The sequence below is a fragment of the Triturus cristatus genome, chromosome 11, assembly GCF_964204655.1.
Source record: "Triturus cristatus chromosome 11, aTriCri1.1, whole genome shotgun sequence".
Lineage (NCBI taxonomy): Eukaryota > Metazoa > Chordata > Amphibia > Caudata > Salamandridae > Triturus > Triturus cristatus.
Window position 1 is genome coordinate 342,938,065 of NC_140594.1, and position 1,153,433 is coordinate 344,091,497.

At 44.3% G+C, this 1,153,433-nt stretch overlaps 1 protein-coding gene and 2 pseudogenes across 3 annotated transcripts; 2 read left to right on the forward strand and 1 right to left on the reverse strand.

Moving 5' to 3' along the window:
- The first annotated feature begins 71,329 nt into the window (after positions 1-71,329).
- On the forward strand, positions 71,330-838,350 carry RTN4R (reticulon 4 receptor). Of its 3 annotated transcripts, none has more exons than XM_085633954.1 (5): positions 71,330-71,569; positions 154,648-154,839; positions 371,547-371,608; positions 651,682-651,802; positions 836,417-838,350. In XM_085633954.1, exons 4-5 carry the CDS (start codon positions 651,742-651,744, stop codon positions 837,841-837,843), a joined length of 1,488 nt encoding a protein of 495 aa, XP_085490080.1. In that variant the 5' UTR covers positions 71,330-71,569; positions 154,648-154,839; positions 371,547-371,608; positions 651,682-651,741; the 3' UTR covers positions 837,844-838,350. The 3 variants fall into 3 exon arrangements, 2 of the variants coding, with proteins under 2 accessions (XP_085490080.1, XP_085490079.1); XM_085633953.1 differs by lacking the exon at positions 71,330-71,569 and adding an exon at positions 71,919-72,689; XR_014970547.1 differs by lacking the exons at positions 71,330-71,569; positions 371,547-371,608; positions 651,682-651,802; positions 836,417-838,350 and adding exons at positions 71,927-72,689; positions 331,793-332,140.
- Positions 186,234-187,181, forward strand: LOC146784150 (U3 small nucleolar ribonucleoprotein IMP4 pseudogene; annotated as a pseudogene).
- On the reverse strand, positions 824,843-825,252 carry LOC146784151 (small ribosomal subunit protein eS26 pseudogene; annotated as a pseudogene).
- Positions 838,351-1,153,433: the final 315,083 nt, after the last annotated feature.

Below are 1,153,433 nucleotides of genomic sequence, written 5' to 3' on the forward strand. Positions count from 1 at the left end.
GAAGGTCTCTAGGCTTGAATGGGGAACCCCATACCGTAAAGATCAGCTTAGTGGAATCACATCACAGGATCAGGTATACTCTGCTCCTGGGAAAGCTCTTCTTCCGAATGTGTATAAAGCATGCAGCCTGCAATATTAAAAGCAATCAACTTTCAGGTATTTGCAGCTGCGTGCGTGTTATGGCTAAATAGTGGGCCGATCAACCTGAACCCAACAACATGCACCGTCTAGCGACCCAGACTGTTTCTTTACACAATGTTCAGACCAAGGTCACAGCTCACTGTTAGGGTTGTGAACAACATACAGTTCTCATGTGAAGCAAAGGTGAGCAAGCCTTTCTCAAATAATAACATGTAACTGCAGTGTCGTGTGCAAAAGCAGCAAAAGTGGCAAGATGGCTTTCTAACATCTAACGCGGTTGTGCTAACTTAGCAATGTACGTATATAAATAGCATGTGCGCAGCAATGCTAGTCGAGACCTAAAAAGTGACTGAGTGAGTATGAAGACATTTTGAACGGACAAAGACGCTAAAATATTCTGACCGGAAAGGGTCCCTTCATGAGCACAAAATTCTAATTTCTTTCAGTCTGAGCTTTCAGTCCAAAGACCAAAGGCTTCACCAATACTTCCTCCGAAGGTTATCCAACATCATGGAGCCTTTTTGGGCTACACCCTGCAGCCTGCAGCCTGACCTCCCTGAACATTATGGGCTTCCATTTATAAGACTAGGCTGAAGGTACATTTTCTAACTGGGTTGAACCTGGTTCCTGTATCCAACCTGCGCTCTAATGCGGTTGGTCCCAAAACGTATCAGGTCCCAGTCTACCGTGGCCAGTTGACTGTGGTTTGCGCTTAAAGCTTTTTTGGTGTTATTTGAATTTATAAATGAAAAAATTCATTTCTCTGGTTCTTCCTATTGGATTTTTGTTATTTTGGTGTCATTTTATTAAAATATACTCTACTTTTCTAAATGGTTTTATAATTTTTCTTGTGTTGTGTTATGACTTTGTTAGTGGTTTGGTACTGCATACATACTTTACATATTTGCCTCTAAGTTAAACCTGTCTGCTCTGTGTATAGCTACCAAATGGGTTGAGTGCAGGTTAATTTAGTGACTTTAGATGTTCGCCCTGAAAAGGCTTGTGTTTATTACATAAGGAGGGTATTCACCCGCCATAACTAATAAACCCAATACATTACAGGTGCTTTTAGGCCTAAAAATTCAAAAATTCATTTTCTTCATTACATTTTTATTTTAGTTTAATAGGTTTGGAAATGTTATTGTTTTTATTTGTCAACTTTCGAACTGATTTGTGCTGCTTAAATACTTCACACAAATTTCTCTAAGAATAAAACTATTGCTTTTGACCATGATCAGTTGGGATTAAGCCTGGGATACTGATTTAGCGCGAGACCAAGGGGGGGCGAAATTTGCAAAATCCTCCCTGCGTCGCAGACCCGACGTCACACTAGCTCATTCACACACGCAGTCATTGGTGGGGCCCATAACACCAACACTCGCACGTTTCTCTCACAGGTCTGCACACAGGAGGAGGAGGGATGCGCAGGCCATGTGGGGGAGTACCTTATTACCTATAGGAAAGAAAAGTTATTTTACAGAATATACATTAGCATCACTCCCTATAGGATCCTAACCTTAAACATCAAGGCACTCCACCACTTGGTCGACGGACCAATTAGTTGGACTGGTTGATGGTGATTTAGAACCAGCTAAAACACATTTAAGACTCAGAATCCTCTACTATCTTCATTGAAAAACCACAAACTCATAATGTCTGTAAATCAAATATTGGTTTATCTAAATACTGTTTGCAATTAATATTAGCATTTTGGTCAATCAAAGTTTTGAATTTTGTTCAATCAGCACAAATTGCATGACATTTATATTTACCTATTCTTGCTATCTGGATTTTTCCTAATTCATTTGGCTCTGCATAACCGAATTTAGCCGTTAAATTGTCCAAATAAAGCAGGACAATGCTCAAAGTCCGAAAGTTCTTTGCTCAGCACGTTACAGTCCCAAAGATCTCCAAAGTACCAGAAATCGTGCAAGCATCTGTCATCGCCTGTGGGGTCGATAAGGGTTTGCGATCATCGAGTAAGAAGGCAGCATCCACACCCCTCCCTATTCTACTACCCTTTTTATAATGAAATTCGGGATAACATGAAACATTCTTAGGCTAAGAAGGAAGATGATTGGTTGATTGGAAATGTCCGATGTTCACGTTATTTGAAGTTCTCATGGATTTTGCTGTTTCACTTCCTCTGTCCATGTTGCCCTTATGCAACAATGTAAAAGGTTTGCTTGTATGTCCCAATTGTTCATTTAGACCAGATTTTACTGACTGAAGTTTGGCAGTCCTCCATGTTCCTATCCTTGACCAGGGACACTGTGCCTTGAGGTCGCCTGGAGGCCCACGGAGCCATCCGAGTCTGCGCAGTAGGCATCGCGCTCACGAGACGGTGGCCACTTCTGAACTCCATTTCTGACGCCAGATTTTGGTAGGCCCAAATGCCAACTTAAGCGAAACAAACACAAAAGAGTAATTAATACAAAGAAATGAAGATTCTAATGTTAACCCTCACTAATCCCTTCATGTATTAATATTTTCCTAGCTTTTAGCAACATTTAAAGCAATAATACTCACCGTTACGGTCCAAAACGGGAACGCAAACATCACAAAAGCAACATAAATCATGCGCTATCCTATTACCACACGTACTACTATTAATATGCGTACATAATTTAGTTATTAGAGTTATTCTGCCATGCAAATAGCAATTCCCACGTGTAATTGGTGTCTAATAAAAATGCAAATGGTTGATTAAACACAGCAAACCGTTAGTCAAATTCTAATATTAGTAGGAAATATAATTAGTATTTTCATGCAAAATAGAGGAGGTATACAAAATTTTGCTTTACCTGCTCCATCAATACCATATAGAAAAATTGTTTTGACCCTGCAAGACCTCCCTTTTTAGCCACGTGTGAGTTTTTTCCTAAGTTACTAATCCATACTCTTCCAGCTACTTCATGTTAAGCATCTTAGAGTAAATGCTTGATATTAAATCCTGCTTTCATGTTAGACTTGCTTAAGGGTTTGTGGACCCCAAGCAATGAGTAAACAGGTTGATTACATAGAAAAAAAGGGGAATTTTAAATGTATCAAGCCTTTATTTCAGTTTTTGAATACTTGTTGTGCAGATGCCTAAATGGCCACAGGGATTACTGTATGAATAGAGGGAATTCAGTTACCTCAAAAAAATACATAAGATCCATAGGCTCGAACACCAAGACCCCAGGCCTGGGCAAAGATGGTTATGGATTGTCCTGTTTCCATGGTGGACAGAGTCTGGTGTTCCAGCCCTCAAAGTCGCAAAACCTTTGTGAAAGGGGAGATCTCACTGGTTCAGATGATGCATACCCTATCACTTCTCAAAAATCGAGCATGTTTTGTTGAAAAACATTTTGCTTTTCTACATTGTAATTATTTTGTCTTGCAGAAAGGAGGCTACAACATCGCTTTGGGAGGTTTCACAATGCTATTGCTAAAATCACTCATGTAGGGAAACCCCCGTCAAGCCAGGAGGTTGAAGATGTATCCCAGCCCTCAGTGCCACAACCAGACATAGCAGGAGAAGTGATCAGTATAGAGGATATTATTAATTAAGGAGAAATGAATTAGTTGGATGTTTGTACATGTTTTACCTATCCTCTGATTGAAGAAAATCAAAACCTCTTTTAGCTAAAGGTACAAAAGGCTTCCTGAAGGAATCATGCAGGAAGTACAGAAATGTAATTCTAAGGTAAAAAGGACGGCGAACATCTGTACAAAATGCTGGTTTGGGAAGCAGATTGCCAAAATTACAAAAAACGTCTTAAAGACCACAACAATGAGCTCCATGCATAATTTCAGTTTTGTTTTAAAATATTGTTCTCCGCCGTTATTTCAGTTTCTCATAAAGAGCAGTTGTTAGAGATTTAAAACCTTGCGATCAAGATAAAATTTTAAAAAGTGTAAAAAGTACAAATGCCTTACAAAAAAATTCTTTAAAAGAGGGTTTTAAGAACTGCCAATTCAGCTTAAAAAATAAAATGATGACCTTTTTTCTTCTGTTGCTTTTAATACTATAATATTCATTACCCAAGAAATATTAAGTGTTAAAGATGTTATGTTAATAAAACCATTTAGTGATTGGTGATGAATAGTGGATTCTAGGTGAGATACTATGCCGGAAGCCAGGGGTATATCACCATGACTAGCCTTTTATTAGGCCCTGTTCTCAACTCACCAGACAACCTACTCCTCCCACATATGGCCTTTGATCATATGTAGCCTAATGAGCTGTAGGACATAGCACAAGAAAACTCCCACACCAATTAAGATAAATAGAGTAGAATTTTATAAATATTTAACACCAACATGACAAAAAAATAGTTAGCAGAAGCGGAGGTATGCAATTAAAAAAAACTATAATGAGTATAGCGCCTAAAAGCATAAAGGGCAAATCAGGGAAATATGATCATGCGAAACTGGATGAAGTCACAAGCTCACGCCAACCGCCGCGATGGAGCATGAGCTGTGTTGGACTGAAAATGCGTCTAGCTGACTCCTTCTAGCATTCTGCGCATTAAGTTAGCGTTTGTGGCGCCATAATATCTGTAGGCGCCATTTTGTACTGTGATTGAAAGTAAGACTCTGTCACATTGCTTGCCTGCCTCAACGAAAGAGACAGCTTCGTGTTATTTCCCTGTATCATATTCAAGGCTGTATCCTAATGTACAATGAATGGTTAATTCTGCCCTCGCATGCCTTTCCTCTCTCGTATCCCTGCTACCACGTTAAAGAGTGCTGAGCTCAAGCAAGGCAACCTTGAGAATGTGATAAGATGTACCCATTCTGCAGGTGGTAGCTCATCTCTCTGTGCCTCCTTTGTTCATTATTGCCCGAGCTGGAATTTTCCAGTCTGGGCGTGCTCTTAGGGACCTGGCAATGTATAATATCTGATGTTATGTTGGGGGGAGTCAGTCCCTCGACCGTAATCCCAGGAGACTGGTCAGACAGGGTTCCGTTACAGCTCATTACTAATAAAATTGCTTGGTTTGTATTCTCTACTGTCTTCTCGACTCTTCATTTCTTGGAAGGCAGAGAGGTGATCACTAGTGACCCGGCTGGCCCAATTCGGGTCACTTCCTTCAGTTGGTGACCGAACAGGGACTCTACCAGGTGACCCATCTTTGCCTGCAGACGGGTGGGGCGGACAGGGTCCCATCCTGTCGGTTGGGCAGATCGGTGATCCCCACATGATAGAGCTTAGTTCTCGCAGCTGCTCAGCCTGTCTGATCCGGCAGTGCCTCGCCCAGCGTTCATCCCGGCTGGGGTCCGGAAAGGTGAAACCTTTGAATCTGACCATTTGGTCCGAAGAGTCAGCAATGGAGAATAACTTTGTTCGACCTGTGTGCACCAGGTGAGTTTGTCTCAACTCTTGGTAAATATGGCGCCATCTTGAATAATCTTGGGTGTGGTCTGGAGACCATTTCTTGGCTTGCTTGAACTTGTTTCGTCTGCAGACCATTTAGATACAGAGGGTCTGTGGACACTCTGCCAGGCAATATAATTAATTTGGCTTACTCTTGAAAATGCCTGGGGCTTGGGCTATTTGTCTGGTGTAGTCTGAGGACTGACTTGTGGTTGCCTTGTTTGGGGTGGTCTGAGGACCAAACTACTTTTGTTAGTCGTCTGGTGCGAATATTGAACTTATCTTATATTAAGATGCCTTGTCTGAGCAAAATGTGGTGTTTTGGGTGCTATTGTTGTTCTACTTATGCTCGACTAGAGGAAAATCAACCTGCACCTCCAGAAGGCACCCCGAATTTTGACATGTATGTGAAGCCCTATTATGGCTTACTCTTGAAAATGCCTGGGCTTGGGCCTGGTTGTCTGGTGCAGTCTGAGGACTGACTTGTGGTTGACTTTGTTTGGGGTGGTCTGAGGACCAAATTACTTTTGTTAGTCGTCTGGTGCGAATATTGAACTTATCTTATATTAAGATGCCTTGTCTGAGCAAAATGTGGTGTTTGGGGTGCTATTGTTGTTCTACTGATGCTCGACTAGAGGAAAATCAACCTGCACCTCCAGAAGGCACCCCGAATTTTGACATGTATGTGAAGCATGGTATTGGCCCTATTATGTTTAGTACATTATGGCACAAATATATGAGGGACAATGCCAAGCTCCAGTGACCATTAACAGGATAGATTGTTTGCAAAACGGAATAGACAGTCGATGTTTGATTCCCTTCAGGTATGGCAAAAGGAAGCCAGGCAGAGGCACATAAGAGCAGAATAAGAAGCTCGGCGAGGAAAGATGAAGACAGTGACTCAAAAAGCAATAGCGCATGATAGAGAATGTGCTAGAAAGTTTTGATTGCAATGTGACAAATCCTATGTTGCTCGAGAGGAGGGTGATACATTTGTGGAGGAGTTCTTAGACTCTCGACCTCCTCCTCCCTATGCCCCGCAGAGAATATACTCTTTTGTCCTGACGCCTTCGTCTTCTGCCCCTCCTGTTTCCATCATGGGTTCTCCTGCCCCTGACCCAGCTGCTTTGGCCACGGCACCCCCGTTCTTTCTCTAGTTTCACATGCTGCAGATGCCGTGACTGTGAGTCTCCCTGCTACTTCTATAGTTTCCGCTTATGCTCTCTCTCCCTCACTCACACCCTCAATGCAGCCATTGTTAACGCTTGTGTCTGCCTCTCCACCTATTGTGTCTTCCTCGAATGTCTCCTCCCCGGTATTGTTGATCATTGGGATGCCGGTGCGTGGATCGGATGAGGGTGATGAGCAGCAGCAGAAGAACGAATGGAACAGGTGCTGATGCGATCAGATGTGGGAGATGAGAGAAGAAGATGGTGGCAGAGCAGGTCGCAGAGTGGGCCCGTAGTTCAATTTATAGTGTGCAAGATGTGTGGAGTGTGATGAAAGATCATGAGCCGTTCGTGCAGCAGCACGCCCTCAAGCATCTGTCAGCCACATTAAATGGGTGTGGGAACAATATTTTAATGGTGTTGCACCTCAAATACTTTATGACATCTGGGACCGTGTTTATGCCACTGACCTGGCTCCTGATGACGTATTTAGTAATGTTGCCACATTGGTAGGTTATCGAGGTAGGCTGCATCAGAAAACGCCAATGACAGGGTCTCAGTTTCCGATAAGGGAAGAGCATCCTATTTTTCACCCCAAGATACCGAAGCTACGTAATCAGCAGAACGCTGTTGTCAGGCAGCGAGTAGTGGCCTGTTTTCAAGAACAATGGGTTTACACTTCATGGAAAAGGAATGAGGTTTTATCCCTAAATAGCCAATTGCCTGACCCTAGGAAAAATCTGACTGCACATTACAAGGAATTGACAGAGGCTGCCTCGTCGACAATGATGACGCTGGCAGACATTGAGATATTTTTGGGATTGTTGGTAACAGTGGACATTTGGAGACAGGTGCATACGCAGGACCACGTTGTGGAATTGGATGGCACTTGGGATGAGATCAGGGCATGGGATAAGGAGAGGAAACCTAGTGAGAAGCCTAGGGCTGAGATACTGGCCTTGCCGAATCGTATTATTACTTATATGCATGCCCTAATACCACTGAGGCAGGTCGATTGGCATAAGCTAACAGCATGTCGTCCGAAAAAAGATGAAAGTGTCTCTGATTTTTTACCAGGTTTGGGGGGTATTTGGGGATTTTAGTGGGCAGGAGTTGTCAATGGAAGGAGGTTTCCGATTGTTTGTTAATAGATTTGTTACAAATTTGCTTACAGAGATTGCTACCCGGTTGCAGGCTTCAGAGAGTATGTGGACCACCTCCTACCCGTCGGTGATATTGAGTATGGTGCAGTACTATGAGCACAGGGAGAATGAGGAGAAGGAAAGGGTGGAAAGGAGAACCAAAGAATTGAAAACGAAGGTGTTGACGTAGAAGGCAGCTAGAGGAAACGGTAGGGGACGCCGCACCGGTCCGACCCAGCAGTTGCCTCGTACTAATAAGAATAGCATACCTGTAGGGCCGAATCAATGTGCATATTGCAAAAAGGAGGAGCATTGGTGAAGCGAGTGCCCGGAATTGTTGCAGAAAGTGGGGCCCCTAGAGGACGGGGCTCTAGGGGATGGGGTCGTGGTGGTGGTGGTCATGATGGGGTTCAGACAGATGAGTCTTCGCAGAGTTATCCTGACCAAACATTTGTTGATGACCCTCAAGGAAAGCAGTACTATCCCAATGACTATAATATGGATGAGGTGACAGGGATGTCCTATAGCTAGGACAGCTAAGGACAGGGTGAGGGCCAGTCCAGATACCTGTAGATCAGCGTGGTCTTTATGTCACAGCGGCTTTGCATGGCTCAGAAAAAAAGATGTCTTGGGGATACAGGTGCAATGAATAGCTCTGTTTCCCATTCACTGGTCCCCGGGCAGCTCTGTCTGGCCAAAATAACGTTCGGTAGGTTTTTCAGGTGTACCGGTCATGAGCCCTATCTCCAAACCCCTTGCTTTGACTATTGGCCCCTTTACTGTAGATTCGCCATTTTTACTGACAGCAAATTGTGGAGAGAACCTAATGAGATTAGATCTGTTGAAGAAATTGCATGCTACCATTTCTTGTTTCCTGGATGGTGTCTATAAGACAATAGGACCGAATGTGACTAGTACCAAACATTGTTTTTCCAAAGATATGCTGCTTCCCACTGAATTCAAGGATGTGCCGCCTGCGTTGTGGGCCACAGGTGACACAGATGCGGGTTTGTTGCAGATACCTCCGGTCTCTATTAGGGTAAAGGACAACGCTGTGTTGCCTCATAACCCCCAGTACAAATACCACAGGCGGGGGAGTGAGCTTTGTTACAACTTATACAGGATTTGGTTAAGTCAGGAGTGGTTGAGGAGACAGCAGCGAATGTGTGTAACAGCCCTATTCTCCCCATCCTTAAGAATGTACCCTCGGACTCCCCTAATGCCCATCCTGATGTCTACTGTTTAGTGATTGATTTGCGAGAAGTTAACAAAATAGTGGATCCCCAGTTCCCGGTGGTCCCTGACATCACTGCCCTCCTAACAATGACTCCTACCACTGCAAAATTATTTTCTGTGATTGATTTGAAAAATGCTTTCATTAGCATCCCCATCCACCCAGGTAGCCGGCATCTTTTTGGGTTCACTCTGGTCAGTAGAAGTTTCAGATTCAGTCGCACTCCTCAGGGGTATACTGAAAGTCCTAGCATATATAGTCAATACTTAAAAAGCTAATTGGATTCTCTTTCACTTCCCTCAGGTAATGTATTGCTACAGTACGTCGAGGACCTACTGATAGCTTCTGACATTGAAGAAGGTTGCAAAGATACCATGGTTAAATTATTGCTACATTTGGCACACCATGGGCATAAAGTGTCCCTTTCAAAACTCCAATATTGTCGACAGGAGGTCACCTACTTAGGTCACCTACTGTCGAAGGAGGGAAGGAGACTAACACCTGAGCGTATTAATGCTGTTGCTAAAATGCCCATCCCCACAACGCAGCGGAATGTGCGTGCCTTTATAGGTATTACCTCGTATTGTTGCCACTGGATTTTTAACTATTCCCTACTAACAAAACCCCTCCTACAATTAACCACTGAGGAGGGGCATGAACCTTTGCTTTGGATGCATGAATGCCAACAAGAGTTTGAGCAACTAAAAACAGAGCTTTGCTCTGCGCCTGTGCTTGGCACGCCAGACTACCAGAAGCCATTTGTGTTGTATCTACATGAAGCGGCTGGCTGCGCGCTCTCTGTTTTAACACAGACCTTTGGAGGTAAGCAAATGCCGTGTGCCTATTTCTCTGTGCTTTTGGATAACGTCATCAGGGCCCTCCCGTGCCGTCTAAGAGCGGTCATGGCCATCTCAATCAGACAATCGTCAGGGCTCGTCCTTGATACTGATCTCACAGTCATGATACTGCATGCTGTGGACACACTTTTGAACAGAACAAAGACACCGCACCTCACCAGAGTGCATCTGACTGGCTACGAATAGACCCTGTTTGCAACACACATCACCATCAAAATGCCAGTCTGAACCCAGCCACATTACTACCCCTCCCTTCAGAGAGTGAGGATGCGGATGTGCATGATTGCATTTTCCGCACTGAAAAAGAGAGGAAGGGATGGGTAGACCTGACTGATGTTCCCTTGTCCGAGCTCCAAGGGGCACTATATGTCGATGGTTCTTGTTTCAAACCACCAGATGGCACAACAACTGCGGTGTACGCCATCACCACTTTTCACACAGTAGTCGAGACATCGCACGTCCCTTATCATTCGGCACAAGCTGCAGAATTGGTTGCTCTCCTTCGTGCCGGTGAGTTGAGTGAGGGTTTGGCTGTCAATATTTACACCGACAGTCAGTACGCATTTGGAGTTGCTCATAACTTTTGCCAGCTCTAGGCAGAGAGAGGTTTCCTGACTTCTCACAGTTCAAAGATCCAAACTGGCTCACTGATTCACAGACTTTTGTCAGCCCTGACTGTAGTGGAGACGGAGTTGCATGTACACACATTGCTATGTTAGCATAAGCGCCTTAGATGTAAAACGCCATCTTGCCACTTTGCTGCTTTTGCACACGACACTGCAGGTAGCTGTTATTATAAGAAAAACTGCTTGCTTGCTTTTTCTTCACATGAGAACGGTATGTTGTTCACATCCCTAGACGTGCACAGCGACCTTAGTCTGAACACTGTGTGCAGAAGCCGTCAAGGTCAAATAACAATGTATGCTTTTGAATTCATGTTGATCAGCCCATGCTCTAGCCATAACACGCACACAGCTGCAAATATCTGAAACTCGGGTGCCTTTAATATTGCATTTGCATGCATGATTCAGACACTTGGAGAAAACATTTTCCAGACACAGAGCAGAGCTGATCCTGTGATGTGATTCACCTACGCTGATATTTACGGTATGGGGTTCCCCATTCAAGCCTAGAGACCTCCAATTAGTTTCATAAAACTAGCTTACCAGTGAAGGGAGGGTGGCTTTATTCCACTATCATTTGTAATATGATTTCTCCCTTCATTTTCTATGGTTTTGTAACAATGCTGATGTTTTATTTTTAATCATTTGTCTGCTTATATGTTAGCCAAAGTACTGTTAGCCAAAGTACTGCACCTTAGGGCACGTAGTTAAAAATAAACATTTAAAACTTTACCGTGTCTCTGATTACTCTTGTTGTGGACTGATATGAGAATAATAAAGAAAAGGTGTTTCTGCTTCCCACCATTCCTGAAAGTACTCTAAGTCGCTTGTTCTGGGTTGTCTAATCATTGGTAGCTTTGAGATGATACGGAGAACGAATGAGACACTGATGCTAGTCGGATAGGGGTTCTGGGTACTGAGGTGAGTTTTTGGTACACCACAATTCACTGAGCTCCTGGTTTCCTGCGCATAGTTCTGTGCATGAGCAGAATCCCTGCAACGTGGCGCACCTAACGTTTTGGTCTTATGATTGAGACGCCTTAGTAGTTCTTATATTAGTCCACAATTCCCTCACTCTTGTTTCCGAGTGACGGGAGTGACGGTTTAAACCTACTGTGACGAGGCCGGGGATATATCAGGAAGTAGCCAGGTATTGCACCCACTGTCCCCGGTGTCAAATGGTCAACACCCCAGTACTTCCCAAAGCGCCTCTTCAACCCCTCCTCATCATAGACGTCCCCTTCAAAAGAGTAGGGACGGACTTGGTGGGTCCCTTAATCCCCTCTGCTCGGGCCACCAGTACATCCTTGTTCTGGTAGACTACACTACCAGATACCCAGAAGCCATACCCCTTTCCTCAGCAACCACCTCAGCCGTAGCACATGCCATGGTCACGTTTTTTTCTCGAGTAGGATTCCCTCAGGAATTACTAACAGACCAGGGTACCCCGTTTATGTCCTGGTTAATGAGCCAAATATGTGACATCCTCAAGGTAAAACAGATACGCACCTCAGTCTACCACCCACAAACAGATGGGTTGGTTGAAAGATACAACCGCACGATTAAGAACATCCTAAAAAAGAGTATAGACAAAGCAGGGAGGGATTGGGACAGGCGACTCCCCCTGGTCCTATTTGCCATCAGGACGCACGAGCAAACATCAACAGGTTTTTTGCCCTTTGAACTCTTGTTCGGGTGACAACCCCAAACGCTCCTAGACATGGCTATAGAAAGATGGACAGAAGAGGAAGACGAGGGTAGACCTCTACTTCAGTATTCAGCTAGTCTAAAAGACACGTTGTCTTCCCTGTGGGAGGAGGTGCATGCAAACATGGAGAAGGCTCAAACTAGGCAAAAACGGCAATACGACCGTCAATCAAAGCTTAGGGAATTCATGATAGGCGATCAGGTACTCATTTTTCTACCTAGCTTGGATAAAAAACTGTTGACCACATGGCAGGGACCCTACAAGATATTGAGGAAAGTAACTCCTGTTAAGTACCGAGTAGACGTCCCACATAAAAAGAACGAAGGACAGATATACCACGTCAATCTGCTTAAAGCCTGGGAGGGTCCCCTTCCCGATGTGCCAAATGCCGACGCATCAGTATGTCACATTACTGTAAACAAACCCATAGATGTATCCTACGTTCCCGGGGAGGGCAGAAGGATACCCCAATTCAATTAGGACCACAAGTAACTCCCAAACAAAAACAACAGGTGTTGGAATTATGTGCAAAATAGGCCACAGTCCTGTCAGGGGATCCTGGGAGAACCACTCTGGTAGAACACGACATCATCACAAAAACCACCCAACCAATCAAGTTAAAGCCGTATCGCATCCCGGAAGCTAGAAAAATAGCAGTCGATCAGGAGGTACGGGCGATGCTGGAAGCCAATATAATCGAACCTTCCCACAGCGCCTGGTCTACTCCGGTCGTTCTCGTCCCAAAACCTGATGGGCGCATCAGATTTTGCATAGACTTTCGTCAGGTGAACGCAGTGTCCAAATTTGATGCCTACCCAATGCCCAGGGTGGCCGAGTTAATCGAACGGCTGGGCGATGCTAGAGTAATGACGACTATAGACTTAGCCAAAGGCTACTGGCAGATTCCCCTCACCTCTTCCGCCAAGGAAAAAAACAGCCTTCTCAACACCCATGGGCCTATATCACTTTAAAGTCCTGCCTTTCGGCCTGCATGGGGCTCCCGCTACTTTTCAGCGACTAATGGACACCATACTGGCCCCACATCTCCAATTTGCAGTCGCCTATCTGGACGACATCGTCGTCTACAGTCCAGACTGGAATGCCCACCTAAGACACTTGGAAGCGGTGCTACAGTCCTTACGACAAGCAGGTCTCACTCTCAATCCCCCAAAAAACACGTTTGGAACCGACTGCATAGAATATCTAGGGTATACCATCAGTAAAGGACAGATAAGACCACAAGTCAGCAAGATAGAGGCTATTACTAGAATACCCAGACCCTCCTGCAAGAAAGACGTCCGTTCATTCCTTGGGTTAGTGGGGTATTATAGGAGGTTTATCCCACGTTTCTCAGAAATAGCCAGTCCCCTCACCGATCTGCTCACAAAAACGCACGCAGGGAAACACCTTTGGCTAGCCCCCCAGGAGTATAGCTTTCAGAAACTAAAAGGCATTTTATGCACGTCCACAGTCCTTACCTGTCCTGATTTCAAGAAAACCTTTGTCCTTCAAACAGATGCCTCAGGAAGAGGTCTCGGGCCGTGCTCTCACAGCCAGATTACTTTGGAAACCTACACCCCGTCCTCTATCTCAGCAGGAAACTATTTCCCAGAGAAACTCGATATGCTACAATAGAGAAAGAGTGCCTTGCGCTCAAATGGGCCATGGAGGCACTGCAGTACTACCTCTTGGGACGTTCCTATCTTGTTCTTACTGATCAGGACCCTCTTACCTGGCTCTCTTTACATAAAGACACTAATCCTAAAGTCTTATGATGGTTCCTTGCATTGCAGCCCTTCACCTTTGAGGCCATTTACGTTCCAGGAAAACTTCAAACCAATGTGGACTACCTCTCCAGGTTCCCAGTCTTGGAGTGACCCGAACGCCCACTCCGAAGGGGAGGGCAATGTGACGAGGTCCCCCTCGAAAGCGGCGCCGACCATTCCAAGAAGCGCAAACCGGAAGCGGAGTTGACGCTCTAGCGTCTGGACGAGACCGCGCAAACGAGACGGTTAAGAGTCTCGAGATGCGGGTGAAAGGGTGTCCAGGAGGATCGGAGCAGGAGGAGGACGCGACCAGAGCAGGACAGGAGGAACGGAAGAACCTGACCACGAGGAGAATGGAGGGAGAAGCAGAGGAGCTGGGCGCTGGAGGAGCCAACCAAGAGCCAAGCACCAGGGAGACAACGAGGGAAAACAGCTCCAGGAGCACTGCCCCCGGGACCACTGCACTCCCCGATGAGAAGGAGGCTTGGTCTCCCAACACCACGGCCCTGGAGGGTCGTGGAAGGCGGCAAGTACCAACAGCACACTCGGGGCTTGTTCAGGGACTGTGGGCTCATCTAAGGGGACGTCACTAAAGGTCACCACTTGTTTCTCCCCCACACATTAGGCACAAACACTAGGGACTGGTGACGGTACACTTGCCCTCCTGTATATTTTGCTTCAGAATTATAGAAGCCTAAACCCAGTATTGTTCTCTTTGTTTTATTTTGGGTCCGCGCTCGCCTATCACGAAACGGAGCTGGGAGCAGAGCAAGAGAGAGACGAGGAGTCTGACGTGGAGGACCCCACACCTGTGTTGTTGTCACACACTATTGACTACCTATTGACTAATTTCTCGAACCCGTAAATAAACAAGAACATAAAACTTACACCGCCTGGGACTACTTTAAACACAAGGAGGGGAGGGAGTAACGAACGGCCGAGGGTTCCCGACCACACCTACCTAAATAGTTAATGTATAGGTTCTCTCAAGCTTGACAATTAAAAAGGTTTCATTTTGTACCCTTTTTGTGCTACTGTTCATAGAGATTTTTTTTCTTCTCTGTGTCCTTATTAACCCTGGGCGTAGTTCGCGTAGTTGCGCTTCGCGAAGCTTCGCGAAGATGTCATTGCACTACGCGACCTTCGCGAAGCTTCGCGAGCTTGCGTAGTTGCTTGTGGCAACCTGTTCGTGATGGCTTTTTCTTGTTCGCGAGCACGGTAAGCATGTTCGGGGAACTGTTTGCATGCTCAGGGGATATATCTCGCGATCTTACCCATGCGGTCGCCAATGGGCGCGGCCATCTTGTTTTTCTATAGTCCCGCCCGCTCGCGATGCCTTATTTCCTGTTCCGGGTCGCGGATAGCGTGTTCGCGATGTGCATTGACGTGTTCGGGAGCGCATTGTACTTGTTCGCGATAAATAGTACATGTTCGCGAGAAATATCACGCAAACTTACCCACGCGGTCGCAAATGGGCGCGGCCATCTTGTTTTTCACTCTATGCCATGTTTCTGGGCCTACTTTTGTATCCTCCCTTTATCATAGCAATCCTTTGTCTTTAAAGCCTTTTTTCTGACTTTTTTTAGTTATTATCTATCTCTCTGTTTGCCTCAGTTTATATTTTGCATTTTATTTCTACTTTTACTGTGTTTTTGTTACTTTTATAAAGTTCTTTCTATCTTCTTCCCCCTAACTTTTTTTCCCCTTCGGACTTCTCTTTTCCGCCTCCCACCCACCCCAGAACCATGGCCAAGGGCACACCAAGTCCCAAGGGCAAGGGACCTGCAGGCGCAGAGAAGCGCCGCCTGCCTTGCGGCAGAATGCGTCCTGCAGGGGTGCAGGCCCGGCAACTGTTTGGGGAGGAGGAGGTGGCGGCTCTTGTTTTCTTTATCCAGCGCCTCCTCCCCTTGACCTTGGCAGCAGGCGGCAGGCCCGGCTCCGGGTACGCTACCCAGGAGCGGCACCGTCGGTGGGCGAAGGTGCGCCGGGCCGTGTTCCGGTGCACTGGGATCCGGCGCACCCACAACCAGCTAGCTCACCGGTGGTCCGACATCCTGGACCGGGAGCAGGACCTGTTGGACCTGCTAGGTGTCGAGGTCATCGGGCTTGGTGAGTAACTGATTGTGTATATTAAATTAGATGAACAACAAGATTACTGCTGCGTGCCAAGCGTTGCTGGTAAATTACGTTTCAAAAAGCAAAATGTTCTTTGATTTAAGGACCCAGGTGCACGGTGGTACTCTTACTTGTTTGCAATGTAGTTTGCGCTAGCTTGTGCTGATGCTGATTATGTAAGAGTTTACTTTACAGAACTGAAGTTAGGTAAAGCGATTTGCTAGAGAGACTCTAGTCCTTCCATTGTCCTACTGTGAAATAGTGGTGGATGGATATTGGATACTAGGTTTAGTTTGTTAGTAGTAGTTACTAATTGTTTTATGCGGTCTGCGTGACGCATCCTCTGTCACTGAGTGCTGCTTACCCCAGTCCTCCGTCGAACCTTTTGTACTTTGTTTAGTGAGTGGTAGGCTTAGCATGGTCAGTCAGTAGCAGAACTAGATCAGCATTATGCAACCAACCCACAATTTGTTGTATGTATGCACTAATGTATGCAACTATGCATGTGTCCTCCATCTCATCTATGCATTTGATGGCTGAAAAAAATTGAAGTGCAGACTTAGTGAACAATTGGCCCGTCTGGAATAGGTGGTGTAGGTCAGATGGTACTTACTAGGCTTTGTTAGTATTTGGAATCAGAATGATCAAGGAACACTGGAGTGTTCATAAATAAGTAGACGATCCGTAAATGCACTAGGAAGCAGCCAGTAGTCGATCCATCTGATTAGATAGGTCAATTTTCTTGCACTTGTTGATTCCTAAAATGTTCTTAGACTTATTGTTTTTCCAAATGATTTATTATTTTTCTCACAGCACTCCTTAATGTTGGTCTCTTTCTTTATTATATTTTACATGATCATCAGCACCACCCAGGGGCAAGAAGACGGGGTCGGAGTCGGCGGGGGAACCCCAGGACCTCTCCTCTACTGAGGCTCCTGCAGCTGGCCCCAGTAAGTCCTCCATTGGTTAGATTGACATTTATATTTCCCTAAATGTTATGTTACTGGATCTTTTTTTTCCCAAACTCTAAATTATGGTTCCACTTTCTGAATCTCTTTTTTACAAAAGCTTACTTCTTTGACCTTGACTATCTGTTTACTAATTCTGTTTATCCCTGCCTCGAAGTTGCTTCTAACTCCCTCTGCTATGACTCTCTGTGCTACTAATACTACTACTACTATTACTATTATTACTCTGTGTGTAGCGAAGCTTGCACAGTTGCCCACTCTTTAATAGAAGGTTTTCTTTGCAACAATCAAACTCTGATTGACCAATAGCTCTAGCCACTGGGTCCTGTCCTTTGGGTTGTCCTCTTCAAGTCTTCTCAATGTTGAGGCTTTGACAATTACCACAAACAAAATGCCCAACCAGATATTTGACTAGTATTTTTGATCGGATAGTACATGATACTACTATTGTCTAGGATTCTGCAGAGCCACATACAGAACTATGCACAACAAAATAGGATGGTGCTGATGGGAGGTTGGATCTTACTGATCACACCTCAGTCCGAAGAACCCAGGATCCCCTAACCGACTAGCTATAGTGTCTCACATTAAGGTCCCACTCCCGACCCCCCCACGAAGACGATACACAATGTTGATGATGACTGAGACAGAGACAACCCAGAACATAATAACAAACACCATTTTGCCCACACACTTGTGTAAGTCCACTCCACCACACCAAATACCACAGAGTCTATGTGTAAGTTCAAAAGGTTTATTTGAAACAAGTATCAAACTCTGTACATCGTTAATATGAAATTTAATTTACGACAGCCATAGTCAATAAGCCAGCAAAAAGCCTAACATTAAAACAGTAAACATTTACAAGTGCATGATTGACAACAAGAACAAGAGCCAAGATCTTTTTAATTCTGGAAGATCCCTCACCGTAGAACGTAGAAATACTGGTTACATCATCTTGCATCCAATATGCTCTGTTAATCTCTGGTTTGTAGAAGGGAATGTTCCGCCTATGATATATGAGAAAAACGCTGCGAGTTAGCCGTTAGATAGTATACTGGTGAATGCTAGCATTTTGTAGTCATGCCAAAAAGTGTAACATGTATGTGTGATGGCTAAGCAATATAAACTAAACAAAGTCAATAAGTTGGTTTTTTTTCGACCTCTTCACTTGTACGCAACAGTCAAGCGGCCTTAAAGGCATCTTCTGCACATGTCAATAAGCTGGCAGGTATAATATGCACCAAAAGAGTAGTAGTCGACATGATGAATCTAAAAGGGTTACTCATGGCTCAGGCTAACTTTCAAAAGAGTAGAGTAGGACTAGATGACCCTAGGAAGTGGAACCATATCCTACTAGTGTCTGTCTACTGACTGTACTTACTGTCTAGTGCTGATATATGTTGCATCGCATTAACTTTTTTTTCAATGTTCCAAGTGAACACTTAAAATAGGGGGAGGTTTACAGGCATCTAAAAAAGTTGTGATGCTTTTTTCTAGGCACACTACCATCCACCAGTGCCGTCGGGGCCAGCGATGCGGCCATTCCGGAGGGGGCAGGCGAACTGGCGGCACCTGCAGAAGACACAGGGCCCAGGGGGGATCCAGCAGCAGTGGCCGGCGGCGGTAAGTTATATTAATTACTTCTTGACATTACAGCTAGATGGAACTGTGTTCACTATTTCACTGTACTGTGCGACTTATTATACAACGATTGAAGAAGACACCCTTTACGTAGCATTACCAGCGTGAGTAGAGTAACCAATGGCCTCTTCTATTTGACTCCAAAGATAGCTGTGAATGTTTTATGGAGAAGACAAACTCAGATCAGATGACCTTGATGGATGTGTTGAACAAAGAGGGAAAGCACTAAGGGTGGAAGGACGGGCGAGATAAACAATATGACTGACTGGCAGAGAAGGATATGTTGTTGGAAGCATGCATAGGTGGCTGATAGTAATAAGATCAGATGCATGGGTTGTTGAAGGATGGGTGGAAGGTGAAAGAATGCCTGCCTGGGTGGGCGACACAGTATGGGTGGGTACTAGTACTAGATAGCAAGAATCAGCGGTGTTTTTGGTTCAAACTCAAAGCCAAGGCAAGGAAGGAAGGAGCAGAAGCATGGGTGTTTGTTGGTGAAACCAACTAAGGTTTGTTAAGAGATATATAAAAAAGGATAGACGTTTACTTTAATGTATGTATGCCTGGATGTACTACCACCAAGATACAGTATAGGTGGAAAGTGTCACTGGAGATTCTTACTTTGAAGAAAATGTAAAAGAAACTGCGCGACAGTAGCAAAGCCTAGGGCAATCAAGGTAGTATTATGAGCATACAGTACACTTGCAGTAGTTTGCAAGCACGTCATATATTATCAAGCGGAAACCCCTTCCTCCCACTCTGGGGACCACTCCCTACCTATTATTATTAATGTATTTTCGATTGGGGCAGCCAGCCTGCAAAGGGTGGCCTATCTGTTGTTTATGGATATTGGGTACACAATCAATGAAAGCAAAGTACCCTCTGCAGTAGCGGTTGGTGGTGGGAGTGTTGGCGGGCGGTGACATGGGGAGGGGACGGGTGGGTGGCACTGGCGAGTAAACTGTGTATTACGGCCAAATACAGGTAATCAACATAAAAATAAATAAAATTATTTTCAAGGTGCGCACTGCACCGCCTAATGCGATGCAGTGTGTGCTACTGTGTGCAGCAATTTTTTTTTTTAATGTATTCTTTAATTACCTGTGAATGTCCTTAATACATCGTTTACTATCCCGACCCTGCACCTTCCCACGTCACCGACCGGCAGCACTCCCACCACCGACCGCTACCGACCTGATGTCGTATATCGTATTAGCACTAGCAGCATCTATATTTATGAATAATATAAGCAATGATCGTTGGATCCGATAAATAATCAGCCTTTTTGTAGTACCCATGGCAGGGTGAAAGTGAAATTGTGCATGCCATTTGCCCTCATGTAACAGAGTATGACCAGTGCCAACGGCCGTAAGGCGCCAGACAAAAAGATGAGCTTCCCCACCTGCAGACAGTAGTAGTAAATAAAACTAACGTGAGTCTGCATCATGTGGCTCATATCTGTTTCTCTTGGGTGCAAGCTTAGCTGATGGAGCTGGCATGCCGCCTACAACAAGGTTATGTAATTGGGCTAAACTACAGATAAGAACAGCACGACTGGTGTACCGGAGTACATACATAGTACGATTATATTTATAAATGATGTCAGAAACTGTCACAAATGTTAGAGTCCAAGGAAGTAGGATTAGAGATACTTGCCACCACCAAATCCCAAATGTTATGAACTGTGCTTGCTAGTGATACTGTGACACTATGTGTTGAATGATTTTAGTGTTCCTGTTTTGCTAAGAGTATTGGCTCCAACATGTTCTTTTTCTTTCTTGATATAGATGATACTCCTTCCACTACTAAACCATCAAGGAAGGAGTTGGCCGCTAGGGCCCGGCGCCGGAAACTGGAGGCCATCTGCGAGCATTATCACCGGCTGGTGGCTCAGGAGGAGGAGGAGGAGGCGGCTGCAGCTGCAGCCTCCTCCAATGCCCCGGGCCCCAGTCAGGCTCGGCCTCCACTTTCACGGCGCCGTGGTCCGGCATCCGCCCGCCGCGCCTCTATTTCCAGCACTGCTGCACCCCACCCTGGATGTCACTGTAGGGCATTTCGCCGCCAGCTGCTCCGCCGGATGGCCCGCTTGGAGGAGAACATGGAGGAGCGGGTTAAGATCCTGGTGGACAAACACCTTAAGGCCCGCCGGCAATAGAGGACCTCGTCGTTTGCCCCTTTTTTAATTCCTTTTGTTGGTGGGTGGGTTTGTGGGCGTTGGGGATTTCTTCTACGGACATTGGGACTTTGGACTTTCGTTGGGGTTAGGGAGGGGGGTGGGTTAGGTCAGAGTGGGATAGTTTATTTTTGTTAGGGGATATTAAAAGTTATTCTATTTACTTATACGATGTTAATGTTTTTTGTGGTGGGTTACAGTTTGCCGAATTCAATGTAAGTTACATGGTTGTTTACTTTGTTTCCGTGCTGCTGCATGCCCACAGCCAGTGTTTGATTTAAAAGATCTGCCGATTTTGTAACACACAAACCGATAGATGCAGTACCCCTCACTGAGTTATTTTTAATTGTCATAATAGTACTGTCAGTCTCTCCTCCTAGTCCATACCTCCCACCAAACTTATCTTACCTGTGATTGATGATGAAGTTCGGCACACTGATGGCTGCATGGTTGGTTTCCCAAATTGACGGAGTAGATGCCATTATTGTGGTGGTAGTAGTAGACACTGGCAATAGCGTTTGAAAAAAGAAAGAGAAAGTCACTTGACTGAGACTCTGGGAGGAGGAGTGGAACAGAACACAAAGTAAACTACAGCATGGGTGGTCAAGCAGAAGAAGATCCTTGCCCTGCCTTAGTTGAAATTCAATTAGTGTTGCTTTCACCACATCTGCCCCAGCAAGCGTGTGATCAATTGGTGTACATAGTCATCACATCACACCTCAATATAAATCACACAGCCCGGGGGAAGAGGGTTAGGGATTGATGATTGGATGGGAAGTGGGGTTTTGGGAAAGGTTTGAGAAAGAAAAACAGACAATATGCATGGACACAACAAAAGTAAAACACAATCTTGTAAGACGACCATGATCCATTATCAAGGAAATCAAAGTATGAAGTGAGAGAAAGCAAATGCATGCTGAGGAGGATAACTTGATGGTTAATGATAATGAGTTGTACTATAACTACTATGACCCAATGAGACAGTACAGTCAGGGATGAAATTGAAATTTGCCTTGCCTGTCTGACGCCCTCAGAGCTCAGACCGAACCCAATTACATGCTGTACCGGGCTTACTTTTATTTTTCAAGCTAGCTAAGGAAACTAAAAGTTGGATCAATTAACAAACAAACCACAACACACAGTCGTAATGATTAAAGAGAAAAAAGCAAGCAAATAAATGTAAAGACGAATGATGATACTAAAGTTACTGTATTATCCTGGTCCAAATGTGGAGTTGCATCATTCTCGTCATTCTTCTTGGTCCTCCCTCCCATGGACACTCCGCACATCAATCTTGGGTATCACTGCCTGCCCGATGCGGATTGGTAAGGTACGTGTGAGTCGTTTCTCCCACTGTAGCACAGGGTAAAGGCCGGCCTGTAAGTGTAGATGGAAAAACAAACGGGGTATTGAAAAATTACAGCCTTTACAACAATAAACTCAATTACAGTGGAGTGCAAGACAACACTCTGGAGAGAACACTTTCAGACTGAGGCAGCTTGGATAGGCTACATAGTGTGTCTACTCTACAGCATTAAGGTACAACAACAACGGGACAGGATTCAGGAGCCAGCACAGCCACAGAACAAGAGAACCGCGGCACAGGCCAGGCACCCTACCCCTTACTTACATTTTGACCGAGCCAGAGAAATGTCATATGCACTGCAGCAACCTAGAATTTTCCCAATGAAGTGACTAAATCAATGCGCCACAGTCCGTCATACCACTACACTCTACTCCAGTCCACACCACTACACGGACATCTAGCCTAGGTCTGCTGTGGTTCTTGTTCAAACTTTTTACCTTTTATGTCAGCCCATGAAACGCAGTTATTCCATCAATTTTCTCCAATCCAACTGACTGTGTGCAAAGATAGTATGCTCAGCATCCTCAATGATGGTGACCGTGTGGTACTTATTCTCCAACACCAACTCAGTCTGTAGTGACTGATTAAGTTTATAATATATTCCATATTACCAAATTGCAACGGATATTGGCCGGCACCTGCAGTGGTAGGAGTACAATGTGGTCATTATTAAACAACAAGGAAACATTAACTGTCACCACACCTGAGTCACTTTTACTTTGTCGATAAACTAGTATAGTTCTACTTCATCCCATGCACAATTCTTCATAGTCAGCCAGCATCCAACGCAATGCATGCCACCATCATTCACAATAATCACTCATTACCTGTCTTGGTGTTCTCTTTGGCTGTCTGATCTGATGCCTGCCTAGCCTTCTGCCAGTCAGTGATGAGTTTCTTTCGGATTGGAAACAAAATGGAATATAGGTGGAGTCACGTTTCACTTCTTATGGAGGGACTGTTAGAGGCAACCTGTATTGTACTATTCTCCATCTCCATCCAATGTCTGAGTTGCTTGAAATGTACTTTGGGAGAGTAAGGAACATGGAGCAGGACCCTGAGGAGTGGAGTGGACAGTTATGCACAGACGTGCAACTCCAATAGGGAAATAAAAAGAGGAGACTGTTGATGGCTTTGTTGTGAATGTAGATTTTGAACCAGAAAAACAGATACACACAGTCACACTCAAATAAAGGAAGGGAGAACAATTTGAAAGCCTAGTTGTCAGGGAAGAGGAGCTCGTCCTCAAACTCTGGTGGTTCGGACAGCAGTACGTCTAACAATCCACTACTTATGTCATCAAAGTCGCTCTCCTCTTCCTCCTGTGATTCACGTATTTTGTACTCTGGTGGTATAAAGTGTTGATTCATTTTGATCATGGTTAACCTCTCAACACTTTTGGGCGAGAGACTGGTCCTTTTGACAGTAACAATGGCACCAGCAGCACTGAAAACACGCTCTGAAGAGACACTTGCAACAGGGCAAGCCACATACTTTATCGCCAGCCTGCTGAGCACTGGCCATTGGCTTCTTTTCCCATACCAATACACCAATGGGCTTTGCTCCATGTAGACCTCTGTTGTGTCATCTAGATAGGCCTGAACCATCCGCTCAATGTTCAGGGGTGCTCCGATTTCCTGGGCCTCTTTTGCCTTTGCATCAGTCATTGATGTGCAATACCCTTTCCGTAGAAACCAATCACCTGCCGTTTTTGTAAATGTGCCTGATGATCCTGTTGGTGCGGTTGATGTTATTGCTGCTGGCAGTGTTGACTGCTGGGAGGCAAACGCACTGCTCTTGGCTTCTGAAGTAGAACTTCGTTCTGGGTGCCCTGCAGTACTTTTTCTGCCCTGGAGGGGCGGGCCTGTAATGAAGATCCTTTCGTTTTCAAACTCAGTGGCTTCCTCAGCTATCAAAGTTTTGTACTGGGCAACATTCACTTCTGAAAAAGGAATGACTTCATTACTGCGCAGCAATAATTTGTAACGTGGATCCAAAATTGAGGCAGTAATAATAATAATAATAATAATCTTTATTCGGTTTTTAACATTATAAAACCATAAAAGATATCATGACATACAGATGTTCATAGTAAAATTTGTTTAAAAATATGTTTGAATAAACAGTTAAAAAAGAGAATGTAAGTAGTTAAGTAATATGGAAATTAATTCACTATTTTACAAATTATTTCTGTGCCTCATAATACACTTTAAAATATTCAGTACGTGATACACTGTGCGTTCAGAATCCAAAGTTTGAAGAGCCAGCATGGCTGGACGACATTGTCTGTGGCCCCATTTTTTTAATAAAGGAATTAGCCAAATTTTTTGATGGGTATGGAAGAACTTGCAAAACAGTAGTGTATGCATAGTAGACTGTTGTGAAAGATCGTCACATGGGCATGGTTCCATCTGAGTTTTCCAGTTATTTTTTTTCAGGAAATGAAACTAGTCTGAAAAAGAGATTCATTCTGAACCTTGTTAGGAGCATCTTTTCATAAGTTGTGATCTCCATGGTCAGATATAGCTGGATCTTCAGAGACTGCTGTGTCATAATTGCACGAGTAACTGATTTTTTCGCAATCAATGATGTCAGTCTAAGGGATTCCAGGTGGCTCAAGGCGGCTAGTTTCAATTCCTTTTTGGATAATTCCTTCACTTCTTCTGGCATATGGTAATATTTTTCTAGACCCAGGTCGCGGAAAAAATGTCTTACGTAAGAGAGCCAGGCTATTTTATGAGCGTGGTCCAGATCCATGGTGTCGCGTAAGATGGTTTTAGTCAAACTGTTTTTTTCTGATACCCATACTCGCCTCCAGAGCAAAATAGGTTGAATTTTTATTAGATCTTCAATATATGGGATTCCAAGTTCTATGTGTGAGGCATAGATGGAAGTGCCTCTTGGAGTTGATAAAAGGAACCTCATGAAGATGTTCTCCTCTTTTTGCATGGGGCCGGTGGGTGTATGTCCCCAGAGCCCTGCGCCATATAGAGCGGTGGCTTGGCATTTCGCAGCATAAATCTGTAGCAATTCTACTGATGGTCTTTTCCCGAGTTTATTGGAGAATTTCATCAACGCCATAATTGCTCGTTTAAAGAGATGTCTCCTGGCCTCTACTGCCGCTTTCCAGTTCAGGGCATCGTCGATCATGATGCCTAGGTAGGGATACTGTGAGGTCTTTTCAATTTTTTGTTCCTTTAGAAAAATAGACTTTGTTGTTTTTCTTGATCCGCCAACTACCATAACGAAAGTTTTTTTTAACATTTATGTGAAGGTCCAGGGCGCCCTTGAAATCTGCGTATTTGGATAGAGATTTCTGCAGTTCGATGGGGGTACGTGCTAAGATGACTGCATCGTCCGCGTAGAGCAGCGCGGGGATCGAGCGACCTTTTGCTCTTGGGAGGTCTCTCCCTCCTCTCAGCATAGACTTTTCTAGGCCATTGGTGTACAAAGAGAAGAGGAAGGGGGCCAGGACGCAACCTTGCCTCACTCCCCGCTCTACCCTAAATGGTGATGTCAGTTCTCCTTTTGTCCCGTACCTCACTCTCGCCGTGGCTTCGCTGTATAGCTCTCTCAGAAAGTCCAAAAGCGGGGGATCTACCCCCATTTCACTCAACAGTGACCAGAGCCTTGCGTGCAAGACGCAGTCGAATGCGGAGGACAGATCCACATAAACCATATAAATGGAGCCAGGTTTTGCATGGGTATATTTTGATATTAACAGACTTAGATTTAGGGCCTGTTCGACGGTTCCAAAGCCCTCCCTGAACCCGAACTGTAAGTCTGATAGAATGTTTTTGTCTTCTACCCATTGCTGTAACTTTTCGAGAAGGACTCTGCCAACCAATTTGCCCACGGAGTCGAGGAGCGAAATTGGTCGATAGCACTTGGTGTCTTGTCGGTCCCCCTTCTTGAAGATTGGGACCATGATGGAAGATGACCATGACTCTAACAGCCCGAGTTTCATTGTTGCTAGGCAAACTCTAGTGAGTATTGGTACCCAGAGATCTGGAAGATGTTTAAATAAGTCGACTGAGACCCCGTCAGGACCTGGAGCTTTCCCACTCTTGCTTAGTGATAGCGCCGTATCAATGTCCTGCAGCTCGACCTCCATTAAGATTGGATAAACTACTGGGTTAATAATGGGATGATGTTCTTCACTCGTAGATGTCAGTTTGAAGATTTTTGAAAAGTGGTTCACCCACAAATCCTCGTCAATGGCCACGTCTATTTTTGGGCCATTGTTATCCGTTAACAAAGGGGATTTGACTATTTTCCAGAATGCCTGGCTGTTTTTCTGGAATGCACTTTTGTGCAAAGCCTTCCACAAAGATTGTTTCAGTTCTTTTTTCCTAGTTTTTCTGGCGGTGTTATACTCCCGTCGAAGAGATTGGATATTTGTTTTGTCTCTGATTGGGTTTCCGAGAGCTTTTTTCAACTTAGTATGTGCCTTAGTACAATCTTGGTTAAACCAACCTGTGGAACTTATATTGTTTCGTTTAGGTGTTTTAGTTAGTAGTTTTCTAACTTGGTCTATTATTATCTTATAGTTTTCGACGATTTGATTCATCCCTGCATGGGGGTCGAGACAGATCAGGATGTTGTTATAAGTGGATTCTACTAACTGTTTTGTAAGGATATTGGGGTCCAGTTTTTCCCATTTTATGGTATGTCCGTTTTTTTTCCCCAGATCAATCCTGTTCTGTGTTAAGGATTTTGCTATGTTTGCCATATGTGTTCTTGGGTGGTTTGTTTGGAAGTTTGTTTTTAAAGCGGAATGATCGCTCAAATTATTTTCCAGGATTTTGAAGTTGTTAATTTGATCTTTGAGGCATTCAGTGATTATTATGTAGTCAACAGTGGTCTTGTGGCCCCTTCCTCTGTAGGTGGGTTCCAGTTTATTATTTGATTGTTGAATGGGGTTTACAATTTGCAGATCCAGATCGGAAAGTAATTTGTTCATGGCTGGTCCCACGCTTGAATGGATAAAGTGGACTAAAGGGTTCTCTTATTCGTCCACTATTCCACAGATGTCGTTATTGGGGCAGGGATGAAGGTTGAAATCTCCACCCCAAATTATGTTGGCGTGTTCAGTAATTTGCTTGGGATGCCCGTGTTCATTTATTTTTTCTTGTATTAGGGAAAGAACGTTCAAAAAATTGTCATCCGTTAGGTTATTATAAATGTTAATTAATGTAACGGAGAGCTTTTTCCCTATTTTGAACGTGAGGATCTGGAAGTTTGACAGGAGGTTTACCTTGGTAATCTTCAGGTCAGAGATTGTATTTGCTAGGTAGATGGCCAGTCCCCCTTTAGGTCTACCTGAAATACTAGGAAGGGCAGGGGAAGTAAATGTTTTATATCCCTCGAAGTGTATGGGCGTCGTTGACCAGGTTTCTTGTAAGCAGATGATTTGAGCCTCCTTCAAAAAATCAGCTGCAGAACCGTCCTCTATTTTGTTTCGGAGACCCGCCACATTCCAAAAGATCACAGGAAGCTGTGAGGAAGTGCAGTCTAAAGCAATAGCTTTTGTTTGTACAGCGGCTGGAATAGGGATAGATGGGGCCGGGCTTGTTTGTGGGGACTCCGGGGATTTAGTTATTAGTCAATCGACCATTTCCAGACCACTGAACCGATTCATGGTCGGTATGCCTAACCAATTTTGCCCCTTGGTGGTATCTCTGTGATTAAATCCATATGATTGGTGGGGTGGTCTCTCCCACTGCTCCCAGTTTCTGGGTCTATTTTGTGGGCCCATAATCTGCCATGGGACTTCTCTTTGCTGGAGATTCTGATTTATTGGCCGCCAGGAGTTATGAGGGTCACTATGTCGTAGCGGTAGTTTTGGACCGACGACCTCTAACTCCCACGGCTGTGGAATGGGTTTCCGCCAGATATTATCAGTGTCGTATAAGGTGTTATTGTTACTGGATCTTTTTGGGTAAAAATATGACAACGATCTTGTAGTGATCACCCCTGTGGTGTTATTATGTTCCCAGGAGCAGATATACTCGGCTATTGTGGGGTCCTCGAATGTAATTACGACACAGTCTCCCCGAATAGTTTTTTTTCTATGGCCCACCCACGAGGTCCTACTGACTGATACTATTCTGGTTTTCCAGGGTGGCGGAACCGGGCGGTTTGTGTTCAGCCAATACTGGACCTTGTTCTTCAATGACCAGTTTGGTTCCGTCCCCTCAACTGTAAGCTCCGGGACCCCCGTAATGACTACCACATATGGGCATGCCTCAGGTGGCATGTTTAGGGTGGGTCTTTGTTCAGTGGTCCCTTTCAGGGGTCCTTTTGTTTTTGATGCTTGCGTGTTTATTGTAGCTGGGTTTTTAGGGGCAGATGTGCCAGTGATTGGGGTATTTACTAATGATAAAGGTTGGGGATTAGTTTGTGAGGGGATAATCAGGGGTTTGGGAATTGGATTTTGTGCAGTGAGAATGTTTGGTACTGTGGGGGGTTTTAATGAAGGTTGTTTTTTGGTGTATGGAAGAGGTAAAGTTACAGGTTGCTTAGGTGTAGGAAGAGTAGTCGTGGGATTTAAGACTGGTTTTAGAAGAGCTTGAGAGGGTATAGATTTGATAGAGCCAGAGATTTTTGTTAGTTGACTCTCGATGTTAGTCAGTCTAATTTCTAATGGGCGAATATAAGAATTTAGGAGGGAAGCTATTTCTTTGGTCAGTCTTGATAGGTCTCTTTCTTTGCCTAGATGATGTGGGCTTGGGGAATCTGGCGTAGAAATGTCTTGGAGGGCATATGGTGGCTGATGAATTTCTATCACGTTGTTATTTAGGGGAACAGAGTCATGGGGCAATTCAAGTAAGTCTGTATCACCGACCAGAACTGTGTGGTCAGTTGATTTGATATTTTCGGTTTGGTTTAGATTTTTCCTAACGTTCCTTTTCTTTATGGCCCCCTCCCTCCTCCCTCTCTTTTGCCTTACTTCTTCGGGGGTTGGATCAGAAAAAATAATTGGGGTTTTTTCTAGGTCGCTTTCTGTAGAGGTTACACTGAGTTGGGAAGCTGAAAGGTCTACGTTGTTTGGGAGGCTAGGTCTGTTTGCAGCTGTATCCCTTTAAGGTATCGGTGGCTGTATGACTGGAGATCTTGCGGTTGCTAATAGTCCCATTGAGGATCGACGTGCTATTGCAAGTTCTGTTGAGACCCTCCCCTCAATTAGACTTAAGCTTTGGTCAATGAATGTGTTAGCTTTTGCGAGAAAGTCATCCATTGGGCCTAGCAGTTTTTCTCCTATCCCGTTTTTTTTGGGTTTTTTGTGCTTGCTGGATCTCGTATTCATTTTCGACGGATTGGCTCCAGGAGGTATTTTATGTGACAACTATAAAATTGGCAGAAACGAGTCACAGAAGTGGTAAATACCTGCAATTAGATGTCCTCGATGAACAGCTTTGGAGGATGGGCCGGACCGGACTCTCACGTTCTCGAACGGCCTCAAACGGCCCGCTCTTTGCCCGGTCTTCGCCCCGGGCTGCGACCCGCGCGCGTCCCGCGATGCGCGGTCCGGACAGCGCTTTTTAGAGTGTGGTGGATTGTGGGGGCGTGGCGCTGTGAGGGGGCGCGGCTCTCGCGGGAAGAGGACCAGCTGGAGCTGTTGAATGCTGGTCCTCGCAGTCCCGGGGCCTGCGCCTCACCCTCCTCTGCCGCCACACGATCTGTTTCAGCGTCCCAGCGGCTCCTACAACACGGGATGGGTGTATGGGGCTACTCCTGTAGCGTGGCAAAAGCAGCGCAGGCAACACAGACTGTTGCGAGAGGCACCCGCGAAGCGGGTGCCGCGAGTAGTTAAAGGGCTTTGGCTGTGGGCGTGGCGCTGTGAGGGGGCGTGGCTCTCGCGGGAAGAGGACCAGCTGGAGCTGTTGAATGCTGGTCCTCGCAGTCCCGGGGCCTGCGCCTCACCCTCCTCTGCCGCCACACGATCTGTTTCAGCGTCCCAGCGGCTCCTACAACACGGGATGGGTATATGGGGCTACTCCTGTAGCGTGGCAAAAGCAGCGCAGGCAACACAGACTGTTGCGAGAGGCACCCGCGAAGCGGGTGCCGTGAGTAGTTAAAGGGCTTTGGCTGTGGGCGTGGCGCTGTGAGGGGGCGCGGCTCTCGCGGGAAGAGGACCAGCTGGAGCTGTTGAATGCTGGTCCTCGCAGTCCCGGGGCCTGCGCCTCACCCTCCTCTGCCGCCACACGATCTGTTTCAGCGTCCCAGCGGCTCCTACAACACGGGATGGGTGTATGGGGCTACTCCTGTAGCGTGGCAAAAGCAGCGCAGGCAACACAGACTGTTGCGAGAGGCACCCGCGAAGCGGGTGCCGCGAGTAGTTAAAGGGCTTTGGCTGTGGGCGTGGCGCTGTGAGGGGGCACGGCTCTCGCGGGAAGAGGACCAGCTGGAGCTGTTGAATGCTGGTCCTCGCAGTCCCGGGGCCTGCGCCTCACCCTCCTCTGCCGCCACATGATCTGTTTCAGCATCCCAGCGGCTCCTACAACACGGGATGGGTGTATGGGGCTACTCCTGTAGCGTGGCAAAAGCAGCGCAGGCAACACAGACTGTTGCGAGAGGCAGTAATGTAATGTGGATCTGACAGAATGTTATTTTGAATCCTTGTATTGTGAGATAAGCGAGCGGATAAGGTGTCTGCCAAAGAATGTGCGTCTACTTTGTCATCCACATCTGCGTACATTTCTGCCACCTCCTTCAGCTGTTGCTCTAGCATGTACAACAATGGGATAGCTTGGCCCATAGTACAGTCCTCCCGGCTCACTTCACGGGTGAAGACCTCAAAAGGAAGTAGCATCTCTGTCAGGCTTTTGACAAGGTCCCATTGGGCCATCTCAACTCTCATGCCTTTCACTGTAGGATCCCCTGACCTTTTCATGACATAAGCATTAAGTGGTATGTACTGCTCAAACAGACGCTCAAGCATGTAATACGTTGAGTTCCAACGTGTTGGCACCTCTTGGATGAGTGCTTTGACTGGCATTTTATGCTCACGTTGAATCACCCTCAGCTCCTTCCGGGCTTTAAAAGAATGGTTGAAATGTGTGCATATTCTTCTGCAGGTGGTCAGTAAGCTGCTGACTTTGCTTTCATTTTTCAGAAAGTCTTGCACAACAATGTTAATGCAGTGTGCCAAACATGGCACCCTGAAATACCCACCATCTTTCATGGCCTGAACTACATTACTGCCATTGTCCGTGGCAACAAAACCAATGGTAAGACCTCTTGGTCGCAGCCACTCAAACACCTTGCTGTTAAACTCATCCAAAATGTTAGCAGCAGTATGAGATTTCTCCATTGCAAACATGGCTACAGTTGCATGTTTGCGAGTGTCTTTAAAAATCTCAGCGGTGTCAACAACGCCGTCAGATATCTGATCTTTAACACCCGAAAAAGAGACCCAGTGTGCAGTGATGCACATGTAATCAGTGGCTTGGCTACTGGTCCACATGTCTGTTGTCAGGTGTATACTCTGAACAGCACTCTTTTTTAAGGCTTTTCCAAGCAATTCCAGCACGTCGTGATGTAGTGCTGGAACAGCAACTCTTGCAAAATAGAAGCGGCTGGGAACTTTCCATTTTGGGCAGATGGTGGTCACAAACTCAAGAAAACCCACCCCTTCAACAAAAGAAAAAGGGAGAAGGTCCAGTGCTAACATTTTTGCCAGCTTAGCATTGTACAAACGTGCTATTGGGTGATTGCGTTCGTACTGCCCCTCCGGCCTACTAAACATGCTAAGAATGGTAGGCTGCATGGTATTCCTTCCTGTGGTCGACGTCGCACTTTTTGGCCCAGCAGTACTCCTTGGTGTCTCAGGCTGGCTCTTACTCTTGTGCCAATGAGATGTGGCTGAGGATGTGGGCGTTACCACTGCAGTGCTGGGGACAGGGCTACTTTGTGTACCACTAGCACAGAGAATGTCTCCCTCTTCTTCCTGTTCCACCGTGAGCGGACTTTCTACTCGTTTATGCCCAACAGCAATGGTTCCAGTTTTGATGAGCCTAAGGTGCTCCTCCCACTGGATTGCGTGGTGTTTTTTCAGATGGGTCATTTGGCCTCCGGTACCATAGTTTGTACCAAGCTTTCCACAGCTAACAGAGGAATGACAAACAGAGCATACAGCAATGTTCTCCTCCTTTGGGCTAACTGTAAAGTAGTCCCACACTGGGGAGCTTAACTTTTGTCTCCTGCTGGAGGTGCCACTCCCACTTCCAATGCCGGATGAACTGGAGGGTGTGTGTTGAATTTGACTCTGTGCAGGACCACTACCTACTTCTGCTGAGGTGGTGCTTGTTGTGCTGGATGTAGGACGCTGCCGGCCCTTTGCTAATGTAAATATGGAAGCTGGAGGTCGTGTTGGTGTTACCTGTGTTGGAGGTATGCGTGCTACATCCCTCGCATCCATTTTGGATAATGTAAAAATGTTGCTCTCCATCTCCTCAGGCCCGGGAGTGATGTTTGTGATGACTGGCTCATCATCATCATCATCATCAACCTGCTCTTCTACATCAACATCCATAAGTGTAAGGCTTTCTGGAACCTTCCTTTTGCCATGCCTGCTCTTGTGATGTGTTTCCCTCTCAGACTCAGTTTGTGGCTTCCAAGTGACATCTAGATCATCAGAAGGGGGGCTTGGTGAAGAACTTGATGTACTAACCCTCCTTTTCCTTGCTGGGGATTTAAAAGCCAATGCAACTTCTAAAGGAGTGGCTTCCTCTTCTTCCTCTGCATGAGGCTCAATTTCCTGAACTGCCCCTACTTCAGGAGGAACAGCTACTATTGCGGGTGGTGGCTGCGGCTGTTGACCACTTATCTGCTGTGTTGATGATGTTCCCTCCTGCGTTGATTGTGTACTACTTTGAGATAGCGATAAGTTTAGTTCAGGCTCAGCATCACTGCTTTCTACCATAAGGCTGGCTACCTCTTCCACACTCATCTGCTTGGGCATGGGTTGGTGGGTTGGGCCCACTGATGTGGAGGTGCTGCCCCCAGCTTGCCCCCCCGACACCGCTGCTGCAGGCCTCATTTTTGGTGAACCAAAAAAGGTTTTGGGAGGCACACCAGACTTAAGTGACACTTCCTTCTTCTTCTGTTCCTTCTTCTCCATGGCAACTTTCTTGGTACCGGAGTACCTGCTACCTGCTTTCTTTGGGGGCATCTTCAACAGATGTCAAAACAGCACTCAGTTGCACAAGTTGCAGAGATGCCTGGTCAGGTCACTGACACGTCACGTTGTGTACACTACAGCAGCAGGACGTCGGTCTGGCACCACAACAGTGGATGATGATGACACACCTCTGTCTTTTGTGCACCTAAAAGCAAAAAAGCCAGAAGAACATCAGTCAAAAGATCCATAATATAATATATAACTTATTAGTGTCTCGTGGGTGGTCATCACAATTATTAAATTTCATGAAGTCAGTGAACAACATCAACAGTATAGCCAGCCATTAAGAGACTGACAAGGCCAGGGATCCTGTTGTATTTGTACTGTGTAGTGTACACTTAGGAAGAAGAATAGCAAGGAAAAAAAACCCGCCGTGATGATTGCTGAGTTGTACCCCTGGGCCTACTGTACGACTAGGCCACAAGTTTGGACGCCTATGGCAAAGGCCCAATGCATGCCTTCCTAAAATGGCCGCCACACACATGCCCAGCCCACCCACCACAATAACACAAAAAAAGTGATTGCAAAGGACAGGAAGAGGAAGTTGTAGTGTCTGCGGAACTTAATCCCTCTCATAAAAATGTTTTCCAGACAAATAACAGCTTCTCCCTGCTCCAAACCTACAGCTCAATGACAGCCTGAGGAGTTTTTTGTGCAGAAACGCACAAAAAAGCGTTTTCGAGAAGGGTCTATGTTGCTCGCGAGATATTGTTTGCCAGATTGCAAAAGCTGCGTGTTCGGGATCGCGAACTGTACAAAAAGGCTTTCTCGCGTGCGCGAACACGCATATTGCGAGCGCAAAAATGACGAAAACTGTAAGTCCGCGTTGTCGCGCTGTGCAGAGTTACCGAAAGTTCGCGAGCTGAATCCCTTGCCTTACATGCAGGCCAAAAATAGCCCAATTTGTTTAGCACACACCCAAAAAATGCTATTGCACCCCAAACACACCTTTTGCAACAAAATCCAAAGCCATCCATGGAGTAAAGGAAAATCACCAGACAACACCAACTGTACATGTAAAATCACGCACCACAGCTTGGAGGCTGACTACCTCTGGGCCTAGTGGAAGACTACTAGGCCACAAGCTTGGAACCGGATGGCAAAAGCAAGCACACTGCTTGGATGGCTTCACAAAATGGCCGCCACACACCCAAAACAACCACAAGAAATGGGAGACAGTCAATGGACGCCTATGGCAAAGGCACAATGCATGCCTTCCTAAAATGGCCGTTCGCGAGCTGAATCCCTTGCCTTACATGCAGGCCAAAATAGCCCAATTTGTTTAGCACACACCCAAAAAATGCTATTGCACCCCAAAGTCACCTTTTGCAACAAAATTCAAAGCCATCCATGGAGTAAAGGAAAATCACCAGACAACACCAACTGTACATGTAAAATCACGCACCACAGCTTGGAGGCTGACTACCTCTGGGCCTAGTGGAAGACTACTAGGCCACAAGCTTGGAACCGGATGGCAAAAGCAAGCACACTGCTTGGATGGCTTCACAAAATGGCCGCCACACACCCACAACAACCACAAGAAATGGGAGACAGTCAATGGACGCCTATGGCAAAGGCACAATGCATGCCTTCCTAAAATGGCCGCCACACACATGCTCAGCCCACCCACCACAATAACACACAAAAAGTGATTGGAAAGGACAGGAAGAGGAAGTTGTAGTGTCTGTGGAACTTAATCCCTCTCATAAAAATGTTTTCCAGACAAATAACAGCTTCTCCCTGCTCCAAACCTACAGCTCAATGACAGCCTGAGGAGTTTTTTGTGCAGAAATGCACAAAAAAGCGTTTTCGAGAAGGGTCTATGTTGCTCGCGAGATATTGTTTGCCAGATTGCAAAAGCTGCGTGTTCGGGATCGCGAACTGTACAAAAAGGCTTTCTCGCGTGCGCGAACACGCATATTGCGAGCGCAAAAATGACGAAAACTGTAAGTCCGCGTTGTCGCGCTGTGCAGAGTTACCGAAAGTTCGCGAGCTGAATCCCTTGCCTTACATGCAGGCCAAAATAGCCCAATTTGTTTAGCACACACCCAAAAAATGCTATTGCACCCCAAACACACCTTTTGCAACAAAATCCAAAGCCATCCATGGAGTAAAGGAAAATCACCAGACAACACCAACTGTACATGTAAAATCACGCACCACAGCTTGGAGGCTGACTACCTCTGGGCCTAGTGGAAGACTACTAGGCCACAAGCACACACATCCAACAAAGGTAAATCACACACACACACCAACAGTGAAATACACCACAGCCACGTTTAGCATTTCAATCCTATGCCATCCATGCCCTACATGATGTAGAAATTCTACAGACACCACAAAACATGGACCCATGGGTACCCTACTGGCTGAAATTGCAGAGAAAAACAACTAGGCCCATATTGAAAGTAGTACAGGCCACCCACCACAACAATAATTTTTAAAAACAATAAAAATCCCAGAAAAATGTAGGTACAAACAAGCCCCAATGAAACAAACACACCAATTCTCCAACTTACTTGTCGTAAATTAAATCTCAAATCAAAAATTCCTCAAATAAATCCAAAAAAATGGTATGATGCAGCAGACAGACACAAAAAGTGATCCTTCCAGCTCCAAATCCAAATGAAAGTGAACAACACATGCACAAAGCACGTGGGAGGAGCCTGCTGGACAGGAACAGGAAGTTGTAGTGTCAGGGGCACTTCCTTCCTCTTGAAAAAAAAGTGTTAAAAAAATTAAAGGACTCTTTCTTACACAAAGACTACAGCAAGATCACAATCTGAGGAGTTTTCTGAGCAAAATGATCATTTTAGAGAAGGTTTTATGAAGCTCGCGAGATATTCTTTGCCAGATTGCAGTTTTTCCATGTTCGGGATCGCGATCTTACCAAAACAGCCGCCGGAAGTCAGCTTGCGCGCACCAATGACGTGTTCGGGGTCGCACACTCTCGCGGGCTTGGGCAGCCATAGTACAAATCTCGTGGCGCTCGCAAACAGACAGAAAAGCAAGTTGGCGATCGCAGAATCAAGGTAAGACGTTACCGCGCGCGCGAGAATGAATATTGAGCGCGCGAGGAAGCAAATTTACTACGCTACGCGCTAGATTGCGTAGCAATCTGCAACTTCGCGCTCTACGCGAAGCGCGAAGTTACCAAAACTTCGCAAGCTCCGCGAACGGAGCGTAGTTCAATGCCCAGGCTTAGTCCTTATGGCTGAAGTCGCTACTGCAGCGCATAGTCGTGCACCTTTCTGGCATCATTTGACGTAGTTCGGGGTGCCTGACGATGGGATGTCTATTATCTTTATAGTGAGTGCCGATGCATCACATCCCTATGAGTTGTTTTACTCTTGGGAGACTTTGCCGGCAGTGAATGCGGACGATGGTACGTTTCACTCTTACACTCCTACGGCAGTCCCGGCAAATTAAACGCCATATAGGATGCAGGGAATTCCAATTTCCGCTTGGCAGCATCGTATTTGGTTCAATGGCGCCCTCCCCCACACGGTTACACCGGTTTGTTTGGGCCCCTTGTCCATTCCAGGGGCCACTTGACCAGTACTGGCCGGGTTCACACCACATCCACGTTATTTGCAGGCCAAGGTGAATGAGTTACGTCAACTCCATACCGCCCTGATTACGGTACATCGGGCTTTAGTGCAATACGTTTCACGCAATGTCCAGGTAGGGGCACCTGTTGTTGCGGGGCTGCGTCCGGGATTACTATTAGTCCCATCATGGTTAATTCAGTGATGGGCAAGCGCCCCCAAATTAAGGGAGATATGCCTTATTGGCTTGCTGAGAAATTTGACCAGCTGGAAGCAGTTTTTCCAAATTCTACTCCTGTGGAAAAACACAGGATTCTCACCATTAGTTTGCAGAAAGACTTAGTCCCAGAGGTAGCCGATTGTGATACCTGGGGTAAAGTATTTGCAGCAGTCTACTCAAAGTGCTTCGGCACCCCGTCTATGGCTGAACTGCCCTCCGTGATCAAACGTGTTCAAGATCAACACGGTCCGGAGGCGGCGGTCGAGTTAGGAATGAGGCTAGTCGGCGTGTTCGATGTAGTTGCCAGGCTCATCCTTGGTAACGTCAAGGGAGATGCGGTTAACTTTCAAGTGTCGAATGCACTGCGCCTCGTCAACGACGTTGATAAACCCCGGGAGTTACCTAAGATGATTGCGGAGGCGTACAGGACCATTGGCCGCAATAGTTTAGGGATTAAGCCTTCTGTTCAGACAACATCTACACAACCGCAAACTAAGACAGGGACGTCTTCTAAGGACGAACGTCCGGCATTTCCAAACCATAATTGGACAGCTAAGAAACAGGAAAAGCAGCAACAAAAACAGGGGTCTTGTCCCACGTCGCCTGTCCAGGAGACTACTGAGCGCACATATGATTTGCGCAATCGCACTAGGATTAGGTCACCTGATAGATTTCAGGTTTCTGAACAACGTTCTCCTCGTTCTTCATAGGAAACATCGGTCTCACAGTCCGGTGGAGGAGAACGTGGCAAAGGTCAGGGTGCGCAACAAGGACGTGAGCAGCCCCGCCAGACTGACGGTAAAGGTAAGCAGGACGAATTTGCACGCCAACAACCCCGTTTCAGAAGAAGAAAGTTGCTGCACTAACAGCGAGGTATGCCACAGATAGTGAGAACGCAGCTTCGGAACCTAACATGGGCACTAACGCTGCTCGACAGCGCAGCAGAGGTTACAGTAGTGCGGCAAGCACTGCGTCCATATCTGAAGGCGACAGCAACTGACACATTTATTACTGTCAGGGCGAGCCTCTAGAGTGTCTCACCCTGACAAACTATATGACATAGTCCTTTTAATAGAAGGTGACATACAACGTACCATAAAAGAGATTTTTTGGGAAAATCTGGCCTCTACATATGTCATTCTGTTAGCAAAGGCAGACAGGCCCCCAGCTTTAGTTTTGGCCCCTCCGAGAGGGGAGGAGGTAATCCTCCCATCCTTCGCGCACACTGTGCCGAAGGATCAGGCTCAGAACTTTGCAGAAGAGTGGGCCCAGGTACTTGCTCCGGCGTTGTACCATACCCAGGTTGGGTGGGATAAATTGTCACAAAGCCACGAGATTCCATTACGGTCTATGCCCCAGCCGCAACCCCAATATCCCATGCGCCACGAAGCTAGATCTCACGTCGCAGAAATCCTTGAACAATTGGAATATCAAGGTGTTATTGAAACATGTGTGACACCCATGAAAAATCCTCTATTCACTGTAACTAAGCCTGATGGGTCGTACCGCCTAGTTTTGGATTACCGGCATTTGAACTCTCATTGTCAGACCTGTGCTGTACAGAATACCCACAGTTCTGCCCTAGTTGATAGTCTCGTGAGAAAAAGGTTTAAGACCACACTTGACATCTCCAATGGCTTTTATAGCCATAATCTGTCCTCTATTAGTAGTCAATGGACAGCTTTTACTTCAGGCGGCAAACAAAAACAGTTTAAGAGATTGGCCATGGGCTATAAAAACAGTCCAGGTATCTTTGCCGCACGTGTAGTCTCTCTGTTAGAGAGCAAAGACCCTGATGCGTACTTGTATGTTGATGATATCTATCTCACAGACGACTAATTATGGCCGCATCTGTGTCGCGTTGACCTCATCATTGTTATGTTTGCGGACTTCGGTTACAAATTCAACTTTGCAAAGTCACACATTGCAGAGTATACAGTGTTGTTTCTGGGCTATGAACTCAACAATGAAGGGCGAGGATTAGCCCCTCACTTCTTGGAGAAGTGCGCATGTCTGCGTGCTCCGACAACACTGAAGCTACAATCTTTGCTCGGTTTTTTAAATTTCGGGCGTACTTACATTCCCGATTATGCCCAGCGTATCAAGCCGCTATATGCCTTGGTACAACCTAATTTTTCCAATCGAGTTGGCTGCCAGAACATTCAGCTTTCCTGCAATCTTTGCAGGCTGATCTTCTTGCTTCAAAATACTTACTGACACGTGATAACCACACTAACTTGGTAATAAGAATTGTTCCTGGCGCAGTGGGTTTCATGTACTTAACGTTCAATGAGGGCGACACAGTCCCCATTGCTTACAAATCACACTTGTACACTTCGGCTGAAATGCACTTTTCCTCTGTCGAGAAAGTTTTGACTGCAGTGCAGATGGCGATTCTGAAAGAGAGAGCGCTGTCACAAGGGAAACGCATGTTGGTTGTCACACCGTATCCTGCCCTAGAGGCAGTGACGAAAGCCAGTGTACCCAATTCTAAAGCTTTGCATCCACGTTGGATACAATGGGCCACTTCCTTGACATCGCCAGATGTCACCTACATCTTTGATGCCTCATTGCAGTCTCAGGAGTACTTGCAGTATGAATTTGTTCATCCAGCTCCTCTGTCATTGCGCCCACTTGAGGATTACCATTGTGTCATTTACACTGACGGTTTGGCGCAACGGAATCTAAGCATGCTTATTCAGCCACATGCGCAATAGTGGCTGGTACTTTCGTGAATAGTGAATTCAAGTCTGATGTCGTGCACATGCAGTCATTGGGTGATTGTACCACCCAGTTGGCAGAGCTACGTGCTCTGGTGCTCGCACTGGAGTTTGCTGATCCTCGAGTTACTACTCTTATAGTGAGTGACTCTTTTTACTATGTTCAGTCTTTTAACGACACTTTATTCTTTTTGTCTCAAAATTAATATTGTGATTCCAAGGGTAGCACAATCAAGCATAAAATGCTTTGGGTTCGAGTAGCAGAACTTAAACAGAATCTGCCTCTCGTGAATGTAATTCATACTCTTGGGCACCAGCAAGTTGGTGTCCACGCTGTCGGAAACAGCTTAGCTGATGAAGCAGCAAAAACAGCAGTGGCAACATATCTAGTAGCAGCAGTTACAAGATCCAAAAGTAAGATTGATGATGACATCTTGTCAGCTATTGCTGCAACAGAGAAGGGAAGTGATTACCCTAGAGGTTTCCCTTCTATATACTCTTATCATTTAAGTCCTGATAAAGTTCCCTATGTGAGAATTAACGACGTTGGTGACAGATTGATTCCCAACGCGGACTGCAGTCTATCTTTGATAACAGCAGCTCACGAAGGAATGGCTTCTGCGCATGCCGGTATTTCAGCGACTGTTACTCTCTTACAACAGCGTTGCTGGTGGCGCGGGTTGTATAAACAGACTCGTGCTTATGTTCTTAATTGTGACATCTGCCAGCAGATTAAGCCTTCGACTGCTGCGCGCCCACCACAAACACAGTTGTACATATCTAATAAACCACTTGGGTGTGTTTATTTAGATCACTGCGGACCTTTCTCCTCTGATACTGCGTATAAGTACATCTTAGTTGCAGTGGATTCGTGCAAACGTTTTCTTTGTGTATGGCCACAATGGAGTGCTGATGCTCGAACTGTCATCAGGGATTTGCGTGTCTTTGTGGGAATTTTCGCATGTGGTACCCTTCATTCTGACCAAGGTCCTGCGTTCGCCTCTAAGACGTACAAAGAAGCCATGAGATCTTTGGGGGTCCAAGTCCAATTTTCGTCTCCATACCGGCCTGAGGGCAATAGTGTTGTGGAGCAAATGAACCGTGACTTAAAGCAATCCCTGACAGCTAGAGTTCTAGGTACTGGCAGAAACTGGTTGGCCCATCGGTATAGCGTTCAACGTGCACTTAATAATCTCCCTAGAAGGTCTCTGGGTGGGCGGACCCCATACGAAATGCTCTTTGGCATAAAGATGTTTGTTCCGGACCTAGATGGTCTAGACATGGCGGCGTCAGCCGCACCCTTTGATGTAGATGATCACTCTTCTGTATTACAGAATCTACAAGAGACCAGAGACAGTCTTGCAAAGGAATACTTGCCCTCCACGCCTGATGCTGCACTTCAGATTCCGGTAGTTGGCTGGCTACCTCGAGTTGGTGACCTGGTCCGTGAGAAGGTGGAGAACAAGAAGGAGTTTGGCCCCTATTATCGTGCTCCAGTACCAGTGCTTGGCGTGCAGGGTACGAGAACAGTCATTTTACCTCCACTTCCTAGTCGCAAGGATAACGGGTACATCTCCATTGACAATGTCAAACTACAGCGAGTGGCCGATTCTTCTTAGTATGACTCCAGCGGTCTCTTGTCCAGCAATGCTGAGAAATTCTGTTTTGGCTCCGGCAACCACCAACAGGCCTGACATTGCCATTGAGATGCATTCAGTTACTAATCTTTTATTGCCACCAACGGCTGGTGGTCCAACTGAAGATACTGAGTATACTTATCCCACAGATGTGTCATTGCCTGGTTTACAATCAACTGCAGTTGACCAGTCACGTTTTTCATTTGACACTAACTCTATGACTTCCAATGCCCCATCAAAAATTTCTATTTTTGTTGTTTGGTTTAAAAGAATTTTTTTAATTCCCTCTTGGACTTACATTTGGCTTGTGCTCATAAGTATTTTTTTGTTTATGTCCATTGGATTTGTGGTGGTATTTTTTCGTCTAGTAAATGGACACTATCTCACCAAAAGATCTGCAATTAGATTAATTGATGGAACTTTGGCCCCCCACTCCTCATCGCACATCATGAAAAGGGACCAGACTTTAGTGAATATTACTGCCTGGCCTGTGTTGGATGGGATTGTATGGGATGCTGTTAAATTTCAAATTCATGGTCCCGTAGAGGTGATTAATGTCCCCAATGTACTTTGTGTTTAATCTTGCGAAACAACAATTCATGTCCATGAAAGATGCAACATACTCATTACTGCATATTGAAAAGTTAGAACCTTTACCTTTTTCTGTGGTTGAATTGAACTCAGCTGTGTGGCTTATCCACGGTTTAATCACCTTGCCGTTTCCATTGTTTAAGTTCAGTTCATGTATGAAACATTATGCCCTAGGCAGATATGAACCATTGGGTACTGCTTTCCTGCATGAAGTTTGGTCACTCCCATTTACATGCAGGTTTATGAGAGAGGGTAAAGAAGTTTATTTGAAAGGAGAGGAATGTACTTCCACACCTGATCACTCAGTAGTCTGTAGGCACATACAGTTGCATGGCGCCTGCAACGTTCAGGCACCGAATTTAGCTTGCATTCTGAAGGGAAATCCTGTACCAGCAATTACACCCACTTTTACATTGTTAGCTAACGGTAGCTATTTGCTTTTAAATAATGAAGCATGCTGCGGGATGCTAGTGGGAATTCCATACATTGTAACTGTCTCACAATGCATAGTCTGCTGTAAAAATGTCCTTTTCCCGCCCCCGCATGGGAGACTAGATGTATCAATCTGGCCTTCCATCCCAACCTTGAAAGCAGAGTTCAACAAGATGAGCAGAATAAGGGCTCTATTGTCTCAAACAGAAGTCGCACTGACTTCCTCCCGTGAAACATTTGTCCTTCACGTGGCAAACACCCGCACCGAGGTGCATGCGCTTTTAAATACTGTCCCCCTTCATTTCGGAGCTCTGATTCATACTATATTCAATGCCTCGTCAACAACTGGCTTAGCGCATTTTTTCAAAGTTGTGGGCTCCGGCCTCGTGACCTTCTTCCAAACAATATTTGGTGTGATACCGGCATTTTTTCATTCTATTTTGTCCAGCGTCTTCGGCGGGCTTCCGTTGATTCTCGCCCTTGAATACTATGGAACATTACCACTGGCCACTTTAAGCGTAGCCTATGGATTGTCCTTCCGCTTCTCCTACTTTATTTGCGTGCAACCTGTTTTCCATTGCCTAGATTGTCCTTTCAAATGGGCTCTGGATTTGTGCCTGTCAAACTCGGCATCTCCTACCCCGGATTATGATCGACTAATGAGTCCCTTAGTGGCTCATGAGTTGAATTGTTCTGGCATCGGGATTATGTCCTTTGGAGCGGCACATGGAGTCCTAGGGAACTGGGATATATATATACGGCAGCATGTGACTTCTTGGCGAGAAGTTATCTTGAAGAACGCGCAAGTAGTCCTCTGATTGTGCTAAAGGGTCCAGTTATCAAAGAACATGTATGTTCATTTACTTTGCTAGACTGAATGGCGGAATATTTTACAGAACATTATAATGACTTCCTCTTGAAGGCTGTTGCTACTTATTGTGCTTACACGTTGATGGATTAACTTGGGAGTTGGTACAAAAGGGGGTGGTGATGGACGGAGCATCAGAACCAATCAAACACTCACACCCAGTCAACAGATCTGGGTTTGATCCATCACCGTTCTTTAGCCCACTCTGCCACCCCAGTTCAGACATGGCCATATGCAAATCAGTCTGACCCTGTGCCTCATGGGAACAGTCCAGCCCGAACTGCCAAGCCATGCCTTCCCTGGACCGGAAACAAGCTTCCTAGGACCGGTTTCTGGCATTTCAGCCGTCTTCAGCCAGGCTTGCTTGCATCCAGTGGCAAAGTGAGCAAGGGACTCACGTCTGAGCATACCCTGCCAACTTATGGCGAACAAAGCGGTACCAAAGGGGGTGGTGATGGACGGAGCATCAGAACCAATCAAACACTCACACCCAGTCAACAGATCTGGGTTTGATCCATCACCGTTCTTTAGCCCACTCTGCTACCCCAGTTCAGACATGGCCATATGCAAATCAGTCTGACCCTGTGCCTCATGGGAACAGTCCAGCCGAACTGCCAAGCCATGCCTTCCCTGGACCGGAAACAAGCTTCCTAGGACCGGTTTCTGGCATTTCAGCCGTCTTCAGCCAGGCTTGCTTGCATCCAGTGGCAAAGTGAGCAAGGGACTCACGTCTGAGCATACCCTGCCAACTTATGGCGAACAAAGCGGTACCAAAGTGGGTGGTGATGGACGGAGCATGAGAACCAATCAAACACTCACACCCAGTCAACAGATCTGGGTTTGATCCATCACCGTTCTTTAGCCCACTCTGCCACCCCAGTTCAGACATGGCCATATGCAAATCAGTCTGACCCTGTGCCTCATGGGAAAAGTCCAGCCCGAACTGCCAAGCCATGCCTTCCCTGGACCGGAAACAAGCTTCCTAGGACCGGTTTCTGGCATTTCAGCCGTCTTCAGCCACTTGGGAGTTGTCCATCTTTCAATAGTCCAACCCCGAATTTTTATTTTTTTTCCCTTTTTTACTCCACACTAGGCTCTGTCACGCCTTTGCGAGATGTTATATTGTTTTCCTTTTTCTAACAGGTTTTTCAAACTGTCACTACCAATTATATGAATTTGCAATACATGAACTTGGTTCTGTCTCTATCGAACTTGTACTTTGCATTCCTACTTTGCTTCCCTATTTTGTTCGCAGTCAGATCAAGGGAGGGTGTAGTGGAGACAGAGTTCCATGTACGCACATTGCTATGTTAGCATAAGCGCATTAGATGTAAAATGCCATCTTGCCACTTTGCTGCTGTTAGATTTGGGGGTCTCTAGTTGGCACAGGTAGGTACCTGTGACAAATAGGGACCCTGGCGTCTAGTCAGGGTAAGGGGCTACACTCCTAAAATAACCTCTGCTCACCCTCTTGGTAGCTTGGCACGAGCAGGCAGGCTTATCTCAGAGTCAGTGTGTAAAGCATGTGTGAACACATACAGAAATACAGTGACAACACTACAAATGGACACCACACAGGGTGTATTATAAAAATAAGTATTTTTATATAGACTTAACAGAAGACCAGACGACAAAAATCCACAATACTGTACTGAAAAATAGTCTCTGAAATGTTATAAAATAGCTCAGGTCTCTCAAGTTGTAAATGCAACACTTTACTCTCAATGTACCTTAGATGCGTAGCGCAAAGAAAACAAAAGGGTTGCAGGGAAGGTGATGCGTCGGTTCCTTACATGCAGGGTAGTGGATGCGTCGGTTCCTTACTGCTGCGCAGGGAAATTGATGCTCGCTTCTTTACTGTGTGGGGAGTTGATGCGTCGGTTTCTTACTGCTCTCCGATGCAATGCGACACGCTGGTACCTCGATGCGATACTCTTCTCCGGTGCGATGCGAGAAAATGGCGTCTTGGTTGCGATGCGACAACGGTGGTGTGATGCGACACGCCCGATGGCCGTGCGGTGACTCGATGATCTTTGGAGCCGTGACAGGCCCTGCGACGCGCTTCTCCGGTGATGCGACGATGACCTCTGTGGCAGCGTCCCGCTTCTCCAGCGATGCGCCGCGCTTCGGCGATGCGATGATGACAGCGGCAGCGGCGGCTTGCTTCCTTGGCGATGCGATGACAGCAGCTGTGTCAGCGACACGCTTCTCGTTGTTGCGTCGCGCTTCCAGCTCCCAGCGACACGCAGTCTCTCAGAAGGCCCAGCACAACAGCAGGCACTTCAGTTCCCAGCAAGGGAATTCAGGGGGGAGCTGGTTGGTGAAGTCTTGTGTCCCTGAGACTTCAGGCAGGAGGCAAGCTCTAGTTCAAGCCCTTGGAGATTCTTCTTCAAGTTGATAGAAAGCACACTCAGTCCTTTTCTCCTCTCTTTGGCAATAAGGCAATCACTGCAGGCCAACCCCCAAACACACAGCACAGGGGTAGTCTCCTCCTTCAGCTTCCTGGTTCTTCTCCTCAGCAAAGGTTTGTCTTGATTCCCAGAAGTGATCCAAAGTTCTTGGGTCTGGGTCCCAATATTTATACTCCTTTTCCCTTTGTTCTCTGAAGGCAGAGAGGCCTTTGCCTAGTCCAAACCCGTTCTGGTCAGTCCTGGAGCACTTTGTTGACATGTCTTCTTCTTTCCTTTCACAGTGCAGGGCAGGGACATCAGACACACCACAGGAGGTGGAGCCAGCATTGTGGAGGGAAGGCACAGCCCTATTCAGGTCCCAGGTGCAGCTCCTCCCTCCCATCTAGATGCAGATCTCTCTATTCACCACTGGGCCACCTCACCCCATCTCTTGGAATTCTCCAGCCCTGTCACTCAAACTCCAGACAAGGAATACACAACCTAGCAGAGGCAGGATTGGATGGTTAGACAAGAAAATGCCTACTTTCAAAAAGTGGCATTTTCAAACACAGAGTGTTAAAACCAACTTCACTAAAAGATGTATTTTATCATTCTGAGTTCAGGCATACTAAACTCGAATTTCTACCATGTTCCCTGAGTCAGTTAGGATTATAAAACATAAAAACCAAACTGCAATTCTGGCCTATGGAGAACAGGTAGCCTTGCAATAGTGAAAAACGAAAATGGCTGTAATTCACTATTAGGACATGCCACTCACACCAGGGCATGTCCTACCTTTTACCTACAATGCACCCTGCCCTTGGGCCTACCATAGGGGTGACTAATATGTATAAAAGGGAAGGTTTTAGGGACTGGCAAGTGGGTGCACTTGCCCAGTCAGCATGGCAGTACCAGACTGCACACAGGATCTGCAATGGCAGACCTGAGAGACTCTTTACAAGCTGCTCCGGTGGGTGGCACAATCAGTGCTGCAAGCCCACCAGCAGCATTGTTTACAAGCCCTGGGCACACGCAGTGCACTGTACTAGGATCTGACAAGTAAACCAATCAAGCCAATCATGGGGTCACTAATCCATATATCAATTTACCATAGGGAGCACTTGCACTGTGGCACTGAACAGCAGTGGCACAGTGCCCAAAGCATCTATAACCAGCAAAAACACATGAGACAACAGCGAAAAATGGATGGGAGTCCCACGCCAATGGTGCCAGGTCTAACAGCTGCTTTTGCACAAGACACTGCAGGTAGCTGTTATTACATGAAAAACTGCTTGCTTGCTTTTTCTTCACATGAGAACGGTCTGTTGTTCACATCCCTAGACGTGCACCGCGACCTTCGTCTGACCACTGTGTGCAGAAGCCGTCATGGTCAAATAACAATGTATGCTTTTGAATTCATGTTGATCGGCCCACGCTCTAGCCATAACACGCACACAGCTGAAAATATCTGAAACTCGGGTGCCTTTAATATTGCATTTGAATGCATGATTCAGACACTTGGAGAAAACCTTTTCCAGACGCAGAGCTGATCCTGTGATGTGATTCACCTACGCTGATATTTACGGTATGGGGTTCCCCATTCATGCCTAGAGACCTTCTATTAGTTTCATAAAACTAGCTTACTAGTGAAGGGAGGGTGGCTTTATTCCACTATCATTTGTAATATGATTTCTCCCTTCATTTTCTATGGTATTGTAACAATGCTGATGGTTTTATTTTTTATCATTTGTTTGCTTATGTTAGCCAAAGTACTGCACCTTAGGGCACGTAGTTAAAAATAAACATTTTAAACTTTACCGTGTCTCTGATTACTCTTGTTGTGGACTGATATGAGAATAATAAAGAAAAGGTGTTTCTGCTTCCCACCATTCCTGAGAGTACTCTAAGTTGCTTGTTCTGGGTTGTCTAATCATTACTAGCTTCGAGATGATACGGAGATCGAATGAGACACTGATGCTAGTCAGATAGGGGTTCTGGGTACTGAGGTGAGTTTGTGGTACACCACAATTCACTGAGGTCCTGGTTTCCTGCGCATAGTTCTGTGCATGAGCAGAATCCCTGCAACATGACAAATCCCAAAAAGTTCACAGTGGTAAAGTGTAGTGCCCACAAGACAATTACTGATGATGTGAGATGGGGAAATGCGTTTGCAGACCAGACAGCTAAAGAGACAGCCCGATCGAAAATGAAAAGAATGTTTGGAGCTGGTCCTGCTAGATGGGTACCCGATAATGCAATGTTTAAAGATACATTGGAAAATGTGAAGGAAATTCAGAGCGAGGCAACAATTGAGGAGCTAGCAATGTGGCTGGAGAGAACAGGACACCTAGACGATGAGGGGTGCTGGACGGACAAATCAGAGAAGCAGAGATGGATGTTACCAGATGCATATGTACTCCCAGTAGTCACTATGGCGCATGGGCCAGCCCACATTATTGTGAAGGGAATATGTAGACTATTGGACCCTGTGTGGCAGAATGATAACATTCCTAGGGTAGCTGCTCATCTGGTGAAGTATTGTATGGTCTGTATTATACTTCATAACCCTGTGAAAGGTACCCCTACACCTTCTGGTAACTTTGCACCACCCTCTTTCCCTTTCGAGGTTCTCCAGATGGATTTCATCGAAATGGAATAAGTCAACAACCTGAAATATGTGCTGGTGGTCTTTTGTGCGTTCAGCAAATGGATTGAGGCTTATCCCACTAAAGAGAACACAGCCATAGAAACGGCGAAGGCCCTTTTAAAGGAGTTCTTCATGCGCTTCGCCTTGCCCTGTTTGATTTGGAGTGATAACAGTCACTTCAACTCAAAGGTTATTCAGCTAGTATGTGACGGTCTGCACATCCAGCAAAAGTTTCATGCAGCAAACCAGCCCCAGTCAGCAGGTTTGGTTGAGAAGTACAATGTTACTCTCAAGCTGAAGTTGGCAAAGATCAAGGAGAGCACAGGATTGAAATGGCCAGATGCGTTACCCCTAGGCCTGTTGTCCACGAGGGCGACGGCCCACTCTAGAACAGGATTGTCCCCATATGAGGTTGTTTCAGGCCGTCCTGCAAATGTTTGGGGCGTCCCCCGGCCCAGCCACTTTTCAGAAATTGAATACCCATTACTTGTGGACTATTTGTGTGAGTTGACTAAAACTTTGCGTTCTATTTATCAACAGATTCATGAGGCGTTGCCACCAATACCTGAGGGGCCAGGGCATAGCATTCAACCCTGTGATTTTGCCTGATTCGCAACTTCCAGAGGAAGGGGTGCTCGGAGCCACTGTGGAAAGGACCTCTGCAGGTCCTTCTTGCTACCTGGATGGTGGTAACGGTGGATTGCTGGAAGCACTGGATCGACTCATCACAATGCCGGCGGATCCCACTGCCTCTCCCCTATGACCGGTGGGTCCTGGATGTCGTAGGGACCACGAGATTGAGTAGATGCCGCGTTTTGTTCCTTTTTCTGATGCCCGACTGACATGGGCCCAGACAGACAAGGAGAATGAAGATGCTTTGAATGAGGCTATCTCCCCAGAAATAAGGGCTGCTCAAGATCCCTCTCTATCTGGCCCACAAAAAGCTTGAGTCTCAATCCCTTGCCCCCTCTGAGTTTAAGATTCTTTTTCGTGACGACACAGTGCCTGGAGTGGCTAGGTACATTTTGCGTCCTCGGGAGAGGGACAGTGCACCAAATGAAAAGTCAGATTAGTAGGGAAGGACTTAATTAATGAATAATAGGGTGTATGTGCCTTGTTTATGGAACCAACGATAGATTAGGGAAAGGGAGATTGGTGCATTGTCCGAGACACTGGACAGGATAAGTTGGGGGTGTCTTCCCAGGATGGAGGGTGCCCTATCCTGAGTGAAGAGACAGAAAGGGTTGTGATCGCAAAGAACCACCGTGAAGTGCTCAATAGCACCATCGTTAAGGAACAATAGGAGTCTACCAGTGAGGCTCGGATGGACACTGGACAGTGTCTTTTTCACAATTCTTGGCTCCATAGTACGAACTTTCCTCTGGGAGTTTTGATACTTATAAAAAAAATAAAAAGAAAACAATGTACCCATTTGGCCGCCTTGTTAAGGATGAAGAAAAGCCCTTAGCAATGCCCTGTTTTGAGCAAAATAGTCCCAGTGTGCCAAGCTGGTCTACCAAAACTAAGGCAGTTTTTATAGTAATTGTTTTGATCGCTTTGGTAGTCGCGTTTGGGATCATAGGGCTCCTTAAAGAGAAATATCCTGTGCATTCCTTGATTGGTACTACTCCCGTTCCCCTTGAGTATGTATTTGTTACTTTGGCCCCTCACAAGGAGAGGCATAGACAGATGTTGATAATGTTTTCTTGCACATGCTTCATCAGGCTCATCATACCACTAATGTTACTGACTGCTGGGTTTGTGGCCTGCTCCATTCTGTAATGCACAAAAATGATTTATTGATGTCCCTACCTTTCTCTTATTTAGGGAGCTGTGAGGCCTGGTTCCAGTTGTTTACTATGGTGTATATCCATTACCATGCTGATGCAATAAACAGAACGTAGAGGGATTATGAGACCGTGTTAAAGTATATTACTGTACACAAAAGATTTATGCCCGGGGAACAGGAGAAGCCCCAATACCTTGCATTCAGATGCCTGTATGAATGTGTTTGAAGTAAAAAAACAATATTACATGTCTCCAGAATGAGATGATGGATTTCCATGACTTCAATGTTACTGAGTATTTTAGGTCCTTCCACATGCGTAATATTACTCAGGATAAAACGATGCCTGTGCCAATAGTTAACACAACAGCTAGTTTCTGTGTCCAAGGTTTTGAAAATGTTAAAGTGGGAAAGAGTGTTTGCAATTATACTTATGACTTGAACACGACCAATAGTCCGCCTTTACTTCCACCCCACAATGTCTATTTTGTTTGTGGTTCTCAGGCTTATGTATGCCTTCCCAGGGGATTGTCCGGCATCTGTTATGTTTCTTTCCTCCTTCCCCCAGTATATATATAGCACCATCCACTTACCACATAGATCATCGACTATACCGTAGAAGTGTATCCTTGTCCAGAGTTAGAAGGGTTATTAACATTGAAGGCATTGATCAGACAGACACCACTCTGCAGCAGTTCACTGATGCCATGAAAGGTATTCTGCCTTCCTGGGGTCCTATGTTGTATAGTCTTAACATTCGCAGACTCAGAAGAGTTGTAGAGGGAGTTATTAACACAATGGCAGGAATACTGACAAATATCACAGCTGAGCTTCAGGCTACGAGAATTGTTGCCCTTCAAAACAGGATGGTGTTAGACATCATCCTTGTTGATCGGAGTGGAGCATGTCCCGTCATCGGTAGTAGTTGCTGTGTGTACATACCGGACCATGCCCCGAATGTCTATGCAGCAATACAGAAGTTACACCGACTTGTATCTGATATTCATCAAGAGAATGGCACCTGGTCTGTTTCTGGTTGGCGCTGGGGTATAATAGCATCTGGGGTTGGAAAATACTCATTTTCCTAGTAGCCATTGCAGGTGTTGTTTTCGCTTGTTGCCTGTGTATTAATTGTCTCCCAACATGCTGGAAATATTGCGTTAGTAAGTGAACACCTGCACCCTAGGCCCCAAGGGAGGATACTAAGCCCTCAGTTATGTGGATGCAAACTGTCCTGATCTTCCTGTCATGTTAGTACAGACAAAATTGTTAGCACATCTCAAAGAATAAACCTACTGATTTTGACCAGAATCAGTTGGGATTAAGTCCGGGATACCGTATGGAAAAGTGTTTTGACCTAGCAAGACCTCTATTTTTAGCTCTGTGTGAGTTTTTTCCTAAGTTACTAATCCATACTCTTCCAGCTACTTCATGTTAAGCATCTTAGAGTACATGCTTGATATTAACTCCCGCGTTCATGTCAGACTTGCTTAGGGGTTTGTGGACCCTAAGCAATGAGTAAACAGATTGGTTACATAGAAAAAAATGGAATTTTAAATGTATTAAGGCATTATTTCAGTTTTAGAATACTTGTTGTGCATATGCCTAAATGACCACAGGGTTTACTGTGTGAACAGAGGGAATTCAGCTACCTCAAAAAAATACATAAGATCCATAGGCTCGAACACCAAGACCCCAGGCCTGGGCAAAGACTGTTATGGCTTTTCTTGCTTCCATGATGGACAGAGTCTGCTGTTCCAGCCCACAAACTCGCAATACCTTTGTGAAAGGGGAGATGCCACTGGTTCAGATGATGCATACTCTATCACTTCCCAAAATCGAGCATGTTTTGTTGAAAAACACTTTGCTTTTCTCCACTGTAATTATTTTGTCTTGAAGAAATGAGGCTACAATATCGTTTTGGGAGGTTTCACAATGCCATTGCTAAAATCAGTCATGTAGGGAAAACCCCGTCAAGCCAGGAGGTTGAAGATGTATCCCAGCCCTCAGTGCCACAACCAGACATAGCAGGAGAAGTGATCAGTATAGAGGATAGTATTAATTAAGGAGAAATTAATTAGTTGGATGTTTGTACATGTTTTACCTATCGTCTGATTGAAGAAAATCAACACCTGCAAAGCTTGCATCAAGTCCATAGTTCAGACATTCAGGAGAAAACTCTCGTGGGACATCAAACATCTGATGCCTCTTTAAGGTCAAGCATAAGCAATAGTAAGAATGATAGACACATACAAACTCAAATGAGTTACTACCAGCTAGAAACCTCTTTCAGCTAAAAATACAAAAGGCTTCCTGAAGGAATCATGCAGGAAGAACAGATATTTTATTCTAAGGAAAAAAGGCGCACATCTGTGCAAAATGCTGGTTTGGGAAGCAGATTACGAAAAAAAAATTAAAACTTCTTATAGACCACAACAATGAGGTCCATGCTTATTTTCAGTTTTGTTTTAAAATATTGTTCCCTGACGTTATTTCGGTTTCTCATACGTAGCAGTTGTTAAAGATATAAAACCTTGCGATCAAGATAAAATTAAAAAAAGTGTAAAAAGAACAAATACCTTACAAAAAACTTCTTTAAAACAGGTTTTTAACCCCTGTGATGCTCAGGACGGCTAGGAGCCATCCTGAGACACGCTGGGCCCGTGCTCATGACGGCTCCTCCCCTTCCTGGCACCCACCCACGGGAGAAGCGCTGGCGCTCCCCCGTGGGCTGCCCATCATCCTGCCCCCACCCACAATGGAAGGGGAAGCCCTTCCACTTCACTCCCCCGCCACCCACCACATCATGTAATGACGTCAGCCCGTCTCGTGCGCTGACATCATTACATGATACAGGACGCGCTGGAAGCCCTTTGCTTCCAGCGCGTCCAGCAGGTAAAAGGCATTTTTGGCCTCGGGGAGGGTAGTGGGGCATTTTAAAAAGGCATCGGAGGAAAGGAAAGTGTTTTCTTTTCCTCCGATGTCTTTTACAAGCATTCCTGCTACACGATCGCGCTTGGGGCGCGATTGTGCAGCAGGAACGCTTTTTTTTTTTTTTAAAGGGCCTTTTGTGTCGAGGGACGGCCCCTTGGGCAAGGGTCGATTCCCTTGGGGGTGCACATTTTGTAGATGGGTCTGGGCAGATCCATTAATATATTTAAGTTATAAGGCATTTATGACCACTAGGCCACCAGGGATTTTTTATTTTTATTTACAAAGTGCCTTTTGTTTCGGGGAGCAGTCCCTTGGGCATGGGTCGCTCCCCTGGGGGGGGAAAATGTTGTGGATGGGTCTGTCCCCCTTGGGGGGGCAGATCTATTAATACATTTTTAAAAGGCATTATGTGACCACAAGGCCACCGGGAATTTTTTTTTTTATTTAAAAAGTGCCTTTGTGTCAGGGAGCAGTCCCCCTTGTGGGCACAGATTGAATTAATAAAAAGTCGGTGTGAGCCCACTAGGCCACCAGGGATTTAAAAAAAAAAATGTATATGTTTTTGGTGAGCGGCCCCTTAGGCAAGGGCTGATCCCCTTTGGGAATCATTTATTGTGGCCGTTTCTGCCTCCCCTTGGGGGCAGATCGGTCTTGTTATTCTAGGCCCATCTGCCCCCAAGGGGAACAGAAGCCATTAGACACCAGGGATTGTTTGTTTGTATTGTTGGGGAGAGGCCCCTTGGGTAAGTGTCGTTCCCCTTGGGGTATCATTTACCTTGGCTGTTTATGCCCCCCTTGGGGGCAGATCAGCCTTGTTATTCTAGGCCATCTGCGCCAAGGGGAGAAGAAGCCATTAGGCACCAGGGATTGTTTGAGTTGGGCATTGGTCGCTCCCCTTTATGGGGTATTTATTGTGGTCGTTTCTGCCCCCTTTGGGGCAGATCGGCCATATGTTTCTAGGCCCATCTGTCCCCTAGGGGGACAGAAGCCACTAGACACCAGGGCTTTTTCAATGTTGGTGTTGGGTAGTGACCCCTTGGGCAAGGGTCACTCCCCCTTTATGAGGGTGAATTTTTTGGCTGTTTCTGCTCCCTGTGGAGGCAGATCAGCCTCATGCTTTTAGGCCCACCTACCAACTTTGCTTGGCTGGTGGATAGTGTGGACTAGTGCATTATTTTCAAATGTGATTGTAATGTGTCTTTTCTCCTTTTTATTCTAGCGGAAAGCTTTTGATTCTTTTTTGCGGTTTCGGCAGTGGTCGATCTGCAGTTTTGCGTAGTAGCAATGTTTTGGTAAGAAAAACATTTTTGTTGTGTTTACTCAAATTGAGTATTAATGTCGTGCGTGAATGAATTTTTTGTAAGGGGTGTCAAAATAACAGCATATTTAGTTAGTGTTTTGTGCATGAAATTTTTTGCGATGTGTTTTGCGTTATCTTATGTGTAATTTTCTTTTTTTTTTCTTTTTTAGTGGGATACTGTTGGTCCTTACTGTGTCTGTGCAGAGTAGGTGGTGGTGAGTCTAGCTGCTTCTGGCAAGTGAGTGGTATAGTGTTGGAGTATATAGGTCTCTGTGCTAAAGCTACATTTTGTTTATTTCTTTTTAGGTCTCGCTCTCGAGACCTATTGTCGCCGAGATGCCTCTCAAGGGAGACAGACCGGGGCACGCGCAGGGATTGGGGTCGGGGTCTGTGGACATGCTTGCGCAGACGCACACACACACACAGACACACACGCGCGCGCGCACACACCCCGCCGCTGCCGACCCCCCCTCACCGCATCCACGGCTGCCTAACGCGCGCACACACACACACACACCTCGCTACCGCCGCCGCCCCCCCTTGTACAAGCAGCATTGGCAAAGCCAATAGGTCTCGTTTTAACAGCAGCGATAGTAGCACACAGACAGATGCCATGCTGAACTACAGAATAATAATTAAGATATTCTCGTCATAAAAACAGCTGTGATGTTAACGTGCCCAATCAATTCAGCTCTTCTTTAATGAACACACTATGTAGCACTCTGACACCCTCATAATACGGCTGGCTACATACTCGCAAAGGAAGGAGTAACTAACGCAGCCCACTTCTGTCCGCCCCCTCAAGCAGGCAGCGGCACCCTCACTTACCCTCAGTCCCGTACTGCTTGCCATTGTTCGCTCCCATCCTGAAGATTTCATACCCTCACCGACATCCCAAAGCGGAGCAATCCCTCAAAAGACGCAAAAACAGCTCCCCACAACTTTCCACCGGCACTCCATGCTTCTTTCCTTGGGTTTGTTTATGTCCTACCTGGCGGGTTCCCGGAAAGCGCGTGACTCCCCCTGGTCACGTGTGACTTTACAGTCCAATTGCAAGACCCCGGCAGCAGGCGTGGGCCAATCACTAGCCGCCTGCTACATGGGCAGCCAATCACAGACAGACTGGGTGAGTGTTGCGCGCACGCCGTGGCGAGTCTTTCGCTCATGGCATCTCTTGCACGCGCTGTTTTCTACAGGGCCACGGAGTAGGGGTCCGGCTGCATGTCCTGTAACTGGCGCTTCAGCTTCATCCGGAGAACGAGAGAACCATCCCCCGCACGCCCAGCTAGATTCCTCACCGAGGCAGGTTATTTGTGCCTTTCAGCCCTCTGTTCCACTCGTTTTTCCCTCTTTTTTTGTGCCTTTCTGTCCTCTGTTCCACTCGTTTCCCTCTTGTTTTGTGCCTTTCTGCCCTCTGCTCCTCTCGTTTTTTCTGCCCTCTGTTCCACTCGTTTTTTTGTGCCCTTCTGCCCTCTGTGCCACTCGTTTTTCCCTCGTGTTTTGTGCCTTTCTGCCTACTGTTCCTCTCGTTTTTTTTGTGCCCCTCGTTTTTTTCCCTTTAGTGCCCCTTTTGCCCTCTGTCCCACTGGTTTCCCCGCCGCTGTGGACCCCTTCCAACACTACATATTCACCAAAGGATTGTGTATGTGTGTGGGTCGGTGTGTGGCTCTTTTGTGCCCTTCTGCCCTCTGTGCCACTCGTTTTTGTGCCTTTCTGCCCTCTGTGCCACTCGTTTTTCTATCTTTTTTTGTTCCTTTCTGCCCTCTGCGCCTCTCGTTTTTGTGCCCTTCTGCCCTCTGTGCCACTCGTTTTTGTGCCCTTCTGCCCTCTGTTCCACTCGTTTTTTTGTGCCTTTCTGCCCTCTGCTCCTCTCGTCTTTTGTGCCCTTCTGCCCTCTGTGCCACTCGTTTTTGTGCCTTTCTGCCCTCTGTGCCACTGGTTTTCCACTCTTTTTTTGTGCCTTTCTGTCCTCTGTTCCACTCGTTTCCCTCTTTTTTTGGTGCCTTTCTGCCCTCTGCTCCTCTCGTTGTTTGTGCCCTCTGTTCCACTCGTTTTTATGTGCCCTTCTGCCTTCTGTGCCACTCGTTTTTCCTCGTTTTTTGTGCCTTTCTGCCCTCTGTTCCTCTTGTTTTTCTGTGCCCTTCTGCGCCACTCGTTTTTTTCCCTTTTGTGCCCCTTTTTCCCTCTGTCCCACTAGTTTCCCCACCGCTGTGGCCCCTGTGGATCCCTTCCAACACTACATATTCACCAAAGGATTGTGTGTGTGGGGCTCGGTGTGTGTGTGGGGCTCGGTGTGTGTGTGTGGGGCTCGGTGTGTGTGTGTGGGGCTCAATGTGTGTGTGGGGCTCGGTGTGTGTGTCTGTGTGGGGCTCGGTGTGTGTGTGGGGCTCGGTGTGTGTGTGTGTGTGGGGCTCGGTGTGTGTGTGGGGGGGGCTCGGTGTGTGTGTGGGGGGGGCTCGGTGTGTGTGTGTGTGTGTGTGTGTGTGTGTGTGTGTGTGTGTGTGTGTGTGTGTGTGTGTGTGTGTGTGTGTGTGTGTGTGTGTGTGCGCGCGCGCGCGCGCGTGTGTGTGTGTGTGTGTGTGTGTGTGTGTGTGTGTGTGTGTGTGTGTGTGTGTGTGTGTGTGTGTGTGTGTGTGTCAATGTCTTTTGAAGTGTGACAGGTGACAGCTCCACCCCTCTCATCAAGTCAGGATGACCCAACACCCGGACCATCTATTGTATAGCTATCTGGGAGGAATACACAAAGGCCAACTGTCAGCTACACCAAGTCATGTGACAGAGGAAATGGACTGCAGGCACCAAATGGAAAGGGCAAGAAAATGCCAACTTTTTAAAAGTGAAGGAAGGAAAGTGATGGGATGCACTCCGAATTTAACCCAACTTGAGCAATTTGCAATCTTAAGTAATCCATTATTGCGTGCAAACTAGAAGTGTGTCATGTCCCTATGGCACAAAAATAATATCACAAATATCTGGTGCTTCGCCACCCACCAGCTTCATGTTGCACTGCTTCATTCCAGTCTAAAAACAGACAAGAATCTAAGATCCAGTGTTCATCCATGCAATCCATATTTATTTTAAGGTTTTTTTAATCCATGACAAACAGAGGCAGAAGAATTCTGAGCTTCATATGCCAGAGAAATGCCCATCCAGGCCTTATTCCAAAGCACAACAGAATTCCCTTAACATCCTGGGTGACCATGCTATCATAAAACCCAATGCATTTCGGGCCGATGGCCCTTCTTCAGGGGTAACTGTAACATAAGAAAATCCATAAGAATCGTTGAGAATCTGGTGCATCATAAATCAACATGCCTACAACAACCATCATGCACTAGCCCAAATAACACCAATACGAAATGTGCTCACGGTATAAATAAAATTGTGCACTATGTGAATCAAAAAAGATACCAAATAGACCAAAAAACGTGTGTCACATTCTGAAGAAAACAACTAGTGCAACCTTAAACTCCCAACAACAAACGCACAATGTATCTAAGCGTGCTAGCGTGCTCCATACTCAGTGTTAAAACTCAAATAAATAAAACAAAATGTGACACCTCCCACAAATGAATCAACCAAAAGGCGTCAAAAATGAAATAGTCTGTGCATCCATGCTAAAATATGTGATAACTTAAAAATCGACTCATGCGAGTCTCGATTTGAAAACTCATCACGGTGATCCGACGCAATAATCTGCTGTGTTGCTGTGCATGAGACAAGTGAAATCATGTGACAAATAGACCACTCCTATTTATCTGGCAAATGAAGCTCAGAATTATTCTGCCTCTGTTTGCAATGGATTGGAAAAAACTTGAAATAAATATGGATTACATGGATGAACTTTCTAAAAGTGCCATTTTCAGATTTGTGACTTAAAATCCAACTTACCATTAAAGAATGTTTCAAATTGAAATTCCTCAGACAGCAAACATGACATTCTTACCTGTTCCAAACAAAGTTATCATTTATCAAATGCAATAAGGTAACCCAATGTTATCCTATGGGCGAGGTAGGCTTTGCAATAGTGAAAAAAAAAATTGAGAGTTTTTCACTATCTGGACATGTAAAACTTAAAAGTTCATGTCTAAATATTTGAATGCATCACACCCTGCCCCATGGGCTATTTAGGGCCTCTCCGAGGAATGACTTATAAGTATTTGTTAGAAATTGGGTTTCTATTTGACTGGGGTGTGAGCCCTAGTCAAGCAACAACCATAATCCTAGTCAGGATAAGGCACAAGCAAACCCCAAATTAACCTGTGCTCACTCTCTGGTATCTTGGCACAGAACAGTCAGGCTTAACTTGGAGGCAAGGTGTAAAGTATTTGAGCAAAAGGAGGCACGCGGAGCCAAGTTTTTTAGGTCCTGCTCGTAGGCCCCAATGAAGTAGTGTATAAGGAATGAGCAGTTCCTAGGGGTACTGTCTAGGACAGGGGGAGAGGAAGGAAGGGAAAGCACAGGTCTTTCTTCGAAATGCCCTCACACACCCCAAGGGATGTCATGCTTCATCATTTGGGCATTTGCCCCTCGTCTGGCCAGCGCTGAAATGCCTGACGGGCTCCCAAAACCGGGGCTCTTTATCGGGGATCTTTTGAAGAAGCCGTATGGGTGCGTGTGGGTGTGAGGGCCAGGTAGTGCACTAGGAGTGGGATGGATAAAAAAGGTTTTTGAGCAGTCCTACTAAATTTAAGTTTTAATTATTGAGGTAGCTCCAACCTTATTAAAATTGTGTAGAAGCCCTGTGTAGGAAATAATGTTCCCTAAGGGCTAGTCTTGAGTGAGTGTGGTCAACATGTTTCGTGCCCCAACTGCCCCAGAAGGGGTCAATGGCACTTCGTCAGGACCAAGTGAGTATGAATTAAGTGCACCACCGTATAGCACTAGTTGCTAATTACGGCAAGAGGAAGTAAATGGAGAACTGGTACTGGGATGTACCGAGACCTGTAGGAGAAGGACGAAGTGAAAAGGGGGAATAAAACCAGCGGTTAGACCTGCCAGGACGCACAATGTACAGGTACTAATGGGTGGTATGGTGAGAAGCACACTTGTGATTCGTAAAAGAAACTTCAATTTACTGTAAATCCTCCAAACCCAGCCAAGGAGTGCAGGTTGACTAAGTGGATGCGACGTGGACATTTGCGAAAACGGTGCTCGGGTGTCAGAAGTGGTTAATTGACAGAAGGTCAAGTGAACGAAGAAAAATGCGGTAGCATGTGGCTTGGTGGAGGAGACAATCTCAACTAGTCATTAATAGTTAGAGTCTCTCTTAACGTTCATCATTTGCGCACATCTATTGGCAACATGAATTTTGGCAAGATATAAGGTCGGAGGTAGACCGGGACCTGCAGGATATTAAAAATTGAAACCAGAGGGCTAAAAACACATAACAAACACAGCGACTGTAGCGAAATGCAATGGTGGTGACTAACGACAAAACATGCAAGCTCAATACGCTGGTGTCAAATTAAGGAAGGTAAAAGTACGAGTAACGGACACATGCTGAGGACTCACCCCCAATGACCTAATTCCGGCTTGATGGGGAGGAACAGAGCACAATAGTTGCTCCGGAGTCTAAGAGGATGATTAAAAGAACATAAGGTCCGATTACATAAACCTGTTGACAACACTTCGGCGTAAATAGAAGGCTTACCGTTTGGGTTAAGACACCCCATTAAGTACTCACGGCGGTAGACGAGCAACTTGCCGATGTCATACCCTCGCTCTGGGCCCCGTAAAGAAACCTTTCGGTGGGCGTTCTTAAATAACGCTGCTCGAGGAGCGTCCCCGAACGTGGCGGCCATCTTGGAATGGGTTATCATTGCGAGTTCAATCTGGATCACATCCGGGAAGTTCCGGTGTCCGCCGTAGTATCATAGCAACCATATTGGAACGAGGAGAGGGGTAGTGTGAGAGTTAAAAGGAAGGGAGTGAAACTTTTGTGATAGAGGGCTGCACAACATTAGTGTGATGGTGTATTCTTGAATTTTCGAGAAATTTTCGCAGACTTAATGTTATGCGAAACGTGATGTTAACATGGGGGAATAGTAAGCAAGGAACATTTCCAGGAGTACACATAAGGTGACATGCCTACAATGTCCACTATGGAATCTGTTACTGAAGTTTGATCTCATATGAAGTGTACATCAAGGGCATGCAAATTTTATCAGTTCGGCCCAGGATGTGTTATCTTCAAACCCCAGAAGGGCAGTCCCACTTAAGGCCCGACATGGTCAGGTAATAGGGTAAAATATGGGTTGAAGAATTGGAGGTGACATCATACCAAGTTAGCCCAGATGTGCTAATTGTTTGAGTTTAGTTCTGCCCAGGGTATGTCGTCATTTAAACCCCTTAGGTGAGACCCCAACTTGAACACCCAGCATTGTTCTTTCCTAAACAGGGCTTCTTTTGTGATGTTAGGAAAAGCCTCTATAATAGTCCAGTTTAAGTCATCAGGCGTGTGATTTTTTTCCGCAAAATGTGAACACATTTTGGTATTGGTTTTTTTGCACCGTACATTACTTCTGTGTTCAGTTAATCTGGTTTTGGCTTGGCGTGTGGTCATCCCAATGTATTGTAGGCGGCAGGGACACGTGATCAGGTAGATACAGTTACGAGTGTTGCAATTTGTGTGTTTTTTCTGGGTCCAACTCCAGTTGCTAGTAAGTTGAACTGTTTTTGTAGCTCGGGTTGATCGGCACGCCACACATTGACCGCAAGGGTAATGTCCACTAACCGGAGGTAGGTTCCATAAGGTGGTAGGGGCTGCAGGATCTGTCTTTTTTGGTCTGGTGTTAATGAGGAGATCCTTAAGGTTAGACGTGCGTTTAAAAGCAAATCTTGGTTTTGGTATGGACAAATCGCCCGAATCTAGGATTCGCCAATGTTTGTTAATGACCCTTTATAACATGTTGGATTCTGTGGTAAAAGTGGTCACACATGTGATGAGGTCTGATTCAGGTTTGGTTTGTGATTCCAAAAGGGTTGATCTGTGAGTGTTACGTGCTCGTTTTTGTGCGTTGCCAATGATACGGGCGGGGTTTTGTCTCTGAGCTAGATTCACACTAAGTTCAGATGCTTGTTTTTTATAGTTTTCTATTTGGCTGCAGTTCCTGCGGATACGCAAGAACTGCCCGTAAGGAAGATTATCCTTAAGTGCTTTGGGATGAAAACTATTGTATTGTAGGGGACAGTGGCTGTCGGTGGGTTTTTTGTATGTGATTGTTTCCAAATAGCCCGTCCGGTTGATAATAGTCAGGTCAAGGAATGGTAGTTCCTGTTCGGAGCAGTTAGCAGTGAATTTTAAAAAGGGGTTCAGATCATTAATCCATGACATGAAATTTGGAATATCATCCATATTGCCCTTCCAAAAAATTAGAATGTCATCGATGTAACGCTTCCATAGGAGAACGTTACTCGAAAAAGGGTTTGTGTCCGTGAGCACCTACCTCGCCTCGAAATCCGACATATAGAGACATGCCAGACTTGGGGCGAAGGTACTGCCCATCGAAGTACCTTGGGTTTGATGGAACATCAGTTCCTCAAATTGAAAAAAGTTTTCAGTGAGAGCGATGCTAGCACACTCCATGACAAAGCTCACGGGAGTTGGTGAATCCCAGTCGGTATTGAGCAAGATCGTCTCAACCACCTCAAGAGTGTTGAGCTGAGGGATATTGGTATAGAGGGCCTCTACATCCAGTGTAAGAAGTACATCTGGATGTGGACCCTCGAGCAGCGTTATTTAAGAACGCCCACCGAAAGGTTTCTTTACGGGGCCCAGAGCGAGGGTAGGACATCGGCAAGTTGCTCGTCTACCGCCGTGAGTACTTAATGGGGTGTCTTAATCCAAACGGTAAGCCTTCTATTTACGCCGAAGTGTTGTCAGCAGGTTTATGTAACCGGACCTTATGTTCTTTTAATCATCCTCTTAGACTCCGGAGCAACTATTGTGCTCTGTTCCTCCCCGTCAGCCGGAATTAGGTCATTGGGGGTGAGTCCTCAGCATGTGTCCGTTACTCGTACTTTTACCTTCCTTAATTTGACAGCAGCGTATTGAGCTTGCATGTTTTGTCGTTAGTCACCACCATTGCATTTCACTACAGTCGCTGTGTTTGTTATGTGTTTTTAGCCCTCTGGTTTCAATTTTTAATATCCTGCAGGTCCCGGTCTACCTCCGGCCTTACATCTTGCCAAAATTCATGTTGCCAATAGATGTGCGCAAATGATGAACGTTAAGAGAGACTCTAGCTATTAATGACTAGTTGAGATTGTCTCCTCCACCAAGCCACATGCTACCGCATTTTTCTTCGTTCACTTGACCTTCTGTCAATTAACCACTTCTGACACCCGAGCACCGTTTTCGCAAATGTCCACGTCGCATCCACTTAGTCAACCTGCACTCCTTGGCTGGGTTTGGAGGATTTACAGTAAATTGAAGTTTCTTTTACGAATCACAAGTGTGCTTCTCACCATACCACCCATTAGTACCTGTACATTGTGCGTCCTGGCAGGTCTAACCGCTGGTTTTATTCCCCCTTTTCACTTCGTCCTTCTCCTACAGGTCTCGGTACATCCAAGTACCACTTCTCCATTTACTTCCTCTTGCCGTAATTAGCAACTAGTGCTATACGGTGGTGCACTTAATTCATACTCACTTGGTCCTGACGAAGTGCCATTGACCCCTTCTGGGGCAGTTGGGGCACGAAACATGTTGACCACACTCACTCAAGACTAGCCCTTGACGAACATTATTTCCTACACAGGGCTTCTACACAATTTTAATAAGGTTGGAGCTACCTCAATAATTAAAACTTAAATTTAGTAGGACTGCTCAAAAACCTTTTTTATCCATCCCACTCCTAGTGCACTACCTGGCCCTCACACCCACACGCACCCATACGGCTTCTTCAAAAGATCCCCGATAAAGAGCCCCGGTTTCGGGAGCCCGTCAGGCATTGCAGCGCCGGCCAGACGAGGGGCAAATGCCCAAATGATGAAGCATGACATCCCTTGGGGTGTGTGAGGGCATTTCGAAGAAAGACCTGTGCTTTCCCTTCCTTCCTCTCCCCCTGTCCTAGACAGTACCCCTAGGAACTGCTCATTCCTTATACACTAAAGTATTTGAGCAACACTTCTAAAAGTAAAACAGTGAAAACACCCCACACAAAGATCCCACACCAGGTTTAGATAAATAGAGTATATTTTAGTACATAAAACAAGACCAAAATGACAAAAATCCAATCAGGTTAACCGGAGATATTGAATTTCAAAGTTTTGCGGAACAATAGTACCAAAAAGCACTAAGTGCCAACAAGGGTTATCTAGTCACGCTGGACCAGCATAAAGTCACAAGTTCAGGCCGTTCATCATGGAGTATGGGCCGGGTACTGGGAGCAGGTTAGGCCCACTTAATAAAGTACCTTAAATCCTGGTTGCGGAGCATTGTGTGGATCCAAGGCAAGAAGCGTCACACAGTTGAAGTGAAGTGGCGACGCTGCAGTGCAAGGTCCTGTGCATCATCGAGGATCCTGTTGAGAAGGCTTGCAAAGCGATGTCCAGATGTCGAGGATACGGTACACAGCTGAGGCGGTGCATCGGTTCTGAGGAGCTGCAAAGCTGCAATGAGAAAGCCTGCATAGTCGTTGAGCTGCAGTCAACGAGAGATATGAGGACCTGGGCGGGAGATGCGCTGCACCGTCAGCGATGCATTGATTCCGAAGATACAAGGGTGATTCAGACCTTCTGCGCTGGGCCCATTCCATGCAGCAGGTGTGATGCATCGGTTCTGCTCAAGGATGCGCCATTCAGCCAAGGAAATGCATTGGGCAGGCTCAAGGATGTTCCGCTCAGTAGACGAATTGCATTGGTTTCCCTGGTAAGCATGTTAGTTCAATTTCCAATGGTCCAGGACTGGGGTGGCAACACTTGACAGGGTAGACTCACAGATGGCAGAATTCCTGTGCAGTTGCAAGGTTGTTGGAAGCCTGTTATGTTCCTGAGGCTTCAAATCAGGAGGCCAGCCGACTAGCTCTTGGAGTGGTTCTGGGTTCTAGAGATACAAGTCCTGTGCTTCTCACCCAAGCAGGAGGGCAGTAGGCAGCAGGTCAGTCAGCAAAGCTGGAGTTCAGTAGAGTAGCAGTCCAGCAGAGTGGCAGTACTTTCAGCAGCAGAGCAGTCCTTCTTGGCAGAGTATCCACAGGTACAGAAGTGTACTGAAGTGGTGGTGTCTGAGGTCCAGTACGTATACCCATTGATGCCTTTGCAGTGGACGAGACTTCGAAGAGATGTATTTGAAGGGCCCAGAAGTCCTCCCTTCCTGCCCTGGCTGTAGACTCACAGCAGGGGGTTATGCAGCCATTTGTGTGGGGACAGGACATTGCCTATTCAGGTGTAAGTGACGCTGTGCCCAGCTCCTCCCTCCCTTCCTGCCAGGATTGCCCATCAAGTCACACTTAAACTCCCATTGTGTGTGGCTGTCTAGGTGGAATACACAAATACCAACTGCCAACTACACCAAGTCATGTCATCAGAGACAGGCTGCAGGCACCAAATGGCTAATGCAAGAAAATGCCCACTTTCTTAAAAGTGGCATTTTTAGAATTGTAATTTAAAATCCAACTTCACCATAAGTTAGGATTTTAAATTCAGATTCCAGAAGCACCAAACTCAATCCAATTATATCATCCATTTGCAAATTACACTTATGCATTGTAATAATAATCCCAATGTTATCCTATGGGAGAAATATAGGCCTTGCGGAAGGGGAAAACAAATGTAAGTGTTTATCACAAGTAGAACATGTAAAACTAAAAATTATATATACTACATTTAAATACATTGCACCCTTCTCTCCGGGCTGTCCAGGAACTACCCTGGGGGTGACTTATATGTATTAAAAAGGAAGGTTTTCGTCTGTCAATAGGTTTATCTTGACAGGTTGGCATGGCAGTTTAAACTGTACAAACAGGAGCTGCAATGGCAGGCCTGAGACATGTATACAGGGCTACTTAAGTGGGTGGCACCATCAGTGCTGCAGGCCCACTAGTAGCATTTAATTTACAAGCCCTGGGCACAGGCTGTGCTCTTTACTAGAAACTAATAAGTAATGTAAATATGCCAGTTGTGGATAACCCAATGTTACCACGCTTTAGGGAAAGAGCACGGGCACTTTAGCACTGATTAGCAGTGGTAAAGTGCACAGAGTCCTAAGGCCAACAAAAAGAATCAGCAAAAATGGGAAGAGGAAGGCAAAATATTTGTAGGCGACACTACAGAAAGGGCCATTCCAACCATATTAAGAAGGAAGTTTTAGGCCTAGCAAAGGGTTTATTTTTCCAGGTCGAAATGTCCATTTAAAACTGCACACACAGGCTGCAATCGCCAGCCTGACATATGTTTGAAAAGGCCATTTAAGTGGGTGGCACAATAGGCGTTGTATGCTCCCTAGTCGCATTTAATTTACAGGCCCTGGGTACAGGGAGTGCCCGTTACTAGTGACTTACAAGTAAGTTAAATGTGCCTATTGGGTGCAGGTCAATTTTACTATGTTTAAAGATGAAATCACAAGCACTTTAGTCCTAAAAGCGAATAGAAATGTGATCAGAAACAGCAGAGGTGAAGGCAAAAAGTTTAGGGGTGAGCCTGAAGTGAAGGCCAGGTCCAACAATCAGGATATATAATTATGTAAGAATAAGCGATATGTTGTGAGCTGCAGGGAGTTGCAGACAAAAATAGAGCTTTAATTTATTTGAGGGCCGAGAACATGCTAGAGAAAGTTGAAACAAGCTATAAAACACTCTGAGGCATTTCGCTACAGTGGAGACCGCAAGCACTTGATAAGCACATACGCTTCAGGAGTAAACTTTTATTGGGCCACGAGGACTTTTGACTTACAGACGGCTTAGACTTCACAGCGCACCCGCTCAGGGGTGTAACACAGGCCCCCACGGCCCCCGCGGTGCGGGGGAGCCCCAAGCTCCAGGAGGCCCCTTCAGCACAGCACTCTGGCCGCATAGCTCTTGATTGAGCCTGGAGGGGGCCCCTCCATGTGCTTCGCAGGGAGGACCCTCGAGTTTCATTATGCCAGTGCACCCGCTGGAGGTTTTATATTTTGCTTAACGTGGACCTTATTACCGCTACGAACACTCGCTCTGCGGTCTTTGGCTATATGGTCAGATCCCCAATTCCATGATTCGACTACACTGTCTATAGACACTATTTACTTTTTATGTGGCGTTTTGAAGCCTCACCCAGCCTGGTTGGATTTATCACCCACAGAGCAATTTTCTTTATTATCTACTTCGTATTCAGCCCTGGGGAAGTCGCAGGAGCAATTCCGATAAGCAACGAAACACGTGTGGGCTGGTTTTTTTCATATGCTCTTGATGAATAAATCATGAACACTATTATGAATTCTTCTGATGTGGACATTGACATTACCTTATAGTGGACATTGACATTACCATATAGTGGTTGATACCTTAATTTACGTGTGCCCAGGTTTATGTGTTTCATTAACTTGGTTGAGGGCATCCTAAATGTTTGAGGGGTTCAAGGTATTTTCCCCTTTCCTGGTTTGGCACCGTAGTAGAAATGTTTCCTGACTTAATTTTGCATTTACATGGCTGAGCGCCATACTTCCCGAGTTATAAAAAACCCTTAGCTAGTGCTATAAAACTGGAGTAACCAAGAGAATGAGCTTGTGTAAGGTCAAGCCCTGCATCCAATCCCACAAACCCCACGTCGGCCAGGCCCTGTACCCAACCCATCTTGAAGGTACAAAAGATTGGCCTGTGTAATTGTGTGTATTTTTTTTACTATTTTTTCAGGTCCACAGACTCTGGGGCAGAATCACTGACCCAAGGACCTGTCTGACAGCTATGGACCCGTGCCCATGTTCTTTGGACTAGGAACCTTGTATGAGGTCTGTTAGCATCATGAGAAAAATGTAGATTTTATGAGGTAACAGGGAGTGGGTCCTCTGAGCCCACTCGCTTTGGCCTTCATGTTATGAGATTCTCCTCCAGTCCCATATTGTCCCTTTCAATGTTTTTGAAGACGTGGGAACCGAGCCCAACAGCCATAATGTGCCCTCAACATAAACTTTCCTTTTGCATGCAGCCAATCTCAGGGCTCAGACCCATTCATCTTAATCAGTGTTTTCAAACACCCATTAGGTGTCAGAAAAGATGCCCGATTTAGTGGAATTTGTTTTTTCAAAATTCTTTGCCTCATGGGCCATCCTAGAAACTATATTTGGGCACTGTTTGTCAATTACCGATCAAGAAATACAAAAGATTTTCTCAGACTAGCCCTATGTATCCAGCATGAAATATTTTTTAAATAAAAATAGCTCAAAGATAACTATCAGATTTATATCAAATTAAAAACACCACTATTCTTATTAAAGTTCTAGTTTCATGCCAATCTGGTAGCATTCTGTTTAGTAATTTTTAGTATGGTGGTGAGCAAGCTTTAATATCAGAGGCTGAATGGGAATCACAACTTGTGTTTTCCGTCCTATAATTTTCCTGCCACAAGAATTTATACAAAGCTCCATAAATGTAAATGTGTTTGTACTTGTATAGCGCACTGCCACCCTCAACGGGGGTATCCTGGCGCTTTTACTCATACCGCTGTGGAACCCTTCCTGGCCTTTCCCTGTGAAATGTCCACTCCTGGGCACCCCCATGGTGAAGACAGGCATCCCAGTGCTGCTGGGGCCGTTGTGGAGATTAAGTAAGCTATTGCCCAGAGTTGCAGCGTGGGACCCATGATTAGAATAGGCACCGAGGCGAGAATTATCAGGTCCGAGGAAATTGAATCCAAGACCCGCCGAGGCGGGGGATTGAACTCTGGTCCCAGGCCAGAACTCTGCATCAGGGTCTGCCGCTCTAACCATTGAGCCACACTTCTCCATGTGCCAACATTGTATCCAGCCATGTCAAGTTACTGCCAACTTTTATGCAGAATTGACAGACAGAGCTGCAGTAACACAAACCAAAAAGTCAATCAGTAAATTTGCAGTGATTCTTGTCACTCATGAGGATATCCATGTTCTGGCAAGGTGCAGTTAATTAGTCAAATAGCCAGGACTACAGGGGCTTTAGAACTCTAGAGAGATGGGGAGGTCCTGAGATGAAGGGGTAGCTCGTTCCATGTCTTCTATGCTACGGAGTAGAAGGACAGACCTCCGTATCTGCTATGTCGGATGCAGGTGGTGGGGGCTAAAGAAGGGGAAGTGGAACAGAGATGTCTGGTGGGCTGATGGAAGATCTGGCACTGGTTCAATTAGGTGGGTCCGCAGTTGTTTAGGGCCTTGTATACATGGGTCAGGAGCTTGAACTGGCATCTTTTCTGTACAGGAATCCAGTAGAGTTCCCTGAGTTAGGGGGTGGTGTGGATTTGTCTAAGGAGTTCCAGGACGAGTTTGGCTGAGTCGTTCTGTATGGTCTGTGGTTGCCATTGAAGGTGAGCTGCAATCCCTGCATAGAGAGCACTGCCATAGTCCAGTCAGCTGCAGATGGGGGCCTGGGTGATGGCGCATCTTGAGCTTTCGAGCAGCTATCTGAATATCTTAGGAACCATGCGGAGGGTGAAGAAGCAGGAGAAGGAGATGGAGTAGACCCGAGTTGCCATGGTTAGCTTGTTGTCCAATGTGATGCCAAGGTTCCTAGCAGGGTCAGTGGGGGTAGCAACAGGATGCATCCTGTGGGGAGCTTTTGTTTCCAAAGAGCAGTACCTCAGTTTTGTCCGTGTTGAGCTTCAGGCTGTTGTCCTTCATCCAGTTGGTGACGTCTGTAATGAAGTTGTGAAAGATAGTCTTGGCATTGGTGGTGTCTTTGGAGAGGAAGAGTTGCCGTTGGAATTGGATATGATGTTGAGTCTGTGGGTTTTGACTATCCTGGCTAGAGGTGTCATATATAGGTTGAAGAGGGTGGGACTGAGCAAGGATCCATGGGTTACTCCACAGATGATTTCCTTGGTTTTGGAGGGAAGTCAGAGTTTTTGCGTTCTTCTGGTGAGCAAAGAGGCAGCCATTTTCAATGGAACAAAGAGCTTATTACTAGTTTAGTGGCCCAATAGACCGCCGAACCCGTGGGGGCAGTCCGACCACTGTCACACTATGGACCCCCTCCCCCGCAGTATTATGTCTGTGGTGGTTGGACCGCCAGCACCTACGGGCTCAAGGATCCCACTGAGTTGACAGTCTTTCACCGGCAGGAATATGCTTACGGTGCCGCAGCCAGCACTGCCGAGCATATTCTGAGTTGCCATTTCACTGCCATGAAAAGAATGGTGGAATGGCAACAAAAGGCCTCTGGTGGATTTGGGTCCGGGGGTGCATGCGGTGGCACATGTAGTGCCTCTTTGGATCTGCAACCACCCCCCTTTCCTGAACGGTGTGGCATCTATGCCACACCTTAACCTTACAGGAAGGTGCAGTCAGAAGCGTTCCGACTGTGGCAGTCTGCGTGATAGGCTCTTCTTTGGGCCTAGCAGACCGCCACCACCAGACCACTGCAGGACCACCCGCCAGACCAGGATTTAACTCCTAATCTGGTGGACAGTCAAGCCACAGCTTTGGTGGACCTGCAGCAGATGGGGTGTTGTACCATCCGCTGTAGGACCGTCCAAGGCGTAATAAGTCCCTAACACTTAATCATAACTACATTTCAGTTATCTCTGCATTTGTCACGACAAGGGTAAGATATATTGCCAGCAACAGTACATAATGTACCAGAGAAGCGCGTGGAAATCAGAGCCCCTAAATCAGAGCCCCTAACAATGATGGCATCTAAGGGATAGTAATTGGTTGAATGAGCAATGATTATGAATTCAAATTTATTCTGCATGAAGGGAGGGATGACTTCTGATGGATAAATAATATAGAATACTTCATGTGGGTGCATTGCTCGTCCATTGGCACGTTACTTAGTCCAAAAATTGCTGAGATAGAGGTGGGGTGATTGTAATTAGAGGACTTGAACTTAACAAGATTGACACTATAGGATTAGATAGGGTGCCTACCAGGGCCGGCTTCAAGGCGGTGCAACCGGTGTGGCTGCCCTGGAAGGGGGAACTGACCTCAGGGGAGGCACTATCTTTAGCAATAACATGATTAAAAAGCATCTGCTGTGTGGTTCCTTCTAAGTCCAGCTTTCAGGCAGCAATAAAAATGTTAAGTTAACTCTTATGATTAATGTTTCTGAGAGAGAGAGATCAGAGCTTTTTCTAGTTTCAGTTTTGACTCACCATAAAGTAGCACAGAGGGTTAGTTTGCGTGCTGCAAAGAACAGATATGTAGCTTATGTGGATAGCTGAGTGAATTAGTAAAGAAGACTTTACGGGCACTTTAAACAAATGAAAGGTTTGTGAGGGAGGGGCTATCGAGAGATGAGGGGCACTTTTGCCAGGTGATAGTGAGGGAATCCGAGTAGCAGCTAATGGGGGTGGGGGGGCAAAATAGATTGTTGCGCCGGGCGCCACCAGCGCTACAGCCGGGCCTGGTGCCTACGGCGAATGGATGCAAGTAAAACAGAGAGCGCTTCGAACGCCTACTAGAAACATCCCGCGACATATGTACCATAAGTAGGTTCGATGTTTCATATAATAGCACGCATTTAAAATTAATATTTATATTCATCGGGTATCTATAAAGAACAAATTCCGAAGTCCGCGAAAGCGTTAAATTAGAGGAAATACGGGAACGTGCGAAAGCGGGTGTGGGCGCACAATCCTAGCGCGCGCCTTCAAGAGCTCAGAAGCTGGCCGTGGTCTGCATTCAGGCTGCGGCGTTCGGTGTCCAAGTACCATCTTTGTCACACACTCTCTCTCCTTCCTTAAACCTCATCGAATCTGTGTTTTTAATGTGCATTTAGTTATACTCTCGGCGGTCCTCTGCCTGGGATCGTGGCTGCTGTCCAAACTTCTTCTGCGGAGGTCCGGGGACTGTCATCGCCCGATGCACCACAGCCCTCTTTGACGAACTGCTCTGTTGCACGGAGATTTCCCTGTGGATGCTGCTGTGACCGTTGACATGCTAATGTGAGTATTGTGGGGAGTGCTCGTCGTCGACTTTCAGTAAGTACTCCTCCCAAACAGCTGAAAATGTAGTGCCGTTTTCTAATATGCCGTCTCGACCATCGAAGCGCTCTGTTTTGCATAAACATTGGGGCGATATGTAAATCCTGCTAATTCTGAGTAAAATGCGTGGGATATGTGCTGTAAACGTGCAACACCTCTCTTTTTTGTGTGCATTTTATTTTAAGGGGGTGTAGTGATCCGGTGTGGTAAACTCGTTTTTCAGGTAGAGCCCGCGTTGTGACAACACCCGGTGACAGCGGCGCCTTCTGCTCTGTGCCTTTTCTGCAGTTCCCAGGGTCCCCCTGCATCGCTCAGTCTAAACGCTAAGTTTACGGTGTTCGAACTTTCCCCAGCCCTCCTCAGACAGCTTCCTCTTCTTGGTCCTCCGCCCCATCGCCTCCGCTCTGTGTGGAACGCACCTGCGGTCTCGGGGATAACTTCCGTCTGGGATAGATCACCCTCCTCCTGCGCTCCGCGGATCTGTGGTCTCCCGCGATCCACCGGCTGAGATCTGTCCCGCGCCCTCCCTCTCTCCCGGAGACGCCTCTCCCTTCCTGCCTCTCCCGCCCCCTTTCGCCCTCGCACTGCAGCCTGTAAATCCGACCCAGGCAGAATCCGCTCTCTCTCGTAGAACCACATGATCCCATAAAACATTCATCACCTCTCAATCCCTGATCCAGCCCCATAAAACATTCATCTTTGCTTTTTACTCTCACTGCCTTCGCCCGGTTCGGTGGCGGGGAAGCTGCGGAGGACCCGGCGCCTGGAGCGCCCGCCCTGCAGGTGGAGGTGGGATCTGCGCAGCCGGCGGAGGGTGGATCAGCGCGCTGAGCTCAGTTTGGACCAGACTCCGTGCTTCTGTGGACGCCCGTGATTTCAAGGGTCCTCCGCGTGGGACCCCAGCGCACACTGGAGGCTTCGGAGCGCCCCAGAGGCAGGGTGCTCTCTCCGGGGACTTCCGATTGAAGTTTGACTCAGGGTTTGCTCTGGTTGTGGAAGGATTGCACCCGCCTCGAGACCCGGTTTGCTTTTCCAGAGGCGCCTCGCTCGCAGCCTGCGATGAGGAGGGGGTTCGTTTGAGGTAAGTGCACTGTCCCCCTATTTCCAGAACCTAAATGCGCACAGGGACAAGCTTGAGGAGTGTCATAGTGTGCCACGGAATGCCACCAAGCGCCTTCCATGCTTTCGGACTCGAGTTCCCAGATTTAAATATTAGTGCGAGGGGGGTATGCATTTTAAGTGTCTCATGTGCCTCGATACCTGTCAGGCAGAGAGGGTGCTCTAGCTGAGAGGCTCTGCCCACCGGGCACTTTCGCCTTTGGGCTTGGCGGCGGGCTGCGCCTGAGCTGTTCTGGCGACGAGGCTGCTCCTTCACTAGCAGCCAGCCTGGTCTGGTCTAATACTAAATCTACCTCAATCGTTGTAACGCGCTAGCCTGTCCCTTCCTTGTTTTAAGAGTAGTTCCCTGCTTCTTTTACAATCTTCCGATACGGTACTTTCATTTATTTTAACACCGAGCCTCTGTAATTGTTCTAACGATGGACCCTGACTTCCTCTAACGCCGAGACTGTGTACCGAGTGTTCTAGCGGTGCAGGCGCTCTATGGTGGTTCCAAGCATCAGGGTGATCTTTTTAACAAGGATGTGGCATAATTGAGTTAATCAGATCGCACCTAGAATGTTTAATCAACCAGGCTGTACTTTAATTGTTCAAAGTTCGATCATAACTGGACTGAGAAGGGTCTGTATCCTGTGAGTGTTCTGCCAGCGAGTCTTTGCCTTAATCTGTCCAAAAACGAGCCAGTCTTAATTGTTCTCACTGAGTCTTTATGCTAATTGTTGTGGCAATGAGGTAATGTCTTAATTGCAATGAGGTGTACCGCGCGAGCTTTTATATCGTGGTTGTGTCTCAATTGCTTTAACAACCAGACTCTCTTTTTCACGAATGCTATTGAACTTTGATTGCTCTAAAACGAGTCTATATGCGTGCTGTTGTGACAACGAGGCCGCGTCTTAATTGCTCAATCAATGAGGCGGCGTTTTAATTGTTTTAACAATGAGTCTTTAATTCAGTTGTTCCAACAATGCTCCTATCCTGTGATTTGTTCAAACAATGGCATATTGTTGCACTAACCCGCTTCTGGTCCCCTAACAGTGAGGCTGCGCGTTGCTCGAGTGCCAGTCTGCACGCGCAACTCTCCCTGCAGGGATGGGCGCCTCGTGTCCCCTAGCAGTGAGGGGGCGCGTTGCTCGAGTGCCAGTGCGCCCGCGCACCTCTCCGTTCAGAGATGGGGCGCCTCGAGTCACCTAGCAGCCAGGAGGCGCGTTGCTCGAGTGCCAGTCTGCACGCGCAACTCTACCTGCAGGGATGGGCGCCTCGTGTCCCCTAGCAGTGAGGGGGCGCGTTGCTCGAGTGCCAGTGCGCCCGCGCACCTCTCCTTGCAGAGATGGGGCGCCTCGAATCCCCTAGCAGCCAGGATGCGCGTTGCTCGAGTGCCAGTCTGTACGCGCACTTCTCCCTGCAGGGACGGGGCGCCTCGTGCCCCCTAGTAGTCAGGAGGCGCGTTGCTCGAGTGCCAGGCACCTCTCTCTACAGGGATGGGGCGTTTCGATTCCCTTAACAGCCAGGAGGCGCGTTGCTCGAGTGCCAGCTGCACGCGCACCTCTCCCTGCAGGGATGGGGCGCCTCGAGTCCGCTAACAGTGAGGCGGCGCGTTGCTCGACTTGCCTGCACAGCGCACACATCTCCCTGCAGGACTGGAGGGCAGCAAAGGGCCCTTCCTTACCCCATCAGCTTTCTATGTTCCTTTCACAGAAGGCACAGGCGGCAGCTGGGGGATAAGCAGAAGGCAGGGTCTGTGCTTATTACAAGCCCAGCACACGAAGACGCATCCGTGGGTTGTTTCAGCTCACGTCCAAGCCGAGAACGTATTTAAAAGCCAATGCAGGCGCTCTGAGTCCTCTCTTAGGCTGATTCGCTTTAATCTAACTTCGCCCCACCGGACGCCGTCCATGCAATGCTGGAAGACTCAAGTACAGTAAGCTGGACGTTGTACGAGGATATAAGATGCAGAGGGGCGCCGGGTACTGCCTGGGCCCGGGGGTCACGTCTCCAGAAGAGGTATGGCAGGTCGGCTATGAGAGGGCGCCCCTTGCTCCCCCCCCCCCCCTCACCCGTTGTTCTTCGTGTCACGTACAGAGCGTGCGCTTGAGTGTTGCAGGGCGACGGTGTTCCAGGTCTGACTAGCTGAGTAGTTGTGTGACTGCCCCAGAGGAGCTCTGCTGCTGCCGGGGGGAGGCTGTACTGACTGCAAGCAGAGTTATTGGGAAGCAGGGAGGGTGCACTCTGAACAAAAGTGAGCTGCAGTGAATGCCATTGGGAAGCAGGGAGGGTGCACTCTGAACAAAAGTGAGCTGCAGTGAATGCCATCGGGAAGCAGGGAGGGTGCACTCTGAACAAAAGTGAGCTGCAGTGAATGCCATAGGGAAGCAGGGAGGGTGCACTCTGAACAAAAGTGAGCTGCAGTGAATGCCATAGGGAAGCAGGGAGGGTGCACTCTGAACAAAAGTGAGCTGCAGTGAATGCCATAGGGAAGCAGGGAGGGTGCACTCTGAACAAAAGTGAGCTGCAGTGAATGCCATAGGGAAGCAGGGAGGGTGCACTCCGAACAAAAGTGCGCTGCAGTGAAGGCTATTTGGGAAGCTGAGAGGGTGCACTCCGAACAAAAGTGAGCTGCAGTGAAGGCTATTTGGGAAGCAGGGAGGGTGCACTCCGAACAAAAGTGTGCTGCAGTGAAGGCTATTTGGGAAGCAGGGAGGTTGCACTCCGAACAAAAGTGCGCTGCAGTGAAGGCTATTTGGGAAGCTCAGAGGGTGCACTCCGAACAAAAGTGCGCTGCAGTGAAGGCTATTTGGGAAGCAGGGAGGGTGCACTCCGAACAAAAGTGCGCTGCAGTGAAGCTATTTGGGAAGCTGAGAGGGTGCACTCCGAACAAAAGTGCGCGGCAGTGAAGCTTTTTGGGAAGCTGAGAGGGTGCACTCCGAACAAAAGTGAGCTGCAGTGAAGGCTATTTGGGAAGCAGGGAGGGTGCACTCCGAACAAAAGTGAGCTGCAGTGAAGGCTATTTGGGAAGCTGAAAGGGTGCACTCCGAACAAGTGAGCTGCAGTGAAGGCTATTTGGGAAGCAGGGAGGGTGCACTCCGAACAAAAGTGAGCTGCAGTGAAGGCTATTTGGGAAGCAGGGAGGGTGCACTCCGAACAAAAGTGAGCTGCAGTGAAGGCTATTTGGGAAGCAGGGAGGGTGCACTCCGAACAAAAGTGAGCTGCAGTGAAGGCTATTTGGGAAGCAGGGAGGGTGCACTCTGAACAAAAGTGCGCTGCAGTGAAGGCTATTTGGTAAGCTGAGAGGGTGCACTCCGAACAAAAGTGAGCTGCAGTGAAGGCTATTTGGGAAGCAGGGAGGGTGCACTCTGAACAAAAGTGCGCTGCAGTGAAGGCTATTTGGTAAGCTGAGAGGGTGCACTCCGAACAAAAGTGCGCTGCAGTGAAGGCTATTTGGGAAGCAGGGAGGGTGCACTCCGAACAAAAGTGCGCTGCAGTGAAGGCTATTTGGGAAGCTGAGAGGGTGTCTTATGAACAAAAGTGAGCAGAGGTATAAGTCACTGGGTAGCTGAGATGGTGAACATTGATTGAAAATGAGCTGCAGTGAAAGTCATTGGGAAGCAGAGATGGTTCCTCAAGATCAAAAGTGAACTGCAAGCAGTCGGGGGGAAGCACGGAAGGTTTACCCTGATCAGAAGTGTGCTACATACAGAAGACCACTGAGAAGTAGAAATGGTGGCTCTAGGTCAAAAGTGAGCTGCTGTTAAATTGTGAACCAAAGACGGTGCAAATTGGTCAAAAGTGTTCTTTAGTGAAAGTGAATGGGAAGCAGAAAAGTTGCTCGTCTAATCAAAAGTGAGTTGCAGTGAAGGACATTGGGAAGTCGACAGGGTGATGAAAAATGAACTGTATTGAAAGTCAGTGAACGACCGAGCAGGGAGCCCTCATCAAAAGCGAGCTGCAATTAAAGTCACTGGGGATCAGGAAGGGGAACACTGACCAGAACTGAAGTAAGCTGCAGTTCGCTTCTTGGGAAGCAGGGAGGGGGGCGCTGTCCACCTTAGATTCAGATACAAACAAAACGAATGGAATGCCGAGCTGTTCCCCGTATTATATAATGAGCAACTGAGCAAGCAGGAAAACCCGCAGGGAAGCGCAGGGACTCCTCTCTGCGCAGGACTGGGCTCAAATGGAGTCAGTGTAAAGCACAGAGGCCGCGGTGTACCAAGGACGACGGCTTTAAGTGGGCCGGGTCCTGCTGATGCTTAGCACCGCTAGTTCTAAAAAGTCAGGTCCTGAGACGGGTCTCTATCGGGCTCACACCATTTTTGCTCTCAGGGCGAACAAAACAGATCTTAACTCTGCAGCAGTGCCACCCTTCTCTGCCTATGATGTAACTTCAAAGAGGCTTGTTTCGATTCGTTCAGTCTCCTCATTTCAGAATTTAAGAAATTGCAATATTCTATACAAAGAAGCCATAGTTGTTGATTATTTATCTTACACAACTAACAACCATTGGCAAAGCCAATAGCCCTGACTTGCTGTAGGTGTAAAGTGACTTCTATTATATGCATGTAATGACTGAAGCTGCAAAATACCAGTCGGGTGCCACACTGTTCTAAGCAAAACATTTTAGTTTGCGTGTGTTAAGCCACGCCCTTAATTGCATCGCTCACTCCCCTTCGAGAGACCCCCCCCCTAGTTTTTTCATTCCACCTAAAGCCCTGCCTAGGGCTGAGCTGCCAAGACTGCCACTGGGATGAAGCTCCTAGGGCCGAGCTGCAAGGGGGGGGGGGGGGGGGGGGGTCACTGGGAAGCACAGAGGCTGATCTCTGCCAGGACCGAGCTGCAGGGGGGTCCCTTGGGAGCGCAGAGGCTGCTCTCTGCCAGGACCGAGCTGCAGGGGGGTCACTAGGAAGCACAGAGGCTGCTTTCTTCCAGGACCAAGCTAAAAAGAGAGTCGCTGGAAAGCACAGAGGCTGCTTTCTACCAGTAACAAGCTGTAGGGGGTCACTGGGAAGCACGCAGGCTGTTCTCTGCCAGGACTGAGCTGCAGGAGGGTCACTAGGAAGCACAGACGCTGCTTTCTTCCAGGACCGAGCTAAAAGGAGAGTCGCTGGAAAGCACGGAGGCTGCTCTCTGCCAGGACCGAGCTGCAGGGGGGTCCCTTGGGAGCGCAGAGGCTGGCCTCTGCCAGGACTGAGCTTCAGGGGGTTCACTTGAAAGCATGGATGCTGCTTTCTACCAGTAACAAGCTGTAGGGGGTCACTGGAAGCACACAGAGTGCCCTCTGTCAGGACTGAGCAGAAAGGAGAGTCATTGGAAAGCATGCAGGCTGCCAGGACTGAGCTGAAATGAGTGTCACTGGAAAGCACGGAGGCTGCTCTCTGCCAGGACCGAGCTGCAGGGGGGGAGTCACTGGGAAGCACGGAGGCAGCTCCGTGCCAGGACTGAACTACAGGGGGGCCACTGGAAAGAACGGAGGCTGCTCTCTTTCAGGACTCAGATGAAAGGAGAGTCACTGGAAAGCATGGAGGCTTCTGTCTGCCAAGAATGAGCTGCAGGGGGGTCACTGGGAAGCACACAGAGTGCCCTCTGTCAGGACTGAGCAGAAAAGAGTCATTGGAAAGCACACAGGCTGCTCTATGCCAGGACCGAGCTGCAGCAGAGTCACTGGAAAGCACGGAAGCTGCTGTCTGCCAGGACTGAGCTACAGTATGGTCACTCGGAAGCACAGAGGCTGCTCTCTTCCATGGCCGAACTGAAGGGGGGGGGGTGGGGTCACAGGGAAGCACGGAGGCAGCTCCGTGCCTGGACTGAGCTACAGGGCGGGTCACTGGAAAGAACGGAGGCAGCCGTCTGGCCAGGAATTAGGTTAAAGGAGAGCCGTTTGGGTGCGCAGAGGCTGCCCACCGACCAGCGCTGGGATGCAGGGTCAGTCTCTGGGCAGGACTGAGGTGCAAGGAGAGTCTTTGAGAAGCACGGGGGCTGTTTTCTGTCTAGGACTCGACGTGCAGGGAGAGGTACAGGGAGCACTGATGCTGGTCTCTGGCCAGGGCTGCTCTGCAGGCGGTGCACAGTGAAGCACAGACTATGCTCTATGCCAATCCAAACGGCAAGGAACATTAATGTGAATCAGGGGACATGTCAAAGCAAAGAAGTCTGTTGTGAGCCTGACGGGCTGCTCCCCACTTGTGCGTGGTGTGATGAGAGCTCTCAGGAGGCCGACCCAGGGCAGAACTGGGGTGCATGTGAAGCTGCTGATGAGGAGGAGAGGAGCCATTAGCTGCCTCGGAATGAGCTGCGTAGTCGAGCACATGCAGGGGTCGAACCTTGTGGCCGCCCTCAGAAGTCGATGGAGACTCGTACCCCGTTCACGGAAACACGACCCCGAGAAGCTCAGTAGCACCACCATCGCGCAGCAGCCTTTCACTTACATAACATGGCGCGCCCCTGAGATCCAAAATATGCTGTAGAGACACAGGGACCGACGACAAGTGCAAACTAGACAAAAACAAGACCGGACAGATCAGCATAACACACCCGTGCTTATTCTAAGCATGTATATTTCATCTGTAAAACCTAAGCATGTATATTTCATCTGTAAAACGATAAGGCATTTTACATATGAATACCATTTAATTAGTAATGATTTAGAAATATACCGACAAATCTGTTCGTTTAGTTATTTATTTAGTTTTCCATAGCGCCTAATAAATATATCACCTTGCAGCAACTTGCCAGCACCACGCTAGACGCCAAAGCGTGCCCGCTGGTGGCGGATTTCCGATACTATGTGAGGTCCGTCATGGATGGATGGACAGATGGACGGACGGACTGACGGACGGACGTCCGGGTGTGAAGTGCCAAGATGCATGGTTAGATAAATGGGAGATTGCAGGGCTCTTGGGTGGACGGACGGAAGGAGATGGATGGCTGGATGTGAAGTTCCATAGATGGAGGAGGATCTACGAACGGACGTGGATGAGTGGACAGACGGACAGAGAGGGAGGAATTGATGAAAGTTCCATGCTGATGGATAACTGTGGTGGATTGATGGACGGGTCTTCCCAGTCTGATGAATGGATATGGATGGCAGGACGGACGCGCAGACTGGAAGAGAAAGATGGATGAATAGACGGGTGGAGGTCCGAGGCCAGAAGGATGGACGCACGAAGGTGCATGGATGGATGGGAGGTCCCAGACGGATGGACGCACGGAGGTTCACGGATGGATGGGAGCTCCCAGGTGGATGGAAGGATGGACTCACGGAGGTGCATGGATGGATGGGAGGTCCCAGGTGGATGGACGGATGGGCCCACGGAGGTGCATGGATGGATGGATGGGAGGTCTCAGGTGAATGGAAGGATGGACACACGGCGGTGCATGGATGAATAGACGGATGGAGGTCCCAGGTGGATGGAAGGATGGACCTACAGAGGCGTATGGATGGATGGATGGGAGGTCCCAGGTGAATGGAAGGATGGACCTACAGAGGCGTATGGATGGATGGGAGGTCCCAGGTGGATGGAAGGATGGACTCACGGAGGTGCATGGATGGATGGGAGGTCCCAGGTGGATGGAAGGATGGACTCACGGAGGTGCATGATTGGATGGGATGTCCCAGGCAGATGGACGGATGGACGCACGAAGGTTCACGGATGGATGGGAGCTCCCAGGTGGATGGAAGGATGGACTCACGGAGGTGCATGGATGGATGGGAGGTCCCAGACGGATGGACGCACGGAGGTTCACGGATGGATGGGAGCTCCCAGGTGGATGGAAGGATTGACTCACGGAGGTGCATGGATGGATGGGAGGTCCCAGGTGGATGGAAGGATGGACTCACGGAGGTGCATGATTGGATGGGATGTCCCAGGCAGATGGACGGATGGACGCACGAAGGTTCACGGATGGATGGGAGCTCCCAGGTGGATGGAAGGATGGACTCACGGAGGTGCATGGATGGATGGGAGGTCCCAGACGGATGGACGCACGGAGGTTCACGGATGGATGGGAGCTCCCAGGTGGATGGAAGGATGGACTCACGGAGGTGCATGGATGGATGGGAGGTCCCAGGTGGATGGACGGATGGGCCCACGGAGGTGCATGGATGGATGGATGGGAGGTCTCAGGTGAATGGAAGGATGGACACACGGCGGTGCATGGATGAATAGACGGATGGAGGTCCCAGGTGGATGGAAGGATGGACCTACAGAGGCGTATGGATGGATGGATGGGAGGTCCCAGGTGAATGGAAGGATGGACCTACAGAGGCGTATGGATGGATGGGAGGTCCCAGGTGGATGGAAGGATGGACTCACGGAGGTGCATGGATGGATGGGAGGTCCCGGTGGATGGAAGGATGGACTCGCGGAGGTGCATGATTGGATGGGATGTCCCAGGCAGATGGACGGATGGACGCACGAAGGTTCACGGATGGATGGGAGCTCCCAGGTGGATGGAAGGATGGACTCACGGAGGTGCATGGATGGATGGGAGGTCCCAGGTGGATGGAAGGATGGGCCCAATGAGGCACATGGAAGGATGGGCCCAATGAGGCACATGGATGGATGGGTGGATAGGAGGTACCAGGCGGATGGAAGGATGGACCTACGGAGGTGCATGGATGGATGGAAGGTCCCAGGTGAATGGAAGGATGGACACACGGTGGTGCATGGATGAATAGACGGATGGAGGTCCCAGGTGGATGGAAGGATGGAGCCACGGAGGTGCATGGACGGATGAATGGATGGGAGGTCCCAGGTGAATGGAAGGATGGACGCACGGAGGAGCATGGATGGAAGGTCCCAGGTGGATGACTGGATCGATGGAGGGAAGAGGTGGAGTGATGGATAGATGTGAGATCCGAGGCAGACACATACAGTAATCTGAGTGGGGACGGCGGATGGGGAGTGTGGCCCCCGGATTGTCACGTTCGGAAGAGGCCTCCAGGAGCCCGCTACCCAGTGTCACCAAGAGGCCCCACGGCCTTCCCGCTCGTCTTGAAGAAAAGGATTACTCGAGTTCAGAGAGTGTGCCGGGCACACGTATCAGATTCATTAACTAAATTGTTTTGCTATCCCACTTTCGCTAGTTTAAATGTCCATTAGTGAAAGGGAAGTCATCTCGGAGTTCACACACGCAATGCACGTTCCGCACGAGCTCGCTCTGGCTTTAGGACGCAAGGATTCATTTTAGGAATCGAACATCCATCTTACCAAGGCCCCCAAGTGCAATTATACGCGCATACGACACGTACACTTCATGCTTCGTTCACTCCGGGGTTTTCACGTTTAGAACTAGTCTTTGATGTCCTACTTGCAGCCATTTCCCTCTGTTAGGTGCATTATTCAAGCAGCTGCATTCTCCCTGTGAGCGCGCGCACCAGGGTATAGCGGGCGATCGCATGTATTTAACTGCAGACTGAGGGGAGGGCCACAGCCCATGAGTGAGAGAGATGCGAGTCACGAAGCAACTGCCCCCCCCGCCCCCCACATCCGTGACAATTACCATGGTATTAAACGGTCTGGTGATGCCTGCGTTATGCATGCCACAGTGCTCTAAACAGCGCGAGAGGCCGGCTGGGAATTCATTGCAGTGCTTTTTGCAGCGCCACCGATACCTGTGGTTCATGTACACCGTGCAGTATTGAATATTTAGACAGCCTGGCAGTCACGGGTGTGAACGCTGACCATTAAACGGGCCCCATATATATATGTGTACTGAACATGGGCAGACTAAAAGGTAGTTCAGCTGATCTACAGATGAGTGGGTGTATTGAGATATTGTCAGACTGACGTATGCATAGACAGCTATGTATTTAGAAAAATAAACACGTCTACACATATAGAAAGATACTAAGACAGATAGGCACTCGGATAAATGAAAACCCAGATACAATCAGCTTGATGGATGGATGGGCACACAGATACATGGGCAGAGGCAGATAGATGAACCAGACGATGAACAGATAGACCAGACAGATGGGTTTATAATAGGTTTTGATAAATGCACTTTCAAGATCAGAATTGTGTAATGGTGGTCCCAGCTGTGAGAGCAGTTCTATAATTTACATACAATGAACATACATGAAAATCATATGCATAGTCAAAGGATTTTATGTACTGACTTCTAACTCAAAATAGCACAGTTCAGAATTCATCCTGGACGGGGTATTTTAGCAGAGCTTTCTGCCCATTATGGACTAAAAGTCAATCATAACCCCCCCCCCCCCGCCCCCCCAACCCCCACCACCCCTAAAGAACGAATGGCATTTCCAACATATTTTAAATAACTGTACAGACACGTTTTACTTTATCTCCAATAGCTTATTCAAATATCGCTTGGAAGTTAATGTCGATTGGAAATTATCACTTTTAGGTCAAAATTCCCCAAACTGATTGTAGGTGCCTGGAAATGTTCTTAGAACAAGGTACATCATGTTTTGTCATTCCTCGGGTGTAGAATGCCCTTCCACCCAGACTTTCCACGATGTAGGATACTTTAATGAATATTGTGGAAAAGAGGCATACATTTCTTTTGAAGCTAAGGAAGTAGGGATGTTCACTTTTCTATTATGTTATCAAAGTGAGCCTTCCCTGAGTTTTCAAACAGTGAGGGCTAGTATTCTATGCCATCAATCTAAATAACACCTTCTAAGCATGTCAATGCCACGTCACCAAGCATAATGCATTACATGTCTGTAATGGGCGTAGTTGTTTATCAACTACATAGCACATTTTTCCAGAGAACATGTGTATCAGGAAATACCATAATGTGAGTTTCCTAAACAACCACTAGAGTGATATTTTGCACTTGGGAACATCTTATTGCTTAACCAATTCAAAAATGCTTTCACAAATGTTATCCTAGCCCAATTGTCTTCGGCTGCAGTACCCATTCTGGCTCACTTTAAACATGGCACTCTACAGAACTGGAAACTTTGGCATGAGGGCACATGCATTTTCCCAAGTAAACACTGAGCTCTGAAAAGGCTCTGTTTTTATTTCTCCTAAATGTGTCTTCTGGAAAAATCAGCCATGCTCCTCTCAACTGGGGAAACGTAATCGCCAATTTAACCTATGGTTCGAAACTCTCGTTCTGGCCTGTATCTTCTTTGAGAATTACCTTGTCTTCAAACTGCAGCTGAGATTTGTAATGAAATGCAAAGGACATGAAATTGGAGGCCAGAGCTGCCGACTTTGGAACTAGGGAACCAGGTTTGAGTCCTGGCATGAGATTAATATCCTATGATTCTGATTAAAACACTTGACCCCGTGCCTAAAACGCACAAAACAATCAAAAGTTTCTTTCATTGTATAATTGAATCAGGTGCTCATGTATAGCGCTCTAATGCTCATGTCCCAAGTTTACATTGTATAAAAACTAAAATACATATATAAATGCAGGTCTTATAAAGAGCCCATCAGCCCAAATGTTTCCTTTATGCTGGCCAATTTCTTTAAACCGTAAGAATCACATATTCAGTAACTTCATAGTCTAAAAGTGACGAATTATGTAACGCAGATGACATAGATTTCCATCCCAGGAAATGGAGGCCAGCCACTCGAAAGGTCTACTTTGCCTAAACAGTCTCGGAAAGCTAGCAACCTGCAGAAAGTCTTAATCTAGTAGCCAACAAAGGCACCAGACAACTGAGGTATCAGAGTGAAAATATCATGCAACAGACAGATGTTGATCAATCACATTCTGAAAAAAATTGTGTAATCTTGAGAAAAAATGACTTTCACAAAGTCTTAAATAAAGGGAATTCTAGTAATCCTGCCTAAATTCAATCAGCAAAGTGCCTGTGAAAACTCTGCCACTATAAGTAAGTCTGTGTAGGATTTTGCAAAGTTCAGCTGGAATGAAACAATTTCCAGGTTCTGAAGGTTGAAGGATAGATTAGTATGCACCCTAAAACTAAGACTTTGTGTTTTTATTTCCTAACAGTTTATTGGCAATTTTAGTGACAGACATGTCAGTACAAATGTACAACAATAAATAGAATGTCTGGATCAATAACACGCCCAGTTAACCGGAAAGCACGGCAACTTAATGTTTACAGGCACGTTTGCAATATAAGATACGCATGTATCTATACATATCACAGGATAACCACTTCTATGTTGCATGCAGGACCAAGGTAAGTCATCCATGGGCCATATTTCCCGATATTCCTGAGGGCATTTATGAGTTTCATATAGTAATCCTCCAGTGCCCTTCCTCAATTCATCCCACCAGTCATGTTTCGAATTGTGGGGCCTCCGCAGCATACCAGTTTTGAGCAATATCCTTCTTGGGTAAAACTAGGCCCACACCGAGCAAGACATCTATATATCTATTGATGTCCTGGTCATCCAGTAAGTCTAACAATACAATCTGGAGGGTAGGGAAGATGCGTTGATCCAGTACCTCTGAGAAAGCCTTGGCTACTCTGTCTGAAAATGTTTGTATTACCCTGCAGCTCCAAACCGTACAGTGGATGGCCCTTCCACCACTTGGCACACAGTTTTGACTGCAGTAGAACAATCACCTACTTCCTGACACAAGTGGGGCATCGTCCATCCATCCATCCATCCATCCATCCATCCATCCATCCATCCATCCATCCATCCTTCCATCCATCCATCCCCCCCCCCCCCCCAGTCAGTTACAGTCGGAATTTGGACCACTAATATAGAGACATAAATTGCCTACTTACATTGAGTTGATAAAGTACCTAACTCATTGTTAGGCCCAGTAAATCTGTCTGGGTGTCTTATTCTATTTATTGCCATTGACTCCAAAGAAATTTGGATACATTCTTGTTGTGAGTGCTAAGAAAAGATCCATTAAACAGAGGCACAGATTTACTGAAGTCCAGATGGCTTGCTGCTTCGAAAACCAGCAGCATTGTGTCTGTGTGTCGAAAAAGAGATCAGTATGTGGATCTGGAAAGTAGAAGAGAGAAAAATGGCAGATAATAGTATTGTATTCCAGTGAGAATACTTAAAACAGGAGGAGATATACATGCATACAGTAAAAGAGGCCATATATTGCTTGGTATTTAGGGGCGTATGTTTTTGACTTGCCCAAAATTGGAGTAGGGGAAGGGTCGGGTTTGGATAAATTTGGGCACTGATTGGGCAGCAGATAGAACAAGGCTGTGTCTGTCAGAAGCCAATTAAAACAAGTTTTAGAGGGTAGCAGCCATATCTGATAGAAATAATTTGATTACCCGCTGCGCGTCCTGATAACTGTTAGCATACAGATAGCTCCTGCTAGTTGACTGCTGTTTTTAGAACGTGTTGAGCTTAAACTAGTTACAATTTTTTAAAATATACAGGGAGTGTTTTTTAAAAGTGTTGTGTAAATTTCTAGTGGATGCTGCTCGCATTTTGCCACTTTAGCATTGTTAGCGTGCATTGAAGTAGTCTTTAGCACTACCAGGGTGTGCTGGTGTACTCGCCTGTAAGAGCGAGTCACCGGAAGCCCCACCATCTTGGTCAGCGCTCTAGCTGATAATCGCACTCCTACCTACTTAAGGAGACGCGATGCAAGCACGCGGCGCGCCAAAGGCAAGCCCATCTGCCGCCAGCCATGCTGTACCTTTTGCTGCCAGTCGCACATATTCTAGAGATTAGCTCATCACGATTGGTGCGCAGAAGCACATAGCCTTAGAAAATATAAGAGAGACCTGTGGTAAGGTTACCATTAAAGAAGTTATGTTAAATTACCTTAATTGTCGGTAGATCAATGTAAGGTCCCTTGTTAAGCACTACTCGGAGACTGACTTATTACTGGAAGTCCAGAACATGGATGTTCTGCTCCTCACAGAAATCTGGACGTGACCAGATAGGGAAGTTGAGTTTGGTCTTGCCTGCCCCCAGGGCTTTAAAATATTTCACAAACCAAGGGTGGGTGGGAGAAGTGGTGGGGTAGGAATTATATTTAAAGATACCTGAAATCTTACCCCATTATGCGTAGAGGAAGCCCAGGGTTTTGAGTTACTCGGGTTTTCACTAAAGGATAATAGTGGCGCTTTGTGTTTCGGTATACTCTATTATAGACCACCAGGAGGTGCTGCCCCCCACTACCAAGAACTGATTGATGTGATATATAATTTATCACATTCCCATTCTAAATTAATGATTCTCGGAGACTTCAATCTCTGGGAGAATGGTAACCTTGACACGGCTCTCAAAGAACTATGTCAAGCGTGTGAGAACACTATCCTACAGCAGCTGGTGCTGCGCCCTACCCATCAGGGAGGTCATGTGCTGGATCTTTTCTTCGCCAATGAATTGGATGTAGTTGTGAAGGAGATACTCCCACTGTGTTGGACAGACCATTTCCTGGTTCTTTTCTCCCTAAGGTTAGCCACCACAAATAAACAAGCTCCCCAACCGGTCAAAACTCAACTGGGTAGGGAATGGTCTAAAATGTTAAAGTTAAAAGAGCTTCCACAGCATGTTGATAGCAGTAGCTTTGACACTAACAAATCGGTGGATGAGAATTATCTGAATCTGTGGGATCAGATTACTAAGTCACTAGATCAGATGGCCCGCTGAGGAAAGTCAAAAGTAACAAGAAGCCGTCTGCCCCCATGTAAAATGAGGAGTTGAGGTTGATGAAGACTAACTGCAAACAAGCAGAAAGGAAACGGAGGAGGAAATATCTGGAGACAGACAAAGTAGCCTTGGAAAAACGATTACATATTTATAAAGAAATGATGTGCAAGGCCAAAGCTAAATATCTTGAGGAAGCCATCCTACAATTGTCCAAGAAGTCCAAAACCTTATTTATCTTAGTAAGAGATATGTCCAACCCAGACTGTGCAAAGATTAAGATTCCGGCATCACAAGAACTTTGCGATCTGGCAGTTTTCTTTGAGGAAAAAATTAACAAAATTCTAACTGGGCTTAAATCTTCCTGGAATGCTGAGTTGGATAGAGAAGATGATATGCATTTATCATCTTGTAGCAGAACTCCTTATGCAGCATCCTCCAGGGAACTTATGCTGTCTCTGGAGCTTTTACAGGTCTCTTCACAAGAAGAGTTCAATATAATTGCAGCCGGCATCTGCTCAGGTTCTCTCCTGGACCCACTCCCACATAAAATGTGGAAAACCTTTGGTACTGAGCTTTTCCTGTATCTTTACCAAATCTGCTGCCAGTCCTTAACTAATGGCACAATGCCTAATTGCTGGAAAAAGTCAGTTGTTTCTCCTTTATTAAAGAAAGCCACGCTGGACCCCCAGTGCCCCTCTAACTATAGACCCATCTCCCTGCTACCTACCCGATTAAGATTTTAGAAAGAGTAGTGAGCAAATCTCTTTCAAAATTTGCGGAAGAAAACAATCTTTTGGACGAAGTTCAATTTGGGTTTCGGCCAGAACATGGCACCGAAACTGCTCTGGTGACAGTCCTGGATGACCTAAGAATGCGGGCTGACAGGGGTCAAACAGCCATTTTAGTGCTGTTGGACATGTCAGTCGCATTCGACACGGTCAACCACAAGATCCTGATCAGGAGACTTGAGGAGATCGGCATTGTGGGCAAGGCACTGGACTGGCTGCAGTCCTATCTTCTAAACAGACCACAGGCAGTGACCTTGATGCCATTTCTCTCTCAGAATCACCCCGTAAAACACAGGGTTCCGCAGGGCTCGGCGATCAGCCCCATCCTTTTTAATCTTTACCTGTGCCCACTTATCTCACTTATAAAATCTTTTGGCATTGATGTTATAAACTATGCAGACGACACTCAACTTGTCTTCTCCTTCGAGGGCAACAATGCAGTTCCTCTGGAGAAATTCCATAGCTGCATGCGCAAAACAGCAGGCTGGCTCAGAGACAATTCATTACAATTTAATGGGGATAAGGCGGATGTACTTTGCTGTGCTGCAAGTAAAGTCCCTCGCCCCCTACCAGCAGATTTCTGGCCAGTCTCTGGTAATAATCCTCTGTTGCCTGTTAAAACAGCACGCAATCTAGGAGTACTTCTAGACAATAATCTCCAACTGAACTCTCAAGTAAATAAAACTGTGAGTACTTGTTTATCTCTGCTCCGAGCTCTTCGAAAAATACTCCCTTTTCTACCTGCTTCAGTTAGACCTCAAGTGGTAAGGAGCATTATTTTGAGCAGATTAGATTACTGCAATGCACTGCTCCTAGGAGCACCAGTCTCTTTGTTAAAAAAATTTGAAAAGGATACAGATTATTGCAGCTAAGCTTGCGTTGAACAGACAATGCAGAGCATCAGCCTCGCTTGCCCTAAAAGATTTTCATTGGCTGCCCATTGCGCAGAGAGTCCAGTTTAAGGCAGTCTGTATCGTTTATAGGGCAGCACATAAAATGGGGGCTAAGCTTTTACAGAGGAAATTTCTATGGTATTCTCCAGTAGAAGCCTACGTTCCTCTTCAGCCAGCCTGATTAACAGTCCCCATGTCAATAAAGTCCGACTGGGTGGCAGATCATTCAGTTTTGTAGCTTCCAGACTCTGGAATACACTGCCAATTGAGCTTAGATAAACAAACACCCTGTCACGCTTCAGGAAGGAATTGAAAACTAGACTCTTTCCTAGAGATTAATCCCCAGCTCTGCTCCTTTTCAGTTACACACAGTGTTTTTTGGTAATCTCAGCGCCAGGATACACGTTGGGTGGCAGTCGCGCTATAAAAGTGTCCCTTACATTCCAAATATTTTGTAAAACGATAGTGAATTTGCGGCCTCCTCACCAGTGGAGATACTTGTATACATTGGATGTGGTTTGACCAAGCGTTTGACACTCAAAATAGCAAGAAAAGGGATTCTACCTGGCAAATAAATCTAAGTTTTTCTCACTTCTTATTAACTAGCTACTTTTTAAAATGTGAGCTTGGATAGCAGGATGTATAATCACACCTGTTGGCATTTGCTCTATCAGTGTCTCAGTGTCAAGGTAGCAAGAAAATGGATTGTTATAATGACAACTGAAATAAGTTACATTAAGGGGCAAATTACAGGCTTCCTTCAGACGTTTAAGTCAAGTTATGTTTAGAGACTTGGTTAGAAAAATCCTGTATGAACATCTCATTATTAATGTCCATTAGAGTTTCAAGAGGCCTGGGAAGTTTTCCATATATTTCAGCTTAAAACACAAACTATCTGAAAAGAGGCCAAAGCAGCTTAGAAATCAGAGCAAGAACAATACAGTATTGTTCACAGTACTTTGTTTGTGCAGGGGCTCACCATTGGCACGTGTATACAAACACGGTTATGCCCATCCATCACATGGTGGCACTTTCTGACTTTTTGTAAGACCAACAAAGTGTTTTACAGTGCCATATATTTAAAAAAACGAATGAACTAGGATGTCTAGTCCATTCTTACCACTCTGTGGCTTTGGAATAGTGCAAAAATATCACATTTGTATAATTGTGATGGTTAATAGTAAGCGCTGAAATTCTCATTTGGCACACCTAGCAGGGGAAGTGGATTGTGTGAGCCCCAGTGACTTTCTGTGCTATATTTGGGTCATGGCACTTGCTTTTTTACAAATTAGCCACTGCTTATTTGCCTGACGAGTGTATTTTCCGGCAAAGCATAACAGTGTGTATATTTTGCAGAAGTAGAAGAACTTTCCATAGATCCATAATACTTCTATGAACTAAGAATTTATTGATTTGCCTGATTAAGAAATTGGGTTACTGGCTTACAGGGGTGTAAGCTCTGATCAAGCACCAACCACAATCCTTGTCAGTGTAAGGCACAAGCAATACCAAAATTAACCTGTGTTCACCCCCTTGGTAGCTTGGCACATAGCAGCCAGGCTTAACTCAGAGGCAATGTGTAAAGTACTTGTGCAACACCTAAAACAGTCAAACATACCACAGAAAAAGATCCTACACCAAGTTAAAAGCTGGAGCTATATTTGATACAGAAAACAAGATCAAACCAACAACAATCCAATTAGTAAAACCAGAGATTTTGAATCTTAAAGTTTTTTGAGAAAATAATGCCAAAAGGTGTAAAGTTCAACGTGGATATCTGTTGAAGATCCGTCGCTCAACCAAAGCGATGTGTCGTTTCTGAGATGCGGCAAGGCTGCAGTGCAAGGTCCTGTTGCATTGACATCAAGGATCCGAGAGTCGCGGTGATGTGTCAGTTTCATGGGGCTGTGATGCAATATTCATCGTTGTTGTCAAGGCTCCAGTCAACGAGAGAAGTGAGGGTTTTCGCTGTGGATGTATTGTGCAGCAGTGGTGAAGCAAGTCTTTTCAACAGGTCCAATTCGCACAGCATCAGAGATGTGTTGGTTCTACTCTGTCCACAGAGGCTGGCAAAGCACCTTAAGTCTACTTCCAAGGGTCCAGGACTGGCATGGTATCACTTGGCAGGTTAGACTCTCAGATGGTAGAGTCCATGTGCAGAGGCAATGCTGCTGGAAGCCTGTTCTGTTCAATGAATTTAGGCCAGGATTTCTGTACTGGGGGGAATGTATGACATTGTTCTGCATTCTGTCCATCAGCTGTTGTTTTTGCATTTGTCACCCCGAGAGGGAAGGGTATGCCCAGACGTCGGTCCCGTGCTCTCCATGCCACTAGAATCAAGCTATCCTGGCTGAAGAGGGGTGAAACCCCGAAACCGGTCCTAAGAGGCTTGTTTCCAGTCCAGGGAGGACCTAGCTTGGCAGTTTGGGCTGGACTGTTCCCATGAGGCACAGGGTCAAGACTGATTTGCATATGGCTGGGTTCCAACTGGAACGGCATGGTGAGCAAAAAAATGATGGATTTAGGCCCAGATCTCTGTACTGGGGTGACTGTATGACATTGTTCTGCATTCTGTCCATCAACTGTTGTTTCTTTATGTTCCTGAGGCATAAGAGCAGGATGCCAACCAACTAGCCCATGGAGTCACTCTTGGTACTGGGTTCAAGAGATGCAGGTACAGTCCTTCTCACCCAAGGAGGGGGCGTCAGGCATCAGGCCAGCACAGCAAAGCAGGAGTCAAGCAGGGTGTCTGCAGCCCAACAGTCCTTCTTCCTTGCAGAGGATCCACAGATCCAACAGTGTACTGAAGTAGTGGTGTCGGAGATCCAGTATTTATACCCATTTGTGCCTTTGAAGTGGGTTAGAAGCTTTAAGAGGTTTCCCTTTGGAGTCCCCAGGCATCCTGCCTTGGCTTTCAGACTAACTATAGGGCATATGTAACTTTTTGTGTGGATGCAGGACACAGCCTATTCAGATGTAAATGGGTGATGTGCCCAGTTCCTCCTGTCCCATCCTGCCAGTGATGGCCCATCCAGGCACTTCAGATCTCCCTATTGTGGGTGTGGCTGCGTAGAAAGAATACACAATGCTCAACTGTCTGCTCCACTACTAAATGGATAAGGCAGAAACATGCCAACTTTCTAAAAGTGGCATTTTCAGAATTGCAATTTGAAATCTGACTTCACCATAAGTTAGGATCTTAAATTATGATTCTAGAGACACCAAACGTGATCTAGGACTCTCTTCACATTTGAAAATGACACTTATAAAATGTAATAGGGCCACTCCAATGTTATCCTATGGGTGAGATAGACCTTGCAGTAGTGAAAAATGAATTTAAGAGGTTTTCACTACCAGACGTGTACAAATTAAAAGTACTTGTCCAACTGTTTAAATACATTGCACCCTGACCTATGGGCTATCCGGGGCTTCTTCTAGGGGTGACTTATATGTATTAAAACGGAAGGTTCGAGCCATGGCAAAGCATTTGTTTTGCCATATCGACATGGCAGTTTAAAACTGCACGCATAGGCTCTGCACTGGCCAACCTGAGACATGTTTAAAGGTCTTCTTAAGTGGGTGGCACAATCAGTGCTGCAGACCCACTCGTAACATTCAATTTACAGGCCCTGGTTACGTTACGGAGAGAGCACAAGCACTTTAGCACTTTAGCACTGGTTTGCGGTAGTAAAGTGCGCAGAGTTGTAATGCCAGCAAAAACAAATTGAACAAATAGTCAAGGGTAAATACAAAAAGTTTGAGGGATGATCCTGCAGAGACTGCAAGGTCCAATACCTTGGTTTACAAATATTTAAGGAGAACTTGGCAAAGAGTTGCCTTGATGTGATCAACAAGTCTAGGAGGTTCCATAAGGTTGTTAAACATTTTTCCTATCTTTTGTGAAGGTTCCTGCATGTGGAGTGATTGAAATGAAAGGACAGAAAAGTATGCTTATGAACACGGACTCTATCTCTAGAATTAGCATTTTATCTTGATACTGCCATTTCTGTAACTCACCTCGCTACATAATTGGAATTGTGATATAAAAAGTGGGGAGGTTCATTTTTTGGCCCAAGCAAGCAACTGTGCTCTGGAGATTTTTTCATTATTCTATCAATTTATATGTTCCTACTTGTTGGAAAATTCCTGAATCAAAGAGAGACAAACATGGTTAAACATTTTTGCCCACCAGCTTCCAGATGACTTTTATTCTTTACCCTATTGGTGTAGTTCAGTACAAACCAACCACTACTGCAATTCATTTACTCTCAATAAAATTTGAATAAAAAAAAAACAATCACACCATATCATTTTATTTTAACTGTTCAGGTGCACTTTAACAAGCATAGAAACTGTTATAAGTTTTAACATACTTAATAGGAAAATGTGATTCTCATTGTCACAAAGAAGGGCACAATTGGATTTCAATTACTATAACCTGAAGACTTAGTTAAAACTCAGAAGGATTTCTGAAAAACAATAAAAAAAAAACAATAAATATTGTGAAATAAGCCGTGGTAAAGTAAAGTATTGGTCCAACAGCCCTGCACTGAGGTGCGCTTCTTTTTAAATGGATATTAAATGTGAGCAGGAAAATGCAGTCCCTCACAATGCAAGAGAGTCAATGGATGAAATGGGCTGACCCAGAGCCTCATGTTGAGGTGGATGACATGACAGTGATTTGAAAGTTGAGCAGACAAATAGATGAAAGATGTAGACCCAAAGCCCTTCTACTTATAAATAAAGGTAGGCATTTTTTTGTTTATGAACGTTTTTGAGTAAGACAGATACGCAAAACTGCTACATCTATTCTAATCTACCAAATGATTGTTAAAAATGCCATTGCAGTGCAATTATTTTCTGCAATGATCTTCTCTTGACTCTACTAAAAGACAAGTAGAGGGTGGTAGGCTATATGGAAATCTAGGGAATTTGCACATGCCTGTGCATCTGAAAAGATGATTGGATTTTCACTATGTGAGTCACATTTCAAGGCTAAATTGTCAGTAACTGCTCCAGCATTTCAGAGATTCTGCTATTCGGAATTCCATAATTTTTAACATGAGCCAGTCCCTACTGAAACAATTTGTTTTCTAGCAAAATATATTACCAATGTGTCACTCTCTATAGGCAGCAAGGTTAAAACTATTGCACATCTCGTTCTTCCATATAAAATTAAGAGTGATGTGTGGATGCTCAATTAGAGGCAAACATTTGAGATGTTGCAGGGATTCTGCCCAGTGTAAACTTGGACTCGCTGTTGGATTGACGAGAGACTCTGTATTCAAATAACACTTGGATGGGACTTATCATGGTTCGCTTTGGAAGTGATTACGTTTGAAAATAACAAGAAGTTATTGTACAACTATGTCTGTGAAAAACTTAGCGCATGGACTTAAATTTGAGCATTTCTTGGATTTCAACATATCTATACTGATCTAAAATAGGATATATCGACTTTGTTGACTGATCTCTTATGAGTAATACAGGACGCCCTTAGGGGCGAAACGCGCATCGGCTGATGTTTTTGAAAAAGAAAATAATAAATTGGAAAAGATCGACAACTATTCTTGCTGCTCAGTGATGTGGATTCATCTGTGTCTTGTCCCAATACAATAGAGGATGATAGTAATATGTTTATGCTGTGCTCTGGTGTCATTGTTTTGTCAGGAACAGAATCATGTTTGGGACCATAGAACATCAGCATGAAGGAACTGAGTCACCTTACCACCTCAGTATCTCTGAACCAGTGTCCGACTAGCTATAGTATCTCACTTGCCCTCCTAGCCTTTCCAGAGAAACAAGTGAGTTTGCACCCCAGAACACAACCCTCTCGACCATCTCAGTGATTGTGGTAACAGAACACACCCTTTCCCTCTCTCACTCGTAATTGACCATAGTAAAATAAACAAGAAACACAAAGCAAGTATATAATATTCATTTAACTATCATGCTCTAAGATGCAGTATTTGCCCCACAGTTAGACAACAAATGCATACTAAAAATATAAGTAGCATGATTAACACATCGTATACCATAAAAAGCCCTGTCATTTTATAAGACAGATTAGCCTAACCCCCTCCCCCCATCTACTGAAGCTAAATGGTTACATATTAAAGATCTCTGGGATTAGTGTTGGACCCCATATCTTAGCATGGATAGGTGGATGTTTTATATCTCAGCTGCTGCAGCACTCTTGCTTCAGGACCTTCGCTCAGTGTGTGTTTTTTCAGAACCTTTGTCCTCCATTATATGGCAAGATGTGAGCTCACAAACAGCAGCCGCATTCTCTTGTTATGTCTAAGTGCTAGTGTCTGACCAGAGAGAATAACATGGGTCATTGTTGCTTGACCTTGTCTATGGTGTTTAGACTAAATCCCAGGAAAAGAAACAAATGCAAAAACTTGTGCAGGTTCTGTGTGAAAATACAATGTGGCACGAAGACAAGCATGTTATGTAGTAACGTATACAACATTAAATCCGCCTACTACATGCACAGTTAGGCTAAGTGCTAGTGTCTGACCAGAGAGAATAACATGGGTCATTGTTGCTTGACCTTGTCTATGGTGTTTAGACTAAATCCCAGGAAAAGAAACAAATACGAAAACTTGTGCAGGTTCTGTGTGAAAATACAATGTGGCACGAAGACAAGCATGTTATGTAGCAACGAATACAAAATTAAAGCAGCCTACAACATGCACAGTTAGGCTAACATAGAGAAAAGAACATTGGGCCATGCAAGAAAAACCAGACACCCTCCTTTCGGTCAGGAGCCTACCAGGATAAAAAGCGCTAATAAAATTAAATGATAAACAAATTCAAAGCATAGCTTGTAAAAGTCATATTCAGAAAATTAAAAGAATTCTCAAATTGGAAAAATTATCGAATCATGATGCTTCAGAGGAATCTATTATGTCACTCGCCAATTCAAAGGCCACCATAAAGGAGTATGAGTCGGCAAATGATGATTGATTAACAGACCAAGTCACAAGTTCCAAAGAACGCACATATTCCTCGGTCTCTTCCACTTTAACCCAAAACAATTTAGGCTTGATTGTGCTACCCTTTGAATCCTTGAATCCATTTTGTTGCCAATAATGTAGATTATCATTAAAGGACTGAACACAGTAATAATTCAGTAACTCAGGATCCATATGTTCAAGTGCAAGAATCAAAGCCTTCAGTTCAGCCAACTGTACAATGCAGTCTCTTAGAGACTGCGTGCAGTCGTTTGAGAGTGGAAAATGCCATCTGACATAATATCAGTAATGTAGGCACATGCGGTGAATATTGCTGCTATGGAACCTATAGCAGGTTGAGGTGAACTATCAGTATAAATAGTATATTCATACTGATCAAGAGGCAGAACAGTAAATGGCAAATAATAAACATGCACATACTGTAGAAATTCTGTGTTTGCAAAGAAGGGTCAAAGACAAGGTCAACATCAACAGCTGTTAAGGATGTAGCACATTACATCCACCTAGGATGGAGGTCTTTAGCTTTAGGAACACAAGCTTTTGTGACCGCCTTTAAGGCTGGCACAGCAGTTAAAACAATATTGTGTTTCACTTAAGCAAGTGGCCTTTCTTTAAGGATGGCCATCTGCACGACCCTCAGATTTTTTTCAGTGGAAGCAAAACGCATTTCGGCTCCGGAATATAAAGGCAATTTATATGCTATAGGCACTGTTTCACCTTTGTTAAAGGTGATGTATGTAAATCCAATTGGACCTGGTAAAATTTGGATAATCAGATTTGTGGTATTGACACGTGTAGTCAGATTGTAAAGATCTGAATGCATGTGCGTGTTCTGATGTCCAGCATTCAGTGGAAAAATCAGGGCTTATTAATGCATATGGGGGTTTTATGTGTTGTGCATAATCGGGAATGTATGTTCTGCCTACACTTAGAAATCCTAACAGAGACTACAATGTTTTAAGTGTATTTGGAGGTTGCCATTGTACACATTTCTCCCAAAATCAGGGGCACATCTTTTCCCCGCATGTGCTAGTTCATATCCTAGGAAAAGGACAATCAGAAAAACTATATAAGACGTTTTAAAGTTGAACTTGTAGCCAAGTTCAGCAAATCCCAATATTATGCAATCTACTCTGGCTAAGTTTGGATTTAATTAATTGTCCATCAAGTAGGTGTCATCTACAATGGAAAGAGTGTCAGTGCCAATTTCATGAAGAATTGTCCCAATGCATGCAGCAAAAACTCCTGGACTGTTTTTTATAGACCAAAGGAAGTCGCTCATAGTGAATCTGATAACTCAGGGCACTAAAAGTGGACCAGTCTCTGCTCGCAGGAGGCAAATTGTGACTGAAAAAAAATGTTGGAAATATCCAATGTGGTTCTGTATTTTTAACAGACTATATTGGTAATGAATAAAGTTCTGTTTGTGTTTTGCACTGCAAATGTGCATGTATGACTATTAAAATGTCTATAATCTAAGCCAATGTGATAGGAATGATCTGGTTTTAAAACAGGAAAAAGAGGATTGTTCATTTCAGAGACACAGGGTTTAATTACTCCCTGGTACTCCAATTGGAAGAAAATGTCCTTAACGGGTGCTTGTGCGCCCAGTTTAATAGGGTACTGTAGTTGTTCCTGTAGGGTGGACCTTATAGGAATATCATGAAAAGGGGAATCCTTATCCCAACCAACATGATTGCGGTATAGTGCTGCGGTATAGTGCAGGGGCCTAATCAAGGGCCCATTTGGATGCCTAAGCTTGTTTGACTTCGTCTGGCACAATGTTTCAGTTGCTTTTACTGTCAGAAACTCCTTGGGATTCCGGGGTACAATGGTGACTTCAGCAGCGCTGTTGAGCAAAGTCACCGCCCAACTCTTGTTCAAGAGGAGGGTGCTCACTCTCTGTGGCAATTTTAGCAGTGAAAGCTGTTACTTTCTTTTTCTGAAACAGGGCTTTATATTGGGGAGTTTTGTCCTCCTTCTTTATCTTCACATCAGACATGAGATGTGTCTCCCTTTTCGGTTTCACATGCAATTCTTGTCTGTGTTCAGATCGCCCTCCTCTGTCATATTGCTAGTCGGACGTTTCCTGAAAGGAACGGGGAGAATGTGTATCAGGAACCTGATACCTGTCTGGAGTCTTGATTTTAGGGCGATCACGAAAATTGTATTGTCTCTCAGAGGACTCAGAGGGTGGAGAAGCTCTGCAAGGTTTACTTTTCTGATTCTGTTTAGATTCATCCCTTGTTTATTCTGCAAACTCGCAGGCTGGTCTGGAATCCTTGTCAGTGCTAGGCTTTCCAAGTGGTAATACTGAAGGTCTGGTTACCAAATGATGGCGTCCTAGTGATGTATATACATTAGCAATAATTACAGGTAGCTCACGTTTGTGGCCGGCTACCGCCACCATGGTAAGTCGCTGGCTTTTAGCCAGAGATGCTGCTTCACCTTTAAAATTAGAAAGAATAATTTCGGCGACTACGGTAAAACTACCCATTAGTTTCATTCCCAAATCTAGGGCAGGACTTGCCCCATGTTCATTCTATATCTGTTTGAGAACATTCGGTCGAAGGGCCATCAAGGGAGTGCCATGACAGAGAGTATAGACTGTGGCACAATTAGTCACCCTGGTGTTGCAGTCTGCACAAGTGGAATCCAGTCCGGTGGGTTACCACATAGTTAAAATTCTATGCTCATCTTGTTGACTCGTAAGGGGAAACACAGCTTCAAGTTGATCAATTATTTGAGAAATCCAAAATGGAATTTCCTCACGATTAGTGAGATGTTTGCCCATAACTGATTGAAAAATTGCAGGACTAATAACAGGCACTGTACACAACTGCACTTGCACGCCAAGTCTAGCTAGACCAGCTAACAATGTGTGCAAAATAAATTGTATGAGGCGTCTGTATAAGACCACGTGCATTGTATAAACCACAGGTTTGCACTAGATTTAGATGACCTAAATCAGGGTATGGTGTATACCCAGCTAATGCCGGGCAAGTAGCCCTCCTTACTGAGAGGACACATTTCAACGGAACCAGGCACTTGAGGAAGGGCGTCATTTTACCAAGTATGATGTTTCCAGACCGTTAGAGGAATTTCAACAAGTGCATAAGGTCCATATGCAGCAGGTGCCTGTGGGACAGTTTATTCATGAAAAGTGTTAGTCTTAGCATCCACAGCTGGAAATGTGACCCAAGAATAAAAATCTTCAAACAGGAAGGCTGCATCTGCTTCTACCAAAAAGATTACAGGAGCTTCTGCATTAGGGACTCCATGTTGTATTAAATGTGCATTGACCGCCGGTCGGCCGCAATAGGTAGCGCCATAAGTAATTAGAAATGGATTCAAAGAGTAATACAAAGTGGGTGTAAACCTTTTAATATTCAGGCTTGAAAACCCAACAGAAGTAGGTGATCCCTAAATACTGTGGAGGATTAATCCCTAACACCACGGGCATCTCCAGTAAATGGTATGAGGGTATTGTGGACAAACATTACTCGGGGGTTCCCGCAAATCAGTACCTGACCAAAACGGTGGTGGTACCATGTTGCATGGATTCTTCTCAGGAACAGAACTATGCTTGAGACCCTAGAACAACAGCATGAGGGTAAAGGTAAGGAAAACACCTAGCACAGGGACACTCAGTTTGAAGTAACTTTGTGCTTTACAAACTACTAGCATAATGTAACATAAGGCAAAAAGTTTGGGATGACCCCGCAGAAAGGGCCTGTTTAATCACCCTGGTTTACAAACATCCAAGGAAAACTTTGACAAAGAGTTGCCTTAATGTGATCAAGAAGTCTAGGAGGCTCCAAAAAGGTGTTAAACATTTCTTCACTCTTTTGTAAAGGTCTCTGCATGTGGAGTAATTGAAATGAAAGGACAGAAACATGGACTCTCTCTCTAGGAATAGTTTTTTATCTTGATGCTGCCATTTCTGTAACTCATCTCGCTAAGGTATTTGAATTGTGTGATGGAAAAAGTGGGGATGGTCATTTATTGGCCCAAGCAACTGTGCTCTGGAAATTGTTTCACTGTTCTGTCAATTTATATGTTCCTACTTGGTGCAAAATTCTTGAATCAAATGGAGACAAACATGACTAAACATTGTTGCCCACCAGCTTCCGGATGACTTTCATTCTTTACCCTATTGGTGTAGTGCAGTACAAACCAACCACATATGCTGTCAATAAAATGTAAGGTTAAAAAAAAAAACACAATATATTTTTACTTTAACAGTACCATTACTTCGTAACAGACAGGTGCATTTTAACAAGCATAGAAACTGTTGTAAGTTTTAATGTACTTCACAGGAATATGTGATTCTCATTGGCACAAAGAAGGGCACAATTGGCGTTCAATTAATGTAATCTGAAGACTTAGTTTAAACTCAGAAAGATGGATGAAAAACAATTAAAAAAAAGAACAACACATATTAAGAAATATGCTATGGTAAAGTAAAGTATCGGTCCACCAACTCTGGCAGTGCGGTGCACCTCTTTTTGAATGGATATTAACATGTGATCAGTAAAACTGCAGTCACTCACAATTCAAGAGAGCCACTGTCTGAAGTGGGTTGACCCAGTGCCCCATGCTGTGTGCTAAAGTGAATGACATGATAGTGAATGAAATTTGAGCAGACCAGTAGATGAAGGATGTAAACCCAAAGTCCTTCTCCTTATAAATAAATGTATGCATGTTTTTGTTTATGAATTGTTTTGTGTACAACAGATATGCAAAACTGGTACTGGTAAGTTTATTCCTTGGTCAGACCTAACAAAGCGTTGTTAAAAATGCCAGTGCAGTGCAATTATTTTCTCCAATGATATTGTCATGTCTCTATACTAAAAGACAAGTAGAGGGTGGTAGGCTATATGGAAATCTATAGAATTTGCACATGCCTGAGCCACTGAAAAGTTGATTGGATTTTCACTATGTGAGTCATATTTCAAGGCTAAAATGTCAGTGACTGCTCCAGCGTACCAGCATTTCAGAGATTTTGCTATATGCGGAATTCTACAATTTTATCATGAGCCTGTCTCTACTGAAACAATTTTTTCCTTGCAAAATATATTACCAATGTGTCACTTTCTATAGGAAGCAAGGTTCAAGCCATCACATGTCACGCTCGATTAGAGGCAAACATTTCAGATGTTGCAGGGATTCTGCTCAGGAACAGAACTATGCAAGGGACTGTAGAACATCAGCATGTAGGGACTGAGTCACCATACCACCTCAGTAGCTATGAGCCCGAGTCCGACTAGCTAGAGTGCCTCACTTACCCTCCTAACCTTTCCAGAGAAACAAGTGAGTTTGCACCCAAGAACACAACGTTCTTGAACCTCACAGAGATCACGGTAAATGGACACACCCTTTCACTCTCTAACTTGTACTTGTCCACAATAAAATAAACAAGGGACACAAAAAGTGCACAATATTTATTCAAGCTAAAGTGCTCCAAGATGCAGTATCGGTGCCACACTTAGACAACAAATGCATACCAAAAATATCAATGGCATGGTTAACAAATCATATACCATAAAAAGCCCTGCCATGCCATGAAACAGATTAGCCTAAACTCCTACCCACTTTCTACTGAGGCTAAAGGATTATATATTAAAGATCTCTGAGATTAGTGGCAGACCCTGTGCCTTAACATTCATAGGTGGGTGTTCTATATCTTAGCTGATGCAGCACTATTGCCTCAAGACCTTTGCTCAGTGTGTTTTTTTCATATCATTTGTCCTCAGTTATATAACCAGACGTGTGCTCACAACCAACAGCTGCATTCTCTTGTTATGTTTAATTGCTAGTGTCTGGCCAGAGAGAATAACAAGGAACATTGTTGTACAACCTTGTCTAGTGTTTTCAGAGTAAATCCCAGAAAAATAATAAAATGCATAAAACTTGCAAGTTCTGTGTGAAAATACAATGTGGCACAAAGTTGAGTATGTTATGTAGTAACATGTGCAAAATAAAAGCTGCCTACTACGTGCACAGTTAGCCAACATAAAGAAAACAACAATGGACATGCAACAAACACGCGACAGAGACGAGGGTGGGTGGTGGCCTTTTCCATGTAATGAATGTGAATTATGCCTTTCTGATATTTTCTGTAAATTTGTTTAAAGAACAAAGCAGTGACTCCTTCAAAAACTGAACCAATGCAAAGCCAATATCAACAGCAACAAAATAATGAATGACACAGAGAAGAATTAGGTGGCTGAGACCGCCATTGGTTCTAAGCTTGTCTATTTGCACAGAAAGTTAACTTGGGCTTACGTTGTGCCTTGGAGATGGGAAAGTTTTGGAGTGGATCCACTGGTCATCAATGTCACCTCACTAAAGTCAGAAGAGTTGTAAAATATTCCAGCCTTACTTAAAGAATGTGTAGCGAACTAGCCAAATGCTTTTAAAAGGAGAGTGTGGAGGAGGGTATTCCCTGCCTCCAAGGCATTGTGAAGAAATTACTTCCAGGTGCAAGCTAAGCACATAAAACAAGCACTTGACAGCTAATGTAAGGGGTTGTTTGAAGCGTAGTGGTTTTTCCTCAGCAGTCAAAAATTGGCTTATGACCTGTCCGCCCCATTAAAAGAATGCCCGTGTATATATTCTATATAGAGCGGAAGGGTTATCTGCCAGTTTTTGCCATATGTCCAATGTCTGCCAAATTCTAAATAACCCCGTAGTCTTCATCGATAAACACCAGGTCTTAATCACTTTTTATATAATGCTACATGGCCTAGTTTAGCCAGACTAGTGAATCGTGGTGTGTCAACACAAAGGGGTACTGTGCTGCTAACTTTTAGCCCAGTAGTTAATTTGTAAACAAAAAAAAAAGCGCTGGGGGCTGTCGTCAGGAGGCAGCTTGCACCAGACCATTTCTCCTTTAGCGCCACCTAAGACAAAACCAACTACTAACCATGAAAGTGGGGAGAGGATGTGGTGTAATGGCCAGAGCTGGTGACTTCAGAGCTGGGCAACCAGGTTCAAGTCTCGGCGTTGGCTCAGCATCCTGTGATTCTGGGCAAATCACTTAATCTCCCCGTAAATTAATGTCTTTAACTGGTGCTAATAAAAAGCGCCGATGTTGATGATTAAGTGCTGAGCACCGGACACCATTGGCTCAAATTAAGAACTGTTTTAGCCACTGTATGTGTTAGCAAACCCTTCCTATGAGTGTTCTAGGTAAATATTGGCTAAGTGGTATCCGCCATGTTTCCAGTAGCAGTGATGGCTGCCACTGAGTAGCACGGTTGGGGTGGATAGAACTTTTTTCTTTTAGGTTACCTTGATGAGGGGACCGCCGCCTCTCGTCATCCTCTTCTGTTCCTGCTTGAAACAGGAAGCACATCCTGGCTCCCCTAAGTCAATCACAATGCTGCAATGCAGCGTTGTGATTGGTCTGAGTGCCATGTTCGGCAGAAATACGGGAACTGGGAGCCTGTGCATGTTCCACCACAGGCTGTGTATTACAGCCTGGTGGGAAACATGCAAAGTGCACATGAATGTTTGGCCGCCTGAAGACTGCCGGCCAAACAGTCATGCCCACTTAAGTGTCCACCACTCTTCCCCTTTCTGGTTGTGACGACAGTGAAATCCCACCCTGCCCCTCCCAGTAAACCTGCCTGACAACGGAAAAATAAAAAGATGATGATAAAATATTATCGTTTTATTTTTCCTTTTTACACTGCTCAAAATGCAGTGGGGCGGCACTCCTCCCCCTTTGCGGAGGAGCCGCAGCTGTCCAGTTGGTGTGCCATGACAGTTTGAGTGCTAGTTCTCCACACTACAAAAATCACGACTTTTGACAGATCCAGTAAATAAATTTGCTTCTGATACAAAGTTAAGGCTAAGGAATACTGGGGCTGCTCTCTTGCTTTCACTCTTACCTTCTCTCCCTCCTCTGTCTCTTTTTTTTTTTTTTTTGTCTAATTTTTCTCTTTTTGTAAAACCTGTCTCTTGGGAAAATCTCTCCATTACATGGTCTTCAGTTCCAAGAATGTCAAAAAGTTGGGAGTCACTGACATTTGTCATTGCCACTCACCAGAAATGTTAACAAGACTATCGTATTTCTGATGGCTGAGGTGTTTTTTCAGTATCTGCTCTACCTGGCTTTTCACTCAAAACAATGGTATGGTGACCTGAATAATTCCTATAATTTTTTTACTATTCGAATGGTGCCGTCAATACATTATTCCTCTGCAGTTTCTGCACCTTTCACATTTCAATCATGAAACAATGCACCCAGTTTGTGAAAATATAGTCAGTTGTGGGCAGTGGAAATAATTACTCCAAAGAATGCTCTGGTATTGTAAAAAAAAACAAATATCAAGATGTCATACAATGACAAGAAAACATATCCTATGAGAAATATTGTGTACCCATGAGAACATTTGCACCAATAAGTGATGTCCAAATAGAATAATACTTCCAGAAATATTGCCCCAATAACTATTGAATATCGAAATAATTTTGGACCCAGTACTAATTAAACAATACTGAGCTAATAAAATGTTCCCTCAGCTATGGAAATCTGTTTCGAAATCTGAAACTGCAAGTTTTTCCAGAGTTTTGACATATTTGATGGCCTTTAGCCTTATCAAAGCGATACCAAAGGGGATGATGAACGGAGCGTTTGAGCAAATCAAACACTCGCCCCCAGTCAACTGATCTGGGTTTAATCCATCATCATTCTTTAGCTCACTCCACCACCCCAGTTCAGACATGGCCATATGCAAATCAGTCTGACCCTGTGCCTCATGGGAACAGTCCAGCCCAAAGTGCCAAGCCATGTCTTCTCTGGACCGGAAACAAGCATCCTGGGACCGGTTTCGGGTTCATAACCCTCATCAGCCAGGCTATCTTGAATCCAGTGGCAAAGTGAGCAAGGGACCCACGTCTGGGCATACCCTGCCAACTTAGGGCGAACAAAGCGATACCAAAGGGGAGGATGGACGGAGCGTTTGAGCAAATCAAACACTCACCCCCAGTCAACTGATCTGGGTTTAATCCATCATCATTCTTTAGCTCACTCCACCACCCCAGTTCAGACATGGCCATATGCAAATCAGTCTGACCCTGTGCCTCATGGAACAGTCCAGCCCGAACTGACAAGCCATGTCTTCCCTGGACCGCAAACAAGCATACTGGGACCGGGTTTGGGTTCTGCATTCTGCCCATCAATTGTTCTTTTTGCTTTAGCATTATCAGGCATCGATTTAAAAGCTCAATAGGAGGGAATTCCATAGCTGATTCACAAGACCAAATCCCTGAACCAAAATTTAGAAGCCGAAATAATTGTTTGTAGTTTTATAAGGCATGACTCTATCTAAATCAGGTGGCAGCACGCTTTACAGACGAGAAAGAAGTACATATATGGATCTCATTAAATAAAAACTAAAGGTTTGTAATTTCTTGCATCAAAGTGAAGGTGAGGATGAGCTATGAGCCACATTTAAATCGGCATTCCTAGAGGGGTTAGAAATATTGAGAAACACAGGCACTGGAGTAGTTAAGAGAAATGAATGAAGGCACATTCTAAGATTCTAAGGTGGTAGCAAATACCGCTGCAGGACAGAGGGAAATTAGCAAAAGAGGACCAGTACATATAATTTAGGATTGGACCACAGGAGAACAGTTTGCAGTGGAAATTGAGTGTTTTGGTTTTAAAGCCTATTTAATGATAATCCTTTTGTAGTAATTAGTGCATCCCATGCTGTTTAAAATTGCAGCACATCCTTCTCAACACAGGCTAATGGGGCAGGCATATGGGCAGTGTAGGATAAGAGCGTACACATGAGTTCTCTAGTGAGAAAAACAGAGGGCTCGATTCACAAAGGTAAACTGAGAAAAGTCTAACTTTACGGCTTTACAGCTAAACTTAAGTTTTGGTCTTAAGTTTAACTGTGACCAAAAATCTAGCCCCAGTTAAACTTGAGAACAAATCTTAAGTTTAACTGAGACAAAAGTCTAACTTTACTACTCGTAAATGCCCTTTGTGAATACGGAAAGTCGTAAAGCTAGACTTTCTACTCAGTTTACCTTTGTAAATTGGGCTCTTAGAATCTGTGAGGCTAGGACAATATTGTCACCAAAACATGCTAAGATTTGAATCATACTTGTCATTTTCTCTCAAAATTGCTCCAGATCCTGGCTATTTTCCACACTAAGTCATGTTTAACCAAACGTGGCCCTCTGAATAAGGCCATCCCTAAAAGTAAACTGATTGTTTTTTTGAAAGCACAGCCCAGTTCTCTGGGAAAGCAAATTAATATAATCTTGGCCAAGGTAATACTTCTACTGCTTAAGTGATGGTTCATTGTGGAGGCACACACCAGAACTCAACGCCATTTGATCACACCATCAATGGGGTGGGGAAAGTGCTGGTGAAGGTTTGTAGAAGATGCCCCTTTGGGCAAGCTGCAACCAACGTGTTTGCTGTCAGGGCTGGTTGGTGGTGGCATGTACACTTCCTTTGGTGCATTGGACTGTTCCATCTTCCAGTGCAAAAATAGACCGGTTCTGTCTCAATTCCACAGTAGGCTCCAAGGTGTCAATGAATGGCATGTTGCACTGCTAAAATATTTAAAGCATAAACAAAATCTTAATCTAGTTTCTTCATCCTGAAATGCTACCCAGGACATTTTCTATGGTTCTCTGCTCCCTTCAGACTTCTTAACAAGAGAAGTTGAATTTGGGCAACACTACAAAGCTATTAAAGACACTGCGCCATCACAAAAACCTAAAAAAAATTGTAATCTCTGGATTGTTCAGATAGTGGATTCTCAAATAACAGAGGATCAGATTTGGTGGTGTAACACACTTTAATGCTGAATATGCCCGCATTAAAGAGTACATGGATGGAACTAATTTCTACACCCTTTTGGATACAGAAAAATGTCACCATGCCCATCTTCCAAGGAGTTCCATCCGAGCAGAATTTTCTGGGCTATGCCCCCACATGCTCAAAAGCTGGTGTTGCCCGATTTTCATGCGACATCACATTTCCAGGCTTGTCCTTTACTTTTACATACCATTACTGTCATATGAACTTGTGCAATTGATTTTTTTTGTAATTCTGGTGAATGACACAGCTCCGACAATGCCGATGTATTAAATTGTAGCCTGGAACTTGAAACATAGTGTCAGTTTGTGATGGAGTGAACTGGTATCCTCATGCAGTGATTTCTTAAAGTGAGATGATCCTAGCTTGCCACGTACCAACCTCTACCTTTCACGTGATTTGTGATTATTATTTATAACTAAAGTAGTGAAACTTTGTTTAACTGCTTGAGTGCTCATGACGAGCTCAGCTCGCCATGAGTCACAGTGGAGCTGTGCTCATGATGAGCTGAGCTCGTCATAACGGTTGCGGTCCGCCCACGTGCGATTGATTCCCGCCTGTGCAGGAGAATTAATCAGTGGGCGGGGTTGTGACGAGCTCAGCTCGTCATGATCACAGCTCCACTGTGACTCATGACGAGCTGAGCTTGTCACGAGCACAGTGCCGCCGCGCCCCTTCCCCGCACCGCGGGGGAATTACCCCCACAGGGAAGGGATTAATGTGTAAACTTTGTCTGAGGTGGTAGGCTATCATTGATCCATTGACGGGGTCTCCAAACTTTTCTAGAATAAGAGCTACTTGTTTTCAATGAAACTCCACGAGAGCTACTAGTCTTATTAGTGTGGCAATAGTTGCCACATTAGACAAGATTACATTAGTGGCAACCATATGCAGAGTTACAACCAGCAATAACTTCCGTGCATCAGGCATGCTTGTCAGCAGTAATGTAAAAAAGGCTTTGTCAGTAGGGAATGCCTCTATATGGTTGATACATAAGTCATCGCTGCAATGCCTCTGGCACCAAGGTAATTGTTGTAAAAAGTCTCCCCAATGCCACATGATTTATTACTCGAATAGTAGCTTTAAATATATTTTGGTAATTCTAAACATGTTCTACATGTATGAGCTTCTGAGTTCTGAAAACAAACACATTTTAATCTCAAATTCACACTTTCAATTTTGGTATACATCTATTAATTCAACTAAGTAGAAGCTTCCAAGTTAGTAGGCTGTGCTTCACACAGGAGAGCTGCTCAAAGGTATTTGGAGAGCTACCAGTAGCTCATGAGCTACTCATCGGAGAAGCCTCATCTACAGTAAAGAAAATAAAAAAGTAATTTTAAATGCAGTTTAGTGGGTACACGTGCATACTGTTGAGCTACAGTCTATCTCAAACAAATTAACAAACTAATGCCAAAGTATAAGAGAATAAAATACCAAAAGAAACACCAATGACCCAAATATAAGATCCCATCTTTAAAAGAAATCTAATGTGTAAGCCGGACATTAGAGATGCTAAATTCCAATAGTGCAACTGACTATAGAGTTGCAAAATATACTGCCTGTGCATTTGTAACAGTGCCAATGTCCACTTAGATTAATACATCAGAATGGTTTCAGTATAGCGTGTGACCCACTGTAACAAGTATTTGTCTTTGTATGTTTTGTCCTACTAAAATGTTTTGTTCCCATTACACTTTACCACTAAGACATGGTAGTTGGTCTCCAATGTACTTCACATGCAGCTAATACATTGTAAATTTTAAGTAAACTCTAGACATTAATCTAGCAAATGTTATGTTTGCGTAGCTATACATCTGAAATCCTTTGACATAGTCAGTGTTTAATTTGTAACAGAATACGTGCCTGGGCCCAAAGTTTTGCCAAGAAACCCAAGGCCAGCATTATCGAAGTTCGAAGTATTGAATTTCAAAGTTGCGTGGTCTAGATTCCACCTCATGTCTGTTTAATCCATCCCCAAACACTCCCTGTCTCTTATGATCACTCTTGTAGGCTCTTTCTCATCTCTAATTTCTCTCTTTGTCACCATTTTTCCATCTTCCCCTTTCCCCTCCGTTCCCTCTTTGTTTTTTTTCTCTCTCTTGCTCTGGATCAAAGTCTGATGAGTAAAAAATGAGTGCTGGTGGGCCCCACTTGCAACCAGCAGCTCAAATTAAGAACTGGGCATGGTCTGTTCCTTTCACACTCCTGGATGCCAGCAAGAGTGTGCCTAGGTTCAGGTTACAAACTGAACTCAATTTGCAGCAAGAGAAAGACAAAGTAAACACAGGTCTCCATGATAAAGCAATTATCAGCAGTTTGTCATGAGGATGTGGATGCTGTTGGGTTGGAATGTGTAGCTTGGATGCCTGATTCATGGAATGTTGTATGGGGAGCCAGGAGACGCAGAGATAAGACTGGGAGGTTGTGGATTTCTGTGCTTCCTGTGATTGGCAATAAAGTGTTTCTCATCCAGACTGCCTCGATGTGTCCCCCTCACACATGACTGAATAATTGAATGGCTTTATGTAGCACACGGCTACTTGTAGAGTGTACCAGTATTTGGCATAAAAGAACAGGCGGAAGGGTGGATGTACCGTTGGGTACAGAACATTCCATTAAAGTTTGAATGAGTAGGTCTTCAGGGATTTTTTTAAAAGATGTTTTACTGTGATGGATCTCAGGTGGACCGGCATCTGGTTCAATAATTTTGGAACCAGATGTGATGAGGGAGTAACCCCAGTCTACACCACGCATGCAATGTCTTTCATTGTCCATAGGGAGGAAGCAGGGCCTTCACTGTTCATGTGTGCTGCTGTGTGCAACTGAGTCAGACCCTCGGTATACTTACGTTGGTGATTCTTATCCAGCCTGCCTTAATGTGTCTACATTTTACAATCTGTCTTCGGACGTAAAACAAATACAAGGAAACAAGCACCAGTAAAGCCAGTAGGTCTACCCTAAGTTATTTGTATTGCTTATTTTTCAAATGAATCTAAAGAAGGGTGTCTTGTGATACAGTACCACCCCTGAACCCCGCAACACTGATAGGATTATATACTTGTGCCATTTCTTTTAAGTCATTCAGTTTTAAGAAACGTATGAACTATTTTAAATGTAAATAAATCAATCAACATATTTTTTGTTATTTGGTTTTATATAGTGCTTGAATACCTGAGGGTGTTTTGGTGCTACCTTGAAGAAGATATGCAAAATAAACTATTGATGGACGGAATGCTGGACAATGCAAACATTCACCCCCGTCACAAGGACCTGGGTTTAATCCATCTTTCTTTTGCTCACCACCCCACCCCACTGGAATGGCATGGTGAGCAAAAAAACGATGGATTTAGGCCCAGCTCTCTGTACTGGGGTGAATGTATGACATTGTTCGGCATTCTGTCCATCGATTGTTCTTTTTGCTTGAAGAAGATATGAGCTGAGAGATTCAATAAGGACATTTATTGGGTAAAAAGCCGTGTTTTAAGGGCTTTCCTAAATTGTAACAGGTTGGTTGATTCTTTAACGTCGCGGGGGGGGGGGGGGGGGGGGGAGAGAGAGTTCCACAATTTTGCATTGCAACCCACGAAGCTTCTGCCTCCCAGACGAGACTTTCAGAATTTAGGTTCTCCCATATTTTTCACGGTCATAGATTGTACCGATTTAGTGGAATGTACCATGAGAATTTCTGAATTAAGTACTCTCTTCCAGGGTTGTGCAAAGCCTTGAAGGCGATATTCACTTGAACTCCAACCAAAGGGACACCGCATAATTACAAACATATTTATTCAGAATTCACAACGTTAGCAGTAGTTCAGTTTTAGCAAATTCCTTAAAAATTCTCCGTCACAAAAAAAGGCAGCCAGCCTCGCGTCGTGAAACCCCCTGGAATCCCTTTCTTTCCTGGCAAGTGCGAGGGAGTTCTTTGCATGCGGGTTATTTGCGCTGCTGCCAGCGGAGGGATATCCGAGCAGCAGAGAGGAGGGGGCTGCAGTGGTAGGAAGTAGCACTGCGGGCTTAATTAGGTGTGTTCGCATCCCTGTGGATTTCTGTTCCAGCAGAGCGGCTTCACCTTCATTAAGATGTATCTGTAGGAGCCGCGCGCTCCCTTTCATGTCTGTGAGGCTTTCTTTCCAGAGGGCCAGATGCAGCACTCGTATACCTTCTGCAAGCACAGTGGCACGGAGAGAGAGAGACGTGCGCGCGTGGGCAGATATAATAATGAAAAGCAAAAAGGGAAGCTCGGAATTTTCCCCCTCGCTTTCTTTCTGTTGGGTGCTGGAGTTTAGAAAAAGATCTCCTCTTTCTCTCGAGCTACGTATTAGTTTATGATATTTGTCAGTGTAGCTCTATGCTAACAGTGTCATTTTGTAGTCCTACTTCTATGTCTGTAACCTGTCCCCGTTTTTAGTTTTGAAAATCTGGTCACCCTTCATGCATGAGATTTGCACCCAAATTCTTATATTTCTAACTGCCCTCCACTCTGTTACTTTCCCCCTGGTGGTTTTCCTAATGGAATTGGGCAAACCAGATGCAAGTGGAAATGGTGTCCAATGATCTGGCAAAGTTAGGGCGGTTGCATGGTACGAGTTATCCGAAGGCGCCCCTTCAGTGCAAAACAGACCTATTTCATATGCCTTAAAAACGCAGGGAAAAACTCCCACGGCATCATGGACATTTTTTATGTGGGTCCTGGAAATAGACCTCTCTTTTGTAGGGTCTGTCTGGAGGTCCCAGAGGACCACCAAACATCCGAACTGGCACGGTGGAGTTTAGGATGTTGCCTTTTTCCACACCTAAGTGACACTTGGTAGGGAGCTGGTGGCCATTTCATGGGTAAAATGCCCGCCAATGCCACAAAGTAAGATTTTGGGAGGCGTATCACCATCCTCTAACTCAGCACATTAAGCCCAGACTACAGCTTGTGCACATGACGCTCCAACAGTGGGCACTTCTGTGTGGATGGCCTTGGTGTTCTTTAGGTACGCGGGTATCACAGAAGGCTGTGCAAGCGACTAGAGTCAAGCAGCCCTCTGGCTCAGTTCTGCACCAACATCTGTGAGATTCTTTCTCTGTAATGCACTTCACAATGTGTGTTTACGAAGCGGACGCTGCCGGGTGTCTCCCAAGAATTATGCCTCCATATATTTTTATATTAATGTATAGGTTAACGCTTGAACAGCTTGTAAATGATGTGCTCTTTCATAGTATAACACATAGGGGTGTGTGTTCTATCACCGTTCTAACCCACCAGCCCTGGCCAGTCATATAGAAACCAGTCTGGACTATTCAGTAGATAGATCTAAATAGGCTGTGAATAAATGACTCCATTGTTGAATGATTTAATCAATAAATGGACGGAAGGATGACCTGAAGGAATAATGCAGTTATATTTTTAGGTGATAGGTGGCGCATACCAAGTGTGAGGTCTGCCATTTAGTCATTCGCAGACAGATGACATATGGCACCACTTTTGACTCATTGTAAGCAGTTTGCTGTTCTGGTCTACCATCTTTTAGTTGCCTCCATGCCCTTTCCCAGTCAACCTCCTAGGTGAATTGATGTTTGAGCCCCATGACATAGTCAGCCCCAAACCCCATATGTGTTGATACCTCTTCAACTAAGGGCGAGTCATTTAGATGACAATCGGGTGGATGGAAATGCCTAGTTCTTATTCACTGGGGTGTGTTCTATCTCCTATTTGTACAAATGTATAATTGCATATCAATAGAGAGTGAATTTTATTTTTTTAATGCTATTTTTTTACTGAATTAAGATTATTTTTTTTGTTTCTGCTGGATCATCTACATGTCTTCATTTTCTTGTGTCTTTGTGCCTTTTCTTGTTTTCTGAACTCATGTATAATTCTGAAAAATTTTCATTAAACATAAACAAAAACATAACTTCAAAAACCTTCGAGGCAAGCTGTTTGCAAGACTAGTTCCACACAATGTACATGTAGTGAGCTTTTGGTCAGCACCCTTTACCCACAAGCTTACTTGGATCAGCTTCTTTCACCCATTGATTTGAAGCATTGACAATCACCTCACTTCCGCTTATCGGGGCATTGCCTTCTAGCCATCATACTATTGGTTGTTTCGTGTATCATTCCACCTCTAAAAGACTGCTTTTTTTACAATGCTTCAGGTAGTATTTTACATTTTAAAAGTACACTCGACCATCATACTTTTTGCCACTTTCAAATATTTTTCTCATACATGTGTATATAGAAAACAGTACTTTTTACTTTTACATACATTTTTTAATGTGTTTGTCATAACTCAAGTGTGAATCCTAGTTGCTTTTTGTTAATACCACCAACAATGCCACAATTATACCACAACCACCAATACCACACCATCACCAGTTCAACAGCCAATGCGCCCACTACCAACACTTAACACCCATTTATGTCACACCAACAATATTCCACCAAACGCATTGGATGACTACCTATATTAATATCACTGTTGCCAATGCAACCACCAATCGTCCCACAAATACCACCACCAAAGAAGATAATACCTCCACCACTAGGAAAACCACCAATACAACAAGATCATCAACACCGCTAACTATAGCACCACTATATCATCCGCAATCCCACTATCAATAGAACAAGCACCATTGGCACTACAATCACCATCAACACTAATGCCATCAGTTCCACCCCTGCCGCTACTACATCATCACTGCCAATATCGATCACACTGCCTGATCTAACAATGCTTGCAATAACAATGCTACCAGTGCCATCAGCAATAGCACCAAGACCACCGTAATGCCAAGCACTGGCAAAGCCCATACATCTGCTATTGCATGGACAACTATTTTCTGCATGTGCTGTCAAATAATACCCAGGCCTATTGGTTTTGCTTGTCCTTGATTTCCATGTTTCTTAAATCAGATGAGCGCTCGCTGATGCTGCAAACAAAAATAATCGCGCCTTGAATCCGCCTTAATACTATTTCCATGAATGCAGTGCCTTCTATTTTATTTGCCTTAATTTCGTTCTCACTGGCATCAATGATTGCCCATAAACACACGGCCAGTCGTTAAAAATAAACGTCACGTTTAAGTGAGATGAGCTCGGGTTTCCCGGCCCACGCCCGAAAGCTGGTGTCAGCAGCGCAGCTGCTGTGTGAAGAAAGCTCCCTTCGGCGTACGCTAGGGGGCGGTCCGCCCACGTCTGTGCACAGGGAGCTCATTAGAGCGCGGATCCTCCACACTCGGAGCAGTCACGGCCCGAAACAATTCAATCAGCAGCTTCTGGAAGGTGGGAAATAGCAGGCGCGCTTTTATTTACGTACCGCATGTCTGTTTGCACATCCGCTTCCCTAATGCACATCCCAGTGGTTGCCAGGAGCCCCCATTAAATTATAGAAAAAAGAAAACATACATTCTGAATGCCCCTGTGCAGAAAACCCCTCCTCGGAAGCATTCATCTCAATTTTCTTGTGTTCCGGAATTGATTTAATTCAGATTAACACCCTCCCCTCCTCTCCATAACAGCGTGTGCCCTGGTTTCAATGACACCTGCTTTTCAGTGAATGCATTTTCTAAGCTTGTTCTATTTCGTGCTTTTTTTGCCACTTCGTTCTAACACATCTCCCTCTTTTCAGAATGTTCCCTTTGCAATCTGCATATCTTGCCACCTGCTTTTTTTGTGACCTACTTAGGTTCCCATTTTCACATGGTTTCTACAGATAATGAAGCCGACTTCAATACTGTAACACATTTTATACCGGTGACAGGCAGGCTTTCTCGTAGGCTGGGATCACTGGCAAAGGCACCCCCAGGAAGCGAACAGGAAAAACCATGGGTACGTGACTTTGATGGCACAGACGAGCTAAAATCGGTGGAAAGGAATAGTTCAGCCATTCTACCCGTAACTTATTTTTTTCTTTTATTTAACTTGAACCAGTCTCTGACCGGTCTCTCTGAGGCTAAAATCACGGGCAAAGGTACCCTCTCGGAACACCTAAGGTTCATTTACGGTAATTGCAAAAAATGAGCTAAAACGATGGAATGGAATTCAGTTTAAAGGATTACAAGTGTAAGAGATTAATTCACGCATTTAAATAGTCACATTGTATGCTCTCTGATTTCTAGCAGTGATAGTTTACCTGAGGCTGGAACAATCGGCAAAGACACCCTTCTGGAGAGAACACACTGCAATTCAGTAGAACTGACCAGAGACACAATTGGGACATTCCTGGGTATTTGTTAAAGAGGAATGCCATGACGGGTCACCTGCAGCGGTCTAAGAGAAAACCCAGACGCCTCCATTTTTATGTTCATGACAAGCCATGGCTAGGCACGGATGACCATTGTTTAGTGTTTTTTAATTGTAAATTAACTCGTGTTACCTAGTACCTTGAATGAGAGTCATACAAGAAAATAAAGCACAAAACAGAATGTATCGAAACAAAGGATGCAACATTAAATACAATTAATTGTGCAACTTTCTGGCACATAGACCAACGACTCTCCATTTGGAGCAGTAAAAACGACTGATGCAGTGGCGTCACTAGGGGGGTGCGGGGGTGCGGACCGTACCGGGTGACAACATCAAATGGGGTGACACCGTCAGTCCCCGCCCACACTTTCGAAGCCCCTTACCTGTAATGGGCACGCAGCACTACTGAACTCATGCCAGTACCCCTACACTGAGGGAGTAGGCGAATCCTCTGCCTCTACTGGTGCCAGCTGGGTTGAAATGGTCAACGACATGCCGAGAATATGACTTGGCAAAGTTTCAATGGGGCAGTGTGCCCTCCGCGTGGGCACTAGGGGGCATCTTCTGGGCGGGAATTGCATGCTGTCTTTCAAACCTGTGCATAGGCATGGTGACTGCGTAGAGTCCATATCATTCGCAAACGTGCCCTATAAAGATGCCATGAGAGCGCTTCGACTGCTTCCTGCTCCAAGTGGGCATCCAGAAACACCTATCTATCAGTCCTTCTACCCCTCACAGCACACTCCAAGCAGGTTCTGTATAATTTACACATCACTGGGGCAGGCCGTATTGGCCTGCTGGGATATGAGTAATCCTTCGCCCAAGATCACACACAGCACCTGTCTGCTGTGTGGCAGTCCGCTAACAACATACACTCACAATAACTTGGCCCGCCGGGATGACTAACTGCTTGCCTCCGATCACATGGCGCAGACCGTGCGGATTTGTGGGAGACTTACAAAAAGGATCTAAGTAACCACGTGAGCACAGTATCAGGAGTGAAATGTGCCTGAAAACAGTTGCTTAACCCCTTGAGTGCCCATGACGAGATGGTCTCGTCATGGGCCGCGGTTGCGCTGTGCCCATGACGAGACTATCTCGTCATGAACCCCGCCCGCTAATTCAACGCCCGGCACAGGGCGGGGCACACAAGGGGTTAAATTCTAAGGCACTCGCGCAAAATGTAATCTCACCGGCATTGGGCAACTCGCCCAAGATCACACCCTGACTCCTGTCGCCAGCACTGGAACCCACAGAGGTCCTGTCACAACGCATCTTCCAGACTTCAACCGCCCCGTCCATTTTCCTCCCACCCCCCCCCCCCCCCAGCTGGGAGTGACAGGCTCAGGAGGAGGTTTGCCCCCATGCTCTCCGGGCTGGCCCGGAATGAATGGGCCCGGCACCAGCAGCAGGGGCACCTCTGCCAGATCCTGCTCCCTGCAGTTTCTTTCCGGGTTCTCGTGAGCACCGGGTGCTCAAGTCGTGAGGGGGTGACACCATGAGTTACCCGTACTGGGTGACACCAACCCTAGTGATGCCGCTGGACTGATGGAGCTTAATTAATCTTCTCACAGCTACCTACAGCAGTGACAGCCAGAGAAAGTGACTGACCGCTCTATGACCACAAAAACAATTATTCAGTGAGAAAAAATGAACCCTCCAGGGTTTACTCCGCTAACCCCTCGGCTTGCTAGTGCAGGCGTGAGTCTTTGTGCCTTCCTCTGTGGACCTCCCAGGGGTTTGGGCCAATGGATTCAGGCTGACAATCTGATGTGAGCCCAAGAACATCGCTTACCCCTGCTTTTCTTTACTTTCCTTATTTACTGCTTCTGATTTTACCACGTTTCTCCTCCATCACGTGTTGTACCACCATATTTGACTCCTCGCAGCACAAAATGCAACAGTTCTCTCCACCCAAGAAACAGACTGGATGCCAGTGTATGAAAACAGGATATTTCCATCAGGAGGGCCAAGCTGATATCTGCTTTCTGTATGAGTGTGGCGAATATGGAACATGTGGGCTTAGACACAGAAGTCCTGACATTTTCCCTCTTGTAGAGGATGCTGAAGGCATCATTTGTGCACCTGGGTCTGGTGGTGCTAACCCCAATAGGAGAGCTAGGTGGCATTAGGAAAAAGGAAAGGCTTAGTTCTTCACTCTCATGTCCCAGTTATGCCTTCATTTGTTCCCCTCTGTTTCCTTGATTCTCTTGTCCCGCTTGGTTACTGAGTAGCCGCCGTCTACTCTGAGCTGCTGCTGAAGCTGAAGAACACTGGGCGCATCATCAAGGGCAAGAGCTGAAACAGAACAAGGGTGGATGAGAAATGCTCACTGTACCAAGCTGATGGGTTTCACAATGCTGCTACATTAAGATATCTTGAGGGGGAAATACCAGTCGCGGCCGGTATGACTCACAGGTGGGGTGGTCGCACGAGGAGGGGGAGTTGTACGGGGAGAGATTTAATTAAAAAATTTTTTTTAACTTGCCTTCTCTGGCCCAGTCCCGCGTCGTCGGTCTGCATCGTCCTCTCTGCAACAGGAAGCAGCAACAGGAAGCAGCCGCAGGGAGCCTCCCTCCCCTCCGCCAATAACAACGCTGCAATGGCAGCGTTGTGATTGGCTGGGACGCCGACCACACAGGCGTCTATGGGGAGGCCATTTTCTCCATGTAGGTTGCATGCAGCCTACATGGAGAAAAGGGAGAGTGCATATGACTGGTTCCTGGGCCGACCAAACAGTCAGTGCCCTTAGAGTGGGCAAGCCACTCCTCACCTGCCCTACAGCAAGACCACCCCCAACCAAACCCTTCTGCTTCCACGCAGCGTGAGAAGCAGAAATGTAAAATGGTATTTATAATACCATTTTGTTTCTGCTTCTCACACTGCGAGAAAGCAGTGGGGCGACGCTCCTCTGCTCACATGGAGGAGCTGCGCCTGGGAAATACAATAGATTTCTCTTAAATGCTTGCCTACGGCTTCACCCAACTTCTCAAATCCCTCATTTCACACCTGCAGGGAAGCCACAGTCTACATGCAACCCTACCACAGGACCTGCATTGTGTATTTAACTAGTAAACCACAAGATTCAGAATGGGGTTGGACTGGCCTACAGGGCAGTCTCACTGTACTAGATGTGCCAGTCCCACAGGAAAGTGAGCGAGCCAGCAATGTGGCTATTTGTGGGCCTGTTTTGTGGTGTGGTGGGACAGCTTTGAGGCTGAGTGGGGGTCGGTATTGAGAACATCGATATATAAATACTAAAATACGGCTGCAGACGATTATATGCTAGAATATCACATGCAGAAAAATCACCTGACAATTATGCTGTGTCCTAAATATTTTTTTTTATATGTTGTCCCAGATTTTCTATTATTAACTCAAATGGAGCAATAGTTTTATGTATCATAATTAGGACATGATAGTTCTGTCAGATTACATTCCGACAACAATCTTGTGGTTCCACCCCCTAACCGGCAGTACTGTGCAGGCAGCCAAGTGTTGCACTGGGTGCACACAGCAATGCAGGGGGTATCTCAGATGCTGTGGAGGAAGCGACACCATGTCAGATATATATATATATATATATATTTATTTTCTATGGGGCGAACTTGACCCGAAGGTATAAGAGCGCTATACATGAGCAGGAGTTGCCTTACAGACAGACACATTCATTTTTAGGCACGGGGAGATTAAGTGCTTTGCCAGAATCACAAGATGTTTGAGCCTCCCGCCAGACTCAAACCTGGTTCCCCAGCTTGAAGGTTGGCCACCCTAGCTGTTAAGCCACACCCTATTGGGTGTGCTATGGCAGGCGTTGAAGTAAAAATAAATCAAATTGAAACTTAACAATTGCCGCTTGACCCACAGTGGCCCTGCACACATATCTGCACCAGGTTAACCTCTCTGCAGCTATGAACTGCTAGTAGTCATAGGGGGCACTGAATGTGCCAATAAATGCCCATTGGCATGTCCCATCTGAAGTGCCAGCTGCAGCCTATGGGCAATATGTGAATGGGTGGGACCAGTGGGCAAGAATGCTGTTGTCACTAGCCTTTGCAGCAATAAATCTGCAACAGTATGAAGGGAAGGGAGGGAGGCTAAATGCCCAGTGTGTTCCATTATGCTGTGCTGTATTGGGATGCCTAACACAGGCACGGAGGAGCTTTCGAGCCAGACAGACAAACGATCTACTGTTTGATTGCCATTTTATTTCTGTTGTAGCCTAAGTGTTTAAAGGTTTTGAAAAAATGCTCTCTTGTATTTAGTGGAACCAAGATTCCCCAGCTATGTATGAACCTTTGCTTCACTCTAGCAATAGTCTCCACACAGTGTTCACTAACAAATCTAAAAACTTCTCCGAGGAGTCCACAACCATCCTCGTATCATGTTCATTATGAAACGATATGAGCACATTATGTCTGTGCTGAATGCCTTTCACATTCTCTCTGTAAAGGAAAGAGGAAATTTCAATTAAGATGCCTCGTCCGCAAATCTTACATGTCTGAGCTCCAAATTACCTCTCAAATGGCTGTCCCTCATCTTTGCACCAGATTCCGAATGTCTTCTAATCTCAACTTACTATCCATCACTCCAACTAGTTTCAAGACATTCAGATAAATTCCCATTTATGTACAAGGCTTACCAATCTGACTCCTGGCCAGCTCTAGCCCTGCATGCCTTCTTCCCCTTTTTTCAACTGGCTCGCTCATCAGATGCCTAAAACCGTGTTTTGCCCCTTCATATTGCAGGCCCCTCACCCAAGACTTTGACACCTTCCTATCAGTTTACACAGTTGATGGATTCTTTCAGTTGCTAATCCCAACCCAGGAGATGCTCAGTTATTACCGAGAACTTCACACATTTTCAAGCTGTTATCAGTGTGGGCTCCTCCGCTATAGCAGAGGAGCGTTGCCCCACTGCTTTGAGCAGTGTAAAAGAAAGGAAATATACAATAAATTGTAGTTATTATTATTTTATGTTTCCTTCATTTGCGGGCGGGTGGGCGGGGCTGCTCAGCTCATGGAGCAGGGCAGGAGAGGAGTGGTTTGCACACTGCTAAGTGTGCAATGACTGTTTGGTCGGCCCAATAATCATGCACACTTTTCCTGTTCATCATGCGAGCTGAATTACAGCCAGCGTGGAGAACAAGCAAAGTCCCCAATTACTTGGTTGAGTGTCGAACATGGAAGCTCAAAACCAATCACAATGCTACATTGCAGTGTTGTGATTAGTCAGGGGAGCCTGGCTTCCTGTCCCACGAGGAGGAGCAAGGAGCTGATATGCGACAGCGGGACTGGCTGCAAGGGAAGTGTGGAAATTTGTGAATTTGTTTTTTATCTCTGGACAGAGAATAGTAAAGGCACGAGACGTGCAGGGAAAGAGTGAAAAAGAAAAATGAGGTAATTTGGCAGAGTTTGACCAAAACAAGAGGGCCAGCCCCGATCTGAACCTGCCTGACATAGACAGTGAAGAGGGCCGAGGTCCCAACTCCTGAAAATTAAAGGGGAGAAGGGGCCCAGTATAGAGTCAGGCAACTCTAACCTATGTAGAGAAAGGGCCAGAGGTCCCAATTCCTCAAAAATGAAGAATGGATGAGTTCTACATAAAAACGATGCCAGTTAGAACACGTGAAGGAGTGAGATTGAAGGGAAACAACAGTTGCAGCTCAACCTGGTTTTAAGATCTCCCTTCGTGTCTTCCCCATTGCGTGCAACAGCCACCTGAGCTCATTCTTCAATCAAGAGGTGGGATTAAGTATTTACCGTGTGCTGGTGCACAACTACTGGTGTCGCGTGTGTATTGTGTGCATCTGGTAATTCCAAACACTCCCAGGAAGGTAGGTGCGGAGGGCTAAAGCCACGCTAGAGGACATCCCTACACGCTTAAATGGGCATCACATTCATAACCTAGACAGAAGAGACATGAAGCAGGCAAAATACCTATCAGGGGGACAATTCCACTTCAATGCAGCAGGGGTTGAGGTGCAGTGCACCACAAGAACACATTATCACAGGAGCTAAGGATCCCTGCTTTCAGTGGAGCATGTGACCGGCTGGTTGTAAAGCAGTCTGCTGTGGGATGGCAGAGCAAGAGGCTCATGTCCATTCGGGGATAGTCAGTGAAGGCTGCATGTGAAGGGCGCAAACTAAAGACCAATGGCAAGGTCTGCTCAGAGGTAGACCGATGGGAAGGGGTGACTGAGAAGAGCCTCCCTGCACAGAGTGAATAAAGGGCTGAGAAGCAAGTGCTTTACACATTGAAAACATAACAGTTGATGCTTAAAAACACAACATTGGTCACAATTTACACAAAATAACTCAAAGTGCGATTGTGGAGATGATTCAATAATCAAACAATTTCTTTAAGATAAAAAACAATGAATTTTGAAAAATAAAACCACGATTTTAAATTGGAAATAATAAGTCAAATAGAGAAAAGGGTTCATCTGTGTTAGCAGCACATGGCTTCCATTATATGAGTGCATGCCAGTCCACCATACTGTGCAGACCAGTCTCCAGTGAATCACAGCATAGTATCCATAAAAGTTGCTTTTTTGGAGAATAGTTTGTGACGTCATCACCATTTGCCGGAGTTTGTTCAATCTCTATGGCTTCCCATCTTAGGTCTTTTTCTGAATGCTTTAGATCAATGAAATGTGAAACTAAAGGGGAATTCTGAGCCTTACTGATTCTACTCGTATCCAATTCTTTTTCTTCATTTAGTGGCCCTTTATTGGTGATGTATTAGACCACAAGGGCACCGACTGTAACAGGCGACGTTTTGGTACATGCAGCTGGAGAAGTGGTGTAAAGTGGTACTAATATCACAATGTCCAAACTCTTTTGTTTCAGTAGCCAGCTTGCAGATACTTTATTCGCCACATTTGAAGTTGTCATGGCTTGGTGGAGGCCAAGTATTAAGCAGGGTGTTTCTGGTGTAATTTGTGGACTAGTTAGCACGAATCAAATGATTTTTGCGACTGTGTCCTCTCTGGAAATTAAACAACTGTGGATCAAGTGCAAGTTTGCTGGCACTGAAGATACTCCAGTGTTTTTAACACATTTCGTCACAAAGTTAGAGGAAGGACTAAAGGTGGTGACACACACCACTTTTTCATTTGGATCCCTACGTTTCTTCGTGAAGAATGCCTTCCGTGGGACCCTATTCATTGAACGACCGATCAAGTACCTCAGATAACCTCATCTAGTGTTTGTTGCATAATATGTTGACTTCCTTAAAATAACCAGACTTGTAGTTGCAATTGCATCTAATGCAAAGAATTGGCTATAAGGTAATAAATCACAAAGTGTCTTGGGTGATGGCTATTTAGTTGCAGGTGTCTGTTTCTGTCAGTTGGTTCTCTATACAAGGTGGTAAAGAGTTTCGCATCACCCATTGAATGATGGGGTCATGAAAGTTAATACTTGAGTTTCTTTAGGAATCAGGGAATTTTTTGTCTGTACTGTAATCGTTTAGTCACTTTACTAAGAGAGAAATTTTGGTGAGAAAAAACTACACCGTTTGAAGTAACTTTACGTTATAGGTAAAATTTGTTGTGAGCTTGAAAGAAGTTTTTGGTAACTTTGGTAACTTCCAGTCGTAGGAGAGAAGTACACTTCTGGGCAAATGTGCGTGGTCCACTACTCTACACAAGCCACCTAGAGAGTACGTATTAAAACACGTTGGAATTGCTTTGATTTACAAATGCGGGCAACATTTATGCCGTGCGATTTGTAAATGGGTGACAATTTTATTGTAGTGCTCAAGCCTATTTTCTGTCCTTGTCCCACCCTGTACAGATTGCATCTATCTGGTTCCAAAATCAACTACCAGCTGCATCATCCCATCAACCTTCCTTGGTGATATTCTTATACGATGTGAGGGGCGAGCGGCAATAAAAACAAGCATTGGCATAGCCAATAGGTCTTGCCTTTGGGACCTTTTAAGTGTTTAGCCATGCAACAGTTGCATAACTAAATATTTATAAGGTCCCAAAAGCGAGACCTATTGGCTATGCCAAGCGGCCGTGAAAGTGATCGTGATCAAACATCAAAGCGGCCGCGAAAGTGAAAGTAATCGCAAGCGCGGCGCGCGCGCCGGCGCACGTGCACTGTAGCTCTAGCCTGGCCTGGTAGCACTTTTTGGAGCCCTCTCAATAAGTCTCGCCAGACCAGCGCATGCGCTGGGTCAGGCGAGACCTAAAAATCACAATTTGTTTCTTAATTTGTGTAAATAGACACAAGTGCCTTCCGATAAGGGTGATGCTGGGAGATGAAAGCCATATCAGAGACCTGATCTGTAACCGGTCTATGAACATTACAATAGTGGGAACAAAGACAAGAGTTGAAAAAGACTTCAGGTCCAAAGTGTTTTTGCAGTCAGGAAAATGAGCACACTATAGAGGACTCCAATTTTATTTTATTTTTTAACTTCTAAACATCTGCTGATGAAGTGTTGAAAGTGAGACCGATAGCCAATGCTGACTTTATCCATTTCATCAAAAGGATTGACAGTAAAGACTGGAGAAGTGGGGGAATGGTTTAGTTATTCCTAGCAGTGATTAGGGGATCTTGGATCAAATGAACACTGCAAAAGACACTTTTATAGACTGCCATCGCTAAATGGATCGACACAGTATCAATAATTAAGATCTACAACAAAAAACGGGCACCTTTTTAAATAAGATGAACCCCCCGCCCATGGTAATGAAGAGATGTCTCTTTATGGAGAATGCAGATAAAAACAAGTGATTCTGGCAATGGGAGTGATGGGTGGGTGGAAGCCGGGTGGGGACGGGGAGTTTGGTGGAAATCAGGGTCCATTTGTTGTTTATCTTGCTTTTGTTCTACAAACGGAGATTACATAATTGTAACTGTAACTGAATGAGCCTTGATCCTTTCAAACTCATTACAGTGTGTTATAAGAAAAGCACAGGGGAATCTTAGGGTAAGGGTCTCTATTTACACATGATAAAAGAACCGTTAATGGGGGTGAGGGGGTAGTGCACACAAAGAAAACACTCCCTCTATTCATTGGGAGGACAAAAACTGTAATGGAGTGAGCAAAGACGTTGGATAATCGGAGCGACTAAACCAGGGCAAGGCACTGTTTCAGTTCCCCGTCCCACAAAAATCCACTTCACACCACCTTATGTTGGCCACAGAAAACGTGGCATTGGGGGAGCAAGACTTGTGCCCCCCAGCCTCTTTCCCACCCAAAGCAACGGCATGTCTTCAGCCATGTGCAGCAGACTCAAAGCAAAGGGTCTAGTCTTAAGCAAATCCCTGCACCCAACACCATCCTACCCAACCCGCTTCACAAGGCTTTCATCCATGCACAACAGAGCGCCCGGTAGCAGCGATGTGCAGCGGCCTCTGGCTCTGCACCAAGAAGCATGTCCCACCAAAACCAGCTTCCATGGGCAGCAGACTCTGGATGCCCAGCGCATGTATTGATCCACAAAGCACCTCCTTGGAAACCTCAGCTTTCATTCAGTCAAGATAGCAATTGAAAAATACAAAATTGCCCTTTTTTGCACCGCAATAGTTTTTTGTTTGTGTTTTTGCTTCCAAGGACCGCCCTTACGTTTCCCAGCATTCAAATATTATTTTCCATTTTCATCTTTGGCTATACTGAGTTTGTGTTTTTGACACACTAAAAAATGCTATTTCTGCCTGAAAGGCACATTTTGTTAAAACTGCGTTTTGCCTCCTGACAGGAGAAACTTTTCACCCCTCAGGGGCTGTCTGCTCTCCTTTTGTACCTGATCAATGTTCATCACGCAAACCATTCCACTATATTTTCCCCACAATTCTGAAGTCACATTTTTTCCACCAATCTCACAATTGAATCCTTTCTTCATCCAACTACGTCTCTGAAAAGCACATATTTCAATGACCGCTATCTCCATTTTGAAGTCAACAAGATATCTGTGTATTTGGTCATTTTATATGACTGTAAAAAAAACTGCTGAACAGATGTTCAGAAAACCATAAAAATCGCAGACTGCACCAGGCGAATTCATCACATCCAAGTTTTGATGCAATCCACGGAAACCAAGTGCCTTGGATTCAGAACCCTGAGGTGACAACATGGGATCATATATTGCACCTCACCCATTCTGTATATTTTATGTTACATGTGTATTTTGGGTAAGTTCGTTTTAAAATATTTTTATTAAAACTGAAATGTTTAATAAAACAGTTGTTGAAAAGCTGGAATATAGACTTCCGCATCTGTAAAAAAAAAAACAGATTAGATAAACAACTATATAGTTAAGTATGTTGAAGTTTATAAAACGCACCCTTTGTTTTGATAAAACACACTCTGGAAGTAAAAGAGTGAGACACTTTGAAGCTTATGTCTTCTAATAATGACACTGAGTGGGATTAGAATGTTTAGGTTTTGTTTGCCTTTCACGAATACAATGTAGATTTAACAATGAACAATGTTAAAGCATTCTGATTGGTTTTGGGCACTCTTTAGCGTGATGAAGCCCATATTTCATTGGGACCTCTAAAAATATGTTCCATATTCATAGCAAACTGTGAAATATGTCTTTATACTACTCGATTTTCCGCAATAAAACATCCAACATGTAATAACTACATCCACATCGTGTCTGTCTCTCGAGATATATATATATATATATCGTGAGAGAGAGAGACACACACACACAGCGAAAGGCTTTACATCTCACCCGTTTAGAACATCTTCATTGTGTTTCTCTGAGCTAATTATTAAGCCAAACATGTTACAAAAACATGAGATACTAATTGCGCAGTGTTGATGTAGGGGTTTACATTACACATTCTGCTTTGTTGAATACATGTCAACAGTTAAGATGGAGAACAGATGTAGTGCACTGTGAAGTAGCTTTAAATATGTATTAATAATTGATTAGGCAAAAGAAGCTTGCCCAACCCAAAGAAACCCTCGCTAGACAAAATGTACACTCACGTAGCACCTACTGCCAGCAAATGCTATTTAATTTTGGGTCATACAATCTTCAAACCAATTACGGTACCTTTTAATTCTGGAGGTATTATGCCAGTGATGTTGTTGCCTTGAAAATGAATGTTCTCAGAACAGACTTTCAGTGGAAATCTTTTCACTAACTTGGTGACTTGAATGTTTGTTTAATTGGTACCTGATAAAAAAACATGCAACCCCAAAAGTCTCATTAATCTACTGATTTAAAAATGATGTATGTTGACCTGGCCCTTTTTGCAGGGTTCTACCCAAAATGTTTGTCGTCTTCCTCCTATTTTCCTTACTCTCTTTTTGCTGGTTTTAGGACTCTGGACAATTTACCACTGCTAATCAGTGCCAAAGTGTTTGTGCTCTCTCCTTTAAACATGGTATGACTGGCGTACACATGTTTGGCATAGTTACTTTACTAGTTAGTACCTTATAAAGTGCTATCCCATATACCCAGGGCCTTTATCGGTGGCGGCTGGTGACAATTGAAAGTGGTAGGGCGTAAAACAATTCCTGTACTGCACTGTGGCGAGCGAGCGTATACACCAAGAGTGTGTCAATAATGTTCTAATTTAGGCTGTTGTGAGGGAACATAGTTGGAGTGAAGAAGACGGAGATTTATGCTCACAATAAAGCGCTGTTTAAATCGGTTTGCCAATACGCGTCGCTATACCCTCAAGTTAAGAAATTTATTTGAAAGGAGTCCGGGGTTCACCTTGTATGAAGACTGCATATTTCAACGTAAATATTTTGTTTTTTTGTTTGTGTTTTACAAATTTGGATTCATGCCTATCCCACTAATCACCAAAAGCTGCACTGACTATATAATTTCAAAGTTTGCTGCAAAGTGGGAAAAGATGTGCTTAATTTAACTTTGTACACATATTGATAGGGGCACAAAATCCCCATTATATTTATAGGCAGCAAAACTGGCACCCGCTGCAGTGTTTTCATTTTGCACCATGTAAATATGACTACAACGAGCGGGGGTGATTCATTTTTAATGATATTTTATTATTTTGTGTTCTCACAGTAGAGGGCACCTCATCTCCCTATACCAGATGCTTTGACAGAACACACAAGCTGATGATATTTCAGTGATTGTCATATGACAACGAGAAATCAAATTTCAAGGCTAAAGTATAATGCACCGTGGTTGTGCATAGTGTGGAGTCTTCGCCAAGTGCGGGGGTTGCACTTTCCAGTTAACACACAGAGGGGGGACACTTGTAGCTGTGTTGATAGTGTCATTGGCAGCGCTGGCAGGGGCAATGGGTTGAAACTAGCTGCAGTGGCCTCCTGACGAGAGCCTGCAACTTATTTTTGTTTTTATAAATTAAGCACTGCCCACGCAGCCCTTCATATCCCCTGGTCGTCCCCTCCTGTCCCACACCCAGCCCCACAGAGGCCCGCACTACCCGTACCTCACAGTGATTACTGCCAGTCTCACCAAGGCCCGCACACACCTCTTCACTCACTCGGGGCTCCTTTCTGGACTGTTTACATTCTAAGTTGCAGATTTGAAGCGGGGATTAACAGAACTTCCGTTGAGGTCAGGCTAAGCACACAAACCTGACATCTGACAATCAGTTCCCAGACTCTGGTTGTAAAAATACCTCACAGTTCTCTGCCTGGCAGGAGTTCAACACTTTACTATTTCACCTCATTCCCCTCAAATACTCGATCAGCCGCGTGGGCAGGAATGCAGTTTAAACACAGCTGTACAGCTATGCCAAATTAATTAGCGATTTCGTTATGTGTAATGGAGAGACTGGGAGAGAGTAGATTAAGTTACTCTCTCTCAGTCAGTCCGCCACCTCGCCCTGCCCCTCGTCGTTTTACGGCCAATGTTGAACCAGGGGCATAGAAAATAAAATATCCAGCTCGGGAAGGGAGGCAATCAGTCTTTGTGCTGGATTCCGGGACATCTAGCTCGGGTTGGGGAGGTGGAGGATTAAAACATAATGCATAGAATCCGGTGGGAGCTGTAAAAGGCGGGGGCGCGAAGGTTGTAGCCTAATTACTGTGGGAAACAAAGGAGGTCATCACATCGCAAATAATCAAGCAGGTACATTTGTTAAAATTAATGGCAGCCCCGAGCCCCAATTCAGCTCTTGATAACTTGCTAAGAGTAAACCAACCTGCTGCGCGCTCATTTGAAAGTAACGGCTGCAGGCGCCTTTCTTTTTCCAATTCCAGCAACTGTGTCCCGGAAATAGGAGCTGCCAAACTAATGCATAGCCAGCCACTCCCCTAAGGTCGCCTCAGCCTTACTTACCCAATTAGGAATCCTTATTCACGAGGTGAAAGGCTTGCTGCATTTGTTACCACCCCCTGCACTGTGCGCCAGCCCTGCCCCTTCCCATTATCGTGAATGGCGCTCCACCGACCGCGCCCTGGGCCAATTCCTTAGCGCCCCATTTGTAATCCATTTACTGCCGCTTTATGTGGCCACTCCCTCAAGGCTGATGTCACCACTCACCCGCCTCCTCGCTTGTGCCTCGAGGGCGAGGAATAGCCCTCGCCCAGCTTTGCACATGCGGAGCAGAAAGACTCTTCGAGACGACGAGCACAAAAAAAAGTTTTCACATAGCCTCACGGGGGAGCACCAAGCAGTATGAGCACTTCTTAAAACTGCTCCATGGTGAGTTGAGTTCATTCTCTACCTTTAGTTTTCCCCGATGCTGGTAGGTGGGGCAACGCCCCCTACGCCCCTTAATACCACCCGCCACTGGCCTTTATATTAAATGCTCTTAGTGGGCCTGCAGTGCTGCTCTCGCAGTTTACTGCCACATTGACTTTGCATTTAAAACATCTAGCAAAGCCTTAAATTCACCTTTTACTACATATAGGTCACCCCTAAGGTAGGCCCTAGGTAGCCCTACGGGCCGGGTGCTGTGTAAGTAAAAGGTAGGACATGTACCTTTTTATATAAACTGTCCTGTTAGTGAGAAACAGCCTATTTGGTTTCTCACTGCTGTGAGGCCTACTCCTCTAAAAGGCTACCATTGCGAATTCCCTTATGTGTTTAAATGGTAATTCCTGCTCTGGAAGGAGAAGCATTGCCAAGTTCGGTATGTTTAGAATGGTAGGGATAAATCCTGCTTACTGGTGTAGTTGGATTTTAAATTACTATTTTAACAATGCCACTTTTAAAAAGTGGGCATTTCCCTGTGCTTATAACTCTAGTGCGGCAGCCTGACTCCAATCTACATCGAGGGCAGAGGGACAGGTACATGTTGTGCATACTTTTCAGCCATAACACAAGGAGGGCTGGGCATGACGAGAGAAGGGGTGTTGTGCACTACAAAGGTTTCTTTGAAGTCACCTCTACATCAACAACATTTTGAGTATAAGTACAGGGACTCTGACGCCATTTTTTTAGAGCACGTCTGTAACTGGGACTGATCCTCTGTCAGAAGGAGTGCTACGATGCACAAAGGACCCATCTGGACTGCTCCTCTGTTGTTTCCCTGCTGCCTACTGCTACTGGGTTACCTAAAGAACTCACTGGACTGCTTTTCTGTTTGTTGCCTTGCTGGAACCTGACTCTGTTCTGCCAAGGGACTGTTGTTTTGCTAGGAGGAACCACCATATGGATTTGCTGCATTATGGGATGGCCTGCCGCTTACTCACCCCCTCTGCACATCGCACCTACTGTTCTCCAGGGGTTTGTTGGCTGGCCCCAGTTCCCTCTGAGTATGTGCACTAGCAGGCTTGTCTTGGGACTCTGACGCTGACCAATGTAATCATCTTCAATTAAGTGCACAGTGAGCTCTTCCGCTCTCCCTCCTTGCTGAAAAAGCCAGCCCATGGTGAGCGCTGCCCAACTAGCTTAATGTAATCAGGGCGAGACTGCTCCCTGTTCTTCTCAGTATAGCATGGATGACAATCTATTTCTGAAATGTAGGCACTCCTGGGAAGAAGGACCTCAACCCCACCCTGAGGTGAACGCTGCATAGGGTCTGAGGTGGTGACAGTGCATAGTGAGTACTATTCCCGCTCCCCTCTGATGAAGGGGAGCTTGGTGTGGTGCTTTTCCTTTCTCCCCCAACTTGCATTGCCGAAGCACAACCGGCACAAGCCAACAAGTCTTATTCAAGGAGAGCGTGTTGCCCCAACAGCCAAGTCTTCCTTGCGTGGGTGCTGGCCATCTCCAGAGGGGTGGAGCAACACCCATGGAGCAACACCCAATGGCGGCAATCACTGCATAGAGAAAGGTACTGTTGGATTAGAGAGGTACTACAGCCCGCTCCTTCCCGCAGGTGACTTGATTGCCTCAGATGCCGCCACCCTCCTGTTTGGTGCAGCGCTTTTTATTTTCCCCTGACTCGCACAGGTGAAGCAGAGCGGGCACGAGCCAACAAGTCATAATCAATTAGGGCATGTTGCCCATACAACTAAGGCTTCCTTGCGTAGGCGCTGGTCATCTATGGAGGAGTGGAGCAACACCCAACACCATCAACTACTGATTCAAGAAATGTATTGTTGGATCAAAGAGGTACTACAGCCCCATGCCTCCCCGTGGGTGAATTGATTGCCTCAGGTGCCGCCACCCCAATGTTTGGGAGTATGGAGAGTGGGGGGTCGGACCTCTGAGGTCCTGCAGAAGCCTCCCCATTATCTTTCATTGATGCCCTGAGATTCCAGCAGTAGCACGGTTGTGGGCTGCTGCTCTTTCGATTTCACATGCAGAAGACCAAGCAAGGTCTTCCCGCTGGACCCTATACTGTGTGGGTGCCCCCAAGCTGCAGGTTAAGTGGCATTGTGGGTTGACTCCTCAACGGAAGCCCCCCGCTCTGGACCTTGCCGCTGTTTGGAAAAATTACCGTAAAACTCCTAAATGAAGCGCAGGCCTGCCTGTGCCCCACAGACCAATTCTAAAGCATGCCTGTTAACCTTGCTCTCTAGAATTACAGTAACCCCACTGGTAGAAGGGCAGGGTGCTAGTGTCTGTATGATACTGACATGCCTAGGGTGATGTGTTGATGATTTATGTACTCACAGTGGCCCTGGGAGGTTTTGAGGATGTATCCCCCACCAACCTGCTGCATTTTCCATGCCCTCACAATGTTACATGCCGTTTTTGGGACCTGCACTGTCCAGATAATGAGTACCATGTCAGTAATTGCATGATGTGCACAGTATTTCAAATTTATGTTGTTTTGGTCTGTGTTATGTGTACTATATATACTATATTTGTATATATAATCTTGTGGAGTCTCTTTTGTGGTGTATTCATTGTGTTTCTGTGTTACTCAAACGCTTTGAACATTGCCTCAGGTGATAAGCCTCACTGCTCTGTGCCAAGCTACCAGAGGATGAGCACAGGTTATCTTTGGTGTGTAACTTACATGCCCTAACTGGAGTGGTTGGTTCTTACTGGCTTAGGTGCCTACCCTAGCAACCCAGAAACCCAATTTCTAACATGTCACTCAAGAAACAAACTCAGTGCTGTTCTTAGAACTGATCTATATATCTGAAAACAAGTTTGGGCTCACATTTTGGTTGGCGTGCAGGTCGGCTTTGTGTAGGTTGAGTCCTCCTCTGGGTACCCAAAATTTATCATAACATTCTGCCTACATCTTAGGGTTCAGGATCCCGAAATACATTGTGACAGAAAGCATCAAGCACTGCTGGTTAGATGCCATGCACATTTCTTCATTTAATACTTCAGTGACCTTTACACCCGCATGAGCGCATTAAAGCCACACCAGGATAGCTTAGTTCTACATAATTAATTACCCTGTCATTGGAACATATATACATCTTCATATTTCATGTTGTTGGACTTGGCTCTTTTTGCAGGGCCATCCCAGAACTTTTTGCCTCCTCTTGGAATTGTTCCTGACCTGGTGTTGGTGGTTTTAGGACTCTGGGCAGTTTATCACTGCTGTTTATTGTTAAAGTGCATGTGCTCTCTACGGCAAACTTGGTAAGATTGGACTACACCTGTTTGGTGTATTTAATTTACCTATCAGTCCCTTGTAAAGTGGTATCTCATATACCCGTGGCCAGTAAATTAAATGCTACTGGTGGGCTTGCAGCGCTGCTTGCGCCATCCACCAAAAGTAGCCTTTCAAACCTGTCTCGGGCCTCTTCCATTGCAGGGCCTGTGCGTGCAGTGTGCTGCCGCTGTGATGTGGCACATAAAGTGGTTGCCACGTCTGTGACTCTCCTTTTACTACATATCAGTCACCCCTAAGGTAGGCCCTAGCTAGCCCTATGGGCAGGGTGCGCTGAAGGTAAAAGGTAAGACATGTTCCTTAACTGTGTGGCATGTCCTGGTAGTGACAAAGTGCTATTTTGGTTTCTCACCTCTGTGGGGCTGCCCTCTCATAGGAATACATTGGGGATTACCTGATATGTGTTTCAGTGGTAATTCTTGACATGAGGAGTAGCGCGATCCAGTTTGGTATGTTTTTAACTGTGGTAATAAATGCTGTGTAATGGTGTTCGCAGATTTATTATCACTATTTTAGAAAGGCCACTTTTAGAAGTGGACATTTCTGTGTGCTATGTGTCTTTGTGCATGCATGTTGTGTATGGCATGTCTGGCCCTGGATGACAAGGACTGGGAAGGTGCAGTGGCTCCAGAAGGGCTGGTTGAGTCAGCGCTAGGCTAAATAGGCCGATCCGCATTTGGAGTAGTCGGAGGAGTAGCACCTGACCCTGAAAAGGACTGTGCCTGCCTTCCACAATCCTGGTTCCGCCCCCCTGTGGTGTGTCTGGACCCAGAGCCTACACTGACCAAGAAGGTTGTTGTGCACTGTAAAGATATTGGTAAGTGCCCCCCAGAACTGGTTTAGACCGTGTACAGAGCTCTGTGCCGGGGGGAGTACAAAGACATTTGCAGTATAAATATTGGGGCTGTGACCCCCCATGTTGTGGTGACCTGCTTGGAGCTGTGAAGAAAGGACTGCTGGGCGCCAGGAGGAGCTGCCACAAAGGACTTCCCTCCTGCTGGAAGGCGCTGTGAGCTGACCTGCCTGGCCCAGCTCTGCTCTGTGCGAGCCCATGGGGTGGGCTCTTTTTATCCTGCTGCCCAAAGAGTGGGTGGAAATAGAGAGGAGCGCTTCGTGCCCTGCAGCATGGGCAGTGCCACCCTCTCCTATGTGACCTGAGCCCCAAGTGTGGACTCACACTGCCCCAAGGCGTGAGGAACGTTTCATGAGTTTTGCACTCTAAAGCGCTGTGCAGCGAAGCCTGCTCCATTGCGGAATCCCACTGAGAAGGAATCCCGGTGCGGGGAATCCTCCGTGCTGCCTGATTGTGGGCGGAGCTTTGCCCAAGTAAGCCTGACTGTGGCCCGGATCGACCAGAGAACCTGCGGAGCCGCAGCAAGTCAGGCACAGTCTTCACCAGATTATGGGCGAGGTCTTCTATCCAGAGAGGAGGCAGGACTGTGGAAGGAAAGCTCAGCCCGCCTCTCCAGCGAGGGAGGTGAGGCCACCTAGAGTGCACTACCAGAGACTTGGGGGAAGCAGAGAGCTCCACTGGCCCTGGTGCAACCGTCCGTGAGGAGACCGTGTGAGTGCCTTGCAGGATAGGGTACCGCTTGTCCCAGGTCGCACTGCCCCTTTTCTGGCCCTGAAGGGCCATTGGCAAACCTCACTTCGGTGCAGATATTCCGGCAATTGTCCCCCCTAAGGGCAGCTGCACTGGATGGTCATGGGCAGCTGTGCACTTCTGAGATATCGGGGCCAATTTGATCTTTGGTGGCATTGCGGGACAAGCTCAGGAAGTGGCCCTCGAGGACAACGTGAGACTGCCGAATGTTCACCTATACGCCTGAGGTGGGCATGAAGTAATTAGGTGATGGATGTACCTAATAAGTGTGAACTGTATTACTGTGCCTGGATGGCAAGAAATAGGCGTAAGGGGGGCCTGACGTGATTATTATGTTTTGCATAATATGCTCTCCTAGGTAATGCTGCAATGTATGCCTAATGTGTTCATGCTAAGGGTACCTCTACTAGTAGTTACTGGTTGTTTTTACTATGCCCGATGTGGTGATAATATGTATCATATTGTGCAGTTTTATCCCTAAGGTGGGCATGATAGGCTTATGGAATGTGCACTCGGAGTATCCCTGAATGCAGTGATACTGATAGGGTGCACTGCTGCTGATGATGGTTCATGCCTAATGTGTTCATGCTAAGTGTACCCTTACCAGTAGTTACTGGTTGCTTTCTCTCATGGTGGGTTCTGATGGTTATGGCAGTGGGTCGATTGGCCCTGTAGTGTTTATAATCCCCTGTCAAGTCACAAGTGTCTTGTGGCACAGTGTATATATGTGATGGTGTTCTAATGTGTTTGAGTAATACAAAGGCTATTTTTGATATAACCTTGTGTGGAGTTTCTTTTGTGATGTGCTTAGTGTGTCGCTGCTGTGTGGGTGTGTTGCGCAAACGCTTTACAAATTGCCTCTGGGATAAGCCTGACTGCTCTGCAAAGCTACCAAGGGGGTGAGCAGGGATTATCTTCAGTGTGTAACTCCCTTGCCCTGACTAGAGTGGTGGTTTCTGCCTTACTTAGGCGAATGCCCTAGCCAACTAGAAATCCAATTTCTAACACATGGCTATTAGAGTTCTCTACTTGACTGAATAGAGGGACTCCACAACCAAGAGGACAGAGCACCATATATGTAGTAAAACAATTCTACCCGTGGAAAAAAACAATCAGACATACATAATATTTTCAGACAAATATCCAGAACACTCTTGTTATGTCTCTCAAAGTTTCTTCAATTCTAAGTAGGTACCACATAGATATTACATTTACACAGTCAGCAGTAACATACACCACATTATTGATATAAAATACTCCTAATTAATAAGCCAAAATGCTTTTCTCACACAATTACAAATATACAATATAGAGGCTTCACAACTGCAAATCTCAGTTATAGACCAAATGACCCCCAACACACCTCAATGTGATGCAATATTAAATGAAATAATAACCTAGAGAAAAGAAATGTTGATGTATAAACACTGGTGAATTTAGAAAGGTAGAATACACATAAGAATATTACAATGTTGCTTGCCCACTATATGCATTACAGCAACATGTTTTGTTTTACTTCATTAATCATCTACTGCATTACAGTATCGAGAGGGTCCTGTGTGAAAAAATATACATTGACACGTTTCGGTGGATCTTGTATTAGGTTACTGCCTTTTTCAGGATAGACAACAAATACATAATCTCCCACAAAGGTTTATCAGCTAGACGCTATAAACCTGCATAAAAAAGCAATGCCAATTACTCGACTATACATTTCCAGTGCTGCTTCCCTTATTTAATAGTCACAGTGCAAATAATATTCTAATGGTACCCCAGGTTCTATTGAATATACCAATAGAGGAGGATTATATCCTCTTGAAAAAAAGTGTAGTTTATATTACCAGAAATAAGAAAAGAGAGGAAAAAGTCTCAACAACGGGCACCAGAATACAACCACTTGATGTTATGGAACTTTAAGAGTATGAAATAGAGACATAAATAAATGCATACGGTTAGATGTGGGTATTTAAGTGATCCGGGTTGGGGGCCATTCCGTATATATTTGAGATTTTGAATTGTGAATTCTCTGTATTGTATATTTTTAATTGTGTGGAGAAAGTATTTTTATTTCTTAAATATGGGTATTTGATATCAATAATTTGGTGCATGTTACTCCTGACACTGTGCAAATTTAGTATGTATGTGGTACCTACTTAGAATTGAGAGACGCAAAAAGAGTGTTGTGGATATTTGCCTGAAAGGTTCATGTATGTCTGATTGGTTTTCCCAACAGGATCGTTGTTTTACTACATATTTGAGTTCTCTAGCCAAAACAGGTACTGCCCTATTGTTACAGCTTTTTGCTTGGGACCAGAATTATTCTAACCTCTTAATCAAATTCCTAGGGATGTTCTTCACTTCACCGTGAAGCCTGGACAGCAAAGCTTTGAGGCAAGGACAGGGTCCTGTGAACTGGTGTGAGGGGCTAATTAATTTGTGACCACTAATTTAATGGGTGTTCCAGAGTTCCCGGGCATGAAAGTGAGCTACGTATTTGACCGTTTCCGCTGTCTGGGGCAGGGCCCAATGCTTAAACAATGGAACAGGGTTCCACCCATTTCCTGTATCTCCCACAGAGGCTGGTAATCTTAACAATGTTGACCTACCTTGCATTGCTATTTACAGCCTTTCATGTCTAGGTACCAATCAATTCTTTTGCACTTCTAGTCCATTTGTAAGTTAGAGAAGTTGTAAGAGGGAAGGGGAAAACTAGAGAATTGGCCTGCTGGTTGGACAGACCGCATAATAGAGGTCTTTGCAGAACTTGGATCCAGGAGGTTTCTAACCTTTCTTCTGGAGAAGCCCGTGTCATAACAGTGCTCTCTATGAGAGATAATGTATTCCTACACCAAATCAGTGTGGAAAGCACAATGCTGAATACTGCCCTGGGAGTTACTTACACGGAAACCCAAGTCCTCAAGAACATTGTGAAATCATCAGTAAACATTCACCTTCCTGCAATTGGACAGCTTATAAGACACCTGCAAGAGCGGTCACCTGCTCCAGACTAAGCTCCTGAACCTTTCTACAGCCCCCTACTGCATACCCTGCAAAATCATCATGTTTCTGAAGATACACACAAAGAAAAGACCTGCCTGAATACACACTCACTCTTGCACTGTAGGAAAGTGGTGTCTAAATGGGAAAAACAAAAGTTCAGTGTTAGAAAAAGATTCTCTAGCTGGCATTTGTTTGCACCCTGTTCAAGTAGCGACCCTCACTCTAGTCAGGGTAAGTAATTTACACACCAGGAATAACCCTTTATCATCCCCTTGGTAGCTTGGCACAGAGCAGTCAGGCTTATCCTCCAAGGAAATGTGTAAAATATTTGTACACACACATAGGAACACAATGAAAACACCACAAAACTGCACACCAGTTAAAAAAAATATAAAATAATTATCTAGTTAAAACAAAACTTTAATGACAAACATTCAACATTCACAACTCAAGATATGACTTTTCAAAGGTAGACAAAGTTGCAGTTCTTTCAAAATCAGTGGTTGCTGTTGACCAGGACAAAGTGCCTTAGATGTGTTAAAATTAATAATGATGTGCAGCACAGAGGAGGTGAGGCATCAAAATGGCAGGTGATGCGTCGGTATCTTACTGCTATGCAGGTCAGTGGCGCATTGGCTCTTGGGGACAATGTGTTGTGTAGAGGAGGTGATGTGTCACTGTAGGCAGTAATGCATTGATTCCTTAAAGCGGTGCAGAATCGTTGACACTAATGCCAAGTGACGATACATGGTGCAGCAGAGGTGATACGTTGTTTGCAGGCCAGATACTTCAGATCTTACTGCGGTGCTGTGTTGTTGCTGAAATCGGTGCACAGAGATGGTGTATCAGTTATGCTTCGAAAGTCATGTCGCATTGCATCGATTCCACGGTGGTGGAGCAGGTGCTGAGTCGGAGTCAGATCAGTGCAGCATGGACTTTGGTAATGGGTTGCTCAAGATTCATGCAGCAGTGGTGCTTCAGAAGGCACTGCAGCAAAAAGTTGGGGCCTGTGTTGTAAACTGTGGGATTGCTTCGAGCAGGGTTCAAGCTTCGGTGCCGGCATTGAGTTTTGCGAGTATGTGCCGATTCTGAATGATGCTTGTAGTCGATGCAGTGATTTCTCTCCTTGTTGCACCTAAACTCACTTCCATGGACCCAGGAACTGCATTTGGCACCACTTGGCAAGACGGGGCTCTCAGCAGAGGAGCCCTGGTGCTGGTAGGTGACGTTTGTGATGGCCTTGAGCCTTCTTAACAAGAGGCAAGTTCAGATCAAGTAGCTGGAGAACCTCAGAAAGAGGATGTAGAAAGCAATGTCAAGTCCTTTCACTCTCAGAACAGAAACTGCTAGCAGCAGGCCAGCACAGCAAAGCAAACTGCTAAGTGGCAGTGCCTCCTGAGGCAACACAGCTCTTCTTCCTGGCATAATGTCCTCTGTCCAGAAGTCTTCCGAGTATATGGTGTCAGAGAGCCAATACTTATACCCATTTCAGCCTTTGAAGCAGGCAAAGTTCAAAGGAAATTCTTTGTACTGCGCAAGACCCCACCCTTCCTTGCTCTGGCTCCAGACACACTATACCGGGGTATATACTGCTTTGTGAGGGGGCAGGCACAGCAGTATTCGGGTGCAAGTGTCAACTACTCCCACCACTCTAGCTCAGGAAGACCCATCAGCCTGGTGATGGGCTGTCAGGATATGCAAGGCACACCTCAGCTCCCTTTGTGTGTGACTGTCTAGAGTAAATTCACAAAGCCCAACTGTCATCCAACCCAGACATGTATTCTAGGGACAGGCAGAGGGACAGGTAAGAAAATGCCCGCTTTCTAAAATTGACATTTTCAAACCTGCAATTTAAATACCACATTTATTAAAATATTAGTTTTTAAACTGTGAATCTAGAGACACCAAACTCCAATTTTCTATCTCTTCCCAATTGGAAGATACACTTGTATGATGTTACAAGGCAGCTCTAATGCTAACCTATGGGATAGATGGGCCTTTCTGTAGTAAAAACAAATTTAGCAGTTCTTCACTACCAGGACATGCAAACCTCACAAGTGCATGTCCTACCTATTAAATACACTATTAAATACACTGTACCCTGCCCATGGGGTACTTAGGGCCTACCATAGTGGCACCTTACCTGTAATAAAAGAGAAGATTTGGGCCTGACAATTGGGTACACTTGCCAGGTCAAAATGGCAGTTCAAAATTGCCCAAACAGACACTGCAGTGGCAGGCCTGAGACATGTTTGCAAGGCTATTCATGTTGGTGGCACAATCGGTGCTGCAGGCCCACTAGTAGCATTTGACTTTCAGGCCCTGGACACACCTGGGGCACTGCACTAGGGACTTACTAGTAAATCAAATATGCCAATCATTGAGAAACCAATCATACCATGTTTAACATGAGAGAGCATATGCTCTTTAGCTCTGATCAGCAGTGTAAAGTGGCCAGAGGCCTAAAGCCAACAAAAAGTTAATCAAAAAGCTTGGGGATAACCCTGCAAAAAGGGCCAGGTCCAAAAATCAGTTTTACCTAATCGATGATAAAATCTGTAAATGCATTGCATATAGCTATAGATCAGTTATATCCTACTATCTCAGAATATTTCCCCAATGTTCAATTTGGTCAGTTCCGTCCAAATAGAGCATTACACATGTGCCAATTTTAAAATGTCATGCCCTACATGTTATGCAATTTGTATATAAGGGGGGGCGGAGCTTGCAGAGTTGCACTACGTGGAATCCCGCAGACTTGCATAAAAACTCAGTGGAATTCCACGGAATTCCCCTCCGCCCAAATTATAATGCTAAAACAGGTGTGAAAAGCAAATGCTGCACCTACCATACCTGGAATCTCTCACAGTGTCATGGGAGAGTAACTCAATCGCCTGCCTGCTCCCAGGACCTACGTTCATCACCATGGTGGCATCAGCAGCGGCCACTGGCACTACCCGGAGGTCTGACCTACAGGAAGTACATGGTGGGCTCAGCCCAGGAGCCCACAGAGCGCCTGAGGAAGCCTGGGAGAAACCCAAGCAGCCATGGTGGGGCATGAGCTGCTTACACTGGTGCTCACACTGGTGCTCTGCCTCAGGGCACTAGCAGGTACGTGGAGTCTGGGCGTGTTCGCCTTGCACTGGGGCAAGAAGTGTGAATGCGTCCAGATGGGTGGCTCTGTAAAAAGACCGTATCACCCTGCGTGGTCCCTTCTGCTGGTTAGCGACTACCCTAGAAGACAGTATGTGGATGTAGTATTTACTTTTATTTATTTATTATATAGCGCCAACGTGACTCTAAGGAGTTACAGCAAGCACTTCACAACAGAAGAGACGCCGCTGACGTGTGACTAAGGCTCTCATTACACATTCTGAGGAGCAGCCTGCACCCACTGGAGACGGCCAATTGGAATCAAAAGAAAAGGATCCCAAGTTAATGTCTGGGAGTTTCCATATCCCTCTATGTCGTCAGGTTTCCATTCATGGGCTTCGCTTTCAAATTACCATATTAGGCCATATTAGGTGAATTGAAGCAAACTATGACTATAAAGACATCAAATATCTGGCAACCTCACCTCCAAAGCGGGCCATGTGAGGACGCGGAGTGTTGCAGCAGGAAGAAGAGGGTAGTACTCCTGTCACATTTTTGCAATGTACCTTTACATGTCCCTGCTGTAATCAACCATGTGTCAGTACTAGGGGTGGGCGGTGAACTCAGCTTCGCTGCATTTTAGACCACCTGCAGGCAGTTCAGCAATGCCTCTGCCACTCCTAAGGAGAGAGTGTTCACATAATCCAAGCGCAAGGTGATAAGCACATAGATCACAACTCTCCTAGACTCCAAAGCGAGGAGTGGAAGACATTTCTTCAAAGTGTGGAGCATACCGAAACATTGGCCCACCACTGTAGAAATCTGCGGCTGCATGGATAAGGCGATGTCCAACTTCGACCCTAGGTTTTTAACCACCAAAGATGGAGGAACGGGGTTAGCAGCACAGGAGGCCAGAGTTCATCCCACCAGTTTGGCATGTGTGATCTGTAAGACCCTAGATGAAAACAGTCTTGTTCTCAAATCTCCTTAGGGTGCTACATCTGGAGTTAATCACTGGTCTTCAAAAACCTGCCCACGAAGCTATTCTAGAGTCTAATAAAGTATAAAAGCAACCATTTCCACTTTACCTAGTCCTAAATTGGCAGCAGACTCCACTCAGTCTTGAACAAAAACAATGGTGTGATCTCAAACTATTCCCCAAGTGGGATTACCATCGCAACTGCTCAAAATCAAAATGGAACTTGTAAAGCACACAGCTACTCTATAGAGTTTTCTGGCACTAACGGTTCATCGACCACTGATCTCACATGTGGAACATGAGTTAAGAAACACAATGAAACAGCCAAGTTTTTAAGCCATGTTTGAAAGAGCCTGCATCCTTAGTAGCAGACACGTGCAGGGAAAAGGCAGTCCAGCCCAAAGCTGACAACCTGAGAAGGAGGTACCTCCCCAAAATTATTTCTCTTAGTCTTGAGTACCACTGCCAACAGTGCGTCCGCAGAGCGTAAAGTTCTAGAAGGATGGTAAAGAGAGTCTCTTTGTTAGATAGCTGGGACCTAGGCCATAGAAGGCTCTATGGGCCAACACCAGCCCTATAAACTTCACTTTCTCCCGAATAGGCAGCCAGTGCAGTTCCTTGAGATGGGAATTTACTGAGTTGTTTCTCATGATGTTAAGCAGGATCCGGGCTGCAGCATTCTGCACCAACTGGGGTCTCGAGTTGGTACAGAGGGAGACCCCAGTATAAGGCATTGCCATAGTCCAGACGTGATGTTATGAGGGCATGGACTACCATCTCCTGACATGGAGAGGGAAGCAGGAACAAACATGTCCTCTAGAATCGGAGAAGACTGAAACAGGACCCAACTACACTCTCGCTGCAAACCATTATCAAGTTATTTTCAGTGCTGGCCAATTGTGGCTACTATTACTTTTACCTTTTTAGGGGACCCAAGACTGAAACCAAACTATGCAACTCTCTTATGTGGGAAGCAGCTGCATGGCATCTTTTGGACTGGGCCCTGCAGTCCTGTTGATCTGTGGTGCTCCTAAGATTTTTAGGTCGAGCCTAGACAGCTCTTGCGCTGTCTGGAGGATCTGTTGTATGTACTTTGTGGGATATGGAGATCAGCCCCAGGACTTGTCTGCTTCCGCCTTTGCTTGGGGACTAATATTTCAGTTCAACTGTCTCTATTCTGATATTTTACTGATCTCTACTGTTCGTTTATAGAAAACTGCTTTCTGCTTAGGGATTAGCATTTTTTCTGGCAACTGCCTCTATTTAACTTCCCTGATAGAAAATGACCAGCAGAGGTCAGAAAAATACCAGAACCACTTTAGCATTCCCTAGATTCCAGGCCATGGAAACTTGTCTTCCACGAGCACCCACAGACAATAATATTTTTTTGAAATCTTGTATTTCCAGTGAGAGGACCACTGAAGGTGCTGATTTTATATTAAAAACAGAGCTTTGGACAATACAATTTTCCGCTGATAGACAGTATTTTTCATGTTAAAGAACAGTAGATGTTTCAGCACCCAGGCTAATGTGCCGCATAGATAAATACATAGGTCCCACAGGCGAGACCAATTGAATTGCAAATGCTTGTTACTGCCAGTGATTAAGACTGAGAGCTTTGCAATCCCTATCACAGATAAATAATTTTCCATGTTTAATTCATTACAGCCATTTGGCTGTTGATTGATATATGTATCTTATGCATTTTATAGATATGTGTAAAAGTTTTAGAAATTTAAAATCGAAAAAAAATCCCAAACTAGCGCTGCCCACAGGAATGTGGAACATACAGGATGGCAATTGGAAGCAGAGCCAATCTGTTTCCTAATTCTCAGGAGGCTGAACCCTGACAGGAGAAAGTGTGCCTTTTGCTTGTTAGAAGGCCATGGCAAATATAAGTGCTGGAAAAATCATAACACCATTGCAACACAAGCCTTCGCAGCTTTAAATTAGAAGACACCGTTTTCACTGTTCTCATTCTTGCTTTCAAATATATTTACAGCGGCAGTGGTGTGAAAAAAGAGCGTGCCACTTGAAATAGGTGTAAGTTTTGAGAAATGAGTGGGATCAAAAATGTGTTTGCAGTATCTCATCTAGTGTTTGCTATTTCCCACGGGTGTGCAGGATATGAAACATTTAATTAAACAAACTTTGCATTGGTGCTAACACCAGTGCAAATCCATTTTGGGCTATTTTGCTATTTGTGTAATGCAGGATTTTGAAACGCGTTTGCCCAGTCCACTTTACAAAACGGCTGAAATTCTAGGCCCAATAGGATAATATAGATTGTACAAGCAATGGGGAGCATGATTTTAACAAACCATACATTACTAATCCTTTCTTAAACAAGCATATACAATGCAATCGGTCTCGCCTTTGGGACCTTATATGTATTTAGCTCTGCAGCACATTAGCCTCGGTGCTGAAAACTCTACTGTTCTTTAAAATGGAGGGAAAGTAAGCACCAAACTGCGTGACACATCAGGCATTGGAAAACATGGAGAGAAATATTGCCTTTCAACGGGAAATGGTATAGTCCAATGATCTGTTTTTAATATAAAATTAGAGCCTTCAAAAATATTATTGTCTACGGGTGCTCGTGGAAGACAATTTCTATGGACTGGAATCTAGAGAATGCTAAAGTGAATATGGTATTTTACTGACCTCTGCTGGTCATTTTCTATCAAGACAGTTAAATAGAGGCAGTAGAACAGAATAAAGTCCCTAAGCGGAAGCAGACAAGTCCTAGGGCTGATCTCCAGAGCACACAAACTACATACACATGTAAGTATATACTAAAGTATATACAAGAGGTCTCCAATGCTCGATCTAAAAATGAACTAACTGATTTTAGATTTATTCTGCTACTTATTTAATCAAGCATGGAACAAACTGATGCTGCTTCAAACACTTGTTACACATTTGATCAAGAAAATGTATTTTCTCTACATCATGTTTTGTAAATATGGCAAAAAACAACATCAGTTTCTGCCATTTGTCTCGTGGAAATACTACTTGCTCAAATCGTCATTACTCGGGCCCAAAAACATGGAGTGACTAGGTTTACCCACTATTTTGCCTTGTGCACATTTTCTGGAAGACAGCCCTACGTATATGCGGTACGATTGTGGTATTCCAGACTGGCCCCTTCCATGTAAAACTACATTTGTGAGTGTGGGGTTGGTGGGCAGTGTGTGTGTGTATAATGTGGAAAGTTAGTTTATGCTTTGTGGAATTACTTTGTGCTTCTTGGTAAAGCCGTTTTTGTAGGTGTGCGATCTCCGTGAAGGGGTGAAAAAAGTGGTTGTATGTTTTAAAAAGCCTTTTACATGGAACATGTGTGTGGTATATGAAACTTTCAAGTGCTGCAATCAGCAGCTCTCATTCGATGCAATTGCTGAGTGTTATTTGTAGGTTGAGTGTAGGCGTTGAAAAGTGTATGCTTGAAGTGTACTGTGTGAAGAAATTATTGTGGTACCTGAAATCGATGTGTGGCCTGGTAAACAGGAGAATGGAATGTAAAGCAGAGTTTGCAAGAGCGTTGAATGGCTGGAATGAAAAATAGATGTATGGAGTGTACATTTGGAGTGCGTGTTAATTTGAAGTAAATGTGCGGTATTGACATCGAGACACAACCTGTAAAATGGGTGACTACAAAAGATATGTGTAATTTGTGAATAGAAAGAAGAAAGTCCGGTGTGTAGAGTTTGAGCAGTGTAAAAAAATACTAGTAAAACGTGGTCCAAACAGGTGTACAAAATCTGAGGTGTGTAAAACAAGTGTGTGGTATGTGAAAGTGATAGATGGAATGGGTGATCAGATGTAATAGGTGTGTAATAAGAACAATAATTAGTGTATCCTGTGAAAAATCTTTGAAAGTGATATACATTACGTATGGTATTATTACGACTAACCTCTGAAGTAAAAAAGACTGCTTGTGAACTGCGTACATGGTAGATAGATATGCAAAGGCTTTGCGGCGGGCACCATAGTTTTTCAGCATCTGAAATTGTAGTATTCATCGTACATAACATATGTGTTCGTATAGCATGCATAAGCAGTGGCTGACGGTGACATTTGAAAGTGGTGGGGCGTAAAATGATTGTCATACTTCACCGTAGCGAGCGAGCGTGCCCGAACAACCTAAGTGGGGTTCGGGGGGTCCCCCCCCAAAAACAACAGTTTGAAAAAGAGTGGAAAAATGGTGCATTTTCAAGCAAATTTGAGAAAGCGGGAAGGTTAATAAAGCAATTGTGAAAGTGCAGTTATTACATTATTAAAGAGATGTCATATAACATAGGTAGCTGCTTATTCAGTATAACCACAGAGCTTCATACATAACAGACTTTGAAATATAATACATTTCTGAGTACCTCACAGATGTTTTTTATTTAACAAACAACTAAACAGGTTGCAAACTAGCACCATTCAACATATGCAACTTTTTAGAACGTCGGAGTGAATCATCCTAATACCGCAACAATGCACTGAGGGGGCAGGCATGGTTATATTCTGTATATTCAACAAGTCAACCAGATAGCATTTCAAATTAGTACATTTAGAGCAAGCAAGGAGAAAATGACAAAATGTAAGGATCCGAGTGTACTCCTTTCTACAAGTCGAGTCATTAATCTGCAGTTTTATCATAATATCTCTCTTGAAATATTTTGCACTGCCTTATCACGTATCTTGAAACAGCAAAGCTATCTTCCATGCTCAGTCAGGCCTAAGGCTGTCTAACAACTCTACTAGAAACAGCAAAGCTATCTTCCATGCTCAGGCCTAAGACTGTACAACAACTCTACTATATTAAGAACTATGGCTTTGGGCAGAAGAAACAAGTCTCATTTGCATCTGACTGATCCCACTCTGGCGAGGCACTGTATGTGAGTGGAAAAATATTGGACTGGTAGGAGGCCCAGAGCGATTAGAAGTGGCAAGCATTAAATCATCACCTCTTTGGTTGTTTGAACTGAAATGCTCCTACAGGGGCACGAACAAGTGTGCTCTGTATAGATCTGCTGCTCATAAGCAATAGCAAAGTAGAGAAAAAAACAAGGAACTGGAAGACGACTTGAGCAATTTGCAAACACTGACACATTTGCAAGCATTCTGCCCACTACCTTTCCGTTTTAGTTTGGACAATAAATAGAACACAGGCTAAACAGATACAATTGACTTAGAACAGAAAGAGACATCTCATAGGAGGCACACATACTACAGAGTCAAACCTCAGATAAATCTAATTCTGGCTATATAGCTCAATGGTCCTTGAATTACATATTTAATATTTGGTATATAAAGGCATTCATCCTGCCCACCCTTTGCCCTCTCCCTTTACTGTACTCCAGTAGATGCTAAAAACGTGTTTTTTTCCTAAAATGTTAAATGAGGGGTAAGAGTATGCCTTCCAGTGAGACTTCTGAGTCAGCTGTTGGGACTGGCACTCCTGAACACGCTAAACCAAGTTGGGTGAGAAGCATTAAGAGCAGCTCTGCAAAAACAAATCTATGGATCAGAATCAAAACTCGCCCGCCTTACAGAAATGCAACTAAGACTCACAAATCGTGGTCACTTGTTACAGAGGACTGTGTGTTCCGGACCGCGGTACAGCGTGTGGATTCAAGAATCACAAGTCATTCAATGCACGCCTGAAACGGAAAGCAAAAGGCTTTGAAAAGGAAAACAAGCTGTAATATTCCAAACCTTACATTTGAATCTAAAACACAACAAGCTGCAAATTACGAGGGCCGGCCAGACGCTGGGTGGGAAGGCATTAGGAGCGTGCGTGCTTTTAAAATATTACCACGTTAAATTCAGCGAGTCAAGTAACTGTAGGGATTCTGCATCCATCAGCATCCCGAGGCCTAACTGAGGCAGGCTTATACGCAGACAATTGGGCCCCTGACACACTCACATCATTCATGCCATGCACACGCACTGTACACAGTCACTGACTGTTTGTGTTAAAAACTTACGTTATCTAATGAGGAAGTGTGTAGACCGACTCACTCGACTGACTGTGTAGACAAGACACACCGGTGGGTGGCACGAGGTCTACAGTCTGTGAGTGTGAGGTACGATGATGACGACCCTCGTGACTGACTCATCGTGTTTCAGTGGCGCACCAGGCGCGGTGACATGCCGAGAGCATAGAGGAAATGGCCAATCACCACTGCATGGCTTCACATAAGCCACAGTGTGATTGGCCATACAACTGCGGCACTGGGCAGTGCAGCCCTCCACCCATGCGCGGCACCATCCTGCAGGCTGCGTGGTGTCTCAGCCAATCCTGGCACTGCATTAGCAGTGCCACTGCACCAGGATTGGCTAAGAGCAGGGTTACTGCCTGCCCATAATGAGACCCGGTCCCTCAGCAGTCTGAGTCACTATAGGGGAGGAGGAGGGAAGGTACTACTGCGTGTGCGCATGCGCGGGCCAGTCATAAAAATGACTAGCCCAAAAATTGACACGCGCACACTGCTGCTGTGCTATTTCTGCTGCGATGTCACTCACTGCCGCAACCCCGCCCCCACACCCTTCCTCGGTGTCCGATTCAGTCGGGCTTGTCCCGGTAGAGCTCTCTGAGCTAGAGTGTTGCCGCAGACTGCGAGTGCGCTCTGATTATTTATTTTGAATCCTAAATTGAATGTTAGCATGACGGTCGTCCATGTGGCTAGTGGGGCAACGCCCCCAATGGACGCATCGCCACTGTGCATAAGTAGTACGGAAACGGGTTGTAAAGTAGTGGTGGGTGGTGCATGAAATGACCTGCGATGTGTTAAGTGCACAAGGTGTCATATGAAATTGATGTTTCATATGGTGCTCTAAAGAACGTTGACATGAATCCAATCGGGCACTTAGCTGCAGAATTCTACATTTGTCAGGCAGGTGATCTCAAGAAGTGTGTAAAATGTCACAATGCTCGCCCAAAGTCTTGAGTTCGTCCCAGTGGAATGTTCATGGTCATCCTGTACCTCAAAGTGAGAGGTGATTGGTCTCATTAGGTTTATTTAAAGGGTAGACGGCCTATTAGAAGAACCCTGTTTCAGATTCTTCCTGAATATTGGCAAGCAGTGGAGAGTGCTGTGTTTTGGGCCGATTGGCTACACAAGTTGCCTCTCTGAGCCATGACGTTTCTCCCTGTGTTTGCGCCATTTGAGAACTTCTCTGAAATCAGGCTTGGAGCCTCTGGATCCTCTAGGGCAACTGATGCAGTGCAAGGCTGGTCTTTATAGATTCCATAGATATTCTGAGAAGGACCATATAAAACGTTCATTGTCAACAGAATTTTGGCATACTTCTGTCCACAGTTTGCTTATATTTGTATTTTATTTCTATCTATACTGTTGTATATTTGGTATTTGTTTAACACAAACTAGTCAAAAAGCAACATAGCTCTGTACAGGGTTATGAAAAATCGGGTCAGAGGATTCCAAGCTGTGCTTAATTTGAGGCGGTGGTTCCCGGTGCTCAGCACTTAATTGTGAACACAGGCACTTATAACAGTCTGCCACATGGTTTGTTCTTCAATTTAGAGATGAGAAAAACAAGTTATTTATTAATTCAATATATATTAAAATGCCTAATACCTGTTGGCCAAACCATTCTTGTAGCTTTGGGGACTTGGAATAGTCCGAAAAATCACACTTGTAGGTGCGTGATGGTTATTGGTTGTGTTGATATTGTCATTGGCAGCGCTGGCAGGGGCAATGGAAGATGTAGTAGGTTTGTCTGGGCAAGATACGTTTCATCTGATTTTTTTCTGGAAGAAATTCCGATTCTGCACTGGTTTATCGAAAGGTGTATATCAGTTTATTTACACTCTATTCGTAAGAGTGGGTGAGAGGAAAAGGAAGAAAAAAACAACACAGCCAACACGTGTTTTGCCCCCTTTACATGGCCATCCGGCCTGGGGCTTCCTCACGGCTGTACATACATAGTTTTGTAAAGCGAGTATAGTAACAATCGGTTAATGTCGTGAACATGTAAAAGGGAAGTGGGGAGGGCAAGTGGGTGGGGTTTTTTTGGAAGAGAAGAAGAAAGAGAAAGAAAGAAAGAGAAAAAGGTTTAGGAGGGGAAGACACACAATTGACAATGGTGTGTTAGTATTGGGATGGTCAAGGAAACGAGGAATGATCATTCGGGTGGGAGAGGTATGAGTAGGTGGTCGGATAGTGAGTTGTAAGAGAGAAGAGAGTGAGCGGTAAGCGCTTGTCTGCCTCTAGCATGACACTATCGCGACACTGTCCAATTCAGTCAATAGAAGTTCTAAGCACAATCTAGCACCATTCTTTTTCGCTTGCAACAAGGTGGCAAGATCAAGACATCCTTTTCATTTTTCCATTATTTAGTCACCTCCGCCCTTGATTGATTACTTATGAGCACTCTTTTCTCAATTCATCACCGCTGCCTCATCTCACAACTTAACCCACCTATAAGCAATGCGGCATTTGAGTGACACCGCTCCTAAAATTATGCTCATTATAGACTTTAGCCACATCCACAACTAGGCTGATCGCGTATGAGCACACTCATAAACCACCGTCGCTACAATACGGAATTAATCTCACATCAACGAAACTCACTTGAAAACTTTATCAGCTTGCCCATTTGCCACCTTATACGTTTTCTCTATGACCATCACAAACACGGCATGGTTCACCTCTTTGCCGATTGACAAATAAGTTTTACTTATTAACTGTCGCTTCCTTCTCTCCTCTAAATTTTGGGACCTCGCTGCACCGGATGCCCAACAATATATCACTGTAAATATCAATTTCCTTTATCTCTCCACACTGATTGTATTATTTTGCACAAATGTTAAAATCTATACCTTGTCCTCATTACTCCGTATTTGTTTTCATTATGACAAATACACATGCTCTACTGTATTGCCCAAAACCTACTTAATATTCCCATGCGATACGTTGTATGCTTTGGCCTTGTTTACGAACTTTTCGCTACTTCGAATTGCTTACGCGCGCATACTTATACTCTCACGCAAATCGTGTTTTTATATACCAATTCTCGTCTTCTCACGTATGCTATAACCGTATGACATTTACCTCTCTTCAATGATGTTGCTTATGCTTCGATTATGTTTCACAATTATGTATCTGGCAACCATGCGTTAAATCGCCCCATTTTCTTCCGCTCACCATTTATTACCCACTTCCACTGTGACCTACCTTGATTGCGTGACTTTGTGCTAAATGTTGGTATGACGTTTTTACACTACACTACAATAATGTTTCATGTAACCATCCATGAAATCTTTGTGTATATTACACAATACAATGCAAATGTATGCTATTTATTATGATTCGAATATATATATATGCTGAATTGAAATATCACTTTTTTCTACTATCTAAAACCCCACCTCCTCTTGATCCCCAACTCACCTTTCTAAAATGTGGCACTTCCACTTCCCGCTCACTCTCTTCTCTCTTACAACTCTCTATCCGACCACCTACTCATACCTCTCCCACCCGAATGATCATTCCTCGTTTCTTTGACCATCCTAATACTAACACACCATTGTCAACTGTGCGTCTTCCCCTCCTAAACCTTTTTCTCTTTCTTTCTTTCTCTTTCCTCTTCTCAAAAAACCCCGCCCCACTTGCCCTCCCCACTTTCCTTTTACATGTTCACAACATTAACCGATTGTTACTATACTCGCTTTACAAAACTATGTATTTACAGCCCTGAGGAAGCCCCAGGCCGGATGGCCATGTAAAGGGGGCGAAACACGTGTTGGCTGTGTTGTTTTTTTCTTCCTTTTCCTCTCACCCACTCTTACGAATAGAGTGCAAATAAACTGATATACACCTTTCGATAAACCAGTGCAGAATCGGAATTTCTTCCAGAAAAAATCAGATGAAACGAATCTTGCCCAGACAAACCTACTGAATCTTGCTTAAACTAGGGGCTAGGGGTTTCTTCCCCCTGTCAAGGGCAAGAACCAGAACAAGAAGAACCTACGCTTAATATCTGGCTAGTAAGGGATTGGGACCTCTTCACCCCTCACTTCCCAAACACCAATGGAAGATGTAAGCTGCAGTGGTCTCCTCACGAGCCAAGCCAACCAAAAGTTACTGCGCCGCATCTGTAACAATGAGAGTGTTTGCTTTTATTGGGCCAGAGATCCCAGCCCCATCCCTACTTTCAAACTGGGACTGAAGTGTCCTTTTTAGCACTGCACTCTAAAGATAGTGAGGGGTCCAAGGCTGATTCAGCGATGTGCTTTGGGCAATAATCTCAGAATGCAGCAACATAACAAAAGACACTCAGTCGATCAATGTCCTGTCAGTGCTTTTTCTTTTAAAAAGAAGTGCTCTAATACACAATTAAATACTCTGCACAATATCACACAGATGTACAAAATGGCAGGTGGAAAACCTATGGCAGCAGCCTCTAATTTACCGCACAATTTATAGGTCGATGGGAAAGAAGAAATTACGTTCTCCAGGTGTACTGAAAATCTTCTTTATTGATGAAGATCCACAGAGGCCTTCCAAGTCGGAAAAAATGTTACACAAGTTATAGACACTATCTGTGGTTCACAAGGCTGTAATTACTCAAGCAATCAGAAAGTACTTGTAATAAGTATTTTTTCAAATGTGTACATTCAACACTTGTGCATTCAAAATATGCATAAATGCATCAACATATATGAAAAAACATTCATCGCCATCAGCAAGACCACAGGGTGCCATCTGTCACATCATAATACGGTGGGCAGGAGACCACCAGCTCAGCATTTATCTTGTGACCACTGCCGCGGGCAGTACAGGGGCAAGACCACCAAACCTGTAATCAGGCCTATAATTGCCAAAGCAATAAGAACCATAGAAAGAAGTAGACAGTAAACAAAATTGTAATAAAAAAAAACAAAGAATACTTGTAAAAAAAAAAAAAAGGTTATGAATTCAGTGCCACCCCCAAGTGATCACACAGTAAAGAAACAAGAATGATGACTGATGTTGTGTGTATATGCAGAGCAAACTACTGGGGTCCAAATAAGATTCCTGGGCTCAAGCTTATGAATCCATAGTATAGACTCTTAAGTTTTGGGAGTAAACCTAGTCTGTTTGCTGAAGTGTCAACAATGTTTCAAACTATAAATTAGTTATAAGGTCACCATCAGGACAAAGAAACAATAGGAAGGTGAAAAGAGTACTTGTGTTAGCACCCCGGTGCGAGTGCTCGGGAAAGATGGGCAGTGGCTTTTTACAAATTGCCTGTTATTCAGGTGAGGGCTACTAGTCACCCATGGAAGGAGAGAACTGTCAATACATTATGGAAGTCTCATCCTGGTGGTATGTGTGTCACTGTCCAGGCTTGAGCCTAAAATGATGGAGAATTCTGTATATTCGGATCGGCCCAGGAAAATTATAGAAGCTCTTGTTGTGAAAAGAGCCAGAGATCTGCCTACTCTGCCTTTACACCTCATGGGAACATCCTGCCAGTGCTTGTCTAGTAGGTGCAGGTGTATACCTTATACATTTTCTATCCCCAGGCCCTTCCTCTGCCAAGAGAAGGCTATGCTTCTTGCACGGTCTTTTTATTCAATGTGAAGCTTTGAATGGTGAGCTGGCCCTACAAAATAGTTAACTAGTCTAGCTGGGTAACTTAAAGCATGAATCCCATTAAAGATGCATCAGGAAAATGTACCCAATTTTATGTGCATAAACAAACTCACATTAAGTAAATCTGACACTCAATTTGACAGGAAAAGACTTGTCTTTCCTATTTTATGTCAATCAATAGATAATTTTAGGCATGTTTTTCCAACGTGTAAAAACAGTTTAAATACTATAGGTCAAAAATAAGGGGAGTGTTTTCTGGATCCCAATTGAATTACAGGGCCTGAGCAGGGTGGGTCTAATTTAATCCAGATCCCATTCACCTCAAGGCTGCTTGTGAGCAGATGCCAGGCTGAGACAGGCAAGCAATTCTTTCCTGTCTCTTCACGTGTACATGCATGTTTGAACACGTCACACATAACCTGCTCTGAGCCCTTTACCTGTGCTGTACACAGCAGCTGACCTTAGTTTAAGAGTGGGACACTGACAGTTGTAGCTCATATGCATTTTAGCAGAATCTTATTCTGTATGATACTTCATCAGGGGGACTTAGTCGCATCAATGGTTTAAAAACAATGATCCAAAAGCAAAAAAGTGTTCGGGTTTCATGGACCAGAATTTGTTTTCCTTCATGCAGCTAAGGCACAGATGCAGTGAACGAGTAATTTGAGAGGTAACTGGGTTCTGAGAGCAGACTGTAGTTGTATACATTTATCCATACCTCAGTGAGCAAGGCTTTAATCTTATATCCTCATCAGATGTTTAAGCTGTTTTTATGTATGTATAATACAGTAGATTCTGCAATCCCTAGCGATGTCAGAACTCTACTGTAATAAGTTATTACAGCTGAGTTCGGACATTAAAATGCCTGCTGCCAGAACCAGCAGCTGAGGTGGAAGGCAGGTCAGGTCACAAGCATAATTAAAGCAGCTGTGTAAAGGAACTAAAAACAAAGCTCTGCTTTTCTTTCTTCAGTACTTCGGAGACAAGCAGAAAGAACATGTTTATTTTTTGTACTCCTTAGATAATTACAGAAAAGACAAAGTTAGAATCTTTCTGCATTTTTCTACAAATTTGAGCTATTGCAGTCCTTTTAAACTGACATGTATTGAACTGTTGATAATATATTTTTGCAACAGTTTTTAATGTGTTTAATTTTACACTTAAAGTTGTATTTTCATTCTTCATGTTTGCAAATCTTCTCTCTTTTATATGAAAGAGTTGCTCATCAAGGTTGTAATTGTTTTCGGGGAAAGTTAATGGTGTTTCCATGTTTTAATGGTGTAAAGTACCCCCTGGGCTAATGTGATGAGGATATTGCAAGTCACCTCGGAGTTCCATAACCTTATAAAGGAATTCAGTTTTCAGCCTTGTTCCACTATATGATTATGGAACTCCTCTTGACTCACAGTATCCTTATAATGTACGGCAAGAGGTACTTTATCCCTTCTATGAGGAATCCACTGTTTTTAAATCACTCATTTACTTCTTTGGGTTTAGTACCATGATATCAACATTTATTAAATAAGTTAGAAATTATCCCTTCTATTTATTTTTATGCATAATGCATTTAACTGTATTCTTTTTTAAGCTAATGCTCTGATGTCATAACAGGGGTTATAGGATTATACCTCTTTAAATTTACACATTCTTGCAGCCTAGTTTTTAATCCTTTGATGTTTTTCAGTTTTTGGAAGTACCTATAGATATACTTTAACAGTAATCCCACTGAGACAGAATGAAGGCTCTCGCAGCTTTACTCAAAAAGTGAATCAAAGGAGAGCGAGAATCCTCTATAACATCATTAGTTATAATGTGTTGTTGAAGATGACTGTGTAGAACTGAGAGTATATGAGACCTCAAAATAAAAAAGGATACCCAGACGTTTTGTAATTGAGTTGGGTTATATGTCTCTTCCAAACAAAGAAATTCAAACTAATGTACCCCTATCAGTGTATAGATCGCTGACTTGTAAAGATGCATATGTAAAGCAAGTTCTGATTCATCCGACACTGGATGCTCGACAACATTCTGTGGTGTTTTTGTGATTCTCCTGTTATTTCTGCAATGACATATGCATTTGTTTGTCATTCATGCACTTTTGTGAATGTACCTGGTAGTGTCAAGTGATCTCAGCTAGTGTTTGCACCTAAGCTGTGAGAGTATATGGTAATATAAAATTATTGCAGCTAGTGGTTGAATGGAAGTTCTAAGAAGCGCTAATGATAGATATGTACACTCTGGGGCTCTCCACTTAATTGCATTTTTGTGGAGGGTGTTAAGGAGAGAATCCTAGCTTGCTGCAGTTTGTCAGACAGGAACAAGTGAATCTTTTCTGAAGATTGGTTACTTACTCTGAACAAAATTCCAAACTGCTCAGTAGTAGTTCATGATTAACTATGTCATGTGTCACCAACAGGTCAAGGTGGATGAAGAATACAGGAAGTGGAATTATCAAAGGCTGCCAGAAGATTCTCTCTTATGTTGATCAACGTTGTCTCTGAACTTGCTTGTGGTCTGATCCCTGACTGACAATTGTAAAGCAGCTGAAGAGATTTTGCAAAACTTTGGTGTTTCTTTTATGACCGATACCTCTGCAATTCTTTCCACGGTAAGGGAAATTGAATGTAGAATGATAGAAGAGATATGAGTGATAGCTGTAACAAGTGGTAATAATTGCATGCTTACATTCTTTAGGAATTGTCAGGTGAGCATTCAAAATATCTGTTAAATCTAGTAGAGAAATGTTTGAACATTTGGATGCTTCCTCACTGGTTCCAAGGCAGTTTTGTTAGTCTAAATAAATAACAATTAGCCAATGAAGAGCATGACGTTTTTTCATTACACTGATTTGAGTTTTAAAATGTAATTTTTATTGTTGATAAATGCTTACATGCCTTCAAAGTGTTCAGATGTGTAAAAAAGAACAGACAAAGAGAGTATAATATTCAGTTACCTCCTTGCACAATCTGAACAATTATTTTGTTTCATTTAAGCTGAAACCAATACGTTTTGAGTAGAGAGCTTTTTTGCTCTCACCACCTCTTTCATAAACTCAAATGCATTGGGAAGCAGTATTTACCCAATGGGGCCATGGTTTTTATTCAGTTGAGTTTAAGTTCTCAGTCCTCTGTTTTTAGGTCGAGCCTGGGCAGCGCATGCGCTGCTCTGGAGGCATTCTGTATTCGAGTATGGGGTTGAAGCTCCGTCCACTCTCCACTTATATTTTTCATTGGCTTGTGTCATTGTCTTTTGTAAATGCTAGCTTCTGATTCGTTAATAGGTTTGTTAGTCCCTCCTTGGTACGGCCTTGTCTTCATTTGTAACCTCCAATGAGGACTGGCCCTTTTACTTCTGTTGTTACATGGTATGTCTTATTTAGTCTATAAGCACTATTTTCTTTAATGAGTTTCTCCTACTGTAGGCATGACATGCTTTCCTGCAACATTCAGCGTTCCATGTGTGTTTTCACTTTCCAAGCAGCCCGGGACAATGACTGCCGCTTCGTTGAAATGAAATAGTTCTTGCAGTTACAAGAGTTTCAGCTATTGGCATTGTAAATGACAATGCCTTTTATTTATGTGTTATTAACAAAACAGATATGTAAAAGGCATTGTCATTTACAATGCAAATAGCTTAAACTCTTGCAAATGTGAGACCTATTGCATTGCAAATGCTTGTTTGTTTTTGCTAGTGCCATCCTAAGCCATTTTATTTGCCAAATGACCTGGTTCAATTGTCGTTATGATGGATAGTTCTATCGGGTTAGTAAAGCATGTGATATTTCAATGGAAATTCTCAATAAATCGGGTTAAGCTGTGCTCTAATGATAAGACGGGTGTAAAATCGGACCACATCGGGCATGACATAGGAACTGATGCATAATTTGTGTAATGGGTCTGTAAAGTGAGTGTGTGTGTTGTGCAAAATGGGTATGTGCTGTGTGGCACAGGCCTGTCTTCCCCACGTTGTGTGTGCTGTTTGGAAAGGTTGCCTATCACATAAAAGGAGGGTTCTTGTACTAAAAGACATATATTACATAAAATATGTGTTTTACTATGGTAAGTGAACAATGCATGTGAAACGGATGTCTTTTATAACATGTCTAGGGTTAGGTGAGACAATTGAGTGGATCTGAAAAGATCCATTTTACATATGACAACCTTATTGTCTTTGATTGAAATATTAGTTCAGAATTCCCAATCCTGAATCGGGGTGCAGGTCACCTAGAAATTAAGGTCCAATGAATATTGAGAGACCCCTTTGATAGAACCATCTGACATTATTGGATCTTTTGTTGAAAGTAGGTGTGAAAATGGTTAGGGAGAGCTGCAAACAGACACAAAAACGTTATATCCACGCCAGATAAGCCTATATACTTACAGGAGAAATGTGACAGTATTTTTATGGTAAGAAAGGCCCCTGTTAACAGCTCCAGGCCCTTATGGAATGCAGTTGATGGCTGTTTCAATTCACATAATCCTCCCTGAGTCTATTCATTTTGAGTTCATGCCCCTTTGTGGGTTTCCGGGGTGACACCAGTAATCCTGGTTGTTCTCACCCCGCGCCCACCTCTCCCCACCCTCTTTCTTGATCCATGCCTCATACACAGGACCTTCTCACCAAAGAATACTTATATTTGATGCCCTCTTTTATTACAACATCCGCTCTAGTATAATTCGCCTACAAATTAGATACATAGTAAGAGAAGTTTTCCCCTTAGCATGATGTGGAGTTGTTACCAATATTGTTGCCTGTTTTCAGAACCTTATGAATTGGCTTTTTGACTTGAAATTCTTTCCCAGCATCTGTTTGCTTTAGCATATTTATCCTTTCATGGCAGTATGAAGAAGTTACTCTTATGAACTTGTTACATTATGATTCTTTTAGTCAAATAAGTAAAAGGAGATGAATTCAGGAGAAGTGAATGTGCACTTCACATGTTTCTCAAATCAATTCTGTGTATTGACAACCAATGACCAGTCACCGTCGTTTCCTAGCGATATTCCTGTGCACAGGAGTAAGGCTTGGAATACAGAGATTAGCTTTCTCTGCACTGGCGTATAAGGGTATCTAATGTGAGAAAAAAAGAACCTAGACTACACTTCCACAAGGAACTATGCATTTCTATGTGATTGAGTCCACTTCCATGACTCCTGTGGTGTGCTCAAGCTCTTACATGAACCACTATATACGTAAACATTGGTCTATTTTCGTATTGCTAGGGCCTTAGTACATCTTTAATACAGTGATGTTTTTGATTATTTATGCATACTATTATTGGGAAACGGGATTCAAAACAAAGCTTTTACCACATTGTACCTTTACCATGCATGTTTTTTGTAGGGGTGGACGGAATTTGCGTAGTCGCGCCTACGCAAAGATCCGCGAAACGGTAAAAAATCTCCGCGAGCACGCAGAAATTCCGCAAACATGCGGAATTGCTTGTTCGCGATGCTTTTTTCCTGTTCACGAACGCTGTTTGCATGCTCGGGGGGGAAATATCTTGCGAACACGCATTTTGAGAACGCGAACAAGCAAAAAATTTCGCGAAGCCTCAGAACACAGAATTTTGGGCACTTCTGCGTTCTCCGCGGAACGCGAAATTACCCAAATTCCGCAAGCGGAACGGAATTTACCGCCCAGGCCTAGTTTTTAGAATGCATGTGCTTTTACAATGTATACCTTTACCACACATTTACGGTAAGTTCAGGGGTGAAGGGGGTCTCCCCCACAAATACATTGTTTATATACATATAAATGTGTATATATATGAACAATGCGTGGTAAAGGCATACATTGTAAAAGCTTATGCGTTGTAAAAAAATGTGTGGTAAAGGCAAGCGGAGTATTTCCCTGCGTCATACAACCACAATTATTTACACTAAGATAAACATATACACTGCCTTATTAGATATTGTTGTCCACGTCGGATATCACTACGAACCTGCAATAGGAACAAGAAATTACTTCTCGACTGTAACAGCGTTTTACAGTTCAGTACTGGTGTCACAATGCTTGCGGCTAGAGCCCGAACGAACGTAGTTAAAGGCAACACGTGGACACCACTGCCCTTAAAAACGTAATTGATCACTTAATTTTAGAATCCCTTCAAGTTATTGCCTTTTCATGACCTCTATGTGCCAAAGAAATATTTATCACTCTCTGTTTATTTAGCACAGAGCTTGAAACTAGTGCTGGAAGGCAGGAATATATCTCCACATGTTGCAACACGGGTTGCTGGTGTTAACCCAAGCATATGTTAAATGCCGAAAACGTTTACTTAGTCTAACTGTCCAAAATACATTATAGGAAGGGGTTGGCACTCTATTTTTACAGCTTTTAAATTAAATCAGAGCATGGAATACAGTGTTCTTTTCTTTCTTCACTTTATTTAATTAGTTTTTTTTGTAAAAGTTCTACAATAATATATATGGTTGTGTGTTTTTTTTCTTTTTTTTGAAGATGAAGTCCAACATGCAAAATAGCCTTCCTTTCTTTGTGAGCAAGCTATGGTTCTATGCAAACTCTTTCAGCTGATGTCATTCTGAAGCGGATGCTCGTGCAGATGATGCATCTCCTCTTTCTGCAGCATCCACTTTATTAACCTTTGGGGACCATTTCTGTAGTTGTATATAACCCATCTGTCCCAAATGAATAGGGTCGCCCTGGGTTATTTATGTAAATAAAAAGGTTTAATGTCAAGAAACAACTTTCATAGACCGAGATTAGCAGAGTAAGTGCTTTAGTCATCACACCCCAGCTGGGCCAACTTCCCACCAAGGAATCTTGACACACAATAGATACGTGTTCTACAATAGAATGACATGAGCCGCGTGTTCTATCCATGTATGTATTCTATTTATTTATTTATTTATTTATTTTTGCAGTTTTATATAGTGCATACTGGACCCTAATGTATCAGAGGCTTCACATGAGCACCAGTTGCATTACAGGCGGACACATTCATTTTTAGGCACGGGGAAATTAAGTGATTTGCCCAGAATCACAGGATGTTTGAGCCTCCCGCCAGACTCGAACCTGGTTCCCCAGCTTCAAGGTCGGCCGCTCTAGCCGCTAAGCCACATGCTCTATCCTCCATTCTGTTACTTAATCCACCAGGAAGGGTGGGACATCACAGTGGGCCTGGCTCTTTTAGCTTGAGAATTATCTGGCTTACAGGCAACACATCCTGCATGCGAACATTTCGAAACTAAACACAAAGTAAAACTCTAGAACTTTCCTAAACTTTCCAGGGAGTGGAAAAAAAAACGTCACACTGCTACTTGTCGTGCCATATGTGTTTTGTTACTCATATCCCATCCGTATCAATTGGGTCTGATTAAAACAACATCCTTCTCTCTGTGTGGCCTGATTGTAACTGGTTTCTTCCTATCTTTCTATAACTTCAAGAATGTTATCCTCTTATGCAGTTACTATTTTGTTGAACATTATTGACTAGTTTATATTTGTAATCCTGTGTTTTCTTATATCCAATAAAAAATATTTAACTGAAAAAAAAAAGAATGTTCTGTGTTTGACTACTTCGCTCCTGTATTCACACTGCACTTTTACTAGTTCACATCATCACACACATTTTCATTTTATTACTACAGTATTGAATGGATTTTTTTTTTACATCTGTTCCAAAAAATACCTATAAGGACAGAGTGAGTATGTTATCCAGCGCTATTGGTGGTTGATGGAGTAAGATCATTGGTGAGTTACAGGGAGTAAAATACTTATACTGTATGTAAAAAAGGATTTTCCAGCGACCTCAGCATTCTTTGATCTTTTAAAGAAGCATCACCTTCGGTTGTCCACCTCTGTGGCAAGGGCAATTCTCGGTGACTTGAAATATCCTCATGCCATAGAGAAGGGTACTGTACCCCTCATTTAGTTTGTTGTGAGAATCAGGAGCTACTGGGAGGTAAAGCATTATGTATGATCTCTGGGTATACAATAACACTGAGGGAGTGCAAATGACACATTCAATTTGTTACATAATCTAAAGCACATTTTTCTAAAAGTCTTTTGGAAGGTAGACTTAGAGATGTAAACAGAGAAATTAGTATATTGATAACAAATATTTATATCTGATACCAGGCGCGCAACACCCATTGGACTGAAAGGGCTTCAGCCCCCCCCCCCCCCCGTCGTGTGTGGCAGCCCGGGATGAGACACCTTCCCGGGTAAAAAAGCAGCCGCACCCGAGCACTTCACAGGTCTTTAAAAGACCATTTGCATGTTAATGAGGCCTTGCTGTTGTTGTTTCACCCCTTCTAAGGGCCCCTGCAGCTCCACTCTGCCAATTGCTTAAAGTTCAGCCCCCCCCCGAAATTTTTGTTCAGCCCCAACCCTACCCCCCCCCCCTCCCCCCCCCCCGAAATTTGGCTCTAGTTGCGCCTCTGTCTGATACTCACTGGTAGAAAAGGTTAATCAGCGACGTAAGATTGCACCTCTATAAAAGCTACCTACCAACAGGTAAAATATGGAGCATGTTATGTGGTATCCACGGAACCTACCAAATGAACCACCAAGCCTGGAGTCATGGCTGTGCTGAAGACTTTCACAGATTAGTCGAAGATATCTATACCGAATTAATCGAAGATGTCTATAGCTGGTATGTTATCCTGTTCATGAGAGTTGGTGGGTATCGTATACTCCTTGATAGAAAAGATGTTTGAGGATACATTGGCTTCCAAGGAAATCTGTGCAATGGAGCCTGCTGTATTCTGATATTAAGTGGACAATGGTCCTTACTTCTGCTAAGACAAGCATGTTATCCTGACCTTTGGATAGTCCGGGACGATGTAAAGATATTTGGTTCCACCACTGTCTTTTAGCCACTAAGAGGGCTCTGCAAATATGGACACTAGTCCTTGTACATCAGACCCTCAATAATCTGTGGCATTGCAGTGCTCCTATTGTTCACAATTGAATACTGATAAGGTTAGTTCAGGTAGATTTACTGAAAAAGATTAAGCACACACACCTCTAGTACATATATGCACATTTATTACCAACATAAATAAAGCATGAAGCAAGTTTATCATACTAGATAGGGTCTAACCTACACTCAATAACTAGTATGAAAGGAAACTCAAAGTGGTTGACAAAGATCTTACAGTGTGCTAGCCAAAGGTGCCTAACAGACAACTGTAAATGGTTCATGTGTATACATGAAGTCTGCTCAAAGGTTATGTTTTATTGTTGGTGCAATTGGGACTCCGGTGTTAAATACACGCTTTGGGACTCCTGTGTTAAATACACGCTTCAGACACCATGGATGGTAGTACCTCTGGGGATACTTGCAAAGATACTGAATAAAGGAACAATTATGATGTTTCCTTCAATGTAAGGTGTTTTGTCACAACCTTATTAAGTGTTCTGTTTAAGCGCCCCCCCTTCAACTTTATGGTGACCCCTAACTGTTCAAGCTTCTCTATAGTTCCCCAAATATTCTAATGCGTTAAGAAATGTTATATATTTATTATTTTCTTGTGGGGAAGGGAAGGTTGGCATTAATATAATGATACACACCACTCTCTAGCTCTTCTTTGATCAAGTGCCCCCGCTGCTCACATACGCTCATCTAGCACAGCTCCAATGCAAAAGTAATTATCTTTTGCATTGCCAAGGATCATTCTTCTATTTTGACGACCAAAGCACTCGATTATTATATAAATTGTATTGTCTCCAGTATAATAAAGCTTCTGTAATAACTACAGCACTATAGACGTAATAGAATAGTCTGTCACATTTCAGAAACAATAGAATAAGAATCTTCTTCAATTGAAAATAGTCTTTCTATATTATCTGCTGCACTATTGACATAAATGAAGGACTAATACCTACTTATGTCCTTTTATGTCTAGTAGGATGAGGGACGGTGAGTGGGGATGGCACTACAGCTGAGGAGTAGAAGGGAGAGGTACGTGGCTGTGTGCAGCTATCTCAGATGCTGATGGTTGTCAGGGTTTAAAAAAAAAAAAAAATAATTAAAAAGGCTCCGTGACCTTTACACCCTCAAACGTGAAAAATATTGGCATGTCTCCAAGCCCCAAATCTTTGAATAGTTGATTTATTTGGGGTTTGCACGATGAGACTCTACTGTCAATAAATGGAAAATGATGTCACATGAGCTAAATGCACAAAATCTGAGCTTACCCTGGGTGCACGAGAACCAGAAGACGGACGTGAAGCAGCAGGCTTCACCTACCATGGGTGCGCGAGAACCAGAAGACGGACATGAAGCAGCAGGCTTCACCTACCCTGGGTGCCCAAGAACCAGAAGACGGACATGAAGCAGCAGGCTTCACCTACCCTGGGCGCCCAAGAACCAGAAGACGGACGCCTTGGGTGCCCAAGAACCAGAAGGCGGGCGTGAAGCAGCAGGCTTCACCTCTCCTCCTTTGAGAGGCTAAGCCTAGACTCAAATTCACCTCCAGTGCGTTTCAAGTTAGATATGTCATAAACAGAGAAATTTGATTTCAAGACGCAGAAGTATACTCTTAGAGGTGTTTGACGTGTTGGCTCAAAGTTAGACACGAACCGCAGCGATTATGGCCTTGCGTTTGTGTCCCCTATTTTTAAGCGCCACCAGTATCTACCACATTTTTACGAATCGTGTGACCTCTAACATCTCACCTATCTCCTTTGAGTTAATTGAAAGCGTTGCCTTGAAACATATGTTGAGGTATCTTGCATTGCCTGGTGCATTTATTTTTATTTACTGTCAAATTGGGCCGAGTTTCTAATACAGGAACTCTTCACACATTTTTATTTGGAGCATCATTAAGAAGGCATTGCAGTCACGCTGCATAATACAGTAATCTGAAGTCCCAAAGCTCACACCAGTGCGAAAAGATAAATCACCCAATATAATATAATTCTAATTCTTCTTGAAATCTTCAAGCACATCACTGTTTTTTTCATATGCTCTCCACCTACGCACATTTGTTAAAGAGGAAAAAAAGAAGAAAAACATCAAATGCTGCGGATTCTTTACAGAATTAATTGTGATATTGAGAAGGCTCTGTGAATCTGATTCCACAGATGTATTACAGATAAGTATTAGCTAGGGAAGCTCAACAGAAAAAGTCCTGAGTGAGATGCTGGCTAATCATGTCATCTTCTTCTTCTAAAGGCTGTGCACATATTCTAATATTCTGCTCACTACGATTTTAATGAGTAGGTTTTTTCTTGTTTGGGGTTTTCAGAGTCTAATGCAGATACATTGAATATTTGCTGCTTCTAGACCACCATAAGCAGCTGCCAGAACCGAATAAACAGCACAGGGGTCTATGTGCAGTGCATCATTTGTAACAGAATACGTGCAAAGGCCCAAAGGTTTCCTCAGTAGCCCGCCGCCTGTGCTGCTGAAGGTTGGGGTTGCCTAATGCCAAGCATACCTATTGTTAATTCTGCCTGATGCCTTGTTCATCCACCACTATACGCTTTCTGACCCTTTATCTCACTATTTCTGGTTCTTTCTATTTCATTCCTTCTTTCTCTTTTTGTCACTGGTTTTCTTTCTTTCTCCTTCTTTCTTCCTGTTCTGCCCTTTTCTGTCTCGTTCTTGGTTAAAGTCTGGTGATTAAAAATGTGTCCAGAGTCCCAAAAACAAGTGCCGGTGGGCCCTACCAGCAACCACCACTTCAAATGAGAGAGCGAGAGAGAGATAGAGAGAGAGAGAGATAGAGAGAGAGACTGACTCTGACACTGTGTGTGTGTCAGTACCAGACCCACAAATATGACTGCCAAAAGATTCAGAATGGAGGCAAACTCACATTTATTCCTAATAGATTTTCCTAAAGAGTGTTTTATTTTTCATTTAATGTAGGGTCCTAGTTGCCTGCCCACCATTATTTTATTTTAGGTTGGAGACATTCATGCCTACATTTGCTAATATTTTGCACCGATTTTGCTCAGCATTGTTCAGCTTTTGCTCGAGTTGTTCATTGGGAGTTGACCATGAATTTAGCTTTGGTGTAAGTGCATGTCATTGGAAGGGATTTCCAAAGAGGTGCTTCTCATAAGTGGACTGAGCAGAATCTTGATGGAACACATAGTCGTTCGGGTGAGACAAGGAGGTTCTGGTTAGATGAGTGATAGTTACATGTTGTTGGATGCAACAGGTTATGAATAAAGACGCATCCTTCATGGATCCAGGTACAGAGCCGGTCAATTTGAGCACTAACAATAATGAGCTCAGTATTTTCCCCCATTTGACCTCTAAGTGCTTGACTTACTTGGACACACTAAATCTAGATCCCACTCAGAGCCTTGCCCGCCCAAAGTACTACATGAGGCACCACACAAGATAGTCTGGGTTTTAACTACTTTGTTAAACACCATCATCAGTGTAGGCATTTTCCTCACAGAATGAAAAAAGCTTCAAATTTTCCTTAGTTGAAAAAGCCTTCACTTAACCCTAAGGAGGAGAAAAGCTACCGACCCCTTTCACATCTACCTTTTCCAGCAAAGGTCCTTGAGAAGCATCTTAAAAATATTCTCTCAAAGTACCTAGAGAAGAATGAGTTGCTGGATGAGGCACAATTTGGCTTTAGGTCAAGCTACTGGAGAGGCAGCTTGGGTCATAGTTTCTGATGCAATAAGACATATCATGGATAACGGAGGGAGGGCTTGGACCTTTCCTCAGCCTTCCTGTTAGAACCGGCGGTCTCTAGTTGGCAGAGGTATACACTTCTGACAAATAGGGACCAACCAACTCTAGTCAGGGAAAGGGGATTACACACTCAGATAACCCCTGCTACCCCCTTGGTAGCTTGGCAGAGCAGACAGGCTTATCTCAGAGGCAGTGTGTTAAGCATTTATGACCACATACAGTAATAAAGTGAATACACTACAGATGGACACGACACAGAAGTTATTATAAAAATAGTATTTTTATATAAGGCTTAGCACAAGACCAGATAACGACAAAAATATACCACAGTCTTAATAAATACTCTTTGGAAGGAAAAATAATAGTTCAAGTAAGGTTTCTTCTTGGCACAGTTCTTTGGCAACAATGTAACCCCCACAGGAGTCACACGACATCGAGTCTACAGGATTCCCAAGGTTCGGCGTCGACCGCGAGGAGCGCTACGCCGAGCCTGGAGTTGCAACAGACCCCACAAGTACAGTACCTTGAGAAATGAAGAAATCGATGATCCACGGCGTCGAGATGTCGGCGTCGAGGTCGGCGTCGATCGTGCCTCGGAGTCGGGTCGATCTGCAGCGGCGTCGAGGGATGTCGGGCCGGAGCAGCGCTCACGGCGTCGAGAAGGGCGTCGAGTCGATGCGATCAGCAGCGGCGTCGGGACGGGGTCGCTTGGAGGTGGAGCCGATACTCACTCCTCACTGGCGTCGATACCGGCGTCGAGACGGGGTCACTTGGAGCCGGGGCCGATACCCACTGCTCACTGGCGTTGCTGCTGGCGTCGATCGGGCCCGGCGGCCGGCGTCGAAGGCTCGGGACACTGGAGCCGTTACTCACGATGTCGAGCTGGATTCGGCGGCGTCGGCGGCGTCGAGACTGCAGATTTTCCCTTGTGTACTGGAAACAGCACTTTCCAGCAATTCAGCAAAATGGTGAAGTCCTTTGGCCCTGTGACTTCAGCAGGAGACTGGCACTCTTCCAGCCCTTGGAGATTTCCTAGCAAGTGTTCAGAGAGTACACACCAAGTTCCTCTCTCCTTGTTCCTTGGCAAAAATAAAGAAGCAGCTTTCAGGTTCCTCCACAGCAAAACAGCACTCTGGCAGAAAGGGGAGGCAAGTCCTTAGATCAGCAGGCTTCTTGTCCTTGGTACAGGTTTCCTTGTCAGAAGTGATCTGAGTTCTTGGTTCAGGGGTCCTTCTCTTATACCCCTTTTCCCCTTTGTTCCCTTTGTCCAAGCAGGGAAATTCCCCCCATCTCAGGTTTGTTGTGGGTGTTGCCAGGCAGAGGCACCTGGCCTATTCACTGAGCAGGGCAGAGTCCTCAGCCGCCCAGCAGGAGGCGGAGCCAGTATTGTCACTGGCAGGAGCAGGGCTATCAGTCGCCCAGCAGGAGGTGGAGCCAGAATTGTGTCAGGCAGGGCAGGCTACTCTTCCCTCACTCTATGTGTAAATGCCTCATTCACCCCACACTGACTCATTCAGACCTCTGGAGCCACCCAGCCCCTGACACACACACCAAACCAGCAGAGACCGGTGGATAGTTGGACAAGAAAATAGCCACTTTCTAAAAGGGCTATTTTCAAACATAGAATTTAAAACCATCCATCCTAAAGGGTGTGTTATTAAATTCTGAGTTCAGGGATACTAAACTCGACATGCTACCATGCTCCCTGAGTCAGATAGATTATAATGGAGTTAATAATCAGTCTGCCCAGTCTGGCCTATTGGAGACAGGTAGCCCTTCAATAGTGAAAAACGAAAATGGCTGTAATTCACTATTAGGTCATGCCACACACATCAGGGCATGACCTACCTTTTACCAACAATGCACCCTGCCCTAGGGCCTACCATAGAGGTGTCTGAAATGTGGCAAAGTGAAGGTTTAGAGACTGGCAAGTAGGTTTCCTTGCCAAGTCGACATGGCAGTCAGGGACTGCACGCAGGCTCTGCGGTGGCAGGCCTGAGACACATTTTACAAGCTGCTTCTGTGGGTGGCACAACCAGTGCTGCGAGCCCACCAGCAGCAGTTAACTTACACGCCCTTGGCACATGCAGTGCACTAGACTAGGGTCTGAACAGTAAGTCAACCAAGCCAATCATGGTAACACCAATCAATGTAACAATTTAACATAGGGAGCACTTGCACTGTGGCACTGATCAGCAGTGGCACAGTGCCCAAAGCAATAATCCAGCAAAAACATTGTAAACAGAGGAGGCAAACAGAAAAAAAAAATGGAGGAGAGACTCATGCCAATGATGCCAGGTCTAACACGGGTCCCCTCCAGCTGAAATGTGGGGAGAACTACCCTTCACCCAGGGAGTCCTCATCACTAAGGCGGAAGAATCTGGACAGACCATCAGCATTGGCGTGATCTGTACCAGGGCGGTGTTCCACCGTAAAGTCCATCCCCTGCAGGGAAATGGACTACCTCAACAGCTTTGGGTTCTCACCCCTCATCTGCATTAACCATCTGAGGGGCCTGTGGTCTGTTTGAACCCGGAAGTGAGTCCCAAACAGGTAGGGTCTTAGCTTCTTCAGCGCCCAGACCACAGCAAATGCCTCACGCTCTATCGCACTCCACCTTTGTTCCCTGGGAAGTAACCTCCGGCTGATGAAGGCTACAGGTAAGTCTCGGCCCTCCTCATTCATCTGTGCTAGAACAGCCCCCACACCATGCTCTGAAGCGTCTGTCTGGACAATGAATTCTTTTGAAAAGTCGGGTGCCTGGAGGACCGGTGCTGTACACATTGCAGTTTTCAGGGTGTCAAAGGCGTTCTGACAGGCGTCAGTCCAGATCACAAGTCTCGGCTGCTTCCTGGAAGTCAGCGAGGTCAAGGGGTGCACAATGTTGCCATACCCCTTGACAAACCTCCTGTAGTAACCCGTGAGACCCAAGAAGGCTCTCACCTGAGTCTGGGTTTTGGGCGGTTCCCAAGCCAGGATGGTATCTATCTTGGGTTGCAGGGGGGCCACCTTGCCGCTCCCTACTTGGTGCCCCAAGTACACCACTGAACCCTGCCCAATCTGGCACTTACTAGCCTTGATTGTGAGGCCTGCTCTGCGCAGGGCCAACAACACTTCCTGGAGGTGGCGCAAGTGTTCCTCCCAGCTGGCGCTGAACACTGCTATATCGTCCAGGTAGGCGGCGCTGAAATCTTCCAGCCCGGCCAATACCTGGTTAACCAACCTCTGGAATGTGGCAGGGGCATTCTTCATCCCAAAGGGCATCACACGGAACTGGTAGTGCCTATCTGGTGTGGAGAATGCAGACCTCTCTTTTGCCCCATCAGTCAAGGCGATCTGCCAGTACCCAGACGTTAGATCAAACGTACTAAGGTACCGGGCAGCCCCCAACCGATCGATGAGCTCATCAGCTCTGGGGATGGGGTGCGCGTCAGTCTTGGTGACCGAATTGAGTCCTCGGTAATCCACACAGAACCGAAGTTCTGGTGAAGCACCAGGCGCTGCAGCCTTTGGGACCAAGACCACTGGGCTGGCCCAAGGACTGCTAGAGGACTCAACCACCCCTAAGGCAAACATCTTGGAGACCTCCTCCTTGATGTATGCTCTGACCTTGTCAGTCACCCTGTAGGCCTTGTGCCTCACAGGAGTGCTGTCCCCAGTGTCCACATCATGGACACACCACTGAGTGACACCAGGGATTAAGGAGAACAGATCAGGGAATTGTACCAACAGATGGCGACAATCTTGCTGCTGCTCAGGGGTCAGTGTGTCAGAGAGGACAACACCATCCACTGACCCATCTTTTTCTTTTGCACACAGGAGGTCAGGAAGAGGCTCACTCTCCTCCTCCATCCCAGCATCTGTGGCAAGGAGCATGCCCACTTCGGACCTTTCTAAGTGGGGCTTTAACCGGTTGACATGCAGGACCCTTAAGGGGTTCCTGGGAGACTTCAAGTCCACCAAGTAGGTGACATCGCTCTTTTTCTCCACAACCTCAAATGGTCCAGTCCACCTGTCCTTGAGCGCACAAGGTTCCACAGGGGCCATGACCCAAACTTTCTGACCAGGTTGAAGCTCAACCAGAGTGGCATTCTGATCGTACCACCGCTTCATCTCTTCCTGGCTGGCCTCCAGATTTGCCTGAGCAAGATCTCTGAAGCGCCGAGTCTGGTTCCTAAAGGCCAGCATGTAACTATATACATCCTGGGGAGGTTTCCTGGGAGATTGCTCCCAGCCTTCTTTAACCAGACTCAAAGGTCCTCTTACCGGGTGACCATACAAAAGCTCAAATGGGCTGAACCCTAGAGACTTCTGTGGCACCTCACGGTAAGCAAACAGCAGGCATGGCAAGAGGACGTCCCATTTACGCCTCATTTGTTCTTCAAGACCCATGATCATGCCTTTTAGGGTCCGGTTGAATCTCTCAACCAGCCCATTACCTTGAGGGTGGTAAGGAGTGGTAAACTTGTAGGTTACCCCACACTCCTTCCACAGAGACTTCATATAATTCGAAATGAAGTTGGTGCCCCGGTCTGACACCACCTCTCTGGGGAACCCCATGCGGGAGAAAACACCCATCAGTGCCCGTCCCACCACGGGGGCGGTCACTGTGCGGAGAGGGATGGCTTCCGGGTACCGGGTGGCATGGTCCACCAAGACCAGGATAAACCTGTTGCCCATGGCTGTCTTGGGGTCCAGTGGCCCCACAATGTCAATTCCCACTCGCTCAAAGGGGGTACTGACGACGGGAAAAGGTTGGAGGGGAGCCTTCTGCTTCCGCCCACTTTTCCCACTTGCCTGGCAAGTTTGACAGGTCCTACAATGGATATCTGAATCCCTTCTCATCTGGGGCCAATAAAAATGGGTGACAAGCCTGTCATAGGTCTTGTCCTGCCCCAGATGTCCAGCTAACGGAACGTCATGAGCCAACCCCAGTAGGAAGGCTCTGAAGCGCTGGGGTACCACCAGCACACGGGCTGACCCAGGTTCAGCAGCCTTAGGCTCGCTATACAGGAGGTCGTTCTCCCAGTAGATCCAATGTGATCCTGACTGATCACCTGTCGTTTGGGCTGAGGCCTGCTGCCTCATACCCACCAGAGAAGGGCACACTTTCTGTTCAGCACAAAATTCCTCCCTGGAGGGACCACCATCCTGCTGCCAATGGGTCAGCTCGGGCAGGTCTCCCAGTTCGGCCACTTGTTCTCCTGTCGGTTCCAGGGCATCCCCCTCAGGGTCTGCTCCCTCCTGGACCGCGGGAACGATGGGGGACGGTTTCCCGCGCCCCCTGCCTCTTCTCTTCACGGTTGGGACCTGGGCCATACTTCCAGGCTCCAGGGCCCCATCAACACCCTTACTAACTGACATGGACCGGGTGGTCGCACACACCCACTCAGGCAGACCCAACATTTCCAGATGCGATTTTCTCTCCACCTTAGCCCAAGGGGAGTCCTCCAAATCATTGCCCAGGAGACAATCAACAGGCATGGCGGGCCTCACAGCAACCTGAAGAGTACCTGAGACCCCCCCCCACTCAAAAGGAACTTGAGCTACCTCACACTTACTCTGTGAGTTGTCAGCAGCTACAACGGGGTAGAATGCATGAGGGACCACCTGCTCTCTGGACACCAAGTGACACTTGACAGCTGTCACACTTGCTCCGGTGTCTCTGAGAGCTTCCACCCTATGGCCATTAATGGTCACCCACTGCCTATATTTCTTAGTGTTACTAGACAGAGGGGTTGGAGGAACCATTTCCACGTCTCCTAAGGAGACCAGGGACATTTCTGCAGGACCCCACCCACCGGGGGCACCCATCTCATTCCCTCCCAGGGCTACATTCGTCACCTGACGAGGGGGTGCACGCGGCGGTGCATTCGAATCCTTCATGGAACACTGGGGATCATAATAACGGTGTCCCACCTGCTTACAAGCGTAGCAGGTCATGGGGCCCCTTGGAACAGGTTTACCTGTCGGGGCCTCTGGCTTCTTTACAGGGGGAGGCTGGGAACCCTTCCCTTGGTTCCCTTGGGGATTACTTTGGGGCCCTTTCTGAAACTCCCTCTGTTTACCCCTGTCCCCCCCACTCTTCTGCTGGGGACCCTGCCCACCTTTGACTGAGTCTCCCACTGGACCCTTGTGGACCCTGGTACTGACCCAGCGGTCCGCCTCCTCAGCAAGTTTTCTAGGGTTAGATATCTTGCTATCAACAAGGTGCTGGCGTAGCTCTGGAAAACAGTTATTAGACAAGTGCTCCCAAGCAAACAAATCATAAAGAGCATCATAACTATCAACCTTGCTACCCTTTATCCAACCATCCATGGCTCTGCAAAAAAAAGACACATATTCAACCCACGTAGTACCAGGCAACTTCTTACATTCTCTAAAGGTTTGTCGGTACTTTTCTGGAGTTAAGCCATATCTCAGCATTAAAGCATTTTTCATATGAGTATAAGACGCCCTTTCCTCTTCAGGCATGCTCAACAAGGTATCTCTCCCTTCATTTGTAAAGCGGCTCCACAACCCCGTTCCCCAATCTTTCTCAGGGACCCGGTGGGCCAACAATGCTAACTCATATGCTTTAAACCATTGGCTAATATCTTCATTCTTACTGTAATCTTTGATCACATCCTTAGGAAAATAAAACCTACTTTCTGCAGGCATAGATGGAGCGCTGCCACCAGAGGGATTCAACTCTAAACTCTTCGTTTTAAGCTCCATCTCCCTCACCATCTTCTCACGTTCAAACGCTAATTTCTCTCTCTCAAAATCTAATCTTTTGCTCTCCATTTCAGCTTCTCTCTTGCTTCTTGCATTCTCTAATTCCAACTGCCCTCCTAATTTAAGCTTTGCCATTTCTAACTGGTGTCCCCTCTCCCTCTCCCTGTCTTCCAACTCTTCAGGAGAAAGGCCCTTAGAGGAAACACTACTGCCGGGAGATGACACTGGCCCACCTGTGGGCTCTTCCACTTCCTCTTCCTCCTCTTCTTCCTCTTCCGGTACCACCACCGGATCAGAGGGATTTCTGGCCTCTAGCCAGGCTTTCAGTGCTTTGAGGAAGTCGTCTCTCACTCTGAGACCTGTGGTAGGAACTTTAAACTGCTTGCAAAATTGCTCTAGCTCCTTTTTCTTTTACTTATTGATCAATTTTTTATCAAATTCCCCCACAAAACTCTCAGCAGGTGCAGCAGCTCCGGCATCCTCCATGGTCAAAACTGGCAGTGTTTAAAGAATAAGCTCCAGGAGAGCGGAGAACAAAAATAGAATATCCTACCAAACAGACTGTGGCTGCGTTATGGTCTGCTTTCACTATGTAGCGTACACTAATCACTGCACATGAGTCATAAATGCAAAGTTCAAATCCCACCGCTGCCACCAATGTTAGAACCGGCGGTCTCTAGTTGGCAGAGGTATACACTTCTGACAAATAGGGACCAACCAACTCTAGTCAGGGAAAGGGGATTACACACTCAGATAACCCCTGCTACCCCCTTGGTAGCTTGGCAGAGCAGACAGGCTTATCTCAGAGGCAGTGTGTTAAGCATTTATGACCACATACAGTAATAAAGTGAATACACTACAGATGGACACGACACAGAAGTTATTATAAAAATAGTATTTTTATATAAGGCTTAGCACAAGACCAGATAACGACAAAAATATACCAGTCTTAATAAATACTCTTTGGAAGGAAAAATAATAGTTCAAGTAAGGTTTCTTCTTGGCACAGTTCTTTGGCAACAATGTAACCCCCACAGGAGTCACACGACGTCGAGTCTACAGGATTCCCAAGGTTCGGCGTCGACCGCGAGGAGCGCTACGTCGAGCCTGGAGTTGCAACAGACCCCACAAGTACAGTACCTTGAGAAATGAAGAAATCGATGATCCACGGCGTCGAGATGTCGGCGTCGAGGTCGGCGTCGATCGTGCCTCGGAGTCGGGTCGATCTGCAGCGGCATCGAGGGATGTCGGGCCGGAGCAGCGCTCACGGCGTCGAGAAGGGCGTCGAGTCGATGCGATCAGCAGCGGCGTCGGGACGGGGTCGCTTGGAGGTGGAGCCGATACTCACTCCTCACTGGCGTCGATACCGGCGTCGAGACGGGGTCACTTGGAGCCGGGGCCGATACCCACTGCTCACTGGCGTTGCTGCTGGCGTCGATCGGGCCCGGCGTCCGGCGTCGAAGGCTCGGGACACTGGAGCCGTTACTCACGATGTCGAGCTGGATTCGGCGGCGTCGGCGGCGTCGAGACTGCAGATTTTCCCTTATGTACTGGAAACAGCACTTTCCAGCAATTCAGCAAAATGGTGAAGTCCTTTGGCCCTGTGACTTCAGCAGGAGACTGGCACTCTTCCAGCCCTTGGAGATTTCCTAGCAAGTGTTCAGAGAGTACACACCAAGTTCCTCTCTCCTTGTTCCTTGGCAAAAATAAAGAAGCAGCTTTCAGGTTCCTCCACAGCAAAACAGCACTCTGGCAGAAAGGGGAGGCAAGTCCTTAGATCAGCAGGCTTCTTGTCCTTGGTACAGGTTTCCTTGTCAGAAGTGATCTGAGTTCTTGGTTCAGGGGTCCTTCTCTTATACACCTTTTCTCCTTTGTTCCCTTTGTCCAAGCAGGGAAATTCCCCCCATCTCAGGTTTGTTGTGGGTGTTGCCAGGCAGAGGCACCTGGCCTATTCACTGAGCAGGGCAGAGTCCTCAGCCGCCCAGCAGGAGGCGGAGCCAGTATTGTCACTGGCAGGAGCAGGGCTATCAGTCGCCCAGCAGGAGGTGGAGCCAGAATTGTGTCAGGCAGGGCAGGCTACTCTTCCCTCACTCTATGTGTAAATGCCTCATTCACCCCACACTGACTCATTCAGACCTCTGGAGCCACCCAGCCCCTGACACACACACCAAACCAGCAGAGACCGGTGGATAGTTGGACAATAAAATAGCCACTTTCTAAAAGGGCTATTTTCAAACATAGAATTTAAAAACCATCCATCCTAAAGGGTGTGTTATTAAATTCTGAGTTCAGGGATACTAAACTCGACATGCTACCATGCTCCCTGAGTCAGATAGATTATAATGGAGTTAATAATCAGTCTGCCCAGTCTGGCCTATTGGAGGCAGGTAGCCCTTCAATAGTGAAAAACGAAAATGGCTGTAATTCACTATTAGGTCATGCCACACACATCAGGGCATGACCTACCTTTTACCAACAATGCACCCTGCCCTAGGGCCTACCATAGAGGTGTCTGAAATGTGGCAAAGTGAAGGTTTAGAGACTGGCAAGTAGGTTTCCTTGCCAAGTCGACATGGCAGTCAGGGACTGCACGCAGGCTCTGCGGTGGCAGGCCTGAGACACATTTTACAAGCTGCTTCTGTGGGTGGCACAACCAGTGCTGCGAGCCCACCAGCAGCAGTTAACTTACACGCCCTTGGCACATGCAGTGCACTAAACTAGGGTCTGAACAGTAAGTCAACCAAGCCAATCATGGTAACACCAATCAATGTAACAATTTAATATAGGGAGCACTTGCACTGTGGCACTGATCAGCAGTGGCACAGTGCCCAAAGCAATAATCCAGCAAAAACATTGTAAACAGAGGAGGCAAACAGGAAAAAAAAATGGAGGAGAGACTCATGCCAATGATGCCAGGTCTAACACTTCCGTACCGTGATCCATGCAGTTCTGCTTGAGCTTTTAGCAGGAATCGGGATTGTTGGATCAGCACACGATCTTCTCTGCAGTAGATTCTGGCCCTTGGATAGTTCAACTCAAAACCCTTTCCTCTGCCTTGCGGTGTCCCCTAGGGTCATCATTGAGCCCAACGCTTTTTAATATTTATGTGGCCCCCTTATCTAAGCTGATTCATTCCTTTGGTTTTGCCACAGAGTCTCATGCTGATGACACTCAAATTGTTGTCTCAATGTAGATAAGTTTGTCAACCAGTTCAACGGATGTATGTGCGCTATTATCAGCTGGATAAGTGGCAATTGCCTTAAGCTAAATTTAAAAAATAAAACAAACGTTCTCCTCTTCAGAAAGGACTCTTCCTTTTTGGAATCAATCCTGGTGGCCTCAGACTCTGCACCCCCTGTACCAGTTTCCAAAGTCAGGAACACCTGGGTAATGCTTGATGCTGATCTGTATTTTATGTATCAGATCAAAAAAATAACCTTGTCTTGCGTCTTTCTGTTGAGAAAGGTTCTGCCTTTCATTCCTTTTGATTTGCAGAAATCGGTTTACAATCACATTAGTGTTATCCAAATTGGATTACTGCGATGCCCTTTATCTCGGCATTTCACAATGCTCTCTAAACAAGCTTCAAATGCTGCAGAATGCACCGGGCCGTCTTCTCATAAAGATACCAAAGCTCAAATCTGTTTCAATTGTCCTATCGGAGCTTCACTGGCTTCTAGTTCTAGTCTTAGCTTGGCACGTAAAGCACTGCATGGTATCTATCGGAAGAGACCACCTCAAAAGGAAAATTGTATGGTACACCCCAAACAGACTGTTACAATTTGCAGCCTCCAAATCAGTCATTGTTGCAAAAATTAAGAAAGCTTTATGGGGTGGCAGAGGCTTTGTTCACTCCACCTGTCGACTTTTGAACAGACTGCCTATGCACCTTAAAAGTTAGTCTAATATGGCAAGCTTCCGGGAAAAAAAATCCTAATTGCTCTCTTTATCTCTTTTGTTTTCCTTTTTTTCCCCTAGGTGTGGCTTTTAGGTCAGGAATTTGGGAAATTCTAGCAACAAGACGCCTAAGGGAATTCGTGTACTCTAGAAATGTTCAAATCAATTCTGAGGCACTTAGGTTTGTTCCTGAATTTGAGGTGAAAATTGAAATGGGGTGAAGATCTGTGTTTGTTTGGCATGGAGATGACAGGGAAAATGAAAGCAGGAGATGGTGCAGTCGAGAATAAATGTATAAAGAGAAGATGAGTAATAGGCCCAGGACAGGGTATTGTGGTATTCTACTAGCAGAGCTGTGGGGTTCAAGAATGAAGAGCTCCTTTGGAAAGAAAGGGAGCAATCCGTGAGGATGTAAAACATTTGATTGCATCATTAGTGATGTCTAGATTGATGAAGGTAGAAAGCAGCTTGTAGTGGTGTCACAAACTTTTGTGTAGCCCAAGGCAAAACATTTTGTAGCCCAAGGCAAAACATTTTGGTGAGGCTCTGAAACAATTTGAGACTAGTTTTTACAGCACACAACGCCTGGTTGGCTTAAGCCACACATTATTAAGGAAAGTACAAAACCAGGGGTTGATGTAGACACATCATTAACTGCCCTGTGTAACTGGTTGCTGATTGTCCCATTGAGAATTTCACTGATCAATTGGTCAGAGGTCAATTAATTACACACTGTATTGATAAGGGCATTCAACAAAAGCTCCTTCTACAAGGAATCCTTATTTAGCAGACACCCTAAAAGAAACCAAACGCATTGAGATTTCCCAACATTCTGTCAAAGATTGTTTGTGTAGTCTCTGATGGGAGAGGTGTGGCGCAGCGACCAGAGTGGCTGACTCCAGAGTGCGGCGATCACAGTTCGATCCCCAGCGGCAGGTCAGCTCAGCACCATGTGACTCTGGACAATAGCTCACTTAATCTCCCTGACGGCCCCCAGCGCCTTGAAACCTTAAGGGGTGATATGTTCACGCTTTACAAATATGGATTTTATTAATAATGATAATGAAGTTAGAAAGACACTAATGGAAGTACTTTTTAAACTAAGAAATATGTATTTTTTGTTTGTGGTCAGCAAGCGCATGCCAAAAGGGAAAAACATTGCCCTACATTACTTGTAGGTTGTGTAACAAAGTTGCCTATTTTGCCAGAGTATGTCAGAGTTCCAAAAAAATGTTCAACTAGGTAGCAACTAAAGGGGACTAAGGACAAAAACAAGATGGTAAGCAGCTGAAGGAAGACCTGAGTGATATGGTCTTAGTTGTGAGTTCAGAGTGTGTGAGGAAATAAGACCTTTTGGAGTGTATGAATTCGTGTGAAGACATAAAGTAGGTAGAAAAATCTTACATCTTCTTGAGCAGGTGCCAGCATTACCATGATCAGAGGACATTTTCAGCATCACCTGGAATAAAAAAAAAACTGCAACCAACAGACAAGGCCACTGTATCTTATGAAAGCAAGAAAATATAGCCACTTGGTTATTTTTAAGTCGTATTCGAGTTCAAAGGGAGAAATATATAAAGGGTGAAATTCTATATAGCAATCAAATGCCCTAACAGTCTAAGCTGGTTTCATCAGCACCCCCTCAAATGATTCTTAGACCGGGAGCAAAGGAATAAATATTAGTGATTAGAGAAGAGAACCTTCTTGAAGAGAAGTTAAAGAGATCCCCCAGGCTGTTTTCTGGTGGGCTGGGAAATATCTCTGGCTTCAAACAGAGGATTAAAGTAAAAGAAGGAGCTATTACTGTGAAACATAAGTTGCTCAGTGTGCCTTTTGACATTCCCGATAATCTTGAGATGGAACTAGAAAGTCTCTGTAAAAGAGAAGACATTGGACCGGTAGAGTTATTTTTATGGTTTTCACTGTTGGTGCTTGCAAGTAAAGCTACTGATGAGTTCCGCATGTTTGTGGGTCTCTTCAGCTAAATAGAGCAATATATATGCACTTTCACCCTTCCAAAATAGGTGAGAGATGTTGGCCACTTTATAAAGGTCAAGATTGCCATCGAAACTCGATCTGGGTTCAGCTTACCATCAAGTCAAACTAGAACCAGAGCCTCGCCATTATACAGCATTTGTGTCTTCTTTCGGATCTTTTTAGAACTGTTAAATGCATTGGTTTTTCAGCAGATAATGTTCCATATACCCAAAATTATGTACTCCTATTTGCACAAGATCGCACAGCACATGATTGTATTCTAGAGAAAATACTGAACATTTTACAGACAGAGGAATTGTTTTGAAAAGAGATAAGTGTGAATTTCCCAAGGACAGGGTTGAGTATCTAGACCACGTGTAAGAAATTGGGTTTCGGATTGAGGGGTATGAAACCCTACTCACAAAGCAAACACAAATCTTGTCCGGGTGAAATTAGAAGAAATCCTAAATTAACCTGTGCTCAATCCTCTGGTAGATTGACACAGAGCAGTCAGGCATAACTTAGAGACAATGTGTAATGTATTTGTGCAGCACTATAGCAGTAATAAATCGAAAACATAGCACAAGAAACATTTCACAAAAATTCAGAAAAATAGAGTAAATTTTAATAAATACATCAAGACCAAAATGACCAATCAGTAGAAGCAGAGATACCCAAACCAAAAGCACAAAGTGGCAACTGTGGATATCTGGTCATGCTAGATCAGGACAAAGTCACATGTTCATGCCGACAATGATGGAGCGTGTGCCAGCTACAGTGACCCAGTTAGGTCCTACTGGATAAGAGTACCTTGAATCCTGGTTGCAAATGTTTGTGGTGGAACCTAGTTCGTCCTTCTGAACATGATATCCTTAAATCCTGGTTGCGAAGAATTGTGGAGTCCCGCGTTGAGGATGCGTTGCACATCCAAGGCAATGTGAGGCCTGGGTCTGAGATGAGTTTGTACATTGCTGGTTCCAAGGGAATGTGAGGCTGCGAAGTGAGGTCCTGCATCGTTGTCAAGGAGGTCATCGATGAGGGGATTCCTATGTGAGGTCCTGTGTTAAGGAAGCTTCTTGCACCAGCTGGTTCTGAGCCTACATCATTATCAAAGCTGCCATCAATGTGAAGCTTGTGATGTGAGGTCCTGCGTAGAGGATGCATGACGCAGTGGCAGTTCTAATGAGGGTGTGGATTGTGATGTGAAGTCTTTGCACTGGGAAAGTCCACGCATCTGTGGCAATGTGTTGGTTCTGCTCCGGATTGTTCCGTGCAGCAGAGGGAATTCGTCTGTACTGCTGGATCCATAGATGCCTGCAAGAGCAACTTCAGTTCTACTTGCAAGGGCCCAGGACTGGCATGGCACCACTTTGCAGGGCAGTTCTCTCAGATGGCAAAATCCAGGCGCTGGGTTTAAGGTTGTTGGAGTCTTCTGTCTCTAAGGCTCTAGTCAGGAGGCCAGCCAAATAGCGCTTAAATACCCTCTGGGGCCTTGCGTTCAACAGATGCAGGTCCAGTCCTTCTCACCCAGGCAAGGGCAGCAGAGCAACAGTCCTTCAGAGAAGCAGTTCAGTAGAGTGGCAGGGCTTTGAGCAGTACAGCGGTCATTCTTTCTAGGAGAGTCTAAAGGTCCAGAGGTGTACTGAAGAGTATGGTCTAGGGATCCAATATTTATACCTGGTGCCCAATTTGAAGTGGAGAAAGCTTCTAGAAGTTTCCACATCCCGAGGTGTTAGGCATCTCCTTCCTCCCCGTCCTGGCTCCAGTTTGTTTGGGGTCACAAAAGACCAGTGATGATCCCTTTGTGAGAGTTCTCGGGCAGAGCCTCTATGATGTGCAAGTGTTGTAGGTAACCGTGCCTGCCCCTCGTTAACTCAGAATGACCCATCCTTCAAACACCTAGCTTACCTTTGTCTCATGTCTGGGAGCACTATACAAAGACCGACTGCCAGCTACACCTAGTCCTGTGACCCAGGAACAGGCTGCAGGCACCAAATTGTTAAGACAAGAAAATGCCATTCTCTAAAAGTAGCATTTTTAGAGTTGTGTATAAAAATTGGACTTTACGATTGAGGGATTTTAATTACAATCCTTTAGACAGCAACCTTGACCAGTCTACCTGCTCCCAAATCAAAGCTACAGCTTTTTAAATCTAATAAGGTAACACCAATGTTATCAAATGGGAGCGGTAGGCCTTGCAGTAGTGAAAAACGACTTTCATCACCAGGATATTTTACCCACAGGACATGTAAAGTTTAAAAATACATGCCCTACTTTTAAAATTAACTGCACCCTAATTTCTGGGCTGTTCATGGCCTACCTGAGGGGTGACTTATCTGTATTAAAAGGGAAGATTTGGGTCTGGCAAAAGGTTTATTTTGCCTGGTCAAAGAGGCAGTTTAAAACTGCACCCAATGGCTGCAATGGGAGGCCTGAGACATGTTTAAATGACTACTTTAGAGGGTGGCACACACAGTGCTGCATGCCCAATAGTAGCATTTAATTACAGCCCCTGGGTAAAAGCAGTATCCCTGTACCAGGGACTTATTGGTGAATTAAATGTGCCAACTGTGGATAAGTCCTATTTACCATGTTTTAAGAGCTCAAGCACTTTAGCACTGATTACCAGTGGTAAAGTGTGAAGAGGCTTTCCGCCAACGAAAACAAAGTCCGCAAAACAGGAGGGTTGAAGGGAAAAAATCATGGGAGAACCACACCATTGATGCCAGGTCTAACACAATGATATATCTGAATGTGAAATTGAGCCCCAACACCAACTGATGAAAGCAAAATAATAACCACCCATGCCAAAGGTTAGGACTGGGCTGAAATCTTTTCTTGTTCTCAATGAATTTGACACTCTTTTTATACTGAACTATGTTTAGCAGACCAATATACTGATGAGTGTTGAGTTTTTGTGGGATCAGAATGCCAAGGTGTGTTCGACAGGTTCAAAGAACAGCTCCTAGGTGCTAAGGCTCTGTGTGGGTTTGATTCTGTTTTTCACCATTCGGTGAGACTGTGGATGTCCGGAGATTGTGGAAAGAGTCTTCACCATGTCATAAGAATACCATCTTCCACAATCTGATCATCAGCTACTTTGACAAATCCCTACAAACTATATTGTATGCTCTTTTCTCTTGGTCACCCATCTACTACTAACTGATTGACCAACTTCAACATTTGGTCCTGATCGTGCGCCTCTCTCCATATATTTTGTGAGATGGCAATGGACTCTTCCACATCCACTGCAGCAATTAGGCAAGATTTCAAGTTGCTCTCTAACTCTTCTTCCCTGTCACCACTTAGCTAGTCAACAATAGGAAACTGTGACAAATATGTTGTGTTACCATTTTTCCTCCCGGATGTGTTAAAGTCATACTGATAATTAAGTATTTGAGTAGACAACCTTGAAGTGCATGGAACTTGCTTCGTTATATTGGCTCCATCCAGAATTTAAACCAAATGCTTATGATCAGATCTGATGGTGAACCTTTTACCCACAAATACATACAAAATGTTTATACAGCACACCAACCTTTTTTATAGCTCTCTCTCTATAGCCGAATAGTGTTGTTAAGATAATTTCAGTACACTTGAAAGACCTTACTATGAGCATTTCCTTTCCTCTCCTTTGAGAAAGGACTTCTCCCTCGCCCATGGCACAGAATTCACATCACAGAGCATGGTAAAGAGGATAACATATTCAGAGCTTTGGCACTTAGCACATGTTCTCTGAACCAAACCCACCTTGGTATTCTTCTTCCCACACAAACTCAACACTCTTCTTCAGCATATTGGTTAGACATTTTATCCACAAAGCATAGTTCTGTATGAACCTCAACCCAGGAATGTTATCACCCTGGACCTGGCTGGCTCCTGCAAAGCACCTCTACTCTGGAGGCTGAAATCAAAAGGTAATAGGTTTGACCTTTTAATCTTCCTTTTAATGTGAGTCATAAATGTTCTGCATGTTTGTCAGCTGAAGTTTAGGGCCATGAAAAGAGCGAGGTCCATGGCAATAATCTTTGGCTCTAGTGCACTTGTGGCTGTAGGAGCTAAGAGGTGTGGCCAGAACTATAAAATGCAGCAGAGAGCTCAAAAAGTATAGGAACAACCAAGTTGTGCTTGTTATGGGGTGGCGTTATGAGCCTAGCAACGCTGTAAATGATGAGCATCCAGATGAATCTCGGATCCATTCCTTATTGACCTCTGAAAGAAAAGGGGCAACCCAGTAACCCAGGGACCTAGGCCGGATACATTTTAACAAAAAGGTGGCCTCTATGGGGGAAGTGTAGTCCTTGACTTCCACAGCAAAGAGGCAAGAAGGGAATACAAACACCTCTAAAACAAATAACTGATCATTACATATTTATTTTGATATTTTATCCACTTTTTCTTCTTTGCTTGTTGACAGTGAGAAGTAAAACTTATATTTGCTCCATCAAAAACAAGGTGCTCCAAAATAAGGGGAGTGAGGGCACAGTGAAAGTGACTATAAGTGCATAAAGTGCATAAATATATACATAAACAGAATAAATAAATATACAACTACAGAATTTTCACATTGCCGATATGTATTTATTACATTGGTTATATCCATGGAGTCTGTTTGCTATGTCCTTCATTAACTTTTGTAACATGTGACTATTGTGGGAAGGGCATATTATTTAAAAATGGCGAAATCAATTGCAGCTTTTATGTGAACAAGGGCGCTTGAGCCCGAAACGCGTCATCTGTCGACTGCTGCTAGGTACGAAATAAAACATCTTGCCTGAGAAAACAAGTGGTTCGTATCTCTTTCTTCGCTGCTGAGGTAGAGGTGGAAGGAGTATTTTTTGCGATCTACAGAAATATATACATGTGGCTGGTAGGGATAATAGAGTGATAGAGATCAACTCCCGCTAAGCGAGTGCTGATAGTTTCTTGAAAAACAGTCCACATATAATGTTTTTGTCGACGTTTTGACCCCTGGACTTAGATTATTTAAAACGGGGTCATCATCAGAACGCAGAAATATGTAGGAGACACCAACTGATTGGGGCAATTAGTCCACCAATCAAGGGAATCTTTAAACAACAGTCTTCAAACCGTTTTCAAAACAGGTATTCATATAAGCTATTTTAGATAGAAGGGATATAGACACTGTGAAGTCATGTGTACATCACTGGGTCAGTGTGAAATGGACCTCAGGGAGGTTGCTCAAGTCAACAAATACCCAGCAGAAAAGTGCCCTATTGTATTTTATGTGAACGGATTTGCTGTAATTGTTCTTATTTCGATCCAGTTGAGCCCAATCTAAAGGCCCTTGCTTAAAGGGTCATCTGCTCTCATTTCGCTGGACTCTCTTCCTGGCTGAAAGCTGTCTGGAGCCTAACACATAGACATTATTGCAGTGGTGGGAAACAAAGGTGCTCAGCATGTTATCGCCTCACAGATGCAGAGGAGAAACTATGACTTGTATGCAGGTTTTTGACTTTGTTCAAACCCTGTATGGAAAAGAGACACGTGACTGTAAGAATGGAGAAGTATCTGTACGAGTAATTGTACCAACAATTTAAATAGCACTTACTAATTTGTTATTTGTATGTAATTTCATTTATATCACTACTAATCCCATTTTTGGGTGGCAGGGCACGTTGCATCACACGCACATACCATGAAGATAATGACATGGAAATCAGTGAACAGGAAAGGTTAAATAAGACGAAAAGGTTTGCAAGGTGTAGGTGCCACATATCACACATTTTGGCATGCATAATATGCTAAGAGTGCTTGGTCTGGAAAAACACAAAGCCAGGAGTTAAAACATAACGCAGTTTATGGGTTGCCTGTGCTAATAAGGCTTTATGAAGCCTAAATGAACCCTTAGGATAATGAACGATTGAGAAAATAAGGTTCTAAACCTGTGCCTTGCAGTTTACAAGCAGCTCCTTAATGCTGGTTCATAGCTGACTGGGTATATTAAAAGGATTGCAACTTTTAAACTGCAAGTATAAAAACAGATCTCTAAGACAAAAAGTAGTCACACGCTGAGCTATCCACATCAAATACATATCTAAGATATGCATACAACAGGTTGTGCTGTGCAGAAGGCACATAAAGCCTCTATGCTACTTTAGGATCAGTTAAAACTCTGACTAGACAAGCCACAGAACTCTCCAGCAAAAGCATTAACCGCCAGACCTATTTTACTGGTAAAATTGTCCCCTGGAATCTGCTGAGCACACAAATCTCACGCTGGCAGGTGCCTTAAGTCCTTAAAAAAAAAAAAAGCTGTTTATGACCAATGAAGTAAGCCAGAGCAGATTTACTGTCACATTTGTTCTTTTTGGCAATTTTTTTCAGCGACATAAAAATATATATATATATATATATATATATATATATATATATATAAGTTGCCCATCAAACTCAGCTTTTCGTGACTCCACCACCTTTTGCTACTATATTTTAGACCCCAAAGTTATGGGATCCCCCGAGCACGTTTTCCCATTGTCCAGCCCTGGAACGTGATTTCAGAAAAGAAAGCAGTTTTTGTGGAGTGGGTGCTTGGAAACCTGACTGTAGGGTATCAAGTGGCTTTCTGATGGATTAGATTGCTGTACTTAAGGATATGATTGGGACACATGGAGCCAGGCTTCCATATTGTTAGCAGACACGGGTGTATTGCAATTAAAATGTGATTTATGCACACAAGACAACTGTACCATTGCTGAGATCTTTATATTGCTTTGTTTACAAAAAATAAATAAAGTTAATAATAATAGGGTATCAAGTGGCTTGTGAGAGGTGAAGACAGTGGCGATATGACTAAATATTAATCATTGCTGAACTTTCCGGAAACATGGAAGTTCGGAGACAGGATGATAGTTTGTTAGTAGAGAATGATGATTAATACTACTTTGTACCACCGAGACCGGATACACTTCAACATTTTAATATTCCACAGGATGCATGGAAAATCCATGAGCCAGGGGCTAGTACAAATTCTTTTCACAGTCGTATGCAATTTGACTAATTTATGTTTTTGTGGCCAGGCACGTAGATTCTAGTAACGTTCTGATAAAAAAAATGGGCTCTTACTAATCCATGTGCCCTAGCCAGCAATAATGTCGGGTTCCATGTACACCATTTCCTAGCCAACAAGTTTGAGTTTTTAGTGAAAGAAAAACCAAAGCAATCCACACACACACACAGGCAGGCTGCCAAAAGAACAATTTATTCTGCATTTTCAAGATTTAGGATGATGTTTTGTTTTTCGAACTGCAGCCCACAGAGCCTGGGGTTTTTAATCTGAAAACTTAGCAGACAGATTTAAATTACAATATCCGAACATCAGTCTATCTGGATCTCCTCTGAGAAGCGTAATTGCTTAAGCAGGGCAGGCTTTTATCCTGCTTGCCACATGCATGATTGCACCATTGATAATCCATCCACGTTTGTTATATAAATTAATTGGCACTCTGAGAACTGTTGGCACTGCAAAAATGTTATTTTGTGCAGTTTCAGTAAAAGCTGAGTGGTCCTGCTCCTGCCGTGTGCTCGAGATGGCTGCTTTCAGACTACATGAAACATGCCTTGGAACAATGGCTAAACTGTGGTAAATCACCTACATATGTCGCCCTGTAGGGAATTTACGTCGCCTTTTTATGAAATATTGAGTTACTTTATGGTAACATATTCCCTTGTTCTTTCGAAATGGAACATTGTGTTAAAATATTGGAAATACACATTTTAGCCTTTTACTGATATTAGAGTCGAACGCCATCTGGTGCCTTCTGTCGTGAAGGGTTACAGGAGCTGAAATGGACACTAATCATGGCGCTCGAACAGGGGCAGCGATTGCTTGCCATTTGGTGCACTTCCAGGGCCTGTGCTGCCCCTATTGTAAGGGACCATAAAGGCAGTGTCAGGAACAGAAAGGACTCTGAGCCCTCTTTACCTTCCCAAACCCACACCTTCCTCTGATGATACCCGCTCTGCAACTAAACGGCTGCTAATAAGGTGTCTGGTGTAAGTGAGGTTCAATCATGTGATGTAATCGGGGAGAATTTATGTGTGATATCACACCTGCTACCCCTGGCATTTTGGTGAATCGGAGTCCTTGACTTTATTATTGGTAGCTAAACAAGTGAGGTCTATCATAAGTCGGTTCTATCCAGTGCTTAATTTGTGCCGGTGCTTTCCGGTGCTAAGCACCGGCACTTAATTTTCAGGGCCGGGTCTACACGGAAAAAGGCTGTTCACTAAATACACACAGGTCTCCCCTGTGAAGAGCTGATATTGCACGCAATTGTATGTAAAATTGTACAAATTGCATGCAGCAGCCCGCTTTATGAGGCACACTGTCACACTCAGAAAATGCCGGGGCCCCTGCCTCGTCGTAAATTACATGTCACTCTAATCAAGCGCTGTGGCCTGCACGCACTGCTCCTGCAGGCTTGTGGTGATTGCAGCTGATTTAGCACTGCTGCTACAATGTATCCTGTTCTGATGCCCGCGGCGCCGCTGAGGCAGGATGTAATGCAAAGTCTGCCCAAGGCGCCTAGGGGGGTGGAGGGGACGTCACCTCCGGTCCTGTTGCCAGAGCAGGAAGTTTGGAAAGAAGGCAGCTGGCTATAAGATGAGTTTGGGTAGGGTACTACGGGGAGAGAAGGAGGAAAGATGGGAAGAACTGGGGGCATATTCACAAAGAGCCGTCCAGACAGCCCAAAAAAACACAAATAATGGGGGATGTTGGTGGGTTCCTTTGCCCCACGTGAGCTGGGAGAGCTGCTGCCATGTTGAGGCGGGAGGCACGATTGCGGAGGGAGTACCTGTACACTTGAAGAGAAACAGCACAGCATCGAGGACAAGAAGCAGAGGTTAAAAAGACCTTTAGATGAAAATCGTCTTATTCCAACTGAAATCCGCCGAGATGCCCCCTCTCTCCAGAAGCTGATAGAATATGATGATGAAGGTGGTGAAGGTGTAAGCAGTCATGTGGATGATGAATACCGTTGGAGCGGCGTGAAAGACCCCAAAATCATGATCACTACTTCGAGGGACCCCAGCTCACGCCTCAAAATGTTTGCCAATGAGGGGAAACTGATCTTCCCCAATGCTCAGCGCATAAACAGGGGTAAGCATGAGGTGGGATCACTCGTCCAAGCCTGCAAAGCCAACAGCGTCACAGACCTTCTCATTGTGCACAAGCACAGAGGGACACCAGATGGTCTGATCGTGTGTCACCTCCCGGTTGGACCCACTGCGTACTTCACACTGTCCAACGTGGTGATGCGCCATGACATTCCTGACTTGGGCACCATGTCTGAGGCATATCCACATGTCATATTCCATAACTTCACCTCGCGCTTGGGGCAGAGGGTCTCCAGTATCTTAAAGTTTTTGTTCCCTGTGCCCAAGGATGAAAGTAAGAGGGTGATAACTTTTGCCAACCAGGAGGACTACATACCTTTCCGGCACCATGTGTACAAAAAAACTGATCACGGAACATAGAACTCTCCGAAGTTGGTCCCAGGTTCGAGATGAAATTGTAGATGATTAAACTTGGAACTCTCGAAAATGAGAAAACTGCAGATGTGGAGTGGCGCTGGCACCCGTATACCCACACGGCCTAGAAAAGGGAATTCCTCAGTGTGGAATAGGTGAAGAGACTGAATCGGATGCAAACCTGTGAGCAATTCGATGGAATGCCTGTGAAAATTACATGGGGAGCAGCTACTCACTCCGAGGCTCTGCTGCCCCTGTATGTGTTGGGAAATAATCAGTTTGGTGTTTGTAAACCAGAGAACACGCTATATTTCAGGAAATATTCCTCCTTCCATGTTTGTGGGAGGATCCACTCATTTTTGTACTAAAGACCTGCAGCCATCGGCAACCTAACAAAAAGCCCTCCTGGGAGCCAATCACCACCTCTTAGAAACGTGTGTACGTTTGATACTTTTCCTTTTATTATTTTCAATTCCATGTACAGTTAATAAATTAATCGTCGGGGCTGGAGGCGGCAACTGGCAGAGCAGAGGAACTCATGCTGACTCCATAAATCTGGGACAGGAGGCCTGGAGGTGACCGTGACCCCCTCCACGAGTCTTACCAGGGCAGGGACTGGTTTCTTCCAAAGGAGGGGGCGAAGCAGACACGGAAGAATAAGGTAAATCATCTTTTTTTTTGGTTTCCTGAAAGTTTCCTTTGTCATTTCACGCTTTTATTTCTAGTCATCGTTTTGGGCGATGAGCTAGTGTAGTTAGAAAAGTGCCATTCTGAAAAAGAAAACCCTTAAAAATATCACAGAGTAAATGAATTACCCTCTTCATCAAACATTTATAGTCACAGTAAGTGAACAACCCTCGTCGTCACAACCCCTGTTGAACAAACAGTGTCACAAACAGCAAGGACGCCCCTGTAAACTGAAACGAGCTGCACTCAGAGAAAGTGCACTACTTGTATTCACCAAACAAATACCACACTCATAGGAACAGCATACCCACGTAATCGAACAAAGGACACATTCACTCTAAATAAACACCACCTCTTCACCAAATAAATATCACACTCACCACACTCACAGAAACTTCGAAAGTGCATCTTCTGGGATTTGTGAAGAGACTGGCTTCAGTGGTGCAGCACAATCTGAACCCTGATTTGTAGTTGTGCAGGAGAGGCCGAATGTTAAAAGAATCTAGAAGCTGGAAAAAGGCTGCTTTTTAGATAATACTGCAGATGGATGGTGGACAGCGAGGGGGGGGGTCAGTTTATTGTGGTTGGAAGTCAACAACACGCCCCGGCTGGATGCCTATATGTGGCATTTCCATGGTATGTGGCCTGGATCATGGATGTTTGTGTGACAATTTCCATGGTTTTTGGCCTAGCCCTGACCTGGATGCTTATGTGTGACATTGCCACGGATTATGGCATGCTTTCTGGCCTGGGTACTTATGTGTGACATTTCCGTGCTTTCTGGCCTGAGGGCTTAAATGTGACATTTCCAAGGTTTATGGCTTGGGTGCTTATTTGTAACATTTCCATGTGTTCTGGCCTGAGGACATGCATGCCATTTTCACGGTTTATGGCTTGGGTGCCAGTTGAGGGTGTGGGTGGAGCTAGTGAAGGAAGTGGGTGGAGCTAGTGAAGGAAGTGGGTGGAGCCGGGGAAATGGGTGTGGCCTCCGCCAAACATTTGAGCACCTGGACTTCATATTTTACAAATTAAGCACTGTTCTATCAGTCATGTGTAGCTCAGGGTTTATTTCGAGAGAGTGAGAGAGGTGATTTGAGTTTGTTTATTTATTTGTCGGCTTCTGTGAGATGCTTATGGTCACTTGCCAGTCTCTTCATAATGTTTTTGGAAATAAGAAAAGGCTGTTGTGCCATGAAACTGCATTGTAATTATAGACCTACAGATTTGAGGCCCTAATTTTGACTCCTGAAATATTGTTACAGTGGATTTAATAATAGTAAATCTACACTTACCTAGACAATGTTTTGGGAGTCAATATCATGGTTATGATATATCTGTAGTTTGGAATTTGGGGTTTGATATGGTGACATGCAATAGTAGAAAAGTTGGAAATTCCGGAAGGCGAATCAAATGGGGAAGACTAGACCGTCAACAGATTCAGCATGATGACTCCGCATTATCACCATCCAGTCTTTCAGGACATCCTAACTTTGTGTTACAAATTTAGGCTGGAAAGATATTTGGTGTATGGAGCCCCGCATGGACCATGGGCCGCAAGTCTGTATAGCGAAGGGTTGTTCATAAACATTTGTAAAATTAGTAGAAGGTTGTAGACAAGAGTTTTAGGTGTGTCAATCGTGTGGCTTAGGGAAAGTATTGCATCAGGAGATTTTGGTCAGGTCAGTCCCTTAAGTGGAATTGAAGCGCTGTATATTGCTGCTATGCAACACCTGTGAAAGGACCCCCCCCCCCCCAACCTTCCTCATAGTTTCCCCAATATTTTGGAAGTCGAAGTTTTCCCACTGCCAACTCGTCACTTCACGTACAGAACAGTGGCGGAAATTGTGTCTCAGTTATCGTCCTATTTAGAACAGACTTTTTGATGCTAGTGTCCACTTGATCCAACAACTGCCCTGTCAACCAAAGCATTTAAAATTGAAGTGCACAAGTGTGTCCCAGGACTGTGAGCAAATTACCAGTACTTGTGGGGACGACATTATTGTTTCTGTTTTTGTTTTCTTGAAGTGATAGTATATCCACCATGCTACTATGGCATGACGGACATACCATCATTTTATTTTGCCACCTCCATTTCAAGAGCTGCTTATGGGGAAAAAAGTCTGCCACCCGAGTGGCAAAATGTAATTTCCAAATATGGTCACTGGAGTCTTGAAGATGAAGCACAATCTAAGGAAGGTGACCAGTGTTGTGTAAACCATAAAAGCAACTAAGGAAACAAAACTATCCAACTAAGTATATTGTGGAAGATATTGAAGGAGCTATAATAAAAATATTCCAATACATCAACAGTGCAAATCATGAACAATAAATCACCACAAAAGGACTTTTCCCGATATATGACCTGCGGTTAAGTCAAAAGCGAAACCTACTGTAGTGGAAATTAGAACATATTTACATTTGTACAGTGCACTGTTTATTCCAGTCTTAAAACAAACGACTTGCTTCAATAACTTACGTAACTCATTTGCCCCCTTGTAGGTTGGTGGAGATCAGATTGACAGCTTTGCTTTCAGTAAATTATTTTGAAATCTGTCTGCAATTCCCATTTCTCTGGATTGTGCATTGTGTAAATTACGACTGGAAAATGTAGTGTCCATCTCTTACTACAAAATGTATGTAGACATATTTATGCATTTATTAAGCATTACTGTTCTGTGTGATTGCTTGTTTATATAAGTTTAGCCATAAAACCATTACGGTATGTCCGAAACGTGTCCACATTGAAGCGGAGTAGAAAACATGTCAGTGGAATTGTGACCATAATGTGTTAATTCACATAATATAACCCAAAATTGCCTATTTCAAGGCATCAGAACTTAATTTGCGCACTTTACAACTGATGTCTAAGGCCAGCCGCTCACTAACCCCTTCTACCGAACAGCATAAAATGGATACCACTAGCCCTAATTCAAGAAAATGTCCTCCACATCCCCGGTCTGATCAGCGGCATAATGCAGGCTGCTGCATCCCCAGAATGTACAGGTGTCACCTTGCCCTTCAGGGGGTCCCCATTCAGCCCAAGATCAATAAATATCTGTGAAATGTGGAAAACTCGGTGATCTGTCTTCACATTCTGCAGGAGGGCCACATCATTTTGAGATATGTCATTGGTCTGATGTGAAAAGTTTGCTGTAGTCGGGGTGCAGTGTACCATACACACCCAGAGGCCCCCAGTGCCAATGCACCTGCTACATCATTGATTGCTACTATCTCATCAATTCCCCTATCCAGAGCCGGTCAAATGACTGATAAACAGTTGCGGCTGCTACCTGGAAGCAGCAGTGGGGCGGGTGGGGGGGAAAGAGGATGGGGAGATTGGTTTAAGAGAAGAAAAAACACTTATCTCCTGGCCGTCCTGTTGGCCGACCGCCGCTGCCTCTCTTGCGTCCTCTTATGGCTTCTTGGGAGAAACAGGAAGCACCAGGGCTCCTCAATGCTGCAATGAAGTGTTGTGATTGGTCTGAGCGCTGTGACATAGCGCTCAGCCAGGGGCTGGAGGGGTGGGCTTGTTCTTCACGCAGGCTGTAATGCGGCCTCCATGGAGAACAGGGAAAGTGCGCATGACTGTTTTGGGCGGCCTGAGAACACCGGCCAAACAGTCATTGCGCATTTAGAAGTGTTCTACTACTCCTCCCCTGCTCTGTAGTCCTGCCCCGCCCCCTCACGCAAGCTTCCGCAGCAGGAGGAGAATTTAAAATGATAACATTATTTTATTTTATTTTCTTATTTTATTTTGCTGCTTCATGGCAGTGGGGCAACGCTCCTCAGCCCTAGCAGAGGAGCCGCCACCCCGATACATTTATTTCAGAATTCACTTGTCACTTCTTCAATGTCAAGACAGCCCCGATGTCCTTTTATCATTCTTTTCTTCTTCAATATCTCCCTAATCAGGTCGGATCCTGGAAACCTTCCAGTTGCTCAATGTGAATTTCTCCATCTTCAGGAAGAGCTCACCTTTCCTAGAACCCACCAGTTCAACTCCAACCACCAACAACCCAACTCCATTGACTCATTATGTCTTCAAAGCGTGCTCATCTTCACTCCCTATGTAGGGCATCAGGCAGCATGCTATCGGGCACAGGCCATAATCTGCTAAACCCCAAAGTGCCCACATAGGCCCTAACAGGCAACGTCTATTGCTTGGAGCTTTTGGGGCACAACTTTATGCGAGTGCAGCATTCACCTTTGATATGATTCTGTCAGGGTTGTCATTAACCTTCCGGGAGTCAATCACGAACATTTCTAAGAAAGCTGCATGACAAACAAGAAAAAGTAGGACATGTGATTTCATAATTCTTGGCGGAAATTATAACGTAAAACCATGGGGGGTGGGGGGGGGGGTAATCTGACTCCTGGCAGCCAACACGAAGAATTGTAAAACGTTAACAGAGCAACGCAGCCCCAGGTTTGGCCATTGCTCTTCAGAACAAACAGAAACGTGTCAGACCTCTCCAGTTAGGGTCCATCTCCCTCAGCATGGGCGGCGCGCGAGACGGGGGCCTGTCCTTCAGCCCGGCAGCCTGGGGTTTACGGCTCATGACGGATAAAATGTCAGTGTGAATTCACTCACAAAATATGAATCCTCAAACCTGAATCGTGATCCAGTTACATGGAGCTGAGGATCGCATCTGCAACGCTTTAAAATGTTGCAGCGAACCTTGGATTCATTTTCTTGCTACAATCCTGCTGGCCCCAGTTCGATTTCCTGTGTTCACTTTGGAGGCCTTGCGCATCCTTGGTTCTGGGCAACGTAATTGCAAACAAACACAAGCCATACATGAAACGGGAGACATCAATGGCTGAAAATGAGTAAACGCTGCACAACAACACCCAGCAATGTAATCCGGGCTTTCTCCTTCAGGCCATTCCCGAAGCAGACACACAGATTCCAAGCGGCGTCTCGTGGCATGAAATGCTTTGCAGAAATATGAGAGGCTGATCAGAAGGAGGCATCGACCGGAGGCCTCCGCGGACTATTTTTAGCACGAACCACGACTGGAAATACTGTCAGAGCTCTGGGGAGGTCTGCAGGTGTAAACTTTCATCATTTCTTACAAAATCTCCGAATTCAACACTTCAAATGCTTAGCGGCCTTGCTCTAGCTTTGCCTCTCTGGATGGCCTACTCTGCGCCCCGCTATCGGGTGGGTATCCGGGGGGCGTATTATTGAAGGGGTGCAAGGCACGGGTGTGAGCCTAATGGAATCCAAACTGGTGGATCAGGTACAGGGTGTGGCTGGGCATCCCATTACTAAAGGAAATGCTAGCAAAGCCAATAGGTCTGTCCTGCGCAAGAGTGCAAGGTTTGTTTTATCACTTTTGAAAAACTTGCCAACTTTACAAAAATATCAAAAGTATACAATTAAAGTACTGGATAAGCTGGCCCAGAAATGAGCTCCTTTTCAGTTGGAATTTCACATAATCCTTTCTGTAAAACAGGGGAAATCCATGGGCATTAAGGGGCCAGGGGTGCGTGTATTCATACAGAAACAGGGATCCCTTAGGGAAAGAATGTCAAACAATCAATTATACATAGAAATGTAATGAGGCCTACGTATGGTATCCAAATGGAACAATCATATTTCTTTATTTAATGCGAATAGGAAACAATGATGTGGGAAAACGAACACCAGGAACTCGCATATTACTTCTAAACTCAGGCATATAAGTGTGTGACAAAATAAAACACAATGGTTTAGTCACAATCTGTCACTATCAAGCCTCATGTATACAAGAATGAACAATTGAGTCTAGGTGCCCTAGTCGATGTTTCGATCCTTTGGCACCTAGTGGCACCTCAGCGATGAGACGGCGAGTGGAAATGATACTCCAATAGGAAAGGGGCACAAGAAACAGTGACGTTACAAGACACTTCGCAATATTCTACCTTTGTATCTTTCTGCCCATCAGCAAGAGAGTGCGTCCATCCCTGTCGCCTTCTTCTGCAGTTCAATGCTGGTAGGATGCTGTGCCTCCAGGCTACGCGCTTCCTTATTCCGGCCTACCTGTGTCCCTCTGCGTGCTAGCCGCCTCCCGCTGTCTTCCCCTTCTCTTCCCGGGCTTCACGCACCATCTGATCTCTCCACTGCCCTCAGGCTCTGCTGCTTCTCTTACTTGACAATGGGGTGGAGATGGGATGTTAAGACAGCAACAGAAGTAGTCGGGATGGTACCTGGATAGAATGCTAACTCCATTTGTCAGAGACTTCGCTCTTCCACAGAAATAGTGTCTGTAGCGCCAATTCCCCGAGATTCACCTGACCCGGCCCCTACCGGTGTCTTGCTCATGCTGGCTGCAATTGCAACTAACATTGAAATTATAGGTCTATGAAACCCTAGACCTCGTATGCACGGATCAGAGGCGCAACTAGAGCCAAATTTCGGGGGGGGCTAAGAAAACATTTCGGGGGGGGGGCTGAATCTTTTGAGCCATAGACAGAGTGGAACTGCAGGGGCTCTTAGAAGGGGTGAAACAACAGCGAGGCCTCATTAACATGCATATGGTCTTTTAAAGACCTGTGAAGTGCTCGGGTGCGGCTGTGTGTGCGCCGGGAAGCTGTCTCAGCCCGGGCTGCCACACACGACGGGGAGGGGGCTGAAGCCCTTTGAGTCCAATGGGTGTTGCGCGCCTGGCACGGATAGCCGTACGCTGGTTGCCGCCGCACTACAGCGCTGCTACTTCCTAAGCAGGTTAGGGTTGTGTGTATGTAACTGTGTCTGTCATGGCTACCTATAGTGTCCCTCTCTCCTTTTCTTTTCAAGTCAATACACGAACTCAGCGGCAAAACAAGATAAGAACACAACTCTGATCCTTAAACACATCATCTGCACTACCAATATAGGTCCCATAACAAACACTCTCTCCCACCCAAGGCACTCTCATAGGGTAGAGTGCTACCCGTCCTCAATATAGCTCACTGCTATGTTTTTTTTTGCGGAGTTTTATATAGCGCAAACTAGACCCGGAGGTATCAGAGTGCTTTAAACAAGCACCAGTTGCGTTACAGACTGACACATTCATTTTGGTTGGGCACAGGGAGATTAACTGATTTGCCCAGAATCACAGGACGTTGAGCGTCTCTGCCGAAATTTATTCCCGGGTCCCCAGCTCCGAGGTCGACTGCTATCCGTTAGGCCACATCCTCTCCTGCTTTATCTTGGGTAAGAAGTGTTGTATAATTGCAATACAGTTGAAGCTTGCAATGCTATTGCAATGTTTTGTGTCTGTGGCGGTGCTTAAGTTGAGCCGGTGGTTTCAGGTGCTTGGCACAGGTTCTTGTGCTGTCTGTCACAAGGTGTGGCACTGTCTGGCTAATTTAGAGATGAGCACAGTAACCGAATAATAAATCAATATACATTAAAAATTACTATTTCCTGCTGCCCAAGCCATTCTTTTAACTTTGGGGTCTGAAATAGTCCGAATTGTCACACTTGTAGGAGTGTGATGGTTCGTAGTTGTGTTGTTACTGTCATTGGCAGCATAGCAGGAGCACTGTGTGGTGCAAGCTCCAGTGCCCTCCTGACGAGAGCCCTGGCACTTATTCTTTTCACAAATTAAGCAGTAGCTGTGGATGCGTGTGTGTGTGTGCTGTGAAAGCAACCGCTGCTATTGCCTGTGTATTCTATTTTTTTATATTCTATTCCAGTTCTATTTCATTATTCTATATTGTGTTTATTTAAAAAGTCTTGCACAGCTGCTTCTTCAATTTTGTGACGTGTGCGAGGGGCATGATTAAAATAAATTATGGAGACCAGACCGGTGCAGAACAGTGTTTGCACCTCGTGATAAAGTCAAACACCATCTTTGTGAGAGCCATCGCGCTTCAGAGAGCAGTCCGCATTGTATGTTTTTGCCCTGTCGAGGAAGCGCATCAACTAATCTAAGTGTAGTTGTATTTGCCGTGGTCCGCTGTATAACAATTTCCATTATCAAGGCGTACGTAAAGTTAGAATAGTTAACACACACCAGCGAGCATGCACTGCTAAATGTGCCCATGCTGTACTGGATGAGCATTAGTGACAATCTTTTTTACTATGTAAAGGCTAAAACTATTGGCTTTGCAGAATATTGTTTTCCTAGCTTGATCCTAGGCATGCTTGACACACTTTTGAAATACCCTTAGAGTTAGAAGGGAGGCATATGGAATCTTTACATTTTAAAGCCCAAATAATCCACTCTAAAACCCGAAGTAATACAACAAGTACAGAGGGGCTGAGAGCTGAAAGCATGTAGATAGCTTCAGAAGCAAACCATGAAGGGAGGCCTGTTCAATTCCACGCCCACCGCTATACCCAGACTTGGACCGCTGCTCCCTGCTCACCTACACACTTCCATTGGAAATGGTGCTCATCTCTGTAAATACACAAAGGCCATGTGTAAACCCATCTATGTGAAGCACCACCTATAAAAAGAAAGACAATTACACAGAGAAACCTACGATGAGACTAAATGTTTCTCCTAAACATATTCTGTAATTTGGAGTAAAAAGTTCTATAAAAATGTCCAAGAAAAAAATTAAAACACCAAGGACAAAACTATAATTGTGTCATATGGACAGTGTGCTTTTTTTTGCAAGGGATAAGGCTTTTGGTAGCATATTATTTAGTTCAGAAACCGAAAAGGAATCTTGCTGAGCATGCTGCTGAACTCAGCACTCTGGCGTGGCCCTCTTTGGAGTATTTATATCTTTTTTTTTAGCTGTTTTGCTGGAAACGAAAATGCATTTGCCATAGATTGCAAGAGTAGGTACACCTTTCCTAATCTCGAACACAAAAAGGTGGGGAGAGAAACCACCCGGAAGGGAGGGGAGACCTTCTAAACAGTTAAGGAAGATTCGGATATGTTCTCCTGGATCGTGAACTTCAAACCAATAAAGCACCCTTTTGCCAATAGAAAAGAAACCTACAGAACCGAAATAATGTTCTTGGGTGTCTTGAAGTTCTGGGGAAGAAAAAGCTTTTCTTTTTATATACCATCCATCTCACATTAATAGTGACATGCTTCATCATCGGATTCATCCTGACAGCTAAAAGCCAGGATGGGCTCGACTGTATGCCATGGAGCTCTTTGTATATATACTCTTTTTTATATATTGATCGCGGGTTAATATTAAAAATGATTCATCCACACCCAGGTATCCCTTTATTAGTGGGGTGGATAGGCACTATACATATAATACTAATGCTGATTATGGGCAGGAGCAATTAAGGAGTATAATAGTCCTATAACCCTCCGCTTGTCAACATGTTTCTGCCCTATTCTTACGGCCAAAATAGGTCCTGGGAATTCATCAGGACAAAAATAAATCACACTGCCCCGGTACGATTCTATGACTTCATAAACTAAAGTGGCATGCACATGTATTTGCATGCGACAGGGTAGGCTACTTGCCGGTCTGGAAAATGGTATGTTAGTAACTGAAACACTGAACCTGTGGACAAAGACAAACACAATGGTAAGTAGTTACAACACAATAGACCTATATGAAGCATGCTATATGCAGGATTTCTTACATTCTGTTCATATCAAGTTTGTTTGTAATATACAGGCGAATGTCTGGTCTTTTGTTAAATGTGAGACTGACAAAAGATCAAAGTGAAAACACGCTATTGTAATACTGCAAAATAAGTGGTCACTGCAAACCATGCATCAGTTATAAAAGCTGTGTGCTGCGATTGGGCATAAAAAAAAATGGACTTGCACATATGTTCAGTCATTATATACAACGTACCCTTATGGGTGTATTAATCAAGCGACACAGGGTGCGTAAGCTGTTTTGGCCCTATCGTCAAACACTAAGGTCCACAGGGTTAACATGTCATACATAAAATGAACAAAGAAAGATAGACAAACACGGGTACTGTTAGCGAGCCGGCTATGTGCAGCTAGTTAAGAGCGTTACGTTTAGAAGGTACTTGCAAAGGTCTTTCTAGGTTAAAGAACAACTAAAGTCCATATTGGATATAGGTTAGATCCTTTTAAACAGTTTTGAGCTCTCAGCATACAGAAGGAGAAATGCATCAACATGGATGTATACTATCATCAGGACTGTGGTCCAAGTACTCACGATTGATTCCAAGGGTCCCGAAACTGCCATGTACCTACTTGGTACTGTACTTCCCGTATCGCCGTCCAAGAAAATGGCATCTGGGAGTGTTTTTATTGCTGAGTCTTGCTTGCATCTGTGGACAATCCGGTTCATGTGTGGGCGATAGGCGTGGAGTGCCCCTTCTATGCACTATGTGCTGTGAGAGCATGATAGTACTTGTAGTCCCTCATCATATGCAGTGCTGAAAGAATGTCATTAATAGCATAGTTTCATTGAGAGGCACGTCTTGCGATGTGAGGACATGCTGATTAAGTGAGAGAATAACCATCATGGCGCATGCGGCACCATGAGCATTCCATATTATAGTTCCACTATGAGGCACGTCCTGCACCGTGAACACAATGAAACATGGAGGCATAGTCCTGAGTCTTACGGGAGACAGTACAAGAAGCCAGAGTACTTCAGAGCTCCCATATTTACAGAGATAAAACTATAAGCCACACTTTCTGTAATGCTACATAAGCTGTAGTGAGTATTACTAGGTGATTGAAAGTTGACACAAATGGGCTTATTCCCACTTCTTGCCAATGCCTGCACATACTTCATATAGATATGTGCAGGTCTGTATCCTTAAAAAAAACCTTTTAGTCCCTTACTGCATACCATATGGGATATAGGAGTAAGTAAGTGCAGTGTGGACGTGTTTATAATTATATATTTGTTGCCCTATGTCAGATGTCGAGGTATAAGCTACCGCTATGTAAAGGGATATGTAGACCGTGTTTTTGTGAAAATCACCTGACAATTGTCCAGCGGCTCTCGATATTAGGGAGGGTTTTTTGTAGAAGTTGGTGCCAAGGGATGTCATCTTCGTGCCCCGCTTCATTGGTACACTTCTTATAGACCCAGCTTCTTTTGCAAGAAGGACGTGGGTAGTCCGTGTGGGGTGTGTTACTTTTTCAATTAGTTATGCGAGAAAGGTACACCGTTCCTCTTAGTGTGGAGTAGTGTGAAGAGTACACTAATCCCTGAGATTGAGACAAAGTGGGGGATAATGTCTAGATAGCCTGGGAGCTAATAGCATGTGACTTCCCGGTTTCGGCGGAGCGGGGTAGGTTTACAGACCACCCTTGGGCGACAGAACTTAGGCTAACACGCCATCCCAAGAGGCTCGCCATGTACCGATTGGAGCGGCACCTTCTATAACGTTAGGCCATTCCAATACGGAAGTGTTAAGTTTTCCAGACACTTCCCTAGGGTAGTTTTATTCAGGCACTACCACAACAACTGAATATCCTTTTTACACCCTCACTATTTGTAGATAGTTCACCTTTCACTGGTCCTGATGAATTGCCGCTGGATCCCCCTGACCTTGAGGCAAGAAACATGTTGACCATCTGAGTAGAGCAGGGTAGTCCTTGACCCATTGTGTCCAGACCACCGCCACTCATCTCGTTTTTAATAGGGTGGTTTACTGACCGAATAAAATTCATTATTCAGACTAACCAACCCTGTTTTAAAATACACTCACCAACGTCTACACCTACCTGGCCCTCACTTGCACTCACCTTCGGCAAGGAACAAAAGATCTCCGCTAAAGAGCCCCATCTTTGGGTGCCCGTTGGGAATTGCAGCGCCGACCCGACGAGGAGCAAAACCCAGATGATGAAGCATGACACCTAGCTTGCTGGGTGTGTGAGGGTTTTAGTTCCACCAGTGTGGGTTCCCCCACCCATCACATGCTATTAGCTCCCAGGCTATCTAGACATTATCCCCCACTTTGTCTCAATCTCAGGGATTAGTGTACTCTTCACACTACTCCACACTAAGAGGAACGGTGTACCTTTCTCGCATAACTACTTCAGGGCTTGTACACTGGACCTCGTTAAACATAGCCCACCCGGTTTTATTTTCCTTTGCTTGATTGTGATTACTTTTTCAATTATCATCCAGTGTAGGTCACTGTCACCATGGTTTTTCTCTAGATAGTGAGCAGTGAGTCTTGTGGATGGTCTTTTCGGTCGAATAGTTCTCCTATGCTCGCTGATTCTGATCTTGATTTTTCTGGACGTCATGCCCACATATCCTAATCCGCATGAGCATACTATCAGTTACACGACACAGACACGGTTACAGTTTGTATGGGCTCTTTGCTCCCAAGGTGTCCTGAGTCCCAGGTCTAGGGTCTTTGAGTGGAGTGTTTTGTCAGGCTACAAACTGAGCAGTTGCCACATGGATAATATCCCATCACCGGGGGAAGTCCCCACAATGTGTCCTGTTGCTCAGTATTGGTATTCATGGTGTTTGTATGGACAATTCTATCCTTTATACTTTTGTTCTTCTTAAAGGAAAACAGGGTTTTTAAAAAAAAAAGTTGATTAGTTAGACATTAGGATCGGCCAATTCTTGTTACTGACCCTTCTGAACTTGTTTCAGGAGGATTTATAGGTGCTCACGCAAACCAATGCTTCAGTTTTGTCTTTGGTATTTGAGTCAAACAGGGCTTCTCTTGAGTAAGGGTTGTATATAAAAAGAAAAGCTTTTTCCTCCCATGAATCTCAAGACATCCAACAACGTTATTTTGGTTCTGAGGGTTTCTTTTGCATTGGCCGATGGGTACTTTACAGCTTTCCTAATCTTCAGAAAAGTTAACAGCTTCATTAGTTCATTTGCACCCAAAGAAGGGTCAACGCGCATCTCGGCGGCATTAATAATATTACCCTAAAAATAATGTCCCAGAATCCATTTTTTTTTTTTTGGAATAACATTTTATTGATTTTGCAAATACACAGATATATTCACATTTATGTCCGCAGCACCATAGAACACCAGTATGAATAACATAAATAAGATTGCATTCACAATGTTTACACTTCTCTGAGTTCTTTCCGTCTTAATGTCAGGTCTACTAGCGGGGATGTACATAGGGATCCTATATAGCTATTCCACGCCTTCCATTTCGTTTCCCACTTTCTAGGGCACCCTCTAATGATGAACACTTCTTTTTCAGCTATCATGCCCAGAATCCATTTTTGATTTTGTAAACTGCTGTTATGTCTAGACTAATACATTTCGGTAAACAGGAAGTTCAGGGTGTGTTCTTGGCAGTTGGAACATGCCAAGCACATTTAGTACGCTACAAATAAAAATAGTCACAGCAGTTCTCATGTTGAGCTATTCCCAGGGAGCAACATTCCAGTTTCATGGATGAAAGAGAGAGGGTAGTAAAAAGAAGGGGTGGGCAATAAATTCCACTCCTCCAGCGGAGTTCATGGACTTTTACCCACTCCGCTTTACGCTTGTAATGCAGAATTCTGGCAAAATGCCGCCAACCGCCATGTGGTGGAGTTTTTTCTTGCACACGGCTTGCCAACATTAAGTTGGTGAGTGAGAAATGGCGTCTGCTAGCTCGATTTTATGTGCTGAGATGGCACCCGGCAGGATTTTCTCAACGCGGGTGGTCGCAACCGTTCACAGTGAGAAAGCTGCCTCTCAAGTAGAAAATCTACTCAAGCAGCAGCAAAGAAAGTGCGCCCTCTGGCACGCTGCATGGTGCCATTCACGCTACTTTTGCAGGGCGGAACAAGCACCCAGTGCTAAAAATCAGCATGAGCAGCTCAACGTGCCGATTTCTGACAGCTTGTGGAAATCCGCAGAATCTCACAGAGCTTTTAAGAAACTCTGCGAGATCTTCCCACCCCTAGTAAGCAGACTGTTGCAAGTTGCAAACACTCCTTTACAAATGCAATAGGTTTAACTTTTATACCATTTCACTGTATTAAGAGTAATTGCGTTCAAGTAATAAGGAAGGAGTATGATTACATGGTGCTTTAGTGCGTGGTTGTTCATGTACACTGGTGCACAACTTCACCTGACCTCTCTCCAAAACACGGTACATTGACAACAACTTGCTTTTTCTGGGATCGGAAAGAGGGTTGGCAAAGCATGTTCTCTGGTGTATGTATATTACTTCCTTCTGTTCTCGGAGTATATGAGGCTTCTCCTCGGCCGACTCTCACCAGACAGAGGCTGGTAAATAAGTAGCATCCTTATGATAGAAAACCTGCTCTACCGGCCTCTCAGAGGAATGGTGTAGCGAAGAGGTGCCAGTTAAGCAAATGCTCATTATCTCTCATGCCTTGTTTACTTTACGTTAATGAGGTATCTTCTTAGAACTAGGGCCTTGGATGGGACAGGAGCCACCACTTACAAGCATGCATAGGATAGCACGCATGCGGTCTCATCTCACTCTCTGAAACTCAGGAAGAGTTCATGTGTCTCTTTTTCTGTGAGAGTATTGGATGAGCATGCATGGTATGGAAAGAGGGGGTACTATGCCCTGTCCTTCTCTTCTTAATCCAAACACCTTCCTAAATCCAACACTGAGCTTGAAGAGTGGTTGAACATCTCATGTCTCATGTCCCACTCCCTCAACCAGTCCCGGCGAGGTTGTATGTCAGAATATCATAGTAAGAACTATCGCTTGAAAAATGTAGCGTCCTAAATGTTGCTTACCGAAATATGAATATTTGGTGTACATTTTCTATTATTGGCTCCAATGAGAAGATATTTTTGTAAACAATATTTAGGACACAGTACATCAGTTGAGATGCTGGTACCCGTCTGAAATGCTAAGGCTTTAAGAAGAGAGTCCCTCTCGCACTGCAGGCCTTGTAATGGAATCTTGCCTGGGAGTGGCGAGGAGTAGAAGATGCGACAGCTGCAGGGAGTGTTCATGTAAACAAAAGGATTTTATGTTTGCCACACAAGGCAACAATACCTAGTGCTCCATTTACAATAGGCTGGAAACAACTACATCTTTGTAACATTAACGCACAGTGTGCCATTAAGTTCAACCCAAAAATCGTCATCAACTGGTCAGCAGGTGAAGGTTGCAAATTACACGTCCACAGAGAACAAAATGATATGTGAGATCCCCAAAAGCTCAGATATTTCACCTACTCTCTTCAACTCATACCTTGCGCCTTCCACCAATAAACTGGCGGCACACAATTTTGCCTCAAACTCTGCACTATTACATACATCTGTCTTCTCAAATTATTCTTAAATAAAATACAAAACTAGCTGCGCTGCCTGCTAACTTTCTTCTATACCATCCAAATAAGACTGAAGTTCTGTTCTATTCCACTTTCTTAAAAGCAAACCGAGGAACGACCTTCTGGAATTCGTGAAACGAGATGGCTTCATCCCTCACACTGTTGCCAACTGTAAAGTCACTCAGCTGGACTTTGCATTCCTCGCTGGCACTTACTCCACACATCAACAGTGTAACCTAATCTTCAAAATGTTTCTCCATTCCCTCAACAAAGGTAGAGATCATCATGCTAAGAGATCAATTAAAAGTGCAATTCACGCTCTATTGATTTCCAGATTAGAGTTTAACAACATGATTTTATCTGGTGCCCTTCGATTTCACCTTGCCCCTTAAAAAATCTATACTCCATTTTGTACCTCGAATATTTACTTCCTGAAGAAAATATTACCACATATCTCCTTTATCACGCACACTGGACTGGCTAACATTTAAAGCAAGAATATGTTTCAAGGCTTGCTTCCTAGCATACAGTGCGGTACATATTCACAGTCCATCCTATTTATACATTTACTGCCTGTGTATTGTAGGGGGAGCAAAGAGATCTATGTGGCCTGTGCAACCTGAACATTGAAGTCCTCAATTTCAAAACATCCTTAGCACAGGACAAAAGCTTCTCAGGGGCAGTCATTTCAGCCCTGATCTGACTAGCAACACATGTCCGCGCTCATCCCACCCTCCAGCCAGTCACCAAACACCTGAAAATGCATTCATTCCACATATTGCTTGACTCATTTTTAACTCCTAAGTCAGCCAATATATTGTTGCCTTCTTTCCCATACTTTTACCCCTGCCTTATCCTAATTGATGAACGGCTAAATAGTGGCGGGTTCAAGCAGCCAGTCCGTCTTTCACTTTGCAGGTGGCAGTGTGGCCTGCTTTTCTTAGCAGGCCAGAGATCCCGCTGCAGGAGGATGCAGTGAGTGAATGCAAACGCCTGCAGGGTGATGTCTGGAGGGTACAAAGGAACCTCTTTCCTTCTTTTCAAGGGGTGCCTTTATGTGGCCCATGATAGCTCCTTTGCTACTGCACCCACATCTATAAATTGGCTCTGATGCGGAGGCAAAGTGTTCCCTCGTGTCCATGGGGCCGTGCAATGCTGGTGTAATCTGTATTGCAGAAGAGGCTGAAGAAGCATTTCCAGTCCCTTCTGTAATGCCACAAAGCATCCTGGGGCACAGAAAGTGGCCACAGATGCCAATTAGCCTCAAGGGCACTATGTTTAATAAGACACCGGGATGTAAAAGTAGTGCAAAAAATACAAAGATATATCTAGCAACAAACATACGATGATTGCAAACTGTGGGCATTGATTGTGATTCCATATCGTTATTGGAGGAAAGAGATGCAACATAAATGCCAATAAATTCATCTACAAGCTCCCCAACCTTGCTTCAGCTATTGATCTGGACTTTGAGATCATGTTTCACACTGTCTGTTGAATTTGCCAGCATGTAGACCATAGAGCATTGCGATAATGTCAATTGTTTGTTAAGTTCTTCTTGCTGTGTCTTTATCATAGCCTCCTTCTTGCCCGCTGCATTGTTCAGGGTAAGGCAGGTCAACACTGACAAAGTGAGCACCACCATGGCAAGTCTTCTATGTGCCATAAAGGCATCAAGCACCCACTACAGGACCTTATGTGTGCCTGAGGCGCTATGCTTTTGCTGCACGTGGTCACCAGCACCCCAGCCACAGTATGGTCAGCTAACCTACCCTTGGAGCCGGCATGCAGGAAGCCCAGAAGACTAGCAGCTTGTTGGCGTGGGCTCCATTCTGCCATGGAGCTCCCTCCATGCACATTAGGGACCGCAGCAGTTGGATCCATGCCAGCACCAGAGATTCTCTGACCAGGCGCCTGCCAGCTCACTGCCAAGACTGTGGAGGAACTTAAGCACTTTGAATTCCAATCTCCATCCAGGAGCTTCAGGGTCCACGGAGAATGGGTGAGCCACAATGCGGATCCTATACCAGCTCCACCAGGCAATTGGGCAACATGTAGGTTCACTTGAGGTTGGCAATGAACTTCAACTGCCACTAGACCTGCAGCACACTCTTCTCTGGCTTGAGAACCGTATAGTGCCTAGTAGCAATCTCTGAATATTAAGGCCCCTTTTTCAGAGGCTATTATATGAGAAGGAATCAAGACTATGACACTTTGGTGTTTGGAACCCCTGATATTCGTTGCACAAGCCACAGGCTTATGACTGGCACTTATGTTTTTTGACAAATGGAGCCCTGTAGTACCATGAATTCAAGGAATGTCATGCTTCGCAGCTCCTTGAATTTTCCAGAGGTGATGTATTTCCACTTTCCACACTTATTTTCACTTTGCCAACCACATGCGATCTGATGTGTTGTCCAGTTTGGACACAACAACAGGCTGAAAGGATCTGTATATCCTCACTGTCACCAGAGGTGCAGGGCAGAAACAGTGTGCATGGCTTGGTATCATATCCTTTCCCTGCTTCTAAAGCTCCATCCCTAGAACAACCGACTGCAGGAAAAAAAGACTGGTCAAAGATGTAAGGAGCCGCCAGTCCTGCCTCTAAAGGCAACAACATTTCTCTCCAGTCGTTGATCTTTTTAACCCCGCCAGGTTTATGGTTTGTGAACTTGACGCAGTTTATACATTTATTTATGAAGTTCTGATTTTGTTGACTGCAAATATTTACATCCCTTCTGAAGCCATGCTTCTGGTAGAGGCTGATCAAAGTTCCATGCAGTGGTGTAATGTAAAATGATGGGGTCCCACCTGCAGAATGTTAAGAGTGGCACTGAGTGTAAAGTTCTTAATAATGAAGAACACGTAGGTAAAATTCAGTATAGAGGTTTATTCATTAACACCTCAACCATCAGTAGCCGGTCAGCAACTGATGCACCGAGAATCCCAACACCATCAAACAGTGTTCTATGTTCTATAGAACCTTCAACATGAAACAGGGAGGAAGAGGATACCACACATCTTCCTTCTAATAATCAATAAAGAGAAACGTACAGATACATAATACAGATACACATATAACAAGCCTTGACATGAAATTACCAAGAAAAAGGACTAGCTGACATAGTCTTTCAAATGAGATGGCATTGTAGTCTTCCGTCCACTTCTTCTTGGCTCAGAGCACAAATTAGAATGAGAGGATCCAGGTTGATTATTATTTTCACAAATTCTATCTGGATTAGGTTTAAGAATCACAATACGACTAAGATTCCAAATCCTCCCATCCTGTAACTTGACAGCATTTTAAAAACATTTTACCACACGAAAAGGTTTAGTAAATTTAGACCAAGACATCGTTCCAACAGGTGACTTAACTCTAATAATGTCACCAACTTTAGCATGAAACTGCTTGACATTCTTCCTTTCATCATAATTTCCCTTGTTCTTAATTTGTAACCTCTTTTCTCTTTCTCGCCAGATACCCACACTATTATCTTTAATCCCTTTACCCCAAACCATCCAACCTGGGCATAATTTTGTATTAGGAGTCCTCCCTTTCAATAATTCAAAAGGAGACTTCCCAGTACAGATGTGAGGAGAGAAACGATGAGCTAGAAGAATACATTTCTGTAATTCTTCTTTCCAACTTAAAGAATTAACCCTAGACAATTGAATGTTTTCCTTTATCACTCTATTAAACCTTTCTACTGTACCATTCATTTCTGGATGGTAAATTGAACACTTTTTATGTAAAATTCCACATGACTCCAAAAACATTTCCATTTGTTTTGAACAAAATTGAGGACCATTATCAGTCAAGAAGGTTTTTGGAAAACCTTCTCTTCTGAATATTTCTTTTAAGAAAGAAATCACACTGTTGGAAGTCACCTCTGACACACTTGATACTTCTACCCATCTTGAGTATAAGTCAGTGAGAACTAACAAATAAGGTGTGGTATGTTCACCAGAAAGTGGGCCAACAATGTCCATGGCAACATCCTCCCAAGGACCATTAGGTAATGTCCGACAAACCATGGGTAAAGTTCTCGGAGAAAGAACTTTATCACTAACTTTACATAGTAGACATTCTCTTACTTCTCGTTCAATTTCCAAACACATACCGGGCCACCAAAAACTAGCTCTTAACCTTTCCTTAGTTTTTACTATACCTAAATGACCCTGATGAGCTTCCTCAATTAATCTTTTTCTTAGAGACCGAGGAGAAATCAACTTTTCACCTCTTAACAGGACACCATTCTCTATAGACAATTCATCTGCAATCATGCGCCAGACTTTTGTTAATGAAGTATCACATGTGTTATTAGATTGAATCATGTCAATAACTTTTGCTAACTCTGAATCTTTTCCTAATTCTTCTTTCCATTCCTTTTCATTAACGATACCACAAGTTATTTCAAACACGCTTACCTCATTTTCAAAATTATCCTCAACCAAGTCTCTCAAATCTCACAGATATTCATTGGCTTTGTGTGCAATGAGGCCCCTGTGAAGGCCCTAGAGGTCTTTGAGACCCTTGCACTGCAGGGGCAGCTGGGGCCAGAGCTACACTCCTGCTTCCATGTGAAATGGAATACTCACTATAATCCGCACTTAATTTGAGCTATTGGTTTCCGGTGCTCAGCACTGGCACTTATTCATCAACCGGGGTTTTTCATGAGCACCAGTTAAGAACACATTCATTTTTGCTACGCACGAGGAGATTAAGTGATTTGCCTAGACTCGCAGGATGTTAAGTCGATGTGGAGACTCACATCTGGTTCCCCAGCTATGAAGTCAGCTGCTCTGGCCATTACGCCACATCGTCTCCCCACTTTCATGGTTATTAGTTGGTTCTGTTTTAGGCGGCACTAACAGGAGAAATGGGCTGGTGCAAAGTGCCTCCTGCAGAGAGCCCCGGCACTTATTTCTTTACAAATGAACATGAGGTATTTCTGCAGCGTAGACCTAGGTGAGCAGGAACAGAGCACCCACAGATGCAGCTGTCCATTCATGGCACTAATAGTCCCTGCCACAGTCAGTCCGTGTTGAACCATTTCCGTTGAATCGCCTCCCAATGGAAATAGCCTGTAAGGTAGGATAGCCTCTAAATTAGTTTGTCTCGACATACTAAGTTTTCACTCTAAAATAAAGGGGAGCAGAGCAGCATATTATTGCTCCTACAAATCACAGCTGTGGATATTGCCTGGAAGAGGAATCAAATATGTATTAAAATTAGAGATGACAACGCAGTGCACTGTGGGGCTGCCCGGGAAACGGTCACTGAAGAGGAATGACAATCACCGACAGAGCCTGAGTGGAAAAATATTCCGCAATTAACGGCTAACGTGCAAATGCACAGGGGTGTGATCAGCGTGATGTGTGGCTCTAAGAAACGAGGCAAAGGTTAAATCCTGCCCCTTTTTACATCGGGAACGCTGGTGGTTTTCAGCAATCAAATTTACCTCTGAGTTTAGGGAGCCAGCGCGACCCACTGCCTGGGAAAGAGTGAAAAATGCAAATGTGAAATGCTTGCAGCAATGTCAGCCTTTCTCTGCAAAATGCCAGAGGCTAAAAGTTGTAGCTGTGACCAGCATTTCAATATAACTGGGGCACGGCTTCACCTGGGCTCCTCGCGTTTTTAACATTAGACAGGATCTGCTGTGAAATATGAGGGCTACCGGGGCACCCGTGGAGCATACATTTATAAATGATTATATTTGTTATTTTAAATAATTACAGTGGAAGCACTTTTTAACATGGTAAAATGTGCAATATACACAATTGCTGCAGGGTTAGACTTCTAAAATTGCCCCTAGGTTTAGAATAGGAAGCAGAATTTCTGGTATGTTATTCGAGTTCCTGGTTTCCTTCATTTGATGTGGGTGAGGTCATTACCAGCAGTGCAAAATTAATTGTTCTCCTAAGAAAAACAATTGCTTATTGGCCATTATTCAAATAAGCATTGGCAAAGCCAATAGGTTTAGTGTCTGCAAATTATGTGGGTAGCTGCCACCCCACCCGCCAGAGCCTTCAGGCGGAGGCAACCATCCTGCAAATCCACGGCCGGACTTGGGGGAAAAAATCCCAGCGAGAGTAATAGCAGTCTCAGGGGGGAAGCAGGCAAAGGGCAAAGCAGCTAGGCCTTCCAGGGAAAAGGAACTCTCTTGGTGAATCTGGGTCAGCACTAGTGGTGTAACAAAACTTGAGGGCCCCCCTACGCTCCTGACACAGTGAAGAGCTGGCGAAACAAAACTTGAGGGCCCCCCTACGCTCCTGACACAGTGAAGAGCTGGCGTACCAAACTTGAGCGGCCCCCCAGGTTCCTGACACAGTGAAGAGCTGGTGTAACAAAACTTGAGGGGCCCCCCACGCTCCGGACACAGTGAAGAGCTGGCGTAACAAAACTTGAGGGGCCCCCCATGCTCCGGACACAGTGAAGAGCTCTCAGCCGTCACCCGTCCACGGTGCTGTTGGGGGCACCCTGAAGCTCGGGGCCCCCGCATTGCAGGGGCTATTGTTACATCACTGGTCAGCGCATGGTGGCAGTCCACGGGGAAGACAGGCAGCAAGATGTCTGTTAGGGTAAGTTTGCCCCTTTTACCCTGTTCTGCCACCCCTTGTTGACTGCCCAGGGTACCCTGCTGCCCCTGTGTGACCTATCATTACCATCCATGGGAAACCCGTGAAAATTGGAATGATGTGGCCACCGTTGGGCTGCCGACCTTGACCAGTCCAGTCTGGCCTGCACCCGTCTTCAGGGCCCTTTGATGGTGCGATGCGTCCTCTGGTCCAGTGTCAGCCTTTCTCTGCAAAATGCCAGAGCCTAAAAGTTGTAGTTGTCAACAGTATTTCAATTTAACTGGTACATGCCATCACCTGGGCTCCTCTCATTTTTTATATTAGACAGAATCTGCTGTGAAATATCAGGGGGCTACCCAGGCACGCGCGAAGCATACATTTTGTAACTATTTTAGTATTTTTTTTTTCTTATAAATCAATTACAGAGGAAGGACTTTTGACATGATAAAATGTGCAGTATAAGCTATTGCTGCAGATTTATAAGTCTGTAATTGCCCATAAGTTTAAAATAGAAAACACAATTTCTGATTTGTTATTCACGTTCCCAGTTTTCCGCATTTAATGTGGGTAAGGTCATTACCAGAAGCGCAAAATTGCATGTTCGCCCAAGAAAAATAATTCCTTATTGACCAATATTTAGACAAGCATTAGCAAAACCAATAGGTTTTTCCTCTGGGAAATATTTTGATTTTGTTAATGTATTTTAAGACATTTTGCACTGCATTAAGAGATGTTGAGCAACGTGGCTTAAAGTTTTTTTTTTTTTTAAAGCTATGACACGACCAGCATTGACTGTGTCACAGCACTTTTTTTTTCTTTTAAAACATGTTGCACAGCAGTTGATACTGCTGTGCAATATTTGTAAAAGCAGCACAGGGAGAGGGGGTCTTCAAGCAACACATGGCAGGGCAAACAACAAGGACGGGAGAGTGGGTGGGCGGGCGGGATGAGGAGAGGTAGAGATGGTCTGCAAACACATGCACTCTTAAGGAGCGCTTGGTTAAAAATAAAAAAAAGTACCTCTGCAAGTGGCGGCCAGTGGAAGGACACTGGCCCCAGAGACAGAAAATTGTGCTTGATCTGAGCTCTATGGACGCCTTGACGGCAGGAAGAATCAAATAGAAAATGGAATCAGTCACATGGCCAATGAGAAGCAAGGAAATCAGAGGTATGAGGGAGCCAGCCAATTGTAAGTAACGGTAAGTATGGGGCGGGTTCTAAGACAATTTTTTTTCTTCACATTAGCTTTCTCTGCGCGCCGTCTTCACATGCGCGCTGTAGGAAAAACCTAAAAACAGACACCTTTCTGCAACACAGGCCACAGTTCAACTTGCTCCCACGTGATCTACCACTGGTGGTTGAAGAGGATAAAGCACAGAGACAGATCACTGGGCGTGCAAGGACCCTTACAGATGAACGTCCTCAACCCACCATGAGATCTGAACACAACCTATTGAGGTTCTGGAAACATTTGAAAATGGAACTATTGTAAGTATAAGTAGATGGATCACAAAATACTTCTAGATAAGTTACATGATAGGTTTATTAAGATACAGCAGAGCAGTACACCTCTCCAGCTGACCAGACCATCAACTGACAAGTGTGGAACCTTCAAGTACAAAGTATAATGCACATAGGTATACTGGGAGGCTTAAGAGGTGTGAACATAGAGAAAGGTCTAATGACCAAAGGTGGCCATGTTGCGAGGAGTGTAAGTTTACTACATATCTTCCTCCTTTACATGGAAAAGAAAATAAACAAACAAAACACAAGCAGAAAGCAGAAAGCATGGGAGACAACAACAATTAACATCACGACAAATAGGAGGTCAGCGACCTCATGGACTTCCAGATGATGAAAAGGAACCATTCAGACTGGCCTTTTGGGGGTCGAAACTGGCTACTTTTAAACCTGTCTCACTTACCTGTCTAATTTTATACCAACTTACAGTTTCAGCCGCTGTTTTTTTTCTCCGTTTGTCAAGCACTCTGTTGTAAACAAAAGGTGATTCACAGGGTTTTACAAAACTACTCAATATAATTATAAAGCCCATTTTCCACTCCACCCTTTTCTGACCTTGATTTCCCATTCTTATATCACAGACTCTATCATAACTCTGCCCATAAAATTGGTCTTCAGATAAGGTGCTGTGTGTCAATCAATCAATCATCGTAGTTATAAAGCACACCCAGCTGCCAACTGGCGTCCTGGTGCTAGAGCCCAAGAAAGGACCAGAAGGCTGACAGACTACCAGGTCTTGAGTTATGACCTGAATAGGCAGTCCTTCTCATTGCGAGGAAGCTCTAAAGGAAGCTCGTTCCAGGCCTTGGTGGATAACACCGAGAAGTTGCGTCCTCCTCTAGTTTTCAAATGGAACTGGGGACGTTTTAGAAAAAGATCATGTTCTGCAAACAGAGAGTGACTTGTCAAATAATGTTTAAGACTATTGCACAAATATCTGGGGGCCAGCTGGTGAAAGTCCCGAGATGCAATGACTAATGCTTTAAAAATAATATGTTTAGTCACCAGGAGCTAGTGAAGTCAACCTTGAAGCTGCATCTTGCACCATCTGTGACCAATTAAGAGGATACGAAGAGAGACCCCGATAGAGAGCATTAGAGTGATCAAGTCTTGCGGTTATGGCGGCATGCACAATTGTTTTCTGCACATCTAAGGGGACGTATTCCAGCCTTTTTTTAGTGCCTTTAAAGTGGCAAAACAGAACCCCACCACTGTGGAGATCTGATGGCTCAAGGAGAGGGTTAGTTAAATTTAACACCTAAATTCCTTGCCACCACTGCAGGTGCTAGAGGGGGTCCTAATTCCTCCAGCCACCAGTTAATGGGGAAAGAAGAAATAGAGCCTCCAAAAAGTAAGATCTCCGTTTTTGAAATGTTGCACTTAGGCAATTCCTGTTCATCCAGCTATCCACTTCCAGCAGACATTGCTTGAACTGAACCGGCTCATCTAGTGCTTGCTTGAAGCTAGCCTTAGATGAGCCGGCTCAAGTCCAGGCAATGTCTTCAAGCAATACCTTCTCCCCACAGGTAATTTGCAGTTTTTGGACTTATAAACATGTTTGAGAGTTTGTATTTGCATTATTTCCTTGTTGGCCTTTCACATATCTGCTCTTACGACTGTCTATAGTTATTTATTGATATGCGTTATCAAACCTCATATTTATTTTTTCTTTCAAATTGATTTATTGTATCCCTGTGACAAAATATTCCAAAACACCCTTCATCCTGCTATATTTCACTCCCACGTTTGTTTGACTGCTAGAGGTCTGCAATGACTTACACCCTCGAGTGTTCTCTGCAATACCTAGGTAAAATGTAAGACAACTGGGAAACCATTCCCTGGGGACATTGTGCAAGCATCGCCATCACACAGGCTGTACATTTGTAAACCCCTCAGAGGGAAGGGTGCTGTCACGAAGGAGGAGGGATTGCTTAGATACTGATAGCTGTCCAGGTGTCACTGGGCTAATTGTTATGTAAGAAAGTAATTTAGCAGACAGGCCCTATCCAGGTGCAATCAGGAGTAATCAGTTGGAAAAGCATAGTTTCTGCCACACTGAAATGCTGCTGGAGTACAGAATTTTGTGTTGGCTCTTTTTGCATATCTGTTTCAGGAAACAATTTTGAAAAGTTCATACGTCATAGATTTTCACCAAAAGAATGTTCCTTCTTACTTTGCGATCTTATTATGTGTTTTCTACTGTTCTTAAAAAAAAAAAAGTGTAATATTGTAATATTCAGGGATCAGTAAAAATATTGGGAGGTAAACCTGTGCACCAGGTAGAAACAAGGCCACAACTTTTTTACTAAAATTCAAAGTCTATCTAAAATAATCAGTAGCAATTATTAAATCCCCTAACTCAAAAAGATAGAAGAAAACGTATAATTGTGTTACTGGGGTACCCGATAATGATATTCTAGATACCCTTTAAACTCAGCAACGTCAGAGTCAGACTGATTTCTTATAAGATGAATATTTCAAGACCCTGCTTGCTGCATTGTCGGAGGTTGGTGAACAGTTAGTACATCATGGTGGGCTCCCTGCACCAATGTGCCACTGTGTGCAAGTGCAGGTTGCTCGTCTCTGCATCTCTTCGTTATATTTACCTGTCTACAGAATCAGCGTTAAGGCCTGAACTCGCGAATTGGAATGAGCAGTGCAGTCGGCAGTACTTCATTATGGAATAGCCACTCCGCCTAGCTGTGTACTCCAAGCACACGCCCACACGTGCAAACATCCCATCATGCTCCAGATCCTAATCTCTGTTTAAAACCTAATTTGTTATAAAAGATAACAAATGGATGCTAGTCTAAGAAACACGAGATTGCCATATTAGAATGAGATCTACCCAGGTTTTTCTAAACAATCTTCATAAGTAAATTTCTGTATACGCGTGGAGGGCTGTAGACAAGACATGTTGATTAACCCTCAAAGTTTGATGCCTCAAATAATTAGACAGTCCCTGGTTAGCTTATCAGCAACAAGAGATATGGGAGTTCTCTCTGTCCAACTTTCCCCAAGGTGTCGGCTCTATACATTGACAGCACCAGTGAGAAACTTGTGATGGATATATCTGGATCACAAGTTTGTAGACAATCCAAATTAAAAACTAAAACCGACCGCTTATTCTTCATATAGTTCATGAAATCGCAGAAGGAAGACTTAGAACATAGATTTTCAGAATATTCTAAATATATAGGACTCCTAGGATAGGTGGCAGAAAAGTTCAGGGATAGTGGAATGGTTCCCATTTAAGTAAGGCAGTGGATGGAAGAAGCAAGGGAAGAGGAGAGGAATGTGACATCTAAACTCTGACACCCCAAAGGGAAGACTGTGGCTCTATCCCAGGAATGTAGAAATAAAAACAAATTTTCATTTCAATGTCTGATCATTAAAAAGTATTACAGAAACATGCACTAGTCAACACTAAACTCGAAGTACTGGTTCACGTGGAATATGATCACATACATACATTGAGCAGTCAATATACCCCTTGTATGGAAATGAAGAAAGGCACGAAACATGGTAAATTCCAATGTGTTTTAAGATTCTGCAATGTAGGTGAGAAGAGCAGTAAAAACCTATGTGTTAGACTCCTCCTACAGGCTCCGATGGATCTCATTCTATACCGCTCCCTTTAGAGCTTTCCGCTTTGAGTTCCTCTCTGCTCCTGCATCTTGCTCTGACATGGCAACTCAGAGTACTGACCAGATACAAAAGCAACAAATAAAATGTGTCCGAAGGGTAACTTTCATCCAGGAAAATTAAGTTCTCACCAAGTTCCAGGTAATATAAAGAACAAGTGAGCTAGGAACAGTGAAAAAGATGTGCATTATTGTGAGAGCCTGAATCGTAGCCACTGTCTTCTTTTTTTTAACATTACCCGGAATGGAAACACAGGAAATCCTTTAGAAGATGGAGGCACTAAAGGAGCATTTCTTTCTTTGCATATATGTTTTGGACAGAGGGAAAGAGTGCTCCTTCAGTTGCACAATATTCAAGAAGACATGCACGGGGAGCACCCCTTTTTCTTTTTTAACCCCTTCAGTGCCCATGACGAGCTGGACTCGTCATGGGCCGCGGTGGCGCTGTGCCCATGACGAGTCCAGCTCGTCATAGACCCCGCCCGCTAATGCAACGGCCGGCACTGGGCGGGGAAAGGGGCGGGCACTGAAGGGGTTAAAGAATCTCAAGTATTGTATTCTTGCCTTTCTATATGGCCTTAGGTAGACTTGAGATTGTTAGACCTGACAGCCTTAGGGTGTTCTTCCTCCAGACTTTTTGCCTCTCGCCTCCAATTTTGCTGAATTCTTTTTGTTGACCATAGGACTCTGAGCACTTTACCACTGCCACCAGTGTTGAAGTGCATGTGCTTTGTCCCTAAAACATGGTATGATTGACTTATCCACAATTTGCATATTTAATTTACTCATACGTCCCTAGTAGAGTGCACTACATGCGCCCAGGGCCTGTAAATTAAATGCTACTAGTGGCCCTACAGCACTGATTGTGCTACCCACACAAGTAGCACTTTAAACAAGTGTCGGGCCTGCCACTGCAGAGTGTGCACTTTACATTTCCATGTCGACCTGGCATTTAAAACCCTTCGCCAAGCTTTAAACTCCTCTTTTAACACATGTTAGTCACCCCAATGGTAGGCCCTAGGTAGCCCATAGGGCAGGGTGCTGTGTAATAAAAAAGGACATGTACTTTTAAGTTTGGCATGTCCTGGTGGTGAAAGACACCCAAATTAGTTTTTCACTACTGTGAGGTCTAATCTTCTTGTGTGTTATTATTGTGAATTCCTTAATACACTTATTAGCTGCAATTTCTGAGTGAGAAGAAGTTGCTCTGTCATGTTTCATATAATTGGAATGGCAGTGATAAATTATCCTTACCTGGTAAAGATGGGTTTATCACTACCCTTTAAAAAATGCCACTTTTAGAATGAAGGCATTTTTCTGCACTTATGCCTGTATGCCTACAGCCTGTCTCCATTGCACGTCTCGTGTGGGTAATCGCTGGAGTTTGTGCATTCTCTCTAGACAGCCACACACAAAGCAGGCTTAGGTGGGACTGAGTGTCCATCCACATCCTGATTTGCCATCTTGGGCCAAATGGGAGGGAGGAGCTGACATACCCGAATAGGCTGTGTCTTGTCCTCCCAAAAAGAGCCGCATACCCCCTGAAGTGAGTCTGAAGCTAGAGCTGGGAGGAAGGACCTCTGTGTACTTCAAAACCCCTCTTTGAATTCACCTCCACTTCAAAGGCACACCTGGGTATAAGTACTGGGTCTCTGACCCTACCAAATCAGACACTACTGGACCTATAAAGACCTCCGTCAGGAGGAAGGACTGCTAACCTGCTACAAGGACTGCAAATCTGCTGGGCTGCTGTTCTGGTAGAACTGTTTTTTGCTATGCTGCCTGCTACCCTCTGCCCTACTGAGAAAGGACTGGACCCATCTCACTTGAACCCAGAGTTCAAGTGAGATGGGTTGAACTCATCAAAAAGACCAACTGTCAGCTACACCTAGTCACCTGACCGAGGATCAGGCTGCAGTCACCAAATGGTTAAGACAAAGAATTGGCAACTTTCTAAAAGTAGCATTTTCAGAATTGTGATTAAAAATCTGACTTTACTAATAAAGTAGGGCTTTTAATTGCAATTCTTTGGACACCAAATTTGATTTGTCTACCTGCTCCCAAATAGAGGCTACAGATTATTGAATGTAATAAGGTAACTCCAATGTTATCCTATGGGAAGATAGGCCTTGCAGTAGTGAAAAACAAATGTAAGAGGTTTTCATTACCAGGACGTGTAAACCTTAAAAGTACATGCCCACCTTTCGAAATAGTCCGCACCCTGCCATATGGGCTTTGTAGGGTCTACCCTAGGGGGGACTTATATGTATTAAAAAGGAAGGTTTGGACCTGACAAAAGGTTTCTTTTGCCAGGTCGAAATGGCAGTTTAAAAACTACACGCAGGTTGCAATGGCAGTGCTGCAGGCCCACTTGTAAAAACAACAATTGATGGACAGAATGCAGTACAATGCCATACATTCACCCCAGTACAGAGATCTGGGCCTAAATCCATAGATTATTTTGCTTACCATGCCATTCCAGTTTGAACCCAGCCATATGCAAATCAGTCTTGACCCTGTGCCCCATGGGAACAGTCCAGCCCGAACTGCCAGGCCAGGTCCTCCCTGGACTGGAAACCAGCATACTAGGACCGGTCTCGGGGGTTCACTACTCTTCAGCCAGGATAGCTTGACTCCAGTGGCATGGAGAGCACGGGTCCCACGTCTGGGCATACCCGTCCCACTCGGGGTGACAAATGCAAAAACTAAAATTTATGGACAGAATGCAGAACTATGCCATACATTCACCCCAGTACAGAGATCTGGGCCTAAACCCATCATTTTTTTGCTCACCATGCCCTTCCAGTTTGAACCCAGCCATATGCAAATTTGTAGCATTTAATTTACAGGCCCTGGGCACACATTGTACCATTTTACTCGGGACTTAAAAGTAAATTAAATAGACCAATTGGGTGTAAGTTGATTCTACCACATATTAAGGACAGAGCACAAGCCCTCTAGTACTGGTTAGCAGTGAAGTCATAAAACACACCAAAAACGGGTTCAGAAAACAGGAGGGTGGAGACAAACATTCTGGGGATGACCCTGCAGAAAGGTCCAAGTCCAACAGCTTTAAGTAAAATACATGACACCTTTGACAAACAAGCATTTACAATGCAATGGTCTCGGCATTGGTAAAGTTAGAGCTATTGGCATTGCTCATGACATTATTTTTGTTTATGTTTTTGTTTTTAAAACATTTAAAGAAACGGCATTGTCATGAGCAATGCCAATAGCTCTAACTTTACCAATGCCGAGACCGTTGCATTGTAAATGCTTGTTTCTCCTCTCTCCTGAAAGCAGATGCGCGCTTCTCCTTGACTTCACCCCCCGTCCCCAAACAAACAGCGTACCCACTCACCTATTAGCGCCGCATTTTCTTTTACTTTCTTTTATCAGTATTTTGACAACAGTATGCCTCCTTCACATACACTTGCACATAATCAAAAGTGCAATTAGAAAACATAATCACTGCGCTGTGCGCTCTACAGAAGCGCCAAGGTCTGGAAGACCATCTATTCCGACTACCTTTCTGAACCACTGAAAACCTCGCACTGACCCCTTGAACTTCAACTCCAGAGTCTCAATCGTGGCCCGCTGTAAACACATACATTCGACTCAATAAAAGTTTGCGTTATACAAGAGCAATATCCTACACCCAAAAAATAGAAACATCAAAACTTGAAATAGCAAACATGCGGAGAGAATGCAAATTTAAGATTAAGTAAAAAACGTGAAGAAAACTAGAATTAAATCGCTGTCACTGATTACTTTAAATTTTTTCACATTCATTGTTCAAAAATCGCTTGGTGTTTTGCATGCACTGTGACATTGGGGAGCGAGGAGGTAAAGGGGAAAGGTCTGCACCGTGCAGAGCAAAAACGGCCAAAGTGGCCATGTAATGGACCACGGTAGGGAGCTCAGGAACAGGGTCTGAAAAGTAAAAGGGTGACAGCGGCTGAGTTTGATTTAAGATGATGTTAAATACCTCCCCGAAGATGCTGAGCAAGGAGGACACCTGTGCCTCGCGACATATAACCGCCTCCTCCAATGTTCGGAGCTCGGCCTCTGAGTATCCCTGATGTTGAAATGCCATGGCTCTTATGTCTTGCACAGGGAAGGTTCAGGCACCAAACGCATACCGCATCAACACACGTGAAAACTCAACGCCGGTGCGTCCTTTCAAAGCCAGGCGGGCTGACAGCTCCGGAAGCCACGCGAGACTTCAAGACCAATCTACCTCCCACCTCCTACCCTACTTCCTCGCATCACGTGCCATGCATGGGCGGTGCGAATCTCCGTGCGATTGAAATTAAGGAGTGATTTGAGTAAGTAGTCGTGCCTTTCCTACGGTGGTACCAACATCAAACGTTGCTACCGCAAGAGCTGTCCGACGTCGAGTTATGTCATTCCTACTCATTAGAAGTCTACTGACGAAGAAAAGCTCTTAAATTTAACAGGAGAATAATCCGAAATAGACATAGAATTGAGACCGAGCTTCACATGATCAGTTCCAAGATAGAAAGGGAAAAGGGACGAATTACGTAACTTTTGTCTGGTCGTAACAGCCATCTTGAAGTGGCCAGTAAAGAAGCTTTTCTGGGTAGCGTGAGTAGAGGAACAGCAAACATTGCCAAAGTTTCAGATCGCTTATGTGTGACATTCTCATAATTTCAGTGTAATTATGAGTGTCCTTCAATTACTATCAGTGGCACTTTCTCGAGAGCAAAATCAAGCGAAGGCGAGAAAAACGTACATTTCTAAAATTACACCCATTTGACCTAACGAGAAACAGTAAGATCTTGAAACTGTTGCAGAGCATCTAAATGGAAGGACCCTAACCTAGTGCCCTTATAAACTGATCATACCGTAAAACAATTGTGTAACTGTGATATTAAACAGTAAACATGTCTTTCAGAGGTAGTACTTTATTAACGTTTTTTGCACATATTCAAACACACGCAATTAAATACAAACAAGTAAACAGGAACAGGGCACCGGAAGACACCACCGCCTTTCTCCGAGGCACAGCAGAAATGCCTCGGAGAAAGGGAGCATCCTTTTCGGATTCGGGGGCGTGTTTTGCTGTTGTCTCCTCCCTGAGACTTTTCGCAAAAAACACGCCTCCCGACCTGAAAAGGACGGGGCATGATTGGAGTGACGGGACCTCTTCTCCAATGGCTGGCCAGCATTTACTAGGCCAGCCAATGGAGAACAGGGGAGAAGAGGGGCGGGTTCAAGCCCCTCTTCTCCCAAGTCATTATCTCTCGCGAGCGAGACTGCGCAAGCGCAGCCATCGCTAGCCGAGACCTAAAAAGGCATCGCTGGGCAGTCCATTTCAAATGGTGGAAGGTAAAAGTACTGCCGTCATTAGGAACCATCCTTCAAAATGCCCGGTAGTGAATGGCGGTATTTCCTGCTGACATGAGAGTCATTAAACATCATACTAGGGTATACTTGAGCGGGATGAGATCTGCATGAGGTAATGTATTTGTCCAGTGGAACGAAACACCAAATCTGTCTTGCACCTTTGCAAGACACAGCACAATAGCACACCAATATAATACCAGACTTTTGCTGACTTTACCTGGCTAATTGCTGTGGAGGAGTATGTCAGCAGTTCACACCAGGGGCATGACATACAGCTTGGCAGATGGGTTACTTCGTCACAATTTGAAGAATATCCTTTAAACACTAATACAAGTACATTATATCCTATGGCACTTGTAAAAAGACAATTAAACATATGGAATATCTGTCACATTGTGATGGAGTAACCCATCTGCAAACTCTAAATCAGGACCTAAGACTGTCTGTGAGTATGAGTGAAGGGGTGTGGCAATGCATTCCCTTTCACCCCAGGTATGATGAATAACGTTGCTCTCCTTTAAGCAGAGCTGTTTCTTCGTCTGCTTGACCACTAGGAAGCACAATGCTGGGGGTGTAGATCTGAGCCTATATTTTCCCGGATTTGATAAAGAACAATACCATTTGTTACTCGCTCTGCCCACAGGTGGTACTGCTCAAGGAAATATTTACTACCATTTATAGTCTGAGTATCCTATAACTAATTAGGCGGCCAAGAACATAATTCTTCAGCTGGTCTGCATATTACATGGTTAATTAAGAACAAAGAACATAAGGATAAATCATGGGTCACTGCTGGTTGTCCCAACTTTTTTTTTTATTAGCCTTTCACCTTCTTTCTTCAATCAGGGTCATTACTGGTAACAAAAGTTAATTTAACTGTGAACTTCTTGTCATGTATTGAGAAACTAGAGTTACAAGTCAGTTACCGTAGTCAGTTTTAGCAGGCAAAAATTAACATCTCTGTAATTATGCAGAGGAAACATTTAACAAGTTAGAAGAATAGATTCTTCGTCTCTCGACATATATCGATGTGTGCTGTATGGCCTACTTCAGGCAGATTTTTTATAATTCATATAAGGCTAGTTAATCAAATCCTCTGCATAGTTGTCATTATAAAGACCCAAGTGCATTTGTTTCTTGTTGCCTTCATATAACCATACCCATATCCACATTGTAATGTTTAAATTGACACAATTCCTTATCAAAGTGAATGCATATTCCGATATTCTTTCTTGGCTGCTGTCCTTAATATGAGCCGGTGGTTTCTGGTGCCCTTTACTGGCCCTTAATTGTAAACAACTGCGCTCGTGACAGTCTGCCAGAAGGAGGCGGTGTCTGGCTTATTTAGAGATGATTACGACGACAGTCAATTATTAATTCAATATACATTAAGAAATTACTATTACCTGCAGCCCAAGCCATTCTTATAGCTTTGGGGGCTTGGGATAATCCGAAGTGTCTCACTTGTTGGAGTGTGACGGTTGGTAGTGGTGTTGTTAGTATCATTGGCAGCGGCAATGTGTGATTCAAGCTGCAGTGACCTCCACGCAAGGGCCATGGCACTTATTTTTGTATTATAAATTAAGCACTGCTGGGCCAAGACCAATGTTCTGTTCCCCGACAAATGGGATCACCTATATAACCTTGCTATTAGTCAAACTTTGAAGAACAAGATCTGGCATTGGCTCTTTTAACCTCCATATGATATCTTGCTTGCACCTCCATCGTTTGATGTTGTCATTGTTGGAAGGTTCTACATTCGTACTCCCGGCCTCTGAGTAGTAGTACAGGAGTATAAGCTAATTGGAGGCTAATGAATGGTAATAAGGAATAGACAGTTAGTGACGCACTTATTGAGGATTCACTTAATATTGTAGATATCAGGTTCGGTAATAAAATCCGGATTTGCAAAGCAGGCAGACCACAGACTGTACAAACAACATATAGCTATGAATAATTTAACAACACCGGATAATGGAGTAGTTTGTGAGAAATCCTAGGACTACAGGCAGGGTTGGACTGCTGCAGAGAATAGATACAGGCACCAAAATAAAACTGGCTCCCATTAGTGCATTAGAAAGCTAAAGAAGTGGCCCATATTTGTAAATCAGGGCAGTTGGAACATGTAAGGACACATTCTATAAGTGTTTTGCAAAGTATGGAAAACTGCATGAATGCGAGCTTGCTGCAAGCAATGTTTAATTTTGTATCAGGGAAATCAGCACTAAAAACCAGCCCAGTAGGCCATAAAATGAGGTTACAAACAGTCAAATAACACACTCCACACACTGACCTTTCATACCAGCCATCGGACAAGTAGCGGCTGCTACAGGACAGGGGTAGTGAGGTGAGCAGATATGGCGGGGAGGTGGGTGAGGGGCAATAGAAAAATAAAATAAAGGAATTACCTGGAGCGGCCGCCCGCCACCTCTCCGACGTCTTCGTCCTCTTCATCTGCCTGTCTCCAGTCCTGTCCGGCAGCAGGAAGCAACCAGGCACACAGGCTCCCCTGAGCCAATCACAATGCTTCAATGCAGCGTTGTGATTGGTTTTAGTGCTGTGGTTCGGCTTTCAGACGGGAACAGGGAGCCTGTGCATGTTCCTCACCAGGCTGTGTAATGCAGCCTTGTGAGGAACATGCAAAGTGTGCATGACTGTTTGGCCGGCCTAAGAGCTCTGGCCAAACAGTCATGAGCCCTCAGGGAGTGCAAACCACTCCTCCCCCTGCTCTGGCTAGCCCTGTCCTGCCACTGACTGCAATGTGAAAAATAAAATTATAATGACGTTACGTCGTTATCATTTTATGTGAGCAGTGAGGCAATGTTCCTCCGCCTTAGAGGAGGAGCCGCCACTTAGTGGGTTGGACACTGCCTGATTGCCTCGTGGGACAGTCCGACTCTGACTACACCCTTAAACGCATTAACGTTTGACTTAAAAAATCTAAATAAATTGGTTCTGCAGTTACTGAGTCGCAAGTAGTGACAACTGAAACTATATCATCATCAAAAAGACAAAACACAAATTGAATTGCTCATGCAAGCAGCAAGCTTACCTATTCAGCACCACTTCCAGTCCTGCCCTCTGCCCAAAACAAATAACTATCGGAAGACAAAACTTTTTCTGTGAGATACACCCTCCGTGGCCATACAGCAGCGCTGCGCTGCGCAACAATATTTTTTCTAACGTGCTGGTCAAACACAAAATACTGAGCCACACATCATTATTAAACTCTGGTTTTGCACTCATGAAACGAAACTGGCCTTTTATATTTGTAGTAGAACCCTCGTATGAACCACGTAGGCATTACACAAAGATGCACCCTTATTTCCTCTAGCTAGGTTCTCAAGATTTTCTTTGCATCTTCCTGAAACGTCCAGAGGAAGAGGTCTTTACAAATAGCCAGGCAGAGATAGGAAGAACGAGGCATAATTAATCACAGGTTAATGCTTCTGGGAAGAGGTCTACCGAGTTATTTACATGTCGTATCAGCCTTAAAACCGAACTTACTATGTGTGAGTTCTTCCTACTTTAATAGACAGTTATCTATTCTGGGCGTCTGTTTCAGTAAAACAAAATAGCTAATGCCATAACAGGCAGGAAGTTTTTTATCTGATGCATACAGATTTTCCCCTCTGTCCATCAGGGTCATTGTTTCAGTGCCTGAACCCACACTCTCTTGCAAACAGAAAAGGAGTATTAAAAAGCACAGTGGGAATAAATGGAGTGTGTATCCAGGAAATACAAATAAATAAAAAGAAAGGGAAAACTGATAAGTGCATTTTAAAAAAAAAAAAAAATTTTATATACAATTGTTGTGTTTTGTATGCACAGATGCAGAGTGCTTTTATGGTATTTTACTTATCGAATAAAGCAACTTTTAACCAATAAGTGCATTGCATTTCAGGAAAAAAGTACTAAAATGTTTGAAAATATAATGAAGTAAATATGATCCCAGGATTTACCACCTGAGATTATTCACGGGGTGTCTACTAGTCCCATAAAAGCCACATAAAATGCTTAGAATGTTCCAGAAGGACAGCCATTGCATTTGAAACCCCCACTGCAGTGCAAAAATCGACAGAGTAGAGTGCAAGACTGCTACTCAGGTCAGTGGAGGCAGGGGTCAGCCCACTGTCCTTCTTCATTTAATCCTTGACCTCTTAGAGAAGAATGCCAAAAGAATATCTGGTGTGATATGTCTCAGCCTTGTTTTTACCCTACCCACTCGGGGAAGGGAAGGGGGGGGGGAGGGGGGCAATACTGGGTGCGGCCGAGAGGAACACAACTTCTCACCTTGGAAAGAACCATTAAGTCATGAAGAGGCTTTAAAAAGTGCAATCATTTCAACATCCAGATACATCCAACAATATGCTGCACATCAGAGGGTCAATAGTGCACTTAAGGCTGCTGAGAGGGAATCTTGCATCCTATTCTCGGCTCTGACATCCCTCAAATGTGTTTTATTACCCAATGTGTTCAGCACAATTAGCCACAGAGGGGCAAACAACCTTGTGGGGGCCTCACCGGGCTTCACAGGCAGAACTTATGTCTCCTGCTGGAATTCCAGAGGGTTGCACAGGGATAGCAATTATGCAGCGATTAAATGTGTTGACAGGCTGCAACCAACCATGAAATGCCGGCACACCATGGGAGCTTAGCCTTAACCCTTGCAAGCATCTGATGCAGAATGATGACAGATGAGACATTAAATGACTGGGCCCCCCCAGGCAGACGACGGCTTCTCTGCTAATCAAAGATAATGCTCAGGTGTTTGGTATTTTATGTAACACAGAATCACAAAGCAGCAGACTCCAACTACATTGAAAGATTTCTGGTCGAACATTTTTTTAATGAAAGATGTATGGAAAACATATCTTTATCCAAACATTTCTTGAAACCTTTGCTTCTGCAAATTTTCTCTGTATTCTATATCTATGGTGAACACATCTTCATGCGGTTACAGGTCTTTTTATTACCAAATATCACAATACCGACCTTTTACTTCTGGATTTTCTCTTGCTGGAGAAAACGCCAACGAGACAGTAGTGAATGCTTCTTTATGTGAGAGTGAGTAAGTAGGCGTGAGTAAATGAGTGCACATACTTATTATTAATATTATTATTTATTTATTCGATCAATATCATGATCATACACAAGACAGAAAAATCTCAAAACATGCATAATAATTTCATCAATAAAAAATACATACAAAATGTTAAAAATTACACACCATTCAACAGCCATATGTGACATCCAAAAGTAGGATTACAAATTTAGCACATGTTCATGAATTAAAAAGATTTGCGTTTTTAGAAATATAAAATAAATAAAAATCAATTTAAAAGAAGGGGAGCTATAATTTTTATCCTATAACGTTGTTTTCACTTGGCCCTCAATCTGGGACTTCTCTGTGGGTATCCACAACTCCTGTAGTGGAGATTAAGTGGCCAGTTTAGACCTCTGCCACCAGGCATAAAGAAGATATCTAGATATAGTAAAAACAAGCCACATGCTCGTATCAGAGCTAAATACACAAAGAGCATCTGAAGGACAAGAGAATAACAACAGTCGACATGCAGGAATGATCCATGTTTTCCTCAGATTAGCATATGCGGTACAAAAAACACATAGTGTTTAATAGTTTCTATAGTGGAGTTACAGGACGGACACATAGGGGTAATATTAGTGTTCGCCCACCTACGTCTCATAGCATTCAGGGGTAAGTTGCTGAATCTAAATTGTATGTAAAAGGCTCGTGCTTGGGGTTGTTCAACATCGTCCTTGTAAGTATCAAAGTTAAAACAGCTTTTTACATTTAGAAAGCTTGTGGTTTATGTGCCAGGTGACCTGGACTCAGTTCCAGAAAGATCAATAAAGTTCCGGTACAATATTTTTAGCTGTGGTATCATTTTTTTTTTTGTATTAGACTGCGGGTCGTCCCACATATTCTCCAGCCCCAACTCAAGGAACCCCTCTTTAATTTTTTCAAACCATGGCAAGAGACCTGATTTCCTTTGGAGGATTAATAGTTCCTCCACAGCATCCTTTACTGGGTATTGCTAGTCCAAAGTCTTATCCAAAAAATAAGTACCTTCAAGACAGCAAACTGGGAAATGGACTTTAAAACAAGATTGATTCGTAAGGGTAATATGGGTGTGTTCTTTGGGAGATTTAAAAGGACTCTTAAAAATGTATTTTTGGCAGCTTCTAGTTGGTTAATATTCTCCAGACACCACAATTCAGCCCCATAAAGAGACGCACCCAAACCTTTGGCCCTATGAATTTCCATTGTAGGAGAGATTTGGCGAAAAGCTGAATGTTTGACTCTTTTTACAATTGCACAATCCACGTGCTGAAGGGTCAAGACACTTTCCTGGATTTGGGGAGACCATGCCAGGTTGTCACTAATTCTGATGCCCAAGTAGTCAAAGTCCTTGACCTGTTCTAGTAATTGAGCGTCAAGCCTTACTTTCCCCTTAGTGAATTTGTAAGGATTACCAATCATGAACTTTGTTTTCGAGCAATTGATTTTAAGGACCCGTACTTTACAAGCTGTGGCAAATTTGTTTAAAACATTCTGAATGCCCATTGGGGTTTTTGATATAAGCAACGTGTCGTCTGCAAATAAAAGGGACGGTATTAGCTTGCCTTCCAATATGGCAGGTAACCTCCACAGTCCTACATCTCTCTTATGAGCTCATTTATGAACAAGGTAAAGATAGTTGGGGCCAACACACACCCCTGGCGCACTCCTTTCTTGATCGGTATATGATCGTTCAAGTTTCCATTGGGGTTCCACCTGACTTTAGCGTAATTATCATGATGTAAACAAATTAAAAATTGGAGTAGGCCCGGGGGAGTCCAAAGTCCCCCAGAACAGTCCAGACCCTAGTGCGGTCAATGGAATCGAATGCCGTTTTGAGGTCCACAAACACTACATAAAGATGGCCCTTCTTAAACTTAATCTCTTTCCATATAAGCAACAAAAAAAAAAAAACACCTGATCTAGGATGCTTGTGGAGGCTCTAAACCCTGCCTGTAAATGTGAGAGTATTCTATTGTCCTCTATCGAATTATGGAGGTGTGATAAAATCCTTTTGCTGAAGACTTTCTGGGACACATCTATAAGGCTGATTGGCCTATAATTTGCAGGGTCCCCTTTTTTGAATATTGGGATTATTTTGGCACCCTTACAGGTTGCCGGAATAGCTCCTCCACGTGCAATGGCATTAGAAACTGAGTGAAGCAAGGGGCCTCATATTTTAGGTTCAGATTTATATAGATCTCCCGGTAGATTATCTAGCCCAGGGGCTTTCCTGGTTTGTAGTGAGCTAATTGCATTCATAGTCTCCATTAGGGAGAAACTAACTATCTCTTTAGTGTCGAGCACTCATTGCTGGCCCCGGCTGGCTCCACTATGCTACCCGCAAGCTCACAATCCTTCTCAGAGTATAATGCTTGAAAGTACCCTTCCCAAATATGTGGCTAAATGTAAAAATCTTCTTCTCTAATCTGGTGGGTTACCCCTGTAGAGAAAAGATGCCAGAATAACCGACAATCTTTTTGCCTGGATGCTTTCACTAGACTGCACCAATTTTCTATTTCCCAGCTCCGTTTGGCCTCCACTTGTGTGCACTTATTTAGCTTCCTTTTATTATTAATGTCGAGCCGCGTCCCTACTTTTACTACCACCATTAGTTCTAGTCTTGCTTGCCTTAATTCCTCATTGTACCATGGGGCAATATTACGTTTGAATGAAAGTGAACTTCCCTGACTGCTAAAATAAGGCTAGATGTTGTTCAACAAAGCTTGATAACTGGCCAGAATAGTATCATCATTGATGCTAGGATTGCTCATGCTCACTAAAGTCTGAGTGCACATACTTATGGAATGCACTACACAACACAAGTCATCTCTGGGTGCTGATGTTGAGAAATGGACTACCAATTTTCTTCTTGAAAGATTGCATGCGTGTCTTGGGGACAAAGAGAGAGCACAAGTGATTTCTGCCATGTGAGGGGTTTAACATTATTTGATCCCAAATTCCATTACAAACAGAGGTTGTACATTGCTCCTCTGTCGATACTCTTTCTTTTATGCAAACATTCTCCTTACGAATGCCTTCTTGATCGCGGTATGTAGAGAGAATACTAAAGTGTGGAGAAATTGTGCTGTTGTATCACAAACATACATATGTCCCCACACAAGTCATGAAACAATTGGGTTGTGCATTGGTGATGGACTTGTGAAAATTTTTACACAATCAAGAGTAAAACATTTGAGGATTCTCAAAGGTCACTTTACAGTTTAAAAACTCTAAAAACATCTAAATAATAATAACCACTGGGAACGGGTAGGTTTGTTTCAAGGCGCTTGACTTCCGGTTGTCTTAACAGTTTGGTGATTTTTGTATGAGACATAAGGCTAAAGGTTTGGCTGAATCCCTGCTAGAGTTCTCTCTAACTAGCGAATAATAGCACAGCCGCTGTAGAAAGAAAGAAAGAAAGAAAGGCGTGCCTAATGGGGAAAACCTTATATATTATAAAACCTGTCTACAAAATTAGTGATGCTAGACCATCTGTCAACAAAAACTCAAGCTACGTTATACTCTATATGGGTTGTGTTGGGTGAAGTGAGGGCTGGAATTATAGGTGGTGACTGATACAGAAACCTACTTCTCTGGACCTCTCTCTCCCAGTCATGTTTTTAAAGAGTTGCAGAACCTTTCTATAAATGTAGCTAAAAATGTAACTTATTGTGGCAAGTGCAATAGAATAAGTTGCAAGGTTTTTCCTCTGCCACCTCACAATGTGTTTCTTGAAATGCAGGCTCTGTGCACTTATCAGTGCTCACAAAAAAAGTAATGAAGAAAATATTCGCTAAAAGTAGATTTGTGATAGAAAAAACTTCATGAAAAAGCGCATTCAATTGGAAAATTATCTCGTGAAAACAATTTTTCCAAGATACTCTTCTTCTGCAGTTGAAGATAGGCAAAGTCCAGGCATTCAATTAGCCCTGAAACCTGTAAAATGGGAAAAGTGTGCCAACCTCTCCCAACTTTGACAGTGAGGTGTAAATCTTTCTCGAGTTCTGCTGTAAAGCTGCTCATCTAAAAAGAAAAACAATGTCCTGGACTGAACGAACTTTCCAGAAGGGTTTGTAATGCACAGAATGTACCTTCCAACCAGCTCCTAGAGTTCTTAAATTCTGTGATTTTCAAGAAGCACCATCGCATTTGTTGAAGAGGATTTATAAGCATAGCCCAGTGATGTAATGCAAGATGATTCCCCCCCCCCCCTTAAGAAGTGTGACTGAGAGATTCTAAGCTTTCAGGTTGAAAGAGGCCCCCCTGACCGGTGGGGGTCCCACCTGCACCATAGGAGTTTACGTTATGCCCCTAGCGCAGTCTTGGGCAGTGCATCTGTAGTTGCAAAGCTATAAGAAAGTCAAACACTGCACGCTGCCTCGAAATTGTTAGTTAAATTATCTGGCCAATGTACACAAGTGCAGCTTCATCAACAAACATAAGCATTGGCCTCTTTTTGGATACAGCAAAATATTCACTTTGAGTTAGTTCGCATCCCTAGTGGGCAGGTAATGGAATGGGGTCTCCGTATTTACATTTTTGCGGATCTACTTTTCAACCAATGCATAGTGTAAGAGGTCTAGTAAGAATGCATAACTCCAAATAAATTAGATTTCATTCATGACAGTTTCACAACCAGAAAAAAATATGTGAATGCAAGGCCAAGCAAATAAATTACACTCTTACAAATGTAAGAAAAAATATTTGTAATTTAAACTTTGTCAATCTCGTTTAAAGATGCGAGAAAACAGATTAAAGACCACTTGATAGGACCACAGATTCCAAGACAGACATCTGTAGCTTTGACCTTCTTCACAGCACTTGAGGCAGGACTTTCAGCCCAACTCAAAAGTTGGTTAATGTCGAGATGAGAGAGATAGGAAGGTGAAGGGCTATTTTTACTACCGCACATTCCTCCTTTGGCTGTACTAAATAAGGCTGCAATTTGGGTCGGACTCACTTTAATTTCTCATATTTTCATAATATTAACAGAGAGAGAGCTGATGGATAGAGATGGGTGCTAATTCTTAATTCTGATTGGTTGACACTACCAGAGAGTGAGCATTGTTTGCCAATACAACTTCACAGTCTTCATCGAGAAGACCGTCAACAGACAGCTAGCCGCCTTCCTTGAGACCAACGGCTCCCTCGACCACTCGCAGTCCGGCTTCCGAGCCAACCACAGCACGGAGACCGCCCTCATCGCAGCCACCGACGACATCAGATCCCTACTGGACAACGGGGAAACAGCGGCCCTCATCCTCCTGGACCTCTCTGCAGCATTCGACACTGTCTGCCACCGCACCCTGGTTCAGCGCCTGAACAACGCCGGAATCCAGGAGAAGGCCCTTGAGTGGATCACCTCATTCCTCGCCGGAAGAAGCCAGAGAGTCCGCCTCCCCCCATTCCGGTCTGCGGCCACTGAAGTCATCTGCGGCGTTCCACAGGGGTCATCGCTCAGCCCCACCCGCTTTAACGTCTACATGAGCCCCCTCGCAGCCATCGCAAGCCAAAACGACCTCAAGATCATCACCTACGCCGACGATACCCAGCTCATCCTCTCCCTCACCAACGATCCGGACACCGCCAGAGCCAGCCTACACGAAGGGATGAAAGACGTCGCCGAATGGATGAAGAACAGCCGCCTGAAACTGAACTCAGACAAGACGGAGGTTCTCATCCTGGGGTCATCACCCTCCGCCTGGGACGACTCCTGGTGGCCCCCTACCCTGGGCGCCACCCCCAAGCCAACAGACCACGCACGCAACCTGGGCTTCATCCTGGACTCCTCCCTCTCAATGTCCAAACAAGTCAATGCCATCTCATCTTCGTGCTTCAACACCCTGCGCATGCTTCGAAAGATCTTCCGATGGATCCCCACTGTGACCAGGAAGACGGTCACCCAAGCCCTCGTCACCAGCCGGCTGGACTATGGGAACGCCCTCTACGCCGGCACCACCACCAAACTCCAGATGAAACTCCAACGGATCCAGGACGCCTCAGCTCGACTCGTCCTGGACATCCCCCGTCACAGCCACATCTCCGGACATCTGAGAGACCTTCACTGGCTCCCTGTCAACAAAAGGATCACATTCAGACTCCTCACCCACGCACACAAGGCCCTCCACGACCTGGGCCCCAAGCTCCTCAACAACCGCTTGACCTTCCACCAGCCCACCCGCCAGCTCCGCTCCACCAGCCTCGCCCTCGCCGCCGTCCCACGCATCCACAGAGCCACCGCCGGAGGAAGATCCTTCTCCTACCTGCCGGCCAAGACATGGAACTCCCTCCCCATCCACCTCCGGACAACCAAGGACCATCTCGCCTTCAGGAAGCAACTCAAGACCTGGCTGTTCGAGCAGTAACTTCCCCCCCCAGCACCTTGAGACCCTCTGGGTGAGTAGTGCGCTATACAAATGCCATTGACAGTTCATATTAGGGCAGGGGGTGCCCAACATAAGTCCATAATTAGTGACAATGTAAATGAGTTTCAGCCAGAGACATATAAAGGCGTCTGCAAGGTGGGCAATTGCCCAGTGCTGCGACCAGTCAAGGATGCCCTGTGAGAGGGAACTTTTTCTTCAGCCCACTTCTGTGTGTATTATATCTCAATCCATAACGTAAGATGCATTATTATTTGTCATTACTGGACTTCAATAAGCAAAAAAAATGGATAGTAAAATTAAAATTTGTTCCAAACGGGGCCGACAAATATTTCTTGCCCGGTGCCTCCAAAAAGCTGAAGATAACGCACGTTTCAGACTACTTGCTTGTAAAAAAGAAATTGTGTGAATGGCTTGAAATATGGAATGGGCCCTGAAATCCAGATATAGCACTTGCACAGTTTTTGGGAGAACATGTTGGGGTTCAGGACGGAATTTCTCACCATAAAGTGCTGTAGAACAACTGCTGAGGATGATTAGTGAGGGTAAGGGTGTTTGACCTGTACAATCCACATACACATGCCGAATCCAAACCTACAAGTCAATGCATTATAGTTGTACAGTACCCAATGCTTAATTATTACCAATGGTTGCAGTTGGCAGGTATCTAACACTTATTTGTGGGGACCAGAACAAAATTAGAAAACCTTGACGAATAGAGAAAACAGGAATGAAACATAACCCTCAAAAGTGACATAAGTGAAATGAAGACTAGGAAGACGGTTGAAAGCTCATTGTGGACAATATTTAATCAGCGAGCTTTAAGTTACCCCATTGCCCGTCACTGGTTGGCTTTCTCGTACATCTCATTTGCTTGCTTGGTATTTAATCACGTTCTTTTCTTTTTTCCCATCCCTGGAGCATAGTTCCTTTGCCATCCTTCTGATTCATTGACTTGTATCTTACCACTGCTTGCATTCTTAGAAATACTTTTGCATTTCTTTTAGCTTTCCATGAGAATGCATGTGCTTTCTTACTCTCTCTACCCTTCCTCATGCCTGCTTCCCTTTCACAACCCACTTATTCACTATCCTTGTTGCTCTCCCAACCCCAGCTTGTCTGTTACTTCCTCCACTCCTACCTGTGTAGCTTAGAATTTTTATAAAAAAATACCTCACCTCTGTTGCTCCCCATCCGTCCCTCCTCACTGCCACTGATTGTTGACGGAGGTTACTTAATCTCCCAGATGTCCTCTGCTACATCCAGATTTTTCTTTTCTTTTTAAAAAATATTTTACGAGGGCTTGGCAGCTACAGTATGCTACTTTGTCCGTCTTTTTCTGAAACTGAGATTGAGTAGGGGTGGGCGATAAATTCCACTCCGCCCGCGGAGTTGACCGAGTTTTGACCAATCGTAACACAGTGTTCCAGCCAAATTCAACCAATGACTGCATGGCGGAGTGTTTTTTTCTCAACGATATGTTGGTGAGCTCAAGTGAGTATTGGCATCCCCTAGCAAGATTTTCAGGCATTAGAAGGGTGCCTGGCAAGATTTTTCCAACGCGGGCGGTCGCGGCCTTTCACAGTGAGAAAGTTGCCACTCTAGTAGAAAATCGACTGGAGCGGCAGCAAAACCAACTCCAGAAGCAGCACCCTCTGGCACGCTGTATGGTGTAGATTGTTCTGTTTTTTAGCATGGAACAAGCTTCCAGCACTAAAAATCAGCGCAACTTGTACATTGTGCTTGTTAGCGGAATCTCGTGGCATTTTCATGTCACTCCGCAAGCCCCACCCACCCCAAATAATGAGCACTTTTATTTACTTTTTTTAATTTACTGCTCCAAAATAGGGATCTGCTATCTTGGAACAGGAAATTATTTTTAAAAATGGTGGCTGCATAATGCTTTTGCGCATGCATGCAAGGTGACATATGCACGCATATAGTTCACCACACTTGGGCCATCGGAATGTCATGAATCATATGTGTTTTGAGAGGTAAGTGGTTTATAATATGGTGTGCTTGTGCGACCTCACGTGTAATGAAGACACAATTCTGTGTCAGGTCCATCCAGGTTCATTTGTAAAACCTTAGCTCCATCAGGGGTAGCCATGGCTCAGAGCAGGCAGGATTTATCAGAGGAAAAAGTTTAAAGCTTTAAGAAGTACCAAATGACTTGAATAAGAAAACACAAATAAAATCAGGACCAATTTGTAAAAATAGGTTACATTTTTATCTTTAAATGGACACCTCAATGACAAACCCACTGGTGTATTCCAGAGTTATGAAGTTTCAAAGAAACAATAAATCATATCTTTCAACCCAATGCAATAAATCATTGTAACCTACCATGACTTGCGGTTTAGGGTTAGCCATGACAAGTGACTTTAGAACGTCTTTTTGTGCTCTCTTGTGGGTACTAACTCTAATGAGATCCAGTCGCAAGGACCAGTCAGGTCCTGTTGAACAGTTACCTCGAGGTTTAAGTAGTCTCCTGTCCTGTTCCAGGTTGCATGAGGAATCCCCATAGACGTCAATAGAGCAGTCATATCTTAATGCATGATGCTGACAATGCTGAGGATGCTGAGCTAGTATTTGGGACTTCCTGTGACCACATCTTGGCTCCACAGACATAAGGGTGACTTTGACTTCAGGAGTCAATTTTCATGAAGTCTGGGTGAAGTTCAACACAAACCCAGTTGCCACTGATCGACGGGTCTCCAGTTACTGCAAAACCAGCAGTTCTCTTTTTCTTGCAGTTACTTCCATGCTGGGTGACCTAACTGAACTCCAACAACTCCAGAAGGCTCTGGTGAAACTTTTGAGGGTTAGACTCGGTCTTCCAGGCTGCACCTTGGCGTCCAGCAGTAGTCAAGCTTCTTGGTGCTGGGCTGTCAAGGGTGCAGGCTTCTCAGCTTTATGGCCATGTGGGTGGAACAGGGAGTCTGGCTGATAGACTCTTGGAGTCCCCTTCTCTGAGGCTTGGAGAGGACTTGTTCACAAATGGAACACCACAGACTCAGTCCTTTCTTTGCTATTTCAAGATGCAGCAGTTGCAGTCCTGCCTTTGGTGCAGCCTCTCTTTGCTGGGTCCAGGGAATAGCAGTGCAGTCCTTCTTCAGTCCTCTCGCCAGTACAAACGTGATCGGAGTGCTGTGTACCAGGGGTGCCACTTGTATACCTACTACGAGCCTAGGGGGATGTGATGATTAACTAGCCAATGGGCTACCAGCTTTACTCCTTCCTGATGACTATTTCCTGAGAAGTGTGCCATCTAGGTAGCCCACAATGAACTATTCTTCACATTTCCAGCATTACAGAACCTTCTCTTGGTGTGTGAAGCTGCCTAACCGACCACAGAGGTAAGGCAATCAAGGGGCTACATGCACCCTGAGAAAACGATTAGACAACATCTTCGCCATCTCTGCCTGAGATGCCAGCCTGTCTGCTAAAACAAAAGAGCAGCCCCTTCCATGTGCGACTACCGTTTGCCCTTCAAAGGTGACTTCCCCTTTGAAGCTTGCCTTTTGGATTCACACCTATGCTGTCCATTTGGCCAGGAGGAGGTCATACCTCTTCTATTGGCAGGTCCTTTGTTCCTCTTCCTAAGAGTCATTCTCACTCTCTATTAAATTGGATAAAAAAAATACTAGGGGCTCTCAAAGGGGCGTGGCCTAAGTAATTAAGGGCATGGCTTAGAACAACTAAGCTAAAAACCTGTGCTTAGCATAATGTGCCGCCCGACTGGTATTTTGCTGTTTCTGTCATTGCATCCAGATATATAATGTAGCAAGTAAGATTATACCTACAAGCCATGACTATTAGATGTGTCAATGGTTGTTAGTTGCATAAGAAAAATAAGCAACAATTATGGCTTTGTTATATAAAACATTGAAAACGCTTCAGTTCTGAACTGATGAGACTGTGCAAGAACTATAACGAGTCTCTTTGAAGTTACATCAAAGGCAGTGAAGGGCGGCACTGCTGCAGAGTTAAGATGTATTTTTCATCCTGAGGGTGAAGGCAAAAATGGAGAGCCTGATAGTGACCCATCTCAGCACCTGCTTTTTAGAACTGGCTGTGCTGAGCACCGGCAGGACCCGGCCCACTTAAAGCCCTGGGGGTGATCATGGATAAACAGACATTTCTCTTCATTTGTGTGATGATTTATGCTGATGTACTCATTCTCGCATTTTCCCGTTTTGCTGAGGCAGTTCTGCATTAGGAATAAACTTTTTTTGCCAATGGTAAATAACATCAGCAAAAAGCATTGGCAAAACAATAGGCCTCCTCTGGCAAAGCCAAAAAGGCGAGGTCTAATAACTTTACCATTTACACATTAAACAACGACTGGTGTGCGTGCCGTTGTTGCCCAACAACCCAAATCCAAGCGTTGCACCCTCTTGGGGGCATTTTGGAGGCTGTTTCCTTTTTCTCGTACAATATCTCCACAGTTGTTGCTTATCACCGAGCTTAGCATCGATCGCCCCGCTGCTGCTGTCTCCTTCGCAGCCTTCGATCTTTCATTTGCGACCACTCTTTATAGGAATACAAAGCAGGCCCTCGTGCAGCATGTTCTATCTAGTATGTGTCTTCCCTCGCTGATGCTAAATCACTTGTTTGCCATTTCAAGGCATTAGCCCGGTGGCAGATTCTTCGGCTCTACCTGATTGCTATCGAACCCCTCTCCAAGGTGATCTATAAAGTGCGGGTTTATGAAGACTTTCCATCTGTTATTTCACGCGTGCACGTTTCATAGTAATCAAAAAATGCAGCCGGGTACCTGGATCTGCTGTTTCAGTCACGCCAGGCAGCTCAGTTCTGCAAAATGGCCCCAGTGCACCTGGAGATTTTCTTTGCCTAAACTGAAGGAAGGCTTTGCCCGCGACAAGCGAGTTACCTGTTCCACCTGTCTGCAGCGATGATGCGTCGTGTTAGTTCAAAGCATTATGCAGCGGGCTTGTCCGTCCTTTGCACCTTGCATAGTAGCTACGCAAAGCTGCAAATTTTCAATTAACGTTGAGCCAGGCAGCACATTTCAAGCCCACATTCCCTGCAGATTTACATTAGCACCTGCGGGGATAAAAACCGGCGCTCTGACAGGTTATCTCCGGCGCGGATGCTGGGAATCGCCTCCCAGCTTTCATTACTTCGCAGTGGGGCTGTGATAATGCGCGGGACTTTGGCGCGCCCGTATCTCTGGTGAATCATTTGCAATTGTTGGGAGCACAGAGCGCGCGCCTCCGGCTGTCCCGGACCCGGCAGCTGCCAGAAGAACCCTTTGTCTTCTCCTTTGTCGCAGCTCTAGAAAATTCTTCCCAGAAAGCTGCACAAATGGAGTGTCGCGCCCTGCATAAAGCGATATCGCTGCCAGCTTTTTCTTACAAATTGGACCCATCCACCAAACCGTTTCAGCTTCTTCTTCTTTTTTTTTTTTAGATGCGCGCACAATGAGATAAGATGGTATCCGCATTCAGACCGTAAAAAAACAGTACAGTACTGACCTCTTAAAATGTAGACTATGAAATGCCCGCGCAATCAAAAATGAACATCATAATGTGTTATTGTGGCGCTAACAATCCAAAAGTGGCATTTCTGGGAGCCGCGCAAACGCAATGGAGCTTTGTTAAATATGGCACTCTTTTCGGCCACAGTGGATTTGACACGTTTCCATATAAAGACAAGCCTCTATTTTATTTATATGCTAATATACACATCTTGACAACAGGAAAGAACTCTCAAAACTGGAGTTCAAACAAGTCTTAAAATGGAGGCCTCTCTTTGGAGCTAAGGTGAGAATTGCCTTTATTGATTCCAACAGGTTAAATCTGCTGAAATTTGTCAGGGGGGGGGGGGGAGGCCATAAAATGTGTAAGCATGCAGAATTTGTTCTGTTAATTATGGCTTCATCACAATGTGCCTCATTATCAAATCGAAAAGTCAGAATAGGTAGTATTTACCACACCTACATATGGCTCCCCCCCTGCAAAGCGGTATGCACTTGGACCGGTCCATGAGTGGACCACTGAATTGCAGTCTCTAGGTGGGACCACAATTTGCGATTTTTATTACACCTGCCAATTACTGAGTATGATAAAGTTAGCACCCCTCCCATTCAATTTCGGCAGGTTAAACCTAGCAGAATTGAAAGGAGAAACACATACTTGGTAAATAATGATAAATGCCAATTTGTTTTACCTGGTAAGTGCCAGAAGCCACATATTAGTGCCTACTTCAAGGGCAAAGTTTGTATTGGGTGGCAATAATAGCATCAAATAAAATCCAATCGCATTGGTGTCAGATTTCATCTGGTATGATAATTAGTTCACCCCATGCTGGACTATGTGCATTGAACGTAAAGGTGGGGCAAATAGCCCACCCAATTCATGCCAGCTTGCAATGAGGTCCTTAGATCATCAAAGGAATCCTGCATATGAACACTGTGACGGCTTCTTTTTCACTTATTTTATGTTCTTACTGCCCATGGCATCCTTTCCTCACCCTGCTGCCAAATACTAATTGTTTTACCTTTTTTGCTGCCATACAGTCAAAGTCACCTTTGGCATTGGTGGTGCCCAGTGCAGCAATCTTTGTGGGTGTCATCCTCCCCGCAATTACCTTCTTCACAGATTTTGTCTCGACCATCCTCCAAAGGTACCCCTCTCTCTCCATAGCCCCTCTCTCACATTTATTCTATAGAGCTATTCATCCCAGTGTAGTGTGTCAGAGCTCTTGGCATCAGAAACAAGTTATTCATAGATTAGGTGCTTATGGGTGTCTTTTTATTTTATTGTTCTATCACATTATGTAAATATGATCGTAACAATTGTATCTATAAGTGCTTCACTGCTGAAATATTGAGGAAAACATATATATTTCAAAAGAAAAACCGGGATTAGTCCATAAACGTTAGAGTTTATGGAATAACCCCGGTTTTTCCTTTGATATTAATAACTGGTCCTGCATCTGTGTTCTCACACTAGCGCTGCTAGCATGGACGAGGCTGTATTCCGCTACAGGACCTATAAACCCACAAATGAATTCGCTTTTATTTACAGCAACACCTGAAAGTCTGAATTTCCAACTATCTATCCATACTTGCACATATGGAACTTGATGCAATGCAATTTAAAATCCCTTTATTATTTTCCATTATCCATGCATACCCTGTCTACGTAGTTAAGTATCTATGTAGTTGATTATTTTACTCCTGTTGTAGAAGGAAAGGAAGAAAGAAATATCCTTCAGCTCTCTCCACTGCACTACTGTAGTTCACCCTATACCTCTCTCAATATATCCTCTATCTCCTCTCGCTTACTCTTCTCAAACCTCACTCTACTACTATGACCTCCCTAAACTCCTTTATTCACTCTTCTCTTTTCTAGCCCTCCTTGACTCAACCCAAACATCAGTCTACCTCTATGATCTCCCATATAACCCTTTCTAGACTCTTCTCTGTCGCTCCTTGACCCACCTCAACCTCATTTTACTACTATCAACTCCAAAATAACACACCCTAGGTGCTTCCCTCCTTTCACTCATCCCAAACTTCATTTTTACTACAAAATTATTTTCTAGACTTTTCCTTCATCTAGCCCTCTTTAGACTCATCCCAAACCTCCTCTAACTAATATAATCTCCTCAATACTACTCTGTAGACTCTTCCCTCCTCTATCCCTCCTTTATCCTATTCAATCAACCAACAGATTTACATGTCCACCGCTCAAATTAACAACTTCTGTTTCCCTAAACCATTCCGCCACTAAGCCTTCGGAATCCAGAGTCGCGTGCTACTCCCTGAAAAGTGTTCTATTGTCTCGTCAGTGGTAGTAAGAGCTATATAAATACAATTGCAATTCAGAGACAATGAGTCATACCAGTGTGTAAAACCAATCATAATTACATTTTACACAGGGAGCACTTGCACTTTGCACTGATCAGCGGTGGTAAAGTGCCAGAGTACATAAACAAGCAAAAACAAAGTCCAGCATACCATCAAAAACAAAGGAGGCAGAGGCAAAAAGTCAGGGAAAACCACGTCAAGGATGTCAGGTCTAACAGGCATTCTATCCTTAGAGTTCTTGGTCTGGCAAAACAAAGGGGCAGATTTACTACGTTTTCACGCGGTGTAGTAACCAACGTTGCTGTGCTACATTGTGTGAAATGGAAAGAGAGCAAAACTGCTGCCTATCTACTAAGATATGGTGGTGTTGCTCTCTCCTCTAGTGCTGGTGTACATTAGGCTGCTTTGTTCCAATGTCCAGCCCCTTGTACCATGGTGCAAAGTTGTGTGTGTGATGTTGAATATAGGTTTTCATACTGGAGGGATACCCGTCTGGAACAAAATTCTATGCTTTGAGAAAGTTTAGTAGTTTATAACTTTGTATGTCAGTGGTACAGTGCAGAACATATGCAAAGCTCAAAGGTTTGTAGAAAATAAATCTTTGCTCAAACTTAAAGCCTGCCTCGAGGAGACATTTTTTGATGCAAATACCTTTCTTCAAAATTTAATAAATAGGGATTTAGCATCAAAATCAAGAGTGGGTGCTTGGGAATGTCCATGTACTACCCAAGGTATGCCTACGTGATGAAAATTAGCACATAGTGGGACTTTGTATTACTTTAGAGCTACTTTACAGGACAATTTAGGATTTGACCTGCAAAAAAAAGTTTAGCACCAGGTTTGCATCACTTTTGTGATCCAAACCAGGCGCAAAGTGTTAGTAAATCCGCCCCAAAAAAATCAGGACTTGAAATGTAACATGATTGGGGTTTCAGACTAATTAAATGGTATTACTACTCAAATAAACCGCTTTGAGCAATATTAGAATAACAAAGGATTGAGGAAAAAACAATACGTTTCTAAACTTATGCTTGCAATTTGCAGGCAGCTTTTTGATGAAGTCCATATCTCAGTGTGCTATATTGAAGGATTGTAAACTTATGAACTCCCAAGTAACTCAAGGAGAATCTCTGTGATAAAAGCAGTACCCGAATGAGATATGCACATAAAATTTAAATTTATGATCTGTGTTGGACCCGGTGTTAGAATCCCACACCGCGGCCACAATGTTAGAGAAAGAAAGGTCGCCTCTAGAGAGAGCCCCAGCCCACCCGAGCAGCCAGGCTTGTCTTCAAGGCCAATGTGTAAAGTATTTGCAATTTCGCTCACAGCAACCCAATGATGACACCACAAATAGACTCCACATGAGTTTCATAGAAAAACAAGTATATGTTTATAAAAAGATATACGATGCGACCACACAATATTAAACCAACATATGCGTCGGGGTAATGCTCCCCTGGCCTATTATTCTTGAGCTAAACTAAACATTCCTAAGTAATCCAAATGTTGTGATATGCAGTTCATTATGCATTAATCAGGTACTTCACAACATAAGAATAATGCAGATCGTAATACGGCTATCTGGCGATATGTACTGTCACTGTAATGTAGTGCATAATGCAACAACGTGGTAAACTGTTATGCCCCCGTAATGCAATGCGTACGGTCCCCTCAGATACTCTGTTAGGAAAAAGTAATGCAACGTGTAATACAGTTATCAGGCAGTTCGTTATGCGAACCTAATGCAATGCGGAACACATATATCAGGCAGTTCGGTATGCAACACTAATGCAATGTGTAATAAGACAATCCGGCAGTTCGTGATGCAGGACTAAGACAAGGCGTAACACATCTTTCAGGCAGTTCGTTATGCAAACCTAGTGCAATGCGTAACACACCGGTCAGGCTGTTGGTTATGCAAAACTAATGCAATGGGCAATAAGACAAACAGGCAGTTCATTGTGCAGAAATAAGGCAATGCGTCATACAATCAACAGATACTCCGTTATGCAGAAATAATGCAATACGTAATTTACTCCAGCACCGTTCACGGTGCCTCCGGCGGTCTCTCCGCCACTCGTGCTGGCTTGCTGTTAGTCTCCAGCCACAGTTGTCCCCCCACATGGGTAAGATATAACAGAGTAAATGCAGCTTCGTACTCCGGCCCTTGTGCTGCCACTCCCTTTGCACACGGGCCGTAATCTGAGCCGAAGCAGAGGCTTGCGCTGCAGGATGGAGAAAGAGGGCAAGAGCGTCTCCCTCCGAGCCTGCGCCCCGCCCCAGGAGTCGACAAACGTTACCTGGGGGCTCAAACCCACTCTCCTCTCCTCGTCCGGCGACTTGGGCCTCCCATGCAATCTCTCTGAATTTCGAAGCAATGGGAAGATCCCAGGCTGCACACTACACCCGCATTCCGAGTCAATGAGACTCACTGGAACTCCGGGTGCCCGATAACCAGACAATTCCTCACGAGGATCTCAGGCTGCACGTGACACCCGCACGCAGCGTTGCTGAGACACACTTGATCTTCTGGTGCCCACGATCACAGGGCACAACTTGCGCAGGTCTCAGGCTGTAGAAAGCACACGCACTCCGCGTCACTGAGACACATTTTATCTTCTGGTGCCCACGATCACAGGACACAACTTGTGTAGGTCTCAGGCTGTAGAAAGCACACATACTCCGCGTCGCTAAGACACACTTGATCTTCGGGTGCCCCCGATCACAGGGCACCTCTGGTGAGGGTCTCAGGCTGCAAAACAGCACACACACTCAGCGTCGCTGAGACGCACTTGCCCTTCTGGTGTGCACAATCATGGGCCAATCCACGCAAAAGTCTCAGGCTGAACCAAGCACACGCACACTGCGTTGCTGAGACTTACTTGGCTTCCCGGTGCACACATTCACAGGGCGAGCCTCTCGAGGGACTCAGGCTAGACAGAGCACACGCACACAGCGTATCTGAGAGTCTTCTTTGGAAACTTTTATGTTCCTGTGTTTCCAAACAGGGAGCCAGCTCACCTCGGGCCTTTGGGGTTAGTTACTTCAGGACACAGCAAAGTCCTTCAAGCAGGGGTTCACAGCACACAGCAAAATCCCTTTATCCTTTCCTTGGTTGAAACAGCAAACTGAAGGCCAGCCCCAGAACACACGGCAAGGGTCAGTCCTATCCTTCAGTCTCTTCAGTTATTTCTTCCTTGGCAAAGGTCCTCTTGACCACGAAGTAGCTCCAGTCTTGTTCACACTTGATCTAGCCATTTTCCAAAGGTCAGGGGCTTCAGCTCGCATAGATATACCCCTCAATGGCTTTGACGTCTTTGTGTTACAGGGGGCACTGACCCCTGCTCAAACCAGTTCTGGGTACCTCCCTACCAGTGACACCTTCTTCCTTTGATTAGTGGGGGTCTGGATTCTCAGTCACTCAGCAGGAGATGGGACAATTGTTTTATAGCACCAGCCCAGGCCTCTTCACCTCTAGGGCTACTCCTCCCCCTACACTCCAGATGCAGGTCAGCCTGTGCTGTCTCACCTCCTCCCCTGGGTCAAGACATTCCCCAGATCCTATCGCTTTCAAATCCAGCCAGTCAATCCACAATCAGGCAGAGACACACAGAAATGTTTAAAGCACAAAAACCCAGCCACTTCTGAAAGAGGGGCTTAAAACACATAATGCAAAAACCATCTTCATAAAAAGATGTGTTATTGTAGGGTGAGTTCAGGCATACTAAACTTCACCTTTCCATCTTAAGCCTTTGGGAAGATAGGCTGGAAAACATATTACACAGCCTTGCCATTCTATTCTAATGGGCAAGATGGCCTTTCAGCAGTGAAAACGAAATGGAGATTATTTCACTGTTAGGACATGGTACACACCTTGGTAATTGTCCCACCTTTCACATGCACTGCACCCTGTCCAGGGGGTACCCTAGACCTACCATAGGGGTGCCTGATGTGTATGGAAAGAGAAGGGCAGGGCCTGGTAAGTGCGTGCAGTTACCAAAACATGGCAGTTTAGGAAACTGCATACAGGCCCTGCAATGACAGGCCTGAGTTCCCTTTTCAAGGCTACTTGAGTGGGTGGCACAATAAGTGCTGCAGGCCCACAAGTAGCATTTGCATTACTATCCCTGGTAACCCTGGGCGTAGTTCGCGTAGTCTCGCTACGCGTAGCTACGCCAAGTGCACTACGCACGCTATGTGTAGCTACGCAAACTGCGTAGTGCGGTAGGGAAATGCTGTTCGCAATGATCGCACAGTGCCGGATGCTTGTCCACACTGTGCAATCATTGCGAACGGCATCATGCACAGTGCAAGCGGTCGTTTTCTGCCGCTCGAGTAGATTTGTACTCGAGCGGCAGCTTTCTCAACACGGACTGATAGTTTCTCATACGTGACCACTCGCAATGAGAAACCTGACCTCCCCGCGTTGAGAATCTCGCCGGGAGGTTTATTTTCCACGCTCGCGATCGTCAACTTGATGTTGCCGATCGCGAACGAGGAAAAAGTCTCACCGGGATGTTGATTTTGCTCAGTCGCGGTCGCCAACTTGACGTTGAGGACCGCGAGCGAGCAAAAAATTGCCGCTACGCGTTTTTGCACTGTGATTCGTGTAGCGCGTAGTTGTGCAAACTATGCACACTCAGCGAGCGTAGCGTAGTTTTCCGCCCAGGCCTAATCCCTGGCACACATAGTGCATTTTAATAGGGACTTTACTAGTAATACAACATACCAGTCATGGACAACCAATTATCATTACACTGTACACAGGGAGCACTTGCACTTTGACACTGTTTAGCAGTGGCAAAGTGTCCAAAGCATCTAAGTTGGCAACGCATGTCAGAGAAAAGGGGAAAAGCAAAAAAGTTTAGGGAACTATAGCCAAAAAGGGCCCAGTCCCACAATCTGCGTGTTGCATGTTGTGCTTTGCAGCGGAAACATTAACCCTCTATGCTACTTGAGCATGAGTCAAAAATTTGACTAGACAAATCACAGATCTGTCTATCTAGTGCATTAGCCACTAGAGTTTTCACACCATTGTTCTTATCCCCTGAAAAATACCAGGCACACAAACATCTCTTCAGGCTGCTCTTATCTTGCCTCAGCTTGTCATACAAAGGGCACCCCTTTGAACTTAGCGCCCGGTGAGTCGGCACCGGTCGCAACGTCCTATTTCCAACACTGACCACATTGACTGCTGAAAAGCATCTTCTTTGGGCAATCTCCATGAGGCACCAGTCACAATCTCTGCATCATCCTGGGCTCGATACTGAGTGCACATTTCTCACATATTTCCAGTGTCTGCCTGTTGAACATGGAACGATTTTCAAAACTTTGTGTATGGTGCTGAAAGCATTATGAAGCCATTCATCTGGCTCAGATTGTATGAAATGCACCAATGACAGGCTATTTGGAAATAAGTAGAACAAATAGTTTTCAAGCTGGATAGTTGTAAATGTTATTTTTGCATTTGTTGGACATTGAATATGTCGGTGCTAAATTGCATTAAGATGGTGCAAAGAAGCCTTCCCTTGATGAGGATGGCATCAAGCGCTGAACGTCAGTGGATAGCATGTAATCGAGCACCTATCAGAGCTGTTGCTCCCTTACCAGTAAACACAAGACCAATCGTTAGCATCCAAAATCTCCTTATTTGGCAAGATACAAACATTTTGGTGTGAGGCCATGACAGTCTCCGGGCACATCCCTGTGAACTGCAAACCCTTTCATCACCTAGTCTCCATCTTGAAATAAGCTGTTGAAAATAACTGAATGTTCATAAGCGCTATCTATAAACCATACTGTTCTGACCTATACTACTGCATCAGAGCTAGAGGTGCCAAAGTATGCTGGTCCTGCACTTTTACAACCACAGGGCCATGTACTACTTATTATAAACTCAAGTGACATAAGACATTCACTGTCTCACCAAGTAAGTCCAATAAATTCCAAGCAGCACACAATCAATACAAGTTGGAACTATGAAAAGAAAAGCAGGCAGGTTAACAATCCACATCTTACATCTGTTATGCTGTGGTATATGACAGAGCATTTCAAGTGCACTCTTATTAAAAAGCTGCCTTTTTAGTGCCATGCTGTATAACCGCAGAAAGAAGCAGGCTACAAGTTAACTGACAAATACTGACATGGCATACATTCGTTTTAAGGAATTTGCAGAAGCTGAGTTGACAGATTGAGAAGACAACGTCAGCAGTAAAAAACTCCATATAATTGAGGTCTTTGCAGATAAAAGTCTACTGCACATCTTAGATCGGTGAAAAAAGGGACCTCTAAAAGTAGGAGACTTTCAGAATGTAGATATCTGATAGGCTGATAATGGTAGCCCATGCCCTTTACAAACAAATGACCAGTTCCATAAAACAATTAGTGCCCATTAAAAAGACACTTGAAATGAATCCTGTACAGACTGGAAACCAGTACAAACATTCCAAAACACAGTAAACATGGTCAAAGTGAAACGCTTTAGTTAGTAAACATGGGGCATATTATGCATAATGCTGCAGGGATGCAATGGGCTTATGTGACCTTTTTTGTGTCCCCAGGTGCTACGGTATTACAGAAGCAGCTGCAGATGCCTTCCTAGTCTTTACTGTAGAGTGGATTGTACCAGTGTTAATTGTGTGCTGGCACAATCCTAAGAGGTCATGCTCTCATTTGCATGAGGGGGTGGCCCCTAATGAGAACATTCATTATCATTGTCCCAGAGTCACATTGCAGAAGTGGGTGCAGAGTTAAATAGACCTTTAGAATGCACACTATCTGCACCATCTAGAAGTGGGGCATAGGGCACACCCTGCCATAGCACCCCTTATGAAGCTGCATGGCAGTCCCAGGGACCCACTAAACATCCCACTGTAGGCCAGTGTAATCATTTTCTGCACCCGCCTACAGGGAGATCTCTATCTGCCTTTGGATCGGACGCTGTTTTTCTGTCTCCAATGGAAGACTGACCGGCGGCTTCAAATTGTTACTCCTTTCAGTAATGTACTTCTCCCAGTCATCTGGGACAGACAGGGCCTTGCCTTCAAGAAGCACCTGCAATGCTAGATTTCTGTGTTGGATAGTCAAGATACTTTACCCTACCAGGACAGGCTTTAAAAGGTATCAGAAATCTACACACATTGACCTCCATTTCAAGTAGTCAAGAGTATATTACTGCATGGGTTTCATAGGTAATAGTAACAACTATTACTAGGAATGGATTAGCCGGGAGATAACCGTACACAGTACCGCCACACCCAGTTTCACCATTTGATTTGCAATTCACAAATTCCACCTGCTAAAAGCAAGTGGAAATTGCAAACAACAGTAACATACAACTTTTTAATGCACCTCTTCTAAAATATTTATTACAAATCTGACTTTACCAATGAATTTGGTTTCTAACAAATATTTTAAAAAGTCCAAGAATTCACTCTGTAGCTGTTTCCTAAGCGTAAATAGCAATATTACATTTAATATTGTATCCCGATGCTTTCTGATGGGAAAAACTCAGCCTGTCACAAAGATAATAACCTTCTGAGCATTTTCACTGTAAGGAAATGTTTAACATTAAACATTTACATGTCCTACTCTTAAATACTCTGCACCATGGCTTAATATGCAGCAAGGGCTACTCCGGGGTCACTTATCAATATTAAAAAAAAAAGGATGGTTCAGGCTTGTCAAAAAGGGTTTCTTTTGACACAAATGAACAGTTAAAAACTGCAACACCATGTTGCACATGGCAGGCCAGCAGTCAAGTTTGCCTGTCACAACATTGGATGGCACAATGTGTACTCAAGCCCTCTAGTGACATTTAACTGAGAAGTCCTAGGCACACTTTAGGCACCATATACTAGGAACTTATAGATAAGTTAAATATGCCAATTAGGGTCAATTTAATCATGATGAAAAGGGGAGCACAAACACTTTACTGCTGGTTAGCGGGGGTAGAGTGCACAGTGTCATAAAGCAAGCAAAAACAGTTGAGACAAAAATCCGATGATCATCTTCAACAGGAGGTAGTGCCAACCAGAAGCCTAGTATTAACACCCCATTTTGCTGGCCAATCCATAATGAGACCCTAACAAACATATTTTCACTCCAAACAAGATCTAGAGCGTTCACAATGTACAACCAATTTGTTACATTTCTGTGTCTGAAGGCTCTACTTTTTTGTTTGTTTACAGAGACTAGGTCTGGGCATATTTTTCATTATGCTAGAGCAATCAGAGTTATTTCAGTAATTACGTGGTACTCTTTGACATAGAAGTACCAATAGTGACCTCACACCTTCTATCATAATTACGTGTTACTCTTGGATGTAGAAATACCGATAATAATGACTTCACGCCTGCTATCATAATAATTTTGGGAAAGCAATCCTACGGCAAGAACACATTTAGCGACCGATTGTGCTCGTTATTTGTGTTCTGCTGCATTTAGCACTATTTCTTAATACAATATGCATCCTCATGTCCATTTGGACATGAGGGTGCATTTTGTACTAAGAAAATAGTGCTAGATGTCGGGAGTAAGTTGTGTGAATATTCTACCCCAACAGCACATTTAGCACAATTGCTTAAAGCAAAATGACTTCTTGTGACTATTTTGGACCAGAGGGTAACATTTTGTGATAAGAAAATAGCTGAAAATACCAGTGCAGTTTGGGGAAAATCTTACCCCAAGAGCATATTTTGCAAGCGCAAGTGACTGCTCACCCTTTGTTGTTCATGTGCTGTTGCATTTAGCACTATTTCTTACCTCTAAATTCATTAACACACTCATTTTGGACGTGAGGGGGCTTTTTGTGTTAGAAAATAGTGCAAAATGCAGAATTATTCCTCTCGGATAATTATGCATAAACTTGTGGGATTTTTAGTAGGCCTGGGTGGTGAATTCCATTCCGCTTGCGGAATTTGGGTAATTTCACGTTCCGCAGAGAATGCGAAATTGCCCAAAATACCGCAAACCGCGGCTTCACAGAATTTTTTGCTTGTTTGTGCTTTCAAAATGCGTGTTCGCGAGACATTTCCCCCTGAGCCCGCAAACAGTGTTCACGAACAGGAAAAAAGCATTGCGAACAGGCGGAACAAGCAATTCAACGTGTTCGCAGAATTTCTGCGAGCTTGCGGAGATTTTTTACCGTTTCGCGGAGCTTTGCATAGCGCGACTATGCAAATTCCGCCCACCCCTAATCTTTAGTTAATTCTGTGTGATTACGCTGCACTGAAATACGCGAGTTACACCCATGCCTAGGAGAGACCGATAGGCTAATTATATGCATTATGTCTCATGAAGGTCAGATTGCATGCGAGGATTCAACAGAAATGTTTATCCCCATCGACTGCAAGAAGCCATCTTTAAAGATTTCTGTAAAAAGAAGCTCCCCATCATTCATAGTTTCTATTTTGGATTTAAAGGATCCTCCTGGCATGTTTACATGTTTATAATGGATTATTTGCCCTAAACATTCTATATTGGGTAGAGAGTGCCATCTACTTGCCCTGATCGACTATCAAAATAGTTTCAAATAGTCTGGGCAAATAATTGTTGACTCCCCTTAGATACTTTGTATGAGCTTTACAATGTCATTCTATTTGTTTTTTAACACCCATGGAGCATTCACATTTCAGTTTAAGTTTCTCTTGTCTAATCCACGCATGCCACACAGTCTTCTTGCTCCATTTTGCCTGAGTTTGGGTCTGGGCCCGTCCTTCTTCACATCAGCAAGCAGCTTGCTTAAATGTCTGGAAAGAAGGCTCAGTGAACGAAATGGTCACTGCCAACATCAGCTGTGACTTAATACACACAATCCCAGAAAGGTCAACTCAGTTTTATCCATTTGAGAGGTGATAGTTACAATTGATTTTTATAGTCAGTAGAGACATAGAAATTGTATAATGAAGCCTTATGCAAAAACATGTCAATACCATTGCTGTCACCAGTCATCAGAGGTTAGAGATTCATATATTTTTTTAATCTTCTTTACATTAAAAGGAAAACTAAGCTAACTGAATGGATAGATAACATGACGATCACAAAGGCAGACTTTCCTCTAGTCTGGCCAGGAACCACTTCACGTTATTGCTATAAGCCCTCTCATCTACTGGTCTCCACTTTATTGCCCTAACGACCTCCAGCGGATCCTCATGTTGCGAGATGAAAGACCTATGGATGACTACATCCGGACACTGACAATAAGATGCCTTTACTTTTGCTGCATACTCCATATAATCAGGCTTGCTATGGTTTTGCAAAGTTGTATTTTTATTGTTACACCACCTATATTCTTACTGTTTATTGCATGATATCCGCTATTGTAATGTTTCTACTTGAATAAAAGTGTAAAACCCAATAAATATGGGTTAAAAAAAACTAAGAAAAACAACGAAAGCAGACTTTACAAGACACTGCCAAACTTAGATTCAAACCATGGCTAATGCGCATGTGTGACCATATGGCTTTACTTTTTAGGTCGAGCATTCAAGAAACACTGTATATATTTTAGTATTGTTGTACTTGGCCCTTTTGCATGGTCATCCCAGAACTTTTTGCCTTCCTCCTGTATTTTTGCTGACCTGTTGGTGGTGGTTTTATGACTCTTGGCACTTTATCACTGCTGATCAGTGCTAAAGGGCATGTGCTCTCTCTGGTATACTTGGTAAGATTGGTCTAAACCTGTTTCCCATATTTCATTTACCTGTAAGTCCCTTGTACAGTGGTATCCCCAATACCCAGGGCCTGTAAATTAAAGGCTACTGGTGGGCTTTCAGGGCTGCTTGTGCCACCCACCGAAGGAGCCTTTTAAACCTTTCTCAGGCCTCTGCAACTGCAGGACCTGCATGCACAGTTTACTACTGCCGTGACATGGCACATAAAGTGGTTGCCACATCTGCAACTCCCCTTTTACTACATACAAGTCATCCCTAAGGTAGGCCCTAACTAGCCCTATGGGCAGGATGCTGTATACGTAAAAGATAGGACATGTGCCTTAACTGTGTGGCATGTCCTGGTAGTGACACACAGCCTATTTGGTCACTCACTGCTGTGAGGCTGCCCTCTCATTGGGATGCATTGGGGATTCCTGCTTCAGTGGTGATTCCTGACATGAAAGGGGTAGCGTGACCATGTTTGGTATGTTTGGAATGGTAGTGATAAATCCTGCTTATTGGTGGAAGCAGATTTATCATTACTATTTTAGAAATGCCACTTTTAGAAGTGGGCATTTCTGTGTGCTATGTGTCTTTGTGCCTGCCTGGATGGATGTGTATTGACCGCCTGGTTCTGACTGATAGCGGAGAGGGGATGTGCATTCACTACAGCCAGTCAGTCCCGGGTGGTGGGGTGAGGTGTGTCCTACCCTGCCAGGGTGAGTCAGCGCTAGGCTAAAAAGACCATGGCTGAATTTAGAGTAGCAGGAGGAGTTTTCCCTTGCACCTGAATAGGCCTGGTCTGCATTTGGAGTGGTGGGAGGAGTAGCACCTCCACCTGAATAGGGCTGCGCCTCCCTTCCACAATGCTGGCTCCACCTCCCTGTGGTGTGTCTGGGGCTAAGGCTTACATTGTGAATAGGGGGTTTTGTGCACGTGCAATTGTATTTATGGTGAGCCCCAGGGTGGTGCGCTTGCAGGGCCAGTCCTTGGGGTGAAGGGAGGTCCCCGGCCAATGCGGGCAGAGCAGGTGCCTCCCCTACTCATGGTGATCACTCACTTGCGGGCACAAGAGATCAGAGAATAGGATGGGGTGGCAACCCTTGACAGAAGTTCTGTTCCTGCAATTACCATACATCCCCCACGTTAAGCGCTGTGGCTGTAGAGTTAGAGTAGAGGTGCATGTACTTCGGTGCCCTACATACAGGCTTGAGGACTCAGAAGCCTGTGAGTATTGGAAGTTACTTAATGTGCATGTGTTGTGTCCTGATGTAAGGGTGCATTGTCAGTGAGGATCTCATGTAAATGGTATTACATTATCTAGGCTGCACCCTGGGTACTGTAATGGTGATCTGCGGTTGCCTAAGGAGGACATGACGTTGTTACAATATGTGCCCTGTACAAGTATTTACTCTGGTGCACTGTTGATGTAATGTGTAGTGCTAAGTGCAATCCTACCAGTAAGTACCTGGTTAGCCAAATTGTGATGTTTATGACAATGGCCCGATCGGCCAAGTGATTTATGTAAATCCCTGTGAAGTCATGATAACTGCCTAGTGGGACAGTAATTTATGTGATTGTGGTCTAGTTTGTTTTGTGAATAATACAAAGGATATTTTTATATAACCTTCTGTGGGGTCTCGTTTGTGGTGTGCCTAGTATGTCACTGCTGTGTGAGTGTGTTGCGCAAACACTTTACACATTGCCTCTGGGATAAGCCTGACTACTCTGCCAAGCTACCAAGGGGGTGAGCAGGGGTTATCTTCAGTCTGTAACTCCCTTGCCCTGACTAGAGTAGTGGGTTCTGCCTGGCTTAGGTGCATACCCTAACCATCCAGAAATCCCATTTCTAACAACTATATACCTCTCTTGTTGGCTTAAAGCCATTTCATTGGATTATTTCAATGCCCTTTAAAAATCCTTGCTTGCTTGTAGTCAGTCCTGCCTCTTTGTCCCTCCTTTTTCTCTTTCATTCCTCTCCGGGAGCAGAGACCAAGTACTATATGATTACACTTTGGTTGTTTATCTGTTGTTTGGGGGACAATTTTTTTGTTACCTGCTCGTGTTACTGTTTGTTTGTGTTCAGCTTCTGCTCATGTTGCTGTTTGCCTGTGTTTAGCTTCGGCAGCTGCTTTCATTTTAATGTAGCATTCTCCGTCCCAACTCCTCCCATGACTCTCTTCACACAAATGTTGTGTGTTTCTCTTGATCGGCACAATGGCCACTTGTCTTCCCCCCATGGGTGCTTGCTACTCCTGCTCGGTCTCTTTCAGGTGCTCCTACCCACCAGTGGGAAGACTGATGACTCCGACCTGGTTCAGGAGGAGGACCACCATGCAAAGCACCTCTACAGAGCCGAGATGTTCTCTCACGCACTTACCATGAGACCACATTTCTTCATGTTCTTCGTGCACTGGTAAATATGAGAAGATACTCTAATGCGAGAATAAATAACCCACCTCCACCAAAAGAAAATCTTCCACCCAGGGCTATTAACAGAAAAGAACATGGATTTCTCTAACTAACATAATGTATTTTAAAGTTGCTCATAGAATTTTAGCGAAATTGCAATGTGTGAAGTAAGAACATGGGTCTCCTCGATTTCTCGCAACCAAATTTAGTAGATTTTGAGTTGTCTTTAGTACTTGGTACACTAGAAGACTAATCATAAACCATATAACTGTCTGATTGGAGGGTTCATATGCGAACGTAGGTCTAGTGTCAGTCAGTACGACAGGAGCTACATCCCACCGACCTTTGCTCGGGCATTGGCTTCTGCCATAGCGATAGCACAGTCACTTCCTCTTCAGGTCAAAGGGGCATCGAAAATGCACCCTAGGACATCGAATAACAGCATTATGAATACCTTGGTCAAGTTCATGCGCATACTTCTACGTCACAATGTTCCCTGTTTAGCCGATGGAGACTTCATTTTTCACTGAGATTGATATTTCGCAACATTATTTCAACTTTCTCTTCTAGAATATCCCTCAGCACAATGCAAGCCAAATAATCTTCACACTTTAAATACTGCAAACACCTCTCACATCCACATTTTGCATGTCTAAGTGTACAACAGGGACCTTCAACAGCTTTTGCCCAGGGGTTCATTTCAGGGGTCTAATAGTTTTCTCAAAACATGCAATGTGTAGTTATGAATTGTCATTCAATAGTAAAATTGAACAGAGAGCATTTACACACTCACAATGTGGTAAACGTTCCATGTGCAAAGTGCCCGCCGGAACATTAAATCAGGCCCTGAACCAAATGTAGTACATTAAACTGGTCGTGGGCGGCTGGTGAGTTTTGTAAAATGGGACACTCTGAGCTAAAAAGTTGTCCTAGCTTCGTATCAGATCGATCTAAATTGTATGACGTTTTAAGTCTGTTTTGATATCTCTGCACTTAGCTATTGCCTTGTACGCTAACTGGACTATGTTATTGTAGCCAACAAGAGCATTACACATTTATACATATACCACAGGAAATTGTGTACCCCCGCCCCCGGTTCCACACCTACGATTTGTTCCTTTTGTGTCCGGGTATTTCGTAATACGCTCATGCTGCATGTACTGTGCACACTGTTAACCATTGTCCACATGTATCATGCATTTTACCAGTTGCAAACGGCCGAGTCACAGAATCAGACTGTGTGTGAATGGTAAAATGCATTTTGGGATGTATGAATTCTAATTTGCGATTCAGTAACATGTTACTGATTCACAAATTGGATTTGTGAATACATCAGCAAAGGTTCATCCGCTATGGCGGAGGAGCGTCACCCCACTGCCCGCAGAGGCAAACAATTAATTTTTTTATCTAAATGCAGATCACTTTATTTTTCATCCTGTGACGCAGTCTTGGGGCATGGCCACAGCAATGCAGCAGGGGGTGGAATTGTGGGCGCTGGTGTTCGTGTGCATGTCCGTTTGGCTGGCCGTTTTAGGATGGCCAAACCGTCATGCGCACAGACATCTCTCCAACCCAGCTGTGTTGCTGGGTGGTAAGACCAGCAGGCACAGGTACCCTGATACTGGAGAAGTGCAAAACCGATGCTCTCTGCCCAATCCCTATGCTGCTCTCCTGGTGAGAGCAGCGTCTGGATTGGCCACAGGGGAAGCTGAGAGCTTCAGCCTGTGCCCAGAGAAGGAGAAGACCGGCAAGCAGAGCGGTAAGAAGGAGACCAGCGTGTATATATTTTTAATTGTTTCAGCCCCTATCCCCCACTGCTACCCCATTCCCAATTTCCCTGACACCAGCCACTTCTGGAATGCATACTGATTCAGTATTAGGAAGGGGCGCGCCTAGGGAGGCCGTTCCTAATACTGAATCGCAGAAGCATGTAAGAATCTTGAGCAACCAAAATGCGGTCAAAAACATTCACATTTTACCACCTACTTCACGTATGTGGTAACCCATACGGAAATGGGAAGGGGTCCCTAAGAGACCCCTTCCCTTGGAAATGATAGTAAAAAGTTTTTGTGAGACAGGTAGTAGTCACACGCACCACTGCCTGCTCTTAAAAAATGGTAAAAAAAAAAAAACTTTTTCTTTTTCTTTTTTAAAAGCAACTCCTTTTCCTTTAAGGAAAATGGGCAGGATTAAAAATAAAAAATAAAAGATCGCTTTATTTAAGAGCAATCACAGACATGGTGGTCTGCTGACCCCAACAGTCCACCATCCCCGTGATTTTAGGGATACGTAATGGGACGCAAATTGCGGCATACCTCATTAATATTCATGAGGTAGGTCTATTTGCGACCCACTAGGAATCACTAAATTAATCTCATGGAGATTCATACATTTGGAATAGCGATCACCTAATTGCGATTCGCAGACAATCACAATTAAATAATTGCTATTTTCACTATTGATACATGTGGCCCTATCTGTACTGATGCCCTTTTAGCATCCGTGTGTCAGAGGAGAGGCATGTAACTGTTTTGCATGGGGAGCGAGCATTTTATGTTGTTGCTTGTTCAATATGTGCAATGGAATATGCCCCTACCCAGTGCCCATGTACTTCTGTCCCACCTCCCTCATTGCTCTCTCGTTCGTGTGACTCTCCCTGCCTTCTGCTTTGCTCCTTTTCCTCTGAAACACTCTGGGAGTGCATATTTTCTAGCTCTAGAGTACAGATTATAGGGTAAATTAGTAGAATGCAAGTGAGAGGGCAGATAGTGCACTCTCTACAGCCTACTCTGGAGCGTGGTTTGCCACTGCCATGGCTGGATATCAGTAGGATGTCCACTGCCTCTTCCTGTTGTCGTCCTCGTCTCAGAGCTCTGATTTCAAAGCACATTCAAGGCAGCTACCCAAGGGCTGGAGGCATTTCTTGCTTGCCCGCTCACACCCCGTCCCAGCCCGAACACAGAGCACCATGAGGTTACGTCTTGGTGTCAGCCATGTCCTGCTTTCAATGCAGATGACATCACCGCACCATCCACCTTGACTGTGTAGGGGTCTCTAGCCGCCCGCTCTACTACACCACAGTTAAAGTTGAGTCTGTGCCATACAGGGCAACTACTTTGGGGCTCTTTGGACGGACAAACGTTTGCATTGTTAATTTGGACATTTCTCTAACTACTTCACTCCTCAGTCACACATTCTTCCAGTTTAAAGCATTCTTTGAATCTGATTCCACTTGTTGCTTTTTGCTAGGCAGTATTAATAAATGCTCCGTTTTTTGTAACATTTTCAAGAAACAGCTTTAAGATGTCAGCACACAAAATGCTATAATGCTGTTGACTTGCATCAAGGCACTTGTCTTTCTGTTTGTGCATTAAACAATCTTGAAATGTGTTCATAAATGTCCCATAAATGTTTCCTGAGGCCAGCATGTATTTCTGAATCAGACTACATGACCCAGTGTACAGTAATTGTAAAGCTCTTCAGTCCCTGGTGGCACAGCACCCAGGATAATGAGCTGCGCAGCTAAACACTTAAAAGGTCCATTAGGTGAGACCTATTGGCTATGCCCATGCTTGTTTTTTCAGTTTTACATAGCACGACCTTTAATTGAAGATATTGGAGTGCTTTACATAAGCACCAGTTCAATTACAGAAGGACACAATTTTTTTTTTTTTTTTTTTGGTTGGCACGGGGAGATTCGTTTGCCCAGAATCACAGGATGTTGAATTGAGGCCCAGACTCCAGTTGGTTCCCCAGCTCCAAAGTCGGCCGCTCTGGCCATTATGCCAGAGCTGCCGACTTTGCAAAGTCTAACCAAAGTCTAACCTTATTTTGACTTTATTTAGCTTGCTGAGTATTTGTGGCGGCATACACTCGAAAATTATATAGTCTTTTTTTTTTAACTGCAATTCATGCCATACCAGCCCAAGTCTCCATCTTCAGCACTGTCTTCCGCTAACACAAATGTATTTTTAGCTCCAGTTCAACGCTTAAATTTCCCATCTGTGCCTGCTGCCTGCCAGCTAACTTTATTGCGGAAAACATTATTCTGGGATAATTTAATGTACAGTCGGTGTATGTTATCGTGCCCGGGGCAGCTTTATGCGCAGTTTCACAGCACATTACATTGGTGTAGTAGTCCTCCGAGCTCGCTCAGACAGCCATCACCCACTGCCTGATCAAAGGACACAGGCATGCATTTTATGAAGCTGTTTCCTCATTGTTAAGAGCAACACAATTCACAACCTGCAGGCGATATAGAAGAAAAATATGTTACAAAATGAGGAGCATGACTTTTTAGGAAACCCTGTTGGGGGGCTTGATGGTGGCCCCACAAATAGAGACCAAAAGTAGAATTTGCAAGTGGATATTGTCTGTGCCAAATAGAGTGTGTTTATGTTCCCTTCATCTCCATTAGTGGTTGGTCGTGTGGCATCATGCCAGCACTTTAAGAGCACACTGGAGTGGAAAGATATCCGCCTCTTGGGAGGAAAACACGGGGTACAAAGTGCTCTTCGCTGCGCAAAACCACTGTCTGCCAGTTGAGCTATGTGAGGCCGCTGGGTGCCTGGCTCTCTTGCCAGCAAGGGGAAATGTTGTGTGATAAATATGCAACATGCTCTGAGATCCAAGCCCCAGCATCAGGGAAGCCCCAGACTGTCATGGCGGCCAGGCTTATTCGGAAGGCTCGTGTCTCCCACCCGTGTAGCGCTGGCCGACCGACCATGTCTGCACTTGACATGAAAGACAAAAAACAAGCCCTCTTGATTTATTCATGGCTTTGTTTATTTACTGACAGCATGTCATGCAGAGAGCAATGCAGGTGCACTGCTGCGGAACATCATCTAATACAAGGCAGAGCAGAGGGCTGAGCCAGAGGTTGCCTGGCGAGTGTGAAGGAGACCATGGGTAATCACATGGAGCAAGCCAAGTGCCTGGCTGCATTTTTACCCATCATGCAGCAGTCGTGTGAAATTTCTCTATCGAAGCTTGAGTTATGATTGCTGCAGTTGTGAGATGAGGATCATGATTAGGGCCAGACTGGGAACAGCAACAAGCCCTGGCGATTGCTGCCCGACGAGCGGGGGAGAGGCGGGGTAGGGGTGTTAGGGTGCTAGTGAAACGCAACGCTCACGCTTTTGTTACAGGAGGCCGATATTGCAGAACTGCTTCAAAACCAGCTGCCTGTAACAAAACCGGCCCCCACCCTCTCCGGGCCACCAGGGAAATGCACGGCGGCTGCTACTGCCAGTCTTGGCCCTGATCTTGATGTCAGTCACTCACAAATCTAACCATCAATACCTCCAGAGCGACCAAAGACTCCTCATTTCCCACCTCCCTCCGGAAAACTTCTTTGCTTAAATAGGGACATTACATACATCTTGACTCCTGGGGTGGGAACCAGCACAGTACTGATTGATGGCCTCAGAACTCCAGCGCCACTACAGAACTTAAAAAATATGGTGATCTGTTCTGACCAGAACCTCCCATTTAAATAACCGGTCTCAACCATTACTAGAAGTATTGTGCTCAAGTTGATGATGATGAGGAGGGTCCGCCCTCTTCTTCAAACAAATCATCAAACTGAATAGAGTGTATACATGATCACCAAATGAAGATAGCCGAAATCTACAGATAATCTAAAACTAAGCGGGCTGTTTTGTATAAATCTTTGGCAATCCACAACACCTGACTCCATCAGTTTGCAGTGCAACCGATAGTAGATTTCAAGATTCTATGCATCCTCAGTAGTCGCTGCAGGGAAAGGGTCAAAGTACTTGAAGAAGTAGACCCAAGTGGCTGCATCTTCAGGTTGGGAAGCTCTAAATCATCTAAGACTACTTAATCTGTATTACACATAGATGAACTCACAAGAAACGTTTTTACTCGAGTCTTCACACCAATCTAACCCAGACTCCAGGAGATTAACACAGTCTAATAGCCTTCAAGAAAACTTTAAACACAAGTCTAGACAAAGAGACATTTTACTCTCAATATAACTTTACCGGGAACATCTTCCTTTAATAAGAGGCAGAGCCTGGACCAACAGTCCTGATTTAGTGATAGATGAATGGAATGCACAGCCCTGAACTTTACTAACTTAGTCTTGACAGCTGCATAGTATACCAAAGGTGACATGCTAGTACTTGATAAAACAACTAAATAAAGAAATACAGGAGACCAGTAAACCTGCTGTAAGTGTCCATCATTGTCTCCATGGCTCAGGATTCTATGCTCAGTATCACCAGCATATTGGAACAGTGACCCATGGTGTTTCAGATCCTATCCTGTGTCATGAAATATCAACTAAGCACTTTATCACTGCTAACCAGTGTTAAAGTGCTTGTACTTTCTCTCTAAAACATGGTACAATTGCCTTATACCCAATCAACATATTAATTTTCTTGAAGTCCCTTGTAGAGTGGTATACTATATATCCAGGGTCTGTAAATTAAATACGACTAGTGAGCCTGCAGCACCTATTGTGCCACCCACTTACGTATCACCTTAAAACATGTCCTAGGCCTGCCATTGCAGCTTGAACTGCCATGTCAGCTTGGCATTTGAACCTCCTTACCTAGCTTTAAATTCTCCTTTTATTATATATGTCACCACAAGGTAGGCCCTAGGTAGCCCAAAGGGCAGGGTGCTTTGTAATTAAAAGTTTGGACATGTACGTTTAAGCTTTACATGTCCTGGCAGGGAAAATCCCGAGACCCATGGTGTAGTTAGTGATTACACCACATGTGAGATACTTCCTTTTTACTTTACATTGTGAATATTGCGTGCCCAGCAACACTTTGTTCAAGTTCTTACGCATAGTGTTTTACCGCACAGGTTCTTGCTTACGGATAGAGACCGTGATGGGCATACTATATATTTATTGATTTGTTAGTCAATCCCACTTGATAGATATTGATATATCATATTGAGTGCACTTATTTCCTGACAGTAGCACGTATGACCAGTGTTACCGTCTAAGTGCACCGCGTAGAGCACCAGTATCTGTACGTCCAACTATGACAAACCTATATAACCATGCCTAACTATTATATTGTTTGTCTCTCTTTCTATGTTTTTCTGCGTATGTCATTTTCATCCAGAATAAACTCGGTTCCTCTCAACACGAAGGATAGCCGATCTATTCCGTTTTTTTTTTACATTTTTCACATTCATAACCTCTGGTTAGGGTGGGCCTTAGCGCGCCCATACCGCCGAGGTTTACACGCTCCTTCTGGCCTTGACGAATACCTGTTTAAATATAACACATAGGCAGAAACATGTTGACCACATTTTAGTGGACTTTGCTTAACAGTCTATTCAGCTTTAATGTCCCTCACTTTGTTGTTATCCATGTCTGTTTGGCTCCTAATAAAATTTATTTTATGACACAATCAAGACATTTTTGTTAACCACTTTCGCTATTCACTGAACACAATCTACCAGCTCCGCAGTAATTCTGGCGTTGAAGCACACCAGGGTGGCATTCGGCCTCTCCTGGTGGGGCCCTATGATGAAGCATGTCGCCAACTAGGTTGGTGAGTGAGGGCTTTATTAAGAACCTAGTTGGATTCTACTGCTGTGCTCCACTTAAAAAAATAAAAAGGCACACTCTTTCGTTGTTATGATTATAATTACCTTGGGGGACAGAGTGCTCCTTAATATTACTTCCCTCCCTCTATTGTTGTTTTCAGCACAGTCTAATAGCCTTCAAGAAAACTTTAAACACAAGTCTAGACAAAGAGGCATTTTACTCTCAATATAACTTTACCAGGAAAATCTTCCTTTAACAAGAGGCAGAGCCTGGGCCAACAGTCCTGATTTGGTGATAGATGAATGGAATGCACAGTCCTGATCTTTACTAAGTTAGTCTTGATATACCAAAGGTGACATGCTAGTACTTGATAAAACAACTAAATGAAGAAATACAGGAGACCAGTAAACCTGCTGTAAGTGTCCATCATTGTCTCCGTGGCTCAGGATTGTATGCTCAGTATGACCAGCATATTGGAACAGTGACCCATGGTGTTTCAGATCCTATCCTGTGTCATGAAATACCAACTAAGCACTTTATCACTGCTAACCAGTGTTAAAGTACTTGTGCTTTCTCTCTAAAACATGGTACAATTGCCTTATACCAAATCAACATATTAATTTTCTTGAAGTCCCTTGCAGAGTGGTATACATTATATACAGGGCCTGTAAATTAAATACGACTAGAGAGCCTGCAGCACCTATTGTGCCACCCACTTACGTATCACCTTAAAACATATCCTAGGCCAGCCATTGCAGCTTGTACTGCCATGTCAGCTTGGCATTTGAACCCCCTTACCAAGCCTTAAATTCTCCTTTTATTATATATGTCACCCCAAGGCAGGCCCTAGGTATCCCAAAGGGCAGGGTGCTTTGTAATTAAAAGGTTGGACATGTACGTTTAAGCTTTACATGTCCTGGCAGGGAAAACCTCATACAATCGTTTTTCACTTCTCTCAGGCCTACCCCTCCCAGAGAATAACACTGGGGATTCCTTATTACATTTAACAAGCAGTAATTTCCAATTGGGAACTGAGAGCTGGTAGCCAAGTCTATGAAATTGTAATGTTGACCCTCTTTATTGGGAAAGTTGGATTTTTCATTGATATTTAGAAAATTCCACATTTTATCCTATCCTTAGCCCCTTTGTGCTTGTAGCCTGTCATGGGTCTCATCACTGAGTTTAGCTGAAACTTAGACTTTGTGAATTCCTACCAGACAGTTACACAATAGGTAGACTAGGTGTGCCTGGATGGGCAATCTGCTGGCAGGATGAGGGCAGAGCTGAGCACAGCCCCGCTTGCAACTGAATAGTTTGTGCCATCACAGAAGGGTATTAACAACCCTACATTGTCACTACGCCAACTTGGAGCTAGGGCAGGAGAGGCAGGGAAGTTCATGCATTTCAAAGCCACTGACTAAAAGCGTCTCCCACCTTCCAGAACAAGGGCACCAGGGTATAATAAGGGGACCTCAGACACCAACTCTTCAGTACACTTCTGAACCTGTGGATACTCTTTCAGTTAGGACTGAAGTGCTGCTACGACGTCATTCTGCTGGACTACTGTTGAAAAGGAACTGCTCTGTGCATGCCTGCTTCCTGCTGCCCTCTTGCCTGGGGAAGAAGAACTGGACCTGCAACCTCATCAAGAACTCAGGACCCCAGAGTGTCTCAAAGTGCTAGTCTGCTGACCTCCTGATGGGAGCCCCAGGGACACAAAAGGCTCCTTAAACAGCTCTTGAACCCGGCTGCAGTGAGTTCCTGAGCCCCGAATGGTGCCTCTCAGGTATTGAAGCCTGGTTGTGGTCATCAACCTTTTGGGCTCTTCGCGACCGTAAACGGGCGTGTTTGCACTGAGACCACGTCGCTTGCACTGAAAATTAGTGGAGCCACTGTCACCCTGTGTCTTCACACAGCAGCATTGACTGCCCCAGTGGACCACCAATGTTAAGTACCAGCCACCCATCCCGACGCCCAGTCTGCTCTTCGCACCATACTGACAACTTCCCGCAACATTCTCTTTGCTCCTCGTGAACCTCTGCAACTTGAACGGGGCTTGGCACAAAACTTAAGAAGGTAAACCTTAAGCTGGGCTGATCTGGGACTTTATCCAACCTGCACTCTGTCGATGTCAGAATTAATTTTTTACTTTGACCCAGTCCAGAACGACCAGATGGCTGCAGTTGGCACTTTGTGCTTTTAGGTGCTATTTTAGACTTTAATCTTTAAAAATGCATAACTCCAGTTGTTAGACCTGACAGCCATAGGGGTGGTCTTTCCCAAATCTTTTACCTACTCCTCCACTTTATTACCGCGTTATTGCTGGCTTTTGCACTCTATGCACTTTACCACTGCTAGCCAGTGCTTGTGATCCCTCTCCTAAACATGGTAATATTGTCCCCAATTGGCATATTTAATATTCTTATCTGTCCCTAGTAAAGTAAGCTACATGTGCCCAGGGCCTGTAAATTAAATGCTGATAATGGGCCTGCAGCACCTATTGATTGTGTCACTCGCTTAAGTAGCCCTCAAGCCATAGCTCAGGCCTGCCATTGCAGAGCCTGTGTGTTTAGTTTGCACCAAAACACCTACAAAGAGGTAGGGCAAATCAACTGTCGTCTTAGTTTTGTTTATATGGATTCAGTCAACATGGGGAGCACACCTCATTTGTTAAAACTGCCCTCACCCACAACAAGTTGTGGCATGCTTCATCATAGGGCTGCTACTAACGCCTCTGCGCAGACCAATGCTAGAGACGGAGCAATAGGGAGGGGTAGACAATACAACAGTGATAAAGACACAAAGGAAAAATAAAGGATCCTATAAAGGTGCAGAAAACTAGTGATTTGAAACTGACTTAGAGATATCAGTATAATAATTTTATTCATTGATTCCCTAGTCAGAGCTAAAAAGATTTTGGTATCCAGAAGAATACCTACGGATGATGGTGAGTTAACCACCCCCGTCTGCATAGAGGTCGACATGTTTCAGCCAGTTATAGATTCTTTATCCGGCCTTCATCAGGACAAGAAGGATCCTTATGCTCTTTTTCTAACTAAACCCCTCTAATATACCCACAGTTTGGGTTATTACTCCACTTGAAAATCTGGAGTTGTTGGTAACATTACTCTTCAATTTGGAATGAGTTTATTGGGTCAAACGCTAAAACTGGCAGTGGAGAAGAGGGTGACCCCCTGTAGTCACGCATTCGTCAAGGGTGGTCCGCTGGCCATACAATACGTCTCTCACAGTGCCACGTAGAAGCGGATTATGTTTAGTTTGCACTGCCATTGCGACCTAACTTGATAAACCTCTTGCCAGGCCCAAACTATCCTTTTTATGCATACATATCACCCCTAAAATAGGCCCTGGATAACCCACAGGACAGGGTCTAATGTATTTAAAAAGCAGGGCATGTATTTTTAAGTTGTATATGTCCTAGTAGTGAAAAACTCTTAAATTTGCTTTTCACTACTGCAAGGTCTGTCTCTCTCATAGGATAACATTAGGATTACCTTATTACATCTTTTAAGTGTAATTCCTATTGCAAAGGGAGGGACTTTTCATGTTTGATATCTCTAGAATCACAATTTAAAATAACTTATTATTTAGGATGAAGTCAGATTTTAAAATCAAATTCTGAAAATGCTACTTTTTGAAAGTTGGCATTTTCTTACTCTAGCCAATTGGAGCCTGCTGTCTGTCTCAGATCAGTCTTGGGCGTGTGACAGCAAGGCTTTATGTAGACCCCCTAGATAGCCACACACCATGGATGCTTAAGTGTAACTTGATGGGCCGTCCTGGGAGGAAGGGAGGAATGAGCTGGAGCCAGCCTCACTTACACCTGAATAAGGTGTGTCCTTTCTTCGCACAAAGGGCTGCATACCCCTTGTAGTAAGTCTGGAGCCATGGCAGGAAGGGAGGACAGTGGTGCACTTCAAAGACTTGTCTCTGATGTCTCCCCACTTCAAAGGCACAACTGGGTATAATTACTCGACCTCTGACCTCTTGCAGGGTATACCCAGACATGGGTCCTAAGCTCACTTTGCCACTGGATTCAAGCCAGCCTGGCTAATGAGGGGTGCTACCCTGAAACGGGTCCCAGGATGCTTATTTCCAGTCCAGGGAAAACCTGGCTTGGCAATTCGGGCTGGACTGTTCCCATGAGGAGCATGGTCAAGACTGATTTGCATATGGCTGGGTCTGAACTGGGGTGGTGAAGTGAGCTAAAGAACGATGATGGATTCAACCCACATCTGTGACTGGGGGTGAGTGTCTGAAAAGTCTTGTTTTATTTATTACACATTGCTCTATTTTTCTAACTTGGTGTGGGATATTTTTGTGTGGCGTTTTCACTGTTTTAAGTATTGCACAAATACTTTTCACATTTCCTCTAAGTTAAGCCTGACTGCTCTGTGCCAAGCTACCAGAGGGTTGAGCACAGATTAATTTGGGGTTTGCGTGTGCTTTACCCTGAGAAGGAATGTGGTTGCTGCATGTTTAGAGCTAACCCCTCATGTCAACCAGCAACCCAATTTCTTACAACAAGATAACCTGTATATTGTATAAGAGATGGCAAAAATGTAGGCTGAAATAATGTCTTATGAGTTTTCTTAGCAAACCCTATGCATCTACATGACACTGAATGCTTTCTAGTAGAAAATGCCATGTGAGGATATTTTCTGAGTATCAAAGGGATCTGAACTATATTTATTTTATTAACCATTTAAGTGTTTCCACAGAATACACTTAAGAAACGGCAAAAAAAATTCAACAGAAACAAAAATGCAACACAAAATTTAAATGCAAAGTGCACAAGATAATCCAGTACATCAGTAAATATGCATTTTCAATAGAATAAAACACATTAAAATACAAACGATAACACATCTCAAGGACGGATTAATATAAAAAAACTGATGAAGTAGTAATATGCATTGCCTGTTGGAGGGTTTAACAATAGGTAATCTGCTTTCTCATACGTTACTTTAAAGTGCTTGGAAATGACAGGATTAACAACTGTTACCTAAGGATGTAAAAGTCCAGGAGAAAAAAATAAAACATGACTCAAATTCTGTCTTGCAGCACCACAGTATTGACAACCAGGATGAGAGGATAACCCCTCCTTTTCAATCCAAACATTCTCACCAGTCGGCATTTGGCTGAACCTAAATTTCATTGAAAATTCTCCTACCGAGGGACATAGATTGACCTCATTTTACAAACCTAAAACTCAAGTGCATGTAGTCTTGTCTTTTTATCTGTGAACAATTGGGCAAACCTTCATTAAAACCTCTTGTTTTAGCACCCTTTTTAAGGGAGGCATTAAGTTCAAGTTCAAGTTCAGGAATTTGTATAGCGCACTACTCACCCAGAGGGTCTCAAGGCGCTTGAGGGAGGGTGGGTGCATTTCTCGAATAGCCAGGTTTTTAGTTGCTTTCTGAAGGAGAGGTGGTTCTGTGTAAGTCGGAGGTGAGTGGGGAGCGAATTCCAGGTTTTGGCCGCTAAGTAGGAGAAGGATAAGACGGCTCTGCTCAAACACGATAGCACCTCTTCACTATTCAAAGCCATCTGTTTAAGACTATGGGTATAAAGGATCCCAAATGTACATCTGAAGCTATATCCAGAAAATAGGAGGCGTACTTTGAGTTCTGAAACCTTCTGAGCATTTGCCTGCTCCCAAAGAGAACCATGTACATTGCCTGATTGTTATTCTACTCAACAAACGTTAGTAGAAATGCACAGAAGTTCACTTGTCTGGGCAGACTTCCTGTCACTTCCTGTATAAGCAACAAGATATCAAAATGCACATCTTGATGAGTTTTCTTGAAGTGACATGGAGGAGTAGACAATGTATTTAAAGTACATTAAATTGATTAAGATTTTCTTTCTGGGGATAATCCCTATTTCTGAAATTAGCAAAGCTCATATATGCAGAATGTTCCCATTGATTTCTGAGTTATGTATTTTAAGCTGGTAAATAATATCTAAAATAGAGACTGAGGTGGCACTTGAGAACAACAGACGGGAATGTCCTCACATATTTGTTATAGAAGCGTAATTTTTACCACAGCCAACTCCTCGGTCTAGTCGGTGAGAAATGGTAGAAGGCCACTTTTGCATACATTGAGCTGATTTCACAAATCAAAGGAGTACATCAAATGCATTAAAAGTCTATACTTTGGATTGAATTAATCTGACTAAAAGCTTCACAGGATGAAAACATGTAGTACCTTTGTGGACTTGGTAGAGTTAGAGACCCAACAGTACGGATAAGTGAGCAAATCGCTCGCCCTGACATCTGCTGTGATGTGCAAATCATGAATTGAAATCCACCGAAAGCCAACACAACCGTCCATTCTTTTAAAGTTGGTAAATTTAGTACAATTAAATTGATTACTAGTAATACAAGAAATCCAAAATTGTAATTGTGTGGTATAAATCACTGTACAAAAAACTTAAATGGAAACGTAAGTTTTTCATATTTACCGTTACTGTTTTTCTCTGCTGGGAGAGTTCCCTTCCCGACAACGAATTGAAATTGGCTTTGTTTCCTCACCACATGCATTTTTGAAACATGGCTACTTCAGCCTATTTCAGGAGGAACTATGGGTGACCTTAGCAACAGGTGAGCCAAAGGGTATAGCGAACATTCTTTTTATTCATTATTGCAAAAACAACACACAGAGTGTTCGTGATAGTCCACATTATTTGAAAATAAATAATAACAAAGGGGACCTGCTTGCTAGGGATCGCTGGGCACAGGGCCGGCCATAGCACTGGTGGTGCCCAGTGCGACAATCACGCTTGGCGCCCCCAGTCCTATGACCACTTCCTCGGATTCTCTCCCTACCACCTGCAATAGTGCCCCTCATCTCTCCTATCATGAGATATTACTAAACACAATGCCCCCCTGAGGTCACAGCGCCCCCCTCAACAGGTCAGCGCCCAGTGTGGGCGCACCAGTTGCACTGCCCTAAAGCCGGCCCTGGCTGGGCATAACGTGAAGGGGGGAAGTCAATAGGCAACTCGCACCGAGTTACAACTACTGGACTTCGAAACTACAATATGGAATCACCAACTTGGAATCAAACTAAGGGGACGAGGGAAGCCATCTCTTCATGACTAAATGGTGGGGAGAAAATTAGGCTTCTGCCCATAATATCAGGACACATCCTTGGTGTTCCCACGAGGTGGTCGAGCTGCAGGTTGAGGGTTACTGCTGATAACGTTTGACGCAATGCAGCTTGTGCTACTGAGAAATCTTGGTGTTTCACTGGGTTTGTCCTTGATCAAAATTGCCAGTGCAAAAATGAGGCTACTTTGATGCAATGCCTCAAACAGAGGCATTGCAAAGACGATTTTGTCGTTGGCTTGAAGAAGTAAAAAGCATTTATATAAGCACATATTTGTATTTTCCTGGATTGGTTATGACATCATTTTAATTGCTGAGGGTGCATTGAAAGCTAACTTGCATTGGCATTTTTTTTAAAATAGACGTTGTCAGTATTTTGGACAATAGCATCACATGATTTGATTCCACGTGGCAGTCTGACTACCATGTTCTGTGAGATATGTGAACGTTCATAAGGGCAGAATATAGCCCTGGGCAGAAGGTGCTGATGTTATAAATTCTTGCGTGATTTGGTGCAAGGATGGCTTTGGGATAGGTGGTGCCCAGTGCCGCCAATCTCTGTTGGCACTTCCACCCCATACACCAAGCTCTGCATTATTTTCCTTTGGTTTTGTCCATATTTCCACAGCTATGTACCTGCTTCACTTTCCATATAATCCTAATTCTAGTTGGCCCATATGTGACCATCGATCTTTCTCCATAAATCTCAGCCGTGTGTTCTGCACATGCTTCATATGGTCTCCTTAACAGGGAGGACAGAGAAGATGGGATGGATGAGGACAGTGTGTGGGACACTGAGGGAACACCCAGGGAAGGGGGGTGGGCATTGGTCAATCTGACCAATGCCACCATTCTCTCTGCAGAGAGGCCAAGGGTTGGATGATCATGTAGTCTAGATATTTTCTGACCCAGGGACATGCACTGCTTTTAGTCTTGCCGCCAGAGCTCTCAATCATGCCCCGTCCTCCACACTCTTAACTCAGACACCCAGAGGTGAGTCATAAACAGTCGGCACTATACAAAACTCATGTGTTGCATGAAATGCAAAACTACAGAAACACATCGTCCGGGAAAATAAAGCATTCTTATGGGCCACGAACACAAATACCATGAAAACATGAACTAGAATGAGTGGAAGGTAAAAAAAGATTGCATCACGGGTTTAGATTTCATTATGGATTCTTGCTCTCATTGCTGACAAACAGACTAGAGTTTTTCACTTCTAAAATTAAGGACATGACTATGGGCCCTTTAAAGACATTTTTCAATGTCAGTTTGTGGTTACTGCAGATCTGAGCCACTAGTAGGATCCTTCACATAAAGCATAGTTAGAAAATGAAAGTAAAGGCTTCTTTTAAAAGTGCATAAAAAAAAATCTTTGTTGTGCCTTTTCTCTTTCCCTCTCTGTGTTTTAAGAGGGATAAAAAGGTGGGGTCTCCGAAAAGGCTCCTTGAAACTAAGAAATATTTCCGAAATGCTTGGCCTATTTAATTATTGTGTGCCTTAAAATTTAAGCTGGAATCCAGACATTAAGGCAGAGCACCACCTGGTCGGTATTTGGGTCTCTCTCTTTGAGTTTTCTGTATTTGTATTTAGAGGTTTCCACAGCAATGATCAGGTGTCTCAAGCAAGCAAGATATATTGGCTTTGCTGATGCTTATTAGCAGTATCCTATGAACGAGAAACACCATTGATAATGTGAATAATTAGAACTGATAATGTTTCAAATCTCAAAAATGAAACCGTGAATCAAGCATCGGTAATTTGTGTGGAGGGGGTAGTTTCGGGATGAATATTTACTCCAATTCTTTTTTCTGCAAAATTTTCTTTCCCATTCTTCTATACTGTTGTAGAGTTAGACCCCTTTTCTCCCCACATCCTTCTGAAATTCTCCATTTGCATATCCCACACATCATCTCCATCAACACTTTAATTTCGCTCCGATCTTCTACATGTACTTCCTTCACCATGCCCTTGTTTCTTTCTCTCCCTCTCTCTCCCTCTTCCTCCCTCTCCCTCCCTCCCTCTACCTCTCTCTCCCTCTCCCTCTCCCTTTTCCTTTTCCTTTTCCTCCAAAGTTCCTATTTCTGCAACTCTGTACCTCCTTCACATACTTCATTGTCAAGTTGTAATTACTGTTGACACACAAGAGATCGTTGCGCTGCAGAGAGGCCAATAATTGCATGAACAGTAGTTTGCACATATTTATGAGCCACTGACAGGCACCGTGAGAAACATGCGCTTCCTTTAGCATTGATTCCCAAGTTCTCTATCATGGCCCATCAAAAACAAAAACCCCATCCGGAAATCTTGCAGCATCCCATATCGCAGTCCAGCGGGTGCTCTGTACATGAGACACATGTCGCATGAATAAACCCACAGAAACACAACCCTTGAAAAATGCAAACCTTCTTGGTGGATGAAAGATGAAGTAAAACGTGAAATGTAAACCAGGGCTGCCCCACTTACATGGATTACATTGAGGGTTATTACTGGATTGATGAGAAATTGAGGGGTGTTTTAGAATGTAAAGTTAATTACATGAACATAAGGCCGTATACACCTGTTTTACATGTATTAGCCCTGCTGATGGTAATTGCGCTGCAGGAGGCCTTTGAGGGCCTCCTGATCCCATGACAGGCCTATGACCCTATGAACCCCACTGGATAACCCTGCACAGTATTAACAGAAAGTCATAATCGTTTTTAGGTCTCGCCTGACCCAGCGCATGCGCTGGTCTGGCGAGATTTATTGAGAGGGCTCCAAAAAGTGCTACCAGGCCAGCCTAGAGCTACAGTGCATGTGCATTTACCGCGATTACTTTCACTTTCGGGCCGCACGGCCGCTTTGATGTTTGATCGCGATCACTTTCGCGGCCACTTGGCATAGCCAATAGGTCTCGCTTTTGGGACCTTATAAGTATTTAGTTATACAACTGTTGGCTAAACACTTATAAGGTCCCAAAGGCGAGACCTATTGGCTATGCCAATGCTTGTTTTAAATGACGAACAGCTGAGGCTATCGCTGTCTTTTTGTGATGCGAGGAGTGCCGTGAGCGCTCCCACACTGCTGCCAGGGAAGAATGCAAGGTGCGTGCACATTCAGGGTACATAACCTGCCAACTCAGCGATGCTCCCACGAGCTTCGTGGCCAGTGTGGTGGCACCTCTCAGCAATACCCCAACGCCAGCCCTGATCTGGGTTTAACTCAGTAACGCCCTAGTAGTTGACAAAGAGGAGCAGGCAGCTGCTCCTTCAATATCACAACCATGGCACCTGACGTAAGAGGAGTGGTTGATTCAGCGTCAGGCAGATTTGTACACTTTCGTCCCCCAAGAAAAAAACAACCACATGGACAAGGAGAAAAATTCGTTTTTTTCATTGACTGTACTCCAGAGGAAACTTTACAGCCAACTCATCAACCTGTTCAAAAGTCTATAGATACAACAGGTTTTAGACCCTTATTTAGAGTTTGCACAGCAGAGGGTTTCACCAAAACATGTTGGATGGTTTTGGCTGCCATTGACTATAATGCATTTGTGAAAGGGTAGACAAGACTTAAGTTAGACAGGCTGCTCGCTGCGTGGACAATCCACACGGGTACCTACAGTGTAAATCTGCATGCAACTTTGCTTTCTTTTTTATTCAGTGAGAAGATTTTTGTCTCTGTGGAAAAAAGTCTTTCTTCTACATCTATTGCCTATTTAGGCATTGGAAGCCCACACTTCTAGTGTTTCAATCTACTTCAAGGGTAGAAATCAGTTTTAAAAAGGTCATGTACTTGGCTACCTTTGTGGGTGTGTACAAGAGTTTTCATTGCCAAAGACAACCCCAACATTTCCCCTATCCCAATCCAGCCACACACTACAGAGTCCTTACTCTCAGGGGCAGGTCCGATGGAGCGGAGGAGCGTCGCCCCACTTGAAATCCCCCCCAAACCCCTGAAAAATGAAATGGTAATCAATTACCCCTTACTTTTTTTCCCGAGCTGTGTGTCAGGACAGGGTTGAGGCGGGGGGGGGGGGGTGGGCACTGCTGAGTGACAGCAGCATGTCCCTCAGCAGGGAGGAAGGTGGGCTGGTATGGCACTGTTTAAAGTGCACATGTCTTTTTGGCCGGCTGTCTTGAGACATCCAACCACACATGTGCATTTTAAACAGCTCTAACAAAGTTGTCTTTAGACAGCTGGGTTGGAGCCTGCCAAAGCCTCAAGAGTGCTGTAGAGCACAGAGTGAGGCCGCTCCCCCCAATCAGGGTGATGCTCTCATGCTGCATGAGAGCAGCGCAATGATTGGTCAACAAAGTTGCTGCTTCCAGTTTCAGTGGTGAGTAGAGGATGCTGTGTCAAGCTCGTACGTTTAAAAAAAAATATATTTTGCATGCTCCGGCCTTCCCCTCTGTAGAGGACAGCCGGTACTGCTTACTCTGCTAATCAGGATTTACTTTCTATTACCATTAATCCAAATTTTTGCACTCCTGAGTAACACGAATTTGTTTAAAGGATTGTGAGTAACTCCCCGCATGGGTGCGATTTCATTATTTGCGCTTTCATATCCTGATGGTGGTGAGAGCATCATCTGGAGATGCATTAAAAAAAGGCAAAAATGCAGTATGGATGCTGCAGTTTTCAGCACTTAAGTAGGCATGTCCTTAAGGTTCATCAGGTGTGACCTGCAGGTGACTGTGAGGAGATAGTGTAGCATGTGGATCAAAACAAAAAAAAAAAATCAATGATGTGTACAAAAATGATTTGAGAGGATTTCGATTTCTTTGCTGGGGCTCATTGTAGACCTAGGCTGCCCTGGCAAGTTCAAGGAACAGCAGATCATGGAGAAATTACTGTAGGTGGGTAGCCAAGGTCTATGTTCTGTAGTGAGGTATTTTATTTTAAAGAGAGAGAGAGCCCAGTTCCCATTTGTACTCGGTGAGAGAAAGGGTCCAGCTAAACTCAAATGACAGAACATTTGTGATTCTTGATGAATTGAATGATGCACTCGAGGACTAACATATCCACCCAGAAGAGCTCTCACTGACATCCAGTTAGTTGAACTTCTTCTTTACATGTAATTCATTATTAGAGGATGTGGCGGGGTAGGATTAACAACTCGGGAAACAGATCTGCTAGAATAAGGTTTTATTTTTATTAAGACACTTTTGCGTCGAGTAGTTACTCTTCCTGAGACAGTTTGGGCAGTATCCGTCGTGGTTTGAGGGATTTGATTCAACCCGGTAGGTTCCAGCTTCACTCTTTCTCTTCTGGGGTCTACTCTCCGTTGTCCTTCCGATTCCAGTCAAAGGAGGAGGGGAGATGCGGCCAACAAAAACAAAAGGGTATCAGGAGGACGCTCAGTCTTTAACCCCTTCGCCGCGGCAGGACTTCCGCCGCGGCGCTGGGGGGGGTTTGGGGGCAGCGCGGTGGCGCTGTGCTTGTGACGGAACCGCTCCGTCACGAGCCACAGTTGAGCTGTGCTCATGACGGAGTGGTTCCGTCACGTCTCCGCCCACTGCGCTAATCGCCCGCACAGGCGGAGAATTGGCGCCGCGTGGGCGGAGCGGCGGCCAACGGCCGCAGCATGACGGAACTACTCCGTCATGAGCACAGCGCAACCGTGCCTCATGACGGAGTGGTTCCGTCATAAGCAGGGAAGGGGTTAAGCCACACTCACTTCGGGCTGGGGGTGAAGAAGGTACCACTCACTCGTGTTGTGAGGCACTCTGGTGAACTATACAATACGATGTTGCGGTGCTCAGTGCAACGGGGAAGGTGACGTGAGGATTGTTATTAAAAATAGGAGGAATAGGAATCAGGTTTCGGCGGTAGGGGGTGGACCGTCCTCCCAGTGGAATCCCCAGTTAAAGGAGCCGTGTTCTTCTTCAGTTTCTGCGAGAGGTAATAAAGGGTCGGCAGTTCGCCAGTCACCCTGCTGAGAGGAAACAAGAGGGAGAGATGGAGGTATGGCCAACCACCATTCGCTAGTGGACTCGGGTAGCGGGTCCGCCCTGTCACAGAGGATTAATGATTAAAGTTTGCAAGTTTCTCTGTTTAAGCTCCTTCCTTCAGCCTAGGTGTTAATTAGACGTGTGTTTTCTGCCAGTTTAATGTAAACTCATTTACTTTGCTTGTCTGCCCTTTTTGCAAAAATGGCAGGTCAACAACTTGACTACTTATTTCTCATAATGAAGAAAGTGAAGTTGAATTGAGGCCAGGGTCTAATTCAGTAACAAGGCATTTCTGGAGCAGCAGCCTATTTGCAGCAGTAAGAATCCTGAAACATTGTTGTCCATGGCGGTTCTATTGAGGGACAATGCATTTGCATAATTTTTGGGAAAAGGGAACATTTGGATCGACTTGTAAAACTGAATGCGCCAAAACATCAGAGGTCAATGAGATCCAGAGGAGAGGTCTGCTGAACTACCAGGCCAGTGGAGGTCAGCGCCATAGTTGGTGATCTCTACTAGGCAGAACGAGATCTGTGTGCTTTCAGCAGAGCCGTCAATGCACTGACTTCTTTAAATGGACTGAACTTCACAGACCTGGTGAGATATTTGTTGTACCCACTCAGCAAAGTTGTTTTTTGTATACAAGAAACAAATTCCCAAAGCAGGAGTTAATGCCTTGAAAAGCAAAGAACAATGACCCTAATGCACAGGGAGATTTCTTCCTACACATTGGGCCATTGCTGAATTTCTCTTCCCGTGACAGCCTTGTCTCGCTTGGCAGTCCTGGCATGGAACTATAGTGAGAGTTGCCCTACCCTGAATAAGACCGGTCAACTGTAATTGTGACCTGACAGAGCTATGGTAGATGAGCAGTCAGTCCTAGGTGTTCTGCCATGGAGTTAGCTGAGGCTCTGCCTTTGGAAACCCAGTACTTCCCTATTCTACATAGAGGGGAAAACTGCGAGATTCATGAGACAGGAGCACCGCCTATCTACACAGTGTACAGCTCTCTCAAACTCTAAATGTACCCCATTTTCTTTATTTACATTGTCAATAAATTAAGCATGTATGCCAGTCTACAACTAAACATACAATTGATCCCAAAAAAATAAACCCCTCCATTCAAACCAAATAAAAAATGCTCCTACCGCCTAAACTTCCACCATCTATCGAGAAGACTAAACGCCTCAATCCTTTCACTTGCCCATACTCCCTGAATCTACCAAAGCAGAAGTGGAGGACGCTCCTTCTCCCACATTGCAGCAAAGGCCTGCAACAATCTCCCCACGCACCTCTGGAACATCACCTGACTTAAAGAATTCTGAATGACCCTCTGGCTGTTCGAATATGCCTCTGGGGCTTGCAAGCACCTAGACACCCTATCGAGTGATTAGCCGCACTTTATAAATCCTGATTGGTTTATTCTCAAAATCAAGGGCATGAATGCTAAATAGCATTGTCTACTAGATTTTGCAACCGGTATTTTTTTTACACATTGCATAACACAAATGTACTGATGAAGAAAAAAAGTTTTTCCTCAAGACGTTTAGCCCAATCATCAGCCCTGCCTGTAGCCACAAACTCCTGCAAAGGGTCTCATTAAATTATTGCAAGTCTGCTCAAATATAGATTTCTAAATATCATGTCAATATTTCAGTCCCCCATATGTTAGACTTTGAATTATATTCACCTCAGCAAAAGCGAACGACTTTCAAAATGGTCTCCAGGTGTTAAACCTGCTAATCTTAATGACCTGAAGCACATGGACCGCTGTGGTGCCCATTGTCAGGAACTGTATACCAAATCTACTTAATTGAAACACATGCCAAATCTACATAATTGATCTATTAGCGTATTGTTCAAATAGTAAAAAATGAGTAACCTCCCTGCAGTTGGCCGTGGCCATTGACAATTGTGAAATTACATGTTCTATTAATTTGCAAAGCTGTTTGTAAGGGAAGTGTAGCAAGGGACCTTTCTCGGTTCTTGTTTATTATGCAGAAATTACTACATCCAATGGTGCTCAACATGAATATATTCAAAATAATAGGGAGACTTGAATGCTTTCCTTACGTGTCCTTTTCTGTAGTCTCCAGTACAAAAGACTCATGAATGGCTTTGTATCGTGTAGATATAGAATGTGACTTCTGTTCAGTTCTCGATGCGAGCATGGCAGGGCACGCAACACAATGCATTTTATTGTTGCTATCCATCAATGCAGCAAGATGCACCTTAGACAAAAGAGCTCAAGGTTTTCGTTTCAATTAACATTATGCTATTATATCAATGGAGAACGGCGGAGTGAAATGAGGAACACTGAACAATGCACAAGATTACATTAGATTGCAACTATAGGTGCGTCCCCCTTAAAGGTGTGTGTAAACATGCTTTCAAACATTGATTTGAAAAGCAATAAAATGCCCCCCTGACTTTGCCACTATTCAGGCCTGCTGCTCGGCTGTGATATTCCTTCGAGGGAACTCCCCAGCCATTTGCTATTGCGTTCAAATATAGTCAATAGAAATCCTTGTTGGTTTGGCCTCTCATTGCTGTTGGCACCAAAATATTGAGAGGGGGATTTGATGACCAGTGCAGACTCAAAAGACTTCCAACAAAAGCCTTCAATCGTTGGCGCTCATCCGTCTTCAGGCCAATGGATCGTGCCCGCTAGGGCAGAAACGAGATGGAACAAATTGCATTCCAAATATAATCATCAACCTTTAGTAACGTAATGTTCAGTGAATGATGAGAGGTTTGGAATAATAATAAAGCTTTATTTCTCATTAAGAGATTAGTATTGTTTTTGCTGTTTTTATTCATATTAGTACATTTACAGAAATATCGAGAAAAGGTTTAATTAGATTCAGCATAATATAGACAGCGTGTTCCATAAAATAATTAAATCCTACCTTAGTCTAAGAGTCCTAACCTAAATAAGAACCCATAAAGAGTTCTCCTGGAAAAGAACATGATTCTAGAGCATTTAGTTAGCAAAAGAATGAACTCCCCCATAAAGAGTAATTCAGGAAACTCGGCCAAGTATCCGAACAAGTTGCAGTAGCAACCGTTAATTAATCAAGGAGAACTAATCCTAGCAGTAGCTATGATCAACTGTAAGAGAAAGTCTCCCCGCAAAAAGATCAGGGTAATAGGAAACCACTGTTAGCAGCAGAACACACCAATCTGGATAAGAATAAAGGAAACAGAATGCATAAAGCATTGAGAGTAAGGTGGCATGGTAGAGAAAGAATGGCATTAATTAATCTCTCACTAGGAACACGTATATATAAAAGCACAAATCATTTGTAACTTTCAGCATGGTTCATCCAATGGAAACTGGTCTTCCAATGGTCTGTCGTCTCGCCTCCCATTTCCCATGGTAAACATTCATGTTATTCGGTTATCTAAATGTTTTTAATCTATCTTGCACTAGATACAAGAGGAAAGGTTCTCATGAGAACATTTGCAGGTCTATTCTGTTAGCTGTTGTCAGTATCCTATTGTGTGGACAAAGGGCTAGTCTGAAGCAATGAAACATTTCTATCAGTAAGTCTTGATGAGACCACACAAGCCAAAATCTTCATAAAGTTCAACATAGCTAATGCTCTGTTCATTGTAAAATATAACAAAATAGATTGTTTAGTGAAAAGAGGAAATCGTATGGTTTGAAGAAGCAAAGAAATCCATTTCTTTTGGAGCAGCTCATTTTAAAGAGATGAACAATTTTACAGTTAGAGGAATAAATCAGCAGTTTCTGGGAGGCATTTTATTTTAATGTCAAGCAGAAGACTACATAATTTTTCAGGCCCTCGTAGAAGCACATTAGGTATGAGAGCCTGCTACTTATTTAAGCGGCACCTTTATGTTTTTACGCGTTCAAGAAAGCATCTTATCCTATGGTTAAAGCTACATGATTTATTTATCACGTTCTAAAGAATCAGATACAATAAAGTTAAAAGCATTTAAATGTCAGGCACATTTTCTTCATTGTTAACCAAGGCAAATTTTATGATTTTTTTTTACTTTAACACTGGCTCCACTCCATGGATTCCTTGTGCACAGCGCAAGGTCACTTACAATGAGAGCACAGAAAGTAGGTATCCTTTATAACACTATTGTAGGCATCCTTTATCGCACTATTGTGTTCTGATGGCACATGTGAGTGAATGCAGTTCTCAAGCTCAAGAGGGTGCATGTGCACAGTATGATTGTTGTGCTCAAAGGAGGCGACTGAGCATCACTACTTCCATTCCTCCACATTGTAAGCAAACTGGAAACTTCAGGTGCTGGTCCCGGTAACACTAGAAATTGAAGGTCTGCCGATTTCACAATACTTTGCAAAAATAAAATGAAGACTGTCGATCTATCACAATCTATAAAGTATAACACAGACTAAAATGGGTGTGTGGCTACCTTCTGAAAGGTACTGGTGCTTCTACAGAGGTATTTCATACAACTACTTCTTCCCCATCCATCAAAGTCGAAATTGGAATGCTTAATTCAGGCTCTTGGACAGTACATTTCACCCTTATCAATGTTCCACCAAATCAAATTGTAAGCAGGAGTAATTTAAACAACAGAAAGTGAACGGTGGTTGCCATTTTTCAAATTACCAGAGCATGGTTTGCCAGCATGTATTGTTTTTTGGCAATGGCTGGCTCCTGTTGTGCAAGTGACTGTAGAAGGAGAACTCAAAAAGAGATCAGAAGGACTATGAAGATCCCTCATGGGTTTCCATAAAGGTACCTTTTGCTGGGTGTGACATTCAGGGGCAGATTTACTATGGTTTTTGCTTTGGGTTGCATCACTTTTATAGTTCAGCCCCAACCCAAAATTATTTTTGTCAATTACTAATCCACAGTGTGGATTTGCATGGTTTAGTAAAGACAAAGCAATGCAAGGCAGAGCCTAGCTCTGCCTTGTGGTACATTGCCTCAGAGTGGTTTTCCATGGGTCAAGCATAGGCGTTCCCATGCATCCACCCATGGATTTTGGCGCATTCCCAGATTCAATAAAGCTAGTAGCCCTGGAAATGCACCAAAAAGCTACGCCTCCCTGAAGAAAACATAAGGAGGAGTCGTTTCTCTGTTTCTCCTTGCTGCCTCAAAGGTTTGTTTTTGTGCAGGAAAGTATACCTTTATGCACAAAAACAATCCTGCGAGTAACAGAGACACCCTTGCCCCATAGTGCAAGGGTGTCTGCATTGGCACTAGGCTACTCACAGTGCGCCGACACTAGGAGACAGAAGAAATGCACCATATCATAGTAGATATGGCACATTTCTGCTGTCTCCCTTTCACGTAAGAGTGCAGCAACTTTGCTGCCCTGCGTGAAATGTAACTAAATATGCCTCTCACAATATTCAACATTACTGAATACTACAGAGGGACATACTGAAGGAATTACATAAAGTGTAAGAGAGTTGTTGAAGTTCACTTGTATGTTACTTTGGCTGATGTCTCTGGCCAGATGTGATTGGATGCTTATTTGAGGGGAAAAAACTGTTAAGTTCAATTGCACCAAAGGAGCATCTTGAATTTGCCCCTTTAAGAACATACCTAAAGTACGTTTTCCTTTCTAATTATGGAATTGTGCCAGACTTTCCCCTATTTTAGAAAACTTTAAGGAACATATTACAATTTAGAGATATAAAATACCACTCTCAATGCATTAGCAAAAAATAAAACCCCCATTGTTTTGATCACTGCCATCCTAGAGGGTCATTTAGAGTTTGGTTGAATACGTGAACACATAATTTGGCCCTTGCCTCCCTACAAAGTTGCTGTTCTGCCATCCATTTAGAGTTAGGGTAACTATTTGCTGTGCCTTACCCAGCACCATTGACAGAAACTCTTTACCCGGCGGTTCATCAACCGTTGACTCATGAGTCCACAGTGGTGTTTTTCCAATCCTATTTTTTGGGAAAGGGCTGCGACCTGTCATGGTTTTGTTCCCAAGGCATATCGGTCGCAGGAAAGATAACATTGTTATATTGCTGTGGTGCAGGAAGAAAGTCATTGTGCTTAAGGAACTTTTTTGTTTTTCAGCAACAACCCCATGCTTTGGGGGTTTGTTGCGGGGAATCAAAAATGTAAGCTCAATGGCCCACTTCAATATGTCAACCGCTTAGCATTCAACAGTAATGAAAGTGTATCCTGATAGTGTGGTAGGTAAATGGTCAAAGCTTAACCGAGGCCTTAGGACATGCAGGCTTTGGAATTATAAAGGCATGACCCATTCTCTTACAATCTGCAGAAACTGCTACCTACAACTACATTGTACTGCGTGCCAAGACAGAAGAAACTGTCTCTCTTTCATGGGCGTGTATTTGTGACAGAGCACAGGCTCAGAGAAGAGTGTTGGTCATCACTATGGCCAGGGAACTGGAGAGTCTCCAAGTGGAAACCAGGGGAACGTTTTCCCAACTGCCTGTACTACAAATCAGGGCCATAGCAATTGCATGTGCATCAAACTTCATAGAGCTCCTTGGGCATTCCTTCCTACTCAATGGCGGCCAGCATGGCATGCTGGTGGTGTGGCAGGTGCAGGGGTAGGGTAGGGTGGTTGTGGGCAGTGTAAAGAAAAATCCCACTTACCTTGCCGATGGGTCCCGCATCTCTGCGCCTGCTCTCCTCGTCTTGACTCGAGGAACAGGAAGCACGGCGAGGCTCCCCTGATCAATCAAAATGCTGCAATGCAGTATTGTGATTGGTAAGCACCCAGGCTCCCCTGACCAATCATAACGCTGTAATGCAGCGTTGTGATTGGTCTGAACATCCTGTTTTGATGCTCAGCTAGGGAAGGGGAGCCTGGGCATGTTCTCCATGCAGGCTGTAATGCATCCTACATGGAGAAAGGGGAAGGTGTGCATGACCGGTTTGGGCGCCCGAGAAGGCTGGCCTAACAGTCAAGTGAACTTAGGAGTGGGCAAACCACTCATTCCATGCCCTGTCATGCTCTCAGAGCAAAGCAGCCCCGTCCGCCCGCCCGCAAACTAAGCAGCAGAGAAGCATAAAATGGTAATTAAAGTTAATATCATTTTATGGTTCCTTTACGTTGCACTGCTTAAAAGCAGTGGGGCAACGCTCCTCCACCATAGTAGAGGAGCCGCCACTGTCTGTCACTACACAAAAACACAACATAACATAGGAGCATATGGTGATACATGCACCTCCAGTGTACATGCATGTGATGTTAAGATTAGTATTTATACTTGTATATTTCACAATATCTTCGTAGTTGATATTGTGAATCTATTTTGATAGGACACTATTTAGTAAAACTGTGATGTACAATCACACAACACAGTGTAGGAGTGTAATGGGTTACGGTGGCATGGACAGATGGGGAAATCCTTCCACAGACCTACAGTCACTTTACAAAATATGTTTACGGTCATATGAGTCATCATCACAGTGACTGTAAACTTTGAGTGTGATTGCCTGTTTCGTGGTGGGCTGCAGTCGGTATTTGCAGGGCTCTGCTTTTGAAGTGGATGTGCACTGATCTGCTGCGTGTTTCCTGTGGCTTCAGACACCGTTTTAGCTGCTGATCCTGAATATGTGATAATCCAGGAACATTTTATGTCAGTTTCATTACCCTGCCTATAAAATACAAATTGGTAAAGGATGTAAACGGACGCGCCTCTTACTACATAATTAGAACCATCCTGAATCGATCAGCTCCTTGAGTTACTACACTACCACGCAATACACATTGAGGTAGCAAGTGCCTAAGTCACTTACTGTTGGTTTTTCACATATGCATCATAACGCCATGATGTCCTTTTTATAAAAAAAGCAACAAGTGTTTTGTGATGATTGCGTTTTAATGATTTACTTCATCTACTGTTCATACTGTGTGCCTCACCTTCAGTAAAAGACAAAAAAAAATGTTTTTTAGAATGATAATGATCCCACCCTAATCACTGTCATCATGAAAGACTGACTAAAAACAGTAGATATTAAAATTACTATTTAAATGGTACGCCAACCTAGAAAAACATAGCTAAGTGCGTAGATTTTCCGAAGCCTTACTGGCTTAGGTAGACATTTTGTCAGCCCCTTCGCAAGACAATAATAATAATAATAACCCACATTTGTAAAGCGCGAACAATCCCCCGTAAGGGTCTCTAGGCGCTGGGGGCCGTCGGGAAGATTAAGCGAGCTATTGCCCAGAGTCACATGGTGCTGGGCTAATATGCCGCCGGCACCGGGGATCGAACCGTGATCCCCAGATTCTGGAGTCAGCCGCCCTGGCCGCAGCGCCACACCTCTTCCACAATTAATCTATTCTTTTAATAATTGCATTCCTCTTTTTTTGTTTTATACGTTGGCGATAAATGCACCATATGTGTTCACACAGGAAAAAAATAGCAATTCTTACAAACACTGTTATCCACAGCGTTTATTTATTATTTATTTTTATCTTTTATTATAATACACCAACGTGCAACCTTTTACCACTTCAGAGTTTCATTCAACCAACACAGTATCCTTATTGATAGCCATACCCTAAATATGACAACTACTGGGTGTAGGGACCTTTCATACTAACGCACATGAGTGACAAAGTGGTGATTATTCTGAAACCTCTGCAGCGCAACAAACAAACAAAATCAATATTTTAGTGGGTAACTCTAAAAATGCACATTGACACTAAAAGGGGGAGAAAACACACCATGAACACCTCGGCAGTCGCAGGCCTGTGAAATTTGAAGTTTAAATTTAAAATACAGATTAAATGTGTTCAATATGAATCATTTGGCCTATTCTTTACAAACGATGATACAACCTAACAAGAATTTGCAAAGCAATAGGTGTCGCATTTACGCAAGTTTGAGCTATTGGCATTGTAAACAACAATTTATGTTTTGGTTTTTAAAACATAAATAAAAGGCATTGTCATTTACAATGCCAATAGCTTAAACAACCGTAAATGCGAGACCTTTTGTATCGCTAATGATTTTTTTTGTTGCAGTTTTATACCGTGCAAACTGGACCCGAAGGAATTGGCGCACTTAACATGAGCACCAGTTACATTACATAAGGACATATTAATATTTTGGTAGGCACGGGGAGATTAAGGGATTTGCCCCAAATCTAAGGATGTGGAGACGACACTTCAAAGTCAGCAGCTCTGTCCGTTAGGCCACATCAAGGGCCCTACCTAAATCTATCTGGCACACAATTTTATAGAACGTTGGTCCAGACACTTTGAATTTAAGCAATGGATGTCATGCAACTTGTATTTTTGCTGCTTGATTCGCTATTGGCGCATTAAAAGGAGTAGCCGTTCTACTACGTCATGTCTTTTTATGACGGTTATAGCAAAGCAAGCGAGCACAGCTGCGGATTTCCTCTGCCATATATATAGTAAACTGAGTTGGCGCTATAGTGTGTTGATAGACGGTTGTGTTTTTAAAAAGACATCCCAATTCTCTGTGGGGGTTTCCGATTTAGCAGACAAAAATTAACACAAGTGTGGGGGAAGAAGACCTCCCCTTTAAGGGCTCAACAAAAAGCGTGGTGCTTCCTTGCAAATGTGTTTCCCTTCATTGTAGGGATTTGAAAATGAAAGACTCACTGGCTGCCGTACTGACAGCAGAACATCCAACAAGATTGCCAATTATTTATGTGCAAGTGAAATTAAGCGCCGCAGATGCTAAAGTGAAAGCGGACTGCACTGCAAATTAATTAAATAAAGCAGCGCGGTCGCTAAAGTGAAAGCGTACCAGGCTTCAAATTAAAAAAAAATACATAACAACCATGTGAAAGAGGGCTGCGGGTGAGTGTTTGCAATGTTCAACACTCCGTCCATCATCCCCTTTAATTAAATAAATAAAGCAGTGCGACCGCAAAGCGGACCGCGCTGCAATTCACAAACAAAAACGTAACAACAGTGTAAAAGGGACTAACAAGCCTATGTACAAATCAGAAGCCTGCATTTACGAAGGACAATGACACAAGCCAATTGCAAATATGGGCAGAGAGTGGGCGGGGCTTCCAGTGCATACCCTAATACAGCATGCCTTGCAGAGCGAGCAGTGCCTGTGCGCTGCCACTAGGCTTGACCTAAAAAACAGACTTAATTCCTTATTATCATATCTATTTCGCAGTCCTTAAGGATCTAGTAGACATATAGCATGGCGACTCAGCGAGTTAAGGGCTAAAATATACTTAACCATCACCTCTAAGGTCAGTAACTTGAGGCCCATTAAAAATGGAAATATTAACACCTGTTAGTTGTAGCTCTTAGAAACGGTAGTAGTGTGGAATGAACTGCAAAATAAAATTCAGTGGGAGGCAATTTCCGTAAATCATTTTCATGGTGTATTTACTTTCAATGAAATCTCCTTTGAGATTCTAGAAATTAATACTCACAGAACACTTCTGCTTAAGCTCTTTCAGAGTATTTATTCCAAACCCATTTCACTGTGTTAGCAGTGGCGTGACCTAGAAGGAGGTGGGGCCTCGTGCCAAGAGCTACCTCAAAGGCACTCTGCCCCTCCTCCACCCGCCCCTCCACACCCCCAAACAAACACAAGCTTGCAGAGACTGCTGACGGTGTCCTAGTAGTGTTTTCACAACCTTTAATTTGCATAGGCCACCCCAGAAGGGTGCATTGAGGGCCAACGCCATAACGGACACCGGGGCCCCAAAAGGATCTGATTTTAACCGCCGGTAAGCGCCCCCAAGCAGGAGGGGTGCTTCCTTCACACTGAAACTCACGTCAGAGAGCCGCTGAGTCACCTGGACAATGGGGGGGGGGGTCAGGTGATGTTTGAACCCCCCAGTAGCAATCAACCACCTTCTCGGGTGGGAAAATTACATGGGGATTGTAAGGCGCTACTCCCCATACTGCAGCTCATTATTGCATCGTGGAGCTGGGGAGCTGGGGAGCGGCGCAGCAGGATTTTCAAGCCCACCCACCCACATCTAAGTAGCAGCAGTGTTGCAGTGCTTGTGGATAAGAGGGGTACAATGGTTAGTTGTGGAGGCACACCGACATGGCAGTGTGTGGAAGGAGGGACACTCACTTTGGAATGCCTTTCGGCAGGGTACGTAGGCCAGACAAAATGGGGTAGCAAACGGAGACGGTGTTCACATCCCTGACCCCGCCAGAAGGCAGGTCACAAAAATAGACTAGCAAGGTAGCGTGTTGGGGCCTATCTTCGGGGAGAGGCTACCCTCGACACGCAATGTGGCGTGGAAACCAACATAACAATTCTTCACCCCAAAATTGGCAAGAAAGGAGATATGCGTGCAAAGGAGCAGAATACAGAACTGTCAGGGCGATATACGATTCTATGATGTGAAAATAATTTATTACAAACACATGATTTATGATAAACAAATGATTTCTGACACGCAACACAAATGATTTATGACACCTAATTTATGACTGTTCATGATAATGATTTATGCCCCTGGACATAAAACAATGACCAGAGGATTGTAAAATGGGTATGCACACAATGGTAAAAAAACTGCGGCCAACATTGACCACAAAACTGCAAAGCGCGTTGGCTGCCTTTTGGTAATACATATGGAAGAAAGTTTGCATGCCATCCTGAAGGGGGCACAGTGCGGGTCTTAAGACATTGACAGCCCAGAACCTCAAAGAACAAGCTAGTGAAACACTCTTTGTAGTGGTTTTCAGTTTGTCTTCCCTACCACTGTGTGATATTGGCTTCTGACCAGGTGAAGAGAGACGATATCCTGTTTCACTCAATGGCACTGTATTTGTTGACATGTCTGGGTATGCCAAGCAGTCTGAACTATGTGAAGCTTGTTCACTTACATAGATTCATTAAGACAACTAGACACCTTTAATAAACAAGCATTGGCATAGCCAATAGGTCTCGCCTTTGGGACCTTATAAGTGTTTAGCCATGCAACAGTTGCATAACTAAATACTTATAAGGTCTCAAAAGCGAGACCTATTGGCTAAAGGCGAAAGTGAAAGTGATCGTGATCGCAATCAAACATCAAAGCGGCCGTGCGGCTGCGAAAGTGAAAGTAATCGCGGTAAAGCGCAGCGCGCGTGCCCGCGCACATGCACTGTGGCTCTAGACTGGCCTGGTAGCACTTTTTGGAGCCCTCTCAATAAGTCTCACCAGACCAGCGCATGCGCTGGGTCAGGCGTGACCTAATGAACAAAAGTACACAGATCGATTTTAGTGGACATTGTAACATGACATTAAGTCACTAATGGGTTAGGCCAAATTCTAAAGCCAGCAGCCCAGGTGTCCATAGTACAAAACATGTAATAAAAAATGTGTTTTAGATAATCGAAATATTCAAGGGGATCATGGGCAACAAATGTGTTGTTGAGGGCATTAAGTCCTGACATGGCCATTTGAAATCTCTTGCAAGTCATTAAAACGAAAGAAGGAAACACCAATTATAAGTTATGTTGCTTACTGTGAGACTAACACCTAAAACTGTGGGGAAAGCATACAACAGCAGAAACATCTCAAGCATTTGGCCAACAATCTAGAGTAGAGGTGGGTGAGCCCAAGAATTCATGGGATGAGCGAAAAAAGAGCCGAGCCAGGAGTCCGGCTTGACTGGAAGAGCCCGAGTATGAGCCGAGCTCAGAAAAACAAAATCAGCATGGAAACTAAGAAAATGTAGCCCACCGCTTCCAGCGCACAAAAACTGAAGAATGAGCAGGGCAGGCTGATTATAAAGAAATTAACAAAGCCCCAGCCCCAGCCCAATGCCGTGGGGCATTGGGCTGGGGCTTTGTGAATATATGTCGTTACTACGCATTCCGTTGCAACGCATGCCTTTACCACGCATGCGTTACAACGAAATGTTTTTTCTTCGCATTGCCCTTACCTCGATCTTGCCTTTACCCCGCTTTTTCTTTTTTTGGGGGGGGGAGACACCCCAAGCCCCCTTTCTTCTTTTTTTTTTTCCTTTTTCTTAGGTCTTCGCCGACACTAACGAAGGACTGACGCTTTTTTTTCCGACCAGGAAGACGTTTTTCCGTGATGACGTTGCTTGCGTGCTAGAGACGTCGTTGAAGCAATACGCGTTGTGAAGACGTTTACGAGGTAAGTGTACCGTTGTAAACGTAACGCGTAGAAAATGCTTCGTGGTAAAGGCTGTTTCCCGGGCTTTGTGAGTCCAGTAAATTGTTTCCTGTTTTGCCATGCTCATGTGCTAAAAGGCACTACGGGCAGGTGGAGTGTAATGTGATCAACACCGCACTCCCCTTGGGCATTGGGCTGGGGATCCGTGATGATGTGCTAAAAGGCAGTGCCTTTCTTCTCGTGGTGGCTGTTTTTACAATTCTAGAACAATGCTGCTTTTCACAGCCTCTGAAAACAAGCATTTTGTTACAACTTTACAAAACCAACACAGGTGCATTGTCTTTTAGACAGACATGGTAAAAGGCAGTGAGTTTGGATTGATGTTTTAGAGCTTTAGCCCAATGCTGCTTTTCTCAGCCAGTGAAAAGCAACGTTTCTTTTTTTCGTTTTCTTTTACTTTTTTTTGTTTGCAGTTTTCTATAGCACTAACATCAACCAAAAGTATTGGAGCGCTTTACAGGAGTACCAGTGACATTACACAAAGTCCAATTAGTTTTTGTAGGCACGGGTTTAAGTGATTGGTTCCCCAGGGCAAGAGAAGGCAGTTCTGGCCATAACTCCACATTCTCTCGCCACATTCTGTTACAACTCAGGCACACTGTCTTATAAACAGAGGTGCTAGAAGGCAGTGCATTCCTGTTGGCGCTTTTAGGGTTGTAACACAATGTTGCTTTTCAATGCTTGTGAAAACCAACAAGCTTCGCCATGGATTCCCTCACTTCCACCCTTTAACAGTGCTCCTCACATCTCCATAACCACTCACTCGCTGAGATGCATTTAATTAGGTTTATAGCGCCGCTTATACCAGTGTAGGGTGCCAGAGCTCTTTAAATCACACACACATTACACAGAGACAATCAATCACATGTGTGTAAATCAGTGTATAAGGAATGTTACATAACACTAAGGAATACAAGGTGCAGGAGTCGCATGGCATCCATACTGGTAGACAGTATAGTTTAAGAGTGCTTGGTGTGGAAACGCACAAACTCAGAATTTAAAACAGAACCCCATAGTGACGGGTTACATTTAATAATAAGAATTGATTTTTGTTTTTTGTATTTACCAAAATAAACCTATTTTGCAAGTTTAGAATAATGAAAGGCAGGGGGAAAAGCATAACGCTCTAATAATATATACCTTGCAGTTTGTATGCAGCTCTTTGATGACAGTTATTAGCTCACTGTTCTATATTAGGATTTTAACTTATGCAGTGCAAGAAACAAAAGGATATCTGACAAAAGCACTGACTTCTTTAGATGATGTGATCTGCACAGTACACGTACTTTGCATCAGGCATATCAACCCACTGCACTACTTTTGGTTGAGCCAAAACGTGCACTAAACAGAACTCTGATCTCACTCCAGGAAGAGCATTAATCACCGGAGTTATCTAGAAATTTTTATTGTATGAAAATTGCTGGAAGCAGGTGCTTTTAAAACTATAACATAATTGCAAACATAGCGCCCCCAGAATTCAGCTCCCGGTGCAATGGCACCAGTTGCACCGCCCTAGAGCCTTCCCTGTGTATAACTTCATTAAAGTCGAAAGGTCTTGGTTAACGCCTAATATTCTACATACCATTTAGTCTTTGCATAAGTTTGTAGTTTTATTAATTAAAGCCATTACAAGCATTTCGGAACACCATGATAAAATAATTTCAAGTACTGTACATTTCAGTTATAACAAACATTTCATATTACATGTAGTCAAAGTTACCCCAGCTACATCTCGGCAGGCAAAATAAAAAGTTGTTTAAAAACAATAAATATCTAAAGGACGTCCAGCTGCAACTTAATATAACAAGAGTTTACTTTTTACAAATCTAAGTTTTTAATCGAAATGGGACATATGCAATTTGTAAGACCTGTTCAAGTCTTACAAAACAATTCACCATATTTTAGGTACTGGTCGGCTGCTGTTGACAGTAGGACATGTAACAAACATATATAAGACTTTTATGTCAAGATCTATGTTCACAGCAGTTCACTTATTACAATAACTAGGTCATCATTCAAGGTGAGACATGCAAATTATTAACAAGGCTCTGGGCAAAAAATGCTAAAGTGCTTACGGTTGATTCTCCATCTTTAACTTTCTAATGAGTCAGTATTTAACAATAGACAGCTCATTCAAAAACTCTGTGCACATTTTGCTAAAATACTAATAATTTGTAGACTTTTATGATAAGATGTGTGTTAACTTTAGTTCACTTTATACAAAAACTAGGTCATCATTCCAGGTGGGCAATGTGCAAATCATCAACAAGGCCTGTGCAAAAATTGCTAAAGTGCTTAAAATTGATTCTCCATCTTTAGCCTTCTAATCAGTCACCTATTTAAAATAGACAGCTCACTCACAAAACCTGTGTAAATTTTGCTAAAGTGCTAATTGTTAATTTAGCAACTTTTGACTTCTATTCACTTATTGATTATCAATAAATCGTGCATAAAACCTTCATAAGTCTTATGATATAAGCCACTAATCTCGATGGGGTATGTTCAGAACATTTGCAAGTCATGCCCAACCACACTGAGGAATTTATCATAAATTCGTTCATATGGCACTTATGTATATTAAAATCAAATTGTTGGTTAAAATAGCAAAACTGCTTATGAGAATACAAAAAAATCCACCTCATTCAGAAAAATTAACAAACCGGCAGGTAAAATGAGTTGACTTACCAGATAGACACCGAAAAAGAGCTTGCCAGCATGATTTTACCCCTGCTTTTAAAATCACAGTTTTTTATACAATTCAGTGAGCATATATCAGGCTTGGGTAGACGCATACTATATGTAATAGTTTTTGCTGTGGATAGCCACAAAGCCTGTAACTGCTAGTTGGCCATTCTTGGATCCATTTTGGTATTCCCTCCTGAGTTAGATGTAGGCTAAGTCTTGACTTAAAAAATGCATCCTGCATGTGTGATGGAAAAGAGACATTCATTCCTAGTTAGGAAAATTATGTATCCTTTTCTGTTTCTTCTTAACTAAATGAAATCATATACCTTCTTTCTCTTGCTGTCCTCAAACAATGGGTACATTTTAGGAATCACAGAAATGGGTCACCCTTGTTGTCTTACTTTTCATGTTTGTGCCTCCATCGGTACTGATTCCGGACGAGTGGGAGCTAGCCATGGACCTGCCATTTGCGTTTATACTTTTTCTCCCATCCCCACTGGCGCTTTTCCCATTGCATTACCCAAATTCTGCATTTTACAAAATTTATTTTTTTTTCCATCAAGAACCTCACTGTTCTTTACTCCTATATCTCATACCTATTGAGAATTTGGACATAATTTGTCACAGCAACTTCTGCAGATCCACCGATTCTAAATACACTCTACATGCTTGAGCAGGAGTCTAAGGAATCTTTGAGATTGCGCCCTCCGTTTGGATATTTGGACATGATGTACTAAATATTATTTTGTTAGTTCTGGGTCCATATATACACAAGAAGTATAAAAAGAAAAAAATATAATAACTGGAAGTAATACCCGCATTAATGTAAATAGCAACCTTTGTGGTTGAACAAATGATCTGAAAGGATTATATTACCTTATATATTGAGACCTTATTTATGCAGATGATTTAAGCTTGCTGTAAAAAAAATTCAACTTTTCAACTTTGTGAAACAGTGGGCTTTTCCATACTAATCGTTAAAAAGTAAAAACGTTAAAAAAAAAACAAAAAAAATACAAGTTGTCCATTAAAACGTTATGAGTAAACTGTGCTTAATTTTTTTTTTTTTGTTTAAGAAGTTTTTATTGAATTTACAGAGAAAAAGAAAAAGAAAAAACAAATGATACAATAAAACAATTATTACAATATAGCGCCATAAGAGATATTATATAAACGAAGTTAGTTTATAATGACTAGGTCAACAAAAGGAAAAAAGGATCAATAATAGGGTAAATTAAGGAAAATGGGACTGGAGAAGGGGATAGGAGGAAAAGAAGGGAGGAAGAGAGGAAAGACCAAAGAGGTGAGGGGGGGAGAGAAGAGAGAAAGCCAGAGAGAGAAGAGAATAAAAAGAAGAAGAATTACCGCAAGGGAAGGTGCGAGGAAAGATAAACAGTAAAAGGAAGCCAAAGAAGATCAGTTTTGATTTTTTGGGGGACAGAAGAGGAGGAAACTGAAGCAATCCTGTGTTCGTCACAAATAAAATTCCACCAAGTAATTGACGACAGTTTAGAATTATCTTTCCATGCAGACAGTATCACTTTAAAAGCTAATGCAATAAAAAGGTCAAATAACCTAGAACAAGGTAAAACAGTTTCCATATCAGGAGCTAAAGAGCCTAAAAAGATATTTACAAAAGATAAGGTTGCATTAAAGTTGAAAACTGACATGCATACATTCCAAATTGAATTCCAAAAAGATAGAACAGATGCACATTCATATAACTGATGGACTAATGTGCCAGTTTCGGTAGAGCAGGACCAGCAAAGGGGAGAGGATGTGGGGGAAAACTTACAAATAGTAACAGGAGTAATAATGGCTCTATGATACAGAAAAAACAGAGATTGGGTTATCCTGGCTGCAGCCGAAACTTTAAATAATTTCGACCATAGTTTGTCCCAACTTTCAATAGGAAGAGAAAAGGACAGGTCCATTTCCCATGCACTTTCAATGGTGGTTTTAGAACGAACATTGGCATTAGATAACAATAACTTATAGACAGTGGCAGCTTTGAGTTTATGCGCCGGGAATAGAGGATACAATGGTGAAGAGGGTGTTAAAGAAGGTGGGACTGATGGGAGAGAGTAGGTAGCCAATTGGGTTTGTATAGCATTAGAGATAATAAGGTATTCCTTGTGGAAGGAGTCAGGTAGCTGATATCGTGTTTGTAATTCCTGGAATGAGATGATAGAGAACCCATTCAAAAACTGATGGACAAAAATGATCTCCTTTTCCTTCCAGTATTTGTAATAGAAAGATCTACCTTTGTATTTAAGAAATTTGTTATACCACAAGGTAGAGGCTAAAAAACATTGGATAGGGGATAGGTCCTTGAGAAATGTATTGCACAGCAATTCACGGGAGTATTTTAATACAGGGTGTTTAGACAAAAAGGTGCAGTTGGACATAAATGTAACATGCTGAAACTGGAATTCTTTTAGAAGCGATCGCTCAAAGATAATCCAACGAGGTATAGGCGTATCCCCAAAATCGAAGGCCAATGAGAAAGATTGTTTAATCAAAAAAGCAGAGTGGTATATTTTAAAATTAGGGAAACGCACCCCCCCCCTCTTCCTTGGGGCGAATAAGTTTGTTTAAGGCTATGCGGGAGCGTTTATTGTTCCATAAAAATTTAATACATAAAGAGTTTAATTGGGAGAAAAATGTGTTAGGGATTTTGACAGGGAGCATAGAAACCGTATAAAGAATATGAGGAGTGACCATCATCTTAATAGTATCTAGTCGACCCCACCATGACAAAAATAAGGGGGACCACACGAGGAGAAGGGATTTCAACTTATTCATTAGTGCGTTAAAGGTGAATTTAATAGTGTCCGCAATATTGGAGGCAAACCAAATGCCAAGGTATTTAATTTTGGAGGGACACCATGCAAAGGCTGTATCCGCAAACATGAATTGATAACAAATCAAATTTAAAGGAAGAACCTCCGTTTTGGTTAGATTGAGTTTGTACCCAGAAATGGAAGAGTAAAGATGGACTTCTTCTAAAAAGGGGGGAAGGGATTCACTGGGATTGGACATGTATACCAATATATCGTCCGCGTAGGCAGATATTTTAGTTTCAACAGAAGCAGAGGCAAAACCTTTAATATTGGGATTGGTTCGAATACGCTCAAGGAAGGGTTCCAAACACAGGATAAAAAGTAATGGGGAAAGAGGACAGCCTTGCCTGGTGCCTCTGGATAGGGGAAAAAATTGAGAGAATTGGTTATTAACAAAAATACTTGCCCTCGGACATGAGTATAACAATTTGATAAAGGAAATAAAATTAGGGCCAAAACCAAACCATTGTAAGGTGTGAAACATATACTGCCAATTTATACGATCAAATGCTTTTTCAGCGTCCAGAGACAAAGCAGCCAGAGGATTTTTATAATTTTTACCATGGGATAAGATATTCATGAACATTCTAGCATTATCGGAAGCCAGTCTACCTTTGACAAAACCCACCTGGTCCGTCTTGATCAGAAGGGGTATGATAGAATCAAGTCGGGATGCAATAATCTTAGCAAAGATCTTGCAGTCGTAATTGATAAGGGAGATTGGGCGAAAATTTTTACATAAAGAATGGTCCTTGTCAGGCTTAGGGATAATGACGATCAGGGCATCCATAAAGGAGCCTGATGCTTTCGCATCAGCAATGAAAGAATTAAACAGCTGCAATAATTTAGGGGCAAACAAAGATTTGAAAGTACAATAAAACTCCACCGGTAATCCGTCCGGGCCGGGGGCTTTTGATTTCTTTAAAGCTAGAAGGGCGGTAATAATCTCTTGAAGGGTAATATCCGCCTCTAAGGCAGAAAACTCAGCATTCAGAGATGGGGGAGCAGGAAGTCCAGAAAAAAACTTCTCAAGATTATGAGAGGAGGGGAATGTGTCATCTGAGTAAAGAGATCGGTAGTAGTCATGAAACACCGCTGCAATTTCTTCATCAGAGGACACCAGATTATTGGTGGATTCATCCAAGATAGGACCAATGGTCTTACGTTCAGAGCGAATTTTTAAATAATTCGCTAGCATTTTACCTGCTTTATTTTGCCCTCCGTGAAATTTAGACTTAATTCTAAGTAAAACATTGCAGGCGTCAACAGTGGCAATTTTGTTAAGGTTGGTTTTGGCTGTAATTAAATCCCTAAGTGAATCAGCATTTTTGGAAGAAAAATAGTCATGCTCTAATTTTTTCAACTGTTGTAATTGGTCTTTATACTTTTTCGCATTGGCCTTTTTCTTCCGGGACACAAAAGAAATAGTAAAAGCACGGAGCGCCGCTTTAAAAGCATCCCAGTTGTTAGAGGTGGAAGTGTCTGATGGGTTGTTAAAGGTGAAAAATTCATTAATAAAGGAGGTGACTTCTTTAATATAAGTTGTATCAGAAAGTAGGTGAGTGTTAAACTTCCAGCGATTATATTTGGTGGAGGTGAGTGAAAGGTCGAACATAGCATAGACAGGGGCATGATCTGAGATAAAAATAGAGCCAATTTCAGATTTTTGGATACAAGGAAGAAGGGATTTGCTAACCAAGATATAATCAATTCTGGATCGGGTTTGGTGTACATTAGAAAAGAACGTATATTCCAACAAATCAGGATTACAGGTTCTCCAGACATCATACATTGGACGAGAGGCAATGGCCGATTGAAAGGATTTATGGGTCTTATCCGGTTGAAATTTGTACTTAGATAAGCGATCCGAGAAAAGGATCCAACCATTGATTAAAATCGCCTGCTACAATAATATTGGGACAGTCAGCTGTGGAGAGGAGAATTTTGATATCATTCCAAAATTTGGGATCAGGTTTCACAGGGCCATAAATGTTTAGCAAGATTAACGTTTTATTGTGTACAACAACCTTGGCCATTACCCATCGACCTGCGTCATCATTTTGAGAGGAAACAATTTGCACAGATAAAGTTTTGTGAAACAATATGGCAACCCCCCCCTTCTTGTCAACAGCAGGGGAAAAAACAACTTGGCCTACCCATTGCCTTTTTAATTTCAGTGACTCGACGTCATTGCAATGAGTTTCTTGAAGAAAGGAAATTTGGGAATTAAGCTTAGATAAATGAGAAATTACCTTTTGTCTTTTAACCGGGTTTCCAAGACCACGAACGTTCCACGTAACAAAATTACACATACGCGAGGGTCAGGGGAATGTGATACACATGGTGTGGAAATACTTCGGAGACACAACGACACTGGAAGACAAAATGCGCATAAGGGTTACACAGGGGAACAACAAAACATAAAACCACCTTAATAAGAAGAATCAACAAGCCTTTGACAATGTAATAAATAAGAAGAAGTCCAAAAGCACCATATTCATGAAGAAATGAAGGGAAAAGAGCAAAGAGGAAACATGGAAAAACTCGAAAGAAGAAGAGAGAGACGCACCGACCAGAGGAAGACTGAAATAAGAAAGAGCGCGAAGGAGCAGGGAAGGGAAAAAAGGTGAGCAGAGGAAAAAAGCATAGGAAAGCAAAGACGGAAAACAGGTCAAGGAAAAGAGTCCAGACCTGAAAGACATCGATAGAAAAGTAAAGTTGGAGCGTGATGAGACCGGAGAGAAGACAGCGGTATAATTCACATGGGTACAGTTGGAAGCAGGACATAACGTAGGAAATCATATAGCGAGAGCGAGATATGAGAAGGGGAAGAAAGAATTTGAACAGGAATAAGCAGCAACAAAGAGGGAGAAACGTGATTAACAAACGTACAATAAGCAATAAGCACTAAAACATAAGGAAAGCTATGTATGAGAGGAATCTAAGGTAACCAGAAAAAAGCTGTTAATAGCTGTTCAGAGCACTACACTGAAGTAGCAAAAAAGAAGCGTTCAATGATTTGTGTCCATATTCCGAGAGGAGATGTTATTGAGAAACAGTTTCAGTTTTCCCGGGTCATCAAAGGATCTCGTCTGGCCGTCGTGGGTGATCTTGCAGATGGAGGGATGAAGTATACCATACTGGACGTTCAAGAGCCTCATTTGTGGACGCAATGCAAGAAATTCTTTGCGACGAGCATTGGTCGCATTGGAGACATCTTGTGAGATAAAAATATTGTGTCCAGACCACGATAGGTTACGTTTGAGTTTAGCTGCTTTAAGAACAGTCATGAGTTCTGTGAACTCCAAAAACAGCATAATAATACCACGAGGTTTGGTGGAATTCGGTTGAAGGCGACCTAAGCGGTGAGCTCTTTGTATATTCAAAGGTGTAGATGACTGAAGGCCCAAGAGGTCATGAAGGAATTTTCGAAGGAAAAGCAACATATCAGGACCCTCAATATTCTCTGGCAAGCCAAAAAGACGGAGGTTGTTCCTTCGATTACGATTCTCCAAGTCCTCAGTATGTAGCTTCAATTTATGAATCTCTTGTTCCAATAACGGAATTTTTGTGGTAACATCTTGAACGTCACTGACGCGTTGTTCTAACTCAGTCACCCTACCTTCCATGACAATCCATCGGTCCTCAATTTGTTGCAATTTTTCGTTTGTGGCGGCCATAAAGGGTTGAAGACCACGCACTTCCTCTAGTATGTTATCCAAAACTGGGCTTTGCGAAGAAAGAATAGGCGAGGGCGGATCATTCTTCAGCCTTTTAGGCTTGGCGCCAGAAGAGGACGGTTTATTTGGAGGATGGGAGTCATTAGACATCTTGGCAATTTGACGAGATGCTTTTTTGGCGGGAAAAAGTACACGGAATTCTCTCATACGCTGTACGGTTTGACAAAGATATTCATAAAGCCACTACAGCATCACCTTAGAACAAAAAGAGAAAGATACACAAAGCTGCAATGCATCCAGCCTGTGGCTCTGAAGATACCGGAACATAGGGGTTAATCACGGCTCCTCTGAAGAAAAGACAGAATTATGAGACCTTCTCCGGGGAGAGAAACGATATAGAGCAAGCATGGCCAGGGGCTACTGGCGACTGTTGAAGATGGAGCAGACTCCCTCTCGAAGAGAAAGGGAGCAGTAAAGCATCAAAGCATGACTGGATCCAGGAAATACGTGCGCGGTGTTTCAGGAATAGAATGCCGGCGCCTCGATACAAAATGGCCGCCGTCGGGCATTACCTCAGGAACTCAAACCGCCACGTCTCCGAGGGATAGGAGTGGTAAAAACAGCCAGCGAGGAGCAATTCAGAATCACGCCATGTTCCGCCGGTAAGTTCTTCTGGAGACAGTGCCCGTAGCTCGCTGGGAAGTCTTCCACACAGCTACATAGCACCGCGTCCGAGCGGAGCTAACGGAGATCCGCCATCTTCCCTCGGCGTCCAAGCCACGCCCCCCGTGCTTAATTTATAAAATAAAAAAAATGAGTGCCTGGGGCCTCCTCAGGCACCATCTATTGCTCTTGCCAGCGCTGCCAATGACAGTTTCAACATAACAATTGAACATCACACTCTTACAAGTGTGACCATTCATGCTATTCCATAACCCTAAAGCTAAAAGAATGACTTGGGAGACAGGCATTAGTCAATGTAAATTGAATGAATAAACATCTGTTGTTGGGCTCATACCTAAATTAGGCTGACAGAGCCACCATGTGGCAGATATTCAGGAGGGCTGGTGCTGGTCATTAAATGCTGGTGCCGAGCACCGGAAACCACTGGCTCAAATTAAGCATTTTACATAGAGGCATAGACTGTCCCCACAAGCTGGGCCCACATGGTACTGTTTTCTCAGGTGAATTCCAACTGGGCTTGAGAAAAACACACTACGGTAGGCAAACCAAACAAGGTCCTTATGGATTTTTTCATCATTAATACATTCACCCAGCTAACAAGCACTGCTGTGAGTAGATAGTCATCTCTTAAAGCATGTGTACTAAAGGTGTGGGTGAACAGAGTAGAACAGCAATCATTGTTAAACATTGTGCCTGTTGTAAACTCTTCCGGTCTGCTCAATTAATATTCTAGGATAGTCGACCCCGATAGTGTATGTTCTGATTTCAATCTTGTATGTCACATTTCTTATTCGGTTTTTTATTGGGGATACGTGCTCTCTTATTTCATAAGCTGTTCTATGCATTCCTGGTGCAGTGCACAGCTTGGCTCCACCTATGCATGCAGCTGCCGGGACAGGCCAGTAATACTGGATCAATGGAAGCCTTTGTCTGATGTGCTGAGTGGAGACACTGCAGGGCTCTGGGGAAGGGAGGATCAGGAACAGCAGGAAAGACTCTCTCATTATTTTATTTTCATGTGTAGCTGTTTTGAGACAATTGCAGTGTTCCAATGGGTGAGGTGTCTGAGGTGGGAAATAAGGGCTCAATGATTTCCGTTTTATTATATTAAAGGCTCTCAAAGGTATTTGCTAGCAAGTTTATTCTCTCTAAAAGGCATGTTCCTCTTGTGGTACTGTTAATTCATGTACTCTCAAACAAATTAAAGATAGTTTGATTGCGTGCCCCGGCTGAAATTTAAAAAATATAACTTCAGTATATGCAGGTGTTAACGTTGGTGTTATATGATGATGGGCTTGTTTATTATAATTAATGTTCAAAACAATAAAAATAATAATACAATATTTTGAAACCACCATCATACACTGTTAACACCAGCATATACTAATGTTAACATTTTGAAATTGTAGCAAATAATAATAATCCTTGCTATTATTATTATTTATTTTATTATCAGCATTCTTATTAACCCCTTCAGTGCCCATGACGAGCTGGACTCGTCATGGGCCGCGGTGGCGCTGTGCCCATGACGAGTCCAGCTCGTCATAGACCCCGCCCGCTAATGCAACGGCCGGCACTGGGCGGGGAAAGGGGCGGGCACTGAAGGGGTTAATAATGCTAACAGCCAAACCAATCCTGATAAAATATCCTTGTTTACAACTGTTGTGCATGTAAAACAGCACTGCATAAACTATATATGCAGATGCGAAGAGAGATACATAAAAACTCCATGAGATTCCGCAGAGTTCTGCCGACAGGTGTAAAATATGCAGCTTGCAATGCTCGCGCTGCCATTTAGCACCATTAGCGCGAGCAGTGCTGAAAAATCAGCGCTGACAGCATCATGCGTTGCGCAAAAGAGCGGCCATTCGAGTTCATTTTGCTGCTGCTCGAGTAGAAAATCTACTTGAACAGCAGCAAATCTGCTCGAGCGGCAGCCATCTGACCACAAGAGTTGTGTTAGAAAACATGCTAAGGGACGCCAAATTCGGCTCGTGCTCATCCGCTCGCATTTTCTGGAGCTTTGCATGAAAAGAAATTCACCATGAGACGATTGGTAGAATTTATCCTGAACTCCGCAGTAAAGGATAACACAGTGTGACCAAAAGTCCGCTAATTCTACAGGGGGAATGAAGCACCCCTACTATTTATCCCCATAGCTGAGGGAGTGTAGGAATCCTAACTTTACTACTCCTAAATGCCCTTTGTGAATACCAAAAGTCGTAAAGTTAGGATTTTGTCTCAGATTACTTTTGTGAATCGGGTCCACTGTTTTCCTTTTTAAGGTCATTATGGAATGCTATCTTTAAGACAGTAAGCAGGTTTATCTTTGATTTATTAGTCCGTAACACATATTTTAAACTTGTCTAAGCATTATGTAATCCTATAGCAACCAAGACTAATGTTACTAGCTCCTGGGTGGTAAACTAACCAGAAATGATGTGATCTTTGAGCGCTAATTTAGGACCTTTTCACTGTACTGCCTTATTTGCAGTTTTTAGCCTTCTAAAGAGTTAACATTGTCAGTGCTTTAAAATATTTATAACAGATAAAAGATGTATTAAGCACTTAAGCTGAGCGCAATGCAGCAGAAATCTCCTCGTTGAAGGAAGGTTAGTGGAACTGAAATGCTATTAGACTGTAAATAGAAACGTTATATCACATGTTTGAGCCCGTTCTTGGAGTGCTGCACTCCAGGACTGAAGAGTGTGTCTCCTCTCAGTGGCCCTATAAAAGCTGACATTGCTGGAAGAGAACCATACAACCATGCTGGCTGATGAATGTTAGGCTCAGGCACTCATCCCACGCAGACCCTTTAAGAGTGCCCCTATCTGGTCTGAGAGTCAATGACATCACACGTATAAACGTCAATGTGCCAAAAAGCCACCAACGCTGTAGTGTTTTTTTATGGACCCACCCTATACAGGAGAGCTACACCCTACTCTTTTAATTGATGTGGGTTGTTACTATGAAATCTGGCAAATGTGACTAATGGGATGCATGTGCAAGGGTTGTCATACATTGTCTGACAGTAGGAAGCACAGATCACTTGCTAGATCTCTGCCAGATCGTTTTGACAGTAACACCAGACACACATTGATCGGCTTCCCCACTTAAGACCTCCCTCCTGCATTGCTTGTTCCATGGGTCTGCTGCTAAAATGGAGTAATGCATGCACTGCAGGAATCTGTTTGACCTCCTCCTCGCAGATATGAGTCTTGGTGGGCTTATTTAGCATTTTATTCTTCCAAGGTCGATAAAGTGAACTGAACGTTATTGAATTGGGTTGCAATATACCTCTGTTATTCAGTACCTAGATGCCCCTTGGGGTAAGTGTACATTTCACAAAATACACGTTACGCTGGACTGATCTCTTTTTTTAGGAGGCTTAAAAAGGTCTTCAGATTTTCCATGACATACCGGTCTTTTCGACTACTTGACATGACAAAGTAAATATCCTAAGCTCCTTTATATGGGTGTAAAACAGATGTTTTGTTATTACAAGTCACCCAAGACAATTATAGAGCTTCTGCTCTTCATAATCAGCAGCTTGGGTAAAACATACATATACGTTGTAGTGCTTCTGTGTGGCACCTAGTTCTAGGTCTGTTCAAGGATGGACCAATAGCTAGGCAAAATTATTTTAATGCAAAACTGTTTGTTTTATTTTTTTTATTACACGAATGGCAAAATCAGTGATATCAGGACATGGGTGTTTTGTTAAAATATTAATCACACATGCAAGTTATGTTTATGCATATAAAATGTGTTAAATATGATTAGTAATGGTTGAACAAGTACTGTTTTCCATTTTCGCTAGTTTCACAAAATATTAAATTTAGTGTTCCCTATGCAGATTCAAAAAGATGGTTGCTTTTCACCACCGTAAATACTTTGCAATATGGTCCTCTGTGTCTACCCCCCATCCAGTGGCATGGATGGGGAGGAGCAAGAATTGTTTTAAACCGAAGATCCAGTCAAATGAGCAATCCAGCAAAATTGTCTCATTTTCCCCCTCCCTAGGAAGATGTAGGTTGTAAATCGTCCCTGTACCCCTGTCCAGAGGAGCACATCATACTCATCGGTCATCTCGGTACCTGCATTCTAATGGAATGGTGTTTCTGTAAGCCGACACTGTACTGCCAGTCTACCCAGAAAAACATTGTCTCTTAGGGACTCTTATTTCTATGCAGGCAATCTTGGAGGCTCGGGGAAATATGCGAGTTGGAATATTTACATGAATCACACAAATGGTGATGGGAAGAATAGTTGCAATAAGTCTAACATGTGGCAATTGCTTGGGGTAGCATTCCAAACCATCTTTTTTTAGCCCACCGTGCCACCTCCTTCAACCCCCTCATTTTTCTAATTCTAATTGGATAGTGGATGTTTTGCAATTTGTTATGATCTCAAAATCTCTTCATTGGTTGTTGTTCAATAGGCTCACTAGACATTTGTAATTTCTTAGCACCTGCCCACCAAGGTCACCTTTCTTCTAGTGCCATCCACCCTTACTTATCAGCAGTATTTGACACAGTGGCCAACTAGGCCATGCTTGCAATACTTGCACCCCTAGGTATTATTGGCAAAGCAGTGTTCATCCTCTATTTTCTGGTGCTCTTCACTCTCTATCTCTCTCTATCTCAAGTCAGCATTCTCAATGTTCATTTTCAAGTCCTCTTCTGCGTTCCCTTCTCCTAACCCCCTTATTTGACATAATTTGCTCCTTTTCGTTATCCTATCTACCTACACCAGTGATGCTCAGATGTATTTCTCCTCCTGTTCTCTGACACTCAACCTTCTAAAAAAGTTTATTGACTCTCCACAGCTATACATCCATGAAGAGTTCTTTGCTACATCGTTATGAACTACTCAAACTTGCAGATTATCTACTTGGGCTTTCTCTGTCCCCACAACCGAGCAGCAGGTACACCTCTATGCGATCTGGGCTATCTACTATGATACAATCTTTTTCACACAAAAATCAACAACTTCCTGCAGGTCACCTGAGGCACCAATGTACTGTGTCATCTTTAAGATCCTCTGGCTCACCCCTCCTTCAAATTCCTAAATATAAAAAAGTGTGGTGGTGCACAAGTAGATTCTCAGACAAATAACACAAATTCTTCAGAAAAGCAATCAAAACTCATTTTTTTACGGGGAAAGTCACAAGCAGTGTCCCTAGGCCTTGGTTAGTTTTGACTAGAGTATCTTAGGTTTAGTATCAGAAGCCCACTGAGGGGCGTATGTGGACTTTATAACTCAATCAACTGATGAAGTTTCCATTGCTGGGTGGAAACAATCCTGCAGCATCACCTACAGGAGAGTTACAAAAAAAGAAAGAAATTATGGCCCACCCTCTCTGGTCAAATTACTTACTATGTGAGGAGAGCATCATAATACGAGAAGAGATTACTTTACCTGGTAGTCTTAATTTAAGTGTTATCTATGTGGAACACCCTGCTTCCACACACTACACTTGCAGCATCTATGTTTTTTAAAGACCTGTTGCTTCCTAGGTTTGCCTATTATATCAATCTGTTGCTTCCTATCTATGGTTGCATGGCAAAAATCCTAATTCATGCATATATATATATGTGTGAATTACATCGCCTGTGACATAAATGGATTAGTTAACATACAATGTTGGCCTGCTGGTCATTAGTAGGGTAGGTGTAGTCACAGGATGAGATCTACACAAGAGGTTGGGGCATCCACGTGAAAACAGGGAATTCCTCAATAATTTTCTGCAGGAGATTCCCATTTTCACCAAGAATAAATGCTCTCAACCACTTTCCCTGCACATCTGTCCATTGTTTATTGCAATGTCCATTGCCGCCTTGACTATGACAGTGCCCTCCACACCAGCATCTCCACCCAGCTCCTAAGAAGACCTTACAGAACGCTGCAGCCAGACTCATCCTGGACCTCCACAAACGAACCCACATCACCCCCCCACCTGAGAGACCTCCACTGGCATCCCATCCAGAGGAGATGCCAGTTCAAGATCCTCACACATGCCTACAAAGCCCTCCACAAACTAGGACCTGCCTACAACAACCATCGACTGAACTTCTACGAACTGTCTAGACACCTGAGCTCCTCTTCCCTCGCCCTCGCACCCCCTGCATCCATCGCAGCAGCAAAGGTGGCTGCTTCTTCTTCTACAGTGCTGCCAAGACCTGGAATGACCTTCCCCTTCAGCTCCGTACAACCCCTCTCTTGCAGACTTCAGAAAAAGACTCAAGACCTGGCTCTTTGACTGAGACACAGCACCCAGACACCCCTAGGAGTAACAGTGTTGTGCTTTACAAATGCTGTTTGATTGTTTGATATTTCTGCTACCACAGGGTAAAGCTATGCAAGCTGAACAGCATAAGGAAAACAGATAATTACATGAAATATAGCTATCCCAACAATCAGGGTCTATGCTAAATTACACATGCACAATAAAAATGGTATACATACCTAATAATGAGAAAAAGAAGGTCTGCAGGCCAACCAAGCCCAGCTGACTACCACTCACATGCTTAGCTGCCAGTCATAGTTATCCCAAACCTTACATAAGAAAAATAAGGGTATCTTGAAATTGTGATGTAGTTCAATCAAATGGTTGATTAAATGTGTATAGGATTGTACGTAAATATGTATTCATCAATTGGCTGATTCATAACCATTTGCACCTATCATCATCCTCTGTATCTTTTAGTGTTATTTGATGTTGACATTTGTGTACGTTTACTAATCCGATTCCAGACTATACTTACTAAACCAACAAAAAAAAAAGAGGTATTGTATTCAGCCTGCTTGACTTTGTAAACATCATGAATGTGGCAGAACTGTACCAGTGGCCATCAGAGAATGAGGGAAATGAATAATACAAATGCCTTATTTGAGATTGTTGTGAAACTTCATTCTGTCTCTTGCTGGGATGAAATGGAAATGATTTCCATTTTCTAATGGAGTTCAGCAAGAACTGAGTTAAGGGTGAGAGCCGGTGCTTTTTTTATTATTTTTTTTATTTTTATATCGATGTGAATAATGCAAAACATGCAGCTAGAATAGCGTTGGCCATTTCTACATCCGGTATAATATGGTCTGCAAAAAGGAGTCCACAGCAGAAACAGCTACAGCTGTGGCATCCTGTCACATCTGCTCATTGTTGGTCCCTGCCATAAAGAACATACTAAGATATGCCATTTTGAAAAATTTAGAAAAATGCAGAAATCATATTTTTTTATCAGATCTATTTAGCATGCTGAGCTGCGTTTGTTCTTCTGTGAATTGGCATCAATTCGATACAGGACAAAATATTATTTCTAAAAATCGAACTCAAAATTGCAGCTGGGTGGCTAGATGATTTATCGGGAGATTATAGCAACACTATGAAGAAACTAAGTCCTCGTTCCTCTTGGGACATTTTTCATATTACCTTCCTCTCCTTATGTTGTCTATTTCAACCATGTGACCTTACTACAGTGGCGGCTGCTGACATTTCAAAGTGGTGCGGCGTAAAAGTTGGAGATTCATTCTTTGCGAAGCGTGCGAGTCCAGACGACATAAGGGCATTCATCATTCACTGAATCATCCCCCCAGTAATTCATCCAAGTTTCCATCATCCACTACATACATCTGTTCAAACGGACATACACCCATCCTTCTAGAGACTCTCCCATTCACTCATCCACACTCCCATCCATCCATCCATGTATCAATTCACTAGAAAATCATCGATTTATTTGTCCATCATATGGAGCATTCATCCATTCATGTATACATCCACTCATCCTTCTGGACATACTCTCCTGTAACTCTTCGCCCACTCATCCGTGTATGTCTCCTTTCATCACTGGTGAATCACCAGAGCATCCAACCATCCATCCCTCTTGATAAAAGTGCATTTGCTTGTCTGTATTTGAACCACGTTCTCAATCACTCTGGTAGCATAATGTTTTTCAGGCGTGAGTCATTAACAGGAATTGTCTCCGTTTACATCAGAACTGGATGGACGTACCTTCCTTAAGATAAAGTAAATCAGGTTAACAAGAGGCATATTAAATTATTTTCTCTTCTTGTAACCAGAATAGGTTAAACTTTGTTTGCGAGAGAATGATCCACTGTGATTGAATGCAGACAGTACCTGCTTAGCCTAACTTGGCGCGGTGATTAATTCCGATTTGCAATCAATCCACAGTTTACATTGTTCAGATGACATGTGTTTCCTAATCTGCTCAAAAATAAGTTTGGCCATCAAATTGCTCAGAAACAAGCTAACTCGAGCATGCTTGATATTTAACATATGTATACACGCCCAAGTGGATGATAAGAAATAAGGGCCTGGTGGAGGTGCATTTCAAGTTTTCATTTCTTCAGGAGCTTAGCACCTGAATCATACAGCCCATTGAAATCCCGATCCCTCTGGGCAGAGAAGTTTTAAGACATGGGCAAAGTGGGCCCCTGCTTTTAGGGGGCCTCCTGACAGAGGCAACTCGGTTCTGAAATTAGTCTTACCCTGATGACGTTCAATAATTCTTAGATTGTTTTAAATACCGTTTTTTAAAATATATTTTTAATGTGGGTGATGCATGGGAGGCTGCTGCACAGAAATGCTGTTTTTATGTTTTATGCAACATCCATAAAGCAAGTTTCTTTGAGATCAAAACAGGATCTCACATAGGAGAAATGTGAGGAAGTTACAGATTCTATTTCAAAGTAATTTGCAGTAATATTAATGAGCTGCTACTGTGTCCCTGAATATTAGGTGTAAATGCATTAAATATTTGGACAAGAGCGGCTGTGCACTGTCTGTGACCTGGCCAGAGAGGGTACGAATGAGCTGAAATTGGTTAATAAATTCAAACCTAATCAAAGCCAGTGTTTTTTAATGTATTTTTTTACCTGCGGGTGCATTTTTTAAAAATTTATTGTGCGTATAGGCCCCCTCCCTCCGTAATTCTGAATTACTCCACTTGCCGCCCCGCCTGGGATATTTGCTGTCAGCCGTCCTTGGATCCGACCACATCTGCTGCTTTGCTTGGCACGGAGGAGCAGTTAGGTGAATTTTCAGACTGTGGCTAGGTCTGTAGCCTTCGCACTACTGCTCCACTCACTGGGAGCTGGTTGCTTTTGTCAAGCAGAGATTACTTCGGCAGCAAACCTTGTGTCCACTGAAAACCTCTCTGCTCCTCCCAGAGTAGGGTGGGGTCATGGAGGCTTGTTCCCACCCTACCCTGTGACGAGTTAGGAAGTAGGTGGGCTGCAGCTGTACAGAGCCTCGCTGATTGGCAAACCGCCTTGAAAACCCAGTGCCCGTGCTGCTTTCAATCAGCCTGGCTGCTGTGCGTCACCAGAGCGCAGTGCCTTACAGTGTTTTACGCTGCCGGAGGCCAGGGCTGAGTTCAGGTAAGCCCTATAAATCCTGGGACAGCCGGCACATGTCCCTTTTGAAAGTGCCTGGTTTTGCCTAACCCTCTCGCAGAGCGAGGGTCACACTCTTTGAAGTTATAACAAATTAAACATTTACAACTTGACAGCAATTGATGCAAAAATTGAAGCTGGGGCATAGCCCTGCCACCCTAATCAAGAAACTGCCCCAGCCTTGCTACCAAATACGCATACACGACTGTAATGGTACGGCAACATGCATAGCCCACACGGGAAAAACTGGTAGTTAAGTGAATTTATAATATAGAAGCTCAGAGAAATGTTGCTAGTTCAACTGATGGGTACCATGCTTCTTTCTGCAGCCGAAGTGTTCCCTGACCTCACTGCAGTAGGAAGAAATGGGAGCCACCTAGCTGAGATATGGTAGACAAATGGTAATACCAGACTGAATAACAGTGCCAGCGGAGGGCAGCAGAGGAACTTGCCATATGCTTCCCCTTTGTCCAAGGGAAGCTTTACCACACACTTTGGTTTGCTTCAGTTGCTTGTTTTTGATGGCCCGAGTCTGCAATGATCACCAATGCTGCTTCCTCATCTCCACACTGTTGCTTCTGCTTCTTAGCGCTCATTAGTACCATATCATGGCCACACCTTCCGATTACTCCTTTGCGGCACCTTCTCTCCATGCTGACTGTCCCCAAGCTCACTGTAGACTCTTCTTCCTGTTGAAAAACTAGATTTCCAGTGGCACCTACATAGTCCTTCCAGACTCCTCCCTGCTCCATACAACATCACACTAATCCACACCTATTGTTGGTTACAAGGGCAGCTTCAATTGCACACTTCCAGGTGCATGGACTTCTCCAAATGCTGACTGGGCAGGCCCTTGGCCAATTCACTACTTTCTGCTGAAACTATTTGCTGAATATTCAATGATCTAGGTGTGGATAAGCAAGACCAGCTAGTGAAACATAAGTTGAAAAGGAGCATCTCATGGGTAAATCTGAAATAGAAAATATATGTACTCCCCATCCCTCACACATTAATTGTGGCAATTTATTTTACCGTGGCCAGTTTTGGTCATTTAGCCAGATGGACCTTTCATTTCTCCATCTGACTATCACCAGAGAATTGACTCATTCCATTTTTCTTAAGAGAATTAATTCACATGTGCGCTGCCAGTGAGTAGGTCCAGCATTGCATGAATGGCACTACTCTTCCCAGTCAGGTGGGACAGTTGCTTGATCTACTTCTGCAAGGGAAGTTGCAAAGGAATGAAAAGTACTGTCCAAAAAAATGTTTTGTTGAATTCTGGGCCCACAGTGGCTTTGCATAGTCAGAAGCACCATCACTGATGCCTAATACTTAACACAGACTTCAGGATGTCCTGCTGATCTACACTGAGACTGTCATGTCCATGTCTGTGCCACCTGTGACTCACAAGCTCACCAATCACTATGTCTAACTTAGAACCCAAGAATGAACTCAATTCTGCAAGGGTAACCATCTATTTTGTACATCTGTTAAAGTCTGAGGAATATGTTTTCACAATTACATTGTCAAGAGAAATATCTCACTATCAGCCCTGGAATTCCAAACAAAAATCCATCTTGAACACAGGATTTCCCATTGGAATAAACTGTGAATATTCCAGGTCCTGGCCCAAATATTCTAATCCTAATCAAATGTTACTTTGATTGAAATCAATTAATGGTCCATTCAATCTGATTTGAGTCTGCATTTTTAACATGAGAATAAAGGGCATACAAGGAAATCTTTACTCATCTAGTACCAGAGTGTATTAAACATTTCCTCCTTATTGAATTTGAAATTCAAAGAGTATTAAACAGCTGTGTGTGTCAAATGGAAGCCTGTAACAATCTACATTTAGCAATACATATACATAGTGACAGAGGGATTATCACTGATTAATTGATTAGGTGGTCTTGTTTTCTTTTCAGTCCACACAATGTTATGTTATGTTATCAGGGTATTTGCAGAGCGTGCAGCTACTCGACAGAGTGTCACTGCGCTAGTTTAGTGTAGCAGCTAAACTGAGAGCGACAGCGCAAAGGCTACTGCTGGAACAGCCAAGTTTTCAAAGATTTCCTAAAAGGGAGGAGATCTTGCCTCTGTCTTAAATTTGGGGGCATACAGTTCCACATTTTGGTGACCTGAACCTGATAGGATTGACCTCCTATTCGAGATCGGCGGAACACAGGGGTCCGTGCCAGCGACAGAGATGCGGATCGTAGGGAGCGCAGAGGAAGATAGAAATTGACTCTCTTCCTTAAATAAGGGGCTCCAGTATCATGAACTGCCTTGAAGGCCAGGACAAGGGCTTTGAACAGGATCCTCTTGCAGATTCGGAGCCAGTGGAGAGAATTCAGGTGTAGAGACATCCGCGTTCTCGTGCCAAGTAGAAGTATCGCCCTGGCTGCAGCGTTTTGGACCATCTGAAGACGAGTAATTAAATAATACGGTAGTTCAAGATAAAGAATGTTAACATAGTCCAGCCTGGATCCGATCAGGGCCTGGACCCCTGTTTTCCTGTGGGGGACCGAAAGAAGAGGTAGACACTGCTTCAATATTCTTAGGAGGCCAAAACATTGTCCCATTACCGCTTGGATCTGAGATTTCATATTGAGGGTGCCATCCATTTTCACCCCCAAGTTTTTAACTACTCTGACCGAGTTTAGCGGTGGATGCACGTCCTGTGGCCACCAGCTGCACCACATAATATTAGGGGGCAGACCAAAGAAAATGGTTTCCGATTTTTCGGAATTACATTTCAATTGGTTCTGCAGGAGCCAGGCAAACACCGCCAAAAAACAGGAGTTGATCCTTTCACCATTAAAATCCTGGTCCCTGTCGCAGGTAAAGTGCAACTGCGTGTCATCCGCACATGACACTATTTTTGCTCCTTGAGTCTCGGCCAGGTGTGCTAAGGGAGACAGGTAAATATTAAATAGTATGGGGCTTAGAATGGAGCCCTGTGGGACTCCCACCTTTAAGTGGGGAATGGGGGTCAAAAAAGGAGGAGCCCAAACTGTTTGTTAGCGATCCGACAGAAAGGAGGTGAACCACTTTAGTATCATCCCACTGAAACCAGACTCCTGGAGCCTCAGCAGGAGATGGTCATGAGGGACGGTATTGAAAGCCAATAAGTCCAGCAATATCAGAGTGGCTTTGCCGCCTCTGCCGAGGACATCTTTGATGGTTTCTGAAATTTCCAGGAGCGCCGTTTCTGTACTAAATTTAGGCCTGGAGCCGGGTTTGTTTCTAAAGGAAAGTCTTGAAACAGTTGAGCTTAATGTCATGTTAACCCCAAACAGGACAATGTTTCAGTATGGTGTCTTTTAGGGGTGGCCATCTTCAGGAACTATACTTTAGATAGCTATTGTTCAGTGTAAGGGATACTGAGGTTTCTGTAAGTGTTCTATACCACTGTGACCTAATCAATGTATGAAAAATATTGACTTGTTGCTCAGCGTTTATGATGGTGCCTCCGACAACTGATCAACTTTTAAAGAATCCCACAATATGTTCAATTAATTTTGATGAAAGGTCCTAAATTGTTTGCTTGTTCTGAGTTATATTAGAAAGGCTGCATCGGGTAGAAAAGGCCATTGTTGCTTGTTTGAATTTAGATAATAATAATATATATTTTAATAACTTTCTTTTAATACAGCATATTTTGCCATACTCTGTTGCTACTAAGTGCTGTAAACAGCAACCGAGATGTTTTAAGATATCTTCCTAGAGGCCTCCTGGGAGTGTATTTCTTCTGGATCACTGTGTTTTTTTCTTCTTCCACCTCTCCCTTTCTCTCTACCTGCCTCTACCTCTGACTCTTTCTCTGTCTGCCAAGTGTCATCGTAAAGATTTATGTTTTTGTATGACTCCATTTCGGAAACGTTAACTTATAATTCAATATTGTTTGGCATCATGCAATCTTCAAATAGAAGAAAAGGTTAATAAAATGCAAAGTTATTCTGAACAAGGGGTACTACAATATGCATTCTCGAGTGCCAAAGAAAATCTAAATATGACACTCAACAGCAGATGTTACTATTCCCTAACTGAAGGTACCCAATTTAATGCTCATCAGATGGATAGAAGGCGATGTTTGCCAACCCAGAATTCAAACTTGTGACCTTCAAATCACTACAGTTGTCATCTGCAAGCATTAAATACACCATTTCATGGTTATAGCTCCAGCTATTTTGAATTGGGTTCACTGTGTTTTGAAAAGCCAATGTTGCTTTGTTTATTACTTTAATTACACAAGGAGTAAATGTTGGTGTTAAATGATATATAAGCATTGCACCTTAGTGTCACTGCCTGACTGAAATGTCTCGATCAGCACATTGCGCCATGTCTTTCGATCACAGATCTAGTTCAATGTCTAGGGAACACACCACATTCAACCACACAACCTGCACTGGACTAACTGTTGAATAGGTCTATGTATTACAATTTGTCAATTTTTATGTTGGTTTGCTGGCTGTCACATATAACCGACCGAAAGTTCTTTGTTGTTGTATTTGTAGAAAGATCTAAAGGTGAATACGTTTTAACCCCTTCCCTGCTCATGACGGAACCGTTCCGTCATGAGCCACGGTTGCCGTGTGCTCATGACGGAACGGTTCCGTCATGACAATCCTGTCGGCGGCCGCTCCGCCTGCGCGGCGCTGTTTCCCCGCCTGTGCGGGGCGACAACGCAAATGGGCGGAGTCATGACGGAACCGTTCCGTCATGAGCACAGCTCAACTGTGGCTCATGACGGAGCGGCTCCGTCATGAGCACAGGCCCGCCGCGCTGCCCCCCTGCCCCCCCAGCGCTGCAGCGGAATGTCCGCAGCAGCGAAGGGGTTAAAGTGGGGGGGGTTGAATGTCTCACCTTCCTTTTTATTGTCTGGCTTGACAGCACAGCTGTCAACAGACTCTTATGTGAGCTTCACTTGAGAGGAGCTTTGGATCCGCCCACATGCGAGGAGTCAGGAGTACATGTTTTGATTGGGCAGAAGTTGTCTTCATCCTCAAAAAAAGTGCTTACCCTCCACACAGCTGGGACCATTTTGTTTATTTATCCAACTGTCTGAGCTTGAACTTTCAGTGGCACACACATGACATTGTAAAGCTATTAAAGTGTTTTAGATAACGAGATAATCTAGGGTATTTTTCTGTGGCAGCAGCACGGATGGGAGGAGGGCAGTCATTATCCTGCATTTATTTTTTGGGCAGGTTTTAAAGTGCATCTATCTTACCATTTAACAAACTCCAGTATTCTCCTACAGTTCTTTGCTTCCACACAAATACCTATCCATTCCTATGCATTCTACTTTAAATGTGTCATGTTACCATACAGAATTCCTCTAAAGACCGATCTATTGGCATTGCCAAGTATTGTTTATCTCTTGCACATGTTCTGGGGTGTATCATGATGACTCTTCGCAGAGTCATGCACTTTTATTGCACTTGAGATGCCTAAAACTTCAAATATATAACTGGCATTTTCCCAAATTAATACATTAACTTTAAACAGAGCAAGCTGAAAACGGAGAGCAGAGATTATCTCCAATCTGTTCTGTTCAAAGTTCATGTCTTAACTGGGAGAAATTCTGAGTTATATGTTTGAAATTTAAACACCCCACACACAAAAAAAGCAGATGCTCAGCTCTGCACATAGCGATCATGATATGGCCAGATTGCTAAAGTCTGCATGCAACTAGTGGGTGCCAAATGTTTTTCCTCAAGCCTCCTCTTGCATAATGTTTGGGTGTTGCATATTTTGCATCATTTGTTTCCTACTGGTTATGCTTTCTCACATCATTTTGGGATAAGATACACTGGTATGAGCAGAAAACATGCAGCAGCGGCTGGCACAGATGGGGTGGGGGAGGAGGGAGTAAAGAATTTTTTTAAAAGTACCTCCTTGCTTCATCTTACCACTCTCTCCATCGTCCCCTCCAGAACAGAGCACCCAGGATGCAACCAGGCTCCCCTGAGCCAATCACAACACTGCAATGCAGCGCTGTGATTGTTAAGCATGCAAGGCTCCCCTGAGCCCATCACAGTGCTGCAATGCAGCTTTGCAATTGGCCTTAGCATCGTAGTTCGGCGCTCAGCCAGGGAATGGAGGCCTTGGGCATGTTCTCCATCCAGGCTGTAATGCAGCTTGGGTGGAGAACATGCAAAGTGTGCATGAATGTTTGGCTGGCTCCAGACAGCCGGCCAAACATTAATGTGCACTTTAGGGAGTGCAAACTACTCCTTCCCTTCCCTGCTCTGTCAGCAGAGCAGCCACGCCCGTCCCACCCGCAAAGCTGCTGCAGCAAGGTAAAAATAAAGTGATAATAACTTAGAGTTATTATCGTTTTAATTTTCCTTTAGCGACACTGCTTAAAAGAAGTGGGGCAACGCTCCTCCGCCTTAGCGGAGTAACCGCCACTAAAAACGTGTAAGAAGAAATGCGGAGCTGAAGCTGCAAGACATGTTTTTTGCTTGAATCGGTCTCCTATCCCTGTTTAACTTATTACGCCGATATATGCACTTTTCAATCGAAAATGCAGCAAATGTATTTGGCGTAATAATTGTAATTTTCAATTTTTTTTGCATATTATAGGAGGATAATATTGCAGTTATGCCCTGGCCTCCAAATATGCAGTAACATTTAGTTTAATGCAATCATTAACCGATTAAAATATCAATAACATTTGACTTAGATAATTTCCCAAGAGAAATGCCGCCTCCAACACACTATGGGCTCAAATTAAAGCTAAAAAATACTCTGCTTCATAATTTCCTTAAACATAGACCATAAGGAACATATGCAGGCCAACACTCCATTTGTAAAAGTCACCAGATATCACTTTTGTTAGAATCCATTAGTATGATTTTACTGAGAAAATGCCAAGCACTATCTATCCTTGGCTTTCACAGAAATGTGAAACTGAAAGGATTACTTTGGCAGTAATAGGTCTGCATATTTTATGGACCCATCTTTCTATTGACTTTAGCTATATTTAATTGACAGGAGACAAGAAAGTGTCCATCAACCTCTGACCCTATTCGCATGGAGGCATTATGATAATGGATTGATTTGTTATACTGCCTTTAAGTCAAATCTATGACCATCTTAACCGTGGACCATCAGCAGATAGCAGGGGCATGATATTTCCGGGTATTTAAATAACGTTTATTATAAAATGCCTGAGATGTAGAAAAAGGAAGTGTTCACTATATGATATAGCCTGGCAAAAATAAGTAAAAAAATCCAATTGTTATTATCACAATTCTGATTATTTGCGTTATTAGTAATAGATCAATAAAGATATGTTGCTGCTCTTCAATAATTTTGTAAGATATACTGTATATAACATATATAACTAGCTGCAGAAACGTGACATTTTACATTATACTACTTACCCCTAAGGCAGTTCTGATCAATTAGTATTTCACCTTTCACCTTCCCCACCGGCCTCACCCTCATTATTTGTCCCATATAAAGAACAAACTTCAATGTGACAAAAAGTATTTGTTTGGAATTGGTTTAACAATAGTCCAATTTCAGTGTTTTTTTCAAAATGAAGTTATCATTATGGCCACTGGATCTGACATCCTTGGCATGGTTTTCCCCCAACTTGTTGCCTTCAATCCTCCTGGTTTTGCTGACCTTAGGACTGTGCACACTTTACCACTGCTAACCAGTGCTTGTGCTTTCTCCTTTAAAAATGGCAACATTGGCTTACACTCAATTGGTAGTGAAAACGTTTAAATCCATTTTTCACCACTTCAGCATTCTGTCAATCAATTGTTCTTTTTGCATCTGTCACCCGAAGTGGGAAAGATATGCCCAGACGTTGGTCCCGTGCTCTCCATGCCACTGGAGTAAAGCTATCCTGGATGATGAGGGGTCAAACCCCGAAACCAGTACTAGGATGCTTGTTTCTAGACCAGTTAGGACCTGACCTGGCAGTTTGGGCTGGACTGTGCCCATGAGGAAAAGGGTCAAGACTGATTTGCATATGGCTGGGTCTGAACTGAGGTTGCATGGTGAGCAAAAGGACAATGGATTTAACCCAGATCTCTTGACTGGGGGTGAACGTCTGCATTCTGTTTATCATCTGTGTGTCTTTAACGTTTAGAAAATTAGCATTTTCTTGTCCCAACTATTTGGTGCCTGTATCCTGGGTCACATGATTAGGTGTAGCTGGTAGTTGGGCTTTGTGTACAACTCCCATAGAGTTAGACAAAGGGGAATAATTAATGGCAGGATGGGCCCTCTGTCACATGATAGGGGAGCGGGCTGTGCCTACCACACTGCACATCACAAAGACTCTGTCTGAACACATTCACAAAGGGTTTCACACTAGTGTTTTACATCCCCAGACAAGCTGGGGGCAGGGTAAGTAGGAAGAAAATGTCAGCTACTTCTGTAAGGGGAAATTCCAGAAGCTTCTCCCACTTCAAAGCTGGCACCAGGTATAAATCGTGGACCTTCAGACCCAACTCTTCAGTACACATCTGGACCGGATCAAGATGGAATGCTACTCTGCAGCACTGCTGTCTGAGTGGGAAGGACTGGGCCGGCATCTTCAACCTAGAATCACCAGCCTGACTCCAAGGGCTAGTTTGGTAGCCTCCTGATTAAATGCTATGGGACAGAAAAGGCTCCAACCATCCTAAACTCAGCACCTGAACTCTGCCTGCTGTGGGTCTTGGCCAGTATCCTAAGTGGTGCCACACTGGGTCCTGGACTCTTGGAAGTGGGCCTGAAGTTTCTCTGCCAGCCCTGCTGTGGTCGTTTGGGGCAATAAAATGCATCTCGTTGCAGATCCATATAGGAACGGCCTCTGCACAATGCATTCCTGATGCAGAACCCCGCAGCTCTCCGGAACCACCACTGAGCAACATTTCCTCGAGGCAGGACCTCGCATTCCAGCAACACACCCCCTTGGAACCGCTACTCCCCAACACATCCAAAATGAATCCTAAATGCAGGATTTTACATCAAAGCATGCAGCTCATCAGAACCACCGCTGCACAGCATATCCTCACGCAACGCTCTTGAACTAGGATTTAAGGTACTTTTTATTGGGTCTAAGATGATCACTGTATCCGGCCCATGCCCCATCGCGCCCAGCCTCAACTTTTGACTTTGTCCCAGTCCAGTGCCACAAGATACCCACAGCTGGGGCTTTGTGCATTTAGGCACTGTTTTTACTTAAATCTTTAAAATCACACATTTTCAGTTTAAGTAATTGGATTTTTGTCATTTTGGTGTCAAATAATTTATTGAATTTTACTCTATTTTTCTCAATTTGTGTGATATTTTTTCTTCTGTTGTGTTTTCACTTTATTACTGTCTGAAGTGCTGTATAAATACTTTACATGTTGCCTATAATTTAAGCCTTCCTACTTTTCAGCCAAGCTACTAGAGTGTTAAGCACAGGTCAATTTGTGGTTTGCAAGTGTGGTTGCTGCTCTGATGTATTGCCCCTCAACCATTAACCCAATTTCCTAAAAACTGATCATGACTTAAACATGGATTATCATCCTCTGGATAAGCCAGTAATTGTGGTTAATTGCCCACTATTCATTAATGGAAGTGAGCCAAATGAAGGGGTTAATAATGTGAGGATGGCAATTTACAGTGATTAGTGCACAACGTCATATGGCAAATAAGGCAGTTACCCCTGTCAACCTCAAACACAGACAAATAAACATGCCCACATTACTTTTTGTTTAATATTCATTCTACTGAACCTGGAATCTAGGCCACAACATTAGATAGTACAGTATTGGAAGTATTCTGATTGGATGACACAATTTCAGTATTTTATGCACAGTGCTAATAAAATGGTCAGCAAAAAAGCGATACATATTTTAAATCTCAAGCAATTTATTGATAACCATAAAAATAACGTTTCCCTGTTATATAAACATAATATGAATGTTCTTCAGCATTCCTTGTTATTGATGTTGCTACACCTATAGGTTAGGTTTTCCTAAATTAAAACATAAAAGGCGTAAATATATATTTACCCCCCCCCCCGCACCCCCAGTGCCTTGAGACCCTTACGGGTGAGTAGTCGTGCTTAACAAACACCTGATTTGAAATGTCATTTTCGATCCAAAGTCCTTAGATTTCTAACTTTTTCTAAGATTCACCTAGATCTCTACATTAGGGATGGAACAGGATTTTGGCTTAATACCTTATGTGAAGACAACAAACAATTGTAAAGCCCATAGGTCTGTAGTTAATATGCTAACACATGCAGAGTAAGCACATTAAAGATAGATGAGAAACTCCCTCATTAAAAGCGCCTTCAATGAGTTCAATGTAAGCACGGGAGTAGAGATGGAGGTATGCACCTAAACAGCCAATAGCATTAGGTAAAAGACGGTCACCCCTCTGGGTTGCACCAAGAGGTAATTAATAAAGTCTTAATCCAGAGACTTATTGAAGAAACCCAGTCATTCAATTGAAAATATTAGGCCTGATTGACATCCGTGCTGTCTAAATCCAGACATAAAAAGGTGCATTGCCTTGTGCAATCCCTCTCAAACTAGTTGAGAGACTCATAATGTCATAATCAGGTTCTGGAAATGTGCTTCTGCTGTATGTTCTATCCAAAGTAAAACACTCCCTCCGTCTCAGTGGGGCAGACTCGGATATAGTGAGTCTGTAATTATAGCAGCATAAACAATTCAATAATATATTTAAAAAAATGCTATTAACTTGGGCACCTTTCCAAGAATCTGACGCAGTTTGGCAGATAATTGACCTGTTCGGCTCTATCCAGATTTTACTCTTTAGGTCAGGGGATCAAATGTATTAATTTGTTTCATTTGGGCGCATGACCAGTCCTCAAATCCATTTTTGAGGACCATCTGTGACCAATAATTAATATATGTCTAACTTTGTAACCCTTCCAAATCCATCTGAAACGTTTTTGTAATGTCAATTCATTGAAAACTGCTGAATAGATTTACACTAATGTAAGCAAAGGTAAGTTGTCAAGTACATTTTTAATTTCATGACAAATTTTGTGTAATTCCATTCAGCATTTCCCCCCAGCATGATTAAAATGGAGAAAGTCTATTTTATACCCCCTATTTTTTCACACTCCTACTTGATGAGAAGTATGAAACTTTCCATGCTGAAACCAAATAGCAAATAGTTTGAATCTTTATTTAAAACATTAGTGAAGAATCGTCGAATGGTGCAGAAGTGAATAAAAAAATAGTTTAATTGTCAATGGAAACTGACACCTAACCATTACTTTAAATATAGCATTGTATTTACCCCAAAAACACTTAAAATTCCTTAGCTATTGTTAACTCTAAAACATATCATGCACATGCCATGCATACAGTAATGTTCACACTGCAATGCAATCCTTATGACCTCATGATTATACAAATAAATAGGAGGACTTCGCAATACATCATTTAACTATAACACATAAACAAAAAAAATCATACTTTATCCATAGGCATGTCATTCAAAATATGATTTTTGGAGTCACCTTTTAAAATGAAGATGAGTAATGAGCGTTGCATTTGGAGCCCGAATTATAGTTTGCACGGGAGCTATGAGAGATGTGAATTGTGGGGAATTATACGTTTTTCCCCTGTTTTATCTCATGACCGTCGCTGCACTTTCTATGTGGTTTTTAAGAGAATATTTATAAGCTTCTCTGATCGTTCCGCTGAGGTTCAACCAGAAGACTCCTGGAGGGAGTTAATCCGCATCCTGGGAACTGAGGCCCAAGAAGGGAACAGGTCCCTGTGCTTGCAGCTGAATCTGGGTCCCCTTCCATTGGCCTCCTTGCCAAAACAGGAAAAAAAATCCTTGCTTGATGTATCACCTAACAAAAGAGGATAATTACTCAATCCAATGAAGTGACAATTCGTCACAAACTAGTGCTTTACATGCTTCCCAGTACATTTACTAGGTCTCACAATCAGAGCAGTATTATTCTAGGTACTTTCCCAACAGCCTAGTGGGAAATGTTAGGAAGAACAATTGGTTGAGTTGATGGACTATCTTTTATAAGCCAAGGTTCATCTTGGCATCAATAACTTGGAAGCAATAAAATATTCTGTAAAAGAATTAAAGGAAAGGGATGTAATGAGCAAAAATTCACCTTGATCTATATTGATCTGAAAAAAAGAAAGGCGATCCCTTGTGTTCTACATTATCAGGCACATGTATCTTTCATTTCTGTGCAGGATCCAATTGGTCATTATTAAAATATTATAGGAACGCGGTCAGATCTAGTGCACTCAACAACAATAGGCCTGGATAATTCGTTTTTGTTTGGAACCAGTAAAGAAAAACAATTGCCGATTCATAGTTTGTGTTAGGTGATGGTTTACAAAGGAAGGTGAAAAGCTCTTTAAAGTACATGTAATTCTTTGAAATTACGCAAAATCCACATAATCAGCCAGCCAGAAAAATCTGCACACGAGTGGAAAGTATGTTCCACGTGGGAAATTTCTCATGCATGTGGATTTTATGTTTTTAAAAATATTTCACCCAGCACTGAACAAAACGTATGTTGCAAACGTACAAGAGGTGGTCCTTTTGTTAATGCGGATGTGTAAAGTTTTAACATTTTATCTGGCTAATTACCTCCTATTGACGCAAACTCAATACACTTTTAATATTGGAAGAAATTAAGCAGTTGAGAATTCGTTCAGGCCATGGTGCCGAATAAGTTGTGCAATTATTTTTTATTACACTGCACATTTAAAGCACGATTTCATCAGGGAAGCCCAGAGAGGCTTTCTCCTATTAAGATAGATGTGCATATCCCGGCAAGATTATTGACAATTAGGCCAATTTATTGCACTAATCCCTTGTCCTGTCCAAGAGATGACGGAAGTGGATCCCTGTATTAGTAGTAAGGACATTGTTGAATGAACAGTTTAAAGTGAGGTACTAGCCCTAAAATTGCAAAATATCTATATGTTAGTAAACAAACCACAGTTTCTCCTCATTTGGCATTCATGCTGAATTTTGCAGACATTTTCAATTGATAGGTCGATTTGCAAAATACCTTTAAATAAAGTCGAAAGGACAAAGCCCTGGAATTTTACTTGTTGCATGTGATGTCCCTGTTTATTTTATTTTCATGGAGATCTTGATGCCCCCGTACAGAAACGACCACGGTGCCAACTCAGATACGTGGGTGGTGGCAGGTGACTTGCCTGCTGCTGCTTGCCAGAAGGATATCAAATTCTCTGGCACTTTTCCTCAATAATGTAACCTCTCTCAGCTCGTAATGGGGAGACTGTGACTGGAGATAGCCTGTTATATACACGTTTGTTCAGGGCCTATAAAATCTCCTATTTAGAATCCATGTAGGGCTCTTGCATGACTCCTTGTCCTACCATCATTACCATTTAGTAACTTAACTGTCAAGTGAGTAAAATCCCTTCTAGAAGAGTGTGTGCTTGCAGTTTAGCTCACACCTCATAGCAACTGTATGAACTGGCCACACCCAGCACATGAGTTGCTTCCCTCTCTGTCTGACGCCTGAAGCTAGAACACAAAAACAACACTCCAAGATCAGTTCCCTCAAGTTTCCCATTATATAGGCTTGCAAAATGCTATCTTCTCTGACTGACTAGAGACTTTCAAACTGGAAAATGAATCCTTCCTGATTGGAGTTACAGCAACTTTACAGGTCCCAAATGTCAATAGATATTGACGCTAGTAAACCAGTTGAGCAATGTCAAGGAACTGAGAGTACATAATAATGGGCTTCCCAATAGTGGACCAGCAGGGCACGCTTCCTTCTTGCTGGATCACTGACCTTTGTGTGCCTGCTTTTCTGCACAAAAACGTAATTTCACCAAAGCAAAAGCACCACCAGATATAGTCCAGGGCCATACCAGCCAGCCTCTTGAGATTAGTGGAGTTTCCCAGACCGAGTAAAGCTGAGCCGCAAAAAGACCTAATCACCTAAGTTTCAACACCACTGGGAATTTGCAGGTCAACAGAGTGCTGACCCAATATAGAAGGATCACATCCACCTTCATTTTTGAACAAGAACACTTCACCCATGATTGGTGACCCAGAATATCAAGAATAACCCTGGTAAAGCACCAATCAAATTCCAATGAGCTCTACAGAAGTGTTTTCTCAACGCTCCTTTAATGATCAATATAAGATGTGGACCTCACTTGCAAGTTAGACTCACCTAGGATCCATGTGTGAAGGTAGGTCCACACACTCCTACTTTGTGAGAATAGCTATGCATTAAAACTTTAATTGCCCCATTCCAGTGACAACAATCGTACTCTTTTGCCATTTCTGCTACTCTTGACCCTTCAGCAGCAAAAAAAACTCTTTCAACAGACTGAGATCGAACAAACTTTCCTTCAGGGATATGGCTCCATTGAGCAATTTAGTGTGCCTATTTCTAACCGTATAGTCTAGAGTGTAGTTCCGTCCGGTAGCAAAAAATTACTTTAAACATACAATAATTATATAATCATTCAACAAAGAACATGAATTCTTAGAACCAAACGCACTACACCAATTTTTGATAAAAAAAAGAGTGTATATATATTCTCTTTTTATCTAGATGTCAAATCTTGTTCATGAAGAGCGGGCTGTCATACAATACAAAAAGAACGTGGTTCAATAGTGACTGTTGTGACATGGAGGGAATAAAGTGAGTAACTGGAAACAAGAAATGAAAACACAAATGCATAAATAACAAATAAATTAAATCTGTCAAAGTGAATTAATACATTGGTAACCAGAGCCTTCAATTATTTATGGTTACACTGTTCTCGGACATGAGAGATTGGCACGTCGACGTTTCCACCCAAATGTCTGTATTCTGAGGACATCACAGGGGGTCTTCATCAGGACAAAAGAAGGAGATGTGACAGCCTGGTAAAAGAAAGGGACTATTTATTTAGGTGAGTGTGTAGTTGACTGGTTAATGATAAAAAGTAGGTGAGTCACTCCTGGACTCACCAAGTTGTGTAGAGACACACTCCTCCAATCCTGGATGGAGTGAAAGTGGGGTGTCTTGTCAGGGCATCTATAAAGAAGGAGATTGCCTTAGTAAATGGGAAGGATAGCTTAGTAAACGGGAAGTAAGGTAGGAAGTCCTGTGGGGGTGGTGTGAGAGAAAACTCACCAACAAGAATGAAATAAGCTTGGGCTCTCTTCTAATGGGTCAAAGTTTGCATCAAGAGCTGGTTATTCAAGGAGAACACTGCAAATGTAAATGTAGAAAAAGTGTCATAAGTAACGTTACCTCAAAAGGGAAATATTTGTATAGCATGTGAGTGTTAAAAACAGAACTTCACTTACGCACTTTGCAGGGATAGAAACTGAGACTGAACTTGAGTCCGATCACGTCTGGTAGCGTGTCCTGGGGTGCGGCGTTTAAAAAAAATAAATAAGGCCGGATGTAGCTGTTGAGAGAGGGGGGAAGGGGGAGGTTTGTCTGGAACGAATCAGGGTGAGAGATTATCCCGTTGTGCAAGGTGTTTAGGAGGAAAACTCCTAAACGCAATTTGTGGCAAAAAATGGAATCGGATCTTCCTCCCGCTGACCTCTCAGCCGAGTGACACTAGTGCAGGAGGTTAACGCCTACAAATACAGGCGTATGCCTCGTTTGCGGACGTATCCAGGTGGGGCAAAGGGCCTATGTAACATGTCAGATCCTGTGTCAGCCGAAGGGCATGGAGATGGAGCAAGTGTTTGAAATCTCTATGGCGACGGAGTGAAGCATCATCCCTCGGCAAGGATTATTATGGATAGCGAGTCAAACCAAATTGCTTCAGAGAATTTGGGAGCAAGAGGGAAACCTTGTGGCTAGAATGCTATGCAAGTTAAAACACAAATATAGCTATTACAGTTACGTGAATTACAAAAACAGATTCGTAGTCACAGGGAAACTGATTAGTCAAACATGATTGATCTACATGGCGACGGAGAGAAGCTTCATCCCTCAGGCAGAAATACTGTGAGTTTCAAGTAAACCACCTTATATTGGAGCAAAGGGGAGGAGGAGGTTGTAGCTCGTAGCTCCAATCCCTTGAGTGAAACAATGCCATGTATGTCAGACCACAATAGATGTTTCTCATACAGTTAGGTAAATTACAAGACAGGTTCGTAGTCACAGGAAAACTGTGATTAGTGAAGCATCATTAAAACAATCATAGAGACATATCATCATTCACAAAGTTGTGCTCAAGGGAAAATACAGTTCTAGATGCATAATTAAATTACTGATGTGAAATAATGTCTCATGAACAATAAAGTATACATATGACAGGGAGTGATCAGCAGATCCCCCAGGGGAGGTACACACTACTGATATAGTATGCTCCTATATGTATATGTGCATGAACTTGGCAGGGATGGCTGAGAGGTACTGTTAGGTGTAGTGTAACAGCCCTATCTGTCTGTTGATTTCCTCCAATTCATTCATTCCTCCTGCCACTGAGTCCAAGATGTGTATCCACTAGGCCTGGGCTAAAAATCCGTTCCGCTCGCGGAAATTGCGATAATTTGACATTTTCGCGTTCCGCAGAGAGCGCGAAAATGTCAAAATTTCCACAATCCGCATTTTACCGGAAATGTTTTGCTTGCTCGCGCTGTAAAATAATACATTCTTGTGTGCGCGCGATCGCCTTACCCGAATCCCCGCGTTCGCCGAAAAGTTTTCCCAATCCGGTCGTGTTCTGCACGAGATGTTGGATTGTTGGTAGCCATTTGCGCTGTCTCGCGACAGTTCGCGCCCGCAGTAACATCATTCGTCGCGCGATCACGTCTTTCTTCTCGCGATCATGCACCGCGAGACAAGTGATAACAAGATGGCCGCGCCCGCGAGCAACCGCATGGGTAAGTTGGCGAGCCGCGACCACGCAGAACATACCGCGAACGGGCGGGAAAAAAACTTCTGCATCTTCGCAATATTTCCGCGTGTTTGCGGAGATTTTTAACATTTTCGCGATAATTTGCGAAAGTGAATTTCGCAAATTCCGCCCACCCCTAGTATCCACCTACACTCTCTAGTGTTCAGTTTTTGCTCAGCATCGCCACCTCTCGTGTTGTGTGTAATCGTCTCCAAAATCCATCATCTTTTGTTGTCAGCTGTGTGGTTACTTAGGAAGTGTTCTACCAAGGGAGCCCCCTGGGTCTTTCATCTTACCCTGCTACAATGTTGGAGAATGTGTGTTTTGGCTTTCTGCGTCATTTGTCCACGTATATTTTATTGTTAGGGCTCTTGATCGCATAGATGACTTTAGTTGTGTCTGTGAGGTGGATATGTATGGCCTTTATGTAGGAAATCTTTACCATCTTTACTCTCTATGGTCATGTCACAAGCCTTACAATTCCTGCATTTAAAGTGTCCAACCAATGGTGGTAAACTAAGTTGTGAGCAGAGGTTGGGTCTTCTTGCTTGCCCCAAAAAGGGACTAACCAAATGATCTCTCACATTGTTACCTCTTTGGGGTATCTCGATTATCTAGTTCTGTGGCTCCCAGATTCCAGTACTTGCTGATTACCTACTTTTTTGCATTACTCTTGGTATTGTAGGTGGTAACACAAACAAGTTTGTTCAAGGTATCATCTTTGGGTTTTACCTCTAGGGGGCTATCAAGCCCTTTTCCTTGCTCTGTGGAGAAGGCTCTTGGGGTAACCTCTTTCTGTTAAGCCAGTCAGGATGGTTTCTGTTTCTTTGAAGAAGTCACGGCGTCTGGTACAATTTCTTCTCAACCTTAGGAACTGGCCATACAGAAGGTTGTCTTGTAGATTCCTAGGGTGATGTGATTTGTACTTAAGGGTATTACGCTCTGTTGGTTTTCTAAATAAGGTGGTACAAATTTTAGAGTTCTCCATTTTGAGGGCCAAGTCTGGAAAACTGATGGTTTCTCTACTATAGTTCATAGTGAACTTCAATTCGGGAAATCTTCCATTAAGCCACGCACAATTTAGAAGCAGGCCTATTTTACTCTCTAGTGACCTTTATCGCTTAGCACCAGCTGGCTGACCCCAAAGATCACAGCGGAACCTGGAAATCAAGATAAGGGACAGTTTTTCTCACCAATGGTCATTATCTATAATTGAAAAATACCAAGGGTTATTGACTACTGAGGAGCCAGAAAATAGTGACTCTGGTGAACAGAAATCAAATCAATTTGAAGAAATATCTTATTTACAAGAAATTTTATTTTTTCTATCAAGGGGTTAAAACAGTACAAAAGCAAAGGGACCATGAAAATTAGACAGAAGAGACCATGTCCCTCAAAAAGCCAGAGAAACCATATGTCAGAAAGAGTTAATTTGGGAATGGGTTGCCTTGAACGACGTAATGCACACCTTGTGTTAAGTCTCAACTCTGTTCTTGATAAAACTGTCCCCCTCATAGCTGAGGCAAAAGCAGCATTTTATTCTCCAGAGAAATGTGTATTAAGATCAAGCATTTCAAAGTCAATAAAACACAGTAAAATTGCCAAATTAATCTAGAAAAAGTCTATATCAAAAAGACAACACAATTAACAAAACCAGGTAAGGGGAACATGAAATATGATTTCTTTGTTTTAAGGCCAAAAGCACCTAGTAAAAAGTAAAGCTTCAAACAAGATTGCAGTTGACCAGGGTCTAGCACAGTTTCAGGGTGACCATGATAGGAGTATGTCAATAAAGCAGGTGAAACCAGTCAATATTTTCACCTTGGGACTTATTTCAAAGCTGAAGGGAGAGAAGGTCCCTTGAAGATGAGCACTTTATCACTGAGCTCCTGAGCACTCTGGTGGTTTTGTTCCAAGTTGTTGCCTTCAGACTAAGTCACCTTTTTTTGTTTAAAAAATTACCAGTGGGACAAGACTGCAAGCTGTAGCCATGCACAACTTCAGAAGGTCAGATATCTTTGTCATGAGGTCCTCCTGAACCAGATCTTAGGGCAGAGAAAAGCTTCAAGAGTGATGTACCTGAATTTCTCAGCCCACCCTTTTTGGGAAAGCCTCAGGACCATGTCCCAATCATCAAGAGGAGGACAAAATGGAATCCCATGTTCTCCTGGTCACTCTTCCATCAGCCCTAATTTCCCTTGGGCAAGCTTGTAAACAACTGCCCTCTATCCAACCAGGGCCACTGCAGGGATCAGTTCAAGGTGGTCAGCTAGGTATTGAAAAGAAGGTCTTTTTGTGTACATAGAGCAAGCAAACAAAAGGTCAGCTATTGACCGTTGCAGAGTAGATTCAGCCGCCAGTTGGAAGAGTTTTTGTGTCTTTTTTTTATCCGGCTGTCAGGTAGTTATCTTCTTTAAGGTTTAAACATGTTTTTGGGGCAAACATTTAGAGACCGCTTTGCATATATTTGCAACCCTAAATGTCACTGCATTATTCAGACTGTCAATGTCAGAAATACTCTGCAATGTAGATTTTCCTATTAAGTTATGAAGGAAAGTCTTAATTTCATTAAAGACACAGAGACAAGTATTATGCTTCTCTGATCTTGCTTTAATTGAAAAGCAGCAGTCCAGAACTATATAAAAACTATGAATCCCGCGAGGCCTGGAGACAGCCAGTCAAAGGTAACACAACACGCAGTACAGCAGTGGCCAATAGCAGTACAGTACAAGGTATAATACTCAGCTTGACTACAAACAGTCCTCTCTTCTTGCATGAGAAGTTAAGGCTAAACATTAAATAAAGGAAAAATAGATGACACAATCAAAAGAGCCAACATAAAAGGGAACAGTTCCTGTCATCACATTCCATATGGAGGAGGAGAAGAAACTGGAACATCTGGAAAAATCATATTAGGAATAGTTTGCCACGAGGAAACAGTCCAGGTGGAAGAAGACATAGGTGCTTGAGTTGCTTTCAGGGTAGGAAAGAAACATGAAGTTAAACCAGGTTGCGGTGGAATAATACTCCCCTCCATGTCTTTAATGAATGTAAACTTTCCTGATTACTTACTAGTAAAATATACATTTTATGGCAAGACCTGGAGACTGCTGTTATGCCTTTTCAAAGCATGTTAATTACAACAAAAAGTAGTATGCACAGATTTACAGTAGAAAGTACAGAAAACCTTTATCATTAGACCAATCAGCTGATCTCAGAGTGTCCTCCATTTGGGAGCCTGCCCAAAAAGCTTTGGAGGCCATGGTTCCTCTAAGGGAAATGGGCACCAATAATGGAAGTATTAATTCATGCCAGGGACATGACCAACTTGATCCAGCGAGTGATGGTAGGGGAAGATACTGGTTTGTGAGGTTTTCTGAATGAAATTAGAAGCTGGGAGTCTGAGGGAATCCTGAGATCAACAAGTTCAGTTCATATACTTTGAGACATTGTCCAACACAAAGCTCGGGTTGATATGGAAAGTAGGGATAAAAAACTGAGGTTACATTTGTTTTTGTACGTCTACAGTACAGTCTACTGTACTTAACAGTAGACTGTACTGTTTACTCCGACAGTCTACTGTCAGAGTAAACTGTTAAGAGGAAATATCTAGAGCTCTAACATCAGACAAATGTTTGATAGATATCAGACAGAATAGCATGGTAAACTTTGCTGAGAGCATTTTCAATGAAAGGTTAGCATTATCGGGCCATGAAATAAACTTTTTAAAACCACATTAACATCCCACAGTATACTGTACTTGGGAACAGCAGGATTTAAAAATTGTACTCCCTTTAATAGATGACAAACAAGTGGATGTTCTCCCACTGGTTGTCCATTGATGTAAGGAAGATTACATGACTGTTAGTGTCTCCTTCACTGGAATAAACTGGGGTGACCTCTTGTAGTTGCCATCTTCCGCTTAACAACAGGAGTCTTTATAAAACCCTGTAAGAAATTCATACAATGATGCAGATGAGCTAATTTAAAGCCTGTTAAACTCTCTCCCCCACCACGCAGATTATTTTTCTCTAGACATGTTGTTCTCTTAGGGCAGGCATCGTCAAAAGAGATAGTGAGGTGCAGGTTTTTTCCTCAGCAGAAGCCAGTGGTTGGCGAATTCCTTCCTACTTCATCCTAGGTATTTTCTCACAAATTTCCTGCCTCCTTTTGCAGCACTTCCTCCCTTGGTTTCTTGTAAACCTACCAATCAGCCCTGAAACAAAATGGCTCCTACCATCCTCCACCTGTAGGAGTCACTGCAAGTAGTAAGCAAATAATGAATGGAATGCTTGAATTAATCTCAGCTACTGATGGTTGATCAGGACTATATTCCAGGCCATAGTTCTTTGCACATTCTGTGACTCTAGACTGAGTACTTCTACTAGCAAGTAAGTCTTGGTCTTACTCCAATAGAAAAAGTCCAGCCTGAACTGTCAGGCGAGATCCTCACCCATAACTGTTAGTTTTCCCCAGTGAATGTATACGCAGCACAGAAGCTGGAGGAGAGAAAGTAAAGAAGGATGTTGAAGAGGAAAACCTAAAAGATGGTATGTCATGTAATTTGCACATATTTTGTGAATACCAATGAATTGAATTTTTGTAGGTACCTGAGAAGGGAATTTTTGTAGGTACTAGTGAATTGAATGTTTTTGTCTGTCTATCATTGAGAAGCAGGATTTGAAAACTATGAAGAACCAGTATTTGGTTAAAGATCAACTTCTTTCTGTGAATTGATACTCTCGCAATTTGAAATGCAGACGAAGATTACGTGCTGAGCTCAAAGGAGAGAACAATTGCAGGCTGCTTTCTTCTGGTATTGGTTTCACTGCTTTACTATAAGAGTGTAATCTTTCTAATTGGAACATTAATGCCATTATAAAAGGAGTTACAACATAAACTGCAGCCTCTAATTGGCCAGGGCTGCTGCTACTCTGTTAAAGAAGAGCTGGCACATGATGTGCACGCCTACTGCTTGCCTTAGTTTGTCTTGAGATCTAAAGAAGATTTTAGAGGCCTGTAACAGAAAAACATTGCTTCCCGAAGATAGAATACTTTACATCTGCAGGTACTGGTCTCTAGGAAATCCCTTATTGACTAGTCAGGGTTCTTTAGTGTGGCTGGCTTAAGTACATACACTGCATTCAAGGTGACCATCAAATATGATTTAATTTGTATAAGATTAAAAGGATCCAATATAATGGTGTGTTGTACTAGCAAAATATGAAAATTACCCAAATTCTACTTATGCGAACAGGTTACAAATGATGTGTGCATTTATACTGCACAAATAATCATGAACGCACAAACAAAAGCCAAAAGTTCAGATATCAGGTGCACTCAACAGATAAGAACACATCAAAAGAAATGTCTTTGGCTGTGTCACCTGTCACAAGAAGGAACTCTAACTCAGTGAGATATCATCTATATCCTGGCAGGTCAATTGTCAGTCTGGGGAGAGGTTCCAGTCCATTCAAATATATTTCAAAATACTATTTCCCTCAGACAAATACATAATGTGGAGAAAAAACGGATAGAGATATTTTTAGGTTTAAAATTCGAAAAGGTGGAAAATGTATGTATGCACTATGCATGTGCCCACTTAAAGTGTGAATACATATTCATACAAAACATAAGAGCATTGGTAAAACCAAGAGCTCTTGCCAACATTTTTGTTCCCGCCAAAGCGGCACCGCATGTACGCTCATGTGGATGATGTACATCATGTAATGCATTTCTTTTGTTTAATATAAATGTTTTCAAGATGGCCAGCATGCTTGTGTGCATACATATCGCCAACTTGTATTTGTTTTTCATTTTATTTTAAGAAACAAGAATTCTATTAAGTCACTGAACATGCTCAGACGGATGTCCATTTTGGAAATGTTTGGATCATTTTTAAAATGGCCTTTTCGGCTAATAGTGCACAGACCAGAAAAGTATTTGGGGGACAAGCGGACACCTGGGGGGGCCATAGTTTTTAATAAACAGACGGGTTGAGAAAGGATTGTGGACAGAAAGAGAGGAGGAAATAGTTTGTCATACTTGCAATACATGGTCTGATGTTAGCTGTTAAAAAAAAAAAAACACAGTGTGACCTAAATGCTGGTTGGTTGAATAAATACAAGAACAGGGAGGAAAGTCAATAAAATAAGAGCAGAGAAGTGAGATGGATGGACAAAAAAACACATCAAACCATGGGAAAGGAGTGGAAAGAAAGCCCACTCCAAGTTTATATTTAATACAATAGGTTGTCTCTAAATAGATAGTTGGGTCCAGCCCTAAAGCAAAGATCATAATGTAACTCAGAAACTCTATTGTAAGTGTGTCTTTAAGTATGAGGCCTATATGGTAAAGACAAGAGTTATTCAGTGGCAGCTGGTGACATTTGAAAGTGGTGAAGTATAAAAGTTCGGGATGAATGATGTAATGTTACGCAAGCCCGACGGTCATATGGAGAGTTCTGGGGGTGGGGGATTTACCTCTCCCCCCCAACCCCCAGAAAGTTTTGAAAAAAGAGTGGCCAAATGGGCCATTTTCAAACAGATTTGAGATAGCAAGAAGGTTAATAAGGCAATTATGAAAGGGTAGTTAGAACATTAATAAAGAAACTTGCTATAATAAACTTGAACCCTGGAGAGCTACTTCTAATCTTGGATTTTTCATTGAAAAAAGTAAATCTGGCAATTCAAATTGGGATTATGTAAAACTATTATTCAGGGTGTGCCAATTACAATAAGACCTATAGAGTAAAGCAGCAAAATGCAGAAGATGGGGGACAAATGCCTGATTGAAATTTCAGAATATGGTGGGGTTACACCATCCAGAGTTCTGTTGTAAATCTATGAAAAAACTTGGGACACTTGCAATATCTTTGTTCTTAACAATATTAATTTGTGTTTAGACCGAGGAAAAGCAATCTGAAGCCTCATTTTGGTTGGTAGGGTGTGCTCCAAGTGGACTAAAACAATCAAACAACCAATAAAAGCTAATTCATTTCACCGTGCTTTCTTCATTTTTGGAGGGGTGTTTATTATATCAACCAACAGAGTCCCACATGCCACTACAATGAAACCCTATGCAGGTGACTTGGACTCATTCGATCATGCCAATGTGAGAATGTGCAAGGAGGCATGGGAAATTGAAGGCTCAGAAAGAGGGTCACATGGGGGGGGGGGAGGTGGCTGTGGCATTGCTAGGAAGGTGCAGAAAAATTAAGATTCTGAGGTGTGACAGGAGCAGTGAAGGGGTGAGAGGAGTGCCAGAGCATTCTGGAATGTTTCTGAATAATGGAATTCTTGCTCTGCCTCCCATGAACAGGGCTCATTTAAGATGCTTTGAAATATCAAGTTTGCTTATATTCCTTTACTAGATGCTCTCTACACCCCTCCTCATGCCCCTGTTCTTGCACCTTAATCAAAACCAATATCCGAGTGGTGGAGCAGCGAGTTGGTGGTGGCTGGGCACAGGGTGCCAATTCCTGAATGGCCTCTTGTTCATGTGCTGCTGCTAGCTTTTGGCTGATAGTCTTCACAAATGGAACAGTGTGTGTTATTGGTGGATGCGTGGAGATGGATGATGGGGCGCGGCAGCCTGCTTGGGGAGTGTGTCACAGCAAAGCTCTGCCTTACCACATCCTGACCTCTCCCCTTCCTTACCTCTCTCCCTCCAGCAGCCCCCCCCCCACCCTTCACCACTGATCCCTCATCCCAGAGTCACCTCTAGTCCCTCTGAGGAGCACAGACTCGGCGGTCTTCATTGCTGCTCATGATACCAGAGAATGATGCCGTCTGGGATGGTGGAGACTCTGTTCTGTATACGCTGGGAAGGAGTGTAGGTTCCATTGGTGCAGCATTGCAGGTGCAGTGACACCAGGGCTCAAATGATCCAGGTGCCCAGTAAATCATGATTATTGGTGAATTTACAATTCAAACAGTAGATAGAGGGCCCATTTCAATACTTGAGTTAGAACCCGTGGCTGCATTGCAGACAGCAGACCCTGAGAAGTGATTGTGTCTGGTCATTCATTGCCACAGCTTAGTTCCTGTGGACCACCATCACTACGGGAAATACAAAACTAAATCCTGGGATCCCATAAATGAAAGATAGCAGGCAATAAGGGCAGTCCCCCAAGGTGCATAAGTGAAAATATGGTGCAAAGCAAAGTAGCAAATATCGTACCCTATGCTTCATTTACTAGGTTCACAATTTGCACTGTTAGTGCAGAAATTGTGGCCCGGTCATAATAAGGGCTACAATAGTAATTGGTAAGAGTACAGTCTTCCACAATTTCCACATGATGTGAAACTGATTAGAGGAGGACTGTCTGAGCTCAGCACCGGCAATACAAAGTAGAAAGAAGCCAGGTGTGGGCAGTGCCTTTACCTTCTTACCGCATTTGTCTTTAGCAGTGGAGTGTAGACCCCCGCTTCACCTCCAGGCACTGTGCCTGTTGGGCCGCTCCAGGTCACCACTGGGCCCCTTGGGCTTGTGTCATCGAAGGCCCTCCATCAGGCAGCCAGCTCAGGAAGACCTCTGTGTGTGTTGGAAAGCATCACACTCCAGCTGCAGCCAGGCCAAGAATGTGCTCGTTATTCCTCGTAGCACCCATATAGTGTGGGCTCACTCGCTGCTTCACCCAGTGCAGTCCACTCTCGCAAGAGGCTCCTTTATGGCCTGTAAGACGAACAGGTGAGGCTCATAACTTGTCATCAGCTGCCATGTAGCCACCCTCACAACCTTGGTCACTCCCAGTCACCATCTCTGTCTATCCTCAATGGCAGAGGCAGTTGTCTGGCTGAGGTCGGATGAAACTTCCGTTTCCTCCAACTCGAGCCTAACCAATCCTGCAGCTACTCTCATGCCATTTTCACCTTAAGAGAAGCGTCAGGATTGGACAGAGCAGGCTAACCTAGCTCTCCTATGAACACTTGAAGCCTGTTTGTGCAATCCCCTAACTGTTTAACACAGCTGCTATAGGAGCATGCAGAAGTGTGCATGTTGGGTGGACTGAAGCAAGTCAACCAGCCAATCCGATATGCACAGTCTGCACTTTACAGTGTCGTCTCTGCTGCCCCCTCCACTTCTCATTCAGATAATGTGCTCCGTCCTCACACGTGCTACGGCATGCACATCATAAAATGGTAATGAAACCATTTTATTATTTAAGTTGGTTGACTGCTGCGCTCACAGCAGGTGGGGCGACGCTCTTGTGCCCCAAAGGAAAAACCGCCACAAGAGTTATTAAAAAGAAATGATTTGCTTTAAATTGCCTCATTAAAAAAATCAATTCCCCAATTAGCCATCAATCAGAACATGACACTTTTTTTTAACAGGTTGGTACTTGGATATGCACCTTTCATCAGTATTATTCCTTTTTCATCATTTTCTCCATTATTTAAAATGACTTCAACTCAATTTTATTCAAAGCCTTATTTCCACCACGAAAGTGTCTCTAACACACAGCGTTATACACAACACCAGTTAGTCACTAGCTACAAGGGAAATACAATGTTAAAAATGAGTGTCGCTCATGACCCTCTCAAACGCTAAGTCCAGTCTTTGGCATGTTACAAAGTATGCCACTGTTGATGCATCCCTGGTAACCTGTCGGTGGCTGATACTGGGCTTTAACATGTTGAATTTAATTCTATTTCAGAACCATGCATGGGCAGTTCACAAATGCAGCTGCAGGCACTATATCGAACTGTACTCTGCATCCATTTGGACGTACAAGAAACACCTATATGAACTGTTCATTTCGCAATTCTTGAAACGAAGATGATGCCACAGACTGGACATTGTATTTAAGCGGCTAAGAGTCCTGATGAAGACTTCAGACCTTCGATCTCTCATTTTAGGGTTTGAAACCTGCAGCATCACTGCAAACTCACAGTGTACATAACTCTTTGATTTGAATCATTCCAAAATGAACACTAATCTAATCAAATGATTAGGGATAGTAATCAATTACACTCTGAGTGGGGATAAGAAACTGGTTCACATAATGGGCCATGCAAACAACGGCACGACTTGTTATGAGTGATCTTCATTTTTAAAATGGTATGTTTATGGCTAGTCAATAAATTATTGTAGCAAACAACACTGTGTGTTTGGTCATTGCATGATAGGAATAAAGTGTTGAATACAATTGATCTGAAATATGTTTCCCAGATTCTACAGAAAATTTGAAAAATGGAAAAAATGATTGAGTGAATAATACTAATGCAATAAGCACATCCACACAACAGCCTGTATAAAATGCCATGTTCTAATTGATCAAAACCAAAGGGGATGATGCACGGAGTGTTGAACATTGCAAGCACGCACCCCCAGTCAACTGATCTGGGTTTAATCCATCATCATTCTTTAGCTCACTCCGCCACCCCAGTTCAGACATGGCCATATGCAAATCAGTCTGACCCTGTGCCTCATGGGAACAGTCCAGCCCGAACTGCCAAGCTATGTCTTCCCTGGACCAGAAACAAGCTTCCTAGGACCGGTTTCTGGCTAATCAGCCGTCATCAGCCAGGCTTGCTTGAATCCAGTGGCAAAGTGAGCAAGGGACCCACGTCTGGGCATACCCTGTCAATTCAAAATATTTGGTTCTGAAGCTTGAGCTTCTCTACATATTCTCGCATTTATGCTATTGCTAGGAATATCTGACAATAAGAGCCAGATTCACATAAACAGTAGGAAATCTACACCTACAAGAAAGTGTTGTTTACTGCTTTCTGTGATTCACATACATTCGCTGAAATCTGTATGGAAAGCTGCACCAGGCTCAGGTTTCCATACATACTCCTGGGAAGGTCATCCAACATTCCCAGTGGGATCATGACCCCATTGTGAGGAGAAATACACTTTCCCATGAGGAAACTCCTTTCTCTACATCCCAGCAAATCTGACAGTAATCAATCCTCCTTCTCACCATGGAAAGTGATTTCTGCCGGCCCTTTGCAGGTGTACAAAATCAACCCTTTTTGGGATAAGAAGAGGAATGAAAGATATTTGCAAATGCTGACAAACGTCCATGTTTGTGGACATTCACAGACTTCCAAGGCTAACCATGCTTTGGAATTCCCATTTTACTACCCCTTGAGTGGGATTTACATATGCAGAGACCTCTGCACTCACAGCAGAGATCGCCCCAAGCATTAATAGGTTTACACCTGCCAGGAATTCCTGGTAGGTGTAAAACGGTTAAAATCTATTCTAAACTTGCGTTTAAGGCCAAATAAAATGTTATGAATAGAGACCTATATATTTTAGATATTGAGCAGTGGCTTGCAAACCGTGCTATGAGAGGCATGTTAGAGATGACCAGAGCTGCTTGCATAAACCAAAAACCAAAATCATGGAAGGAGCACCTCGAAATATTAAAGAGCAGTCTAGCTGATTACGCAAATCTTTGAAATAGTTTTCCCAGCTTTAAATGCATAGCTAAAACCAGTGATAAGGAACATGTAAAACTCAATTATGTTTTCAGCAATGCTAAGAAAGCGCTCCTTTGTTCTGAAAATACGTACTTGAATCTTGCCTAGTCTGAATAACTGGTGCGTGAGAATGCGTGTGTGTTTTATTACAGCAGAATCTATTAAAATTGCATGAAAATGAATAGGAAAACAGTAGGGCTCCAGAAAAAGGCTGGCTGGCAATGAGCACAGAATGCGCGGCGCTGTACAGCTAATGGTGAAATGCTGAGCAACAACAGGATTTTGTTCACAGGAAGATATGCACTTTAATATTTTCAAGGATATCGTTGACAAAAGCAATGCATTCGCTTGCAAAATGATTTTGGTCAGGCCCGCGTGGACACTGTTCATGCCAGTCATATATTGAACAACATAGATAACATCACTTAAAGATAAGTAAACCATTGCAGATTTAATGACAAGTGTATTGCATATGTTTAATGTCAGAAAATCTATAACCACTGATCTCTGAAAATGGGGGCAAGGTGGAATATTTCTTTGATCTGCGAAAACGTCGATTGGATTTTGAATAAGGGGCTCACACCTTTTGCATAGTAAAGTTATGTCTAACTGCGACGTTTGAATATCCTAATATTTTGGGCACTCTGCTATCCCAGTGAGGCGCAAGAATTTTGGACGTGAATTTAGAAGTCTTCGTTTGCCACAAATGGCTAATGATGTTACATTTATTTTGTCATTTCAGCAACAAATCTACTTTTATTTTTTCTCATAAACATTGCAGTTATTCTTAAACAGGCGATAATGAGTATTTGTTTCGAAGAGCATTTTAGATATGCCACAGGAAATTTATTTATATGATCCATTATGTATGAAAATATAAGGACAATTAAATGGTTATGTAAATCCTATATTTAGTTGCATAGTGTTTGCTTCAGATATCCATTATTTTCCGAGCAAAAAATGTTGTATATTTATTATTCATTTGAGCGAGTAGTGAGTTAGCATCCAATGTAATATGTCAATCACTATTCAGAATATTGTCTCCACTGACGACATGATTCCTATAGTCTTACTTACTGTGAATGTGTTATAGTATTTATCGAGATAAGTGGCTATGACAGTTTTGAATTGTACTTTAATATGTCAATTGCTATACAGAATATTGCACTGAAAATGTTATGTCCTGTACTGTGAAGCGCTCCGATACCCTGCGGGGTCTAGTTCGCGCTATACAAAACACTGAATAAATAAATAAATAAATAAATGTATTGGCTCGCCCTAATGGGTGTCAGGGCTGTGCCCTGCTTGTTTTCAACCCTTTTATAAAATAGTATTAGGCAATACAAATCTATGATCCACCATTAATACAATAGTATGTGCAGAGAGGTACCTGCAGCAGCCATCAGGCAGTGTTTCCAAGGCTCTCTAGGACTCTGGCCTGGACTCAGTGGCCTAGCATGCCCCAGTACCTTTCCATTCATGATGTGCTGCAGTCTCACTGGTAAAGGTAAGCCAAATGATTCAGGCTTCAGCCCTGTGGAGTTTGGGGCTACACATTAATCAGCTCGTCACCTAACCCTCTCCGATCCCATCACAGTTTGGCGGTCAGAAACCCCACTGGGAGAGAGTGGGGTAAAAAATCAAGAGCCTGCAGGACAGCTAGCTAAAACCAGGAGACTGCACAATCTCAAGCGTTCAGTTTCCGTCTTGAGGCAGGAGGAAACTGCGTGCCTGCCCCAAAGGTCCTTGCGGCACTGGCATCCGCAAAGCTGAAAAGAAACAGCACAGGCAGTTGAAAGAAAGTAAGAAATATATATATATTTCCAGAATTGGGTGAGAGTGTGTGTGTGAATGAGACTGTGTGTTTGTGTGAGCATGTATGTGTGATCGTGTGTGAGTGAGTGACGGGAAAGTATCTGAGAATGAGTGGGACTGGTTCACATTGAGAGTAATTGAGTTAGAGTGAGAGGTTATAAGTGAAATTGAATGAAAAAGTGAGAGTGAGCTTGAGAAAGAGTAAACATACAAGTGAATGAATGAGGGTGTGCGAGTAAGAAGGAGTATGAATGAGTGAATGTATAAGTGAGCATGTGTGAGTTAGAGACCGAATGTGTTATGCTTGTGAATCTCTCACTGACCCTGGCACACTGTTTGTAAATGTTAAAATAAGGAGCACACATGGTAAAATGGTAGTCCTGTCATATTGGATATAGGTCTTGACACAGGAAGGGAAAATATGGTATTTTCGTGCTAAGGTATTCAACCATGACAAGTTGCTACAAACTGGTGACTGCGAGATACCAGAAGCAGTTTTTGACATAGAGGTCACTCATTGAACATCAATGACAAAATGATGTCACTGGCATGTGTTATGTAATTCTTGGCTTAAGGCACCAATAGAATATGGCAGACATCAATGATCAAATGTTGGCACTGGCAGATTGGAAACAATTATTGAGATATCAAGGGGCATCCATTGGACAGTTTGAAAAAAATGGGGTCCTCTCCTGGAGAACGTCTGTCTTCATTGGCTTAGCACACTTTGTAAATACGGGAATACCCTTTCAGAACTTACGACTTTTAAATAAATGTATGCGATTCTTGGCCATAGTGGACCGGGCGTGAATAGACATTTACCAAAGCAATTGTGGTTTGCAATTCACTATTCAGCCCCATTTTTATGTAAAGTGGTGGGGGGCAGCTGGAAGAAGTGGAGAATGATTGCTTTGGTCACTCATTTGAATTCAAGGCACTATTACAGCCTCCTACTTTCAAACCCCTCCAGCTGCCACTGCTCAGGGCTGAGTTTACCCTTACTCGGGCTTACAAAATAGATCACCCAAACCAGAGTCTAGCACAAGGCTGGAGGACAGAAGCAAATGCCCCTGATATATATGTACATCATCGCTGGCAATTGGGGCCCAGGCTTTCCACATCCCTGATTCTCATTTAGGACTATGCATTTACCAGGACTCAGCAGATGACTCTATAGCAGGAAATAGTACCTTCTACTAATGCAAATAATCTGTTTGCTTTATGCAGGACTCATATTTTAAGTGGAAGGTTTTAGATGCTCAGAATTAAGTTAAATATTGGGTTGATATTTTTTATCTGCTGCTTCAGTATCTAGCAGTTGCCTGTGAAATGTTCAGCACAACTGGACTCCAGATATCTTGGGCTTTTCTTTGAGACTGCCAGTGTTATTCTGTCAGCTCTCTGATTTACTTTGCTGTAAATTAAAAACAAACTATGAAAATACGAAATGTACTTGTATTGCAATTAAATTAGTTTTTTTCCACTAGAACATGTCTTTGAAATTCCCATATTCATAATATGGGTGGAACTGTCAAAAGAGGCTGCTGAAGCCAGTGCTTAATTTGTGAAATAAGTGCCAGTGCCCAAAGATTTTCTCAGAAACCCACAGCCGGTGCTGATAAATGTCGGGATTCCGAATACCAAGTCTTGATTCCTCCAATAACTTCTTTCTTCCACCACCACCAGGAACTACATGTCCCTTTGTTTCACGTTTGCAGGTTCGTTTTCACCCCTTTGTCACAGTTTTCAATTTTTCTCTTCCTCCTCCTTCCTTTTGTGTTTTTTCTCTATTTTCTTCTGGGTCAAAGGCTGATGAGGAAAAATAAGGGCCAGTTCCCAAAACTCGAGCGCCCCACCTGTAACCACCTGCTCAAATTAAGTTCAGGTTGAAGCTCAAGGAGGTGTCAGAAGAAATGCATTTGTGCAGCTACAAAACGAAAAAGGGAAAGCTGCAGTTTAGGAGATTCTAAAACAGAATCTAAATTGGACTAGGGCATGATTAAGGATGCGTTACAAGAGATCTAAAATATGATAGCCAGCATGTGGCCCTTTCTGCCTGCTGCTCCTGAGTTCACATTTCGAATTCTGCCATTGTAAGAAACTTGCGCACAGGTTGAGCGCTTTCCTGATGGGGATCTGCCAGTGCAATTAAATACCAGCTTAAAGGTTATAAATACCTCAGCAGCTCCCGGAACCGTGGCCAGAAATTTCCAAGTGTTATGAAGAATCGTTTATCATATTTATGTCAAGGTTTCTGCAGTGATTCACATACTTATGCAGTGTCCTCAAAGCTCGATACCTGCAGATAGAATCATAATTGCTCAGGCGTTTATTTCCGAGCTGGAAGACCTCTTGGAAAGATCCTCAGAGCAGATGGGGCTTCGTCTCTCAGAGGAAAGGAATGTTTATTATGTCTGTGTTGGGTACGCCTGGTGGTAGGTCGCTCATTGTTGTCTTCACGGTTGCCTTATGAGGTGAAAGAAAGGTTTTCAATTGCTTGAGATGAGGTATGATTTGTAAGGAGTGATGTGGAGAATTAGTCAATGAAACAGAAGGCAGCAAGCATGGCCGTCCTCTGGGTGAAGCTTGTCACGGTGCCTTTTATTTGTGTTATTGAGCGGAGTTTTGTTCCTGAAGGTGGAATACAATTGTTTGGTGTGAATACGCGCTACTACCTAGATTTTTTTTTTAACGTGAAGTTAGTGATCCTTGTTGATTTGTATGCGTGCTCCTGGGGCGGCGTTTTCATTCAAAACGTCATAAAAACAATTGGTTACAGCACTTCCTTCATGAAATGTGTCCCCCTGGGCACAGCGTTTGACCTGTACGGGCTTTTCAGGTTGATAAATATTAAGACGACTTGAGGTTAGTTGAGTTTCAATTCATGTATTTATTCATACATTGTGAACTTTTGCAATCAATGATTACTCTTCAATCGTTGTATGATTATACATGGACTCTCATTTCCAATGCATTTCGGGTATAATTACCCTTCGTCAGGGATCGGTCCGTAATAGATTAGTCTCATCGAGTGCTCCGCGTTCGTGGGTGTTCGTTACCTGAAAAGCCCGTACAGGACAAACGCTGTGCCCAGGGGGACACATTCCATGAAGGAAGTGCTGTAACCAATTGTTCCTGAAGGTCTCATTAGCAAGGTGCAGTTGTAGCTAACATCCAGAGCTGGAATAGGGCACTCAGCAAACCATTCATAAAGTTAGTTTCATATGCAAACAAGCATTGGCAAAGCTAATATGACTGGCTTTTAAGTGCTAACACATGCTATTTTTAGTGTTCAAAGATAGACATATAGAAATGCTGTTTACTTGCCTATGTCCGGTAATGCCAGACATAACAGCATTGCCAATGTTTTAGATTGAGTAGCCTTGTTGGTCCTGGCTCATCCTGCAGGGTCATCCCCAAACCTTCTTGCCTTCACCGCCCGTTTTGTTAGCTTTTAGGACTGTGTGCACTTTACCACTGCTAACCAGTGCTAAAGTGCTTGTGCTTTCTCCTTGAAACATAGTAATATTGTCTCATCCACAATTGGCATACTTACTTTCCTTGTTAATCCCTAGTAAAGTGGTATTGCATGTACCCAAGGTTTGTAAATTAAATGCTACTAGTGGGCCTGCAGCACTGATTGTGCCACCCATTTAAGTAGTCCTTTAAATATGTCTCGGGTCATCCATTGCAACCTATATGTGCAGTTTTAAACTACCGTTTCCACCTAGCAAGATAAACCTCTTGCCAGGCCCAAACTTTCCTTTTTTTTAAATTTCAAGATAGATTTTATTGGGGTTTTAATTGAGTACAGTACTGATACAGTAAAGGTTATACAGAGGAGTGAAAAACAAGTTCCCATGGGCATAACATATATGGTAACTCAGGTTAATATTGTAATATATGGTGGAAAGGAGCAGCTTATACTTTATATGGTGCGTATAATTGTATTCAGTATATTGTGAAGATGTGGGTTTTTAATGCAGTGTGTAAGGAGTATTACAAGGAGCTGACTGGAAGGTGGCTATGCAAAGAATGTTACCACTGCTGATTGTATGGTTTATGATAATAAAGAAAGGAAGTTGAAGGAGGAAGGATGAAGGATAGAGAGAGAATAGGCCAGGCAAGGGGAAGAAAGGAGTGGAAGATGTAGGGACGGATGTTTATGGATGATGGGAGGGGTTTGGGTATGGAGTGGGTAGGGGAATTTTTTATGTAATACATATACGTCACCCCTAGTGTAGGCCTAAACAGCCCAGAGGGCAGGGTGCAGTATATTTAAAATATTCAACATGTACTTTTAAGTTTTACATGTCCTGGTTGTGAAAAGTTGATATATTTGTTTTTCACCACTGCAAGGCCTACCTATCCCATAGCATAACATTGGAGTTCCTTTATTACATTTAATACGCTGTCACTTCCAAATGGGAACAGGTGACCAGCTAATATTTGGTGTCTTTGGAAATGAAATGAAAAATCATCTCTTATGGTAAAGTCGGATTTTCAATTACAATTTAAAAAATGCCACTTTTAGAAAGTTGGCCATTTCCTACTTTAGCCATTTAATGCCTGCATCATGCCAGTGGGTCCCATAACTGGGTTTAGATTACAGTTATGCTTTGTGTATTCCTCCTAGTGAGTCACACACAACATAGAGCTTAGGTGTGCCTAGATGGTCATTACTGGCAGGATGAGAGGTCAGAGCTGGGCACAACCCTACTTACACTTAAATAGGCTGTGTCCTGCCTTCACAAATTGGCCTGCATACCCTCTGTAGTTAGCCTGCATGGCTCGGGAGGCAGGAAACCTGTGCATTTCAAAGAGAAACCTCTAGAAGCATCTGCCACTTCAAAGGAGGCACCTAGTAATGGACCTCAGACACCAACTCCTCAGTACACTTCTGGACCTTTTATTTATTTATGTAAGGAGCTTATAGAGCGCACAGCTACCCCAAAGGGTCTTCTGGCGCTATTGGCGGACAGTAGCATGGCATAGCAAGAGGAATATCTAAGAAGGTGGGGTTTAATCAGGGCTGCTAAAAAGTAGAGTTTTTACGTTCTTACGGAACTGAAACAGTGAGTTGCATGATCTGAGAGCAAATGGCAGAAAGTTCCAAAGTTTAGGGCCCAGCATGGAAAAGGATCACGCCTTAAGATGAGCTCTGAGAAACCTGGGCACCGAAAACAGTGCAAGGTTGGCTGATCTCAGCGTTTGGGTGGGGACATATGGAGACACCAGGGATTGGATATAAGAAGGAGCAAGACCATATCTAGTACAAAACATATAACACAAGGCCTTGAATTTAATCCGTTTGTCAACCCTCAGCCAATAAAGTCTCTGCAGCAAGGGAGAGATGGAAGAAAATGTCGGCAGCCAAAAGAGAAGGCGGGCAGCCGTGTTTTGGATGATCTGCAAGCAACTAATCAAGGCTTTGTCAGCACCCTGAAACAGAGCATTCCCATAACCAGATCTTGCAACACTGTTCTCTGTGAACTTAGGGGGAACAGCCAGAGTATTGTCCTAAGCCGTTTCAGAATGGAAAAACAGGAGGCAGTAAGCTTAGAGACCTGTGGTGTTGGGGAGAGATTTTATTGAGACCCTCTCAAGAAAAAGGACTGCTGTGCTGCTGAAAGGACTACCACTCTGCTGGACTGCTGCCCTTGCTGGACTACTGCCCTTGCTGGACTGCTGGCTTGTTGACTTGCTGCTCTGCTGCCTGAGACAGAGGGATTTGACTTGAACCCAGGAATCCTAGAGAGACTAAGGCTAATCTCCTAGCCTCCTGTTAAGAGCCACAGGGACTTATAAGGGTTGTATGGCATTAGCATGCGTGGTTTTACCATGCAAGTCTTTACATTGCATTTTTAATCACGCATACCATTATCACCCTTAAACATCTGTTAACATTACAAGTACACTTACCACGCAAACAACAAGCAAGCACCCTTTCACCACACATACCTTTTCTCTCTCTTTGCAGTAAATGTACTGAATGTGTTATAGATTGTAAATTAAACTTATCTGTATGCAGCATTCTCTGCTCATATTGTCCATCCTGCTACAAAGTGCTCTATGTTTTATAAAAAAGCAAGGTTCAACAGCATACTCCTGGAATATTCATTGAAAGCTAAAAAGGACTATATGTTTCTGTCACTGTTAGCAAATAGGGTAAATGTGAGGGAAGCTTTCTCTGTTCCGAGCTGTAAATTAAGACTTGAAGGCTGGGTACAAGAGTTTGCCCTAAGACCATTATTTCCTAGTTGACTGTCAGCTGAGGTAAAAAACAAAAACACCTACTCCTTAATAATGATATATTTATTCACAAGGAGACTGTGTCAGAGCCTGATCACCCACAATGTAGGCATTCTTCGTTGTGGCTTGCATTTGTGATACATTGTTCTTCTTCAGTCCTTCTAGGCCATGACATCATCCCCATCCTGGTCCATTCCATCCCCTAGGCATTTGAGCAAACCACGGGCTGAACATAATAGCAATTTGGGCAACCTGCTGATTGACAAAACCAATTTAAGTCCTTTTGGATGTCCATATAATTTTTCCTTATAGTATGTGTTACTCTAGCTCAGGATTACACAGTATTTGTCACATTGATTGACATTACCAAGCATGATTATTATTTTTTCTTATTTAAAAGAATAAGGTGCAACACTGCCACCTACTGTTAAAATAGGTGGTAATGTCCACAAACCCTGACCTGCTCTTTGTGTTACAACGACAACCAGATGCAATGCTTTCCTGCTCCTCCACCTTGAACTGAACTCTTTGCGCTGGACTGAGAAGGTAACTTTTCAGCAGGACTAACCTCCATTGCACGCTCCATTGCAGTTGGCTTTAACTTGCCAGATATCCACAATTGCCGCTTTGGGATTTTTGGCGCTATTTTCAGTTAATTCCTTTACATTTCATATGTCCAGTTCTACTGGTTGGAATTGTGTAGTCTTTATTTATTACATTTTTATCCATTTTTCGAAAATTGTATGGGTTTTTACTTGTTTTGTGTTTTCACTTCATTATTATGTGAAGTGCTGCACAAATTACTTACATATTGCCTCTGAGTTAAGACTGACTGCTCTGTGACAAGCTACCAGAGTGTTTAGCACAAATTGATTTGGGGTTTGCTTGTGCCTCACCCTGACAAGGATTGTAGTTGTTGCTTGAGTACAGTTTCACCCCCCTCAACCAGTAGCCCAGTCTCTCACAGTCATATTTAAGGATGTATTTGTTGAGTCAGTTTGCAGGACTCGTGATTGTACAGATAGATTTATATGTAGAGGACCAGATTTGACAATTATTTATAATGAAGTTAGGGAAATTCATACTATTTACTTACCGCTTACAATGCAATCCTGGTCAGTTAAACCCTATAATGTTAAGAGTGTCTGTTGTGCCATTTCCTATACATAGGTAAGCATCATACATACCCTCCGAGCTATTTTTCCAAAATTTCACAGGTACCTTGAAGCTTAGCATATGACGAAGCTACTCATCCACCCCAGTTGCTTCCACTTCATTAGTATGAGAAACAGAATTCCTTGTCGTTCCAAGTTTGGCACCTTTCGATCAGATTTGGCCCATGTCTTTCCAGTTAATTGCATTGAAAGTGGTAGCAAATTGTTGATTGCAATGAAGTATTCCTCTAGGACAAACTTATGTACTGTAATGGCCATTATCTCAGCTCTCTTTGCACTCTATGTGGAGCTGCCTCTCACTTCCATGGGGACAATCTGCAGAGGCTTAGGTGTGCGAATGATCTGGGGTTAGGTGTTGAAAGATTGCTTTCTGTGTACAATGCATGTATGAGAGAAAGAATTGAATGTGTGAAGATTACTGTACTTTTAAGATGTAAAATAGTCCCTTGTGTAGTGAAAAGGAGTCACTAATAAGTCCTGCAGAGAACAGTGCTGTCAATCCAGGCTTTAAAGGTGAATTGCAATAGGAGACTCCATGTCCTGATTCACAGAGCAGAGTCAAGAGCATTTTTCAAAGTACAATTTGTGATGGGCATAATATGTTACTGTGGTGTAGTAAGTTTAAGGTTGGGGCAGGAAAGAGTGGTCATGCAAAATGTGGCGAGATCCCACAATTTTGCAATGTTGTTGATATTTACGAACATTTTGCACACAGCTTCCATCCCTGCTATCTCACCTCTGGAATTACTGGTTGGTAAAACCAGGCGTCATGTTCCTGCACCTTAGAAAACTGGTCCAATCGTGATCAGGTGTAGAAGTATTCCATACAGGAATTCCACTCTGCCTGACTTGTCATCAGGGCCTTAGTTGTGGAATGGATTTCCATCAGTCATTTCTGCAAGTCTCCTCTGGCAGCAGAGTGGCTGCTTTTTACTTAAGGTGGAATGAATGGTATTTTTGTGTAATCTGATATTATTTCTGCTTTTGATCATGTGTTGCCCAGCTGAAAATGATGCACGTGCTGTATATGTACTCTAAGTGTGATGAAAGCTTGCCATGCTGGCGCTATCATTACCATTTTGGTTCACAAGGGAAACTGGCACTACTGCTACCAATGATGTACCTGTTCTGTGTGTCTTAGTGAAGCTTATTACACAGGGAACATTATTAGAGTTTCAAGTAAGAGAATGCATCCTCCGAAATAACTGGATCTCTGCCAAAGTATTGCTTCCCTTTCTGTGCAGTGATGGTGTAACAATCTTCACTGCAATAGTGGATCACCTATGGTCTTTTTTTGCAAATGATCGTTTCAGCATCTAGCAATAGCAGCTGTTCCAGGACTTAATACAAGAAGTACTGGAGCTTTCCACATGCAAGTCTTTCTTTAGCATGCGGCTTTGTGTGCTGCTGAAGCGCCTGTCTCCCCTGTTGCTATGGCACCACAGGAGAGGACTGCATTCACCAGGATGCTCTTGGTTCTGGCCCCTGGGCTACGTCTTGGCGCTACAGAGCCTCGCTGTTGGGTTTTGGTATTGGCATGTTGGGAAAACAATGGCAAACGTATGTGCTGGGCAGAGATTTGAGAGTGGCAGTGCCAGTTGGATCTCCACCCTTGCTGGTTGTGTAGGATCTTGGAAAATAAATTTCTACTTACAAGCAGAATTGGTGCAATGAGTTTCTTTAAGGAACTTTACGCTCACCAGCAGTGTCTCGACAGCCCAGGAGCATTATCTTTGTAGCACCACTTGTCCTTACCAAAGTAGCTATCTAGAAATAAACAATTAACTCAAGGTATGAAGAGTGGAATAAAGCAGTTGAGGAAAGGTTTAGAAGTCCAGAGGGGGAGAAACAAGGTGTGATGCGTGAGAAGGAAGAGTGCGAAGGGAGGGCGACTGCATGAATAAGAAGGGATATCATTTGTGCTTTCAGAATCACTTGGCAGGCCGTGATTGAGGATAGAAAATGCAGAAGGCGTCTCCTTCCTCCTTAGAGAGCTGAAATCCTATGATTGTCATCTCTCATCAGGATGGGGTCTTCTGTGGACTAAAATAAGACATTAATATCGTGTTTCCTTCCTCCTGGGGGGCCAGGAAGCTGCCTTCCCGGAGACATGGCAGTTTCTTCTTGCAATGAAAAAGACATACTTGACAAGGCAGGCCTGACAAATCTCGGTCTAAGTGAAATGTCATGTAAGCTGTGCTGCACTGCTAACCAAAGAGCATGCTCAGGTACACAGAGCAACGTCCCTCAATAATGGGCTTTTTAAGGCAATTTCAGCAGATATTTTTGATTGACGTTGTCCAAAGATATTGCAGCTTTAATATTTCCATCCGAACACTCGCATCCCCTTGAAGTTTTCACCCGCACTGCACTGCATTCCTCATACCTTCCAAAATGGCCGAAGACTGTTACAGAACCTGCACCAGTGAAGACAATCTGTATTGATCAAGATTAAACTGGATTCGATCCACCGTAATTACCAATGAATGCACGGGTGGGTTATCACCATTTGGGTTAAGCTGCTTGTTAGCAACCCAAAGGATAGGAGAGTCCTCTAAAGTGCTGTTGGACTTGGCCCCTCTGGCAGGTTCACCCCTGAACTTTTTGCTTTTTATTGGTGACTTGGTGTGGTGATTTTTGGTTTCTGCGCACTTTCCCTGTGTCCCAGAGGAAAGTGCGTGCGCATTCTGAGTGCATGTGGTGAGATAGGCCTGTCCTCCCATAGGAATGCATGGGGGAATGTATGTGTCCTGGTAGTTCCTGATGCGTGGGGTGTGCAGGCCCGAGTTTGGTATGTGCGGACTCGTGTGATTGAATGCTGCGCGATGATGTGTGCGGCGTGCATGTATCTAGTGTGGAAGTGCCACTTCTAGAAGTGGGCACTTCGGTGTGCAGTGTAAAATGTGTGGCTTGTCTGGCGATTGGCTGGTAAAGGTCATGTGACGGACTAGGGAAATCCCCAGAGTCAGGAGGAGTCACCCAGTGGTGAATGGGGAGTTTAGCATACTGATGGCGGGGGAGGAGTACACCTGGGTCCTGAATAGGACAGGGCTTTCCCCACACAATGCTGGCTCCGGCCCCTGTGGTGCGTCTGATGACCCTAGCCCTGCCAGTGAATAGGGAGAGGGGCTGAGCAAAACAATGTGCTCAGGAACCTGTTGTAACTGGTTCGCCCCTTCCCTGCACCTTCAGACAAAGACTTTTACTGGATAAAAAGGGGATGTGTCCCCTTACAATTTGTTCTCTTCCAGGATCCTGAGGGGGGCTGCTGCTGCTGGAGGCCAGGAGGAACCGCCACTTTGGACTGCCTCCCTGCCTGGAGGGCCCAGTGAGCTGGCCCCTGGCCCAGCCTTGCCCCCTGCCCACCTTCCTAAGAACTTTGCTGGGCTTTTGTGCTTACTAGCACCCCAAAGCGCCTGGAAGCGCTTTTATTTTACCCATAGCGCTAGGAGCGCTTTACTTGTGGCCCCCTGCATCTGGAGGCTTCACTTGTACCTGCTGCAAAGCGCGTGGGGAGCGCGATACCTATTTTACTGAATAGCGCCGGCCGTGTGACCGGCAGCGCGGCGCTACAACGATCTGCGAGGGAACCCCGACGTAGCGATTCCCCCGCTTCTGCCGGGTCTAAAACGGGTGCCCACCCCGCGTTGCGGCGCCTTCCTCGCGGGTGCCTACCCCACTTTATCGTGAGGTGAAGAGCGGCGGGTGCCCACCCCGCGGGTTGCGAAGAGGAGCGGGTGCCCACCCCGCAGTTTGGCGCCTTAGCGGGAGCCCACCCCGCATTTTTGTTGCTGAAATCCGCCGCGCATTGAATTCCTTCCGGGCCGCTGCTCAGCGCGACCCGGAAGGTAGGGATTCCGTGGGCGGGGCTTCCGGGAAAGGGAAGCCCCGCGATCGAAGAGTCCGCGCTGGGGACGAACCAAAAAGGAGCCGCCCAGAGCCCAGAGGGTTCTCCTTGCTCCGCAGCCTTTTCCGCGACCGGCCGCGGGAGCAAGGGAGAGTGCCTACAGTGAAGCCGAGCCCGCCGGGGATCCTGCAAACCGGTGAGTGGGGCTCCGTGTGTACCGTCTCTGTGCCGGTGGTCTGGGTGGAGGGCACCTCCGCTCCAACGACGGGGCACATTTGTTTAAAGCCCTAGCAGGACTCCTGCTGCGGGGGCATTTCTGTTGTGCCTGAGCGAGGCACCCGGGCATTTCAGGATCGGGCGGCCCCGGAAGGCAGCGGGCCGCCCCAACGTTGTTTGGGCCGATATTTGTAACAGAGCCCCCGAGGCTCCAACGTGGGGCACATCATTCTAGAGCGCTGGGGTGCTCCAACAACGTGGGACATTATCTTCTAAAGCCTTGGAGGGCTACCGCCTTCAATGGGGGCATTAGTGTTGCTCCGAGTCCAGAGGGACTCTCACGACGGCGCATTGGTTGCTTAGAGCCCCCGAGGCTCCCACCACGTTTTTGGGGCATTGTCTTGTGGAGCTTGCACGCTCCCACGGGTGGCCTAGTTCATTTTCCCAGCTGCCCAGCACTTAGTGGGCAGCTGCAACGTTTAGGTTGTGCCTTGTGCGCCTGGTTTGCGCAGCCTGCGCAGGCGCGCCCTGACTCTGCTGGACACAGGGTGTCCTAGCCCTGACAAGGCCAGTTGGCCTAGGGACTGCCACAGCTGGTGGCTTATGTGAGTTTTTGCGCTGTTGTTCCTACCTGCACCTCTGAATGTATGTTTATGCGTCATGTGCCTTGCTTTACACCGCTGAATGTATTTTATGCATCATGTGTTTTCCTTCCCTACACCTCTGAATGTTTTAGGCATCATGTGTAATGTGCGTTTACCCCTACAGGTATTGTGATACTTAGGTGGTTGTTTGTTTTCTCCTAGTACAGGTGGTGCTAGTGAGGTCCTAGTTCCCTGCGTGACATTCTCCTAAGGTGGTTAGGGTTGCGTAGGTGGTACTTACCTGATACCAGTAGTTACCGGTTGTGTGCTATATATGTTATTTTGTGCTACAGTAATTTTATTCCTATGTTCTAAGTGCTATTTCTAAAAAGTGCTAATTCCTGACAGTGGTCCATGTGGCCCTGTCCCCTGTACATATAATCCCTTGTAAATTTTGCCCGTGCCTGTTGGCACATTGTAAAGTGTGTGTTTTTATCTAATGTGTTTTGGTAATACAAAGGTTATTTTTATAGAATACCTTGTGTGGAGTTTCCTTTGTGGTGGGCCTTGGGTGTTGTTGCTGGGTGCGCGCGCAAACGCTTTACACATCGCCTCAGGGATAAGCCTGTCTGCTCGTGCCAAGCTACCTAGGGGGTGAGCAGGGGTTATCTTTGGCGTGTAACTTCCTTGCCCTGACTAGAGTGGTGGTTTCTGCCTGACTTTGGCGCAAGCCTTAGCCAACCAGAAATCCCATTTCTAACAAGTGCGAACACAAAGTGACTAATGCTTGTCAAATCACAGATATCCCGATTAAAAAATGACGTTACAGCGGTAGCTATCTCGAGAAAGCACCGATTACCAGTACAAGCTTCTAAAGGTCTGCTTACAAGTTATTTAAAAAAATCAACTCTAAAGTTTGTCAAACACATGGAGTGTAAATTGTTAGGCAACAATGAACTAATGAATGTAATCAAACGCATTCGCATTTGTTGAACTACAGCTCTTCTGGTGAAACATTCACAGTCCTCTGCAGACGCAAGCGCATGTACCCTGCTCACCCCAATAGGATAAATGGTATCCCTTTTGGCCGTGGTTCATACTAAGATCAAAATATACTCTCCAACGAGAGGACAATTGCAGCTTATTCCATACAGACTCTGCGGCAGACACACCGAAGGACACAACTGCAGAGGGAGTAGGAGGTGAGATCTTATCCTATTATGTCAACCAGACTACAAAAAAATCTTCAATTAGTTGCAGATTGCATTTTAAATTGGGGGCTCATCACAAGCTGTTTCTTGCAAGGCAGGGGTGTCCACCACTGGTGTATGAAGGAGGGAGCCAAAAAGATTTTAAGATCCCCACAAGGGATAGATTTGTAAGTAATTCATCTAAATTGAAATCCAGGTTATATGGCATGGACCAGGTACATGTGACCATCCATGAATACTATGGATGCAAGCCAACAACCTGCACATCAACCCTCTTGTGCTTCCATCCACCTCTGATTTAGTAATGTCTCCAATACTCAGCTGTGCCTTGGACAGTTTAAGATCATCCCTATTAAGGTGAGCTCACTCTGGAGGAACCTTATGCAGCATTCCCTCGCTCCACACAAATGGAGCCTTGGTGCTATCATCTCTGGTCCTGCAGTACTGACTGTCCATGCAGAAGGACTGTAGAAGAGAAGACCATGCCAGACTGCCCCTTCATGTGAGCATGGTCGGAATGATTTATGTTGGGCTCCTTCTCCAATAGAACAGATGAGCTAAAAACCGATGGAAAGTTCTTCCCTGATCTGGATCTGAAGGTATGCACATAAAGTACATTCAAAAGGCTATCTCCTTAGGTTTTTAGCACAAGTTACTGCACAACATCTCCAGTGCAGAGAAGGTTGGCTGGCTGCCTTAAATACCATAATGGTATATTCCCATACTTTTTCATGATGCCTAAAATGACCCTCTTTAGCCACATATCCGGCTATGTACAGTCTTGCTGGATTTCTCGTCACAATAACACACCTGATACTTCACTTACTTTAATTGCAAACGGATTTAGTACTAGGACCAACATTCACACCCCTTGATCTTCCATTGAAGAAATCCATTACTGTTTTGTTTTATCTTATACAGTGTGAATGTTTGTCTCATACATGCATACCTTTACCCTAGGTCCCCATAGCCAGCATAGTCTCGCATGATTTCCATCATTTTGCATTACAGTTGTTATGTGAAATGCCTAAGATTAGGCTAGGTGGCCAACACGCGTAATTGAGTCGTTGTTTGGGTAAAAATCATATTGCTGGAGCACAGAAAGAATGCAAGTAGACTAAATTCGAGCCACTGCTCAATGTGTCACGCACAATTTTGCGCGGATATTTTAGTGCAAAATGCGTCCTTGTAACAATAATGTCCTTGCAGACCTTTTTTTCCTAAAAATTGTGCAAAATAACAAAGCGAGCAATTTCCATAATAACACAATTTCTTGCAATTGTTTGGGCATTTCGCAAAGTTTGAGCAGATGAATTCAGGTGAATTTGGCCTAAGGTTGCTTTACATCTCTCCAAAATTATTGCATGGGTTTGAGAAGCATAACAAAAAACTACGAATTAATACTCTGGAAGCATTTCCAAAGTAATCGGGTACAAAAAGTGTCATGTTATCATTGTTGAAAAGAAATGATCGACTTTGAAGGTAACTGCCTAAAACCGTTTTTTGTTGATGTACGTTGCAAAAGCCTCAACTGAAACTAGCATTGCCAAAGCCAATATGTCACACCTTTAAAAGGCAAGTGTTGACGTACTGGCCTTGTCAATGACTTTATTTTACTGTTCTAACATGGCGCCTAGTATGGTAGAAATGATAAACTAGAGTACGTGGAGAAGATAACTGCTAAAACAAAATAACAGAAAAGTGGGCACATTTGTGCACGTTTGGGCACACGAGAAGGTGAGATGTGGGGCAAAAGTTTGGGGCAAAGCGAAAGTAGAAAGATAAAGGTTTAGCAAGAGTCGGGGAGGTTATCGAGAGCAGGACATTTGGAACATGGAGCAGTTTAGTGAGAGAGACATAGTATAGGGAAGAAAGCGAGAAGTGCGGTGAGACAGGCGCAGAGAAGCAGAGCAGGGAAGCAGAGGAAACAGGGTACAGAGACATAAAAAGAGAAGGGGAGGACAAGAGTGAGGAGTTGCAATAGACAGATCAGAGATTTAGAAAAAGATGACAGTGAAATATAAAATAGTAACGGGGAAATTGCAAATTTGTTTATTTTATCCAAATGAATTGAGAGCTGCGTGTTCTGAATTTGCTCGGGGACAGTAATTAGGTGACGCGGTCAAGTGGAAGTTTAGGGAATTTACACTCGGGGAAGGAGTGAGGTATACCAAATGAGGATTACATAAAAACTGAAAACACAGAATACTTTGGACTCCAGCATATACCAATAGGAAGGGGCTAATACCCCGGTGGCTAAGGCGGAGGCCTTCCCATCCTGCTTTGTTGGTGGATACACAAGAAGGCAGCTGCACTGCACACAGTCAGGGCTGTATCCGCCTTCTGTACTGTGGACTGCATTAAACCATGGTCCCTCCGAAAGATGAGAGACAACCCGAGAGGGGGCATCTTATAGAGAAAAGAGGAGACAGACTCTCGAGAGGGGGCAGAAGAAAGACCCCGAGAGACAGGAAAGGCACCTTGCAAGAGAGAGAACCCGTATGACAGCACTGCACAGAATGTTTTCAAGCATGAAGGCTCCATTCAGCAGCTCTGCCATGTGCGCACCTAAGCTTACCTGCAGCCTGTGTCTAACTGAGCTGAGACTGACAAACTGTAGACAGTGTAATGTTCAGAGTGACTCTGTGTATCAGGTTGGTCATGGTGCTAGCCATAGCAACTATCCTCAGGGAATGTGTTAATAATCACAAGCCTAGAAGCTGCGGCAAGGTGGGGTTTTAATTTGCCCTCATCCTGAGTGCAGTTATCCCAAATAGAACATGACCACCAGACATGCATGTTGGATGGCTTGAAGTAAAATTAATCCATGGGAGCTCCAAGCAAGGTGAATCAGTATAGATGTCTGGCAGCCATCTTGGATTGGCCACCAAAGCTGTGTTTGTATTTTTGGGATGAGTGTATGGTGTGTTAATGGAAGAGTGTCTCTCTTTGTATCGACACTCCAAAGCCTCCAAATTGTGGTGTCTGGTGGCAGCAGGAAGATAAGAAGTATAGAATGGCTCACATAAATGGTGCATTTTCAGCAAATATTACTTGGAAAAAAAATGAAGTCATAAAAGGTATTTTGCATGTGAGCTAATTTTAAGTACATCCACAAATTTTCATGGTTGATTCAAATTGTGATGACAGTCCCTATGGCCAATGCCTACGTCCAGCCGAAGTACACTAGCCTGTTTTAAAGGGGCTGTCCAAACCCACAATCTATGTGGATGTTGTGTTATGTGTGACAACATGAGCTCTTCATAGACAGCTAAAAAAGACTGTCGGTCCCATACATGCACACCTAGTCAATTAGTTCTGCATGTGTCCTGGTAACCACAGTGAGCAGGAAGCTACAGTTACCTCTGACTTCTGAGCGGACATACTAGTGTTTTTCTTTCATTGTGGGATAGTTAAAAAAAACATTTGCTTTCCAAGTTCCCACTACTGACATGCCTGAACTGAAAGTTCTTGATCCATTGCTCTCGGGAACAGCTCTTTGTTGACCTTCTCCCAATCAAGTCTAGAAGTTGCTTGACATCCTTTCACTGGTCTCAGGTCACTATCTGACACTGGGTGTCCATATTGACTCTTACACTGTCACTTTTCTTCCCTAGGCAGGGACTTCATGTTCTTCACGCCTGTCAGCTACCACGCCTGACATTCCTAGGATGACATGCTTCCTCTGTGGTATGATTTTTTTTCCAGATGAATATAAATCATCATCATAAATCTTTATTTTGCATTGTTTCCAGCGCATATAAAGTACATTAGATAAAATAAAGACATCTATGATACAAATATGTGTACATAACATATAAAATGACGCAAAAGACAGAATTAAAAATTCATCTATAAAAATGTGATGGTTAAAAAAACAAAGTATAAAGTGCATTGTGCCCTTTACTAACCCAATCTGTCAGGCCTTTCTAATAATCAGGTATAATGTATAAATGTTTGTGTATATCATAGTACATGTCTTGTAAAGCATATTTATAATTCCTATATAAAATCCAATGATTAAAAATACGATCCCTGCAGAGCTATACAGTGCGTTGTGCCCTCGATCTTGATCTGTCATCTCTCTTTTATACTTCACTATCCCATTCAGTCAAGGGCCTTCTAGTAATCCAGGAGAACAAGAAAAAAACAATATAACAACCAAAGATAGACAATTTTTTTATGAAATGAAGCGCAGGACGGCATTGTTTGAAATGGTATTTTTGCAGAAGTGGGAGAATGCACCTGATCCTATGTGAGTTATAAAAACTACATAAAGATAATATATGCAGGTCGGACTGGACTGACCTTTTATCACAAGGACATACTGGCAGATCGCTTCGCAAATAAATATTCTAGGGAAAGCCCATCATTAACGATATATAGTTCAGACAAAATCTAACTAGGATGAAATGGTGTTGAGGATTTGACACAAATATCAAATATGATTCACCCACCTGAGTAAGGAGGGGCCATGTGAGGTATAACTTGTAGTGAGGATTTGGTGCGACTTGCATCTGCTCAATCACATGCAGACTTCTCTAGAAATATTTGTTCAATTCTTTCTTTGGTCATAGATCAACAACAGGAAGGTTTAACAAATGGACCCCCCAGACCCAGACTTTCCAACGTTGTTTTCACGTTTTGCAGCCATGTGATCTTATGTAGGTTGTCTAGGGCTAGGCAGTCCATGATGATATATTGGGTCATGCTAACCGTGTCTCTCTTCCAGATTGAGTGCCATAACATAATCAGAGCGAGTCTCATTATGTCTGAAATCTACGGGGCCGCTAGTTCAGCGTGACAGATAAAATGTGCACAATTACTTGGGAATGCTAGTAATCTTTTGTAAAAGCAATTCTCTATTCTTTGTAATGTATCAATTGCCACTATCCCCCACAACCCCGCCCCGTATGATGCTACAGTGACAGATTTTGCGGCATACAACTTCTTTATTACTTAGATCTTCTTGGAACCCAGCTTCTTAACGAAGATGAAGATAGCCCTGACACTTTTCTCCATGATTAGGGCCCTATTATCCACCATGTTTGACCAAGTATATTTCCTGTCAAACACAACCCCCAGGTAAATAAAAGTATCCATCAATGCCAATCCATGAAACCCTATGTGAAACAGGGGGAGTTTTTTAGTCGTGTGCCTTGGCTTCATTGACACGAAGATTCAGACTGGTCATTCATTTGGAATAAGCCTCTTTACGTTTCTGTAGCCCCACCACAATTCTTGAAATTAACACACCGTCATCTGCATAAAGCAGTATTGGGAGGAGTGCTGCGTTAAAGGTGGGTACATCTTTCATGGCTCCCACCACATGCCTGCACCCAGTTAGTGTGTAATGAAAATAAAAAGGGGGCAATGGTGCAACCCTGTATTACACCCCATTTTATTTTAAAAGGGCTTGTGCATTCTCTATCCCTGCTATAACGAACACAAGCGGTGGCTTGGGCATAAATCTGATGGGTTAAACTAATTATCGGTGTGTCAATGCCAATCTCTCCCATAATGGTCCATAATTTGTGGTGGGAAACAGGATCAAAAGCAGCTGACCGGTCCATAAAAGCCAAACATATTTTTTTTGATTTTGCCAATGTATATTTTGCTATGGTTAAACTTAAATTAAGACATTGGTCTGTTGTTCCCTTGCCTTTTTGGAAGCCATATTGCTCTGGTATTAAAATATTGCTCTCTGTGGCCCAATCCTCTAATCTATTCAGCAAGAGTCATCCCATCAGTTTTGCTGTACAGTCTAGAAGGGAGATAGGTTTGTAGTTTTGCTGGGTTGGGCCTATCACCCTTTTAAAATATAGGAATAATTATTGTTGTGTTCCATAAGACTGGTGGGCCCACGTTACGCATAATAATAAATATATTTGTTAAACATGGAATCCAGATCTCTTGATGAGCTAGAAAAAAATCTATTGGGCCTGGTACCTTTAAGGGGGTACATTGGGCAAAGCCCAATCTCTTCTCTGCAATGTTGAATACCAAGGCCTCCTTAATAGGACCTGTGGAAAGTTATAAAAAGATTCTAAAAGCACATCAGCAGCTCCCCCCAAATGTGCTCAAAATGAGCTACCCATCAATCCTTCCCACATTAGTATCTAAGGTAGGATCAGAGTCCTCTTTAGAAAATGGTGTTTTTATCACTCTCCAGAAACCCCTAGGGGTTTTTGTGTCAGTTGCAAGTGACAAATTCTCTCATGCTTCCTCCCAGAGGCCCCTAATCCTTGCTATCCATGCCTTGCTACATTCCTTACACAGGGCCTTTACCTGTTTTTTGGTCTCTTAGGCTAGATCTAAGGGCACCATGCAGAATTTGAATCATCTTAAACTTTGATGCATTAAGGAAACTTCTGACAACCTCAGAATGACTCAGTTCTCCTCCAAGGAGGTCTAAGATTAGACCAGCAGTATCCCAACTGCTGTTAACTTCTCTTTTATGATTTGTTTTGTCATGTTCATCTTACGTCAGATATTCCTTGTGACTAAATCTTGTTCAGGGACTGTTGGTCCTATTTGGAATTTGTGAAAGAAAATTAAAACATTAGAAGGTTTCATGAACTAAAACCTTTGGTTACATAATTTCTATTTTTTCCCATTATTTTTAGCAAAACTGGAAATGCACCTTCTGCCATTACTTTTCCATCTTCAGTCTCCTTCATGACAACTATTTTATGTATGCAATTCCTTTATTAGCAATTCCATGTAAACATCAAAAGCGATTGTTTATTTATTTGTATTTATTTGCAGAGTTGTATATAGCGCTGGCTAGACCCAGAGGTATCAGAGCGCTTTACACGAGGATTAGCGAGTTACAAAATCACGTCAGTTACAGGGGCCTAGTATAACATAGAGAAAAAAAGTGTTACACAGTAACATGAGTTACTAGGGCATAGCTTAACATATACACACATCCTATGGGGTATAGAAGGAAGAGTAAAATGGGGTTGGAATGAAGATCAGGACAGGAAAGACCGGCAAGGAGGAAAGTAATTCAGGAGAACAAAAAGACAAAGTGAACGTCAAACAAGCCGGCTGATTCGTCGGAAGGCAGTGGAAGGAAGGAGACACAGCAGAGAGACAAAGAAAAGTCTGTCCAATCTCCGGCTGGATAGGTGACGGCTGAGGGGGTGATCCACAGGCAATCTCCTCTATAAATACCTAGGTAGCTCCACCGGGCATCGGCCAAATTGCTAGGTCTGCTGCCCCAATTCTTGTCTGAAATTGTTTGAAAAGGGTCCCAGGAGGTAAGTCCTTAAGATGTGGAGGCCAGGCGACATAGGTTAGGGAGATTGGGGGTTAAGTATGGCCACTCCTCAGTCTTGCAGCAGCTCCAGTGACTTTGGACCCCTCACCGGCACCATCACCTCTCTAGGGCCTCGTGGTTAGAGAAATTGACGTTGTTGTACTACCGGTGGCCCAGCATGCACACAGATGTGGACATGTTTGTGGCTGTGTGTGCCACTTGCAGAGATTCTAATAAATCACTGTGAAATCACAAAACACCTTTGTGTCTCGTAGAGTTTCCCAAGTTTCCCTGGAAGCAGTCAGGAAAAGATTTTGTGGTCGTGGACTATCACTCTAAGGGGTTGTCTTGCAAGTTCATGAAAGAGAACTACCACAGGAAAGTTGATTGTGTCTCAGGGATTGTTATTTTGTTGTGAGAAGCTCCGAAAAAACTGATGGCAATGGAGTACAATTTAAATCTCAACAGTAGGAGACTTTCTTGAAGTCATTGGACATCCATTGTGAAATGGACTCTAATGCGCTCATCAATGGATTGCATTTGTACCATTCTAATTCAATACCCAAAAGTACTAGGTGATGCTTTTGCCATGGAAATATGCTGTCCTCAAAATATGGGAATGAAACTCCATGCACTGCAAGCATCATCTTCATTTAATATTTTTAATATGATAACTGTATTTGCTCAGTGGCGCCCACAAAACTAAAAGTACAATACATGTCCACTTTGGAAATCCAAATGACTACAGATGCCAACTGGCTTTTTCTGCATATGGAAAGAGACTCTGGATCCTTTTGTTTGCACTATCACTCAATCACCCAGGGTGATTTAATAACAGCATGTCATTTCTTCTACACAGAGTTGCAGCAGTTGATAATAGAACTGTCAAATTACAAGCAATATTTATGACGTTCACCAAGAGCTATTTGGTAACGTTTGTTGTGATCCATTTTTGTCAAAGGATCCAGAGAAATAGCATATGCTGTATTTCACTAAGAATTTACCAAACAAACATAAAATTGTTTAATGCAAGACAGTATAATGGTTAGGAAACACTAATTCATGACAATATTGTCTAGATGGTGGCCATGATTGGGAATGAGGCGATAAGTCCCTCTGATTACGGTTATTTACTGGAAACTGTGAAATTAAAAATAATAGAAGCAATTTTTCGGAGTCTGTTTTTTCCCTCGCAAAATCAGTTTTGCCATCTTGTATTACTGACCAGATAAAACAAGCATACGTAGAAACCCAGCATTGACATAAAATAACATAAAAGAACTGCAAATATGTAACTTCTTGGTGCCACTCGCAATGCTAGTGCAGATAGTATCCTTATGACATTTGATCAACCAGCTTAGCCAAAATATAATTTCTGATGGCCACCTTCAATCTCAACCCCACTTACCAACCATTTAGTGGATTCACAATCTACTAAAACTCACCAAAACAAAACTCCATCCATACCGTCAGAGCTGCCAGGTTTCCAGCATGGTCCTGAACAGCGTAGGAAGTGCACATTTAGCAAACCTGAATTGTAGGTTTCTGCAGATGGGGCTGTCAGAGAAGACCTCAACTGATGGGCCATTTAGTGCCTAAGACCAGTGACAACACCAGAGCCAAAACCTGGCAGCAAATAACTAAAAGGGTGAATTCAGTTTGTGCCTACCCCAACAGTTTAAGTTTGCAAGAAAAGGTTTCAAGACCTAGAAAGCTATAAACAGGACCTTCTTGGCAAACAAAGGCTTGGGAGCCTTGCTACTGGGGGAGGTGCTACACCAGAGCTTAAGTTGACTCCCCGGGAGAAGCAGGTCTGGAACATTATTTGCTAAACTAGCATTGAAGCATTAGAAAGTGAGGGCGAAGTGAGAGGAGTCGAGGATCCAATTAAAGATAGACACCACTCTCTAAACATGCTGAGGTGTATATGTTATGTGACATATACATGGTAGTAAATAGTATGAGGAATGGGGCTATGTGGAAACAAAGTAATATCTGACAAGACATCATCCATAGCAAATATGGAAGACAGTGCGTGCTTCTGGGTGACTACAGAAAACTTATGAGCATATGATAGCAAGTTTGTAATAGCTGGATCCCACATTGATCACATATAGCAACAAGCATTTGCAATGCAATAGGTGTCGCATGTACGCGAGTTTAAGCTATTGGCATTCTAAATGACAATGCCTTTTATTTATGTTTTAAAAACGAAAAACAAAAATGAAAGGCATTGCCATTTACAATGTCAATAGCTCAAACTTGTTAAATGCGAGACCTATTGCATTGCATTTATATAAAAAATCCATATTCATTTTTAACATGAACTTGGCTTTTCTGTCTTTTTTTAGTATAACTATTAGTCACGGTTGTGCAAAGCAGCTTTAGAACATATTTTAAAGTGCTTTCAACTTATGTTGACAGTTTACATACTGATCAGAGGAAAACAATTGAGACTGTTCTGCATTATTGCACTGGTCAGGATATTAAAATACAGGTCATGTGGGTAAAAAAACAGTCACGTGGCAACTCTAGCCAGATCTGGTATTGTGGCCCTTGGGCCATTTTATTTCACCTCGCTCACCTGGCCAAATGCAGTGCTTCTAGTTTTCACCAGTCTTACTGATTCCATAGGTTTTAAAATGCTTAGGTTTTTAAACATTTCTCTAAAACAGAGTGCAATGAGACTAAGAAAATGATGTTTTCTGAAATGGGATGACCTGCGAATGTGGCCCACTTTTTGCGACTGCCCAGGCCTAATTACAATCCAAATCCGACCCTGTTAATACCCTGGGTTGTCACACAGACTGGCTGGCACCGGGGCACTGCCAAGCAGCCCATTTGGCATCAAACTACAAGCACACACCGCACACTGAACAGACGCTTGAATCAAATGTTGGTACAGAAAAAGTATGTGGCACTCCTTTTATCCATTGGGAAGGCTTAAATGCTGAGCTCAATCTCCTCGGGATGGAAACTGTGACCTGTTACCTCTGGACAGACCCGCGTCGCGTTTCCTTTTCTGACTTTAACCACGACCACATTTAAATATCCCCGGCGCACTGCAAGGAGCGGTGTAACTTGATAGTCACGACAGAGAGAAGGGGAAACGCTGGTGTGACAGCACGTCATAAAGTTTCCATCCTCAGGAAGTAGGGGAGACGCCCTACTACGATCTGGTGTCCTAAAAGGAGTGCCATCCCTTGGAGAGGATTGGTGTGTGAAATGCGAGCTGTGTTCACACTTCATTTCATGAGCGGTGCCAGTGCTTGTTTACGTGTTTCAGTAAAGCCCGCAGCAGTGATGTGTAAACCCCGCTAGTAAAGGGGTTATATACACCCCATTTCATGAGCGGTGCCAGTGCTTGTTCACGTGTTTCAGTAAAGCCCGCAGCAGTGATGTGTAAACCCCGCTAGTAAAGGGGTTATATACACCTCATTTCATGTGCGGTGCCTGTGCTTGTTTACGTGTTTCAGTAAAGCCCGCAGCAGTGATGTGTAACCCTCGCTAGTAAAGGCGGGACGGCCACGCTTCAGGTTTCTGGTTCTTTCATAGAGCGGAGCTCCGCCGACCGCTTCTCGCCCTGTTTTTGGTTTCTTAGTTGTATTTGTGTGTAGGGTTTTCTGCCCTTGTTCTGTACCTGGCTGTGTGTGTTCAGTGCACACTGCGAGCTCCGTCTCTTCCCGTTCTGCGTCCAGCCCGCGGCACCATGGGTCTCTGCGGCTGCCGTCCCCACGCCTGGTCTGTGTGCCCTTTCATATCTGTCAGAGTGCATACCCACTCTCTGTACTCGTGTCTGTTGCTTCTGTGTCTACAATGCCAAGAAGCTGCTGCGCTTTGTAATTACATGTTAACATACAATAACACGTGTTTGCGATTTTCTATACTGTATCATCCTCTGAGTTTTGCATGTCACTCAGCCGAAGGGCACGGGTACAAATCCCGCCAAAACACATGCACACCCTTGTATGTGTGTGTTGGTGTGTTGTGTCCACGCGCTGTATAGCTTTATAGAAGTAGTTGTGCAGCATGCCCGTGTGTTCTGTACTACAGGGATAGGAGAAGAGAAACACAACACACACTCAGCTGTATAAAAATAAAAAAATGAACAAACGACGCTCACTCGCCGCGTCTGTGTGCTGCTGATATGTAGATTCCTTGCAGCTGCCAAAAATATAGATCGAAGAAAGCAAGAAAGGGCCATGTTGTAGCACTAGAGGGATGGAGGGATGTGTAACCGAAGTGCTGCACTCACACATTGCGAAGACTGTAGCTCCTAGAATCCTTCAGAGGTCAGGGGTGCGGACGCTCCTCTGACACTTATGTCTTTTCGTTTTAACTGTCCGTTTGCGTTCACAACTGGTGAGGATCCAAGTGTCCGACCCTACCCTCCCGATCCGAACGGGCTCGGATTCTGACGCATAATTCCCGTTCGCTTTTTATGTTTATTCAGCGGTTTTATATTCCATTTCACTTTCCCCACAAAGCACTTTAAAGTTAGACATGTTGTTTTGCAGCTGTTCTGTTTACTCAAAGCGCATCTCTTGAATCGCACAAAGGATCTTGGGAGCCGCAGCCAAGAATGTGTAAGGGAGGCAGGGCGGATGGGCTTACTTCCATGGAGGAAGCACGGGTGAGGCGGGTGCATTACAGGGTTATTCCCGTACAGGAAGCCGGGCAGGATGCGAGCAGGGGGCGTACACAGCTTTTCTCTTTCACTGCAGGGGGTGAACGCTACAGTTTCACTGTTGCCGAGTACGCAGGGCAGGGTGTGTTCAGCATGGTTTACTTGTGTGCGGTAAGCAGGGGTGTGACACGTACATTACAGTTTTACTTTCAGAAAGGAGGCAAGGCCATGAGGAGTGCATTACAGATTTGAAGCAAGGGGTGCGTATATTGCATTTTACTTGGGTAAATTATGCATTTCAGTCTGGAGTTGTACTTTATAAAGTAAGCAGGGCTCCGATGCGCGCAGTACAGCTTTACTTCATAAAGGAAGCAGGGCTCCGATGCGCGCAGTTCAGCTTTACTTCATAAAGTAAGCAGGGTGGTGTGTACTTTACACCTTTACGTGTGGGAGGTCGGTAGGGATGTGATCTCCTATGTATAGTTTCATTTTTGTAAAGTAAGCAGGCCTCCAATGCGCGCAGTACAGCTTTACTTTATAAAGTGCACAGATGAGGAAAGAGCTCACAGCTAAAAGTGTAACAGCAGCTGGTTTCAGGAGAGAGAGCCATGCACGAGGGAATGACTAATGCAGCTGTTTTCAAGCACACTCGTGCTTGTGGACCCATCCGCCTTGCGGGAGCTAGCAACAGCCAATTAGCATGCGCACCGCTGCTCCCTCCCGCTAGGTGGATGCTGCCATAAGCATAGTGTGCTTGAAAATGAGCAAAGCAATGGCTAAAGGCCCTCCTATGCAACGCATGCGCGGTGCGTAGGCGAGACCTAAAAAGGGTAGGCTTTATGGCAGCGTTGGTGCTTGTCCTGAAATGGGATTGTCAGGTTATTAAACAATCTAGTACCAATGTTTTTTAGGAGGGCACTGTACAAGCAATGCACCATCACCATCATGAGCAAGTCTTCCCATCAAATCAGTGCCACTAATGGATCCACAGCACCCAGACAGTGGCAATGAGCACTCATCTAGTAGTAATGCCACTGTCCGCTCCAGATCTGCAGCGAGCAGCACTCAATCTGCCACTTCCACATCAACTATCAAATTCACTCCCAGACAGCCTCCATTGAGGCTTTTCACTAATGTTCAAGCTCTGACCGGTGCATCAATGTTTCCATTGTGGCAGCATGGATTCCACAAAGTGACAGAGATATGGCTAGGCATGATGTGGGAAGGAGGAGAAGGAAGAGGATATGCTACTATCAGATAAGGGAGAAAACACAGACTGGCTAGGACTAGAAGAGGCTGTGGAACAGCCAGTGGCAGCTAAAATAGGTCCCCTTGTGCCCACCACCACTTTTGCCCAGATATTGGATCAGATGTCCTGAAGGATTGATGCCACAGTGGCAGGTCAAGGTACACTGCAAACAAACTTGTTTGACACCAGAGAAGCTATTGTGATGGAGTGTAATCATCTGCAGTCTGTGTGTGTGACAGTATCAGTCAGGAGTGAGGGTCAAGCTACAGGAGCACTGATCTGCCACATGCCATCGGGTTCAATTGCAGCATGAACATGAGGTGTGTCCAAAGGCAAAGTGCGGGTGACCTTGCAGAGAACAGGGAAAGCAGATGGGCCATTTGCTGCATGACACATGCTATACATTATTTTATATGCATGGTTGCAGATAAGCATTTTGTCACTGGAGGTACACATCCATGCATAAAACAGACACAGTACCACCAACAGTTGCCCAATACATGGACACATGCTGCTGACAACAGTTGCAACTGCCATTTCCTCAACCTTCCACATCTTCTCAAAATGCCACTCCATCAGGTCTTGGAGGAGGTCTGCTCGTACTGCAAAACATTCTTAACCCATGCACAATCAAAAAGAGTACACTATGAGAAAATTCAAAAATCATTGTACATATGACAGTTTGCAATTCAGCAGATGGCTAGTACATGTGGGTTAGTAGTTTAATTGGGTAGGTATAGAGGGTGCTATGTAGCTGCCAGGGAGTAGCTATTTGAGGGAATTAAGTGGGTAGTGTGGGTGAGGAGTGGTCATAGTTATAGGGCATAAGTTGGAGAATTGTTGGGTGGCAGGATGGACTATGGTATTTAGTAAAGTGTATTAGGATAGGTTTGTTGTGGAGAGGTATTTGGTGGGTGGGGGAATTGAGAGCTCTGTTTTTGGTGGAACACATTCACTGCAATGAAACTCACTGTTCACTGATATTGTGTGAAGTTGCTATTTTATGGAACTTTAAACAAGTGTTCAAGTGGTCTAAAAATATTTTTGTATAGTCAGCCTCTGATTCAATGGCATTGGCATCATGCTGCTGTTTGTCATTCTCCTATATATGACTCTGTATGTTCATGATCATCTTCTGGGTGTTTGCATCATCATCTTCCACTGACATGAGCACGTAACCTCACACAGGTGTTTTGGTGCATGCAGCATAGGCGAGTGGTGTTGCACAACGTTTCATGTGCATAGGGAAATTAACTTCTTCATCGATATAGGCACCTGAACCCTGCCATATAATGTCCATAAGCATGCCATATAGTATTTTGTGTGCTACTCTTCACATGATTATAGACCTTTCTGCTGTTGTTTTGGGGTCATGGAATGGATCACTAGCCAAGGTCGGAGTAAATATACAACAACACCCTAAAGGAGAGAACATATTGTTAGGACAAACAATTCCACATTTTCAAATGTAGCCTGTTCATGTTGTGTTTGAAAATGTGATTTTGTTAGATCAATTCTGAATAGTATTACAACATCAATAATGCATTGTCATTGTACTTTTCAAATACCTGTATGAAGGTGATAACATTCTTTAGGCTTAATAGTATCGTGCAGATAATTCTTGGTCTGCCAGAAACGCTTCAAGACATCCTACACCATGATCGTTTGCATTGTTCCAGTGGAGATTAAAGTCACCCAGGAAAATTTGTGGTACTTGTGAGTTGACGTTGGATGAAATGACATTAACTCGTTGATGAAAGACCGATTATCACTCGGGGGGTGGAAGAATAAATGAAGCTTGCTGGCGAGGCGCTTATCATCAGAGATATTGATACAGAGATATTTGCAGGAGGATAGAGCGATGGAGTCTGCTTGCTTGACTGACTGAGATTGTGTTACGATAAATGAAGGCTAACCCACCTCCAGGCGCCACGTTTCTGTATAGGCGGATTAGGTTGTGCATGATACTATTGAATGTACTTTTGGGGTTTGTCAGGGGTAGTTAGAAATGAATGTACTCAAGCAGTAGCTGTGCACTTCTCCATCAGTAGGTCCCCATGGTAGAAGGAATCCTGTTTTTCTAAAGGATTATGGAGTTGTAGGTTGCTCCCTGGAATCATGCACAGCAGTGGGTGAACAAAAGGTCAACATCACACACTATCCTTAAACTGTTTCAGATTCCAGTAGATTTGGTCACTCCCCCTTCGTGGTACAATGTATAAGTGGGTGTAGTCTATGGCTACTAATACATTTGAGACCATCCCAATGCCATTGAATTTTGCCTTTGCTGCACTGATAGTGTGTGAGTCAGTGGGGAAAATGGTGGTGAGAAATACTCCCCATGCACAGTCTGTATGTCTTCAACGGATAGGTTGGAGTCATATTCAGGGGGTCTAGGCATGTCAGAACTATTTTATGCCCCCTCCTGTTCCACCCATAGTTTGTCCTGCCCCTTGATGAGTTAAATCCCATGCTGGTTGAAGTACTCCACTACATGTGCATGCTTCATGGTCAGGCAGCAGATGACAAGTGAGGTTATTCATGGGCTGGGTTCAGAACATTTTGCTATTTGGAGTTACCGGTGGCCAGTTGCTCTCTGATGTGGGGTTATGTCTGTGGTTTTTTTTTTCTCCGATGTAATATGTTTCACTTTTGGTTGCATCTGAGTAATGATTGTGCCTGAACTTGATTTTTTTTTTTTTTTTACTTTTTGCACACGCTCAGGACAGAAGGAGTATTTGTGTGCTAATTCCTCAAATGGAAATTTTTACCACTCACCTCAATATGGCTGTTTTCTATTTTTTGCATTTTATTTTGCCTCTCGGTAATTGTGGGTGTGTTTCTGCAGGTGAATAATCTGGCTATTTTAAACATTTTTTTTCCGCAAGTGAAGTACTCATATGCGATTTTATTGATCTGTATTTCCTCATGCGATTTCTCTGCATGCCGAATGATTTGTAATCAAACGAAGTGCAATTAACACATGAAATATTATGAAATTTGGCTCTGCCTGACTCCTAATCAAGTCTGTTATAAATGTTTATCAGCCTTATCATGTTAGTACACGCTTTGCTCTGCTGCGCACGGCCAAAAAATGTCTGTGAATCCTCTCCTTGCCTGTTAGGATCACGGTTCTTCTGGCTGTGGTGATGTCTCTACTGGAAAATGCTATTGCCTTTTATGCTGGACTCCCACAATATCTACTGCAGAAACTACAAATTGTTCAGAACACTGCTGCTCTCCTGGCCTTGCATCTGCCCAAGCAAGCCTCTATCACTTCTCCCTTGAATAATTTGCTTAGGTTTTCTGTCAGAAATAGGACCTTTTTGAGGTCCTTGACCATTATGCATGGAGTGCTACACTATCCTGTCCAAGATTATCTGTGTTCTAGAATCCAATTCTACTCTCCCTCTAGATCTCTGCGCACTTCTGGCCAAAGTTCCAAGGGTACAACGAGCTAGATCTGGAGGCAGATCATTTTCCCTCCTGGGCACTCAAACTTGGAACAAATTGCCTGTGGAACTACGCCAAGTAAACAATAAACAATTGTTTAGAAAGCAACTCAAGACTTGGCTTTTCACTCGCTAATGAGTTCTTTCCTAATTATTCTGACTTATTGACCTTTAAGCTCCTGGACACTTTTCAGAGTAGACATGCTCTTTAGAAATCACTCAATTAACTCATAATCAGCAAAATTCATTGGAAAAGAGATGACATCAGTTCTGGGTAGGATATCACACACAACCTTACTCTTACTTGACCTAATCATATTACTAGATGAACAATTTTAGACATTTTGTCTTTCCAGTGATAGTAAAAGTAATTTATGATACCGGTATGTATATGTTTACCATCCAATATTGGATCATGGATGATAAATTGCATAAACATCTCTCTATAGAGCTATCCTAAATGATAGCTACTTATGAGTTACTGTTGCCATGTATATCATCTCCGGTCAAACTGTTTGTTTTCCAGCAATAAATAAATAAACAAAATACACATGCGTAATATTGCAAAATATAGTTTCTAGGATTCCGCTTGGATTTACTTTAGTTTTCAGGTCATTATGAGAACACGTTGCTAGTGCTGAATACTTTGTTCTTTAGATGCACTAAAGTTCTCAAACCCCAGTCAAATATTTCGATTTCAGAACTTTAACACAATCATGCCTGCACCTGTTGAATCCCATCATTAATTTTTACATCTTTGCATGTAATGCTCCTACATGCCTTCACCTAATATCAGCTATTTTAATGAGGGAGATGTATAGTGGCTGAGGGAAAAGAGACCTATGATAAAGCTGCAAAACATTCTGGAATAGGAAGCGAAGACTAGACATGGTTCTTCAATTATCTGTTGTCGCAATCGATTTTGATCAAATTGTTTGCTTATGGTTTATACCATAAACCCACTGGCCAGGTCCTTAAATGGCAAGTTGTCCATAATTCAGGCGAATCTGGTAACATGACTATCATACTATCTGGACCATTAAGACATGTTTTTGACACTGAATATGAAGAAAAGCAGTGCACTTAGCAAAGCCGTGCTGTTCAGAACATGAGCCGCAGTATGGTAGATTTTCACATGATGTGCATCCCAGTGCACTTGTCATTGCCTCATCTTAGGGAATAAACAAGTTTGAGAGGCATCATATGAACAAAACAGTTTGCATACGCTTCAACTCAGTGAACTACCAAGTTGATCATATACTGTCTAAAATCTCATGAAACTAAAAACCCCAACCCTGTAATGAATCCCAGGTCCGGAAGAACAAAACAAAAACGTGCATATCTTAAATGTCCTTAAATATTATAAATTGAGCGTTTAATTAATAAAAAAAGAATGTGGAAAGCATTGAGAGAACTACAGACTTTCATGACCCAAGAAAGGAGTAGACGTAGGAGAACCTAAGGATGAGGAACACAGAGGTGTAAAAGTGAAGAGGAGGGGTAAAAGTAATGTGGGGGGAGCAGGGTGTTGAAGCAGGCAGGTTGGTTAGAAATTGAAGTAAGGAAATTAAATAAAAGCAATAAAGATTAGAGAGGGTAAGTGGGAAATCCAGTAAAAAGAAGCTGGGTTAATTATGGTGGTTCGCCGCTCCCTCATATAATATAACAAAATCGAGAAAGGACAATATAAAAGGGGAAGGAAGAACCAATCAAAATTAAGCAATGAAAAGGAGAGGTTGGAGAGAGAATGCATTAGAAAAAGGAGTGGTGGACGGGAGTTAGAAGCAACTTTTCATCACAAAAGGAAAAAAGTTCATGGAATAGTGAGAGTCAGTAGAAAGTAGACCGTGAAGTTGAATTGAGGAGAGGAAGGACGAAGTGAGAAAGGAGAAATAATTCACAAGATCTATATAAAGAAGAGGCATATGAATACTGTTAGAAAGTCATCTTCTTGCCCTGTTCACCCCCATTTTTAGGGGGGAACAGCCATTACATCGCGGGTTTTACCACGCGTTGCTATTACATCGCATGCGTTACAACGCATGCGATGTTACAACGCGTGGTAAAACCACGCATACCATTACATCGCATGCGCTTTTACAACGCATGCGATGTAATGTGGCGGCTATCCAAGTCGTTGTGAGGAAACTCAGGCTGTTTCCTCACAACGACGTGAAGCAAGCAGGAAGGAGGAAGCAGGATCCCACGGTGACGCTGGAGAGGAGAGAGGTAAGGGGGTTTGCGCTTGGGGTGGGAGTTAATTGTTTGGGTTTAAGGTAGTGTAAAAGTAGTGTAATGTAGTGTATTAGGGTTTAGGGTAGTGTTGTAGAGTTTGTGTAGTGTAGTGATTTAGTGTTTCAGGGTTTAGGGTGGTGTAGTAGTGTTTGTGTAGTGTAGTGTTTTTTTGGGTTTAGGCTATTGTCGTTTTTTAGGGTTTAGGGTAGAGTAGTAGTGTTTGCGTAGTGTAGTGGTTTAGGGTAGTGTAGTGTTTGTGTAGTGTGGTGTTGTAAGGTTTAGGGTAGTGTAGTGTTTTAGGGTTTAGGGTAGTGTATTGTTTGTGTAGTATTTTAAGGGTAAAGGATAGTGTAGTTTTTTAGGGTTTAGGGTAGAGTAGTAGTGCTTGTGTAGTGTTTTACGGTTTAGGGTAGTGTTTGTGTAGTGTTAGGGGGTCGTGTAGTGTAATGTAATTGTAGGGAGAGGACTGGGGCGGGGAAGGGTTGTGTAGGGGTAGGGTTGTCACTTACCTTCCAAACTAACCACGAATATAGCTTTACCACACATGCCTTTGCGTTGTAATGGCATGCGTGGTAAAGGCATATTTGTGGTAATAGTTTGCGATGTAATGGCATGCGATGCCATTGACATCGCGTAGTAATACCCGCGTTGTAATGGCATGTGTGGTATTACTATGCGATGTAATGACATACATTCATTTTTAGGTGAATGATACTGGTGGTAACTGACTCTGACTGTACCCTGGGCTCTGCTAACCGGGCCAAGGACTGTGTTTTAAAAAGTACATGTAATAGGGTACACTTACAATTGGCAATAAAAGACCCTATACGTCCCTAGTAGATAATATGGCCATGGGGTGAAATCTACCTAGAAGTCCCTAGTTTATAATGGGGCATAGAGGTTTAGAGGCCCAGCAGATTTCCTGTACTTGCAGTGTGCGCTGCTGTGTGCTGTCCTTTTAAAGGCAGTCCTGCCTTGCAGCCTGCTTTTAAAAGTAAATTCTCACATTTGGAATTTACAGATCCTGTAAGTCCCTATTATGGCCTAGGGAGTTCAAACTACCTATAAGTCCCTTGCATATAAAAGGGCATGGAAGTTTAGAGGCCCCGCAGATTTCCTGCACTTGCATGTGTGCACTGCTGAGTACCTGCTGTCATTTTAAAGGTTGCCTGGCTTTGCAGACTGCCTTTAAAAGTATGGGCACTTTAAAAGTGTTAATCTACCTTATTTTTGCATATTAGGCACCCCTAAGGTCTCCCCTGAGTGTACAAGCAGGGACCATATAACAGATGTTTTATGTGCCCTGGTTAGTAACAAACTACCCATTTCACTTTTCCCCATTGTAGATGCTTCACTCCATAGGCTAACATTGTAATATTTTATTTAGGTATAACTATTACTTGGAAAGGAATGAAACATCATTCAAGGACTTAAAAACAGTACTGATAAAGTCAACAACTTGCCACTGGTGAATATATCATAATTAGTACAGAAGAGAAGTTATGGAAGCCAAAATCCAGCCTTCTAGTGGGCTCTGCTGATTGGTCAGCCTTAACAGGCTTAGCCGGGCTTCTTTGATTTTGTGATAAGCGGCCTGGCCTGAGCAGAGGTTAGCTGATAAAGAGAGCTCTGAAGTAGAGGGTGCTGGGTAAATCAAACTGAGCTCAAAGAGAGAGCAGATCAGTAAGGCATGCCAGGTGTACCTACCCCTACGTCATGTGCCTGAGCCAGATGGCAGGTTTAGGACTGGAATCTACAGAAGTCAGGGGGAAGCTAGGTAATGGAAATGAGTCACACTCTGGATTGGCTTAGCTAACTCTTACTCCTCTGGAGAGAAATCATTCATGTTGGATTTTGGAAGTGCATTGCTTTGTGTATGACAAGAAGATGCCACACTTTGCAGGAAGTTGGCATGCCTTTGGATGGCACCCAGCATCTCATTGGATGAAGGTGCCTCCTTCTTGTTGCCCCAGAACCCTGAATAAATCGGTTAGAGCTGTATAGTGCCTCAGATCTGCTGCCTGAAACTACAAGGAAAAGGATTGCCTTGCTGGAATCTGGATTTGCAGCCAAGGGCCTTCACTCGGAATGACTGTACCTTCTGCACAATTTGGTAATTCAACCCGGGGACTGTGCTTTGCTTCAAGAAGGACTAAGGAGTGGACTCCATGCAAGCTACAGGTTAACAGAGCAACCAGCATCATCTCCACCAAGAGTTACCATCCAGGAGTGTGTCCAGTAGACTTTTAATGATTTGGCCAGGGGCACTGTGGGAATTGTTGTCCAGAAATCCCAGATACCATCTTGGAGATTCCAGACCTTTGGACTGGCGATTTGTTAACTTTGAACCTACAAGGAGACATTCTGGAAGCACCTCCTGAAGTTTGGAGATCTTTGGAGAACTTTTGTGAAAGAACTTCATTAGGTGACCGATCAGACGTCGAGAGTTGAGCCGACTACCTTAAACCGGACTAGACCAGGATTTCAGGTTCACCTCACTGAAAGCTCCAGACTACCAGGATTTGACCGGGGCCTTGCTGAACGTCAAGCCGGTGAACCCTCTTCTCGAATCTGGCCTGCTGTGGAGGGTCGAGCGATATCGGAAGAAAAAGCTCCAGAAAGCTTTCTAAGTGTGAAGGTAAAACCAGGGCTTCATCACGGTTAGCCTCAAACTTTGACTTTGTCAAGGTCAAGCATGACTAGATGCCCCAGAGTGATATGATGGGCCTCATTACGCTGTCGGTCAGAAAGCAATCCAACCAACTCCTTGTCAGAATCGATTCCGAAAGACTCGCGTTCGGTGAGTCCAACTGACCGATCACGATGTTTCCTAGCACTGTTCGGAAAGTCTCCCATTGACTTCATTGAGAGCCTCTGTTTCTAACGACAACACATGCTCCCATTGGAAAAATAGGGTGGTTGAAGAAAACCTTGCACCCTGTTGCAGTCACCCCATGGTGCCTGCCACACTGTGCATGGTTTTAAAGGGGGGGTCCCATGGGTACCCGCAAGGGCCCCAACCGGATGCCTCAGAGTGAAGGGGGGCCTGCTACATGCCCCCAAAGTCAGTTTCTGACAGCTGTTCCGTGTCGGACAGACTGATTTGGAAAGGCTATCAAAATGCGACATCTTAATACGTCGGTCGGAAACGCGGTCCGTAGAGCTCTACAATTCTGCTTCGACTGACTCGGATAATCTGAATGCCGGTCAGAATCAGTTCAAATTGACCCAGCGGTTTGCTTTCCGACCGAGTACATCGTAATCGGTCGGTCGGAAATGATTCCGACCTAGTCGGAAACATAGGATTCGACACGGTTTCAGCGAATTCGACTGCCGTTCTGAGCCTTTCCAACCAACATCGTAATAAGCCCCTATATGTTTCCAAGCACTATAAAGTGGTTAATCTTGAAAAATTCCTATCTCCTGTTCCCTATATTGGATTATTGTCATGTTGGTGTCTATTTGTTCATAAAAGTATTTTCCATTTTTATAAATTGTTTTGGGATTTTTATTTTTTGTTGGGCCTTACTTATTTTATATATTGTTGCTTTAAAATGTTTTTCACTCCTGTCTCCTAAATTAGACCTGACTTCTCATTGTCCGCTACCAAGGGTTGAGCAAGGGGCTAATTTACTGAGACCCTATACCATGTTGGTGGCCCTATTACTATTGGTAGGTTCATACGTACCCATACCAATAACCCGCTTTCCAACAGATGCATTTTATGTACATTAAAAAGGCATTCCTCAAGGTGAATTTGGCAATATGGTGAATATCAATATTTAAAAAAACATACAAACATGCTTGATGGAAAAGATTGACTAAAGGGGTACCCAGAAATCACATTTTCTGCCAGATCTCATGCTCCTGTCCTTGACTCATTAGCTGTGCTCCTGTTTATGTGCACATTCAAATAAAACCCCTGTACCAAAAGAAAGAACAGTTTCAGTGAGTGAAATATTTTCTGTGCATGTTTAAAGATGCTTGCTTAGTCATACATCTACACAGTGTATACAAATTAAAACTTGGCTCATCATACTTTCGTTCTAGAATGCTAGAAGACTAGAAGTCAGAAGCTGGACAACAGACGCTTCAAAGCATGTGGAGTACAGGTACCATCAATGCGAAATATCACCTCAAAAACCTTAATCAGAAAAGAGGGGCACGTTCTATTGTATAATACAGCAGTGTGACCTAGTATCTATGTTGTTATGCTGACACTGAAGTTTAGATACCTTATTTCTGGTCTCAGAGTTTCCAATTGACCACAAAATAAAATATTAGAACCAGGAAATCCATCTTTTTCTGCATAGCTGCCATTGTTTGTGCCCTTACATCAGCATAGCTGTTGCTATACTCTCCAAACCAGGCCTTGCTACATTAGTTGTGTGCTCTGTTTAAAAGCAAACATGCTTTAATTTCTTTCCAAATTATCATCACGGTCACTTTGTAATATTAAAATTATTACAGATATGAGAATGTCGTAAACAAATTGAATATTTGTACCACATACTTCTGAAACACAGAATGCGATGTTATAATAAATGTTTTCCTGCAGCACCTGGTGCAAGACATACTTCTGTTTTATGCAAAACCAATAAAACCTTTAAACATTTAAAGGAACTTACTTTCAAGACTACACCTGTAGGTTGGTGGCAACCTGGGCTGAAAAGACCAATGCCGAATTTCTTTTACCTATTAATTTAACAGCTAATATGTGGCAAGGAATATATTCTGCCTGGGCTCAGTTTAAGTTAATTCCTAGAGACCAATTAATGTGTTTGTGTGATCTCACCCATTCACACCCTAGTTGCCCACTTCAAAGGAGTGGCTACATAATGCCCCGCAATTGAGGGTCGAAGACATTTGAGAATTTCAAGAAAGACAGAGACACAAATCCCAACAGAAACGTTCATATGGTTGGGGATATGTATTTAATTTGAAAACATAATTGAAAAGTGTCATGTGTATTCTAAAAATAAATGTTAGAGTGAACCTGAGGGTTAGGTATCTGGGATTCTCTGATCTACAAAGTTTTTATACTCTCCCTCTACCCGCAAAAGAGGCACCCCCACTTTTTTCTTTCAGAAGATTTAAATATTAAATAATTCATTTGAATGATGTGGAATTGACTAATGCACCTTGTGGGACATGGCACCTAAGATTTAACAAAGAATAACATTTAGAGCTGTGGCATAAGAACTGCTTGCTGGTTTGATTGATTAAATTACCTATGTATTGTACTTCATATTCTGTTTAATTACTCAAAATGTAATGATATTCAGGCCCTGTATGTGTTTTGTTTTTAAACTATCGTTGCGCTAGTACGTAGAAGGGGAGTACGAATTTTACATAACTTGCTTTCACATACTTACGCAATATTTCACACAATTTTGAAAAATGCGAATCCACCATTAAACACTATATTTAAGCATTAAACGCATCCTCATGTCAATCTTTGATACAAAGGAGTATTTTTAAAATAAAAAAATTAAAAACACAATTTCTGCAGAGTGTGGTGGCACACTTTGTGGTTGTTGGAATTGTTCCCACACTCCTGCACTATAATTTTGCCACGAACAGCTGCAATTATGCTTTGTGGCAAAATGATGCAATTTCTGGAATTTCGCATAGGAAGTGCAACCCAAAATTCCGTAAAATGCGAAAATTACACCAGCGTATTGAAATTTCACCCGAGCCTACTTGTTGATCTTGTATGTGAAGAAAAATCTCCCACCAGCGTTCTGCACCAACGTATCGTTAAATCTTACTGGGTGACTAATGATCCTTAGCCTAGTGTATGATGTTAAGCCTTCGATTTCTTGTTATTGTCTGTTTCTGTAAATACAAATCACTGCCCTCTGGTCTCTAGCTTAAGACGCTATTATTCTCGTGCCAAGCAGCATTTAAGATGTACTCTGGTATTCCATATTAAGATTTACTCTGGTATTTTATATGTGCAGTGCCTCTTTCTGTAAAACGACTCTCCGCTTTAAATATTTTGCGTTGATTTAAATAAGCTGCTTTTTTGTCCCGCATTAAAATCTGTTCCTAAGCTGCTGATAACCCAATCTTTTGTTCAATTATTTTGTTCCACTGTTTGGTGTGTTCCATTATCTCGAGTTTTTGTCAGGGGACTGCACAGTAAAGAGAGAAAGACCAGGAATTTTGATTTATAGAAACTCGTGTTGATGGTGAAATCATTAATTGTGCAGAGATAGTGTATGCATTTGATTTTTTGCTGCTTACTGCAATGTCCTCTTTCTGAACCAGACTCCGTGCAGCTGCTTCACGGTGCTTCCTTTTAGAAAAAAAATACTCTCAACCTAAAAGAAGCTGCATTTTCAACGAGACTTCGATTTTCTCGATTACTTTCTCGCTTTGTTTTTATCCAACAATTGTTTACATTAAGACAAGTACAACGTTGTAAAACCTTCACCGTGAAGGAGAAAAGCCTACTTTGAATCAAGGGTTTCCATTCCATCGTGAAAGCACGTGGTCACAGTGTGACTTTTAAATATTGGAGGTGGACAATGTCTGGGATGTGGGACGAAAGCTACTAAAATAGCCTGCAGGACATTGTGGATGTTATGCAGAGAAATCCTTCTTCTCAGGAAACTTTGGAATAATTCCTTATTTCTTACCTCATATGCATGTATGTTAATTCATCTAAATGCCTGGGGTAGTGGGAGTGACATGACACTCCCTTTCACCCCCAGTTACATCAAAAGAAGTGAGTTCATATGAGGTTTGACAAAGTTATGTCCCAGGGCATGTGATTCCTCGTATTTTAACTCTGATTACATTTTCAGAAGGGATATCTTCAAAATTTAGAGCAGTACATGAGGTGTGCCATTGTTTAAAAGACACAGCAGTTACAAAAACAGATCTATGCAAAGTCTTTTGAGGTAGGCCTAATGTTTTAAATGGATACTGTAGAACATAGCTTGTAAAGTAACAGGGTACAGGCAATAAACCCCGAATCCAAATCTCATGTGAAACATGTGGTTCATGCCCTATGCGGACATGAATGTACTATCTCGTGTAGGTCTGAGCTGAATTTTGATTACACCTCCGTGGTCAGAGTAATTTTGGTAATTCCGCGTTTCGATGCATAACTACTGATAATTATGCATTTATTCTTGCTTTTGCAATTAAGATTAATTTAAGGGGAATAAATCCTACCACAAGAGCACATTTAGTGAGGGAAAACAGCTGCTTGTGCTCGCTATTCTGTTTTTCGGCATTTAGTGGTTTCTTAACGCAAAATGCATACTTGCATGCGAGGGCGCATTTTGTGCTAAGGAAATAGTGCTAAATGCCTGTAGTAAATTGGGGAAAATCCAACCCCAAGAGCACGTCTAGCAAGCGTGAGCAGCTGCTCACATTCACTATTCATGTTCTATTGCATTTAGCGCTATTTCTTAGTGCAAAGTGCATCCTCGTGTTTCATTTTGGATGAAAGGGGGCATGATTGCACTAAGAAATAGCGCTAAACACAGAATGACTCTTCTTGCATAATTCAAGAGTAATGTTGCTGAATTCGTAGGTAATTGCGCATGATTGACGGAGTTACGCGAGTTACATCCATCCCTAATCTTGTGTATTTAATATGACGGAAATGAATCTCTGTATATTTCATCTAATAAAATATACAAATAAAGGTACTTGGACATTATGGGGCACCGCAAGTTGCAGACAGTTCTTTCACGCCTTAATGGAATGGAGAAAGCTATTGATGTATGAGCAGACCACTGGAATTTACACACCCAACTTCGACTGGCCAGATTCAGTATCCCCAGGTGTAGCTCCAGCCTTCAATACCCTGTACAACCTCTCCAGGAGCAATTCCACTCTCAGAGCCAAGTGCCACCTTCAAATTCTTGGCTCTAGCCGCCAGGGCGTAGGCACAGTGCCATCGACCCTGAGCATACCGCAGTTTCATGCTGAGCCTTTATACTATACCATAATTGGAAATATCATCAGCTTACCTTACTTTTTTAAATTACACTTGAAATCCAGCCATTTTCAATTTGAGGTTGTAATTAAATACATGCAAGAGTGTTTTTTTGCCCGGAAGGAGGGTGAGTGAAGTACCAGTAAAAAATCTGTTTCAGTTTGAGGCGGTGAGAGGTCTCGGAGGTAAAATGTACTGCAATCACCGATCACTTCACCTCTACAGTATTGCAATCATCTTCCCACTCACTATGCTAATGTAACTGGTGCATTTGTATAACCTGCTCAACAGTGTGTAAAGCTGGATGGCCTCGCAGTTGCAGACCTGTGGTCACGAGGACAAACGCGGATCCTTCAATGGGATGCATTGGTCGAGAGAGAAAGGAACACTCAGTAACAACACTTCTAAGCAGCGCTGTTATACCAGGAAAGCACAGTGTGAACATCTCAACAGTATTAATGTGCACAGTACAAGCACGTCCCAGAGGGGCGGCTATTCTAGCCATTGGCAGCACCGGTGCTTCGCAGCTTAAGTAGAGCACTTTTTATGGGGCCATATTAGCACCTTTCCGCAGGCTGCCAAACTAATGATGGAAGCCGGAGCAGAGCCAGCAGTCCATTGCAGATGCTGAACATGGATCCAATTTGATTCCCGCTCAAAGAGCTCTCCCTCCTCTCATGCAGAGCTCCCCGTCCCCCACGCAGAGTTCCCCATCCCCCACACACGTCACTTTGCATGTCAGGGGATTAGACAACACTTTATATACATTGGGGCTGTAGTTGTAAGCGATTGTGTGATCACAGGGTCAGTGATTCGCCAAATCAATGGGTTTGTGGTCACAAAATCCCCTTTTCTTATGTACTAACCCCATTTTGTGATTAAGCAAAGCATGTCAACTAGATGTTTCTTACAAACTGTTGATCAGTATCGTATGTATGAATGTCCATGACCAGAATTTCAGTCATAACCTCTAATCAGTTACCAACTCCCTAGTTGGGTGATGGCTGATTCACAAAGGGCAATGGGTCTTCTTTAGATATGCTCCTCTTTGTGAACTAGGGAGGCAGCCGTGGGGCAAGTAGGTAGTTGTCCAGGGGACCACTGGCTGCTCCATCAGATGTTTTCCAAAATGGAAAGCAACCCCAGCTCTTTTAAGGCACGTGGGCTGCTTTAAATAAAAAAACACAGTTTCTGTGTCGGATTGAAATAAGAGGGGTGGCTGTCTGCTGTCCCTTGCAGGACCCCGTCCCTTTGATCACTGCCAATCACAGGAAGCTGAAAGTTGGGACCTGCCTAATTTCCAATAGGCAGTAAACAATATGATTCATTGAATAAAGCTGTATAAAGTTCAGCTATATGTAGAAGGTAATGTAGAACCTACCATAGGATTGTGGTCATTATCTGGGACTCTACACACTTTCTTGAGCGTTCACTAATGGTGACATGACTTATTCTTGATCAGGTGAGTTCTGTGATAGTATTTACACAGTCTCTAAAAGTGCATCCCTTTCTACATGCGAAGAACTGTACGAGTAATTCCATGTATCACACGGAACATACCGGCAGAAGGAAGATTGCACATGCAGAGGGTCTTCATTCCCTAAGCACTCAGCAACTCGCCTATGCTTAGTGTCTTGTGTCAAGAGTCTGCCATGCCTTGAGCCATCATCTAGTGACCTATGGACCTGTCCCTACCTCACTACAACTCCTACCACTCACCTAACATAGGACACAGTTCATGCCTTGCGCTTGTCATTTCTGGGTAGGACCTGTCAGTCAGTTACAGCAAAGGGACTGACTAGGCTGTCCCATCTCCGACTTTCTCTGTGGCATACCCCATAGCTGCCTTGTGTCTCTCCAGGCTGGGCACATTCACTTGCATGCACGTTTGGTCCTGGTAGCGCACAAGCTCAACCAACCGGCATGCCCTGCATGACTGTCCCGGCACTCACCCAACTACAAACAAGCTCATTTGTGACAAAGACCAAAAAGTCACTGTGCTGATAGCCTCTCTTACTGAAAGCATACACCCTTCTTCTGCAAAGACTCAGACTGTGTTATTTCAGTGTCTGTCTCTCATCTGGTTTCCCCGCCAGAACAGACCTGGGGTTCAGATCCAGGCTGGCAGTGGCACACCAAAATATGAGGGGTCGCATGCCTCAGTAGCTGCAGCTGGTGAAGGGCACGCTGGGCCCCTCTCACATATGGTTCACAGTGCCACTGGTCTATTGAAAGCCAAGCTCCATAAGGCTTGTGAGCAAGTTTTCAGCATCCTAATCCCAGTGGGCACACCAGCTCAGATTCTGTTGTCACTGTCACACTGAAGTGGCTTTCACACCCCAACCAACTTCTGAAAAGTTTGTTTCAGGAGCAAGGCCAGGGTGAGGAATAAAGATGCTTTCAGGGTGAAAACATTGTTTTCAAGGCCAGCTTTCACAAGGGAAGTGCCAAGGGTCACACGGGGCAAGTAAGGGTTTCCTCTGCGACCTCTAGCAACCCATAATGGACGTCCTCGTTTTAAATTGTGTTTGAGATGTTGAGAGACTTTCAAGCTACTCCTTATCAGGGGCCACTGAATAGGTCTACCTGTATCACACTGAAAAAAAGTAAAAATATCACTAAAAAACTATTTTTATATGTCCTTTCTACAACAATATTTCCATTTGCATTTCTGCAAATAACATGTTTTACTAACATTCAGTTAAATAACTTCAGAATAAGGAAGTACTGAAATGGATTGAGGGATTCAAACATCTCAATCACCCCTTTTTCAGGCAGATTCCTTGGTACTCTTTCTAGGTCAATGAAGCATTTATGCTGCGTTCTTATTGATGCTGTGAAATGTAAGCTTTCACAGCATTGTTAGAGGTCAGTACTAATACCTGAAACTGGTTTGACAAAAATGGAGTTCTAAGAATCTGTAAAAGGAGATATAAAAGTGTGTAGTCCAATTTGAGGCCCTCTTTATGTCAACCAAACGAACTGTTGCACTGACATAAAGTGGTTTTTCCCATACATGCACAAAGAGGTCAAGAAGTGGAGCCTAGGTTTGAACTCAAGTCACGCTTTAATTCACAGGATCTTAGCTCTGGACCACTTTCATGAAGAAGGGAAAGATCCACACTTGGCCATGGGTTAATTTAGTTATTTTAGTTAATTGTTTTGTTATTTGTAGATCAATATAATGCTTTTTCTGCACACAAGGTAGAGAGAAAAGAATTGCGAAATGTGACATGATGTTTCTCCATTGAAATGGTTTCCGACCCAACCCCCACTCCACTAGGAAACAGAGAATGGATACCTTTTGGGTTTTTTGTACGTTTTGTGATTATGTCTGCATTTTGTGGTTCACCCTAGCCAACAAACCACATGAACCGCAAAAAATAACCCGAACTGCCACGAACATTACAGTTTGTTTTTACTTTTTGTTCAGTCCATGGCAGATGGAAGCGTATTCGCGAATCTTCAAATATTTGCACCACGATCCACTTACACTTACCTTAGAATTAAAAATCAATTTACCCAGCCCAACTGAGATTCATGATATTAATCCAACTTGCGGAAAAAAAGTGATAAAGCCACTCATGCCCGATAGCTTCAACGAAGAATCCCACCACCTTAGGAAAAAACAAAAATATTTATAGTACATGCATTCAATTGGATCATTTTGTATAGCTTTAAAGCCATGTCAAGGGACATATATGTTAATTAGAATCACGTTATTTACTACCTCAAAGCTTGTTACAAGTATCCAAATGATCAGAATGCTGACAATTTCCTGTTTCAAAGCACTCATTGTACTCCATAGAGCAGGTCGCAATGACCTTGTTTAGAAATGCTACAGAACAGCTCAGCACTTTCTTCTGTCTCTATTGGTCATAAAAAAGCTACATGTTTTTAAGCAATAGACTGTACCTGGTTCAGCAAAGGTTACTGCGTTAAGAAAGCTCGTCTTCAAAGACCCAGCTTCATTTGAGTGCTCAGCCCTATGCATTGCAGCGCCGGAGCACTGGGTTCAGTCAATTAAAATATCACTTTCCATCCTCGGAGTCAGGAGGCTGGAGAAGGAGTAAACAGACCTGCAAACGCTCAGTTCATGAAATAATACACAATATCTTGCGGTTGCAACATAAATCAATGCTTCTTTAGCTTTAGTGGTTTTCATTTTGAAAGGTGTACTCTGGAATTACTGCAGGGTGATTTATTCTGACCCAATATTGCTTTTTCCACGTATGTTTCCTGGGTTCTCTTTTTAAGAGCGCACATGCAGTCTATTCTTATACATTTGAAGGATTTGTTTTAAGGTTGATAGGAACAGAGAAGCTCAGCAGAAGACTGACATGCCCACATTAAGCTAAACAGATGAATACTGTAGCTTGTAAGTAACTCCAGATCACATAGATTCACCCTCGGCACTTACCTTTCCTTCAAGACATACATTTTCAAGAAAACCAAGACAAGATTGTACCAGCTTGCAATGATGGAGTCAGTGAGGTCTTAGCACCCAGAAGCAGTACGTAACCTGGGAATTACCATCGACAGTTCACTGTCCATGAAAACCCACGTTAACCAGGTTCTTGGTGTCTGCTATGGGATCATGCGCAATCTCCGCAAAATCTTTACGTGGCTACCTATTGAAGCTAGGAAACCTTTGATGCAGGGTCTTGTTATTAGCCGACTTGATTATGGGAACGCCCTGTTCACGGCACTTAATGAGGACCTGCTTTCCAAGCTTCAGATTCTTCAAAACACCGCAGCCAGACTTATCCTTAATCTCCCTTCTAGATCCCCCTCCGCCCCAAACCTAAAAACTCTCCACTGGCTTGCGGTTCAACAAAGAGGCCATTTCAAAATCCTAAGTCTCACACACAAGACAATGTATGACACTGTCCCAAACTACCTTGCAAAAAAACTTAAATGGTATATACCGGGAAGACCTTTAAGGTCCGGCAACAAATCATACCTTGTTCAGCCTCGCATTCGAACCTCTCGTAATGGTGGCCATTCATTCTTATCTTGCCCCCATGCTATGGAATAAACTACCATTACGCCTCTCTTTCATAGTCGACCATAGATGTTTTCGTAGAAAGCTGAAAACCTGGTTTTTCCATCAGTAATCTTGCCTTTAGTTTTCTTGTTGCTTCCGTATTGCTGTTTCTTTGTTGCAAGCGCCATGAGACCTTCTGGTGAGATGTGCGATCTACAAGAATATTTGACATCGACATTGACTTCAGAACCATACTCCCAGCTCTTATCTGCTCCTATCTGTCTAGTGGGTACCACACTGTTCATGATGTCCCTGCCTCTACGATGGCCTCAGGGAAGGATATCCTGCTTGTTACCCACATCTAATGAAACTATTGATAAAACATGGCCACATCTCACCACTTTGAAGAACTTGCACAGGCTGCCTCAACACCATCCAATGCATCACTTACAAAGAAGCAACAACTGGTGGATTAGCCAACCTGTCCAAAAAACCAACCACTTCAGGTGGCGGATTTAAAATAAGGGGTCACAATAATGACCAGCTGAAAATCAAGAAGTATGGAAAAAATAGATCAAGCCACCTCCTTCCCCTCACAGTGCACCTAGTGCAACATCCTCGCTCACAAGAGGCTTATATTATCACTCTTTCACTTTAGAGCAAAAAAAAAAAATGTTTTCAAGGATCCTCTCAATGAACGTTAGGAGGACCATTATATTACCTTGTGCCTCTAGCTCACCTTCAAAAACCCTACCTCTCCTTTCTTCACCTCCAGGGAAGTCTCTGTACTATCGATATGTACAACATGTGGTTACGTCCAAGTTAGGTACGAGTGTTTAGTAATTGAGCAATAGCTGGAGCTGTAAGGATTATACATTTCTTCAGATTTGTAGGTGACAATTTGAAGATGGCTTTTAAGCACTGTACGATCAAAGCACAATACAGACTCTTCAAACTTAAATAACTGTTCAAACACTGTATGCGGGCCTGTGGAAATTCCAGTTGGAACAAACAAAAACCAGCCTAAGTGCAGCCACTCTGCGTTACTTGACAGCACGGAAGAGTAGAACTACTCATGCCACTCCTTGGAATTGTCTTTTCTTCCATTTCTTCATAATCTCCGTCTTTACGTCAATGGATTGTGCCTAGTTCCCAGAAAATCATCACATTGATCTTTCTTTAAACTTCCAAAGTAAGAATCTTTCCTCCCAGGAAGACTGTGCTCTACTCTGAGAGAGACTAAATTGGTAAAACCCTTCTCCACATGTTCCTACATTTTTCTTTGTCTCAGTCCACAAATCAGTCACGTTTCTCATCCATGTAATAATCTTCAGAGCGGTAATCGCTCTAGTGATCTGCCGCTGGATCCTGACGGCCTCATTCATGAAGGTAAACTTACACTTGGTAGTAAGTTCTACAAGTAATCTCCACTGTCTTTGATCGAATCCTTTATGCTGCTGGTGGGAAGAAAAAAAATTAATTTTGAAGTTAATAGATTTTAAAAATCTTTTATTGCTGATTATTTTGAGCCGCTAAAAACACGTCAGTAAAACGTTGCGGTAAGGGGGTGGTGCATTGGCACAAACAAGGCACCATTCTGTGTTGGCAGTGCTCTAGTGTTCCAGGTACCCCTTAAAGCCTGTATATATAATGATGTTCTCATCACAGACATACAGTGAATGCATGCAGTGGGTGCACCAGAGGCAAGCACAGCTGCACCCGTCCACATCCTGAGCATGGCCAGCACTAGCCATATTGCTGGTTGCATATATGAGGGAGGGTCCAATATCACTTACACTTGTCCTGAATTGCATGACACAAGAACACATATTAGGAACTGTGTAATCCTGTATTACTGGAGTGTGAGGTCCTGTTAACTGCTGCTTTTGCAAACTTCCCAATCAACCTCTAAATCTAGGGGTTGGGGAGTCCCTGAATAGACTAAAAGCAGCTCTAATCAATTTGCTCTCTCTTCCCAAACATGCTTTGGACATTTATAACGTGATTGATGAGGAGCAATTAGATATCCTCTTTATGATCAAACCCTAGCTAAATGACGAATCTTTCCCAGGCTTGCAATTAGGCCTCTCTCCAAACTATGCATGTATACACTTAGATGGAGAGGGCAGGCAGGTTAATGGGGTAGCCATAGCACTTAAAAAGACACTGAAATGCTCCTTGTTCTAGGTTGTAGAAACAGTAGGCACAGAATCCCTATTTTTTTAAATTTCACTTTACGCTAGTTGCTCCTTCGCAAAGATCTTGCTTTATCACCCCTCTGGGTATGCAAGAGACTTTAATCAATCCATCAATCAGTCAGAACTTGTAGATTGCAGCTCATCACCCCTGAAGGTATCCAGACGCTTGAATTGCTGGGCTCGGTTGAAATGCCAGGTCTTGAGTCTCTTCCTGAAGTCCACTAGCGAGTGAGATGTATGGAGGAGGAGAGCGAGGGTGTTCTAGTACTTGGAGACATGATGGGAAAAGGAGCAGCCACCGCTGTGGCTAGATCAGATGTGCGGTGTCTGAGCCAGGGCGAGGAAGGTAGAGTGGAGATTTCTGGATGGTTGGAGGAAGTTCAGGTGGTAGTTCATGTATGCTGGTTCTTGGTAATGGAGGGCTTCGTAGGTGTGTGTCAGTATTTGAATTGGCATCTCTTCTGGTTGGGGAGCCAGTGGAAGTCCCTCAGATGCTGGGTGATGTGGATCCATTTGGACAGGTTGAGGATCAGTGTGGCCGCTGAATTCTGTATCATCTGGAGCCTTCTCATGAGTTTGGAGGTGGTACCTACGTACAGTGCCTTGCCATAGTCCAAATGGCTGGTGATTATTGCTTGTGTGACTGTTTTTCTCATGCTTATGGGGAGCCATTTGAAGATTCTTTGGAACATATGGAGAGTGTGGAAGCACGAAGTGAAGACTGTGTTGATCTGTCATTTCATGGTGAGTTTGCTATTCAGCATGATGCAGAGGTTTCGGGCGTGGTCTTTTGGTGTTGGTCCAATTTCAGAGGGCCCCAGATGTCTCTCCAGAGGGTAATGTGGTTGCCAAAATCACCACTTCAAGTTTGTCCGTGTTGAGCTTCAAACAGTTGTCCTTCATCTAGGCTGTGATGTTCTTTATGCAGTTGTGGAAATGAGTCTTAGTGGTGGAGGGGTCTGCTGAGAGGATGAGCTGGGTGTTGTTGGTGTAGAATATAATGTTGATATTGAAATGTAATTGGGCATCTGCCACACCTGAGGAATCCAAGATGGCCAATGTGGAGTTCCCAGAAGATGAGCATTGCAGCGCACTAGTCTTCCCCTGTGAAGTTGTTCGGTGAATGCCAGCAGTCCAGGTAAAGAAGGAAATGGGGCCAAAGAAGGTGTGTTTTTTCCAGGACCCTGGAGTCAGGAGGAGGAGTATAGCGAGACACCACAGGACGAGCCTTGCAATAGTGAGGTGAGCCTTGCAATAGTGAGGTGAACCAAGGAGGAGAGAAGACGCTCGGGCAGAGCACAGGAGGGGAGGACCAGGAGTGCAGAGATCCAGACAACCGCCACCCTGCTGTCAAACCCAGCAGTCCCAGGAGGATGCTGCAGTTCCCGATGCTATGACCCTGGAGGGCCATGGTCTGAGGCAAGTTCCTGGGGTACAGAGAGCAGTATTCAGGTGGTGGGCTGGAATGTGGCCATGTGGGATAGGGACCTCAGGGGGTTTAAGAGCAAAAGTTAGCTAGAGAGCACCACTCCACTGGAAACACAGGCATGGTGATGGACGCACAAACAGAAAGGATAATGCTAGCATTCTATCTGCATCCCTCTGATCCCCTATTATTATTTATATCAAGGTTGCATTACTACTGACTCCTGACCTGAGAGGAAGAGAGAAAAGAAAAGGGATGAGACAGAGAGGAGACATTCTGATGAGAGCAGGGAACACCTATCGGAGTGAAGAGAAGGACACTTCCAGGAGAGAGAAGGCAACCATACTTTTACAAATAGCTCTCCCAAGCTATAATAATAAAGCACTGCAACCTAAAAATCTGACTGAGTGCCTCTCTGACTAGAAGGGTTCTGACAATGTTGGCTAGAGGTGTCATGTAGGTGGTGAAGATCGTGTGGCCGAGGAATGAGCCTTGGGGGACGCCACAGATGGTGCTCGTGGGTTCCGGGGTGAAGGGGGAGGTGTATTCTCTGTTTGCGTCCCATGAGGAATGGTGCAATCCACCTGAGTGTTTATCTTTTTAGTCTGAACTGGTGCAGTCTCTTGATGAGTGTGTGGTGGGAAAGGGTGTTGAAGGCTGTGGAAAGGTTCAGAAGGATCAGGGCAGCCGATTCTCCTCTGTCAAGAAGGGTGCAGATGTTGTTCATGGCTGCGATCAGGGTAGTGTCAGGGCTGTGGTTAAACTGGATTGGGAGATGTTTGGCAGGCTGTTTCTCTCCATGTGTACGGTGAGCTGACTGTTGATGGACTTCTCCAGGTCCTTGGTGCAAAACGGGAGCAGTGAGATGGGGTGGTAGTTCTGGAGTAAGCTGGGGTTCTCAGGGGGTTTCTTGAGTTGAGGTCTGACCCCTGCATGTTTCCATGGCTTGGAAAAGGTGGCCGTGGTGATGGATGCATTGAGGATAGTGGTGAGTTGGTGGCTGATCTTGTTGCTTCCTAGGTTGAAGAGTCAGTGTGGCAGTGGTGGGTGGGTGCTCCTGAGTGGATGAAGTTCATGATGGTTGTAGTGTCCAGTGTGGTGAGCATTTTCCATGTGATTAGGTGTTGGTTGGTGGAGGCGTCCACTGGAGTGAGGATGTTGGTGGGTTGGGGCTCAAAGTTCCTGTAGGTGATGGGTATCTTGTTGTGGAAATGATTCCTAGGGTGTTGCAGAGTTCATGTTGGGCAGGAGAAGCCTCTGACAATGGTTAAGAGTTCCTTGGTGTGGTTGGCACTCAATGAGGTCTGCCAGAGTCCCTATCACCCAGGCGCTCACACACAATATCATCAACTATGCAAACTTAACACTCCTGGGTTATTTCAACATTCAGATGGACAATTATTCAGATAGCCTAATCCTGAAGCTGTCTGATACTCTTGCAGTCTTTAATCTATCTTTGACCCCCATGGGACCAACACACAGAGCCGGTCAAATAATCAAAGCAATTTTCTCTAATACCTCAATAGGTCTCAAAAGCCTTAGGGAGAGCCTATAGCCATACCAATTGCTAGTACCTTTCTCCTGGCTTTGGTCATCTCCTATGAGAAAGAAGAGAGTTGGTCCTTCCCCTTGGAGCCGTACTTCAAACAAGGTTGATATATCCATATTGCAGGAGATCTTAGCATCTTCTATGCCTATACTAATCAGCAAAGTTGCGTCAGACTAGGTGATGGTAAATAATTGGCTTATATCGTCTGCAAACACTGTTGCCTCTAAATTTAGCTTGACTACTATGAGACAATGGTCTTTTTACCCACTGGTTCACTAATGAACTAGCAGGGGAAAGGAAGTACTGAAAGAAATGTCAGTGGAGAAAACACTAATTTGAAATAGACAAAACTCAGTATAACACTGCCTTGAGCACAACCCATAATAAGCTGAATCTTGCACGACGTGCTCTCTATGCTAACAAAATTAATGAAGCACATAATGAAGCCAAATAAATCTTTAAAATTGTGTCTCATTTCATGGATCCAAATGTAACTGCATCCCCACGCGAGACAAATGCATCTCTATGCAATAGGTTGAGTGTGTTCTTCGAGGACAAGATTTTAACGCTGCAGGGCAATTTTTCAAAGATGAAGGGCAATGAGCCTACTGGTGTTGCCTCAAATTAAAGAATTCCCCCACTCAGGGTAAATTGTCACATTTCAATCCAAACTTCAGATTTCAGCAGTAGTTAAAACCTCCTGTTGGATACTCAGGATGCTAAGAAAATGTAACTTCCTTCCCTGGGAGGGTCAGAAGACAGTAGTCCAGGTATTGATCCTCTCCCTATTGGACTACGCTAATATTCTTTACCTAGGGGTCCCGAACTATATCTAATACAGTGGGTGTAAATGGTGCAGAACACGGCAACTTCACCTTTTGTTTAAACTCCCCCAACATGCCTTTGTCTCCCACTACTGTAAACAATTGCATTGGCTACCGGTGGAAAAAGGATCTTTTTAAAGCTTTGACTGTGGTGCACTCGGCCTTTTACACAGCTGGTCCTAAATACCTGTCCAACAGGATTTCTGAATACTGTCCAAGAAGATCTTTGGGATCATAGTCTGCCCGGTTGCTGGCTATTCCTCACACCAAATGGGCGAAGTGGGGCGGTTCTGCCGGCTCTGCAGCGAAGTACGGAAACAAGCTCGCCCTCCCCTTCAGATGTATTCCAGATTAAAATATATTTCGAAAGTCATTGATTTAAATTATAGGACGGTTGATGGTATCCTTTTGGCCATCTGCCTTAGCACCTGGACACTCTCTTTGTAGCTGTGTGCTTTAGAAATGTAGTCATTCATTCTTTCTTCTTTCTTGGAATTCACAAGCTACATGCAGAGTTTTGTGACTATGCACTCCCTATAGTTATGTGTGCGGAGTTCTCCACAAACTGAGACTCTACAGGTGGGGAGGAGAACTCTGCACACATAAGTAAAGGAAGTGCACAGCCACGGACCGTGCAGGTAAGAGCAGTAGGGCAGTTTTCCGGGTAAGGGGGATTTTGACATATGAGGGAAAATTAAATAAATAATTTTCCCTTGTCATCGTTTGTCAAAATCCCCACCACCCACTCGGCCCCACCGCCCCACCTTTATTACCTGCACGGGCCACCGCTTGAAGTGCGGAGTTCTAAAACTCGTCATGTAGTTTGGGAATTGCATTTTGTAGTAAAAACGTACCACAAAATGCATTAAGAGAACCTGGGCCTCTTTTCTAGCACTGCTAACTGCCTTATCAGAAAGGCTAGCTCTCTGCCTAGGGTGGGGGCTCATCTGGAATGTGGACTGCACCTCCCGCCACTAGCGTTAGACAGTATTGTAGGTAACTTTCAATGTGATTTTGAAGGAGTAGTTGCTTTACTTGCTATATACTAATGATACGCCCTTAATTCCCGTTAAACACGCCCATTTCCCCCAAAGAATAGCATAGTCTGCTCTCAAACTACAATTGATTTGGTTTCCAAACTGTCATTCATTAGTGATGATGCAGCTATCTAAGAGTGCGGTAGTTATGGCAACAATCCGGTTCTGTACTTGAAGCCATGCAGTGTCATTTTGTGACAAACTGGAAATGTACACCAAATTAAAAAGGAAAAGGTACACATAAGCAGCTCCCGTGCCATAGAATATTTGAGAGCTAGACATAATGGGGGGGGGGGGGGTGTCAAAGTATAAAATATGCCATAGAATCAGCATATTTGATCCTATGTTGAACAAACACGCGCATACAAATCATAATTTATTGAAATATAGAATAACATCCTTTTGAGGAGATGTGATTGATAAAAGAAGCTGTCACCTTTATTACCAAGGGGCAGAATTGTAATGCCAACTTTCTCACTGGGATAAATTGCTTGGCTGTGATCAAAAACTTTTGTTATTCTGGACACTGATTCACTTACTTATGAAAATTAGAAACAAATCTATGAGACACAGTAGTACTGGCCATATAAAAAGTGGACAATTAGCCAATAGTTTTAGATGAAATGACTTGCAACCAGGGAAATCACCACATATGCTAACGTGGTACTTATCTGGGAGATGTGCAAGCAATATTCATAAAAAAACACTCAGAAGAATAAGAAATTAAACGTTAATTAAAATACAAAATTTCTTAGTCATTATCGTAATAAAAACAATCCAAAGAGAACATTTTGAGCACTTGAGGTTTTAGGAGAGTGTCCTATCTCTTAATCAAAGCGATAAAAATCAAAAGTTACACCATGGGCATGTACAAAGCCCTTTGCAATCACAAAACATGATTCATAAACTAACAAATCAAAAAGGGCTTTTCTTTATGTACAAAAGCCTTTTTATGAGTGCGGAAATTATTTCTGAATCGCAAACAGGAAGGGGAGTGAAAGGGGCTCTAATATTTTCCAATCAGAAAGGAATGTATCAATGGTTTATGAACACAATTGCAGTTGCAAACCATTGATAAGTTACAGACCCTCAGACCCCTGAGAAGGACTGGTACCCAATTCCCTGAATCGTGCTGGCAGTTTTGGGAGGCTTGGGTTGTTACCCTGTAAAGTTTCTAAAACAGACGTTTCTTTTAAGTGACACAAGCGGTAAAAAAAAAAGGTTTTTGGTAGCGTTTTGGTGTTCAAGGTTCCTAGTTAAAGCCTGTATATATCATAATGGCCACAGCAGCAGACTCACTTTGGATGCGCCAAAGGCAAGCCCGTCTGTGCTCGTCCGCATCAAATAAGAAAATCAGCCCCTCCCGCCTCCCCTGAGGTTTAGCACCTTCCCCTTTGTTGCTTATTTTGTAGTGGGAATAGTAAATCTGACCCAAGAGTCTTAAACACTCTTTAAAAATATGCATTTACCCCAGTGTGAGTTGGATTGGGGATAGAATAGTAAATCGGACTCTGATATATATCAACTCCACATTCCCTCGTAATTGCAAGGAAGACGAGCACACACGGGTCACCACACAGGGCTGCTTTTATTAAAGGCTATCGGCATGACGCGTTTCGTCTATTGACTTCCTCAGATGTCGCCTTGTAAAAGTTCAAAAGCTCCCGCCACGTTTAATTGCTGCAAGCCTCGTTATGATTGGCTGAGGATCGGCAGAACAGCATGGGAAACATCCCAAACCCGGTAAGCCAAGTCCGTTGTTGAGCAGACACCGAACGTAAGTACTGCCCACAGTGGACGGTATCTGCCCCTCCCCCATGCTTGCCTGGATCTTTACGTGTGCGGCAAGCAGCTCTTCGGGACCCTCACACCACTGCTGGAATCCAGATATGAGCCCCCAGGCACAGCTTCAGTAAGTCGTTGCCCCCTGCGTAGTCGCAGTCCACAGCAATGATGGTAGGGCAGAATTTCAGGCACGTGGCAGTCCAGTGTTTCCAAAAAGTTTTTGGAGTCTCCCAAATTTGCCACAAAGTCCATTGAACTTTGGGGTGGGTGCTCCTTTGGGCGCTTGTGGCAGCAACCCAACATCAACTCCACACTCCCTCATAATTGCAAGGAAGATGAGCACACACGGGCTCCACACAGGGCTGCTTTTATTAAAGGCCATCGGCATGACTGGTTTCGTCTATTGACTTCCTCAGATGTCGCCTTGTAAAAGTTCAAAAGCTACCGCCACGTTTAAATGCTGCAAGCCTCGTTACGATTGGCTGAGGCTCGGCAGAACAGCATGGGAAGTATCCCGAACCCGGCAAGAGCACCCACCACCTCCAAACCAAAGGGCGCGTCGGCGTTATGGACCTCCCAAACACGGTCAGATCAAATTTTATCACACTTCCAATCAGGAAGGTCGACGCCGTGTCTTAACGCAAAAATCTTTTAATGTTAGACGCATTTCGCCTGCCCAGCAGGCTTGCTCACGAACTATATATATATATATATATATATATATATATATATCTATATATTCTGCTCCGATGCACCAATAAGCGAGTCACTCTTAGGGCGGGTGCCGAGATATATATACATACATTTCTCCAATTTTAGTTTGATTGGTGTTACAATGGTAAATCTGAACACTCACCCCCAACTCCACCCCACCAAATAGATGCACTTCCCTAGTTTTAGTTGGACTGGAGTTAGAATAGTACATTTCACCTTCCTCTCAAGTAAATATGATTTTTTTTTTAATACATTTTGGAAAAAAGCATTTTACATTTTTTAAATGAGAAAAATACATTTATTTCTGAAGATACAACATTTTAGTTTCAGATATGTAAATGCTTACAAAAATATTCTACTTGAATTTTTATATAATTTAAATACGTTTAATGTCAATTGTAGTTTTGAATATTTTTTATTTTAAATGCATATTTTTGAATAATTGCAGAATAAATTAATTTAATTATATAAACTAGATTTTTTTTAATTATTGCGACTTTCAAAAACAATTAATCAATTTTAATTAAGTACATTTGTTAGTTTTACTTTATCAATATTTGTGCACTATTTAGTTTTTCTATATATGTGATATTTCTAACAGTAATTGTATTACTCAATATTATTGTAATCTATATATTTATAGTATATATAGTGTAGAAATGTTTATAGGATAACAATCACAATATTTTGGTAGTCAATAGTTTGAAATGGAGATTTTGATCCGTCAGTATTTTTGTTGTCGATATTCAGGACTGCAGTCATGAAGAAAATCTTCATGACGTATTCATAATTTTGGCTAGTAATACGAATGGCAGGAAAATCATGTCAATGATGCAAGTCCTAAAGGTTTACTTGACTGTGAGAAACAATATACTTGCTTCATCCTGTGATGCTGGTCTAAAAATATGGTAAATGCTAATAGTAAAAGGGAGCACTCCGAATTGTAAATCAACGTATTCAAAGATCCTCAAAGTAAAATTAATGGTGCATCAGCTATGTGGGAGTTTGTCCTCTCCCACTAAGTGAGAAAGCAAGTAATGACAGGATACGGACCTGTGTGTAGCTGAGCACTGTTCACAAGGTGTCTGAACTGACACTAACCAATTTAGTACATGGTATTTGTTTAATTTTCAATAAGGAAACAAAAAAATTCACTGAATCATTTCATTATGTTCAGACGTAAGACAACAAATAAGGTAAATCCAGTTTATACCAGGACAAAATAATAAGTTGTATGCATCAAACTCATTTACATACAATATTCATATGTAGCGTAACTTCAATACATTTGATATCAGTAATTCAATATATAACATGGTTGCAACACAACAAAAAATAGAATGCCCAATGCATTTCGGAACCACTGTTCCTTCGTCAGGGGCCAATCTGCGAAAAAAATAAGAAATAAAACATTTCATTGTTTAAATTGTTTTTTAGGGACTCAATCTCTAGCAATCAATTATGTGCCATTCACGCCTCAAAACGAGTTACCTGTGTGTGTGTAATGTTTGTTTTCTGTTGAGTGAGGAACCTCGTAATTCTGTAGATGTGAAAAATGAACCACATGGGGTTAATCTAGCAACTGGGACCTAAAATCAAGAACGTGAACATAGATCTGTGGTAGCGCAATGGATTCATGAGCTTACCTCTATCAAGCTACTTTGTGGCTCTGTGTGGGAAAAGTAAAACATGTCAACAGACAATAACGCGAAGAATTATGCCATTTGCAAGCAGAGAGAGACACAAACCGATATGAACTCGTGCTGAACATTAAAAATGCGTAAAAGATCTTACCTAAAGTTTAAGTATTTAGTGAGCTGTAGAAAAAAGGAAGAGAAAAAAACGGAAAAGTAAAGACGCGGCTCTAGATCGAGATATAAGGTTAGTACACCACCGTAATGGTCATTGGAAGAATCCTTACCTATTGGTTAGTAACAAGCCTAAGAATCCGACGAAACACCTCAGCGAGTGAACGAGTTGTCAACGGACTGAAAAGGTCCGGATGTTTATATGGTAATGAAACCGGGTCTTGACCCGGAAATACTTAAACTGATTGAACAGACCTGGAGGGCGAGTGCTGTCATTAACTAAATGCCTACGTGGTAGGCACACGTAGGCGCCATCTTAGAACGGGGTGAGGGAACTGAAGGGTACAATGATATATCCTCTCTAGTTAGATATAGATCAAGCTAAAAGCTAAAAAATTGTTACTGAAGGATAAGATTGTAGTATAAAATAGCCTCATGTGTATCCTTCTTACACAATTTAAAATAAGAGATGTAATGTGATGTCAAAGTACCGCGGGACGCGCGCGGAGGCGCCATCTTAGAACGGACTAAAAGATAGCATGAAAAAAGGTGAAGTGATCATATGTAGAGTATAAAGAGATATATAGCGGAGAAAAAATGTTCTCCAAGTGTTACAATGTGTAAATTTTTGATGCCAAGCGGATAAACTGTCATAAAGAACGCTAGAACCTACGTTATCTGCCGTGATATGTTGTCTAGGATGTGCATATACAAAAAGAGAAAATAAAGAGATCCTAACAAATGTAATGAACCTGGGTTCAGTCCTCAGAGGAGGTGACTGCTGCTCATGGTGTACTATCCAAACATGTGAAAAAGTATACAAGATAATGAAGAGATGTAATAAAAGGATAAACAGTGCACCTGGTACGAAGAGAGACTATTCTGTGACAAATTGCAAAATAACACTGGATTGAGTTTTTGTGTGGTACTGTGATGCTTTGTTTGTGTGTAAGGTGTGTCTGTCGATCTCAGGTTGCTGGCTATTGGTAGATGATCGCGTATTTAAATGAAACATGACATATCTAACCTGTCGTTAAGCCCTGTAGGTATCAAGGTATCCAGATATTTGATCCAAAAGACCTCCCTTTGTAGGAGTCTCAAGTGATTATTGACTCCTTGTCGTTGTTCCACATGTTCAATGATTTGGAATCTAAGTTGCGATATCGAGTGACCTGATTCGTGCCAGTGCGCCGCCAGAGGTGAGGTTTTGCTCAAAGTCCTAATACGACTTTTGTGTTCTGTGAGTCGTATTTTCATTTTCCGTTGAGTTTTGCCTATGTATAGTTTCCCACATGGGCATTTGATCCCATAGATTACGTTGGAGGTGTTGCAATCGCTGGTATGTCGAAGTATAACATCCTTGCCTGTGGTAGGGTGTTTCAAGATGTTTCCTGGAATGACGTTGTTACAATGGGAACAGTTTTGACATTTTAGTGTTCCTTTATTGGTGCTGATGGTGTGAGGTTTTTTTGTGGAGGAAATAAGTTCACGTAAGTTTTGACCCCTGGTGTAGGCATGTAAAGGTAAGTCATGAAAAATGTTGTTAAAGTCTGTTTCATTGGAGAGTAGTTCCCAGCGTTTGTTAATGATTTTCTTAATAGCAGGTGAACTGGTTGAAAATTTTGATATAAACACTATGTCTGATTTGTTTGTTTTGGTAACGGTTGTCAGCAGTTCTCTCCGTGGTTTTGCCTGAGCCTTTGCTGCGCAAGAATCAATGATGGTTGTGGGGTAACCTCGTTGTTGGTATTTTTCTTTTTGAGCGTGAATCTGAGTTGTGCTGTCGGATGTGTTTGAGCAAATGCGTTTAATCCGGATGAATTGCGAGTAAGGTAGATTATTGATAAGATTATTAGGGTGAAAACTGGAGAATAGTAACGCGTTGTTGCGATCTGTGGGTTTGGTGTATATGGTGGTGGTAAGACCATGTCCATCTGCATTTTTATGAATGGAAACATCCAAATATTGAATGGTGTGTGTGTCAATTTTGTAGGTGAATTGAATCCTGGGATCATGGGAATTTAAGGTTGTGATCATTTCTTCAAATAGTTGCTGTGTGTTAGTCCAAACCAGGAAGATGTCATCGATGTATCGACAGTATGTGTAGATGTTTGACCACCACTGTGGAATGTCCATTATGTGCTCCTGTTCAAACATGGCCATGAAAATGTTGGCATACGATGGAGCCCCCGGAAAACCCATCGAGGTTCCCGAGAGTTGAGCATAAAATCGTTCGTCCCATTTGAAGTAGCTGTGATGAAGGCAAAAGTGAAGTAGTTGTAGTATGAACACTTTTTCAATGTCAATGTCTTCGCGTTGAAGGAGGGCCCATTCAACTGCCTCCATACCTGTAGAGTGGGGAATTGAAGTGTAAAGAGCCACCACATCGATGGTACACAAAAGCCAAGTGGATTGTATGTTAGGTTGAATCAACTCCAGTTTCTTAAGAAAGTCCGTGGTGTCTTTAGTGTATGACCACCAGTTCTGCACGAACTTCTGCAAATAGTAATCCAGAAATTTACCCACTGGATCAAAGATTGAGCCACAACCCGAAACAATGGGTCTGAAAGGTGGTTGATGTAGGTTTTTGTGTATTTTGGGTAGCATGTAGAGATGAGGTCTGCGTGGATCTGATGTAGTGAGAAACTGTCTAGTCTGTTCGTCTATCCAGCCTGAGTCATATGCTTTTTTCAGAATATCTTGTAGAATGGTTTCCAATTGTATTGTCGGATCAGTTTGGAGAGGCAAGTAAGTTGTTTGATCGTTGACATGAGTGTTAACTTGGTGTAGATAGAACTCTGTGTCCATTATAACAATGGCTCCTCCCTTGTCCGCGGGTTGGATAGTGATGTCTGAATTAGTTGCCAGGGTTCTCAGTGTGATTTTTTCTTGGAATGTCAAATTTTGATGTTTGTTGGAACGGAGGGTCAAATTTTGTATGTCCTTTTTCACCATGATCTCAAACGTGTCCAGCATCTTATGGGACACTGGAGCTTGGAAAGTGCTTCGAGGCTTAAACTTTTTTAGTGTGCCAGAGTCTGGAGTTGCTTCTGTAATTACGACGTTGGAGAAATAATGCCGTAAACGTAGTGACCGCATGAATTTATACAGTGCTACATCAATTTCCAATTGATTTGTGTGGTTGGTTGGGACAAAGGACAAGCCTCTGTTCAAAACTGCTTTCTGGTGTGGTGTAATGTTGACTGATGAGATGTTGATAATCAGGGAATGTTCTTCCCGCTTCGTAGCGATTTTCCTGCCCTTTCCTCGCCTGGTTTTGCTGTTGTGGAGAGGGTTTCTGGTGGTGGTATTCCTTGGTCCGGGGCCTGGGACAAAAAAGACACCGTGCTTGTTTTGTTGACTTGTTCAGAGGCCTCCTGTGATGAGGATTGTGAGTTGGATGACGAAGCTCCTGGCTGCACTGGTGTTCTAGATGTAGAGATGTCCTTATCAGAAACCAGGCTTTCCTCTGATGAATGCACATTGAGTTTACGTGGTTCAAACTTTTTGCGTGCGTATATTTCGGCCCAAGTATACACCTCATTTAGCTTGTAATCAATGGTGTCTCTTTTGTACTTCCTTAGTTTCCCTTCTTGCAACTCTCTGCTGTATTTATCCAACTTTATGTTTAAACCCTCCAAGTTGATTCTCCAAGTGTCATTTTCAAGTCTGGTTTGAAGTTCGTCTTTCAGTGTATTAATTTCTTGTTCGAGATCCTTGATGGTTTTGGAGAGCTCCTCGATTATCAAAAGTATCAGGTCGAGGGAACATTTATTGAGTATTGAGAACCATTTGTTCATGAAAGTTGGGTTCAGGTGGAAACGGAATAACATGGGACACCTTGTGAACAGGTCTAAAAATATGGTCACTTGGTACTCGGAGCAAGACCATGTTTCAGTGGGAAATATCAAATTACTTCTATTTAATAAAAAACATGCTTGGCATTAGTAGCAGCTATGTGTTCTGCTGCCAGCACGTTTAAAGGTCTTTGCTGGGATACCCATTAGTTGCATTGTATAGGGTAGCAAGTGTATACTGTCCAATACTTGATGGTTTCCGCACAATCAGAAAGTGCCCCCTGGATATTGCATCATTTTTCATTGGGTTAAATAATCCCGCTAACAAAAGGCAACATACAAACAGTGCAAACAACAAAATATCTATATCTATATATATTTAGATATATATCTGTATAACTGTATACCAAAAATATATATTTCATATAAGCATTTGCGACCGCAAAACACTTGCAGTTTACCACCTACTTCAAGTAGGTGGTAAACCACTCCCAACCCCCTTTGTGAGTATGTGAGAGAATATTTTTATGAGCAGGCAGTGGTCCCAGGGACCACTGCCTGCCGTTAAAAAAATGAAACTGAAAAGTTTCATTTTACTTTTTTAAATGCATTCCATTTTCCTTTAGAAAAATGGGCTGCATTTAAAAAAAAAAGACTGCTTTATTTAAAAGCAGTCCCAGACATGGTGGTCTGCTGACCCCAGCAGGCCACCATCCATGGAAGTGCTAGCCATTCCTAATGGGGTTGCAAATTGTGACAGCCTCATTAATATTCATGAGGCATGCAATTTGTGACCCAATTAGGAATCGCTAACAGTGTCTGAGACATTGTTCTACATCCCAATTTGCGAATGGCAAATTACCAGTCGCAAATGCAATGCAATTTGCGAGTTGCAAAATGGTGAGTCGTACATCTGGCCAATAGTTAGCTACATGTTGCTGAACTGAAGTTGTCCTCGTGATTTGCATCAGGTTTTACCAACCACAAATTGTACAGGGAAAAACAGATAAGATAACCCTGTTACAACGAAGATTTTTGGCAAATGAGTAGTTTCATATAAGTCAGTATCTGAGAGAGTTTGCATTAGGCTCTTAGTCTCAGGTTCCTGGTCTATATCCTTAAAGAACTATTCAATGCATTAGATTGCTCTTTTGCTTTGCACCGGAGTGACATCCATTAGTTTTGAATGTCGAGCACAAAACTGCTCAATATTATTGTGTGATGCTTTCTCCGCGAGCACTAGGAGCAAATTCTGTTCTTACTAAAGTCCATTCTCAATTGAGGTGCTAGGGAAAATGTTACCTGGATATTGGATATCAAGCTGATCTCAAATAGAGGCTAAGCCCAAAGTGTTTTTGCCTCTTGCATTCAGCTCTGCTTAGTACAAAGGTTTTCTCAGAATGTTTCCCATTAAGTGTTTGATGCTAAATATAACAGAGGTTTTAGAACCTAAAGTTAATGGACACTACGTGATAACTTATGATTTTGGGTGACACAAGTTTCTTAATCTGAAATCATTGTCCTGTAGCATGGTAGTCTAGATTGATGATGGTCCAGAAATATTTTCTCACATGTCTTCCTTCCTGGAGGCTCCTGGGGTAGAATTAATTTAATCCATGGCCCAAAGAGGCTGTAGTTCATTAAAGATGTTCTGAACAGATTTGTGCAATCAGAGGTGATTTCAATGTTGGCATCTACTTTGTTCTGAAAAAGATAATCCAGCTCTCTTACAGAGCATGGTGGCAACCCTTCCAAAATACTCATAACACAATAAACATAATCTTGCATTTGCTAAAGCCACTGAGCTCTATGATTGGCACATTGCACTAGCCTTTAGAAATCTAACAAAATGTTGCTCTGTGTGTATCAGAAATGCTTGGACAAGTGTGAAGAGAAGGGAACTCTATACAAAAAGATACACTCCATAATCAAACTGGTAACCTCCAGATTGAATCTCTTTTCCTTTGTTAGTCCTATAAATTATTGAGTAGTAAAGAGCATTTACAGCAATAGAGCAGCTAATCTGGCTAAACTCGTATCTCTCCAATTCCTTTCTAATCTCCCTCTCAACAAGGATTTTGCGTGCAAGATCAACATCACATGTATCATTGAAATAGCTTTACAGATATACAAATGGGTTCCTTGGTCTTTGCCAACCGAGGTAATGTGTCCTCACCAGGTTGAAAAGGCACTCAAAAAACAACAAAAGAATTTGAAGAAAGAGAAAGGTAAAGGGAATGTTTACACTAATCCTTTGCCCTTTGTCTTGATTTGCATGATGGCTCCGTACAAACATATGTCATGTTTACTAGTAGAATCACAATGAGCAAAAGGCGCTTTGGCCATTCATGAAGTATAAGGCTGTACAGTAAATATTCTCAGAAATATATGCAGTAACCAAGGCACATAGACCCAACATTGAGAGAAAGATTTGAAGAAGATTGAAGGCATTCCTTGAATTGTGACATCATTATTTCATGAATTTGGAATTAATTGATGAAAACCAAATCAGTGACTTGGATCACCTAGGTTTGAAGTAATCACTTTGCCATACCCTTTACAAAACAGGACTTTCTGCAGTAGACCTGCAATTGCCAGGATCTTGTGAATCCATGTAAAGGGGTTTCCTTAGAGCAAGGACTATGGCACTCTTTACGTCAATTTAAGCAATCCAGAGTTTATCAGACACTGTTAAGATCAGGATCCCATTGATCACGGAATGATAAACCTGGGATGTTAACTTCAACATGGCTTTCGAGAAACATGCCGATCTGAAATGGAAATAACATTCTTCTGGCTTTATGAATCCACATGGGGTTATAGCTGTCTTGATGATGGCTGATAAAAGATGATTAACACAGACATCTCAAAAATATTCCAGATTTTCTGATTGGCTGGAATTTATGGAGGCCTATGTGGGTACCTCTTACTCTTGTTATCTTCAGATTATTCACACTGGCACTGGACCCCATGTGGTACCATCATACTTGCTAAGGCCAATTTGTAATTAAATTCACTTTCAGATGAATTTCTATTGTTATACCACTCTCCCACCATCCCAAGTATCTTCTGAGCACCAATCATGGACTACAAATTGCAATTGCTGGAATAAAAATTTCACACCTTGAGGTCCATTTGTCATACCACACCTCCCTTTCATAAATGCCATCATGCAATAACATTGCTACTTTAGAGCTGTAAGATTGTTACTCCAGCCAAAGCACCGCTTCTTGCTCTTGGTGCCTGTTAGAACTGGGGGTCTCTTGTTGGCTGAGGTAGGTACCTTAGTCCAAATAGGGACCCTTGCTTCTAGTCAGGGAAAGGAGGGACACACTCTCAGATAACCCCCGCTCATCCCCCAGTAGGTTGGCACGAGCAGCCAGGCTTATCTCCAAGGCAATGTGTAAAGTATTTGCAACCACACTCCCAGTAACACAGTGATAACACCACAAATGAACACCGCATTGGGTTTATACAAATAGAGGTATCTTTATCAAAAGGAATACGATGAGACCAAACAATAGGAATCCAACATATGCATATTCGTAATATTTCACTTTGCCGGTTATAAGGCCAACAATCACTTGTAGGTTCTTGCGCTATTAATGAGCAATTCAAGATGATCAAATGCAGTCCTAATGCAATGTAATGCAGTTAGTAATGTAGTAATAAGACAGTCCTTAATGCAAGTACTAATGCAGTTCATAACGCAGGAATAATGCAGTTCGTAATGCAAGAATAATGCGGTTCGTAATGCAAGAATAATGCGGTTCGTAATGCAAGAATCAGGCAGTTCGTAATGCAAGAATCAGGCAGTTCGTAATGCAAGAATCAGGCAGTTCGTAATGCAAGAATCAGGCAGTTCGTAATGCAAGAATCAGGCAGTTCGTAATGAAAGAATCTGGCAGTTCGTAATGCAAGAAAAATGCGGTTGGTAATGCAAGAATCAAGCAGTTCGTAATGCAAGAATCAGGCAGTTCGTAATGCACGAATAATGTGGTAAGCCAATCTGTGTGGTCAATTCGGGCACCACTAGGCCCCAACAGCAGAGGCAACGGTCATAAGCTTAAAGTGGCGGCCCCAGTACTTCTGGGCAGGTACGGGCCGCTCGGGGACTCATCGCTTCTAACGCAGTGCAGCGGGAGAGAGATCGGAGCACTCCAGTATTCCTCCAGCACACCTCCCCAGGCCACATATGCTTGTGGCTCACGACCGGAGTCCAAGCCTTACCTGGGGGGGTGCGCTGCCTCGCTCTCTCTCCACTCGTCGGACGTCCTGCTGGGCGTCCCCAATGACGTTGCAGTTCCTTTGCTAGGCGATGCTGTAGCTGGACGGGTTACGGCGCCGCCTTCTCCTTCATTGACAATCTTGGGCAGATTCCTCTCGGCGAACAACGATCACGATCCCTTTCACCTTTCGGGTTCCTTAGCTTCCAGAACTCCCTTAGCACGTTGTGGGTTGGGCCAGAGTTCCTCACTCACAGCCTCAGTTACGATGACGGCTGTAGCCACAAACAGCAATGCAGCAGCGTGGACGATGTTTCACGCTGCGGTGGCAATGCTGTCAAGGGGCAAGCACCACGGATCACACATGCAGTCTCAGACGTGCAAAAGCACCTGCACTAAGCGTCACTGAGACACGGTTGGAAACTTTGATGTTCCTGAGTTTCCACAACAGGGGACCAACCCTCCTCTGTCCCTTGGAGCAAAGACCTCTCAGGCAGGGGGACGCAGCACACAGCAAAGTCCCTTGCCCTCTCCTTAGTCAAATCAGCAAACTGCAGGCCAGCCCCAGAACACACAGAAAGGGCAGTCCTTCTCTTCAGTCTCTTCAGCTGTTCTCCTTTGGCAGAGGTTCCTCTTGATCACAAAGTAGTTTCAATCCTTTTTCAGTTGGGATTTCAGTCTCGAGTTCAGGGGTTTCAGCTCTTACATTTATACCCCTAAATGCCTTTGAAGTCTTTGTGTTCAGGGGACTCTGACCCCGGTCCAAACCAGACCTGGGTGTCTTCCTGCCAGTGCACACCTTCTTTCTTTGATAGTCAGGGTCTGGGCCTCAGACGCTCTCCAGGAGGTGGAGCCATTCTTTTGTGGCAGCAGCACAGCCCTCTTCACCTCAAAGGGGCTACTCCTCCCCCACACCAGATGAAGGCCAGCCTGTGCTGTCTCACCTACTCCGCCCTGGTGTCAGGACACTCCCCAGACCCTGTCACATTCAAACCCAGACAGTCAATACACAACCAGGCAGAGGCACACAGGATGGTCAGGACAAGAAACCAGCCACTTCTAAAAGTGTAGTTTCTAAACACACAATTTAAAAACCATCTTCATAAAAAGATGTGCTATTAAATTCTGAATTCAGGCACACTGTACTCCATCTCTCCATCTTATGCCTATGGGAAGATCTGCTGGAAACATGGGACACAGCGTTCCCCATTCTGTCCTATGGGCTAGATGGCCTTACAACAGTGAAAAGCAAATTTGGTAGTATTTCACTGTCAGGACATGGTACACACCTCAGTGCATGTCCTACCTTTCACATACACTGCACCCTGCCCAGTGGGGTACCTTGAGCCTGATGTGCATAAAAAGGGACGGGTAAGGCCTGGCAAGTGGGTGCACTTGTCAGGACAACAAGGCAGTTAACAAACTGTGTGAAGGCACTGCAGTGGCAGGCCTGAGATCTGTTTTTAGGGCTACTTGTGTGGGTGGCACAATTAGCGCTGCAGGCCCACTCGTAGCATTTGCCTTACCAGCCCTGGCACACATAGTGCACTTTACTAGGGACTTTACTAGTAAGACAAACATACCAATTATGGACACCCAATTACCATAACACTTTATACAGGCATCACTTGCACTTTGACACTGAACAGCAGTGGCAAAGTGTCTAAAGCATCTAAACCAGCAAAACGAAATCGATCACAGCATCAATAATAGAGGAGGTAGAGGCAAAAAGTCAGGGGTAACCACGCCAAGAAATGCCAGGTCTAACAGTGCCTATATATAGCACAACCTGAATTTTGCTGCTGATACCACATCAAGACAACCTCATCCTGCTGACAGTTGCTAGCATGACTTCTCGTTATGTGCCAGCCGTTAAATCCCAGATCTTCTCATTGCCTCATAGTTTCAATTTCATTCCTACAACTAACTGGATAAATTGTGTATTTTTCCATGAAATTTGGTAGAATTATGTAAAATTATGCTTTTAGATTGAAATATGGCTTGCTGGTATCTTGGGTGACTGTTCCCACACAAAGGCATTTTTCACATTAAAAAAGTCAAACAGTACAAACAGAAAACTGGATCGAGCAGAAAGTCTCTCTCCCAGACGTTTTCTGCATGAGCTAGTTTCGCCAGGCAAAAATGATGGATAGTCATATAATGTGAAATTTTGAAAAATGTCATACATTTCTTGTAACAATAAATTATGGAATTTTTCACACGTCGTCAGCCTAATCTCAATTTCACCCAAACTTACTTCTTGCTGTCCCGGAACAGCATACCCCTTCTTCGTGCCCCTGTCATTCTTGTCATTAGCCTTGCAGCCATCTAGTAATTGTTCACCACTCTTGGGCATTCTGGGGCGTAACACTTACTATATGCAGCCCTCCAACAGCGAAATCATGCCATCAAGATGTATTATTCCCCGTATGCAAATATTGATATTTCAGTGACAAAATTGTGGCATAAAGTCCCCCTGGAATGCTTCTATATAAGAATACTTCCTACCAGTAAAGGTGAACTACCCTAAGGATTTATATTGCCTTATGTATAATTGTATCTAATTAACATACCAGTAGGGGCCAGGCATTAGGCATGGCTTCCAGGGGGTGTAGCTACACATGTAAAAAAAAAAAAAAAGTGGTCCGCCGCACTGAGGTGTAACAACATTTTAGCAGGGGGGTGCTCTTAAAACCTAATGTGATGAAAAGAAGTTCCATCAAAGGAAGGTGGCATTTTTGTCCTGAACATATGTCCTAATCTTCTGAAATCAGCTTGCAGATTGCGGTGATGATAAATTTCTTTTCTCCCTATCTTCATTTAGCAAAGGCAAGACCTCCAGCCTCTTTTGGCTAATAAGGGGGGAATATGGAAATATTTACGCTGACACCCCCGGTCTGAATAAGGTATGTAGGGTATCTTCTGTGCCTCCTAATTCAGTGGCAGTAAGAGATGCAGAATTTGCAGAGAACACATGGCAGCAGCGGTGGAAGTGAGTCAATGCACTTAATTGTCGTGTGGTGGGTGTCCTCAAGCCTAATGCTGGCCTTGCTCCACCCAACTCTTCAACACCAGGGAATAAATCCAGATTATTAAAACTCTGCTCAATATAGGCGGCTCAGCGCTCAATTGTAGCGGAGTGATGGGGATCGATAGGCCATCGCTGTCAATGCAGCTTGAGATATTGCACCTGCCACTCAGACTGATGCTGTGAACATTTTACAAAATATGCCCCCTTGGACGGAGCTTTGTCTGCATCATCGCTTTCACATGAGGAATGGCTCCCGATAATTGGCAATCATTTCTCATAGCTGCCATGCTAAATAATTCTATGGCCACTATCTATATCCAATTGTATGAGGAATCCAGAGGAAAGAATAGCATAGACAAAAAAATGGAATTAGAAATTGAGCCACGTTCTCAAGTTAGTTATGCAGAGGAAGCAGTGTCGTAATACCAGTGAATAGAACTAGATGAATGAGAATATATGTGAATGTATAATTGGAATCGAGGCCCATTCATCCAAGATGCGTCAGCCTGTATGAGGTGATTAGAGACAGACACAGGCGCTTAGTATTCATTCGCTGTGGGCAGTAGCTCCTCAGATGTGAAAGAGGGGTCTCTCAAGAGATATTTCACATGGGCATGGTGCTCCTTGAAGGGAATTCGATTAAGGACATTTCACCGCACAGATTTAAAGTAAGACGTTGGTGGCTCGGTGATTTTACAGACAGTTCTATCCTGTCTTCAGCATCATGAGAAGAGTTTTCACGAGTTCAACGTCCATGTGTATTTGGACGGACATCCAAAGTCAATAGGGATTGCTTTCAGGTGCCAGCATAAAAAAGCTGTTTACATTCACTGCATGCACAAATTGGGTATATCACATTAAAACTTTCCTGACTGGCTTTGCCAAAGCTTAGAGAAAAGTAGAAAAACAAGACTGTGCAGGATACATAACAGAGATAAGGGGCTGAATATGATAAACAATGTAATGATTCTGTGTACTTTTTTACATGTAAAATAGCCGCTATGCGTTTGAAAGCACCTAATCCGTTGCAATCCAAACTTTAAAAAATCTATGTTCCTGAGGCACGAAAAGGTGCAAATTGAATAGCCTAGTCTATTTTTGTATTCGTTTTTGATAATTGGCTTTGTTGAATCCAATGCAAAAACAACAGTTGATGGACAGAATGCAGAACAATGTCATACATTCACCCCAGTACAGAGATCTGGGCCTAAATCCATCGTTTTTTTGCTCACATGCCGTTCCAGTTTGAACCCAGCCACATGCAAATCAGTCTAGACCCTGTGCCTCATGGGAACAGTCCAGCCCGAACTGCCAAGCCTGGTCCCTCCCTGGACTGGAACCAAGCATCCTAGGACCGGTTTCGGGGTTTTGTCACCCCGAGTGGGAAGGGTATGCCCAGACGTAGGTCCCGTGCTCTCCATGCCACTGGAATCAAGCTATCCTGGCTGAAGAGGGGTGAATCCCCGAAAACGGTCCTAGGATGCTTGTTTCCAGTCCAGGGAGGACCTGCCTTGGCAGTTCGGGCTGGACTGTTCCCATGAGGCACAGGGTCAAGACTGATTTGCATATGGCTGGGTTCAAACTGGAACGGCATGGTGAGCAAAAAAATGATGGATTTAGGCCCAGATCTCTGTACTGGGGTGAATGTATGACTTTGTTCTGCATTCTGTCCATCCACTGTTGTTTTTGCACTTGTCACCCCGAGTGGGAAGGGTATGCCCAGACGTGGGTCCCATGCTCTCCATGCCAATGGAATCAAGCTATCCTGGCTGAAGAGGGGTGAATCCCCGAAACCGGTCCTAGGATGCTTGTTTCCAGTCCAGGGAGGACCTGGCTTGGCTTGGCAGTTCGGGCTGGACTGTTCCCATGAGGCACAGGATCAAGACTGATTTGCGGTTGTTTTTGCATTTGTTGAATCCAAGCAGTATTAGTAGATATGGAGGACTCCGACAAGATTTCTGATTGTTCCGTGTGGATCAAGAGTGCTGTTCCGTAGTGTGGGAGGCCATTCCCCGCCAGTAGCGTAACGATAATTGAGGGAGCCCCTCTACAAGGTACATGGAGGGGCCCCCTCTGGACTCCATCAGGAGCTCTCCCGCCTTAGTGCAGTGCTGAGGGGGCCCCCTGGAGCTTGGGGGCCCCCCCGCACTGCGGGGATGCGGGGGCCTGTGTTACACCCCTATTCCCCGCCGTGATCAGGTTATCCTCAGTGCCATCAAAAGCACTGTTCTGAAATCCACAGCTGCCTACCTGCATGTGGATTTATGTTTGGGTAATCACTACTTGTCTGTATATACTTATCTTCACAATGTTTTGCTGTTGGGTGATATTTCATCCACTTTATTCTGCTCCTATACCATGGGTTGAGGAACCCCCCCCCCTCCCCCCCCCTGCTCACTTTGGTCACTGCATGAGCAGTGAACCCTAAAGCATGAGAATGATTGCTGCCAAAGGCAATGCACGGATAGTTTGGATTCCAAAGAATTCAACCAGAACTTCTGTCTAGTGGCCTCTGTGTACAGCTGAAGGCTGTGTGCAGTGAGGTTCGGCAGGACGTGTTTGTGCATGACCAGTGTCCACCACATACTTCCAAACGCTCTGCAATGTGTGTTTGCTCACAGAAGGTGCGGCACCTTGGTACAGCTGAAGGCCGTCTTCTATGTGTCTTGGGGACAGCCATGCTGGTAACAGGACGTGTCTGAACTTCAGAAACTGCATCCAGTAGCTGTAGGGGACAGGGCACGCCCCCTATTCACAGCTCTCATCAATGATGTCATTAGAGATGGAATATGAGGTGTCATTGCTGGTCTCATTTGTGTCAGTCGTTGGTAGATCATGAGGAGTACATTAGGACGGCAATTATGACTGCTTAGGTAATCACAATTGGCAAATGTCCGTGTTCTAGGTTTTAGATTCTTGCCATAATGACCCATTAGCTGGACTTTGATGTAAAGTATTGCATGCATTTTTGTCTTTATAATACACATCCACAATATCCTTCTGACATTTTTTTCCTGTGAACATATATATAGGCTTGATGTAGAACAGTCTTTTAAAAGCACAACATGAAAAACATGTGAGGAAGCCAAATCAATCGTTTGCTTGTGAGATGTGTGTGTAACCTGCAAGGCAAAGTTTTGATTCCCTACAGGTCGTTCACTGATGTAACAGCTCATGTCATCATTAATTACAACAGTCTATGTAACCAAGTACATAGTTTGTGGAGGTGGTTTATGTACAGTATGATATTCGATGCAAATATGTTCATGCATAGCACACTTTTTAATAAACGCCGTGGCTTATTTAGAATCGCTCCTTACATGTTGACACAAATAAGGTCGATGTTTCTGTAGGGAGTTATGTTTTCCTTTATATCAGTCATATATTTGACAGGAAAACCATTCCCTGCTACTGAAACCAATTACAGAGAATTATAAAGATTGGCTGAGAGGTCCCTATACATCCTGGTAGAGAGTATTTTTTTAAATTAATTGTCATCCTTGTTCTTGATCTGTCTGCAGTGATCAACATGGTCAGCTTCCAGGCATTAGTGTGGGTTCTAGAATCAGTGGAAGACATTCAATGGGAGTCCCATGATGCTTTCGGGCATTCCAGGTGGAATGAAAGAAAGGCTCATATTTGGGCACTTTATTCCACCCCGCTTCCTGTTCCTTTAATGATCCCCCTTGTAATCTTTTACATGTACTGTCACCCACTCACAGAAATGATCATCACTTGTGGTGTCAAGCTACACTAAAATGAAGATAGAGCCCAAATGCATTTCTGAGTATCCGTTGCCAACATCATGTGTAACAACCTACTCAATTGCATTGGTGATAAGATGGAATGTCTCATACTAGCTTAGACTCAAGAATTCTGAAACATTCTCCTCCCCACGCACCCCATGTGCCACGCATTACCCTTCTCGCATTACCCTTTTTCTTAAAATCAAAAATGATAATATTAGCACACAGACCATCCCAGAACCTAAAGACAAGATATAGCTCATCTCACTGGACAAGGACCTCTCACTAAAACCGCAACTAAGAGTTGTCAGGTCGCCATGCCAAAGGTTTTGCGGTCTCTGTCAGAGTGTCTTTATACTCTCATCCCTACTCAAGCTACAGTGATCTCAGATTATTATGATCGAAGAAATAAAACTTAAAAAGCTCCAAAATAATGTCAGCAACATCTAGTTAGCGAAGAACCTATTGGAATTCACCTGCAGCACCTCAATGATCCTCCAGTATGCCTTAATCCAACAAAGAATCTCCTGTAAACCACTAACTACAGTTCATCAACCACACTAGTATCAAGCCCTATCCATCAATGCATAAATGCACCCAGCTTCTACTTCTAGTCTTTCAACTCTCATCTCCAGACTGTTCAAACAGCTAAGTATGGAAACGCACCAGACACAGCTCTATTCCTCCTAGCAACTCAAACCAAGACCGAAAACGTTATGAGCACACCTCTTTGCAAAATCTACCACATATAACCCATTACAAGGACATGACGTAGGTCTTCCTCCACCTAGTGGTGTTTCGATCAGCGGTGAATCAGTCAATGGTTTGTTCATTACAGGTATTCTGATACTTACTGTTACTTACTTTGATGTTTGCCCTCTGTAACCTTATTGATCAGTTGTAGAAGCGAAGTATTGATAAGGATATGACTCCCTGCAGGCTCCAGAAAGATGCTTACTTTATTTCTCAGACATGCAGAAGATACACTGCCCATATCAAACTTCATTGCAGCTTATTTTGTAGTTTTGATTTCTGAGACATTGGTTCGAAGAAGCCAAATCAAAAATCATCTTTATTCTGTCATTGTAGGACCATAAAAGCACAGAATAAAATATTTACATCTTCAGAAATATAAATAACACTAAAAAACCATCAGAAAACAAAGTCATTAAAGTGCATAGGTTCTTTTCAATTTGATAGCAGCAATGATGTTGCTTAGAACAGCAGTGCAAACACCACGCGATTCTAAGCTTTGCAGATAGATCAAGCCCTCTTTGCAAGAATTAAAGTGCTTGTGCAGTAGGGCAGGGCGTAAAAAGCGCAATCTAAATGAGTCATATAAAGTACAAAAGAACATAAAAAGAACAGTTTGATTGAGCAGTAACACAGTCCCAGGGGCAACGTGGGAGGGAGGGAAACCAGGAACCCACTAGTGGAAAAGGCACAAGGAAATTAACTTTGGTTAGTTTAAATCTAGTGAGATAAAAATCTGTGCGAAGAGGCCAAATTTCTCAGTAAAATACTAATTTACTATTCCCTGCTGGACCTTAAACACAGTTTTCACTAAAAAGAATGCTCTCTGTCTATGTAAAAAAGGAATCAAGTGCTATCTGCTCCTTTAGATGCGTGAGTGCTAAAACAGATGCAAATAGCCCAAGTTGCAATGACTCCTAAGTCCTGATTAGAAATGTGGCTCTAATTCTCTTTCAGGTGCAAACTCCTGAGTTTGGAAGATTTATCCCAGCTGTTGACCGGGTACTGTTTGTCCAAGTGCAGATTCCGTACCCTGGGCTATTTGACCCACAGGTTTTCAGTAGGCCTGGGCAGTAAATTTCGTTCCACTCACGGAATTTGCGATATTTTGACATTTTTGCGTTCTGCGGCGAGTGTGAAAATGTCAAAACTTTCGCAATCTGCCGCGAAACGTAAATATTTTTCTTGTTCGCGCTTTAAAAATGCATTCTCGCGTGCGCGGTTGCGACTTACCAGGTCCCTGCCTTCGCCGCCGAGTTTTCCTATCCGTTCACGTGCGCCACACGATGTTGGATTGTTGGTAGCTGGTCGCGCTATCCTGCGAGAGTTTGCGATCGCGAACACGTCATTGCGATCGCAAACAAGATGGCCGCGCCCATTAGCGACCGCATGGGCAAGTTGGAGATATATTTCCCCGTGAGCACGCAAAAACACATCGCGAACGGGCGGGAAAAGCAATCTCCGCATCTTCGCGAAAGTTTCGCATGCTCGCGGAGATTTTGCTCAATTTTGCGATAATTTGCAAAAGTCAATTTCGCAAATCCCGCCCACCCTTAGTTTTTTCAGCAAGTAAAACTGAGTATCTTCTTGCCAATAATGCAAACTTCGGATTTGCACCCACTGAAATGTGCACATTCAAGGGACAGCAAATCAGTTTCTCACGATTAGCAAATATTTTCACCAGATTTACCTAACTAAAGCAGGTAGGCAACAATAGTGTGGGTAGGCAATGTACTCGCTAACGAATAGCACATGTACCATTAACACACGGCCAAAATGCTCCCTATTTAGGAGTTTTTATCTGAAACAGAATTAGCAGCAAGATTGTAATCAAGGCCTTTATGTAAGTGCTGTCCAAAGTCCTTTTAAGCAAAAATTATAAACACCGCCCTCTTCCCAAACGGCGTTCAGTATGGGAGAAGTGGAAAAAAACATTCCAGCCGGAGTTCAGTTAAGCAAGTTCCGTCAGAACCATTACAAATTGATCAGGAAGAGAGAATGGCTCCTTAACATCATTAAGCGGTGACCTTTAAAATCGCGCAGTCTCCTTGACAGCGAGAGATGACAGAAGCAAGCATTGCAGACGGATGGCGCGGCCCGGGAGTAAAATCAATGGCTTCATCGAGGTGTGGATTCCCAGCGCCGCGCGCGCCCCTGGCCCGCCACCGCCTGCCTTTCCCAGCACATTTCTTTTTTACTGTAGGATAAATTCCATTTGGCACGCACAATGAATTCTCAGAGTGGCACGTCAATTTTTACGAGCCAGCAGCAAGTACAATTGTGGAAGAATAATGAAGCCAGCAGGAATTCATTTCAATTTACTTTAAAAAAAGAAAAAAAAAAGAAAGATTATTGCCCCTGCCAAAAACGAGCATGATATCGGGCCTTCCTGAAATTTACCAGATATATGCTTAGACTAAACACCTAAAACTAGGTCCTGCCACGTGGCCTACTTCCGGAAACCATCGTCTCCACTCAAAGATTTTGTCATCTTGTTTTCAGCACAGATATACCTTGCGGCCATTTTATTCCTTCCTAATTGACTGATCTATCCGGCCCACAGTGCTCCGAGGCTACCACAGTGGTTTGCCGTGTTATATTTAAAAAAAATTCTAATAAATACACAAATTAAAAAAGTGCTAGTGTGCTTTGCTTCGTCATAACTTATCCTCCCATACATCAGTTTTATCCTTTTTCCTCATACGTTCAGTCTTGTCATCCATATTACAACTCCGCGTAAAGTTATACTAAGCTCTTAAGAAAAGTATGTCCTGTCTTCTGTACTCCATCTCTGCGTAAAGTTATGCTAAGTTCTTGAAAAAGAAGGTGTTTGTCTCATTGGATTGTACCACCAGTGGAAGTACCCTGTTTAGAAGGAGGTAGAGACGGGCTGCCGCTATCAGTGCACAAGGATACCCACAAATCAATTCACCGGAAATTTTAAAGTAACCTCCTCCCTTGAGCCAATAAACAACCCCACTCAAAGAGACCTTTGATGGGGTGTAACAGCAGAGGAGAACATTGTCTCTTGCACTGGTGGAGCTGGGCCTGCACTTTGTTGGGTTTCATTAGGTCACATGGCGTCCGCTGGCCTTGTGCGGTCAGAGCACTTTGCTTTGCTTTGGTTCCTCAGCTTTGTTTAATGGACCAAGACTACCATAGGAGATTCCAGTAGTGGTGACTGACAGGGCTTTCACAACTCTCGGTCTCTGGCAACACTCCACAAATCCATTAGGCCAATGTACTCTCATCGATTGCACTAGCCTAGAGAATCTGTGTGTGAACAAATGACCAAATCTCAATGAAGCCGACAACTATGCAGGCATGCCTTTTATATTATTACTGAAGTATCTTGGCCTATACCATACTTGCTAGCAGAAATTGTTCTGAAATAAAATGGGTTTTTACAGTTTGCTGGAAAGGTAAAAGAGGGCATGAGACCCTCAGAAAGCAAGGATGCAAGATGGAGTCACTCAATTGAAAAAGCTGTGGGGATTTTTTTTTTAAGTTTCAATAAAAAGGCAAGCCAGTTGATATACATTTATATCTAAGTTTAAATACCTACCTGCACTTACATTGACTACCAACATATTGTGAAGGTATGACGATGTGAAGTTAGGAATAGTAGATGTATACCTCCTACATTAGCCTTCCTGATCAGGGCTGGACTGGCTTTAGGGGGCATCTGGCGTTTCCATAGCAGGCTTGAAGGGTGGGGGCTTGTTTTGGAGCAGGTGGACTGGTTTTGTTCCTGGGGGCCGATTTTGCAGCAGTGCTGCAATATCGGCCCCAGTAACAAAAGCAGCAGTGATGGGGCCAGTTTAGTTAAGCAGCAGTGCTTCACACTTGCACTCTCGTCCACTCAAACCCCACCACCCCACGGTCTGATCACATTGCCGAGACTGCTTTGCGTTCTCAGTCTGGCCCTGTTCCTGATCAATTTGTTGGTAGCTATACACACAAGGAAGATGAGGGAGGGTCCGAGGGAAGTTTATAGGCCTGCAAGTGTTGGTTCCCCAGACAATTACTAATATACACAGAAAACCCTTGGGTCTTAATTACCAAACAAACAAAGAACAAAAAAAACAGAGATAATCTCATAATGCTTGTGGGGGAATCCCTTTTGTTAGGACAAAATACCTCACCCATCGTAGGTGGCATGCTTCATCATTGGGATTCTCTTGTGACGGGAAAACCTAGTCCCACCATGGGTTACAACCCCATCTTTGAGAGGGGGAGCTCAGGGATGTTTTATTCCTAAATGTTAGGATGTACTAAATCCTACAATGAGTGGGAAAAGGTTGAGTAGAGGGCGCAGTGCAAAACAATATATATAAACAGTGAGGGTAGTGATATTGAATCTAGCTATCAGGTATGAAAAAAAAATTATTAACTCAGGATTAAAAACAGAGCACCAGCAGTGGTAATTTATGACTGCAGGTAATAGACACATTTGTTGGTAGTCCATATTGTGGAATCGATTTTTGCGCAAGATGATAGTCTTGACCATGAAATAGTGACATAGAACCAGAAAGACTGCGTGAAATGGGGGACCAACAGAGTATTGTTCGGGGACTGAGTTCTCACTCTCCTGAAAATAAACCAGAATTGAACATTTCAGGTGTGATTACTTGCTGGCAGTAAGTCCATAAAGAACTTCACTGGCACCATGAACTGGAAATTGTGGTATCAGAACCCTCTTCTCATTGGGTTTTGCTGGAGTAACCTGCAACGGTTGTTGCATGGGTTTAGGTCATGGTTAAGGGGCATGTTCAATGTATTTATCCTCTCCTTCAGCATGGACTCCTGGTTAGTCTGAACTCCTGTATGGGGTCACATGACATGTACCAAATTGAATTTTACTAACTATGATGCAGAGTTTAAGTGAACGTTTATTAGAAATTGATAATTAGCAATGCAAATCCAAGATGTCTTGATAGAATTGAAATAAAAATAGTTTATGGCATCCAGAAGATGTCCTATGGAATCCGTGTCGGAAGGCAGAGCCTCATCAGTTTCCATTGCCTTGTTGGACCTTCACGATCAACAAACCATTATGCTATTTATGCGGTTTTGTCGCCTCATACTGTTCCCCCAGTCAATCAATCAATCAAAACATTTGTAAAGTGCACAACTTACCCGTGAGGGTCTCAAGGTGCTGGAGGGGGGCATGCTGCTACTGCTCGAAAAGCCAGGTCTTGAGGAGTCTTCTGAAGGTCAGCAGATCTTGGGTCTGCCGTAGGGGGATGGGGAGGGTGTTCCAGGTCTTGGTGGCGAGGTGGGAGAATGATCTGCCGCCGGAGGTCGCTCTTCGGATGCGGGGGACTGTGGCGAGGGCGAGGTCGGCGGAGCGAAGCTGGTGGGTGGAGGTGTAGAAGCTGAGTCATCTGTTGAGGTACGCTGGTCCGGTGTTGTGGAGTGCCTTGTGTGCGTGGGTGAGGAGCTTGAAGGTTATCCTCTTGTTGACGTGGAGCCAGTGCAGGTCTCTCAGGTGGGGTGTGATGTGGCTACGGCAAAGGATGTCGAGGATCAGGCGTGCAGAGGCGTTCTGAATGCGTTCAGGAGTTTGGCCGAGGCTCCTGCGTAGAGGGTGTTACCGTAGTCCAGCCTGCTGATGACGAGGGCCTGGGTGACAGTTCTTCTCGTTTTGGTGGGGATCCACTTGTAGATCTTGCAGAGCATGCGGAGGGTGTTGAAGCAGGAGGATGAGACGGCGTTGACCTGCTTGGTCATGGAGAGGGTGGAGTTGAGGATGAACCCTAGGTTGCGTGCGTGGTCAGTGGGTGTTGGAGCTGATCTCAGTGCAGTCGGCCACCAGGAGTCCTCCCAGGCCGAGGGGGTGGATCCGAGGATGTGGACTTCCGTCTTTTCCGAGTTTAGCTTCAGTCGGCTGTTCATCGTCCACTCGGCGACGGCTTTCATTCCTTCGTGGAGGTTGGTTTTGGCAGTGTGGGGATCCTTAGTGAGGGAGAGGATCAGCTGGGTGTCATCGGTGTAGGAGATGATGTTGAGGTCATGCAGTTGGGCGACGTGGGCGAGCAGTGCCATGTACATGTTAAACAGTGTTGGGCTGAGGGATGAGCCCTGGGGTACGCCGCAGATTATCTCGGTGGCTTCGGAGCGGAAAGGGTGGAGGCGGACGCTCTGGGTTCTGCCGGAGAGGAAGGAGGTCCAGTCCAGGGCCTTCTCTTGGATCCCAGCGTCGTGGAGGCGTGTGCGTAGGGTGCGGTGGCAGACTGTGTCGAAGGCGGCTGACGGGTCCAGGAGGATGAGGGTCGCAGTTTCTCCGTTGTCTAGCAGGGCCTTGATGTCATCGGTGGTGGCGATGAGGGCAGTTTTGGTGCTGTAGTTGCTGCGGAACCAGGACTGGGATGGGTCCAGGTTGCTGTTCTCCTCGAGGTAGCGGGTCAGTTGTTTGTTGACGGTCTTCTCGATGACCTTCGCCGAGAACGGGAGCAGGGAGATGGGCCGGAAGTTCTTGAGGTCCTTGGGGTCTGCCTTGGGTTTTTTGAGTAAGGCGTTGATCTCGGCGTGCTTCCAGCTCTCCGGGAAGGTCGCTGTCTCGAAGGAGATGTTGATTGCTTTCCGGAGATGGGGTGCGATGGTGGTGCTGGCTTTGTTGAAGATGTGGTGTGGGCATGGGTGTGACGGAGATCCGGAGTGGATGGTGTTCATGATTTTGATGGTGTCGTCGTCGTTTATGTTGGTCCAGGAGAGCAGGTGGACGGTGCGGGTGGTGGTCGTGGGGGTGGAGGTCTCAGTGGTTGTCAGGGCGGTCGTGGCGTTGAAGCTGTCGTGGATGTCCGTGATCTTGCGATGGAAGAAGGCGGCCAGGGAGTCGCACATGTCTTGCGAGGGTGGGATGTCGTCTGTGTTGGAGCTGGGGTTGGAGAGTTCCTTCACGATGCTGAAGAGCTCTTTGCTGTTGTGTGCGTTGTTGTCTAGGAGGTCTTTGAAGGAGGCCCTTTTGGCGGATCTGATGAGGTGATGGTGTCTGCGGGTGGCGTTCTTGTGGGCTGCGTAACTGTCCGGTGTCCGTTCACGGAGCCATTTCTTCTCTAGCTTTCGGCAGGATTGTTTGGAGGCCTGGAGGTCTTCAGTGAACCAGCTGGCATTCTTGCTGGTGTGACTGTTGGATGGTTTCTTGGTCGGGGCGACAGTGTTGGCGCAGTCGTCGATCCACTGTCTGAGGTTGCGGGCGGCAGTGTCGGGGTCGGTGGGATCGGCGGGTGGGCTCCGGGCGAGGGTGGTGGTTAGCTGGTCTTCGGTGACTTTGCTCCAGCAGCAGTGGGGGATCTGTAGGGTGCAGTGGTGCGTGGTGGGTTTCCGGAAGGTGAAGTGGATGCAGCGATGGTCGGTCCAGTGGAGTCCTCACTGCTAAAAGGTTTTAATCACAATAACTAAATATGCATGAGCCAGATCCTCATCTACTGTTCTGGGGAATCCACTCTGACTAAGACCTGTGTGGGCCATACTCTTTTATCAAGTTTAATGATATTCATTGTATTGACATCTGGAGGATGCATGACTGAGTGAGACCTGTCAGAATTCAAGCTAATTTTCCATAGATCAAAAAGTGATTTCACCAACAAGCACTTTCATTGAGCTACCTTGCCGGTATAATTGAGGACGCTCACACCTTCACCCATTCTGCCCTCAGGGTCATGAAAAGTCTGACGAGAACGAAGCAGTCCATGTGCATCAGTGCCTAACACTTTCATTGGTGGGTCTCATTATCATGTGGGAGTTTCGGTCCAAAATCTGTTGCAATAGCAATCAGAGCCTCATTACAGCAAATAAGTGGTATTTACAATGGAAGGTTTGGGTCATCAGTGGTAAAACCGTGGTGTTTATTTCACAATTGTCCTAGCACCGAATCTTTGTTCTTTTTTATCCCTTGACATACTTTGTATGTGTATTTGAAGTATAGCAGTTAACATAAGATCCATTCTAAACATTTCTTGTGTGCTTTGAAGCCTATAAATTGTTGTACATCAAAGCCTTACAGCCGTACAAAGGTCTTAGCTCTTTCAAGGTTTCCCTAATTTTCATGTGGAAGTCATGTTTAAAATGTGCATCGGGTACCAATCATTTGCTAGAAATAGTGCTGTGCCCATGTAGAGTTGGGAATCTTACTGATCCCCTCCCCTAAACAGCATGTCTTGAATTACCCCAGCACGGGCACACGTGCCCTAGAATGCAATACAGTGGGCTCTCTAACTATTGCAAGTGGGTGTATTCCTCTCTTGGACCTCAGCATGCATATCAAGCCCTGTCCTCATATGGAATTATGTTGAAAATTGTGTCACCAATCTTAGTGCATGGTGGCAATAGTGCTATTAGGGGGGGTTCCAGAATTCAGGGCCAAAGTAGAGAGTAACTCAAATGTGTTGTGCATTTTACTGTGACAAAGGCTGGTTGGACCCTGCTGTTTAGTGGTAGCCCATTTAGTTTCACCCAACACATACTGTCCTTACGGCTTTGACTACAGAGTATCCTTCCTTATGACTCTGGATGATACAATCCGTATTCTAAAACTCACCAGTGACAGAATTCCAAACTGTGTTGATGCATTGGAATGAGAAGCAAAATGTTCATAGGATTCAAGCAAAGACTGAGCGGGAGACCATTAGGGGTGGGCGGAATTTGCGGAATTAACCTTCGCAAATTATCGCGAGAATGTTTAAAATTATCGCAAACAAGCAGAAATATCGCGAAGATGCGGAAGTTTTTTTCCGGCATGTTCGCGAGATTTTCTGCATGGTTGCGGGTCGCCAACTTACCCATGTGGTTGCTTGCGGGCGCGGCCATCTTGTTTTGAGTTGTTCTCGCGGTGCATGATCGCGAGAAGAAAGACGTGATCGCGCGACGCATGACGTCACTGCGGGCGCAAACTGTCGCGAGACAGCGCAAATGGCTAAAACAATACAACATCTCATGGAGAACGCGACCGGATCAAGAAAACTTGTCGGCGAACGCAGGGATTCAGGTAAGGCGATCGCGCGCGCGCGAGAATGTATTATTTTACAGCGCAAGCAAGAAACAAATTATCGCCAAGCTGCGGAAACCGGAATTTTTGACATTTTCGCGCTCTCCGCGGAACGCAAAAATGTCAAATTATCGCAATTTCCGCGAACGGAACGAAATTTTTGCCCAGGCCTAGAGACCATGCAGAAGCAGCGGAAAATATGCAACAACAAAAAAGGACCTTACCAATCTTCAAACAACATAAATGTGTGTTTTTTTCTAGATTTACAAATCTGCTACCGTGCAGAAAGCCGCCATTTTCTATACAGAAGCAGTTAAAAGTCGAGCCAGACTCCGATGTACTCACAGAATTGTGCTAAACACAAAATGGAGCTTTTCTGTTTTAAGACACAGTTCCTGTATTTCACAGCAGGTACAGGCCCCACGTTGCCTTTTTTAATGAAAGGTTTTAACAACGTTGTATAAAACGTCCCATTGCTCTAGCAAACTCCCAAAGCGCCGTGACATTTCAGAGAGCCACGCGCAGGGGAGCGAAGAAACATTGTGTGCAGACAGATTTCAGCCGGTGTAATACGTGAATAATGGCGGAATGAACGCGTATGATACGTTGTGCAAAATGGACTGTAAAAGGAAAGCCTGGCATGCAAAGGGGAAGATAAGATGGGCTGAAACACGCCTTCTTATTAAGAAGAGGTGCTCAAATCCAATTCTGGTGTTTAAAGACAGGAAATGGTAACTTTCCCCTACACCCACTAAATCAATGTATTTGTTCTTTGTAATATCCAAATATGCCTAACTCGCTTGCTAAAAGAATTTCTAAACACATTACCCGGGCTTTTATTTTATTTGAACTTCAATCTCGCCCTAATGCGGTTTGCGTGATCTAATTACGGAACATGTACCTCACAATTCTTGAAATAACCCAATTCTGCAAAACGCCCTGTGATGCAGTTACGCGACTCTTGGTACGGGTTGCACCCACCCTTGGGTTGCAAATGTGCTTCCCGAGGCCGAAGATTCGCGGCGCTCTGTTTAGTGTGAACCAACAGCCGCCTGATGAAGATGGCTATCACGTTCACAGACTCCAGACGCTGAGGGCACAAGGACAGAGCGTGCGTCTGCGGCGGAGAGGGCTCGAAAACAAGCGCGTGGAGGTCAAGTGATGAAACAGAGGCCAGACGTCGTGAGAAAAAGCAAACGATAAGTCATTCCGGTCGCACACAATGCGGTTACCGTCGCAGTTAATGTGTGCAGGACCCGGGCTGAAGATGTGAAAGTCTATTGTTTCAGAGCGCCGTTGCTTTTTTCCACCTGCTCCAGGGTGATGCTACAATCTGATAGAGTATGGTGCAAGCAATGACTTTTTTTTGTGGTTTTTTGTGTGCATATTTATATAGCGCGAGCTCGACCCGAAGGTATTGGAGCACTTTACATAGCACCGTATTTACATTACACATTCAGGCACGGGGAGATTAAGTGATTTGCCCAGAATCACAGGATGTGGACGCGACCTCGAGGCTCGAACTCTGGTTTCCAGCACCAAAGTCGGCAGCGTAGCCGACGGACCACATCCTCTCCACTTTTAAGCAGTACTGGCTAGCACCCTTTATTGCACTAAACGTTATGGCTTTTGTCAGGTTGGTACTGTTCCACCGGTTGTAGGGGAAGATTGCTACCTGGAGTATGGCACTGCATAATGGCAGGCACAGCCCTGGGGTGCATTCCCCAGTATTTCTTCCATCAGAGGTGGCTCTTATGCAGGGCGCCTCCACTGCATACGGGTTCCAGGGCATGTTTCCTCCAGCAGTTTAATCCATTGTTGTATTGCACACCTGATGGGCCCTGATCTGCCACAGTAAAGTAACCCAAACCTTTAGTGATGTTATCTTGGGCGGTGGCTGCAGGAGTCACTTGCAGACCTTGTGTAGACGTGGGAGGTGATGGGAAAGTCTAGGGGACCCTGCATAGTTCATGGAAGAGAGTTTAGGAGGCCTTGTGCGGGTGAGGTGCCACACTTCCTTCCCGGCACTCCTGTGGTGTGCCCTCAGTATTCTTGCTCTCCTGGCCCCTTACTTTGTGTCATCATTCTATATTGTGGCACTCTGCCCAGATGAGAAACATGCCTTCTCTCCAATAACTCAAGTCATATTCATATCTGTCCTTCCTTGCGAAACATACACAAAAGGACACAAGCTGTTCTTTGGCAAGGCCCAGATTCTATAAATCCCTACACATACATAAATAAATTTATGCATGCCTACATAAAGAAGGCAATAAATGTTTAGAACTAGAGGTGTCAATTTTTGTTTAATTTAAACATATTTAAGCGATCAAAATGCTTTCGTTTAATTGTTAAACCATTAAATATTTAATAGAGCTCTATATTTCACCTGCCCAATGCCTTCAAAATCAATAAACAGTATAAAAGAGAATAACGGCTGGCCACATTAATACTGGTCTTCCGCACTTAATTTGAGCCAGTAGCTGCAGCACTTACTTTTGGGGATCAGCAGTGCCTTCTTAATGCAAGGGAATGCTGGGCAGATGCCCGGGGGCCCCACGAGCGTAGGGGCCCCATGCAGACCAGAATTTAACACTCATTTTCTGTTAAACATTTTCATTCCTGTGAGTGGTTGTGTAGGTAGGTCCAGTGCACTGCTTTGTCCGGGGGCCTATAATGCTAGTAAGACGGCCTTGCGGACCAGTACTTTTTTTTACCTCACCATACATGGACCCAGAGCAAGAGGGTGAAACACACACATGGGGAAAAGAAGGAGGAAGAGAAAGAAGGAAAGTCTGTGTTAAAGAGAGAAAGCAGCAGCCTGCCAGAAGGAGGTTAAGGCGCTGGCAGTCTCTGATGGCCTAAAGAGGCATGAGGTGGAATCAATATTATGCAGCCTTCGTATTCGGCATGACATGCAATAGCGCCGGCCATGGACTTCTGATCAAAACTTTAGTCCTCAGCACGTATTCTTTTACAAAGTAATCATTGTTCTCATAAATAGTTATTACAGAAGTCTCTTTGGAAACAGCAGTGTGCAAAGTTACATTTTTTTCCTAATGAAATTTCACATTTCTGTAAAATCCATGAAAAAAATGTGAAAGTTTTAAAGTTCCACACACTTTTAAACGTTTGCTTTGCTTTTTCAAGCAAGTGATCTAACACGAACTTTGTACACAAGTGACGTGTATTATTTCAGTTACTAGAAAAAGCAAGGCAATGATTGCACTCACATACAAAATGCAAGAGATTGAAGATTTAATTATGTTCAAAAGAAAAAGCTAAGCAAGTTCGACACTCACATACACAATGTTCACAAGTAGCCTGCACCAACTAACACTTACATGGGAATTGTATGAGTACAAATAGGTGTGGAAAAAAATAGAAATTCTATCAACTACAAAACTAACAAGAATCCGGTACTAAGTGAGAATGTGATGAGGAAACTTTAACTTAACAAACCCCTAATCAAATCTATTCAGTTGAGCAGAGTAACACTCATATTGTAAGTTCAGCCCTGTTAGGTTTTCCAGGTGAATCCGTAAGGTGCTGTTCCACTCCAGGTTTTGTTTGTGCACCCCTCTACTTGCAGTCTTAATATTTCTTTATAAAATAGAACTACAGTCCCAGAAATCAAGAAAAAAAACCCGAACTAGAGCAGCACATCATGCATGGACATGGGAAGCTTGGCAGCTATGTAAGTTACACAACTATCAAATGACCCTTTCATCTAAATATCTAGGACTTTGTGGGTGATTTCGGCTCTGACATTAAAAATGACCACTAAAAACACTAAAAAAATTCATATTGTAATTTTAATCCCACTTCCTAATTACCAGGTCAAGCCATAATGTGCTGTTGCAGCCCAGGTTTTGTTTTTGCACTCTGATACTTGTAGTCTTGCTATTTCTTTGTAAAATAGAACTACAAGTCCCAGAATTCCAAGAAAAAACCTGGACTGGCGCAGCAGATCCTGCATGGACCTAAGAAGCATGGCAGGTATGTAAGTTACACAACTATCAAATTACCCTTTCACCTAAATATCAAGGACTTTGTGGGTGTTTATGCACTGTCATTAAAAATGAACACAAAAACACACACAAAAATTCATTTGTGACAAGTATCCGATTTGACTAACTCCAATGTCTTAAAATGGGAATTAATGTACACAAACAGTTCTAGCGTCTGTTTTGGCAATGTTACTATATTAATTGTATTACTCCGTATGTGTATTTAGTGCCAGGTTAGTGTTTCGGTAAATTCCTGGGAAAATGGGCAGTGAGTTCAATTATTGATTAGCCAACAAGAAGAAGTACTAGCACAGGGTTCACGAAAATTCTATTTTTTTATTTTTAGCATTAACTCTTGGACTGAAAGTATTACTGTTTAAACATTAGAGCTAATTCACAAAGGCATTTTTGAGTAGTGAATTAGTACTGCTGCATTGCTTCTAAGCATGCTCATTAATGCCTTTGTGAATTAGTCCTGGAATGTCCCACTGCCTAGTAGTAAATGTGCAAAGAGAGCACAGTATTTTCGTTTTGTAGGAACTCTGTATGAACTTTTCAGGAAAAGTTCAATTTGATTTGTTTGGGGAGAGATTGCTCACCAACATCCCCTGCTCTGCACTGCAGCCGCCGAAAGGCAGCAAACGCAGAGACCGCCACGGGCGCCCATAGGGCTAGCTATGCCACTGCTTCACAAACTCATGTAAGTCTTTGTGAATTGGCCGCATGCAGTTTTACACCAATATCAGTGAACCTGGATGTTCAGTCTCTATTTTAAAACCAGCAAGACACTAAAGAGCAAAAATGTTGTTTAGCTCACAGCTCTTGCCTTACCACCCCTCCAAGGCCTGATGATACATGAGCCGCCACATAAATCATCCTTGCTGCACCATTTTCACTGCTGACACTAAAAGGGATTTGCAACTGGACAATCATTCCTCCTTCAATGTAAATGAAGATTATTTATCTATTTGAAATTATTAACACGCAGCCAAATTCAAATAGTGATCTTTTTGTTGGTGTCCTGGAACAAACAAGCAGTTATGCCTTATGTGATGATCCATAACTTTCTCAAGCATAAATGCATGAAGGGAACAGCTGAGAGATGCAAGTTAAAAAGACTCTCATGGAGGCTGACTGAAGCCCTGGAACTTGCCAGTCCCTTACTTTGACTTGGGGACTGCAAGTTAAATTAGTCCCAGCAGTCCACTCTAATAGAGAAGAGTTATGAATTTATGAAATTGTAAGGAGAAGAAAGTATAGTGCCTTACCCACAGGAAAGGAGGCTAGCCAGGCCTGTTAGAGTTCTACTTTCTAGCAGTCAGAAATATACACAATAATCAATACAATATCTAATAGCGACCAGTGATCTATAAATAAATGATTAAATAGATAAAGAAACACAAACGGATTCAAAGTAAAATTTTATAAAGATGCAGTTCAGTTGAAAAATGAGGTCATTTAGTGTGTTATGTATTAATGGGTTAATAAGAGCAAACTTAGAATAAGTAAAAAAAACACGTTTGTATGTATTTGTTGTGTTCAGTGGAAGGAGCCCTCAACATGTCATCACAACTTAGTACTCTGTGGGCAGACAGCGTTAGAAAAGAATGCCTTTATTATTAGCTCAAGTGTTAGCCAAAACCGTATATATTTACGAACATTATATGTATAATCCACTTACGTATTAGGGCTTTCAGTTACCCCTCTTCAGTCAATGGTGTGTTATTTTGACATTCACATTTTTCTTCCACTCATTGCAGCATTTAGCATGGCCCAGGAGTCCGCTCACTTTAGCCTCTGGTCTCTTCACTTTAACTGGCAAGGGAACTACTGTGGCAATGTGTGCTTTTTGAGACCAAAAAATAATTTTGTTTTTAGTCACAGTTTCTTTTTTTGGTTGACCAGGACTTGGCAGTTTCCAATACAATAATGTTTTTCAAAAATCAAAACAAAAAGAACATTGACAAAACCAAATGTCTGGCAGTCAATGCCAGACCTCTTAACTTAATAAAGCGTGTTTCTTCGTAGACATCTTAATCTGCTTGATGAGAATGTTAGCAAAGAAAATTATTAAGACATGGCATGAGAACGGAATTTGGAATTGAGGAATGAGGTGATAGTGGTCTACTAAAAAAAAAATGAACAGAAGTCTGATAAATTAGCTAGAAGAAGCATTGTTGTCTAAGTCAATCATTGCCCTAAAAAAGGGCTTTGGGACAAGTGCAGGAAAAAACTGGGAACATTTATTTTATAGTAAGTTCAAAATACTGATCATAGCACGCACTTTACTTAACCCTGCCCCCTTTCCTCTAACACTTCTTTGTTAGGACCCATTCATTACACTTCATTATCCCATCTGCCTTGGGTTTGTAATATCTAACGCCTATTTTGACTGTAAGAACAATTTTGTCTGAAAATGGGGTAGAAGGAGGGAAGATTCAAGAAGCTAATAGCAGATGGACTTCAATGACTAAAGACTAGGAATGTCTTCTGACATTATCACCCCCTCATTTTATGATTTATTTCCAATATGCCAATTTAGGTTTGGGTTATAAAAGCACAGTTGTCAAAAATACCTATTGTTAAGAGTATAGATACTTTGGGTCCACCACTTTCAACCATTGACTATCTTGATCAGTCTCTTTCAGCCATTGGCCTGAACCTTTGTTAATCACACCTTAGCTCAGCTCAGTGAAGTATTCATCCCTCATCTAATGCAATTGGCTAGTGGAGTATACCCTTCCACCTCCACTGGATTTCTGGCATTGAACTGTATAAGGGACTACTTTACAACTAAAATGCTTTCTTTCTTTTCTTGCTGGATCCATCCAGTGTGCCTCACTCTAATGTGCTAATACAACATGCATCCGCAAATGTGCTGATACAACTTGTATTAGCACATTAAAGCTAGGCCTACTGCATTTGCCGTTGCTTGTTATTTTTCGTTCTAAGTCATAATACCCAACTACTACACAATATTCCATGTTCTTGTCCCCTTTTGTCTATTTCTTAAGTTTGTGAACACAATTACCTTTGAAAACATATAGAGAACACCCTATCGGCGATTGCACTGTGCTACTTTCTTATGATGTCATTTAATCCGATGGCTTCGCTCTTAAGCAGGGCTGGGCCTAACTCCCGTACCGTAATTAGGTGAAATGACAGCTACATTTTGTGAGATTACGCAGAAATACCGAAAGAGCGTGACCTTACATGTAGCACGGTTTTCAAAGTGCAATAGGCACCTTTGGGTCCAAAATGGTTTTGAGGAAGCATTTTTCGCTTTAAAAAAAATAGCACTAGCTCCAAGGGAACATGAACAGCAGCAGCCTCGTTATACTCTGTTCCTGTGCTCTTGTGGTAGGCACTTTTGCCCCTTATTACTGTAAATTATGCACACGACCATATATGCGTAATATTTGGAAATTTTGCGTCATATGTGTAACACAAAATTACTGAAATTACCTTTATTACTCCGGCATAATAAAAATGTCGCCCAGGCCTACTAAAAAGGTTCTGAAGTATCTGGGGTTCATCTAAACAATTATGTTCAAGAACAGTGTCAAGGAATTGACCAACATTGGCTTAAGGAAAGGGGATAGCATTAAATAGCACTGTTACATTCTGGTATACGTAGGTTACAGAACCATGAATGGAGAATTCATCCTGAAGAAAAATAAGATTGGAGGTAGAAGATGAATGCACATGTTCACAAGAAGACAAATGTAATAAAAGGGGGGAGTGGGCTCAGTCATGGCACATTAGGGAGGATACGAGAGTTAATAGGAGAAATTGTATGTTTGCAGTTCTTTGTTAAAGGAATGACATTTGTGGTGTTTCGTCCCAAAAAACGAGAACATAGCAAAAGACTTGTGTTTTCAGCATTTCTTATTTGCATTGGAGACATTCCGTTCCATGAGGTTGTGTTGTGTGTAGCACCGCCCAAGCAGAGGGGAAGAGATTCCCAGATAGGTTGTCTGGTTTACTAGATGAATTGCACTTTCATTGATGCAAAGTGTTTTGTCCCGGATGTGTGCATGTAGGGGTGGAGACTAAAGAGCCTTGAAGGTGGGGGTGATGTGGTTGTTCGTTCAATTGTCTATAAGTATGAATACAGTTTGAATTGGATCAAGTTTGGCCTAGATCATTGCCATCCCGGATGGGACATGGTACAAACGGCATCTTAGGTAGTTTATGTCAGATGCTGCTGCTACTTTAAGATACAACTGTGTGTCATCCAGATGCTGATAAAGGATGATGGCCTTTTTGGCCGTAAAGCCCCACACATGCGGTGTGGGATATGAAGATCACTGGGAAAGGATAGAGTCTTAGAGAACTCTATAGCTGATGAGAAGTGTTGGCGATTTTGAAGATTCCATCTGGACCTGTTGCTTTTTGTCTCTTAAATAGGTGGGCTGGTCGAATATAGCAATATTCATGTTTACGATAAGAGCATAAATAGATTTTGTGACCACCTATGTCAGAGAGTCCACCAGGAGGTCAAGTAGGATGGTTGGAAACAAGTGTCATTGAGGTGTAAGGAAAATAATAAGAATAACTTTAGAGACAAGAGGGAGCAGAGCCTGATGACCATCATAAAGCATGGAAACCATCTGTCTAGCCTTTGAATTTATTCATAAATCCTCTCCACGCTTGTGCTCCAAGTTTTAAGTGCAGGCATCTGCAACTGTGCAACTGCAGAGGCATTATAAGCTGTCAGCAGTTTAACTGAAAATGTTTTTCAATGCAGAAAAGGTGTCATTTTCTAGGTGGTAGTGCTGCTTTCAGATAACAAGGACGTTATCTTCCAGTAAATGGCCATTCAGGAATTAATTATTGTCATTATAAGCAGCCAGGATGTTTGTTTAGTAGGATTTCATGTGCTATTTCCTCTGTGCTAGAAAGCTTTCCTGTGTGGTTGCTTGCTCATTGATAATGAGCACTCAAGGAAGGACACCTGGGAGTCTTTGGCACAAGGGAGCATGCATCATTCAAATAATGCTACCAAATGACCTATCGGATCTCCCGCCTTCAAACGCAATAAGCAGAGAATGACTAACCAGAATACAACAAAAATGTGTACAATTGCTCCATGAAAGAGTACGGTACGAGGTGGAAGACACATATGTGCTAATGCATACATATATTCTCACAGTAATACGTGTCAAACGATGGATTATGCATGTGGGGCAGGTAATACATTGAAATTTTATACACCTATTCCATGTATTTATTTTGTTTTTATTGTCTACAAAGTGTCAAGATTTGTATCACATTCTTTCATCCTAGCGATACACAGACTGACCATTTTGTTTTGCTTCATCTCATTCTGTTTATGAACAAACTAACCTTTCGTGGCTCTTAATGTACCATTGTCAGATTCTTGGTTCAAGTATTGATCAGCCAGGCTAGGGAGAAAATGGAGGTGTGTGAAATGAGATTGGGGCGGGACAGTTTTATTTGTTGCTCGTCAAATAACATATATTTGCAGACTAGTCATAAAGGGTTGTGTTGATTTTACTTTATATAAAGCAGAATGTGGAAACTGCTTGGTCTTGACTCAAAGCATGCATTCCTCAGTGAATGCTCTAAACGAGCCCTACAGGTTTCAATTTATCAGACTCTTCCAAAGTTTCCCGCCAAACACTGCAGGGTTTCACATTTGATTAGCCTCTAGTCTCACCGTGAGTGTCAACATCAAGTATTTATCACTTCTTGTCTCCCCTCCAGTTTCTAAAACATATCAGTGCCCCGTCTCCATTTTCAATTCTAAGCATTGGCCTAACTCACATTGGACAGTCATCATTGGGCTCAGTCACATCCTGCAACATCTGTCCTTTTGATTAGCGTCTCTACATCTATTGCCACTTTGGGTGTCAGTAACATCCTCTCTCAATAACCTGCTTCTTCACTGGGGTATAGGAATCCGTCAGTCACTTTCTGCTCCATCTGTTGCTTCTGCACTGAGAATCAGTCATTCTAATATGGGGATCAGGTCCCTTTCTGTGACTTCACTGGCCTTGATGCTTGGAAACAGCCAGTCCCTGTGCTACCAACTGTTTCAAAACCAAAGATGTGTGATATCCAGTCTGAAGATTTGCTCCTATGCTAATTTTCTACTACTATTATATTGGATGCTGGTTACAAAATGTCCCACTGTCCCACTGTCTACTTAAAGGGGATTTCCATCGTCGCATCACTTTCTGCTTATTTTCTGGCAATCATCACACCTAAAACTGTGTTTCCCATCATGACTACCAAACCACATACGTTAATTTAAGTCCTTCACCGTGGGTTAAAAGCATTGAAAATAACACACAAAGTCAGAAACACTGCCCAACAGTACTCCACACTACTACAACGGGGGCAGGCCATTAGTAATATACCACCTTGGTATTACTGGCATTACGAGCCCACGGCTGGCCCCATCGGCCTGAGCAAAGAGTAAGGGCCACCAATCGCATTTGTCTCAGCAGCTGCACCACAGAGTGGGCAGCTGCTACTCACTTGGGGGGCATTGTCTCTAACACAGCGCTAGCCCGAGACGGGGCCCCCCGATTAGGAACTCTCTGCCTTTGGGTGGAGCTTAAGGAGTAATAACGTAATCCCCAAGAAGGCACTCAGGAGTTCTGGTGCCCTAAGGGTACAGGTTGGGTCACCCCATAAAGTGTTGTGGAGGGGCAGGGGTGCTGCACCCTATATATTCATAGTTATAACAGTGATATCTTGTGATGTATATGTAATAAATCAATAGCCGTTTTATGTCATCTGGTTATAATTTATGTCCTATAAGCATTGTACAAAGTCATTTATGTGCAAGGTAATGGGTACTGATTCAGTACTCTGGAGGTGATGTTATCTTTGGCTGATTGAAAACACCCATGTTTACACAGCAATTTATGTGCAAGTTTTATGCCTGGCAGTAACCTCCTAATAAGTAGTCAAACACTGCATGTTATGTGCAGGCAGGGTGTAAAGTGGGGTTTTCATAATGTTTGATGATGTGTGCAACTTATAAGTATTTACTTCAGTACACTACATGCTATGTAAGGACCATTGCCTAGTGGCAAAACGATTTATGTGATTATAGTCTAAAGTGTTTTATGTACAATACAAAGGATATTTGCATACAACCTTATGTGGAGTCTATTTTGTGGTGTGCCTAGTGTGTCACTGGTGTGTGTGTGTGTGTGGGTCTATTGCTCAAACGCTTTACACATTGCCTCTGGTATAAGTCTGACTGCTCTGCCAGGCTACCAAGTGGGTGAGCAGGGATTTTCTTGTGCGTGTAACTCACTTACACTGACTAGCTGGAGGGTTCTGCCTGGCTTAGGTGCATACCCTACATAACCAGAAACCCCATTTCTAGCAGTCCTTGTTTGCACCTGGCACAAATTTTGAAAGGTGTGCCATATACATAACAAGACCACATATCATGTGACTGAGGCGTGTGTAACAAGGCTCAAGCCACGCCAGATGTCAATCCAGCTGTCCAAAATAATACAAATTAAGAAAACAGGATGAAAAATACTAGACAGATGGTATCCGTATGCTCAAAGTATGTTGTTTACGTATTAGGCAACCTTAATTTCATGAAGCTTGTGTCTTGCTTTACTGTGTGCCATAAAAAAAAATTGAATTTCTACATATGTTAGCATTGTGCTTTACAATGTACATGCATTTGCAGGTCCTAAATTTGCCTTACTGAAGATGTGGAAAAAAAACTTTTGAATGCTGTTGCACTGCCCTACAAATTCATAAGTTTTAATTCTGTTATACTGAAGCTTGTGTGAAGCAATACAGTCTTATAAATAAAGAAAAAAGATGCTTTTGAAATCACCGTATCAGCCTTATATTAGGCCCCGAAGAGCGAAATAAAAAACGGAGCTCCATCCTCAATTTCCGGCCCAATTAAAGTATAGCCCTAATGAGCACCCGTACATTCTTCAAATAAAGCCAGCAAGAGCTAAACCAAGATTCACGCGTGTCCCTTAGGGATGTTGGTCTGCATTCAGTTGTTGGATCCATTTCTACCACTGCAGCATTTTGCCATGGGCTGTCTGCAGGCTTCTAAGCAGAATACAGTGATTGTCTTATTTGATATTAAAGAGTCCATCATGTACCTCAAATTAGCCTTTTATAGCATTTTTCACTGATGTAAACATAAATAATCTTCACCTACTCAACGTTATATAATATATATATATATATATATATATATATATATATATATATATATATATATATATAATATATATTCACTGAAAAAAACATAGGTTTCAGGGGCGTTATAGTTAGCTGGACTTTTCACTCGTACAAAACCATTGAAATTCCCCCGTTATAGTTAGTTCAGCTAACTATAACACACGCGCCCGCAATGCACTGCTGATGACGTCACATATTACATCACTCATGACATTGTCAGTGACATCACTGATGACATCACTGATGACATCACTGATGACATCTTCCAGTGAATGTGTGTTTTTCTCAAAATTACATATGTTTTATCTATGTATATCTCAAGGCCGATGGAAGAATAAATGGGTATATATGTGTCTAAATGGATGATTTGTTTTTGAAAAATAGATTGTATAACTGACTGATTAAGTGTATCTTAGTGAATACATGGCTTAGTAAGTAATCTTTAAATATGTAAATATTTGTATCAGTCTCTCACTTTGTGTATAAGAGGCTGCATGGGTTGGTGAGTAGCTACATGAGTGTCTATATAGGTTATTAGTTGTTTTTTTGAGTACGAGTGTCTGAGTGTCGATATGGTTCGGTGGGGGGTATTACGTAGTGCATAGGTGCATGAATGAGTGACTCACTGTTTGTATGTGTTGAAGACCGCATGTGTGCAGGACTGTATGGGTGGGTGAGTGTGTACCTGGGTGTGTTAGTGAGTGAATGACTGTCTCAGTAGTGTCTTTATGAGTAACTACATATGTTTTAAACTAGTATATGTGACTATTGGTGTATATAAGTGAGTATATGTGAGAGTGAGAGATTGGAAGAGTGTATGAATAAGTATGTGTTTCTATAAGTGATTGTTTAAAAGACTAAGTATGTGTACGTTTCTGTAGAAGTAAGTGTGGTGGTGTGTGTATAACTGTATATGCAAGTAAATGGATGTTTGATTCTTTATTAGCATGAGTGACTATGTGTGTGAGTAACTCTATGGATGAGTGGCGTTGTCTAACAGGATGTATAGGTGTATGAGTACATATGATGAGTGAGTACATGTATGAGAGACTGTATAGGACTGTTGGTGAATGAGTGGATGTGTATGTGGATCTTAGAATTACTGAATAGGTTGTTGTAAATGGTATTTGTATGTCCATTGTTTTGAAAAATTGTGTTTCTATTTTTGAATGTGTGTATCAAAGGTTATATTAGGGGGAGAGGAGGTCTGCCACTCTATCACAAGGAGGATGTCTTCAGTGATGTCATCAGTGATGTCATCAGTGATGTCATGAGTGATGTCACTGACCATGTCATGAGTGATGTAATATGTGACGTCATCAGCAGTGCATTGGGGGCGCGCGAGTTATAGTTAGCTGAACTAACTATAACGGGGGAATTTCAATGGTTTTGTATGAGTGAAAAGTCCAGCTAACTAGAACGCCCCTGAAACCTATGGTTTTTTCAGTGAATTTCAAAGGTTTTTTTAAATGCTAATTTCTAACTATGCCTACAGAGATAGGACATGTGAAGAAAGAAGAAAAAACGCACAGAAAGAAAAAGAAGAAATGCAGAAAGAAGCAACAGAAGTCCTCAAAGTCGAAGAAAAGTGCAGGAAGAAGGATAACGTGCAGAAAGAACAAACAGAAGAGCAGAAAGAAGCCTTATTGCAAAATCATCCTGTACCCTCAACTTTTTCAGAAAGATACTGATGGTAACTGAGTCTGACTAGCCAGTCCTAGAGCCAGTGCTATGTTAAAAGACACTTAGAATACAGTGAAAACACCTACAGACACTAGGGAACACTATGCGTTGGGGTCCCCCTGTGATTACCATGACCTCCTCTGTAAGCCCCTAGTATATAATAGAGCAGGGGATTAAAACTAACTCTTAAAACACGCCACAGGGCGTGTTTGCACACGTCACCTCAGGCCCCGTCCCCTCCCTTCCCCACTTTGTAAACACACCCTGTGGCCGTTTTAAGTTGGGAGATTGAGTCCCCTTGAATCCTGAGGGTCCCTAGGGTCAAACTAGCCCACTAGGTACCTCCAGTAAGCGCCACAGAGCTGCGTTGCATAGAGGTGTAAAAAGGGGCATGGCTTCATAACACCTGTCTGCAACGCAGCGCAGTGGCGCTTACTGGAAGCACCTGGTGGGCTAGTTGGCCCCCAGGGTCCCTCAGGATTGAAGGGGAATTATTTCCCCAACTTAAAACGCGCCACAGGGCGTGTTTGCACACGTTAACTCAGGCCCCGTCCTCTCCCTTCACCACTGTGTAAACACGCCCTGTGGCCGTTTTTAGTTGGGAAATTAAGTTCATTTGAATCCTGAGGGTCCCTAGGGTCCAACTAGCCCACTAGGTACCTCCAGTAAGCGCCACAGAGCTGCGTTGCAGAGAGGTGTAAAAAGTGGCATGGCCTGGACCACCTCTCTGCAACGCAGAGCAGTGGCGCTTACTGGAAGCACCTGCTGGGCTAGTTGGCCCCCAGGGTCCCTCAGGATTGAAAGGGAATTATTTCCCCAACTTAAAACGCGCCACAGGGCGTGTTTGCACACGTCACCTCAGGCCCCGTCCCCTCCCTTCCCCACTGTGTAAACGCGCCCTGTGGCCGTTCTAAGTTGAGTGATTAAGTCCCCTTGAATCCTAAGGGTCCCTAGGGTCAAACTAGCCCACTAGGTACCTCCAGTAAGTGCCACAGAGCTGCGTTGTATAGAGGTGTAAAAAGGGGCATGGCCTCAGAACACCTGTCTGCAACGCAGCTCCCTGGCGCATACTGGAGATACCTGTTGGGCTAGTTTGCCCTCAGGGACCCTCAGTATTGAAGGGGAATTAATTCCCCAACTTACAACTGGCCAGGGGGCGCGTTTCCATAGTGCTGCAAGGAGTGGGCGTGTCCTCCAGCGCGATGCTGGTCTTTTATTTATTTTATTTTTTTAAGAAGGAGGGCTGTGTGGCCCCCTTCTTTTTCTAATTTATTGACCCTGGGGACCCCATCCCCCAGGGCCTGCACCCTAATTTTTTTTGTTGAAAAAAATTAATTTGGAAGGGGGCCGCGTGGCCCCCCTCCCAAGGCCTTAATCGGCCCCAGGGACCCCAACACCCGGGTCATGGCCTTTTTTTTTTTTTTTTATTCTTTAGGAGGTGGCTGCGTTGCCCCCCTCCTCAGGCCACTTATGGCCCCGGGGACCCTATCCCCCGGGGCCGGCCTTTGTTTTTTATTATTTAAAAAAAATATATATTTATAGAAACACCTAGGACATGCTGGACAAACTGTATGTACCTATCACCATGACAATTTGCGTGATATTCATTAAAAGGCGACTATGCAATCAAGATGGCTTCAGGTGTGCCATACTTTTGTCATAAGTAGGACTGTTAGCGCTCTAGTTGTTCTTAAGAACTGATATTTGGGCTACATTTGGGCTCTTTTGTCTCTGGTGGCCATCTTGGGAGATTTATTTGTTATGAAGTTTCCTAATTTCCTCATTTAACGCAGTCTCCTCAGTAGGAAATACTTTCAGTTTTTTACTTTGGTTCCATCTAGAAGGCATTCAGATGTGTCACACATTTGCCATAAATTCTGAATGTTAGCACTCTAGTTGCTCATTAGATCACTGTAGTAAAGCTACTACTCACCAGGGAAGTCTGCTGCTGGTATTCAAAGTGCATGTTTCAGTCTGCATGTCAGAATTTGTTTATGAAATAGAAGAGGGTTTGAGAAGTCAAAATGTGCCCTAATTTTTCTTTCTGCAGCACTAATCATAATTTCTATGGCAAAATAAACCCCCTCATTTTGTTCCTTTGTAAATTAAATGTTTAAAGTGTTACCACTTTATTCCAATCAAGATGGCTTTAGGTGTGCCATACTTTTGTCATAAGTAAGACTGTTAGCACTCTAGTTGTTCGTTAGAACACTCTGGGACATTCTGTCATTGGGCTATATTTGGGCTACATCTGGGTGATATTTGTGCTACATTTGGGCTCTTTTGTCTCTGGTGGCCATTTTGGGAGACTTATTTATTATGAAGTTTCCTAATTTCCTCATTTACTACAGTCTCCTCAGTAGGAAATACTTTCAGTTTTTTACTTTGATTCCATCAAGAAGGCATTCAGATGTGTCACACATTTTCCATAAATTCTGAATGGTAGCACTCTAGTTGCTCATTAGATCACTGTAGTAAAGCTACTGCTCACCAGGGAAGTCTGCTGCTGGTAGTGAAAGTGCATGTTTCAGTCTGCATGTCAGAATTTTTTAAGGAAATGGAAGAGGGTTTGAGAAGTCAAAATGTTCCCTAATCTTTCTTTCTGCAGCACTAATCATAATTTCTATGGCAAAATGCACCTCCTCATTGTGTTCCTTTTAAATTAAACGACTCACTCTCTGCTACTCACTCGCTACTATTTTCTAGTACTCACTCTCTACTAATCACTCTCTACTACTACTTTCTACCACTACTCTCTACTACTCACTCTCTACTACTCACTCTCTACTACTCTACTGCTCTCTACTACTCTCTATCACTCACTCTCTACTACTCTACTACTCACTCTCTACTACTCTCTCTCTACTACTTCCTCTCTACTACTTCCTCTCTACTACTTCCTCTCTACTACTTCCTCTCTACTACTCACTCTCTACTACTCACTCTCTACTACTCACTCTCTACTACTCTCTACTACTCACTCTCTACTACTCACTCTACTACTCTCTCTACTACTCTCTCTACCACTCACTCTCTACTACTCTACTACTCACTTTCTACTACTTTCTACTACTCTCTCTCTACTACTCACTCTACTACTCACTCTCTACTACTCACTCTCTACTACTCGCTCTCTACTACTCTCTACTCCTCACTCTACTACTCGCTCTCTACTACTCGCTCTCTACTACTCGCACTCTACTACTCACTCTACTACTCACTCTACTACTCACTCTCTACTACTCACTCTCTACTACTCACTCTCTACTACTCTCTACTACTCACTCTCTACTACTCTCTACTACACACTCTCTACTACACACTCTCTACTACTCGATCTCTACTACTCGATCTCTACTACTCGCTCTCTACTACTCGCTCTCTACTACTCGCTCTCTACTACTCACTCTCTACTACTCACTCTCTACTACTCACTCTCTACTACTCACTCTCTACTACTCCACTACTCTCTACTAATCACTCTCTACTACTCTCTCTGTACTACACTCTACTACTCACTCTCTACTACTCTCTACTACTCTTTACTACTCTCTACTACTCTCTCTCTACTACTCATTCTCTACTACTCTCTCTCTGCTACTCAGTCTCCACTACTCACTCTCTACTACTCACTCTCTACTACTCACTCTCTACTACTCTCTACTACTCACTCTCTACTACTCTCTACTACTCACTCTACTACTCACTCTTTACTACTCTCTACTTCTCACTCTCTACTACTCACTCTACTACTCACTCTACTACTCTCTCCTACTCACTCTCTGCTACTCTCTCTCTACTCTCTACTCTCTATTACTCATCCTCTACTCTCTACCTACCTCTCTCTCTACGACTCTACCTCTACCCCTCTACCTCTACCTCTCTACCTCTACACCTCTACCTCTCTACCTCTCTCTACACGCACACATATGCATTTATATATATGTATGTGTATATATATATATACATACATATATAAACATATATATAATCTGCATATCTATATCAATACAAATATAAATGCATGCATACATATATGCATGTTATGTATATGAAATTTTGAAAAAACACTAATAAAAGCAAAGCTAAAAGGCCACCTAATTACAAACAGAATTGCTTTAACTTAAACGAGGGTGAGACCTATTGCATTTTCAATGCTTGTTTACTTTGGTTCCATCAAGAAGGCATTCAGATGTGACACATTTGCCATAAATTCTGAATGCTAGCACTCTAGTTGCTCATTAGATCACTGTAGTAAAGCTACTGCTCAGTGCTCACCTGGGAAGTCTGCTGCTGGTATTGAAAGTGCATGTTTCAGTCTGCATGTCATAATTCTTTAATGAAATAGAAGAGGATTTGAGAAGTCTCTCAAAATGTGCCCTAATTTTTCTTTCTGCAGCACTAATCATACATTCTATGGCAAAATGAACCCCCTCATTTTGTTCCTTTTTAATTTAAATGTTTTAATAGTTACCACTTTATTCCAATCAAGATGGCTGCAGGTGTGCTATACGTTTATCATAAGTAGGAGTGTTAGCGCTCTAGTTGTTCTTTGGAACACTCTAGGAAGCTGCAGTAGAACACAAAGGAATCAACTGACAGTCTCTGCCCTTGTTGGATGTACATGTTTTACTGAGAATGTCAGACTTAATTCACATTATCTTTCTTAGTCATGTGAGAATGAACAGAAAATATGCTCTCAGTTTAGCTTATAGATCACCTTCCAAACCTCTGTGGGAAAAGCACGTGAAAATAGTTTTCTCTCAAACATGATTCATGATATCACAGCAGAAGGCTTTTTCACATGGTAAAATCACCTTAGAACATACCACAATTCCTAAAATGAGTATGGTACCATCAACAAATGATTTATAATGTAACTAAAGTCTTAAAACCTTCTATTAACTGCAATGCTTTTTAATGAGGTGCTATCATGTATATTGGTCCCAAGATGGCTGCCAACACTTCTTGGATGAAATGCTGACAGCCAATCAGATCTCACGATGAGATGTGTGGTTAGGCTCCGCCCAGATATATATGTGATTTTACTAGTTATAGTTACTTAATACTGGCTTACAGAGTTAACACGAAATCACAAATTGCTTCTGAATAAAGCTTTAACTTTCTGCTAAATTTGGTGTGATTCTATTTAGATACTTTTCTGTATCAGAGAGCAAAATGTTCTATGGTAATTAAGATGGGAAATCACACTATGGAGACCCCACCTTTTTCTTGCTTGACAGATCAGTCCAAAACATTCCATGAAAGAGAGGAGGTTGATGAACTTCGTTTTTGGAAAAGTTTGTGCAGATTAGTCAAACTTCCCCAATGTAACTAGCGAAACAAAAATTCTTCCTATGGAAACTCTGACCTAACTATATTATAGAGCAGTTTGAGCTTGCTATGAAAAATGCAGCTATCATTAACCTTGTTATTGTGATAGATCAAACAACATAAAACTAGGTAGCATTCCAATCCTACAGTACTGCTTCTGTGTCTGCAAGGAGTTGTCAATCTGGTTATTAATGGAATCGTGGGGGAATCACTTAAATGGCTTATCTCTGATTTGCTTCATATTTCCTCTCGGTGTTTGTGTGGACTCTGAAAGACACTGACACAAAATGCATGGGAAGAGATTCATAAGCAACGGCACAGCATCATCTTCTGATCCACTCTGTGGTAAATATGGTCTAGTCTCCCGTTCAATAAAAATAAAGTGAAATACAAATTCTTACTGCCAAATTCCCCAACCCTCGCAGAAAACTCTCCCTGGGACTTGCAGTCGACCTGCGGTTTGAGAGGAAAAGATGGTAGGTCTAGGGCACTTCGGAATTTGAAAATACGTAACTACATGAAGTTTTGGGAAAATTACGTGAAATGAAAAAGCCATTCTTTAGTGATCTATAATAGCAGGAAATGGTTCCCCATGTCAACTTTCGATGCAACAACCCATTTTTCTTGAAAAAAATTAGAACAAAAAACACAAGTGCCATGAGCTACAGATGTTCACATTCTGGTTGTTCATGTTGGTCCTTCATACTAGAGTTTTCATTTGCACCATAATGACATCACGTGGAGTAATTGGTTATTTTGGGGAATTTCAGTTGCAATCATAACATGAAATTCATGAACAGATATGAAGTACACTGTTGTAATTAAATTTTGCCCAGATTTATTGGATGCCTTAAACGTTAGTGGTGAATTGTGGCCATGTTGGACTTGGCCCTTTTTGCAGGGTCATCCCTAAACTGTTTGCCTTTCCCCTAGCATTTTTTCTGAGATGGTGTTGGCGGTTTTAGGACTCTGAGCACTTTAGCACTGCTGTCCAGTGTGAAGTGCGTGCGCTTTGTGTGTTACATTTGATAAGATTGGTCTTCAACTGTTTGGCATATTTATTTTACCTGTCAGTCCCTTGTAAAGTGGTATCTCATATACCAGGGCTGGTAAATTAAATGCTACTGGTGGGCTTGCAGCGCTGATTGCGCCACCTACCAAAGTAGCCTTTCAAACCTATCCCAGGTCCCTGCCATTGCAGGACCTGTGCGCGCAGTGTTACTGCCGCTGTGACATGGCACCTAAGGTGTGTGCCATGTCCTTGACCCCCCCCTTTTTACTACATGTCAATCACCCCTAAGGTAGACCCTAGCTAGCCCTATGGGCAGGGTAAATTGTAGATAAAAGATAGGACATGTACCTTAAGTGTGTGACTTGTCCTGGTAGTGACAAACAGCCATTTTGGTTTCTCACTACTGTGGGGCTGCCCTCCCATAAGAATGCATTGGGGATTCCCTGATAAGGGTTTCAGTGGTAATCCCTGATATGGGAGGCGCAGCGTGGTCAAGTTTGGTATATTTGGAATAGTGATAATAAATGCTACGCAATGGTGTGCACAGATTTATTATAACTATGTTAGAAATGCCACTTTTAGAAGTTGGCATTTCTGTGTGCTATGTGTCTGTCTGCCTCCCTGATGTGAATTGCATGTCTGGCTTTTGAGTGACGAGGGCTGGGAGGTGTGTGTGGCTCCAGGAGGGGCAGGTTGAGTCAGCGCTAGGCTGAATGGGACATCTGCATTTGGAGTGGTGGGAGGAGAAGTCCCTGGTGCCTGAATAGGATGGTGCTTGCCCTAGTGATTGCTGGCTCCGCCCCCTGTGGTGTGTCTGATAACGAGCCCCCACCTCACAATAGGGAAGAGGAGCCTGGTAAACAGAGTGCTCCAGAACCAGTTGGAACTGGTTTCCCCAAGCTCTGTACTTTGTAGACAAAGGGGAAAAGTAGTATAAAGGTAGGGGCTGTGATCCCATGAAGAAGGCTGTTCCTGTGCTTACTAGGGGCTGTGATGCTGCTGGGCTCCAGGAGGAACCGCCACAAAGGACAGTCTCCCTGCTGGAGGGCCCTGTGTGCTGGCCTGCCTGGGCCCAGCTGTGCTCCTTGAACTCTGAGTACTGCCAGGAGCTGTGGGCTTAGCGCATTTTGAGCACTGTACTTTATTTGCGAGGAGAAGAGTGTACATGCTCTGCAGCGCTGTGCTGCGAAGATTCCTCCTTGGATAGTCCCAGTGTGGGGACTCCCCTGTGCTGCTGGGGAGCGGGAGCCCACACCACGTAATTGTTGCATTTTAAAACTCTGCTCAAACAGCGGGAGCCTACCCCGCATTGTGGTGTGCTTCGGTGGGTGCCCGGTGCTCACCCCATGTTCCTGCTGGGTTTTTAATAGGAGCGGGTGGCCACCCCCATGCGGTGTTCAATGGCGGGAGCCCACCCCGTGTATCACCTTTAATTGAGAAGGGAGCCCACCCCGCGTATCACTGCCCCGACCCAAGAAGAAGCCGCTGCTCGCGCCCGACCAGGAAGACAGGCAAAGTCGCCTGACTCTGGGCAGGGCCGAGAACAGGAAGTGGCGGCCGGAAGAGTTGTGAGCAGAGCCGGCTCGACGGAGATCCCACTCCGTACTGCAGGATCCCCGGTGCCTGCCCCTGAACCAGAGGGACCGGGGGAAGAGAAGCAGAGTAGTCGGCTAGGAGCCTCACCAGAAAAGAGGAGAAGGGCTGCAGTGGGTCAGCGGGGCTCCCATGGAAAAGGGACAGCCCCATGTGTGCTGCGCCGCCCAAGAAGACCAGAGGAGACTCTCTCACCCCCCCAATAGAGAGCCCGGTGAGTGTGGGCTTCTCTTTTTGGTGCCTGGTGTGCTGAGCGGACCCCCAGAAGAGTGGGCCGCTCCAATGTTGGGGAGGGGGAAGGCAAAGTGCTTACAAGAGCCCCAGAGCGGGGCTCCAGAGTGCATCACCTCACCAATGCTGCTCCGCCGTAGCGCGCAGCTGCAATGGTGGCCATAATTTATTCTGAGGGCCCCAGTGGGGGTCCAGAGGGCACATAGGTGCCAGTGCCCCTTTTCCGTAGTGACAGGGCTTGTTTGGTTCCCTCAGCTGCGCCGCCATAGCGGGCAGCTACAACGTGAGGCAACAGTTATTTACACAGCCTCAGAGTGGGGCTCACCAGGCACAGAGGTGCCAGTGCCATTCCCAGCTGGCCTGCGAGAGCACAGGCAGCTGCAACGTTGGGGGCATTTTTGTTTTATTGCAAGGAAGGGGTGAGGTGCACCCCATGCCCCAGCACATTTGCGCTCTGTGGATTCTGCTGCATTGGCAGCCGCCCTGACTTTGCTGGACATAGGGCATTGGAGCCCTAGAATAGGCCGGTTGGCCTGGGGGTCATGTTAGGGTGTGATTGGGTATACTGGGTTTATACTGGTGATGCTTATCCCCTAATGTGATTTATACACCCTGATTTATGCCTAATGTGATTTCTGCTTATGAGGTGATTGCATAATGGGTTTATACTGGTGATGCATACCCCCTAATGTGATTTATACACCCTGATGTATGCCTAATGTGATTTCTGCTTATGAGGTGATTGCATAATGGGTTTATGGTTATGAGGCCTATTGCGTTATGTGTTTATGCTTCGGAGGTTTGGGCCTAAAGTGTTTTATGCCTAACGTAATAATGCTGAGGTCATAATTGTACCAGTAGTTACTGGTTGTGTTTTGCAGTTACTTACCTGTTCTGATGGTTTTGACCGTGGTCCAATTGGCCTGGTCCTGTATATAATCCCCTGTGAATATTGCCTAGTGCCAGTTGGCACAGTGTAAATGTGTGATTATGTTTCTAATGTGTTTATGATAATACAAAGGCTTTTTTGATATAACCTTGTGTGGAGTTTCTTTTGTAGTGTGCCTAGTTTGTTGCTGCTGATGTGTGTGTGTGTGTTGCGCAAACACTTTACAAATTGCCTCTAAGATGAGCCTGACTGCTCATGCCAAGCTACCAATAGGGTGAGCAGGGGTTATCATCAGTGTGTAACTCCCTTGCCCTGACTAGAGTGGTGATTTCTGCCTGGCTTTGGCGCAAGTCTTAGCCAACCAGAAATCCAATTTCTAACAGGCCATCAACTGCAATGCCCTTTTCAAAGGCTGCCTCTGCTTTGATGCAGTGACTTATACCTAAGGTTATAGCCCTGCCTTCACTAATGGTAAGCCTATGCATGCAGAGAACACCCTTACTAGTGATAACATAAGTGGCCATATTACACAAAGCTCTTTGCTCGCACAGCAGCTCTTTTACTTTGCTTTTTGCACTCCCTTGTCACTTTGATATTACATAAAGGACAGCAGATGTTAATGCGGACCCTTCTGTAATATGAATTGTGCTGGGGCAAAATGTTTATCCGCATAATGGAAATCCCGTTGCCCCAAGCAAATGTGCCAATGCTTCTTTGCACCATGTCGTATTAAAGACACTTTCACCTTTCTGCTTAGTGATTCATGCCCCCACTCTTGATAATGTGACTGGGCCAACAGCTACAGTGAAAGAATGACTGAGGTTTTAAGCAGTTGAGACATCTCTTACTAATGGGTCATTCCTTGCACAGGCACAAGTGGTCACCTGCCCTGGGTGCAGTGGATTTTCTGTGATCATGTGCACTGCCTGCTGTGCTCCACAGCAGAGACTGAGACATGCGTATGATCTGATGTTGTTCAGCCCTAGGTGGGAAATATGGAATATGTACTTCTTCTGACAACCTTGCCACGCATTATTTGCTTTTATGTGCACATTGTCACCACTAGCATTTTGCTTGTGGCAGCATGTCAAAGAACGCCTGTGATGACATTCAGCATTCTTCTAAACCTTTGGGAGTAAGAGATAAGCTGTAATACTGATATCCCCACATAGTGCTATTACTACTTGTCTTTATATAGAAGTATGATAGGAAGAATCCTGTTGGAAAAGGAGAAATGAGTCATAATGAGATAACTGCCCACTTAATTAATGTAGGATAATTATAAATAATACGGCATTACTTCAAGCAATATTGAAAAAGCTAGTAATAACAAACAAATTGATGTAAATAAAACCTTTCAAACAACAGGGTGCTCATTAAAGCTATATGGTAACTGTAAAATTGTGAAGGATTGTGTTAGGAATGGAGTTTTTGGTTGGCTAGGGTATGCACCTAAGCCAGGAAGAACCCACTACTCTAGTGGGAAAGGGAGTTACACACACAAGATAACCCCTGCTCATCCCCTGGGTAGCTTGGCACAGCAGTCAGGCTTATCCCAGAGGCAATTTGTAAAGCATCTGGGCAACACACACACACCAGTGACACACTAGGCACACCACAAAAGAGACTCCACACAAGGTTATATAAAAATATCCTTTGTATTTTACATACATCACTTTAGACCATAATCACATAATCACTTTGCCAACCAGTGGATTGTCATGACATCACTTAGATCATAAATCACTTTGCCATAAGGCAGTGGTCATATCTGCATAGGTAGTGCAATCAAGTAAACACTTTATAGGTTGCACAGGTTACAAAAACACCATCACTGTACATACATGGTGAATCCAGAAGTAATGCCTGTAATCCTGGCAAATGCAAGGCACACATCACATCAGGGAATGAAATGCAGTAAGTAGGTCAGGAAGAGAAAGCACTTGGGTTGCCGCACATCATGGTATATAAATCACCATGCAAACACAAGGAGATAATGGACAGAGCGCTGAAACTTTTCAGACATTCACCCCCAGTCACAGATCTGGGTTGAATCCATCATCGTCCTTTAGCTCACTTCGCCATCTCAGTTCAGACCCAGCAAAATGCAAATCCCTCTTGACCCTCTGTCTCATGGGAACAGTCCAGCCCGAACTGCCAAGCCAGGTCTTCCCTGAACCGTAAACCAGCACCCTGGGACCGGTGTCGGGGTAACACCCCTCATCAGCCAGGCTAGTTTGAATTCAGTGGCAAAGTGAGCAAGGGACCCACGTTTGGGCATATCCTGCCAACTTAGGGCCAACAAAGCAAGCACAAGGAGATGTTGGACCTAGCTCTAAAACTTTTCAGACACTCGCCCCTAGTCAGAGATCTGGGTTGAACCCATCATCGTTCTTTAGCTCACTTCGCTACCTCAGTTCAGACCCGGCTATATGCAAATCCCTCTTGACCCTCTGTCTCATGGGAACAGTCCAGCCCGAACTGCCAAGCCAGGTCTTCCCTGAACCGTAAACTAGCATCCTGGGACCGGTTTCGGGGTAACACCCCTCATCAGCCAGGCTAGTTTGAATTCAGTGGCAAAGTGAGCAAGGGACCCACGTTTGGGCATACCCTACAAACTTAAGTTGAACAAAGCCCACACAAGGGGATGATGGACGGAGCACTGAAACTTTTCAGACACTCACCCCCAGTCACAGATCTGGGTTGAATCCATCATCCATCACCATACCACAATAGAAACCCATCATCAGTCATAGGCCCATCAACTACAAGTCACAGGAACCCTGTGCTCCTTTTGTATATAGTACGGTACACAGAGAGAGCCTGGCTGTAAGAGTAGCATGTATGTAGGCTGCAGGAGCATCTGCACACCTACTAGTAGGGATACAGTAATTCTAGATTCCTGACCGAGTAAAGGGACACCTGACAATATTGTAATCCTCTGAAAATTCCCTATTCCATGAAGCAGGGGCCTCCGTCGAGGATTCCCCTGGGATGGGCATCCAACAAAAAATACCCCCATGTATGTGCACACCACGGGTAAGGGGGCACACCTACTGCACAGCACTACAGAGAGACCTCACCAGCTCCCCTCGTACCAGAGCAGAGGCAGCTGCCTGCAGGCATGCAGAGCAGCTGCACTCAACCAAAAAACTTCAGCCCTTCAGGATTTGAGCAGCCTCATATCCCCCGCAACCAGTTGGGTACGGGCTAGGACCCTTGGAGGCCGCCCGCAGGCATGCAGAGCAGCTACACTTAAACAAAAAACTTCAGGCCTTGATCAGCCTTGTATTCCCCGCATCCTGTAGGGGATGGGCTAGGCCCTCCAAGGTGGGTGTTGGCTTGGTGTCTGCTCTGGCGCCTGGAATCTGACATCGTGGGAAAGCCAGACGGTTACCACGGTGGTGCCAGGTGTGGGGCCTCACTCCTAGCCTTCTCCTGGCACTTCAGTGTCTCTGTGACCCACAGGGTCAGCAAGCTGAACCTTGGCACATCACGAGGAGGCCTTGCTGGGCACAGGCACCCAATCCTCGCTGATCTCGCCCCACTGAGAAACGAAGTGCCTACCACGCACTACTTGGTGATTCAAGGCAAGTAATACCAGCGCTCTCCCCACACATTGACCTTTGGATGTTCCCTTGTGGCATGGATAGTGCTCCTCATGCGCTTTCTCAACATGTCCAGTTGCAGGGATACAGCACTTCTCATGTACTGATTGCTGGGACAAGGAGCCTAACCGGCACTCCTTGGAGAACACGAAGTGCACAAGGCACAGGCAAGCAGGCAGGTAGGTAGACTAGCCCATCAGGGCCCTTGGAAACAAAGTGGCAGTCCTTCTAATAACCTCACAGGCCACAGGTTAGCACAAGCAAGGGAGTCCAATGGCAGTTCCTCCTGGAAGCATCACAGTTCCCTCTGGCCAGGTGCAGTACAGGTCCACGCAGTGACTAAAATCATGGGGTCACAGCTCCTGTACTCATAGTCCAAAAGTCTTTCTTCTGGGTACACTTCAAACAACTTTCAGAAGTGCACAACACCCCCATTCAATCCCAAGCCCTGGCTCCAGACACACTACGGGCAGTTGCACCCGGCATGATTTGTGGGTGGGGACGGGTGGGCGCGCGGAGAGGGGGTCACGTGGGGGGAATTTTAAATAAATAATAAAGTTAACTTACCTCCACCGGCCCAGTCCGGTCCCACATCGTACTGTGTCATACCTGCATCTCTGCTCCATATAGGAGGCAGGCAGCCTCCCCTGCCCTAAGCCAATCACAATGATGCAATGGCAGGTTTGTGATTGGCCGGGACGCCGACCACACAGGCGTCTATGGGAAGGCCATTTTCTCCATGTAGGCTGCATGCCGCCTACATGGAGAAAAGGGAGAATGCGTATGATTGGTTTGTCGGCCCTGGGACCGACCAAACAGTCAGCGACCACAACAGTGGGCAAGCCACTACGCCCCTGCCGTAGACCAGGACCACCCACCCGCCCGCCTCCAAACAAACCCTTCTGCTTTCTTGCAGTGCGAGAAGCAGAAATAATAAAATGGCATTTATAATACCATTTTGTGTTCCTGCTTCTCGCACTGCGAGAAAACAGTGGAGCGATGCTCCTCTGCCCACATGGAGGAGCCGCCTCTAACTACTGGGGGGCAGTATTGGGAAAGTCAGGCACAGCCCTATTCAGGTGCAGGTGCAACTCCTCCCACCACTCTAAATACAGAACAGGCCTATTCAGGTGCAAGAGAAACTCCTCCCATCACTCTAAATGCAGCCAAGGTCTATTTAGTCCAGCACTGAGTCCCCAAGGAAAGGCAGGACACACCTCAACCTCCCTTGTGACTGTCTAGAGTGAATTCACATCCCCTTCTCATGTCAGTCTAAACCAGACGTTCAATACACAACCAGGCAGGGCACAAAGAGTCATAAGCACACAGAAATGCCCACTTTTAAAAGTAGCATTTCTAAAATAGTAATAACAAATCTGCTTTCACCAATAAACAGGATGTATTACTACTGTTCCAAACATGGCCACGCTACCCCTTTCATATCAGAACTTACCACTGAAGTACATATCAGGGAATTCCCAATGCAAACCTATGAGAGGGCAGCCTCACAGCAGTGAGAAACGAAATAGGCTGTTTTTGACTACCAGGCCATGCCCCACAACTAAGGCACATGTCCTACCTTTTACCTGCACAAAACCCTTCCCATAGGGCTACGCATGGCCTACCTTAGAGATGACTTGTATGTAGTAAAAGGAGAGTTTCAGACATGGCAAACACTTAAAATGCCACATCACTGTGGCAGTAAACTGCACATACAGGCCCTGCAATGGCAGAGGCCTGAGACAGTTTTGAAAGGCTACTTCGGTGGGTGGCGCAAGCAGCAATGCAGACCCACTAGTAGCATTTAATCTACTGGCATTGGGTATATGAGATGCCACTGTACAAGGGACTTGCAGGTAAATTAAATATGCCAAACACGTGTAGACCAATCTTACAAGTTAGAGCACATGCACTTTAGCACTGATCAGCAGTGGTAAAGTGCCCAGAGTCCTAAAACAAACGAACAGGTCAGAAATAAAACAGGAGGAAGCCAAAAAGTTCTCGGATGACCCTGCAAAAAGGGCCAGGTCCAACAGATTGGTATCACCAAATATGTCCACCATTTTCACTGACTTGGCGATGCAGATTAATTGAGCACTGCATCCCAGAAAAAGTATGGTATGACACCACTTTTGTAAAGGTCTGGTGCAACAACATCACCTAAATGTGCAAGAACTTGCAATCCTTTGTTAGAGCAATTTCTTCCATCATTTTTCACTGAGCCTAGAAATTCAAGGTCAATAAGTTGTGGTAATGTTATTACCACCGCAAGGCTTGCAGCCTTGCAACTTCATGATCATTATTAAAACTCTGCCAGTTTAGGAAAATGTAAGAAATGTCATTATAATTTGTGAACTGCTCGGTTTCCAAAATTCACATGACTACAGAAAAATAGTTTTCTAACTCCTAGACATCCATTGGTGCTAAAAGTAGCGGTGTGGGGGGTGCTGCAGCACCCCCAAAAATGATCATATTGGAATTCAGAAGGTGAATGAGCAATAAAGATGCCTTTTGTATTTGTGTTTATCTTGACACATTTTCAGTGTTCTAAGACAAAAGTCAAATGTCAGGCTATGTCTTCTGACAAATAGCTGCTTATTTAGAAACTGGTTCTACGTTTATTTCATTTGATTTCAAAGTGATTGGATTTTGTAAAAGTCACCTATGTGACAGTCTTACTGGGATACAGGAGATGAAAGGAAAAGCTGTAGGATTTCAACTTTTTTCTAATTAACAACATTTAAATACCTTTAAATGAAATATGCACATATTTTAAAATATATCCGCAATTAGGAAAGCACAGATGAAGAAGAGTTGCAATTCTGAAATGTGATGGAAGCAAAATCTTTAATAGGATCAAAACAAATCAAGACACTTAGTGATTCACAAATGAGAAATATTCACTGAGACCCGGTTTCCACATATTATCATTTGTGCACTATAATGTTTTACCAGTAAATTTCATGGAAAATGTGCTGCCTGTAAATGAGGGTGTGCTACCACTCCGCTGCTGCTAAATACACCACCGGCTACAAACCAGACCCTTACCACTGAATGGCTGTTAAACATTAGCTACACTTGCCTTTTTGTGTGACACTTGGGGCCCGATTCTGATGCGGTTAGGAAATCTTCTCGATCTAATCGGTTTGGAAATGGTTTCCGACCAACTTGAATTGGTAGAGTCCAACTGACCAAGTATGATGCATTCGGATGCTTCCAGATGCGATTTGGTTGGACTCCCATTGACTTCTATCGGAGATTCCTAACCGCATCGTAATCTGGCCCTCGGTTGGGAAGACACGTTCCCGATCCGATTCGGAAGGAGCAATTGCCGTTAGGAGGCCTTTTTAACCGTATCGTAATCATGCCCTAGGTGGGAATGCTTTCCTAACTGCATCGGAACAATCCCAATGACTTCAGTCATATCCATTGCAGCACCCTCGCTCTGAAAAGTATTCTAGCACCATTGTAGACATCTCTGCATTAAGTTTTTCTCCTGGATTCATCACCCACCTCTGAAAGAGATTCAAAGGATAGATTATCTGGTCCTAAGGGAAGGTTGGTGGCAAAGTCCTGGAAAGGGGTAAGGAGTATTGGGGCTGCAGATACTTTTGTAGAATACGTTTTTTCTGCTGTTCTTCTGAAATACAGAGCTTGCAGTAATTTATTAAATGTTATTGTGAAAATTACGGTGCTTTATTTTGTTCAATAATAATTGCATTGATGTCAGATTTCAGTGTCTTCGCATGTGAAGGTGCCGTCTAAAGGTATGCCATAAAGCTTGTGCAATGTGCATGTTTAAAGCAGCACGTCACTTCCCATTATCTAAGAACGTGAAAAACCGAGGAAAAGCAACGCTTGCGAGTTATTTGACAATAGACACAATAATAGATAGAAAATACCGAAACATTTTGAGCGAGAAGCCAGCCTAATATTCCTATTTAAATTTCTTCAGCGATTCCAATGTATGATTTTTTTCTTTAGTGCCACAGGAGAACCTCGTACAGTGGCAGTGATTCAACATCGTGTTTGATGTGGATTTGAACATTCAATAATAAATCACTCTCCTCTTCCAGCCTCTGCGTTTATGTGCACTCGGTGTGTACTGACTACTCAGCTAACCTGAACTCTGGAGTCTGTCTGGAAACTTGCACAGACTGAGCGTGTTTACAAAACTGTTCATGTATCGCACCTAAAATGTTCGAAAATCAGAGGCCTACTAAGACAAGGGCAAAGTGGGCAATTTGCGAGGGCACCCACTTTCCAGGGGCCCCTTTGGGAAAGTGATGTTTCTCCCTCTCATCTTTATTTCTCTGATTCAGCCTCTCTCTTTCTCACGGTCTACCTTTACCTTCGACTGTCTCTCTCCACCACGTAACATTTTAGGGTTATTTTAGAACTTGGGCAAACACATATTTAAGTTTGACCGCCGTTTCTGAAAGTTTAACATATAATACAGTATTAGTTGGCATCATGCAGTCTTGAAATAACAGAAAATTGATAAAGAAAGTTGTTCGAAACACGGGACCCCTAAATATGTCTTGCCTAGGGGCCCAAAAATCCTAAACATTACACGGGCTACAGTCCACATCAAATATAACCCCCATTTGGACACCAACTTCCTTTCACAAAGAAACTGGACTTAAGAAAATAAAGAACCTTTAAAGGGCCACGTGTTTAACCTGAACGAAAGATTTGTTAGCAAACAAAAAATCAACTACGGTTAGTTTTAAATAAATTGTCCCCCATCCTGCGGTCTCATCATTTTTATACCAGGATTTCAACGTGTGCTTTATTCAAGGTTTGGCTACAGATACTGTCAAGTTTTATGTTGTCCCTACTCCTCAGTAACCCCCTGTAAAGCTGTCTGATTCATCCATAACTCCAGAATCTCTGGGAATGCATCCTGAGAAGTAAATCATTTTTCACCCTCTTGAGAAAGGAAGAGCTCTTTGTCATTGCAGCCCCTTCTCCTCTGATGTGCCATCCTGTGTTTTATTTAGGTCTCGCCTAGGAGACATGCTTCATTCAGGTATGGACTTGAAGCTCTGACCATTTTCCGCCCATCTGTTCAATTGGCTCCTGTTACTATCCTTTCGAAATGGTTGTTTTGCTTCATCAATAGGCAAAGTAGTCCCTCCTTAGTGCCGCCTTTTCTACTTCTGTACCCTCCCAGGAAGACTGGCCCTTTTACTTGTGTTGTTACTCATGAGGTTTTATTTACAGACTGTAAGCACTATTTTCTTAAAGGACATTCTCCTACCAGCTGTTGCAGGCAGGACATGCTCTCCCTCAATAGTGTTTTTTATTTTTTTTAAACCAGCCTTGTTTCACCACTTCCAAATGCTCAGAAGAAGCGGCATACTACGCGAGGGGCCATCGTGTAAGTAAAATATTTATTTTATTTCAGAACGCGCCTTATCTTTAACATGGTGCACTCACACCTTTCTGTTCTTGTGCACTTCACACCCAAATAATGTTTTTTTATTTAAATTACCTGCAGACCTCCGTAAATTTGCCCTTTTAGATTAACAGCAATGGCGCAGAGTCTACTATGACGCCCGCTGCCCCATCTCGCCCCTGGGCGCCACGCTTTAGATTTCATCACGTCTCCTGCTTTTACATTAACACAGGCGCACAGTCTATAATGGCGCCCTTCCTATTACGTTACCCCGATGGTCTTACATACATGGATCCCACTCTGGCCAAGTCCTCGCACATACACAGAATGAGTAGAGGGACTTACATCCTGTAGCCAATTACAGTGGGGTCGGCCCGTGACATGTGCTGAGCAGGCAGAATGACTCTCTTGCACCCTAATGAAAATGAAATGTGTGCCTCGCACACTTGTTATCCACAGGCCCAATGTATTACACAGGTAAGCCCCCCCCCTCCAAGCTGACTGCGAGTTTGGCACCACACTGTAATCTACAGAAGTTCATTTCTGTTCCTAGACTTTATAGTGCGTGAAATTTTAAGGTTGTCATTTGGTTTGAATATTCATTTATTCACTTTAGGATGAGTACTTTGATTTTTTTTTCTTTGCTTTTTAGCCCACATAATATATTTCATCCTATCAATAGGAAGTATATTTATTATTCATTTGTTTGCTACCTATTGCTATACAATACACGCAGGTTTATTTTTCATTGATATTTTCTCAGGGTCCTTAATGCTTCATAGATTAAATGTCGAGTAGAAAATACTCCCGTTTGCCTTTACACCAGCCATAGGTACTTATTATTTATAAATCTCTATTCCCACCCAAGCAAGCTTGCATTCTTAGTCTTGCATTGCCTTTTGATTTATTTAGGCAACCTCGGGAACCTAACGTACTGGCAGTCTATTAACAGACTGGATGACTGGCATAACAGAACCTTTCTGTAGGGTCGCATTTGTTGGACTTGGAGTTATTGGCATTATAAATCCTAATGTTTTTACCTATCCATGTTCCAGAGTGCAGTACCATATGTGTGGCCTCTGGGACTTCTTTATGCCACATACGGTAATGCACCCTGCAACAGGGCTAGGTAAAAAACGTTGGCATTTAGAATGCCAATAACCCCAACATTTCAGGGTGCAGTACCATATGTGGCCAAAAGAGGTCCCATGGGACTGCACCCTGCAAGATTGGTACGTAAAAAGCATTAGTAATGAATATGCCTCTTGACCCCGCATCCCGTTGCCCCGCATGTTGTTACAATACGGTCGTTACAACGACCGCGTTGTAACAACGCATACCATTACCCCACAAGTTGTAACAACGACTTGTGGAGGGGGTTGCTGAATGTTGGAATAGTATAATTTACTATACCAACTCCAGTATGTGCGGACAGTAGGGAAGGTGTTGAATTTTAAATCCAACACCTTCCCTCCCCTCCACAAGTCGTTGTAACGACTTGCGGGGTAATGGTATGCGTTGTTACAGCGCGGTCGTTTTAACGACCGCGTTGTAACAACATGTGGGGTGCTGGATGCGGGGTCAAGGTTGTTTACCATTAGCGATTATAATGCCAATAACTCCAAGTCCAACAAATGCGAGACCTATTGCATTTTTAATACTTGTTTAATCTTTATTATTGATAAATGATCTGTAGGAAAAACCAGCAGAAATGTTTACCATCAATGATGCTCAATCTACTTGCCCCACACTCTATAATCACCACCACAGCTCCCCAGCCTGCATCACATTGTTGAACATAGTCGAAGGACTACCGTTTATACATTTCAGAGAATCCTTCTTTTATGTCGATTGTTCTATTGGGTGTAGCAGAAGGGCTATCTATAGCTACTGAAGATAGTTGAGTTATTTCTACATCTTTATATAAATATTTAAAAGAAAGAAAAAAATGTCCGCGAACTCGACCGCTAGCTCTTCGTAAAAGCTTGAGAGTCCAAGGGCCAGATCACTTACAAAATGTGCGATGCTGGAGGAGACGATAACTCAAGCCAATGCGGCAATGGCTTATTTTCATTTAAGAATTCCATGTCCGCCTTTTACTCGACTCTGGTTCCAAGCCTGATGCAGCCATCTCACACACCGTGTCATAGCACGCGTCGGACCTTAAACATTTGAGTCAAACTGTGAGATAACGTTCGTGTCATTTAATTCCCCATCCCCATCATGCCAAAGGTAATTAACTCGAAGAAGGGAACGTGATTAGATCGGAGTCTCTTTGGAATCGTGCACGGGTGACGTAAGGTCACTGCAAATTGTACTTGTCAGGCAGTGTGGTCAGATCCTACCGATATACACAGGGGAAGAGAGCGGACCAGGCTGGTCATCATTAAGAGAAAAGAGGTGAAAGGACAGGCAGATAATATTCCTCCAAACATGAGGGAGGAAACGCTGAGTTTGGAAAGTAATTACATTCAAAATCGGAGCAGAACGTGCTTATAATTGGCACAACTGGAACTTTCTATAGCACTCGGATACGTGAGTGTTAGTCTCACTGAATATGTAACCTTGCAAATTATAATGCCTGATTTAAGTAGAGGTGATGTAACGTAACTAAAGATAGTAGGCGGGATAGCTTTAAAATAAATAAAGTAAATCCTTAAAACAGGGCAACTGGAATTCAGCGATTTTGGGGCTTATGCGTTTTCCGCATAATTGTGCATTTGCTGCATTTACCAAGCAACCCGTCATCTGGTGCGTAATCTGCACATTATAACAAAAGAAATGCGTCTAGCTCAGATGGATCAAAAGTTATTAAAGTGGAGATATGTCGCTACGCAGTGGCAGTACTGTCCCGAGGTTTACTGGTCACCCTTCTTTTACTTATTGCTGTATTTGGGTGTTAAACTGGTACTAGTGGGGTGAAACAGACAGTATTAATGTGTAAAAATGACAAAATAGTGAAGCAATGCTACCATAAAATATCTGCATTACACTACAAAACGTTCCTTTTCTTGCTATATAATTTCTTAAGACATCCTCCACTGACACGTAATTTGGTCCTCCCCTGCCACATAATTCCGATGGCGCTGCCGAAAAATTAGGCATAAACATATATAACTAGACCAAATGTAGATGTAGACAAGCATGCACATACCCACATTTGCTGTTGGCTTAGAACTAATCAACCGTTTTAGACCTTTCCATTTTCACATTTTTAGGTCGAGGACCGTCCGGTCTGCCGAAGGCAGAACCGGAAGTCGGAGATTTAATGTTTCTGAGAGTGGCTCCTTAGCCCGCCTCTCTTTTTGCCTCTCCTCCATTGGCTGGCTTCCTAAACTGAGGCCAGCCATTGGAGGAGAGAGCCGTCCCTCCAAATTGGCTCCGTCTTTTTCAGATTCGGGGGCGTGTTCCTTGCTGTTCTTTCCACTTTTTAGCCACGCCCTTTTAGAACAGCAGGAACACGCCCCCGAATCCGAAAATAACGCTGCCTTTCTCCGAGGCATTTCTGCAGCGGAGGGGACCGCTCTGCTGGACCTGGTATGTCGTCAGCAGTGGGGATGCCTCCTACCCTTGAACCCCTGCTGAATGTAGAGGCGAGGCCCTCCATCCCCTGGGCCTTCTTCATTCGATCTGTCCCCGCAGTGGAAGCTCCCGCCCCGGCTCCGCCTCTCATCCTCTCCTCGAGCTGTGCTCGGCTGCACGTACTCTGGGCCACGGTTTCATCATCGCTACCAGGCCTGCTCTTAAAGGGGCCACCTCTGCATCAGAGCCGGCTTAGGTCCCCGTGCCTGCACGAGAGCTTACCTTGCCGTCGTGCTGAACGGGAGATGCAAAACTAGCACCGATCCCTTCTGTTTCCGTAGCTGCCAAGCGGACCCATGTAGTCGCATTCAGCCAGCGTCCCGTTACATTCTGGGACTTTAATTTTACTTTCAACATTGCAGTTATGATCGTAAACATCCCAGCATGCACATTTTTCTTGACTGGAAATTCGGAAATGTAATTATAAATGCGCACAGTGCCTTTCTACACCCGTTAACCCCTCGCCTTCTGGTTTCGTCTAGAGAAACTACTCCGCTTTCTTCACCTACCACCCCTTATAAATACCCAACTATCGATAGCCACGTATGTTACAACGGGAGCCTGTGATAACCTGTCCCACACCGGGCACGTTCATCCAGGCATGCCTCTTTCGTATCTGCCCTGGGCGTTCTACTCTCTGCTTCCGGATGGTGAAAGCAGAATTGCAGATTATGGACTACAGGTGTGTAGGTGGGGGAGGACGTCACACGTGCACGGAGCTGATCAGTGGATGCACCCGCTGCCAGGGCTTTAAGTGGGCCGGGTTTTGAACCCGGTAACTTAAATGGGCATTGAGGGGTCCTATGTTCATATCAAACTTACTGGCAATAACTGACATTTCGGCAATTGATCTTAAAAACATTGAGTAATCCATGTCATTGAACTAGTGTCTGGGTATAGTTCACATCTTTAACACTATTAGGCAAGATTAAGCTACTTCCAGGGTGTTGTAGTTTATTGCTCTTAGAGTGTGTTATTTGAAATAGATAGCCTCTAGCTGTATATAAAGGCCGCGGTTGCTCTGGAGTGAAGCAGAAGGCAGGGTTTCCCACGCTGCCGGTCAGTGGCTCAAATGTGTTTAGAATACATGGCCATCCAATTCCTGGCCTCTCAGAAGAGTGCAGAGCAGTGGCCACATTCCTGTGTGATTCTGTCCCAACGTGTGCAGTAGGTACACAGATGTCGAAATATTGACTTGGAGAATGTGAATGAAAATACAGGGCTTGCAGGGGAGTACGCGCGTCGGATGCGTTTGGCGGAGTAGATGCGACGAGGCGGATTCAGGAGAGAGTGAAGAGTGCTGATAAAAGGTTTGTGTATAGATGGACGGAATGTGGATAGGAAACAGGAGTACATCAGTGAACATCTCCGGAAAGATTGAGACATCAAGGCCACTATCCCTTCGATAGGCCACCGTAATGTTTAATCCAGTCTCATGTGGAAAAACTGAAGCATTTTCAATATTGCCAACAATTATGTTCACTCGTTTATCTTAAATAGCTGACAACCACTGACCAAGTCAAATAGGCCTGTCTGGTTTTAGGTGTATGTTAGTTGTTATATTTCTCTGGATGCAATAACCAAGCTCAGAGGCAACCACATACCGGTTGACTGGTACAGTATGCCTTTCTCCGAGGCATTTCTGCTTCGCCTCGGAGAAAGGCGGTGGTTTTCATGGCGACTCCCTCCCCCTGCTGCCTCCTTTGTTGTTGAGAGCTGAAAGCCCCCTGCAGGCTCTGGGAGCCGAACTTGCGCAGCGCCTCTCACCTGTGTTGGGCTGCTGCTCTCTTCATCCTCCTGGGTGGGGTCGGGGCTAAGCCGTTCCTACCCATACGCTCTCCTGCTTGTACGGCGACCCAGAGTTGTCAAGATCACCCCGCCAACTACTCACTTTCTCGGAGGTGCCCTGTGTCCAGCTCCGTGGGTTAAAAGGTCATTAGCTCTTCAGGGTGTGTTATTTGTACGGTCAGAGCAGGAGAGGGGGGCGGCTGAAACTGGTAGCATCCACGCTCTGAGCTCCTCTCTCCCTCCACTCTGTTCCCCTTCCCTCACACGCTAACCTCCCCCCCCCCTTTACTTCCCTCCCATCGCGGCCACGCGCCCTCTCTGTTCATCTCTTGCGCTCCCTCCTTGGCGCACATTTCTTCTTTTCTCATCTCCTTTGCTCTCCTTATCAGTTCCTCTCTGCCCCTCCAGTCCTGCTGTGTCACTTCCTCCCTCTGTGTCACTCCCTCCCTCCTTCCTTGTGACCCCTCACTTCCTCCTGCTGCCCTTCACCTCACACGTTTCTCTTCCACCACCCAGCTATCTCCTCTCTCTTCCTTTGGGTCACTCTTTCCCTCAAACTCCCTCCTATCTTTCACGTGCGCTTCCTCTTCTTTCGTGCCTGCCCCCCTCCCGCCCCCAGCAGTTACACTTCCCTCACCAATCTCTCTCTCTTCATCTTACTTTCTCTTATCTTCTCTCTTCTCACACCCTTTCCTCGCACCCTGCCCCGTCTCCCTTTCTGCGTCTCGTTCTCTCCCTGCTCTTATCTCGTTTTACCACCCTCTGCCCCCTCCACTACCGCTCCTCTTTCTCTCTTGGGACCAACTCTTTTAACTTCCAGCGGTGTCGGCTCTCCCCCGCCTTCCCCACCCCCACAGAGAAGGTATGTATCACTACCTCACAACATCCCTCTCCCTCACTCTCTCTATCTCACTACCTCACTCTATCTACCTCACTCTCTATCACACTACCTCACTCTCTATCTACCTCACTCTCTCTCACTACCTCACTCTCTATTTCAATACCTCTCTCTCTATTTCAATACCTCACTCTCTCTCTGTATCTCACTACCTCACTCTCTCTCTGCTAATGCAATAGGTATCACATATGCAAAAAAAAAGCTAATGCCAATAGAAATGACAATGCCATTTATTTACGGATACAAAAATAATAAAAAAAAAAAAAGAGCAATGTAGGATCTGAAGTTTACAAAGCAGATCCTGGTTAAGCCCAGTGAATAGGGCATTACCATAATCCAGGCGGTTAATTATAAGACCCTGAACCAGAGGTTTCCTTGATTCCGGGGGTAGCCACTTGAAAATCTTCCGCAGCATTCGCATAATCCCGAAGCAGCTACCAGCTATGGTATTACAGTATCCTAATGAGCACGCAGCTCATAATAGAGATTCTTCAATGGTGTTGTGTATGCAGAATGACCGACTCTAAGAATCAAACTCCTCATCCAGACAAAATCTAAATTCAGCGGTGAAAAACATTCACTCTCTATTAACACACGTTGCACATCAATTGTGATGTTACAGAAAGCACCATGAGGGCATGAGGTAGATTTTTGAACTCCTGTGTTTTTTTATGCGGATTGGACACTTTGATATTACAGAAGGGTCTGCAGATGCCTGTGCAGCTGCTTTAATTTGGATTAATCGATTTGTACATTTTTTGCCTGAGTGGTCCTAAAGGACATCCTCTCATTCACATGGGGGCATTACTGAAACAGGGTGCTTTAAAGGCAACATTTGAGGAAGTCAGCCGTCAAACCATTAGCAGTAAACTCGCCTGATGTCGGACCTATATAATACATTATGACGGGTAAAAAGAAGTCTGTGCGAGCGCGAGGTAAGCAGTGTGAATGGAAGTCGCAAGCAGATCTACAGGAAATTAAAGGTCAGTCCCGAGGTCCTCCAGCCGGCACCCTCGAATAAAAAGAAAAAAAAGCCACAGGCACGGTGTTCAGATCGTTCCAGCAACAGATGTCAGGTCCTTAGGAGTTTCTCTCTGCCAGTACCTTCGATAGAAACAGAGGAGCAGGACTTCTCACCTCCTTGAATATTCAATAAGGAACTGGACTCACTACTCGCTTAAAAGCTGTGCTGTGCTCCCAGACTTCAGCAACTACAGACAGCGAATGCTAAAGGCATTTCAACTGTTTACCAGAATTGACTCACAGAATTGACACAGCGAATGTCTGTTTCCACATACAACTCAAACATTTCATTTGATTCAGGCCTCATGAATTTTTACAGTGTCAGTAATTTCTGAAGAAACCTGCAGTCATGATAAGAGACACCACCACGTCCAAGTCCTGATGAAAACCCCTTAATGGTGACGGGGTTGGAAACGTGTTGACGACAGCGTCTGGGAAAAGTTAACCTTTGGTGCTCAGGGAGAAAGCCTAATTAATTTCCCTCCTGTGCTGCCCCAAATTTAATTCAAAGGTCCCCCAGAGCTGTGCATATAGGCAGGAGACATTGCAGTGGTTTGCAAGTTCCGACTTGCTCTGGACTGGTGCTTTGATTACCTTTCTTTGTTTCTCTAATTGTGCACAACATGCTGATGTATTATACACATTTGTAAAAATGTGTTTGTGTGTCATTTGTCTATGCAATTCATATATTTTCTTCAAAAACGGCATTATTTTGTGTTTCCTTTAATGTTTGACATGATTTGAATGTTATTGAATCTTATGGAATTATTAAAAAAATTTGACATAAATCACACAAGCCTTTGAATTGAATCCACTGTTCCATTATTGAATAAGTTCTAATCAAAGCACCTGCATATTCTTGTTTATATAATTAAAGGCAACATTCAGCATGATCGTTTGGGATGCCCAAATCCCTGGAATTTAAGTGTGTGCATGTCTTATAACTGTTACTTGCCTGTGTGCTGTTCAAAAATCCCAGTTTATTACTATATTATCCAGAAATTCTTTGGAATCCCTGAGACCCCTATAAAGTGACACTGGTATCCTTCCATTTTTAATGAAATGGCGAAATGTGATTCAAAGTAAAACACTTTACAACAAACAAATGATGGACGGAATGCTGACAATGCAGACATTCTCCCCCAGTCAAGAGATCTGGGTTAAATCCATCGTTCTTTTGCCCACTACACCACCCCAGTTCAGACATGGCCATATGCAAATCAGTCTTGACCCTGTGCCTCATGGGAACAGTCCAGCCCGAACTGCCAAGCCATGTCTTCCCTGGACCGGAATCAAGCATCCTAGGACCGGTTTCTGGATATCAGCCGTCATCAGCCAGGATAGCTTGACTCCAGTGGCGTAGTGAGCACGGGACCCACGTCTGGGCATACCCATCCCACTTAGGGCGAAAAGCGTTACAACAAACAAATGATGGACGGAATGCTGACAATGCAGACATTCTCCCCCAGTCAAGAGATCTGGGTTAAATCCATCGTTCTTTTGCCCACTACACCACCCCAGTTCAGACATGGCCATATGCAAATCAGTCTTGACCCTGGGCCTCATGGGAACAGTCTAGCCCGAACTGCGAAGCCATGTCTTCCCTGGACCGGAATCAAGCATCCTAGGACCGGTTTCTGGCTACCAGCCGTCATCAGCCAGGAAAGCTTGACTCCAGTGGCGTAGTGAGCACAGGACCCACGTCTGGGCATACCCATCCCACTTAGGGCGAAAAGCGTTACAACAAACAAATGATGGACGGAATGCTGACAATGCAGACATTCTCCCTCAGTCAAGAGATCTGGGTTAAATCCATCGTTCTTTTGCCCACTACACCACCCCAGTTCAGACATGGCCATATGCAAATCAGTCTTGACCCTGTGCCTCATGGGAACAGTCCAGCACGAACTGCCAAGCCATGTCTTCCCTGGACCGGAATCAAGCATCCTAGGACCGGTTTCTGGCTATCAGCCGTTATCAGCCAGGATAGCTTGACTCCAGTGGCGTAGTGAGCACGGGATCCACGTCTGGGCATACCCATCCCACTTAGGGCGAAAAGCGTTACAACAAACAAATGATGGACGGAATGCTGACAATGCAGACATTCTCCCCCTGTCAAGAGATCTGGGTTAAATCCATCGTTCTTTTGCCCACTACACCACCCCAGTTCAGACATGGCCATATGCAAATCAGTCTTGACCCTGTGCCTCATGGGAACAGTCCAGCCCGAACTGCCAAGCCATGTCTTCCCTGGACCGGAATCAAGCATCCTAGGACCGGTTTCTGGGTACCAGCCGTCATCAGCCAGGATAGCTTGACTCCAGTGGCGTAGTGAGCACGGGACCCACGTCTGGGCATACCCAACCCACTTAGGGCGAAAAGCGTTACAACAAACAAATGATGGACGGAATGCTGACAATGCAGACATTCTCCCCCAGTCAAGAGATCTGGGTTAAATCCATCGTTCTTTTGCCCACTACACCACCCCAGTTCAGACATGGCCATATGCAAATCAGTCTTGACCCTGTGCCTCATGGGAACAGTCCAGCCCGAACTTATTTTTGCATTTGTCACCCCGAGTGGGAAGGGTATGCCCAGACGTGGGTCCCGTGCTCTCCATGCCACTGGAATCAAGCTATCCTGGCTGAAGAGGGGTGAAACCCCGAAACCGGTCCTAGGATGCTTGTTTCCAGTCCAGGGAGGACCTGGCTTGGCAGTTCGGGCTGGACTGTACCCATGAGGCACAGGGTCAAGACTGATTTGCATATGGCTGGGTTCAAGCTGGAACGGCATGGTGAGCAAAAAAACGATGGATTTAGGCCCAGATCTCTGTACTGGGGTGAATGTATGACATTGTTCTGCATTCTGTCCATCACTGTTTTTTTTGCATTTGTCACACCGAGTGGGAAGGGTATGCCCGGACGTGGGTCCCGTGCTCTCCATGCCACTGGAATCAAGCTATCCTGGCTGAAGAGGGGTGAAACCCAGAAACCGGTCCTAGGATGCTTGTTTCCAGTCCAGGGAAGACCTGGCTTGGCAGTTTGGGCTGGACTGTGCCCATGAGGCACAGGGTCAAGACTGATTTGCATATGGCTGGGTTCAAGCTGGAACGGCATGGTGAGCAAAAAAACGATGGAATTAGGCCCAGATCTCTGTACTGGGGTGAATGTATGACATTGTTCTGCATTCTGTCCATCACTGTTTTTTTGCATCAAAGTAAAACACTGCACTCTGTTTCTACCCAAATTACCTTTTGAGCTAACCCCAAATTTCCACTTATAAGGCGGTCTTGAGATCCTTCCACTTTTTCCAATGATATGGACCTAAATAAATTAAATCCTGACATCAAGTATTAACAACTAAATCGTTCTAATGATACTGCTGTGAATGATATTGTTTTCTATTGGGCAGGTAATTGATACCTGCAAGTAAGTGTGACCTGCCAAAGCCGAGTCGAATACTTATTGCACAGGGAGTGTAATTGGAGCTGCAGATGACAAGTTGCAAACAGTTTTGTTCTGAATCTAATAACACGTTTTTTTAATCTGGTACCCTGTGATTCGAGGTGAGAACCTGAGGCAGTAAGAGGAGTTACCATATGTATATGAATTACACATTTTGCACAAACAGGGCATTTAAGCTGAAAAAAGCAGCTACAATATCAAGGTAGGAAAAACAGGAAAAATGAGGAATATCCTGTTGGAATTGGTGGTGTATGCAAATTTCTCTAGTCATTACCTATTTTTCAGGGTCCCACTTATAACTGGGATGTAATCCTACTTGCCTATATTACCGATATCCGTGGTATTCATTTCAGGTATGCCTCACAAATTATAAAGGAGCCCTGTATGTCTAGCAAAAGCGCTAAGATAAGTTATATTGATTTAAACAACAATTAAACACAAAAGACGTCTTTAAACACAAATGACCGATTCAAAAAGGCAAATGAAAGCAACTGGGATTGTCTCCATTGTAGTCCATTTAAAAAAACAAAAACAAAAAAAACAATTATAGGCTGTGCAATAGATCTAGTAGAAACCACTTGCAATAGGTCAACTGGAGTTTATACCTGGGAAAGTTCACAATATTGTCAGGAGGGCTTATTGAATTTATAGACACCTTCGACTAAAGTCATGTAGATCCATGCAAAAATTACCATCTTGAAAACGGAGCTAATGGAAGACTCTTTATCTGATTGGCTATACTGATGATTCACAGTAGCCACCAGTTTGACATCCTTTGGAGACTTAGGCATCTCTATTATGACTTGGTCCTCATGGAACATAACATGATCTGGTGAAGTGTGGTATTATGGTTTGACTGTACTCTATCTGCTCGCTTGATCTTCCAGCTTTGATATACCATGTGGTTGAGTACTGTAGTCAGTGTGTCCTGGGACTTAGTGTAAGGAAGGACACAAGCCCCCTGGCTACTGTTTGAACTGTGAATTACAGCAATGATCTAGGTTCAGTGGGCCCCTCAGACCTCTGGGTCCCAGTGCCAATGCATCTGCTGCACCAAAGAAAGCTATGCCCTGATGTGGTTACGTTAGCTGGGCATTAGCAAGGTGTCCGGAAGGTTTCTTCATTTTTCACACACCTAGCATTTTTGACTATGGTATCTAGTCACCATTTAGGGCCATGGAAACTTCAGATACGAGTTTATTATGACTGTGCCTCTCTTCGCTATAATCAATGTATTGGGTCGTGGAACTTTCTTAGTTGCAGATCTCATAACTTTGTCTATTTGTTTTCTAAACTGCAGCAGATTCATTGTTGTTAAGTTGACAACATAAAAAAATTGCTGTTTAAAAGGGTTCTTTTGCTGCTGCAGGAACTATCACTCCACTGTAGAGGGACGAGAGCTGGCATCTGCTTGGCTTCTTTATTCCTGTAGCGATGCATTCTATCATCTTTCTGCACTCCCAGGTGTTCCATGGAGGGACTTCTGAAGTGGAGAAAGGAATGGGCGTGGCCAAGGAGTGGCCATTGTTTTTCCAATTGCCAGTCAAGTGATACTTGAGAAAACATTTCCCTGATGTCCTGTCCATCTTGGGCAGCTGTGTGCTAATCTTGTGTAATTTACTTTTGTGTAATTGCATGAAATGCTGGGAATATTACATAATATTACACACAATTACAGAGAAAGCAAATCTGGCATTTAGCCATCTATTTTACTTAGAAATGACTCATTGCATCAATTTTTTATGTATGGACTCATTTTGTGCAAAAAAACAAAAGAAACAGCGTAGAAAATACAGGTGCTGCGAACAACACCCACTCACATTCTGGTTGTTCATATTGTTCTCACTCCCCTGCACTCTAATTTTGGCACAAACAGAGTTATTATACGATGTGGTGTAGTGGCATCATTTTTGGAATTTTGCATTGCAAGTATATACAAAATTCTTGAAATTAATTACACAAATTACGTTGGGATAATTTAAATTTCATCCGGGCTGACAGTTGACCGGACACCCAGCCGCAGGCAATCGGAGTCACACCAGTTGAACTATAATTCTATGAAATAGCCAGGGCTTTAAGTGGGCCGGGTCCCGCCAGACCTGAGCACTGGCAGTTCTAAAAAGCAGGCATCGAGACGGGTCCCTAACGGGCTCTCCATTTTTGCCATCACCCTCCGGGTGAAAAAAAAAATCTTAACTCTGTAGCAGTACCACCCTTTACTGCCTTAATGCAACTCAAGAGACTTGTTGCATTTCTTTCACAGGCTCATCATTTTAGAATTTAAGGATTGTCTAATTATATTCAACAAATTCATAGTTGTTGCTTATGTAACAAGCAAACATTGACAAAGCCTATAGTCCTGACTTGTTATAGGTGTAATGTTACTTGTTGTGTTATATATCTGGATGCAATGACAGAAGCAGCAAAATGCCAGTCGGGCGGCACACTATGCTAAGCACAGATTTTTCATTTGTTGTTTTAAGCCACGCCCCAAGGGTGTAACAAAGGCACCTGGGGGGGGCCCACGTTTTGTTCTTCTATTGTCACGCCCTTAGTTACATTGGACACGCCACTTCAAGAAACCCCCCAGTTTTTTCATCCCACTTAAAGCCCTGGAAATAGCTGAACATTGCACATACTTTAGTCTGCTCAACTGTCTTCTGTTCTCCAACTTTGTTACAATGAAGGGATTGGAGGTTACTGAGAGCGACTTATTCATATCTTGCAGTATGAATCAAGGTCATAGGGTTTTCCAAACAAATACTCTGAGAGTAAAGAGAAGTTGGAGAGTCATGCCAGACTCCTGCATTCTGTTCTGATGTCAAATGAGGACACGGTGACAAGCAAGCAGGCAGACACTGAACTGACGCGTTCAGAGTACGTCGCCGAGGAGATGTGTCTGCGATGGGAGATGAAGGCTGATAGTGAACATCTGTCAACACCAGCAACATCTGGCCCTTTCACAACTGAGGCAGTCAAATGAAAGGAGCAGGAATGAGATGCATCTATTGTGGACAGACAGGATCACTCCTCATACAGATGTGTCAATTGTAAACTAGTTAGAAATATCTCAAGCAGAGGACAATCTGTGCTATTCTGGAACAACACAAACTTTTATACGCTTGTGAACGCACACTTGGAATGACAAACCAAGTTGTCTTTACCCACCGTTGCTTTACTAAGAAAAATAACTTTTAAATTTTTTCACTCTAGTGCTTCTTATGCACTTCTACAATGTTTAATTAATAGACGCTACTATTAACCAATTGAAAGATAAGCAATTTATTGACCTCTGAGCAATGAAGCCTCCTTGCCCAGTGCCTCATGAACGTCGGCACACTGGAGATAGGGCAGCTATCTTCCCAGATCCACTAAATGTGACAGGCATTCTATTACATCGGAGCCTTCTTATCTGTTTATTCCTTATGTGGAACTCCTAGGAGCTCCAAATCTTAATAAAATTGCTTGATTGATTGACAGGCATTTTGTATCACTTTTAAAGGCCATATGAAAGCCATTATCTGCTTGTGGCAAATATTGTTTTATCTTAATGGGCCATGTTATTGAATCCTCTTCCCCTTCTGAAAGGGATTTGGGGGTATTTGCCCTAAAAGGGGGAAGACTCTTTTTCGCAAAACGAGTTGCAATTGAGCACGGCCCACCTGTAAAATCGAAATGGATGGTGATGGTCTAATATCAGAACAATCCTGGAGTGTTATCCCCGATTGCTTCCTTCATACAAATCTGCTTTTCCCCGTGCAGATCTCATTAGTGGAAGTCTGCACGGGGGAAACACTCCCAAAGGGCACGCAAGATCCGACGCACTGTTGACATGTATGCCACTAAGTTATTTCCCAAGTGGGTGGGGCACTTTGGATGGGATAATAGAGAGTCATAGGACACTAATACACTACTCCACCAAAGGTCTGCATCCGCTTTAAAGGTTGAAGAAGGGTTCACATGCCAACTTCCTGTCAGTGCGGCCAGTGACATATCAACAGGATGTACATACGCATGTGCACATCCACCTTGGGTGAGAGATGCCTGCAGCACACCAGTGCTTAATTTGAGACTATTGGTTTCCGGTGCTCAGCACCGGCCCTTAATCAGCAACACTGGCACTTATGACAGTTTGTCTAATTTGAAGATTAACACAAAAACAGTAATTAATGATTCCACTTACATAAAAAAATAACTAAAACCTGCTGCAAAAGCCATTCTTATAGCTTTGGGGGCCTGGAAGGGTCTGAATTGACATACTTATAGGAGTGTGAAGGTTTGTAGTTGTGTTGGTACTGTCATTGCCAGCACCGGTAAGTGTAAGTAGCAGTGGGCTCCTGACGCTGGCCCTTGCACTTGTGTTTTTCACAATTTAAGCACCACGCTGTCACTTTGTCCTGTAAGACTGTCTCTCTACACTACTCTCTCTCTCGCCCAGGCGCACATCCTTGTAGCGTGTTCATGACCTATAGTCCACATTATTTCTTCAGTGAATTGGTGCAGGTGTGCCGAGGGATAATGTATGGGACGTGGCCCCACAAACGTAGTTTGTGACCAAGTTGATAGGCTGGGCAGACAGGGATACATTACAAGACTGCTTATCACATTGTAAATAATGCATGTGTACATTTGTTGTAACAAGTTACTTGTAAGAGAGGGCTATATTTTCCAGAAGAAAAAAAATTGCTGAAAACATTCCAGCAATATAAAAAAAAAGCAATTTTTCCTTCGGACCTTAACTTTATTACAGTGTAATGAGTGATACATTCTGCCAAAATGCTTTTACTTCCTTTCTTTCTGTTTGAATTATTTACCTTGGACCAAATTTGCAAAGGCCACAGCTGTTTGAAAAAATATTTACCTATCAAAAGCTATACATCACGAAAAAACTGATGATTATTGTATATATCGCAAGATGAAAAGTATAATGTCACTAATTTCAACAGCATTTCTAGTTGTCAGTCTTGGCCTTAAAGTCATCAATGAATCATTGTTAAGTTAAGATCTGCCATTCTGATTTATGTTATCCTCTGCTATGTTACGCTATGTTATACTATGCCATGTTCTGATACTTTGCTGTGCTATATTTTATGTGTTCTGGTATTATATGTTATTAAATGTAAAAATATTGAGATATATATTGCAGGTATTCTGGAATTAGTATTGCTTCACTTTGTGTTAGAAATGGCGGTCTCTAATTGGGAGAGATATGCACCTTTGTCCAAATAGGGACACTTACTTCTAGTCAGGGTAAGCGAGTTAAACACTTTAGATAACTCCTGCTCACCACCTTGGTAGGTTGGCATGAGCTGACAGGCTAGGTTGGCACGAGCTGACAGGCTTATCCCAAAGGCAATGTGTAAAGTATTTGTACTCAAAACACACAGTAACACAGTGAAAACACCACAAATGGACATCACACTGGTTTAGAAAAATAAAGTGTCTTTATCTAAACCAAACAAGACAAAAACAACAAAAATTCAACATGCGTGTATCAAATTATGACAGTTATTTCAAAAACAAGACTTGTAGAAACAAAATATCTCCACCTAGGGCTATTACAACGTTGTGACAAGCATAAATCCAAGTATGGCATTGACCGCAAGGTGCATGGCGTCGAGCACGGAGTCATAATGTCCCCCAAACAACATTACCTTGAAAACGAAGTACATGAACAATGCACTGTTTTATGGAGGTAAGGTTTCGATGCCGAGGTTGAGGTCGTATCCCTGGTTGCCACGGGGGAAGAGAGGTATCGTGTCCGTGAGGAGGCGATGCGTCGAGTTCAGGATTGGGAAAGTCAGCGGCATCAGCGGTGAGGTGTCAGTTCCAGTGAGGCAATGTGAAGTCGAAGAGTTTGTGAAGTCACTCTCGTCAGTTATCAGCTCTGCGATAACGGGTTGATGGTGCTGGTGGCATCGGTGCTAGCGCTGTCGTCAGGAAAGTGATAACTTCAGGTGTCGGCAGGTGTTGAAGGGTGTCAGAGCTGCGGTGCAGGCGGGGCGGGGCGGTGTGGTGTGCACTTCACAGGTGGTGCCCGCAGCCTCGGTGAGGGTCGCGGCATCACTGGCGGTGTCACAGGTGGCCTCAGAGTTGTTTTTCTGTCTTTGCAGCACCAACCACACAATTCTCAGGGCTCAAGAACTAGAATTGGCGTCCTTTTGAACGCAGGAGTTCACACAGGAGTCCAGGTGCTAGTCAGTGGGTTGCAGGTGAAGCCTTTATGTTCCTGAGACTTCAGAACAGGAGGCCAGCTCACACACAAGCCCTTGGAGATTCTTCTTCAACCAGGTTCACAGCAAAGTTCCAGTCTTTTTCCTCTCCTTGAAGAAGCAGCAACTGAAGGCCATCCCAGCAAAGCACACACATCAAAGGGGCAGTACTCTTCCTTACAGCTCTACAGCTCTTCTCCTTGGCAGAGATTACTATTGAGTCCAGAAGTGAACTAATTCTCAGAGGTTTAAGGTCTAATTCTTATACCCCATTTTCTGTTTGTTCTCTTTGTGGTGAGGGTCTCTGAGCCCAGTCCAAACCAGTTCTGTCCTCTCCAGTGCAGCATCACTACAGGAGGTAGAGACAGCATTGTGCAGATTCAGCTCAGCTATGAGCCACCCAGGAAAGGCAGGACACACCTCAACCCCCCTTGTGGCTGTCTGCAGTGAATGCACAGCCCCAGCTCCTGTCAATCCAAAACCAGACCGCCAATACACAAAACGACAGAGGCACACACAATGGTTAAACAAGAAAATGCCTACTTTCAAAAAGTGACATTGTCTAGCACACAATTTAAAAACCATCTCCCTAAAAAGATGCGTTATTAAATTTTGAGTTCAGAAAGCCTAAACTCCATTTCTCCGTCTGGTCCCAATAGAAAGTTATACTTGTTAGATGTTACGAAGTAACTCCCATGTTAGCCTATGAGACAGATTGCCTTTCAATGGTGAAAAACGAAATTGGCAGTATTTCACTATCAGGACATGTAAAATGCACCAGCACATATCCTACCTTTTACCTACATTGCACCCTGCTGGTAGGAGTACCTAGTGCCTACAGGAGGGGGCTGTCTTACATGTAAGAAAAGGGAAGGTTAAGGCCTGGCAAGTGGGTGCTCTTGCAAGGTCGACATGGCAGTTAAAAACTGCATGTGCAGACACTACAGTGGCATGCCTGACACTCATTTACAGGGCTACTCACGTGGGTGGCACAATCAGCAAGCCCAATAGTAGCAATTGATTTACAAGCACTGGCACACACCGTGCACTGGACTAAGGATTTAGCAGTAAATTAAATGTGCCAATCATGGATAACCAATTATAATCATAATTTAAACAGAGAGCGAATGCACTATTGCACTGATCAGCAGTGGTAAAGTGCCCAGAGTCCGAGAGCCAACAAAAACAGGTCAGGAAAAATTGGAGGAAGAAGCAAAATGTTAGGTGTTAACCCTGCAAAAAGAGCCATTTCCAATCCATTGTCTGTGTGTATTATCTTTCAGCCTACGAACAAAGGTCTCTAGATTCTGCAGGCTCTCACATCGTTCGGTACTATAGGCTAAAAAGGGCAAACAATTGTAGAAATGCTAAAGTGGCCAAGATACGTCTTACGCATAGTGGCATAAAAGGACAAAGTGAAGTATTCTGGGTAATTTCTATGCTTCAAGTGATCACATTTACATGTAGGCACATTCTGAACCCACATCCCCCCTTTGTTAGTACAGCAGAAGGCTGAAAACTCAATCTGAGGGAATGTAGTACCTGCCATATCAAGGGCTTCTCAACGGCTTGTGAGGTTAGGCTTGCAAGAGTATGAAGAAGAGGGGATGAAATGCCCGCTTGTAAGGCTCATGGAGCAAAGATGTCTGCATGGGAAGCTCAGGAGGAAGGTGACATCACTTATGAGAATAATCAGGGAAGATGTTGCATGCTGGGGATGCTCTAGAAAACAGGTGATTCCTCCCTACCAGGGAATGGGATGATGCCTGCTTTGGGAAAGATGAACTAGGAGAAGTCCACATAGAGGACTAGGAGGGAAGTGACAACTGTTTGTTGGTTGATGGAGACTCACAAGACATGCAGAGGTTCCAACCTTCTTTTAATGTCACTTTAATCTGCATTGTTTGATACTATGCGCTCTGGCTTTGAATTTGTTCACCACATGCCACTATTAACTTGCCAAGATACACTTACTTAGTATTATGTAAGTCTGATATTTAGACATAATAGCACACTTTCCAATGACATAACATGGCAATGCCAGCATTTTGTTATACAGCATTGTCAATGTAGCATTTTTATGATGTTATCTTGCTATTCATGATATATTCTGTAAATGTGGCCTGATTGCAATTAACTCAGTTTCAGATGCTTCTATCTTAACTCGGTATCAAATTGCCTTATGGACTCAGGAGGCAGACTATGAAAAAGCAGTAGATTTAGTTGATAGATTTGTCATTCTGTAAGCATCCTTGGCTATACTTATCTGTCAATTGATCTTGGGATACCAATCGATCATGAAATATCAAAAGGTGTATTAACATTGTACGTTTTGGATAATTTAAGGGTATTTCTTTTCTAAGGAAAACCGTGGCAGGGATAATTTCTACTTGAGGAAAATGTTAACATAATGAAAACGTAAGTTATTTTCAGGGAAATATGGTTTATTTTTCTTATTTCGAGAGATCTTAGCAAATGTGTATGTACTATGGAGATGTTTGTTATAATATCATGTATTCACCATACTAGTTTAAAAAAAACCCACTTAAGTGAAATATTTTAGTAATCCTGGCATTAGCTTGGCAGCGCCAGAATCGGGAAGACGCATGGGGTTCTAAAAGTATTATATTTAATTTCTATAATTATAATCTCTTGCTCCTTGCCCTAGCTCGTTAGCAGCAAATAGGTGACTGTTTAGGGGTAATTTAGGTACTATGTTGCCCTCACCCACCCTTGTCCAATGATTTGCTGTTGTGGGGCTAAGGTAGGAAATGTGTGGGAACGTTCTCTCCCTTGTCCACTCACAAAGTTGTTCCAAACGTGAAAAAGAGGACCCAGGTTTGTCCATGAAGAATCCTTTGCCAGTGTATACCTGTCTTTAGTGTGTGGGCTAGAATCTACTGGTAGTGGGAGCAGCACAATGGCACTCTTACTTTCAATCATAATACTTTGTGGTCAGTGAGTATGTGCTAAAAATTTAATCCCAGCATTCAAAGTGCTGTTGGATTAAAGTCTAGAACTGGCTGAAGGTGGCACTCATGGCAAAGGGTCCCTTATCTCCTTTCTTACCCTCTCAGTTGCCCCTTTCCAAGCCCTTACCCAGGGTCGGATTGGTAAGGCGAGCACTCGGACATTGGGCCGGTATCGGAGATGCAGCTATTGACTGCTTTTTTGAGCAGCATGGTGACATATTTGGGCTGTATCTGTGTTGTTCAGATGCTGCCAGCGGCCCAATGGGGGCCTGAGCAGCCTTTCTGAAGGCTCAAGGGCATCTTTTACCTACCTTTTACCAACGGGGCGAAAGTTTCATTCCCAGTCTCTCTCTGGGCCAGCCCATTTATGAATGCAGATTGAGCAGGGGGACTGATCAGAAGGGCCTCACTTATATTCAGGTGTGGTTCACCACTGTGAACTAATCCATGCACAAAGAGTCCTGGCAACATTTGCATTTTTTTATTCTCAGTGATGTTTAGAAAACATGCCCCTCCTAGAGCATCCCCCCTCCTCCTTTTCATAACACTTAAAACACTTTAGCAGTGATTTGCGAAAAGGCACAGACGTAAATATGGGCCACTTTTTTTTTAGGGTCCCCGGGCCACTTTTTGATCCCAATCCAACCCTGCTTCCTACCTTGCAGAGGCAATTACTTTCTCTCACTCTGCGTCCATATTTTTGCCCTCCTTCCATCGTCCATCATGCCATCTTCTGATGCTATGTTCGGCACATTGCTTGGGAGCAATGTGCCTATCTGAGTTTCTGTATACTCCAGCCGCCTATTCAGGGGCATTTATAATTCAGTAATTTCCCAACAAGCATTGTGAAACCAGCGACTTCGGCAACCATTTTAGGATTTAAAAGCCAGTTTACAACGATGCTGATAGATTCCCTCATGGATTGTAACGCAAAAAGAGCATTTCAAGGTACTTACAGGCAGCAATTGGGTTAAACCTCTAAAGGTATTTAAATATGATGACAGAGAGTTTGCAGAACCTCCTCCAAGGACGTTTTTAGAAAATAGGTTGGAAATTAGGCAAAGGTTACTTTAAGAAACCAACATTGATATATGAATTAAACTGTATTTCATGTTGAAAAGCGAAATGTTTAGGAACATCGGAATGCAAAATGTGTTTTAAAGGATATTTATTTAGGATCATTAAACACAGCTTGCTGTCTCTTTTACAGAAGGTTTGACGGTTTCTGGATTTAAGGAATTTCTTGCATAATTAGTTAAAAATAATGCAATAGATAGCATTTTACGCAAGTCAGGAAATACTGTCCATTTGCAAAAGTGCAAACCGCACCAAATACTTTATAAACAGCCCAAAATATTTCAAGCATTCACTGAACAAATCACGTTCTCCTTGTTCTCAGGTAACACACGTTTGGGGAGAATAATGCTCATTTTGAGTCAAATACTTGACCTGGCTCTGGTGGTACCCTTTGAAAATATTCCTTCAATCCACTGGGTTTCGATGGCAGTTTCAAGTCAGTCACGAATTTCAGTGTCAGAAGATGCTCATTAGAAGCCAGTAGACTGAGGTCAAGTGCGCCTGGCAATCGAAAAGGCGTTCATGCAGCGCCTACAAATACTACAAGTGCTAGGAGCTATGCATTCTGTAGGTAGCAAAGCAGCAATTACAGACCGATGACAAAATTGCACTATAATACAGCGACCAAAATTATCTATTTACTTTTTTATGTTTAGAGACACAGGCAGCCCTTCTTACAGACGTGCCTGTAGAGCAATATTGAGTACATCAACACTTTCCCAGTTGGGATGGTTACATTGTGGAGGAGAGGGTGTGTGGTGAACTAGATAATGATACACATTCAACATGAGTAATATGGCAATACACACAAAAGATACACTTGTTTGCGACACATGGTGTGGTATGAGAGAGAGAATTAGGTTGTCATGATTTTTTCCAGCTTGAGCAGGTGTGATTTTAGGTTTGTAGTTAATTCAGTGAAATAAGAGATGACTCTGAGTTGATAAGGAAGGGCATTCAATTAAAGGGGGCAATTGTGAATATAAAGTTTCTGAGCTTTAAGGGCAAACAAGGAGGTTTTGGTGCAACAAAGACATCGGGATTGTTGATTGCAGCTGACGAAAATGGTGCAAGACTAGACTGTACCCTGCCCAAGGACACACCCTCTCTAGCCTCCCAAACCATCTGATTTACATTTCTCATCCGTAGTCTGGCTGAGCAGTGCAGTGTCTGCCACTTTCCCTAAGGTACGTGCTGTGAAGTGTGTGCTGAGGTGTAGCCACGGAAGAGGGCATACTTTATAGACTCATGCATAAGGCCAGGACCTGCAAGGCCACAAACTTCATCTGGAAAAAGCCAGACCCCGATGAGGGCAGAAAGTCTCTCTCAGGACACCTTAAAGTTGGTGAATTACAAGGCCCTCCACAACACTGGACCAACTTATCTGAACGACCACCTCTCCTTCCACACACCCAATACGAACCTCTGATGAGCCGACCTCTCTCTGGCCACCGTTCCATGCATCTACAAGACCAGAACAGGAGGAAAGGCCTTCTCTACCTCGCAGCCAAGGCTTGGAATGACCTCCACCTCCACCCCCAGCACGCTCCCATTCTGCTACGGTTCAGGAAGGACCTCAAGACCTTGCTCTTTGGATGACTCAACAGAGCCACCCTCTATCCCCCAGGTGCCTCGAGACTATCAAAGGTGAGTAGCTTTACCAACCCTTGATTGATTGATTGATTGATTGATTGATTGGCATGCCAGGATGTCCTCTGCTTCATGTCTGATACCAGTACCAGGCGGCAGTGCTTCCAACAGCCGGGGACCATCCTCCTCCCTTCTACAAGGGGGCAGTCAAGGCAACAGCTGCATGGCTTCATGTCAGCTTACCCAAATTAATGATTTGGGAACAAATATTGGAGAGGATCAAAGGCACTAGATATCACTTAGATTGTGAGTCCAGGATCTGTTAACAACTTCTCACTATGTGCCACAAATAAGTCTTCCATGCACTTGTCCAAAATGGTGCACTGAAAATGCAGCAATGGCAGCCTGGCTACTGATTTTAACCGGTTGGGATGTCTTTTCAACTCTTTACGTTGCTGAGCTCCTCATGTGGGTGCCTCATCTATCACCAGGAACTTTATTCTAAAAAGATGAGTATATGCTGAGATGGTCTCCTATATATATCACATTAGCAGCATTGTATCTACAACAGCCTGATATAGAACATATGTTATTAATATTATTCTTAAAGTTATATTTTGCATTGCCTTCCACAATGTCACTTCTTTTGGAGTAATTCTGGAAAAGATCATGTTCTGTCACTTTCTGTGATGCCACCATGGTGTCAAAGAGCACGCATTGTGCATTTTTCTTCCCATTAGTATTTTGGCATGTTAAATGCCTTTGGGACTTAAATTATAACTGTCAAATAGTTAATTATGAGGAGATGCGGTAGAGCGCTATTCCCTGTCCCCACCAGAGACTAGACTTGGAGGAAATGTCAATTTTGCCAGCATAATTAGCTTAATTTAGGAAATTTTGAGTTAAGCTTGTTATGTAAAATGTATACATTACACTATTATGCCTGCTTAGTGCAAAATTACAGCGTGTAAACATTGCAAATAACTGGAACGCGTGTGCGTGTCGTGTGGTGTTATTTTTTTAAGAGCAGAATGCAGTGTGGACATGAAGACATACTTCATGCTAAAATAAAGAGATAAGTGGCAGATGTGCATTTCTCATAATTAAGCATAATGTTAGGTAATTTCCCGAAATTTCACATAATTTCGTAAACCTCCCTCCACCCGATACCCTCAAACTCCAGCTTATTTATTTGCAACATATGGGTACACCCTTCCATTATATGGTGTTAGGTAACCTATCATGTCAGATAGGTCACCAAACAACGAATAAATTCAAAAAAATAAATTTTCATTGTTTAGCCACTTAACTTAAATAACGGGGAACAGAGGGAGATATTGAAAGGCCAAGAAGGCAAATTTTACATCTTCAAGCACATTGTGTAAATCACTGCTTTATTCATAGTGGAGCTAAACGGAGGACTGATGACAAACATCATAGCCATGGAAACCATTCGGATTGCCAAGGTTAGTGCATGGTTGTCAATCTGAGCATCCTACTGTTTCATACTGTGGTTGTGAGCCCTCGTTGAATGGCCCACCACTCCCCAGCACTTAGACGGCCGTGCGCTACAAGCAGACTGAAGACCATCTCTAGGTTTTCTGATAGTGGCTCATCGATTCAACAACCTATCTGAAACCTTTCTATATCCCATTTACAAACTCCACTTTGCTGCAGATGTAATTAAGCTAATTGTTAACCGAGTTTAATCTATGAAGTAAAAGGCCAGATACATTCACGGAGACGTCCAGAAGCTGCAGTAGATGATGGCTTCCTTGTGATGGCTTCCTTTAAGCATGGGATGTTCAACTGCAGTCAATGCATCTTTTGCTGAGTACATAAAAAGAACGGAGATGCGATCTGCTTTGGTGGAGAGAGATGTTTTCCTTGTTGCATATAATAGGTGGATACGCCCAGCGTTACACATGCAGTTTTCTTACAACTAATACTGAATCAGCTGTCTGTTTTAAGCCCATTAGCTTTTTTTCCTTCTTTGTCATTTCTCTCTAAAGAAAGAAGCGAGGGCCTTGGCGTGCAAGGATTTTTCTCCTTGCAAGTTAGAGTCCCTGACTGATTTCTCTACTCAGGCCTGCCATGCCTCACATGGAGGACCCGGACATGGAAAGCAAGGGCGTGTAACCTCACTATAAACAGGGTGGGATGACCGTCACTAGGGCTTAGTGGTCCAATGATGGACAAGTTGTCAGGTCAAGGACTTCCACCAACAGAGATTGCTGAGGCTCGCCTGGGCGAAACACCAGTTACCCAATATCCAAATGGGCTGGGGGTACTACGAGGTTGGCGGATGGAGTATCTATAGTTTTTTGTGGTGGTTCTCTAAATAAACACCTCGCTTTCTCTGGCTTCTTCTTTGTATTTCTCTGATCACATTAGACCATGTAATTGTGTTTATTAGTTCAATTTAAATCTATATAATACTTTGATGATGATGAGTGACAGCTGCAAGCCAGAATAGAGTATCATTGCATCAAATCCACTCTATGATAGAGGTCAAATTAAAGGGCTTTTGAGAGCTTTGCAGATACCTGCATAAAGAGATAGTGAAGCCCGGTGCTGGGCAGTATAGAATGTACCACTGCTAGCTTGATCACCGTAAGGGTAAACTCATGGATGAAGAAACTGAATATGCGAAGTAATTTTGGGCAGTTTCCTGTAAAGTTATCACACTCATTGTTAGTTTTGAAACCTTGTAATTTGAGTTTGTTTCATACATTTTGCCACTGGGGTACTGTTATCTTGTAGCACTGTCAATAAGTGCTACTGTAGCAGTATTTTGGTTCAGCCAGGGGTGAGTGAGGTCAGAGTGTGAATGAGAATGATACATCGGGTGATTGATGGTATGGGTCTGGAGGGATACTTAATGGAAAACTCTAGATGGTGCTGCTTTACACGGCGCTGTGCATCTACAAAAGTGATTGATTCTGTTAGGTGCGCCGCTGCTAATACATAAACATACATGTATTTCTGCAATGGAAAATATGCTTCTGGACTCTCTTTTCCCCTACGTTTCCTTTTAAACCCCATTTCTCTGTATCTCACCTGTCCCTTTTTTCTCATTCACTCTTCTTCACATCTGCTACTCCCTATGTTATTCCTCAGTTACTTGTTTTTGCCTCCTTTTTCAATCACCTTTCTCTATTAACTTATCCATGCATTTAAATACTGAACCAGTTAGGGATGTAATGGTCTGTGTGCTTTCGAGCCCAGCATGCAATAACTATTTATACTGGTTGGGAAGATGAGAGGTATGGCTTCCTGATTTAGAGCAGCATGCCCTGTTTGTTCAAAGCTGAGCCTGAACTTGACTTCAAAGTAGCTCAAGTGATATGTCTTATAGCTAAGACCCTCCTTAACCCCTTCGCTGCTGCGGACATTCCGCTGCAGCGCTGGGGGGGGCAGGGGGGCAGCGCGGCGGGCCTGTGCTCATGACGGAGCCGCTCCGTCATGAGCCACAGTTGAGCTGTGCTCATGACGGAACGGTTCCGTCATGACTCCGCCCATTTGCGTTGTCGCCCCGCACAGGCGGGGAAACAGCGCCGCGCAGGCGGAGCGGCCGCCGGCAGGATTGTCATGACGGAACCGTTCCGTCATGAGCACACGACAACCGTGGCTCATGACGGAACGGTTCCGTCATGAGCAGGGAAGGGGTTAAAGAGTGTTCCCAAATATCTCACAAAAGATAAACAAAACACACACCTTTCAATTAGGTCACAGCTTCCTTTTTAGGTCTCGCCTGAGACAGCGCTTTAGCGCTGTTCTGGCGAGACTTATAGTAAGCACTTTTGGAAGTGCAAACGAGTGCTTTCAGGCCGCCAACTACTGTGCATGTGTGCCGGGCGCGCGCACCATTTGGCAGCCTGAAAGCACTCGTCTTTCACTTTCGCCTGTCACACAGCCCGCTGTTGTTTCCAACCTCCCCTTGAACAGCGTGAGCAGAAAGGCCACAACAGTCCCGAGTCAGCCTCCCCCTCCCAGATGGCATCGGCTGAGAGGACTCTGTAGCTCAGCCTTCTGCTTCCCCCTGCCCCCCTCCCATGCTGCCTTCGGACAGTATCAGCAGAGAGGCCACGCAGCACAGCCCTCTTCTGCCCCCTCAACCACCACCTTCGGACAGCATCAGCAGAGAGGCCTCGCAGCCCAGCTGTGTTCTGCCCCCCACCCCGCCTTTAGACAGCATCAGCAGAGAGGCCGCAACAGCCCCCCCCCCCCCCACGCCACCTTCAGACCGCATCAGCGGAGACGCATAGATGCCAAGGTTTCATATTGCTTGTGTATGACATTTTCATAACTTCACTTTAATTCTGAGTGGCATTCAGCGATTATGGGTGACACTTTGTTGCAAGCAAAATGAAGACGAGGGAAACATATACATCAGAAATTACCTGTCTTTTTCAAAAATAAATTGACTGCTAAAGGTGACATTCGACATCTTGAAATCGTAAATAATAAAAAAAAAAGGCAAGGCATACACGTGCATACGTCATCACACTGGGCCGCCACTTATTTTTGCTGGTCTGTCCCTTTTACATCCATCTGTCCTCTTTGACCCCCGCGCCTCTTACATTGTCCCGCTGTTTCTGCCGCTCTTATATCCACATCACAAAAGTCTGATGCCGCAGGGACGCACACATATACCGCAGCAACTCAAATGGACTTGGGAACCTGCATATCCAAGCAATACCTGGTCCCCGTCAGAATTTTTAATGAGCAACACCATTATGCTTACTGATCTGTGAAAGTTAAGTGCATTAACGCATTTAATAACATGAAGCCTACATGAGTCTTCTAAACCTGAACAACAAATACATAACCTACATGGACCACCATGATGCGTCCATAGATTGTTTTTGCATTGCAATAATAAATATATAAAGTATGACAACACAACGTGACACCAAAATATATATCAGTAGCTTTGGGAGCAGCTTCACCCTGACTATGCTTTTTACAAGTATCCCCGGCCTCCAGCATGTAACTCTACCTTTCTCTAACTCTCTTTTCAATCTCTATCTCATTCTCTTTCTCTCTCTCTTCACTCTACCTCACACTTGTATACGCAGATAACTCGAACTATCTCTATGTAGCAACTCGCTCTCCCTTTCTATCATTTTCGCACTTGCTCTCACATAAGTAAAATACATTTCCATTACAACGCCAATAACTCTAACTCTAAAAAAATGCGAGACCTATTGCATTGCAAATGCTTGTTGGAAGAGGCATAAGGCCTGATATAAATGTTGCCAGAGAAGGAACTTGGTCGCAACAGAGTTCCCACCCCACCAAGATTTTGGTCTGCCCACCAGATTTAAAATCAGGTGAACCATAGTTTTGATGACAGCAGAGACTACTCTATCTCCGCCGTGTTCAAGCCCCTCAGCCTGCCTGACGGAGTAATGGCCATCGGAGGTTTGACCGTGTGTCCGCCCACCTACTTTAGATGGGTGGACATGCAGCTGGTTTTCCATACCCATCACTGCCAGGAAAAACAAGCCCCCCTCCACCTCCTGGCCATAGGAAAAAACTCCCATGGTGAGGGGGGGGGGCCTGTTTTTGGGGTTTTTTTTTAAAGACAATCCCAACTTTTTGAAAATATAAAACAATACTGTATGTTTGCCATATTGCTCCGTCATGTTGATAGAGCCATCCATCAAAATTACAATGCATTGACAGGTGCCATAGTGAAGGCAGTTCCTGCCAATGCTAGAGCGATCTGCTTGGTCATTGGACATTTCTAAATTTTAAAGGCGGCTACCTCTCAGGGTGACAGTGATATTTTTGTTCCATTGCCCTGGAGTAGAAAAGTGCCACAGGAAGCCATTAAATGGGCCCTCCGTTTTTAGGATTTAAAGCTGTGTCCAGCAGGCTGGAGTCTGGACACAGATAGTTACAGCAAGTACTTTAGCCAATTAAGATATTTTAGGAGGTCTGAGAATACTTACATGATATTTAAATGGTTATACACCCAGGGCCTGAAATCTAGGACTTCACTTCTAGGAGAGTGCAAAGTTGCATAGCTTTTTTTAATCTGTTGCGTCAGTTTGTTCAAAGTTTAGCAACTTTGTCTATTTTCAAAGTTTTACACTTATCATAAAATAAAAGCTACATGACTGCAGAAAATATCTTTAAAAAAACAGTTAGCAGTCTTCTCCTTCACAGTACTATTGTGGATGGAAAAATTAAGCACTGAACTTTCTGAGAAAAATTCTGCATGCGTTTTCAAGGATGGTCTTAAGAGATAAATATGCAAGAAGTGAGAACTGCGCTCCCCCGCTCGATTTATGGCTTCGTTGGATTATATGAGATTGACAATTAGCTCACGGAGATAATTTTGCTCACCTCTATGCGCTTCATACCATGCAGACTTTAACCACATAGTGACATAAGCCAGTCCTGTACCAATAAGCAGTCTTAATACACAAAGGTAATACCCAGTCACTGCAAGAGGCACCACCCCAGCTTGAAAAATGCTCAACAGCACAAGCCTATTGGCCAACACCTGTCCCCACAACAGGTGGTGCCACAGGAGACATACCAGGTGGCCTAGGAGTAGAGGTCACCGCTCCAGAGACATCTCATAAACTGCAACTGCATGCAGTAGAAACCATTTGTAACTAGTCAACTGAAATTGCCTCTAGGCTTCAGTTGGAGAAAAATAATTTTTAAGATGACAGTATCACATAAGCCTCCTGTGATGATATGTTAACAAAGTAACTAAGCACAGCAGGGCGTTCTGATAACAACCTATTATGCTGTCTGCAGTTCCTGAAAAGAAGAAAGGATAGAAGCTTTTGTAAAGGCTGAATGGACAAATGCAGCAAGCAACGGAAAGGCCAAAGAGCAAATGCAGGTCAGTGCACAACTGTGAGACCTTTCTCAGTGGGAAGCACATTCAAGAGATTAACCTGACAGAACATAATTGTTCCCTTGAAAGGAACAATAACCTACCTAGACATCCTGGAGGCTTTGTTCATCTTTCAATTGATCACATATTTCCTGCTGGCTTCTGACACGACCCTGGCAAGCTCTTCATGTTCTGCAATTATTCTTTTGTTGTAGCAGCCCTGTCCTTTTGTTGAAGACATCTGTCCACATGGTAAGTGGTAAGTCTTTTCACACTTAAAGTTATGTACAGGCAGATTGCACAAAGGAAGTTTTTTTTTTTTTACTATTGCTATGTTTGTCAGGGATTGTAAAGTGAGTTTTGTTGAAAAGCTTATTTAAAATTTGAGTAGTTGATTTAGATTTTTCAGTATTTACTCTCTCTGTGAGGATTGCGGTGGGCATTACATCCGCAACCCTGAAGAACAGAGTACCACAATATTTAAGGATCAAAGGAACGAGCTCCACGACAGTTCCCCTGAATGTACCAAATGTTTGGTGGACTGCCAAAGTCAGTTTTGACGGCTGTGCACCAACGTTTTGTGTTTTTTTAAAAAACAAACTTGTAAAACGCTATGACCCTCAACAACAATTGCCTTTTAGTGATATAGCCCTAGACCTCCCCTCATGATGGAAGTAATATTTGCCAGTTCGCCATACAGGTTTCAAAGGGATACCATGAGAGCAATTCAGCTTTGAGAAACTCTTAGCTGGTTCTTTTGAACACTCCAAAATTCCAAAGGATCTCTAGGTTGGCAAGGAATGGGTTGACACCCAGAAAAGTCCTGGACTGACTTAGCGCCTGATTTAGATATCGGTGGACCTGGTCCCCCATCACTTTTTTGACTGTTTCATTGCCCGCATACTTGCCAATCCACCCACTCTATTTAGATGTTGGTGGGTCCATGGGCGAAAGACCGTCCTAGTGCCACCGACTCCACCAGTATTTCCCCTCCAGTGTCAATGGTACCATAAGCAAAAGCGGCTGTCGGTGGGAGTCCAGGCAGGATTACCGCCGGCCTAATCACAATGTCCCTTTCTGTCAGGACAAGTGTGGTAGGCCTACTTCCATATTTGAGTTGGCAGATTCAAAGGAGATGAGGTAAAATTGTAGGTTTTTTTGTTTCCCACTTTTGTTTCTATCTTGAACCCCATTGTCCATGTCCTTTCTTTGCTGCTGCAACTTGACCATAACACTCCTTTGTCGCTGGGATCAAAGGTTAGTGTTTTACACATCTTACTATGAATCACTTGTCAAGATTTCCTTCAGCCTCATGTATTTTTACATTGCAATTACATGCAATTTTATTCTTAATTGTAATGCTTTAGTGTTCATTTGGTATTTTTTTTGTTCAAAACGTTCACTTCACTGACCTGATCACCTAATATAATGTTACATTAACCTTTGATATTTTGTAGTGAATTTCTAAGTTTAAAAACAAAACTGATCTTTTTATCACAATTAACTAGAACATTACTTTTACCTTTGCTTTTGTCAGTGAATATATATATATATATATATATATATATATATATATATATATATATCCAGTACTCGTCCTGCAATCCCAAATGTTGGAAAGGACGAAGCCAACCCAAGTTAAGTGCTTTTAGAGTTTATTCCGTGCCCTGCACCGTCGCCATTACGCGTTTCAGCCCTCTAGGGGCCTTGGTCACATGATACATCACATGGCTCATTTCACACAATTTAAAGTGACAATGCTCAGGAAAGACAAACAAACACTTCCGTTTCATCATAATGGAAACGGAAGAAATTTTAGCAGAGTGCTACATATAATGCTTTAAATTCCACTAATGTGCATTCTAACTTTGATATGTGCAAAATATCGCAAAGATTTGGTCTAAATACCAAAATTATGTTCAGACAATTCATATTATGACTAATAAATAAATAAATATACTTTAAAAGTCAAACGGGGTTAAACAAACACTATCATCATATCAAAAATAGGACACATTGTAAAACATGTTAAAAACATCTATATGTGAACCATTGATACGGAGTGACAAAGAATAAATACTAGAAGAAAACACACAGGTAAAATACCTAGTTCATATCTTGATATCATTAAATTGTAACAATATCAAAACCCAATATATTCAATATCATGTTGTACAGATTACGCTTGTACCCTATTGTCACCCTGTTAGAAGTGCTAGAGGCATCACAGGCAAATGACCAATACTGCCCCAGTGGGCTATTGCACTAACGAATACTTGAAGCACCTATAGTTTGTTGTCACCCAAAGTTGTGTCCCTAACCTACTGTGCAAAATTGTGATTAAATGGAATATTTTTACAATATCAAAATTAGGTTAAAAACTAGCAGCTCACATGTTTGGGGATAGCAGGATTAAATGTCGAGAATATATACATCTCCAAAGCAATAAAGGGGTTATCTTTATTGCATCCTTGAGATAAGTTAAAAAAGGTAAACCCAGCTGTTTCTCAGAGGGATGAAAGATAATTGTCAATAAAATAATTTTCTTCTATTTTTAGGAGAGAGCTTGGTGAATCCCCATACCCTAACACCATAGGTGGTGGTGGTAAATGTAGAGGAATGGCATTTTCGGTTTACCACCTAGTGATGGAATCAAATTAATTAAGGCTTCGATCGCTTGTGATAACTTTTGTCTTCTTATGGAGGCGTCAATTTGCCAACTTTGGCAAAATGAGGGAAACTGGAAACCTTTGTTAATTTGTTATCATTAACTGGGCTGGTATGCATATTGAGGTTTTTTTCCTCATTTTTCTGGTCTACGTGTAGTTAATGTCAAGGTCAAGATTGGCCATGAACGTGTGCAAAGCAGCCACCAGTTTGCTCAGACTGATCGGAGAGCATATCAGCAAGGCTGCATCATCTGCATATAATAAAGCAGGAGTACCTATAGAGTTCATGACGGGTACATCCTGGCACTCTGCTGCTAGGGCTGTGTTCAAATTATTAATGTATATGATAAACCATAGCAAAGCCAAAATACATCCATGTCCTACCCGATGTTCAAGGCTAAAAGAATTGGTGCACTACCCCAAGGGTCCAAATCTCACCCGGACAAGTTACAATGCAAGGTGGCAAAAAAATGCAACAATGGCACGTCTATTCTCCTTTCTATTCGATTCTCACACTTCTGAAGCACGTGACTACCCAACTGGCCTCCCAGTGCTTGGGATCTTACCCGGCACACAATCGCTGGATATTAGATGAACAGAAATGTCTCAATCGTTCTCCTGAATCTAAGTTTATTCTTGTTCTTCCTGAGTGCTTCTGGTAGAGTATTCCATAGTTTGGGTGCAAGATATGAGATCCAATGTCCACCTCACCTGTCTTTCTTGATCTTAGGAACAGTGAGTAGACCTAGATTTGTGGATCGTAATGGTCGACTCGGATAGTAGGGATGTATGAGATGTTGTAAAAAATGTGGTCCCTTCATATTCACTGCCCAGTGTGCTATGCATAATGCCTTCAACTGTAGCCTTTTATTTAATGGCAGAAATTTTAAGGATGCTAATGAGGATGAAACCAAGTGATGTTTCGGTATTCACAAAAGAGTCCTGGCCAATACGTTTTGGATCGTTTGGTGTTTTTTAATCACAGATTGTAGGCCTCCCAAATATAGGGAATTCCCATAGTATAGGCATGACAATATTAGACTGTTTTTTGCCACTCTCTGTGTGGGGCATGGTAACCAGCAAAGCACTTGACTGAGGGTTCTCAACAGGCCAAAGCAGCTTGAGGCTAATTTTCTGGCCTGAACCTCCATGGTGAGGTTATCATCAGTTAAAACACCCAGACATTGTACTTCTGATTTAGGGGAAGGCTTTTCCCCGAATGAACTAGGCCATCAGATTTCCTTCCAAATGGAAAGATTGTTGCCAATAACTAGTACTTCGGTTTTGTCACCATTTAATGTCAGACTCTTGGACATCCAGTCATCAACTACCTTAGACATGAATTGAGTTGAGCCGTGTTGGGCTTAAGTGACATAACAATCTGCATTTCATCTGCATATGACACCATTGAAAGTCCATGAGAACATATGAACTCTGAAAGCGGGTGGACATAGGGATTAAAAAGAGTGGAGTTCAGTGATGAGCCCTGTGGCACCCCACATTTTAGGAGATAAGCTGTGAAGAAAGGTCCCTCACAAACTAGAAAGCTTCTGTTCAGAAAAGAGGCAAAACATTTTAGGGCTGAGCCAGTTATTCTGGCCTCTTTAAGTCTCTGAACTAGGATTGGATGGGATACCATGTGAAAGGCTGCACTTAGTTAGTAATAATTAAAAGAAGTTTCAGACACTGCTCCATTATACTTAGTCCCTCTCTCAACCTATATTGATTGGTGTCCAAAAATGGCATTCTCATTGGACCATAACTTTATTGTATTATATAGAATTCTGGCTAATCCTTTGATAAAGGAATAGATTAGGGAAATGGGCTAATAGCATCAGATTTCGGTATGGTTTCCCATTTTGAAAATAGGGACAATGATAGCATTCAACCAAGAGATTGACAAGTTGCTGTCCCTTGAATTGTTAAAAATAAATATTCAACAAATGAGCCCATAAACCAATATTATATTTAAACAACTCAATTGAGACACCATCTGGGCCAGGAGCCCACTATTTGAATCTTCAACTTTTTAACTTTTACTTGCTTCACAGTGTGCTTGTATTTTTGGCAGTCTTGGGCACATCTTGCATGGTTAAATTTGGTTAGAGACAATTCTGTGGCTGCCTGATCTTCTTCTTAACCCGTCAGTGACTTCTACACATGCAGTATATTTAACTTAAAATATCCATGAATCAGATTTTAAAGAATTGCGGAAATTAAGAGGACAATGCATATTAGATTAAAACATTTCATTTTCACTTTGTCACTTTTTATCATTACTGTCTCAAACATACTGGAAGTGCTTACATTTTTGGCCAGCTCATCAGGTTAGGAATTTGAGGAAACATCTGGCTTACATCACACAAGGTTTAGCTGCAGGACCCGGAAATCATGGGTGAGGGCAGACCACATTTCTCATATCCAAATTTTGAGCGAAAATATGTGATTTTGCACACTCTTAATTTATTACAGCCCATTTGAAACCTCAGAAAATAATTGTACAAACGCCTTGTGGCAGGCAAAATCCATATATGAAATCAGCAGATAGCCATGGGCAATCAAATCCACTGTAGTAGAAGGGTATGGGGATTTGCTCTCCACTGAGTTTTTATCAATAGCAGGAGCACAACCATGGTTTGTTTTCAAATGTGTAGACCCCTTTCTGTTCCTAAAAATAGTAGTGGCAGGAGCATTCAGACTGTAATTATTTGACAAGTAGCAAATATACACAGTGTTACATTTCTCACATGTGAAACATGCTGGCTCTGTTCATCAAAGTCCTCCTTCTCCCACAGCGGTAGATGGATATACAATAGAATCCCTTATTGGTTCTAGATGAGCAGCCCTATGTGCAATGCATAATGCCTTGAACTGTAGGCTTTTTTTTACTGGCAGCAATTGCAAGGAGGCTAATGAGGATGAAACCAAGTGATGTTTTGGTATTCACAAAAGAGTCCGGGCTGATGCGTTTTGGATCGTTTGGAGTTTTTTAATCACAGATTGTGGGCGTCCCACAGCCACTGTATCTCAGAGGAGCAGCCACAGTATCTCACTGCCTGAAGGGTTATGACATTACAGAACACTCCTAGAAACCTGCTTGCTCTGTTCATGCCCACCGTTTGATTGGAGAGTTCCATGCTAGATACCCAAATAAGCAAGACCTCAGTCAACTTCCTGGAAGAATCTTCCGGGAAGGGTACTGCCTGGAATACGAGAAGGTATCCGGCTAACATGAATAAGAGGGATTGCAGAAACCCTAGCAGGAGGACCCAGAATGTGAGAAGACAGAGAGACCACCTGTACCTTATACACTTGCATGTGGCAGAAGATTTGGCTGTAGATTTGGCTGTAAAGTTGGCTGAAAGCTATTCAAGATTGCTTTAAGCTAAGGTCAGTAATTAGACTGCTAACCCTATCTGTGTGCTCACATGTGGGTTAGGAGATTCATTTCCTGTGCTTTCTAGGCAACAGGAGTATTCAAGTCTGCTGTTACTAAGCAGGAACTGCCTGGCAACTCTGTGTTGTGTGGCTTTCATTATGGCCAGTTTGGCACTGTATCCCTGTCCCCCCATCTTTCCTCTTTTCTCCCTTTCCAGTTCACTTATATTAGCAGGGTTTATGTTGGGGTTGCTTATTTTTGTGCTTCTTTGCAGTGTGTAAAGTCATCTGAATCTCCTCACTCAGGGTTCTGGAGTTACAAGCCTTTATACTGGTTGGCGTGGGACTTGTAATCCACGTAGGATTTTGATAAGCAGTGATAAATACTGAGTTGACTGTTTGTCAGCTAATCATATACAAAGAAGCAACCAATCATATGCTTATGTCTAGTCCAGAACCAAATTATTTGTGGACCTTGACATACAGAAAAGCAGGCGAGTGGCATGTGTGTTATTCCCTCTGACTAATATGCATGTGTCCAGCCATTTAACAGAGAATGAAGAGACAACTGGTATTCTAGACAACAACTTAGCCGTAGGGTCAAGCTTGACACATTTCCATCAATGGTATATATAATCCACATTTGTAAAGCGTGAACAATCACTCGTAAGGGTCTCTAGGCGCTAGGGGCCGTAGGGAAGATTAAGCAAGCTATTGCCCAGAGTCACATTATGCTGGGCTAATCTGCCGCCGGCGCCGGAGATCAAACCGTGATCCCCAGATACCGGAGTCAGTCGCCCTGGCCATGGCGCCACACCTCTTCCTCGGTGCAAACATCTTGTTCTGATAAGGTCAAATCTTTGTCACACACATCCATCTCATGTGGAGGGGTACACTTAAGCTCTCAATACCAGTGCAGGATTCTTCAGGCTTCCACACTTGGCAAGGGCAGCACCAGCCGCGTGGCAAGCCTTCCAGAGCCTCAGCAGGGTTTGGCATTCAGAAGATTTTCAATGAGCTACTGAGCAGCTCTAGTTTATGCGCACAAAGGTTAGTAGGGGGCAGAAGACCAGTGTCCAATCACTGTCACTATTCAGAGAATCTTTACAGTTTGAATGTCCAAACAACCAGGGAGAGGCAGGTTTTCCCATCTCCAAGAGTATTTTGGAATAGGAGACCCCTCTTTCAGCAGGCAAAAGGATGAACCAGCAGGAAGATGAAGTGGTCCTCTGTGTGCAGCACTAGTCCTCCATCGGACAATTGTCATTCATTCATTACGATAAACATTTGCAAAAATTTATGGGAAATCAAAGCGGCCAGGGCACCAATATTGTTCAATAAACAAATGAGGGAGTTTGCCACGAACAAAAAAATATACTTCAAACGAGACACGCAAGAAAGGTGGGAGCAAAGGCATCCCAAAACTCAATCAACCACTTGCATGCAGCGTTCAGTCCAACGGGACTACAGTAGGGTTTACCTCTACAGGACCATGGAGTTCTAGGCTCTCAGAGCTCATCCAACGGATAACCGTAAGTCAACAATCTAGAGTTTGGGGTCCCAATGTTTTAGAGAACCATTAAACTGGTGCCAAACTTGAAAAAGACAGAGAACAAATCCTAAGAAAAGTGGTGACGTCAGCTGCAAAAGATGTCAGAGACTCTTGATCTTAGAGACTAGTTTTAAATGTAGGATCGGAGGCATTATTGATAGCCCAGGAAACCCAATACCTTATTTTATTCACAGATCTAATAAAATTCAAGCTTTAATATTTGATTAAATAAAACCAATAGAATGAGCCATTAATATTACACACTCACCTATGCAGTCATTCACACCACACTTAAACACATGTATGCACACACACGCTGTTAGTCCAGAGTGACTCGCTATTATTTTAAAAGGGCAACCTTAAAGAATGAGAAGCTGCCTCATGTGCAATAACCATTCACTTCTTGGCTTCTCCCATGGGATGATACTACAAGTGCACCCCTCATAAATTAGTCTGAAATCCGCACCTCATGTCTAGAGGTGGGCTAGCCAACAAAATAACAGGCAGTGCAGACCTAGGGCCGGGCCGGCAAGGGTCTGTTTTGGCTGTGAAAAAATCACGCACAAGCTAGCCATGAAAATGTTTGAAATGTAAAACATCCCATAAACAAATATGATAAATTCTCTTCAAATTATTATTTTTTTAATTACTTTATCACTGTACATCAGATTATATCACTGCATTGAAAGGCATTTGCTAAAAGTGATAGATTTTTTTAAACATGAACCTAGAAATATTCATGCCCCCCTCTCCCGCCTTGACAAATATGCCGTTAGTTACCTAAGAGGCAAGCCAGTTATCATGTGCACCGTATAGGCTGCATTGATTCGCATTATACATAGAGCAGCATTATATTCAATTAAATCAAACACGAGAAGCTTTTGCATAGCACACATTCTTCTCTCTAGTGCTATAATGGAGAAAAAGAAGACAGAGTGAAATAAAATATTTGGCTAGGATCACACAACGTGGTCTAGTGGGAAAGCTGGGTTTAATGCCATGTTTTCTGGATTCACTGTGTGCAATTCAGGACTAGATAGGTATATCGTCCTCTTGTTTTACATCAAAGGATAATACTTGGTCTTCAATACTTGGCGCATGAGGTTAGATTAGGGGTGGAAGGCAGGCAGAAACCACATAAAGACTCATCTGGATTTGGGCTCCAAGGTCGAAGAGACCCTGGAGCTGAGCCATGCCTCTGGCTCAAGCCTTCAGTAACTTGCCCCCGTCATGTAGTGATGTTTTCCAGTCAGTGGCGTAGCTAGCCCCATGGCAGTCCCTAATTTTGCAGCGGCCGGAGTGAAGAGCGCAGGGGCCGCTGGTGGCCCGGGTGCCGTGCCTGTGGGGAGCAACGGAACAAGAGACTGTTCTGCTCCCCGCACTCCCATTTAAGGAGGGGCGGCACGGGCCCGGCCGGTCTAAACCGATCGGACCCCAAACTTGGACACCCCTGTGAACCGGAAGCACTAAAGTGCTTCCGGTCCACGCCCCTCCTCACGCTGCCAATTGGCCGCTCAGGGGAGGTGGGAGTGCTCCCACCTCCCCCTTGCCCCCGGGGACCGGTGCGACCGCCATAATGGCGGTGCGGGCTAATTTAGCGCCCGGCCTTGCCCAGATATCCAGTTCTTTTGATGCCGTGCGGCGGCCTGTTGAAGAGCGGGGACAGGTGCGCGCCCGAGACTGCAGGTAAGAGCGGTGGGAGGCCATTGCTCCCAAAACTCGCCCTCCCCCCCCCCCCTACGCCACTGTTTCCATTCACAGCTGTTGAAAATGGACTCCACCTGATAATGTGATGGGCAAAACATATTTGCTGTGCGCTGTAAACCATTCGATCACTCACACACACACACTTCTAGCCCGGTGACAGATGGTGGTTTCTAAAGTGTATGCAACCTGCTACAGCATTCACAGCCTGCCGAGGCCTCTGGCTTGAGGGCACCTGGCCCGCCGGGGCCCTGACTGACGCTCAGCTTCATTGACTTGCTCGATACACTGCCACTCTGAACACATTCCAGTAACATGTTGTTTTTGGGTCCATTAGCGAATGCTAAATGCCAATACAATGCCTATGAGGCCCTGGCAAGCACACCGGAGGAACTATTAGAGGAAGCACCGAATGAATTCTTAATGGACAACACCGAACTCAAATGAGGCGCGTTTATAGAAGGAAAAAGAAATACAAAAACTGCTCGTTCATTATTAAAAAAAGAAATGCGCCAACAGAGAATTATTTATTCACGAGATGAGGTACGACCCACAGGAGAAAATATTCAAGGGCTCTTTCGTAGCATTTTGCTCAAAATGTGCTGCAAATTTTTCTTTCTGATATAAGAGAGAAATATTTAGTTTGGCTGGAGAGAAAGCATAAGAATAGCAGTCTCTTTTTTAAATGAAGCTTGGGTTTCTGGTCTGACTTCAGGTTTCGTGATTGAAAAAACATTTACCTACGATATAAGAAAAATAGAGATCCCACCGCATAACGTATATGGGGGTGGGGCAACAGAATACCATCAGAGGCAGACAAGTTTGAGGAGAAATCAGGAGAATTTCAGTCAAGACGGGGCCCTAAATGTCGTCAGGGTAAAGAAAAAATCGTCACAGGTTTGTTTGACAAATCCAGTGTTTATTCTGTAAAGAAAAAAGTGTCAGGGGCCAAAGCTTTTCTTGGGGGCTTGCAGCTGGCACAGACAAATTCCAGTGTTGACTAATACCAAGTGTTCTTAGTCTTGATTCCATATTTGGTCTCTTCCTTTCACAACCCTACACCTTTTTCACGTTATCTTAGTCGTACATGTTCTTTTTCATTCCTGCTTTCTCCCTTAGTCTCTCTTCCTCCTCCTTTTTTTCCCTTTCTCTCGTGCTCTGGCTCAAAGTCTAATTATGAAAAATAAGACTTCATCTCAGAAAATGATTGGTGGTGGCCACCACCTGCAACCCTCTGATTAAAGGAAGCACTGGTGAAATAGCCCATAATACTGACAAAAATATAAAATGTCAACTCAAAGGTACTTGTTTGAATACACTTCATAGCCGAGGAGATGTTCTGTAGAACCCCTTTAAGCTAAACCCTGGGTGATCTTTTATAAAGGTGGCTTTCAAGCCTTTGTGAATCTTCACATGGAATTTGGATAGATATACAAGTCTTTGAGCACTTACCTTTTTATTGGAATGTGCCTAAGCTATGAATCTCTAGGGGAGGTATGAGTGAAAGGGCACAGATTCATAGCAGAAAAGCATTTCAAATGATTGTTTCAAAAAGGCAAGCCTGCAAAAAGGGAGAAACCGGGTGGAAGAAACGACGGCTTATTGAAGAAGGCTTGAGAGGATTTCAGCATTGGAAAATGGTACTATGTATCTGTGACTGGTACCTAAATATAGCAGCACATTTGACATGACAGCAACCTATCTCAGAAGGCTAATGCTTCTGCTACGTGATTCTGTTCACAACCTGCAAATCAGATGCTTGAAAGTGTGCAGGGATGGTTCTATCAATCTTCAAAAGTCACTGAAAGTAGTATTGCTAAAGTGGATGTTTTCAAAATGTCATGATTGACATGCACGTCTGTAAGCCTGAGTCAGTCCTAAGCAAGGTGAGCCAAAGACTGCTTTCCATTCTTCTGAGGTTGCGTAAATAATGCTCTATTACTTACCGGTAATCTTCATTACTCCGAGTCCCGTTGTCCTCGTCCCATTCATTACTATGTGGAGATAACCATCTCCCGACAGAAAAGAAGATCAGTAGAATGCTGGGACACTAACCCCGCCCCTCCCATCGGGAGTACATAAGGGGTACTTACCCAGCATTCCGCCTGAACAACCAAGCCTAAAACAGGAAGGCCGGACATCCGGGAGGGAGGGCGGGGTGTATGAATGGGACAAGGACAACGGGACCCGGAGTAATGAAGATTACCGGTAAGTGATAGAGCATTACCCCCAGGTCCCTTATGTCCTCGTCCCATTCATTACTATGTGGAGAATACCAAAGCAGAAAAGCTGGCCTTCCCAAACAAAACAGAAGCCAACCCAGGAAATCACACCAAGACAGCAACCGCAGGAAGCAAAAGGCAGAACCGGCGAAACCCCAGGCAGAGCCCCCGACAAGAGGGAGCCCCACCAACCCTGGACGCACCCAACAAAACAAAGGGAGAACATCCAGACAACCAGACTGACAACTACAGAGGCCCACAGCAGGAACACCCCACAGCCAACCAGAGAAGGGGAGAGCACAGACACTCAAGCCATCCGGGGCAAGAAGAAAACAACAGCGAGGAGGCCAACCAAAGAGAAAGGCCAAGAGCCACTAGGCCAGCAAGCCAGAACCGGGCCACAGGAGCCAAACCCAGGCACAGAGAACCCACGCCAGCCGAACCCAGGCCCCGGAAAGAAAAGAAACACCCAGGGGACAAGAGGGCCAGAGAAACTCGAAGCCCCAACCAAAAACAACCAAAGATGTCCCCAGGAAAAAAAGGGCCGAGAAGCCCACCAAGGGCAGGACCAAAAAGAAGAGAAGGGAAGCAAATGACCCGACCCCAGAGAGACCGGAGGACAAACCCCCGGAACCGCACAAAAGAGCAGCAGGCCTCCAGCAGCCGACAGCCCACCAGCACCCACCAGCACCCAGCCCGGAAGGCGAGACAGAGCCCACGGACAGGGAAAGAGGGAAAACCAAGGCACCGGGGAAGGAAGAACAAACCCCGGAAGCCAACCCACCAGGCCCCGAGAGACGAGGAAACAAGGCACCAGGGGAACCAGCACCTCCAGGAAACCCGAGCAGCAAGAACCAACGAGGGCAACCAACCAGGACAAAGAGACCTGGAAAAACAAAGAGGAAAAGGGAACAGGAGGATCCACAGGAACCCCAGATCACAGCTACAGCAAAACACCCCCAACCCCAAACCGGAGGAAACCGGAGCAGGAAGCAACAGCCCGAAGAAGGCACACCCCGAACACCAGAGAAGGAGTACAACCGGACGGTCAAACGACCCAGAGAACCCAAGACCATAGCAAGGGAGCCAACAACAACCACAGACACGCCCAACCAGAGACAGGCCAGACAGAGATGACCCCAAACAGCCCAAGCAGAAGGCAGGGGCACAAACCCAGAGGCCAGCGAGACCGAGAGCCAACAACCCCTAGAGGCCCCAAAGTAGCGGGACAGGCCCAAACAACACGCATGGAACCCCAACCCACCAGGGGAGAGGAAACACAAAAACAACCCGACCACAGAAGCAACAGAAGCCAGGGAGGAATGCCCAAGCAAACCAAACCCCACAGCCCGGCACGACCCAAGGCAGGGCAGGCACGCAGGGGACGAACCCCCAGGGCACAAAACGGCAACCGAGGACACAGCCGGAAAGCCCAAGCCGGGTCCAAGCAACCCGCATGACCAGAAGGACCCAAAGGTCCAACACAAAACCGGGGGAAGGCCAAAGAAGGGAAGGCCCCAAGAGAGCACAGGCCAGAGAGCAAACAGCCCCGGCGTCACCCAAATGAAACCCAAGAGGAGGCAAGCAGGGAAAACAGGAGTGGGTGACAGACCCAAACAGGCATAGCCAGAACCAAGAGGCCACAACGTCAGGAACACACCACACCCGCAAGGACCGGAACCCAATAGCAGAGGGACCGGCCACCCCACAGGCAGAAAAGACACCCGCAAAGAAGTGCCAGGCCACCCAACAAACCTCCAACACAGCCCCATCAAGCAGTCCAGGACTGCAGCAAGAGTGCAACCAGGCAACCCCGAGCAGGTCGTACCTAACAGAAACCAGCAGACCAGCCAAGAACAGGAGCCAACAGGGAGGAAGGCCGAAGGCAACAGGCAACCACAAGACGTTATCGCCGAAGGTCAAGCAGAAGCAACCGCAAGCCTGCAGAGTAGGAACGAGCGAAACATGGCCCCCGGAACAACAGGAGTACAGGGAAATGCTGAGGCACAACTCCGGCAAAAAGAACCACCAGAAAAGGCAGGGACAACCTCCCCCCCCCCCCCCCCCCCCCCCTCAGCGACTCATGCCGGAGAAGAACACCGCAGGCCAGAAGAGACCCAGCGGAGGCCAACAGAGCCCGGGGAATCCATCCAGGCATCAAATAATGGCCACCCAGCAGCACCACTGACACCAGACTAGACTAGAAGAAGCAGGGAGGAAAGGCCGAAGGAAGAAGCACAGCCAACAGCCAAGAGGCCAAACACAAGACACCCCAGGGGAAGCCAAAATCCACTGAGGCACCAGAGCAGACGAGGTGCCCAGAACACCACGCAGCAGTGAGGATCAGAGAGGATCGACCAGGGTAACCCAAGCACACCAGCAAGGGAGACAGACCCCGAAAGTAGGCTAGACCAGCACCACAGCGCCCGCCAAGAACCAGCAGCCCGTTCAGGCGACCCCACCCAGGAGAGAATCATCCCCAGGGAGGAAAGGCCACAGGCAAAAACCCCAGAGGCCAGGACCGCAACAAGCAGGCCCAGGACACAGTCAAGGAGCTCCAACACCAAGCCCAAAAGACACGGCTAGCAGACAACCAGGGCTAAAAGCAGCACAAAGAAGCATGACAGGAAGAACCACGCAGAAGCGCAGGCAAAAGCAACATGGAAAGGGACCATGAGAGGCAGGACAGCAGCAGGATGACAGAGACAACAACCTGGCACTTCAGCCACAGGTTGTGTGACACGGTAGTTTAGGATTTTTACAATATACAATAGAAATCAACTTGATGTTTTCTTCACATTATATTGTATAATATATGTATATTTTTAAATGAAATGTTTTTTATTAAAAAGATTTTTTATATGTTATGTTTTTAATTCCATATATGCATTAACTAGAATAAATTATAATGTATCGAATTATTTATGTGATTAGTTCTCTATATATGTTTGACTCACTACAATTGATTATTGTAAAAATTATAAACTACCGTGTCACACAACTTTTGAATTTGGACTGTTCTAGAAATCTTGAGCTATAACTCTCTTTTTCCTGGGACTTTGTGTGCTTTCCCGAATTATTGACCCTGTCCCTGATTGATAAATAAGGGTTCCTCCATTCTTTTGTACTGTACTGCAGCCACAGGCAGATCCACCAGGATAAGCAACGGGCAGAGACCCACAGAGGCACCGGCGCTCAGAGCACCACCCCAGAGACACAGGGAAGGCCAAGCCCAGGCCAGGGTCGAGAAATCATCTAAGAAAAGGAACCCCAAAAATATACCAGAGAAGGACCACAGCATACAGGAGGAGAGGGAGCCACAAACACGCACCTCCCTCTCCCCCCAAACCTGTATCGGGGAATAGCAGAGCACCCACCGGAATACGGAAGGCCACAGCCCCCGCAAACCCGGAGCGGAGGCCGGGACACCACCAGGAATAAGGCTCCCACCCTGACAGACAGCCCAAGGCAGCCACGAAGGCAACGCCAGAGCCGAGAAGAAAGAGCACAGTCCCGATGTACAAGGAGAAGAACGCAGAGCAAATCCACCCAACGAGAAACACAACTGCAACAGTGCCTGTGCCAGTGGCACAATGGTGGTAGAACACAGGACCCGAGTAGAGCCCAACAACAGGCCCCAGCCCTGCCTGGATGAGCCTGCCAAACGTGAGGAAAAGGTAGCAGCCCAAGGATTAGGAAGCAAAAGACACTGCCCGTCCACGACAACATCGACAGACTTCCCGCCACCACAAGTGCAGGAGAAGCAAAGCATGCCACACAGAAAGAAACGGAGAGCAGCACGCCACTCGGCAGACTGAGCGAAGACCTGCAAAACAAAATCGGTGAACCATGGGAGTACGCGCCGAAAGCACATCCCTCCAGGCCAGAATCTATGGCAGACATGAAGCACACAACCGAGTGACATGGTGCAAAGACGCGAGTGCATGCCTCAAGGCCACATCCTTGTGTGCTACAAAAGTATGCACACACATCAGGAATCACACAAATACATTTCACACCACACAGCAAATGCATTACATAAACAAGGGAGATCAAGTGACGAGCCCAGAATCACACAATCCCGAAGCAAGAGCACTGTTTGGGATAATAAACATGGGACTCCAGGCTCCAAGACCGGCAGCACCATGAAGCACAACACTAAATGGAGCCTTCGGAAACACTGCGTCCCTCAGGAGGCAGGAACCAGCCATGTTGCAGTCCCTCACCAACAAGAACATTGAGCAGTATAAGTGACGCAGCCCCTCACAGTAAGGACGATAACATAACAACTTCGAGAAAGGGAATACGTGAGGGCAGAAGTGGGGATGTAGCTCAGTGGTGCAGCGCATGTCCCGCATGTATGAGGCCCCGGGGTCAAACCCCGACATCTTCAGGAGTCATCACTGCACATCGTGGCTTACTCCAGAAGCCAAACCTGCCATTGTGTAGGAGAGAAATCCGACAATGACCCAATGCCGCACAGATATGTCTTTGTAGGAGGAGCAATCCACTGCATCTCCAGACTTCTGCCATCCAAATCCCGTACGGAGGCAGAAAGCTAGGCAGGCATCACGATCAAGGGGAACAAGCAGTGCGAAAAAACAAAACACCGCTACGCGGGACTTACCCGGAGTGGGGGCCGGAACACCAACAGGAACAAGGCCCCCACTCCAACATCCAGCTCCGGAAATCCAAAGGGACAGCAAGCGCAGCACGTCTTCCACCCGGCCAGGCCACAGAAAGTCGCGCTCAGCGACCCGGAAACAACCGGGAGGCGGCGCACCAGCCGCAAAGGGCTGGTAACCTGGATTTCCAGCCAGGAACACCCAAACGTCCAGCAAGCCCGGCAGGCCGGGAGGCAGACCAACACATAAAAACCCCGCCCACGAAGCCAGGCAGCCGGGCGGGGGGAGGAGAGAAGAAGCGCAGGCCCCCCAGCCGTAGCAGGAGCAGTACCAGCATCCGAGCCATTCTGTCGACAGACAGAAAAAAAGAACAGGCGGAATGCTGGGTAAGTACCCCTTATGTACTCCCGGTGGGAGGGGCGGGGTTAGTGTCCCAGCATTCTTCATCTCTTTTTTTCTGTCGGGAGATGGTTATCTCCATGTAGTAATGAATGGGACGAGGATATAAGGGACCTGGGGGTAAGTACCATTGAGATGGCTAATTATTAAAGTTTGTAGAGTATGCTGAAGACATGCATCCCTGAAACTCAGGTGTACTGTTTAGAAGGCAGAGTCAATCACATGATGGGTGTGCTTCACTCTGTTTTCTATCCTTCGGAGACTAGTAAAATGGTTATGGTGGAGGTGGGTAATATTACAGTGGCCTGTACCAATGAGATACATTTAGGACTGGAGCACAGTGAGTGAAATGTCAATCATCTTTTGTGTTTGGTAATACCAGAGCTATTTGGTTAAAATATTGCATAAAATATTGAGCTTTCCAACGGTATGCATGTGGAAATCTTCCCATCTTGATTCCTGGATTGTATCATGGTACTTGCACTTCAGATGTAAACATTGTAAAAAGAAAGCCACGCGTACCACTATGCAAAGAAAAGCTCTATGACGCAATGAACTGCTCTTACCTGACTTGGGACAGGCACCACTGCCTTTCAATAGATTGGATGACCAGATAACTCTACATCAGACTAATAACAGAGCTCCAGTGCTGGCCTTTCATTGAATAGATCAGTGTATTCCTAATATTGGATCAATTGAATTGAATAATAGGGATGACATATCAGATGACCATGATTTGTAAAAAGAAGGGTGATCATTGGAAACATGGTGTTCCAGTGAATTTCTCCTTTCAATAAGCCTCATCTTTACAGCTCTTTGTTACACAGGCATAATTTAGACCATGTTTGAAGCGCCCATCTGATTATCAAAATCAAGGACTATTTCAACCACACACCTCTAGAACCTCCCATGCAAGCTCCCTTTCAAAACCATTCTTAACGAGGCAGTGAGGCAAGGACTTTTTCCATAATACCTTCCTGGACAAGAACATGTTATTAATTGAGCTTTTAACTAAGGCAACAGCACTTCAATGCCACACATCTGGCAGTGATGTCCTATAGAAATATACTATAGCATGTCTTTATATAGAGCCATCTGACCATCTTCCAAATTCCATAAATGGTTGTTGTCTATATGACCTTGGCACAAAGACGTCTGTAGAGGCATTTTCTTGCTTAAAGTTTTCACCTGTTAAATAAGAGTTACAGCTGATTCATATGTTAAATAAATTGTCGAAACCACTGAAAGCAATTAACCTTGCAGATCACACTATTTTTTTCATATAGCTGCAGGGAAAACTGCTCTCATATTTTCAGTCTACTAATAAACGTCTGACAGTCTGAAACCGCCTCAAATCTCCAAGACGTTCTCAACTATTTGCAGACTCTGGATCTCACAAAAAATGTTGCCAGGACAATTAATTTCAAGATTTAATCCAGGAGTGAAGTCCATATTAGTATATAAGACCTCAGCTGATTCTCTCTCACTTTTAGAAATGCCTTGGTGCCAACATTTGCTGTGATGAGCTGGCACAGATCTGTTACAGGGTTCTTCTGCTGCATTCAGGCACTTGATGACAGTATGATGGTCAAGTAGGACAAGTTCACCAATCACAGAGGTCTGTAAGTTTGAGTGTAATTAGGTTTCCCCTGGAGAGGTAGGAAATATGAAGGGTGCTTTTAGGGCGTCTGCCTGCTGGATGATCCCTGCCAAAAAGCCATGGGTTGATTTACAAAGATATCCACCTCCAATTCTCTCTGGAATGTGAGGAGAGCTGTTAGACCATTTCACACACAAAGGATAGACAGGAACTCTGAAAGTAGCATGCATATAGTGCAACACATCATTGGAATGATCCTGTGTTGATGTTAGCTTTTTCATAGCCAGCCTGCGTCTTGTCATCCCAGTACGTGGCCTGTGCTCAGAACCAGTCTGGCGAGGTTTTCCATTGCCGGGGGAGAGAGGGTCCTCACTAAAACAGTTAAGACACTGAGAGAACTGATAAAGCTCCGGCAGTGAAAGTAGCATTCTGCCCTCATTAAAAACATAGGGCATCTTATGATGGCGGGCGAACCGCCACTAACAGACCGTCGGTGGCGGTCCACCCGACATCCAGGCCATCAGCTTGTCAGCCGGAATACAATACCGGCGGTCGGAGCGCAGAGGTTGGGGGGAAAGGCCTCTGACAGGATCAAAGATCCTGTAGGGGCGGCGGTTCGACTCCTATCCCTACAATAGAGGCAGTGCCTGCGCAGGCACCACCGTAGGGATTAGGGATTAGGATGTCCCTTTCCGACTGCCTTTTCATGGCAGTCTGACTGACATGAAAAGGCAGATGGATACGGACTTTGGGGGCCCCAAGAAGGGCCCGCCCCCTGTGGGTCACTGCTAAGTGTCCCTGAGGGCACATATCGTGCCCCCATCACTCAACCATCCACCACATGGTGCCAGGCACACGGTGCATTGATGTGCACAAAATGCCTTTTTCTACTGTGGCTTGTGCTGCAGTTCTTATCCTGAAACATAGCCCAAGCTGCAGCAGAAAAAATAATTTTACGCCCACCTGCACTGTGGTCATATTAGGATATGACCACAGTGCAGATGGGTGTAAAATGATGGGTGGACTGACGATTTATTGTCGGACAGTGTCCTGTCCGAAATGATGGCGATTGGCGGTCTGCCCGACCGCCTTCGTATTAAGGCCCATAGTGTTTTTTAGAACTGATTGCAGTAAAGGGACAGGAAGCTCTGCAGAAGAGAAGGTTGAACAGTGTGTGTGAACTTTGACAAAACAGGTTTATGTCCCATTAGCAATTACTGGCCAATTACTCTCCCCAAAAGACTTTAGAACACAACTGGAAATGGAAGGAGACAAGAAGGAGAAACCTGTTGTTTTTTTGCCTGGGAAATCAACGAGCTCTTTGATTCCACATTCTGTGGTCCCTAAGCTTTGGAAGTGCTTCTCATGGATCAGGCTAAATGGCCTGATGTAGTCCCAGGGATACAAAAGACAAAGAATTGCATCTCTGTGGAAGAATAAGCTGACCAGTTGAGACTGGACTGCGGCTTTGCTATGGTCAGAGAGAGAAGTTAATCCTGTCTCCCAATGTGATCAGTGCTCGGGTATATTAGAAGCTGCCGCTAGTTGTCTGAGAGATGTACAGTACCCAGGAAGAAAACATCAAGCATCCCGTGAAGTTTAGACTAGGAAGACTTTTCAACCTCTGGATGACTGGTACACGCTGGTCCGAGTGAAAATTCTGTTGTACCAGAAAAACCTTTTTATAATTTTTCATTACCCTTGCTACACTAAATTCCAGAAATAATGCTCTTATGGGAAGTCATATAATTAACTGCAGCTTGCAGCAAAAATGTAGAGCAAGTGCACAGGAGGAACACTAACAACCAAAATGCAAGCTGCTGCTGTGTACTCGCTGCTTCCGCCTTGAGTGATCGCTCCCCTCGCTGCTCCTCACAGCGTGGTATCGTATTGCTGCATTGTAACCAAGTTGTGATATCTGCATAGCTCCATTTTTAGTAAGCTTCGTAATTTCATAGCGCTATTATCCCACAGCGCTTACATTGCTTTGATTGCATTGTTGTGTGTGATTTCCCCCGGCGCCCTGCTCTGACCTCCCCTCCATTTTGATCCTGCTGTTGTTGTGTTCCCCTGAGCCCGCCACGCCTCCCAGCTGAGCCGCCCTCCCACAAGCACCCAAAAGCATTCCCCAAACCTCGCAGCGCTGTGATTCACTCGCTGCTTCCGCCTTGAGTGATCGCTCCCCTCGCTGCTCCTCACAGCGTGGTATCGTATTGCTGCATTGTAACCAAGTTGTGATATCTGCATAGCTCCATTTTTAGTAAGCTTCGTAATTTCATAGCGCTATTATCCCACAGCGCTTACATTGCTTTGATTGCATTGTTGTGTGTGATTTCCCCCGGCGCCCTGCTCTGACCTCCCCTCCATTTTGATCCTGCTGTTGTTGTGTTCCCCTGAGCCCGCCACGCCTCCTAGCTGAGCCGCCCTCCCACAAGCACCCAAAAGCATTCCCCAAACCTCGCAGCGCTGTGATTCACTCGCTGCTTCCGCCTTGAGTGATCGCTCCCCTCGCTGCTCCTCACAGCGTGGTATCGTATTGCTGCATTGTAACCAAGTTGTGATATCTGCATAGCTCCATTTTTAGTAAGCTTCGTAATTTCATAGCGCTATTATCCCACAGTGCTTACATTGCTTTGATTGCATTGTTGTGTGTGATTTCCCCCGGCGCCCTGCTCTGACCTCCCCTCCATTTTGATCCTGCTGTTGTTGTGTTCCCCTGAGCCCGCCACGCCTCCCAGCTGAGCCGCCCTCCCACAAGCACCCAAAAGCATTCCCCAAACCTCGCAGCGCTGTGATTCACTCGCTGCTTCCGCCTTGAGTGATCGCTCCCCTCGCTGCTCCTCACAGCGTGGTATCGTATTGCTGCATTGTAACCAAGTTGTGATATCTGCATAGCTCCATTTTTAGTAAGCTTCGTAATTTCATAGCGCTATTATCCCACAGCGCTTACATTGCTTTGATTGCATTGTTGTGTGTGATTTCCCCCGGCGCCCTGCTCTGACCTCCCCTCCATTTTGATCCTGCTGTTGTTGTGTTCCCCTGAGCCCGCCACGCCTCCCAGCTGAGCCGCCCTCCCACAAGCACCCAAAAGCATTCCCCAAACCTCGCAGCGCTGTGATTCACTCGCTGCTTCCGCCTTGAGTGATCGCTCCCCTCGCTGCTCCTCACAGCGTGGTATCGTATTGCTGCATTGTAACCAAGTTGTGATATCTGCATAGCTCCATTTTTAGTAAGCTTCGTAATTTCATAGCGCTATTATCCCACAGCGCTTACATTGCTTTGATTGCATTGTTGTGTGTGATTTCCCCCGGCGCCCTGCTCTGACCTCCCCTCCATTTTGATCCTGCTGTTGTGTTCCCCTGAGCCCGCCACGCCTCCCAGCTGAGCCGCCCTCCCACAAGCACCCAAAAGCATTCCCCAAACCTCGCAGCGCTGTGATTCACTCGCTGCTTCCGCCTTGAGTGATCGCTCCCCTCGCTGCTCCTCACAGCGTGGTATCGTATTGCTGCATTGTAACCAAGTTGTGATATCTGCATAGCTCCATTTTTAGTAAGCTTCGTAATTTCATAGCGCTATTATCCCACAGTGCTTACATTGCTTTGATTGCATTGTTGTGTGTGATTTCCCCCGGCGCCCTGCTCTGACCTCCCCTCCATTTTGATCCTGCTGTTGTTGTGTTCCCCTGAGCCCGCCACGCCTCCCAGCTGAGCCGCCCTCCCACAAGCACCCAAAAGCATTCCCCAAACCTCGCAGCGCTGTGATTCACTCGCTGCTTCCGCCTTGAGTGATCGCTCCCCTCGCTGCTCCTCACAGCGTGGTATCGTATTGCTGCATTGTAACCAAGTTGTGATATCTGCATAGCTCCATTTTTAGTAAGCTTCGTAATTTCATAGCGCTATTATCCCACAGCGCTTACATTGCTTTGATTGCATTGTTGTGTGTGATTTCCCCCGGCGCCCTGCTCTGACCTCCCCTCCATTTTGATCCTGCTGTTGTTGTGTTCCCCTGAGCCCGCCACGCCTCCCAGCTGAGCCGCCCTCCCACAAGCACCCAAAAGCATTCCCCAAACCTCGCAGCGCTGTGATTCACTCGCTGCTTCCGCCTTGAGTGATCGCTCCCCTCGCTGCTCCTCACAGCGTGGTATCGTATTGCTGCATTGTAACCAAGTTGTGATATCTGCATAGCTCCATTTTTAGTAAGCTTCGTAATTTCATAGCGCTATTATCCCACAGCGCTTACATTGCTTTGATTGCATTGTTGTGTGTGATTTCCCCCGGCGCCCTGCTCTGACCTCCCCTCCATTTTGATCCTGCTGTTGTGTTCCCCTGAGCCCGCCACGCCTCCCAGCTGAGCCGCCCTCCCACAAGCACCCAAAAGCATTCCCCAAACCTCGCAGCGCTGTGATTCACTCGCTGCTTCTGCCTTGAGTGATCGCTCCCCTCGCTGCTCCTCACAGTGTGGTATCGTATTGCTGCATTGTAACCAAGTTGTGATATCTGCATAGCTCCATTTTTAGTAAGCTTCGTAATTTCATAGCGCTATTATCCCACAGCGCTTACATTGCTTTGATTGCATTGTTGTGTGTGATTTCCCCCGGCGCCCTGCTCTGACCTCCCCTCCATTTTGATCCTGCTGTTGTTGTGTTCCCCTGAGCCCGCCACACCTCCCAGCTGAGCCGCCCTCGCCCCTCCCCCTCCGCTATCCATATAGGACAGTAGTTCCCGCGCGCAGCGTCCACGCGCAGCGTCCACGCCCAACCCGCGCCGAAGGTGCGCCAAAGGTAAGCCCGTCTACGCCCGTCCGCGCCTGGACAGCGCCCAGCGCCAGACCCCCTGCCCCTCGAGCTGCCCAGCCCTCCCGCATTACCTACGATGCCGCCTCCCTCCTAGCCCTCGACCCCGGTCGCGCCCCCAACTGCGTCCTTGCCGCTCCTGGACACACCCATGGCCCTTTCTCCTGCTACTCCTGCAAATTCAGCGGCACCGACAACATCTCTGCTACGTCCACACCACAGATTCCCGACCCCAACCACCTACAATGCATCCTTCTCAACACCCGATCGGTCCATAGGCATGCCATTGACCTATGGAATCTACTAGACACCATTTCCCCGGACATCGCCTTCCTTACCGAAACATGGATGAATGCTTCCTCCGCACCAGACATCACCATTGCCATCCCTGAAGACTATAAGATCACCCGCAAAGACCGTACCAGCCACACAGGAGGAGGAATCGCCATCGTCCACAAGAAATCTATCCGCATCTCAACCAGCTCTGACGTCAACCTCGCCAACTCCGAACATCTTCACTTCCAGATCCACATCGACCCCAAAACAACACTCAGAGGCACTCTCCTCTACAGACCACCAGGACCCCGCGCAAAATTCAGTGAAAACATCACGGACTTCATCACCCCACACGCGCTCCCCTCCAAAGATTACATCCTTCTGGGAGACCTCAACTTTCACCTTGAAAAGACCAACGACCACAACACCTCCACCCTCGTGGACAACCTCGCCAACCTCGGACTTAAACAACTAGTCACTTCCCCCACCCACATCGCAGGTCACACACTCGACCCCATCTTCACATCCAGCAATCATATCTCCTTCTGCCACACTACGGATCTCCTCTGGACCGACCACAGCTGCGTTCACTTCATCTACAACAAGCCGAAACCCATCATCCACTCCCAACCTACCCTGCAAAGAAACTGGAACAAAATCACCACGGACCAAATCTCCGCATCGCTCCTTCGAAACTCCCCAGCCCTCTCCTCTAACGCCAACGAAGCCGCCGCCAACCTCACACTATGGTTATCCAACACCGCCGACACCTTAGCTCCACTGAAAAAACGTCAAAGCAAACCTGGCAGCAAGAAAGCCTCATGGTTCAACGATGATCTCAAGAAGTCCAAGAAACTCTGCCGCTCCCTTGAAAAGGCCTGGAAAAAAGACCCAACCACCAGCACCAAGGACGCCTTCAAAAGCGCCACCCGCACCCACCACCAACTGATCCGAAAAGCCAAGAAAACAGCTTTCAAGGATCGACTTGACAACAACGCCCACAACAGCAAGGAACTTTTCAACATCGTCAAGGAATTTTCCAATCCCTCGGCCAACTCCAACGACATCACCCCCTCTCAAACCCTCTGCGACTCCCTAGCCTCTTTTTTCCACAACAAGATTGCAGACATCCACAACAGCTTTGACAACCAACCCGGAAACCAACCCACCCTACCATCTGCTGACCACCTTCCCCCCGTGAACACCCTTAACGCCTGGAACCCAATCTCCACTGAGGACACCATCCGCCTGATGAATTCCATCCACTCAGGATCCCCCACAGACCCATGCCCTCACCACTTCTTCAACAAAGCAGACTCCGTCATAGCACCGCACCTCCGAGACGTCATCAACTGCTCCTTCAACTCCGCTACCATCCCAGAAGACTGGAAACACGCCGAACTCACTGCCCTTCTGAAAAAACCAACAGCGGACCCCACCGAACTCAAAAATTACCGCCCCATCTCGCTTCTTCCATTCCCGGCCAAAGTCATCGAGAAAGCCGTCAACAACCAGCTCGCCGCTTTCCTCGAAGCCAACAAATCCCTCGACTCCTCACAGTCCGGCTTCCGAGCCAAACACAGCACTGAGACCGCCCTCATCGCAGCAACAGACGACATTCGAACTCTACTGGACAACGGAGACACAGTCGCCCTCATCCTCCTCGACCTCTCTGCAGCATTCGATACAGTCTGCCACAGCACCCTTCTACAACGCCTCAATAACATCGGAATCCAAGGAAAAGCACTTGAATGGATCACCTCGTTCCTCACCGGAAGAACCCAGAGAGTCCGCCTTCCTCCATTCAAGTCCGAGGCCTCTGAAGTCATCTGCGGCGTCCCTCAAGGATCCTCACTCAGTCCCACCCTCTTCAACGTATACATGAGCCCCCTCGCGGCCATCGCACGCCGACACAACCTCAACATCATCTCCTACGCGGACGACACTCAACTAATCCTTTCTCTCACCAATGACCCTAGCACCGCCAAAACTAACCTACACGAAGGAATGAAAGAAGTTGCCGAATGGATGAAACAAAGCCGTCTGAAACTGAACTCAGACAAAACTGAAGTCCTCATCCTAGGTACATCCCCCTCTGCATGGGACGATTCCTGGTGGCCTGAAGCCCTCGGAAAAGCACCCATCCCGACAGACCACGCACGGAACCTAGGCGTCATCCTGGATTCTTCACTCTCAATGAACAGACAAGTCAGCGCCGTATCCTCTTCCTGCTTCAACATTCTTCGCATGCTCAGAAAAACATTTCGCTGGATCCCCCTCGAAACAAGGAAAACAGTTACCCACGCTCTTGTCACGAGCCGACTGGACTACGGAAACACCCTCTACGCGGGTACTACCGCAAAGCTCCAGAAGAAACTCCAACGAATCCAAAACGCATCAGCCAGGCTCATATTAGACATCCCTCGCAACGAACACATCTCTGATCACCTTAAAGACCTCCACTGGCTACCCGTCAATAAGAGGATCACCTTCCGACTGCTTACCCACGCACACAAATCACTCTACGACATCGGACCAGATTGCCTCAACTCTCGACTGTCCTTCTACACCCCCTCCCGCCAACTACGATCTTCCAGCCAAGCCCTCGCCACTATACCTCGCATCAACAAGACCACCATGGGAGGCAGATCCTTTGCATACCTGGCTGCTAAAACATGGAACTCACTCCCCGCCTACCTCCGCCTCACCCAGAACCACCTAGCGTTCAGAAAGCAGCTTAAAACGTGGATATTTGACAAATAACCCTCCTCCCCTTCCTAAGCGCCTTGAAACCCTCTGGGTACGTAGTGCGCTATACAAATTCTATGACTTGACTTGACTTGACTTGACTTGACTTGACTTGACTTGTACAGTGCTCAGGATTGTTGCTCTTTTTTTTTCTTCAAGGAGAAAAATGTGTCCTCATGTCCAAAATGGATGCAAGGATGCATTTTGCACTAAAATATAGCAGCAAATGTCAAATTTGCATTTCACGTTTTATGAATAATTTTGCTTACATTTTCTGCAAATTCACATAAGTACACGAAAGCAATATACCAAAATGTTAATATTCATTAAAAAAGGTGCAACTTAGAGGACAAGATTTATTATTTATTTCCATTTACAGCATTTTGCCATAAAAAAAGAAACTTCTGTGGGACATTGAGATGAAAGTGTTCCACTTCAGGACGCCTTGCAGAGCCACGGCTCCCAGTCTTGCCCAGTTTGTTTATTTTAAGTTCTAATAGAGTGATTCAGTCTGATGAAAGAGAAGGAAAGCAGGTGAAGAAGACAAGGTTACTTAAGTTGCAAGAGAACTTTGATATCTACGATTTTCAAGTTTGCCACGCTTTGTGCTTATTGATGCAAAAACCACAGGCTTAAAGGGGAAACTGAAGTTGAGGTTCCTGGCCTTGTAGATTCCTTGGCAGTCTTGACCCACTGAAGGATTTTGAACACGAGGAAAAAAACGAAATGCTGATGTAGATACAGTCTGTAGGAAAAGGCTTTCAAGTGAGCCTTGTGGTGAAGAAAGCTTAGCAGCTGTTACTCATCTAGCACAGGTTCTAATTCCACAGGTCTATGTATTCTTCTACAGAGAAACTCCGCTTGTCCCTTATGTCCCTGGGACCACTGGTGGTCAGCTGATCTGACCCTTCCCTTGAAAAGGATTTCCAAAGCTTTGAAAGCAATTCAGGCTTCATTTCTCACCATGGGCAGACACAGACTCTATTGACCTTTAACAGGTTCCTCTGGTGTTAAGAAGTCTTTAACGTGCTTGCCTGTCCCACAATAGCCACTAGGTAGTGATCGGCGATAAGTCATCAACCTATAGTCAGAGGCTCTCATGCTTCTGTTCATCCCCTTTTGCAACAGTTAACTTTATTTTCACAGACAATACCTTGAAACTCTATTCTGGAGGTTCCTCAAAGATGGCAGGACCCCATGGTCACTGTGCGGGTGTCTCTCCAGCCATCCATCCCAGAGGCTGGAATGTGGACATTAGAACCCTTCCCTTCCAGCAAGAGACAGACTCAAAGTGATACTGGGCTCAGGTCACCTCGAGCATTGACTAGAGGCTACCCATGCTACCAGGCTACCTACAGGACAGGCTTTCGTCAAAGGTGAACTCACACCAAAGCCCCGTTTCCAGTAAACATTTTAGTATCATGGTATCACCGGCATCCTGGTGGCTACCTGTGCCTTGCACTCCCATGACATTCCTAGAGGGTTAATTGTAGATAACATTAAAATGAACTTCCACTGTTTTCCTGCCAGTGATCAGCCGGCGGGCCATCTCGTCACAAAGATACTAGGTCGTTCCCTGAGACCCACGTCATACCTGGTCATCCGAGCTGGGAACTTTGTCACTGTGTGTGTGGGAGGGGTGATGGGAATGAGGTTGCCGGAATCTACCTGGTAACTGCCCAGGCTTCGAGAAGAGCTGAGCACAATTTGCTATATTTACCGATACTCTGTGTTCACCAATTAATTCGATTTTTCAAAAATATAACCTACCACAAAGATGGCTTTCCTATCTCTTTCCTAAATCGGCTCATTAAAAATGAATTTTAATCATTTAAGCAGGACTTGCCAAAGAGGAGAATGCTGCTTCAGCCCTATTGAGTAAATTGCACTTTTGAAACCTGCTATTGCTCCATCTAAATCCCATATTTGGCAAAGCTCTTGCTTATACATTAAAAACCCATCCCTACAGGGCTCCAAGGCACCATTTATGGGTGGTTTAGCTAATGTAAAGTGTAGGCTATTCAGCATGTCAACAAAGTTTTACTTTTTTGACATTTGCTGGCTGCAAGTTTTTGCTCCATGAGTTTAGGCCTGCAAGGGCAGCCCTGGAGCCATGCTACTAAATCATCAATTAACAGCATATGGGTGGTGCGATGGCACGCATATGAATGAAGTACGGGCACACTACATCCCACATGTACCATCTAACATTTTTGCCACTAACTCCTGTCTTTGTGTCACATTACTGCGAATTTACTAAAGTGTCAGGTAAGCTCATTCAAATTACCCGCAGGGACCACATTTTAATGGGCGAAGCACATACAGGGAACGGTGTTTAGCAAAACTCCGAGCCAAAATAGTTCACTAAATTCAGTCTCTGTTAAAGAAAATAATCTAGCAGGGCTACACCAAAAGGCATCTTTTAAATGATGCCTATCACTGGATGATTAGACTGTGTGTAAAGTGATCCTGCCCTTTCATTACTACATTGGTTTAAGCCTTCAACTGTGTTTTTCTTTGCTAATATGATGGTGTTCCGCTGTTAATTGGACATATGACACTTTCTGCAAATGTTTGACTTATGAGTAAAAACCAACACAGGAAAGGATAGTCTGCCACATTAGTATGTGGGCTGCAGGATTGGGGCAGCTTTCAGGGCTAGGTGGGCTGCAATGACCCAAAAGTACCCCAAATACTCCATTCCAGTATAGGGGTAGTTTGGTCACTTTTACCAGATCTGATTTGAGGTTTGCTCAGCCCCAGTGTAAAACCCTTGAGAAAGATATCCAGTGGTGGGATACAGGTGTGATCAGAGCTTGAACCTCGTGATACACTCACATCCTCTTTCTGCTAATTCAACTGCCTATCCTGATGAGATGGCAAACACATTTTTTGTTTTTCAGGGTTGTTTCAACATGTTTGTTCCTTTTTAGCTTATACTGCCATGGGGTGGGTGGAATACGTATAAAAAAGAGCTTTCACCTTGTAAAGTTTCTCATGAAAAGCAGAATTCAGCAACTATGAAAAGATGCAAAACTCATAATAAACTGTACATGGCCGGACTCGCCATTGTGCCTCTCTGGCCTTTACCTGGTGGGCCGCAAGGTAGGGGGCTCCTATGACCAAACTCTTCCCACGAATTGACCCATTCTGGCTGCAGCTCCCAGCAGCGTGGGCCTGCTTGGAACATTTCTGCAAGGGCTGATTTCGGCTTGGAGCCCAGCCCTGAAACTGGGCATTCCCACTTTCTGCAAAATCCCCATTGCCTGGGTCCTTTGGTAAACATTGGATCAAAGATTGCAAGAGTTTCTTTCGGCTTATTTGTTGGTGAAACATTCTGTCTGTTTTAAAGATCAGATGAAAGAGCTCACATTAGAACCAATTGTGCATTTACCAGCTGCCTCTTTAATTCCCACAATGTAACTCCTCAATTTAAAAGTAAACATCTCCTCCAGGTTTCGAATCTCTAACCTCCATTGAGATAAGGAGATAAGCAAAAGTGCAGATTAAGCCTTTCCTGACGGCATTCCTTTTAAAATACTATTTAAAGAAAAGCGGGGCTTTATTCTGCACAAGCTTCTGTATCCTGGAATGGCCTTTCATTGCACATCCGGGCTGCATCACGCATTGCCACTTTATACACTGGCCTGTTCTGTGCAGAGCAGACACTACATTTAGCAGATGCCCTAACCAGAACCCAACCTGTGATGGGTCACAGCAGTGTGTCGTTTGCATAATTCAGAGAAATCCAGTGACCTGTGGTTTGAGAGGAGGTGTCAGAACAGTCGTCCGGGTCAACAAGAACCCCATTACAAACTATGTTAGGTTAGATACAGCCAGGCAGTCTCAGAAACTGAACCAGACCAGGTCTAGCTTCCAACTATTCAGCCAACCATTACTAAGGGTACCAGTTTTCTGTTGCTACTGATCCCTAACCACAAATAGAGATGGAAAACGATCTGTCTACCTTTGTGTTTATATTTAAATACAGAAAAAAGCAGCATGTTGTGGTGCAGGAACTCTACACTTACATGGAGGTCCAACGGCGAGAGGATCTAGCAGTCTGCCTGGTCTCCATGCCACCCCTGCAAAAGGTAAAGGGGGTAGTGAAACAGGACCCATAAGTCAGGGCGTAGTACAAAGAGAAGGACAGATAGGAGCAGAAAAGGAAAGAGCAACAAAAGGAGTAGACGGACTGTGTTTACAGCACGACAGACCAGCAAGGACACTGTAGAAGCAGAGCACCTGAGTAAGGTGTCATTGCCACCGAGTGGCACCAGAAAAGGGGTTTTACCATGGAGAGAGAAATCAGAGCGGAAGAGGCGTGCTGAATCACGCCAGAGCAGGTTGACCGCTGATCCAAGTGTGCTCCAGCGGGCAGGGACAATGGACAAGAACGAACTTCATGCTGACCAAGGGAATTGGTGGACAAAGATATTATCGGCCAGACCACCCAGTTCCACACCAGTGCCCAGCCATGGCGCTGGGGGTCTGTAGCATTTCCATGTGTGTTATACATACCAAAGATGGTTTAGTTTTTCTGATACTTTCCGTGGGGAGGAGTTTGCCTAAGAATAATAGAGAAAGGAGAGAAGATACAGGATTGAAAAAGGGTGTGTGGGGCTCGCTCCCCTAAAACAAACCAGAAAATTGGGGGAAACTGTCTGTTGTCATTTCACTCAGGGTGCTCAAGAGGACCCATTGACCCTGGTGAACCCCATGAAGCTAACCAAAATAAAAAGGACACCCAAAATATCCAATGGAAACAGGAAATAAACCAGAAGAAAGGGAAAAGTATAGGCAGAGATTTACTAAATGAACCTATACTTACCTGAGCTCCCTCCAATTTTTAGACGCATCCCGAAGCAAGGTCACCCGGGCACGGCAGTGGAGATACTCCGGATCTAGGAAGAGGAAAAGAGGAAGAATCAACCCCGAGAGATGACTACGGAAAATGAACCCCCTGTCATGAGGACATTACAGTCTGGAAACAAATATTGGTTACTATAAAGGAGGACAGCGACAAAAGCAAATAAATCTAGAGATTGAAACCATTTTATTGTAGCTTTTGGCCTACTCTCCAACACGGGTCCTCATGTGCGAGCTGCTTAAAGCTGATAAATATAATTGTCAGGCCAATGGCTGTGAAGATTGATAAAATAGAAAGTTCAAAAAGGGCCATGTTTACCTAATACATCTTAAAAGCCACACATCTACATGTGTCTCGACTACAATGTGAATTTGTTCAGATGGGTGTACATTTACAGTAAATACATGGCAACAGACATCAATAAAAGTCAAGAGACATGCAAGTGTGACTGCCCATTTACCAGTGAAATCAAAGTGGAAACGCAGTTTAAACTTCATTTTCCACCTAACACAAAAATATAGATATGAGAAGAAATAATAATACAGATGTATTATGAACATAATACATATGATAATACAGACGTATTATGAACCTCTCTGTATTACTTCAATGTCAGTTTGGACCACAGCCGTTTATTAAATCTCTTCCCAACAGTGTAATGTGAAGAATTTTGGGGGACCAGGCAAGAAATATTTTGGGGGCCCCTGTTTGGCACAACTTTGAATGTTATTTCCCATTTTCTGCCTAGTCAAGTTGTATGTTGCAAAATTGAATTATACCTTGAAGGTTGAGATACAAATATAGACAGAAGTGAGACAGACAGAAAATGTACTTTACCAAAGGGGCTCTTAGAAAGTGTGGGCCCTGGGAAATTTCCCACTTTGCCCATGCCCTAAAATGTCTCTGCTTGCCAAATGCATAACAAAAAAACACAATGTATATTTAAACACAGTTCACGTAAATATTATATATGACTTGCATTTAGAAAGACACCCCTGAATTGATAGAGTGATCGACCACATGCTAGAATTTGAATAAACATTGGGAGCTGCCCTTTCCTATCACCGCTATTTGGATTTCTGTAAAGTCGGAGGCTGGTATGAGATGAGGTCTCGCACCTGTCATCAAATAAGAGCTGTATCGCGCAAACCAGAGTGGTCATTGATCCATATAATAGGTGTACAAAAATGTAATAGATGCTGATACAATGTAAATATATACAAAATATGCAATCCATGTAACTGTATGGTAATTCAGGTCTATAACGCTATGCAGTAGCATACAAAACATCTCCCAATTCAATAAAAGGATAGGTGGAAATGGTGAGGTGGTAACCCCTATTAGCCCTGGACATATCCACCAGCGTGATACATACCAAGGACTGGTAAATCGCCTGCCACCTTCAGAACCCCCTCTTAATTTTAAAATATTCATGATATAAGCATGTTGTATTGTAAAATGAGAAGTGAATATTCGAGTTGTTAGTCTTGTCATTTCGATTCCTAGTTTCAAGGACCTTTGAATATAAATAAGTGAGACAAATCCGAAGTCGTAACTTGTGTTGCAATTTTACAAATCTGTTGTTAAACAACTCCACACCAAGTGCAGCTGTCTAGCCAATAGTCAACACTTTGTCCCTTGAGTGACAGCTGCAGGTTGTGAGAGTGGACTTCCGGTGCGTGCCTGGGCCCTCGCGCGCCCGGTGTACAGACAGAGTCTCTCTGATATGAAGCTCAGCGCTCAGGCCACGTGCGGTGGTTGTGCAAGATGGATGCCGACTAGTAAGCAGAGCTCATTATGAAGTCTACAAGTAGCAGAAAAGAGCCCGAGGGACCCCCTCATGCAATGCACACTGTCTGGGTTAGACAGGGCTGCCCTGAATATTGATTCGGTTGCAATGTAAAAGCAATCTTGTTTCTTTTTGTCTCTACACGCTGCCGAATGCAGCTCTCTCCTGTAATTATTAATGACTGGTTAATGTTAGACCCTTGAGTGATTTTGTATCACATAACCTCTCTGTTTATGTTTTCTAAATGCAAAATGTTGTTAAATAATATAAAGCCAAGACGCCTCCACATATTTGTTTTCGTGCAACAGTGGAAACCCCACGTGGTCTTGCACCGCTGCATTGACAACGTCTAATAGGAAAATGATAAAGGCACTGTACATTTTTATTTGACAACTGCAGTGAATGGCTTCCTTAGAGCTCCTCCTAGGAAAATGTGTATTTTATTTAAATATTTTTAGGGGGTTTGGAGACTATTATATGGCTGTTCAATGATTGCATACTCATGAATTTGCTTTGTAAATGTTTAACTCTGGCATGGTATCTTCGCTCTACATATGACGGTACCTAGAAAACACCCTTCGCGTGTTGGTACACGTCCCTTCAACAAGGCGTGGTGTGGAAACTGTCCTGGATCAGAGATCATTGCACTTCAATGAAGGATTCTAGCGTAGCGACAAAAACAACATCCATTTGGATGCGTGGTAGAATCAGCTAGCCTTTTCCAATAAAATTCATTGTTATTTTAAGTTGTTTTTTCCTAACATCAGCAACTGGATTTTCAACCATCCAACTTAGTTGGAATGAGCATGTAGGTTCCCATATTACATTAATGAACAGATTTGGCATCATTATAAATGGTAGATTTATATAGCGTGGCTTATCACTCGTGAAGGTATCCAGGCGCTGTCCATGGGCATGGGGAGATTAGAGATTTGCCCAGAACCACAGGATGTTGAGCCAACGCCAAGACTCAAAGCCCGATCCCCAGCTCCTGTGTCGGCTGCTCTGGCCGCTGCGTCACATCCTCTCCTTGTGTTGGCTGCCTTTAAAGCGAGCCTCTGCTTTCCTACCACAGGTCCTGTAAATTAAAATGCACTATTTTGGCCAATAGCGTTGATCACATATTATCAGTTTGATTCTGACCAAAGACTGAGGTTCTTGCTTTGCCATTGTTACTCTCAAATGTTTTTTAGAACCACTCATTAATGGAGCCAATGCAGGCGTATAATGAGTTCTGTACCTCCTACCTCACTCAGCAACGGTAATAAATAGTGTGGAGCTGCATGAGCTAAAGGCATGAATACCTATCCATAAATTGGTTTCTTTCTCAATGCGCAACAGATGTTAAAACATGTGGCTCGTGGTATTCCAGGCCTCTGTTGGCTTCCTTAGGCACAGAAGATCTAATCTTTTCAGCCATGTGCTTTGCATAATAGAGTTTTCTTGGTATTCTGGGGAGGTTTTTGCTAAACAAATTTATTCGCTGTCATCCTTCTACGTGTTTTTCGATATCCTCTTTATTATGCATTTCTTTTGGAGTCCATAGAAAGAATAAAGATAATTTTCGCTCCAAGACACTTTAATCTGGCTCTCTGTTTGAGGGGAATCCCTTTGGTTTCAGAAAGTTGCAGAAATTGTTTTTATTTCTTCAGGGCCATGGTGCTCCAGGTGGATATCTACTTGACAAAAAACAAAATAAACAGAGAGGCAGGAAAGGAAGGGTAGAGAGAAAGATGGATGGATGGATCCTACACAAAGATTTAAAGGATGTGGCAGAGCCACACAAAAGACAGGTTTCTTTGACATGGCACTGTGTCTACACCTTTGAACCAGATCATTCTGTTACAAAATAGTCTTATTCCCAGCAAATCCACTCTACTTCTGGTGTGCGGTCCTTCACACTACCATACATTCAATGCCTGAAAATTTACCTCGGGAATGAAAGCAACATTTAGAACCCATGTTTATTATGTCTTTGTCCGCTCAGGCGTGACTGACAGTGAGTGTGCCAAAAGGTCCTAATTGTGATGGGAGTGCTCTGTGTAGAGGTTTAGGCCCTCCTTTAGAGCTGAGAAGTCGGCCCACCACTCTGCCAGGACAGCTGAGCCCCTCACCAGCTCCCCTAGTGGAGGACTGCTTGTTGGATTTAGACATCTCTTTACCAGTGTGATGGATGAACTTTGGTCAAAGCTCACTGCTGGGCACACCATCAGGTTTTTTAGACCATCATGGCATTATTTTATGCTTTGTTCAAACCCTAAAGCAGGGTTAGTTGTGATGAGCAAAAAATATATAATGGCACTGATGCACAGGGAATTTTCTCCCAGTGAATGGGGATCATAGCTTGCTTTTGCTGCACGGGCCCACTGTTCCTCATGTGGCAGCTCTGCCAGGGAAAGTCAGTGTTGGTAGCCCCAACCTAACTAGGACAGGGCTACCTCCACCGTAAGATGGAGGCCCTGGGATGAGCAGGCTGCAAACTCAATGTTTTCCATCGGGAGAGGTGAGGGGGACAGTTGAGACTCTACTGGTGGAAACCTTACACTTCTAATCGAGGCAGTGGAACTATGACGTTGACAGTTTTGTGTCCCCACCAACCTATGGCAGCGCTTCTACCCTGCCAAAATCTGAATGATGCCAATAGGTGACCTAATCAACGATAAAGAACAGGTATTAGATGGATTGTGGTCGCTATTTACCTGGGCTGACCTCAGGCTGGTCGCAAGTCAGGGTATGCCTATAGAAATATTGTCTTGCATAAGCATGGCAGCCTAAATATTGTTTACAAAAATATCGTCCCACTGGTTGTAGATTTTCTATTAACTCCAATGTAATAATATTTTTGGGAACAATATTTAGGCTGCAATATGTGTCAGACAATATTCCGATAATAATAATATGGTACCATACCATCAGGCCAGCAGCCTGCAAATTGAAGGTGCTTAAACATTGCGCCACACCAGGTGATACACCTGTCCATTAATACGTTGATTTTTCTCTGGCTCTCTCTTTTACAGTTCACTAGGTTTTGCTGTTAGATCATGTTTCTATCACTGAAAACTATCATAATTATAAGTAATACAGATGAGCGTGTTAACCTCTTTAAACAAGAGATCATAAATTTGACCACCAGTGCATCCAGAGCTAGTTTTGTGGTGTCCGCTCTTACCCAATTCACTTAGAACCATTCAGATTATCCTCTGCCTTTTTGCATCCCCTCAGTCTTGTTGAATTTTTGTCTTCCCACAACGGCTGTTAGCTGTGTGGTCAACCACAAGCTGAAACTGTAGTCCTCATTGTAGTCCTATGTATAGTCCTTGAACATCCATGCAGCGTTCCCTGTGTAAAAACAAGGAGGGCGGCAGAGTGGCTCAGGCTTTTACAAAATGATGCCCAACATATATTGTATTTTTAAATGGAGGTTAACACAAGCTAGTCAACCACAATGAGTGGCAAACACAAGCGAGCCCATCACACCCCATCCAGCAATTGATCAAGAACTCCCGTGTTTACATTTGCTACACTCTTCTTTCTTGCTTGTGTGTACCTCTGTGGTTAGCTGGGAGTCTGCGGTTGCTGGCTGGCTTTGGAGATTTGACAAGGAAATCCTGACTTGTTCTCAATCAGGTCGATGCTCAAGAAAAAAAAAACTTCAGGTCATCTGGGAGAGTCTGTGACTCATTGACCTACTTGCAAAGAGAGGACAGCCTGCTAACTTTTCACAGACACTGCAGCTACCTGATGTTGTATCCACATTCAAAATTTAAATTAATGGGAGGTGTTGGAAAGCTTACAGGGCACGGAGGGAGGGGGGAGGGGAGGAGGATGACGATGGGCATCATTTAAAGAAACTGATCAATTCTTCTGTGTTATGACACTAGCTCAGGGGCTGAGATGATGGTTTGAGGACAGATGAAAGTATCTCTATACAGAATTGCCTGTGATCCTTCATAACTGCACTAAGGGCGTGCAAAGTTTTGTTTTTTTTAACCAGCAAAGGTTTACAGAATTCCCAATTCTTGGGGAACATCTCAAACTTTTTTAAAGTCTCCCGGGTTACCTTCACCAGAGTGTTTTTTCCAGACAGTAAGATAATTTCCCTCACATACCAAGATGGTTTTTACTCTAGCAGAACTGATCTACATTTCTCTGCTGAGCGTATTTACTGCAACGCTTTTCTGTGCATAATGATTTACCTATGTATTCAGAATTTTTCTCTGCTGATTTGCCGTTAACAGAGCTTTTCTATACACAACCACTTTGAGCATGAGACAAACCCCTACGGCCCACCAGGCCACGGCTCCTCTGCTATTGCGGAGGACAGTCACCCCCCCCCCCGCCAGCTGCCTCAAAACACCAGGAAAATAAAAATAAAATGATGATAAACATGTTTTATTATAAAAAAAAATCCTTTTTGGCCGGATTTTTTGTGGTCAAGCCCATGGGGGATGACAGGCGCATGAGGAGTGGTAGTGCACTGTGATTAGTGCGAATGCTGGTTTGGCCGGCCTAACTGTCATGCGCACTGAAGCTGTCTCCAACCTGAGCTCATTTCTGGGCTGGAAATAGCAGGCACAGGCTCCCAGTTTCCCTGGGAGTTCCAATCCAGAGCGCTAAGGCCAATTCTGACACTGGTCTCATGACATGAGTGGGCAGTGTAAGGATTGGCCGCACTGGAGTCTGGAAGTCTGTGCCTATGAGAAGAGGAGCCGAAGAGCGCTACACGGTCGGCTTCAGGTACTTTTTTTTTTGTTTTGTATTTTTATTTTGTCACCCTTGGCCCCACCCTCTCCACCCCACCCCCCTGACCCAGCCCCTCCCCCTCCTGCCCCACCCCACCACTCTTACACAACACCAGCCACTACTGGGCCCGCGTCACAAAGAACAGTCTTATTTTCCCACATGGAAGCACCCGTACTCCTGGGTGTAAATGCACCACTTTTGGGAATTCACAAACACTGCCAGTTGAATCTTTCCAAGTGTACAAGTAGGAATGTTATGTGGTAACTGCAATTTCCCCAACGCAGAGTTATACTCAGGATTCAATTTAGCATTGGGGAAATTAAGCCAATGTGCAAATGCATAATTTTTCAGTCTTTTTTTCTCCACAGGGTAAAATGTCTTTCTCTACACCCAAGCAATGTTTGCGGGTGTTCCAGTGCCCTTGTCACCCGCAAAGCAAAGTTATTTCGGATGTTTGCTGGAGTAAATCTCCAACCCATTTATAGAGTGCAAAGGGTCAAAGAGGAGGCTGCAAGTGCAAACAAAATCATTTGTGAGCATTCACCAACTTTCAAGGCAAATTGCTCCTTGATCTGCACACTACCCTCATTTTACTTGGGGTTTACCACTGCATAATTGTACACAGTTGTGGCGTATAATTGCCCTGCAATAAAACCATTTACTCCTGACCGGTATCTTTGGAACAAACTTTTTTATGGGAGCAAATTGCTTTCCAAATCACACCTTTAATATTTACTGAGAAGTGTACTTTATGCAGAACCATCTTAGCACAATAAATATGTACCTGTGCGACATAACTCATCTCAAAAGTCAATTTTTAACCAGAAGCGACAAATTTGCAAAAGTTAGTAAAAGATGTGGTCGGATCTGGTGGCTTAGTGGATCAATGCATCCACTGTAGGGGCCTGTGTTCGAACTCATGGTCATAGGCTCAAATCCCAGCGGGTCCACTCGGCTTTTCATCCTTCTGAGGCCGATAAAATGAGTACCATTGAGTTGCGTAACAATAAACATCTGTTATTCAGTGCTGGGCATGTGCTTTACAAATACACAAGTAATTGTATGTGCAACTTTGTATAAATCTAACATTTACCTACCAGTGCTAAATTAAATTTAAAAAATGTCCTATTTACCTGCGTGATGAGATTGCCCTGGAAGGTCTAGTCCGTTTTTTTTTTTTAATTCTCTATATTCATTTTAAATACTGTATATGGATTTGTATGTGTTGCATAATTTAGTAATATAACTCGAAGTGATTCGGTAGCAGATGCATGAAAAATGCACAAAATGCATATTCTGTGGAATAACAAATCCTGCTGAGGTGTTGCTATTCCGTGCAACATACGTGAACATGCTTTTCTTCGCGAATATGCCTAAAACAGATAATTATGTTAACTGTTTATTATTAGCCTCCCTGATCACAGGAGTTTGCGGTCAGTGTCAGGTGTTCAATTTGTAATTTTTAGCCTGCTGGTTTGGTCAAACATATACACGATTTGTATGTATTGTATTCGCTGCATTGCTTTTTGTGTATCATTAGTTTGTTTTGTTTTTTATATGTTGATATCTGTTTTTCTTTTAAAAGAGGTCTCGAGGCTGGTTGTATGGCAATGATACTTGCTCATTGTAAATATTAAAACACTCAAGCAAACCTTTTTTCATACTTTCTCTGATCATTCCCAAAAAACAAGGGGTGAAGGTGGTGGCCTTCCCTTGCTGATGATGCACTAGGACATTTATCAGTGTGAGTGACTATCCAGCAATTGTCTTTACCACAAAGTGGAGGCTGTCAGTGAGATACATATTCCACTGTCCGAGTGACAGCTTTGGGTGTATGAAGGAGCTGAAATCAAGTTCCACAGCCGGTGTGCTCCCCTTTTGTTTTTTTTGGGATGGCAGCCCCTCTCTCTTTAAGGGGCGGGGACTGCTTGAACTCCACCAGTAAAAATCCGAGATTTAGGGCTGCTATCCCTTGCTGGTCTCCATCCCAGCAGTGGCAGCCGGCCTCAAGCATTAGAAAGATACATCCTGAACCATGAATGTTAATGAAGCAGGATTTCTACAAGTGCCCAAAATGGCTCACATGCCATGTTCATGTGATTCACAAAGATATGTCACACAGGCAGAGAAGGAGTCTATTGTTGTGTCCTGTACACCGGGATGTGTACACAACACATTTGTAGGGTATGACCACATTAAAGTAGTGAGTATTCCTAGTTGGGTGTCAGGAGATCAGAGAAGTGAATACCCATACAATTATAGTGTTTGTGGCACATACACACATTTCACTATGTATGTCTCACACATATCTTCCCATATACCTTGCACTTGTGTCGTCCAGGTATACAAGGTGTGAATAACTCAACAGATTTTCAGAATGTTGCTAGAGACTTTGATGACGGTGGAGCATAACTTCTTGTTTTTTCGAATCCCATGTAGAGAACTCTATTTCTAGTGTGTTAGACGGCGACCTCAGAGGAGCCCGGAAGGGGGTCCTGACTTCCCTGAGTCCCACCCGTGTAGTATCGTAGCCGGGCACTGGCGAGAGATTCCCCAGGGGGAGGAATCGCGCAACTAGGATCGTACTTCTGGCACCACACGACACAGAGAGACCACACGGGGTATTCTCAGAAACAAGCTTTATCAAATAGGTATCACTGCAAATATGTACACGGCGAGCACGGGCTCAAGAGTCTCGGAAAGGTAGGGGGTAGCGGGACTGTCTCTGGTAACGGTTCAAAGCAGGGACGTATCCGGCGCACAGCTCACAATCCTCGAGCTGGGGGATATGTGGTCGGAGTCGGGGTCCGGCGGGACCGTGAGAGTCTGGGGGAGCCGCGAGTCACTCAGCGGGCTCAGGTACAAGTTCGGAGGTCTTACGATCTTCAAGGAGCCGCGAGTCACTCAGCAGGGCTCAGGTACAAGTTCGGAGGTCTTACGATCTTCAAGGAGCCGCGAGTCACTCAGCAGGACTCAGGTACAAGTTCGGAGGTCTTACGATCTTCAAGGAGCCGCGAGTCACTCAGCAGGGCTCAGGTACAAGTTCAGAGGTCTTACGATCTTCAGGGAGCCGCGAGTCACTCAGCAGGGCTCGGGTGGGTTCAAGTTCCAGGAGCCGCGACCACGTCAGCAGGCTCTCGTTGTTCCAGCGTCGAATCTGTCGGACAGTCTCAGAGCACCCCTTGTTATAGGTCGACCCCGCTTTGATGTCCGGAGTCTGCGCAGGCAGGGGTCTTGTCACCTGGGGGCCGCTTGTCGGGGTTTTCTGCTATTGTCTTTTGATCCTTTCAGGGCCGGGTCGGGAGGAGTCCCAGACATCCAGCAGGCACGGAGCCAGCCCGCAGGGAGGCCGGAGGGCCGATCGAAACCCATCGTCCCAGGGGGGTTCAGAGGTGCGATAGAAACTGCTCCTCCCTCTCTCATCCCCGGGAAGCGTGATGTCCTCCAGCCGGAGTGGCGCCTCGAGGCCCGGGTCGCGCTGGAGCCGGGCGGCCATCTTGTTGCATGGAGTGGGCACGCGGGCCCGGGGTGGCCGAAAGGAGAGAGGCCATGTACGGGGAGGTCTGGGGTTGGTGCAGGTGTCCTGGTGGGAAAGGTCGGCTGGGCCGCGTGCTTGGGCTGCAGGCACCAGGTTTCGGTGGTGCGGGGGCACGGAGGGCCATTCTACGAGGCCGGGTCCAACACGCGTCCCCCCCCAGCTGAAAGCCGGAGAGAACTGCCCATCACCTTGGGGGGTTCTCTTCGCTGAGGCGGAAGAACCGGGAGAGGCCGTCAGCGTTGGCGTGGTCCGTACCAGGGCGGTGTTCTACGGTGAAGTCCATTCCCTGGAGGGAGATTGACCACCGCAGTAGCTTGGGGTTTTCTCCTCGCATCTGCATGAGCCATCGCAAGGGCCGATGGTCAGTTTGGACCCTGAAATGAGTGCCGAACAGGTAGGGTCGTAGTTTTTTGAGTGCCCAGACCACGGCAAAGGCTTCGCGCTCTATGGTGCTCCACTTCTGTTCTCGGGGTAGCAGCCGCCGACTGAGGAAGGCGACGGGCTGGTCTAGGCCTTGATCATTCACTTGGGACAGGACGGCCCCAATGCCATGCTCGGAGGCATCGGTCTGGACTATGAACTCCTTGGTGTAGTCGGGAGCCTGGAGGACGGGGGCAGTGCACATGGCCTTTTTTAGAGCATCGAAAGCTTCCTGGCAGGCAGCCGTCCATTGCACCTTCTTTGGCTGTTTTTTAGACGTGAGTTCAGTGAGAGGGCCGACCAGGCTGCCATACCCCCGAATGAATCGGTGGTAGTAGCCCGTGAGTCCCAGAAAGGCTCGGACTTCCGTTTGGGTGATGGGTGGGTCCCAGGCCAGGATGGCGTCGATCTTTGGCTGTAGAGGAGCGACCTGGCCACTCCCGACTTGGTGCCCCAGGTAGACTACGGATCCTTGCCCGATCTGGCACTTGCTGGCTTTTACGGTGAGGCCTGCCTGGCGCAGGGCGGTTAGCACCCTCCGGAGGTGCTGGAGGTGCTCACTCCACTCTGAACTGAAGACAGCGATGTCGTCCAGATAGGCCGCGCTGAACTGTTCTAGCCCGGCCAGGACCCTATTTACCAGTCTCTGGAAAGTGGCCGGGGCATTCTTCATCCCGAAGGGCATCACGCGGAAGCGGTAGTGTCCATCGGGGGTGGAGAAAGCAGACCGCTCCTTGGCCCCTTCGGTGAGCGCAATCTGCCAGTAGCCGCAGGTGAGGTCGAAAGTGCTGAGGAACCGGGCGGCCCCTAGTCGGTCAATGAGCTCGTCGGCTCGTGGAATGGGGTGGGCATCGGCTCGGGTAACGTCATTGAGCCCCCGGTAATCCACGCAGAACCGGAGCTCGGGGGCGACGCCGGGGGCTGCTGCCTTCGGAACCAGGACCACGGGGCTGGCCCAGGGACTGTCAGAGGGCTCGATCACCCCCAGGGTCAACATCTTCGAGACTTCAGCTTGAATGCAGGACCGGACCCAGTCAGGAACCCGGTAGGCTCGGTGTCTCACCGGCGGGCTGTCCCCGGTGTCCACATCGTGAACACACCAGTTGGTGACCCGGGGGGTCAGGGAGAAGAGGTCGGAAAATTGTCTGAGGAGCTGGCGGCAGTCTGCTTGTTGCTGGGCAGTGAGGGCTGGGGAGAGGTTCACTCCCTCCACGGAGCCATCCTGCTCCTTGACACACAGGAGGTCCGGAAGGGGATCCGACTCATCTTCGGCCCAGTCATCGGTGGCCAGCAGGAGGCTCAGTTCTGTCCGCACGAAGTGAGGCTTGAGGCGGTTCACGTGCAGGACCCGGAGGGGATCCCGAGGCGACTGGACGTCCACCAAGTAGGTGACTTGACTCTTCCTCTCAACCACTTTGTAGGGCCCAGTCCATCGGTCCTGGAGAGCGCCAGGCTTCACGGGGGCCATGACCCACACCTGCTGGCCCGGCTGGAACTCGACCAGAGTAGCATTCTGGTCGTACCAGCGCTTCATTTCTTCTTGACTCGCCTCCAGGTTGGCCTCGGCCAGTTCTCGGAACCTCCTGGTCTGGTTCCGGAGGGCCAGGACATATTGGAACACATCTCGGGGGGTGGTCTGGGGTGCTGCCTCCCACCCTTCCTTAACCAAACTGAGGGGACCTCGGACGGGGTGCCCATAGAGTAATTCAAACGGGCTGAACCCTAAGGACTTCTGGGGGACCTCCCGGTAAGCGAACAAGAGGCAGGGGAGCAGGACGTCCCACTTACGCCGGAGGGGCTCTTCTAGGCCAGCGATCATCCCTTTCAAAGTCCTATTAAACCTCTCTACTAGGCCGTTCCCTTGGGGATGGTACGGGGTGGTGAACTTATAGGACACCCCGCTTTGTTGCCATAGGGACGTCATATACCGGGATATAAAATTAGTGCCGCGATCGCTCACGACCTCGCGGGGGAAACCCACCCTGGAAAAGATCCCCATCAGGGCCCGGCCCACCACGGGGGCCGTAATGGTGCGCAGGGGAATAGCCTCTGGATAGCGGGTGGCGTGGTCTACTAGGACCAAGATGAACCGGTGACCTTGGGAGGTGGGGGGGTCCAGTGGCCCCACGATGTCGATTCCGACTCGTTCGAAGGGGGTACTGACGACCGGGAAGGGTTGGAGGGGAGCCTTGCGCTTCCCCCCACTCTTCCCACTGGCTTGGCACGTGGGGCAGGACTTGCAGTGTGCCTCTACCGCTGCTTTCATCTTAGGCCAAAAAAAATGGGTCACGAGACGGCTGTAGGTCTTGTCCTGACCCAGGTGACCGGCGAGGGGGACATCGTGGGCTAAGCCCAGGAGGAAATCCCGGAAGCGGAGGGGTACCACCAGTACCCGTCCTGATCCCAGCTCCACTGATTTCTGCTCACTATACAGGATGTTATTCTCCCAATAGATTCGGTGCGTTCCGGTCTGGTCACCTGCGGCCTGGCCCTCGGCCTGGCGCCGCAGCCCGACCAGGGAAGGACAGGTGGCTTGCTCCCGGCAAAATTCTTCCCGGGTGGGCCCGCCCTCGTGGCGCCAATGGGCCAACTCGGGTAGATCCCCCAACTCGGGGACCGGGGCGGGGTCGGATGGTGCGGGTTCGTCGCTGGCGACGGACCCTTCCGATGGGGGAACGGGAGGACCCTCGGCGGGAACGGTACGGGCTTCTTCAACCGGGGTGCCCTCGACTTCTCTCCGGGGAGTGAGTCGGGCTGTCATAGATCGGGTGGTGGCACACACCCATTCGGGGAGTCCCATCATCCCTAGGTGGGCTTTGCGCTCTACGTGCTTCCAGGGAGAACTCTCCAGGTCGTTCCCTAAGAGGCAGTCGACCGGCTGGGAGGTTCTTACGGCCACCTTGAGTTTACCTATCACCCCTCCCCACTCAAATGGCACCAGGGCTACCTGACACATGCTTTCCCTATTGTCTGCGGATATTACGGGGCAAAAGACATTGGGGAGGATCTGCTCCTCGGGAACTAGGTGCCTGAGGACACCGGTGATACTGGCCCCGGTGTCCCGCAGGGCCTCTACCTGGTGGCCATTGATCTTGACGAGCTGCCCATATTTCTGTGTGTTGGACGGTAGGAGGCTACCAGGGATCATTTCCCTATCTCCCAGTGATACTAGGGCCATAGCGGCGGGTTCCCACTCCTCGGCTTCCTCAACCTCCTCCCCCAGGGCTACGTTTGCTATCTGTCTCGCAGGGGTGACTTGGGTGGCCATGGGGCACTCTGGGTCATTGGCGTAGTGCCCGGGTTTCTGGCAACGAAAACATGTGACGGTCACCCGGTGTCCTCGTCTCCCAGGGGGCCCTGTTACTGGTGGGGGGGGCGCCGGGAAAGGTGGAGGTGGTGTCTTCGGGGGGCTAGGCTGGGACTCTCTCGGCCCTCCCTGGTTCCCTCCCCCTCTCTGGCGGGGTGGTCCCTGACTGGTTCGGGGGTACTCTCCTACCATGCCCCGGGAGACCCGGGTGTTGGTCCAGCGGTCGGCCTCCACAGCCAGCTTCCGGGGATCTGTGAGCTTGCTATCCAGCAGATGTTGACGTAGCTCTACGAAGCAGTTCGCAGCCAGATGTTCCCATAACATGAGATCAGTGAGTTCGGCCAGGGTGGTGACCTTGCTGCCCTTGACCCACCCATCGAAGGCCCGACTAAAAAAGTTTACATACTCCACCCAGGTGGTGCCCGGGATCTTCCTGCAGTCCCGGAACCGTTGGCGGTACATTTCTGGGGTGAGGCCGTATCTTGTGAGGAGAGCCTCTTTCATGTGGCTGTAGGAGGTCTGCAGGGAGAGGGGTAGGTCGAGCAGGGTGTCCCTTCCTTCGCTCAGAAACCGCCCCCACAACCCCGCCCCCCAGTCCTTCTGTGGAATCCGATGGGAGGTCATGGCGACCTCGTAGGCCCGAAACCATTGCTGAATGTCATCGTTTTTATAATATTCTTTGACCACATCCTTGGGGATGTGGACCTTCTGTTCCGCTGGGGGGGCCGTCTCTCGGTTCCCCGAGGGCCTCCCGTCCTCATTTCGGGCCTTGAGCTCGAGTTCTTTTAAGCTGCGTTCGTGCTCTAGTTGGAGCTTTCTTCCTTCGTGCTCCCGTTGGAGCTTCTTTTCTTCCAGTTCGCCTTGTACGCGCATTTGCTCTACCGCTAGCTTTTTCTCCGCTAACTTCAATTCGCCCTCGATTTTGAGCTTGGCTAACTCGAGTTCATGACTGCGGCTTCTCTCTCTGTCCGTGAGTTCTTCCGGGGATAGGCCCCTGTCTGGTACAATGCCTCGCACCTGATTGTTGCTGCTTTCACTTGGAGGGGGTTCGGCTTCGTCGGGGCGCTCCCCCGTAATTTCCGGGCGGGATGCCCCGGTCTCCACCCAAGTTTTCAGTGCTTTCTGCAAGTCTTCCTTAGTGTTGAGGCCAGTGGTAGCGATTTTAAGTTCTTTGCAAAATTGTTTTAGCTCTTTGTGTGTGTATTCTTCCAGATGCTCCACCTGGAACACTCTGTTGGCGTTGGTTTCTGCGGAGCTCATGGCGCTTCCTTCTGCCATCTTTGTTGGTCGTGCGTCCGTTGTTCACTGTACGATCTCTAGGTGATGGGCCCGAATCCCGTCGCTTGCCACCAATGTTAGACGGCGACCTCAGAGGAGCCCGGAAGGGGGTCCTGACTTCCCTGAGTCCCACCCGTGTAGTATCGTAGCCGGGCACTGGCGAGAGATTCCCCAGGGGGAGGAATCGCGCAACTAGGATCGTACTTCTGGCACCACACTACACAGAGAGACCACACGGGGTATTCTCAGAAACAAGCTTTATCAAATAGGTATCACTGCAAATATGTACACGGCGAGCACGGGCTCAAGAGTCTCGGAAAGGTAGGGGGTAGCGGGACTGTCTCTGGTAACGGTTCAAAGCAGGGACGTATCCGGCGCACAGCTCACAATCCTCGAGCTGGGGGATATGTGGTCGGAGTCGGGGTCCGGCGGGACCGTGAGAGTCTGGGGGAGCCGCGAGTCACTCAGCAGGCTCAGGTACAAGTTCGGAGGTCTTACGATCTTCAGGGGGCCGCGAGTCACTCAGCAGGGCTCGGGTGGGTTCAAGTTCCAGGAGCCGCGACCACGTCAGCAGGCTCTCGTTGTTCCAGCGTCGAATCTGTCGGACAGTCTCGGAGCACCCCTTGTTATAGGTCGACCCCGCTTTGATGTCCGGAGTCTGCGCAGGCAGGGGTCTTGTCACCCGGGGGCCGCTTGTCGGGGTTTTCTGCTATTGTCTTTTGATCCTTTCAGGGCCGGGTCGGGAGGAGTCCCAGACATCCAGCAGGCACGGAGCCAGCCCGCAGGGAGGCCGGAGGGCTGATCGAAACCCATCGTCCCAGGGGGGTTCAGAGGTGCGATAGAAACTGCTCCTCCCTCTCTCATCCCCGGGAAGCGTGATGTCCTCCAGCCGGAGTGGCGCCTCGAGGCCCGGGTCGCGCTGGAGCCGGGCGGCCATCTTGTTGCATGGAGTGGGCACGCGGGCCCGGGGTGGCCGAAAGGAGAGAGGCCATGTACGGGGAGGTCCGGGGTTGGTGCAGGTGTCCTGGTGGGAAAGGTCGGCTGGGCCGCGTGCTTGGGCTGCAGGCACCAGGTTTCGGTGGTGCGGGGGCACGGAGGGCCATTCTACGAGGCCGGGTCCAACACGCGTCCCCCCCAGCTGAAAGCCGGAGAGAACTGCCCATCACCTTGGGGGGTTCTCTTCGCTGAGGCGGAAGAACCGGGAGAGGCCGTCAGCGTTGGCGTGGTCCGTACCAGGGCGGTGTTCTACGGTGAAGTCCATTCCCTGGAGGGAGATTGACCACCGCAGTAGCTTGGGGTTTTCTCCTCGCATCTGCATGAGCCATCGCAAGGGCCGATGGTCAGTTTGGACCCTGAAATGAGTGCCGAACAGGTAGGGTCGTAGTTTTTTGAGTGCCCAGACCACGGCAAAGGCTTCGCGCTCTATGGTGCTCCACTTCTGTTCTCGGGGTAGCAGCCGCCGACTGAGGAAGGCGACGGGCTGGTCTAGGCCTTGATCATTCACTTGGGACAGGACGGCCCCAATGCCATGCTCGGAGGCATCGGTCTGGACTATGAACTCCTTGGTGTAGTCGGGAGCCTGGAGGACGGGGGCAGTGCACATGGCCTTTTTTAGAGCATCGAAAGCTTCCTGGCAGGCAGCCGTCCATTGCACCTTCTTTGGCTGTTTTTTAGACGTGAGTTCAGTGAGAGGGCCGACCAGGCTGCCATACCCCCGAATGAATCGGCGGTAGTAGCCCGTGAGTCCCAGAAAGGCTCGGACTTCCGTTTGGGTGATGGGTGGGTCCCAGGCCAGGATGGCGTCGATCTTTGGCTGTAGAGGAGCGACCTGGCCACTCCCGACTTGGTGCCCCAGGTAGACTACGGATCCTTGCCCGATCTGGCACTTGCTGGCTTTTACGGTGAGGCCTGCCTGGCGCAGGGCGGTTAGCACCCTCCGGAGGTGCTGGAGGTGCTCACTCCACTCTGAACTGAAGACAGCGATGTCGTCCAGATAGGCCGCGCTGAACTGTTCTAGCCCGGCCAGGACCCTATTTACCAGTCTCTGGAAAGTGGCCGGGGCATTCTTCATCCCGAAGGGCATCACGCGGAAGCGGTAGTGTCCATCGGGGGTGGAGAAAGCAGACCGCTCCTTGGCCCCTTCGGTGAGCGCAATCTGCCAGTAGCCGCAGGTGAGGTCGAAAGTGCTGAGGAACCGGGCGGCCCCTAGTCGGTCAATGAGCTCGTCGGCTCGTGGAATGGGGTGGGCATCGGCTCGGGTAACGTCATTGAGCCTTCGGAACCAGGACCACGGGGCTGGCCCAGGGACTGTCAGAGGGCTCGATCACCCCCAGGGTCAACATCTTCGAGACTTCAGCTTGAATGCAGGACCGGACCCGGTCAGGAACCCGGTAGGCTCGGTGTCTCACCGGCGGGCTGTCCCCGGTGTCCACATCGTGAACACACCAGTTGGTGACCCGGGGGGTCAGGGAGAAGAGGTCGGAAAATTGTCTGAGGAGCTGGCGGCAGTCTGCTTGTTGCTGGGCAGTGAGGGCTGGGGAGAGGTTCACTCCCTCCACAGAGCCATCCTGCTCCTTGACACACAGGAGGTCCGGAAGGGGATCCGACTCATCTTCGGCCCAGTCATCGGTGGCCAGCAGGAGGCTCAGTTCTGTCCGCACGAAGTGAGGCTTGAGGCGGTTCACGTGCAGGACCCGGAGGGGATCCCGAGGCGACTGGACGTCCACCAAGTAGGTGACTTGACTCTTCCTCTCAACCACTTTGTAGGGCCCAGTCCATCGGTCCTGGAGAGCGCCAGGCTTCACGGGGGCCATGACCCACACCTGCTGGCCCGGTTGGAACTCGACCAGAGTAGCATTCTGGTCGTACCAGCGCTTCATTTCTTCTTGACTCGCCTCCAGGTTGGCCTCGGCCAGTTCTCGGAACCTCCTGGTCTGGTTCCGGAGGGCCAGGACATATTGGAACACATCTCGGGGGGTGGTCTGGGGTGCTGCCTCCCACCCTTCCTTAACCAAACTGAGGGGACCTCGGACGGGGTGCCCATAGAGTAATTCAAACGGGCTGAACCCTAAGGACTTCTGGGGGACCTCCCGGTAAGCGAACAAGAGGCAGGGGAGCAGGACGTCCCACTTACGCCGGAGGGGCTCTTCTAGGCCAGCGATCATCCCTTTCAAAGTCCTATTAAACCTCTCTACTAGGCCGTTCCCTTGGGGATGGTACGGGGTGGTGAACTTATAGGACACCCCGCATTGTTGCCATAGGGACGTCATATACCGGGATATAAAATTAGTGCCGCGATCGCTCACGACCTCGCGGGGGAAACCCACCCTGGAAAAGATCCCCATCAGGGCCCGGCCCACCACGGGGGCCGTAATGGTGCGCAGGGGAATAGCCTCTGGATAGCGGGTGGCGTGGTCTACTAGGACCAAGATGAACCGGTGACCTTGGGAGGTGGGGGGGTCCAGTGGCCCCACGATGTCGATTCCGACTCGTTCGAAGGGGGTACTGACGACCGGGAAGGGTTGGAGGGGAGCCTTGCGCTTCCCCCCACTCTTCCCACTGGCTTGGCACGTGGGGCAGGACTTGCAGTGTGCCTCTACCGCTGCTTTCATCTTAGGCCAAAAAAAATGGGTCACGAGACGGCTGTAGGTCTTGTCCTGACCCAGGTGACCGGCGAGGGGGACATCGTGGGCTAAGCCCAGGAGGAAATCCCGGAAGCGGAGGGGTACCACCAGTACCCGTCCTGATCCCAGCTCCACTGATTTCTGCTCACTATACAGGATGTTATTCTCCCAATAGATTCGGTGCGTTCCGGTCTGGTCACCTGCGGCCTGGCCCTCGGCCTGGCGCCGCAGCCCGACCAGGGAAGGACAGGTGGCTTGCTCCCGGCAAAATTCTTCCCAGGTGGGCCCGCCCTCGTGGCGCCAATGGGCCAACTCGGGTAGATCCCCCAACTCGGGGACCGGGGCGGGGTCGGATGGTGCGGGTTCGTCGCTGGCGACGGACCCTTCCGATGGGGGAACGGGAGGACCCTCGGCGGGAACGGTACGGGCTTCTTCAACCGGGGTGCCCTCGACTTCTCTCCGGGGAGTGAGTCGGGCTGTCATAGATCGGGTGGTGGCACACACCCATTCGGGGAGTCCCATCATCCCTAGGTGGGCTTTGCGCTCTACGTGCTTCCAGGGAGAACTCTCCAGGTCGTTCCCTAAGAGGCAGTCGACCGGCTGGGAGGTTCTTACGGCCACCTTGAGTTTACCTATCACCCCTCCCCACTCAAATGGCACCAGGGCTACCTGACACATGCTTTCCCTATTGTCTGCGGATATTACGGGGCAAAAGACATTGGGGAGGATCTGCTCCTCGGGAACTAGGTGCCTGAGGACACCGGTGATACTGGCCCCGGTGTCCCGCAGGGCCTCTACCTGGTGGCCATTGATCTTGACGAGCTGCCCATATTTCTGTGTGTTGGACGGTAGGAGGCTACCAGGGATCATTTCCCTATCTCCCAGTGATACTAGGGCCATAGCGGCGGGTTCCCACTCCTCGGCTTCCTCAACCTCCTCCCCCAGGGCTACGTTTGCTATCTGTCTCGCAGGGGTGACTTGGGTGGCCATGGGGCACTCTGGGTCATTGGCGTAGTGCCCGGGTTTCTGGCAACGAAAACATGTGACGGTCACCCGGTGTCCTCGTCTCCCAGGGGGCCCTGTTACTGGTGGGGGGGGCGCCGGGAAAGGTGGAGGTGGTGTCTTCGGGGGGCTAGGCTGGGACTCTCTCGGCCCTCCCTGGTTCCCTCCCCCTCTCTGGCGGGGTGGTCCCTGACTGGTTCGGGGGTACTCTCCTACCATGCCCCGGGAGACCCGGGTGTTGGTCCAGCGGTCGGCCTCCACAGCCAGCTTCCGGGGATCTGTGAGCTTGCTATCCAGCAGATGTTGACGTAGCTCTACGAAGCAGTTCGCAGCCAGATGTTCCCATAACATGAGATCAGTGAGTTCGGCCAGGGTGGTGACCTTGCTGCCCTTGACCCACCCATCGAAGGCCCGACTAAAAAAGTTTACATACTCCACCCAGGTGGTGCCCGGGATCTTCCTGCAGTCCCGGAACCGTTGGCGGTACATTTCTGGGGTGAGGCCGTATCTTGTGAGGAGAGCCTCTTTCATGTGGCTGTAGGAGGTCTGCAGGGAGAGGGGTAGGTCGAGCAGGGTGTCCCTTCCTTCGCTCAGAAACCGCCCCCACAACCCCGCCCCCCAGTCCTTCTGTGGAATCCGATGGGAGGTCATGGCGACCTCGTAGGCCCGAAACCATTGCTGAATGTCATCGTTTTTATAATATTCTTTGACCACATCCTTGGGGATGTGGACCTTCTGTTCCGCTGGGGGGGCCGTCTCTCGGTTCCCCGAGGGCCTCCCGTCCTCATTTCGGGCCTTGAGCTCGAGTTCTTTTAAGCTGCGTTCGTGCTCTAGTTGGAGCTTTCTTCCTTCGTGCTCCCGTTGGAGCTTCTTTTCTTCCAGTTCGCCTTGTACGCGCATTTGCTCTACCGCTAGCTTTTTCTCCGCTAACTTCAATTCGCCCTCGATTTTGAGCTTGGCTAACTCGAGTTCATGACTGCGGCTTCTCTCTCTGTCCGTGAGTTCTTCCGGGGATAGGCCCCCGTCTGGTACAATGCCTCGCACCTGATTGTTGCTGCTTTCACTTGGAGGGGGTTCGGCTTCGTCGGGGCGCTCCCCCGTAATTTCCGGGCGGGATGCCCCGGTCTCCACCCAAGTTTTCAGTGCTTTCTGCAAGTCTTCCTTAGTGTTGAGGCCAGTGGTAGCGATTTTAAGTTCTTTGCAAAATTGTTTTAGCTCTTTGTGTGTGTATTCTTCCAGATGCTCCACCTGGAACACTCTGTTGGCGTTGGTTTCTGCGGAGCTCATGGCGCTTCCTTCTGCCATCTTTGTTGGTCGTGCGTCCGTTGTTCACTGTACGATCTCTAGGTGATGGGCCCGAATCCCGTCGCTTGCCACCAATGTTAGACGGCGACCTCAGAGGAGCCCGGAAGGGGGTCCTGACTTCCCTGAGTCCCACCCGTGTAGTATCGTAGCCGGGCACTGGCGAGAGATTCCCCAGGGGGAGGAATCGCGCAACTAGGATCGTACTTCTGGCACCACACGACACAGAGAGACCACACGGGGTATTCTCAGAAACAAGCTTTATCAAATAGGTATCACTGCAAATATGTACACGGCGAGCACGGGCTCAAGAGTCTCGGAAAGGTAGGGGGTAGCGGGACTGTCTCTGGTAACGGTTCAAAGCAGGGACGTATCCGGCGCACAGCTCACAATCCTCGAGCTGGGGGATATGTGGTCGGAGTCGGGGTCCGGCGGGACCGTGAGAGTCTGGGGGAGCCGCGAGTCACTCAGCGGGCTCAGGTACAAGTTCGGAGGTCTTACGATCTTCAAGGAGCCGCGAGTCACTCAGCAGGGCTCAGGTACAAGTTCGGAGGTCTTACGATCTTCAAGGAGCCGCGAGTCACTCAGCAGGGCTCAGGTACAAGTTCAGAGGTCTTACGATCTTCAGGGGGCCGCGAGTCACTCAGCAGGGCTCGGGTGGGTTCAAGTTCCAGGAGCCGCGACCACGTCAGCAGGCTCTCGTTGTTCCAGCGTCGAATCTGTCGGACAGTCTCGGAGCACCCCTTGTTATAGGTCGACCCCGCTTTGATGTCTGGAGTCTGCGCAGGCAGGGGTCTTGTCACCCGGGGGCCGCTTGTCGGGGTTTTCTGCTATTGTCTTTTGATCCTTTCAGGGCCGGGTCGGGAGGAGTCCCAGACATCCAGCAGGCACGGAGCCAGCCCGCAGGGAGGCCGGAGGGCTGATCGAAACCCATCGTCCCAGGGGGGTTCAGAGGTGCGATAGAAACTGCTCCTCCCTCTCTCATCCCCGGGAAGCGTGATGTCCTCCAGCCGGAGTGGCGCCTCGAGGCCCGGGTCGCGCTGGAGCCGGGCGGCCATCTTGTTGCATGGAGTGGGCACGCGGGCCCGGGGTGGCCGAAAGGAGAGAGGCCATGTACGGGGAGGTCCGGGGTTGGTGCAGGTGTCCTGGTGGGAAAGGTCGGCTGGGCCACGTGCTTGGGCTGCAGGCACCAGGTTTCGGTGGTGCGGGGGCACGGAGGGCCATTCTACGAGGCCGGGTCCAACATAGTGGTTACAGAGCCCTATGGCAGGAAATGTGCCTCTATTTCCTTCAAAAGGATTAATTTACTTAGAGTTAAGTCTCACTTTGGATGACATGTTGCATTTAATGCCCCAGTGTGCTCTCAAGAAGCTCGATATGTGTCTGATGGCAATTTCTTAATTGTAAAACCTGCCATATATCTATGCAACAAGAGCCATTTTTCATATACTTTGCACTGGTGAAAAACGTGGCAAATCCATTTGCAAAATGTTTGCTACTTGTGTAAGAGGGAACGGATCAAAAACATATTTGCATTAGAACAAATATAGTTGAAACCGATTATACAAACTTGGGTGTTTGGGGGAAAATCCATTTGCTCTATTTATCATGACATAAGCATAAATGGGTAAAATTGTTTTATTCTAATAAATTAGGGTTGTTCATAGACTAGGTTTTCTACCTTAATATATTTGTCAATCATTGAAAATGATTTACATGCAATTTCTATGTTACATATTGTTTCTCAAGTTGTGCCCTTCTTTTGGAGCACAATCTGTTTGCAACATGTCGTTTCACATGCAGCAAAAGCTGTGTAATCGTTTTGCACTAGTGCAAAGTCTCTGTAGTTGGATAAGATATATCATGCATTGAGGTGTGAAAGCAGCTCCTGATGGAATGATATGAGGTTACTGAAAATAATATGCTCTGATTTCTACTCCTCCTATGGTATGGCATCTTAATGATGAATGATGCTGTACAATTTGCCTCATCATTAGTTGAAGGCACAGTGCCACTTCCAAAAGGTAGTACCTGCTCTATAATGTACGTGATGAAAAGCCTCTATAAAGCATGACCCGGGCCGCCTTTGATTCCTTGGTAGTGGCACATAATTGCTAATTAGTCAAGATGGTGCAGGGATCAATCTTGGTTACTTTGTTGGAGAAATTATGACCGGCATGCAAATTGGGAAAAAACAGATCTATAGCACTTTGAAGGCTGAATCCTGAGGTGCTGCAGGAAAGATTGGTATTTAGTCTTCGTTGAGACTAATGAGACGTGCCTTGAGGATGCAAATCACAGGCTTGCTTCAAACTCACATTAAAAGTCTTCGAATTGTGTCCAGAACAGAACTACTTCCATGTGCCCCTGTATACCTTTTTCTTTTAATACTGATTAGCATTTGATTGCCAGTAAATTTACTAATAGTAGCATTTGTTACTTACAGTACTTACAAATGCCCAAAAATATTAAGTGCTGTAGGAATAAAAGAGTTATTGTTAATACGATAGCTCAATGAGTAAGGAGTCCTCAAATGTGGTCTGTGCAGGGCGGCTCCGCTGTTGGAGCGGAGGAGCGGTGACCCACTTAATTGCCCTATAGACGAAAAAAAAATAGTAATGTAGTTAATTCATTACAATTTTATTTTCCGTCAACCCGTCCTGAACCGAGTGTCAAGACAGTGCGGGGCCTGTTGAGTGGCAGCAGGGATGGGCTGCCTGACTGTGCACTAGTTTATAGTGCCATATTCCTTTGGACGACCGTCTTGAGACGGCCAGCCTGACATGGACACTGTAGCCCAGCTGCGTTAGACAGCCGGATTGAGAGCCCACACAAGCCTCCAGTGTCCTTGGGAGCAGCGAAAGGCCTTCCCTTTGTCGTGTTCCCGATCCCACAGAACACACGAGACGCGCCAGATCTTTCAGGTATTCTTTATTTACTTATTTCTTGTATCGTGCGTGGGCCCTGACCTCTCGCCCTGATGTCCTGCCCTGGAATGCCCTTTTCCCCATTCCCCCCTCCCCTCACCGGAACTGGTGTCCAGTGTCCTCTGGCCCCTGCCCCAGGGTCTTGGTGCCCCTGGTCTGGACATGACATCTCCCCCCTTGTTGCAGACAATTTTTTTTTTTTTTTTTTTTTGCTTCTTGTACTTAGAGGGAGGGAGAGAGAGAGAGAGAGAGAGAGAGTCCCCACGGACCTCTGTCCTCTCACATTTCTTCAATTAGTCTTTTTGTTTTCTTGCATTCTCTTCTTGGTCGTTGCGCTCTGATGTCCACTGGAGCTGTCTCCTCGTGTGTCTCTTCCTTCAGCCCATGTATTGGCAGCTCCTCTTCTTTTGATTTCAATTCTCTGAAGTGCGAGCTGTTGCGGGTAATGTGGTATGACCCTGCTGAAGCCGTTATCATTGGCCCTTTCACTCCTGTCACTGTCAGTGGGTCCCTTGAGAAAACACTGTCTGAATTTCGCACTTGTCTCTGCCGTACTACCACGGTGTCTCCTTCTATCTTTGTGCTTGCTGCGTGTCTTCACCGATCGGCATATGCCTTCATCTTTTCTTTCGCTTCGGTGTCTCTCGTTGCTATGTCTTGTCGCTCCATGTGGCAACCTCGTCCTGCTTGATCGCCTCAACACCAGTTCTGTGGGGCACCTTCCTGTGGAGCTGTGAGGGGTGTTTCGATAGTCTCTTAGGACCTGGCACAGAGCTTTTCCTATTGAGATCTGCGTCAACTTTGCTCTTTGTATTGCCTTTTTGATTGTCCCCATGAAACGTTCTGCCATCCCATTTGCTTGTGGCCATAGGGGAGTTATTCGTCGATGATTGATCCCGAGGTATTCCATGAACTTTTTGAATTCCTCACCTGAAAATGGGGGGCCATTGTCCGTCTTCAGTGTCTGTGGTGAGCCCCATGCTGCGAAAATGTCATCCAGGACTGGCAGTGTTGCGTTTGCAGACGTTGATGCTACCTGCCTCACTATTGGGAATCTGGAAAATTCGTCTATTATTACCAGCAAGTAATTTCCTGTCTCCAGAGGTCCATAGAAGTCAGCCGCCAGTTCTGTCCACACTGCCTTTGGTAGTTTGGACATTTGCAGTGGCTCCGGCTTTGATGGGGGCCCTGTTACTTGGCAGATGTGGCAGTGTATCACGGTGTCTTCCACCATGTTGTCCAGTCCCGGGAACCACACTTTTTCTCGTAGCATTTTTTGTTGTTGCCACAATCCCTTGATGTGACTCATGTGTTAGTTCTACTGTCCTTCTCCTCAGAGTTTGCGGTATTACAATTCGGGTGCCTCTCATCATTATTCCATTTTCGCTTTATGAGAGTTCTTCGCTGATCTTTTTGAATGCAAGCAGTTCTTCTTTTCTCACTCCTTCTTCCCAATTGTTGTTGTTGTTGACGTGCCTCCACCTTTGCTGTTTCGTCACTTTCATTATTGCTTGCATGGTGAGGTCTTTCCCTGTCTCCTGTTCCAGTTCTTCCATTGATATCGTTGCCGGTGTGTTGAGTTTGAGTGCAAAGTTTAGGTATTCCTCCGCCATTGTTGTTACTTGAGATGCTTGTGGCAGGGGGTGCCTTGACACATAATCAGCCGGATTGTGTTCCTTCCCTGGTTTGTGTATTATTTTGAAGTTGTAGTCCATTAGCCGTATCCCCCATCTCTCTATCCTGGGTGGTATTTTTGCATTTGGATTTCCGTATATTGTTATCAGTGCTTGGTGATCTGTTATTATTGTGAAAGGTTTTCCGTAGATGAACATGTGGTAGTGTTCACATGCCCATACTACCGCCAGGCTCTCTTTTTCCGGCTGGGAGTATCCTTTTTCGACATCCGATAGGCTTTTGCTTCCATATGCTACTACGTGTCTTGGGGAGTCTTTTCCTGGCTGGTGTTGTGCCAGTATTGCCCCTAGCCCCACTGGGCTAGCATCTACGGTCAGTTCAGTGCACAGCCTCGGATCAAAGTATGCTAGGTGATCTACTGCCGTCACGGCGTTTCTGATCTCCTCAAACGCTTTGCTGCATTTTTCAGTCCATGCGAAACTTTGGCCTTGTTTTGTTAATTCCCTCAGCGGTGCACTTACAGTAGCGAAGTCTTGAATGTACCTTGCACAGTAGCTGGCCAGGCCAAGAAATGACCTCACTTCTGCCACATCACTTGGTTGTTGTGCTCTTTCCAGCGTTTTTACCTTGTTGCGGTCCGGCTGCATTCCTTTCTTGGAGAAGATGTGGCCAAAGAATACTAGTTTGTCTCGCTCCAGCTCACATTTCTCTTTATTTAGTGTCAGACCCGCCTGCTCTAAGTGGGAGCATACCTCTCTTAGGGCTTTGTCGTGCTCCTCGTTTGACTTTCCAAACACCAGGATGTCATCGCTGTAATTTAGGCTGTTTTTTACTGGCCTTATTACTTGCCGTATTGTCACTTGAAATATTTCCGCAGCCGACGACACACCAAAATTCAAACGTTTGTATCTGAACAGGCCTAGGTATGTGGAAAACGTCGTGATGTATCGAGACTGAGGATCTAGTTCTAGCTGGTGGTATCCCTTGCACAGGTCTAGTTGAGAGAACCGCCTCATGCCTGTTAGACAGCTGATCATATCATCAAGGTGCGGTCTGGGATGTCTCTCGCGTTCAATTCCTTTGTTTGGTATCCTCATGTCGACACAAATTCTTATTTTTGACGTATCTTTCTTTGGTACGGCCACGATTGGTGACACCCATGGCGTTGGTCCTTCTGCTGGTTCTATGATGTCTTGCTTTAGTAATGCCTCCAATTCCTCTTCTACCTGCGGCTGCAGGTGTATTGGTACCCTCCGATGATGTTGCGCTATCGGCCTTACTGTTTCATCAATGTGTAGTGTTATTTGCTGCCCCTTTAGCTTCCCTAAGCCTTGCAGTAGTTTGGGGTATTCATTCAGGATGCTTCCTTTATCTGACATATTGTAAGTCATTTAAAAAAGACCCATCATCTGAGCCGTGATGTTGCTCAATAGGCATGGCGCTGGGATGTCACCCTTTAACACATGAATTTCTTTCTTCGTCTTTTGGTCTTTGTATGTCAGTTCTTCTGTAAATTTCCCCATGTTTGTTACTGGTGTCCGGGACCCCCAGGTGAATACTTCAACTCGGGACGGCCTCAAGCTTGGCTTTATTTTCATTTTTTCGTATTCCGACACACACATGATGTTACATGTTGCGCCACTGTCTAGGACAAACTTTGCTTTGTGTAACCCTACACCTATGGTCACCGATTCTGTCCTTTTTATCTTGCTTTTGTCTACCAGACATATGCTTTCTCCGCTTTCACCCTCCTCATCTCGTTCGGTAGTGACATCCGACATGAGATATAGTCGTCCCGTCGGTACTTCTTCTTTTTCTTCTTCTTCTTCTTCGGATTCTATTGAGGAGCTCCTTATTCCTGTTTCAACGTGTCGGACATGCCTGCTTGCTGATGCTCGTGGTCTTTCTGTTCTTCCTCTATCGTTCCTGAATTGCATTCCTTGGCACACACTGGCATAGTGATTTCTCCCATTGCATTTCCGACATGTCTGACCAAACGCCGGACACGGACCTCGATGTGGAAATTCAAGTCCGCACCTGTAGCACATTCCTTCCGGTCGTTTCTTCACTGTCTGGTCATTTCTGTCTTTTTTCCATCCACTTGTGCGGTTGTTGTTTGTCATTCGGTGCACTTTGTCCACTGATCGTTCCTTTCCTCGTTCCATTTTCTTTGCTTGTGCTATTGCTCTTGCTTCTGCCCTTGCTAGTGATAGGATGTTTTCTAAAGACGTTGGTTCCTTTAGAATTCGTGCGCGAAATTCCGTGTCACGGCAGCCCTCAATGATGCGCAGTCTGATGGCTTGTTCGTTATCGAATTTGTCGAACTCACAGTGTGTTACGAGCTTTCGCAGTCTCGTTGCGAAATCATCCAGCGTTTCATCTTGTTGTTGGAAGGCGATCGTGAAGGTGTATCGCTCAAAATCGACATTTCTTTGCGGGTCAAATTTATTTGTCAGGCACGCCTTTAGTTTGTCGTAGGTGGTAGTCTCCTCTTTTGGTAGTGTCACTAGTAGGTCTTCGACCTCATCCCCTACTAGGTTTAGGAATAGGCCTAGTTGCTTCGCTGCTGTCACATCGGTCGCTTACATGTACCTTTCAAAACGCCTGATCCATTTCTCCCACCGTATTCCTGCTTGTGGCTCTGATGGGTTAAATGGTAATGGTCTACGATATTGTGCACTTTGTTTTTCTGCCATCCTTTTCTTTTATTGCTGCCTCTTTATTTGCCTTTGCCAAAGCTTGTTTTCTACTTCGTGTATCTTTATTTGCCTTTGCCAAGCTTGTTTTCTCCTTTCAGTGTTTTATTTGGCACTTTTTCTTTCTGCCTGACTTCAAAATGGCCGTCGCGCTGTTCGGTCTTCTTATCGGTCTGTTTGCCTGAACTCAAAATGGCTGCCGGTGGTCTCGCGATACTTTCTCCTCCAATCGGGGCGCTGCCTGACTTCAAAATGGCAGCCCGCTGTTTCTAAGCGCTAATTGTCCGTCTTTCTGCCTGACTCTAAATGGCCGCCCCTCTTCTCGCGCTATTACGCGCTTCAAACGGCTCACAACGCGCGTTCACTCGGCTTTCTCAGTCTCCTTACCGGGTGGTGCAGGACAGTTTTCTTTCGCTCAATGACGGTCGGGGTGGGCTCCCACGCCTTGTCTCCTAATGTGGCCGCACACACGAGCCAGGGTAGGCTCCTGGTCTCGATGATGGTGTCCTTCGACGCGACGGACCGCCGCTCTTATTTCCTCTGCTGGGCACACGATCACGCACCTTCGTCGCCAGTTGTCGTGTTCCCGATCCCACAGAACACACGAGACACGCCAGATCTTTCAGGTATTCTTTATTTACTTATTTCTTGTATCGTGCGTGGGCCCTGACCTCTCGCCCTGAGGTCCTGCCCTGGAATGCCCTTTTCCCCGTTCCCCCCTCCCCTCACCGGAACTGGTGTCCAGTGTCCTCTGGCCTCTGCCCCTTTGCCCCAGGGTCCTGGTGCCCCAGGTCTGGGCATGACATCCTTCAATCCTGCAGTGCTCTTTTGAAGCGCCAGGATTGGTTAAGCCCAGCTGGAAGTGATTTCAAGAGAAGAAAATGACCAGAGTGAGGAGGAAGTGTCTCCGGAAAACATGGTAAGTACCTTTAATTTCTTTTGCATATTTAAATATAGTTGTGTGCTTTTTTATTAATGTATTAAATGTTATTCTCGCCCTCTAATCTGCAGACGTTCCAGCCGCCACTGGATCTGTGTGCAGTCTGCAAGTCCTTTGTTTGAATTCTGGCAGGGTGACATCATCCTTTGTTTTTAAGAAAGTTTTGCATTTGGTTCTTTTGGACTGGATGATAGTAGCAGCACTTATTTAGATCACTACAAAATGGCAGCTCTGATGTTCCAAGTGCAATAAAAGAGCACAAGTTATTAGTTATATATCTAAATATACAATAATTCTTTGGATAGCAAAAGATTACATATATCAAAGATCACCATGGACCATAAATTATAGAGATATTTCAAGTCCTAGAGTTATTCCCAGGTAATTCCAAGTCTTCAAAGTAGTACGTTTTCCAAAAGGGTTCTTCTTTATTGTTCAATTAAAATGTGAATTTTTTGACAACAGCAAAACAGCCGACGCGTTTCGTCCAACTTTGGACTTCTTCAGGGCTGCAACAAATTTATGTACACAAAAACACAAAAAAAAAATAAGTAACATACATAAAGACAAAAGTACAAATAGCACATACAATACATCTATAAATATTAAAAAACACGTTAAACTGGAGCATATTAATATCAAAAATAGTGACAGGCTCATTTAAGCACATCTTGATGCGGCTAAAAAGGCTACAATGATAAACAACACCAATACAGTAAACAACCGTGTGCATTGAGATAACAGATCAATGTTATAGTGAGACATAGGGGCACTCCTTAACATATGTCACATGCTTAGGATGACCCTAAGTTATCAAAAGGGGAACTAAGCACTGGAGACACAAATAACGGTAAAAGATAAAAATAGTAAGGAGAGACGTCACCCAAGTGAGATAAGGAGAAAGCAGTCAAGTAAAGGGAAACCAGATAGTGATTAAAAAACCAAGAAATAGAAGCAAGACGAAGACAGCGTCTTTAGCAAGACAAATGCTCAATCCGTACCCACCTAAGATCGAGAATCTTGAGGGGGGGGACCTTAAAGATTGGGAAAGGAATTTACACGATGCATCATTTGTGATGATGCGAATTCTCATCAAAAATGCAGAATGTAAGGGTAAAAAGCTAGAACAGGAGATCACTGAACTAGAGTCTGAAATAACATCTATGGACCTAAAGGAGGCCACTAAGAAAAATTATGAAATACTAGACAAGATTCTGGATGACCACCAGATCTACCTAAAGGATAAGAAGGTTAAAAAGATACGCAGGGATGACAAAGACTATAGGGACGGGAGGGTCTATACGTTTGCCCGGAAATACGACAACATCAAAGTGACAGGGGAAGGTAAGAGGCAACGTGAGGACACAATGGGTTCCTCGCTAACGGGCAGTGTGTCTTCTATCCCATCCTCCGTCAGTTCCATAGCCCCTGAGGACACTACTCCAAGACCCTCTGATAACATCCAACCCCATTCTGCCTCATCTTTTTTATTAGAAATGGAGAAAGTCAGGGTGGGGGGAAGACCAGTGGGAAAGGAACAAAGACAAGACGAGGTGGTAGGAGATGGCAGGAACAGCGAAAAAAGCAAAAATATAACAAAGGAAATCCCAGAAAGGACGACAAGAACCAGGAAGGGAGGAATCAGGAAGTGAGGGAAGTTGATACCAATGTGACGGATAATTTGAAAATAATCAATCTTTCAAAAAAAGAACTTTCTGATGATGAGATTACCGTTCTGAGTAGGGGTTTGGGTTTTTGCCCAACTCAAACAGGCAATGATGTAGATATTTTTGTTGATGTTTACAAATTTGTACGACAACTTAAATTAAAAGACCACTTTGCAAACACTTTGCCTCCATGTATTGATAATTTTTCCAATCGTACTGATACTGTACAAACGGTCTCGGAATTTAACACTTTGAGATCCATGCTATCAATCCAGTCTGAAACGGAGATAGATACAGATTCACTCCGCATGGAACTAAACATAACGGAGGATTTAAGTGTTAACAGTGGACTCCAATTGAAATCCAAATTTATTCCATCAGGGACACACCCTAACATCGACACATTTCATGAGAGGGTCACACGTGACCTCTACAAACTCAAAACCGCTCACCCAAGAACGGTCAATTCTAAATTCAATCTCTCTTTGGCTGAGAATCAGGCTATAAAAAATTTGAAATCAGACCCCACTCTAGTTCTCCGGGAGGCGGATAAAGGAGGTAATGTTGTTGTGATGGACAAGGAGGCCTATATGGGGGAAATTGAGAGACAGTTGGCGGATGCCACATGTTATAGGAGACTCACACTTAATCCCACTGGGCAACTATGCGACCACATTAACAACAAACTCTTTGAGTGGCGTGAGATTGGGCTCATTGATGAGAAAGAGTATAGATATCTGACGGTCATGGAACCCACCTTTCCATGTATATACATCTTACCGAAGATCCATAAGGGTGGCCCCTTCCCCCCGGGGCGCCCAATAATCTCAGGTATCAACTCCCCCACGGAAAGACTATCTGAGTACGTGGATGGCTTTCTCCAACCACTGGTACAACAACTGCCTGCATACATAAAAGATAGTAAGGATATCCTTTCGAAATTCGAGGGCCTGGAGTGGTTGGACTCGATGATTTTTGTGACCCTGGATGTCACCAGCCTCTACACCAGCATCAAAAAGGAGTTTGGTGTTAGGGCCATGGAGTTCTTTCTGGGACAAAGAACGGCCGACCACCTGGGCCACAATGAAATGTTGATGGAGATGACGGATATAATTCTCTCTAAAAACTATTTCATGCATGATAATGGGTGGTACCAACAGATACAGGGCACTGCCATGGGCTCTAGGTTTGCGCCCGCTTATGCCGGCCTTTTTATGGGCTGGTATGAGCGGGTGCATGCCTGGGGCAGACACTCTTCTGCATGGACGGATTTTGTATTATTCTGGGGCAGGTACATCGACGATATTATCATCATCTGGAATGGACCTGTCCCAGAACTCATGGAATACTATAACTATCTAAATGATAATCCGTACAATATCCGACTGACCATAAACTGGAACAAAGAGAGGATTGATTTCTTGGATATTCAATTTTTTGCTAACAACAACACAATACAGAGTACCATCCATCGCAAATCTACAGCCTGCAACAGTGTTCTACACTATGACAGTGCTCACCCCCGACATGTGGTTAACAACATCCCATTCGGTGAAATGGTGAGAATGAGAAGGGTCTGTAGTACCCATGAGTCATTTGTCCAAAACCTAACAGAAACGAAAAAAAGGTTCTTGGAAAGGGGTTATCCTGCCAGCCTGATGGAGAAAACTGAAAAAAGGGCACTGAATATTAAGCGGGAAAGCACACTTGCAGTGAAAACACCAAACATGACAGGGAGAAGCTCACCTACTGCCTTAGTAACGGGTTACAACAGGGACAGCAGCAGAATCTATAACATCCTACGTAAACACTGGAGATTACTTGAGGAGGTCCCAGGCCTCAGGAATGAGATCACCAAATACCCAAAGGTTACCTACAGACGGGGAAAAAGTTTAAGAAACATGCTTTGCCCCAGTTTGGTTCTGTCACCCAAAGCCCCTAATTGGATGAGTGATGGTCGGGGTGGGTTTTTCACATGCACCCAGTGTTCCGTCTGTAAAATAGGTAAAAACAGAACCCGCACCTTCGAATTCAATACTGGTAGAGTGCATACGATCAAACACATCATTACTTGCAGAACCAAATTCGTAACATATATACTGGGATGCCCATGCAACAAGATATATGTAGGTAGCACGAAGAGGGAATTAAAAGTCAGGATCCAGGAACATCTGAGGGCAGTCAAGAATGGGGACCTGAGATACCCTCTAACATTGCACTGCCAGGAACAGCAACATAGTCTGGATGAGCTGTGGTTTTTTGGGATTGATCACACACGGATCTCCCCTAGGGGTGGGAATAGGGAACAGAACCTGAGGAGGAATGAAGCAGGCTGGATTTGTAGACTTCGTTGCGTAGAGATGGGTCACAATAATGAATCCGAAATGCACTATTTTCTCTGAGATACACAAGATCACCCAACCGTTTTTCTCTCCAGATAACCTCTGCTTTTTTAAGCTGGATTCGAATTAGATATGCTGTTTAATGACGTCACTGATGTCCATGTTGGACATAATGCTTAGCACATTTATGTGATGACATCTCACTCTTTAATCATGATCTGTTCCTTAAATTGTACTCCCGTCCCGTCCCCATTTTATTTCTCTGGGCACCCCTTGTCATATGACACATGACGCATGGTTACATGACCGGCTTTGGGGATATACCTAGATTTCTTCCCCCCTTTCCACCAGCGAGTTTTTGGTTTTATTGGCCTCCCTGATATTTTGCTCCTGCTCTACCTGGGACTGACCGTGTTTCTCTACTTTGGTTGCCGTTTCTGTAAATGTCTGTTTACTAAGATATATCCAGCATACTCTCCTCCCTTACTTTGGCGTATATATGGGCACCCACCAGACATCTAGGGTAGCGTTTTCGACACATTTGAGGCATGAATTAGTGGGTTTTTGTGAACCATGCAGTTACCCCCTTAGGGTAGCGCACTTGACGCACTTCGAGGCATCAATTATTTATTTGATGCTATTCATGAATTTACGTTTAGGGGTGCTTCCCCTATGACCTGTCTGTGATTTGTTAACACCGTTAATGCCTGTTGGTTACTCCTGTAATTAGGAGCGTCTAGCCGCTATACACATTGGTTCCAACTTTTTTGAAGCGATCTGTATTCTGACCACTACAAGATGGCGACTAACTTGGGATACACGTTGGTGGAAACTGTTTGTTTTCCATACTATCACGTATACCTTACATATACTCTAGGATGATGAGTAATTTCAGAGGTTAACCCGGTTCTCACTTGGGTATATACGGCGTATTATGGTCGTGTTGTGAAAAGCATTTCGTTTTTGCAACTATATTCATATTAGCTGTTCTCTGGCCTTTCAAAGATGGCGGCGAAATTGGGACATACGTCGGTTGAGACTGTTGTTTTTCCGGACAAACACACAAACTTCATTCATTCTCTAAGACGATTAGATACCGTAAATAACAACTAGATTCACATTTAGGCATGTACGGCTTTTAATGGTCGTGTTTAGAGAGCCATCTCGTTTCTGTATTAATATATAATATTCATTGAATCAAAGTTTTGCTCATTTTGGCACTTTTTACCGGGGACCCTGAACCATTCTGGAAAACATATTAGGTACAATGAGAGTGTCCCGGCATACTTGTGATTATTAATTTCCCGTTTACGTTTTGATACGGGTAACGGTCTTTCAGGCTCTGTTCCTTGTTCCAACATGGCGACCGGCTTCCCGATACCTCTCTCCTTCGGCTGACGCCAGACCTTAGGTTTGAACTCCCGACACATGAGAATTGTTTACAGGTGTTCTCTATCTGAGCCTGATACCCCACACTATTTAAACAGGTTTTTCCTGACTAGTGGTTGTCGCTATCACTGGACGGAGCGGACGTTTGCCTTTCATTTCGCTGTTGGATACTGAATCGGGTAAGAAGCTTCCTATCATGCCTGTAGGGAGGGTCATGGTGTATAATGGTAATAGCATGCTATGGATAGCTTTTGAGGTTATTTTTTATTTACTTTATTAACCGTTACCTTCTTGACATCCCTCATGTGTCAAACGTAGGATTTACAGTATTCCTGGCATTGTTTTCTTGCCTTGCGCAGGTTAAGCTTAATTCATGGCTATTTCTGTCATTGATGCTATTGATAAACACCGCTTTACCTTTGTTTACGTTCTCTATTTTTAAGGAATTTGGCTAGACTCTCTCTGCCTCTGGATTTTTTACTGTAAAACGCAGATCCTTCGTGAGAAACATGCCTCAAACATGTTCTCTTCCTTCATAGGTATCCCAGGATAAGACAAATTTGCTCTTATCATTCGACTATGACCTGTCATTGATGGCTTAGGAACATTGTTTCTGAACTTCCGAATTCTAATTAGTATTATTCATTTCCTCTCCTATACAGTAAGTAGGTTTACACTCTGACCACGTTACGACAATTGTTTTGGAGAATGTTGCTGGTTTCCCCATAGGGCCTCTGATGTGACCTTCTCTCCTTTCTAGGGATTGTGATCTTATATCAAGGATATACCATATCCGACTGGATTGTGTTAGACTTTCGATTTGAGCCAATCAGAACTGTATGTGCTTATATTTCCACCTACGATCTTAGGTGGGTACGGATTGAGCATTTGTCTTGCTAAAGACGCTGTCTTCGTCTTGCTTCTATTTCTTGGTTTTTTAATCACTATCTGGTTTCCCTTTACTTGACTGCTTTCTCCTTATCTCACTTGGGTGACGTCTCTCCTTACTATTTTTATCTTTTACCGTTATTTGTGTCTCCAGTGCTTAGTTCCCCTTTTGATAACTTAGGGTCATCCTAAGCATGTGACATATGTTAAGGAGTGCCCCTATGTCTCACTATAACATTGATCTGTTATCTCAATGCACACGGTTGTTTACTGTATTGGTGTTGTTTATCATTGTAGCCTTTTTAGCCGCATCAAGATGTGCTTAAATGAGCCTGTCACTATTTTTGATATTAATATGCTCCAGTTTAACGTGTTTTTTAATATTTATAGATGTATTGTATGTGCTATTTGTACTTTTGTCTTTATGTATGTTACTTATTTTTTTTTTGTGTTTTTGTGTACATAAATTTGTTGCAGCCCTGAAGAAGTCCAAAGTTGGACGAAACGCGTCGGCTGTTTTGCTGTTGTCAAAAAATTCACATTTTAATTGAACAATAAAGAAGAACCCTTTTGGAAAACGTACTACTTTGAAGACTTGGACTTATTTGTATTCTATGAATTGAGTGGTGCATTTGGTGCTGTGTTTTGTCATTTGTATATTCCAAGTATTGGAACGGCATAGTGCTGGCGGGTGCTAACCAATAGTGCACACTCCTGGTGAATAAATAATTTTTTCACCTTATTATTACATTGAGTCACTCTTAAATCCGGTGCTGTCTAAGTGGGATTCCGCTAGCCTTGTGGTTTTTACTTATTCCCAGGTAATGTAGAGACAAAATATGACATGTAAGGTCCTTTTCACGGTGTACAGTAGTTAGGGTTTTATTAGGTATACTTTATGGTCTAGCCCCATTCCTATCTATCATTATTCTCCATACTTTCCTTTCATAAGTGTGTGTGCCCTACTCCCATGCATCAAAAACAGTTTTTTTGTGGTTTAACCCACCCTTTTTTTCAAACAGGTCTATTTCTGTAACAAGTCCTTTTTTCATGGCCCTTCTTCCTGCTTTCTTTTGTGAATACGTGTTTTAGGAGAATGCACTCACCCACAGACTGTCCCCCTATCTCTTTTACCCTCTACATATCACTTCCATTTGAATCCCTTGCTACAGCAGCAGACTTGTTGTCTTCCACATTGGCACAGTGTAGCTTGCGCCTGGTTCCTGTCTGTTGTGGCAAAAAAAATGATACACTGATATGCAGCCCTGAATAATTAACAGTGGCCAAATTAATTAAAGCATACCATCTTTTATTTATTTTTATTTATTGGTTCCTTAGTGTAACTGGTATGCTCAGACATGGGCCTCATGCTCACTGTGCCATGGTACTCAAACTAAACCAGCCCTGCCAAGTTTATCAGATGCATGCCGATGTGCTGATCCAGTCCAGGTTTTGTCTTTGAATTCAGGGACTTGTAGTAATGTTTATTCCATTATAAAACAGGACTGCAAGTCTCAGAATTCAAAGGAACAAACCTACACTGGAGCAGTACATCATGCATGGACCTGGAAAATGTGGCAGTTTGGCAGCTATGCTACACCCTTTTGAGAAGTCCCAAATAGGATGAAACCAGTCTGGTGTTGCATGTATTTATTTATTTATTTTATTTTACGGAGTTTTATATAGCGCAAACTTGACCCCAATCGGGTATCCGAGCGCTTTACATAGCACCAGTTGTGTTACATGAGGACACATTCAGTTTTTGGCACGGGGAGATTAAGTGATTTGCCCAGAATCACAGGATGTTCAGCGTCGTTGCTGAGAGTTAAACCCAGTTCCCCAGATTCGAGGACGAACGCCCTAACCGTTAGGCCAACTCCTCTCCCCATGTGTTCTGTTCAGAGGTGGCCTGGCTTGGCAGTAATAAGGCTGATTTGCCTATGTCTGGCTCCTGTCTGAGGTGACATGGAGAGCAAAATAAACATTAGACTGGGATGTGGTCCGAGTAATTACCAGTGGCTGAGATAACTTCAAGTTTTCTACCCATACCTTATTTGTGTTCCTCAGTGAAACACATGGAGGACTTCCAGGGAAGAAAAGAATCAAGGAGAATGCCTTCCCTCTGTAATTTGCAGTTTAACCATACCTAGACAATCAAATACTGACTGCGTGTGTGTGGTTACACTAGTTTCTTTGTTGTTTCTGGCAAGATATCAGGACATCGTGAGGGGTCCTTGAACACTTACGTAAGAAACACTTTTTGGTGCATACAGGGCGGTGTTTTCTAAATGGTGGTGTGGGTTCAGTTTAACTCTGGATTATGTATTTGATAGGAAACATCCATAGTGTGATGGAGCCAAAGAGAGAGAAAAAAAACAGGGTGGGATGGGTGAAGCCTGGGTCCACTCGTAGAAATTAAAATGTTCACATTTGTTCAAATGTCTATTGTAGGAAAGTAGGTTATTAATAGGTTGGAGTTTCCATCCTCAGCTAGTAATAATACCATAATCACTAATGGGTCCAGTCAAGTCTCAGTAAATTAATCCTTGCTCAACCCTTGGTATCTTAGCAAATGAGTAGTCAGGCTTAATTTAGGAGACAGGTATGTGTAAAGTATTTAATACTAGCAAAACAGTAAATAAGTAAAAGACACAACACAATTTAACCCCTTCGATGCAAATGACGGAGCGGTTCCATCATGCGTGTCGGTTGCGCTGTGCGCATGACGGAACCGCTCCGTCACGGCCCCGCCCGCGCACGGAACCTTCAGCACGGCGCGGTAATCCACGCCGTGCTGAAGGGGTTAAATCCAACACCAATTTATAAAAATAGAAAATATTTATATCTTCAAGACAACATCAAAACGACAACAATCCAATGTAGGGAACCGGAGATGTGAATTCTTAAAGATTGAATCTAAAATTGTGTATTTTAGTGCCAAAAGCTTAAAGCATCACTGGTGGTCATCTGGTTTCACTGGTCTGGGACAAAGTCAAAGTTTTAGGCCAACCATGATGGATTGTAGGTCAGATGAGAAGAGGGCTCGTCACGGGAGATCGGTTTACCTTGGGTCTTGGTCATTTTCCTGGAGCTTGTCTCTCGACAATGGGCTCATCGGAAGGTTCTCTGGATTCTCGGGTTGGAAGTTTGAGCCGATGTCGGCAGCCTGCTGCAGCTCGGCATCTCAGTGAAGAGACGAGCATTTAACCTTTAGTGAAAAGAATCTCTAAGCAGTTGTTGATGGCTTCCCTCTCGACATCAAGTTGAGCTCTGCCCGTGAGCTTTTCAGCAGGATGAACCCTCAAGGTTGAGCCGATCTGCGAGTCGACATCGCCGGCTTGACTCTTCACGTTGAGACGGTCTCCTTCTGTAGCTGAGACTCTGGATTGCCTCTTGAGGGCTAGAACTCAGTTTCCCACAATGAACCTCCACAGTAGAGGACAAATCCAGTAGCAAGTGGTCAGCTGGGGTGATCCTCTCTTTGGCTTGACAGGTGATTTCTTCCAGCTCTGTTGTATCTGTTACCTATCAGAGTGCACTTCTAACCTTTGAGTCAGGCACAGTCCCTTCTTTGTGGAGCCTTGTGAATAAAGTGGGTGCAGTCTGTGCAAGACTTCTGTGGTGCAGACCAAGGTTCCAGCCAGATAGTCCTCCTTCTTCTGATGTTCCAAGCAGATTGTCTCTGAAAACAAGTAAGAATAAGATGATGTAAAACAAGCGAGGGAGACCGTTATCAGTTGTGCTATTAATGGTCTGAAACGTAAAGGCAGGTAATATTGGCAGAAAAAAAACTTGAAAATTAAAAACAACTTTAAAAAGCACAAATCTGAATTAATAAACATTATTCAAAATAAAAAAGCTGTTCACCATGACATTTAGGAGTATGTTTAATTTTGGTGCAATATGTAAACCGAAAATAATTTATCCTTTGCAATTTTACAAGGTCGAATAGATCATTGGTGCAACAGGTGCAGTGACATCGAGGCCCGAGAATGAGAAGTCACTGCTGCTCCCTAATTACGGCTTTCTTTACCTACCTAAAGGTTCAGTGAGACTACATTCTTTGCTTGCATTCTGGCCTTGGTATCTTTGTGGCACAGCTGTGTATCCAGAGGCTGAAGCATACATGGTTCTTGTGTCATTTAACTGTTGATTTATGACTGTTTAATATTTTTTATTCTGTATAATAAAAATGTAATGATGGAAGTCGCGAATATGAAATTGTGTTTCCAAACTGCAGTAGGAATCTGCCCGCTCCTTCAATGAGACATTAGTCTACTGGAAGAATGTGGCAAGATATCAGAGAATTGTTATGGAGCACTTCTGGGTGAATACGGTGGCGTAGCTACCATTGGTGCAGCAGGTGCAGTGGCACCAGGGCCCAGAGTCCTGAAGGGCCCATTGAACTCTGATAATTTTTGTGATTTACTACTACAACAGCAGTCACAGGGACCATTTTAGTGACTGCACCTTGACATCCTTGCGATGCTTCTGGGTGAATATGGTGCATGCTGAAAGGAGATGCGCGTGCAGTTTATCTCGGGATTTTGTGGTAGAAAAGGTTCATGTTGTTTTGAGGCCATCTGGTGTCAGGCAAGGCCCAGCTTTTGGGTACGGTTTAGATTTATTTCCTCTCCTCTCTATAGCGCATCGAGTGGGTGCATACATGCAGCTAGAGGGGTGGCAAGAGAAAATTTTGAAAAAAGTATCAGCAAAACCAAACGCAGTGCCTTTATCCGAAACTCATTTACTTGTTAACTAGGCTTTTGTTGTGTTTTCCCCCCTTCTTAGAGCCACTCTGCCTATGGCTGGAAGTATTAGCCACCCCCAAAATCTTTTTCAACCCCCCACCCGAAATTTGGCTCTTGTTACCTGTTGTGTCGGCGAGTCGCGACCGCACGCGACCTCACCGGGTATAGTAATATCTTTAGGGGACCTGGAGGGGCCTAAATAAATACTCGGAGCCGGGATGACTGTGCTGGTGGCTATCGTGGTCGTACGCCCTACTGGCCTTACGCTCACGCGCCACGATTTATTAATTACCGGTCACATGACTTAACGTAACGTGCCTGTTACGTCACAGGCACGACATTACATTCCCCCCCATCAAACAACAAACATAACCACTTCTCTGTTGTGGCGTTCAGCAGTCCCTGAAAGTCTCAGACGCCCCTTATACAAAAATCACAAAATAAAACTGGAACGTTCTTACATGAGATAGTCTCGCAATCTGCGACTAGGCTCCGGATTCCTGCGAAGTCGATACTGCGAACGGCCACGCCCCTCTGACTGGCTTGCCTCCGGGCCAGCCTGCGAGTCGCCTCGACCCTCAGTGGAACTGCAAGCCACCTCCGCTGATGTATCAGCCACTGGTGTTGCCGTCAGCGTCAGGTCTTGATCAGGGGTGCCGATGGAGATTGACACTCGTGGGGGCTCAGACCCTGAGTCCACCCTTGCCTCTGTCCCTTCAGAGAGGTCGGGGGTATTCTCCAGCGTGTCAGACATACTCGCAATCGGGGCCTGTTGGAGCGTCTTGAAAAACGCAGCATTTCTGATTACAGTTTCTCTACCTCTTCTCGCGATTATTCTGGTGCCCTTCACGTTGACAACAGTCCATGGGTTCTTTTCGCAATCGAAATTTACCACTGGTCACTTGGCTTTTAAGCAGGACCGCGTCCCCTCGCACAAATGTCACCGGTTGGGCCCGTCTCCTTCGACTGACTTTGGCATGGGCCCTGGTACGTTGGGCCTCCACTCGGACCTCATCCGGGGTTGCTGGGTACCACTGGGGGTGATGCCAAATGGAGTCAGTGACTACTCGCCCCATGAGGAGATGTGCCGGAGCTACCCCAGTGGTGGTGTGGGGTGTCTGGCGATAACTTCGTAGGAATGTGAAGATAGCCAACTCCACTGACTGACGTTTTTTGTGTGCAATGCGCATCACCTTGTTCGAGGTGTGCATGAACCTCTCTACCTCCCGTTCGCCTAGGGCCACCTCAGCGTGACTCTTCGGTGTCGTATGCCCAATGTAGCAAGATAGGCCACTAGCTCCTGACCCTGAAAGGGAGGTCCATTGTTCGTTCTTAGTTCCTGGATGAGGCCAAGTGCCACCATTATTTTTTCCAGTTTTGGGATGACTTCCACGGCACTTGGGGAAGTTATGATTTCAACCACTGGATACTTAGAGTGGTCATCAATGGCTACAAACAGGTGTCTTCTGTCGGGCAGGCTGCCGAAATCCAGACCGACACACGACCAAGGCTGCTGGGGTCTCGGCTCTGTGATAACGGGAGCTGGACAGGGAGCTTCTCCAGTTACTTGACACCACTGGCAGGAGCGTACAGTGGCTTCCACAAGCTCGCCCATCAGGGGGAACCATACCTTGGTCCTAAGCCTCGACTTGTTCTTAACCATTCCCTGGTGTCCTATGTGGGCTAGCTGAACTACCCTGGCAGTCAGGGCTGACGGTATCACTAGTCGGTGGCCCCGCAGCAGGCATCGAGTGGAGTCTTCAGTAAGTTCCTCCCTGATGTGGTATGGACTGTCCATGAAGCGCTGGGCATCCACAGTGAGCACTTTCCACTCATCTTTTGCCCGATTCCGGTTGCCGAGCCTCAGAGCCTTCATGGTGCGCTGTAGGCAGTCATCCTTGTTTGTCTCCTCTCGCAAGTCTTCCATTGAAAGCAGGATGGGACATGACCGGGCCGTAACGCACCTGACCTACTCTTCAGTATCAGCAGCATCCTCTTTCTCTTGTTCCGTGGCCGCCCTCTGGTGTCGCGACAGGTAGTCTGCCGGGTTTTTGGATCCCGGTTGATATTCCACTCTGCAGTTGTGGTTCTGTAACTGCAACATCCACTTTTATTCTGGGGGGTGGTTTGGTGGACATTCTGGAGAATAGGGCCACCTGGGGCTTGTGGTCTGTGGCCACGACGAAAGGTTTTCCATACACATAGAGGTGGAAGTGGCGACACCCCCAGTGTATTGCGATGGCCTCCTTCTTTATCTGGGAGTATCGTTGTTCAGTATCCGTGATGGAACGGCAGGCAAAGGTCACCGGAGTCCAGTCTTCATCCATGTGCTTCCGCTGAAGTAATACAGCCCCCAATCCGGCCGGTCCAGCATCCACTGCGATCATCGTCATCTTCCTGGGATCAAAGAACGCAAGTGTGGTCGCTTCCGAGAGGGCATCCTGTATGTCCCGAAAAGCCTTGGCTTGCTCCGCTTCCCATTTCCACGGGGCTGAATCCTTCGTGAGTTCTCTCAGCGGTTGGGTGAGTGTCGTGAGGTCTCGAATAAACCGCCCACAATAATTCACCATACCGAGGAAGTTGCGGACTTCGGTGACATTGGTGGGGGCGGCAGCATTTTTAATGTCACGGACCTTGTCCGGATCGGGATTGACTCCTTCCTCTGAAAATGTGTACCCAAAGAATTGTAATTTCCTTTTGATAAACTCTCACTTCTCTCTGTGGAGCGTGAGTCCAGCATCTTGCAACTTGCGGAGCACCAGGGTCAGTCTAGAGTTGTGTTCAGTGATTGTCCTGGCGTGGACCATGATGTCATCACTGACATTTATGACCCCTGGTATGTCCATGAACAACTCCTGGATAACATGTTGGAAAACTTCCGCCGCACTGGTTATTCCGAAGCGTAGGCGAGTGTACCTCCGGAGACCCACATGGGTGGAGAAGGTGGGTATGTTGCGGGAGGCTTCGTCTAGTACCAGCTGGTGGTATCCGGACCTCAGGTCTAGTTTCGAGAACCAGCACGCCCCGCCATCTCTCCGATCAGATTATCGATTGTGGGCGTGATGTGATGCTCTCTTTTAATGGCCACATTTGGCAACCGCACGTCGACACAGATCCTAACGGCTCCAGGTTGTTTGGGCTTCCGGGTGACAACGATGATGCCTGCCGCCTCCAGCTTCTTTAACTCCTCTTCCACCTGGGGCCGCAGGTGAAAAGCTACACGCCGGTGGCGCAGGGCTACTGGTTGAACCGTCGGGTCGATGTGTAGGTGTACTTCCTTGCCTTTAAATATACCAATTCCTTCGAATGTCGTCGCAAATTCTTCCAGGATTTGTTGAACAGACTCCTGGTGTACTCCGAAGGCAAAAGTCATTACCCCCAGGTCTTCGGCAGCACGACAACCCAGTAACATGCCTTGTCCATGCTCCGTGACATACACATTGGTGGTGATAGAGTGAACACCATGGGAGATGGGAGTCTTGAATCAGCCTCGTATCTATAATTGGGTGTCCAGTCCATAGGCAAAAACCGTGATGGATGTGGGGTGCAGTATAGTAGGGGGATCCATGGTTTCATACAGGGCGGTAGCCATGATGTTGATTGTGGCACCTGTGTCCACCACCGCTGCGACGTCATGAGAGCCCACCTGTATCTGACACTGGGGTAGTCGTCTGGCTTTACGAGTAGTGGTTCCAATCATGTGCACTTTGTGCACTACCCTCTCCTCCTCGTCATCATCATCCATGTCACTGGGCTCCCCACTTCCTTCTGGGATTGCTTTCACCGCTTGCCTGGGCTTTCGGTATTTCTTCGACCTGAAAACCTTTTCGAAGTGATTATACCGTCCACATCCTGAACATCTTTTGCCCTTGGCCGGGCATTCCGCCGATGTGTGAGGCGGTCCCCCGCAGTATCCGCAGGTCTTCTCCTGTCCTGGAGATGCAGTTCCTGTACCTTTCTTGTTCCACCGAAGCGTTGGTTTCTTCGAGATGGCATTCACCGGTTCCCTCTTGACTGGTGACTGGAGAGCATGTGAGCTGCGCGGGTCTTCGATAGCAACTTGGTGCGACCCAATGTTAGTATGTCCTTCAGAAGTTTTCCGGACTCCTCTAGGATTTTCTCACGGAGTTTCACTGATACGCACCCTTGGATTATCTGCCCTCTTATTTCCCCCGTTTTGTCTCTGAACACGCATGTGGATGCTAGATTCTTGAGCCTGGCATGGAACGTGTCGAGGGCTCCTCAGGGAGCTGGCGCGCCTGTCGGAAAGATGAATCTTTCGTAGTCCTGATTAGCCATTGGTTCGAAGTATCTATTAAGTGCATTGATTAGTGTATGGTGGGTCTTCGGTGTGGCTTCAGCAAGGGTCTTTTTTATGTTGTGGATATCCTTGCCCCCCAAATGCAGTAGCATGGCCCTCTTCTGGTCCACGTGGACCTTTGTGGCCTCGAAGAATATGAGTAATCTGTCGACCCAGTCCTTCCATTTTGGCGCTAATGCTGATGGGGACCCTTCTACGACAAAGGGTTCAATGGAGGGAATGGTGGACATGATACCTCCTTGCTGCTTCCTGCCAGTAGGTCTGATGGTGTTGTCCTCCTTCCTGGCGTTAGTTTAAAGGGACCTCAGTTGTGTGATTATGCAGTGCTGCTCTGCTTGATTTGAGGCCTGTGTGCCGTGTGGAGCTGCTTGTCTGGATGGGACTCAAGACGTTGCAGCCACGTGGCTGCCCTGGCTGATGTGAGGCCTGTGATTATGGGGCTGAAATGGCTTCCTCCACGTGTTAGCTGCCTTGCTTGTTAGGCGTGTCTGAGCCCCAGGTCTCTCACTGTGGCCGAGAAGCACTGCAGCGCACTTGTGGGGCACAGGTCTGTCCTTAGTTTATGGCTGCAGCAGGTCAGCACCCCAGATGTTGCAGAGCGGGCGCTAGAGGAGGTTGTAAAGCGCTCTCCGCCGCCACTGAGAACGTGCGCCCCCCTCGGCCTGTGTATGCAGCAGGGGATGCGACGCAGTGAGCAGGCTGCCCTCACCGGAGCACCAGTTGAGCGCTACAGTTAGCGCGAGCAGGCTGCCACTCACCGGAGCACCAGTTGAGCGCTACAGTTAGCACGAGCAGGTGGGCTTGCAGCGCCTCTGGAGCGGGAGCCGAGTTCTCCGCCGGAATCGTCAGCAGCACAGCGGGGTCCCAGGTGCGCCATGGCACGAGCACCGCAAGGTGACGGTGAAACCACTGTGGCCGCCACGCGCTCGGGGACAGGACACACGGGGCACACCCACCCTCATCGCCAGCTGTTGTGTCGGCGAGTCGCGTCCACTCGCGACCTCGCAGGGTATAGTAATATCTTTAGGGGACTTGGAGGGGCCTAAATAAATGCTCGGAGCCGGGATGACTGTGCTGGTGGCTAGCGTGGTCGTACGCCCTACTGGCCTTACGCTCACGCACCACGATTTATTAATTACCGGTCACATGAGTTAACGCAACGTGACTGTTACGTCACAGGCACGACATTACAGTTACCCACCTGAACACAGGGATGCACGTGTCCACAGTTCAAACTATCGCACGCCTATTTCATTCATGGTGGCCTGCTCATCATTATATTAATGTCATTCGTGCGAAGAGACTTTAATTGAAAGTACTGCTTTGTTAATTTGTATATGACCCTTTAAAACCAACTTCGTACGAGTTCCTCGCACGCCCTATGCGGCTCTCTCCCAAACACACATGCCACCACACACGCCATTACGCGTGCAAACAGGAGCACGTCTATTCCGCGGAACGGCAAACAGCTCAGAAACCTAATTCCGCTAAGCTAGGCAGCAAACAAAACAGGGTCACGGCTGAATTGTTCATCTTCACAGACGTGCATATGGAAACTCTCCTGCAACATGAAAAGCATCCTAAATTTACCTTCCAGGATGCATCAGCCTGTAAAAGCACTTTAATCTGCAGATTTATTTCCCGAATCCATATGTGCGCGCAGATGAGATATATTACAGTCAAAATGGAGACGGCCCCAGCCTTCTGATGAGCGCTGAAAATCTAATATGAGCCAAGTTTACAAATGAATACAAACTGCCGGAGTTCCAATTATTTTGTTTATTATTTCAAATTTGTACTGTTAGCAAAAAAGTGTTCTTTTTCGCTGCATCGCTTGTGGATTAACAGCGTCACCTAGAGGATCAGGTATGCAGCGCGTGCAATGATTTACTTACAATAAATAGATCCGTGTCTACGGACTGGTGGCAGCTCTAGCGAAGTTTCGGTGGCGCTCCTCCAGGTCTTAAGTGTACACGCCCTTCAGAGCTCGAATGAACAGTGCGTCACTAAAAGGACAGCGGAAGAGAAAGTCTATGTACCCTTTGAACCCGGATGATAACACAAGTTATCACCCTTTGTCTCAGGCTCAGTCCTTGGGATGCGGTCTGTTTAGGGAGAGGACGAGGACTCGGAGTAGACAATCTGTAAACTGGTCTCTTCAAATCTTGTTTACTTTATGTTCCTGCCACTCATTCGTGTCCCAAGAGACCAGGGGTAAAAAGCGCAGTGCCAGGTGTTCTGAATAGCAAGCCAGCTGTAGCAACTCGTTGACCTGGCTCCATTTTATTTCAATTTGTAGGAGTTTTGTAAAAATGCAATGTAAACATTTAGGTTATCTTTAAATGGACATATTAACAGCACATTTTAGTATCCCTAGATGAGTGTTGTAATAATGTCTGGCCCAAGGTCCATTTAACAACTTAACAACTTATAATGCTTTAATGGGTTCTGGAGTAGCGTGCTACTCGCCAAAAAAGCGCTTCAACACCTTATCAGGGGTAACAAGCGCTATATAAATGCAAACCTTTTTCCCTCTTCTATCCCTCCGCTATCCTTCCCAATCCAAATAACTGATTAATATCCACCACTCAACTTACTTTCATATTTCACTATACTAATTCACCACTAATCCTTATAGGTTCCAGAGTAGCGTACTACTCGCCAAGGAAGTGCTTCAACACCCCATTACGGGTATCAAGAGCTCTATAAATGCAAACCTTTTTTCCCCACTTCTATCTCTCCGCTATCCTTCTCAATCCAAATAACTGACTAATATCCACCACTCACATTACTTTCATATTTCATTATACTAATTCACCACTAATCCTTTATGGGTTCTGGAGTAGCGTGCTACTCCCTGAAAAAAGTGCTTCAACACCCCTTTAGGGGTAACAAGCACTATATAAATGCAAATCTTTTTTCCCTCTTCTATCCCTCCGCTATCCTTCTGAATACAAATAACTGACTAACCTATCCACCACTCAAATTACTTTCATATTTCACTATACTAATTCAACACTAGTCCTTTATTAGTTCCGGAGTAGCGTACTACTCGCCAAAAACACGCTTTGACGACTTGTCAGGGGTAGTAAGCGCTTTATTAATGCAATTACAATGCAATACAATTGTAAAACTTCGATTGTTTACATTTCCCTTAAAAGACAAAACATACTCGAAATTCTAATACACAGTCAAGCTCACAATGATAAGTGGGTCAGCGGTTTGAGTCCTGGGAGGACCAACTCAGTTCTCTGCCTGTGGTCTTTTGAAGGTCGTGCCATTGTTCTGGGTAAAAGTAACACCTGTTATTCACAGCTCTGAAAGACTACGGCGCCGAGTGCGGCACACTTATTTAAGAGCTTTGTAAACAGGAGATGCCACCTTAAGGCTATTTCACAACACCGAGATACAGAAAGACCAGGGGTTGAACGGAGGCAGTCGGAAGTGAGTCAAATTCAGTGGGGAATTCTGGTCTGATTTAATACAGGTGTTACCGTTTTTAAGAGTGCCCTCAATCAAAAGGCTTTTAAACAGTTCAGTTTAAGAAGTTTGCTACAGCACGGGCGTTTTAGTTCTAACCATAGGCAAAAAAACCTGTAAAATGAATAGGTAGTACAATTCAATAAACATCTCTTCCACACACAAAACCAACTTGACAACAAAAAAAGTCGACTTTTGAAGCATAAACTAAAACAAGATTATGCTAGGAATGCCCTCTTACTGAGCAAAAACTTTAAACTGATCAGCTATGGATAAGGAAGAAAAACTAGTGTTTTACCCCACAAAACACCCTCTCTCTACTCCTAGTTTCTTGACCAACATAGCCAAACATATGAGAGACAACTGCCTCCAACTCAACTCCTCAAGTACTGATCTTCGGGAAGAACATCTCCGCATCGGAGACCTCCATAGGCTCACCTTGCAGACGAGATGGCATTTCAAGATCCTCACACATGCTCACAAAGCCATCCGTGGCCTAGAACCTGCCTACGTCAACCATTGACTGAACTTCCACCAAGCCTCTAGACACCTGCACTCCTCACACGCCCTCACATAAACCCCTCGCATCCGTCACAGGCACAGAGGTGGCCTCGATTTCTCCTACATTGTTGCCAAGACCTAGAACAACCTCCCCCTCCAGCTCCGGTCAGCCCCCTCGCTGGCAGACTTTAGAAAGAGACTCAAGAACTGGCTCTTAGACTGAGACACAGTGCCTAGTTATCCCTAGGGGTGACAGTGTTGCGCTTAACAAATGCTGATTGATTGATGAAGGTATACTTACTGTAGACTCAAGCTTCACTGTTCACCTACAGTTCCTGCAAAACTGAATTTGTTAGATATGTTTGCCTCCTTGTAAATAACACTGTCTATGTCACATAAAATTGACAAACATTAAATCAGCCTTTTCTTGCTCAAAGCAGGTGAACACATGCAAATGGTGTCACGATTATATCACCAAATTAAATAAAGCAAATCACTCACGCCTACCACTAGCCACGCTCAACACCTCTGGCCACAATACCATCTGTCCACAATATGCACAACTTCTCACAGCGCTATTCCCCACATCCCCTTTTCTACATCAATAACCATGCATCCTCCTCACAACAACCCACAGCTCTTCCCAGGGTCTGCCTTTGCTTAGATGGCACCGCGGGCTAAATAACGTTTGGTACCTTTTTGCAACATTAGAACCGATCACAAACATTACATAATATTTAGCCTGGTACAGGGGTCTTAGTAATGTATGGAGTTTACAAATGCTTGTGTTCACTGCTCCTCCTTCACAATGCCAATCTCGTAGTGCGAATACTCATTCATTTTTACCATTACTGTACTTTGTGTAGTATCATGGTTTTGACTGCTCATCCATATTTTTCCAGAAAGTCAAGGATCCTTAAATGACCCTCACTTTCTGTTGTGGACCGTGTAATTTGAGTGTTGCTTTGTTAGTCCCCACACTCTTTCTCCCACTTGAAGAGATGTGTGGCCTCTGTCATTGTCCATTCTAGGGAGCCAGGTCTGACAACATGCAAGTACCATTCTCGAGTATTTAGTTCTCCATCACATACACTGATGAGCTAGTCCCCAGCCCTCACAACAGTGAGAAGGTAAAATCTCCTCTCGTATTGATCATCACACCACCATTGTCTTTCATATAGGGAATGACGAGTCGGTCATCCTGCTACCACTCAGTTTCTCACGTTTTTATTTATCAACAACTGTGCGGCCCTTTATCTGTATATGGGAATATGGCATGAACAGTTCTGCTGCCTGTATTTCATTCTAAACGGGCATAATTCTGTACTGATTAAGCAATCAGGTGACTTTGAATTATTTTGTCTTCCTATTCATGCAGCTGTAAATTTCATCCGTGCATCCTTAGTGAACGGACTACCTATTTGAATGCATACATTTTGCATCTGGCCTATTTTACGGGTTTGAACCTTTTTCCTTTATTTAGTATGCCTTGCTCTTCTTGAAATACACATTTCACGTTTGTTTAATGTCGTCTTCTCATATCTCCCCCTGGATTCAGTCACCTTAGATCTCTCTGTTTTATAATTGTATGCCTTAATCATGTCTCATAAAAAGCTTCCTTCTCTCTGTTGCCCTTAATCTAGGAATCTTATCCCATGAGACACTTCTCACAGATGTTCTTAGGAGTATGAAAATCTTCTCTTCTGAAATCAAAAACCCTGGTTGTACTTGCCCCTGGCACCAGTGATGTTCTCAGTGCAATTAATTGATAATCAAGAGCCCCTGGGTTACTGTCGCTTCTAAACATGTTACCTCTTCATACTTTCTTGCTCTTATGCTGTCAAATCTTGTGGCATCCTTTCTTGTTACAGTCCCTGCCTTTTGATTTATCGATTAGTGTAGCTACACTGATGCTACCCACATGGATTTATTTATACAGGATGTTTAATAGAAATGCACACGTCGCTGCCACCACGCATCCAGATTGCTGTGAGTGTCTTATATGGGAATGCATGGTGAAGGGAAAGGTGACATGAAGAGTGTTTATGCATAGGGCATATATTGTCACTCACACCTCATGATCAGTAGTCACTCTCTACCATCATCGAAATGCATAGTCGTGCTCCAGCCAACTTACTCTCCAGCTGCTAGTCTCCAGGTGTCACTCTTTGACTTGCATCTCAGGGTCACTCTTGCACCCTTTCAATTCTCTGGGTACTTTTCAGTCTAGTATTTCCATATTCGCTGTCAAGCACAAGGCAACTAGTAGTCACTCACCAGCCATGCACAAGCAATCAGTTTCTGATATACTTCAAAACAAGCACCAGTAAAATCAGTAGCTCTGGCATTGTTAAGCTGGTGCAACTGCTATTATTGTTTTATAAATTGTTTCGAAAATAAAAAATAAAAATATGCCATCACCTAAACATGGTTATGTTTTGGTTGCAATAAAAAGTCCAATAAACCAATCAGGCAGTTTTACTAGCAATTATCTTAAATAAAAAACCTTTCAGTTGTGCCATGCATTTTATTTCTATTATTTATCAAGCAGTCAAGAATAAATCACCATCTAACCAGGCACTCAAATCACAGTCAGCTACAATGTTGCATTGTCACACTAGCACTTTATAAATAGCGGATATGTAAAGTTAATATATAAATACATTAAAAAACAACGTTAAACCGGCTTTCCACTTGTGGAAAAAGGAACTATTTTTGTTGGATAAGAACAGTGTGCCCAGGATTTGGGCAGTCGCTCAAAGTAAAGGGTGCCAATGGATAATAAGGGCGGACCCATTTTTCTTTTTCTGCATGGCATAATGTGCAGAAGCAAAATGTGAATAACAGTAGAACAGACAAATGGATGAAGGCATTGACCAAAAGCCCCTATGTTTATTTATGTATAATAGGATTAATATTGTTTGGGAAATACAGTTGTCAGGTAAGTCATTACAACTATTTAGAAGGCAAAAAAAAATAAAGGAGACTCACTGCTCTTGCAGGACTGCCAGAATGCCAAGTGTCATGAGGGTCAGGCGCGCAACACCCATTGGACTCAAAGGGCTTCAGCCCCCCCCCCCCTCCCCCCCGTCGTGTGTGGCAGTCCGGGAAGAGACAGCTTCCCGGGCACCCACACAGCCGCACCCGAGCACTTCACAGGTCTTTAAAAGACCATTTGCATGTTAATGAGGCCTTTCTGTTGTTTCACCCCTTCTAAGAGCCCCTACAGCTCCACTCTGCCTCTTGCTTAAATATTCAGCCTCCCCGTAATTTTTTCTTAGCCCCCATCCCCCCGAAATTTGGCTCGAGTTGCGCCTCTGATGAGGGTATACTGCAGCTTGTCCTAAAGTGCAACACATATGAAGTGGTCTTTGTAGGCTCACTCGTTTAATAAAACGAGTTCAATAGTTTCCTACATGCTTGATGTTGTTGGATGAAAGCCATGAGCGGGTGAAGGCTGCATGCTTGAACTGGGGCCAGTCAACAAGTTTGTTCTGTGCTATCGCGTATGGAGAAGGAGAAACAAAGAACTGCCAACAGACACTGTGCATCACTCAATAATGGCTGCCTTCACACAGCTAACCGGTGAGGAGCCAGTATCACACAGTGAAAAACAAGGTGAGCTGGAAACCAAGGGGAGTTGGGTACCCCTTAGTAGACTGGGTTTCCAGCACATGTTAGGAGGATCTGCACAACACATGTCGATCATTGGCTTTTAAATCTCCGAAAGACAGGGGTGCCACCTCGTTTTTTTTCCTTTTCAAGGTGGTGGGGGAGGCAGGATAGAAGTGCCTCACAGGCAGTGAACGGCACAAAGCCAGCCCTGCCAAGTACCACACATCAGAAATTAGACTAACGCATTTTAGTGCAGGTGTTCACATCGCCGCACTAAAATGCATTAGTCATGCATTTATAGCTCCCCAGAGGCCAAGTGGAAGCATCTAGTGGCTTTCTGAAAACTGGCTGCTGTAAATTGATAAAAAACGAATAAAGGACTAAACATAGCATTAGGCTCAGCCGCAGTACAGACAGTGACCGCTAATTCGGACTGGTATTTCAAAGTACAGAGGTACCCTCCTCCCACTAAAAAAATTGTTCTGTAATAGAAACGCACTAGTTTTTTGTTTTTTTTCCTCACAAGTGGCATAATGTAAAACATAATGTAAAAGATGCATGCATATTTGGTAATAAGCATTTTTGTGAATTTTTGAGTTTCTCAAAATAAACCCAAGCTGTACTGCCGGAGTCGTTGCTACAGTGCCTCGTGTGGATGATCCAGAGTGGCCTACTAGTGAACGGTGTAGACATACGCTGGTAGCAACTTTGTTTTACATGCCACGCCCACTATCACTCAGCCCTGCAGGCAGGCCTCTCTAGCGCCTGGTCCTTCACCGTGCTCTCTACTATGGATAGGGTTGTGCTGGCAGGATGTTTTCCTCGCAGCCAGCAGTGCGAGGTCCTGTAAATCCCTAAAATCATCCAGGAAAGAAGAAATAATGGACTCCCTCATCTACTCGCATATCTGGCTGTTTCCGACCCCGGCTGGAAGTAAAGCACTAGCAGACGTGCCTCTGAGCACTTGCACTGAGTGCTACGAAAGAGAGTTGTAGCAGGAGAAATCCAGAGTATAGAGCAGTGAGAGCTGCTGCAGCAGGGCATCCCGACACACAAAGAGGCCAGGCCCAATGTCCCCGGCACAATAGCCCAATACCATCAGCCTCTGGCTTCTAAAGAAGAGTTCAACCAAAAATAACAGCGCATAGAGGCTGTCTACGGTTGGATAAATCTCTTCCTTAACTTAGCACAGGTCAGTCCATCACTGGGTGGGCGATTTTCTTTCCTTACCCCACTACAGCATTTTATTTTCTAGCAAAAAAATATGCCGATTGGTAAGAGTGAGGTAAGGCTTTTGCATTGTTTGACAGAGGGCTTGTAACTAAATGATTAAAATGGTCTTTTAACATTCCTATTTTTTTTTTTTTTTTTAAGTTGGCCAACCTAGTTTGAAAGGGAGAGATTTTTGAATTGTCCTTGAGAATCAGGTCTCTTAACGAGCACCTTTTTCTCTCCTTCGTATCCTTGCACTTAAGTGGTTTGCAACAGTGTTTGAAGTATTGCATTGCTGAAAAGGGGGTCATAATTGATATTTGTCACTTTACAGTTACTTCAATACTTGTTTTTTCTTGTGAGAAAGTGTCACTCAAAGTGTCACACATTTGGCAGTAGAATGTCACTCATATTAAAACTGAAAACATGGAAATGTCACACATGAGCAGTATGAAAACTTGGCAGCTATGCAAAGCCCTGCACATAAACCCCACCACTCCTCAATCAGTGAAAACATTTTAGAAGTGGCATGTCTAAAATTAGGAATTGCTGCAAAAGTCACTTGACCACACACAAAATTTTTATTTTTTGTAGTAGAAAATGTACCCAACAGAGAAAAATATACACAGATGGTGTTCATCGTCTATGAACAACATTTTAACTTGACTTGCTTGTTAACCTTCGCTGATTACGACGGCATTAGCAAGCACAAGACATCCGCGTTCCCCAACAGGCGTTCGCCCTAATGAAAAACCTAATTTGTAATACGCGTGCTTGTTTTGTCGAGATCCAGCTAATCTTTATGAGATTAACACGTTGGAATCAGATTATTTCGGTACTTTTCTCACATACTAAATAATGTATGAAAACCAAGAAACAGCTTGAACAAAATGATTTTTGGGAACTAAGGTTAACTTTAATAATAATAAAGCGCTGAAGGAGGTTTGAGGGCTTAAATAGACAAGGCAGCAAGCAGTTGGTCTTCTGGTTACCTCACAAAGAAAAAATCCCGTTTCACCTTTAAGCAGTACGTTTTATTGAAATAGAGAAAGGATCTCGCAAGCCCGGTGGGCTTCTGGGTAGGGGAAATAGGCACTGGTGTGATGATGAATGGCCTCGTGCTGGTGACGCAGTTAACTCTTTCTGACCAGAGACCGTACGGGGCGAAGCATTGTAGCAGAGGCGTTCAGAATAGGGACGAATCGAGTGCCACGTTGGCTCTTAAAACGAAATTAAAATGGGAAATAAAAGATCTGCAATACAAAGCATGTATTCGTCATTTGTTTGAACCGAGTGCTAAAGGTGCAAGCTATTTTACTCTTGCAGACCATTTCTAATGAGGTATAAAGAAATCTGAACCAGCTGCCTAAATTAGTCTTTATTGGTTGAAGCCTTCTTGTTTCCCTAACATTATCCTTGCGGTGCATCACTCCAGTCAAAAAATCATTAACATAGCATTTCAACTGTAGAGAGCCATCCGGGCTCTACACTACAATGTTGCATTTCAGCACTGTGCACGCACTCCTCTGGGCGGGCGCGACCCAAAGAGATAAATAAACGGCTGAAGACCGCTCGGGGTCTTTCCGACAAAGAACAGCCAAAATGTGTGGGTGTGTACTTTATTCAGCGCTGTTGAGGCCCTTCATACCCAGGGCCCCGCTGCGCTACATTGGCAACGAGGCCGGTCGTACCCAGGTGCGCCATCCCTGCCAGGCTAGGAGCGCGATGAGCCCACCCACGATGCTCCGCCATCTGCAGAGCCTCAAATTGCCCTCTCTCCACGTACGCAGCCGTCCGCGGCCTTGGCTGTCTCTCTTGTGCCCTGCGCGGCCGCTGCTGCGGTGCCTCTTACCCTGCCTTCAGCACCGCGATTCCAGCCAGCGTCTGCCTGGTGCATCACTGCCGACGCATCCTGCACCCACAGGTACGCTTCCCTGGACTGACCGGAGCGTGCTCAAGCAGACGGTGCAAGAGGGAAGAAGGACGCCATGAGCCTGCATGCCGGTGAGTTGGACGGCCCTGAGAGGAGCTCCCGCGGTGGCGCGCAGCGGTATTGCAGGCCTGAAGTGGGGAAAGTAGAGGAAGAAGCCTCTCACGACCCGCAGGGAGACCGTACCACGTCTCCCAGAGGAGTAGGCCTAGCGCATCGCGCCTCACCAGGCCCGTCACGTGGCCACATGCGGGCATAAGCCTCGCATCTAGGACCCCTAGCGCCAGCACTGCGCCACCGCAACTGCGCCCAGGTGCACCCACATAATGAGCACGCCAGCCTCACCGGGCCCGGCAGGCCAACAGGCCGATCCGGACCATCCACCCAGGGGTGCTAATGCAACACCCCCTGGACACAGTCACACGGTTGCCTCCCCACTGCCACCATTTAGCGAAACTGCTGACCCTACCACGGCGGTTCCGCGATGGAAGTTGTGGATTGGGCAGTGAACCATTACTTCAAGGGCACCAGAGAAATGGACGGTACTATGAAGAGGTCACTGCTTATATACTACGGCAGCGCGGAGATCTATGACCTTTTTGAAACACTGTCCAACACAGGTAACGATGATGACTATGAGGCGGCGGTCGCTGCGCTCAACAGGCACTTCGACCCTCAACTTAACCTCGACTTTGAGCGGTTCAAGTTTAGACAGGCGTCGCAGTCGGACATGGAGTCCGTGGACATGTTTTACGCGCAGCTGCGCAGGCTAGCCAGCGCGTGTGCGTTCCTGGACCAAAGGGAGGAAATACGCAGCCAAGTCATCCAGGGGTACCGCTCTATGCTGCTGTGGAAACTGATCCTTCGACAACCAGGGATCTCTCTGGATGAGATCCTCATCCTAGCCAGATCTCATGAACTATCAGAGGTCTGGGCTGGCGAAAAGGAGGCTGCTTTGCAAAAGTCCGCCGCGGCGACACACGTGCCACGATATGTGCCTTTCAAAGAAGAAAGGGTTGAGGCGATACAACGGCGCACCACCATGGCTCACCAGGCACCGAGGATGACAACCGGGGGGGCATGCTGCAACTGCGGAGAAGACCAACTGACGACAACAGTGGGTGGAGCAACGGGGAATACGTGCTCCCACTGTGGGAAGATTAACCACTACGCTAGGGTATGTCGAAGTAGCCTGTCCCGGCAGGCCCCTCAAAGGTCACGAGGCATGTCACAACGCCTGCTCCAGGTCTCGCTCGAAGACCTACAGTCGCATGAAGATGACCCACCACGTGAGCGCTGCCTCATCCTCGAAGACGACGACGACGACGACGATGAAGTGTTTGTCGTGGCTTTTGTCAGCAGGTCAGACAATCACCGGAGGCCGCCACCGATGTGCTCTGTCCTAGTAGAAGGGTCCGCTGTCTGGGCCCTCATTGACACAGGCACATCAGTCAACATTATGGATTCGGAGCAGTATGACCATCTGTTGCCACGGCCCACGCTCGCACCCACCAAGGCTCGACTCTACACTTATGAAGGAACAGACCCACTCCCTCTTCAAGGAGTCATTGAGGCCAAAATCGCCAGCGGAAAGCATGCCACGGTGGCTCAATTCCACGTCACGGAAGGGAGAAAAGGCACACTATTCAGCTGCCACACAGCGCAGGACATGGGCCTGGTTCTCTTTGTGAACCAGACCCACGACTCCCACACCGATAACATCCTGAGGGAGTTCCTGGCACTGTTCACTGGACTTGGCAAGGTAAAGGGGAAACGGTTCAAGCTCCACATAGACACAATGGTGAGGCCTACCACCCTGAGGCACTGGAGAGTGCTTTTCAATCCTCGCCCGCAAGTGGAAGAATAGTTGAAGATGCTGGAAGACCTTGATGTCATCGAGAAGGTGTTTGGCACAACTCCGTGGGTGTCCCCGCTGGTCGTGGCTCCCAAGCCAAAGCTGCCCAGAGCCATCCGGCTCTGCGTGGACATGAGGCTCCCAAACCTGGCGGTCAAGAGGGAAGGCCACCTTACGCCCACCATGGATGACATCGTGGCAGATTTGAACAGAGCCAAATGGTTTTCTAAACTGGATCTAAACGCGGGATACCACCAGTTGGAGCTCGAACCCGAGAGCAGGTACATCACCACGTTTTCAACTCACGTTGGCCTCAGGAGGCAATAAAATGGGCATGCCAGCATTTTCACCTGTACTTGTACAGACAAGATTTTCAAGTAGTTACCGACCACAAGCCACTGCTCCCTTTCTTTGCAGGGTCATCAAGGCTGGCACCTCCGAGAATAGAGAGATGGGCTGTACAGCTACAGGCGTACAGTTTCAAAGTTGTCTTCCGTCCTGGGGCACACAACCCAGCGGACTGCCTCTCGAGAGGCCCGGAGTCCCTGGTCACTCGAAGTCCACCAACGGATGTCGCGTACTCCGAAGCGTTTGTGAAAACGATCTTGCAAGAGGCATGCCCCACTGCCATGACGCTAGAGGAGATTGGCCAAGCGACAGACGAAGACAAGACACTGACCAGAGTGAAATCCACCCTGCTGAGCAATGGATGGGCACACTTCCTGGATGGGACTCAGGCACTCTGGGCTGAAGACAGCCACGCTTGGCAACAGATCTGGCAGGTACGCCATGAACTGAGTGTGGGAGAACAGGGAGTAATTCTGAGGGGACATGTCATCATAATCCCGAAGAGACTGCAACGCCGGATCCTTCAGTTGGCGCATGTCGGACACCAAGGGATGGCGAAGACAAAGGCCAGACTACGGAACAAGGTGTGGTTCCCGGCCATGGATGTCATGGTGGAAGACATGGTGAGACAATGTCACGCTTGCATCATCACTGGTGGGGACCCGGCTCTGGCGCCTGTAATCACGGAAGAGCCAAGCAATCTCCCATGGGCAAAAATCAGTCTTGACTTCGGGAGCTTTCCGGATGGTCGCACCATGTTGGTGCTGGTTGACTCTGTCTCAAAGTTCCCGATTGTGGAGGTGGTGGCGTCGACTGTGTTACGGAGAGTTCTTGAAAGGACATTTGTGCTCGTGGGTCTACCCGATTAAATCCGTTCAGACAATGGACCTCCGTTCCAAGGCCATGAGTTCCAGGGATACTTAGAGAGGAAGGCGATTTGCCACAGGAAAATCACCCCTCTGTGGCCACAAGCCAATGGGGAGGTGGAGCGTCTCATGCAGACACTCAACCGGGCCCTGCGCATTGCTGTAGATCAAGGGGAAGACGTGGAATTAGCACTCAACTAGTTACTTGACGCCTACAGGAAGACGCCACACAGCACGACCAAGTGTGCTCATGCTCACCTGTTCTTCGAACGGCCCCAGAGGGACAGTATCCCGACTGACCCAACATGGAAAACCCCTGGAACGGGACAACGTGGCCGCCCAAGTGAGAAGGACATCAACAAATCAAAAAGCGAGTGAAGCCCACAGGGCAAGAGAGCCAAAGTTGAAAGTGGGGGACCATGTCATGGTCAAGGACAGACACCCCGTTTGGAAGTTTAGAACACCATATGAACCGGAAGAATGGGTTATCGGTAAGGTACATGGGACCATGGTTACTGCTCAGCGAGGGCAACTAGTTGTCACTAGGAACGTGTCAAGCTTCAAGAAGACTAGTGTGCCAGGTGTTGACCAGGAAGAGTCAGGGGATCTGGAGAAGACCCCAAGCCTCACCCCCACTGGCTCGCCAGGATCGCTAGTCTCTTCACCAAGTTCCCGGCAGGCAGAGAGTGGAGGGACTGTCCTTGATGCCAGCGGGCTCAGCCATGAGTTTGTGACTATTTCACCCTCGAACACTCAGTCGGATGCAGTAGTCAGCTCCAACTCCTGGAGCCAGAAGTATGGTCTCAGGCCGAACCCTGCACCCAGCCAGCGGCTGAGGGACTTTGTGTGTATATCCCTGTAACCCTGAAGAATTCTGATAGACCGTGTCTAAAGAAAAGGAGTGATGTAGAGAGCCATCTGGGCTCTCCACTACATTGTTGCATTTCTGCACTGTCTACGCACTCCTCGGGTGTGCGCGACCCGAGGAGATAAATAAATGGCGGAAGACCGCTCGGGGTCTTCCCGCCAGAGTACAGCCAAAGTGTGTGGGCGTGTAATTTATTCAGCGCTGTTGAGGCCCTTCATACCCAGGGCCCCACCGCTCTACAAACTAGTTGCTTGGTAGCTTAGATTCTCTTTTAAATGGGTCACCTGATTCAGAAAGGTACTTTTGAGTACGTTTTAGAAATAGGGTTTCTGGTTGGCTAGGGTATGCACATAAGCCAGGCAGAACCCATCACTCTTGTCAGGGTAAGGGAGCTACACACTGAAGTTAACCCCTGCCCGCCTCCTTGGTAGCTTGGCAGAGCAGTCAGGCTTTTCCCAGAGGCAATGTGTAAAGCGTTTGCGCAACACACACACACACACCAATGACAAACTAGGCACAACACAAAAGAGACTCCACACAAGGTTATATAAAACTATGCTTTGTATTATCCATGAAACACATTAGACCACAATCACAAAAATCATTGTGCCACTAGGCACTTGCCATGACTTCACACAGAATCACATTAATCACTTGGCCAATCAGGCTATTGCCATATCACATGTAGTGCATTGAAGCAGTGCTCATAGGGCACACCCATTACAAAGTCGCATAAAAACCTTATGCCAAAAACCAATTACTGAACTTATAGGCCACTTCCTGACATAATAGGCAGTATCCTGTTACTGTAGGGCAAGACAACATATATTGTGACATCAGGGCCCTAGGAGTAACAGAATGTACCCTACCCACACAATGAGCGGCACCTGCGCTCTTATTATGTGGTACCTGGTGTCCTTCCCGTAGTCTACTCGGACCTCTGCCCCTCTATCACTGGGAATGCGACAGTTTCATACTGGGGTGCCCAATCCTGGGCTCGCCCCTTCCCAGAACAAGGGCTTTTAAAGATTCGTGCCACTCAGACAGCTGCCCACGATCATGTGGCGTGGCTGCTGACACCGATCTCACATGTTCACTGCGAGAGCAAAAATTGGTCAATGCCACTAGGGCTCAATGGTGGGACGATAACCTCATGGGAGACCTTCCCTGGTCTCCAGTTTCCACTGACCTGGCGGCTCTAACAACATCCCGTGGGATTCCTCTTGAGGAGACCGCCACTGTCAGTTCTCCACTCCCTTGCAGGCAAAAGCCTCGTTGGCCCAGGGCCTTCTGCCCTGGCTCCTTGACCCTTGGCTGCACGCAACCACGTGGTGCAGCCACTCCATTTCGAAAAAGGAGAAAAGGAGGAAGGAGGAAGCAGTCAGCAGGACACAGAGCAAAGTCTCCGTCAGCTCCGCTTTCAATGGCCCCGCCCCTCTGTGACATCAGTGTTGCTAGGCAATGCATAGCACTTCCCGGCCCGGGAATCCTCACTCTTCTTGCGCCTTTGAGCAGCCCGGCGCCACGTAGCAGAGCCCTGGCTGCACCAAAGCCACTCGCATTGTCCGGACACGAGAGGGTGAGGGAGAGCGCTTCAGCGGCATTAGCTCTTCCCCCATGACTCAACCAAAACCCTGAGGAATTGCAGTCCAGTGCCCTGTCCTTGCTTCAGGGCAGGGTGAGCCCACTCCTTGGACTTGAGCAGTGCAAACTTCAAAGCACTCACCGCTCACTTTCAGAACCCTAGGAGGGCAGCACTGCTTCAACCCTGGAGACACTGGGGCAGGGAGCAGGGCACAGGCAGGTCAGCACACAGGTTCACTTAGCAGAGTGGCAGTCCCATCAACCACCCAGCAGACAGCAGGTTAGTCCCACAAGCAGGTAGTCCCATATGATGGTTCCTCTAGGCACACAGCAGTCCTCTGGTTCCAGTCCACGCAGTGTCTTCTTTTCTTCATGGGGTCACTTCAAACACTTTATTGAAGTGCACAACACCCCCATTCACATTTCCAGCCCAGGCCCCAGACTCACCACAGGGGGGGGAGCCAGTAATATGGAAGACAGGCAGAGCCCTAATCAGGTGCAGGTGCAACTCCTCCCACCACTCCAAATGCAGACCAGGCCTATTCAGGTGCAATGGAAACTCCTCTAGCTACTCTAAATTCAGCCAAGGTCTATTCAACCTAGCGCTGAGTAACCCAGGAAAGGCAGGACACACCTCAACCCCCCCTGTGACTGTCTAGAGTGAATGCACATCCCCTTTTTCCTGTCAGTCGGAACCAGACAGTCAATACACATCCAGGCAGGGCACAGAGACACATAAGCACACTTCTAAAAGTGGCATTTCTAAAATAGTAATAATAAATCTACTTTCACCAATAAGCAGGATTTATAACTACTATTCCAAGCATACCAAACGTGGTCACTCTACACCTCTCAGATCAGAAATTACCACTGAATCACATCTCAGGGAATCCCCAAGACAAGCCTATGAGAGGGCAGCCTCACAGCAGTGAGAAACCAAAAAGACTGTTTGTCACTACCAGGACATGTCACACAGTTAAGGCACATGTCCTACCTTCTACCTACACAGCACCCTGCCCATAGGGCTAGCTAGGCCCTACGTTAGTTATGTTATGTTATATCCACTTTTATAGTGCAACGACTCACCCGGGGGTAACTCGACGTTTACCTAGTGAAAGAGAGGGGGGTCAAAACCGAAAGATGTAAAAATTCAAAACAGAAAAGTTTTTAATTGTTTCCTAAAAATAAATGAGGAACATTTGCGCAGTGCAATGGGCAGTTGGTTCCAGTACCGTGGGGCAAGGTACGAGAAGGCCTTACCTCCCGTGCGACTGAGATGTATTCGAGGGACTTTTAAGAGAGCTAAGGAATTAGATCTGAGGTTTCGACCAGATATCGGTTTAGTAAGTTTCTTTTGAAGGTAAAGGAGACCTTTGCCGTTTAGTGAATTAAATGTAAGGCAGCAGATTTTAAAGTTGGATCGCTTCTTCACTGGTAACCAGTGTAGCTCTCTCAACAAGGGGCCTGAGGGAGTGCCTGGAGGACGATTTAAAATCATTCTTGCTGCAGTGTTTTGAATCACCTGCAGTTTTGCAAGCAATGTCTCACCAACTTCAACTAACAATGGATTCCCGTAGTCCAAGCGGCTGATCAACATCGCCTGGACCAGGGTTCTGCGATGTTTAATAATAGGCCGATAGGGCAGGAACTTATGTAGAAGACGTAAGCTGTAGTAACAGGAGCTAGTGGTGGCAGAGATGTGATCTTTCATAGAGAGTGTCTGGTCCAATTTTAGACCAAGATTTTTCACGGATTGAGTGGGAGTAGGGGCAACTCCCAGCTGGTGCGGCCACCAATCCTCAGTCCAGATTGTTGAGGCTTTCCCCATTAGCATAACCTCAGTTTTGCTGGGATTCAACTGGAGGCAGTTCTCAGTCATCCAATTTGAGATGGCGAGCATACCCGCCGAGAATCGGGTTTGCTCGGCTTCTATATTAGGGCCAATTGGAAACATCAACTGAGTATCGTCAGCATAGGAGATTTGGATGAGTTACAGGACTGGTCAATTTGATTCATGAGAAAAGTGCGCCTGGCCATTTTTATATTCTGTTGATAGCTGGACAGAGCTAGTTTATACACCTGTCTGTCCAGCGGATCTTTACTAAGTCTCCATTGTCTTTCTAATGTCTTGCACTTAGATTTGTCTGCTAATAGCTCAGCAGTGTACCATGGGGCTGATTGCCGTCGCTGGACTGAGCTATATTTACTTTGAGGAATTACGGTGTCCAGTGCTGTCACTAAGGCCGAGTTGAATACTTCCAACATACCCGAAACATCGGAGTTGTCCGAGCCACTCTCCGATGATGGGGGGGTAGAATACCTCCTTGAAAGATTCAAGATAGTTTGTGCCAAGGCCTACGTGACTCCCTCCTCCGGACCCGCGTTTCTTGCTGATGTAGTAGCAGACTGAGGTAAACTGGAGAATAAGACCATAGAAGGGTCAGTCCATGTTAAAGGATAGGGAAGGTAGCAGGTGAGATGGTCAATATTGGTGAAAATTAAATCTAGGGTGTGGCCAGCCTGGTGTGTAGAGCCAATAACCCTTTGGGAAAGTCCAATTAAATTGAGACTAGTTATAAGCTTGTTCACTTCTGAATTGGCAAGATCTTTGCCGTGAAAGTTAAAATCCCCCAGCAGACTGAAATTGCTGGAGGCTAAGACCTGCATGGCTATTTGCTCAATCGGGTAATTGGGAAAGTTAGCTCTTGGTCCAGGAGGCCTATGGATTAGCGCTCCATTCCAGCTATCCGAAGGAGACATGGTTATTTTAAAAATACCCAGTTCCAAGTAGAAATCCATTGCACCGTAAGGTGATTTTTAAAGGCAATGGCAATGCCACCCCCGTCTTACCTTCCCTATCTAGGTGAATGAATTTATATCCATCCGGGATGGCTAAATTAATTGATGGATAATTGGTGGGCGTTAGCCAGGTCTCAGTAAAGAAACATAGCTCTGGGGAATGAGAAGTGAGCATATCCCATATTTCAATGGGATGTTTGGCTAAGGATCTGACGTTACATAGAATATACTTAGGACTATTGTTATCTTGGTCACGTTCGTTTTCTGAATATGGTAGGCTAGTCATAGTCAGGTTTCTTTGGAAGTGGCTGGTTCAGCATGTTACCAGCACTTCTAGGATAGTTGGAAGCTTTCTACGACAACAAGTGTTGACAGAATGATTCATTTGTTCCCTCGTTCTAATATCGAGCAGAGTTTTAGCAGAGTAGGTCAAGCGGTTGGTGGTTAAGACGCTTACCATGGTTTGAGCAGCATTTCCTGCCTCTGGGCTCGTTCGGGCACAGATGGGCTTGCCTTTGGGTGCCCTATATATAGTTAAAGGGGAGTTACCAACATGGCAACCACTTTACATGCCACATCACAGCAGCAGTAAACTGTGTGCGCAGGCCTTGCAGCGCCAAAGGCCGGAGACCAGTTTGAAAGGGTACTTCGGTGGGGGGCGCAAGCAGCGCTGCAAGCCCACTAGTAGCATTTAATTTACAGGCCCTGGGTATATGGGATACCACTGTACAAGGGACTTACAGGTAAATGTATTAATGCCAAACAGGTGCAGACCAATCTTACCAAGTTTACAAGAGAAGGCACATGCACTTTAGCACTGATCAGAAGTGATAAAGTGCTCAAAGTCATACAACCACCTACAACAGGTCAGGAAAAATATAGGAGGAAAGCAAAACATTCAGGGATTACCCTGCAAAAAGGGCCAAGTCCAACAGTACGTTTACACTTTTGAGAAAATGTACTACTTGTCAGTATTCACAAACTGTAAGCATCAAACCTAAAAAAAAACACAAGTTATAAAATACCATAAATACCTACTGGGAAAATGTAATCATATTGCGAAACAGTAAAGAGGGCAAGAAAACTTGTGAATCAAGGGTTTGACATTTGGTATGAAGCCTTAGGTGCCAACTCAAAATGTCATGCTACCGATATGTATACAGTGTGTACAATTAAAAAGGATATAATACTAATATCTGTTATTGGCTGTGCTTTAAAATGTCTGTCACTGTTGTATGAAGTGGCACATTAAAACAGTTATCACTATTATCAAATGTGTAAGTGCAGTGCTAGTGGATGTTACAGGAGAAGGTATTTTGGCATCTCACTGATACAAGAAGGGATTCCTCTACAATAAAATAAGCAAACTTCCTTGTTGCATTTTGTCACTGTGTGTAAAGGGAGCCCTGGAGTTGCTTGACTTATTAGGTGCTAAAACAGATGGGTTTTTTAACATTGTAAGGAAAAAAAGGTTTTTATAGTAAGAATTACATTGTGAGTAATTCATTAACAGATGTTACCATTTACACGGACTAGCTTATAAGGCATGTTGAGAGTTGCTCTTGGTTCAATCAGAGACAAAGAAGACAGGAGCAGGCATGCTATAGTAGAAGTGGTAAAGTGCAAAATAAGAACAGAGACCATCCTGCTATGATTTGGAGAATGGTGGGGGTCACTATACAGCATGTGATACATTGCCTGATGATGACATTGCATCCACTACACCATAAGATAAGAATACAAATACTCTCCCTGACTCTACTTACTGCAAACTATCCCACTGTACCTTTCTAGTCAATGAAGTTCCCAACCCGTTCTCAGCTGCCCTTCCTAAGCTAATGTGTGTCACAAACATCATGTCCGGGTCTCTCTGCCAAAAGGCATGAGCCATTGTTTATGTTCTGGGAGCAGTTTTCACAACTTATTAAGGGGACGCACTGGCAGGGCTATCTGCCAGCAGGCGTATTTTAATGGCAGGTTCAGACAGTGTCTTTTTAGTAAACATTACAAATTGCATTTGATTTGTGCTGATAGTTTGCACCCAAACCAGAGCCAACAGTTATGATTTAATTAAAACGTTTACTTTTTCCTCACAGGACAGCCACTGCCCTTCACAGCGAAAATAGCTTTGGAGGATTGTCACTATAGGTGCTTGCCAGCACTAAAATCTTGCATGTGCCACTTTTAAATACTAGGCACCCTACCTTGTGGATACAAGGCCTGCTTAGGGGTGATTTTTTAATGTTTCAATGGAAGAAACTTTCCAGTCAAAATGAGTTATTTAAACAGGTTTACTTGCAGGTTGAAAAGGTGTCAGTAGTTAGGCTACACAGGTAGGCCTGAAGCCATATTTCCTTTATCACTCTCGTGGATGGCACAATAAGTTCAGCAGTCCACAAGTGACATTTAACTTTCACCTATTTGCCTACACCATGTACCAAGGTCTTACGGTAAACAGAAATATGTCAATTGACTATTAGCCAATTTAACAATATTTAGGGGTCAGAGCATATGCACTCAGACCTGGACAGTAGTGCCCCAGTGCGCAGAGTTTTACAAAACCAGCAATATGAGACAGAAAAATGGGGGGAAGGGGTGTCCATAGAAAAAGAGGTACTTTCTCACACACACACACACTCGAGTATGGATTTACAAATCTCCACCTCGCTTGGAAGCATTTGAATGTGAGTGGAGACTTTGTTTCTGTGAAAGTGTGTGTTTTTTGTGAAAATAATCTTCACCCCAAGATTCAGACTATTTTACTGGATTCCAGGCAGTCTTCGAAATGTTGACTTGGCAACCTGATCCCTCAGTTCCTGCTGAGGCTATACTCCTGCCCTGGCCTGCTCTCTGTCGATCTATTTACTATCCGGGTAACCCTGACCTCGGCTACCCTCTTTATAGTAATAACCATCTTTCAATGGTGGCAATCCTTGTTTGCCCCAATGATACGGAGGTCCTGAATTCTGCTCCCATGAGACACAAAGCATTACTAAGCTCCAGAAATTAATCAAGTGGCACATTTGTTTGCTATTAGTTATGGGTCAATCTTTCCATCTAAATGTGAAAAAGGGTCACATCACAGCCCAAAATTATACTTGCGGAGGTTTAATAATTTGCAGGATGCAATGGTCTAAATCTTGCAGCAGTTCGTTGTTTGTTGTGAGATACCGCCTGCTATCCACTTCTTTTTTTATCAGTGGTAGGCGGAAGAGGATCAGTAAAATCAGCAAATTTCACAGAATCACTATGATATTTGCTTCCGCTTACTGCAGAATGAAAAACATAGCCCAGCACTACAAGCTGTTACCAACTAAAGGCTTTACTTAGAGATTGACAGACCGGATTCTCAATCAAAAATGTGGCAGATGTCCTGTTCGTCATATTTCAAGTACCTTCCAGCCTATGGCACCTGTAATACTGCTTACGAGATACCCACAGAGTCTTAACAGAATATCCGATTCATCAAACTCTAAATATGTCCCTTATTCTGCAACTTCTCTCTCCCTCAGAGACACAAATGTACTTCTATAGCACTATTGGATTTCTAACTCGCAGGTGGCGTTCTGCTTGGCGCCCCTCACAAAGAGGATTTCAGTAAGAGTGACCAATATTAACATCGGAGGGTCATAAATGCCATTTTAAGTACATCAAACAAGGATTGTATTATCTTGAGCCTTTGTAAAAATATCCTTTTTCTAACCCCCAAGCCCCCCAAATGTGTTTGAATGTCAGATACACTTAGAAGCAATATTCTGCCCCCTTCCAAGAACAGTGCAGTCGTAGAAATTAAAATCTTACTAAAGTCGGATATTTGGAAAAGAGCCATTAACTGAAAAAGAGGAATACAACACAAAACTGCTTCTCATCATGATACAGATATTTAATGTTTACAAAGCATTGATTGATTCCATGAATTATGAAAAGCTTATGGGTGCATGCGGGCATACATTTGTTCCATAATCAGAATACAAAAATAGAGTAAGTAACGGAGAAGATTGTACAAAAGGTCTTCAACATTGCTCCACATTTCCTCCATTTTCTCTTGATAATGACATGTTTATAGTGCAAATCTTGGGTTCTTCTTGGCAATCTTCTTCTCTATCCTGTGCCAGGACCGAACTGCATAGCTGAAAAAGCCTGCCAAATTTTAGAATTTTAATATTTTAGTATTCTTAGACCAGGCATCCTCGGAGAACCATGGTTCTCCCGTAACTGTTTGCCTTCAACCTTCCTATATTGCTGAGTTCGCTTTGCTGGCTTTAGGGCTCTACTGACCAGTGCTAAAGTGCTTGTGCTCTCTCCTCAAAACATGGTAGAATTGGCCTATATCCAATGGCATATTTAAATTTCCTGTAAGTCCCTACTAAAGTGGTACGCATTCTCCCAGGGCCTGTATATCAAGTGCTACTAGTGGGCCTGCAACACTGATTGTGCCACCCACTTAAATATCCTTTTTAAACATCTCAGGCCTGTCATTGCATTCTGGGTGTGCATTTCTAAACTGCCATTTTGACCTACCAAAATAAAACTTTTGACAGGCATTTTAATACATCTGTCACCAATAGGGTAGGCCCTAAACAATTCACAGGGCAGGGGTGCATTTTATTTTAAATGTTGGATGTTTACATTTAAGTTTTACAGGTCTTGGTTGAGAAAAACTTCAAAATTTGTTCTTCACTATTGTGAGTCCTATCCCTCCCATTGGATAACATTGGGTTACATTATTACATTTAGTGTGTGATAACTTTTGTTTAGGGGTACATAGGAATGTCATTTAAAACCCTGTTTAATGGTAAAGTTGAAGTTGAATTTTAAACCATAATTCTGGAAATGCCACATTTACAAGGTTGGCATTTTCTTGCCCCATCCATTTGGTGCTTGCAGCCTGTTCCTCCATTACACGACTAGGTGTAGTTGGCAGTTGGTCTTTGTGTATTCTTTCCAGACAGCCACTCAATAGAGGGACTGAGTGTTGATAGGATGGGACATAGTGACTTTATGAAGGGGGCAGAGCTGTCACCGATCACACTTGCATTTCTAAAACAATGCCTCAGCTCATACACAAAGAACTTCACACTGGCCTGTTGTGCCTGCAGAAAGACTGGGATCAAGGGAGGAAATCCCAGACACCTCTGTAGGGGGAAAGCTCCAGAAGTTTTTTCCACTTCAAAGTGGGCACCAGGTATAACAAGCCTTTGCAATGCATTAGGTCTTGCATTTGCGTGAGTTTGAGCTATTGGCATTGGTAATGATAATTCCTTTTAATAATGTGTTTTGAAATCCTGCAAGCGGTGCTTAACCCCTTCCCCGCTCATGACGGAACCACTCCGTCATGAGCCACGGTTGCGCTGTGCTCATGACGGAGTGGTTCCGTCATGCTGTGGCCGTTGACGGCCGCTCCGCCCACGCGGCGCTAACTCCCCGCCTGTGCGGGCGATTAGCGCAGTGGGCGGAGACGTGACGGAACCACTCCGTCATGAGCACAGCTCAACCGTGGCTCGTGACGGAGTGGTTCCGTCACGAGCACAGCGCCACCGCGCTGCCCCCAAACCCCCCCCAGCGCCGCGGCGGAATTCCTGCCGCGGCAAAGGGGTTAAACACCCACTTTGTACCTATAGTCACAGTTTATGAGAAGCAAGGCTGGCAGTAACTGCGCCACTTTTACTGGCAGCCTTGCTTCTCGTAAGCAAGGACTATAAATACAGTGCGTGTTTATGCACTGCTTGCAGGTTTTCAAAACATAAATAAAAGGCTTTGTCATTTACAATGACAATAGCTCAAACTCTCGCGAATGCGAGACCTAGTGCATTGCAAATGCTTGTCGTTTTAGGAGTAATGTAGGAGGAAGCCTGAACATCGGATCTGGTTCTGTGCATGCTTGGGATGTGTGTGAGTAGGAGTCCGTCTGGAAGGTTTATGAAAGGGCTAGGCAGGGCCGGTGTTGTGTAGTGCTTTAAAAGTGAGGATGATGAGTTTGAACTGTGCGCGCTTGTGTATATGGCGCCAGTGGAGATCCTTGAGATGTGATGTGTGTGTAGCATTGGAGGCTGAGGGTTATGAGAAACTCAGTAGTGTTACATGCAGTCCCATCTTAAATAATGCTTCTACTCTAAGCTCTCTTAAGGGGACTCTAGTACCGCCAGTTGGATCTGCCTGTGCTCCCCACCCCTAAACAAGTCAAAGAGCTGCGGAGGCGGAGTTGGTATCTGCATCACCAAGCTGACTGGCGTGGTGTCAATCTGCATAGCCTTCCACCACTGCCTCACAGCAAGAGATATCCGAGCTGAAATCCTAGTTGACTCAAAAGTCACCTCCTGCTGACTGGTCCTGCTACGGCCTTCTCGTCCTTCTCCCCTAATGTAGCTGGACTGCATTACTATCTAAAGTCAATTTGCTAGTCAACAGATGTAGTATATGAAGAAAAAGGTGTCTTATCTAAATAAAATCTCATTTCATACTCGTATGTCTTGAGATTAAACTGAATATCCTATGGACGAACACTCTGAGGTCCATAAACTCTTTGAAGCGTTGCATATGAAACCGACTATCCTGACCAGGCACTTTACCGGACGTCTGCCTCTTTATTCAAAATGTTTGTGAGAAGTAAAATACAGACTAATCTTTAATACAAAACAATCGAGCCCTACATACAAAGTTCATTTTTACAAATAAATACATATTTAGCCACAAAAACGGATCCTGCGATTTTTTTTCTCATTAACCAACAAAATGGTAAAATATCTGTGGTCTTTGACATGTTTCCTACCAACCAGTCTTCTCCCTCCTTACAGGTGATGCCTCTGAGATTCTTGGCCACAGATATTCAGCTTCACTCGTTAACGTCCGGGCCCATTTAGTTGTTATTTTTGGTTTTAGAAGATTGAAATGTCGGGCTCGTTGAGAAGTAATTATATTTTGTGTGTGACTCAAAGTCCATGGGGAATTATTTAGTTAATTTTGAAGGGTTTGCTGATAGTCCCTCAATCTTCTAATGGGTTGAGGTCAATGTCAAGCACAGTTTCAGGGAGGACACGATTTTTGTGACCTTTTCAAAAAGTCACAGTTGATGCTAGTAGGACAAGGTGGCAAGAATTAGCTTTAATTATGACAGCTTTGGTACAAATGTATCCTTAATAAGACCTGAATTAACAAAGCAACCCAAACACATTGTGGCGACTTAATTTAAATCGCCATCCAGCCAGAATATAGATTGCCTGCACCATGGTCTACATACAAGAACTGAAGCCATATGCAGATTTCAATTATTTACAGAATGATGCAACTCCGGACCTCAAATGCCGCCTTGCGCAAGGAGCCAGGAAGACACGTAGGAAAGGGTGGAAATATGTTGTGCCCCTCTGCAATGAGAGCATTACAAATCTCAACAAGATAACTTTCTCTGCACTTTGTGCTACAGCATCAAAAGCTGCATGTGACTGCCAACTAGAAGCTCTAGCATTGAACTCCCATGACGCCAAATATAATCTCGACACTACAGAGATGGCCAACTTCGGTACCTGGCCCACTCTTTGCACTACAGGGACAACCATTCACAACGCTCTCCCTTCTCTTTGTGGCCTCCTCCACTGCGAACTGGACTCTCTGCATCAGACTTTGCATAGGTAACTTTTTCAATGGGACTAGTCTGGGTCCATGTACCCATGCCTGCATTCCATTGCAGTCTGCCGGACCTTGTGATTTCCACCCGGTCTCGCATGACCAGATAACCGTGAGTGACGCTGTGTGCTTTTAGGTGCTCTACTTACTCTTTGAAATTGCATATCTCCGGTTCTACTGATTAGATTTTTACCATTTTGGTGTCAAAAAATTTATTACATTTTACTTTATTTTTTCTAAATTGGTTTGTGATTTTTCTTGCTTTGTGTTTTCACTTTATTACTGTTTAAGTGCTGCATAAACACTTTACACATTGCCTCTAAGTTAAGCCTGACTGCTTTTGTGCCAAGCTACCACTACTTGATTTTGTGGTTCACACTGACATGGACTGTGGCTGTTGCTTGAGTAGGGTTTTAACGCCCTAACTAACTACCCAAATTCTCACAATGACAATATTGGTAAGTAGTAGGGTGGGTTTTGCTGCACAGCATAGACCAAAGAGGATGACCCAGCGTGTTTTTTGTTGCTGTTCTTTTTCCATAATTTGTATTGATTTTCTATACAATACAGCTTATACACAGTACAGCGTACATATTCGCAAATCCACCTTATACATCTGAATTTGACATCAATAGATATCTGATATCGTAATGTATCAATTGTATACATCCAATAACCTGCTGTAGTAACTATTTCGTACAGGATGACCCAGCGTGTTGAAATGTATTTAAAAGGGGAGGCTGCCCTCCTCAAGAAGAAACTTAACTGAAGAGGGGCGGGGGTCCTGTTTCTCCCAGAATGAGCCTTCCCCCAATCGTATTAGGGTACAAAGCAGAGGAATTTAGGGTGTGCAGCCCTGCAGTGGAATTCTAAACTACACTGCTGTCTGCTTAAGATGTCGCCATATATGGGACGCAGGCAGCATTTGTTAAGGATTTTCTCACGTTTACCTTTTCTTTTGAGTAAATCTTCAGGGAGTGAGTATTCTAAGGTGGGAATGGCCTGAACGTTTGAGAACACCAAAAAACAAATATATTTGTGAGCATCCATAAGCCTTTACTCAGCCCATTCCCAAACTCTTTACTACGTAACTATACATTATACATTTGCTCTTGCACAAAATCTTTGGCATGTGAGTAAATAGGATATTCACAACAGTTTTCTAGGTGTTCTACCCAGGCCCTTGGAATGTGGTAACCGCCAAGTTATACTCTTGAACTTGTTTTGAATTCCCAAAATTGCATTTTTTTTCAAAAGTCGAAGGAAACCTACATTTGAATACAGTTTAAAATGTTAAAATATGGGACAGTCCAATTAGAGCTAAGATAGTCAAAAATGATGTGAATACTACTGCACATTTTTGCTCTCACTTTCTGAACTCAGACATCTTACACCTTGACCTGTGACCTTTGTGAATGCATTGACAAGTAATAAATCACCCAAAAACAGAGGTATATGCTTCAAATCTTGGGGTTTAGTTATTCTGAATTCGGCCACGTGTTCATAACTTGAGCAAGTTATTGCAATCACTGATACAATGACCTAGCCAGGGGGGAGAGAGAACACCAGCTGTGGAAGGGTTAAAGATGAAAAGTCGTAGGCAAAGCGCCACAGAAGCAGGGAAGCGCCAGACTCGCGGTGTGTGTCGGAAACACTAATTCAGTTATTGCGGGGAACATTCAGAATTGATGGTGACAACCTCAACTCGCAGACCTGTAAAGACTTCGAGGCATTCTGAGAATTGATAGAGTGTGCAAGCAGGAAAATAGATAAAAAGTCAAAGTGAGCAAAAGGAATGAATAGCAGTACACAGAAATGACAAATTGGCATCAATAAAAATAAAACATTTCGATTAGGTGCTGGCGATTTGTGAGTCACATAATGCACTGTGTGTTCGAGGCAGAGAATGAAACGCATCCCTGGGGAGGACGGAGCAAGAAAGGACAACACGCAGATGGGAAGGATATTAAACAGCTATTTCAAACATGTCCTACAACTGACTGTTTCTCAGACTCCACTCTTTGTGAAGCACAATCCTGTAATCACAGCAAGATGGAAGGCAGCGAGGAGAGGAGAACGCAACACAGAAACTTAGCCAGAGTTAACCACCGCAAACCTAGGTTTCAGTAGTTTTCCTTAAGTTTATAGAAACATTACAGATAACGAATTTGCATAAACAGAGCTTCTTCCTTTCCACCACACCACTCTCACCACAATACTATGTGCAACCGAATTTCTTCTCCATGAAGGAACGACCCGGGAATCCCAGGAGTCATTTGTCACGGGTCATGTGTGGTGATCTCCAGTAAACTCCGCATCTGGGGTGTGACGGTGATCTGGAACCTTGCAGGAAGTTGTAAAATGGCGCCTCCCATGTTCTACCACAGAACCGACTGTCTTCAAAGTAGTGTGCGATCTTTCCTACACTATCAGTCTGCTCTTTTGAGAAGGTTGATGATGCACATCATAGGAGGTTACAAAATTATACTCAATTGCTTTTCCTCTACTCTCTCACACCCACAACAAAGGTTGGGCGGATGGCTTCTGGGAACACACTTGCGTGCAAGTCTCGCTTCTTCCACGTATTCCTCCATATCAATGTTTAAGACATAAGCATTTGGTATGAACTGTTAGCATATGATTAACAATGTGCGTGGGGTACATTATGACAGGACAAGAAGAGGGTGGTGTTAACAGACTATCCAGGATGACAGTGCGGTGCCTTAGTGCTCTACTGTGTCTGCTATCTCCAGTAATGGTATAAGGCACAGCATCGCCACCTGCTGGACACATTACCTATGTACAATTCCATGACATGCAAGCTCAACCCACAGGGCTTGGTTCAGGACTGAACTGTCTCTTACTGCTTGCGCAGCAAAGTTTGATCCAGTTTATTAACCCAACGTAAGACACCTCTAGAAATAGAAAATATCTCATAGATATAAAAGGTAAGCGTATAGATGTTTGGGGGTATATTGATAACATTCAGAGCTGTAGTGCATTGTTTCCAATACTTGTAGGTTCTAAGATTTGATGTCGGGCAACAATTGGATAAGATGGTTCTGTCACATTTTATACAGCCATCAGAACTCTCGGTCAGGAGCAGGGGCATTAACCTGGCTCACCTAGGAAGGCTTCCTGTGTAGTCTCTGCGGCAGATGCGCCATTTTGGGTATGGCAAGCTATGCACATTTTGAGAATTCCACAAAAACCCTTGTTTCACAAGTCATATCAGATGTTGCAACGCAATTTAATGCATCGGTGATCTTCAGTTGTTAACACAGGGTGTAAGTCTCTTCTGTTTAGCAGATAATAGCCTCAACTTTTCCTGCATGTAAAATGTGTAAAATGCACCTAGGAAAATGGCTGCACCATTTTTGTATTTCGTTTTTACAATTATGACACTCCAAGAATATTAGAAATGATCAATCGCCTTCGATTACTTGGAGACTAACAAACTCAGTGATGGGTGAAACATTGACAAAGTATCACAAACTGTTTTTTCCCTTCATGTTACCGCACTCATACAATCATGTCGCCCCAGTAATAATTTACATGTAAAAAAAATACCCAGAATAATGCATTTTGTCAGAAGGTTAGTCAACATTAAACATGATGAGGTTATCTAAAAAAAGGAGGGCGCTCACTTCATTAAAAAAAATTACAAACGTCTTTTGAGACTAATAAAATGGCCAGTTACAAATACTGAAACACTTCTACTATGACGTGCAGCAGAAAGGAAACCTAGCATCCTTCTGTTACTCCCCCTCAATCCACTTCCTCTCCCCCTCACGAGTTGCTTTTCCATTCGAAGTCTGCCTTACCTCGCATGCTCCTTGTTGCTCCCTTCTCCCCTTCCCCAGGTTTTCTCTTTTTATTTCTAACCTCCTCTCATGGGCCAGTTTCACTGCAACGTTTTTGTTGCTGCATTAGCGGCGTGACTCTTCTTATTTTCAGCTATCCTGCCCCGAGAGTAGGTGCTGTGACCAGAACATCCTAAACCTTTATTTAAAGGGTTGTTTGATGACGGAAGGCGAGTGACCTGGCAAGATTGTGGTTTAGATACATCTTTGCATCATCCAATTTAGAAAATATCTTGCAGTCCAGGTGTGTGTATCCTGTGGGCTTTCATTCAGGTGCTACATCTGTGATGGTTGGGCTGAAGTACAGATGCGTATCATTCATTCATGTTATAATGCAGATTTGATAACAAATTATTCCAATAGTGGCAACACAGACATTAGATGACATCAGAGGGAGACATCATTTTGAAGTACTCAAAAATCAGGCAGTTCAGGTATCCCTCTGATAGGAACGGTTTTAATGTTTCGAGATATTTTCACATTAATCCTTACTCTTCTGAGACAGTCCGATAGAATTTTTAGGCCTACATTAAAAGAAGTGACTGAATGATCAAGTAAAAAACATAATTTAAAGTCACTCTAATATTTGGAAGTTAGGGAGTCATCCCCTCCAAACATTGAACGGGACTGTTTGGTTTCTGTGTCCAGTGCAAGGTTGCTGGAGATTCCTGGACTCCTACTGCACAGGACACAACTGGTTTGTAGCTCAAACAATTCCCTTCCTCCCAAGTGATACTAGGGCCAGATATTAGGATGTCCCTCTAGTGAGGGCCATCTTTCCTTTTGGAAGTGTGTGGGGGTAGCTGCAAGAATCCGCCCAACTGTTTGTAGCTTGTTCCTAAATGTTAGCCGTTTAAGTAGCCTTTTAGAAAAGACAAGCTAGCTCTTTAGTTCCTTGAAGAAGGTAACCTTTCTTTGGGAACTGCCATGTGCGCATTTATGTGTTCATATTGATATACCCCAAACCCTGCTGGGGAGGGACAGAAAATTGTACATCGATATGAGGTTAGGAGACCATCGGAGACCGGGTACAGTAAATTAACCCTCCCATCCCTACTCCCAGTTAAGCAATTCACTATTTAACTAGATGATGGAGCTGTAATTAGGACTTCCAAATGTTTGGATTATTCATTGATGAGAAATAAGGATTAGTATCGATCATCAGCAGGATGGCCTTAATTATTGAGGAGTCGGGGCTAACATGCAAATGCTGCTCTTCACCTATGCCAGGAAGAGAAAATGACTCGAAATGGGGACCTGAGGAAGAAATGTCTGTTAAATGGATGCGCCGCGCATCAGAGGCGCCGGGGAGATATTGTTAACACGCCCCGGGTGCCTGCGGGCACAGCTGCAGCGTGCAGAACAGGAGGCGCTGGATGGCATCACCGCCTGAGCGCAGATGAATCAAAGGGAGGCGGGCATTGTTATCTGGTGAAACAGCCCTGGCGTCTCACCTGAGGTGTTCTGCGTCCTTCTGAAGGCCTCATGCATCGCCTCGAAGGGTCAATGACTCGACGGGATGTCCTGCATTGTCGCCCAAGGCACAATTTGCGGCGAGCAACTTCACAGCGCTAAGAGCGAATACTGTTTCAAAGCCTCTTCGATTTCTGTCAGTGAGTAAAAACTGTGTTCATCTCAAATAAATTGTGGGACTAGCAGGGGGTGTAAAATACAATACATCAGATGCTAGGATTTCTCAATGTAGGGCACACGGTTGAGTTCGGACAGGTCCAGACAGACTTTCATCCTGCCAATTCTTTGCAATATGTGACATTGAGTTATGTTGTAATTTATGTTAATACTGTGGCTAGAAATGAGAAGGACCCTCGTTTCTTAGGCTAGGTAATTCTATTACTTTGCAGTGAGTTCAAACTTAAGTGATAAGTCCCTGTGCAACAAAATAGTTATTTAATGGTATTATTTTAATGTCGTTTTGAAGCAATTTGTTTGGAATTTGAAAGTTGCAACTTCAGATGCTGGCAGGGACAATTCAGCCCTCCATCCTTACATGGATGATAACATCTGGACTGTATGGTAATAGTGATGCGGGACTAGAATAGATAAACTTCCAGGTAGTGCTAATTAGCAGGCGGTGATGTTTAACACCATGTAGCAAATGGTAGGGTGAGCAGGTTTGCTCTATTTCTCCTTGTTGTAGTCAGTGCTGTATTGCAGCAGCAAAGGGTAATGGGGCTAAGGGTATCAGTAGGTTCCTCAGCTTTCACCTCTGTCATCTGTGTGGGTGCTTTGACAACCAGTGGCTTTAATTGGTCCTACATGTTAATGTATTAAACTGATTGCATCTCTCCAAGGGTAGGTTAAATAATGTCATTTTATCCTGTAAAATGTCATCAAAAAACTTATAGCAAATTTTCATTTTCCAGGTTACTTATGTGCCTCTTTTCGTGTGGTAGTGAATTACAGGTTAAAAAAAAAAACTTTGAAAGATACTAGCAGGAGACAGGTTGAAGCAAAACCTGCCTAACAAAAAAAAAATGCATGTCTTCTCAAGTTACGCAACCGGTGCTTGTGTAAAGTGTTCTGATACCGTCAGGTCAAGTTCGCGCTATATAAATCTCCTAGAAAAATAAAAAAGAAAAAATGTGTCTTGTCAATATATTTTCTGTGCTAAGGAATCTCTTGCGTGTAAAAGTCGTGCAAAGTTTCATAATGTAACATTTTAAGTAATTTTGGAAAATGTGTGTAATGCAAAATTCTGAACTTTCACAATTTTCTCCAGCTTAATAAAAATTGCCGCAAGGCTTGATTTCTACTACTACTAGGTGCAGAAATGCAACACAGTAGTGTAGACCTCGTTCATTTCAGGAGGTATGGAGAATGACATCAGAAAAGAATGAGTAATACAGAGAGAGTATGATGCATGTATACTGCAATTGGCCCCAAAACACATATTGGGGCGAGTCCCTCCTCTCTCCAGGAGCACAGGAGGGAATGCCCTCGCCCCTGCATCTTCTGTCTGTGAATGACGGGTATAGTGAGAGCTGTGTCAGCGTAACTCAGCACTTTAAGTGCAAAATTTGTCCTGGATTTTATGCATGTATTCAATTCAAATTACACAAATGCAGCCCATTTTACACATCCACCAATTATTTTTTTAATTAGCTCATTCACAAAATATGGTTTTAGAAATATTCACACAGTGTCAATAGTCTATGGTTGTTTGAGAGCTGTGTGCACATCTGGAAACCGATTTAGTAAAGCTGAGTTATTTTGAATTATGTGCTTTTTACACCATGTTATATATTGTGAACAAGTTGTATTTTGCTCTTTACTGCGGTTAGTGTTGATTTGAGAAAGCAAAAATCAATGTACATATACAAATTATTAGCAGCTATTATTATCATCCTTAATATTATCATAATTTTTATTTATGATAAGTGCTCCAGATTCCTAAAAGTACAAGCAAATGCTTCTTACCTTTTCTACCGAAAAGTAGGCATGGCAAAAGAAGTAATGCAGATAGCAACCGGGCCTCATCAGAATATCCACAAAGGTATCTTGTTAGAAATGGGGTTTCTGGTTGGGTAGGGTGTACACCTAAGCCAGGCAGAACCCACCATTCTAGTCAGGGTAAGGGTGTTACACACTCAAGATAACCCCTGCTCCCCCCCTTGGTAGCTTGACAGACCACTCAGGATTATTTCCGATGCACTGTGTAAAGCGTTTGCACAACACACACACACACACACACACACACACACACACACACACACACACACACACACACACACACACACACACACACACACACACACACACACACACACACACACACACACACACACACACACACACACACACACACACACACACACACACACACACACACACACACACACACACACACACACACACACACGTACGTACACACACACGCACACACAAACACAAACACACACACACACACACACACACACACACACACGTACACACACACGTACACACACACACACGTACACAAACACACACACACACACACACACACACACACACACACACACACACACGTGACACACTAGGCACACCACAAAAAGAGACTCCACACAAGTGTATATAAAAATATCCTTTGTATTATACATAAAAAACATTAGATCACATCACAGGAACTTGTCATAGAAATGCATGGATCGTAAATCGCTTTGACACTAGGCAACTGTCATAAATATAGAGATCGTAAATCACTTTGCCATTAGACGTAAAACACCTTAGACCACACTCACATTGTATGTTATGTAAATCAGATCAGACCATAAGCACATAACCCATTAGTCACCTTGCCATAGGGCTCTGGTAATAAACATTGCAGTTAGCGTACTATAGCACATACTTGTAACTGGCACATTAGTCGGCAGACGCCTTGTACTATACATAAAGCCCATTTGCAAACAACTCGGCAAACATCATGCTGCCCCTTCACATAACAGTTGTTACTCTGGCTAGTAAAGTCTCAGAATGACCAAAATCATGACATCAGATCATAGAATGTAGCAGTCAGGTTACACATCAGTCACCTCTTATCACAGGAATTATAATACTTTGCTGTGTACAGAGATGGCATTCCTGTATGTGTTACTCATTGCCCCTCGGGTCAAGGAATCTTCCCAGATAGAGAGGGCAGACAAGCCCTGCTGCCATTGGCGGGAAGACCTCGCTGGGTCCCACGCAGGCCAATATCCCAGTTGCGGCTTCCTGTAGTGCCAGGCAACCGCATCAGACCCAATGCAGCCTCTTGTTCTGGCTCCAGCCTTGCACTGACATGACCCCCACCAGACTCCCACCTGCTACTTGGAGAACTCTTCTCTGGTTTCTGGGCCCGGTGATGGGAAGCATGATGTGCTATTTAAAAGGGTGTCGGTACGCTGGCCTGGTGCAGCTGGGGGGACCACGTTGATGTTGGCTTCTCCTGGTGGTGATGTCACATGGGGATCCTGGTTAATGAGGGAAGCCGGAGATTGCCAACGGCCGGTCGTGCTCCCTTTCCTTTGTAGAAACCCTTATTCTCAGTCATGTATGCCACAGTCCCTGCTTACAGAGGACAGGGGGCTGCAACAGGACAAACTCGGCCCCCTCCTTTCTAAATCAGTAACGCTCCAATCCACGCGACTGGAGGAAGGTGAAGCCACAATCCCTATTCACTGAAAAGGTAACTCGCTAATGATAGCACGTGCCACATGCTTGTTTCCTTTCCCAGAGGGCTTACACTGTCCTCCAGCACAGCGCTCCAACAGTGATTCCAGCAGGAGTAAAAGCGCCCTGCACATGATGGGCTTAAAACCGAAAAGCGCTTCTCAAGCGCTTTCACTTTAGAAAAGGGGAAGAACAGCCCAGTCGCCCCTGCAAGAGCAGCAACTGCAGGCCAACCCACCCCTCACACAGTAGAGACAGCACTCCTCACACAGCTCTTCAGCCCTCCTTTGAGATGTTACAGCAAACAAATGACGGACGGAATGCTGACAATGCAAACATTCTCCCCCAGTCAAAAGATCTGGGTTAAATCCATTGTTCTTTTTGCCCATTACGCCACCCCAGTTTGGACCCAGCCGTATGCAAATCAGTCCTGACCCTGTGCCCCATGGGAACAGTTCAGACTGAACTGCCAGGCCAGGTCCTCCCTGGACCGGAAAACTCCTTTGAGATGTAGCAGGTTTACATTTTTTGAAGTCTTTTATCTCCCTGAGACTTCCAACAGGAGGTAAGCAGACACAAGCCCTTGGAGATTCTTCACAAGCAGGATACCACAGCAGGGCAAAAAGAATCAGTCCTTTGTCTCCACCAGACAGAAGCAGCAACTGCAGGCCAACCCACCCCTCACTCAGAAAAGGTAGCATTCCTCACACAGACCTTCTGCTCTTCTCTTTGGCAGGGTCCTCTTGTTCCTGGAAGTAATCTAAACTCCTGGATTTTTATGTGTAATACTTATACCTCAACATGTCATTTTTGTCTTTGTGGCAAGAGTCTCTGAACCCAGTTCAAACCAGTCCTGTCCTCCCTGGTGCAACATGACCACAGGGGGCAGAGACAGCATTGTGCAAAAGTAGACACAGCCTATTCAGGTGCAAGCAAAATCTTCCACCACTTTAAATGCTGACCAGGTCTTATCAGGTCAGTGATGAGTCACCCAGGCAAGGGAGGGCACACACCAACCCCCCAGTGACTGTCTAGAGTGAATGCACATCTCAGCTCCTGTCACTAACACACCAGACACTGAATACACAAACAGCAAGAGGCACACAGAATGGTAAAGTAAGAAAATGCTCACTTTCTAAAAGTGTCATTTTCAAACACAGGATTTAAAAAACACCTTTACCAGAAGGTGTGTTAATAAATTCTGAGTTCAGGGAGACTACACTTAATTTTCCTATCTTGTCCCTGTGGTAAGTTACACATGTAAACATGTTACAGTGTAACCCCAATGATAAGGCTATGGGACAGATAGCCTTTCAACAGTGAAGAATGAAATACACAGTATTTCACTATCAGGACATGTCACACACACTAGTACATGTCCTACCTTTCACATACACTGCACCCTGCGCATGGGGGTACCTTGGGCCTACTTTACATGTAAGGAAAGGGGAGGTGTGGGCCTGGAAAGTGGGTGCACTTGCCAGGGCAACATGGCAGTTTAAAACTGTGCACGCAGACACTACAGTGGTAGGTCTGAGACACCTTTTCAGTGCTACTCATGTGGGTGGCACAACCAATGCTGCAAGCCCACTAGTGCAAAAACAACAGTTGATGGACAGAATGCAGAACAATGTCATACATTCACCCCAGTACAGAGATCTGGGCCTAAATGCATCGTTTTTGTGCTCACCATGCAATTACAGTTTGAACCCAGCCATATGCAAATCAGTCTTGACCCTGTGCCTCATGGGAACAGTCCAGCCCGAACTGCCAAGCCAGGTCCTCCCTGGACTGGAAACAAGCATCCTAGTAATGGTTTCGGGGCTTGACCCCTCTTCACCCAGGAGAGCTTGATTCCAGTGGCATGGAGAGCATGGGACCAACGTCTGGGCATACCCGTCCCACTCGGGGTGACAAATGCAAAAACAACAGTTGATGGTCAGAATGCAGAACAATGTCATACATTCACCCCAGTACAGAGATATGGGCCTAAATCCATAGTTTTTTTGCTCACCATTCCATTCCAGTTTAAACCCAGCCATATGCAAATCAGTCTTGACCCTGTGCCTCATGGGAAAAGTCCAGCCCCAAGTGCCCAGCCAGGTCCTCCGTGGACTAGAAACAAGCATCCTAGGACTGGTTTCGGAGTTTCACCCCTCTTCAGCCAGGATAGCTGGGGTGGCATGGTGAGCAAAAGAATGATGGATTTAACCCAGATCTCTTGACTGGGGGTGAATGTTTTGATTTGCTCTACATTCCATCCAACGATTGTGTGTCTTTTGCTTTCAAGCCCACTAGTAGCATTTGATTTACAGGCCCTGACGCACACCGTGCACTTTACTAGGGACTTAACAGTAAGTCAAATATGCAAATCATGGATAACCAATCATTGTCACAATTTATACAAAGAGCACATGCACTTTAGCACTGATCAGCACTGGTAAAGTGTCCAGAATCCTATAGCCACCAAAAACAGGGTCAGAAAAAAAAGAGGTAAAAGGCAAAAAGTTTGGGGATAAACCTGTCAAAGGGCCATGTCTAACATTTCCTATATAAAAATATTGTGTCCTAAATAGCAAGAACCAAAACATTGTGAAGTTAAGTATATATAGGCAAGCAAAGTGTCAATATTCTTTGCTACACATTCCCCTACCTTGGAGAACTATATATAGTGTCAAGGTGCATGTGTGGAGTGTAGTAGGTAAACCTATACTTAATTAAATACATTTATTTTTGCAATATATTGTAAATGATCTAATGACTATATATTTTGGTATGAGGATATTTTTCGGTAGAATACCGCAGATTACTGCATTGTTTCATTGTCAGTCATATTTTGAATTTCAGACCTTCTATGGCTCCAGTGGAAGCATTTTTTCACTGCAATGATATGATGACTGCTGCAACTTACTGGGTTCGCTTAGTCATACCAGCGATTTCCATAATTCACTTCCCTTCAAACGAGGACACATGCCTACATGTTACCGCACAGCTAGCTTAATTAAAAAAGCACTGGCAAAACCAATGGACTTCGAGTCCTAACTAAAACATTGAAAAAGCCTAGGTTGGTGATAAGCGAAACACGGTCTGCTTTCTGTATACCATGCTTCTAGCAGATAAAAAAAATGTGTTCTGTTGGGAATAAATCTACTTTATAAAATATAGGAGTCGCCTCATGCATTGCAATGCAAACACGTCACAGGAGATGGAATAATACATCCAACAGCAAAGGGCACAGGGAGAGTGTGAAATATTGCACTGGGTGGAGCAAAAACCGACTCTATGTGTATTTTACAAACAGTCGGCAAAAATAAGTTCTTATTGACAGCTGAGCTGTCAAGCTACACCAATAAAGGTTATTTGTGTGCGCTTTGAAACAGTAATTTATTTTCATGCTTGAATCATTAAGCGGTGACAACAGTCATGCTTTTAACACGAGTCCAATGGACTATTAATAAAGAGAATATTGCTTTCGGTCATACTGTCATTTATGTTGACAAAATAATGTGATCAATATTGAGGCGTATGGTGTCGCGTTTCCATTCCTAAACGTGCTGAGTGAAGTAGAGGTCTTATATTATCTTTGGGACTTTACTACTTTCTGACACAAAAAAATGGGACAGCGTTAAATTAACAATATAAGTTATTACATACAAACCTTTATCTGTGACTACTTGGTGATAGGTACGGCCATGTTGGCAGCTTTTCAACCGTGGGAGCAATAAACCTCGTTTGTAAATTCCTGCTTTTCCACTTCGCCGCACAGTGTGATCCTGGTCAATAAACATTACTCCCCCATGTGTCATTTTCCCTCATCTTCTGAAAAAGAGTTTTTTTAAGCAGGCTGAACGCGGGTATGACGCGTTCAATCAATTGGTCAATATTGTTTCACAACCAAGCATGCATGTTTCACACAAAGCAAACCCCATATCCAGACTAGCAGTGTTATTTATTAACGTTGTGTGCCTGGCAATGGCGTACCTAGACCTATTGCCACCCAGGGCAATCTCTGGGTTTGCCGCCCGGTGCAGGTAAGAGCGAGGGGGTGGGGTGGGGGTTGGTGGCGGTCCACAGACCACTTGTTCTCAGGGAGGTGGTAATCGACAGGCGCCACCAATAAAAAGAGTGCAGCTGGGTCGATCCTCCCCACCCCCCCGTACACCACTGATGCCTGGTGTTATTTTAATGCACAGCGGGCACTGCACAAAGTTGGCAGCGTCATACACACCCCCAACGCAATTCTTAGTAAATCACCACAAAGGTTCAATAGAAAATGAAATGCCATAGATGGCGCTTGTAACGCAGACAGCACCAGTGAGTTCCCCAACACCAGAGCTCTCTTAATCCTTGCTGCTGTTGTGATCTTTTTGTTTACAGAATATTCACAAATTTCCCACTTTTGCCTTCCAGTTCCTAATTTCTGAACATGTCTATAAGAATAAAGCTAGTGACTTGCACTTCAATGACCACACTTCCCAAAGACACGCGGCGCCACTCCTGGTGAACCTTGCCTGCTTGTGGCCATGTATCCGCGCTCTCACGTACAGAGGCGAGAGGCGGCCCATGCCTATAAAGAAATGTCCTTGGCACCAAATGGAGCATGAAATGAGCCTTCAAAAACACTACACAACGGCCCATTAAGGAGAAAATATATGACTCCAATTTAAAAAGAGTAATCTATTTTGTCAATTTTTGGGGAATGAGACAATAGCCTTGACTTAATGAGATTGGTGGGTTTCCTTTTAGCATTCACATATTTCACCTGCACCTATGCAAAAAGTTCAAACCATACTCGGCAGAGAGACCATATTTATTGGTTTGAACAAAAACAGTTGATCTATAGGTGAAAAGCCTGTAATTTGGGGAATTCTGCTCGCTCGGCCAGCAGTGGACTGTATCTCATTCCACCTACATCTTTTTGCCCATGCAACAGGAAATGTTGAGAAGGCACAGAATTCTTAAGGCTTGCTGTTAGTCCAAAGGCAAACCAATGAGACAGGCAAAACTTAATAATAGTGCATTAGTTTGGTAGAAACCAAATGCACGACTTGATCGCGGAGATCCACCCTTGATCTAAGATACTCGTTCTAATGGATAGCATGGCTCCCGATTCTGCGGCTTCACTCTGCCGATGTATGTAAGGAGTATTCATTTGTTTGGGGGGAGAATCTTAGGAGATGTTTAGCTCATTTTAAAGTTAAGCATTATCTCGGAACATCTTATCAAGATTTGCGCTGCTCCTTCGCCCTTTATATATGGCTTTTATTGCAGGTGCATGCGAGTATTTAGAATGAACTAAAATGTTGAGGCTAGATTGATCGTTCCAAAGGTGCTATTGGTATCTACTGGTTACCCGCAGTAGAAATCTAAGTAAACAATGACAGATGTAAAATTTAGAATCTCCAGGAACCTAATGCAGAGGGGCACATTTTAAGAATATTTCCTTGAGCCCAAATGCTTCGTAAGTGCTACTATTATTGCCTCCAATGTTCATCTAATGCATTGTTTATCCACACAGTGCTGAGACAAACCTTGAACTGCTTATTGCTGTTAAAAAATATATGGCAAAAAAACATTAGAGGTGGTTCTAGGGCACCTCATATTGGATTTACTGAGTTAACATTTCCAAAACGAATTCAATGTACAGTGTATCTTATCACGTTTAATGCTATTCATTTTGGCGGCAAATGTGACCCAGAGCTAGAAGGTGGCATACAATTGAATCAGGATTCTCAAATACAGTGGTATCAGTCTGCAATGTTGTCTGAACCACTGCCAGAGGAAACCTTTTATTATTTCAGCATGATTTCTACTGAGTACATTGTGTAGATTTGCAGATTTCTTAGGACAAGACCATCTATTGCATAATGTCTCAAAGTCAAAGAGTATCAGACAAGGGCGTACGTGCCTTTACTGTAATCCCTATTAATCTTCATTTTATTGAAGTGAAAAACTCTTGGGTCCAATGCTGCTGCCGCTGAGGTGGCATCTGCATATATTGACATGTTGTCCGTGGGTTAAATTATTTGAGTATGCGAACCCGAAGAAAAGCATTAGCTTCCTCTGCATATCACCCGTCTGCCAGACATTGAATAGGGTAATGTATCACGTGCCTACGCCTCCAAGAGACGTTACTGTTGTGTTCCAGTTGAAAGGTGACCACAAATGTGATTTATACATTATTGTTTACCGAGAACAATCATGAAATATTTAATTGACTGGGTATGATTTTCATTTCACACAAACCAGGGAAAAAACATACGGTCCCTTTCATCGCCTTTATCTCAGTATCTGATTTTAACTCATGTACATCATCAGTATTCTCCCCATCCATTGTTCTAGAATAGTGTCTCTCAATCTTAGGCATGTATCTGCATAAATGTGTGGTGTGCAGACTTTTGGAACAGTGATCACTCTCTCAGTCTACTTGTGAGTATTATATATTCTTCTTGGGAGAAATTCTTCCTTATTTTGTTACCTTAACTGCAACTTTTCATGAAAAAATATTTATCACAACTCTCTCTGAAAAGCTTGTTGGCTTGGGTTTATTGTTAACTAGGCTTGTGACATTACTATTTGCCTTCTTGAATTAATTAGTAGAAGCACAACTTGTCTAGATGAATGTGGAATAGCTGCATGAAGTTTCAATTTAGATGACACAAAGTACTCTGCACCTCACACCTTCCTCCATTAACAGGGTTTTCTGCAGCAGAGAATTTGTTCTTACCAATCTACATCTAGAGGCATTCTAAGTAAATGTGTCACATTAGATTCATTTGCAAATGTTATTACTGAAATGTCAGCATCCATCTTAGAAAATGGGTGGCCAGTGTTATTTGAAATATACTTGTGTGTAGTTTCCATATGTTTCTGTATTCCAGGGCTAAAGACAACGCTATTGCATATGAGCAAAATATTTCAGACTTGAGGCCTGTTTTAGAGTTAGACTGGCAGGTTACTCCATCACAGACATGACGAATATCTTGTCCACCGTATTCCAAGTTCATTAAATCCTATGGCACTTGTAATAAGGCGGACAGAGTAACCCGTCCACCAAACTCTAAATCACGCCCATACACTGATACCTTTTGACTGCAACGGTGTCCATCAGATAAGTATAGATTCAATCATCATTATCAATATTTCTGCTTTCTTTTATTTGGATTTGAAGGCCAAGCAATAATACTTGATGTAATCCACTTGTATGTTTGTCTTGATAATAATAAAATTACCCTATCAATAGGTATCTTAATTAATACTTAAATTGTCCTGTCATGGCTTAAATTAGATGGTGAAACAATCACATATTCTTGCATAGAAATCCACACATTCAGACATTGCCATAAGCAATCTGTATACCCATGTAGCATTATAGAAGCAGAGTGAAAGGCAATAACATATTAACGATGTGTGAGCATGTCGTGCATAGTGACTAAAATGGGTATCTCAAATGAAATCAGAAACAATTACACGTGTTTCTTTTCTTTAAATCAATGGTTCTCATTGTGTTTTAAAGTCTTAAAATGAACAATTGTTGAAATATCTCTCAATTGACTGCTATCCTATGGTCATTATAAAAGGGCATGAAAGCAGCTTGACATACATTAGCAAATTGCTTTTGTGACGACACTCACTCCACTCTTTGTCAAAGACCAGAAATCATTATCTTAAGCTTAAAAGATAAATGAGTTGGTTACTTTATCTTTGGTAGACACATGAGTGTTTGACTGTTGGCTAAACCCTTTGGGGATAATTTACATTATTTGAAATTGCTTTCCCCTAGATGATGTCTATGTGTATTTGCATGTGTGACTTGCGGAGAGCAACCGTACTGGTCTCCGACATACCTTGTGAAAATCATTGGTCAATGTTTGTTGCAATGATAATAGCTAGAATATATATTGCAATGCAATGGGTTGAAGTTCAGCACACCACACCCCCAACACAATTTAGTCAGCAATGTTTTTCATTTATAGGAATAGGAATAAAACGAAAATACACAGGAAATATTCATATACAATGAATACAAATACAAAGCAATCTTTGCACTTTTCATTATTAGAGAGTTGGGTGTTTCGGGAATGAAACACAAAGGCAATAGAGAGTACAGCGTTAAAAACACTTTCCCAAACTTATAAATGCTTTTGAGAATCGGCCCCAAAGTTCCCAAATTGGGGTACTGATATTATTTATGAAGTTACTGGGTGGACTTCCAGGGTCCGCCCTTTATGTGTACCTCATAGAGTAGACTAATACAGTGAGCCACTCTACTTCAGTTTAGAGAGAGATTGAGCGAGAGAGAGAGCAAGAGAGAGAGAGAGAGCGAGAGAGAGAGAGAGAGAATATACATAATTGTATGAGAAATGCAGATTATGTCCTTAACAGTATACTGTGCGTACCTTCAATAGTATATTGTGTGTATCTTCAATGGTATATAGTGTGTGTATATATTATTAAATAATTGCGCGCTTGCCCACCACTTCATGTCCATTGAAATAAGGCAAGTGTAGACCCGTATTCTTCGGTAGTGATTTTATTCAGAAATCATGACGCGTTTCGGCCGTATTATTAAATATATACATAAATGTGGGCACAGCTATGCAGCACAAGATGTCCAACCGCATTTTTCATATATGATATCCGTGCTGCAGAAAAGGGTGCATAGTTCTAGTTTTCTTGCTCCTTCGCATTTGGGTTATAAAGCCATCTAGATATTCGATTCATGGAGTGGTGTCTCTTGCCATTCTGCTGGTTCTTCTCTCCGCCTTTCAGGCCTTCCTTTACTTACACTGCCTCTGCTCTGTTCCACATTGGCTTGTCTCCCACTGAAATATATTGAGCCTGTCAATATTTAAGTGACATTGCAGTTAATGTTAAAGACAGACAACACACATCACCTGAGGACCATGCTGTTCGGATGCCGGTCACTTGACAGCATCGCAGTCCTCTCTTTTCTGCTCTCTGATCCGATGCATGTCTATCTGGAGTCACTTCATACTCTCGCTGATGCAAGTATTACATTTTTTGATATGTAATAGAGCATATGAAACAATGTTTATTTGATAATCAGTCAGATGGGAGGTACATTACCAATATATGTTCCTTAAAATCGATTTCATTTCCACCTAAGAATTTTACCAGCACAGCCAGTACCTAGTTGTCCAAATCGGTATAAAAATTGGGGAAGGCAACAAAAATTAATGTTTTACCCTTTGAAATGTATTGGTAAAATAAAAAGTGAGCAAACTTTGAAAGTATTTTAAAGTTATCACTCCTATTCCTAAAAGATATTTAAAGTAAACAGAGGAAGTATTGCAGTGTTAAAAATATTGGATACGAATTTACCAAAATCTTAGTCATATACCTTGCTCGTGGCCCTTCTGTAGTCTCAAAGGATAAGTGTTTTATCTGGCAAAGGAGGCATTCCTTAACTTTGAAAGCATAGTCCAAAATCGGCGTTGGACTATGCACACATTTGAGGTTTGCTAAGCATGGCAAGTGCATTCTGGGACAGACACACAAATACATAAAAGCAACACAAAATGTACACTGCTGTGAAAACGGTATGAGGGGAAAGAAGCAATGTATGCTACAATGTGCAAAACACATGTACAAGCATTCTAATCTGCTGTGCTGTTAAAAGGACAAAGGGACAAATGGGAAGTCAAACATTCAGACAAAAGCTCCTCACAATGAGTCATCACAGTTGGCTGGATAACAAAATTAACAAGCATTGGCATAGCCAATAGGTCTCGCTTTTGGGACCTTATAAGTGTTTAGCCATGCAACAGTTGCATAACTAAATACTTATAAGGTCCCAAAAGCGAGACCTATTGGCTATGCCAATGCGTGTTTCTGTTTATTACTGCTCTGTAGTAATGGCGGCGCACATGTGCCACCATTACTACATAGAAGTAATAAACAGGAAAAAAAAACTAAACTGCCTCACGGAGAACATCAAAGCGGCCGCGAAAGTGAAAGTGATCGCGATCAAACATCAAAGCTACCGTGCGGCCGCGAAAGTGAGGCGCGCGCGCACCCACACACATGCACTGTAGCTCTAGGCTACAGTGGTACCACTTTTTTGAGCCCTCACAAAAAGTCTCGCCAGATCAACGCATGCGCTGGGTCAGGCGAGACCTAATAAAACGAGCTGTAATCAGCGTGGCCCTCATTACGAGCCGCCTCTAATTGTTGTAATACTAAGGAACAACTGTAGATTTATCGCCTGGCCACACACAGGAATAGATTAAATCAACATATAATGTGACCTTGCATTTAAATAACTACATAGGGGTGTACAGGGTTTATCAGTACACACTTACACACTCTAAAGATCACAGTAGCCCACCACAATGGGATTATGATGGCCCTTCCTATGAAACCATATACCATGGAATGCCATTAACATATAGTTTGACTTTACTGACACTTAAAAGATCCAGGACAGGAGGGAGAGCCTTTAGCTCTGCGGCTCATGGCTGTGGAATGAACTTGCAATCGACATTAGGCAAACTGAGAATTTGATGCAGTTCAGGAAGAAGCTGAAAACCTGCCTTTTTCCGAGGGAGGAGTAATACATAGATTTATTATCATTGACCTATCCTGATGTCTTATTCTGTTCTCCTCCCTCCCCTAACAATCTGCCTTATCTAGGGGTTGACGATTAATCACGCACTATAACAACAAGGTAACTCTCACAGGATACCCGTTGGGTGATAGCGCGCTATATAAATCTGGTTTACATTACATTACATTTACATTATATAGCTTCATAGGGGTTACCAGGATTTTCCATGACTATTGTTACACTCTCTAGAGATCACAGTAGCCCTCCACCACCATGTGATTATGATGGCCCTTCACATGATTTGACCAAATACCTGGTTTATATCCTAACACTTAGGTGTGTTTATAAACACCGGGGTCGGAAAATAACATAGATCTTCGGAATAGCTATGTATTTTACCAGTGTTTTGACTCTTTAAGTATGGGATAAACAAATTCTGGTCAATAAGATTGAGCTATGTTTGAACATAAAACTGACAATTTAGCCTCAAAGGAATTAGTCCGTCCTGTTCCATAAAAGCTGAAAAAGGGTTAAACCTGTGTGGTTGAGCGTTTGGGCTTGCCGGATCGTCTGCCGCGTCACTCGCATGATGCTGCAACCATGCTCAGATGCATAAACATGCTGATCGGAGACGCGAGCACAGCTACTTAGTGCTCACTGTCCTCTGGATTAGTAACATCCAGATATTAACAAATATAGTAACAGGTACCATGGCGGGCGGGCCATCTGCCTTGATGAAGTAAGTTTTCGAGAGGATTGCGGCCGCACCGCTAACAGCCTTGCCCATGGGCATTTTTCGAGAGTCAGGGCATAGCCAACGAAACTACCCGGGGGCATTAAATGATAGTGATTTACTTATCCAACAGTGCGTGACTACAAGCACCACCCCCTCGCAAGATTCATGTCACCCTAATTGGGTGTGATAAAAGTAGGTTACTGTTTTGTTGAAGACGCTTGTGTCTGCATAACAATTCACTTAACAAGCCTTGTATTGTGTTGTGTTACCTGGTTGTTTGTATCACGCATTTTCTGCTTGGACTCTAGTACCATGTCTCTTGATACTTTTGTTAGATAGTAGAGGCTTAGTCTGCCTCAAGTGGTAGGACAAATGAATGGGTTTGCCACACGTTTGCATGCCGGTAGTGAATAAGCCATGCCAGTATGATTTCAAAGGGAAATATATTACCCTCGCCTGTGATTGAAAGTTTCAATCTTTCGGCATAAAGTATGTAGTTTGTGGTTGGATATGAATGTTGGTTCCCACACACATGCTAAATTGAGGGAAAAATCGGTGCTCATACATGATGATGAGCACACTGCATGGCACGCGCAAGCTCTGCACAAGATTACATCAGTTGTATGAACTACCATTTTTTTGTATGCATTATGTCTTCATTTATTATATCCTTTCCAGAAAGAATATGAACATTGGTGAAAATAAATTGTAAGTCATGAATCACTCCTCACAATTTACGCATGCCTTAGCATGCATGCGTGTATTGACTAGGAGATTCCTACCAGTTAGCTTGGTCCTGGAGAAAGCCACTGTGACTCATATAGCATGCACGACTGGCTGAAACGTGTCAGCCTAACAAGATCCACACTGGGATGAGAGCTATCGTTATTTTCTCACATCACATCCACCAGTATTTTTTTTCCAACCCTACCCAAGGGGTCCACAATTAAACTCCCTGAGGTAGTTTTAAATTCATTCAAAAATTCACTGTTTCATACACAAAAAAACAGCTCCGCAGTAATCGGGCGTCGTAGCACACCTTAGATGCACTAGGCATCTAAAGTGGGAACCCATGATGAAGCATGCCACCAACTAAGTTGGTGGGTAAGGGTTCTTTTTAAGAAACCTACTGGTTTGTCCGACACAGCAGTAGAAGACACTTGTGACAACTTGTTAGTATAGTAGCAAGCTCGTTTTGATTAGTTTGTTGTATTGTTAAAAGACGAGGAAAAAGCTTCCTACATCTTCTCACTCTCTTTTTTTGTTCTTGGTAATGCTTCTTGCACCTCAGTAAATCTGACTCCACCAAGTTGGAATTTACTGGGTGCGATAAATACCACTCGATTGTGAGTTTAAGGGAATATAATATGCAGATTTGGTGCTTACGGTACCAAAATCTGTAATAGGACATTTCCCACTGATGAATATGGGCAGGTTTGACCGCAAAATTGTGACGTCTATCGTTACAGCAGTTGCTTGCTATATCACAATTAACTAGGCCACTTGTAAGGAGGGCCCCAGAGGAGATGCTAAAATCAATTACACTGTCAGCCTGCAGACTGAGGCCCTGATTATAACCGAGTGCCCATTTCTGTGCAAACATCCCTAATACTTCTATGGAGCAGAAAGGTGACTGCTGCAATACTGCCAGGAGATTTAGTGTAATTAACCTTGCAAGAAACCCTGCAGTTGTAAAACATGCAAGACTGCATAATGAATGCGAATAAGAAAGTTTAATTCTGGAGTAGAATCTTCAAGTTCTCCTTCTCCTTTAAATGCGCATGGTGAGCCTGCAGTGTGCCTCAAAGTATAACAGCATTGAGATAAACGCAGTCGATGCAACAGTTTACATCAAATGTATCTATCAAATGCAAAGTATGTTAGAACACAACTGTGGCAGCTTGTACATATACATTACTGAGTTCATCCAGACATGTCAAAAACACTATCAGGGGGGAGGAGGAGCCTAGCGCGCATCCAAGATGGTCGCGTGAGCACAGGGCTCCCCGGACCCTTTCTGCTCCTCGGAATATATCCTGAGACTATCCTGATTTGGTTTATGGAATCTGGGAGATGAAGACCAGCTGATCTTATATCTCTTTTTAAAACTCTAATCGGACCTGGGAATCCTGAGTTGTCGTCGTCGGAACTTTTGGGACCCACCCGACGGAGGTGGCCGGGGTGAAGGGGACCCGTGGGGCCGGGCTGCAATTGAACAACAGCGGCCTCAGCGCGGTGCCAGTTGCCGATTCAGCACTTTCGGTTTCGGTTTTGGCCTTCAGGAGATCAGCTGGCGTGCGTGCTCAGGGTGGCGAGGTGCCTCCTGGGCCTCTGCCCGAGGCTTGCTTCCCTCTGCTACTGGTGGGCCTGACGCCTCCGACCCCTACACCGACAGTTTGTGGTCCTTTTGCTGGCGCCCGCACACCTCTTGATCGGAGGTCCCATTGAGAGACTGCGCTCACATGGCGGGCAAGGGGGGTCCGGAGGGGCGCAAGACCAAGGCTTCTCTGCGCGGGGGGCCGGTCCAGAGCAACAACATGGACCGCTACACCCAGGGCAGGGGGTCCCCTGGCGCTGCTGGCCTCTCCCCGGATGCTGCAGGGGGAGGCACGACCGTCTCTGCGGAACCTTCCCTGCAGGACATTATGGGCGCCATCGAGGGCATCAGGGAAACCATCGCGACGCAATATGAGGCCCTGGCCCGTAAGATCGACACTGTCGCGATCGATGTCACCCTGATTCGGGCCGACCTCTCCAAAACTAACGAGAGGGTCCAGGCCCTTGATGCACGGACCTCCACCCTGGGTGCGGAGGTGTCGGATCTGCGGGCCGCGCTTGGGGACATTAGAGTGGTCAACGACCATATGGCCCGGCGGCTTGAGGACTTCGAGGGACGGGCCCGACGCAACAACATCCGCATCATTGGTGTACCGGAGTCCTCCGACAGCCGCCCGGTGGACCTCGTGGTCGAGGAACTTATCATGCAACAGCTGTCCCCGGCTGGCCTAAGCAGATTCTTCGCCGTGGAGCGGGCCCATCGAGTGCCGGGCGGCCGGCCGCGGCCGGGGGCCCCCCCGAGGCCTATCGTGGCTAAACTGTTCCACTACAGGGACCGCGACGCTATTCTGCAGGCTTCACGGACCCGTGGCCCGGTCCGCTACGAGAACTCGACCATCAATTTTTATCCGGACTTCACACAACTGGTCCAGAAACAGCGGATGGGATTCCAAGGGGTGAAGCGCCGTCTCCGCGAGCTAGGCCTGAAGTATTCGATGATCTACCCGGCGAAACTACGAGTGGAGCATGGAGAGCGGACAGCCTTTTTTGACTCTCCTGTGGCCGCAAGTGACTGGCTGGACTCGCTGCCGGACGGGGGTGGCCGGCCCGGGCCCTCTGGGGGCACCGCAGGTGACGGGTCCCCTTAGACTGACATTTGGTCCTTGCTTTTGCGGTTTTGCACTGTACAGTTGGGTCTTACTCTTTTGCATACTGTGTCTTACCAGGACCCGTGAGGGGTGCGGGCGGGTTCGGGTCCCTTTCCTCCTCCGGGGTCTTTTTGTAGAATGGGGTTAGTGGGGCGACAGGCACACTGCAAGTTGGGGGGGGTCTTTGGCCCGCAGGGGTGCAGGGTGGGGGGAGTTGGACTTGGGGTGGGGTTGGGGGGGAAGAGGGGTTGTTTTGTTGTGTGTTTTTTGTTTACAGGGCGAGGTATTGATTTTTGTCCATATTTGGGAACTGTGCGGCGGGCTGGGGGCCTCTTGATCTATTGGAGGGGATGGGGGGAGACGGGTTGAGGCTTATGTCATGGAACGTCAATGGGTTGGGGGACCGTATTAAGCGGGGTGTTGTACTGCAATATTTGCGTCGTTTGACTCCTGATGTGGTGTTTCTCCAGGAGACGCATTTGGTCGGCAATGTCTGCCATGCGATGAACAGGGGGGGATACCGCCTCGTAGCCCATTCTGGTTTCACAACTGGCTCCAGGGGGGTGGGCATTCTCCTGCGAACCTCCCTTCCGGTGGAGATCACGAGGATAGTCTCGGATGACAGAGGGCGCTATGTGTGTTTGATTGGGAGGTGGGAGGGGCAGCCCCTTACCCTGGTTTCAGTCTACGTCCCCCCGGGCCTCCAGAACTCCACCTTTATTGACTTGGGTCGAATGCTGCTTGACCTTCCGGACGGCCTCCTGCTCATGGGCGGGGACTTTAATTCTGTGGTTTCGGGTGAACTGGATCGTCACCCACCAAGGACCCTCCCCGCTGCCCAGTCATGGCTGGGTGGGATGTTGGAGACCTTCGGCTTGGTGGATAGTTGGAGACTAATGCATCCGACCCAGTGTCAGTTCACCTTTCATTCGGGGGCGCATGGGAGTCTCTCCAGGTTAGACTACTTCCTTATGCCCGCGGCGCAGACTGGTAGGATTCGAGAGGTCAGACACCTGGCGCGTGGTATCTCCGACCATTCTCCGCTGTGGCTTCTCTTTGACACCGGGTCGCGGTCCGCAAGGCGGATAGCGCCCATTAACCCCTGGTACTTGCGGGACCCTGTGACTCGTGACAGCCTGGTTAAGGCCATGGACCAATATTTCAGTGAAAACGAGGGGTCGGTGTCGTCTGCGTTGTCCCTTTGGGAAGCCTTTAAAACTGTGATACGCGGACACGCCCTCGCCCAAATAGTGGTGGCCAAGAAGGTTAGGAGCGAGGCGGTGGTGAAGCTGGAGACTGACATCTCGGGGCTGGAGTCGGCCTTGGAGGCGAATGTTACTCCGGACGGGCTACATGCCCTTAGCCTGAAACAGTTCGAATATAGGTCCCTGGTCACTGACGCGGCCAAAACTATGTATAGGGAGCAGCAGGGCCGATTGTATGACGCGGGGGACAAGGCGGGAAAGTTGATTGCGTGGCTGGACAAAAAGGAGAGAGTGAATCGTGTGGTCCCCGAGTTGCGTGCTGCGGATGGTGTGTGTGTGACTGAGCCGGATGAGATTGTGGAATGTTTCGCCGACCACCTCCGGGCGGTGTACTCCCCGGTGACTGACAGGGATGAGGATGACTCTCGCCTCTTACTGAGAGATATTGCTCTGCCCGGCCTGTCCGTTGAGGACCGAGAGCGGCTGGACGCCCCCTTGTCGTCGGATGAAATAGCGACCGCGATTCGTTCCCTTCGCTCGGGCAAGGCTATGGGTCCTAACGGTCTGCCCATTGAACTATACAAATTGCGTCCTGATAAGCTTGCGCCCTTCCTCAGCCGCATGTTTCGCGACTCTCTTGCGGCGGGTTCCCTTCCGGCCGACCAGCGCTTGGCCACTATAGTCGTTATCCCCAAGGAGGGCAAGCCGCGAGACCGCTGTACTTCTTACCGGCCTATTTCACTGCTCAATGCGGAGCCTAAAATCCTGGCGAAAGTCCTGGCCAATCGATTGTTGAGTGTCGTGTGCGACCTTATACATCCGGACCAATGCGGCTTTATCCCGCACCGCAACACCGCTCTTAACTTGCGGCGTCTTCACGGTGCCCTTGCCAGGGCGGAGTTCCTCTCCGAACCGGCCGTGCTGGTTTCTTTGGATGCCACGATGGCCTTTGACACTATTGAGTGGCCATTCCTCTGGGCCGTCTTGGATAAATTCGGCTTTGGAGAGGGATTTATTGGCTGGGTGAGGCTCCTTTACACGGGACCCATGGCTCAAGTGGTGGTGAATGGGCGGGTCTCTCGGCCCTTTGCCCTTGGCAGGGGCACGAGGCAGGGGTGCCCGTTGTCCCCGTTGCTTTTTGCTCTCGCCCTGGAGCCACTCGCTGCCTGGCTCCGTTGGGAGCCCTCGCTTAGAGGGATCCGGTGGGGCCCGGGCTTTGAAGATCGGGTCTCGCTGTATGCGGACGACATTCTCCTGTATCTCACCTCACCACGGCAGTCGCTCAACGTCCTCTTTGACGTTCTGACCTCCTTTGGGAACAATTCGGGTCTCACGATCAATTGGTCTAAATCCTGCGTTTATCCCATCTCTGGTGGTCCTCCTCTCCTGCCGCCTCGGCTCCCGATTCAAATATCTCTGAGCGGCTTTAAGTACCTGGGGATATACGTTTCGCTGGACCCGGCGGCTCGCTATGAGCAGAATCTCCTGCGTCCACTTCGGCGACTGCGGGAGGACACGGCCCGGTGGTGCAGGCTGCCCCTGTCCCCGCTGGGTCGGGCCGCGCTGTTCAAAATGATGTCCCTTCCCAGGTTCCTCTATGCACTCCAGAACTCCTTCGACGTTATCCCAGTGGCCTACTTTCGGGAGGTGGAGAGCCTGCAGAGGAGACTGGTGTGGGACGGGCGGGCGCGTATTGCTCTTGCCAAGCTCACTCTCCCCTGGTATGACGGGGGCATCGCGCTTCCTGACATTCGCAGGTACTATTGGGCCTCGCAGCTATCTGCCATTAACCACGCCACGTATGCGCCCGGCTTGAATCCGGCGTATGAGATGGACAAGTTCCTGCTTCCCGGCGGGAACTACAACAGGGCACTTTATTCCCGCCTGGCTGGCCGGACCCTTACGGGTCCTACTAAGATTGCTGTGCGGACCTGGAGGGCTGCCACGGCGGCCATGGGCTGGAGTGAGCGATTAACATGTGCTACTCCCTTGTTTGCCTCCGACCGCCTGGGCAGCTTGTGGACCACGAAGGGGTTTGACCAGTGGGACACGATTGGTATCAGCAAAGTGGGAGACCTGTGGCACAAGGGCGCGGTCAAGACTTTCGCGGTGCTCCAGGCAGAATACGAGCTGACCGACAGGGAGTTCTTCCGCTACGCCCAGGTTCGACACGCCCTGCTCTCGGTCTTCGGGGAGGGGACCAAGATCCCTGTTTCCTCGCCCCTCGAGGACCGCATACTTGACGGACATGTCCCTGATAGTACTATTTCTTTAATTTATAAAAAATTAATTAATCACCGGGCGGACCTTTTTGTGCGCCTTCGGGAGGCTTGGACTGGGGATGGGGTGGAATTGGACGACGAAGATTGGCAGTCTGCACTGTCGTCCCCCAAGGAGGTTGCCATTCCGGCTCGTCTCCGGTTGGTACAGCTCAAGATTCTCCACCGGGTGTATGTGACGGGTCCGCGCTTGGTCTCGATGGGATTTTCCGACGACGGGCTCTGTAAGCGAGGCTGTGGGCTCAGCGCCACCTTTCTTCATATCCTTTGGGAGTGCCGCGAGGTGGCGGACTACTGGCGCCGGGTCCACACGGTAATGGGACAGGTTACTGGGGTTGTGCTGCTGCCGGAGGTGCGTCGCTGTGTCCTGAATGTGTGGGAGCCCAATGACTACAGCGCGGCTCAGACTCGGTGGGCGGCCCTAGGGAACATGATTGCCAAGAGGGACATAGCGCAACTTTGGGGCGCTCAACGGCCGCCCACCGTGTCAGTATGGAAGGAGAATATGGACTGGTGTATGTTTAGGGAGAAGACAGTGTATGTGGCCCGTGGCAAGCCGGGGGCATGGGGTAGCATTTGGGGGCAATGGAACGCGTATCGCGGAGGCATCTGTACGCCCCCCCTGGTAGACACTGATATCGCCATGTCCCCCTGACCCTTGATGGCTCCTGGCGCCTTTTGGAACAACTACATATGGACGTTCATCTCCCTTGACCCCCTCCCCCCCCCCCTCCGTCCCCGGCCTCCCGGTACTCCTCTCTTTAGCGGATTGCTCAATTGTCCTGACGGGAGTTTCCCGGGGGGAGCCTGATCCGCACTGGTTTCCCTCATAACTCGCCTTTTGTTTTTTATTGTTTTTCCTTTTGTTTTTGTGATTGTTGGACTTACGCTTCCTGTTCCTCGAGAACTATCTGGAGCCACTGCGGGGCAGCGCCCTGGGAACTGATTGCAGCCTTGATATGTGTAGATTTCCTTCTGTACCTAGCGGCCGGCCCGGGTGGTTGTAGGCCCGTACTTGTAACCGAATTATTGTTCAATAAAAACTTTTTCAAAAAAAAAAAAAAAAAAAAAAAAAAAAAAACACTATCAGGAACAATAGTGCATGCATGCACATGCAAGCAGTTACAAAGTGTATCCTTAATTTACATAAAACAAAATTTGTGGAAGTTTGGACATCAGCGGTGACATAATCACAACTACTCAAATGTGGTTCTGTATGGGTGACAACCAGTTGATTGAAATGAAAACAGGGGTACTTTTAGGCTAAGGGAATACAGTAGAGTGGGATTTGACATATTCATAAGGAGGGCATCAGGGTGTCCAGATAAACAGCAGATGTGAGTCCCAATGCCATAGGAGCAGCATTGAAGGTTAGATGACAAAATGTGATTTCCGCCTAGACATTAAACTATCTTTACATCAAACATGCATGTTAATATACACACACAAGGGCACACGTCATCTTTGTCTCTGATGCAGGAGATAGTGGGAGCAAAGTGAATGAGAAGGAAAGTCATTAGTTAGTTGAGGGGTGGTACTAAAACATGAATATGACAGTGTCAACAATACTGACCCTTCAGTGCCCAACCTCCCAGTGGCTGGCATGAGATGCATGAAGGCACTGGATGCAATTAAGTGCACTGTGCCCCAACCTCTGCCACCTAAATCTTGCCATTTTTCTATGTGATGGATAGTCCTGCATGGTTTACCGCTTCACCTGAATTTAAAAACAAACCCCACTAAAAGAAGTCCCACTTGCTAAAACCGAGGCAGAAAAATGCCACACAGGGTGCATGCAGAATACAAACAAGTTCACTACCATGCCCTCCTCTCCATCATGCCCCGCCAGAAATGGTACACCAGTGGATACATCAGACACGTACACCATGGAAAGCTTAAAATCACCACTCAACAGAATATTAACATTCTTGGGGATCATAACTTTAAATGATTTTGCCCCCCCCTCCCAAATGCCGTTGGAGAAACTCTCTGAATCTCAGAGAACGACAGCAGCTGTCTGTGTTGAGAGCACAATGAGGATAAATGAAGCAGCGTCAGTGGCACCACATGGCAAGGCAATTTAAATGTCCCTGAAAGGCTGTGGGATAGTGATGAATATACACCAGAAGCTATACTGCTTGAAAAGAAAATAAAGCATGCCAGAATTGTACATGACTATTGTTGGACTTGGACCGTTTTGCAGGGTCATCCCAGAATGTTTTGCCTTCCCCTTGTATTTTGTCTGACCTGTTGTTGGGGGTTTTATGACTCTGGGCACTTTATCACTGCTGATTAGTGCTAAAGTGCATGTGCTCTCTATGGTAAACTTAGTAAGATTGGTCTTCACCGGTTTGGCATATTTAATTTCCATGTCAGTCCCTTGTACAGTGGTATCCCATATACCCAAGGCTAGTAAATTAAATGCAACTGGTGGGCTTGCAGCGCTGCTTGCGCCACCCACCGAAGTAGGCTTTCAAACCTGTCTCAGGCCTCTGTCACTGTAGGACCTGGTAGAGGGAGAGGCTGGTCACCTTTAGCATCAGGTCTCGGCGAGTAGATCGAAGAAGTCAGAAAAGGCCCCGGTGAGTAGGGCCTCGTGGGTGGGCACGGCTGACCCTCCCGCCCTATGCCCTGCATCTGCGCCAGTGATTGGGCCCATGTTGGTGAGCCCAGGTCCCATTGCGGGCCTATACCATTGTTTTTCCTTCCTGGGCACTCCGAGTAGCCGGGTGCCTGTTCAACGCCTCATCATGTTTTGGGCGGCTGACCCGAGGTTTACGACACTCCGGGCTGCACCTGGGGGCTATTTTGGAGGCCTCGTGCTGGGAGGGATTACCCCAACCCCTACAGGGGAGTATCTGCATGGTCAGGAAGGGACCTGGTAATTAGGAACTTGTGGATATTTTTATCACATGTTGGAGTAGTCTCCGTGATCGTGATTCTGCCTAATGTTCACCTATATGTTGGGCTAATTGCCAAGGATAGTACCCCAGGCATTACAAGGGTGATCGGTATATGCCTAAGGTGGGCATGATGTAATTAGGTGACGTGCACTTTAGAAGTGTTTACTATAGTGCACTGTTGATGTGGTTTATACCGAATGCTTTTCCAATCTGTGCATGGTACAGGTGGTTACAATGGTGCACTGTGGATAATGTGTTGGCATTGTGTTTCATGCTCAGTATAATCCTGACAGTAGTTACTGGTCGCCCGAAATGTGATGATTATGACAAATGCTCGCTTGGCCAATTTATTTATGTAAATCCCTGTGATGTTGTGACAATTGCCTAGTGGCACAGTGATATATGTGATTGTGGTCTAATGTGTTTTATGAATAATACAAAGGATATTTTTATATAGCCTTGTGTGAAGTTTCTCTTGTGGTGTGCCTAGTGTGTCACTGCTGTGTGAGCGTGTTGCGCAAACAATTTACACCTTGCCTCTGGGATAAGCCTGACTGCTCTGCCAAGCTACCAATGGGGTGAGCAGGGGTTATCTTCAGCATGTAACTCCCATGCCCTGACTAGAGTGGTGGGTTCTGCTGGGCTTAGGCATATGCCCTAGCCAACCAGAAACCCCATTTCTAACAACTACTGAAAAATACTTTTGAAATATTGGAGATTACAAAGAACCTAACACATCTGGCCTGTCTGTTTTCATGGCGCACACCTGAAAGTAATTGTTATACAGTGCCTAAAATGCCTCGGTGGTGGGGGGTCCTCCCTTTACCAATATTTAATGAATGAATCTTTAAGCAACCATTTTCTTGTTACTTGATAAATTGAAATATCTCATGAGCCTTTTCATCGGGGATTAATATTACAGGCCATAATGTAAACAACTAGGAGCCTTTGTTCTCCACTTAAAGCAAGTTTTGAGTTCAATGTTAAAGCTACGTTCACAAGAAGACTTTTGTCCTAAAAAAAGATGCGATAAAAATCAGCTGGGACAGAATTGCTAGCACAGTTGGATCACAGACCATTTTGTTTGATTCCTTCATGAGAAATGGCTTTGAAGGTCCATGACTCCAAAGTAGAGGGGCCCCGTGGATCAGCATTCATTGAATGCAAGGGATTGGACCCACCAGTCGACCAGAGGCCATACAGCAAACAGGCCTGTCCTAGCATGTTTCGAGACACCTACATCGCTCATCAACCTACCGCAGGCCCTCAGCAGCGTCAGCCAGCTAGATCCTTAGAATCAACAAAATTTGAAACAAAATGTCCGTGTACTCTTTGAACCCTGAACTCCATATGGAAATTCTGCACTACTTGTGCTTTACAATTTTTTTATTATGTAAGGGAAGTCTTGTGTCTCACAGAGTTTGATTTTCTTATGCACAAGTATATTTTTCTCTCACAAGTGTCAGTTTCTTGCCGGTAATTTATGAGCATTGTATGTGACTGCACACTTTCCGTAGCTTTTTCGTGCATGTGACTATGAATAGGTCTCTCTCTGGTTAATTGTGAGAACTTTAAACTGAAGTGCACATTTTGCTTGGTTTTTCTTAGCAAGTGACTCTTAAACCTCCTCACACAGTACCTCAAGAACATTTTCTATTCAAGTGTACATCTGACTTACTTTTTCTTCGGAGTGACTTAACGTAAATTACACTCCTGTATAAAACAATTGATAAAGTTCAGATAATCACTGGTGCCTCTCTACCCGGAATCACGTATTTCGCAAGGTTTCCTAGATTGGCGAGAGTTACGCATATTTCGCGAGTAAAAAAAAACGATGTGACTTTGCACAGTCCTACTCCCAACATGGCTTGAATCCATGGATTTACATACTAGCGGAAGGATTTGGAAACCAACAATTTGAGCATGTTAGAAAACACATAAATAAATAAGTACACGGAAAAGTGGGTAAAAAAGCATTATGATCCTTTGCGGATTTCAAAATGGACACCAAGCGTTCCAAAGCAAACTGAGCATCCTGCTGGCAGTAAAGAGATTGCAAATTAGTGAGCAGACCAAAGTGAATGAACAACAGCAATCCTAATAGGCCTGGGTGAATAGGAGGCAGCAGGCTGGATTACAACCTGAAATAGAGCAGGCCATGTGCTCTACAGGAATATGGCATTGTTATTTTTTTATCACCATGCTCGTCCCAAACACCTCACAGTGACTCATTCTTAATAATAGGGTGTCATGGGAAATCTAGTGGCACATCGTATGATTAACGAGGACCATGGACCATGTTTCCTCTGTACTGCCTTCCTCATACACAAGATTAATAGTCGGAGAGGCGAGAAGAAGAGGACAGTTGTGGGCGCTGTCTATTCCAGAGGTGGCAACGGCTGTAATGAAGCTGTGCATCTGACAGGATTCCAATAGCCTGCAGCTCCATCAAAATGGCTGTCACTCGTCACCGTCCCGCTGCATTGTGGGGAATCGCCATTTCTGCATCTCCATCTCCAGAACTAGTTGCCATATAGATCTGAAAAGAACTGGCTGGGGAGCCTGGTTTAATTAGCCCCCTCAACCTACACTATCATATGTTTCACAAGTACGTCAGATAATTAAAGCTGTGTCCCTCCCAGGAGTGATGCCCAAGGTTTCTGCCCGTTTCACCATCTATTGCCATGCCACTGGAAGCAATGCCACTGGCATGTGCTCGGGCGGCGCATTCTCATTTGGAACCAATGATAAAATATACCTTATCTTTTATTACCTATGCAGTAAAATATACTGCTATTGGTGAAAGTGAACTCCTTACTCACAAAAGCACATGCACGTTGGTCAGATTTCTGGCCTACTGCTAACTGAGAGAGGCAGTTGATGGGCCTAAAATGCTGATTTTGAATAAGCTTAACTGACATGCAGAAGGTTTCCACTATATTTACCCTCTGCTGAATTGACTTTTTTTTATTCTATCATTTGATTGCATTTCGTTTATCGAGAGCCGCGTGCCAAATGAACTGCTTCAGAGAATTTGTAAAATGGCCAACCATAGCTGGGAAGGAAAAGGGACCAGGGACTGTGAGGTGGTGGAGAGGGGATGAGCTGCAACCAGGTAAAGGGGAAAGGAGAGTACAAGACCGCAGAGGAGAGACCAAAATTGATTGAGAATTGTCCCTTTTATTGTCTTTAGCCACTGCCTGGTCCCTTGGGTGCCAGTGCATAAAGCACACTGCACACATGCACGAATGACACTCCCGTCATAAAGGAGTAATGTTTGTGTGTTTAACTGTGACAAGCTTGTGCGCACTGCACCCATGCTGCTTACATTACTGAAAATTAGGCATCACCAGATGAGAGTGAGAGGAGGAGCTAGGAAGAGTAGGGACAATTCGATTGCAACTCCTGATCAAGTGACTTTTGGTAATTTACGAACAGCTGGTGCTTTACTTAACACAGGTGTCTGCACGTCACCCAAATTGATCTAATGTACATACTGCTGCAGGTTTGGGGGAGTGCGACATTCTGTCCAGTGGTGTCAGAGTGTGAGTACTGATAGTCATTTATGTGAAAAAAGAGTATGTAAATTAAAGAATTTACTTCCATATTTTCTACGCCTACACATGTGCAATATACATGGTGTAAATTATGCATGACTAGGGTTAGGACAATGAACATACATCTGATATGAATCCCACGAGCATACACTTCAAAGTGCACATATGGAGCATCAACTGCAAAGGATTATATCTGAACACCCCAAACTTTGTAAAAGTCACCCATGCATAAGACTTCTTCACACGTCATGTAGTAGGTGCGTCTAAATCAGGGCCTTTAGCAACCATCCCTTTGTGCCGTCATGGATAGCCATACTGAAATAACTCAGTCGTGAGCTCAAACAATATGATACAAATGAGTTTTTTGAAGCATACCCTCCTCGAGCACAACGCAAGTAAAATAAGCATTGGCAAAGAAAATATGTTGTCTTTGCAGAAAATGAGATGCATAAAAAAAGTTTCCTTTATTGAAAATCTGTGGCAGATATGGTGGCCTGCTGGCCCTTGCAGGCCATCATCTTTCTGAAAGTGAGTCACAATTTACGATCTACGAAAGAAATATTAATCAGATAGGATTACAACGAAATCCGTTGTCTTGAACTGATCTAATGGTACATAGGTCAGTAATTACAAATATTTATTGGACATAAAAATGCAGGTCAGAAATTGTGACCAGTATTTTGCAGCCAGTCAATTGTACATCAGCATTCAAATATTTATGTATGTGAGGATATATATATAATTTTAGTAAAATAAAAATATCTTCACTACCACAGACCTGAAAAGTGTATCTTAATAAGGCTTCACCTACTCCAAACAAAATGACTCTCCGTTAACATCAATGAAGACATGGCGGCCCTGAATGACAAGTGTTATTTACATTCTTTTAAAATACTCATACCCATGGTCCCTTGATATTCTCTGGTTTTCCATTGTCTCAAGAAACACACAGGCCCTGAATGACAGCCATATATCGCAATCTACCATAGTGTAGATCATGAAAAAATGCATTTTTTGTGTGCAACTTCACAGAAAGAATGTGTGCATGAACAAAATGAGCAGTCTTCGGCATGTGCACTTATTTTCTGTGCTTTTTCGACCACTTCTGTAAAACATATAGCACCAGCACACATATATCACAGGTGCTATCTTAAGGAGGAGTTTCATCATTAGCATGGGGTTGTGCCTCCAAGTTTATGGTTTAAGCTCTTTTCTTCTCTGCCTGTGCGGTACTATGGACCTAGGTGCAAAGGTCAGGAGGTGCACTGACTGTGCCGCAAAGAGGTGACAGACAGTCAGTGTGCCCCCATAAGGCACCCTCTCAAGGGTGGAAGGGGATTCCAATAAACCCCTAGATATCTACCTGTAGGTGGGTAAAGTCACTGCCTGCACCTGTCTGCAGGGGATCTCAGTTCTCGTATTAAAGTGCAGGTCAGTGCACCTTTCACTGTTTGAAAGAAGCTGCTGGTTCAAGCGACCTCTCTGCTCTTCACTAATCAGCTGCAAGTTTAAGACTGCTCTGAGGGCAGAGCATTATTCGTAATAGTGCACACTGTCCCTGTTTGCATCAAGCACATTATTTTAAAAGTGTGCCATTTGGTCATGTGAATATCGAGGCAGAGCCTGCTACATCAGCTTGTTCATTAATAATTTGATCCGCACTCATTAAGAACAAGAAGTCAATTCCACCAAATAAAATATCCAATGCAGATTAATAGGTTATTTAAACATTAGTCTTTTTAAAAACGGATTTTAAATTACTTTGTTATCCATGTCTTGTAGCCCTGAAGAAGTCCTTCAATAGGACGAAACGCGTTGGCTACTGGGTACTTTGAACAAAATAAAGATTTAAAGAATAAAACAACTGCATTGGATATTTTATTTGGTGGAATTGACTTCTTGTACTTAATGAGTGTAGATCAAATTATTAATGTAAATGTCTGTTGTGGAAAGCCTTTTCTACATCATAGGAAACTAAAAGGGTCTTGTTTCCTTTGATCAGCGCACCATATCTAATAATATTCCCACAGCATAAATAAGTGCGGCATTATACCTTAGACCTTTTTTGTAAATCATGTACATCAGCTTGTTCACTTCATTGTATCAACATGATTTATTGGAACCAATGCAGATCTCAGGGCATCCCTCATTCACAGATGAAGTAAGTGCTGAGATGGGTACCTGAAGCCCTCCCATTCAATGTAGCAGCCTGCAGCTACACAGGCTGCTGCAGAAAAGTCTCAAGGCAGATAGAAGTGTCTACTGTCTGCTATGCCATCGTAAGATGTATAATGAAGGGAGACAGAATTACATGTTTAACCCGGTGCATAAGTGATGAAATACAGAATCACACTCCTATGCCCGGCTTAGCGCAGAAATGTAATTTAGAGCTCATGCATGCACAGGCCTCTTAGGGCTTCTAGATGTTAATGCGCTCTCATAGGTCTAGTAGGTAAAGAGGTGGGGAGCCTTCTACATCTGTAGCCTGGTTTCATTGGCACATGTGGCTCAAAGGAGCCAGTGCGCCACGCTGCAGCACATGCTCAGTGTTCTTTTATCAACGGAATGCTGGTCTGGGACTGCTATGGCAGCACCTACGTGTCTGGACAGCCGCGGGTTCCCTTTGAGAACTGACACCAGCTTCCAACAGAAATGTAGCCACACATTTCTGTGAAGTACGCCTTTTTTCATCTCTTTCACTGGTAAATCACAATGCACACAGGCTCATTAGGTCTATTGTTAGCCAAGACCTCTTGAGTTCACTAAAATGATATATATAATATCCTTATAGAGGCTTTTAGCCTGCCCTATTCAGCCATTGGTGTGTTATCACTCTGCCCTTTCACAGAAAGCACCTCCACGCACAAGTAGTTCCCTTCAGTGCCAGGGACTACTATGCAAAACGTTTGAGTATTTTCTTTTTACAGACGTTTTTTTTTAAATTGACGTTGTCCCAGCAGCTTCTTCAACAAAGTTGTAAAAAACCAAAATAAATCAAACAAAACAAACATTGACAAAGCATACGAAAAGGCTGGAAACAACACCCAGACCTAATGTCTTTGCCAATGCTTGTTTTCATGATGACAAGATAAACCATCATTCTCCACAAACACACCCTGAGTAGTCCCGTTCGATCTGTGCTGTGCAGCGTCTTTCAGAGCCGTGAGTGATGAGCGATGGAAGTAGCCTTTTCAGAGGGGAGAATCTCTCCGCACACATGATTTCCTCGCATTATTCCTGCGAGGACAAATGTGATTAGAGGGCGCGCTCTCGTGCATTAACATTTTTTTCATGCGTATAATGCATTTAGCAGAAAGTTAGAGTGGTTTCCAGTAATACCGGCAATTAGATTACAGCTGGCAAGCCATGATTTTCTAATCTCCCAGACAGTGTAAACACAATGCCACTTAAACAATAATGTAATGATTTATACTTTCAGCTTCGGGTCGCGTGGAAGCTGCAATCTTTTGTCATTCGTCTAATTATTGGTGGAAGTGGTTGCACATTGCCATCTCCTGCAAGCGATTATTATAATAATAACGCCCTTATTATTAATGTTACTAATTCCCAGCCTGGCCATGACCCACAGCCTTTGCCATTCGAAAACATATTTTAAGGAATAGAATCATTCATTATTCCTTCTGAAGGTGCGCGCTTCCTGCCTGAAACAGCATTTTATCATTAAAATAAAAGACAAAATGAGGACTTGTTTCTAGTGGCACCAAATTAAGGCGACCCAAAGATGTTTGTACTCCTATATTTTATTACTCACCAAGGCCAGGGTGATCAAATAAGCTATTTACGTCATTCTGAGCAAGGAGGGATTCAAAGGGGATCGATAAACACATACATGTATCACATCAATTAAATTCTTCAAGAACAGCCAGAAACATGGGCAAGAGACGAGGAAATCTCCTGAAACCAGAGTACATACATGCCCAAGAGGTAATATTAACAGCCCAGGATGGCGCCAGTTCCTTCTGACGAAGGCATGCGGGGAGCAGGAAATGTACCCACGATGGAAGGAGAAGGGGAAAGAGAATGCAGATGTACATGGTTGACCCATTAAAGTAAGTCAACCATGCATGCAGGCCGAGATATAAACTGCAGGAAGGATTACATTAAGTCTTACAGGACAAATTACTTCTTGATAGCGACTACCAACTAAATTGCGTCTATGGCCAAGATTCTCAAGAGCAGGCGCATTGTTTCATATCCAATAATTTCTTTCCAGAGCAGATAACTTAACTATAAATGTATAAATCATATTTAAAAAAATGTTTAACAGGCATACTGTTCTACCAAAAAATACTATCAAATGCAATAGAGGAAAACAAGTTTGTGTGAATATACCCATTGCCTGCACAATAGGAAGGCACTGCCCATAAGGACAGCAAATAAAAACAATTACGTTTATAATTCAAACAATGAATGCATGCATTAGGGATAAATACATTTTATTAAGCCAGTGTGTATTACAGTGTCCATATCTTTTTCCGGCATGCCACATTGTATCTGGATGGCTTCATCAGGACACACAAAGAATAGAGCTGATCCAGATTTGGAAAAGATTCGAAGAAAATTAACAAAAATCAACAGAATAGATGAGACGACAAACACCTTTTTTAAATTATAGTACACTTGCATACCCTATTATTTGCTACTTTTGTTGCCTACACTGAAAGCTGTGTATCACTGTAGGGACTGAAATTTCGACTGTTAACCTGATCATGTTCCAGGTCATGGTGCATACGCTTTTAAACCTATACGTTTTACCATAAAGTCATTTTATGTGAAGGAGACCAACTCCACACTTTAGAAACCCCATCAGAAGCGTTTTAATCAGAAAGACCCGTCCATTAATGTGAGACACACCCACCAATATTTTTAAACTAACGCTAAGTAATAGCAGAAGGGCAGTAAATAAATAATTGAACAGAAACAAATGACACTACTGGGTGGAAACCCAATATAACCGCCAATTCAATGCAATGCCGGAAATGAGGTTCAAGTCAGTGATAAGCATCAATAAATCACCTATAACGTTGTAAAAAATACATAGCATTTTTAAAACACAAGCTAAAAATTTAGTGAAGCAATGTACAGCTCGAAGAACGTCTTACACAACACTACTGACTTCTAAAATGTAAAAGAGCCGTATAAGATTAGAAAGTACGTGTATAATAAAATATTATAACGTGTATAAAGCAGACGTTTGTAGAAAGTTCATTAAAGATAAAGCCAGCAAGGCACACACAAGTTGTGAATCCCCTATAGCTTTCAGTTGTTTTGGAAAACAGTTGACAAAACTATAACTGGGGGAAAGAAACCACCCCAAGTGCGGCTAATCTCAATGACACAAAGACATCTATAATTGTACTTATCCTATGGTACCTGCTTTCTTTGCTGGGAGGCATATCTTTGTGTCATCAGAGGTTTAGCTTCACTGGAAGGAAAAAAGAACCAACCTTTCGTTAAGATTGAAAGTTTAATTCCTTAATTGGAGGAGAGCAGAAGAGAATAACTACTATTTCATGCATGGTTGTAGTGACCAAAGAGCCAATGGCAAACTAGCATAATATACTGACTTAGTAAAAGGGGAATTCTATCATTTACTGCACAGCTACATCCCTGGTACACTTGCATTGCCTCCCCTATGGATCTCTTCAAGAAGGGTAATCAAATCAAACTAACTCAGATTTGTTTCAAATTGAGTAAAGATCTCTTCTTGTAGAACAAAAGGGCCATTTGGCAAACTTTACATTCCAGAGGCGAAGTTTATCCTAACTAATACTGCAATTCTGCCTATAAGATAAGATTCTGCATTGATATATTGACTGTCGTTCTGATATGGAAAGGTTTGACGGGAATGCTTGGTACGTTTTTAACTTGGTTGAATATGTGTGATCATGAATTATGTTTTATATTTCACATCTTCATAGACATTATCCCATTTCTCAATGTATTGATTTTTGAAAGAGATACCTTACACCACACTGCCTTGTGTTAGAAAAAAACACACTGACAAGAACTTTCACTAATCGACTGCCCACGGTCAGAAGCTATACCAGCGTACCACTCAGACGGTTTGCATACCTGTGGTGTGACTGAAGTTTCTTGTGACTTCCACTCGTTAATGATCCAGACACCTAAGGCATATCTGAACTGAAACTTAAAGCGACAGTTAAAGTATTTTGGTACTATTGCCTGTAACCTACCAGAGAATACCAATATAAGAGTAGCATGTGTAGAGTCCGCATATTAAGGATGTGTCAATGAAGGGGTTCCCTTTTCCATAAAACTTGAAGATATTCACTAAACTTTGATTTGATGTTGGTGGGCAAAGTTTCCCAACTTTGAACAATTTCACCAAGGTGAACCTTCTCCAGGGCCACTGCAATTTTGCAGCACGGGAGTAGCAAATTATGCTGCAGGGTTGACGAACATGCTAATTAGGTAGCATAATGTGGCACATTTTCTATAGCATTACTTCATTATTTGGACATTTTTACACTCGGTAATACTACCTGGGCAAAGGTTTCACCTCATTAGTACCAGTAAAACAACCAAATGCAGAAATAAACAACTGAAAGAGAACCAAGTAAGCTTTGCGAAGGTCATTCATTGCACGTAAACACATCTTGCCACATATGTAGTAGCTTTTGACCAGTTGAACTAGAAGCAATTGTTTGTTAAAATCTGCAGACGACTCAGCAGATGATGGATTATGTGGCAAATCCATAATTAAGCGAATAAAAGCAGCAGTCGAATCACATAATTCCAGTGGCCCTGACTTTAACCTATAAGTGGAATGGAATGGAAAGAGGATTTGTATAGCGCGATGGCTACCCAGGGGCGTCCCAGCGCTGTGAAAAGATTGGGTTGAGCCGGAGGGGCTGGAATGAGTGGAGCTCAGTGAAGATTTAGGCCGAAGTTTTGCTGAAAAGTTAAGTTTTAAGAAGTTTTCGGAAGGTTGATAGATTGGATTCTGATCTAATTGGGAGGGGGAGAGAATTCCAAATCTTGGCTAGATTGTAAGAAAGCGAGCGGCCTCCACATCTGGCTTTTCTGATGCGTGGTACTGAGGCGAGGTGGGAGGTCGCGGATCTGAGGGAGCGAGAAGGCCGATAGGCTTTCACCAGGGGGGAGTTGATGGAGGGGCCTGTTCCCCAGTAGGAGCGATGTGCCATGCACATGCTCTTGAATTCAATTCTGGATCTCACCGGGAGCCAGTGGAGGTCCCTTAATCTGGCTTTGACTGAGGTTCGGCGAGGGATGTCCAGAAGAATTCTTGCCGCACAATTTTGAATAACTTGGAGTTTGTTAAGTGTAGACTGTGGGGCCCCAAGATATAGGGCGTTTCCACAGTCCAGGCGGGAGAGGATTAGTCCTTGCACCATAATCCGTCTTGAATGGAACGGGAGGCGAGAGAGAATCTTACGAAGTAGTCTCATCAGCCCGAAGCAGGTGGCAGCAAGCTTGGTAGCTTGATGGTTGAAGGTGAGAGTTTGGTCAAGCCAGATACCAAGACTCTTGATTTGCTCCCTAGGTTGCGGGGGACTTCCTAAACAGAGGGGCCAGATGGAGTCAATGGATTTCGTGATGTTCTTTCCAAGGGGCATTACCTCTGTTTTGTCCCCGTTAAGTTTTAAACAGGAGCCTGACATCCAAGGGGCGACAGCTTCCAAGCATTTGTGTAAGCTGTGGTGGGAGTTGAGGGGGGGGGGGGGGGTCCAGTGCTACCACTAGCTGCGTGTCGTCCGCATAGGTGACAATTTTCACACCGAAGGGGCGGACCACATCAGCTAGAGGACTGAGGTATATATTAAAAAGGGTAGGGCTCAGGGAGGAGCCCTGAGGCACTCCGCAATGGAGAGGTTTACTGGAAGAGATGAAATCCTTCTCAAATACTTGGAAGGATCTGTCCATGAGAAAGGACCTCATCCAATTGAGTGCTGTGCCTGACACTCCTATTTTATCGAGGTGATGGAGTAGAGTATTATGATTAACAGTGTCGAAGGCGGCACTTAGGTCGAGTAAGACGATGGCCGTGGACCCGCCACCGTCCAGGATCCTTCTTGCCTCCTCCGTCACTGCAATCAGTGCAGTCTCTGTTCCATGACGGGGCCTGAAGCCGGTCTGGGAGGGGTCCAGTATGTTATTGGCATCCAGGAAGTCAGTAAGAACAAAGTTAACATGCTTCTCGAGGAGTTTGCTGAGCCATGGTAGGAGGGAGATGGGTCGATAGTTAGCAGGGTTAGATTGATCAAGGCTGGGTTTTTTTCAATAAAGCTTTGACCATTGCTCTTTTCCATGGGGGTGGGACAATACCCGTATGGAGGGAGGAATTGAGCAAGTCTTGGATGGCAGGTGAGATCTGGTGAATTATCTGGGTGAGAACCCTGGGGGGAGCTGGGCCGATGGGTGATCCAGATTTAACCTGTCCCGTGAGTTTTTCTAGGTTAGTAAGGTCTAATGGAGGAAAACTATTGAGAATATGAGGAGGGACTGTTGTGAAGCCTATGGTGGCAGATTCTGTGGGCGAAGTGACGGGATGGGAAAAAGAGGAATTGATGATTTCTATTTTCTGGTGAAAAAACTCAGCTATTTCCTCACAGTGGGTCTGAGTGTTGTTATGATCCTTTGGGGCCTCGGGAAGTTGCAAGAGGGATTTGGCTATCCGGTAGATCTCCTTAGGTTTGGACGCTGCCTTCTCAATGTTATGTTCATAATATTTGGCCTGAGCTAGTTGAATGTCCGCTTTGTAGTTTTTAATAGCTGTTCTATAGCTCTTTTTGTCTGCTGGGAGGTAATCGAGGCGCCATTTCCTCTCGAGTTGTTTGCAGACACGTTTGGCCTCTCGTAGATCAGTCGTATACCATGGGGCTGTTGGATTGCCCCGCTTGGGATGGGTGCTGTTTAGTGGTAGTACTAGATCTAGGGAGCTGGTGATCCATCTGTTATAATTCTCGTTGCCTTGGATGGGAACAGATGTATTAGTGGGTTTGGTACATTGTAGGAGATCCTGCCACTCAGTTAAAGGGATTTTTGACCAGTTGCGGGACCGTTGAATCATCGGGGGTTTGGGAAGGAGGTGGTGGGGCAGGGTCCAGGTGAACGGGATAAGGAAATGATCAGACCATGGAAGGGGGGAAGGGTTTCCAATGTGAAGTTCTTGGCAATTACTGAAAATGGGGTCTAAGAGATGTCCTTTTAAGTGGGTGGGCCCATGGACAAGTTGATGTAGTTCGAGGGCATTTAAGCTGGAGGATAGTTCTCTGGCTATAGGGTCGTTCGAATCATCCAAATGGATGTTAAGATCACCCAAAATTGTGAAATTGGCAGAGCTGAGTGCAAGGTTTGCAGCTATTGAGGCAAGATCGGAAAGAAACTGCCCTTGTGATCCTGGCGGGCGGTATATGAGCATACCAGAAAAGGTCTGTGTAGCGCTGAATTTTATAAAAAAGGGAAGACATTTGCTGTCTGGAAAATTCACGGGGGTAGTGGTGACTACATATTCTGATTTGTGAATTACTGCTAGGCCACCGCCAATGCCTTTTTTACGGTCAAGGCGGAGTATTTGGTAACCAGGTGGGAGTGCTTGTACCAAGTCAGGTTCAGAGTGTTCCTGTAACCATGTCTCTGTGACGAAGAGGATATCTGGGCTTATCTCCTCTAACATTAGGGAGATTTCCGTAGAGTGTTTGGGGAGTGAGCCTGTACATCTACATTCCAGCAGCAGCATGGCTCGCTCATGAAATTTATGGCAACCCACATTAGAAATTGACATTCTGGGGTGGCAGGTGATGCAGTTGAGGTATCGTTAAGGCCATATCCATAAGGCTGAATCTTAGCAAGGGTAACGGTGTTGATCATAGGGCCTTGCTGGAGAGATACAGTGGGCCAACTCAGAGGAGAATTGTGCAAAGTTTGTGGGTGGTTTAGGGCATACACCGGGTTGAGTGTTGCTAAATTGTGCAAATCCACCCCTAACGTCTTCTGCCCTCTTCTGACAATGGAAATCATTTCCAGCTGCTGCAGAGGACTGCCGAAGATGAACTGTTTTGTAAAATTTGACCTGCTTTGCACTTCTCAAAGCTTTGGCAGTTAAATAAAAAACATGTGAAGTTGCAAGCTGCTTTACTCTGTAACTTGGCGCACCCATATTAGACAATCAAATCTAAGGGACTTATTTATAGTTTGGCGAGCTGTACTCTCTTCTGCCATGCCATACGAGGGATGCACTCTGCGGGCCTGGTGGAGTACAACCAGCCATATTTAGAGATTTCTGCCAGGCAGGTGGAACTCTCTGTTCATTCAGCTGAAATACTGCCATGGGGCTACACTGAAGGCACTGAACCTTTGCTTAGCAGGTTCCACATTCAATGTGCTATCACAGCGAATCGTTTTGCTTTCCAGAAACAAACTCCCAAAGCAGTTTTTTGTTAAAAAAAATAAAATAAAATTAATGATCCTGCATGCTGGGAGTTTTACCAGCTCGTGCTTGTCATAAATCCGGTTTCCTGTTTGGGGCTCTTTGGCATTGCCTGGTGGTGCCAAACAGGGAAAAAAGTACATTTGAATGTACACCCTCTATAGGCCAGACAGTGATGTTCATTGACCAATGTCTGTCAGGCCATCAGGCCCCAGGCTCCGCCATCGGAAACATGGTAATTCCACCGACTATATAGTATGGGGGAAACCCATTTTGCGGACAGGATATTTTGCCATGTTTTGGGCAGAGTACTCTGCTCGCCAAATTCTAAATATAGGCCAAAGCCTGATATGTGACTAAGAAAAAAGCATCAGAATGCTCAACAGTGGTGGCTCTTCCGCTAAGGCTGAGGGGCGTCACACCATTGCTCTCAGAGCAGTGAAAAAATGAAAAATTAAATTAAAGCATTATTATCATTTTAATTTTAGTACGGGCTACGGGGCCAGGTTAGGGCGGGCAGGGGCTTGGGTCACAGAGAGAAGGAATGGCTGGCGCATATGTGCTCATGACAGTTTGGCCGGCTATTTGGGCCGGCCAAAAAGAGGCTCCCACGCTCTTTCTGAGCAGATACATATGCCGCAGAGACCAATCACAATGCTGCTGTCATGCAGGTGATAGCACCGTAGTGATTGGCTTAGGGGACCCTATATGCTGCCGGGACCCAGGAAGACAAGAGGACGGAGGAGAAGCTGCAGCCGTAATCAGGTGAAAGAAATATGTTTTTTATTTTTGTTACCCTCCACCCCCGTTCTGTAGAAGCCGTCAGTGATGCTCAATAGGTTAAGAAAGAGAAAACACAAGGTGACAGAAAGAACATTTTCAGTACAGAGACACACTGCCAGACAATTTTATTTGGTAATAAAAGAAGAGCGCGTGTATGATCTAACACCTTTTTCAAAGTGACACTTCTCTTCTTCTTTGTTTTCAAATTTAGCAAGCTGTGACATTATTATCAAAGGTGTTATTTTACCTGTCCGTGAACGACTATCCCTTTCGGGCTTGATGTGGAGTTATCTCAAATACAGCCATCCTGCCATCTTTGGAATAACGTCCGCAGCGTCATAAACGCTACATAAATGTCATATTATTTATCTAGCATGCTGTAGTAAGAGTCAACATTTTTTTTGTTTTTTATTTTTATTATTCACCTTGTCTACTTCCCATTTCATTTCGAAAATACCCAACTGACAAGCCATAAACATCATCTCATACATCTGTCATTGATGGATGTCTTTGAGACATGTCAGGCGTAGGGTTATAACGTCACTTTGAGACTGTTTGCATTTTTTCCACATTTCTCCAACAACTATGTGGTGTTTCCTAACCCTTTGAACATTACCACTGTCAAAGCATATCTGATATGTAATAATAACATAGCCCACGAAGGTGATAATGTGTATTCCAGTGCCAGAACATCATATAGTGCGGGCGTTCTGCCATCTTTGGCTATACAGCAGCTAATGGAGTACTGATTCAATCCAGGGTACACTGGCTGTCCCCACTGTACATGGCAGAAAGCAAACGGTAGTGTCTGCAACATACATTCCATCCTAGGGGCAAAACAAAAATGTAGTAGTTTTGTGTATATTGCATTTGTGTATACCCAGCCACTGGAATTATGCGGCAGGGAAGGACCAAATTATACAGCACAATAAGGCAAATTATGTGGCATAATGCGCCAAATTTTATTATCCTACTACTTTCTTATTTTGTCATTTTTACACACGTTAACACTGTCTGGGCAAAGGTTTCACCTCATTAGTACCACTTTCATACCCAAATAGGCTAAAAGCAACAGAAAGGGGACTTATCTTCTTCATAGGGCATTCCATTGTGCTGTAAAAAGTGTTGATGCATTTTTAGTAACTTTTGACTTGTTCAAGCTAGAAATATTGTATTTGGTTAAAATCTGCAGGTCATGCAGATGATGAAATATGTGGCAAATGCGGCAAATCCATAAGCATGCGAAAAACACAGCATCCACAAAATCACATAATTCCACTGGCCCTGGCCGAAACACACCTACTACAAAGTTCAGACCCCTTGCATTTTGTATTTTCCATGCAATACTACTGAATTTATGGTGTTATTTCTGGTTTAAAAGTAACTTTTGTGTGAGACATTTTATGCTGTTTTGACATCCGTGAGGTGCTTTTGCTGAAACAGGATTGGTTGAGTTGAAGCTTAAAAACTGGACATGCCTCAGCGCTCGGTCGAAGACGGCGGTGGCGGCTTTTACAGTCAGCTCTGCTCACTGGTTCAGGTTGAACAAATGCAGAATCAAAACACCCGCCAAGAATGTCAATGACCTAATGAAAGCCCATCCAAGCCTGGAAGCTACTGAGACACTTGGCAACTTTTTCATTATTAATGTGCCTGCTGGAATAAAGTACCGCTATATGTACTTGTCTGATGCTTCTCTAGCAGTTAATAAGAGAGCCATCCCATACCATGATGCTTTTATGGCTCATGACATTGTCAACATCATGGATGTCATGTTAAAATGTCATCGATTTCACTTCAAATACTTGCTAATTTCTTGGATCCGGGTGAAAGAGCTTGTAGGCCCCTGCACGTACTTATTTATTTATTTAGTTGTCTTTTTACAGAATAAGCATTGGCAAGTTCTCAGGAAAGGCATCTCATCTCGGCTTGTGTGCGAATGCCCCTAGCCTGCTTCTCTTACTCATGTGCACTGTTATGTTAGGGCCTGCAGAACTATGCCCCTCTACAGCTCTACCACCTTTTTCAGTGGCCGCCGGCATGACTCGCGGTTGGCAGGGGATGGGTGCTGGGTCGGGTTCAGGGGGGGTGCATGGGGCTGCACAATGAAAAAATATATATATACAATGCCGCCGGGTCCCATGTCTCTGCTCCTTGCTCCTACTCTCCTGATGGGACTCAAGGAACAGGAAGCCAGGAAGAACAGCCAGGCACCCCTGACCAATCATGATGCTGCAATGCAGCACTGTGATTGGTTTTGAGCGTCCTGGTTCGATGCTCAACCAGGGAATGGGGGTCTGGGAATGTTCTCCACAGAGGCTGCAAAGCAGCCTGCATGGAGAATGGGGAAAGTGTGCATGGCCCAAGGGGGGCCGACCAAACAGTCACGAATGGTTTGGGTGGCTTGAGCGGGGCCAACTAAACAGTCATTGCGTGCTTAGGAGTAGGCAAACCACTCCTGCCCAGCTCCGAGAGCAGAGCAGCCCCTCCCACTGCAAAGGAAGCCTAAAATGACAACTCAAAGTTATTATCATTGTATATTTCCTTTACTTTACACTGCTCAAAAGCAGGCGGGTGACGCTCTTCTGCCAAAGCGGAGGAGCCGTCACGGACCCTTTTATTGCAATACTCAACCAATATGTACATCCAGGTTTTTGCTCGAATAATCATTGTACTATTCAACACAGTGGTCCAAATGTCATTGCCCTTGGCCATGAAGGAGGCTCACAACTACATTAACTAAGATAAAGCCTGTACTTTTCTAAGAAAGGATTACTCTAAAATCTCTGCATAAGGATACCTCTGTCCCATTCAATAGGAAAATCTGCCTGTGCAATAACCTGTTGGTTTCGCTAACTTCTATGCATTAGAAAACCACATTCCTATTTTCTCCACTCTCCCTCACCCTTTTCAAATGATCCCACTATTATACTACACAATGGAGTTCTACAACTTCACTAATCAGCAGGGGCCTAAACATTAATAGCCAGTTGAACTGGGACATCTCTAAACTTCAGTCGTCTTCACCTCTGGACTCACTTTAAGTTCATCACAGTCGTACCTGACAGTGGTTACCTGCATGGAATGGTTACTAACAAAATGATTGGGTTCGACTGACTACCTTTTCATAGCTCGTCCTCTACTAACAAAACACCTGTCTACCCAACGGTGGCGAGTTGGAAGACGCAACAAAACATTATCCATCTAGAGTTACAAATACCCAAAAGTCTCCAAGTACTCGTCATGGTCATACCTCACCGCAGGACTTTGGTAGGAGGAAACCACCAGGAAGTGTATGGATCTTTCTAAAATAAAACTTTAACATTTTCAAAATGTTTCCAAGATTGACAAAACCTTAAATCCCTTTAAAGTGTGTTTTAAACTTTAACAGCCAGGTTTCAACCGGAGTGTAGAGTAGTAAATTGTTCTGCAGTTAGAATGGATGTGTGGGCATGCAAAGGGCGGGTTTCATAACATGATAATAACGAATGCTGTTTTAGACAAACACCAATTTCTGGTAAGGACCCCCCTACCCTTTGAGTTTGACAATTTTCTCCTGAACCAAAAATAAGTGTTGATGCTGAATTTGCCCCTGAAATGGGGTTCCAAGTCTGGCAGGACTTTTCCATGCATTAATTGTACATGTGTTATTTGCATATGTGAGTCTATTGCATTTGCCACAGGTTTATAGAAGTTAACCTGGCAAGGACGTTGCTTCCAAATATTGCACTCATGCAATGAGCGCACCATAGAAACTCTTTAAGATTGTACCAGTAGGAATTTTGCGCCCAGAAATGCATTCTAGGGTGTACAAATAAGAATTTCGCACTATTTGCACCTCGGCAAAAGGCACACGTGCAATTCGCTCCTAGGCAAACACTTGAAATAATAATTTAAAAAAGGTATTCCTTTATTGATTTTCAAAAATAAAGCAAAACAAGCCGATGGAAATACACTACTTGAGGACACAACTCCAGGGTGTCGTCAATCATGTTAGTGCACACAAAGATATAATCAAGATAACCAAAGGCATCAAAGATACAAATAGAGACAAGCATGGAACACCCAGATCAGTGAGCAGAATAATGGAAAATCAGAAGTATGAACAACAAGAGGCGGGCAATGTTTCAAGGAGAGGCAGTAGCAGGGCCTTGGGGTGGAATGCTATTTTAAACCGGGTTTTGCACCCAAATTTGAGCAGTAAAACAGAAACTGTAGCTAGTTGTCCTGGGCAGGATATCCATGTGAAACCACTTAGGAAAGAGGAAGCAAGTTCAGCAATGGTAAGCTATAAAACCTTGGCCAATAACATGAGGGACTGCATTCTTAGTAACTGATACAGCACCAAAAAAAATGACTTCTGGCACAACATCTTTCAGATTTTTCTTTTCACAAAGCAGCACCATTTGAACATATGTCTTTGAGACATATAAGCTGGGCCCTATCGTAGTAAGGGTGAACTGTCCGTGTTTGCACCCACTGCGCACCTTTAGGAGGGTGTGTCAGGAATAAACAGCCACAGTGCGCACTATTAAATATAATGCTTGCCTCAGGGTAGACGTGAACACGTGACTGCCCTGGGGGCAGCGGATTCGTGAAAGGTGGAGTCGCTCTTTAATATAGCTGCTCCATATCTCTTAGTGCAGGCTGCACCTGACCTGAACTTTGAAGGGAAACATAGATCCCTCTGCGGGAGGGTGCAAAGAACAAATACACCTGCCCGCACAGAAGGTCTAGGGATGTCCATGGGACCCCCTCTCGCCCCTCCAGAGGGGCACTCCGAGGGGTACATTGAGTGTCCACAAGCTATTTGTGGTGCAATTTGCCATTGGTGTTTTGAGGGTTTCAAATGTGTGACTACCATACCAATACAGTTATTTATTTCTAAACTAAGGTTGACATTGTAGGACTTATGCTGCGGGGTGAGGGGTTTCAAAAATTTCTAGCGTAGGAGAGGCCCCATCAGAGGAGCAGCTCTCGAGTAGTATTACCAGGACAGAGGCTGGTTACTATAGCAATGTACAGACCTTAATGAAATAAAAAGGAATATCACAAGGGTTTTCTGTGCAGCTAAGAAATATTATTCATGTCTGGTCACGAAGTTGGCAGGGTATGCCCAGACGTGGGTTCCTTGCTCACTTTGCCACTGGATTCAAGCTAGCCTGGCTGATGACGGCTGATTAGCCAGAAACCGGTCCCAGCATGCTTGTTTCCGGTCCTGGGAAGACATGTCTTGGCAGTTCGGGCTGGACTGTTCCCATGAGGCACAGGGTCAGACTGATTTGCATATGGCCATGTCTGAACTGGGGTGGCGGAGTGAGCTAAAGAATGATGATGGATTAAACCCAGATCAGTTGACTGGGGGTGAGTGCTTGCAATGTTCAACACTCCATCCATCATCCCCTTTGGTTTCACGAAGGCCACTAACCAGTTTGCATTAAATAAACAGTTATAATACATGGGAGCTCCCTATTCTTGTGTAAAAGCCCATCTCTTATTTAAGGCAACGTGTGACATCCCTAATCACCTGTAATAAAGAAGATGTAGCCGCTCAACTATAATAACTTATTACGTTTGAGTTATGATGTCACAATGCCTCTTGCCAGAGCCCACAGCTAATAGGAAAGGCAGGACACAGAACATGTTTAAGGCTGCACTTTAACAACCCAAAACGAAATGTGACTTTTCCTTCTTCTGCTCTGTTTTTCTAGATGAACAGTTAAAAAACGGATTTGTATTAAACTTGAATCCTTTATCTTTTTTGCACAAAACATCTAACTGCCTTTTTGTGTCTTTAATTTTGCACTAGAGATTCTACTTTTATTCTTCCTGTTGGTGTAGTATTGAGCATCCTTGTGCAATGGAGTTGCACGAGGATGCTGTGTTGTGATTCAATGTGTGTTCCACACTCGGGAGTCCATTGGTTCCTGCGAGGTTCTCCACAACATTGGTCAGTTGCTGGATGTGCCCAGCTCAGTGGTGTAGCTAGGCCTTGGCCGCCAGGGGCAGCCCCTGCGTTTTCCACCCACGGCGGCCTGATCGAAGAGTGGGAGGGGGAGATCGGGGGGCAGCAGTGCTGGTGATACATGCAGCCGCGACGGCTGCAGGTAAGAGCGGGGGGGTCGGAGGGGGCTTGAGGGGGTGCTGCCGATTCCTGTGGCTGCGTCGGCTGCAGGTAAGAGCGGGGGAAGAGGGCCAGCCGCTGCCTCCAAAACTCAGTCCGCCCCCACCGCCCCCCCGCTACACAACTGGCCTAGCAGGTGACGGACGCTCCTGGTTGTGGGTGATCTACATTCCTCTTGCGGAGTTGTTTGTCACAGTTTAGCATGAGGATGCTGTGTTGTAATTCAATGTCTGTTCCACGTTTGGGAGTTGATTGGTACCCGCGAGGTTCTCCGCAACATTGGTCAGTTGCTGGATGTGCCTGGCAGATGACGGCCACTCCTGGTTGTGGGAGTTGTAATATGGCAAATAAACTTCAATCAGCTACATTCCTCTTGCGGAGTCATTTATCACAGCTTACAATGGTCACAGAACTCCTTTGTGACCTGCAATTCCCGATTATGTACAGCAGACGGTACTTTATCCCATTTATAATTCTAGTAAGCTTCTATATGAAAAAAAGATTGCAGCGCAATAACAACGTAATAGAAGCCATTCACACAAGTAATATATAAGATGATAACGTTTAAATCACAAACTCTAAAACCATCAAAATGTTTATACCAACCAACGCAAATCTCACTTTACTCTGCAGAGAAAATTAACCCTCCTGTCATCTAGCCCCCGCCCCTGCCAACCTCTGAAGATAGGGGCTAATTTAAAATGCTGCTCAGTGGCGCTGTACACACACATAGAGCTGTCAGAAGGCTTGCCTCCTCCCCCCCCCCTCCCCCCCCCCCCCCCGCTGATGGACGTGTTGTGCAGCCTCAAAACCCCCAGCGAGCGGCTGCCCGTCGATCAAAAACAGGATGGCCAATTTACAGCTCGACGCAGGCTTTTATTTTGACAAACTTAAAAATATCTTGTGGAGACAGTTAATAAGATATTCCTTTGCAGCAATAATGCGAGTTGCTGTGCCATAGGAGAGAGATGCCAGAGCTGTCAGAGTCTGGGAGCCAGTGTTTGTGCGCGCGAGCCTCGATGCCAGGCACGAGCAAGGGCTTAGACAGAGCTGCAAATGGATCCAGGCAAATCCGGGTCTAATTTAAAGCACGGATTCTCGATTTAATGCTGCTAGAACATTTAATTAGTTGAAATATTCCAAGCAGCAACATTTTCTGCACTCTAATCCGGGTCAGCATATTTCAGGACCGTATTTCCTGATACAACGATACATGTTCCTTAAAAAACGCAGCAATGATTTGTGGCGGCTCAGACCTGTGCAATGAATTATTTTCACTGGTTGACTGTAATTTACGATCTAATTCACCTTACATAATTTTTATGTTCATGACAACTATATCAGCATTTAAACACGAAATAGCTTATGAATATTATAGGATGCGATACTATTAAATCGAGTACGACCTGATGGTGTAATTTTCACAAATATAGAAAAATGCTTTAAAGGAATTACGTCATTCCTGGTAATTACAGACCTGTCAACATGTAAATACATTTCACTGTGTAAAGAGAGAGCGGGACCTTGGACAGGGTGGGGCCACATCCAACAATCCCAAAATACAAAGGGTCGCTGAGGCTGTAGCCAATGTCCTGGTTTACACACCCCATAATGGACATTGTCCTCTTACTGCCTCCAAAGACAGGCTTCAAAGCCCCTTTGTGTAGTGGTTTCCAGCACGTCCTCCCTACCACCCTGTGATTTCCTCTCCTCACTTGGTGACCACGTGAAAGGAACCAAAATCGCGTGGAACACAGTGGTACTGTGGGAGTTGGCAGGTCTGTAACTATGACGTTGGTCTGTGTCCAAATAGAGAATTTATGATCCAGCGTCAGAAACACAATTGTACAGATTAAAAATTGAATCTGCTGGTGTTGATCCTCCTGTTTATATTCCTGACTGAAGTGAAGAAGTCACTGTGCAGGGGAGGCCATTTGGTTAGGAAAGTATGGTTAGGAGAATTATAAGCCAGTGACATCATAGGGTTCTGTCGCAAGGCAGATTTCCACCACGAATGAAATAAGGAGTAAAGGTGACTTGCAAAATTCTGCTTATATTTGGGAAGGGACATTTTATCCTTTATTCTATCTGGTGATATTGATACCCCACATCCTTCAATCTCTGTATCACTCTTTTTTTTTTATGTCTATAACAATTCTTTATTATGCTTTTTGAAATTTGAGAGTGAAACATTCAGACGGTGTACACCTTATGTACAAAGGAAATAAATACATTTATAATTCTAGTGACTGTAAAGAACTTGCAAGGATGTTAAAGGCATGGAATATTAACCCCAAGTTTAGTCTCCAGTAACTACCACTCTACAGCATTATAATCTGCTTATTCGACAGATGGTATGCCCCGAATACATCAACTAATTCCCATCTAAAGAGGGAGAACAAGATTGTCTCACAAGGTAAGTTTTGGTGACCCTCCATCAAGTTATGCGCTACTACTATGACGTTCGGGGACAGCCCTATGAAGGGAAGCCAAATATTCTAGAAGATACCTGTCTGGTCTAACATTCAATATATAATTTGATCATGAGAAGTGTTATACCTGCTGCTCAGCCAGTGTGATTGTGGTTGTGGAATGTTGGTGTAAGAGGATGCTGTGGAATGTTGGTGTGTGAGAGAGTCAGTTGGAGGATGGGCTGAGTAGCAGGAAGGCTGCTCCTGGTGGGGCTTTTGATGATAACATCTATCTTAATAAATCAACCTACATAATCTACATGGACCAGGTGTCTTTAAATAAGCCAAATTAATGTGTTTTTTTCCACCCTTTCTATGGGTTAAGGGTGAGGGGCGAAGTCTAAGCCACACTTGACGTGTCATTAGTGTTTTCTTCCATCCTTACTAAGGGTTAGGGTGAGGGCGAGGGGCAGTGGTATGCCAATATATTTCGCCTTTTACAGTTTTTTCTTTTTTGCACTTGTTTGAATGGTTCTCTACTGTGCCCTGTAGTTGGTACTCTACGTGCTGCTTTTAATGTTAGCCTGGCAAACTGGCATGTTTTGTGGTATCGGGGGTTGGATTGAGGTTTTGTGGTGTCGTAGAGTGTGTGTTGTTGCCTGGTTAGAAAGGGAGAAGATGAGGGTGAGTGTTTTCTTCTTATTATATGCTGTTGTTTTGTTTGCAAGAATTATGTAATGACATGTTGTGCAAATGCATTCAATGTTTTCTATCTGTTCTTTGTATGCACGGTTGCAATTAGTGTGTTACATGTCGTGCGTGAAACGTTTCCCACCTATTATTTTTCATGCATTCGCATTAGTTCTCATTGCTACATGGTAAGTATTCATGCAAGAGTTCTAATGTTATTCTGTGTAAAGAAAGGAGATGTGTTATACCTGCTGCTCAGCCAGTGTGACTGTGGTTGTGGAATGTTGGTGTGTGAGGATGCTGTGGAATGTTGGTGAGTGAGGATGCTGTGGAATGTTGGTGAGTGAGAGAGTCAGTTGGAGGATGGGCTGAGCAGTAGGAAGGCTGCTCTTGGTGGGGCTCTATATGATAACATCTATCTTAATAAATCAACCTACATAATCTAGATAGACCAGGCGTCTTTAATTTACAACAAGAAGCTATTACAGCTATGCCTTGAATCCAGTCTGAGCATGTTGGTGGAACTTTTTGCCTCCATCACCTCAGGCTTGCAAGTGTTGCTACAGCCAATGCCATGTCATAGAGTGCTGTGAAGAAAGATCAGTTCTGCATTGGGCTGTAGGTTAAGATTGCTGCCAGAATATGTGGAGGGAATGGCAAGAGTATACCAAGTGTACCATGTCTGCATCTTGGTGTCCACACTCCAACAGATAGCTGTGTGTGTGAAATTGGCCCACTGTAATCTTTTGGGGGACCAGTGCCAGTCATGTAGGAGTTTGAAAAAGCAAAGTTCTGTCTAGCTTTACGTACGCCCCTATCAAGTGTCAATAATTCCTCCCAATCTACCACAGAGTTGTCTTTCCCTAGTTTTTCTGTCCATTTCTCTTGTAAGTATATCCTAAGAGGGTGAGAGTGAATCTCCTCCACTAACATTTGTACAGTCCAGATACACCTGTACATGAGCTCCTTCAGTGCAGATAGTCATGGATCTCCATTTGTCAGAGGCGCCATGAAGTTGATAAAAGAGCAGTGTTTTAGTTGGAGATATGTCCAATGTTGTCTTGGGCCCTACCAAAATTCTGCCTGCAGTTGGTGAATGGTTTGAGTTCAGTATTCTACAACAATTGATCGATTGTGAGGGTACCGCGGTCTGACTGTGCCACCCAGTGAATTGTGTGTCCATTTATTTGAATAGGCTCACCGCCGGCCGCCTGCCAGTTTACGTGTTATCTCATGGTCTGGTGGGTGGTTCCTTGGTGTCCCCACAGTGGTGCCTATCTATTAAAAAGGCACTGCAATGGGAACAACAAAGCCTGTTCCTGCATGGCATACACTGAAAGGTTCATGCCATGCAGGAAAGGGGGTAGATGCAGACAGGGGGGCACACCATGTGACCTCCTGCATGCATCCCATGACCCTGAGGGAATAGGGTGCCATGTAGGGCCCCTCTAAGTTTCCTCACCGCCACCCTTTTCATGGAGAGCTTGATGGAGCAGGGGAAATACAAAACCTTTTGTACCCCTTCGAAATTAATGACCTCATAACTTTAAAAATATTAACTGTTTAAATGCATGTATTAATCAACAAATGCACCTTTAATTAGACACTACACGCGGGAAAAGAACTTGCATTGCAAAAATCTAATTTATTTAGAAATGTGAAATTAAATTAACATAGGTTTGTGATTCGTGTAAAAAGTAGATGTAAATTGCATGTATTTCATTTGTAGGAAAATTATATTGTGGTAAAGAATGCAGATGGTAAGCAAAATGGCTTTAAATGTCGCTTATGCTAGGTAACACCTAACACGGGTCATTAGAATGGTGGGTGGTAAACAGAAAGGCTTATTTTCTATATCTAATTGCTGCTATGTTGTTTTCATATTAGTTCCGTCCAGACCTGCTAGGCCTCGCCTGAAAATGGCTGCTGCGGAGAGACATGATTGCGTGCGCAGAATAAAGATGGCCCCCGCGCATGAGCGGAGTGGAAGTTCCAGTCTCGAGTGTGTGGCCTATGCTCGGAGTGAGAGATGTCAAGGCCAGTCTGACCTAAAACAAGAAGTTGGGCCAAGAGTTCAGCATAATTGCATGGGAACGGATGGGAGAATCGAACTCCAGAAGATGAACTAATTCATGACTGTCGAATAATGTTGCACATATATTAACAAAGTTGAAGTACATTTGGAGGTGATGAATCACGAGAACTATTGTATGCATTGATTGTTTGCGAACCGGCTCGAGCAAGGAGGACGATGAGGTGACCATCACCACCCGTCTAATGGACCAATCAGAATAAATGTAGCTCCTAAAAGGTTTCAATTTGGGTATAGCAAGTTAGTGTAAAGGGTATAAAAGAGCTTGTGCTTACAATGAGGCATTGCAATACTTATTCTACATTGATCTATTCAACATGACACTGTCTGCTGAGATGATTTTTCCTTCTGTTGCTGAAAAAGAATTTGTCAATTGTGGACTTCGAACGTTGATGGGGAAAAGGAACGAGACAGTCGCGGGATTCTATCCTGGGAGGGAATACGTCCGAGGAGGTTAGAGGGACAGTCAGTCAGTATTGGGAACCTATCCTGTGATCTTCGATTCATGTTCTGGTGAATCATTCTCGTCATCGCCCTAAGGCCAATGAATATTTTCCGTTTCTATTCAATCTTCACTTAAATGCTTATGAACTAATGTCTAGAATATTTGTCTAATAAAACTCTACTTAATTCTTTATTCAATGAATCTAGATAGCATTTTATGTTAACTCAAAAACTGAGTCTGTGGTTATTAGAATTAAAAGTTATGATCAATTATTGGTTTTAATTGTGATTGAGCTGGACTTAATCGCCATCAACGGATTCCTACTAGTTGGTCCATCGACCGAAATAGCGGAGTACCTTGATGTTTAGAACTGACAATTCCAAAATCAAATGTATATAATGTATATAGTTATTAGTTAGGTAAAAGTTTTTAACAAGGTACCCCGTATGTCTTGCAGCTAGTCTACTTATCACTGATCCAGAAAAACTGAGTGAATGTGTGTTTCGGTGTCATGGGCCCCACCGATGAATAAATGGTGTAAGGGTTTTTCTGGGTTGGTGTCGTAAGGAAAGGTTTTTATGACAGCCGTGCTGCATCAGTCTAACCATCATAAAAAGGGTGGATGTCAGTAAACCGTAATATGCTTGGCAGTACCGCAGCGGCACAGCCAGCATATTGCTGCCCTCAGACCGCCACACCACTGCCAGGGATCATGGATCCCTGGCGGTTGCCATGGTCTTAATGTGGTCCGACTGCTGTACTGTAATCCAGCAGTCAGACCACTGGTGCAGCGGTCCACGTCAGCCACCGCACCACCACCGCGAGTTTGGCAGTCCTATGGATCGAACTCATAATCTGGCCCTAAGTCAGAAGGTAAAATCTTTTATTCAGGACAAACCAATGGTGTATCCGACCCAAGCTCCATCGCGGTCTGCCTGAAATCGGAACTAGGTTACAGTCTACCACTTCCATAGACCATCATTTGTGCTTAGTATTTTCGGGCTGTATTTTTACTCAAAACTTTAAAACTTCATATGTTTGGTTCCCTTATTGTATTTTTGGTGTAATTTTGTTAATTAAAATGTACTCTATTATTCTAATTTCGATAAGGATTTTTATTGTTTGGTGTTTTGACTTTATTACTCTTTCAACACTGCATACATAGTTTATACATTCCCTTAATTTAAGTCTGTCTGCTTGTGCTATAGCTACCAAGGGGTTAAGCTTGGGTCAATTTAGCAACCCTAGGGTTTACACTGACAAGTTAGTGTTTTTATTCCTTGAGGTGGGCTTCCACCAACTCAAAATATTACTTCACTTTCTTACAAGTATGAAAACTAAATTGTTAATATCTTGCACCTTTCACATAGTCCTGAAAGCTCTGGTTCAGTATCCACACATTCACATAGCCACAAGTAAACACAACACAAGGTGAAAATATTACACCCTTCTGATTACAACCATGCTTACCAGGCATTCACTTCTTCAAACTATTATCATGTTTTTCATGAGATTAATTTGTCCATCACTCAGTACAAAGAAATTCTACACTGTCATTTTTGTGAGGGTGAAAAAGGGAGACCTGACAGGTTTTCCATTACCAAGTCACAAAGAGAGATAGGACACAAGGTGAGCTTTCAACTGGCATGGGTGGCAAATTTACTTACATTTTTTGGAGAAAGAAAATCCCCCCTAGCCCTTAGATAGTGCATGGAAAGCAAACAAATATGTGTTAACGCTTGCCCTTTTTTCAAAATGCGGACAGAGCAGCAGCCCAGCTGTGAACCATTTTAGGTCTCTTACACCCAGACCTCTTTCACTTTGTTTTTCACATCTCTTTGCATTTGCGCACAGAGCAGCAGGGAAGTTGACAGCTTTCCAACCCTCTTTTGCCCTCATTTTTGTGAGGGTGAAGAGAGTTAGGGCAGCTTCTGCTGTCTCAATCCACTTTCCATAGGAAATTGTGACCCAGAGGAGTCAATTTGCCAATTGCTTTGCTAAAACAGTCCTGCGTTTGTCGAAATAGAATTCCACGTTTTTAAATAAAATAGATAATATAGAATATGTGAATCTCATAAAGTTCTGCTTCCTGTAAACCATCACTCAGGAACTAAAATAAAGCATAATGTTAAATCCCTAGATAAGTTTTCGTCGAGGTCGGCACTTCTTGAATTTAATATGCTTTGGGAATTTGTGCCCTCACAAATGGGAAATCAAAACCAAAAGAGACACTGGAACACATTCAAAAAGAGTTGAACTGCTGTAATTTATATAAACTTTATTTAACTAGAAGTTTTCTTTTTACAGAAATCCCAAATCACCCAACCTTAATTGGTAATTTCTTAACTTTTCAGCTGAGTGTGAGGACCGGCAGGAAGCATTCAGTGCAGCAGCATTTTTATAACAATTTTGCTGACTAGCTTTTGGCTGTTGTAATTGTCAGCCATCCCTTGGGTCTTTCCTCTGATGAGTCTAGCATCCATGTCCCTAATTGCATTTTTCTTTCAAAAAGTGTCTAAACATGCCTCGCTCTGTCTTTTCACATGCTTCTAACTTTGCATCGCAGGAGTGATGCCCTCTGTGACCAAAGGCAACTTAGAGGTGCACACGTAATACATATGCTGCATATTGATGCATGGACCACACTTTTCTAAAATAAAAGGGGTAACAGAAGTGGCATCATACATGCCTTGACTCTTATGAAATCAGAGGGTTGACCACTTGTCCCACTTTTAGCGAGTCAATATTGGTGCCTAATGTGGGCCGGTGATTACAGAGCTCTCAAGTTTCCCAGTTCCATGCATTATTAGGTCATCCTGTACAGGTTTTGTTTGGTATCCTGGATTTGTAGTCTTTTGGTCTCATTTTAAATCCAGGCTACAATTCCCAGATGTGAAGGCTGAACCAGGACTGGATGAGCTACTCCTGTATGGAACTGGGAACCGTCTGAGCTCTGTGATTGCAGGTGAGTCGGAAAGATCACTCCATTTGAAAGACTAGGGCTTAATTTTCATCATCGTACTCACTGGCGTAACAAAACTTGAGGGTGCCCCCCTGCAAGGTACATGGTGGGCCCCCCTATGGACTCAGTTAGGATCTCTCCAGTCAGAGTATTGTGCTGAGGGGGCCCCCTGGAGCTTGGGGCCACCCCGCACCATGGGGCTGTGGGGGCCTGTGTTACGCCACTGATCGTACTTCAATCTAGGGTTTGCTCCTTCTACCCCTGGCTACCACCGACTGATGACCCACTTGATATCGCCTAATGGCTCTCTAAAATCTTTACATAATTCTAGAACTCTCAATCAGATGAGAAAATATTATGAAAGCTATCGAAGCTTGCCTTGTAAACCTTAAAGCATCTCTATTCTAACAATATTTGGCAATGCTCATAGGTCTGCATTTAAGAGGTTTCTTTCAAATTACTCCTGCATCAAACTCCCTCAAGTATTACTTTCTTCCCTTTGATGTGCCTCCGGTATTGTTTTGCCAATTGCATTCATTTTGAGGTTAAAAAGTCATTTACACAAAGAGCCAACTTACATGCCTATCCCCTATCCTCATTAAGGCTCAGATAACACTATTACAGGTGCCAAGCAGTGTAGGAATGACTTGCAGAACAGCTACAGCAGAGCTCACACTAAATCCAAGTCTGTGAAAGCAAATCACCAACCACTGGGTCACCTCCCTACCTAACCTTAACACACAAAAAACATGGGTTAGAATCAGCGTTTTCTCTTCTTACCCAACTCGTACCTTTGCATATCAAAATTCCTTTCTGATTTTACTTTAGGTCTGTCATTTATCATGGGCTCTGTGGCAAGAAGCAGAGAGCCTTTTTATTTCACTGAAGCACCTTGAATGTGAAGTGTTGCACATAGAGCTCAACAGTGTGTAGGGTCTGATGAAGAGGCAGCAAACCGTAATTGGTAACCCATTAGACAGCATGCTTGTGCCCATAGGTAACTATAACTCACACTTCCTCCATGAACAGTTTTGTTATCAATAATTTTTACTGCAAATGTTGCAGTGATATTATCAATGATGTCATAAAAGATGTCATGCATGATGTAATATGTGGGGGAATTAGCAGTGCATGGCGAGGGAGTGAGTTATAGTTACTTAACAACGATAACTGGCAAATTTCATTGGTTTTTAGAGTTTAAAATGTTACATTGTTACTGAACATTTCACCTAACAATAATGTTATTTTAACCTTTTTTTTTTCGAGTGGATTTCTAAGTCTTTTTAAATGTAAAGTAATAATAATTTACCACACGTAAATCCAACCCCGGCTACACACAGCCTTTGGCCGTGCACGGTGGGGGGGGGGGGGTGGTCGCAGGGCCTGGCCTGCCATCAAGACTTGCGGCCAACTCTTCGCATGCAGCCAATCCCATGCTGCGCGCAGCCTTTGGCCATGCATGATGGGGGGGCTGTTCACGCAGGCCAGACCCTGTGACCAACCCCCCAAAGGAAGTCAACACATGCCCCACGACCATTTCTTTTATGAGGGGGGTCACATGGCCCCCCTCCCTGAACACATTATGGTCCTGGGGACCCCTTCCCCTAGAGCTACATATAATTTAAAGGGGAGGGGGGCTGCGTGGTCCCCCTTCCCGAACCTCATTAGGCCGTGGAGACCCCATCCTCCAGGGTCTTATATATTTTAAAAGGAAGGGTGGTCATGTGAACCCCCTCCTCTAACCTTATAAGGCCCTTGGGAACCCATCCCCAGGGCCTTTTTTGTAATTAAGGGGAAAGTGAGCTATGTGGGCCCCTCCCCAAGCCTCATTAGTCCCTGGTGAGCCCATAACCCAGGGCTGATTTTTTTTATTTAAGGGGAGGGGGGCCATATGGCCACCCCTCCGAATCTCATTAGGCCCAAGAGACCTCATCCCCCAGGGCAACTAACTAAAAAATTGGGGAGAGGGCAGTGTGGCCCCCCTTCCCGAGCCTTATTTGGCCCTGAGGACCCCCTCTTCTAGTGTATTTTTTTAACTAAAGGTGAAGGGGTCTCATGGCCACCCTTCCAAAACCCATTATCAGCCCGGGGACCCCGTCCTCAGAGCCCTCATTATTTGGAGGTGGGTACCCTGGTGCTCACCCAGAGAACCCATCATATACTCATTGGGGAGCCCCAAGGCCCCCGCGGCCGGCATAACTCCTACACAGAGGGAGCAGCAACTAATGCTGCTCCTTCTGGATGGGGGCAATATTTTGATCTTTTTCCCTTCCCGCATCAGTGTGGGCAGGGAAACCGATCAAAAATCAGCTTCAACTGGCGGGAGCATTTTTAAAGCTTTCGCCGGCTAGGAACAGAAATTGTGTTTGCTTCTGCGTGGTGGAAGTTTTGAAAATGCTTTCCCTGCCCTGCCGGTGAGGGTAGGGAAACTGCTATGTCCCGGCGGTGAGCTCCCCGGGACAGAACTAGTGAGCCATCCCTGACTGATGGGGTTCCTTGGGCCATTATTCCACTAATAGCTCGAGGTTTGGGACCACGCAGACCCCCTCTCTTTTGAAAAGTTTAGCAGCCCCAGGTGTTGGGGTCCCAAAGGCCTTTAGAGGCTCAGGGGGGGCACGTGGCACCCATCCCCCTAAAAAATGTCGGCCCTGAAGATGGGCTCTCCAGGGATGAAAGCGGCCCTGGGAGGGGGCTTGGTGCACTCCTACCCCTCAAAAATACATCAGGCCTAAGGGGAGGGTGTCCCCCGGGGACGAAAATGGCCCAGGGAGGTGGGCTGCATGCAATGAAAAATACATCAGACCCTAGAGGATGGGGTCCCCAGGGCCATAATCATCCTGGGTAGGGGGGCTTCATGCTCAACACCCCCTAAATAAGAAAATGGGCCCAGGGATGTGTTCCCCAGGGCCAAAATGAGCCTGGGAGGGGGCCAAATGAGCCCCTCCCAAAAATATAAACACACCATGCCCCCTTGGGCCCTGGCCCAGGTTTTTTTTTTAAAGAAACAAGTGCATGAGCCCCAGCTTGTTTTTTTTGTTTTTGTTTTTTTAATAGAGCCACGGTTCCTCCTCAAATTTACTGCAACCTTTTTTGAAAAAATGTTTTTGGTCCCAGGAGGAGTCCCACTACCAGGCTTACGGGGTCAGGGTATCCCTACCCTGTCCCCTTTTGTCTTTTTAAAAAGAAAATTTTTTAGGACTCGGGACTGAGTCCCGAGTCCTAAGATTGCTGCCACCACTTCCTGGTTGAGGTGGTAGCAGCCAATCAAATCTCAGCTTGAGATCTGTTGGGAACCTTGGAGCTCCGTTTCCCTAGATATACAGAGTTTTTGAGCATTATTTGCTCAAAAACTACTGAACAGATTTACACCAAAATACAAAAAACACACTTTCTGGGCTAAAATCTAGCTTTCTGCCTAATTAAATGTAAATCGGTTTAGGCGGTTGTTGTGTCTAAAGTTCCTATGAAAAAAATTAATGGAGAAAACACGTTTTGGGATCCCCTTTTTTTCTCAGCCTCCGCTTGGCGGATCACTCCGAACTTTTACACGCACAAACTAGTCAAAATATTTCTGTTAGATTGCAGCACTTTGGGGGGGTCATTCCCATTTTGCCTATGTGACGGTTTGGCAGACCAAACCTTGTTATACTTAATTTATTTCTACAATTTTTTTTATCCTCTTTTTCGGTACTTTCTAAAAACCCTTACTGAATACTTTAGGGCACCAGAAATGTAGAGAAGCACTATTTCATCTTCAGCTACTAAACAGCCATGATGTATATTTTAGCATCAGTTTGTTTCTCAAAGCTGCAATGAGACATGCATTGTTCTTAACGAATCCAACATTCTAATTGAGGCTGCTAAAAGATGTGACTATATACCAAATGAAAACAAAAGGTGAAAATTAAAAAATAAGGGGTTAAAATTCTTAGTTGGTAACACACAAATGAGAGGCTTCAAGACTTTTTCACGAGATATATCTGTTTCTTTTCCCAAGCTATTTACAGATGTATGTAGAGTTCCTCACTTTGATTAAGGCCATACGGGGTAAGGGTTTGTAAGTTCAAAATGTGAAGGGATAACTTTTGTCTCACTTTTCTTTCCCTGTCACCACCTCTTTCCTGTTTTCTTATTGTTTCAATTCCATAAAACTTTAGTAATTTCCAATCGCTTTTGTGGTTCATTTCCATATGTTTGGCGACCGCGTTGCTCCTATCTTTATGTACCGTCGTTCTCACATGCTCAAGTATGCGTTTTTTTAGTTCACGTATAGAACTGCCTACATACCTTAGTAGGCACGGACATTCAATCACATAAATGACATACTGACTTTTGAACGTAATTAGTTCTTGTATGTTCCAGAGTTTTCCATCTGCCATTTGTACTGCTTGAGTATTTTTGGCAATCTGACAAACTTTGCAGTTATAACATTTCTTAAAACCTTTGCTTTGCAACCATGATTTACCTTTCTACTTTTGAAAATGACTGTTAGTCTATCTTTTAGATTTGTTACTCGTCTGTATGTTATATTCGGGGTGTTTCCCATGATTTTGCCGACTGCAGTGTCTAATTTCAAGATCTTCCAATTCCTTTTTAGAATGTCTTTGATTTGTTTTGATTCTTTCGAGAAAGCAGTGGTGAATCTTATGGGTTCTGATGTTTGTGTGTTTCCTTCATTTGTTGATTTTATCTGCAATAGTTTTTTTCTGTTTGCTTTGTTTGCCTTTTCCCAACCTTTTCTGATTTGCGTTTTCGAATATCCTCTTTTTGCAAATCTTGTTGAGGTTTGCACGCTGTTTTTCAACCATTCTTTCCTTTCTGAGCAAATTCTTCTTACTCTTAGGAATTCTCCGTGGGAATATTTCGAACTTTGTTGATGAAAACTACTTGCGTGTAGAGTGGCATTTGTAGCTGTGATTTTTCTGTGCAATGTTGTGTGGATTTGATTTTCTGAAATATAAATTTCAGTATCCAAAAAAGTCACTCTTGTTTTACTCAAATCATATGTGAACTTGACATTTGCAGGTGTTTGATTAAGAATGGTGAAGTATTCCTTAAAGTCTTGGTCTGACCCATCCCAGATGATTAGAAGGTTATTAATGAAACGTAACCACAAAACAATCTTGTTTTGGAATTTATCGTTGTCCGATTGTCATGCCCATTTCTGCTCTCACCCACCCATTGTGAGGCAGGCGAAACTTGCACTGAAAGAAAAAGCCATTGCATTTGAAAGAAAATTTCTTCTCCAAAATAAAATACATTTTGTGTAAGGCACAATCTGATCATTTCCTTCAACATGTTGTTTTGTTGGGTATAATGGATGTTCCTCTCTTTTAAAAAGAATTTACAGGCTGAGACCCCTATTTCATGGTCTATGTTTGTGTACAAAGACACAACATCCATCGTTATCAATTTGTAGGATGCTTGCCATGGAGTGCCATTAAGGTGTCTCAACATGTCGCTTGTATCCTTGATATATGAACTTAACTTCGAAACAAAAGGTAGAAGAAAAAAATCAATATAGTTAACCATTGGCTCCAGTAACAGTCCTATTGCCGACACTATTGGTCGGCCTGGCGGTCTGGTACGATTTTTGTGAATATTCGGGAGGAAGTACATTGTGGCTGTAATTAGATGTTGAGCAGTTAGGTATTTCCATTCATCTTGGTCTATCAAGTCGAGATCCATCCATTCCTTCAATTTTTTATCCACTGAATCGGATTGGTTTGTAGTTTCTCATAGTAGGCCCTTTCATTAAGATGTTCATGTGCCACATTTATATACTCTTGTTTATCCCAGATGATTATATTTGCACCTTTATCTGCCATTTTTATTTCAATTTTTTCGTCCTGAGTTAGATTTACTAGTGCTTTCCTTTCTTCTCTGTTCAGATTATCCACATATCTTTGTCTTTTTAGTTTGTACATGTCTTGTGTGATCACCTCATGAAAGACATCTATCTTGTTGCCTGCCGGCATTTGGGGGTAAAAATGAGATTTGGATTTTTTCTGACTCAGGCCCGCTCCTAGTTGTGTGCATGCTTCCTCCAGATTTACATGATCTTGTTCAGTACTTGCCTCTAAATTTGATAATGTTAAAAACCCGTCAGAATCTTTTGCTTGCAAAGTTGAGGTGGGCTGCTCCCTAGGTGTACTCTGTTGTATAATATCTTTTTCATAAAAGATTTTTGCCAATTTTATTTTTCGTATATATCTGTACAGATCAATTCGAGTTTGTGCCATATCCATGTGAGTACTTGGGCAGAAATTGAGGCCTCGTTTTAATAGAGAGCTTTCTGAATTTGTAATTTGCCTGCTTAATAAATTTACAATGGTCAACTCTTGGGTATTGTCTAGAATCTTTTTTTCATCCGCATACTCCGTGTCATTGTTCCTATTTTTTCTCCACTGTTGGCCCCTCCATCCTCCCCTTGTCTGTTTTGATTTGAGCGTGACTTTCCCTTCCCTCTACCGCGGCCCCTTTGGTTTTGCGACTGAAATTCCATGGTTTGTTCCCACTGACGTTGTTGTAGGACCAGTCGTATATCCCCTAAAAAAGGCTGTTTGGTCATTCCTGATCTTTGAGCCGTATCCCCTTCACTTTTATCTGTTGAGGGAGGTAATGCTTCCTGAGGTGCTTGCTGTATTGCTCATAGTATCTTGCTGTTTTAAGAAGTCGAATTTACTTGCATAAGTAAAAATTCTTCCCGTAGAATAATCCTCTTTGTTGGAATTTGGTGCGTTTGTGCATTTGTACAGACTCTTCGTGACCTTCAATATGTTTTTCTAGTTCCATCTTGAACTTCTTCATTTCAGGAGATAAATCAGCTGTGGCTAATTCCTTTTCAAGTTCAAATAATTGATCTTTAATTTTCTGTAACGCAATCTCAATATGTTTGATTAATATAACCATTAGCCCTAATGAAGAGTTCAGGATGTATTTGCCCCATTCCTGCAAAAGTTCGTTGCTAGAATCTTGATGACTAGGCATTAAATGAATCCTTAATCCCCTGGGGACTCTCTGTACTTCGATATATTTCTTTAATGTGGTTACTTCCCACCATTTGTTCACTTCTTTCTTTTAAAGTATTTTCTACAATTTTACTTTATTCCTGATGTCCGATTTTTTATGTCTTTGGATCTCCACTGCTTGTGCCTGCTATTTCATTCTCAAAAAATGATGGTGATTGTAACAATTGCTGTCTCTTTGCGCCTCTCAACTCCATTTTGTTTCTTTGCCTGGCGTATGCTTTGTTTTCCTGTCTACTATGATTGATTCCGTTTTTGAAACGCTGTTGCCGTCGTTCGTTACAAACGTTTGATACTTGTTTCCATTACTTGACGCTTGTATTTGCAACTTGTGGAAATAAAGCATCAAAAGCTTTGCTGAAAGTAAATGGCGGAGTGCGACCTATTATTTATGGGGGAAGTGTGTGGAGATATATGTATGTGTGTGTATATGTATTCAGGTACAAAAATGTGGAGTTAAGATTAGAAAATCCACACTTGGCTATATATACTTTACAATATTGTAATTTGTGTTGCCGATATTATGACATACAGTCAGGCCATAAGAGTGGGATCCAAGCCAGATTTTCAAGCTATGCATATACATTTACTTTATATATAATTACTATAAATGGGAATAATTTTGCATATCCAGTAACAATTCAGAAAATCTGGCATGGATCTCACCCTCTTGGTCATGTTGAGGGCACCCTTTCATTAGAAAAAAACAGTTCAGCACTTTATTCAACAATTTCAAATCTCCTGCTTTCTCTTCCTGTACCCATGTCGCATACCCAAATTGTAGTTATGGCACCTACCAGGCACTGCATAAATGGGATCAGATGAATGAATAGGTAATCCAAGGGAGTCTGCGCCAGATGGCAAACTGAGGTCTAAATGTAGCCAAGCTAGATGGCATTCCTCACAGTGGCAACCTGGGAATGTAGTTTATCTGGCTCAAAGAGCAAACAAGGCCGCACCTGTTCAGTAACCTTAGACCCAAAGAACAAAACTTCTTGAAACTAATATGCCACAGCTCCCAAAACCACGCATTTCTGTTGTTCTTGCTTCCTTTTCTCCTCCCTGTCTGTCTCTTTGTATTGTCCGCCCCGGTCTTTGAAGGGTCTTCATTTTATTGTGCGGTTTGTGAGATCTATGGTCTACCAAAGACCAGTGTTATCACATTAACATGCAAGTGTGCTTCAGGCCATTTGTACTTCGTTTGAAGCTTTTTGTATAGTTTTTGATGTAAATGTGAGTGTCAAGTTGCTGTTTGTGACCGGTGAATGTTTCTTTTCCCTTTATGCCAGTTAGTTTCTGTTCAGTAGATGGCTCACATTCATTCAGAGACATATCAGTTCTATTAAGTTCATGTTTACAATATGCAATAAAGTACTTAATAAAAAGGAATATCTCTAGGTATGTTTCTTGCTATTTATATTCTCCAGGCTACTGTCTGGAGTCCAAATACCAGACTGAAACTTGAGTATTCATTTCAACAGTATCAGTGAGATATTACTAATAGGTTTGAATGAAGCACATAATGAAATGTGAGGTCTATAGTCAAAGTATGAAATAGCATGGCCAAATAACACTGCAAGGGTGCAACCAGTGCTTAAGTGGTGGGTATAGATACTCCTTTTTGGGGACTGGTAATTATATTTCAGCATTGAACTTAAAACCAGAGCAACATGGCACAAAATGAACAAAGAAGGGGGTAGAAAATATAGGAAAACATTGAAAATAAGAATAAGCTGGGATGAAAAGAACCTTCAGTAAACTGAGATAAAGAGGCAGCAACTGTAAGGCAGGGGAAGGAAGAGGCTTGAGGTGCAAGCAAATTTATGCAGCCATGTTATTCCACAAGCCTTGCATCCAACAGCAGCAGACTCCTATGAACAAACCTTTGGCTCCGCAGTTACAGTTTTACAAATTAGGAGTTCGGTAGAATATTCCTTTTGCAGTTAACAATGCATGTTCTATATCGCCGAACTAAAATAATATAAATATTCATCTAACAAAGGTGTGAAACTTATCTGCTCGCAAAAGAACCTTCATCGGGAGAGAATTTGGAATTTCTCCTTCACAGAGCTTTCCCGCCTAAGTCAAGAGCTTCACCGGGACTTGTTCAACGGCTAACCAGCCTTGTGGAGTCCATCTTGGTCACAGTCTGCTGCCTTTCAGTGCTGAAGACTTTTGACTTCCATTTCAGAGGCTAAGGGAGAACATAAAATGTATGACCGGGACAAACCTGTTTTTTGTATCTGACCTGCGCTCCTTCACAGATGGCCTTACATCGCGCCTAGGTGCCGGTCATATGCAATCATATGACTGTGGTTGATTCTGTATGCTTTTTGAAACTATTTTCATTTCAAACTGTAAAATTCATATCTCCAGTTCACCTTATTGGATTGTTGCTGTTTTGTTCTTTAAATTATTCTCTATTTTATGAATTTGAGTGGTATTTATATAGTGTTGTGTTTTTGACTTTAACTGTTTTGGTAATCCTAAATGGTTTACACGTTTTCTTAAACTAAGCCTGTCTGCTTCATGGCATAGCTACCAGAGGTTAAGTTCAGGTTTAAATTACGGAAATATTTACTGGGTTTAACAAGAATACTGACATTATTACTTGTGGTGGACTACCACCCACCCCAACAAATAATCTACTTTCTCACACCCACAAACTCACAAGTTTATGGGTTTTAAACAATTTATGCTGAAATTCCTGACCGTGAATGTCCTCCACCCAGCCATGGTAGTAGATTAGTATACAGGTAATGATACAGATTGCTGCTGTCCTATTGCTCATCAACAAATCCGTTTACAAGCGCTAAACAAAGCTTTGTAAATGCCAAACATAGTTTACCTTCAAATTAAGTTTTCTGCACACTCAAGTTCAAATCAGTTGCACAACTACCTCTTTTAATCCAGACCATAGGTTCTATTTTTAATTTATTGAGATCTAATATATTGCTCCCTTCAGCAAAACAGTACACACTGTTTTCAATGAGCTGAGAAAACATCTAAATATATCCATGTGGGGGTGGACTAACACACAATCATTAATTAGGCCTGGAATTGAAAAGTATTCCTTTAATTGTTTTTTAAATCATCTGGATTTAATTATTTTTGCAGCCCTTTGCAAGTAATGCTTGGTGAGACTTCAGCAACAGGCACCAAAGAATTAAGATTTTAATTGAATTTAGTCAGGCAACAGCCTGCGTATTGTTAATTTGGCATTTGAATAATCGAATGATGCTTGAAAGTATTTGTTTCTGCAACATCCAGCCCTGTTTGCAAAAAATGTCATGTCTGCCGCCGCTAAATGGAACAAGCGTAATAAATGATGTACCAGACGCGCCCCACTTCAGTCTGAGGACATCGCACTTGCACGCGCGGTCTTATACAACAAAATGGATCATTATGTGTGACTGGTGGAGAATTTATTTTTCAAGTTAGGTTTCATTGCGCCCCATACCATCACTCAACCTTCACGAGCTTACGGGAGGGCAGCTGAGGTAGCACAGAAGGGATTCCGGTGGCTAGCTATTGGCTAATTGAGCTGTATGTCTGTGCAATCTTTCTGGATGCAGACATGTGTTTTTCAAGTTCTCCAAGCCTGTGGCTCCTATTAAGCCAGAGTAAACATTTTTTCATTTCTTGATTGAAATCGAGTGGGGCTTAATTTGTTCTGGTGTTGCAGGTGGTGGGCGACAGCAGTAATATTGGGGGGCTTGGAATTACTTTTTATTATCAGTCTTTATCGAAGAGCAAGAAAGAGAAAAGTTGTAAAGGGAGAAAGAATGAGGAAGGGAAAGATCGGAAAACAATGGAAAAAGGAGAAAGTAGGGGGGGGGGGAAATAACCTGCAAGGGTGAGATACAGTCCGAAAGTTCAATGTGGTGGAAAGAGGTGCAAGGTGGAATCAAGAATGGACAGCCTTTATATTCTGCAACCCCAGCATTCAGCAAAGAAAACCTCAATCCAGTTAGGATGAGCTGGGTTGGTTAGATACATTTCCTTGCCCCCTGAATGTCTCTTGTAGCCCCTCTCCTTTAATTTAGCATTACAGGGCCAGCCAGCCTGGAAAGAAGGCCAATGGGCTAGAGGTGTGGATACTGAGTGGGGAATTTAGGGTTCCCAGATTATCTAAACCAAAATATCCACAACGTTAGTAAAAGTAAGTTTAGATTTAACATACATAACTCCACATATATGTACCTTGACAATCGTCAAAGTATGTAGAGTACAGTAAATCTATACTTACCTACATATATGCATCGCCTCGATATTTTGGTAACAGGATATTCCTATCTCAATATTTCAGACTACAACCTGCAGGGAGACTGCAAGGGACATCTGAGGGTGCTATCTTCTACAGCTTTTTGGGAGTAAGTGAGCCAAGCTAGGGCAGAGTTGGGAAACACTCACTGCACAATGGAACAAAGAATGCTCTGTGTTGGTTTTTGTGTTCAAGTGTCTCCATATTAGCTTGCATTTAGGATCACCTATTTTCTTATGTCATTGATTTTGCATTTATTGCGGTTTGTTGGGTGTGTGTGCTTTGAGTAAAATACCTTAAAAAGGTAACAGATAAATACATTTATGCAATAAACACACGTGCATACCTACAAACATTCATGCATACATGCATACGTATGTAAGTAAACAGGTGAATGCTAAGATATCACTTTACAATGTTGTCATGAGAAACCAGTGGGTCAAGTTAAAATTACAAACCTCTTTGCATCCCATGATCGAGTTATACAAAGCTTTACAACTAAGTGGATTATATGATATGAAACGAATCGTGAAGACACAGACCGCTTACTATTGGAATAAGCCTTGAATCTAATAAATAAAATTAGCAATTATGATATTTTGGCACTTGATTGGATTACCAATAAAATTTAAAATGAACAGGTGCTAAATTGTGCTAGTAAAATGCATAAAATGTTGGAGAAGTAGCACCCAGATTAATGGGTTTAAACATTATTGAATAATAAAGTGGCAATTTTTAATCTTAAAACCACTCATATGTTCTTTTTGAACCACGTCACCGATGTCATCGTGCACATTATAGTGTTTGTTTTGGGGTGTGTTATGGTATCAGGAAAATACAGAAATTAGTCGCAACAACCACTAAAACAAAGTGATGAAGAAAAACAACCCGAGCCCTTTCTAATAGATTGTTCTGCTTTTTTTTCTTTGACAGAGAGATGAGACAAGGACTACATTTCCCATAATTCCCAACCAAGTTGGACCAGCAACCAAAATGAGATCAACGAGCCATTCTGCATACAGTGACTTCTGTACTCCTCCCCCTGGAACTCTGGGTAATAATGTTTTCGTTACATTTCTAAATTACCTGATCTTGGAAATTGCTTTGCAGTTTGGAATGGGCTCACGTTTACCTTACCACCTCATTCAAGCATGGTCATCTGTGTTATTGGAGTCTATAAAAAGAGACCAAGGCTATATGATGCGACATTAGAGTACATGAAAAACAGACACATAGTTTTCATTTGACCACATCTTGTTTAATTTGAGCCGGTGGTTCACAGCGCTAGGCACCTGCACTTATGGCAGCCTGCAATATGGCGGCGCTATCTGTCTGATTTAGAGGTGAGCAGAATAGTTGTTTATTAATGCAATATGCATAGAAACGGCCAATACCTGCTGCCCAAGCTATTCTTATGGCTCGGAGGGTCAGGAATAGTCTGAATTGCCACGCTTGTAGGAGCGTGATGGGCAGTAGTTGTGTTGGTACTGTCATATGCAGCGCAGGCAGGCGCTATGGGTGGTGCAAGTTGCAATGGCCGCCTGACGCGGGACGTAGCACATAGTTTAGTAGAAATCAAGCACTGCGTTAATGGGGCAAGGCAACACTCAAAAATACACTCATTAAATCTCAGGCTTGTCTCCATCTCTTCTGTGCTGGTCTTGCCTGGAAAAAAGTTCAACACGAGCATTCTAAGGACTTGTAACAGGAGGGCATAAGAGTGCATCTCTCCATCTTGGTGGCGTATCGGGCCACCATGGGTCCTAATGCAAGGAAGGAAATTCTGCCCTCCCTGGGCCTTTGGTTTTGTAGTAAGAAGCAGCCATTAATTTGGGTAAAGTGGGCTCTTTCCACTCCTGGAACCCGGTGCCCACTGCGCCTACTGCACCAATGATAGCAACATCCCTGGCCCACAGACATGAGTGAAGCCTTTTGCTTATCAAAAACGCCTTGCTTAGCAAAAATATATATTTGCAGAATTAATAGCTGGCACTTGCATGGGGTCAAAGGTTGCAGCTGTTTTTCATTTTTATATAATTGTTTTAGAAGTCTAACCACATACAAGTCTAAAGAGAAAAGAATAAGATAAAAATAATTGATTGCCTAATTATTTATGAAGACTGCATGAAAACTTTCCTAAAATAGTGGTGGGGGGGGATTGTCAACTGTTTGTTTCAATTGTTTGAGTGGTGGCTGGTAAAGTGGTTGTCTGTTTAGCTGGAACAGCAGTAAAGCCCTTACTTCTGCTGCACAAACGCCATTCAGCAGCACATGAATCGGAATTATAAGGGGGCAGTATAAATCAATAAATCCGTATTTGTAAAGCGCAAACTACTCACCCTTAAGGGTCTCAAGGCGCTGGGGGCCGTTGTGGAAATTAAGTGAGCTATTGCCCAGAGTCACATGCTGCTGAGCTGAGCTGCTGCCGGAGCCGGGGATCGAACCGTGAGCACTGTGCTCCAAAGTCAGCTGCCCTGGCCGCTGCACCACACCTTTCCACCCCACAGGTGCCTGTCTGCACGCTTTTCTTCAGGTGAAACCTGCTCCAATTCATGCAGACAAACTGCACAGTCATGGTTTGCGCTTGTTAAAACGAAGGAACGCATGTAGTTGTACCACGTTGTCCCAAATTTTGAAGTCTGCAATTCTCAATTCTATGGTAATTCTGCTGCACCCGGTAAATAGTGCATCCCGTGGTACTTGTATTTACTGAGTGTGCAAAGACCACACGGGATTGTGCAGGACTTACATTTGTTTGTTTGTAGATTTATATAGCGTGACTCATCACCCATGAGGGTATCCAGGTGCTGTCCATGGGTATGCGGAGATTAAGTGATTTGCCCAGAATCACAGGATGTTGCGCTGACCAGAAGCTCGAACCAAGATTCCCAGCTCCAGAGTAGTCAGCTCTGGCCGCTGGACCACATCCTCCCCTCCCTTAAATGCGGTTCCAAAGACTGTGTGTATCTTATACACTTCTGTTTCTACACTGGTGATGTAGGTATGATTAGGTAGGCCAACAGTGTCATTAGCAATTGCAAATTTAGCGAACCCACCACCACCACAAACCTTATAAAATATTTAAGCCATCGGGATGCTGGTGAATTCCACCTCTGGTACCACCACTCAAAGCTGGGAAGTTTCTCCTTCAGCTTGTCCTATTTCAAAAATTGATCAGGAATGGGTGAACTCACAAACGGGCAATTATTTCCAAGCTACTGAGCTGCAGTGAGATTACCGGTTTGTGGTTAGTGTACACAGATAACGCGCGAGCTTCTACGGTAACCAAAAACCCCTTCTCAATGCTGTTGAACTATGCTCTGGAGAGGTAACAAGCTTTAGGGGCCTGACTTACAGTTTACTCATGATACTTTGGAATGTTGCCCTGGCGATAATGTTCAGATCAGGGCCACGTTATACCAGGGGTGTAAGCATAGCAGGCAAGCCTGACCCTCCTCAGTTGGTTAGGAACAAATCTCTCCCCCAAAGAAATTGTGACAGAACAAATTGATCCAAGTGGTTTATATGACAGCCGATTGTTTTCAAATATTAAAAATAAAAAGCCACAGGATTTACAGGTGGTTCACTTTGGGAGGTCCTTCAGTATTTCAATACTTCCGAGTCTGCGACAGTTAAAGGACAAAACTTTCTCCAAAGAAAGATATGCGCCTATTAAAAGAACCGATTCAAACATGTTAAAACTCTGCTTTCAAATTAGACAAACATGCAGGTCATGGGAGATGCAGTATCTTTTCAGATGCTGTATCCCGCTCAGTTTCATCTTAAGGAATTTCGGGGCACTGAGTGAGACATATTTTAGGGGCCCTTGTTTGGAACAACTTTTCATTTATCACTCATTTTCTGCTAATTGGCATTAGGACTCTGCTAACCAGTGCTAAAGTGGTTTTGCTCTCTCCACTAAAAATTGTGGCATTGGTTTATCCCCAATTGGCATATTTAATGTACTCATAAGTCCCGAGTAAAGTGGTACTACATGTACCCAGGGCCTGTAAAGTAAATGCTACCAGCAGGTCTGCAGCACAGGTTGAGCCACCCCCTTAAGTAACTCTTTAAACATGTCTAAGGACTCCCCTTGCAGAGCCTGTGTGCGCAATTCTAATCTTCCATGTAAACCCGGTAAAATAAACCTTTTGCTATGCCCAAAACTTCATTTTTAATACACATCAGTTACCCCTAGGGTAGGGTGCAGTGAATTAAAAAAGTTGGACATGTATTTTTACCCATGCCTTCAATTCCTAATTAATGAACCCATTCAATATATCAGGTCTGTCAGGCATTATTATTCTGTCATGAGGTCCGATATTGTTAATGCAGAATGCCTGAGTGTCACAAACACTTTGGATGGATATACAGACACCATAGAACTCACACTGGTATCAAATTCCCTAGTGGAGGGCTTATATAGCCTAGGGTGGAGAAAGGACCCCCCATCGAACACCTCCATTTGATTTAAACAAAATCCTTTTGAGAATTTAGCTAGCCAGTCTAGCTTACATTCAGTAACATCTGCCAATTTAGAAACTTGCATGGTTGATTGGCTTGGTGGGGGAACTTCCCACATTTGTGAATTAGAGACAAACATTAGTCCATCAAAAGCTTTGGAACACAGGGAAACGGCCCAAATAGGCAAAGAACAATATAGGGTCCAACCAGATCCATTTAACGTGACCCCACTAGTCCCTCCTGAAGGAAAATTGAGTAACACCCTAAAAACACCCTAAAAACAAATAATCTTCTCTCCTGGAATGTGGCAGGAGTCCGAACGAAGTTAGATGACCTGGAGTGGGATAATTATATAGACTCCTTCAACATATGTATGTTGCAAGAGACATGGGCAAGTGATCCAGTATATAGACCTGACTTTGACACCTTCGACAAACTGGTGTGCTTCAGTGCAAGGGAGAAAGGAAGGCCCTCATGTGGTCTCCTTATTTCAATACATACCTCTCTAAATGTTAAAATCTACCCTGCTGACATCAACTCTGATGACCTCTTGGGGATCAAACTGCTGGAACTGGAACTAATATTCCATATTATATTTATATTCGAGGGCCTAGGGATGGTTGTGAATCAATGACAGTTGGCCAATTTATAGATCATAGGAATACATTTGTAACTCATGATAGGTGGATTGTTGCTGGGGACTTCAATATATTCTATGAGCCTTTGGATGTACACTGTATTTTGGCCTTTGAGGAGGAGGGTGAGCTATGGGGATACCACAAATTAAGATGAGCCCGGTAAAAAGAGGAACAATCCTCACTCACCAAGTCTTGATGTTTACTGCCATGTTTGGCCTGAGAGCCTGCAATGGACAGACTCTATCCTATCAAAAAGGAGCCCACATCTTCAGTCGGCTGGGGTTCATGAGAAGAATTGATTATACTATTATAGCTCTGCCTATTCGGTCTGATCTCAAGGACATAAGAGAAGTTAATCAATATGATAGTGATCACAATGCCTTCCGTTGCTCCTTAAGTATTTTTATGGGGCCTTTTAATTAGATCCCCATCTTGAGAACTCAAGAGTTACCATAACACACACTAATGATGGGAGAAGAATAAAGTGGCCCAAAGTAGTATTACAACAAGGACTCTGGGACCACATGAATAGAGAGTTGATGAAATCTATTCAGGACCTCAGGAGTATGAAGAACAGCACCTAAGACTCGAAGGCTGTTGCCGAGGCACACCACACACTTTATGCAATATTGGGCGAGTACTTTGTGTCAAGAGCTAGTACCATAGCGAATACCCCTGAACCATCTCACACCTGGTTTAATAAAGAGTGAACCAGTGCCAAAAAAAGCTTAGGAAGGCCATGAAAAAAGAGATATTTCATCCATTAGAGAGTGTTGGATATCTTATAAATCGACTATGGAAAAGCACAGAGGGAGTGGGAACACAGGCTTTGGGAAGATTTATATGTGGCCTCGGTAAATAGGGATTGTAAGAGGTTCTGAAAACTAATAGCAAATAAAGGGCTCAAGTCTAGTGGTAGACTTAGTGACTGCATCAAAGCAGAAACATGGCATGCCCATTTTGCAGATCTGTATGGCTGCCCTATAGCTGGAAATGAAACTGACATAAGTTTATTAAATCTGGTGGATCAACTGCCATGCCCATTAGCTAACTCATTCCACATAACCTTGTCAGACACTAAGAGAACGATTAAATTATTAGCCCCTGGGAGAGCAGCAGGCCCAGATGGGGTACCTGATGAATTGTTCCTTTCGGATATTGAAAGTTGAACCAAGTATGTGAACATCTTATCAAATGCAATAGTAGATGGAATGTATATCCAGGGAAACTGAAAGCGAGACGAAATAGTCCCGGTTTATTAGAAGGGCCAAAGTGACTTGCCATCTAACTATAGACCAATATTTTAATAGACCTATCCCAAAAGGTTTTCAGCAGACAGATTCTATCCAAACTGGACGGTTGTATCATATCTTTTAGATTGTGTTAATGATGCACCTAAATTGGTAGACAGGAGAATTTCTCTTCTCCTGTTCACTGATGGCACACTCCGAATTTATAAAAAAACCTCAAAGGTTGCAGACAAAGGTGAACACATTCTCAGAGTTCTGCAAGCAAAGAGGATTACTGATTAATCTTGAGGAATCTAAGTTCATGATGATGAACCCGCACAAATCATTTACTGGATCTGTTTGCATAGAAGGCATGCCACTGGAAAGAATCTCTGACTTTAACTATTTGGGTATCACGTTGACAAAAAAGATATCGTGGGTGAATTAGATTCGAAAGAGTGCTCTTACTTTGTCCCAGTTTGTCCCACCACGCGGCAGCCATTCTTAGACCCTTAAGATCTCCCAGAAATAAATCGATCTTACTGGTCCTAAAGGTTTAAAGAGCCAAGGCAGAGTCTAGCGCCATATATAGATCAGAGATTTGGGGCTGCTAGACAATAACAGATCTTAGTGGAGCTGAAAACAATTTTCTGCTTTCTCGGGGCAATATCCCAAAAGGCACCCCCTTGTACCACTAACCTATGACTTGGGGCTGAAAGCAGTGGCTAAAAAGGCAAAATTACGCCCTCTCCTGTTTTGGTGGAGACTTAAAAACACACCAGCCCTTGCAGAGTATTAATTGGTCCTTAAGGAAGTAGATCCTTTGGATAAATCCTCTTCCATTAGGTGGGTCTCTTACATCAAAACTATGCGGAGAGAGATTGGTCTGGGTACATACTGGGCACTCTTGACCAGAGAAAAGCTCCAAGTTACATACTGGAATTGGGTTAATGAGACAGACCTTTGCAGACACAATGGTGGTTTCCTGACAGAGACCTTTTTGGCTTTTAAGATACTCAGTGCCTTCGAGCCCTTGATCAATTTATTGACAGTACCAGGGGATAGCTCCTTGTTTTTGAAATTACAGTATGGCACACTGCCTCTTATGTCATTTACATTGAAGGGGAAGCACCAGGTTGGTGGTGGGGCCCACTGGGCTCTAGTGCTGAGGAGTCCCTTGCTCACTTTATGTTCCTCTGCCCCGGGTATATCCAGCCAAGAAAAAAATGGATACTTCCACTATGTAGGCTGCTGGGGTGAAGACAGTATAGTGTGTCATTTAGACAGCTGAGCACCGGAACCAATGAATATGTGCATTGGGCAAATAATTAAGATGGTGCCAGGCTATACGGGCCAGAACTTTGGGCCACTGAAGGGTACAATATGAATGAGCATAGGGAGTAATAAGAGTGAGTGAGGCCGAAGCATAGCTGACTTTAAAGTTCTCTTGCCCGATAACATCGGAGGGTACTGCTCTCTCCCATCCAGGGCTAATGTTGTTTTTGGCACTATTCTTGCTATATTCTGCTACACTGCTTTGTGGTTGCCGATACTTATGCTTCAATTTTGCTTCTAACGTTTAAAGCATGGGCACTGATGTTTTTGTGTTGTTTTATTGGTTTTATATCTAGGATTAATTCTGTAAAAGTGTGTCTTGAGGATTTTACGTTTTATTTTAGATTTATACTTTGTCACTACCACATCGACTAACTTTGGCCAGTAGAGAAGGATTTACTTAAGTGAGGCCAAGATGTCTAGACTAAGTTAATGCACTGTTAGGAGCACATAGCGGGCCCGAAATAAGGTTTCTGTCTTCCTATACCTTGCTCTGTCTTTTTTCTTTCATTTAATCTTTGAGCCCCACTCGTATATGCCATCTAACTCTAATGCCTTGGTTAGATGTATGTATTACAGTAATAGAATTAAACTTTTCTCCAGACCTTTTAAAAACAATGTTTTTGAAATGTTTTTTAGACAATGAATTCTGCTAATTTCAAAGTAAATTTGTGAGTTATGTAGTCAGACTACTTGCACTTTGTTGTATATGAGGCTAGGTTGCATATGCTAATTTGAGCTCCTTTCTGCTTTTGCTTATTACAATTGCTATGCTATCTATCACATGCTCTGCAAGATTATGAATGATGTATACTTGCTATTAATTTGTGTATGTGTTTATGTTTTATACTTTCATGGCCTTTGACCAAATACAACTATTTATTGATTGCAATTTGTTTAAGCATGCGCATGATGGCCACAGTACCCCTATGACCCCATATCATTTGAGGTTTGGTGCAGAATAACTTGTGTTTTTAAAAGCCACTTACTTTGGGGAAACTAGTTGCCAGTCGCAGCAGAGCCAGCGCTGACGCTACACGCCCATTGCAATCTCTCCTTTGCGTCACGAGCAGAGGCCATGCCCTTTTTGGGGCCACGCCCCCTGGGCCACAACCCCGAAGTGGTATAAACAATGTGCATATTCCGGTCGCGCAGCGGGCGAGCGCAGCGGGCGCGACGTTTGCGCGCCTAAGGCAAGCCCGTCTGCGCCGGTCCGCGACCGACAGGGGCCAGGGGCCACCCCCCTGCTCAATCATTATGCCATACCATTACCTACCACCCGCAGCTTCTTCGCCAACTAAACCAGACAGTTGGGCCATCCTGTTTACACACTTGGGATCCCTCTACCCAACATTCCGCTTGTAATCAGTGTGGCTTCCACCTCTCTCATGGCGTAAAGAAAGCGACATCATTCTCTATGCTGTTGCTTAACTGGCGTTTGTTTCCTAAACATTCTACGAAAATCTCTCTACTGTTGGAGGAGATAAACCCAGACGTCTTTTTCGTCACAGAGACATGGTTACAGGAACACTCTGAACCTGATCTAGTGCAAGCACTTCCTCCTGGCTATCAAATACTCCGCCTTGACCGAAAAAAATATTTTGTTAACAAAAGTCCCTAGCTTAATTTTAGTTAGGAAGTAATGATTCTGCATAGACTTCAATGAGACCTATGTGAGTTCCTCCTGTGTCCAGCCGGACAGAGGAGCATTTAATCTTGAATAGTCAAAGAAATGTAAGTAAAAATTGAAAAGGCTGATGAAACAAGGGCACAGTCCTGTACCGAATTTTCAACAGAGAGAGGAAAAGAAAAGCCAAGAAGTGAGAGGCAATTACAAATTGGTAACAGGCAAACACATTTTGGAGCGATCATGGGGGCTTACAATACAATGAGCGACTTCAGGTAAGCTCTAGCCAATAGTATCCACGGTACATTTAAACAATTGCCATAATGTGGAACTATTATAACAAGTCGACGTAACGTTTCGATCCCTAGCTCCTAGTATACAGGGATCATCATCAGGACTAAAGGATATGTCAACAGAGTAATGCCTGGTAAAATTATAACGCCTAGGGGAGGGGCTTGGATGGAATAGAAAGGTAGAGTGTATCTCAAGGGAGGTGATATCCTTCTGGCTCCAGCTACATGCAGCTCGTGTGGTCAGCCGCGTTGAGATATCGTCGAAAAAGGGGGAGACACGCTTTGGAGTCAGGAAATGAGGAGCGCGTCTGGATCTTGAAGCAGGGTGGCAGCTACTTGTGCTGTCCGTAGTATTTGAACCGCGTGATTAGAATGAAAAAGGCGGCACACGTGTGTTCAGGGAAGACTGCTGAAGTGCGTCTATATCCAATATTCAACCGGCAGCTGCGATGGCTGTCCGCGTTCGTGTCTTGCTGCCGCAATTTCCCATTGCCTCTCACTTCTTGGCTTTTCTTTTCCTCTCTCTGTTGAAAATTCGGTACAGGACTGTGCCCTTGTTTCATCAGCCTTTTCAATTTTTACTTACATTTCTTTGACTATTCAAGATTAAATGCTCCTCTGTCCGGCTGGATACAGGAGGAACTCACATAGGTCTCATTGAAGTCTATGCAGAATCATTACTTCCTAACTAAAATTAAGCTAGGGACTTTTGTTAACAAAATAAGTTTGTACCCGTGGTCCTTAGCTACCTCTACCGGGTTCCCTTGTTACTTAGACTATTGACCGAAAAAAAGGCATTGGCGGTGGTCTAGCTATAATCTACAAATCAGATTACGTTGTCACCAGTACCCCTGTAAAATTCCCTGACTGTGAATGTCTTCCTTTTTTTTATAAAATTCAGTGCCACACATACCTTCTCGGGTATGCTCATATACCGCCCGCCTGGACCACAAAGGCAGTTTCTTTCAGACCTTGCCTCGATAGCAGCAAGTCTTGCAGTTAGCGCTGCCAATTTCACTATTCTCTGCGACCTTAACATCCACCTGGATGACCCAAATGATTCTATAGCAAGAGAACTATCCTCAAGCTTAAGCGCCCTCGAACTGCACCAACGTGTCACTGGTCCCACTCACTTAAAAGGACACCTCTTAGATCCCGTCTTTAGTAACTGTAAAAACCTTCACATTGGAAAACCTTCTCCCCTTCCCTGGTCTGATCACTTCCTTATCCCGCTCACTTGGACCCTGCCTCCTCATCTCCCCCCCCCAAACCCCCGATGACTCAACGATCACGCAATTGGTCTAAACTCCACCTACCTGAATGGGAGGATCTCCTACAAGGTACCAAACGCACTCACACATCTACCCCCACTCAAGATAATGATAACTATAACACGTGGGTCACTAGCTCCCTAGATACAGTATTACCACTAAAAAACTCCCATCCTAAGCGGGGCAATCCTACATCCCCGTGGTACACGAATGAACTACGAGAGGCCAAACGTGTATGTAAACGACTGGAGAGGAAATGGCGTCTCAGCTACCTCCCATCAGATGAATTGAGCTATAGAACAGCAATTAAAAACTACAAAGCGGACATTCACCTAGCTCAGGCTAAATATTTCGAACTCAAGATTGAGAATGCCGCGTCCAAACCCAAGGAGATCTATCGAATAGCCAAGACCCTTTTGCAACTACCGGAGGCACCAAAGCATCATAACAATACTCAGACCCATTGTGAGGAAATAGCTGAGTTTTTTTACCAGAAAATAGAAACCATCAACTCTTCTTTCCCCCACCCTGTCACTTTGCCCACAGATTCTGTCAACTCAGGCTGCACGACAGTTCCTCCTCACGCTCTCAATAACTTTCCTCCCTTATAACCTACTAAACTGGAAAAACTTATGGGACAGGTTAAATCTGGATCACCCACCGACCCAGCTCCTCCCAGTATTCTCACCCAGATCACCCATCAGATCTCGCCCACTGTTCTAGACCTGCTCAACTCCTCACTCCATACTGGTACTGTCCCTCCTCTATGGAAAAGAGCAATGGTCAAAGCTCTATTAAAAAAACCTAGTCTCGACCAATCTAACCCCGCCAACTACCGACCCATCTCCCTTCTACCATGGCTCAGTAAGCTTCTCGAGAAGCAAGTCAACTCCGTTCTCACTGACTTCCTGGAAGCCAATAACATACTAGATCTCTCCCAGACCGGCTTCAGGCCCCGTCATGGAACGGAGACGGCATTGATTGCAGTGACGGAGGAGGCAAGAAGGATCTTGGACGATGGCGGGTCCACGGCCATCGTCCTACTCGACCTAAGTGCCGCCTTCGACACTGTTAATCATAATATCCTTCTCCATCGGTTAGAAGGAATAGGATTGTCAGGGACTGCACTCAGATGGATGAGATCTTTTTTGACAGATAGATCCTTCAGGGTTTTTGAGAGGGATTTCACTTCTGCTAGTAGACCTCTTAATTGTGGAGTGCCTCAGGGCTCCTCCCTGAGCCCTACCCTTTTTAATGTCTATCTACGCCCCCTAGCTGATGTCGTCCGCCCATTTGGGGTGAAGATCGTTACTTACGCGGACGACACGCAGCTAGTGGTAGCGCTGGACCCCCCCCCTTAACTCTTATCACAGTTTACACAAATGCTTGGAAGCAGTCGCTACCTGGATGTCTGGCTCTTGTCTTAAACTTAACGGGGACAAAACAGAACAATGCTCCTTGGAAATAACATCGCAAAAACCATTGACCCTATCTGGCCTCTCTGTTTAGGGAGTCCCCCGCATCCCAAGGAGCAAAACAAGAGCCTAGGCATCTGGCTTGACCACACTCTTTCCTTTAACCATCAGGCCACCAAGCTCGCTGCCACCTGTTTCGGGCTGATGAGACTGCTTCGTAAAATCCTTCCTCTCCTTCCATTCCACTCGAGACGAATTATGGTTCAAGGAATGATCCTCTCCCGCCTCGACTGTGGAAACGCCTTATATCTTGGAGCACCTCAATCCACACTCAACAAACTCCAGGTCATTCAGAACTGTGCGGCAAGAATTCTCCTGGATATTCCCCGCCAAACCTCAGTAAGAGCCAGACTGAGAGATCTTCACTGGCTCCCGGTGAGATTCAGAATTGAATTTAAGAGCATGTGCATCGCACACCGCTCTTACTGGGGAACAGGTCCCTCCATCAACTCCCCCCTTGTGAAAGCCTACCAGCCCACCCGTTCCCTCAGATCTGCGACCTCCCACCTCGCCTCAGTACCACGCATCAGGAAGGCCAAATGCGGAGGCCGCTCGCTCTCCTACAACCTAGCCAGGATCTGGAACTCCCTCCCCTTCCATAACAGGTCTGAACCCAACCTTCTCACCTTCCGGAAGATTCTTAAAACCTGGCTATTCAGCAAAACTTCGGTTTAAAACTTCACCAGCCTCTCCAGCTCAGCTCAAGCTCTTTACAGCGCTGGGACGCCCCTGGGTAGCCAACGCGCTTTACAAATCCTCATTCCATTCCATTCCAGGCTTTACAACTATTCCCTATCCTCAAGTTAAAACTATTTCTAAATGTATCTCATGGATACCAAGTGTGCCATTACCTCTAACATTGTTCACATTGTGGCTCAGATTATTGATACTGAAACTAACATGCAATGATGCCAGATCAGAACACTAACCTACAAGGGTTTCAGTGTGAATTTTTACTTTTAGCAATAATTAGAAATGGTTTTCTGTAATGATCCAAGACACGTAACCAAACAGGGCTCTACTCTTCATTGCTGGAAGACGACGACAGCAGGCCTCTGGGAACCGAATTAAAGGTGTACCTTGAGGTCATACAACTCAAAGGAGACATAATTTCTTGATGTTCACATATTTCAATATTAACAAGTAAAGCCTCCTACATTATGCAGGGCACTTTGCCTTCTCTAAATCAGTCCTACACCGAAGTAATGAAATCCATTTCACCAATCCAGCCTTAAAATCTAAGCCATCAGTGTGTCAACCTAAATTTTGATATGGACATCCCTCAAAAATATCACCCTACAGCTGTTGGAGATCTTTCAGTTCACTATTAACGATAGAAGTCATGTTATTGCTTCTATAAATACAACTACATGTGTACGCTACTACTGTGTTAATAAAATATGGTTTTCATTGCCATATATAGAATTCTATGGTGGAGATTAGGCACCCGCACCATTCAAGTGGTAAAACGAGGATTAATAGTGAGCAGGATTCCATTTGAGACCATATTCAAGAGACATACAGAAGACCTCATACCTGCCAACTTGAAGAACAATCTCACAGTGTGAGGAGGGGCAGGGCCTCGTACCAAGAATTTCCTCTGAGGCACTTTTGAACCGCACCCCGGCCCCAAGCCCTCTCCTTCCCCCCAAAAGAAAACCTTGCTAAGGCTGGCACTGGTATCCTTGGGTGTTTTCACACCCCTTGATGGATTTCGGCAGTTCAAAGCCTTGGACAACGAGCTGGAAAACCACTATTTACAGTGATTATTAGCTCGTTTTCCTGCAACCGTGTGATATAGGCTCCTCATGGGGAGACCGTGTTATGAGAGCCGATATCGTGTCACACGGTGGCAGCTTGTTAGCTGGGCAGTATGAGACCTCATTATTTATTATAGCAAACCAGATTGATGAGGATAATCAATGAATAATAAGAGACACTGTAACAAAGGTCTGAGTGCGAGAAAGGTGGCATGTTCTTTCACCGCGGACCTTTGAGAGCAACAAACTGCAGTAAAATTGATCGTTGCACTTTATTCTACATGCTTCTTAAAAATAACTTGGAAAACGATTGTAACACACCTGTGTTAATTGAGCGCCATTCTAAAAGCACCGTCGCTTTTCTTGAAGAAATTATGTTATATAACACTTTGAGAAGGTACTTCGAAGTCGGCTTGATAATTATGTTTACCTTGTTGGAGCTTATGAAGTGTTAAACCGTCATTCTACCTTTCTGACTTTGGCCTGACAATCCTCAAGTGACGGTGAGACCCGGGACCATCTGCCGCGCGCCTGCTGTGCAGAGAACCGTGTTCAGGACCGGGCAGCTTACTCTGTTGAGGCGCGTCACTGAGCCAGCCCTGTCCTGTGCTTGACAGACGTCAGAAAGCAACATGTCCCCAGAAGACAATCACCTCCTGGCCACTCTCTTTTAATTTACCTAGAAGTGCCACAGTGAAAAAAGAAATTAATTGAAGGAGTTTGTTGCCACCAAATAGATGACTTGGAGGCGAATTTACATGGCTTTGTCAAGCAAGCAAGTTGTCAGACACTTCCCATAGAGGCGATTGCAATAAATGTGTTCATGCTATCATTTGAACTAAAAGTACATTACATTCTCAAAATGGATATTTATAATAATTTTACACGCTCTACTCCTTATCCAACAACACAATAATGATCATAAAGCACAAAATGCAGGGGTGTTACTTCAAGGGGTGTTTGTGTTGTTACACCTCACTAATAAATGTATTTTCTGGTAAATAGTTGGGTACAGCTGCTTTCAGTCGGGTTTGATGAGGTGTCTGCCGGAGTTCACCAGGAATTTTTACATGCGCACAGACAAAACCGCACACATGTGCTCTCCGCTCTTGGTTTAGAACGTCTTCAAAGTTGGTTATTTTACACTTTATTGTATTTTTTCTCACTTAGTACCCTAACCAATCGTGTTCCTCTCCCCTTCCACTGCCCCTTAACCACCCCTCATGTGTCCTGCTTGCAATGCAATGTATTTTAATGATATGTTAACGTGATTGTTGAAAAAATCTGGCACTCACACCCCCCCCCCCCCCCATCTTACTGATCACGCTACAACCCTGACAAAATGTAAGACTTGAGTTTCTGGTCTAGTTTCTGGTCTAACACTGATGTCCCACACTTTAGAAATCAACTCTTAAAACAATTATGTGTACAGCCAATAGTTTTGGCTTTTGCATGGTGGCATCACACAGAAAAACAACCAATACACAGATTGACATAGAACCCACCGGCAAACAGACACGAAGACTAAGCAACACACCTAAAGACATCAGTGCACACACGCCCCAGCACACCTGCAAAGATCAACACACGCACGCTACTAGACATAAGGTATTGATGCACACAGAGCCAGAGTATCAGCCATTTATGCACGCTTACACTAAAATTTACAGATGTAGAAATAGAAACTAACACAGAGTAAACCCCAAAGTGTCCACCATTTATTCCTGTTTAATGGTACCTCCTGAGATCCGAGACAAAACCAAAGTGGAACTCTCATGGGAATCTGATCTGGGAATGAATTGGCCCATCTCTTTTTGGAACAGAATTTGGACGAAACTTAGGAAATCATCCAGAGCGGCCAGCACAACACAAACACTCTTCTTTATTTACAACAGATTGTTTCTTACCCCCACATACCTACATAAAATACACAACACAAATCTCAACACTTGCTGGACATGTTCCCAGGTTCACGCTAATCTCCATCATGTGCTTTTCACCTGTCCACATGTTTTTATATTCTGGAAACAGGTCTGGCACCAAATCAACACTATATTTCAAAAGAACAGTCCTGTGCACACATACAATTCATTAAATCAAAAATTGACATGAGTAAGTACAATTCAACAAAAGAAACATCCATATATAAATTAGTAATTCTGTTTAATATGCATATCCAGCCGACACGTGTTTCATCGTGGGACGTGTAAACCACGACTCTTCAGGGCTGGAAAGAATACAAAACATTGCATGCTAAGACATGTGCCTCAAGCCAAACAATTACAAAATATATTGCTCAATACAAACGTAGGATACCACGCCAGTGCGGAGATAAAAAAAGAAGAAAACACCACTGCTCCAAGAGGGTACTGAAGTGATGATAAGACAAAGGTATAGAATAAGCTTGCACCACCAATCGGTGAAAAGTCACAAAGAAAGGGAAGGAAGGAAAAAAGAAACCAAATCATCACCAATGCACCAGAATATAATGAAAGGTCCAAAGGCTATGTACCCAATGAGTACAAATTCTACAAAAATAAACTAACGCGTCCATACCTGAAGCTAGTGCCAAAATGACAGTAGATACTGAAAAATAAAACAATACAAACAAATAGTAAAACACGTGTGTTCCTAGATGCCAAGACAATGATCAAAAAGGCATGTCTAAGAAACAGTAAATGAGAATGTCTTACCCCTCCACCGGTGATAATTCCAACCCGGTAGGGGACGCAAAAATGTGAGCGATGGGTCAGTCGATCTGTGCAAATAAGTATCGTCTCTGTACGAATAAAAAATATAATACACCCGATGTAGATTGCACGTAAACACGTAAATAATACGTCGGTCAGAAAACAAATACATGAAAATGATTCGTACCTTCAAAATTAAGCAAAAACAAGGATCAAAGATGACTTCATGCCGCCAGTCACGTAAAAATCAGTTATACAGACAAAGTATCCTTAAAGAGTAATTCCAGCTCGTATGTGTCAGGCAACGTCTTTACTAGAAAAAGTCTGAGCAAACAAGTGTCTGAAATAAAAACAAAAGCAGGAGACAAAGTTAGGTAACGTTAATGTCTCCCACTATGTTAAATCTAAGATAAAAAAGATGTCCAATCAGCATCTGTGCCGTATGCACAAGAAACGAACAAGATTAGAAATTAACTTAGTACTTACATGTAGAAAGAAGTGTCAAAGCATCCTGGCGGCATCTATTCCGTATGCGAGTGAATCCGAGACTCGTGACCCGGAAGTGCTTATATTGCAGGAAGCACCCAAACACTAGAGCGTAGAAATCAGTATAGCGAGTAGCCCCGGAAGAAGACGGACTGTAATGCACTGTGGCCGATCAAATCCGAAGTATCGGAAATCAAGTAAATAAAACTACTCATAATTTGTTTATAAGGATAACCCTCACCATATTAGCATTATCTAGGCACCACGCACAATGCGTAACAAGCTGTTATTTACCCGCAGAATGTAAAGAGAAAACTATCACCAAATACCACAGCTGCAAAACGCGAGTGGTACAAAGTAATCCCCTAAAAGAGACACGGTTCTCTAACCTTGGTTTAAGTTTCTAATGGTCAAACAAAGGAAAAACCAAACTCAAAGCCTATGTTGGAAAAAACTCCATTAAGTTCATCAGAAAATTATAAATCTCAACCTGGAGCCAATCAAGTATACGATGAAAATGTCTGATTCAATCCCCTAGACAGAGGATAGAAAAGAGAGAGGTTAAAAGAGAGCGGCAGAAGAAAGAGAGAAGGAGGTAGGACAGTAAATACCAGTGGCATCCCCGTCCTGCATGTATCATTAATTGTATATCCTAGACTGACATAAAGGTAAACTGAAAAACGAAACATATGGCATGTAGCGCATTAAGTCACACATGACTGGACAGACAGTTGTCAAACATTACACCAGTCAATGACAAGATATGCTTGCAGTAAAAAATTATACAGGATAAAATACAAGTGCCAAACTATAGGCACTAAAAGAGTTAAACAGCAAAAAAGAGAGTGTATACTGAAGCACAGAGCACTTAAGACGTCATCGTTCTCAATTATAATAATGTAGTAGATAGATCAATCGCAAGATATAGTAGAATTAAGAGAGTAAGAGAGTACATAACTTACAGCAACATTTACAAAAACTCAAACTTTACAAGCCAATAGGCAGGCCGGAAAAAGGCAAGTATGTCGAGGTGGGGACATGACAAATTTTAAATACAGTTGATGTCACGAAAACCAAATAACAGAAATAGAAATAGCTAGATGGCATTAATCAACCCACATGTATATTGCATTTTGAGACCCAGCTATTATTATGTTACAACATCCAAATTTGTACAGGGCAAGAGAGCAACACACAGTATTGCAAACTAGCAAAAGGAGCAAAAGGAGCAACATCATATTACATCATTCACGGAATGGCTTGAGATCCGAGATAAAGTCGTCTCAACCCAAGAAATACTGCATTTCTGAGTCATAATTAAGCCCATGCTCAACCGTCTGTAGGCGCATTATCCACATAGCCTCACACTGTCTTAGGCGAAGTTCTCTGTTGCCCCCTCGCACCCCTACATCAATAGTTTCTATCCCAAAGAATTGGAAACCTTTCCGGCTATTCTGTGTAGAGCAGCTAGCAGTGTGTAGAGCTACTGGGTATCTGGCATCTACTTGGTGAATTGCCCTGGTGTGTTCACCAATTCTCTCCTTAAGTGCCCTGATGGTGCTACCCACATATTGTTTCCCGCAATTGCACTCTATAATATATACCACAAATTTGGTAGTGCAATTGATGTTGGATTTGATAGTGTATAGGTTACCATTATGTCCAGAAAAAGATAAAGTCTTATGTTTCGCTCATCTGCACACCCCACAGCAGCCACATTTATGAAAACCCAATGTCAGAGGTGTAAACCAAGACTGTTTCTTTTGAACTTTTGGAACAGTAGGACTAAGTCTACTACGTAGATTGTAGCCTCGTCTGTATGTAATCTGTGGGTAACTGGTCAGGAATTCACGAAGAGAGGTGTCTGTTTGGAGAATACCCCAGTGTTTGTTGAGGCTCTTCCTAATAATGTGACTTAATGCATTGTACTCAGTTATCATGCGTATGTTGCGCTCTGTAGTAGCCTTATTGGTGATTTTAGGTAGTAGAGTATTAGCGCGTTTCACCCTGGCTATTCTGTTTTCTGATTTTTTTAAGAATTGAAGGTGAATAGCCCCGTTTCTGAAATCTGTTTCATATCCTTAATACAATTTGCAAATTCCAACTCATCACTACAGTTGCGTCGGGCTCTTAAAAATTCTCCATAGGGAATTGCGTTCACCTGATGAAATGGGTGGTTACTGTGTGCATGTAATAAAGAATTGCAAGAGGTGCCTTTACGAAATAGACGACTGTTCAATTTGTCATTCTTCACAAAAAGTTCAACATCAAGGAATGTAACACTAGTAGTGCTGTACTCCATGGTGAATTGTATTCCAAAGCTGTTGGTGTTAAGATAAGTGCAAAACCTCAACAGCTCGTTCTCACTGCCGGACCACACTAGAAGACAATCATCTATATAGCGGCCCCAATAGATGATGGAATTGATCCATTCTGTTCCACTGGGGCCCCAAATCCATTCCTTCTCCAAACAGCCCATAAATAGATTAGCAAACGATGGTGAAAAACGGGAACCCATTGCTACTCCTTTCACCTGTTTATACCATGTGTTCTCAAATAGAAAGAAGTTGTTGTTAAGTATGAGCTGCATCATGGTAATCAGCATGTTGTTGTGTAGCCAGAGTGTTGCTGGCCTATTTTCAAGAGTTTTGGTGACTGCTCTAAGACCTATTTCAGGATCAATACTGGTGTACAATGACACTACGTCCAAGGTGGCCAAAATCATGCCAGGTTGCCACTGAAAGTCAGACAAAATGCTAAGAATATGTTTAGTATCTTGTATGTAAGATGCTAGATTTCGTACCAACGGGCCCAAAAATAAGTCGACATACTCAGACAGTCTCTCTGTAGGTCCTCCTATGCCAGAGACAATTGGTCTTCCTGGAGGAAATGGGAGTTGTTTGTGTATCTTTGGCAATGTGTATAATACAGGAAAGGTAGGTCTAAAGACCTTCAGATAGGCCACCTCATCTGCATCTAAAAGACCTGTAGTATGCCACTCTGAGAGATGTTTGTTGATCAATGTCGTCAAATGTCCCATAGGATTGTGAGTAACAGTATGATAACATGAGTGATCACTAAGCTGTGAAAGAATCTCATTGTTATAGTCTGCCCGATTCATGATAACAACATTTCCACCCTTATCCGCCTCCCTGATAAGGATGTCTTCATTATCCACAAGTTCTTTTAATGCCTGACGTTCACCTGATGTTAGATTGTCATTGAAAACACACTTGCTCTTATTCCTTTTTGATTCATGCAGGTTTAGATCCTCTAACACCCTTTTGTAAAAGATATCAATCACATTCCCCCCTGAAAGTGTGGGTACCCATTTGGACTTATTTTTTAGACCACTACCAGGAGTACTAGAAGTATCTATATTGAGCTCATCTAGCAGTTGGACCATGGTGTAAGGAGACTCTTCTATGTCAGTCAGAGATAGGAGCAATTTAGTGGCCTGTATATCACAAATAGTGGGAACACCAAAGACATCTTCACAATACTTTATAGTAGCTCTTTTATGGTCTTTCGGATTATCAGCAAAAAAAATTTTCAATTTCAAAGCTCTAACAAATTTAAACAAATCTATTTTGAGTCTACAGAAATCGCCAGAAACCGTAGGATTGAAATTAAGGCCCTTACTCAGCAATGAATTCATGTCTGCAGTGAGTGTCATGGATGATAAATTGACAACCTGAACCTCAGAGATGGAGTCTATAGTGGGTTCCGCTCGTTGCCTGAACGTAGTTTTCTCCTGTATTCTCCCTTTTCCGCCTCTCCCCCCTCTGCGTGTTTTGTGACCTGTGTGGTGCGTGTGTTTGAGGCTCTGTTTCCTCTCCGAATGGTCCTTACTTCCCTTAAAAAAGATGACTCCTGCCTCTTAGTGTTAGGATCAGTGTCGTGCTCACTATCACTGGACACCGGCATGCTTAAGGAAGTGGAGCTAGAAGCTGGAGAGATGATGTCAGCTCTAACCGTTTTGTCTGGCACCGTGCTGGTAGGAAAAAGTGTGTCTTAGCATGAAATGTTTTGTATTCTTTCCAGCCCTGAAGAGTCGTGGTTTACACGTCCCACGACGAAACACGTGTCGGCTGGATATGCATATTAAACAGAATTACTAATTTATATATGGATGTTTCTTTTGTTGAATTGTACTTACTCATGTCAATTTTTGATTTAATGAATTGTATGTGTGCACAGGACTGTTCTTTTGCTTGGTTTTAGGTCAAATTTTATTTGTCCTATACAATTTGAGGGGTTTCAGGGGTCTCCCCTCCCTGCTTTGCACCATACAGATATTGAAGCTCACTGTACCTACGTTTATCTGCAGAGCGCCACTACTTCCTAATTTTTGAATACCCTGTTCTAAAATTTTCAACACTATATTTCACACCACAATTCCACTCTCCCCCACAAACATTTTCCTAGGTAGTTTAACACCGGACTGGAAAACGAATCAATTCCAGTTACCACTTATTTTTGTTTTAATAAATCTTTTTATTAAACATACTCAATATAGAGGTACAGTCCACATAAGTCAATAATAGGGAGCATAGCGAAATCAAAATACATTCAAATACAGTAGGTTAACGTTTGGAAATCACGGGGAGGGGGGGATCATCACCATCCGGGCTACAGGGGGGAGCACATATATTGCCTTGATATTCATTCCATGGAGCCCGAATCTTAGACCATTTTCGGGGACATCCCCGGGCTGCGTACAGTGTCTTTTCCCTCAGCATGCACCAATCGAGATCTTTTTTCCAATCCGCAACTTTAGGAGCATGTGGCGCCCCCCAGAGTTGAGCGATGTTTCTCTTAGCAATCATGCAGCCCAGCGTGACCCATTGTATGGCGTGTGTGTTGAGGTCAGTGAGTTCCCAGATGTTGAGAAGGTATCTGGGGGCCTCTGGCTTAATTTCAATTCCCAGTGTTTCGCTCATCATTTCGTGAATCTTGCGCCAATAATCCTGGATTGGGTCGCAGTGCCATATGATGTGTATGACGTGCCCATGTGAGTGCACCCCCTCCTGCAGGACCCGTCTGATGGACCACCCATGTGTGTCAATTGGGGGCCTGTGATGTAAATTCTATGCAGTATTTTTAGTTGCACTAGGCGGAGACGCGCAGGAATGGCGACAATTTCGGGGGAGGAGACTGCCGTCTGCCAGTTTTCGTCATCTAATTCAATCCCGTCTCCAACCCATTTCTCACGTAGGGACTGAAGGGGGTCGTCTACGTTGTTAATGAGTTTTCTATAAGTCAGAGAAATAGCCTTTTCGGGTAGGTGGCTGTCAAGTAGTCTGTCCTCTAATGGGGAATAGTCAGGTGGAAAGGAGTCACGGGGCAATACTGTTTGCAGTGCGTGTCGGATTTGCAAATGACAAAAACGCTCCGAGTCTGCCATTTTGTACTGATGCTGAAGGGTGTCAAATGTCTTCCCGTCATTTTCGTCCCATAGGTCTCTAATGTAGGAGATGCCAATTAGATCCCATTTGTCAAAGCATTTGGAGTTGCCCAGGTCACTCAGCCTCTGGAAGTCCCACAAGGGTGTAGCAAGAGTCAGTCTATTGCTCCAGCCTAATGATGTAGTCGCCGAGTGCCAGATCTTGACTGTGTGGTTAGTGGGACCAGTAAGTGGGTACCTGTTCGGTTTGGAGTATAGGTTTCGGGTGTAGGTTCCATTTGGGAGGATACATTTGTCCATACTGAACCCCGGATCATCGGGCCGCCCATAGGAGCCATGGTTTATTGCTATAAGATGTGCTGCCCATTAATATTTCTTGATGTCAGTTACCACTTATTGATTTATTAATAGCTGTAGCTTTTCAGCAAATATAAAAAAACTGGAAAGATTCCTCTAAATTGCCCTATTTAGCTTGGTGGTATGCTGTATGTCACAATCATTGGCTCGATACAGCAGTCGTTCATCCTATCTCTCTTGCTACTAAACGTTCTCACCTTTAGGGCCCACTCACACAATTTCTAGACGATACCGTGAAGAAAACTTCTTTACCTGCTCCCTCACAACAAGAAGTTACCAAGCCTCCTTGACCTCCTATTGTTAATTTATAATTGTTTAATTTATCATTTTCTATAAAAAAAAATGTTTAATTGTGTATTTTTGACATGTACTGTTATTTACGATTTCTGTGAACCTTTGCTTGTATTCATATCATCTGCTATATTATCCTTTTACTATTTTAATGGATATTATATATCATTATTATTCTTTATTACACCTTCATGTATTTATGTATTAACAAATAACTGCATATACGAAGTATTGTTTTTATGACCATATTAATCTTTTCACTAAACCTTTTCTTGAACTTAAAAAAGAAACTAACACAGAGACACACACACACTCTTCCCCCGAAAGTGCGCACATATTTTGAGATAGTACATAAAGAAGAAAGCCCCAATGAACAGGTGGATGAGCAGACAGAAAGGGAGAGGGGTCGCCGTGTAGATGGATGAATGTATTAAAGAAGATGTAATGTCTAGGGAAACATTTTATCCCTGTGGAGGCACACAGTATCAAGCTGGAGAAAGGAATTGAGTGCCAGTTAATACTGACCCTCTCCTTGGAGAAAGTACTTCTACTGCATAATGGGATACTTCAGTCTCCACAGGCACCCATTGACCGAAGTGGAGAAACAATGAAGGAAGGGAGAAAACCGTAATACAGGGGGTGGCTTACTTTACAGCTACTTATCCTTGTCACTCAACTCCAGCTGACTTTTACTTACTAGAGACTCACCCTCTTAAACCAGAGGTTCGCCTGGTGGCAAATCTGAACATGCCCCAAGGATAGCCAAGTGATGGGTGTCAACAAACTGTAACACACTAGGATTGCTTTTCCCCTTGAAGAGCATGGATTCCATGAAACACGTTTTTTGTAAAGGGGCCTGCAAGAAGCTCCAGGCCGTTGAAACTTGTTATTTGTAAAGGTCATATTGCTGCAAGTCATCTCTTTGCATCACATTATGTAATGCTGCACATGTCTGCGGGTGAAATGGTTTCTGCAAGTGATTGCTTGATTACACCATTGAAAATAGCAGTAACAGCCAGAGAGAACTAGGAAAGTAGAAAGATAAGGATAGGTAATAAATAAGCAAGTGTAGAGGAAAATGCAATATAAGAAAATAATAAGGGGCACAATTATTGTGAATTAAACAAAAAACTACAGAGTCACTGCCTTCCAGGTAAGTTGAGATCAGAAGAAAGTGAAACTTGTACTCGTTGGTTCATTCTTTCCTACCCCTGCTTCCTTTGTGCTCAATACAATTCCGTGCAACACAAAGGGAGAAAATGAGCAGATGCGCTGGAACTTTTGCCTCTGTTCTGGGGGCTCTCCACGATCTGGGGTCATGACAGAAGAAAGCAAACGCAAAGAGATGATGGACGGTGCGCTGAAACGTTTCAGACACTCACCCCCTGTCACAGATCTGGGTTGAATCCATCATCACTCTTTATCTCATTTTGCCACCCCAGTTAAGACCCAGACATATGCAAATCAGTCTTGCCTCATGGGAACAGTCCAGCCCGAACTGCCAAGCCAAGTCTTCCCTGGACCGGAGACAAGCATCCTGGGATGGGTTTCGGGGTAACACCCCTCATCAGCCAGGCTAGCTTGAATCCAGTGGCAAAGTGAGCTAGGGACCTACGTCTGGCATATCCTGCCAACTTAGGGTGAACAAAGCAAACACAGAGATGGTGGACAGAGCGCTGAAACTCTTCAGGCACTCACCCTAGTCACAGATCTGTGTTGAATCCATCATTGTTCTTTCGCTCACTTTGCCATTCCAGTTCAGACCCAGCCATATGCAAATCAGTCTTGACCCTGAGCCTCATGGGAACAGTCCAGCCCAAACTGACAAGCCAAGTCTTCCCTGGACAGGAAACAAGTATCCTGGGACCTGTTTTGTAGTAACACCCCTCATCAGCCAAGCTTGTTTGAATCCATTGGCAATGTAAGCAAGAGATCTACGTCTATGCATACCCTGCCAACTTAGGGCAAACAAAGCAAACACAAAGAGATGGTGGACGGAGCGCTGAAACTTTTCAGACACTCACCCAGTCACAGTTCTGGGTTTAATCAATCATCATTCTAGCTCACTTTGCCACCCCAGTTCAGACCCAGCCGTATGCAAATCAGTCTTGACCCTGTTCCTCATGGGAAAAGCCCTGCCCGCACTGCCAAGCCAAGTCTTTCCTGGACCGGAAACAAGCATCCTGTCGCATACATTTTCAAGCTGACATGCACCCCATGTAAACACAAAAAAAAGTATTTTATGTTACCAACAGGAGATTAGTTTGACAGAAGATGTCTTCAGGAGTGACGTTTTCTGCTCAAACCTGTTTCCAGTAGGTATTGCACAAGTCGTTTTTACTTGAAGTGAGCGCTTGCTTACACAAACCTTGGCAAAGCCAATAGGTCTTGCCTTTATAAAGCAAGTGGCAAGATATTGTCATTGCCAATGTTTGTCGTATAAACGATGGTTTAAAAAAACCATAAACATTTCAAAATGCTGGAGTAAAAGCAAACAAATACTTTAGTCACATTAGATGTGGTGTCTCTTTACACCAACATTGCACATGAGCAAGGACTACAAGCATTACGCTATTATCTGGATAAAAGACCAGTTGAATTCTTGGAACACTCGCAAACGATAATTGACATGTCTAGACTGATTTTAGAACACAATGTATTTCTATTTGGGGGAGAGTGGTACCAACAAACGTGCGGTACTGCGATGGGTTCCAGATTTGCGCCGTCCTTTGCCTGCCTCTTTATGGGGTGGTTCGAGGCGGGGCATATCTGGGGCCCTTCCGGTGCCAGCTGGCAGGAATATATTGTGTTCCTTGGCCGCTACATAGATGACTGTCTTTTAATCTGGACAGGGAGCATTGATGAACTGAATAGTTTTTTTGAACACCTTAACAGCAACCCATTTAATATGAAATTCACGATGACTCACAGTTAACATAGAATCGTGTTCCTAGATGTTGAACTTTTTGTTGAAGATATGTGCATTTACAGCCGTATGCACAGAAAAGAGACAGCTTGCAACTCAGTACTGCACGCAGCGAGTGCTCATCCTAGGACGCAAATAAATTCTATTCCCTATGGAGAATTTCACAGAGCACGCCGCAACTGTAGTAAGGACATTGATTTTATTAAAAATGCGAATGATATTGAAGTTAGATTTTTGAACAGGGGATATGATAAAGATATAATCAATAGAGCAAAAAGACGAGCAAATCAACTAAATAGAAACGATACTTTGAAAACATATCATAACCCTGATGATAAACAAGAACATCAAGTGAGAATGATTACGAATTTTCACCCTTGGTCCCACAAAGTGTTCAATATACTTAAACGTCATTGGAAACTTCTGACATCAGATTCTGATCTTAGCAAAATATTGACCAACTACCCTAGTCTTGCTTACCGGAAGGGTTTATCTATTCGGAATATGGTTAGCCCAAGTTATCCAAAGAAAAATGTGGCTACTATGTCCTGGCTCCAAAGCAGAAGTTTGGGTTTCCATAAATGTGGAGACTGTAGCATGTGCAAACATGCCTTGTCTGGAACAAAAGAATTTTCTTATAATGGATCTAGAAAATTTCACATCACCGAGTACATTAATTGCAATACGAAGTATGTGATTTATGTTATCATTTGTAAATGTTCCATGATTTATGTGGGTAGTACAGTTAGAAATCTCAAAACCCGTATTGCAGAACACTTTAGAGCGTTGAAAAATATGGATGATAGATACCCAATAGTACACCATGCATTAGAATGCTCAGAGCAAAACCAACAACAGAGCTTTAAATTTCATGCACTGGAATCAGTATCAAATGACATTAGAGGTGGTAACCGAGAATTAAAGCTGCGGCAGACTGAAGCTCGTTGGATCTTGAGGTTGCATGCGGTTAAGATGGGAATTAATATTGAGAATGAATTACAGTATTTCTTGGGTACTTAACTTTATGGTAGTACTCCAATCATTCCCATTTAATGGCACTTTAAGGTTGTGAAGTTGAATCCAAACTGCTTTTGTAAATTACTGTACTTATATTGTGGCACGCTTTTGGAGATTTATGATGTATTCCTCTCCTTATGCCTTACCTAGCTTTACCAGATAATTGTATACTTTTGTATAAATGTAACACTCATTAATTGAATAAGTACTGTATACTATTTGAATCTTGTAAATGTATGCCTTTTCTCACAGAATTTTTACTAAGGTGGGGTCGCTTTGGTTACTGTTATCTATTTTCTTAACTTCTTTTTCGTTTATTTACTCTTTCACTGGTTTTTCCTTATTTACTGAATTTATTTTTGAATCAAAACTTTACTTGTCAGGTAAAGAATAACCTTTTTGAGGTCGGTTTAGCGACATATATATTATCAATAACTTTTCCATACACGCGAAGGACTTCTAAGCCCTTATAAAATGGCGCGTATTTTGATTTTTCTTGTAGTAGGTTGATTCCTATCCAAGATGGCGCTTAAATACAGACGCCCGGATAAATAGTCCAAAACTTTACTTGTTAGGTATAGGGTTTCCTTTTTTGAGGTCGGTTTAGTGATCTTTTATACTATTAATAATTTTTCCATATACGCGAGGGGCTTTTTAGCCCTTGAAAGATGGCGCGTATTTTGAATCTGTTCGATGTAGGTTGATCCCTATCCATGATGGCGCTTAAATACAGACGCCCGGTTAAATTACGTACGACTTTGAGTGTTACACTCAGTGTTTCGGCTACTGATTTCTATTGACTATTTCTATTGATTTAACTTTATTACTGGTCCAATATGGCGCCTATTCAAGGAGGTTTCACATAACCATATAGTCCGTCATCAGATAGTCTATATATTCCTACTCGAACATGGCGCCCATTGCAGACGCCGGAACATAACACGAGTGGTCAAGATATTGGACCCTTCGCTTCACTTTCAGGTATTTATGAGTATATACGAATGATGACTATTGTATACGGTTCTTGGGTCTATTCGTAATTTGAACGTGAAACTTGGTTATTAGTTTAACATTAGCTCTTAGATTTTAGTATGTTTACATTAGCGCCTATGAAGTTGATATATTAGTAACGTTCTGTTGAGATTGGTAGGCATTTACGCTCGTATACTGGCTGACAACGTGGAAATTAGTTTAATTTTTGTTTTAGGTTACTTGAATGACACCTACCACTGAATAATTGCATCGACTGACCTGGTTTATTTTGAATACTATTGGATTGGAGCCGTCAGTTCGAATTTTGATTGGTATGTCTCTTACACTTACTTAGTCTGGTTTATAATATTTTAGTTAGTTGGACTGAATATTGAAATATTAAATTTACCTGCAGGTCGCGATCGCTATGTCCTTGGCTCCTGGACTAACAATATTTGTAGACTGATAATACCATTATGGTGAGTCTTTTGTAATACATTTCGTGTACAGGTTTTTTAGAGAGTACTTCTCACTGGTGGTTAGCTTCACTTTTTTGGCAGTTTTCTTTCGTATGGTTTCTCTTGGTTTAAGAGACATTTTACTCACATTATGTGCTTGTATTATAGCACGGGTCTCTAGCTTCACTTGTTTTCTTTCCATTATTATTATTTCTCCGTATTTATTCTTATTTTTATTTTTACTAGACTATACTTATGTTCAGATAACTTCTACTTTATTTCATAACTACTGGTACTTAGTTCACTGGGTCCTCTCTCTCCTCTTATAATTAGCACCTTTTTTCTGAAGTTTCCCTTCTTTCCTCTATACACAATTTACAAACCTTAAACGTTGTTGACCTTATACTTTACAATGTTTGCTCCAACCACGATGTTTACCTATTAGGTTTTGTAATGCTTAAATAGCTACATATTTTGCCTTAGTGCTTGATGTTATTTTGTTTATTTACTTTCTGCTGTTACATTAAGCATCCTCCTTATGAAACTTGGTTATTTCTTTGTCTCCAGCCCTGATGAAGTCCGTGACCTATTAAGTCAGGACGAAACACGTGTTGGCTGGCAGTGGGCTTGCATCGAAGAAGTTTCTTACAAGAAATAAAGACAAAATATGAAAACCTGGAATTTAATTTGAGATATTTCGTTTGATGTGCACTCGCACTTTCACATGTTTGTTGACTTTTTAGTAACCCTTTTGCTCGGTTTCCAAACTTGTAAATACCTTATTGTAACTCAAACTGTTCATTGTACAATGTTTCGAATCTTTATAAATGGCATGGTTTATTTTTCGAATACTTTTCACTTTGAAAAGGCTTTAAAAAGAATAAGTAAGTGTCAGAATATAAAGGAAAAGGCTTGCCCAGGCCTAATTTACTTTACACAGTACTCAACCATTTGGTCCTCTGCAGTAGCCCAAGGAGCAGATGTATAGGCCTCTAGGAAAAGTGCCATGCTAAGTACACCTTTTGTCTCACACATCAGCTGAATGAGAACAACAGATGGCCCTTCTCCTAGTGCCAAAAATCTTTTGTGTGCCAAATATTGTTCTTTCATGCAATATGTGGCATGCAGGAGATAAATTAAAAGCAATCCTTGAAGTCTTCTCTTCAGTCATACCCAGTAAAAAATATTGCTTTAACTGACTAGCTGGGAAGGGTGGGGAGCAATACAGCGTATGGGAGGGAGAGGAAGCAGCACATGATGGAGGGAGCTAGAAAACATCCTCTCTCGTGGAATGCAGAATGAAAAAGAATATGACTTCCTTAAATGTGAGCAGTGGAAGTTGACAAGTCAGCTAATCAAAAGGATCATATAGAGGATATCTCCAGGGCAGTGACAAATGCAGGAAGAGGAGGCATGCCAACAAATAAGCTAGAAAATAATGGTGGCAATAAGGCTAACTGTTGATAAGTCTGAATGGGATGTAAGTTCAGAAGAGGAGATGAGTTTTGCACTGTCTGGTAGGCGAGACCTACTAAGAGAAATAGGCAAATTATCTTTTCATAACATTTACATGTAATTTTGTGAATTTCATGAGGAAAACAAATATGCAATTTCACACACCGCAAATTCCAACCACAGCCAAGGTGCAGATGCTTCACTTGAAAGAGCAGCTACTGAAGACTCAATCGTGATATTCAAGGTCAGAATATTGGAAAAAAATTAAAAGGGCTGAACAAAATCACTGCTATTAAGAATTCAATCTGGTACTTTGTGAAAACTGAACACATTATTATTTGATGACTATAATGATCAAGGAGCTGCGATGTATTTTATTTAGGACACAATTTTACTTAATTGTGTCGGAATGGCACTTGTTCCTTTTTAATACCGCCCTAACCATTTGATAATCCGAAGAAAGTAAGTGAAATGCCCTCAAAACTGAAAAAAAGTCACTGAACTCAGATACTGGGCTGTATTTCTCCTGAGAATTGTGCTTGAGTGAGAAATACCATTTAAGATCTTGTACATCAACACAAAAATTAATGTGCGAATCCCCAAAGTCGTCATGTACGGCAATTCACCATATCTCATGATGGGTGTAGGCCCTCAACCATCTAAACACCCTTTGCAGTTCTCAGGGTCTTATTACATCTTCTGAACCCGGTCAGAACTGCTCAGGCAAAATCTTAAAATCCCTCTGGCCACTTGCATGATTCCTTACCTGAGTGTTCAACTCGCCAGCTCTTTTTCAAAGGATGCCTAGACCCAATATGAAAAAGACACATGGTGTCAAATGATGGCTACATGTTAAATTGGATCAGCTCTCAAATCAATCCAGCTATTAGAGGGGCATATAGGAGAGAAGTAAATTGAGCTGTTTCACTTATATATGCATAAGCCGCCTACACGTGGTTTGCCACACATCCGATGAGCCCTGCCAATTTTCCTAGGTCCATGTATGAAGTGCTACTAGAATTCTGGGAATTTGTAGTCTTGTTTATTAAATTAGAAAACAGGACTACAAGTCCCAGAATTAAAAGAAAAAGATATGGACTACAGCAGCACATCAATCATGGACATGGGGGACTTGACCGATATGCCCATTTATAACACATTGTAGGAGAGTAGGATCTGCACTTATGTTGCCCCCACTTTTTTTCTGATGGTTTCTGGCTATAGTCTGGCTGGGTCCCTGCTAATCAGGGCCCCAGTCCCACTGTTCTCTCTAAACGACTTGGTGTGCATATTAGATGCACTAGTGATTGGATACTGTGGTACCTTATGAGCCCCTAGTATATGGTACCTTAGGTACCTAGGGCATAGGCACTTCACAGGCCTACCAGGGGCTGCAACATGTATTATGCCACCCCTGGGAAGCATTCTCAATCTGACACCACAGGCCTGCTACTGCAGCCTGGGTGAGGTAGTGTTAGCACTCCTCACTGAGATATAGGTTTCTATATCTCACCATACACACACATAAACCTATCAGCCACCCCTATGGCAGGCCCTATCAATCCTGAGGGCAGGGTGATTGGTGTACAATGTGAGGGGGTGCCTCTGCATGAGCAGGGCCCCTCTACAGCTACCATGGCTGTTTGTGGATGCGGTTAAACCATATACTCTTACGTGCATTAAAATGCTAACTTTGGAATGACTGCATCAAAACATGTCGTGTTTGGTGTCAAACAGCTTGGAATCATACCCTCACATCAGTCCATGATGTGGGAGCATGATCCCACCCTTCTAGAGGGGACGACATGTACCCACTGTAGTAAAACGACAGACATCTGAAAGAGCCCTGGCATCACAAAATGGATGCCACCAGCACAGACACTGGGCTGCCCTCCTACTGCTGACTGAAACTCGCAGTGGAGGAGGCCCAACAATAGGCATCTTGTCACAGGGAGGTGTCACCACCTTCCAGACAGGATTTAGTGTATTGGAGCTGGGTGGGTGCACTTCTAGAGTGGCTCCTCTGTGCATATGCCAGCTCAAACCAGTTCAGGTGCTACCTGTCCCTGCTCTGGCGTGAAACTGGACAAAGGGAAGTGGGTGTAACCACCCCCTACCCTGACCCTCCCAGAGGAGTGGTCATAGAGCTAGTCCCTCCCCTATCTTCAGTATAAGATAGCAAACTTTGCCATTGCAAAACAGATAAGCCTGGACGACGCTCTACAAAGAAGAATCCTGGCCCTTCGACGTTCCACTACCTTTGGAAGACAGAAGAATCTCCCTTGAAGTCCAGGAGTGACTCCCCTGCTTCGCAGGCACCAAAAACCTTAATCAATGGTCGCAAACTTTCCCGCTCCCGCCGGAGTTCGAAGTCCCTGCAGCCCCAGAAGTAGATTTGCTGACTTCTCGTAGGCCATTGTGAGTTCTCAGCAGAGCTGAGGCGAGTGGACCCCACGAGTGACAAGAAAGATCAATACCCGGATACTGTGCACTATTGTCAAGTGCAACACCTTCACGATGTTCTATGAACATGTGCATTGGACCATTTGTGGCCCAAGCCTCCAGCAGGTTTTGCAGTGAAAATCAGAGCCCTACCCGATCCCGACTGACCGTGGGCTTCTGTGAAGCATTTCCTCAAGAGGCGTCTTTGTGATGCCTTGCCTGTTGGCTTGTGGGCCCCCCAAAGACTTTATCAACTAAAAGGGCTCCCCTGATTGCTCCAGGCCTGCCCTCACTCACCATTGCAGGGTGAGTCCCTCAGACCTTGCTGGTCTGCAACGCTGACCTTCTTTGATTTCCACGAGACTTGCAGTTGCCAAGGCTTGTTGGCTCCAATCTGGTTGCCAACAAGCAGTCAGCTGCAGACGTTGTGGGACACTCCGAATCCAGCTGCTGGTCATCATTGATTTCTCCTGGACCTCGTGAGCGAAGAGTCAAAACACCATCAACGACCTGAAATCACCCGACATCTGTGGTCATCCATCTTCCTGGCCACCGGTCACTGGCAAGTGGCTTTGAACACTGTCCCTTCAATTTTCAGGTCATCTGCATCTCGAATCCACCCTTGGATTCCACCGGACACTTCTTCAGTCGACGCAAGCTGCAAGTCTTCTTTGGTCTCCATAGAAAACAGCGACGCGACCCGACACCAAAAGACACCTATGCACCCGGCTTCCCTGGGTGAGGTAACTCGTGCACTCCGGTGCCCTAGTGTGTGTTGGCCCTTGAATTACTTACCTTATAAGTGGCTTGCTTGTAGACTTCCTCGAAGTACCCTAAAACTTTAAAAATCAAACCGCAACTTGCTCCATTATAATCAATAGGGAAACCGCGGCTGTGTTCACACACTGCATGCGTCTCCCGTGGGTCTGTTACTTACCTGCTAACACTGCAGTAATGAAGCCCCAGTGATTCTACAGGCCCTAGGCCTTGTCATTTTGCAAGTCGACATTCTTAACCCATTTTTTTAGTATTGGTCTGGTATGCCCCTAGGGCCCCAGCCTTATTTGTGCTTAAGTTATTGTGAAACGTTGATACTTGAATGTGTTCCTGGCTTCTAATCTCAAAAAGAGATTAGTAGTGTGTGTCTACTAATAAATACATATATATTTGATGTATATACCTGTGTGGTGTCCTTTCATTTGGTAATTCAAGAGATTATAAGGTAAAACAAGCTGGTTTACATTCCTCTGAGACTTAGCCTGAAGGCTGCTCTCCACAGCTACCACTAGGATAGCTTTCTTTAAAAGGTTGTCTTAAACCTATCTACCATAAGAGTCGAATTGGACTGGTGCAAGGTGGCCACTATAACTAGTGACCAGCATATGCCAGGCCAACTTCTCACACACATTCAGTGGGTCAGGCAATATTTTGCAGCTCCATTCTCACAGCATCCATTTTTTAGGCAGTGTCTCTGCTTAGTGCACACAGTATACCACCAAGTTCTTAAATGGGATTGATTAATACATTTTGTAAAAGATTGAGAATGAATATATACTCAGATGAGTGCTCCTTTCCATCTGAGATAAGACGTTTGCAGGTACCCTGGATGAAGCAGAACCTAATGCTAAGTAGAGCACTATCAGTTCAGAATTGTACTACCTCTCACAACTTGTCACTGCCGGTGTGTCTGCAAGAGACTCATTTTGAGTTTTGAAAGGCCATGTTAAACATAGCTCTTTCTCTGATAGTTATTGGTGTGGCAATCACCCTTATTATTCAACGTGGTTTTGTTGCTTGCTCACATCCACCTTTATAGACAAATCTGTAGTCTTTAAAGACATTATATTTGAAATGGTTACCAAATAAACTTTCACATTCTGATACTCACTTACTTTCCAGTGAGGTTTCTACGACTGGAATGAAATTCCCACTCTGAAATATAGAAAAAATCAATTTATATAAGTGAAGACAGTGTACCTCAGAGGGTGTACCTGAAATGCATGGGGCGATGACCTTGAGGGTCATAGGCACATGTTTACAGTCCCAGGACCGAGTGTGACAAAAATGCAAAAAGGTAGGCAGAGTATTGACACAGCTCAAAAACACAAGTGAAGGAAGACATTCACTAACTGAAACACATCACAGGGTGGTCTGGACTTGGTATCAAGTTGGCAGGCATCTTGGAATAACCATTCGTCAGACTCCATTCAGGAGGCCATAGGGAAGGCAGGAGCTACTGGGCCACAATCATGTAGGATGAGGCATTTTGCTATTCCTAACCCAGGACCAGCCTTACTGTGGCTCTGCAAACTAGGCCACGTACGACTCTTTCCACACTTGACTCTCCATCAGTGAAAGGTGAGTATTTACAAGTTTCTCAGAGAGGTTAGTGTCTGATTTAGTCAGTCTCAAGAATCAATACCACCTACCCCAGTAGCGCAATGGCTTGTATTTTTGGAAATGTCAAGTGCTACACGTAAAACATAGAATTCCTCTACACACTCAATAATGCATAAATACCAGGTGTGAGTCTGGATGCCATAGGGGTTTCTTACATCTCAGCCTCGACCTGTCTAGTGGATCCCATCCCTTTCACTGGTGCAAACCTTCGGGTTAAAAGTTTGAGGTAGGTCTATGGGTGCAGTCCATGTTTTTCCCCTCCCCTAGGTTTGTATTAGCACTCAGTCTAACAGGCCGAGGCCAGTTTAGTCTCTCACCAAGTTTGCAGCAGCAATTCTGGTCCTTGTTCGGCTATCTGGCGGAATTCACCTTCAGAACTTAACCTGCAGAAGGAAGCCTCCAGACTGCACACAGAAGGCTTCTCAGGGGCTTCAGAGTAGCCTGCTGTGCAGCGCATCCCTCAGTGGATAGCAGCAGGAATAGATGCTTCTGTCGGAAGGCTCTTTTTTGGGTGGTGGACTACAGATCATGGCTCATTCCTGCACTCCGGTGGATACTTGACATACAGTACAGTTCAATCCAATACTCCAGTGAATACTTGGCACTCCTTGAATGCGATGGCCACATACCCTCAAATTATGACCCAGGGTGGCAGAAGTGAAGTGCTATTTTAGGCATACAGGGCCTCAAGGAGATGTCCTGATATCTTCTCAAGGCACCCTTGTGTCACCTATTCTTCATGACTGACTTCAACTTAATGGCACACTTGGCAGTGTCGTGGTAACACTGTCCACTTTTGAGGCACACAGGCCAGAGCAATCACTTATCGCTGACTACAGTCAGGACTAACAAGCAAGGCACATCGCTCCAGGTGCCTAGCAGCTACGATGAGGATAAATGCCAAAGGTCCCACTGCACAATCCGATAGTGCTGTAAGTCCTTTAGTGCACTTGCCTAGAGAGTCTGTTGGATGGACCCTATCCCAGGGTCAGTTACTTCATATCCTTCCATGACCCACTCCTGCAGATTTACTTCTTTAGTGACTATCTTGGCACCCAGAAAAGTCCAGTAATTCCTTGTTCAGATCAGACTCCAGGCAATGTTGCCTTGCCATTTGGGAGTTAGTTGTCCATCAGTGCAACCCCAACCCTGGGTACTCTGTGGGTTCCTCGGTAGAAAAGACCACAACAACAAACAAAGATGGGTTTTAAGCTCCACTCTTTATACTGGTTTTGCAGACAGTATTCCAGGTCCATTGTGATCTGCAGAACTTTAGATGAATGGGCCTGCAAGCAGGCACTCATGTGTCACAGGTAAAAAGTCTGTCACTAGTATTCCCTAAAACTGCCTGCTGCTACCAGCATGCAGCACACATTAAACCAGCAACAGGGACTTTAGTCCTGTGTAACTATTAGGGTGTACTTAGTGTACGCCTCATCATTAAGAACTAGGTACAGAATCTATAATTGTTATAAGACACGGTCTAGGTTAATATGTGCACACAAGATTAGAGTGCGGCATGACTAAAACAAAAAAAACATGATCACGGGTATGCAGTTTTAGCATGCAGGGCGGGGGACATTCACATCCCAACACTATTCAAGTGCACGCAGTTTCACATTTCAGATTCATAGAAGTCGAAATGGAGTTAACTTCCACTGATAGAGCAAAGGCTGAAGAAAGGGACTGGGTCCTAGTCAGTTTAGGTGATATCATTAATTTAAAGTATGTATTAATTTTGTTGAAAACAAGAGGTCGGTAAACGGCTGAATCTCTTCACCAGGCAAAAAATCATTACTCGGAAGAGAGTGAAAAAAAGAGGTAATGCATTATTTTAAAATTAAACTTAATACCTTTTCCCAAGAGCGTTTCAGTGTCAAAATGTAGATTACACAAGTTGCATCTGGAGTGCAGAGAATAAATAGGCAATCACTCTTGTTGTTTTGTAGAACTGGCAGTTTTTCTTGGAACAGACATTCATTAATTTCAATAATTTAAAACCTGTAAACTCATCCAGATTAATGATATGCTCCCGAGTGAGATACGTTGTCACTTATGAATTATTTACTGTAATCAGGAATGGTCTTAAATACAAAGTAAGCATCCAATTAAAACCGTTCAATTGGAAAGAAACTGCAGAAGATACTTCGCAATAAAATGTTTTCATGGATCAAGTCTAAATCAACTGCAGCTTTGTACATTGGTTGTAAGAGTATGAGATGCAGTTGAAATCATTTCAAAATTGCATCAAAAACAGTCTCGTGTGAAATATACAACAGTTATCCATCAGGCAGCACCACTAGAGATGCCCTAAAGTCTGTGGCAAAATTGTCTACTGTCCAACCAAAGCATGTTAGCTCTAATATCAACAAATAGCGTGATCCTGTGAAAATCGTTTTATAGTCCTGTGCCTCTGTTGTTTTAGCTTCCTAAATTAGAAACCTTTCTAAACAGCCTGCAGCTGGTAAAAAGTCATATAAAACACTTGACATTTACACTTACATAAAACAAATGTGGTCTTTATTGCCCCGTTTTTTGTTGGCCACAGCACTCCTACTAATCCGTGTTAAAGTGCCTGTGAGCTCCCTTTTAAACATGGTAACATTGGCAAACACCGGATTGGCACATGTAAATTATGTATAAATCCCTAGTATGTGGTACTACATGTACCCAGGACCTCTAAATGAAATGCTACAAGTGGACTTCAGCACCCATTGTGCCACCCACTAAAGTGGCAATGTAAAGAATGTCTCCGGTCCTGCCCTTGTAATCTGTGTGGGCAGTATCTAAGCTGACACTACGGCCTGGCAAAATAAACCTTTTGCCAGGCCTGAACCTTTCTTTTTAGCACTTATTAGTAGGGGTAGGTGAAGAATTCTACTCCGCCGGCAGAATTCTGCGCACTCTGCGTTCCGCATGGAGCACGAAGTTCCACAAAACTCCACAAAGTGACATGGAATGGAGTTTATTTTCTCAAGCAGCACACTAACTAAGTTGACGAGCGTTGGCGAGAAACCATCACGTGCTTGACCTCCTCCCAGCGAGATTTCTCAATGCAGGTGGTCGCGGCAGGTGGCGACATCTTGCTTTAGGTCGCAACCGCTCGCATTGAGAAATCTACCGCTCGCATTGAGAAATCTACCGCTCACATTGAGGATGCTGCTGCTCGAGTAGAATATCTACTGTTTGCACTGATTTTATAGTGCGAGACAAACTCCTGGAGCTAAAAATCAGTGTAAGCACTGCGAAATACCGTACTTCGCTGCTCGCGGAATTCTGTGAGTCCAGGCGGAGTATTTGCGTCACTTCACAAAGTTTCACGGACAGAACTCCGTGAACTCCACCCAGGCTTACTTATAAGTCACCCTTAAGTTAGGCCCTAAATGCCAGTAGGAAAGGGGGCATCCTGCCTCAAAAGTAGGACATGCATATCTAAAGTTTTGCATGTTGGGGCAGTGAAAAAACTGCAAAGTCATTTTTCACTGTGGCACGGCTGGAACTCGAATGGGAAAACACTGGTTTACATTTTAAAACTGTATAGTGCTTAAATTCATTTGGGACCATGATTAAAGGACTAATTTAAGTATTATTTAAAAATCCAACTTAATGGTCAAGTCAGAACGTATACTACTATTTTAGAAATTACACTTTTAGTAAGTGCAAAAAGAACAAGTGATGGACGGAATTCTGAACAATGCAAACATTCACCCCCAGTCACAAAGTCCTGGTTTAATTCATTGTTCTTTTGCTCACCATTCCACCCCAGTTTAGACCCCGCCATATGCAAACTAGTCATGACTGTTTTCCTCATGAGATCAGTCCAGCCCGAACTGCCAGGTCAGATCCTCTATAGACTGGAAATAAACATCCTGGGACCGGTGTCGAGCATCGGCCCTCATCAGCCAGGCTAGCTTGAATCCAGTAGTGCAGTGAGCACGGGACCTACTTCTGGGCATACCTTTCCCACTTAGGGCGGCAAAAGCAAAAAGAACAAGTGACGGATGGAAGGCTGAACAACGCAAATAATCACCCCCAGTCGCAAAGATCTGGGTTTAATCCTTCGTTCTTTTGCTCACCACGCCACCCCAAGTTTAGACCCAGCCATATGCAAATCAGTCTTGACCCTGTTCCTCACGGGAACAGTCCAGCCCAAACTGCTAAGCCAGGACCTCACTGGAATGGAAACAAGCATCCTGGGACCGGTTTCAGCGCATCACCCCACATCAGCCTGGCTAGCTTGAATCCAGTGGCACAGTGAGCACGGGACCCACATCTGGGCATACATTTCCCACTTAGGGTGATGCTCCAAAACCGGTCCCAGAATGCTTGTTTCTGGGCCAGGGAGGACCTGGCTTGGAAGTTGTGGCTGGACTGTACTTTTGAGAGGCAATGTCAAGACTGATTTGTACATGACTCGATCCAAACTTGTGTGGCATGGTGAGCTAAAGAATGATGGATTAAACCAGTTCTTTGTGGCTGGGATGAATGTTTGCATTGTTCAGCATACATGGCAATATGGCACTATTTATAATTCAAAATTTCAAAATTCGTATGTCTGTTTCTACTTTTTTGCCTTTTTGATGTCATTTCATTATTAAAATGCTGTCTTTTTCTAAGTGGTTAAGAGGTTTTCTTATGTTATCACTTTATTACTGTTTAAATACTTCATAAATATGTTACACATTGCCTCTATGTTAAGCCTGATGCCTTTTGTGGTAAGCTACCAGACAGTTAAGCACAGGTTTATTTAGTGACTTTTGTGGTTCACTCAGACAAAGATTGTGATCATTTATTCACGTGGGGTCTTCTCTACTACCTCAAATAATACTCCAGTATCTTATAGCTACATAATAAATGCCATGAGTATGGCAAAAAATCTCTTCCGTTCTGCAACACCATTGGAAAAACAGCTTAACACTTATTCAAATTCATGATGTAAGCCATTGCAGAAGAAATGATCGAAGACTGAGGAGTGTGGTGGTGTAAAGACAGACCACCATCTCATCTGGTCTCTGAAGGAGACAAATATGGAAAGACGTTGTTTTCTGTTCAACATCAGAATACTCTAAACATACACAATAACATTTCGCTGCTGTTGGGAGGTGGTTTACTAGAAGGTGTAGGCAATTACCTAACATTAATAATAAGGCCACATTCACAATAAATGAATCCCTTGCTCAACCCTTGGTAGCTGGCTGTGAACAGGCAGGATTAACTTGGGAGACAGGTGTGTAAAGCATTTAAAAACATCAATACATTGAATAAGTACAACACACAATAAAAACCTGACACTAATTTACAAAATAAGGAAATATTTTTATCAGTAAAATGACATCAAAATAACATATCTTATTTAGGGAACTAGAGATATGAATTTTTAAATAATAAACTCTTTCTAGTGCCTAAAAGCCAAAAGCAACACTTTGGGACATTGGTCACGCTTGACCGGGACAAAAGTTTCAGGCTGCCTGCAATGGAGTGTGCACTGGATACATTGAGCTGTAGGGCCCAGTCAAGTTTTTACCTTTTGACTCAGTTGCTTTTTTTGGAGCTTTTTCTCTCAACATTGAGCGGGTTTCCTCGGCAGGCCAAGTTAGGGTTTGATTTGGGTGCCTTGCTTCAGCTGGATGCCTCGGTCAATTTCTCATCCATGATGAAAAGCTCCGTAGCTTCAGCAGGACCTACAGAAAGTCCTTTTGGGGTTCCAAAGTGTCCACAAAACCAATCCACGGATCCAGAATATCTGAGGTGCTCCTTGGGACATTGGGACTACAATTCCCACAGTGCATCTGGCCAAATCCTTAAAAGTCTAGTTCAAGATGGTCAGCAGGGTTCTTTTTGGTGGAGATGATGCAGGTGGAGCTCTTTTAAACCGTTGCTTTCAGGAAAACGACTCCTTCAACTTTCCAAGGCAAATTCCTTATTGGCCTGAAGAACAAAGTGTGCAGAAGATGCAGTCCTTATGAGTTCAGTCCTCTCTTGTGCAGTCAGGGGTCCAGCAGGACAGCCCTTCTTGTAGTTTCAAGGCAGGGATCTGAGTTGCTGGGCAGCTCTCCCACATTTATCCTGTCTACTAGACTGGCAAGCTGGGGTGAACCTCTGACCAATGGGGTGCAGGATGCCACCCTCAATGATGACCACTTGCCCTGAAGTGTGGCAAATTCTTCTCCCGGAAAGCACTGTTCCATAAAATCTAAAGTGGAGAACATTTCTCCTAGCTATTAAGGGATGGCTAACTCTACCTACAGGTGTGGCTAACGTTCCTTTGAACCTTTTCCTTCCAGCCCCTCTGCTAATTCAATTATAGGGCATCCCATCTGGCTGGGGGTGCAGAAAATAGGGGGTGGCCTGGTTCTTGTTCTCACTGTCTTTCTCCCTTTGAAAACCAGTTTGGCTACCCATCCCCCTTCCTGTCTTTTGTTCTGCTACTGCAGATCGCCTCCCACCAGATGTATTTCTTTCCTTCCTTTCAGTTACCTCACACCTCATCAGATCAGTTTGGCTCAACCTGTCAAAAGCTTGCCAATCAGAAGAGGCTGCTACAGGGATGAATTTCCCACAAAAAAGTGGGTGAGCACAGGAAGAATTACTTAACAACTATTGTCAACCCAAACAGAACAAATATGTTCGGAATGCCAACTCATTAAAGTATGGTGAAACAAATTCAAACAAAAACTAATAAAACCATATATTTTCAAGCACAATTGTCGGTGTAACTTTATTTTCGCTTGTTTTATTCTTCCAAATATCAAAAAAGAAATACAAGAAACAATTACAAACATCAAAAATATGTACAAACGTGCATTTTTAAATAAAAATAGGGTCAATCTTAGCTTCTCCAAACTGCATCTTGAACAGAATTAACAAATATTTGGTGGCTCTAACATTCCTTTAAGAAGGTTTGAAATCCAACCTGGGGACACACAGTATTTTCTTTATTTCTCCTAATGCAAGTCCCCATCAGAAATGGTTAATTCTCAATTTCCATCTATGGATTTACTTCTCTTAAGAAGGGAAATGGTTGACATGTTTCGGCCTTTTATTTGTTTAAGGCCTGATCAATTATTTCTCAACGTTTTCTGGCAAAACTTAAATGCAAGATTGCAAACTCGATCGTCCCAGTAATGGAAATTGGTGACGGGGACAAAAAGGCAGCTCGGGGAGAACTGGCGCTTTCCTATATGACTTTTAATCCATATGAATTAAAGAATGAGCTTTCAGGGCTATGTTGCAATGGAAATCTAAGGCTGAATTTAGACACATTAGAAAAATTAAGTTCTATAACTTCTTTTCTGACAGTTATAATGAATTTAACCATGGCAAGTTGTTGGATTAATTTACACTATTATTTAGACACTTTGAATTATCATTGTAGCTCACTATGGAGCTAATGCACTACAATCAGGAAAAACGAAATTGGCAGCTTTTCCCTCACCAGGGTTTATAAGACATATGTTATGAAGTTCCTTCTTATAATTACATAGAATCTTACCCTTGGGACTCCTGGGCAGAGCTCCTAAGGTAACTTCTATGTAAAAAGTAGTTAAAGACTTCAGAAGTACCTTTAATTCCAAAGTCAAGTTTGTATATAGTTTTAATTTAAAAGCAGCCTACCAGGCAGGGCTTGCTTTTAAAAGGACAGCAGACAACACAGCAGTGCACACTTGTATGTCAAATCTACTGGGCCTCTAAACCCACATGCCCTACCAGAAACTAAGGGCTTACAGGTAGGTTGTCAGGACCAATTGTAATTATATCTAATTGCCATGTATCTTTTACACAGAGCACAGGCTCTGGGTCAGGTTAGCAAAGGCCAGGGCACAATCAGAGTCAGAAAACCAGCATCTAATAGTCAAAATGAGGGCAAAAAGTGGGGGGATAATGCAAAAAGCCCTTATTTTTCATACACCCACCCACAGCCAACATCCCAGGAGACTCAGCCTAACCCTGGAAGAGTTTCCCTGCTCTGTCCTGCCAGAAAGAAAGTAAAGAAACCAGGCTGTACAATTGCAGGGCCTACTCTGATTTACATCCTCCTGCTAAGGTCACTTCCTCATGTAAGCTGACCCCCCTCCACAGTAACAAAACCCATTCTAAACTGAAACCTTATCACAGCAGTTTCATTTTCTTCATCCCTTTATAGTTTCGTTAGTGAGGTGGCCACCTACTCTATTCCTAACTCTGCTTGTAACCCCACTGTGACAACCAGAGTCAGGGGCCCTAACTTCCTTTTGGCTATGGGCTCTACCTCCTATTCCAAGTACAGTGCTGCCATGAAGGCCAGCACCCAGCAAACACTACTGACATCTGTCAGAATCCAGAACCACACAATAAGCTCCCCAATGCCAGGTTGCTGAACTGCTTTAGGGGAAACTGTGGTTTCCTGGAACCTCTTCTGCTGTTCAGAGTGAGGAGTTACTATGTCTTGTGACAGGCACCCTTCTTCTACTCTCCCTTCTGTCAGTGGAGGAATGGCACCCTACTGTTTGACAGCTGCCTAACTGATTCGGACTCCTTTGTAGCCAGGTGAAGCCTCACCAATGCCAACTTTGGGTTTCTCCCTTAGTGGCACAGAAGACCTTTGGCTAACTGGGACACTATTTGAGAGGATATTACCTTTCCTCTTTTTCTCTTTCCTTTTGGGACGCCAGTCTCCTAACAGTAGGGACTCGGTCTCCAGGATGTTTGGGTTGGGGGTGGGCACCCTAGGCGACCACCCTATCCGGGTTCAAACCAACCTCTTGGAGGTAATTGCCTAGGATACAATCTATGGGGAGGTCAGAGCTGACTTACACTTTATACCAGCTAATAGTACCCTCCCTCTCACGGGACACTATGGCTACAGGTTTGGTTGTGACAACACCTGGGGCTACCCTTACTCTTCTTGTCTCTCCTGGCACATACTGATTGGGAGACACCGACCTGTCACTCACCATGGTGCAACTGGCACAGGTGTCTCTCAGGCCACTGTTAGGGATCTCATTCACCCAAATGATGTGGAAGTGCCTACTCCTACCCTCAGGGATCACCAGTTTACCACCCGGACTCGTCTCCCAGCACAATGCTATGAGGATATTCTCATCTGAGGAGCCCTCCTCTACGGCTGCACTGGACAGCCCAGTGCTAGCCACCTTCTTGGAACAGGCGGGGTGACTCCTGAAGTGACCGGACTACTCGAGGTCAAAACACACCCTGTTGTCCAAGTAACATTTTAGCCCTGTGTCACCGTGCCTCTGCTTATCAGAGTTGGGGTAGGATTTGCTCTCCTCCTTTTTAGGGTTCTGTGGTACAAAGGGAGTCTCTTGTGATGGGCTCACCGCCTCCCTCCTTAGGTTTTTCTGGACTTAACCCCCCCTTCTTGGAGTCTCTCCCTTGGGACTTCTTGGGTACTCTTGCATGCACCCACCTATCAGCTGTCTCCCCCAGTTCCCTGAGACCAGACAACTTAGAGTCAGCTAGTTACTGGCATAGCTTGTCCAGGTACAATTACTCAAAATGTGCTCTCCCATGAACAGATTATCGAGCCTCTCCTAGATACCTACATTGTTACCCTGTATCCAGCCCTCTAGTGCCTTTCCTGAGAAGTTCACTGAGTCCCCCCCAGGATTGGGAGCGGACATTCTGGGTGTCCCTGAGCTTCATCCTGTACTGCTCTGGGGTGAGACCAAATTTCCTGATCAGGCCCTGCTATATGTGGGTGTGCGATTCCGCTGCTTCCCCCTCTAGAGTCAGGAGCTGAACCCCAGTATTTGGAGTGAACCTTCTCATAATAAGGCCCTTTCAAATGCTGTCAGCCATTTATCAATATTATCCCCCTTCTGGTGCTTGGGAACTATCCCCTTGGGAAGTCTGGGATCAAACCCACCACCCATAGACATCTCTTCATCGCTGCCACCATTCTTTCTTGCTTTCGCCTCTGCCCACTTCTCTCTAGCTAGGTTCAACTTCAACCCTTTAAAGATGCAGAAAACATTGACAAGCATAAGTAAAAGGAGATACCATAACTCTGATTTTAATGAAAGCAGTGAATCATACAGTGCCTATGGACGATATGCTCCCGATGTCTAATCCCATGTTGCATACTAATTTCTACATAATTAGTTTTTAGCATCTTATAATATTTGCATCGGAAAAGGAACAGACTCGAAGGTACACTAAAGCAAAAAAGAATATTTTTGACTGGAATGGAGTTTATCTTCATCGTCCTTTGAAAAGAAAGACAATGGGCCAGAGTTCCACATTTTTCAAGCAATGCAGGACAGCAATTAATTTTGCTAACTGCGTTGCACAAGGGGGACAAAACAGTGCAGAGCCATACCTACTAAAATTGCCCCACTGCTGCAACTTCCCCCAGAAGAGGCTGCCTTGCACCACCTCATACCATGGTGCAGAGGTGTGTGTGCTGTATCTGGTATAGCATTTGTACTAGAACCATAACCTTCTAGTACAAAGTCTGAGGCTGACTCAGAATGATCCTACACATTTGGGGCCTCATGTAGGAAGCCAAATACCGGTCGGTAACGTCCGATTTTCGGTAATTATACCGTTACCGACCGGTATTTTGGCCTTTGAGATGTAGGGGGAGAATTTCATGATTCGGTATTTACCGAATCGGTAAAATTACCGAATCGGTAATATTACCGATTCGGTAAATTTACCGATTCGGTAAATACCGAATCATGAAATGAGATGTAGGGGGAGTGTGTGGTGGGTGTAGGGATTCGTTATTTACCACCAACTCAAGGTTGGTGGTAAATGACGAATAGGTGACAAAAAGCATTTAAGTGTGCAATGTGGCAGACATACATGCCCTTAGGGCATGTATGTGCGCCACATGTGCACACATGGCCGAATCAGGGGTGCAACAGGGTGTCAATGTGACACCCTGCCACCCTTGCATGTGCTCCCCCATTACCGAATCGGTATTTACCGAATCGGTAATGAGGCATACCTTCCCATCAATGGGAAGGTATGCCTCATTACCGAATCGGTAAATACCGATTCGGTAATTACCGAATTTTTCCGATTCGGTAATATTTACCGACTCATTACCTACATTGCATTTACCACTTCATAAATACCGAATCGGTATGATTCGGTATTTATGAAGTGGTAAATGCCAGCCCACCTACATAAGGCCCTAGATGTGTCCTGCGTACTTAAGCACACATACAACGCATGCCTTTGTTTGAAAAAGTACAATTTTCCCTTGTTAACACAGGCTTCAAGAAGGCATTTGTTTCCGATGCAAGGCCAAGAATGACCATCTTAATAGAGTGGGCTTTGAGTCAAAACCCTTAGGTATTTCCACTGATCCAGCCAAGTAATGCTCCGTTTTGACCCAAGCAGCAAGGGGCAGTTTTTGCACTGAGAAAAAGGCAGCTTTCCAGCACAAAATAACTTTTATGCTACACGTAAATATCAGTGCAACGATTTTCAAATGTGCAAAGCCTTAGTAAAAACATGTCTAAACCAGTGCAGTTATAAAGCTATTATTTCACCATTTTAATAATGTGTGCATTTATAGCTTATCAACAAATCTTAAGCTGAGAAGCTAAAAATGCTAATTTTAACAGCAAATGAATTCTAAATGTAAATCGTGAAGAAAGGAAGAAGAGGTTGTTCGCTGTCACCAGATGGGATGGTCTCAGCGTTCTTCATCATCACTTTATGTCAATTTATCCACAAAAAGATGTGAATGGCAATTATTGTGTCTGTAGCCTCAGAAAACTTGTTTTCTGGTGTCCTCCTTTTTGTGTACCTATTGATCTCAGGGTTGTAAATGTCAATCCTTTGTGTGTAGCACTGGCCGGGACAAGTGGTAACATTTTCAGCCTAGTGACATGGTCAGTTGGTATCTATTTACTTGGAAAAACGATGCAGCACTCTGGGGGAAACAAATGTATTTCGAGCATCGGCATGCAAGAGTCCGTCGGTGGTGGAGCTGGACTTTGGCTGGGCTAGGATTTGCTTCAGACAATGGACTGCATCATTGATTGTGTTAGTATTTTGGGCCTGTTGGGATTCTGAAGACGAGTTGACTTCGTTGTTGAGGTTTGTAGTCAAGGCCGGACTGGGAACCAAAACCGGCCCTGGCAAAGTGCTCGGCCGGCCGCTCGAGGGGTTGGGTGCAGCCGAGCTGTTCGCCAGGGCCGGTTTTCGGCCAATTTTGTTACTGGGCCGATTTTGCAGCTATGCTTCAGGGGCGGCCCTGTAACAGAAACGGCCCCCACCCCAAATTCGGCCCACACCCTGGCGGCTCACTGGGGAAATGCCCGGTGGCCGCTACTTCCAGTCCAGCCCTGTTTGTAGTATTGTGAATACACATAGCCTCTTCCAGGTACCCGAGGCCTCTTCGAAACTGCTGCCAATTACAATGAATTTAGGCAAGATGGGGTTCAGTTTCAAACAGGCAGGCTTAGATGCGACTGAGCAATCTTTGAGGTCACTGATGATGCTTGTCAGGGCCGTACTGGGAACCGAAACTGGCCCTGGCAAACTGCTTGGCTGCCCCCCGCTACCCAGGGTGAGAGGGGGTGCAGCCGAGCAGTTTGCAGGGGACGGTTTTGGCCGATTTTGTTACAGGGGGCCGATTCTACCGACCCCCGGTAATAAAAACAGGCCCCCACCCTAGCAGCCCACCAGGAGACTCCTAGTGCCTGCTACGGCCAATCCGGCCCTGATGTTTGTGCAGTTGAATGTTGGTAGTGTATTGATGAAAACCACTGCAATGATCAGCCAGGAGTATGTGGAGTGGTTTAGAGGTCAGAGGTGAGGTTGGATCCCTGGAGTGCTATAAATGTCACGAAAATTAGATGACATCTGGAGGCATCCAACCAGATGTGCTGCTACATGTGGAAGAGTTAGAAGATAAACGCATCTAATACCACAATACTCTCACAATCCATCCACATTGACAGAAAATGTATCAACGCATAATGGTGGATGGTTTCAAAGACCATTGATTGATGAAGAAGGTCCAGGGTACATATGTGCAATGCCAAAATCTCCAGGAGAGAGCTCATGCCCTTCCAAGGCATCACTAGTACTTATGGAGTAACTACTTTGAATGGCGACGGAACATCTAGCCCCTCTGACCGCATTGAAGGACAAATGGGAAATGGACATCGGGAAACCCATCCCAGCTCTGACGTGGCCCACGCTGCAGAGACGGGCCTGGAAGAGCACACGTAATGCCCGGTTTCAACTGGTGCAGTACTTCATCTTGCATAGGGCACTTGACGCCAGTTAAATTATTTCAGTACTTTGGGGGCCCCACACCGCAATGCCCCCGTTGTGGGGAGGAGGGGGCTGACTTCAAACACATGTTCTGGTCCTGTGGAGCAGTAAGTCGCTACTGGGAGGAGGTCATCGATTGCTTGTCCTAAGTGACAGGGCGCGAACTGGGGGTGGAAATGGGAGTTTGTCTGTTGTTATGGTTTCCCCACACGCCGCGCACCAAAATCACGAGCAAGTTTTGCGACCTAGGGCTGGTTGTGGCTAAAAGAGAAATCACCCTGCACTGGAAATCAGGAGCTGGTCCCAGCTTTACGAGATGGAGAGCGGCCTTCACCAAATGGGCGGATAGTGAGGGCACACTTCGGCTGCAGCTAGCGCTGCGGGGAAACGATGAAAAGGCGCTGGCCATGGCACATGCATGGGAAGCACTAGTGGTTGAACTCCGAGGGTGGGGAACAGATGTGGAGGAGGGCACTGAAGCACAGGAGCAGCCTGTAGAAGCGTAATCGTAGAGAGGTACTCGGTAGACCACGCGGGAGGGCTTTCCTTCTCCTTACTGCTCTGAGCCTGACTATGGGGGTGGGGAGTAGCCTGCAGCCACTAACACGGCTACTTCAAAAGAGAGACTTCTCCTGGTACCTGGTGTTATGGCACACTGACATGTGGGTGGGGGGAGGGTGTAATTGCATATGGGAATGCTGGGGGACAGTGACTTACTAGCTGGAAGTGGTTAGACTGTATTATGCACTGGTTCCTACATGCTGGATATGACCAGGGGTGTGATGATGTTTGATGATGGCAATTGTAATCGGGTAAAGCAATAAAAATTGTTTTTGCAAAAAAAAAATATAAGATGTTGTGAGGTATCACTCCTTGATGCAACATACTCAGTCGCTCTACCTTTGCAAGGCACAGAGGAACCATGGCTGCATTCTGACGCTGACGTCTCATCGCTGACCCTGACGTCTCATCGCATTGCTTTTTTATAGCAGGCCCCTCGTAGGACAGGGAATGCAAATGAGGAGAGAGATGTCTGCTCTCCCTTGCAGACCTCCATGTCATTATGAAGGACGACTTTACAGTGTGCCAGATCACAACATTCAGCAGAGTGCCATAAAATGGCCGAGTCACATCATAGCATTCGCAACGCAGCCCATCCATTCCCACCTACATCTTTCCCATGGATGTCAGCTTAATGTTATTTCCCAAAAGAAAATATTATCAATCACATTAATCTCAGATTTTAGATGCTTAGAGCCCTTGGAAAATTGCATGCAAAGAGGAATGCTCCGAGGAAGCATTCATACTGGATTGTGAAATAATTCTTACAAAGATGTAAATAGATCAGTGGGAACAATATAATTTAAAAATAGATTTGGGGTGTCTAGTCCAATATCAAAACAACACTTTAAAACAAAATTAGGAGCATCTCTACAAAAAATTACACGGTTTCATTACCAATAGTGAGATGTAGTAGCCAATTTCATTAGGTTGTTTAAGTGATATAGAGAATGTTTCCTAAAATCATTAACTGAGAACAGATTGTTTTAATGCAAAGGTTATCTGTTTATTACTTGTTTTACGAGGTAGGAGGGATTACTCGTCACTTGTCAAAAATGTAATTTTATTTCCATAGGCAAGAATTTAATCACACCCGCTGAGCCTTCTGTTCCATTCATTTACATCGCAGGAGATAATAATATTCAAAAGAGGCATAGGGGAAATGGAGGTGCATATTGCAAATTAATGTTTGATTGTCATTTTATTGCGAAAATCAGCCGACAGCACCCAAAATAAATCTAAATTCCGCTCACCAATTCCTCCTGGCAGATTGAAAATGTAAATAATATTTAGGTCATTTAATTTTGAAATTATTTTCATATTCCATGTACCGAACAAATATCAGCTTCTCTGTGTCACCGTTGAAGTCGATGGTGCACTGGCGAGAAAATAGAGCATTTGTTATTCATATTTTTGGACATGTTTGTGTGTATCAGTCGCGGCCAGTGCAGGTAAGCGTGGTAGGGCAGGGAGCAAGTGACAGACGCCGACGAGGGAAAATAAAATAAATAAAACCACTTACCTTGGGCTTGCCGCACCGCAGACTCGGCAATGTGACAAGCGCAGGGTAAGTGTTTCTATTTATTTATTTATTTATTTTCCCTATTCTGTTGTTTGTCACTTCCCCCCGCCTGACCCACCCCACAGCCCCACCGCTCTTACCTGCACGGGCCACAACTGGGGTGTATGTATGCAGATTGATACTTGTGTGGCAGAATCCGGGATCGGTAGATCCAATGCACTGTACTTAGTGGAGGGAAGGGGAATATTTATGATCATGTACATAGTTGAGTGGGATGGAGGAATGAATATCTGGTGATTAGACTCAATGATTGTCTAGTCATTTGATGGCTGTGCTTTTGGGAAAGCATGGACAACCAAAATAAATTATATCTTCTCGAAAAAATGTAATTCTAGTGGTGTCTGAGTTAAAATTTGGCTTGTATATTTTATGCATGTACTTATGTATTTGGTATCTGTAGAGCGCGTACCTGGCCGAAAGGGCAAGGAAGTGCTGTACAAGGTTAAAGACAAGGAAGGAGTCAAAAAGTGATTTACACCTCCGACATACTTGGGGCAACAGACTCCCTACTCCTTCTGAAGTCATACTTTGAAACTCTATATTACTAGACCAAGCAAAGTTCAATTGCAGAAATCACGCTGAAAGGAATTAAAAGTGCTGGACCTTCCACTTGGAAATTTCTCGAAACAGATTAACGATGGTGTAGTATTTTATAAAAAGATTTGGAATTGTTCCTTCAGGAAGGCTTCTAAGAGCCATCCTTACAACTCAAGACCATAACACCTTCAATACAACCCATCTGCAAACCATGTTCAAAATCTAATAGATTGCTAATCTGCCTGGGACAGATCCATTCCCAAATAGGCACCAGAATTGTTGCTGCTCACTCAAATTCCAGCAAACAGGGTTGAATATAGCTGCTGACAAACATTAAAACCCCACACAAAAAAACAGATTCAAGACATACTTTCTCTGAATCAACGGGCATGGCTACCGTCATCCGAGTCATACATTAGTGAATTCTGCAAGACTTGTTTTCAGTGAGTTAGAGAGAGTGACAGATTCCATGAGGTTTGCAGCGCTGTTGGACTTGGCCCTTTTTGCAGGGTCATCCCTAAACATTTGCCTTTCTCCTAGCCTTTTTTCTGGCATGGTGTTGGTGGTTTTAGGCCTCTGGGCACTTTAGCACTGCTGTCCAGTGCAAAGTGCGTGTCCTCTCTGTGCTACATATGGTAAGATTGGTCTACACCTGTTTGGCCTATTTTAATTTACCTGTCACTCCCTTGTAAAGTGGTATCACATATCCCCAGGGCTGGTAAATTAAATGCTACTGGTGGGCTTGCAATGCTGATTGCGCCACCCTCCAAAGTAGGCTTGCAAATCTATCTCAGGCCTCTGCCATTGTAGGGCCTGTGCACCCAGTGTGACTGCCGCTGTGACGTGGCACCTAAAGTGTGCACCATGTCTGTGACCCCCCTTTTATTATGTCAGTCAACCCTAAGGTAGGCACTAGCTAGCCCTATGGGCAGGGTGCATTGTAGGTAAAAGATAGGACATGTACCTTAAGTATGTGACATGTCCTGGTAGTGACAAACAGCCATTTTGGTTTCTCACTACTGTGGGGCTGCCCTCCTATATGAATGTATTGTGGATTCCCTGATAAGTGTTTCAGTGGTGATTCCTGATATGAGAGGAGCAGCGTGGTCAAGTTTAGTATATTTGGAATGGAAATAATAAATGCTGCGCATTGGTGTGCGCAGATGTATTATAACTATTTTAGAAATGACACTTTTAGAAGTTGGCATTTCTGTGTGCTATGGGTCTGCCTGCCTGATGTGAACTGCATGGTTGGCCTTTGAGTGACAGGGGCTGGGGAGGTGTGTGTGGCTCCAGGAGGGGCAGGGTGAGTTAGCACTAGGCAGAATGGGGCATCTACATTTGTAGTAGTGGGAGGAGTAGTCCCCTGACCCTGAATAGGATTGTGCCTGCCCTGTACAATGCTGGCTCTGCCCCTGTGGTGTGTCTGATCACCGAGCCCCCACCTGTCAAAGGGGAAGAGGAGACTGGTAAACAGAGTGCTCCAATTCCCCCCCCCCCCCGAGACAGTTTTGCTGGTTCCCCCAAGCTCTGTACTGCAGACAAAGGAATGTGTAGTATAAATATAGGGGTTGTGACCCCATGAGTTTTGTGCTGTTCCTGGACGTGCTGGAGGTTTGCTGGTGCTGGGGGCCCAGGAGGAACGCCACAAAGGCTTGCCTCCCTGATGTGTGCTGGCCTCCCTGGGCCCAGCTGTGACCCTAGACACATTGCTTTGGACCCTTTTTCCCTTTGCAGTCCAGGCTCCTCGCGCCTCGTGAGCGCTGTATTTTACTTGCCAGCAGGAGGAGAGCGTGGGCTTCCCAGTGCTGAGCTGTAGCCCTGTTAGAGGAAATCCCGACGTGGGGATTCCCCAGCATTTGCCACTTTCTAGCCGGAGCCCACCCCGCATTGTGGTGCCGAGTGGGAGCCTACCCCGCTTTATGAATAATTTATCAGTGGGTGCCCACCCCGCATTATGGTGCCTTTCATTGGGGCCCACCCCGCATACCTGCTTGAAAACCGAGCGGGAGCCCACCCCACATCGGTACCTTTAAGGTGGGTGCCCACCCCGCATTGCAGCGAAGAGGAGAAGCGGCCGCCGGCCTGACCAGGAAGCCAGGTGGCCTTGCCTGACTCTGGGCGGGGCCCAAAACAGGAAGAGGCCACCGGGGCCACCAATCGCAGTGTGACCGGCCACAGGAATGGCCCAGTGAGAGAAGAGAGTCCCTGAGGAGTGCGGGCTCTCCTGATGCATGCCGCCAGCACCACAAAAGGAGTCCCGGTGCAGGGGGGCTAAGAGCGGAGCCATGTGGAGTGCTCCAGCATCCCTGTGAGAGCCCAGGTGAGAGGGGCTCAGGGTGACCTTGTTGGTGCCTTTCGAGGTACATTCCTGGTGCCTGAAGTTTCTGAGCGGGCCTGTAGGCGAGCGGGCTGCTCCAACGATGGGCACATTATTTTCAGGGCCCTGGTGGGGATCCAGAGGGCACAGTGGTGCCCGTGCTTTCTCTTTGGCTATTTTCCCAGCTGTCCCGCCTGATAGAGGGCAGCTGCAACATTGAGCTCAGTTGTGCCAGGAGTCCCCGAGTTGTGCTCCGATGGCCCAGTTAGTGCCTACATTATTTCCTCAGTTGCGCCGCCGTTGTGGGCAACTGCCACGATTTGGCCATATTTGTTGGCGAAACCCCCAGCGGGGGCCCAGAGGGCACAGTGAGTGCCAGTGCCCACATTTTTCTTCCCAGCTGCACCGCAATTAGCGGCAGCTGCAACGTTTAGGCCAAAGTATATTGAGGAGTGCCAGTGGGGACACAGGAGGCACAGTGGTGCCAGTGCAATTGCACACTTTGGATTCTTCTGCAGTGGCAGTCAGCCCTGACATTTTGGACATAGGGAATTTGAGCTCTCTGAGAAGGCCAGTTGGCCAAGGGGACAATGTTAGGTTGATAGGGTGCCAGGCCCTAATGTGATTTATGTTTATAAGGTTATTGTCTAATGTGTTTAGGCTTATGAGGTTGGCGCATTATGTGTTTTACGCCTAATGTGATGCTGATTGCATAATATGATTTATGTTGCAGGATATAATGCGGAGTACAGTGTTTTGGCAGTAGTTACTGGTTGTGTTCTACATTTACTATTGGTGCTTTGCGATGGTTCTGACAGTGGCCCCATTGGCCCTGTCATGTGTATATAATCCCCTGTAAATATTGCCTAGTGCCAGTTGGCACATGTATATTGTGTGGTTACTATTCTAATGTGTTTTGGGTAATACAAAGGCTATTTTTATATATACCTTTGTGTGGAGTTCCTTTAGTGGTGTGCCTAGTGTGTTGCTGCTGTGTGTGTGTTGCGCAAACGCTTTACACATTGCCTCTGGGATAAGCCTGACTGCTCGTGCCAAGCTACCAAGAGGGTGAGCAGGGTTTATATTCAGCGTGTAACTCCCTTGCCCTGACTGGAGTGGTGTTTCTGCCTGGCTTAGGCGCAAACCCTAGCCAACCAGAAATCCCATTTCTAACAAACGCCAATAGCAGAGTTATTGAAAGGCAAAAGGGAAATATTCAAGTGGTCTATCCTAACTCAGTAGAAAGAAATGCAAGTAATGGACAAAACAATAAATGCCAGATTAGAGTATATACTTTTTAAGAGAATTGCAACACCTGATAGAGGGTAACCTGAGATTTCTGACAACCTTCACATCCAGCTGTTGCTCACTGGTCTTCCACAAAAGGGTGTCAGAATCTTCCTACCTAACCTCGCCTGATCTCTGGAAATAAAATATGTCTGCTCAGACCAGGACAGTACTCTTTCCTGTCCTCATTGAAACAGCAGCAGCACTTTAACAATCTTTATCTGGCTCTAAATCTTGTTATCAGCAGTTTGGTGCCAAGAGAAAGAGATTCATAACATTAAATTCAATAACCGGTTAATAATTTGGCTAGCAAGTGAGACCCAAATAGAACCAGCTACTGGAAGAACCAATGATTTGCGTTCAATATGTTTTATTTATGAAATGCTGAAAGGCATGGACTCTCTATTATGAGGCTTCTCCATAGGACTGACTCAACAATATTTAGGTGCAAGTTCAAAGGTGTTTATTATTATTCCCTAGTGGGGCTTAATACCAAATGTTTTTGTTTAGTCAGAATCCTGAAAATGAGGATCTTGCCTTGTAATTTCCAAGGTAAAAGCAGAGTATTTATAAGAACACATCCATGTATCTTCATTCAGGTTACTTAGCATAGGCAGCTCTACCACAAATGGTCCTGTAAGATGGAATGAAACGTAATGGGAATTAGGGGGATATATGGTACAGAGAGTAAGGAAGGTGTTCCTTGTAATAGATTAGTAGAAAGTGGACTGTTAATTTACACCTTCCCAATGTATGTACAGCTTTGTTATAATTGCTCACAAATGTAAAGACTAAGATAAAAAATAAGGGTGAAGAATGTCATTTCTTAATAGCAGCAATATTTGTATGTTGACAAAATGAAGGATGAAATGTATCCAAAGTAAATATATACTTCATTTAAATTGTGTGAAGTGTGTGTGAGAAAAGAAAACATACATAGATAAAGTGGTAATTAATACCAAAAGTACAGTGGTGGTTCAATTTATTTTCAGATAGAAGTGGTACTTAGTGAAATCATATTTATGCAATGTGAACTTTTTCTTTAACTTTCTTTTATCTTAATTAAACTGAGTGGCATTGGCTTTAGTTTCTTTGGGGATAAGGGAAGCAGACTTCAGTCAAAGGAGATGAAGCTGAAATCCTAGTCAAAGACAGACTCACATTCCATGACACTTTTCATCTGATTACCAGCATATGCAGATTCAGACTATCATGTTATATCTCTGTACAGCAGCTAGTCTAGATTTGTCCACTTCCATATGAGAGAAACAAACTGCCATGGTATGTCACAGAACTGGCGAACATGAGAGAAGGATGGAAACTGGAACCAACATGGTGTACATCTACTTGAGGCACAGGCAGAACTCATTGAAAGATCCTCCTTTGTAAATACCTTACCTTGGGGTGACAAAACGTGTCAAGAAATACATTTAAGGTGAAAAACCCCTGGGTGCAGTTAATGCTAAATATAGTATTCAGAAATACCTGGGATTCTACAGGCCTGAAGCCCTGAAAACAGACTTGTAGAATTAAATCAGCACATTGAACAGCTTTCACCTTTCTTCACTTCAAAGTACAAAATACCAATGACCCCATATGCCGCAATCCCAAGCACTCACCATTCCCATAAAGATGTCCTTCGAACCATCTTCCTGGCCTTAAAACTGCTGAGCCTCAGCCAAGTAATGGAAACAACCCTCAACATCAAAGCTTGAAACTAAACAATATACCACATGCAAGTAGAGGACGATCAAGGAAATCATTTCTGCTCTGGCCCCATATACTGGATGTGGTGATCTTTGTCAGTGAGGGCAAGAAAGACCCAGCTCTTTTGCAACATGAGGTAATTGCTCTGCTTCCGAAAAATAAATCTGTGGACCTCAGCAACCTGGCCAACTACAACCAAATACCCAATGGAACATTATAGAGAGGGCAGTAATTAAACACAGAGAAGGACTCCGTGCCATGCTAACAATTGACTTGTATCACCATGAATGAAAACATCTGAGAGAATAGATGTTTTTGGTATAGATCTCAGCTGAATTCATTCATACATAGCAAGATTGTCTCATTCCACTTAACTACCTTCCTTGAGAGGTGCCAGTTTTTCCTCAGTATATACAAGTAATTCCACCAGTATTCACAGATCTATGTAGATGATGCCTAACTCCAACATCCCCTGCAAGACAAACTGGATGAGAAGCGCAGTTTTGCTGGATTTGGCAATCACATCTTCCATTGATATAACAGAAAGCTGTATGCATCTTAACAGCAAACAAAATGAAAGTATTGATAATGGCTCTTTAGACAACATTCTGTTCAGACATGATGGGTGAGGCCTCGATCTGAGCAGCAAAGGGCAGACACTTTAAAAGTGTGTTCAAAAGTGGATCCCTTCCTACCTCAGATCAACAGATATATTATGGTTACTAACTAAGCACCAAGCTTTCTAAAGAGGATGAGGCCTTTATCAAATTCTGCAACCTTATAGAATGAGGTCAAAGCCAAGGTATTGCTACGTGCAAAAAGAACAGATGATGAATGGAATGCTGAACAAATAAATCATTCACCACCACTCACAGATCTGGATTAAATCCATTGTTTGCCTGCTCGCCAGGCCATTCCAGTTCAGTCCCAGCCATATGCAAATCCGTCTTGACCCTGCTCCCCGTGGGAACAGCCCAGTCCAAATTGCCAGGCCAGGTCGTCCCTGGACTAGAAACAAGCATCCTGGGACCGGTTTCGGGGTATCGGTTATCGCTAAGGGCTGCTGAAATTCTCAAAGCCAGATTCTTGCTGGGATATGGCCTAGTCTCACATCTAGCATCTGGAAAGCTGGCTAAAGACTGCAGCAAAAATGTGTTCTAGAGTGCAAAAAACCTGACCACAATTCCAGTGCCCTATTAAATCCTGACACAGAAAAAATAACTGCGCACCATTCGCAATGCATTTCCAGCATGACAATGTCATTTATACAAACCCAGCACCTCCAGGGTGATCCCACAGAGGGTTTGCAGGACAGCACAGGCATGATGCAGCCTTAAGGGTTCAAAATATACAGGTCTAAAGGAAAGTCCGTCTAGGATATTGGGGCACCTCTCTGGAACAGTTTCTCTCTCTCTCCTCAGCAACACCCAGCCACATGGTAAAAACCCTCCAGGCATCCCAGTTTTGTTATCCAAGACGAAGAGTGATCATTAGCCATGTGTGTCATGAAGCAACCACTAGGATGCTTGCTGGCCTTTACAGAAAAAATGTATTAAACGAACAGCGAAAATAGGCTACTTAATGTAACAGATTTTCACTCACCAAGTTAACGCATGTGCAGAATCCTATAGAAAGGAAACTTTTAAAAACAGAATTGAAAAATAACACCCTTAAGGTTGCACACACAGCACAAGAAACTTTTCAGATGAAGAAGAGACAATATTAATAAATGATCTGACTAGAATCATCCGGCATAGCATTTTTCATTAAAATCAAAATGCATTAAGTCTTATTAAAAAAGCTTTACATGAGCCCAGAATAAAGCCGTTTATTATGAGTTAGGTGGTATCCTAGTCCCTAATTAACATGCACATTTGCTCATAAGTTTAACATGATACTTTCATCAAGTGTGAAACATTTAATTAATGTAACCATTCTTCCATTCTACATAATGTTATTGTAACGTAACTATTTGAATCAAACCCTTGTTTTCAAAATCTGTGAGCAAACCTTCGGGTCACGTAGTTGAATTGCTGACCTAACCTTTCATCCTTCGGGGGATGACAAGATGAAAATCATTGTTCTGGGTAATAATGGGACCAGTTATGTACAACATGCGGCATGTCTTATCACGGTAGGCCTTATACAAATAGCAAAGTATGATTAAGATTATAAAGAATGGCTGTGAGAAAGTATTTCTGTTTTTCATGGGTGTCTGTTTTTTTTGGATGACTGGTATTGCTAGTTTTTTAACTCGAGGCACTTGAAGAGACCAGAGAGCATGGTAGCATTGGCTAATCACGTACTCGCATATTGAACTTTGCAGGAAGGTTATAACAATATACACTGCGGGAAAATACATCAATGGCATGGAAAGTTAAATGTCACTTATTCTGCCATCCACTAGAACAACAAAGGAAACATGGCTTCAGGCCCACATGTGCACCCCGACTACTGCAGCTTTTTAAACCGGCTGACGACCCTGTCACTATAACCTGTTTCGACAGGAATGTACCCTCCTTTTGCCACATTAAATAAACCACCCCAACGCAAGCCTTGTAGCTCACAAAGAAGGGTGCCTAGTTTTAAAAAAAAATGGTACATGCAAAAATGTATTTCTGGGAATGTACCTACAGTGACTAGCCCCCAAACAATATTTTGACTGTGAAGGGCTCCAGCTGTCCTATGAGAAAAACTGGTGGGTCCATGCCAATGTTTTACACAAAGACATAACACACCATGGCCAGAAGATATTAAGCATGCTCTGCACCACTGAACCTGAATTCACCAAATGCCGGAGGTGTCAGAAGTGGTATCATGCACCCTTTGACCTCTGATGACATCACAGTGGAGCCATCTTCCCTAAGCCTTCGCTCATTATCAGCCTCACATTTCACCCGGATTGGTTCGGGTTAGTGCAAACGGTGAATATGAAATAAAGTAAAGAGGGCCTTGTGACCTTTTGGCCATGCAACTTGTTTCACAACCCCGTGAGACCAGAGGTAGCAAGGGTCATGTCAGGGAGGCAAGCATGGGGTAGCAGCTGCTACCTCTAATGATGATGGCGTTCCAAAACGTTCTGCAGCTCAGTCAAGTAGAATCAGAAGATTGAACTCATTCCCCTGCGGATCTTCTCTGAATAGTGCATCTAATGTAGTGCATTTGGGAATGAATTATTCGGAGTACTCAATTTTCCAGAAACCGCTCCCTTAACTACCAGGAACATACATCCGTAATAATATAATGATAAATGCGCATCAACATGTTTTATTCCTTTTACCACACCAGCTGATTGCCGACAACTGCAATGTGGCTAGAAGGAAATCTCACTGGCCATTAGCACTTATCTCTCCCACCCAGCTGAGCACAGCAGAACTTGCAAAGACCATGCCCCTTTGGAAAATACCGTAAATACTCCTCTTCCGAGCACTCTTTCTGACCTTCCTTTGTCCTTGCCGTTTTCTCGTTCCAAGGTGAAATAACATTTTCCATATAATACACCCTAAAGAATGCGTGGGTTTAGGCTAGAGCAGGCACCTCTCCTGAAACGAATTCCCTCTCACACTCAGTGGTGAAAATAATCATGAAGTTTAAATTAAATTTTTGGAAGTAGCTCTCTGCAGAAACCTTCAGCAATAATGGTCCCCAACTCCACCACCACACTTTCCTCAGTGTCTGAGATGGACTAGTGATTTCAATTTGCCTTTTTCAGTTTAGGGTGTTTTTCATCACTAAGCCGGATCTGTTGGCTCATTGCTGTAATGCATCTACGGGATGGACCTGTGTTAAACACCATAGATAGTTTTGGCAGGGCCACTCAGCCTTTCATCCTTCGGAGATGGGTGATATTGAACATCTGTTGATTTTCATAGCACTGAGAGACCCCTTTGTGGGTGAATGTATGCACCTCAAATATTCCTGTTGTGTTAAAATCCGTGGCTTGTGTTGGGTTTATTGGTGTTATTTCTAAGCCTGGGCAAAGCACTACGCTACGCTCGTGTAGTTTGCGAAGTTCGCGTTACTGCGCACTACGCGAACTGCACGTAGCACAGTGCGAACACGCGTAGCATAGTGTTGCGTAGTGCTGCGGTCATTTTTTGCTTACTCGCGGTCCTCAACGTCAAGTTGGCGACCGCGAGCAAGCAAAATGACATCCCGGCGAGACTTTTTCCTTGTTCGCGATCAGCAACATCAAGTTGGCGATCGCGAGCATGGAAACCTCCCGGCGAGATTCCCAACGCGAGGTCAGGTTTCTCATTGCGAGTGGTCGCGTATGCTCGCGACCGCTCGCGATGAGAAACTACCAGTTCGCGTTGAGAAAGCTGCCGCTCGATTAAAAATCTACTCGAGCAGCAGAAAACTACAGCTCGCACTGTGCAAGATGCCATTTTCAATGATTGCACATTGCCGGTTGCTTGTCCGCACTGTGCAATCATTGAAAACGACATCTGGCACAGTGCGAACAAGGTACTACGCAGTTCGCGAAGTGCTACGCGTAACTCGCGTAGTGCGAACTGCACTTTGCGTAGCTTCGCGAAGTGCTACTTTGCGAACTACGCCCAGGGTTAGTCATTTCGCATTTCATGGATCTACCAATTCGAAACGTGTTTGCACTGATCAAAGCCTAATGGCGACATGGCCTTGTCAGCTCCAACCAGAGGTTCATTTGCAGGATATATGGTGTTTTTTTTAATCATGGATATTGAGAATTAGTTTTTTCCCCCACACTTGCACTAAAAGGGGATGGAGGGTGAACTTTGCATCACAGATGTATTCCAAGTTTGTTAACTTATAGCTAGATAATAGCATTGAGATTTGGACCATAGGCACAGAGATGTGCCTTCGGCACTTCCCAGTACTGGGACCACATTTACTAAATTCTTCTGGGGGGGTAATACACACACTTGGGCACCCCCTGAGGGTGGCTGGGGTCAGTAGAACCACAACAAGTTCAGGGAGGGTGGCACATGCTAAAGGCTTAAGACCAGGCTCTGTAGCCATCTCCCCACTGGGCACGGCTGAAGGCTGCACACCAGGTGCGGTTGGCTGCTTGCGGGTGTTGGCCAAAGGGCCTGGCAGCAGCCCAGGGTCTGTAGCCAACCTCTCACTGGGTACGTCCAAATCTCATGCACAGATTGGGGTTGGCTGGCTCTGGGTGGGTTGGCCATTGGCTAGGCTCTGTGGCCAACCTCCCGCTGTGTATGGCCAAAGGCCATGGGCAGTGTTGGGTTGGTTGCTGGTGTGAAAGGGCAGACTGACCACAGAGCCTGGGCACAAAGGCCATCCAGGGTGTATGGTAATAAAATAGTACTTAATATAAAAATAAGGTTTAAAGTAACATTATAGTTAAGTGAAATGTTCAGTAATAATGTAAATTAAAAAAAACAAAACGTACAAGTTATATGGGTAGAAAACCAGTCAGGTGGCAAGCCTAATTGCAGCCAACTTTGAATATAAAACATGGCAGTCTTCCAGGCAAATAATAACGTTTGTGTTGCATACAGTCATAGACTGTTTGTAATGGGTGTTTAGTTAGAAAAGGTACATTCTATGCACAACCAGAGTTTTATTTTAAGGCTAGGTGACTAATATGTCACGCCCACAGCTCCTACGCACGTGCTCACGTACTTCGCCGCTGCGTAGGGCCAGTCCCCTGGGCATAGCATGATAAACGGCAGGCTGGGATCCGTTGGGACTGCACAAGACTTCCAGAGCTCATTAGCTGGTTCAAACTATTTGTGGACAGCCTCTTCAAGAGGGGATATTCTATTTCGAGCATTCTCCGTAAATGTGCTTTTTTCTGCTGTACTGAAACCTGGAAGCTTGCCTGAATTGAAAAAGAGGCAGGTTTGCTTTCAGCTCTGAACATTGTTGCAGACATGAGGCACCCAAATAGACCTTTACACCAGACAAAGCATGCCCCAGTTAGAAGGCATATTGTGTCCGAAATCCTGTTTCTGTACACAGAATGCTTAATATGCAAAGACATCAAAGAGCATGTATGACTCCCTCTGTTTCTTTTGCAATACAAATCCTAGAGTTCTTGGTCAGTGTACTATTTCTTCATCATTCCTTGCGTTGGTTATTTCTATTTTAAAGATATATACATATATGTGTGATATATATATATATATCAAATCCTCCGCTTATACACACAAAGTACTCGGACACACCCGCATTCTGGATAAAGTTTAATGGCAGAAAAACCACATCCTATTAAAAGGACTACACCCATATAATGTGAATACAAAATGTAACAACTGTGGTGGTCATTATGTAATGATATAAAAAGTCATAATATACAATGGCAACTTCATTGGTAAGTTCAAAAGGTGGCAGATAATATATCAATAAGCAGTAGAATAATCTACTTAATGATGCCCAATGAAGATCAATAGGCAGAGGTACGGCATCGACTGTTGAATTACTATACTACTGTCGTGTGATTCTACTGCTTTTTGATATATTATCTGCCACCTTTTGAACTTATCAATGAAGTTGCCATTGTATATTATGACTTTTTATATCAGCATGCGGGAGTATCCGAGTACTTTCTGTGTATGAGCGGAGGATTTGATAAATAATTGGGGCCCCCAGTAGCCCGAACTCGGACCACCCGTGTGACAGTCTAGGATAATCCAACAGGAACTGGTGTGGTGAGAGAGATATATATATATATATATATATATATCACTGGTGGTTTAATAATATGTCCTATTTACGATTCTTTGCATGTAGATTTTGGTACTGACTCTAAACTAAAATCTGCATGTTCGGTGTCATCTTTGAGGGCTAAACTTATAATGGGCGAAAGTTATTGCATCTGTTAAATTCTGAAACCCCTGCCATCGGATTTTGCAATATTGTATCCCTACTCATAATAGTGCCTATCAGGCACATGCATCAAAGCTTTTTGCGATCGCAAATGGTGCGAATCGCAAAAATCGGCTGTTTGAGATGCATGAAACAACTTGCCACTCGCACTTCAAAAAAATCGCAATTAATTGTGATTTTTCAAATTGCGATTGCATTTAAGGAATCGCAATTTGCAATTCCTTAAATGCAATGCAAGACCCACTTGAGAATAGCGATTTCACTAATAGGGGTTGCAAATTACCATGAAGTTGAACTTCATGATAAGTGCATTTTTCAAAGTTTTTGCAAATTAAGTGCATTTTTCAAAGTTTCATGTTGCGCACACACATGCCCTTAGGGCATGTGTGCGCACAATATATGTGCACATATCAATTTCAGGGGTGCAACAGGGTGTCACTTTGACACCCTAGCAACCTAAAATTGCATGCGCAATTTGCGAGGACCTATTGGTACTCGCAAATTGCGCATGCAATTTCCCATTCATTCCTATGGGCCTGTAGGCCCATAGGATTGAATGGGAAGCCATTCCTTATTTGCGATTCGCAATTTGTGAGTCACAAATAAGAAATGTGTAGGAATCGCTATTTTTATAGCGATTCCTACATGCATAGGCTTTTGCAAGTCCTTAATTGCGATTCCTTAATAATCACAATTAAGAAGTCGCAAAATCCTACCTTGATGCATGTGCCTGTAAGTGTTTTCCCAGTGAAATCATAACATTGGTAAAAATAGGCATTTTCCATATCACGTTTTTTTCCAATATTAATTGTTTTGAAAATGTAGAATTACTATAACGATGCACACTCAGTCTGCAAGGTATAATATGAAAATATTGCATCTTTCCAATGAATGAGTTTGTGAAAGATGGTTTGCTTTAGGTGGTATAGTGCTGTTCTTGAATGGTATTTAATCTTCAACTGAAGGTTGACATGTTTGTCTTACTGAATCGGAGCATTTTATTATAGATGTACAGGGGGACATTTAGCATTGTTTTTCTTTTCCTAGTGAGTATCAAGAAAATTTAGAAAAGAAAGCCGGCAAGACTGTAGCTTGGTAGAGTACAGGGTCAAACCCTGAGGGCATAAGTGTTTCATGAGAAGCATTCTGAGCTGATGAGGTGTGTAGCAACACATCCAAAGGGATGGGCTCTACATAATTTTGCTTACTATTAGGTCACATCCTGAGGGGGTAGGCATTTCATCAGGTGCATTTTGAGTAGATAAAATGCAGATTTGTTTCTTGGGACTAAACCTTCCAGAACAGTTATTTTTCCATGATTTACTGCTTGACTTATGCTTCTTTTTTGGTCACAGTGATGTTAGATTGATCGACGGAGGGGGCAGTGTGTGTGTGTGTGTGTGTGTGTATTTGTTTTTGTGGAGCCAGGACTATCCTCAGAGATGATGGTGAACCTAGTGTTGATGTTTCAAGAGTGGCAGACTTGTTGTTTGCTATTCTGATTTGCGAGGGTGTGCTAGGTCTTGTGTTTGTGCATTACCACAGTCAAACAAAGTGATAACGGACAATGTCACAAGATTGTTTATGGATCTGCCTGGCACTGGATTCAGGCACAATCAAGAGCAGCAGATGCCCAAAGCTCTACCAGTCAATGCCATAGGGGAACAATGACAAAGCCAAGTAACTGAGGGACACATGCAGGGAAACTGTCAACAGTTGCAGACAGAGAGAAAAAGCAGTTGAGGAAGCTGCGGAACTGAGTGCAAAAAGCCCAGAGAGAAGCACAACATAATTAACAGGAGAAGATTCTACATTCAATGTAGACTTGAACCATGCTAGTGAGATAGAACAAAACAATACCCCTTGATTAGTGATGACTTGATTTACTACTTGGCTAAATGGAAAATGAAGCAGGGGATCATGAGTATGAGGAACCGTAAAGAGACTCATGGTTTCTACCATCAAAAATACTTTATGGCACTGAATGCTTGGGAGTGGACAGGTGAGACAGTGAATAAAAAGTGGAAGGGGCACCTTTGCTGGATCCCAAGAAGGACTCTCCAAGTTGGTTCAGACCTTTTACATACATTCACTTACAAATGTTACCTTCGAGAAGGCTCTGGAGAGGTCAATGGACCTTTTCCACCATTTGGAGAATTAGAGCTTCCCTAAAGAAAGTCATTAGAGCATCATGGACATTTAGAATTTGCGATGCGTCAATTACAAGAGATTAGGATCCTTCCAATAAAATAAAAAGATTTTGAAGGTTAGAATTTCTAATTTTTATTCTGTTTAGCAATTTACTGAGATAAAAGAAGAGGTTAGAAATCAGCATTAAAGACATATTCCATAAATAAACCCAATAAACCAGCTAAGGAACCTATTCTAAGTAAGAACCCATGAAGAGTTCCATTTGGAAAGAGCAAACCGAGAGGAATGAACTTCTCAAAGAATATTTCCGAAAAACTCAGCCGAGTTCGCTACAGTTGCATTCCCAGCTGTATTTAGAGTAGCGATCTGTGCAGTAGCATTGATCACAAGTTAATAAAGGCAAATGAACTCAAGAATATCTAAAAGGAATCAACCCCTCATAAAGAATAGTCAAAGAAAAAATCCAGCAACAGTACCACCGGAGGGGTAAAGGGAATATAGAGGTGTCTGACTAGCTAGGAACACTCATTATTATAGTTTTCTCACACCGGTATCGACTTCTGAAGGCTTCTTCACTTGATGTCCAATCAGAACATGTCGGTCGTACGAGTCAGACTACTCGTATGACTTGTTATCACTGCCCAAGTGGATTCTTCAGTGAGGTATGCGAATACCTCTGTAAGACATTATCGGATCACAATCACCTGTTAACCATACACAGAGGAGTGACCCCTACACAGCAACTATAAGTCACAGCAGAGGAGGACACTGCTTTTAGAGGTGCATTTTGAGATGAGGGACAACAATATTTTAGAGGTAATGAAGGGATAGCATGCTGAATCTTGTGGAACGGGATCCTTCAAGGCAATAATCGGTGGCCTTTGTATAAAATAAGTTGCAGGAGCTAGACAAACTTTACAAAGAGACATTGAAGATTAGGAGTGAATAATGAAGGATACTAAGAAAAAAGACTGAAAATGCTTAATTAAAGGAGAACTGTTAGATGGGAGGTAGAACCTTGCAGAGCTCACTGAACGAGTTAGATTTTTTGACTACAGGGCATGTCAAAGTAGATTGCATATTAAGGGGGGGACAAAGGCTCTTGCTAGGTCTGCAAACAAATTGAAATCAATATTCTTTTTGAAGAGTACTTTACATAATTTTGACAAAGAGCACAATATGTGTCAGTCAGTGAGATAGAGGAATATATAGGAAAAGCTAGGTCTGAGGCAACCAGAGACAACAGAAGAGTTTGGGTGGACATATCAGAGCAGCAATAACCATATTGGCCAAGACCAAAACTCTGGGCTCTATAGGCTTTCCACCATAATTCTATGTTGCAAATATAGATGTGATGGTGCAAAGATTAGACCTGCTGTATAACAGCACTGCAAGAGCACACCCTGTTAGTGGCCCACAAAGCATCTTACTTAAACCCCTTCATAGGAAATTGGGTTTTTGATTGAGGTGTGGGGAAAACCCTTCTGACGCAAAAATGACAATCTTTGTGAGGGTGAACCACAAAAGGCACTAAATTACCCTGTGCATGACCCCCTGTTAGCTTGGCACAATAGCAGTCAGGCTTAACTTAGAGGCACTGTATTAAGTATTTACGCAACCCACAAACAGTGATAAAATGAAAACACAACACAATATATCCCACACCAATTTAGAAACTGAGTAAAATTTAATGAAATAAGATCAAAACTACAAAAATCCAATCAGGAAAACTGGAGATATGCAATTTTAAAGGTTTAAGTAAACATCACACCAAGAAGCAGAAAATGCTAACTGTGGGTATCTGGTCTCACTAGACCAGGCCAAAGTCCCATGTTCAAGCCAACAACGATGGATTGTGGACTGGATACCGGGACCAGGTTAGTCCAGCTAAAAAAGTAACTGTATCTGTTCTGTGTGTTAGGGAAGTTTGCACTGCTGCTGGCAATACCCCTTCTATGTTGTGTGTGGCAAAGTTTAGTAAAACGTGCTTACTAAGTAAATTCAAAACAATTGGTTTTAGTAATGGGCCGCACAGAGCCAAGTGCTTGTTTTTATGCTGCTGCAGTGTGGAAATGAATTCACTTACCCCCATACCTGTCAGAGCCAGTGGATTATTTTAGACAGTTTGGCTCAAAATCATAAAGACGTAAGCTCTACTCACTGCTGCGAGCTATACTGTCTAAAAATCAAACTCGATCTCTGAGAAATATTAGGTTATGAGTTCACTATACAAGCACAACAAAAATCCACTTACAGCAGGTGCATCAAAACAGGCACTCAGTTCTGCACGGGGGCAGTGCAGCCCATCATTAAAAGGAAACGGAATCTTTTTCTAATCATCAGCTTTGAATATCACATAAGTAGTGTTAGAAAGTTCCCTTTTTGCAATGGTCCTCGACCTTTTGCTCTAGATACTGTCTTTATAGATCTGGAAGTACACTGGTGCCTGCTATCAAGGCCCCAGTGCCAGTACTTTTTCTCTTACACTGTAACTGTTGAATTGGTACACTCAATTGGTAAGCACTTATCACTCCTTCTAAGTCCCTAGTAGATGGTACCAGTGGTACCTAGGGCAAAGGTGATAAATTGGGTCACCCGAGCTTCAGCACTATATTGTGCCACCCTGCATGACCCAAGGAAAAATATGTCTGAAGGTCTAACATTGCAGCCCTGTACAAGCAGCCAGTCTGCTCAAGAGTGACTGCACACACCATGTGTTGCAGAGCCACACCGCTGCCTTAATGTAAGTAAGTCACTCCTAAGGTTGTCCCTCAAAGCTCATGAGGTAGAGTTCATTATATTAAAGGTGTGGATATTATTTGTAAGTGACTGGCGGTCCATAGAATAACATGGGCTGGCTATCAAAGAAATTCGCGATAGCCAGCTCCACTATCGAACAGCTGAATTGTGTTGTGTTTATGGTATTAAACACCATGCTTTTCGTCCCGAACACAATTCTCATGTCGTGGGTGAGCTGGGATGTACAGGGGTATCACCCTCCATGTGTACCCCCTAGGATACAAAACTACAGTACCTTGGCAGACTTCACGAGCCATTTGCTACCAAGTCAACAGTCTCTCATCCTGGTGGGATGTGCTAGCACTTCCTCAGGACAGACAGAAAGGCCTCGGTAGGAAGGAGGTCGCACTTCCACTCTCCCAGGATGGCTAGGGTTTACACTAATCAAGGCAGTGAGCCATAAATGCTTTCACCACCCTTGATGTGTAATTACATTGTCCCCACTTGAGGAGAAAATCCTTCCCCACCCTGTAGCTCAGGCAGGCAGGAAAATTAGTTATTCAGGAGGCATACACTCCCCAAAACCTAGCGAACTTTTAGGGTGGGCTAGAAGGTCTGTACAGCTGAGGAAGGGTTCTGCCATTTTGACAGACCCTGAAATAGAGTATTCTGGGTAGCACTGTGCTGTACACCCACAGGATGTTGTTACTACAGGGACAGGTTAGCTGCAGGGACCAGTAGCCCATTGGCCACTGTCCCACATGCCCTTAATACCCCCTAAATGAGGATTTAAGGGGCACCCAATTGAGGTTCTGTAGCGATCCGAACCCGTGAATTCGGTATCGTAGTACTGACACGATTTTGGTACCAATGAACCGCAATTGATCCATTATATACATGACAGTGTTTTCGCTGTGCAACTAGCATGAATTCACTGGAAAATAGGGCATTCTGTCACTAAAGTCATGGCATCCATTTTAGTTATGGCATCCATTTTGTTTCTTGCCCTCACATAGTCAATGAACGGACGATGACCTCGGCAGAGTCACCTTGTTAAGGACACGTAAGCTTGAGCCCCGAGAAAGGTTGACGCTGCATGACTAGGCAGAATCAAGCTGCCTCCCTTGCCTAAGGCCAGTCCTGCTATACTGGTTCTCGTGTCCGTTGTCCTGACTGAAAGGCCGAAGACGGTAGCCATGCCCGTTTATGATCCATAAACACCTCTTATCCTACATTTCAATCCTTTGCACCTGGCTCTGCTCCTTACCTTCTGGGCTTTTACAATGGGGAGGTTACGATTTTTATGATGGGGAGGATCGGGCAAAGAATGGAAAACTGTCGAGAGGGCCTAATGGAATACCGAAAACCAACGGCAAATTATTGTTTGATGTCAAATTTACTGTTTGTTTGGGATACCGGGTTAGGCATGAGAAATATTCGTGTAATGTAGCCCAAAGACATTTTGCATGTATTTAAAGAGTAACCCACTTAATACAAATTTGAACAGTCTCGTAGATTCTGCCTCTGTGTGGTTCCTATGATTTCTGTGTCCCTGCAGTAAATAAACCTTGGTCTTTGACGCCGCCATCGAGAAGCCCGTGTCTCTGTTTATTTGTGCACCGGGACAGGAGGAACTCAGGGGTCTTCAGGTGTTGTTTCCCTGACACCTCTGGACTCTTAAAAGTCCAGAACCTCAAATTGGCGCCCAACGTGGGGCGACGTCATCCGGTACCGGTCCAAAGCCTGAAAAAGTTCGAGAAGTTTCGTGTGAAGATTCCGGAGGGAGGTACCCCGCTTCATCGATCCCTGCATGTCGTAAAAGTGGCCCGACGATCTCTTCCACGAGCGTTCCCGTTCCCAGACGGCTACAGAGGACCGCTGCCTTGACTGTCGCCCTGTCTTGGACCCGAGGTGCAGACCTTAGTACGGCGAGACGTAGACGGGTTCTCCTTGGTGACGTCTTCCACATTTCAGTTAAGTATTAAGTGGGCTACGCTCAGTTCGGTTGTACCTTGTTGCTTTGGTTTAATTCGTAGATTATCATTGGTTGCTCTTGTTTAGATAATCTTTGTTTTGGTATTGGTTCATTTTGGTAGGCCTAAGTTCTCTGCGCATTTTGGTTGGAATTTGTCTTTGTTGTCATGACTACCAGTAGTAACTGTTTTTTGTCCTGGTTACGTTGCAACGGGGATTCCCGGTTGGAGGATTTGTGTTTGGTTCCTCCGATTGGAACTCCTACATATGAGCTCTATTGTAAACATGGTGTTGGTCCTATTACGTATAATGAAGTATGGGTCCGTTATACCAAAAAAGATGGTGTCCTTAGTTGGCCACCGCATGGTAGTTTCGAAACGGAAATACTAGACAATCTAGAAATGAAGTTGTTCAAGAAAAAAGCCCGGCCGGCAATGTTTGATTCCTTTCGCGTATGGCGCAAAGAAGCCAAACAGAGAGAAATTAGGAAAACGAAGAAAGAACAGAAAGAGAAAGGGTTGACTTTAATGGAGTCTGCTAGGCAGCTGCATGTCGACGAGACTGAGAAAGCAATGGAGATGGAGAATAGAAAATATAATTTGGCAATTGATAAATGTTACCCTGTATTGCCATCTTGTCCTGCTAAGCCGATAGAGGATCATGAAAAGGATCCTTTTGTTGTCTTACCTGTTGAATTCACCCCCACCGTATGCACAGGGTATTACAGTACCACAGTTACCACCTGTTGTACAGCCAGCTGCTGGTCAGCCTGGAATAGTTGCTCCACTTCCTTTGATTCCAGCTCCTATCCTTCCCATGGTTAATGTTCCTTCGGCACCCCCTCTTCCTGGGGCGCCCGTGCCGCCTTTGCCTGTCGTTTCGCAAACTACTTTACCTGCTACTCCTACCCTTACTATTTCATCTGCTTCAGCTGTTCTGTCCCCGAACCCTGTGAACATTCTGACTCCGCTTTCCGTTCGTCGGAAAATAACCGACTCTGTAACTAATATCTTAACTCCTCTCTACAGGTCTCTAATTGGGACCCCCGTTTCTGACTCTATACAGAGACGTAGCCAGTTTCTTGGTCCCCAGGAACGAGACACGTTAGATTCGACAGCTCTTAGGTGGATGTCAAAAACTGCGAAGTATGATGCACGAAGAGTGTTAGATACCTTTATGCAATGGAATGAACCAACCCAAAGTTATGTTTTTGACGTGATGTGTTCTCTTGTACGTGAAGAATGGGAAGATGATGATTTAGACTCCGTCCCCTCTGACCTGATAAATATTCAACAGAAATTTGTCGCAGGAATGGTGATAGGTCCAGAAGTAAGGGGAGCGATAGAACTGATTTTAGCTTATAGGGATGAGTCCCCTCTTCGAGCGACAAGAGACCCTGATGGTTCACCGATTACTACTAGGAAAAAACGAGGTCAATATCCGATGAGGGAAGTTCCACCGATATGGCGTGATGCAGTAGCAGCTGATGGGAACTTGGGTATTGCAGCTGCTCCGGCACATTTCCAGAGAGTGTGGATACACATCCCTTGGAAACGGGCCGAAGTATTAGCCGTAAAACAAGCATTACCAGACCCACGCAAAAATCCTGCTGGTTATTACAAAGAGTTAACGCAAACAGTTCAAGCGTGTGTCATGAATTTAGCAGACATTGAAATGCTATTTGGTAATGTGGTGCCACAGCCTATATGGGCCAAAATTCGGCAAGAGAACCACCCAGTCGCCTTAGGAGGTGATTGGGCAGCTATTATAGCGGCAGATGCGCAACAAATTGGCGGTGCTAAACCTGAACCTCTGATTGCTGCTTTACCTGGCAGAATAATTACTCTAATGAAAACGCTGATGCCAGCGTTACGAGTCAATTGGGATAAATTATCGGCATGCAAGCAAAAGAAGGACGAAAGCGTCTCTGACTTCTTTACTAGATTTGAAGAGACTTTCGTAGACCACAGTGGACAAGATATGAGTACTGAGGGAGGCCAGAGATTGTTTGTCGACAAGTTCGTATTTAATTTACTACCTGAGCTTAGTAACAAGTTAAAGGATTCTGAAAGTGAATGGGCAGTGTCGACAACAGCACAGATACTTGCAACTGCTCAGTATTACGAGAACAGAGAGAAGGAAGAGAAGGAAAAGTCAGAAAAGAAAACAAAAGATTTAAAGACTAAAGTTCTTCTGCAACAGGCGTATCCGCCTCGTTCGAATCAGTCAGATTTACGGCAGCGACCCCAGTTTCAGCCACAACCACAATTCCAGCAAGGGACGGCCCAAGGATTTAATTATAGTTTTCCGCGACAACAGTTAGCATGGAATCAGTGTGCTTATTGTAAAAAGGAGAGTCATTATAAGAATGAGTGTCCAGTACTGCACCCACAAACTAGTGGTGTCCCAGCTCAGAGAGGTAATGTAGGGTTTATGCAAGCTCCTAGAGGTAGAGGACGTGGGACGATGACACCACAGGCCGATCGCCAATCGAATTATTTCGATCAGCGAGATGCACAATCTGCGCAAACAGGTAGATCTCCACAGTACCACGTTGAAGATTACTATGACCATAATGAGGAGATTCAAAGAAGCGAGCACTTGGACAGCCGCAGGCAAAGAGAGGGAGTAGTATCAGTTCCAGTTGATCAGAGTGGACCTTATGTCGCAGTAGTTACCTCAGGCGTGGTCGAACCGTTTCTGTTGGATACTGGTGCGGCAAAAAGTTCAATTATGCATGCGAAACTCCCTGGCGCACCTTTGTCTGGCTTAACGAACACTTCAGTAGGTTTCTCAGGTGCCCCTGTTCACAATCCTGTTTCTAGTCCTTTGTCAATATCTGTTGGGCCATGCGAACTAGAAACACCCCTTATCTTAACAACCGGTTGTAATGAGAATCTGCTTGGTTTAGATCTGTTGAAACGCCTGCACGCAACACTGTACTGTTCCCCTTCAGGAGTACAGCTCACATTAGGCAAAAGAGTCATCTCTCCAATGTATATGTCGATGGATAAGCTCCCACCGGAGCTGCGTTCTCTCCCTGATACTCTTTGGGCGACTGGTCCTAACGATGTAGGCCTCTTGGAAATTCCCCCTTATGTGGTAAGTCTGAAAGCTAATGTTAAATTCCCACGAATCCCACAGTATCTGATTTCGAATGAAGGGGAACGAGCACTCTTATTGATTGTGAAAGACCTAATACAGAAAGATGTGATTGAGGAAACTAGAGGGAACGTCTGCAATAGTCCTGTTCTGCCGATTTTGAAACGTACTGACCCTTCCAAACCTCCAATTTACAGATTTGTGATTGACCTCAGAGAAGTTAACAAAATAGTGATTCCACAGTTTCCTGTAGTCCCAGATATCACTGCATTACTGACGTTGATTCCTGCCTCAGCTTCATGGTTTACAGTGATCGACTTGAAAAATGCCTTTTTCAGCATTCCCATAGCCGAGGAAAGTAGAGAAATTTTTGGTACCTCCTTAGGAGGTCGCAGCTTCAGGTTCAAACGCGCTCCACAAGGTTATTGTGAGAGCCCTTCAATTTACAGCAAAGCATTAAAGAGTCAATTAGATGCCCTTGTACTTCCTCCTGGTGTTGCTCTGATCCAATACGTAGACGATCTTTTACTGGCTGCTGATGATAAGGAAACTTGCAAAGCAGCTACAATTTCTTTATTACGTCATTTGTCAGACTTACATCACAAGGTGTCACCTTCTAAACTGCAATATTGTTGCCAAGAAGTGACCTACTTAGGTCATCTTTTGTCAAAGGAGGGAAGAAGGTTGACCCCAGAGAGAATCAAAGCAATTTCACAGATGACTGTACCAAGCACACAAAGAGAAGTGCGTGCATTTTTGGGTATTACGTCATACTGTAGGCAATGGATCCCAAATTTTTCTCTCATGGCGAAACCATTGGTAGCCCTGACTGGAAAAGGTGTTCCGAGCCCTTTGCCATGGTCTGATGAATGTCAGCAGAGCTTCTCTGACTTACGTGATGCGCTGTGTTCAGCTCCTGTGTTGGGTACTCCTGACTACAGTAAGCCGTTTACTCTATATGTCCATGAAAGAGAAGGTTGTGCTTTGAGTGTATTAACGCAACAATTTGGTGACAAACAGCGGCCTTGTGCATATTTCTCATCCACATTAGATCCGGTAGCCAGAGCATTGCCAAGTTGTTTGAGAGCTACAGCAGCAGCTGCAGTGTCTATTCGACAGTCTGCCGGACTAGTCATGAACAACATGTTAGTAGTCATGGTTCCACATGCTGTGGATACACTCATGAATCGAACGAAAACTCAGCACCTCACCAGTGCTAGACTATCAGGCTATGAGCTGACGCTTTTGGCAAGTCATATTCAGATCAAGCGATGCAACATATTGAATCCAGCAACATTGTTGCCGATTACTCAAGAGTCGAGTGATTCAGAGCCCCATGATTGTTGTTTCAGAACTGAGGAAGAAACAAAAGGTATTCGAATCCTTGCCTAAACTGCCGGAGAGTCCAGGCCACACGTTGAAACCAGGCGACCAAGTGGTGGTTCGGAACTTTGAACGTACCCGAAACCTCCAGCCAAGATTCGTTGGTCCGTTCCAGGTCCTCCTCACAACAAGAACTGCAGTACGCCTAGCTGGAAGGAAAAACTGGGTGCACGCCAGCCATACGAAGAGTGTCCCTCTTCCACTCCCCTATGATAACTGGGTTAGACAGGGAATTGGTATATCTGAGACAGAACCTGTTCCTAGGCACATCCCTTTCAGTGATGCAGAGTACATAACGGACCACCCACGAACGGAAACACAGAACTTTGACACCCCAGCAGCAACTACTCCTTTGAATCCCGAACCAAGTACTGTACAAAGCGAACATTTGTTGCCTGTGGAGTCGAACATTTCCGCACCTGTAGACCAGCTATTTCAAGACCAGACAAGACCCGGAAAGTACAGATATAATCTACGTTCTCATGTTATGAACTAATGACATTGCATAATTACCATTCTGTTTGAAAACTGTTTTGATCTTACTGCATTCCATTCAGTCAGGAAGTTTGCTCAAAATTTTTATCTTTTTTATTATTTCTCTCACCTTGCCATCTGGGTTACCGTAGGGCCGTAACGTGTGCCTTGTTTTAATTTGCAGGGAATCAGACACTAGGTCGGTTTCTTCTGTTTGTCTTGGGAACTCCCAGGATAAACAGAGGCAAGTTTTTAACAGGTACAAACCATCCGTTGCGAACGGTTGTAGAAGTTGGAGCTTCCTGAATTACGAAGGGTTAATGTCATAAATGTGCACAAGACAAAGCTATATGACATATTGTATAGCAAATGTTTTCTAATGCAATGTACTCTGACACTTCTAATTGTTTTAATAACTTTGGCAGGCGGAATTATTTTTGGTATTCAGTTTATCTTTACACCTGTTGCATCTACAGTATCTTCCCATGCTCCTGTTTCTCCGACTGTTGTTTCTCTTCATTCTTTCCATCCTTTTCCTGCCCACGAACAAGCCCGACGTTCTGAGTTTATAAATAACACTTTCATTCAACTCTTGCACCAACATCAACTAGTGGTTAATACAACAAACTGCTGGGTGTGTGGTTTGATACCACATACCATGGACAAGGGCATCCCCTATTTGGTTATGCCTTTTAGTTGTAATGGATCATTCTGGGCATTTCAGACCATGTTCGCTTATGCCCTAGAGACCTATCCTCCACGACCTCCGCGTTCCACTCGGTATAACTCTGCTAATAGAGCCTTGGTAAAAGGAATCACTGACATGGTGAGAGATGTCAATAATACTCCGTTCATTCCCAAGGATGAATTGCGAGTTTACATGGGTTGGAATGTTACGGAATATGGCATTACTCTGGGTGAGAACAAACGTAAGAGCTCAACTCCGATCTGGGTCGTACCCCACCAAGGTCAAGTCTGTTTGCAAGGAAATGGGAGGAATCCGAAAGCTCGACTAGGGAAGAGTGACTGTATCGAAACATATGTTTTTCCGGCACAGTCTTCCCCGGCATTCTTAGCTGCTAAGGGTACCTATTTTGTTTGTCAAGACAGAGCATACACATGGCTGCCTGCTGACTTCTCAGGCTCATGTTACATCGCTCAACTGTTACCTCCGACATATACTGCTGCACCGGACTATCACAAAACTAGAGTTGTGAGAGGTGTTATCAGTAAAGAAGATACTGCTGGCCAAGAAGCAGGAGACTTTTTCAAGGGTTTCCTCCCATTCTGGGGGCCTATGGCCAACAGTAGAAACTTACGTCAACTAACACGGGTGGTTGAATCCACTATCACTGAAACGGCGGGTGCTCTTAGTAACCTAACAGCAGAGCTTCAAGCGGATCGCCTCATGACGTTACAGAACCGTATGGTCCTTGACGTGTTACTTGCAGATCGAGGTGGAGTATGTAAGATGATCCAATCAAGTTGCTGCGTTTTTATTCCAGATAATGCGCCAACGGTGTACAAGGCCATCTCTAAGTTACATAAGATTTCTGACTCTATTCATGTAGAGGAAGGTGACTGGTCATTAATGGGATGGTTCTGGAGCCTGCTGTCTGCGTGGGGATGGAAGGTTCTGATAGTCACTGGTGTTGCGTTAGTATTTTTATTTTCGTGCTGTCTCATTGTTCAGTGTGGTCCTGCCTTATGTAATCTCTGCATTACTACATGCGTAAGAAGACCACCTGTTTTTAGAGATACGCCACGGGATAGAGTAATGCTCCAACAACATATCAGTGACCTGATGAACATAGAACTGGACTCTGACATAGAGTGAGTTATTGCCTATGTAAGGGCAAAAGGACGGTCTGAGGTTCTGTAGCGATCCGAACCCGTGAATTCGGTATCGTAGTACTGACACGATTTTGGTACCAATGAACCGCAATTGATCCATTATATACATGACAGTGTTTTCGCTGTGCAACTAGCATGAATTCACTGGAAAATAGGGCATTCTGTCACTAAAGTCATGGCATCCATTTTAGTTATGGCATCCATTTTGTTTCTTGCCCTCACATAGTCAATGAACGGACGATGACCTCGGCAGAGTCACCTTGTTAAGGACACGTAAGCTTGAGCCCCGAGAAAGGTTGACGCTGCATGACTAGGCAGAATCAAGCTGCCTCCCTTGCCTAAGGCCAGTCCTGCTATACTGGTTCTCGTGTCCGTTGTCCTGACTGAAAGGCCGAAGACGGTAGCCATGCCCGTTTATGATCCATAAACACCTCTTATCCTACATTTCAATCCTTTGCACCTGGCTCTGCTCCTTACCTTCTGGGCTTTTACAATGGGGAGGTTACGATTTTTATGATGGGGAGGATCGGGCAAAGAATGGAAAACTGTCGAGAGGGCCTGATCGAATACCGAAAACCAACGACAAATTATTGTTTGATGTCAAATTTACTGTTTGTTTGGGATACCGGGTTAGGCATGAGAAATATTCGTGTAATGTAGCCCAAAGACATTTTGCATGTATTTAAAGAGTAACCCACTTAATACAAATTTGAACAGTCTCGTAGATTCTGCCTCTGTGTGGTTCCTATGATTTCTGTGTCCCTGCAGTAAATAAACCTTGGTCTTTGACGCCGCCATCGAGAAGCCCGTGTCTCTGTTTATTTGTGCACCGGGACAGGAGGAACTCAGGGGTCTTCGGGTGTTGTTTCCCTGACACCTCTGGACTCTTAAAAGTCCAGAACCTCACAATCCTCAGTGTTAGCTCGGAATCCAAGAAGAGGCACAAAAAAGACGGCGTCCCTGACAACAGAACTTTGGACTCTGCTGCATCGCAAAGAGAGGACACTTAAGTACCCTAAAGAGACCATATACTGGAACTGTGTGTCCACATGTGTATTTTTTTTGATGTACCATTCCTCACAAATTTTTGCAGTGTTTCTGACTTAGTTCTCGCTTATACCGCTTCCAAATGCGATTTAGGAGTAAGATTACTGTTTTCATATGCCTTCTAGTACAGCGGGAATTTGCTAGAATGAATTAAATGAATGTGGAGTGGTGTGGCTCACTGGTTAGAGGCGGCAGACCCGGAAGCAGAGGTCGGCCTGGGACCAGGGTTCGATTCCCGACGTGGCAGGGTCTTGGGCCAAGGTCAGCGGACTCGATAATTCTCGCCTCGGTGCCTACTCTAACCATGGATCCCACTCAGCAACTCTGGGCAATAGCTTGCTTAATCTCCACTTACGGCCCCATCAGCGCCGGGGATGCTTGTCTTCACCTTGGAGATGCCCAGTAGGGACCATCTCACAGGGAAAGCCAGGATGGGTTCCCCAGCTGTATACAGCGCCGGGACGCCCCGTTGCTGGGGCAGCTGTGCGCTTTACAAGTATACAACATTTACATTTACATATGTGGCAAAGACTCATTGCTTCCAGCAAGAGGGACTTCAGTGGACACCAGAAGCCAAAGCAGAACCTCCTGACTGGTGGAACCAGTACCCGAAACATGCAGAAGAATCAACCTGCTGCATCAAAAGAATTGCAACCCGCTGTGCCCGTCAAGAGTGAGCCCAAAGAGAAGTGGTGTGCTACAAGCCCGGAGTGGGAGCTAAGACCACGCCAAGTCTTGAATTGCTAGTCCACTCCTGTCGACCTCCAACTGCCTAAGTACCCAAGAACTACATTTGCCACAGCCAGACTTGGTGATCGTCAGTCAGGTGATCACCCCCTTGGGTGACATCTCCAGCCCGAAAGCAACTCACTGTGACCGTTGTCAGCAATGACCCCACTGCTGTGTCACTGCATCCTGAAGTTGGAGTTGAGTGTGTGGTAAAGCATCTTTGGTGCAACCTGCCCCAGTGACTGACAGCTGCCAAGTACATTTGCATCTGGAGCCACAACGCAAGGTAGAAGACATGCAGCTGTTCCAGCCTGGTCCTGGGACCCTAAAGGCCTCTACTCTCCAAAGGTAGAGTGTAACTCCATCGCCTAGTGTGGTTTTGCCAAGTGCTGCACTTTTTGACAACTCCCGTGGATTCCATCGGCACCAAGGACAGACAAGTAACCTCTGCACCCGGACTTCCTGGGCAACTTAACGAAGTAACGAATGTCGAGTCTTGGTCTACGGATCTGGAGAACCTTAACCACCAGAGAGTTCCATGGAACCCATCCTGCAACTATCGCTTTGCTAAGTGTGTTCCCCCCCTTGATTTCAATGGTGAGCATTTGGGTACTTTCATTGCATTTCTTGTTTAATCTTTTGACAATCTGTAATTTTTATTATATGCAACATATCAAGTTTGTTTTTGTGCCTATATTTCATATATAAAAATATAATCTATTTTTATAAATTGGTGTCAAGGTTTCTTTCTAGGTGTTTCACTTACTTATTGCCTATGCTGGTACTGTGAAATGCTTAGCACATGTTCCTTTGAGTACAACTGACTGCTCTGTGCCAAACTACCAGGACCGAGCTAAGGCTGCTGAGAGTGAATCCGAGGTCCATCTCTGTGTATTGTGTTAGTATTACACAATAATGCCTCCATATCATAATACTTCCACCTTGCAACAAGTAGCAAAATGAAATCAAAGGTGCACGGCTAAGAGCATCTACTTTATTTTTGCATTTGAGGCATCAAAAGTTCAGATGTTTAACTCTGAGTTAATGCGTGAATTTCAAACAGATCAATCTAAAAACATTGAACAGAGATTGCCTCTTCCTCTGTTTCTAACTTGTTCCGCCTAAAGTTGATGCCTTAACTCAGAGAAATTCCACATGATATGTTTACACTTTAGTCATTTTACACGTAAAAAAACAGTCATTCGGCTATGCGCCGAGCCAGCCCCACCCATCATGATACTTGCTCCTGTGGCCATATCACGAGCCTATATTCTGAGCTATGCCTGTACAGAAGTGAGCTGTGCATTCCTTTATGTCATACTGGGCAAATACATTAACTCAAAATATGTCCAAAATTAGTGAATGTTCTTCTGAGAGCAGGACTTAGAAACACAAGGAAGCAATTACTCACCTGTATTTGGAAGCTTTTTTGCCAGCGAAACATACACTAACTCAGAGACACTTTGAGGTAATCTATGCACAAAAGACACCAAAAAGAAATGCACAAATGGTGCACAAATGCTTCCGCGCCAGCACAGGATGGAAAACTGGATCAAGATGCACCCCTGGTTCTTACTTAGCATTAATGCATCCTACTTTCTCTTGCCTATCACAGACCAAAATATGATTTGAAGCAATTGACTACTTTAATGATTCGGATGATCCTAATGAATCCAATCTATACATTTTGCACGCAACTGGAAGACGGCTTTGTGAGCTTCCAGTGTCTTCACTTTGTAAATGTGTAATATTTAATGCATCAATTTCTCAAACGTTTTCAGAGGTAAAATGTGTGGTAAAGACATGTGTAAAGCCATATCAAGCTACGGGATCAGGTCTGACTGCAGATTGGCAATTTCCAGAGGATGCAGGCTCTCATCTGCACGGCGTGGGGCCATCTTAATGCGAGAAGCAGGAGGCACATCCATAATTAAAAGGCTCAATTGTGATAGCACTTCAATATTTTAAACCAGAAGACAGCTCTCCAGCATGATACCACCCACAGCTCCTGGAACAGCTGCCAAATGGTTGTAGCAAACAATGTGCAATGCGCGTTTGCAGATGGTATCAAAACTGCACTCATAGCGCCTATTGTTATGCCTAGAACCAGCCTTGGCAACACAGCAATTATAACTTTCATCTCCACGTCCAAAAATAAATATTTTTCCTATTATTTAATGTCTCAGAAATGTAACTTGCTAGAGTACAAGTAGAGAAGAGGGGTCTCTCTTTGTACCACTATTGTGACTTTTCCTGTTTCAGGATCTCATATCACTATGACGGTGGAGTCAGTCCTTCATCCACCCTCGCAATCGCCTATTCATTCAATAGTGTGAAATTCTTTAATCCATTCATCTGTGCATCAATTGTGCTAGTATGCAAAGGTTGACCGATTATTCACCTCTTGGTAAAAGTTGATTGGCCACATAAACGTTTCTTTCAATAAGACATCTTTAATTAGGTAAAGATAAAATCATTTTTTGAAGGCAGTTGAGTGGGCTTAGTAGTCTGACTAGACACCAAATGTATATATTTCTTAAAAAAGAATGGGCGAGGCTGCTACATGATGGCACTGGCCCACGCCCCCACCCTTAAAGCCCCAACGGTCTTTCCTTCCGCCTGGTAGTCAGACTGGGGGTTCTAACCCAATCTGCCCTTCATGGACAGAAGGAATCCCACTAGCGTCCAGGATATATAAAAAAAAAAATTGGAAAAAAGATTTGGGTGGGATGTGGTCCATCCTGGCATTGACACGTACCCCCCACCCACATCCCTCAAACCCTAGAAGTCTTCCCAATCATGGCAACAGGGCACACAACACAACCCACTCCACCCATAAGGTCCTAAAAGTCTTTTTGCCCCCTCTCCGATTTTGGCTTGTTACCTAAAGTATGGTCTGCCTTGGGGCAGGGTGGCAGAAAGCACACTAGACACGAGAGGCAGTGTTAGACCTGGCACCTTTGCGTGGGTCTCCCTTCCATTTTTTGCTGTTTCCTCATGTGTTTTTGCTGGTGTTAGATGCTTTGGGCACTGTGCCACTGCTGTTCAGTGCCACAGTGCAAGTGCTCCCTATTGTAAATTGATGTATGGATTAGTGATTCCATGATTGGCTGGTTTGGTTTACCTGTCAGACCCTAGTACAGGTCACCAGGAGTGCCCAGGGCTGGTAATCCAAATGCTGCTGGTGGACTTGTAGTACTGGTTTTGCCACCCACAGAAGCAGCCTGTAAAAGTGTGTCTATGGCCTGCCATTGCAGAGCCTGTGTGCAGTCTGGTACAGTTATGCTGTCTGGTCATGTGCACCCACTTGCCAGTCCCTAAACCTAAGCCAGTTTGAGTGACAGGGCTGGGGAAGTCCAGGAGACAGGGTGAGGCAGCCCAGTGGTGAATAGAGAGATCTGCGTCTAGATGGGAGGGAGGAGTTGCACCTGGGACCTGAATAGGGCTGTGCCTTCCCTCCACAATGCTGGCTCCACCTCCTGTGGTGCGTCTGATGTCTCTGCCCTGCACTCTGAAAGGAAAGAAGGAGTCTTGTCAACAAAGTGCTCCAGGACCGACCAGAACTGGTTTGGACTAGGCAAAAGCAAAAATATTGGGACCCAAACCCAAGAACTTTAGATCACTTTGGGAAACAAGAAGAAACCTTTGCTGAGGAGTGGAACCAGAACAAACTGAGGAGAGACTATCCCTAAGCTGAAATGCTGCTTGGGGGATTGGCCTGCAGTAGTTGCCTGACTGCCAAAGAAAGGAGAAAGGACTTTGTGTGCACTTTATTCAACTTGTGAAGGATCTCCAAGGGCTTGGAAAAGAGCTTGCCTCCTGCTGAAGTCTCAGGGACAAAAGACTTCACCCGCCAGCTCTCCAGAGTTCTTTGGAAGTGCCTGCTGCTTTGCGAGGCTTTCTGAGGGACTGCGTATCGCAAGGAGCTGGAAGCACGACTCACAAACAAGAAGCGTGTCACCGAACTGCCGCTGCCGCTTCACAACATGAAGCACCTCGCATCGCCGGGAAGCGTGTCGGAGAAGAACTATTGAGTCATCGCAGGTCCACCGAAGCGCCTCGCAGGAGAAGAGGATCGACGTCGCATCAGAAGTCGCTGCATCACTAGGAAGCGTGTCGCAGGGCCTGTCGCAGCTCGCATCGTGAGGAAACATCTCACATCACCGGAGAAGAGGATCGACGTCGCATCAGACGCCGCCACATCATTGGGAAGCGTGTCGCATCAAGAAGAAAGCGTCATCTTTTGTTTCTTTGCACCAGATCTTCAACGCATCACCGTCCTTGCAACACTTTCGTTGTCTTGCGTTACACATCTTCAGGTACATTGAACTCTGAGTGTTGCATTTACCATCTTAAGAGAAATAAGCTACATTCTACCATTTTAAAGTAAGAGTATTGTGGATTTCTGTCATGTGTGGTCTTGTGATAAGTCTATATAAAGAATACTTATTTTTGATATGAAACGTGTGTGGTGTCCATCTGTAGTGTTGTCACTTGATTACTGTATGTGTTCACAAGTGCTTTACACACTGCCTCTGAGATAAGCCTGTCTGCTCGTGCCAAGCTAACAAGAGGGATGAGCAGGGGTTATTTTAGGAGTGTACCCCCTTACCCTGACTAGACGCAAGGGTCCCTATCTGTCACAGGTATCTACCTATGCCAACTAGAGACCCCCAAATCTAACATGCAGTATTACAGAAAGTGCTCCAGTTCAGCACCGGCATTTGTGCCCATTCCTTGCCCTCCTCCGGACCAGGAGAGTGTAGTTTTAAATAGGAGGGTTCTGTTTTGAACATTTTGCCAAAGATAAGTTGGGTGACTGCAGGTCGATTGCTATTAATCGACCTATGGCCAATGCACAGATTCTTAAATGAGCAGTGTTGGGCCAACCAGTGGGGTGTTTGTATGGCTGGAGGGATGAAGTATCAGTACCAAAGATTGGCCAGTTGCCTGGCACTGCATTCTATATTCTCTAAAATATTTCATTAAAGGTAAAGTGGGTATCCAATCTATAGGCTACTAGTGTAGCCTAGACATGGCACATCAAATAAAAGTGCAAATTAGAATTAATGTAAGAACATACTTATAGAAGTGTCCTTGTATGCCACAATATCTAGGTCAATAGTATTGACTTGAATACATAAAAACAATATTGACTATCACAGTATCATCAAGGTAGGCATATAGAGGGAGGTGTAGATTTAATATTTTAATGCAGCATCTGCTTACCATGGCGGAATACCAGTGGTCAATCTTGTGCAGTTTACATAAATGCAGGTCGATCTTAAAATTCTAATTGGTTGCCTGTTAGTGGCATATTTTACATTTCTCATCACTTTTGTTTGTTTATGTCAGTGAACTCTTTCACTAAGTACGAGGATTTGATGACGGTCTCCAGTGAGCACAATGCACTGTTTTTATAATTGCGTGTAATGGTAAAAATGATGTACGAACAACTTAGCAACAATTGGAATATTATCTGTAATAATGCAATGGAGAGAAGCCCAACAAACAAATTCTCCCCTATGTAATGCTGTCATATTAATTCCAAGAAACAGTCAAGACATTTTCCCTAATTATCACAAAATATGACTCTACTGTGCATATATCACGGTTCATTTGGGTACTAATAGTAAACAGTATATATAAGTAGGAACTTTATAGCTGTTACTCTCTTTTATTTCGTGCCATTTACTGCTGAACTTAACAAGTATGGTTGAGGTAATTTTGCCTCATTTGGTTTAAGAACATAAAATGAAGCTGTGGTTAATCTCTTAGACAGAGGTACAATAAAATCAATAACGCTTATTGCAACATCTATCATTTTGAAGTCAAATGAAAAGAAAGTGGAATACCAATTAAATGTCTGAACAATGATTACTGGGTAAGATAACATCAGAATTTACTTTCCAATCAAACAATTGTGTATACTGGGCAAAACGAGAATACTTTAAAAGAAAAGTTTGAGAATAAAAGTGGTGTTTAGCACAAAGAAATAAGGCAGGGCTCATTCTAACACTAGAGTTGTAGCTTTAATATTTACTATGAACGTCTGCAGACGTTTTCTTCCTGAACTATTCCCCTGCTCATCTGATCCTTCCTGCTGGGTTTATGGTCTGGCTTGTCAGTGCAGCTGTCACCAGACAATCATGCGAGCATCACTATAAAGGGACTTTGACTCCGCCCAAATGTTGCAAACCGGGAGCACATGCCCTGATTGGGCAGAAGTTGTGTTTTTCCACTAAAAAGTGCTTGCCGTTCACACAGATGTGATCATTTTGTTTATTTATCAAGCTGCCTAAGCTTGAATTTTCAGAGGCACAGACATGAGCTTGTAATGCTATTTCAGTATCTTAGATATCTAGATAATTCCTGGTGGTTGTCTCTGGCAGCAGCACAGATGGGAGGAGAGAATTCTTTAACCTACATGGAGTTTTAGGTCTGGCTTGATATGTCAACTGTCACCTGACCTTTTAACCCACATCAATATTGTTCTACAGTTCTTTGTTTCCACACAAATTCATATCTATTGCTTTGCTATTTACTTGTATTTACAACATTCCTTTAAAGTCAGACCTTTTGGCATTCCAATGCTTGTTTGTTGTACATTTATGTGGTTCAATGTAGTTGTCACCCAGCATGCTTAGCATCTACAGCAGGCAACCCTGAAAACTGTTCAAAAGTTGATTTCTAACACTATGGCTCCAATATTACTATATTAAATATTTTGTTATTTCTTTTGCAATACTAGTTTTTTTACTCTCTAAGCAATACAACAAAACCCAGTCATTTAGCTCTTAGTCAAATTGTTTGTCCTAGATTCATGGCCACCGCTGGTTGCACTATTAAAGTATTTTACTAATGCATGCTGTTTTGCACTATAAAAATCTGTTAAAAGGACGAGGTCCTGCTCTAGTCCCCGCCCCCCCCCCCCCCACTGTCAGTCAATCCCCTGATGCACATGAACTTCACAGTCAGCCAACCACTGCTGCGCACAGCCATGTATAGAAGGAAGATGGCCTAAGGGGGCACAGCCCTGTGTCCATCCCCCAGTGGGTGGTCAATGCCCTCTGCACAAAGCCTTTAAGCCTTTGCTAGGCCCTGTGGTCAAACCCTTCTTTGCACAGACTTTAGCCATGCACAATGGGGGTTTGACATAGGTCCTGGTCTATGGCAAAGCCCTTTAACGAATCCACTGTGGATGGACAAACCTCAGTAGAAAATAGCCATTATATGTGCGCAGTGGAGGTTTGGTCACAGGGTCTGGTCTCTTGCCAAGCCGTGCATCAATTCCCCCGGGTCGGTCAATCCCCCATTGTGCATGATCTTCACAAGCAACTTTTAATCCCCTTCATGACTACCCTGAGCAACTTTTTAAAAGCAGGTTTCTAAAAAATGGCTCAACACAGATGTGCACCAATTAATGCACAGCACACTTTCTGAGTAAAGTTCTAAGTATATACGAAATTTAGTGTGATTACAGTCAGCCATTTTTCTTTATCGCTGAGCAAAGTTTCCTATGGGAATTAACTTGGGAAATAAATGTTTTATGGCCACCCCTTGTTTTTGGTCCCCACTTGACAGAGCACCCTAAAACCTTATTGGAGGGAACTGAGGTGAATGAAATTATTTTTTTGAAAAGTTTCATGAAGATTTGTCAAAAGGCACTGGTAGATTTGGGGGTCTCTAGTTGGCAGAGGTAGGTACCTTTGAACAATAGGGACCCTTGCATCTAGTCAGGGTAAGGGGGTACACTCCTAAAATAACCCCTGCTCACCCCCTTGGTAGCTTGGCATGAGCAGACAGGCTTATCTCAGAGGCAGTGTGTAAAGCATTTGTGAACACATACAGCAATCAAGTGACAACACTACAGATGGACACCACACAAGTTTTATATAAAAAATAAGTATTCTTTATATAGACTTAACACAAGATGACAAATGACAAAAATCCACAATACTATATTTGGTAGAATTAGCTTAGTTCTCTTTAGATGCAAAAATGCAAAACTTTGACTTTAATGTACCTTTGAATGCTTAATGCTATACAACAAAAGTGCTGCAGGGAAGGTGATGCGTCGGTTCCTTACACGCAGGAACTGTGATGCGTCGGTTTCTTACTGCGCTTCCGTGGCGATGCAGCCCGCAACGCCGTGATGCGATGAAGATCCGGTGCAATGAAACAAAGATGGCGCCTTCTTCTTGATGTGACACGATGCGTGCACGCCCGACGGCCGTGCAGCGACTTAATGATTCTTCTGAGCCTCGACAGGCCCTGCGACATGCTTCTCCAGTGATGCTAGATGCTTCGGCGAGGCGATGCGACAGCGGGGACACCCTTGTTCAGTGATGCGTCAACAGCGGCTGCGGTGGCGGCATGCTTCTCCAGTGATGTGAGACGCTTCTGCGATGCGATGTGACAGCTACAGTGGCGACACCCTTCTTCAGTGATGCGGCGGCGACACGCTTCTTCGGTGTTGCGAGACACTTCTGCAATGCGACAGCTGCAGCGGCGACACCCTTGTTCAGTGATGCGACGACAGCGGCGGCGACACGCTTCTTCTTCGTGAGTCGCGCTTGTAGCTCCTTGCGACACGCAGTCCCTCAGAAAGCCCAACACAACTACAGGCTCTTCCAAAGAACTCTTGGGGAGCTGGTGGTTGAAGTCTGTTGTCCCTGAGCTTCAGCAGGAGGCAAGCTCTTTCTCAAGCCCTTGGATATCCTTCACAAGTTAATGAAAGTACACACAAAGTTCCTCTCTCCTCTCTTTGGCACTTAGGCAACCACTGCAGGCCAATCCCTCAAGCTTAGGGATAGTCTCTCCTCAGTCTCTCTGGTTCCTCTCCTCAGCAAAGGTATCTTCTTATTTCCCAAAAGTGATCTAAAGTTCTTGGGTTTGGGTCCCAATATTTATACTCATTTTCTCTTTGTTCTCTGAAGGCAGAGAGGTCTTTGCCTAGTTCAAACCAGTTCTGGTCAGTCCTGCAGCACTCTGTTTACATGACTCCTTTCCTTTCACAGACAGTGCAGGCGAGGGACATCAGACGCACCATACGCGGTGGATCCAGCATTGTGGAGGGAAGGCACAGCCCTCTTCAGGTCCCAGGTGCAACTCCTCACACCCATCTACATGCAGATCTCTCTATTCATCCCTGTGCCGACTCACCCTGTCTCCTGGAATCCCCCAGCCCCTGTCACTCAAACTCCAGATAAGGATACACAACCTAGCAGAGGCAGGCTTGGATGGTTAGACAAGAAAATACCTACTTTCTAAAAGTGGTATTTTCAAACACAGAATGTTAAAACCAACTTCACTAAAAGATGTATTTTATTATTCTGAGTTCAGGCATACTCAACTCGAATTTCTACCATGTTCCCTGAGTCAGATAGGATTATAAGATGTAATAATCAAACTGCCCATTCTGGCCTATGGGAAACAGGTAGCCTTGCAATAGTAAAAAACGAAAATGGCTGTAATTCACTATTAGGACATGCCACTCACACCAGGGCATGTCCTACCTTATACTTACAATGCACCCAGCCCTTGGGCCTACCATAGGAGTGACTAATATGCAGAAAAGGGAAGGTTTAGGGACTGGCAAGTGGGTGCACTTGCCCAGTCACCATGGCAGTACCAGACTGCACATAGGCTCTGCAATGGCAGACCTGAGACACACTTTTACAGGCTGCTTCTGTGGGTGGCACAACCAGTGCTGGAAGCCCACCACCAGCAGCATTTGAATTACCAGCCCTGGGCACTCCTGGTGCACTGTAAAAGGGTCTGACAAGTAAACCAATCAGCCAATCATGGAATCACTAATCTATACATCACTTTACAATAGGGAGAGCATATGCACTTTAGCACTGATCAGCAGTAGTAAAGTGCCCAGAGTCATAAAACAGCCAACAACAGGTCAGAAAAAATACAAGAGGAAGGCAAAAAGGGCCAAGTCCAACAGGCGCCAATTTTGTTAGTGAAGCAAAAACAATCCTTTTCCTATAGAAACTCTGACCCAACTATAACTACACAGTGGTGACTACCACTGTGTGCATAAGATGTATATGTGTGTGTGTGTGTGTGTGTGTGTCTATATATATATTTATTTATTTACATACGCACACATACAGACCTAACGACCGAACATTCTTAACTTTGTTTTTAGATCTAGACGTTTTTTATAGTCCACTTTGTCATTGCCCAGCTCCTCCTTCTGTGACATGGACATCATAACACTTTGTGTTTGTGCCCACCCCCTCTCTGCTACTAACTGTCAAAAGGAGAATGGCGCCCATTGCTCTGCTAAGCCTTATTTGCTAAGGCAGTGGTTTGCGTCCAGACTGTGCTCAACTACTTTCGTCTGCAAAAAATCAATTTAAGGGAGTTAAGTAAGGTGGAACAGGAATAGACTCTCATTCTACTGGAGTAGCTGCATTTTTAATTGTGCCCCAAAGGGGGGCAGGTGCCTGCATGCCCACAGACCATGCTGGACTAGAGGCATTAAACACTCCACCACTGCTCCAGCACCTCAGGAAGCTGGAGTGCAGGCAAGCAGCAGTTTGTAGGATGAGCTGTGCGCTCTCGTGCCCAGGTAAGAGTCTGAAACCGTAAGTAGCAGCTGAAACCGTAAGTAGCACTTTGTCGAAAGTGCTGTGGCATCCCTGTGCTAATATTGGACAGACCTATTCTTCATTGGCAAAGAGCTTTTAAGGGTGGAAGCAGCGGTAGCAACAACAGCAGGAGCATCAGTCCAGGAGGGGGTAAGAGCTCTAATGGCGGTGATTTGACAATCACAGTGTAACTCTATGTGATGGTATGCACCAAAGTCATTGTTAATATTCGAAAATTCTCATTATAAGTTGTAGAAATTAAGGCAAGAAAGGAGAGTGACAGGGTAACTTATTTTGGGTTATCTTTGAACACAAATTATTTTTTTTTTTCACAGTCTAAAAAATAAACAAATTCATATCATGGATACAACTTCTTAAATGAGCAATCTTGTTGTTGTAAGTTACAATACGTTGTTGCTTTTTATGATTCAGGATTGATGGCATGAAAGCCTTCATTTTTTGATAAATCGGCTACTGGATGTGTCATAAACCAGTCTCTTCAATTTCTCCTCCGATTTAAATTCATTCCATCTACATCTTGAATAAAAATTGAAATAAATTGTTTCAGGTTTAAAGCTAAAATGCCACCGAATGCCTGTAGAAGTTAACATAATACAAGAGAATATACACAAATTCTGTTTTGAAAGAATACCATGGTACAGTGGGGTGAAAATAAAAATGGCTAATGTTGATTAGCACAATACATGTAATATCACATACCCTGCAATCCTTCTGTGAATTGCAGATCACAAGGCTGATGCGGCCACCAATGTGTGGCAGTCCTGGGAAGTAAACCACGTTGTTGAACGAGGCAAAATATATTTATTCATCTTAATTCACTTAAGCTCAATGGGAAAGGGGAGTTTACACAACACCATACAAAAACTAGAATGAGTAAAATATTATGTTGCAGAAGGTGATTTGTTTGAGATACTATTAAGCAGTTTGCGCCTAGCTTTTGTTTTGAGTCTATTGTGCTTGAAAATGGGACATGGATCTTGACCATCGCCCTACCCGAGCGAAATATCTTACATTTGACCCCCACGGAGATAATCTACTTCTGAGAAAGATAATAAAAAAAAAATCCTATGCAGCAAGAAACTGGGATGCACTGTAAGAGAAGCTTTCCCATTTCCCTTCTTGCACCCAAAGTTAGATTTTCATTAAGTGATCACTGTGGGAATTCCCCACGTGAAGTCCTAGTGAGAACCCATGGCTGGTGGTGGAGATTAATAAGCAGCGAAACAAAGGGGGCTGGGGGAAAGGGATTTCGGAATAATAAATCATACTACACCGTGTTCTGGCAAGACGAGCATCCCCCTCGAATCATGTGCAATATTAGACGGAGATTTTCTTCTGTGCATCTTTGACACCCGCAAGAGCAAGCTCTTTAACAATATTCAGGAATCAAATATAGATTTATCATTATAAGCTGGCTGGAAGTGTTCACCCATCTTCCTTAACATTATTTATTCGTTTCGGCGGCCAGTTGCTTCACAGGAGTACAACATATCATACATTTTAATATCCTCCACTTAATCAGTCTTATTCCTTTATTTTGCTACCGAGAATGTCAGCAGATATGCAGATATTATTGTACTAAAGTTTATGAATCTAGGTGAATATACGAGAACTCAAGACTATGACAAAATGGCAGGAATAGCATAGCACCGTACCATAGGGTTTCAGTTTATCATGCTGCTTCCAAGCATCTCACTCCAGTATAGTGTGAAGTGTGGAACACCTTTTATATGGAGATTGTGTTTTGAGTTATATGGAATACTTCATACAATTATAAACTTTTATATTGTATTTCAACAACTCGTATACAGGGCTGCCTGCCCCTAACAAGGTGATGAGGATGAGTAGCATGCTACTCCATGGAACACATAATCATTAAAGGCATATGTCATGCTGAGTTATGTGTGTAACTGTTCTCATGTGTACTTGTACCGTCTTCTTTTGAGCCCCTGTGTGGGTATATAAGGCCCCTGTTCTCTGTACTCCTTAGAATGCCTCCTACAGTGACTTGAGGGTACTGTGTGACGCAGTCTCCCTCATGTGAGGTTTAATAAATGCATTGTTTTTATATTACAGCTTCTGTGCCAATCTCTTCTTTGTTGGTTTAAAAGGACCAGGTGTATCAGTGAAACCCCTGAGAAGGTTTATATTTCTTCAGAGTGACAAATGAACACACTGTTTATCAAGCAGTTGACCAAACCACCTTTTACTACTGCATTATGAAAACAGAATTTTGTCAGTGGTAATATATTTCAAGAACATTTGAGAAAATTTGCACTGTGACATTTTATTGTAATTGTAATGCATTGTTGCAGTGTGATTTTGTTGTGCTTCATTCTGTTTTGACTATTTTATTCCAATATTCCATTTTAAGTTTTAAATGTATTATCTTGCCACGCATAGGTTATAGTGTTGTTATTCTCTGTTGATTACTTTAGATAAGTCATCAAATGCTGGAATATTTCCAGCCAATAGCAGCATGTCTTGAAAGCTCCTATGGCAACTATTTACTACTTCACAGAGTGGTAAAATAACGCAGTTCTTACTCTTCAATTTTGTAAGATGCCAGCCAAACACAGTAGAAGAAATCAAAGGGGGGGGATCATAAAAAATTTTGAGTGGTGTTATTTCATGTCCTTGGTGGAAAATTGGGGAAGTGCATGCTCTAAACACCTTTGACTGCAGTGTTATGAAAACAGGATTCTGAAGGTGGTAATTTGTGATAAGAACCTTTGTGCATATTTGTTGTTGGGGATTTGTTTGTAGAGGGGAGAAGTTTAGTTGTGTTGTGTGCTGCTTTATTGCATGTCATTTTGTTGTGAGGTACTGCATTTTGGCTGCACTTTGTTTTGCTGTGATGTGCCCTGTAATGTTTTAATTGTGTTGCTATGTTACTTTGTCTTTGTTAATGTGCTATATTCTGTTGTTTACTTCAGATATATCAAAAAATGCTGCTACATTTCCAGTCAAAACAGCACATGGCTTGAAACGTCCTATTGCAAGCAATGTTTTACCACTATTTTTCCGAAATTTAGGTTTCTGGAAAGATACACAATCTAAATTAAACTGTTTTTACCCTCTGGTAGCTTGGCACAGAGCAGTGAGGCTTAACGTAAGAGGCAATGTATAAAGTATTTGTGCAACACTTAAAAAACAGTAACACAATGAAAACACTATGAAGTTCAGATATTAATTTTTAAAGATTAAATCCAAAAACAGTGCATAGAAGTCAATAGCGCTAAAAGGTTGCATGAGTTCACACTAGACCGGGGTGAATCCAAGGTTCAGACTGACTGAGATGGAGGGCAGGCTGACTACAGGACCCACACAGGGCCTTCTTAAAAAGTAAGTTGTATGGTGCAAGCATCATTTGAAAAATCAATGTGTGGGTTCCGATTCACACAATCGGGTCGATGCATCAGAGATGAGCCTCACAGTCAGTATAGAAGGTTCAGCGTTACATCGAGGTCGAGCCTTGCAGCGGTGTCTCTGGCTCAGCATTGCGTGGTTGTCGAACCTCACAGTAGGGTCGATGTGTCATCCTTGAGCCGTGCAGGGATTTCCTCTGATCAGCAATGCATCGGCGACTGAGGGCACTGCGCTGGTTCTGATCAGCAGAGTGGGGCGTTGCATCCCATTTTGCAGAAACCGCTGCAGAATCCACTTCTATAGCCCAGAACTCAAAGGGGGCACCTCAGACAAGGGCAGGACTCACAGATGGCAGAGACCAGCAGAGTTGCAAGAAGTCTTTTGTGGCCCTGAGAATTTAGAGTACAGGAGGCAAGCCAGCAAGCCCTTGGAGAAACTTGGGTTCAAGGACATAGAGAGCAGGTCAAGTCCCTCTCTGTCCCAGGCAAGACACATCAGGCAGCAGGCCAACACAGCAGAGCAGGTAGCAAAGTGGCAGTCCTTCCTACAGCACAGCAATTAGCAGACAGCATGCCAACATAGCAATGCAGGTAGCAAAGTGGCAGTCCCTCCTGCAACACAGCAGCTGTTTTTCCCAGTAGAATGTCCTTGGTTCCAGCAAAGTTCTGATTTGGTCCTGTCAAAGGTCCAGTACTTCTACCCAAATGTGTCTTTGAAGTGGAGGAGATTTAAAGAGGCCTTTGAAGATCACAAGTTCCCTGCCTTTCCTGCCCTAGCTCCATACTCACTACAGGGGGGTATGCAGCTCTTTGTGTGGAGACATGCATAGCTCTATTCAGGTGAAAGTGCCAGATCCTACCTCCCAATGTACCTCAGGAAGGATCATCAGCCTGGTGATGGGCCATCCGGATGCACACTGTCTAGAGGCTATGCACAATGCCCAGCTGTCACCTAACCCAGACATGCATTCAGAGAAAGGCAGAGGCACCGAATGGTTAAAGAAAGAAAATGCTATCTTTCTAAAAGTGGCATTTTCAGACTTACAATTTAAAATCAGACTTCACCATAAGCTGTGGTTTTAAATTGTGAGTCTAGAGACCCCAAGCTCCAAATCTCTATCTTTACTCAATAGGAAATTACACTTACAAGATATTTTAAGGCAATCCCAATGCTAATTTATGGTAGAGGTGGGCCTTACAGTAGTGAAAAATAAATTTAGCAGTTTTTCACTATCAGGACATGTAAAACACAAATATGCATGTCCTACGTTTTGATTACACTGCACCCTGCTCATAGGGCTGCCTAGGGCCTACCTTAGGGGTGATGTATATGTAACAAAAGGGAATGTTTGGGCCTGGCAAGCAGGTTAATTTGCCGGGTCGAAATGGCAGTTTAAAACTGCACTCACAGGCTCTGCAGAGGCAGCCCTGAGACATGTTTAAAGTGCTACTCAGTGGGTGTCACAATCAGTGCTGCAGGCCCATTAGTAGAATTTAATTTATAGGCCCTGGACATATATAGTGCACTTTACTAGGGACTAGTAAGCAAATTAAGTATGGCAAATGTGGATAAGCCAATGTTACCATGTTTTGAATGCTGAGCATATGCACTTTAGCACTGCTTAGCAGTGGTAAAGTGCGCAGAATCCTAAAGCCAGCAAAAATGAAGTCAACAAAACAGGTGGTCAGAAGGTGAAAGGTCAGGGGAAGCCACACTAAGGATGCCATGTTTAACACTACCCAAGGTGGTAATATAATGCAGTTACAGCTCTAAACGTGCCATTATTAATAATTGTACATTAAATCCGACTTCAGAATAAAGTGAGGTTTAATATGACAATTTCTCTGATGCCAAACAGTCCAGTTTTAGTGGTCCAATTGCAGAGTTCACCCAGTAAAGCAGCTCCTATATTTTGTCAATCGGGCTACCAGTGTTGCCACAGCAATTCAGCTTTGTATTTATATAGCGCTTACTATCCCTGACAACGCAGTGAAGCACATTTTGACAAGAAGAAAACCACTCCAAAATCCAAGATGGATTAGTGGAGGGAAAATATAGATTGCTATTGTGAATGGTGAACATGGGTTCCTGTTAATTGGATGAATAGGATAAAGGATGGCTAGATGGGGGACAGAGTTTGCAAAGGTTGTTTTTTTGAGTCCTTGTTAGTTTGGGTTGAGTCAGAGAGTGGGAGTAGGGGGATAGTTTGAAAGAGGTTTAGGGTGAGTCATACAGTAGTGGGGTGAGGAGGGTTGTAGTTGGTGGAAATATATAGATACATACCCACACATAAAAGGTAAACATACTTAGAAATATTACTATATTATGCATAGTCACATTAGTTAAAGGGTTACACAACCAGCACCAGCATGGCAACATTAGAAGCCTCACAAACAACATAGCAAGGCAATGTAATTTCATTTATATGATGGAGGTTGGTTAATTTTAAAATGTTAAATTAAACTAGTTTAAATAATGTTAATTAAATTATTGTTAACATATATTTATCATATCACTGTATTGTTAGATATATGAATGTACAGTAATAATGCTAAGACAAAAATAAAAGAAAGACATGGTCACAGCAAAAACAAATAAAAAAATGAAAACTAAATTGAATTTGGAAATGTATGTATGTATATATATGTGTGTGTGTTTTAAACACAAAAATGTAATGTATGTATGCATAATAATAAGTGTGTGTGTGTGTTAGGCATTTGCAGGTATATATTTTGCGAGGAAGTGTATAGATATTCAATTGGATTCATTAAATGGTTCTTTGTGTCCTACACAAATTTCGCATTAACCCTAGCTCCTTTACCATAGTCAGTATTGCTACAAGGAAGGTACGTCTTAGTATCCTTCGTGAACCTAAACTTGAAACTGCATCTCCTGCTTGGAAATGCATCTGTCCGGTCAGATAGTGGGAACGTTTATCACCTACCCCAAAGGGTAGTAAATCAACTATTTTGGAACAATAGTTCCTGCCCTCCTGTTTCTTTCAATGAGTTGGTCAAATTTCGTAGGCGCTATTTTAACAATTACAGATTGCAGAATACACAAACACCTGTATTGAACTATAGTTTACCAGGTTACTAGTCTAATATTAAGTCTTTTCTGAGCGCCTCTCCACTTGCACCAATACCTAATACTGCCCTGCTAGGCCACAAATAAGGTAGAATATTTAGTCAACTGGCTTAAACCACTGACACTGGAACCTGAGAACACATGTTCTAAGACTTGTTCCAGTAATGAAAGAAAATAGAACGATTCTGGGCAAATTAAAATCTTCCTGTGTTTAAAATTGCAAATATGTGAGAAACCAATAAAAGAATAATAATACATATCTACTGTTTCTTCGGCAACTGCCCTGAGGAATGGTTTCATACCTCTAATCCTAGTTCTCTCTTAGTGGAATCTCTATTGAAATCACAGCACCGAACAGCCCTAGTCTTTCTGGTAGGGTATCAAATCCCGCCTTGCAATACCTTGCACCATGCCTACTGGGCATCACACTTCTTCATTTTAACAGTGACTTACAAGTAATATAAGGGACGGTTTGCACTTTATCATCAGTTTAAATGGCAAAGTCAAGCTGGCAGTCTAAAAGCCCCATTATAGGCTGCAGTGGCAGTCTGTGAGTCGCGTTTGTAATCATTGTGGTGGCACAATCAGTGCTGCAGACAATGAGTGGCATTTGATTTACAGGCCCTACCTAGTACCATATACTAGGGACTTATAAATACGTTAAGCCATGTCATTGAGGCGTAACCAATTTATCATGGTCATTTTAGTGGTTGAGAGCACTGACTGGTTAGCAGAAGAAAGGGCATTGTAAGAGTAAATAAAACAGTACCAGGCATAAAGTGAGGTATATGATGCAAAAAGAAGGGACTTCCTCACAAAGAACACAAAAACACAATTAGAACATAACCAGGCGCATCACAACAGTACAGCTAAAAGTAAGTTTAAGTCAACACTCCCATAACACCATAACAAAATCACATTCCAATAATGCAGGACAAATACACAGAATGATAAAACACACTAGAGAAAGCCTCACCACAGCAGAAAATGCCACACACAAAAAAATGCACAAACATTCTTGTCACACATTACCATCTTAAGAATCCTATTTTCATAATACAGTGAGAAAAGCTGTTTGAACAAGTACTGCCTTAACCTATCACGAAATGTTTTATTATCCAGCTTTGTACCGAGCATTCCCAGTGCTCACTTCACTTAATAACGCCCTGGTATTTTCTATTGGCACATCTCTCCCTCATCACTGGTTCATTCATTGCACTTTTGTGCCCTCAATGTAACAGTTTGCTAACTTCGAAGAAAGTTTGATGGCCTTTTTAGAGCATGACCGTCTTTGATTTTCAAATGCATTTCTAGAAGCAGATGGCCCTATCTTTCTTGACATTATCATACATTTAAAAACAAATTAATGACAAGAGGAAATGACACACCACACTGATATTGTTTTACTTTCTGATACACAAGAATCCAGATGGAGAACCAACACTTACTTTACATATAGCACATTTTACATTACTGCCAACAGACGCCTCATTTTGTTCTCCCATGAAATTAGTTCGGGTGGAGGGGGGGGGGGGGGGACTAGATTTAATGGCAAGCTGCCTAACATGTATAAATACCTTAACTAGTTGAAAAGAAAAATGACTTCACTGCTACTGTTTGCACATTTTCAAGTTCAATGCATGTATTCTGCGCGGGGCATTTCTTTAAATAGCTGCCTCCTGGCTTCCTCCAATCAAACCTTATCAGATTTCATTTTCGATAGTGTGCCAGACTAGTTCCCGTTAGATACCTTTAAAGATCTTTTAGGTTACAGGCAGGGTTCTGTCACCGGAGAATGCATGCCTGGAAGAGCCATCGATAAGTCTTTAAATACAGTTGCACCTAGTTGGTTTTCAGTAACAAAACTGATAACAAAAAAATGTCAGTGAGATTTTATGTTCAACCACATGTTTGTTTAAAACATACTTCAATGTAGACCAGTGGTGAACATTGTAAATTGGATAGCTTTTACTCCTCGCACATCTATATTTATAAAGTTTGAAAACAGGACCGATATTTTCTGCCAGTGGACTGACCAGGGCATCATTTGGTCTCAAAGGAAGGCAGTCAGAAAATGAGTGACATCAAAGATTTTTCGGGGTATGTGAAAAATTAGGTTGTTGGTTGACTAGAGCCACAATCCCTTGCAGGGTGAACTACAAAAGTTCACTAAATTAACCCGTGTTTAACCCTGGGTTGCTTGGCCCAAAAACAGACCAGCTTAACTTTAAAGCAAGGTGTAAAATATTTACGCAGCACATAAACAGTAATGAAGTGAAACCCCGACACAGGCATAACCCCAAATCAATTTAGAATAGAGTAAATATTAATAAATAATTTGACCCAAAAACAGCAAAATCCAATCAGTAGAACCAAAGGTATGATGTTTTAAAGATTATAGTAATAAAAAAAGAACAAAGTGCTAACTGTGAATGTCTGGTCAAGCTGGAGTAGGACAAAGTCACAAATTCAGGTGAGACCACGATGGAGCGCAGGTTGGCCACAGTCATCCGGTTAGGCCCACTGACATTTTACTTTCTCAAATTCATGCCGAGAATCTCGTTTTGGTTGAGGAGTCCCCGAGGAGCAGGGAGATCTTTGCCTGAGGCTGCCGCCATAGCTCGAAGAGCAGTCCAGCTGTCATGGAGGGAGGTTGCTGGAGCTTTGTGTTGGGGGTCCCCATGAGCAGGCGATGCTGTACTGCGAAGGGTCGAACTGGTGGAGCCTTACGTGTAATCGTGGTGCGTGCAGTGAGGTCTAAGTGCGAACAAGCCCATTTGTGGTCTTGAAAAGCCCAAAAGCTTTATTACAGCTTTCCGACCAATGGTCAAAGGCCTGGGTAGCACAACTTGGGGATAGGGAATTCACTTCAGCTGGGTCCAGATATTGATGTGTGAAATTGGGGAGCATTTTATGTCCCTGAGGCTCAGATCCGGAGGCTAGCAGACTTGCCCTTGGAGTCACTCTGGTACCCATGCATTCAAGATGAAGTTACAGGTCCAGTTCTCCTTCCCGAGGCAAGGAGGCGGCAGGGTAGAAAGGCTGCAGTTAAACAAGGCAGCAACAGGTTAGCAGTCCAGCAAAGTGACAGTCCTTCTTCCTGGCAGAGTATCCACAGGTTCAAAAGTATATTGAAGAGTTGGTATCTAAGATTGTACTACCCTGGTGCCGTGACTCTGGAAGATGGGAGAAGCTTGTAGACAGTGGCTTTGAAGAGCATGGAATTTGCTGCCTCCCCTGCCCTGACTGCAGTAACAATGTGGGGTTTAGGCACTTTGTATGAAGGCAGAGCACATGCTATTCAGCTGTATGTGGGCTGTGCTCATCTCCAACTCCGTCCTGCCATCAGACGGCTCATTCAGGGACACCTAATCCCTCTATTGTATGACTCTCTGGGAGGAATTCACAAAGTCGGTCAGTTACATCCAGTCATGTGGGCCAGGTTAAAGACACAAAGCGGCAAAGGGATGAAAAACGTGAACTTTCTAAAAGTGGAATTTCTTAAAATTGTAATTAAGAAAACCAGACTTTAACATTAAACAGGGCTCTTCACCACAATTCCAAAGAGGCAAAGCATGACATAGCCACCTGCTCTAAATTGGAAATTACACTTTATAAAATGCAACAAGGAATCCTCAATGTTCTTCAATGGGAGTGGTAGGCCCCACAGTAGTGAATAACACATTCAGGTGTTTTTCATTGCCAGGACATGTAAAACTTAAAAGTACATGTCCACATTTTTAATTACACAGCACCCTGTCCTACAGGCTACCTTAGGATTGATTTATAGGTATTAAAAGGGGAGTGTAAGGCTTTGCAGGGGGGTTTAAATGCCAAGTTGACATGGCAGTTTAAAACTGCATTCAGGCTTCAGTGGCAGACCTGGGACATGTTTTGAAGTGCTACCTGAGTGGGTGGCACAATAAGTAATGAAGGTACACTAGTGGCATTTCATTGACAGGCCCTGGGTATATGGGATACCATTCTACAAGGGACTGTCAAGTAAACCAAACATGCCAACTGGGTATAAGCCAATTTGGCAATGTTTGGGGAGTGAGCACAAGCACTTTCGCACTGGTTAACAGTGTTAAAGTGTACAGGGTCCTTGGGTCAACAAAAACGAAGTCAGCAAAAAGTGGAAGGTAAACGCAAACAGTTGGGGAGCGAAAAAGGGCCAGGTTCAACAGGTACAGTTTAGCATGACTTGACTTTCAACCACAATTGGAGATTAAATTGTTGTTGCAATATTGTAATCAGTTGTTTTTGTTCTTTCAAAAATCTCACTAAGGTTCCTCTTATGGATATTCAATAGGCCAACACAGTTATAGGACATAATAATGTATTTAGTGCTACACATATTTAAATTCTAACCACCTTGCAAAGCACATCAAGACCCTGTGAAGGATATCTAGGCACCGAGAAAAAATAGTGGGAACAATCATCAATTATGGCAATAAGGTCTTAAGATGTATTTTGAAAGTCAGATAATTGGTAAGTTCCTATATAAAAATAGCAGCTTAATTGAAAAATCTTTCAAACAACTATCCAGTAGGAGGCCGGTAGCACCTCCATGGTTGATGGCGCAGGAGTGGGACACCCGGGAAGCCAGGAATAAGGTTGGAACTGAAGAAGCTGTCAAGAGCAAAGAACACAATGAAAGAAATTCTGAAAGTGCTGCGATGCAGGGAAACCCAAAAACAATTCTCTCCCTTTTTTAGGGAAGGAAATAGGAAGCTAAGTCACAATCTCAGTCCTCTGTCCTGGTTAGGGAAAATTCCCTGGGCAACTCTTGGTGATCAGCTTTCTTGGCTTAGGATCTGTAACTCCTACCCGGATGCACTTCCTGTGGAGCTCTGGGGAGAGAACCAGGAAGGCGGAGCACAGTACTTAGATGCAGGATGCGCTGCCAAGGAGAGAAACCCCCAGGAGGAAAAAGACCAGGAGGACAGCCCACACTAGGTAACTTTCTGCAGCACAAAATATAGTAGACACTTCTCCGTGGATTCCTGCTGCCGTTGATCAAGGGGCCATAAATGACCAGCCCATGTTGTATTCATTACATTATGGTTGGTGGGATGAGCACAGCATCCGCGTAGGACACGACATGACAGAAAAATGTCTGACCGGTATCACAATCAAATAGTAGTCTTAAAAATCACATAGATCTTGTTTACTGAAAAAAGGATTTTTGTTCAGAAATAAAGGCATATTGTCAGACACTGTCTGTAATTTTGAATCAATAAAATTGACAACCCCATTCACCATGAAATAATATAATTTGTATTGTGCCTGGAAGTCGCAACCTGGGTGGGTTCTTTTTCTTTTTCCAATACAATTTCCCTGACTCTCAGTTGACTATATATTTCTGTTACTAGCAATGCCCTGTAAATTTCCGCTGACATCATTGCTTCAACTATCAGTTAGAATGCTTCTCTGAATAGTGGGTCTAGTATTGGATCAATGTATTTGTTACTTTCATATTTTTTGCCTTTGGTATTTGTTGTCCAACAGTGTTTTTGCCATCATAGGTATTATTTATGCTCACAGTGATTCAAAAAATTCTACTAGGCAGGACACAAGTTACCTTTAATTACTTCTACTGCCTTGGGTGCTTTATATATCAGGCATAATAAGTCTTCTAAGATCAAATCTACATATTAATGTTTGGCTATTGCTGTTGGCCATTTGTACAGCTCTTATAATTGTTGTTAAAAGAGAATGTAACTCAACATGAAGTTGTGGCACCTGATACTGAAAGATCAGATTTTGACAAATGGAATCTTCCTGGAAATTGCTTTGGTGCTGTGGTATTCAAACTGTAGAGCATGGGCATGAGGATCTAGTTAGGAGGATAGTGTTACTAGTGTCCCTGAAAACAAATAACCTTTCAGCAATATAATTGGTGGACTCTGCTTTAAAAAGTCAGAGGTGGACAACACACATAAAAGGGCCACCTCAGCACAGCAACGGTTTAGGAGAAAGTTAAATATGCACATCTTTAAATAACACACAATTGCAGCCTGTGTGCAGTTTTAAATTGTCATTTCGACCTGGAAAAATAAACCTTTTATCAGGCCCAAACCTTCTTTTTTAGTACATATAAATCACCCCTTGTGTAGGCCACGCACAGCCCAGAGGTCATGGTGCAATGTATTTGAAAAGTAGGACACGTACGTTTAAGTTTTACATCTTCTAATAGTGAAAATCTCTTAAATTCATTTTTTACTATTGCAAGGCCTACCTCTCTCATATGATAACATTGGAGTTACCTTTGTACATTTAATACGCTGTAATTTCCAAGTGGGAACACAGGTATCCAATTCATGTTCACTATCTAGTAATAGTAATGAAAAATCCTCTCTTATGGCGAGGTAGGATACATTATGTTACAATTTAGAAAATGCCACTTTTAGAAATTGGCATTTTCCTGCCTTGGCCATTTGTGCCTGCAGCCTGTCACTGGGTCACATGACTTGGTGTAACTGCCAGTTGGGCTTATGTGTTCCTCCTTGACAGCCACACACAACTGAGAGCTAAGGTGTGCCTAGATGAGCCATCACTAGCAGAATGGGAGGGCTGAGTTGGGAACAGCCCTCCTCACACTTAAATAGTCTGTGTGCTGCCTCCAAACAACAGGCTGCATACCCACTGTACTTAGTCTAGAGCCAGGGCAGGGGAGGCAGCAAACCTTCAAAATAAAACCTCTAGAAGCTTCTTCAGCTTCAAAGGAGGCACCTGGTATACATATTGGACCTCAGACACCAACTCTTCAGTACACTTCTGGACCTGTGGAGACTCTGCCAGGAAGGACAACTGCTGTGCTGCTCCAAGGACTGCCACTCCGCTGAACAGCTGCTCTGCTTCCTTGCTGAACTGCTAGATTGTGGCCCTGCTGCCTGAGTTTGAGGGATTTGGACTTGCACCTGAACCCAGGACTCCTAGAGTGGCTCCAAGGGCTAGCCTACTGACTCCTGGTCAGAGCCACAGGGACAAAGCAGTCTCCCAACCTTCTCAACCAGTACCCAGCTCCAGCTGGAACAAGCCCTGGAACCCCAAGTGGCGCCGCTAAAGGTCTTGGACCCATGGTGTGCCCTCAGGGAGGCTGAATTGAAGTGTTTGGACTCTTCGCGACTGACAATGGGCACATTGGCATCGAAAACATGTCACCTATACTGCCCACCTACGCAAAGTTCTGTCAGTCCAAACCTTCATGCTACATCATGAACTCTTTATGGGTAGTTTCACCGGGAAGCACCAGCCCAACTATTAGCACTAAGAACAGCATCTTTGGACCACAGTGATGCCCGTCCATGAGTCCAGGCCTGCTCTTTGCAATACATTGACAACCATCTGCAACGCTTCCCTGCTCCTCCCAGCCCACTCCACCGCAAATCGAACAACATGCTCCAGACTGGAAAGGTAACTTTTCAGCAAGACTAACCTGGTCCCATTGTGATTGTGACTTTCTCCCATTACCAGATAACCACAAAAGGCGCATTGGGATTTTTGGCACTCTTTTCACCTGAATCTTTAAAACTGCATATCTCCGGGTCTACTGACCGAAAGTTTTGTTGCTTTGGTCTTGATTTATGTGTTAAATTCTGCTCTATTGTTCTAAATTGGTGTGGAGTCTTTTTGTGGCATTTTTACTGTATTACTGGTTGAAGCGCTGCATAAATACTTTACACATTACCTCTAAATGAAGCCTGACTGCTCTGTGTTAAGCTACCAGAGAGTTGAGCACAGGTAAATTTTGGGTTTGTTTGGGACTTCACCCTGTCAAGGGTTTTGGTTGCAACTTGAATAGGGTCCCACCCCCTCAACCAGTAACCTAATTTCCTATAGTTCTTGATTGGAGCACTCCAGGTTAAACAAAAACTGCAAGTTGGTTGTGGTTTCCCTGCGTTTTATGTCCTAGGGGCCTCTTTTAAAGTTTATTGTAATTTTGAAAAATAATAGAATTTGGCTCCACATGAATTCCTGCATACTAAATAACTTTTAATAAACATAAAAATGAAACCATGGAGAAATATGGGTATTTGTAGTATTTTCATTTTTTCAAAAAATGTCCTTGCAGGATTTTCCAGTATATGTATCTCTTACTTTTCTTTAGCAGTATATTCCTCTAATGCCCTTTTTTCTGACAATTGATGCATCTAATATTTATTCAGAATTGAATATTATGTATTAGTGAAGAACCTTTTCAAAGTAATTTGGGGGCTATTACATTCCAAAAGCTGTTTTTCATTTATACAGAAACTCAATGATACATTACTCTGGGCCATTAATTAGAGATGACTATTTATTTCATCTGAGGTTTGCAACCCAACTCATATTTGCGGTTTTAAATTATAATACACACTCTTCTAACCAAGTGCATTTTTGTATGCTCAGAACAGCTTATATTGGACTTTTCTGTCCTTGGAAGGAAACACATTCCATATGCTGTTTTTCTGTAATAATGTTTTTAGGAAATACCTTTGGGGAAAAATCAATTAAATCTTACGAAAAGAATTGCCTTTTGACTTCACTAATATATTTCACAGCCCCTTTCTATTTCACGTTTGACATTATTATTAGACAACGTTTTAAAATATTAGTTATAAATATCGCTGTTCATTTTCAACAAATCCCTTTTAATAGGAAAGCCTGTAACAGTTTATTTTCCCTAGCATAGGAGTACTGTATGTATATACTGATTACAGAATAAATTATCCGTATGCCTTTGTTACTGATGATGAAATCATAAGAGATTTATTTTGATTTTATTTGGATTTTTACTGAATGCATGATCTAATTGCTGTCTCATATAATGATATTTCCACACAAGCATAGTTAGATAACATTTCAATTTTTTGGCATAAATTATTTAATTATTTTACTTTTTAAAAGTCATACTAATAGCAATCTTGGTTACAGACTTGGGGCCTGATTTAGAGTTGTGTGCCATACTCCCAATCCACTCACTTCACTTAGAGATAGGTGGCCCCTGAGCTTTCTGTTGACAGAGGTCCGTTGGCACGATCAACAGAAAGCTTTCTCTGACGGATCAAAGGAGTTGGGGTCATCGGAAAAAGGGCATTAAACACCACGCTGTATTTAGAATACAAGATCTAATGGTCTTTTTTCTGTCCAACTTTTCTAGGTAGCTCATGGCAGTGAGGGACAGAACAAAAACAAACTATGACCCTATTCCCGGGTTGAAAACTCCCAGTGTGTGGAGGTCATTATTTGTTTGTATTTTAGAAACAAAATGTAAACTTGGGATTTGTTTCTTAAAAACAAAAAAAGTTAGAAAGTTTGGTGGGCAGCCATCAAAACCAACAATATCTATCCACCAAACATTTGGTACCCCTAAGGGAACCACTGTACTGCCGACAAGGCTGCTCCCGTACATGACCGTTCTGGTCCTCCGAGATCAGGCGCGGTTCATTCCCAGTAGGAACACGACTCTGAAAATATGGCATCTCCTCGCTGTAATGGAGCTGAGTAAGGTAGAGGACCCAGGTGGGGCGATATTCGCCATAGATATAGAGAAGGCATTCGATATCCTGGAATGGGGGTTCCTGTATGCCACATTGGCAAAAATGGGGATCTGGCAGGGATTTATAAAATAGGTGCAGATATTATACGAGAACCCAGTGGCTAGGCTCAGCACAGGTCGCGCAATCTCAGCGCAGTATCGGGTGGAGAGGGGTACGCGTCAGGGGTGCCCCTTTTCCCCACTATTGTTTGCTCTGGCCATGGAGCCACTGGCATGCAGGTCGAGATCTGGGAGAGAGTACAGAGGCCTACAGGCAGGGGGCCTAGCACACCACATAGCGCCCTACTCTGATGATCGACTGTTCTTTTTAAAAGATAAAACGGAGGACCTAAGAGGGGCTAAACTAATGATGGAAGAGTTTGGTGTACTCTCAGGATTGAGGGTCAACTCGCAGAAATCTTGGCTGTTCCCGGTGACGGAGGGCACTCCACCCCCGGTGGAGATGGGAGAACTGCAGTGGGAGCCCAAATGCTTTCGATACCTGGGGGTGAAGGTCTTTCATTCCATGAGAGATGTACAAGAGGGAAATGTGGGAGGAGCGCTTAGAACATTGGAAGGCAGTATGGCTTTATGGGGGGGACTCCCACTGTCGGAAGCAGGAAGGATCTCCTTGTTAAAAATGGTGGCCCTTCCTCGGTTGCTGCATTACTTCACCACACTCCCAGTGTGGATACCGGGAGCATGGTTCCAGGAATTGGACTCGTGCATTTCAGCCTTTATATGGGGCGCGGGCAGAAGGAGGGTTGCCTTATCCACATTAAAAAGATCGTAACCGGAGGGAGGACTGGCAGTCCCGGACATGGAGGTATACTCTCTATCAGGACAGCTGCAGAGACTCACACAATGGTTGGCTGGAAGTCTGGCACCGGAGCGAGGGAGGCTCCCTTTTGCTCCAGACAAAGCGGAGGTGCTCAGGACCCTGATGGGGACTCTTAAACTGAGGCATATACATACTAATGAACACAGGGTGATCCGGCTGTGCTGGATCATATGTCTGCAAAAGACGAAGGCGAGACGCCCGTACTCACCAGAGTTGTCGCTTGTACTACTGGAGGTACTCCCGCATGAAGGGACTGTGGGGGAGAATGGAGGAGTGGGAACAGGCAGGGGTGACGAAGATTGGGGACTTCTACAAAGATGGGGAGTTACTCACTTTCGAGGACTTCAGTGCAGAATGGGATATCCCACAGGGGCATTTCTTGCTCTATGGAGCAGTCACAGGAGCAATGAGAAGACATTGGGGGCAGGGACGACAATACCACCGACACATGCTACCTATCAGTATATAGGATTTGCAGGAGGAACAATAAAAGCAGTCACATGTTTGTACAGAGCCATTAGACGCAACTCTACACATCCACTCGAGGAACTCTGGACTAAATGGGTGGAAGACCTGGGCAGACCATTAGAGGACATAGACTGGGAAAACATATTACAACGAGCCACTGAAGTTTCTCACAATCCGAGAATTAGCATGATTAGTTTTTACATGCTACATAGGGCATACTTTACTCCAGACAAAATTAACAGGTTATTCCACAGAGAAGATGCAGAGACAAGAGGGCAAATTTGATACACATGTTGTGGAGTTGCACGATTTTGGGGACCAACTGGCAGGAAGTGACAGGAGAAGTGGCGTGGATCATAGAGCGGGAGATACCATGCACACCAGAATATGTTTTACTAAACATGTTTCCTCACACAGCCAAAACTAAAGTTACTGATAAATTTCAGGAACTTGCATTTATATTGGCAAAAAAGGAGATAACCAGTAAATGGAAGGCACCGAATGGCCCCAGCCTCCAGAGATGGAAGCAAGAACTAGAGAAATGGGCAAGCAGCGAAGGCAGAATTCTGCTCAGGAATACGAGAAGAGGTATAGGCAGGATTGAGAGAGCTCGAACTTGGGAGGTATTATTGGAAGACATGAAAAATTCTGATCCAGAAGTGAAATCCACACTTCAGAGGGCGTACCTTGACAGGGAAGCCCTGGCAGGCTAGAGCGGGAAGAGGGTATGGAGCCGGAGCCAGAGGTATGGAGTCCCTAATAGAAAAGTCCCCCAAGATTGACAAGGAGGGCCCCCATGCTACGGATGGGCAGGACACAAGCCCACAGTGCAATCCAGAAGGCTGTAGTACGATATCATAGGCAGCAGCGCAGGGGATGGGTGGGAGGAGTTGGGGGGGGGGGGGCAAAACCTACGCAGAGGTGGATTAGACAGCAGCGTTACGGCTAACTGTTACATGTCACTGACATGAATAAGTACTCTCTGTAATTACTAACTGTGAGACATGAGACATGGATAAACGGGTTGGTATTTGTAAATGTATTGCTGAAATTGTGGATGCATTGTTGTTTAAAAAAGGAAATAAAATATGTTAAAAAAAAAAAAGGGTACCACTGTAACAGTGGTTCCTTGACCGTCAAAGGTCATCTCTTGATTTGACATATGTAGTATTGTTGAGATGGCCCATCAAATTCTAATTCAGGCCCTCAGGCTATTGCTTCTTATAAAATGTCATATCATCTACTTTTGTTTAGTATGAATTCATATTTTTTTCTATTTTTTCATATTCTACTGTACATTTTCTCTTTATTTGTATCTTTATTTGTTTATTTTCATCTTCCTTTCATTTTAAACTTTTACTTATCTTACCTCAACATTCTCTCATTACTTCTTTAAGTTCATTGTTACCACATTAGATGTTGTCTAAATATAGTTTCAGACTCAATTTTAAATTATATAGGATTATTTTGTAAATATGTATAAAGGTCTTTGCTTTTAACAATACCCACATAATTTGTTTTACTAAGTGTTATCAACCCTTTCCTATTTGTAATGCATGTTTATGAAATAATGCAAATACCTGTTGATCTTTTAAATTCTGTTTTGATGTATGTAAAACTAGTATTGCACAAAATTAAATCTATAAATACTACTTTATTATTTTATTTGTTTTACCTTTAAAAGACAAGGTTCCCAGATGTAGCTTTTTGGTGGCAATATCCACTAAATCAAGTTGGGAAAAAACTTTAGTGTTCGATTAATTAAAATCTTTACAATAGTAAAACACTCTGATGATTTCTTTTCCACTAAAAACATTTTGCAAGCTACTAACAGATACTCTATAATATATTTGTACAGATAAAGAATTGTGCTTCATAAAGGGATGATCAGATATTACTTTTACTGACAGAAATCTCCACAGTATTTATATTTGCTTAATGTTTTGGAAACCAAACTCCTGAAACACTGATTCCACCTGCCATTACTGCATGCCAACACCTTTTGCAGTAAATGCTGGAACATCTCCAATATTATAGGAAGCTATGGCAGAGGAGCATCGCCCCACTGCTTTAAGAGCAGTGCAGAGGGAAAATAAAATGATAATAACAAAATGTTTTCTTTCCTAGGTGAGGGGAGGAGTGGGGCTGGGCAGAGCAGGAGCCAGGGGAGGAGTGGTGAGCACACTAAAATTGCACATGAATTATTGACCGGCCTTCCTGGGTCGGCCAAACATTCATGCGCACTTTGCATGTTCCCCACCAGGCTGCATTATAGTGCCTAGTGGGATACATGCGCCGGCTCACTGTCCCCATCTGAGCGCCGAACTATGGCACTCAGACCAATCACAATGCTGCAATGCAGTGTTGTGATTGGCTTAGGGGAACATAGGGAACCAATCACAATGCTGCATTGCAGAGTTGTCATTGACTTAGGAAGCCAGGGAGCCCGGGTGCTTCTTGCGACAAGGAGAGGTGGAGGAAAGCGGCAGCTGACAACTTGACCTGCAGTTAAGTTTTCTTAATTTTTTTTCTTCATTTGTTTTCTGCACCCCTTCATCGCCACTGTTCCCCACCAGCCGCCACTGCTAAACAAATCCAAACAGCTATTGGTAATTGCATCATCCTCCTGACTTTGCAGAAGATTTACTAGCCTTTTAATTTGTAAAATACTCTTTTATCTTCCCTTGAGTGGCCTGCAGTACCTGACTCCCTGGAAAGGATGAATAGAGTCATTTTCTGTCATAATAAACAATAAAACCAGGTATTACCATGGCTTGTTACACCAGGACAGTCGTATTCAAAGTGAAAAAGACACTCAAGCTGAAGGTCCTTATCAAAGTCTGTAGAGAAATCTTTGCTGTACATTCCATCGACCGCATGATAACACCTATCTGAAATACACAAACGTAAGAAATTGGTGAGCTAGTTAAAGGGAGTAGCTACCCAAGTACTAATATAAATCCTAGTCAGGGTAAAGCACTAAAGTCAATAAATAAACCTGGTGTCAGCCATCTGGTAGCTATGGCACAGGTTTAACGTAGAGGCAATATGCAAACAATATATGCAGTACCAAACCAGTAATAAAGTCAAAACACAACACAAGAAAAACCCCAAACCAATTTAGAAAATCCCCAGTATATTTCCATAAATAAAATTACCGTCAATGAACAAAAAGTCATAGTGTTATTGAACCATTGAGTCAGGCGTGTAAATAACGTTCCCAGATCCAATAACTATGACTACATATATTATTATGTTGCAGATTGATGCAGAACGTAAACCAATCAGTGCCTACTCCTGTACAGTCCACCTACAACTCTGCCTGCCACTTCAGGAGGTGGGTTTGACGGAAAAGAGAAACAAAACAAATTACTTTCAATAACTGAAAGCTAAATGAAAGATAAAACATGGTCACACTGAAATACATAGGGCTCGAACGTCATACTAGAAAAATAACTAATGTTTCTCTATTTTAGGCTGGCCTGGTAAAGTACAAATCCGCTTTACTATATGTGAAACAATCACGATCACAGGCATGCATTTTAATTGGCCTTTCTTTTAATTATTGAGCTATATCCCTATGCTTTACTGCTTTGTGTATTAGATAAATTGAGAAGCAGACTTCTCGAGTAATCTCAGGGCTCATTTGGTTTTCAATAGATTTTCCTTTAATTTAGATCTTTTTATTTCGCTGCGCCACGGCATTGATCACGAGGTGTTTTGCAGACACAATAATTAAATTAGGTTTACTCTTTCACCTCCTAATTACAGCTTCGTGAATAAAACTACTCGCGAATATTTCAGGGTTCAATTTGGAAGTGGGCACCTTCCTTTACTGAATGTCCTGGAAAAACAGGCTGAGAGTTCAATAAGGGTGTTTAGTGAAACTATAAAGCACTCACAGGCCTCATTAGAGCTCAGCAAAATGAAGGTCCAATTACTTCCATCATTACAAAACTACATAATCTGTGCATACAAACGATGGAGGGAGAATTGGGGGGGATGTGAATTGCATTTTGGGGCAGATGCACAACCGTGTTTTTTGCGGTTGCAAAGGGGAATTTGGCCCAATCGCAAACAGTGTTTGAGAAATTGTTATCCATTTTTAGCGAGTCGCAATTTTGCGCAATTTGTGACTCGTTAATCTTAATGGTCGTACATCTGGCCCCTTATTATTAACTGAAGTTTATAGGTCGGATGAATACACACCACTAGCTGTTGTCCCAGCCTCATTTTATTTACCAAACAAAATATATAAATAAATACAAATTCTTTTATGCATACATATTGAGGATTTGGGTCAGCCCTCTTCGTCCTGCTAGCTGTAAATCTGTCATTCACTGTTTGCTTCTTCCACTAGCACACGAGGGGGAGATGGAATGCGGATATGGGCCGTGAAATAACGGATAACGAATGGGAATGGATACTAGAATACCCAAAGACGGTGTTACGAAACCCTAAGTTCAAGTCTATACAGTTGATGATAGTACATCGTGCATATCTGACCCCACATAAACCTAGCTTGATGTTTCCGGAGGCTGTGGCTGTCTGTCCGAGATGCCGTGCCTCAGGCGCTAATTTAATACACATGCTATGGAACTGCCCGCGGCTGGTATACTACTGGTCAAAGGTGCAAGAAACCCTGAATGAGGTAGCGCCGAGTGGAGGTGGAAATTCAATAGAACAGTGTATATTGGGAATGAATATACGAGTGAAGAAAGGGCGCCCTACAAACAAGTTTACACATTTGGCACTGATAATAGCAAAACGTGCAATCACCATGAGACGGAAAGCTATAAGACCACCACTATTATTGGATTGGTATAATGAGGTGATGAGGTGGGGCAAGGCAGAAGGTGCGGCGATAAAGAGGGAGGAATATAGGGGCCTGAGAAAGAACCCTATATCACTGGAGTGGAATATGATACTGGAAGAATTTATTGCAAAAGATATACAGGCACTACAGAACGAGTAAGACGGAAGATTAGCTGTTGACAGTTTGCAGCTGAGGGGGAGGGATACGGAGGTAATTGGACTACATTTAACTAGAAATACTACCTGCTGTATGGGTAACAATGTTTGGACATCTATAACTCGCCATGCAGACTGATGATTGTAACTAGTGATATTCTTATGGACCTGTGCCTGGAAGGGAGGGTGGCAGGGTGGTCATAGCTGAAATGTGTGGGGAGGGGGGTGGGATAGTTTGGGTGTTTTTGAATTGACAGAATAACGGAACATCAAATGTTTAGCTATGAATAGGAATTACTGATACATAGAGATAAGTTATCAATACATGGTATGCGATGAATTGCAACGCTGAACAAACAATGTCGAAGTTGATAGATACGTACTGAGAATGATGTTTAGTGATATGCGGATTAATAATATTGCGTATTAATGTGAAATAATATAACATATCTGTACATACACAGAGATGATGTTAATTAAAAGTCAATAGAATATGTAAAAAAAAAAAAAACACACGAGGCGTGATGTCATGGATGAGCCCACTTGCTTGTTCTGCGATAGACCGCATTTTACCTTTAACACGTCCACATGTGCCTAAAAATAAGTGCACTTTGGTGCCAGGGGTGTTTGCATAACACTTTATTTGGTCACTATTTTTTTGCTTTTTATTCTTGATCGTTATTTTTAGTAATCTTTCTATTTTAAACTAGGTATTCAGGTTACAGTAATTTAAAGCCAATTATACCTTTCCTTTGTACCCAAAAGAGTCATATGTTACTGTGATGGCCATTAAAAGTAATAAAAGCTTCTATAACTGTTCTAAGAACACTTGCCTGGCACACAATAAAAACCATAAAGTGTAAGACATCATTCATGCAATGCCCAATAAAAAAATTATACAATGCCATGCCAACGGCACACACCGCGTTATAAAACTGACAAAAGCGTGACATAATTTGATATTACCTAACAGAGCATGACAGAAAAGTGGCTTTCAATGCAGGAGTCCTCCTTAGGGTACGATTATAAGGTCTATGGAATCCTTTATGGCTGTCAAAGTTTCTGATCTGTGTCCCCTTAACATAATTCCACAAAGGGGGAATACCATGCAAACTCGGATTTAGCAGCCCAAATCCTCATGCTCTGCAGGGCCAGATTTGCCATAGCGGGCATTGGGCGTTTGCCCAGGCGGTTGGAAGGGTGGGGTCCGGTTTTGGAGATGTGGGGCCAGTTTTTCAGCGATGCTGGAATATCGGCTCCCAGTAACAAAAGCAGCAGGGCTAGGGGCCGGTTTAGTTAAGCAGCAGGGCATCACGCTTGTACCCTACCTCTCCTGGGGTCGGGGACGGTCTGCCAAAATTGCCAGGATTGCTTTGGGTTCCCATTCCGGCCCGATGCTGTGTCCCTTTTCTGGAGTGATAAAAACTTCCATACACTGCATGCTTTAACCAGGAAGTAAATGGAAGTGAGCCATCTCCTGCAGGCCTGGTGGTGGCAGCTGGGAGTAAAGAGAGTTTCAGGGCACAGCAGAGGCTGTCAGGCAGCAGTAGGGAGTGTTACTTCATATTTGAAAAGCATTTGAACACTAGGCATGGTTTGACTTCAATGGGACACATTCTACAGAGGATATTTTGAAATTAAAGTATTCCTTTATTTATTGAATTTGAATAATTTAAAATTAAAATACAAAGGCTAATATATACATTCTATAAAGGTGGGACTAACCTTGACTTATCTACTTTGCATATTGTGATACAGTGGTGTTGAAAACCTCTTAACACTTCACAATCCAAAAGAAATCTTAAACACTTTGTGACTTGCTGGGTTATGCAATTTCCCATCAATGAGTATAGTGGATTGGGGTGATAGTGTCTTCCAGTCCACTACCTTTTCCCACTGGTTCAATTTCAACTTAATAGCAAACCATTTTCTAGCATGATATGGACAGTTGTTGCATTGCTCAAATGGAGAACCTTTCATTATTCTTTGCACAATACAACAATGGAGGAAACTAAAGAAGGACATTTTAAACATGGTCAATAAATTACCAATATAAAACCAAAGCAAACCTTATGATGTCAAATTGCCTTGGGGATTTCATGCATCACGCCTAATACATCCGTCCATAAGGGACCTTCATAAAATGTAGATTCTATTGAGGCAGTAAAAACCAGAATGGGCCACTACAAATTAATAACGACAAAGCCATGTCGATTTGGCAAATACATTTGATGAGCAGGCATAACCTACTCTGGTATATACTGGGTTTAGTGCTCTAGTGGACTAGTGCACCCACTATAGGGGTCTGTATTCAACCTCAAGGTCACAGGTTATAATCCCAGCGGGTCCACTCAGCCTTCCATCCTTCTGGGGTCAATAATAGGAGTACCATTAATTTGGGTAACAAAAACATCTGTTATTCAGTGCCTAGATAACCTTGGGTGAACGTGTGCTTTACAAATGCACATGTTCTCTTATGTTATGGCCTGCCTCTTGATATATTTCAGAATTTCTAGGAGTAATTTATACTTAAAAAAAGCTTTTTGAATTTCATTTCTGGAAACATACCCATAGATCTATGGGGAGCAAGGTCAAAGTCTAGATTTGAATTGTGAATGGACTTAAGGACTTTCCAAACAGACATATACAAAAACGTCAGCAGCTTTTATGAGGGTTTACCTATAGTAGTTACATTTCTAGATTGAATCCAATGACGTGATCTAGTCTTCTTAATATATGGTTCCTGACAAGATGGTTAAGTGGTTTATAAGAGATGCCATAAGCAAATCGTGAGCTGGCATTTGATACTGTGTCATAGGTATCTCACCCTGCAGCCACAGAAAGGAACTTGCACAGTGTTGAGCACTCTTCTCTGATAAGACATTGACTCATTTTCACATGTGGTAGCAGGAAACCAACACAATCTGTCTCTCGAAAAGGTCTTGCTTCATGGATTCAATCTGGAGATAGGAAGAGTCTCTGTGTGTTCCTTAGCAGCCAGATTTAGAAATGTTATTCAGCAGGTTAGGGAGTCTTCTTCAGTTTTACATTTCCTACGATCTTCTGAAGAACATGCTCTTCATGTGCTTATATTGTGGAGTATTCTTACATTCATTAATAGTAGGGGTGTGCAAAATATTTTGCTCCACCAACGGAGAAAGCAGATTTTTGCCCCTTCGGTGTTAGGCATGTAACACAGAGTTCTGGCCAAAGTTATCCAGTCACCACATTGTGGTATTTTTTCACACATGGCTCGCCAACAGTATGTTGACCAGCAAGACTGGACGTCCCCTAGCACACTTTTTGGTCACTAGTAGGGCACCGAGCAAGATTTCTCCAATGCAGGCGGTCACGGGTGAATGCCTAATCTGTTGCCTGCTATTTCTCCTGCTCCGTGATGCATTCACAACTCTCCTGCTTCTAACTGAGCCTTTCAAAATGTTGTTCTTTCTCAAATAATCTCTTATGCCACAATCCCAAAGTTGGTCATTGATTGTTGGTTTGCAATTAGAGCCTCCTCTTTGGTTTTCCTTCTCATTCCATGAGATACAGAAGAAAATGTTCTGCTCTTCAACTAGGGATTTTCTTTTGCTTTAAGCTAAGGCTTCATTGTGGAGGTCTCGCATTAGCCAAGATCTTTTGATTTTGCTATATCACTTAAGAGGACATTCAGCCTCCTCTCTTACTCCATTGATCTGTTATTGTGGCAATCACATTTTGCTCTGCCCACTACAGCATGGTGCAGCGGGTCAGCCTACCTCAGCCACTGGTTAAATTAACTTGGAGTGACTGCATTTTGCTCTCTCACAATGAGCACATTTGCACACAAGGTAGTTTTCTTCAGGGTCAGTGTTTTTGTTTTTACTTTATCAATATTGTAGTGTTGCTTTAGTGTTTAGAGCCTCAGGTGAAAGAGCAGGATGCTTTATACCAGATGTGAGCACAGGCTACATTCCATTCTTTATCAGTTCCTGGCTCCTGCCAATGCTGTTGTAAATTCCTTTTGGAGTGTCTCTTGTTTATCTGGTTGCTAGTATTTTTACAGCATTCATTTAAAACTGATAGGTATTAAGTTACATTCCTTTAATTCTGCATGCAATACACAAACAAAAAGTTTCAATATTATACATGTGAATTTCTAAGAAGATAATTTTTTCGGGACATGTTTATTCTGGACTGAATTACACCAATGGCATTTTAAGAAACATTGTCCAGGAAAAAAAACAGCCTTCATCATGTTTATTTTGCAGCACTTGTAACCGTTTTTAAATGTGTTTCCTTTTTACTTCCTACTTTCTTTCCTTCTCTCTTACCTTTTTTATCCCCTTTTCATTTTCTCTTTCTTTTTCCTTTTCTTTCTTCTGTTTTTCTTTCTTTCCCACTTTCCTTTTTACTTTTTTCCTTTGAGTGCCGTGGTCAGGGTACAGTGTCTGCACCACCCATCAGCCTCAGTCCATACAGCATGTGCCATTGTGAGGTTAGTAGTGCTTTGCAGGACCATTGGAGTCCATTGCCTGCAACACACAGCACTACTAAGGAGGAACAAACTGGTCTTTACTACCATTACCTTTGCTACTTACATTGTAGTGCAGTGCTGTTAAGTCCCCTAGGAATGCTGAGACTAATATCAAGCCTCAAAGCAGGGCTGGCTTTAGCGCTGGTGTCGCCTGGTGCGGCCCTCAGTTTTGGCACCCTCCTCCTCAGATTCCCTTGCTAGTTCTGGCCAGAAGTAGCCCTTTATCTCCATAGCTCCTCTCTCACATATTCTTCATTTGTTTTAAAGCACTGGTAAAGGCTCGCTTTACCAATAAGAATGTCTATCTACCCCCAAAAAACTCCTTTTAGCATCATTAGGAATGGATAATGAAAAACTGGGGTAAAACAGAACTTCCTAACCAGTGGCGGCCGGCATGGCAGCGTTGTGATTGGTCTGAACGCCATGACACGGAGCTCAGCCAGGGGCTGGAGGGGTGAGCATGTTCTCCATGCAGGCTGTAATGCAGCCAGCATGGAGAACAGGTAAAGTGCACATGACTGGTTTGGGCGTCCCGAGAGGGCCGACCAAACAGTCATTGCGCACTTAGGAGTGAGCAGACCACTACTCCCCTGCCCTGGTCTGAGAGCAGAGCAGACCTGTCCACCCACCCGCCCGAAAAGCAGCACAAACATAAAATGATAATAGCTGAAAGTTATCATCATTTAATGTTTTTGCTTCTCGCACTGCTTGAAAGCAGTGGGGCGGCGCTCCTCCATGATAGCGGAGGAGCCGTCACTGTTCCTAACAACTTTATGCAGTTTGCATGCAGCCGCTTGACAGTTTGTAATAGTCACTGTTCCATATTAGGGATTTATTTTATGTACTGCACTAACACAAGGATCGCTGTGACAACCGCAGTAATCCACTCAGGTCTCCATACAAAATACAGATTTGTGATCTGCACAGTACGTGTTCTTCATGGCAGACATATTAACCCTTTGCGCTACTTTATGCCACTAGACAAATCTCTGACCTCTCTCTGACAGAAACATTAACCCCAATAGTTATCTTGACATTTGGATTGGTACCTGAAAGCTGGATGTACAAGGAACTCTGCAGAAGTTGTTTTGAAATCATAAGTTATTGCTAAGCACAGACCCCGCCCCCCTTCCCCCCTCAGCACCCCTTCCCCAGGTCAGCAACCAGTGCGGCTGCACCAGGCGCACTGCCCTATAGCCAGTCCTGCCTCAAAACAATCCGTGTGCAGCGCAGCCGTGTAGCATGACATCTACGGCACTGCCTCAGAGCTGCAGGTTTTCCTTGCAGCTCAAGGAACTGCCGTGGCTTGCCAGTGGTGCATTCCTGGCTCTTCAGTATTCCCCATGGAACTCTCTCGAGGTAAGTCTCTCGGTTTCAAGCTATTTACAATACTGCTCTTTACACAAGGTCACAATCTGTTTTTTTTTTAGGCATGTGGAGATTAAGTAGTATGCCCAGAATCACAGGATGTTTATCCAACTCCAAGACTTGAAGCAGATTCCCTAGTTCCAAAGTCAGCAGCGCTGGCCTTTATACCACATCCCTTACCCTCCCTTGCCTCAACCCTTGCTCTCGCACCCTTAGCCCTTTAAATTTTGGTTAAACATCACTTTGCGCTATGTTTTTTTATCTAACTCCACCGTGATCGGTAAATAAAAAAAAATGGGTGTGGTGACCTGGCGGGTGTGGCCACATCTGGGGCGCATGAGGTGTTTGCATTAGCAAAGATGTGTTTACTTTATTAATGCTTGCTAAACTCCCAGAGATGTCTAACTTCCAGGCTGAGGCACACTGACAGAGTTGAGTTGACATTGCTTTTAAATTCCAGTGATTTCCACATTCCAGGACAAGGGTACATTGACGATCAGTAAATTAATATTACCTTTTTGGTGTATTAGGGTTTTCTGCATGTGGCATGCCCAGTTGAGGTGCACTGATGGAGCTGTCCTTTGATATTACATGTTTAGAGTGAAAGATTTTGAAATGCTAGACTGAGGAGCACTGACTGAGCTGCGTCTTTGCATTAACTTTTCTTTGACTGACAGGACTGCCTGAAGGGGCACTGATGGAGCCATGAGTTGAGAACAAGTTTGGACAGGCAGATATTTCCGCATTTCAGTAGGGTGCACCTCAGGAGCCTTGAATTCATGTTTCATTAGAGTGGCTGCAGTTTGTCCATGAATGTTGGAGGATTACTGAGTGAACTGTGTGTCACTGACCCAATGTTAGAACAATAGAGGTTGCTCATCAGCAGGATTACTGCTCTCTCACTCAGCTTTGTGTATCTGCCGTGGCTCACCCTACTGGAATGTTTCTGAATGCTACATTGATGTAAAAGTTCGAAGCTATGGGGGTTGCATCCAGTGGTCGAAGTGGGGGAAAAAAATAGGGGAACTGTGGGCGGAGAATCAGGGTGTGGAAGTAACCCAAGGATTGGATCAGTGGGTGGAGTCAGAGGTGTGGCTAGAAAGAGCAAAACATACCAATTTTTTGTACGTTTATTACATGCCCCTTAATCTGGTGTGTGTGTAAATCATGCATTGCCAATCCCTGGTGAGTTGCATTAGTACTGCTGGAACAAGGCCAATGGAGGCACCAATGGGTGAGGCGGACTGGCCACAAGGGTTCTGTGACCTCAGTGACAAAGTCACTACTGCTCTAGGGTATGCTGCTTCGTAGGCATGCTTGCAAGACTGGAGGTGAACTTCAGAATGGATTGTGGTGGACAGGGCTTCAAGGTTAACCCACACTGGCCACCGGTAGGGTCCACCTGCTGGTGCTAAGAGACCAGGGCTTCTATAGCTTAGCGGGGCCTTCTAAGGCCTAGTAGGGGAATGTGCGCCCTCAGGAGAGTGATCTGATAGACTAGTCATGAAGGCTGAACCAGGTTCCCCAGTTCCAAATTGGGTAGCTCTGGCCATAGTGCCACATCCTATCCCCCTGAGCAACCTTCTGCCCCACTGAGTGAAACTCGCACTGTCTTCAGCTATAACCCAATTCAACCCCATTATAAACACCTGGATTTGACTCAATTCAAATTATGCACTGCCTGGAAAAAAGTAACAACATTCTGGAAAAAGCAAACACACATAGGTAATGCAGGATTATGTAAAGCGTGTGAAATATAAGCAGGAACGACGTGTTACCGTAACACTTTTTCTCTCATTGTCCAGAAATCAATGAGTATTTTTTGTCTCAAACGTTGAGGACGTAAGTAGGGCTCAGAAGAGAAAGGGACTCTCCAGGAGAATCTGATCTGACTCATGAAAACCCACAAGGGCTCCTTCACATTCATGTCAGCCAGCTAGCTGCTCAAACATAGTAAAGTACATATGTATTCAAGTGTCCTGCAAAGGATACCTTTTGAATTATCTGGCTTGGCCAACTCTTCTACCCACAAAAAACTTGAGAGATCGTGACAGTAAAAGGCAAATTTATATTTTCATTTGGGAAGTAAACAAAAAGCAGTAACCCACTGAGCTGTGCACATAAAGTATTGCTCTTTGAGATGTATGGTAAACGTTCTTTGCAGTAGGCGTATTAACCCTCTGCGCTACCTTAGATGAGTCAAAACAGCCATTAGACAAAACTCCCCTGCCATCTCTCTCCAGCAGGTACATTGATCACCAGAGTTATCTTGGCACTTTTATTTTTGCCCGAAATTTTCTGAATATACAAGGAACGTCGTAGTGTTTTTAAAACTCCTGCACTGCTACAAAACAAAACCAGCCCCCACAGACTAAACCAGCCCCCTACCCTTCCAGTCACCCTGGGAAACGTCTGATGCCTGGAAAGGCCAGTACTGCCTTGTTACTGTAAAGTGTTTTTCAATGCAATACTACAGATATGTATGCTTATTTGATATAAACGTTACAGTTACTGCCTGAATGATACACATGAGCAATTTAGTACACAAAAGAAGGCCTCTGAGTAGATCTCTGAGGTAAGCACATTTATGTTATTCCCAAGGACCCTCACACAGGACCACTTGCCTTTTTTACCTTACTGTACATTCACTGCCTCTGCTTTACTATACGTGATCTTTTTGGCAGATGCTCTAAAGTTTGCACCTTAAACATAAACTTTCTAACAAGCAATATAATAACTTTATTTTAACTTCTAGACAATTTTGTACATTTTTTAGGGCCATGCTGTACAGAATAGAAGTAAAGGCAGAATGCAATCATCTGTTCTTCAGTCCGGTAACTTTGAGTCACTTTCAAAGCCGGAGAGATGTTGCTCACTGTAACCTCATCTATTAGTACACAGAAGCCATAATACTATCGCACTTTTTACCAGTCATCTCTCATATGCAAAGGGTCCAATCGTTGACCAAACTAACTTGCAGTTTACCTATTGACTCCTATTCTGGCTGGCGCTTGATATTTTAGAAGCAAAAACTGAGAAGAATCAGCAATGGTTACTTAATCTTTATGCATTAAATAATATGAAGTTTCTTAATGTTATGTGTATTTGTTTTATAGAGGTCCCTATAAAATATGGGTTTAATCCGCATTCATGAATTATTGACAGCTGCAAACTACCATTCCAGCTTTACCATTGTCCACTGTTTAATTAGAACTTTGGAACATGTAATAAATTCTGCCATCTGTATGGTGCACGTTCTTTGCAGCAGGCATATTAACCCTGTGCACTACATCAGATGAGTCAAATCTCAAAACTGCCAACAAACAAAACTCCAATTTCTCTCCAGCAGGAAGATAAATAATTAGAGATATCAATCTTAAGACTTTTATTGTTGCAGAAAAACGACTGGGTTTACAAGGAACTCTGTAGTGATTTATGTTTTTTTTAAAGTGAGTCATTATGCTGCACAGTTTTGCTGGTTTTGTTCCTGGGGGCCGATTTTGCAGCACTGCTGCAAAACCAGGCCCCAGTTGCAATACCAGCCTCCCACCCCTCCGTCCCATGACGGCCAGTCCGACCTTAGTGTAAGGGCCTATTTGTTTTCACAGTCTGACCCTGAATGGGGTCCGAAAGGGGCCCTGGTGCTCAGGGGTTACAGACCTGGACATACGGAGCTACTTGTATGCAATATTTTTTTTTATAAAGTCAACAGTATGTTTTTGAAAGACTACATCCCTGAACACAGACAGAGCAATGGTACACATTTAATAAAATAACAATAGAAAAACAGCTGATAAAACATTCAAGGTTTTCCTGTTATTTAGAGAAAAAATGCACCAGGTATTCTTTCATTTTCCCAACTTACTTGATGTTTATTTAAGAGAGTGGAGTTCAGAGGCAGTATCGGCTCCTCTTGCAGGCCCCAGTGCAGAGAAAAGAGCAGAGCTGTAAAGGAGGGGCTGAGGACTTCTGGGCAGGCATGTAGAACAATTTCCAGGAGAGGCTGTGGGGCTGGGTGAGCTGAGGGCCTCTTCTACAGCAGCTGCCTATCTCCTATTTTCCAGTTCTGGCTGGGTGGAGAGCAGATATGCAGCAAGTCACGAATTCCTCACTGAAGCCCTTTTCTTGTTTTCCAGGTGTCGTCCGTCAGTCTGCGTGAGCCAAAAATAAAGGGCACAGGAGGTCAAGGGCGGGGCCACCAATGCATCCTGATGTGACCATTATATTGGTCACAGTGGGGGCAGGCAGGTAGCGTCCTCACTAAATGAGGTGTGAATCACTGCAGCAGCAGGGCCATCAGATGTAGCAGTTTTCGCGCTAACCTAAGACTGATGGCCCTTACAGTGTTGCGTTGCAGGCCCCTATGTACGGAGGGGAAGGGAGAAGAGGTTGTGGGCACTGCAGAGGCCTTCCTCGATGTGCACCACACAGGGGACACGGCTGAATGGAAAAGTTATCATTTTTAAGTAGAACCATTCCTGGGACGCTTTTTAAAAATAAATTAGTTGGGGAACGGACTGTAATAATTTTTAAAAGTAGGGGCACGCTGTGCGCTTTCGATCCAGCCCACTTCTACCACTGGTTGCAATGCACTTTCAGTTCAGCAAAGATGTCTTTGTATCTAGATTGAAGTATATACTGAGATCGAAAGAGCAGTACAGTTCTTCGATGGTATGATATTCTGCTGGTCCACCAGGCCATTCACTGAAAATAGGTAGATTACACAAAAAGGCTGCAGCATTGTCATTGTAAGTAGGAAATAATCAACACAAGTAACTGTCAGAAGCCCCCATCTTTCTCCTGACACCATGATCTCTGCAATCAATCACGCCCTTTTCTAATAACATTTATCTAATAATCGGGCATTCAGTATATTCAGGGCCACTAGAATTATGCAATTCTGTTGTGGTGAATATTGTCGCATAATTATGGATTTGCCCCATTTGCCACATAATCCATCATCTGCTGCATACATTGCAGTGCAGATTTTAACCCACAAATTAGTTACTAGCTCAAACGAATCAAAAGAAGCTGAAAGCATGATTGCATGGGTACGCGTGCAGTAGAAGGCCTATTGCAAAGGTTAACAAGTCAGCTTTCAGCTCCTCATTTCACTTTTTGGTTGTTAAACTGATACTAATAAGGTGCAATCTTTGGCCAGTCAGTATTGCCATGGGTAAAAAGCACAAAAAAAGAAGTAATCACTATCAAAAAATGTGCAGCATTATGCTGCATAATTAGCATTTTCTTGCTGCATGATGTTGTCAACCCTGCCACATAACTTGGTGCTTCCCTTCTACCACATTCCAGTGGCCCTGAATAAATGGATTAATAACTTGGATAACAAAGCAACATTGGCTCTACTAGTAGTGGAATCCTAAAATCACGTAATGTAAATCTAGGTCATAACAGTATCGATTCATTTAGATGGGCATACTCTTGACGTAGATTTTACCTTCCCCAGTTTCACAAAAGTGCCTCAGCTGATTCAGTTTCTTTGGACCAACCATGCTTTAAATTCATTTTGAAATTATTGTGAAAGTTGTGACAAAGGACAATAACAGACACAAGAGTTTCCACACTTAATTGAGACCCAAAAGTGAAATCTAGTTACTGCATCAGAGCTGGGCAACTACTTTAATAATGTTCAAGTGATCCTGGGCAATACTTGAATGGAAGATGGCATAGTGACGAAGTTGGAAAACTTTTTTAAAGTTATCGCTGCTCCTTTGAACGATATAGTGTCTCGCACCCCTTTTTTTGTAATAAATCTAAATATGTCAACTTTAAATGCTATACTGCTAGTTTTAAATCAAACGGCATAATCTGACTAGTTTAGAGTAAGCTTGGAGACAGAAAAGTAATCCCCAGGACCAAACTAGGAGAAGAAATTCAATTATAATTATTACTCTAAACTGGGCCTTTTGTGACTGCTGGTCTGCAAAAATGGGCTGCCCCCTTGTAAATAGATTTTTGCCCAGGGACTTCAATTGTATTATTGGCTCTAGTTTAGTGCACCTTTTTAAAGTCCATGCTTAATGAGCATTCAATAATATCCCAAAACAACTCTTTTATTACACCTCTTTTGTTAGCAATTGTTTCAAAATGCTATTCTTCTCTCTTGAGGTTTTGAAAAACTATTCCCAAAAATGTCACTTTGGCAAATATTTCAAAGATGCAAGCACGCATTTTGTGATAGATTCCTCAGGCCACTCATCATTTTCAAAAAACAAAATATGGAATGTTATGAATTTTTTCCAATTCTTGTTATGCTGTAATTTAAATTTAGGCATGCCCAAAATTGCATTATCTCATTACAAGAATGACTGGTAAGCATTAAGCATGGACACTGGAAATTACACCAAACTATAATCAAATAAAGAAATACAGCACAGATGGCGTTCGATACCATAGAATGGCCCCACCTCTACACCGTACTAGAACAAACTGCTTTGGCCCACAATACATTGCATAGGTTAAGGTGCTTTATGCCAACCTTTTAGCACAAGTAGTGGTAAATGGACACACCTCACTTGCCTTTGCCCACAACAAAGCAACCTGGTAAGGATGCCCCTTTTCTCCCCTGCTCTTCGCATTGATGCTTGAGCCACTGGATGCCTGGATAAGGAAAGATCCCCCAATTCATGGTCTCAAATGGACAATGAAATGGGAGGAAAGAATCTCACTATACGTGGACAATATTTTACTTTACATGGCATCACCTAGCGCTTTCATCAATAGGGTCCTCCATTTTTTTCCGATTTCCGTAAGTATTCAGGATATACTATAAACTGGTCTAAATTTGTGCTATACATCCTCCGAGGCCCCCAACCCAAACTTCCTCCGGAATGTACCGTAAAAATAGCGGAAGACACCTTCCAGTATCTGGGAATCAACATTTCCTATGACCTCTTTCAGTTCCATACCCTAAATCTGTTAAACCCATTGAGAAGGTTACAGAAAAACATCCAACACTGGAGGACACTGCCTCTGTACTTACTGGGTCGGGACGCTGTATTTAATATGATGGCACTTCCAAGATTCTTATATGTCTTGCAAAACATGTCTCGCTATCTGGTCCCTGAGACTTATTTTGTCAAGATAGAAGCGGAAATCCACACATTGTTGTAGGACAGGAGGCCCCCCTCGAATAACCTCTCGCAACTGGTTAGAGGGTGGTATGTTGGCGGTATAGCTCTTCTGGATATCCGAATATATTACTGGACCAGTCAAATTGCCGTAATCAATCAAAGGATCTACAGCTCTCAACATGACCCCGCCTATTACATGGATAGAATGCTCATGGGCCCTGGAGGTCACAATCAGGCCGTGTATACAAACCCACTGAAACAAAGACTCACCGGCACCACACTCCAAACGGTAGCACTATGGCACAAAGTAAATAAGAAATTGGGGTGGCAAAATAGGATAACTCGGGCGAGACCATTGTGGGATGCGGAGTGTCTCAGGGTTTGAGCTGTTGCCCCGGGTTTGATAAATGGGACATGATCCGCATCTCATGGGTTGGGGACCTGTGGTTAAGGGGAAATTTGAAACCTTTTGACAAATTTCAAGAGGATTTTGAGATGGCTGACTCAGAGACATTCAGATACCTCCAAATTAGTCAAGCTCTAAAATCAGCCATCCCGCAGGGAACAGTCCTTTCAAGAGGCAACACCACTAGAGGACATACTCCTAAACGACTTTATAGATTCCAAGCAGATCTACCTAACATATAAGAAACTACTTAATACGCCAGACCCTCCCCAGATCCTGCGTGAGAAATGGCAAAATAACATAGGAATGTTGGACGACGAGGACTGGCAAGAGGCGCTGGCATCTCCCAGGGAAGTGGCCATAGCTGCAAAACTCAGGCTAGTCCAACTTAAGACTCCACAGAACATACTTTTCATGTGTTATATTGGCAAAAATTAAAAGATACGCAGACCCCAGTTGTAACAGACAATGTAGTCAGGAAAGAAATTTCTATCACATAATATGGGACTGCCCCGTTATCCAGGAATATTGGCGAGTGGTGGGAAAGAACTCCAACACACACCACAATTATGTCTTTTGAATATATGGAAACAAACAGACCTTAGTAGGAAGCAGCAAATTTGGGTAACATTGGGCTTTGATATCGCAAAATGAAATGTAGCTCGGAAATGGGGAATAGGAGACCCACCCACTCTGACCGAATGGGAGATGGATATGGATTAGTCAATGATTACGGAAAAACCCCATTCATGAACCCGGAGGTTGTCCTGAAAAATGGATGCAGATCTGGGGTGTTTGGAAAATGCACAGAGGCCAGATCTGTGCCCCGGTTGTGCCCAGGTGCAGGATGTTCAGTGGTGGTGGGGGGACAGGTGAATCGGTGTGATTGATTTCCCCACACAGCAACTGTGGGAGCCTTGCAGTGACTGTGTATACTAAAACATTGTAATGGCTATGCTATTGTCTTTTTTGCTGACATGTGACTGTTATTCACCAATAAAAAGAGTTATAAAAAAAATAAGGAAATTCAATTATCTCATTAGAACAAAGAAAAATTCCTAATATTTTATTAGGATCCGGTCAGGAATAAATACAACCCAAGAAATGTTTAAGACTCTTGAAAGATGAGCAGCTCCCCTTGCAGAGCAGAATGCTGTAGCTTCATAAGTAGATTTGGGGGATAAGACAATTGCTTTTCTATTGATTTGGTAAAGAAGATCCAAGAAGACACTCCAATATCACTAACATATTTTCCTAATTTCCTGTGGGATAGCCCCACAGAAGGACAATTGAGTAAAGTTGAACTACTCTCTACAAAATAATTTTATTAGCTCCATGTTGAAAATAAGCAGTCTGGGGAAGCACTTGGCAATTTTCCTGCGTATTTCTTCTTTCTTTAAAATATAGTAGCTCTTACAGAATTCTATATCCTCAACTCCACCTTAGGTCATGGGATTCAGCTATTATTTGAAAAATGTAATTTGATACCCATAATCATAGCACCTTCCCAAAGTGCTTGAGAGAGCAGTAACTCTGCTGTTGGAAATGACCCTTTCTGTAAGGTCATCCCCAAATATTTTGGCTTCCTCCTCCTACTTTTTGCTGAATTCATATTTGTTAGCATTAGGAATCTGAGCAATTTACCATTGCTAACCAGTGCATGTACTCTCTCCTCTAAACATTGTAAAATTGGCTTATACCTGATTGGCATATTTATATCATTATATGTGTCTAGTAAAGTGGTACTGTATGTCCCTATGGCCTGTAAATGAAATGCTACTAGTGGGCCTGCAGCCCTAATTGTGCCACCCACTGAAGGAGCACTTTAAACAAGTCTCAGGCCAGCTATTGCAGAGCATGTGTGTGCAGTTTTAAACTGCCATTTCAACTTGGCAAAACAAACTTTTTGGCCAGGCCCAAATCTTTCTTTTTAATATATATACGTGATTCCTAGGATAGGCCCTGGAGAGCCCCGAGGGCAGGATGCAATTTGTTTAAAAAGTTGCACATGTACTTTTAAGTTTTACATTTCCTGATAGGGAAACATTTGTAAATGCATTTTTCACTACTGCAAGGCCTATCTCCCCCATAGAATAACATTGGAGTTGCCTTATTACATTTTATAAGTGTAATTTCAAAATGGATAGAGATAACCACTTCAAGTGTGGGGTCTCTGGAATCATAATTTAAAATGCTAATGTATGATGAAGTCAGATTTTAAATAGCCACTTTCAGAAGGTTGGCATTTTCTTGCCTTAGCCATTTGGTTCTGGCAGCCTGTCTCTGGTCACATGACTGGGTGCACTTGGCAGTTGGTCTTTGTGCATTCCTCCCAGGCAGCCACACACAATGGAAGCTTAGGTGTGACTGTATGGGCCATCCGTTGCAGGATGAGAGGGATAAATTGGGCCTAATCTCATTTACACCTAAATAAGCTATGTCCTGTCTTCACACAAAGGGCTTAATGACCCTGCATTTTCACTTTAGCCTGCTTGGAGCCAGGGCAGGAGAGGTAAGGAATCGCATGCACTTCAAAGACACTGTCTAGAAGCTTCTCCCATCTTCCAGAACCAGGGCAACAGTGTGTCAAAGAAGAACGTCAGACATCAATTCTTAAGTACACTTCTTGACCTGTGGATACTCTGCAAGAAAGAAAGACTGCTGTGCAGCTGAAAGGACTGGCACTCAGCTGGACTGCTACACTGAAAGAGCTGCTGCCCTGCTGTGCTGACTTGCCCACCTCCTGCCTGGGAAGGAAGAGCTGGACCTGCAACCTAGCTTGAGCCCAGGACCTCTGAGTGATTCAACGGGCTAGTCTGCTGGCCTCCTGATTTGAGCCTCAGGGATATAACTGGCTCAACAGTTCCTGACCCCCAAGAGGTGCCTCTCGGGTCCTGACCCCTTGGTGTGGCATTTTAGCTCTACAATCCAAGTTTTTGGACTCTTTGCGACTGCAAACAGGCCAGTTTGCACCAGAAACACTGCTTGCACTGAAAATTATAACTAACCTACTCAAGCCTGTCTCTTCGCATTGCAAGCAAAGCTCACCAGCGGACAACCAGCAGAGTGAAGTATCAGTCAATCCATCCGCAATGCTCAGCCAGTTCACCACGCCAACCACCACCAGTGACGCTCTCCTAGCTCCCGGTGTCTTTCTTCAATGCAAACGGGACTCTTGAACTTGAGAAGGTAAAACTTCAGCGGGCCAAATCTGGGACTATATCCGACCCACGCTCCATCACTATCGGCCTGATCTTTTGACTTTTATCTGGCCCAGCACAACCAGATAGCCACAGTTGGTCTTTTATGCTTTTAAGTGCTATACTGCAGTCTTTACTTTAAAAATTCAGACCTCCGGCTCTGCTAATTGGGGTTTTGATGCATTGTTCTAGTCATAATTATGAAATTATGCTCTATTTTTCTATCCTGGTGTGGAATACTTTTTGTGTGACGTTTTCATTGTTTTACTGTGTTAAGTGTTGTACAAATACTTTTTACACATTGGTTCTAAGTTAAGCCGGACTGCTCTGTGACAAGGTACCAGGCTGTTGAGCACAGGTTAATTTTAGGTTTACTTGTGCCTTACCCTTACTCGGATTGTGGTTGCTGTTTGACCAGGGCTCACAACCCAGTCAACCAGTAACCCAATTTCTAAACCCTCCTTTGTTAAGTTTAATCCTAAACTGATGATTTCCAGTCTGGATGTATGCTGAGAATTGATACAAGAGTGATTCTGACCATAATGGGACCGCATGGTAGCATTGTTGGAGGGCTGATTACTTTAAATGTATCCGCTGCATTCAGCATTGGGAACCATGGCATTCTCATACAGTACAATAAGAGGTGAAACCCTTAGTGCAACTACTCTGTTTACAATGTTAGACTTTATTTCATGTAGATGATACTCAAATTGTCTTTGGTTTGAAGGAAGGGAGTTAGGGTTAGGCATCTGCTTTCAATCATTGCTTGAAGCAGTGCAAGTCTTGATGAGCAAACATTGCATCTGAAAGATAACTTAAGTAATCACCAGGGCACCATGGTTTCCAAGGACTATGTTTTAGGTCTCCCCTACCAGAAAGCACAAGCTGCGTGATTACAAAATACCTATTGAGAACTTATGATGGACTTGCTTGCCATTGGTTGGCTTGTCACCCTCATTTGCTTACTTCTTATTAAGTGGTTTGCCTTCCTTTTCTTGTGGTTGTCCCTCCCCAGGAGGTAAGCTTCTTTATAATCCCTTTTCACTTGCTGACTTGTATCCTTCAACTATTTACTTTTAGCAATCTGATTTTTGTTTTTGGTTGAGTACTTCATGAGAGGGCATGTATCATACGTCTCTCTCCCTCGTGTTAGTCTCCCTTGCCAAATCCTCACCCCACACTGTGTTGCTCTCTCCCTTGTGTACTTCTTGCTTTCTCTAATGAGCTTCTCTCCCCAGTTTCCCCTGCCCCTGCTCTGAGTTGCTATCTTGTTCATGTGCTTCTCCCCTTGCTCCCTGTGTTGCTCTCTTCCTCATATACTACATGTTTTTTCTCTCCTGCACTTCTTCCCCACCAACCCCCGCCCATGCTTCATGTTGCTCTTTCAATCATGTACTTCCCACCCCGCACATCTGTTTCATTCAGGTGCTGCTTTTTCCACCCCCAAACCGGTAACTTCACCTGCTCCTCCATTGACCTCCACCCCTGCTGCAGCAGTTACTACTTTTTTTTTTCCAATCCAAGTGGCATCTATCATCATGAATCAGAAAAGTCACCCACGTAATTCTGTAAGAATATTCATGTGTGGTGATGTATGCATGTGCCTACAGAATGACGTGACCTCGAAAATCAGCCAAGTCATCATACCTTTTTATCTTGTTTTTTGCCAAGGTTTTGCAGCAGCAGCAACAAGCTTCTTGCTTTTTTCTGATTCGCAAAGCCAATTGATCTGAAAGGCAAGACCTATTAGCTTTGCCAATGCATTCCTTTTTAACCCCTGAGTGATCGTGATTAATCCTCCTTAGCATTTATTAAGGAGATGGAGTCTTGACTTACTACTTTGCTGCTACTTTTATTTTGCAGTGGCTTTTGCCTTCCCAACTAATATGTGCAAAATCAGCCAGCAGGGGAATTTTACAGGGGAACAACACCTAAGCCATGAACTGGTCTCCCCACAAAAGGGACAACATCAGACACATGCTTCTTTAACTCTGCAATCTCAGTTCTATATTCCTGTCACATCACATAAATACATTTTTAGAGAATCAGTTCTCAGGGTTGGATTAAGAAAACATAATTATTACTTAAGTACTTTAATGTTGTAAAAATTGTATGTAAAACTTCTTATTAGAGGCTGTAGGTGGCCATAAGCAGAAACAAAAATACTTCACTATACATCAAACACAAATATATCCCAGAGATTCAATGTAGGAGTGCTTATGGACATATAAGCATTAGTCCAGGATGGGATGTGTGTAAAAAAAAAAAACATGCACAAGAATATCAATAAAAAAAAATAGCCATGTAATTTTTCCCCAAAGTTTGTTACAACAAGTATATAGGTAAGTAATATAGGTAAGTACTGTTTTAATATTAATAACTCCATACCTTCGTATCTCTAAGAATTATTCATCATCAAGATGTATATATATGTTTGTGTTGAATATATATATATGACAGAACACATGTCTCAATATATAGATTTTTTCTTGAGAGAATTTGTATTAACATTATCCTCGTATATCAAAGACACGACACACTTCATCAGCAACATTACTGATACACCTTGGGAATCTGACATGCTCATGATTGTCCTTGATATCACCAGTCTCTACACGATTATCAATCATGAGCATGGTGTCCAGGCAGTAGATTACTTTTTGAAGGAAAGGTCCCTACAGTTTGCTGAGCACAATGCTATGCTGATTGAATTCATCATGTTTTGTCTCAACAACAATATCTTCCTATTTGATAAACAACATTACCGACAGATACAAGGAACAGCCATGGGCACCTGCTTCGCCCCCAGCTACGCAAATTTATTCGTGGGCTGGTGGGAGAGGCAGGTGGCCTGGGCAGATTCATATGAACACTGGACCAAAAATGTCATCTTATGGTATAGGTACATAGACGACCTGTTTATCTTGTGGAAGGGACCTGAGGCCGAAGCTGAAAAATATTGCAGCATTAAACACTAACACCTTAAACCTTCACTTAACTGGACAATTCAGTACACAACAAGTCCCCTTCTTGGATCTCAAAGTGTTTGTCCAAGATGGGAGAATCTGCACAACCCTCTTTAGAAAAGAGACTGCAGGAAATTCAGTACGGGAAGCGCATAGTAGCCACCAAACATTCTTAAAAAATAGCATTCCCTACGGTGAACTACTACGTTTAAAAATAAATTGTTCCCGTGAGATTGATTTTCAACATGAAGCATCTATTGCTATTGAAAGATTCAGAGCACGTGGATATTGCCCTAACCTACTCATTAAAACTTTAAGTAAGGTTAATGAAATTTCCAGGCAATCTCTATTGGCTACTAATCGTGCAAAGGCTAAAATAGAACACGACACCTGTAGATTTATCACAACCTTTTCTAACGAGACAAACAGCTTGAGAAAGATTTTATGTCGAAATTGGCATATTTTGAAAACAGATACAGTAATTGGTGACTTGTTACCATCTTACCCACAAATAACTTTCAGGAGGTGTAGATCCTTAAAAGATAAATTGGTACAAAGTAATTATGAACCCACTCCCTATGTTCAACGTATCAGTAAAGTTACTGGCTTCTTTCCTTGTCTGAAATGCAAGGCGTGCAGGCATAGTAAAAAGGTATCATCGTATAATGTTCCTGGAACAAAGAAACCCAGACTGATCAACAAACTGTTAACTTGCAACACGCCATTTTGCGTTTATTGCCTTACATGTCCTTGCCCTAAGCAATATATTAGTAGCACGATCCACCCTCCAAAAAAACGTATCCTAGAGCATGCAAGAGCTATCGAAAAACAAGATCCTTCATACCCGGTGGCGAGACATTTCGTCGAATATCACAATAGTGACAGAAATTTATTGTCATTCTTCTGTCTGGACCATGTCCCAATTAGTGACCGCATGGGAAACCGGGAACTTAAACTGAGAAGATTAGAATCTCGTTTTATTATTGACCTCCAAACCACTACACCTTTTGGTCTAAATACAGAGGAAGAATTGTCATGCCATCTAGGACAGCGTTGAGATACTCTAGATACCCGGGGTCTTAGGAACAATTATGTTTTACCTCATAATGTGATGTAAAGGCTAACTTCAATTGTTGCTAGAACCATCATCTTTTTCTATTATCATGTTAATGTTTGAAACTGCTCATATAGGGCTTTAATTGAACGTAGTTTCTAATACTTATTTGAAATGATCTGTAACCAAGTGAATGTTGCCTGCCCATACAGGGCTCAATTTTGTTCTAATTTAATTAAGAAATCACTGCTGCACAACTTGGCTCATATAGAGCAAGAATCTCGATTATGCTGACCTGTCGATGAATTCATTTATTATTATTTATCAGGTTCTCATTGTTATATTTACTTTTATTGATGAACTTTAACAAAAAAGAGTAAAAAACAAATGTTTCAATGAAAGCATAGATCGAAAAAGAATGTGAAGTCTTTTTACTCTGTTTATGATGTAGTGAACCGGAACTAGAATTCATGAACCGGATATAGTATTGCTCGAACAAACTGCACTTCGTAACTCAGTCGAAAAAGGCGCGAACGCCGAAACGCGTCCTGTTGTTACTGCTGCTTTTTCTCGAATCATGGAATAAATTATAAATATCGAGAAATCTTGCTGTGTGCGGTCCCCTTCATTCATTGAGTGGAGTTTTCTGGAGCTGAATATATATATATATATATATATATATATATATATATATATATATATTACCTACTGGCAGTCGCCAGTAGGTAGTTATAGTTAGGACCTATTTTCCATAGGAAATCCGCAACATTCTATTTGGAATAACGTTGGCGTCGATTAATGAATCTTCGCGAAATTTTCCAAACTTTTGGCCAGCTCCGGTCCGCTCCTGTCCTGAAAATTTCACGGTGATTTGTCAAGCGGGGGCCGAGAAAAAAGTGGCGTCCCAAAATACGTTTTCCCCATGCATTTTCCCATAGGACCTGTTGACGCAGCTACAGCCCAAAGTGCTGAACGGAATTACACCAAATTTGGCAAAGAGGTAGTCCTCAGTTCAGACTCGTGCCTTTTGCTTAAATGGTGTAAATCCGTTCAGTAGTTCCTGAGAAAATCAAAAGTAAAACCTGTTGTTGTTAAAGTCTCTGTTCTGCTGCTATTGCATATCGCTGCACTCGTCATTTTAAAAAATACTGTTTTAATACTGTTGAGGATTTGATTGCACTCTGCACTTTACAACCGTTTTAGATTGGGGGAAATTTTAATTATTATTACACTTTAGACAGCTGCTAATCACTGCCTAGCTTTTACCTTTGTTCCGGCTCTCTCGCCTCTCCTCTCGCGCTCGACTCTGGCGGTACCCAGATGTTAGCGGGTCCCGCACTGCACACAGGGTTGGCACGCTAGTCTTTTTTGCTTTCCACTCCATGGAAGCTACAGAAATCGCGCTCGGGCGGACGCGCCCCAAAGGCGCGCCAAAAGCAAGCCCGTCTGCGCCCGTCAGCGTCCGTAACGCGTCCAGCGCCATAACCCCAGGCCAAATACGCCTCGGAAAATATAGCAGGGAACAGCTGTTATCACTGGACCAAGGACCATGTAAGCCACATGATCTAACTCTTTTGAGTAAAACAAAATGTACTAATTGTCCGTATTGTTTAGGAGGTCTGATCAATGCTAAAGTAGGAGGGAGGGAGGGTGGAAGCATGGGAACCCAATGGGATACCCAAAGTGGCTCCCCCTCACAGTATACAGCGGCTGGTAACCACTTGTATATTCAGGAATTGTATTTGCAGTGTGTGTTGCTTAATATTCGATCATTAAGTAAACACAAATACCAGATAGAGGACATGATTTGAAGCATGAACACCGACATAATCTTTCTCACTGAGACATGGGCAGATAATGCCTCATGTCCCGATTGGAACATAGCCCTGCCAAAAGGTTATACAGTGATCTCTCAGGATAGAGAGGTGGGAAGAGGGGGGGGCATAGCTATTGTTCATAGGGAACATATAAATCTGAGTGTAACTACCATTAAGGATCTCCCGGCCGAAGCCCTGCATTTCATTATTGGTGTTAACAATATCATGAAGGTTCAGGGCTCATTGCTCTATCGCCCCCCTGGTTCCAAAACGCCATTTGCTCAGTCCCTGATGACCTATTTAGAATCTCAAACTGACTCTGGCCCGTTTATGTTACTCGGGGATTTTAATTTTCATCTGGATCTTATTGACAATTCTGACACTAAAAGACTACTTGATAATCTTGTCACTTTTGGATTTATTCAGCTTGCCACAGAGCCCACCCATCAGGCGGGTCATATCCTAAAATATCATAAAATCCTGAGACTCCTCCCGGAGAGCTGCCGGAAAACGGTTATCCATGCCACTGTTACATCACGGCTGGATTACGCCAACGGACTCTACCTAGGCCTACCAAAATACCTGACGCAAAACTTCAGGTAATTCAAAATGCGGCGGCAAGACTGCTACTGCGAATCCCTCTCAAGCAGTCAGTCTCTCCGCATCTTCGATCACTGCACTGGCTGCCAGTTGCTAGCAGAATAAAATTGAAAGCACTTACGCTGGCGTTCAGATCTCTGCATGGCTCCTGCCCAGAGTACTTGAAAAACCGCCTCCCGAGACAATCCCAAACCCGCGCACTGCGGTCCAATTGCCACGTTCAACTGGCCGTCCCGCGTACGAAAATGGCTCGACTAGGCGGACGGACTTTTTCGGCAAACGTTACCTCTCTATGGAACACTTTACCACAAGAAATCCAGCAGGCCCCTTCTGAACCTTGCTTTAAGAAACTGCTGAAAACGTGGCTCTTCACCCAACCCCGCTAGCTCTCCTTCTCTGGCCTCCAGGTCAACTGTGTTCTCCTAGCGCCGGGACACCTCCTAGCGAGGTAGCTGTTCGCGCTTTATAAAATGCAGTATTATTATTATTATTATTATATTTTGGATGGTATTTTCTCAAATAACTCTAAAATAAGCATGGTAAAAGTCACTCCTTTCCCATGGACAGATCATTACGCTGTCCATTTTAAGATCAAGGTCTCACTACCACCTTTGGGGAAACAAATAAAATCCACCAAAGTTATGTCTAGATGGTGGAATAAAGTCAGCGCAGATGACTTGCTAGTAGCTCTTGGCAAAGACCCCCTGTCGCTGTCTAAAGATTGTAATGAGGCAGCCTCTGAAATTAACGACTGGCTTCAGACAGCAGCTGACCAGGTAGCGCCTGAAAAATGGTCTACCATTAGAAGACATAAGCCCACCTCCCCTTGGTATAATCCCTATCTGAAAGCGCTAAAGGTGAAATGTCGAACAGCCAAGCGAAAATGGCGGCTGGATTATGACAAGTCTGCAAAAATGAGTTATAATACTGCCCTTAAAGAATATAAGGAGGCAATTATAGAGGCAAAAAAGTTGTTTTTTGTCACAAAAATTGAGGAAGCGGGAAACTCCACAAGGGAGCTTTTTAAAATAGTAAATCTGCTCTCTAAATCCCAACTAGGTACTATCTTTCATCCCGACCAAGTCATGTGCGATAAGTTAGCAATTTATTTCCAAAATAAAGTACAAGTTATTTATGATAACCTCTCGGAATCCTGTCAGCTTTCAGATATAGTTCAGCATTCACAGGTGACAGTGGGACCATTTTTGAGGGAACTAACTAGTTTCCCAATGGTCAGTCGAGAGGAAGCTTGTAACTTGCTTCTTTCCATAAAATCTGGATCACCGAAAGGTCCCTGCCCTGCTACGGTACTACACCTGGCTGCAAATAGGATTTGTGATGAATTGACTCCATTGATCAATCAAGTTCTGGAGTCAGGCAGTTTTCCAGCATGCTGGAAAAAGGCCACGATCAGGCCTATTTTAAAAAAGCCTACGCTAGACCCAACAGATCCCAAGAACTACCGGCCGATTGCCGGTTTGCCTATAATGGCCAAGATCTTGGAAAAATCAATGAACAGAACTTTGACTGAATACCTCGACACCAATTAAATATTGTATTTAACTCAGCATGGTTTTCGATCTAACCACTCGACCGAATCTGCTTTGATCACAGTTGCTGAGGAGATCCGCAGAATAATTGATCAAGGGGGAAATGCAGTCTTGGTTCTGCTTGATTTATCGTCAGGTTTCGACACCGTAAACCATACGGTGTTGATTTAGCGGCTTCGAGACGTAGGTATTGGGGGGTCAGCATTGTCCCTCCTAGCCTCTTTTTTGAATGGGAGAGTGCAGATCCTACACTGGGATGGTCTGCAATCAGAGAGTTTAATTTGCCTTGTGGGGTTCCCCAGGGATCTGCATTATCACCCACTATTTTCAATCTTTACATGCTGCCACTGGCCAGTCTGATAAAGAGGCATGGTTTCGAATTCCCGTCATATGCTGATGACTCTAAACTTATAATCTCCATGGCCAAGCATCCCGATAATACGGCTGTCAGGTTTCATGCCTGCTTGGAGGAGATTATAACTTGGATGAACCATAGCTTCCTAAAAATCAATACTGACAAGACAGAAGTCATGGAATTTGGCCAGGGGCAACCTCGATGGGACGCATCTTGGTGGCCAATGACAGCTGGGGAATATCCCACCCCTGCATCTAAGATCAGAAATCTAGGAGTCATCTTTGACTGCAAATTAACTTTTTCTGCCCAAGTTAACTGTATCACCTCTTTTTGTTTCTTTTTAATTAAAACCTTAAAGAAGATTTTTCCCTTCATTAAGAAGGAATTACAGAAGTCAGTGGTAGTAGCTCTTTTACTTTCCAAATTAGACTACTGTAATGGCCTACTATTGGGAATAAATCAGTCCCAAATGAGTAGGCTTCAATCACTACAGAACGCTGCTGCCAGATTACTCCTTGACATACCTAGGGGTAAACCTACTTCTGCTGGTATTCGAACTCTGCACTGGCTCCCAATTCAGCGTCGAGTTGAATTCAAGGCCTTATGTCTTGTCCATAAAGCCTTTTATGGAGGAGGCGCTAAGGCCATGCATATTTTGTTTAGACCTTATATCCCCACTCGATCACGAAGGTCTAGTACTTTGGGTCTTCTCCATTTGGACAGGATCAGGAAGGCAAGATGGGGTGGTAGAGCTTTCTCCCATTGTGCAGCAAAGTTATGGAACTCACTGCCTACTGCCATGCGTCTCCAACCAAACAGACTAGTTTTCATGAAGGCCTTGAAGACCTGGCTGTTTGCTATAACATAGACGACTGTTATGGGCTTTAACACAGGTACTCTCCTCTTAGCGCCAAGACGCCACGGCATACGAGCGCTCTACAAACACATATCCTATCCTATCCTATATATCTGGGTGGAGCCTAACCACACATCTCATCGTGAGATCTGATTGGCTGTCAGCACTTCATCCAAGAAGTGTTGGCAGCCATCTTGGGACCAATATACATGATAGCACCTCATTAAAAAGCATTGCAGTTAATAGAAGGTTTTAAGACTTTAGTTACATTATAAATCATTTGTTGATGGTACCATACTCATTTTAGGAATTGTGGTGTGTTCTAAGGTGATTTTACAATGTGAAAAAGCCTTCTTCTGTGATTTCATGAATCATGTTTGAGAGAAAACTATTTTTCTCATGCTTTTCCCACAGAGGTTTGGAAGGTGATCTATAAGCTAAACTGAGAGCATATTTTCTGTAAATTCACATTATCTTTCTCAGTCATGTGAGAATGAAGTCTGACATTCTCAGTAAAACATGTACATCCAACAAGGGCAGAGACTGTCAGTTGATTCCTTTGTGTTCTACTGCAGCTTCCCGGAGTGTTCTAAAGAACAACTAGAGCGCTAACAGTCCTACTTATGACAAACGTATGGCACACCTGAAGCCATCTTGGTTGGAATAAAGTGGTAACTCTTAAAACATTTAATTTAAAAAGGAACAAAATGAGGGGGTTCATTTTGCCATAGAAAGAATGATTAGTGCTGCAGAAAGAAAAATTAGGGCACATTTTGAGTGACTTCTCAAATCCTCTTCTATTTCATTAAAAAATTCTGACATGCAGACTGAAACATGCACTTTCAATACCAGCAGCAGACTTCCCTGGTGAGCAGTAGCTTTACTACAGTGATCTAATAAGCAACTAGAGTGCTAACATTCTGAATTTATGGCAAACGTGTGACACATCTGAATGCCTTCTTGATGGAATCAAAGTAAAAAACTGAAAGTATTTCCTACTGAGGAGACTGTAGTAAATGAGGAAATTAGGAAACATCATCACAAATAAGTCTCCCAAAATGGCCACCAGATACAAAAGTGCCCAAATGTAGCCCAAATATCACCCAGATGTAGCCCAAGTATAGCCCAATGACAGAATGTCCCAGAGTGTTCTAACGAATAATAGAGCGCTAACAGTCTTACTTATGACAAAAGTATGGCACACCTGAAGCCATCTTGATGGGAATAAAGTGATAACACTTAAAACATTTATTTTACAAAGGAACAAAATGAGGGGGTTCATTTTGCCACATAAATTATTATTAGAGCTGCAGAAAGAAAACTTAGGGCACATTTTGACTTCTCAAATCCTCTTCTATTCCATAAAAAAATTCTGACATGCAGACTGAAACATGCACTTTGAATACCAGCAGCAGACTTCCCTGGTGAGCAGTAGCTTTACTACAGTGATCTAATGAGTAACTAGAGTGCTAACATTCAGAATTTATGGCAAATGTGTGACACATCTGAATGCCTTCTTGATGGAACCAAAGTAAAAAACTGAAAGTATTCCCACTGAGGAAACTGCAGTAAATGTGGAAAATAGGAAACTTCATTACAAATAAATCTCCCAAGATGGCCACCAGAGACAAAAGAGCCCAAATGTAGCCCAAATATCACCCAGATGTAGCCCACATGTAGCCCAATGACAGAAGTGTGCAAAACACTTATTTTTTGTGTATTTGCAGTTTTATATAGTGCAGATTTGTCAGGCATTGGAGTGCTTTACATGAGCATTGGTTACATCACACATGATCACATTCATTTTGGTTGTAGACATGGGGAGATTAAGTGATTTGACCAGAATCACAGAATGTTGAGCTGAAGCAGAAACTCCAACCTGGTTCCCCAGTTGCAAAGTCTGCAGCTCTGGAAGTAACCCCACATTCTCTCCCTAGGTGCAACATTTAATCAAGTGGTCAGAAGTTCTTTGTTGCTATTTGAAAACTCAGAAAATATGTCCTCATTTTAGTTTTTTAGAGCACTAACCATAATTTTGATGCAAATAAGACCCTCTCATATATGTAATTTCTAAAGGAAAAACTCTATGTATTACAGTTTTGATTACATCAAGATGACGTCAGGCGTTCCACACTTTTGTAATAAATATAGAATGTTAGCAATCTAGTTGTTCATTGGGATACTGTTGAGAGGCAGAGGCCAGGGGCATGGACTCTGAAAATTGAAGGCAGGTAGGAGAGTGCAGAGTGATGTAATATGTGACGTCATCAGCAGTGCATTGCGGGTGCCCGAGTTATAGTTAGCTGAACTAACTATAACGGGGGAATTTCAATGTTTTTGTATGAGTGAAAAGTCCAGCTAACTATAACGCCCCTGAAACCTATGGTTTTTTCAGTGAATTTCTAAGGTTTTTTAAATGCTAATTCCTAACTATAACGTGCCTGAAACCTATGTTTTTTTTCAATGTGTGTATATATATATATATATATATATATATATGTATATATGTATATATATATATATTCAGTTCCACAAACACCCACTGGGCGGGCCTCACTCACTGGTGGGCGTCTGTGATGACAAGGAAGAGCCCAGCAACGCCAGCGTCAGCAGTTACCTGACGCGTTTCAAGTATTCACCCTTCTTCTTAGGCTTCACTGCTACAAATGACCATCAACACAATGGTCTCCCAGCGATCTCCCTTTATTCAGTTCAAAATCAGTAACAGGTGAGTAAAGCTACTGATGCATCTTGGGACTGGCAGTCCATAAAATCAAACCCCAGTGGGCAGCTGACAGTCAAATTGTAAAATACAAACAATCGCGGGGGTGCTCCCCGCCCTGTGGGTGTTTGTGGAACTGAATAAATTACGGCCGGCGCGGCCGTGGGGCGCACCACCGCGGAGACTCTGATGCTGGATGTATTTTCAGCGGAGCAAAACAAACTGGCGAAAGACTACATTGGGGTACAGGTTCAAGGCACCCCCGCGATTGTTTGTATTTTACTATTTGACTGTCACCTGCCCACTGGGGTTTTGTTTTTAAATGTGATGGGGCACAATGTGTCGCCACAATAGACTTTGGTTGTAAACTCACTTGCGGAGCATGAGGTTTCCTTGAGGCTGATTGATAGCATCTGGGGTCTATGTTTATTGATTTCGGGTACCTGCAGTCGGACGCTCGCACCAGCCCCACGAGTGTGGATGAGGCCGGTATATATATGTGTATATAAGTAGCTCCTTCTTACCTATGTATAATTATCATTACATGATATTTTATAGCATATATTTTTTCAAATCAATACTTTGGTAAAATACCCCACTCTGTCCCCGGATCTGAAGGACAGTTTTTATTTTGTAATCAAGAACGTTCCCTTAAGAAAAATCAAATCTGCCATAAACATTTTACTTGTCCCTTCTGATAACCTAAAATTGTGGTTCTTAGCGTCACAACTGTGGTCACTGTGTGCCACCATCCCCTTCTGCTCTCAGATTCTCTTGTATTGCTCTTTTATGTCACACAAACCAAAACTTTAGATGGATAATTATTGAGATTAGCAAGTTACTCAAGGGAGGTAATTAATGGCCTTGCCATCAGCAAGTGTAAAACTGTGCGGTTGTTAAGAAAAATAGGCCAACATTTATTAAAGCACACTAAATTGGGAAAATTGAGCTTGCAAGCTGCTCTCACCTGGGATCATGGCTGGATGTCTTTCTATTTGCCCACAGTATCAGATAGTAGCAGCAGCAGCAGAATTGTTTCTAATGTTTCTCTCAAGAGTTAACTTAACAGTGTGTTGAAATTACAATTGATCTGTCAACTGTTGTCAGCTCATCATCAAACACAGTGTGTTCCACCTTCAGTTACTTCAGCAAAATTCCCACGTCCAGAGTGAAAACAATCAGTGCTGGAAATGAGGGTTGTAGGAAAATAAGTTACTGGCTGAGGGGAGTGTACCCCTACTCAAGCAGCAACCACAATCTTTGTCTGGATGAGACACAAGCAAATATCAAAATAACCTTTGCTCAACCCTCGGGTAGGTTGGCACAAGAGCACTCACGCTAAATTTAGAGGCAATGTGTAAAGTACTTATGCAGCACTTCAAATGGTAATAAAGTGAAAACAGACAAAACAAAAATAATCCCACACCACCTTAGAAAAATAGAGTACATTTTAAGATATTATTGGAGACCAAAAGAACAAAAATCTAATCAGTAGAACTGGAGATATGCTGTTTTAAAGACGAGTGTCCAATATTTATACTCTGTGCCAGCTTTGAGTATGAGAATGTTCTGGAGGTTTCCATGCTCAGAGATGTTTGGAATTTCTTGCCTCCCTACCCTTGTGCCAGCTTCTCTGGGGGCACAGAATACTAGTGTCAAACCTTCTGTGAGTGTACTTAGTCAGAGGATTTGTGATGTGCAAGTGTGTTTGGTGACAGCTCTCCCCCTTATTAAATCAGAGATGGCCCATCCTTCCAGCATCTATGTCCCCTTTGTCTCACTGCTTGAGAGCAATACACAAAGACCAACTGCCATCTACACTTTCTCATGTGACCCAGGACAGAAGCTGCAAGCACCAAATAGCCAGGACAAGAAAATGACAGTGTTCTAAAAGTGAGATTTTCAGACTTGTGACTTCAAATTTGACTTTACAATTAAAGGGTTTTAAATTACACTTTTTTAGACACCAAAATCAATATTTGACACTTATTACATGTAACGAGGTAACCCAATGTAATCCTATGGGAGAGGTATGCCTTGCAGTAGTGAAAACGTAATTTAGGAATTTTTCACTACCAGGACATGTAAAACTTAGAAGTACATGTCCATCTTCTTAAATACCCTTCACCCTGCCCGCTGAACTGCTTGGGGCCTACCCAAGTGGTGACATATGCATTAAAGTAAAAGGTCCAGGCCTCGTCAAAAGGTTTATTTTGCCTGATCGACATGGCAATGTAAACTGCACCTGCAGGCTGCAATGACAGGCTGGAGGCATGTTTAAAGGGCTATTAAGAGGGTGGCACAATGAGTGCTGCAGGCATACTAGTGGCATTTAATTTAAAGGTCCTGGGTACATGTAGTATCACTGTAGTGGGGACTTAAAAGTAAATTAAATGTGCCAATTGGGTGTAAGCCAATGTTACCATGCTTTAGGGGTTAAGCACATGCACTTTAGACTTGGTCAGCAGTGGTAAAGTGCACACTACTCTCCTCATAAAATTATTGGAGGACCAGCCAAGAAGACCCACTATAACTTAAGATGTGCATTTTCTCCTTCAGACTAGAGGGTTCTAAGGAATTCAGATTGTAACATGCAATAGTAAACTCTTTTACTGCTGCCTAGAAGCTATGCATTACAGCCTGAGTGGAGAACATGCCCAGGCCCCCTGTCCCCTCTGAGCGCCAAACTACAGCGCTCAGACCAATCACAATGCTGCATTGCAGCTTTGTGATTGGCTTAGGGGAACCAATCAATGCTGCATTGCAGTGTTGTGATTGGCTCAGGGGGGCCTGGCGGCTTCCTGTTTGTCCGATGGAGGAGAGACGACATGGGAGAGCGCGTAAGTGTATTTTTCTTTATTTACACCCCCTTTTTCCTCTTGCCCCTCGCCCCGCCACTCCAGATCTGTGCCACCCCCCATCCACAACTTTCTTGAGTCTGGAGTCACATTTATGGTCAGAAAGAGACACATTTTATAAGTTGTTGTTCCACTCAGGGTGAATTTTAAATATATTAATAAATAACATACACAGTAGCCATGTGGCATCGGTCTTTTATTAACTACAAGTTTATTCAGGTGGACAAGTATATAGCCTCGAACTAAATATAGGACAGAAAGCATTATGTTCTTTCTGAAGAGGTAATTAATGAAACAATATAATTAAGGCTTGTAACCTCAAGGGGATGGCTACAAGTGGCCCTGTAACTTGGCTGCTGTTTTAGCACTCTAGAATCACAGACACCGCGGGCATCAGTAATTCCGAGATGGCAGATTCCCTTCAGATCACAAGATCATTGTGAAAAACATGAAGGAATGGCTGTGTACCACAAAATCGAGGACAATAATATTGTCCTAAAAGAATATTGTATACAGAATACAGACTACCATATATAGTCAATATAAGAATGTATAGTTGTGTTTTGATTTACTATTCCTAACTAAATAGCTACATACCTTAAAGATATATATGTGGTCTAAATACATAGATGTGGATTGAAGAATAATTAATATTCTTGATAGAGTATTCTTACAGAATGATATTTAAAACGTAATTATTGAGTAGAACAACTGTGGTTAGGTGAATGTATCACAATTCCTAAATTCTATGATTTTTTTATTTGGGCATTTATCCTGCTGCGAACAGGCAGAGTGTCTAGGTGAAAGTCTCCCCAGCTAAGGTGCTCCACTGAATCTTGTAATGTCGACGGGGAAGTAAGAAAAAGGCCCTAAAAGTGCTACTTCAAGGGATCCTGAAACCTTTTGCGCTACTTAGTTCTTTCAGTGGGACATGCTTAGCTTAATAGAACCCGTAAGTAACTACATAACGTAATGGGAAAAGACAACATTCTACTACATGTGTGATGAGATGTTAGGAAATGGAGCAATAGTTTCAAGTCTTCTGTTTGTACTGTTGTAAGTGTCAAAGTTCATTAAAGATGTTAGGAAAACATCCTACTGATTTGATTGGTAATCTTGTCAATTAGGGTCTTAACAATCCCTGCCAACTCATCTCACTTTCTGAGCAGCAATGGTTGCTTTTGCATTCTTGACTTGTATATTAAGAGTAAGAGATACTACCAAATATCCTCTCTCTCAGAAGATCTCCATTGCCAAACTTGAAAATATTCAATTGTTCTGAAGGGAAGTCTGTTTTCTGTTATGGTAGGAGCATGCACAAAATTGAGGGCAAGACCCGGAAGGCCGAAGACCACTTAGGCAATTCTGCATCACAGGAGACTTCCCAAGAATAGAAGGAAGAAAAGAGACAGCAGCCAGAGGTTAAATATGGATAGCCAGGGTCACAGCTGCTAGCACTGGCTTGCCCTCTGACAACTGTGGCACTGCCCTTGCTACTCAAGGTTGAATGAGGCACTGACAGCAAGAAAACCTAAGCAAAACTCTCAACACCCTGTATAGATTCCGATGGTTTATACTTCCCCCTATATCACTCCTAATGCGTTGAGCATTCAGGAGACTTCCCCTCACTTCTTGAATTCTACAAGAAGCTAGAGGCCTGGCTTTACAAGTAGTCCCACGAGATCATAGGTGTGGCTAGACTCACACCTGTTCAGTGCCAAGATACCCTCCCGGGTGATGGTGCGCTTTACTAACCTGCATAGCATAACATTCTGTAGTTTCCAACCGTTGCCTTTCCCTTTGACCTTCATCAGCAAATAGGAGGTTGTGGAGATGCTAAGAGTTTGAAAATGGGTCAAGCCAGTGATCTCATTGGACTCAACAATTCCACAATGTCACTTTGCTTCCCTCGGCATGGTTATACATTGATATTCACAGTGGCGGCCGGCACTAATTGGGGGTGGGGGTTAAAGAGAATGGTGTTAGGACGGAATGTAAAGCATTTTTTTTTTTTAAACAACAAACCTTATTGCCGCATCTCTCTGTCTCTCTCCTCCACGTTGGACTTGGGCTGCAGGAAACACCCAGAAAACACCCAGGTTTCCCTGATCAATCATAACGCTGAAATGTACTTAAAAAAGGCAGCTTATCCCCTGTCCTGCTCGGAAAGCAGAGCAGCCCTATCCCCAAATCAGCAGGAACAAATACAATTATATTTAACATTGAGTTGTTATCTTTTTATTTTTCCTTTAGTTACACGGCTTAAAAGGGAAAACAACCATTACAACGCGGTTGTTACATCGCGTTCCATAACACGGTTGTTACAACGACCGCGTTGTTACAACGCAATGCCATTACAACGCAAGTCATTAGATCGACTTACTCTAGATGGTGCTCAAACCTAAGGAATAGCATGATTTACTATTCCAACACCTTCCCTACTGTTGCACAGGCTGGAGTTGGAATAGTAAATTATACTATTCGTAATGTTGGAGCACCATCTAGTGCAAGTCGATCTAATGGCTTGCATTGTAAAGGTATTGCGTTGTAACAACGCGGTCGCTGTAACAACCGTGTTGTTATGGAACGCGATGTAAAAGCATGTGTAGTAGCATACTATATTCCTTAAAAGTAGTGGGCGACACTGCTCCGCCTTAGTAGAGCAGCCGCCAATGGATATTCATGGTGCCTGAGTCTAGCGCTCTCAGTTGTACGCATGCACCATGCTATTCTGTCTTCATGACAGCCCAAGATAAAGAATGCCTCTGGAGTGTTTTTTATTATCAGTTGCTCATAGAGCAATTCAGGAATTAACAGATCTATTATCATTGGGACTCCTGAGAGCCTCATCTATGTTCACTAACTCTCTCTTCTAAAGCAAAAACAAAAGGGTCCTGGTGGGAGCTCCCAACCTCAAGAAACAGCAAATATCTTCTTCTCAATGTCCTACCTATGTGTATTACAATAGTTCATTTACCTTAGAAAAAGACCCAGTCGCTGATCCCTCTATTACCAAGCCATCCACCTACTCGCGGTGACTTGGACCCACTCACTCCCACGTAGCTACATCAACTTAATTTTCTATTCACTGCTCTCTCATGTTCTCGCCCGTTCATTCATGTCTTCATTCACCTGCTCGTAGCACCAGCCCTGCACACACATGCGTGGTAGAGCTCAGAAACTATTGATCCTCACTGAATCACTGCTTTCCTCAATCACGATTTTGAGACAATTAAATACCTTGGGCTTCGGGGGTCCTGCTGGAGTCCTCTGGAGTGTCAGATAAAGTAAAATGCAATCTCTGGCAGTTCGATAGGCCGAGCCTCTGCCTGCTGCCTGCTACTTCTATCGATTACCACGCATTATTATGCGGCTCCGCTGCAGCATGAAGTCGATAATCATTTGCAAGTCCCTATTGAAAGGACATGAAACACTCGTTTAGCAGAGACATTGCTTATGCTCGGGCTGTTTTCCGCAGGGTCTGTCGTGCTCTCCTTTAGCATTAAAATCTATTCCACATACAGTGGGACTTGACAATTTCCTGAACCAGGTTCTGATTTGAAGGCCTGCTGTAAAAAGGGCAATAACGCACTAATGGAGGGCCACTTTACCGTGATTGTTTGTGAGAGCAAAGTCCTTTTCATTAAAACACCTAATGCTTGTGGAAGTACGTAAATCAGCAGCAGAATTTGTGTAATGGAGCGTCCCTCATCAGGGCTGTGAGGACATTCTGCGAGAAGCTTCCTTTCTACTTTGAAAAGGACCTTGTAGGGCCTCACTTTGCCCTAATATCTTGCCGGGGCATTGCAAACCAGCCTCCAATTTGTCGAAGAAGTGCTAAATCTACCTCTGGGCTAGTGTGACAGAGGTAAATTATTCGGTGTATTTAACACTTCCAGAAACTGAATGGCTTTTTATTCCCGCACAGCTCTAAATCTGGTGTTTTGAAGCATCCTCGTTCTTTTGTGCATTGCTTTCCTTTGCCGGGTCTTCTTGAGGTAGCATCAAAGATCTGTTCTAGATGCTGCTATGGTCTGGGTCTTGACTTTATAGTCCTCTACCTGTCTGTAGGCAGAATTATTGTTTACATAACATATTTTTAGGGTCAACCTCTTGCTCATGATTGGATATGTTATTTTTTTTTCCATCTCAGTCGTTCTGCTCTTTATTCAATTTCTTTTCTCCTCTGACCTTATGCTCATCTTCCCCAGAAGAATTTCAGCCTTAAAGTGATTTGACTGAGCGAGTTGTATCCTTTCATGGTATACATAAGTGGACTTTTTTTAAGCTTATTAAGCACTCAGTGTGAGTGCATAGGGTTCTTTCATCTCGCCCCATATTTCCTCTATATCCCTGTGCCCATCAGTATATTCTCGTTTTATCCCTTTCAGTCCCCAAAGTTCCCTGTCCTGCTCCCCACGTAACTGGAAATGTACCTTTTTTGTATTTATTATTTCTTTTACGAGGGATCAGCAGCTTCAAAGGTCTGCTAGAATGCATTCTACTTTTTTGGGCTCATGCACGCTTTTTAATGAACAAAACAAAAAATGTATATATTCTGTTCTATCCTGGCCGTTCATGTTAGAACACTAAATTAAACAAGCATTTGTGCTTCATGACATGTGCACGAGTGCACACACATTACAGTATATGCTTATGCATCACCAGCCATCTTGGGGGAGGTTTCTTTCAGTAGAAAACCCATTTCACCATTGCTAACCATCTGAGCACATGCTTCTTGAAGCCATAACCTACTGGCATTGCCGTTGCTTGCTTATATTTGCTCCACATCTAAAGAACTTATGCTCTGTATAATTACCATTTTGTTACTTCTATTACAGGGAATAAAGTCTCCTTCATATTGAGTAACATTTCCCGTAGTGCTATACCTCGCACCAAAACATTGTGCAACATACCTGCAGGAGTTTGATTTGAGGAGAAAATGCCTCTTGCAAGACATTTTCTACTCAAATCAGTCTTCTGCCTGCAACGATCATAATTTTTGTCCACTCTTAAGCTGGGCAAACATTTCATACTTTTTTCACAGAACACACAGTGTAGGTGCTATGCAAGAATTCACCAACGTAGCAAAACATTTTCACAAGTCTTTTTACAATATGTTCCTCTAAAACACTACCATAGATTTCAAAACTGCTTAAAAACACCTAAATCCGTTACATACAATACACACAGTAAGGTAATTGTATGTTATTACACAATGTGTAGCAAAATGTGAGTCCCCTTATCAATCTTGTCTTGTGTTAAGTTGGCGTGGCTGTGTGCCACAATTCGAACTACAAAAAAGAAATTGCTACCACAATATCATAGCAAAATTCTAGATGGATGACTAGAATATTGAGGAAGCAATTATTTATACATATGCATAAATGTAGTATTATTAACTCCTAATCTATGTACCAAGAATATATATATATATATATCTCTATATATCTATATATTTATTACCTACTGGCGGTTGCCAGTAGGTAGTTATAGTTAGAACCATGTTTCCATAGGAAAAGCGTATTTTGACTTGCCTATATCTTTGGCGCCGGTTGACGAATCTTCCTGAAATACATTTTTTTTAAATTGTGCCGATCATTCTAGCTGTGCATGGAAAGTTTCTGAACAATCCATCGTGCAGGTGACAAGAAAATTGGGGAAGACGGGTGGTAAAAAAAAGTGTGCTTCCCATGTGAATTTCCATAAGGATTTTAGATACGACTACAGCTCGAACCACTGGACGGATATACACCAAGTTTTGTAGAAACGTAGCTTTCTGTACAGAAAGCATGCTTTTTCTTATTTGGTGTAAACCTGTTCAGTAGTTTTTGAGATATTAAAGGGAATTCAAATTTGTACATCTACAGTTGCGATTCCTTCACGAATAATGACAGGCTTATACAGAGATCTGCAACCAGGAACCATTTGGGACTCGGCAGAAAACAAAAAATAGAAAAGGGGACAAGGTACGAATTCCCTAACCCCCTAGCTTTCGTCTTGGGCTCTCCCTGGAACCACGGCGGGGCAATAAACCATTTTTTTTTAAATTCACTTCTGATTTTTGCGAATATCACAGTGACAAAAAAAAAAGAAATGCAGTGTTTAATGAAGCCCGCAGGTGGGCCACATCTCAAAGGCATGCACACTTCAGTTAAAAAAATGGAGGGGGCTGCACAGTTATGTTATGTAATGTTATGTAATGTTATGTTATCTGGTGTTTTATTGAGCGCTCAGCTACTCAAGCAGAGTGTCCCGGCGCTGTGTACTGCTGGGGAACCCATCCTGACTTTCCCTGTGAGATGGTCCCTTACTGGGCATCTCCAAGGTGAAGACCAAGCATCCCCGGCGCTGATGGGGCCGTTAGTGGAGATTAAGCAAGCTATTGCCCAGAGTTGCTGAGTGTGATCCATGATTAGAGTAGGCACCGAGGCGAGAATTATCGAGTCCGCTGACCTTGGCCCAAGACCCTGCCGCGTCGGGAATCGAACCCTGGTCCCTGACCAACCTCTGCTTCCGGGTCTGCCGTCTCTAACCAGTGAGCCACACCCCTCCACAGTCCCACCTCCAAGGGCTTAATAATACCCCAAGGACCACCACCTCCCTGGGGCTAAAATAAACATTAAAGAAGGGGTCCAGTTACTTTATTTTTTCTTTTTAAGGAAGGGGGCCACGCAGCCCCCTTTCCAGGCCATTTACGGCCTGGTACCCACCACCTCCCTAGGGCCACCTGCTGCAGAACAAGGGAGGCATTTATAGCCATGGGGACCACCCCCCCAGGGCCGGCTCCTGCTTTCTCCCAAGGTCCCCACCCTCAGGAGATAGCGGTTTCCTTTTGCTTGGCTGCAGCTATGAACGCTCCAGCCAAGCAAAAGCAAACACTCCGCTTGTAGCAAACATGAGCTGTCAAAATGCTCCCGCTAGCTGGAAGCAGAGTTTCGTCTCTTTCTCTGCCACAGACATGCTGGTTGGGAAAGAGATCAAAGTATTGCTCCTGCACACAGAGCTGCATTTCCAGCAGCTCCCTGTATGCGGGAGTAATGCCGGCTCTTGCAGGAGGCAGGGAGCTAGCTGGGACTGCAGGGGCCTTGAGGCTCCGCCCACAGGCCCCAACATGGACACTGATTTCCACCGTTGGGGATTTTGTACTGGTGCCGCTGGGGGGGTCGAAAAAAGGTGAGGTGGGGTTTGTCTAGGGGGTGAGCACGTGGCTCTTCTGTGTTACCCGTGGAAGAAAGTGCGGGACAGTAGACCGCGGGCTTTGACGGAGGCAGCATGGTGTTCTTGCTTGTTTTACACTTTGTATAGGCTTATGTGTGGTTTGGGAAAATTACCATTTAATCGCAGTTGTTTAGCTCGGGCAGCAGCTGGGGCTACAGTTCGAATAATTAAGAATCCGTCAGTGGCACCAGCAGACTACAATTATCGACCCCCAATAGTACCATTAATTGTTTTCCTTCATGCACATAACATTGGTGGCACAACAAAGAGCACTACAGTCTTTTAGCCATTTGCCATTATATTACCCTAATGGCTCCTTCTTACAAACTCAGTGTGTTTCTGGTGAGCAAAGGAATAGCGTTTGTTATGTTCGATGTTTTATTGCCAATGTTAGAAATGGGATTTCTGGTTGGCTAAGGCTTGCGCCAAAGTCAGGCAGAAACCACCACTCTAGTCAGGGCAAGGAAGGTACACGCCAAAGATAACCCCTGCTCACCCCCTTGGTAGCTTGGCACGAGCAGACAGGCTTATCCCTGAGGCGATGTGTAAAGCGTTTGCGCGCGCACCCAGCAACAACACCCAAGGCCCACCACAAAGGAAACTCCACACAAGGTATTATATAAAAATAGCCTTTGTATTATACCAAAACACATTAGATAAAAACACACACTTTACAATGTGCCAACAGGCACGGGCAGAATTTACAAGGGATTATATATACAGGGGACAGGGCCACATGGACCACTGTCAGGAATTAGCACTTTGTAGAAATAGCACTTAGAACATAGGAATAATATTTTAGAACATAGCACATACAATCACTGTAGCACTAAAAATAGAACATGTAGAACACAACCAGTAACTACTGGTAACAAGTAAGTACTACCTACGCAACCCTAACCACCTTAGGACAATATCGCGCAGGGAACTAGGACCTCACTAGCACCACCTGTACTAGGAGTAAACAAACAACCACCTAAGTATCACAATACCTGTAGGGGTAAAAGCACATTACACATGACGCATAAAAACATTCAGAGGTGTAAACACCAGGCACATGACACATAAAAATACATCCAGGGGTGCAGGAAAGGAACAATAGCGCAAAACTCACATTCACCACCACCTGTGGCAGTCCCTAGGCCAACTGGCCTTGAAGGGGCAAGGACGCCCTGTGTCCAGCCAAGTCAGGGGAAGACTGCGCAGGAGGCGTAGTCCAAAACGCAGAGGGCCACAACCTAAACGTTGCAGCTGCCCACTAAGTGCTGGGCAGCTGGGGAACTGAACGTGGGCAACACTGTGCCTTGCTGGAGCCACCTAGGCTCTGGACCTAACAATGCCCCACGGGAGCCCCACAGGCTCTTTAAACAAATCTTGGCCCCAGAGTCCCTCTGGACTCTACAACATATTGCCCCCGTTGTTTGGAGCGCACCAGCGCTCTAAAGTACACAATGCCACACGGGCGTGGGAGCCTTCCTGGGCTCTCAGACGAACAATGTGGGCCTCGGTGCCTGGCTCAGGCACAACAGAAATGCCCCCGTATGTTGGAGCGCCACTCGCGCTCGATACACCACAATGCGGCCCTGCGTTAGAGCCTCCCGGCTCTTAAAGGGAGAATGCCCGACGTCCGAGCGGCCCGCTGTCCGGTGCGGGGCCGCTCAGGTAGCACGACGTGGAGCCCCAGGTCAAATGGCCCCCACTCACCGGCTTTCCTTTGGTCTCGACACGTCAGCGGGGCTCTCTCCACTGTTGGGAGTCCCGCACAATCCTCCCGCTGGTCTTTACCCGTCTCCCTCCTCGAGACCGGGACTTTTCTCTGGAGCCCGCGAGGCTCACAGGCTACTTCCTTCTTCGTGGACCGGAACGCGGGGTAGGCTCCCGTCGGCTTCCGGGTTGAAGCGAGGCCCCGCCCACGTCACCACAAGACTTGCCTGGCTTCCTGTTTGCACAAGGGCCGCGGTGGTGACTTTCTCAGCGGCAACGAGGGGTAGGCTCCCTCTGGAGATGCAATATACGGCGGGGTGGGCACCCGCCGTAAAATAAACAAATTAGCGGGGTGGTCACCCACGGGCACACCACAATGCGGGGTGGGCACCCGCCGATTTAAATGACACGGGGGGGAATCCCTACGCCGGGGATTCCCTCGTTTGGAAAGAGGCGACACAGGAGCGCTCTAAACGCGCTGGGGCATCCAATAAAGTGCTCCTAGCGCTATATGTAAAATAAAGGCGCCTCCAGGCACTTGGGGACACAGATAAAGCGCTCCCAGCGCTTTAGGGGAGAATTACCACAAAGTCCAGCAAAGTCCTAGGAAGGTGGGCAGGGGGCAAGGCTGGGCCAGGGGCCAGCTCACTGGGCCCTCCAGGCAGGAAGGCAGTCCAAAGTGGCGGTTCCTCCTGGCCTCCAGCAGCAGCAGCCCCCCTCAGGATCCTGGAAGAGAACAGTTTCTGTGGGGACACAGCCCCATTTTTATACACTAAAACCCTTTGTTCTGGGTTCAGGGTGAGGGGGCAAACCAGTCGCAGCTGGTTGGGGAGCACCCTTGATGTGCTCAGCCCCTCACTCTATTCACTGGCAGGGCTAGGGTCGTCAGTCGCACCACAGGGGGCGGAGCCAGCATTGTGTGGGGAAAATCCTGCCCTATTCAGGACCCAGGTGTACTCCTCCCACCCATCTAGCTGCTGATCTCCCCATTCACCACTGGGTGACTCATCCTGACTCAGGGGAATCCCTAGCCCGTCACATGACCTCAACCAGCCAATCACGCGACAAGGCACACATTTCACACTGCACACCGAAGTGCCCACTTCTATAAGTGGCACTTCCACACTAGGTACATGCACGCCGCACACATCATCGCGCAGCATTCAATCACACGAGTCCGCACATACCAAACTCGGGCCTGCACACCCCACGCATCAGGAAGTACTAGGGACACATACATTCCCCATGCATTCCTATGGGAGGACAGGCCTATCTCACCACATGCACTCAGAGCGCGCACGCACTTTACCCTGGGACACAGGGAAAGTGCGCAGAAACCAAAAAAATCACCACACCAAGTCACCAGTAAAAAGCAAAAAAAGCTCAGGGGTGAACCTGCCAGAAGGGCCAAGTCCAACAGCCAATATTTTGACTGCCACAACACATGACTGCAGCTACCAGATTGCCAATGCTTAAGAGGTTGTTCTTCATCTAATCGCATTCCCTTTGACCTTTAAGACCTTTTTGGGTTGTCTAATAAATCATGTATTCAGTGTAACAAAATCAGCAGGAAGTGTAAGGATGCAAATTCCAGGCAGGCAGCAGATCAAAAGTAAGGGGACGGGAAAGCATGTTTGAATGTTCAGGTAAAAGGTGCCCAGGTAGTGTTTTAAAGTGGGAGCTTGATCTCCGTTCGATAAAGGGCTCCCAGCGCACACCTCTGCTCCTGGTTGGCCTCTCCTGGGCAAATAACTGAAACAGACATAAAACAGTGTGTACTTTTCTGCCTGTGATAACTGAGTTGCTTCAGTTAACTTTCCAGTCCGTATCCTTGGGTGTAAATTAGTAGCTCTGTTGTCCATAGCTATGGCCGCACAATTTTCTATACCTTCACTAAATAGTAATATGATCGAATTTTCTTCATTAGCAATGATTTCTGTTTTTGAGTGTGATAGAAAGTATGTAACTAAGTTGGTGCATGTAGCACACTACCATAGGAAGGTTGGGAATCAAATGTCTTTTCAGGCTGGATATTTGTTGCAAGAGGCTGTATCAACCAGGTCTTCCTTTATGTTATTTAGCGTCTTCCCCAGAACTGTGCTTAAGTTCAACAACAGGACACAGCAAGAGAATTAATCTCCGTGATAATTAGGTGACACAATGTAGGCTTTTGGTAAAGAAAAGTAGTCTTTAGCCCAAACAATCACAGAAACTGGCTAAGGCAATTTGATGTACAGTACGAGTCGAGAATGAGTATTATATCTATTTATGACTTTTTTCAAAGTTGACGTTTGCTGAAAGGTATGTAGGAACATACATGCCACATTTGATAATGTTGACATATCACAGGCATTGTCATGTTAAAATATCTTCTTCGCCGTCTAAGTATTCTTAGTCGCTTGTACTATTGGAGTATACAAACCACATGAAAGAGGGGTGTCTTCTTAGAGCGCATATACCTAGAAGGGTAGGTAAGCTTCTGCTTTCATGGAAGCTTAGTTGTATGCATTGCATCCAAATATCCCTTGTTGTGATCAGTGCGGTGATGCCACATATGAGAGTTTTTGGGCAGTGGGGATGCCGGGGCAGTGACAAGTCCATCGTAATGCACAATAACAGACCAAACTAATGCACTTCACTCACAGACCCACTCAACCACTCATATACCCCCTCACTCATACATACAGCTTCTCACACACCCACTCACTCACCCATACAGCCACTCATACACCCATACAGCCATTCACACAAGCAGACACTTTTCTAAATAGGCACTCAGACACACAATCATTCACCCATACAACCACTGACATACCCACTCACACATCCATAGAGGAACTCAGACACCCACTCATTCACCTACACAAACACTCACACACCCAGTTTTACACCAATAAAACCACTCACACACCCACTTACAAACCCATACAGCTACTCAAATCCACTCACACACCCACTCAACCCCTCAAACAACCACTCATACACCCACACAACCAATCACATACCCAGTCACATACCCATACAGCCAATCACACACACACATTTACAAAGCCATACAACCACTCACACACCCACTGACACCCCACAACCACTCACATACCCGCTCACACAGTCGCTTACATAATATATGTTAGAAGTAGTATCACTCAGTAGTACCTTTACTATACAAATTTAGGTTTTGTAGCAGCTTACTATACATGTTTAAAAAGCATAAACATTTGTAAAATACACTCACTGTATGATGGCATCAGTGATGTCACTGACCATGTCATGAATAATGTAATATGTGAGGTCATAAGCACTGCATTGTGGGGGTTTAAGTTATAGCTAAATCAGATAACTATAACTGCTGAATTTCAGTGGTTTTGTACAAGTGAAATCTGAACACAACTATTACGTCTTGGTAGCCTTTTGTTTTTTTCAGTGAAAAAAAATAAATATATGTAAATTTAAATTCTTGGCACAAAGATTAGGAGTTAAGAATACTATATTCATCTTTATATCCTCTTGGGCCAATAAACCTTTAAAAATTGAGGGTTTCTGCGCACGTTCACATTAACAATTAACCACAGCTACATGGGAAACCCTCATTGTACTCAGTGTTCAATATGTATACAACTGTTCATAGAAAGCAAAATTCCTCAAGATGCTTAACATCTGTTCCAAAATTAATGCCCCACTATGGACAGCTTTTATCTTCATCAAACTCCTCACAGTCACTGAACCTACACTGAGAAATGAAGTTATGAGTAGAAAAGTGGGTACTGTAAACAGTGTTTACTCTATGGAGAGAGTTAACTCTGTGCTAAACTGTTTGCAGACAGTGAAACTCTCATGGGAAATACATCACTGACCTTTATTATATCATGAACAGTGAAGATTGCATCAATGAAATGCCCTTTGTTTAATTTAGGATGAAGTACAACATTTTTCAAATTTAGAGCCATTAAAGAGTAAATCAAGTCTCTTTGGACCATCAAACCAAATATTAAAATCCCTAGGTAGGCAAAACTTAGATTACTTTGATATATGGTGCAATAAAATCAGCAAGTAAGGACCAAAACTCAGGGCAACAACCTGGAGTATGGTACAAAAGAATATACTTGTAACTATGGCATTAGAGACCATGAAAATAGTGAAGAACATCACTTCCGCCTAGTTTAAATATGGAGTTTCCATTAACTTGACCTGGAGTTGTGAGCAGTAAATTACAGCCAATCCGTAAATCATGCTATCTTCTCTATTTTTCCTGATAAACGTATACCCTGCTAGAATAGCTATATTGATACCTGAGCCAGATGAGTCTCTAACCCAAGTCTCAATTAAGAAAAAGATATGCAATTTTTCTAACTCGAAAAGTAAGGCAATTTTGTGTGCATGGCAGAGTAATGAGCAGCAGTTTAAAATCATGTATTTATGCGAAGCTGCTGCGGAGTAACATGATATAAATGTTGCCCTCATGTCCTGTGTGGTAGGTTGAAGATTCATTAATATCTTCAGGAATAATTAAAAGAGCTTTAGCGTTACCAGGTCAGTAAGTCATCATGAGTATAACCAGCATCTGCCGCATAATCTGCAGATTTCAATAAAATATCCTTTGTTTCCAGCTCAAATAGTTCAAAAGTTAATAAAATTGCAGCGCTATGTTGCTGTGCAGTGGAAGGTCTGTGCAAAGCTGGACTGATCACCTTTCTGTAGTTTAAAGCTGTATATGGGTGCTTAACTTGTACCAACGAGGTGCAACTAGTGCCCATACAATGTTACCAAGTTTAACAAACATTTGCAATGCAATAGGTCTCGTATTTATGAGAGTTTGAGCTATTGGCATTGTAAATGACAATGCCTTTCATATATGTGTTGTTTTTAAAACAGATACATAAATGATATTGTCATTTACAATGCCAATAGTTTAAACTCTTGCTAATGCAAGACCTATTTCATTGCAAATACCTTTGGTGGCCATGCTATAACAAATTTAAAAAGCATTAGGAGAGAGCATGTCCTGCTTGCAACAGAAGGCAGGACAAAGCTATTTGAGAAAATAGTGCTCGGAGGCTGTAATTAAAGCCTACCAAGTAACAACACACGTGACAGGGGGTGTAGCCATGTGAGGTTACAAAATGAGACAAGGCGGTACAAAGGAGGGACTACTAAGCCTATTGACCAATGAACACCCACAGTTTACAGTGGACAATGACACAAGCCATTGAAAAATATGGGTGGAGAGTGGGCGGAGCTTCAAGTCCTTACCTGAATACAGCATGACTGTCAAAGCAGCGTATTCGCTGCCCAAGCTCGACCTAAAAATGGCAAATTAATGAAGTAATATTATACAAAATGTGCTGCATTATGCTGCATAATGTGGCTTTTCTTGCAGCATAATTTACTCAGCCATGCCACATAATTTGTCCCTCTCCTGCCACATAATTCCAGTGGCCCAGAGTATAACTTAAAGTCTTGGTCGAGCGAAATGTCAGGTGTAGATGGGCTTGCATTTGGATTGTATTCTGCAAACCACAGGTACACCCACAGAGTGCGCCCATTGTGCAGAGACAGAGCTGTTTTCCTTATCCAGTACTCCAAGAGGTGCCACATGGAGAGACATTATTGCTAAGAGAACAAGAATAGAGGTGAAGAGCCTGCTGAAACAAATGTTCTGCTTCTTACACCTGCCTCTTGTAAAAAAAGTGCAACGTACTAACGTAAAAAAAAGGACCAACACTTTTAAGTACATTTTTTAAGGAAATATCCCTCTAAATTAACTTGCAATTAGTAAAATGAGAATCGTAGTGCCTTTGACACGGACACACTCCATACAATCATAAAAAGTCTCAGGCTCTCAACTAAAACAATAGCACCACTCTTTGGAATTAAAGAACTTCTGACAGATGAAATACAGATCTTCTTTCAAAAAAGTAAAAGGACCTTCTGCGCCCCAAACTCATGATCATTGGAATTGACCCGTTACAAATGACCCACACTGCATTTAGGTGGTAGAACCAGTGGTCAAAGTTGGTGGGATCTGAGGCACACGGCGTGCCCCTGGTTTTTTAATTTAAGAAAAACAATTCCCCTACTTTTTGTTAAAAGGCAATCATGCGGGACAATTCCAGCTGCTTCAATGCTTCAACTAACATTTAAGGCAGGGATTCTCCTGTGCTGTGAAACTGAGGGAGGAGCAGGCAGCTAAACAAGCCTTCTTGCCAGGGTGCCTCCTTGCCTTCAATAAATGTGATTGTGCACAACTGGTTAATCTGCAATTGTAAAGGGTGCTGGGAAGCCAGTATTGACTTTAATTGATGGAATCACTTGAAGCTTCCTAATAACACAGATGTATTCTTTTTGAGTGGTATTGCAAGGAAGTTACCGGCTAAGCTGTGAAGTGTGTGCCATTATGCAACAGTTCTAAAAAAAATTGTACTATGTATAGTTTGGGGTATCAAAAAAAATAAACGTTTTGGAGTCCCTTGATCTTAAATGTTTTTTGCACATTTTATAGGAGCCTATATTCTAGGGTGTATAATGCACGTTTGAAATAATGACGCACATATATATACAGTGTTTTTTGCCACAAACTGGGACTTCGTAGCGTTAAACATACACAAGTCCCTATTCTCCAGTGCACCAACCAGGATTTATTTCTGTGTGTCTCTGCTTCCACACACAGACCACCGCAGCGCATTTATCAATAGAGGTTTCATAATGTACGATAGTGCATTTCTCACTGATTAACTTAACTTGCACTTACTTTCCATTTAAACTGTGTGTTATTTTATATGTAGTTACAGAAGGTGAAAGACTGTAAAAGTTACATAATATTTTGTTTTTTAAAAGATGTATTTCTTGCATTGTATTGGCCATTGCTATGGTGGCATCTATACTGAGTCAGCAAGGACCGGGGCCAGTGGCGCTAACGATGTAAGATATCCTCTGCAATCCACTTGCAATTATAGCTGATGCTCCAACAGATAGAGTGTACATAGGGCCGGCTTTAGGGCAGTGCGACTGGTGCTGCTGCACTGGGCGCTGACCTGTGTAGGGGGCGCCAAACTCAGGGGGAGGCAATGCGTTTAGCAATAACTTATGTTCGGAGAGATGAGAGGCACTTATGCCTGGTGGTAGTGAGAGAATCCGAGAAGGCAGTCTTGGGGTGTGAGGGCGCCAAAAAAGATTATCGCACCGGGCGCCACCAGCACTAAAGCCGGCCCTGAGTGTACACGCTGCACTCCCTCTCACCTGGGAGAAACTGCAGCTTTTCAGACTAAACCCAGAAGGCTAATAAAATCTTCTAATAGCGCCTCACAAATGAGAGTAAGCAGAAAAAATAGAGAAAGCTAGTGCTGGGACGGAGCGCATTGGCAGGCCTCGGGCCTCGCCCTGACTGATGCCGGGCTGAAAGACCGTGAGATGGACCTCAAGGGATCTATAGTGCTCCCTTGCTGCCTGAAGAAAGGCACAGCACTGTGCTGCGGGATTATATTGGCTGCAAACGAATTTTAGTCCCAACAGAATTGCTGATAGACTCTACTTCTTGGAAATTATTAGCAAAGTTTTTATTGCAGGATATTCAACAGAAACACAATTTGAAGGTGCTGGTAAATTCGTAAACATGGCATTTTGGTCAAAAGGGGTCACAATCTCTACGGGAAAACCCTCACATACGATATATTCCTCGTTCCTTTTTCGCCAAAATAAACCTGGCAACATGTGAATGTGATCAGGGAAAAGTAAGTATAAGGAGGGAGACAATTCAAGAAATAGATACGCAAGTACTGATTTATAAGTGCATTTTCAATTCTGAGGGCATAAACTCACATTACTATGTTAATACCACTCTTGGTGATTACCGTACCTGACGGTACATATGTACCATCCTGTATCAGTAGTTTTGTGTGATGTACTACTTCACAATTTTTCAGATAACTCTTAATGAGTTGCCCAAATTTAGTGCAGCACACTCGGTTTGGCCATGCCTGATTAAAGGCCCAGGAGCATTTGTAACACTATAAAAGAGGGCAAAGTAAGATTTTGGAGTCACGGATTGGCCGATTAACCCCCACCTATAACTCCTAGCAGGGGAAACATCAGTAGATCGTCCATTCCACTATACAATATAGTTACAACGAGCGGCCCCCAAGAGTTAACACAGCAGGAGAGGACTTTTAAAATGAGTAATTTGTAATCTCTGCCGAGTAATTATTTTTTTGAACAAATGACTAGTCAAAAAAGGTCTTATTATTTATCTAGTGATTCAGTTTGTGTACTTATCGTTATTGTAATGTGTTGTCTTTTTAAACTTGCCACAGTACAATATGTTATATCGTTATAACAGTTCTGTTCATATGTACAAAATGCAAAAGGTGGCCCTTTGATGGCATGCTAAAAAAACTATCACATAAGTTGAAACAAATGAAGAGTATGTGAATAAAATCAAGGGCTAATGGAAATTAAATTATTGGTCCTTTTTGTTGAATTATCATAGTAATCCGGCAGCTACAACTTTCGAAAAGTGGCATTTTTACACCTGCAGTTTAAAAACCAACTTCACTAAAATACGCTTTTAAATTGTGAGTCCAGAGACTCCAAACTCCAATTTCCTATCCACTCCCAATTGGAAGATACATTTGTAAAGTTTTACAATGCAGCTCCAGTACTAACCTATAGGAGAGAGGCCTTGCTGTAGTGAAAAACGAATTTAGCAGTTTTTTACTACCAGGACATGTAAAACTCACAAGTACATGTCCTACCATTTACATACACTGCACCCTTCCCACGGGCCAATCTTAGGTTTGTCTTACATGTAATTAAAGGGAAGTTTGGGCATGGCAAGCAGATTAACTTGCCAGGTCGACATGGCAGTTTAAAACTGCACACACAGGCCCTGCAGTGGCCGGCCTGATACAGGTTTGAAGGGCTACTCGTGGGGGGCACAACCAGTGCTGCAGGCCCACTAGTAGCATTTGATTTACAGGCCCTGGGCACACACAGTGCACTCTTTCAAGAACTTCTTAGTAAATCAAATATGCCAATCATGGAGAAACCAAACACCATTGCTTTTTAGACAGAGAGTACATGCCCTTTAGCATTGATTAGCTTTGGTAAAGTGTCCAGAGTCTTAAAACCAGCAAAAACGAAGTTCAGGACACAGTCAAAAACAGGAAGTCAGAAGCAAAAAGGCAGGGGGAACCATGACAAAAGATGGCAGGTCTAACAAATCCAGCGATTAAATGTGTAGCTCTGCTGTGCTTTTGCTATGGAACTTGCTCTGTGCCTGAATGTAATAATGCTACCTTTAACACTTAGCTACCCCATATGTCTGATGGCTCAGTCTGTTGTTCATTGTTATTACTCTTGTTCTATGCCCCAGAAATGCATCTTTACATGCTCCATAAACACTATCTCACTATGAAAAGTCTCATTTCTCAATCTGACACATTTGTAACTTATTGTAAATCTCCACAGTCCTCGACAGTCACCTCTGAACGTATCAGCAAGAACAGCTGAACCAAAATCCCCAGAAAACAATTCCCCCATCCGCAATTTTTAATGGGAGATGAAGGTATGAGGGGAAGACCAAGTTGCAGCCGCACAAACATCCTTCAACGAGGGGCCCTTAAAAGACACCCAAGAGGAAGCAACAACCCTGGTGGCATGCCCTTGAATCACAAGAGGAATAGAATCCCCTGAATAAAGATAGGCAAAGGAAATAGCCGGCCTGACCCAATGAGAATGAGTAGCTGCCGTAAGGCGATGACCCTGCCTGGCAACCCCAAAAGTGACAAAAATCCACCTGGTGGAAAGAGGTGGTTTGCTCAAGGTAAATACACAAGCCCTTCTCAAATCAAGAGAATGAAGAAGAATTTCCTCTGTCATAGAGGGGTATGACAAAAAGGCAGGAAGAACAATATGCTGGGCCAAATGGAAAGGAGAGGGAAGAAAGGCCGGGTCATGGCAAAGGACACCTTGTCCAGAAAAAAAGCACAGGAATGAAGGGTGGCAAAGCAATGGGCCAGTATTCCCAAACCCTTCCCCGAGGTGAAAGCCACAAGTAAACACACCTTAAGGGTCAAAAGTTCCAGAGAAATAGAAGGCAGCAGCTCAAACTTGGATGCCTGAAAAGCATTAAGGACCAGAGGAAGATCCCACGGTGGCACAGGAGAGGAAACTACTTCATCGCCTAAGGAAGAAACTTTGAAGAAGGTGAGACCCCTGATAGCTTTGATGGCGGCTCTCTGGCTACGGAGAGTAGAGACCAGCAGCCCCATCAATAACACATTCCAGAGGAACTCCAGGACAGAACCCCCTCACAAGAGTCGAGGACAAACCCCCTTGAAGAACACCAACTAGAGAAATTCTTCCAGTGCCTTTCATTAACCTAAAGGATACTGACCTTCCTAGATTTCTGATTGGGAAGAGCCACCTTGGAGAACAACCCAAAGTGACTAGCCATCTCCTTTCAATTTTGAACACCTGAACAGCAGCTGCCTGAGCGCCTGGTGAGACAGATGAGGGAACCGAAGCGGAGAAGGGGATAGTGGAAATCTCCAAGGAGAAGCAATGGCTAAACTGAGCAGGAGGGGGTACCATGGTTGACGAGGTAAAAACGGGACTACCAACAGCACCACCACCTTCTCCCTCCTGATTTTCACCAAACTATGCTGAGAAGGGGAAGGCAAAAAAGAAGACCCCAAGACCACGGGAAACTCAGGGTGTCCACTCTCCACGCCTCCCTGCAACGAAGGGTGTAAAACCTTGGCAGGAGAGCATCCTGCGGGGAAACAAACAGATCCAGCCAGGGCATCCTGAACCTCTCCAAAACCTGCCAAAAGATCAGCGGAGATAGGGACAAAGATAAAGGGGAGGGAGAAGGCGACTAAGCTGAACTGCACGCCCATTCTCTCCCCAGCAGATAGATCTCAGTCAGACCCAAGAGGTTGGTCTTCACCCAGGACCCAATCAGGTCTTCCAAGAGAGCCAAAAGCAGAGAACGAGTCCCCCCCAATTGTTCGAATAGGCTACCTTATTGCCTATTCAGACATGAACCAACTTGTCCTTGAAAAGAAGCAGAAAGGGCAGAAGAGCTGTGACAATCGCAGCCAGTTCCTACCAATTTAAAGACATCCAGCTCTCCGTCGGTGAGGAAGGACCTTGAGATGAAACTCAAACTCCAAGGGCTCGCATCAGTTGTCAGGGAACAGGGCACTGGAGAGTCCAAGGGCACCCCCTTCGCCAGGTTTTCCGGCAGCAACCACTACTGCAGCTGATGAGAAATGGTGGCTGGCACTGAAACCAAGGCATCCTAATCCTGTGACCTCAGGTTCCAGTGAGACAGAAGGTGATACATCAGATGAAAGAGATACCTGCGAGTCCATGTAGCCAGGAAAAGTGGCGCAGACATGTTCCAATGAACCCTCAGCCAGTCCCTTGCGGAAGCCAACTGTAGAGACAGTAGGGACTCCAGACGAGACCTGAGCCGAAGCTGGTGAGTCAGTGGAAGAAATACCTTTCCCAACCATATATTGAAGGGAGGGCCTATGAACTGGAGCTCCTGAGATGATATGAGTTAGGGCTTGCTGAGATTCACAATAAACCCATGGGTCTCCAGGCAATTCCATACCAACTCCACTTACTCCAGGGCCTTAAGGAAAGATGAGGAAGAAATTAGCCAGTCATCCAGGTAAGAAAACAGAAGTAGTCCCTGGGCATGCAACATAGCCACCAGGGGAGATAGGGTTTTAAAGAACAGCCTTGGGGGCTAAGGCCAACCCAAAGGGAAGGACACAGAACTGGAAATGCCGCCCTTGGGCAAAGAATCCCAAATCTCTCTGAGAAAGAGGGTGCACAGGTATATGGAAATAAGCATTCAAAAGGTCCACGTATGCCAGAAAGGGCCCAGGAGAAATAATGGGTAAAATCTTATGCAAACTCACCATCTTGAACTTCTGGTAAGGAACATAGGAATTCACGTTTTTGAGATCCAAGACTCGATGGTAACTCCCAGACAACTTCTGGACCAGGAACATCAGGAAATAAACCACTGACCACACTCATTCTCTGGGACATTAATGATAGCACCCCTAAGGTACACCCAAGAAACCCCTATAGGCAGCGTGAAGTGTATATGAAAGGTAGGACATGTACTAGTGTGTCTTACATGTCCTGATAGTGAAATACTGCCAATTTTGTTTTTCACTATTGTAAGGACTAGCTCTCACATAGGCTATTATTGGTGCTGCCTTGTGACATTTTACAAGTGTAACTTCCATTAGGGAACAGCTGGAGGTTTGGAGTTTAAGTTCCCTGAACTCTGAATTCAAAATTACATATTTTAGTGAAGATGGTTTTGAAATTGTGTGTTTGAAAATGCCACTTTTAGAAAGTGGGCATTGTCTTGGTTTATCATTCTGTGTGCCTCTGCCTGCTGTGGAATCAACTTCTGGTTTAGGCTAACCAGGGCTGTTTGTGCTTTCACTTTAGACACTCACACAAAGGGAGCTAATGTATGCCCTGCATAACCTGATCGGTCTTCCTGAGCTAGAGTGGTGGGAGGAGTTATCACTAACATCTGAAAAGGGCTGTTTCTGCCTTTACCAATGCAGTCTCCACCCCCAGTAGTGTGGCTGGACCAGGGAGGACTAAATTGGCTCTAATAAGCAAGAGAGAGTTTCTTTGAAACCTGCACACTTCAAAGGCTGAAACGAATATAAGTAATTGGGCCCTTACCCCAGAACTAGAGAACACTTCTGGATTAAGAGGACCCTGCCAAGAAGAAGAGCTAAAGAGCTGTCAGGAGTAGTACTGTAGATTTGCTGGATTGGCCAGGAGTTTCTGCTTCTGTCTGGGGGCAGTGGACCTGCCTTGTGGTGCCAATTATATCTCTGGGCTCTTGGAGGTTGTTTTGCTTCTTCTGTGGCTGAAAATCAACACATCGCCATTCCAGCATTGTTTATCCTGCCGTAAGCTGTACTACAGTTGAAAAAAACATACATCGCCTCGGTGCGGCCAATCATATCAATTCAGCGCCTGTCCGTGACCAAAAAACCTGCTGCAGCCCAAGTCCCGAGCACCGAGTCTCCAAAGTGTGAAACTCCAGCTCCGACTCAGGCCCTGCTGTGCATCTGAAAAAATCGGCGCATCACCTGTCTGCAGTTAGTGCCTAGATTTTCTCATGCATTGCACCTGTGTGCCAAATATACTTCGACAGTGGGCTTTCAGTAAGAAACCAACGCATTGCCTCCCCTCGTTGTAAGAAACTGATGCATCACCTCCTGTCCAGTAAGGAACAGACACATCACCTCCCCTGCATGGCAATAAGGAACCGAAGCATTACCTCCCCTGGAGCAAGGAACTGATGAACCACCTTCCCTGCGAGTAAGGAACCGATGCATCACCTTCTCTGCGTCTTTTTTCGTCCTGTAATTTTGACACATCCAAGATATTTTGTGCTAAAATTGACAGATCCATAGTTTTCTCTGGACAGAAAGGTTTTTACCTTTTAAAAGTCATATTTTGATATCTGTATGTTTGATTTTTGTCGTTTGGGTCTTGTTTTGTTTAGATAAAGATAAGTTATTTTACTGAAGTGGTGTGATGTGCATTTGTAGCGTTTTCACTATGTGTTATATACAGATGCTTTACACATTGCCTCTGAGATAAGCCTGACTGCTCGTGCCAAGCTTTCAAGGGGGTGAACAGGGGTTATTTTAGGTGAGTAACGCCCTTATCCTGACTGGAAGGAAGGGTCCCTACTTGGACATGGTACACACCTGCCAACTAGAGACCCATATTTTCTAATGTGCACCCTTCACAAAGCTACCCGGCTTTTCCTTATCAGGCTGGGAGGAAGCACTAGGGATTTTAGACACCGGGCCCGCACGTGTTGCAAAAGCAAACTCTACAGCCTTATTAATCATGGCCTGAAGGACATCAAGTTCCATGGCAACAGGCTGATGAGAGTAAGCAGGCTCTGCTACCTCAGAGCCAGAAGAATCAGGCCTCCGCTTCTCAGAGCGTTACTCCTCCATGTGCGCAATCAGAAAAAAACTGCCGACATGGTGGAAGAATTTCACTTCCTTAAATACCGTCGACAGACAACTGTTGCTAGGCAACAGGCACGGACCTCGTGATGCGGCATGCTGAGGACGGCTACCCGCATCCACATAACCAAAAAAAATGCCTTGAGGCCACGCATTATACCGCCACCGACTGAGTCCCACAGACCAGGCTCAAGAAGCCACTGTTTCCTGCCCAGGTAAAACCTCATTAATGCGCTGCCACATTCCGCTTTCCCAAATGCATGAGTGGCAGCCTAAAAGCTTGCTGTCAAGGCAAGCCCCTGCCTCACTGCCTGTGCCCTGGAGCAGAGGCAGGACATCAAAGCTAGCGACCTCCGCTTCTGACTGCTATAGCACAGGAGTGGCACTGGCATACAAAACATGACCCCAAAACACATCACAGCCACTCCCAATCGCTCAGTGCAGGAGCAGCAGTACAGACGGAATTGGACACGACTGACCCCAAATGCTCCGCTCAGGAGTGTCCGCACCAAATAAAAGAAATAAAAAATAATGTGTGGATGTAATAGCCGTCCCACCTTCAAAAATATAATAACACGTACTTAACAATGCTTGAACGGCTCAGGCAAGGTAGGTCCATGGGTGTTCCCAGCCGGAACACAGAGGACAAAAACAGGATGTGGTTTGGGCTTGCCCCACCCTTACAGGCCAGGTCACAGGTATTTCCTGTCAGGTTGCTATGTTGGGTGGGGATTTTTTTTCTATGGGTGAATGATGTGCCTTGAACACATAATCCTCAGAGGTGACTGTGACGAGTAAGACAGAGGAGGAAGGTAATGTATACACTTTTGCACTTAATTAGAATTAGCACTATAAAGAAAAATGAAAATAGGGAGCAGAGAGAGGAAAATGAGATAGGGCGAGATCAGGAGAATTCAGGAATGCAGTACAAACAGAAGTTATCATAGAGTGAACTAAAAAAGGAGAGAAGGTGAGTAAAGGAAGAAAAAAACAAAGTGAAAAGAGAAAAAAAAGAGGTAAGAAAGGTGGTATAAGGGGAGTTAAGGAAATCAAAGAGGAGAGAAAGGGAAATGAGAGTGAAGGAGTGAAACTGAGATGACTAGAGAGGAATAGGGAAATGGAGAGCAAGTTGGAAAATGTGAAAAAAGAGTGGTTAAGTAGAAAATCATAGGAGGGTGTACGTAAAGGAAATAAAAGAATGGGAGAAATTGGGAACTGAAAAACATTTGTTAAACGTGGTAACAAGGGGATAAGGGCTAGAAGTGAAATGTACATAAGAGAAAGCATAGGGGAAATTAATCAACTGGAAGAAAGAGTAAGAGAAAGAAATTAGCAACAAAAAAGATTAATAGGGGTGAAGGAATGTCAGTGAAAAGCGCCTAACGGCAGTGGCGGCTGCTCCGCTAAGTTGGAGGAGCGTCACCCCGGTGACTTCAATAGGAAAAAGAAAAAGATATTAACGTATCGTTATTATCATTTTCTTTTTCCCTTTGCAGTGAGTGACTCTCGGGCCGTGGCAGGGCTGGCCAGAGCAGGGAGAGGAGTGCTTTGCACTCCTTAAGTGTGCAGGATTGCTTGGACAGCCCTCTTGGGCCGGACAAACAGTCTTGCGCACTTCGCATTTTCCCCACCATTTTGCAGCCTGGTCAGAAACATGCAAAGCCTTGTGATTGGCTATGAGGAGCCAGGGAGCCCGGGTGCTTCCTTCTCCTTACTACTGCCGGCAGGGGAGACAGGAAGAAGAGGAGGGAGAAGAGACGGCGGTCGGCTGGCCCAGGTCAGTGATTTTTAGGTCTCGCATAGCATTGCAGTGCAACGCACTGCCATCGCTCTGCGAGGCATGTAGTATACACTATAGCTGGGGGACGCTCCACTCACTTTCCATCCATAATTTTCATTGGCTTCATTCATAAATTCAGCATTGTGATTTGGTTTTTGGCTCCTTAGTCCCGCCTCCTGACGGCCATGTCATCAGTTTTGTTCTTCCGAGGCTATCAGCCCCTTTACTTTAAAAATCATTTTGTTCCCCTACTTCTCCCCGTTCCCTCCCGCAGTCCATATTTTTTTTTACCACAACCATCCCCCTACCCCCTCCCATTCGTGCCTTCTTTAATAACCGCACTTCTGTTTAAAACACAATAGGGTTCACGTAAATACGAGTCATATTGCATTTTCAGTGCCTGTTTGTTTTCTGATTGGTGGCTGAATTTGCACTCTTTGACTCGCATGCGCACTATGCCTTACATCGTACGCATTGGTGACAAAACAGTTACGATTCACTGTGGGAGGCAGAGGCAGCAAAGCGGCGCCCGGCCTGGCCAGTCACTGGTCAGCGCTGCTTGTTTACTCTCTCTCCCGTTGTCTGTGCCTTCAGGCTTGACTGCTGACAGACCAGGTAGGACTTCAGAGCGTGCACCAGACTGTTCATTTGTTGAATGTCAAATCAAATTGAGACTCTGTTGGAGGCCACGTTACTATCCTAAGCTTTAAAAATGCTCTCGTAAATCGATTCTCTTACTTTTGATATTTTCTGCAACTTTTGCGCTTTATGTTCTACTATGGCGCTTGCCTTAATTTAATATGCAGGGGCGCCATGCTTGATGTTCTAGCTCCGTGTCCACTGTCTACATTATTATTATTTTTTTTTAAATCATCTAACTCGGGCCTCCTAGTGCCTCATTTAAGCAAGGCACCCGCTTAATTTAATATGCACAGAGCTTCATTTTTTTTTCTTCTGAGTACCGTTTATTATGTGGGGTCTTAGCATAGTGGACGGGAGAGAAAGCTCACGACTTCTGCCGGTAGATCGGAACGTTTAGTCGTGATGAAGTACTAGCAGTGTCATAGTTGGAGCGACAATCCAGGCCATAAGTTCCTATGAGTGAGGTCCTAAAGTGAGCGCAACAGTCAAGTCTAAGCATGTCAAGGTAATGTGCAGAGTGTAATAATAATAATAATAATACTGCATTTTATAAAGCGCGAACAGCTACCTCGCTAGGAGGTGTCCCAGTGCTAGGAGAACACAGTTGACCTGGAGGCGGGAGAAGGAGAGCTAGCGGGGTTGGGTGAAGAGCCACGTTTTCAGCAGTTTCTTAAAGCAAGGTTCAGAAGGGGCCTGCTGGATTTCTTGTGGTAAAGTGTTCCATAGAGAGGTAACGTTTGCCGAAAAAGTCCGTTCGCCTAGTCGAGCCTTTTTCGTACGCGGGACGGCCAGTTGAACGTGAGGCCTCCAGCAGTTTGTGATCGGAAGGCTCTGATTAGATAAGGGAGCGTAGGTTGCGAGAGTCTTACACTGGGGTCGGTAGGGAGGGGCTGGTTATCAGTCTTTTCTGTGGAGGAAACCTGCATCTCCCAGAATCTTGACGAGTGGAACTCCCTTGCCTTTCCGTATGAGGGTGACCGATCATGAGGGAGTTAGTAGAGACGTGGTTAGAGGCTAGCTATTGCAGGGTAGAAACGTCTGTGTTCAGTGTTTCAGAGTTGTCCAGGGAGCCCTCTCTCCATCACATTTTTATGTTTTGCAGGTTTATATAACGGGAACTCGACCTGGAGGTATTGGAGCGCTTTACACAAGCACCAGTTAGTTACATTACAGAAGGACACATTCTTTTTTTCTAGGCATGGGGTGATTAAGTAATTTGCCCAGAATCACAGGGTGTTGAGCCTACGCGGAGACTCGAACCTGATTCCCCTGATTGTTTCAGTTAAAAAACAATTGACAGTGTAGCTGTGAGGCTAATAGCGGCGTTCAGTTTCAAAGCCGTGTGTGGATTTCCCAATTTAATTGTCTTTAGCTTTTTGGAGATTCGTTGTCTAGTCACATCACAAATTTTATTGCATTCATTAGTGATAATGAATGTGAGTCAATTGCTTCACTATCTAGTTATGTTTGCCAGTTACATCCAACACAGAACATAGACAGCAATTCCTGCTGTAGTTAGCTCTAGATGACTGTATTTCAGTTTGTGAGCTTTCATTAGCTGACCCTGGTCAGGAATAAAAATAAACACCAGGAAAGAAATACAGTTCATCAATTTACCCCCCCCCACCCCCAAGTCATTTTTGTTTAGGAGTGGGTCAGTGTTCCATTAAAGTATAATAGACAGACAGTAAGTAAGATAAAAGCGTGGAGAGTTCACTGAAGGCTGCAGTACAATAGTAGAAGAGATTAAATGGATTCAATCTTACTTTGCAACATTTCAGTAGCATGTTATCCGAAATTGCGAAAAAAAAAAGATTTTACATTTAAATGTTTTTAAATTGTGACCACTTTTATTTGGCTGTTTAGACCACGGCGGATGGTAGCACATTTCCTCCCTGCACCCGTTCTCTTCCTTTGCATTCAGGTGTAGTAATTCCTTAATGATGTTTGCACTTAACAGTTAAGTGCTTGTCATCCAGTGTAAAAAACGGTTATCTTTCGACTCATCTTTCATTCGTCCGTCATTGGCAATGAGCAATCCTGTCTTTTGGAAGTGCTTGGCAAACCACTATCATTTTTTCAAACTGTTTACCCATCCAAGCACCTAATTGCATCCTCAGGGCTCTGTGCGCATGCGTTTTATGAATTATACACACTCTCCTTCCTTTATTCTAAAATGAATGGTTTTATTCTTGCACCTTACCGCCCGTAACCCCTTATGTGTTCAGTAATTATAATGCATGTACTGATTAATTGACACTTTGAAAGGATAAAAGACCAAGTTAGCCCTATTTGTCTTCCCTAACCTCAATATTAGTAGATTAGTCTCGTGGAGCTGGTGATGTGTTGGTGACCAATCTTGGAAGGATGAAAGACCGAGTCAGTCCTGTCTGTTATCTTTTTCTCCCTCACAGGTTGTCATTGCTCCCCTCTCCCTCTGCTTAATTTGAGCTGCTGGTTGCAGCACCCAGGATAATGTGCTAGATGGATAAATACTTATAAGGTTCCAAATGCGAGACCGATTGCATTGCAAATGCTTGTTTAATTTATTTTTTCTTTCCGTCCTGCACACTCACCCCCCTCCCACCCCCATCCCTCCTCTCCTGATCCGTAACAGCCTCAACTGCCGAAAGGGCAAGAGATAAAAGGAGAGGGCAGGAAAGGAGTGGGCATAAAAAGGGAAAGGAAAACAAGAGTGACAGTAGGTTTGAAAATAAAAGTTTTTATTACTCATTCATCTGCCAATGTCAGAGACACGTGTTCGTGGTTAGATGGGGAGGGTTGACTATCTAGGGCTAAGAGCTACCCTAGAATGATATCCGCTTTCAATAACTTTATTTTTCATTCATTTTCTTTCAATACGCCTCGTGTGATACAGGTGCTGTTGCAACCCGCACGGTTTTCATCCGACAGCATTAGCCCTGCAGGAACTTGTGGCGTCATAGTTCCCACTCTAAATATGGGGCACCCAGAGCTTGCTGGGTGAATGACTCGGGTCGGTAGAGAGCCGCTCTTACGTCACGCAAGCGCTTGACAGGTGCGAAAAATGAGCCGTGAAAAAACAGCCAGTTTTCACCAAGGGCTCGATGCGAAACTTGTCTTTTTTCTCAATGTAAAATCACGTCACGAGCTGTCAAAATGTGAAAAGCCTTATGTGAATCATTACCTTTGAGACAGAGGGCTGGAGCACTGCTTACTTCCCTGGGACTGTCAGCTAATCTCTGTAATCTTCTCAATTTGCTATCCCTGTGAAAATATGGTTTAATGTATTCCAGACGCATATTATGTGCAGATAACTGCACCGTTTCCTGCCATCCTATTATTACAGCATCTGAAAACATCACATTTTCAAAACCTCTTGTACCTCCCAAGCGATACAGAAGGACTTTGGCTGAAAGGACACACCAAAACGTCATTCCATGACTTGAATGGGAAAATTGTGTTTAAAGGTCGATACAATGTGCTTGTAGTATTGCAAATCTGACAACAAAATGCCTTACACAGTAGCAAGTAACAGTGTCGGTGGATGCAATATTATTTTAAAATACCCAGCAGGAACAAACTGAATATTTACAGTTGAAAGTTACATAATGAAACTGCTTACTTTCTTGGGGAAGCATGCTGTTAATGGGAATTAGGATTTATATTTGCATCCCCAAGTCCCTGGGGTCTGTCCCCTGGGCACTGTTTATAGTCTCTAGATTGAGACGTTCTCCTGGTAAATAAAGTTTGTTTAACACTCTTTGGTGCTTTTTTCAATTGGTGTTTATTACATTCTGAGGAAATTAAATTTAATTTCCCTTTATGATACAGTCAGTATAAATTCCACGTAACATTCAAATATCCCAATGCATTTCGGCCAAATGTGGCCTTCGTCTGGGGAATATCTACAAATGTAAGAAAAATGGCACTCAATATCTGAAGGCCACTTGGTTCTAGATGTTTGTATGAGGATCGTTAGCGTGATCGGTGCCAAGTTATCTCTTTAGTGAAAAAACCATCGTAGGTGGTTCTTGTGGTTTGGTTAGTAAATTGAATCGTCTATTACAGAGCGTGGGTGTTAGCTTTTAGAACTCGCATCAGTGCCTAATAGTATATCTTGTTGTGACGTGATTTAATGATGCGTTATATTTAGAGAAGGTAAAACCTGTGCGAATCTGTTTCAAAGGCACGCAACAGCTCTAAAAGTACAGTGGTTTTAGTGAAAGTATCGAGCTACATGCATCGTACGATTGTGGATATAACATGCATTTCTTTGCCCCTTTGTCGTGTTGGGGGCGGCTAAAATCTAATTTCAAATGGTGCGTGCGGCTTCTACACTTACTTGGTGAAGACGGGAACCAGTTTGTATAGTTAGCGAAAACCCGGAAGTTCTGGCGTGTGTATTTAAAGTGATTACGTTCGGTGATCGTGCATGGTAGTCGAAATGGGACTGTGACTTCTATGTGAAGGTATCAACAAAAACCACAATCATGGTGTACAAAATGCGGGATTCTAAGTGGGTATGGAATGTGATCACGATTACCTAAAAAAATAGTGCATTATATGACGGTCTAAAGTGTAAACGTATTAACAGTTCTAAATATCGTGCAATAAAATATTCAAAAATCAATGGAAGGTGGAAGACACCGTAAAACACAATGATCTGTTATCCTTATAACAAATTTGGATGTAGGCATACAAATGTTCACAATTCTGCATATGATTTGGCATGTAATTTTCAGCACTACAGTTTGCACTGTCTGTCTGATAAGTTATAGTTGTTCTGGAGATAGTGTTCTTTTAGTCAAATTAAAGGAATCAATCAGAGATAACATTGATATTCCATATGATCGTTCATTCCCAACGGTTTCAGCGAATTTAATAAGCGTATCCAATGGTTTTCACGATGCAGTAGAGTGTGGTGGTTATTTTTGCCTTCATTCCTGATGATTACTTCTAGTATGCAAAATTTAAGTTGACTGATATTATGTCATGCTTCTAAGAAGTGGTTGGCTACAGTTGATTTTGAATTTCTGGTTCTTATGTTACTTTTATGTTCGTTGATTTGGATTTTAATTTTTCATTCAGTCTGTCCTACGTATATTTTGCCACAAGGACACTTTAGTATGTATATTACATTGGATGTATCGCAAGTTGCTGTGACTCTTAGATTGATTTTATGGCCTTTCATGGAATGTGTGACGTATGAGCCTGTAATAATGTTGTTGCAATTGTTGCAGTTCCAGCAGGCTATTGTTCCTCGGTGTACTGTGTTACTTTGTGTGTCCGTCGGATATTTGATGATTTCTCCCAAATTTTTGGCTCTGGAATAAGCAAATATGGGTTCCTGCTCAAAAATGTGATTGACGTCTGGTTCTAGTTGTAATATTGACCAATGTTTCTTAATTATCCTTTTGTAATTGCCACTCCTAGTAGAGTATTTCAAGACTACAGTTATGCGATCTTGTGTAGTCTTTTCTTTAGATGATAATAATGTGTCTCTGTTGATTGTTCTACAGCGGTTGTTGGCTTCTGTCAAAACATGCTCTGGATAGCCTCTATCTCTGAATCTTTGTAGCATTTCTTTGATGCGTAACTCTTATGTGGGGATCAGATACTATCCTTGTCACTCTCAATAATTGAGTGTACGGCATATGCTTTTTCAATGATGGTTGATGGAAGCTTTTTTTGATGTTTTGAGGCGAATTCTAAAAAGGCATGTAAGAGTACATAAAATAGTACTTCAGAAGTATTGCTTTGCATCCTTTAAAATGCCTTTGTGAATAGTCCCCAATGTGTACAAATCAATTTGAACAAATTGGGGACTAATCACAAACTCAATTTTGTGGAAAGTAAGGCAGTGATACAGTAGTACCACACATGTACTACAAGATGCTGTCCTACATGCCTACACATCCGCACAGAAGAGATCTCGGCAGAAGTAGTTACACGTTTGGTAGTACTTTTTTATTTCAGAAATCTGTACAGATCCATCATTCTCACATGGGCTTTGGTGGAGCACGGGGAGGCTGGCCCTGTATAGGGAAACGTACCGCAGGCCTAAACCTGGGTGGTGGGGTACGGTCCTTGCGGGCCTTACAAGAGCGATTCCTGACGACCTTGCTGTGGATGGCACAACTGACGCAGTAGTGCAGCTTCACATACAGTTTGGGCAGCACATATGATTCAAAGACACTGGCTTCAGAGATGTCCCTTACAACTGCTGCCTCAACAATGTTCCTGATGACAAACTTCTTGATTGCTTTATCCTTGGGCACACAGCGAGCACAATTGGTGCAGCGGATGGGCTGTACATGCCCACGGCCTTTCTTTGCACGCCCGTTGTTCCTTCGCTTCTTAGTCATCTTGGATCCGAGGGCTGAAAGTAAATTTGGTAGTGACCAAGGGGTGTGGCTGGGAAATGGGAAATACTAAATGGGAGCAGTTTTTGGTCCTTTTAAGCAGGGGTTTAGGGAGGGACATGCTACTGCAAAGATTCAACATCACATATAGTCACAAACTATACGTCTAAAGGTACTACAGCCCTACAAATCACAAACCAGTAATAAATTCACTCTACTCTTAGAGAAAGTGTAGCATCACACATGGTTAATTAGTAGTTTTAGTTCTAAAAGAATAAACCTTAATTAACATTTGAAACTTTTATTTTAATTTAAATATTAAATGCAGCATTTACTTACATGTTCTAAATACTAGAAAGTAAAGAATGCTAGTGTTGTGATTTTATTACATAATATTTATTATTTTTGGAAAAATCTCCAAATTTAAATTATTTAATAAACATTTAGTTTGACACATGAATGTGTCATAATATTGCATCTTATTAGTTCTATGGTGAAATAATTATAGTAATTTATTTTACTATTATTTTTTATATTACAATGTATAAACCTTTAAAAAAAAAAGCTTAATAAACATTATCAATTTTTTCAAATATTTTACCACAGGAAGTTGTCCCCCATGGTGCTGAAGATCACCACCTAAGTGTCAAGTTACTGGTAGTATTCAGTCTTAGATGTCTCCACCCCTGACTTAAAAGGGTGGAGACATTGAAGTCTATGCTTAGGTTTTAACTACACTTTCAAATTGTGAAAAGTCAAAAAGGTGTAGGCGTACACCTAGGTGCAAGAGTAAATTTGCACATGAATAAATCTACACATGTAAATTTACTGTTGTGGATAAGGCCCGTCATTAACAAGTGCTACCTACAGTGGAATGCAACACAATGTTCACTCACTTGTTTTACCTCTGGTGAAACTCCATCATGTGCACTTACTGCACACGTCCGGTATTCAGATCAGAATCCTAGTAGAAGAGTCATCTGTCATTGCCCTGAGCATGCTGGTACTCATCATAGCAGATGCCATCACTGAGGGTTGGCTGCAGGGACTGGTCTAGCCTCATATCCCCACCAAATAGGGGGTGGGATTACTATAAAAAAAGATACCAGTGACTCATGGACTGACAGTGTGGCTTGTAGACATGTTGCACCTACCCTACAAAGATATGCCAAGTTAGGGAGTGAGAAGGGGATTTATAAAAATATGCTCCATTCTTCCAGCTTCCCCTGCAACCCCCTCCCCCTGTATTGAAGCATCCAAGACTTCCAGAATGGCTGCTCTGTGATCCTAGAGAGCGACTGCTTTGCCTAACAGAGTGCTACAGTAAAAAGGCAGCCCTCCATCAGTGATGATGGACTCTTCCAACACCAAATATCTATAATGTGGTCTGCCGCAAAATTAGAAGGATACCTTCTGCAAGCAGTAGTTGAGGGGTGTCTGCCCCGTTGTCCTCCTCCGCAAGCATTATTGTAATGTATTGATTTCAGAAGATCTGACAGACAACTAAAGATGTCTCTGCTGACCACATAATGGTATTATACCACCTGGTTGAGGTGAGTGGAAGTCACCCTATGGGCTTTTTGTCTTCTTTTTAGCAGAAGCAACTGCATCATATGTTGTTGACTATAATTTTCATGTTGGCATGAAGAAGGATGGGCCGGTCTGTGGGGGTGAATGTTGCACGCTGTTTATGAATTCACAGTACTCCTGCCTCCTTTGACAGTCGTATAATATGATTAACCTTGTTGTGAAAACCTGACTATTTCCTGTCTCACTGGTGTGCTTGGCTGATAAACGGAGCTGTCTATGTACCCTCACCACTCAATCTTCTTTTCCCGATAACTCCCTTTCGTGGAGTATTAACCGGGAACAGTGGCGGGTTCTTCACTTAATAGTAGCTTCTGCCTGCAGTTTAATGTAAGGTTGGCACAATACCTCAGACAAACCTCTTCAGCTTCACACCAGAATGTGGCCGCTTTGGTACAGACAAATATGTTTACATTTGTGCCACAATGTCTTCAAAATACATCATAAGAACCTCGTATACAATAAAAACATAGTGTGCAGAAAAAAATCATAGAGAGCAACTCAGGAAAAATTAGATAAGATGTAGTTAAAAAAACCTTAACTAAAATCACTTCTAACGGAAACAACATCATATTTTAATCTCAAAAACATTTTCCTCAACAATGTCGTTATTCTCCATGTCTTTGCAAGCATTATCACCCATGAAGCTTTAACATGGAGTAAACCATCCAGATGTACTGTGTCCCCAGATGCGGTGTAAATGGGAATGTAAGATATAGTTTAAAGTTATAATACCATTATTTCATAGCAATGCCAGATGGAACTTTTTTCTTTGGGCATGAAAAAGCGACTTCTCTACATGTTGACTATCCCTGGCTGCAAATCGCCAGCTCAACCAAAACTTCACAAAGAGAGCACGCATGTGACAACCGTTCAGAATGATCCAAACATTTTTCTCTGACCATCGAACGTTTACAATCCATATAGCTCAATTAAGGGCTATTAAACGGGCCCAGTACCTGGATTTAATGTCACGTTTTTGATGATTCACCTATGAACTCTGAATTCTCCTAGAGCTTTTCGTCAAATCAACAAATGTCTCTAGGTAAACTGCCACAATGGTGACTGAGCAATAGTTTAGGGGGCATATTTACAAAAATATGGCGGAGCGTGATGCTGTGCCAAATTTGGCAGCGCCCTTGCTCCGACATTTTGAAAACGCAGGGAAGCACCGTTTTCACCAGAATACGGCGCACCCCTGTCTTTCCCCTAGCGCTGGTGCAAAAAAAGCGGCCTAGCGCCAGCGCAGTCACCCTGCCGCCATGTTGCTAGTATGCCTGCACTGCAGGGAAGATTGTTGATGTGCAGGGAGGGACACCTTGGTTAAAGGAGATTTGCTCTTTCTATATGTGCTACAGAATGCAGCACACTTGGAAAGAGCAAAAAACTAGGATAAAAATGAATATCTCCTCATATCACCATTCGAAAACCTGGTATTCCATTGCATTAGGTGTTGGCGTTGCCTCACCCATGTAAATCACGGGCAGCAACAAAAAGCAGTGGGGTTTGCAGTGGAACTCCCACAGCAACACCCAGGACAGTGGCAGAAAGGGGCATATCTACAAGATCGCAATAAGCCTTGCTAAGTGGCTTAGCGCCACCTTGTAAATATTGAAAATGGCCCTACGCCACCGGAGCGTCAAAAAAGGTTACACTCCGGTTGAGATAGGGGCTTGTATATATGCCCCAAAGTGTTTTATTCTCATATCACTCCTCATTGCATTTTAACACATCTTTAATTAAGTAGGCATTAGCAGACACGCTTGGAGTTTATTTTCTTTAGTAGAAATAAGAGGGGCAATTTGTAGCCCTAGATCTCTGCTTCATTTAATCTGATATAGCTTTGTAGACTCGACTGAAGTTTAGGGTGTTTTCAATAGAATGGTGGCACACTCCGAATTAAGCCAGAATACCCTTCCAGCCCTTTTACATATTATCTTGGACCTTCTCTGCTAGTTGGTCCTCAAGCTGCACCTCAATGATGAGGCCAAACAAGATTGAAACCACTGGGGTTGCTTGTGCTCCTTCTAGGAGCCAGCATGGCCTACCATTTCTGGCTGGACTGTGCCCCAACTAAGGGGTGTGCCAATACCAATTTGCCTGTGATTGGGCTCTGTAATTAATGGTCCAGTCTAGCTAACAAAACAATGGAGCGGAATAACCCAGAGTAATTATCAGTGGCTGAGATGATTTCAAGTATTTATAACAACATTTCTGCTGACTGATAATCATCAATGTGGCAAGTGGGAATTTTTGATGTGTTTGTTTTGTTCGCTTAATATGTTATTTTGACCATTTAATGTGTGATATATATATATTATTGAGCCATCTCAGCTAAATTGCATTGCTGTGCTGTGTCGCGTATGAGAGAGGGCTCAGCCTTGTATGTTATGTTTGTGATACTTCATGGCAATAGGTGCTTTTGTGAATGTGATGCCCATCTATATGTCAAACACAGAAAATGTTGGATAGGAATGAGCTGCGGACTACATGGTAAGAGGGTAATTACAAACTTACCTTTCCATGCACATACTGTTATTTACTCATGGATGACAAATAAGGAGAAGGTTCACTTCCACTAACATGTATTCGATACAGAACAAAAGATATCTAAAATAATCAATGCACTATGTTTAAAGAGAAGAAAACAACTAAAAACAGGTAACCATTTCTCCATAACTAAAGATAGTCAATGGAAGATGAGTGCAGAAGAATTCCTTGCTTGTTGCCTTGTGGCTAGCTGAACTGTATATAAATCACATATATATATATATATATCTTCTACACTTTCAAGTCCACCGCACCACGCGTCCCTGGTGTAAAAACTTTGGAAGCTTGCAGAGTAAAGTTTTACTTGGATTGCAACCCGTGAGTGCACTCGTTTTTGGGTTGACAAGGAATTCTCAACCTTGTGGTTCTCTCTCTCTCTCTATATCTATATCTATATCTATATATATATATATATTATTATTTTTTTACACAAATACAAGACTACTGCTGTGCATCCCAGATATGAATGGTTAGAGGAATGACAATAATAACAAATTTACTAATTAAATGAGTTTGTTTTGGAATGTAGCTCTCTTCTATGGCAAACTAGTGAGAAAGAAGGGGGAACGTAGGAGAGGCTAAAGCAAGATTCTCATACCAGGGTACATAAAAAAAAAAGGGTATGTGTATTTCACTGTGGGATTTTAAGAACAGGTTCTCTGGATTTATGAACCATGTAATGATCAAATCCTGCTAAGTAAAAGGATACAGTTTGTCTAATGTTAACTCATCTCATTGACCCAGACTTATGTTCTTCCCCAGTGGCAATGGCCAACATGTGATGTCAGAATCCTGGTACTCATAGTTATCAATCAGAAAAAATATACATGTATCCCAGTGGTGGTTGACACTAGGTAGTTAAAGTTAGGTCCGCATTCCAATAGCAAATGCCTTATTTGGCTTGCTAATAACTTTGGCTTCATTCTCCAAATCATCATGACATTTTCCAAAAAAGTGTATGCATATATATATATATATATATCTATATAGGCTAATTTAAATCTGTGCCACTGGGAGGTAGCAGTCCCCAGGGCAGCGGGGGGAGCTGCAAGACTCCCCCCCCCCCCCACATCTCTGCCCCCGGGGCTTTCAATAGCCTGAGGAGGGGGGCCTGTGCGCCCCCTCCTATCTTTCCACAATGTCCCCAGGACCTGGCCCACTCGGGGGCTTATTAATGAAGTGCAGAAGCCCGGGATTCCTGCCGAAAATAGTTAAAAAATGCTTTTTTGCCCCTCCCCAAGAGTCCTAGGGGGTCAGGGTGCTTCTACCCTGCCCCCTTTTCTTTATTTTTAATGTTTCCTCCTGTGACTCTGTTCAACCGAGTCACATGATGACTGCCACCACTTCCTGGTTTGAAGTCTTGGCAGCAAATCAAATCTCAGCACGAGTTCTCGGGTAGGGTCGCAGATCCTCCACATCCCCAGTTGTATATCTGAAAAACCTTTAAAGAACTCTGTAACTACGGAATGGATTTACACCAAATCACTAAACGGCACTTCCTTGGATCAACATCTACTTTCCTGCCAAATCTGATGTAATTGCATTCAGCAGTTCAGACTGTGGCCGTGTCTAAATGTCCTCTGGAAATAACATGGGGAAAATATGCTTTTAAGCACCCCCAGGTTCTTAGCACCCACTTGGCAGATCACCCCAACACTTTCAAGACAGCAGCTAAAGTGAGTGTTGTATCAGTTTTGTAAAGTTTGTGAAGATCAATCAAACAGCGCCAAAGTCCTTGGCAAATGAAAAAACGCTCTTCCTATGCAAACTAGGTCCTACTATAACTAACTAATCAAACATTTACAGGAGATATCATGAACACCCAATAAGTATACTTGCCACCTTTTATAGAAAACATTACTGTAAGAAAGCAACAGCAGGAGTCTAGAGGGCAATGCAGTGTACAGACTTACTATGACATTTCTCACATTTGTTCTGAACATTAATTGTTCAGCATTTCTTTTTCTAGTGGCTGGCACTAGCTTAACACAGTAATGGAATTTGCTGCCAGTGCGTGAACTCTTTAGAGTGATACTTTGAGAAGAAGGGAATCGTTATTTAACCAGCACATGTACTCAAACTGTGAAGAATAGCCGCTTGGTATGCAGCACTTCACAACCTCTTCTGCCTCTGACACCTAATTATAAGTACGATGAATTATTGAAGGAGGAAAATCTAATTAAAGGCACTAAGCACTAATAAAATATTGTTGGGGATGCTACTGCAGGGCTCGCCTAATTGGCATTTCCTTCCTTTGTTGTGGGCGCAGTCTGTATGGGCACATTAACTGGTAGCCTGATATAAACATTTATCTAAGGATATTTGAGGGTTCTTTGAAGAGAAAGCATGTGAATATCATTCTTGTATTCAAGGGTTTTTGTTTCATATGAAAGATTCTCTTTGGAAATAGGCTAATCACATATAAAATGCAATTTTTCTGATGGGTGAGTTTGAAAAGGGGGTTTATAGTTAACAACAGGTTACATTTGCATAGTGTTCCTCTGTATTCAACAATTGCTTTCTAGTTCTGAGACATCATTTAAAATGTATTTAAAAATACTGTACATCACAATGAGGTACAACATTTGTATGGAGAATATAAGAATGATTGGTGGATCTGAGAAGCCAGAAGGAGGAATATCATAATGTGAATGAGATAACGTTCAACACATGTATTGCAAATTGATGATCGTTTGTCAAAAGATATAAGTGTCAATGAGTGCAGCTTTTTTTAGATCAAGGATCCTTAGCTGACAAAGCCATGCTATTATCCAGCATAAAATGCTTCATAGGGGCCTTTAGTTCAGAAATATGTTGAATTGCAACTGTTTCAACCCATAAAATAGATGAATCCATGCCTTCTTCAGGTCTGGGCAACCTAGTTATTATCTACTTAGGAACATATGCAAATGAATGCAGCAGAAAAGAAATATGAAAAATAATAATTCTTACCAATTTTTATTTCTCTTCATTTGTAGGCATTGTGCAAATGTTCATAGTGGTTCCTTTTTAATGAAAGAAAGCTGCCCAGTTGTTCTTTCTACCCAATCTGAGAGCTGCTATACATTTGTAATAATTATATGGATTTTACATGATCTAATTGCATTGGAAAAATGAAATCTGAATGAGTCAAATGGAATCTATCATGCATTAGGATGCAAATGACTGATTTTGTTTCATTGTTCTTGCTGTGTTTCATAATCAGAAAGGGAAATCAAAAGGGCTCTTGTTAATCAGCCCATTTCCTGACTTAATGGGGTATATACCATGGAGTAAATTCTAAGCCAGCACATAAAGAATAAGCGTCATTATTAACGAAACTACATTTTATTCAGTTCGATACAATACTCTTTATTTCGACATCATGCCATAAAAGAGAGACACAAGTAAATACATAAAAAAATACAAATCTTTGATTAATAAGATCAATAAATAGAAATTCATCTCCTTATAAATACAATAAAGATAAAATTACAGTTTGAAGCAAAAAGCATTAGCTCTCAGAAGCTAACTCATAAGCCAATCTTCTTTATATACAATTTTTTTATTCATTTTGTTATTCTGGAAAGAATTAAAGATTGTTTTTTAAAAATTGTTAATCCAATCCAAAGGGCCTTGTGTCTACACTCATCTGAGAGTAAACATGAGGATCGTAAGCTGGTTTTTAACGCACTGAACAGTCTTATCCATGAAAACAAACAGTACCCTGCCAATTGTAGATTTGTTTTTGCTTCATACACCTCATTTTGTCATTATCTTTCTTATCTTAGCACAAGCAGGTCGATGATATAGAACAAGAGACACTTACAGTGGACTGACTTTACTGGTAGCTGTTTTGCAAGGAGGATAAACATGAGAAAGTCTTGTTTTGGACTTGGACCTTTTTGCAGGGTCATCCCTGAACTTTTTGCCTTCCTCCTAGTCTTTTTTTTTCTGCCCTAGTGTTGGTCCTTGTCATTCTCAAGGGAAATATCTATGTGGCCATAATTTATGATAGACAAAGCGAGGGACAAGGAGCGGGTTACCCAGGTCCAGCACCCACACTCCTAATTAGACAGTAAAGTTTAAAGAAGGGTGCAATTCCTCATTGAAGGCAAGGGGGAGCACTTGCAGGTGGATCTGATGAAAAGACCAGAAGGATCCAGGAGGGAATCTGAGTGATAAGATCTGATTCACTTCACACACCCAGGTTGGCAAATTGGGATAGGTCCCGTCTAATACACTGCAAGGTCCACTTTTTTTCCCCCAGCAAGGCATGGTTCTCTGCATTACATAAGAGGTATAACTAACTCAAATTTGGGGTTGGACCCCCCTACCGCAGCAGGTGCAGTCTAACTAATTTTGATTGGAAACCCTTCTCTACCACCTGGGCTCCAATCCACTGTAGGGTAGTTATTAACCTGGTCACAATGAAATGCCACTGACCCTCCAGGCACTGAGGCATGAAACATGTGGACTTCATTTAACACTCACTGAAGCTGTCTCAGTACATTCTTACCAGCAATAGCTCCCTTGTTTTTACTGTGTCAAGAAAACCACAGCTCCATTAAAAAGATTTTTGGTGGATTTCTTAGGCTCTTTTAACCCACCCTACACTTACACCACCTCACCTGCCCTCATCATATGGCATAAGATCAAGAGACCCATTGAAGGGCCAGTCAGACATTGCAGCACTGGCCCAACGAGGAGTGCCCTATGATGAAGCATGACACCCTTTTGGGTGTGTGAGGGAAATCTGATCAGATCACTTGGATCCCCTCCTTTATCCCTCTGATAATTTCATCGGACTCACCTGCAAGCACTCCCCCTTCCCTTCTTTAACTTTAGTGCATGATTTATAATGCACTGTTGACTGAGTTGGCCAAACAGAATTCAGAGTAAAGGCAAATTGTTGAAAGGAAGAGTTGGTAGCAAAAACATTGGTGAGTTAGTAGGGTTAGAACCAGGGTCCCTCCAAGACACGGCAAAAAGACTTAGGCAGGGATGACTGGTATGGTATAGTAGTATCGATATTTAAAATGTATCACCATATGAATTGGTCGCTAGTGGTACGGTTTGGGGCAAGCTTACTTTCCTCCTGTTATGTAAATTCATTCAATTTCTTCTTGATAATTTTCTCTGTATGAAATTGATATTTTAGAACAAAAGGGATCTTCAAACATTTTTATAAATGTAACAAAAATAAGCACTTAGGGGTATTAGGAATATTTAGTAAATTTAAACTTTGTGGGCAATGCTATGTTTGTACCAGGTTGATGAAGCAAAACTATCTTGTTTCCTAAACACTAAACAAATAAAACTATTTAGCCTCAAAATAAGATTTATAAACATAACAACATAAACATTGTGAGAGGCATACATGATGTAAAATATTTCAGAATGTACAACCTCGTCTAATGTTCCAGAATGGGTGTCACCATCTAATTTAACTGATCTTGCATTCCGTGACATTCCAAATTTATCTTTCTTTAATCTAGATTAGGAATGTCCAATCTATGAACCATCTTGCCCACACTTGAAATAACCTTCTGCTCGGCATAAAGCCACAATTTGACCCTGAAAGGTGACCCACCAGGCCAACAGAGGACCTGGCCTCCTTTCCTCTGATCGAAGACACATTGACTGAAAGCAATTTCTCTGCCTTCTATGCTTCCTTTGTGAGGTTCATGCACTGAAGAAACAGATGAACATAAAGATTGTGGTTATGAATTAAAAGCAAACTGAGACTCATCTACTGACCATGAAGTATCACCAACACTAAATGGAGTGTGGAAATCGTGAGGTTGTCATCCTGGACATCTACTGTGTTTTTTAATGGAAGTTCTGCATCCACCAAACTAAGTGAAGCTCTTCAATTTCCTCAGGTATAATGTGAAGAGGTTACATTACAAGATAAAATGATGGACAGAGTCCTGATTTTTATATGACTGGGTCCAAACTGAGGTGCTACGGTGAGCAAAAGAACAATAGATTTAACCCAGATCTCATGACTGGGCCTATAAAGTTTCAGCACTCTATCCATCATCTTGTTGTGTTTACTATCATGTGAAGAGGTGTCAAACCTTTTATTTAACACCACCTCTACCTTCTTGGTTTTCAAGCCTCATAGCATTTTTCCCAAGACAAGATTTTGGATAATCAGTCTTTTAAGAAAAACTTCACTCAATGCCACTTATCTGCAGTAAATTGGCTGTGTAAGGAAACAGGCCACACACGATCAGAAAGAATAGTTTGGGACAGAGAAGAACAGTGCTATCAGGAATGCTGCACTAGTTTATTCCTTTCACTGCCCTTGTTCTTTACTCGTTATTGTCTAGTCTCCTTACCTTCTCTAGTCCCAACATGATCACCGCATCACACACCCAAATAGCATAACATTCGACTATCTCTCTTCCAGCTTTGCTATCATAACACAACATACACTGCTTGCCACTCTTCTATTCTTTCCTGCTGCTCTCTATTTTTCTTGTTCTTAATTCCGTTCATAATTCTCTACCTTTCTCCTCTGCTCTCTTTTTCTCTCTTGCTTTCACTCTCCCTCTCAAAGGGACACTAGTTCATGTTACTTTTTTAAACAGTTTCTATCACCTGCACTCTCTCCTGGTCTCCTATTGGGGATGTTCCATCCTTTGCACTCCTCTTGAATCCTTTTCTAAGAAAGCCCTACTTTGAATCCTGCCCATATTAATTACATGTTGCCAAAGACTTTGACAGTTCTCTTCCAATACATGTTTGTCTGGCTAGAAGTGGAAAATGAAAAAAGGTCCAGGGGGCTCCCTTAAGCATCTGCAACTATATCTACTGTGTACTTGGAACATCAGCAGTTTCTTCCTGCACTGTAATACAAAGTGGTGTGGTGTCTTTACATCTTATTACCTCATATACATTGAACGTCTGCTTTTTTGTCACTTCAAAGTTTATCTGAACTTATCATAGTTTATTTTATAGTTTTGTGTTTTAATTAAACATGTTTTAGATTTATGACTTGATTAATCAGTGAGAAATCTAGAAATACCTAACTTTCATGTTTTTTTCATCTTTTTAGGAAGCAAACTTCTATTTCTGGCACTCTGCTTGAACGTCCAGGACCAAGTCGACTCTTGTCCGGGAGCCTGTTTATGCTACAATGAACCCAAGATCACATTAAGTTGTCAGCAGCAAAGATTGACCAGCATCCCTTCAGAGATACCTGTACAAACCCAGAGGATTTACCTCCACAACAACAAGATCGCTCTGGTGCGATCAAACAGCTTCACCGCTTGCCGTAACCTTACTCTCCTCTGGATTCATTCCAACAACATCAGTGTTATTGAGCCTGGCACATTTTATGGACTGGATAAACTGGAGGAGCTAGACATCAGCGACAATGGAAACTTGAAATCAATCAGCCCATCCACATTCACAGGGCTCACCCACCTTCATTCACTACGTATAGACAGATGTGGTCTGCTTGAACTACCTGATGGTATTTTTCGAGGGCTGTTTTCCTTGCAGTATCTATATCTCCAAGACAATAACTTGCAAGTCTTGCATGATGACACATTTGCTGATCTCGCAAACCTCACATTTTTGTTTCTACACGGCAACAAAATCAAGAGCCTGTCGGAAAATGTTTTCAGAGGATTGATTGGTTTGGACCGGCTACTCCTTCATCAGAACAGAGTGAGTCAGATCCATGTGAGGGCCTTTCACGACCTTGGGAAAGTGATGACATTGTATTTGTTTAATAACAACTTAACCGTGCTTACAGAAGAAGTGATGGCTCCCTTGGTGTCTCTTCAGTATCTTCGCTTGAATGGAAACCAGTGGATATGCGACTGTAGAGCGAGGTCCCTCTGGAGCTGGTTCAAACACTTCAAGGGCTCTTCCTCTGAATTAGAATGCTATCTTCCCTCCAACCTGGCCGGTAAAGACCTCAAGAGGCTTCCGAGCAGCGACTTGGATGGATGTGTTGATTATCCTAACCAGATAAGAACAAGTATTTTTAGTTCCAAGACCAGATCAGGAAAGGTTACCACTGTAGACACTCCCTTAATTTCAAAGGACAGTACCCAAAAATGTTGTCAACCTGACGTCGACAAGTCCTTCATTTATGAAGGAAAACCAGGACCCTCTTCCCACACCAGCAGGTTGTCACCCAACAATCCTCTCAAGGATAAGGAAAACATGTCAAAAACCAAATATGTTGAAAATGTTGGGCCAACCAAAAATGGTTCTCAAAAGCAGATTAATGATTCTCCTTTTGGGACGTTTCCGAGTAATATTGACAAGCCGCTGACCAAGATGAAGCCTGAAATCATAAATCCAATAGAACCCTCTACAGCGCCAACAAAAAGGAGGCAGGGCTGCGTTAAAAAAACTCGATCTAAGACTCAGTGCCGCCTAGCCCAGCCAGGAAGTAGTCCAAATCTGCACTTCAGTCTCAGTCTTTTGCTCTTCTCCTTGGTGTGGAGCCTTATGTACCCTTGTTGAAACCAACAGTTTTTCTTGGCCAATGACTCTTCAGGAAACAGTGTGTTGAGCTCTGTAAGATGTTGCAACAGAAGTAAAACACTGTACACCCCAAGAAAGCTTTGTCACAACAACAAAAAATAACTGGATGCCTTTACAAAGAAAATATGGTGTATATAACTGCGTTATTCCCGGACCTGTGAGATATATATATTTTGCCCCTCAAACTGCACTCTGACTCAGAACAGCATTTGCTACAGCAGAAACAGTGAAAAACAAAAAAAACTGAACAAAGAAGAGCAGGAAAAATGCTCCTGAAAGAATGTTTGACAATTGTTTGTAAATCAAAATCTTATTGGAAGAAGTTGCAAGTTTTTCTTTGCAATGGTGATGCATTTGATGCTGTTTATCCCTATGTTTCTGAATATTGCAGTTTAACCGTGCTCATCTCTTGTCACACCATGGTCACGGGTAGCATTTGTTAAAGAATGCTGTCTTTTCATTCACAAAGATTGCGGTATTATATAGATATGCATTTTATTTTACTTGTGTAAAAGTATAAAAATATAAAAATAAATATTTCTTTTTCCTAAATAGTATATCACTGTTAATACAACAAGGTGCCTGCAAACAGTTTTCGAGCAAATTGCAATACTGAGAATGAGAATAGTTCCCCACATAAATACTATACTTGTAAGATGTAAAGAATGAAAAAAAAAAAATCAGATGGTGTTTTACGAGGTGTATTTTCTATGAGAACAAAACATTTTGCATCCGAGACATATGAAAGGCTTTCTTCATGATAACTCATGGACCACGGCACATTCAAGAAAAACAAGCATTGGTAAATGCACAACCTTGCATATGTGATTAATAATAGTTTTTTTGGGGGTAAGTTTTAAGATAGTGAGCAGTTGTGCAATACAAGTGGTGCATGCAAAACCTAATCACAAGCAAAGTGCAAATGCTATGCAGGCAAAACCTAAAAAGTAGGCCCCTTCAGTGCCAGGAACAAGTGGAAATGCGCATTTAATTATTTATTTTATCTACAAACAAAAAACGATTTAATTTCTCTTTCTTTTTTGTTGTTTTGGAAAGGACCCAGAAGCTCTGTAACAGCGCTGTGGAGCTGTGCAAGTTACAGCATTTTGCTTAAGCACATTGCTGCCAGCTCTGATACGCCCCTCAATCCCTGTACACACACGTTCCTTGCAGCATGGATATGAGGAGCAGCTGCTACAGTTCCATCTCACCTGCACTTGATAGCAGAGTGTGCAGTTGGTGAATGACTTCCTCCAGCAAAAACAACAATTGATGGACAGAATGCAGAACAATGTCATACATTCACCCCAGTACAGAGATCTGGGCCTTAATCCATCGTTTTTTTGCTCACCATGCCATTCCAGTTTGAACCCAGCCATATGCAAATCAGTCTTGACCCTGTGCCTCATGGGAACAGTCCAGCCCGAACTGCCAAGCCAGGTCCTCCCTTGACTGGAAACAAGCATCCTAGGACCGGTTTCGGGCTTTCAGCCCTCGTCAGCCAAGATAGCTTGATTCCAGTGGCATGGAGAGCACAGGACTCACGTCTGAGCATACCCTTCCCACTCTGGGTGGGATAGCTTGATTCCAGTGGCATGGAGAGCAAGGGACTCACGTCTGAGCAGCACCAAGAGCCATGTTCTGGGCTGCTGACGAATGCTGATTCCCGTGCATTTGAGGTTAAAAAGCATCCTCCAGCTGCATTCCGAGACACACTCTAGCAAAACCCCTATCAATGCTGCACGAGGTGCTTCGTACATCTGCTCCGCAAAAGAACTGCAGTGCACTCCAATCGCCTTCATCAGGCTGTTTGGTCAGCAGATAGGGTCATGAACGTGCAGAAAGTGGCTGGAAAAATGTCTTTACATATTGCACTTGTAACGAAGTATAATATCAGTGACGCCACGGAGTACAGCATTCAGAATAAGTGGAAACTAAAAACAAAATAGGCCGTTTGCTGAGTGAAGCCACCCTTTTCCATAGTAAATAGCTGTTCGTGTTGAAGGCAAACTGAATATGGATTTTCTCCTCTTTGTCAGATGTGCGCCTCAGGACCACATGCTCAAAGTCCAATCAGGTTGCTCTGACATGCAAAACCTATACCATTGTGTTCCAACGTTGGGTAGCCCAGCTATGCCAAAAAGTGGATGGCATGTGAACAGGAGGGATTAGTGAGTTTAATTAGCTCAGAAGAATGCACACTACAGTTATTTAATTTTGAAAGTAAAAGATAGAACTCCAAGGCATATATGGATGAGTCACCTATTCGACCGAATGAGCCACCAAGCAATACATTTAAATGCTAGCATTTGAGCTTATTTCAAGAGGCGATTAGCATTGTGTAAACTTTGCATATACACTATAAGAGCAATTCTAACAAGCCAAAGCCTGCCCACATTAGCTTACCACCACCACAGGTCCCATTCGTAGAAATTCCGTCTGGCCTTGGCTGTGAGCTCCAACTTCCTCCTACAGACTCATGGGGCCTGATGTTCATGTAACTCAAAGTTGCTCAGTAAACAAGTACTGAAGTGGATGCCTGCTTGTGCCCTGGGGGGAGAATGGAGTGCACATGATGATGAACGCACTGAAGTGGTCCCAATTGGTGCCCCAGCGGCACTAGGTAGTGTGTGCTTTGTCTGAAGCACAGAGAAAGGAATAAAAGGCATGTTGGAGGAGCTCCACCGAGATAACAGCTCGCTTAGCCCACAGCATTCGGGCAGTGCTGTAGCTTCAAAGCAATGGTGTAGCTCTTACTCGGCTTTATTTTCCCGATCGTTGCTTGAGACGCTTAAAAGAAGTTACACCAAAGTTGATGAACACAGTACTTTGCTGATGGGAAACTGATAAGAGAAACACACATGGAAGAACAGTAAATACAACACCTACAACCAATAGAAACGAGGAAAAGTAAAGTGACAAGCACAAGGACCAATAAGAAAGTGAAGGTGGGATGTAAGTCCTTTTTAGCATATATTTCATGCAATAGATTTCACAAGCACAGAGCATGCGCTGTGCAGGCAAACCTAAGAAAACACTGGCCCCTAGTGGCACCGAGTAATTCTGTTACGGATTTTTTGACTTATGTTTATAACATTCATTTTTTTACCCACCCAATGTCCCTGTGCATCTTCCCCTTTCTCTTTACCCTGTTATGCCTTTTCTACATTATGACAGCATAGATGGTCCCTCTGTAGAAGTAGACCTCAGCAAGGCCTAGCGGTGCTAGGGGTTCGACCTTCTCTGCACACAAGTCCTCAGACCAATAAATAGAAGTTGGCACAGAAGCTGAAATATCAAGAAAACAATTTATTAAACCTCATGAGGTGGAACTACATTCACACAACACCCTTCGGCAGTGTATGAAGTAACACAAGGAGTAGAAGAACTGTGGGTCTTTTATACCCACACAGGAGCTGAAAAGGAGGCGTTACAAGTTCACAGAGGAAGAGTAACATACATAGATGGTCATACAGAAAATGCACAGTCAACAAAGAAGGAGGGGCCATGGGTGCTGACTTCAGTTAAAACATCCTGACAGTAACAGACTAGAGCAGGTGCATGGGCAGCTACAGACTCTTCTGAGCATGTGCAGAGTAGCAGGGACCAAGTATTGCCAATTCTTGAGCAAAACACAAGGGCAAGCAACAGCGAAGAAGGAAAGAGCACATGGTCAAAAAAGATGGCTGCCGGAAACAAGATGGCTTCAGCTCAATGCTAACAGTGATCTCTGCCAAATTTCCACACCTCAAGGTGGCATATAGCAAATTGTCCCTGTTTAATGCCCTTGCTCTCTTCCCTATGTTAACGCTGGAAGTTGAGGTGCTGCAACACCCCCAAAATAACCAAGCTGGAGTTCAAATAAGGAATACAAATGCCTTTAAATTTTGTTTTATCTCAACACATTCACTGTTCTTTCAAAGGCAGGTTAAGTGCCAGACTATTTCTTCTGACAAATTTCTGCTTATTCTTTTAACAAAGTTAACTAACTGACAATCTCACTGTGTTACAGGAAGTGTGAAAAGAAAGGCTATCAGTTTTTTTTCTTTCAGAAGAACATTTAAATTCCTGTAAAGCAAATGTACAATGATTTCAAAATATGTCTGCAGTTAGCAACGCATCAATGGAGCACATTTTTCTTGGAATTTAAAAGTTTGATAGAAATAAAGATTTTAATAAGATCAAAACAAACCAAGGCACTTGGTGGTGTGCAAATGATAAATAATTGCTGAAACCAAATTTCAACACATTATCATTTGTGTGCTCTATACTTTTATGAGTAAAACTGCATGTCAGTGCAAAATTTGTGGCCATTTGAATGGTAAATGGTTTTTCAGTAAATGCTGTGCACTACCAGGCCATGTTTTAGACAGTATGCACCATCAGCTACATACTCTTAGCACTTTCCTGCTGAATGGGCATGGATCATTTGCTATACTTGTTCTTTGTGTGGCACTTAGATTTTTTACTATCACTATGACTTCAGTAATGTAATATCTATGACAGCACCCCCACTCTGAAAACTGTGCCACCACCACTGCTTCCCCCGTTGTGTTCCAATGCTCTCTAGAGGTCTCTGGGGATCTGCCCTCTTTCTTTCTGCCTTGTTATGATCTTCTACCTCTCTGACTTGTAGGCTATGGTTGGTGTAGTTGCCCATTTGGCCCTCCTTCAATCCTCGATTGCAAGTAATCTTGGTTACACCGGTAGATTTTCTTTGGGCCCTTAATAATGTAGGTACACACACCATCCGAAGCTAGGAAAAGACAGGTGTTCCATGAACATCTCATAACCTATCCGGAAAAAGGCCCACTTTTGGGAATGGACAACTCCCAACAGAGGTATTTTCTCCTCACCCTATCTCCAGAGACAGTGCAAACAAAGAGTCTGAACTTGTAGCATCATTACAGGCTTTCGTTAGAAGCCAAGCTAGTGCAAGAATATTTGCAGAATTATAGTAGCACGTATTCCAGTTACTGTGGTAGCACAGAATGAACAAGTTGTGTATAATATGAAAAAAAGGTAACATGGTCTTCTCAATAATTAGCCTTCTTACAGCGTCACTGCTAATGATAATTTGCATCTTATCAGTCTGCCATTTAGAGATGTTGACACATCATCTCATTCCTGTTTCATAAGGGCAGCCTGCCCCTCACGCTCAAAGCTTAACTTAGTCTCTGAGAACTTACATGGCCTATGAGCCACTATCATAGGTGGGACAGATTCTCTGGATTCAAGCATTTGCACCTCTCTGCCTGAAATACAGAGCATCATATTTGGACAGTTTTGGAAGGATGACCATGGTAAGGTGTCCCCCTGTTTATACCTGATGGACTGTGTGAAGGAGGACAAGGTAATTTTAGTCATGTGTATAAATATGCACGAAAAAGCACTAAAGAATGGTGAATTGTGCGCAAACAATTGCAATATACATGAGAAAAAGCCACACTACACTGAAATACAAAATCAAAAGAATCACAAACAATACTTTGCTTCTATAATTAGCACAATGAAATAACCAGAACTATAAATATATCCCTTAGGTCACAAGCAAATGGGGAGCAGTTGAACAGTGCACACATATGCTAAACATGTCAGCCCTACCTTCTCTGTGCTAAAGTGTGTCCATAACACCATATATCTTCCCTGAGAGGTTCCAGTGCATCTAATTACATTCACCTCACCACAGCTGCCAAGGTTTAAGTTACCCCATGTGTGACATTCCCATGTGTGTATGTGTGACATTTCAAGGCTTACGTGTTACACTTTATTGTTGTTGAATTACACCCTCTTGTAAAAGGTGATGGTCGAAAAGGGGACTTGAAAGAACTACAACAGCCTGAAACCATCAAACACAGGTGATGTGGATAGTGATGTATCAGACCTGATCCTGTGAGCCACAGAGTATTCGTAATTTGATCCTGGAGCCTCACCTGTTGCTTCCAAGTCTCTCCTTATTGCCTCCCCCGCCTTCCTTTAATGCATATTTTTGTTTCTCTCTCCCCATCATGGTAATACTCCTTGTCTTACTCGTTCCTCCACTTGAACCTCTCTTCCCTTGCTCCCTCTTCTGCCCGCTTTCATTTGTATACCCATTTTCCTCATTCAATCTTCCCCTCTTTTGTCTATTCTTTGCTCTGACTTCCCTCCCATCTCTCTCATTGTATCTTGCATCTCTGCTTCAGTTGTATCTACCTCCTCTCTTCTAACTCTTCTCCGTTGTCTACCTCTTACCCTCTAACACTTCCACCTCATCCCATTCTCACAGCTATCCCACACCCCCTGTCTTCCTCCTCATCTCAACCCTCTCTCCTCTCTCCCTCCTCCTGTTGTTCCTCCTTCTTCTTCTTCTTCTTACACCACGTATCTCATTATTTTTCTCTCCCTCTTCTCCACTCTACCACATCCTGGTGATTTCTGTGCTTATTTTTTAGTGTTCATGGCTCTTTTAATTTGAAAGGGTGTCTGTTATTCAAAAGTTTGCTTCCAAACAGTCCTTCATCATGTTTGGCACCTCTACTAGTTTTGACATTTTAACCTACATCATGTTGCATTAAAAAACTCGTAGTTTCCCTTTTCGAGTTTCAATTTAAATACCAAATGTGGAAAGTGATGTTGGCTAAAAAGCTATGCTGACAACTGACTAAAAAAGCCAAACATGACGCAGTCTCTTGGCACCTATGGCAAGTGACATACCTAACCCTGCTTTGTGAGCAAGGTTAGCTGACCTGTGTGAGGTGCTTGTGGGCCGCCCAATATATCCTTCACAAATGTAGACAGTGATGGGCCAACTCTGATGATATAATGCCCACCAGATGCTGGAGTTCTAGCAGAATTGAAGTGGGGGCAGAAAGGGGCATTCTGAGTGGGAAGGCGACATTTGACATCCCCAGTGAAGATACTCAGCAGTATGAAGAATAATATGTCTAGGAGCACCTGACTTTAAACACTGCCATCAGAAACCTGGGAAAGGATAGACTCAGAAAGTGGGACAACAGAGGTATGAACTAGGACAATGCAAAGAGCTGTTTGATCCAGCAGAAAACCGAGATCACTGCAGCCCATCCAAGTCAAGCAGGGGGAAATAAACTGTGTGGGAGGAGTGGGATTCCTGTGTTCAATTATAACTTGGAAAATGGAAGGGTCGGATTGCGAACTAGAGAGTTTTGTGGCTGTTGGGACAGATCAGATGCGTGTTCTTCCAGAAGCCTGAGAGACATAATGTGTGGCCTGAGATGTGTAGAGAAACCAATGCAATTTCAGGCATGTGAGAACCATGGGTTTCTCTGTTTATTAGAAGCATAAAGCGACCGCAGTTTGTTTGATCATGCACAATAATTTCTACCTAGCAGCAGCTGAGCAAAGCTGCATGCAGGAAGTGAAAGGAGATCTTGACAGTTATTGTTGTGCCCCGGCAGGCCCCTGGAACCTGGTCTCAGCGTATGCCATGATTGAGCTTGGCCTGTACGTTCTAGATCTACTCCAGCACCTCAAGTCGATGATACTTTTTCTCAGCATAGAAGCGTGGAGGGCAGAGAAGTCGTTAACGATGTCAATCAATTCAATCACAGTTTCCTTAAACCCATAGTAACCACAGACTACTAGGTAAGGTTGGTTGATTTATTACAAAGCCTAAAATAACTGGACATACAGACACCTCAAGACGAGGGTGTAGAAATACATCGGAACCAACATGAAACCAAATCTGCGAATAAGGTCGAGGCGGTTCAACATGCACAAGACACTTAATTCAAGTATTAGGAGGCAGAAAATCAGAAAATAGGAGTCAAAGTTTCCCTGCATGGAGGGTTGATGAAAATAGAGCATTAATCTGTCCCTACACTAGCATTAGCATGGCACCCCTACTTAATCATTCTTTGAGGCAGGATAGGTTAAGGTGTCAGTGCGTGGAGTCTTCCTTAGAAATCTCTCCACTTCAGTGGGTCAGGTAGCATGAAGCTGAGACAGAGCTCGTTCTAAAATGCTCTCTCTCCGGAAGTGAGGATCTCTCCCTAATTACCCATCCCAATATCACAGGTGTCTTTCCAGGATTCCTTTCAGGTCACGCCATCCGATCAGAACACATTCTCATAGGTACTTTTCCACAAGACGGCGATGCTCCTGAACAGTGACAAGATGACCTTGATTCCCAGGCCTTCTCCGGTGAGAAAATAGAACAGTTCTCCTTATCGCGAATAACTCCCAATGTATCCTCTTCTCTCCTTGCCTAACTCCTAAAACAAATGAATTATTCTAATCAACAAGGGTGCCACTTCTACCTGCAATACAAACATGAGAAAGAGCAGAATCCACCGTACACATGAGGTTTAAACTGTTAATTTTAATGTGAGAACTTCCAGGGGAAAATATATTTCAGGCCGACAAAATTCAGCTAACATAAGAGAAATGGAATATGAGCTTTACGAAGTTGCATAGAAATCAAGGCACATTTGGTTAATATTCCAATCTACATATAAAATGAGTCAATTAATAAACACATTCAATAATAAATGGTTGTCATTTACAGAACACAAGTGTTTTCTGCTAATTACATTTGATATACACATTAACTCTTTGCGTTTACTATTTAATGTCCTAAATACATCATGTTTATGTTATTACATCTGAAAGTCCTAACACCTTATGCTAACACCACAAAGGATTTTATGTGGATGCGTTCTACATGTGTGATTATAATGCACCCCTACAAATGAAAATGGATTCTGTGCTACATCAGCCGTGAGCGGCTACGCAGGTTGCGGTCGGAAAATAATCGCGTCACAGGTTGGTGTAGTAACAATGAACCACGAGGTCTGGCTTTGCCTCGATTTATTCACTGACCCCAGCACGTGCCGGTTGGAACCACAAACCTGTCCATGCTGAGCGGTTTCTGTGCAAACACCCCTCCCACTTATAACATGATGAGAACACCCATGTCCTAACGTAAAAGTTATGTGAGAACGAAGACCAGTCCCTTGATATTTTTTACTTTATTTTAAAATGTTTTTAGCATGGTAAAAACGAAATGCTTCCCCTTTACAAATGGACCATACAGCTATAGCTGTTCAAAACATATTTTCTCAGGTGGCCCTGATAGGCTGCAGCTTACCATGGGGTGAAAAAGTAGGGACACGCTGAGTGCAGAGTCTCCATAGACTCAGTTGGCTACAGGTGAAGGCCTAGCTCGTCTTCTCTCTGCAGAGTTAACTGTCAGTTGCATTCTCGTGGCCATTCCTTTTATCTCATGGGGGGGTGCCTTTGCCAGACTACAACAGGCAAGGAAGGTGTCTCCCGGCATCATCCCGGTGCTGCAGCAGAAACTTGTCCAGCTTTAGTTTAAGACAGAGCATAGCTGAGAGAGACCCCGTGGAAGGGGAGTAACTCAGAGGCAGGGCTCGGCTTCATTGATCTTAAGCCCAGGACCACTTTTACCTGTCATTGTAAGACTCCAGCACAGTTCACAATTCACTCAGAGACAACTTTTGTCAGGCTGCAGAGTAAGTAACTTTTTGCTCGCTGGCGGTTTAGTAGTGCAGCTGCCTTGATGAGTATGTGCCCAATTGAGGAGGGGTCCAGGGATGCTATAATGCGTGATTAATGCATTTTAGTACAGTGATGTGGACACCAGCACTAAAATGCGTTAGACAATCCCCAAATGCATGGTACATGGCAGGGCAGCCTCTACTATCATGCAACATGGCACATGATTTTCTCTACTCCAACTTTGTCCTCAAAGCCCTTTGCTCTCAAATCTGCTATCCTAATGCCTCAACCCTTGTTCCCATTTCCCACCCTTTCCTGTGGGTCAGTCCATCATGCACCCTTTGCACTCCTTCCTGTGGCTACCCATGCATCTTAAAGTGATGGTTGGAATGCTTGAATTAATCTCAGCCACTGGTAATTACTCAGGCCTACTCCTAGTCCATCGCTATTTTGCACACCATTCCACCTCAGTTTGGACCCAGCTATGTACAAATCAATCTTCACCCTGCTCCAATGAGAACAGTCCAGCCCGAACTGCAAGGACAGTACATCTGTGAACTGGAACACAAGCAATCATAGGGCTGCTTTCACCATAGTTAGAGCACATCAGCCAGGTATAGCTCAGTGACATAATGTGCACGGTATCCACGTCTGGGCATTCCAGTCCCACTTAGGGCGCCACACTAAAGTATACAAAAAGGTTATCAATGTAATGCTTGAATTGATCTTAGCCACTGGCAATTTATCCAGCCACATCCCAGTCCATTTTTTATTTTGCACACTAACATTTCAGTTTGGACCCAGCCATATGCGATCATGCTCCAATGGGAAAGGTCCAGCCTGAATTGCAAGGCCCGGTCCCCCCTAAACCGGAACAAAAACAACTCTAGAACCGGTTTCGCCATAGTCAGGGCTCATCAAGAGCTAACCAATAGTCTGCATTTTAAAGGACTACCATTCAATCTTTCAGGTACCCAAAACCAAAGAAGGTATGCCACACCTCTGGATGCATGGTGATAGTTCCTATCAAGCTCTACCCAATCACAAGACTCACTCTCTCCAGTCTCGGCTACATAGAACTCAAATGACCATCAAACTTCTAGTCTATATTCTGCTGCTTATAACAAAACTGGTGCCACTAAAGGATTAATGGGAATCTACCATACAAAGTCTGAATTATCCTGTATCTGGGCTTACTTCTGTAAATCTCCTATACAGCCAGCCACCTTGTGCCCTATCCCTTCGTATCTTTCACCTTCCTGCTGCTTCCCCTGCAGCCTCCCATTGTACTGCAAAGCCCACCATGGTCCCCCTGCGAAGGAGTCCGAATTCCTTTCTCCACCAGAATACTCCCTCAACCCCTCACATGGGCCGTAAACAAGGATAATCCCAAAATTACTGCATGGAACTGTCGCAACATTGCAGTACCCTGCAAGAAGGAAAACTTTGATGAGACATGTAATAGCTTATAACCCAACTGTGATGAGTCCCGACCCGAATGCGGGACTTCCAACATGGAAGTGAGGAGGACGTTCTAGTGCTGGAGTCGCGCTGTGGAAAGAACATCGGGAGCAAGGAGGATAGAAAAAGCACAACAGAGGAAGGCACAGGTGTTCGGCGTTTGGAGCTCGAGGAAGAGGAGGAGTGACGATGCAAAGGAACCAGGAGGAGCAAGGAGACTGGAGACATGGAGGAGGAGAGAAAACGAAGCCTACAGGCAGTCAAGGAAGTCACCGAGGAGCCAGAGGACAACTGAGACGACGACTGACGCTTGCCCTGCACTGCGCCCGAGACCGGTACTCCCTAGGGAAGGAAGGAGGCTGGTTCTCCCCACACCATGGCCCAGGAGGGTCGTGGATACAGGCAAGTGCCTATTACACAGTCATTCACACTAAAGGGTTGGTGGGCAGTACTGCGGGGTGCACCTAAGTAAACCACCCAACCCCTCACTTAGGCACTACACTAGTAAAGGTATTGGTGGAGGTGTGCACAATCCCAACCCCTTATAAGTTTTAAAAGAGAGCAATAGCCTGAGGATTGTTTTTTCTTTTTCCCTTTGCACCCAGTCTCTCCACTGGAGTTCTACGCCAGTGTAACAGAGGAGGAGAACAACGTGTAGGAAGACCCAGAGGAGACAACTAAACATCCGTGGTGTAACAAACCCCTACCGTATTTACATTCAAATATCAATAAAAATCCCTTGAAAAGACCATCATAGCCTTCCTGTATATGCGTGGAAAAGGGCTTTAAGGGAACCTAGTCGGGTCGACACAAGCACACCAACATACTGATTGACACCCTGATTTGCTGTTGCCTAATGTTATAAGGCAAGTACTGACCCCCCTTAGTCACTCAATATTGATTTCACTTCTTTCAGCATTTTGCTAAGTGACATCTCTGCACTGATAACTGTGTGTAGGAAAGTCACTGTTCAAACACAGCTACCCATAGTCTAAGTGGATCACAGAGGTGGGACAACAATCCCAGAATATCATGTTGTTCACTGGAAATAGGATTTGTATGGTCTAGCCGTACCTTCTCTTTTTGGATCATATGAGCCTTATGAGCAGAGCAGCGGATATATATATCTTCATATTGAGTGCAGGCTGTACTTTGGACAACAACTACCCACCTGCGATTCAGAGAATAGACATCAGGGTATAAGGCATGCTTAGTACCACGAAATGTTGTTCCACAATTCTCTACTGCACACAACCATCCAAAACCTATGCAATGTTTACAGAGTGAGTATGTGTTAACTATGTCCCTCATTCCTGTTCCCCCCCCCCCCCACTGGCCATCCTCTCTTGGAAGGACGCCATCACTCTCATAACATATCAAAAACGTAGAAATCATTATGGGTGTAAGCTTTTTACTCAACACTCAGATAAAACAAGTCACAAAGTAACACGTAAAACTGATGAAAGAAACCTCCCATTCCTATGTTTGATTCGGGGAAAAATGACATCTTTACCAAAGTTATTGTCCAGACTAGATTATGCCAGCAGCCTCTGACTGAGTATTCTACCCTACCTCTTTAAAGAAAAGAACTAATCTAAAGTACAATAGTCAAATTTCCTTCACACTTTGACCAAGACCGAGTAGTTCCATCACAACCGAGCAACAGAGCCTGCACTGCTTCCGTGACATGGCTGTGTGATGTTTCAATTGGTATGTATAGCACCAAGTCCATTTATGGCTTCTGACTAAAATCCCTGCATTTTCAATTCTCCAAATACACCCTGTACTGTTTCTTGAGATATTTTATAGGCCACTCCTGGAATAATACAGAGCACGTTCTCCAGCTAAATTATGGAACCCTCTTCCAAAACACATCTTTACCCAACAACCGCTTAACATAAAGGAAGATGCGCAAAACATGCCTCTTTCCGGAGCCATAATGCTACAGCTGGCTTTAACACACGACCTAGAGTAGCTACAGAAGATCAAGCAACCCCCTAATATTCTCCCTTAAATGCATTTGTAGGAGTGCGGACACCCTCCCTAGGGCAATACAATTGCAATGTTTTGAAGGAATAATAAAGTCCGAATCCACCTCCATTAACATATGCTCCCCTAGGATACAAAGAAAGTCTGATAAACCTTACTACCTGATTAGAGCAGGACTATCAAACTCACACAACAAGGAAACAGAAGAATTAACACAGCACCACAACGTATTCTGGTAAGACAACCTTTTACTTAATAGAAATGTCCTGTCATTGTTAATTCAAGCCACTCATCTGAATATCAAGAACAACATAAGCCTTATTATCCCTATAAAATAGCAAAATAGACTCTCTAGCGATGGAATGCATACGTAGTTGAAGAATCACGAGGAAGCCTTTATAAAATGAGCCACATTTATGAAATACTCTGCGCAAACACCAAGATAGTCCTTGGACTGGTCGATCTTCCTTCAATCAACCTATATCAGACACACACATATTTTCCATGTACATCTAAACACTCCATTATTGCAGTCCAGGTATCTTCTACCCTCTCCATACCCTCACACTCACAGGACTCCCATGTAATACATAGAGTGACACCTACTCCTTAGCCATCACAACCCCATAGGGTCTCTGGGATAACAAGTAACTCCAGGCTCTTATTACACTTTCCTTCACTAGGACAACAGAAAAAGGCAGGTTTCCCACGATCTGATGGGCAGAAAAACTCGGATTTTTCCCAAAAATTTGCACAGGAGTTCTGTTGCCAGTACCCTTATGTACGTACTGCACAACTGCGAACGCGATAACGTACTGCGAGAGTTCACAGCTGGTTGCTACCTTGATGAGCGCCTTCAGACTTACAAAGGAAGCAACCATTTTACATCTGAATGTCAACCCTGCACTACATCGCGAAAAAAAATACTTCCATCATAAATGTAAAACACAAAATGTCTGCAAACATGAAAGCACTCAAGAATATCACCCCTAGAAGCTCCTCTTAACCACTTAATATTTCTTTATGTCTACTCAACCACGAAATCAACATTTCTAAACAAAAAACCTTTCACAACGTCTCCATCACACTTGTTTATGTGTAAGCAGCAGCAACAAAGGAAAGAAGAGGGCTTCTCATTCTCTGTTTTTATAGAATTGCAGAATGCGAGTGGCCAACGCTGGAGGTGGTCGCCCCGCCCTTGGGAGCGGACTTGAGAGTGAGCAGCAGCATCTGTGATGCCACTCATCCTACCCAGCGAGGTGAATAGACACAAGGCCTCCTTGAAGTGCTTTTGTAACCAAATGCCCATATCATCCATTCTGCAAAGCATTTACTGGTCTGTTTCCATTGTCCTGAACATGTTGGATAGACCTCCTTGCATACACACCGCATGGGTATGCCATAGAGGTGGATATCAAAATGCCTTTGGGTTGCTGACCTGCAATGCCAATTTGAGCATTCGAGGAGACCAGAGTCAGACACTGAACTGAACCAGCAACTAAGCAAATATTGGGCCAATTCCTCTAGAAATATGCAGTTAAATTGAGACAGTCGCAGATTAGTAGGGGAAAGGGGCTAATGTAGTGGTGAACAAAAAGTCGGGGTCCCCTAAAGAATCTGACAATTCCAAATTTATTTTCTCACTCTTGTCGAGAAAAAACATTATAAAAATAGTGTTTCAGTTATTGATTGTTGTAAACAGTCAGTCTATTGTTATGGAAAATGAGGTGACGTCCAAATGTTACCAGTAAGTTTTATGGCCCTCCGAGGTTCTACTACTTTAAAGCAGGTTGGGTTAGCTGCCCCCTTCTGCTCAGTCTGAACGGTGTCGGGTAGCTTGAGAAATTGCTCTATGCTTGAGACTAAAAGTAAGGTGTGGAGGAATGTTCTTCCCCTGCACTCGTTTGCATACTTTGTACCATTGGCCCTTTTCAAACAGAGTCCCAAAAGCTGGTGGCAACAAGCATGTGGAGAGTTGACTGCAATTAATGTACAACTCCAGAGGAAGAATGTGTGGGGGACAGTAGATTTCCATTAACCAATGCAGAGTACCTACAACACTCTATATTGCTCCAAGGTAAAGCAGATCAACAAAGTGACATTATCAACCTGTGAGCACTGGGCCATAGCCACCACATTAGCAAGATTACTCATAACATTAAGTGATAGTGAAGAAACAGAGCAAAGCAAAACATATGGCTACTCAAGCAACATCAAAACAATCTGTTTTGACGGACTTCAAATGAAAAGTAGGAAATGTACTTTTAGGTTTTAGATGCCCTGGTAATGAGTGAAACACTTTCCAATTCAATTCAATAGTTCTTTATTCGGTGGTTAAAAACCATCATAAAAGAGTACACATATATACTGTTAAAATAGTATTAAATGATTATACAAGAACATTGACTGAATCTATGTACATAAAAATAATTCATTATTCACAAAGAAACCACCTTGATAGCTTAATCAAAATAACGGGTGGGGGAGCCTACGGGGTTCGTGCATGATACTGGCCTCTAGTTACCCTTAGTCTTAATGCAATTTTCAGGAAACTTATCACAGAGCACAGTGTTAGCGGGTCGCTAGCCCTTTGTAGGAAGGTCAGTGCCTCTTTGGCTCGAGTAAACCTAGCCTTTTTTAGAACTTCTTTTAAAAATCTTCGTCTTGGTATTGCATATAGGGGACATAAAAGTACAAAATGAAGGGTGTCCTGCGGAGACCTATTGTCGCAGCCGCAGGCACCCTTCTGCTCAATTGAGTGACTAAAACCAGCTGGGTCAGCTAACAAATAAGGTAAAAAATTGAGCCTAAAACGTGACATTAAAAACCTTTCTTTAGCATTATACATGACACAAAGATACGGTTCCATCCCTTCAGTGGTTTCAAGTCTGCTATAAGTACTCACTGATGGTTTGGCCCCTTCTGTTGTGGTTCTGCCCGATACCCTTAGGTCCATGAAAATTCTCTTCAGGTTAAGCTTATCCTGAGCGATGATCACTGAGGGGTTTAAGTACAACTCTTGGCGACCCATATTTTCCAAGCTAGTCTTGACGTAGTTGAGCCATGGAATATTCAGACTTTTGTCTCTGCCAAGGCAATCTTGTAGGATCAACCTACTCAGTGCAGCTTCCGGGTTCGTCCAGATTTTGAGCCAGGCCAGAATTGGTCTAAACTTAATCAAATCCTCTAGGTAGGGTCTTCCTAGTTCTTTATGGACTATAACGGCTGGTGTGCAATTAGGGACTTTCAATATTGAGTGAAATATTTTATTTTCCTCCCTTTGCAGTGCGTCGAGATTTATAAAGCCCCACACTTCTGAGCCGTACATGGCTTTGGGACAACACATTGAGCCATAAAGGTTCATTGTTTGTTCCGGGCACCAGCGGCCAACTCTCCTCCCGTAGCCTGCAATGACCCCAGTTGATGCCACCAATTTGCCACACCTTTCCTGAGCCAGAGGTGCAAATTTCAGTGACTCGTCGAAGAGCACACGTAAGTACGAGAACGATTGCACCCTTTCTTGTGTGTGAGTGCCAATTCTATATAGGAAACTAGTCCGTGGTTTGTGACCTGCTGTCATTACATATGATTTTTTTAGATTGACGGACAGATCTAACGCGTCCATGAATTTGACAAACCCATCGATTAGGATCTGCAGGCTTTTGGGGGTTCGCGCCAGGAGAACCGCATCGTCTGCGTACAACAGCACCGGGATGTTCCGTGTCCCCACCCTTGGGCAATCTGTTTTTAGGTTGTTCAGGGACTGTTCTAAATTATTGATATATAGCGAAAATAGGAAAGGGGCTAAAATGCAGCCCTGCCTTACTCCACTAGTGCAGCTGAAAGAATCAGTCAACCCCCCATCCTTATTATAACGTACCCTGGCAGAGGTCTCTCTATGCAGTTCCCTCAGCGTGCAGATTATACCTGGGTCAGTTCCCAGGTGATTCATCATTGCCCAGAGCTTGTTCCTGTTAACATGGTCGAATGCAGCGGCCAAGTCCATGAACCCCAGGTAAATGGCTTTGTTGCTGGTTTTAGTATACTTTGCAACCAGCATGTAGAGGTTCAGGCATTGGTCACTGGTAGACCTGCCGGTCCGAAAACCGTACTGGGCATCTGAGATGATGTTATTATCCTCAGCCCACTCGGTCAGGCGATTCAGGATTACTCTTCCCAGGATTTTAGCTGTAACATCTATCAGGGAAATTGGGCGATAGCATTGGGGGTTATCTCTGTTGCCCTTTTTAAAAATAGGTACTATAATGGCCGACGACCAAGACCAAGACCGGGGCAGATCGACCATAATGGCCGCGTTTATTACTCTGGTTAGAATAGGGGCCCATAATTCCACGTTACTCAGGAACAAATCCGGGGGAGTCCCATCTGGGCCCGGGGCTTTATTTTTGGTGAGTCCCTCAATTCCCAAGCTAATTTCTTCTAGGGAGAATTCCAACGTCTGTCCCTGCATGTCCACCCCCCTCTCCTCTATCCTATCTTCCTCCCCATGGTTATACAGGCCCTCAAAGTGAGCTGTCCACTGTTCCGACAGGATATTTGTGGCGACCTCAGGGACGTTTTTATCTTGAAAACAAGGGGAATTTATTAATCTCCAAAATTCTGTAATATCCTTTTTTTCGGAGGCCTCCCTCAAGGCGGCCCATGCTTCCCCCTGCAGTGTTACTTTCCTTCTTTTTAGCTCCTTCCTGTATTTTAATCTACATGTGTTGACTTTTACTGAGTCCCTAGGTTTGCTACTAAGGGCTTTCCTTAACTCCTTCAAGGCGCGTGTGCAATCCCCGTCAAACCATCTCGGCAAGTTAGAGTTGGTTTTCTTTGGAGCCTTAGTCCACAGTAGCCCTTCCACCAGGCTAGTTATTTGGCCAAATACGTTTATTAAACGAGCCCCTGCCACAGAGAAGTCTAAACACTCATCAATGAGTGATTTACCTTTTTCCATTAAGGACCGGTAAAATCTGTCCCCATCTAATTTCGCCCACCTGAGTCTTCTGCCTTGGGCCGTCACTCTTTCAGAGATGCCCCCGACTGGGTTGTTCTTTTGTTTAGCCAGGTACAGAAACTCCATAACCAAAGGGTTATGATCGCTGAAGGGGCTCCACTCAATTCCTACTTCAATAATCCGGTTTTTTAAACATCTAGAAGCAAGAATGTAGTCTATATAGGAGGAGCACCCTCTCCCTTTAAAGGTGGGGGGAGTGTGCCATCAGGCCCCAGTGGGATCATATCGACCGTGTGTTCCAGATCATGAGAATGGAGGAGATTTCCCAATTCTATACCACTCGATGAGTGGCTAAAATGGGGATCTTTTTTCATTGGGCATTTTGACCAATTCACATTGATCGGGAACAACCGGGGGCATAAGTGGCAGTTCAAATCGCCCATTACTAGTGTCGATGGGGCCAGGGCACCATAAGCAGGTGCGAGATCTTGACTCAACCTGGCATCTAGTTCCCTCAAAATGGGGGTGTCATTTTCTAAAAGACCGGTGTTATACACGTTGAACAACACGAGCCCTAGCCCTTTATTCCTGAACCTCAGAGCCTGGATGTTCCATGCAAACCAGTCCACACTGGACCATTTGCCTTGTATTTTTAAGTCTACATACATGGACAAACCACCCTTGGCCCTGCCTGAAGAGGTTTTTTGTGCTGGAATAAAAAAAGCATTTATAACCAGCCATATGAAAGTGGTTGTTGTCCGTTACCCAGGTTTCTTGCAGGCAGATTATATGGAAATGGGCCATATATTGCCGCCAGTCCTCATTATCGAATTTACCTGCAAGACCTGCTATATTCCAAGAGATAGTTCTCAGTCCCTCTTTCACAGCATTAACAGTCCCTGGCCCCGACATGCCTTGAGTGATGTTAACCCGCCCCACTTTATTCCTAGGAGATAGTCTCTGCAAATGCCTGCCCTGCTGTATTGGATCTGGGGCTATGATTCCTGTCCCTACGATTGTTTGCGGGCATCCCTTAGCGATAGAGTTAGAAGCTTCTGTGGTCTTTACTGGGGTCCTGCACCTGCCCACCCCTAATGTTAACTGTCCATCCTCTTTGGCCAAGCGATGTGTGAGTGGTGTTCCTCCTATCAATGCGTCCAGATCAGATTTCTTGTGATCCGTGTCAGCCTGCATTACCAAGATGTATGGGATGAGTAGTCAATCGATCTCCTCTAGCGACCTTAATGGGGTGAACCTATTTGCCCAGCATGGGTCTCCACCTTCCCAAATCCCTGTCACTCGTCGTGCACGATTTGGGGCCCTATTTGAACTCGGGTTTGGTCCCTCCCCACTTCTCCATGTATTATGCTGTCCCTCATTAGGTTCCTGCTGCCTTAGATAGAAATAGCTGAGTGACAAAGGCCTTATGCCACTCACACGTCCAAATGGTCCCTGTCTAAGGATGTGCTCAACCACCCCCCTATCCCTAAAATTGGCAATAATACAATTGCCTTCAATATTTTTGGGTCTAGTTCCTAACCAGTTCACTCTTCTGACCAGAAGGGTTTCCCCGTCCTGATTATTAGCTAGTGGTCTATTTTGGGTCAGCCAATAAATGAGTTTATTTTTTAGCTCCTGGTGTGATTCTCTCTGTTCGTGTTTTAGTTCCGGGACCCCAGCAAAAACTACCACCAACGGACACGACTCTGGTGGTAAATATATGGTGGGTAGTGCCTTAGTGTCGTGTGTTAAAATAGCCCTCTCTTCGTAATGTGCTGTTTTTACTTTGGGGTCAGCAGAGAGTTGGGGTTGCTTGTCCGATTGTTGTACACCTAGGCCGTTATTAGTGTGCAATCCTCTGTCGCTAGGGTTGGTATTCCTGTGCTCTTGTCTATGGGGAGCCGGGGCATTATGGATCTGTGCAGATATTGTTTGTGCGTCCCTTATATTACTTGTGTTCCTCTCCCTTTGGGGCACTAGATTAGTATCTGGGGTACTAGTGGGATTACTTGGAACCCCTGATGAGCTACCTTTTATCTCCCTGTTCTTTAATTCACTTAAAATCTTGTCCAGCCTACTTGTCACCGGCTTCAACTGATTTATAATAAATGTTTCTATGTGAGCCTGTAAATCTAACATAATTTTAGTTAGCCATATTGGTGGGTCTGCTTGAGAGGTTGTCTGTATTGCTCGCTCTACCCCGGTATTGTTTCTACTCACAGGATTGGAGGAGCTAATTGTGCTATTTATGATCTTTCGCTTCTTTGGGCAGCTTTTCTTCTTCCTTTGTGGGGTGGCACGTTTGGCAGAGCAGAAGTCCTCCTTATTCCTGGTGGTAATCGGTTGGGCACATGGAATATCCTGCTCGCTAGGCTCTGAGGGGCTAGGCGGTAAAGTTAACGCGACCTCCTGATCCTGATCTTGAATATCTACAAGAGGATCAAGTACTGGAGTTAGGGACAAGCGCCTCTCTGTGCGCTCAATTTCGCTCGACACAGCCCCTAGCGCTCTTTTGAGCATACGATCGATACCTGTAGGCTGCGTGATAACGGGAAATGGAGAACTGGTGTCAGCTTTGTGCACCTGAGGAGCCGCGGAAGTACTAAGCTTTGCTCTTATCGAGCGTGTGACCGTTTTGCCTGTCATGCTTCCAGCAACAAATGAACCGTACCTATAAGGATATCGTGGGAATGCTTAGTCACCCCCCGCCAGGCCACACCTTCACTGCACCCCACGTGGGATAAATTAGTTTTTCACTACTGCGTGGCCTGCCTCTCCCATGGGATAGCATTGGAGTTAACTTAATACATTTAATAATCCATAACGTTCAATTGGGAGCAGGAGGACAATTCATGTTTGGTGTCTTCGCAATTGTACTGAAAAATCCCCTTTTATGGTAAAATCAGATTTTAAATTACAATTTTGAAAATTACACTTTTAGAAAGTTGACATTTTCTTGCCTTAGCCATTTAGAGCATGCAAGCTGCTCCTGGTTCACATGACGGTGTAGTTGGCAGTTGGAATTGTGTATGTCTCTGAGACAGCCACATAAAATACAGTATTTAGGTGTGCCAGGATGGGGCGGAGCTAGGCATAGCCCCAATTACACCTGAATAGGGCGTGTCCTATCTCCACACAAAGGATTGCATACAGCCTGGAGTTAGCCTTGAGTTAGGGCAGGGTAAGCAGGAAACCTGAGCAGTCTAAAGGGAATTCTATTGAAGGTGCTCCTACTTCAAAGAAGGTACCAGGTATAAATATTGAACGCCAGACACCAACTCTTCAGTACACTTCTGGACCTATGGACGCTTGCCTGGAAGAAGAACTGCTGAGCTACTGGAAGCACAGTCACTCAATGACATAATAACCATACAGACCTTAGCAACAATAGACAAAAACAACAAGCGATATGTCTCTACTCGTGGAATGTAAACGGCTTAGCGTCAAAAATTCAAGACCCAGAATTCCTGCAATATCTTAATAACTTTGATATTATTATGATACAGGAAACATGGCTCATGGAACCACTACACATATACGGGTTTCTTTGCTTTGTTCGTCCGGCCGTCAAGGGTAGTAAAATGGGCCATTCTTCAGGGGGTCTGGCAACCTATATCTCAACAACATCCATATCAACAGCGGTGGCAATTAGCCCGGAAACAGATGTAGCTTTAGCAGCCAAACTCACTCTTTCCTTGGCAGGGGCACAAAACGAAGTAACTCTGTTTAACGTATACATCCACCCAAAACAGACAGCAATTGACTCAGTAAAGTTAACAGATCAAATAACTTCCTACTTAGGCAGCGCCGAAATCCCAAATCTTATACTATCGGGGGACATGAATCTATATCTAATGGGATCATCCAAAGCAAAGGAAGTCTGCCGCCAATCGTTAAATTACATTTTACCAATTCAGGGATCCTTTACGCACGAGAGGCCTAACAGGGTAAACAGACTACTGCTGGAAGAACTAGAACACCCAAATCTTAGGGCCCTCAATGGAAGAACAGACGGCGATACTCCCCCAGTGGCAAGCTACCACACTGAACTAACAAGTTAGCTTCTAGATTACACGTTTGTCAGACTCTCGTTGTTTAAACATTTAACAGGCTTTAGAACGGGAGACAAAGGGGACAGCGACCACCATCCACAAGAGACTATTCTAGCGGCAACTGCTGCGACTAGTATTTATCCTGCCCCACATCTAGGCTCAAGTTACACAACGAATTATAAGAGGATCAAGTTTACGACAGAAAACATAGAGTCCCTAACAGACACAGCAATCAATGTTTTACTCGCTCAACCACTCGGAAAGAACCGGATACAAACCTGGGAATGCTTCACAACTAACCTCAGCAACTTAAAGGCAACAGTCATAAAAACAAGGAGTATTCCGGTGCAGACACAAGAGTAAAAGATAACCAAGGTTCAAAGAGCACAAATAAAAGCACTTAAGAGATTGATAAACGTCTCTATAAGATCTCTATGCCACGAACCAGGTAACACACTGCTCCTCTTATCCCTGCGGCAACAAAGAACTCAACTAAAGAGGCTGAAATGGAACATTAATAATAACAACGAACAGGTTTTCTGGGCAAAACTCTTGCACAATATAAAGCACTATGCCAGCGATCATTTCTGGAAAACAGTAAACACTATCATACACCCGCATCATGGGGGACTTACTTCCTTCATATTAGAGGAAACCTGGGCAAGCTATTTAAACTCCCACTTCAACAGGCAAAGCATTCATCAGCCCACACCGGAGCGGCACAGAGGAGCCACGGACGGACATAATACCAACATACGAAGAAGGAAAAGCTGTCCTTGACAGCTCTGCCGCCGTTATCCGCTTAAGGGCGAATGACACACTCAATTTTTCTGACTTAATCCATCATGAGGAGGAAAGGCCACTCATCACTGATCAGCTAACAATCAGGAAACAGATCAAGAGGGGAAGAAAGGAAGGAGCGCCGGGCCCGAATTGAATCCCACCAGCAGTGTTTAAAGAAAGGCCGTAAGATTGGGCAGAAATACTCCATCCACTATTTGTGAAAGTAAGACGACTGGGCATAATCCCAGATTCATAGAAAGGTTCAACGATCATTCCGATCCATAAAAGTGGCAGCAAGGTCCTGCCAGCCAATTATCGGTTAGTAGCACTGATCGATAACGAGGCCAAATACTTTGCGGGAACACTGCTGGGGGAACTGAACTTGGGCTGAAAATAATGAAATAATTCCGCTAAATGAGACAGGATTCCAAAAAAAACTCCATCACGATATCCAACATCATGGCAATATCACTGATAACGGACACGACAAAAATGAGGAAAACACAGTTGCATGTCTGCTTCATCGACTTCAGCGCCGCGTTCGACAACGTGGAGAGGTCCAAACTGTGGACCAAGCTAGCCAGATGGGGCATTTCATACACCCTTCTAACAATGATAATGCTTTTACATACCGGTACCTGGGTAGAGGTCAAATTAGGTTCAGGGTCCCATCTCTCAAGAAAAGTTAAAACAACGAAAGGACTTAAACAGGTCTGCGTGCTGGTCCCCATCTTATTCAACTTATTCATGGCAGACTTAACACAGACACTGAACATCTGTAATTCCCATGCGCCTAGACTAGGTGGCACCTCATTGTCCAATCTACTATACGCGGACGACGTAGTCCTACTTAGCCATACGGCAGTTGGCTTGCAACATCTTCTTAATGGTCTGCAGGTCTACGTAGAAGATAATAGCCTTTCAATAAACCTAAATAAAACCAGGACCATGACAATCAACAGCAAACGAAAAAAAGAGCTACCTATGGCATCTGGGTGACAAACACATTGAACCAGCGGAGGCTTACAAGTATCTGGGAGCCTATTTTGATAAAGAAGGATCATTCACCCGTCAACAAGAAGAGATCAAAAGGAAAGGGATGACCCTTGCCTTAACCATGAAAGGCTTATCAGCCAAATTAAAGTGCCCTACGCTGAGCCCTCTCTTGGTGGTAGCACGGGCCAAAATCCTACCTACTATTGCCTATGGTAGTGAAGCACTGCACGGGAGAGATACCAATCTTTTGGACAAAACGCTTGTAAAAGCATACAGAACTATGTTCAGCCTCCCGACCTATATCTCCCCGGTGCAAATCAGACTGGAGTTTGGCCTTATAAAGCAAACTTGGGCCAGCTATGGAGTATACATCAACTGTTGGAATAAAATCAGAACATCAAACCCTAACACATTAAACCACCTGCTGTGGCAAGATCTACAACAGAGGGAGAATTTGCTCACAAGACTGTACCTACAGGACGCTCTGGCAAACACAGGCTTATCGCCCTTATGGGATACACATTGTCACCATTCCATTTTAAAAAAATTAGTGTGGAAGTCGCTGAAAATTCCGTCGCTGGTGGAGGACAAAGCTGCTTTTTCTGTCAGAGCGCATGCTTGGATGACTTTGAATTCGTATAAGACCCTAGCCCCCAACAATACTTTAACTTGGGCTATTCAAAAGCACTGAAATTAAAATTCCTGAAGTTACGACTCGGAGTGATGCCATGCACGCAACATCTCCCCCCCATGGAAAAGGGTGCAGACTTTCACAGTATGCAGTCTGTGTAAAAACGGCCAGGGGGACATCATCCACACCATCTGTTCTTGCACGGAGATGCTTCAAGAAAGGAGGCAATTGCTAAAAATTCCCTTTAATCAAAGGGGGATTCGGACAAGGAGGCCGGCAGTTTTGGCCTGCTTCGACACAGCATCACCACAATTGAACACTAGACTAGTTAGATTTCTCGAAGCGCCCCAGGCAAAAATGCCAAACTGACACTAAAGCTTGGGCATTGGAGTCTTTGGCACCAATTGATGCAGGTGACTGGGTTACTTGCATAGGTTGCTCCCGCATGTCTAAATTTGTATTTTAACTTGTAAAGCAACAGAAGAGTTTTATATTTCCAGTATGATGACATTTTATTACGGTGGCCGAATATTTTATATATGGTTTTATTTTTGCATGTCTTGCAATGGTTTTAAGTAACTCTGCAAATAAATAAACTATCAACTGGAAGCACAGTCACCCTGCTGGACTGTTGCCTAGTGGGACTGCTGTCCTCCTGGATTGCTGCCCTGCTGTACTCCTCCTTGGGTGAGAAGGACTGGACCTGGACCTGCAACTTGCAGGACAACCAGAGTGACTCAACGGACTAGTCTCTTGTATCCTGCACCTGGACTCTTCCAATTGTGGGTCCTGCTTTGCTAATTGGCCATCCCAGTCCTGGACCCTTGGAAGTGGGCCACAAGGTGCTCTGCCAGCCTATCTGTGGAACCAGCAGAACCTATGAATCTCCTTTGCTGAGCAGGGCAACCCCCAGCAGATTTGTCACATCTCCGCTGCTGCATGGATATCCCCAATGAAAGGACCTAGGATGGCCTTTGCAGCCTCATCGGAACCATCGCTGTGCAACACATTCCTGACTCAGGCCCTCACATCATAAGCCTTTTGTTGACAGCATCCTCAGCAATGATGCAGGACTCTGGATGGCAAGACCTGTAGCTTCTTCTGAACCAGCCAGTGCGCAATGCATCGTCAGTGCAGGACGTCGCACCACAAGTCCCCCTTTGTTGAGGGCCTTCTCGATGACGATGCAGGATCTTGAATCGCAGTCTTGCAGTTCCTCAGAGCCGGCATTGTGCAACACATCTGTGACCAGGACCTTGCATCGCCTCAAATGCATCCTCAATGGTGGACCTTGCAATGCTCTGCAACTAAGATTTAAAGTACTCTCATTCAGCTGGCCTAACTGGGTCCCAGTAAATAGCCCGCAATCCATTGCAGTCGGCCTGAACTTGTGACTTTCTCCCGGTCTGGCATGACCAGATAACCACTGTTGCCGCTTTATGCTTTTTTGTGCTGTGTTCACTGAAATCTTGAAACTTGCATATCTCCAGTTCTACTGATTGGATTTCTACCAGGTGGTTCAGTACAGGTTAATTTGGGGTTTAGTTGTGACGTCAACCTCACAAGGGTTGTGGTTGCTGATTGAGTAGGCATTCACCTCCCTCAACCAGTAACCCAATTCCTTACACTGGTGATCTGCGGTGAGGATTTGGACTTGTGTTTGTGCAGTGCCATACAGTAATGTTGTGTTACACTACCAACTCAGATAGGTAATTTAATACCATTTTGAGTTCAAACTTTCTCCATGATTACATTTTTTTTTGCAAATTTATTTACATAGCTACCTGTGGTCTGTGACCATACCTGCAGCAATGAAATTCAAACTTACCAACTTGAAACGTTACAATGTGGTTAAAGAAAGGGGACTCCCCACCCAGAAAAGTACCAAAACGGCAGAGCTTCAGAAAGTAATGAGGGCCTGGTGGTAAGTGAACCAGTCTCTGACAAAGACAGAGGAGCAGGATGCAGAGGAGGATATGGATGATCAGGACCTGGATATCAGCCCTGAAATATAGCTTTAAGGGCAGGGGAATGACTCATCTCCTGAACTGGAACTCCCTGCAAGCAGTGTATCATTGCATGGCCTGACCCCAGAAGAGCTGGCAGACAGAAAGGGGGTTTCAGTTACAGATGGCCAAGCTAAAAATTGAGAAATACCTAGCACTGGAGGAAAAGAAAATTGGCATGTAGAAAAGGGGAGTGGCCCATGAGTGAGATGTAACTTAATGCACAGCAAACAGATTCCAGCTACAATGAGGACAGCACATGCACAGTTAGTAGTAGGAGATGACAAACAAATGTTGCTCTGCTTATGAGGTAACCCTGAGTGTACACAATTTCTCAGGAGCACTGAGTGTGGGGTGGCTTGTTGAAACATATGCCTCTGACTGTAAGGGATACACAGCTCTCACTAGAGGATCACACACAGTTTTCTCCCTTGAAAGCCATTTCAATAAAATAGGGCTGACCTCTCAGAAGTTCAGGGGCAGCTACAAGCTCCCAAATTAGGCTTGGTGGACTTCTTGGACTATGCCAGCAAGGCACTAAATGGAAGGGTGAAGGGCAGCAAAGTTGATAATTATGTGTACAACTTAATTCTGAGGTGCTGCAGGGGTACTGCTCTGGAACAGAACTTTGCTTGAAACCATAGAACACCAACATCAGTATGTAGGGACTGAGTCTCCATACCACCTCAGTACCTAGGAGTCTGAGTCCGACTAGTTATAGTGCCTCACTTGCCCTCCTAACCTTACCAGAGAAACAAGTAAATTGGCACCCCAGGACACCTTGACCCTCTCAGGGATTGTGGTAAGAGAACACACCCTTTCGCTCTCTCACTCGTACTCAACAAGATACACAGGAGACACGAAGGAAGTTTAGAATATTTATTTAAACTATTGGGCTCTGAAATACAGTATACGTGTCACAACTAGAAAATAAATACATACTAAAAATACTGTTAGCATGGTTAATAATCCATATATCAGGAAAAGCCCTGTTATTGTAAAGGACAGAGTAACCTAAACACCCCTCCCTTGCTAATGAAGCAACATGATTATATATCAAAGATCTCTTGGATTACTGACAGACCCAGTACCTTAGCATTCACAGATGGATGTTCTACATCTCAGCAGATGCAGTGCTCTTGTGTTAGAACTCTTGTTCCATGTGTCTGTTTTCTGCTCACCTATATATGATAGGACGTGTGTGCACAGAAACAACAGCTGCATTCCTATGTTATGTCTATGTGCTAGTGCCGGTCCGGAAAGAATAACAAGGGACATGGTTGTTTGACCTTGTCAGTGGTGCTCATCCTAAATCCAAGGAAAAGAACAGAATGCCAAAAGATATGCAGGCGTTCAACCAGGGGCTGGAGGGGTGGGCATGTTCTCCATGCAGGCTGTAATGCAGCCAGCGTGGAGAAAAAGGAAAGTGAGCATGACTGGTTTGGGCGGCCAAAGAGGGCAGACCGAACAGTCATTGCACACTTATGAGTGGGCAAACCACTCCTCTCCTGCTCCAAGAGCAGAGCAGCCCCGCCCACACGCCCGTCCACAAAGCAGCAGGACACGAACCATAAAATGATAATAACTGTAAGTTATTATCATTTTATATTTCTACTTGGCACTGCTTAAAAGCAGTCGGGCTATGCTCCTCCGCCATAGCAGAGGAGCCGCCACTGCTAAATAATACAAATCGCACACTATAAGCGTGGGAATCTGGGATCCATATTTTCAAGTGCAAGAAGTAAAGCCTTCAGTTCAGCCAACTGAGCAGTGCTGTCTTCTAGAGACTGCGTGTGAGTAGTCTGAGGGTGAAACACGTCATCAGAAATAGTGCCTAGAACGATGGTGCAGGCGCCAGAAAATTGTTGCTTAGAACCTATAGCTGGTTGTGCAGATCCATAAGTATAAATGATGGATTTATATTGGTTGAGAGGCAGAATTGAAGAAGGTAAAGGATAAACTTGTTCATATTGCAAAAATTCTTGTGTTTGGAAAGAAGAATCAAAGACAAAGTCGACATCCACAGCTTAGAAGGACATAGCTTACTGTATCCAATGAGAGTGAAGGGCTTTTGCATTAGGAACGCTGGCTTTCGTGACAGCCTTCAAGGCAGGCAGAGGAGAAACTACAATAATGCATTTACCTTGAGCAAGTGGCCGTTCATGCAGATTAGCCATTTGGACAGCAGTGAGAATTTTGTTCAGTATAAGCAAAATGCAGCTCTGCAGAAGAATACATATGTGATTCATATGCAATGGGTACTGGTTCACCTTCATTAAAGGTGACATATGTAAATACAATTGCACCCAGCAAGACCAGGATGACCAAGTTTGTGCTATTGACACATGTATGTAAATGGCATGTTTCAGATAAGTCAGACTGTAAAGATTTGAGTGTGTCACTATGCTCCGATGTCCAGCAGGAAGTAAAAAACGCATTTGCAATGCAATAGGTCTCACATTTACGAGAGTTTGAGCTATTGTCATTGTAAATGACAATGTTTATATCTTAAACTCTAGCAAAAGCAAAACCTATTGCATTGCAAATGCAATTTTGTAAAAGAGCCCCATGCCACGCTTTCACATTTATGTCGGCCACGACCCTTTTTTTAGACGAGCACGTCTAAAGAAAGGGGTGCGGCTGACAAAGTAAAAGCGCTGCATGGGGCGCTTTTACAAAAAAAGGCATCTGTTTGTCAAGTTAACAAACAAATGCTTTTTTTGGTAAAAGTGCCCCATGCCACGGTTTCACTTTAATAGCGGCCGAGGACCTTTCTTTAGATGTGGCTCGTCTAAAGAAAGGGCATGGCTGACATTATAGTGAAAGCGCCATGTTAGATGTGAAGGACATCTAACATGGGCTTCAATTGGAATTCCATAGAGCATATTATCAAGCCCATTATTGCCGTTTTAGCGGCAATTTTCTGCCGCTAAAGCGGCGATAATTTTATCGCCTGGCTTGATAATAAGCCCCTTAGTTAGAGAATGATTAATGGTACTAAAAAAGGATAGCGGAAGGGAAACTGAGCATTGAGAGATAAAAATTAATAATAGGAAGAATTATCATTTTAATAGTGGCTAGTTTTCCACATCAGGATAAAAAGGAGGGGACCAACCCTTGATGAGGACGGTGAGTTTTGTAAGTATTTCCGCATGGTTGATTTTAATAGTTTCCCTGATGGTATTGGCGTAGAGGACTCCTAGACATTTCATTCAAATCCTGAACCATGAAACGTATGAGGAAGACAGAAATTATTTCAAGGTAGATCTTCAGATTTATCAATATTTAATTTATAACCTGAGACTAAGGAGTATTCTTGTAATAAAGAGAAAAGAGAGGGTAGAGAAGTGGACGGATTAGAAATGTAAAGTAAAAAATCATCTGCATAAGCAGTAAACTTAATGTCAATGCTTTGAAATTAGAAACCGGTGTAGAGTGGCGAACGCCCAATTTTTTCCAAAAAGGGCTCTAAAGCAAGAATAAAAAGAAATGAAGATAGGGGGCATCCTTGTCTAGTACCTCTACGTAGAGGAAAGAATTTAGATTGGCAGCCATTTACCCAAATAGAAATAGAGGGAGCTGAATATAATATTTGAATATATCGACTAATAGGGGGGCTGAAACCGTGCCATCTCAACGCACCAAACATAAAATCCCAGCTTACCCTATCAAATGCTTTCTCAGCATCCAGTGTGATGGCAGCCAAAGGTGAATCCATTTTAGAAGGAAGATGAATAATGTTGAGGAGAGTTCTTGAATTGCCTGTAATTGATCTACCTTTGAAAAACACAGAATGCTAAATATTGATGAGGTCAGGTATAATTTTGTTAATGTGGGGGCGAGTATTTTAGCAAAGATTTTGCAGTCGGTATTGATTAGGGAGATGGGCCTGTAGTTTATGCAAAAGGAGGGATCTTTGTCCTTTTTAGGGATTACGCATAACATTGCTTGAGTGAAGGATCCCTTTGACTCCTCGTTGCTAAGAAAATGATTGATCAATGGGAATAACTGGGGTACTAAAAGTTTTTTAAAGTGATGGAAGAATCGAACAGTGAAACCATCCGGACCGGGTGTTTTATCTTTGGGTAAGAGATGAATAGCATTAATGATTTCGTTTTCTAGGATAGGAACATCCAGGGGTGTAAGATCTACAAGATTATCAGGGTTTTTTTGGATGGTTTGAAAAAAGGAATCATTTTGTGCAGAGGAGGGGGTAGATTCTGGAGTATAGAGGGAAGTGTAATATTGGACAAAACAATCTAGAATCTTTTCATCTGTGGTGTGTCGAACTCCTGAATTGTCGGTGATAGCTACAATTTTGGATTTCTGTTTTTTGATTTTAAGGTAGTTGGCGAGAGATTTGCCTGCTTTATTCCGCCCACCATACATTTTCGAGTTAAATTTAGGAAGATTATTGCATGCAGAATCCCAGGAGTGTTTGTTATATTGCATTTTTGCTTTGATAAGAGAAGATCGGGTATCAGTGGAATTAGTGGTGAAATATAGATGTTCAAGAGTTGTGATTTGTTTGAGGATATGGGAAGAATCTAGGCTAGCCTTCTTTCTCTTCCAAGAAACGAAATCAGTGATGAAGCCTCTAGTGGTGGCCTTGAAGGAATCCCAAATAAAATGAAATTGAGAGATATAGGGAAGATTGTTGTGAAATAATTCTTCTATAAAAAGCGTAAACTGGTCAATAAACTGGGAATCTAAGAGGAGAGAGTTATTAAAGCGCCAGCGATGAGACGTAGGGGAAGGTGAAGGGAAGTCCATATCTAAAATGACAGGGGCGTGATCTGAGATAAGAATAGAGCCAATTTCTGAGTTAGTCATTAATTGTAGGGCATGTTGAGTGAGAAAAATGTAGTCAATACGGGAATGAGATTTGTGAACGGGGGAAAAAAAGGAAAATTCCAATGTGTCAGGATGGGAGGTTCTCCATGTATCTATTAGACCTCTAGAAGTGATGGTTTTATGAATAGTTTTCTGCATTTTACTGGGGATAAATTTGGCTAGTGATTTCCGATCAAGAAAGGGATCCATGAGTTGATTACAGTCTCCGCCCACAATCAAATCATCTACAGCATGCGAAGAGAGAAGAGTAGAAAAATCGTTCCAAAAATTTAAATCAATGCCAGTTGGACCATAAATGTTGCAAACGTAAAGCTGGGTATAGTTAACAATAATATTTAAAAACAACCCTATACCATTATCATCATGAAACTCATTTTGTAACTGATCATTTAAAGACTTGTGAAACAAAATGACAAGACCATTTTTGTTATTCACTGCCGGAGAACAAAACACATCTCCTACTCATTGTTTACGCAGTGAAGACAAGTCCTGTGGGTTTCTTGAAGCAATGCAATATGACATTTTAATCTCGTTAGATGAGAAAAAACTCGCTGCTTTTTGACAGGATTGCGAATACCTTTAACATTCCATGAGATGACACGAAAACCAGTCCTCAATAAATATTAAATAATGATAAGCATGAAAATGCAAACAAGGCAAGAGGAGGGAGAGGATATAAATACCACGAGAAGATGAGAGGAGGGAGATAACAGAGGACAAAAGAAGAAAAGTTTTAACGATGTAGCCATAACAAGACAGGAATGAGTGAGCAGTAAAGTACCATAAGCAGAAGTTGGAAAAATAAAGATATAGACAAAAATGGAGTGGGACGAAAGTGAAAGGGATAAATAGAAAACGGAAGGGGAAGAGAAGAAAGGGAAGAGGGGAGCACAGTCGCCCGGAAGGAGATAGGAAGGAAGAGATGACAGAAAGCCAAATGGCTTTAGCCAGGTTGTGCATAACACACAAAGAACATTAATGAGGGAGGGGGGGGGGGGAACAGCAAAAAACAAGACGGCCACTTCCACAAGGAGAAACACCGAGAGGGAACAAGCCTATTATACAATGACAAGAAAAAAAGAGGAGGGAGAAAAAAAAACCTCCAAGATCATAATAATAGACGAATGAAACAAAGAGGAAGGGAACTTACCAGACATTAGGGAACGAAGCAACAAAATGAGTCAAACATTAGGAACAAATAAGTGATGCAGACAGGAATCTTCAATGATAAATCAGCACAGGGGGGAACTAAAAGACATAAGTGAAAACCAGACAAGAGAACTATTAATGTTGACGTACAACATTAGCAAATCTTAAGGAATAATAAAAAAAGGAGAACAAGAAACAAGACAATCAATGTTTGCCAAGTTCCATAAGCTCTTCTCTATGACTACGAATGAACTTGCGAAGGTCAGCTGGGTCTTCAAAAGAAAATGTTCTGGCCTTATAAGTCACTTTGAAAAAGCAGGGATGTATAAGGCCATAACGAGCATTCATGAATTTCAAGGCTAGTCTAAGATCGAGGAATTCCTTATGTCTGTTGGCTGTTGATTTAGATACATTCTGGCTAAAAAAAACTTTATGACCAGAGCATCTGCTTGTGTTGCTTGGCAGCATTGAGGATTAATCAAAAAATCAAAGGAGGGAGTGAAGAGGAAAAAGGTAGAATCGTCCTCCTCTTGATACTGTTATCCAACATAGGGATTCTACCATGTATTATGTGAATATATATGCACCCATGTGTGTGCTGCTATTTTATTTGAAGTGTTTAGTCATACGTGAACAATGGTGCAAAAGGATCAGAGCTCCTTCTCTCAATAAGTGGGAAGGGCAATGTTTCAAAAAATTGTAAAATACCCCACACACACTGAAACCCGATTCAGTGTCATGCTTCATCATTGGGGTCTTCGCAACCCTCTACCGGACGGGGCATGCTACGACTTGCGTAGACGCAGGAGCACTTTATTCAGTGATTGGTGAGTATGTGTAGTGCGTGGGATCGTGAAAAGAAAATGTGAGATGGTTAAAAATTCTCTGGCTAGTGGAACGAAAATACTTTGTCTTCCCTGGCTGAGAATAGTAAAAGTAGGGAGGTGTAGATGGTGTACTATAATGAGTCACCTCCTACAATGTCGACATGTTTTAGGAGCCATCTGTTAGAAATGGGGGTCTCTAGTTGGCAATGGCTGGCCACTGTCCAAGTAGGGACCCTTCTTCCTAAGTCAGAGTAAGCGGGCTACACCCTTTGATAACCCCTGCTCAACCCTGTGGTTACGTAGCACGAGCAGCTAGGCATATCTCAGAGGCAGTGTGTGAAGCATTTATGACCATACACAGTAACACAGTGAAGAACACTACAAAGGGACACCACACAAGTAGTTATAAAAAAATAAGTATCTTTATATATAGACTTAACACAAGACCAACAACAGTAAAAATCCACAATACTAGGAAAATAGGGTTACTCTTAAAATGCTGCAAAAATAATTCAAAGTGTGCAAAGAGGAGTTCAGTTCAAGGCAGTGGTCTCTACGACCCTTTTACTCACAAAATACCTGGATGCTGTAGCAAAGCAACCAAAATGTCGCTAAGGAGCTGTAGCGATGATTTTCCTCACGTTTGACCAGCGATGCGTTGAATCCTTGCCGTAAGGGAGGATGATGCGCTGATCTGTGTGCAGGACAAAGCGACAAACTTCTCCACACTAAGCCGACGATGCTTTGAAATCCTTGCCGCAAGGGAGGAAGATGCGCTGAGCCTGCTGCGTGTGTGATCTTGTTGCAATGAAAAGAAATGGCGCTCTGCGAGGGAGCGACGATCCTGATGCGATGCGATGAAAACGGCGGACGCTCGGCGTCCGCGCTGCGATGTTGTGAAGCGATGAACTCGATGCGATGATCTCTGGTTAGCGAGCCTTTGGCAGCCCGCAAACAGGTGAGGCAATAATCTTGAGGTCAGCGAACATTCAGCAGCCTGCAGACATGTGATTCGATGATCTCTGGTTAGCGAGCCTTTGGCAGCCCCTAAACAGGTGATGCGATAATCTTGAGGTCAGCGAGCATTTGGCAGCCTGCAGACATGTGATGCGATGATCTCCGGTAGCGAGCTCTCAGCGGCAGCAGCGCGATGATTTTTCGTACGCGCTTCAGCTGCGGCGGCTCGCAAATGGGCGTTAGCGACGATTTTCAGCACTCTCTTCTCCACAGTAGAACTAGAGGCCCTGGGACTTACAGCCGTCTCACCTGCAGATAGAAATCCTCGATGGGTGGAAACAGGAGGCTGATGGTGGAGTCTGATGTGTCTGAGGCTCCAATCAGGAGGCTAGCTCTCTTCTAGCCCTTGGGTGATTGAAGGAACTTTTATTTTATCTTGCTACAGCAAAGTCCTTTTCCTCTTCTTCCAAGTCCAGTACTAACCACTGCAGGCCAGTCCAAGAAACAGCACAAGCACAGGGACAGTCACCTCCTGCAGATTCCTTCAGTTACACAGACAGAGGTTCTTGTTGTTGTCCAGGAGCAATACAAATTGTAGGGGTTTCAGCACAGATATTTATACCCCAAAAGTCTTTGTTCTCAGAAGCTACAAGTCACTGAACCCAGCCAGAACCAGTTCTGCCCAGCCCTGGAGCACTTTGTTTACCATGATGCATCCTTCCTTTCAGAAAGAGGGGGTCTGCCATCAGACGCACAGTGGGAGGTGGAGCCAGCATTCACCTTGCCAGGCACAGCCCTATTCAGGTCAAGGAGCTACCCCTCCCCATACTCCAATGCAGATCTCTCTATTCAACTCAGGCCTGACTCAGCCTGCCCTGTCCCTCCAAAACCAGACAGCCAATACACATAACAGCAGAGCACACTGGAAGGCTTAGGCAAGAAAATGCCTACTTTCTAAAAGTGGTATTTTCAAACACAGAATCTAATAATAAACTTCACTAAAAATGTAATTTAATATTCTAAGTCCAGGTATACTAAATTCATTTTTCTACCATGTTCTTTGGGTCAGTTAGTACTATAGAATGTAATGGCCAAACCTTCCATTCTGGCCTATGGAGAACAGGTAGCCTTACAGTAGTGAAAAACAAAAATGGGTGTAGTTCACTACCAGGACATGCTACACACACCAGGGCATGTCCTACCTTACACATACAATGCACCCTACCAGAGGGGTGGCTTACATAAGGCCAAGGGAAGGTAAAGGGGCTGGGAAGTGGGTGCACTTCACAGCCAAGATGGCAGTTCTGAACTGCACACAGACTCTACAGTGGCAGGTCTGAGACACGCTTTACAAGCTGCTTCTGTGGGTGGCACAAACCAGCGCTGCAGGCCCACCAGCAGCATTTAGTTTACCAGCCCTGGGCACACACAGGCAACGCTACTAGGGACTAACAGGTAAACCAAATAAGCCAATCATGGATATACCGATTCACATTTCATATTTACACAGGGAGCATTCGCGCTGTGGCACTGAATGGCAGTGGCACAGCGCCCAGAGCATCTATTACCAGCAAAAACAGAGGAGACAACAGCGAAAAAATGGAAGGGACACCCATGCCAATGGTGCCAGATCTAACACCATCCCCTTGGCTTTCTTCCTCAGGACCAAAAAAACCGATCCCTGTTACACCTCAATGGGTGATAGAATAAATGTACATATGCCTGATAGTCACAAACAATGTCCTTTGTTCCCTGTTATGGGAGTAGAAAAATATACCACTTGTATATCTTAAGAACCTGAAAAGAAAAATATTTTGGATAAATCATGGCTTTCATCATTTATCTTTATCTATTCACATCACCATCACGTGGAAAGTTTTAAGCTTTTTTGTGATATATTTCTCTTATGCAACTCTGTTGTAGGTAATGATACCATTTGGTAAATATCCTCTACTCATAAATCATCTGAAAGAACACTCCTTGTGATTTCTAGTGCCCAGTATCACATACATATGTATCTCCTAGCAAGATACCTCTTATGTTACAATACATTCATACATAAAGGAAGTATTTGTACACTTCTATTGTGCCTCAAAAGGTTACAGATTAATGTTCACAGCAAACGAGCACTCGCATTCATACTCCCATGACGAGCCTTGGGAAAAATGGGAGATGTTTGGCAAAAGTCTCTGCACTCGTCCTTTTAAACTGTGATCTCATGGTGTGTCTTTTTAAAAAAAAGATGGTATTCATGCTCTCAAAAGGACGTGCCATAATAATACATACTTTAGAATTTAATCATTATCGCTTCCTGAGCTCACACGAGCGGTGTAGGGTGCCTTCAAATAGACACTGTGGGTATTTTAAAAGAACAGAAGGAAAGACAAGGTTTTAACGCCAAGGTGGTTTTTAAACAAACAAGCGTGATCTCTTTGGCTTTTTTAAGGACATGCCATTGTCCTACTTACATGCTGGAAGGAGCGCAATCACCAAAGGAAGTACCTTCTCGTGGCTCGTTGAAACATAACTGAGGTTTGCCAGAGCCTGGTCTTTTAAAGTGCAAGGAGGCATGCTTGCTAGGAAACAGGTGTGGCTGGAAACACTAGACCTTGAAGTTTTAAAGATGGCCGTCGGTAATTGCCGTCGACATCACCCCTTCGCAAGACGTCTGCAACTCCCTCGCCTCCTACTTCCACAACAAGATCGCAGACATACACAACAGCTTCAGCACTCAACCGACGCACGCCACGACTGAACCACCGCCCCCCACCACCACCCTCCGCGCCTGGACCCCGATCAGCACCGAAGACACCATCCGCACGATGAACTCCATCCACTCCGGATCTCCGACCGACCCCTTCCTCACCACATCTTCAACAAGGCCGACGCTGTCATCGCACCCCACCTGCGGGACATCATCAACACCTCCTTCGACACTGCTACCTTCCCGGAGAGCTGGAAGCACGCCGAACTCAGCGCTCTACTAAAGAAGCCATCAGCCGACCCCACCGACCTCAAGAACTACCGCCCTATCTCGCTGCTCCCGTTTCCTGCAAAAGTCATCGAGAAGACCGTCAACAAGCAGCTGGCCGCCTTCCTCGAGACGAACGGATCCCTCGACCTCTCGCAGTCCGGCTTCCGGGCCAACCACAGCACCGAGACCGCCCTGATCGCAGCCACCGATGACATCCGAGCCCTGCTCGACAACGGAGAAACAGCGGCCCTCATCCTTCTAGACCTCTCCGCGGCCTTCGACACTGTCTGCCACCGTACCCTAGTGCGGCGCCTCAGCAACATCGGACTCCAGGAGAAGGCACTGGAATGGATCACCTCGTTCCTCGCCGGAAGGACACAGAGAGTCCGCCTCCCCCCGTTCAGATCAGAAGCCACTGAAGTCATCTGCGGCGTTCCTCAAGGCTCCTCACTCAGCCCAACCCTCTTCAACGTCTACATGAGCCCCCTCGCAGCCATCGCACGCCAACACAACCTCAACATCATCTCCTACGCCGACGACACCCAGCTGAACCTCTCCCTCACCAACGACCCCGCCACCGCCAGAGCCAACCTACACGAAGGAATGACAGACGTAGCCAATTGGATGATGAACAGCCACCTGAAACTGAACTCGGACAAGACGGAAGTCCTCATCCTGGGATCCTCACCCTCCGCCTGGGACGACTCCTGGTGGCCCCCCGCCCTGGGCAGCGCACCCAAACCAACAGACCACGCACGCAACCTGGGCTTCATCCTGGACTCCTCCCTCTCCATGACCAGACAAGTCAACGCCGTCTCCTCATCGTGCTTCAACATCCTGCGCATGCTACGTAAGATCTTCCGGTGGATCCCCACCGAAACCAGGAAGACGGTCACCCAGGCCCTCGTCACCAGCCGTCTGGACTACGGCAACTCCCTCAACGCCGGAACCACCGCCAAACTCCAGAAGAGACTCCAGCGGATTCAGAACGCCTCAGCACGACTCATCCTGGACATCCCCCGTCGCAGCCACATCTCCGGACACCTGAGAGATCTGCGCTGGCTCCCGGTCAGCAAGAGAATCACCTTCCGCCTCCTCACCCACGCACACAAAGCCCTACACAACCAAGGCCCAGGATATTTTATTTATTTATTTATTATGCAACTTATAACGCGCAGACTAAACCCGAAGGTATCAAGGCGCCTATCAAAATCAATAAACAATAAACAATCAACAGCCGCCTCAACTTCTACGCTCCCACACGCCAGCTTCGATCGATCAGCTACGCCCTCGCCGCCGTCCCCCGCATCCGAAGAGCCACAACAGGAGGAAGGTCCTTCTCCTACCTGGCCGCCAAGACCTGGAGCTCCCTCCCGACCCACCTCCGCCTGACCCAGGACCACCTTGCCTTCAGGAAGCAGCTCAAGACCTGGCTGTTCGAGCAGTAGCGGACCCCCCCTCCCCTAGCGCCTTGAGACCCCTCGGGTGAGTAGTGCGCTATATAAATGCATTGATTGATTGATTGACCCAAAACAGGGTTAATTTTGATCCACTTCCTGTTGGAACGATTAACACTGAATCGTTTGAAAAAACAAGCATATATTTGTTTGTTTTGAGGCTTATTTTGGAGGAGTTTCAAAAGGCAGCCAAATGGAGGTTGAATTCAAAGGAATTATTAAACAAAAAAGAAAAACAAATTGTTGCGCTAGAGATGCACGGATGGAGTCATCGCAGACGTGCATTCATGTATGTGGGTTTTTTGAAAAAACATAGGGGGGCCAAATTTATGAAAAATGGAAAACCTAATGGAAAAAAGGGTAAAGAAAAAATCCCAGCGGTAGAACGCTAGAGGCTGGAAAAATATTAACTGGAAAATTTTTCCTGTAAGAGGATAAGGACTGAAAAGCAAAAACCATGTATATTTAAAAATAGAGTGTGTGTCCACTCAGGTTTCAAAAATTATAGTTTCTTTAAAAAAGAAAGAAAGAGGAAGAAACCCAGTTTCCAAGGGCATAAACTTCATTTGTTCAGTATTAGCTATGGGGGTGATTGCAGTACTTTATAATCCTTATGAGTCTGGCAAATTTTGGTTGATCATTATTTGCCAGGGGATTCCTGTGTTAGATTTTGCATACATCGGAGCTGGTTCCAAGGAATCTCATCATTCAGGCCTTTCTCATGTGTCCTCAAATGGAACACCCACGTTGTTCTTTTTCGAACAAATACCTTTCGTTTTGGATTTGTCCGATTACTGTCCACGAGAGATCTTCCCACTTATGGCCTTTTTCCCAAAAATGGGCTGCCATTTTGGTGGTACTCTATTTGCATTTAATGTTACTTTTGTGTTCCCCTATCCTTACCTTGACAGGGCGTGTGGTCATTCCTACGTATTCCAAAAGACACGGGCACGTGATCAGATAAACCACATTTTTTGAATTGCATGTTGTGAATCTTCTTTGGTCCCATTTGGTTCCATCATGGAACAAGATTAGTTAGTTTGCACACATTGCACATTCCAGAGGGATGATGCTCAGAAATTGGGGGCATTAAAGTGGTTTGCATTGTCTGATCTTCTCTTCTTTCTTTTGGTCTGGTGTGTACCACCAAATCACGGATACTCTTATCTCTTCTATGAGAGAAGATAGGTTTTGGTAGATTGATGCTTCCACTGTTGAGGATTCTCCAGTGTTTGTTTACTATTTTTGTGATACCATTGGAGTTTGTGTTGAAAGTTGTTATACATACTGGGCGGTTCTCTTCCTCCTTATGGATTTGGGGTTCTAAAAGGCTGTCTCTGCAATTTTTGCGTGCCCTTTTGTATGCATTATCAATCACCTTTTAGGATATTGGCATTTTTTCCAGTTTCTTTTTCAGATCGTTCGATTTCCGTGCAGTTCCTTCGTAGGCGTAGGAATTGCCCATAAGGGAGGTTATCACGGAGATGTCGAGGGTGGAAGCTATTGTACAATAGTAGGCAGTTTTTGGAGGTTTCTTTGAAATGAGTAGTAGTTGTTAGTTTCCCCTCTTTTGCATATATGTCTAGATCAAGGAAGACAAGTTTTTTATTTGAGATAGTGCTTGTGAATCTCAAAAATTGGTCTTGGCAGTTCAACCATGTTAGGAAACGTCTGGCAGTGGTTTCATCTCCTTCCCAGATGATCAACATGTCATCTATATATTGTTTCCAAATATGTATATGGTTTACGAAATGGATTGTTGGGATTGAGGATCTTCTATTTTTCAAGTTGATGTACATAGAGACCAGCTATGCTAGGAGCAAAAGTGCTCCCCATGCTGGTCCCGTGTTTTTGCAAATAGAGAGTGTTCCCGTATTCAAAGACATTTTCTTTGAGTGCCAATTGGCAGCACTCCATAATCATGTTTCTCGGTGTCTGGTAGTCCCAATCGGTGTCGAACAGGACATCTTCTATGATGTTGAGGGTCTCGTTGTAGGGAAGGCTCGAATATAAGCTCTCCACATCACAACTTATCAATAATTCTCTTTCTGGGTCAAATATTTGCCCTTCTAACAATTGCAGGACGTCTTTGGTGTCTTTCAGGTACGTGGAAGTTTGTATAAGTGGTCTTAAGAAAGCGTTCGCAAATTTGGGGACTGGTTCCCAAATTGATCCAAATCCAGACACTATTGGACGTCCCGGTGGGGAGATCAGAGTTTTGTGGATTTTTTGTATAGTGTACAGGTAAGGTGTTCTTGGCGAAGTCGTGGTTAGAAAATCCCCTTCCTTTTTAGATATCCACCCATGTGATTGTGCCTCTTCCACCATACTTGCTATTTTCACTTGTATTTGCTCCGTGGGGTCCTGGTTGAGGACATCATAGTTCCTTTCATCGCAAGGAAGGCGTAGGCACTCTTGGTCACACTTCTCGGCTGATTTTTGTTCCTGAGGCGGAAGCCGGGAACCTCTCTACGCGTTGTGATGGTATGCGAGTGGCTTTAAACATTGTTTTAACCTCATTCTGCTGCTAAATTGTTGTATTGCTATGTGCTTTTAAACTTTGGTGATCCACACAACTCACCGCATTTTTTAGAAGCTCCGCAGGGTGAACCGCTACTCCTGGGTTCTCAGAGCTGACCGGACTCCTCCTTGGGACAGCCGCCATCTTGGGGCTACTAGGAGGAGGCGGTCTAGTGGTCAGAAAATCAGTATAAACTGACGACACAACAGCGCATGCGCAGCTTTTTTTGTTCCTGAGGCGGAAGCCGGGAACCTCTCTACGCGTTGTGATGGTATGCGAGTGGCTTTAAACATTGTTTTAACCTCATTCTGCTTCTAAATTGTTGTATTGCTATGTGCTTTTAAACTTTGGTGATCCTCACCACTCACCGCATTTTTTAGAAGCTCCGCAGGGTGAACCGCTACTCCTGGGTTCTCGGAGCTGACCGGACTCCTCCTTGGGACAGCCGCCATCTTGGGGCTACTAGGAGGAGCCGGTCTAGTGGTCAGAAAATCCGTATAAAATGACGACACAACAGCGCACGCGCAGCTTTTTTTGTTCCTGAGGCGGAAGCCGGGAACCTCTCTACGCGTTGTGATGGTATGCGAGTGGCTTTAAACATTGTTTTAACCTCATTCTGCTGCTAAATTGTTGTATTACTATGTGCTTTTAAACTTTGATGATCCACACCACTCACCGCATTTTTTAGAAGCTCCGCAGGGTGAACCTCTACTCCTGGGTTCTCGGAGCTGACCGGACTCCTCCTTGGGACAGCCGCCATCTTGGGGCTACTAGGAGGAGGCGGTCTAGTGGTCAGAAAATCAGTATAAAATGACGACACAACAGCGCACGAAGGCGCGCCCAAGGCAAGCCCGTCTGCGCCCGTCCGTGCTACATCCAGCCCCAGGCCCGAAACCCCTGCCCAAGTTGACACCTTTACTCTTACGCCTCCGCGCCTGAGCTATTCCGCTAAGGTGCTAAAGGAATATAGACTCGCATTCATGTCACGGACGTCATACAAAGCTGGTTGTCGGGAATCCTTCCCACACTATCTGGAAGGACCTGTATCATGTAAAGAGTGTACCTATAGCAGCATAACTAACATCATAACCAGCCCTAAACCGGAGGACGCGCCACCCACAAGCCGCCCAATCCCAATGTTTATACTATGCAATACCAGATCCTTAGCAAAACACCCTATTGAAGTTTGGGACATGATTAACTCATACTCTCCCAACCTGTGTTTCCTCACGGAAACCTGGCTGAATCCATCTAATCACCCTCAGATTAGTTTAGCGATCCCAGAAGGTTATAAGTTTATCCATCTAGATAGGCAGGGGAAAAAGAGGTGGAAGGAATCGCAATCGGGTTTAAAGAACACTTACAAGTCCAGTGGACAGCACCCATCGTTCCCCCACACTTGAAGCCGGCTTTTTCAAGCTGAGCCTTTCTCCTATGGAAACCTGGAATGGAGCTCTGATCTACCGCCCTCCAGGCCCTAGGACCAACTTCGTAAATTATCTAATAGAATTGATCGCGCTTCACACATTAGCAGCTAGTAATGTTATCCTGCTCGGAGATTTCAACTTTCATGGAGAGGCCTCAGATAACCCAGATACCGACAATCTTCTAACAAGTCTAAAACAAATTGACCTCTCCCTCCTCTCAAACGCCCCCACACATAGAGAAGGGCACGCTCTTGATCTGATCTTCTCTTCTGTGGTGGGACTCTCTGCTTTACCCCTCTCCCCCTAACATGGTCTGACCATTTTTTGGTCCCTTTCACCCTTCGACAACAGAGTCCCACCAATTCGATGAAACCAGAGCCTCGCTCCTCTCAAGGTCAAAGACCATGGAATAACTTATCGCTAGAAGCCTTTACAGCCGCCTACAATGCCCTACCCCCGGCCTCCCCTACTCCAGACGCAGACACGTCAGAGCTGTTGGAATCTTTCTTTTTTAACCAGACTCACCACAGTATTTGACACACTAATTTCTATAAAAAAGTTCGGCCCTGCCAAACAACGAAAATCTGCCCCTTGGTACACTGAAGAACTTAGGATAGAAAAATCGAGGTGCAAAGGCTTGGAGAGGGCCTGGCGAACGAGTCACTCTCCTTCAGATCGCAGGATGTACAAACTCTCTCTGGCAAATTACCACCAAAACATAAAATCAGCCAGAAAAGCATTTATTTTAAAACAAATTGACCTTGCGTCCAATTCCGCATAAAACCCTGTTTACAATTGTCAAAGACTTCGTCAATCCTCAGGCGCGTAAATTGCCTCAAATCGAGTCACAATCCCTATGTGACTCGCTAGCAACTTATTTTGAGGAAATTAACATGATCTACGCCAATCTTGTCCCCACACCAACCCTCCTTCTACAAGCCATACTGAACCAGATCCTCAGCCTACGACTTGGCTCAGACAATTTACACCCTTAACAGACTCAGAAGTACACTCCCTTCTGGCATCGGCGAAGTCTGGTTCACCCGATGATCTTTGCCCTCCTAGGGTCATGGCCCTTATTGCACCATGTTGTGCCTCGGAAGTCAGAGCGATTTTCAATAGCTCCATAGAATCAGGCACTATCCCTCCGAGTTGGAAGGAAGCTTTCGTACGCCCTCTATTGAAAAAACCCTCAGCAGACCCTCTTACGTTAGCAAACTACCGACCTGTATCTCTACTCCCGCTGCTGGCAAAATCCTTAGAAGCAGCCATAAACAAACAGTTGAGCCATTATCTTGAAGTGAATGAACATCTAGACCCTTCGCAATCCAGTTTCAGACCAGGCTTCAGCACCGAAACCGCAATTCTTGCGGTTACAGATTCCTTGAGGCTAGAAATGGATGCGGGAGGATCAGCCACTCTGGTGCTCTTAGATCTCACCGCGGCATTCGACACGGTATCGCATTACAAGCTGATAGAAAGACTGAGACACTGTGGCATTCAAGAACAAGCTTTGAAATGGCTCCAAAACTTCCAGGTAGAAAGAAACCAAACTACCATGCTAGGGCCATTCAGGTCAAGCACGCATGGGCTGGATAAGGGGGTCCCTCAGGGGTCGTGCCTAAGTCCCACTCTGTTCAATCTCTATATGTCTCCACTAGCTAAAGTTGCTGAACCCTGTGGATTTGAAATTATTTCATACGCGGACGATACCCAACTTATTTTTAAAATCAACCCTAATGCACCGGATGAAAACCTACGTTTCGCAGCAGGAATGTCTGCCATCGCTAAATGGATGACGGAGAATCTCCTTCAGCTGAACCCTAGTAAAACGGAGATCCTGCTAGTAGGCAAAGCCCCCCTCTCCTGGTCTACAGAATGGTGGCCTAAGGATCTGGGCACGGCCCCGATCCCGAAGGAAAGCATGAACAACCTGGGTTTCACACTCGACAAAACACTTTCCATGAAAGACCATATCGCCACTATTACTAGCTCCTGCTTCTACAGCCTGCGGTTGTTGAGAAAGCTGCTTCCGTATCTTCCCACCAAGCACCGAAAAACGTTAGTACAGGCTATGGTGATATGCCGCCTCGATTACGGCAACGCACTGCTGGCCGAACTCGGCTCTTCCCTGCTAAGGAAATTGCAAGTCATCCAGAATACGGTGGCCCGAATGATCCTTCATCGCCCGGCCGGCGCACCCTCAGCCCCATCTTAGCTGAACTACATTGGCTTCCCATTAGGAAACGGTCCCAATTCAAGACCTGTTGTCTCACGTACAAGGCCCTAAACGGCCTGGGCCCTAAATACATTGGCTAATAAATTAATCAAGAAGACCTCGAACTCTACGTTCCAACGCCATGGAATTGCTAGAAACTCCTAGAATTCGGTGGGCCCGCGCGGGGGCTAAGTCGTTTTTTTGCCTTGCGCCACGGTACTGGAATTTGCTTCCAATCACCATCCGGAAATGTCCTTCCATTGCTGTATTTAAGAAAAAACTGAAAACCTTTTTATTCCTTGCTCCGTAATTGATAACGTGGAATCTCCTCCTCCCCCTGTCTGTTTCCGTCCTCAGAAACGATCAAAGCAAGCGCCGAGATGCCCCCGGGTGATTTGCGCACTATAGAAAATTTCGTAACATAACATAACATTGTATTACAATCGCCCCTCCTTGATCGGCTGGTTTTTATTATGTTTGCTAGTTCTCTGAGTGCCTCATTTTCCTCTCTGGGGATATTGTGAAAGACCCTGTTGGTTGCTGGATCTATTTCTTCCAGATCTTTCATGACAGCTTTTTCGAAGGCGATCAGTTCTACTGGTAGCTTGGCTTCGGGTAGAGTGAAAGTAGATTTTGGTCTCAAACCAGTGTCTCCATCCTGCTGGACATTTTGTTTGTCTTTGAAAAAGATTTGTAACTTAAGTCTCCTCATGAATTCTTTCATCTCTTTGCATAATTGGAATTTATCCAATTTTGCCGTTGGTACAAAGCCTAGTCCTTTTTCTAGGACTCTGATCTGTGCCGGTGTTAGAATGTGGTTTGTAAGGTTGACTACCAGATTCATTTCTTGCTGGTTGAGGCCCCTGTCATGCTCCTTGTTGCCATCCAGATTTGTTCTTCGTTTTGTGGAGCCCAGTGAACATTGTTCCCTCTCCGGTTCCTCCCTCTGTTTCTCCCTTGGCGTAGCCCTAAAAAATGGGGCTGTTCATAGAAGGGGTAATCCTGCGGAGGGTAGTTCCATTGAGGGTAGGCTCCTTGCTGATGTGGGTATATCGGAGTTCCTAAGGGGTGCATGGGGTATGGAGGTGGGCCCTGGTAATGTCCCCATCCTCTTTGGCCGTGCAACCATGGACGGCTGTTGTTGCTCCTCCCACCTCGGTATTGTTGGTATTTCCCTTTACTTGAGTCAGATCCACTGGATCCTGAATCGGATGAATCATCGTCAGTTGTCATTTCGTGACGGTTCGCCTGACATTTGTAATCATCTCTGATGTATCCAATTAGCAGGGTTTTTTAAGAACAAAGTAGAAATCATCTTTGAATCATTCTTAGACACGGATGTTAGCATGGTAGCAATGCCCGCCACAATATTCTCATCCCCTCCCACTGTCTTAGATTCGTTTGAACAACCAAGCATAGAGCAAGTAGAGAAGGTAATTAAATCTATCAAATCCGGAGCACCATCTGACCCCTGCCCCCACAATGTATACCAAATGGCACCTAACATAATAAGCGAACAACTCAGCATTTTCTTTAAAGAGATTATTAGGTCAAGTGTCTTCTCAGAAGCATGGAAACTAATATCTATTCTTCGACTGCTAAAAAAGACCAATATAGATCCCAATGACAATAACAGCTACAGACCAATAGCAAGGATCCCCTTCCCATACAAAATCCTGGAGAAAATCCTAAACTCCCAATTAACGACCTTTATCTCATCGGTAAACATACTGGACTCCTCTCAGTATGGTTTCCGACAAGGTCATGGCACGGAAACTGCCCTGATCATGGCGACAGAGGAGATTCGGGCCATACTGGACACGGGTGCCAAGGCCGCCTTGATCCTGTTGGACCTATCGGCGGCCTTTGACACCGTGAACCATGATATTTTAATTGGGAGGATCCAAGAATTGGGAGTCAAGAACTCTGCCCAGACACTGCTCAAATCCTTTCTGAACAACAGACATCAATATGTTCAGATAGAGGACTTTCGATCAGAAGAGTTTTCCTTGCCTAGTGGGGTGCCACAGGGCTCCTCGCTAAGCCCCACTCTGTTTAACCTTTACGTGACCCCGTTGGCCAAGATCGTCAGGCAATTCGGCTTCACGATTCTATCCTACGCTGATGACACCCAAATTGTGGTGTCTATCTCGAGCAATCCAGAGGGGACAGCCGAGCGTTTTAACCAGTGTATGTCCCACATTAATAACTGGATGGGAACTCACTGTTTGAAGCTTAATGGTTCTAAAACTGAGGTACTCCTATTAGGCCCTGACACATCCTTCTGGTCACAAAATTAGTGGCCCCCCAGTATGGGTGCTGCCCCTACTCCAGTCCAGAAAGTAAGGAACCTGTGTGTTATCTTTGATAACAGACTGACCTTCCAGCAACAGGTCAACAAAGTTGTCTCATCAGTGTTCCTTACCCTAAAAGCAATTCGTAAAGTGCGCCCCTTCATCCCCTCTGAAGCTGTAAAGACGCTAGTGATAGTCCTAACTTTGGCTAAAATGGACTACTGTAGTGCACTTTATCTAGGCCTTCAGAAACAACACTTGATTAAACTTCAGCGAGCACAGAATGCTGCCGCCAGGCTGCTGCTGGACATCCCCAGACTTCAATCTGTCTCTGAGGGTTTAGAAAAACTCCACTGGCTTCATATTAAGAAAAGGATAGACTTTAAGGCCCTGTGCATAGCATATAAAGCTGTACACGGACATGGACTAACTTTCCTAAAACAACACCTTACCTGGTATCATCCATCAAGGCAACTACGCTCAGCACAGAGCAAACTCCTCCAGACACCCAGATTTAAGAAAGCCAGCTGGGGAGGAAGAAGCTTTGTACTGGGTACTGTGAGGTTATGGAACTTGCTCCCATTAAATATCAAAAGCTGCCCAACACTGCTCGGTTTCAGAAAACTCTTAAAGACATGGCTGTTCTCAAACTAATACACCATTTCCGGCTTCCCCCTCCACTGAGCGCCTAGACGCCCTAGGGCAATCGTGCGCTATACAAATCCCAAAATCAAATCAAAATCAAATGTATGGATAGATCCTCTCATAGCTGAAATGGGTAACATCTTTTTTTAGTTTCTGGTACTTGCTCTGTTTCAACGTTACTTCAAAGTCATTGAGAGTTTTGTTTAACTCTTCTAGATGTTTTTTGAGGGCGCTCGGTGTTTCATAGCTCTTTAAACAAACTTCTATTTCTTTCAGTTCTTGTGCTAATTTGCCAGCTGTCTTAATTATTAGCATAAGCCTATCTTGTGTGCAATGCCAACTTATTAATGACCAATCTTTTTTTTTAAACTTGTCATGTTGAAAAATGTACTGTTCATTTCTTACTATTAGCCCATTAGGTGCCGCATTGCTTTTAAGATATTCAGTCATGAGGAGACCGTCGTGGAGGGCTGTTTTTATCTGGGTGCGCCTTAGTTGTTCTATCTCGGTCCAGTCATTGTTTGTAGGTATGGGATCTGGTGTATTTAGCCCCTTGAAGTTGTTCAATGAGGCTATGATGCTGTCTATCTCTTCTTCCGAGAAGGTTAGGCCTGTGTTTTCTGCCATTCTTGTGGTCGGTCTGTTGTAACCTGGTGTGTATGTTCTGTTTTTGTGATCTGGGTTAAGGGTGTTCTATCAAAGATGAGAGGAGGATGTTTTATCTCTCTAGAAAGATGAAGTTTATATTCAGCAGCGAACCAAACTCCCACAGCTGTACACTGTCAGGAATAATCAAAAAATCAAAGGAGGGAACACTCCTTGTGATTTCTAGTGCCCAGTATCACATTTATTCAACATTCTTTCATACATATGTATCTCCTAGTAAGATACATCTTATGTTACAATACATTCATACATAAAGGAAGTATTTGTACACTCCTATTGTGCCCCAAAAGGTTACAGATTAATGTTCACAGCAAACGAGCACTCGTATTCATACTCCCATGACGAGCCTTGGAAAAAATGGGAGATGTTGGCAAAACTCTGTGCACTCGTCCTTTTAAACTGTGATCTCATGGTGTGTCTTTTTTTAAAAAAAAAATGGTATTCATGCTCTCAAAAGGACGTGCCATAATAATATATACTTTAGAATTTAATCATTATCGCTCCATGAACTCACACGAGCGGTGTAGGGCGCCTTCAAAGAGACACTGTGGGCATTTTAAAAGAACAGAAGGAAAAACAAGGTTTTAGCGCCAAGGTGGTTTTTAAGCAAACATTTTTGTTTAAAAACCACCTTGGCGTTAAAACCTTGTTTTTCCTTCTGTTCTTTTAAAATGATTAAATTCCAACATTAAATTAAACATTAAATTCTTCATTATTTTTCTGATCTTGTTTTGTTGGCCATAGGACTCTGTGCAGTTTACCACTGCTAACCAGTGCTAAATTGACACTGCATGTACCCAGGACCTGTACTTTAAACATTACTAGGCTGTGTCCTGCCTTCACACAAAGGACAAGTAAAGGAAAAGAAAGGACTCTCTTGGATCACCACATTCACCCAAACTATGCTCAGCAATACACACTATAGGATCACTCAACTTCACATTTTCATCCCCTACTGGCTATAGATTGTAACCCAAAAAGACAACCGGGTACGTTACAAAGATAAAGAGCTCACAATTCAAAAGGCAAATTGAACATTTATTTGTAGTACATAAGAAAATTTAAAAAACTGCAAAATTTACAGTAGTACATACAGTTAAAAACACATTCAAAAAATCATATTAAAAAACATAATAAAAACATATAGAAAGAGACCTTTTATGAGAGACAAAAAACAAATGTGTGAAAACAATCAAATTCATCAAGTGAGGGTTATTCCCAACTGGAATCTCATATATAAAAACCATCGGTCTATTCACTTCTTGGTTGAATTCGACAGTTCCTGGATATAACCAACTATATGAATACAAGTGTGGACGCGTTTCGGTGATTGTATATTATTGGAATACCACCTTCATCAGGATCTACATAGAGATTGTCTCTCGCTCAAAATTTAAGATTTTAAAAACACCAATAGCACGGTATTGCATCGGAGGGATTTTTATAATTATATTATCCACTTCACTTCTACTTATTATGTGTGTGATCGTTCGCGATCCACCTATTCAATGAATATAGCCCTTAATACTTGTTATATTAGTTCTTAAGTGCTGTTGAGGTATCGCCTTTCAACCACGATTAGAAAAAATTCTAACAGATAGTGTCCATAAGTGTAATTCAGGATGGACACACAGACTTCACACCTCCATTGATGGTGGGAATAAAATGCCGTCTTGCGTCCTGGAAATTCTGAGAAATGTAGAACCTACACAAAGGACTGCATGCCACCTGTAGTTAGTCTAGATCCAGGAAAAAGTACTGCTGTGCTGCTGGAAGGATTGCCACTCTGCTGGGCTGCTGCCCTCTTGGACTGCTGCCCTTCTGTATTGCTGCCCTACATTTGTATGCAGGACCACCAGAGTGACTCCATGAGCTAGTCTCTTGTAGCCTGCGTCTTGCCTCTGTCAACTGTGAGTCCTGCCTTTCCAAATGGCGCCATCCCAGTCTTGTACCTTGGAAGTGGGCCTGAAGGTCCTCTTCCATCCAATCTGTGGACCCAGCAGAACTGACGCATCTCCTCTGCTGCATGCCGCAACCCCCAGCAGAATTGAGACATCACCCCTGCTGCATGAACGTCCCCAAAGCAAGGGCCTTGCATCACCTTCGCAACCCGCAGCCTCATCAAAACTATCTCTGTGCGATGCATCCCGGACGCAGGCGGTCGCATTGCAAGCCTCTTGTTGATGGTATCCTCTGCGAGAACACCGGACTCTGCATCGCAAGCCCTGCAGCTTCTTCGGAACTGATGGAATTCATCTCCGACCATGACCTCGGATCACCTTGGCTGTGCAACGCATCCTCAACACGAGATCTCGCAATGCTCCACGACAAAGATTTAAGGTACTCTCGTTCAGTGGGCCTGACTGGGTCTCTGTAGCTGGCCAGCATTCCATTGCGGTCGACCTGAACTTGTGACTTTGCCCTGGTCCAGCTTGAACAGAAAACCATAGTCAGCACTTTATGCTTTTGGAGCTATATTAACTGAAATATTTAAACCTTATATATCTCTGGTTCTACCAATTGGATTTTTGTTGTTAAGGTCTTGCTTTATTTATTAAATCATACTCTATTTTTCTAATTTGGTGTGGAATTTTTCCTTGTGTTGTGTGTTTGCTTTATTACTGTTTGAAATGCTGCATAAATACTTCACACATGCTCTAAGTTAAGCCTGGCTGCACTGTGCCAAGCTACCAGAGGTTTGGTCACAGGGTAATATGGTGTTGTTTGTAACTTCACCGTCACAAGGTTTGTGGTTCCTGCGTGAGCAGAGTTTCACCCCCTCAACCAGTAAACCAATTTCTTACAAGATCATAATTCAGTTCCTCCTGAAAAGTGAGCAGCACAGTATCCAGCGTGCCACCGCCACCAGCACCTCACTTACCTTTTGTGGGCAAACGCATCACCTATTTCACATTTTTAGCCAGGAGGTCACATGCGTAGCAATCTGGCACTTTGACGACCATGCCGGAGTCAATCGTGTTACTCCCCACGGCATGTCATAGTACAATGCAAAAGAAAGCCATTGGCTTGCCCACCCCCACCTTTGATTGAGTTGAACCAGGGTGGGCCGGCTGAACATTCTCCCCAATCCCAGTATTGCCCTCCTGCAGCCTGCCTATCCGCACTGCCACACCTATGAAAAGAGAAGGACCCAGGCTTTAGGTTCCTGTCGCCCTGAGGATATTGTACTGAGCTGATCTGACAATTGTTTTCCTTGAAATAAATCAGGTCAGTGAGTGCACCAAGGATGGTCTGGGGACCACTCCTCAAATATTGCTAGGGGAACACTGTCATAAGACAGGTGCAGAAATCTTTTGCTCCAGTTTTGTAATTTCAGTAAAATTACTAATCCAACATAAGTGAAATGGCCTTAAATCATTTGAAAAAACCACAGAGCAGAATAGTGCTAAAAGCTACCAGAATGTGTTTTATCCCTTAAAAATAGAAAATTCCAATACTGCCTCGGTAAAATTTGTATCATCCTAATTCCATTCTACATTTTTTAGACGTTTCTAAGCTCAGACAGTTTCCAGCTAGAGAACAAAAACACAGCAAAATCTGCGAGTTGAAAAAATATACTTTGAGATCCCAATTACGTAAGTAAAGTATTGAGCAAACATCATAAAAAAAAGTAAAACTTGCTGATCTAATTAGCAGTATAATTATTGCAACCTTGCTGCAGACAGTATAGTTGCCAAAATAAAAACAGCTTGGTAATTATTGCTTTGTACTTAGAGTGGGCTTCATGTTTGCTCTTCGTTATATTTTACTTTCCTGCGAAATAGTCAATTAGTACGTTCTCTATTCTTGGGTTTGTCTCTTCTATGGAGCAATTAGGTTTTATCCTTGTTTTTTATTGGGTGACTGGTTGAAGGTATCCTTCCACTACCTGCATCAGAAAAGTATTTGTCATCATTTGTTATTTAGCACTTCACGGGAGTGCATGTGATATTTCTTTCTCTATTTCTCTCTCTCCTTTCGTAATCAAACACGTGCTTATGCCCTTTTCTTTGTGTCCCCACAACTTTTCATTGTCTCCTAAACCCCCAGTCATGATTTCCACTGTCCCTCTAACCCTGTTCGCTGCTGGTTAGTGCTCTCTCTCCCCCCACCGCACCACTCCTATCCAAACCCATCTCTTCCTTCTGGGCCCTTTCTCTCACGTTCTCCTTCTCATATGCCACCTTCTGGCACTTGTTACTATTGGCTTTGGCAATGATGAATGTTCTTTAAATTGCACAAGCAATGGCAAAGCCGGTCTTCATGAAAGTGTCTTTTTTTTGTTACTTCCAAGAGAATGTCCAGGTTGCCTTACACACTGCTGCATGATGCAGTGTACTGGTCATCTTGAAAGTGCTGCAGCCTTCTGCGCTTGGTACCTACTGCTGGGATTGTGTGGGCTCGACCTGATTGCATAACTCGGGGTTACAACCTCTAGCTATGCCCTGGGGCCTGAGATGACCCCTTGCTTGTCTCCTTGTCCTCCGCCTTTGCTCTAATCCAGGTAGTCTGGAGTGGTACAGCTTTTTTCCACGGGCTCCTCCACCCTCGTCCCCATGGCTCCTCAGTGACCCCCCCCCCATGCCCTTGTGAAGCTTTAAAAGCCCCCTCCCACCAACTGACCACTGCCCCTGCTAGTCGTCTGGCTAATCTGAGACCAACATGCCTGACACCAAACTTGGCACGCAGAGGTCGCAAGCGGAACGAACAATAAGAGCTGGCCCACAGGCCACAGCCGCAAGCCGCTCCTGGATCTGCCTCGGTCGCTTCTGCCAGGTGCTGTTTGTCTGCAGCCTCTCTGACAGCTAACCCGCCAAAGATTCCCCACTGACCTTGCTTGCTTGATCGTGTCTGGGCTCCACCTCTATGGCTTCTTCAGGGGCTGTCAATGGTCGCGGCTGGAGGCAGGTACAATGCCATGAGAGCAGGGGCTGACTGGCCGTAGCTGCACCGGAAATTTTCCCGGTGGGCCGGAAGGGTGGGGGCTGGTTTTTGACCGGTGGGGGCTGGTTTTGATACAGGGGACCGGTTTTGCAGCGGTGCTGCAATATCGGCTCTCTGTACCAAAAGCAGCAGCAGTGTTTCCCACCGCAGGCCGGTTCGACTTAATTGCCAGGACCGGTTTGCAATCCCCATCTGGCCCTGCATGAGAGCAGGGAGGTCCGAGGTGGACATATGAGGCAGACAAGCTTCAGTGGCGGGCAGTAAACAAATGTGCAGCTTCTGCCGCCTCAATGGGATTTGGGCTTTGGCTTCAGCAGCCTTTGCAGCAGCCGCTACAGGATCAACCTGCCTCCTTCATGCTCCTCGTCACTCCTCCTCCCTCCAACCTGCTTTGCTCCCCCTTGCTTCCACTTCCTCTCCGTGTTATCCCAATCTAATCCTGCTTGAAGACTCAAGGTTCTTGTGACCCAGAGCAGTGCTTGTGTCAAATGCTAATATTATTTTGAGAGTGGATCAGATCTGAAGACTGAAACTGAAGAAGAGACTCACTGTATACATCCAAGTATCCAGGTGCTTGGGCTGGTGTGCTAGTATGTGATCCCCAAGGCAGGACTCAGGAAGTTAGTCTGATGTGTTAATTGAGGTCATTCCATGTCTTGGGTGTAATCTAGGAGTATAGGCGACCTCCAGTTATGCTTTTGTGGATAACGGGAGTGTGCACGAGTGAGAGCAAGGCAGAGCATAGGGATCTGATGGGCTGGGGAAAGTGCATGCAGCTATTCAGGTATTCTGGTCCTGTTTTGTGTGGGGATTTGAATGTCTGCATGAGAATTTTGAATTGGCTGTGCTTATGAATGGGGAGTCAGTGAAGCTTCCTGAGGTGCAGTGTGATGGGGTACGCCATCGGAGGTCAAGTATGAGTCTTGCGGCAGAGTTCTGGGTGGTCTGGAGTTTGTTAAGGAGTTGTTTGGAGATTTGGGCACAGAGAGTGTTGCCATTGTGCAACCTGCTGATAATCAGTGCTTGTGTCGCAGTCCATCTGGTGTTCTGAGGCAATCATTTGAAGATCTTTCACATCATGCATAGGATATGGAATCAGGAGGTGCACACTGAGATGACAGGAGCTGTCATGGCTAGGATCACCTCTAGATTTCTTGCGCGATCTACGGGTGCGGGTGTTGGCCCCCATGTGAAATCCCATGGGGAGCATAGCAAACAAAGAGCAGAAGTGTTGAAACACTTTCAGAACTATGGGATGCTGTTAACAGTAGAGAAATTATTAAAGTTTGGATGTACTTACAGGTCTTGTTGCCGAAGGCCACTACTTCCATCTTGTTGGAGTCAATGCTCAGGCAGTTGGTTCTTATCCAGGCTGCTACCAGTCACGCAGTTGGTGAAGTTGGTACTGGTGGTGGTTGTCTTGTTCATCAGGGAGATGATAATTTGGGTGTCATTGGCGTAGGAGATGGCAGTGTTTTTTTGTGATTGGATAATACTGGTGAGAGGTGTCATGTATATGTTGAAGAAGGTGAGAACTTGTGGAACTCTGCATACCAGTTTCTTGGTCTCTAATGTGAAGGGTGGCAGCCTGGACCTTTGGGGGTCTTACTGTGAGGAAGGAACAGATTAGTTTGAGAGCAAATCCTTTTATGCCATTCTCGTGGAGACTACGGATGAGGCTGTTGCAGGAAACAGACTAGAATCGTAATCTTAATATTCTGTGCAGCCGGCTCAATTACTCAACAACGTCACGTATTGGCATGCAGCAGAAGACATAACAGACACTATAAACAGATCAGGCCTTCTGGTTTTGACAGGGGGTCCATAATGAAAATATCTGGCTTATAGCCTTTGTTAATGAATGTTTAATCAATGGTACAGACAGCCTAAGGTTTTTACCAAGGAGGAAATACGTGTAACATACATTGTAAATAAGCTAAACCATCTGGGTTTGTGGATGTGTTTTCCAATTGAAACAACACAAGAAATTGTCATTCTGTTTTCCCACTATGCTACCAAACAATAAGTACCATCAACAGACAGGGTCTATCATGCCCAGGGATATCCCAAAAGCTTGGTCCCAATAGTTTGGTTGAGAAAAAGAGCCCATCTTTTGCCCATCTATGCTTCTTCCTTGGAGACTATGGTGAGCTTTGTTGCTGCATTGTGTGGGCTTAAGTTGCCTTGTCAATACTGCAGGCAGCCCACAGAGCAAACACCACCACTTTACAGGTGCTTTGTTACTCTTGGGACCCTCCAAGAAATATGGAAGTTCTGTGCTTTTAGGGGCTCATGGGCATGTTTTAGCCCTTTTGTTTTCCTTTTGATGTGGTCCGCTTGGCAAATTCTTCAGTTTTTATGTGGCCATGCCCTAAAATTGTAATGCCAGTGGCTCTATCCTCATGGTACAGCCGTACACTTTACATTGAGGATCATTTGGAGTACTAAGGCATACTGGTCATGCTTCTCTCCTCTTGCTGCATTTAAGCTACTGGGGCAATCTTATGGGGCCTCCTGTAGCCACAAACATTGGTCGTAAATACATTTAGCCTATATGAGCCTCTAGCGATGCTGCATTCTGCTTCTTAGCAGCACTTCAGGGAGAGCGATTTGGACCTGAGATGGAGTTAGTGTGGTAGTGTAATCAGCCCCGCAATGAAATGAACACAATTCAGAGTACAAACTAGGGATGTCCAGACTGATAATTGGGGTGTACCTGCCTAGGGTGGTCCTTCTCCTAGGCTCCTTCTCAGGTCTGTGTGCAGCAACTCTAAACGGGAGGTGGAGTTTCCTATTACTGATGAAAAATCCACTGAAACTGAGTACTGCATCTGCCCTCCACATAGAAGTGTCACTCATGGGTACCAGTCCACTGGTTGCCTGACCCTTGTTCTGCACTCTGTAAATTGACCCAGCTCTCCCTTCTCAAGCTCCACTGTGGACTAGTCTCTTCCTTTCAGGATATCACAGAATCCTCCAGTGATGACTGAAGCCTGGATTCTACCTGTTTTCCTTTGCCCTATAGTGGAATAGCCTTCAAACTAATATACAAGGAGTTGCTACTTTTGGATACGGAAATTCTAAGCCTCCAATTTGCTCCAGTAGGGAGTCTAACCCCTATGGGATAGGCTTACTATGCTCATGGGTGATGGGATGTCCACTGCATGGTGCACAGTTATGTTCCCTTATCCAAAGTGCCTTACTGAAAGCAGCTTGAATCCTGATTTTTTATTTTGGCCCCAGACTCACTCTAAATTAGAGTGTGTGTGAAGACCAAAGCTTGTCCCTTGACATGAATGTGGTCCTGGATATGTCCTGTGACCTAGAGGAGTTGACCAAGTGTGTCCTCTTTTGAGTGACAATGGACTAAGGCCCTTGTCATGGGTTTACCATCTACAATTGTTGTGTCAATGCACCATAGTTTGTTCATCAATAGTTTTGACCAAACCTTTTTAACTATGTGACCAGAGTGGAGAACTACTGGCCCACTCATGTAAAGCTTTGATTCTACCCACCAACACAGATCCTAGAGCTACGTTTTTGTTATGTGTGGCCTTAGAACTACCGCCCCATCTCGCTCCTCCAGTTTCCCGCCAAAGTCATCGAGAAGACCGTCAAAAGACAGCTTGCCACCTTCCTCGAGACGAACGAATCCCTCGACCACTCGCAGTCCGGCTTCAGAGCCAACCACAGCACCGAGACCGCCCTCATCGCAGCCACAGACGACATCCGAACCCTGCTCGACAACGGGGAAACAGCGGCCCTCATCCTTCTAGACCTCTCCGCAGCATTTGATACTGTCTGCCACCGCACCCTGGTGCAGCGCCTCCGCAACATCGGAATCCAAGAGAAGGCCCTGGAGTGGATCATCTCATTCCTCGCCGGAAGAACCCAGAGAGTCCGCCTCCCCCCGATCAGATCCGAGGCCACCGAAGTCATCTGCGGTGTACCACAAGGATCATCACTCAGCCCCACCCTCTTCAACGTCTACATGAGCTCCCTCACAACCATTGCATGCCAACACAACCTCAACATCATCTCCTATGCCGAAGACACCCAGCTGATCCTTTCCCTCACCAACGACCCAGCCACCGCCAGAACCAACCTACACGAAGGGATGAAAGACGTAGCCGAGTGGATGACGAACAGCCGCCTGAAACTGAACTCAGACAAGACGGAGGTCCTCATCCTTGGACCATACCCTCTGCCTGGGACGACTCCTGGTGGCCCCCTGCCCTGGGCAGCGCACCCAAACCAACGGACCACGCAAGCAACCTGGGCTTCATCCTGGACTCCTCCCTCTCGATGACCAGACAAGTCACCGCCGTCTCATCATCATGCTTCAACATCCTACGCATGCTCCGTAAGATCTTCCGATGGATCCCCACCGAAACCAGGAAGACGGTCACACAGGCACTCGTCACCAGCCGTTTGGACTACGGTAACCCCCTCTACACCGGAACCACAGCCAAACTACAGAAAAGACTCCAATGCATCCAGAACGCCTCCGCACGACTCATCCTGGACATCCCCCGACACAGCCACACCTCCGGACACCTGAAAGACCTTCACTGGCTCCCCGTCAGTAAGAGAATCACGTTCCGACTCCTCAACCACGCACACAAAGCCCTCCACAACCTGGGCCCCAGGTACCTCAACAACCGCCTGACCTTCTACACTCCCACCGGCCAGCTACGATCGTCCAGCCACGCACTCGCCGCCGTTCCACGCATTTGAAGAGCCACCATGGGAGGAAGATCCTTCTCCTACCTGGCAGCCAAGACATGGAACTCCCTCCCCATCCACCTCCGTCTTACCCAAGACCACCTCTCCTTCAGGAAGCATCTCAAGACCTGACTGTTCGAGCAGTAGCGGGCCCCCCTTCCCCTAGCACCTTGAGACCCTCCGGGTGAGTAGCGCGCTTTACAAATATCTTGATTGATTGATTGATTGGTGGTACATATATGGTTGCCATACATGGTTGGAATTGGCAAAAACACTAAAAGGCTGCAGACCATTCAGAACTCGGCAGCCAGAATCACTCTCCCACGCCACACTCACATCACACTACACCTGAAGAAGCTCCACTGGCCCCCCTTACACAATAAAGCACAATTCGAACTCCTGACACACACTTTCAAGGCACTACATAACACTAGCCCAGTATACCTCAATTATTGCATCTGCTTTCATAAACCTTTCAGACATCTCCACTTGTCCAGACTCCTACTTGCACACATCCCATGCATACGGAAAACCAGATACTGGGGTCAAGCCTTCTGCTACATTGCTCCTAAAGCATGGAATGACCTGCTGCTGCACATAAGAGCACCCTCATCATTCTTGAAATCTGCAAGAAGCAGAAGACCTGTCTTTTGGAGTAGTCTGGCTAGGCCCTAGGTTTGGCTAGACTCACACCTGTGAAGGAAGTGACCCGAATAGGGTCACCCGGGTCACTCGAGACCTCCTCTCAGCCTTTCAAACAAATGAAGAGTCGGTCAGACAGTAGAGAATACAAACCAAAGTTATTTTTTAGTCATACACTTGAGCGGAGTCCAGTCGGACCTGCCTCCTCAGATAGCTGCAGAGGGACTGACCCCCACCAACATGGTAATACATGATATACATTTCCAGTACCCCTAAGGACACGCCCAGACTGGAATTGTCCAGTTAGTAGCTGGTGAACAAAGGAGACACAGAAGGATGAGCTGCAATCCTAAGACCGGGTACATGCTCTCAGTTCCAAGGTTATGCAATGATAAGACAGTCTATTCATTAGTGCAGCGATGCTAAACAATGGAGAAATAATTGGAAAAAAAACATTGAGGCTGCTTTCTGCTGAGGCAAACAGAATGAGGACAGAAGCTTAGTTTCGGTCATGGTAAAAAATGTCAGCTGAAAACAAAATGGTGCCTCAAATGCTAACTTAAATCATTCAATGCAAGGGTAAATCAACAAAAAACATTATCCATTCCAACACCTGCTCAGCACCAGGATACTCTCCAAGGTGATAGTCTGCTCTACTAATCTACATCACATCACATAATATAACATTACACAACATGGTGTGTAAGAGTGAATCAGTGAAATGGAAGCTTGCAGTTTCCAATTTGCAAGACCCAGTCCTGTTCAATGCATAAGCTCGAGGTGAGCTGTAGTCCCGGATACTGCAGGTCTATTGTTGACATTCTTGAAGCTGGAGGGAGAAAATCCTGAAGTAGGCAAAGAGGAGACAGGACTCCCTTTAGAAATTCTCTGAGGTCCTTTTCCTGAGAGGGGCTGCTGAGTACTGCCATTTGGTAGATTGTGGGGGTGAAGGGTGGGACTGCATTCTCTGTCTGCTGTTCAGAGTGTAAAGGGTCATTTAGATTAGGCCAGCCTCCTTTTCAGGGTGAAGGTTCAGTTTGGCTGTTTATAGCTCGATGCACAAAGCTCACTATCTCTGTGCCTCTGTTGTGGGTACTGCAGGCTGTAGATCACCCTGCTGTGAGGAGCATCACTCAGCACAAAGGCTGTGTCTGGCTGTGTCTGGAGATCCGCCCGGTTCTAGAAGTGTACACATAAAATCCACAATCCCTATCAGTGACTGTATAAAAGTGAGCGGCAATGACCCACTTGTTGTTCCATGTCTAAGTTCGCTTTCATCAAGGTTGGGAATGTTCCCCAGAGTACTCAGAGGACTTCTGTTCAACCAGAGCTAGTGTGTGCCTGACAGTCGGCTTTCCAGAGGATAGGGGACATCACCTGGAGTCTGATTTGAATGGATGAGGCTAAGGATAAGGCTGTCCCTCGGCAGGCTAACCATCCTGCTGATAGAGGGAAGGAGCATGCTAACTCTATGGGAGAGTGTTATTGTCCAGGGTGAGCATGAAGCAGCTGTTCCCAGAGGTTGAGTATCCACCCAACCTATGATGACAAAAGATAGCATACTGTATCCTCTAGGGAATGTAGCGCATTCACCCAGAAGAGCAATGCAGCAACATGGTGAACTTGCGCCTGAGTTGGCCGTGCCACTGAAACACAGGGAGCAGAGCACAGGAGACTGAGCCACTCTGACTTTGAACTGCACTTGAGCCGCAGCCAACCCAGCATTGCGAGCCATGGGGTGGTCATGCTACCAGAAGAACAGTGCCTCAAAGTGGCACTCTGACACTTGACGTTGCGATCCACCACCCCAACTCATACAAAACCCAAAAGCAGGCTTGCGATTGTGACAACTCAGAGATCTGCAATAACTCTAGAGCTAACAGGCCTGCACAGACTCTGGATGCTGGCCTCTGCTGCCAGATTTTGCGGACTCAACCCAAGTGCTGGAGCTTATCTTTTTCTAGAACAGTGAGAGAGACAGACACATGCTGCAGGTCCGTGCAGTGGCCGAGAAGCAGATGAAACTCCACAGTGATGAGATACAGTCTAGTGGGACTAATAATAGTATCTGAGCACACAAACTCAATAGAGGGGATACACTGCAACTGTGCCTGATACCTGCACCTGACAGAACTCAAACTCGGGAGGGAGGAAAGTGGGTTACACTTCCCAAGTACCGTTGTCCTGTACCAGTTGTGCATCACTATGACCTGTAGTGTGTAGCATTTGTATTTATATTTATTAAGCGCAACATTCATCCCAAGAGATATCACACCGCTAGGAAGCGTTTTCCTGGGAAGAGACAGTTTTAATGGAGGACTCATCATCTAGGAGCAGAGGGATGTATGTTAAGGGCAGCTGCTAGTCTCTATATTCTGGGAAACAGACATGTTTTCAGCTTCTTCCTGAACGGTATGTATTCGTTTGTTAGGCGAAGGTCTAAGGGAAGTTAATTCCAATGGACAGCTGTCAGATTAGAAAAGGAACAACCCCCTGCTCTAGCTTTCTTAATAGGCGTGGTTTTGGCCAGGGCATGGTGGCAGTACCTCAGTTTTCGTGTGGGAATGTAAAATTCGATTTTGTCCTGCAATATTCGGGGGCCGCAAGCTTAAACTTGGCCCTTTGGCGCACAGGTATATTTGCTTTTGTTACAAACCAGCTTGGCAGCGGCATTTTGGATCACCTGCAGTCAGGAGAAAAGATACTCAGGCATGCCCACATAAAGAGCATTCCCGTATTCCAGTTTACTAGATAGTAACGCCTGAGTGATAGTCTTTCTGCAGGTTAGAGTGATCCACGAAAAGAGTCTTAATAGCTTTCTCACAGCGAAACATTTTCCGCATAGTGCTCGTACTTGGTCTTGCATGGTTAATGCATTGTCGATCAGCAAGCCCAGGTTTCTTGCAACACATTTAGGTTCCAGGGCAGCTCCTAGCGACTGAGGCCACCAGGTGTCAAGTTGATTATCCATTGTGTATTAACACACTTCTTTTAACAAAGGCAAGCATTGGGTTGGTCAATCTGTTATTGTGCTGCTGGGTAATTGTTGAATTGTGAGTTCTGACATTGATGCATCCCAACACTACTTCCCTAAGAAGCTTGTTACTGCTCACCACTGACCATCAAGTGTAGAAGGGGTTGTACATGGTTCTGTTTACACAGCAAGGCAAATGACTGCTGCCCCCATAGCTTAGGCCCCATAACCTCAACTTGTCTTGTGGCCTGCCCTGAAAAGTGCCTGACAAGGGGTCTTTGATCTGGCAGCTGCACATCAGAGCAATTATCTTTCATGGCCAGGCAGCTCAAAGCATGATTAATAATAAGGCTGGCTCACAAAAATATGCCAGAGGTCCAAAAGTCAAGTAGGAGTCTTTAATGGGTTAGAACATATATTAATACAATCATACATGCACTGCTACCCATCCACTATGTGTTAAGCTACACCTGGTTCACTGTACCTCAGAGATAGCCAGCAAATATGTTGAGGGTTTTTCGAAATGGCAGTGGTTTTCACCCTGTCCAAGTAGGGACCCTCACTCTAGTCAGGGTAAGAGAGTCACACAGCTAAGATAACCCCTGCTCACCCCCTTGGTAGCTTGGCACGAGCAGTTAGTCTTATCTCAGAGGCAATGTGTAAAGGATTTGTACATTGACACAGTAAGACAGTGAAAACATTACTAAATGAGTCAAAACTTGTTAAGAAAAATAGCCATTATTTATCTGAATAAAACAAGACCAAAACAACGAAAATCCGACATCCCCAATTCAAGATATCACTTTTCAAAGATTAAGGAAATAGTAAAAAGTACATTGGATGCGTCAAAAATCAAAGGCGAAGCAGGCGCAGCGGAGGTGAGATTCCAGAAAGCAAAGTGATGCTCGGTTCCTTACTCCACAAGGGAGGTGATGTGTCGTTTTCTTACTGCCAGGAGAGGTGATGCATCAATCTCTGGACACATGGCCTCGGTTCCTTACAACGGTGCGACGTCGATGAAGCAGCGGAGTCGATGGATGATGCGTAGAAAATCCAAATGCTCTGTGGTGATGCGATAGCAGCGATGCAGGTGCTGCATCGATTTCAGTGTCTCGAAGCAGGTGCTGCGTTGATTGTTCAGTGGCAAAGCAGGTGCTGCGTCTGAGTGGTAACGGGTGCCACGGACGTTGGTGACACGGTGCTCAGGACTCACTCTGCAATGATTTTTCGATGACACAGCAGGATCTGCATCAAAAAAACAAGCGCTGAGAGTCGGTGCATGGATTTTCTCACCAGGTTACACTTCCAAGGGCCCAGGAACTGACACCACTTGGCAAGTCAGGGCTTTCAGCAGAAGAGCCCAGGCACTGGTAGGTGGAGTCTTTGAGGTTCCAGAGACTTCTTAACAGGAGGAAAGCACACACAAGTGCTTGCAGAACCTTTAAAGCAGGATGTAGAAAGTAAAGCCCAGTCCTTTCACTCCCAGGACAGAAGCAGCAAGCAGCAGACCACCACAACAGAGTAAAAGGCAGAGTGGCAGCCTCTCCTACAGTATCCAGCTCTTCTTCCTGGCAAAATGTCCTCAGTCCAGAAGTGTTCTGATTTTGGGGTGTAAGAGGTCCAATACTTATATCCCTTTCTGCTCTTGAAGTAGGCAAACTACAAAGGAAAGTCTTTGTAGTGCACAATACTCTGCCTTTCACTGACCTGGCTTGAGACACAATACAGGGGGCTGAGACAGCTTTGTTTGAGGACAGGCACAGCCCTTTTCAGGTATCAGTGAAAACTCCTCCGACCACTCTAGCTCCGGAAGGCCCATCAGCCTGGTGATGGGCCATCAGGATATGCAAGGCACACCTCATCTTCCTTTGTGTGACTGTCTAGAGTGAATACTCAAAAGCCCAACTTTCAGCCAACCCAGACATGTATTCTACAGACAGGCAGAGGCACAGAATGGTTAATCAAGAAAATGCCCACTTTCTAAAAGTGTCATTTTCAAACAAGCAATTTAAAAACAAACTTCACCAAAATATGTATTTTAAAATTGTGAGCTCAGAGACCCCAAACTCCAAATCTCTATCTGTTCCCAATGGGAAATTACACATAAAAAATATTTTAAGGCAATCCCTATGTTACCCCATGGGAGAGATAGTCCTTGCAATAGTGAAAAACGAAAATAGGAGCATTTCACTATTAGGACATGTAAAACACACCTTTCAAATACACCGCACCCTGCCCATGGGGCTGCCTTGGGCCTACCTTAGGGATGACTTACATGTAGCAAAAGGGAAGGTTTGGGCCTGGCAAGTAGATGCACTTGCCAGGTCAAAATGCCTATTTAAAACTGCATAAACAGACACTGCAGTGGCAGGTCTGAGACATGTTTGCAGGGCTACTCATGTGGGTGGCACAATCAGTGCTGCAGGCCCATTACAAGCTCTGAGCACATCTGGTTCACTTTACTAGGCACTTATTAGTGAATCAAATATGCCAATCCTGGATAAACCAATCACCAATACAAATAAGACAGAGAGCATATGCACTTTAGCACTGGTTAGCAGTGTTAAATTGCCCAAAATCTTAAAACTAACAAAAACAGCTCAGAAAAAAATAGGAGGAAGAAGGCGAAAGGTTTCGGGATAACTATGCAAAAAGGGTTCTGCCCCCTCCCCCCCTCAGGGGCCCTGTAACCTCCTTGTGGGAGTGGTACCCCCCCAGAGTCCAGAACTGGTCCAACACAACCCCATTACAGCCTAAAGCCAGGGTAGACTAATCAAAAGTTTGATGGACTTCCTTGCTTAGAGCGATAGAACATGGATTCTGGCCTGCAACAGCAGGGGCACGTTCCAGTTCTACGCCTTTCTGAACTCAATTGGATTCCTCTGTCCATACTCTCAGGGCACACTAAGCTAACCTATGGGGAATCCTTTTCCTCACCTGTGGATCCCATCCGTGCACCACCTAAGTTTACTTTGCTCACAGATTTATCCCAGTAGGCAGGCAGTACCAGCAAGGCCAACACAGTGGTGTGGCCCATTCCATCCCCGGGGAGTGACTACTGCCCCCAACCCAAGGGCAACTCTGTCCATGACGACAGCAACCCACAGTAGCCACTTACAGCTCTCGGTGACAAGAGCCAGGCCCCAGGCCTTTCAGAGCTCTCTTACCTCTGTGGTTTCTCAGAGTGGGGGCAGTAGCCCCAGGTGACTGGCACTCTGTCCACTTTCCCTCCCCTCTGTTCAGGGATGGTATCTTGAGACTGGTCCTCCAGCCCAGGGTCTATACTCTTAGGCTTGACTGGAGACAGGCTCTCCCTCACTCTGCCCCCCCCCCCCAGGGGCCCTGTACCCTCTTTGTGGGAGTAGTACCCCCAGAGTCCAGAACTGTCAGGACGCTTGTGACAGCCATCCTGCACAATTCTCCCACTAGTTCAGAAGTGGTACCCTGCCACCGTTTCTCCCAACCCAGGGTGTGTACCCTCAGACTGAGCATATGCCTGGCTAGCCAAGACTTCTAGGGGAGTACAACTACATCCCTGCAAGTGTTGTGCAAGTGTCTGCCTGGCAATGGTCTCCTCCCCCTGTCTCTCTGAAAGATAATGGAGCCCTCCTAAGCCACAAGTTACATCACTAGGGTCATTCCTGGGATGTGCTGACATCAGAGCTGGCAGCCCCTAGCCCACTGGTCCCCCCCACTGGGAACTGTCTCCCCCTTTCACCCCTCCATCTGGACTTCTGCACCTTCCTCTCTGGAGTTGCCTTGACAGACACTAGAACTGGTGGTACACTTGTGACAGCTGTCTCCCCAAGTTCTCCTGACACTATGGGATCCTCCTCAGCGGATGGTCTACTGGTACAGACAAGGTCCTCCTCCTGGTGCTCCCTCTCGGGACTGTCCAGACGCTGAGACTGGGTTTTGGTTGTCCTAGGCCTCTGGCCACCCTACCTCTCCTCCTGCCCTGAAAAGGGACCTGGGACCCTCTACCCATCCCACTACACCGGGACCTAGCTGGGCTACTGCAAACCTCTCTGCCTCCCTCAGTTGATGAAAACCTGAGTCACTCTCTTTAGGACAAACCCTTAATGGCTTTCCAGACCCTCTGGTATCCACCATAGCTGTGGAAAACCATGACTGAACATATGCTCTCCAGCAATCAAATTATACAGCCCCTCACATGTGTTCACTATACTACCCTTCAACCAACCATCCAATGCCCTGAAGAAGTACCCCAAATTATCTTCCATCTGCTGATACAGTATCAGACTGCCCCTCAAACTCAACCTACCCTCCTGTAGGGTGGCCCTATACTCCTCTACCAGAGCTTCCTCCATGGCGGTACACCTCTTCCTGTCACTCCCTATTAGAGCTTGTAGAGTGTCCCTCCCTTCACCAGGACTATGACTACCTGTGCCAGTTCCTCAATCCTCAGGGAACCTGCACACCTTTGGAGCTTCCTCATAGGCCTGAGCCATGATATATGTCACCCCCCTCATTGAAGTCAGAAACCAAGTCACTGGGTATGCGGACCTTTTCTTCAGCACTGGAAATGGTAGTTTGGCTGCTACCATCTGAGCTGGACTCCAGCCTTCTGGCTCCCAGCTCCATGTCTCTCATTCTCAGTTCATGAGCTAAAATCATCTCCAATTTCTTTCTCTCCATTTCCAGTTCGTGTTTTGCAATCTCCAACTTGAGTTTCAGATCTTTTCACCTGGTCTTCAGCTTCTCTGGAGACCGACCTGGAGAGGAAACACTGCTGCCAGCTCCAGAGAGAGCTTTTCCACCATTTCGGCTGGCCCCCTGCCCCACAGGGGATGCTGACTCCTCCTGCCATCCCAAATGCAGACTTCGTTCCTCCTCCTCCACAACACCATTCCCATCCTCTTGGTTCTCACCAGCCTCCATGGCTGCCAACCAGGCCCTCAGCACCTTTTGCAGTTCCTCCTTTTCAGTAAGGCCTTTAAAAGGACACTTGAACTCCCTGCAGAACTTTATAAGCTGATGTACCATATATGCCTCAAACCTCTCTAGCTCAAACACCAAATCTATAGTTTCAACTGATGGCTCAACAGCCTGAGATATGATTGTGGATCAAACTCAAGAGTTACAAAGAAGAGAAAAATCAAAAAATATATGTGGTTGAGTAATGGTCTGCGATATGGAAGTAGTGTGCACCAATCACTCTGTGCAAAGTACTGTTGTGTAGTTCTTAAAAATATATAGAATCTGTGGGTTTGTAGGTAACATAGGCTAAGGGATTGGTGTCTAGACTGATTCCGGAACAACCCCTCTGGATATGTCAGCCTGTAGACCAGCTAGCTCACAGTGCCACTATCAACCCCCTAACCTTTCCAAGGAGCAAACAGTTTTCTGGCAACCATTGAACATGACAACCCTTGACCCTGCAGGGATCAGGGAAACAGTACAGTACTTTATGCTGAGTCAGTCGTGCTCACTTAGTCTCAGAGAGATACACAGAGTAAACGTTGGGGACGTTTTCAATAAGCATTTATTGAACCAGCGTCATTCTAGTATAAAACATGTTTGCTGCAACAATCATAAGACAAAAACAAATGTAAAAGATTACAAGCACCAACAGAGTAATTAGAAGGTATAATTCTACCATGGTGCTAAAACAGCAAATATATCCAGGCATATAAACAGGACAGTAATCAAGTGCATTCCTATGATAAGGACCCTATCGAAGTTAGCAGTATTTTACTATTAGGACATGTAAAACACAACAGGACATGTCCTACTTGTTAAATTCACTGCTCCCTGCCCATGGGGATGCCTTGGGCCTACCTTAGGGGTAACTTACGTACAGTAAAGGAGAAGGTTTGGCCCTGGTAAGTGGGTGCATTTTCCAGGCCAAAATGTCAATTTAAAACTACACATGGGGGTGCATGTTCAAGATGGCGGCGGAGTAGCACCATTTACTTGGGGCTACGCTCGCCGAGGCCGATTCAAAGCATCTGTTGGTGGTATCGAGATCCGAGAGGGAGCCAAAAATGACCCCGTGCAGCACTGCAGATAGAGAGCTCAGCAGGCTGGTGAGCGGACCCCGCCTTCAGTGGTAACCGGCTACGGCGACCTGGACACGCCACCCTGCCGCGTGAACTGTGACAGCGGGGGATCACCCTGGGAGACCAGGTGCTTGCGGAGATGGCCCCTGAGGCCACGGATCCTGCCACATTGGGAGCTGGAGGTGCCCGGTTGGCAACGTGGAGTGTGGCGGTGCGGGCGGTGACTCCGGGAGGCCCGCTGCCTCCTGCGACCAGCGAGAGGGCCTGTCCAAGGCCTGAGTCCGGAGACCACGAGGTGGCCATATTACATGAGGCCTGAGGTCGGGGACAGGAGCCATTGGCGCAGCCCTCCCCTGGAGCTTCCACTAGGATGATATTGGCAGCGGTGTCCCCTGGCTCTGAGGGAGTGGATTGCGGGGATTGAGGCAGTGACTGGTGCAGGATTGGGGCCGAGGGACGGCACCACGTGGTGCGGCCTGTATTGGGTGGGTGCACGGCCTGATCCGCTCAAAGCAACAAGGGCTCAGTGGCAGAGCACGAGAGTGGTGAGGAACGGCGCCGCGGCTTCAGTTTAACCGGAGTGCACAGCGGGAGGCAGAGGCCCTGCGCGACGCTCACAGGGGACGGCCCCTAGCTCGGCTTAACAGTGATGCGATTCTGAGGCCGGTCAGCACACATGCCTAAACTTTGGGAGAGTGCCCAGACCAATCCTCCAACGTCCTCCTCGAGGGCAGTGAGGTCCTACCTAGGACTGCGCCTGGGATGATCTGGACCTTGAGATTCGGCCCCGTCCGTCTCTTTGTAGCTGGGGGCCGCGACTGGGTTGCGGCCCCTCCGCTCTGACAGTCCCGCCAGGGGGGTCAACGAGGAGCGGGAGACTGAATACTGTTGCCTCTCGACTGCAGGTGTGCCCACCCTACGGCTGGAGCTGGAGGTGCCTTGCTCCATGGAGGCAGCAATCGGGGGACTTGGGGGTTTGTGGGGAGGTCATTTACCTGCTGCGGCTGGGCCCTCATCTTGTCTCAACAACCACAATATAGGGACACATTGACCCTTAGTGGGCTAAGGCCAGTCATCTGAGTGAGAGCTCCGTGTGTGGAGGCCTAGTCTGGGCCTTGCTTGTACCTCCTGGTGCCACTGACAGCCAGCGGCGCACCTACCCCTGCACCTGGAGTTGCAAAGCCCTGGGCCCCGCCGGCTGTGGCTATGACCACCCCACGAGCCAAGAGAGACACCTTGAGCAAGGATCCATCCATTAAAGACCTGCTCCAGAAAACGGGCGGGAAAAAGACCGGCGAACCAGGGAGAGATCCCTAGGCCGGCCACGCTGCTGAACCCGTCAAGAAAGAATTCATGGAACAGCTCTTCAGCTCCCTCTGAGATGATTTCGCTAGTCTACGTCAAGAAATGGCCTCCGATGTCAAGCAGCTCCGGACGGAGCTCAATGAAATTGGGGATAGAGTGGACACCCTGGTACGCAGTGGGGACAGACGAGAGGAAGAGGTTACACTTCAGACCCAGGAGCTTATCGACCTCCACAAACGGAACAATGAACTGTACCTCAAGCTGGAAGATCTAGAAAATCGTTCGAGGCGCTCTAATATTCGCATTTAGGGCGTGTCACTCTTGGCAGATAGTGGCAAACTGGAAGAATGGGTTCTTTGCCTCTTTAAACACATGCGAGACAAGGAGGTCATGTTGGGTCGCACACATCAGGCTGGGCGGCCCGCCTCTGGCCCTGGCCAACCACAGGACATCCTGAGCTGCCTGCATTCCTACCAACAGAAGGAAATCATCATGGCTGCCATGCAGGATTGCTCAACTGTGGACTTCGAGGGCCTTCAAGTGGGTGTCTTCCGGATCTTTTGCCCCTCACCCTGCAGCGGCGCAGGGATTTGCGCCCAGTCACATCCCTCCTCCGTGAGCAGGGGATTCAATACCAACGGGGGTACTCATTCCACCTGACCTTCGTCTGGAACAATGAAACACATGGGCTGTGGACTGTGCAGGAGTCTTGGAGTCCCCCACCTCTGCCGCTACTATGAAGCGGTGCAACTGTGCTGGATGGTGGAGTCCGAAAAGCACTGGTGCTTCATGGAGAGGGGCGTGGCAGGGATCCACATCTGGAAGGTTCCCTGGCTCCCGCGGTGATACTGCCCACCAGGCGTATACCTCTCTCCGGTCTTGCGCGCTACCATGAAGGTATGGGAATAGGGCAGGAGAAATGTCAGCTATCTACGGCTATGTCACCCCTGACCCCCTTCATTGGGAACCCGGACTTCCCCCTGGCTCTCACAGGGAATGCCTACTCGAAATGGCAGGAAGCAAACTGTAAACGTATAGGCGACCTTTTTGATGTACAGGGAATTATGGACTTACCCCAACTTGTAGCTCACTACAGGATCCCCAAGGAGGCGTTCTGGCAGTACTTAGCGCTGCGCCACTGGGTCACACAGCCCCAGGTCCACCCGCATGCAGGTCGGCTCCTTACAAAATTTGAGATCTGGCACATCACCCGCACTTCAAACAAGCGTCTACTGTCAGACATTTATAACTTTCTCAACAGGGCTAAGAATCAAAATAAGTCCCCAGCGCAGCGCAGGTGGGAATCAGAGTTGGATAGGGAATTTTCCCCAAAAGAATGGGCAGACATTATATAAAGGGCCCGGGCATCATCGTGCAGCACTTCAGGGAAGGAGATGCTCCTAAAAATTGCTCACTAAAAGTTGCGCACTATTAGTATTATACCCCAGCACGTGTTGCCAAGTGGAGGCCTTGCAGTAGCTATCTTTGATGGCGCAATTGTGGTCAGGTAGGCACTTTGTCTCATATTCTTTGGCACTGCCCCAAGATAGTGTCATTCTGGGATTCCATATTGCCCTTAGTTGACCACAAATACCAGACAGAACTCGCTAGATCCCCCAGCTTAAACTTGTTGGGACTTCCAAATCCCCTTACATATCCTCTCTGCTCCTGTTGAGGTAGGGAGATCACTTTGGCACTGGGAGCAGCCAAGCAGGTCCTCCTGGCGAAATGGGGCATGGATGTTATCCCAACCAAGCTAGACTGGCTGCACAGACTGTGGGAGGTGGTCGGGATGGAACGGATCACTGCTAGGATCAACCGCATGTTGCCGAAGTTTGATAAGACCTGGGGGTCCACTGTGGGATACCTCTCCTCCGAGTTCGTTGAGCTTACTTGCCCTCGATACCTCAGGGTCTTGTGGTTCCCCATGTCCCGCACTGCGGCCCCACCCTCTTCCCCGAACGGAACGCTGCCCTAAATCCCTACCAGGCCTTACCTTGAGCAGTGGGTGGCTTTCTGTCTCCCCTCTCTCCAGCTGATCTCATTCTTCTCTTTGCCTTACTCTGCTCTTCCTGGACTCTACCTTTGTCTTTTTATTTCGTTTCAATCTGTGTTTGATTCAATAAAACTTGAAAGTGATGGCAAAGTTACCCACCGGCCTGTGGTTATAGGTGGGTGACTTGTTATCGGTTACAACAATATCCAATAAAACTATTCAAACCATAAAACTACACACAGACACTAAAGTGGTATGTCTGAGACATGTGTGCAGGGCTACTCAAGCGGGTGAGACAATCAGTGCTGCAAGCCCACTATGAGCATTTGATTTCCATGCCCTGGTTACACCTGGTGCACTTTACTAGGGACATATTAGTGAATCAAATATGCCAATCTAGGATTAACCAATCACCAATAGGATTTAGACAGAGATCCAAAGCACTTTAGCCCTGGGTAGCAGTGGTAAAGTGCCAGGAGTCCTAAAACCAACGCAAACAGGTCAGAAAAAATAGGAGGAAGAAGGTTAAAGGTTTGGGGATAACCCTGCAAAAATGGCCCGGTCCAACAAGGGGCAATGCAATAGGAGACCTCAATAGATTGAGGAACTGTAGCACCTGGTCTCAAGTTAATGATCATATGCTTGGCACCACTTGTAGAGATACACCACGCCAAAATGTGTAAAAAATATTTTTATTTTAGGCTACAGCGCCTCATTACCTCTTTGCCCTAGCAAGCAGCAACTGACCCTAAGCTTGAACTTTCCATTTGACACAGATGTGTGGCATGGACGTTTGTGTGTGTTTATAATGCGGTATTCAACATAGGCCACACTGTATGGTAATATAGGCACTGTTCGTTCTTTGAGTAAACTGGAGAATGTGATGGGAATATAAGGCCTAGAAAACAGGCAAGATTATTTCTTTACAGTCATTCAATTTGTGCTGGCTGGCAAAAAATGCGCTCTATTGTGTGTGCACTATCTCAGAGCACAGGAAAGCAGCTGGAGCATGTTGGTGTCCAGTTGGTTTCTCCACCAATACCTTCTTTAGCTTGACCCACTCCTACTTCTGCTCTGCTAACTGCTTACCACCCCTGTGGAGACATGTAGCTGCCCCAGATCCTACCGGAAATCACCCCTCTAACGAAGGCTTGGTGGTGAGGGCAAGCAGGGTAGTGTGAATGGTGAGGGGTTGCAGGGCAGGTCAGGCTGGGCAGGTTTGGACCAGTGTTGGAGGGTGGTGCTTGTGAATCCTCCTAATTACAGGTGTTATTAGAAGGCGGGCCTGTGGTTTGTGGGTGGGCTGGGGTTGAGTCGAGTCAGCACCACTGTTCTTGGCGAGCCCCCTGTGCTCTTTTACAGCCTCAGATGTGGAACTGAGGGGAGCTGTGGATCTGTAGGCACCAAGACGGACATTCTATCCTCTTAGCATAGTGCAGGGCGGCCCTTTGAAGCATTAACGTTTACCAACTAAAGGCAATCCATCTTAGGGTCAAACATCAGGTAGAATTTTAGCCAGAAGCAACAATGCTTTAAAAACTCACAGGCTATGAATTTCTCTGCTATAACCCTCGATTCACAACACACCCAGGGGACTTTGGTTGTGCGAAACATGGCAGCCTTATTGAATCTGACTGAAGTGCTTAACGCTGAGCCCAGGAGTCCCTGGCAGAAAACCATTAAAGGCTTAGTTTGGTGCCAATGCATGTGTTCAGTCCTAAACAATCATCCAACATTTTCTCTTCCATAGGAGTCATAGCTTGAGTTGGCACCGCACATACCCCCAACACCGACCTAGAGAACTCATTCAAGCAATCAGCAAGAACCAGAGTTATTCTTGCAGTAATGTCCGATATCAATAGGAGGTTGCAAATTCCCACATTCATCCGTTCTGGCTCACGTGGAGTCCTCACAAAGCATCTCCTTGGGCCTTCTGCAAAGCCAAAATTAGCCAATCTCTGGTAATTAAATAAAATCTGTTGAAGTGAAACAAAGTGCTTGCACGTTTTCTGGACAATACGGATCTCTTGATAAACATGGATAGCATTATTTTAAATTCATCCAATAATTCATCATCCCCTCCAATGTAGAGGAAGAATTACAGATAGGACTAATCTATGCACCCTCCCACTACTAAGGGTGAAACTACCGCTCCAGTTTATACACTGCTTTCTGCAATAGGCGCAATCAGTTTATCTTTCCTAAAATTAGCTGACACTCTAGAGAACCAATCAACTCTCTTTGTGGAACAGGTTATTGAAAAGATGTGTAGCGGACACTGTAGTAGTTTTCCACAAGAAGTATTTATTGCAGGGTACAGAGCCGTCCCAGCTCACACAGCCAAGGCACTCAAACAGCAACAGCCACTGAGGGAACACTCAGAGCAGGATGCTTACCAATACTCTAGGTGACATCATGGAATACTCATAAGGCTCTGCCAGCAACACATCACCACACCTCCCCCCTTTATAACTAAGCAACTAAACAACACAACATCAACCAGGGGAGGATACAGAAAAGAAAAAAGAGCAGAAAAACAAACAGTAAAAATTGTACATAGTTTAGAAAACTTTGTGAATAAACACGGACTAAACATAGTCTCGTAAACATCGTGGTCTGGCACGAACTCTGGTGCTCTTCCTGACGCCATCCTCTCCCAAAATGTTCTTGTTAATCTTAACACTTTCAGAGGGAATACATGGATCTCTGGCAACACGAGAAGTGCTCCACCAGTTTCCATTTGACAATTTGACAGCATTTTTACGAATTTCTACAATTTGCTGTGAATCTAAAAATTTAGAAAGACCTTTTCTTACAGAAATAGGGTTCTTAATTCTAACCCAATCTCCAACACGGAGTCTGTGGGATACTTTCCTGGTGGGGGTCTCACAATTTTTAGAATATGCCTCGGTAGATTTTTTGTTGGCAGATTCCCACACACACCTCATGTCACAACTTTGATGGAATGATTTCACCATCCAGAAAGGGTAAACTTGTGATGAAGCTTTTCTCCCTCATAAGTTCGAAGGGACTGAAATTAGTAGCAACATGAGGCGAAGTGCGGTATGACCAAATTAAATCTTTCACAGCTTGAAAAACACAAGATTTTGATCTAAAAGCTGCTTGCACACACTCCACCACAACTCTATTAAATCTCTCTGCCTTGCCATTACTTTGTGGGTGGTAAAGTGGAGTTCTAGTGTGCTTAGTGCCACAGGAGCATAGAAAAAAATTGATCTCCTCAGAAACAAATTGCACACCATTGTCAGTAAGAATTTCCTCAGGATAACCTTCCCTGAGAAAAATTGTATTCAGACAGTTGATGACACTCTTAGAGTTTGGTGTATTAATGGGTTAAACCTCAACTCACCTAGACGGATGATCTATGAGAACTAGAAAATATTTTGAGTTGGAAGGAAGAACATGGAAGGGTCCCAAAAAGTCCATCCCCAACCTTTGCCAGGCCCTCCCAGGGCGAGGAACAGAAGATTCAGTTACACCTTCAAGAACTAGAACTCTGTCTCTGCCATTGCATCGTGAACATTGTCTTACCAAATCATCAATTCGAGTATCCATTCTGGGTCACCAGAAGTCTGTTCTAACTTTCCTCTTAGTGAGGGTGGCACCAAGATGACCTGAGTGTGCAGCTAAGACAATTTTTTCTCGATAACATATAGGAGGCACAATTTTGTTGCCTCTAACCACTTTTCCACCCTCTACTGAAAGCTTGTCACTAACCTTCCAGAACATCTGCAGTTCAGGGTAAAGACATTTCTCTTTGGGCCAGCCTTTCTTGATTAAGGAAAAAACTTCTTTGAGTGCAATATCTATATCAACCTCTGTTACCCAGTCATCACCTGCAAAAGATAAACAGTCCTGACTGATATGAGCTACAAAACACTCCTCCACTTCAGTCTCCCATTCTTGCTCTTCAGTGTCAGGAATAGGGAGTCTATGGTATTGCTATGCTCTGGTATTCTTTCCACCGGGAATATACTCTACGCTGAATGTATACTCTATTAGTTTGGTAGATAATCTAGCTAAGCGAGCAGTGGTATGTTTGGCATTTTTTCCAGACAAGATGTCGACCAAAGGGCCATGGTCAGTCTTAAGAATAAATTATCTGCCCCATAAGTATGACTTGAATTTCTTGACACTCCAGACGCAGGCTAATAGCTCTTTTTCAATCACAGAATATTTTTGCTCGACAGCATGAAGTGTCCTGGAAGCAAAACCTACTGTGTACTCTCTTCCTTCAGAATACTGTGAGAAGACAGCACCTAATCCATACTCACAAGCAAAAACTGTAACAACAGTTTGCTTTCCCTCGATAAAAGCTTGCAGAGCAGGAGCTTTGACAATGTGGTCCTTGATAGACTGAAAGCCTTTCTCACACTCCTCAGACCATGTGTAGGTAGCTCCTTTCTTCAGCAGAGCTCTGAAACATTCTGTGGTTTTAGCGAAGTCCTTCATGAATTTTGCATAAAACTCACAAAGGCCAAGGAAAGACATAAGCTGTTTTTTGTTCTGAGGAGCGGGTGCCTCTATGATACTCTTGATTAGACCTGGTCTGGGTTTGATGCCTTCCTCGGAGATAATGTGACCGAGATATTCAATCTCCTTTACTTTAAAGGTGCATTTGCTTTTCTGTAGAGTAACTCCTCTGCTCTCTACTTGATCAATAACAGAGTCATGTTCAGCTTCAGTCTTGGTAAAGATGAGTATGTCATCCTGAAAAACTACCACGTGAGGGTTGTGATGAAACATTTCTGTCATGAGTCTCTGAAATACAGCAGCCGCTGAGGCCAGACCGAAAGGAAGCCGGCAGAACTGAAAAACACCATCTGGGGTAGCAAAAGCGGTAAGATGTCGGGACTGAGGGTGTAGCTCGACCTGATGATAGGCGGCTTTGAGATCCAGTTTGGTAAACCATGAAGAGGACCCTACTTTTGCGATAAGATCTTCAATACGTGGAAGAGGAAATCCGTCAACCCAGATGGCTTCATTGAGGCTCCTCAAGTCCACACACATCCTCAAGTCCCCAGACCTCTTCTTGGCCAAAACAATGGGAGAAAGCCAGAGAGTGGACTCAACATTTTCAATAATTCCTTGGTCACATCATGTTTGTAAGTGTTTGGAAAGATCACCCCTAATGCTTAATGGGACATTACGTAACCTGTGTTTGACAGGACTGCCATTTTTTTTTTTAACTTTAATGAAACGTTGGAAATTAGTGATCTTGCCAAGACGGTCCTCAAATATTTTGCTAAACTTGTGTTTCCAAACATTGGTCATATGAGTACTAGACAGTGAAGTGATGTCCGTCATGGGAGTGATAGAGCTCTGACTTGCTCCTTTGTCAATGAAAACAGGATTAGCCAGACCAGGTTTGATGGTTAAGCCAAATTCGGCCTGGTGGAGAAGACCGAGAACATTGATTCTTCTTTTGGCCACATATACTTTACCCTTGATAGCTACTCCTAGGACAGTGATGCTGGCCCAGAAATAGCCTAACAATTCAATCCTGCTGCCCTCAAAGGCTACAGTGAGAACATCAGGTGGTAACAAGCTCTTTTCAGTCCAAAATTTGAAATACTTATCTTGGGAAACAATAGTGATGCGTGCCCTGGTATCGACAAGAAGTTGGATGTGATCGGTTTCAATAAGAACATCAACTTCAGGGTCAGGAACATGCAGTGTGTTCTGCTTATCAGTACAGTGCTTGACCACTACTACATATTCCTGACTTGTGACATCGTTATCATAGAATTCATCAGTTTCATTGAGGATACACCTCACACTTTTTCTTCTGCCACTCATACAAATTTTTGCAAAATGCCCCATTTTGCCACATTGACCACACTGCTAGTTAATAGCTGGACAGTTTTTGAAAGATGAAAGATGTTGGGATGAACCACACCTGTAGCAAAAGTTGATCTGAAGATAACAATACTTGAAAGACAGCAGGTGACCTTGGATAGGCAGAATGGCATCCAGACCATCCAGACTTGCCTGTGGGAGGAAAATCCCGTCTTCTGTCGCCACTGAAAAGATGTGTAGCTGACGCTGTAGTAGTTTTCCACAAGAAGTATTTATTGCAGGGTACAGAGAGCCGTCCCAGCTGGCACAGCCAAGGCACACAAACAGCAACTGCCACTGAGGGAACACTCAGAGCAGGATGCTTACCAACACTCTAGGTGACATCATGGAATACTCATAAGGCTCTGCCAGCAACACATCACCACAGTTATCTTTTTAAAAACAGTACATTCAGAAATAGTTACATTGAACAACTCAATAAAACACTAGCAAAGATGGAATTGAAAAGTACAACTCTAACGGAAAACACTTCAATATTGTCTAGAATAGATGACCTAATCAATCTTTACTGTTACTTACCATGAAAATATGTTCAAACTTAAAACTAGAGGCCATCATTTGGTGACAACAGCCCGAGCTTTTCACGATCCATCCTTTACTTTCCAAAAGCCCCCTATTGTCACTAGGCCTGGGCAAAAATTTCGTTCCGTTCGCGGAAATTGCGATAATTTGACATTTTTGCGTTCCGCGGAGAGCGCGAAAATGTCAAAAATTCCGGTTTCCGCAGCTTGGCGATAATTTGTTTCTTGCTCGCGCTGTAAAATGATACATTCTCGCGCGCGCGCGATCGCCTTACCTGAATCCCTGCGTTCGCTGACAAGTTTTCTTGATCCGGTCGCGTTCTCCATGAGATGTTGTATTGTTTTTAGCCATTTGCGCTGTCTCGCGACAGTTCGCGCCCGCAGTGACGTCATGCGTCGCGCGATCACGTCTTTCTTCTCGCGATCATGCACCGCGAGAACAACTCAAAACAAGATGGCCGCGCCCGCAAGCAACCACATGGGTAAGTTGGCGACCCGCAACCATGCAGAAAATCTCGCGAACGTGCCGGAAAAAAACTTCCGCATCTTCGCGATATTTCTGCTTGTTTGCGATAATTTTAAACATTCTCGCGATAATTTGCGAAGGTTAATTCCGCAAATTCCGCCCACCCCTAATTGTCACTAACATTTCTATCATGTTGAATGCCAACCTCAAGAAGCTTCGCAAAACTGGGTCTCCTCCTGGTATGTCAAACAGCAACAAATCTAGAGATGGATATAATGTTAACAGGCGATCACAGATGGAGAGCTAAAGTAATTACAACAGAATTAGTGCCCGTTGAGATCTATAGCAGCAAACAATGCCTTAAAAGAATAAATAAAAACTTAGATAACGCCAAAGAGGCTGCTTCCTCTGACACTATTAGTTCTCAGTGGCCCAAAAAGTGTATTGGATTTTTAAGAACAAGTGACATGCACTGACTGAGAAATCATTGCTAAATGCAGTGTCAAATTCTCTCACCAACATTAACTGCTCTACCATCGCAGAAGTTTCTCAAGTGACTACAGTTCGGTTTACCACCCGTCTTAATAATATTCCAATCTTCAGTCAAGTACAAGCTTCGAATGCTTCACTTGGTCTGCAGCTGCATTTGTTTAGGCCAAAATCAGCCCTGGGTTGTGCAAAGGCACAATCTGTACTGCAGTGCTTAATTTGTAAAAACGTAATGCCAGGGTCCTCGTCAGGAGGCCACTGAGGCTTTCACCACCTATTGCCTCTGGCAGGGCTGCCAAAGGCAGTACCAACACAACTACTAAATCCTCAAACTCCTGCAAGGGTGACAATTCTGACTATTCCATGCCTCCAAATCTATAAGAAGCTTGTGCAACAGGTATTAATCATTTCAATATATATTGAAGTATTAACTAACATTTGTTTTGCCCATCTCTAAATTAGACGAGCAGAGCCACCATGTGGCAGGCTGTCATAAGTGCCGGTGTTGACAATTAAGTGCCGGTGCTGAGCACCAGAAACTACCAGCTGAAATTAATCACTGCTGTACTTTACCGGAAGTGCCACCAACATCGACAATGGCTGGATCCCAAATTATCGATAATGTGCCAAATTCAGCCTCTACTCAGCAAATGGACAGCTGTGTTTATTAGGACCAACCAACACCAACTATGGACACACTGCATCAAGCTGCAGCTGGATTCTTACATTTGGTTAATAAATTGTGCATTTGCAGTCTGAAGACACGCCAACTCGTAAGCAGAAAGGCTGTATCATCACCACACGTCTAATGCACTGAACTTAAAAACAAAGCTGACTCCTGAAAGTAATGTTAAGTGCAACCACAGCCAAGACTTCTCCAGAACTGCTGAGACCACCTTTCACTTTATGGAAGGCCAATCCTTGACTTGCCCCCTTAACAATAAAGAGGGCTCCAGCATATACTGACTCAGCGGAATCTTAGAATGATAAAATCTTTTCCTGAACTTAATTCTGTGGCCTCTACAGATCTCCTGATGGCCTCTACAGATCTCCTGATGGTGATCCAGATAAAATTAATTCAGAATAAACTCAGACATCCTGGCCTTCAAAGCAGATTGACTCAGAAAATTGGCCAGGAAGGAGGCTCTAGTGGAGTGGGGTATTTCAATCTTCCAAGCTGGTAAGACAAAATATCATCACATGTTTATCCAAGCTAAGCCCACTGTTGGACCAGACAGCCTTAGGGTGGTGTTCCTCCCAACTTTCTGCATACCTCCTCCATTTTTCTGATCTCGTTTTTGCTGGAGTCTGTGCACTTTACTACTGCTAACCATTACTAAAGTGCTTGTGCTCTCTCCTAAACATGGTAGCATTGGGTCATCCCCAACTGGTAAATTTAGTTTAATTAAAAGTCCTTAGTAAGGTGGTACACCTTGTTTCAAGGCCTGAACACTAAATCCTACTAGTGGGCTTGCAGCACTGAGTGTGCCACCCACTACTTAAGTAGCCCTTTAACCATGTCTCAGGCCTGCCATTGCAGAGCCTATGTGTGCAGTTTACACTGCCATGGCAACCTGGCAAAATAACCCTTTTGCCAGGCCCAAACCTTCCCTTTTTATACATGTCACCCCCAAGGAAGTCCATGTATCACCCACGGGCAGGGTGAAATGTATACTAAAGGCAGGACATGTACTTTTAAGTTTTACAGGTCTTGGTAGTGAAAAACTCCCAAAGTTATTTTTCACTATTGCAAGGCCTATCTCTCCCAAAGGATAACATTGGGATGACCTTATTACATTTAGGAAGAGATTGACCCCCAAATTTGGTGTCTGCGGAATCATAATTTATATCACACCTTATTGTGGAGTTGGATTTTAAATTGCAAGTCTGAAAATGCCAATTTTAGAAAGCTTAAGACACACAATTGATGGACGGAATGCAGAACAAATCAAAAAATTCACACCGTGTTGGACCTGTCAGCCTAGGGTGGTCTTCCCCTACCTTTTTGCCCTTGTGCCTCCCATTTTAACCGTACCTTTTTGTTGGACTTAGGCCTCTGGGCGCCTCACCACTGCTAAACAGTGCTGAGGTGCAGGTGCTCTCCCCTAAAACATTGCGATGCTGGCATATCTGCCACAAGCCCCTGCTACTGCAGTGAGGCTGAACCCTCCATAGGCTAACATTGGGAACCCCCCTTATGGGATAATTTCTGACAGGGACCTAATAAGTCTGTCGTGTTTGGTCTTGTTGAACTTGGGGCGGGGAACCCTTTCCAATGATATATGGGGTTTGGGCACTACTCCTTTAGCTATCCCACTTTTAGAAAGTAGATATTTTCCTGCCTACACTTAGTCTGGGCACTGCAGACTCCCCCCTCCCATCTACACACTGATAGCTGCCTGGGTTGGGAGGTGGGAGTGGTGATTCGCACCTTTTCCCCTTGAAGGGGCTGTTAATGGCTGCCCACTGGAGCCTTAACGGCCCTGTATCTCGTCACTGTGACAGCCAGGTCAGGGAAGGCAAGGAACATCCCAGAACTCCCTGGACTCTTCCAGAAGCCCCTGCCCCCAGATCCTTCCAGAGACTTCTACCACTTTCTAGTTACTAGACTACAGGGTATATAAGGGAGGGTCCTGGTCTCACATTCTTGTTACACTGCTGGACCTGGAAGAATCCCTGCTGGAGTGAGGACTGCTGCGCCAGGAAGGATTGCCATTTGGAAGGAGGCTGACTGCTCTAAGGAACTGCTGCCCCAACCCGCTGAGCTGCCGTACTGCCTGCTGATCCTGCCCTGCTAGGGAAACCTAAAGAAACATCCCCAGAGTGTCTCCACCACGAACTGCTGACTGCTCCCCTACCTGGTGGGGGACTCCTGAGGACTACCACGTTTTCTTCATTGCCTGAACTACCCCTGCAGCACTGGGTACGTGTGGTTAATTCTCTCACCCCTAAATCACCGCCGCTGCCCAGGACTGAACTGTGCCCCGTAGCGCTGTGGAGTACCTGAAGCGCTGGGATCCTGAAAATCATCACCGTCGCCTGGGGCCCCGGGGCACTGTAAAGCGCTGTGGAAGGGAAGGGCTGTGCCCCTGAGATCACCGTCAATGCCCGGGACCGGAGGAGTGTGCAGTATATGTTAAGTTCACCGCTGCTGGCCCGGGAGCCCGAATGCGCTGTGTGCCGGTGGCCTATCAGCGCTGTGAGGGGATCGCGTTGTGGAGGCCCTGTCGCCAGAAGGCACTGTGAGGTGAAGCGCTGTTGGAGCCAAGGTTCACCGCTGCGGACCCGGGTCCACACCATATTCAAATTCCCCTTGTGATCCTCACCGCGAGTCGGCAGCAGGACTGGTTCGGTAATCCCAGGCACGTCATTGGTGGAGCCGCGCTGGGATTGGTGCTGGCATCGGGGTTGCCCCGCAACGAGGGAGCGTCCTGGTGGGAGCCGTGCCGGGATTGGTGCTACAGGGAGCGTCATCGGGGAAACCACCCAGAGACTGAAGAGGGTACGGGAGTCAGGGGGACACCCATCGAGACCCCCACGTCGCTCCAGGAAGGAAGGCAGCGTTAGAGGCCTAGAGAGAGACCCCTGGGTCCCCCCCTCCCCCGCGAAGTACCGGCGACCGGCGGGACCTTGCCCAACACCACCGCACCTCTCCAGGTAACGCTTAGCGTTGGGCGCTGAGTCGTGCTACTGCCTGAAGGTAAACCGCAGGCCTAACAGGGGCGACCTTAACGGAAATAGCGGGCCTAATGGGGACCATTTCTTTGCAAGCGCGGGCTGGCTCAGTAGAACTCGCTCTGCCCGGGACTGTGTTTGCCTAGCTCGGGGAGGCATTCTCCCTTAAAAGTGCGGGAACTCTGGGTTTATCGGCATGTTCAGTAGCGCATCACCGGATGAGGTATTGCACAGTTAAAACACCACCCGACAAGATCGGAAGGGGCACGCATTCCATACACGACGATCCAGCATTAAACCTACCGCATTTGGGGAACTGTTTGCCTTCAAGGTCTGTCCTCTGAAAGACAGTCTGTGCCAATAGCGGAAACTGGCTCTAACCCACTAGGAGGGGAGGGACTGAGGAATCCCTGAGCCCACAAGCACATTTTTGTTACAGTGTCCCCAAGAGACATTTCAGTAGAAACTTATAATTGTGCATATTGCATTCTTACCATTTTCTTCTTGACCTTGCATAATTTTTAGATAAAGACATTTCTATTTTTATATAAAACTGGTGTAATGTCCTTTTGTGGGGGGTTGTCACGGTGTCACTGTTGGGGGTGTGTTGCACAAATACTTTACACATTGCCTCTTAAGTTACGCCTTCCTCTGTACACTTCAAATGCCCTTCTTTGAAGTCCCCCCCACTTCAAAGGCACAACTGGGTATAAGTGCTGGACCTCTGACACCTTGACTTCAGTACACTTCAGGACCTGTGCTCACTCTACCAGGAACAAGAACTACTGAGCTGCTGAGAGGACTGTCCCTCTGCTGGGATACTGCTTTGCTGGACTGCTACTTTGCTGGATTCCTGCCTTGCTGTACTGATGCCTGCTGTGCCTATGCCTTGATGAGAAGGACTGGACCTGCATCACTTGAATCCAGAATGACTCCATGGGCTTGTCGGCTTGTCTTCTTATCTGAAGTCTCAGGGACATAAAAGAATTCCAACCCTTCTGCTGTTGCACATGGACACTGCCATCTGTGACTCTGCTCTGCCAAGTGGTGCAACTCTAGTTCTGAGCCCTTGGCAGTGAGGCCTAAGATACTTGCTTCAACAAAAACAAAAGCATCCTCCCCAAAACCAGCACATTGACGCTGTTGCGCGGATCAGAACCAGTGCATCAACACCATTGAATTGATTAAACCCGCCGCATCGCATTTGGAATTGACGCTCCTCTGGTGGAGGGACAGCGCATCGCATTCGGAACCTGCATGTCTCACTTGGAACTACACACCGCTGCCGTTGCATGGAGAAAATCGAAGCTGTACTGCATGGCTGGACACCGACATAACGCTTTGGTTGCACCTCGCATCTTCTTCGACAGCGAAGCAACTCGGATCAAGGTACTTTTGTTTAGCAGGCCTAACTGGGCCACTGTATGCGGCCCACGCTTCATCATGGTTGGCCTGAACCTTTGGCTTTGTCCAGGGCAACCAGATAACCCACATAAGTGCTTACTGCTTCTAAGTGTTATTTACAGTTTATTCTTTAAAAATTCATATCTATACTTTTACTTATTGGATTGTTGGTTTATTGGTGTTTTTGGTCTTTTTTAATTTATCAAATTAAGCTCTATTTTTCTAACTTGGTGTGTAGCCTTTTTTGTGGTGTTTTCACTGTGTTACTGTTTGAAGTGCTGCACAAATGCTGTCCATATGGTCTCTTAAGTTAAGCCTGAAGACTCTGTGTCAAGCTACCAGAGGGTAAGCACAGGTTAATTTAGGGTGTGTATGGGCCTTTCCATTACTAGGATTGTGGTTATTGTTTGGACAGAGTACATACCTCTGCCAACCAGAAATCCAATTTCTAACATCCACAAATAATTTGTTGCTCCACAAACACTCGCCTCACATAAACAATGCTGGTAATAGTGAGCAACATGCCTAATACAACAACCTTGATCAATAAAGCTCAACTACAAAGCATTCATATGCTCTTGGAATATTGCTGGTATCTTTCACCAACTAAAAAATGTATTTAATTACTTGATTTCTTTCTTAAATAATCATGACATAGCACGCTTGCAGGAATCTTGAGAAGTGAAAGTTTTAACTTGCCTATTTTCAAAACATATGTAAAAAAGGAGAGAAAGGTCCCAACATCCATGTTCTAGCTGCAATATTAAGCAATTCTTTTATAGGGTAATTACTAATTGTCACTATTTATTTATCATCTTATCGACTGATTTGCAAATTTCGTTTTAACATTGGATGAACTGGAGCTCCTCATTGACCGATAGAACAGCCTACCCTGTGTCATAACCGGAAACTTCAATGAGGACTTACAGGATCTTTCCCCTGATCCAAGTGTGTGCAAGGATGGGCCTGATGAAGCTCTGCATGTTTCTCCATCAGTGTTTCAAAGAAGCGTCCCATTGAACCCATAAAGTCAGACTTCTGAAAAAGTTGCTATTAGAATCTGGCTTTTGCTGTCTTACCGTCCGCTTTTCAAATAATCAACTAGCGACAAAAAACTTTTCCACTGCAAATGAAGCCTCTATCATTGATTTCACTTTAATTCATTTTTTACATTTTAATATTTGTACAAAGTATGAGGTCATTGCAAGAAGGGAAAGAATCCAAGGTTTATTGGTGAAATGAAAGAATGACGAAAATGTGACTATGAGAATCGCACTTGAGCTTACATCTGGAAGAGAGCTGTAACAAGCATTGGCATAGCTATTGGGTCTCGCCTTTGGGATCTTATAAGTATTTAGCGATGCAGCACATTATACTGGGTGCTACAACATCTACTGTAAGTGGAAGCTTTGCATATACAGCAGCTGGGCTAGGGGATGAGATGTGGCAGGAATTCAATGGCGTGCACTTAAAAAGCGGTTGCATAGGTTTCTAACTCATGGTAGTTTTATGTTCAAAAGCAATCCCGCAAGAGTCTGCATGTCTGTGGTGTAGCCGGTGACCATTAATTTGATGTGCTGGTAAGCAAAGTGCATGCCCCAAAGTATGTTTGTCAGTGTGTTTAAGATTATGGGTTGCCTTTTATGTCCACTGTTGAGACTAATGCTACTTTGGGGTGTACAGTGGAGTGCATGCAGTTAGAAATCTTAGCTGGTCCTCAAAAAATGTGCCGGTAAGAGCGGCACCTTCCTCCATGTGTACAGGGTGGTGTAGCTATCACTGAATCTCGGAGAGGCCAGTCATGATGAGTTGTGTGGGCATGTGTTGCACCGAGTGCAGTGCTGTCGTATGGCTTAGAGAGCAGTGCCCCATGTGTGGTGTGCAGGGCAGCAGGCAGCCAGGCGACACAGAACAGCCCTATTGCTATATTCTGGTATGCAGGGAGTGGGTGACCACTTTACACAAACAAGTTATCTACTCGATCATATTCCATAAATAGAAATAAGGACAGGACACTGTTGACTAATGCATACACGCCAAACAACACTATTCTCAGCCTGCGCTTTTCAGTTTGAAAGGCATCAGCTCATTTTCAGGAGGTCTGGTGTGTGGAGTACTATTCTACCTTGGTAAGGCCATGCATGTAAAAGGGACCCATAACGTGAGGATCACTAATCACCAACATATGATTCGACCTATTTTTAAAACATCAACAGGAAAAAGAAGTGGGTGGTGAATGACCCGCATGGTGATGCATCTGAACAGGCTGATGGAAAATGTAGTTCCTAATGACAGCATAAGCCAGAAGTTTTCAAATGCCCAGGCTTGCTTCTTATGGGAAAATGGCGGCAGCACAAAAACACCTGCCAGTCGCCCGAGCCTCATCCCGTATGCTGCGCTGGGACAACACTAACTGAACTGAGAGGGTGAGTTGTGCAGCATTTAAATTAGGCATGGTTAGGAACGGCACACCACTGTGTCATATGGGATGTTTAAGCCTTCAAATCTAGCAAGAGGTGATAATATATCGGCGGATGAGATGCCCTTGAGTCGGACAGCACTTACTTTTGCTTTCTCTTGCAGAGCAAGATGGGAGCGTCTCCATCACCATTAAGAGATGGGGGTGGAAATGCATTACAACAAGCAGCAACTGGGGGGGGGTGTTGGGACGGTCAAGCAGCAACCTGGAAAGGATGGTGGAACCGTCCGAAAACAAGGGCACTCTGCAACAATAAAAAGAATTAGCAAACTGAAAGGGAAATACAGTACAGCGAAAGGATACCCGTAATAGGCCAATACTCCATGGGAGGAGCAAGACACGAGAAGGCATGACAAAACGCAAAGAAACCACATGGAAGCAAGTTTTTGCGAGTGACACTCTCCTTAACCAGTCAGCAGTGAGGGGCGGAATTAAAGCCCACATAGTGAATACAATATGTCTTGAAGCAGTGTATGCGTGCAGCCTAGGCCTGATTAAAAATTATTTTTGACTACCTCTCAACTTCAGCCTGCAAACCCAGGCTCTCTCCTTACTTGGTCTCAGTTTCCATCACTCCATCTGTGGAATTTCTCATCTGAAGAGAAATTACAGGAGATTCATGAGACACCTGCTTACTGTCCCACAAAGCTCAGATCACACTAATTCTATCAGGCATTTTATATCAGCATATAGAAATTCAATCAAGAGCATTAAAAGTTAAAATGATTTGACAAAAAATGGGCTACACCTCATAAGACAATCGTAACCAGGAATGCAAAACAATTTCGGCACGTCATTGGGACTGGATCTACTTCCTATAGGCAAAATACAGATTATCACATTCCTTTTGTTATTTGGAAAATGTATATCCAGCTCCATTTCTCCATCTGCCTCTTTCTGGTGAGCCCTTTTATTTCATATGTTTACAATGGCATGGAAATTTCAGAGAAGGAGATCGCATCAGTAATAAATCAATGCAATAACTCTCGAGCCCCTGGCCTTAATGGGATCCCAATAGCTGCAATGAAGCATGGTCCATTATTGTGGTGGTGGATACTGCAGCTCGTTTTCTATAAATGTTTTGTTTTCATAGGTTATCAAGATTCCAGTTTTTTGTTAAGGGTCTATAATTGATATTCTCCACAAAAACAGCAGGTGAAGTGATCCAGCCAACTACCGCCTCATAGCCCATTTAGATACACAAGGCAAATTATTTGCAAAATACTTATGGTCTCTTCTCGCGGACTGAGTAACATCTAACAATCTTTTACCACTTTTTCGAACAGGATTCTGATCGGGATGCACTGCTATAGATAACACAATGGCACAGGTTCTCGTTATAGTTAAGGCGTTACACCACAGAAGATCACTGTGCATTTGTTTTGTAGACTACTCTGCTGCGTTCGAAAGAGTAAATTGCAATCTTTTATGATGGCACTTGACATTGATAGTGTCTTCCTACATCTGATCCTGTCTCTTTACTCCAATGCTTGGCTGCAAGTTAAACAGTCAGACGATTTGCATATTTCTGCCAAGATCTTCATAGAAAATGGACTCAAGCTAGGCTGTGTCTAGCCCCGCTTCTATTTTCATTTTATTTCTTGGATACATTTTCCGTCAAAACTGGGAAATCTATTGATCAGCTGTTTTGCAAAGCTGAAGATCTTGCTGTTTGTTCACAAACTCCAATTGGCCTTCAGCACCACCTCACTACATTGACGGATCTATTAAGTCTGTTTAGTTGTCTCAAAAAATGTATTATTTTTGTGAATGTGCTATATCCAATGACAACTCGATGAGGAGTATGATTTATCAAAGTCTGATGCAGAAGCCTTCTAGCTGCTTTCCATTCTCAGTCAATGGCATCATCGCTTTACTTAGAGAGCACAATTTACATCGGTTGAAGATTTACTGAAAATGTCGAAACCAATCACAGATATTCAATCACAATAGGTTTCCTTGAGTCATTCTGAATGACGGATTTGCTGAATGTCTCTAACTGTGAACACTCGAGGTACCTCTTGGAATCTTACCTTCATCCTAGGCAACAGTACACTCACTCAAACTTGGAAGCTGAAATAAAACTAAATAGTTTAAGGTTTTGACCACTTTATATGTCCTTGAAGCAGTACGAAGGCACTTGGAATATTGCATGCCTTGGTTCTATATGTAGGCTTTGTAACTACTCTGATAAATCTTTAGAGCACATCTTATGTCTCTGCCCTGGTTTGAACGATATGCACCACAAATATGTGTGACCAACTTTTAGGAAGCTCTCGCTGTGAACCATAACAAAACAGTATGGAATGTTTATCTTTACAATCCAATTGGCTTATTGGGAAATTAATCAAGATTTTGGACACATTTTACGAAAGACTCAAATCTGCAAATGGCCATAACCAGGGAGCCGAAACTGCAACCATTTAGACCTCTGCAGCAGAAATTCATATGTATTTTAATACAAATTAATTTGTGGCCTTATTTATATCTGTTTTGCGGCTCACAACTGGCAGTCTGTTTTTATCTATGTGTGCATCCTTTTCAGGATTTTATAAAGCACAGAGTTGTATATACTATTCTACACTTAGCACTGTTTTGTGACGTTGTAGTTTTATTTACACCGTAGGCGATTTGTGATATGTTATCTGTTTATTTATTTTTATTGTTCTGAATTAAAAACTGTATGCAATAAAGTCACAGTACTACTACCACTCTATTTTCTTTCCTTCTGGGCCTCTCACTAACCGACCAGTGCAAGCATTTTCCCTTTGTCTGAAACTCTTTCATGATCACAGTACATGAAAAGTGGCTACAAGGAGAAACACTCGTTTAAGTCTTTAAAGAAGGAGCGGAGATAACATAGCATCAGGCTTCTGTGTACTCCCTATAACCTGGACAGGAAAGCTGTTCGACATCCTGTGTAGTAAAACAGGAGACAGATGAAAACTAACCACTACTCGCTCCATAGAGCACATTGTACAAGAAAGGTATACAAGATACCGGTGATTGGAGTGGGGTTAACTGGCTGTTGGAGACATGCAGAAATACGGTCTATTGCAGTCCAACCTTTGACCTAATGGCATTTTGGTATTTCACACGCAACAGCATAGAAAAACAAATTCAACTACTCTGTAAATTAATTTCCACCTTTTTTATACACCCCTACCTGAGATGCTATAATTATTATTTCCCATATCATAAGCAGAAGAAGAAAGAATAAAAAGTGATCATATCAGTAATATAAAATACAAACACGTGTGTGTGTATTCTGATTTCAGAGTGGGCCTCTGCTACATCACCTGCAGATAAGAGATTCTTGAACAGGTTTGTATGACTCCTTACACGTCCACCTACATGAGCATAAATCAAGGTGGAGGGTTGAAAGACACCAGCAAATGTTCGTTTCCTCCAAAAAAGCCACAGTTTCTTTTAGGGGTTTAGGAAATTTACCAGATGTGATGTCAATAATTTGAGACAATACAACAACATACTGCCTTCATTACCTCATATACTAATAGCTTTCCACTAAGCTCCTGGATACCCTCTCTGGTGATTAGTGCACTAAAAAAAAACAATAGAAAATAACAATATGCTAAAGACCTACCACATTCTCAGTCTTTGAAACTGTAACAAAATACTTCTTTTAGCATGATCATTCCCTGTTTTTGGGAGGATGTTGTTTTTTTTAAAAAATCTCTATATCAGGACCCTGCTACCCAGGCCACGGTGCATGTGGTCTGGGCCCCTTACAAATTTGCCAAATTGGTTAAAATTCCTGATTGGCAGATTTAACCTACATAAAAGTCTCTGGTATATTGTACCCAGTGTGCTCAGGGTCTGTAGATTCAAGGACACTGGTGGACTGCAGCTCTTATTGTGCCATCACTCAAGTGATCAAGTAAAATGTGACTCTAGGCCTGCCACAGCAGCCTAGCTGGGCAGTTTTAAAACTGCTATTTTGACCTGTCAAAATCACTGTTTTGTCAGGCCTAAACCTTACTTTTAAAAAGTAGTGAGTCACCCATAATGTAGGCTTTACCAGCCTGTAAGTAGGGTGCATAATACTTAAAAGTAGAACATATGTATTCAATGTATTTAATGCCTTTACTGTGAAAAAAGCCCTAAGTCCGTTTTTACTGTGGCAAGGTTGGCTATGCTGTAGACAAATCTAGGTTAGTTTATTATACTTCATAAAGCTAACTTCAGATTGACACTAGCTAGAAATATACTTAAAAGCTCTTTTTTAAAGGTATAAAAAATCAAATTAAGCCAAAGTTGAAGTTTTGCTATTTCATAAATTGTCTCTTTATAAAGTCCCTATTTTGCTGCATAACATCTCTAATAGCCTTTTTAGTCAATCCCCAACTGTTACCTTGCAGCCTGCTGGTCTCCTGCAAGGAGGTGTGAATGGCTCTCAGAAAAGGGACCCAAAGGGCCTTAAATGGTAGGTGGTATTAATCCTCATAACAGGATGGCCTGGGTCATGTGCCAACTGCACACTTTTTAAAGGGGCATTTCATGTCACTGGCAGATGTAAATCACACATAGGCCTGTTCTCTCTATTGTCCAGGTAGTCAGGATGGCACCAAACCCAGTCAAGGGAAAACATGTTTTCAGAATTGGCTTGCAAGGGAGTTTATAATTTCTCTAGACACACCTCAGGAGTGTGTCTAGAGCTCTGCCTAGGGGAAGATTTGGATTTGGCAAAACAGTAGGCTACGGGATTGTAAATGATGAAAAAATGGGTATGATTATCCCAGGCAACTTTTTCCCTATTGGCCAGGGTGTCTCCCGCACCCACAAGCTAGTGCCAGGCATAAATGTGGCACCCCTGAATTACTTCTTCAGAAAATCGCTGGACTTGTCGATGAAGAACTTCACCTGCTGCTGAACCTGTGGAGAGAAACCCAAAAGACTGGACTTGCTCCCACTTGTCCCCAGGACAGAGAAGTGGATTCCAAGGGTCTGTTGACTGAACTCCTATTAAGCTAAAAGGCTAGAAACACTGCAAAAAGACTACTTTTTCCAACAGCCCTGCTGATCAGTTACAAATGGATTAACCCTAGACCCTGCTAGTGGCTTCTGGAAGAGTCCTAACCCCCAAGTCGTGCTTACAAGGCTCTGAACCCTGCAAAACTGTACACTTTTTTTAGAAATTTTCCTCCAGGGCACCAGTGGAGACTGGGACAGACACCGAACCCAAAGCCGACAATATCAAATCTCTGGTCGGATTCAACACATCGGTTTCCCTTGCTGAAAGTAATTCTACTTCCAGAAAAGTCCGAATGTAGAGGTAGGTGACCAAGTCCGACGTTCAATAGCATCCAAATAGGTGTAGATTCCAGAATTCTCAGTCCGAAGCTCCCCAATGATGACTGCACCGAGCTTCCTACCCAAGTTGAGGCTCACTAGGCCGCCGTTGAGCCCTCCTTTGGATTCAGAGTGAAGTTCCACCCACTGACGATACGTTGAAGAGGACTTTTCCCCAGAAAGTCTTTCTACTGTGAAAGGAAACTTTCCAGCTGGCCAAACGTGGTCTCTGTACTCAACCAGCAGAGGATTTCGGTCAGCCTTAACATTTGAAAAGGACCTAGTCTAGTGCGATCAGCTAACCGTGATTGGAACTTTGCTCTTTAGGAACTAGGTTGATGTAAATCTTCCCAAAAACATATCTCCTGTTTCCTACATTTGATCCTAATTGTTTTGGTGTCTATTATTCATAAATTTAACTCAGTGTTTAATTGAAGTTTATTGTTCAGTGTGTTGTGTTTTGTACTTTTTAACTAGTTGGTACTGAGAAATTCTGTGCACATTTCACTCTGTGATACAGCTAACAAGGGTTGAGTTCAGGTTTAAATTATTGAGACCTCACTGGCATGGTACAGAATGGTGATAGTGTTGAGTACTCGTATCCACCCCCAACCAATAATTTACATTCTCACAGAATCCTTTTAATTAAACAGTGAATAAAATCTGAGAAACATTCACTTCGTCTTTAAAGTATGTATCATAAATACAAGTAAAAAATCATTAATAAAGTCAGCGGAGGCATATTATCTACTTCTAGGAGGTAGAAACTTATTTAAAATAGACCTTACAAATTTAGCCACTGACTCTGCCAGATGTGGAGAACCCAGTGTGTATTCTAATGCTCTTTTCATTATTTCAATATCTCTTTTTAAAAACATATGGTTATGATGTTGCTTCCTAGATACCAATTATGTTGGACAAATTAACAATATGTAAGATAAAATATCTACCTTTCAAACTGTGCATTTGCATTTAGGATAGTTTCACACTTGTCATTGATTTAAGTTGGTCAGCTCTAATTGCAAAAATATGGGTCCATGGATAAACCTGTATCAGCTGATAACAGATGTTACTAGCTCAACTGGAACTACAAGGTACATGTAGGAATTCTTCATACTGATGATTTGTCTGCTTGAAGTAGTTTAGGTGTCTGGATTAAATATGTGGGAATAATTGAGAGAACTCAAATTTACACCTAGTATTCCAAAAACATCCTGTAATCAAATATTTCCATCCCCAGAAAGAATAATGTCCCTAGTAAGAGTAATTTGAGGAGTGACAAATTGTAAATAACATTACAGGCTCATACCAGGGCTTTACGAATTTGCAGTTTAAGGTGAAGAGCAAATGTTACGAATAAATACCCATATTGTTACATTTTTGCTTAAGAACATCATGAATTTAAGTTTCATTTAATATTTTAAAAAAATCTTACAATCATTGAACTGGCTCACAGATTTTGATTATGGAATAGTTTCAAGGCCATGAAATATGGGCCCTGTGATGGTGATGTTTGCTTAAAGTATACAGGTTCATCTTTTATATGAAAGATAGTAGTTGGGCATTGTCTGAAACCTTTAAAATAGCACTTCTAAAAATAACACTTCCCAATTATTAGTAAAGTAAGGACAGTGTGAAATGGGTGAAAAGATTAAAGGTATAGGGTATAAGGTTTAGAGTATAGTGGTCAAGTGAATAGGGATTGGGTTAGCAATATATGGCTAAACATATAGGGTCAAACGCTTGGGGTATAGGATTAAGAGTTTGTGAAGTAGGGTTAAGGGATTAGGGTATGAGGTTAAAGGTTTAAGGATTAATCATTTAAGGTGTGGATTAGGTGTTACTGGTGAAGAGCACTGGGTTAAGTGTTTTGAGTATATGTTATATAGTATAGGGGTGTGGGGTTAGGAGCGAAGGGCATGGGTTTAAAAGTTAGGGATACATGATTAAGGTTATATGGTTAAGGCCTAAGGTTTTGGGACATAGTGTTATGGATTTGGGGCACAGGGTTAACCCATAGGAATACTTTTGTTTAGTGTCTCCATTGGAAATGTGTATAATGTATGGCGTGTTGATTGTTACATTCATATTTATGCCTCTAAAAATAAAGTGTTGCTTTTCATAGTTATGCTGCATCTAATTAATTTCAATGGAACACTCTACAATTTCTAAGTGGGGCAAATTTGAAGTGTTAAAAGAGAACTGGTGCTATTTCTTAGCAAATAAGTTGATTTTAACACGGTACGCCCAACATTTGGCATGTGTTACTTCAAGGTAGGTAAGATATTGGACTGTGAACAATTTTCTAGAATTGGTTAGAGGCCAAAGCTTAGTTAGAGCAGGTGGGTGCATACTGCGGGAATGGCACTTATTTCTCGGAACCAGTACATATATCACCAGGCTTTCATCAAGAATAAGAAAGGGAAAGACAGAAAGGGGAAAAAGGAAGAGAAAGGTAGGAAACCATTTGCAAGGGCAGACAGTAGGGATGAAATAGAACTTGAAAGACTGAGCTAAAGAGACAAGGCCTGAATTACAAAGTGACAATTAGAAGTACTGATTTAACTCCTTGTTTACTGAGGCTTTTCCGGTACCTGTGCTGAGCCCTTTTTTGATGTTTGGGTACTTGGCACTTATGCCTTCATAACTTATATCCCAAAAATGTATGAAGGGCTTTTTTTGTCCTTTCTCTCCACATTTTTTAGATTCTAATAGTATCCAGGGTTTGTGAATTCTCCTGGAGCAAATCGAGAAAATAGCCCAAATTTAGCAAAGTTTATTTTTTGGGGGGGAAAAAACGGGAAAAAGTGCTGTGTAAGAAAGTGTTTTTTCTTCTAAAAATGGCATCAACCAAAGGTTTTCTGTGCTAAGATCACTATATGCCCAGCTTTAAAGAGCAAACAGAATTGTAAAACAATGCCCATTTATTTAACAACAGTGTTTTAATTTTTTTTACTGGCTATCCATTATTAAGGATTCAGCCTCCTTGCAGTTTGTGGTGGAAACAGGTATGAAACTCCTGGGTGAACCTAGAAAGCTATGCATTTTGGGAAACTAGATACAATTCTGAATTCAGCAAAAGGTAATTTGTGTAGATTATCATGGTTTTCCAAAAGAAACTAAACACTGAAGTAAGAAATAATGAAAATAAGTAGGAAAAAACAGCAATGTGCGTTTTACATTTTTACCCCAATGGCTGCTGTTCAAAAGAAGCATGCCGTTATGTGTATCAGACTGTTCTGGTTGCAGGGATATACATTATTTGATGATTGTCTAAAAACACTAGAGCCTACAAATGAGCTGAAGCTCAAAATTGTTTTTCATTGTGCACAGATCATACAGCAATTCACATGGTAAACTCTGATGGAAATCAAGACAGGATATACACCCAACATCTCTGCAGCATATAAATCTCCTCTTGCTCTCTACAACAGATATGCTCCAAGTCGGGCCTCTTCTATCCTCCCCAGATGTATCTCAGACCATTCCCAGATAGTAATTCATTTTGGGACACCAATTTCAACCTTAAGTCCGATGTGGTAACTCAATGCGTGGTGCCTCATGGATGAGCACTTCTCAGAATACCTGTCCAGAGAGCTACAATCCTATACTGACACCAACCAAGGGTACCGTGGCCTCAATTGGCACAGTGGGCGCACAGATAAAGCATAAAAGGGGTGTAGCAAAAAGCTTCATCCGAGGCAGGGAGAGAGACAAACTGTGCCAAAGTGCCACCATAGAGACCCGAATCCTGAATCCTGAACATGGAACAGTGTTGGCTTAGAGGATGGATCAAATATTCTCCACCAAAAACTAACACTTGCTACGGACTCGCTGCAACACATCGCTTTCGATGAGGCTCGCCAGTTCTGGACGGCATCAACATAACATATCTATGAATACAGGGACAAAGCTAGGAAGCTGCTTTATTGTAGGGGTGGGTGGAAATTGGGGAGTTACATGAAAACTCTGCAAGATTCCGTGAGTTCCACTAACGGACGGAAAACCACAAGTCACACTGCTCTTGCTGATTTTTTGTGCCGGGAGCTTGTTCTGAGCTGAAAAATCAGCACAAACAAAACCACTCTGTGTTGCCAAAGGCGCTGCTTCATTGCTCCTGTACAAGCAGATTTTCTACTCAAGCGGCAGCTTTCTCACCATGAACGGTCACAATCACACGCGCTGGGAAAATCTTGCCGGGCGTCATCCAAGCACCGGAAAATCAAGCTAGGGACACCAATTCACCAATGCTTGCCAACTTCATATTGGGGTGCTGTGCCTGGGAAAAACTCTGTCAAGCTGTGGTTGGCCGAATTTAACAGGAACTCCCAGTTACATGCTTAACGTGGAGTGGCCAACACTTGAGTCATCTCCTCTGGTGTAGCTAAATTTATCGTCCACCCCTACTATACTGGCTGGTCACCAGATACGTGATCTCCAGAATAGTCCCCAGGTTATGTGGCTCCTCCAACCACATGAGAACCCGCTCCCAAGAGATAATGTCTGTTTTTGCCAAAAATGATCAAAAACGCAATGCTCCACAGCTGTAATAGGTACAGAACCAAAATAGCTCTATTCTGACCGAGATTCCCTTCCCCTTAAATTTGGCCTATGCCTATCACTGTTGAAGACATAGATGAGGTAATGCAAGGAATGAATTCCATGAAAACATCAGGCCAGGATGTTTTACCCCTTGAATACTACCATACATTTAGGGGTATTCTTACACCTCAATTGCTCGCACTCGTCAATGAGGTGGCCACACACAATGGGAATCTTCCCCCTCTCCCCGGAGCTTGACATGGCAACCATTATGGTCATCCCTAAATCCTGCCATCCTGTTACCTCCTGTGCTGCATTCAAAACAATATCCCTAATCAATACTGAAATTAAAATCTTTGTAAAAATTCTCACCAACAGGAGTCAGAGAGTCCATGCTACACTTGTTCACCCGGATCAGTGCAGTTTCATGCCTGGGGAAGTACCCGCCACTGTTTATAGTGAAAGTATGCTGCATTAGCTCACCTTCAGGAGACACAAGATCCTCGCACTCTCCTCTTAATAGACTTTGAGAAGGCATTTAACTCCATCGACCACACTTCCGCAGATATGTTGGACTCCCATTCTCTGAACCTTTGGAGTATATTTTCTGACCCATTCCCCACCCGAAGTGAAACCAGCAAGGCTGCCCTCTGTCTCTGCTCCTTTTGCACTGGACATAGAATGCCTAGCTAGACTGGTGACGTGTCACCCCCAGATGCAGGTGATAACGCCGGATTCTTATCGTATCATACCATCTCTTACCACTCTTAAGAATCCTCGGCCGACTGGACCTTTTTATCTGCTGTGGAGTGTAAAGGGGAGAGAATCAACACATCCAAATAAGATCAATAACCAACCAATTCCAACACTAAAGAATCACTAACTCAGAGTTAAGATTTAGGGGGTTTATTACAAAGCCAAAAATAACTGAACATACAAACACGAGGTTAAGAAAATACATGGGAACTAATACAAAATGTAATCTACACAGCAACCTAATGCGATGAAGCATAAAATGAATAATGAACTCTAAGAATATCAAGCAAAAGATAAATGCTCCAATATCTAAATCAGTTTTCAAGGATACCTACAAAGAAATGTATTAGTCTGTCCCTACACTAACACTAAAGTGACATCCCTGCATAGCATTTCCCAAGGCAAGATTGGAAAAAGGTGTCAGCTCATGAAGACTTCCTAAGAAGTACACTCACGTTGAAGGGGTCAGTAGCCAAAGCTACCAAACTTGCTCTAAGTCTCCCTCCTCGATCTCTTCCTTCCCTCATCTGCTCCTTCTGTGACTCTCCTCCCTCGGGGCACTATCCCTAATACAAAATGCACAACATGGAAGACACAGCTTCGTTACGCCTCTTCTGGCTGGACACCTCCTGGAGGTAACTTTCCATCGAAACCTGTACTTCGTCCAATAACGGTTGGAACGTCCTTGAGTCCCAGGCTCCCTCAGCACAGAAAGTAGCATCTTCCAAATTATCAGCATTCCTGGAGACTCTTGTAGCAAACGCTCCCCCATACCTAACTCCGAAAAAAAAGGTTAGTCTTAGCTAACGAGGATGATGTCCTTGCACCTGCAACAGAAGCCTGAGAAGGGAAAATCCTTCCCTGAACATGAAATTCGCTGACTACCGCCAAATGAGAGCCCTTCCAGGAAAGTACATCTCGGCCTGCACTATTCAGCTAACATAAGAAATGTGAGTAGGCCTTTTCATAGGGAAACATAGACATTCAATTAGGCCTTCATACATCAAAACTACACACATAATAAACATTGCATCTGCAAACACTATATTGAATTACATTCGATATATAAGTAATCAGTCCTACATGTGCAAACTAATATTGTGCACATTTAAATATAATGCATTACATTTCACACAAATTAATTTATTAGGCACTTTACGATGGGCAGCCACATTTTAAAAATCATAAACTGTTTTGACTAACACAAATTATATCTCTAACTTTACATTCATATTATTTATTATTACATTTACTCCTCTAATGATCATCTGTTAATAAAACATAAAGATATATGTGGATGCGGACTATGCGTGATTATAGTGCACCCCTACAATTTTCAAAACCTCATGGCGCTCTATCAGTTCCCCCCTTTGATGACCAGTGTCATCACCAATACCACAATTTCCTGGAGAAGGAACCAACCTAAACAGAGCTTGTAGCCATTCTTCCCTGTCGGAACTTCGCTAGATTCTTGATATTCGGATAGTGACTGTCCTGCAGTCTAGCCATCCTTATCTCTTGTTCCCTAAGGGACCTTTCAACTTGGTTCGCCTTGTACCACTGATAAGCTCTGGCAAATCCCCATAAGCAAACCACTATGATAATGATGGGCTTCAGAATGTAACCAAGAATGCCCTTTCCCAAGTTTGCAAACCAATTTCCCACACTGCCAAATCCTTTTCCAACTTTTTCCCAAACACCCTCTTCAGTCAGATCCTGGATCTCATGATGGATCACAGTGATGTTACTTATATACTTCTTCAGATCTTTGCTGTTATCTGGTATATAAGTACAGCACTCTTGAACCTTCAACATTTTACAACCTCCACCCTCATTTACCCATAAGACATCTAAAGCAACACGGTTCTGCATCACAATCATCCTTATTGACAACATCTCTGCATCCACAAGTATCAATGATTTAGCTGTATTCATTGACAACTCGTCAACAACAGTAGCCAGTCTCCTAATCTTCACATCATTCAGAATCACTCCCAGACTTGGTATCACTGCTCCAAAGATATCTCCAATCACTGCTCCCGCACTCACACCTCTTCTCACACTAGAGTGCTTTCCATCTTCCAGAAGCTCTTATTCCTCTGCATGATATATTTCAGGAAAAATAAATCCTAAATAACAAGTTCCATACCAATTCGCAGGCAATCTCACATAAGCATTCTTTCCGCACCACTTGCACCGAACCCTGCAGAAAGTCCTTTGCGGATGCTTTCATGGTGAAAACATGATCACACACACTTTTTCCCACATAGACCTTATCATAGTAGGTCTGCACACGTTTCACACACAGCTTCCCCTTCTGCACTAAGTCCAATGCTATAGGGCCATAACTCCCCCTTTGCTCTGTGAGATCTCTCCTCCTTAGTCCAATCTACTGGACTTTCCCCAGTATCTCGTGTTTGTGTTAAATGTCTATAACTATCTTCTACTTGATCTACAAATTTCTTCTCTTCTTCAGTTAATGAACAAGTCAAATTGTGTCTATGGGCATACGCTGTATCTAATGTTAAAGTCGGTATGAATTACTTCCCAATCCTATCCTCCTGCTTGTAAGAAACATACTTATTCAAATGCTTGTAAGCTGGTACCTCTGAAAGGACTGCATCATAATTCGAAAAGAAGTACTCCTAATGACCTCTCCCATAGAACATACTAAGCAACAAACTACATGAAATTCCATACATCAGCGGAAGATGGTGATACTTAATACCCTCATCCACTGAAGCAGGCAACTGCATACACACAACAATCTTTCGCATCCATCACCTCCAAGTATTCATATAGCAGCTTGGCATACGCATTAAGCTTAAAATCAGCTCTAGACAAATCTACATGCAATCTACAACTATCTTGACCTAGCAAAGCCTTTTCAGCTCCTATGATACCCTCTTTCTTGGTTGAAGTACTGGATGTAGGTGTTCCCTTCAGCTCTGTGACTCCTACCTCATGTGGAATAGCAACTGACACTATAATAAATATAACTATTGAAACTATCACTCCTCCTATGAGTGTACCTATCATACATTTGGACATACGGTTCGGATTTACGGCTTCCATCTTTGGTTATCGGCTTTGCGTTCAGCAATGAACACTTAGAGTCTCTTTCTCCTCCACAAGTTGTGGTTCAAACCAGTTCAAAACACCACTCCAGAAGTGCTGGAAATTCTCTTTACAGTACTTTTAGTTCCTTATTTACACAGTCCAAAAGACTTCCTTAGCCCTCGTTCTTTTTCTATGGAAAGTCCTTAAATTTCTTCTTCTTCCACTCAGGCCTAGGTTATCTTCTTTTAAACACTTATTCACAAAACACAGTTTATTCACAATCCACAATAAGTTCAGAACCAATTGCAGCTAGAAAATGATGCAAAATTTTAAGACAGACATCTACCATTTGGTGAGGTGGCAGATCAAATCCAAACGATGGGAAAACCAAGATCAAGATTCGTACCTCACTCAATACTGGAGGATCTGGAACGATGATGGTCAACACACCCTCGATTTCAAGTCCTGGAACTAGCAGTTCCACATCGATTTTCATTCGGGGACTCCTGCTGATCACTTTCACGGACCTCAACCTCCCGGAACTCACTACTCCCGGCATCAGTTACTAAGTAAGTCCACTCTGGGGCAGCATATCCCAAGCAAGGTACTCTTGTCCTTTTTGATCTCCTCAGACTTTGAGCTTGTTCTCCGTCACTCTCTTCTGATTCAGAGACCTCAGATACAGGGGCAAGATCTCTCTCAGGAGCCAATCTCAGATTCAGCCTTCTCTGTCTCCCAGGCCAGGCTTCTTCTGTGCTTCCAGCCCTTCTGCTTTTTTCTCGGGCGCCCTGCGCACCACTGCCTCCCGCTGAATCTGACTCTATGCCACTCCCAACGTCGCTTTCTTCCTCAGAGTCGATATCGGGGTTATGGATAACGTGACCCTCTTCGGCCTGGTCTGACGAGCAACCAGCTTCTCCAGCAACCCTCACAGCTTGGCTTGCCCTCTCTTGTGGCCCTTCTGCCACAGCTGGATTTTCATTCGTGATAGGAGCTGTTTCTTCCAAGGGTGCTGAAACTCTGTGGGTGTGGGAAGCATGTACCCAATTTGGCTATCCTCTGCACTTCACTGCTGTGTTTGTTACCAGTATCACCTGATAATGGCCTCGCCACCGAGCATCCAGGCAGCTCTTCCTCACGTGCTTACGAACAAGCACCTAATCTCCCCGGCGCAAATCGTGGCATAGGCTACTTGAAGCTGGAACAGCGGCAGCCTGCACCTGCTGAGACACAGAACGGACCATATCAGCTAGTCCTTTCCAGTAGTCAAGGATTAAGTCATCAGTGATGTCTATCAAAGCTGTAGATGGTACTTCTGGCAATTGCATTGCCCTCCCCATCAGGATCTCATGCGGGGAAAGTCCAGTTCTTCTGTCTGAGACATTGCGAATACTCATCAACACCAAAGGCAATGCATCAGGCCATTTCAAAGACAAACACACTTTTGCCATCCGTGCCACTATCCCAGAAGCCTCTGGTCGATAACTGCATTGGAGTCTCTGATCAACATTTAGGGCGGCACAAAGCAAATTCATGATCTCACTGTGGAAGTGTGTTCCCCTATCTGATTCCAAAGAGGTTGTAAAGCCTAACCTAGGAATCAACTCCCTAAGTAGCAGCTTTGCCACTGTGAGGGTGTCACACCTTCTTGTTGGGTAAGCTTCCATCCACCATGAGAAAATACACACCACCACTAGAATATACCTCAATCCGTTGCACTTACGCATCTCGATAAAGTCCAATTGCATCCTGTTGAAAGGACCTCCCGACCTCCCAATGTGACTCAGCGTAATCACAGACTTCTTTCCAGCATTCATCTGTTGACAAGTAACACACCTCTGACACACTGCTTCAGCAACTGTCAGAAACCGTGGGTTGTACCACGTCTATCTGAACACTCGCACCATCGCATCCCTTCCAAGATGCACAGCACCATGAATATGCCTCGCCATAGGGCTCAATATGTCACCTGGTAACACTGCTCGACCATCACTTGAAAACCAAATGTCAATGTCCCTTTTCTCACATCCTGATTTGACGCATCCTTCCTTTTCCTTCTCTGAGACCTCTTCCCGCAGGCGCTTGAGTTCATCCCAAGTGTCTGCCATGGCTAACATCATGTTGAGCTCGGTTCCCTCTTGGCTCTCTCCTGTATAGTCTCAGGGCAAAATAAAACCTTGCTCAGCGCAAAAACTTGCAACTTCGTCGGCATATCTATTACCTAGAGAAATGAAATCAGTTTCCTTTCCATGTGGTGCACATTTCACTACAGTGATTTCTTTTGGACATTGCAAAGCCTCCAACAGTTTTCCAACATATTCTCCATTCCTAATGGGCGAACCAGATGATGTCATGTAACCCCTCTGAGACCATAACTGTCCAAAGTCGTGAACTACACCAAACCCATACTGGCTATCGGTGTAAATGGTGATTCAAATCTGATTTGCTGCTGAACAGGCGCGAGTCTGAGCAATGATTTCGGACACCTTTGCAGAGTATACTCCTTCTAAGCAAGCAGCCTCAACCACTCCAGTAATGGTACATACAGCAAATGCTGCTCTCAACTGACCAACATTGTCTCCTAAGCATGAACCATCAACAATAAAAAATTTCATGAGGGTCAGGCAGAGGTTCATCAACAATGTCAGGTCTCGGCTTGGTGCAAAGTTCAGTCACATCAAGACAGTCATGGTCCTCACAATCTTCATAATCTGTGTTTGGCAGAGGCATAAGTGTAGCAGGGTTTAAAACAGAACACCTCCTCAGAGTCACATTCTCTGCAACAAGTATAACTTGCTCGCAGCGTGTGAGCCTATTGTTTGTCAGGTGCTGTGTCTTAGTTCTCGTCATTAACATGTCAACAGAATGTGGAACATACACAATCAACGGATGACCCATGACAATGCTTTTACACCTTTCAATGCTGACACCCGTTGCAGCTACAGATTTTAGACATCCGGGCAACGCTGATGCTACTGGATCTAAAGTAGCTGAAAAATAGGCAACTGGTCTACGGACACCTCCATGACTCTGAGCCAGGACTGACAATGCACAACTTTCTCTCTCACAACAGAACAATGAAAAAGGCTTGTTGTAGTCAGGCATTCCTAGAGCCGGAGCACAACACATACCCTCTCTCAACCCCAGGAATGAAACCAGACAATCATAGTCCCATGGGACCGGATCACTTATATCCTTGTACATTAGTCTATGTAAAGGCTTCGCCATCAGAGAGAAATTGGGGATCCATTGGCGACAATAGCCAACCATCCCTAAGAACATTCTGACCTTCCTCTGAGTGGTAGGTACAGACATGTTCATTATCACCTCAATCCGATCTGGTGGCACCTTCCTCTTGCCCGTCTCAATTCGATGACCCAAGTACTATACCTCGCTCATACAGTACTGCAATTTGTTCAGAGATACTTTGGGTCCATTCTCTGCCAAATGATTCAGTCGGGCAATCGTATCAATCCTGCAAGCGTCCTCGGTTTCTGATGCAATAAGGAGATCATCAATGTATTGCACGAGAACTGAGTTCTGCAGCAACACAAGACTCTCCAAATTCTTTTTCAAGATCTGATTAAAGATCGAGGGGCTCTCTGTATACCCTTGAGGGATAGGACACCACGTTAACACATGGTTTTCCAGCCGGAAGGCAAACAAAAATTGGCTTTCCCCATGTAGAGGTATCGAGAAAAATGCTTGACACAAATCAATTAATGTAAACCACTCAGCTTGGCATGGAATCTGGAATAGTATCACTGATGGATTCGGCATGACTGAACAACATGGAACAACAACTGTGCTGACCTTTTGCAGGTCCTGCACGATTCTGAATTTCCCACTTGGTTTCTGTAATCCCATTGCATGGACTGCCCATTATCTCCTTCAGAATTGCCTTCTTAATCATGGAGTCGATGACAGTTTTAATCCCTGCGATCATTTCTGGTGACAAATTGTACTGTGGTGTTCTCTGGAACTCAACATTCTGGTTAACCTGAATCTTAACTGGCTCGACACCTTTGATTAGCCCAATCTCTTCTTCCGTGAAATCCCACACATCCAATGAAAAAGAGTCCCTCACATCGAGTGGAAGCTCTTCCACCTTCAGCACAGGCTACATCTCTATGCACAAGTGCTGGTTAGCAACCTTAAAGGTGGCATCATCGTCTTTCGTCTGAACTTCTACTTCCTTGGGTGTACAGTGAATGGTGCAATTCAACTTGCACAAAAGGTCTCGTCCTAGCAAGCAGACTGGACTTGAGTCGCACACAACAAACTGGTGTCGATCTCGAAAGGTTCCTATTCTCACAGGAATCGGCTCAGTCAATGGGTTTGTCATTCTCTTGTTTGCCACTCCTACAACTTGGATTTATTACCCCGAGAGGGGTAGGTTGGGAACTACTGCAGATCTTACAATAGAACGGGTAGCACCAGTATCAACTAAAAAGGTGGTAGGATGACCGTCAACATCCACCTCTACAAACGGTCCCCTCTGGTCTACCTCTAAGACTGCCCCAAGAGTGCAGTCTTCCTCCCCCCTCAGGCACCGTCATTTCAACGGGTCTGAGCTGTACTCAAAGTTCTTGAAGAGGGGCATCTGCTGGTATGTCCGATTTCCCTGTGGAATTTTTGGAGGTTGCGGGACTTGGACCTGTGGGACCATCGTCCCCCCTTGCATGGATCTAGGTCTCGTTACGGTATTGACAGCTTCAGGTACCTGCACTAGCTCTGTCTCTTGCTGCACCTGATTTTCTAGATTCAACCTACACTCACGCTTCCAATGCCCGATCTTGTGACACAGGTGACATGCCGTGGTCTTTTTCAATGTTGCTACATCCATCCCTGTCTTGGGGTCTATAGGTTTCCCTTTCCCCTGACCCTGCACATTCTGATTCCCTCCTTGATTGTTTCCCTTTCTTCTTCTTAACGTCCCTCCACTTGACTGGGTCTGGAGCTCTCTGTCAGCGCTCTGCATTTGAACTAACATCAACTTATCCTTAAGTTTCTTGTGTTTCTAATCCACTTCATCACTGCAGGACCTGGCATACCGCAGTATTTCGTCCTCTGACTTGTTCTGCCAGCAGATCAGATGTTGCTGAATCATGATGCTAACCTCTGGTCTGAGACCCAACACCAACTTGGAAACAAACTGTCCCATGTCTTTGGGGTCTAAAGTATCAAGCCCACTATACTGCTTGAAGGCCTGTAAGAGCCTTTTGTAGTATTCATGAACGGATTCTTTAGGTTCCTGAATAGTTCGATCTATCTTAACCCAATCAATATCTTGTGGAGAGATTTTAGATTTCAACCATTTAATTAGCTGCTCAAACTTTTTCATGACAATAGGTGAGGGACCATTTGTAACAGAATCCCTGTCTGGTTCAGAAGTTTGCCAATCAACTACAACTTTACAAGCTGCCCACAGATCACTTGGTACAACAATATCAAACAATGTATTCAGATCAATCCACAGCACCTTCGAGATTTTAACAAACTGACCTGTTCATACCATTTGACTGACTTTTCCCTCAGCCGAGGGAAATCATTCATGAATGCTGCTAAATCACCCCTATTCCAAGGCACATGCACATACCCTCCGTTCTGCACTTCTCGCAAAGGGTAATTCTCCACTCCTATCATTCCTCCCCCCGGAGGTGGCGTCTCTTCTATGCTCTCTTAGTGCTTTTCTTTTTGGACCATCTTTCCTCCCACTTATCAAGCATTCTCCATGCACGTATTCCTATTACCAATTCTCGAATGTGAGCTTTCAACCCTATGACTCTCTTCTCTTCCAATTCCTGATCACTGTACTGCATCCTGTGACTTCCCTGTAACATCTTCGTTTTGGACAGATCCACCTCATGCCTTTTTGCCAGTTCAGTCAATTTCTCGTGTGCTAACCTTCCCTTGCGAGTGACATCCTTCACTACAAACAGTTGTCTGGCTCATAAAGTTCTATTCTTTCCAAAGGCAAGTTTCCACTAATTATCTCGTCCACTTCAGCCTTCAAACTCACCACATCCAACATCTTTGCTCTCATAGCAACCTTCAGGGTTCCTCTACTAGATGTGCTACTCAACTCATCATTTTCACTGCTCTGATCTCCGAATATGTTCTTTTCCACTACACTCCTAGGGGCTGGTCGACTTCTTGAGTCCTCACGATCCCAATCTCCTGGCATTCTGTCACATTTCTTACTGGTGGCTCCCACATTCTTAGATCTGATCTCGACTCGGCCAGGGGCTTTGGTCTTTCTGGTCTCATATCCACCTGTCCCAAGAGGAGTTTGCAGTGGCTGGCAATGGCGTGCTTGATTCTATGGGTCTCAGAAGGTGAGCTACTCCACTCATTGTGCCATTCCCTCCAGACCTAATCTCTTCTCCTACTACTGACTGCACCAAACTCCCATTCCTCGCCTGATCCGGATCATAAACTGACACTATGGGTCCAATGGTAACCGGCACTGTAAGAGCATCCGGTAGCCTTGCAGTTCCGCTAGCCTCAATACTTGCTGGTGTCTGTGATCTCATCCCTTCTGTTCCTGCTGAGATTTTCCCAACTACTTTCGCATTAGGTTGAGTCTGCGAGTACACAATCCCCTGTCAGTACTAGGCCTGGGCCAAAATTCCGTTCCGTTCGCGGAAGTTGCGATATTTTGGCATTCTCGCGTTCCGCGGAAAGCGCGATAATGTCAAAATTTCCGCATTCCGCAGCTTAGCGATAATTTTTTTCTTGCTCGCGCTGTAAAACAATACATTCTCGCGCGCGCGCGATCGCCTTACCTGAATCCCTGCGTTCTCAGACAAGTTTTCTTGACCCGGTCGCGTTCTCCACGAGATGTTGGATTTTGGTAGCCATTTTGCGCTGTCTCGCGAGAGTTCGCGGCCGCATTCAAGTCATTTTTCACGCGATCACGTCATTTGTCGCGCGATCAGGTATTTCTTCTCGCGATCATGCACCGCGCGAGTATGAGAAGATTGAGATCTCGAACATGTCATTCTACATCGCGAGCCAGAGAATGAGGACGCGGGCACATGAAATCGAACGCGAACAGGAGAAAGAGACCGCGAACACGTCATATCCAACGCGACAGGGACAAAGAAGAGAACGCGATCATATCGTTTTCGACACGCCGGCGGAAGTAATGTGAAGCTGGAGAACTCAACAATGTAAAATTTACAATTTGGAGAGGAATATCGGCTCTAGCAGCATGAAACCATCTGCAAATACTGATTTTGGATGAAAAGAACTCCTTACATTCACATTTGGCTTTCCTTTTTTGTGCAAGGACTCCAGGATTCATTTTTTTTTTACAAAGTGGAGAGAGGGAGGAAGTGACACAGATTCTCCAACTTCCTGTTCCTGTCCAGCAGGCTCCTCCCAGTGCTTTGTCCATCTCCTGCTCATTCTGCCTTTGGATTTGGAGCTGGAAAGATCTCTCTTTTTGTCTGCTGCATCATTGCAATTGGATTTCAGGATTTTTGGAATAGGATATTTTACAAGTAAGTGGTTGTTGTGTTTGATTGTGGGCATTGCAGTTGTTGTGTAACTACAATTTATTTTTGATAATTAATTATCATCATTCCTTTTTTTTTTTTTTAATTTATTTTAATTTTGTGGGTTGTAGTAGTAGGCCCGAGCTAGCCATGGGCATGGCCTCATGGGTGTGTGTGTGCATGATGAAGCAACTGTTCCTTTTGTTTTTTGAATATATTTCATTTTCAATCACATTTAGGGCATGGATGGCATTGGATTGAGTTGGGGAAGTGTGTATTTTGGGGTGGCCTTGCTGATGTTGTTGGGGCTCTCCATGTGGCTGGTGGCCATTTTGAGGCCTAGGCCTGCAAGCTTGCCTGGCCTTGTCTGCCAGCAGGCCTGCTTTCATCCACTGCTACCAGAGCAGGTAGCCACAGCTTTAGTAATCTACTGTTTTCTGTGTGTTCTGTTGATTTTAGACATCATTTTGGGCATGGATGGCATTGGATTGAGTTGGGGAAGTGTGTATTTTGGGGTGGCCTTGCTGATGTTGTTGGGGCTCGCCATGTGGCTGGTGGCCATTTTGAGGCCTAGGCCTGCAAGCTTGCCTGGCCTTGTCTGCCAGCAGGCCTGCTTTCATCCACTGCTACCAGAGCAGGTAGCCACAGCTTTAGTAATCTACTGTTTTCTGTGTGTTCTGTTGATTTTAGACATCATTTTGGGCATGGATGCCATTGGATTGAGTTGGGGAAGTGTGTATTTTGGGGTGGCCTTGCTGATGTTGTTGGGGCTCGCCATGTGGCTGGTGGCCATTTTGAGGCCTAGGCCTGCAAGCTTGCCTGGCCTTGTCTGCCAGCAGGCCTGCTTTCATCCACTGCTACCAGAGCAGGTAGCCACAGCTTTAGTAATCTACTGTTTTCTGTGTGTTCTGTTGATTTTAGACATCATTTTGGGCATGGATGGCATTGGATTGAGTTGGGGAAGTGTGTATTTTGGGGTGGCCTTGCTGATGTTGTTGGGGCTCGCCATGTGGCTGGTGGCCATTTTGAGGCCTAGGCCTGCAAGCTTGCCTGGCCTTGTCTGCCAGCAGGCCTGCTTTCATCCACTGCTACCAGAGCAGGTAGCCACAGCTTTAGTAATCTACTGTTTTCTGTGTGTTCTGTTGATTTTAGACATCATTTTGGGCATGGATGCCATTGGATTGAGTTGGGGAAGTGTGTATTTTGGGGTGGCCTTGCTGATGTTGTTGGGGCTCTCCATGTGGCTGGTGGCCATTTTGAGGCCTAGGCCTGCAAGCTTGCCTGCCCTTGTCTGCCAGCAGGCCTGCTTTCATCCACTGCTACCAGAGCAGGTAGCCACAGCTTTAGTAATCTACTGTTTTCTGTGTGTTCTGTTGATTTTAGACATCATTTTGGGCATGGATGCCATTGGATTGAGTTGGGGAAGTGTGTATTTTGGGGTGGCCTTGCTGATGCTGTTGGGGCTCGCCATGTGGCTGGTGGCCATTTTGAGGCCTAGGCCTGCAAGCTTGCCTGGCCTTGTCTGCCAGCAGGCCTGCTTTCATCCACTACTACCAGAGCAGGTAGCCACAGCTTTAGTAATCTACTGTTTTCTGTGTGTTCTGTTGATTTTAGACATCATTTTGGGCATGGATGCCATTGGATTGAGTTGGGGAAGTGTGTATTTTGGGGTGGCCTTGCTGATGCTGTTGGGGCTCTCCATGTGGCTGGTGGCCATTTTGAGGCCTAGGCCTGCAAGCTTGCCTGGCCTTGTCTGCCAACAGGCCTGCTTTCATCCACTGCTACCAGAGCAGGTAGCCACAGCTTTAGTAATCTACTGTTTTCTGTGTGTTCTGTTGATTTTAGACATCATTTTGGGCATGGATGGCATTGGATTGAGTTGGGGAAGTGTGTTTTTTGGGGTGGCCTTGCTGATGCTGTTGGGGCTCGCCATGTGGCTGGTGGCCATTTTGAGGCCTAGGCCTGCAAGCTTGCCTGGCCTTGTCTGCCAACAGGCCTGCTTTCATCCACTGCTACCAGAGCAGGTAGCCACAGCTTTAGTAATCTACTGTTTTCTGTGTGTTCTGTTGATTTTAGACATCATTTTGGGCATGGATGGCATTGGATTGAGTTGGGGAAGTGTGTTTTTTGGGGTGGCCTTGCTGATGCTGTTGGGGCTCGCCATGTGGCTGGTGGCCATTTTGAGGCCTAGGCCTGCAAGCTTGCCTGGCCTTGTCTGCCAACAGGCCTGCTTTCATCCACTGCTACCAGAGCAGGTAGCCACAGCTTTAGTAATCTACTGTTTTCTGTGTGTTCTGTTGATTTTAGACATCATTTTGGGCATGGATGGCATTGGATTGAGTTGGGGAAGTGTGTATTTTGGGGTGGCCTTGCTGATGTTGTTGGGGCTCGCCATGTGGCTGGTGGCCATTTTGAGGCCTAGGCCTGCAAGCTTGCCTGGCCTTGTCTGCCAGCAGGCCTGCTTTCATCCACTGCTACCAGAGCAGGTAGCCACAGCTTTAGTAATCTACTGTTTTCTGTGTGTTCTGTTGATTTTAGACATCATTTTGGGCATGGATGCCATTGGATTGAGTTGGGGAAGTGTGTATTTTGGGGTGGCCTTGCTGATGTTGTTGGGGCTCTCCATGTGGCTGGTGGCCATTTTGAGGCCTAGGCCTGCAAGCTTGCCTGGCCTTGTCTGCCAGCAGGCCTGCTTTCATCCACTGCTACCAGAGCAGGTAGCCACAGCTTTATTGATCAAGTGTTTTCTATGTGATCTGTTGAATTTTTAGACATCACCTTCCTGAGAGTGTAGTGTGGCTGTACACAGTACTAGTAGTATAACATAGCTCTAGTTAAAAAAAATTCATAAATGGCTAGACTATCTTTTGTTTGCACTAGTACAGTACTAAGTAACTGAACCACAAAAACAAATGCAACATTTCACTGATGTTCTTCTCCTGTCTTCTTTGCTTTTAGGTGCACAAAAGACAGAGTAGGAGGTGTCATCGGCATCACCTGGCTACCCGTTGTACTGCCAGCCAGACAGAAGTCCTGCTGCGCATCACGCCCACGTGTGACCAGAACTTGTTGTGCATCTGCCTCCTGCCTGACGTCGGAATAAGATGGCCCCAAAGAAAGGTACCAGGTCCAGTACCAAGAAAGTTGCTGGTGAGAAGAAGGAACAGAAAAAGGAAGTGCCATTAACCACGACTGGTGGTGTGCCGGCCAAGGTTTTTTTTGGCACCAAAGCGTTGTCCGGGAACCAAGCTGGGAGCAGCACAGCGGTCCAGCAACCCCACCAACCTAGGCCCAAGGGCTTTACTGTCGCAGAGGTAGCCAGTCTACTAACGGGCAGCGGTGTTGAAGAAATGTCATTACCGCAAAGTAGTACACAATCAAGTTCAACGCAGGCGCAAACTCAGCAGATCAGTGTGCAGCCGGCGCAACCAGAACAGCAGCAGCAGCCGGCGCAACCAGAACAGCAGCAGCAGCCGGCGCAACCAGAACAGCAGCAGCAGCCGGCGCAACCAGAACAGCAGCAGCAGCCGGCGCAACCAGAACAGCAGCAGCAGCCGGCGCAACCAGAACAGCAGCAGCAGCCGGCGCAACCAGAACAGCAGCAGCAGCCGCCGCAACCAGACCAGCAGCAGCAGCCGCCGCAACCAGACCAGCAGCAGCAGCCGCCGCAACCAGACCAGCAGCAGCAGCCGCCGCAACCAGAACAGCAGCAGCCGCCACAACAGCCCACCATAGTAGTTGTTGCTCCTGACGTAGGGGCATTTCAGGAAATCGAGCTTCCTGCAGACAAAGCGGAGCGAAGTCAAACCACTGTTCCAGAACATCTATTGTCTTCCAGACCACCAGCAAGGAAAAGGAGGCTTAGTCCATCATCTTCTTCTTCAAGCCCCGCTTCTGATGATCGTGATGACACTTGGGTCCCACCAGCTCGGTCTGAGAGTGAAGTACGCCACAAGACATTGCTTCTGAAAAGGAAGGTCCCAGAAAAACTTAGAGTTATGGAGGTAGATGTAGAAGAGGGGGGTGATGATGTTGATGAAGACGAGCCAGTCATCACGCACATTACTCCCGCCCCAAAGGGATTGGAGACCGACATTCTAACCCTATCCAGAAAGGCTGCTACTGAGCGGGATGCAGCACGGATCTCACCAACACAGGTTACACCACCACTACCTCCAGCTGCCATATTTTCCAAGGCCCGGCAGGGACCTACATCCAGCTCAACCACCTCAGTAGGAAGTGGTAGTAAAAGTCACAGTGTAGGTGGACAGGGTCACATATTTTCAAGGACCCCCTCAAGTTCATCTGGTGTTGAAAGTGGCACATCCAGCAGTGCCAGAAAGTTCTCCTCCCCAGTTTGGGACTTCTTTTCTGTTAGCGCCAAGGAGGAGAACGTTGCTATATGCGCAATTTGTCGGCAAGGTGTTCGGCGTGGTAAGCTTGGTACAAACTATGGTACCGGAGGACAAGCAAGTCATCTCAGAACACACCACACTATTGTGTGGGAGGATCACCTACTTAAGTTAAAAGAAAGTAGGAAAACTAAACCCTTTGAAGTTGGTCAGGAATCAGGGAGCGATATTATTGTGGTGGCAGGTGAAGAACAGGGAGGCATTTCTAGCCCTGTCTCCAGTAGTGCAGTCACTGCAGTGGTAACGCCCACATCCTCCTCAGTAACATCAGAGTGGCACCGCAGTAAGAGCCATACTCAGAGTGTGGGTGAGACACCAAGGCGACCGGCGGCGAGTACCTCAATGAGACAATCTGTGTCGTTGAGCCTTAGTGGGTTAATGGCACCACTAAGGAAAGTAAGCCAGCCTACCATTGACAGCATGTTTAGGTTGGAGGGGCAGTTCCAACGCAACCACCCAACGGCACGATTGTACAATGCGAAGCTGGCTAAAATGTTAGCGCTGGACCTTCTTCCTTTTTCATTTGTGGAAGGGGTGGGTTTCCTTGAATTTGTGTCTGCCATCTGCCCGAAATGGAAAGTTCCAAGCCGGTCCTATTTCGCAAGAATTGCTGTTCCGGCACTACATCATGATGTGCTGGAATTGGTTGGACAAGCTTTGCAGAAGAGTGCTGTGCACAATATCCACCTGACAACAGACATGTGGACCAGTTGCCAAGCCACAGATTACATGTGTATCACTGCACACTGGATCTCTTTTGTGGGGGTTAAAGATCTACTATCTGCACGAGGTGTTGTTGACACAGCTGCGATTTTTGAAGGTACTCGGAAACATGCAACTGTAGCCATGTTCGCCATGGAGAAATCTCATACGGCTGAAAACATTTTAGAAGAGTTTCGCACCAAGGTTTTGGAATGGCTGCAGCCCAGAGGGCTTGGTATTGGTTTTGTTGCCACAGACAATGGCAGTAATGTACTTAAGGCCATGGAACTTGGTTCCTATTTCAGGGTTCCGTGTTTGGCACACTGCATAAACATTATAGTGCAAGACTTTCTGAAAAAAGAACCCATAGTAAGCAATTTACTGTCCATCTGCCGAAGAATATGCACTCATTTCAGCCATTCTTTTAAAGCTCGGAAGCAGCTGAGGATCTTCCAACGTGAGCGTAGGGTGCCAGTCAAGGCACTCATCCAGGAGGTGGCAACACGTTGGAACTCAACGTATTACATGCTTGATCGTCTGTACGAACAGCACAGGTCACTCAATGATTATGTCTGGTACAAAGGCAGTGATGCTAGTGTTAAAGGCATGACCCTTCAGAGGGAGCAATGGACCCTAATTCAATGCCTGACTGAGATGCTGTCTCCTTTTGAGGTCTTCACACGTGAAGTCAGCAAGGAGGACTGTACAATGGGCCAAGCGATCCCATTGTTGCAAATGCTAGAGCATGAGCTGAATAATGTGTCTGAATCCTACAAAGGTGTAGAGGACAGAAGGCAAGCCCATGACTTGGTGGAGAGCTTATCCAGGCGCTTATCAGAAAATGTAAGGATACAAAATAAAATTTTGTCACAAGACCATTACATTTGTGCCACAATTCTGGATCCACGTGCAAAATTAGGACTATTCCGTTCTTTTTCCGACACTGATGTTGCCCGCTACAAAAGTTGTATAGCTGAAGCAGCCATCAAGTTTGAAAACGAAGGGCTGCTAATTAAAAGCCCGCCACATCAACCCACAACAAGTACTGATACTGAAGCAGGCCATGCAGAATCAAGTGCAACTTCGTCGGCTGAGGGCAGTGCGGTTGGCTCACAATCGCAACACTCACCATCACCATCGACTACAAAAACAATAACTGGATCATTCGGCCGAGTACAATCATTATCAGATTGGTATGTAAAGATGGGCCGTAAGCACAGTGCTGATGCACAGAAAAAACAGCACAAAAGCTTACCAGCAGCAACCCTGAACATTGAGCGGATGGTCCAGGCCTATCTGGACGATCCAACAGAGGTGTACGTTGATCAAAACCCAGTGCAGTATTGGTATAGGAAAAGGTCTGAATGGCCACAGCTCAGCAGGCTGGCGATAAGCTATCTGGCTTGCCCTGTCGCAAGTGTCTCTTCCGAACGTGTTTTCAGTGCTGCTGGTTCCATTGTAACCTTGAGAAGGACCAGTCTATCTCCCAAAAACGTGGAGAGGTTAACAATGATCAAAATGAATCAGCACTTCATACCACCGAATTACACAATGCATGAATCAACAGAGGAAGATGAGGACAGCGGCTCAGGTGACGGTAGTATTGTGTCAGATGATTACCTACTACTGGAAGATCCCCCAGAGTTTGAGGACGAGCTATACTTCCCTGACAATTAGGCTCGCACTTACTGTCTTCCTCCCTTTTTTCCCCCTTTGTTTGTGTCTGTTGTTCCGGTTATAAACTTGTGAATCGCAACCAATGCATTATCACCGTCTTCTAATCTTCTAATTTAAGATACAAGTTTCAGGTGTCTGCCATTTGACACTACAGTCCTCAGAATCCAGCTCCTCCGCTCGATCATACTGCATCTCCTGGTCAATTCCATTTCCCTCATGAATGATGATTGGATGATGGTAACAACAAATTCAAACTTTCCTCGTCCTTCCAAAACAAGTGGACCATGAATCTGATGACTTCTATAGCTATCCTCCTTCAGAGCCGAGAGAGACTGGCCATTAACTGAAAATAAGATGCAACAGGTAATGATTGATGCCATGCATTGTCCGCAGAAAAGCAGACTGAGTGATGTAGATTTTGTTGTGTGTGTTGCGCATGAATGAATTGATGTAATTGTGCACTGCCACTAATCAACTTTCTACAGAACACACTAGTAATTACTAATTTTCCTCTTCTGGCAAACAAGAAATGTGTACTTCTCTCCTGCATCTTGGTGATACATTGCTTTTAATTCAATACAGGAAGGGCACTCACTCAATCTGCTGCGCAATGCAAATGACTGTGACTTAACAGCACCGTCCATCATGATGATGGCGAAAGAGACGGCCTGCAGCGTTAACGAGATGAGATGCAACAGGTAATGATTGATGCCATGCATTGGCCGCAGAATAGCAGACTGAATGATGTAGATTTTGTGGTGTGTTTCGCATGAATTGATGTAATTGTGCACTGCCACTAATCAACTTTCTACAGAACACACTAGTAATTACTAATTTTCCTCTTCTGGCAAACAAGAAATGTGTACTTCTCTCCTGCATCTTGGTGATACATTGCTTTTAATTCAATACAGGAAGGGCACTCACTCAATCTGCTGCGCAATGCAAATGACTGTGACTTAAACAGCACCGTCCGTCATGATGATGGCGAAAGAGACGGCCCGTTAACTTAAGATGAGAAGTAACAGGTAATAAATGATGATAATTAATGGCATGCATTGGACACCTGACTCTGAGCTATTGATCTTTGTGTTGGCGTTGTTTGTTGTGCACAAAGTGAATGATGTCAAAGTGTACTAGTGTTAATCTATCTTTCTGTACACAATAAAGAATGACTCAAGTCAGTAATATTTATATTTCTACTCTTGTTGTGTTCTAAAAATTACACTTGTACTGCAGGCCGATCTTCAGTCAGTAGAAGTATCAGAGCTGATGATGAAGTCAGGAGGATGTTTCATGAGTGGCATAAAACGGAAAAGCCTAAAGGTAAACACGTGAACCACAACCACAGCACACCCAAATGTCTGTGTAGAAGTTGAATAGAGTGTAGCGGTGGGATGACTGCAGTGCATTGATTTTACTAACTTTAACTGTAAAATGCTATGTCTGGAATGGATAATGTGCTTTGCGTTTGTCCAACTCTTTGAGAGAAAAAAAAAAGGACTCTAAAGTGGTAACGTAGGATGTGCTAATGGTAAGCACTGTGGGCCTGATCTCTCCTGTTACTGTTGAAGGTCTATGCTGGAAACAGACTACAGTAGAGATGATGCATATGCATACATGCCACCTCGGAAAGTGTTCTTGTTGCACTACACCATCACTTGTGCATTTGTTTTCACTTTCTTTCTGAATATCCCCTTTGGTTTTCAATCTAAAATTACAGGCCGGGCCTTGTCCAAAACTTTGTAAAACATTACAATGCATATTAATTACCTTACCAATCAATCACCTTTTTATTCCAGCCGGGCAGTGGCGAGTGGTGAGGCGACACACCCTAGATTGATGGACGAGAGGAGCAAGAGGAATGCCGAGATGCAAAAAACCAGTCCACATTTTTGACCAGGATAAGACAGTAACAGTATCCACTTTTCACTTCTTTTAAAAAATTTGATTAATATCTTGTATACATTCTTTACAACAGTGTGTTCTTGGAGTTGTTATTATCAATCATCATTACGTTTTCTCTGTGTTTACGATTCTTCACTACCAATATTTAAAATTTCTATTTGCTATCTGTTAAAGTTTTAAGGCCGGAACAGAACAAGAAATAGAAGTGTATGTAATCCGGGTCTCATCATGCATGCATTTCCTTTTTTATACCTTAACATATGGAATGGATATGGTATGGTAGTCTTCAATGATTGTCGTTTGTTTGTCTATGTATGCATACTGTTTTTCTATGTCAAACCTTTCCCAAAATCCCCCTTCCCATCCAATCAACGGACCCTAACCCTCTTCCCCCGGGCTGTGTGACTTATTGTCGAGGTGTAACTAAATTAAAAGTACACCAATACTTAATCACACACTTGCTGGGGCGGATGTGGTGAAAGCAACACTACTTCAATTTCAATGCAGAGCGATGATCTTCTTCTGCTTGCCCACCCATGAGTAGGATATTTCACAGGTTATTTTATTTAACAAAGGAACATATACCTCAGCATGAATTGCCGGCATTGATTTGATTTGTTTGTTGTCATTCCTCATATACAGCACTAACTGTTAGACTGTAGGCATAGCCAAGTCGACAAAACTATAGTTTGTAACTCTGTCTAGTAGGCTATCCTCATAATATCCAGCATTCATTTTTTTTGTCAAATATTTGAACATATAATTGTTGCTCGGTAAATTCTGTGATGTACTTCATTCAACTACTCCTCTAACAGTCTCTCAAAGGCGATTGACTATCTCCTTTTCTTTTTTTGGAAATGCTGCTACCCTGCCAGTGTATACTACTACTATACTACCACCACCACCCCAATCATGGCATGTATGAAAAAGGAAACCATCTTCACCATGCAGCCAGTGCTGTGCCACAGTTGGACATAAACATCAAGCACCGGTAAGAGAGAAGTTTGGGGGAGGCAGAATCAATAATGGACATGTCAATGATGTCAGTTTCAAACACCACTCCAAAGAATGCATAGTAGGACCAGTCAATGAGTGAGGTGTGTCGCATCTATCTGTTTGTGTCTTATACAGTCAGCAAATTATTGAAATCAAACACACGCTATGGGCGGCCATGCACCAGCAAAGAAACAGTGTGATGTAAAACAGTTACCCCACCTACAAAACATTAACAACATTGCATGTAACATAGAAAAATATATTTAATTGACCCTAACAAATAAACTAAACCCACAAAAGCTGACCCACCCCCCTCCCTAACCCCAACGACTGTCCATAGAAATAGAGAACGCCCAAACGAGTGAGGAAACAAACAGGAATTAAAAAAGGGGCAGTGACAGGGACTAACTGGTGGGGCGGGACTGGAGGAGGACACGAATCTGGTCCTCTAAATGGGCGACGCGGCGTCTAAGGCCGCGGCAGTTGCAACCACAGTGGGGGGGGGCACCGGAGATGGCACGGTGGCGGCGGGCAGCCGCCAGACGGTGGCGCCGTACCGCTGGAGGGCGGTGGCTGGGGCCCGGGGCACTGGAGGAGGCTTCAATTGCTGCTGCACTCTCCTCCTCCTCCTCGGCTAGGACCACCAGCCGCCGGTATTCCTGCTGGATTGCCTCCAGCTTCCGGCGCCGTGCCTTGGCGGCCAACTCCTTGCGGTTGATTTTCGGAGTAGCTGTGTATCAAAAAGAAAAAAACACGACAATTGTAAAATATAGTCTTAATAAAACAGTAGGACAAGGTAATTATTTATACACATAGTGGCATGGTAGAGTAGCACTATAAAATAAAGCACAGTAGTACATAACATTTTAAATGTCGCCCGTCCTTCTTCCTTCCACCTGTCTTACACTTTTTAGTTGAACAGTGCACCAGGTGCTCTTCTCCATAAAACTTTCAAAGCGGAGTTGAAATCAGATAGATGAGGCCATTGGTTACTCAATACTCTGGCTCCTAGTCCTATACCAATTAAAGGGAATTCTAGTCTTCTAGTTCACTCTTCAAACGTCCCCAAGAACTCATACTTACTTACGACATCGGATAGCGGGCGGACTTTGTCCGCCCGCCATCCGACTGCTAAAAAGGGTGGGGGTCCCGTGGGGACAATTAATTAGGATGATGCGCCCGGCACAGTGGCGGGCGCACCCTGTTATTTTAATTTTAAATTCTGGTTGGCTTTGCTGAAAGCAATGCTAAAATGTTGTGCTGCTTTTCCAAGCACAACATGACGGGCCTCGCACGGAGCCTGTCACGTTTTGCTTTGAAAGTCGGGGGGTACCATAGCATCGGTAGGTACCCTCCATGGGGGCCCCCAAGCATACTCTGCAATGTGTGCATGCCTTTCCGTGGCGGACGGTAATGCCGCCACGCAAAGGCATTCCAAAATGCAGATTATATGGCTGCCGGTGTGGTGAGAGAGACACCACCGCCATATTGAACCCTTTTCCGCCTAGACATGTCTGAATATTTTCTACAGGGATGGCGGGAGGTTTGCCCCTGCTGTGACGGCAGTGAATTCCAGCCAGCCCGGCGGGGGCAATACGCCCACCATCCTAATGGGGCCCTAATTCACAACTTTACAGTATACATAGACATACAGTACACCTTTGCAGTGAGTGTGCTGTCAAGTTCAACAATAGTTAAAGATTATGAATCTAACTTACCACCGCCTGCCACTGGTGCTGCCACTCCCCCTCCGTTGCTATCTGCAACTGCCGCATCCTCGCCCTCGGCGTCGCCTTCGCTGGCCCCAGCAATGGTGGTCGGTAGTGCGCCTAGAAAACATTACACATTTATTAGGCAACATATACACCTCCCCCCTATTGATCAGTAGCAAGGTTGAAAAATGAGTTAATACTAACATAAATCACTAGTACAAATCAGGTAGTAGTAGAGTAGACACTAAGTTATATGATCATTGTAGCATTTGCTTGATTAGCCCTAGCCATGCACATGTGACGTTACCTTTACCTTGCAGCTTCTTAAGACACCTTTGAGCCCACATGACCTGCCTCACACTGCTACTGTCTAGTCTACGCGCTGCGTACAGGCGGTCAACAAACATTAACCAGCCACTTTTTTAGGAAGAACTGGTGTACTACTGTTACTGTTAGTCCATATTGCTTATCCATAGATGCTACACTTTTTGGCACGGCTGAGAAATGCTTGCAAGTTGCAATATACTAACGCACACCATTTCTTTTTTCGCATTACAGACGCAAGATTCGCTTCTACGAACCAGAGCTTCTGAACGATGCACCAACTACCAGTACTAGGTTCTTCTGAGGTGAGGGGTCCCTTCACTCACATCTTCATTTATAAATGTATATAAACTAAATTGCTATGGGATGGTGGTGCTGCCTTCCACCACTTCAGTTATCATGATTTAATTCCCAACTGTATTAGTGTAACAATGTATTTTGTTTTAATGTTATTGATTTGCCGGTTGGTGCTGCTAAGATAACAGTGTACAGACCTTCTCAAATTGAAATAAAAATTTTAAACTTACATAGACTTCGTGGTATTTGGTGTGGAGTGGACTAACTTACACGATTGAGCAAATTAAAGTAAGGGTGTGCATGTGAATTGCTTCCACGACAGAGGTTGGGTGTGTTAATGTTCTGGGTTGTCTACTTGTTGGTTGTCTTGGGGGGAGGGTTCCGAGACCTAATAGGTATGACAAGACAGTACTATAGTCAAGCAGTGGAATTGTGGTGGGTGCGGAATTTCTGATTGAGGTGTGCAAGGAAGGTCCAACCTACCATCACCAACATCCTATTTTCTGGTGCAAATGTATGTGCAAGATCCCTACAACAGTTGTATGTCCTATAGGGTATCATATCAAAATATTAAGAAATCTGGTAGGGCTGTTGCTGTGAATTTTCAAAGCCTAAACATCAACAAGAGTAAAAAGTAGTACAAGACAACGACCCAACGGATTGTACGAGCTACTGGTGAATATGAGTTTTATATTACAACCTTTCACAAAGAGTGCCACTGGGCAAGACTAGCTACTACAGTACAGACAGACAGACTGATAGTATGTAGTAGTACTCAGTCATCGTAGCGGAGGCAGGGATAAGCTTTTTGAAACCGTACAGATCGAAGGATAATTGGTGGTAAAAAAATAGCATTTGGAAACACACTATAGTTCGGGAGAAATGGGGCAGTAAAAGTTATGGAATAAGAAATATTATTAAAAACAAGAAGACTTACTGGGGCCAGCAGAGGAGCCCTCAGCGGTGTCCTCCTCGTGGTGTTCCTGTCCCGCCGACTGCCCAGTCCCTGCCCGTCTGCCCCTGGGTGCTGATGAACAGGAAAGATATAAGAAAGACAAACATTGATGGATGGTGTCAACTTAAGCAAATACAATTTTTTTCAACAACGGTCAAAAAACACTTATCTAAACAATTGCAATAACTACATTGACCGATCTCATCTGGTCAACATGTAATATCGGGGGATTCGCAGTTCGACTACTTAAGTTACTATTTATCAACAGTAATCCATTCTTCCATTCTGATTCCAGAAAACTAAGTTACAAGTAAGCCTAAGTATTAGTACAACCTACCACCCAACCTAGCCCACCTATTCCAGGCATGCCAATTGTACATTAAGTATGCATTTCGACTGTATTCCTCAACAATGTGTATGATCCAATCATGGAGGACACATTAACATGACTACATTTTTTGTATATACACAATTTTGGTTTGATTGATGCTCATCTGCTACTGCTAAGTAACTGCAAAGCCTACCTCCACTCATTGAACAAACTAGAAAGGTTCTAAAGACTGGCGTACTAGCAGCACGTCACGTAACTGAGTGAGGGGGCATCACGCATACCACTAACCAATTAGAAGCTCATACAAAGTACCTAAACCTATGTATCAATCCGCCCCTATCTATTAGTGACAGGACAAAGTAAGGAGTGGACATGAGTCACTGTAGCATTACGTAACTTAATTTCTCTAAAATAAACTCGTAAAGAATCACGCTAAGCAAGCGCAAACGCAAAGCTGCAAACAAGTAAGATTAGTAGTAGCGCAGAAGAGCACCTGTGTCATAATCACAGAAGACTTTTAAACATTATTAACCTGGAATGTATTGCAAGCAGCAACATTCTATCTGGTTGGAAGGAAAAAAAGATATTCGCAATATATAACATAGAGCAGAAGAACAGACACAAAGTTGTAATAATTAAATAGGTACTCACCAAGCCCCGGGACCTCCACTCCTAGCAGGTCCAGCAGGTCCTGCTCACGGTCCAGGATGTCGGACCACCGGTGCGTCAGCTGTGCCTGGGTGCGCCGGACCCCAGAGATGCGAGACACTGCCCGGCGCACCTTCCCCCACCGCTGCCGACGCTCCCGGAGGCCGTACCCGGACCCAGGCCTGCCACCTGCTGCCAGGGTTGAGGGGAGGTGGCGCTGCACAAAGAAAATTAGTGCAGCCAACTCTGCCTCCCCAAATAAGGCCCGTGCATGCACCCCTTGTGGGCGCCGCCTTCCGCAAGGAAGGCGGTCGCGGCTCTGGCTGCGCCGGCGAACAGCCCTGCCCTTGGACATGGTTCTGGGGACGGGGCGGGAAAGAAAAGGTAAAATAAATAAAGGAGTAAAGGAAATAAATAGCAGGCAATACAAAGAGAAAAAGTAGCTAAAAAACAAAAAAAAAGGTACACAAAAACCAAAAATATAGAGGCAGGAAAATAGTTAGAGAAATAATAAGTAATAAAGATCCGAAAAAAGTGGCTATAAACAAAGGATTGAAAAGATTTAGGGAGGATTGAAAATCAGGCCCCAGAACCATGCAATAGAGTGGAAAACAAGATGGCCGCGCCCGTTGCGACCACGTGGGCAAGTTCGCGCGATATTTTCTCCCTGAGCAAGCAAAAAGCAACGCGATCAAGTAAAAGCGATCGCGAACAGGAAATATCGACCGCGAACATGCATTGCGCGACCCGGAACAGGAAGTAAACAACGCCAGAGGGCGGGACAAGTGAAAACAAGATGGCCGCGCCCATGAGCGACCGCATGGGTAAGTTGGCGACCCGCGAACACGCAAAAAATACCGCGAACAGGCGGCAAAAACACTTCCGCATCTTCGCGATATTTCCGGCGTGTTTGCGGAGATTTTCTGCAATCTCGCGATAATTTGCGGAGGTTAATTCCGCAAATTCCGCCCACCCCTAGTCAGTACGGACTTTCCATCTTCTGAGTCTGGGTCATATGGAGGTGATCTCTCTGACAGTAGCCCCTCTAGTAGGCCATAATCTGTGTCGCCATCGTCCTTTTCCGTATTCTTCTTCTGCGTGTCACCCACCTTCGCCATCAACGGGAATAGACTGTCCCCCTCGATAAGTGTAGTTTAGATGCACAATTTATGAAGGGCAGAAACTAGAGGGTCAAAATGACCCCTGGGAATGCTCTAACCAATGGGTAGAGATTCTTGAGGTAAAACCCTCTCACTTTGGGTATTTTCAAGGTAGCAAAGTTTTCAGCCACACTAAACATGGGCTCTGAGGTCTGGTGGTGTGCATGGGGAGTGTTGTAATCCTAGAGTCCTCCCACACCTAAGTTTTCAGCAACCTAACATGGGATACACAAGAAGTGTTTTGGCCATTAGCCTATGCCCTTGGAAATGCACCTCAAATGTGATATGAAGACCCAGCAGGCCTGTAACATAGGCTGTGACACTGTCAGGGGCGGTTGGTGTCCACGGGCTAGATGGGCATCGCCCAGCAACCCTGGGGGACTAAAACAAAATGCCTGATGGAACACTGAGCATCTAGCAATAAAAGGTGCTGGCTGCTCGTGGCAAACGTGCAAATCTGTGTTTTGTTTTAAGGGGGTGGGGGAGGATGGGCCTTGCTTTACGCATGCTTTTGGCTGGGCGAAGATTTCTTCGACCTGGGGCCAGAAAGCAGAGCAGTGACGACACACTGGTAGGTGCAGCCCGTGTCTCACTGCCAGAATAGTATTTTGATTTTGCGTTTTATTTGCTTGGCCCAGGGTGTAGTTGGAGGCCCTCCATTAATTCCAATGGCTGTGTGTTGGACCTGGCCCTTTTGGCCGGCCTGCTCCCAAGAAATCAGATGCTGCTGAAACAAGAAGAACCTCTGCCAGAGGAGAAGGAACTGGGAAAGCTGTAGGAGGAGTACTGTCCCTGACCTGGGGGATTGGCCTGCAGTGGTTGCCTTGCTGCTGAAGGAGAGGAGAAAGACTACTAAAGACTTTGCTTCAACTTATGCTTTAAAAAGATCTCCAAGGGCTTGAACTGAGCTTGCCCCCTGAACGAAGTCCCAGGACCAGTGGAATTTACCCCCAGCCCCCCAGAGTCTTTTGGAAGTGCCTGCTGCTGTTGTTGGGCCTTCTGAGGGACTGCGTGTCGCAAGGAGCTGGAAGCGCGACGCAAGGAAGAGAAGCGTGCCGCCGTCGGAGCCGCTGTCGTCGCATCTCGCAAAGGGTGTCGCCGCTGCAGCATCGCATCGAGCGGAAGCGTCTCGCATCATTCCGGAAGTGTCTCGCAATGCCGAAGGAGCGTTTCGCCATCGCAGCCATCGTAGCTGTCGCATTGCACCGCATCGAGAGAAGAGTCTCGCATCGAGGAGGAAGCGTGTCGCCATCGCAGCCATCGTAGTTGTCGCATTGCACCGCATCCAGAAAAGCACCTCACATCCACCGAGAAGCGTGCCGCCGTCGAAGCCGCTGTCGTCGCATCTCGCAGAAGGGGTGTCGCCGCTGCAGCATCGCATCGAGCGGAAGCGTCTCACAACGTCGAAGAAGAGTGCTGCTGTCAAGGCCGCTGTCGTCGCATCTCGTCAAGGGTGACGCCGCTGTAGCTGACGCATCGAGTCGAGTCCTCTCGCAACATCGGAGAAGCGCAACGCATCTGGAAGATCCCGTCTTTATTTCTTTTGCACCAAGAACTTCAATGCATCTGCATCGCTGCAACACTTTCGTTGCCCTGCGTGTCGCATCTAAGGTACATTGACTTAAAGTGTCGCATTTAAGAACTTAAGAGAAACTAAGCAATCTTCTACCAACTAAGCAACCGTATTGTGTATTTTTAATCGTTTAATGGTCTTGTGATAATCCTATATAAAAAATCCTTATTTTTAATATAAATACCTGTGTGGTGTCCATTTGTAGTGTTGTCACTTGGTTACTGTATGTGTTCACAAATGCTTAACCTATAACGCTCTGAGATAAGCCTTGTCTGCTCGCGCCAGGCTACCTAGAGGGTGAGCAGGGGTTGTTTTAGTAGTGTAACCCCTTTCCCTGACTAGAGGAAAGGTTCCCTGCTTGTCACAAGTACCTACCTGTGCCAACCAGAGAACTCGGATTCTAACACTGGGGAAGTCCGGCAGGCTTAGAGATGTAGAACTTAAGTGGGGGTGTGGCAGTGGCATTTTCCTCTTCCACAAGACCCAGCAACAGTTGCTTGTTGTTTTGCAAGTGATTGGTTTGCTGGAGTCTGGGTGAGGAGTCCAAAGACCAAATCCAGTATTTTCCAGTTTTGGCTTCATCGTGGCTTATGCTTGCTGTCCTTTCTATTGCCATGCTGTCTGCACTGCAGTCCTCCTGGTCACGACAAGGAGCCTGGCTCGAGAACGTTGAGGTCACAGTGACAAAGGTAAGTGAAAGCAACCCACCCACACAACAACCTCCTAATTATAGGGGCACTGTTTTAGTGTTTTTGTCACTGCTGCTTTGCTGCGATAATTACTGACGCCAGGCTGGGGGATGACTTTGATTCCGTGCCGTGACAGTAGTTGGGGGGGGGGGGGGGTCTTAGAGGCCTTGCCCTGGTGGCGTACGTTGTTCTTGGTTTTGTTTTTTTGGGCTCCTGGGCAGCAGTTTGAGGCCCTGCCGGCTGCCGTGCTGTGGCGGTAGTTACAAGCACCTGCTGAGATAAAACAAGCACAAGCATTTGCAATGCAATAGGTCACGCATTCATGAAATTTGGAGCTATTGGCTTTGTAAATGACATTGTATTTTACTTATGTTTTTTTTTTGCAGTGGAGTGCAATATAAAGACGTGCCCATAAACCGGCGGAGTTTTTTTAGATATTCATGCTCAGTTAGAGGGGAACCTTGTACTATTGAAAGTAGTTGTGAACTGCTTCAATGCAAACCTATAAAAATTACTTTATAGGCATTGAGAGGTGTAGGCAAAGGTAAAACAAACACAGTTACACAAAAATAAAATGTAACAGTAGGCAATCTGGGGAGTCAGAAAAGGCAGAATTTGAGTTAGTTGCAGCTATGTTAAAAACAACATGGGTTGGGGAGCGGCAAGTAAAGGGGGCCGAACCATAGCAAAGGAATGCTTATCTTTGTAATTTCTGGGCCCTTACATTGTCTGCCATATTACAGACACTGGTTCTACAAGCCTTACTCAGACCAACTTGGTAAATCCAGGTAAACATCGGTAGTAAATGCTCTTCTTTTCGCTTAAAGTTTTGTGCACACCACGATGACAGCCAAAGCTTTAACCCTGGAAATATACCGGACCTGATCAAATAAGAAACTTTACCATGCAATGCGAAATCCCAGAATAAAATGTGCACACCTTCTATGGACACAGTAAAGTCTACAATTAGGACAAATATTCTGCCTTTAGGTTCATGGCGCGGTGACTCAGGTAATATTACACAAACGCGGCTCTCAGATCTGATCGATCTCAAGCGAACAACGTTTCTTCCATGAAAGAAGCAGTGTATGTTATTTGGGATAAATGACAGCAGTTTTAGGGAAGAAAGACAGCAGTTTCGGGCTTTCTGTAAGTTGTGCACCTCCTGTTACAAAAGGAAAGATTGCTAGAGCAGAGAATACGGTAAGAGGGTTGTGCTGCAGTTTAAATGTTGCTTGTCTGGACTGTTAAACTACAATATTACCAGAAGCAGTGAACTGTCACATTCTGACCGCCGCCTTGTGGCTGCGGCTAGCCAGACTGTCAAGGGAATCACTTTTGAAACCGGAAACGAAACCATGTGTACACAGTTTTGTTATAATAATAATAATATAATAATAAAAACCATTTCTAAAGCGCATGGTTACACTTATCCAGTGTGTCCCCGCGCTGAAAGATGCCACTGCTCCCCTGGAGGCCAATGTCCGGGGCTCACCTGAATCCAAGGATCCAAAAGTTATTGTTTACGTGGGTAGAGATGAGTTTTCAGTTTTTGTCTAAATCTTGTTTCGGAGGGCTCCATACGTAAATCAAGAGGAAGCTTGTTCCAGTGTTTGCTGGCTAGAAGCCTAAAGGAACCACCTCCCATCCTGGTTTTGCGAATGCGAGGAAGTTGGAACAGCATCGCTCCGGCAGATCTTAAATTACAGATGGGACGATGGATGGTAAGAAGATTACGCAGATAGCCTGGGCCTTTTCCCTGGGCGATGCGATGTGCAAAACAGAGAGCCTTAAACCTAATTCGCTCCTCAATAGGGAGCCAATGAAGTTCAAATAATGCCATTTTACCTGATGCTCTACGTGGGAGGTTTAACACCAGGCGTGCAGCAGCATTTTGAACGCACTGCAGTTGATGGATACCTTTTTTGCTAAGGCCTAGGAGAAGAGCATTGCCATAGTCTAAATGAGGCGTGACTAAGGCATGAATAAGAGTTTTCCTGGCACTGATAGGGAGTAGATCGAGAACTTTACGGAGTGTTTTGAGTATTCCAAAGCATTTTCCCGTGATCTTACTAATCTGGTGCTTAAAGGAAAGCTCCGCGTCCACCATGATCCCTAGATTTCTGACAGACTCCACTGGATGGGGAATTGCCCCTAATTCTGTAGGCCACCAGGCCTGCGACCAGTCGGAGGGGGATTTACCAACCACAAGCAATTCTGTTTTGTTGCCATTAAGGCGCAAGCAGTTGTTGTTCATCCACCCTGCCACAGAAAGCATGCAGTTGGAAAAGTTAGTAGCATCCTCTGCCTGATTGTGAGTAAGTTTAATAATAAGTTGGGTATCGTCAGCGTATGTGACCATATCCACTCCAAAGGACTTAAACTGGAGCCCTGAGGAACTCCATGTCTGAGTTTTCGAAGGGAGGATTTGTAAGGGGGGCAAAGCACCTGGAAGCTCCTGTTTTCTAAAAAGGATTTTATCCATTCCAGTGCGGATCCCTCAACTCCCATATCTGAGAGGCGAGACAGCAGCGTTGAGTGCAGCACGGTGTCAAAGGCTGCACTTAGGTCTAGTAGAACCAACGCTGCCGTCTGCCCCTCATCTGCTAGTTGTCTCAGACATTCAGTGGAGAAGAGAACCGCCGACTCAGTAGAGTGGCCCGCTCTGAACCCTGATTGTGTTGAATGGAGAAGGAAATTCTCCTCAACATACTTCATGAGTTGTATATTTACTACCTTCTCTACCACTTTTCCGCAAAAAGGGAGAAGGGAGATAGGGCGGAGATTTTGTAGCTGGGAAATATGTATCAGCTGTAAAACATCGAGGGTTTGATGACTGGAAGAGGGGGAAAGAGTGAGTCAAGGGAATGGAATAAAAAAAACATATCAACTTACACACAAATACACAGAGACCTGCAGACAGAAGTCGGGTGCGCCGACACCTACTCACTAACAGCAACCCAGACAAACTGATAAACAGACGCTATCCCACACATATACAACACTCACACGTCTGGGACATCCTGGCGAACGTTCAAAGACGACGAAGGAGTGGTAGAGGGGGGAGAAGCGGGGGCGGGCTCAGCACCTCAGAGAACTGGGCCGGGAACATCTTGCCGCAGAGTACCTGTCAGGAGACAGCCCTCCACCAGGGCACTGCGGAGCTCAGAGTGCACGGGGGTGACGTTCAGCTCTCAGCCTGTGATGGGAGGTAGCGGACTGGGGTATTGAAGGCAGGAGCGTTGGGCCTTAGGAGAGGGCTGTAGTGACAGGTCTGGGGGTTGGGCCTGCAGACCGAACCCCCAGGGCAGGTATTCAATGGCGGGCTGGCTGCAGCCTTGCATGCACCTTGGCCCAGCAGCCTCCCCCTTACACGAGCTCTTGCCCCTGTAGCGGTAAACCTGAGTTTAGGGGACATGACAGGAAATCCATTGAATAACTGGCAACTCCAGGGCAACTCTTTACAAATATCATCTTTATGTATGTGCAGAGATGTATACACGCACCCAAGGGCCAAGGATGGATGCACGTGAGGGGCACTGATGGCTAGACACCCATCAACCCTGCGGTCTCATTTTCAGGTTGAACTGTAAGAAGTGCACGCACACTCCCTCAAGCTCTGAAGAGAGGTTATAAAATACAGAGCGTCTCCATCCCAGTGGGCACAGGGCAGACGTTGGCATTACAGGCCTCGCAGTCCTCCCTCCAATGAGGCCCCATCATCTGCTCTTCACCTATCTGAGCACGTGGTTTCACGGGGACCAACTCTCCATAGCTCTGTCTGTGAATTGCTCTCAGCAGGTTTACAAGTGCTACCCTGATAGTTTCCCTTGAAAAATGAGTCTGGTTTACGTTAAATATTTGGCATTTACAACATGTTGTTTGAAAACAAGCATTTGTACCAGGCCACTCGTGGCAAGCCCCATGCATTAGAGTATCAACACATGGTTACTTTGAAACCGACTTTTGTCCACACTTGAGCAATCAAACCTAAAAAAACAAATTGCATATTTAGATCTTAAAAGAGGGGCAACACGTTCATCTATTTTAAATAAATTAACCCTCGGTATTTTTATCAAATCACTAAACGCACTAGCTAACTTCATGTCATACGTGAATGTGATACAATTTACTAGTTGCAATTAAAGTTTGATGTGTTTTTGTTTCACTTGAGATGAGGCAGAACTACAACTCTCAGGCTGCAGTGCGTGGTCTAAATAAATGTCTTGGTGTCCTTGTTGATATCTGGTCATTGATTTTATTTACCCCACTTAGAATATTATAAAAGCAAACATGAAAATGTTTAGCAAGCTGTGTAAAAATCTTCTACACAAAGTCATGCACTGCACGATCCATAAACAATTTATTGTATTGCATTATTCTTGCATTTATATAGTCCTACTCCTGACATCATGGCATTGAAGTGCTTTCCACGGAGCAGCACGCTGCTGAGCAACCCAAGGTCAGAGGTTATTTGGGGGGGGCTGGCTTTGAGGCCCCATGGTGGCGTACATTGGTTTGACTTTGGGCAGCCTTTGAGGCCCTGCCTGACGGCGCACACTGTCACTGATAGGATGGGATATTAAGGTAAAGCATGCCTACCACACATCTCCTATTTCTAGGTCTCTAGTCTCTAGTCTCTATGTCTCTAGTCTCAGAAGTTGCTTGCTAGTTAGTTTCTAATCGAATCCCGATGCTGAGTGCACCTCCTCTGACGCTGATTAAAACCAGATGGTGTATGGGCACGGACATGGGCAAGGGGGGTTCTCGAATGAAGTGGATCCCCTGGACAACACCCCAGAGCGGGGTCTGGAGTTTGGTCTTTGATCGCCAGATAGAATGATCTGCAGAGGCTGGAGTGTTTGAACGAGCCTGGGAGGAGCAAGGGGAACGGGGCAAGGTGAAAAAGTGGAAGAAGTGAGGTGGCAAGGAGGGCGGCAAGCAGCATATAGTGAAGAGAGACAGAGCTTGTATGTGGGCCATGGTACTAGAATAATAGGGGGCTGCAGACGAGGGAGAGTACTGGCAGATCTTGCATGTGGGTCTCGGTACTAGAATAATAGGGGGCTGCAGATGAGGGAGTGTACTGGCAGAGCTTGTGTGTGGGTCTCGGTACTGCAATAATAGTGGCTGCACAGAGGAGAGTTGAAGTGTACTGCTGACAGAGCTTGTATTTGGGTCATGGTACTAGAATAATATGGGGCTGCAGAGGAGGGAGTGTACTGGCAGAACATGTATGCGGATCTGTAATAGAATAATATGGGGCTGCAGACTAGGGTTTGAGTTTACTGGCAGAGCTTGTATGTGGGTCATGGAAGTAAAATATTAGGAGGCTGCAGATGAGGGGAGTGTACTGTCAGAGACTGGTCAGAGGTCGTATGTGGATCTCAGTACTTGAGTAATAGGGTACAGCAGACAAGGGTTTGAGTGTACTGGCAGAGATGTGTATATGGATCTCTCAGTACTCCAATAGCTGGGCCTACACGGTAGGACTGAAGTGTACTGGCAGAGATGGGCATCTGGATCATGGTACTTGAATAGCAGGCCTACATTTTAGGAATCAAGTGTACTGGCAGAGATGTGTATGAGGATCTCAGTACTCAAATATTTAGGGGGCGCAATGGAGACTTGATGTGTAGTGGTGGTGAGTAGGGTTGTCATTGCTGAAATCGGTGGTGCTTGGCACAACTGAAATGCCCTGGCAGTACTGTGTAAGGTGGCCTCAGTACTCAATTAGTGGAGGAGCTGCAGAGCAGAATTAGGCGGATTTATTACACAGGTTGGCGTGTGGAGGTTACATGGTACCAAGGTAATGGTAAAAGCTTTATCCAGCTCCCTGGTATAATTATGATGTGGGGGATGTCATTGGAACTGGAGTGGAATGATGTAATGGACTGGGTAATGTGGTACCAAGGACTGGTATTTCAGGCCTACAACTTGAGGTAACATAAGAATGTATTTCAAGCATTCATGTTACATAAATTCAGTTTAGCACAACCACATTATAATTCTGCTATTGCGGATTATCAAATTAAAATGAAGCATTAGTATTAAACCACAACTAAAACATTATGAATGTAACACAGGTTTCTTCACATGAGTACTTCCAGCCGTCGCATCTATTGCCTATGTTATTTCGTTCATCGTCTAGATAGTTGCTAAAACATGGCTGTAAATGCATTAACATGGTTTACATTTCTAACACAAGTTTACATGAAACAGGAATATATGTGGGTGCTCTCTACATGTGATTATGACGCACCCCTACGAATGAATAAATCCCAAAGTGAAAATTCTGCTCGTTCAGCAGTGTAAAGTAAGACATATGCCTTTTCAAAAACAAGCTCTGTTGATGGGCAGGAGCAGCCAGCAAGGATGCATTTGCAAAGCAGCAGGCATTGTGTGTGAAAAGGCAGAGAGTGATCAATGTCCCGGTCTAAAATGTCACCATTTCATGGCAGGTGAGGCAGATGTTGCCAGTGTGATAATCTGATAAATGCTTCTAAGTCAAGCCATCATCATAAGCAGGTCCTGTTTGTATAGTTAAAATGGATTTCAATAACATAACATTCATCTGATATAAGAATGGGGCAACTGTTTAAATTGCACCTTGCAGTATTTCAATAACATGTCTGTAAAGTGCTTTCTGGCATACTTCGGAGACTTTGATAGTAAGCCATTGGTATTTATGAACATACTGCATTGCCTGGTTCAAAGAATTTCCTTGTTGCACTACCCACGACTGTTTGTTCTGTGCATTATTATCGTACATCTCATTTTTACTTATGCGCTATCTAGTGTCAAAACTTACACCTAATTTTCAGTTATTCACAGGTGCCATAAATTCACCCAGTAACTGGCAGAAAGGCCAGCCAGCATCACTACATGATTCAAAGCACTGCCCTACTCCATCACACCACTTGAATCGCTAGCTCATTTTCTGTTATACAAAATGAATACAGCTGACCAGCTACTACTCACACAATTTTTTAGGCTGAAAGAAGAAGAGAAGATGCAGATCAAAAGTTTAGGAACTGATGAGCCTGAAATCAAGCTGGAACAGTCTACAAAAGATCATGGAAAAGATTACACTAGAAAATTCACTTCTAAATGGTATACAACGAAAATGTGGTTTACTGCTAGCACTACTAAAAATGTGCTGTTCTGCTTTCCCTGCTTACTGTTTTGTGGTTAAGTACCATGGACAAAAACAGGAGTTACGGATTTAAAGCATCTCTCTGAAAAAATAAAGAAGCACGAGGCATGTAAATCTCATCCAGATAGCTCAATAAAGCTTGCCATGTTTGGAAGAATGAATATTGCTTCACAGCTGGATGACAGCTATCGCATTGAAATAGGAAACCATAACCTAGAAGTTGATAAAAACAGGTACATTTTATCTAAATTGAGTGACTGTGTTCTTTTTTGTGGCGCTTTTAAATTGGCAATACGTGGTCATGATGAGCAGGAAGGCTCTTCAAATAAAGGAATCTTTAGAGGCCTACTTGATTTTGTTGCCAGCTTAGACAGTGCAATGGACCCTCAACAGTTTTTAAAGGCACTTCCAAAACCATCCAGAATGAACTCCTGGACTGAATGTTGGAAGTAACCAGAGATGTCATAATACAGCAGCTACAACACTCTGAATTTGTTGCTATTCAGGTGGATGATACTACTGATGTATCCACACAGACTCAGTTCGTACTGGTTTTCCACTATGTTGATGCCAGCAAATAAAGTTGTCTAGAGATTCTATTGTTTTAATCAACTAAAAGATTCATCTACTCATACAATTGCCACTACTTTGCTTCAGGAACTTAATAATGTTTTCCCAGAGACCAGTGACATAACACAATTTCATTGCTCATAGCTATGATGGAGCTAGTGTGATGAGTGGCGGCTCTGGGGTAGTCCAGAAAAAAGTTAGAGATGTGTACCCCAATGCACATTTTGTGCATTGCTATGCTCATCAACTTTGATTATGGAGCACGCAGTATCAAGGATCTCAAAAGTAAAAAAAAGTTTTGCTATTGTGGGTGGCTTTCCTGCTTCTTTCTCACGATCTCCAAAAAGAAATGAAGTTCGCCAGGACATAGTTTCTAGAAGACTCTCAAAAGGGGCTCCAACTCGCTGGAATTTCCACATACGCACTGACCATATGATCTATGAGTACAGAGAAGACTTGAAAAAATGTTTTAGGGTCATTGAAAGTAGGTGTCATTTTGAATCGGTTGCTGTACACGAGGCCCCGGGATTCATCAGAACATTGGAAGACGGAGTTTCTTTTCTTCTTTTTTTATTTCATTACATAATACTCCATGTGGACATTTTGTATAACCAACTACAAAAGCGGGACATAGATACCTTATATGTAAAAAGAGCAACAACAGCTTTTGTCAGCCACATCACCCATGTAAGGGCATCTGTTGACAAACTAAATGCTAAACTGCCAGTGGAATTTAAGTTTTCAAGCAACAGAACTGATTTAAAGGTCTTGGTCCAAGTTGCCAAAGAAGTTTGTGATACTAGCATTGTCCACTCAAAAGAATGCTTTGAATTTACCAAACATCTTGTAAGTGCTACTTTACTCCAAAGTGACCACTTTGGCAGATATGACAGATCATTTCCAAATCAAATACTCAACAAAACTATAAAGGCATATCCCATGCTAAACAAAGAAAAATGTAACTCTGAACTATCGATCATATATCAGAGGGACGAATTTCGAAGAGGTACTGGTGCCATTCCTTTATTCGGATTATTTGTTGAAAACAATCTACAAGAACCATTTTCAGAGACTACGAATCTGTTGAAGATTCCGATCACCACACCCATGACCACAGCAGAGTCCGAGCTGAGTTTTTCAACTCTAAAGAGAATAAAAACATTCTTAAGGAACACAATTATAGAGAGTAGTCTGAATGCATTGACCATGTTGTCTATAGAAAAGGAACTTATCAGAGACATTCCAGACTTTAATAAGCGTACTATAGAGAAGATTGTCACTCTTAATGATCGCTGTGCAAAATTTCGAGGGACGAGGGAGAGTACTGGCAGATCTTGCATGTGGGTCTCGGTACTAGAATAATAGGGGGCTGCAGATGAGGGAGTGTACTGGCAGAGCTTGTGTGTGGGCCTCGGTACTGCAATAATAGTGGCTGCACAGAGGAGACTTGACGTGTACTGCTGACAGAGCTTGTATTTGGGCCATGGTACTAGAATAATAGGGGGCTGCAGAGGAGGGAGTGTACTGGCAGAACATGTATGCGGGTCTGTAATAGAATAATATGGGGCTGCAGACTAGGGTTTGAGTTTACTGGCAGAGCTTGTATGTGGGTCATGGAAGTAGAATATTAGGAGGCTGCAGATGAGGGGAGTGTACTGTCAGAGACTGGTCAGAGGTCGTATGTGGATCTCATTACTTGAATAATAGGGTACAGTAGACAAGGGTTTGAGTGTACTGGCAGAGATGTGTATATGGATCTCTCAGTACTCGAATAGCTGGGCCTACACGGTAGGACTGAAGTGTACTGGCAGAGATGGGCATCTGGATCATGGTACTTGAATAGCAGGCCTACATTTTAGGAATCAAGTTTACTGGCAGAGATGTGTATGAGGATCTAAATACTCAAATATTTAGGGGGCGCAATGGAGACTTGATGTGTAGTGGTGGTGAGTAGGGTTGTCATTGCTGAAATGGATGGTGCTTGGCACAACTGAAATGCCCTGGCAGTACTGTGTAAGGTGGCCTCAGTACTCAATTAGTGGAGGAGCTGCAGAGCAGAATTAGGCGTATTTATTACACAGGTTGGCGGGTGGAGGTTACATGGTACCAAGGTAATGGTGAAGGCTTTATCCAGCTCCCTGGTATAATTATGATGTGGGTGATGTCATTGGAACTGGAGTGGAATGATGTAATGGACTGGGTAATGTGGTACCAAGGACTGGTATTTCAGGCCTACAACTTGAGGTAACATAAGAATGTATTTCAAGCATTCATGTTACATAAATTCAGTTTAGCACAACTACATTATACTCTGCTATTGCGGATTATCAAAGTAAAATGAAGCATTAGTATTAAACCACAACTAAAACATTATGAATGTAACACAGGTTTCTTCACATGAGTACTTCCAGCCGTCGCATCTATTGCCTATGTTATTTCGTTCATCGTCTAGATAATTGCTAAAACATGGCTGTAAATGCATTAACGTGGTTTACATTTCTAACACAAGTTTACATGAAACAGGAATATATGTGGGTGCTCTCTACATGCGATTATGACGCACCCCTACGAATGAATAAACCCCAAAGTGAAAATTCTGCTTGTTCAGCAGTGTAAAGTAAGACATATGCCTTTTCAAAAACAAGCTCTGTTGATGGGCAGGAGCAGCCAGCAAGGATGCATTTGCAAAGCAACACACATTGTGTGTGAAAAGGCAAAGAGTGATCAATGTCCCGGTCTAAAATGTCACCATTTCATGGCAGGTGAGGCAGATGTTGCCAGTGTGATAATCTGATAAATGCTTCTAAGTCAAGCCATCATCATAAGCAGGTCCTGTTTGTATAGTTAAAATGGATTTCAATAACATAACATTCATCTGATATAAGAATGGGGCAACTGTTTAAATTGCACCTTGCAGTGTTTCAATAACATGTCTGTAAAGCGCTTTCTAGCATACTTCGGAGAATTTGATAGTAAGCCATTGGCATTTATGAACATTCTGCATTGCCTGGTTCAAAGAGTTTCCTTGTTGCACTACCCACTACTGTTTGTTCTGTGCATTATTATCGTACATCTAATTTTTACTTATGCGCTAGCTAGTGTCAAAACTTACACCTAATTTTTAGTTATTCACAGGGGCCATAGAGTCACCCAGTAACTGGCAGAAAGGCCAGCCAGCATCACTACATGATTCAAAGCACTGCCCTACTCCATCACACCACTTGAATCGCTAGCTCATTTTCTGGTATACAAAATGAATACAGCTGACCAGCTACTACTCACACAATGTTTTAGGCTGAAAGAAGAAGAGAAAATGCAGATCAAAAGTTTAGGAACTGATGAGCCTGAAATCAAGCTGGAACAGTCTACAAAAGATCATGGAAAAGATTACACTAGAAAATTAACTACTAAATGGTATACAAAGAAAATGTGGTTTACTGCTAGCACTACTAAAAATGTGCTGTTCTGCTTTCCCTGCTTACTGTTTGGTGGTGAAGTACCATGGACAAAAACAGGAGTTACGGATTTAAAGCATCTCTCTAAAAAATAAAGAAGCACGAGGCATGTAAATCTCATCCAGATAGCTCAATAAAACTTGCCGTGTTTGGAAGAATGAATATTGCTTCACAGCTGGATGACAGCTATCGCATTGAAATAGGAAACCATAACCTAGAAGTTGATAAAAACAGGTAAATCTTATCTAAATTGAGTGACTGTGTTCTTTTTTGTGGCGCTTTTAAATTGGCATTACGTGGTCATGATGAGCAGGAAGGCTCTTCATACAAAGGAATCTTTAGAGGCCTAGTTGATTTTGTTGCCAGCTTAGACAGTGCAATGAACCCTCAACAGTTTTTAAAGGCACTTCCAAAACCATCCAGAATGAACTCCTGGACTGAATGTTGGAAGTAACCAGAGATGTCATAATACAGCATCTACAAAGCTCTGAATTTGTTGCTATTCAGGTGGATGATACTACTGATGTATCCACACAGACTCAGTCCGTACTGGTTTTCCACTATGTTGCTGCCAGCAATAAAGTTGTCGAGAGATTCTATTGTTTTAATCAACTAAAAGATTCATCTACTCATACAATTGCCACTACTTTGCTTCAGGAACTTAATAATGTTTTCCCAAGACCAGTGACAAAAAATAATTTCATTGCTCAAAGCTATGATGGAGCTAGTGTGATGAGTGGCGGTTCTGGGGTAGTCCAGAAAAAAGTTAGAGATGTGTACCCCAATGCACATTATGTATATTGCTATGCTCATCAACTTTGATTATGGTGCAAGGAGTATCAAGGATCTCAAAAGTAAAAAAAGGTTTTGCTATTGTGGGTGGCTTTCCTGCTTTTTTCTCACGATCTTCAAAAAGAACTGAAGGTTGCCAAGACATCGTTTCTAGAAGACTCCCAAAAAGGGCTCCAACTCGCTGGAATTTCCACATACGCACTGACAATATGATCTATGAGTACAGAGAAGACTTGAAAAAATGTTTTAGGGCCATTGAAAGTAGGTGTCATTTTGAATCGGTTGCTGTACACGAGGCCCCTGGATTCATCAGAACATTGGAAGACAGGGAGTTTCCTTTCTTCTTTTTTTATTTAATTACATAATACTCCATGTGGACATTTTGTATAACCAACTACAAAAGCAGGACATAGATACCTTATCTGTAAAAAGAGCAACAACAGCTTTTGTCAGCCACATCACCCATGTAAAGGCATCTGTTGACAATCTAGATGCTAAACTGCCGGTGGAATTTAAGTTTTCAAGCTACAGAACTGATTTAATGGTCTTGGTCCAAGTTGCCAAAGAAGTTTGTGATACTAGCATTGTCCACTCAAAAGAATGCTTTGAATTTACCAAACATCTTGTAAGTGCTACTTTACTCCAAAGTGACCACTTTGGCAGATATGACAGATCATTTCCAAATAAAATACTCAACAAAACTATAAAGGCATATCCCATGCTAAACAAAGAAAAATGTAACTCTGAACAATCGATCATATATCAGAGGGACGAATTTCGAAGAGGTACTGGTGCCATTCCTTTATTCGGATTATTTGTTGAAAACAATCTACAAGAACCATTGTCAGAGACTACGAATCTGTTGAAGATTCCGATCACCACACCCATGACCACAGCAGAGTCCGAGCTGAGTTTTTCAACTCTAAAGAGAATAAAATCATTCTTAAGGAACACAATGATAGAGAGTAGTCTGAATGCATTGACCATGTTGTCTGTAGAAAAGGAACTTTTCAGAGACATTCCAGACTTTAATAAGCGTACTATAGAGAGGTGTTCCACCCTTAAAGATTGCCGTGCAAAATTTCTGTACAAAAAGTGAACATGATTGACACCCAATGACCTTTTGGGGGGGGGGTTGACTTATACAGCTAAATCACAATGACACATTTTCAGCATTTTCCTAATGCTTTACAAATTACAATCAGTTGCTGTTATAAGCTTTTTGTATTCATCAAAAAGATTTGAGCACTTTTCATTTTTCCGTCTTTTGGGTTTGCATAGTTATTTTTCAGTGTGTGGTTTTTATTTGCCGATGCTGCTGAAAAGTTTAAATTTTTCAAATTACCATTCCTCGTTTAAAATTATTGTTCAATATAAAGAGCGGAAACCAAGCTTTGTCACTTTAACATATTTGTGTTTATTTAACAATATTTTCCTACCATGTTATCTATTGGGTGTGTTTTTATTTATTTGTTAATGCCAAATTAAAGTTTACATTTAATACTTTGTTTTTCTTTTGTACATTAAGGGCCTCATTTATGAGGTCCCTTGTGCTGCTGGAATGTCACTTTTTGTGACGTTCTGTGGCGCAGGAGTCTGCTCCATATTTACAAGGCAGCTCAAAGCCTTAATGCTGCCTTGTAAATATGGTCCCCTTTAACACAGTTTTCTGCGTGCAATGAGGGTTGCAGGGGGCGTTCCCAGCAACATCCATGGCTTTTTGACACTGCCCCAGATTTATTAGGAATTGGTAATCTAAGGCAGCGCCAAAAACGTATGCCTCCCCAGGGGAGGCATAAGGGAGGCACAAGCACAACGCAGAGAAATATCTTTTTTTCTCCTCGTTTTTCCTTTTTCTATGTTTGTTGCCTTCTGCAGCACACAGAGAGAGGAAAAAGCCTATTGTGATTTCCACAATGCAGGCACCCTTGCATCATGGTGCAAGGGTGCCTGCATTGGTGCACTGCAGCTCCTTGTGTTCGGGTGCAGGGGAAAAGGACAGGAATGCACTGTATCTTATAGATACAGTGCATTCATGCCCTTTTCTTTTGCCGTAGGGCAGCGCAGCAGGAAGGCCTACTGTGCTGCCCTACAGCAAAAACTCATAAATGAGACCCTAAATGCAGACTACTTTCTTCACTGATTTTGATTTTTTTACTCATGTTCTACATTTATATCGGTTTTATTTATGTTTCAATTTAAAAATTATACTCATTTTGTTAACTCATTTTTCTCTATTGTAATTTTTTAAACACTTTATGAAACCATATCTGTCATTTCCAGAATATCCCTGCTTTCCACCCAAAATCTTGTCATTAGGTTTGTATGGTTTGCACCTCAATTTCTGTTATGTGGACCTTCTGCCTCTGTACATTTATAGTATATAAATGCTATATTTTACAAACGAATCACTGTTTGCTGAAATATAATTTCCGTTTGTCCGGCTAATCTTAAAAAAATCAAGGATGAACTGCAATCCACGGGATGGATCTCTTTCGCCATTTAATTTTTAGGGTATTTGCAATGTATGGGGTTGCCAATGGTGTGAGCCTTGATAACTTCATCAACCAATACATGAAAGAGGCAGAGATGTGTTACAGGTAGAAAACACTTAGAGGGCCTGTTTCCATGGGTTGTGTGTGCTTGGCTTGGGGGTCATTTTGCAAGCAGACCAGTTAGAGGATTAGGCACAATTTTTGATATGTTTCTAAAGTTTCTTCACACTTGTGCTTTAAAATGCTATTTTTGGATCCCGTTTTGCAACAATTTGCAGTAAATATGTGGTGTAAAAGACACCATTTGAATCCATTTTTTGCAAACTTTTCTTGTGGGGGGGAAACCCCCCACACCCTCCTTTTTCAGTACAGGCTTGTTCACTTCGCTTGCTCGGTCGTTGTACTAGGATACCATTTTTCCCCCTCACCACTTTCAAAATCCATCAGCCGCCACTGGACACTGTAATGTCAAAAGAAGCCCACTGTGAGCGGGGCTGATTGGGTGGGGGAGTATAAAAGAAGTGCCCTGCACAAGTGTCAGCTAACGTTTTCCTATGACAGGGGATGATTCTTTCAAATGCAGCCCAGGTGTCATATGAAAAATAGGAGTAGACTTGTCAATCAGGAGGTGACATTTAAGCAGAATTTGACACTTTTATGTAACAAAAAAGTATCCTCCCAGCCCCCCTGCCCCTTCTGTCATGTTCAGATATGTCATCTCTGCCCATTCAGGTCAGCCTATTGTTAATGCCATAAAGCAAGTTCACACCTCTATCACACCTTTTCAAATGCTAATTACTGGTTAGCAGAAGCTGGATAGCGAATTGCAGATGCAGATTTAGCTTCCAGGCATTTCAGACATGGCAAGGATGACATTGTAAAAGATACTTTTCTGTAATATCTAGAGAAAAAACAAATCAGATTTCACCATTGAATTGGATTTTTAATAACTATTAGAAATAGTTGTTTAATTATTTTTCTAGCTAGTCCCATTCCTGGAATTCAGTATTAGTTTTTCATATGGCATCCTCGTGCTCACTTTTGAAACAGACAACCGAGCTATAGAGAAAATAGCTTTGAGGGGCTAGTCACTGTAAGGACAGGTTTAGCATTAAAGTTTGCTATTAAATATCATGCACCCTTCCTTGTGGGCAACAAGGCCTACTTGGGGGTTACTTACAAATATTTAAAAGGAATCTTTAGGCCTCTCAAAATTAGTTACTTTGATGGGTCAAATTTGCAGTCAAAACCTGCACAGTCAGGCTACTGTTGACCAAATGTCACGTTTACACTGCCACTGTAGTGGATGGCACAATAGGTGCTGCAGTCCACTTATGACATTTAACTTACAGGCCCTAGGTACACCTTGGTATCATATACTAGAGATTTACAGGTAAGTTAAATATACTAATCAGCGTTATACTGATTCCATCATGTTGAAAGGAGGAGCACAAGCACTTTACTTCTGCTTAGCATGGGTAAAGTGCACAGAGTTTAACAGCCAGCAAAAATAAGGTTTAGCAGAAGTGAACCCTGCAAAAAGGGCACAATTTTCAACAGTTCCAAACTCAGTATCTTGTGCACGTTTAAAAAATACATTGTTCTTTCATACCCATTTTTCATCTACTAGATTTTTTTTAAACCATCTTAAAAATCTTTTTGCATATATGCAAACAAAACATGTGTTACAGCATCATTGTACAATCGAGTTTACACTTTCTCATCACATATTCAGTTGCCTATTTCACTTAGTCTGAGCCTGTAACAGTCTGACCATTTGCCCAAAGTTTTCTGGGGTCAACCTGTAATTGGATTCCTCTTGTTTAGCTCACCATCCAGACTCTTATGCCATCGATTAGTGAGGGGAGGGTCTGAGGATTTCCAACCACGTGCAATGTCTCTCTTTTCCACCAATGCAGCCATGCCCACCATGATACATTCTCCCCGGGCACCATCAACTCCATCCAAGATTACCATCAGGTCAATCGGTTATTTTAGGACCCGAGTCAGAACTCCTTCAATCCTATGCCAGTACTTTGCAATCTTGGGACATTGACAGACCAAGTGAAAGAGGTCTGTGTCAGGGCAGCTACAGTTGAAGCAGGCAAGGTGAGGGATTTTGCCCATGCACCATAGGCAGCGAGGAGTAAGGTAAACCATGTGTAAGTAGTTCAGTTGCACCAATCAGAGGCAGGAGGATATGGCGGGCTTCTTGCCAATTGGTGTCAACAAGAGGACCCACCTATACCTCCCATTTCTGTATCAGGGCTGCAAAGCAGTCGGGGGTAATAAGGACAGGGTGCTGCATATTTGGGATATACCGCCTTTCTCCAGCTTCCCGCCACTTAGCTTCAAGTGAGTTGCATTCAGGCAATTCCATAAGTCAGCTTTGTAGCTAGAGAGGGTGTTGGAGCTGAATTATTATTTATGAAATTGGGTTTGTGACACTTGGAAGTGAGTTTGCAAGTCTTGGAATGTGTGTTTGTTCTCCCTATGTCATATGTCCCCTAAATTTGATTTAAATGTTGTCCCCCTTGACAAGGCCCTTGAGTCGTGCGTTGTGATGGAAATGATGCACCTGCCTTAGTAGAGTTTGTTGAATCAGTTTATTATTCTGCCTGAATAAGCGTAACACCAGGCACCCTTCCATGAAGACCACTCTGGTGACATCAGGAAGACTCTGGCGAATAGGGCTGCCATACAGGAATCCCATCACTTTATCTGCATCCAGGATACCAGAACTCTGTCTTCACACAGACAGTCTCTGATGAGAAGGTTTTATGCAGCTCTATAATAGAGCTGTGGTAGGCCATACTATCCCCCCTCGTATATCGGTTGACAGATTTCATCCAGGACAATACGGGTAGGTGACATGCCCATAAAAAGGAACAGATCATAGATACCATGCCCCTAAACTAATGATTGGGGATCATCAGCCTGATGTTTTTAAGCACATAGAGGAGCCATGTAAGTATCATAATTTAGGGTCACACTGCTGGGCACGTTGAGTGACAATTATGTCCATCTTTGAAGGTATGTCTTTGTCTTAGTCATAAGGGGAGAAACATTAAGGCTCCATGTCAGACCCAGGCTTATTGACTATGTAGATCCTCAGGTATCGGAAGTTCAGCCATCTTATGGGGATGAAGGCCTGCCAAGATGTAACCTCATTATCGCCACAAAGTGCGATCAACAAGTATTTTGTTCTTATTAACTCGGAGACCAGAGGCTTTTTCATAGAGAGCTAAGAGTTTGACAACAGAACCCAAAACGTTGCTGGTTGGCGAGAAACAGGATTGTATTGTCCACGTAAAGTGCAATTTTCTCTTCAATCCCTCCCTTCCATTTCCATTCCTGTGATAGAGCGCCATGAGGTTTTGAAAATTGTAGGGGTGCACACGCATAGTCCGCATCCACATACATCTTTATATTTTATTAACAGATAATAATAATGTGAATGTAAAGTTAGAGATATAATTCGTGTTAGTCGAAAGAGTTTATGATTTTTAAAAATGTGACTGCCTATCGTAAAGTGGCTAGTAAATTAATTTGTGTGAAATGTAATGCATTATATTTAAACATGCACAATATTAAAGTCTGCACATGTAGGACTAATTACTTATATATTGAATGTAATGGAATATAGTGTTTGCAGATGCAATGTTTATTATGTGTGTAGTTTTGATGTATAGAGTCCTAATTAAATGTCTGTTTCCCTATAAAAAGGCCTACTCGCATTTCTATGATAGCTGAATTGTGCAGGCCAAGATATACTTTCCTGGGAGGACTCTCGTTTGAAGGTAGTCAGCGAATTACATGTGCAGGGAAGGATTTTCTATTCTCAGGCTTCTGTTGCAGGTGCAAGGACATCGTCCTCGTTAGCTAAGACTAGCCTTTTGCTTTAGGAGTTAGGTATAGAAGAGTGTTTGCTACGAAAGTCTCCAGGAATGCTGAAAATTTGGAAGATGCTACTTTCTGCGCTGAGGGAGCCTGGGACTCAAGGACGTTTCAACCGTTATTGGACGAAGTACAGGTTTCGATGGAAAGTTACCTCCAGGAGGTGTCCAGCCAGAAGAGGTGTAATGAAGCCGTGTCTTCCATGTTGTGCATTTCGTATTAGGGATAGTGCCCCGAGGGAGGAGAGTCAGAGAAGGAGCAGATGAGGGAAGGAAGAGATCGATGTTGAGGAAGGAGACTTAGAGCAAGTTTGGTAGCTTTTGCTACTGACCCCTTCAGCGTGAGTGTACTTCTTAGGAAGTCTTCACGAGCCGACACCTTTTTCCAATCTTGCCTTGGGAAATGCTATGCAGGGATGTCACTTTAGTGTTAGTGTAGGGACAGACTAATCAATTTCTTTATGGGTATCCATGAAGACGGATTTAGATATTAGAGCATTTATCTTTTGCTTGATATTCTTAGAGTTCATTATTCTTTTTATGCTTCATCGAATTAGATTGCTGCATAGATTACATTTTGTATTAGTTCCCATGTACTTTCTTAACCTCGTCATGAGGTGTTTGAATGTTCAGTTATTTTTGGCTTTGTAATAAACCCCCTAAATCTTAACTCGGAGTTAGTGATTCTTTAGTGTTGGAATTGGTTGGTTATTGTTCTTATTTGGATGTGTTGGTTCTCTCCCCTTTACACTCCACAGCAGATAAAAAGGTCCAGTCAGCCGAGGATTCTTAAGAGTGGTAAGAGATGGTAAGATAAGATAAGAATCCAACGTTATCAGTTGGTAGCAGAAGATGGTTATCGCTGTAGTAAGGGGAGATCTAGTTTAGGGTAAGTCACTATTGAGTCCCCATAGAACCCAAGTGATGGTGATCCAGTTGATCGTGTGCGGAGGACGACAGCGTTGATGGAAGCCGACGGAGAGTAACGGTGTGGCGGAAGCAGCAGTTAGTGGGAGAGTGAGTATGAACAGGGTTGTGAGTCTGTTAGATTGCGGTGTTGTGTTGATTGCGTGATGTCGTGTGGAGTTAGAGTGAGAGCTGAGTGATTGTGATTTCGGACTGTGAGCGCGCGTGGTCCATGAGATTTGATTTGATATCCCAGGATAAGAGATAGTGGTATAGAAGACACCCAGAGTTTAAATTGCCTAACCAGTGATTGTGGGAGTCATGAGACGTTGTTGACTGACCCACCAGTGATAGGGAAATGTATGTGTGAGTGTGTGAGTAACCGACGCAGGTCGTGGGTTGCTGTATGTGGAACATCGAGTGTTTGGATCCTATTGATTAAGTACATGACTGTCTGTCCGTTCGTGGACAGATCGTCTGAGGCAGGTGTCCCGTCGTTTCGCAGACAGACGATTGCTGGAGTTGAGGTTGACAATTGTATGAGACTGTCTGGTCGTTGGTGAACAGGCAGCCAGAGAAGTGACTGTTTGGTCGTTTGGTGGACAAACAGTTATTTCATTGTCTGAAAGAGATGCATGACAGAGCGCGAGAGACAAATTGTAAAGGAGGGGAGCTGCTGCATGTGGACGAAGAGTGACATCAGAGGGTGCCGCGCTGTGATAGGTCGGTTGGTGTGAAACCGCGCTGGTATTGGTGGATTGACATAAGGAAGTAGAACGAAATGTTATGTGTAAAATAAAAGTTGATTTAAGTTGATCTCACCATGAGATGTTTTAAAGTTTACAAGACATGTGTAGAGGAGATAGAGCTGTGGTTAATTGGGGAGGTGAAGAGGCTCCACCCGAAGATACCCCGGCTTATTACATGGCAATGAATGTTGGATTGCATACTATAATTTGGCTTGAGAATTGGCATCAAATGACTGACAAAGAGGGAGAATTGGCTTTTCCGAGGTACGGTACTTTCAGATTGGAAGTGTTATATCAGTTGAAATCGGTGATGTCTTCGTTGCGACCTCTGCCAAGACCAACACAGTTCGAAGCGCTACATGCATGGATTAGAGCAGCACATGACAGGAAACGAGATAGAAGTCAGGAAAGGGTGAAAAAGTCGATCTTGAAATGTCCTGATGCGCGATGGGATGCATTGGAGAAAAGACAGGGGGTGGACACTATTGAGGGGGACAGATGCAAAAAGAACAAATGATGGACAGAATGCAGAACAATGTCATACATACACCCCAGTACAGAGATCTGGGCCTAAATCCATCGTTTTTTTGCTCACCATGCCATTCCAGTTTGGACCCAGCCATATGCAAATCGGTCTTGACCCTGCACCCAATGGGAACAGTCCAGTCTGAACTGACAGGCCAGATCCTCCCTGGACTGGAAACAAGCATCCTAGGACCGGTTTCGGGCTTTCAGCCCTCATCAGCCAGGATAGCTTGACTCCAGTGGCATGGAGAGCACAGGACCCACGTCTGGGCATACCAGTCCCACTCTGGGTGACAAATGCAAAAAGAACAATTGATGGACAGAATCCAGAACAATGTCATACATTAACCCCAGTACAGAGAACTGGGGTGGCGTAGTGGGCAAAAGAACAATGGTTTTAACCCAGATCTTTTGACTGGGGGGCAATGTTTGCATTGTCAGCATTCCGTCCATCATTAGTTTGCTGTAACACGTTTTGCCCTGAGTGGGATGGGTATGACCAGACGTGTGTCCCTTGCTCACTGTCCCACAGGATTCAAGCAAGCCTGGCTGAAACCGGTCCCAGCATGCTTGTTTCCGGTCCAGGGAGGACCTGGCCTGGCAGTTCTTTCTGTACTGTTCCCATGGAGCACAGGGTCAAGACTGATTAGCATATGGCTGGGTCCAAACTGGGGTGGTGTGGTGGGCAAAAGAACGAAGGATTTAAACCAGATCTTTTGACTGGGGGAGAATGTTTGCATTGTCAGCATTCCATCCATCATTTGTTTGCTGTTACTAGAGAGTTTATTGAGTTGGTGGTGGAGCCCTCCCTCACAAATTGGTAACCCCACTTCTGACAATCATCCTGAAAGATAATTTAAGAAAGGGTTTAGTGAAGTCAAACTTTTTTTTAGTCCATGAAATAAACACTTTGGGAAAAACTTCTTACACTCATGAATATAAGATGCCTTAAATGATATCTAAAATGTAGAGTAATATATTTAGAGTAATATATTCAGAGCACTACATTCTTGATATGCTATTAATTCATGTCGGTTCATATATAAACATTCAACTAAATAAGTGACATGATCAGAACAGTTTTATAATTAATGTTTTATTCTTTTGATTACTTTTCTTGCCAGCATAGGCCTATATTACTTTGTAAACATTAATTTGCATATTTGGGATATGTTTTGAATTGGTCAAAATTCAAACTAGAATCATTAAAACAACTTTCTCAACTGATTGAGTGGTTTAAAACAGAGCCTGTCAGTGTTTCCTTCCATCAGACCAAGTATGCAAAGGACTTAGCACTAATATTTTGTGTGGAAAGGCAAAGAAACTTCAGAGAGATTGTTGGGTATCAAAGTCTGAAAATGTGAAATATATTTCAAAGAAGAAAGAGCTATTCCAGTGTCAGACTTTAAAAAACAAAAACTGAGAAATTATGTAAATTCAGATGCACTGAATTTCTTGTAAAAATGTTTAAATCAAAAATGTGGTCAAAAGCTCTTGATTTGATCACACTGAATAGATGCTAGAGGCCTGAGGAAAGCTAATTATGGGTCACTTGGAGGCAATTCACAAAGGCATTTGGCCAGTTAACATATGTTCCCAGCTGAAACATTTCTCATTTATACCTGCCCGTAATTCTCAAAAGAAATCCTGACAGGCATACAAACAAAGATTAAGGACTGCAGATTTCTCTGCTATGAGGGCAGATATGCATAGTAGCAACTCCCGCACGAGCGGTGCAAAGTGGATGGAACAAGGAGAGCCTTTAAAGTTTAACCCCTTCGGTGCTCATGACGGAACGGTTCCGTCATGAGCCACGGTTGAGCTGTGCTCATGACGGAACCATTCCGTCATGACCACGCCCGCGCAAGAAACCGTCAGCACAGCGGCGGAATTTGCGCAGCATGGAAGGGGTTAAAGGCACCCAAAAACATGTGTATTTGTGGACATTCACAGGGTTTGATCCAACTATTTTCCACCCAGGCATTGTAGAGATTTACTGCATCAAGGAGCTGGACTAGCTCTCTCTCCTTCCAGGATGGAAAGAGGAACAGCTCACACCCGAACTTGGAGGAGATGTAAGAGAAAGGTATTTTCGTGGAGAAAAAATGAAAAGAAAGTGCCTACCTTCATACTATATAGATTTATGTTTTGGGGAAATAGTAGCCCATGGGAATATGTTAAATGATACTCCCAGAAGTATACACAAAAATCTGTGTCTCATGCAGCTTTCCAAGCAATCTTCTGGGAATGTTTGTGAATTCCAAAAAGTAGTAAATCCTATCCCTGTTCATAGAAATACTATTACAGGGGCAGATTTGTTACTTTCATTGGGAGTGGCCACCTCTGTGATCAAAACAGGTCACTAAACTAAAGCCTAATTTTGTAAATAACTAAATAAATAAATACATTTGGATAAAATGGAAGACTGAAATAGACTGGAAAGGCTTTTGATTGCTCGCACAATTCCTTACAATAAAATATAACTATTTAAAAGGGTGTCACAGGCAGTTAAAAGACAGTCACTGGTAGCAAGGAACGCTATTTGTATATGGTGGTGTCTGCAAAATTTCTGTAATTTGCTTTTGCGTAATTACATGAAACTTTGGGGGAACCGTGCGAAATAACGTGTAATTATACAGAAAGCAAATCATCATTAGCTCTAAATACTATTGAATCGAAGATGCATTTCAAGATAAAATCTTTTTGCAAAAAAACATAAGTGCAGCGAGCACCAGTCACTCACGTTCGAGACATTCACATAAGTCCCGCTTCGGAATAAAAGGGTTGCCATGACTGAAACATAATTACGTTGCGTGGCTTTAATGACAACATTTCGGGAATTTTATATAATAAGTGTAACACGAAATCTGTGAAATTACGCACATTATGCAGGCTTCATTTAATTTTAACCCTGGCCTAATTATTTGTTATCCAAGGCTCCACACTCTGTTATTAGCTGACATACTTTAGGTTGGAGAAGTTATACAAATATGAACGCCTATGTAACTTTAGTTGTGGGCGACGTTTAGCACTTTCTGAGTTGCCAACCATTATGCTAATGTAAGAAAACACTTAGAACGTTTGTTACAATCAGGAGAGAATCCGGCACTGGCTTTTCTTTGCACCAATAAGAACATCACAGTTTTGTATGCAAAGGTAGTACTTTTGCCTGCGGTTCTCGAGAGGAGAGAGGTGCTTGCAATTACCACCTTTTTACTTTCTCAGCACTGCTTGTGTATGGATTAGGTGAAAACTGTGTTTAAATATTTACAAATGCTAATATTGTCTATAAGGTGCTGCTAAAGATGTCTAAAACTTTGGTTGTTCTACTTTGACTAAACATTTGGTTTTAAATCTACAAGTTCAACAGAGGAATTAAAGTGTTAATTATGCGATCTACTAAACTACATTAAAATAGAACAAATTTTCATGACACACACTATTTTAATTAAAAGGCACCGGCACTTTCTAATTAAAAGGGAAGTTGTTACGTTCTCGCAAAGCTATGTGAAAGCGCAAATGATGAGTAAATGTTAGACTATGGGCCTAGAGCTGGCAGCGAAAGCGGTCATTTTAATAGATTTCTATTTCTCATTGGACATGTAATAGGAGCGTTCTTCTGGGTCTAGCATCCTGCCAACAGACTACGTGCAACTTTGAACTCCCTGAAAAGCCCAGATTTGGTCAGAAGTTTTTTTTCTCAATCATTTTATTTGAAAAATAGCACAAAATTGGGATTTGTAGGAACTTTACAGGAATTTAGTTATCAATATGTAAACATGCAGGAGATACCAGAGATCCCTAGGTATGGGGACCCCTCGTCATACAAAGCAAGTAACTGGCCTGTCAGTAATTAATGCCTACAAAGCATATGCAATATTAGTTGGTTATGAACATCTATTACTCAAAGTTTCATATATGATAACATAGGTTAAATGTGTGCATAAAAATTGATAGAGACACCACACTTTCAATAACCGTCTACATGCCAGATGGTTTTGCAAGTTACACATTGCGATCCCACAAACACTTATAAATTCCGCTTACCGTTCACTCACAGCATGCTATTGAGGATTGAGCCATGACCTAATAATACATAGTCTGGGTGAGACCACAATACAAAATACAACACCAGCAAATCTATCTGGCATCTCTGGAGAGAATAATAGAATAATCAACGTTGCTGGTAGGTGGAGTTTAAAGCTAATCCTTCAATAAAAACTTGGTCTGTAAACCCTTGTATTTTAGTGCAACTGACCAGCAAATGTTAGTGTGTGTGTCTAAAGCAAAGGAAATAGTGAGAGTTACTACGGCCTCCCATGCATACGGTCTGTAATACCTTATATGTATTTCATTTTAGACAAGAAATATTCAGATATTTTTGTCCTAACAAATTGCCAAAACAAAGCTCTTCAATTCTCACATGCGGACTAAAAACCTAGTTGAACGTGTATGGGCAAAACACTGTAGATTGTCACTCTGCCCTTCTAAGAATAGCTGAAATATTCCCTTACTCAAGTTTTTTCTAGGTAGGTCTTTAAGTATTTCAAAAATGTATTCGAAAAAAACGAATTGCAGCACATAGTCATATGTGGAAAATAATCTCTCACTTGTAGACATTTAAAAATTCCAGTGGCTAGAATCAAGTAAGAATGTATTAATGTTCAAAGAGTCAAAAATGTTGATCCTTCATTCATATAGTCTATGCATTGTGGTGAAGAGCTAGCCCATCATGGGGAAAAGCATCTTGAAAGAAAATAAGACAAAATAGGATTGTACCATAATGCAGTATACGAGGTAATTTGAAACCTGTGTGGTAACTGTTGTCAAATATGAGAAAAAACTGAGAGCGTCTCAAACCTTGTCCTCTTAAAATATGAAGGACCAAAAAAATTCATAAAAGGTAATAGATGGCTATGATGCTCTTGGATGGACCAAGGTTGTTAAGAGAACCCCAACAACTGGGAAAATCTAAGTGACAATGCTGCTCAGTCAAAACAATTGAAACATGGCAGGGCTGATCCGCACTACTCACCGAAATAAAGGACAGCTGAAGAAATCATAAAGCCCTACATGGTTTCCTAAATTGGAAATTAAATCAGCTACTGGAGGACTATATCTTATGAAAGAAATCAGGGGAATTCAAAGAGGTAGGGTTCAGAAGAGAAAGAAATAGTGGTTGAATGTTTATCCTTATAAGATTACCTCTCCCAAATACACCACGCTGAAGTCGATGCCATTTATGTATGATGAGAATAGTAGCTGAGAGCATTGTATCATAGTTTGTTTTGACCATTGGCTTATCTCATGTTGAAATGCTCATACTGAGATAGGTTGCTGAATAAAAGTAGTGTACATTGTTATGTTCTGGGTTTTTGCCTGATCAAGTGAATAACCTGACACATTAAATGCTGAGCTTCTAACATATGCCTAAGTCACTAAGTTACACACTACCTGACACAAAGTGAGAGAGGGACTATTGGAAATGTTGTTTAATGTCACCAGAAGAGTTTCTACTATTGGGTACATATTTGTGGGTAGAGTGGGCATCACTGTCACATTCCTCCTAAAATATTAAATTCCGAGGAGAGTCATCCCATACATGTTATCTGTGCCAATAACCCAGTTTGTAAATGTTTTACTCAAGTAAGAAAAGAGGGGCAACAATAAAAATCACCTAAATTCCCCAGAATAATTGCTAGGACACTCTGTTGAATACCTTTATGGTGTCCAACAAGCTCACACCCCTAATGCCTCCAACATAAAAAATGGAGCTTGCCCAATTATTATGCTCTGAAGTGTCTCTGAAAGGGATGAAGTCATGCTTTATGGGTTTGACCAAATCACTGATCATTGTGACCATATGTACTCAAATGACAGATAAATAAACCTTCAAATCAAAATTGATAATGTAAAAGATTGGTCTATATGAACTACACAGTATTGGATCTTTTTCGTTTTTGAGAAACATAACTATAAATCTCCCTTTCCAGCAGTTAGGTATATACCTTCAACTGTCAAAAAAGTTAAATGATTGTTCCAGAATGGGAGCAAATGTGCAAGAATGTTTTATAGAACTCGGGCCTGTAGGTTTACCTAAAGCCATGCTGGTCAATACCTCGTCCAATTCAGTTAGGTTAAAATTATCTTCTAGAACTTATCTCTGGGTGGTTGTTATTTTAGGTCAACTTATAGAACTAACATACAGTACAACGAGGACTAATATGAATTAAATGAGGTCTTCCCCTGTGATGCTTTTAACAAAATTAATACCATTCCTTTTCTCGAATTTAAATTGTATGTAGATGTCTCATATTCACATTAGCCTCAAAACATCAACTGCACTTTGGTGGTCATCTTTCATGGCTTTAGCCCAAATCAGCTTTTCAGCAAATATTTTTTACAGAGGCAGTGTGGCATAAAGCACTGAGTTTGTTGTCTGTCTGGAAGTGATACTGCAATCAATCAATCAATCAATCAATCACTGCATTTCTAAAGCGCGCTACATACCCGTGAGGGTCTCAAGGCACGGGGGGGGGGAGCTACTGATCGAAGAGCCAGGTCTTGAGGAGTCTTCTGAAGGCCAGCAGGTCCTGGGTCTGTCGTAGGCTGGCAGGGAGAGTGTTCCAGGTCTTGGCGGCGAGGTAGGAGAATGATCTGCCGCCGGCGGTGGTTTTCCGGATACGAGGGACTGTGGCGAGGGCAAGGTTGGCTGAGAGGAGGCTTCGGGTGGGGGTGTGGAAGCTGAGTCGGTTGTTGAGGTAAGTGGGTCTGGTGTTGTGTAGTGCTTTGTGTGCGTGGATGAGGAGTTTGAAGGTGATCCTCTTGTTGACGGGGAGCCAGTGCAGGCCTCTCAGGTGGGGTGTGATGTGGCTGCGGCGGGGGACGTTAAGGAGCCGAGGCGTTCTGGATTCGTTGTAGTCATCTCAGGAGCTTGTTTGTTGTTCCTGAGTAGAGGGCGTTCCCGTAGTCGAGTCTGCTGGTGATGAGGGCCTGGGTGACGGTTTTTCTCGTGTCGAGGGGATCCATTTGAAGATCCTGCAGAGCATTCGGAGGGTGTTGAAGCAGGAGGCGGAGACGGCGTTGACTTGCCTGGTCATAGAGAGAGTGGAGTCGAGGATGACCCCCAGGTTGCGTGCGTGGTCCGTGGGTTCCGGGGCTGTGCCTAGCGATGTGGGCCACCAAGAGTCGTCCCAGGCTGATGGGGTGGGTCCGAGAATGAGGACCTCCGTCTTGTCTGAGTTCAGCTTCAGTCTGCTGTCCTTCATCCAGTCGGCTACGGCCTTCATTCCTCTGTGGAGGTTGGCTTTGGCGGTGTGGGGGTCTTCGGTGAGGGATATGATCAGCTGGGTGTCATCGGCGTAGGAGATGATGTTGAGGTTATGTTGTCGTGCGACGTGGGTGAGAGGTGCCATGTAGAAATTGAACAGCGTCGGGCTGAGGGAGGATCCCAGTGGGACGCCGCAGATGATCTCGGTGGTTTTTGAGCGGAAGGGTGGGAGGCGGACGCTCTGGGTTCTGCCGGAGAGGAAGGACGTGGTCCGGTTCAGGGCCTTCTCTTGAATACCGGCGTCATGGAGGCGTGCTGATAGGGTGCGGTGGCAGACTGTGTCAAAGGCTGCTGATAGGTCCAGGAGGATGAGGGCGGCTGTTTCTCCTTTGTCCATCAGGGTCCTGATGTCGTCAGTGGCGGCGATGAGGGCGGTCTCGGTGCTGTGGTTGCTGCGAAAACCAGATTGGGAAGGGTCCAGGATTTTGTGGTCTTTGAGGTAGCAGGTCAGCTGTTTGTTGACAATATTCTCAGTCACTTTTGCCGGGAATGGGAGCAGGGAGATGGGCCGGAAGTTCTTGAAGTCCTTGGGGTCCGCCTTGGGCTTCTTCAGAAGGGCGTTGATCTCGGCGTGTTTCCAGCTTTCTGGGAAGGTTGCTGTCTCGAAGGAACAGTTGATGGTTTTCCGGAGGTGGGGCGCGATGGTTATGCTGGCTTTGTTGAAGACGTGGTGAGGGAAGGGGTCCGATGGGGAATCGGAGTGGATGGAGTTCATGGTTTTGATGGTGTCTTCGTTGCTGACGCTGGACCAGGCGGTCAGGCGACAGGTGCGGGTGGTAGTCGCAGTGGTGGTGGACTGGGTGGTGGGTGCGGGGGGGTCAGAGTTGAAGCGGTCATGGATGTCGGTGATCTTGCGGTGAAAGAAGGTTGCCAGGGAGTCGCACAGGTCTTGTGATGGTGGGATGTCGTTGGTGTTGGAGCTGAGGTTGGAGAGTTCTTTCACGATGCTGAAGAGCTCTTTGGTGTTGTGTGCGTTGTTGTCTAGGCGGTCCTTGAAGGCGGTCTTCTTGGCGGTCCTGATGAGTTGGTGGTGTCTGCGGGTGGCGCTCTTGAGGGCTGTGTGGTTGTTTGGTGTTCGGTCGTGGATCCATTTCTTCTCCAGCATCTGACAGGTGTGCTTGGAGATCCGGAGGTCGTCGGTGAACCAGGTGGCTTTCTTGTTGGTTGTGGTTGGTTGTGGAGGTCTTGAGAGGGCAAGGGTGTTGGCGCAGTCGTTGATCCACTATTTGAGGTTGGTCGCGGTGGTGTCTGGGTCGGTGGGTGGTTTCAGGGTGAGGGTGGTAGTCAGTTGGTTCTCGGTGACCTTGCCCCAGCAGCGGCGCCGTAGCTGTTGGGTGCAGTGGTGTGCGGTGGGTTTCCAGAAGGTGAAGTGGAGACGAGTAGGTTCTAAGACGAGCCCACGTCTTTTTCAGGTACACCCGCTCAATTGGTCGGGTCGTCTTCCCTCATCTCTGAGGCTCTACATCCTACCTTGAGGAGGAAGAATGCCTTAATGAGAACCCCAAATTGAGGATTCTATCTCTCAGAAAGGGAGCTCACCTCCCGTGACTGTTAACTAAGCGGTCATATCATTCTGGTCCTGAAGAAGTGTCGCTTTACTTTGGAGCACCTGACACGAAACATGTTGACCTGACTTAGTCCACCAATGGCTACTTGAATACCTTTAATTATCACACGTAGCCTCACTGTTTTTAACAAAGTCCCATCCTTGAACATTTAATAAAGTGAACCAAAAAGGTTAGGGGCCTTTTTTAATAATCACAATCTACACCTTCACCAAACAATGTTTCTCCTATAGCCCCACACACCTCACTCACCATACGGCGTTCCCAGATCAAAAGATCTCCGATAAAGATGCCACCAGGCCCGTCGGACATTGCAGCGCCGGTCCGACGAGGAGCGCCCAATGATGAAGCATGACACCCTAACAGGTGTGTGAGGGCATTACGATCTGGATTTGCAGATCCCCCCCAGATACCATCTTTAATAGTGTAGTAAGTCATTGTAACTCTCTACCTAGGCCCATAGAGAGGAACTGTTTCCCCCTTTTTGATATTAATATACTTGCCTTGGAGCATGGAAACAGGACCTCGATAAATAACCAGCTCTGATGTCCCCCCTTTGATTATACGGTGAAGTGGATGCATCTGTGGTCGGTCCAGTGGGGTTCGGTGGTGTGGTTGAAGGAGACGTGAGGGCTTGCGGAGAAGATGGGGTCGAGCGTGTGTCAAGCGGCATGGTTGGGTGTCATTACGATCTGTTTGAGTCCGAGGTTGGCGAGGTTGTCGATCAGGGCGGTGGAGTTGGCGTCGTTCTCGATGTGGAAGTTCAGGTCCCCGAGGAGGATGTAGTCCGTGGAGGCGAGGGCGTGGGTGCTGATGAGGTCGGCGATGGTGTTGCTGAACTGTGGTCGGGGTCCGGAGGTCTGTAGATGAGTGTTCCTCTGAGGGTGGTGTTGGTGTCGGTGTGGATCTGGAAGTGCATGTGCTCGGCGGTGGTGAGGGTGTCGTCGGTGTTAGTTGAGATTCTCATGGAGTCTTTGTGGGTGATAGCGATTCCTCCTCCCACTCCGTTGGTGCGGTCCCTGCGGGAGATCTTGTAGCCGTGTGGGATGGCTATGGTGATGTCTGGTGCTGAGGTGGCGTTCAGCCAGGTATCCGTCCCAGAGTTCGATGGCATGCTTGCGAGCGGAGCGGGTGTTGAGGAGGATGCAGCGGAGGTGGTTGGGTTCTCTGGCTGGTGGTTTGGAGGGTTGGATGCTGGTGAATCTGCAGTTCCGGCAGGTGAAGGGCCCTTGGGTGCGCTTCGGGGTGGCCCGGTAGCATAGGTGTTCTCGTTCGGTGTTGAGTGCGTGGAGGGTTCTGGTGTCCTAGTGCAGTCTGGCGTTGCGGGGGGGCGCGGGGTCCAGGGGTTCTGGTGCTGGGCGCGGTCCGGGCGCAGACGGGCTTGCCTTTGGCGCGCCTTCAGCGCGTCAGCGGCGCGTCCGCTGCACGGCCGCAGCGCAGCCTCCATATGAGGCGAAGTGGGAGGGAGGAGCAGCTGGGAGGCGGGAGCGAGGCGGCCAATGGGCAAGGGCAGGGGAACCAGAAGGGAAAGGGGGTGGTGCCGTGGGGGAGCAGCGGCGGGGAGCGGGGGGGGCACAGAGGGCTGCAGGGAGCGCCTAAAAAATACAATACAATACAATACAAGGAATAAAATACAGACCACGGCGAGTACAGTGGGGGAAAGACAAAAAACATGGTTACCGGATACCAGGGGCGAACTCTCGGCAGCGGCGGAGCAGAGGGCAGAGACTTGGTCAGACACGAGGAGCCGTGCGGCGTGGGGGGGGGGGGTGGCCTGGGGTCCTACTGCATTGTTCTATTCCTAGATCCAACAATCAGTTCCTCAATGTCTCATTTTCCCTTTGATGATCGTTATCTCTTTGTATAGTATTACTGAATGTGGCATCCCTAACAGATGCATGAATTTTAGAATCCCAGTGGCAGACATTATATATAAAAGGCCTTCTAAGAGTGTTGAACTATGAAATTTCTCAAGCCATCTCCTGGGGTGTCGAAACTCTGTCAAATTTACTTTGTGCTTAATTACACGAGATTGCAGAGAAAACTGGCATTTTGTGCTGTAAGTGTGTCCTCATACCTAAAATTGCCACAAAAACAGTATTTTCACAAAAAATAGCACAAAAAACAAAAAGTGCCACAAACAAGTAATCTCCCTTGGGCATGCCCAAAATCCTGAGATTATTTGCCCACATTTGGTTTTCAATGTCTTTAAGTTTGGTAGCTGTGCCTTTAGGTTTTTGTTCCTACTTTTCAAAACACTGCTGTGTAAGCATCTCAGTAAGGCAAACAGTATCATACTAGTCTGCTGTTCTACCACTAAAATCTGGTTGCCAAATGTTGCTAGCAATTTGGAGGTTTGCTGAACTGTAAGTTGCATTTTGAACTTGCATAGCTGCACAGTCCTTGAAATACTGCCCTCTAAGAGTGTGTAACACCTTATGTACATATGATAACATAGGCTCTTTGTCTTTTTCTAAACTAGATATTGAGTACTTTGTTCAGTCACCGACCTAGCTGACTGCACAATGGTGCCTTCAGTCAACAGATCAGTTGAGAGATCCCACTGAAGGTTTGTATCCTCCTTACATTCCCCAAACAAGTGTGTGTTCTACTCCAGGTATGTAGTTTTCTTAGGTGTGATGTATTCTAGAAGGCCTCCAATAGGATCCCCTCTGTTGAAAGATATTCTGACCTGGCATGATGAGGTTCAGGTGCCACTTTGGCAGCGTTTTGTTCAGATAACTCTGTGTATGAAAACATGCTTCCATGGCCTCAGGGGTTTCCTATGAGTCCAGCCCATATAAAGTGTGACAGCTCTCTGGTGGATTATCAGAACCTGTTGGGTCCTCATCTTTTCTTCATCCTACTTAATCTGGGATACACTAGTTGTCCACCTGTATCACAATTCCCCAGTGATATTTGTTCCTGAGCTACCCGCCCCTTAGGCCGTATCTTTAGGCATAGGAATTATTGCAGGATTTTTGACAGACTCACTGGCTGATTGGGGAGGTAGAATAGAAGACAACTCTTCGTGTTTGTCTTTTGAATCTGTTTCTGTGCAGCACTGTGCCAATACCTGTTTGCTGATGTTTAGTGGCTTTGTCTACGGCCTGTGAGTGCTGGTGTTTCTGACAAAGTCGGGACTGCCACTTCAGAACATGGCTGAGTAGTAAAGGTCTATTCCAGGGGGTATGCCATGGTAATAATTACAGAGCATACCCCTGATACAGAAGCGGAGACAAGTACCATTGTTGTGCCCTGCGAACCAAGGATCTGCATGAGGAAGTAGGTGGGGGATGCAAATTGGGGCACTATCTGAGAACTTTTCACATCCCAGCAGTTATCTTAGAGCGAGTAGTAGCCTTCATGTTGCTCCTGTCACACACAGTACGAACAATGTAGAAATGTGGTTGTAGTTTGGATGTCTAGCTGGAACCAGATGGGAAGTCACACTTTGATATGTTAAAGGGACTCGGCAGCAAACTAGGGAGTTTAGGGAAAAAAGTACTTTTGGTAAAGTTTCTGAGGCTCAATAATTGAGATGGTGTGTTGAAGGTTCATGATAGTGGGTGGGTTATTCAGGGATGTCTCCCTACCATTGGCTGACTGGATCTCAGCCTGCCCCAATCTTGCTCTCTGTTACACTTGGCACCTGCTGATTTGGGCAAGCGACACATGCCAAACTCACTCTTATGGTCACTGTCATGGTCACCATTAAACAATGTTTTTTGCTCCTTGTAGGCATTACACACGTACCGTTTATTTGTTCCTCCAACAAAGTAGAAGTTGACCTTTATCAAGCTACAAGGCGTGGGGCCATTATACTGCAAAAGATATAGGAACCCCAGATGTGCTTGTAGCTTAATTCAATTAGGACAGAAGTCAACCAAATAGGCTGCATGATTCAATTAATGAAAGATAATCAGAAGACATTGTTTATTTTTTGTTTTATAGATGTGTTCATGTTCAGTGGTATCGAAGAATAAGTGAGTTCTGACGTATTCTTGAATGCAGGGCCGGGCTTACTATTTTGCCATCATGCAATTTACCAGGTAGGCTGCCTGCAAGGGGCTGCTTTTAGGACTTAATGGGTTGCCATGATCAAAATATGCATCTAATAAACCAATGTAGTAGCATCCTCCTGCAGTGTGGGAGTGGTTTGATCATTTTTGGCAAGTCTAATTTTGGTCTCCAGTCCAGTGTTGCTTAGATGCCAGTGAATATGAATACATTTATTCACTTTTTTTTTTCTTACAAAATCAGATTATATTTCATTAATCGAATCACACTGCACATTTAGTTGTCCTGGTTCTAACTTACTCATTTGAGTTAAGTTTATAGCCCAGCCAGGGCTCTTGTTACTTTTGCATGAGTCCTTTCACAGGCACTCATACTTGTGACATCTACTAATCCCACCTTACAGACCAGCCCACTAAGGGGACAAATATGCAGATGAATTCGGAGGTCAAAAAGCATGTGATTTACAAAATCCCAGGGTTTATGACAACAGATGCTATTTTTTCCAGTTGGAAATTTTTTATGACTTGCAAAACATCTTTTATAATCAATAAAAATCACAATTAGGAGGAGACATGAAAGGTGTGTTCCCCTCCTACTTTGTCATTTGGATGATTGAATATTTTGTTACCAAATTGCCAAATTGCAATCACAAACCATTGACAAGTTACCCATCCCCAAGTCAAACTAGTAGCAAATTCTCAAAAGTGAAGCTGTGTTCTGAAGCGGGCAGGTACTGATTCGCATGCTCCCTGTGATTTTTGTATTTTATTATTAACATTTCATAGCATAATCTGCCCATTTTCAGGGATGGAAGCTACTTCTAAAAAGTAATGTTGATCTCAAGGGATGGAAGACTGCCACCCCTTGCAAGCCTTCATCCCTTTTTACAGTAATTCCTTGGATTCATTTTAACGAGGCAGGAGGTGTTGGGACCTCTTGTGAATGTACATTTTGTGTTGCTACTGATTGGTACAGCAGTTGTATCAGAAAAGGAAACCCTCTTTTAAAACCAGTTAGTCCGTAAATTACTCATACCGCTATGCGAACAGGGCTTATTAGATGGAGTGAAAGCTGGCATTTCACCCAACACATGGCACGACCTCCCTCAACGCATCAGAGCCTCCTCCTCACTTCTTAAGTTCTGCAAGAGGCTGAAGACCTGGCTCTTCGTATAAGTGCAATGGGGAATCATACACCTACACACCCACACAACTGCCCAAGTGCCTGGATACCCTCTTGGATGTTTAGTGCACTATACAAATTGACATAACATAATTTATTGACTTCGTAAAGATAATAGTCTGAGTTTGCTTTTCTAGAATTTTAACTGTTGGCCAGAAGGACACAGCAGATGTCCGCTCCCAGCTCTGAAACTCACGTGGTCATGTTTTGGTTCTGTTGACATCACAGCGCTGACGTCAAGACGTGAGACCCTGCCACACAGGTGGAGTTACCTACTGAACAGCTCACCCATGATCATATGCGTATTCAGTTTATGTGTGTGATATTAGGGGCTAGAGTCAATGCTGCAACCACACTATATTGCCCATATCTGTCTGTTCATCACATTGTGTCCGAAATGCATAAGGATGAAGAACACGGCATGCTTAAGCAACATTTCTGGCCTGCCTCCCCCTCAAAGCCTAAACTATAAAGCAATATATGGTGTCAAAACAGATGCCTGAAGGTCTCTTGGAGATTATGTCTGTCTACGGAGCAACGCTGTTGTGTCTCAGCTGTCAAACTGCAGCAAAAGAAAGAGGCTGGAAAGGTGCAGTGAGAAATCAATTATGAGATGAAGCCCGACCTCAGGAAGTGAGGACGTGCTGGGGAGCAGAAAGTGCAAGTAGTTTAGTATCCTTAAGAAGGGGAGCTCCCTCGCAGGAGTTGAACCCTCCCCCCCGCCCCCTTCCCCCCCTCAGCAGGAAGTGGATGTCCTTTGGCTCGGAGCAGGTGGAATGCTTGCCAGGTAGGGTCAGCAGAGCGTATTTCCAAAGGTCGCATAACTTCATTTGTCAAGATATTTAATTTACTTGTAAGAAAAGACAGCAATCTTGCAATAAACAGAGGCCGATAAAATATTGCAGTGTGAGCATGATGCGTGAGGCTCTAAACACGGCTTTACTAACCTCTCAAGGCGCCATTGTTCTCTCTTGAAGAGCTCTTTGAAATCCTCTCTCGGCTTTCTACTTTTTGGTTTCAAAGTAGTGTGTTCTCAAAAGCTTGTTTGATTTTGTTGAGTTGAAATAAGGATACTGACAACTCTGCCATGGATTAAGAGCAGACAGAAACAAAACACGTCAGCAGGGGAAAGCAGACGTGCAGCAGCTTAATAGTGAATAGACGTTATAATGAGCGTTTAGATACAATTAGATCAGTGCTTCAAAAACTTTTTAGTACCAAGACACATTTTTTAGAAGCACAAACTTCCATCACCCACTTAGCTTTAATGGACAGGAGGCAGGGGATTTCTTGTATGTAGCTAAAGCATTGTGTGTAAGCGCAGTGCCGTTTACAGACAGTGGGTACATTTGCCTTTAAAATGGGCAATACATTTGTAGACATAAAATTTTCCTGATAAACCTATATGGCACACAAATGACAATGAATGAGTAGAAATCGGGTTTCAGTGAATATTTATCATTTGTGCATCGCCAAGTAAAGTGTCTAGATTTGTTTTGATCTTTCTAAAATCTTTCCATCACACTTCAGAATTACAAAAATATGCTTCATTTTTGCTTCCCCAGCTGCTGAACATGTACAGATTATTTACAGGTTCTATTTACATTGTGTTGTGGTACAAATAATTAAGTCCTACAGCCTTTCCTTTCACACACTGCACCTCAGCAAGATTGAAACAAAATGCACTTTACTTTCTCTGACTGCAGTTTGAAAGGAGTTTGTAAACATAAATCCCCAAGTTAACAAGCATTGGTAGTACCAACAGGCCTGGCTTTAAAAGAACGTTGTATGGTAATGTGAACCATTACAAGTAAATAGCACAAGAAGGTTTATGTATTTGTGTAGAAGTAAAGAACCTGTGAAATAACATTAGTGTAGGTTATAAGGTCGGGTGAAAGTTGCATTGTCAAGCCAGGCCTAAACATCCATGTAGGTTAATAACTGCCCTCCTCCCATCTGTGCTGTTGCCAGAGGAAAACAACATAAATTATTTATTTATCTAAGGCACTTTAATAGCATTACAATGTCATGTGTGTGCCCCTGAAAGTCCAATTCGGGCAGCTGAGTAAATAAACAAAAGGATCACAGCTGTGTGAAGGGCAGAACTTTTTTTGTAGATGTAGACAAATTCTGCTTAAAGCATGTACTCCTGACTCCCAACATACGGGTGGAGCCGAAGCCCCTCTGTAGTAATGCTCACATAATTGTCTGGCAACAGCTGTGCTGACAAACTAGACCATAAAAGGCAGCCATTAGTCATACGACATAAACTGACATTTGACTTCTGTCTTTGAAGCATAGCAAATGTACCAAGATAAATTGTGAATTAAAGACATGCTTATTTACTGCCTGTGCTTCTGGCAACTCACCAAATATCAGCTTGTCACCCACAGTTTGGGAAACTCTGCATTAAATAAAAGAGTGAATGTTAAGAAGCATGCCAAATGACAGAGAGAAGTTCAAAAGACTTTACCATTAATCATAATAATAACAATAATGTAGTATTATTATTATTGTTATTATTATTACCACCGTTATCATTAGTACTATGCCTCCTATCATTAGTGTTAATATAAACAATAAGAATATTAAGTATAATAATATGCTTATTATAGCTATTTTTATACTAATCTGTATGTATCTTTTTCCAATTTATAAAACAGCTTCTAACCCAGTTAGCATAAAATCCACTCCAATTTGCCTACCACCCAAAGCTTATCAAAAATTAACCCACCCCGCTTCAAATAAGTGCAGGGCCCAATCAATTATCTATTCTGGCTGGTCTCTAGAATGGATGAAACCTCAAATAAAAGTCTTTAGTTACTTTCAATTGTGAAACCCCAGTTCTACAGTAGGGAAGCGATAAATGCATTGCACGCCACAGGGAAGACAACGCACTCAGTTAGGATGTGTTGAGCAGTCTCTGTATCTCTATTAAATTTACACAATTGACAGAGTCTTAACTTCCTAGGTGTGCATTGCCATGCTCCAGTGATGTTTTGAAACAGTGGCACCCCATTCTAAATAGCTTGTGTGTTGACCTTACATCTGATGATAGCCTCTTCTGAATGTATTGCTGGAAGTGCAGAAAATGATATCTACTGCATAGTCCAAAAGAGCAGGTTTATCCACAAGGGAAATTCGGTTTGCAGACCTGTGGCATTTCCCAATGAGCATGCCAACCTCAGTCCTAAACCACATGTATAACAATGTCTGACTATCAAATGAAGCCCTTATGCACAGATTCTCCCATGTACCACTAGGCTGATGGGATGTGCTACTCTGTATCTATTTTTTGACTTAAGTTGCTCATCATTAATGAGCTTTAATAAGGTATCTGGAGCAAACAAATAAACCCAATAGTGCCAATTCAAATAGGCTGCCTAAGGAAGACCCCAGGTCAATGTCAGCACCAGCCCCAACCTACCTGTCTCGTACTAGAGGGAATTAGGTAGGCCACAGGACCCTGAACTTTATCTAGGTAGCAATGATGATACAAGGAAATATGTAAAAAATGGGAAACACTTGGCCAGCTGAACCCTAAATACCAGCAGCGAGTAGCTGTCATGCTTATAGTTCGAGCATACTATTTCACCAGTAACAGAATTCACAGCTGATTCTTCTACTGGAATACCTGGCCTTTATCCAATCCTTTGATCAATATAGTGACCAAGGTGTCTCTTGCTTCCCGCAGTCTTGAGTTTATTACTCCATAGAAATCAACAATTCCTGAGTCCTTGGGGCACCACAAAACATACACCTTTCTTTTACTCCAAATTGAAAGTTATGATGACTTTGTGTATAGCTGTGTAAAACAAACATTCAGTCCCATATGTAGGCCACAAAGGGTCCTTTTCTAGATGATTATATTGTCTGCATGCAGGGAATACATGTTCTCCCTCCCTCCCGCACCACGTCAAACTTTGCACAGAATCTGTTGGAGCTTATTTCCTCGCCCACTGGGCAAATAGGTTTTAAACAGAAGGGGATTTCTGTCTCAAACAATACTGACTTGATGTGGGTTCAGACATTAAGTACTTCCTCACCTCGAAGTAATCAAGCCCATGTCCCACCATGTAGCTACCTGAGAATGCAAATAAGCCAAAGGAGAGCAGTCCATGTAAACAATGGAGGAATGCTCAAAAACATACTAGAGCCATCCATTTTCATCTTTTAGTACCAGAGCCACAACTATATTGTGCATTGTGGACATTTGCACTCAAAATACTATTTGTACTTTGAGTATAATCCCACATTAACTTGGTCAGTCTAGCAAATGAGCTCTGCCAGGAATCTGGGTCAGAGAGTGCAACCTGAGCAGACATGGTATACTGGGACTCAACTGTAATAACTTGTGTCTTTTCTCCCTTGGTGTTCTGGGGCTCCCATTCTGCAGAGCTCCTAACAGGGAATGAAGTACTCCGTTTAACAATTGACTCTCAGGATAGTGAGGGAGGCTTATTTACTGGAGGAACTGGGAACTAGAGAAACTTTTCCCATCAACACAACAAACAAAACTGTCCAATTTATCTTATAAAAAGGAAAATAACTTTATTAACACACTACTAAATAATACATACAAATTCGCAAATATATATAGAATTGCAGGTAGAAACGCCTAAGGTGACAACCTTGAAAGGGCCAGGGAGAGGGGCATAAATTATAGAAAGGGCTCCCAAATCAGTGAGCACCCTAAATTTACCTGGTACTGGAAGCAACTTCAACAGCCTGAGCACCGGCCAGCCTTGAAACACAATATCCTAAATATGCCTAAGATACCATAGTGGCCACATTAATGAAAAGTAAGGCCTACAGGTAAAATACAAACTTCACAATGATATAATCAGGATTGAAATCCTGGCATGGTAATCTGCTTGGCCTGGGTTCTTCCTTCAGCACTCCCATGGCCTTCAAGGAAGGTTAAACTCCCTGCCTACACTCATCCAGTCCTACTGATTCCTGGCCACTTTCAGGGTTCCTGTGGGTCCAGCAGAAATTAGGGTAGCTCTCTCCAAAGGTACCCTACATGGAACCAGTCCCTTGATCTGCCAAAGGAACCCTCTGCTCCAGGGTTCCCAGAAAGTCTACTGTCCATCCCCAAAGGGACTGGGGATACCAATACTACTAGCCCTTGAAACTAATTCCAGTCCCTGAACACCAGTGTGGAATGCTTGTGTCTTTTTCTTCAGTAAGACTTAGGAACCTTCATTGCATTGATTAAAGATCACCTAACTCCGGGTCACAGGATGTTTTCATGAGTGCAGGAGTTTTGTGCAAGGATGGAAAGTTCCAGAAAGTGAGCACCTCTGCCCAGTCTAAGGATGACACGTCAATCTGGTGCTGTCCCATCCCTGCTACACAGCACCTTCGGACTTTTCAATGTGGTGGCTTCAAGTGGTTAAGGGTCAGAGCTTTTTAATAGTTTTAAGCCCACCTGAAACTGCCAAACTGGTTCCTTTCCACAGATGGGTGGCCGCTTCCCTGTTGTTTTTCTGGGGAGGACATGTGCAGGCTTCATTGTGAATGTAAATTTAATTAACCTATGGAGATTCTGCCCCCACCCTCTTCCTGTTCCAGCAACAGGCCTAATCCTCTCCAAATGAACCTTTAGTGTGAGAAACGCTTTGACATACCGGTCAGGCCAGCACCATAATTAACATGGCCAGAAGGGTTGTTCAAAATGCAAATCTAAATAGGCTGACTCAGAAAAATGTGACCAAAACTCAAACTATGGGAAGTAGAACAAATATGGCCAAATTAATATCACATTGTCAGAATGAAAAGCATAAGTTAAACGTCTCTCTAGGTTGAGCCAATATGAGATTGCTAGTTTTGTATAGCTTTCCCCTACAGTGGAACTAGAGGCAAATGAAAAGAGGATAATTTCACATTAGCACTATGAACCTTTGTGCACCTCAAGCATAAGTTAAACTTCTCTCCAGGTTGAGCCAATATGAAATTGCAAGTTTTGTATAGCTTTCCCCTACATTGGGACTAGAGGAAAATAAAAAGAGGATAATTTCAATGCTCAATTAAATTATAAGGTGTACAAAGTTAGAAAGTTGTCCAACTTGCTCAACCCGCATATGGGTATAACCAGCCCAGAGCTTCTTACAGCAGCTGTGCAGTATCAGACCTTATTTTAAAAGGCGGGCCACTGATTATAGTGAGTGAGACTAACACAAAGCAGAGCTCCAAATACTGTGGGGTTCAAAAGCAAAAAAACTAGGGGGGGGTTAAATTAGGGCAGAACACAATTCATCACAAGCCAGAGAGCCTTGAAACATATCTTAGTTGATTGAAACAACATACAAATTAGTTGAAACTTTATAGACTCAGTTATGTTGTCATTCTTGTTCACTTGAACAAGGATGCCTCCCTTCTATATATTGGGTATCTTATTTGACGTACTAGTCAACATACTGCTAACAGTACCAGTCTCAGCCATGTGGTCACAAAATAACCATCTAGCCGTTCCAGCAGCCATGGATGTTTTTTAGACTCACTATTATCATCGCAGCTACACCACAGAATCATGTAAAATAGTGCTCCTAAATGGACATTCTTGTCAAAGTTACTTTGTCTAGGCAATCTGGATCATGTTGTCAATTGATGCAATTACCGGTCTACTAGAAAAGGTAAGATATTATGTTCTTCTATCCTGATGATGATTTCCATATTATTAATCCTTTATCAGGGTCAGCAATGGTAGATGACATGATAAGTCGTGTATTCCTCTCAAACATACTTGACTTTCAAACCAGAGATCTTTATCAAGTCAAGGAAACTCAAGGCTGTTAATTATACCACCAATATGCCCCTACAATCTCCTGTCAATATCATAACACAGGCAAATGTGATCATTAATTTGACCTTCACATTAGTTAGTAAAGGTGATACAACCACTTTTCTCTACAACTTATCAAATCTTACAATATCTCCTAGGAGCTCATGTGTTAAACCTTTCAGCCTTGGGGTGGTATTCTCCCATACCTTTTGCCTTCACCCTGCCATTTTGCTGAATTCCCTTTTCTGGCCCTAGGACTCTGAGCAACTTAACACTGCTAACCAGTGCTACAGTGCATGTGCTGTCTACTCTAAACATGGTAATATTGGCCCATACCCAATTGGCATATTTAATTTACTTATAAATCCCTAGTAAAGTGCACTAAATGTGCTATGGGCTTGTAAATAGAATGCTATTAGTGGGCCTGCAGCACTGATTTTGCTACCCTATTAAGTAGTCCTCTAAAGATGTCCCAGGCCTCCCATTGCAAAGCCTGTGTGTGCAGTTCAAACCACCACTTCAACCTAGAAAAATAAATCATTTGCCAGATCCAAACCTTCCTTTTTAATGCATATAAGTCACCCCTAGGGTAGGCCCTGAACAGCCCAGAGGGCAGGGTGCAATGTATGCAAAAATCAGGGCATGCATTTTTAAGTTTTACACGTACCTTATTACATTCTATAAGTGTAATTTCCAACTGGGATGATATGACTGATTCACGTTTGGTGTCTCTGGAATCCTAGTTTAAAATCCTAACCTATGTTGAAGTTGGATTTTAAATTACAAATCTGAAAATGCCACTTTTAGAAAGTTGGCTTTTATCTTGCCTTAGCCATTTGGTGCCTGCAGCATGTGTCTGGTTACATGACTGGGTGTAGTTGTCAGTTAGGCTTTTGTCTATTTCTCCTAGATACCCACACACAACGGGAGCTTAGATGTGACTGGGTGTGCCATCACTGGCAGGATGGGAAGGAAAGAGCCTCATACCTGAATAGGCTGTGTCCTGCCTCCACACAAATGTTTGTATACCACCTATAGTTAGTTCGGAGGTAGGGAGGGCAATATGGCTGGGGGACGTCAAAGGGGAAACCTCTAGAAGTTTATCCCCCACTTCAAAGGCGCAACTGGGTATAAATACTGGACCTCTTCAGTACACTTCTGGACCTGATGATACTCTGCCAGAAAGAAGGACTGCTATGCTGCTGAAGGCTTGCCAATCTGCTGGACCCCTGCTTTGCTGTGCTGACCTGCTGCTTGTTGCCCTCTTGCCTGGGTGAGAAGAATTGGACCTACATTTCTTGAATCCAGAGTGACCTCAAGGGATAGTAGGGTGGCCTCCTGATCCGAAGTCTCAAGGACACAATAGGTTACTAACAACCGTGCATCTGTACCTGTGAGTCTACCCTGCCAGTCCCGGACCCTTGGAAGTGGGCTTAAGGTGTTTTGCCAGCCTCTGTGGATCCAGTGAAAATGATGCAGCATCTCTGCTGCGCAGATCAACCCCGAGCAGAACAGTCGCATCTCTGCTACTGTGTGAATTGGACCCATTGCAAAGGCTTGTATCGCTGCTGTAGCCCGCAGGGCCTTTGGAACCACCACTGCATGATGCATCCTCTGTGCAGGCCCTCACATCTCTCTTTGATGGCATCCTTGAAGATGACAGCAAACTCTGCATCGCAGTCTTGCTGCATCTCGGAACTAGCACATCGCCCCAACTGCCTGATGCATTCCTGACTCCGGACCTCACATTGCAAACCATCATTGATGGGATCCTCAACTTCAATGCAATAGGAGGCCCCTCGCACCATAGCATTGTCACATCTTGAAACTGACGCATCGCTTTCTCTGCGTGACTCATCATCTATGTCGATCCACGCAATGCTCCGTTTACCAGAATTTAAGATACTCTGTTCAGCGGGCCTAACTGGGTCTATGTAGCTGGCCCATGCTCCATCGCGGTCAGCCTAAACTTGTGACTTTATTCCGGTACAGTGTGACCAGATTTCAACAGTTGACGCTGTACATCTTTTTGTGTTATTGTCTCTAAAAACTTTACAATTCAATATCTCTGGTCCACTAGCGGAATTGTTGTTGTCTTGGTCTTGTTTACTTTGTTAAAAATCACTATTTTTTTTAATACTGTTGTCAGCTTTTTTTCTGGTGTGTGTTCACTGTGTTACTGTTTGAAGTGTTGCACAAATACCTTACATATTGTCTCTAGGTCAAGCCTGACTGATCGGTCCCAAGCTACAAGGAGGTTGAGCAAAGGTTAATTTGGAGTTTGCTTGTGCCTTACCGGCATTGTGGTTACTGGTTGACCAGGGCTAACACCCCAGTCAACCACCAACCCAATTTCTTACAGAATTCCTCCCAGACATTGATACAAAGGGGGCTAGGCGGGCCATCTTGTCAGGATGGGAGAGATGGAGCTGTCACCAACCACACTTGCACTTTAAAAGGGCTGCCTCAGCATACTCACAAAGGACTTCACACTAGTCTGTTGTCACCCCAGACCCCCAGGGCAGGTGAAGTAAGGAAATTCCAGAACCAGATGTGTGGAAGGAGTTTAGAGATTTGTTCCACTTCAAAGCCGGCACAAGTTATAAACATTGGACCCTCATATCAACTCTTCAGATTACGTCTGGACAAGTGGAACACTCAGAAGGATTGCTCCACTGCCCTGCTGCTGGAAGTACTGTCCTCCTGAAAGAAGGACTACCCTGCTACCTGGGGAAGGAAGACTGGACCTGCTCCCAGAACCCACAACCATCAGAGTGACTCCAAGGGCTATCTATCCTCTTGTGCTGAGCTACAGGGACAAAACAAATGCCAGAAACCTGTTCTGAATCTGCCCAACTGCCCAGCCTCATCTGAACCTGCCTGTGCCCTGCTGCTGGCCTCTGCTGGAGTAAGCCTGAACCCTATGAGGTGCCACCTAGGTCCTGGAACCATTGCTGACATCAGAGTGTACTGGATCAACTGTGAGTTTCCTCAAAACTGATGCAGTGTGATGTAACTCAACGCAGCGTGGCCTAGGACATCACAACATCTCTCAGCTCCTGATTGGCAGGCTCATTGGAACTGACACAGTGTGACACATCTCGAGACAGTTCCTTGCATCTCAGCACCTCACAGCTTGAGGTCAGTGGCCTCACCGAAGCAGATGCACAGCAATGCATCTGGATGCAGAACCTCTCATCTCAGTCCAAGTACAACCAGTACATTGATCAATGGATCGATCTTGGTCCTGTACCCAGCTTGCACTCCATTACAGTTGACTTGAGGTTGTGACTTTGTCCCTGTCTAGTACGATCAGATAAGCCCATTTGGAGCTTTGTCTTGGCACCACTTTTACTTGAGACTTTGAAATTGCATATCTCCAGTTCTACCAATTGGATTTTGTTGATTGTGTTCTGTTTTCATTTTAATGTTGTTTGCGTGCTGAATACATACTTTACACCTTTCATCTAAGTTAAGCCTGACTGCTTTTGTGCCAAACTACAAGAGGGTTACACACAGATTAATGTAGTGATTTTTGTTGTTCACCCTGACAAGGACTGTGGTTTTTGCTTGAGAAGGGTTTTCACCCACTCAATCAAAACCACAATTTCTCAATGGATTGATACAACAGGCATACGCTTTTTTCAAAGGCATACATCAGGAAGAATGAATGGATTCTAAATTAATTACAGTGATTTGGTGTGGTGCTACTGAAAGAAGTGTAATATAACAACCAATAAAAAGTGAAGTGGTTCGCTAAGAATTGGGAAGAAGTGTATAATTTAAAGAAAATGTAAACGAAATCTGCAGTTTTCACTCCCTCAAAGGCAGCACACTCAGGCACTTGACCCATTGTTTGGGAAAAACTTATATTGTATCTTTTGTGTTATACATGTTGCACAAAACAGATCCGGGCAAGCAAAAGCAGCATTTATGGTGCTAGGGAGGGTCCAGATGCTGCACTCACTCAGCTGGGTTTGAGACTAAAGGTGTACTTAGTATGACTGAAAAGGAGATGTTAAATATCACGGAAGTCTATAAATCTGTTGCATGGGCTGCTTCAAATGACTAAATAACTGGAGCATTTGTTTCAGTTCAGAGTCCTGTGGAAGATCATCTTTCATACAGCACAGCTTAGAAACAGAAAGACGCAAAAACTGCTCCCTGTGTCAGAACTGTATCATCTGAAAATAAAGCACTAACTCAGAAATATCTGGTTGAATAAATTAATGTTATGCAATGCAGACACATGAAACAGGCTGTCAGTTCTGCACTGTACCAGCAAAGCCCATCATGTGGCCCCTCTGCATCACTTGTAATTCTGATCCCATTCCAAACAAGGGTTTGTGCAGAGATAGATAAAAGGTGGCTGATATATATTTGTGTGTGTATATTTAGAAACATTTGTAGATTAATTTCTCTTATAGTTCAGCACTTGTAAATTTGTAGAAGTAAAGAGGTTTATCGACTGGCCTGAGCACTCAACAAAAAAATGTGCTGGTTACACTACCGCCTGACATGGCCTTAGAGAGGCTTTTATCACGAAACTTGAGCAAACTATAGATTAAATATATATTGGAATGAAAAATTTAATGGAACTGACCTGAAATTGACCTGTCCCTCACGCACAATTGATTTGTAAATAGATATGATAATGAAGGATACTACCCTCTCCTTAACCTGCCTGTCAGTATCCCCTAAAGCTTAGGGTAAGGTATAGGTTTTGAAGTCTTGAGAAGCGATATAAAAAGTAATTTAGGCCTCCCAACTAACTGTGGAAGAATATTAATATTGCATACAGTAGGTGTAATGAATCCACACCTTTGTGCTTACGGAGCTATCTGCTGCTTTCACTTCTGTGGGATCCATAACACAAACCAACCATAGACACTAGTCAATGTTTCCAGAGGTAACCCTCTGATCCTGGCTTTGCACACCCTACAAACAACTCTGAATGGCCCAAGCTTTCTACCTTTACTGAAAATAATATCTGCAAAACTCATTGAGTATTACGTATGAAAAAGTGAAGCCCTCCGGGGTAGAGATGCAGCACTCATAAATACAATCTCATCTAAAACATTTAGTTTGCTTTTTTATCTCTCTCCAAATGCTTCCCCAGCACGGATAAGGATGGAGTTTGGTCTATTAAATCAGCTAATAGTGAGGAAAGGGTAGCACGTAAAAACCTGGAAAAGAATCAGGTCTGCCTCTGGAAGTCAATTGTGCTTTTCTGTCTGGCAGGAATTGCAAATGAATGAAACTGCACCTGCCCTCCTTTACATTGACCTGGCCAATAAAGATCTAGGGATTCACTCAATAAGGGAAGATTCCCTCTCTCCAGTCGCCTTTAAAAAAAATTGGTCAATCTCATTACGAAGAAAACATCTGTGCTTAAACACAAAGTTAGTCTATCACTTAGATCGCATGCCTGGACAGTACTTAATAAATATAAGATACTTTAGCGCCAATTTTACTTGATGGCCCAAAGCTCAAGGCACTTAAAGATTGATTTCATGAGTTATCGCTTTGATCTTCTTCCTGGAGAAATCAATAGAAAATTGTGGAAAAGGTTGATTCTAAAGGAGCGTTGCCGATTGTGTAACTCTGGGGAAGAAAATATCACATACATCACGTTTATGCCCAGTCTCACTACAAGAAAGAAGACTATTGCTGAGAGTCTTATTAAATCAGTGTGTGATACAGACCTGCAGGCAGTAATTGCAAGCCTAAAATCTACTGACCCCATGTTGATCTGTCAGTACAAGAAATTTGTAAGGATTGCTGGAAAAAAAACTTGATGGTCATCAACACTTTGCAGTCTTAAAAAATGAAGTACCACCGGCGCTCTGTATTTGCACTTTCTTACGATGCACTTTTTTATACCAATTGCTTAAGATAAGATCAACATATGCCTTATGCATTTTCCTAGATGCACTTAGATTTAATATCATATGATGGTATAATGTGCCGGTAATAGGCGTGGGTAATCACGTGGCTTTTTTAAATTAATTAGCTTTGTTTCCTATCTTTACTAGATGGTTCTGAAATTGACATTTTATCGGTACTGTATGTTTTTTAAGCAAATGCCCTACACTTTTATACGCTACACTTTTTATGGTGCCAATCGTCTAATAGAAATATAAAAATATGAATTATGCACTTTCAATAGATGCACCTTTCTTTAAATTTTAGGCCTATATAAAAAGATGTAGCACTGGATATCGTGATGTGCCATTAATAGGTGTGGATAAACACCTGTTTGTATAAGAATTTGTTTTGTTTGTAATTGAAAAAGAAATGTTTTCTGTATTGTATGATCTTAAAAAAAGAAAACATTCTAAAAAGTTCCTTTTTAATGAATTAATTGTAAAGGTTTTAAATAACTGTACAAGAAATATAGCTTGAACCACCTAGGCTATAAGGTACACCAACACATCTTTGCACTATAAAAAGTACAAATTATAAATCACAATTCGATAACACTGTTATTTAAAACTCATCACAATTTATTCAGATCCTCAAATACATTCATGTAGTTGGCCACATGAATACAAATACAGACACATCATAGACACATACACAATTGTAACTGAAAACACATTTCAAGGTATTAATCCATGTTTATGAATCCAAGGTAAAGGAGGGTTCATTAACAATCTATGCATGACACTCCTCCCACCTGCTCTTCATCAGCAGCAAACCAATCACACACAGGTCAGCCACACAAGAAAACCAGTGACAGGAATAACAGGTTTTCTACAATGACAGCCAGTGTTTGTTGCAATGCCCCTCTTCCTGTGTAGCAACTAATGAAAGAGAAGAGCACAATATACAGACTGAAGATCATTCTCTTTTTAAATGCCTGAGAAAGAGATCATGGAAAATACCGCTTCCCTCCAGATGTGGCTGTGGATATGATAGAAATATGGAAGTAGGAGCTCACATTATTAACAGCTTACTTCTAAACCATCCCTGCAGTTGTCAAGGTAATTTGCTGAATTCTACTTCTCATTGATACTTGATCATTCCAGAGGACAAGTTAGATCTGACACTCCAGTCAGCCCAGCAGACATTACATTTTTATTTCAATTAACACCACCAGCTCTTGAACAATGTGAATCTGTCTACAAAACCAGTGACCATTTCTTTTATGTACACAATCTTTCCTGATGCAACACAAGACAAAATCAATAGTCTGCTGGCAATTGCAGGTCAATTCTATTGCTTGCTAAATAGAACAAATATAAATAGGATATGTGTGTTCACTCAGGGCATAACATCACTGTGACTGCAGACCTCATAGCTCTCTGTACATTCTATAACGCTTGATGTAATATATGGTTCTATACTGGAGTGAAATGTGACGGAATTTTGATGGTGAATGGTGAATGTAGCAAATGTACCTTTCTGTATGGCCACCCAAGATGTTTTGCCAGCATTAGAACTCTATGCAATTCACACATGCTAAATAGGAGTAACATGCCTGTGCTCTGCCTTTAGACATTATCCCTGATTTACATATTTAACTTGCCTACATGCCACTAGTATATGATGTAGAAAATGCATCCTGGACCTGAAAATAAAATGCCACCTGTGGACTATTGCACCATCCACAGAGCGGACCTGTAAATCATGGCTTCACACCTACAATAAGTAGACGGACTACAGCAGCATGAAAACCTGCTGTCAAACTGTCAAAATAAGCCTTTCAAGCAGGTGGAAAGCCCTGCTTTTAAGTAATAACAAGCCATCCTCAACCATGTTAACAATTTAAATTGCCGTATTTCTCCAGTCATAGCACCCACTATTACAGTAATTCACAGACTAGTTTTCATTTCTTTACTAGAAATGCTGCAGTTTGCAGTAAATATTTACTGCAAACATACGGGAACAACAGAATGCAAGTGGCTATAGTTCACGGTTCATCCTAGCACCAAACATTGATGCAAGGATGTATTTTGCTGTAAAATATGTAGAGAAATTAATTTCCAGTAATTATATGGAAGCTATTCACATGAATTTTGCACACTGCAAGGATGCATTTTGTGCTAAAATATAGAGCAAAATGACAGATTTGCATTATATGTAATTATGTCATTTGGGTGTAATTTGCCATATTTGTAGGAATGGAAATCACGTGAATTTCATATTCATCTATCCCGAAACCATTGGGAGTGAAGCTATCCCGCAGAATAGCTTAGGAGTGGACACAAGAGAGGGGACTGTCTATTTCCCTGGCCACACTTCTGGGTGGTCACAAGGGCACTGTGCAAGGGTGAACAAATTCCCCCATTTTGGATTGAGGTGCACATTGGAATCATTTGTCAAACAGGAACTGCTGAATAAGCTGGTAGTGTTATACTTAGGAGCTTTATCCAATTGTTAGGGAGTGGCCATGAGTTACCCCTACCCACTGCCTAGTACAACTGTGGCACCACAAGGAACCCTCCTCAAAACACTCACTGCACCTGTGGAAAATCAGAATATTTAAAAAGGCTCCCTTGAGCTGACAAGCTCACCTGGGATGCACTTGTGTGCCTGTGGAGTGGTACAGTGACCTGTGAAGATTGGCTGCATTTCAGCAACCCCAAATGACTTTTCTCTCCTCTCTAATACTACTGCTCTCTACTGAGGAAGGGCTACACCCAGAACCATGTATCCAGAGACAACAGCACTCCCTGCACAAGCTTTGGTGAAAAAATACAGCAACTTTGAAGTAAGCATACTGAATTTACCAGAATGCAATGGGGTGAACTGAGATGGGATGAGAGGCAGTGTGCTCCCTCGTCCTTCTGTGGAACATCAGAGTAGGACTGAACCATGCTTGCTGTAACCTGAGAGGAGCATGGAAGGCCTGGACCGAATTACTCTTGTACACAGAACAAGAAAGTGGACTCCAAGGGACAGTTGGCTGATTCCTGTGTGGCTGTAGAGACACAAGTGGCAAGCAGGCTTTGTCTTGAAGTGACCAGCACTAACTGGAACTCAACTGGACCCTGCTAGTGGCCTTTGCTGGTGTGCATCCTGGCTTCTAAGTGCTGTCCCTGAGATCTGGGAGCCGTAGAAGTGACTAAAAGGAGCTGCATCCAGAAATTCGGAAACGTTTAGACTTACAATATTTTGGAATTTTTCAAGAGCATCAGTAGCAGAATGCAACAAAAGTGCACAATTTAAATGAAACTTAAGGCTTGCCCTGTTGGACAATTTTGAGCTCCATAAAAAAAGACTCAGTCAGAAGGTAAAATATCGACTGGGACAAACCTGCTTGGTGTATTCAAATCACACTCCATCTCGGTTGGCCTGAAATCCTGCCTAGGTCCCAGTCTACCTTTTCCATAGATTATCATTGGTGTGGAGTGCTTTTTGGTGCAATCTTACTTAAAAATTTAAAAATTCACATATTTTGTTCCTCTTATTGGAGTTTCGTTATTTTGGTGTCATTGTTTTTATTAAAAGTTATTCTGGTTTACTAATTCATCTTGGGATTTTAAGTATTTGGTTTTTTGACTTTATTTATTAATGTTTTGGCAACTCATAACTATTTTAAATATTGCCCCATGTTAAGCCGGTTAGCTCTGTATGATAACTATCAGTGAGGTTCGAGTCAGGTTAACTTAGCGATTTATTGAGATTCACCCTGCAAAGTTAGTGTTATTATTCCTTGATATGGCCGACTGCTCACTCTAAATAATACACTTTCTTACATTGAACTCGTGTAATCCAATTATTGATCCCTCTTTTTCAGGAGAGACTGTTGGTGGTTTCTCCTCCGATCTCCTCTCCATCTTAAGATTTCCAATAACTGTACCCCAGAGATAACAGAGTGCATATCCTGGTCCGATGCATCATTCAGGGCCCCATTGGACCCCTTAAGTCAATTTTCACATGTTTTTATTGTACAGGAATGCTACTTTACTTCTCTGTGGTAATATTCAAGATCAATACTGACTTTTGCATGTTGCAAATTATCACTTTACAATGGCACAAACACATCGACCAACACTTAACTTCATCCAGGGAAATCAATTTTTAATGTGGCGGACTCCACATATAATACAAATGTAGTAGGGATTAATTTAGTAAACAAAGTCCTGCCTCTTTTGCTCTGTTTTTATGTCCCTTACAATTATTTTATATTTTTTTATTCTACACGGCGGTTGCATGCCATTTTGTCTTCACAATCTCCTGAGGAACGCACGTTGTTGCACAAAGACCAGATGGTGGTTACACTCATAAATGGCTACAAATGGTTATTCTTTGGAGGTATTTGGCATGCAGCATCCTTTTGTCTGCCATATGTTGACATGGAGTGGATGTTTTAGTGAGAGGACATTTGTAGTCTCTTCATATTATTCACACACAGATATTGTATATTTCCTCTATCTTAATTATCTATGGGCAGAGTTAGGGGATCAAAACACATTTCTATCTATAAGGAGGCCCCACAAGTTGTGCTTAATTCCATCTCACCCTCCTTTGCGTTACCACAAAGGTTTGGTCTTCCCATGTATGATATGGTACACCCTACACTGGAATGGTCTCTGCTAACTTCTGTGTCTGCTAATGTTTTACCTTCCAAATCTGTATCAAAAGTTGAATAACATTGACCTCTGCACATAAAAGAATTTAAAAAAGACCTGCCCTCTACAGTGAAACACAATTTTCCGATTTCTATGTAGTTTATTCTAGAATAAATAAGGACTCTTAAACCCTACATGGAAGAAATCAAAAACTTCAATGTTTAGATGACAAATGGTCTTCCATGAATAACAGAGTTCCAGAAGTAGAGCAGAAAGTTGGACATTTACAAGATTTCAAGCAACACATTCAGTATCTACAAATTGAAGTTTCACAACTTAAAAGGCTGGCAGCAGATCCTGTAAACCACAATCGGAAAAACAATCTTCACATATTTGTTCTGGCAGAGGGTTTGGAGGGCAGGGACCCTATCACTTTTTCCAGTCATTATTGCCTAAACCTTTTTCAAATGCCAAACACTACGCCTCTCTCAGTAGTGAGAGAGCAGTGATGTGACCTGCTCTACAAGCTTTGAATGCTAGATATGGCCTTTTTCACCCATGTCTCTTTAAAGTAACTTACAAAAACAGGACTATGATGTATGAGGACCCAGACCAGCTGCAGAAATGTTTAAGGACTTGTAAGGAAGTTCATGCAGATACATTAAAATTGTCCTTTAATGGAACATTTTTCTTTACATTGTGATTGTATCATTGTGTGATGTTTTTTAAATGTATTATTATGCATTGTTGTTACTGATTTGTTGCATGCCTTTTATCTCTATACTTACTGTTTAATCTTTTTCACATATTAATTACTTTGTTATGTTTCCTTCGTAGGTATACTCATGCTTTGAGGATGTCTCACCTCTCTACGTACTGTTGATATGTGCTCGTCTACGACTACCCCGGGTCTTGAGCATGTCGTCTTCTTCCTGTGGTTGCACCACCCCAGCCTTTCGTGTGCTGTTTGGTATGTCTTGCATGTTAGCTCGATTTTTTTGTTCAGATACCATTTGTTTGTTTGATGAACTTTCCTCTCTCTTTTATCTCCATCCTATTGCTAAATTCAATGTACCAATTACTTTTTGGATGTTCTCAGAGTGCATGGTTACATTTCGGTTGTAATAGCTCTTCTTCTTATTAAAGATATATGTTATGTAGCACATTATTAAGGATTTGTAAATGTGAATTACATAATTTCATGGAATGTTAGGGGGTTGAACTCTCCTATTAAAAGACAAAGGGCCTCATGTAGGTAGCGAAATACCGGTCGGTAACGGCCGATTTTCGGTAAATATGCCGTTACCGACCGGTATACAGACAAGTGAGATGTAGGAGTCCAAAAACCACTTTTCGGTAAATATGAGGCGGTAAATACCGATTCATAGTTACCGAATTCTAAAATACCGATTCATATTTACCGAATACAGAATTAACGAATCGGTAAACATGAAGTGGTAAATATGAAGTGGTAAAAATTTAAAATGACATGTAGGAGCAGGCGGTAATTAAGAAATCCATTAAAATCGGTAATTAAGAGTCGGTAATTAACACGGACTAAAAGCAGGTGGTAACCATCAACAATGGATAAAAGCAAACCCAAAATTCAACAGCGTGGACAACATGGCCGCTATGTACGTCATTGCAAGGCGCCTACGTCTACAGGCAGCAGGACTGAGGGTGTGGCGACGGGAGGAACAAATCTACAGACAGCGCATCACACTATTCCAGCTGACTGATGCAGAGATACATGAGAGGTACAGGCTACACCCCGAAACCATCATGGACTTAATCAGGGACCTACACCCACTCCTGGACCAGCCAGTTAGAAGGGCGCACGCCATACCCCCACATGTGCAGGTGCTCTGCAGCCTACATCTGTTGGCATCCGGCAGTTATCAGGTGGTGATAGCTGCGGTGGGTGGGGTATCCCAAAGTTGCCTGTCCCGTTTCTTCAGGAAGTTCCTGGATGCCATGATGCAGAGAATGCACCACTACATAAGCTTCCCGAACTCACAGGCTGCACTGCAGAAAACAAAAACTGACTTTTATCACATGGCACAGTTCCCCCATGTCCTCGGCTGTATTGATGGTACCCACATCCCAATCTGTCCACCAGCAGATACAGAGCACATCTACAGGAACAGGAAGTCCACCCACTCCATCAACGTGCAGGTGATCTGTGATGCAGGGAACATCATCACAGATATTGTTGCAAAGTTTCCTGGGAGCACCCACGACTCTTACATCTTCCAGAATAGTGGGATTTACACACGACTGAGTGCCGGAGAATTCGGAGAGGGATACCTGCTAGGTAAGTAACAGTGACGCCCCTTGAAACATGCAAACATAGTGTATAGAGGCATGTTACTGATGGTTCCCTTTCACCCATCCAGGCGACAGTGCATATGCATGCCGGTCATTCATCCTCACTCCCTACCTACACCCAGCTACCCAGAGTGAGAGACGATACAACGTGGCACACAAAACAACACGCAATGTGGTGGAGCGCACGTTTGGACTACTGAAGAGCAGGTTCCGCTGCCTGCACAAGAGCGGAGGCGCACGCCAGTACAAACCCATCACCTGCTGCAAGATCATTGCCACTTGTGCAATGCTGCACAACCTTGCCACGAAAAAAGGTACAGATGTGGAACTAACATATTTTGAGGACAACGAGGATGAGTCAGGCCAGCCAGAGGGCAACGCAGCTAGAGTGCCAACTGCAATCGATGGGAGAGAGAGACGGGCAGAGATCACATCCAACTATTTCTGAGTAAGTAAGGGGACACAGCGAGTTGTGAGCAGTCATGACGTAGTTTAATGTGGCACCACGCCATGAACACATGATCAGGCCAATCTGGCAATATATCATCTATACAAGGAGTATGTCCAGGGTTACGTCACCCATTGTGAAGTGGCTAGGCAGGGCGACATCAATGTTTGCGCATACGCGCTGCAGTGGTGGATTGCACGGCCTGTGCATCCTCACTAGAGCCAACCCCAAGCCGCCTGCTGCTCCTGCGTGTTTCTGGGACGGGGGGTGTGATGCTGCTGGTGGTGTCGATGCTCTCCGCAGGATCCCCTGCAGCAGTTGTCGACGCCTGACTCGTCAATAGCACCCCTAGTGCACTTGTCACCTGCACCATCCCCCGTGACAGGTCGCTGCAGCACTGTGTTAGGCCCTCCTGCATCGTCACAGAGCGCCGGCAAAGTAGGGAAGTCGCAGTTGCCAGACGGTTGAGTGCCCTGCTGGTAGTGTCCCTTCTCTGGCGTTCCCGGCGCCGTGCTTCGATGTCAGCATCTAATTTGCTGCACAACTGCTGGATTGACTGGGACATGTCCCGAATGCCCGCAGCCATGCCGCCAATGTTTGTGTCCATGTTGACTAAGCTTGTCCTCATCACCCGCATGTGCCTCTGGACTGACATTACTGCCTTTGATTGCAGGCGCTGTTGCTTCAACATTTGGCCCTCGAGCCCCAAGAAGACACCATGGCCGTCAGTGGGTGCTGGTGGACTCTGGACACGCGACCTGCGGCGCCCTCTTGCTCCCGTCTGTGCTGCCTGTGATGTTTGGGGCACAGTGGGATGGCTCCCTTCCTGGGGCCCGGTGCGGTCTTCTGGGCCCATGCTGTCGTCTGACGAGGTGTCTAAGGCTCGTAGCCTGGCTTCTGGACGCCTCCTCATTCTCACACCTGCAAGCGGAGATGTGGCCGGTGAATCGAACATGAGTGGCGATGCTGGCTCTGGTGGTGGTGATGCTGGCTCTCGGTGAGGTGATGCTGGCTCTGTGTGCGGCGAGGCTGGCTGCGTAGGTGGTGCGGCTGCAAGTGGGCCTGCTCCCTGGTCTGCACTCGTGCTGGCTAGAGGTGATTTTTGTGGCCGGTGTGCCGTCTCCCCTGCAGCATGCCCTGTACTGCATGATGTCACATCTGTGGACAGAAAAACAACATTGGCTCAGTGTCCCCGAAGGGCTGCATTGCAAGCGTCACAATAAATCATTTCACATTCCAATCTGTCCTCTGTCTCCTTGTGCCTCGAGTGCGTGACATGCCTTGTTGCCCTGTGACATTTACGTCATGGTTAGTGTTGCCCTGACTACATCTCCCGGAATGCATTGCCTGTCTGCACTGACACGTGTGGACTGCAGTGTGATTCTCGTGTCACAATGGGGGATGTGGGATAGGGGTAGGGGCGGCTACATTGCTGTGCTTTCGTCTTACCTTGGTGTGTTGCGGCTCTGGCAGAGCTGTCGGCGTCCCCAAGACCCACGACGCTCTCTTGCTCGAGTGTGGCCGCCACCAGCTCCTCCAGTTCGGTGAGGGCAGGTGCCCTGTTGGTTCCACCTCCGGTCTGGCTGGCCTCCTTCTGGATGTCGCCCATCTTCCTCTTGGTCACAATCCTCAGGTCATACCAGCGCTTTTTGAGGACCTCAATTTCCCTGTGGGTCACTCCCACAGCATTGACCTGCGCCTGGATGGCCAGCCATATGTTGCGCTTTTCGGCCTCAGGCACTTGCAGGGATTGCCTCCCAAACAGCTTCTGGTGCTGCTTCACCACCTCCTCCACCAGCACCTGGAGTTCCTTGGGGCTGAATTTGAGCTTCCTCCTCCTTTCCCCTCCGTCTTTCTGTGTGCTCTGGCTGGACATGCTGTTCGTTTCCCGCTCGCACATGCAACTGCTCCCTGCCTCTCCTCTGCACTCCGAGCCTCTCCAGGGTCGGCTAATTATGTACACCTGCCTGGGTGTGGCCACTTCGGCTAATTGTGTACACCTGCCTGGGTGTGGGCAGTTCCTGGTTGGGTGGGCTGTCGTTGCACAGGATTAGCGGTTTCGTCAAGTCATGTGATGTTATTTACCGAATCCGTACGTACCGATTCGGTATTTTCCGATTCGGTAGATACCACCTCGGTATTTTCCGATTCGGTAGATACCACCTCGGTATTTTCCGATTCGGTAATTATCACCTCGGTATTTACCGAATCGGTGAATTCCGATTCGTATTTACCGACTGTTACCGAATCGGTAACTGTTACCGAATTTTTACCTACATGTAACTTACCGATTCTAATTTACCGATTCGGTACGGCTCGGTATTTAAGAACCGGTAAAATTTATTTACCTACATGAGGCCCAAAGGGTCCTCTCTCATATCACAAAGTTAAATGCAGATGTAGCTCTTTTACAAGAAACTTGTATCATTGTTAAAAAACTGTCGGATCTAGTGCTCTTCTCTCATGCTCGGGAGCAGAATGTCGTAAGTTCCCAATGCCTCTCTCAGCTTTCCCAGCGATGCACTCTTTCGAAGCGAGTACACCAAAGAAACCCAAGGGGGGAAAGGGGATGGGACAGAGAAGAGACAGTCACATTGCGTCTTCTTCTTTCTTCAGTGTTGACGCCCTTCTATCTTCTTACTATCTTCTCGTTGGCTGGACAGGTGAGTAAATACTGAAAGAGATGTTTTCACATTAAGTTATTTTTTCTGTCTCTAACCCTCTTCTGTTCTATATGTTTGTGAATTCCTTTTCTGTGTACCTACCCTGTCTGAAGTGACCAATGCTTCTCTTCTATTTATTAATCTTGTCTTGTTTGTGTGATGTCTTCCGTGGTGCTGTGAACTAGAATTATTAAAAATGTGTTAGCTTTCTCTTCTTACTCTACATTTTATTATTCTTTATATTTTTTCGGACTTCTACCCCAATATGCTCTGGAAGTATGCCTCTAACTGGATTCTGAAAAGGTAAGTTGATCTTCCTCTTTTTCTTCTCTTCTACTAAAAAAGGAATTGTCTCCACTTTTTAATTAGCTTCTAGTGAGTCACTGCTCTCTGTTAAATCTTTTTCTTATCAAGACACTACTCTCTTTTAAGATGCCTTTTGGTACCTCTAAATACTTTTACAGATCTCTGCTCTAGTTTCCTTTTATCTCTTCCTAGACGGTTAAATGCTACTCTTCGCTACTAGAAATCGCTAATGTTTCCTGGAATTGTAGCGCGTCTTTTAAATATAACTTGTGCTGACTCTGAACTCTCTGCTTACTAACTAGAATTTTACTAATCTTTACATGAATGTAACGCGTCTTTTTAATAAGACCTGTGCTGCCTCTGTGCTCGCCGTTTGCTTTTAGCGCGGCGTAAATGTTGCTTTCACTACAAATAATTTTACTGCAACCTTATGCGCATGCCTGGAATAAGAAACTCTTCCTAATTACGCGCATGCTTCTTGTTTAAACTTAAATTTCGAACAGTCTTACTTGAAATGCTTTTCTCCTCAACTCCGTACAATACATGAAATCTCAGATTAGCGCAACAAAGTCTTTTCCCTCTCTAACTTCGCGACACAATTCAGGACGACCTTCTCGCCTCAGAATCTCGGTGAAGTGCGCCACTCCAACGGCCTGACACCTGGATCTTAGTGATTGTTGTGGAACACTAGAGCGCTAACCTGCTGCTCACTCGTTCCAGTCCTAGCAGCCATCTTTGACTCCGTTCTATTTTTAGGTTGGCTCAGTGTATAGCGCTTTTTCCTTTGATTGTTAGATTTTAGGACATTAATCCTTACAGTGAGTTTGTTTTTTACTTGAGGCCTGACAGTCAAAGAGCTTACTCCCAGCTTGGGCTTATTTGGAAATCTTCTATGAAATTCCTTAATTAATCTAGGGGCATGTACGTTTGAAGACAGTTCCTAAGATCTCTCCTCAGGCCCATAGTTCTTCCGATCCAACAAATAGTACAGTCTTCCCTTTCGTATCTTAGAATCTAATACTTGCTGTACCTCAAACTCTTCTCCTTTCTCTGTTTGGATTGTTTTTTTTTTTTTTAATCCGTAAATCTTTTGACACCTTTTTTTAATAAAGAGACATGAAACACCGGAAACCTTTAGGCAACCTCAACTGATAATTTACTGCACTTAGTTTTTTCTCAACCACGTAAGGGCCTACAAATCTTGGCTGCAATTTTCTGACTCCCTTAAGTCTAAGATTCTTTGTGTTTAACCATACCTTATCTCCTGCCTGAAAGTCTGGTTCTCTTCTTCTTTTCCTATCTGCATAAAATGTGTAACTTCCCTTTGCCTTGGTTACATTTTTGGTGGCTAACCTATGCACTCATGTCATGTGTTCAACTAAATCCGTTACCGCTGGTACATCTACCTCCTGAAAATGTAAGGATTGATGGGATGCCTTCCTGTGTTCAGATAAAAAGGTAAGTAAACTGTAGACATATTTTTCGCATTGTTATGCGCAAATTCAACCGCCCACAGATAATCCGGCCAATCACCCTCCTGCTCTAACAAACACAATCTTAGGTACTGCTATAATTCCTGATTGGTTCGTTCAGTTTGGCCATCAGTCTCTGGGTGATAACTAGTAGTGTACCTGGTGTCTATACTCAGTTTCTTTGTAAAGGCCTTCCAGAAATGGGATAAGAATTGGGAACCCCTGTCTGATATCAAAACCTTAGGTATTCCATGGGCTTGAACTATGTTCTGACTAAAAATATGTGCCAAGGTTGCCGCCGTAGGAACCCCTTTTAAAAGGTATAAAATGGGCCATTTTAGTAAAAGCTTCTACGCACACCAATATAGTATCAAAACCTTTACTAGATAGTAGATCAACTATCAAATCTAAAGTTATGGTATGCCATGGGTAAGGTGGAGTTGGCAGGGGCTGCAGTAAACCCTTGGGAGCTTGCTGCTCCGACTTTCCCCTAGCGCAGATCTCACAAGTGGTTACATAATGTTGTACATCCTTGATCATACTTGGCCACCAAAAACGTCATCTCACTAGGGGCCATATGTAGGTAGCTAAATACCGGTCGGTAACGGCCGAAAATCGGTAAATTTCCCGTTACCGACCGATATTTAGGCAATTGAGATGTAGGAGGCTGTGTTTAAGGATTCGGTAATTTACCGATTCGTTATTTAAAGGAATCGGTAAAATACCTCCAGGCCCATAGGAATGAATAGGAAGGTATTCCTTATTACCGATTCGGTAAATACCGAATCGGTAATAACGAATATTACCGAATCGGTAAAATTTACAGATTTTTTACCTACATTCTATTTACCGATTCTTAAATACCGAATTGGTAAAATTCGGTATTTAGGAATCGGTAAATAGGAATTGGCTACATATGGCCCTAGGTCTTCAGTCTTCGTAATTCCCTTATGACCTGCAAATATGTCATTGTGACTTTCCTTCAAAGCCCTTTGCTGCATTTCTGGCGTTGGCAGGTAAAGAGCTCCATGATGATACGGTAAACCTTCTTGAATCTCTCGCCCAGAGTCTTCTTTCACCCATTTTTCTATTTCTTCCAAAGACATCGAGGTCTGATTTCTTTCTTCCTGCAACTCCCGCAAAACTGCTCCAATCACCTTGTATGCAGGTATGATTGTCTGAGCCTCTTCCAAAACTCCTTCAGTTCCCCATCTAGACAAGGCGTCAGCCTTACCATTTTGCGAACCAGGACGATAGGTAATGACAAAGTCATAGTCGGGGAAATATAATGACCAACGTAATTGTCTAGGAGTTAAGGTTCTGGCCGACTTCAAAAATTTCAAATTTCTATGGTCTGTATAGACTGTTACCACATGCTTAGCTCCCATCAAATAGTGTCTCCACTCCTTGAACGCATCTTTAATGGCTAATAACTCTTTCTCAGTGATGGTGTAGTTGACTTCCGCTGCTGTTAGTTTCCTAGAACGATAAACCACCGGGTGCAGTTGTCCTGTAGACTTGTGTCTTTGGGATAACACTCCTCCCAAAGCCAAATTGGAGGCGTCTGTTTCTACAAAAAATGGCTCTGATGGATCGGGATGAAGTAATATTGGCGCTGTGGTGAAATCCTTCTTTAGTTGATTAAATGATTCTTCTGCTTCCTTAGTCCACTCAAACTTGACACCCTTCTTAAGTAATCTTGTCATAGGAATCAACTTCTGAGAGAAATTTTGAATAAACCTCCTATAGAAATTAGCAAATCCTATGAAACTTTGAATTTCTTTCACTGAATTAAGAGATTCCCATTCCAACACTGCCTTGATTTTATTTTCATCCATGGTAACTCCACTCGGAGCTAGCACAAAACCCAAAAACTCCACAGATGCAACACTAAATGCACATTTCTCTAATTTTACAAATAAACTGTTCTCTCGCAGTTTCTGCTGGACTTTTTTAACATGTTTCCTCATATTCTTCTACGGTGTTCAAGTAGATTAGTATATCATCTATGTACACTATTACCTTCTGGTCCATGAATTCTTTCAACACATCATTGATGAAATGTGGAAAAGCGGCTGGGGCATTGCAAAAGCCATAAGGCATTACTTGATATTCGAAGAGCCCATGCTAGGTCCTGAATGCTGTCTTACATTCGTCTCCTTCTCGAATTCGGACTATATGGTATGCCCCTCTCAAATCCAATTTGGTATACATTTTAGCTTCTTTCACCTGATCCAATAATACTGAGATTAAAGGCAAGAGATATCGATTTTTACAGTTATCCGCTTTATTGCCCTATAGTCAATGCAGGTTCTCAATTCTCCATTCTTCTTCGGAATAAAACAAAGTGGTGAAGAGACCGGGGATTGTGACGGTCTTAGAAATCCATTCTCTAAATACTTTCGTATATACTCTTTCAGGTGTTCATCTTCTCGCTCTGTCAAGGCATAAATTCTGCTACATGGAAGATTAGACACAGGTTCCAAATCGATTTTACAGTCAAAGTCTCTATGTGGAGGAAGCCTCTCAGCTTCCACTTCACTGAAAACGTCCTTAAACTCAGTGTACTCTTCAGGCAGTTCTGTCGTATTTATCACACAAATCGTAGATTCTCTTTCACTTAAATGAAATGCCGGCGTCTTTCCTTGATCTCTGTGACATTCCTTGTAACAATTTTCCTTACAATAGTCCGAGTTCAGTGTTACAGAGCGAGCTCCCCAATCAATGGTAGGATTATGCTCTGTGAGCCATGGCAGTCCCAATATCAATTGGAACTGTGGGGCATCTATCAAATTAAATTGCAGGATTTCTCGATGTCCTTCTTCAGATTCCAACTCCACGGGTTCTGTATGGCTTACTATGGGTCCTGATGAAAGATTTGTTCCATCAACAGCTCAGACAGCCTCGCTTTTTTCTTTCACAATTGCCTTCAAACCGATCTTCTCCGCAAACTTTAAATGACAAAAACTGCCAGTAGCTCCTGAATCAATCATGACAGTTACTTGCTTCAATATTCTTTCTCTATACCGTAGAGTCATCATCACTACCAAATGCGGAGCTGCAGACTACAAGGTATTTGCCAGGGTATGTGCATCTGGTGCTGTTTTAGGATCTGCAACCACCAGTCCAACTCCACTTACTGGTGGTGCAAAGCGTTTTCTGACGGTTTCTGCTTAGGTTTCTTGGGACAATTCCGGACGAAATGCCCAGTACCTCCACAATAAAGGCATTGCTTGTTCACCCTCCATTTTTCTTTCTCTTCTTTAGAAAGCGGTCCTCGGATCGTTCCAATTTGCATGGGTTCTCCCCCACGGGTTGAGTCATTTTCCTTGCTGCCTTCTGTTCTTACTCAACCAAATCTGGCCACACTAGGACGATAATCTCGCTTCCTCTCTCCTCTTCTTTCACTTTGACGGAAATCGATTTCTAAAACTAGATCAATTAATGCTGAAATCTCTGTGGGTCTATTGGGTACTTGCGCTAATGCATCCTTTAATTCATCCTTTAACCCTCGATAAAATACAGCTGCTCTTTTGTTCTCCGGCCATTCAGTTTCGACAACCAACTTATTAAACTGGGCCAAATAAGCTACCAGATCTCGAGTGCCCTGTTTAATTTCCAATAACTCGTCGTCTGTTGCCTGCAAAAGATTTCCCCTGTCAAGGATTCGAAGAAATTATTTTTTAAATTCATCCAAATCATATAATATTGGAGCATTGCTGGTCACCAATGGCATAGTCCAAGACGCAGCATCCCCACTTAAGTAAGACAGGATAAATGTCACTCGAGACTGCGCATCGGGGAAAAGTGCCAGGCGACACAAAGTGTAATGTGCATTGTGTCAGAAACACTTGAGCCTTTTGGGGATCTCCACTGAAACGTTCAGGGGGTGCCAAGAGAATTACGGGTGACAGAGAATGAATTACTTGTGTCGTAACCTTAGGTTGGGGAACTGGTGCGTCACTAGGACTCCCTTCAGGATATGCAGAATATCTTAAACTTGGACCAGACACTAGACTACTCATTTTTAAGGTTAAATCTGTAGTTTCTTCTCTCAACTCTCTATTCTCCTCTCTAACTGAAATCAACTCCCTTTGGATTCCTTCTAGGATTTCTCCTAACTTCTTTAAGTCCAAACCTTCCGCCATTCTGCTCAGGTGCGAAATAAAAATGTGGGCACTTCACTCTGTCAGATCTAGTGCTCTTCTCTCACGCTCGGGAGCAGAATGTCGTAAGTTCCCAATGCCTCTCTCAGCTTTCCCAGCGACGCGCTCTTTCGAAGCGAGTACACCAAAGAAACCCAAGGGGGGAAAGGGGATGGAACAGAGAAGAGACAGTCACTTTGCGTCTTCTTCTTTTTTCAATGTTGACGCCCTTCTACCTTCTTACTATCTTCTCGTTGGCTGGACAGGTGAGTATATACTGAAAGAGATGTTTCCACATTAAGTTATTTTTCTGTCTCTAACCCTCTTCTGTTCTATGTTTGTGAATTCCTTTTCTGTGTACCTACCCTGTCTGAAGTGACCAATGCTTCTCTTCTATTTATTAATCTTGTCTTGTTTGTGTGATGTCTTCCATGGTGCTGTGAACTAGAATTATTAAAAATGTGTTAGTCTTCTCTTCTTACTCTACATTTTATTCTTCTTTTTATTTTTTCAGACTTCTCACCCAATATGCTCTGAAAGTATGCCTCTAACTGGATTCTGAAAAGGTAAGTTGATCTTCCTCTTTTTCTTCTCTTCTACTAAGAAAGGAATTGTCTCCACTTTTTAATTAGCTTCTAGTGAGTCACTGCTCTCTGTTAAATCTTTTTCTTATCAAGACACTACTCTCTTTTAAGCTGCCTTTTGGTACCTCTAAATATTTTTACTGATCTCTGCTCTAGTTTCCTTTTATCTCTTCCCAGATGGTTAAATGCTACTCTTCGCTACTAGAAATCGCTAATGTTTCCTGGAATTGTAGCGCGCCTTTTAAATATAACTTGTGCTGACTCTGAACTCTCCGCTTACTTAGCGCGACGTAGTATGAAGGTTGCTCTTCGCTAACTAGAAGTTTCCTAATATTTACATGAATGTAGCGCGTCTTTTTAATAAGACCTGTGCTGCCTCTGTGCTCGCCGCTTGCTTTTAGTGCGACGTAAATGTTGCTTTCACTACAAATAATTTTACTGCAACCTCATGCGCATGCCTGGAATAGGAAACTCTTCCTAATTACGCGCATGCTTCTTGTTTAAACTTAAATTTCAAACAGTCTTACTTGAAATGCTTTTCTCCTCAACTCCGTACAATACATGAATTCTCAGATTAGCGCAACAAAGTTTTTTCCCTCTCTAACTTCGCGACGCAATTCAGGACGACCTTCTCTCCTCAGAATCTCGTTGAAGTGCGCCACTCCAATGGCCTGAAACCTGGATCTTAGTGATTGTTGTGGAACACTAGAGCGCTAACCTGCTGCTCACTCGTTCCAGTCCTAGCGGCCATCTTTGACTCAGTTCTATTTTTAGGTTGGCTCAGTGTAGCGCTTTTTCCTTTGATTGTTAGATTTTAGGACATTAATCCTTACGGTGAGTTTGTTTTTTACTTGAGGCCCGACAGTCCTGACAAAAAAACACATGAAATTGGGTGGGTTAAGCTTTTTCTTCTACAGGCTCTGGGAAATAAATGAATGTCTATTTCGGATGACTACCTAATCTTTGGTGGCAATTGTGATCTTGTTATAGGCCCTTTTATTGATCAGAATTCTAAGGCAGTTTTTTCCTTTCCTTCTCTCATGCATAAGCAATATATCTCAGATCTAAAACAATGTTCCCTGGTGGGTGCATGAAGGCTCCCTTGTGTCCAATTCTCAATGCAGAATTGATCATATGTTTTTCTCCAAAACACAGAGATTGGCTCAATCCTAATTTCAGATTATTCTCCAGTTATTGTAGATTTAGATCTCCCAGTACTGAAAACCCCACGGATAATCATTTCACTTACTGTTTTGCAGATTTTGTGAAGGAATTTTTCTGTTTTAATGACACCCCCAATATACCACCACATATTGTTTGGGACTCATTCAAAGCAGCAGCTAAGAAAAGAAGAATGAATAACCAAGAGTTTCTAATATTCTGCATAATATAAAAAATTAGAACACTTATATTACAATACCAATACGCCCACCTGTCTCGCTGACTTAATCAGAGCTAAATTTCAATTTAACAAGCTTTCCACAGAGAATGCTTCTTCCTTCCTACTAAAGCTTAGAACTAAATGTTATGGAGGGCAAAATAAGGCTGGTAAATTCTTGCCCAATTATCTATAAAATTTTAAAAGAATGTGTTGAAATAGAAAAAATTCTTAGTACTTCAAACGGCCCCCTGTTAAAGCATGAATACATTTTGGAAGGATTTAGGAACTATTATCAACATCTATATACTAGTTATCTCCCTCTTCTACATCCATTCAACAATATATAGCTCCTATCCATTAACCACTTGATGTCAATCTTGATTTTTTCTGCTTTGGAAGATGATGTTTTACGTCTGAGGAAATCCTTCATGCTATGAATGTGATCAAAGCAGGGAGAGCTGCTGCCCAATATAGGTTTACAATTGAATTCTTTTGTTCTTTTGCTCATCTTTTGGTACCTCGACTACTTCACTTATTTTAATCTTTTGTTACAAACAAAACAGCAAAGGAACATTCTAGGAAGTATTAATTTGTCTTAGTCCCAAAGAAGGAAAGTACCCCAAGTTCTGTAAAAATGATAGGCCTATATCTTTAGTAACAATAGATTATAGATCCTTGCAAAACTTGCTGCTCTTCAGATGGGCTCTCTGGTACCACAATTGATAGGGAGGGAAGAATCAGAGTTGTTAATGGCAGACTGATATCTGAAAACACTAGACTTATTTTTAATGTCTTAAGCAAATCTCATGTATACCAGCGATCCTTAGCTGCTATCTTCGTGGATACATAGGAGGATTTTGATTGAATGGGCTGGCCATTCAAATGTCAAACTCTACAGTAGTTTGGTTTCAGAGCTAAATTTCAAAATGTGTTTTCTCCTCTTTATTAATCTCCAAGGGCATCTCTTCTTGTTAATGGTGTACAATCCTAATACTTTTCCTTCCAGAGAGGTGCCCTTCATTCTTACTTTGTAGGCATTTCTACTCAGACTTTGACAGAATCCTAATATTCAAGGACTTCAATATAAAGAAAGACAGGTAAAGATGGCTGCATATGCTGATGACATTCTCTTACTTATTTCCAATCCAGTGTCTAATTTGCCTGCATTTCTATCTAAAGTAAACCAATTTGTTGAGGGATTGGACTAAAATATTACCTCTGATAAATCTGAATTTCTTTCTCTTAATAAGTTTTGCGCTAATTTGGGTTGTGCTCACAAAAAACAAATAATTAGAACTGTGGTTTATGAACAATATTAATGACACAATTACTTTAAATCTTAATTCAATGATTAGTAAAATAGTTACTCTGAATTCCAAATGGAATTAATTACATTTATTATTGTGGGATTGATTGGATCCAATTAAGATGATGCTTGTCCCTCTTATTGTATATACTCTTTCTTATATTCATGTCCACATCGCTTCTTTTCTTTTTAAGAAACATTATGTAAAACTATCCACATTTTTATGGTATAATAGTGGAGTCAGTTTCCCTAATTTCCTTTACCCTTCCACTTTCTGTTTAAAACAGTCCACAATATTTTGCCTTTTAGATGATTGTACGCCTCTTCCTATCTGGGCTAATATCGAATTGCTCAGTCTTGCTCTCTTGTCATTTACAGCGATTCTTTCCTTTACAAAGAAACATATTTCCTTATCCACTTCTATTTTTAAACATACTTATAAATTATTTCACCCAATTTTTTATCAACATCTCACTCAATGAGATGAGTTCCTAGAATCTTCCATATGGTATAACAAACAAATTAAAATTAATTGGCAAAGTCATTTTCTGGCAGGCATGGAGAGACAGTGGTTTATTATGGGTTAAACAGATTTTTCAAAAAGCCAACTGCCTATCTTTTCAATAGACACAATCTATGTTTAATCTCCCTAATTCCTTTGAAAAAAGATGTGTACTTCCCATACAAACCATTACTCAAGCCTTTTCGGCCCTTTCCCCTGATGTTCTGCCAGACAACCCCATCTCTCAAGTATCACAGCTTGTCTCCTAAAATACTTCCGCATCTGTAATATACAGAGCTCTCCATTCATTGACCAACTAAGACTGAAATTGAACTTAAATGGGAACAGAATTTCCAACTTTCCTCGCCTGTAATATTGTGAAATAAAATTTGGCTTAAGATCCGTAAGCCGTCCCATATTGCAAACACCACTCAAACTTTCTTTTTTTATTAATAACATATGTTTATTCACACCCATTGCTTTAAATAAAATGAGTTATACTATCTCCACTAATTGCTGGTCATGCCAGACTCCATCAGCTACGGTATTTCATGTACTTTTTGAGTATGCTAATATTCATCCATTTTGGGAGAAAGTAAGGCAACAACTCTAAGAAGTTTTGCAATAAATGTAAGTTTTTCATATTCAAATGTCTTTTGGGGAAATGTAATAGAAGAATGGTTCACCTCTTTATTTAATGTTAAAATATACCTTTTCTTGGCTGTTGCATTTCAACAAATAATTGAGAATTGTGAAAATTCATCTAATGTTAGATTTAAAGCTTGGTGGTATAGTGTGTGCTACCATCATAGATTGGGTAGACCTTGTGTACATCCCGTTATTCTTGCTATATATAGAGATGCTCTTTTGTCACCAGTTACTGTTTCTTTTTTAAGACTTCTCTTCCTATCAATGTTCCACACCTCAATTGTCTGTTGAAGAAGATACAAAACTCCCTCAAACATTACTTTGCATTGTTTTCCTTAATGTAGGTTCAATTATATATGTATTATTTAAGCAACAATGCTTTATCAGTTTTCTTTAGCAAATATTTATATTGAACCCATATAGTTCCAAGATATGTAATTGGAAGTCTTACTTATACTTTTTCATCCATTTTCCTTTTAACATTCCTCTTTCTTTTACTTTTCTAATCTAATTTACATTTATTCTTCCACTCCTCTTTCTCTTCTGATTCTCTCTCTTCCGCCTCTTATTTCTCAAAAGCATATCTGGATATACTCCAAATTCAAGTCTTTGTTTTGTGAAAATATACAAGAATATATTCCACCTGACTTGTTTTACTTCTCTAATAACACTTTTTTTCAAACTTAAAAAAAAAGAAGTCATAACTGGCATGGGTAGAAACATGGCAACTTTCTAAAAGAGGCATTTTTCTACATTGTAACTTAAAGTCTGATTTTTTTTACCATTAAAGATGATTTTAAATTACAATTCATTTGAGTGGAAACAGTTTATGTCCAGCTGAACCCAAACAGTAGTTAGCACTTAACTCAGTATTAGCCTATGGGCCAGATGGGCCTTTCAGCAGTGAAAAACAACTTATGGCTTGTTCACTGTCAGGACATGTAAAACTTGTCCCATGATTTATACACAATGCACCCTGCTCTAATGGTGGTTAAGGACTATGCTAGGGTGACTTATAAGCATTAAAAAGAAAGATAAAACATGTATTTTTGCCAGGCTGAAATGGCAGTTTAAAACTCCCCTACAGGCTGGAGTAATACGCCTCAGATATGTTTTATAAGGCTACTTTATTGGTTGCACAATGAGTACTGGAGTCCACTAGTAGCATTTTATTTACAGTCTGTGGGTACATGTAGTACCATATACTAGAGACCTACCAGCAAATTAACTGTACCAATCATGTGTGAGCCAATTTTACCATAGGAAAGGGAAAGCAGAAACACTTCACTATTGGTTTTATTTGAAATGTTTTATATAGCGCTCGCTAGACCCGGAGGTATCAGAGCGCTTTACACAAGAAAGGACATTGTTTTAGAACATTGTTACATAGTTACATCAGTTACAGATACCTGTATATGTTTAGGAGAAAAAAACATGAGCTTACACAATAATATAAGATAATTAGCGCGTAGCATATCCAAGACACACCTCATATGGGGAATGAAAGGTAGTGGGGTAAAGGTAAACATGGGAGGGGAAACCATACAAAGTCAGGTAGATCTGAAGGGGGAAAGTACTCCAGGGGAACAAAGCAGTCAAGGAGAGAGACAGACAAACAATGTCCGATGTCCGGCTGGGTAGGTGACGGCTGAGGGGGTGACCCAGAGCCAGACTCTGCTATAGCTGCATAGGACAGCTCCATCGGGTAGCGGCCAAGGATACTCGGGCTCCGCGGTAAGTACAAACAGTTAAAGTGTCAGCCCGTGGGGCATCGTCATAGTTCCATAGAAGGCATCAGTCCTGGTGTTACTGGGAGGCACCGTCCGCCTCGTCCTCCATCTCGGGGTGAGGGCAGGCGAGGTATGGATGGGGAAATTGCGGCCAACATTTTAGAGTCAGGCAGGTACAGCCAGCATCTCGGGACCGAAGGCCGTGAGTGGTGGGTACAGTGCAACAATCAGCAAACAAATGGTGCCCCTGGTGTTCCATTCAGAGTAAGCCTGTGGGTCATCTTACCAATGTGAGAGTTGTAACTCATCGTGGCAAAGGACCACAGTAGTGGCCATCTTGGGGTCAGGCAAGAGATTCTGCCCCTGGTGTTCCATTCGGCCGGTCCCCTTGACTGACCAGTCCGTGTAGTTAAATGGCAGGTTGTGGGCTCATGGGTTGCTGCCACTCGTTCTGGGGAGCCCCCCTGTCTCCTCGGCGGCAACCCGTGGATGAAGAGTGGTATGGCCTCCCTCCTTTCTAAAGGGCACCCGCCATTTCACATCAAAAAGGCTCACCGCTTCTCCTCAATGGTGCCGTAGTGTCCGGGGCCTCGCCGGTAGCCTCTCTGAGTGCAACCTGGTAAACTAGGAGATGTAGGGGTCCTCTCCCCCACAGAACCAGCTCACCGTCTCTCACCGCAGGAGGGTCTTGTCCTCCCACACGTCCCAGCAGAGTCCTGGGCCAGAAAGGAGAAAAGGAATTAGCAGGGAAAAAGTGCATAGAGTCCTAAAAGCCAACAAAAATGGGCCCAACAAAGACAAAAATCTTGAGTGAGCCCTGCAGAGACGGTCACGCTCAACATTTATCAAGATTGTATTTTTATTAATTTTTTATTGGTTAAATTGTATGTTACACTCTAATTGTTGTAATCCAAGAAAGATTGTTAGTAGTTAATTGTGATGTTAAAGAAGCCATAGATATTGCAGTGGGAACAGAACACACAGCTGACTGCATTAAGGAAATGACTGACTGAATTAAAACTGAGAACTAAAATAATTGACCTAGCACATGTGGGGCATTTGGGGCACAGCCTCACTAAAAGTAAAATACGTCAAGACTATTGGTGGCCGGGTATGGACATCCTCATTGATTCTAGAGTGAGACACTGTGTAGAATGCATCAAAAGTGACAAAACGTACCAGGCCAGGAAACAGGGGCGTAACACAGGCCCCCGCATTCCCTGTAGTACGGGGGTACCCCCAAGCTCCAGGGGGCCCCCTCAGCGCTGCACTTCAGCCGGGGAGCTCCTGATAGAGTCCGGAGGGGGCCCCTCCACGTACCTCACAGGGGGGCCCCTCAATTATCGTTACGCCACTGCCAGGAAACCTCCTCTTTTCCCTGTAGAAATGCCAGACACCCCTTGGACCAAGGTAGCACTAGACATAATTGCTCCCCTCAATCTTAAGGTAATGAATGAGAGGTTCATTCTCATGTTAGTGGACTACCACGCACATTGGGTGGTTTCTAAATGTGTCCACCAAATAGATACCAAATCTCATATCGATTTTCTGGAAGAAGAGTTCTTTGGGGAAGGTATTCGGGACATATTGGTGACTGATAACGGAGTACAGTTCACGTCTGATTGCATGAGGGAATTCTTGAGTGATCTCCAGATACAACATCACAAGACAGCACGATATTGCCCTCATGTGAATGAGTGGGTTGAAAGGATGAATCGTATTATCAAAGAATGTTTACATCAATGAGCAGTCCAGACAAAATAGCTATGAGGGACACACTGTGGCTTATCGAACTACTCCTAATAGCATCATGGGTATCTCTCCATTTACATCACTGAAAGGTAAAATTCCCAAAATGAAACTATCAGTCGCATGGTTAAAAAAGGAAGGAGATGTGTAGTGAACAGTCAATCAATCAATCAATCAAAGACATTTCTAGAGCGCGCTACATACCCGTAGGGTCTCAAGGCGCTGGGGGGGGGGGTGCCGCTACTGCTCGAACAGCCAGGTCTTCAGCTTCTTCCTGAAGGAGAGGTGGTCTTGGGTCAGGCGCAGGTCGGTCGGGAGGGAGTTCCATGTCTTGGCGGCCAGGTAGGAGAAGGACCTTCCTCCTGTAGTCGCTCTTCGGATGCGGGGGACGGCGGCGAGGGCGTGGCTGGCAGATCGGAGGTGGCGTTTGGGAGCGTAGAAGTTGACTCGGCTGTTGAGGTAGCTCGGGCCTTGGTCGTGTAGGGCTTTGTGTGCGTGGGTGAGGAGGCGGAAGGTGACTCTCTTGCTGACGGGGAGCCAGTGGAGGTCTCTCAGATGTCCGGAGATGTGGCTGGTTCGTGGGATGTCGAGGATGAGTCTGGCTGAGGCGTTTTGGATCCGCTGGAGTCTCTTCTGGAGCTTGGCGGTGGTGCCGGCGTAGAGGGCGTTGCCGTAGTCCAGTCGGCTGGTGACGAGGGCCTGGGTGACGGTCTTCCTGGTCTCTGTGGGGATCCACCAGAAGATCTTCCGTAGCATGCGTAGGATGTTGAAGCATGACGAGGAGACGGCGTTGACTTGCCTGGTCATGGAGAGGGAGGAGTCCAGGATGAAGCCCAGGTTGCGTGCATGGTCTGTCGGTTTGGGTGCGGTGCCCAGGGCGGGAGGCCACCAGGAGTCGTCCCAGGCGGAGGGTGAGGAGCCCAGGATGAGGACCTCCGTCTTGTCTGAGTTCAGCTTCAGGCGGCTGGTCGTCATCCACTCGGCTACCTCTTTCATCCCTTCTTGTAGGTTGGCTTTGGCGGCGGCGGGGTCGTTGGTCAGGGAGAGGATCAGCTGGGTGTCGTCGGCGTAGGAGATTATGCTGAGGTTGTGTTTGCGTACGATGGCCGCGAGGGGGCTCATGTAGACGTTGAAGAGGGTGGGGCTCAGGGATCTAATTTCTAAGAGAATTATTGAGCATCAAGTGAAGTACAAAAACAGATATGACAGTACCAAACATGTAAGGTCTCCAAATTTTTGTGAGCGACAATGGGTCCTGGTGGATCTTCCTAAAGCACACAGGAAAGGTGGATCAAGGTATTCAGAGCCACTCCGGATAACTAGAGTTGGGTGCAATGTGGTTCTTTTGGAAAATGGCCAAACTTGGGGCATGGATAAAATAGTATCGCGTAGGCCTGTGTGTGAATTCCGTGCTGACTCCAACACTAAAAAAACACCTATGGGCACAGATCCTGACACTATCCGTAATTCCCAGACAATCAAAGGGCCTCCTTTTTGGCACAGCAACTTTATGTCAGTCAGTGCATTATTTAGAATATCTTGTGATTTCTCATTAGTAATTTTTGTTATCTTTGTATTTTTATTCCTCTCTCCTCTTCCACCATCCCCTAGGTTTCCCCGCTTTCCCTTTTTGGGGAGATGTGTTATATCCATGGTACTGGTACATCCCACACCGATTGATGGCAAGGCTCTACAGCTGCCTTCAGCAGGTGGAACCGGGGTGGTGAAAGGATGAAAATAAAGAACGACTGAACTACTTCCCAGTGTATATCGTTATAACAGTGGTAATAGCATTGTTTTGCCATACAATGATTATTATGTAGTTTCATGCTGGCAAAAGAAGTAAGAATGCTAGGACTGCTCTTGCTGCCAGCTTTCCCTGCTGCTCCACCGCTGACACATCGCTGATGTCATCCTTCATCTATTTTTATTACAATAAACCATATTGAAAATTCAGAGCTAACTCTTGTTGAGTCATTACAATCATGTGCATCTGCTTTTCGTGCAGTAAGGAGCACCTGGAAAGGTGCTGGAGGGTGTGCATTGTTTCTAGGGATGAAAATACTATTTTACTAACATCTCAAGACTCGGTTGTTCTCCCTTGAAGAACACTTTAAAAGCCTTCCCTTACTTTTTACATTTCATTTTCAAGCATTAATAAATCAAAAGCCCGTTTTAGTTTCAGGAGTTAGGATGAGGACAGCAGCACCGTACGAGAAAGCCAAGCAAAAAACACACGTCAGCAGGGAACGCAGATGTACACAGCTTAAGAGAGTGAGTGTAAATCCAATTAGCTCTAGCTATTAGTCAATATAAAGTCTGCAGAACGTTTTTTGGCAAATAAGACACAAAAAGAACAATCGGAATTGAGTATGTTCCAGTGAGACCTCGCATTCCTTGCACAAATTTCGGCAGGTTAACAGGGTACGACTGGGAAAGAAAATAGGCCTGGGCGCCAAAATAGAAGGGGCCCTATCAGTGAATTAGAGATATCTAAAAAAAAGTAGCAACTATGGACAGTGTTGAACTTGTAAAGACTTAGGGCCATATGTAGGTAGCCTAATACCGGTCGGTAACGGCCGATTTTCGGTAAATATCCCGTTACCGACCGGTATTTAGGCTTGTGCTATGTAGGGGGAACATTTGAATCGGTAAAATTACCGAATCGGTAATTTTACCGATTCGGTAAATACCGAATCCTGAAATGAGATGTAGGTGACACTCAATGAGTGATGTGTAGGGAAAATAATTCGGTATTTAGCACCAAATATATGTTGGTGCTAAATACCGAATTCATTGCAAAAAGCAATATTTTGCTGCACTAACAGTGCCATGTGGCAGACATACATGCCCTTAGGGCATGTATGTGCGCCACATGTGCACACATGCAGGAATCAGGGGTGCAATAGGGTGTCAATGTGACACCCTGCCACCCTTGAATGTGCTCCCCCCATTACCGAATCGGTATTTACCGATTCGGTAATGAGGCATACCTTCCCATTGATTCCTATGGGCCTCCAGGCCCATAGGAATCAATGGGAAGGTATGCCTCATTACCGAATCGGTAAATACCGATTCGGTAATTACCGAATTTCTCCGATTCGGTAATATTTACCGAATGATTACCTACATACGAGTTACCACTTCTTAAATACCGAATCGGTAAAGTTCGGTATTTAAGAAGTGGTAACTTGTATGCTACCGACATATGGCCCTTAATGTATATGTGTTTTGTAATGTATGGAAAACTGTATGGATTGGAGCTTGCTGCAGGCAATTTTCTTTTTTTTTAAATCAGGGAATTCAACAATAAAATCCAGCCCAGTAGATAAAGTAGGCCCACAAACAGCAGACATTGCCTGATTAACCTACAGGCCAGTTCGACCCTGAAAGTCAGGGCTGATAATAACAAGCATTTGCAATGCATCGGTCTCGCCTTTGGGACCTTAAATGTATTTAGCGATACAGCATATTAGCCTGGGTGCTGAAACATCTACTGTTCTTTAACATGGAGGGAAAGTAAGCACCAAACTGCGTGACACGCCAGGTATGGGAACATATGGAGAGAAATATTGCCTTTCAGCTGTAAATTGTAAAGTCCAAAGCTCTGTTTTTAATATAGTTCTTTCCTAGTCTCATCATTTCACAACTGAAGCATTTTTAATATTATATACAACGAATCCATAGTTGTTGCTTATGTTATGCAACTAACAAATATTGACAAAACCAATTGTTGTAGATGTAATGTTAGTTATTGTATTATCTGGGTACAATGACAGAAGCAGCAAAATACCAGTCGGGGGGCCCAGTATGCTAAGCACAGATTTTTAGCTTAGGCTTTTTTCAGCCACACCATTAATTACATCGGACAAGCCCGTTTGAGAGAACCCCTAGTTTTTTCATCCTAATTAAAGCCCTGTTTGTAGGATTTTTGTAGGAGCCCTGTTTGTAGGATTCTTGTAGGAATGCCTACAGGAGAGTAATATAATGACACCTACTAGGGCAAAAATAATATGACAATAAGGTGTGTCTGCACCCTTTAGGGAGGCCCTAAGCAACCTCCCATTAAGCATGGTATCCTATAGCTGATTAGTATAAACAGATCCTATACAATGTTGCCTTACCCCTAGGTAAATGCCCATGATTGTTTAAAAGGGAGGCTTTGAGACACATCTGACTGTGTGGATTACTCCCATAGGGCAGTCATTAGTGGAAAGTATTGTTCCACGAATCCCTCTGCTTTCCACAGTTGTGCCTGCAAGTGCGCTCAGACAACCTTCAGCGGAGAGGCGGGATCCTGCTGTTAGATGACTGGATGTAATGATCGCAGCGAGCGGGGCTTAAATGTTATTGGTCTGGCGCTATGTCACTGTGACAGCGTTAACACTAAATCAAATTCAATTAGGCAATGCTTGCTAATGAGGTATGGTGCTCTTCAAAGGGTATGGCGGTCCACAATCTTGGCACGGCAGCAGCGTGGTGGAGGCCTCAGCATTACACACAGCATGCAGACATGGCGGCCGGGGCCATGGGGGGTTGCAGGGGCAGTGGGAAAGTAGTTCTTGTTATCAATCACAGCAGCAGTTTCCTGTGACGATCCGAAGCAATATACCATTAAAGGGACGTATTTCTCTCTTTTTACTTTGTCACAGGGGGAAAAACTGCTATTTAAAAATCCGAAATGCACAAATAAAATATAAATAAACAAATGTGTATATTGTGCTTAACCATTGAGTAAAGAAGAGGTGACAAGACTATTGCAGAAGGAAGAGGCGAAGGGTAAAATAGAGATAACGAGAGAAAAAGAGCGAGAGGATGAAAGTGGTTATGAAAATAAGAGTGGAGGGGTTTTTCATCTTGAAGTACCCTTAAACCGTGACGCTGCTTCCATGCGCTAGCTCACGCACGCAGAGTCTGTAAGTAAGTTGCATCATCACGTGACACGCACGTAGTGTAACGTGACATGACGTGCCACCATCTTGATTTGTTGTGGCGTCTCCATGACAACAGCAATTAGCGCATTGCCACGGAGCCCGATTTACCGCTACAGATCCCTGATCTTACCATCATTAATTTTTACTGACCTGCTGTTCTCCTTGGATATTACATGTATTGTTTTCTTGCTTTGGCTGTAACTGACATTCTGAAGCTATCTGTGCCTGCGCTTACAAATTTTCAGGTCTACACTTGCTGCCTGTGCATGCGCTTACCAAATTCCAAGTCCAAGTACTCGTTGCTGGTTTGCCTTTCTGCCTAAATTGACTTTTGCCGCATTGCCTTTTAGTCTGTCATTTTTAAAAGCTGCCTGTGCCTTCAAACCTTACTTGTTTTTGATTGTATCTTTGTTTTGCTTTTGCGTCTATTAACCAAACAACTAACTGAACTAAACCTTCACCATGGCTGCCACTACAATGAGCCAACCACCTCCTTTGCGAAAAAGGTGAACCACTACTACCATGTAAAAGATGGAAACTACTTTTTGACTCGTATTTGATAGCTATTGGAGGTGAAAAATTCTCAGCTCATAGGAGACAAGCCATTCTCCTTCAAAATCTTGGGGTAGAAGGGTACAACATTTATGAGAGTGTTGATGTGATTCCTGTTGGTGAGGGTGATGATGAACCGTCTGATGTGTTTGAAATGTCCATAAAATGTACTTTGGGCCATGCATCAATGTTGTTTTAGAGAGGCACAAGTTTTTCATGAGGATCCAAGAGCCTAATGAAAAAATAGGGAATTATATAGCTTCACTAAAAATGCTTGCCCGCACTTGTGAGTTTGTAGACCTTACTGATTCGTTAATATGCGATCAACTGCTAAGGTGCACTAATAGCCTTAGAATACAGGAAAAACTTCTGTCTAAAAACCCTTCTCTCGAGGAAGCTATAGCCATCGCAGAGGGAATGGAAAATACCTCTGGCTCGGTTAAAGAGATAAAAACCCATAAGGCAATAACTGACTGTGCTCCAACTCCTAGTAGCATTCATGAGTTGATCCAAAAGGAGACATCTCAAGACTCTGTTGATAACGTCTCCAAAAGTATGCAAAAACCAAGGCCAAACCCTCCACAGTTCTTTCTAGGATAAAATGTTACAGATGCGGCAGCACCAACCACTCTTCCAACTATCCTAACTGCTATGCGAGAAACACAACCTGCCACAAATGTGGGATCAAGGGTCACTATGCCAGAGTGTGCAAGTCTGGTGGCAGAGTGCGCACTGTAGAGAATGTTGAAACTTGTGATACCTCGAGAACTGTTATGCTGAGCATGCGAGGTGATGGCATGGTTGATGGTGATGTCATCAGTATGCCAGAATGTGAAGTAATGATCAGTGACAAATTAATTGTGGTTTTGACAGACTCTGGCTCTCCTTTCACTATGTTGGGCAATGAGCTGTGGGACAGGACTTTTCCTGAGTTGCAACTCTCTGCTCCTGACATTAGTATTGATGTAATTGGGTTTGCCATAATGAAGATTAATTTCAAAGGGAGAGAGACCATTGGGAAGATTTATGTCATGAAACAAGGTGATAATCTCCTTGGGTGGAGACATCAGAGAGACTTGGGGATAATTCTCAACCAGAATGCTCATTATCCATCTGAGCAAGTCATGTTGATTGACCAATCAGCAGCCTCTAGTAGGTTTTTTGAGAAGTTCCCTCAAGTTGTCTCTGACAACCTTGGTTTTCTTAAGAACTTTGAACACTGTATAATACTCAATCAGAATGCAACACCTGTGGTACACAAGGTTAGGAAAGTTACCAGCATGATGCTTGAACCTCTCAGAAATGAACTCAAGAGACTGGTATTTCTGGGTGTGATTGAGGAAATCGAATCCTCGGGATGGTTGACCCCAGTGGTTTTGGCCCCCAAGGATGGAGGGAAAAGTAGCAGGATGTGTGTGGACTTGAGGAGTCTAAACAAGTGGATATGGATTTACCGTCAACCCCTGCCAAATGTCTCCAAGCCAAATAAAATGCTTGACGGTGCTAAGGTCTTAAGCATGTTAGACTCGTCCTCAGCTTATCACCAGGTACCCCTCCATCCAGAGTCCAAACATTTAACATCTTTTGTGACACCATTGGGGCTTTCCGTTTTATCAGGATGCTGTTTGGGTTAGCCTCTGCGGCTGTCTGTGTTCAACACATCATGAAGATGATCCTGAGTGATATTTCCAATGTCATGTTCTTCCAGAAAGACATTTTGGTCTACGGAAAGGATGATTTGGAGCATGACAGAGTTTTGAGAACTGTTTTACAAAGACTGGGTGACAATGGTTTGACTGTGAATAGACTTAAATGTAAGATTGGTTTGTCTTCCGTAACATATTTGGGACATGTTATTTCTGGGGAGGGTATCCGACCAAAACTGGATCTGGCTAGGAGTATTGTGGATGCCCCTGCCCCAACAAATAAAGAGCAGTTCAGGTCCTTCCTTGGTCTTGTCGAGTTTTACTCTAAGTTTGTTCCAGGTTTTGCCTCCACTGTTGAACCCATCAGGGCCCTTTTAAGGAAAGGAACACACTTTGTTTGGTCACCAGAGTGTGTTTCAGCTTTTAATTCCATCAATCAATCAATCAATCAATTAATCAGTTAATTTGTAAAGCGCGCTACTTACCCGCAAGGGTTTCAAGGTGCTGAGGGGCGGGGGGGGGGGCTGGGGTGCTGCTGCTACAAGTCAAAAAGCCAGGTCTTGAGTTGTCTCCTGAAGGTCAATAGGTCTACGGTTTGTCGTAGGTAGAGGGGGAAGGTGTTCCATGTCTTGGCGGCGCGGTGGGAGAAGGATCTGCCTCCGGAAGTGGTTCTACGGATGCGCGGGACCATTGCCAGGGCATGGTCAGCGGAGCGGAGTATCTTGTTGGGTACGTAGAAGGAGAGTCGGCTGTTGAGGTAGACTGGGCCGGTTTTGTGGAGTGCCTTGTGTGCGTGGATCAGGAGCTTGAAGGAGATCCTTTTGTCGACGGGGAGCCAGTGTAGTTTACTCAGGTGTGGGGGTGATGTGGTCGCGGAGCGGGACGTCGAGGATCAGGCGTGCAGAGGCGTTCTGGATTCTTTGTAGTCTGCTGATGAGCTTGGACGAGGCTCCGGCGTAGAGGGCGTTTCCGTAGTCTAGTCTGCTGCTGACTAGGGCCTGGGTGACTGTTTTCCTTGTGTTTGTCGGGAGCCATCTGTAGATCTTGCGGAGCATGTGGAGGGTGTTGAAGCAGGTGGAGGAGACTGCGTTGATTTGTTTGGTCATGGTGAGTTTCGAGTCGAGGATGACTCCCAGGTTGCATGCGTGGTCGGTAGGGTCCCCAGTGATGCGGGCCACCAGGAGTCGTCCCATGCTGAGGGGTTGGGCCCGAGGATAAGGATATCCGTCTTGTCTGAGTTCAGCTTAAGTCGGCTTTCCTTCATCCAGTCGGCGACGGCCTTCATTCCCTGGTGGAGGTTGGATTTGGCGGTGAGAGGGTCCTTGGTGAGGGAGATGATCAGCTGCGTGTAGTCGGGTTAGGAGATTATGTTGAGGTCATGCTGTCGGGCGATGCGTGCTAGTGGTGCCATGTAGATGTTGAACAGTGTGGGTTTGAGGGAGGATCCCTGTGGGACGCCGCAGATGATCTCGGAGGCCTCGGACCGGAACGGGGGGAGGCGGACTCTCTGAGTTCTGCCGGAGAGGAAGGAGGTGGTCCAGTCCAAGGCCTTCTCCCGGATCCCTGCATCTTGGAGGCGCATACGTAGTGTGTGGTGGCAGACGATGTCGAAGGCGGCGGAGAGATCTAGGAGGATGAGGGCCGTCGTCTCGCCATTGTTTAGAAGGATCCTGATGTTGTCTGTGGTGGCGATGAGGGCGGTTTCGGTGCTGTGGTTGCTGCGGAATCCTGATTGGGAGGGGTCCAGGATGTTGCTGTCTTCGAGGTGACGGGTGAGCTGGATGTTAACTATCTTCTCGATGACCTTTGCTGGGAATGGACGCAGGGAGATGGGCCGGAAGTTCTTGAGGTCGCTCGGATCTGCCTTGGGTTTCTTCAGTAGGGCGTTGATCTCTGCGTGCTTCCAGTTCTCAGGGAAGGTTGCAGTCTCAAAAAAGAGGTTGATGATGTTGTGCAGGTGGGGTGCGATGGAATTGCTGGCTTTGTTTAAGATGTGGTGTGGGAGAAGGTCGGATGGGGATCCGGAGTGGATTGTGCCCATGATCTTGATCATGCCCTCGATGCAAACGTTGGCCCAGTTTGTCAGGGAGTCTTGGACAGTGGGACGCGGTGGGTCCGGTGCGGCGAGGCCCGTAGGGGTTGTCCGAGGTTTGAAACTGTCATGGATGTCGGTGATTTTTCAGTGAAAGAAGGTGGCGAGGGAGTCGCACAGGGCTTGCGATGGCGGGATGTCGTTGGCGCTGGAGCTGGGTTTGGAGAGTTCCTTCATGATGTTGAAGAGCTCCTTGCTGTTGTGTGCGTTGTTGTCAAGGCGATGGGGGGATGTCGTTGGCGCTGGAGCTGGGTTTGGAGAGTTCCTTCATGATGTTGAAGAGCTCCTTGCTGTTGTGTGCGTTGTTGTCAAGGCGATCTGTGAAGGAGGTCCTTTTGGCGGTCCTGATGAGGTGGTGGTGGTTGCGGATGGCGTCATTTTGGGCAGCGTGGCTGTCCGGTGTATTGTCGCTATGCCATATGTTCTCCAATTTCCAGCAGGTGCACTTTGAGGCAAGGAGTTCTGGGGTGAACCAGCTGGCCCTTTTGCTGGTGTCTCTGTTGGTGGGTTTTTTCAGCAGGGCTACGGTGTTGGCGCAGTCGTTCATCCAGCGTTCGAGGGGGAGTGCACCATCATCGGGGTTGGTGGGGTTTGTCGGAGGGTTGAGTACGAGGCTTGTCTGTAGTTGTTCCTCAGTGACTTTGCCCCAGCAGCGGCGGGGGATCTGTAAGGTGCGGTGGTGTGTGGGGGGTTTTTGGAAGGAGAAGTGGATGCAGTGGTGGTCTGTCCAGGTGAGTTCGGAGGCGTGGCTGAAGGTGACGTGGGGGCTTGAGGAGAAGATGGCATCAAGTGTGTGACCGGCGATGTGGGTCGGTGTCGTGACGAGCTGTTTTAGTCCGAGGTTGGCGATCAAGGTGGAGGAGTTGTTGTCGTTGTTGTTCTCCAGATGATAGTTCAGGTCTCCGAGGAGGATGTAGTCGGTGGAGGTCAGCGCGTGCGTGCTGATGAGGTCGGTGATGGAGTTGCAGAATTGAGGCCGGAGTCCTGGCGGTCTGTAGACGAGGGTGCCTCTTATGGTGGTCTTGGGGTCCGTGTGGATCTGGAAGTGCATGTGTTCGGCGGTGCTGAGGGTGTCGTTGGTGTTTGTTGAGACCCTGATGGTGTTTTTGTGGACGATGGCGATTCCTCCGCCGGCCCCGTTGGTGCGGTCTCTGCGGGTGATGTTGTACCGTCGGGGATGGCTATGGCGATGTCTGGTGAAGGGACTTCGTTCATCCAGCTCTCGGTCAGGAAGGCGATGTCCGGGGATGCGGTGTCGAGTAGGTCCCAGAGCTCGATGGCGTGTTTGCGTGCAGAGTGAGTGTTAATCAGGATGCATCTAAGTCGGTTGGGTTCTGTCGTGGCGGGTGTCTTGGTGCCTTCGAGGCAGGAGAAGCTGCAGTTCAGGCAGTTGAGGGGACCGTGGGTGCGCTTCGGGGCGGCCTTGCAGCAGGTGTGGGTCCTTCCTTGGTTGAGAGGGATGAGGGTGTTGGCGTCGTAGCGGAGGCGGTCTTTGTGGCTGGTGCGGGGGGCAGGGGTTCTGGCGCTGGGCGCGGTCCAGGCGCGGACGGGTGCAGGCGGGCTTGCCTTCAGCGCGCCAGCGTCGCAGTCGCGCAGCGGCCACCATATATGGGGAGGAGAGGAGGGGGAGCAGCTGGGAGGCGGGAGGTGTGTTTGCAGGGGCAGCGAATGGGCGCGGATGGGGTGGGGCCGCAGGGGAAGCAGCGGCAGGGACGGGGGCAGGGAAGCGGAGCGAAGCGACCGCGGGAAGGAGACGGGCAGGGATCAAGAGGGCACGGAAGTCAGTAAACGGGGCACAGAATCAAGGGGGCAACTGCAGAAGAATACGGGGCACAGAATCAGAGGGGGCAGCAGCAGAAGAAAACGGGGCACAGAATCGGAAGGGGGCAACAGCAGAAGAAAACGGGGCACAGAATCAGAGGGGGCAGCAGCAGAAGAAAAGGGGGCACAGAATCAGAGGGGACAACAGCAGAAGAAAAAGGGGCACAGAATCTAAGGGGGCAACAGCAGGAAAACACAGGGCACAGAATCAAGCAATGGGGCACAGAACAGAACGGTGAGCGGGGGGAAGGGAGGCACAGAAGAGGGGCGGACAGGCAGAGAGAGGCACAGTAGAGCGGATACAAACCAAGGCCACCACTGGCCACCAGGGATGAGGCGCAGGTGGAGCCTGTGGGTGGTGGAGGGCCTCGACTTCGGCGGCGATCAGTACACCTCAGCGGGGGTGCAGGCGGAGCTGCAGCGGGGGGGGAGTGACCTACCAGGAAGGACACCATCAAGCAGGCAATAGGTAAGATGCCTACACTTGGTCACTTTGACTCCAAGAGGAAAACTTTCCTAGCTACTGACGCCAGCTTGAATGGCCTTGGAGTGGTACTTTCCCAAATTGATGGAGGTGTGGGAAAGGTAATTGCATTCGCCTCAAGAGCATTAAAGAAACCGGAGCAACAGTATTCATCTATCGAAATGGAGGCTTGGCTATTGTCTGAGCAATAAAACACTTTAAGTTTTACCTTTGAAGCATTCCCTTTTCAGTTAGATCTGATAATCGCCCGTTAGTTCAGGTTTTCTCGTGTGCGAAGAGTGAAAGACTCACCCCTAGACTTAAGCATTGGAGTGAGGGGTTGGAAGATTACAATTTTCAAGTACAATATCTCCCTGGCTCTGCCAATAAGGCAGCAGATTGTCTATCAAGACTCCCCATTGACTGTTGCAGTGATGTTTTTGACTGTGATGCTGTTAGTGTTTGCTGGGTGAAGGAGCCTGCCATGCAAGAGCTAGAATGGTAACAAGCTTTGATGGAAGATGTGTTGCTTCCTATCGTTATGGATTTTGTTGTAAAAGGGTGGCCTGACAGCAATAAAATTGATTCTGATCTATTACCCTTCTAGTCCATTAGAAATTAACTTACTCTATGTCAAGGTCATCTCATGCCTGGTGAGAGAACAATACCCCCTGATGCCTTGAGACCTAAACTGGTAAATCTCGCTCATGAGGGGCACTTAGGGAGAAATCTCAAGAAGTCTCGATTACGTGAGAGGTATTGGTGGCCCAGGATGGATAGTCATGTTGAGAAAGTAGTTAAAGGGTGCTGTCAGTGTGCTTCCAGTGATAAATCCCAAGTCACCAGTACTGCTCCCTTGTCACCTGTTGATGTTCCACGTGAACCCTGGATCAAGCTTGGTTTGGACCATATGGGCCCCTTTGAGCTCTTAGGTCCTTCAGAGCGGTTTGTAATTCTCTTGGTGGACTACTCATCCAAGTGGGTATCCACCAAATGTGTGAGCTCTGTCAGCACTAGGGTGGTTATTGACTTCCTTAAAGATGAGTTAGCACGTGAGGGCATACCTAGGCTTCTCATCACGGATAATGGAGTGCAGTTCATTTCGCAGGAGATGCAAGACTTTTTAAGGGACTATGGCATCACTCATCAGAAAACCGGGCTTTATGCACCCAAGCCAATGGATTTGCCTAGCGCATGAACAGAGTAGTAAAGGCAGAGGGCAGTTGAAAGGAAGGTTCCTCTCAAGGGTGTCATAAGGGATACTTGATGGGCACATCACACTGCTCTCAATGCTGTGCTACAAAAATTTCCCTTTCAAATATTGAGAGGGAGAGTTGCTTTATCCAAACTCAATCCTGGCTGGTTACCTCTCATTGAGGGTCCAGTTCTGGAGAAGGAGGAGGTGGAATGAAAAAATCAAGTCTTACCAAGAGAGGTACAAGGAGAGGTTTGACTTTAAGAATTCAACCAAAGCTACAACATGGAAGGTGGGTGACTGGGTACTTATTAAAAGACCATGGTGGCATAGGAAGGGTATCACTGAGTGTATGGGCCCTTTAGTCATCACTTCTGTTTACAAGAATGTGGTCACAGTTCATAATGGTAGCAAGTGGAGCATGTCTCGCCTGGTGAGATTTCGGGGTGACAAATCCTTGTTTCCATCATGTTCAGACGTCTTGCCTGGTCCGAATTTGCCCAAGTGTGTTCCTCCTCCGAGTTTTCATTCGCAAGGTCCTTCTCCAAGGTTTCGTTGTCCTCCAAAACGTTATGAAGAGTATAAAGTGTATTGATCTCTTTTGTGATATTTTTAAATCTTTATGACATGTTTTCACTTGTGTATTTTCTTATTCTCATGCCTGTTTTCTTTTTCTTCTTCTTTCATTTTCTCCTTTCTTTCTTTCCTTTGTATTTTCAGTAAGGGGGATGTGTTATGATCATTCTAAGAGCTGTATGAGCCGGACAATTCCATCTCCATGGTAGCGTCTGGTGTGGAGACAGTTACTACCAGGAGAACTGACCGGCTGGCAGCTGGAGTTGGTGGCTTAGCATTGTAAGAAATAAAAGACTAGAAACGTACCAGTGCGTCTCTTTTCAACACTGTCCATCTGCAATTATTATCTATAACGGGACAGGCGACTGGTGTGTGTGAGCGCTGGAAACCAAACACCCTCCTATCCACATCTCTTCCTGTTTTACCTCGTGCAAGACTTTTGGCACGCATGTATACATGTAAGGCATTATTTAAAAACAAGCATTTGCAATGCAATAGAACTTGCATTTAGACGAGTCCTATTGCATTTGAAACGGTAAACTGCGGGTGGGCAAAAAGGCACAAACAGGAGTGGGGGGTGGTGGTGGTGGCATGAGAAGTCACGGACTGCGAAAGGGAGTAGGTGAGCCATGGGAACAAAATAGTTTGTAAATTAAAGGGGCCGATAGCCATGGAAGTATACAGATGACGACATGGCCATCAGGAGGAGGGGCTAAGAAGCTGAAAACCAATCAGAATGCAGCATTTAGGATATAAGCCAATCCAAAAGATGGGCGGAGCTTAAACGAAGCTTCCCTGCTATAGTATATACTGCATGTCTCAACAAGACAGCGCAAGCGCTGCCTAGGCAAGACCTAAAAAGGGGGGAAATGCCCAGTAAACACTGGGACATGCATATTTTGGTGTGGTAATTAAAGGGTATAATTATCACACATAATAAATTCCGCACACATTGGTGTTGCTTTTGATCGTGTATGATAATAATCACACATAAATCCAGTCAAGGGCTGTATTCTCTTAAGCAAACACATATTTAGCATCTCCTTATGTCTATTCTTTTTTCACTTGTAATTCACCAAGGATTGCAGCAGAGCATTACAGGGTTTCCTTTTGTTTTTTAAATGCTTGATTACTAAGGTCTTCTCATCCTCTTCCCCATCCATGTCGTTACTTCATGAGGTACATCTAGCTCACCTGGCAAGTACCCTGTTCTCAAAGCAAATACGAAAAGAAACTAACACTCCTGCACTATGACATGGCATAAAGGGAGGCCTTATGCACTAATAATTCTGCTTTTCACCTGTTTTGATGCAGGCATTTCCTACCATGGTAGGACTAGGTTTGTTGCTAAATGAAGAAGAATCAGACCTTGGTCTGTCATGTGACCTTACAGGGCTGGAAGTCAAGACTTCCTTTATGATGTCTCTCCCTCGGTTCTGTGCGATGGGTCTGGGGGGATTGGTGTCACATAGAGGTCCTTGGGAACATGAAGACCTGCTTCAACAACATTTAGATATCAAAACATAGGGTTGTGCCCAATGACCCCACTATTCCTGGGCATGAAATAGCCCATATATAAATATGGTATATTGTGGGAAACAATCATACATAGGTTAGTACCACAATTAATACTGGAATTAGTCACTGGTATATAGGTATGATTTTAAAGTATATGATTTATTTACTTAATGACCATGTAAAAATCTTGACTCAACATTAATACCTGGATTATTTATTAAAACCAAACACAGAAAAGAAAAGAAAAAGGAAGTAATCACCAAAGTTTAAATACAACAATTGTGACAATTACAATACAAACAATTTAGCTTCAGTCAATTGGTTGCATTAAGCAACAATATGTCTGCACTCCTTATTTACTGTGCAGTCCATATAGAAGGTAGACCTTTAAATGCTGTCACATGGATGACAATCCTTTTCTCAAACTATTGAGTATGTGAACATAAAGTTATTTAGTGTATTCAAGAATGCATGGCTTAGACAAAGGAAAATGTTGATGCGTTTCGGCCTCTCATTAGTGTGGGCTTTTGGAAGAAGGACATATCTATGGATCAGATAATATATACAATATAAAAAAATCATTCTAGGTGCTATACATAAACTCACACCTAGGGGTAAAACCAGATTAGGGTACCTTAAAGTATAGTCCATGGAGAGCCAAATTTAAAAGTAAACAAATTGTATTGATTTGTTCTTGCGCCTCTTTTACCACTGAATGCCTGATTATAGTGGTAAAGTCACTAAAGGAATTGCAATCAGTTGACTACAGTCTAGTGAGCCATGCTAGACTAAAGCATCTTTATTAAGCAAGTGCTACGTGCTCACCGATGCTGGAATACCTACGTGCATGAATATCAGTGCATGAAGTATTCAAGGGCAAAACTACTTGCCTATTGTCAGCAGAAAATGATTAAGGATCACCTTTTGCACAGGATAACTGATTGTGCTATCAGTGCTGTGCGGAATCAGTAATCAGGGCGCTCTTGCAGTTTCCTGTAAAGAGAAACCAAGTCTCACTCATAGCGCATAGACAGTGCTTGTGGCTGCACAAACATAAAAAAGCAACAGACAAGAAGCCTCGCCGTGTGAAGACTCACACAAGTGGCTCAATAGGGTCTTTTCTGGGGTGGAGCATATTGTAGAGTTGAAATGCTTAGACCGCATATTCGTCACCCAACAAATGCGGGAGGCAGTGAGAGCTGCAAAGTAAATGCAGAAAGATTCTACAGTTACTATAATTGGCACTCCTGGTGGCATGTGAGAATGGGAGCTGCAAATTGAAAGAAAACCAAGAAAAAAATCCCATTGTAAGCGGTCACTTTGGGAGCCTCATAGACCGCGTGCAAACCCAGTGGTAGATGTTTTTACACAATGGTAAACTAGACCCACTTGGGTCAGTCTCTCTGTGGCCGGCTTGGTCAAAGACGCAACGATTCCGTCTGCACTTGGGAAGCGGTTGTGGCATGTCTACAGCAACTATTGCATGACGCTGGACTTACTTGGATGACTTCACACAGCGGGGAACTCTGTCCAGTTGGGCCCGTCCCTTTGTGGCCTGCTTGGTCATAGATGCAATGATTACATCTATACTTGGGAAGCGGCCATGGCTGCTGTCGCATGCTGCTAGCATGTGTGACGGGCTACATAATGTCACTACATTATAGGCTATGGTAGAGGGCCCTCTACCAATGCTGGAGGGTAAGAGAGGTATTCCAGGAAGTGGATAGGTCCTCCCAAGACATCTATTACTAACCAAAGTTATCCCAACCTGTAAAGGCTCAGAACTAAAATCATGTGGCGTCAACCGCTCAAGCGAGGGAAAGGAAGCAATTCATTTTTGTTAGGTAACCCTCATACTTAATTATAGGGTTCACCCTGACTCCTAAAGGTCAGGTTGGGCTCAACCGTATTTCAGGGAGCGCTTAGGAGAGATAGGCCAGCGGGGTCTAAAGATAAAATCCTACTGCGTTCTCCAGGTATCCCTTTATTAGCAGAGACGTAGTGGATATTAAAAATACTATATACAAGTGGTCATCAGGAGGTGATGGTCCTATGACCCTAGTGTTATGCCAACATGTTTCAGCCCTTGAATGAAGGCCTCTTAGGTCCCGGGCTTTCTTCAGGCCAAATAGAGTTTCCCTCCCTGGGACTTAATAAAGGATATTTTCCTATACTTTTTTGGTGGGCGAGCAGAAAGCTGCACCCTCGTGAATGGAATGGAGTGTATACTTATCTCTCCATCCAGTGATTTTACGATATATATCCGCCTGTAAGACAAAAAGTGAGAAGAAACATACAGTTTTTAACTTAAAAACATTTCACCCGTGCACTCACTGCGTGCTCAGTGTGCTCTCACTCCATTAGCTCAGTGATCTGTGACCAGAGAAATAGAGCTCCTAATGGGCGACACTGTCCCATCAGACTGCCATTCGTAGCATGCAGCCAATACTTGCATTGTAAATCTGTGAATAATATAATTTAAAATCACTCCACTACACCAACATCACTATATTCTCATATATATACACACTCAACTGTCATCCACTTTGTTATCATCTCAGCAGTTCCGATAGAGCTCATATCGATAAACCTCATTGGCGCTGGTACACATATCACACAATTCTTACCCTATTTAGGAGGATTATACGCATCTCAAGGGGAGCGGTAGAAGGGGTAGCCTTGTAGTCATAGGCTGCACAATGGTATGGGTAACAAATTGGGAAAGGAGAAGTTAACAACGTGTATCCCCATAATGCACTATGACGTTAGCCTGAGGTCCCTTTTCCCTCGTAGAGGGGTTAGACTTGTCACTTACTTCGTCAAAGGTCCTGCCCGTAAAATCACCTACTTTGGTCCCGCATCTCCCGGCATTAGCGATTCTCTCTGCTGGGGGCGTGGCTTTTAAAGTTGTGTTCCGTGCATCAACATGCCGGCTAGGAGCAGTGCCCCGTCTCAGGCGCGTTTTGACTCGCATCACTTCCTACGAGTGTTCAGCATGACTGCCAAAAAACCAGCGACTCAGGGGAATTGTGGTCCGATGTGAGTACAGGCTTGAAGACCGAGGCTCTGACACGTGTGTATTGAGTCACTTGCAGCGACGCCTAAGTAAGACTACCCACAGGCCCACAGATTCATGGGAGTTGTGGTGCAGTGTATGATCCACATAATATGCCATGCAGGTCACATGGAGAAAAAGGGGAATTGTTGGTCATCTTGGAGTGCCTAAGGAGGCTCTATTCTGTACAGAGTATGCCAGGGGCTGGAAGGCTGTGAAATCATTTTACCAGTGCCTTTCAGTGGCTACATTTGTTTAGAGGTGCTAACCGTCACCTGGTGTGTATGTGTGTTGAGGAACCAATTGGGAGAAACATGATGCTGAATCAAATATTGGCAATTATACTGGTGCGCCCTCAAAATAGGACTGCACCTTTGATTGTTATGGAAGCAGACAAGTGACCAGCTTTAAGGTGCAAGTCCCACAATGGGGTATACACTATCTGGATACATATCAGTCACAGATACGTGCTTTACCCGAGTACCGAATTATCTGATAAACCATGCATGTAAATATATCAATGGATAGCAACAACAGAATAGATAACATACTTGATGAGTTCACACATCATGTTAATCCAAGTGGGTTCATGTTTCCAAATCAAAGGTTACATTAAAGACCACATTTCATCCATGCCACTGAGCCCATGTGCGGCTGTCTTAATTCTCTTTACCATCTTGGCTTCTGTCCTGTTTAGGATTGACTCAAGTGACCCTTCTCTGTAGTTTCTTTGAACAACAAATAACACTAACCAAATAATGTCATTTTCTGTTTGATTTAATGTTTTGTTGTGTTCTACAAGGGAAGCGCCTGACACGGTGCATCTGACTCTGGATCTATGCTGTTGGATCCCATGCTTTCACGGACTGAGTTGTCTGGCCAATGTACACTAGCTCACATGGGCACAGTAGGCAACATATCACATTTTTCGTGTTGCAGTTACAAAACCTCATTTGGCAATTTAGCTTGCCATTAAGAGTTATGGCTTTGGTGTCTCTTGTAAACTGGCAGGCTGCACAGTTACTATATCTGTAGTGTCCTGTAACAGGGGGCAGTTCTAACATCTCTCAAAGCTCTTTCTTCCTCTCACCTGGACGGGCGGCTTTGAAGAATCAATCTTATAAGTCGCATCCCTTTTTGAATGAGAACATAGGTTTAGGAATCTCTAAGGGAGCAAGCAGCTTCCAGTTTCTTTCTATTATGTTTTTGACTTTGTTGGCGTTTTGGTTATAGATGATAATGCAATTGAGTGGCGTATTGTCTTTCCATGTTTTAGGGAAAAGTAATGTCTCTCTGGGCATGAACTAGTTCTTCTGGATGTGATCTTAACTAGGTTTTTGTGGTACCCTCTTTTGACCAACTTGTTTACCAAAGTATTGGCATTTTCAAAGTAATCATTTCTATTTGAACAATTTATCCAGATACAGAGAAATTGTCTGTATGGAAGATTTTCTTTCAGGGTGCAGGGGTGCCCATTAGAGAAGTGTAAAAGAGTGTTACGTTCAATGAGCTTGGTGTAGTGACTGACTTCTATGTTCCCTTCCTTTCCTATTATCCATAGATTCAGAAAGTTAACTCTCTTGAAGTCACTGGACATGGTGAACTTGAGGTCAGGTGTTCTTTGGTTCAACCACTTATGGAATACTATAAGAGTTTGTTTCTCTCTTTTCCACATCATAAGCACATCATCAATGTATCGAAACCAATGCCTAATGTTTGTTCTATATGGATTCTCATGGTTATAAATCCATTTCTCCTCAAAGCAGGCCATGATCAAATTTGCTACTTCTGGGGCAAAGCTACACCCCATCGTTTTGCCTTTCATCCACATGGAGAAATTATGGGTCTGCCTAGGGGATCAGTCAGATCTTGATGGATTTTGGGGAAGAGGTATATGACTTGGGATCTTTTGGTTAGGAAATTAAAATAATTTTCTGAAGATCCAGCCTTCTTCTACTGCTTCTGTGGTGAGCTCATTGATTTTACCAGCTAGCTATTTGGAAAGATTTCTTTTAAGAGACGGTATTGGGCCTGGTTATTCAATTGCTGCATTATCTCTTGGTCATATTTAGCACTGTCCCATACCACTATGCCTCCCGCTTTGCCAGCTGGCTTTATCACTATAGGCTAATTATTGGTCAAGTTGTGAATGGCCTTAGTCTCCATTTTGTCGCAGTTCTGTTTAAAGAAAAAAAAATTGTTCATCTACTTCTAGTAGTATTGTGTCTTCGAATATCAGCCCCTGAAGAGGCATGCTGTTACTTGCTGGGAAAAACAATGATCTATTTCTAAGCCTACTTACATTAATCTCTCCTGTATCGATGTTACATGGGAATTGTAAAGCTTCTGGTTTTATTTCAACTGGGTGTTGTCCTTTTTTAAGAACTTGGTTCTCTGTTTCAGTAAGTTGGTAATTTTACAGGTTCTAAATGGGGATATACTTATTAGACTTAGTGGTGGATTCAATTATCAACAGTATACCCTCCTCCTTGTATACATGACTGTAATGTGTCCAGATCGTGTATTCCCCATTGTGGGGGTTGGGCCTTAAAGTTGGGTATGGTCACCTGTCTAGTTCCTTAACAATCAAAGGTGCAGTCCTCTTTTGAGGATGCATCAGTAAAATTCAAATAATTATTTCAGCATCACATCTCTTCTGATTTGTACCTCAACACAAATACATGCCTAGTAACGTTTAGCACCTCTAAACTAACTTAGCCCCTGAAAGGCACTGCCAAAATAATTTCACAGCCTCCAGGCCCCTGGCACACTCTGTGCAGCACAATGCCTCCTGAGGCACCCAAAGATGATTGACAATTCCCCTCTCACTCTATGTGACCTAATCGTTGCACCTTTGACCAAGCCGGCCACAGAGGGACGGGCCCAAGGGGACAGAGTTCCCCACCACATAAAAGCATCCAAGTAAGTCCAGCTACCGCTGGGGCTTGCACATGCTCTACAAGGCCCCCAGAGTGACCGCTTACAATGAGATTTTTTTCTTAGTTTTCTCTCACTTTGCAGCTCCCATTTCAACACGGAACCCAAGAGTGGCGGTAATAGTAACCGTGAAATATTTCTACACTTACTTTGCTGGTCTGACTGTCTCCTGCAGTAGACGGGTGACGAATAGCCAGACAAAGCATTTTACCGCAAACATACAGTGCACCCCAGATAAGACCCTACTAAGAAGTCACACACATGCATCTTCATGCACATGGAAAGGCATATTGTTTGTTGCTTTTTGATGTTTGTGCAGGCACAGGTTATACACTATGAGTGAAACTCGGCATCTCTTTATAGGAAACCGCGAGAGTGCCCTGATTATCGACTCAGCTAAGCACTCATATCACAATCAGCTATCAGGTACAAAAGGTGATCTTTTATCATATGCTGCTGACAATAGTCATGCAGTTTTGCACTAGAATACTTCATGCACTGATATTTATGCATGTTGGTATTCCAGTATGGGTGAGCACTTATCACTTGCTTAATAAAGGGTCACTGTAGTCAACAGATTGAAATCCTGTTAGTACAACATGGTCCTGTGCACACATACAAAATAAAATGTATAGATGTAACGTTATACACAAGTGATATGTTCAGAGTGCTTCGGTAACACTGAAAATTCTTTATTCTTAGGAGAAACGCAACCAGCCGACACGTGTTTCGTCGGGCAAAAGTAATCCCACGACTCTTCAGGGCTGTGTACAGTTGCTTGAGCGAAATGTATTCTCAAGACCGGTGATAATTCCAACCCGGCTGGGTACAAGGTTGCAATGGAAGGATAATGGGGCAGCAAAATGAATCTAAAATAGAGGTTCCTAAGTAATTATGCCGCAAGTAAGACGAGAAGTGGTTCCACAAGTAGTACTAAAATTTCGTATCCACGGATTCCAACCGAATGCGTAAAAATTAAATTCAGAGCATTGATGACAAGAAGGACGAACACGGGTGTGTGTTCCCCATGAATATCTATAGAAGGAAAACTGTTAGTGTCACACCTTTGCCAATATAATTGGATATTTAACTGTAAAAGAGGCATGAGAACAAATTGGTGACAACTTTTTTTCATTTTTATTCTGCTCTGAATGGAATATACTTTAAGGGACTCTTGCCTGAATTAATCCCAAGGTGCGAATTTATGTATTGCACCTACAATGATTCTTTGATATTGTATATATTATCTGATCAATAGGTACTTCCTTCTTCCAAAATCTTGAGGAGGCTCACACTAACGAGAGGCTGAAACACATCGACATTTTCCTTCAGAGGACTCATCCAATCTGGAGAACACTAAATAATGTCATGGATATATATTTTGTAGAATAAGGACAGGATTGTCCTCCATGTGACACTATTTAAAGGACTACATCCTATGTGGACATTAACCTTGAAATCAGGCCTCAGACGAATTGGGGGCCTGGGAGGGGCAATGATTGGTAGCCCACAGCAGTGGCCCAGAACACCCATGAATTGGGGCATCAAATTGAGATATCAAATAGGCCAAAGGTGAACGCACTGAAACAAGGAACAAAGTGGTAAAGAGGAGTACCTCCAGGGGGCAGACTAATATGACCAGAGTAGGGGGCACGAAAGCCATGTTAATTGAAACAGGCAGAAATGGAATCTTACAAGGGACAGAATTAAAGAGTAAGCAATGCAGACCCAAAGTAAAAGAAATAGCAGCGTAAAAAATGGAGTCCACAATGATCATAATGAGAGCAACAAAGTGAGGCTAAAAGGGGTAGTGTTGGAAATGAAATATCACAAAGAGAATGATATAAGTATTAGGAAAGATAATTTAGGCTGACAGGAGAAAGGTTGAATGGAAAGGGCATGTGGAGCAGGCCACAAGACCAAGGGATGGAAGGTATAATGGAATTCAATTGGGTTCCTGAAAGTAGCCTAATGAATGAAAGAATTTGATATTTTGGAAGCCTCACATCTCCTGTTTCTCAATCAATTAAACACATAAAAATTAGGTGGGACATCTACACATGAAGGAAACCGGTTTCATTGTAATCAGTGTGACACATCAAATAAAAAACAAACTCAGTAAACATCTCTTTTTCAGGTTGGTCCATCATAAAACCTGTTCATAATCAGACTGGAAACCCACAAAAGAACTGTAGTAATTTTAAAAGGAACTCATGCACTGCTACTTGCAATGTACATCCTTGTCCTTGGGTTTTGATTCCTGTTACTGATTAAAGTTTTGTATCAGGGACTTTGATACATTGGGCCAGATTCACAAAGCAAACCTATAAAAAAGGGCCATCTAAAGCTCATGAGCTATATATATATTCTTGTGAATTAATAAATAGGTCGATAATCTGTATTTTATTTTTATAGACTCGTCTCCTTCACTATCACATACCAACGTCTTTTTCTAGTCAAAAATATCTTTCAGCCATTTTTCAGCTTTAGCAATGCATGTAAAACTACTTGTGAAAGGAAGAAGAAAGTGCCTTTTAGAGTGGCAAAGCGAAAGGAACATCCACAATTAGGATGACAACGTTTTGGAACAAAGGGCAAGAATGCATAGGGCCATCAATACTACATGGAATCTGTGCGCCACCAAATGCCATCATGAGCTTCAAAAATGTGGATTATATTAACCAGCTCTTTCTGTAAAATTTTCCTGATCCTAAATCGGGTGCATCACAGTGTTTTACAAAGTGGTTGTTCATTAACAAAGAGGAGCGCTTTGCATTTTAATAGCTTACAGTCATTGGCAATGTCAATACGTCTGGCTTATGAATGAAGTACCTTTTGTGTCAGTGATAGGGTTAGGCAGGGGCGGTTCTAGGATTTTTGGGGCCCTTGGCTGAAAGGGAATATGCAAGACCCCTCCAATGTGCATAGATGTAATACATTCAGGGGTGTTTGCATCTCAATAGATGCCTCTGCTCCTGAAGCTGCAGCCCCTCCCACTCAGCCACCTACAAGCACCTCCTAACAGCTCATGATGGGCTGAAGGTGTGATGGTTGCTTATCTCCAGAGTGGCTTATTACTGCCAGGGAGCTAAATAGCAGGGCAGCAGACATCTTTCTGTGCCTTTGCATGGGTGGGGGTTGAATGCCTAATTGCAGGACAAACCTGAGGAATGTGTTTCTAGCAACTGGGACTGAGGGGACCTCCTCTCCTCACTACACCATAGCAATGAGGCAAGGGGAGGAGGCCCCTAAGGTGGCGTCCTTGCAAGGTGGCACCTTTCATGCTGTGGCCTGGCTGTGTAGCATTGGTGACATCCCCAAATTGGAGGGCTGGCTCCAGGGCCCTGGGCAGCTGGCCACACTGCCCATGCCTAGCGCCGGCCCTGGGTTTAGGCACACAATAGGTCAACTTACATGTACTCTATCTTTCATTTTTGCAATCATGCATCCAGTCATCCATCCATTGACTTATTCTTGCATTCACCCTCTAACACAACTGCTATAAAGCAAACACAAACTCAATAAAACATGTTCAATAAATAAAAGAACACAAATAGAAAAAAGAAAACATACTGCCATCTAAACATGGTGGGTATATGCTAGCAAGAACGAAACTAAACATAGCAGTGGGTGCCTGTTTAGAAGAGGTATTGTAAATAGAATATTGCTTTTTTAAAGTTTAAGAATGGCCGCTGCATTTAGAACAAATGTGTTGGCCACCTTATAAAGGTACGTTAATGATAAACTATGGGTAACAGCATTCCATAATGGCCCCCTGGGTGAGCGGAAGTGGCCACTTGGGATGAAGCTCACTGCTGATTAAATAAGTGGCAAGCAATTGACATGTTACCTCCAAGTTGAGTGCTGTAGTATCATTTTATGAAATATTAGACAAAAAAAGGACAACTATAAATGGAGAACACTGAAGTACTAGCCAACGATCCCTGAGACTGAAGCGTACTCATTTTCAGGTGGATGTACACATGCAATCAGAATATGCTGCCATTCACAGGGAAAGAGAGTCAACTACTAATGTGAATTGATCCATTAGCCAACTGAGTCACTGACATTGATGCAGAGTGTAAATGCATTAAACAGACCAATAGTAGAATAGAGTCAAACAAAGCCCTCTATTTAACCGTAAGAATATATATATATATATATATATTTATAAACATATGGATGTATTTAATATTTAATTACTTTATATGTTACAACATTTCTGGCAGACAAGAATTGTTACAGTACAAATCTTCTCCCCCTAAAGTTTGTCGAATGCAGTAATCAGCACAAAAATCCTTCCTCCAAAGATAATGTGTGGCATTTCATTTTACAAAATTCTTATCTGAAGGCAAAACTACTATGAAATAACATTCTTCCCTCAAATGCCTTTTGACTATAACACATGCTTTTTACAATACATATGTCAGACCTACTGCATTTATCAGAACTTTTCATAATGAACAGATCAGACCTATGTCATCCGAAATATTTATTACTTGTGAACCAACCTGGCATCTAGGTGATATCATTGACTTGTCACCATAATCAACTATAGGGCAATCCATAATAAAATCACAAATATGTATACTATGCGGTTGTCAAAACAAAATAAAACCGCTACTGATAGAGACTAAGAAAGATTACCATACTGCAAATCGTCTAGCCACCTGGTTTGTTTAGCTGAGTCATTAACATAAACAACTTGCCCACTAAGGTAATCTGCAAAATTTAATGTGGCAAAATACCTGCCTATAGGCTTTTGCACTGTTTAAAAACAAACCATCCTTAAAAGCCTTTTGTCTATAATGCATGCTTTTCACAATATGTAGGTAGGGCCCACTGGCTTTTTCATAACATTTCATAATCAACAGATCATACTTCTGAATTGTGGCTTGATTTTTCCCAATAAAACAATGAAGCCATTACCATTGGCTTTACACCTTCACCAACACTGACGTATTCAAATGCACACAATCTGGCAATCATCATGGGGAGTGGCTAGCCACAGCAATATGGCAGTTGTAGTTTGCGATCGCTCCAGCCAGTGACATGCGATTCAAAATCATATGCTGGGTCTTAAGCGGTGGGTGTCTCGATAAGAGAGGCAGTGGTGTGTAAGGAGGGCAACATCACCCAGGCAGCCTTTGGGGCGGTGAAGTGTCCTGGGAAGCAGCCATAACTCCTTGAGTCCACCCGCGACCAAGCAGCCTATACGCTGGCCCGTCAGTGGCACAGGGTGGACCTGAGCAGCCTTACTGAGCAGTGGAATCCATAGCGGGCACTTGAGCAGCATTGCAGTTGTCTCCTTCGCCTCTGGTGGAGGAGCGGTGGAGACAATGCAGGAGCTGATGGATGGAACCAGTGAGTAACCCTGCTGGGCCATGGACAAGCTGCGTCACCACTTGTTTGCCGTGGCCTCTGGGCCTCCGACTCTGCACCCTGTGAAGGGTCTCCTCCGCAATCTCCCTGAACACTATCTGCACAGGAAGAGTCATGGCCAGCTTAATGCCCTGGTAACTAATTTTAGATAGGAGTGATGGTGAAAAAGCTAGCACCCTCCATGTGCTCCGAGGCTTGATCTAAAGGTGAAGAGAGTGAATAGGCCCAGTGGGGCCTGGGTGATTCGGTGGAGGCCTGCTAGGCGTGAAAGTCATGCCCATTATTTAGCAGACACAGTAGCTCCCCTCCTTCTTCGTGAGCACTTCAAGAGCAGCAGTTTAAGTCAGCTTAGAGTTTGCTACACCTTTAGGCCCTGGACAGGCTTCTTGAATTTGAGCGCTGGTGCTAAGGATGGTGCCCTTTACAGAAGCTCCGTGTGTGCTTCCGAGCACCCACAGTGTGGACAGTGAACCCTGAAATGCCTGGTCACCATAAATAGTGGCCTCCACCGCGGAGCTGTTGTGGGGTTTATTGCTTGCCACTGTGTTCTCGAAAGAGACTCTCCTCCCCGCCAATTCCCTGGACAATCTCTACGTCTGGAGTGGCATGCTACTTACAGAACTAATCAGCTCGGAGGGAGCTGCAACCCTGGCACACTTGGAAACCCAGACTAATCGGGTACCATTACTGTGGGCGTTGGGGCACCTCTTGTTGACCCTTCCCCCCCATACTGGGCTGATTGCCTCAGTGGGGGCCTCTGCGGGGCGGGACTACTCATGCCCCCTCAGGCTGTGCTTTGCCTGGGCACCAGGGGTGAGGTGGACACCAGCTGCACAAATGTGTTGACACCAAACGAAAGGCCCAGTACTTTTGATCGAAATCAACTGCATACAGCATTGCCTTCCACTGAGTGGTATTTACCGCCTCCAAGCACCACAGGTTGCATGGCATGCTCATTGAGACATACTGGCGATTTGAGCCCTCACCTGTCTGGACTGCATGTGCTGCCCCAACATGAGATCTTACAGAGGAAGCAGGGGGGTGGCGGGTCTGTAGGCAGCAACAGTTCACTGAAGCACATTGTTCTCCCTCCAGGAGACCACTAACCTGATGCCAGAGCCGCTTCTCGAGGGCTAGCTGGTGTACCTTATCCAAGGATGGGGCTAAGAGGGGGAGGGGGCCCTCAGCCGGTGAAGCGTCCAGATGCAGTGGGCCACTGGCTGGATCAAACAGGCACCACCACCACCCACAACTCTAGTGAACACGAAGCTAGAAAAAATTCTAGCTGCTATCGCTGACACCAGGCACGCTCTGTGTAATAGAGTAGATGCTGTGGTCATTGAAATGCGTCTACTGCGCAACAACAAGAGAAAACTCACCACCTGCATCACGCACACAGAATGTGCACTAGACGAACTCCAGCCGACAGTGTCTGGCCTAGAAGGGCAGTTGCAGTCCCTAAAGATCAAGGTTCAGGAGCTTGAGAACAGGTCAGAAGAGTCCGAAGGGCGGTTCGGCCATAACAATCTTCAAATTCTGGGATTCCCCAAGGGTACAGAAGGCTCAGACCCAGTGCAATTCTCTGAGAAGTGGCTGATGAAGGCGGTGGCAACCCTGAAGTTATCAGCTCACTTCCTAGTGGAGCCCACCAATCTGGTGCTGGCATGATGACTGCCACTGGGGGCACCCCCCAGGCTGGTGATAACCAGACTGATGTGCTATAGAGACAAAGAGGCCAAGCTATGTGCAACTTGGGCTGTGGAGCCAAACCTATATGAAAATGCACAAATATTCCTATTCCTGGACTATACCCTGGCAGTGCAATGCCCCAGAGTCTCCTTCCTGAGGGGTGAAGAAACAACTGAGACAAGCCAGCCTGACTTACTCTCTACTGTTTACCCCCAAGTTGAAGGTCATGGTAAATAGTTCAAGCTATTGCTTCACTGAAGTGGCAGATGCCCGGGACTGGATGGAATGGTGCAAATATGAGTCTCATTAGTTTGGCCACTCTGATGCCACGACTCCGGATAGACATGGTCAGATGGCACTGCAGATGCCCGAATCGTCAAAATGGAGATCCCAATTAAATGGCACCCCCACTCCAGCGCAGACCCGGGAGGAACAGATTCAGGAACTGTCGACTGCAACCACCTTCTGGGCTGAGTTGCAGTCCCCATCACCTCACACCCTCGAGAACATGCTCTCTAAGACAGGCTTGAGCGCAGTGTCACATCAGTATTCCTACCAAACATAACTTCATAGACTGCTGATACCATAGTCTGAGAGGACTGCAGGTAAGACATGTGGGGCCATGACTGAAGTTTGCTTAAATTCACCCGTACAAATGACAGAGGGTGGGTGCCTGCCTACCTCTTTGCAGAGACACTGTGCTATTGGCCGCCAGCCCTTACCCACCAATCATGGATTCCAATATACAACTGGAGCCGGTGCCCAGCTTCAGCAAGACCCACCTCAGATCTCTTGTATCCTGACTCTCGCAATGATGAAATGGGTTGACTACCTCCCCTTGAATTATTCATGGCTAATGAGATTTGAGAGCCGAGCCATGTCTGGCCACAGAACATTCGCCTCCCCCCAGATGCTCTCCTCAGTAGATGTTCTACCCATTTATGCACGACCTGGAGAATTCCATCTATGGGACTGTTCATTGTTTGTTTGTGCAGTTGGGGTTTCTAGGCTGCCCTGGGTTGGGAGTTGAGGGTTCTATATTTCTTGTTTGTAAGGTCATACAGTGCACTTTTGTCGAGCTCCGAGTGCTGCCTGCCCCACATGCCAACATAGATGGGGATAATCGTTGAGGCTCCCCTGGTTCCTTCTCTCCCCGCGTGTATAGCACAATGACTAGATTGCACAAACTAACGTGGAATTTCTGCGGCATGGGGACAGCACGCTAAGTGTAATGGCGTGCAACAATATGTTAGAGGGTGTGACGCCCAGATTGCAATTTTCCAAGAAACCCATATCGCCAGAGGGGAGGACGCTCGCCTACAGAAACGCTGGTGGGGTCAATGCTACAGCACTACATATTCTAACTTTGCCAGAGGGGCTCTTATATGGGTTATATCTGCGGTCCCTTGTAGATGCATAACCACAGAAATAGACCCTGAGGGGAAATAATGTTCTGGCGCAGCGACGGCTTGATGGCAGGCCCTTCCTACTTGGTAATATATATGCTCCAAATGTGGCACAGCCAGTCTTTTTAGCATACCTCTTGCTCGTTCTCACCAGATTGGTTCACATCCCCAGGGTCATCGGGGGAAGACTTTAACTGTGTCCTGGACCCGCAGAATATTCCTACTGCTCACACCCACACGATTTTCACATGCAACTGGATCATATACTCTGCCACTAAGCCACTCAGTTGCAAGCCGTAAACACTGAATATCTAGGAAAAATATTGTCAAAGCACAACCTGCTCCAATTAAATCTAGAATGAAGATCATCCCGCACAACAATTCCCACATGGTGATGGCAGCCACCCATGTTAGAGGACCTGATGTTCAGAGACGTCACACAAGAGATACTGTCCCACTATTTGACAGAGAATTGGGCACATCTACCTCCAGGTTAGTGGAAGGGGATGCGCTGAAGGTCGTACTTCAGGACCAGTGCATCCACAACGTTATATGCGCTAGAGGGGACCTACTTAGGGACTTGGTCCAGACAGACATCGCTGGGATCCTTAGAGGTGGCAGCTTGTGCAGACCCTATAGCATGACCAACCCTAATGATGGCAAAGAAGCGTCATCCCCAACAGGTCATGAACTTAAGGGTCTATCAGGCAAAAATGCATGCAGAAGGAGACAAGTATGGCTGCCTGTTAGCATTGCTCCTGCAGAGTGCAACACCTTTTACTCCTATCACCATGCTTAAGATAACTACAACACGCCTGGTTACCAGCCAATCGGATATACATACAGCATTTACCACTCACTATCAAACTCTCTTGGACTCCCTCTACAGATCACCATTTACAAATTTCTCAAGAGGGTCATATTGCCCATCGTCAATCGCTTAGACAGGAAGAAGCTCAATGCATCCATCAAAGTGCAGGAAATCCTAGGAGACATTAGTTGCACAGCTATGAATACAAAGCTTACAAAGGCCTGATGGCTCCTAAGCTGGTGAAACTATGTCAGGCTGTGCTAACGGAAGTGGGCTCCCACCGTCACAACATGAGTTGTTACTTGTATCCCTCCCAAAGCTCAAAAAAGACCCATTAGAGGTGACATTGTATTGCCCATTGTCTATGCTAGGGAGGGATTACAAGATTCTGAGCAATATCATCGCAGTACGACTCCTTGAGCGCCTTCCACACCTGGTTCACCCGGAACAAAATGTTTTTTATACCCTGTAGGTCCACCACATTCAATGTCTGCAGGCCCCACAGAGTTAACGAGATGGCTCCTAACCACTGGCCCCATGAAGTCTGCATAGTAGACCTGGAGAAGGCATTTGATATGGTGGAGTGGGGATACATTTTTCGACCCTGACATCCGTAAGCATAACAAGGAAACTCCAAAGACTTATCAGACTCTTTTACAAAGAGCCCACAGCCCAAGTGAAAACTGAGCAATGCATTTCTACCCCTTTCTTGATGAGCAGAGAAACATGAAAGGGATGCCTCTCATCTCCACGCCCCTTTACCTTAGCGATGAAGCCATTGACGCAGAGGCCCTGACAGCAAGGTCAGGCCTGGGGCATACCACTAAATGAGAGACACATATTGTCTCACTGTATGCTAACGATGTTTAAATATATTTCTACAATAACTGACTGGCATATTTGAGAGCAGGGATATCCTGATGGAGCTTCAGACTGCCTTGGGGATGAATGGGGCCAGATTGACCACCACAGCACTTGATTGTGGACTCACATCTTCTCTGTTAGGAACCCTGCACCTTCTGATATCTACATATCAACATCTACCATATCACAGAAGACCTTGTAGATGGCAACCTCACTAGGGCCATCGCTGTCCTCCACCCCAAATGACGTTCTGGAGCAGTTCCCCCTCACGGTCCTTGGCTAAGATGGTGATGCTCTCATGCGTACTATATTTTTTCCACAATCTTCCAGTAAACATGCTCCAAAACACATTCCACGGCCTGAATGCTATGCTAGGGAGTTTCAGCTGGAATAAAGGCAGGTGCTAAGTCACTTTGCACAAGCTGCAGCTACCACTAGACAAAGGGGGCCTTGGGGCCCCGAATTTTGAACATTATTACCTAGCGACGCAGCTAGAATAGCCGGCCCACTGGATAGCGGGGCTACTGCTTGATGAACTAGGTCTGCCCTCTATTGATTTAGCACAATGTTTAATTTGAGAGGCCTTATTACCACATGTGAGGATCCCCAGAGAAGCCTGCAATCTGCTGCGCGTAGTGCACAATAGCTTTCGTAGGAGTCTACGAGTAATGCCTCCTATCTCACAAACCTCAGGTGAGATTTATGTCAGTTCCATCAAGAGACTGACATCAGGAGAAGCTGCTGGTGTGAGCACCCTAGGCAGTTACAGGATGACTGTGAATTACCAGCTTGCAATTTCTTGGCCTATGTGGGCCGACTGTAGCAGATCCCTGTCACAGAACAGGAACAACGCCCCAATGGTACACACAATTCATACCATCGGCGGGTGCCAACGGCTTATCACTTGGCTCATGCAAGACCTGGCATATACCTTACAGGACCCCTTTCTACAGACCCACTGATGATCGGAAAGAGACATAGGCTGAGAACTGACACAAAAAGAATGTAGCAGGATCCTTCTACAGCCCTGTAAACCACTGTAATGCACATTTCAATACATTCAACATGACATTTTGCACAGAGCCTATCTCACTCCAGCGAGTTTACACAGGGTATTTGGGTATGCCTTGAATTGTTCTTAGTGTAAAGCACTGGATGATAATACAGCCCATAGGTTCTGAGGGTGTCCGATGATGGTGGCCCTGAGGCAGGAGGTCACTGGCACACTGTCGGAAATCATGGGCACGAAGACCTATACTTCATGGAGAGCGCAGTCCTGGGCCTGTTTCTGTGCAAGGTAGCTGGTAGAGCGACAAACCATTTCATAGACCTGGCGCTACTTATAATCGTAGGTCCATCACCATGCATTGGAAAGCTAACACGCTACCTGGATTAAAACACTGGTGTGCAGTGACTTTAAGCCGAATCAGTGGTGCTTAGGTGGGAGGAGGTCCGGGGATGTGATCAGAGTCCCCATAGCAGTGAGCTCGGACAATCTGCTACACAAGTTATGAGTTCAAAGAGGACCTCCTTGGTTGAGATGGAATATTACCAGATTATTGACTGACACCATGATCCACTGGCCTTCTGATTTCCCCTTCTTCCCTGTCCTTGTACTTGAGATGCTGTGGGGTAATGTTTATTTGCATGCATATAACTTTATCTCTGTATACAGAAGTGAGGACACATGAGGAGGGCACATGAGGGGGCGACAATAGTAATGTTTTTGCATCCTTTTATTTGGAAACACAACTGATATGACCTAAAGTTACTCATGTTTACTTGTTTTTGCTTCTGACCAATTACTCCCGTTAGACCAGATGGATTGCGATACATCTACAGGGCTCAGGATGGGATTACCAAATGTAAATATGTAACACTGAACCAAATGGTTATCATATTCCTATGTGATACTAAGATGAAACTCGATAAAAACTGGTTAAAAAACAACCTGGCAATCATCATGCATACATTTATAAAATTACAAATATGTAGACAAATACAGCTTGCAAAACAATATACAGCCCCACTCAACAGGGCTAAACAAGAATCATTACAATGAAAACTCCCTGGGCTTGTGTGGGTGGGAGGCCAGCACCAAAACCGTTACCCACAATGGTAACCTGTGAGATTAAACGTAACAAAACACCTTAGGGTAGGCTTTATTTTAGAGTAATAACAATCCACATTTAAATTCCTATTGACTTTAACATATGTTTTTTGCACAAAAGTGTGTCAGGCCTAGTTCCTTTAGCATAACATGTCATTATGAACAGATCAGTCCCATAGCCATGATATTTGACTTGCTACCATAACCAACTCAGTTCTGTTATATTGAGTATGAGCTTTACCACAAGACAAAAAGAGTTCTTCATACAGTAATTTTAGGGAAAGCACACAAATTGGAACCAATCAAATCCTGTACTCAGGGGAATCAATTTGTGAATGGAGCCTAAAACAAGCTAAATTCTTTTTTGTTGATCACATAAATCCAGGCAACATTTGTAATGTAAGGACAGACCTAAATATTCATATAGATTAGTGTAGCCCTGGGCATCCTATACTGCTCTCAAGTGCAAATCTGCACTGTGACATATAAGTGGAGGGTGCTGTGACTACAATAAATTACTCATTCCTGCTCTCCTCCCATCTGTGCTGCTGCGAGAGAAATACAAACACCATCATTTGTCTAGTTATCTAAGGACACTAACAGCATTCAATATAATGTGTGTAAACCTAAAAGTTTAAGCTTACGCAGCTGGATGAATAAATAACACTATCGCAGCTGTGTGAAAAATTACTTTATTTTTGGAAGCACACAATGTCTGCCCAATCAAAACATGTACTCCTGGATCCCAACATGTGGGAGGAGCTCAAGCCCCTCTCTTGGTGATTGTCACATAAAAGTCTGTGCTTGTACAAATCACAACCCTCTTCAGTTCCCTCTATGATTGTGCACTGAGATTTTAACCATACTCTTTTATTGTTGAACCCCTTACAGGCAAGAAACCAGTTATCTCGTGCCATTGACAAAAATGCCAGACTTCAAATTAATTTGACTTGACAATCTAGTTAAACAATGGAGGTTAGTCTTTCCTACACAGACATTAGTTAACATTTTTCTTCAACACCCACCGCTCTTATTCTAGAATGTATTGTTTTACTCTCAGTCAATTTAGCAACATTTACCTCATCCTATGTGATCAAACCAATAGGGGTTTTTGATCATGCATTGATATTTAAACTTTATCAACATGATGTCGAAACTTGCAGTTCTGGATGACACCTAAACACTGGCATACCTGTATAGCTCAAAGCCATGCGAAGACAACTTCCATACTTCCGGTTAGGGATTTTTCAAGGCAATACTAGGAGATGTGGTTAAACTGAGGTTATACAGATGGATAAAGAACCCAGGAAGATGAGAAATCCTATTTGCATGTTTCAGATCTTCTAGATATTTTATAAAATCAATATTAACTGAGGAAATGGTTAAAAATGTAGGAATAAAGCATGAGAAAGCCAAAATAGTGGCTGTTATGAGTGGGAATTGAGAGCTATGAACTTACCTCGCCACAATACTCCATTGTCCTGAATTACTATGTCAGTCTGTACTCCAAGTCGACAAGCTTTTGCAGAGTCAGAAAACTTTGAATTAGCAAAATGTGCACATTGGCGTAATTTGAATCTATGGGGGTTGGGGTGTGTATTGGAGGTGCAACATGTGGCAGTCAGGGATTGCCCAGGCTGTTGGGGTGGGAGCTCGGGGACATCCCTGGATTCTCCAGGCCTGTATGGCAAAATGGGGCCTGCCTCAAAACATGTCAGGTCAGGGAGCTATGCTTCAGTAGACAATCAGTGTCCAGCATGTGCCATAAAACAGCTCTGACTTAGAGGTAGGAGGGAAACACAAAGCAGTCTGAGTCTGCTCTGGTCTTGAGAGTGAGGTCAGTGACAAGCAATGGACAGCTTGGGTGCAGGCGGCAGCAGGCGATACTGGATTAGGAGTATGACTTCAGCTCGATTACCCCACAGCCCCTTGTGGCTTTGTGATGCAGCAGGAATAGTTTCCCACTATACTGAAGGGCTCCTCTATCAGCTCTTTCTATTTTTTTAAGTGTGCACAGTGCACAAACTTCTATTAAAACGATTGTGAAGTTGCGTTTTATGAGACTTCTCAACATTACACACCCCTATTCAAAACAATTTAAAGGATCAACTACTGGGAGACATTTAGAGCTTCTATATATTGTTTTATTTGATTTAGGAGTTTTGTACTATGCAATTGAATTGAATTGTATTATATCTCTCTTTCCCTAGAACAAAAAGATTAAGGGGCACAAGCATCTACGAAAAAACCGATCGCAATCAGGCAGATTCGCAGAATTTGGGATGCATCAACCCAAATGCAAATTCGCAATAATTTGTGATTCCCTAAATGCAATGCATGATGCAATTTCAAATTGCAAAATCGCAATTAGGGATCGCAAATTACCATCAATTTGAACTTGATGGTAATTTGCAAAAACTTTGAAAAATGCACTAAAGTGCATTTTTCAAAGTTTCATGTTACACACACACACACACATGCCCTTGGGGCATGTATGTGCACAACATGTGGTAACATCTCGATTTAAGGGGTGCAACAGTGTGTCCTTTTGGCACCCTTGAAATGATATGCGCAATTTGCGAGTACCTATTCGGTACTCGCAAATTGTGCATGCAATTGCCATTCATTCGGCCCATAGGAATGAATGAGTTGCTATTCCTTAATTGCTATTCGCAATTTGCGAGTTGCAATTAAGGAATATGTAGTAATCACATTTTTTTTTTGCGATTCCTACATGCATAGGGATTTGCGAGTCCTAAATAGCGATTTATTAAAATTCGCTATTTAGGATTCACAAATCTTGACTTTGATGCATGTGGCCCTAAGTCCAAGGATGTTATCCAAAACATCAGAATTTCAAGATACCTAAAATGGAGGTGGAAAAATGAGTTTTTAATAGTCTTGAGAAGGAAAGATTATTTGGTTGAGTTTTTAGATTCACAAGCAGAGTGGTCCGTATATTTTTTTACTGAATCTGACACTGTTTTTTTAAGCATGGGGGAGGATTTGAGCCCTGCTAATTACACACAGAAGTTCTGAATCATGTGGTCTAATTTTAAATACAAAAAATGATATGCATGTTGGTCAGATACTGTAGTTAATTTAAATGTATTGCTTTATATGTGAGCTGGTAAATTTAATGCTTGACTTTTGCTTTAATAAGTAACCAATAGAAGTCTCTTAGGACTTGGGAGCTATGATCATGATTTCTTATAGAAGAGATGTCTCTGTTCCAAGCAAGAAATTACTAAGGCATTGATTGATGTCCTTAGTTGAACGAATGATGGTAGATGATTCCCCTTAAGTGAATGAAGACAAATATTAGCATATCAAGCTAAACCATGATGTGTAGTACAAGTAAAAGAACAGCATCAAATGTACAGCATGTGGATATTGGCATAGAGGCAACATGTGGTGAGAAGCCTTTTACCTGCAGTTAAATTAAGAAGGGATGTCTGGAATTTATTTTTAGTTTGGGGATGGACAAGAGATTCTCTCTTTTTGGAGGATTCAGAATCAGAAAGTCTTCTGAAATGGAATGAAGATTCCATGATCTGCGAGCGAAATGTGAAGATATCATTGATTGGTGAAGTTTTGAAGTGGTGTTTTTCAAAATGGGACTGCAAGGCATGGATCAGTAGGCACCATAAAAATGTTTTATTATGGGCATTGAAATCAAATTGATAGGCTTGAGTTATTTTATTATTTTAGAGTGTTTGTTTGTTGACAATTTACTCAAAAAAATGTTTTAGCAGCGATTCACCAGCCACAGGCTGCTTGACTGCAGGGGTGGAGCCCTCAATGGTGCATCAGGTGCTGTGGCACAGGGATCAAGAGGCCTTGTGGGCCAATTGACCATGATTACTACTATTTTGTATTACCAAACTACCACATGGAGGAGTCCATTTGCGTTCCTTCCACTAGAGACAATGACACCGTCCTTACTACATTTGGCAGGATTACTAAATTCTTAAATCTTGATCTGCAGATTTACTGACTATCATGGGTAAAGATTTATTGATTTCAGTAATTCACAAAAAGAACTTCTTCAAAGGTGCAAAATCACAAGTTTCCTGGTATACTCCTGGAAACTTTCTATAAATGTCTAATTAGGTCTATAGCACCAAAATGTTAATGGTGTTCCCAGCTCATTTCCACCTTGATTGATTTACTCTTCTCTGTGACACGATTAAATCATTGCCTGTTTCCAAGGTAAGAAATCTTTGTGAATACTCAAACTCGTGAGTGTACCCAAACTTTCCAGAGTATGTTAATACCCTACCTATCCCCTAAATAGTGGTGCTATATTAAGCATGTACATATCAATTTCCTAGAGCATTTCACCTCTTAAAAAAAAAAAAGAAATCCATGCATTTGTGAATGAAGTTACTGCGTATTTAAGCATAACCCCAATTCAAATGCCCTTGTGAAATGTACAGACTGTAGTCGAGCTGACATTTCACTGATATTAATCAGCCTAGTAGTTATGACTTCTAAAAGAAATGGAGTTATTCGATGTGAGTCCTTCACAAGCCACAAGTCCATCACTTTCAAATTACTGGAAACTTTGAGAAATACATTAAAAACAAATCTTGACTTGCATACTGTATTAGAATGTCACTTTAGAATGCATTTAAACCTTTGCAGAAATAATTTTGCATTGACTAATAACACGTAGGAAATATATGCTTGCTCTATACACATAAAAATCACTATAGAATGCATTTAAACTCCTCTAAAATATTTCACAAGAAAATTGATAATCAACTTTATTCAATCTAATAAATAGATCATAAAATCACAACAAAATATGCATACATAATAAAAACACTCATTTCATATCATTAATATTAGTCTACGCAACATTTAGCTCGCTCCCACTGGATTTTCAACATGCAGTCGGTGAATGTGGTGGAGTGTAGAAACCTCAAATCTGGGTCCACCACACATTCCTATTCTATTCACTTAAATTGATTCATGTTGATAAAAATGTTAGTAAAATCCATAATTAAAATGTTTGTCATATAAAAGCAAGTTAACTAGGCAACATATTTCATTTAGTAACTTATTCATTGCCACATGAAATTATTCATGTCATAGTCTAAAAGTTCTTCCTGGCATAAAAAACACTCCATAGAAAGCTCGACATTCTCACACACATCTCAATGGTTGACAATAACTGTAGAAAAAGATACACCGGACGGCATTGAGTAAATGATCGCGGCTTCAAAAAATTTACAAAAAAGTACAACATGCATTGTGCTCTGTACTGAGATGTTATCACACAGACAATTACATAATTGACATTCATGATATATTTATTAGATCGAATAAAGTTGATTATCTATCTATCAAAAGTAAATCACACATAGGGGAAATGTGCTTGCTTTAAACGTGTGGGAAAAATAACATATAGAAAAAATGTAGTAGGCTATCATTTTTAATGAACTTCGGAAACTAGGCCCAGACCATTTTTCTTCCTCACAGCTAATTAGACATTTATTTAGAACATTTTGCCTAGCACCAGCATCCTACTAAAGAATGTGCTGACTTCAATATTATGTTCCTTTGTTTCATCACAACATATTAGATCAGCCTGCTTTAACAATGAACTTTGCTGTGGTTCATAATGAACAGTCTGTCTGAATGAAGAGTAATGTAGATATATTTTATGTAGAAACAAATTAGAAAAACAAGTGGAAAGGTGCCCACTGAAAAAATTGTAGTCTGCAGAGATCCAAAATGATTCAAAATATATGTTTTATTTCTTCTCTACTTTGTATCCATATATATATTTTTTTTAAAGACACCCAGTCACAGAGAACATCCAGCCAATGCATTTCATTCAAACACCTTTTTTGAACTTCATCGGGGCTCATATATGTTTAATTGAAAAACTTTCCAATTTTCTCAGTGTGGACTTTACAAATGTTTTTAACATTAGGTGTCTAGTACACAGGAGTTGTTTCCCTCTTGTTCACCTAAATATGCCGTCCAAACAACAGTCATGGAGTTGTCTGGAAATAAAGTATTATATTATAATAATAATAATCCACATTTGTAAAGCGCGAACAATCACCCGTAAGGGTCTCTAGGCGCTGGGGCTGTCGGGAAGATTAAGATTAAGATATAATTGAGTATTCCTAGCTGGAGAGTTGGCTTTTTACTCTGGTGCTTATTGAAGAATCTTTTACCTGCTCCTCTTTGCTGAAAGCTACTGCTGACAGTGATTTTACCCTCCTTCATCCTGACTCTCCTTGATCAATGCTACTGCAATGATCATTTCTCTATCACTGATTTATTTTAATGGTTGCTACCGTAGATGTAAGAAACTCGGCTGAGTTTCCAAAATGACCCTTCATGGGAAGTTCAAGACTTTGGGCCTACTTCTGATGGCGGCCAGACAAGCGTTCAACAGCCATCGGCGCCAGGATTGGGATGACCGACAACTGGTCAGCGGTCCCACCTTCCAAATTCCAAATATTTAAAAATGTGCCCACCTGAGGGCCTTAATAGGTAAGGCCTCTCTCCCGATGATCGGATCATTACATTTTCAATGAGCAGCATCTTCGCTCTCAGCAAGGTTTTGTCTTCTGGTGCCTCTATCTTTGTAATGTGGCTTTGTGCCGCACAGCTTTGATGCAGCCCCACACCAAGAGCATTATTCTTTTCAGTTTCTTTCACCCCACTAGAGCATCCCATGTGCTGTAACACTAGGGACTGTGGGGAGCCCTACAGCCCTCATGACTCCAGCTGCTCCCTATGTGCCCAGCACTGCTGCCAGGTGCCGAGCGTCCTCCTCCTCTGATCTCCTATCTGCCTAGGGCAAGAGCAGTCAGGTTCAAAACTGCCTCTCTATGCCTCCTCCCACCTACAGAAAGTGCAGGGAGATTCCTTCTTGGCTGCATCTCGCTGCTCCCCCATAGATGGGCATGGGAGCTGGAGACACACCCATATTCGAACTTTGTCCTCCGTGAACTGGAGTCCCCTGAGGACATTTTTTTCTGGTAGAAGCAAAATGGTAAAATGGTGCTCAACTAGTTGCATCAGTCTCTATCAGAAATAGGGTCCCCAAGAATAAAGGTTTCTCGGGGGTGGGGGAGGACAACATGTGGCTTCTCCTCATCAAACAAGCATTGGCAAAAGCCAACAGGTCTCACCTATGCAAGAGTTATTGGCTTTAGCAATGTGTTTAAGCAATGCTGTAAACCAGTGTGGCTGCTGTTCAGCATGGCTAAAAATTGGTGGTGTGGAGTGGAGTATGGTGGAGTGGGGCAGAGCAGGATGAGGTGGGGTGGACTGAGGGAGATAGAGGTAGAGTTTAAAGGGATAAATTGTGGTAAATTGCAGTGGAAAAGAGTGGACCAGAGAAGGTAGAGTGGGATAGATTGGGGTGGAGTAGATTGAGGTGGAATGGGGTAGATTGTAGCGGGGTAGAATGGGATAGATTGCAGTGGAGTGGAGTATGATAGATCGGAGTGGAGTAGACTAGAGTTGAGTGGGGTCGGTTGGGGTTGAGTGTGATAGATTGGAGAGGAGTGGGTGGAACCAGGTAGAGTGGAGTGTAGTGGAGTGAAGTAGATTGGGCTGGAGTGGAGGGGGATAGAGTGGAGTGGGGTAGACTGGATAGGAGTGGTAAAGTGGGGAGGATAGGGGTACATTGAAGTTGAGCAGAGTGTGGTTTAGCTGAGTGCGATAGATTTGAGTGGGGTTGATTTGAGCGTAGTAGACTGGAGTGGGGAAGACAAGAGTGGGGTAGAGTGGGGAGGGGTATTATTGTGTGATGTAGAATGGAGTAGGGTAAATTGAAGTGGAGGGAAGTTAGGTTGATTTGAGTAGATTGGGGTATATTGGGGTGGAGTGGAGTTGGGTAGATTGGGGTGGAGTGGAGTGGGGTAGATTGGGGAAAGATTGGAGTGGAGTGGGTAGAATGGGGTGGACTGGAGTGGGGAAGAGAAGAGTGAGGTAGATTGAGAGGGGTAGAGCGGGTGGGGTAAATTGGAAATGGATAGATTAGGGTGGGATGAATTGGGGGTATATTGGCGTAAATTGAGGTGAAGTGGGATAGAGTGGAGTGGGGTAGGTTGGGATGGAGTGGTGTAGATGTGGGTGGAGTAGGGCACACTGTGGTGGGGTGGGTAGATTGGAATGGGGTACAGTGGAGTATGGTAGATTGAAGTACCATGGAGTTTCTGAGTAGAGTAGAGTAGAGAGAGGTAGAGTGGAGTGAGACAGAATCAAGTGAGGTAGGCTTAAGTGAGGTAGACTGGAGTGGGGTAGAGTGGAGTGGGGTAGATTGGGATGAATAGGGTGGTATTGGGTTGATTTGAGTGGGGTAGATTGGGGTGGGTTAAATTGGAGTGGAGTAAGTGGAGTGGGTAGAACAGGGTAGACAGAGACAGAATGGAGTGGGGTAGACAAGGGTGGGGTACAGTGGGTGGGGTATATTGCAAATGGGATAGATTGAGGTGGGGTGGATTGGGGTATATTAGGATAGACTGGGATAGAGAGGGGTAGATTGCAATGGAGTGTAGTATATTGGAGTGGACTGGAGTGGAGTGGGATAGATTGTAATGGGTAGACTGGAATAGTGTGTAGTGTGGTATATTGTGGTAGGTTGTAGCAGGGTAGACTGGATAGGGGTAGATTGAAGAAGAATTGGGCAATTGGAAGGGTAGGGTGGGATAGATTGCAGTGTTGTGTGATAGGTTGGAGTGGGGCAGGTTGGGGTAGAATGGAGTGGGGTGGGGCAGATTGGAAAGGAGTGGTTTCATTGTGGTAGAGCTGAGTGGGGTAGACTAGATTGGAAGGGAGTAGACTTGGTTGGGGAAGAAGGGGTAGAGTGGGGTTGAGTGAGGTAGTGGAGTGAAGTAGTTGAAGTGAGGTAGATTGTGGTAGAATAGATTGGAGTGGAATGGAATGGAGTGGGTAGATTGGTGTGGATTGGGGTATATTAGGGTAGAGTGGAGATGGGTAGAGTGGTTTGGGGTACATTGTGGCAGATATTGGTAGATTGGATTTGAGCGGGGTAGATTGGAGTGGGGTAGACTGGTATAGATTGAAGTGGAGTGGGGTACATGGGATAGGGAGGAGTAGTGCAAGTTTGATTGGAAAGGAGTGGTTTCATTGGGGTAGAGCTGAGTGGGGTAGACTAGATTGGAAGGGAGTAGACTTGGTTGGGGAAGAAGGAGTGAATTGGGGTAGAGTGGGGTAGAGTGGGGTTGAGTGGGGTTGAGTGGGGTTGAGTGAGGTAGTGGAGTGAAGTAGTTGAAGTGAGGTAGATTGTGGTAGAAAAGATTGGAGTGGAATGGAGTGGGTAGATTGGTGTGGAGTGGGGTATATTAGGGTAGAGTGGAGATGGGTAGAGTGGTTTGGGGTACATTGTGGCAGATATTGGTAGATTGGATTTGAGCGGGGTAGATTGGAGTGGGGTAGACTGGTATAGATTGAAGTGGAGTGGGGTACATGGGATAGGGAGGAGTAGTGCAAGGTTGATTGGAATGGGGTGGGTTAGGTTGGAGTGGGATAAACTGGATTGGAGGGTTGTGGGAGTAGATTGTAGTGGGCTGGAGTGGGATAGATTGTAGTGAGATAGATTGTTGTAGATTGGAGTGGGGTAGAGTGGAAATGAGTGGGGTACATTGGGTTGGAGTGTGGGGATCGGGGAAGGGTAGAGAGGAGTAGATTCAAGTGAAGGTGGTAGATTTGGGTGGGGTGGAGTGGAGAGAAGTAGATTTGAGTGGGGTAGATTGGGGTAGACTGGGAACAATTGGGGAGGTCTGAAGTAGGTTAGATTGTGGTAGAATACATATATTGGAGTGGAGTGGGATAGATTGGGGTTAAGGAAGTGGGGTAGATTAGATTGGGGTAGAGTGGAGTGGGGTGGACTGAGTTAGATTGGGGCGGACTGGGTTAAATTGTAGTGTGGGTGGAGTAGGTTAGATTGGAGTGTAGTGGGGTAGATTTGAGTAGAGTAGATTTGAGTGGGATAGATTGGAGTGGGGCAGACTGATGTGGCATAATCTTGAGTGGGTGGGGTAGATTGGAATTGAGTGGGGTGGACTGAAGTCAGGTAGATTGGGATGTAGTGGGGAACATTGGGGCAGATTGGAGTGTGCTGAATTGGAGCACAGTTGAATGGAGTGGGGTTGACTGGGGTGGGGTAGATTAGAGTTGAGTAGAGTGGGAATGAGTAAATTGGGATGGATTGACGTGGAGTGCATTAGGGGCGATTGGTGTGGAGTAGACTTGGGTAGATTAGAATGGAGTGAAGTAGAGTGGGGAGGATTGGAGTGGGGTAGATTGGAGAATATGCAGTAGAGTGGTATATATTGGGGCGGAGTGGTGTGGGTTGAAGTGGGATAGATTGTGGAAGATCAGAGTGGAGAAGATTGGGCAGATGACAGTGGAGTGAGGTAGATTGGGCTAGATTTTGGTAGATTAGATTGGAGTGGGGTAGATTGCAGATTAGATTGGAGTAAGGTAGACAGTTAGACTGGAGTGGGGCAGATTGGAGTGAAGTGGGGTAGTTTGGAGTGGTGCATGGTAGATTGGGTGCATTAGAGTAGCGTGGGGTAAATTGGAATGAGGTGGGGTGGATTGGAGTGGAGTAGACTGAAGTTGGGTAGATTGTTTATTGCAGTCGAGAGTGGTAGATTGAGTGGAGATGGGGAGATTGGGGTTGATCGGAGTGGGGTGGATTGGGGTAAAGGGGAGTGGGGTAGATTGGGGTACAGTGGAGTAGAGTAGATAGGAGTGGAATGGGGTAGAATTGAGTAGGGTAGATTGGGCTGCGGTGGAGTGGGGTAGATTGGGTCACACTGGTATGGAGTGGGGCAGAGTGGGGTAGACGGAGGTAGATTGGGTGGAGTGGTGTAGATCGGGGTGGAGTGGAGTGGGGTTGATTGGAGTGTGATGGACTGGGAAATAGTGGAGTGGGCAAATTGGGGTAGTTTGGAGTGGAGTTGATTGAAGTGGGGTATATTGGAGTTGAGTGGGGTAAATTAGGTTGGTCTGTGGTGGAGTTAGGTAGATTGGAATGGGGTAGATTGGAATGAAGTAAGGTACAATAGGAAAGATTGGGGTGGTTTGGGGTTAAATTGGGGCACATTGTATTGAGGTAGATTAGAGTGGAGTGTGGAAGATTGGGGTTGGGTAGACTTGGATGAACTGGAGTGGGGTAGATTGGAGTGTTACATTCGGGTGGAGTGGGGTACACTGAGGTATATTAGACAAGGGTAGATTGGGGTAGATTGAAGTGGAGTGGGTTAGATCAGAGTGAAGTGGGTAGATTTTTGTAGATTGGAGTGGAGTAGATTAGAATGTGGTAAATTGGAGTGAGGTACAATGGATTGGTCTGGGGTAGATTGGAATGAGTTGGGTAGGTTGGGGTGGAGTGGGGGAGATTAGGCAGATTGAAGTGGAATGGAGTGGGGTGGATTTGATTAGAGTACATTGGAGTGGGGAAGACTGAGGTGGACTGGAGTGGAGTGGATTGGATTGGGGTGAACTGGAGTGAGTGGAGTAGAATGGAGTGGAGTGGGGTAGATTGGGTTAGCTTGAGCTCCATTAGATTGGTGTGGGGTAAATTGGCGTCGGGTTGACTGACGTAGATTGAAGAAGAGTGGAGTAGATTGAGTGGGTGAGGATGATTGGGGCAGATTGGAGTGAAGTAGATTGGGGCAGAGTGGAGTGTGGTAGACTGGAGAGTGGTAGGTTGAGTCGGGTATAATGGGGCAGAGTAGTTTGGAGTTGGGTGGAGTGGATTGGGTTTGAGTGAGGTGGAGTAGGGTAGGCTGGGGTGGGTAGACAAGTGATGTAGATTGGGGTAGAGGGAAGTGGGGTAGATTAGTGAAGAATGGGGTGGATTGGAGTGGTGTAGATTGTGAAAAATGGAATGGAGTGGGGTAGATTGGAATAAAGTTGCGTGGATTCTGGTGGAGTAGAGTGGACTGGGGTGGAGTAGGGTAGATTGGGGCCGACTGGAGTGGCGTGGACTAGAGTGGAGTGGGGTAAAATTGAGTAGAGAGGGGTACATTGGAGTGGAGTGGGGTAGATTGGAGTGGAGTGGGTGGATTGGTGCAAAGTGGGGCAGATTGGAGTGGATTGGTGTGTATTGTGGTAGATTGGATTGGAAGGGAGTGGGATAGAGTGGAGTAGTGTGGTGTGGATTAGACTGGAGGGAGGTAGATTGGGGTAGATAGGAGTGGAGTGGGTTAGAGTGGATTGGATTGGGGTGGAGTGGGGAGATTGGGGCACATTGAGGTGGAATAGAGTGGGGTAAATTGGAGTGGATTGGGTGGAGTAGATGAATTTGGGTAAACTGGAGTGAGTGGGGTAGATTGGGTTATATTGGAGTGAAGTGGGGTAGATTTGGGTGAAGTGGAGTTGGGTAGGCTGGAGTGCATTAGGTGGGGTGGAGTGGGGTAGGCTGAAGTACATTGGAGTAGAGCTGGGTAGATCAGAGTGGGTCGATTGGACTGGAGTAGAGTGGAATGGGATAAATTGGAGTGAGGTAGATTGGTTGGAGTCGGGTAAATTGGGACAGATTGAAGTGAAGAGGGGTGGATTGTAGTTGAGTGGATTGGATGGAGCGGGTGCATTGGGATAGGCTGGAATAGAGTGGGGTAGATCAGAGTGCCGTGGGGTAGATTGGGGTAGATGGAGTGAAGTGGGGTAGTTTTAGTGGGGTAGATTGTAGTGGGGTAGGGTAGACTGTGGTAGATTGACTGGAGTAGATTGGGGCAGAGTAGAGTGGAGTGTGGTAGATTGGAATGTGGTTGACTGGGGTGGGGTGGAGTTGGATGGGATGGGTGGAATGGGGCAGATTGGAGTGGATGTGGTAGACTGGAGTGGAGTAGACAAGAAAGGGTAGAGTGAAGTGGGGTAGATTGTGGAAGATGGAGTGGAGTGGGGTATATTGGGGTGGAGTGGATTGGGTTAGTGTGGATTAGGGAAGTCCGGAGTAGAGTGGGGTAGATTAGGGAGTAATGTGGTGGAAAGAAATGTGATTGATTATGATAGATTGGAGTGGGGTAGATTTGAATGGGGTATATGGGAGTGAATTGGGGTAGTGAGAAGTGGGGTATATTGAAGTGAATTGGGGTAGATAGGATTTGGGTGCGGTAGATTGGAGTGGAGTTCAGTGTGTAGATTTGAGTGGAGCAGAGTGGGTTAGATTGGAGTGGAGCGGGGTAGATTAGGGTAGATTTTTATAGGTTGGATTGGAGTGGGCATTATTGCAGTGGAGAGGGGTAGATTGGAGTGGGGTAGATAGGAGTCGGGTAGAGTGGAATGGGGTAGAGTGGGGTAGATTGGATTGGGGTGTAGTGTGGTTGCTTAGGGAGGAGTATGGTGGAGTTGGGTAGATTAGGGTGGAGTTGGGTAGACTGGGGTGGAGTGGAGTGGGGTAGATTGGAGTGGAGTGGGGGAAGTGAAAAGGCCACTGCTCCAGCAACACTTATGAGAAGATTCATTAGCTTTCATGGAAGAGTTTGACTAGGTTTAGCAAGGTACAAACCATGCCATGGTCAAGGCCTTACTGAAAAACCTAAGCTAGACTCAGATGATTTAGGTAATTATCGCCCAATTTCGCTGCTGCCCCCAATCGTAAAAATCCTAGAAAAACATGTGAACGCTACACTCTCTGACTTCCTAGAAACCCATGATCTCCTGTATTCCACCCAGACCGGGTTCCGCCCTAAATACAGAACCGTAACGGCTCTTCTTGCTGTGGTCGAAGACTCTATGCAAATCTTGGATCAAGGAGGAGCAGTTGTAATGACGGGACGACAGAGAGAATAAAGTAAGCGACCAGCTTTATTCAGATTACAGATCGGAATGCCGTTGGAATAACGGCTTACGCACAAGCATCCCCAACATTCCAAACGCGCGCCGGGGAACACGCGCACGGACAAACAGGGCAGGACGGGGGCGTGGAAGGGACAAGACAGGGAAGGGTCACAGCATGTTACATCTTCTCCCGTTTTTCATAAGTAACTCTGGAATACATAGTTTCAAAACAAGCAAAGGAAACACATACTTTTATGCTTTCCCTAGAAGAGCTAATACATTGCGTAATCCTTGAATCTTACAGGCGGAACAATTGTTCTCCTATCACGAATGGTATCAACAGGTCCAGTGGCCACACCAGGAAGAGATACTCTGGGAATATCATCTATTGACACAGGAGTAGTTTTCCCCCCACATGCTCCACCCAGGCACAACTCAGCAGAGGACACCAGACCAGCGTCCTGCGAGCCACTGGGCCTGCTCACAGGCTCAGATATCCTGCTTCTTGCAACTTTCGACCCATTCCACCATTGACCATTGTCTAGGAGAACGGCAGTACCCTTTGTTTTGACCACGCGCCTGGGTTCACTATACTTGCTCATGTTGGCCCCATTCCTGGGATACTTCACTCTCACCACGTCACCTTCTTTCACGGACATCTTTCGTACAGCATTTCTTGTGTCATAATTAGTGCACATGCGCTTCTGGCGCTCATCTACCAGACTTCTCATCTTACTCTCTTTTTCTTTATGGTTTTCATTTTCCCATTTTTTCCAAGCCAATGACCAAAGTGGTTGCAAACGTGTGATCGCTGCCCTGCCCCTGATGAGTTCAAATGGGATTCTACCAGTGGTACTGTGGAGGGTGGTACGGTATGACCACAACCTGGTGCGTAGTGTTGCCTCAACAGGAATATGAGACTTCAAAGCCATTTGGATGGTTTCTTTAATCAGGCGATTGGCCCGTTCTACTTGACCATTGCCCTGTAGATGATATAAAGAGGATTTTACATGCTCTATGCCATTTTTTTTAAAGAATGAGACTAACTCAGCGGATACAAACTGCACTCCATTGTCGGAGACCAGTTGATGAGGAAAACCTTCTCTGCAAAATAACTCCTTCAGGAAGTTAATTACCTCACGTGTAGTGGGTTGAGACACAAACTTGACTTCCACCCACTTGCTGAAATAATCAATCAGCACTATGGCATAACGCAATTCTAGACTCAGGGCATTCATGGGACCTATGAAGTCAATGCCAACTTTGATCCAAGGACCTTCTGGCAGTTCAACGGAGGTCATGGGGCAATGGCGTGTCGTCAAAGTTTTGTCAGCTTCATTGCACATTGAGCAGTGAGAAACAAACATATCGATGTCACGATCCATGGAGGGCCACCAGTACCCTTCCCTCAACCTCTGTTTGGTGCCTGTCATTCCTACATGCCCTTCGTGGGATAAAGCCACCAACCTGCTTCTCATGGACATTGCTGCTATTAAAGTTCCACCCCGGAGAATGACATCTTCAACAACACCAATATCATCCTTAATTTTCCAGTAGGGTCTGAGTGCTTCATCAAGTACCCTCTCGCGTGGCCAACCTTTGATCACATATTTTTTAAGTGTTTCTAACACTGTGTCATCTTTTATAGCTTCTAACCATTCTGATTTAGTAATGGTACCATTTGAATCATGACCTTCAAATAAGCACACAACAAGTATATCATCATCATCCATTTCGCATTCAGAATCATCCTCACTCGGGGCACGTGATAAATAATCTGCCGATATATTCACACGGCCGGGAATGTATTCCATCTTAACTTGATGCTCCTGCAATTTGCATGCCAACTTCGCAATTCTTGGCGAAGGCTGGCTAGAACCTTTTCCCTCAAGTATACTGACCAAAGGTTTGTGGTCGGTGCGGATAGTAAATTCCTTGCCCCACAGGAAACTTTTAAACTTTGTTACTGCTCAAACACAAGCCAATAATTCATGTTCAATTACTGAGTACTTTGTCTCTGTGCCCCTTAGCTTCCTGGACGCAAATGCGATGATTTTCTCCTCGTTCTCAGTCATTTGGCTAAGCATAGCCCCCAACCCGATCTGGCTGGCGTCTGTTGTTACAGTGCTTTTCAACTTCTCGTCGAATGACTGCAGAGACGGTGCTTGCTCAAGTTCCATCTTAATGGTCTTTATGCTTCGTTCACATTCTTCATTCCAAATGAACTCCGCATCCTTCTTTACCATCTTCCGAAGCGGTTCGACCTTGGCTGCATAATGTTGTATGAATTTGGAATGGAACTCACACATGCCCAAGAAAGATGCCAGTTCATCCTTATTTTTTGGATTTGGAGAACACGAAATTGCAGAAATCAAGGAGGGTTTTGGTCATACCCCATTTCCATCGATGAGATGTCCCAAGTACTCTACAGTTTCTTTTTGGAATTTGCACTTGTCTTTTTGCAGTGTAAGACCACTGTCCTGTATCCTCTGAAGAACTTTCCTCAGGATGACCAGGTGTTCCTCTTTTGTCTAGCTGTAAATCAGAACATCGTCCTGGAACGATCTGACTCCTTCCATGCCTTTGAATAACTGGTTCATTATGCGTTGAAATACAGCCGAAGCCGAACACAATCCGAAGGGCAACCTGTGAAATTGATACGCTCCTTCTGGTGTGATGAACGCTGTGTATTTTTTCGATTCACCTTGCAATTGTATTTGATGGTAGGCGGCGCTGAAGTCTAGTGTTGTGAAGATCTTCGCTTGACCTAACGTCATCATCATTTTGTTAATCAAGGGCAGAGGTTGGCAATCAGCTACTACGTGGCGGTTCAGCTCGCGAAGGTCAATGCACAAACGGATCTTTCCGTTCCTTTTCCTCGCGATAACCATTGGCGACAACCACTCAGATGCATTGATTGGTTCAATAATACCATCCTTGCACCACTTCTCCAGGATTGTCTTGACTTCGGCGCGAGCTGATAAGGGTATATTCCTGACTTTCTGTTTCACTGGATATGCTTTACTCTTCAGGATAATCTGATGTTCAAAGTTCTTTAGGCATCCTAATTGTTCGTTGAACACCCCCTCAAATTCCTTGAGAATAGTCTCCAGGCCGTCCTCTTGAATGCTGAATACATACGGTGGTTGACAAGGATTAATCATCATTTTAAGTTTTTGTTGTTCCAGCTAACCCAAAATGTTCACATTGTAGTCCACTACAAAAACCTTTATGGAGGTGTTCTGTCCCTTAAACGACAAATCCGCCTTGAAGACCCCTTCTAATGTTATCTTGTATCCGCCATATGCACCTGGAATGATTCTGCTAGATTCCAACGGTGTCTTGTACTTGAGTCCGCTGTATGTGTCCTTAGACAGAATTGTTATTCTTGACCCGGTATCCACCAACATCTCGACATCTTCACCATTCACACCAACATCACACCTGGGTTGGTTTTGTGCATCTTCACCGTTGATGATGGCGACCAGCAGCACCAGGTTCTCCAGTAGCTCACTTTCATCTGAGTCTACATCAGTCTTTGACTCGCTTACCGTGTAAATTTTCTTAGAACATGAAGTTCTGCAAACCTTAAGGAAATGTCCCATTTTTCCACATCCTTGACAGATCCTGCCCCTCGCAGGACAGTCTTTGGCAGTTGCCATATGCGCGTTGGATCCGCAACGATAACAATTCGGCCTTCCAACATGGGTACTGGGGTTCCTAGGCCAAGTGAAATTCTTGCGTGGTTTGTTGGATGCGGACTCCTCCTCCTTTCGCACAAGATTGACACTCACTTGTTGATTATCTGGTTTGCGCAGCAATTTAACACCTTTGGCCGACCTTTCCATGCTTTTGATGGTAGAAACCACTTTTTCTAGGTTCGGATTCTTGTGGCATAACAATTTCTCCTGCGCCTTCACGCACGTGGTACGCATCACCACCTGATCCCGTATCATTTCATCTGCATCTTTGAATGCACACGTTGTAGCTAACATTCTCAATGTTGCGACGTAAGACTCAATCGCCTCACCCGGTGCTTGGTACCTGTAGTAGAAGTTATATCTCTCCATTATCACGCTCATAGTGGTGTCAAAATAGTATTTCATTCTCAATTTGGCCTCCTTAAATACATCCCATTCTTCATCCCCTTCCTCTTTTTCAATTGGAGTTATGTGGTCGAATAATCTCCTTCCTTCTGCCCCCAAACAATTGTACATCATTGCTTGTTTTCTCATAGGATTATATTCAGTCCCATCAATTGCCTCCAAATGTTTCTCAAAACATTTTACCCACTGTGTCCAATTTTCCGCGGGTGGCCCAGGGACTTCTAGGAAGGTGCTGGGCATTGCCACCACATTCATTATTCCAGTCATTCTGACACAGTGCAGGTACTAGTTGGGAAGAAGCTTTAAATCTCAAGAAGCAAAGATTAAGAAGGCGTTAGGCTCCCTCCGGTGGCCGTTTATGGTTAGTTGGCAGACAAATTTCACTTCACTCACGTTTCGTTGCAGCTCCTGCCCGGGGCAGACAAGGTTGAAGGAAGGCAAATGGTGTGAGGCGAAGGGGTTAATGGGCGTCACACAGAGGCGGAGTGAAGAGAGGAAGTCCGCCTCACAAAACACTCGGTGGGAGAGTGTACAGGACGTCAGGAGCCTCTGGTGATCTGCCGTGATCCAGTGACAGGTCCTGATCCCGTGTTCGTCGCCAAAATGAAGATGTAATGACGGGACGACAAAGAGAATAAAGTAAGCGACCAGCTTTATTCAGATTACAGATCGGAATGCCGTTGGAATAACGGCTTACGCACAAGCATCCCCAACATTCCAAACGCGCGCCGGGAACACGCGCACGGACACACAGGGCAGGACGGGGGCGGGGAAGGGACAAGACAGGGAAGGGTCACAGCATGTTACACAGTTGCCATCATCTTCCTTGACTTAAGCTCAGCCTTAGACACAGTCAATTTTACCATCTTAGTAGAGAGACTCAGGAGAATAGGGATCCAAGATGAGGCGATCATCAGGTCGTTTCAGGGGACTCAACGTCTAGGCAACTAGCGCTCAGCTGCGGAGTCCCGTAGGGTTTCTCGTTAAGCCCCACACTATTTAACATGTATATGTGGCCACTCGCTGATATCATCCTGCCTCACAGGATTCAAATTGTCACCTACGTGGATGGCACGCAGCTGGTCATTACTCTCAATCGTCCCCGTAACTTCCCCTACGACTTTGAAACATGTCTGGAGAAGATGGCCTCTTGGATGAGGCACTCCTGTCTCAAACTTAAAGGAGGAAAAACAGAACTTCTAGGTCGCCACTCCAGCATGGATATTAAACGGATATGGCCCATGTGCCTAGTCCCCTCCCAAACCCAGAAACTAGGATAAAAAGTCTGGGTGTTTGATTAGAATATTCTCTCAAGTTTGACCACCAAGCAGTGAGGGTGACAGGGCCTGCTCTGGTACACTCAGACTACTTCGATAGGTCCTCCCTCTCCTTCCAATGGCTGCAGAAAGACTCCTGATTCAGGCCTTGGTCCTATTGCGACTGGACTATGGCAACTCCCTCTACCTAGGGGCTCCCAAAGCAACATTAAGGAAGCTCCAAGTTGCTCAGAATTGTGCCACCAGGATGTTGCTCCGGAGTCCTAAAACCCAGTCAGCCAAGCCAGCCCTAAAGACCTTAAATTGGCAGCCTATCCCCAAAAGAGTAAAATTCAAGGCTCTCTGCATTGCCCATAAGACCATGTAGGGAACTGGCCCAGCCATCAACAGATCCCTCATCACCCCTTATCACCCTAAGAAAGACCTGCGATCGGCTAATCTCAACCTTGCAGTCATTCCCAAAATCAGGAGGATAAGGAGTTTAGGAAGATCCTTTTCCTATAATGTGGCAAAACTCAGGAACACACTACCCCCACACCTTCCCATCGAACCCCATCTCTTGCCGTTTCGCAAACTTCTTAAAACCTGGGTATTCCAACAATCAGCCCTATAACTCCACCCGTCTCTCTATTCAGTCGCTAGCTCTGAAATGCCCGAGGGTAGCCATGTGCTCTACAAACACTAAATAATAATACTAATTCACTGCTAAAATAAGATCTCTTCCCACAGAAAAGGCAGACATCTTTTAACTGTATGCTGGAATGCTTGTTTTTTATCACATAGTTGTGTAAAGCAGATATTTTAGCCTTAGAACATTTGTGGCATTTCCTATTCATGCCTCAGTACCTTTCTTTGCACTTTGTAGGCATTAGCCGATTGATTTTTTCAACATAATCTATTTGGTCATTATGATAAAATTCGAAGTGCCACATGCAGCAACATCTATATTAGCGATTACCTAATTGTGATTTTCTGCGAATCGCAATTTTGGAATCCCAATTACAAATGTATGAAACTCAGAGTTTCCTATAGCGATTCCTAGTGGGTCTCAAATCGACCTACCACATTAATCTTAACAAGGTAGATCGCAATTTGCGCCACCCTAGGAATTGCTAAAAATCACAAGATTGGTGGCCTGCTGGGGTCAGCAGACCACCATGTCCGTGATTGCTTTTAAATAAAGCAATCTTTTTTTTTTAATGCAGCCCATTTTCCTTAAAGGAAAACAGGTTGTGTTTAAAAAAAAAAGAAAAAAAAGTGTTCTTTTCATTTTTTAAGAGCAGGCAGTGAACCATGGGACCACTGCCTGCTCTTAAAAAAGTTTTTACAACAATTCCAAAAGTGGAAGAGGTACCTTGAGGACCCTTTCCCATTTGCAAATGGGTTACAACCAACTTGAAATTGGTGGTAAATTGCAAATGCTTTGCAAACGTATTCACGGTCACTAAGCATTTATACATACAGCTGCCATTTGCTATTTGGAAGGAACGCCCTAAACATGCCCCTTCCAAATACTGAATCACCAACCCATTTTGCGATTCGGTAACAGGTTCCCGCAAAATAGGGTTTGATACCTGTAAAAAGCCTTATTTGCATTCGCAAACGGGTCGATTAGACATTATCAGCCCATTTGTGAACGCAAAATTGGTTGATTCATGTGGCACTAAATGTAATAAACATTGCACGTGAAAAATAAAGTTAATATACAAGAGCTATGCTATATTTTATTTCTAAACAGTCAGCCAGAAGTGCATTTACCTTGCAGACAACAGCGTCATGATTAGAATGGTGCAGCAGGTGCAGGAGCACCGGGCTCAAAAGTTGTCAGAGCTCCTCTAAACACATAATATTGCTATATTTGACTATTAAACAACCAGTCACAATTGCAGTTACCTTGCGGTTAAAAGACACTTGATTTGAATGATGCAGCAGGTACAGTGGCACCAGGGCCAAAAGCTCTAAGGAACCCACTAAACCCACATTGTTTCTGAAATTTACAACTAGAAAGGCAGTCACAATTGCAGTTACCTTGCAGACAAAAGGTTCATGATGTCAATGGTGCTGCAGGTGCAGTGAAACCAGGACTAAAAGCTCTAGGCACCACACTAAACACATAAAATTGCTATATTTTACTACTAAACAGGCAGTAACAAGGGGTTACCTTGCAGACAAGTGGGTCATGATTTGAATGGTGCAGCAGTTGCAGTGGCACCGGGCCCAAAAGTTGTCAGAACTTCTCTAAACACCTAATATTGCTATATTCTACTACTATACGGGCAGTCACAATTGAAGTTACATGCACTTGAAAGGGGCTTGATTTAAATGGTGCAGCAGGTACAGTGGCACTGGGGCAAAAAGTTGCCATAACTCCACTAAACACCTAATATTGCTATATTTTACAACTAAACAGGCAGTCATAAGAGCAGTTATCTAGCAAAGACTAGGGTCATGATTTCAATAGAGCACCAGCTATATTGCATTCCTAAACAGGCAACCAGAAGTGCAGTTACCTTGCAGACAACAGGGTCATGAATTGAATGGTGCAGCAGGTGCAGTAGCACTGGGCCCAAAAGTTGTCAGAACTCATCTAAACACATGATATAACTATATTAGACTACTAAACAGGCAGTCACAATTGCAGTAAAAACGGACTCGATTTGAATGGTGCAGCAGGTACAGTGGCACTGGGGCTGAAAGCTCTAGGGATCCCACTAAATCCAGATTATTGCAACATTTTTACTACTAAACAAGACAGTCACAAGTACATTTTTCTAGCAGGCAATAGGGTCATGATTTGAATGGTGCAGCAGGTGCAGTAGCACAAGGAACAAAAGCTCTAGGCAGCCCACTAAACATCTAATATTGCTATATTTTCCTACTAAACAGACAGTCACAAATGCAGTTATCTTGCAGCACTAGGAGCATGATTTGAATTGTGAAGCAGGTGCAGTGGCACCAAGCCCAAAAGTTGTGAGAACGCCTCTAAACACATAATATTGCTATTACATCAATTACTTCTATTATTTTTCTCTTTCATTTCATTTTTCAAAATGTTGCTATTACTTACCAGCACTATATCACTAGTAACATCACAATATATTGCCTTCTTGTACATAAACAAGTCATAACACCTTAACAGACTTTCTGTAGCTTATATTGTACAATTACTAATCAAGCTGGCTAAGTTTAAAGTTCTAGTTTTATGCAGTCTACTTGAGAGAAAAAATCCTTTGGCATTTAAAATGAAAAGACAACTGTTTTGACCCACCTTCTGCTGTCTTCGAGTATGCTTACAACGTGACTTGCCGATTTTACCTACTCAGGGCCAGTTTAGCGCTGGTGGCACCCGGGGCGCCAATCATTTTTGGCGCCCCCACTCTCCATGACCGACTCCTTGGATTCTCTCACTACCCAAGGCAAAAGTGCCCCTCAGGCCTCCAATAATAAGTTTTGCTAAACACAGTGCCCCCCCTGATGTCAGCGCCCCCTCCACAGGTCAGTGCCCAGTGCGGCCACACCGGTCGCACTGCCCTAAAGCCAGCCATGTACCTACTCATACTTTTGAATTAAAAAGCATCTGCAAATTTGTCAAATGACACCACTATTGGAAGCAAACCAAAAAATAGCTGCTTGAAGTACACAACCACTGTATCCAATGATGTTATTTGTGTGTCTGTGTTTACGGAAGACATTACTGTATCGTAAAGGAAATTGAGGGAACAAATTAGACAATGCACAGATCTTGTATGTGATTGTAAAGTAAAGAATCATAGCATGCGATGCCGGTCTATGCTCCCTAGGCCAAGTACATGCAATATTGAAGGGTTCCTATCGCATATTTAGCACAGTATAGGATGGTCTCCTATTACTTTGGACTATAGCCATGTGGAATTCAACAGATTTCCTTGTTATGCCAAACTGCTGTACTGTACCTCACTACACAGAGGATGACTCAAATAAGTCATAAGATAAAGCTCCTGAAATGAGTCTTAACCAATAAGATGTCAGGATGAAAGTGCAGTACCATCTGTGCAGCACCATCTGTGTAGCCTCTACATATGTTCTCACAAATTTGTCTTTGTCTATAAGATTATTTCATCTATTTATGTCCCACTTTAAGGGTCCTAAACACCAGGCAACACCCCACATGTAGATTGAGTGGTTTTTAGGCTATACTTGGAGCTCACTAACATGGGTATCTGCACATTTAACTCCAACCCGTGGTCTCAATGTGGTAGCCCACCTAGACATTTGTGCAGGTCCTGACACCTGGCTGGAGTATTGTAGTTGCATCTGTGTTGAGCCTACTACCTATCTCAAGTAAGTGAAGGGCAACGACCTGTGTCAAATCGAGACTTGGTGTTGTTATTTTACTTAAGGATTGTGGGTCATGACAAACATTATGTGTGCATTGGTTTTGTGGCAATATCAGAGTGAATAAATATAGAAGACGAATTGCAATAACCTTTGGCACACCTCTTGTTGGGATTACTGATTGAAGATATATTTTTTATAATAAAACAGAGTGCAAAGAATTGAGGATGGCGTATGTGCACAGAGAAGCATCAGAGAAACCTCCATCTACACAGTTCTCTTCTTTCTAGCTTTCCTTTGTGTCAAAATCCACTCAGAGGGGAATATCATTTTTTTACAGCCAGGTCAGATCCCTTCAGATTGTACTTGCAAGGTACAATACAGGCACCAACCTCCAAAGGGTATTCTGGAAGTGGAACAAGGTCTGCAGTAACCAGAAGCTATTCTGAGGCAAAACCTTCCACATGCTGGTTGTCAGTTGGCTTCTTCCCAGCTGCTAAGCACTGTGATCAAAACTGAAGGCCCATTCCTGCTCATCAACGATTTTGACACAGACCTATAAGAACCCTCCGGCGGTGGATTTTCTTGTTGCTCACTTCCTAAAGGTTGGAGCTAAGCTTGATGATCTGCAGCAGCTCTTTTCGCTTTCCATCCTTCTGCCAATGGCCTAGTCTGCTTGATAACCCCCAATTAGCCAAGCAGGTCTCATGCAGGACACAAGACAGCCAGAGCTTCTCTCTACTCCATACTAGAGATTAGAAAATGGATGCCCTAGAACCTTGCATCTACAAGTGCCGGTGACCTGAGAACTAACTTTATTTGGAGAGTGCACTCTTTATTCAACATTGTGAGACTCCACCTTACTTGTACTTTTCAGTCTAACCACAGTGTGGTGGGAGCAACACCTTACCTCCAACGTAAGTGGCCTTTGCACTTAAATAAGTGTGCCTAAACCACTCTTTAGGATCCCCCTAACCCAGAGGTCAATAACCTAGTTTCCATGTTTTCTAGCCCATCCCGCAATCTTGAAGAGGTTCTGTGTCATCCTAGTATGTGTCGGTGTGTGCATTGGCTTAAACACCTCTTTGGCTCCTAAGGGTCTTACTGTTGTCTGGTTCCCCTCCCCTTCAGTATCTGCAATTATCCACCCTGGACATGGTCTCATTAACATGGAGACACTAAAACTTCCAAGTCGCAGGAATTTAATTTTCAAGGAATCTACAAACTCTAAGGCTATTTAGTGGATTATCAGATGTGGCTGTCCTATTTCTCTTGACTGACAACATTGAGACATGGGATACTATTTGTGAGAAATTGGATTAATAACTGGTTTAAGAAAGTGGGTTGCTGGTTGAGAGCGGTGAACCCTACTCCAGCGGCAACCACAATTATGGCCAGGGTGAGGTCACAAGTAAACCCCAAATTACCCTGTGCTCAACCCTCTGGTAGCTTGGCACAGAGTGGTCAGGGTTAACTGAGAGGCAAAGTGTAAAGTATTTGTGTAAACATTTCAAACAGTAATTAAACGAAAACCCCACACAAAGGATTCCACACTGAATTAGAAAAAAGAGTAGATTTTAATAAATAGGACAAGATCAAAACAACAAAAATCCAATCAATAGATCCAGAGATATGCAATTTTAGAAACCGAAGTGAAAATAGAGCAAAAAAGGCAAAAGCGCCACTCGCAGCTATCTGGTCGTGCGGGACCGAGAGAAAGTCACTCTGGGAGTCCTGGGTTCAGATGCAGGTCCAAATCCCTTTGACTCCTGCAGGAGGGCAGCAGTCCCGCAAGGCAGTAGTCCAGCAGAGCAGTAGTCCTTTCAGCAGAACAGCAGTCCTTCTTCCTGGCAAAGTTTTCACTGTTCCAGAAGTGTACTGAAGAGTTAGTGTCGGCGGTACAATATTTAGACCTGGATCTTCCTTTGAAGTGGCTTCCCTGCCCTGTCTCCAGACTAGCTGCAGCCCTGTTTTGGGAGGCAGGATACAGCCTATTCAAGTGCAAGTAGAGCTGTGCACAGCTTCATCCACCCCCAATCTGCCAATGATGGCTCATCCAAGGATAACTAAGCTCTCTATTGTGTGTGGCTGTCTAGAAGGAATGCACAAAGCCCAATCAGTTACACCCAGTCATGTGACCCAAAGATAGGCTGAAGGCACAAAATGGATAAGCTAGGAAACGACCAACTTTCTAAAAGAGCCATTTTCTAAATTACAATCTGAAATCCCAAATTACCATAAAATAGGATTTCTCATTACAATTCCAAAGATACCAAACATGAACTAGTTACCTGTAATCACTCAGAAATTACAGCTTATTTAAAGTAATAGGGTAGCCTCAATGTTATCCTATGGGAGAGGCAGGCCTTGCAGTAGTAAAAAAACACATTTAAGAATGTTTCACTACTAGGACATCAGGGCATGTCAAAATTAAAAGTGCATGTCTAATTTTTTTAATATACTTCACCCTGCCCTCTGGGCTACCTAGGGCCTACCCTGGGGGTGACAAAGGTATTAAAAAGGAAGGCTTGGGCCTAGGAAAGAAGTTTATTTTGCCAGGTAATAATGGCAGTTTAAAACTGCACACACAGGCTGCAGAGGCAGACCTGAGATATCTTCCAGTTGGTGGCAAAATCAGTGCTGCAGGCCCACTAGTAGCATTTAATGCACACGCCCTGGATGCATGTAGTACAATTTTAATAGGAACTTATAAGTAAATTAAATATGTCATTTTGGGATAAGCCAATGTTACTATGTTTTAAGGAGTAAACACATGCACTTGAGCACTGGTTAACAGAGGCAAAGTCTGCTGAATCTTATGCCCAGCAAAAAAAAAAGGTCAGCAAAAATGGAGGAGTATGGCAAAAGGTTTTGAGTGAGACCACCCTAAGGCTTACAGTTCTAACAATTGAGGCAGCGACTGCCTAGTTTAGGGAATATTTACAACCCTTGACAGAGTGAACCCTCCAATTCACTAAATTAACCTGAACTTGTCCCCCGGTAGCTCTGGCAGAGACCAAACAGGCTTCAATTAGGAGAATGTGTTTTTTGCAGTACCAAAAGAGTAAAAGTCAGAACACCGAACAACAAAAAACCCAAATTAGTCAAATGTAATAAATAAAGTAGCACCAAAATGGCAAAAATACAATAAAGTGAACTGAAGAACATTTTAAGCTTTTAGATTAAAAAAAGCACCAAACAATACAAAGCACCAATGATAGTCAATGATCAAAGTAGAGTTAAGACCAGAACCTAAGTGTGATTTGAGGCTGACTGAGATGGGGCAGGGAGGAGGGTAGGACATACCAACCAGGTTTGTTCTGGTCAAAGATTTTACCTTCTGAGTTAATCTTTGAAGTCCCAAACAACCAAGGGGTACACTTTATAGCCTCCATCTTCTCAGGAGAGGGCAGACACCAGGCAGAATCCAAAGTTAGGTCCAAGTTTAGTTGCCACTAGTCAGGAGGGCACTTCAGGACAAAGTTTCTGCAGCTCATGATGTCCATGTAGCCACACGGAAGATGAGCCAACTGATGCTTGGAGTCCATTTCTTTGTCCTAGGTGGAGGAAGCAGTTTGAGTCCTTTAGGGCTCATCACAGGTGCCAGGTCCAGTGCTCTTATATTCTTCCATAGGTCCAGTGGTGCTCTGAATAGTGCACCGGGGATGCCTTATTTATGTCTGGACCAGCTAGTGATTGGGGGTGACTTGCGTGCCCTCCCTAACCAAGGGGGTAAAAGTTGCCAGGGTCAAACAAATCCACTTTTCCAGTATTTCTTATTTGCCTTGTTGCAAACAAGCTGAAAATGTCAGGTGCCAGGGCATTTTCAAGTTGGCAAAAGTCTTCAACGACTTCAGCTCTGACAGCTAGGGGTGTGTGAGAGTGTTATAGGGAAATCACCAGTGTCCTCCCACTGCTAATACTAAAATCCAGTTTGAAGCAGGCACTGTACCCACAACAAACTAGGAGACAGACTTTGGTAGGTCAAAAGCAAGGTCCTTCAGCAATTCAGACAGAGGATACACATGAATTGTCTTGACATACTGTTCTTTTCCTTTCAAGTGTGCATCTAGTGTTACATGTGGCTCAACAGACCTATCAAGATGGATTTGGCAGTGTAGTTTCACAGGCTGCCCAGAGTCTCCACTCTGTGGCATTCAGAGACGTCATTTCTACTTTTACCGGTCAGCATATTGGTTGTTCCTGGGAGGCCTTTCACACCTCATTTACACCACATTCAGGCCAAGAAAAGGCTAGGGGGTAGCTGGAGAGCTAATGCAAATATGCCCCTGGAAACTTCAGACAGGGTCAAAGATTACTTTTTAAAGGTTACTTATCCTTAGTGTTTATTATAAATTGAACCGCCCCATTAAATTGACTTGTAATATCTATTAGAAATAGTGGTTTAAATATTAATCTATCTAGTCCCTTTCCTGAGGTAGCAGTATAAGTGTTGATATGTACACTCTGGTTTTCTATATAACACAGTTAGACCTGCCACCATTAAACTAGCTTTTTGGGCATTATTCACTTTAGGGCCACTGTAACATTAATTTCCTAATGCCCTTCTACCTTGTGAGCTACAAGGCGTACATAAGGGTAACTTTCTAATATTTAAACAGGATTTTTTTACTGTCAAAAAATGTTTTTTAACAGGTCACACTGCATGTTTTACACTGCAGCAGTCGGGCAACAATGGTAGACCTGAAGCCATGTTTTTTGTCACCCTAGTTGACTGCACAATACGTGCTGCAGTCCACAGGATAGGGTTATCTTTTAATGCCATTGATGTATTTCCGCACTATATGCAATAGGCTTATAAAAAAGTTAAATGCGCCAATCAGGGATTAGACACTATCTAAATTTTTTAGGGGTCAGAGCACATACACCCGGCACTGGAAAGCCATTTCCCCACTGTGCAGAGTCTGAAAAATAGCAATATAATAGGCTACAGCACAAGGCGACATAATTGGGGGTGACACACAGAAAAGGCGGATTTCCTAAACCACTGTCTTAGAATGACATTCTCCAACCTTGCACATTTAGAGTTAGTGTTAGGCTATGTTTTCTGGTGTTCAAGATTGGTTAGCGAGGGCTAACAGTGATTTAATAATAACTTTTTTAGGTATGAGAATTATAGTCCTCAATTTCCTATTTCATTTATGAAAAACTGAGCAATGCATTCATCTTTGTGGTCGTGAACAGAATATATTGTGTGCAACCTCGGTGTCCAATGTTACGACTGCAATACAATGTGTTATTTTGTTGCGATTGCTGTTTAGTTTACAATTTATGTAGTACACATTAATGTACTGTGCTGCTATTACAGTATTGTACTGGTCTACTGCAATACCAATGCTGTTTGAACTTTCTATTTGTTTGTAAATGTATTTATTGTGCTGTACTGCAAGACAGTGAGTCATTCAGATTACTGGCTCAGCCAAGGGCACAGAAGTGAAAACTGAAGCACTGAGCAATTTAGCTCTTAAATAAAAATCCTCGTCAACTCAATATTGGAGCGTGAGAACAAAATGATGCTTCTGAATGCATGTTAATAGGTGCAAAATCAAATACAATGTTACATTAGTGATTAGTTTAACTCTTCCTATAAAATTTCTCCCATTTCAAAGTGTCACATTTACGAACAGCAGGCCTATTGCTCCCAGTGGCCAGTAGGCACGGTGTCTTATTTAGAACTGATAAATGTAGTCATTGTTTTTATAAAGGGAGACATTTAAAGTGAAGACACATATTTATATGAATCATTAAGTCTTAATGTTTTTCTCCTTTTTCAATTATGGCAATTATGTCTTCATGTTTTTTGAATCCTGTTTCTTTACTTTAAATTCCTTCATTTAAACAAATGGTGGATTTTTCTGTTATAAATATGGCACGGTGTTACAGGCCACTGGAAGCAAGATGCATTGTGTTTATAAATTGTACACTTGGGAATGGGAGAACATTTAAATGATGTTTTTTATGGAATCCATATAAACATAAAGTTAACTCTTCAATTTAATTTTCTCCCATTTCATATTGTCCCCTTTACACACCGCAGGTATCTTGCTCCCACTGGCTGGTAGACATGATGCATTTTAAATGTCTCCCATTTAAAAAAATGGTTGTATGTTTTTGTGATATATGGCAAAAGGTAAGTCCTGTGCCACAGAAACATATGACGCAGGCTATCAGTCACTCACACGTATATATCCTATTTATACACTCACATGTTCACACATCCCCACAGACCACGCTCTCACTGACACACATGGTAGCCTTGTCATTGTGCCCCTGGTCAAAGCATTTTGTTCAAACCTTAGTACTTTGCTCTATGGACAGGTTTAAAGTCAATGAAGCTGGATGTGGGGGTGACTGGTAACAATGCACAAGTTGCTTAGCCTTCAGCAGCTCACAATGATTTTTACTGATCCGAAGTATCTCTTAATACAGACCAAGTTGGCCAACTACATCAGTCTGACAACCTAGGAGAATAAATACAAATCTAGAAAAAAAGCAGAAAAAATCTATAGTTCCTCGGTGAAATGATTGAAATAAATGTTCGTCATGGACTTATACGCCACAATCCTGTTATTACAAGATTTCTTTCGATATAGAAAGAAGAAGCTGCAGAAGTCCATGATTAATTTCATCAGAGAACATCAGGTAAAGGCGGGTTTTGAAATATAACTCAGGAATTCTTTTCTCTTATGACCTGCATTGAAGTGGAGCCAATATTAGAGAGTAAAAAGCTCAAATAAATCCTTTTTTGGCCTTAAAAATGGCGAGTCTGCCGCTGAAATCTGTGTGTTGCCATGTATGAAATGTTTGCATTATACCTGAATGATTCCAGGTTTCTGTCCCACAGAGTCAACTCTAAAATAACACCCCTTCAAATCAAGGCAGTCGTTTGGGATTGAAACCACGATAACTAAACTGCATGGCTCCAATATATGCTTGTGGCTTAGTTTCAAGATTAAATCATTTTAAAATGACCACCGGGGACTTTAATGGGCTGTAAGCGTAAACGTGCAATGTTCCAGTACTGAAGAGCACATATATTTTTAGCTGTCAAGAAATACACATGGAAGCCTGCATTTTCCAGTAAAGCCCCAGGGGAACTCAGAATTGCATGCTTTGTGTGCTAATTGTTAAAAAACAAAAACATGTTTGCGAAATAAATAGAAATACAATTAAATACAATTGGGTCACACAGAATGAATATCTGCTCCCACGGACATGCAGGCTCTGTAAGAACTCCAGACAAGTTGGGAGTAGAAAGTACAGCTCTCCTTTGCACGTCCTCATTATTCTCTGAAGCAGTACAGAAATGCCATGCTGATTTACTGCACTGTCAGCACAACATACCTCTTATGTAGTAAACAACAAAATGGCGACTCCCGGGGGATGCAAGAAAACAGCACAGAATATGTTTGAAAAAGTGTAAAAGATTTATAGAGCTATTTTAGCAATCTCCGTCATGGAGTGTTAGAGGACCTCTGTAATAGGTTTTTAAGTCTTCACAAACTTGCCTGAGACAAGGTTTCTGTTGAGTTTACCTTGACGCGCTCAATTTATGAGTGACCAAAGGTCACTTACGTGACAGAGTGTTATTTGGAGCCTCTTCTACTTATGTAGGTGGACATAGAAATATAGCCAGTGGCACTGCATATACTCTTGGAATTCCATTTCATGATTCTGCCACAATACTATTCTATTCATATTTATCCACTAGGGATTTTATTCAGCAAGTATCTCTGTGGTGATAATGCCTGTGATTAGCAAAATCACAGGTTTTGTGACCCCAAAAACGTAAGATGCTACGTACTAAGGGGCATAATATCAAGATTTGGCGATAAGATTATCGCCGCTTTTGCGTCCGTTTTCGGGTGAAAAGCGGAGATAATATTATCGCTTTATTTACAAGGACACGCTAATGCGTGTTTCCTTGTTTTAGCACCAGGGCCGGATTGGGAACAGAAACCGGCCCTGGCAAACTGCTCAGATCCCCCCCCCAGGTGAGGGGGAGTGCACCCGAGCAGTTTGCGAATTCCGGTTTCGGCCGATTTTGATACCGGGGGCCGATATTGCCGACCCCCGGCAACAAAAACGGCCCCCCAGGGGACCCAAAACCGGCCCCCACTCCAACGGCCTACCGGGGAAACGCCCGGTGCCCGTTATGGCCAGTCCGGCCCTGTTTAGCGCCCGTTGTCAGCACATATCGCATCGTTAATGAGATGCAAAGGAGGCGGGCCTGACAACACTCCATGGGAAGATATCGCTAAACCAGCGTCGTGACATTTACAAGGACACCAAATCCAGCGTAGCGATAATCTTAATCGCGCTAACCCGCCCTTAGCTCTAGATATTAACGTCTGTTAAAATTCTGACTAGGGTATACTTTACATGGGATGTGGAATATGTGGTTACGACCACATGCTCGTATCAGCAATGTTTTCGCTGTTTTTGGGTGAACATCGCTGGTTTTCCAGCGGTTTGCCCATTTTTGCGCTAACGCTGGAATATTTATCACCTAGGTTATACACGTTGTAAATAATGCGCTAACCAGGCGATAAATAACAGCGATAGACGGCGATAAATATAAAAACGCTAAGTGTGCTTTGCGATATTAATCGCCGTCTGTTGCTAATATGCCCCCAAATAGTTTTCTGACTTTCGAGGTAAAAGGGGCGTGGAAGTGGTGTGACTTCTCCTTCAATATGAAGAGTAGCAAAGTATTGTGAACATAACAGCAGTCACACCATATGTCAAGGTCTAACTCCATAAATATGATGATATCCATTCCCAAGCTTCAACCTTCTGAATGTGGACTTCTGGCATCAGGACGGGGAGCAGGAAGTGCCCAGGGACGGTTGCATCCTCCCTCAATGCCATTCACAGAATATCACCTTTTGTTTCTGAAAGCGGCCCTTGTCCCTTTTTGGGCCACGAGCTCCTTTTAAAAACCATTGCAATCCTGTGAGTGCAAATGCAGGAAGGGAGGTCTGTTGTTCTCCCTCAGGCCCCAATCCTTGCATTCTCAGCCATTCACAAGAAGCTGCAAACAAATCCTGTCTTATGCAAATTGATGACACAGGAGTTGTTCCTGCTCCTTGCGAATGAGGATTATGCAGGGCTGCTCACAAAAAAGTCATTGTGCAAATAATAGCAACTTATTTGCGACTTGACTTCCGTACATCAAGCTATATTGTGCCGAGAAAAAGGGAAGAAAAGACCTTCTGACTCAAAGAACCAATTAGCTGGATTTTAATAGCTGCTCTCCTTAATTCCACTATAAGAATGATTGTGTTCACTTTTAACTAACATGCAGGTGGTGGGGAGGTGTAACTGATTACATTATGTGTGTAATACATTGTTCAGCCGTTCTGACCAATGTAGAAAAGTTGTTGAGTATTAACATTTTGTCATACGAGTTACATGATCTCATATCAGAGATGAGTCTTGTTCGTGGAATACCCCAAGATGTTTGCCTTGACTCGTTTTCCTGACTGTAGAACTCTGTGTACTTTACTTCTGGTAACCAGTGGTAAAGTGCCTGTCTTCTCCTTTCAACCTGATGAAATTGGCATATACCTAATTTGCATATTTAACTACTTAGAAGTCCCTAGCATGTGTTACCTAAAGTGTACCCAGGGCCTGCAAAGTAAAGGTCCCCAAAGGACTGCAACACTCATCGTGCCGTCCAATAAAGTGGCAGTGTAAACATGATTGCAGACCTGCCACAAGTAGCCTGTCTGTGCAAATCAACCAGTCAAAAAACCCTTTTGACAGGCTTAAACCTTCCTTTCAAAAATGAATGACTCACCCCTGATAAGACCTTATTGCCCATAAGATAAAGTGCATGGTATTTAAAAGTAGGACATGTAAACGTTAAATATTTAGGGCATGATTATGATGCAGTAAGAAATGCCTCCGACCGTCAGTCAGAGCCATTTTTACCGCATCGTAATCTCCTGTTTGGAATAATTTCCGACCTAACCAGTTTTATGGAGTCAGTCAGAAATTATTCCAAACAGGAGTTCCGAATGGCTTAAGACAGGCTTGGTTATTTCAAATAACAGTATATCTACGCAACGTGTAAATGCCAAGATCAATATCCATCAAACACAGATATTCTTCCCGTGAGTCTTGTTGGCATGTTGGTAGTCACGTGATCAGAAGTGAGCTGGTTCTTCCATGTGTGTTGCAATTCCATTACTACATGAAACAACTTTTGTATATACATTTAGAACTGGGGTGGCAAAGTGAGCTAAAGCACGATGATGAATTCAACCCAGATCTAATAGTAACTGGGGGTCAGTGTTTGAAAAGTTTTAGAGCTCTGTCCATCACCTCCTTGTGTTTGCTTTGTTTGCCCTAAGTTGTTAGGGTATGCCCAGACGAGGGACCCTTGCTCACTTTGCCACTGGATTCAAGCTAGCCTGGGTGATGAGGGGCGTTACCCCGAAACCCGTCCCAGGATGCTTGTTAACGGTCCAGGGAAGACATGGCTTGGCAGTTAGGGATGGACAGTTCCCATGAGGAACAGGGTCAAGACTGATTTGCATATGCTGGGTCTGAACTGGGGTGGCAAAGTGAGCTAAAGAAAGATGATGGGATCAACCCATATCTAATAGTGACAGGGGGTGACTGTCTGAAATGTTTCAGCAATCTGTCCATTCTCTCTTTGTGTTTGCTTTATACATTTAGAAAACCATTTTTCAGCTGGTAATATTTTGCCATGTAATTGTTTCAACTGATTTTATTCGGGTAAAAACTGGTTCTGGAGGGCAGGCCTTGGAGCTGAGGAGCATGGTAGCAACTCTTTAGAGCTCCACGGTACCAGCTATTAGTGGAAAATTAATAATCAAATGATCCCACTTTGCATGAATGCGGAGACAACTCGATCTAGCACAGACTGGAAAATTACATTTGATGTGGAAGCTTGGCTGGACCTCGAAGAGGATACAATTGACAAATTACCAGAATGACAACCAGAGATATTAAAAAGATCATCAGAATATTATTGATTTGGATGATCAAAAGCACTGGGATAACATCTGGATTTCCAGAATACCAGAAAATATGTACAAAACTGTCATGTTTGCTTTCCTTCGGACCAACATCCTGATTTATTGAATCTGTCTTTTGACCCTCCAACCCCCCACTCCTCCACCACTAGAATTCTAATGTGCACACAGAGTGAAGATGGGCTCACAAAGTACAATGGCTAAGCTTAGGCTGATTCTAGTTTGTTTGCTGCATTATTAGCAACAGTAAGCCCTCCAGGTCATCAATGAAGCTTAGAAATATGGACCATATCAATTGGGCACCCATCAAATTGCCTTTTCAGCAGACTTCTCTTATGTAGTTAACATAAAATGAAAGAAATTGCTAGCCCTGAGACCTCATCTACAAAACGAGGGGATAAGGTATGAACTCTTGGAGCCTGTGATGCTGTACTTAACTTTGGATGGGAAAACCAACAAATACAGTGACCCGAAAAAACTATCATGGTTTTTAGGGGTCCTCAACTTGACAAGAATGGATACATCTGCTCCAAGACATGATGCAAAGAAAATAAAGTAGAATGAACAAGCCACTACTATGACTGGGGAGGACGATGAAAGATCAAGACTGAAACATGTACTGTAAGCGTGGGTACATGGAGAGAAACGTTCTAGTAATAAAACACAGTACGCCAAATGATATGTCCAGGCCACCTCTCGAGAACTGATATACACAGTTTGTTTGTTGGGTGTGGTTTTTTTCCCCCTCCTCCTGGGTTTTCTTTTTCTCTTTACCAAAACAAACTTTCAGTTATGGGGTTATTCCGGCTCAATTTAAACCAAGTAACTGTGTTCACAATGTAAGTTTGGGGGTGGGGAAGCAGCGGGAGCGAGTAGTTCTCTGAATTGCAAGTGTTCCCTGAAGTTACAAACACTCCACATTCCCAGGGCACAAGTCGGGGGTACATGCAGGTACACAGCGTCCACCTACTCTTTTCACAGGGTGGATGCCGTTCTCTTTGCCAAGAAGTTGGGCCCCACAGAAATATGCTGAACATGTCCCTCCCGGTGTAATTTCCAGACACGTTCAGCATTGCTGCGTGTTGTCTGCTTTCGATTCCCAGCAGCAACGTGCAGGCAGCGAGGGAGCATTTTTTCTCCTCCAGCTGGGCCGAAGTTAAGGGGCCATCAGCCCTCCTTTTGTTTGAATATCCCGACTAGAGGCAGCCTGGAACCTCACACTTAAATGTAAATGCCACAGAGGGGAAACAAAGGCACACAGCTGGTTATCTCTTCACAAGTACTTGAGAGAGGCAGCTTTTGCCCTTGTTCAGTCCCTGTATATAATAGATGCATGCACTGTATGAATATCAGGTGTGTTTGTTTGTCAAAGTATTTACCCAAATAACAATTTCAAGAGCACTATTTTATTTCTTTTTTAGCGCCATGCAAACCAATGCAGGGTGTCAGAGTTCTTTATGTAACATATACATTATACATTGACAATAAATCATGTACTTGTGTAAATCAATGTACAAGATGAGTTACGTGAGACAGTGAGGGTTACTTACAAGGTGTAGGAGTCACATGTCCTTCATACCTCACTGTGGTCTTTTAGAAGGATTTCAATTATGAACTGCAGGTAACAAAAGGATCTCTTTGTTAAAAGCAGTAACCCACTTTACATTATACATAGAATAAAAATCTGTCATCTGCGTGTTAGATGATGTGTTTTGCAAGAGACACATTTACCTTCTCTACTACTTTGATTCAGAACTGGGACTTCACAAAACCCAGATCTCTCCAGCAAGTGCATTAAATACCAGAGTTATCTCACCATTATTAATATTCCCTGAGATTTACTGGGTGCGTTCACAGAAGATGCCTTAACCCAAACACATATTTTAATATGTAAACTCTGCAACCAATTAAGCATAACGGATCTACTACCATGATTCTGCCAAATTCTTTGAGGCAGGGTTGAAAAAAAAAGTATTATTTGAGGCCCATATTTTGCGACGGGATTGCGCCACTTTGGCACAACCCACACGTAAAATCTCATTTGTTTAATCTCATAATGCGGTTAAATGTACTCATGATTTACCTGATAAACATATGTGTGATGTATTAATATCTGATGTCACTTCTTGTGACATCATGCGCTGTGATGGCAAGCGTCATGATTTCAATTGCATACTACCTAACCTGGTTAGTCCTCCTACTTCTGTTTTTTTTAGGACTTGTGCCCTGCACATCACAGATATTTAGGACACATTTCAATGATGACTGCCCTGTCTACCTCTGTAAAATTGAATATGATACGGAAGAGCTTACAGGAGGTATGAAAAGGATGGGGAGTGTTTTTTTATGGGATACAAAATGTTCCTTGAAACTGTATTTATGGCAACACTACAACCACAGGTTTAGATTTATCTGTCTTAGTTGTTGTTTGTTGATAGCTTGGTAATAGCTGGTTAAATCAGCTCAACAAAACACAAAATATATACAATAGTTTTTGGAACATTTCATACAGCGACTGAGGTGCCGCTGTCCTACATGAGGGAAGTGTCCTCCCTAGTGACTACCAATTCACAGTACTCACTAAAACACATAGTGACACAGTGGGGGATATTCCCAAGAACGTGTGAAAACTACCACAAAAGTAGCTTAACGCAACTCTTCACATCGCAGTCTATCGCGGGAAAATAAAACCCTGGTAACGTGGTATTCCCAAGCAGGTGGTACCATGCGATAAACAAACCAAAACATGTCAAATGTCCATGATAAAGTCAACGCGACGCCACAAAAATGCGCAACACGAACGAAAAAAGTTGCGATGAGGCCAATCGCGATACAAAAACCTGCGAAAACCAGCCACAGGCCTGCAAATCTCACACGTCATGCGGGAAAATGCATTATAAAAGCAACGGAAAAAAAGGGAGAAAAAATAACCAGCGTAGCACCATGGATGCAACCGGACCGAGTGCAGAGGCCAACGCGAACCCCACAAGCCCCACAGACCACCAGCAAGGAACAACGGGGTCGGGGAAGGCCAAGGAGCAGAGTGAGAGGAAGGCGGGTTGCAGTCCACAGGAAAACCAGATCAGCGTCATGGAGGTGACAGAACACTACTATCAACTGACACACAATTAGACTAACGTGAATGCAGTTGGAGTGTCGAAGAGGGCAATGGAGGAGGTCACGAGGCACTGGCATGATGTGAAAAGCCAAACCATGCACAAACCCGCTGCCAACAGGAAGGCAGCAACTGCGAAAGGAGGTGGGGGTCCTTCGCCACAGGAGGAGCAGGAGGAAACGGGGGCCACAGTCATCAGGGTGGAGACGCTGCAAGGAGGTGGCAGTCAGGACACAGCTCGAGAGGACCTGACTCATCATCAACAGGGTAATGACCAGGGACTGGGGGATGGGAGGAGAAGATGGGCACAATGGCACACATGCAGAACGATGTGTAGCACACTGCACAGCCACAATGACCCTGGGTCATGTCCCTGATCCATGTAGCACACTCACATAGCAATCACAGCACATCCACATTGACGGCAATGTGGTACAATGTGCAGACCCGACACCGCAGAACAGAGGACACAACTGGCTGAGCTCATGAGCTGTAACAGGCCAACCACATCTAACAGAGCAGGAAACTGTGAGAAGGAAATGTACGCGTACAATCTCACATCCATCATGTAGTCCAAATGTCCACTGTCCCGCATTCAAAATCCAGCACCTCCCAAACAGTCACAATGTACATAGTCATACAGTCTGCATGTAAACAAGAACAATGCACCAACATACATGTCAACATAATGTCAACATGCATCTCCCCTTCACATTGCAGAGGGACAAACAACACCTCCAGCAGAGCAGACCAGACTACTCTTCAGCGATGCTGGAGAGGACGAGCACACCACCGATGGCCCACAACAGCTCATGCACATCCCAGGTAACCCACCACCAGGGCAGCCAAGCTACATAGAGGAGAACCCAGCCCATGCACAGACCACACAGCAGGAAGTTCTTACCAGCACGGCTGGCTCCCAACACCTCACCGGGCCACACATGGCATTCCAATGCCAGGTGTCAGGATGCCAAACGGAAGTAGCCGAACAGGTGCGGGTGGGGTCCAAACCCATAGATTACGAATTAGATCACATACGTGGGTGTCTAACTCCCCTCAGGGACCACCTACACCACACAAAGAAACCCACACTGTGACATGCATTTGCACATTTCCAGTACTGAACCACGCCCAGAGGTACGCAATTATCATTTATAAACCCACGCTGGACCTTTGGACGACGGTCCAGACTACTCCTCTTACGTATTGAATGGGTGACGATAAAGCTATATGTCCAAGGTCCAACATACTTCCTGCGGTGACATGTTGGCGTCCGCTGCACACAGCACAATGTAATGTTGTCGGGTAATGTAGGTCTCATGCACACATTATGACTACACAGACACATGCAGATAGTTCGTGGAACTGGCCACGGGCACGTGCGCCCGGCCCCTTTATTGGCAGGGCCACATGTACAGTGATGCCTGTGCTGGATGTGTGTGGGGTGAGTGTGAGCCAGCCCCCATGGAGTGGTTGGTGCCGGCAACAACTTGAACAGTGAACACCATTAAAACGGAAACTGCAAACACCAGCAGAACAGAGACAAATGCGGAGCATCATGGAGGTAGTGGAGCAAGTTCAGAGGTCACACAATATGCAAACAGAAGTGTCCGGGAGTTGCAGTGCACTGAGTTTGGGGCAGGGTATCAGGCAGATGATGCATCCACCACAGGTGTGAGCAACTCCGTTATTCTGCCAGTACGACTGTTTCGACTCTTGCAGTTGGCGGTTGGAGGTGGCCCTGGTGGTGGTAGTGTGTGCCTCCTGCGGTGATGCGTCATCCGGGCCGGTCAGGACTCGATTTCATGTGTGAGCCCTGGTGCAATGCAGCTGAGGCCAGAGGCAGCGGGCATCGCAGGGTCACACACACATGGCATCGATGACCCCCAGGCCACCGTCTCAGAGGCCATCCAATATCTCAAGAGCCAGGGTCCCTGACCTGAGCTGCAGAGAGTTAGTGGCCCTGGATGCACTGCGGCAGGCATGGGCACACAGTCACGGGATGGTGACTTGTGGTGCAGTGAGATGGGCCACATGAGCTGAGCAGGTCCTCATCGATGTCCGAGGTGAATGTGGTGGAGGATTGCGGGGGACAGTGGAAGGTGTCCTCCAAGGCATGATGCAGAGGGTAGAAGCCGCCCGGAAGCAGCAAATCGAGGAGTGGAATGGTACTGTCTCGTTTTTGCCACCAAGTCAGTATCACCGACATGATGGTGATGACAACCCCGGGTCCATAGACTCAGTCGCCACCAAATTTCAACCAGAAAGTGTCCATGGATCTCACGAACAGACTTAGTGGCACCGGAGCAGGAAGGGTATGCAGTCTGCGATGAGGCCTGTGCAATGATATCAAGTCTGCCATAAACAAATCAAGAGTGATTTCGAAATGTGTGACCTACTCGACTGCAGTGTAGACCCGAGGCAGCGGTCAGCATGGGCCAAACGCAGTTCAGCCAGTTTCTCCTAGAAATGTAACACACAATGTTGACATGGCATTTGGGGGTGACTTGTGGTTGACGGAAGTAAAAGCACCAGAGGGATTGGCGTGAGGCATGCTGGATCGCAGTGTAGGCCGACGGTGTAATCATCAAGGGCCCACAGACACTTGTGGTTGGGATGCTATGCACAGACTTGGTGTCACCACATCAAAGGGAGTACAGTGATATAAACGCTGCATTAATGTGTGTACTCGGATATTGTATGTTCAAGACTCAGTCCCACATGTGCGACCGACTCGAGCGCAGCGTGGCCTGAGGGCAGTAGTCCGCGTGGGCCCATGGACACGTGTTGATGGAATGCTATGCACAGACTTGGTGTCAACACATGGAAGGGAGTATAGGGACATAAAATCAGCCATAATTGATGTTCTCTGCCATAGTGTAATCAAGACTCAGTTCCAAATGTGTGACCTACTTGTCCGCTGTGTATGCCGGTGGAGTACGTCAACGAGAAGGGAGTACTGCGGACCTGTGTCGCGGAGGCTGTGATGGTCTGAGGAGGCTGCCAGGTTCACGGCACTCGGGCTTGGAGCTTGCACGGGCACATGTTGGGCCCGCTTTGACACACACCGGTGTCGGCAGGTGTGCATTGAGGCCTGGGTGCAAAGGGTCTGGCTGGACTGGTACGGGGACCAGAGGTCCGGCGTGTAGCAGGCGCACAGGATCGCAGGTAACACTGCTCACGGCGACGGCGTCTGCCTCGTAGCGGGGTAAGAGGCGCCGCCCTGGCAGACACGTTGGGCATTCCGGAAGAGAACCACGCCCAGGGCTATGTGCTTTTTATTCAGACCCCTATGCTGGCCTAGCGTACGCCGGGCCAGCCCACTCCGCTCACGCTTACAGGGGGGCGATGTAACAAGCTACATTTCTGGGATCTTCCCCACTGGCTGTGGTGACATGGTTGCGTCCACTGTCCACTACACTCCAAACACCAGCGGTGTATGCCGACATGTATATGGTCTGCATACTGCAGTCTGGCCATCGCATCCACGCCACACTTGGCATTGTGTACATTCACATTCATCGGTCACTTGCCTCCTTCGCACATGCCTGGTCCCCACCTCTTCCCACAATCTGCTATCGTGTGGCTGAGGTGCCATGTCGTTGATGGCTTATGTGCATGGTTGGCCCAGGTTGCCACAGTAAGTTGTGCTGTCGTGTCAGGTGGGTGGACATGTTGTTTGGCATGTTGTATGTGAGTTTGTGACATGTGCATTCCTGGTGTTATGAGTTGTATGATTGTGGAGTTGAGGTGTGTGGTGTGTTAATTTGGTGCTTGCCAACGAGCAGCACATTTCTGTAGGTGCCAGCCTGGAAGCGCCTGTTGATGATGGACTGTTGGAAGATGTAGGACTCATGCACTCTGCCTGGGTGGTCGGCGTTGATGTTGGTGTAGATTCCCCCGTGGTCCACTATTGCCTGCACATTGATGGAATATGTGTGCTTACGGTAGCGCATATTGTGTGCAGTGTTGTCAGGGGGCACAAGTAGGAAATGTGTGCAGTCAATTGCCCCTGACATGTGCGGAAATCCAGCTATGGTGTAGACACCTTGCTTTGTCTCCAGCTGTTCCTACGCAGTGTGGGGGAAGGATAGGTAGTGTGGTACCAAGCTGATGATGGCATCCAAGATAGTTATGGGCAACTTGAATTGGGCTGGCTGTGAGACTCCTATGACTCTGGCAGTTGTTGTTTGGAAGGTACCAGGGGCCAACAGATGCAGCACAGCCAGCATCTTGGTCTGAGGTGGGATGTTGGTTGTCCGCTGTGTTGGTACTGTCAGCCTGTAGGCAATGGTGGTCTGGATGTGTGGGATGGTTGTCCTTTTGAGCCTGTGGTGGGCAATGACATTCCCTGGTGTTGGGTATGTGAGGTTGGCGAGTTTTCATGAGGTAGCTGTCTTTGTATGCGCTGCCTCAGTGTTGGTCCGGGAGGGGGGCGGAGTGGAGTCTGGGGCGGGCTGGGGGTGGTGGCAGATGGCGTGGTGGCCCTGTTGGGGTCCGAGCTGCATGATCAGTGGGATCCATGGCATCTGTTGTTCTTCAGGTGTGGCTGTGGTCTGGGTTCCCTTTTCTGGTGCCGGTTGTAGTCCAACTTTGCACCAGGTCAGAGCAGGTGTTCATTTCCTGCTGCTAACGCACCTTATTACCTGTTTGTGATCTTAACAAAGACCAGGCTGGTTGTTGAGAATGTTGAGGTGTGGTTTTGTCGCTGATATTTCCTCAGGAACGCCTACTCTGCATCTCATTAGCGATAGTTGCCGGGGTCATCTGTTGCGATGATTTTTGAGGATGCTATCGCCGGTAAACTGGTGATATTGGCTGTTTGCACCAGCTTGTGAATGGGGCGGTATTTTTATTGTGACTTTGGCTGCACTAAAGTGCCGATAACTCGGCGATAGCTCCTTGAGAATATGCCCCAGTGTTTTGGACATTCAACTCTAGGAAGATTGCTAGAACAAATATTCAGTGTTCAGTATTGTCTTATACACAATGCACATTTCTACCAGCAGCAACAACCCTACAATTGTCATGACTTGCACGGGACTGATGACCATTAACCTTTTAAGAGTAGTCTCCTTTAAAGGAAAAAGATACTCATGTTCATGTGATCTATATACCCAGACATAGCCTTAGTTCAAGAAACACCCCTGACCTACGAGGAAAGCAAAATGTTGAGTACAGGTTAGGTGGGGCTGTGGTCTATCTATAGACAAAAACTGAAAAATGCAACCCATATCTCACCTCATGACCAACAGTAAGGAGGGGAAGCAATATCACTCCACAAATCCCTCTCTGTATGTTTACTGAAATACTGGCAAGATATGTACTTATGAAACAAATTGCAGAGAGAAATATTAATAGTGGGATCGGTATATGTCTCTATATGCTCCTAGCAAGATTAACCTTTTATCATCCCTAGCCAAACTACTAACTACGGGGCATATTATCAAGAAACGACGTTAACATTATCGCCGCTTTAGCGGCAGAAAACTGCCGATAAAGCGGCGAGAATGGGCTTCATAATATGCCCTTGAGAATTCCCATAGAAGCCCATGTTCTGGTGTCAACATGGGCTTCTATGGGAATTCTCTGCGGCATATTATTAAGCCGATTATCGCCGCTTTCGCAGCAGTTTTCTGCTGCTAAAGCGGCGACAATGTTAACGCCCTGCTTGATAATATGCCCCTTTATTTGGTAAAAAAAAAGGTGCTGATTTGAGAGGATGTTAAAACTAAGGTGCTGATTGGAGAGGACTGGAATCTTGTTCCGGACCCGACTCTGGACAGATTTGGTAAACCAACATACAGACCCTCAAGAGATAGACTCTTTCACATTGATGTGCTAGCGAACTCTCCGGGCCGGACTGGCCGTAGCGGGGACCAGGCGTTTTCCCGGTAGGCTGGAAGGGTGGGGGCCGGTTTTCAAGCAGTGGAGCCCGGTTTTGTTACAGGGGGCCTGTTTTGCAGCAGTGCTGCAATATCGGTGCCCTGTAATAAAAAGAGGCTGGCAGCAGTGCTTCTCACTAGCACCTCCTGACCCCCCCCCCCCACCCTCGGGCCGGTCCAGCTGTATTGCCAGTGCTGGTTTGTGTTCCCAGTCTAGCCCTGCATTAATAGAACTCTGGTGTTTACTTCACCCTAGAGAGAGAGCGAACACTCTTAGCTCCTGTGTACATGGCATGTACTTGTGGATTGACTTCTTCTTAATGCCAGCTATCCTCGCTGGGCAGCTAATGACAGCCTCCATACCACCGAATGGAACATCACACCACAATCTTACAGATGTCACCCTTAACATGGAAATGTCTAAACCTCAGACAATGGAGAATGGCCTTCTTAAATAAAAAAAAAAACTATTTAAACAATAATGAAGACTCACAAGCCTTAGGACAAATTTTATGGGGAACAGGAAATGCCCGCATAAGAGGGCAGATGCAGCCAATGTTAAAAAGAAATGTAAGTTGGAAAAACAGAATTGATCTATCGAGAATACATTACCTTACTTACACAAACCAAGTTGAGGCCACTGATTAAAGCCAAGTATGATTTAAATATGGTTTACACCTCAGAAGCTAAAACTGCTCTATTATGAAAAAGATGAGAATACAGGTAGAATGTTAGCTAAACAATAGAAACAGGAAGAGGTCTTCAGGTCCATCCTGGTGATCATCACTAAGGACAACATATTACCAACTAATCCCATAGATAATATGGCCAACATTGCCACATTCTATAACAAGCTACATACTCTCTTTCAATCTGATACTTACATTGAAGAAGACATTTTTATGCAACGCGTGGATATCCAGAGTGTTAGAAATGGTGGTCTCTAGTTGACAGAGGTAGATACATTTGTCTAAATGGGGACCCTTGCTTCTAATCAGGGTAAGGAGGATACACACTTTAGATAACAGTGAGAAAGGGGGTGAGAGCACAGTGACTTCACATCACAGCGTCATTACCTCTAGGCATCTTGGTCGATGTAGTTCATTGTTCTTAGCACAGGACAAAGTTCGAAAAATTACTTGGCTCAATTCCATAATTTTCAAAGCCTATCCCTAGACACGTGTTTCTGGATTTCTCCGTCATCAGTAGGGAAAAGAATCGTAGGTTGCTGGACATGTTGCCGCTTAATTTTCTCAGGCACAATTCCACTCACGGCATGCAGGCACTCCCAAGCTTGTCAGCTCAGGCGGCTTGGGGGAGCCTTTTAAGTTATGAGAAAGGGGGTGAGAGCACACTGACTTCACATCACAGCGTCATTACCTCTAGGCATCTTGGTCGATGTAGTTCATTGTTCTTAGCACAGGACAAAGTTCGAAAAATTACTTGGCTCAATTCCATAATTTTCAAAGCGTATCCCTAGGCACGTGTTTCTGGATTTCTCCGTCATCAGTAGGGAAAAGAATCGTAGGTTGCTGGACATGCTGACGCTTAATTTTCTCAGGCACAATTCCACTCAGGGCATGCAGGCGCTCCCAAGCTCGTCAGCTCAGGCGGCTCGAGGGAGCCTTTTAAGTTATGAGAAAGGGGTGGGAGCACACTGTCTTCACATCACAGCGTCATTACCTCTAGGCATCTTGGTCAATGTAGTTCATTGTTCTTAGCACAGGACAAAGTTCGAAAAATTACTTGGCTCAATTCCATAATTTTCAAAGCGTATCCCTAGACACGTGTTTCTGGATTTCTCCGTCATCAGTAGGGAAAAAAAATCGTAGGTTGCTGGACATGCTGGCGCTTAATTTTCTCAGGCACAATTCCACTCAGGGCATGCAGGCGCTCCCAAGCTCGTCAGCTCAGGCGGCTCGAGGGAGTCTTTTAAGTTATGAGAAAGGGGGTGGGAGCACACTGACTTCACATCACAGCGTCATTACCTCTAGGCATCTTGGTCGATGTAGTTCATTGTTCTTAGCACCCTGCACACCCGCTGGTTGGATTGCACGAACAGACAGACTTATCCCGAAGGATGTAAAGTATTTGTACTAAAACGGACGGTAATACAGTGATAACATCACAAATGACACCACAATAGTTTAGAAAAATAAAATATCTTTACCTAAACTCAACAAGGTCAAAATGACAAAAACCCGACATACAGGTAATGAAATATGACTTCAGGACAATTATTGCAAAGAAATAAGCTTGTAGAAACAACTAGCTCCACCTGGGGGGTACTGCAACGTCATGACAGCAATAAATCCAAAGTACAGAGCTGACCGTGAGGAAAGTGGCGTCAGGCACAGAGTCGCATAGACCCCCAAACAAGCAGTACCTTGGAAACAAAGTCTGTGACGTTGTACCCCTCATCTGCATCAACCATCTATGGGGCCTGTGGTCTGTCTGAACTTGGAAGTGAGTCCCCAAACATGTAGGGTCTTAGCTTCTTCAGTGCCCAGACCACAGCAAAAGCTTCTCTTTCAATTGCACTCCACCTCTGTTCGCTGGGAAGTAGCCTTCTACTAATGAAAGCTACCGGTTGGTCCAAGCTCTCATCGTTCAATTGTGAGAGTACTGCTCCCACAAAATGCTCTGAAGCATCTGTCTGCATAACAGATTCTTGAGAGAAGTTGGGTTCCTTGAGCACAGGCTTCGGTCCAGATCTCTGTCTTTGGCTGTTTCCTTGAAGTCAGCTCTGTTAAGGGGGCAACAATGGTGCCATATCCCTTGACAAACCGTTGGTAGTACCTAGTGAGTCCTAAAAAGGCTCTCACCTCTGTCTGGGTCTTGGGGGCTCCCACGTCAGAATGTTGTTGATCTTGGGCAGTAGAGGCGTCACCTGGCCGCTTCCTACCTGGTGCTCTAAGTACACCACAGATCCCTGCCCTGTCTGGCACTTACTGGCCTTGATAGTGAGGCCTGCCTGCCTTCTTCAGAGCCTTCAACACTTCACAGAGGTGTTGCAATACTCCTCCCAGCTGGAGCTGAACACAGCAATGTCATCCAGGTAGGCGGCACTGAATTCCTCCAGCCCGAACAGTACCTGGTTGACCAGTCTCTCTCTTGCCCCACCAGCCAAGGCAATCTGCCAGTACCCAGATACAGGGGCGGCAGGTGACATTTGAAATTGGGGGGGCGTAAAAGTTTTGGAGGAGTGGTTGATCGGCATCTGAGTGCTTCAGTGTGTTGGAAGACTGGGGACAGTGTCTATAATGTAGTACTTTATTCCCATTTGTGACGGGAGGAAACAACATTGCTGTAATTGTGTGTGTACATCTCTGCACCTACCATATAAGGGGAATTTCTTTGGAAAATGAAGTACTTGGCGAACGTTCCTATATAAATACCTCCTTTAGTTATTGTGTACATGTATGACAGTTTCCTAAACATGCGTAACATAGGGGTAAATTTGCATATTTTTGAATTTGCACAGAAAATAGTGTTTTTATTCAAATACCTGATGCCGTGTGCCAGCCAGATGGCAAGGTAAGTGAATAAAAACATGTCGCACCAAACAGCATCATTCAAAACATACTTGAGTGCACCACTGCCTGCATCTGCATATTCACTGCCCAGCCTTTGTAATTTGTATTTTTTTATATTAGCATTCGGATACCTAATTGAATTAGCTTGAGGCCTCTGCCAACCTCTGCATCTCTCTTCATCTCACGTTGAAAGTGTTATACTTCAAAAGTGTAATTAGCGCTTTAATGCCGAGCTCTTCCTGCTCAAACTGGCGTTTTCATGGCGTCCCCTGGCCCATAAAAAAGCTGCTTTCCTTAGCCTACGTTATGGTAACAGATCTTTACCAACTCCCAAGGCGTCCTAGATTCAGATCTCATAGCATTTGAGTTTAAAACGAACGGACAGACCAAATGACCAAGTGCCCTCTGTATGTATACTCAATGGTGCCGACTGAGTCTTTTGTATGGATGTCTCGGTTCGTTTTAAATGAGTCAAGGACGGAGACCAACACACCTGATAACGACGACATGTAAAACAACGTCCAGGATGGAAAGCGGCGTCCGGTGTCATGGCGCCATCTGGTCGTCCTACATGAGAGGGGTGGGGAGGGTGCGGAAAGGGGATGGAATTTGAGTGAATGAGGGAGAAAGAGAGTGACTTAGCAGGCGATTGATTGACTAATTGATTGACTGAATGACTGATTGGTTGATTGACTGATTGAATTAAGATTCCTCTGTGTTTGGGTTCTGACTCCCGTTTCTGTTAGTTCTGCTCTGTTGGTTGACGAACACGTTAAGCTCGTTCCCCTAACCCCGCCCTTCTTTAGGTATACAACATCCCGAGGAACGCATTGTAGGCAGATTTTAACACACACTTGTTGTTTACTCAATGGCGCACTTTTTCTCACACGTGCTTGATTTCCCCCCCAAAAAAACCCAAAGGTGCCCCAGCCTTAGGAAACGTTGATTCAGGAGGGGGCCACCATGCCTAATCCTGGCCTCCCCCACGTGCACCCCCTGCGTGAAACTAGTTCAACTTTTTCTCTCCCAGGACCCCCATTCCCAAAACATGGAGAGCCGAGCGTGAAGCCCATTAACGGCCTGGACCAAGTGTTTTCAGGTGTTTCTTTTCTGTTGGACCGGATGAACGCAACAATGACTACAGTTCCTGAAAATTATTTTTTGCTTAAAAATAAAACCCAGGCCCGGAGCACTCTGTCCATATTGACACAGAGTCACCTGGGAACTAACCTTAGGGAGAGAGATGTAAATGAGGAGAGACAAGGGACAGAGACAAGAATCTTGCTGCACAGGGGAGAGAGGACCGTGCAGTTGCGGGCGGCATGACGGGTGGGTGGGGGGGATCGCGGGGGGGGGGGTTGCGCGGGATGGGGGTAGGGAGGGAGGTGGAGGGGTTTAAAAAAATAAAATAAAAACGTACCTTCCCCCGGGTCCCGCGTTTTCGCTTTCCTGCTGCCACAGCTCTCGAGGCTCTCTTCAGACAGGCGCCTGCGTCTCGGTCTCAGCCAATCCAGACGCTGCTCCAGCAGTGCCAGGATTGGCATGAATGCAGTAGTAGTGCGCATGTTCTGTTTAGGGCTTAAAACATTTTGCGACCAGCCCGTACATGCGCACTAGGCTGCTCATTAGAAGAGCGGCATGGAACAACCCTCGCTCTTCTTTAAGCCCTAAACAGAACATGCACACTCTTGCTGTGCGCTCTGCCGACCGGCACCTGATACGTATTATCGATGTCATGATGATGACTCATGACAGACACTTGGACTAAACTCCTGCTGCCCCACCCCCTTCTGAGCTGACTGTCTCCGGCGGCCTGGGATTTAAATAAATGTGAGTGAGAGACTGACGGCAACCCTTGTTGGTTGTTACTCAACTCGAGTGCCTCAAATTTGATTGGTGGGGCAACGCCCAAGCGCCCTAATGGACGTACCGCCCCTGCCCAGATATTAGATCAAACGTACTAAGGTACTGGGCAGCAACTCCCAGCTGATCATTGAGCTTATTAGCTCTGGGGATGGGGTGCGCGTCAGTCCTGGTGACGACATTGAGCCCAACGTAGTCAATGCAGAACCGGAGTTCAGGAGTGGTACCGGGTGCAGCAGACTATTGGGCTAGCCCAGGGGCTGCTGGAGGGCCTTAACACCCCTAATGCCAACATCTTGGAAACCTCTTCCTTGATGCTTGCCCTGGCTTTGTCAGTTGTTCTGTAAATTTTATGTTTTACAGGTAAACTGTCCCCAGTGTCCATACCGTGGACACACCAATTGGTGATTCCTGGAGTCAGGATGAACAGGGAGGTGAATTGTCCCAACACCTAGTGACAGTCGCTCTGCTGCTCTGGGGTCAGGGTGGGAGAGAGGGTCACTCCATTCGCAGATTCAGCATGTTCCATGGCTGATAGGAGGTCAGAAGGAGGCCCACTCTCCTCTTCCATTCCATAATCTGTAGCCAGAAGCATTGTTACTTCAGACCTCTCAAATCGAGGTTTGAGGCAGTTCATTTTAGGACCCCCAAAGGGTTCCTGGAAGTCTGCAAGTTGACCAAGTAGGTCACCTCACTCTTGCGTTCCCTGATCTCAAATGGACCAGTATACAAGTGCTATCTCCCACACTTTTTGGCCAGGTTAAAACTCAACTGGAGTGGTATTCTGGTTGCACCATCATTTCATCTCCTCCTGGCTATCTTCCAGGTTCGCCTGAGCGTTTTTCCTGAAGCGCAGAGTCTGGTTTCTGAATGCCAGCATGTAGCTGAACACATCTTGGGGGTCTTAACAGGAGTTGTCTCCCAGCCCTCCTTTAATCTCCCAAAAGGCAAATCCTGGGATCAGAAACCCCCTTTTGCTGCCCCCCATTCACATCTGCATCATCAGTCTCCTCAGCTTGTCTTGCCTTCCACCAGGCCCATAAGGCCTTCTGTAGATCCTCTTTCCTAGAGTTGTTCTTCATGGGACATCCAATGCTCTTGCAGAATTGCTTGAGTTGCTCTACTTTGTAACTACTTAACATTTCAATGTCAAACTCCAATTCTGCAGCCTCACTTGCTGGTTTACCATTCAGAGACATGGTGCATGGATACTTCAAGGGTCAGATGAAAAATAGAACCAAAAAATAAAACACAGTATGTGGTTTTGTAGTGTTCTCCACTAAACTAGTGTTGTACACCAATCACTGTGGGTCATGTACAAATACAGGTTCAAATCCTCACTGCTGACCACCAATGTTAGAAATGGGGGTCTCTAGTTGGCAGAGGTAGGTACCTTTGTCCAAATAGGTACACTTGCTTCTAGTCAGGGTAAGGGAGATACACACTGTAGATAACCCCTGCTCAACCCCTGGGTAGTTTGGCACGAGCAGACACACTTATCCCAAAGGAAATGTGTAAAGTATTTGTACTCAAAACACACAGTAATACAGTGATAACACCACAAATGGACACCACACAGGTTTAGAAAAATAAAGTATCTTTATCAAAACTCAACAAGACTAAAACGACAAAAATACAACATACAGGTAATAAAATATAACTTTAGGACAGTTATTGCAAAGAAATAAGCTTGTAAATAACAACTTGCTCCACCTAGGGCTATTGCGATGTTGTGACAGCAATAAATTCAAAGTACAACACCGACCGCGAGGAGCGCAGCGTCGGGCATGGAGTCACATTGACCCCCAAACTAACAGTACCTTGGAAACAAAGTCTATGACGATGCACGGCATTGTGGAGGTAAGGCTTCGGTGCCGAGGTCAAGGCCGGCTTCCTCGCTGCCACGGGGAAGGCGAGGTGGTGTGTCCCCGAGGAAGAGATTTGTCGAAGACGGTTGCGTCAACGGTGAGGCATTGGTCCCGGTGACGATGCGAAGTCGGCGAGTTCGTGAAGTCACCCTCGGCGGTTATCGGCAACGCAATAACAGGATGCAGGAGCTGGCGATGACGGAACCAGTGCGAGCGCTGGTGTCGGGCACGGGGGATAACTTCAGGCATCAGTGGGCATCAGAGCTGCAGTGGCCCTCAGGATCGTGTGATGTATACGCGAGAGCTGTGAATTCTCCATCCAAACCTCCCCAGCTCATTCCTTGGCAGGGTTGTTGATCTACCACCCCCCAGGTGCTCCTGGGAATTTTATTAATGCCGTCATCGAATCGGTATCACAACTAGCTTCGTCCACCTCCAATTTCCTGATGCTAGGCGATATAAACTTCCACTTCATGGATCCTTCGGATCGGTTAGCCTCTGACCTCCGGCAAGACCTAACATTACTAAATATCCGGCTGGTGAACAACGAGCCCACCCATGAGAAGGGACACCTACTGGACCCCATCCTCACTAATATAGCAACCATCACCACCAAATCACCCGTGACCCTCCCATGGACGGACCATTTTTTGGTCCCTTTCGCCTGGGAAATTCCCACTTCGTACCCCCGAACCTCTAAAATTCAGGTAACTGACCGTCGATGGCGCAAACTGTCACCTGAAGAATGGGCCGCCACCCTTACAGACTCCATCCCCGAGTTCTCCTCCGACCCTACCATGGTGGACAAGCAGTTTAATGAGTGGATCACCTCATCCCTAGATACTCTGCTCCCAAAAACTGCGACCCTCAAACATCCTAAAAGACTATCTTCTGCTCTATGGTACACCCCAGAGCTTAAAGCTCTGCGCCAGGAGTGCAAGAGAACAGAACGCTCCTGGAGAAGAGACAAATCGGTAATTAATAAAAACATCTACTCTTCTTCTCTTCTATCCTATAAAATCGCTATCCGGAAAACTAAAAGCACGTTCTTCCAGGAGAGAATAGAAAAAGCGGGATGCTCCAGCAAGGAATCATATGTCATCCTTAGAGAGCTTATAAAAACCCCAGAACAGAGACCAGGATACCCGTCCGATCCTAAAGCCGATCAGGAGAAATGCCAACTGCTGGCTAACTTCTTTTACGAGAAAATCCAAACAATTCTGGATTCAATTCCCCCTGCGAGTCCGTGTGAAGATAACGTTCTCCCCTGCCCTACACTACCTACCTGTCTCACCTCGTGGGGCCAAGTTACAACAGAAGAAGTAAGAAACACGCTTAAATCTATGAAGAGCGGATCCCCTAGGGACCCTGCTCCACTCCGAATCCTCAAGGAGGTAGCCCCCACAATCATCCCCCCTCTTACTCATCTGATCAACACCTCACTCCAACAAGGAGTTGTACCCCCGAGTTGGAAGATGGCCGTCGTAAAAGCCCTATTGAAGAAACCATCCCTCGACCCTGAAAATCTGGCTAATTACAGGCCCATTTCCTTACTCCCAGGAGTCAGCAAAATCGCTGAAAAACTGATCAATAGGAAACTCTCGCAGTTTCTGGAGGCCAACAACAAGCTAAAAAGTTCCCAGACGGGCTTCCGACCAGGGCAGGGCACGGACATCGCCCTCCTGGCAGCGGTGGAGGAGGCCAGAGCGCTATTGGATGGAGGAGGATCAGTGGCAGTGATCCTCCTCGACCTAAGTGCGGCGTTCGACACCGTGAACCACCTACTCCTCATCAATAGACTCAAAAGAGTTGGTGTGGAAGGCACAGCCCTGTCCTGGCTTTCATCCTTCTTGGCCCAACGGACCTACCAGATCTGGGAGAAGAACGCCCGCTCCTCCGAAATGCCCCTCCAATGTGGTGTGCCTCAGGGCTCCTCTCTGAGTCCTACATTATTTAATATCTATATGTCCACATTGGAGGAGGTTATCACCCCATTCGGAGTGCGCGTTATCAGCTATGCTGACGACACGCAACTAGTGGTGTCTCTGTCCCACCCCAGACAACACTCAGCTGACCTATACAACTGCCTCCCGCAGGTCCACCACTGGATGAATAGGTCAGCCCTAAAGCTAAATGGGACGAAAACTGAGGTTCTTCTTCTTGGCCCAAAAGGAATCTCACTCTCCCCGAACATCTGGCCAGCTTGTCTGGGTCCCCCCCCTGACCCAAAAACAGAGGTAAAAAGTTTGGGCGTGTGGATTGATACTGACCTCTCATTTACTATACAGGCAAAGAAGGTTGCCGGGACCTGCTTTGGTCTCCTGAAATCTCTGAGGAAAGTCCTGCCCCTCCTACCCTTCAACTCCCAAAAACTGTTAATCCAAGGCCTAATAGTATCGAGGCTTGATTACAGCAACGTGATCTATCTGGGCGCTCCGGAAGCGACCCTCAACAAGCTTCAGAGAATCCAGAACACCGCTGCCCGGATTATCACAAATACCCCTGCCAGAACCTCTGCTAAACCTGCTCTCAAACTTCTTCATTGGCTCCCCATAAGGGAGCGAGTCAAATTCAAGGCCCTATGCCTAGTCCATAAATCACTACAAAATCAAGGCCCCCCGATTCTTAGCAAATTCATCACCCGCTATAAAACTACAAGACCCCTCCGTTCAGACTCAGAAAACCTCATCAACACTCCCAGATTCAAGAAAGCCCGATCAGGAGGAAGACGTTTCTCGGTCCAAGCTGCACGCCTCTGGAATTCGCTCCCCCGCTACCTGAGACTCGAATCACAATACCTGCTCTTCAGGAAGCAGCTAAAGACTCATCTCTTTCCCTAAGGTCTTAAGTCCTCCCTTTATTCGGAGCCTTTGCTTCCCTCCCCCCCCTCCCCCCCCCACTCCTTTGCTCTGCCCCGGGTCCGCCGAACTGTTGAATTGGGGTTCCTAGCGCTGGGATACTGCTTGGTGACTATGCGCTCTACAAAATAAATAATAATAATAATAATAATAGTGCAGGTCGGGCGGTGCATCGTTCACTTCACGAGCAATGCCCCGGGCCTCGGTGCAGGTTGCGGAATCACAGTGGCATAGCTGACGGCATCAGAAACAGGTTTTCTTGTTCCTTTTAGGTTTCTTCCAGCTCTCAACAGCAGGAACAACCTCCAGAGGCCTAAAACTGGAATAGGCTCCTCATGACAGGTTAGAAATCTCAGCAAGAGGGTTCAGGAGAGCTGGGGGTGAAGTCTGTGTATCCCTGAGACTTTGGAACAGGAGGCCAGCACACTTCAGGCCCTTGGGGATCTTCTTCAAGCATGTTAAAAGCAAAGTTCCAGTCTTTCTTGGTAGAAACAGCAACTGCAGGCCAACCCCACACAAAAAAGGGGCAGTACTCGTCCTCACAGCTCTTCAGCTCTTCTCCTTGGCAAAGGTTCCTCCTGAGTCCAAAAGTAATCTTAAATTCTGGGGTTTTAGGTCTAATCCTTATACCCCAAAATGTCTTTGTTCTCTTTGTGAAAGGGTCTCTGATCCCAGTCCAAACCAGTTCTGTCCTCACTTGTGCAGAATGACCACAGGGGGTGGAGACAGCATCGTGCAAGGCAGACAAACCCTATGCAGGTTCAAGGAAATCTACTCCCACTACTCTAAATGCAGCCAATAAGAGCCAGGCACGTCTCAAACAGCCCCCCCCCCCAGTGGCACACCTCAAACAGCCCCTCCCATGTGGCTGTCTACAGTGAATGCACATCCCCAGCCTGTCACTCCCAATCCAGACAGCCAATGCACAAACAGGCACACACAGAATGGTTGAACAAGAAAATGCCTACTTTCTAAATATGCAAAAACAACAGTTGATGGACAGAATGCAGAACAATGTCATACATTCACCCCAGTACAGAGATCTGGGCCTAAATCGATCGTTTTGTTGCTCACCATGCTGTTCCAGTTTGAACACAGCCATATGCAAATGAGTCTTGACGCTGTGCCTCATGGGAACATGAGGACCTGGCTTGGCAGTTCGGGCTGGACTGTTCCCATGAGGCACAGGGTCCAGACTGATTTGCATATGGCTGGGTTCAAACTAGAATGGCATGGTGAGCAAAAAAACGATGGATTTAGGCCCAGATCTCTGTACTGGGGTGAATGTATGACATTGTTCTGCATTCTGTCCATCAACTGTTGTTTTTACTTTCTAAAAGTGGCATTTTCAATCACACAATTTGAAAATGTGTGTCTTGATGGAGCAAGGATTCCAGGAAAAGAAACTTGCTCAGATAAACGTCTTGTTAACAAGTACTAACAAACAGAAATAGTAGATAAAAGAAATGTAACATACACACAACATTCATACATGGGGAAGTGGCTTTCTGCTTACTTACATAACAGAATAATTTGCTGCATAACTAAAATCCCGATTGAAACCGAAAATCGTCTTGCGCATGTGCAAACCAGTATCGAGCAAATAACCATGTGATTAACCCATGTGAGAAGGAAACTCTCACGTACGCGCAAGGAGTTACTAACTGTAGGTCTCGAGGCACTGCAAGCCTGGCATATACTTGCCTGAATTTAAAAGGAGCTGTTGCTGCTAATGCTTTTGCTTAACAAAGAAGAAAATATCATGGGATGGAGTAGAAGTGGGTGGTGAACAGTGATAATAACATATTTGAGAAATTAACATCTGTTTATGATTCCTTTATCAATGGTGTACGTTTGGGCTTGATGTGCTATGCCAAGGGAAAAGATGGCGGCTGAAACGTAACACAAGTTGAGTCTGCGCACTGACGTTTTGAAGTGACCTGATGACCGGATCATTGACAGGCTGCAAAGAACCAAGGACAGATGCCTGGGAATGCTCTTCAACTGTAGAATTATATAAAATTTGTATCTAATCTGTTTTGTGATGTGTGTGAAAGGAAATGGTATTGAAAAATGAATACATTAAATGGGAAGGGATTACTAAACAAAGAATTAGTTAAGAAATCAAGAATGACATCATGACGTGATGACAACTTCCCTGCCCCTGCCCAATCACAGTCCATGATTCACAAATATTTGCAACTTTTGAGGGTGGGACATGCAGAATTAAAATTGAGTGACTAAAGTTAAGACGAGAGACGTTGATGCTGAATGAGGAGTGGGCGAGAGCTGCTGCTGGAGAAGAACAGACTGGGAAGATTCAATACTAAAAGACAGCCTGATTAGATTGAAGATTTGTGGAAGAATATCGAGAAGGGAGAGAGTGTAAGAGTGGGACGCGCTCCGGTGCGTCGGGTTTTATAGAAGTGTAGTAAGTATAATCCTATCCTGCACCTGTCCTATAATCTTTGTCTCCTGACTCTTTATCAGGTGACCTCCACCAGTCCTTTTGGCCAGGGGTTGGGTTTCTGCATTTCACCACTCGGTAAATATATTTCTGTCTTGAATTTGCACATCTTTTGCAAGGTATGAGTTACTGTGTCTATTGTCTCTTCATCTATCACTCCTAATGCATTAAAGTTGTTGGATGCATCTGTATATTTGAATATAATTTGATAAATGAATTTTTTCTCTTCCATGAAAGTTGATGGAGTTTGCACTGTGAATCTGTACAAATGACCGTTCATTTTGAATGAGTTATTAGATCAAATTTATTGAATCTTACTTGGAATATTTTATTGAAAGTTATAAGATAGATTAATGAATTTGTTACTATCACTATCAACTACTCGACTAATGGTCCATTGACCAAAGGAAGAGTGTTAATCTGTGAAGGTTAGTTGGACATTGACTAATTCAGATCAAGGGAAATAAAACTTGACCCCCAGCGAAACAGTCAGGAACCTTGAATGTGAATATGGGCCCATTTTGAGTAATTGTTGATTTGTGAAATGTTCATCCTGGCCTTTCGCTGGATCATCCCAATGGGAAGTTATACTTGTAAGATGTTACAAAGTATCTCCCATTCTATCCTATGGGACAGATAGCCTTTCAATAGTGAAAAAACGAAATTGGAAGTATTTCACTATCACTATCAGGACATGTCACACACACCTGTACATGTCCTACCTTTCCTATACATTGCACCCTGACCAGCGGGGTACCTTGGGCCTACCAGAGGGGTGCCTTACATGTAAGAAAAGTGGGTGGTCGACAGGCGGTTAAACTACACACAGACATTTCGGTGGCAGGTTGGAGATACCTTTTCAGGGCTATTTATGTGGGTGGCACAATCAGTGCTGTAGACGCACTAGTAGCCTTTGATTTACAGGCCCTGGCACAGTCAGTGCACTTTATAAGGGACTTACCAGTAAATCAAATATGCCAATCAGGGAGAAACAATTGCAACAACAATTTACACAGGGAGCACTTGCACTTTGACACTGATCAGCAGTGGCAAAGTGCACAAAGCATCTTAGCCAGAAAAAACGAAATCCACCACAGCATCAAAAATACAGGAGGAAGAGGCAAAAAGTCAGGGGAAACCATGCCAAGTCGAACAATGAGACTGACAGATGATCGCAGAATGTTTTAGGGGCAAAAAAAATGGAAGATGAAATAGCTACTGCAATAGATGTCATAGCAACACTCAAAGCACAGGGTGAAGATGGAGTCGCCATTGAGTTCTTTAAAATAACAAAACCGCTGATTATTCCATTGTTAACTTAAGTATTCAAATAAGCCTCTGAAATGGGTTATATGCTGGAAGAATTTAAAAGTGCAAAGCATTCACTTATTCCCAAACCAAATAGATACCTGTTGTGATGCACCAACTAACAACTTATCTCCCTTTTTAGTCTGTAAAATTAAAATACTGGCAAAAGTCTTGGCTAACAGACTTAAAGCTGTGACCCTGTAGCTAACACACCACGCATTAGAGGGATTCATTCCTAGGCTCTCGTCAACTCATCATCTGCATCTATTATCATACCTCATATAGGAGGTGAAAGAGGACAAAATGATGGTCTCACTAGATACTGAAAAGCCATTCAACCATGTCAAACTGCCCTACTTCTTTCATACTATGGACAGGATGGGGTTCAGTATGCCCTTTATAGATATGGTTCAATGGCTCTATACCTGTAACCAAGCATTACTAAGCTGTAGCAGATTTCTGTTCCCGTGTTTCCAAATAAGCAGAAGTAGGAGGCAGGACTGCCCCATTTGTTGCCACTGCTTTTTCTCCTAGCAATTGAACCTCGTACTATTGCCATACACAAAGGTAGCAGATACAGAGAATAGCTACCTACCTAGGAGAGCAAAAGGCACTCTCTTATATGGCTTATAATATTATGCCTCTACGATACCACATTACAAATGTAACTCTGGGGCAAAATTTAAAAAGTAAAAATTAACATAATGCCAAGATTTAATGGCACATTTAGCATGATTTCCTTAAAGCTAATGCTAGATGTTCTGAGAGCGACTGAAAATATTAAAAACTTTAAAACGTCCTGGGGGTTGAAAAAATGATCAAGTCTCAAATTATTAAAATATTATACCACAAAACCATCAGGAGACTTGTAGGTCCCTCATACAGAATACTTTTGTCAGCACACCAAGTATCCCACATGATTTACAGGCTCAAAATCCAAACTGGGTAACTATGGAAAACCATATCCTGAATGCCAAAGATGAACTATCTATATTTTATATTAATTGCGTACAAGCACAACCAGGCCAAAACCCCATAGTCTATGCTTCACAATATGTCTGGAATAGTGCTCACACACATCTAAAGGCCACAAAAGGTGCATATTCTAAAGCAGCAATATGGAGGAATAGATCAGTCTTAATTGGAGGAAATGAAATATCATGGTCTTTATGGTGTAAATCTTTTTATTCATTATAAATAGTACAACATACACTGGCCTACATTGGCAGGCCCGTGAGGTATACAACAGGGAAGAGGTGAAGGGGAAAAGAGGGAGAAGAGGGAGAAAAGCAAGGCAGGGAGGAGAGATCTCCACAACCAAGGAGGTAACAAGAAGGGATTAGGAACTGGGAAAGAAGGGTAATCGCTGCCACTCAAGCAACCTAGCTGGTCAGAAGAGGGGTCTCCTAGTTGGGCAATACACGGCGTTGTGTTCAGGCTGGGCCTTCTCCATCACTGCAGCAGAGAATGGGCTCCCATTGAATGAGTCTGAGGACCTGGAGATAGGTCGGGCAAGAGAGTTCACAAAAGTCTAGTGTGAGAACACAGAGGTAACTATGGGCCCCACAGTTTATCAAAGTGTGGCAGTTTGTTATTAATGGATGCAGTAAGTGTTTCCATGCCAGTTATGTCCCAACGTCGATGCGCCTGTCCGCATGGGTGGGCAAGGAATTTGTGCCCACTTGGAGCTGATAACTTGCTTGGCTGCACACAGTGCCTTAGTGATAGCTTTGCCTTTATGGGAGTGCAGTGGATAGGTGAGTACATTGGGAAGTTCCAGCAAGGTGTATCTGAGAAAGGCCAGAACAACAGTTTTGAAGATCTCATTAACATTCTTCAGGACCTCCTCCTGGTATTGTTTAAGTTTGGAGCAACTGTGTGGCTGCAGTTGCGCCAGCTGTCCTCTCTGCTGCCAGGCCTCCATTTTGCCTCCCTCGCAGGGGTATAGTACCAATTATGTGTTATTTTAAGCAGCACTTTAGTACCCGCTACGCTGAAGGAGGAGATCCTCACCTTGTGGAGGATATCAGTCCATTCTTTGGGAGTGCAATTTTGTTTCAATTCTTACTCCCATCATCATTGTGCTGGTGATTCGGTACTATCCATCAGCCTATTTAAATACCTGAATATGGCTGAGAGCCAGCCTTTGTCTCTCGTCTTCATAATGAGCCACTTTTTGAAATTTGTTAGAGGTTTACTGGCTGTAGCATGGACCTGAGGTTGGGTGATTCAGTGCTTAACAGTCGCATAGCACTAGATATCCCTGGTGGGGAACCCATAGTTGGACTATACCTGCAGAAACTCCCGGAGGCCTGGTTGGTCAAAAATGTCTCCAATAATTTTGCATTGGTCCATTTGCCAGACAGGGTAGGTGGAGCCTGTCTTAGCCAGTGGGAATTTAAGATAGTTCTGGAAACTGGTAAAAGCAGCAGCAGACCATCCTGTTGGGGCAATGAATTGTGTGGTAGACGAGGCAGTATGGGAAAAGTATTTGAAGGAAATGTACGGCCCACGGAGAGATTTAGTAGAAGAAGAGCTAGAGCCATGGCAAGGGTCAATAGAAGATCTAAAATCAGACTTTACAGAATTGAATGTAAAAAATATAATAGCTAACTTAAAGCTAACACGAGCTGCTGGCCCAGATAATCTCCCAGAAATAATAATAAAATCGGAGATGAAGTGGTGGGCGAATTTATTATCTCAGATGTTCCGGGTAATCCTAGATGTAGGGAAAATACCTAAGAATTGGAAGGGGGCAGTAATAAGGCCAGTACACAAGAAAGGGGACGTGAATGCACCACAAAATTATAGGTTAGTTAACCTGTTAGATATAGGGGAAAAAGTATTTTCAAAAATAATCTTGAATAGATTAAAGAACTGGGCAGAGGAGTTCGCAATCGTACCAGCTGAACAGGGAGGCTTTAAGGAAGTCCACTCCACGGTCGACCACTGCTTTGCCCTTTGGGCAGTGGCAAGTAAGTCAATGGAACAAAATGGTAAGCTGTGCTGCTGTTTTGTTGACTTTAGAGCTGCATTCGACTCAGTTGATCGGAACTGCCTCTGGGAAACCCTAGAAAATAAAAAACTAAACCTGCAGGATTGCTGAGGATAATAAAAGAGTTGCACAGTGGCAACTGGGCACAAGTAATCAGAGACACAGAGGGGTCATTGACTCCAAAAATAGCAATCGAGAACAGCCTCAGACAGGGCTGTGTTAGCTCCCCTGCTCTTTGCTATATTTTTGGCTGATTTACCGGCAACCCTAGAGGTTGAAAGAAGTGCAAGCCCGAGAATGGATGGAAAAAAAAATTCCTGCCTGCTGTACGCAGCCGATTTGGTGATTTTAGACCAGACTGAAATTGGCCTACAAAGGAATTTAAATGTTTTTAGAGAATACTGTCATGCAAAATTTTTAACTGTAAATATGGAAAAAACTACAATTTATGTTTCGGAAAAAAAGAGACTAGTTTTAACTGGTTGTTAGGAGATCTGAAATTGGAAATTGTGAATGAATATCGTTATCTGGTTGTGTGGTTCGACAGGATGTTAAAGTGGCATACTCACCTAGAAGCTCAGAAAGCTAAGGCCTTCACATCGATCTGTGGACTGAAGAAAAGTAATCAAGATTATGGAGATATGTCACACAGACCGCTGTTAAAGGCCTTTAGAGCAATGATTCCCCCACAAATACTATATGGAGCAGAGGTCCTTTACCTTAGTGGCAAATAAGTTTGGGGTTCAGAGGAAGGGAAGTGTCTGAAAACACTGTTGACATTACCACCCTCATCAATGATACAAGCAATAAGAACCGAGATAGGTACAACCGCTTGGAGCATACAGGCACAAATGATTCTAATTAGATTTTGTAAACGTCTGGATATAGAGATAGGCCAGAAGGTGTCACAATGGTGTAGGAAAGAGATCCTATCAAGTAGCCTAAAATGGGCTAAAGAGATAAGGAAGAAAATATCACAGGCCTGTGAAAACATAAAGGTGAAAATTTCCCATGACTCCCTGCAGGTGGAGTTCTCTAAGAGGGAGCTCACGAAACACGGACAAGAAGTCTCAAGAGCAGATATGGTATATCTAGAGAAGAAAAAAATTGGTGCAACAAATGAGGGATTCATGGCGAAAAGAAAATTGGTTCCCTTATCTGGATATCTTACCAAATTACTGGTATAAACAGGATATCTTAAGACTGAGAATAGGTATAAACCCCTGGCTAGTAAATGAAGAATAAAAAAGAAAAATGTTACACTTTGATGGTCACTGTAAGTGTAGTTTGGGCACTAAAGGTGATATACTGGACATTTTGCTAGATTGTGTAACACTACTAGAGCAGCGTAAAAATTATCTCCGCCCGATAATTTTAAAATCTGATACAAGGCAACGTATTAAGGCAGCAGAACTACTTACAGAAATGCCAACTCTTGACCTAGCGATTGCAGTGGGGAACGATATGAAAGAAATCAAAAGTTTCCTTAGAGAGAAGTAGCCGATATGATTAGTGATTTTAAACTATCTTAATTCTTGTATTAGGTTAGGATTTGTATTTTAAAGAACATTTTATATTGTATAATTTTATAATGTGCTGAGACTCCCTGAGCAAGAATTTTGAATTATGCACCACTCATTGAAAACGTATTAACTCTTTTAACTCCGAGATGGTACAAATTGTGATGTTTTAATCTGTTCAAAATTGGTTTTTATATCTGTTTAAAGACTAAGGTCTAAATAAACATGACAGTGACAGTGACAGTGGGAGTGGGAATTCAGGGTTGCCAAGCAAGGAGGTAAGGGCAGAGGTAGTTGTTGATAGGAACTTGGAGCCCATGACTCTGTCCCATACCTCTACCATGGTCCTTACAATGAATCAGATGTACACTCCAGGGGTGTGGTGTTGCTTGACAAGCCAGGGCACTTTCCATTTGTGCATCCCATTAATGCACTGGCCCATAAAGCACCACTGTTTCTCTGTGAGTAGTTGGTTCCATTCCACCATGCAACAGGGCTGGGCTGCTAGATAGTAGATAATAAGGTGCAGGGCACACGGACCCCTGTTCTGCCACAGGCAGGTATAACAGTTTCTGAGCCATTCAAGGTTTCTTGCTTCCCGGATATATGCCTTCATCATGTGGTGTAGGTTACCAAGCAGGTGCAGGGGAGGCTGTAGAGGAAGTGTTTGCATGACATACAGTACTTTGAGCAGTAAAATAATTTTCACTGCAGCTATCCTGCCTAGCCATGACAGGTTTCCCCTTATAGTTGGGCTGTGGCTAATAGGCTGGTGTAGTTGGACTTGGCTGTCTTCTCTGGGGAGGGGCAGAATGTTGGGCCGGGGTAGGGCACCCAATATTTCACCCACGGGAAGGGGAACTGTTGCTCGAGGCTGAGCTTGTCATGTTGGGGTACCATGAGGTTAAGTGACTTTGGTTTCTGGATGTTTACCTTGAAGCCTGACATAGTGCCAAACTGATTGAATTTGGCTAAAGGGCCCATTGGAGGTGGAGGGCTGGGTAAGCGCTAGCGTGACATTGTCAGCATATAATTCTAACTTATGTTCCTGGTGGCTAAGAGGGATGCCCTTGATCCACCCATTTCTCCAAACCTGCTCTACAATGGCTCCATGTACTGTGCGAACAGGAGGGAGGAAAGGGAGCATCCTTGACAGATGCCTCTAGATATTGCAAAAGCCTGTGAAATTAGGCCGTTGAACTGAAATGGCTATTGGGGGCTCAACATATGAATCTTGGGTCTAGTGTACCCTGTACAATAGTAGGGGAAGTGTTCAACTGGAATAGGGTCAAAAGGGTTGGACAACAAACAGGTATCCTATACACACACAAGGTGTAGAAAGTTTTAGGGCAATAAATAAGGTTGAAATAGAGATACAAAGATCACAGGAAGTCCATGGTGAAAAATGGACAAAGGAGGATCTGCTAGTCATGTTGTACTATTATATGTGGAAATATTAGCTTGGATGCAACAGCTACTGAAGGTTTATACAATACTACAGATATAGATATATAATTGGACTCTAACTTGTACCCTGTTTTTACTGTTAATGATTGCTACATGTTGGACAACTGACTGCATCACTTTATGAAAAAGTCAATAAAACATTGAAATACACCCAAAATCTGGTTCTGAGGCTCTGGCCTACCTTTATGAACCTGAACATGATGTTTCTTGTTAGATCTAGCCTATAAGACCGCTTTAGATGTCTTTTGTTCCCATATCTAATTTTATAAATAAACATGAACATACATACAATAACATATATGGAGGAACATATATGGAGGAGCTGTGGGTCTGCATCCTTCAGCCATTGGTTTCTTGTGTGTATTCATATTTCAGTTCTGGTCAGTGTTAACCTATAGCTATAGGTCAGTCTTCTGCGGCCATTAGCCTAGCTGGCAGTGTCTTTAAGATTGCGGATCAGCTAACAGAACAGATATTGTCTGTCTGTAGTGCAGAGCATTCTGCTTGACCATATGTTGCTTGATCACTTATAAGTGCACCCTGGTAATCGCCACCAGAAAGGAGTCTGACCTGTGTTCGCAGTGGTAAAAAAAAGTAAAAGAAACTGTGGGCGGAAATAACCTGAGAATTGGGTCAGTGGGTGGAGTCAGAGGTGTGGCCAGAAAGAGCAACGCATCCCAATTTGTATTAATTTGTTTGGCATTTCACTGGCCAGTTATAGCTTATTACGTTAATTCAACCTAAGGATACACATGTTTATTTAAAGGTTAATATGATTTATTGACATTAAAATACATTCACAAGATTGGGATACGTCTCCAATCACAGAATGTCCAAAATACGCTTAAAAGTGGAATCACAAGCCATTTGTCTCCAAGCCATTGAATTTCTGTCATCAGCACTTCTCCTCCCTTTTTGCACAAGAGCAGTTCAAACATGAATGGCAAAATATCCTAGTTCTCAAATGTTTTCCACATAATTATGGCTGTGCCAGATTAGAAGAAATCAAGGGGAGAGCAGGGGATAGGGCAAGGGGTGCATCCTGTTCCCCAAATAGATACTGAACTTAAACAAAATGGATAGACCCACTATGTGTGTGTAAATTGATCACTATATGTAGTATGAACATGGACCCATGAGGGGTTCTCAAAAGACCTCTCACACACCAACCTGGTTGGTGTCATGCTTCATCATTGGGGTCCCAACCGGGCGTCCGAGTGCCCCCCGGTTGTGCTATGACACCTGATTACAGCGGAGCTGGTGTTGGTGAGAAAGTGTGATGTGCGGTGATATTTTACAGTTAAAAAAATCTCTGAGAATCCTTGCCTTTAATTTTAATGTTGGCGGCTCAGGATATGCTTAAAAACCAATATGTGTAATGCAACTAGTCTGGGGTTATTACCGTTTAGTTGGCTATGTGTGGCGGTCTACATGTTTCAGCCCGTGAAGGGTATTAAAAGGGCTTTCTTCAGGACCAGGTGAGTGCAAAGTGAGTGGCAAAGGTGAGGGATGCCACGTGAAACCTGTGCTGTACCTACACACGCGCTAAGGTGTGTGGTAAAAAACAATTTCGCGTATTCCCTGTTGGGAAGAAAAAGACAAGACAAAACATATCGTATCGCAACATAAAATGCAATCTTAGCGACATCTTGATAACGCTGTAGTCATTGTCTGTGTGACTACTAGAGTGATTGATGTGTGGCCCATGCTAGTGGCGGCATGCAGGAAGTTCTGTGCATGCTGCACCTGTCAGGGATGGGCAGTTATGATAGAAGTGCGCGTTACAGGGCGCTGGACAGTGACTGCAGCAGTGACGGTGCCTGGCCCACGGAGCCCCGTGGATGATGGCGCTGGCACCCTGTGCAGTCTAAGGACTGTGCTTAATGTGGCACTGTGTCAATTACGGGCCACTAAGAAAAGTGCCTAGTGGTCTGGAGCGTGAAGTGTGCCGATATGCTGCAGATATTTATGCAATTTAAGATGGCAAAGTGCTCCTAGTTTAAATAGTAAGTTAGAAAAACGTGACCACATAGGAAGCAAAAGGGTTAAAAACATGCACAAGTGAAATTAATTATTTAACTCACACTATGTGTAGGATAGCTTATTTAGAAAATGTTATGTATAGAGGTGGGCATATCCTGTGTATGGACGAAAACCCTCACTCACCCAAGGGTGACATGCTTCATCATAGGGTTCCTCCAAACACAGAGGGACCGCAAGGAACCCAATGTGGGCTACAACTTCCTAACCGGGAGTGTTCTTCAAGATAAGCACGTTTGTTATATTAACCTCAGTGAGTGTCAGTGAGGGGCAGAGTGCAGAAAGAACAAAACAGAAAAAATAGTGCAAGAATCTAAAATTCTCTCAATAGGATTAACCAACTTTAATATTTACTTCCTATTGGGGAAATTAAAATAGCAATGTGAAACAGGGTTATGGATGTTACCCTGTAGGTCAACATGTTTCTGCCCTAGTTGACAAACCAATGTTCAGGGGCATTCGTCCGGACCAAACTCTAGTCACTCTGCTCAATCATATGTGTAAAACAAGTGTATAACCATTTAGGAAAATATTCTAGACCAAACATACATTTCAATTGTACTTCAGTTCGGTAGGTCAGAAGTCCTAATGGGTCTGTTTAATATATTGACTCTACCTAGATCCAGAGTCGCTTTGTGTGCCGATCTGCGTGAATGCAGCACACGTCTTCTATCGACTCTGGATAGTGTAGTTAATATCATAGTTACAATGATTTTAGATAATAGGCAGATATCGAGGCTCAGAGGGGGTAGGGAGCTCTTTCGCGAATCCGATCTGTAAATCAAAAGAGTGCAGAAGTGAGCCCAGAAGTCTAAATGGGCTCGTTGATTAGCACCATTGGCGCACGTAAAGTCTTACTTGGGATAGAAGAGTCGTCTGCTGCAAACCTGAATAGGTCCCCTGTGGTCCCGGCTGGTGCCGGGTCTCGGAGGGGGACCAGTTTAAGTAGTGTGTGGACCAGACCCGGTACGTGCAAAGGTGCATGTCCCGATGGGTCAGTGACTCGGCATTCAGTTTCGGTGCGCATGTGCGCACGTGTGTGGGGATAGTATCCGGTGTTGGTCTGGAAGACAGGATGGGACATCCGATTTGGCGGCCATCTTGGAGTGGGGTATTGGGTCGCAATGGGATTGGGCAGAGAGACAGTGATGTGCCCAGTTCGAGTGTAGAGTCATGCAGATGTGTGTATGTAGTTCTCCATAGGATCTGCATATATATCACCAAGGGAAAATGCCTATGGAAAATATAAGGGATAGAAACATTGTTCGTGGGTCAGTGGTAAAGTCATCCATAAGATACATGGTATCATTCTGATGGTTATGATGCGACAAGAGGCATAGGTGTATGCGTGCATAGTTATAGGTTGCCCAGTCTAAAGTGTATCTCCATATATGTGGTGTCTACTGAGGCCTTTTAAGTAGTATACTTCCTGTTTCTCTCATCACAATGGAAACATATGTGTACTATTTGTAATATTCTACAGAAAACAGGTGATTATTGTCTGTTGAGGCTATTCCACGGGATATTATCATTCAAGCCTATCTTATAGGTAGAAATGCGATAGATCCATCTTTGTACTTTCTGTAGTAGCTGTTGCTGGATGTTAGGCATGTTGGGGTCTAGAGCCTCTATGATGACCCAGCGCATGTCATTGGTCGTGTGTCCTGCCTCAAGAAAATGATTGGTCATTTTAGTGGTGTTTCTCTTGCATCTTATTGTGCTCCGATGTTCAAAAATTCTGGTTTTTACTTTCCTGTTGGTCATCCCAATATAGGTGAGATTGCAGGGGCACACAATGCGGTATATTGCATGTGCTGCGTTGCAATTGGTATGTTGTCGCAATTCCCATGTCTTGCCGGGTTCCAGTTGAAGATTCTTAGTGGTTACAGTTAGGTGGCATACACTGCAGTTGCCACAGGCAAAGTGGCTGGTGACGTTGGGAAGCCCCCAAGCATTTAGGACAGTGTTCCCTTGGTTTCGCTCTTGGGTCGGTCTGGTGGAAACAAGTGCATCCTTTATGGATTTTGCTTTCTTGTGTGATAGTAAGGGAGGGTCCCAATTGAGGTTGCCTGTCCTGAGGATTTTACAATGTTTCTTTATGATATTGGAGATTTTGTTGGAGACCGTGTATAAGGTTGTGACGCATGTCAGCGGTATCGGTGTAGCCTCATGAGGAGATGTCTCAATGAGTCCTTCCCGGTTCTGGTTTCTGGCTCATTTCCTTGCCTTTTCAGTGATGTGTTTGGAGTAACCGCGGTCCTGGAACTTGTTGCTCAAATCCTTGACCAATCATTTTCTTGAGGCAGGACACATGACCAACGACATGCGTTGGGTCATCATAGAGGCTCTAGACCCCAACATGCCTAACATCCAGAAACAGCTACTACAGAAAGAACAAAGATGGATCTATCGCCTTTCTACCTATAAGATAGGCTTGAATGATAATATCTTGTGTAAGAGCCTCAACAGACAATAAGCACCTGTTTTCTGTAGAATATTACAAATAGTACACATGTGTTTCCATTGTGATGAGAGAAACAGGAAGTATACTACTTAAAAGGCCTCAGTAGACACCACATATATGGAGATACACTTTGGACTGCGCAACCTAAAGCTATGCACGCATACACCTATACCTCTTGTCACATCATATCCAGCAGAAAGATACAATGTATCTTATGGTTGACTTTACCACTGACCCACGAACAATGTTTCTCTCCCTTATATTTTCCATAAGCATTTTCCCTTGGTGATATATATGCCGATCCTATTGAGAACTACATACACGCATCTGCATGACTCTACACTCGAACTGGGCACATCACCGTCTCTCTGCCCTATCCCATTGCGACCCAATACCCCACTCCAAGATGGCCGCCAAATCTGACGTCCCATCCTGTCTTCCATACCAACAACGGATACTATCACCGCGCATGTGCACCGAAACTGAATGCCGAGTCACTGACCCATCGGGACATGCACCCTTGCACGTACTGGGTCTGGTCCGCACACTACTTAAACTGGTCCCCCTCCAAGACCCAGCACCAGCCGGGACCACGGGGGACCTATTCAGGTTTGCAGCGGACGACTCTTCTATTCCAAGTACGACTATGCGTGCGCCAATGGTGCTAATCAACGAGCCTATTTAGACCTCTGGGCTCACTTCGGCGCTCTTTTGATTTACAGATCGGCTTCGTGAAAGAGCTCCCTACCCCCCTGAGCCTCGATATCTGCCTATTATCTAAAATAATTGTAACTATGATATTAACTACACTTGTGCATGTTTTTAACCCTTTTGCTTCCTATGTGGTCAAGTTTTTCTAACTTACTATTTATACTAGGAGCACTTTGCCATCTTAAATTGCATAAATATCTGTAGCACATCGGCGCACTTCGCGCTCCAGACCACTAGGCACTTTTATTAGTTGCCCCGTAAACGACACAGCGCCACATTAAGCACAGTGCTTAGACTGTACAGGGTGCCAGCACCATCATCCACGGGGCTCCGTGGGCCAGGCACCGTCACTGCTGCAGTCACTGTCCAGCGCCCTGTAACACGCACTTCTATCATAACTGCCCATCCCTGACAGGTGCTGCATGCACAGAACTTCCTGCATGCCGCCAATAGCATGGGCCACACACCAATCACTGTAGTAGTCACACAGACAATGACTACAGTGTTATCAAGATGTCGCTAAGATTGCATTTTATGTTGTGATACTATATGTTTTGTCTTGTCTTTTTCTCCCCAACAGTATTTTTTCCATTTTTCAAGTGTCAGTGAGTACGCTGACATTTCTTTTACCACACACCTACAGCACAGGTTTCACGTGGCATCCCTCACCTTTGCCACTCATTTTGCACTCACCTGGTCCTGAAGAAAGCCCTTTTAATATCCTTCATGGGCTGAAACATGTAGATCACCACACATAGCCAACTAAACAGTAATAACCCCAGACTAGTTGCATTACACATATTGGTTTTTAAGCATATCCGGATCCGCCAACATTAAAATTAAAGGCAAGGGTTCTCAGAGATTTTTCTAACTGTAAAATATCACCGCACATCACACTTTCGCACCAAAAGTAGCTCCGCTGTAATCAGGCGTCGTAGCACAACCGGGGGGCACTCGCCCACCCAGTTGGGACCCCAATGATGAAGCATGACCCAACCAGGTTGGTGTGTGAGGGGTCTTTTAAGAACACCTAATGGGTCCATGTTCATACTACATACAGTGATCAATTTACACACACATAGTGGGTCCGTCCACATTGTTTAAGTTCTGTGCCATATTTGTCACATAATACATCATCTACTGCATAATCTGACAATTTTAAGTAATACATTTTTTGTAGCTCAAACAGATAAAAATCTACTAAAAAATGTGACGTGTTGCTGTAAAGTGGATGACCCTTTGCAAAGGTCAACTGGCCACCTTTCTCACTGCTGCATTTGTATGTTACACTGATATTAATGAGGGAAAATCTTTGCAGAGACTGTTTGTATGTGTAAAAATATTTTTTCAAAGTATCAGAAAATATACAGCATTGCGCTGCAGTCTTTTTTTTTTTTTGCTACAAAATTTACTCAACACTGCGACATGATTTTGTCCTCCATTGCTGCATAATTTCAGTGGCCCCAAAGCAATCAGCACATGTTAAAAGCTTGCGCATGAAGCAGGGAGACCGTTACGTTTTCAAACTTAGTTTGGCGTGCATGCAAATCCTGCATTGTTGATCCCTGGTAAGTTGCAGCTACTATTGTGGAAACAAAGTCAATGGAGGTATCAATGGGTGAGATGAACTTGCCTCAAGGGTCCTGTGACATCAGTGACTGATTCACTGTCGTTCTAGGGTGTGCTGCTTCTTAGGCCTGCCCGCAAGACTGGTGGTGAACTTCTGTATGGATTGTGATGAACAGGACTTGAGGGTTAACCCACACTTGCCACCGCCAAGGGTCCACCTGCTAGTGCTAAGAACCCCGGGCATCTAAGTTCTAGTGGGGCTTTCTGAGGTCTAGCATGGGAATATGCTCCCTCAGGAGAGTGGTCTGGTTGACTGGTCATGAAGGCTGGACCTGGTTCTCCAGTTCCAAATTCAGCAGCTCTGGCCATAGTGTCATATGCTCTCCTCCACTGAACACCATACTGCCTCACTGAGAGAAACTTGCACTGCCTTCAGCTACAACCCAATTGTGCCCCTCCATAAACACCTGGATGCGACTCAATTCAAATTACGCATTTAGACAAGAGTAATATGCTACCTAGAAAAAAATAACAGCATCCTGGAAAAAGCTAACACTCCTATGGAATGCAAGATTAAGTAGAGCATGTGAAATGTAAGCAGGAACATAGTTACCTTAACGCTTTTACACTCGCTATTCAGAAATCAATTAGTGTTTTTGCCTGAAAAGTCAAAGACATGACTACAGGGCCTGGAAGGAACGTGTTTCAATGCCCATTGCTTATATCCTTACAAAACATATGCAGTATGGTTTAAAAAAGACCACATCCCTGAACACAGAGCCGTACACACTTTATACATTAAAATAAGGGATACAGCTGATAATGATTATAATAAACGTTTTCCAATCCACCAATCAAACAGGTATTGCCGTACCTCCAGGAATGGTGCACTTCCCAACTCCGGGAAAACTTTGCTGTTCAAAGAAAGACCAGAAAACCAAAGTAACCCTTCACTGGCAAACTCTGTAAAGTGGCACTAATGTGTGTGGTAGTCAATAAAATCAGTCTGACCACATTGCGACCACTCTGTCTAGCTTTATTTAGTTATTTATTTTTCATCTTTTGAACCTTTTTTTTTTATCTCGGTTCCCGAGGTTGCACTTCTGGAACAAAAAAATGGCCGAAAAAGAGACAACTCCAGCAAAAGTGTTTTTCTTCTTTGGATCAAATTCACAGGGAAACAAATACAGGAAAAGAGAGGGTATTGGAGCCGTTTCTTGAAGTCACGGATTCAGCACATGAGGAGGAGCGAGACTGAGACAAAAAGAGAGAGAAGAGGCAGAGGAAGAAAAACAGGAGGGGCAGAGCAGTATAAGTGAATACTGACTGTCCTCGTCTTCTCTGGCCCAGAAGGAAGAGATAGAGCCCTTTTCCTTCTATGCCCACCCCGCCTATCCCCAAACGGCCACGAACGCTAAGTCATATCTATAGGACTTGACTTTTTCTGCCGTCCTGGGTCACATTCTTAAAATAAACAAGCATTGGCATAGCCAATATGTCTCGCCTTTGGGACCTTATAAGTGTTTAGCAATGCAACAGTTGATGTTGTTGCACCAAGAATATTGTGCTGCATAACTAAATACTTATAACGTCCCAAAAGCGAGACCTATTGGCTATGCCAATGCTTGTTCATGTTTGAAAGTGTGTGGCTCTCAGTTTGGAAAGAAAAATGTGGCCTCTTGTCAAATCATTTTGGTACTTGCAGTCTAAATATGTTTCATTTATTCTTTTTCACCCTGATAATTCCTGAAATGTGTTTCTGTTTTCTTTTAGTTCTTCAGTGTTAATGCTACAAAATATATTGATTTGTATGCAGGTCCGTCATTTAAAATAAAGACCACTAGTTACTTTTTTTTAAGATGATACAGTTATTGGAGTGGGTTGCAGGCAGATTTATTTGTTTATTTTATAACTCGCCTGACATGCTCTCTGCACATGTACTTCCTATGCAGAGGTAATCAACTATACATCGAGGGCGAGGTTGTTGGACCCTGAGAGGAAAGAGACAGAGCTTCGGAGTATCTGTCAAAACAACCCCCAGGTGGCGTTTTATAGAACCTGGCTTCGTTTGTTAGCACTGCATAAAGCCATTGCCTGATTTAAAGGAATGACATCACACCCATGATTTATGGCTCATAATTGGCCAGGTAGGTTTTTAATAATATGTGCATTTATATCGCTTTACAGAAACGCCACCGAAGAAGAAATTATACACAGGAGAAGCCAAAGAAATAGATAAAGGACCATATAGGCACCATAGACTGGCTACAGTAGCGTTTGTGATGGTTTGCAGATGCTACTCTGGAGAAGAATGTCGAAATTCCACATTTGGAGTATTTTCTGGACGATGGGATACTTATCTTAAAGTGTAGTTGAACAGCACAGTATATTGACAATAACATCCCCCCTCGCCCTCAGTTTAAACTCCTCACCCAGCAACTGACTGAGGTGTTCCTGCGCTCGTCAAGCAAAGAGACCAGGTAATCTCAGCTCACCCTGTACATGTTGTTGTCCAAGATCACACCAGCTGTCATCTTATGGTGTTTAACCAAGCACAACGATGTACCACATTCTTCGGGTTGAGATGTACTTCATCAAACTATTTGACACCACACAATATAGGTTCCAACATAGCCTCGCTACTGAATAACAGTAGTGTTCACACCACTTTTGAGGGATGAAGTGTCCTAAGGGACTGCAGAGAGGGTGGGACATGTATCCTATATTTAGAGATTGTAAATAAACCGAAGTTATGCATAAGTCCTTTTACTGTTCAGAAGTGGTTATTCACCACCGATAAGTAAATTCACTGTTTGTAGTTAGTTATTGCATAAGACTTAGATTTTAATTGTGTGAGCTGAGAGAGTAATATTCCTTTGGGAGGAGCAGAGAAATGGGAACAATAATCACCAGAATGATAGTCTGTCACGCCAGAACTAAACAAGCGCTGAAACACAAACGCGGCCCCGCGGCCGCGAAAGTGAAACAGTACTGGGCTAACAAGTGGGAGTGCGAGAGAACACACAGCGATTCCCTTGCGGGAGCGAGCAAACATATGTTGCCAAAGCACGATCCCGCAAGGAAATCGCCAAACGTGCACGCATTGCCATCAAAGCGATTTCTATAGGTCTTTTTCCTATGCAGCGCACTTCGTAGGCGAGACCTAAAACGTAGGGGAACTTACTGACTGCATAAAATCAAAGAAGGAGGGGCACCCGTGCCCTGCCGATCCCGCCCACTTCGACCACTAAGTCTGACACACCCGCCTTCCATCGGCTATTGTTGTCAATCTCTGGTTAGTGTTGCTATGTGCCCTGCCCCTTCCCTCATGATTGTTGCGTTCTTACCCTCCTGCTGCTTGCTTTTCACTGGTGTTCAGCTTCCACCAGGGTTGCTAGGTGCCCTAATTCCTTCTACATTATTGGTTTCCTATGAGATTCTCCTGTGACTAGCAACAACATTAGTAACTCGAGATTGCTATCAACCATCTCCCGGCCATACTTTTTTTTTATATGCTTCACTTTATATGCCAACTGATTGGAACTAGAATGCCCTTGGTCATCAGTAATTCAAGCTGATCATATGAGGTGCCATTTGTGAAGGACAGTGTTTCTTTAGACCTGCAATCTGTAACAAGAGAAGCACATTGATGTGTTGTTTGAGGGACAGGTTTACTAAATATACATAATATTTCATGCCCCCGTATAAAATATCACCCCACAACACCAGCCAATCAATGAATAAGCACTTTCACTTATAAAATGGACTCCCACGTTTGATCTTGGGGGAGTTTAAGAGCACTGTGCATAGGCATCTTTCAGAGAATTGTTTATGTGGGTACGAGATGGGATGATGTCAGCATTTGTGTGTGTTAAAGACTGCGTGTGTTTTTAACGTGGTTTGCACGTGTGCTATCACTTATCAACAAACATTGATAAAGTCAATAAGTGTCTCTTAGGCCAGTGAAAAGTGTTGGCGGATGAATGGAGGGAAATAAATGTAGTGAGGAGAAAATAGAGCAGGAGAGCAATAACTGTGTGGGGAGGCTGGGTATAAAGCGACGACAAGGGCCTGAGCTACAAACGAATATGGCTAATGGCCACACTGTGTCAGGATAACCACTTAAATAGGCGTCCATCACAGGCATATTAAAATGAGCTGTCTTTGGAGAGACACTAAAAGGACAAAACTTGCTTGTTCCTCCTTATGTCTGTTATGTCATTTGAGCAATTTATTTCCCACCATTTCGGAGGCTTTCTGTCTGGTTAGGCCTATTGTTTGTGTTATTTGAATTGTATTCACCTATTGTCATACTCGGTATTATATTATGGCTGTTCCAGTGTGTAGACATTCTGTTAATGTTTTTTCCCAGTTAATCCCAAACACCTACTATTTATGCAAAATTCGACGGCTGCTGCAGGAATATATCCTTCTGCGTCTGCATCCTTGTGCATCAAACAGAAGAGAGAGAAGAATTTTAGGCAAATTAACATCTCGTCAACGTCCCAGCACTTTGTGATGCTGCTCAGTTCGCATTGTTTGTTCTCGTCTATGACTTATTCATGAAGTCTTGCTGCAATACTAGGCATATCAGGCGGACAGGGTTGCAGTGTCGGGCTTCATAAACAAATAAAAATGGAAACAGGGGCTATGGGCCATACTCCGATCAAACTATTCCTGAATTCAGATTTGCAAGTCTGTTCTCTGAAGTCTAAAGATTGCAAAGTGTGAAGTTATTATTTGGGGGGCAGCACATTTAGAAGATGCAGTCTGTCTTTAACTTGTAAGTGAATACAAATAATGGAAGCCGTTTGAGGTTATAAGTTAAAAACAGCAGCTGGAAAAGGATTTAAAACGAAAAAATGAAGACACATGCTGAACTCGGTAGCATAAGCAGTAGGTAAAGACACTATAATAGTGGCAAAAAGTGAGATTTCATGAGAGTATCTCAGAATTCCCATGCAAACTCAATACCGCCAAAACGGAGGTCATGTTAATTCCAGCTCATAGTTCTACTCAACTTCTTGCACTAAATCTCTTGCCCCTCCTTTGGACTCCACTTCGATTGTGGTTCCCTCTATACCCAATCTTGTTTTTTTCCCTTGTTCAAGACCTCTTTCAAACAACAGAGGCCAATAAATTCTATGAAAGTAGATTATTTTCAGGGGTGGGTGACTGCCAACCTCAAGGAATACTAACATGTTTTGTCACGGTAAACGCAATGTCACTACAGTAAACTGGGATCAGCCTCCCCCCCCCCCCGCCACCCCCCCCCCACCCCCCCGTAGCTAAAGTACAGAGAAGACAGGCTTAATTTAGGGCAATGTGTAAAGTATTTATTCAGTACCAAAACTGCAATTGAGTCAAAACACTCCGCAACACATATCCCAAACCAAATTAGAAAATAAAGTAAAATGTAAAAAACAAAATGACAAAAATACAATGAGGCAAAGAAGACACAGTTGTTTTTTAAATTTAAGGTGAGAATGGTACCAAAAAGCACAAAGCACCAATATATGTCTATGTTCGCGGTAGACCAGGATTTGGGCCCAGCCACGGTGGAGCGTGGGATGGATACACCAAGTTGAGTGGTTCCTGTTAAAGTCTGGAAATCTAAAAGTTCAAAAAAGTTTGTAACACCCACTTCATAAATTGACTGTCACTTTTTTGTGAAGAAAAATCCTTCCCAGGTGGGCAGCCACAGAAATTGTAGCAATTGAAGTGGGACCATGGGCAGATACCTAAAGCAGGTTGGTTCCTCTGGGGCTCTGAAGGTTTGGAGAATTCTTGCTTAAAATTTTCAAAGTAGCAATGGAGAACGGCACTTTGCCAATTTTTCTGAGTTGCGGTGATCTCCACATGGGGCAAAATTGAGATTCAGTCCCACACTGTGGAACTAATGTCCGATACTTTTCCCAGCAGGTCCTATTGAAACTTCGGAGTAAACGTTTCCAGAAGTTTACAAACTTTCTCCTGGTGCCCAAACAACCAGAGGAGTACACTTCTAAGGCTCAAAGGACCCAAGGGGAAGGCACTTAGAGACTCTTGGGGTGTCAGGCAAGGTCCACAGTCAAATCCAGTCCAGGTCCAGTTAACAATGTCCAGCTAGGCATTTCAAGCAATGATCTCTTGAATGCTGGGTAACTGTAGCCACACAGAACATTAGCCAAGTGACTCTTGGAAACAATTCTTTTTCCAAGGTAGTAGTTAGAGCAGGTCTAGTTCGTCAGGGCTACTCTCAGGTCACAGACAATAGGTCCAGTCTTCTTTTCATATTCTGCAATGTTCTTAGGATGGTGCCTGAGATGTCTGATTTATTCCTCACACCAGCGTTTGGGTCGGTGTGACTCCTGGCTCTTCCCTAACCAATGAGGTAAAAGTTACAGGGGCAACACTATCCGCTTTTACAGAAGTTCCTGTTTGCCCGACAGCAGACAATCCCAAAGGTCACCTTATTCCCTAGAAGGGAGATCCCTTCCACAAATGTGCAGATTCTGTGTACCCACCCAGAGGTGTGGCAGGGCAAGGAGTAGTCCTCTCCTCTGTGGCCAATCAAAAAGGGTTCTGGGCTTAGCTTTGCACTCACTGGGTTTCGTACAACCTAACTATGGGAACAAAGTCTGGGCCTTTCTAGGTGTCACCTGACAGTTACTTATAAAAGGGCAGGCCCCTTTGACATTAACTAAGTTACTGGGCCCACCCCAACTGGTCTTCTTGTCAGGGGAAGAAAACACATCCCTGCTCTCAAGCCACTGTGCCTGCTCTGGGAGCAGGTGTCGAACTTCAAATACCAAAATAGTTAAAAAATAAAATACACAACTGAGGAAAAATCCCACTCCAATTAAGATTTTAGAAAAATTAGAGTAGAATTAAATGAACATAGTACAGCAAAACAGCAACGTTCCAAAAAGGAGAATTGGAGATAAGAGGTTTTTAAGTAAAAATAGCACCAAAAAGCACAAAGCAGCAATAGAAGTCAATGGATGCAGTAGACAATGACCTAGGTGAACTTTGAGACTGACCGCCATGGAGCCCAGGCCGGATATACCAACCAGGTTGGGCCCGGTCTGAGGACCTTTTTTCTCTGAGTCAAAATTCTTCAGCAGCATAAGACAACAGGCCGTATCTGAGGATGTCATCATGAAGTCGGATGTGTGTTGAAGAGATACAGCTAAAGCTGTTGGTTTAGGTAGAAAAATCTTTAAAGGAAAGAAATGTCAGCTTTGTGCCTAGGAATGTCCACTTGATGATCGGATAACTTTTGGCGCATTCGCCCGGTCAAGATTTTTCCCATTGTGCATAGTATCTTTTTTGGAGCTCAGAATCTTTCAGCCTTCAGTGAGGAATGGTTGGCACAGTATCCAATGCTGAATTCCGTAAGCTCTGCTAACTTCGCTCCAAGTGTGCACTGAATCAGATTTGAGCTGCAAAGAAGCTTGCACCTTGGTCAGCTAGACTGGGTTTGTCGTCCAAATTTTCCAGAGTTCTGGAAGTGAAACAATTTCTAAATCCCAAGTTTTCAGAAGTGGTACGAGAAGTACAGTTAGACACAACCAAACGTCGCCTGACCTCAGGAACAACACTTGTGTAACGATTCAGTCCAACAGAGGCCACTAGCATGGTTCAGGTCAGGTCCAGTCCGTACTGGCCAGCTGGGAATATTTATAAAAAGGTCTCTTGCAGCTTTTGGTAGTCCTGTAGCCACACAGAATGTCAGCTAACTGACCCTTGGAGTCAACTTCTTGGTCCTGGGTACAAAGCGAAGCAGATCCTGGTCTTCAGGGGTTCTCACATGTAACAGACAACAGGTGCAATCTTCTTCAGTTCTTCTAGAGGTCTAGGAAGTATTTTCCAAAAAGTCCCTGGGGAGGCCACATTTAGGCCTGACACTAGCTAGTCGGAGGGGGTGTCTCCTGGCCCATCCCGGATTATTGGGGTAAAAGATCCTTGGGGTAAAATATCCCTGGGGTAGTTCTGCCCACTTTTGCAGCATTTCTTGTTTTCCCTACTGCCTATTGCCTGAATTATTGGGAGGACAAAAGCGGAGGCCTTTCTGGATGTCATCCAGCAGTTGATGTGTCAGGGAAGGGCCCTTTAAAGTTAATTAATTTTCAGAGCACACCTTGACTGGTCTTCTTGCTAGGAGGAGAGAAAATACCTCCCCAAAAGCAACCCATTGTTTCTGCTCTGGGAGCAGTTTGTATACATCATTAGAGCCAAGCACTCACTTGTCCACTGCTAGAGAGCTAATGAAAATTAAACTCCAGGAGCTTAATAAGGAACAGATAACGTCTAAAAGCTACTTTTCCCTAATATTTATTCAACACCTGGCTTCACCATTAAATTGGTCTTTTAATAAATATTACAAATAGTTATTTCATCATATTTCTAGCTGATTCCAATCCAGAGATGGTAGAATTCATATATTATTTTTTTTTAGATATCTTTTTATTAAGCATAAACATGGACATTCGACAAAGCAGCGTGTACCTTACATGGCATTGACATGTATGGTGATTACATTTAGACAACATTGAAGCTGGGACAGATAATCATTGAGAGGGCTTCAAGGAGACAATGGTTCATCCTCTGATGGGGTCACAGGGGACACACAGATCTCTCCCCAGTAGGCATTCCACTTACATCACACAGCGGACCACTTCCTAGGGCATGCCCGTGTCCCATAGACCGTTTTCTCCCTGAACATACACCAGTCTATGTTCCTCTTCCAGGAGGCCAGAGTCGGAGGGATATCTGCCCCCCACATTTGTGCTATATCTCTTTTGGCCACCATTGCACCTAGAGTAGCCCAGAGCCTCTCCATATCCGTCAAGTCAGTGGGTTCCCACACATTGAGGAGACATCTTTTAGCCTCCGGGTGAATGTCTTTATGCAGTACTTCCCGCATTACCCTATGTATCTCCCGCCAATACTCCTGAAAGTTTGGTTCTGCAACCCGGGCGGGAGATAAACCGACATTAAGGTAAGTTTGTTGCCCTCCCACTGCCCCATGACTGCGGTGTACCTGCCCCATTCGTCAGTGCGCGTTGACTGTATAGGGAAGGGGAAGGAGTTTTTGATCAGGGTCAAGTGTGGTCTTGCCTTCGAACGCCATCATGTTTGTTGCTGCTGATTGAACCTTAACAGGTGAAAAGCCCCCCCAACCCCAACCACAACCACACCCCTCCCTGCTTCCCTGCACTCTGGGTCTAAAACTACCCATGAGATCAACTTTTCAGAGTGCCTGTCGCCCAACCTAAGAACTAAAGTAGCTAAATGTGGGGAAAGGCGCTCCATCCCCCCGCCACACCACTATTTTCCCAAACCAGAGTTATTCCCCAAGTGGGACAGTAACCCTTGTCATTGGGGACAGGAAACATGATACGACTCAACCAGCCAATGGTCCTCCGGACATCCGGCACCGCCCATAGTCCTCTCCCGTTTCAACACTGGACAAAGGGCAAAACAGTTACAAGAGTTCATCAGGCCATGCGCTGTCTCACAGCCAAAGTCTCATATCAGTCTAGTTTCAGCGGGCATTGTGTTCCATCGCATACCTCCAGCCAATCCGCCACAGCCTCCGGGTGGTTGAAAAACCAAGCCTTTCCATCTGCCTCAACCCGCCGCCGAGCCGGGAAGAACATTGCATACTTCAGTTCTTTATCTGTGAGTCTTTTCTTGACAGCTAGGAAAGATCGCCTCTGTGTTTGAATGGCTTGAGTAAAGTCTGGGAAGAAAGAGATGACTGCGTTTTCGTATTTGAGTGGTGGCTCCACTCTAGCCCTCTGTAGGATTACATCCCGGTCATGATAATTGAGCAGCCTGGCCAGTAAGGGACGGGGAGGGGCCCCGGGCCTCAGACACCCCCCTGGGACCCTGTGGGCCTACTCCACCACAAAGAACTTTGACAGCCCCTTAAGGCCCAAATGGTTGAGTATGAGGTCCTCGACAAATAGGTCAGGCGCCTGTCCTTCCACCTTCTCCGGCACCCCAATAATTTGCACATTGTTTCGCCTGGAGCATCCCTCCCTCATCATCGTCCAGCTTATCCTCGGCTTATTTCCTGAAGGATTTCAGGTCTTGGATTTCAGTTTGGAGCTGTGAGACTTCATCGACAAGGTTAGTCGAGGTCACTTCTAATTGTTTGACCTTCTCACTCAGTTTGGTGAGGTCTGCCCTGATGAGAGTTATCTCCACTGTGATTGCGTCAGTTCTCTGCTCCATAGATGTTCTCACCCCGGCTATTGCCTCCATGACATCTTTTAAGGTAAGCTTGGGGGGTCCGCCCTCTGCCCCCCCAGCCCGCCCATCTCAAGAGAGGTGTTTGAGAACAGCCACCTTTGGGCAGGTGTATTTGTCCAACTTACTATGCTGCATCAGTTTAGAGCCCCTTCCGCTCGACATTCTGTCCCACGAGGCAGGCACTCCTCACCCCGTTATCCATCGCCTGGGCCTCGCTGGTCAAATCCAAGGATCCTGTTGCTATTGGGTGGAGGGGCAGGGGGCGGGGGGATAGCACCCACTAGCCCGCTACCCCCGGGGTGGTACGTAGCAGAAGATGTGGTACACTGTTCCCCGCCTTTGTAGTGTTTCAGGCCCAGTCACCACGGAGAGTCAATACCTGCACCACCTCAGTCTCTCGCCCAGCGGGGGAACGTCAACCCTCAATGTCCCGGAGGGGGCGGAGCCACTCTCACCCCAAGGCAAACGTGGTATGGAGTCTCACATTGGGGTTGCAAATCACTCGGGTGCACTCCACTTTCACTGAGGGTTCACAGACACCAGGCCACACCTTCACTGCGCCGGCCTCCCAGATCCTACGACATATATGGACACCACACTGTCATGGAAGGTCGGGTGCTCCACTGGACCTGGTCCCATTCACTCGCCGAAGGACAGTCAGGCGCTGCTGAAGACTGTCGCCTACACTCAATCTTCACCTTCCGCTACTCCAGGAGGGTGGATCACACCATCAAAGGTAGGCACACACCGCCCCATGCATGCACTTCAGGGCTGGTGGACTCACCGCAGTGTTGGTATCACCCCTCCGTCCAGTCGGGGGCTGCCGGATCAGTTGACTGCTGCTGTGCCACCACGCAGCAGCCTCTGCCCTTCAGGAATCACACTCGGGCGTGGCAGGCCGCGCCGCCGGCTGGAGACACTCGATGGACCCTATTGCTATATTCAGGTCCAGGGGGGCTCGCTGTACCACAGGCTCCAGGGATCTCTTCAGCCTGATGCTGTCCTCACGACCAGGGTGTGGGGTGTGGGGGAGAGCGGCCTTAACTGTGACAACTCCGTCTCCACCCCTTCAGGGCCAGGCCTCAATCCTCGACGTTGCGCAGTGCACCAGCCGCACGTAGACGGGCCCTCCTCAGGCCTGGCCAGCATGGCAGGACCCGACTTTCCACTCCAGGGATGCCGCAGATACCGGTGCCTCCCACTCACTCCGCGTTGTCTCGGAGGGCCCAACAACCAGCTCGGTTGAGTCCGGAACACACCGGGCAGCTTTACCCGTGCTCGGGGATCGGATGTTTTTGTCGGATAGTGTGGTTTGGGGCCACGGGAGTAGAAGCTACTCCTCTACGCGGCCATCTCACTGCAGCGCATAGCCACGCCCCCGGTAGAATTCATATTTAATACTGCTTTCTAATGTTTCTCTATGGCTTTGCCAGGCTTGCTACAATGAAAATAGCTTTTGGGTGCTAAACATTGTAAGGAAATGTTCTCTTTATATTTCTTCATTTCATACTTTTAAATACCATGCACCCTGCCTTGTGAGTTACAAGGCCTACATATGGGTGACTTATTATTTAAAAGTAAGTGTTTCTCCTGTCAAAAAGGTTTAACAGATTGGGCTGCAGGACTTCAACTACATTTGCCAGGCTACAATGGTAGGCCTGGAGACATGTTTGCATGGTCACGCTAGTGGATGACATGGTAGTTCTACAGTCCATAGGTGACATTTAACTTTTTATGCCATTGGTGTCTTTTGGACACCATATCTTATGGCCTTATAAGAGAGCTAAATATGCAAATTAGGTGTTTTTGACATGCTTTAGGTGTCAGAGCCCATGCACCAGAGGCTGGGAAGCAGGGTGGCAGTGCACAGAGACAAAAAGAAACAGTAGCATCGGTCCAGAAAAAATTAGGGTGATTACGGGAAAAAATACATTTGGCACAATGAGATACAGAATTAATATTTTAATCTGTACTCTGGTTTTCTGTACAGGATAGCCAGCCCTGTCACAGTGAATGTATCTTTTAGGGCCATGTCACTGTAGGGACAGGCAGACACTGATTTTCTACATGTTCCACATTTAAATTCCATGCATTCTACCTTGTGGACTACGAGGCCTACATAGGGGTGCCTTGTTAATATCAACAGGGTGGTCTTTGCCGGTCAAAATGGGTTGTTTAACAGGTCACACTGCAGGTTTTACATTTCAACATTCAGGCTACTCATGGTAGGCCTGAATCCATGTTTTGTAGTCCACTTTATGAACAGTATAATAGGTGCTGCTGTCTGCAGGTGGCATATAACTTCCAGGCCCTGGTTGGCTCTCCGACACCATACACTAGGGATTTATAGACACTCTAAATGTGTCAATCAGGGTAGGCCAATTTAACCATGTTTAAAGGGGAAGTAGAGGCACTTTACCACTGTTTAGCAGGAGTACAGTGTACCACGTTCTAGTCCCAGCAAAACAGAGGTCTAGAAAAAGGCAAAAAAATATGGGGAGGCCACACAAAAAAAGCAAATTTTCTACAGACTCCCTCCCTCAACTCCTTATTGCCAAGAGGACTGCATCAATTCTCACTGCATATAGTTCAAAAGAATCCACCTCAGAGGGCCTGTATACCTTTTCAATAGGTTCCAACTTTACATCTCACCCTAGACATTGAGATCTTCTACAGCCATACTCTTTACCATATCCAAATTCCATCACTCTACATTGGGAGATCAGGGATTTTCAGTTTCTGCAGCTAAACTTCTAAACTCTTCCTTTTTATTTAAGAACAAATGCTCAACTTCTTTCATAACGTAGACATTTAAAAACACAGCTATTCACCAAAAAGTAAAACCCACAATGACTTCTCAGCTTCTTTTCCTTCTCAGTCTTAGTGATGGAACACCATTTGGTAATCAAGCACTTTACAGAACCCACACATAAGCATTTTTCCCTTTCCACAACCCAATGAAACAAGCATTGATGAAGGCAAAAGGTTTGAGTTGTGGACAGTGCAGGTACTAAGAGATGCAACATATAAACAAACACACCAACTTATGTCATAAAAGCACATATGTAGACAGTCTGAGAAAACAAACTCCATGCACATACAAGTGAAGACACCTACAGATATCCATGCACACAATAGCAGATAATTAGGAACACATGCAACTAGACAGTTAGATATCTATTTCACAAACATGCAGGAATCCATGGACACGGATGACCAGACATGCTTGCACACAAACTAACAAGTGTGCAATTTGAGTTGTTTGGTTGGGTAGCACTCCATGCTGCTCCGATGCCTTCTCAAAGTGCTAGTTGTCTTAGCAGTGCTGAACGCTGGGTACAAGAGAATGATGAGAAAGAAGATGTCAGAGTGGGATTGTAGCCCCCTAAACAGACGGGTTGTGAATAGGCTAATTTTAGGCACCTAGTCAGAAAAAGGATAGAGGAGAAACATAGGGAGCAAGAGAACAAAGCAATAATCAGAAGAGAGGTGGAAGCAGTCAAAGTAAAAATGTTTCAGGAATATGGCCCAGTAAATAATTTGGAAATCAAATGAACTGTTTAAAGCAATGTTGTTGCAAGCCAGGGGGCTTGGAGTCCATGCACAAAGAGGAAGACACATACTAAAGACTAACAAAGACACAGATACAGTTCTAACCAACACAGGTGCAGGCAGATATCACACTGGCAGATAACACACTGGCAGGCACAGAGAGGTGGAAAGAAGGGTGAATGGTGAAGGGACAGGGATGGCCAGTTGGATACTAGATTAAATCATTCAATTCAATTCAAGAGGTACTTATATAGCGTAGCTTATCACCCAAGAGGGTATTCAGGCACTTTGATGTGGTCTCAGTCGTAGAGCCAGGTCTTTAGTCCCTTTCTGATGTGGGTCAGTGAGTGAAGTGCAGAGGTGGAGTGGGAGGGAGTTCCAGTATTTGGTGTTAAAGTGGGGGAAGGAGCGTCCTCTGGAGCGGATGCGTGATATCTGTGCGAAGGCGAGGTGAGCTGAGCAGAGGTTCTGGGAGGTCGGTGGAAATTCAAGCAGTGGTTCACATAAGAAGGTCACTGGTCATAGAGGGCTTTGTAGGCATGGATCAATAGATTAAATTGGCATCTCTTCTGGATAGGGAGCCAATGGAGGTCCTTCAGGTGCTGAGTGATGTGGGTCCTCTTGGGTAGGTTGAGGATCAGTATGACAGCTGTGTTCTGGGTTGTCTTTAGTTCCCGTTATGGATCAGAAGCTACCTAAAATAATCTCTGAGATCTTTACTTCCATTGGTTGTGGTAGTCTGGGAACAAGGCCTAATAAGCAAGGTATCTGCACTAAAAATGCTACGAATGCTCAGAACTCTTCTTCAGAGCAAGATGTGGGAGAGAACTGTTCTCAACAGCTCATAAGGGGTCACAATTAGGTGTGGGCGATAAACTCCACCAACGGGCATGTGGCAGAGTTTTTCTCATGCGCGGCTTGCCAGCGTTAAGTTGGCAAGCGTGAGCTAGAATGTGCATCCCCGAGCACAATATTCGGGTCCTAGAACGCCACCCCGCAACATTTTCCCAACGTGGGCAGTCGTGGCAAGTCGCAACCATTTGCGCTGAAAGGGCTGCTGCTCGAGTAAAAAAATCACATGAATGGCAGAAAGAAGCAGCATGCGCAGTTTGCGCAGATTTTAAAATGCACAACAAGCTCCTGGTGCTAAAAATCAGTATGATGTACCAAATTATGCCAGCTCGTGGAACTCCACAGAATCTCACGGAGTCTTAATGTAATTCCATGGAATTCCACTGAGTGAAACTCTGCGAGTTCCACCCACCCCTAGTCACAAAAGTTCAACAGAGACTTCAAGAGTTTCTGGAGGTGAGATCGACTGATGATTATATGCAGGTTGAAACGACAGGCCAGCAACTTCGCACTCCAGATACAGTTTAAGATTTGGACATTCAAATTGAGGGTTACATATCGCGTAATGTAGAATTAATATTCTGGCAGGATTTGACCACTGAATACGCCATTCTCTTGGCTGAGATTAATTGGCAGTCGGAGTTTGTTAGAAACTGTTTACAATGGAAGGGTGTAATTGTGCCTTACTTTTCCATTCTTATTCTAGAGGAGGTGAAAACAACATATGCTGCAGAATGGGCTCTTGCGCAGGCCCCAGCTTTATATTGCAACCAAGCAGGTTCGGATAAAGAGTCACTTTATCATGTTGTACATATAAGGTCCAGCCCTCAGGTTCAAGCACAAAATCCTATTAAACATGAAGCTAAATGCGCAGTTAGGGAGAGTCTATCTCAATTAGAACATCCAGGTGTGATTGAGCCTTGTGTCTCCCCTATGAAAAATTATTGTTTCCTATGATTAAATCAGATCATTGTTATCGTATAGTCTTAGACTATCGACATTTGAACAGCCACACACAGACTTTTGCAGTACAAAATTCCTCAGCAGAGGCTTAATAAATAATATAGTTCATAAAAATATAAAAACTACATTGGACAATTCCAATGGTTTTTTCTGTCAAAATATAGCACCTGAAAGCTGCAATTTGGATGTTTTCTCAGTGCTAGGAGCTCAACCACAATTCAGTAGTCTTCCACAAGGACATAAGAATAGTCCAGGTCTGTTTTTCAGCCCGAGTTATGACAATTTTTCAAGAAATTGACACAGAAGCACTGTCTTACATTGATGATATTTACATCACAGATGATGTTTCAAATGCACTTTTGGCCAGAGTGGGTTATATTATTTTGGGATTCGCTGCCATGATTATAAACTTAATTTTCCAAATCTAAAATTGCCTTTCTCAGCGTCATATTCTTGGCATATGAATCATCTAATGAAGGCAAACATCTGGCACAACATTTCCTAGAGAAATTTGCTTTATTACATTCACCAAATACATTAAATATGCTACAGTTATTTTAGGATTTCTAAATTTTGGTAGAACATACATACCTGAAAATGCACAATGGGTTCAAACCGTTGTACGATTTAATTGTCCAGATTATTCTAATAGACATTGGACAGCTGAACATACGAATATTCTACAGAAAATACAGGCAGACATGCTTGAATCTAAACACCTGTACTCGTGTTAACTCCACTAATTTAGTAATGCACATACTTGTGGTTCTAGTGGTTACCCATATGTTTTATTTAATGAAGGAAAAATAGTGCTGATTGCTTCTAAATTGCCTTTATATTCCAATGCGGAAATGCGTTTTGCATCAACAGAATTGTTTTTGACTACAATACAAACAGCTGTATTGAAGGAACGTCCATTGGCACAAGAGAGACGTATAAATGTGGTGTCTCCTGTTTCAACCAAGGCCTGTGTCCCAAACATGGAACCCTTGCATGCTAGATGGATCCAGTGGGCCACTTCTTTAACAGCTACTGATGTTTATTACATTTTTACCCTACTTTGCGAACACAGGGATACCGCCAGTATAAACAAG

Coding starts and splice junctions, on each gene's coding strand:
- RTN4R (XM_085633954.1), top strand. CDS start 651,742: ATGAGATCAACGAGCCATTCTGCATACAGTGACTTCTGTACTCCTCCC. Junction 651,803..836,416: donor TCCTCCCCCTGGAACTCTGG/GTAATAATGTTT, acceptor TCATCTTTTTAG/GAAGCAAACTTCTATTTCTG.